The sequence below is a fragment of the Coturnix japonica genome, chromosome 4 (assembly GCF_054131305.1).
Source record: "Coturnix japonica strain WE chromosome 4, WE-NBRP24, whole genome shotgun sequence".
Classification (NCBI taxonomy): Eukaryota; Metazoa; Chordata; class Aves; order Galliformes; family Phasianidae; genus Coturnix; species Coturnix japonica.
The window spans coordinates 14,422,964-15,576,396 of NC_140666.1; the positions used below are offsets into that span (position 1 = coordinate 14,422,964).

Genomic DNA, 1,153,433 nt, shown 5'->3' on the forward strand with positions numbered 1-1,153,433 from the left:
TTATAATATATACATAAAGGTAGTAAAGGTCGCCTGTGCAAGAAATACTGTCCATAATAATGGACGAGAACAGTACTGACTTGATCTGATCTGTCGGCTGTCAGTGTAATGCTTCTAATAAAAAGAAAAAAAAAAAATCTGAGGTAAATATTTATGCTGCTTTATCTTGAATGCTCTACAGTTTTTATCATCTGTAGTCTAGGAAGGATTACTTTTGGCTGGCATGTATTTATGACTAAATGAAAGCATATTATAAGAAGTAGCAGGTTATACAAAGTAGAATGAAAGTGCTTGATATTGCTGGATTGCTATTGACAGAATTATTTTAAGGTTATTATTGATCTGTAAAATACGTAGGGAGAAGAAGAGAGAAAATAGATACCAAAGTAAGGAGGTCTTTATTCTGTAAAGAAGTGATCTGGCTGTCTTATTTTCTGCCAGTGGGTGAGAAAACTTAAATGTTTTTAAATGGCACTTAATCATCCATGAACAAAGAAAAAATATTACAAATTACATTCTTGTCTCAATCAGTGGATGAATGTCAGAAATTCAGCTTCTTTGCTACTGAGCTGAAGTGATACCATTTCAGTAGCATCACTCTCCTACTCAGCATCATAAGTCCATGGCAAGGTTTGACAATACCATTCACTTCTGACATTGGGAAGTGGGTTTCCTGGATGATGTAAAGCAAGATAAAGTTGCCCAGTAACCTCCCTACTTAAGTAAGTTAGACACATAGAGGCAAATGCAGTCTTTTAACTGCATTTGAAGTTGAAGTTTTCATATCTGTAGGACATATACAGAGCACCAGTAAGCCCAAGTGCTGTAAAAGCAAGAATTCTGAGGCTGTGTGACCATAAGTCTGGATCCTGGACAAACTGAGAACAGTGATAAGGGTGCTTGCTGAGCCCAGAACAGGCAGAGTTAGACCCATCCAATTGTCCCTTTTACAATAAGAGATTATGGATACCTTTATTTTACCTTTATTTTTTTTCCAAGAGCATCTCTCATTTCTTCTTCCCATGATTGTGACAAATAATACACTGTGAAACAGGAAGGCATGAGGAAGAATTCTTAAGCTACTGAGTTCTTTCAATCGCCTAAATCAAAATTTTACCCTTTTCCCCTCTCCTCTCATACTTTCTGCTTCCATAGACTAACGTTGATCCTGCTTATCTACACAAGATAGTAATCTATATGTTAGAAATGTGTCATTTGATCTTGTAAAATTCTATAGTAACTATTGGATGCATTTCCTCATGTGTCATTGACTACGGATCTTTCCTTTGATCATGTTGCTTATATTTTCTTATCACTTATTAATTGCCTGTGCGCTCAGTGTTGATGATCATAATGTGTTTAAAGATTTGATGAAAAGTTTAGCAGAAGCTTTGACATTCTTTGCAGATAATAGGCAGTAATACTAGGAGAAAACATGTATATTATCCTTTGGAGGGCAGATAAAATGATTAATTATAGAAAAGATACGTAGTTTCTCTAAAAGTAAAAATAATTATTTGTGTCCTGACTAACTCATTATGTTTGAACTTTGTGGTTGGCAATACTGAGACAGAAGAAAAGAAAAATGCTACTTAAATAGTAACTGTTCTTATCTGTTGATTCATGATTATCTGACAAACTGGTTAGTGTTCATAGCTTGTAAGAAAGAAAAACACTAAAGAAATTCTTCTTAGAGAAAAAGAATTACTATTAAATCCATAAATGCATAAAATATTTTCAGAAGTCAAACCATAATATTTACTATTTCTTGGAATTTGTATCTGATATTATAATCAAACATTAAGAATTGGTTTCAATATATCTCTCTCTATATTTTTTTTCTTCTGAAAATCGCTGGAAATTGTGTCATTAAAAACAATATAAAAGCTCTTTCAGTAGCTGACATAGATGAATGTGACAACATGGGTAACAATGAATTATGTGCATGTGGAGACTTGTTTCAGTAGCACTAAAGCATGTCACATTGAGAGAGCAAAGCTTGTAAGACGGTATTCCATAAAAAAGGTGCCTGAGCTATGGAGCAAAAAATACAATTATTTCCTTATAGTAAAAAGGGGTAAGCATAGCATCATCATGACCTTAGATTCACGTCTTTGTGACAGTCAGCAGGCACTTTATTGCTGTGATTAAAACTTCAATTTGCTTTTCTAAATAAATATGTCACCATGCCAGTTTTACTGGTGAAAGTGAACTCTGATTTTTGGAGAGGAGACAGAGTATGGTAGAACACCCACTTCAAAATAGCTGTTTGGGTTAAGAATATTAATACCTTTTCCAGGTTATTGTGGTCAGGGCTGAGGCACAAAGGGATTGGTACAAGGATTTATATAATTTGTATACAGAAGTATGCCAACTGCATAGGAGAGTTATGGAAGGGCCAAGTCTATGTGGGAAACTACTTTTAATAATATATAGTTTTGATTTGGGAATCTTGAGCAGCTGACAGGTGAAATTCTATTCATTTGCTCAGATTTCATCCTAAACGGCTTTTGTGATACGACCTTATTCAGGTATGATCTGTCTGTGTGCATACAGCAGTCAAGAAAGTGGGGAAAGCTGCATCAGGCAGCACTCACTTTCCTGGCAGAGAAGACCATTAAGTCCTGCATCACGGTACCTCTGAGGTGTTAAGAGATTTCAGACTTGGAATCATACAAGAATTGTAGCACCATTCTGATTGCAAATTGCCATATTTGGTTTTCTCACAAAAGAAGATGGAAAAAGCAGCTCTAGAGCAAAGAGCATTTTCCATTCTGAAGTTTCATAAGATGACAGGCTCCTTTGCAGAGTATGTCAATTATATGGTGCATTTCCCCATAATGATAGGAAACAGTATCTATTTTAAGCCTGCCCAAGTTGTCTTTGCTTTCACTTTTTACACACTGCTCGAATTTCCAGACAAGGCACAGAGCTGCTGTTTGAGCTCTGAGTGAAATTTCTTCTCTGTCTCCCTGTTCTCTGCCAGACAGAGCTAACAAGAAGCCTTCCAAGCAAACTCTTAGATAGAATAAGCTCTAATAACCTGAAAGAGGACCTTTTGTTGCGACTCCTAAACCCTAGAGGTGTGAGTTGTCTTTTCCTCAAAGCACACACTCTTCTAAACTGCCAAAGATGTTGGATCTTCTCTTCCTCAAAGAGCACAGTCACAAAGCAGGAGGGACAGAGGGAAGTATATGTGTGTTGGTGGGGGTAGAAAAAGACCTTTTGAGAATGAGATTCCTTTTTCATTCCTTTGACTGTCTGGGAAATGGAAGCAATGGAAACTAATGTGACAATCCTAGAAGTGCAGACAGTAGTTGAATGCTTTCTCAAAGATAAAGGATGGAGTTAATGCATTAGCTCCACTTTTAGTGTAACCTAACCTCTGGCAGCTCTGCCACTGTGTTACCTGCTGTTTGCTCCTACTGTGGTAGCACTGAGAGATCCCAGGCTCTCTAACACAACTGAAGAGTGAGGGACAAAAGGGAGCCTTACAGTTGGTAGACTAATTCTGCCCAGTCAGCCTGGTAGAGTCAATTCCTAACCTTATGAAAGCATTTTTGGCTCCTTTATTATCACTAATTTAAGTAAATTAGATCTAGGTGAGTGATGGATGTTTTCCCTTTGATCAGATACTTTTTAAATACTTGCTATGGGTGGTGGGTGGCTGTATGGGAGATGCTAGCAGCTAGTAGGGCTTAAGACTCCAGTATTAAGTTTCTTGCTTCTGAAGTCTTCTCAGTCTTTTTGTGGTCATTTTCTTTTTGCATTAGAGGAGCTAAGAAACTGAGGATAAAGTGGGAAGAAATTCTTTTAAAAATACATGTGTGGTACACCAACTTGTGTAGAAATCAGTAAGTGGAAAATTCTTCTAGAATGAGACTTTGAAAGATTATTAGAGATTTTGATTTTTTCCCCCTTGTTTGGTGCTTAGTTGCATTAACTGAACTGCACAGTTCCTCCAAAAAAGTGGATTCAGTAATCTGTGACAATGGTGAATAATAGCTGCTTTATGGAGCTTTCTGTAACCTTAAATTGCTCCATGTGGTCTGACTCCATCACTTGTTGTCAGTGCTGCGTAGTACATATGCCAGACTAGGAACAATAGAGATCAAAATCTGAAGGGAATTTCCATTCAGCAGCCATGGGGGGCTGGAAACTTAGACTGAAACTTTCATAAGAATGAGGAGTAGAGGCAGTTCTGAAAAAAGGACAGTGTGATAAACCCAAGGACACATAAAGATAGGAAAAGGAACACAGAACCAGTTATCTCAGCTTTCTGTAAGTCTAATGTGTGAGAGTCATCGCTGGGCTCTGACAAGGGCATCTGCTGTGTTGGAACAAATAATAAATGTAACTTTCATTGAATCCTGCTTGGAGAGCTGGCTTGTTTGAAGACGGAAAACCTGTGTGGTAGCTCTCGGAGGGCATTTCCCAGCTCCAATTTAGCTCTTATGTCTTTTCAGTTCCAAGTAATGCTGTATGTCTGGTAAGTCCCTGGTTTTGCCCAGAAAGTGTGATGAGAGGTCAGATTGTATAAGCCTTGTGGAATTCTTCTGGATCAGGTAACCACTAAAGTGCCTGCTTGCTTAAGGAGTGTATTAGAGTGCCTAGAAAAGCATAGACACAACCAGCTGAGGATGTGCAGCCATTTGTTAAATGCCGTTTTGAAGCAGTGGAGAAGTAGCTGTGTAACACAGTATGAAAACTGCCTTGAAATTAAGAATCAGCTGTGTAATATCTTTCAAATCATCCTAAGAAGAAAGACCTAGTCATTAACTTGCTGCTGTTGAACCATCCAGACAATTTATTGTTAAATGCTTCACTGTTGAGAAAAATCTGTTTTTTCTAGGAGCTCTTGGTACCACTGACATTTACTCAGAGTAAATCTAACAAGGATTGGCTTAGAACAGCACAGCTTGAGAGACATGACATTTACTGCTACCATACTTTAAGCAATATTTTGCTGATGAGGTCTTGGGTATCCAATGGAATCAGTAAAATACAATTTTAAACGTAATGGTTAGTCTATTTACCTTTACACTAAGCTGTAAGAAGAAATAAATTAAGGACCTTTCCATGCTTCTTGGTGTGCACTGAGAAAACCTCATGAAGTAAATTTTACCTTAATTGCCATTATCTTCAAACACTAATGGTACAGGTTAGATTTTCCTTAAATCTGTTTCCCTGCATCTTGCTAAACAGTAGATTATACGTGATCTTTAAAGGCTGTGTGATGATTATGGAAACAGAAAATGAATTCTGTTCACTTATTAAACAGCATGACTGGAGGTCTCTATGAGGAAGGATTTGTGTTTCTTAGAAAAAGCTACTTCTGCACCTGTTGGTGATAGCACAGCAGGAAAAATGATTGATGTAATGCCCCAAATTTCATTTTGCTCCTGTTTGTCCAGAGTATTTCATCTCAGATGAAATCAGTGTCACAAACTGGAATTTGTGCACAGAGAGACAGCAGTAGAGTTGCAAGTTGTATTGGCATGTAAGATTTCCTTACATCAGCTTTAGTAGTACATTTATTTTATTCTTTGGAACCTGCTTGATGTGAAGACTGAGGCCAGTGAAGTTGAGTTTCCTAATGACTCAAGAAACTCTTATCTCAGGGTACTAAAACGCTTTTGCAGATTTTCTGTTTTCTAATGATGTCTGACCAAAGTCTGCCTGCTCTGTGAGGTGGTGAAATGGAATGCATTAAGGGAGTCTACTCTTTTCAGTGAGTAAATTTTGACACACATCCTGTTACTAAAATAAGGATTTAATCACGCATTGCTGACATAGGATAAGCTCAAAATAGCAAACAGTGGGTTTTTTTAATCCTTTCAAAGTATTGTTAAGGTTAATTTCTAGTCAGCTCATTTTAGCACCAGCATTTTTGTCCATAGCTTGTAGGGTGCAATGTGTGTCTTCAAGCTTTAAGACATGCTACATGGCAGTAAAGACTGTTTACATAGAAATCCCCAAAAGTTTGGTATTTAAGTGAAAGGTGACCTAAGTTTTTATTTATTTGTTTGTTTCTTTATTTTTGCTGTAACTAGCTTACAGTGTGTTTGCCATTTGCTGCTAAAAGTAGTTAATGAAAGCAGTGCTTTCCATAGCAAACCCGTATTTGATTTATTACTTTATTCATGAAAACAGAAATTATCTTCAAGTCGGCATGTTTACCATAGTTCCAGTTTTGATGCATTATTTGAGAAACTTCAATGAATTCCATAAATTAATTAACTTATAAGATGGAATTATTTTTAGGTGCAACTTTCTCTATCAGCTTGGCACAATGCTTGTTTGCTTCATTTCTTAAAAGTGTGTGCTGAAATCAAATAAAGGGAAGTTTTGATTTGCTGTGTTGGTGTGATGGAAGATTTAGGCATGAATCAAAGGCTGTGTTTAGATATTTCATTATTTAAACTGGTTTTCTTCTTTAATCCATATGCATTTTTATATTTGATTTAACTGGCAGATCCCTATGGCTGTAAGAATTAATATGGTGTTGCATGCGGAAGAGTTTTTGCTGAACTGTCAGCTAAAGTTTGATGTGTAAACCCCATAAGTATTGATCTGCGGCCTCTCATAAGACAGATCCTGAAGGTGAGATGGACCAATGTAATTCCCCTGAAAGCATCATGAAGTCTTTACCTTTCACTTAACACTCTCTGAATCTCTCATCCTGAACAAGTGATAGAATTTTCTTGTGATAATTAATGAACCGGGAATGGAAGGTCTTGGTGAAAGAGAGGAGAAGAATATCAAATTGAAATCATCTCTTTAACAGCAGCATGCTGGATAAATAATATAAACATCAGTGGTGTTTGGCAAGGAATGTCTCACAGGAAATAAGATAATATATTATTAAAAATTTGGAATCGTTTTGTTTCCAGTAAATGGAAATGAGTCTATATTTTGGGTTTTTTTTTTCCCCCCATAAATCATTCACATAATATTTCTTTCTTAGTATTATTCATAAGTTCAATTATCAGTAGTGTAGTGTGTTGAGAATTAGTTACGTCTTGGTGAGATCTAATTATTTACGAGTTTATTTTGCCTTTTTTTTTTTTTTTTTAAAGTGCATTGAAGTAAATGTTACTGTCCTTCATGGTCTAAGATAATCAAATTATACACACTATGTTATGGGAGGAAAGCAATTACCAGTCATGCAAACAGAATTGAGATAAGTTTTGAAGCTTTCAGAGAGCTTTAACGTTTTATTATTATTAAGAGCATTGTCATAATATTTTATAAGCATGCATAGGAAGAAGAAAAATTATCCATCTTCCATGTCGATGGAAAAAAGCAATCTGAAGTTGTTTCTTTTTCTGTGGTCTGGTTGCTTTTGGTTTGTTTTTATTTTTTGTTTTTTTGTGTTTTTTTTGTTTTTTGTTTTTTTGTTTTTTAAGTCATAGCATTATCTTACTTTTCTAATTCCCTCTTGTTTGGAGAAGTTTTGCCAAGAACATTGAATGAAATCTTAACAGTTGAGTAACAACTCAGACTCACCAACGTCCTATATAAAATGGCTTAGAGCATTAGGCCATTTGAGTGTAAATGGTTGCTTAATGTTCTTGAAGGGTCTATGATGTTATTCCAAGAGAGATAATTTGATAGTTTTTGTGTTGCAGGATTGGGGTTAGTGTTTGTTAAAAGTGACACAAAGGCACTGTTAAGTAAATTAAAATCTTATAAGAAGTTATCAGCTAATAAAGAGAATGAGAATCTTTTATTTTGTGGTCAAGTGCAAGTTCTGGAACTTGGATAAACTCTGCCAGCTTGATAATGTGTGCAGCTTTATGGCAGAGAATGTCAGTGTGCTTCATTTACAATGAAATATCAACATATTTACTTCCTTTGAAGGCTATGCCAACAAAGAAAACATAATGCAGATTAAGTCAAGATCATGGCAGTTTATCAGAAGAGATTTTTTTTCTTATTATGCTTTGGAAATTACCAGTTTTGATCAATAAGCTTCACTTGTAGCTATTTGGGAGTTTTCATTTTTCATAGTTCAGCACCATCAAGTCTGATTAGTCAGAATAGTGCCATAGATCCCTCTCCCAGGATTAGGTGGATCCATGATCCTTTTTACAGGAGCAGGAACTTTTGTGTTTAGTTTAGACCCTGCCTGGATTCAGCATGCACAAAGAATTTTTCATAGTGAACACAGAGCTTAGAAAATGTATTTTTATTCATTTAGCTGTAGTTCTGCTGTTACCAGCAGAACAGATGCTAATACTGGTGTGCTGCCTGTTACCTTCAGCAATTGCTACGGTTTCTGACTTGGCTGTTTCAGCATGTTATCACATAAGTAATTTTTATGTCTCCAGATTCACTTTTAATATTTTACACTTTTTGTACATGAAAAAAATCCTCAGGTCTGGAATGATTGAGCCTCATTTGTATCGCATATATCATGAAAACAAGATTATTAATAAACTGTGGAAAATACTGAATTTTGCCACTTGAAATGGGGATTACATAGCATTGCAGCAGGTGGGAAGGTGAAGAGAGCCAAGCAAAACAAACTAGGGTTTACTTGTGTACTTGCACCATTACAGCAACATCAAGGCTACCAACTGGCATTTGAAGAAATTAATTTCCTTATTTTCTATATTTTGTAAGCAAAAAATCAGCATGCATGGGATGTTTTGAAGGTGTAAGAAAGGATTTTCTTCCTAAACAATTCATAAGTAATGAGATTTCATTAAGTTTTAAAGATTCTCTCAAAAGTACCTTCAGTTTGTTTTCCCTAGATTTTTTGTTTGTTTTCCTTTTCTTTTGGCAGCCTTTGGCAATTTAGGCCTTATATTTTTATACCGATCTTTGAAACTAAAATTGATTCCCCCTTACTCTTCCTCTCAAAAGGAGATAACATTGCCATTAAATTATGTCTTTTGTAATAACTGTGTCAGGTGAGTCTTTCCGTACAGAAAGTGTTATGCACTGCAAAAGTAATTTGTTGTGTTCATTAGGCCGCGTTTCTAAAGATCACTGGAAAAGCATGACAGTCTACAATGCACTCTTTTTTGGGAACTCTATCTTCTGTACAATATCTTCAAAATATTTGAGATTTGTAAAACAAAGATTACAGGAACTGTGTCTTTCACATATAAGCCTAGTTGTAGAAATCTTTCTGGGAATACCTTTGACTGGGGGTGGAGAACCTTCTGCTGAAGTCTTTTGAGATAACATTTTTTTGTATACAAGTATTACATACTGAATTATCCAAATGTTGAAACTGTTGAATTTCTGTACGTCAATTTTATCTGTTGTTTTTGTATTTTTCATGTCAGAGAACTCACGTTATAACATTCCAAGTATGTGTGTGACCGAGCGGCAGAAGTAACGAGTTACTGAATTAGAAGTACTATTAGTATTTCTATACAGAAAGTTAGACATACAGACTGTAATAGTCAGCAGTGGAAAATATGAACTTTCTTAAGCTGCATGCTGACAGATATTGATGTAGCAAAGTTGTAAGTAACGGTGGCTGGTGACATCCCAGTGGGACAGTACTGACAGGTAAAGATATGTGTCGAATCATTTTAAATCTGCAGTAGATCAAAATAAGGCAGGTATAAAATGCCACTGGAGTTTTGTAATGCTGGAAAAACTGAGATTCTTGACAACAGCTGCCACTGCTGTATTAGTGTTACTTCTGAATGTCAGGCATTCTTCATTTGAAGACTGAATGATCTACTTGGAAAATCAAAGGGACCTGCTCTTGTCCGTCAGGAAGTAATGTCAATTTTTTCTCAGTTGAGTTACCATCAATTAGTAGGTGGTGTATGAAACTACCACACACAAACTTTGCCCCAGGCTGCAGAACAGGAGGAGAATCAAGAGGATAACTCTGTTTAATGGTACCTTGGCAAATATGACCATTTTTTTTAGGGCTTAGAGCACTATGTTTCAGACAGACATGATCAGCTTATGAAGGCCTTCATTAATCAGAGAAACCATGTATTTCAAGAAGGAGAAAACTTTTATCAGAATGATAACAATAAAAAGATAAGGAATAGGAAAGGCTATTACCTAATACTCTTACAATGAAGAATGCTCCCATGGATTGTAATGTCCTCTTTCTGGAGAATTATCCTAAAAAGGTAGCCAGAAGTGTCAGGTATTACATAAGCAAGACTCTCAATTGCTGACAGAGCCCAGTTAGTGTCTAAGCAAAAGAACGCATTTAATAGTTTTATTGCTCTGCAAAGAGACCTTCATATGGAGCTCTGTCACCAGAAGTCTTAGCAGCTTGCTTTAGAGAGGAAAACCTGAAATAAGTACTCAGAAGTCAGGATTGATGCAGCTGTCAAATTACTAATTTTAAACTTATGTTTTAAATCCAAAATCCTAGTCCCCTAGAGAGTTTGGAATAGGAGTAAGGATTGGAAGGTTGAGGTGTTTGAGTGAAATTGCTTTACTTTGTGCAAAATAATGTAGTTTTTCTGGTTTTTTTTGACAATCACTATTATTTAGAGTGTAACAGAAGGAGCAGCTGACCACTTTTCAGTAATAATTTTATAATTTTGTATCCCAAAACTGAAGAGAAGGCATAGGTAAAAGGCACAAAAGGTTAAATGGAACTAGAGTCTATGTTTCTTATTCCTGTTGTCACACACTTTGTCTAGACTAAGATTTAATTCACCTTTGGTCAAATGGTCAGACCTTTGTGTACTGCCATTTAAAAATCAGAAGAAAGATGATAGGATTGATTGAGATGGCCAGGTCTAGTATGGGATTAGTTTTTATTGATTTTGATCCTCTGTAGACAGCACAAGATCTGCCCGGATTTCATGGCAGAAGAGCAAGGCAGGGAGTCTTGATGTTTACATTTGTGTCTTTTTTCACGCTGTTTCCTTGCCGTTTGGTTATCAAGGGAACAGCGTGGCAGTTCACCATAACCTTTTTGTTGTTAGCAACTTCATAACCACTGATGACTGGAAATGATGCCAGAGAGTCAAAGCCAGCTTTTATGGTGGTGAAACTAAATGATTTTGGAATTTTCTATTTTCATTTTGCTGGCAAAAGAGGTTGTTTTTGTACTTAATTTTGTAGTCCATCACTAAGAATTTATATGAAAGTGCCTTTTTAACCTGTAGTGTCAACAGAGAAATTAGTTAGATACCAGTAATACAATGTAGGAGTATACAAAAACGTTTGTGAATTCAGTGTTAAGTTCTAAGACAGGATCAACACAATCTGACTAGAAACCCCACATCCCGGGAGTTTATTATTACTCTCTGTAGACCTCTGAGGTGATGATGAAGAATCAGGATATCATCAATCATCTCACATTCTCAGTGTTGAACCTTCTGGTGGTTGTAAGAAGAATAATGAGTTGATTTTTTGACTATGAGGTTGAATTCAGGCACACATAAGAAGACCATTAGTAGAGAAGAGGGCTGTCCACAAATTAGATTCTTTCAGGCTTAAATGCTGTTTGTTACATACAAGTATCTAATTTTGAAATTTGAGAAATTTGTAAGTCTACCTCTTGATATGAGTTTTGATTTTCCCATTCAGTGAAAATCACAGATGTTTGGGCAATGCAGAGAACTTACTAGTAGCTGTGGAGTGCTAAAACTAGAAATGGATTCCCATGAAACTGTGGGAGAACCTTCTAGGAAAGTCTTTTACGTCTATGAGAACAAACTTACACTACTACGCTGGTTTCACACTCTGCTTTTTCTCTTTAGTTCACATGGTGAGATGGAGAAAAAAGGAAATATTCTGTACTTCAGGCTGGAAGGGGAGAAGGGAGATTCTCCTTTTTAAACCAAGAGATAAATGTTAGTGTCTCTCTAGTTTTTTAAGTAATGATTGTTTGTAAATGGTATTGCGCTTAATACTGTGAGTGAAACTGTAAAAGATAAAGAATGTTCAAGTTCTTCATCAAAAACTAGAATACATGAGTATATAATGCAGTAGACTAAACAGTTGTTTTTATCTCTAAACAAAATAATTTTAGAACAATATATTGAGATTGTAAATTAAACTTTATAATCATCATCCTGGGTACTTAATTTTTCAATGTTATTTTAATCATGGGCTTTTGAACACCACAGTAGTCAGACTGTTGAAGACTATATCGATTGTTGTTTCACCATAGACCCTATCTGTTTTTGCAAGCTAGAAGTTCCTGCTTTCAGTTAAGTGATGGTCACTGAGGTCTTTGTGATGAATGATAATATCTGCTCTAGTAACTAAACCTGATGAAATGATGATTTGATTAAACCAGCAATGCAAAGCTGACATTTTCTCTTAATTTGTAAATATGCTACTGTGAAAACAAATGTGTATTTTCTTTCAAGAAATGTTGTATTTAGTAAAACTTTAGACGCAGGTGGGATGCAAGATTTTGCAGATGAATATCCTATCAAGTTTATTTGCATATTGAGATGATGTTTTTGCACTTACCAAAATTGTCTCCAAATAATATAGGAAGTCTTTCTATTACTTAGAGTGTAGAGGTATGGTTTGTATTGCCAAATCAAAATGAGAAATATTTGTTAAGTAGTAAGCAGCATTTAAAAATTGCTGGCCATGTTTATATTTAACACTTAGTCTGAATTTCGTGATGCATTATGGTAATAAAAAATGCGCCACATTTCCTCTAACAACAGTAGCCTTTGACCCTCTTGGCATCAAGAGATAATAACAAGTAAAGTAGGTAAACAACATATGCTTGCTGCATTGCCAGGCTTTCAATCAGCATCTGCTGGTAATGGAAAAAAGTATTCCAAAGCAGGTTTTTCTCTGCTTTAAGTTGTATCTTATTTGGTGCCTCACAAGTGCTGAATACTTCAGTTGGTGTTCTGTTTGAACAAGTTTAGTATTTTCATGACCTTATACAGGAAAACAAACAAATACAGGAAACACTTATGTTGGAGTTGTACCATCAGTGAGCTGCCATACCAATTGAAAGATGATGGCTGCACGCTGTGGTAATATGGTGGAGAGATTGCTGAGGCAATGCTGGAACAGCTCTGGGTACAAAAGCCATATCTCTTTTCTGCTACTTCTCTAATTAAATGGGATTTAGAGGCTATTTCGCAAGCCAATGTCACTAAATGTGTGTTGTGTTACCTAGTAACTGTCTTGCTTAGCAGTACAGGCATGTAGCCCAGCACCACATCACACTGTGTTAGCATCCCCTAAACCTTGTCTTTAATGTCAGTGCTGGTGTTTACACAAAACTCACACTTCATTGTAAAAAAGTGAGTTTAATCAAAAGATATCATTTTGACACTATTTTTGTCAAGAACTAGGAGTAGCCAATAGTGGAAGAGGCCAGCACTAGGTACTCTTTTTCCACCCTACTATTTTTTTTTTTATTTTTTTTTTTTTTCCCTCTTTAAATCACTTTATTACCTAACCAGGAATGTAATTTTTACTATTACAAAGTGAATACAGTAGCTGATATTTACAGAATTATTAACATGATATAATACAAGATATGAAGATAATAAAAGCTTGGTTTGAAGATAAAAAAGGAAAAAAAAGTGAAAATGGGCTCTTTCAGTAAATGTAGTGTTGCAAGTTTGACAGATTATCTAGTTATACTAATTAATCACAAAATGAAATACTCTCTGCCTTCCTCATTTGTAACGTGAAAAGTGGAATGAAAGCAAAGCTTAGTACTGGAAGTTACAAACACTTGAAAGAATGTCATCAACCACCTGCTGGGTATTAATTCATACGATAAAATCTATGGAAGTTTCTCAGGTACAGTTACGTGTTAATCTGGGACTAAATTAATCACTAATTAGAAGGCCAAGCCTCGAGCATGATATTCTTAGATCACTTAAGAAAAAGTAACTTCAGAATTTAAAAATGTTGGAGAACAACTTGATGATAAAAGCACTGCCATTACAGTGCACATAGAAGAGTCACCAAAATATTTTGTGAAATTATGCAGTTTCTGTAGATAAGTCCTGGAGCAGATCTCATTTGGACTTGAATCGGTACGGAAAACTTTTTTCAGCCACCTTTGTCACCAGCTCTCAGCTTGGTGGTTCTCTTAATCTTTAAAGCTTTTCAGGTCTTTCTTGTCCTACACCGTGTATGCTATGCTAGTAGTGTGTCGACATTTTTATTCTCTCAACTGCAAAGAAATGTAAAAATTATATGAAAGAAAAGCTGAGAAGAGCACCTGACCTAGATTTGAATCCTCTTTAAAGCAAAATGATTAATGCTGACTTTGAAAATATCCTACATTTACTAGGTTTATAAATGTGTTGTAATATCACTTCTGGACTGAAAGATAAATCTGTGCATTCATTGAGTACTTATACTCTATTATCTTAAAATGATCTTTTTTTTTCTTTTTATCTTTTTTCCTTTTTTGTTTTTTTTTCCAAAAAGAGAAACAAACCCAAACGATGCTTTGAATGCACAAATGCAAATTTTCTTTCCCTATCCATATTTCTATCAGATGGAGCCACTCTGAAATACTTTAGCAATTGTTTAGTCTGTGCACTTTATAAACGCCATGGTCATGTCTTCATTATTAGTTTGCTGGGTAAGAGCAGTGCACTGAAAGTTCTGGTGAAGATAGGTGCCCTTCTTGGCCCACCTAGCTCAAAACAGCCATTTAATGAGAAAGATGAACGAGGTGCACAGGGATACCATAGGGCAACAATTCTGAATGCAGGACTTCCACATTTGGTTTTCATCTCCTTTTTCATCTTAAAAAAAAAAAAAAAAAAAAAAAGGCCAGTCTTTCAGTTGTATCATTTCTTCTCTTCCTAGAACAGGTTATAAATATTCCTCAACAGTCAGTATTTCTTTGCCCTGTTTAAGCTCTAAGAATTACTTTTCCATGTTTTACTCTCATTTAACAACTCACTTTTTTTCTTCTCCACCAAGCTTAGAGACTTTGGCCCAGCAATTCTTCAAGAACGTTTTATTTTTAGAGTTGCCAACAATGGAAACTACTCACGACCTTGGGAAATGTTGTCTGCGTACTTACAATTCCTGTGCTATAGGGAATATACTGTCCTTCAGCAAGCTTTTCAGTAAGCCTCCTATGCCATTCTGGAATTTCATACTGCTTACTTAGGGGATATCTTACACTTGGCAGGAGCTGTGCATCTTATGCTTTGAACATTACAACAGCCCTCATGGGTTTGGATGGTCTTCCTTTACTGTTGCTATCCCTTGTGAAAAGGTATCTAAAGCAAAGGGTTTTTTTTCTTCCTTTCTTTCCTCCATGTTAGATGTGGCAAATACTTAAATTAGAGAATTAAAGTATAGTAGTGGGCCATGCTGTATTCTACTGTATATCAATGAGAGACATTTCAGGATGCATACAATCATTTTAGGCAACATAAATCACAGAGAAGCTCCTATGAGAGATTCATTCAGTCTCAACACAAGCAAAAGGTTGTCATCACCGTAGGATCTCAAATTTCTAAAAAACACTGGAAGAGACATGCCTGACTGTGCCACTGAACACTTACTTAAACATCAGAGTATACCAAAGAGTTGTATATGATAAAGAGGAAAGTTTCACATTGTCATTGTAAGATCTAATATTGTATGCAAACTTATGATGCCAGGAGTCAGTGTTTAGAATCCTTTCTTTGTAGCTGGAGAAGGAAAATGTAGAGAATTGAGATGATGAAAACCTGTGATGAAAGCTTCCCTTTCCAGGAAATCTTTCTCTATGCCTTGCCATTTCTTCCACTTTATTGTGTACATGCCTATGAGAAGCAGACAAATCACCATTTGAACACAATCATTTTTTAAGTTACACTTTAATTACATATCAAATAGCTATCATACACAGGCAGGAAGGAGGCATAGGAAGAATGCTACCATGCTAATCACTACCTAACCAATCACTACCTCTCTTGCTCAGTGATATGATTTAGCAGAGAGTTGTTAGAGTTAGGGTAATGTGGTTAGGCTGTGGTTGGACTGTGGTTGGATGATCTTTGAGGTCTTTTCAAACCTGAGTAATTCTATGATTCTGCAATTCTATGTTTCTAACTGGTCTGCTTGATCCTGCAAATTTTTTCTTGTGCAATTACTTTGAGTCAACAACTTGAAATAATTTATTGGTTCTGTACAAGTATACTTACTGTGCCTCTTGATTTTGAGCTATGAATATCAAACTTAGTGAAGCTGTTGCTGCCGAATATGTAGCAAACAAACAAACAAGAAATTAGAATCAAAGCATTTGCTTTTAAAATATATAACTAACTATAGTTGTTTCTAAACTACATAGTTTGTTATCGCTTTCTGTTCAACTGATAACTAATTAGGAATTGAATGATATTAGTATAAATTAATGTGAGATATTATAATGTTTAGCAATAATGTTTTAATGAGTAAAATCTATGTTCTTAAGAGTAATTCTTGAACAACATTTAATTAATGTTTAATTAACGGCTATGTTATTCTGTGTTTTATGCTACAATAGTTAATACATTACTAGTTCTGTTGGCACAGATTAAACAAAGTAATTACAAGGGCTGCTCCCAAAATAATGCCTCTTATTTTACAAGTACAGTTCTGAAAGTAACGCCTCCTATTTTATTACATTGGTTCACAGTGTCAGAGAGGGATGTTGGTGGTACAGAAGTAGAGGTTGAACCTGCCCACACCAATATTCTGTTACAGTATTGTTACAGTGCTACAAATGGCAGACAGATGGCAAAAATGCAAAGCTAATGATGGTGACTAGGATGAAAAACAGTGCTCTGTAGCTGAAATTTTGCTCTATCAAATAGTGTTATTGTGCTCTTTGTATCTTTTGTAGTTTCCATGGAAATAAGTAGGGTATCATTAGACAAGTAGCTATCATTAGAATAATTTTTGTGGAACTCACTTGTTAAGAACTGAATTTGCCTGAGTTCTGTATTATACAACAATAAAAGGCAACAACGAAAGTGGTGGAACTTTTTGTTTATGAAGTTATATTAATTATAAGAGATATCATGTAATGTTACCATTCCAAAAGATTTTGGTACTTTGTTTTTTCTTGGTCACCTCATTTACAGCAAATCTGTTAATCACACCTCTCCTAATGTCATCCTAATGGATATCTGAACACTAAAACAGATGCTCCTTTCTGAGTTCTGTTCCTACCAACTGTTTACATACAGAAATCAGAGCCCGTTTCTGAATATTATTCCCTTTTCCACAGTACTTTACAAGTAGAAATGCAAGTGGTAGCTTTGGCTGTTAAACACAACATCTATAATGTCCTTAATGGAATGTCAAGAAAAAGAAAAAAGTGGAGGTATTTGTATTGAACTACTTCCAGGAAGTACACTTTGTTCTTTGATAGACAGGTCTAATGGGACGACTAGATAGATTTATATTGCTACGCTATGTAATGAAATTTCTAAGTCTTCATTATCTGAAGAGAACTGTGATTCATGCTGGCAATTCTCAGAGAATTATAAAGCAGGAGAGAAGAATGAGCTCTTAGGTTGCTGATGGCTGTTCAGTTCTCTACATATTACACATAAATGTGCTTCTGTACTTTCTTTTGTCTCCAAGTTCTACATAGCTGTGAACAGTCAGTAGCAACAGATATGTCTGTTTGGAAAGCTGGTTTTGGCATCTCTGAATGATTATTTGTTTAATATATTTTCATTCTATGTTTGACCTTCTTTAGGAGCAAATAACAGAAAAGTGCTTTGGAGATGAAGCAGTTCTGTCACGATTCACCTTTTGGTGGGAATTCTTTTATGTGTGAATTTATGGAATTAAAATTAATAGACTAGGTCACACCTTTTTACTGTCTTACTCACACTTCTGCATCAGAGAGTAAAACTTAGTCTTTATATAAATGGCAAAGGATGTTATAAAGGTAATCTGTGACTTTAGGATTGTTATTTTCAGCTGTGGCATGAATTGTTGAACGCATTCAGTACTGTGTCGAGTTTTCGTAGTGTTTCCTTGTGACCAGAGCCTCTTGCCACTGGATGGCAGTATTTATTAAATTATATGAAAGTTACTTGATTGCTTTAATATGTGCACTTCAGATTTAGAGGACATAATAGAAGTGACATTTAGAGTTTATGTGTATATTCTGTCCTGCTCTTTGTAAGGGAGAGAACAAAACTTAGTTCTCAACTGATTAATTAACCAATGACATCATTTTAATAGCACATGTTGTATATAAAACTAGGTAACCATAGTATTTTAGATCTGCCAAGTAATGCATTTTATTTTATTGGAGTTTTCTTCCTAACCTCTTGAAAAGCATATATTTTTAAATGCATAAGTGTTCTTTATTTTTCTTCTATTAGAAAAATCAGCTTTCAGTATAATCTTGGTATTGCATGGTGTTGAAGTTTGTATTTTATTATTCCTTAACATAAAATGTCAGCAGTTACCACTCAATGATTTATCAGTATTTTGTGTTTTTTTTTCTTTTCTTTCTTTCTTCTTAGGCAGAATGAAATTACAGGTAGTGTACAAATGTGAGCAATTCACACAATAAATATTCTGGATAAAAACAAAATGCAATCAGTTTTATTTGCTAGGAAGGAAGAATGCTGGAATGCTCTTTTCCAGTTTTTGAAAGATGATTGAGGAAGAACTTACACCATAAACAGGCAAGCCTGAACTTCATGTATAAAAACAAAATGACTGTTATAAACAATTCATTTAAGGATGTGTCAAGCTTCACTGACAGGCAGCCAAGAAATAAAAATGAGTGAGGTAATTAAAGAAAAATAGACAGCTATCCTAGCATAATAATATAGCATGGAAGAACAGAAATGTAGGGAACACATTGATAGTATAGGCTCTGCTTTCTTTTCCTGCCCAGCTGGTGCGGTGCATGCACGGTTTCTGCTGACAGACATTAAGCATCTATATAGAAACCATGGCTTCTTTTTTGAAGTACTGGGCCTGAAGTTAATAATGATCAGGATTTAGTCTTGTGTTTTACTGAGTCTTTTGCTATGCTGAGTATCAACTGGTAATGCCATAATCTCCATATTTCTCTTTTTGTTCAGCCGCAGATTTTGTGGAGAACCTGCACAGTGTATTGTGCATAGTGAAAACTGTGTTTCACAATGCAAGGAAAAGTAAACAAATAGTGGAACTTTATCCATACACTTCAGCTTCTTTAGTTCATGTTCAGTAGACATTTGAAAGGATTTAAGCCAGCAAACTGAACTAGCAACAGCAGGGAAAGCCATATTGGTTATATCATCTCACATGACTTCTTTCTTCTTAAAAGGAAGGAGATGTGTCATTTTAGAGGAAATCAACAAACCAGTAATTAGTTTTATAAGTTTAAGAAGACTGCAGGCAACATCTGTGCAGTATTCCTCATTCCTCATCCCATACTACATTTTTGATCCAGGCAGCTTCTTTTCATTTCATATGACACAGTCCTCTTTTTTCACCTGACCTTGCCAGGTAATAAATAGTAATGACAACCAGGTAATGTAATGCTGACCAAACTTCTAATTATTCTTTAGGGATTGAAGAATAGTTGATTATCAGTACACAGAAAATAAGCCAACTGCTAGCAGATTTTTTACACATACTCATACCTATTCTCAGTAATGAAACTGTTATTTAAACTAATTCTAGAAAATAAGTGGCAAATTAGTTTAAGTGTGATTATACTTCACCTGTAGTGTTACTTCTCTCCAAGACTACTTATTCAGTCGCCTTTCTTTGTTTTACTTCACTAATCTGTACTGGATGAGCTTGCTTCTGTCTCAAGCAACACATCTGAGAGTTAAGAGTCTGTGTTCTGGATGTGACACAATGACTAGAGTGCTATAATAGGAAATTAAAAACTATGAAATAACCACTGATATGTATGTTTCTATTCTCTCCTGCTAATAAAGTTCTGTTGTTCAATCTGGAAATGAAGAATAGTTTCAGGTGTCTGAAAATAGCCTTCTGAAATGAGATGCCGTGGTTAAGAAGGCTTTTGTCCGCATCTTTGGCTATAATTTTTTCATGTCTCACATTCTGTAGTAAGAAATGGGACTCTGAACTCCATTGTTTTTACCACAGTGTAGTGCACATTATTACCTTAGTCTCAAAACAGGCTGCACTGTTTTCTTTATAGAACTTCTACCTTTCGTTTTCAGAACCTGGAATAATGAAACAGGTGACCTTTAAAAAGAAAAAAGCAGTTTGCCAGGTATCTGTTATGACACTGAGGATTCTTAGTCTCTAGATCTACAGTCAAGTCAATTTTCTTGTTATCAAAACACTGATACTTTTTGGCTGATACTTTTAGAATGTGGATTACTTATACTATCTGACATTTTAACATCTGTTTGAGAAGTAGCCTGCTAAATCTGTATTTTATTTGAGAAAGTGAGTTCAACTCCTTATTTCCATTCCCTTTTAGCTTCTGCTAAGTCTATTCAGAGAAGGGGAGAAAAAGGTGGAAAATAAAATCCTTTGCCCTAACACCAAACAAGCTTACTGTATTTTGTTTCATCATCTAGTCAAGGGAATTTCAGCCTCTACTGAGGTTGCATACTATAAAGGATTCTCAAGCCTCAAGAAAATTTCTTCAGTTAGGTTAAAGTGCAAAACCACTAAAATATGACTTAAAATCTTTATACAGTTTTAGAATTTAATTTTTAGTTGTAAACTTTAGCTTTTAAAACTTCTTCAAACTGCATTATAAAATCCCATCTTTAAATAGTATAATTGGTTGTAGTAACAGTATCTTTAAAGATGTATGTATTCTCTGACCCAATTCATAAGAGATTTTAGAACATTAGGCAGAAGTTGGTGGCATCAGTAGGACAGAAAACAAATTAATTGGATTCTGCATTACCATGCTATTAGCATCATTTCTTGTATCTATTCTTACACCATTGTAGTTAATTTAATGACAGTAATTTATGTATTATGAAATGTTCCTCTACTAGAGTGTCTGTTTGTTAATTCATCTTTAATTCCATCACTATTATTCATTCATTAGATGTCTAAGGTCATGATCCCATATGGTAAGGTTTGCAGTCAGTAGAAGTACTCTCATTAAAGGTACTGCAGGATGAGATTTATTTTAGCACTTCAAGACTGAAAAGTGTTTTTATGTATGCCCAATACAACTATATGAAGTTCTGGGCTTTTTGCTTACTCGCTACAGAGTTTTCTCAGCAAGAGAAGCAATAATTTCCATGTATACGCACTTTAATTTTCCTGACTCTAAATCGCAGCTTTAGCGTTCGAGGATTGGTATGAACAAATGAGTGTTTAAGGAATATTTTTCCTGTGAGTTTCTTTTTCTCAAAGTACTTTATTATGACTGAAGATGGTAAATGCTCTGTGCAGTCCTCAGTGCTAGTTAGACTATGAAGTGGCAGTAAAAGAAGCTCAGCTGTGAACACTTTACCCATGCTATATAAACTATTTATCTGACCTACAGCTGGTGAACATTCCTGTGCACTGCAGGGGAGCCCTGGTGCCAGCCTGCAGACCCTGCAAGCACCACTTCCACCTGCAGCACCACTGCAGAATGTAATGAAGACATTACACATTAATGAAAAGATTATACCCTGGAGCAAGAAAATGGTGAAACAAACACTGTAGGAGCATTTTGGTTTTGCTTTGTATTTTCAGTGGTGGGTTTGTTCTATTAATTAGTTGGAACACACAGCTTTTTAGTTTCTATTGCAGAAATAGCACTGTGTTTACCATGGAAGGGGAACAGACTAGCTTGGCTATGCTGTTTTAAAAAAGAATATGACAGAATTGAGACACCTTACAAAATCTTGTGATTCGGTTTCACTCCAGATTGGACTTTTCTGCAACCATGAATTCTCATCCTCTGATGATGGATAATTTATTACAATAATATCATAATCCAGTTCAGTGTTTTTATTTTTAGTGCTAGTGAACTTTCTAGTGATCTTTGTCAAGTGGATAGGATGGTGAAAACAGCATATTGTACATACTTTAGGACAATGTTTTAAAAGTAAGAGCTTCTCATTGCTCAGATGCTAAACCTGAGATGCTAAGAGTTTAAGAATTCATAAGAAGTGGACCTTTGAAGGGTTCCTTATTGTTTCTGTCTAACTGGTAGGCAGCTCAGCTCCACACAGCCAGTTGTTCACTCCCTCTCCCCTCATAATGGGATGGGAAAAGATTACTTTTGTTAGTTCTATGAATCTGATTATCAAAATAGGTGGACATTTTCCATCTTTACCTTTTCATTGTGAGGAGGGGGAATCCAACAGTGATATTTAAATGGTTAATAGTAAAATAATTTTGTAGAATTAATACTTAAGTTTTGTTAAAAGTTCATGATGCTCAAGGTATGTTGTAGCTGACCCTTGAGTTTAGAAAGTGTTTTGCGCTAAGTGGAACATCTTAGCCTTAAAAAGTTTCAGAAGGTTTCTCTTTTTTGTTATTAGAGGTCAAGAAAGACAGTATCTTTGGCCTTGTAACAACCTGAATTTCTCATACAGACTCTCTAAGACAATTTGATAGCTTTCCGAGAAATAACATTCTTTATCATTTTCTTTTACAATGTCAAAAGGCAATTGTTCTTATTCTTCCTTCTGAAGGAAAAATAACTTAAAGCACTCTGTGGCCTTTGGAATTCCAGGATTGCATTAACATGTGCAAAATACTCTTTTATAGATGTTGCTTTCCTTTATCTAACCTCTACTTTTTCCAGTTGTTCCAGTGCTTGTTATTTGTTCAGCGCTTAATATTGCAAATTCTAATACAACCGCCTGTCGTTTCCTTTATGAGTGGTCAATAATGTAAGATACAGAATCATAGAACTGCATGGATTGGAAAGGATCTTCACGATCATCTAATTCTATCCCTCCTGCTGCAGTTTGGAATAGATTCATATGTTATTACTAATTATGCTACCTATTTGTGTCCATCTAAAAACTGACTATTGGAAAATTATTGCGTATTATATGCTGCCGGATGAATGGTTCTACCAAGTTCTCGTACTTGGTGGAGTACTCTGTGGGATAATTTAACTAATTAGCATAGCATAAACCCATGCTATTTTTTGCTGGATGTGTTCACTGTGGTTAACTCACAAAGGGCCTGAAGAAGTGTACATGGAATTGCATTACAGAAAGGAGCGAGAACTTCCCTTCTAGTATTGATGGACAGTTATTTGAGTTCCTGATTCTGAAGCAGATATTCTGACACATCAAATAGAGTAGCTAAGCAATCATAAGTATGTGTAATGCATTCTTATTGCTGCATGAGATAAAGTGACAGTAGAAGCAGAGCCTCATCTGTGTGTTAGGTAAGGATTACCTCACCCCTGAGATGCACATGGGAGTTACCACCAACTAAGCAAGTATGTTCAATCTTTGATTTGTCTGTTTTCAAAATTCTACAATTCAGCTGTTTAAACTGAATTCCCAGATTTCATGAAGATTAATAGTGATATTCTGAGAATGCAGAAATAAGAAATAACTTCTCAAAAAACATTCAGGAGCTGGAAACAGAGAAGGCTTATTAAGGCATTTATCTATCCTACTGCCTTTCTTTTTCTTTTTCTTCTTTTTTTTCCCATACAGTACTTGGGAAACATTTGAAGTGACAAAGCTTATGCTTGTGTAGCATGTCTAATTCTTACTGTTTTCCCTAGGATGTCAGTTTGAACGCAGAGTTTGACAGGTGAATGTATTCCCTCTCACAGCAATTGTTTTAGATGGAGCTTATCCACAACTGCAGTCAAATGCTCTTTCAGTCAAAGAAATGTGAAAGAACCAGTTCTTAATTCTTCTTGAATTTTGTTTTCCAATTTGGATCTTGTTGCTAGTACATTTCTAAGCATCCTCAGGTCTTCAGGTGTTTGACAAACTTCATTTCATTTTGAAGCCATGCTAATATTTATACTTCAGTTGAAACAAAATCTAAGTTTGAACTCCAGATTAAATACAAGCACAGGTGCTACTCGTCTTCAAATGTCTGCACATCTCCATATGCAAACCACAACATAATCATAACAAGCACTGAATGCAAAGTTTGTAAAGGCAGAACATGTAACATCCAAATGAGAGTTAATGAGGATAAACTGGACTTTTCAGCTCATAACTATATTCGTTTATAATGCCTCTTTAGTGAATTCAAACAAATGCTTACTATGAAAATAAAAATAAAAGGAATCATAGTAAAATATGACAAAATTGGAGCTAGGATGATCTGGCTGAATTTAGTATATTTTGAGAAGGGAAGATGTGTAAATTTATATAAATCAGTTACTTAACAAAATCACTTTTCTTCTTTATTGTCTTATACAAAAAGCATTCTTCTTATGTTTTAGAGAAATACTTTTTCAGTACATTCAGCTAGTATATGTATTGTAGTACGTAAGAGTGGAAAAAATGTCCAAATCAACTGTAGCTTTGTGTCTGCCTTTGAGGAATAGGCAGCTATTGATTATCTATACATCAGGTAAGCCTCTTTCTAATGCCAGGAAGTAATTGTATTATGTCTCAAAACATGCATTTAAGAGGTTATTAAAAGTTTATTCAATACCACTATGAATAATTTGTCTGAGTACCACTTTGTCTTAATAAGCTCTTCGTTTACATCTCCTGTACTGATGAACTTTATGTACAGTACAATATAATGTCATGCTCAAAGTTTTGTTTTTTTTTTTTTTTTTTTTAATGTTTTCCAAGTCCACTAGGATGTCATTTTAATGTTATGAAGAAATGCAACATTGGCATTTCTTTGTTTAGGGTTTTAAAACCATTTATATCTCTGATGATTTCTTATTTGTCCTCCCAACTGTTATGAATTCTACATGTTTTGAAGTCACCAACAGCCCCATCCTCTAATCCAAATTTGCCAATCTCATTATGCCTGTTGCTTTCGTAAAGATTTTCATGGTTACTTTGCAATACTTAAATCTCAGATCGGGGGAAAAGAAAAGAAAGGACAATAGAAACTCCATTGATTACAAGGTTGAATATTTGCTGCAGGCCCATAGATGCTATCTCCCACCTTTCAGATTGAACGTTTATTAATTTACGTGATATTTATGTTGCTAATAACTCATGCATCCAAGCTTAAGGCAAAGTGCTTGGAATTTTATAGATTGAGAGCCTGGTATCGAATGCGAAATGTTTTTATAGAGCTATCTGAATAATTGGCATTCTTTTTTCAGTGTTAGTTTATATCTCTTGTTTGATTTTGAAGAGGCACTTTGGAATCTCTTACTGCTCAGCTCAGTATTTGTGAAGTTTTTAGATACCTCTGAATTTTTATAGGGGACACTTTAGCTGGTTTTCCTCTTGTAGAATAAGTATAAAATGTATAACTGAACAGTGCCTGTTTGGAGTGTCCAGCAGTCAGTCTGCAGTGCACGTTAAGGTAGATTGCTCCTTGATAAGGTAGTTGTTAATTTAATTTATTTCTTTTTATTTATTTTGCTTCTGACTTTAGTACTGCTAAACACAAAGTTGAATGTTTACAGCTTTATCTCCAATTTCAGCCTCTACTGATTGCTTTTCTATTTGGGTTCAATTGTGATTTTCCTTTTATTTACATGGTATTTCATGACTTGTTTCCTATTTTAAGTATTCAGTGGCAGAATTAGCTTTCTAGAAGGCTTGTGTTTTATGTTTTGGAGAAAGACTTGCTACAGTATATTGCTTCATGTTTTATAATGCACTGCTAAGTATGGACATGGAGTAAAATCATAACAGCCCAAAGCCATGTTTCTCTTACAGAAAATGAGCTATTGAAGGAACTGTAATTCCTATGATTATGTATCCATCTGTTTGTGTTATCCCTTCTCCTTAACCTTAGACTATTACTCAACTTTCTGTCAGGCTGTGTGGTAGAAGCACTAACACAACAGTACAGAATGTTAGCAGCATTGCTCTTTTAGTAACCTTCCTGTTAACTGTCCTCTCTGAGAAGACATTTAAGTAGCAGAGTTAAAATGTTTGTGACAGTAACCACTGAGCCCTCATTAGCACTGCTAATATATCTCATGCTTGACAGCTCCTGAAGGTTTATGCTGTGTTTTTGGCCAATAATAGAGTATTGTTAATAGAAGTGATAGTACTGATTTAAATACTAATCCAATTCTCATGCTTCATGCACTTGTATTAAAATTTCTTGAGTTCCTTGCTGCTGGAAGTTGCAGTAGTCCACAGGAGTAGTTGCTGAGGAAGTTCTTTTCAACAAAGCCAAGATGCAGATACATGGCAAATCTCACTAAAATTGTGTAGTGCAGTTAACAAAAATGCACTATCTGCTGTACCCAAACCCCTTAATCGCATAAAGTTCAATAGTAACACAGTTATCTAGAGCATAAGGTGCTCATGACTGCCAGAGGATAATTTTGCAGAGCTTGGCATAAGCAGTATTTTCAAATACCAAATACAGGATCCCTACAGTTTATTGCAAAAAAGTGTTTATTGGTGGAAAAAAACATTTAATATATCTTTAAGGGCAAACTGTTACCATTAGTTCACATTTGTTATTTAACGTAGCCACCTGATTAGAATCTCCATTACAGCACCATTTGGTATTTTCTAAAACAATTATGATTTACTGCTGTTCGGTGTCTCTTGGTATAAGCAAGTGCAACAGTTAATATAGTTCTTGGTGTGTTTCCTTCTGTGCAGTCAACTTTTTGTTTCTTGGAAATGGGCATTTATTGAAGTTTTGTATAAAATGTGAAGTAACATCGTATGAAACCACCTGCTGTTCTTAGTCTAGCTGTCTTTCCAAATTACCAGCATTATATAATTTGGCACTGATGTCCTTGCTTGAGGAATGCAAATTCAAGAGGATGTAGGATTCGTGTTGTAGGCTCAGGTGTGCTCATAATGTGCTGTGATAATGAGGCATAGGCTAGGAATCATAGAATCATGGAATTATTAGTTGGAAAAGACCTCAAAGATCATCAAGTCCAACCACAATGTAACCATAGTACCCTAACTCTAGCAACCCTCTGCTAAAACATATTTAGGAGCACCACATTAAAATAATAATAATAATAATAATAATAATTAAAAAAAAATAAAAAAATAAAAAAATAAATGATTTTCATGAGTTTTTGTAGCTTCCTCTTCTGCTGCAGAACTCCTCGTGAATTCTAGATGAATATTCATGTGTCTTTCCTAGGGATGTTGGGCAAGGAGAATTGCTTCTCTGGAATTATTTGCTTTGGGAGTCAGGTTGCATGGATGATATTTGGAGATGTGCTAAAAATCAGTGGGCATATGTAGTCTTCTTTTGTGAGCTGCACATTTGGTAAAATTATCCATGCATTACATGATGTTATGATGTGGAAAACTGATAGCAAAATTACAAAACCATGACATGAAGAAATATATCACTTGTTACTCTATGAGCCCTTAACAAGATCTACAAAAGTTAAATTGGCAAGCACTCAGAAACTGGTGTTTCTCCTCAAACAATTTTAAAACTTAAATGAACTTTTAGAACAAGTGTAGTTTGTGTGTTTCTTTTTGGTGGTTCTCTATACTCCTTGTTCTCCGGTAAAGACATGACTTGTTTAGCACAGTGGCTGATACAAGCCAAAAAAGAGTTCATGTGAATCCTGCCTGGAATATCATTTTACTGATTTCTAACTGAGTTTCTAGCTGCATTCAGTGCCCATCAGTTTCAAGGATACGTTTTTTCATTGAAATGATCAGCAGTACTTCAGTGTATAACAAATTCAGGTGTTCCAAAAAGTGATTAAAATGCAGAGATTGTGAAAAATTTGATAAATAATCTTGAAGGGAAGTACAGTAGCATTGCTTTGAGTTTCATAAAAGCTAGTTTCCATGGTGCTTTGTTTCTGGCTTAACACTTCTCTGTTTTTAATATCAAGTCCAGAAGATCTATTTTCTTTCTTGCATTGAGTTAGATAATCATTTTGTCTGTGCTAACTGTAATCTTAAAGGATGTATGCCCTAATAAGAAAGTCTGCTTTGCTGCATACAAAAGATAGAATAATTTCTTCATGGTTGTCACTTCTGTTTATGAAAGGCTATAACTGAATGACTATATTTGTAGCTCCTTTCAACGAAATAATCTAGGCTTCCCCAGGTGCTGAGCAGGCACTGACATGTGACAGCACAATAGAAATAATTTCTGGAGTTCATGATGACACAGCTTATGCCATGTAAGAATGATCTGTGAAAAAGTAGATCCCAAACATATATTACCAGCATTATGAATTGTTTAATTTCTATTAATTCTACCTGCTGAGCAACGTATAAATATTCATGGCATTACCAATATCGCTTACGTTTTGAGATTCTACCAGAGATAAGGGAGAAATGCTGCATAAATATTTAAACTTTTCTAGCTATGTAGTTAATTTGATTCCCTGAAGATAGTCACAATTACATTAGAAGAAACAAAACTTTCATAATAAAAGCTTTCTTTGTGGGAACAATCACTTCTGCAGTTGAAATGAATTCATTATGTAGGTATTTGCGAATCCAGTGGAACTGTCATATTGTAGGTCTTTTTGTCCCTCATACGTATGTATTTCTAAAATCAATATTGTCTTACCTATGGCTAAACTTTGAAGAAATGAGTTCTTAACTTGTCACTGACACTGGTGTATATTGTGGAGGACTGCTAAAATATTGTTCTTATATTGTATTCTGGAAAGAAACATCACATCAGGAGAAAGTTACAGAAGTAAAATGTATAGTTAACTCCCAGTGAAGACTGGAAGTGATATTAGGTTTAGCCTCAAATGGACATTGAAGTCAGTATGAAACTGTAAGTGCTTTTCTATGATGTGGTAGGAGTGACATTTGTTGGATTTTTAACCTAGAATTATCTTGATACTCTAAAGAATGTTTACTTGAATCAGTTGAACTTCCTTTAGAGTTGATCCATTTCCTTTAATATATATGTATTTTAAGTTATTCAAATTTGCACACATTAGAAGATCCATGTCAAAACTATTTATTTTCTAAAATATTTAGAAGTTCAGTACTGCCATTGTTTCAAATTCTAGTCCTGATAAGTTGCTATTTTATATAAAAAATCAGGTTATCAGAAGGTTTTCAATTTGTCTGACAGTTAACGGTGTCCAGGTCTACCTGTTATGTAATGCATGGCTTTGATCGTCTCCAATTAGGAAAACTTTCTTCACCTAATCCTTGCTATCAGTTTGCAGTAATGCTTCTGGTATGGCAATGGATAATTAACATGGAAGTACAATGCTCTAATTAGGTAACACTGCAGCTCTCTTTACAAAACTTTTAAAATCTATTTTTTTCATAAAGAAAATATGTTTAAATTTGGTCTTCCAATTAATTTGTGTTAGTATATGTATGCACACATCTAACAAAAGCAGTGATAGCAGTCCTATTGAGCCTGCTATTTACTGCCCTCTGCCATCTACAGACTTAAATTTTAATGCCTACTGCAGAGATTTCCAGAATCCTACCTACTTCTGTTATTGATTTGGTATGTGTACTAATGCTTTGATTCCCTGCATGCCTCACCAGCCATGGGGAGATAGTGTTTGTGTTTGAAATGCCTACAAACAATTTAATTAAGCTTTGTGAAGGCTTTTTCTTAATTAATAAAGATTGCTGAAATAGCCAAATCTAATGAAATATTTAACAGGAATGGTGTCTTATCAAGAATGTCCCAAGTGGAACATTCAATAAGCTGGAGATCCAGCAGCACTACATAAATTGTGGATTGGAGATTTTAACCCGGTTCTGAATTGTAAATGGAAAGATGAGTAACTGTTTGGGCCTCAGAACTTCAGGAAGGAAGATGATTTTATTTTCTTACTCTACAGGTGAAAAATATGGTGTCTTGCTAAAATACAATGCCACTGGCTGTGCCAGTGTTGAAGAGTTTTGTTGTTCTCTCACTTTCATTTGATTTAGTTCTAACTTTTTGACCTGCATCCTGTGTTAATAAAAGTAATCCGCGTTTTTTTTTTTCTGTTTTGATCAGATGTGGTGTAGCTTTGAAAACAGCAAGAAACCAAGTTGCTTCCATTTCTGTGTAATGTTGAAGACAACTAATTTCTGTGATTATATTTCATAGTTATAATTGTACAAAGGTCTGTTATCAAGAAACTCTCAGTTAAGTATTATAAACAATTTTGTACTCTACTATTAGTTTGCACAATGATTGCTATTCAGGCAATTGCTTCCACTAAATAGCTCTTATTTATCAAGAAATTTCTTAACTGTTTCCTTGGAATTTTAATAGCTTTAATTATTGTGATTTTAATAAGGACTTGGCAACCAGTACCAGAGACAATTTGTATTCGACAGCAGAGTTTCACAGTAATTAGTATACGAGAAATATCTAGGCAGATGAGAAGAATCTTGTCATATTTGAGCTCTGAATTGTCTTACACTATATATATTAAAAATACTTCTGGCAGTTTGCTGAGGTAAGACACTATTCATTGCCCAGAAACACTGTTGATATTTTTTCATTACAATGCAAAGCATGGTACTGTCATATTGTGCAAAAAATTTTGTTATCATCATAGTCATTACCATTAATGCTTCACTGAATGCCAAGTAAAATATAAAACTTTAGTTGTAACTGGTTTTCATCTTCTGTGCAAAAAAATGGGTGTCGGAAGTACGTTTTGTATTATTGTTATATTGTTGTGCTCAAAATTTCATTGAAGACAATCTGTAGCAGCACTGCCATTTGGCTTCCTTCTTACTTTAAGGAACAGAAGTCTTCTGCCACCTTAATGCTATGAAGACCTTCCTCTGAGTTTTGGGAGAAATGGTTTGTCGTTATAATAATTGGGTATTCTGTGACAACTTGCTATAACTTCTTTATTAATTATGTTTCTTAATATGAAAGAAACAACGTTTTTGTTTGAATTCAGCTACCCTGACAAAGCTAATTGCTTCTCAAGAGATGCCCACTCTAGGATGTGCTGGGAGTGTGAAAAAGAACAACGGATGAATTTAGTAACTTTTTCTTTCACAGCAATTACTATTTTTCATATAATTAGTCCTGGTGTTCTTCGTACATTAACAGACCTACTAATAATATTATGCCTTAAAATTTGAAAAGCGATGATAACTTAACATAGTATGTTCAAAGGGTGTCCACTCTTTACTCTGAGAAGCCTGGTATGTACAACATAATTAACCTTCAACCTTCACATATTCTTTAAAAAATTCAAATACTATCTTGATAATATTTTGTACATTCATGAATTTGTGTTTAACTTGGACCTCATAAATTATGCTGGGGCTGCTTCTATTTAACATTTTTATTAACGATGTTGACAAGTGGATTGAGTATTCTGTTAGTAAGTTTGCAGATGACACCAAGCTGGGAGGGAGTGCTGATGTGCCAGAGGGAAGAAAGGCACTACAAAGGGATCTGGACAGACTGGACTGATGGGCCAAGGCAAACTATAAGAGTTTCAGTAGGACCAAGTGTCAGGTCTTGCATTTTGGTCACAACAAAGGCAACTCCACAGGCTTGTGGAGGAATGGCTGAAAAGCTTCAAGATGGAAAGAGACCTTGGTGTACTGATGGACAGCCAGCTGGATATAAGCCAGCAGTGTGCCCAGGTGGCCAAGAAAGCCAATGGCATCTTGGCTTCTATCAGGAATGGTGTGGTGAGCAGGACTAGGGCAGTCATCCTGCCCCCGTACTTGGCACTGGTGAGGCTTCACCTTGAGTACTGTGTTCAGTTTTGAGCACCTCAATACAGAAAGGACATTTTGTTGCTGGAGCAGGTCCAAAGAAGGCCAACAAGGCTGGTGAATAGCTTGGAGAATATGCCTTATGAGGAGTGACTGAAAGAACTGGGGCTGTTTTAGTCTGGGGTAAAGGAGGCTGTTTATGTTAAAGCTAGATTATGACTTTAGCCCACTTCTGTGCTGTAAATTGAACTAGGTCATTCAACTCAAATTTAGATTGGCCACTACAGTTAAAGAGAATAAAAAATCCTAATACAGATATATGGTCAGAAGAGATCCAAGGAAAATGTCCACCCTTTACTTGATGCGGTGGGGAATGTGACCACATAGAATAAGAAGGCGGCTGAGGTTCTCAACGCCTTCCTTACATCTGCCTTTAATGGGCAGACCAGTTATCCTCAGGGCACTTCATGCCCTGATCTGAAAGTCTGGGATGGAATGCAAAATACACCCCTATTGATTCAGGTGGAGACAGTTAAAGAGATCCTCGTCCACCTAGACTGACACAAGTCCATGGGACCAGACAGGCTCTGCACTTGGGTGCTGAGGGAGCTGGCTGAGGTGAATGGGATAAGGTTCAATGAATGGGATAAGCTGGGGTTGCCTTTAGCACTCCACAGTTCAATTGCAATAATAGCCTCCAATAACACGTTGAGATAAAGGCCAACTAAAGGGGCAGGTTTTGTCCTTGTTTTAAGCTGTGAGGGCAGCCAGAATAAGGGTATGTTAATCACTCTAATTTCTCTGGCTGTCTGCAGTTGTCTAAGCCTCCAGCTTTTGTCTTTTTCTGGACTGCAGTCAGATTTGAGAAGAATGGATTACCATTTCTGCCTATAACCCTAAAAATAACATTCATAACGGTGTAATACTAATTCTGATTAATCAATGTTGCAAGTATATATAGAATCTGTCATGGTTTTGTAATTTTGCTATCAGTATAGAATTAAGCAGGTTGGAAAAGACCTCAAAGATCATCAAGTCCAACCACAGCCTAACCATAGTACCCTAACAACTCTCTGTTAAATCATATCTCTGAGCGCCACATCCAAATGGCTCTTAAACACATCCAGGGATGGTGACTCAAACACCTCCCTGGGGAGGTGTACATAATGTACATAACGGGATTGTTCATTGGCTATGGGCTGCAAACATTTTTGGATGTGTTGGATATCAAGGGTTGCTTTTTTCCTTTAGAAAAATCTTCACTTATTAGACTGAGTCTTTAGAAAGCTAATTTTCCATGCTACAATATGATGTTTAAGATAACTTCTCTTTATTCCATGTAATTGATCTGCAAAAATTTTATATGCGCTTTTGAATTAAAATACTTATGTTTCATAGAGATATTCTTTAGAGTTGTTCTTCAGGGAAACAAAAATAGCAAGGAATTAATTAAGCATGAACTGTTTACAGGCCACAGTATGACAGTATACAGTTGTTAGTACTGGAAGAATTGCCATAACGTAACGGCTTAGTAAAGTTGATAGAGAGGACTATATCTTTGAAACTGCTAGTGGAATTAAAGTTTTTATTAATAACTTTTAAACTTTCTTAATAGCTGCAATGCCATCTGCTTTATTCAGCATTCTTGTGATTGTTTCAAAGCAGTTTGAACATAGATGTCTTAGTGAATAAAATAATAAAAATATCTTGCTTTCAAACAATTAAAAGAATGAAAAAAAATTGGAACAAAACAGAACTTGTTAATTCCAAGATATTTAAAAGTATTTTCCTGTTCTTGTCAATTATACTTGTCTGTGATTGGCTTTTGAGATGTGAAGAACAGGCTGAACATCCATGGTCAAATTGAATGAAACTGCAGTTTTGAAGTTACTTAACTGTAACTCTTTGATCTCATAAAGTTTTGAGTGAATATTGTCACTGTAGACTTTGTGATACATTGCTCTAAGCATGAACATTGGAATTCTGTATCCCTCCAGATATGTAGCTCTTTATGTCAAACCCCTTTGTTGTAGAAGTATCTTAGTCCACAGCTGATACATAGATCTCTTACCAGACCATCATTTCTCCCACTGTGAGTACTGCCTTATTTCATTTCTGTATTTCTACCTCTTTCTCTGAGAAATTTAGACCAAGACTTTATGGAATTCCACCAAAGCAAAGAGAGAAAGGCCAATTAGACTTTTTTTTTTTCTTTTTTTTTTTTTTTCTTTTTTTTCAGGAAGTGTTTAGCTTTATACAGGTGCACAATCTTTAGATGGCTCAAATATACAATAGTCTGGTTAGTTTTTATAATTCCATAAATAAAGTATTAATTGTATGTTGTCTTTGTATTAAATATATCTATCTAGGTGTTATGATTAATGATTTCTTTGGTAAGCAAAAAACGACCGACTTCTTAGGTAAACATATTTTTCTTATAAATTCCAAATTCAATGAATAATGATGGATGGTTCCATGGTTCTACCTATCCAGCAAAGCAATTTGTGAAAGAATATGTGTACACCAGTACATTTCTTCTTCTATATTTACTTTAATTGTATCTTTCAAAATGCTATTAGCTATGATAAACTTACTCTCTGTCGTTACATTTACAGCTCATTAGAGTGGTGGATCTCTTATATATCAGTTTGCTGCAGTGATCATTTCCACAAAACTAAAGTCACAATGGTTTAATCATGCCAGTGGGACAGTACGCTATAAAAATCGCTGCTTAATTCTTATTTCTTTAAAATAGATTACTCTTTATAAGACAAGAAATCTGAAACCTTTATTCTCTTTGTTGTGCTTTTTAACTTTTGTTTTTATTTACTTATCAGAAAGGGTGGTCAGGCACTGGAGTGGACTGCCCAGGGAGGTGGTGGAGTCACCAACCCTGGTTCAAGGAACGATTAGATATTGTGTTGAGGGACATGGTTTAGTGGGAGCTATTGGTAATAGGTGAATGGTTGGACTGGATGATCTTTTAGCTCTTTTCCAGCCTTGGTGATTCTATGATTCTATGCTTCGTTACAAACAGTAACTGCTTGGAATTTAAAAACAAAAACAAAACCAAACCAAAACAAAAAAACTGAATTATTTCTTTTTCTTTTTTTGATATCAAGGGAAATCTAGTTATAAATTGCTAAATGTTATTGGAAACTACCTTTTGAAAGTATCCATGTTTTACTGTAGATCATATTTAAGGCACATACAATTGAACAAATTCATGCAGCCATACAGAATTCCATCCAGAATATCTCAAAGCTCATCTTAATGAAGAAAACTTCTGGAGTTCTCAGATCCCTGAGGCACAGTATGAGCTGCTGGTAAACAGAAGTGTTGTTTTTTCTAGATCAGATTTTGTTATTCATAACGTCACTGATTATGGCATTCAGATTTTCATGGTACTTGTATACTGCTTCTCCATTGTAATGTCAGCCACATAATTTTAAAATAAAATTGCTGTGTGTAGCTGTAAATTTCTTAGTTTCTATGAAGGATCTATGGATTTTCATAGACTACTCCAGAGTAAACACTTGCACTGCAAATATTCCCTTACTTGAGAGGCTAGCTATCCTAAGCCGTGATAGTAGGCTGTTTCTCATCTGGAGCTTTTGTTTTATGGCAGCAGCATGCTCTTACATTTATTCTGGGAGTGATCCATTCTTGTTGCCTTAGTCAAGTACTGCTTACAGAAAGCATCAAGCCATATTGAGAGTAGGGCTAAAATACAACTTGTATGTTTTAACATTCTTGCCATATTTGAAAAATAGCCATTTGGTATGTACAATAACAGTTTTTATGACATGTTAGGGCACAAATCAGTGTTTGACCTTATAAAGCAATTTTATGCTATCCACTTTTATAGGTGTAATATAGTATCTGACACTTTGAATCATAAGTGGCTATGAAACTATGTAAAGAACGTTACAACCTATCACAGATTTTAGATGAGAAAGATGAGTTTCATAATTATTATTATTTTTTTTTTATCTTGACTTTTATTACTGGAAGATACTGCTTATGCATTTATTTTCCAAAAGTTTTCTTCCAGGTTGAGTTTTTCTAAACTACTAAAAAGATCCTCCAAAACATAGGGACAGTATTTACCATAAGGGTTCTACTAGATCATTTCATTGCAAGTCTGGAGAAGTCAAGACATTGCTTGAGGCTGGCTGGCTGGCCTGACCAATGTCTGCATGTTGTTTGGCCTGAGTGTGCCTCTGCTCATAAGTGCTCTCAAAGAATTTGCTTGTGCATAGGTTGAGGAAAGCTGTGGTCAGGAGGCTGTTACTGTAGTCTCAGCGTTAAACTCTTAATGGGAAATGGGAAAACCCAGTGTATACGGAGCTGAGTGCTCCTTAGTCAAAATAAAGCTTTAGAGGTCTCCAAATGGTCTAATAGAGAAAAGCCCTGCAGCAATGCAAGTGCAGTTGTTATGCAAAGCCAACCCGAAAAAGCTAGCCCTTTTCTCTTAATTGACAAGACTATAGTAGGCAGTATGGACAAGGCAATATCTTGTTTGAAGCGGGAAAGAGTTTATCAATATAAATGCAATTTAACAATTGAAATACAAGCTTTGCAATGCTACTTTTCCTCAATAAATGAGTTATGGACTTTTCTATTTACTGTGTCTACCTGGAGAAAAAATCAATTAGTTTCTCAGAACTAATATTTAACTAGTTTGAAATAGCATGTATGAGCTCGAACAGATGAGTCACAGAATAGCTGCTGGTTGGATGGTCAGAGATGTCTGCCACTGAAGAAGGAAGTGCCTTCAAGGGAGTGTGCTAGGTGGGGAATATTTAACCACCTGTGGGGCAGTTTGCTTGAGGCAGGTGTGTGGTCCTGGTTAATTTCATAGTTAAATACTTAAGTGTTCATATAAAAGTAGCTATGTTGATGAGAAATGAGGGATTTTTAGAGCGAATCACTTTGATTAATGAGGTGAATTTTTCCAACTTCTGGAAAAATTCAGCACACTAAGCAGAAATATTTTGTGCTTTACCATTGACATTTATTTTGTGTATAGTATATAATTTGTATTTACATTTATTTTTGGATGATAAAAATCCACTAGCATCCCTTTTTCATGTAAATATATGTCTACATAGGTAACAAAGTCAGGAGCAGAAGGCAGGCAGAACTGCCTCAGCCATTCAAGCATTTTTAAGTATTCAAAAGCAATTCCAGCAAAAAGGATTACCACTGAAACACAGCAGTATGTTCTGCTGCCTTCCTAACCTTTTAAACCTTTTTTTTTTCTCTTTTTTTTCTTTTTTTCCTTCCATTGGCACAGTATGCTGTGATAATTCCATGTCATTTTTTTTGAGCATATATGTGGACAGATGCTCACAATTCATAACATTTGCTGTTAGCACAAATGGTTTTGTTGTTGGAACATATGTGTAGATAAGCAGCCACTGGATTACTGTGCTATATTAATGACAATTATTCAACTAAATAATTAAACAAAAGAGCCACAATACTTTTATTTCCAAATTTAAATCAAAGCAAGAGTGACTCAGTAGACATTTTGCTTTTTCTTGTAACACTGGTGATAAAGTAAGACACTGCTGATTTAAATTGTTGAATTTTGGACAAGTTTGGGGAGTTAAATGCTTATGGTGATATTAGAACTGATTTGCTAATTATATGAGCAGAAAAATCAGTAACAAAATCTATCCTAGAAGAGTGGAACATGCAAATTCCTTGAAAGTCCTGCGTATTTCTTGATACTGCAGATGCTGCATGTGTGGGGAGGATGAGGCAGCCACAAAATATTACTGGTTGAAAAACTGTTGGATTAATCCTCTGTAACAACCAAATCAACCAATGAGAGCCTGGTACCGCCTTTTTTTTTTTTTTTTTTTTTTAATTATTTTATATTCTCTACATTATCTAATAGCATTTCTCACTGGTGCAAATATGAAATTCTTTCTTATTCCTTGGAGTATACTTTATTGAACAGAAACACCCTAAAAAAAAATGGAGCAGGAAAATGTCTGTGAATGCTACTCCATCAAATCTTAAAGTGGGTGTACCAGGAATGTTTCTGAGAGCTCCCCTGAGAAAGCCAGGAAAGCTTCGGGTTTCTTTTGAAATACTTACTAGAACGTTGAACTTCTAAATGAAGCCAGGTCAAAGTGATGAAATTTGACATGGCACAAATACAGAATGATTAAAGCATTCTCTAATGTAATGATCAGTATCAGTGGAAACTCCCTAGGGTCATTTATGCTTCAGTTTTGTGGTGTGAACAAGAAACTGTAAGTACAAACAGTTCAGAATTGTGTACTTCACCTGAAGCTGAGTGTCTTTACAGAAGGGCATCTTTCTTCTACCGCATGCCCGGGGAAACAAAATCACTCATCGCTTCAGCTGCTAGAAGCTCCAGCTGGCCGCTGCACATCTGCCAGATCCTACATCTGTCAAACTTGTATCATCTGTCCTTTTTGCTGTTATCTCTTAATTTGGTGAAATGTAGAGTTTTAGTAGTTTTTTCCACTTTCAAAAGTTGAAAACTCCACATTTTCAAGTAACAAATTTTTAAGCAGTATAATTAGGAACTTTAAATGTGGTTTTACCTCTAAGAAGTAAAGAATCCTTGAGATGCCTTTGCTTTCAGAAGCTGTAATAACCTTCCAAATATAATTTGTACTTTAAAAGCTTATTTGCAGAAGACAGACCACTGCTAATGGCATTTGCATGGAAATTTCCCAAATGAATATTTATAAATACTGAATATGAATACAATACGGTGCGTTGTATATGCTGGAACATACATTTCTATATACAGATGCATGAATTTTGTTGAACTCAGCAGAACTGGCAGATCTCTCAGGGAAACACCAAACTGCTTGTTCTACATACAGATGTCCCTTTGGCATCCTATTATAAAGACTTGAAAGCATACTGTTTTACTGACAGTAAAGAAGCAATAATATCTTAATAGAATCTGAAAGAATAACTAAGCACTTCATGCACCCAAAATAAAGTAATTGAAGTTGCTTTGGGTTTAAGCCTGAATAATTTCTTACCTTTTAATTTCTCAGGTGATTGTTTATGTCTAATGAAAGGCAGTAAAATGAAATCACATTATTGATTGAGTATATAAACATTTGCTTGCATCTCTAGTATATATCATTGATGCCATCTCTTTAATGGGGGAAACAGCTTATTTAAATGAATTCACATTATGCTGTGTGCAAGCCACTAACTCACTTGTACACGGACTTTTTCTTAAACTTGGCAAAAATTTGGTAACTTGCACTCAGGATTTTTTGTTGAAATCTGATTAATTAAAATTGTCAGGATTATTTATGTCAGATATTGAGAGCTCTAAAGTCAGTCTTTTTTTCTGTCATTTTAAAAAACAAGATTGATTTATATTTTCTGGCCTGAGCATCACAGTCAGGATGTTTAGGATTTCTCTACAGTTGCAGGCTTTTTGAGCATACCAAGGAGGAAAGGCTGATCCCACCCAAACCTAAAAGACTCACGGTGTTAAAGAAAAGTAATCCATGTGATATGAATAAACAGCTTGATTTCCAGTGTTAAGAATCAGTTTTATGCCTTTAGATGTTTTGATCATGTACTTGGATTACAGTGGGAGCTATAAAAGGTGGTCTGGTCAAGGTCTACTGGTCAAAATGTAAGTAATATTATCTTCATCATAACTGTGGAAGTCTGCATTTTAAATTTTTATTGTAGGTGCTTAATCTTCTCCTGCATAACTATAGAGAGACGTGGGGCAGAATCATTATGAAGCTAATATGCCAGTAACCCCTTTATTAACGTTGCCTCATAGTAAATGTGTTGCTAGTGATGTGACACAAAGTGGATATACGTGCCTAACAGCCACATACCAACAGTAGCTACAAATTCTTTATCAGCCCAACTTTTATGAAAAACTTTGCTTTCCAATTTAAAACAATAAATAAGTCAAATTTTTCTTCTGTATGAGCTGCTCTCCCACCATTTCCCAGACCTGAACAATAGAACTGGTGACACATGCACTTTTCTGCACAAAGTGTCAGTTAGGTCACGAATCACTCCTTTGCCTGGTAATGTTGAGGAGATAATTGCTATCTTTTTTGCTCTTAGCTTCTCTTCCTGATGTAGAGTAATACATGCATGAATACTTTGGAAAGTTATGTGGAACTAGCAACAATTAATCTGTATAAACAGTAATGTCAAATAAAATTATAGTTTCAGTGACTGCCTGAAGTCTTGCTCCTCCGATGGCATGGAGCTGAACATCACTGAAACACTCAGTCAGCAGTTCCTATTGACCAGCATTTGAAGAAATTGTCACTGAAGCCATTTTTGTCCATCTATCCCTTGTTGAGTTATGAAGATAGTAATAACGTCTCTTTTTCTGAAATTGACACTTGAACCAGATGGGTTCTTTAATGTTTCCAACTACTGTAGTCATTCCAAAAATAAAATACAGCTTCTTCAGCAAGTAGGAATGTAAATATATACATTAAGTTATACAGAACGTGGTGTTATTGTCAGACCATTGGTGGAAAGTTTAAAAATGTTTTCAAATTAGTAAATAGTATCTTTTGTTTCCAATAAAAAAGTAGAGAGGAGCAGTTCCATTAAAACTTATAAGTACTAATTCATTTGGATGAACACGGTGTGACTTCATTTGAATATCTGAATGTTAATTGCATTGACATTGTTATTAAAGCAATTAACTTATCTGCTATTTTTACTATGGCTAATCAACTGCAATGAAGTATTATGGCTTGCAACTTTATAGAACTGTATTCATAGAATGATGGTCAGATTGTTCTCTCTTAAAAAAGACAACAGATTTATTTACAAATATTAATTCTAATTAGAACAGATTTGGTGAGAAGTAAATCATCAATCATTGTTAATAATATGTGATCCAGCATTTAAGCTGACTGTATATTCGCCACTGTTTGTAGCCAGAAGGTTTTTCCTAGAGAACACACATAATGTTTTAAGTATTGGTTTTGAAGAATAATTTATAATTTACCCATTAGGGAGAATTATTAGTCTATCTTAACACTCTGAAAATCTAATTTTCTTAAAAAAATATATTAATTATTCCTGCTAGCCAAGAAGAGCTACATCATTAACCTCAAATGAATAGTAATAAACAAAAATAGTTTAAAAGCTTTATTAAGTTCAATTAATTGGTTGTATCAGACTAATTCTGTCATGCTTTGGTAGACAGTGTATTGTAAGTAATTTTGATAATCTCCAGTTGTGTTGAGCAAATAAGCCTGCACACCAAAGCAAAAATTGAATTGCCTTGATAATTACAAAAAACACTGGCCTGTTTGGTATTTGTGATAAATGGGTTAATTAGCAACTTTTTTTTATTACATCTAGACTTTCGGTGCAGTAAAACAATGGTAATTTATTTTACTGTGTAAAGCAGCGTAGTCAAAATTCTATTGTCCAGATTTGTTCAGGGTAAAAATCTTTGGAGCTGTTTGATTTAGTATTAGATATGCATGGGCACTACGAGCATGGATTTCATTATTTTTAGTTTGTTTCCATAATTTTGAAACTTGATTCTGTGCTACTTAATTTTCAGTCTCTTCCCTTATGTTAAAGCCAAATTTTTCCCAGTTCAAAGGGCCCATCAAAGTCAGCCCTAAGGAAATTAGGTACTGGTACTACTGAATACACTTTAAATAGGTAGTGTGCACATAATGAAAAAGCCTTTCTTGTAGCCATCTCATTACTCTGGTGGGTGAAAAGTTTTCATTGAAGAAATATTTGTAAGAATGTAAATCTAAAATCACAATCATATTTCTATTCTAATTTTGTTGCTGTTAAACTTAAAGAGTTCTGAAGGAGATCACCATGCTAAAGTAATCATCTAAGCACAGGAAAAAGTACTGTATTGAACTAAAGGGTTTTGTTCATTGTGGCAGGAATCCCTTGAAGTTGATTTAACTTCTTTTCCAAAAAGCTGTTCTGTTCTCCAAGTGAGTGTATGCTGCTGTGTATAAACCACTTCCTTCTGTTCTGCTTGAAGAAAATCTTTAGCTCTGTCTTTTCTGAGGGGAAGAAAAAAAAAGTCAAACTAAAAAGTGTGTTCAGGATATTTTCTTCTTCATTTTCACGCAGGAACCAGACTATACTCCAATGCATTTAGATGTATACTCTATACGCTTGCTGAAAAATCCAGTAAAAGAAAAAGATTTTGAAGCTTTTTATGACCTGGTACTTTTTGCTCTTTATGCTTCTACCAATTTTGGCAGTGAGATAACTTTTTAAATGTTAGATATCTTGACTATCTTCTTACTCGTTTTTCATTCCATGATTTATCTGACATCCATTTTATCATCTGATCTGTTCTGTCCTCTGTCATCTCTTCCTTTTGCAATAGCATCTTAATCTTCGTGTTATTCTTGTGATTCTAAAATACATCAGAGCGTAACAGGCTCGCTTCCTGGTTAATTTTTGTCATTTGAAAACAAACACTTTTTGAGTATACTTTAGAATTCTAAGATAAAATTATATGAATAGGTCTTTTCCTTTATTTATGTATTATTTGATCCTTTTTGTGGTCATTTATACTCACTGATGTGCAAGTAGTTTAAACAGCCTTGTTATATGGCTGTTTCATGCAGCGTCATTTTGATATAAAACTGGAGTCTGGCATGCTTTTCTTTTTGGTGCCTTACAAACATTTACTCAAAGGAATTACTATTGTGAGGAAGTTATTTTGACAGTAGATCATGACACTGTGGAAATCTAAAAACAGAGAGTGCAAAGCAAAAATAAAACACTAGGAGTGCTTGTTTATTTTAGAGGATATGGTTCCATACATTTGTTTTCATTCAGAGCAATTCTGCATAAGGACAGCATGTGCAATGGTGCTGCACATCAGAAAGGGAATTTATTTTCTGTAGTAACTTCTGGTGTTACATGTAACCTGTGGGGTGTACTCTGCAGTATTGTGTTCTGTGCTGGGCAGAGCTGATGCCTGTCCTGCACTGTGAGCAGGTGTTTCTATTGTAGTACATATTGGTGATCAGGTCAGAAAATAAAGTGCAGAGTCTGCCTGGCTGTCCAATGCCACGAGAGCAGGGAACTGGGCAATGGAAGGCATGGTGTGGCACATATGTACAGCCCATTTTAGAAATAACCTGGTTAAAGCCTGTACTTCTCAGCACATTTTGTATATTGATGAACTTGAAGATCTGGCTTCCTCCGTCAGTATCAATTCTTTTGTACAAGCAAACACTTGTAGAACATTCATACACTTTGGTATAGTATTAATTAGGACTGGAAGCATTTAATTTTATCAAAAAGTTACTTGTTACAGTTTAGCATGTATATCTGACATACAAATGTATATTGTCTTAACTTAGTTTACCTGTATATTTTATATAGACACCATATAACGTGCCTGGTAGGGCAGAAACAGAATAATATCTTTTTTCTCTTTTGAATCTTAACACCTCAAGTGGATTTATTGGCAAATTTCACTTGCTATCAAACACATAGCATTTCAAATCCCATCTATTCATTAGGAAATAGTTTGTTTTTGAATAGGTGAAATAAGGAGAAAATGCTGAAAGATATTCTCTGTTAGTATATATTTAACTACTTGATCTTAGCAGTGACCAAAGGAAGTTTAGTGTTTTATTTGCAGTCAGCAGCAACAAGATAAAATTGACAATTTTTTTTTCCATCTTCTTTCTTTCTTTTTTTTTTTTAAGACAGAATGTATTTAGAGAAAATTAAAAAAAAAAACAAACCTATCCCAGCACTCCACCCTCCCATAAACCTGTGTTTGTTGTCATTAATAGGTTTTTGAAAGTGATATAAATTCCAGAGACACTGATTTTCTAAGAAATCTAATTACTTCTTTCTCCATTACAACATTGGAAGGATTATTCAAATATTTTATAGTCCTAACAGCACGGAGCACTTTAATCCTACTGTTTGTAGACTGTCATTCTCCTGGCTTCTTTCTGCCTGCAGTCTCCCATCAGGCAGTACAGGCACATCCCGGTAATCTCAAAATCCAGGAAAGTGCTATCTGGCAATCAATGTCTGCCTGCTCCCTCTGTTTATTTTGCACTCTTTGCATATTTTAAAATAAAAGAATGAGACTTACAGTCTTCACTGTAGCACAGTACAAACTATGACTTAAAAAAACCCCACAACCACACATAATTGGTATCTGTCCCACTTAGTCCTGAGCTTGTCAATGCCATCACTTCTCTTGATCTTTTATCTGCCATCTGATTGCTCAAAAGGATTCACCCATTTGCTTTTGGACATGCATGCTGCCGTAAAGAAAGCATTAACTGAGTAAAACAAGATTGCAAGCTCTTAGCTGAAAGGAAAAGGGATTTAAGAACATCTCACCAAGTAGAAGGGCGCAAGTCACAGCTCCTAATTTTCTGTGTAACACGCTAAAATGAAAGTGCCATGAATTTGAAAGGGCAAAGTCTCCATTTACTTATTTCTATAGATACCTCAAACAAACAAATAAACAAAAACAAAACAAAAGGTCAGACTCAGTGTGCTTCTACGTGCAAGCTGAAGATTGGTTCTTAGCATGTCTTGTATAGGCACTGCGGCCTATTTGTATGTAATTGCTTGATTATGGTGGTGATTTTAGGGCAGTTCTGTCAAATTGACACAAAAATAGTAAGACAAATTCTATTTCTCAAAATGTTCTTTAGTTTTGTGCTGTTGTTGCTTTTCATTTTTACTAGAAGTTCAGAATTGAGTCGATCAACATGTGTGTTATAAAGTTAATTAAGGATGCAAATCACATATTTCAGCATGAAAAAACATTGCAACCATTTGTAAGAACATTAAACATCTGAAAAGAGAAAAGGACTTTTTGTTTGTTTGTTTACAGAGACTGAGAAACTGCAGTAATCTAATAAAGATACCAGTAAATCCTGTGTAGATGGCAGAATATCTTCTGCAGTAAAATTTACTCTTTTTTTGTTATCAGTTCTACCAAATGCATCCATACCAGTATAACTGTCTCAAGTTCTGCTGAACTGGAGCAGAAATTATATTAAGTGGGGTTTAATAAAGAAGTAATAAGGAAGAGGAGTATTCTGGGCATTTGTTCTTCTTGATATGACTGTAAAGAAACTGGGAGGTGATGTATGAGAAATTGATATATTTCTTGTTAACTGTTCTGTGCTTCAGAGATCAGAAATGTGTATTTGCTGTTCAGAGTCATCACATGGCTTTATTGCTGTATAGGTCATCAGGCTATTTAGGGTACATATCACATTTCATTAGTGGAATCTTTTGTCTCCCAAGGTTACAAGGTGGGCTTTGCAGTTTCTGGAAGAACATGAAGTAGCAAAGTGCTTTCATATTGCATTTAGTACCTGTAGGGAAGCCATGTTCATAGTGTGGCTTCAGACCACTTCAGACATTTTGATTTACCTCTGTATTCAAATCCACTGTTCCATAAGCGAAATGATCCAAGAGGTGAGAGGGCTGCAGTTATTGTTTCACTATTCACAGTTGCATATCATAACTCAGTACTTATTTCCATCTGTTCATGGAAATAAATATTGTAAGACCAATGTATGTTTCCAGCTTTTGTCACTGCAAGTAAACTCCAACCTTTCCCACTGACTGACCAATAAATCAGTTTATTTTTCCAGTTCAACAGAATTTGTTCACAAGTATATTACTGGGTGAGAAGCATTTGCAAGTAGCTTTGTTGACAGGGGGAAAAGGGTGCCAGAGCAGATTTTAGAATGCCACCTGTATTGTTTGGAGATGTAAGAAACTAGCAGACTGATTAGTTGACTTATTACAAGGCCTTCTGACTACCATCTGCCACACACACCTTGCATGAAAATTTACCGATGGGAGTGAGGGCTCCAAATAGGTTTACAGCAGGTGTGTACTCTTTTAACAAGAATTCACAACAGTTGCTCTCAAGTAAGCACTATAAATGTTTTCATTTGATTAAATATTTTATTACCTACTGCCAATCAGTCAAGCACCCCTCATTAAATGTGTGATAACACTGTGACTTTTTAATATTATAAATACTACAGTTTCAGACAAGATTCTTGTTCACTGTGGGTTTGATTCTTCCAGACAATTGGACCCTTCTCCTGATTCAAAGGGACTTTTGCACTTTTTGTTTTACCTGTTGTGCTGGAACAAATTAAGGAAGTAAGGAAGTAAATTTTCCTACATTGCAGCAAAGAGGAATGATTGTGACTGCCATCCATAGTGGGAGATGAACTTAGAGAAAACGGATGCATTTCTGCTGTTAGCCACTCTGACATCACCTGTTGTAGTTACTAGTGATGAGTACTTTTAATGGATGAAATAAGTAACACATTAGTGCTCTTCCACTAAAATATTTTACATGCACGTTTAGATTATTACATAAGACAGGGTTGTGTATGCCTCATCCCTGAAAGTGTTCAAGGCGAGGTTGGATGGGGCTCTGGACAACCTGACCTAATACTTGATCAATCTAGCAGTTGGCAAACCTGCCTATTGCAGGGGAGTTAGGGCTTCATGATCCTTAATGCCCGTTGAACATGAGCTGGGCTTAGACCGTCGTGAGACAGGTTAGTTTTACCCTACTGATGACGTGTCATTGCACTAGTAATCCTATACATCATATAAAACATTATATGATTGTTACCCTAGTGAGAACAGAATAAACAAATACACTTTGTTCCTTATTTTTCTTATGTATTGGTGAATATGCATATTTCTTTGGACATACCACAACAGAATCACAGAATGACCCGGGCTGGAAGGGACCTCAAGTATCACAACTTTCCAACCTGCCTGACAGTCTCAGAAATATCCTGGTTTTGACGAGGTGTAGAAGGAAATGTTGCTAGTTAATAAGTGGGGTTATTCTTTTTTGAATGTTACATTGGACTTTCAATTCCTTGAATATGAGCTAAAGGGTGAATACTGAAAGACTTTGTAGTAAGGCAGCTCTCATTCTGGATGCATCTCTAATCATAATCCCTCCCTTCCTTCCTCCCTTTCTCCCTTCCTCCCTTCTGGGATGTATGTTTGATAATGGAAATATCTTATATCTTAACCTTTAAGGAAAAGAAATAATGTACAGAAAGCAAGCATCTGGCATAGATATTCTTACAATGAGGAAATGTATGTATAGAATTACTGTTTTATTTTCTTTACTGTCTGTATTTTCTTTTCAAGTTAGTTAAACTCATCTGTTCTCCTTTCTTCCCTTGCATTTTTGCATGACCACAGAGCTTTGAAGCTGTGAGTCTTCAGTTTTTTATTTTCCAGTGGGATGCAGGGAGTGGTAGAGTGATATGGTGTTAATGGACCTAATGGAGATAAAGTTTAGTGTTGTCGTTCACACACTTCATCATTCAGCCAGTGGAATGTTTTATTGTTATCTGTTCTCTGTGGTTGTTATTTTAGCTGGTGCTAATTGCAGTTAAATATTTTAAGGTTAGGTAGAATAATGCCCTTTTTTTTTCTTGTTCATTTTTCTGGCAGTTTTGTCAAGGGTTAATTCCATCCTGTTTACCACCAGCTGGAACAAAATATTTCTATTTGCAAATTGTTTTCAGTCATTTAGTTCATGGCTAAACAAATTTGCATATAGCTCATAAAATCTGTTAATCATCTTTGACTAATGTTTAAAACATACTTTAGGCAATCACAGGAATGTGTGTCGTAAATACATCTTGTAGGCAATTTTAGCCTCTTAAAACCCATATACCATGGAAGGAATATTTCTTACATTTCTGAAATGACTTGGTCAATCATGCCTGTGATGATCTATGGGATGCAATAGTCAAAGTTCAAATGATATATCCTTGTGCCACTAATTCTGATTATTTATGGAGTAGTAAAACAATACAAGCATAAAGAGGGTAATACCTCCTGATGGGCAAATTTACTTTTTAAACCTGCAACAGAATGCATTTTGTGTATTCAATCCTGCTTTTCTTGCAGTTATGTTGTCTATATAGTAGAATGGTTAAATAAAAAAAGTGAACTGCCTGTTTCACAGGAAGAGAATTAGCTTTCTGCTGAATATATCAAAACTGCCTTGAGAGAGCAGATACTGAATTCATGAGACATGACAAGGTTGTTAAGGTGCATACTTTTAAATTATTACTGATGTATAGTCATTGGTAATAGTCTTATTTTAATTGTATTTCACCAGCTGGGCATTCCGTGTGGACAGTAATGCAATCCCTTTTTTAAAGCAGATTCCTGAATGTATTAAGGATTACACTAGGCTTTGTGCCTATGCAGGGAAAGAAAAAAAAAAAAAAAGGTCCAGTAAAACAGATGATATATCAACATTTTAATGAAAATGTTAATAAAGGCATACCTGTGCCAGTATGAGGGATAATAGTGATACCTCTGAGTGATCTTGAAGAAATAAATTATTACCATTTAGTGCTACTCCTGCAAGTTGCTTAGTTGCTCAACTGTGCCATTCAGATCATATTATCTTTCAGACCTGCTGCAGCAAACACTTTGCAATGCACCAGAAAATTAGAAGAATAATACAGTCAGAAAAATGCTATTGTATTTCATCAGCAATACAAAGTATTTTTAATTGCTTCCCATAGTTTGTAATTTTAAGAATTGATGACAAAAATTCTTTGGTCAAAGTCTTAAAGACTCCACAATTATTCCAATACATTCTGTAAGCATTTTTACAGTTTCCACCCCGTGTCTGAAAACTGCCTTTAACTATTCTAAAGCAAAAATCTTTCTCAGGTGCTTTTTGTACCTTCAGCACAGTTTGTGTTCTATATTTTTAATTTGCAAGCAATTAGCTTTAAGCTTGATCTATACTGGCCTTTCACAAAGCCAATGATAAAAATATTGGAGATAATAACAAAAATCATTTTATTTGTATATCCTTACAGTATATCAATGGAGGTAAGGCTAAGTTTCCAGAAATGAAACTTTCATTTTAATTCTCCATCCTGCTTTATCAAAATTGTTTGTAGCTGTTGTGCACATAATAAATTTGAATATGGCGTGTTTCATATTTCTGAAGTGCAGTTATGTGCTTGGCTTCCAGACAGGCTTCAAAGCAGAATGAATTGATACCTTACTATTTGTTCTGGTTCATCTTTTTCAGTGCCATCTGGTGTCAACTACAGGAATAGTAGATCTCCTTGTAAGTGTTCAAGATGAAAAAAAAAAAAAACAGGAGAAGGAAAGACAACTAGAATTATTTACAAAACTAGCATGATTTTAAAATTTTATTTAATTTTTTTTCTTATACATACATTTGAAAGGAAAGTGGGACTTTGATTTTATAGGTACAGCATATCATATTATTTGCAACAAAAGGTCTCTTGACAATTTCTTGTTTACTGCTCTTTTGAAGTATTCACGGTTGGCTATTTCCTCTTGATCATTAGAAAAGAATCCGATGAATATACTTGTTGAAAATGAAAATGCATCTCAGATTTCATTGCTGTCTTGGTCTGCAGATAGTTTCATTGTGTCAGGTTCTACCATTGAGCGCAAAAAAATTCTGCTAAAAAGACTGATAAAAATATTTACTATTTCCCTTCTCTTAAAATTTAAGTTGAATGCAGTGATACTGTGGTGATGCATTAGCAGCGTAGAGAAGTTATTAGTTGACAATGGGTAAAGTATTCTATATTAATTGTTGATGGTTAGCCAAATGAAGTATAGACAAGTATGTTGTGTGGAAAATTTTTGCAAGACTGGAATACTGGAAACTTTTTTTCCTGGACTTTGAGCCAACTTGGATGTGCTGCGTATTTATTCAGCTCTAGTATCAACTGGGATTTTTACCTGGAGAGCTTTCTCTTAACATCTTTTTTCTCTCAGAGGAATTTCTTTTTTGAAGTTAATAAAAAGTAAACCAAAACGTATAGTTCTTTGCTGACAATGGAGTTCTTACTTTTGTGTTATTCAGAGTTTAACAGATGGTATTTAAAGGACAAAAAGACTTGCTGCCTGTGCAAAAACATGACCTCAGTATAACTTTTACTTGAGGTTACTGTAAAAACTTACTAAGCAGATTATTCTAATTGAACCAATTGACCCATTTCCTTTGTCTCTTTCAATTTATCCTTAATGAATCCGTCAAACTTGTGCCTTAGAAAATGTCTAAACCTGGAATGCTAGCATTTACAAGCAATTTACTTTTATTCCGAGTACTTTTACATATTATCATCGGGATTAATACAGTCACATTTAAATAACTTAAAATAATCTTTTACAAAATTTATAATCAGACAAAATACTACCAAAGACTTGGACTGATTTCAGAGGTCAGGCATCAATATTAACTGTTTCATTATGTTAGGGCTCAGTCTAGAGTTTGTCTATCAAAGTCAAACATAAATGTTTGTTTTTTGTTTTTTTGTTTTTGACTCAGATAGGATCAGAGGCTATTTCTGTTTCATTTTCTGTCTGTCCTGAAATCATTAATGATTATGGCTTGAAATTGGGGATCAACAGAGTGTTGTGTGGCCTATGCCATGTGATTGGTACCAGTCATATCTGCTACACTGGCATTATTCTTTTAATCAGCACTTAAATTCTCTTTAGAGCAGTGTTGACTAAGTCTGTTAGTCAGTTTGTGGTAAGCCTTTTATTTGGTGCTTGTTCATTTAGATCAGATTCAGAATTATTGGGAGAAAAGATGGAAAAAGCTGTATTTATGAAAAGATTGGTATAATTAATAAATAACCCATTTACTAGGCTGCCTAGCTGGAGATGAGCTACATTTTGTGCTTTAACATCTATTGTCCAGGCTTACAAAAACAGGTAGGTTTCCAATGGGAGCAGACTCCCATTGGAACAAATTCAAGGTGGGCATGAAGCTTGAATAGAAAAAAATAAAATGCTGTCTATATCTTCAGTCTTTTGAAAACATGACCCTTCTCTTTACTTATTTGGTTTGGATTTGTTTGTTTTGGATTTTTTTCTTCCCCATTTGCGAGAAAATCTCTTCAAGTGTTCTGTGATTTGGGAATTTGGAGATTGTTAAGTTCCAGCATGTTTCACCCTTTTTCTAATCTAAGGTTGTTGCTGATGAAAAATACAGCAGCCTCAATTATCCAACTGTAATCAGAAATAATTATGCATTTCATGTAATGTAATCAAGCATTTCATTTTAGCTACTATTGTTATTTCATGTCAACAAATGGCTGCTTTTCATTGCGCGCTCTTTGCCAACAGATGGCAGCAAAGGATTGAGAAGTAAATTTGGGTTGTTTTGTTTGAACAAATAATTACCTACCAAGGAGCAACCAAATATCACTGAAGGCATGTTTTCTTCATCTCAGCAATATAAGATAAATTTTTTAAGATGCTTTTTAGTGATCATACAACAGAAGAAAAATAAAACTTGTGATTATTTTTCAATGTTGTTTTTAAGATCATCTATCCGTTCATATATATGCATCAGAAAGACTGAAATTCTTTCTAATATAATACATTAAAGAACACTGACATTTTGTCATGAGTGTGCACAAGGAATGAATCATCCTCTGATTTTTTCACTAGGATCTATGTTTCAGATAAGTTTGTAGCACATAACTGTTTCCATGGAACTTCTGACAATGAATGCCCAGATTCACAAATGCTTCAGGAGCTTGGATCTCTGCATGAATTTAGGTGTCTAATGTATCCTGGATGGATGCTCAGGAAGTAAATTTGCAGTAGGCAGTATTTTGAGTGAAGATCTACAGGAATACTTGATGAGAAACAAAGAAAAGAAAGTCATGTTTGTCTCTAGTGCTTAGATTACTGTCATCTACTGTAGAATTACCTTCGCAACCTGGACAGCCTCTTTGTTGAGAGTCTTAAGTCAGCAAGAGTTCACAGAGCCTGAAGCAGTAGGTGAAAACATTATTGTAGGTCAGCTGAGCTGCGTAAGTCATTCACTTCCTAGCTTCATGGAGGTGCCCATGGAGGTATGACTGCACTCCTTCCAAACAGCAGGTAGTGTTTCTGTAGAACAGAACACTGTTCTATGTTGTGATGTAAATTTGGCTTAGCAGTTTTAGACAGCTAAGGATTACTTCATAACTGGAAAATACCTTCTGTTGTCCCATTGCCAAGGGAATATTACACTATGTTTTGCTAGTATGAGTCTGGACTTCAGCCATTAGTTCAGCAAATTGCTCTTTGTTTGTTTGTTTGTTTGTTTATTCCTAGTGTAATGATTTGGAAAGGCAAAGATGCATTGATATTTAAGCAGGCATATTTTGTAACACTACAACTATTATATGTTATAGTTCAGTCTTGCAACTTTGAAGATGTGGTTCTTTTTCAAAATCACATTGGATTATTTGTTTACCCTAAACAGAATTGTTACTAGAGAATAAAGAGACCTCAGAATTTTTCCATTTGAGTGTGCCAAACAGTGAGTCAATGAGAGTTTACATGTTCTCGTACAGAGGATTGATTCGTTAGTTTAAATGCCCAAAAGAGGGAAGATTATGTCTTTTCCCCTCACGTAATGCAATTCTATCCATAAGCATGTAAACTTGCAATTTCTCTGACTCTGACTCTGTGTTGTGTTCCTTACATTGCAATTACATGAAGTCATTGCCTGTACAGGCACCAACAGCACTGTCTTTGATAACGGGTTCCTAAAGTAGGATATATGTTTGAGACATTATATGTATGCACGGTACAAATATTTGAGAGGCCTGATCTAATAGAGAATGCTCAAAATAATATTCAGTCATCTCAAACGCGTACTTCACCACTGGTCATTTTTGTCTGAGAATATTGTGTTGAATAGTAACATAAACATAAATCATTTTTCTTGGAGACTGGTACAGTAGTATAGATAATTTACTTCACTTGCTTTTAACACTGTTGTTGCTTTTTTTTTTTTTTTTTTTAAGTTACTGTATGGTGAAGAAAATGTGCATAAAAATATATAGGAAAGTAGGATGGAGGGAAGTAATGAAGAGAAGGGAAAAGAAACATGATGGCCTGTGTGTGATGGATGGGGGTAAGATGCATTGGAATTTCAAACATTCCTTGTGGCTTTACTCAGCAGAAATGATCTGCACCTTCTTTGTGTAATATCTCAGCAAGACTTAGAACAAATCCTCACACTAGTGACTTTTAACGCTTAACAGAAAATGAGTCCCTGAATAAAAGATGCAACAAGCTAAAAGGGTCTTTTCATTGGGAGTCAAAATAAATGCTGCAGAGAGTTGGTGCTTTTGCTGTTAAGAGCAGGTGAATTACGTTTCTGCTCTCATCCCATCTCACGCAACTGCTTACAGCTTTTCTAACACATACCTGGGGATCTCTCTTCATGTGAAACAATCCATTTATGTGGAGGACAGTTAAGAGACTAGTCTGCTGCTCATTAAAGAATGTAAAAGGAAGCCTAGGATAAGAAACACGTTTTAAAACAGTACCCAGGAGAGGGAAGAGGCAGGCAAGGGATTGGAATGTGAGTATTATAACAGTTTTAACTGTCATTATTTTTTATTAAGCATTGAGAAGTCTGAGAAGTCTTAATAATAAAGATTTAATTCTCTATATGGTTTAGGGGCCAAGAAACAGGATTTGTTTTAAAACACTGAAGAGTTATATCATGTTTCTAAAGGGATAGAGAAGACATAAAGTAGGGATGGGAAGAAATGCTCTAAATGGTAATAAAATAACCAATTCCTACTCTTTCTTCTTGCAATTTCTATAAATGATTACATATAAAAAGAAAGGCTTTCATATTTCTATAAGGGTAGATCTAGATCAGGCTGTAACTGTGCTCAGCTGGCTTGTGCAGAGCTCACATCATGGAAATAAGAAAACTGGTAAAGGTCTCTTGAAAGTTCCTTTGAGAAATCAGTAGCTCATTGCAAATAGTAAGCCTTTATGACACGGTGAGAGTTTCTATGGCAGGTTGGCAGCCTTATGCCATTGAATTACTGTATGAAAATAATGCTTATTTGCATTCCCATAGAAACGAGCAAACACTCCTTTTAAGTACGTTTTATTTATTAAATCAAATTCTTATTTTCATAATCCTAAATAGCACTGTTAGAAGGCTCTTGTGAAGGATGAAGGAAATGTGATCAGCAAAACAACTAAGCTTATACTTAAACATACCTTATATCTGTTGGATTCTGCCATGATGCTATAGCCTTACATTATCAGTTGTAGTCAATCTGGATATTGAGGGTGGCAGCATCCATTCCAGATGGCAACATCTGATTCCAGATGAGGTCACCTTTATTTTAGCTAACACCAATAGCACTTTGATGCCTAAAATCAAATAAACTCTTCTTGATTCTAGACAAAGATTAAATTTATATTGGTAGATGGCAGAATAGATGATAGTTCTTTGTCTTCTCAAACAAAAATATAATTTCTATGTAAGTAATGTTTAGTTCTCCTTAATAAATAAATAACTGAGAGCACGATATCTACCATCTGGACTACAATATGTAATTCCTAATGAATACTAAACCGCTATATATTGAAACCATCTCTATTGACTGGACATCAGCATTACTACTAAATGGATTTGGATTTTTATCTTAATTAACTATTAAATAGTAAACTGTTCAGAATATTTAAAGGAAAAGGTATTAGGAACAATGTAGATAGAAGTAATATTTCGTAGAAAGATGTATGTACATATTTATGTTGTAAAGCATATTTAAATATATGATTCTTATCCAGTAGACTCAAGTCTGTGACATCACACTACTTGGCTGATCTTTGAACACACATCTAACATGTTAAAAATTCTTTGTATTCGCATGACTTCAGTTGTGTCACTATACATAAAGTTCTCTGTACTTTACAGACACGGTTTCATGTCTTGTGTTCTATAACTGCTGGGTTGTGTGGGGGTGAAAAGCCATCTATAGAGAATCCAGATGCATGATTCCACTATTTGGATTAGTATGGTTGGGACACATTCGTGTCCTAATTGCTTATAACTACTTAGAAGATCTGATGTTCAGCAGTAGAATTGAAAAGGGTCAGTGCCCAAGAGAGTTTCTGCCCTCATCAACAAAATACTTGTATATATTATTTTTATTTCTGATTTTGTATCTTTGTGGGCTCATTCTCAAAGCCTTACACTATGGCATTTTATCCTCAGGTTTTGAGTTGAGTTACTGCAGTTCAGTGAACAGCTTCATTCTCTTTTTGTCTTGCCTTCTTTTCATCACACTCCTCAGATACTCGTACAATACAAGAGTTTATACCAGATTGCAACAAAAGCAGAAATTTTCTAGGAAGTAATTTGCTCAATAAGCATGTTTTGTTTCTTTCAGTGTTCGGTTTTTTGTTTTTGGCTTGTTTTTTTTTTTTTTTTTTTTTTTTCTGAAAAGATTTTTGCTTTTTAGATTAGAATTTACAGATCCAGTTCCATAGTGAGTATTAATTCTAAAATAATGGCATAGTTCAGAGAAAGGTTTTAATTGGCCTACATGGGTAAAAATGAGTGTGAATTCTGGAATCTATTGAAAAGCCATAGACGTGCAAACTGGAGTGGGATAATATGGTTGCCATAGACACAATTTCATTCTCTTTTCTCTGTTTACTGCATTGATAACTCCTTTCTTGAATCTCAGGAGAAAGAAACAAACAAAACAACAAAAAAACCCAAACCTGTGGATGTTCTGAAAAGTCTGTTATCCTTGCTATCATAACAAGATTATTTTCATAGCTCTTCAAACCACTAATTAGCATAAAAGACTGTCCCACAGAGCTCCAGTTAAACATTTCAGCAAGCAAGAATACATTCAAGATCAGTATGTAATTATGATATGCATAGAAAAGATATCATAGTCAAATTTGGTAAAAACAGATGGACTTGCTACATATGGCTAGTTGAGATTTAAAGTTAGTAGGGAAAGTGTAATTTCTGTAGCTGTAAAACAAGTTTGTAAGACTCCTTGTTCTTCCTTATCAGGAAGACAGTATGCTAATTCATCTGAATTCTGCTGCTTTCTTCTTTTGTACACACTACCTGTCAGTACGTGTTGATACATATGTGCACGTAGGATAGAGATATCCAGAGAACCTTTTCTCACGGTTTTGCATATTGTTCTTCTAGTAAAATTCTCCATCAAGTTGCTGAAATATATAATCTGTTATTATGCTATTTGGATGTCATTAAAATGTTCACTAAACCTTTGAAAATTCTTTTTATTGGAAGTAGATGTAAGATAGATTTTTAAAATAACAAAGACTTCATTTTATCTAACACAAAAGAGAAAAAAACAGACCATTCATTTTAAACCTTTGGTAACTGGAAGCTTGCAAGGATATTATCACTTAAGAAAAACTTGACAACCCAACATGTAGGGATTTAACAGGTAACTCCATTAACTCTAATGGGAGCAGTTCAGCTAATCTCTGACACTGTGACTAGACTGCTGACAAGCTCAGCTGTTCTTTCAGACTAGGGAATTGAGGCAATTGAACAAGTGATAGTCACATTGTGAAAGATGGTGTCTCAAGAAGACTTAGACAGGATTTTTTTTCATTAACATTGAAGAATTCACTGTTCATTAGGAGGCTTGTTACGGAGACCATGTGAGAATTGTCACTCGGTATCTTTTAATAAGAAATGTGTTTATCTTAAACAATAACATTTAATCTGTTTCCTTAACAAGATTCTTCACTGAAGGAAAATACAGGTGCTTTTGTTTTGTTTTTGTTAAAGAATAGCAATTTTAGCTGAAGTTTTAAAATGCTTGACTAGAATCACAAAGCCTTTATGTTATACTCAAGTTTGCATTCTGCATCCTCAGCAGTGGTGGTGGCAACACTCGTGTAAGAGGTTACAGCAGACATCACCAGGAATGCAGTTTCAACTCTGAACCAGATTCACTCTCAGCCTTGTACTTGCACTACGCTCTGTTTTCCTGATATCCTCATAAGGGCTGACGATGAGATACTCATTTCAGCTGTACAGTTAATTACTGGATTGCTTGAGACAGCAGAAATTTTATGGCCCAGTTACCAATGTCCAGTGTCCACAGGACTGCCGGTTCTCTGCCTTTTGTTCTGACCTTTAAAAGGCTGCTCTAGGATATAGGTGATCAAAGCAGGAAACACTTAGAACACAGAAATCAAATGTAAATGGTACAAAAGAAAAACATGCGAAATTGATTGGCCTCTGGTCCCTCTCTAACCCATGGCTAAAATACTTGCCCAATTAAAAATGCATAATAGATATATGATAGAAGATACCAAGTAGATGAAAGGAAATTACTAAGTGGTTATGAATTGAAGCCATCAGTCTTTGTCTTTACTGTGACTTCAGAATAAGGGCTCTACAATGTGCATCGATTGTCAGTCTCATTTTTGCCCTTTGTATGTAGCTTGAATAAAGAATCTAAATTAAGATTGAAAGAATGGCATGGCACAGAACTTATGCCAATATTCTTACTTTGGTAACAACTGATTAAGGTGCACTTGTCCATTTGAACAGTTTATTAAGAGATGGTTTTTTTCCTACACATTGGAAATGGCGAGACATTAAAACTAGTTTTGTATCTAAATTTAGTGTAATAAGTTTTAAATAGCCCATTATAAGTTACGCCTTCTAATTGGTCTTTCCCCGGAGAATAATATTCTATGCGAAATGGGTAATTGTTTCTCTTATGGTAATTGTCAAGATCTCTAAAGCAATTTTAGAAATTTTAGATTCTCTCTGCAATTTTATTTCTGATATTGGGGTCTACACAGTCGTTTAAGTATCAGTTTCGATATCTATTTTATTTCATTTTATTTTTTTCTGGATAATAGAGGTTAATAAAAATCTACAGCCCAATTTTGCACCTTTTTTTTTTTTTTTTTTTTTTTTTTTTTCTGTTGAACACAAAGTAGATTGATTAAAGTCACACAACCATTTGGGAGTGTAGCTGTGCCCTGACTGAAGAAAAGGACTGTAATCAAGCAGGCTGTCAGTAGACACTAGAGAAACGCTGTAGATTATCTTATTTTTGTGTCAGATTTTCTTTCTAGACTGAGCCTCAGTCTTTTAAATCACAAATAACTTTTTCCCCTCTTGCTTTAAGAAGTTTGGAATAGTATTTAATTAAAGGTTCTACATAGAATCATGCATTTCAGTTGTCCACAATACAGAAGGGAGGATTTTTTGTCATTTGTTAAAGAATTTGTATGGCCGAGTTGTTTTGTTTTGTGGTAGTTTTTCTTTTTTTTGTTTGTTTGTTCATTTGTTTTTGTCCCTAAAATATTTTGGATGCTAGTAACTTTCCTTAGAATTTAGTTGACATTGCTTCAAAATTGTGAAAATTCAAAAGTGAATTCCCTTTGTCTTTTAAAATACACTGACCCACACAGATGCAGTCTGGCCCATGTCTTGGTGGCATGCTATAAGTACATTCTACCTTGCATCTGGTACAGTCTCTTTGTAAAAGTAATAAAAAAGAAATGTTTTAAGTTCCTTTGAGTTAAAAAGATTGATGTTGGAGAGATTTCCATGTCATAAAGAAGCAGCAGTCTCTGCTTACCATATACCCTTGATCAGAGTATTGGGTTGCATCAGTATATTACTTTTCTGTTAAAAAATAAAATGTTGTTCCTTTCATTGCTTAAATGGAACTTGAATAACACTGTTGAAATCAATAGTAGTTTCTTACTCATATAAAGATAATTGATCTTTTGGAGTACTTTGAATACAATAAGTATTTGATTGCTTCCTTCTGTTCTTCAACTTAACATATTAACATAGTAAAATTAAGTGTTGCTGTATAAAAAGATTGTAACATTCAATGTCATTCACTTTTACAATATTTCTTTGTGGTCTGTTTTAATAGATTAGCTGTATACGGAGATAAGAGCTGCTGCTTTCAAATGGGTTATTTAGTAAGCACATTTCTTTATAGTGTATGAAAATCAGTCACCTCTGTAGTCATGGTTGTGGTACATAGTTCCCTCTCCAGCAATACTGCTTTTCTTGTTTTCTAAAGTTAGTTTCAGGCTTGTGTTAGTCTTTCTCTGTCTGAACTGAATCTGAGATTGAGTATCTTTTATATTTAAAACAAACAAAAAATCCTGCATTGACCTGGAAATGTACAGTTCATTGTATAAGGATGTTAGAAATATGAAGCAGAAGTAACCTCAGAGACAGGTGAGAGCACAGGTTCTCAGACTCTGACCTGATGATGTGATAAAGAAGCAGCTTCAGGTACTGTGTGATGCCTTCTGTCACCTTCATACTGAAGGCAGTAGCTTGTACTACAAAGCAGCAGAGCAATGATTTGCTTGAATGTTGCCAAGAGGCAGCTTTTCCCACTTCTCCATTTCATTTTAGGATTCAAAGTATTCATTAGATCTGGAACTATTCTTAAGACTTTTAGAGAAAATTCTACATGTGTTGTTTTAAGTTCTAAATTTTCTGTGTTTGTTTTTGTTTGTTTGTTTGTTTTTAATACTTGTGTGTACTGAATATTAAAGCTTGAGTTTCGTGTAGTAGCCAAAGGAAAAGGCAAAAGATTTTTCACACTAGATCACATCCCATAAACAGATGTCAATTTCCCCAGATACCTATATTTTCTTAACTTTATTGTGATTAATGCCATCTCATTTTAGATTGCTTTTGGCTCTCTATTTCTTTCAGTCAATCTGTTGGTCATCAAACTCAGACTACACCTACTGTGATCATAAGATCTATCCATCCAGATTACTTCAATCCTGTATTTTGTATCATTCTTTATATTTTGATAGATAGAAGACAAATTATGGAGAAAAATTGTACAGTCTTTAGAATAAGGAGCTGAAAATAGTGGTCAAAATTCTAAATAGGAATTGGAGTGGAAAGGGAAAGTAATGCCATTCACATTGAAACTTTTATCCAACAATTTTCTATTTTTGTCTGCTGCTAATGAATTTTACATTAACTTTCAGAGCAGTACAGGTCACAAAATTTATAACGTACACTGTGACAGAGCCTGTGGCTGATGAAGTAGTCTTGTTAGTGAGCTGGTGATAGCTGATCACTGTTCCTGGCATATATGCTGTCAGGTAAGCCAGGCAGTTCCTACTAGCCTGTGAAAAATCTGCTGTGTCCCATTTCAGCACAAAGTGCACATTACAGACAAACTTCTTGCTCTGAGATCCTCTATTTCAGTATGTTTTCTAGAACTCTTCTTTTGGCCTTGGTCTTTCTCCATCAATCTGTGAGTCTCTGTTACATCTCTATTACTGTATATAGAATGTCTCACATATGCTGGATATCTGTTTTTATTCTTAAAACCAGTGCCCAGATCTGTATTTTTTTAAGTAACTGCTCTTCTCTTACCCTGGTCTCTGTAGTAATCCTCTGCCCCTTTTCTTCTCATCCCTTGCATGTAATCCCTTGTACTGTGTCCTACATCTCCACTTTTTAAGTCCCCTGCAGTCATACCATGTTCACATACATCTCCTCTTCATTTTTAATTAAAAAGAGAAGTAGAAACAAAGTAAGCTAGGCATAGCCCACTGATTACTAGGAAAATTCCTGTACAACTGAACAAGCTGAAAGAAAGCTCCAGGCTGGCTGAGAGAAGTTCAAACAAAGCCTGACGTTCCTCACTCCTGAGGCCCTACCAAGGCAGCACAGAGCCTGTGGCCCCTAACTCGTGCTGGCAATGCTATCCCGGCTGGGCTGCCGGGCTACGCAGTTCAGTAGGTACAGACAAGGTAAGTTAAGCAATTGAACTTATAAAATAAAACACGTCTTGTTGGAAGTGGAAATTCTCCCCAGAGCATACAATTCATCTTAGTAGTTGTGGTTAAGCACATTCAAATGTGCACAGAATTTGGCACCATATTTTGACAACAGATTGCACTAAAAACATACACTATGCAGTGTATTGCAAACTTCCTCAATAAGGTAGCATATTTGTTATAGTGTGGTTTAGTAGTATGGATTTTTTTGGTCTTTATAAGTAACCAGAAATCATCTGGTCCTATTACAACTCTTTTTTTAAGCTTACATTGCAAATCCAGTGTGCCCTACACAGAACAGTTTACTAAATGATGATGATGATGAGCTTTGCTATAAACAGGAAAAAGCAGTGGTTCTGAGGGTTTTTATAATGTTTATCAGTAGGAAAACAGAAGTGGCAATTGCTTTTAATTACCCAATAATTTTATTATTCAAAAGATGGAATTTACAGGAAGCAGCTGCAGTTGTAACTGAACCAGCTCTTTTAATGCATTCCTGTTTTTTTTTCCTGTATTGTATTATCTGAAGGCGATAAGCTGCCTGCTTCAAATAAATTTTCAAATACAGTTAGAGTTGGATTTATCAAACCCAGGGAAGAATACTCCAACACTCTCCTTGAAAGAGACCTTTGCATATTTGTGGCTCTAAATTGTCTGTAGAAATACCATTCTTTAAATTAAATCAGCTTTCATTCTTTGTTCTCTCGGTGCACAAGAATTTTAAGATTCATAACCTATTTCTGTTTCACCTTTTTCCCTTTGTAGTTTTTCTAGCAGTTTGTGTTTTGTTATTCAGCGTGTAAGAAAATGCCAACACCACACCGAACAAGCTCTCTGAATTAATTAGCTATTTTCTGTAATTACCAATAAATGACAGTAGAAAACAAAAGCAAAAAAAGAGAGAACTAGCTACTGTCACTCTTCTAGAGGAAGGGTTCCTAATTTTAAAAGGTGCTGTAAAAGGTGCTGTAATTCCTATATGCTTTGGCAGTGATAGTGCTCTTCATGTCACGTAGTCCCACCCTACAGAATTCTTTCTGAGACGCAGCCTAAAGCAGAAGTATGATTTTCTTCTAGCTAGCATGATCCTTCAGATCATGTTTGAAAGATTGTGAACAGCTATTTAGCTAATATGACTAACAGAATATAACTGACTCATCACAGATGACTAAAATTATAAGTAGATTACAAATTCCCCTTAGCATTTCTGTGTTGAATGTAACTTGACCTGCTCAGCAGTGAAGAAAGACAGTACCAGTGAACAGGCATGTTCATCATTCATTGCAGATATGACAATTTTTGTCAAATGTTAGACACCTGATTTGTGCATGATCAGGGATGACGACCTTCAGCAGAAACAGAGTTTGGTGGATCTAATATTTCTGTCTAAGGAATGGGGATTTTTAACAGTCCTGATATGCGTATTTTGTCTTTCTGAAATCCCAATTGATACTATCTTACTTCAGAGCTGGAGATAGGATGCTGAAAACTGTAACACGATCCATTGCAGACCAAGCATATACTGAATTTGCAGTGTAAATATAAAAGATGTAAAAATTAACCTTTTAATCTCCTTATTTTCTGATAATTATGTGTTTTTTAAAAAAACAAAACAAAACAAAAAAACCAAACAAACAAAAACCAAAACAGTTCATAGCTTGCAGTGCTTATTAAGCTTGTGTGATATTATTCATATGGAAACTGAAGAAGGTAGTTGTTGTCATAATGTGCCATGTTCTTCAACTGACTTACCTACATTTCCCTTTAATATTGAATAGGGCTCGAGAGAGATATATTTGTGCTTTTTGTTAATCTGGACAGGCAGTAACAAAACACTGCTGTAATTAAATTTCTCTTTTCATTTTAATGGTTGAATTAAGCAAATATTTTCCTTCAGAGAAAAGTAACAATTTGATGTTAATTGCTTCTATCTGTTTCTCAGCATTGTCAAGTAACATATTATAAAAGCTACTTAATATTTCCAGGGGAATGCTATATGTTGCATAACTTATTTCCTTTGCTAGTTATTTCATTTGATGGTTAAATAGTAATTGGAATGAAAGGAATAAAGAAGCACTCATGGGTTGGGAATGACTCAAGGGATTGAGAATCTAAAGCAGAACACTGATTTAACATTTTATCCTTTGTTAGGCTTTTTTCTTTTATACGTGAATTTCATGTGAGTAAGAGATTATAGGGAGGGAAACAAAGGGAGAATGCAGAACGCATTTAGATCAAACTCACTGTGCCTTATAAGCAGACAGAAAATCTACAAACTGTCAAATGTTTAGTTTGTTCTTAGCATTCTTAGATGTACATTTTGCAAAATCATTCTGAGAAAGGATATTAGCCTATTAAAAATAAGAAAACAGAAAAACAAGGCTTTAGCATCATACCAAGAGATGTGTGGCTTCTAGTTAACTGTGGAAGATGCAATCAATAGAAAAGGCAGGAAAGGAAAGAAAGAGCATCCGCAGCAGAGATTTCCTGGAATGAAAAATGTGCCTGGATTGTTACTTTATTGAATTTTGCTACTGTAGGACATACTAAAGGACAAATCAACTCTCAAGCATCTATCCAAAATATATGAGGTATTTGCATGTGAAAAATGTCTAAACATCTGTTCATTTTCGAAAAGCTAGTATCTGGAGAGTTTCTGGACTATGCAGAAGACAGTAGAGTTGATTCCTTATGTTTATAAGTGATTTGTGTGTGTATGTATGAGCACTGTCTTTTATAAAACGCAGTGAGCAGGTCTCTTCTGTCTTTTCCTTGTTGCTGGGTTTAGAGTCAAGGAAGTTGTGCTCAGGGAAGAAACTTATGCACCCCTGAAAAAAGCAAGCCATGTTCAGCTGGAAGAACTTCTCTGGAGTGCAGATAGAGGCAGTAATGTTGGAGCAGATAGAATGTCTTATTCCTAAACACAAATTAGTCTGAGTATATTGAAACCTGCTAAGAGTTTGAATCAAAAGATACAGAACTGTGAATGAAATATATCAGTGGGGTCCTGGTAGGTTTTGTAAATGACCATCTTTGAAATGGAGACAAAATTGCCCACGTTATATAAACCTTTCTGATTGCACAGTATGAGCTGTGAATCAACCACAGCATCTGATATGCAGACTGAGAAACATTTGTCTCAGATTCTGTCATCAAGTAGATCAAACCATGATGCTGAAGAACTGCAATAATACTGATACTCCAATTTCCCATAAAAATGAAGTAATTAACAACATTTTTTACTTATGGGGGGAAAAAATGCAGATAATTATGGGTGATACATTTTACATTTAGAAAATAAAATAAAAAATAAAATAAAATAAAATAAAATAAAATAAAATAAAATAAAATAAAATAAAATAAAATAAAAAAGATAAAAAGATATAGGCAAAATCCGAAAAATTACGTTGATTCAAAATGGAAAAATGTAGGTGTAGCACTCCAGAACACATTCGTGCTCAATCTTTATTTTATTCTTCTGAAAAATAAGAGCCCTGATTGCTGTTGTAATTTTCTATCGTGAATCGTATTAATTTCAGAAATCAATGAAGTTTTCCTTGGTCAATTTTGCATCTTTTTATGCAAGTATGACCTTCTTACTTTGTCCAGCTTTACTGTCAGTATAATTTGGGTGGCACCTGAGTATTGTTCTTATTTCTTCCTGCTTCAAAACTATGGGAGGTAGACAGTTTTCTTTGCTACTTTATCCCTCAGGCTAAGCATTTCAAGCACTGAAGCTGTTAAGAGGTCTGACTGTTTCAGATTGCACCTCATTCTCAGAACTGAAAACTTCTTTCATGTCTTCTTCAAGGCTAACATGACAGAAAACTATGAATACAAACTTAGCAAAGGAATTTCTTAAATAAAGAGGCTATTACTTAAATAAAGAGGAAGTCCGTGACAAAATATTCTTAGAAAAAATGGCCTTTTGGAGAAAAGTTGCCTTTTGTTAACAATTTTATGACAACAGGCCTTATGTGGCTTTTTTTTTTTAAGCTGGTTATTCTTATGTGGTATTATATAGAAAGAGCAGATAGATTGCATCCATTCTTTATTAGTTTCACCTTTAGTTAATGACCCTATTTATAGAAAATCTGCCTCTGCATGGTAAATAGCCATCCTCAGTGACAGTATCTTTTCAAAGTGTCAACTTCTTTCCTAGCAAATGACTGGACTAATTCACAAAGAATACATAAAGATCATATTGATGTTCAGAATATGAAGTCAGAGTTTTTGAACTCTATCAGTATTCACAAAACACTGGAGCCCACAGTTTGATATGCAAATATATGTCTGGTAGTCTAGGATTCCATTTTTCTTCTTCTTTGATATGGAAAGTTGCTTTTAGTTTAAATGATACTATTTATTTACTCAAAAAATCCCAGTTTCTCAATGCCTAAATGAATCACAAAGAGACACTTTTGCTTTGGTGAAATTGAAGGAATTATGCTTCAGACTAGGACATTACTGGCCTGCATGAAGATTTACAACATATTATGACATCTTTTGTGTAAGAACTGAGAAATATTAGATATGATGGGAACAGTTTTTCTCTTTCATTAAATATATATATATATAATCAAGAACATTTAAAGAGTTTAAATTAAGTACATTTATTTAGACTTAAATTGAAGTGTTACTATTAAATTTTCTTTCCATATTTGCCTTGTAATTATTTTCATAAGTGTGTATACATATTTAATCAAACCTGATTTTATTAAGAATATTCTTCACACAGTTTTGGGGTTTTTTTAATCAGCACTCCAGTCAATTTAAAGCCTGTAAGTCAATCTGGTCTTTAGAACTTGAAATGTACAAGTCAGGAACATAACCCTCTGCGCCTGGATTTCACTTTTTCATGTAGCACATTCATGTAGCTTTCATTGCCTACTTGTACTTTCAGTCTCATGGTGGTTATTTTATTAGGAAAGCCTTTTTTTTTTTTTTTTTTTCTCTTTCAGAGCTTTACAGTACTCTGCATTTTTCACAATTTATTATATAGACTGCAGCACCTCTTATAAATAAATACTCAAGTCTTAAAATACAGTTTAGCAATTAAAGAATTAAAGGTGTGGTTTGCAGTTTCCTTTTAAGTCTTTATCCCAGTATGTCTGAAAGCTTTTTTGTACTACAGCCAAATTTGGAATAGCTCAATCACCTGTTCTAAGTAACAAGTAAGAAATTTGCAAATGGAAAAACTCTGAATAGGTTGCAGTAGGTCAGGCTAGTTCTACTTGGAGCCATTATGCAGATAACTGCATGGCTACGACTTCATCTCAGAGGAAACCCAAATGGCCAGAACTTCATTCTGAAGCAAGAAGGATGAGGAAAAGATTTACAGAAGCTGGCATTCCTCGTTCTGTGCCCTAAGAAATTATTATTTTCAGCATTAAAATAACTGCTATTTTGAACAATATTTTCTCACTTCAGTGAAATAGAGATGCTGATCTTTGATACAGATTTAGGCATTTAGCTGGTAATTTGGTGCAGTAAGGTCAAATCTTTAAATAGAAGCAGAAGGTACTGAGGTCCCAACTCTGAATGCATTTTGGAGTTTCACTTTGTTCCCTTGACGCTGCATCTACATCAGAGTGGTTCAGAACAATGACTAAGCAGAAGATGTGGGTCTTTATGTTCCCTCTATGGTAAGAGGGAGGGAGATCATGAACCAGGGAGTTCAATTTAGGGGTTTGGATAGTAGTTTTCTTGCTTTTCTTCTCTTTTTAAAACTGTACTACTACTCAAGTGTTATGTTAATATTCATATGGTCCTGTCTTGACAGTTGTACTGAGTAATGATGATTGTATACATAGGAAAGTGAACTGTATGGGATGCAACATCCCCTTTCCCAGCAAACTGCAAACTTTATCTAAAAGGTGCTTGCTTTTGTCATGTGAGAGAAAGCAATTTGGTTTTATACCCTTCTTTAGATGATACCAAGCCTTATACATTTCATAAATGTGTCCAAGTACTTGAAACTTCATTTGAAGCAAACAACTTTCCAGGTGGCCTTAGAAGCAGTTGTTTGGTTTGTGAAATAATTAGTTATTTTCTGCTTTGATATTTTATTTACTGTGTGGGAAAGGACTGTGTTCCTGTTCAGATTTACAATTAATATAGTAATATATAATAGGTATTGAGCCCTAGCTAAATTGAAGAACTTCGTATAAATGTAGTGGAAAATGAATGATGAAAATATGTTCAATCCTTTGTTGTTCCAAAATCTAAAATTTGGATTAAATATTGTTGTAGTCACTAAGAAGCTCCTAAGATATTCATTGGAGGTTTGTGGTTTTGTTTTGTTTCTACAGATATTTCTTGAGCTGTTTTATCTACTCATTTAAGGATTGCATGGGAAAAAAGAAAAACAAACAAAAAGAAAACTGGGCCACTATACCTGGAGACATGAGCAAGAACTGGAATTCAGAACTGATCAGGTAGGAAGGCAAGACAGGAGAAGTCTTTGATAGAGGTAAAAATCAAGATAGACAATGGCTCAGAGTGGACTTAAATCAGAGGTATTACACTGAATGCCATCTCTTTGGGCTCACGGTCCCTCCATACTAGAAAGGTTTCCCTGAAGGAGACCATTTAACTCAACCTCTGATAACAATTGTCTGCTGATCACTGCACAACATTGAAATACTGTGTGTGACCTAGTAGTGATGAGGCATTGTAAGTATATGTATATTATATATATGTATATGGTTAGATGAAGCAAGTCCAGAGACAGGCAATGAAGCTGATGAGTAGTCTGGATCACAGGTCTTATGAGGAGTGGCTGAGGGAGCTGGCATTTTGCAGTCTGGAGAAGAGGAGGCTCAGGGGAGACCTTATCACTTTCTGTAACTACCTGAAGGGAGGCTGTAGTGAGCAGGGGGTTGGCCTCTTCTCTCATGTAACTAGTGATAGGACTGGAACAAGTGACCTCAAGTTGTGATGCAGAAAATTCAGGTTTGATGTTAGGAAATACTGCTACTCCAAATGAATGGTCAAGCGCTGGAATGGACTGCCCAGGGAGGTGGTGGAGTCACTGACTGTGAAGCTGTTCAAGGAACATTTAGGCATTCTGTTGTGGGACAAAATTTAGTAAGAACTGTTGGTGATTGAGAAGCAGATGGTTGGACTGGATGATCTTGATGGTATTTTCTAACCTTGGTGATTCTATAGGAAGAATTCTTTGCCTTGAAAGGAGAAATCTTTTCCAAAAAATAAACACGTCAGTGAATGATTGTGTTGGCTTCCAAGGTTTAGGTTTCGGGTCCAGTTTAGTTTTCTCCCAATGCAGACCTTTCAAAGATGGGCACGGCAGTTCCCTTTTTCTGTCTGCCACATTCAGTTGTCCCACTTTGGGTGGTTAACAGGTTACATAAGAATTACATTTGTGCCATTCTTTACTGAGGAGGAGATTTGAGTATAGATTCTGAAACCAATGATTAAACCAGTAATGTGTTAATAGACTGTAAGTGAAAAAACAGAATTGCTCCTGAAGAGTAGTTATCTTGTTAGGCATGTAAATAAATGTGCTGGAAATGAAGAACTGAATTCTGACTTTACAGCTTTGAGATAAAAGTCTTTCAATCTTCTGTTAAGAAAATTGGCCCACCAAAATCTCAATCAAAGTTCTTCCCCTCCCCTACGAGGAGTATGATAAATGTTTTAAGTAAAGGGTTTCAAATGATTTTTGCAAAGTCTCATAAATGTTCCATATGTCACTTTCACTAAAATTATAATCTATTATCTCACTCAAGTGGAATAATAATGCAATGAAAAAACTAAATTTATCCCAGGTGCCCCAGCAGGTTGATTCTTCATTATGTATTAATCATTAATGGCAATTTTCCATGTAGCATCTGCCAGTTTTAGTGAGCTGAGCTTCCAGAAATGATATTTTAAGCATAGACACTAACAGAAGAGAGAGAGTGGGATTTTTTTATTTTATTTTTTTTAAATCAATACTTATTTAGGGGGCATGTGCATGAACTAGATGAGCATATATATTATTTCAAGCAAAAGTACAAAATATTTTGATTTATAGACCTTAATTCAAAGATGATTCTTGCTGAGTTCTGACTTCATGAAATGCTTTTATTTCTCTAGTAAAACATGCATTATGGGAAAGATAATAACAATTATTAGCTAAGATACTTATACTTGCATTTTTATGTATATGTATATACAAAACTAGTAATATAATACTCTTGGGGATTTTAATTAAGAATTTCATTCTGTCACTTCGCTACATATTTGGAGCAAAATTAGTCTGTTCTTTTTTTAAGAGTGAAAGAACTCAGATAAAAAATTGTCTTCATTTTTTAGATGTGTAATTTATTGCCGTCTACACTGTAGGTTTAAATGAACTTGGTTACGGTGACTGCATATATGTCTTTTCTTTTCCTAGTGAATTCAAATTGACAACTGCAGTATATTCTGTAAATGTATAAATGGGTAATAGTAAGTTATATTTTTCTGTTCTCAAAACAAGTAAGTGTTTACTACATTTCAAAATCCTTCTGAAATCCGTCCTTGTGTATCTCTAAACTATGTTGTGTTCTTTATACTCTCACAACGAGTACATCTTTGGCTGTGCCTTAAGTCCGTCTTATTTTTGTGCTAAGAAGATTTAAGTGTGCAAGATGGGAGGAAACAATCATACACCCAGTGCTAATCCCTGACCTGTATGGTTACTTGACAAAGATCAGAGTAAGTCAGTGCATAATCTTTGTGTCTCAGCATGCACTGTTTCCTTTGGAGGAAATTTCATTCTACAGGAGTTGTATACATCTGAATGTTAATTCACTAGTGCAAAAGTGTATACTGCAGAGTATCTTAAAATATTTTCATTATATTACTTAAAGAATATTTAAATTATTTTAAAATGTTCTTTGTGTTAAATAGCGCCATGTTTGCCATGCATAATAAAACCATATTTGAATTTATCTCCAGACAATTGCTCAGATTAGAAACAAAAGGAACAGTGAGTTCAGGATTTTGATTTCAGTGTTGTGCTAACTTCTCTCTAACTACATGAAAACAAAAACAGGGCCAAAATGGTTATTTTCCTAATCGTCTTCAGGCTAAATAGACAAATAACAAATAACAACTCTGAAATATGGAACTGAGAAACAGAGCATGACATGGTATGACCATTTCTGCTTATTGGAGACACTGAGTCAGTGATTACTATATGTAATTAAGATCAGTTGCTGATCATTTTTTCCCTTCACCTTTGAAAGATGAGATTACTGAATAAATGAGGTCACCCATAAGAATACTGAAACTTGCAGCACTGAGTAGTTCTAACATTGTACAGAGAATTAAGGAAGTGTGAATAAGCCATTTTGGACAGTAATGACTCTTCTTCTGCAGAAAAAAGTACAAGTTGTGGACAGCAGAACAACTGAAAAGCTAAAAAGTTTTTTGGCATTTTAGATATTTGATATTTTCTTTTGTATAATTAGCCATGTGGATATAGTGAGAGATGTGCATAAAACAGAAAAAAGGAGCTGGAAAACATGACTTGAAGATACTCCTGATAAAAAGAGCATAATGATGTTACCTGACAAAAATTCAAATTCAGTTCATGTCTGTCAGTGAAGTGTGTTGTATTTTTCAGTACTGTTTCTTACATGCATCTTTCATGTTCAGCACCAGATTCTGCTGTGACCCTTGTTTGTACTGCAGAATTTATATGCAGGTTTTTCTGTTTAAATGTCCCAAATAATCAGGAAACTGATTATATAAAACTTTTTTAAAAATTATTATTATTATTTAATGATAGGAAGAAAAAGAAGAAAATATTATTACTTGTTTGTAATATTTCAGGTGTTCTTTTAAATGATAAAAGCATATTTGGGTTGAATGCAATTTATCCAGTGATATATGTCAGTTTTTTCTTCAAACATGGCTAATTGCCCTTGAAATCCAGTAAAGCAGTTTTTTTTCTAGCAAATACTTTTATCTTGTTTAATCTTCTATTTGCATGACTACAATCCAGACTGGCAAATTAGTGACATAGAAAAGAAAACGGGCATTAGGTTTTGGGGTGTTAATAGTCCAGTTTTCACATTACCTAAATAGAGGAAGAAACTCTCTTTTGATTACAAAGTGACAAATACCGTGAGATTTACAAACACTTACTCTGCTGATATCCAGCACAGAACTCTGGGAAGGCATTAGTGGCAAAAAGATCAGCTCTCTTTTCTATTTGCAGTGTGATTGTGTACCATTTTATCCTGACAAGAAAACGAAGACCAGTTTTTTGTTCCTCAGTTCTGAGAGTCTTTGATGCTCAAATTCATTGTTGGCTTTGGCTTTTTGCGGTTTGATTGAAAATAATTTGATAGATAATTTTGAATGTGCATTTATCCAAGAAAAGCCACCAAAACCAATTTCCACCACAAACAAGAAAACATTAATTTTTCTTCCAAGTTACACAGTTTTTCTAAATTTATAAGAAAACAGCCAAACAAACAAACAAAAACAAGCAAAAAACAAACAAACAACAACAAACAACAAAACAAACAACAACAACAAAAACAGCCCAGAGAGGATGAATGTGGATAATTAGACCTTGAAGTTACTTTTTAATTTGGATTTCCAAAAGTAATGGGGAAGATTCTCAAGACAGTAACTGGCCATATGGTCATAGTAGCTCTCTGCAATCAGGCTTCTGAATTTGTGTATTTCCTAAGCTTTCACAGGTAAAATGCTGGAAGATGTAGCACTTTGTACCTCACCTTGGTGTTCCATTGAAAATGCTAATATAATATTAGGGTTAATATGTGAGATTATAACAGCAAGAGTTATTCATGTGTGTATGGCATTAGTAACACCTCACAGTAATCCAGTGCTTTAGGAATAGTCCTGCATATAATGGGAAGTAAATGTTCTCCTGTGACATGATGGTTCTCTATGGGTTTCTCAATATATTTACTTACTTCTGGAAGCAGATGAACCATTTTGCAGCACTGTAGAAAATTCTTACTTCCACTATCAAGACTACAAAGGTCTAAATGTGATTTTGACAATGATTGTTTGGTCTTCAGACTTTCTTTTCTGAGTCTGAGCTTGTGATGTTATCACATTGTAAGTTCAGAAATGCACCATACAATCACAAGTAGAAGAACAGCTTTTAAGTGAATTTAGGGTAAAGTCTAAGGATCCTTGAGATATTAAGCAGCTGCTAATACAGTTAGTCTATAATGACAAACTTCAAAGTCAGCATTTGCATTTGTCTGGAAATTGTATTTAAAGTAAGAAAAATCAACATAGAAAATGTTAACTCTTTGATCTCTTTACATTACTGAAGATTCAACTCTTCTCAAATTGCATAGTGATAAAAAAGTGTGCAACTTCCCACAGAGCTCTGTGGCTGCTGTTCTCATAGGGGGTGAATACTGCAATAGTAATTGGATTTGTGCAGACCACTAAATGTATCAACAAAAATATGACTGGTCATTTGACTCCTCTTAGCTTCATTGAGTCCTCAGAATTTTGTTAGAGTTGTCAGAATCTGTCGTCCTAAAGTGTTTAATAATATGATGCCATTTGTGTTTTTTTAATGAACCTGGCTAGAAACGTCAGCAGCTCTTTCATAGTTCCAAAATCATTGCATGTCTTTAGAACAGAATAGACTAGAGGAAATCTAAATTAATCTCATGATAAAGTCACAAAAGGGATAACTCTAATATATAAAAAGTAAATGCAAAACTTAGAAATGTTTTGGCTGCATACTTTTGTGGGTTCCTTAGTGTGTGCACTATTTAGCATGGAGTCTGCTATCTTCCATTAACATCATGAACTAGAACAATATGCATTTCTTTTTTTTACAGGATTTTTATGGATCCATAATGTTCTTTCATATAATAAGCAGCTTAGTGGAATATTACCTGAGAATATTTCCCAGCTTTATGAAAGACCCAGTTTGTTTTTATGTTTAGATAGTATTTCAAAGATTATTTGGGATCTCATAGAGAAGACATTATTCTTTTGAAATATTTTTTATTTATTCTTTTTGGCATTTGAAAAATGGTCACTTCCCATGAAATTTCCTGAGATTTGAAGGCATTGAATGTTTGTTTAAATAATCAAACTGATCCAGTCATTTCAGTTGAAACATGAAGTCTAATGGATAGAAGAAGAAAGGGGGAAAAAGCAACAACAACAAAAATAAACGGTTTAAGATTTACAAGTAAAAATAAGAATTGACAACTTTGACACCTCTGCACTCAAGCCGTTGGATTTGAGGCCATGAGAGAAAATGTTATTCAAGGTAGTGGACTAAGTCTTCAAAGCAGAATAATAAGAAGAGGCTCTTCTGTGAAAGAAACTTTATTCTGCCAGTGTTTGGTTTTCTGTTTTTAGCCCAGTTAATTTTAGGTTTTTTTGATATTCTTTTCGGTGCTCTTGTTCTTGATTGTTTAAATCATGTTATACTTCCCTGATGACATTGTGGATGGTAGTATTTGAGTGTAGATGAGCACTTGCATTGATGTTCAGAAGAACTTGATTCCTTTTGTGGGCATGGGCTACCATAGGATTGATATACTGAAGCCTTGTTAAAACTGATGATTTCCTCTTCCATGTGGATTTGTTGGGAAGCTGCACTTTACTAAAGGTTTTCATTCTCCTTTTACCAATATAGTACCTAGATATAATTACTAATAATTACATGTGTATGAAATACGAGGTCTATTTCCATTTATTTTTTTTAATATTTGCCTTGCTTTTCCAAGGATACACAATAATTCTTGTTGGCTCATTTTCAAACACACTATTTTATTATTGCCTAATTATTGTTTATTTCCATTTTTTGTCAGTATTTTTTGATTGCTCTTTGCTATTCTTTACCCTTTTTAAGTATCATATAATATGACAGTGATAGTTTCTGAACAGGAGTAAGTGGAGGCAATCCATTTTGAAAGATTTATAGTGCAATAGGAGATGATCTCTACTAATAATGGAGGACCATGCTTCAAATGATTTTGTTCACCAGGGGTGACTATTTACTTTCAGTCCTGTAGCGGCTAGAGGTATTCATCATTTCTCAAATGCTGGAATCATAGTACTGGTCTCCTGCTGTTGATCTGACAGACCATGAGGAAGATTCCCTGTATTTTTGCTTTTAAAATAAATTTAATAGAAAGGAAACAGAAAAGATTCTGTAGTTTTCTGTGGAAAAAAAAATTAATAAACAAATAAAAAATACATAAATAAACCACCATCCTATAAAAATATTCTTCAAAATTTATGAGACTTGATAATGTAAGATCTATGCAAATGTTAAAAAAAAATAGCTTGCAGAATTTGTGGAACCCATCCTTGAAATCACGCTGTGACATCTTTTAGTTAGCTCAAATATGTTTGCTAACAGTTCTCCATAATTTCTTGAGCACTTTTTTAACATTCAACTTCACTGACTACCAGTTTAATAATACCCTTTTTGTAATGTTCTTTTATAATTTCTGCAAAGAAAATAAGTAACATTATACTTCCTTAACACCATTTCCAGTGCTGTCAGTCTGTTGTTCAGACACTGGTGATGAATTTCAGCGTTCTGTAACAACTTTGCAAAGGGGAAAACAATGATGCATAAGTTAACTTGCAGTGTGTTTGATATGGTAGGGGCTTAGTGCAGACTCAGCAAACATATTTCCTTATTAGCCTATGTAACTATTCAATACTGAAGAAGGCATTCTGTCTGATGTGACAGCTGAACAAATTCAAAAACAAACACAAACATAACAACCCTACCTGTTGTTGCATTGTAAGTTTGCAATTACTTATCTGCCACCTTAAAGGACTGTATGCACTACAGCTTCTTTCCATGGACTCTGAAGTCAGCATCACTGAAGTCAGCTACACTACTCCTCCACCATCCACCCTTGGAAACTTGGCTACTTTCTTATCCTGAAGGTTTCAGTTACCTTTCATTTATTTATTTAAACTGTTTTTCAGATTCCCTTCCTGCAAACAACATTGGTTCTGTATCATTTCTGAGCCTCCTCTATGTTTCTCTATCTATTCTTTTCATCTAGACTGTTTCTCTCTTAGAAATCCTCTTTAGATCCTCTTTAAAATATGTTCTGTTTAGCTTGTCCTGTAACATTTTAAGAAACACTTCTAGATTCTTGCATTGATATGTTAGTTGAAGTGAGGTCCACAGGATATTTTATGATTAGGAGACAAAAATAGAAAACAATATGCTAGGTAGTAATCAAACACTGCTTTTTTTCCCCATCTGTTCAAATGAGGAGCATAAAGCAAGACACTACATTCCGTACTGAGCAAAATGTACAATAGTCTCAGCCTATGAAGTGAAGCCTTACAATGTGCTGCTCTTAAAAGTGAATCCCAGTATCTGTGCTACAGAACAGAGTTTCTTCTGACAGGAATGTTACGACACTAAAGCAGAAAAGAATTTCTATACTTCTTATGCTTTTAGATGAAATACAATGTAGCCAATAGTAGTAATTTTTACTATAGCGATAGTAATAATGGTTACAATAGTAATTTCTTCTGTGCATAGAAGAAAAATTATTTGATATTTCCAGTAAATATTTTACATTCTTCATTTTTGAAGAGATACTTTGAACACACACACACACACACACAGCTCCTTTCATAACTTATATAGTGACAGTTTACTTGTAAATGTAAAAACAGCATCGTACTGTGAGAGCTGACTACATCAAAGGGATTCACATCAGCAAAGAGTTCTTCAAACACAGGAGGAACTGAGAAGAGATACCAAAATGAAAAGTAACTAAACTAGACTTTGAAAGTCTGGAACATATTTGCCTAAGATGGAAATATATAGAAAGATGAACACATTAGGATTGATAAAAAATGGTGATGAGTGAATTATCTTATATATTCCCAAATACAATAGAGGAATTCACTAGTGATGCTGTAAGAAGTAGGATAATGTGCTAGATTGATCTTGGGCTCACTAAGTGTGACATTTCTAATGATTTGTTCATTGATTGTTCTTTCTCATTCTGTTCCTCTGTTTGTATTTGAAAGCTTCAATAATTCCAATGAGAAATTGGAATTCAGTTAATAGGGATATATACATACATAGTTTGCTCCAAAAGTAATACTTCTTATTTTCCTGAAAACTGCAACAGTTTCAAAGACAATGACAACATTTGATTGAGCAAAATCTTAGATACATGAGACTAATTTTCAACATAGTCACCGCTGTGCATTTTCACCAACATTGAACCAGGTACCACACTTGTAAAAATCTGCACCAATGGAGGTGACCCACTGTTGCTGTCGCTGCTGCTGGAGTGCACCAGCACAGCCTCACTGTGCTCACACACACTACTTGGGCTCCATAAACATTCAGCAAGCTTCAGTGTATATCAGTGGGTTCCATTTTTTCCACATGACGAAGTTCAATCCCACACTTTTGCTTCACACACATTTCCATGTCAGATGCCACTCTGTCAAGCTGTCCCTCTGCTGCCATCTGTCACACAGCAACAAAATGTAATGGAATATTGGCAGAAAAGTTCAACCTCTACTGCCATATCACTAACATCTGCCTCTCAGGCCAACATAATAAAATAGGAGGCATTACTTTTGGAGCAACCCTCATAGCTTCAGGAAGTTGAAGTTGCATTCACTACCAATTCCTGTGTACAAATTCTATGCTTCCTGTCTCAGCTATGTGAAATTTTTCTCATCCTATTAATAGACACACCCCAGTGTGGTAAGGTTATAATCAAGCTGTTAGGTTTAGGTTCGTTCACACAGCTTTCTCAAAAGCTTTGAAATAGTTGATATAATTGAGAACAGGTTCTCTCTCAAGCTATTTCTGTGGAAAGTATTTCAAAATGATAATCATGTCGAAGATACTCAGATTCAGGACTGGAAATTATTAAGAGACGTGAATGGTACTCAGCTTGCTCTTGGGACAGAGCATATTCCAAATGTATGTAAGAGCATATTCCAAATGTTTGTACAGATCTACTGCAGATCTAGGTCTTTGGTTCATGGGATGGGATGTGTGGTTTGAGAGAGAAGACACTTGTGAAGAAGAACAAATCACAATGAATAATAATTTCACTTACTGTCGTCATGATGGTCTAATCAACATAGCATATGTGGGTCACAGTGCTGTGCTTTGTATAAGCCATAGATAGCAAAATAAAAAGTTAAATCTACTTTGTGATGTTGAAGCATAGAAATAAATGTCTGAACTATGAAATAGTGAAATACTAGTACTAAGCATATTGCTTTGGGTTGCCTAGCAATAATTCATTATGGCTACTAATGGAGTGATAGGTTTGATATGAATAGCTTTTAAGAAAGTGAGGTGGGTAGATGCAACAGCATAGCATAACACAGGGAAATTAAGAGGAAAAATAATCTTTATCAAAAGAGACAGAATGAAGCAGAGAAGTATATTGCAAGGGGATGCTGTGGAGATAATATAGTCACACGTTTAGCATGAGAATTTGCCTTGGGGCAATTACCATTCAGAATAGCTGCATAGGAGTAACTGGATTTAACCCTAGAATTTAACCCCAGACTTAGTATGGAAAGCAAAAATGCTTCATAATTCATATTAAAGTAAAGCATTTTGAAGCCAGTAATTTTCTTCCATATTACCCAGCTTTAAGTGCCTAGTTCACACACATAAGAGAGATTAGTAATGTATGAACACTTGCTAATTATGTGTATTTTGCATATCCCTTGAAGTGGAATGAATGCTGCATGTACATACTCTCTTACAGAGATTATAGCATATGTGTATGCATGCAGAGGTCCCGTTACATCATTTTGTCATAACTTTCTGTTCTACTACACTTATTTCCTGCTTTATGCAATATGAAGCACTCAGCACTTTAAACTGTATTCCACTCCTGAAGGAACTGCATTTCAGTTCCAGGAGTGATGCTGATGCTTTGATATCCTTTGGAATAAAGCATGTTTTACAAACATGAAATGATAAATAGAGATCACAAATAACTTAATATTGACCATGCAGGTGTCTTTTAGATTGTCTGTTTTGACTTCTATTTCATTAATTCTGAAGTTGTTTTTCAGAAAGAATCTAAAAACAAGCCTTTGCTATGAGACTATTCAATGAATTCCAACAGTTTCCAAAAGGTGTAACTTGTAATCTTTCTGCAATTAGACCATGCTGTCATTTTAAACTGTGTTTTCAAAGAAGATCTTTTTCTACAGAGGCAAAAATGATGTTTTATGGATTTTTTTTGACTGTCCACAGTAAAAACTAGATCATGGCTCTTCAGACTAGCTTGAATGCCAATACTATGTAAACAGAGAATCCACAGTCATATTCAGTCATTAGAATGTTCTCTTTCATCTGCAGCAAAAATTTCTTGATCAGAACATGTTAAATTGCTACCTATCTGTTTCAGTTTGCTGGAAGGGAGCGGTGATAGTCTTTGCTGTTTAAGATGGATGGTTCACTTGTTGTTCACAGGAGGAGAAAAAATTTCCAATCATTCTGCACCACTGGAGTCTGGCATGAGCTACTGAGAAAAAGGGAGGATAAATGCCATCAGAAAAAGGCAGATTTCAGGGTGTTTTCAGATGTAAAAAGTAACTCTTAAACAGATGGTTAAATGTACAAAATGCCATCTTAAAAGTAGTACAACAGGAGCATTTATCTTTTTTTTTTTTTTTTTTTTAAATAGCAATTTTGAGTAATTTTGTGCAAAAGACTTTTTTTTTTTTTTTTTCTTCCAGACTCCTTTTGTATGAAAGTCCTTCAGTCATAGCAGTCTCAGGGTGTGTAATTGTTCGTTTTCCTCTTGTGACTAGTAGTCAGTTATGGCTGTTCTGTGGCTGAAGTTACTTGCTGCTGAGGAGGAGGAGGGAGGAAGCAATAATCTTTCTTATGAGAGTGCTTACTACTCTGCTCCTGATAAGACATTACTATGATTATTATTTCACAATTCACACATTCACTCCATAGTTTGAGTCATCATGAAAGCGTATTCTATCAATATCTATGCAGAAGAAACATTTTAACAACTTGAAAAAAACTAGAATCTTCAGGATTGCCATTTTCTTTGTTATGCTGTATTGGTGCTTTTTAAATGTCTTCCATCTCCATCCCTTCAGCTACTTGAAGCTGCACTTCTGCAACCCGATTTGAAATGAAATATTTTGCACAGCATACTGTGTCTTGAGTAAAAGAGGACATGCTCAGCTCTGCGAATAGTGAATTCCCAAACAGCACTGATATATGTATCTGTTTGGAAAAGAAGCAGACAAATAACAAAATTTAATTCTGCTATTTCTTTCCAGTTTTCACTGTTCTAATGAATGCAGTGCTTGTTGCTTCTTGTATGTCTTAAGTCGTCTATCACATGCTGTTGCTAAGAAACGGCACTATTATAAGTTATCTAAATAAAAGAACAAATTTCTGCTACATTCCCTGTTAGAAAAGTGGTTATCTGCACGGTATTGGAATATTTGTTTCCTGAATTACACCAATTCAGACAAATAGCTTTCAATTTATATGCTTTTGATATAACAGTAGATGAAATCTATGATGTTGAGTGTTTGGAAGAACATCTCAACTTAAAGGTGTCTGAATGATCTCTCGAGTGGAAAAGCACGTGATACTTTTTAAAGAGCTAATTACCATCCACTAGGGAAACAAAATCTTGTATGTGACCTGTAGAACAGTATAGCTGTGTGAATAATTCAGTGTCTTTGTTTCTTAGCCGAAGCAAAGTAAGGGAAAATAATTCCAATATGAACTTAAACTTGACTGAAGTAGAGAAGCTGACATTTAAGCAAAAGAAAAAAAAAAATTTAAAAATTAAATTTCTTAAATTGACATTTGAGAATTTAATATTTTCAAAATTGAAAGAAAAATTGAGTCTCCGAACAAAATTCCACAGAATGGCACATGGTGAAAATAATTGAAATATATGTTCCCAGCTAAATTTCCTGGGGAAAAAAAAATAATAAAATTTTTATTTACCAAACAAAGAACATTTTAGCCTAAAAAGAATTTCAAACTAAGTTCTACCCTGAGATGTCTGAATAGGATTAGGGCCCAGCTCTAACCTCAGATCATTAGATGGAGGCTTAGGGCACAGATGGCAGCAATGCTTTTGGAGCCAAAAATGATCTCGGTGATGTTCTCCAAACAACCCGATGACAGAGTTCTGCAATATTTTTTAATGAGTTACAGTATTCATTTCATAACGAATTACAGAATACATTAATGAAGTTTTGTAGAATTGTATGAAATATTTTTGAAGGCTTTTTTTTTTTTTTTTTTAAACTTTAATTTCTCTTTGTTTGCCTTAGAGTGAGCCTGAACACTCTGTAGTGAAATGGAATAGAGTTTGTCAGATGAAACTAATTAAGTACTAGACGCCGCTCTTAATTTTGAAGTCCTGATTTATTTTCCTTGCTGTCTCAACTTTGATTATTAAAATATGTATGGTAGTTCTCACCCTATGTAACCTGTCAGTGTTTGTCCTCTTTACTAATTAGGTGTCAGGATGTCAGTGATTAATGGAAAATCATGAATAAATTCCAAATAAAAGCCATACATATGTACAGAACCATTTAATTAATTAAAATGCTGTGCAGCACCAAGTACACTAGTGCTTACCACTTCTGACCTTTGAGTTGGAGCTTCATTTGCCTGGAATTTCACTGATTGATTAAGTAGATGATAATAGTCAAGTCAGAGTCACAGCTGTAAGACTCATTTGTCATAACAGAGCAACAGACAATCTCCATCTGTCATTACTGAAAAGAGTTCAACAGATTGGATCTACTTTTCAGTCCTGTACCTATTTGTCACTCAGCATTTACATAATAGAAGAAAATATTGTTAAACTACAGTCACAAATACTAGTTAAGAGTTAATCATGATAAAAACAAAGGTGTAGAAAATAGAAATGGATCAGGGAAAATCCTACATTCTTGCTTTGTTGTGCCTACCTGCTTCTTCTTTTTTTCTCTTCTTTTTTTTTTTCCTCGGAGAAGGGAGGCTACTCACACCAAGTCATGAAAGATGGAGAGAATCCATCTATTACCTTTTCTACTATAACTGATGGAAGAGGAGAAATAACTCCTTAGTAAAATCTGTCACCAGTGAGTGCTTGAGCAGATCCATCTCTACACTTTCTTAATGTCCTGCAGTGGCTGAAGCCTACAATAGATGGTGATTAACCATTGTGTGTTGCACAATCCAGTCAGTCATGCATATTGATATGCTATTTTAGCTTGCTAGTATCAATCAGTGTCTTTCTATATTGTTTGCTGTTCTGTAAACTCAGGTAGCACAGATCTCATGTGATAAGCATCTTTTTTTAAGTTCCTTTTCTCTAAACATGTGACCACCATTTTCTTTTTGTCTCATCTGTGCCTTGTCAAAGCCACTGTACATTTTATTTCTTGTGTTCTCTTTTAGCAATTTGACAAAAAAATAAAATAAAATAAAATAAAAAAAAAAAAGAGGTGGGAGGGGAAGAGGAGGGCCTTGCACAGAGACCTTTTGTTTCTTTTAAATGAGAGCTTAAAAAAAGAAAGCCAACAACAAAAACCCACTGCTACTCCCCTAACAGAAACTCAGGAGAATAAATTAAAGTGCTTCTAAACAATATGCATCATCTCCATAACACAGCTGCTCCGTAAAATTGGATTTTTTTTGGTGTGCTTCAATTTCTCTGTTTTTCCCCGAATATCAATTTTCCTGAGCAGATGCAGGGTTCTCAGAATCTATGCCTTATGATGCTCTGCAATCCATACTGCCTAAATGCCACAGGACCTGGGAACCTGGCCCAGACCTCCCAGGCTTACAGCTTTGCAAGCGAGGGAGCCGTGAGTGTCCTGGATTCAGCTCACAGTTTTGAGCTTTATAGGATTTCTAATGCCAAGAGAGAAATGGATGGAGCAATGGCTCCCTTGGCTCTTGGCCTCCTGGTTCCAGAGCTGAACCTGTAGTGATTTTGAGGGAGCACAGGAAAGGGATGTAGCAGTAAGTTATCTATTGGCCTGATTATGCTTTACTAATGAAAATCTCAGTATCATGTGAGAGTACTGAGAATCTCTTTCCTGAATCTAATTTCACTCTGGATGCGCAGCAGCTTCTATAGATTGGCCATTCAGTACTCTAAGTTTATGCTCATGACAAGGCTGCTACACAGCAGACTGGCTACCTATGTCCTGGTCCTTGTATCATCTTGAGCAGGCCTATATGTAGCTCCCTTGCAACCCCAAAATAGGGCACTCGGGATCTGGGGGACTCTGACTCTAATAAGGGTTCATATAGTGGTCTGTACTTGATCTTATCAGTAGGATTCATGTTATTTTGAAATAACTTGTTGGGGAATCACAGTTTTCTTTGTTGAAACACGGAGAACTCAGAAACAGAAAAACCTTCCCAGAACTGGATCCAGGATTTTGCAAACATCTGGTCATTCTGCAGAGCTTTTTAGAGCAATTAAATAAGTCGTATATAGAAATTGAAATAAATTTTCATTACAGATCAGTCTGAAACTTCAAAGTCAAAGATGAATGGATTTAATTTGGTTTTCCTATACCTCAGATTTTTCAACTTTAGAGCATGTAGACCCTTAGGCTTTCATTTGAATCATGTCATCTTTATTTTACTGTTTAAACTAGGCATCTATCGTAGAGTTTGTGCTACTCCGTAAAAATGTGACAGGTTGTGACTGGAACCTGCATTTTCATACCTGTACATAAATGAAGAATTGTTTTATGATTTTCCAATAAATCTTTTTTTATGATCAGTTGTGAAAAAGCTCAAAGAACCATTTTTATTACAGGCTGTGGCTCTGTATTATTATGCTTTCAGTTAAGGTAATGGGAATTCAATAGAGCCCTGTCTGAAGGGATATATCCTGCCAGTAGTGTAAGTGCAACAAGGATCAATTTGATAGGCTTTAATTACTTTAGTACTCATCTGGTGATTCTTTTCATTTTATTTTGGAAATGTGTGTTACAGATCTAGTGCATTTGCACAAACCTAGATCCCTTTCATCTCCCAGATGTTTCAGCTGTGTTGAAGCACAAAACAGACATCCAACAGTGTGATGCACATGAGGGTACTGAGAACTTTGAGTCCAGTTCACCCCCATTTTAGATTATCTACTTTTTCTTATTCCACTAGCTCTTTGTCCTTAAGAGGACAGGGCTGGCCCCAAGTTTCAGCATTGATATGAACTGGAAAATTTGAAATAATTAGCAAATTATTTTCTATATATGAAGATATCAGCCAGGGGTCAATTACATTGCATGCTATCAAATGATACTAAGATGACCTGAGCTGTCCATTCAGAAAAGACGCTAAGAATCACAGCCATGAGAATACGTGATTTCCTTTATAAAAGGCTGTTCAGAAAAGAATGATAAAATGCTAATTTTAAATAGTTGTATATAGAAAATAAAGTGATATACTCTACAGTACTGTAAAATCATCCTTGCTCTTTGGCTTCTGTCCCCATTTTTTTTTTGAGTTCTTGTTTATACTGGAGATTTGCTTCCTTTTCAGTCAAGGACAAACTGTTGTTCAGAATAGCTAATCTGCTGTAAATGCCAGCTATCTAGGGTGCTCCATTACCACAGTCTGTCCTCTGACTTACTGTGGTTTCAGGGAAGAGTCATCTGTGCCAGTATGAGCAGCAAACTTCATTACCTGCACCAAGTAAGGGGTCACTGTGAGGGTCTGAGCTAGGTGAAAATATTACTCCTTACAGCTGTTCATCACTGCTTTGCCCTGGAAGCACGTCTCCTCCATCTCTCCTCCCGTTCAGGCTCCACGGGTGCAGCAGCACTTGTGGCTGAGCCCTGGCTGTGCAGCTGTGCAGGTGAATTTGCAGGAGCAGCAAACTGCTAGAGAGCAAACTAACTGGAGAGGAGGTAGAGGCAGACTGATGCTTAAGATGGCTAGTAGGCTCAGCTGCAAGGGCTACTTACCTAACCCAGTCTGAAATACCCAGGTAGCTGCTTGCTGCAAGCTATGGAGCCAAGCAGTACTCTTGCTAAAGGATTTTCAGAGGTAGCAAAGAAACCTGTTGCTATTGCCTTCATCTGTATTTTAATGGAATCAGAATGAATAACTATGAGCAAATAATCTTATGGTAATCTGAAATGATTCTCAGATAATGTCCCTTATTGTCAGCTTGCAGAGTAGAATTTCAAGCTTCTGAAATGGCAGTGTCACCTTCTTTATTTAGGAGAAATGTATTCAAAGTGACTGTTTTTACAAAGACTTGCTATAGACAAATTTTGTTTTGCCTTGTTCATTCTTTTCAGTTTTGAGCTGATTCTTTCCTCATTGTAAAAAGAAGAATAACATATTGGAATATAGGAACTAAAGATCAGATACTTTGAGGAAGTATAAAATATTTTAACCCATTTTGTTGGGGGGATGTTTTTATTTGTTAACTCACAAAATAACAGAAGCTACTGGTGTTCAGCTTTAATAAGGCATTAGTGAGCAATTACATAAGACACTAAAAATAAAGCCAAAGTCTGCATGAGAGAAATGAACACTGAGTACATATATATATATATATATTTAAGAGGAAAGCTGCAAAAGAAAGTAAGACTGGGGGATAAAATCTTTAGACATATAGAAAGGATAAAAAAAAAGATATAAAAAATCCCAACATGATTTTACAAGATATGAAAGGACACCAATAATATATAAAGGAATAACTGGCGCTGGCACTATGATAACATCATTTTATGCCTGGATTAAAATGTGCTTTAAAATGCTGCTTTGAAATAGTGCAGAGCCAACTTTCTTATAGCTGGGAATGTTGTATTCCCTTGATTTATGAAATCTCACTTTAGTTGCCAACCACTGACTCTTCTGTAACTGCGCTTGAGCATTGTCTAATTCTGCAGACAGCTAAACTAGTAGTGTAGCTAGATGAAGGAGGAAATTAGGTACTTTAAACCTGAAGAATCAGTGACATTAAGAAAAAAAGCAGTTTTGCTCTTGTATTTTTCATTTGTTAGAAGGCAGTACCTAATAAAAATTCTAGCATGTGTTAGCCATTGAAACAATGATCTGTTTTATTAAACTCAACAGAAAAAAATGCAGAACAGAGGTTCTGACACTTTCTTAATTATAAGATATCTGGTGAAGTGCTTGGCTGCCATTTGTCTTCCTATGAACTTAATTTTTTTATAGTCACATCAGACTCTTTCCTAACTCCAGCTTTAATCAGAAGTGGTAAATTGGTTTAGTGCTCATCTCTCATAAAAGTCCCTTTTAGAATTTTCTTTGTAGTTCCATGAAGTTGAGACAGAGTGAGGTGGAAGCCTGAATTCTGTTTAATGGAAAAGGAGCACAATTTCTTCTACATTTGGTACATCTTGTGCTTGTAAGCTACTAAGTATGTTTGTGAATTCATCCATAAATACCGTACCTAAGGACACATGAGGTGCTATAACTCAAGAGTTCCTCATTGGGAACTTAGGTAAGGAAGTGAGACTGCAGTGGTCTACCATCTATTTTATGCTCTCTAAGTAAGGACTGTATAGCAGTGGCATGAGTTGTGCAAGGAGGTGGTGAATTTGTGAAAATTCAAATGGATGTGAAAACATGTAGGTATTGTTAGATACATGGGTATTTTTAAAAGATAACATGTAGAATGACTATGTTATTCAGGGGAAAGAGAAGCAAACTGCTTATGGTCATTTTTGTTGTGATCTCCTTCCCTTTCTGTAAAACCTGTAATTCCCTCATTCCAGAAAGTGCGTTTGTAAGTATCAAGGAAAAAAAAAGAAATCCAATTTGAAGATTCAGTTCTAATATATTAATATATAATATAAATAATATAAATACTTAATGTCTTAGAGTAAGTATTTTCCTAAAGGAACACATTAGTTTTCTTTTACAGAGAGGATTAGTTTATTTGTGATAGTTCATTATAAAACAATTTTTTCATGTTCATTCTTATAAGTGATCACATAAATACAGCGTTTCATATTCTCTGAGCACTATTTGTTACTTCATTAATGTAAAATCTCATCAACTCTTTCTGTTGAATAGGAGAAGGGTCTTAAACCCTTGCTACCCATTGAGAAATTGAAATTGTAATTGTGTTTGGCCAGTTTATAACTGAGTGTGTTTTTCCCTGGGATTCTAATGCTCTAATATGTATTACTTTCTGATTTTCCTTTCAGGTTTTCATTACATTTGTATCCATTCAATTAATTGTATTATAAAGTTTGCATTAAGTATATGCAATTTGTGATACAACCAGGAACAATTCAGCCAGGTCCTTGAATTCTGGAATTCCTTACTCCTGTATCTCTGTGTATTGCAATTAGGCCCTTCTGTAGCTAATGAAACATATGCAATTTGTTTGTTTACGCCTGAGGACTGAATTTGTTGCTGAATAATGCAAAAACATATGCAAGGACAAGTATAGTAAATGGAATTAGGGATGCATGCATAGAGGATGTGTGACTAAAGTCAATTGAAAGAGATGTTCAAGACCTGGCTCTAGCTCTGCCTGTTCGGTGCAGATGGGAGAATCTTTATGTTAATTCCTGTGTGTCTGTACCAGAGGGGAATGTCACCAGAGGCTGCATAAAAGTGGATAATGTCAGTTGACAAAAAATAAAAAGGTAGCTCATACAGAATTTTACCTTAGATGGAATTAAAAGGAGCAATCCAAACCGCTCAGATACCGATGGGCTGTTTGGTAAGATGCAAACATGCCCTGTGTTCTGCTGGCAGATTCTAAGCAAAGTTCTCTTTTTACAGATGTATATAAAAAACAGCAAATGAACATCCACAGTTCACTTTCAAGTTTGTTAATATTTGAAAGCAGGCCTACAGCATAAATATTTTGCAAAAATCTATTTTGATGGGATTTTGGGGCAGCTTCTTGTTTGGGAAAAAGCTAATATAATTCTATTCAGAATGAGCAATTTAAATTCCTTTCTCTGACACATCTCATTCTTATTAGTACATAGGTAGCAGTAGTGATCTCCGTCTAAAAATCTGACATTTTCAACCAGAACAGATAAAATGAAGAGGAAATCCAGCTTAATTAAAAAGTATCAAAGTGCTTCAGACTTACAGTAGTGAATTAGATTTTCTCACAGAAATAACTTGAGTGGAATTGCATCAGGAATGAATGTGGTCCAGTTCACTTTGTAATTGTGTTTTGAAGGAGTGTAAACGTTGGGAAGAATGAAGTCTTGTATCAATTTGTTATATAAAGAAATGTCTGCCTTTGATGTTTCTTCGGTTGAGAAACTGCTCTGATTTTTACAGAAGCATAGTGCTTGCAATTCCTTTATCCACAACACCTGCTTTTCTCTGGCATCTGTAGTGATGTGCAGTGTCAATACAGTTTTGCTCATAAACTTTGACAGATTCAGTATATAATCTCTGCCCCTGCAGACAGTCTTCAACTCTGCTGTCCATGCTGTGGAATTAATGCCACACAGCTTGAAATTTGCCTTGAGCATGTCCTTGTAATGTTTGACTGGCCTATCTCTCAGTCATTCACTGCATTTTAACTGGCCATATAGAGATCACTGTGAGCAGTATTTATCCAGCATATGCACTGAATGCCCAGACCGGTACAATGGTTAGGTGGTTACTATTTTACTGTGAGTTTGATTTTACATTGGTTACAGTATCAGCCAAATATTGCTCTCCACAGAGATTTTATTGTTCAATTAATCAACCAGCAGAAGTTAAGTGAAAGTCCTTTTGGCTGACTATGGATACAGTGATTTTCTTACAATAAGACATTCAGCTAAATTCTGAGTACTGCGTAGCTCATGTAAATTCCTAAAGGCACTCTCCTGAAGTATTACTTAAGTCTTCATTCTCTCATAAAGAATTTTGCAATGTATTTACACACACAAAATATCAGTGCTTTGGGTTTTACAGATTTTCTAACCTACTTCGGTTACAAAAGAAATTTCAACTTACGTAGGTTCAAGAGCAGCCTAACAAAAAGGATGGAATCATTCACCAAAGTCATAAAATAATTTTGACAATTACAAGATTATCAACACCCAAAAATATACATTTCACAGTCAAGTAGATTTCAGGTTTATTTTATCATTTATAGATAAGATAACATTTGTGAGTATGCATGTATGTATTTTTGTACCCATATATTTTGGTATTAAAACACATAGCAGTTGCACTATTGCTTGGCAATAGAGTCATTCAGATTATGGATTCCCCCCACCACAGATAAGTAGTATTAGCATTTTATTTGGCAGCTAAGCCTGAGTATGTGAAACCTTTTGCAAAGCATTTACTGTTGTTATTTTGTGACTATTTTATGCTTAAATGTTTTTAGAGGAAAACATGACTCTGATCACATGCTTTCTGTCCCTTTTTGGCTGATTTCCCATGTGTGCATTGCTGGCAGCTATTCTTCTGAAGGTGAGCATCAGATGTTGAGGTTGATTTTGAGGTTCAGCATTACCAGGCACCAGACCACAGACCTAATCTACCGTGGCATGGAAGCAGTTATTTTCTATCCTGAAGTGAAGCAGCTTGCATGTGTTTTTAGCTTTAATTACTTGAATCATATTGAAGTCATTAAGGTGATGTAGCTTAAAGATTTTTAATCGTAGGTGGGCAAATGTTTGCAGAATCAGACTGATTTCACAAATGAGGTAGGACTTAAGTGACAAACATAATCTCATATATTGAGGGGAAGGTGAAAAAAAAGAAGTTTGCTTGTTGTTTGTTTGGTTGTTTGTTTTTTTTTTTGAGAAATCTAAGGAGTTATAAAAACCATATGTGTGACTCCTTAAGTGATTCAGCAGAGTCTAGACAGTTGCCCTTTGGATCTATTTTAATGTCCTGTGCAACAATGGCAGAAGCCATATGTGAGCAACAAATAAACCCATCCTAGCTCATGCCTTCTCCCTTCAGAGTTTAATCAATCTATTTTAGCTGAAAGAAAATGGTTATCTAAGAGTCAAAATGTCACACAAATAGCATACCAGCATATACTACAAAATATGTTATTAAATTCAAATCATGGTTTATGCAATAATTGTATATTGAATCTGAGAAAAGACAGTAAATCCAAAATCTCTAGCTTTTTCTATGACAGATAGAACTCTGTTTATTCTGTATCCAAACTTCTTCCTGTATTTTGATTTCCTTTACTTCATACATTCTCTTTTCTTTGACCCGATGTCTTTCCACGTTTTTGTCCCTTTCTGTTGTCTTCCTTTATCCATATGCTCCTTTGCATTAGCTTTTTATTGTTGTTAGCAAGAAAATTGGGTGTGTTTCTCTGATGTTTATCTGTGTGACTCTTTGTAAATCTGAATCTCAAATTTTGAAAGAAAAATTAAAGTTCCTGCCTGTTCAAAAAAAAAAAAAAAAAGCATCACCAGTTACAGTTCACAAAGATATATATATATATATACTTAGGAACTTCAGTTCCATTTTCAAGACTAATTTCAGAATGAATAAACCAATCTTTGCTATTTTCTTCCTGATTAGGTTATTTTTCTAAGTAACATTTGAAAAATTACCATATGTTTGAAGATCAACTACAAAGGATCAAAAAAGAGGGAAAAAATCATAAATTCCTCAAGTTCTTTGCAGTTATCAATACTCCTATATATAGTAGAGCTAAATAGTAACAATTTCTCCATCTCTAAGTGGCCTATTTTGTCCTTCATTTTCTCTTAATGCTGAAATCTGGTATGCAATTGCCTGCCTACCACATGAGACTGTGAATACTTTCAGTCAGTACTGCTTTAGCGGAATCTCTCCGACTCAGTTTTCTATATTTTCATTATAGTATCAAACCTATATCTATATAACTTTATGAGATGATGTGAGCATTGCTTTCAGACAGTCAGAAATATTGATACTTTTGATACTTTGGTACATCCAAATCCTTATGTCCGCTAGTTAACAGTTGTAAAGAAAAGTAAGAAATAAGATGAAGACTATTTGTCTGAATAGTGCCAGATACATGAAATGGAAGTAATTATGGCATATCTTTATTAATAATAATAATCTTTGGAATGATGATTTTGTTCTGAAAAACTGCGTTATGGAGTGTTACATGCCGTCGGGAGAGAATTATCTCCTTAATTAGCATCAGGTTTTTTGTATCTTGCCAAGACTAACAGTTTGTCAGTTGGTAAACAAATATTTGATTCAAATGTAATCAGTGACTTCAGCATTTACACATTGTATAGCTGTCATAATATTGGGAAATTAGATTTTTCCAAGGCCAATGCAAGCCTTAATGTTCAATCCGTCACAAAGCTTAGGTAGGTCCTGACGCACTTTTAAAGATTTATACTGCAACAGTACATTTAGTAATGGTAATAAACTGACTAGATATTAATATTTCACAGTAATGTGCATTTCCAAGGAGTTATAAGTTATTCAATCACTGTGTAAAGTAAACGCACATAGATATCCAGACATGGGATTTCTGAATTGGTCTCGCTTTTAAATCAAATTATGTGCTATATTAACAAATGAAACTGTTAACTCAGGCAGAGTAGAAGAATTCTGTCGAAGTAAATGCTTTAAGAGCTAAACTATTTTCCCTCGTGTCATTGCTACTTTTTGTAAGACTGGTCTAAAGATCAAAGGGACTTTCTGCTTGTTGGGTTTGTAGATAGAATTTGGTTTTCGTAGGATTTACAGTTGATCCAGCTTTCCACTACAGAGTATATTCAATAAATTGCAAATACATTCTTATTAAAATATGTTAGTCAATTCTATTACTGAGACTTAGAACTCACCTCTAAGGACATACAAAACAAGTCACAAAACAAGTTAAGAATCTCTTGTCCTGCGTTTGTACTGTTGATGTTCCTGTACATATACTGCAGCAAGACCCCATCTCAATTCTGCTGGAGCATGTTCTGCAGGACAGTATTCTCACCTGTATTGCAGACTTGATATGGTTTCTTTGGAACCTGAGTGGGGTCACAGCAGAACTGGGCAAGCTAAATTAAAAGGGATGTATCCCATAAGGAAGGCTGAAAGTAGCAAATTACTAGCAGAGTTGTCACTAATCTTTTATACTGGGGACCTGTTCCTTAGCTAAAGGCAGAAGAGCACTGTCATAGGTTGAGTTGCACTTCCACAATGTAATATTTGTGCAATATTACATGCTGTGTTAGGTGTCTGTTTTTCTTGAAAGAGTCAGCATTTTTCATAATAACAACTCCAAACTCTTCTGAAATACTTCTGGATTTTTGGAAAGTCTTTGTTTCTGTAACTGAGGTTGCTGATCAAATACAGCTTTTAAAACAATTAAATGACATATTCTGTACTTAGGTGAGTGTAACATTAGCACTGAGATAATGAAGTTGTGCAAAACATAAACTAAGTAAATTCGTCAGGCTTTTTTGTTGTTGGGTTTTGTTTGTTTTTGCTTTTTGGTTTCATGTTTTATTTTTCCCACAGCCAAAATTCCTCATTTCTGTGGACTGTTTGTCTGGGCTGCTCATACCCTTCTTTATCCTGATAAAAATTCCATAAAGTTCTGCATATTCTTATTAAATGTGCAATCAGGCCCTAATATTTATTTCAGGTAATGGAAAAAGAAGCTGAAAAATTGGATTTCTGTATTTCGCAAAGCACACACAAAAATAAATTATCCTCTAACTTAATATAATCTTTGAGCACTAACTTTTATAGTATTTACACTTCAAGACTGTTCCTAAAATCTCATTTAGTGAACAAAATTATTTTTGAGATATTTATTATCAGTTGCTTTGCTGTTTGCTTGGGCAGGTCATGTCAGCTTCGCTTTCTGCATATAATGATTTCAAAATCACAACTTTGATTTTCCCAAAGAGCTTCCAAAGTCTTTTAGGAAAGTTTACATTTTCCGCTGAAAATACTGTTGTGAAAATATTTGGTTAAAAAATAGATATCCTGTCATATAAATTATATTCCTTGCTTATTTGAATCAGATAAATTCTATCCAAACCAACAAACAAAACAAAACCCTCTAACACAGTTTACTCTGCAGAATCGTACCTGATAGAAATTGTGAAAAGGATTCTATAAATGCCTGATGCCAAATGACGCTGAGAAGTCCAGCTTTGTCTTTGTCAGTCCAAGAATACCCAAGAGCCCTACAATTTACTTTAAAATAAAATAAACCAAATCTTTATTATCAATGATCGGGGTTGAGTGTAATTAAGGCTTTTGAAAAATTGTCATAAACAGTGGTATGAGAAGATTGGAACAGTTCCTGTTTCACAGAGAATGAAGAAAAAGGGGCAGAATGAAACAAAACATGAAATAACTGTTTTTACTAGACTGACTAATGTCTTTGTTTAGGGATTTACTGATGGTCTCTAACAAAATGAGGCATCCACTGAACTTGAAGTACCTTACTGAAATTAATTTCTTTACCGTTTCCAATTAATATACTGAATTAATTGGCGTCAGATAGGACTGGGCCCCATTTTTTAGGTTTTAACAGAATAGATGCAGAGTAATGAAAACATCTGCATTCTGACCTTCTATAATGTCTAGTATTTTCACAGTGTAACTGGTCTTATATATAATATTACTTTACAGATTAAATCTATAATCTATTACATTTTAGCAGTGAAAATTTGAGGCAAACTATGTACAGAATTTACTGATTCACTTTTGATCTGACTTGAGAGGTTCTAGAAGGCTCTGAGATGCAGTCTGGAGTTTTCCTCATTGATTCGGGAGAAATTTAAATAGTCTACAACAGAAAATGACTTGGAAGTTCACCATTTTTGGCTGCAAGGAACATGTAAAAGGAGCAACATAACTTGGAACAATCTGATCAGTGTGAAATTTCTTTGGAGGCATCTGCTGCTGCCTGATTGGAAAAAAATACATCCGAGCACAAAGGAGCACCACCTCTTTGGCTGACTGGAAGCATTCTCTTGTCACACCAATAAGGCAAAGGAAGTAGTAAAAGTATTGCTTAAGGAAATAATACTGAAATTTGTGATACCATTGGGATTGTCTTTTGATATGTGTCCATACTAAATAGCTAAAGCCATTCAAAATATAGCCAAGCATTAGAGGCTAAATGGGATTTCCATACCCATGTGGAGACCTCAGGGAAGTGGGAAAGTAGAAGGGATGAATTAAAGACAAGAAAGATAAGTATAATTTGCCAAAAGGTTCAGATAAATTATTTAGATACCTAGCTTTGCAACAAATACACATTCTGCCTTGAACTAAGGAAGAAGTTAGTTCTTTTGAAATAGTATCAGGTAAACCTTATCAGGTGACAGAAATAGGAGTTAATCCTGAAGCTGCAGGAAAATAGAGTGCTGGAAGAGGCTGCCCAGAGAGGATGTGAGATCTTGAGATATTCAAGATCCACTAGGAGGCCTTCCCATGCAACATACTGTGGTGAACTTGCTTTAGCAAGGGGACGGACTTGATGATCATCAGAGATCCCTTCCAATCCCTACAATTTTGTGATTCTGCAAAAATTCAGAAAAAGAGAGATTTCTTCTTCAGCATTGTATTCCAGTTGTGACATTTTGCTATGCTGTTTTTCCAAAAAGTTTGACAGAAATTGAAGTTCTGTAAAATGGAGTAGGAGGCAAGAAATGTGAAGCACGCACCAAGTAGCCAAGAAAGTCAGCTGAGGATAAATAGTACAAACTAGAATAAACTAGAAAAAACTGAACATGAGAAAAAGGGAAATAAAAGGAGAATTAGTAAAGTTGGTTGTGGTCGAAGATAATAGAAGAAGGTAGAGAAGAAAACAAGCAGTCTAACACACGGGTACAGGTGTTTAGGTATTATATACAAGTATTTAACATCCTTTGTCAAACAAATATGTGCTGGTGTGTAAAGAAGTTCAGAAGATAAAATGTCTAACAGATCTGAGCTCCCAAACTATTCTGTAGTTGTAGGAAAGGAGAATGGAGTCAGAATCAATGCTGGTAGATTGAGACCATATTTTCCTGCTGAAGAGTAATTACTGGAACTCTTTTAATTCACTTTTCTCCTTTTTGTGTTATGAACAGTAAGCAGGAATGCTTTACATTCCAACTTCTGATGTTTTTAAAAGCAAGCAAAAAACCTCTTTCTTCAGGGGATCACACACAGTATATCTTACTGTGACCATATTCTTTTCCTCTGAATGGTGATTTTAAACAATTATACACCTAAACATTAATTGCTACTTTGAAATCGCACTTTAACTAGTAGGTTTCAGTGATGGTTTTACATTTCCTAGATTTATTCACTGGTGCTAGCATTGCCTGAGTCCTAAGTAGCATTTTTACCTAAGAACTTAATACAGCAGGCTCCCCCTCTGCTTCCCAAATCAAGCTCTTTGTTTCTCATTGAACACTTTCATAGGTGCTGATCTAACTTGTTAACACAAAAGGACCTTAAGGCAGTCATAATATTACACAAGATTATGCTGCAATTCAGTGGAAACAAATGCAGTAATCTATCAGGAGACCAGACAATCTTGCTTTCATATGCCAGAATTATTTCTCAGTCATCTCATCTGTACTTTTATTTATCATGCCCTTTAACATTCCCTTTGCTAAGCCTGAAATTGAAAGCAATTAATGCATTGAGCGCTATAACTTGAATGAAAATTGTGCATTGTGGATAAGGTTAAGGAGAAATAAAAGGAAATCAGTGTTCAATATCTGACAAGCACACAATGAAGCCTAAACATGCAAGGCAAAAAGCTAACCTGAGCTAGGAATTTAAGCTTAAGCAAACAAAAAGGGCCAACCTCAATAATTTGAAATGGTTATTTTAAAGCACTAGATGCAGATTCAAGCATTCTATAAAATAATGAAATTATATCATTGGACCTGGAATGCAGCCAACAGCATACTTCACATGTTAAAAAGGACTTGAATTAATCCCTGAGTAAGGATTGTAAGAGTCTCTTTATGAACACTGAATCATGCAGGGATAAATAATGAATTCAGAGTCACGGCCACACTGTCCTGTTCTTGGTTTTGTTCTATACGTAGTAATTTATATTAAGAAACAACAAAAAAAAACACAGATTTTTGTTTGTTAGGAATAAATCCTTCTTGGAAAAGTAAGGAGACTAAAAATTGAAATGTGTGAGAACGTCCTATGACACCTCTATGATTTAAAGCCCACAAAAAGTCTACATTAATGTGTTTTTCTCAAATACAGTGGTAAAAATCAAGGCAAAAATCTTGTGGTCTGACTGCTGCTTCAGCTGCCTAAATCCAAAAATTGTATACTTCCACTAATGAGAGTAAAGTCCCTTTGATCTCCAAATTGTCATCTTTAAATCTTACCAATGTCAAAAGCTAGGTCACTTGGAGTTAAACTTCCAGTTTGGTTCTAATATGGAATAAAGTAGCAACATAGTACATGTATTTGTGAGAAATGAAAAGAGGAAAACAAAAAGATTTTGTCTTATTTAAGGAAACATGAAAGAGTTAAGGATAAATTTGTGCCTGGACAGATAGTAAATGTTTGTCATGTAGTGGGTCACAGGAAGGGAAGTCACAGCTATCTATCTATCTATATATTTTTGAACTATTTGCTTGATTCTGACACAAGCAATTTTTTCCATCAGTCTTAAGTTTACAGCAGTAAACAATTTTATGGAAGAAAAAAACAGTGTTAAGTTTCTATTTACCTTCAGATTTGCATTCAGCATTATGATGCTATTGGGGTGTTGATTACTGATCACTTATTTCAAGCTGGTTATGATTTTGTCATTGAGCAGTTGTTTGCATGCAGTACTGGATTACTCTCTTTTCATTTACAATGCTTACGTTATCTTTTTTTCTTATGTCCCCAATTAAGTGGCATTGATTTTAAGATAATCCAAATATCCACTAGTGAATGCTGCTTATTGGCATGTAACATACAAGTCAAAATAAGCAGTAGTAGTTCTATGGAAGATCTGAAATACTTTCTTAAAACTAACCCAGCATTGAAATAAGGGGAAGTTTGTGTACTTATGTTTGAGTACTATGTTATGTGAGAAAACAATTTGAACCAAGTATTTGTGTTGAATTATCCTGTGGCTTCAATTACTTCAGCTCCTTGGTTATAGACATTAATTAGTTCAGACATCAATATCTGACATCATTAAGAGCGCAGTGGTTTTTACCAGTTGGATACACAGACCAGTTAATCTAAAGTACATTATTATGGTGCAGCTTTACAAAGGCAAATTGTCTGTAGTAGTCCCCCTAGTGTATGCTTTTAATCCACAGGAAATATCTGTGAGAACTTGTACTCGAAGTAGATTTATTACATGAGAATCATTTCCATACGATAGCTGCACAGTGTAGTTAGTTATTTGTATATCTGTAACTTGGATTTTGACTGTTATTTTGCTATTTATTGAATGTGCTTCACTTCCTCATATGCTAAGAAACACCTGGATTGCCCGTGTACAAAAATGAGAAATACTTTACCATAGACCTTTAGTTATTAGTTCAATGCATAGATACTCGTCGGCATAAAACTGACTGCTTAAATCTTTGCACTGGAATCTTTGGCTGAATTGGGAAGGGTTCCTCAAGCTAAAATTCCCAGATGGAAATCTGCTTTATCTACTTTATGCTCAAGGTGACAAGGAGCTCTCATACAGCTAGTTTAGATAGTACATTGGCTTACCTATGTGAAAACTGGCCTGGAGCACCATGGAAATTTGAAGGATGCTCTAGATTTGTTCACTGACACAGACCTGAGCACATCTTAGACAACAGGTACAACTAGGACAAACTTGAGTTTCATGCTTTAATGTAATTTGCAAGTTGAGTTCCATAGCTCTTGCCAGACTTAGATTGACTTTTTCTACAATTTAGGATTAATGTATATCATTTACAAACTACTGTACTGTTTTCATTCACTATCATCTCAGTATTCATTCTCTTTCAATATGTATCATACCAGCAGTGCCATATTTGGGAATTGATTCTATGATTTTTATAATTCACTGTACATCTTAATGTCATCTTATCAAAGATCTGTGATAGGGTGAGGCTTTTTTGTTCCATCCATAGTGTTTGTTAAATTAAAGTTCATATTTCATCATGAAAGTCATTGGCATATAGTGACACTGAAGACCAATTACTTGTTGAAATTCCTGTTGTGATGTTTAGTTTATTATTGGTATTTGGAAGACTAAAGAGAAAAATAATTAATTAGTTTTGTACATGGTATGGTCTATTTCTAGCTTGATCAGTCAGAAGCAAGAAAACAAATTAAGTAGGAAAAAATACTGAGTTATGGAGAAAGCACTATTAACATTAATGTTGACACAGAGTGCTATGTTCTTTGTTTCCTCGCTAAGCAGTTGCAGTAACATAGCTAGTAACAGGGTTGGTTTTTTGTTGTTGTTGCTTTATTTTTTTTTCAATCATTAAATTAAACCTGTTTGTTTCTACAATAAAAATGATAAATAGCCCAGTTCTGCTATATAACCAATCCTCGCATGTTGTAAATGCACAAACATTTCAATTATTGTAATTGTAATTCACTGCCCAAACAAACACATATTAGATCCAAGAAGGTTTCTTTATTCTCTTATATTCAAACTCATTTATCAGACATCTTTAAGCAAGGTATTATCGTGTGCCTGTGGTTTACTGATGAGATTACAGTAATTGTCCTGTTGTTTTTGACAGTTGCTCTGCTAGCCTCATACATTATGTCCAATTCTGAAGCAAATTTGTCTTCCTATGCCAAGGACAAGACTGAGCGTTGTTATACTTAAAGTCTAAACCACCAAGCTACTGCATGCAGTGTACTTATTAATGCATAATATCACTACCATTGGTCTTTTTTTGGTATGAGATAATATATCTGGAAATGAATAGCATTTTGAATTGTAAGTACCGACATATATGTATCTCCTTTCATGTCTGTCACAGAAAATATCTGGTTTTCTCTCTTCCTGAAGTCTGAGCTGCTTTTATCTAATTTGCTTCATTTGCAGCAATGTGTTGCTTGGAGAATTTCACTGTTAATAGCTCATTCATAAATCCAAAATAGATATTTGTTTTTTCCTTTTGGGAGTAATAGTGTAAGTCTTTGTTTTGAAAAACTAATAAAGCCAAAAACTTAACAAGAATGTTTATGAGCTTGTAAGCAATTGGGAAAGGACTGTGCAGCGAAAAGTGTACTGCTTCACCACATGCAGATCATTTACTTAAGCCCATATTCCTATTTGGCTTTAGTGTCTGAAGGTTATGTTTTAAACAGATTTATAGATCCAAAGGGAAAGTGTAACCTAACATCAAAGTGCAGATCCGTAGCCATAGATGTTGTGACCTTTCCTGAAGGCAGCTTCTCTTCTCTTAAAACAAGTACTGCAAGCTCAAGATCTTTCTGCTGACTCCATGCTACTCTCTTTCCTTTGTTCCATGTGGCAAAAAGTAGTTCTCCCTTAAAACACTGTCTGAAATTGTTCCTGTCTTGCTTTTAGATACAATTTATGGGAAAAGCTGGATGTTATCTGCGGGACAGTGACACTATCCTAACCCTGAGAAAATCCACATCAAAATATTTCAGAGCTTCTCTAAAATTCACTGTTTCCCCCATTTAATTTTCTCTTGCAGTTAGGGCATTTACTGAGCTTATAACTGAGAAACAGATACATGTGGATAAAATTCAGTCTTGTATTAATTCACTATACATCTCCAAGTGCAAGTGGTCAGCTCAACAGATCAGTTGGTTTCGCCCTCTATCTCCTGTCAGCATTGCTGTCTGTCAGAGGTTCACCTCCTAGTCCCGGAGGAGCGAAGTGCCCTCTGTTAGCTCTGCTGGCCTGTCAGTTTTAGTCACTGGGCTCTTTGCAGTGGGCTGGATTGAATTTTCATAAATATTCCTTGTTCGGTCCTTTGTTTCTCTTGATTAGGTGAAATTAAAATTTGTTCCTGTGCTTTCACCTGGAGTTATTTTCTCCTGCTTAGTGCAAAAGCCACTCCAAATGCAAAAGTACATCTCAGAATGTTTGTAGTCACATTTACAGTATGGACATTCCCCATGCAATTATATTTGTCTTGCCTCAAAATAACACTTTTCAACCTTCTAGCACACATGAGCTATGTCTTTTAGCTCACATTATGCACCTTTTAAATGCCTTGTTTAAAGCCAGTGCAGTCGTAAAGCATGTCTACAAGGTTTCCAGTTTTCAGGTTACTGCTCTGAGTAGGTGAATGGCCTTTCCCGCCTCATGTATTTCCTAAATAAAGCTCATCTTGGTTGGGATTTTTTAGCCTATTTTTAAAATATCCTTTATTACATATATAGAAACTCCTTCTGTAACCGACTGACAAAGTATATTCTTTCCTGGCTAACAGTTAAGGTCATTTGTATATTTGTTCTGTCCCTGTTGAAACTAATATCCTTTTCTCCCCGCTACACTTCTCTCCGACATCTGTCTTTCCTGGCTGCAATCCTTTTGGATCCTAATTAGGCTTCCAATGGCTTGGCTCAGGGTGTAACCACAACCAATTTATCATTCTCTTCATCTCTCTCTGGGACATTCATTGAAAGAACAGTACCTGAATATTTCTCTTTTATCTACAATTTCCAGTCTATATCAAACATGAAATCTTGACAGATGGAGTCCAATCTGTCACAGTGAGTTAGTGCATTTCTCTTCTGATTGAATTTATTTATTGCACAAAGAAATGCACAAAATCTATAAAGGTGGGTATTTTAAATTTGGGATGTGGAATGGTTGTGTTGGCTGGGTTGGGGCTTTATTGGCTGTTTTGGGGGGTGTTTTTGTTGTTGTTTTTGTTGTTTTTTTTTTACATCTGAGGAGATAGCAATTATGTTAGCTGTATCACTAAACTCTGCGAGGCTTGTATTTGTTGTGATAAGAGGAGGGACAGATCGGATCATAACAAAAACAGATGTAACGTGCAAAACCATAACTACACACTTGCATGCTGACCGACAGAGAATGCAAGGAAACATTCTGCCTTCTGCCAATGAATCCCCTGCCAACGAATCAGTGGGTAAGATGGTTCCTGAAATACATTCTGCAGTAGAAAAGTGTGATAAAAAATTATTCTGCCAAAGTGCCGGGCCAATCAATCAAGTGTTAATGATGGATCATGAAATCCATTTGTTGACAAATAAAACCTTGCAAGCGGTGCCAGTGAAACCAACTGTGTCACTCGTCTCCCAGTGACTGCTTGAAATACCACTTTCAGAAGCAGAATTTATTGATGGAAGATGGCTCGTACTACAGCCAAGCACATCCAACTTAATTTGCAGGTGGACTGTAATCTTAACTCTAAATGGCACTTGGCCTTGCAGATGATACTGAAGTGTTCCCTAGACCAAGAGTTTTGCGGAAGGGAATGGACGAAGACCAAGTATAACACAGGTTCATTCATTTAGACTTTGCAGCTGGTTTCAGTACTTTTGACCACGTGATTTAGTTTGCATGATTGCAGGCTTACACAGGAATGCTAAATGAAATGTTTTGTTCTGAGAGGGAGCCAAGCTGAGCTGTTTAAAACCTGAAAACTTATCTGGTACAGGTCAGAGCTGAAATTCTTTCTACTGCCATGTCTACAAGCAGGTTTGAGAAGCTTTCCTGGAGTGACTGAGTCAGCTGACTATCTGTTGCTCTTTGTCTCTCATGGATGTTGTTTTTTCTCCTGCCTGTGCTTAGTTGTCAAGAGTGAGAAATAACTGGCTGTCCAGATAATTCTGAGTGATGCTGTGAGAGATTGCCACTGTAGAAAAGTGAGGAATTTACCAAGGGGATACTGGAGTGTATATTCAGGAATCCCTGGCTCTCTACTTCTTCATATGAACTACAGCAGTAATGCTTTATTCATAGAAATTGAGATAGGAAATTGTGATATAAACCTTGTCACTATTTGTTACTTCGTATTTTTGATCTACTTTAACCTGGCCTACACAGAAGCAAAAGGCTGGACTCTTGGGGAACTTGAATGTTAAATTGAAAATCATCTTTAAAAAAGTACAGTTGCCTCCAGCACAGCAGGTGATGTTCTGGATTGTGGTACCTGCAGACCTCTGTAGAAAACCTTTTATTTCTTTGTTTTATTGCATGAATTCTGCTGGTAATCTCTCTGCTTTTCTGTGCTGTGCTTTGCCTAAAGAATACAGTAGCATTAGCTATACCGTTTAAAAAACCCAACAAACCGTATTTCATCTTGGATTCCCATTCAAACAAAAGAATGTTTGGGATGAAATGTTTCTTGGAGATTTCTCTGGAGAATTATTGAGCTCTAAGCATTCCTGATTGGTGCTAAAACACTTGGAGTAATGAGGCAAAATGTGTTGCAGTGTTTATCTGGCAAAGAATCTCAAAAGGTACTCGTTAATAATTCCTTGTTTGGGGAGAAATAAAAGAGCAGTTTTTTAGCCCTCAATATTGTTACAGATTTTGAATTCCCTTGATAAAGGGCAGAAGTTATCTTCTGATGGACAGTGTGGGTGAGCATTCAGATTTCAAGGTTTCTATGCCAAATTTTTGATCTGGCATTTGCAATTCCTCTTTATAAGCATGGAAAATATACACAACCATCTTTCCCCTACAGCTTCCCTCTGCCCTTTACTTTGAGAGCAATTTTGAGAGTATGCATTATAGTATGTGTTATCTGTCTTTACAAATAAATAAGAAACTGAAACTGAGGAGTCTAAATTATTCCAGAAGTAGGAAGTATTTTCTGCAAAATAATGCATACAGTCTGTTCTGTAGTCCAGAAAGAATTTGACTGGACTCATATGAAATATTCTTTTCTTACGTGCAGTGAAGCATGAGAATTTCATTTCAATAGATTTGATTTATTCAGCACAATGTGAGATGATTGATGTTAGAATGTGGCAAAAACAAAAATAGTGACTATAACTTAAATAGGGAGGCAAATCTACTGTTGTGAAGATGGGAACTCTTTGTTATACTTTCTGTGGGCAAATATAAGTGCTTGCAAGAAGCTACTGCGAGAGGTACTCACCAAGCTGAATCCTTCATCATACTATTAGGTATGGAGTACAATGAGCAGCACGTAAGAGTTCCCTTCAGTGACTGACTCGCTTGCTTTTTGGGGGGAAAAATCCACTCTTTGTTGTGCATTCAAATATTCCTTGGGTTTTGGACACAGAAAGATCATCATATGCTGCAGCAGTCTGTATTCTTCCTATCACTGCACAGCCCCTCTCTCTCTCTCATAATCTCTTATGTTAGAGCAACAGCTCCCCAATCATTTACAGGGCTCATAAACACAATCCAGCAGCATCCGTCTGCCCAACAGACCAAGGAAACAGCTCAGAAATGAAAGCCAAATAAAACAATAACTCACGGCAAACAAACAGACAACTACAACAATCAGATCATGCTGCAGGAGCCGTTCCAACAACCCAGACACTTCATTAGGCATGGAATAACAAAGGAAAATGGAACAGTGTCATCTCATCTAACTCTCTTAGGCAAGCTACTTCTCTCAATTTTATTATTTATTTATTTATTTATTTATTCCAACTCTTATCCATGCTTACTTTCTGCTTGAGGTAAGGAAGTGCAACTTGAGACAGAATGAACTGTGTTTTGCACAGTGAAAGTGAAGAATTCTGCAGTTCTAATTTTGCTCTTTCATTCACATTTTTCTAATCTTTGGAATTTTAGTCATCTTTAAATTCTATTTTTTCCTCTTAATGGATACTTTGCTGCACTCTTGCACAGAGTTCTAAATCTATACATGAGCTATGATAAAGAGAGAATTCTCCCTCATCACATATCAGTTATGTCAAGAACACATCCTGTCCCCCCTAATATTTTACCTAATCTGTTCTAATTTATCCATTTATTTACTTTTATTTTCCTGTGAATGATGAATTTCATCATTACCTCTACCTCAGAGAGCTGTTTTAAAGTCTAGGATGCTGTTTGCTGCTGCCAGCCCCAGAAAAGCTCCCTTCTCTTCCTGTGAACTTGGGCACACACTCTCATTCCCTTCTAACTTTTCTAACTGAGAGATAACCAGAAAAAATCTGAAGTTTTGATCCTTAAAGCTTTCATCATGTTCTACCTGAACATTAAAAGTAGCCAAACTGTTATAACCTCTTATAAAGTTTTATTAAGTAATCCAAATTTGAGACTCATGAGGTCCTATCATTGGTTTCAGTCACAGGTGTATGTGTCTAGCACAGTATGCCCTAAGAATGCAAAGTGTTGAAAATGTCAATAGGTTAAGCAAGACTTAAGAACTTAAATCTCCTAGGGGAAAATAGCTGATGAAAAAGGGATGTGAATTAAGGTTGCATTTCAAACGTTTGCACCAATATACATCAGGTGGAAAATCCTTCCCAGTCACTGAAAAGAGAAATTGTAAACAACAGGCATTCTAAGCTTTGGAAAAGGTCACAAACATCTCCCTGTTTCCAGCAGTTTGTAGAGCAGGTGGGTGGGATTGTAAATCTGTGAGATACCTAATTAAAGCTGATTTCTCTACCTCAGGGCGAGCTTCAGGTCTGTAAAAAGAAATTTGGAACTTGAGCTTTGGGATAACCATTACTGCGAGGGAACAATTTTTATTTAAGAAAATAAAATATAATCTTCGCAATCTGATTTTAGGATCTTTCTTGTTGAATAGCTGACCCAAACTTCCACTGTTTAATCAGATCTGAAAGGCTTTGAAAAATTTGTTAATCAGAGAACACTTCTTCTCTGTTATTTGCTAGCTGGGATTTTTCCACAGTATATCCATGTGACACTTTTTGTGAGTTGTTTGTGAAGAAGATCAATTTTCATGCCCTGGTTATTGAATTAACACTCTTGGCATTTGGTACTGCTAGGAATGGATAATAGTGATGGCACTTTTGGGGTTTTTTTAGGCAGTTTTGGCTGGCACATCACAGTTTCAGTGCTAAAGAAGTCTCACTGAGACAACTAGTTTCACTGATAAGCATGACATTAGATAAGTAGATATTGAGGGAAAAAAACTGAACAGCATAAAATAACTTCAGTCTCTTTATGTGGAACTTGTTGACCGTGTTAGTCCTGCATTTGTGACAAAAGGACCAGTAATTTATGAATTATCCAATGTAATCCAAAGTGAGTGTCACTGGTACAGTGTTCAGCTGGTAACATCTCTCCATATGTCAAAATTTAAGATAATCTTTACTAGTTCTATGACTGCCTGCATATTGACTAGTTAGAAATATACTGTTCTATATACCAAAAATATACCAAGTTCTACATGGACATGGCTTGCATGTAAAACTGTTAGATATGTGTGATTAGTGGATTTTTTTTCTGTTTTTCTTCTTTTGATTTTAAAGTAAACAACTAAAATGCATCATTTCAGCTTTAGATTAAAGCTAATGTACTAAAATACTCAGTGCTTGTGTGTGATAGTTAACTGATCTATTCTGTCCCTTAAATATGAAAGAGATCATCTATACTTTTTGTGTATTTATTTCTTTGGAAAATGAAAACTTTATGTAACAGTATATTGTTGATTTGAATCCTTTCATTCATATCTGGAATGTTTTTTTATGAAGATCTCCAAAGACCATGTATGCATAGGAAGTATCCTAAACTAAGATCACAAGGCAGATATTATCAGTGGACACATGGGCGGAAATCAGATTGCTTAAACCATAGCATTAGCCAATTATACACAAAACTTTTAAAAAATATCTGAAAAATAAAATATAGTAACCAGATTTTCTGAGCTCATTTAATTTTACAGGTGTTAAAGGATGGATATTTTTTGTGTAAAGGAATCTCTTCCTTCCCTCTGTGCACACTTGGCTGCATATTGGTAAAGATGCCCTACCTACCCCTTCTTCAGTACTTTGTTGTTGCATTTTATTGAGAAAGACCCAAGTGAAAATGTAACCTTTGAACACCTTGACAGTGTCATGAAGAAATACTGCTTTACGCAAAAATGGGAAACCTTCAGCTCAGAAGGAAATCCCATTGGAACCTATTTCCAACTGCTTTAAATATTTAGTTTTATTGTCAGGTATCTGATTAATCATCCCCTATTGTTTATTACCTAACGTCTGCATCCCACAGTGAGTAAAACTGCCCCTTGCTAGTTAGTGTTCAGGTGCTTTGCTGACCGTGTTCTTCATATCTCTTTCCACAGGCTGCTCACATTCTTTGCAATATAAAAATATTTTTCATCCTCTCTCCAGCTAGATTTCTGCTTATCATCATTCTTGTGAATAAAGGCAATCTTTCTTTAGATTTTCGACTGAAAGCCATGCAGTTCTGGTTCAGAAACAAGCAATCCCTTACCTTTGTTCAGCTTCCCCAGAGAAAATCCATTGCCTTTAAAAAAAGCTCAGTTGCATAAGTCATGGCAGATGGCTTTCTGCCTGCCCACTTCACAATATGGATGAAGTGTCTCACTAACAGGGCTTAAGGATCCATTAGGGTCTTTCTGTCTAACTGTGCTACTTCATGTATCCTGCTAATTTCATTTTAGCAGCTAGATGTCTCTCTTTCCTCCGTTATTAAAAAATAACACTAAGCAGTTTTTGCCTTTGGAAAAGTCTTGTTGACCTCCATCATTTGTCCATTTTAGAGGCAAATTTTAGATCTGGATTTGCCTGTAAATCAGCAACCCAGTGAGTGTGTGGCTTGGTTCTGCACATAGCTTTCTCAGATCATTGATTGTTTCCCTCTATTAATCTGTTCTGGCCTGAGGCTGACCTGTGTTTTTGCTTTTCATGTTCCTCCTCTCTGCTTTCCAAGTAGGATTGTAGATTGAGACACTTTCTGCCTTTGGCATTCTTCTTTTCTCTTAATCATAGTTGTTTTCCACCTCATGTAATTGTTTTCCTTTTGTGATCTTATTCTAAGTCATAAATACTGTCCTGCTACAAGAACCAAAATCTTTGGTGTAAGCTCTGGATTCTGTATGTACAGTTCTGGAGAATGATTCCTTTCATATAAACAAGGGTATGTACAACAGGGCCAAAACTGCTGCTGGGTTCAGTGAGGTCAAGTAGAATAATCAAAGTCTGTTTTTTAGAGAAGTCAGGGCCTGGCATTTGTTTTTCTGCACAACAGAAATCATTTTTTGTTGTTTCTTGTATTATGATATTTATGATAGTATGATTATTGTATCTCTTTTCTTATTTATGCTTCCAATTGCATTTTTATTTCTTCAGAATCTTCTCAGATTACTCATACTAGTATGGAATGAACATACAGAAACCAAAGCAAAGGCTCCTGTTTCATTTTTTTATGTGGTAAATTAGATGTGGTTCATCTCATGTCTTTCGTTAAGCTGTTAATTCAAAGGCCAAAATACCTCTAGCTATTCTAACTGAGACAGATAATGAACACTTGTAATTAATAAAGTATTTAGATAGTCCACTAATTCAAAAATGAGACAGCATAGGATAAAAATTTTGTCGAAAAAAGAAAATATATATAAAGATATTTTTTTTTTAAATGATGTTCGGGGTGGATAAAGGAAAATTGTTAATTGCTATTAAATGACTGATTTTTCAAGGCACAGGAAAACTTCATACACTGATAAGGTTTGGTGTTTCATGTAAAAAGCTAGAAATAGCATTTTAAAAATATCAAAGGTCTTGCCATTTAAAACACATTTTGAAATATTGAATGTAATTAAACATCATTCTTTTCAAACTCTGGAGGTGTTATAAAGCAAAGATAACTGTGTAAGAACATATGTCTCTAGTGTAGCATTTATAACACCAGTACTAAGTAATAGATAAGCCACTCCATGTTTTTCACTATAGCTAATGATGATGGTATGCAATTTGCTTGCCTTTATTTATATTAGAGTGGTAGTAGGTCTGTGCCAATATAATTTCTTCACATCTTATTGATGTGAATTCATGTATATGCCAATGTACTATGCTTTGCTGTGTACAAATACAGGCCATGTTCCATCAGTTAAGCACATTGAACTACTATGCACATTTGGAAATGAACTTCCAAGCAAGTAGTTGACCACTAAACTTCTCAGAAATTTTCTAAGTATATTGTACAATAGCAGGGAAAGAAGACATGTAGATGTAACACTTGTAAATGTTTAACTTAATTTGGCTCAGCAGCTTAGATCTATATTAAACACTTTATAAATAGCATTTAAAGTTTGCAGATATGTGGTGTGAAGATGGATACATTGAATATATTATGCGTATACCATATTGATCACACTCCAGTGTTCACTTTTGTAACTGTTAAGCCCTTCGTATTGTTGGTTAACAGATAATGCTTATAACATTAATTTGCCCAAGTAACAGCATTCCACATTCACAAATTATCATGTATTTGGTAAGAAGGTGTCAGAATCTCTTAAAATTTTATTCATAGATAATACAGGTCTCTAAGATTTAAGAGTTTTCTTATGAACATCTTTTACCAGTCAAACTCATAGACTGGAGGCTGTTGGGTTTCTTTTGGTTGTTTGACTGTTTTTTGTTGTCATATTTGAAAATAGCAAACACCAGTGACATGGGTATATGTGGTCAGAGACACTTCCTACCTGTTCACTGAGCTGCTGGCATCTGAAGTAGTTCTGGTTGAAGCCACCTGTTCTCAGCAACATACTTAAGCCTGTAACAAGTATCATGGTACTCCCTTGAGTGCTGTACACTGCACAGGGGATGCCTTAAGTGACATCAATATGAAGCATTAGCAGAGTGAGCTCACATCTGCCTCTATTCCTCCCTGTCCATATGTTTCTGAGAATGTTTCTTAGCAATTGTGTTTTCAAACAGCATTTTTGTGCAGTTAGTGGGCTCAGGAGTAGCAGGGGAGGCATTTTCATGATCAGGATGACGGGAGAGGTCTCTGCCTTACATGGGCTGATGTGTATGGAAACTAAGAGTTAACCTGAACAGCTTATGTTTTAGAATGTGTCTACTCTGTTTATGAAATTTAGACTCATTGCAGACATGCTCAATACTTGCCGGTCAGCAAACTTCTGTACCTTTGAGAATTTAATCCCAGTATTTTCTGCCTGCTCCGTTGCAACCTGTAATAATAGCCCATTAATCAAGTGTCACCCCTCTAATACAGAGGAGTTCTATCTTTATTGCCTTCGTTTATAATAATTTAGTTTATACTTTACAATGTTATTGATTTTATGAAATGGCTCATTACATTTACACAAAACTAAATCATTCAATTAAATACTTTAAATTAAGTCATATAAATACTTCACCAGATTTATTGTTGAATAGAATTAGGAATCAAGCCCTAAGAAATTATTTTTTAGAAATAATTATTGGGAAAATGTTCTTACTTGTGTTATAGGCTACCAAAAGAATATAAATTGCTCAGCACGATTTTAAATATGATTGAAACCCAGATTCTCTTTCATAAATTTCAGAGTGCCACAAGCAGCAGAAAGTCTGGTTGAACTTGAAAGAGGAAAATTACAATCCAAGATTATCTGTGTACCTTCTGGTAACTGGGAATAATAAACTTCCTTTATTATTTTAACTCAATTAGTTTTATGATTTTCTTGGCAAGGATTTCCTGGTATACAGTCTTAAAAATGCAAAGGGATGGAAGTTCCTTTCCTTAGATTTGTTCCTAAAGCTGTTTTTCTAGTCTTCCTGTCTTTGAGAAAATCTCGGTCAGATTTTCTTGCCTGCAAAAACATTTGTCAGATGGAAAAAAGGGAACTGTGAAAGTCCTAACTGAAAACAGTCTAATAAAACTGCAGTTTGACCAGTAATGACTGAACAGTAACTGGTGATAGTGTTGTTAAGATAATTGTTGAGAAACAGGGATGACTACCACCACACTGCAGTGGCAAAAAAACTTTTGACAGAGTGAAAGACAGTGCAGTAGTGTGTCCTTTAGGGCACAGCAGCAGAGATCAAGGCTATCACCAAGGGAATGACAGGACTTAATGCACTACCTCTATTCTTTGGCACCATATTAGCTGTACAAAATGTGTTCTGCTTCTAGTCCTATGCCATCTCATCTATTTCTTCTTTAGGTTCATGTCTTTTTTTTTTTTCCCCAGGTTTTTTCTTTTTTGTTTTTTGTTTGTTGTTTTGTTTTTTTTTTTACTTTTTTAAAAAAAATTTTATTATTATTATTTCTACCTTCAGTGCAATTTTAATTATTTATGGTTTTATTGCCTTTGGAGCAGTTTGTCTTGCTGGTCTCCTCCTGCTTCTCTTTCTTAAAGTTGACAGGTTTAGTGTTTTAAAATGTTTTGGATAATTAAAAGCTTTGGATCTTTGGTTACCCTCTGCTGGACTGCCAGGATTTGTAGAATAAAATATATATATATATATTAGATACTCTGAGTTCTTGAAAGTATTCCAAAGGTTTCTTCTCTCTGTTAATAAAAGCAGCTCTTTCTATTAGATCAAAACCTCTCTATTCATCATACAAAATTGTATTTTGTGTGCATGCATAGTTTGTGTGGGATATTTAATTCTCAGTGCATACTAAGTGAACCTCTTCTTCTATTTTCCCTTGTTTTCTACATGTTTTTGGTGTTGTATATCATCAGATATCTACTGAAGAGTCGCCTCTTCACATTTTGTTGTTGTATGCTACAAAATAGTATTATTTATCTTCAATATGTTTATGCAAGATTACCTAGATATTCTGGAAAAATGTTTTCTTGCATAACCTTTTGTATTTTAAAGTCTCTTGCCTAATCTTTAACAAACCTTTTCTCTATGTCACCTCTAAGCAACTGTTCAAAAGTCTAATTACACTTCTGGATTACCAAAAAAGCACTTTTTTTTTTTTTTAAGGATATTAAAGATTCCCCCCTTTGAGTGCTTTTCTGCACAGTGTGATGTTCCATCACCAGTGCTTGACCCATTTCTGCTGCCTGTGGTGCAGTTCTCTTCAGCCTGTCAGCTGCAAAAACAGAAGACCTTAGACTTGAAAGAAGTCCTGCATCCCTGTCCTCTTCTGTTGTCAAACTGACTTTGGGACAGTCATTTCAGTGCCCTTGCTCAGACAGAGTCCTTTGGCTGCCTGAACAGCAGAAATACCACAGATTATCTACTCTTCCCTTCATTTTTTTTTGGCTAAAAATGGCACTGGAACTCACTTACCCTGCTATAATGCAGTGCCACCTGTGGCACTGGGAAAGGCTCTTGTTTCTGTGGACTTGGTGTGATGTGTTGGTGCTGCATTGCAAAAACTGCACTTGATGGACAGAACAAAAGCAGTATGATGGGGACATAATGGGTGAGAATGGCTTGTGTAATACATTTGAGTTAAAGATGTATTCCAGTCAATGGGGAAGGGAATAAATCAAGAGATTAAGCAGAGAAGGAAAGATATAAAAATTACCATTTTGTTTTCACACATCATTAGCTTGTTTCTTGTGTATCTACTGCAAAAAAAAAAAAACAAAAAAACCAGCTTACCTCACTACACTAGATGGAAAAGGAGAAAACCCTGCGTTATTTTGTAGTGTTTCTCATTTTTGATTATTTCAAACTCAAAGCCTCTGACATGAAAGAGATTACAAACCTCGCAGCCAGTAGCTGGCATCATGCTGTATTATAACCCTGCCATTAGTAATTTTCAATTTATTTTTTTTTTATTTTTGTAATCATTGTTAATCATTTTATTTTATAATTAATTAAATACTTGTTGAAGTCCCAAAGCCCATCTTGAGAATCTTTACCAGCAAGACAGCATATTTTCTCTCTGTGTCTCCATGAATTCATTATTATTTATACAAAAAGCAGTGGTTGGAAAGCAAGAAACATAATTTAGGAATTGTTGATGAAAGTAATTACCTAGAAAATTACAATGGGCAGTATAAATAAGTTGCCTACCGAGAGGAAGAATTCAGTCAATTCAGAATTCAGTCGAAGAAGTCAATTCAGAATTGTTTTCCAGGTGAGCTCAGAGCGGTCCAAGAAATTTGCAGTGAGTGAAATCTTCCTTTCCCTTCTCTCCACAAGTCTTTTCCTCTTCAGTTTCAAAAAAAAAAATGATGCTATGTAGTATAGAACTTCTTTTTTTTGTCTCTAAAAAAAAAGAATAGCTTGCTGCGAGGTAGAGAAGAATGAACAACATTTATGTAGCAAATAAATCACATAGCAAATAAGTTTTGGAACACTGCATTTCATTCGCCTGTGGGGCATTAATGCCAATCTTGGAGGACAGAACAGAAAGAATAAAATTGAGTTAAATAAAACCAAAGTGTTTAGTCTTACAAACACACCAACAGCCATCAGTACCAAGCATTAATTCTTTTTCTGCGGGCAGCAGGAAGGTGGGTGAGACAATACTGTCAGATGCACAAATTAAGTCACTGTGGCAGAAACACAACACAAATAAATAGGAAAAGCAATGCAAAGAAAAACACTCTTGTTGCTGTATAAACTTTCTTCCAAGCTGGAGGCGTAGAAAAAGAAAGGTAATGACATGGTGCATGTCATCTTGTAGCCTGACAAGCTCTTTCAGTTTAGGAAGAGAGTGTAAGATGCCAGGAGAAGACTTGCTGTACATTCTGATAGAAAAAAAAAAGGGGGGGCTTATGGATTGCAGAAGAGTTCCTTTTTCAGCCAACCGAGAAAGGGAAATCAGCAGTACTGAGCCCTACCGTGCTACGGAAAGCCCTAGTCAATATGAAGCTGGAACAGAGGAAAGTTGTGTGATAGGAACTCACATATGGTCCTTTTTTCTTCACTGTTATTTACCTCCCATTAATATTAGACACCCAGCATACAAGATCAAAGAAAAAAAAATCCATGTTTAACAAAAAGTTCTAAAAGTTCCCCCACATCTCACAAAAAAAGAGAAGCTGTAAGAGAAGCTACTTTGTTCTCTTTTCATATTAGATAATCAGTGTACTGGGGAGGAGCAGTATTTCAATCTATCACCTCTATCACTTTATCTTTAATTTTCATGTTTCTATACATTGAATTTATCTGACAAATTTATGTTTTATTTTTCTACCTGCACTTCCAGCACTTTCTGTATGTGATTCTACATCTTTCATACATTCCTAGCTCTGCTGTTTTTTAAGAGAGCTCCATTGTGGGACTGTAAGCAAAAGTTGAGGACAAAAATGATATCAAATCTGGGGATAAAGTGTATACATCTAACAGATTTATTCAATGTGTATATTCTGCCTTAATCGCTAAGGTTGTACATGCTTTTGTGTGTAGTGTGCTACATGAATCCTTGTTATGGTGCCACATTAAGGCTAGGATAGTAGGAATGAGGTCTGAGAGCATGGGCAAGATTGTCAAATGCACTGACTTGATATGGAAATCAAGCAAGGATATTGATTGCTCCTGTACAGCTTCTGTAACAGCAGTAGTTTCATGCTAGTTTTACCACTTAGTGTGTAGAAGCTGGCAATCCTGTTGCCTCACCTTTGTGCTAAAATTTACCAAGAGTGCTGTCAAAATTTTTAATTTCCATTGTGAACTCAAACTGTGAGCCAAAGCAACAATATAGATAACCCTTTTAGTTTTGGTGGAGATTATACTGTAACAGTGCTTGCTGTGAGGTGCTGGAGGTGATTACACTTTTTTGAATATGATTAAATATATCATCTTGTTTCTGCTTTGCTGTCACCTCTGAAGACCCCATCCACTGAGTTCCCAGCCCTGAAGTCTAAGAGGTTACAAGGTCTTCCTGGCTCATAAAGGGTCATTATTTTATAATGACAATTAGTAGCTGACATCCGAATTTTATATTTATAGCCATGCTCTCTTATGAAGTGTTCTTCTCATATGGGTATAGAGCAAGACAATAAAAACTATGACTCAAATGCTTCCATACATTAATAAATTAAATTGTGCAGGTGATTAAAGGCATTCAAATCTGTTTTCTGGGTGTTCAGAGGAAGATTTATGTAAAAAAATAATGGTTCTGGAGAATATTTTACATCCTAAATGTAAAATATCTTTCTAAATGCAGCAAGAATTTTTATTTCAAAATAAGTATTTCTAAATATATCTCAAGAAGATGGATTCCCAGGATTTCCTATACAAATATGATTGTAGATATGAAACTTCATCTGTTAATGAACTTTTGAGAATATTGCAGTCTTGGGCTTGCAATTGAATGGCTGCATAATTACTTTGATTGCTTTGAAGTTCACCTTACAGATAACTTCGAAAGAAAGAAGTACCTGTGCACAGAGATTGATAAATGATTTCACAAGCTGCAGAGTGGGAATTTGAGAACCTGAAAAAGGATAATGGAGAGAAGGGAACTGTCACGGGTTACTTAGATTTACCTATGCCCGTGACAGGGGAAGCCACCCCGTGGGCCCCCCTCCCGGGGCCCGGAAAGGAGGGGGAAAAAAGGAGTGGGATAAAACAGCGACAATCTAAGGAGGAAAAACTTATTTTACTAAATATGATACCGAAATACAAGATAACACAATATAATATAATTGAGGCTAACAAATTGAACGAAACAGAGAGAGAGAGTCCCCGAAAACCGAGAGGCCTACTGTGAACTCTAGGCGACACGGCTGGAACGCTTCCCACTCTCCGAGAAGTTCGAGAGAAGAAGGAGGGCACTCCAGCCTGGGAACGAGATTATACAGCGTCCTGGTCCCGTGACTTATCATTAACCCTGTTGTTCTCTGGGATATGTAGTCTTCTTCTGTGGACTGCACATTCAATTGAAGTATCCATACTTTACATGATGTTATGATGTGGAATACTGATACTGATAGCAAAATTACAAAACCATGACATTCCACCCCTTATTCTACATTATTACATCATGGTAAATATATATATACATATATATACACGTATGTAAAATTATGATAGCTAAACAGTAGAATTACATGTAACATAACTAAATGTACAACTATTAATAACTAAAATGCACTACACATGCAAACATATATACATATAAATACATAAAATTATTGACTGCACTCCCCCAGCATCAAATTCCCTTGTGGCACACATTGAACATCCCCATCTTTCTGCATTACCCACCAAGTGCACCCAGGTCCCTGGGCAAAGACAGTTCCACGGATAGGTTTGCCCTTTCCAGAAGCTGGAAGGACCCAAACAGCTTTTCCCAACATGTTCTTTACATGTACAACAGGGACCTTATCTCCTTCTACAGTGTGTAGGGGGCTAGATTGACTAGGACCATCACGATTGACAGATCCTCTAGTATTCACCAACCAAGTGGCTTCTGCCAGATTCTTCTCCCAGTGCTTAAATGTTCCGCCACCCATTGCTTTCAACATAGTTTTCAACAACCCATTATATCGTTCAATTTTACCAGAAGCTGGTGCATGGTAGGGAATATGATAAATCCACTCAATGCCATGATCTTTGGCCCAAGTATTTATAAGGGAATTTTTAAAATGTGTCCCATTATCAGATTCAATTCTTTCTGGGGTGCCATGTCGCCACAGGACTTGTTTCTCAAGACCTAATATGGTGTTTCGAGCAGTAGCATGGGGTACTGCGTATGTTTCAAGCCACCCAGTGGTTGCCTCTACCATGGTGAGTACATAACACTTACCACTGCGAGATCGTGGCAAGGTGATATAATCAACCTGCCACGCCTCCCCATATTTATACTTTTGCCACCGCCCTTCCTCCCAGAGAGGTTTCATCCTTTTGGCTTGTTTAATTATGGCACATGTTTCACAATCATGAATAATCTGCGCAATAGCGTCCATGGTTAAGTCCACCCCTCGGTCTCTGGCCCACTTATATGTCGCGTCTCTTCCTTGATGACCTGAGGTCTCATGAGCCCATCGAGCTAGAAATAATTCACCCTTATTCTGCCAGTCCAAGTCAATTTGAGCCACCTCAATTTTGGCAGCTTTATCTACCTGATGGTTGTTTTGTTGTTCTTCAGTAGCCCGACTTTTGGGCACATGTGCATCCACATGACGCACCTTTACAACCATATTCTTTGTTCGGGCAGCAATGTCCTTCCATAATTCAGCGGCCCAAACAGATTTACCCTTCCGTTGCCAGTTGTTTTGTTCCCACCTCTGTAACCACCCCCATAAGGCATTTGCCACCATCCATGAGTCAGTATAAAGATACAGCATTGGCCACCTCTCCCGTTCAGCAACATCTAAGGCCAGCTGGACAGCTTTTACCTCTGCAAACTGACTTGATTCTCCCTTACCTTCGGTGGCCTCTGCAACCTGTCGTGTGGGGCTCCACACAGCAGCTTTCCATTTGCGATGCTTCCCTACAATGCGACATGATCCGTCTGTGAATAGGGCATATTTCTTTTCATTTTCTGGTAATTCGTTGTATGGTGGGGCCTCTTTAGCACGTGATACCTCTTCTGCTGGTGATGTTCCAAACCTTTTATCTTCAGGCCAGTCCATGATTACCTCTAGGATTCCTGGACGATTGAGGTTTCCCATTCGCGCTCGCTGTGTAATCAGCGTAATCCACTTGCTCCAGGTGACATCGGTAGCATGATGGGTGGAGGGAACCTGTCCTTTGAACATCCAGTTCAGCACTGGCAGTCGAGGTGCCAAAAGGAGCTGTGTTTCAGTCCCGACTACTTCGGAAGCAGCCCGAACCCCCTCATACGCGGCTAAGATCTCCTTCTCAGTTGGAGTGTAGCACTCTTCAGACCCCTTATATGATCGACTCCAGAATCCCAGGGGTCGGCCTCGGGTCTCTCCTGAGGCTCTTTGCCACAAACTCCAAGTGGGGCCTTTCTCTCCAGCAGCAGTATAGAGGATGTTCTTTACATCCTGTCCAGTCCGTACTGGCCCCAGAGCTACAGCTCGGGCTATCTCTTGTTTAATCTGTTCAAAAGCCTGCTGCTGCTCAGGGCCCCATGCAAAATCGTTCTTCTTCCGCGTCACCTGATAAAGGGGGCTTACAATGAGGCTGTAGTTTGGAATGTGCATCCTCCAAAAGCCTACTGCACCCAGGAAAGATTGTGTCTCTTTCTTGCTAGTTGGTGGAGACATGGCAGTGATTTTGTCGATCACATCTGCTGGGATGTGACGACGTCCATCCTGCCACTTTATACCTAAGAACTGAATTTCCTGGGCAGGTCCTTTTACTTTGCTTCGCTTAATAGCAAAGCCAGCTTGTAGAAGAATCCGGATTATCTGCTCTCCTTTTGTGAAAACTTCTTCTGCTGTATCGCCCCACACAACAATGTCATCAATGTACTGCAGGTGTTCAGGAGCACCACCCTGTTCCAGTACAGTTTGGACCAACCCATGGCAAATGGTTGGGCTGTGTTTCCACCCCTGGGGCAAACGGTTCCAAGTATACTGAATGCCCCTCCAGGTGAAGGCAAACTGTGGCTTACATTCTGCAGCCAAAGGAATAGAGAAGAAGGCATTGGCAATGTCAATGGTGGCATACCATTTGGCTGCTTTTGACTCCAGCTCGTACTGGAGTTCCAACATGTCCGGCACTGCAGCGCTCAATGGGGGTGTGACCTCATTCAGGCCACGGTAGTCTACTGTCAGCCTCCATTCTCCACTGGCTTTACGCACTGGCCATATGGGACTGTTAAAAGGTGAGTGAGTTTTACTGATCACTCCCTGATTCTCCAACTGGCGAATCAAATCATGAATGGGGAGCAAGGAATCCCTGTTGGTGCGATACTGCCGTCTGTGCACTGTCTTTGTAGCAATCGGTACCTGCTGCTCTTTTACTCGTAGCAGCCCCACAACAGACGGGTCCTCTGACAGGCCAGGCAAAACAGACAGCTGCTTAATGTTGTCCATATCTACAGCAGCTATCCCAAAGGCCCATCGATACCCCTTAGGATCCTTGAAATGCCCCCTTCTGAGGTAATCAATACCCAGTATACATGGAGCCCCTGGGCCAGTCACAATAGGATGTTTTTGCCAGTCTTTGCCAGTGAGGCTTATTTCAGCCTCCAGCACAGTCAATTCTTGAGAGCCCCCAGTCACTCCAGAAATATGGATTGATTCTGTCCCTTCATGACTGGAGGGCATTAGGGTGCACTGTGCACCGGTATCCACCAGCGCCTTATATTCCTGTGGTTCTGATGTGCCAGGCCATCGAATCCACACAGTCCAATAAACTCTATTATCCCTTTCCCTCCCCTGACTGAGGGCAGGGCCCCTCTATTGGTTACCTGTGATGACTGGAGCAACTCCACTGGTGGTTGGTATGTCTAGTAGTTCTTTCACCCGTGCTCGTAGTGCAGAAGTAGGCTGATCATGCCACTTCCTCATGTCTTCTCCACGGTCACGTAGGTAGCGCCACATGGAAACACGCGGTGCAATCGTACTGTTGTTCTTTGCTCGAGCTGGGAAGCGTGTGCGTTTAACAGCTGAGACTTTTGATGATGCAGGTGAGGAGTAGGACTGGACTAGTTTGATCAGATCCTTCATTAGACCTGGTGGCCCGTACGAGGATTGACCTTCATCAGTTGTTTCTGATACTATTACGGGATCATCATTACGATTAGTTGATGGAAACAATTTCTTGCACATTTCATCTACTCGGTTTTCTAGCCGTGAGATGGCAGAAACTGCGGCATGCAGTTGAGGGAGCTGCTGATCGGTGGTTTGAAGCATTATAATCAGCTCAACAACTCGGGGCCATCTGTCCACGAACCCTTTAGAACCAGTTACCAATGACTGTGCCATTCTCTCTGGTGCTGTACTTGTGATTTTCTGCCACATGTCAGGATCGGCCCTCACTCTCTCAGGGTCAAGTTCGCTTGGATCAGGGCTGTACAACATTTTCGCCATGGCCAATTCCCTCAGGCGCTGAATACCTTTTTGGACGGTATTCCAACTATCAAATTTAGGCTTCAAAGCATCCTTATAGGGGTACCTTTCTCTCACAGCTTCTAACAGCCGCAACCAGAGAGTGGCAGCTCCATCTGAACATCTGCTAATCCCTCTGTCGATACCTGCATCTTGGGCAATGCTTCCTAGTTGGCGAGCTTCATTACCATCTAGAGACAAGCTGTTGGCCCCGTTGTCCCAGCAGCGAAGCAACCAAGCAAGGATACCTTCATCTTGACGCCGTGTGAACTCCTTTCTTGAGCCTTGGATTTCAGTCAGCTTCAGAGGTCGACAATAGGTGATTTCCTCCTCATCATCAGTCTCTTCTTCATGCCTCTTGGTTTTTGCCTTTGCTTTTTTCGGTACTGCTCCATGCCCGGCACCTGGGTCTTCTGCAGCCCCCCCCTGTGCTTCTCCTTCTTTTCGTTCTAGACGCGTGGACACCCGTTTCCATTTCTTGCCTTCCACAGGGGCAACTGATATTGCTACTGATGCCTCCTGTGACTGATCAGAATTAACTTGGGCTTGAATCTCAGATCGGAAACTCTCTCTCTCCAGAATAGTATGATACAAAGCACGGTATGCATAAGCCAAACCCCACATAAGGTTTACCTCCTTAGATCTCTGACCCAAATACTCACTTAATTTCTTAGGGTCCCTTAGGTGTTCAAGAGTGAAATCCCATGACACTGCGGGTCCCCATGCTTCTAAGACTTTTCCTAAACCTTTCCATATTCCCTGCCAGTCATCATTCTCTGGTTCTGGAGGAGACTTCCGTATAGAACGAATGCATAGGAACATATATGCATTCATTAATAGTGATAACATGGATGCAAGTATGAACCCTATCTCAGTTATTGAAAGGCGTGTGGAAATCTGAGAGTACAACCTAAATAAAAAGGGTTTTTTTAGCCTGTACAATGAATTAAACATGGTGGTGTTTGTAAAATTGCCTGTTCCATCTGGGATGCAAGTACTTGTAAGATTCGCAATTCCATCTGGGATGCAAGTGTTTGTAAGATTCACAATTCCATCTGGGATGTAGGTGCCAAAATTCTGACCATACCACATCTCATAAAAGTACCAGGCAGGTGTCTCCATCAGTATCCACCTTATTAGGCTATATACCTGCACAATTCCACAACACCAAATTATGGTGTTAATAGTTGACCAATACTTTAAGAAGATCATAATTGCTTTCAATCCCTTAAACAGAGCAACTGGGATGAAGAGTGGATTCATAGCTGGCAGGCTCTGTAAAAGTCAGAGCTAGCTAGCTTTGCTCTAAGGGAGAAAGAAATCCCTTTGTTTTCTACACAAAAGTTAGATAGCAGTGCTGAGAATGTACAGCAGCCCTTAATGTTGACAATTTGTCTGGTATTTCAAGGTCACGTTCTCAGTGAGCAGCTACGAAAAGATAACACTCCCCTAACGAAGCTCTTTAAGAGTAAAGAGAGAGTTGTTCTAAAAGCTAAAAAGCTCTATGCCCGCATTCTCCACCAAAAATCTGTCACGGGTTACTTAGATTTACCTATGCCCGTGACAGGGGAAGCCACCCCGTGGGCCCCCCTCCCGGGGCCCGGAAAGGAGGGGGAAAAAAGGAGTGGGATAAAACAGCGACAATCTAAGGAGGAAAAACTTATTTTACTAAATATGATACCGAAATACAAGATAACACAATATAATATAATTGAGGCTAACAAATTGAACGAAACAGAGAGAGAGAGTCCCCGAAAACCGAGAGGCCTACTGTGAACTCTAGGCGACACGGCTGGAACGCTTCCCACTCTCCGAGAAGTTCGAGAGAAGAAGGAGGGCACTCCAGCCTGGGAACGAGATTATACAGCGTCCTGGTCCCGTGACTTATCATTAACCCTGTTGTTCTCTGGGATATGTAGTCTTCTTCTGTGGACTGCACATTCAATTGAAGTATCCATACTTTACATGATGTTATGATGTGGAATACTGATACTGATAGCAAAATTACAAAACCATGACAGGAACCTGAATTGGGAATGGAAGATTAGTCAAAACACTGGGAAAAGGGAAATGTTTAATTTGCTTTAACGAGTTATAGTTTGAAGCTTTCTGAGATAACACTACAGTATTTTAATCTCATCAAGTTGAATTGTTTTGCACACAGCACTTTTTTTCTTTCCCCAGGAAAGCATGCGATTAAGAATTTACTTCTGTACTTTCCATTAACTTTGGAAAGCACTTGCTGATGGAGGATGTTCTTTAACAACTATGAGATTGGGCAAGTGTTTGATTTGACAACCCAAATCCTTTGACACCAGATATTATCTTTGTAAACCCTCTGCTTGAGTTTTTATTTTCATAGTTTGCTATGTTTTTTGTTTTTTTTTTTTTCCAGTCTGTCTTCGTATCAAAAACATTAATAGAATTAATTTAGCTTTAATTTGCCTCATTTAATGAAGAATCCTTTCTTAACTTGTCATACAGTGGAAAAGTAAACAAGCTTTTAATTATTAATATATTTAATAGTAGTCATTGGTGAGAAAAATGTGTTCTCTCTTGAACGTGTTTAAAGTTATTTAAAGTATAAATCTAAACAGTTGATATTTATTTATGACAAATGAAACTTAAGATTATTCAAATTGCCTCTTATTAGATACTGATATTCAAAGTTCATAGTAGCTGTTAGTGATGCATGGCAAACAGGGACTTAAATAAGCAGAGAAGGAAACTTTCCCAAATCAAGTGTTTATATGTATGTATTCCTCCTTACATACTACAAGAGTGTTTAAAATTCAGAAATTAACTAATAATTTTGAATGATTTATTATGCATCTCGTAGCAGCACACAGAAAATAAGAATATAAGATTCGCTTCATATTTATTTCAATATTTTTTCATAAGTTGTCACAACTGATTTCAGGGAAAGCATCAAATTGTTGCAGAATATATTTATATATTAACCTAGGCATGTGCATAAAATCAATAATTACGATATGCTGGTAGTAAAGTTGCCTTTTTTCTGTTAATAGAAAATAATGACAAATTTCAACAGCAAGCAAATCTGTAATAATAATAATAATGCAATTAAACTAGTTCTTAACTTAATCTTCCCCATAATAAATACTTTTGGTTTTGTGATTGCCAATTAGGAAATTAATTAAATGCATTGTCTAATATTGAAGTAATAATGATATATTGCATTAAAAATAAAATAAAAAAAAAAAAGTATGAGATAAATTTTCAATGCTCCATTTCACTTTTATGTATTAAAAATAAAATTGGTCTCTAAGAGGCTACAGAAGGCTCAAAAAGGCTCAGGAAGACAAGGTTAAAACTTGTACTAATATATTAGAACATAAAAAAGAGGGATTCCTTGCCAGTATGTGACAGCTCTGTGAACAAATTTGTGAAGAATACAGATAGGACCACTGGGGTTTCCTTCCTCTCAGTTTTGCAATAAGCTCTGCCAAGAATCTTGTTTGTTAAATATGAATTAGGACTCCAGGCTTCTGATCAACATTTTTGTTGATAATTAGCAAATTTAAAGCCTGCAGGAAGTAAATCTTTTTTTTTTTTTTTTTTTTTCCCTTATCAGGATATGATTTGTTTTGGCAAATCTCTTGTTATCCCTCATCTCAAGTTACATCACTATAGTGATGCATACATCCCACGTGAGTGTAAGCAAGAATTCATTTTCTAAATAGCTAAAAGTAGTGTGAACACATTACTTAGAAACTCTTTCTAACCACAGTGGATAAGTAACATCTGAGTAGGTGCCCAAGTGTTAACCGAGAAATATAAGCATGCTGCATGTAGCAACCAACTTTTACAGCTCATTCATCTGCAAAATGCTCTACATCACATCCACTGTAAAGTAGGGTTCATTCAAGCAAGTTTGAATGTGAAGTCATTTTAACTTGAGAATATTCTTTGGTTCCAGATTAGCAAACAAAATGAATTTTGGGATTATCAAAATGGGGTGAATGTGTTGGAGAGCAGGATATATAAACTATTTTTTTCTACGCCTTCTTTTGAAGAAGCAGAAAAAGAGAGCTTGTACAGCTCACTCGTGTGTTTGAATAAAGACTGTGTGAGTGTCTGAAATCTGAAAATCAAGTACTGCGCCTAAGTTTTCAATCAGTATGAAGTAGCAGATGATTATTCTTCTACAGTTATTGCTGTGACCTTCCTCAAGTTTAGTTCTGTAATCATAAAATATGAATGTTTATCTTTTGCTTGCCAGCCTAGTCTTAACAGTGTCTTTTCTATTTATTTTTATCACAAATGTATAAAAAAAAAATGGGGATCACATGGCATTTTGCATGAAACTAAATTTCACTTAGTGTGATAGGATGGTAAGTTTGCGGGCTTTAGCAGAACTGTCTGAAACAATATTCCCAGGTAACTGCAAGAGGTGCAGCTCCCAAGCATCTAAAATAATAAATAGCACCCTTGTCTGTCCTGAGTGCATTTTAGGAATACTCAGCATGTGAACACATGTGAAAACTGGTGGGCTGAAAGGAGTACTGAATTGTACTTAGCATTCTGGAAACTGAAAGGCAGAGAAGAACTATATAAATGAATGGGCTCCTAGAGGCTTTTTTATAGATTATAGGAGGAGAATGTGTTATAATAAAAGGTAATAAGAGCTTTCCTGCCTCCAATAGACTCTACCTCTGGCTAACCTACAGCTATCAGGAGTCAGTAATCCATGTTGGATAAAGAGACTTTGAGGAGCAGTTTTATTCTATTGGAATGCACCAGTTTGCACAATGGATTTGTTCAGTTTTTTCAGTCAGCTTTCCTGAGAGACAACATTTCTGAAGTGCTATTTTAGTTTTCATTCTGCAGTTCTTTAATTGGATGAATGGGCTGCAGGGCCCTGGAAGTTGGACAGAGAGTCAAATTTGTACTCTTTGAAAAACTAGCCAAACAAAACATGTCTTGCAGTTTCACCTGACTCTAGGATAAAATGAAAATACATGAAAGAAATGCCTATTTAAAGAATGAAACTGCAAATGTTTTAGTGGCATTCTCTTCAAATTGGTACATTTTACAGGAGTCTTTCTCCCTCATGGGGAAGTAATATGCTCCAGGTTGATCAGCTGTAAATCCAGGTTGAAGGAATAGGCACTGGTAATGAAACAACAGTGGTGTCCTAAACATAGGGCTGGGGTATAATGCCATACAGCTAATTAGCATTATGTACTCCCTGTGTGCTTCCTTGGAGGAATTGTGGTTCTGTAGCTTGAGACATTCTTAAACTGTGCAAGTGGTGCAGTGAAACATTACTCTTAGAATAACAAAAGGAATACAAAATTGAGTTGGGGCAGGATATTTCAAATAGAGAACAGTGTACCCTTTTTCACCTTTTCACTGTATTCAGTTATAGTGATTTTCTCACTGGACAGAAGATGGAAAAAATACTACTTTAGACTTGGTCTATTGCTTTTGTTTTATGGCACTCTGTAAAGAATTTTGACTTCTGATGTTGTTTTTTGTTTGTTTGTTTTCCTTTGGACTATTCTCCTTTGGTGCAATCTCATTGTTCAGCAACAACGAGAAAAGTTGCGAAGACTGTTGGTGATGGGTCAACAGAAAAGAGACTTTCAAAAAGCATTGTTTTTTTCTTCAGATATCTAAAACACTCCAAAATATCATTTCTGAGATACTACTTAAGGAGGCTCAATATTGCAGCCAACATCTACTGACTGATTTGGAAATATTTGCAAATACATACAGGGGGAAAGTCTTCACCTATGCACAACAAATGGTTGAAAATCTATGAGTGAGATGGGGGATCATTCCTCTTAGTTTGGCTAAGACTTAAAGCTAGCCACGACAGCTTTAAGAAGGTGCTGAATCTACTAAAAAACCAAGAAGGTCTATTTTCTGGGGAGATAAAAGAGATCCATTCTGGATAAAGAGACTGGGAGTGCAGCAAACTTTAGAGTGATCTGGGAATAAGCTTGGAAATAGGAGCTAGAAAAATGGTAGGGAACACATCACTTTCTCAAAGGTAAATTATTGAAAATTGCACAGGTGTATAGGTGGTAAATATACAGATGTTAACAAAGATGGCAATAAATGCACAAAAGGTTATAAGCAAGAGGGAAACTCACCAATGGTAATACCTTTGCTGAGGAAGCTGGGGCAGTCTTCACTGAAGAGCAATCTCCAACAGATGCTGCCTCAGTAAGGGTCAGCCCTTAAGTGAGGTCTCAGAGGAGGTGGAGTCGAGCTCCACCCCTTCTGGGAGCGCAGCTACATTACTCTCACCTGAGCTCCTGCAGCTGACCCAAAACTTGCCTTAGCTGATTAATCAGTGGTTCAGGCAGTGTTTACCAATCTCCCATACACACAGGTAAAACAGGTATCGGCAAAGGAAAGAGCAGTAGATTAACTGGCACAGATGCTGAGATGTGCTGATGAGATAGGTAAGGAAATAAGGAAATATCTCTGTTTGGATTATTCCTGTGCATTTTGGTTTCATAGGCATTCCTTGGCTTGATGAACTGTCTTGTCCTTTTTTTGAATTAAGCTGAATCCATATACTTCTGGCAGAGCTGAATTTTGACCTATCTTGAAGTGACAACGATTGTCACTCTGAGTCCAGTGATTTTGAACTGAGGTTCAAACTTCAAGTGTAGTGCAGATCAGAGTTTAAAATACCTGACAGCTTACGATTTGTCTTCTGTCACCAAAGGAGGGAGCAAGTTAAACAGTCTGTAGTAAAAAACAATTGGACAAATCATTTTAAAAATAAATAAATAATGAGGAAAACGAGAAAAGAACAAGATATTATTTAGTATTTTTCTTTCTGCTTGGTTACTACCAGTAGCTTTTAGGTATTTTCAAAAAACTCATATCACATTTTAAAACATGTAGCACTATCTACTTAAAAAGCTGTGCATATTTATGTTTATGTATATCTGTGCCTGTATATATGTGTGCCTTATGTGCAAACAGGCATACACTGTAGGCATAAGTAACCTTAGCTCACCAGCTCTAGCAAAATATTTTCAACATTTCCTTCAGTAATTTTTCTCACTCTTTCAGGAGACTGAAAACAGAAAACAACTTTTGAAATATGGGATAAATATGCATTAGAACAAAAATTTCTACATCCCTCAGTTCTTTTCTGTATGGCAACTCTAATTATATATGGGAAACCATATGTTTAGGGTTTGTAATAATACTATTCTATACATTTTAGAGTACATCTGAAATGCTTTGGCCATGGAAAGGTGCATGGTTTGGAGATCAGTTCTCAGTGCTTGAAAACAAAGCATATATGAAAGAGGCAAAATGAAATGTGTTTTGTTGAGTGGTGGGCAATTTTAGATGGTATTTGGCTGAAGAATGAACACTTGCTTCTTCGGTATTCTTTTAGCCTGTTTTTTGCCCATAAAAGTTGTGCATTTATATATATATTTATATTTATATATTTAATCTCTTTTTAAGAGGAGCTTGAGGTTCTGGTCATTCCTACGATTGCCCTGTCATTTCCTCTTCTTTTTCTATGCAGTCTGTAATACTTATTCTTTGAATCATGCTGGGACATATTTTGGGAATTCATGGGATTATCACCAGGGCTACTGCTATCAGGAAGAACACATGCACATTTTATTATCTCATCCAACACGTTTTCATTTTCTATGCACATTGAGTCAGCATAGAAGGGGAAACATGCTGCCATTACTACTGGCAGAACTCGATAAATATTATAATGGTCTTTTCAGTGCTGCAGAAGCTCATTCCGTCACGATAATTCAAAATCTAAACATTTCTTAAAGTCCTTATTTCCTGTCTCTTTCTTTCTCTCATCAGCCCTTCCAAAATAGACGGTATCCTGGTCTTGAGCAGCCTAAAAGGTGGTTCATATTACTAGACTATGAAATGATTAGATTACTCAAATGAGTTTGTGGAGCCTCTGAGATGTAAACGAAGCTTCAGACAGTGTCCTTTTCTGAAAACTGCTATCTCTGACAGTCAGTTAGTAAGACGAGACAGGCTAGATGAGTGAGAATATCCTTTAAAGCCTAGTTAGACTATTTTTCTAATACCCAGAAAACACCAGTGAGATTATTTGATAGCCTACTTGTCTTGAATTAAATTTGTTGCATATATATACAAACTGAATAGGATATGGCTGTCTATTTTAAGGTGACTATCACTGTAAAGTCCAGTGTGTTTTGTGAAGAAAAATGCAAGAGATGAGATGAGGTATCTCATCATTGAAATTGCATCCCCATGGGGCTGACTCCAGGACAGTCTTTGTGCAAAAATGTGCTTCTCCTGTGGACACAGGATGACCCCAGTTCACTGCTGCATGCCAGCACAGCAGCAGCAGCTTACATCTTTTTCCCTTCACATTTGCTTTTCTCTGTTTTCTCCCCTTCCCCAGCAGGAAAAAAAATATATATAATGAAGTCTTGCTGGCAGAATGTTGTGAGTATGACTGCAGGTACCCTAAATACAGCTGACTGTGCACACACCTCCCAGCTTACTTCTGCACAGCCTGGGGCGCCTGGGAACAAGTTGTGCTTTGGCAGAACTACCTACCAAAAGGGCAATTTCTCCTCATGAAATCTGCCTCTAACGATGCATTTGGAAGTTTGTGGGGTAGATATGATATTATGTATTTTAGACAGACTTTTTCCTTTAATTAAAGTATTTAATAGAGATGGTGGAAGTCAGTTATGATAAGAAGAAAAATTGCTTCTGTGATTACTCACATCTCTGCAAGAAAATCTGGAAATTAAGCTTAAGCCTTCTGGTGTGATACTGTGTGACCTGAACTGTTCACTTAATGTATTTGTTTTGACACCTAAGTGCCTTTTTGTTTTTCTTCTCCTATTACAATTTATTTACTGTCTATGGACTTCTGTTTCTTGGAGAAAATGTTTATATTTCTGAGTTTCCTTCTTTCGTGTCATTGTATTTCCTTAACCACATATGTCACTTGACTATTTGGAGTGTGTGACACCTTTCTACATGGACTTTCCCCCCATTGTCCCACTTCAGCCAGCTCTCCATCCATCATTTCCATTTTCAACTCTGCTGCTTCTTTGTCAAAGTTAATCCACCATTTACAGCTCTCTTTCTCTAAATCTTCACTCTCCAACATATGCCCAAACAGTTTGTAAATTCTGCACGTTCTAGCCCTGGCAGGACAGAGGTTAGCTTTTGTATTTTTCTTTGGTAAAATTTGGGGATGGTGTTCTGTCTCATCATGCAGACAGGAATAACTCAGGCTTTGTCTGTTTCAAAGGGGACAAAGACCACTTAACTGGTCAGATCATCTTTTCACAATCAGGAACCAGAGCATCTACAACAAAGTTAATTAGAGATACTTTGCAATTTAGGGAAAAAAAACCAAACAAAACAGAAACAAACAAACAAAAACACAGAAGCAATCATTTCACTGAATTGAAAATGAAGCATTCAGAAGTAAGTTAACTCTGTTGGTGGTGGTGAGGCACATAAGCAGGGAAGAGAAACTGAGCTTGAAATTCATGGGCAACAAGCTGAGAAATCTGTTTCTCTAACAAAGCAGAATATTAAAAAATATAAACAGTCCCTACATCTGATCGCTTAATCAATGACAGCACTGTGAGATTAAGTCTTCAATATCTTTAATCATGACTTTCTTGAGTTCAGAATAACAAAATCCAGATTCTAATCCTATATTCAGGTGGCACTTCCCGAACATAAGCACATTCACTCTGTGTATTTCTACTAAGTAAGCAATGGAATGAAATAACAAATTTTGAAGATTTTATGTTGTGCATGTCTTTTTTCAGCTTTCTTTCTCATGTGCTAGAAGAATTTCTCTTGAATGTACAAGAAGTGCTCTGGTTATAGAGCAGTCAGAATGTTTAAAATGTTCTTTGGCTGCTTGAATTATGTTAAAGCTGTCTGCCCAACGCGCAGCTAGGAATGAATCTGCTATCCTCCATAACCTTCAAGATAGTCAAGAACTTGAATGTTTCCTTTTCCAGCTGTAGCCTTATCTGTTTATATTGTTGACTGGGTTTGGGGATTTTTTTCCTTCTTTTTCTTTCTTTTTTTTTTTTTTTTTTTTTTTTTCTTTTATGAGTCTCATCATAGGTCTTTAAATATGGGATGTTGTTTGCTAAGAAACCACTCCATTATTCCAGGAACATATGTTCATGACAAGTACAAGTCATGAACATTTGAATAGTCTCCATCTGGCATGAATTAACATAGTATCATAATAAATGAGAAGTGTTAATACTAAGAAGCTCATCTGGGTATTCTAGATTTAACTAATATTTATAGTCATATATATGATATTTTCTTTTGGTTTTACTTTGAAGAGCATAGATAAGAGTCTGATTTACCATACCAGAACTGACTGCAAGCCATGAGGTGCTTCCAGTAGTGTGATACTTGAATTAGCCTGATTATGAAGTACAGTCAGAAATCCCTCAGAACTTTCTAGCTCTTAAGAAACTGATTTTAGGGAAAATAAAACTGCAAAATTAGAATATATTACTGTATCTAGTAGTGAGGACATGATTGCCAACTCAACACTATTCGTTAACATATGTACTTTAAACCCTTCATTGCCCCTTGAGTATATAAGATATAGCAAGCATCCATATGGCCATATGGAGACACTGCACTCATTTAAATAACAAGTGCATAGTAAAATTATCTTGGCCCCACTGTGTGTGTTGTTTATTCAAAAACGTTAATCTTGCTATCTATATTGAGCAGAAAACATGACTTTTTTTCTTCCAGACTTTAAATTTAAGCTGTTCTACACTAGAAATTTTGAGACAAGATGATCTTCTGGCATTATATAACACTGGTTTTTGCAGACGATTGTCTGTTCTACAGAATGGCTAAATATAATTTAAAAAGTCAGTGTTCCAAGTGTACCTTTATCTGTGCTGAGTATATGTTGAAAGTTTTACTGTGCACTTCTACAGACCCCATAAATCTTCATCTGTTACATCTGGTATATTTTGATATTTAGGAAATACTTTTAAAAGAAGTACAACATAATACCATTATGAAGGCTGTACTTTCTGTTGTGGTCCTTGCTAATAACGATGTATTTAAGAACACAGTAGTCCTGCCACGCTTGAGTTTGACATTTTTTTTTCTCAAAAGCTTTAATCTTCTGGTTATATTTCATTTAAAGTACAATATCCTCTGGTACATAGACTGCACGTATCCCTGTGCCATGTGTACATGCCTTTCTTATTGCCTGAAGTGCAGTAATTCACAATAAGTAAAGGAATCTCTCTTTGATATTAATTTAAATGAAAGTTAAAAGGCAAAATTATAAGGTAAAAAATGTTAGGATGTTCAGTCTAAATATTTTCAGAAAAATGCATGAACATCAACTGTGGCCTACAGAGTATTTGCTAGCACATTTTGAAAGTGCCAGAAAGATTTAAGCTGAAAGAGAACATTGAGTTTCATCTGTTGACTGTGATAATATTTTCCCAACAGGGCAGTGAGCAACCAAAAAGCGATCTGTAGTCCCAAAGAACCAAAAGCATATGTGTGTGTATGTGGTTTGGAGGAGTGAGTGGGGGAATGTTATGCTTTTGTTTAATCTTTCTTATTCAATTCTGCTTTACAACACTTAATAATATCAAAGCTCAAATGTAGCACTGTGTTGCTGTAGGCTGTCCTACAATGTGCTGGCTGGTTATTTACCATTAAGCAGTATGGTAATATAATAAGTTGCCCAATTTGGCTGTTCACAGCCAGAGTGAATGACGTTTCATGATAGTACTTTTTTGCAATGTGTATATACTATATCTACCGTGGTATTGGCCTGCTTTACTTCAGCCCTCCCCTCCATCCCCCAAAATATATTAACTGATCCAAGAAATATAATATGGAAACTTCACGTAAACACCAGCAAATGTTTTATATAACAATCGTGGAGTTCAGTGGGTGATTTCACCTGTTCATCTATATCTTTTATGTTCATGATTTAGTTTTAGATTTAGGACAGACTGCAGTGTTTAAGCTGTTTCCATATTCCTTCCAAACCTTTGCTTTGCTGCAAGCCTTTGGAAATGATTGCTTCCTGGAATAAATCTGGAACATCTTGTTACACGCAGGCAGTGCTCACAGCACGTGACCAAAGTGACACTTTGGATATGCTCAGAGATCCAAGGTAGCCCCAGGTGGAGATCTCCTGGAGCCCTTCTGCAGCTCAGACTCCAGCCAGCCACTTTGTCATGTTCTGGTACAGGGCTTTCCTGCACTGCTCCCTGGTATAGCGTATGTGAAGAAATGCCAGTTCGTTTGGAGAAGTCCCTTTGAAATCTGTTGCACTTGGCTGTTATTCTCTATAATGGCTTTCACTTTGGGGGAAATCAGAATATCTTCTGGCATGAGAAGCTGAAGAAATATAAATACCAGGAATAGTGATTTTTTTTGAGATTTTTTGATGGCAACTTGTGTATTTTGGCGGAACCGCCTCTGAAAATCTATGGCAGAGAAACACTTTTTCTCTTCCTCCAGACATGACTTTGACACTATGTTCAAGTCAGTAGTAGGAAAGGGACATGATCTGGCAAGCTGTATAATTCAAGTCCTGTTTTTAATAAAGGTCCTAGGATTTGGCAGTGCGGAAGAGGCAGATGGGTAGAGGGGTAGCTGTCTCGGCTGGCTGCCACCCACAAGTAACATACAGCCTCCTTGTTTAGTGTGTCTGGGCGTAATTTTCACTGACATACAACGAAGTATTTTTAGAGTGATGTCAGTTCATTGGCTGAACAGCATTGTTTGGCACGCTGAAATGATTCCCAAAAGCACTCACTGCTTTTGAGAACGGCACTTTTCTCTTTTCAGTATGTCATTATTCTGCATGGTAATGACTGTTTTGAAGGGCAGGTCAGGTAGTCAAATAAATGTGTGGTTGGTGCTTTCTGATTGTTTCTAAAATAGGCAGGCCAATTTCTGCTGAAGGAGAGTGAGTTTGAAGTGTGCCAAAAATCATTCTGATTCGCTAGAGAAATTCCAATAGCTGCAAGCACAGCCAGGGGAGCTGGCCTAATGTGTGCAGCAAAAATGATCATGTAACACTCACAAATGTGGTCATCTTATCTTTGTGCCTTTGTGCAGCCTGTACAACAGAGACAAACAGGGAGAAGAAGCAGAACTGGCTCCAAGTCATGACTCAAAAGCATTGATTAGTAATAATAACAGTAGAAATTACAAATAATTGTGCTTGTGAAGTGAGTGCTGTTTGTGTAGGCATGTGGATAGTGTTTAGTGACACTAGACGTAGAAAATAATGAATTAGGACTCTTTTATATTTGGAAGAATGAGAGATTTTAAGTAATAATTGTTGCTATTTTTTGCAGCGATGTGGTCTGTGATGACCACAATACAAAAATCCCTACCAAAACACCTCCAAGACTCAATAAAACATTTCTGAACAATTGAGAAACAGATTTGCATGGTTTTCTGAAGGAACTGCTTTCCTAAGTCACTAAAGCGATTTGCAGAATTCCATCTGTAATTACTGAACACAGTCAAAGAGTGAGGAATAATAAAAGGGAAGTATGCTGAAAGTTGTTGCTCCCTGACAGTGTATAATGAGCGCGTCAGGTAATGCAGCTATTCTGTATGGCAAAGTACAATCTTTCATCTAGTGTCAAAAGGCTTTTTAAAGTGCTTTTCATATTAAAAGTGTCAGATATGTATCAAGTTTCTCTCAGTTTTATGAGGCAGAAAGTGAAGAATGAGTTAGTGATTTGCTAAGATCACTAAGAAATCAAAACCAGAAAGAGGAGCTCAATTCGTCTTTGAGTCCCTTCCTTTATTCTCAGAACATTTTAGGAGGTCTTTTTTTTTTTTTTTTTTTTTTTTAATAGTTCTAGAAATGTAGAAATTATACATTTAAAGACACAAGGTATTACATCTAAGCTAGTGAGGTTAATTCATTTCAGCATGTGACTATAATTTTTTGCCACTGAATGCTAAGACCTAGTTTTATTATTCATCTAAATGGATTCATTCCTAGCTTTGAGGTAAATGTATTTTATAAAAAGTTCTGAGCACTCAGCAGTATTTTTAACAAGAATTAGAATGTCAACAAGATATTTTGGGGTTGTTTTTTTCTGTGAAAATAAAACAAAAAAGCAAAATGTTGAGGCTTATTTTGGGGGGCAGGGAGGTGAGGGAAGGGTGTTGCACATTGGATGATGGTGATACTGTGTTGCTGTGACTATGAACAAAGATAACTTATCTTTTGTCATACCAAAACATTTGAGGAACTGTGCTGCACTGCAAATGATGATGTAGTGTCTGGCACACCACTGGAAGTTTTGACAGGAGGCTGGGAGCCATGATTCAGAATTGGCACCTAAAAACTTTTAAGTTCTTCGGAGTCTGAGGGGTGGCCTGTTCATTTCTCACTGTCTTTTCACCCTTTAATTTTTAACACATGTTCCTATATCTGTCTTCCTCTTCATCCCATAGAGGTTAGTAGTATTAATCAATTCAACTATTAAAAGGTAAAAGAAGTTTGCACTTCACAGCAATAAGGGATTGAGGGAATTGATGCTGACCTTGTTCCTCGTGACAGTTTTTTAAACTTGTATTTAAATTAAGTTCCCTTCTTTTGTTTCATGTCCGTAGAAGTACCCGTGTGCCTGAAATAATGACTTGCACAAATAGAGATTTTAACCCAGGTCTTGAAGCGTGAAGTTTCATGACACCTTGGAGTTCATCTAACAGCTTGCTACTTCCTACTGGGCTTCATCTCCCTCATCCGGTAGTCCAGGCACTCCTCTTGTTTCTCTTGTGACAGCTCCACTGCTTGTCACTTTTTTTTTACCCCGAATGCTATTTTGCTGGCAAAAAGCCGAAGCACTTCTCTCAGAGGTCAGATGAGCAGGCAACCGGTGCAAGTGAAGATGAGAACAGCAGGACTGCCCCTTTTGACATCAGCAAGTTCTTTCATCTTCTCAGATACCTCAGGGGATCCACTATGAGGTGTAATGCGGGAAATGCTGTAAGCTACTGCTAACGGCTGTCCTGCCACTTCCAGCCACAGGTATCTCATTCCTACCCCAGCATCACTTCCTATGTGCTGGTCCTGCAGTCCCTCTTCAGTCAGAGTTAAACTAAGATAAACTGACCATATCTTGAGAAAATATGCTTCAAGCAGATGTAACCTGCGTTATCAGAAAAATAGACTTTAAATTTTTTTCTGCACCCCTTGTACTGTTTGCAGAAGAATACTCCCAGCTGCTCCCAAGTACCGTTGCCTGCTCTTAGAATAAGATGCAAACTGGTTTTCCTTCTAGGTCTACAACCAAATGGACTGGTCATTTTGAAGCAGGAAAATAATTATGGCAGTAAAAATCTTGGAAGCCTTTGTGAAAATTAGAGAATTGCTGCATTTCACTCATTTCCAGTTTATTAGGAACTCTTCTTAAAAAAAATCTACCCTGCATCTATTTAAGCAGTTCTTGGCTGAAAGCACACAGTTGCAGAAGGCAGTAAACTGTGTGTGCACCACAGTGGTGCCTGTGGCTTCACCTTTCTTGCAGAAGTGGTAATGTTGTTACTAACTGGCAAAGAGAACAGCTGATGCTGGCAGAAAAGAGTTTGCAAACTTGTCTAAATGGGATTTAACAAATTAGATTGAATCAGGTCATGTTGCAACTTAATTTTGTTTTGCATTTTAAAAGTTGTACTGTAGTGATATTGAGACACAATGCTCTATTATATTAATGCATTATCATATTAAAGCTCCTGAATGTATCTCTAAATTTTATAAAATGTAGGTAACAGCTTGGTGGAGTGCAAATTCTGCAGTTGCCACTGATTCCAAAATGCTTTTAACTGGCTTTTATCATTTGAGAGGATAAATTTAATTTATTTTATTTATCTTTTGTATGTAATTTGGAAAATGAGACAATTTGTCGTAAAGCTATTTGAATCTGTTATGAAAAAGGAATTTCACTAGTACGAAAAAATGGTAATTCCTAGTATCTTTAACAAAAACTAATATTTTTAGATACGTATGTTGCTCCATAGATAATGCCTTCTATTTGTTTCCCTGGAAACTATAATGGACACAAAAACACAGTAACACTATCTGATAGAGCAAATTCTCACCTACAAAACACTGTCTTTCTACATAATCATACCATTAGCTACCTATTTTCATGAGTGATGAGCCAAGAGCCCATGTGCTGCTAAAAATCTGCACCAACAGAAGTGACCCATTGTTTCATATCTGCTGCATATGATGGCATTATTGCAAGGAAAATGTTCATATAGTCCATCTTTCAACAGCCTGGACAGATGAAAATCAGAAAGTGCCAAATTCAGACTATATAGTGAGTGTGTAAGCCAGCCTGCCATGATTGGCAGTGTGCTCTACAATCTTCAAACTGGTATGGGGTTTGATATTGTGATGTAGCCATCAGAGGTGATGGGTTGTCCAGGTTTCGAGGAACCCAGAAGCATCACCCATTTACTATCCCAAAAGACAATGCACATCACTTTATTTTCTGAAGGCTGTGTTTTGAACTTTTTCTTTGATGAGGAATTCATATGTTGCCCCTCCACGGACTGCCAATTTGACACCAGTAGTGGTGACACCAGGTGTTGTCATCAGCAATGTTGTTGTGGTCCAGGAAACTGTCGCCTTCATTCTCATATTGGTTCAATAGGTACTGACAAACTTGCACACGGTGTTCTCTCTGCTCATATGTGAGCATTCATGCGATCAAACTGGTGCAAACTTTCTGATATTCCAATGTTCCCATGATTGTTTCTAACACACTGAAGCTGATATGCAGCTCTGTACACTGTTTCTTTGTCATAATATCCTAATTCACATGGATGAGCTGATTGAGATGCTCTTCATCATTGTCACACAGTGTGACAACTGTGTATGGCCATCCAGAATGTGGATTGTCTTTCATGTTGCTATCACTACTGTTAAAATGCACTACCCACCACCTCACTGTGCTAAGATCCACTGTTTGGTCTCCATAGATGTTCAGCAGGTGTTGATGAATGTCAGTGGTTGCAATTTTTTCCTCATGGAGGAATTCAATGACACCTCTTTGCTTCACATGCACTTCTGTGTCAGTCACCATTTTGTCAGACTACCCCTCTTTGCTATCTGTCATACATCAAGAAAATGTATCAGAATACTGATGGGAAGGTTCAGCTTCTGACGCCATACCATTAACCTTCAGCATCATCAGCCAACATAAAAAAGTAGGAGGCATTACTATTGGAGCAGCTGTTGTAATTTAGCAGCGCATCGTTTTGTAATTCTAAAGGTCCTTGGTATAATTCTACTCAAGTTTTGCATAAGCTGACTTATGTCCTGAGAAATCCTTTATTTTGTCCCATCTCTTTTCCTAGCAAGATCTGTGGTGTTTTAAAATGTCTTCTCTCCATGTTAGATTGCTTGAACAAATGTGCTCCTCATCAGTGCAGGCGGCCTGCCCAGTTTTTCTTCTTCATAGATGATTGATAATCACTGTGACAAGGAATCCTCAGTAAAAACATAAAGGATGTTTCAGTGATTTACACTTCTGTACAGCTTTGAATATCTAGTGGCTAGTGATGCTCTCTGCTTACATATAAATGAAATTTGGTGACACTTATGCCATGTATGTTTTAATTGCAAATTATAGAAGATGAACCGTGGAGTCCCTCTTGCAAAATATGATTTTTTTGTAAGCTGGACCAGATATGTGCAAAGCATTTCTGCCCCCTCAGTTATCTGCATTTGCATCGTGTTATGTGTGTATTCTGGAATTGTTTTCCAGTGAAGATGAGACCTTTCTTTCCAAGTTGGTGGCAGAATTTGTGCAAGGTACAGAACTTGGCTGTGCATGGTGCAGAGAATTTATGTACAAACTGGTTTGAGATTTAGTGAAAAAATATTTGAGTTGTCAATAGAGATGTAATGAGCCACCTGAAGCCTTAGTGCTCAAACTGCTTACTTTATCAGTCAGGCTTGTAACTGCCAGGAAAATGTTCTTTCAGCTATATTTATGTAGAGCATCCAGATGCCAGTTAGCTAAATCACAGTCCTATATTCTCTAGAGAGATTTTAGGTCTTGTATCTAGTTAAACGATACAGCAGGTGGTAATCAGAATTCAGCTCAGATGTCAGCTACACCAGAAGTTTTTGTCATTTCTGTCTTCTCCATCTTTGAGAATGTTTTCACATGAGATGGACATTGGAAAGCATTAAGCAATATGACAACTGTATGGTAACTACAGTAAAAGACATTCTACTATAAAGGTTAAAGAAATGAATACTAGTAACATTTCTTAGCAGTTTGTTTTAGATTTCTTAGTTTGAGAACTGACTCAATAATTTGTTTTCATGATTAATATATTCAATTTAAAAAAAAAAAAAGTGGTATCTGTATAAAACACTAGAAAGGAAATTTTAATTTGTGGCTCTAAATTGTATTAGAGAAATAAACTGAGCATTTTCTACCTGTTTCTCCTTCACTGATACTATTTTTCATTCCAAGTCTAGAGTTATGAAGTCACTGTCAGTTCTGGGGATAGATAATCTTTTGTTTCATCATATCTAGGTCTGAATACCTCATGTTTGTAGGTTTTATGTTTATTCAAAATCTAGCTTGACTGGGAATTTAGGGTGGTTGAACCAGCCATAGGTTATTCAGCACATTAGGTCTTTGGTAGAAATCTCTTTCAGTGTAATTCTTAGCTATCAGTTAAATGTATTAACTAACCTGTGTTTGATAAGCAAAGAATATACATTTCTTGTTCCACTCCATAATATCACATTCAGAAAACCACATAATTAAACTTTTTTTTTTCTTTTTTTTTTTTTTGTTTAATATATACACAACAGTATTTAATATTAAACCATATATCAATGTTATTACAATGTCTTGGGCATTTTTTGTCAGAACTTTACTGTAACTTAAAGAAGCAAATCTTGGTTAGTCATTTTTAAAGTGTCCTGAGTGCAATTAGCTGCCATACTTTTATATTAAGGGTTATGAATTTAAATGTATTTGAAATTGCATGTCTTTAAAAAAGCAAATCATATATGCATAAGTCATTTTAACTGGATTTAACTAGAGCCCGTTGGGTTTTGAAGTAAACTGTCCATACACAAAATATAAGTCATACCTAAGAATGGGCTCCATTATTGGCAAAATTCAGCAACCATCAAAACAAATCAATGTTAGTTGTGTACTTGAGGCTTCTTTGAGGCAAAACAGTTTATGGGATCTTCTGGACTGGACATCTTGCTGCCTCTGCCCATCATTTCACTCCAGTAAGGAAGACCTCCTGGTCTGCATTTCCCATAGATGTTCCCTGGCATCTCCTGTCTCAGTGGTATTTGGATTTAGTAGGCAGCAGCTGGATCTAAGGGCAGCATCAGGCTTCAGACTGCTCTTATAATTGGCCAGCACATAATTTGCCCTTTGTTAATCATGACAATCACATCTCAAAGACAGTTCTTTTTATTCTTGCACAAAGAAGTCAAGGTTTTTATACTTTTATACAGTGGGGCAAAGGAAATACTAATGCTCTTTGGGCTGCACTACCTGACTAGATAGAATTACTTCTCTGATCACTGCCAGAAATTCTATTTTATCTTCAGCCTGTATCATTCAGTGAAATACTCTGCTATGCAAGATTGTTTTTCTCGCTTGACCACACACAGTACAGGAGTAGCCAATGAGAATACAGTTACATAAAAAAAGTTTAAGTCTTTCTATTTGGAAAAAGCAAAAAAAGCAGAAAATCGAATGTACTTATTTCAAAACTTTTAGTCTGATTTGGTATCTAGTGCACATCATGCTGAGTGTGACCCCTAAGCAACAGAAGAACACTTTATGTAAAAAGAAAGAGGCTAACGGGTATGCTCATTAGATGCCGTGCAAACATTCCTGGCAGAGGTGGGGAGGAGAGAAAAAGAGGGAAAAAACTTAAAGCTGTCCCTTGATTACAGTAACTTTTGAACTGAAAGTTTATATACATTCCATGTGCTTATTTTCCTCTGCAGTTCATGAATAAATGAAGGGTAGTGCTACAACATTATAGCTCAGCACACTGCAATTTTTCTAGCCTGACAAGTAGATGCTCTGTGTTACACCAGAGTAGTGTATAAGCTGTATCAATCTTTGCCTCTTGAAGGTGAATATTTTTAAGAAGCCTCAAATGCCATAGCAGTCCATTTTGTATAGTTTTTACTTTGATTAATTCTTAGGAGGATGAAGAAAAGAAATTGCACTACTCTCTGATTTTACATCTCCCTCTCTTCTCGATCGCTTGAGATCACACTACGGTTAGTTACTTTCCATGCATATAATAGTAGAGCCTCCAGATGGACTGTGTGCTGTTGATCATAGTCTTTGAGCCCAGCAGTTCAGTCAGTTTTCAGTCCACCTCACTGTCTATATGTCTGGTCCATGTCTTATCAGTTTGTTTGCCATGAGAGAAAACATAAGAAAGCCTTTCTAAATTCAAGATACACATTATCCACTGCTATCCCCTCATCCACTGAGCCAGACTTCTTGCCAGCTTGGTTAAGCATGATTTCCTCTTAAAAAATTCACATGCTATACCCAATGTATTTATTGTTCATTTCATTACTTCAAGTACTACAATGAAATTGACTTTTCATTATAAGAAGTGGAGACTGGAAAACAGATTAGTTAAATTCCTTCTTAAAGCCATCAAGAAGTCATCGTTTGTGTACTATGACCTGCTTAACTATAGGCATGTGATTTTCATAATTGTAGATGAAAGTATAGACTGTCATAAATCTTATCCCTCAAGTTCTGTTTTAAGGATTCATCTATTTATTTATTTATTTATTTTGGCACAAAATGTGTAAATATCTGTTTTTCCAATATTTGAAGAAAATGTTCAACTTTGTCATGATTAGGTATTGTATTTGGTTCTACAGGTCTAGGTTAAATGGAGATTCTCTTGAAGTGTAAAATAGCATTTCTGTTAGTCAAGTGTCAGGTCTGAAGTAGCAGAGTCAATGTATTTCTTTCAGATGTGGAAAGTAAAGAAAAAGTAGCACTTTCCAGTGTTTACAGCATTTGTTATTTAACTATGTTAATTGGCCGTTTCCACTCTATTTATTATTAATGGATTGACAAGTTTAGAAAAACTTTTCAGGATCCATAATGCCAGATGTTTTTGAGGTTTGCTAATTAATAGTGTCCAGTGCTTTATTTATTTATTTTCAAGCATGTTTTAAATGCCCCGAGGATTTCTCATTGAAAAGTGGGATAATTCATGCCACCTAAAATTAATGTGAAAATTTCACAAGACCAACGATAGCCAGAAGCAAGCTATTTGAAAAGGCCTGCAAATCTGATATGTATGTGTGTGTGAGGGGGCATGTGTGCACATGAACTTCAGTGCTCTGGTGTATTGCTTGGCATTGTATTAAGATAATCACTGATGAAGGTAAATACTGATTGCTCTTTTTTCCTTTTTATTATTTTTTTGTACTTCTATCATTTAAACAGAAGTCAACTGTCATATTTTTACATGGTCAGTGAAAAATATCTATGCAGTGTTAAAATTTTCTAATTCACATAAGAATCACAAATGGCTAGCAGGACAAAAGAAGTGAGTTCACACCAAGAGAGCAATAATTGGAAATTACAGTAGTAGATAGATGTGATATACCCCAGCACTGACTGTTGTTATTTATAGTGGTTAGATTCTCAGACTGAGTGTTCACTGTTTGATATATACACACCTAAGCTTTATTCCTTATTCTGTTACTACTGTCTAGTGATCCTTTTCTTTATTTAAATTCTAAAGTAAATATACAGGTATGTCTATGAAACTAATAAACATCATATTTAGGCAGCAGGAGACAAATGACAACATACCTTAGTTATTTTCTTAGGAAACTGCCACTAATTTACTGTTTCAACATGTCTAAATCATAGAGGGTTTTTTTCCCTGTGACTGTTGGGTTATGTTGTAGTTATACCTGGATAGATAATTAAGTGTTGCCCTGAATTTAAATACTGGCTTATTTTTACTTTTGTTTGGAATGCATTAAACACCGTGATCTTGAATTGTAGTCCAGATTTTACTGGAAGAAATGAGGTTGATAGATTCTGGAGAAAACTGCGCTGTCTTTGAAAGTGCAATATGAAGATGAAATTGATCTTCTGGGTAAACTAAGCACCTGACTTAGTCAGGAGATGCCTGTGTCTTAAGGTAGATTATAAATTTATTTGACTATATACTGGTGTTGAAAATTCTTTCCTCTTGTGATGGTAAAGACATTACCAAGAATGGAATGCATGCATAGTACAGTGTAATTGTAATGGGCTGTAATCTTCTGTTATCCACTTTTGCACTGATTTTAGTTACATTTGAAAATCACTTCACATGAAACCTTTTTTTTTAAGATCTGAGCAAACCATCAAAACCCCCAAATGCTCTTCCATAGGCGTGGAAATGCATCCATAAATTTGCATATCATTTACACATCATATGTCTATACGGACGATCGGTTCTTAGACAAAGTACTTGAAGAAATTAATTCTCTTGTGAGGAAGATTCACCATCCCTTTGTTGGTACATTAAAGTCCTACTGTTGATTTTAGACACACACACACACACACACACACAAAGACAGTTCTAAGTTATTTGAGATTCTCTAATTTTCTTCTCAATTATCCCATTTTTCTTTTATCTCTATGATAAATCGAGAATAATTTCTAGGATAACAATGAAGCAAAAAGAAAACGGAAAAATCTTAGAAATCATAAAGTTTTTATGCTTTAAAAAAAAACGGCAGAGTAGAATACTGGAAAAGAAGAATAAAGCATTTTTGAAAAGTAAAAAAGAAATATGTAAGACAAAATCAAATTTTGACTTTGGATGAAGATTTTTAGTCAGTTCTACTTTCATTCTTGGTTCACTTACCTCCTAAGTTAACAGAAAATACTTCACTGGAGTGAAAATTAAGTTGTATCCTTATTGTTTTAGAACTTGATTCCCATTTCTAGTAGCTGCCACTACTTCAACTGACCTTACAGTTTTTCCTAAAATAAATACTAGGATACTTGAGTAGGGAATGCTACTTACTGCTCTAAAGCAATGTTTTAATACCCAAAAGTACATGGCAATGTTATGAGATCATTGATGTTCCCACTATCCCAGCAACTGAACTACAGATATCAGAGTCATATTTTGGAGGTAAGAGCAAACATTAGAAGCCTTATTTCTGTTGTGGAAATAAAATGCATTTTAAGTTATAATATTACTTACATAATATATTCATTGCACCTCTGAAGCTTTTAGGTATTAAAGTGTCTTAAGATCCATATTTTTCAACTCTACAGCATACGGATAAGATCAGTTACAAAGAATTCAAAGTCTTCACACATACAATAAAACAGATACTTCAGTTATAATTGTATGTGCAAGTAAGAGCTTGTTGACATTACGTGTCTTTTTTTTTTATCATTCAAGCATTGTCATTTTTTTATTAGAAAACAGGATTTTTTTTCTGTTGATAGAGCTCTATTTTGTAGCTTTGTGTTAGATGCTGTGCTCATAAACTACAGAAGTGCATGTTGCTTGAGGACTATGGGAACTACACTCTACTGTTGAGGAACAGCTCCTGGTGTGATATTCATCCAGCACTGTGATGTTAAACCTAGGAAGAAGAAAGAAATAGTAGTATTTGATTTGCTTATATTGTCAGCTCTGAAACCCTTTTCAAAACCTGAAGACTGGTCTGGATACAGAATATATCAGTGCTGTGTTCTGTTCTCACAAAAAGGCATTCAAGGGATTTGCTTCTGTCCCTGTGTAAACACTCAAAATTCTCTCAAAAGTACATATTTTGAAAACTCTTAAATTGCCATAAAATTGAATTTAGCTTTTTCTTTAACTATAGTCAACCGATTTACCCAAGCTTTGAAATTTAGATTATCAGTTTTTAGTCTCTGAAAATGCTTCTAATTCAGTGATCATCAGTAAAGCCAAATGATTTGCAGCCTTTGCATCAAGTGTGTCACTTTTAACTAATATTCTGTTGTTTTAAAATAAGAATTCTTCAAACTTTCTCACAATTGAGTTCCAGTGGAATAAAGACATAACATACCCTGCAGACATCATAAGATTTTTCTTTGTATGTCTCTGGCTTATAGCTGCTTTTCAGAGGGATTTAGAAATCTGTGCAGTGTGTTTATGAGGGCACAGGTACAGTTTTACCTTGATTTCTTTAGAGCAATCAGTGAAGGTTTATTACTGGTTCTTGTCCTTTAATCTCTCTCTCTAGAGAGAAAAAATGATTCTTCAAACCTGTCTTATGCTTCTATTTAATATTGTCCTGATATTCATGAAACATTTTATTTCTCTTAAGTAAATTATCTTCCACTGTGGATTTTCTGTCTTTCAGATATTGCATTTGGAAACCGCAGCATACCTTCTTACTTCATGTTGGAGATGTTTCCAAACACGCTCACTTGTTTATCTAGGAATATAATCTTTATTAGTTCTTCAAACTCTCTCCAGTGAATTTAGTTGCTGATATCAAAGCAGAGTACAAGTCAAAAACTTATGTATAAAACCTGATAAACAAGTTAAACTATTTGTAAACTTCTGATGTACACTTTTGACATTGTAATTTGCTATTTCAGTCACTATCTTTTTGTCTAGCCTCTCTTCCAAACCAGCCAGCCTGAATATTTGGAACTGTCCAAGGACTCATTTTATCCTACAAATGTTTATGCAAATGTGTTCTATTCAAGTTAACGTATTATATAAACTGAGTTTTATTCTCAAGCTTAGCATTTCATTTTATCAGGCTGTCATTAAAAATAGCAAGTTGCAAATTAGCAGTGCTAGCTGACTCTCTTTAATCAATTTCCTTAGCAATTGTGAGGCTCAGAATTACCTTCAGAAGCGTTTAATAATGCCAGTGTTACATTTATATGGCATCTCAGGACAAAGGAGTTAATCATGACACAGAATCTAAACCGCAGATTGACAGAAATAAATCAGATGAGGGAGAAGAATTCCCACCAATATTATTTCACAAATGGTGGCATCTAATTGCCTTCTGTGTGTTCACCAGGACTGCTCTGAACCTTGTTTCTGAATGATTGATTGCTCAGCTCGGATGCTAAGCTGGATTTGCAGTTTATCGAAGGCTGTTGTGAAGTGAATAAGTCTTGAAAATGAGTTGAACAGCATCATACATTACAGTCGGCTGGTGTGTTGGTTAATGCTGCATATCTAGCCCTCTGACATTATCACAGACATTATAATCTTCTATTACTGCAGGGGAATGGCCTGCTATCAGTAATATGTTCATTCCTTGAAATATTCAATATCAAAAGCCATTTACTTCTATAGGACTGTAAGTTTGTTCTATGGATTCTTATTCCCTTAAAAAGGAATATACAGGTTGTTTGGCCATTGTGTTTGGCTGGAGCAGCTTGAATGGCTCAAGTTTTATAAGTGTGTAGTATTTAGGTTTGACATTCTATAAGCTTCTGGGCCTGTATATAGTATGTATATGCTCTTTTAGAATGACTTGCTGTATCATTTGCTTTTTCTTCTGTGCCTTTACAACATTTGTAAACTTGTCTCACATTTATACAAATGTTATGAAGAGCAGGCATTTGCACATACCCTGTCTTCAGTTGTGCACTTGTGATAAAAATACTAGACGGTACTGTGGAACTGTGATCTCAAACCAGAGCACTGGTTAAGCTCAAAAAGTATTTGTTCAAAGCATGCCAGTGTTCAGACTCTGGAGAAAGCACGATATTCTTTTCATTTTTCATGCCTGTCCAAGCTGACTGAGATATAGAATGTTCAGTAGAGTATCATGATTTTCAGCCTAGGATTAGCTACATGAGAAGCAATTCTATGTTTCAAATGGTTTGTTTTAGGCACTTCACAACTATGGATATTTTACAAGGGCAAAACATAACTGAACACAAATCCAATCACGGTTTTAAGCTGACATACACAATATATTTCAGTCCAACTGGAAATATTAATAAATACTTGTCTCCATGTCTTTTATTTAAAGAAAAAATATGAAAGGTATATGTACATATACAAAAATATATTTATGACAGTGCTGTTCTACAGTAGAAATCAGATCTTGCTCAGTCACTCATGAGTTTGCTTGGTGCAATACTTATCTGTGCTCTTATGGCTTTTCCTATTGCTTGCTGTAGGATATGTTGACAATGTCTCTTGCTTTGTATAAAGTGTTATTCAATGTGATTTTAGATCACTTTCATGAAGGAGCAGTGCAAACATTTAATGAGAAATATATGCACTGGCAGCTTGCCCAGCTACAAAACCAAAATATTAATTCAGAAATAGAAATTCAGGTGAAGAATAATTTGTACATTTAGATTCATTCTGCACATCAGATCAAAAGTTTTGATTTCAAGGATTTTTATTTTGTATGTTTCTTTGAACATCTCATGATTCAACTTTCTTCACCTTGCCATCTTGCTAAAATATTTTCCACATGACTCTGCATTAAAATGTAAATGACTTTTCTTCCCCTAGTCATTGCTTATGGGCACAATTTGAAGAACTTGATTAATTTCACCATCTTTTGTTCCTAAATCAATAATGGACACTAGGAAGATTAATGCTAGCAAGAGAAAAGTTGTTATAACATTAATAAATCTTTTGTGGAAGTCATATGTCTTCAGTTTTTTGATACAGAAATTATCAAGCTAAATTTGCTGCATTATAAAGATTCTTGTTAGTCACAGGGCATAACCCAGCCATGGTAGGAGAGGCAAGCATAGTCTTTATGCCAACGTTAGGCTCTGTTATAGGACTGTTGGAGTTCTTTCCTCAATATGACATCAAGGCTGATGTGGTCTTGATCAGTTCACATATGATGTCTAAAAGTTCTGTAGAAGTACAATAACTTTCATTTTCCCACTGGCCTTTTTATTCCCCAAACCATACGAAATTAAACGTATATATATATAAAAGCCTCTCTGAAGAAGCGTTTTGAAGAACACATCCCTTTCCTATTCCTTTATCATAATTGACAGGGCATAGAAACTCATCTCCCAAATGTTTCATGAAAAATGTCTTGCCAGGATGGTTGAGCAGCCTACGCTGAAACCACGTCCCAGCTGACGTGTGAATAATCTCCACCCTGAACAATTTGGAGCTGTAGTGTAAGTGTTGTCTGATAATGGATGGGTAACTCCATGCTGCAGAAGCTGAGGGAGTTGCAAGAAATGCCATGTGGCTGGATTTTTTTTATCAAATCCTCTCTCCTGCTTCCATACGAAAGAAATCTATTCCTTCAACTTTCAAAGGAAGAAGGAAATTTTATTGTCTGCTCAGTCTCATTCTTTTTCCACCAGTAGTACCTAGAAGACAAGGGGACTAGATCTGTGCTGAGACACATCAGAGCAGTTCTCCTTCATTTAGGAAGTTTTATGTGCAAAGTGAAAAGTGCCATAGTGGTCATTTTTAGTACTACAGCAGTTCTGACTTCCTCCTTCTACACAGGTAATGATGCCAGTTAAACCTGGTGTCATGGGCAATTATGAAACTCTTTACAAGGTACTACACACTTACCATTCTTTGAGGAATCACCAGAGATGCTTCTTTAGCCATAGATTTCCACACAGAAAAAAAAAAAAGCAACAAAAAAATATAAATAAATCAAACTATATGTGCTATAGTTTGGGTTTTTTGACCCATGGTTTCTGAAGCTGGAAGATCCAGTGGCATATCACAGGTTCTCAACCAGCCTTCCCAAAATTAACATCAAAAGGAGTTGGCTTTTTTTTTTTTTTTTTTTTTTTTTCCCTATTTGAAACACTAGAAAAAGCCATGTTGAAATTCAGAGTTATAATTCTTTCTGAACACGTTTGCGAGTGGGAATAAATCTGCCTGAACTATAAGTTCTCTTCTGTGCTTTTTCATTACATCAGCCTGCTGTGGGGACATGACAGTCCTCTGGTAAGATTCACTAAGATCAAGGTTAGATATTTCAGGCTAATTACTGAGAGGATGACCTTAATCATTTCTTGTACTGTCCCATAAGAAGCTCTGAGGCCCACTGAGAAAAAAGCATATTGTTATAAGTATAGTGTAAGTATAGTATATATCAGGTTTCTTTAGCAGAGTTTGGGGGATATGAACTATTGTTTCCCTAATCCAGGGGTCATGACCTTTTCACAGTCTTCCAAGGATCTTGGAATCTAAGGGTGACTTAGCATTTAATGCTGCACTCACAGACCATGTGTCTGTGGGCACATGGGGACAATGCTAAGGCATGCTAGAAGCTGCCAGATTTCAAGGGCTTCTTCTGAGTATGGGTTTCCCAAGTCTAAGCATTTGTTTCTCTTGTGACATCTCTCAGAAGTGATATCAATCCTGTGCCTCTTTCAAAATACTTTTTTTCCGACTGGACTCTTTTTTGTGGAATGAATATATTCATTTGCTTTAGAACTTAAATGAATCTGTTTACAACAGGTGCTTAGACAGTACATTGCTGGATGGAGAGAACCATGAATTTAAATTGGCAATTTATTTCAGGAACTTTTCTTTGTGAACAAAATTTGTGGCTTTTTTTTTTTTTTTTTTTTTTTTTCTAAATATATTTTTTGGAGGGGGAGGGCTGGGGGTTTGTTGTTTGTTTATCTTCCCTAAATGCAGATTAGCAGCCAATGTGAGATTAACTGTTTGAAATTTCCATTTAAATTTGCATGAAAATTATGTTGATTCAAACAAATGAAGTAATATCAGTTAAATTGTGTTGATACTGTCTTAAGTAAAAGCTTCTAAGCATTTTGCAGGTAGAAAACTTGGTTGACTTTCCACGGCTTTATGTGTACTTTTATCTTCCTTCATATTGTTCTCTTTTTCTTGTATAACAAAGCACTATTGAAATAATCAGTTATGTTCCATCACCTGAATGCTTTGTGGATCTCTGGTGTCATCAGAAGCTCTCTTTTGACAAAACTGTAATTATGTAATTCCTTTCCACTGATTCACAAAATCAGCAGTGTCTTCCTTGTAGCAGTATGGTATTGTAAGCAGCAGCTCCTCATGTTTTCAACCTAAAAAAGTACTGCAGTTTTAGTGCAATGCATCAGGAAATTGTAACCTTGATCGTTGGTAATCTCAAGCTTCATAGTTGTAATCTTGAAATATAAATGAAAAAGAAGTATAAATATTAATGCATTGGTATTATTCATAAAGTGCAATAGAGATTTATGTGTGTAGGGACTTCCATTTTTTATATAGACTGTTAATATGGGACAAAATTTATAATTAAAAAATTGCTCACACATCTAAATTCCATCAGATAATATAAAGATGCACATTACAGTAACTCACAAGAGAATACACAGTTTGAGAAAATTGTCAACATAAATTTGTGTGATAAGGTCATAGTGATGCTGTTGACAGTAGAATAAGAATGAGAAAATATTATACTGCTTCCAGGCATCTTCATGTTAAGTGAAGTAAAGAATAAAAGAACAACTCAAGATATGCAAGGCAAAAAAATCACTCAAAGGGAAAACACAGAAAACGTTTTTGAATTGTTAGTACTGTTGTAATGGTCTGCATCAGTGAGTGCTGAAGCGCACACAGGGGTTCATTTTCATGAACTCAGGCAGAATTAGGCAGTCATTTCAATTATGTCTGGATGAGATAATGCATCATTTGCAATCCAAAATCACAATCTCAGTAACAGTTTAAATTCTGTCCGTCTTAAGATTTAGATTCACTTTCATGTTTGTTTTCAATTTCATGGACTTGATGCTGTGAACATAAATTTAAGATACATATTTTTTTCTCTAGCATCCTCAGTAATAACAGGATTTGGAGATGACCCTTGTGCTTTTTGATATTGTGTAAATAGAGAAGTCTAAACAAACCTTCTCTTTACTTGACTCTTGCAGCTCATGTATGAACAAATTTGAAAATCTATATCAATATCTAATTGTAGACATTATTAAAGAATTTACGCAGCAGATATGAACGTTCACTAGATTGTTGCTAATTTCTGAACTACTTGTTCTATTTGTATGTTGTATACTGTACACATCTCACAGATTGTTTTTATCCTAGAAATGTAAGTTGGCACTCTTCAGCACATTCTGCAAAGCATTAATTGTATTCTCACTGACATCAATAGAAGTGATTAGGTCAGCACAGAGTTCTTACGCAGCTGCTTGTATGTTTAAGAGCAGAACTGGGATTTCATTTCTTAAACCTTTGCAAAGGACGTTATGTCAGATTAACTTCAGTTTATTCACCTAAGAGTGCCCTGTGTAGAGTCTTTTTCTTTTCCTTTAAGAAAATTGCCTGTCATCTTGGGTTTCAGAGAAACGGAAAACGAATAATTCTGTCTTGCAATGAGGTTTGTTGCTACAGTCTATCTGTGGCACCAGAATCCTCCAAAGTGTCTTTTCTCAAGACAGTTTATGAGGTTATTATGGAAAGGGCAGCTCAGATGTTATGTTGTACTGAGGGACATGGTATAATAGGAAATGCTAATGATAGTTGCTAATGATGGTTGGACTGGATGATCTTCTAGGTCTTTTCTAACACTGACGATTCTGTGATTCCATGATTCTCTAATTGTATGCTTTCACCTAGCAGAGCCAGGTCGCAACCTTGTAACTTACATTCTGTTCATCAGCTCAAGAGACACCAAAGGTTCTGGACGAGGCCGTTGTGGATCCAATCCCAGGAAGAACGTAAAAGCAAAAGATAGAAATAAAAACAACTTCTTGTATCTCTAATGGTTAACTGTGTTTTTGGTGAAGGATGCAGTTGCAAAATGTGAGTTAATATTACTTTGTACCCAAAGAAAGTGGAAAAGGACAAGCACTATTTTTATTTTCTGAAAAATGTGTTTCCAGTGTTTGTGGCTTGTTTTTATTTTATTTTTGTTAATTACTATTTTGTTTTATAGGATTCAGGTTTTTTACTAAAATCTGTACTGAAATTACATTTAATTGGCAACTTAATTGCATTATTCCATACCTAATAGTGAATTAAGAACAGCCTAGATAAAAGGAGAAAACATAAGGAGAAAAATTGACCTTTCAAGTACTATTTTTCTGCTGATAATAGAAGTTTTTAGTCCTCTCATAGAATTTCCAATGTCTAATTTACTTAAATGTATCGTTTAACACCTGCTTCTTTGATGCATTAGGGATTACCATCCAGATGCCTCTAAACAAACCTGATATTATTTGTCTCTTCTAGAAGGAGGACATGGTAATCAGGGTAACTTCAAAGGCTTTGTTGATGCTCTACAATGTGCTTCAGTGAACTTCTGTCAAATGCATTTAAGAATGTGTCTGTAACTACAAGCAGCTGCCTTGTTTAAATTCAATTTGCAATTTTCAGAACTAGCTTTAAAAAAGAAAGAAAGGAGAGTGAGGATCTTGCAGGGGAGTATTGGCCAGATCCCAGTTGGCAGTAATATTAAGAGTTACTGGGTAGAAACATAAAATTTCACTCAGGAACGAACTGTCTTGTGAACATATCAGTGTTCTTTTTCTGATAGTTTCCATACTCAGTAAACTCCAACTGGTTTTGCTTTTATTGCTGCAAAAGGCAGCACCACGAACTACTTGAGAATTGTCATGTGCAACTTTTTTCCCTTTAATGTTTTACCTTTAAAATGACCAAGTTCTTCAGAACTTTATTTGATTGCTCATAGTACTTCAGATAGAGTTCCTTGCCTAGGAACACATTCAGATTCCTAATGTGAGCAAGAGCACTGAGAAATTTTTGAATCCCTTCTGTGCCCATCTGAATAGGTGTTCAGATTATTTGTGTCAAAGCTGCTGTTGTTACCTATTGTGTTTTTGCTATAATTGCAGTTATGGGAAATGTACAATTTCCTTTGTTTAATTTTAGCACAAAAGCTCTGCTTTCTTTTCCAGCATTTCACATGGTCTCTGATCATATCTTCTTTTCCTGGTCAAATGTCTCACCTAACCTTAGGTAGTCGTTAAAAAAGCAGGGCATGTTTCTACTTTATAAAAGTGGAGTGCAGTATGAAGAAATAATAACTTCAAAGGTACTGGATCTGTACAAAAGCCTTTTATTTTAAGGCTGCTTGCTAAGTGGTATAACTTTTATATTACAGAAAATTACTTAATATCTAGAAAACTGATTACAATAACATCTCCTGTTGTTGAAAGTGTAAGATGTTCTCTTTTCACTACCATAATTGTTTGATTTAATGTATAAATCTGGGACGATGTTCCTCCCCTTCCCCCAGGATGTGTAGCTACTGTGATGATTGGTCTTGGCTCCCTTGCAATAAGCTTATCCTGCTCTTCTTTTGGCATATTTTTCAGCAAAAGCAACCTTTCCCAAGGCATGAATTATAGGCTCTAAGGATGATTTTTTTCCATGCTTCTCCCACCACAGAGATTGCTTTTCTAACTCTTACAGTTCATTAGATATATTTCTCTTTGAAAATCTATTCATATTTCATAATTTTTGTCTATATATCCACCCGATTCATATAAATTTTATGTATATTTCAGGGTATTTTGCATATCACATATGGAAATACTGTTACTCATTTTCTGCACTTACGTTTGCAATATGGCATTGTGATTATTGTTTTGGGTGCTGTCAGTTTTTGTTATGGGGACTTACAGCCAAGCTGAAGTTAATTTTCTAAGTTAAATGTATGAAATCTACCGGACCATTGTAACTAATTGTTCAGAACTTGGACATATTTTTCTTTTGCTGGGGATAATTAAATGAAATTCTATGCCTCACACCATATGATAACTACAAAGTTTTAGGCTGTGCTCAGAGATCATGGTCTGAAAATTTAGGATTAGGAAGTCTTCAGTTGTAAAGTGATATTTTGTGTGTCATCAACAGCCATTATAGAATGAATCCTCTAAAAATCCCTAGGTTAGGATGTCTAATGGAAGCATGTAGAAGGGTCTTAAGGGAGAATCTAGGACTGGAGCAACTTGCTCAAGACCATGCATAAGAGATTTTATCTACTGGGGGATAGTTACTGTGAGTTGTGATGCCAAATAAATACAAAACTGATCGCTTACTCTCACTAGCTTCCCTAAACACATTTAGAGTAATCAACTTGAGTAAAACACAATGATCTAGGTTACCCAGCAGTCAAAAACCACTCTTCCACTTGATGGTAGTAGGGCTTCATTCATTTAAAACATGATCCCAAGAGGAACCAATGGTCTTGAAATCCTCTTTGATTTCAGTTTGCTCAGGATTGCTCTCCTAAGGAGCAGAGAGGATAAGACCCATTGCCTGGTCTGGAGTAAGCACCACTACTCTCTATCTTTCTTTCATGGTAAAGTCTCATTGTACGGAAGGTCATAATTTGAGTGCAGATAAAATGCAGCATGGACATGAACAGTCTTCTATGTTAGACAGGTTAAAAATATCCTATTTTAATATAAAATATAAACTTCTGTATGCTGAAACAATCATTATTTAAAGAAAGCAACTGCATCACTGAAGTATTTACTACTTTTATTCATGCCTGAAGAAGTATTGAACTAAGAATTAAAAAATATGTCATTCTGTGGATTATTATGGAGAGTAAAATGAAATCCAATGGAGACAGCAAAAAAAAAAAAAAAAGTATGTTATTTATTTATTTACTTATTTGGTTAATTGATTGATTTTAATGAATAATTATATATGGCACTGAATTCCTTGCCATGTAGTGATCAGCACTCCCACTTGCAGATGAGTAGGAAACCAAATATACATCAAACTGTGTGTACTTCTTTGGAGTAATCATCACTGAGGTACATTGTATGTGGAGCTTTCTTTTTTGTGGAACGTTCAGTGGTAACAGACAAGCTGCTACATTTTGCTTTCACTGAGAAAAACAACACTTTGAGGCTCAAAGTAAAGAGAGTGGCACTTACAAAATCACGTTGAACTTAACAGTATTTTCTGCTTAACTTAAATTTTAAGAAAACTAATTTTAAATAATTTAGCAAGCAATATTTATTAAATGATGTTTATCATTAACACATACCGATCGCCATTTCCATTATGGTGGCATTACAAAAAAGTGAGGAAGATGCTTGTTCTGTGCCCAGCAACATGATGGAAAAAGGTAAGCGCGTTAGAAAACTGGCAGTCATTCTGGTACAGTGAGTAATGAAATCAGAAGAGAAGAGTGAGAGATATCGTGTATTAGTTGCTTGTGACAATTCAGAACCAATAAAAATTTTCAACGAAAATGTTGACATGTACTGAAGGATAGCTGATATTTCCCCATCCATACTGCTTTACTCATGCTCACTTTTACGGTATGCAGTGTGATGTTTATTGGTATAGTCAACCAAAGGAAAAGAAAGAAGAAAGTGTATTAATGGAATAGATATCATGAGAAACAAATTTTCTTGTTTATAGCTTGCAGTATCCAAGTGGTACCCCTTAGAATGCTTTACGTCTGAAGATGCATGAGTCTAAATAAAGGCACCATGATGGCACCTTTTGAAAATGGTGTCAGAGAGAAGACAGGGTGCATAAAGTGTTAGTTGTGATTATCTGACATTTACATAAAATTTTTAAATATATATATTCAATTTGCATACATTCCTGACAGGGAAAAAAAAAAATTAATAACACTTTATGTACAAAAATAGATGTATTTTTTTAGAATTTCTAGAACAACTTTTTGTAGTTTTTTCAGCCTTTATTCCTCTGCTATTCAAGTAAGTTCATACAGGCTGATCTCAGTTAAAGCGCAGCAGCACTTTTGAGGGAACTTGCATTGGAAATGAGATAAACAGAAGAAGCCAAGGATATAACCTTCTCCTCCCCTCAGAAAGGAAAAGTACTGTCTAATCTTTAACAAGAAGTAATCTTAATTCTTCTGATTGTTTATAATTAACAATTACTTGGTATTCTCATTTTGATATTCAACTAAGAGTAAAACGTTTTAAATAATGAGTGTTGCTGACAACAGTTGTAAGTTTAATGATGATACTAATCCACAGGCAAGGTAACATTAATAATAAGAAGTTTTCAGGAGGATTGGAGTTTATTTATGAATTATTTTCCTTTGGATGAAAGCAGTTTCCACTGTTCATGGAAACTTCTGGATTCATTAGTTCTATCTATGCTTCACCTATGGTGAAGCCACTGTTACTTGGGTTAGACTAAACATGAGCAGTAAGATTAAGCATAGAGAGAATTAATTATGGAAATTAGAATGAAGTGAGCCCATTAAAAGCAACCTTTGATATGTGGAAATGAGTGCACTACATGCTCAGTTTCTTCCTTGAAATAAAAGAAGTTCCATCTGTTTTGCTGATGTGGCAACAGCTGTAAAGTTCCCCAAAGTTGTTACAGATAACTGAGATAATGGATGTGTGAATTCAGTGCACAACCTTGATGGTAAATCTCTGAACTTCTGCAAGTCAGCCATTGGAAAATAGATTCTAATAATACAGCTTGTAAGGCTGTAAGATCACAGACATTCTCAAAAATTCTGGCAAAGGTACAGCAGACAAGTAGTACAATTCTCTAAACCCTGATATTCTTCATGTGCCCATTTGTTTTTAAGTTACTAGTTGACATATGTATTATCAGTAAAGGTAATGGAACTAATTTTTTTCATTCTTCCTCAGATGGCAAAAGGACACAGGTTTGTTAAAACTTGAGAAGCAGTGCTTAGTAGGCTATTGTTGAATTAAAGCTTCTAGTAACAAAGGAAATAAAGATGTTACTGTTACTCCTCCAGGATTTCTTAAACAATCAGCTGAGTCAAAATTGTTCAGTCTATGCTATGGACTAATCACCTTGCACGTTATTGTTCTGGGTTTGACAATGATTTCCTTGTTGCTAGGTGGGTAGCCATTTCCAAATTTAGATTATGTATTTCTGCATTAACTTTAGTTAATGTTTCGTTGCTCTTTCTACTGTGATTTTGTGAGGAAATTCAGGAAGAAAGATATGAATACAACAGATAAGTAGCTTTTATTTTATCAGAAAATTTTGCTTATTTTTTAATGTTCTATTATCACACACTTAGTAAATGTGTATTCCTTGTGTTAGATGTATCATTTAGTAAGAGAAGTAATTTTAGTATCAATTATTAGAGAAATGCAAAAAGATTAAAAACAAAAATACAGCAACAGGAAGTTCTGGTAGGAAAACTGATGCTTCAAAATATCATTGTTTTCTTATAGCTGTCTTACTGTTGTCTGTGGGTTCAGTTCATGTTTTTCTCATTTATGCTTTTATTGTGTTTAGTGTATTCTCATTTCTATGTGTATGTGTTAAAAATGGATTGATCAGGGCTCATCCTTTTCACCATGCTAGAACTTGCTACTTATGTATTTCCCAAATTGTATTGACCATAACTGCTCTTTTCCAATGATTACTGGTACTTAGTATACATTTATGTGAAGTATATATATGCAGTTACCACAGAAACATTCAAGGATAATGAAAAAGATCCTAATGTGGCACTGTTTCCTGATTATCTCATGAATCAAATGATCAAGTGACTATTAAGTAAAGCATCTTTCTTTATTTTCCTATGAAACCATTCTGCCTTGTATAAGTAGTTAAAAGTTTATTGGATTGATTCAAAAATAAGTCTTTCTGGCACAGTCAAAATTCTTTTGTTGAATACCAAACTTTTCTTTTTCCTCCTTTAATCCAGCTTTTGTGTTCACTACAAATAATTCTGGCAGCCTATTTTACATGCTAGTATAATTTTTTTAAAATGTCGTTGTTAATTTTTCTTCTGTATTTTTAAAATAGAAAGCAAAGAGGGACAACTGTAACATCCAGAAAAATATGGCTGAATTTTTCACTTCACTTAGTGTTTCACTGCAGTAATATTTGTTACAGTGAATCTTTTTCACTTTTGTCTTCTAACATGGAAATTATTATTAGAAGCGCTGATCACCTTTGAAAAATTACTTTTCTCATCTGTTTTTTCCTTTTTTTCTTCTTTTTATGACACACGTGTGAATACCATCTGTTAAGGAGTCTGGTGATAAACTTTTTTTTCTCTGTTCCTTCCTATCATGGTCTCCTTTGAAATTTGTTTTCAAGAAATCATTTCTTAATAAATATTATATCAGTCTCAGACCAATTTACTATGAAATTTTTGTGCAGTTTGATAATAAAAAAAGTAAAATGTTTTGAATAAGGTATCTTCTATTTTAAATGCCTTATTGTATGCTTTCATTCTATGTAAAACTTAGATCAAGAAGAATTCTATTCTGTAAGACTTAAATCTTTAATTTGTAGATGGAGTGAGGTCCTTTCTCCTGACAGAATACACCCTTATGACTAGAATACGGGCATGAGAACATTTGTGTCATCTGGTATCTTAGGATTCATACAAGACTTGTTTGGTGGTTGCATATGTGGTTGGCACAGGAAAATGTTAGCGCATGTCATTTTCTGTTTACAGTTAGCACAGTGTAAGCAGAGTAATTTGATCCAGATTTTTATGAAGCCAGCCAATACCACCTTGGTTACTGTAAACTGATTAAAATTATTTCTGTACAGGTGTGTATTGTATAAAGTGGAACTTGGAAAAAAGAAGGAAAAAGAATAACAAAAACGAGAAAATCCCCTGGATTTATAAATTGTAAACCAATCCATAGAATCTATGTTCTTGCTGAAAAGAGTGTATTTGAAGGAATTCACTGTTTCTTGAAATGCACTGGATTCATTACGAGATCAACTGCTCTGCTATTGTTTCTGAAAGATCCTTTTATGCCTTAATTTTCTTTTAAAGAAATTCTTCGAGATTTCATTCCCTGTTTGTGAATGAAATTATTTCCTTGACAGTTGGCAAAGGCAGGAGATTCACAACTGTCAGCAACTGTTTCCCTGATGGAAAGGATCTGAATAAAATGATTAGAACATCTGGCAAAGCTCTTAAATAAAACAGTACTTTGAAACAGAACTGATTCAGTGTATCCTAGGACATTACGTTTGTGACATTAGAACAATTAATATTCAAGACATGCTTAATTATAATTATATTTCACAGATGTTCTACTAGAGAAAGTGGAACATGGTGATTTCAGGTTGAGCTCTCATGCAGGCAGTCTAATGCAGTGACACTTCACTTTTTTCCTATAAAGAAATATTAATGACATTTTTATAACTAAATTATGAGTGAGAATGTTAGCAACAGCAAGTGTCCGGCATTTGGGATTATTACAACAATAAATACCCTGTTTTATCAGCTGTTGTATCAACTGTATTTGGCTGAAAAAAAATTCTACATGGTGGCATATTTTTGTTAAACCAAGGAACTCCATGCCTGAGGTTGTTATTCTGCTGTCTTAATTGCATTGGCTTTTTTTCAATCCTCTGCATCATTCGCTTGCTACCAGGTAAAACCAGGGCAGTCATATTGCAGAGTGCTGCTCCTTCCATTGGGTGAATGACTCCAGTAATATACTCAATATTAAAGTGGTATATTATCATGCTATTAAAAATTAACTGTATTTAATGGTGCCTAGGAGGCAAACAAAGGTTGGAAACAAAACCTTGGGGACATTCCCTAGCATTTCTGTACTTGAATTAACAAGTTTAGCAGTGAAAAATTAGCTTTTAAGACCTAGGTAGAGTTTAGCTACGAGAAACAGAAAAGTGGACTGAGAGACAAGAGTGGTGCATATCCTATGTCACTGGAGAACACAGCACTAGAAAAAATCCCTAATGCCAGATTTTGTGAGAAGCTGGTTGAACAGACCTTGCTCTGAGCAGAGAATCTTGGTTTGATTTCTCTGATTCAACAGAAGCTATATCTAATAACATCTCAATTAACAGGATGGTGAGCAATGTCCACTGTCATGATGGATGTCTTCTTTTTAAGAAAAAGAAGAAACCAGTTTATTTTTAGTTACCAAGGGCAAAACTACAATTTTCAGTCTAGCTGAGGAAAGAGCTCCATGATTTCATGAAGTCACTTGGGAGTAGCATGACTTCAAATGCAAGCTTAACTCGTTTGAAAGTAAAAAGTTCCATTAGAGGAGATCTACATTTAAGATATGCTTTTTTAAGAAAGAAAGAAAAAGTAAGAAAGAAAGTAAGAAGGAAAGAAGGAAAGAAAGAAAGAAAGAAAGAAAGAAAGAAAGAAAGAAAGAAAGAAAGAAAGAAAGAAAGAAAGAAAGAAAGAAAGAAAGAAAGAAAGAAAGAAAGAAAGAAAGAAAGAAAGAAAGAAAGAAAGAAAGAAAGAAAGAAAGAAAGAAAGAAAGAAGGAAAGAAGGAAAGAAAGAGAAAAATCATTTTCTCTGCCTTCATCAAGGCAATGTCTTTCAGCAATGAGTGGAAGTTAACACATGCTAGCTTCATTCTGCTACTATTTAGCCACCTGTAAATCATGAACAAACTGTTCTAATAACTCATAGTTCATGGGGAAAATGTATGTGCATAACCACTCAAAGTCAAATAGTGATATATATTGCTGAGTTCCAAGAAAGGAGGATAAATTATTGAAAACTCCTGCTTCCATACAACTTGAAAATATGTCCAGTAGTACTAATTAAAATTACTCAGCTGAGCCTCTGAATTTAATTAACTGAATGAGGCTGTGATGGATGTAATGTTTATATTATTTTGCCTGATATTTCATATCTAATGAAACTTCACATTTATTTTCTCAACTTGTGAGAAAAAATAAAATGTTCAATCTATTTATTAATTAGAAAGCTGTAAAAATGTTTTAAATGAGCAAGATGGCTTTTTTTTTTCTTCTTTTTTTTTTTTTCCCCATAGAAATGTTCACTGACTGTAGTAACTCAAATGAATCCTTTACATTTAGTAAGAAAGAAAGAAAGAAGGGAGGAATGAATTATGGTGTTGGTTCTGCAGATCCATGTAGGTTAGCCTGCATGTACAAGTGAATCTAAAGTATAGATCCATTTTTAATCAGACAATAACACTATTTGAATATATTTTTACACCTCATCTTTCATCAAAGCTAGACTATCATTATTATTATTATTATCATTATTTTGTAATCTCTGCTGTAAAATCCATGTTTTATATTTTCACACCATTTTCATGTAGTATAGATTTGAGCTGCAGTTGGCTTGGTTTTGCATAACAATAACATCTGTACTCAGAGAGATTTCTTATTCCTTTCTTTCTTCTTAATATCTTTACTTAAATAAGCCTGAAGATCTATTCAACAACTTCATCTAATCCATCCCTTGTTGACTAGAGAGAAAAGAATGTAGAAAACTATTTCTTTTTTTTAACTTTTATTTCTCTAGGAGTCATTAAACTATTTTTATAGAGAAAATGTATATCATATTCCCTAGTTCTGCTGACTGTAGTTTATAGAAAAGCACTAAAAGCAGCAGGAGTTTCCACATTCACCTCTTCTTGTGCAGATAGCCTTTTGATGCCCCTCTTTGAATAAAGCAGCATGAGTTAGTATTTTATGGGTTTTTTCAGATGCTTCTATCTTCTTTTTCTTCTGAATTTTAAGGTCAGAGAACAAAACTAGTCATTTTTAAAATTGCTAGTTTTTGAGGGGATGAACTGTTATTAGTACTGCAGTTTTCCCTAAGCTATTGTGTGGGTTTCACTCTCATCAAAAAAAGTCTCTTAAGGTTACTGCTCCAAACTTCTTGGGACTCAGTTTTAAACAAGAATCTCAAAAATGCTGTTCTGAGGAGCAGGCATGTGAGGCTGTGTCAAAGCTCCTATTACATGTCTTGCTACCAGTGACATGTAAGACAATACTCTCTTAGAGTTCCCTAAGCCTGTGGTGGAGCACTTGGCGGGTGATTTTAGACTGAGGTATCTTAAATTTGATCCATAACCTTACCTGGCCTGCTCTTAAGTGATAAAAGGAATTGAGGTTAGTGAGTTTCCCTGTTCCTGAACCTTTCATCTATAAATGAAATCAGTGAAAAAACTTCTAGAACTCAATAAATGTTCTTAACTACTTTTACCACTTGCTTCAAAAACAATTTCATTAAAAGCTTCGCATTTTCAAAACAAGATTACAAGAACCCCAACATACTGAAATTCAGATGTGGACTCCTTGTGAGCGTCTGTAGGCACATGGACAATATGTAAAATGCAGTAGGAAAGATGCCCTTCTGTATGGGAAATTGGTAATCACAGCCTGAACCTCTGATTAATCAGCTGAGGCAAGTGTTGGGTCAGCTGTGGGAGCACAGATGAGAGTAATTTAGCTGTGCTCCCAGAAGGGATGGAGCTTGACTTCACCTCCTCCAGACCTCATTTAAGGGCTGACCACCACTAAGGCAGCATCTCTTGGAGATTGCTCCTTGGTTGATGTTGCCTCAGTGGTTCCCAGCAGACCAAAGGCATCCATATGGGTGAGTTTTTAATGTAAATAGCTTTTTGGGGATTTACAACTACCATCTTTTCATTGTTGTCACTGTATACCTGCTTATTCTGAATGTTTCTGAGAATCACAGAATTATAGGGGTTGGAAGGGACCTCCAGAGATCATCGAGTCCAACCCCCCCCTGCCAAAACAGGTTCCCTATACCAGGTAGCACAGGTAGGTGTCCAGGCAGGTCTTGAATATCTCCAGACAAGGAGACTCCACAACCCCCCTGGGCAGCCTCTTCCAGTGCTCTGTCACCCTCATCATAAAGAAGTTATTGTGCACATTTGTGCAGAACTTCCTGTGCTCCAGTTTCTGTCCGTTTTCCCTTGTCCTGTGTGCACGCACTGCTGAAAAGAGTCTGGCCTTGTCACTTTGCCCCATAAACATGAAACTAATACTACAGAGTTTAAAATACAGGGGGAAATATGCCCTGTATTGTTCTCTGGCGTGAGGTAATTTCAACTGGAAACATTTTAGCACAAAGTTTCAGTTACGCATATTAGAAGTCATTTTATCAGGGTTGTAGCCTGTGTCTTAGAGATTTTCATGCAAAAAATTCTTCAGTTTCTTTCAAATCTGACTAGGACAGTAATCACCACTAAACTCCAAGGTAATTTATTTTCATAAAATTAATAATAATGAAGATAATTTTATTTTTTAGAGCAGCTCTGTGAAAAGGCGTCTCAGATCACTGCATGGAGATCTTGATTATGCAGTGAAAAGGAGCTATTCACAGGAGGGAGTATTAGCATAGCCACATTCCCCTAAAAACACTCTTCCTCTTGCCAAGTTTCTGCACATAAAATCATGTGCATGCTGTGTTGATGTTATTAGCTTCCATCGTTCAAGCTGCTGCAGTCCCCTCTGTATAAATCTATACAGAGTCTTTATATGCCAGCAAATACAATCCCTAAACACTTTAAAGTGTGATGCATTTAAAAGAATGCAAAACAAAGTATGTCAAAACCCAGGGTAAAAAAAAAAAAAAAAAAAAAAGCAGTCTGGATGAATTGCTATTTGAAATATTTCTGTTTCCTATCTGTGAAAATTGAATTGACTGTAGGAAGAAGCACTTAACTGGTTTTATTGTATCCACTTTTATTTCAGTTTCTTGTCTTTAAATTCTACTGTTCTGTAATCAAAATCTTGAAGTGAGTTAGAGAAGGCAGGCTGGGGCATTATGGAATCGATGTATAAATTTAAACGTGATTTGAAAAATGCTGCTCTTGTTTTCTTTCAAAACAGAGTAGTACGTGGCTCATAATGCCATTGCAACGTGTAAAGATAAATCACTCTACTAAATTGGTGAGTGACAGACATTTTTAGTTCACAAATTTGTGGTGCCTGAACTGCCTCCTGGAACAGCGCATACTGGCTCATACATATTATGTGAGCCTACTTAAAAACCCGATTTCTGAAAGAAACATTTTAAAGGGAAGGAGAGAAGCTTTAGGTTTCTCCTTTTTATTATTCCTATGCAGGTGAACTATATTTGAATCCTCACAGTTACCATGTGTTAAAAGATAAAATCTGTCTTCTTCTTCTTCTTTTTTTTTTTTTTTTTGAAATGCATAAGAGGAAATCAGATCAGAAAAAATAACTACTTATTGAAACTAAACTGCTTTTGAGGGTTGTTTTACTTAATATACATCTACACTCTAGCTTCAAAGTTTTCTTCTCAAACTTCATCCCTTTTGGCCTGTTTCACTTCTCAGCCATTTGTCTGAATCAGGATTTCATAGAATAATAGAAGGATTGAATGGGTTGAAGAGAACCATAATGATAATCTAGTTTTATCCTCCTGCTATGTGCAGAGTTGCACAGACCTGGCTGTCCAGAGCCACATCCAGCCTGACCCTGAATGCCTTGGCTTGCAACTTTGACACTGACTTACACTCTCAAGTAGGTTAAAGCAGTCAGTTCAGTATTCATTATGCTATATTGTTCAGTACACTGAAATATTTATTCCAAAATATTTTAGATTGGATGCATAGTTTAAAGGAAACTTTATTGTTACTTTACCTCCCTTGTTCTCTTGTATAACGATAACACAATCACTTAATCAGGAGATGATGGTTCCTGTTAGTTATTTGATTGACTGTTATAGGGTACTTAGCTGATGAAATATTTCATATTCTAGAAATGAGTTGAACAGAGTGCAATGAGTGCACACGTAAATATCATCAATGGTATTTACTTGTTGATGAAAATAATAGGTCAAGTTGAAGGGTAAAAGTTTGCAGTAAGTGCTTGTTCAAAGATGGCTGTTTACACTGAGCCTGAAATGAATAAAGATAGTAGTTCTGGCACAGGATATTTCCAATATTTAGAGTACTTAGCTTGCAACACTTTTTCCTACTTTCAGTGGTTTTAAAAATCCACATTCCTAGGATTGACTAATGAAGCACTACAAAAAAATTCATCCTATAAAGATTCAAGCTTTTGAAACATTGTTTGTAAGAGAAAATATATTTGATTATAATTAACAGTTTAAGCTCATTATTTTGATTTGCCTTATAGAAAATGTCTATGGCTTATTTTTGATAAGTAAATGTTTTTGTCTTGCTTTTTGACAATAAAACATACTAAATGTGGTAGACTCTATAGAAGAATGACATACAGTAGAAAATATCATAGTTCTTCCCCCAGATATATTGGTTGAGGATTTTCACAAGGTTGTTCGTGTTATGCTGAGTCCAAATGAACCTGATGTTAGAAATTAAGCTAGCCCTTAAGGTGCAAGGAAAGCATGAATCAACCAGAACAAGGAGAGAAAAATAATCTTTTTTAGTATTGCAGAATTATGCAAAATTATTACTGAAGAAAACAGTGCCTTAGCATGGTTTATCTCCTGTTGAAAACAGATGAAACATAGGTTCTTCCTGATGCTTTGTTTAATAGTGGTGCTCAAAATTATGATTACAGAATTACACAAGCAAAAACATGATTTAGAGTCAAGAGGTCAGAGCAGTTCCCTATAAATCAAATCCCTCCCGCATTCCAGTGTTGTGGAGCATTTCGTATTAGAAAAGGAAAGTATTATTACTCTAGCTGTTCGTGTTTTTTTTTTTGTTTTTTTTTTCCTCCTCTGCAGAATTGTCAGATATCATTAGATCATTGTCTAGCAATATAGAAGTGATGTTAGGAAGCCTAGAGCAACCCTGAAATATCAGAAATGCAGGTAGGGCCTGCTGCCCCGATGTTGACTAAGGTAGTATTAGTGGAACGATTAAAGCTGCAGGCAAAAAACATATCCATCTAAACACGTTAGCAGAAGACTGTTTCGTTCCCATTGCTTGCATGTGCTTCATGCATCCAGAGAAGTTAATGGTCAGGATGTGTAGCTGCATATTTGACATGTTTCACATGTTTATTATAAATTTAACGTGACTAAACTTTGTTATATTCTATTTGGGAATGTCTTTGGTATGTGATTCATTTTGATTACTTCTTTCAAAAGTTTCCTGTAATATAGCCCCCATTCTTTGTTGTCCCAGATTCTCATTTATACGAATTTCTTGTATCATGAATTTTGTACAGATTCCTGACAAGGTCTCCCATGTCACTAAGCTTGTTAAGATCTGTGCTTCTCCATGTGGTACATCTAAAATCAATTTCAGTCACATTTGACCATTGTGCAGATGGAACATTATTCATGCATTAGACTTTCTAAGTGGAGTAGAGCAGAATCTTACATTTATTCCTTACAATTGTATCTGCATTTTTGTATTATATATGGTTCAGTAACCTTTTGTGGAAGACCAGAAGATTCCTCTGGAGGCAACACAGCATGCATCAGAACTGATTTATACTACAACATCTGTCAACTTTTCCCTGGGATCTAGTTGTGCCAGGATACATGTGTCATCTCTCCTAATGACTTATCAAAAGGTAGCGGCTAACTGTGGAAAGAGATGTACCATGGGAATGAGTTTGATACTACTTTCTGCCATTTTCCAAGAAAGAACATTCATTGTACATTTATTGGCATAAGGATTTGCAAGTTGCAGTTTAATGTGTCTTTTGCCCATAGGGTTAATTGTTTTTTCAATGCATTTCTGAAAACACTGAATGCAATGCTGTTGTGAAATGCATAAGAATATAGACAATTAATTCTGAAAATATATCTGGTAGATTTCAAACCAACTTCTGTTCTGTGAAGTTTGTTAAAATATCAGAAAATCCTCAAAACAATATCCATAACCTCACTCTTCAGAGCAAAGCAAAAAATCAGGCATAAGAGGTCTTAGAATTGCTGGCGTACGAATGCTGTGTAGCATTAGCTAGTGCATAAACTTGAAAATAGTTTTGAATCTCATGTGACGATTTTTCTACTTGGATATTAGTTGTATTTTTCTATCATTTTGAATACCTGCTGCATTCAAAAATGCTAGATTACCATGAGGACTACGAGTGACAGCCAGACCCTCATAGGAATTACGTGGACTACAGAATATATACAACCTCTAATTCTTCCTTTTGGTTTCTATCTTTTATCCTTTAGTTCTGTGGTTATTTTGTAAAGTGGTTGTTTCAAGAAGAATGTTTACAGAGTTACTTTGCCTAATTATTGGAGTTATCTAGAATTTAAGATCTAGTGTCAATCTCTTAATTTGTGCAAAGTGGAGTAAATATCAAAGACAAAAACTGTAAATTCACTTTGCAGTGCTTTTTTATCTGGAATTGAGTACTTTCACCTAGATAAGGACTGGTTGAATGATGGGAATTTTGGTAAGCCTTTTTCTAGGGGTTTTTTAGGTTGCTCTATGCTCTGTCCTAAAGCACTTCAAAGACACCGTGAACAACAGTACTGTTAACCAATAGTACTGCAACAAAATTTATCAGTATGAGAATGAGTATAAGTCCATCAACACTGTTTAAAAAAAAAAAAGATGATTCAAATTGCCCACAGAACAATTTCAGCTGTGTGTTCTGACCCAATACACTGGGATCCTGAGCTGAAGATGTGTATTTCATTAACAAAACTATGCTAAACTCCAGTACAAGTTTATGAACTTTCTAGAAATAGAAAATATTTGCAGCTTTGGAGTCAGAGAACTCTGGGTTGTTCAATATCTATCCTTAGATCTGTGGAAAATTCATCTCTTAATAGCTTATAACTGTGTATGTATATTTTAATTTACTTCTTACTGACATTTCTAGATGAGTTATGTTCTTATCCTTTCTGTTGTGTTGCTATGGACTCATAAAGTAAACACTGTGGTTTTCTCTCTTGAGATTTCCACAGTTTGAATGGTGCTACATTACCCTCAAAAGGTCAGTGGGTCAAAATGTTTTATATGAAGTTGTGCCAGATAACACTGACTCACCATTAACTTTTTGTTTTAGCTGTATTTTATTTAAACACCAGGCCAAAACTGTGGGTATGATTCTTTTTATTCTTTTGGTCAAGGGGGAGGATTTTTGTCTGTAAACATTCCAAAAATACTTGTTCTTGGCTGCCAAACAATCATTCTGTCTGGCATTTGTGAGCTAACGAAAGAGCTGCTTCAGCTTTATAGCTGGATTTCAAAATACAGAATCTGGAGAAGTATATTGCAAATGTAATGTTACCCAAGCCTCTTTTAATGAGAATTTAAATAAAGGATGACCCAGTGGAATTGCAGCATGTACAGCGCAGTCATTTAGGACAATGGAATCGTGTCTCAGTCCTATGGCAAGTTATAAGTAGGGAACTGAATCTTTTGCTCTCAGGGGACAAAGTAAGTGCTTTTCAGTTTCTCAAGCCTTTCATTGTTGACGGAAGTAGACTTCCACAGATAGTTGCCAATAGAGAGAGAAAGACTATGATTACAAGAATAAAACAAATAGCAATAATTATTCACATCTAATTACATATACAATATATATGCCTTATACACTGAAATAATAATTTTTAAAAAGCTTTTATTTGTATTTCCTTTTCAGTCAGTGTAGGAATAATCATAAGGTGAAGGTATTTTTAGATAACAATGGTACACATTAAAAAAAGACTCTGTATGAAAAGCAACAGTCTATACCTGAGATATTCAAGATTCCTAGATTATACCCAACTCAAGCTCTAGGAAAATATTAGCACTTATCTTCTGAGAGCTTCCTGCTCTTAACACTGGCCAGGTTTCATCTGCCATATATGTGATTACATGTAGAAACAGATTGGAAGACAGGCTAGAATGAGGGTAGAAGAGCTCAGAATTCTCACCTATCCATGGATTTCAGATCACTGTGTAATATCAAAAACTTCATCTCCAGTCATTTAAGAGAGAAGCATGTCCAGAGAATGGTAGTGATCTGAGATGAGTCATGTTCTTCAATTTCTGCAACTCAGTGTTGTCTATGCATAGAATTGGCAGTAATTCTCAATTGTGTGGTTAAATGCCTGAAGTCTGATGGATAAATCCAGACATAGAAATATTTCACTACTATTATTTCCTATTGTCAGCTTATGAAAAAACTTTTACATTAACTGTTTTAGGAGAAGAGATAAAAATGATGGGTAGCATGAAGTAAAATGAAAAGCAATATGTCAGGGTTTGCAAGCTGAAATCTCTTTTGATGTGGTCAAGTTTCCATCCATCTGTATGCTTATATAATGTTAAACACAAAAGAAACTGAAATAAATATATATGTCCTAAAGTCAACTCAAATAATCATTGACAGACTCAGCTGTGAGGCAGGTATATACATGCACACACAAGACTTCCCAGGGTGGGATTACTTGCTGGGTTGGGAGATTTCAGTGATGTTAATTGCAGTAGTCCTGCAATACATCATCGTCCTTGTTGCTCAGAAATTTCTCCCCAGGCACAGTGAGGGTCGATGTTTGATGCTGATATATTTCATTTTTACTTTCTTGGGTCACTTTTATTTTGGCCTGGAAGTACAGTCAGAACTTAGGTAAGTTTTTCTAGTGTCATGAACTGTTCAGAGGTAAATTTTTGGAAATTGCAGGTTTTCTAAACACAAGACTTGAGCAAAAGAGAGATTTGTTACTTCAGAAATCTTTACAGGTCATAAATAATTGCCTGCTACCCATCTGAAATATGTTTATAGGAGAATGTATGTCCTATTCCTTATATAAATTAAAAAATAAATAAATAAAAAAGGAGAGAGAGAGAGAGAGAAATTATTTCCTCAGAGCCATAAGCTACAATTGGAATCAAAATTATTATCAAGTAGATTGTGACTCCAACTCAATACCTGGGCTGTAACAGTACTTACAGGGTCTCCCATATCTGCCTGTCACTCCTAGAATTACTGGCCCTCTGAGCAATTTCTCTATGAATGACGATCATAGTTTATGGCTTCAACTTATGCAGAAATAAGTTCAGTAGACAATTTCCTCTTTTTTCTTTTCCTTTTTTTTTTTTTTTTTTGAAGCTTTCTAACATTTCACTTCTAGATATAAATTGTGACTGAATGATTTAGTCCAGATTGTTTCTAGTAAAAATGTTGCTTCTATAACTTATGTCATGAAATATTTTTCATTTCTGTTAGCAAGTACCAAGTGTTCTGTAGTACATGGGGAGAAATTCTTCATTTTAATGAATATTACTGCTTCACGTATTTGCATGCTGAGTATCTTTTATTTAGCAGACTTGTAATGGTTGGAGAGACAATGAGACTCATTTGTTTTTGCTTCTGGTGAAGTTAAAAGTGAGACTTTCACCAAGGTTAATGGAAAAGGTTTTGATCCATAGAAATCAGGGGGCCAGTTCTAACACCTTTCAATTCACAGGAGTTTTGTTATCAGCTGGAATGTTAACAGGTTTTCCTGGGGTCTATTGATTCCTGTGCCCTTGTCGAATCATCCATTTCCTGAGATGATTAAGACATACAGATAGTATCTGGGCATCATGTTTTCCTCAAGGCTTTCTCACAGATCCACTGAGAGGAAATCAAATAAACTGTTTTGCAGATTTAAGAGATAATCCAGTGGCTATTTTCTTTTGGGCCATTCAAAAACTAAACAACTTTTACACCTTAATTATTACTGTATTTGATGAATGTGCACCTTAAACAACATAGTCTGTGAACATCTCTTAGCAAGTCTGACAGTTTGACTCACCAGAGGTTGCCTCTGGCAGGAGAAGGCTTATAGCTGCATCTCAGCATATTTGTATGAAGATTATTGCCGCTGACGCATTATAAAACAGGTAACATTTGTGTGCATCAGTGACTAAATTGCACTCTATTATACCATATCCCATAAAATGACAAACATCATCAATTAGAAAAACAAAAACAAACAAAAAAAAAACAATAAAGAAGATAATTTAGGATTTATCTAGCTTTGGGGAACTAGAAGTACCTAATAGCGCTGAATATATCTAAAGGCAGGTGGGAGACATTACTGCATGTTCTATAAAAGCAATATCATCACTTATCTTCAGTTTTGATAGAGTGCAACATGTAGTTCAGTCAGGGAACCTTCAAGAAGGTCACATGGCCACATACAATGTGTGTTTCCATGAAGAATGACTTCCCTGTTGTTTTCCTTCTAGTAACTGGAGAAATAATTTGGAGTAGAGAAAGCTGTGAGGTGACCTGATAGTGACCTCTCAGTATCTACAGTGGAGTGTATGGGAAACTGTTGATCACAGCCTGATTTTCTGATTAACCACCTGATGCAAGCAATGAGTCAGCTGTGGGAGCACAGGTGAAGGTAATTCAGCTGTGCTACGGGAAGGGCTGGAGCTTGGCTCCACCACTCCCAGATCTCATTTAAGGGCTGACTACCACTAAGTTAGGGTTTCTTTCTCTGGGGATTGTTTCTTTGTGGATTTTACTGTGAACCTTCAATGTTGGTGAGTATTTTCCATTTATCGTAGATTATCTTTCTATCATGATAATCTTTCATGTAAAACATCTGTTTAACCTCTGTTTACTTATTGACTGTGTAATTGTGTAACTGTACAGGGAGCTACAGGATAGAAGGGGACAGGCTCTTTAGCAATGTTGGTGGAGACAGAAAAAGGGGAAATGACTTCAAGCTCAAAGAGATGGAAATTAGGAGTTTTTTACAGTGAGGGTAGTAAGACGCTGGAACAGACCTAGGGATGAGGCTGTTGCCCCATCCCTGGAGTCTTTTGATGAGGCCCTGGGCAACCTGAATTAGCTGTGGTGTGTGTTCCTGTTCAGTGCGGGGGAGTTGGACTAGATGACGCTCAGAGGTCTCTTTGAACTCTGAGGATTCTATGAACTACTAGGGAAAACAGAAAGGATTTTGCTTATTATGATTGTAGTTGGTATGCGTTCTTCAGTGTGTCAGATAACTTTCAAATGTATGCAGTTTTTTGATAGTCAATGGTTTTATTCTGGCTGCCTCATATTGCTTTGAATTAGCTTCAAGATTTTAAACTAGGGACCTTAGGAAGGCTGCCCTTACATAAAGCAATCACCAATAAAACTACAATTGATTAGCTGTTGGGCTTTCATTGACTGCGCAATTAAAGTTTCACTAGAAGACTTCAAACTTAATTTCTGTAGTATTACTAAATTGTAAAAGAACACTTTGTGTATTATGTGCATTACGTGGTTATTGTCAGATATAAATTAGGAACAGGGGAAGAATTTTTCTCCCTTAGCATTACAAGAACTTCTAAATATTTTGTTCCTGATTTGCTAAAATAGTTTTTTAATGATATTCAATTTGAAAAGAAAGCAAAATAATACAATTTTTTAGAATGCAGATTTCCTGCATTGTAGAGGGAAGTGGCTGTTAGTGTTATGATTTCACTTTGCTAGTAGGTCTAAATTCCTATATAACAGTGAATTAATAGCATTTTTCACTAAGGATCTCAAAGCAGGTCACCAAACATCCATTTAAAACTTGTAAAGAAGAGAATGAACCACAGTGAGGTTTGGCCACAGGAAGATATGATTTGCTGTGAAAATTGAAGAGCAGCCCACTCCTGCATGTGCTGTAAACTGTTCCTGATACATTTCATTGCAACACCCAATTAGTTCTCACTCTCAATTCTCTTCCACCATCTGGAAGGCAGCTAGGAGGCAATGTGAATATCTGCAGGTTTCTACTCCAGGATGCATCCCTTTTTAGATGAAGTTCTCCTTTTCTCTCTAGTCTTTCCTATCGGGGAGCAGTTTTTGTAAATCTCTTGTGCATAATATCTTATTTCATGGATGCAACTTTACCTTTTTTGGAAACCTTAGCATTACTGACGTACAGTATTGATCTGTTGAGGAGAGCAAGCAGGTGACCTTTCATAACATTATTTTTGTAATTAATCAAGATTAAGCAAAGTAGTTGTAAACCTTTCTCTTCTTTCCTTTTCTTTCCCTCATTTCTCCTGCATCTGGGATACAGCTGGCCATATCTACGCTTTTGAGTCCTGAACATGATTTTTCATGGCTATTTGGTCTAGTCAGTTATTTTGCAGTCTATAGCTATACCATTAGCTCCTTGCATAGTCGTGCTTGAAAAGAAAACAAAGATATTTCTTTTCAGAGGAACAACAATGTTGTGTCACTAAGTATACATCCTGTATTCCTAGCTTCTAAGATATGCCCATAGTGAGGTGGGTTTTCTATCCCATCTCGGACTTGCAAAACTGAAACTCATTTCTGCCATCTCATTTCATTTTCTCTTTTGCTTTCAAAAAAATTCTAATTCTTCTTTTGAGCAAGAGATTGTTTGTTGTTTAAACTGACAACTAAGGAGATCTCTTTTAATATGGCCGTTGCTGAGAACTAAATGTTATAGATTATAGGTAGGCTGCCTCATTGGTACATTTTCCTAAATGGACTCAAATATTCTAAGCTCTGTTCTATTCTGTTTTAAACATGTATCCTATTCTGTTACGACAAGTGAGCCTTTAGGCTTCGTGTGTATACACTGACTGTTTGAATTGTAAACCTTCGCTTTGCAGGCTGCAACACCTTTTTCTCAGTATTAGTTGTGTCAGATATTTTACAGCTGAGGCTGAACTACAGACTGCTCAGAGAACTGCACTTGAGCCTGGCTGTAAGATAGCAGCCTTCTGAAAAATATGGAGTGTTCTCTCCTTTTTGTTTTTTTTTCCCCCTTATTCTAGCAATGCTTTTTCTCAAGTTCCAGCAGTGGAATCTCATAAGCCACCTTGTAAAAATGCCACAGGAAATTGTTTTTTTTTTGTTTGCTAATTGGATTGTTTTGTATCTACTTTGCTTTTCTACTTATGCTTGTCAAAGGCTGACTTGTTCCTTAGAGTGTGGTGGCAGAATGTTCAGCAGAATCCGTATGCATTCCCGGATATAACATAAAGGGTCTTCGGCAATTTGGATGTGGGGGATATACTGCAGATATATTTCTAAATCCATTTAAGAAATAATAACATTGATCATATTTCCGTTTCTGTGTTTTCTATTTCACCAAGGTTTACTTTGGAGCATGTTTGTTGTTTCTCCCATCAGGCAGGAACGTGTAACCAGTTGTCATGAAAGCAGTTGAGCTGTCTAACAAATGACAATCTGTGTAATAAACAGTGTTGTGTTACGGATGTCTGAGATCACATTTAGGTTATCTGGGGATTTCAGATCGATTATTTCCAGTGGTGATATGCATAGGAATATGCTTTCAGTTTAACTTATGCGATGATTACCTGGGCTCATAACTGGTAATGAAATGGGGTGATTCAAGGAGATTCATCACCAGTGAGCAGTGTAACATATGGGAATGAGAATGTACAGCTATGTTTTTTCTTGCAAGAAAAGAAAAATAAACAGTGAAACACAGTTACAAGGAAACAAATTCAGGTGTCATTTAAACCTAAATAGATGATGAACAGTACTCAGCTGTGTGGATTTTATTATTGAAAGAAAAGATTTAAAATTATTGGCTTGATTTAAATGCTTTTATTTCATAATTTATGGTAGAACTATTTAACAGTTGTATATAGAAGATTGTTGCAGAGATTTATGACTTACAAACACATTCAAGCATTTTATAAAGCCAAGTGTGGAGCAACTAGACTTTAAGATAATCTATTATTTCTGTTATTATTCTAATGCTTATATTTTGCCCAGTAAAGTTAATAGGAAATGATGATTTTATCAGTCTTTCCACAAAGTTTTAGTGCTGTAATTTGTGGCATGGTTATAAACTTCTTGCTAGAATAGAAAAGAGATCATAATATTTCTGCCTAGAAGAAACTTTTAGAATCAAATATGAGTCTGTTTGTATGTGTGTAGTTATGACTGTATAATACGATCTTTTCTTTGTATGAACATATTGGTTTTGGCAGATCAGTAATTTTGGTTTCAGGGTATGTAAACAATTTTTTTTTAATGTTTTTATTTAAGCTATTATAGTCTGAATCATTTACATGCCAGCCGGTGGTTTCCTTTGCTTTTTCTTCTCAAAGTAAAACTCAATTACTAAATGGACTAAAGAGATTCTAAATACATTTAATGTTTCATTATTAAAATATGTATGGGAGGAAAGCTTAAAATGGAGAGACTATACCTTGCCACACACACTTAAAGAATACAGAAACAAGTTCTCTTATAAACTGTGCTGATTTTCTTGGATTTGGGGGCTTTGAGAAACAAGTCAGTGTCACATACCGGTAGTGAACATTGCAGTATGTAATTATTGGAGGTTTAAAATACACAGGTGAATAAAGGATAAAATGGCTAAAAATATATAGTTAACGTATTAATTGTATCATATGTATATAAGCACATATATACATACTGTTTTGAATGACAGAATTATTTAATTATTCCGAAGTGTATTTGAAGTAGTCTGCAGTTTGTAAGAGTGTTCTATTTGAATGCGCAGAGGGAATGAAGAGCTACTGTCTACTTTCTATGCATGAAGGAGAAGAGTTATGCTTAGAAATGAAACCATTAGTGTTATATTCTTAATCAAGAATACTTAACCTGCTTACATGCAATGGTGCTGAAGTACTTCATGTATATAATCTTATAGCTTTCTCAATCTACATGGAGTTATTAAACATTCGACACTACTTAGTGAAGCTGATTTCAATGAGGTGCATATTAAAAATAAATGTTAATGTTTCAGGAAAAATGTAGCTCTTTAAAGGCGATTCACGGTGTCTTTTAAATAATGAGAATTGTGTTCTGCAGGACAAGTTCAGGAAGTATGAAAGCACTTTACAAAGGAAAGATTGACTATGGTGTAAAATATTAAAGCCTTGTACTGACAGTACTGTTTTTATTTAATTTTTTATTGAATTTTTTTCTTTGAAGTAACAACAAGAGACATATACTGTTGGCAGATAAACGATGCTGTGCTGAATGAGTGGCTTCTTAACCTTAGAACTGTCAGACACCATTACCTTCAGTGTCAAGGAGCTAGAAAGCTTTATGCAGTGTATTCTGTTCTTCAAATTAGAATGGTCAAATTTCTGTTCTTTTATACATTTCTATGCTACAGTTACATGTGATATCTAGTGTACCTCAAAAGGGAATTCTGAATTTGGCTCTAGACCTGCTTACAACATGAAGCCGATTAATGCTCTAGGTTTTCATGAAAGCTCAAGTCATAGTAACTGAAGCCCTAGTATTCTTCTTTTGCTCTGAGTTTTAAAATATTCTAAGGTCTGAAACAGGCGTGCTATTGTCTTAATAAAAACAACAGTGTGGGAAAACTCTAAAGCGTACAGTGTGTAATTCTGTGAGGGCAAGAGTTTGCCATGATAAATTCTACTTCTGTAGATGGTATTTACCCATCAAAATGAATTTGAGCATTTTAGTGTTTTAAACTGGGGGTGATCATAGAGCAGAAATAAGGCTAATTGACCACATCCAAAAGAGGTCACCAGGATGGTGTTACGGAACACTGAGCACAATGAGGGGCTGAGAGAGCTAGGTATGATCATTACTCACATAAGAAAGTGAAAGACAATCTTACAGCTTCCTACAGCTGTGAGGGAGGGTCTAGAGAAGATGAAGCCAGCCTCTTCTTGGAGATGCCTGGTGGTAGGATAAGAGGACACAAGTGGCAACACAGGAAATTCCAAGTAGATATAAGAAAAACTTTCCACTGGTAGGAAGGACACTTGGAACAAGCCCTTGAAGCGCTGTAAAGTCTCCATCCCTGGAGGCTTTCAGGGTTTGATTGGACTTGGTCTGAGCAATTTGCATTAGGTGGCCTTTTTCTAAGGATGGGTTTCACCAGGGACCCCCGAACGTCCTTTCCGAAGACTTAATTTTATGATTCTCTATTAAGTTAGTATTTTTTTGAGCTATTGCTAGATGTTACTAACCTGGAAGTAACAAGAATGTTAAGCTCTCTGGTGTCTTCAAACTTCATAGGCACCTTGCAAACAGTCAGAGCAAGTAAATAAAAATCCTTAGGATTTATAGAGCATGATTCATGTGAATGAGTGCAAAGTGCCTATACTGAAAGGTTTCTGTGTCTGAGCTAGTCAACAAAGTCTCTTTAAACTGAGCTGAGTCCATCTGCTTCAGACAGCAGAAACACCTGTGCTTTAATTATGCTTTCATTTTCCATAGGTATTATTACTTACATCTCCACTGACTGCTTTAGATGTGAATCACATGAATTACGCAGTTTTTTTCACTTGTTTTGATTTGCTTTTGCACCTTTGTATTTTTAAATTCTATAATAAATGGGTGTATTTTCCATGGGTTTTACTATAGTATTTGTTAAGGCAGGTAAATTGTAATTTCCTTCAGCAAAGAAAATAATCTTTATTTGACTGCAGTTGAATATGAAAATGTTTGAAATAAGAATATTTGATGAGACCTCTGACTGATGCATTAAGACAAGTTTTATTTGGTTGGGAATACAGAGGACAGACCACAGGAGGGACCATATCCTCGGTGTTCATTGTCATATAGTCTCTGTTCACTGTGAGACTGCAGCTGCATTTATCAATGTCAGATAAACTTTATGAAAATAGTCGTTTTTCTTTTTTTTTTTTTTTTGAAGGTGGAACGTGTATGGCTCTATACTTCAAAACTTATTGCAGAGAGGCTTCTGAGTTAGTTTGTACAGATATGAGAGGCTACCAGTACTCTTTTAGTACTGAAATTTTTGTTGATTCTCGCATTCAAGTACTTATTGTGGCAATATTCATGAGGATGACTCATATTAAAGTCATTTGGTATGGAATGATTGGAAGATGACTATAATTGTTTGTTGTAGTAATTTTTTGCAGTCTCTCATTTTCTTATTACGTTTAGTAGACAGGCCTTCCCCTTGTGTTTTAAAGGAAAGTCCAAGCTCAAGGAAAAAAAACAAAAAACAAACAAAAAAACCACCAAAAAAATTTACAGTGCTTTTACCTTGAAGTTTCTAATTTCTTCTAATAGTGACTTATAATTATTTGATCAAAATCTCTCCATAAATTCTGTTAGAAATTCTAACAAATGTTCTCTCCGTATCTCATATTCTTCATTTACCTCTCAAGACGATAATCGATTACATCAGTGTGAGAGAATGGGGATTGAGTTTTAAGCTCTAAAACCTTTTGAGGACTCAAGTCCAAGCCATGGGAATAAGCATACAAGCATTCTTTGTCACCTTCATCTCTTTTAAATCCAGGAACAGGGAGCACTGGTGGCTGAATTCTCTGATAGCGGACTCATGGCAATCAGTGGATTGTGTTTTGTCTGTGATTATTTTATTATAAAGTATGCTCAGACAGCAAGTCTAATGGGTCAGTACAGAAAACCAGCATGTGTGTATTATGGAAGTTGATGGACACTGCCCACAGAGAAGCTCTGCAGCTGATGAGGTTCTTGCACCAATAGCTAGTACATTTCCATTCTCCACAGCTGATTTATTTGCTTTAATGTCTCTACTTCAGTACTTTTACTTATTTACCTGGTGTGTGAACAGGATTTTCTTTGCTTTGTTTTCAAAAGAATGAATCTGATTTTCAGTGAAGAGCAGTGAAATGTCCTACAAATACTGCAAAGATGGAGAGCTGTGGTGGTTGTGTGTTGAGCCTAAACAGCAGGAACGGAGAAAACAGGTGCTAAACAGCAATGATTAGCATATGTATACCAACTGATGAAGTGTTAAACATAATCTCATGCAGAGGTGTCAAAACCCTGGCCAAAAGATCTGTTACAACTATGTGAAATAACACTGCCAGTTTACATATAAAACACAATGGAACGTAAAGGAATTCAAATATCGAATGACCTGGTCAAAAGCAGTACAACTAATTTACCAGGATATGTATTTTCAGGAGATTTGGGATATGCCTGTTCTGAACCAAAGCACTTCTCAACATGGTTAACGATGGGATAATTTCATGCTGATTTCAAAACAAACGAATGCTTAATTGTGTACTGCTGCAGAGGAGCCTTGAAGTTAAATCTCTTCTTTCATTTGCTCTGTAATATTTTCTCCTTAAACATCTCTTGCAGTTAAAGATGGAATGTAAGGTTTAGTAGTCTTAGTTTAAATTGTTGCTGTGTTCTGCTGCTTTTCATATGCTGAAATTATCAGGTTCTGTTAGAGATTGTGCACTTCTCTTTCATTTTTATGCCATACATTCCTCATGATCATTTAATGAATGCACTTAACTGTAATACATGTGAATCTGATAGTCGTGCATCTCATGAATTTTTCATTTACCTTTTACTCTCCGTTTCATGCTTCAGGCATGGCTTGAACTTTTTTCCTTCCTATTGTCATTATAACCTTCATTGTCTCAATTTTCACTTCGCTGTCTTGATGATAACTGAATGATTCAGTCCAGAACAAAGGAGCTTCCTACTTTTAGGTATTAGCATTTACTTGAATTTGGGCTACCGTGTGCTTTATTTTAATTTAATCTTAATAAGAGAAAAAAAGAAGCCTACTGTTAAAATATTCCATTTCAGCATTAGGACATGAACTGGGCATTTCAGAACCAAAGACATTTTGGGTTACAGAACCTCTATTGTACATAAATCGATTCTTATAAAACTGTATCTACAGAACAGTAGTTTCATGCATATTCAAAATTAATAGCTTCCAATTAATTAGATATCTGAAAGTGTGGTGAAGTACTCAAACACTGTGATACCATATAGTACAGAGACTATGTGATTTAACTTTTACATCTCCTGCAAGAAAAAGAATAAATGTCTTTATCTTAAATGAAGTAAGTTTTTTGTTAATCTCAGCAATCCCAGAAATACTATGGGAACCTAAAAAATGTGTTCCTTTCTTCTTTTTGCTCTAGAATGTTGATATATATTGTGGATACATAACAGGGTTAGCAAATGGTGTTGAAACTTTGTATAGGAGCTGGGTTTTTGGAAAGGGAAGGATCACTCACCAGGCTGCATTCATTGACATCCACTCAAACAACAGCAATGCCACTCACAGCCAGTAGGCCGTGAGGCATGAAATAATAAATCTGCCTTGTTACAGTGTAATTAATTGTTAAATGCTATGTAAGGTCTCATTTGATATTTCAGATGAGATTTAGAATGTGGGCAAAAAGAGTCGAGGTTTTCTCATAGTTACTACATGAAATCAGAGATGGAAAATGTCTGTACAATCAACTGCAGTGAAGGGAAGCTCTGCAGCACCTTACACAGGGTGTTGCAGAGGATATAAATAAAGGTAACTGCACTCCACTGTGCTATTACATTTTTGAGATCCTTTCCTACATAGTGAGGAGGGTGTAGTTGTGAAGCCCTTAATCCTACTCATATGGCAATCTGTCAGCAAGAACTTTTGTAGCACAGTTTCTACTCTATATCAGTATGAGGTTTAATATCCAATTTTTCCAATAATAGGTCATTTTGTTCCTACACTTGTTAACCACAAAGTTCATTTTCTCTTTTATTTTTTATTGTACTAGAGGCACAAGGCAAACTTCCCAACAAATGTAACAGCCTAATGTTTGAAATCTGGTGTGAGGGAGTTGAATTTTCATAGCTTAATTAGTGTCAGCAGGTTGCCAATTAATTAATGAATTTCTTTTGTGCTATCTCCAGCTGTATTTAATTAGACTGTTTTTAGAGGAGAGAAGGCTATTGTCTAAGTGTAGCTAGGTGATGAGGCATTTCTCAAAAACTGTGCTTTAACACCTTGTTAAAGGCCTTTTTCTTTTCCTCCTTTCAAATTCCGAATTCTTCACATTCCTTAAATGAGTACAGTCAGTTCTGTCAGCAAGTAAGTATTTAGCAGGGTTATTAACTTCATGATGTGACATGGCTGCATTTCTGTATTAGTGTTTTAGATTACCTTTGAAGTTCATCAAGAAAAAAAAAGCAACACCCAATAATGAGGTTAATTGAAAATGCATTTAAGATCCAGATTAAAAACTGGTATAATCCACTGTGATAATCTCACATTTCAGAACTGTATAGTGTTGTAAAGCAGGTTTTAAAATACTCTAAGACTGCATTATCCAAAACCAATGAGCTTTAAGCTGAAATATTTCACAGGCTAAGTCTTGTGAGAAATATCAGAACATCACTGCATTTCCAGTAGCAAATTTTGTATTTTCTGGTGAAGTGAACTTTTTGTATCTCTACAAATCTCATAGTTGGCTTTCCAGTTACTCCTAGAACACTTGTATTAGAGATAGTTTATTATTTAAATTACCAATTTATTATTTAAATTTATTTTAATTATTTAATTAATATTATTTAAATTTATTATTTAAATTGTTATATAAATTTCTTTAAAATAAAATTGTAATTTAAAAAACAAACAAACAATAAAAACCTTCCTGAACTAATCACAGTATCACAGTCTGGTGCGGGTTGGAAGGGACCTTAGAGATCATCAAGTCCAACCCCCAGGATTCGAGCCTCCTGGGTAGCAGAGCGGCACTTCTACCACTTGCGCCACAGGGGCGATTCAAACCCGGGTCTCCGGTGTTGCAAGCGGCAATAAAGATAACTAATAAAGATAGTGGATTAGGATCATGAATGCTACTGTCTTTTCCTAACTTTCTAACTCACCTACAAATGCAAGCACTAATTATCTGCGTATTACTCTTGCCTTTATACTTAGGTTTTCCTTGTTCCAGTTTGCCACAAAAAGGAGGGTGCACCCCATTCTGGGTATTGATAACAAATGTAGAACATTTCAGCAATTTCTTGAGAAAAAACCTCAAATATTCTGAATATTTATGGAAATTGGTGCATTATCATTTAAAAATCCAGTTCCATAGAGCCATTTTTAAGCTAAAGAGTTTCTGACTCCATTTTTATTGGAGTTTGTTAAATAGCTATGAATAAAAATGAAACATGGTATTTACAGGAAGTTTAAGGTGTGAGGATATTTTAATATTTCCTTTCTTTTACCTAAGTGTGCATCAGCACCATCTAAACTGAACACGGAAAGGCATTTAACCAGCTGACTGGCCATGAAAACCAAACTGAGCTTTTAAATTAGCAGTCGTTTGCAACGCTGTTTTAGACCAGGATTCAGAAATTAAATATGGATTGTTTGGACTCAGGTCTGTTTGTGCCTAGTTATATGTGCATGGGAGGGTATCATAACAATGTTTTCATGAGAACAGGCTCTAAATGTTTTCACTAATTTGTTTAATCAGTATTTAGAAGTAGCATTCCCTTGCAGAATGCACCTTTACACAGTTATGTGTTGGTGTTAATCTTTTCAAGATTATGCCAGAACAATATTATTTGAAAATCTATGTGTACAGTTGGAAGCAACTATTTACTTTATGGACATTTTGCAGTAATCTCGTCGGTTCATCACAGAGTTCCTTGGGCATCTCTATCCAGGTGCACTCAAATTGCAGTCACTGCAAATTATATACTTACCTTGGCAAAGTCTCCTTCCCTCTCCAGCAGCACAACAGCTCCAGCTAACCAGAAAATCCACTCCACCGATTTTTTTAAATTAAGCAATAGGAACATTTTAAATTAAACAATACAAGATATTAGTTATATCTCTTAGCAGGGAAGAACACTGAAAGGAATACCTTGCATGACTGAATCTAGTTTCCTGCTAGTGCATTCAGGCAGAGGGAAGGCATTTCAAAATAAATTGATCAAGCAAAATCTCAAAAGCAGTTAGGATCTTTATGTTGACTCTGCTACTTCAGAATGCTGGAATACTGCTCCGGAGCACCACAGCCCAGGGAACTTTAATTTAATTTCTATTTATTCATACACCCATTGACCTTCATTTTTCTTACCTCATTCAGCTGGATCATCCCAGTTCTTTATGATATCCCATATACCTGCTTCTCATTCATAAACTTCATTTTTAAGCCTCTTCAATATCTCTGTCAAGTTAATTCCTTCAGCATTCAGAAATGTGGTGAAGCAGTGTAAGTAGTGACTGGAACTGAAGGGCATGTTTTAATTTCTCTTATTGTAATCTAACCCAATTGCTGTCAGTTACTTCTCAAAAGCGTTAAAAACAAACCTCCTAAAAGCCACTGTTTTTAATTAGGTAATACAACCATTTCTTCATTGAAATTTTACTCTGGACTCAATTAGGGAGTTGTGTTTATAAATGTAAAAGAAAAATTCAAGTAATTCTCATCACTATTAATGCAACATTGGCTGGTGTCCATTTGCAAATTGTTCTGTGATCACAGGTAGGCTGATGCATCTCTGCTGACTACAACTGAATTGATCTTGCTTAGTCCAGCATTTAATTTGGCTTGCTACTGCTTCAAAGGTATATTAATGGAGTGGTGTGCTATAATGTAACCACTAAATCTATTCTTATAGTTCAGTGGGGATACAGTTGACTATTTTACTGTGGAAAGACTCATGCTTAAAAGTTAAAGGGGCAAGGATAGCTTTTAGGCCTAATATTTACCTGACTTATTAAAATCTTTACATTGTTTGTTTATATGAAATAGAAATGATAGCTTATATATAAAGTATATTGAAAGAGTGAGAAGTGATAAGTCTAGATGTACACTTAGTTTTTAAGGTAGAGTCAAACCTGAAAAGCTCTTTAGATTTTTTGAACCCTGTTTTGAGTTTTGCCATTGTTGTTTTGGTTTGGTTTGTTTCTTTTTCAATAAAAAGGTAAAAATGTGTTCAGGCTACAAGTGCAAAGGGCTGCTTAGATTTGCAGACAGATTGAGTGTCTTTCCAGATGGTCAGTGCATTCCTCAGCATGTTTTCCTTTGATTGTCCTTGTAGTGAAATAGGGGTGTAAGGGTCCGAGTCTGAACATATATTCATAGTAAACAACTAGCTGCAGTAATTCAGTTCACCATGGGTAAATAATACATTAACTTTAAAAGTCATGTAACAAGAAAAGTCCAGGTCTTTGTTTATGACTTTGATTATAAACCATAAAGTGTTGGGTTTGGATTTTTCCCCCTTTGCAATCCTGTCTGCTAGTTTTGACAGTGTGCATAACGTGTTAGTGAATGAAGAACCCAGTTACTTTCCCAGTCAGCACTCTTGGAACGTCATGATGTGTGGATTAATATTAACTATCTAAGCCATAATCTCTGAATCAGACAGATTTACTGCTTTTTTATCTCATAGGATTAAGTATGTTAATTCAGATTTTACCTCTTAACATGAAATTTACTTTTGAGCATTGTCATATCTGGGGTACTGATGTTTGGTACATCCTATTTTTTATTCTTATATTTTATAATGTTATCTTCATTGTTTCCATAAAATGACAACATATGTTAACATAAATTTGAACAGACTATCAGTTGTGTTCTCAAACAGCTTTCAAGAAATGTTGTTAGCCAAACTAAGTCAAGCCCTAAATGAAATGATGTAATAGGATTAAAGTTGTGTTTAATATATGAAAATGCAGAATTGGGAACTTAACATTTAAAAATGCAATAAAAATCTTCAATTACTGTAAGAAAACTCTCAGAAGTTACATTAAATTGGCATTGTGTCTACAGGGTGTGTTACTTGTTATAACTGTACCACAGGTGGCAGAGTTTCAGATTGGAAAGGGAAGCAAATGATTCCTGCCTCAGGAGTGTCCACAGGCATTGATGTCAACCCTGTGATAAATGGGATTCTTTGCGGCAAACCGTTCATCACTTCATCTGTATGTCCCACACACCTTTGTGCAAAACTGTTAATACATGGAATTTATAAGCGATACCAGTAATGTTCTGTGTCTCAGTCTAGACCTATCACCCCTCTGTTTTCCTGTTGCTAATGAGATTCACACTATGAGTACTTGCACAGGTGCTTAACCAAATGAGAAAGAAACAGAAGCAGATCATGATAATCATTCCTTTAGGACTGATTGCTTTACACAAGGCATTCACCATTGGTGTGAAGAAACTGAACTGTTTAAAATTGCAGTTGGTTGCGGTTCTACCATCTGCACTGAAATCACATTAAAACAAACAAACAGGTCAGTAATAACTGTTTAGCAAACAATGCAATCCTAGTTCACCAGTATTCCATCTACTGCTTGCTGTCGATGGAGAAACTGGGGGTGATATTTGTGTCTTTTCTCTAGATAGGAAGAACAGGAGCACTGCCTCTGCCTGCTTTTCTAGGCATGTTTCTGGTCAGCATATTGCTCCACATCTTGCAGTTCATCATGGTTTTCTTGCTTCTCCATGCTCTTCAGCATTTTGCAGATTCCCTTTCAAATTTTGCAGGCACTTGATGCTTTCTTCTTTACACTGTATCAGTCCTTCAGATTAGATTAACTTCTCAGCATTCCTGTTGTTCCTGAGGCACTTGAGGATTTTTGATGACATGTTTTCAAGAGCACATGTTTAGGATAATACTTCTTTAAATGGCTTGTGAATAAAGGTAACTAGCTTCTAATGCTGGTTTTAGCAAGCTTTGGCTGATAACGATATTATAAGATGGAAGAAGGGGTTCTGAGCTTTAGTAAACAGGTACCTTCTATCTTACTGGCATCTAGTCTGCCAGGTTGATGCTGAAGTGTTGTAAACCCAACCGTCTGGAAAAAGGGAATAGCAGTGATGTAATAAATGGGATTGTGCACAATCTAACCATTAGTTTTATGATTTTTATGCAAATGAGCACTAACCTGTTTCAGGAGTCACTAACATCTCAGTTCTGAAGATCTGCTCATGTGAATTAATTATATATACATCTCCTGAATCTTGTTAAGACTGAAAAGAAAACATTCAAATAAAATGTATAATTTGGGTTGATCTGAGGTGATAGGTACATTCTTGGAGTGGAGGGAGAAAAATTCAGAGGCTTTATCTTCACAAGCATCTGCTTTTACTTTCTTTAATAAGCTCCTTTGACTTCCAAGACAGGCTGCAAAGGTTACTGAAAGAGAATCGTGGTCCTTATGTATAGTTGCTGACTAAGTTGATTTCTGTCTCTGTATTTGTATCTGTAAGATTCCATTAGTGTGAGATTTTTAAATTCCAATTTCATAGCATGCATATTTCCTCCTAGGAATTGCAGTCAGTTCGTGGCAACAAATAGAATCACAGTAAAATAACTTTGCTTTTTTCACAGATCAGAGATTATTGAATTGATGTTTTAACATGGAAATTTGGCATTTAAGATATATGTTATTACTGTCATTTTCACTCTAAAGAGGCTCTTCTCATAAAGTACTCCTCCTTTAAAATTGCCTAAGTGCTTTACACTACACAGAATAAAGCAAATCTAACTTTGCACTATTGAACAGTAGGACAAAAGCTGCCTGTTAATAGACCTAGGAAATGATTGGGAGAAAAATGAAGTAGTTGAGTTTCTCTAAACTTGTACTTTTTTCTTAATGAGCAGTTTAACTGGCAATTGATCAGTCATTCAGCATTACAGTAAATGGTCAATGAAATATATAATGATGCAAGATTACTCTTTAACAAGACTGAATCCTGCAGACAGCGAGAATCCTTAAGCACAGAAAATTAAACATAGCTAATTTTGCTCTTTTCCTACTCTAAAACGGCAACAGAAGCAATAATAACAGAACAGCAACAACAAAAAACAATAGAAACAAACAAAACACCACCAACAAAAACAACCAAAATCAAAAGAGCAGTAACAACTGTCTAGGCTGTTAATTGATTTTATTTTTAATGTGTGGGTCAAAATACTCACAAATTTCCATTTTGTGTTTTTGTCTTTTGTTTATTTAATGCCACAGGGGTTTTATACTGTTTGATTTCAGTCAAATCAGACTGCTAGGGAATGATTATATTAATAAGGGCTCACAAGTCTTTATGTACCTGCTTAATTTTATGCATGTGAACTCAAGGCAGCTATACAAATGGATGACACTGAGAGTATTGATATGTGTTACGGTATTAATTCCTACATTAACACTCCAAGCAGACTCACCGTAAGGGAGAATTTCAATTTTTATAAAAATACATTATAAATATTTTAATTTTCAGAAGCAAATCTTAGGTCCTAATCAAGTAAAATCATAGAACATACTACTGTCTTGCTTCTCATGGAAGGTACCAGTTCTTCGATCAGTGGCATTTGCTAATATGAATGAGATATGCTTGTTTAAAAACAAGGTTTCTTTCTTGTTTTATTTATGTAGGTGTGAAAGGTACCATTACAGGCAGCAGTGTGAATGGATTAAAATTTACCTGAACTTTAATGTGTGAAAACAAAAATCTACTAGGAGAACTGTAGTGGAAAGAGAGCAGTCTCAAAAGATCACAATTCACATAACGTTTACCTCTCTTTCTTGACTAAGGTCCCCTGGCACTGAATACATTGTTTGGAGGGTTGTTAAATACTTGACTTTTGCTCTGTGACCTTCACTTTCAAGTGTGGAAGGAAATAGAAAGGCTCAGTTTGACATCTCTCAGGAGATCAGGTGAAGCAATGGGTAGAACTTACCTTTTTTTGATCCCCAAGTTAAAGAAGAAACTTTTTTTCCTAATAACTTCCACTGAATGAAATTGCTTTTCCACAATGTGACCTAACGATCCTGGGAGGCTAAGAAAAAGTCGTAGCATACATATAAAAGTGGCTTTTGACAGGACACAGGTGAGTGAGTCTCATGCAACTCCCATTGACAGTTTTCATCTTCAGAACTGTTCAGATTTCTGGGTGCTGTCTTCTTATTTCTGAGAAACTTTTTCAGTGGGCTTGGAAGGATAAGAGAATCCCCACTTCTTTATAGTCTCATCTACTTGTACTGTACATGAGCAGCCCAACCTCACTTTGCAGCAGTTGCAAATAATGAATGCAATAATCATGTAGCATGCAAAAGGTACAGGGGACTTCAACAATTCCAGTATTAAACAAGCTAATTATGATAGCATTTTTCTACACGCACAGCTTTAATTAAATTTGATTTTGTACCTTGGCTTTGAAAAGAGTAGTAGTTCTGTTATTGATTAAGACTGAATGTGATTAACATTAATTATTGATCAAACTTCCTCACATCTTCATATAGTATCAAAGAGAGATTTATTGGTGAAGTTTGAAAGGTCTCAAAACTGCAGTTATTATGCTGTAATTCCTTCTTACTACAGATTGAGTGGAACATGATGAGATATTTCTATGCATGTGGAAACAGTATAAATTCCATCTCCTAAGCATTACTAGTTTAAGATTTTTAAGCATTCTCAAAATATCTGTATTTATTGAAGCCCAATTTTTGATTTGAAAAATCAAAAGAAATCAAAGAAATTAAGAAATGAAGACACTGGATTAGGACATTAAGCCAAGATATAGGAAAGCCAGTTTGCTCCTGATTATATTCCTGAACTAGAAAGTTCTGTGTCATTTCAGACAGTTTTGTGGTTCTCTGTTAATAATTTACCTTAAGTATTTTCTCTGTTTGTTTTTTGATTGTTTTTCGCACCTTCACCCAAAGACAAAACACTGAGAAATGATTTGACTTTGGCAAAGCATCATATTTCAGAAAAAGAAAATAAAATCACCTTTTAAAATAAATAATGCCTCAGTAAAGACAATCCTATAACATTGATCTTCAGAGCCTTTGAGAATCAGAATGATTGTTGCACTGGATTGTTAATTAACAAACGTTTGTAGCAGAATTCTGTTTCAAAATAAATTGTCATCCCTTGTAATTATTTGGAAGAAAGGAAAAAGCAATCCAAGACCTTTTCAGATTAATTGATCTACTTATTTATCAAGTATCCCATGAGTTCAGTAAATATTCAAATGATAGTGAAGGCCATGATGCACTGGAACAAGCAGCCCAAGGATATTATGCCTGCCCCATCCCTTGAGGTATTCAAGGCCAGGCTGGATGTGGCTCTGGGCAGTCTGGTCTGGTGGTTGGGGACCCTGCACATAGCAGGGGATTTAAATTATCACTCTGGTTCTTTTCAACCCAGGCCATTCTGTGATTCTATGACTCTATGTCTTCTGCGTTGAACAAATAGTTCCTTTAAGCAAAAGATGATGAAATAGTGGAATAAAGAGGCAGTTCCTGTAGAAGGGGGATTTTGTTTGATCAGTACAGCTTTAAACTGTAGAGATCTTCATCTCCAGATGAGAATTACAAGTCTAGATGTGGGAGTATGGATAATGTTGAGACAGGAGCTGAGGGGAAATAAGTATTCCTTTCCTCACAGTCTTTTAGAGGCAATTTCAGTTGGGTATTTATGACTATTAGTATGCTTTGCATATGCCTGAATTGCTGACATTCTGATAGATGGATAGACATAACGCAGAAAATATGAGTAAACGTGTGTATATATATTTTTTGTTTGTCTGTACTTGTTTGTTTTTAGTGTGTATAGAGATGGAAAAGAAAGCACACTGCAATTGGCATCATATAAGTCTGGATGGTTATAATTTCTCAAATTATCAAGATAATTAAACACTTCATTGGGAACAAGTATACCTGCACTGGCAAAAAGTTATTTACTTGTTAACACTATGGAAGGTCACAGTAGTCTTGTTACTGCTGCATTGTGGTATAATTTTAATTGGACTTCTCCCAGTGATCTGCATGCTCAGTTTGCAAAAGATGCCAGAGAACTTTGACATGAAAACAAACTCCCCATACAGGGTATTTAAAGCTGGAGTTCATCCCTGAGCAGACAGAATTTAGTAACAGCTAATGAACAAAAGTAGCTGGCCACTTGATGCTGAATAATTACAATCAATAATTCTTATGCTTAAAGCACAGAGAGAAAATTAAATTTTCAGGTATGTGTTATTTGGACAAATTGGCTCACTGAACAATAGTACACGAAAGTACAAAACTGAGGTGTTAAGGGAAATTATTTGTGCACTGGATTTTCTACTTCTGATTTCTGGCCTCTATCCCATATAACACAGTTACTCTGCAAAACAGACACACCCAAAGAAAAAAGGTTGCTTTCAATTCGAAGTCATTTTCTAGAAATTAAATAGCAACTCCACCTTCACTCCTCTGTATCCAGATCACCTCAGGCTGTTGAGAATTCCTTCTCCTCTGTCCTGTGTGTATTTTTCTTTTTCACATAATGAAATTTCTCTATTTGCTGGTTTTTAGATCCTGGTATTTCAGAAGCAGATGTTAGCCAAGTGTGCTGTAGAACTTCTAGGAGAATTTCCATTTAAAACCTGGTTTATGAATCTGGTGTTTGTAACAAGGTCAAGATTCTTTGTTTGACAATTCCAGGCAGTTATTTTATGCTTCTATAATTGGTTTTAATGGTTCTTTAACCAGAACTGTAAAACAAGCAACCAAAAATCAAAGAAAAAACAGCAGAAAATGCAACATTTTTTTTTTCTTTTTCAGCTTTTGAGTTAGCTATAAAGAATCATGTTCTTTACTTACCAGTCTTTATAAGTACCTCCCATATCTGCATTTTAGCAGATATAGGTTATATAATAACTATTATATAGGTTATATAATAACTTTAAGAATATTGTAGACTGCAAAAATAAATCCTCTAATAGTAATAACTCCCACGTATAGATATGTAAAGAACTAAGATACATTTAAACCAAATTTTGTAGTCTGGGTTAAAGATATCTCAACTGGGGAGGAGGAAATAGAACAATCTTCTGTTCTGTTTCTGGTTTCTTTGTTTCCTATAGTTTTCTCCCGTTGGTGTGGGATGTCACTTTTGGCCATCTCCATAGTTCGTGATTGGATGATGTCAATTCATTTCCCAAGATGTATCTCTCAAGATATACAGATGGGAAATTTCTCAATAATAGGAATTTGGTAAAAGGCTATTGTTTGTAGGTAGAAATAGAAATACAGATGAGCATACAGAAAATGAAGAGTTCTTAGAGAATATCTCCAAATACTGTGATAATGTTATCTGACTTGGCTTTTAGGATTACTATGTAAATCTAAGTCCCTCTGAGATGCTATTTTTAAGTCTCCTAAAGTATATAGTGTTAGGTCTGAACTGAACACTTTGGAAGAATACTAGAGGTCATCAGAAGAAAAATATAAGCAACAGCAACAAAAAATAAATCTATATTCAGTTAATAGTGTGTTCTCTGTTATAATGTGAAAATACAGAGAGTAGAACTCTGACATTCTGTGTAGTTGGGAAAAGCACTATATCAGATGTATGTGCAAGGGAAGGTAATGCATTTCTTCATTCTTCAAGGGTCCCTGTCAGCTTTGTGAGCAGTGCTGCTTGCCTGCAGATATTCTAGCAGAGAGTGATGTCAGCCTGCAAATCCACAGGCAGTGTGACTGAATTAAATATAAATTTAGGGCCTTCTTTTTTTAAAAAAAATTAAGAAATACCAAATATTTTGAGTGCTGAAGCCCACAGGGATTCAGTGTTCATGGCCAGGCTTTTCCACAAGTATCAATGACTGATTCAGGTAGAAGAAAACCAGACTGTTGAGTTTTATCTCAGAGATTTGAAAATGGTTGTATTTCAACCAATCTTAAGAACAGAGTATATCAACAATGGATCATGACATAGATCCTGGCACTTAAATGTAACTGTTCATGTAATTTACTAGCAGCAGGCTTTGTGATCCCATACATATTGTATAGTCATTCACAGCTCATTAAATGTTCAACAGTGCTGTCATTCACTAAACAAAAAAGCAGCATAAAAACAGTATAATTAAAGTGTTTAAGTCAAACTGTTGTAGCTTAATTTCTAAGCAGTAACTGTTCTACCTTCAACTCATTCTGTTTTTGAGGAACATAGGTTAGAGGAGGTAATGAGAAAGGTGTATGGTAGTAGACCTCTGAAGCTTTGGCCTTTCATTGAACTCTAGTAGACCTTCACTGGGTTTCCACATTTTCCAATCACTGTTATTAAGGCATACTATTAAAACAAGCTGTAGCCGTGCTATCCTGATAGTCCTTACATGATTGCAATAACATGGTGTCAAAATACTAGATATTTATTTATTTATTTTCCAAGAGGGTTATCATTTGGCAGTGAGTATGCGTGGATCTTAGGACCACTTGGTGGCATACCCATGCTTGCACGGTCAGTTCAAGAATGGTGCTCAGTGTGTATTAAGCAACATCCACCTGCTTTCTAGTACAAGCAGTTATTGTTAAGGGAACCTGCCTTAGCAAGGAGGTTAGACTAGATGATTTCAAGGTTCCAACTCCTATAGTTCTGCAGTTTGTGTTGTACCAAACTCTTAAGCGTGAGAGGAAGTGCCATTATGTACATGATGGCCACTCCTGTCTGTGTTGCTTTTCAGACATTCAGCAGACTGATGATGAGTTTGCTCTGTAGAGGCCACACATGTGGGATGTGTACTCTTCTGCTTCCTTGACTTAGCTTCAGAATTTGTTACTTCTTCACTGGTATTCCTGACACCTCTCCTTGAAAAATTAACTGTGTTTCCTACAGTTTTGCTTGTTTGTATGTTTTGTCACAGATGAAGGCTTGTGAGAAGATAGGATTATTCATTTGCTTTGGAAAATACAGGTCTCTGTTTCTTAGCTTTCTTGCAGTGACCTGCTGTAAGCTTTGTGTACTGCTGCTGTGCCAGTGTCCCTCAGTTCCTTTGTCTTCCAGGTGCTGGTTTTCCTTTAGTTTGCATGCCATGTTAAGATGTACCTGTCTAATTTAAGCATCTATACCTGCAGTTTTGCTGTCTCTTTCATTTTGTCAAGGATAGTGCAACCTCTTATAAGGAGAGTTTTATTTTCCCTTCTTACATGAGCTCTAGTGATCCCACAGCTGCAGAATGATGTGGAGCAGCTTGAGAGAAAACTAATTAATGGTGCCAAATAAAAATAGTTGGCACCCTGAATATTTGATCTCCATGGTCACATCAGCACAACAAGGGTGGGAGCAGGCAGCAGGGAAGTGCCACATACAAGGTCGCATCTTTCACTGGTGGTGGCCCATGCTGTGATCAACTTAAGCTGCTTGTCATGCCCCATCCCTGCTGATATTCAAGGTCAGCTTTAGGTGTCCCTGCTTGTTGCAGGGGATTTGAACTACACAACCTTTAACGATCCCTTCCAACTCAAACGATCATGATTCTATGATTCTATGCTAGCCCAGCCACTAGGTTAAACTCTTGAATATAGGATTTAGGTGTTTGTGTAAAGGAAGTTTTTAACCCCAATGTGTTCTATATCAATTATGTATTCTTTAGCTCTGAGTACGTTATTTGGATTATATGTATCTCAAAATACTGCATCATGTTTTTAAGCAGCTTTTTAAAAAGTTTTCAGTGCTTGAATAAACAGGACATAATACAGTGATGTTGCCTATAATCCGAATTTTAGTGATAATGATAAAACCTTATCTCTGGCTCGAAACATGTTTTTATACGTGAGAATGTTCTTGTTTTTCATTGCTACTCAATACAGTATTGTTTGTATAATTAATGTAATTGTCGCTAAGTATGTAATTACAGTAAATACATGTAATCAGTGACTCTAATTTGTAATTATAGAATTTTGATGTTTATTTGTGTAAAAGTCTGTACAAAACTTAGTGAGGGGAAAAAATTGCTCATGTAGAGCAGGTAATTTAAAAAATTTGTAAGGCAGAAATTACACATTTTTTTATTGCTGCTTCCAGCTACCAAAAGGAAATTAGTTTTCATTATTTACTAATTGGGTAAACACTTTTTGTAGCAAACAAAAATAATAATTACATTACAGAAACCTAAAACTTATTTTTAGCCTCTTATGTTATAGCTTAAATGAGTTAGCAAAACATTAGATGAGCAGAGTGTAGGTGCTGAATGTAACCTCTAATTACAATAGCCATTTGTAATGAAAGCACAAAACTTCTAACCAAAAAAGGTGAGTGATGCTCTTCCACCTCCTGGTACAAAGTAGGGTACTTACAGTGGAATGGCTGTTTTCATCAATGAGGACAGAAGTAAAATCTGCTTGGGAGATTATGATTACCAGCTACAGATTAAAAGTCCTATGGAAATTAGTTTCTTACAATTCACATATCACAAAATCCTTCGCCTTTTTACCATCTTTCTGGTTCTCCCCCTTCTGTGTTCATGGAAACGAGAGGAATTCCTACAGTTTTAAAGCTCTGTGCCTCTTTAAGAGCTGATCAACAGCTGAGTTTCAGACTAATTTTTGTTTAATTATAGCTGTTTGTTGCTATATAATAATGCGTATGTATATATAAATTTACAGCTCCTTGTTTTGTGAGAGTCTACTGTGGTGCTACGTAAACTGTGTTTTTGATTTGATAATTGTCATGGTTCTGGTCCAGTTCAGCCTAGTTTTGTGACTAATGGTTATGATGTGGAATACAGATAACAGAAATCATAAAGCCATGACAATAATCAAACTAGAATTAAAATAAAACCAAATCAAATATTTTAAAACTATTTTATCTACTTTTCATTCCCATAAAAAATAGGCTTTTTCCTCTGGTCTCAATTTGCGTAATGAGCTGTTTTTTACCCAAGATGAACTTGGATCTTTTACATCTTTCCTAATTATTTGAAAGGAAATAGAAACAATAGTCTAGGAAAGCAACTAAGTTTAGTATGCTTCCTTCAGTATCAAAGAAGTAATAGTATAGAATTAGGATGGGGAACAGCTAAGTACAAATTTTAAATTTTATTCTTACAGGTTAGGCTTTGTAATAGGATATTCTCTAGTCTACCTGAAGGCTGAAAGTGTTTTGTTTTGCAAGTTTACATCTTCAAAGAGAAAAAAGAAAATATTCTCCAGCACTTGCAAACAATTTGCGTACTCTCCAAAGCAACAGATATCTCACTTCAGAGTATTTCTGTGTTTGCAGTTGCATGTGAATTTGTGTTGTTTTTTCCCTTTTCCTGACAGTCTTATATTTTTAGTCCAGCTTAATGTAAGATGTATCTGCTTCTAGAAAATTAGCAGTGGAAAATATTTTCTTGAGCATATTTTTGTTTTAAGAATTTAAACAGAGGGATGATGGAGCATTTCCATGGAAGTATCCCTCTAAGCATGTCCTGTTCTTAAGTTGTTCCTTAAGAGTCCACATGGAAAACAAGTCCTTTGCATATTAGGATTTTATCCATTTCAGCTCTTTTTAATGTTTTCAAATGGGTAATATTTCAGGCTGAAAAGTCAAGTTTTCTCAGGGTTTCTAGACCTCATCACATAAACCTTTCTAATAATCTGCTTTCTGGAGGAAGTCGTAGTTTCTCATTGGCTCTGCACCTAAAGTAGAAGTGTTTTTAATACAGTGATAAAGTCTGTAAGTGAATCTGTTTGCAACTTCTAGTGGTAAAGTGCATAGAAGCATATTCATGGTATAGCAGGTTATAAACCTGAAGTGTATGCTGTTTTTTTGAATCTTGGCTTGTTTGGGCCAGAAAATGCCTTCTGGAATTTATGTGAAATTTCTTATTAGCCACACAAAGCTTAAAAACTCCCAACCTCATAAACTTCTTCATTAAGTGATGCCTGGAAGCAATGAGTTCCATGTGTTAATTATGTATTGTATTAAAAAAAAAAAAAAGTCTGTTTAATAATTACTTCTCGGTTTTCATTAACTCTCTTAGCTCACTTATGATGAGATGGTTTGTTTTGATTCATGTCATTCATTATCCTATATGCCTCTGTCATATCTTTTCTTAAATCAATACATGTAACATGAGATTTTCTAACTTCTTGTTGAAAAACTATGTCATTAGTTTTATTGATTAATTTAAAGGTTTGCATTATAATCTAAAAAGTGCTACAAAATAAATGGTCTGAACTAGAGTAGCAATAAGGAAGTAATCATAAATGATATTTCTAAATTACTAGCATCTCTCTTCTGTGATTTGACCAGTATGGTGGAAAATTTAATGTTGCTAAATCCCGTAGATCAATCAAATGACCTTATAAAAATGCTCTCAGCAGGTTTTTATAAGAAAGGAGTAGAGTGAAGTTGGAAGTGCTGATAAAACATCTTCAGTCAATGTTTTGAGACAGACGGATAACACCCCTTGCCGAAGATCATACCATAATCTAAATCTATTTCAGCTGTTGGCAGTTAGTTATCACTGATGGAGTGGGAACCTACTTGCACTCAGTTCTATGCAAATGTCAGTTCAGAGCAGGTCAAATGCCAGTGTTTGTAATGTCAAGGATAAGTATAATCAATATTAAATAGTAGGGTTGTTGTTGTTGTTTTTTAATAGTGAGACTTGATAGCTGAAGTAATATAATGACCTCCTGCCTATTTAAGACTATCTATCAATCAGAAGCTGGCAGCTGAGGTTTCTGTCATTAAACAAGGATAATATATGGCAATATTCCCAATAACACTGGTGTAAATGTTTTTTAAAATAATATTAAGATAAGAAAATTGTTATTTGTAGGCTAAATTGATTGCTGATCAAAGTTATGCAAGCTAGCTAACTTCACTAAGATGCTAGGGCAGGCAAAGAGCGTTAGAGACACTTTTGCATATTTCTCAGCCCATGTTATGGTTGTGCTACTATGGTTATTCTCATTCTGAAACCTGAATGAGTACAGCATTTCAGGCACAGGGCTTTTATAAATCTTGTTCTGCACAATGAAGACTCCTCACAAGTCAAAAGCTTCTAACAGTTCACTGGAGCCAGTGAATCATTTCCTGCTTACACAGATTATCTCTGACACAGCTGCTGCTATGCAGCAGTTCTATTTATCATAGAAAGATACTCAATATTTCCTTATACATTTAAATGAGACAAAGGAAAGAGATGTTCTCATGCTACAGAAGTGACAAGGAAAGAGGATGGTGATTTGTTCTATCTCCAAAATATGGGTAGCACATTATTGGGCATGGCAGAGTAAGTACTCTGCTGACAGACTGAGCCAGTCATACACAAATCAACTACAGCCATGTGTGTCTCACCAGTGAGTGTTTCAGGAGCAGATGCTCCTAAGGTTAGTTTTGAAACCATCCTTAATGTGCTCACAAAACTGCAAGATTGCTTAACACAGTATGGCTACTGGGGACTTGCTTTGTTATTCCATACAGGGATATATATGTTTCTGCATAGAATCATTGGCTAGAAAATAATGATTCTTGGTATTAGGATTTTGTGCAAAGAAATGATTATTCCATGGCAATTCCATTGTTAACAAAATTTATGTATTTCTATGCATTTAGGTTAGGTTACAGTTTACAAACTGCGGCATGCTTCCTGCCCTGAAAAAAGGAAGGGAGGAAAGCAACTTTATTTTTTCTATTTTATTTATTCTTGTTTTGTTTTAAGTGAGTGCCTAAGATGCTCTAATTACAGAACAGCCATCAGGTAGAGCTGATGTATTATTTTGTAGAAATCTTTGTATTTCAGATTTCTTATTTACCATCAATATATAGTGATTGTTTCAGGGGGAGTGTTAAGTAAAAAATAATATTAAATATTCTTGAATATTTTGCCTTTATCCAGTATCCCATCACAATCTATTGTCACATTCTTCATGGTTCTGATCCTCTGTCTGTTACAATACTTTAGAAATGCCTGTCTCCAGAAATAACACACACAAATCAGTGTACTTATTCTTACTGTACTTTAGAATGGGAGTATGATTGTAACCCAACATCTGAATATGGAGAGCAGTGTTTTAAAGTATTTGGAGTTAACACATTTGGTGGATGGTTACATGAAATTAAGCCCCAAAGGGCAAAATTTGCTACGAGTTACCTTTTTTATAAATGTTAGGGATTCTTCTGCAAAGAGCAGCACTCCACTGTTGGAAATTCGTGGTAGACAAGAGAAGAAATTGTGAGGAAATCTCTTTTGACCAAACCCATTGAGTTCAGTTCTAACAGCTGCTTCAAACAGGTTTCATGGATTGCACACATGAGATTCAAGATGTTAAAATAACAGTGAAGTGCAATGATGCATGAAGTATCTGCTATTTCAGTATGTTTGTTAAACACATTGTATGAATGAATTGAAATCAACAGAACCATGGCAGCTCCTGGTTAGCCTTCAACTATGTGGAATTATAAAGCCTGCTCCAAAAGTAATGCTTCCTATTTTGCTATGTTGGCCCTTGGTACCAGAGGCAGATGGTGGTGGTAGAGCAATAAAGGTTGAACCTTTACTCTAATACTTCATTACATTTTGTTGTCATGTGACAGATGGCAGCAGAGGGGTACTTTGACAGAATGGCATCTGAGGTGGAAGCGCAAATGAAGCAAAGGTCTGAAACTGAATTCCTCCATGCAGAAAAAATTACATCCATTGACATTCACCGACAGTTCCGGAATGTTTCTGGAGACCAAGCAGTGGATGTGAGCAGAGTGAGGCGGTGAGTGATGTGTTACAGCAGTAGCAACAGTGACATGAATGACAAACCACATTCTAGTTTGCCATGCAGATTTGTAGGAGCAATGCATGCAGTCTGTTTTTCATAACTGGCAAAAGATGTATAGCTGAGAGTGGTGACTATTTCGAAAAATACTGTTTTGTACTTGAGAATTTGCTCTATTAGAAGTGTCATTGTCCTCTTTGTAGCTGTTGTAGCTTCCACGGAAATAAGCAGGAGGCATTTCTTTTGGAGAGACTTATCAATGAACAGTTAAGTTTTGAACTATAGGGACTGACGCATATATACCTAGACTGTCAATCAAGTATACAGGAAAAATGCTTACACTAAAGTAAAGTAGAAGGCAGGAACCAGATCTATTGAAGCATTTTCTATTCTTGCTGCAAATGTACCCTTCAGCAATAGCATATTACATGTTGCTTATAAGGAGTATGAACTATATCACTCTCAAATTATATATGTAAATGTGTTTAGATAGAAATACAATTATAATCTGGAATAAAAAAAGAATGCTAACTTGAAAAGCGTATGAGTTGAGAACTACACGTGCTCTCAGGCAGCCTGAGAGACTTAACAAAATGATGTATAAATCACTTATCAGATAATACTTAATCTCACAGTTTTCAGATCTGAAAAGTAGTTTGGTAAACTAGAGGAAGGTCAAGTCCAGTGTCTGAGGAGGTAAGACATTTTGCTTTCCCCTGTTGTTCTTTGTGTTGGCTGATGAGGAAAGGTTGTTCTTATAAAATAAACACACAATGTCATTTGTATTGTCAGCAGGGAAAATGGGAAGGACAAATTCAGTTTCTAGGAAAGCATTCTCTCCTTTGTGACGGATAGGTAAAATTGCAAGAGGCTGGGAGCAATAAGGAGTGAATGTGATATTTATGTAGTAGGAATAGAAAATGTTGGAGTTTGAAATGCTTAGATGTTAGTGGAAAATTATGCAACTATTAAATGTGGTAATTTGCATAACTTTTCAGTCATGTAAGCCCAGTTTTGAGCACTTCCTCATCTGTCCATTTGCAGATAATGTGGGTTTTGATTACCCTTGAGTCTGGAGGGAAAAATAGTCCTTATGACATGGAAACTGCCTTACAAAACCTTCTCTTCCTGTTCAAATATGTGAGCAAAAACCCAGCTGCATTTATAGATACATTGCTACTCAGATGTCTATAAAAGGCCAGGCATCCACAAATCATGTTGCATATGCCACATAACACTCTGAAGGTTAGAGTGGTATTTGACAATATGGAAGACACCTACATGTAAACATCTTTCAGTTCAAAAATATAGTTTTCTGATAACTTTTTTTTTTTTTTTTTATATTGACCTACCAAGTGCAATCAAATATCAGTTTTACTACTTGTATGCTTTGTCTTATTAATATATAAGAAATACTTCAACTCTATATTTGGTGAATCAGTAATATATTATTAGTTCAGCTTCAAGGACATGTCTGCACTGTGGCCACAGTGACTACTAGAGTAGCAGAGGTACTTCAAAGCCCTGTGGAGCAGGTGCTGAGATATTAGTCCACTGCAGTACAGCTGTGCTCAGAGGGCAGAGTGCTCAAACTATTAAGTCTTAATAAACTCTGACTCTGCAAATGAGCTCATTTATGGTGCTGTGTGAAAGGGATGCTCACTGGCACATAGGCACAGCCCTGCACTGAGCCATGCTGGTGTAAGAGTACAGGGACTGGTCAGAGAGCTCTGCAAACCACTTCAATTGCACAGCCATGTCCAACAGCATTCATAAGAAAAGCTGCGTTGATAATATGAATACACTTTCAGCTTTGGATAGCAGAGAGTTGGAAATATATAAGATTTTAAATGAAAGTGGCTAGGAGTGTGGAAAAAACAAGTGTACACTCATCTCTGTGAAGTCTTCCAAATACATGTATGTAAAATGTATGTATGTAAAAACATGAGTTTTTCATTGCTCTTTGCTGTAGCCAATTTAATTTAGAGAGGTGTTGTGCTTATAATTACACTTTAAAATAAGGCAGCAAATATAGTCAGTCTCTGCATGGACTTCATTAGTATTATCACTCCTTGTGCTGTACGATAACAAGCATAAATTCTTCCCTGGCTTCATGAAATACTACCATACCTCAAAATCTAATAGATAAAAGAGATTAATTCATTATAGCTGGAGAATGGAACCTGTTATGTCTGTCTGTAAACAGAAGCACATATAACTGCACACAGAATCCTTGAAGATAGCCTTTGTCTAGTATTTAAGAGTGTTAAAACATTTCATACTGAGAACGCAACTTAAGAACTTGTACAAGTCAACAGCTGTGACCTCAGTCAAGCAGGCAACTGAGTTTTCAGATAGCAAGCTGTGCCTCATTCTTCTTTGGCCAGAGCTATGTATATTTAATTAGTGTCCTCTCACCTTCACGCTACGTGTTTTCCCACTTGACAGTTCCTGGCATCAAAAGAATGTCCTTGAGAAAAAGTCAGTCCTATTGACTCCTAAGCATATTATTTGACTTGCTGTTCAAGTAGTCTGAAGAAAGAGCTGGAAATAATGAAAGACACTGCAATGTGGAGCTGCCTTAACTGACAGTGTCAGGTGGGTCGAAGATATTGAACAGTTCCTATTAAATTAGCTTACCTTCATCTCAGCTAGTTAAAGCTGGCGTGCTGACAAATTAGTTGCTTTCTGTGTATAAAAGAGGAGAGGCAGGATGAGATTCCCATTCTGTAGCTTAGTGACAGTAGATATGTCACATCACAAGGTCAATAACAATCTGTCCGTGGAAGAAATGTAAATGTTTGGCTGATGTCAATACATTCTGCATTAGATCGTGAAATATTCATTCCTATAGCAGATGAGCTCATTTGCACTAATAAAGACCACTTTATCCCAACCTAGTTAATTACAATGCTTTATATTGTCTGTTTTAAAATCTGATTACAGCTTTTGTTTAGCTTTTCCAATATTAGCTCTTGTGTATTCTATATGCTATTTCTATCCAAGCAGTGTTAATAGAGCAAGTTAACAGACATGCTTGGAATGTGAAAAATGCTAGGTTTTTATTTATTTATTTCTGCTCATCAGAACAGATGGATTTTACAGTTGTCTTTAGATGGAGACTCTGTCATAGTCTGTGTTTGAAATTCAAACAGAGAAAATGTTATTCAGGTTGGTTGGTTGGGTGCTGTACATGTAGATTGTCTCATATAGCTAAATTCAAATTTTAAGAATAAATATCTGTATGAAATTTAAACTGTTCTTCTCTATTTTACCACACTGCTCTGCAAGATCTCTTTTTCATAACTTTCCTACATTCTCAACAGTATGGTAAATCTTGGGGATATTTTGTTGCCTCTCCCGGCATATTCATTTCGGATTCCCTTATTACATAAGTTTTGATGCTAAGTTCCTTGCTGCCTAAAAGACTGCACTCATCTATTGCGAGTAATCTCTGGTGAGGACATCATGTGTTTAAGCACTTCTAAATTGCACTGCCAATTATTGTAGAGCTAACTAGTCCTGTTCTTGGTTAAGTCAGTGTTTCTTGTATGCTAGAGTGAATATTTAAAATCTCAAAATAAAATATTTTAAAATTTAATTAAGGGAATCATCACTTTAAGTATAATATCTTTGCAGGGCTTACAAGGTTCTATCTTTCTTGTTGTTTGCTTGTTTGCTATGACTTCTATTCTGTGAGCAATTTCTGTCTTCATCAGATTTTTTTTTTTTTTATTTTTTTTTTTTGTGGAAATATTTCAGTGCTATAATTATGTCCTGGAGTACAATATTGAACATGCTTCCACTGTTTTCAGGATGTGTGTAAATCTGTGAAGTTTCATTCACTGAGTCTTGCCAACTCATTTGGGCACAAACCAAAGCTCTAATTGTACCACTCAACTTCTGATCCAAAAATGTGCTGTAAGAAACACATAGAGTTTAGTCTGTGTAGAAGTGAGAACATTTACCACCTTGGTAGCTACCAATCCCAGCAGTTTAGGTCCTTCCAAAACCATAAAATTATTTTTGACATATTTTCAGAATTCCATTGACTGAGAGAGTTTGGGGCTCGTGATTTCTATGAGAAAGTTTATGCTAACTCTTCTGAATGTAATTGTGCACTCAAATGTACAACCCCTTTTGTTTGCTTTGGTTTACTTACAGGCTCATTAACTTGAATTGTATAACTTGAATGACTCTCATCAATTAGTGGTTCTCAGAAGAAATATTAGCATCTTTCATTTCTAGCCTGTAAGCAAAATACTGTGTTCTTAGAAGGTCAGTTATGAGTCTCAATACTTTGAATCATAGAATAATTCTGTGGTTGGAAAATCATGGAATCATTAAGATTGGAAAAGATGTTTAAGATCATCTAGTCCAACCATCCACCTACCACCAAGGCTGCCCACTAACCATGTTCCTTAGTGTCACATCTGTAGCATTGTTTGGGTTTGTTGTGGGCAAAGAGCAGAATCCAACACGTAGTCTTGTTGAACTTCATCCTGCTGGCCTCAGCTCAGCAATCCAGCCTGTCCAGATCCCTCTGTAGGGCCTTCTTACCCTCAGGCAGATCAGTGCTTCCTCACAACTTGGTGTCATCTGTTTACTTACTGAAGGTGCACTCAATCCCCTCATCCAGATCATCAACAAAGATCTTAAACAGGATAGGCCCCTGTATCAAGGTGGTTGTGCTTGATGAATCTCATCTCCTAGACTTTACCTGTATGTAGGTGATCTCTACTGTCTCCGGTACTTTTTGCTTGTTTTGCAGCACCTGAATTCTGCCAGCAATCACACAGGGATTTAACCTGTAGTTCATAATGATTATGCACATGCAAGAAAATTCTCCTGTGCCCTGCAGTAGGATACATTCTGTAGATAACACCCTCATTTCTACCATTACATGGCCTGGTGCGTCAATGTAACCTTAAGAATGAGACCATAAATTTATTGTGTACCATATTATGACTGAGGCCCACTTTATCTCTTATGTTTTAATGCATAAAAGTGACATGTCTGTGTATATCTATAACTCTAGTTCCAAATATGGCTTTGATGCCCGTTCTCCAGGAACAAAGCCCAACAAACAGCATTCATAATTTGTGAAGGATTTCCAGGTACTTAAACTATAAGTTAGTTTATGTGGAAGTGAAAAAACTAATGCTGAGCAAAAGTTCAGACCTTAAAAATTGAGAACGTATTTCACTGAGTTGAAAATGTGATGGTGTGCAATTTGTTTTCTTGAATTTGTCACTGAGAAGTCTTCTTGTATACCACATTTGAATGCAAATAAGAAATTAAGTTCTATCAGTTTATGTGCCCATATAACAATTATACATCTTCAGAAACTGAAAAGCAGTCATACTGAATCAACATTGTCCTGGGAAAACACAAGACTCCCAGTATAAATAAATTATTTGGAATGATAAGAGTAGCTGGTGTTATATGAACCAACCTATCAGCTTGATGCCTTGGTGTATACCTGCAGGCAGAAAAGAAATAAAGTAACTGCTATTCTATGCTTTAGCTTCTGATGAGCATATAATAGAATATGGAAATACAAAGATATTAAAATTATAAATTTTTTATCTGGTGTGCTCAGAAAGCTTGTTCTTTCTGCCTTATCCTATCTTTCAAACCTATGAGTTTCTTTACTGAGGCTGGTGAGCTGTCTTAATATTTTAAATCAGCAATAACTGGAATGAGCACACATGAATTATCCACAGGTAGTGGGCTCTCTGAAGGAACCGGCTCTCAGAAAACATCCAGAATACTTGTGTCTTCTAATGTTCAGTTCTCAGTGTCCTATTTGTAACTGTCTACCTGTTTGTATCAGAAACCATGGAGGGCTTTCTGGCAAAGGCAGTGGAATTTTTTAGTCCATGGAATTAGCTATTAAAAATGATTTTAATCTGTGCCTGAGAGGAATCTGTTATTGGCAAACAATTTTAATCAGATAGACACTTGCAGAAATGATATGACATCTGCTATAGAGGTATAAATGTTCATAAATATTTTTCATTCTCTGTAGAAAAACAAACATTCCTGGAATATCTAGTCTGTATTTTAACTTTTAAAACATTTCCCTACTTTTAGTAACAGTTGTTATTGACAGATACTGCCTATACTTTGTGGCATTCCCTTGAATCCAATTAGCTGCACAATCAAGCCCTAAGGTATCTAAAACAACACAGCATCCTACACAAATATCATTTCTATTGGTCTGAAAAAGTGTTCGTTTTATTGATGTTGGCAAGGAGTTGATTCTTTTTCATAATGTTTCATGTATTGTTTTATACCAACTCTCAGATTCAGACTTGTCTCTAGAGAGAAAGCACAGAAGCATATGGAAAGAAGCACAGAACAAAATTACAAATTACCTACTTCCCAGTTGTGAAAATATTGCTTTTGTTTGTGTGTGTGTTGAGAAGAGGGCAGTTTCTTGATCTCTGGTTGCTTCTCAAAAGCTATTTAGTGGATTGGGTCTGTTATTCCCAGCAAAATCATATAGATTTTTGACTGTGATGTGGGTTTTTTTGACCTTCTTTCATGTTTTCGGGTATCTTCCTTTATCCTCCTATGAAAAGAAAATAAGGAGAAAACTGAAAAAGAGGAAGTATTTTTTAAGTCATCAGGAAAAAGACTGCAGAGTTCTTTTTAAATGCTTTTTGAGACCTTCAAGTAGAAACAGAGGTATCAAAGTGACTTCAGAGACATATACAGATGATTTTCTTGTGCCTCTGTTTGTCAGGGCAAATAGGTAAAGTGAGACTATAATTCTATAATGTACCAGCTCAAAAGAATCCAAATTACCGAGTTACAGAGGGATTTCTAATTTAAGTCAGTCTGATGTTCCCTGTGCTGATGAAAATAGAAACTCAAAGTAAGTTAGCTGCTCATCAGAGTAGTCCATCACATGATCATTTACTTTGGTTTTGCCTCTATTTCAATACTATTTGAAAAGCTTTAAGAGTTATTAAAAAGTTATTTAAAAACAGCATTAACTTAAAAATGCTAGTGCCAAACTCTGTGCAGTGTTACTGAAAACAAATTAAGCTGCTTACTCAGTGACCTTTAGGTAAGCAGCTAATGTACTGATTACTGGCCTTAGCTCAGAATGAGGTGGAATGTAGTTCAAAGAAAATAATAAGAACTCTGCTTATTCTATAGCCAATGAAGGAGCTTGCCTGAATTCATACAATATCTCTGGAGGGACTGGTAAAGGTAGGGTGAAGTGATAGGAGATTGTGATATGAATGATCATTGTAATATGACCAGGACTGGCTGGTCAAATAGATTTCAGCACGACATCCTACTTCTGTTGACAGAAGGTATATTGTAGGTACGCTGTGTAGTAGGGAATATGCTATGTGGAAAGCATTGGTTATACCCATTTGCTTTCAAAATATTTTGTGAGAACCATAGGAATGAACCTGAATCTATAACGTTTTGTCTAAAGAATGACATACAATAATAGATTGCAGTGTTAGTTTTGGCTAGGTCCTAAAAGCTCTGTGGAGAACAGAATGATCACATTCTGGCCCAGGAATGAAAGCTGACAAAGTTATCTTTGTTGAGTCCCATTGTAAAATGAAGCTTAACAGTAGAACTGATTATGAACTATAGATATGAAACCACATCTTGAAAGATTTTTACTACTCAACTGAACAAATACCTGCAGAGTCACATTGGTCAGCAGAAAAAGGACACCTAGCTTGCTCCAAAACTGACTTTGACTGTATTAATATACTTCAGCAGCATCAACTCTTCCAGTCTTACTAATTCACACTTGTGCAGCGGAACTTAGATTTAAAAGTTAGCAGTTGATAGGACATTTAGTATCCATATAGATGGATAATATCAAAAAGTTAAGGGAGTTTAAATCTTAGCTTATTAATTGCATCATTAATTACATTATTAATTGCATTATTAATTGCATCATTACCTCACATTATGCAAACTGAACAAATACTGAAATATAGTATTTATATATAAATTTTTTTTCAGAATTCCCGTGTCATCTAATTGTGAACGTTTAAACTTCTCTTGCACATCTACTCCCAGTTTCATGCAGATTTTTTGTTTACAACTTAATGGAATGCTTTTACTGTATATATATATAGTGCAGTGGAAGCAGTGCTGCTGAGCTTACAAGTTTTCTCAGAAAAGCTATGAAGCAAGGGTGAAATACTAATGGGACACTTTGACACCACTCCATCAAATATTTAACCTCTTTTGTTTCTTCTTCACACACTGCTTGTTCTAGCAGTTCTACTTTAATTACTTAGAGCTCAATTCTCACAAAGTGAAATGGTATACTTCTGACCTACTATTAGTGTGATCGTATTCTTAGTAGGCGACATGGGAAATGTCACAACTGTAAGCCACTTCCAGGGGCATCAAACAGCTTAGAGAAACTACTGCTATAATTCTTCTGATCCATCTGAAGGACTCTTCTGTTCACCTGATCAAAGTTTCACGCAGTGGTTTCTAATTTTGCTAACAAATAAAAGGTAAAATGTAGAAGGCTGAGAAATGGAATAGGTCTCCATCTAGTGAGGAAGATACATTCATGCTTTAAATTGGCTCAAAATTTTCAATGAATAAGATTAGTTTAGCATATTGACTTTTTAACTGTCCACAGCTTCAGACTCAAGCCCAGTGAGCTGGTGACTCGAGCTAGTTTAATTCATGATGTCTGCTATTCTGGTTGTCTATTGTAACCCTATAGATTGTATTAACTTTTCTTAATTAAGGCGTACCGATAGTAGTGCTAGTTTAACATTGACTGCAATTAGCAATTCCCATGGAGATATGTTGCTGGAAAGCACTTTAACCAGTGCCTTATAAAATTATTTCTCACTGAGAACTAATTTGGAGCAATAGGAATAATGTGTCTTTAACAATAGTTTTGGTGCTTGTGTTAAGATTACTAGATAATGTAGGAAGTTCTGAGTACATTGCCAGCTAGCATCACGATAGGTCTCACCTAAACCCCATTTTGTATCCAACCTACTTACTAGATCATGTGATTATTGACAGTGGGAGATTGCTAACACTCCTTTTTAATTGTAGATGGAAATTACTTGCAACATCTCTGCTATGTGAAATGCAGATGGTAATAAACTGCCAGCTTGCTCACATTTCCGAATGGCCTTATAAATTGCAGAAAATGCTTAATGTGAGGGAACAGTAGCACTATATGCCTATCTAAATAGAACTGACGATTATAATGAAATCTGGTGCTCCTTTCTCTATTATATGCTATTGTAAGACAGAGAAGTGCTTATGTGTAGAGTTTTATCTGAGTCTGCTGATAGTACTAAAATGTTTGGTATTCTTGATGGAAATTCAATCTTCTTTTCCTCAGAATTTTCTTCCCAGCTTTGTATATGTTCATTCAGTGTTACTCTTGTTAAGCTTGCAGATATGGAAATAATTTCATTCCGTGGTCTGTTCAGACTTCCTCCCCGCCCCCCTAAATATTACATAATTATTCTGGAGACAAGAGTAGAGCACAAAGAAGGTATTTCTTTCTCTGCCAATTTTGATATTTGCAGTGTGTATTCATTGACTGATAATTATCCAGAGCTATATGCTGGGATAATGTATTCCACTGAATATAAACAGCAGTACAACATTTAAAAGCATTAAACATTGGCAACTTCTTTGAAGTGAATAGTAGTTGCAGGTATTCTCTCTCTACTTACATGATTATGTATGAATTTTATACTTCATTCTGCTGTCTGTGTGGTACCATCATGGTTCAGTAGAACTAAATCTGTGGGGAGCAGAACTAATCAGATAGGAAACTGAAACAGGGTATAAATGAGTTCACCATGCAGCCAGAGAAGAAATACAAAAAATCATATTCATTGAGGTGAGGGAGAGAAGATTAAAAATATGTAGTATGAAATGCGTTAGAATTGTCTGCATTCAAATTAAAGTTTGCTCATGAATAGTCCATGTTCTAAGGTATGGGAATGTGATTTCAGTAAAAATTATCTTGGCAAATCATACCTCTCAAATTATATAAAGTCTATTTAACATTCTGCAGCATTAATCATACTAAATGTTAGAACTAGAAATAGAAGGAATCTTGGTTGGGAGTCCTGGGCTCTTTATCATTATGAATTAAATCATATAGTCCTACTTGCAAATGTTGCAGGCTTTACCTTACGATTAATTACATTTCAGCCCCGAATATTGCTGTCAAAAAGTTGCGTAAAGGCTCTAAAACCTTACTCCCACTTTAACTATGGTCAGGCAGAAGGCTAAGACACATTGTATAATGGCATCTTAAGAGTTTTCTACCATTCTATTCTATTATATCCATTTAATAAATACTGTCTCAATACAATTTTGGGAGTGTATAAATTACATTGTGAAATGAGTATAATGTGTCCTCTGAAAAACTCAATGCATTTAAAAATGTACTGCAAAGGGGAAAAAAAAAAGGCACTAAGCTAATTGGTTTTCTTGTATTCTAGTGTGGACTGGGTCTTTGTTGTTCCTCTAGAACAACAAAGAGGAATCATCATTAGTTCATATTTCTGTTCTGGTGGGAGTGTACCTTTCAAATTCCGAAAGAGGATAAGAGGATGAGATACAAAAAACTGACAAAGTATAGGGATGAATTTTAAATAATTCCTAAATATTTTTCAGTGAGGCTTCTTCTAGATTACTACAAGCACAATAACTCCAAATTTAATGGATAGTTGTCCATCAAAGATTTTTAGATATTTAGCAGGAATATAGCATGTTGTGTCTTAGAAGAAAAAGATGGTGTAACGAATGAGGCATCGTTTAAGTGTAGTAAGTGCAGAGATGGTATTTTATGTTGGAAACTGATGCATCAGTGATTGCACGGGATGGAACTGGATCTCAGTGTGTTCATATGTCACAGCAGTGAGGCTGATATACATATCTTCAGTTACCGAAATATAATTGAGAAGAATTGCCAGCAGTTTCCACTGCTGGTTACATAAGCTATGCTGTCAATTAGCTGAATCATCGTGAGTTTTTCACAAGAAAATTGGTACAAAGACAGTTATTGAATTTGTTTTTCAAAAAACAAGGACTTATGGAATTCTGTCTCCCAAATAAAAGTGGAAGGCTATTGCTAGTTTCAGTAGCAAGAAGACTGTATAACATACTGTTTTCTCATTTATGGGTGTCTTTGGTTTCTGTAAGGTGCTAAGGTGCCAAAGGAAGAGATTATTGTGTTTTTCAACCACGTATATTCAAGAAAACTGTTGAATAACTTTATTTTATGTGCATTCTCAGATTAACTTTTCTGTGACCTTGAGGTTTAGCTTTGTTGCCTTTGAATTTAATGACAACACTAGTTATGGCTTCTGTTAAATTCCTGTTGCTCCAGTGCTATAGAACATATATGCTCAATACAGTTTGTGACAGCACAGCATTTGATGCATTATTGAGCAGAGATGGCCATGCATCAATACATTCACAGTTTCTATGATCAACAAAAAAGAGAATGTAAAAAGAAACTAATACATGCAGATAGGATTTGTTCTTTGAGATATTTTAACATGCATTATAATGACACATCATAAGGAGTTTTTTAAAACCCACATGTGGTATTTTATAGTGCTGAGGGAGGAAACTTCAACTTTAGTTATTAATGAAAACAGTTTGAGATATCAAAACAGAGTTGATATAAAGCCAAGGAAATCTGTTTTCTTATGAACAAATTATTGAAGATCTCTAATAAATGTATACTCAGGAGTTATTATGTAATTTTATCACCCAGAGCAGTTTTGTTGGCCATCTTTGATTGTAATTTGATTACCTAAAAAGTAGTAAATAAAATACTCCAGTTAAAGAGACATTTACCTACTCAGGGAACTAAAAATAAAGTTTTGAACCTCTTAATTCCTGTGATCAGATTTTCAGTTCTCTCAGAGCTTTTGTTAAGTATATTTTCACCTAGTCAGAACAGTAAAGATATATAGTGAGATCGTTTAGCATTCGTGGTCTCAGATTTTCAGAAGTATTTCTCATTTATATTTTTTATTACTATCCAGTTCTGTCTGGGCAAGATATTTTCAGACTCCTCTGTTGACATGTAATTTCATGATTTGTTTGTTTTGGAAAATGTTAAGAATAAATTTCAGGCAAATGTTATTATTTCCCAATATCATATGTTTTGGTTTTTTGTTTTTATTTTTTTTTTTAGATTTTTATTTTATTTATGTATTGTTATTCTTGTTAAGACAGCATTTATCAAGTTTGCATAGTCACTCTCCTAAACACTTCAAGACTAAATCTATTTGCACGTCCATATGAAGGCTTTGCAATTCTTGCTCTGTAGATTTTACTGTAAATTCAGAAGAAGTGGATTGTTTGTATGCAAATGCATTCTCTTGCTAGATCTCATCCAGTCCCATTTTAGACACAGTTTTTTGACATTCATGCTTTTTAAACACCAGCTTAATTCTTCTCCCTATTTTGCCTTTTTAAATGAGATCAGAAATCAGAAAATGTTGATTGCAGTGAGCACTCTTGAAAAGTTCTTTTTTAGGCTAGAAATTGCTTTCATACTAGAAGAAGATTCTTAGCAGTTGGAGCAATAATTAAGGCTAAAACTGCCATCCTAGGGGAAAGTTTGTTCCAGTACTTCATTCACATTCAATAAAATAAAATAGTTAGCAAACTATTTTAAGTATATTACATGTTATGCCAGTTTATATTCATTTTGTGCCATACAAGTACTGTGATGAAAGGTAACCCAATTTAATATGACAAACTAAGCAGGTAATTAAAAACAAGTTCAGATTTAATTTATTACTACACCAAGACTTCATTTAAAATTAGAAGCAAATGGACTTCATAGTGCATTATAAATGTACTAGATAGTACAATTCAGAATACAAACTACCTTGAAAGGTAATCTTTTTATAATGTCCCTTCAGAAATTTTACAACTATATAACACAGTTTAAAGATGTTAATATACCAACCATCAGAGAACTAGAAGTTCTTATGAAAAAAATCACCAAGAGAGACTATTTTTTCAAGCTCTCCTTCTTTTACTATTTAAATGTTATCATCCAGTTTTCTCCAGGTTACTGCTTAGGAATTTCTGTTTTGAACTAGGTGTAGTAATTTTCTTTGAATGTAGAAATAACTTTTCTCGCTGTTTTCTGTCACTAGTCTCATAAGTGAGACAATTCTGTGAAAACATTCACATAAATGTTTGACTTAGGAATTTATTCATTATACTTGATGAGAATCAAATGCCAATTATCAGTTCTATGTTGCTGAAATCTTTCCATTCTGAAGTTCTTGACATGTAGATCCTGTATCCATTTGTACCTCAGTTAATGACTATTAGAAATTTATAGTGTATTAAATAATGTTATCAGATCCAATGGAAAATTAAAATGTTTTGAAGGTTTTCCTGAAGTTCTTTTTCCCAAAGTCCCTTAGCTAACTTGCCATGTCATATTCCTTGATACCAGGTATCTCAACACACCTGAATTTTTCCTAACCTCAGGTTGTATAGACTTGACCAAAATATATCTAGGATATGAATATCTAAGGGGAGGCAAAAATGCCAACCTGCATTTCTCTACAGCATTAGTAGCAAGAGATCAACTATTTTTATAATGTGACCCATTGAGTTTGAAAGAATATTTAATTTCATAGCTAATGATTGGGTTCTAGAGTGATAGTTTTGGGTAACCTTTTTCAGGTCCTTTGTTTGCCCCTCCTTATCAGTTTGCTATAAAAGCTGGTATAAGTGTCTGTATTGACACAGAGACAATGCATAAAGCAGACATGACAGCAGAAGGTCGTATAGAAGACATTGCTCTTTGGAACTGTGAGCTGTGAAAGGCAGGGATGTGTGAATTCAAATTTATAGGCTTTCTGTTGAGACATTTTCAGAATATTGCTCATAATACCACCATCCTCCATCAATCATCTTTCTATGCTCTTCTTCTAATTCAATTTTTTTTTTTTTTTTTTTTTTTAATGACAGGAAAAGAAATATTTAGAGCTTTCCATTAGTATTCTTATCATGAATTGAAGTTTCGTAAGTACTACTTATAAGGCTTATCTTTTTTATTCATTATTTTGTTACTCTTTTTAGACCAGCTACTCTTCTGAATATTGCTCACTTCCAAGACAGACAGATAGTATTATAAACAAAATGCTATATAAAAATGACAGCTACAACTTAACACTGAATTTACAGAAATAGTATTGTCTATTCACCCTCTACCAATATTATTAACATGAATTATAATGTACAGCATCTCACCATGTTATTTCTTTAGGACTTCATCTTCTTTAGCATGTCAGCTCATATCATATGATATTTCTTGTCCTTGATATACAAGAGAAATCACACTATTAAGGTGAAATTAACTTTCATCTAGCTTTTGTAAGGAATTTGTAAATTTTGAGTAATTTAAGAACACCAATTTTTATTATTATCAATTTATTATTATCATTATTGGATTTTATTTATTAAATGAGATGAAAAGGAAATTCTCCATGTAACTAGGGAATTATAACTAAAGAATCAGAGCACAGAAAAAAGATAAAATTAGGGTATCCCAAATGAGAAAGTACACGCTGGTATTTTGAACATATTCATTTATTCTGATATGGAATTTCATATTTTTACAGCATTTCATTGACTTAATTAACTACTGTATTAGTGTATTTGTAAGCTGGATCAATTTTTACAATTCAGAATTCAGACAATTCTTTCTGATAGGGAATTAATCAGATACCATGCTTTCCATAAGGAAAATAACCACTTGTAGAGAAAGTTAAATAAATAAATAACCTAGCATTATATATTAAGTGTACAATAAAGACAATTCTATTTTCTGTTTTAAGATAGCGTTCAGCTGTTGTGACTATGAGAAATGCTTGCTTTCTTCTGTAACAATGCTCCATTTACATTCCAATTTTCTCAGAAACTGAAACAAACAAATGCACAATGGGTTGTGTATCGTCCACTAATCAGTGTGACTAAATAAGAGAGCTAAATCATAATTTACAGGCAACGTTTAGAAGCTGATTTTCTGCAGCTCTGACACTTTCATATGTCTCTTTTTGCTTGGTGGAATTCCTTCATTTATTTTTCCTCACATTGGTGAGGAAATGCACTTTTATCATGCATTTTGGGGCTTTTCAGTGTACTGCTCAGACTTTGCTGTACAGGCCAATGATGTATCTTGCAGAGGATAATAGCTTATTATTGCCATATCAACCAACACTGGAATGGAGAGAACACTTGCTGTTACATTTCAGATAACTCCTTTAAAAAGAATAGTTAAATTGTGTGTGTCATTCCAATTGCCTGCCTCATACATGCTACATTTCCCAACCTTTGTGTATCGTTCATTCTCTTCACCTAGCAGGAGGTGATTTTCTAGACTCACTTTTGTCTACCTTAGTCACCCAATATGCAGAAACACTTTCCACTCCAGTGTCCTTGACAAGTCCTTCCTGACTGTCACTTTCAGTTTGAGAGATAAATATATAAGTGATATTTCATGTCTTACAGTACTGCCAGAGTACTTTCTCCTACTTTTTTGTTGACCAGCTACATTCTGAATTCTAGAATAATTTATTTTTTTTTTTCTGCTGAATCCAGAGAAGTGAATATGCTGAATCTTCTTCAGCTGCAGCTTCATCATTCTTTAAAGCTTCATTATTGCATAATGAGACTGGGATATGTAAAATTTCCTCATGGTAGCCAGAATTTATTTTAAAATCATCCAGAAAATTACAGCTTTATCTGCTGTTAATATCAACAATAAACAGGTGATGTAAACAATCTTAAAAATACTTTTTGTTATACACTTCCGCAAGTTAATTAAGATTTGCATTAGGGTGACTGGCCTGGGATTACTGAGGAAGCAGCTTCAGTGTCTGCTCATCTCTGCCCACTGCTTATGAAATATAATGTAATAAATTTAAAGGGTGTTGAGACATGGTTTCTATTAAATACAATGGAAACAAGAGAAAGCACAATTTCAGTGAAAAATGCATCCATAAGTAATTCCCCAAGGACTCACTGTGGTCTGGGGATTAGGTTTGGGATTACTTTCAGAATTCAGCAGTGACTTATTGTGTAATTTTTGGTAAACCATTTAAGCTTGGAATTTTAAATTTGCTATTGAGAAATGAGGTTGATAGTTTTCTGTCACATGCATTAGCATTTGTAAAGCAGACTATGTCTTTTCTTCTCTGTATTAAATCGGCTTCTCCTGGATTTATGCATTTCATAGGTTTAAAAAAAAAATACAACTTCTTTTCTGGTAAAATTGCTCATAAGAAATACCTTTCTATCTTCTATGCATACAGCAGGGTTATAAAAGTGCTTGTAAAATTACTTTTTCCTTTGAATATATGGAAAGTTAACTTGCAGAAATAATACAAACAATTGGACCTTAAAGAAAATGAAGGGCGTGGGGTCAGAAAAGAGGTATTCAGTGAACTGCTTGGACTTTAACCAGTTGCTGATATTTCTGCTGTCTAGAAATATTCTGCACACAAGTTGTCATTCAGGACTTTATGAATAGTGAGGGTTTTTGTTCTTGTTTTTGTCTGCTTTTTAGTTCTTTGGGGTTTTGCCACACATTAGACAAGTTCATGAATTTCTACTAGCATTCATCCTATCCTAAGTGAGGAATAGGGTGCCTGAGAGACTTACTTTTCTAGTTGTCCCTTTTTATTTTTCCTTCTCCAGTTGCTATACCTTTTGCTATTCCTGTTGTTCTTGTTGTTGTTGTTGTTGTTGTTCCTCTCTGCCAATTTCATCCATTATATCAGACTGAAGTGCCATTAATTTTCATTTTACAGTTCTCTAGAATCCTTCCTTAGAAAACAAGGAGTCTAGTATTTTAGGTGAGTGCATAATTGATCAGTATATGTATTGGATTGTTCTACACGTTGAAAGCAATCACTCTCGAGTCTTTGCCCAATATAGAATTTTCCAACAAATCATGGTAGGGATACTCCTTTTTGCCGTGACTCACTGCTGTCAATCTGGAATTATGTGCTAAGGGATACCCATTCAGAAGATTGTAACTGCTGTGGAGATACCATTTGGTGTGGCAGTAAAACCTTTTGCTAAAATGACTCCATTAAATGTGCAGGTTTCTTGGCTGTACAGCCTCCTACAAAATAAAATACAAAAGGAATGGCTGCTGTAATGTATTTTATTTATTTATTTTTGTTGTTCCGTGCACTCACCAGCAAGTCCTCTTGGGCACAGAAAATGAAATGGGTTCTTGTTTACCTAAGCTAAATGAATAATTTATCACAGTTTTACAGGTTTTGTCATTTTATGTCTGCCACATCACGGTGGGTGAACTTAATGATTTTTATACTGTGTCATTTACTACGAAGTTAACTTCTGTGTAACAGGTGTCACTGTTCACTTCTTTCTTAGTTCTCACCTATAGTGTAAGAAAAGGCTTAATTTATTTCTTGAGGTGAGTGAATAATTCATAAGTATCTTTGCATCTCTTCTTGCTGCCAGTCCACAAACATCATGCTGGAGTAACTTAACATTTGTCTTATGCTATTTACTACCACATTACCCACCATGTATCAGATGTTGCTGTTCACCTCTCTGTTAAGTATCAGCTGTCTACCAGAAAATACTTTCAATTTTCTGTAGCAGTATTGCTGAGCAGCTGGAAAATAATTTTTTCTAACATGTGGCAGAACAAATTATTGCACAGGAGGGGGTTAATGGAATTGTCTGCTAGAGGAATAAATAATTGAAGGGACACAGATCTACTTATTAGCTTCGACAGAGATTTGATGTCCTAAATTATACCTTGTTAGAGGTAGTGAACCTATGCTTTGTTGCGGCATATGCTGACTTAAGGAAACAGTGTCAGTATACCTGATGTTTTTGCCTCTCACATATAATATCCTTAGAGTTTCAGAGACTGGAAGTTGTGGTAATTCTCATATATAATTAAGATATTATTATTTTTTCTCTGTGAAAAGTTTTTCGCTTTTACAGTGATATCTGAATCAAAGGCAATAAGCTGTCACCTTTAAAAGCAAAGCTACAATTGTTTTATATTGTTCTGGCTGATACTGCTATTACTGACAGGAGTTTATCAAATTTAAACTTGTTTGCTTGGTTATTTCATTGCTTTTATCATACTTTTAAAAATATATTTTTAAGGAAGCTGTAGAAGTGGTATAGCATATCCTGTTGCTTTTTTCTTCTTCAAAGTATAAAATAAACAACATCTTGTAGTATGAAGTTTTACAGTTTTGTTTTGCAGTCTTTTTTCAAAAATAAATGGCTAATTGAAATTATATTGCCTATTTACTCTATTTTTTCTACATAGAAAAAGAACTTAAAGCTGATGTAAGAACACTTCTTACTCTATGAATTCATTTACCAAATGTACTTCATATCTGTTCTTACTAAGAGACCATTACATGTTTTTTCCATACAGAAAGAAGTAAATATTTTCTTAAAATCAAGTAAAAATTAAAAATAAGAGTACTGTTTTCCAATCTTGCAGAAGAAATTGAAAGCAAGGTATAAAAATTTCTAGATATCTACATAAACTGATTAGGTTGAAACACAATTATAGATTAACATATGAGAAGGTGAGCTGGATGTTTAGCAATACAACAAACAATCCCTTACAAATATTAATAAGTACATCTATGCATATTCAGGAATTAAAATAACTTCAACAATCTGTCTGCAAGTAAATGAAAATATAGGTTACAACCCTCTTAAATCAGCTCATACAAAAAAAAAAAAAAAAAGATTTTGACTACTGCTGATTTTATGGAAACCTTGGATTCTTCATTCAATCACCTTGGTGTGCCAGCCTAAAGTTAATCCTGAGATTGTGATGCAGGACTGCACTACAGCAAAATTACCCATAATTGCCTCAATTCCTGCTGACTGGTTATTTTTGCACCAGTGACTCAAATTAGGCACAGCTGGCCCCAGCGAGTTGGAGTTTAATAACAGCCAATTGTCAGAAACTAGCTGACGGTCAATGTTTTTATCTAAAATGGGTGAAAGGAACGGTGACAGTTCTCCCCCCTCTCTTCCTGGCTCCCCTCCCCCAGACAAGCACGTATCTGCTTTCTGAATCTGAAGAAAGAGTAAGTTGAGTAAGTTTCCTTCTGTGGGGACATGTTCTTTTCCTGCTTTTGAGTAATTGTCGTAATACTGAGATGTCTATGTTAACTGCACAAATATTTGATGAGCATTAACAGCAAAGTACAAGAGGGTCTCATTCATTTTAATTCTGGTGTTGTATATAGACCCAATGAAACTGAAAAAGAAAAATGTGGTTTAGTCTCAAAGTGGTTTAGTAGGGTGTTTGGTCAGACAACAGGAAAATCTCTGCTTTTGAAATGAGACTGATATAACTGACCAGGTGCTGTGAAAGCTATTTTATGCAGCTGTTGGCTGATTTTACAAACCATAAGAAAAAACAGCATTGAAGGCCAGTTTGATAAGTTAGCAGTCCACAGATTCTCCAGAGGAGAGTCCTCCTGCTGAACAGGTGGTTGCCTGTCTATTGCCTTACTGTAGCTTCTCATTACTACTTCTAGCAGCAATTCATTATTTTCATTCTGTATAGCATTATATCTCATCTAATGTTTTCTTCCTTGGTAGAGATGGGAATGTCTTTTGTTGCAGACTTGGCAAGGGCACTTTTTGTAAGAATTCATAATGAACACCTATGTTCTAACAATAACAGACTGAAAATATTTTGCGAAATCAGCCGTTGAGTAAATCCATGGCTTTTACAATGCTCAGTTGCAAAACACTGCTTCAATTGTGTTTAGTTCTAACAAAACATAATAGGTTTTGAAAATTTCCCTATTTAGATTTTTGATGGTTGTATTGTATCCTGCATATGATAAGCTTAGATCCATTACTGTGTTTGCTTCAGTGCTTACTTGTCCAATTAATATGAAAGAATCTCTTGAAGATAATGTTGCGTCAGATAAGATCACTGATGACAAAAGCCAAATACCAAAGTTAACTAAAGTAGAAATACTGATTTTCATTCACTGTCTTAAACTATTTTTGAACAGTAACACTGCATTCAAAATCAATGAACAATGCAAACAAGCCTATATTTTAAATGGAGTTAAGTATTTGGTACCAGCATAGTGAATCCAAAGATGTTCGCTGCTTATGTCTTTTTTAATTATTCTGTGAGACCTTTAAAAATCACAACTGCCAACATAAAGACATTATATCAAGACATCCCCAAGGGTAAGTTGAATAAAAATTTCCTAGAGCCTATAAATCTATTTGAAGGTGATAACCTAATCACTAGTATGCCTGTCAAATCTCAAGGAAAGTGATAAGTAAAACAGTAATTCTATGAAATATGGACTTTTACTTATCTGGATTGACCTTTCCTCCTGCTCTTTAACCTTTCTGCCCTCCAAGTCTCAGAAAATGGCTGCGTACAAAGAATAATATAATACAGACATCTACTTGGTAAGCTGGAGATGTTGAGCACTTCAATACTGCATTGAATCTTTCACCTACTGAGGATCTGTTTGGAAGCCAACGTAATAAAATGAGCATAATGCAGTTGTACTCATCATTTGTTCTCTTCAGAAAAGAAAGGTTCCATGGAAAAAACAGGCCTCATGTGATACTTTGAAGCTAAATTTTGGAAGTAATGTGGTGGGAAAAAAAAAACCACACAAAACTTAGCTATGGATGTATTGAACTCTGCACTGTCCCAGTTAGCCACTTTCAAAACGGAAACTAGGTCATTCTTTGTGTGTGACTGGTGTATTTCTGTGTTGTGGTTCAGACAGCAAAACCCAAAGAACTGAACAATAAGTGATAAAATCAAGGTAAAAACAATGAGGTAGTTTGTATCACATTTTTTTAATTAGTGTTGATCCGGAACCTCTGGTGACCTAAGTTCATACCAGCTGGTAAGAGCTTGACCACTTCATTTAATGAAATCTCCTGTTTCCATAGATATGTTCAATAAACTTTTTGACTAAATTGACCAATCATGTATCCTAAACAATAGAAAGGATAATTAAATTTTAAAATTATAAGAGTGACTGAGACATTTATTATATGACAAATATTAATAATGAGCACCATATTCATATGAGGACCATTTCACAGAATGAACCTTAGGTACCTTCCAAATTGTTGAGGAAGGCTTTCAGCTGGATTCTGGAAAATTTGCAATTTAATTTATTTATTTCATGATCTCATCCAGTCTCCCCTGGAAGCCACACAAAATATTTATATTTTTGTTCTTTATTTAGCAGGAGGCAGTTTGAGTGATGTATATGTATTAGGGAATAATTAATGAAATATCCATATTAGAACAGCATATGAATTATTTAAAATGTGTTTGCAGATTGCTTTTTTCTTTCTACCTAGGATTTTAGTAAGATGTACTCTACAATAATTAGTTCTTGCTAGGCTTCCTGTTGGATTCTGAAGATAGACGAGAACAGATTAAGATAGTGCATTCTATTTCAATTTCTAGGTGCTTAACTGAACTTGAACCTCCAGTTGTATTTTTTAATGTTACTAATTACATGACATAATCAGGACAAGAAGTTTGTATTTTCTGTCATATGTCGTGTGAGGAAGTATAATCTGTGCCTATTAAAATGGTTGATTGAAGGAGATCACGTGGCGAAGTCTAGGAAAAAACATCACCTCCTAGGCTTATTTTCCCATGTGACATAGCTATTCTCCTGCTTGAGAGTGCCTTTAGGCCCCAAGACAGATTTAGTTGTTTAATTTATTTATGCTATTGGCAGGATTTGTTCTGTAAGTGTCAAAATAAACTCTTCTGTTTGTAGTACAGTTGTATTAACTGTAGCTTTCAGTACTCTTGTTAGTTTGTTGAAACCAAAGTTCTTCAAAATACTACATGAAAATGTGTTGTTCAAGGGCAGTTCCTCTTTTGTCCATTAATTAAAACAGTTCTTGTTTGTTTGTTTTTGTTATCAATGCACATAATATTCACAACATATAAGATCAAAAGAGTCCACCTTGGTTGTATTGCCTGAATTGCTGCTTTACTTGATTAAAGAATCGCATTTACATCAGATCCCAAACTTTCCTGGTTAAACTCAGCCAGCTCTTAGACTTGAAAAATAAATTTTAAAGTAAGTAATTGCTGATACGTTTTGTGCAAGATTGAAAAACGGTGGGAAAATTGCCATTGTTGGTGGAAGTGATCTGGATATTAATCACATGGGAGGGAAGGAAAGCTTTCAGAGCCCTCCAGTTGGTACTTCCCTGGCTGACTTCCCTAAGGTCAACTTTTCTGAGTTTGTTCTGATAAGCTGAGGACTTCCCTTACAGTCTGGTGATTATCACTCCACTAGATGTGAAAAGCAGCCTCATTTATGGCTTCTAACTTCTTAGTGCACTTTACTTAAGCTGCTTTTCTTCTTCTCATTCCTTGTTTCTGTCTGCTTAGTTATGTTTGCTGCCCACTTTCTCCAGACATAACACTGTAGTGTACTTAGTGGACAAATTCCATGTACTGCCTGATGCAGGACTCAGTTGTTTGATTAGCTGATATCAGAGCAATGTGCTAAGTGCATCCTTAAGGTAGTTTGTTTGGTTTTTTGTTTTTGTTTTTTGTTTTTTTTTGCAAGGAAAAGAACTTTTTTTGTTCTGCCAAAGTGGAAATAATGTATTTGATATTTCCCCTGAAAGGTAGAGCAGGTGTAGTTCAGCAGTTATGTTAAAAGACCTCATTAGGCAAACTAATTAAATGTGGCCAGAGCAGAGAGCTCTTCTCTGGTGCAGAAATTACTTCTGGTCGGATCTATCTTGTAGCTATCTGTGCATGTCTTTTAAAACTTTAATAAGCCCTGAAAAACAATGCATCATCATTGCATAAGCATACCTATTTCAGAATTATGCTCATGTTTTTTGTTGTTGTAGTTTAATTCTATTTTATTTTATTATTCATTTAGGTGGTTTTGTTTGTTTGTTTTTTTGTTTGTTTGTGGAGATCTCCTTCACTGCTCTCCATTCTTCAGCTTGATTTTTTTTTCTCTTTTTCCTTTTTTGTTTTTTTCTCTAGGCTGCACTAGCAAGAACCTAATGTTTTACATGTTTGAATGACAACCAGTTCCACCTGGTGCATATTGCAAATATGAAATTTACTTGATCTGCTATTGTTATTACAAGTAGAGATATCCCCAGAAACTCATGAAACACTGAAGTGTTTCACCTGACAGTATATCTGGGGAGTTCAGATTCTTTTATCTAGCTTTTAAAAAAGAGACTTCTTTTCTTAATCCTAAATATATACAGAAGTATATGTAGCTTAAAAAACTTACTGAAGAAAGAAACTAAGAAACTCTAATTAAGTTGCAGAAAATTCAAATGTCACTTGATTATTACAATTTGAAGTTATAGATTGGAATATTATGTACTTAAAGCCATCTGAGCCATCCAGATGAAGGATGTTCTATATTGCCTGAGGTGTAATATAATAACAGAACTATTGTACTAGCACACTTTCCTTTTTAAATTCAAGCTCTTTTCCTTTTAGCTGTGATTTCTGATTTCCAGAGCTTATTTCATTAGCAGAGAGGCACCTTCTTCACACTGCACTGCTTTATCTGTTTATTTGTGTTTAGATTTGTGAGAAGAATCCAGGTTGTAGTTAAAATCTAGGAATACAGGTGTGGGTTTCTTTTTAATCTTTTCTAGTGGCTGAATAATGCAGAGCCCATCATTGTACATGTTGCAATCAGTCAGCTTGAGGTCCTTGAGCCAAGCCTTGCACCTCTGCTATCCTGAAGTTAGTTAGTGAGGACTCCAGTTGTCCTCCCAAGTAGCCATGTACCATATGGATTTGAGAACTTCAGAACGAAGTAACAAAAGGCTGTTAAGGGTGACCTGACTGGGACACAGTGCATACTGGGATGTTCTCTCTGAGATTTTGATTCATGTTCTATAGGTATTTAGGAAGAGGTAATCAGCAGATGTGGTTGTGGAACATTTTGACACTGTACAATAAATTGTGTGAGAGTAGTGATTTCATCATGGAAATAATGTGATTGCAGAGATAAATATATCTTTCTGTGGCACAAGTCATGCAAAAACTTTCATATATTTGATTGCACATTTGACTGAAGTGTTGTTGGTTTTTTTTTGTTTTTTTTTTTCCCCCCCAGCATCTTTATTTTGTGAAGTGCTGATATGGTTTGTCTTTTTGTAGACAGAGAGAAGATTTTGCAGTATCCATAATACTGGCAGTGCAAAGCCAATTTGACTATCTCTTCAAATCTGGAACCAAAACTGAATGTCCTGTGCAAAGAAAATATTTCTGCAAACTACTTAGAAATCCAAATTCCAAAGCTTGCATGAATGTTCAGTGCTTTTAAAATATTAATAATTTCTTAACTGGAAAACATAAAAAAATTATATTGTCGATAAAACTACGACCTTAAAAATGAAATTTCCTCCCCTTGAAAGTTCAGTACTTTCAAACTTGAGGACTCTACTATACAGCATTTTAAAATAAGTGCAAATAAAATAGAAGTAAAAATACAATAAAGCAAAACATTTCCATTTATTTATGGATTATTTTCACTTTGTTATAAAGCTAAGAGCTTTACAAGTGCATCCTATAACTGTGCTAACATTTCTTTGAAGATTTTAAAGTTTAGTTTAAAGCTAAACTTTGTTGCCTTTCTCTTATTTAATTACTGTTCTATCCTGTAGGATGCATTTGGATTTTAGTTTTCTTTTTTCTTTACAATTAAGGTGTAATAACAGACAGAATCTTTTGCTCAGTATTGTATAGATAACATTAACTCATAAAGATTGATACTCCAGATTTTGAAAGCATTTTGAGGTCATTTATAGTATTGGCTTTTTGTAGGATTTATCTCTCTGCCAGCATTGTGTGGGAGTTTCGCTGGAAGACTTTTTGAAGAAGTCAGGGCTGTATTTTATCACATGTGAAGCAAAACTTATAGTTGTTCATAAAATTGATTGCAAACTATTCCACTCCTAAAACTTTTGGAGCAAGTGAGAACTTTTAAAATCAAATGTCCTTAATAGTAAGCAATTAATAAGTAGATTATTTGTGGGGATAAATTTGTTATCAATTTTGACTGATTTGCTCTTTGTCATTTTGTATCATTGTTCCAGAAAAAAAACATTAGACAGGTGAGACCGATTCCTGTAATATAGGAGATCATTGGAAGGTCTTTAATAAAAATGAGGTATCAAAGTTTAATTTTTTCTTCAAATTTATTAATATACTCGAGGTTCTAAAAAGTGCTATTGCCAGCATATCCATTTGTAGGATGAGCTGCATTACAAAGTTTATGTAACTTTTTAGAACTTTATTTTTATTGCAATTAACTGACTGAAAGAAGGCAAAGAGCAGGGAAAGAAATAGTCTTATTTGGTCGATTAGTTTAAAAAAGTTAGCATTCCTCCAGAACAACAAGTTCCTGAACTGCGCTGTGCAGTCACAGACTATGAGAAGGATTCATGGCTGAGAGGGTTAAGAGAATATATCCATTTTTTTGCATCATCCTACAGTCAGAATGGGCAAAACTTGAGATGAAACTGCAGCTCTATATAACTACATCCTTGTTTGCATTATTGTTTCATATGTGTTCCATGAACTGTCTCCTGATTCTCACAGCAAATTTTCTGCCTTGTTCTGTTTGTGTGTCAGACTGAACTGGGCTGGTTGAACTTGTATTTCAGCAGCCTGCATTTGGTTTGAAGTAAGACATAGCTGCTGAGAAGGTATAGTCCCTGTATGTTGTTTCCATACTCAATATTTACTGGGAACAGAACAACTTATGTGCCTTATACTTCTCTTATTCAGAGGGCTGAGAAGTGGAATGTACAACAATCAGTACACTTCCTTGTCCAAGCTCATCATTAAAATCACACTGTGTATGCAGTCATCTTTAAGCTATTACAGGAGGCATTAATCTTTGTAGAAACGCTTCAGCCTTGCTCTCCTCAAGTCATACAATATTCCCACTCAAAAGAAGCTAAAAGCTTCACAGCTTCTGGTCCATGGGAGCATGGAAACACTGCTGGCAACCTGTCTGACCTGTTCATTGAAAACCACTTGCTTCAGGCCCACATATTTTCTGCAACTACAACTTCATATATTATATTGTGTATTGCAATCCTTGAGGGAAAATGCTCTTGTCATTACTTGAAGGCCCTGACATCATTAATAAGTTCTTCACTGCCTGCTTTGGTACAGGAGAAGCATTCTGTCAGATATAATCTGCACAGAAAAACCTGTACCTAAAGTTATCATGTCTGAAATTTGTTAGGAATTACAAGAATAAGACTGTAGAACATATTTTCTCATTTAGGGAAAAACTTAACACTGACGGATAAGAGTTTTTTACATTTATGTCTGTTTTCCTGAACTTTAAGGGAAATCTGCTACAGACAGGCAAAGAGTTTCATGCTGAATAACTGAAAGAGCTCATTCTGCATTAGCAGAGCAAATTATGTGAGGCTCAGAATACATGCTGAAGATTTAGTGCTAAATGTCAATAAGGACTGTCAGATGCCCAGAGATGCTTCAGGTTTGCTGAGGGCCTTTCACCATTTTTATTACCTAGTGAAGGCTGTAATGGCTCATAATACAGATTAGTCCAAGCCCAGACCCTGGCTCCAAGTGGGAGCCTTAAGGGAGGTGCGTAATAATGAAAGAAGTATTTATTAACATTTTCTCTGTGCATTCCACAATGTCTCTGACTTCTGTTCTTGTGCCTTTGTTGTGCTTAATGACTGGTGAAATGTGATGATGATTGCTAGACTTGGATGAGCTTTTACTCTACACCTCTGTATAACTGCTTCCTGAATCCACAATCTGATACTTGTCAAGTAATTGAATACAAAGTGAATATATTCATCAAAATATAGTTCAGTCTGATGGCTTTTTTAAATGTCCAGTGTTGTGTAAGCCCATGTTTTTATTAAATTGTTTTAATATAGGGACCTAATTAGAAAAGAAAAACCTGAGAACTATTACTCTGCATCTTTTTTTAATATATATGTATGGATGATGCAGAAAAATACGTAATTTGAAATTAACAAAACAAGACATGATTGGATATTTGTTATGCTGTTAATTTAAGAAAACACTTTTGGTTATACTTTAGGTATACTTCTGTAAATATAAATAATACATACTTTTTGAAAGTCCTCCCTATTCCATGAAGTTATCCATAAGTTATCTTTAGCAGCTGTATCATCTTTGTGTTCACAGACGAATATGAATGGCTTCACATCTTCATAGACTGACAATTTGACATCTCATCCTCCAGAGTTTGTTTGGAAAAGCATATCCTTTCTTTTTACCCAAGATTAGATTTTCCCATTAAGACTGCTTGACTTTTTAATTAAGAGCTCTGCTCTATATCAGTTTTTCTTACTTTTTATTTATAATTCTCTAAAGAAAAAAGGTGATGTGCAACACATTAGGGAGAGTTGCTGCTGATTGACTCAATTTTGTCACTAAAAATTCATAGGAAACTTCTCTGAATTGTCTTGGTTTTTCCTTTCTTTTTTTCTTTCCCCAATCCAGGTTAGAGAACTCAGCATTTAAACTTCTTATAGTCAGGCCTTCAAACTGATTATCCTTTATGAACTCAGATTCCTGAACACTTAATCTTACTAAACAGCATCTTCATATGCCAAGAAATCTCATTCATATTTGCCAAGTCTTGAGGAGTGCACCCATTTCTCATTTAAACTTTTATGACGTTAGGTACTCCTTAGAAAAAAAATCTCCTTTTCATTTATAAGGTTCCTTACAGTCAGGGGGAGATAAAAAAAATAATGGAGGCAATTAACATTAACATTAACTTTATACATCTGTCACCGCCTTTCCCGGTAGTATTTTTTAAACTATGTGACCTATTTCAGTAACTCTGCTTAATAAGAGTGATACTATGATCTCACACCCAACCATGTTGAGCGTGTTTAAAACAAAGCTCAAACCTGTGGTTCTGATCAAGTTACTGCTCTTTGTTCAGAAACTCCAGCTCTCTGCAGAGAAATCAAAATCCAGCATCAGGCCCCAAAAGATTTTCTTGAGTCATTCAAGTGCTTTATTTATTTATTTAGTTAGTTAGTGAAGTAAATGTAATGGGTTCAACATTCTTTGGTAAACATCTATTTTTCACAGCTCAGGCAATGATAAGGGAAACAGAAGCTGGAATAAATCCAACTGCATGGCATACAAAATGTCATGGCAGCAAAAAAAAAGAAAGCCTTCAGAAGCCCCAGTGCTAATTTGATCCCTTTGTGAAGAGTACTTTAATAGGAAGCTTCAGTCTGTGACAAATGAAGTGAATGCTTTAAACTTTTAAGTACTTCATCAAGTGTAACAAGGCATAGGTATGGTATCTTTTGAACTGTCATTTATAGCAAAAAATGAAAACACTTTGTTATTGTAAAATACCCCTCTAAATGTTGATTATTTTTACTTCTTAAATGAGAACACAGGGGATCCATATGGGGTGGCAAAATCTTACACTTCCCCCTGCCCCTTATTTTTTACATAGTAAGATATCTGAACTGACCACTGAACTGACCACAGAAGATGGTCTTTGTTGCTATGTCTTGTGCATAACAGATACAGGGAAAATCATGTACAAAGCAGAACATCTTAGCCTCTTTTTGTTGTTCTTCAGTATGTTTACTGTATTGCTTTGCTCTATTTATTTTTTTTTAACATAATAGCTTTTTCTCTTGACCTGTATATGTAGATGTTAAATGTGTTTTTACATTCTACAATTAAAAACACAAAAATGAGCAAGAGGAAAATAAACCTTTTTATTTGAAGTGTAGTAAGCTGTTTGACTTGAACTAAAATGAAAATACACTTTGAACAAATTGTAATGATAAAATTTGGAACTAAAATGTCAATAGAATGGTAGTAAAAAAAAAAAAAAAAAGGTCATCTTACAGATGAGGATTTACATTTAACTTTTTTTTTTAAGTGCTCATTGTTTTAAAGCTGTCAGTATTATGGCTGGTCTGGATCATCAGAACAATGCCCACTGCACTGCAAATACCAATAGTTCAGTGTTTGCAGTGGAATTAGAGATAATAGTCCTTTTTTTTCTCCCCACATGTTGTTTGAACCTTTGTGCTTTATATCTCTGCATGCAGGGCTTGTTATCTATTCCATTTTGAACAGCAACAACAAGGTGCAAACCGTAGAGATAAATGCTGTAGAACCTGTTCTTCCTTTTATTTTAATGTATTTACCACCTTCCAAGCATTGAGAGGACTCCTATTAATCTTAAAGCACATCCTGTATATTTATAATTTCAATGCTATACATTACTAAAGGCATTTAGACTGTGATTGTATCTGTATTATCTTTGTGTTTGTTTGTTTCAATAAATACATCTTTGATTATGGCATGTCATCATTCATGTGCTCAGAGCACATTGTAGAAGTTCCACAGGTTTTTTTGTCTGATATGTTCTGTCTGTGTTTCCCTTTTCTGTTATTGTTTATACTCGTTTTTTTACTAAAATACACAATTTTTTTCATCACTGGACACAAATTAAGGGGATTGTTTTTCCGAGATCCAAGTTTTTGATTGAGGAATGAGTAATATGAGAACGAGTAATATGTAAGTTAATTTTTGAAAACCAAGTGGTAGTTGTTTTTTTTTTTAGATTCAGAAAGTCTGATTCAAAAATAATTAGTTAATACACAATGTTATGGTTTGTTTATATGCTTATTTTATCTTATTGATGCTCCAGTAAATTCCAGAAAAATAATTGCTGGAAATCAATGACAAATAGATACTCAAATATTTCCAAATGTTTAGTCCTTGACGTTAATAAGATTATCATAAGTTATCTTAATGACAAAGGTGACAGAAATATTTCTGGGGATGGTTAGGAGATGTTAATATATTTGTGGTAATTTAACTGTTGGTGTGAAACATTGAACTTGTTATTGCATTTTACTGATTTTATTTCATTAAGTATTGATAAAAGAGTTCAGCTGTTTTTGAGGCACAAATGAAAAACTCTCTTTTTCAGTTGTAGAGATAACAATTGATAACAACATTCACAAATGAACAGTCAAGTGTGTGTGCAGTCATGAAAGCCTGGCAGGAATTTTACAGGCACAAAACACACAGTTTCACGTAGCATAGATTAGGGTAAACACTGTTCTTTATCTACACCTCAATTAATTTCAAATCTCCAGCTTAGGGGCTGTGTTACTTACAGTGAATGGCACAATCACAGCAAATATGGATAACAGTGGCGGGGGGGGGGGCGGGGGGGTGGGGAGGATAATGTTAGAAACTCAAGACCTGAGGAATGAAAAAAGCTTCTTGCTCGAGATTGCATCTGTGTGGGGGGAAGAAGGGAGACATCAAAAAATGATAAAACAGAGAATAAAAGCAAATCTCATACTTCACACAAACGGCAATGGATGTGTTTCTTGAGAAATTCAGTAGTGTTGTAAGTGGATTCTCTTTTTTCATTCGTATGTATGTGTATGTGAAAGCTTGGCTATTATGTCATTTTAGCTTTGATTTTATAAGCTCCAGAAAAGCTACAGTATTTGTCTCTCTGGTGGTGGCAATGTCTATTAATGTTATCTTTTGTGATTTCATCTTCTCATAATGTCTGAGAGCTCTGCTTTAAACTAGCAGTCTGTGATTGTGACTGGTGAGATAAAAATTTCGGTGAGATAGAGAATGTTCACGCTACTATGTGTGACAAATTGCAATGACAAGGCTGTGTTGATAGCAGCTTATGATGTGAAATGAAATCACAACCACAATGCCATAAAGATGTGTGCTTAGGGCATCTTTACAGAGCTCAAAGTGAAAGAAGATATGGTCGCAATGTCTAGTAGACACTGTGTTCCTTTCCTGCACTTCTTTTTATTGCTAAAGCTGGACAGTGCTTTTCAAACATTGTGTCATGCATTTCTTCTATATATATTCACTATAATACATATATGTTGAAGTGTGCGAGTTAGCCATTCCACTTAATTCATCTGATTGACTGAGTGATCCATTTCAAAGAAACAATGGGATAAATAACTGAGTAGAAAGAGAAGGCACACCATGGATCCAGGATTTTGCATCCATTTTTTTAAAATTCATATTAGTTATTAGCATGGCTGACAAGCTGACAGTGCAAGCAGGTGTGTTTGTGAAGCTGTTCTGAATATTAAATGTAAAATGCAATTGCTGAAAGCTAAAGCCAGTTTTAAATATTCTAGACATTCAAGAAATGTCTAGCAGGTATGGAAGGACATTTTTTCTGAAGCACCAGTTGGAAGGTACTTGAGCTGTCCTAGAACATGTACAATGGCACAAGAATCCTATGGTTAAGTTATTGAGTTACAGAGCAGCAACATTTAAAACAGCTGAAATTTTGATTTCTTGGGAAATAAGTTTTCTGGACATGGCAGTGAGCAGCTGATGAGGAACAGAAAGGCAATAGGGTTCAAAGTGTTCCGCTTTTCAAATAAATGTCAAATCCACAATCAATAAGGAAAAAAAAAAGTTGAAAAGGTATTCCTAAATCTGTCCCATTTGGGAATAATTTAGCATACTAGTTAATTAGCATTCCAAGGATAATTTTCAATCATCTTTTCAATACTGGCTGTGGGTAATAGTTTGCTTGCTAAGACAAAGACGTGCTATGCTTCCCGGTAAAATCACTGTTTTGTCATCTGATTTCTGTTTGACCACAGTGACTGAATATTCTTTGCAGGTTTTCTGAGTATAAGCCTCAGTTAAGAAACTTTTTTAGAACACTTTCAAGATAAATAGTAAAGAAAATCTAACTCTTACATAAATAAGAACAGTTTTAACCCATACTTGTTATTCTGGAAACCAAATTATTTTAGGACAATTAAAACAGTGGAAAATAATCTCCTAATAAAGTGGGAAGTGTGCAAGCCAATAATTACTACAAAGAGCATTGCTGTTTGTGATTAAAGAGCAAGCATTATTGATAATGGTGCTTGCAAATATTGTATTTCACCAATAGGTGCCAGTATAAGCTAATTAAGCTAAAATATTTAGTGACACATTTAAACAGGTGGAAAAAGAACAAACATACATTTGCATGTTATATTCAGTAGTGATTCTAGTAACTACAGTTTTCTTTGTCTCTACATTAGAAATGAAAAGGCAGTTTAAAAACATATTTTGAGGGCAGAAGTGAAGAACTGTTTTCTCTCACTCTTTTGCAAAGTGCTTTTCTACCTTCTTCAAAGGGGATGCTGAAATCAAGCTAGTAAACAATATTGGCGATGTACTGCATCAGCCTCTAAGTGTGACCTGTGCAGTTTAAAAATCCTCTGGCATCTGCTGTAGTTTAGCCATCAGCTTAGTGAGAAAAGCTGATTTGCATTGGGCCTGCTCATGTTAGAATCTGCAGCAACATTAAGATAGAAGTAAGTTATACAGGCACTAATTGTATTTCCTTATCCTTTTAGTTTTTTCTTATGCAGCTTTTGGGCAATGAAGATAAACTTTCTATTCTCTCCCTTTCCTGCTCCAGCTCCTCTTTGTCCATTACTGCAGAATGTGCATCTTGTTTCTGTGCCTTTCCCAAGGAAAATTTGCAGGGAAGGAAAACAGCAGAGAATGAACCACAACAGTAGAATCTTGCCATTACAGGTTTCATCACATGGACCCAATTTATAGAGGAGGAAAGAAATGTTTATTGTGTAAAAACAGAGTGAACTATCATTACAGCATTTCTTTACTCATATATTTCCCTTTGACCATATAGATTTATCAATGTGATCACCAAAATTTGTCTAGCCAGCCTCATGCAAGCATACAGGAGAAGAGATGGGGAGTATTGTTTTACTCTTTTAATGCAATTCAGCTCCTAACTGCCCCTCTGCTTGGTGCCCTGTTGTTGATGTCTGTAGCCAACCATGTAATTTAATCTCATTCCTATTCAGTCTTAATGGAAGGATGACCTTTCGACAGATTAGAATTGATTTGTTTATAAATCTGCTCGTCTTGTCAAAGCTTTGTTCTTACAGACAATAATTTTGCTATCATCTTGGCAAGCACTGATACTTATCAGTGTATTATGGCAGCTGTAATGAAAAATAATTTTTACTTGTTTTTATTTATTTATTTGGGAGAGTGTGTGTGTGGGGGGGGGGGGGGGATCTGTATGGTACAGCCTTGCTGGACACCTCCTCAGCCACACTCTGTGCCCTTCTACAGAAATATTCTTCTGTGCCCTGGATGCTTTCTGAAGTCACTTGCAAATCACCCCTGCGTCTATCATGTGAACCGAGACAGATCCCTTTTCCTTCTGCTCCCCTCTCATAAGTAAGCACACATGGCAAACAAGGTCAGATCATCAGGAGAATATGAAAAGGAAGAAACCCTTGTCTACATCAGCAGCGCTTTCCTTTCAGTCAGTTTACTCTAAACGTGGCTGTACCGTGATTACATTATCTGTAAATAGAATCTGTTGATAATGTAAAAAATTAAAGTAGTGTCAATCTACTTTTTATGGTACTCACAAGATCAAACCTGTCAATCTAGATGCTTGGGTGGGGAACTCTTTATTAAAGCACTCGATTTATACCTGTGACAAGTGGGCTATTTTCTGTACATTTGTTTCATGAAGAGGAAAGATAATGTACATTCTACTAGGAGCGTAGTTCTTTGCTTTTTCAGCATTGACTGTGAATTTCAAATCACAACAGAAGTATCCTGCAAGCATATAGAAGTTTGAAAGGCAAATTTAGGGAGTTACAAGGATAAAATATACTGAGAAACATCCTGTTGGTGGCAGCAATAACTTATATTTAACTTAGAATTCTGGAAATTATGCAGCTAGTATACAGTCTGTACTGGCTGCGTGTAATAATGGCTTGCTGTGCATTTGAACACTCTACGCTGATTCTTATCTCTTAATAGCTATTTTAATCCAGACTTAAAATCACACATTGGGTGTAATGTACAGCTAATATTTTTCATAAGCCTGTGAGTCAGTAATAAAGCAAAGCAGTATGGCATGGGTGTTGAAACGTCCAGACAAATGCCCCTGTTGATTTTTATTTATTTCTTTATTTATTTGCTTGCTTATTTTTATTTCTCTGCATTTTCCTCAAGAAGAACTCGATCCTGTCTTTGCCTGTTCTTGGGGGTGCAGTAACAGAATGTTTGCTTCTGTGTTCATAGTTATCATGTTTTTGATACTGATTATGCTGTTATTCCTGGGGAAAAAAAAAAGGATCAGAATAATACCTTGTAATAACATCTGATAGGCTGGATTGTTCTGAATGGTGTATATTTGAATAGTGTCATACAATGAGAAGCAAGGAGTGGTTGTCTTGTTCTCTTATGTCATTAAAATGTTTGAATTAATCATCTGAAATGTACTTTATGTATGGATAACACTTCAAATTACACTATAGTACAAAATAGTACAGTAACAGTTTATAAAGTTGTTTTTTTGTTTTGTTTTGGTTTTTTTTTTTTACATAAGTACTTAAATACACAACCTTGGGGGACACATGGGGATGTGTGTTTAATGACCGTTTCTGCAGCTCCCAGTCTGAGCCAGGTGGTGCAGTCACTGGCTGAGAGTAATAGTTAACTTATCAGAGCACTGCTATGGCAGTGACTCCCAGCAGCGACTCGTTGCAATGTGTGTCTGTCTGAGTTACATGAGGTACAGATCCAAACTTGGCAAAGGACAAAATCGGTCCAGACAGAAAGAATAGATGGAAAGCAGCTGTCCCCAAAATGTTAATGAAGTGTCATAGCTATTTTAATTTCAACCATCTGTGCTCTAAAGAAGACAGTCTGTCCAGAAGAGCTCTGTCTGTTAGAGAAAATCTAGATAAGAGGAGAACACCTGGGTTCTCATCAAGTTCTGGCTGCCAATGACTTTATCACAAGCATTACTTCCCATGTAGTAATCCAGTGAGTTAACCTCACTGTCATGCCTCTGCGAAAGCTGCCGCCATTTCTGTGGAGCATATTTGCTGTTCAGAATTGTATGTGTAGGTGTAACTCACGGTGCTTTCAATTCTAGAAGAAAATTTTCCACTTCTCATCCTTCCACTTCAAGGAGAAATCCAGCTTGCTCTCTTTTTCATCAGTAGCCCAGACCCTACCATTTTACTACAAAGATGAAGCTATATACAGGAGAATGCAGTTTTGTTGGTGAATTGCTTGTCTGGCTACAGGTTTTGCTCATTTACTTGTTATCTTTCTATCAGTCCTTATCTAAAATTTGGACACAAAGTTAGAAAAAACGCTTCAGTTTGGAGTTACGAGCTGTTTTTGTTGTTGTCTCTAGTTATTAAGAAAAAAATATGTATATTTATTTGAAGTCTCTATTCCAAACTTGAAAATGTTTTCCTGTCCCAAGATGAAATCTCAAGACATGGATACCTAGTGTTTGCTTTGCCTTACTTTGTTTCGTTAAGCATGAAAATGTGTTTTGCAAAGGTTTTTGTTTGTTTTTTTATGAAGGAAGCATCCAACATTTTGCAATTGTTGAACCAGAAATGATTTTTTTTATTTTTTTTTCCCCATCAATGAATGGATAAAAGATCACCACGTTTGCACTTCTAGTTTTTATTTTCCCCTTGATATTTTTTTTAATCTAACTGGAATATTTAAAATATATGGCTGCAATGAGAAAGGCAGATACAAGGCATGCATAGCCTGATTTTCTATGCTGCCTATATTGCCAGCCAATTATAGCAGCCAAGATTCATGCCTAAAATAAATACAGTTGGTTTTATTGTTTTGGATATCTTTTTCTGTATACACTGAACAGTGACAAAATTGTTTACTTTGCTATGAACATCAATTCAGAGCTTCCCAAATCCAATCCTCACAGCAGATGTGGCAGTGCAGGGTAAAAGGGACATTCCGATTTGCTGTCCTACGAGCATTTGTCATTTGAGAAAAACAAGTAAAATATTGTTACTCTTTTCTGAGGGCCAAGATGGCCATCACAGGCTAGATGATTTTTATCTGTCTTTCTGAACTAAGAAAAAAATAGACCAGAAGGCAAAGAAATACCTTGATATGTGGCCAATAGCTTTTTCTAAGAATTCATGTTGCTCACTGTGCTGAGCTGAGGAACTGCATGGTGTGCTAAGGCAACAGACTCATATTAATTGATTCTCAGATCATTATGACATCTAGATTATTCATTTCTTTTTCTGTCATGCCTATTTACCCTATAAAGTAAAAGGAAAAAGTACTTGTTTTCAGGCTGGAGCAGCAGTTTTTTTCAGCTTTGAAGAAGTTCAGGTTCATCAGTTTCTTTTATTTCTAAAATGTATTTTGTGCTTTGAATTGTGTCTCCATCATCTTATTTCAAAAGTTACCTTTGTTAGAAGAGAGGTGACTGCATTGAGTACCATATTATATTCCTTAGTTATGTTCTCTATACTGACCAATTTGAGGTTGGAACAGTCAAGGACTTCATCCTGGTTTACTTGTAAGACATTCTTGACAGAAATTTTGTGGGAAACCAGATGGCTGTATACTAAGGTGCGAGTGATTGTTTGTTTTTATGCTAGAGATTGGCCTAATTTAATTTCTTAGAGTATTGAATGTGTCACAGTGCATTGTAAAAGATTTATTTAAAAATTTACTGACACAATGCTAGAGAATTCAAGTTGGTAGCTCTTCAGTGTCAGGTCTTTGAACTAATTTGGTTTTGTTCTTTAGCTTACAAAGCACTTTCTTAATTAGATTAGCCTGCCATGTTCTCTCAGCAATTTCAAATGTTAGTGGCAATAAGAACAAATACAATTAATTAATCCATACTTTAAAGAAGGAAGAGGTAAAATGGTCCAGTTACCCTGTCAGGAAAATCTCTACTATAAACTCAAAATCTCACTGCCGCTTGTTGCAGTTCATTTATGCAAGCGCTGGTTATACTGTGTCTTCTGGAAGAAATAGAAAACTTTATGTGGCATACTTCAAAATTTACACATATTTATAAAATGGCTATCCATCTGCTTCTTTTACAAATTTTTCAAGTCAGAAATGTGAAATTGACCTCAGGAGAACCTTATGTCTTTATTACAAACATAAAGTTGGCATTAATATTTATTTCAGTAGTGTTGCTTCAAAGTATGGTCTGATGTTTTAATTTTGCATGACATTTGAAAAGCAGCATAGTCTAAATTATTTTCTATAAATACGTTGACTTTATAGTATTAAAGACTCTATTCTTTGGTGGAAGTTAATAGCACTGTTACCATGGAACACTTATTTCTTTAATTTCATGTAAATTTAAATTTTATGATGTTTGCTTCTCCAAGATTATATAATCCCTTTTTATTGAAAAGAATCACAATTATGCAAATGATGATATCCAAGGAGACAAGCAGCAATTAACTCCAAAAGACAGGCTACCATAAGAGTTTACTCACAATGAACAAAGGAAGGTTAAAATAAACCTTTATTTAAAGAAATCAATTTGGCACGGTTTATGAAATAAAGCAATTCATTCAGACAGGAGTTTCTGGTCTTAAGGATATTTAAATATGTCTTTGTTTCTTTTTTTCTCTGACTCCAAATGTATTTCCTCTGCACATGGAAGATAGAAATAGGAAAGCTTCAACATCAGTGTGGTCTGTGCTGGTTTTGCTTCTAAGAAACTCCATAAAAGATATGTCTTTTTACAGAAGGTTATTGATTAATCAAAATAATCATCTGTAAGCACAGAGTCATGTAGCCTAATACTCACCAGTTTGACTCTGGAGAGGTAAAACGACACTCAAAAAAACATGTGTGGGTTGTTGTTATCCTCCCTCCAGAAGTCATCTATTTGGATCCAGCCCCATGCCGTGCATTTCACTTACATTCCATATGATGCCATAGTCTCCTGTGTGCTTTGGAACACGGTTTAAAATATTCACAGATGGCTTGAGAACATACTTAAGAGCTATCTCTCCTTGGATATCTTCCCTGTGCTTGATGGGTGAGTTATATTGGGAGAGAGATGGGCAGACTTGCAACTGTAGGCAGTGTATGTGCAGTGATATATTAGAATTTTTCTTTCCTGATTTCATGGAATCATAGAATCAGTTTCCCGTACAGTGAACTCAAAAGTGTTGGAAGAGAAGGCAATAGCAGCTGGTTTCTAAGGAGGAAAGGTTTTTTCCTCAGTAACTTTGATATCTCATACTATGAGCTGTTAAAAAGCCCCAGGGGAGACTGTGAAAGGGAACGTGAGAGTCAGAGGTGGGATTTGAGGCAGTCAGAGAGCAAGAGAAGTGTGTCACAAACCACAGCACAACTACTACACAGGTTTCATGCATAAGCTACCAAAACCCATTATGCCTTCCTCTCTGCAACTGCACACTAGGTAAAACACATAATAGCAAACACCTTTTCTCTTGCCTCCTTACAGGTAATGGTTAGATGTGAATAAATTCAGGGACTAAAGCTCCATTCTGCATGAAGTAAAACATGTACATTTCCTCCTCCACTCTCTCTTCCAGTGAATCAGCTGAGGGAGCAGCCTGGGCAGGGATCCATCTGCCTTTCAGAAGGGCTGTTACTTCAGACACAGTCGTTACAGTTGTGCTAAGGAAAGTCTGATGGCTGCCAAATGTCTGAGGAGTGTCAGCCAATTCTGTGTGCCTTAAATCACAAGAACTGTCAGAAAGCTTCATAACTACAGATAATAGAGATTCGCACACTTGGGAAAATATTTTTTCACTAGTTGCTTTTCCTCAACAATAAGCAAAAGTTGAATAAAAAGCTGCCCCCCCCCCCCCCCCCCCCCCAGCCCTCTCAAACAAGGAAATCATGTTTTTATGTATTCGTCAGATAACTAAAATAACAAAACTACAAAACTTCATTTTTCTGAGTTTTATTTTGCTGTTCTCAGGGCATTTTATAAGTGAGTTAAATCATCAGTGTGGTAAACATTTAGCTATCACATTTTATAGGTAGTTCAATAAAAAAAAGAAAAAAAATAAGAAGAGATATTCAGTTCACTGTATGCTGAATCCCTTCTTGTACACAGCTTTTATCTGTAAAATCCGCACAGATATGAAGCTGTGTTCTGGGCAATTGCCTATCCTGAGCATGTTGAACAGAGGCAATATCAACTGGGAATAAAAGAGCTATTCTCAATTTTTATCAGTTTAAGGTTTGTTTTCATGTTCTGGAATAACATTAATGTATAAATGTACAAAAGGGTTACTGTTCTTTAAGAGATGGATGTCAGACAAGTGTCACTAATGGTGGTGATACATTTTCCTGATATAGCCTGCTATGATTAAGGTACAACTGCGAGAACCATAGAGATGAATTTCTGAAAGCTTTTGATACTGGAAGAGGGTTGTAATAAACTGTGCTCAGCAGCAGGGAGCATCATCATTTCAGTGTGAGTGTAATGTCGTGGGAAGTCCTAACCTCCAAGTATTAACTCTACTTACATCCTTCCTCTACGTTGTTCCTCAGTGCCCTGCCCCAAAACTGCTGATACCTCATGGCTGGCATTAAAAGTGTTGAAACTCAGACAGTCTTTGTTAAGTGGGTTGAGTATTTATTTTCTTAATCTGTAGAATTTTAGCATGAGAGGTAGACTTGACTATATCTTAAAAAGTCCTACTTTTTGGAGGTCTCTTATAATAACACATAGAAAGGAGAAGGCGGTTCAGCTGATAACCAGGCAGATGGCTCTTGTCCATCTTAGTTTGGAGTTGGCTTCATTTAAAAAGCCAAGTTGTTGTAGCAGGCTGAATCTTGCTCTATTTATGCTCTTTTAATGAAAAATCAAACCACAGGCAAAGAGTGAGCATTAATGATGATCAATTTGTAATGCCTGTACAGCAAAATGAGAAAATTAGCTGTCATGACAGAGTATAGGTTGAGGGAACAAAGGCATCTACATTTGATCAGCACAAAGTGTGCAGTTTCATCTTCTTATTTATTTCAGACAATAGTGGGGACTAAGATCACTTGCAAATAAACAGCAAACTTTGGAAGCACTGATATAATGCACAGAAAACAGTGACCACTGGAAAAAATATTAGTAGTTTTTAAAACTGAGATATGTGAAGAGTCCCTGTGAAAGTTACTGACAGACGCGTATTTTAACTGTTACAATTGAAGTGCTGTAACAACACAAAACATAACCATAATTTTCTGATTCTTCATCTCGTTAACTGACACCTGTCATTCGCTGAGAGGTTGGAGCAGTGTTGCAGTTTAAAGTATTACTACACCTTATTGGGAGTCCCAGTTCTTCTGTATCAGATATTTCAGTGTATTTTTTTTTCCTCCAAAGCATCAGCAGTGTATGAGACATGACTAAGCTAACTGGTATGATAAAATTATCCAAATTTTGTCAAGGGAAGTTTGTCAAAATATCTTAGAGTTAAATAAAAAGAACATTTCAACTGCCAGCTGAAGTAGGCCAAATAGGTTTTTTAAAATGCAAATAATTTATGAGGAAAAGAATAAATAAATAAATAAATACGCTTAAGTGCAGTAAGGAACACTGATTGTTGTTGTTGTTGTTTGTTTTTAAGGTTCAATGTCTTGGATTCCCTAAAATGTATTTACTTCTGAAGTCCAAGCAATTTATCTGAGTTCTCTGATATTTGAAGTTCATCCAAAATTTCACATGTTTCTGGATGTAAAGTGTTTGTTGGCAATACAAACTCTTGCTTTTAGAGCACAAATCATTTTTACATTTGTTTACAAAACCTAGATGAGCTTTTATCACCAAAATATCAGCTCAGTTTACTTAGAAATAGTAAACTACCTTTGAATAATGAGAAATAGGTGATACTCATTTGACACAGACTTAAATAAACAGAGCAGAAAAGACATGAGTTAGCAAATGCATAGAATTTCCATAGGAAGAGTTAGAAAGCACTGACAACTGAACCATCACAGCAGTATGTATTTCTTGTTCTGCTTGTGGTGCAGCAGGAGAGTTTGGGTCTTGGTGGAAGAGACTGAGAGATGGTACAGGAGGTAACTGGATGGCAGAAAGTCCAAAGGATTGCATGTGTGTGTGACGACAAAATCTGAATTGTCTGAATTTTCTCTTTTGAAGTAAAAAGATACGTATATATTTTCTTTTTATAACTAGTGCCCAGTTTTACCCCTTAGGTCCAGGTAACAGGCACAAAAACCAACATGTATGAGTATGTCAGTGTGTGTGGAATTTGGAACTTTTACATTCAGTACATTCCCCATCATTTTTTAAGCTTTTGATCACAGTATAGAAATATAGCTTGTGCTGTCTTTGTAGGATCGCTCATGCATGGCTGGCTCAGTCCTTTTCGTCATGAGAAGTCAAGTACAGCATCCTAATAATTAAAAAGGAAAAAAATGATTCCCACCATGTAGGCATATCAACAGGTTTTTATAATGCAGGAACAGAGTGATTATGAAATCACTTGGGTAGGAAAAAAAGGTCAAGTTGGTTCTTTGGTTGGTTCTTTTTCCTTATCTGCTGATTGGATTCTAGTGTGGATGTCATTCTTTTAGCTCTGAGTTGGAGCATCTATATGAGGCTCAGATGTAAAATATTTATATTTATCTTTTAAAGTTCTGATCGTAGCAAACAGCTTGTTTTCTATATTTCAAATATGTCCTTAAGCTTGTCTCTAATTTACAGGTCGGTTCTCTTTGTTCTTTAGTGGTCTTTAAAAAGTTATTGTAGTTATTCCAAATTAAGTAACTAAGTAATTGATTTGAGGTATGCCCATTCACTCCTTAGTTTGTCATATAATAAAAGGAGGCAGGGGACCTCTCAGGACAGCAGAAGAAGAGTGGTAATTATAATAATTCAGACAAATACACATTATGGGTGAATCGTACCATCATAATTTACTGTAAAGAAGTTGTGAGCCACAAAAGAAAGTATAGGAAATCTTATATGTGACTTAAGCCTGTAAACAGAATCTCACTGTAGTGCTGTATGTATTGCAATAGATCCAAAATGCACAGACCAGAATTTTCTGCAACTATTTTTTTTGCTAATAAATGCTTCTTTAAGTACTATATATTTAAAAGTAAGGTAAACAAAGATAGAAGTGAGGGAAGCCTTCCTATTTTCTGGAATGAGGAAGCATAAAGAAGCAGGCCAGAATTTCATATCCAGTGTGGGTAACGACCTTATATGAAAATCCACAGCAAAGAAATAGGAGGAAAAATCAGAGCCAACACAGTACTAAAATGTACTCTAGTGGACTAATTTATTTCATTTCACTTCCCTGGCATCATAATTTGGACCTCCATATTTAAAATAGTTCCAGCAGACCTGTTAGATACTGAAGTAATGAATGAATAAACGGCTAAATCCTGAAGCAGTAGATGCACTGTGTAGGGTAACATACAAAATAAGAACTGAGGACTGTGATTGTATTTTGTTATTTTCATAATTGTGTACAGTGTGCAAGGGATATAAAGAATTATCAAACAGGAGTGAGAATGAATAGCCATTAAGGTAGGAAAAATGTGTCAGTTTGGAGATAACAGAAACGTTGCAAGTGAAAAGATTCATAGTAGTCCGAGTTCCTGAAGAAATGCCTATCTTATTGCTTGGGAATCTTCTAATGTCTAAAAAGTCTTACTCGTTGCTGGTTTAAATCCTCTTTCTCTTCCTTCCAGCATGCTAATACTACTTGTATTTACTTCTCTGGAATCTGTCACCCTCCTGAACTAGGAGAAAACAGCCCTGCCTCTGTGAAGCTTTTATTTTGCTGGCATAAACAAGTTAAGAACTTCTAATCCTTTCTCATTTGTCAGAGTGCTTTCCTGATCCCCTTGTTCCAAAACCAACTTCATTTTACTATTCTTTGCAGTGGTATCAGTGTTCCTCTGCTTGTACTTAGAAGTACAAGTACTTTGCATCTTAGAAGAGTATTCTAACTTTCCTCAGTTACGTCTCACTGTTCTATCTGATCTTATGGGTTATAGAAGTTGAATCTTTATTTACATGTAGCTGAATTTCTTTTTGCTATCCATTAAGAAGATCTCTTGAAAGTTTTTTATCTATGGTAACTTTCTCTTCTTTGTATAGATACAGAATATTAAGGCATTTAATATACTTCAAACAATCAAAATATATTCCAAAATATTTTCTTGTATTGTGAAGACATGCACTATACACAAAGATGTCACATAAAAGTAATAACAGTTATTTAGGATGCTTACCAGAGCTAACTCATAAGTTTTGCTGCCTAAGAGTAATGCTCCAATCTCATACACCCGCTACTGTGGCTTTTGTAGTGTTCCACATCATTGTGCATGCTTTATGACTGTAGAATGAGCTCAAGATTGTGCTGGAAGTCCCAGAATGTTGATGCGTGTCATGGATCTATCTCTGACTGGTTTGGATACAAATCTGCACACTTGGAACCCTTCTGATGAAATGCCAGTCCATAAATTTTCTAAAATAAGAAACACATTTGTTAGTTAATAAGCACTTGAAACCTTATGCTAGCTCTCATAAATGTTAACAGGGATTTGATATCAGAATCTGTGATGACAAACTGAATATGAATTTCAAAAGTTATAGGATACCGTCCAAAGCAAAGTGGTGAGCCAGGAGACGTAGTTGGAGGTTAAATGAAAAGTGAGACTTTAATAAAATATCAAGATATAGGAAAAAAAAAAAAACTTGCTTGCAGATGAAACACCTGCTTTTACTTTGTATCTGGATGGCCATAATGAACTCCCATCTGAAAATATTTACAACTTTTTAAAATTATGGATAATTTTTCTTCCTCCTGTACTAGAGATTTCTGGGTAAGAGACTTTTAGAGAACTAAGATTTTGAGATGCTAAACAGCTATTAATACAATCTGCATAGTTCAACTTAATATTTTTTAAACTCTGACACAAAATGTTTTTATTGTTCAACTATGAGATATCAGTGTTGTATGCTCTTGCCTGTACACATTCTGGAGCAAGTGACAATTAATTGCTATTACTTATCCATCACCAAGTAATCCATGTTTAAAAGTATGGTCATACCGGAGAATGGTTTGGGCAGGCTGGACCTTAAAGATCACCTGGCTTCAACTCCCAGTATAATGCTCCTCGAACTGCAAAATTCTTGTGAATTAAATTGGGAATTACTTGATGTTTAGTTCACTCTGTATACCTGTGATCCTGCAGTCACATTCTGACAGCCGATTGAATTTCATTCAAAAATTCTGATACTAAATGAAAGATTTTTACATGAATGTCTGATTTTAACAAAATATTTTGGGTCAGCTATCGCCATCTAAAGAACTTTATTGCAATGTGAGACTAAATAGATATGAATCTTTCTCCTGTGCTCATCTATCCAGCTCTTTGGCCGTTACGCAGGAAGCAGGAGTAGTATATGATTATGTTGACTGACTTATCCAGAGGAAAAAAATGAACTAATTTAATGTGGAAGGGGAAAGTGACCTAAAGAAGGTTAATGACAGAAGTACAAGCTTCATAAATGAAAATCTACTTTATTATTTTAAAATAATCTTTACTACTTCCTTCTTGAATGACAGATCTGAAGTGGCAAAATCTGATCCTTCATGAGCAGATGATAGTGAAGGATTAGCTAAGCAGGAGCAATAACAGGAAATAAGAGAAAGATGTGGACTCTCTTTCCTATCTGTTATCTGTCAACCTCTGTTTTACTGTCATACTACATTTGTCTTCTAATAAAACAAGCTCCTTTTATTCACAAAAGCTACTATTTTAGAGTGTTATGAACTGTTTGCAGCTGTACATCCTTCAATGAGAGAGTGAACAACACAAAAAGAGAAAGTCAGACATCCACTTTCTCTAAAGAGACAATTTATTTGTTGTCTTTTGATGGCAAATGCACATTCATCTCTCTCTTTCTCTCCCTTTCTGTCTCTTCCTCTCATTCTTTTTCCCTCCCTTCCCCTTACTCCAGTTTCTTTAAAGCTTTTGACATCTAATCCAATTACTTCGCTCTTGCTGTTGTCCATGCCTCAGTGTTCCTTAGTTTGAAGGTGCTGGGTTGTGTATTCTCCTATTCACTGTCTGAAAAGTATCTGCTCTCCTCCTTGAGGAGAGTTTTGTGTCAGATAACGACAGTGAATAGCAAAAGTCTGTCTTTGACAGGAATACATATACTGACCTTCAATTAAGCCGCAGGTTAAGACAATACTGAAAAATCAATAGCTCATTTTCTGTCTTTTGTGCTCAGATTTTGATGTTTGCTAAGATAAAGGATGACAATGCTAAAAGCAGGAATCTTTGTGGAACATCCATTGATGTTGCCATGGGCTCAAGGGCCAGGTATGACCTAATCTTTGCAAAGCTTCCAAACACAATGTCAATAAATATCTACTGTGGCTTTAGACAACATTCACCATCTTAGAATTTTCACCAAGTGTCATTTTCTGTCCTCCTGACCCATAGATTCCCAGGAAGGGCCATGAGTAATCAAAAACTCTGCCCATTAGGGATTACAGTTACTATGTTTAAAAACAAACAAATAAACAACAACAAAAAAGCTGGAGGTTTAAACTCTTTGTGTCTAATTTCTAGGTTCAAATCCTATCTTGCAGTTTCTGGTACCTGCAGATGTGGTTTGCTTTAGGAGAAGATGTGCGTGTTTGGGGTAAGTTTACTTATCTGTGCTATATAAATATGATCTGCATGCTGTTTCCCTGTCTTGGTTCTTTGGGCATCTATATGGACACTTGGAATTGAGGGAGAATATAGAAAACCACTTTTTGGCACATCACCTCCATCTAACATATGCTTAACTGTACGCACAACAACATTGGATTAATTAACCTGAGAGGCCAAAGTCAGTGGTTTAAGGCAAGAGTTTTCTTACAATGTCAAAAGGTAGAACATTTTGTATACAATGTAAGTTCATCTTAAATTACTTCTTTTCCTTTTCACAAATTTTAAAATAACACAGTCTTACATTTAATCCAAATTTGTTTTGTTTTCCAAGGGATTTTTTTTTATTTTTTTATTTTAATTTATTTTGTACAAGAAATGCTGTTTAATTATTATGAGCATCTGTTAAAAATGCTTTTATCAGTGGAAAGGAAAGGATGTACCTCTGATGTGTACATGTTCAATCCTGGAGCTTTTTCTCCATGCCATGACAGGAGAGATCGCATGGTGAGACTGTCTGCTGGGGGGAGGAACAGATCCAAGGAAGAAAAATGTATAATTTGGGAGGACAGAATAAGCAGAGAGAAAAGCTAATTATCCATCTCTCTCCAACTCCCTTTCCCCATCTATTGCTGTAATGAACTGTTTGACCTTAAGTGTATAGATATTACAAATAATATTTTGGATTTATCATACATTGATGTAGGCAAAATAATAGTCAGAGAAAGTCACATTTCAGTTATCTCAAATTAAGTATTTGCAACATATACTTAACTGGAAGCAGTCATTTAGGCTTTGCCATGATGGCTGTGTTAGGCCTGCAAATTAAACATTTGTTTCTATTCCATGTTGACCTGGCTGGATAGCATGGTATTAGCTAGCTCTGACTGACAGCCTGCAGTCCTTTACTAAAGGTTTGGTAACTGTGATGTGAAACCCTGAAGCAGGGAAGTGTAAAGGTCAGAAAACTTATAATGTCCCTTACAAGCTGTGCTCCCAGAGGGGGGACTCCCAGGAGACTATCTGCCTGTTAAGTAGAAGCACAAAAAGAAGTGGTACCTTCCATGTGTGAAGGAAGGGAAATGTAGCTCTGTTCCTGCATATGAGTAAGAAATCCTTCATTCATTCTGTGTTTTGTGCTGGCTCCCAGAGCACCTTTTATTTTCTTTCACATTTTTGCAGGTTAGCATCTCTCCTTTCTTCAAGTCTTTTTTTGGTAAGCCCTGCACATCATATTCTAAAAAGAATAAAAAAGGGCACAATTCTCCCCAGGCGAGGTTTCTGCCTACCCAATAATCCCACTGACATGCTGCTTTCTGAGGCACTTGCTGTGCATGCCTGCAAGATTTTAGAGAAGCAGAGCAGCACAGGAGTGCTGGAGATGTTCTTCTAACAAGCTGTCCATGTTACTTTCCGATTGTCTATTTTTTTTAATGCCACCTTGATTCAGGAGAAACCAAATACAGGGTTCTCCTTTCTGCTTCATTCCATGTAGACATTTAGATTTTGAATAAAGAAGAGCCTAGTTCCTTTCTGACCTTTTTCAGTTTTTTTGTTGTTTTTTTTTTTTAAATTTTCAATAGTAAAGGTAACAGTAACTTGCCCTTACACGAGCAATAACTTTAATATTTGTTATGATTATTTCATGCCAAACAATGCACCAAAGTTCATTTCTTACGTGAATGTTTTATCTTTCTAAAAACTTTAAATGAGCCTCTCCACCCCAGCAGGTGATACTCTATCTTCTGAACTCAGCTCTCCATTGATCACAGAAAAGCAAGGCAGCAGAACTTATTATATTTTCTTCTTTTCCCGCAAATCCTGCAGTGATAAGCAAAGTAGAAGCATTTTCACCTAGAAAAATGAAACCTTACTAAAACTTTGTTTTGAGTTCTGAGTTGTTGTTGTTGATTTTTTCTTTTTTTCTTTTCTTTTTTTCTTTTTTTATTTTTTTAAATTTGCATATTTCTTGACAACCACCACTGGTGGAATCCAAATATATTTCTCAAGCAGAAATATATGCAAAAACATAAGCACAGATCTTTTTTCAATGTAGTTTAACAACTAGAGCTCAGCCCTACTGAAGCTCTGTCCTCAGCTCAGTGCAATTTTATGAGGTTCTTCAAACTGTGATTACAGTATTATGCAATGAATTTCATGTGAAACTATCATTAGTTCCCTTAGATGTTGATAGCATAGATTAATACTTTAATTTATCTTTCATATTGGAAATAAATGAGCAGCAGAACTGGAATATGTACATGATGATGGAGAAAAATACATGAATTTGAATTTTCGTACTGAGTTTAATGAACTGGAGAAGCAATGATTTACTCGATAATTCAAATAAAACTATATTTTCCATAGATATGACCTGTTATTTCAAACTTCTGGAGGGGAAATATGAGTCTGTTCTTAAGAGAGATGATAGGAAAAGAAAGGAATATTAAAACGCATGCTAAGCTGTCATTGGCAGTAACATTAGATTTATATTATTCTTATGAAAGAATAAACAAACTAAATACCCTGTCCCATATTCCACAAATGAATTTATCCATTAAAAATATCTGCTAACATCATAATTGCTGAAAATTGGTGGTTTGAAGATGTTGCTATGTTCATTTTTAAAGCTTGGTCTCATTTTCTGGTCCTTGTTTGTGAGCAGGATTTCTTCTTCAAAATAAACATTAATTGTTTTAAAAAAAATCAAGTTATTGAAATAATTTTGAACTCTGAAGACCATGTGCAGTTTGGTAGATATTGACTGCTGGAGGTTGGGATTTCGTGGTAAATCAGATAAATCCCACAGCAGTAAGCCCTTCTAGCACAAATACTTCTGTGTGTGGATTTTACTTTCCTTCTGCAAATACTGGTTCATAGTACTTTGAAATTAACTTTGCACAAATGTGCATGCCAATAAGTTAGTCACTCAAATGTTCATGAAAATCAAACACCCCAAAGGATGTGAGCATGGCCTAGGAGAACTGATTTAATAAAATCAGCTGAATATTCAGATACACTCTTTTCCTCAAGAAAATTGTTATACCATGGACAGAACCTTAATATGGACGATTTTGATAAGTACCTCTGCAACTCAAAAGTGATGTCTTTGCCTAGGGGGCCTCATGCATTCAATCACAGCCAGCTTATAGGGAGATTAAAAAAAAAGAAAAAAAAAAAGGTGATTGAGAGCAGCATAGCTTACCTGAAGTAAAAATATCTGCATCTGCGTGCTTAGAGCTTGAGTGAATGCATTTGCACTCACTCCTGTGTCATTCCAAAGCCTTTGATGTCCATCAAATGCATATTTCTCTGTTGTTCAAATAGCATCCAATCCAATTGCATCCAATCTTGACTCTGGGTTCTACACTGAGGGTTTTAATAGGTTCTACTAATATTCACTTGGAAAATCTTGGCATAGTAACTACTTGTAAAGTTATTTTACACTTATCATCAGAAAAAAGCAAATGGTCGTCTTAGCCAAATTTGCTTATAATGGGTTCATGCACTTAAATGTTTACTCCAGCTTTGTCTTGCACGTTTCAGAATTGAGTTCTTCCAGAAGAGTCTCACTACAGTCCTTTTCTCTAAGGACAGAAAGAACTTGTCACTAAAGTATACATATTTTATTAATATAGCATCTGACTTGAAGACTGTAGCTTATTCCCCTATTTCTGCATACATAATAAGGCAGTTAAAAAGAGAGGGAGAGAGAGAGAGAGAGAGAACTGATTTTTTTCAGAGTTATCCTTAAAGGTAGATGGTGACTTGTGTGATTGTGAAATCTCGGCACTATGAATGGAATTCAAAGTACCAGTCCAAATATAATTTTCTAACATAAGCTGAAGATGTCCAGTAATAGAGCACCAAGATTATGTTTTAATGACAAGAAGATATAATTTGGCAGCAGATATGACAGATCCCAACAGAGTTTTCATTAGATAGGATCCCTTGATTTGTCCAAATTACAGCTAGCACCAATAAAAATATGGGATTTGCCAGGACTATTTGGAGTGCAAAATAATCTTTTGTTATGAAATAGGAGGATATAGAGTGTTATTGCTTTATTATTCCCAAACTGCTATGCAGATTTTCTTTTCCTTCATAGATGTCCAACACTTAACCACACAGCTTATTTGGGAATCTAAAAGTGAATTCAGATACCTGCTATATATATTTGGTTTTTTTAAATATAGGCATAGCTTTACATTGTGGTTTAAAAGGATTTAGAACTACAGATTGAAGCTGCTACTCAAATCTCTACATAATTAGTACATTTCAGTTTAGATAAATATGCATTAAAATTTGAAAGTGTCATGGACAACTTTGTATTTAAAGTCCAGATATTAAATTAGTTCTTCATCTCCACAGAAGGCAATAATTTGAATTACGATGATATGATATTTCACGTTGTCATTCAACATCTGGGAAATCCTTCCGAACTATTGCCATGTTTCCTGTATAGAGCTGAGAGGATTGGCAAGTATCTGGAAGTGTTCATTTCCATCTGCACACATTTCTTCTATTACCTTTTATTTTTCCCAGAAATTTTTGTGAGACTGTAAATAAAGACAAAGGCACAACCCTCTTTGTACCAAACTGGATGTATATATATGTGTATTTTAAGGCTTGCATGAGTTTTTAAATAGAAATCTTACAGAGAGCTTCTGCTCTTCAGCCCATATGTAACTCCTTTTTAACACTGCTCTTAAATAGCAACTGCACAGATCAATGAAAACAGGGTTAAAATGAAGTCAGAGGAATGGGATAGAATTTGATCAAAAACTTGGCAAGAGATATTCAAGATCATATCATTTAACAGATAAACTGTTTTTACAAAGTCTGTTATGCAAACTTCTTAACACTGACAGGAGGGACCAACCAATTTGTTCTGGTAGAGGAGGCTTTATCAATTATTTTTATTCCTGTGTTGCCATCTAAACTGGAATAAAACAAAGGCTGGTGTTTTCTGACCTGTGATGCCAATTGTATGCTATTCTCATTAGAATGCATCTGCATTCCACATCTGGAGCACTGAGACCATAAAGAGACTGAGGTAACCTGGGCAGGGCATCAAAATCCACTTTAAGAATGGATTGCACAGCAAGGCATTCTTGTTGAATGCTTGAGGAAATGAATATATGAATTTAGTAATTTATCAAAAAGCTTCTGAATTCTAAATGTGAGATTAATCTGGTATTGAGAACCATTGGTTTTGCATTTTGCTTTTCAGTATCTGATAGGTGTCTGATGTAATTAAGGTCACAAATGCTAGGAAATTAAACATCATTTTGAAGAGCAGTTGTTTTACTTGTTTCCTTATGGATGACAATTCATAATCACCCATGCATATGAATAAAATGCTATGGATGGCTGGCCTGAATCATGAAGATGAATTCTTGCCACAATTAAATCTTTTAAAAATAAAGAAATAATAATAAAAATCAGTGATGGCAAATGTCGTATTTGAATCTCAATGTATTAGAGATTAGTATTACTGAAGATATATCTCAGAATAACTGCAGCTGCGTGAATAATCTTTGAACAAGTACTTACAGCTCTTTTCAGTTCACTTCATACCAAGTCATCATTTTGATTTGATAGTCTTGGTCTGTCTGAAGCATATTAGCCAATATGGTATCTGTTGCTGTACTCTTTTTAGAAAACACGTTTACTTTAGAGAATCCTGCCAAAGTAGATTATGAATTCAATTCAAACTGCCTGGGCTTTTTAATATATATATATATATTTCTTTTAATGTCAGCTATCGACTTGCCAATAAGGCATGACAAATAATGTTTCTCATACATGTTCAAACAGTAGGTGGCTAGAAATGGCTTTACCATTGAACTATTAACAAATGTCATCGAAGAGAGAGATGAAATAAAAGTGCAATCTGTTTATCAGACAGAGACCAGACACAGAGGCAGAAACAGTTTTGATTATAGAAAGATTTCTTTTTGAACAGAGACTAAAAAGTATAGACCAAAACAATTATAAAAGTAGGATTAACAAAGAGAAGAAACAGCATACATGAGCTGATCTTGTCTAGGTTTTACACTGAGGGCAGGTTTATGAATTAGCAGATTTTTATTCTTTAACTTCTACTTACATGGTTGAGACTATTCTCAATTCTGTTAGAAATGCTAAGCATGAGATATGAGCTAGGTCCTTAAAGTTACAAAGGGACAAAGCTTATAACATTATTCATCATCTGTCCTATAGGAGTTTTTTGCCTGGATACCTGGATAGAAAATTTAGGCTGTTTTTATGAGATGACAAAATAATTTTAATTTGCTTGTGCTGTAGGAAAAAAAAAGGAGTGCCATAATCCTATACAGCGGATAGAAAAATACTGAAGCAATTGTGATTGCTAATCTGCCTGCAGTGCTTGAAATTTTGTAGAATGACAGTTAAATGTAGTGCAGAAAACCTTCCTTGCTAGTAAGAAAGAGGAAGTTTCATTGTATGAATTTTCATTGTGTTCTGCATTTGCCTAGTGTTTTCCATTGTTTTAACAGTTACAAGGTGACCTTGATTTCCTAGATTTAGGATTTCAGAGGTTTATTAAACTGAATTCTAATGAACACTGCAAGCAGTGTCAGCTCAGTATCTGTTAGTGCATAACTCCTGCTGGCCCAGAACATGAAAACATAGAGGGTGTTTAAATATAAATATGTATACATATATGTATACATACATACATATAGATAAATAGATAGATAGATAGATAGATAGATAGATAGATAGATAGATAGATAGATATAGAATGTGAATGTCATTCTCCTGTCTAAAAGACATAAGGACATTCAATACTTAATTAAAGTAAAATTAGGTTTCTAGAATTGTGTTCTCTGTGTATAACTTTAAGGAAACATGCTGTATTCTAGCAAATGTAACATTTTAGCGAAATTATATTTCACAGCTAGTTACTAAATTCCCTTATGCACAATGCAATTTTTAAAAAATGGGCCTATCTATGTCATACTGCACACCTCAGCAATGTCTGTTATATATATACTTCCAGGCTATCTTTATTTGGAAGACTATTAGTTGAAATTTCAGCCATCACAGTCTATAAGTTTAGCCTAATAGTCTGTAAGTTTAGCCTAATATTGCAGAAGCTTTTTATAATTTTAGTTACTATCACAGATCATAACTCTGCTGTGTGTTGTAAGAGTCTTCTAACTTTTAAAGGTCAGAAAGGAGGGGAATTGGTGGGATTAATGAGATAGATAGGATCATAGAACGGCTTGGGTTGGGTGGGACATTTAAGATCATCTAGTTCCAACCCCCCTGCTATAGGCAGGGATGCCTCCCTGTAGACCAGGTTGCTCAAATTCCCATCCAGCCTGGCCTTTAGTGCACCCAAGGAGGGGGCATCCACAACCCCACTGGGCAACATGTTCCAGTGTCTCACCATCATATTAGAATTTAGTCTAGATATTTCTTTCTGATATCTAGTCTAAATTTACCCTCTTCTAGTTTAAAGCCATTTCCCCTTGTCACTACTTGCCCTTATAAAAAGTCCCTCCCCAGCTTTCCTGTGGGCCCTCTTCAGGTACTAGAAGGGCACTAAAAGGTCCCCCCAGATCCTTCTTTTCTTCAGACTGAAGACCCTCTCCCAGCCTGTCCCCATAGGGGAAGTGCTCCAGCCCTCTGATTATCTTCATTGTCCTAACATGGACCTGCTTCAACATCTCGCAAGCCTCAGAACTGGACATGACACTGCAGGTAGAATCTCACAAGAGCAGAACAGAAGGGCAGAATCACCTCCCTGGACCTGCTGGTCTCACTTCTCTTGATGCAAGATGCATATCTTGATACAAAAGGTACTTGTTGTCAGGGACATTAGTATGAATTTACAGATTATGACTTCAAATATATGATTAATCATGTTGATGTCTTAAGGTGAGTTGCGAACATCCATACATTGAATATTCAGCCTGGAGTCCTGATAGTGACCTTTCAGTATCTGAAGTGAGGTTGTAAGAAAGAAGGGGAGAGACTTTTTAGCAGGGTCAGTTGTGATAGAACAGGTGGAATTGGTTTCAAGCTAAAAGAGGGAAGATTTAGATTGAATATAAGGTAGTGAAATGCCCAAACATCTTGGCCAGAGAGATGGTGGGTGCCTCAGCCTTGCAGATATTTGAGGTACAAGCTGGACTGGGCTATGAGCAATCTGATCTAGCTGCTGGTTTCCATGTTCCTTAAAGGTCTTTTTAAATGCAAATGATTCTGTGATTCTGTGGTTCTATCCTGCTCCTAAATACACCACAATTAAGTAACAAAATGTGATAAAAGGCCCATTAAGGTGAACATATCTCAACTGTTTGTTTAGTATCAGTACTAAGAGAAAGTACCATGCTGGTGTCTTTCATTCCTTTCTGGATCTCCTACACCAGGGGTTGGAGAGCTTATGTGCCCCAAGGAAAGCTTCCTTAAAGGTCTGCCTGTTCACCATACCCCAGAATTGTTAATCCTAGTGTAATTTAAATTACGGTGTTCTGGTGAGTGTGTTCTCTTTTTTGTGAGTACAGTTCCCTAGTATCTTTATGAATTGACATCATTTGAAATTAACAACCAATTGTACTTCCTATAATGTCCAGTCACTACATTCAATATTCACTGAAAATCTCTTTAAAATGTTCTAAACATGAAGACCATCATCTTTTCTTAAACAGAAGCTTTACCTGATAGAAAGCATATCTGGTCAAATTCTCACATGATAAAAACATTTCCAACAGCTAAAGGGTCTTCAAAATAGACCTGTTGTGCTAGAATAAAAGTCTTAATTTCTCTTTATTAAAACTGATTTGTTTTTTTCTTTAATATTGCAGTGATCTATCTTCAGATACTGTTAGATATTTTTGTGTTTTCGGGTTTGATTCCTTTGAGATTTTTTTAAAATAAAGTCTCATTCCGGATCTGTGAACTGCATCTTTTGAGAAATATAATTGCTCTCTGTCAGTCTTATTTACATATTATTGAAACAACTGTACTTCTTATATACTTTGATTTTCTTGTTTCCCTTAACAGTATTGGTGTATTTTTTCATGCATGGTCTCATCGTACTGAGCTTATCCTCTCCATTTTAGTTATCTTTTAGGTGTTGTTCAGGAAGTTCTGCCTTTAAGAGAGGGTCTATTTATTGGATAATAACAGCTGTATTGGTTACTACAAGAACAATCTAGGACATAAGCATATCTTCCATCAGATGACAAACTGTAATAGTAATTGACTCACATTTTTATGAACAATAGGTCAGTAAGGATAAAGTAGACATGTACAAATGCCATTTGTTTCTGAACTTTATGGCTAATTAATTAATCTGTGGCCCACCACTGAGGGAAAAAATAAATAAAATAAAATGAAAAACAGTGTTGCTTATATTGTGGAAAACAGTTAAAAACTTTTAACAAGTATTTGAAATACAAGATGAAAGTTAAAATTTGGAGTGTATACACACTCCATAATTTTGTACTGCAGAAAAAAAGTACTACATAATTGCTGTATTTTATATTACCGTACCTACTGTATGCTACATTATTTTCCTTAATATTTTTAACATTTTGTTTGGAAATCGATATGCTTCTAGAATACAAAGCTGTTACTAGAGATTCCTTACCTGTTGATGTAACGTACCTATCCCACATTTATCTAAGAACTGCATGTAGTGGAAAATATACAGTTATGATATTTGGATAATGAGAAAACTTTCCATAATTAAAACAGCAATTTTCTTTTTTTCTATACTCTCAGCAGAGTTGAATCACTTAATTATAAAATATATTTGTTTCGCTTGTGATAAGCTTCTTTCAAGCTGAGAATCATTATCTTTTGAGAAAAGGAATTTTACTACTTCTTTAAAAATCATGATCATATTTTAAATAATTATTTCCATAGAACTGCTTAGACTTGATGGATTATCCTTGTTGCCAGGATAACCTTTAAGCCACTGATTCCCAAATTCTCTGGATTATAGCCCATTATCTACCATCAGTGGTTCACAGACTATCATGGAGCCTTATCATCAAATTTTTAATTGAAAATGTTCCAACAGGGATAAGATTTGGAGGCCACTCGTGGAATACTCAGTAAGGTATTGAAAACATAATTTGGTTACTACTTCCCTAAACTAAGAAGCTTACAAATAAGAAGCTATTTGGCTAACAATGGGTTTACTTGTAGCTTTGGGGCATTTCTGAAGTGATATGCTAAACTGACTCTCTAAAGCAATTAAATTCACTTCTGAAAAAATTAAGACTCACTTTCCAGCTGTCACGGCATAATCAGAACAAAATGCCTATCATGGGAAAACTAACCTCATACCCCTCCTGAGCTTTTCTTCAATTATGTGTTGGCACATCGCAGAAAAGAAATTTAGTGGAATTTATGAAGTTTTATTCAAATTTCTCTCTGTCTCTCTTTTTTTTTTTTTTTTTTTTTTAAATTATTTGAAATAACACTCTGAAAAATAAAATAAAAAATAAAATAAAATTGTGAAAGTGGATTCCAAGCTCCACTGTAAAATGTGTACTTCATATATTTTTCATAGATATGTGAATTTGTCATGTTGTACTGTGACAGACAACATTTGGTTGAGCTCTCTGCACCAAATTTGCATCTTATCTTTTTTATAAAGAGTGATCAGTCAAGGTGACACCATCTGGAGAGAGAGGAGACATTGCCTTTCCTGGGAAACACTGAGCATTGTCTGGGGAGATTATGCCAGACAGGAGACAGGGTCAGAGCAGTAAGCTGGGTGTTCACAAAGGATCTGTGAACTAAGCAAAGCACAGAACAGATTCTGACCTTGACAGCCTTCTCAGTAATCTTTCTTGATCAACAGGGATTATTAAGATTTTCCCATTATTCAGAAAGATGTAGATTAAGCAATAACTTCACTGGATGCAGGAACATACCTGTGCATTTTCTTAAAGTGGCTTTTATATTTTTTCCTAAGGTTACTTAGCTACTTTGAATTTCCTCTATAGAAAGAAATATTCTGATTCATTTTCTGATGAAACTGAACTGTCTTTTTCTATAAAGAAGAATGTCAAGATGAGACCATTCTAGGGTTAAATTACCATGATTTTTTTTTTCTTCTAGGTAAACATCTATTAATAAAATTGATCAAAAAGATGAGAAAACCTTTTGTAATAATTTATGAATTCTCTAATATTGAAAATTGTGCAGAACTGAAGTTACTTTTGTGTTTACACCACTTTCAAGATGTGATTTGTTGACAGTTTTGTTTGTTTAAGAAGCTGCAGCTTTCACAGTGATTCATTGGAAAGTGTGGTGGTTCTTCTATTTTGGTTCTCTGTAACTGGACCATGGAAATGACCTGATTTTAAAATTTCTAGTCAGTGTTATTCACAGAGAAGTAGAGCTGAAATCTTTGTTGTATGCAGTATAAATGATAATTTTACCAGTCATACTTCTTCTAAAATTGAGCGCAAGAGCAAAGAGTTATAACTTTCCATTGTATCTACCTCTAGTACAATTGGTTCTTCTAGTTCTCATTCTGATCATTTTTTCCTGCAGTCAGTTCTGCTCACCACCATGATAATCTCTGCAGAATGTGTCTCAATAATGAGCTGCTTTTATATGAGAGAGAATAAGTTTAAGCTGATAATGTTATTTCACCCAGATTCAGAAAAGAGCATATAATTTCATTGCTTTTCTAAGTGTAGACTGAAGATAGGTGATTGACCTCACCCTGCTTTGTTCTTTGGGATAATCTATTGAATTACAACTCAGATGCTCTGAGCTGTGGTTCTTTACTACCTGTGGTTTACTGGTTCTAATCTATTTTGCTATTTTATGTTTGTAACTAAGCTTGGGTGTGAAGAATGAGGAGGTCATGAAGATTACTATGCTTCCTTATATTTGAAAATTAATTTTTGCAAATTGAGAATTGTAAACACCTCTGAGAAGCAATGCTTCCTGTAATGGAAAACAATAAATTCCTACAGTGTTGTTAGGAAATAAATTTGTATCATGAAACTTTAATAAGTCATTCAATATATTGTGCCCTTAGGCTATTAGTATACCAGGAATCATACCTATGTTCTGGAAAAACTGCAATTTGAAAACCTTTTTTTCTTTTCATGAAATGTAATAATTTTAGTCTTATTATGTTTGCTTCTAATAAGCCAGAGCTATTTCAATCCTTTCTTCATATTGTAAAATTCTTCAAAGTGGACAGCATTTTGTAATATCTGTTTCCTGTCACTGGAATATTGCATGTTTGTTTAAGCAATACTGAAAAGAGAGTTCTGTTTTATTGGTATCACACTTTTAAACATATATTGAATATATTTTCAGTATTCTTAAAGGTCTTTGGTTGAGTTAGTTATTATTTAATCAAAGGCTAAATGCTGGATAGTCTTCTGCCCACAAACCTTTAAACTGTTTAGAAAGTATTAATTAGAAAAAAATCTGAAAAGAGAAGACTGCATTCCTTTTGCAGGGTTCTATTGGAGACTTTACTGTGTGTGTGTTCATGTACAGTCACATACAATTATTTATTTGCTAATAGGAATTAATAGATTTAAGAAAGCTTACATGAAGTGTTCATTCAAGGTATTGACAAATTATTGACAATTGAGGAATTCAGAATCACTTTAAAATGAAATTTAGAAAACAAATTATTTCAGCTTAAGGAGAATTTCCTTTCCAAGTAGTTGATTAGAATGTTTTTGCAGATCTCCATGCAGAGCATAAAGAATATTGTCCAGTTAGAACCTTCCATTAACTCAACAGTGAATAATCTTCTACTCAGTTTTTTTTCTCAGTTTTTCACATTTTCAATTTGACATTATAGTTCACTTTCAGCTCGTGCTCCGTACTTTGCATTCCATTGTTGCAGGATCCTGTCACTGACTTTAAAACTTGCTCCTGTTCATTGTTTCTCCAAAAAGTTGTTAACCGTACTGTAAGAGCAGCAGCAGCAGACAAAAGTACATTTCTGTAATCATCATTATCATGATTAAGACTTCCAGTCTGAAAACATTTGCTATAGGAGAAACTAAACCTGAAGAATGGATGAAAAAACTGAAAAGAACAATGGAATTTTCCCTTTTGTATTCCTGTTTCTTCCTTTCACACTCAAAAACTACTAAGGTCTGTGTTCAAGGCATTATCTGATGAGGTGAAAGTTATTCAGGACTGTTGTCCCATTGCTTACTTGGGTTTTAAAAATAAAAAATCAGCATTCTGGGAGAAAAATCTTTCCCTATTAGTAGCATCATATTACATATCCTTTTTTTTTTTTTTTTTTTTTTTTTTTTTTTTTTTTTTTTTTGAGATTTAACATACTCACCCTTAGAGAATGTAAATAGAACTATTATTTTATCTACCTGTTGATAATCTGCTCCTGGTAAAATTTTAACATATTCCTTAGGATCACCACTGATGGAGACCCTGCAATTGCTCCAGGTTTCTTCACTCTTAGGCTTCACTGTTATTTGAGAAAGACTTCCCCTCCCTTACCAGGCTTAACTGGAATTTTTTTCATTGCAATTTAAACCCACAAATATGAAAAAACAGATAATTTCCTTCCTCTTTCCAAGGGCCTCTTAAGTTCTTGAAGAACTCAGTTTTTCCTTTCAGCTTAATAATACCTAGCTCTCCCTTTTCTAGTATGTGATTCTCTTGACCTTCCATCTGCCTCACTGCTCTGCTCCATGCATCTTTCAGAACACAGTGTCAGAAACTCCTTTTTCAATAGAAATTCTATCCATGCTGGGTAAATAAGGATCTCTTTATATATCTTGCAAGCACTGTCTACTGTTTGTAGATCAGCAGTGTGACATTTGCCTTCTGTAACATCATGACATTGACTCAGTCTTGGTCACAGTCTGAAACAACGCCCACACCCACATTTTTTTATTTTTTTTTTTCCTGAAGAAATTCTTCATAATCTTTGATTCTTTATTATGTTTGCCAAACTGATTAACTCTGCTGCAGTAGCTCCTTCACACATTGAAATTTGCCTTTGTAAATGTGTATGTAGGTGCATTTATAATCACAAAATTATATACTTGGAATTGATGCATGTTAGTCAGTAGTAGTAGCTCTTGATTTAGACTGGATGTGGTGATAAAAAAAAATTCAGAGAAATACTGAGTTTCAGCACCTTGCCCCTTATCCAGATTGACAGTTAACACAACAAAACTTTTAGAGTAAAATGCTCTAATTTAGAGCATTATGTTTAGTAGACTCTGAAGTTGTGTTTTCAGCCTGATTTAAATAAGCAAGGACAGAATCAGAGACTTGTGCATGGGAATCTGATTTTTTATTTTAAAGTGCACCTCCAAAACAGTTGGGTTATTTTGTTTGTTTTCATTTTTGTGCACCAAGTGGAAGGAAAAAAAAAGATGCAGATATTGGTTAAGTTAATATTTGATTGTGCAGGTTAAGATAACAGAAAAAAACCTTCTTCCACATGTGCAATCTAACAATTAAATATTGTAAGCAAGGAATATGCTTAAGATATAAACTGCAAAATGAGAATCCTTGTGTAAGGCAAATGAGTCATTTAAGTGACTGTTGTATGCATTTCAGCTTCAGACTTCCATGTAGCAGTTCTGCCTGTCTTACACTAACAAGCTGAAATCTTGCACTGGGAAAGAAAGCTTATATTGAGTCATATTAACTTATACAGCTATTCACTATGTAAATTGAGGCAAGTTGCTATGGTAACCCACTGCATAAAACAGCTATCCTTGCAAACTGAGCAGGCCTGTCTGATGTCGAACCCCATGGTGTTCAGGATCTGCTTTGATCCCAAGAAGCCAGTGTCAGATACGTAGTGAAGAGGACAACAGTACACAACCATCCTTGCCTGTGTCTGATCAGCGAGTCCTCCTTATTTTCGCTATAAAACCCACAACCTTCTCTTCTTCTCCCCCCCCCAAAAAAAAATAAATTCTTAAGGATTGTTTTTTTCCTTACACTGAAACTAAGGCAAATTATAATTTCTGACAATTAACTGTGACCTTTAGTATTTCTTAATTTGAGAACTCATCATAGTTTTTTGTTTTTTCCTCGTAAAGAATTAATTATTTAGTGATTGCATTAATTTCTCCATTATTGTCCTTCTGTATTTTTTCAGAAGGAAGTCAGCTTACCATTCCTCTTTTTGTGGATTTGTTGTAGTCATTCACTGCATTAACAGAAGTTGCTTTTAATTAATTTGACTGGAAAATACATCATTAACATATTGGGGCAGAGTGAGCAGACTGCAGTAGAAGTCTAATATTACACAAATGATTCTGGAATGGTTAAAAACACAGCAATGCTGTTAAAGCACAAATACTACATCATTCATGTCCTGCTTTTTAATAGGAGCAGTGTTTACAGAACAGCTTAAGAGCTACAGTAGCACAGAATTTAAAGAATGACAAACTAAAGCAAGGAACTAAACCACCTGATGAATTGGTACAGGGATTACCTTCATGATACTCATTTTTCTTTCCAGATTGTATGCTTACAGCCTTAGCTACAGAGACAGAGTTCTTGTGTTTTTCATTCAATTTGCAGTACAACCTGGGGGTTGTTTCATTTTCAACCAAACAGCAAAGATTTCTTGTTAGCTCATTTATAGACAAGCCTGTCTTCATTTGCAGATTCTCACCCATCATCTGCCTTTTCTGTAATGTGCACATCCCTTTAAAGTCTCACTGGACAGCACCTCACTAAGCTTGAAGTGATTTCAACAATCCATTTAATCTTATTGGGAATACATGCCCTGTATTCCCTTCCTTTGCTGAGGCTAGTTCTTAAAATTTATCAAGGTTCATTCTAAAATGAATATATTCTTTTCTTTGCTATGTTTACATCCTTCTTGTTCTCCCTTTATCCAGGAGAGACTGCTTCAGAATTTCACCCTTCTGAGGGTTATAAACCTGTTTCTTGTTTGTACTCTAAATTTATTATTTGCTTTAATGCTGATGTGACAACACTATCTTGGAGCTTTAACAGCTTTTCTTTCTCCCAGCAGTTGCTGTTGCTAATATATTTGTAAATAACCACGGCTCAGTCAAGAAATAAACTTTATTGTGTATTTAAACTGATGCTTAAAGTAATTTTGCAACCCGGAATGCCAACCATTTTTAGCTTGATTCCCCAGCAACATTATTGTTTGAGTCCTGCAGCTGTGGGGAAACTAAGAATGTGCTCAGAGGACCCATTCCCTTAAGAATTTTACCTTAGAAATTCTGAGCACAGCATCAAAGTTTCTTCTACTGTTTTTTCCCTTTTCTCCATCTTAAGTCTACTGTAAGCCTTTAGAAACAAGCCAAGAAACAGAATCAAGACAGAACTAAAATGTATAATAGGAGAAACATCACAAGAAGATTCACAGGAAGAACTGTGACACAGTTTGAGCAAGACAAGATCAAGAGATGTTTTTAGAGAAATTTCAAAATGCATCAAGATACTTATAATTTTTCTGCTAAATTGATGGAAAAAAAGAGTGTTTGCAAATAATTTACTCAATTGAAAATGATGAACCCTGAAATTAATAGAAATCAATAGAACAAGGCAAAATAACTTCCCATCAGTAAATGTCTTTAGTGTGACGAGGCCTATGACTGCACTTACTCCGATGCTCCGATTCCAAAGAGGCTCTCAGAAAAAAATATTTTTGACTATACAGCTTAGTATAACTTTCAGTAGTCAGTGACTGTTGTCTCAGCCTCCATTGCATTTATTGTTTATTCACTTTCTGGAAGGGACTGAGTATTACAATTTGCAACATGAAGCTGAACATAGTTAAAGGTTGAACAAGTGGTAAATGCCTCTGGAAACATACAAAGAGTAATCTTTTTCACAACACTTGAAAGAAACAGCTATTACTGAAGAAAAAAAGGAGATACACTTCAGAACTTTCACTATTTTTGGTTTCTTTTCCAAGGGAAAAGGACTATAATACAGGAAAATTCTCATATCTGGAACTGAAAATAGTGCTTGATCATTCTGGGATAATAGGTTAGCATTAGTTTTATTTCAGTGTATGTAACAGTTTGTTTATACATTAACATGTGGCTTTTTCTTTACCATTAATATATCTAATAATTAAAGAAATGCCATTATTGTTGAACAAGAAATACAAGAGATTACAGATTAAACTCAATCAAAGAAAATTTTGTCAAATATTTCAATCCCTGATTTAAAGTTAGCTTGTTTTCCTTTAATTTTAAATTAGAGGTAATCTATGGTCATATGTCAAAACAAATTAACATGACTTGGGATCTGGATTCTAAGTGATAATGGTCTCTTACAGAAAGAGGTATGTAAAACATATGTACAAACTGCATGTAACAAACCTGACTTAAAACTTGCACAATCCAGCTTAGAGGTGCTGATTGTACAGAAATGGCAGTTTGCTTCTGTTAGTTTGCATCATCAACTGGAATTTGCACTTAAGCCATTGAAGGAGTAAGGAGTGATGGATAAAGGAATAAAAGTGTTCAGAGAGGGGGAGGGTGGGGGGGGGGGGGGGGGGGGGGAAGAGAGAGGGAGAGAAAAAGAAAAAAAAGAAGTAGAAGAAGTAGGAGATAAATGCTGAAAGGCATATTCTTTTCTTGTTGTCCATTCTTAAGTATATTAGTAGTAAGGTTTTAACTTCAGTCTTTTAATTTTCTCTCATTAAAAAAGAATAGACTTTGTTCTGCATTCTAGACTTTATTATTTTTATTTGCAGGTGATTTAAGTACAGCTTCTAAACTCAGAAAATTCAATTCAGTGTGGATATCACAAAGCACAGTCTGCATCCACCATTGTGTGAAATTCTGACCCAGTGAAATCGATGGCAAAATTCCCATTGACTTCAAAGGGGTTGGATTTCATACCCAATCTCCTCTTTCTTTTTTCTTCAGTCTCTGTGCTAAATGGGATCTCTTTTCCCAGATGGACCTTGTAATGCTATGCAGAATGGTGATTTCAACTTTCTCTCATGAAATGGAGAAACTCTTCTAAGGAAAATTCTTTTCGTTTTCAATTTCTTTTTCAAATGGTACAGACTTCCAGAATAATAAGACAAGAGTAACATTTCCCTGATTGATTGTTTCAAAGGTATTTTTTTCTCATTTTTTTAACTTACAGTTTAACAAAGCGCGATTTCCAGAAGTTCACATTTGAAATATCATTTAGGTATAGATCAAACACGAAGTTTAGATAAGAATTATGTTCTACAGTGAATGTTTATATCCACACATAGTAAAATTACACAAATAGATAAACTGCAATATACGGTAAATTCTCAGTTTATTCATAATCTCAACTCCACTAGGTTTTAATCACATGCCATTCTTACTGGCTTCTATGAGACATAAACTAGAATTCTTTCTTTACTTATTTTAAAGCACCTGGTCACTGGCTTTATTTTTGACATTCCATTTAGAAGCTAAATTTCTTGTTCTTAATACATTAAGGTCCTTTCCATGAAGACCACCACCATTTGTGCACACACATTTCTTTTTTCTTGAATCAACACCTAGAAAAAACTATTTGCTGCATATCTAATGTTTTAGTTATAAATCTTACCTTAAAAATAGCTGCTGAATGAACTTCAGATATTTATAAAGCAATATGGGTCCCAGTATATAGACACTTTCTTTGCATGGTTGCTGAATACTTACAGTTTCATTGCCTGTAAATCACAACAAAGTCCTGCCCTAGTAAGGTCTCCTCCCATGATAAGTTCAACAATTTAATAGTTAAAACAAAGACAATGATCATACTGTTACTGGTTCTTAGTAAGGCTTCATGGCATCCTTTTTGATGAATTATCTAACTGCCAGAGAAATTTGTTCCTTCTGTCTTCCTAATGCAATGAAAGCAATCTGCTGTGTTTGGGTTTTGTTTTTTTGTTTGTTTGTTTTTTGTTTGTTTGTTTTTTGTTTGTTTTTTAACATCAGGCCCCTGAAAATATTGTCTCAATTTGTATCCTTTGCAACTATCCAATATGAAAAATCTGATTGCTAGAATTTCAAATAATGTGGTGAATTCAGGAATGTAGTAAGCCTGCACAAAAAAACAGTAATGTTCCTTAAAATATAAAAAGTAAACAGTAAAGTTCTTTAAAATTATAATTTATTTACAGGCATAAGATATAAACATGTTCCTGTAGGCATAATATAAATGTAATTTATGTAACTACTAGATGTGCTTTTACTGTCTAAACATATGATCTGAAATTTCAACAGTTGTTTCCATAGTTTCTGCAACTTTGCTGTGTGCACTCTGTCTCATATTCCAGGTCATTAATCAACACTGTTACCTCAGCTGACCCCTGTATGTGATACCTGAGGAATGACACCAGCTGTCCAACAGCTGTACTTTGAACTTCCTATCACAACCTTACTCTTGAGCCAATTTTCCATCCACCATATCAAGCATAAGCCCAATCTGCATTTTACCAATTTGGCTAAAATCTAACACTGTAAGAAGCAGTGTTAAAGGCCTTGCAAAAATCAAATTACGTTAGCGTTACCTGCATAATCTGTCATCTTTTCACAGCAAGAAATTAGGTTGTCAAGCATATTCTGTCTTTGGAAAAGCTCCCACAGGAATTTGTTCCACAACATTATTAGGGAAAAAAGGGAAATCTCACCAACTTCTAAAGAAAGCTTCATCTATATCCTCTTTTTAGTCAGCTAGTCTGTAGGAAATGCCAACCACAGCATCACTTGTACTGTTCTCTACCACAAGATCTCCCCTGGCCTATCAACTGCCCCAAGATGGAGTTTCAAGCATTCCATTTGCTCCTCTGTACAGAGCATGAATTCTCCTCACCTTTGTGGCCAACCTTTCTTGAAGAACCTCTTTGTTCTTTTTCCCAAATTCAATTTGTGCAGGTAAGATATGAATTTGACTGTTACACAAGTAAAAATTTGGTCTTTGCACTTCATCTTGAGTGTTGGGAGGAGGAATAATACAGGAGACTTCATTTTTGCCTGACTTTCTCCCTCTATCTATGCCATCAGCAAGTAGAGAGAACTATCCCTTAACAGATAGTTTCACTTAAAACTGCATGCAGGTGGGAAATAAACACTATAAACCTGGGGCTCATGAAATTTTAGAAAAGGAGTCTTAATGTTTCCTCAGGTAGATGAACAAAGTTTGAAGAATGCTTGAGTAATTGAACACTACTTACACCTCCTCTTTATATTTTATTTTTACCTCCAACATCAGCTACTCTGAAATTGTCATAGAGGCAGAATCATAGACCGTCTAACATTAGGTTTTTTTTTTCTTCTTTTTTTTTTTTTTCTTTTTTATCTTTTTACAATTCTCTAAAATTAAAATAAACAGAAAGTCATCTTTTGGTAAGATTATGGTGAAATGCTATGTATTCTTTCAGCAGAATTTTGAGATTTTTGCTGTTTTTGCTCCCAAATGGTTCCTAATTTGGGGGACAAAAGCTGTATACCTATCACAGCCACGGCAGTAATTATGACAATATCATAGCAATTTATTAAGAAATAAATGAAACAACAGATTTATAGCATGACATTTTCAAGTTCAGTATGAAAATTGCATTATAGGGCATGAAAAGGAACTTTAATTTTGTCCAACTGCTTTTTTTTCACTTGTAATAGAAATAATTGAATACATTCACTCAATTCTTTTTGTTGAAACATCTGAACCAGTGCAAAAGGATTTTGCAATCAGGTTAAGTTATGTATGTCTCAAAGACTGAATGTGAAATCTAATAACTGTAGTGAGTGGTAACAGTAGTAAAAGTTTGAGATATTCTCTAAAATATATTTTCGCTTTCACTGAAAGAAAATTAATTGAAATCAACCTACTTAAGTACCTCTTAAAGATATTTTGGGCCTGTTTGTGCAAAATTACTCACAATTGTGGTAGAACTATAAAGTCTATAAATATAATCATAATAAATTTAATCACAGGTTGTTTTTAAAAATAATTAAATCCACTTGATGCTGCCATAATCACTGCTAACTCTCTTTAAAAGTATGCTATGTTTTCTTAGCTATAAGAAATCACACACTATAAAAGTTCTTAAGCACGGGAAAATGTACAGATTTATTGTTTCTCAATTAACAGCTCTAAAGAGTACCTGGCATGATGATTAAAGGTAATACTTCATAAAATTTCAGTATTAGATAGTGGAAGATTCTAAATTTAGATATAAGAGTTTCTAGGAATTCAGACTAGCTGGATTTAACTAGAATACTATTTATTTCTGCTATGTGTGTAGGGAAGCATTTAAGAATTTGACCTTCCCCTGCTTAACATGAAAGCATTTACAACTCCATTAAATTAAGGATGTACGTTTCAAACTGTGTCGTCCTTTGAGACATTTAATTTTGCTAGCATTTACTTTAATTGGAAATAAAAGGAATTATCTCAGTAAACTGGAAGAACCAATTAATGTGTCAGGATGAGGAAAAATCATATTTTCTGATTTTACATTTTCAGTGGGCAAGACTCTGCTACAGCTCCAAGGCATGGCACAGAGCAAGGATTAAGTACAGAAAGTAACCTTATAAAACCCATCCTCATTCACTGTCCTTATAGACAGATATGAGTTTACATTTTGAGAACTCTCATGCTTTCCTTTTTGTAAGTTCATTGGTTAAATAAAGTTGTCAGTTATATCAGTTGTCTAAAGGATAGGATGGTATAATTTAAAATCACATTTGTTTACAGTCTAGAAGGGAAACTGAAATTGTCACTGTGTCTGACAGATATTCTTTGGTGTTTTGAAGAAAACTATTGTGATATTATTAAAAGTTCATATAAATTTCTCAAATTCATATGAGCATTTTAGTTTAAAGTCTGTCATGGCCTGAAAATTGTGCATAAAACCAACAATGGCTGAAAGGATTAGCAAAGTCAAGTGGAGAAAAAGTCTTTTAATGTGCTATATGGATAGACTTGATATTGTTCCCCAATATTTCCCTCTTGACCAAGTCTATAATCCTCTTCCAAAATTTGAGTCAAGTGGAATGCAAGGAGCTTCAACTCTTCATCTGTTATCCTCAGGGAAAGGTTTTTGTGGTTTGTTTTTTTTGGTTTTTTTTTTTGCTGTTTCATTGTTTCCTTCCAAATAAAGACAGAATGGGAAATGGGGGGGAGGAAGAGTCTAAAAGATTTCAAAGGTCAAACAAATAAAGTCAAGGTTCCTTGTGAGAAGTATTTTGAAGTTAACCAGGAAGTTGGTTTGACACCTGCAATGATTTCCCTGACATTTTGATAAGCTTTTCACTTATGCGTTAAGTGAATAACTTCTGGCTTATTTCACAACGTTCTGTATGTTTGTAGTCTGAACATATTTTGAATAGTGCTACTAATGACTGTTTTTCTGTTAGCCTTCAAGCAGGCAGACAAATGTTCTATTTTTTATTTTTTATTTTTTTCCAAATTGACATTTAAAATATTTGACTATAATAATAATATCTTTGTAACAGTGTTTATTAGATAATGTATAATCTATGTTGTATCACAGGATTTTTCACTTTTATGCCAAATGAAATAGACACATATTTCATTGCTAAATAGCATCAGTCAGATCTGCTTCAGGCCATAGTGGTTTCTGAGTAGGACAGAAGCTAGAAAAAAAAAATAAAAAAATTACTGTAGTTTCAAGATCATTTTGAAACACAATCTTGCTTAAGGCTTTTATTAAAGCAGATTACCCTACTGCCTATTGTGAACAAAGAGACCTATTCTTATACTGCTTTGTACAATTTAAGTGAGATATATTTACAGGACTTCCAGTCTTACTCTGGAGTATTGATTTCTGCAGAATGGAACGACCTTACTACAAAGTATATTCTTTGTTAATGGAACCTTCTTGCTATTATTTTCTGATTGAAATATACATCTTGAATTATCTATTGATCACATCCTACAGTATATATAATTTATCCATACATTCTGTTCAAATTCCCTAACAGTAATTATATAACATCTAAAATAAATTTTAGTTAAACTTTATGTATACATACATACATACTTACATATATATATATATCTTCAGTTTACTGGTGCTTGCATTTGCAGTTGGAGAAAGATGTTGTGTAGACAAACTGAAATCTGGTTGGGAAACCTGAACTGCATCATGGTGGCCAAGATCCATAAAATATGGACTGTATTTTCATTACTTTGTTGAGTTCTTTTATTTTGAATCTGGGCTTTTTCCTTTGCTAGGAAAACCTGAAATTAAGATATGAAAAAATAATTTTATTCCAGCAAATCCAGCACTCTCAAACATGAAAGTACCAAGTACCAAGTAGTTTTTCTGATTATCTTTGATTTTTTGAGTTCTTTTTTTTCTATCTCAGTTTATCTGAGAAGAATCTAGGATTTCTAGAAAGATGCACACTTTCTGCTGTTAGTTTACTCTTGTGGTTTTTTTCCACTTTATTTTCCAATAGCTGATTATTAAATCTCTCTGAAGTTCTGTTTTGGAAAAGAAAAATGTACACTGAGTTGTATGGTGACAACCTGGTGAAGATAACACGTTATTCTTACATAAATTAACCTTTAGGTATTTCTTAATATGCTTAGTCCCTAAATAAATAAAAGGTATTTTACTAAAAAATGTTGATATTTATTTGCTTAAATCGAGCTTAATTACCACATAAATTTTTTAGCTAATGAAGAAACTATTTCCACTTATCTGTGTACATTACTCTCTCTAGCCAATTAACGTACTGACTCTGGGGCTTTAGTTAAGCAAGGGCATTCTGCAGGGTCATCCCCTCACATCGCACCAAGGTTTTCTGCCCAGATATATTTTTCCAAAAACACACAAGAACGTTGTTAAACAAAAGCTAATTATCAGAGGTGAACTGTGTGTTGACAACAGCACACCATGTGTTAACAGGAGGAAAATAACCTATTTATATATTTATAGACTTCCAGTGATTATGAAAATACCAACTCATCATTATAATATACTCTCAGAGTACCAAACATTCTCAGATTTCAATGGAAATATTTGAGTGAAAAGTTTGGAATTTATTTGACAGTGGCTACTGTAAACCTCATACAGTAAACATTTCAGTCAATGATAATCTATTCATGAATAAATAATGCAGTTACAACTTAAGGTAAGGCAATTGATTTTTTCTTTTCTTTCTTTTTTCTTTTTTCCTCCTCATTTTTTGTTTGTTTGTTTGTTTTATTTTGTTTTGTTTTGGGGGGGGTGGGGTTGGAGGTAAGGTGCCTAAATTCTCAGTTCTCTTACTTGTTCTTTCTTTGCTCTGCCTTACCAATATTTATTTCCTAAGTGGTTGATAAATCCATATTTAAGTCAGTTCTTCTAAATGCATTATTCTTCAATTGTTTGAACTAAACTTAGTATTGTTATATGACTCTAATTTTTCAGGTAAATTATCTCTCTGATAAGTGTACTTTCATATAACATAGAACCTACTGCAGAAACATCCATTGCTAAATCAGAAGCTTTCCCATTGGTCCCATGTGATTAAATCATTAAACCTCCTTGTAGAAGATGCATATGGAAAAAAACTTTATAAGCATAGATACAAGAAAAAAAGAAACAAAACTATTTTTCATCTTTTCTCTGTCTCTTTTGAATATTTAAACAGGGAGGATGTCTTTATGACCAAGAAGCATCATATATTTTTCTTAGTTATACAGCATTTCTACTGAAGCTACTGAAGGTCTCCAAACTTGAAATGCTTCTTCAACATACAGTTACATGAAGTAAGAATTTGGTTTACTCTATTGCAAGTTTTTAGCCTTGAAAGAATTGGAGTAATAATTATTGCAAATGAGGAGGGCATATCTTACTTTGCTATAAAAAGCAAAATCTTGTGTAAGCTAATTTTTAAAAAGTTATATTACTTGATACTGCAATTATAAATAGCTTTCTAAAAATGGCTTGAAGGATATTGTAGGTTTTAATCATTTGAGCACAGGAGGAAGTCTACTGTAGTCACCTGGGGCACAAGGAGAAAAATCTCTACTACAAAGTCCTCGGGTTTTGGTATTGTATATCTAATTGTCTATCTAAATTGCAGTAAAACCTCAAAGCATAGGTTACACTTATTTCCAGTTAATAACATCTGAAGATAAGAGAACATTTTACTTTCAGCACTCCACAGAAACAAAACTCAGACTGAAATATGTCTTTTAAAATGAATGCAGTTAAATGAGATTTTTGCAAAGGGGAAAGCAGTATATTTATGATAATGCATGCAAAACAAATCACTTGTGATATAATTGGTACATTCATGAGATGATTTCCTTCAAACCATTTGTTACAGTTATTTTAGCCTCGTGTCCTAAGGAAACAATATTTGTGTGATTGTGCACTCTGTCTGGTTTCCCTTGCTCCCTTCAGTAAACGCTGAACCTCTTAGCCAATTTCAACCTGATTTAACAAAGGGACAAAAGTCCCAAAGATAATTAAGTTCCTAGAAATTTCATGAGAAGTAGTGTATGCACGAATTGGCAGCAGGGGGAGGGAGCAGTGCCCTTAGTAGATTAGACTCTACTAAGAATGCTATCAAACAAATTCTGATTTTACCTTCTCAATGCCATTAGCAGGCATGCTAGTATGTAATGAATTTGGGGCCACAGAAAACATTAATGATGAAGAGAAAGGAAATAATTGCTCTGTAGTGTTTTATGTGAAGTCAGGGGCAAAAAAATAAAAATAAAAATAAAAAATCTACCAAACGGGCTTTTTAATTCTATCAAGAAATTCAAATGAAATACATAAACATTAATGTTTAAGTTAATAATGTAGGTTTATATTCACGCTTATTAAAAGCAATGAAATAAAGATTTCTTGGAACTCTGAGTGTAGAATGAGCAATTATAAGTAAAGGAATGATTAAAAAAGAAATATTTTAATTCTAGTAAACCTCATTGACAACTGTTTAAAAGAAAATAAAAAAGCAACAAAACAAACAAACAAAAAAAAAAAAACAACCCACCCTAAAAAGTAGTATAAAGCACTGCCATTTTGGTCTATTAAATGTACATTTGGACATTCTTTAGAACATAGGCTTCTTGACTTTATATTTTATCCCAGAAAGAGATGTATTTATAAATATTAATGTCTTTTCGTTGATTAAGCAAGAAAAACTGTATGAAATTTCATAGTCTATTTTAACGAAAGTGTGGCAATTTTATTTTTTTTTAATAAAAAGTCTCTGTGAAGTTTCTGCTTAAGTGTATATACAGAAAATTTTAAATAATAATGATAATAATGAAAAAAAACAAAAACAAAAACAAAAAAAAAACCAACAAGAAAACAAACACATAAAAAAACCCAGACAATTCCAAGATATATGATCCTATGTGAAGAGAAAAACTATGAAACTCTACAAAGAGAAGTCCGTAAGTTTTTTGGCTGGTTTATTTTTAATTTATTCTCTTTGACCTTGACCTGGCAGAATATTAGTTATGCAACAGCTTGCTTATCTACAGTAGGATGTTACGGATTAATGCAGTCTTGCTTCATGTATCACTTATCCCTTCCTTTCAATTTGTCAGTATTCAGTGCAGGAATTATAAGAGAAAGTTGTATTTGAAGTTAAAAACAAAGTGAAAGAAGAAGAAAAAAAAAGAAACAACAAAAAAAAAAACCTATTCTCAAGCCTCTGGCTAACTATAAAAGAACGAGTTGGCATCAAGATTAAAGATAAATGTGGCAAAACTTACATAAAACTATTCTAAACCTCTAGGCATTATGAAAGATAGAGCAGAAAATATTTATATAGATAAGGGAGCTCTAATGAAAGAACAGAAATTTGATCACTGAATTTTATCATGACATTGTCTAGAATAAGAACTGAGGAGTGATCAAGAAATATGACAGTCTTCAGCAGATAGTTAGTCTTACCGAGCTGTCTCTTTTATTAATCAGCAAACAATACAGTGGAAGGAGGGAAAAGGGAATTGTGTCATAGTAGCTCAACCAGATATGGTAAATTGGATAGAAACTCGGGAGTTTTTTAGGAGTGATTAAACAAGGCAAAATAAATAAAATAAAATAAAATAAAATAAAATAAAATAAAATAAAATAAAATAAAATAAAATAAAATAAAATAAAATAAAATAAAATAAACTGTGGGAATACTTCAGTAGATAAAATCACAGAAATACTTCAATGGTGCAGGTTTCTTATACAAATATTGAGTAGAAAAGCAATGTATTTTCTTTAAACATGAAAAGGACATAATCACAAAATAATAAAAAAATTAGTGTAGATCAATATCATTTGAATAAAACAGTAATTAAAAAATAACTTAGTAGTAGGACTTCACCTTTGGTGAAGCCATAAGGTTCTAACTTCAGTGCTTGTACGAAACCTTTTAAATACCAATTTCTTCATATGGTTTAATCTATTTTTTCACCAGACAATTTCTGAAAAAAGAAAACAGGTTTTCTTTGTGACCTATGTAAAGTTTTGGAGTCTGGTGTTTGGATTCAGGAAGCAGCGGGAAGTTGTCTATGTCTGGGGTACATGTGTTTCATGTTAGCAAGTCTTATAGAGTATAAAAAAGGAGCTAGCTGCAAGGCATTTAATGAATGATCTGAGTAATAGAAACAATAGTAACTGAATCATTTAAAGTGGATAGTTATAATTGTAGCTGAAGAAATGTCCAGGTGTGTACTATCTTAAAGTACTGATGAAATGCAGAAATATGTGGAGTCCATGAACTGTTTTAGTAACAAAACTTTTGACTGGAATGCCTCATTACTTAAAGAAATAATGGAAAATTTGTGGTTTCTTGTATTCAATATACAAAAAAACCCCAATAAACTAGGAACATTTTTCATTTTTAGATCCTGTCTTACAAATAGACATTTTCTACTCTAGTAGTCAGTTTATTTATATGAACAAAATCATACCCATGTAGAATATTGTTCTCTATATTTAACAAGTTATTGATGAAAGTATTTTACATTTTTTGAGGAAAAACATTGAAATCTAACATATCTAAAAAGCAATTACTAGAATACCATACAGCTTCTCAGGACCAGCCTTCTTACTTATTAACTACTTCAGGATGCTACTTCTGCTTTGTCTGCATGTTGGACAAACTATAGAAGGTATATATATGTATATTTCCTTAGTAAGGTAAAATGAGCTCTTCTAAGATCTGAATTTCAAGAAATAAAATAAAATAAAAACCGGAACTGTAGTCTTAGCTGTATCCACGGAAACCAGTTGCTTTTTTGGAGAGTATCTCATTCAATAAGCTTGTGTGACATAAATGAAAGAAAACTGGTTTGAACTGAATCATTATCCTCAAGAAAGCATAAAGGTTACCATAAAGGTCTTTGCTGTTAAAATATATTCAACCATAATAGTCCTTTGTGAGTTTACCTCATCACAGTGCCTTCTGGCTCATCTAGATTGAGCAGGTAAACTAAGATTAATATGTAGTTGGGCTAGAAATCGCATTTGTGCAGCATTAAGGAAATTCTTTGTGAGAGTTCACCAGCATATTGTAGTGATACTGAGTGAAAGCTATAAGCAATTCATAATGTAATGATAATAGGGATTTTTTTCTTTCTTTGCATGAGTGTTGTTTCCTATGTTTTATAGGTTATGGCTTAGCTAAAGAATTCACAGATGCAGAGCCCTAGTGTATGACCCTCTTCTGAATACAAAGTTATGAGGGAAGCAAAAACTACTTTCCAAAAATTGCCTCCCACTTTGAAAAACTGAAATGCCTTGTTTAAAAACTGTTTAATATTGATGCTCTACTTTTTCTGTTTGTGTAAGAAATGAAGAACTTGCAAAATACAATGAAAACTTCCTGGAAGTGTGATGTATATGGGTGTAAAGACGATAGGATAAGTCTCTGAGAAAGCTGAATCTGTTGTTTCAGAAGAACATAGGCTTGCTGACAAGGGCAGCAGCCTGTGTAGAGACTGGCAGGTGGAAATATATGCCTGAACTTGCAGAAATGCTGCTCAGCAATTGGACAACTCAAACTGACAGCTCCTCAGAATGAGGAGTAAAAAATGCAGAACCCTCAAATCCCTTCAGAAACTGTGGCATTATCCACCTTTCTCTGGCTTTTCCTAACATCTTTGTAAAATGAAAAACAAGAAAGAACAAATATTTGCATGTGATAATCCTCCATGCAAATGGAACAACTTAATGGTTTCTCCTTATGTCTTTGTATAAGAGATACGATTGCAGAAAAGCAATTACAACACTGAGTAGTCGATATTGATAATATTTGAAAAACAAAGGCCGTAGAATAAGTAGGAGGATGTTCTAGGATAATTACTCTGAGTACTCTGCTAAGAATATCATGCTCTTCTTTAATTAGCTAGTGGTTCTGGCATAAGTAGCAAACAGAGTCCAGTATTTTGTCTTGAGATGGAGTGTATTAGGAAATTAGGTGCTAGGGGATCAAGGTTCTTTTTTGGTGTAGGTTTTTTCTTTTTTCTTTCTTTTAGGTTGGTTGGTTGGTTGGTTGGCTGGTTAGTTCTGTGGCTTGGGGGTTTTTTGGTTGCATTTGCTTAGTTTTATTTATTTATATTTTTTAGTGGCAGGAAAAAAAAAGATCCACTATTGTTCCTGTTAATGAAGAGATAATTGGTGTGCCTGCTTTCAGAGTAGTCATGACTAAAAATAGCCAGGATTCAATTCTTATTTTTATGCAGCTATAGTGGTTGTGGTTACATTTCAGTAACTTTCCTCTTCTGAATGTATCATTGAAATGTAGACTCTCAATTTTGTAAAGCTTTACTGTGCACTACTGCTTTGGCTTTCAGAAGCAGTCTCTGCAGACTGCTCTCAAAGAAGTTGATAACATTTTAAAGCATGGTGTTTTCGTGCATGGGTTCAGAAAGACCTAACTGTACTGTAAAATGGGATTTCACAACTCTTTGACCAAGACTGTTAGTGAATGTTAGTAAAACTCTTAGGATTCATTTTCAGTGACTGAATAGAGAATAAGCTTGATCAGAGAAACTTCAGTTTTCAGAACTTTGAAAAGCTGAGGTTGCAAAACTTGTCTTGCTCTGAACATCCTAGATCAGTAGTCACTTCAGAAAACAGATCTTGCCTCCATTTTTGTTTATCTCAGTTGTTACTACCATCTAAAATAAAGATTTTTGCATGTTTTATCAGACATTATGGTATTTCTGCACAAGCTACATTTAGTGTTTAGAGAATTATTGTTTGTTGGTTTGTTTTTTCTTTTAAATTTGTGTAGGTTTTTCTGAAAATAATGGTTCATCTTTACTTCCATGGAAACTACAACAGATACAAAGAACACAGTAACACTATTTGATAAAGTAAATTTTCAGCTATAGAACATGATTTCTCACTGTTCTCATATCCACTGTTTGGTCTCCATAAACGTTCAGCAAGTGCCAGTTAATGCCAATGGATGTCATTTATTCTGCATGGAGGAATTCAGTTCCACGCCTTTTCTTCACTGTACTTCCATGTCAGATACCATTCTGCCAGACTGCCCTTTTGCTGCCATCTGTCACACAGCAACAAAATACAATGGAGTATTATTGGTTGGAAGGTTCAACCCTTACTGCCATAGTACCAGCATCCACTTCGGATGTTGAGGGCCAACAAAATAAAATAGGAGACATTGCTTTCAGAACAGCCCTTGTATAATTGAAAATTATTTCAAAATACGTTTTCAGAGGATATTCACATTTTATTAAATAAACATATATTTAAACAAGGAAATTATTTTGGCATAATTTTCCTTTGATACTTGGTCTGCAATTCAGTCTTAAGAGATCAATGCCTCTACTTCAGGCCAGTATTAATGTTCACACTCTGATGTAGTTTAACTTCTTACGGTTTCTGATGTGGCCACATGTGATGTCTATAAAGGATTCCTTTTGAACATTTTTGTGTCCATTCATTTCAAAGAGAAACACCACTAGCATTTATTTCATCATTTAGAAATTAATATTGACTGAAATCAAGAAAGGTGGTTTTAAAAAATACATCAAACATTTGACTTCCACTTAAATAATTTTACAGTTTTCACAGAGCTCTTTAACCATGTTATCGTTTCAGTGGCTTTTGTCTTCTCTTTTATTATTAACTAAATACTTGTGATTAGTGCCTCTGATTTTTTTTGCTGAAATAAAATAATGATTTGATCAGTGTATGAATTAAGTAACTAAAAAGAGCTATTTCTGTTTCAAATTGTAGAAAGGACTTAAATTTAAAATCTACTTTTCATGCAGCAGTAAAACAGTTTGGGCAGAATTCAAAGATATGTGTGTCCTGCCTAATATATGCAATCAAATATGTGAATCTATTAGCTGCATTATTCAGTACATTTCAGTATTTGAGTGCTCTGTGACATCTTCATGTTAACTTGGGAGTTCACTTCAATTTTTTTTAACCCAACTAATTAAAATCCTATGAAAAATAAATATACAGAGAAGCTATGCAGTGTCTCTAGCAGCATTTAGGACTGGTTTGAGAAGACTTGGATAGTAAAAAACTACAATTTGAAAGTATTTGTTCACAGATTTGCAGGCCCTGTATATGTAAAATAGGGAACAAAATGAGACTAAAGCTTTTTGATTGCATTTCTTATGTTCCTAAATATATGGAAAGTATTGTCATGGTATGTTCAGTTTCATCTTGAGTCATTCATAGTGCTGACATAAGACATAGATCATCAAATCTGTATTATATAGTTTTCTAGTAATTCAAAATGTAGTCTGCAGTTCAGGGTAGAAAATGTGTGAGAATGAGAATGCTAAGTTTGTGTAAAGCAACATGAACCACATCCAGGTTTTCTGTAACTACTCAAATGTAGCTCTGAGTGTTTAGCAAGTCTTATTTCAACATTTTTATTTTTATTTTTATTTTTTTCCAATTTAGGCATCTATTTAATGCCAAACAGGTATGTATTTCACTGTGAGTGCGGAGCAGCAATGGTGTTGTTACAGTGCTGCCCCACAGATCATGCGGCTCTTGTTTTCTGATCTCTACAACACTTTCTCTTTACATCTCTTCTTTTTTGGCACTGATCTGACACAGCATCAGTGAGAGTGAGGACTGCAAAAGGAAAACGTAATATTGTAAATGTACAAGTTATGCTTTGTTACCTGAGTCCAGGAGCAGTGTGTTCTCTCTTTATAGGATGATATGTGAAATGCTTACAGAAATAAAAAGAATTGTTTATTGATTGAGAAAAGCAAAAGCAGGAGCTCTGTTGTTTCAGCTGGATACTTGCTAGTGTAACAGAACTGAGAGCTAAGCTGCAGATGGTATGGCTTGCTGATTCAGTCAGCAATGAATCTGCAGTGAAAGAGAAGATGCTTTAAACATCAATGTTGAGAATAACTGCAGAGTACTGAAGTCATTGCACTTTGCTTGAATTGAACTTGATGTTCAGTTCACATCTTTCTAACAGTACATCTTGGACTGATAATCGCTGCAGTTAGAACAGTGGTCTAGAAACACTTCTTGATTTAAAGAACCAAAATGAGAAATTGTTCCAAATACGAGTTTAGTAGTTGCTGCAATATGTTGTCATGGAAATTTTTTTTCCCACTGTGCACTTTTTGTACTCTTTTTATAAAATCTGTGTAGTTTGCATTGGGAAACTGGGAAACAGCCTCAATATCAAAGTTGAATGCACCATTCAGGTTCTGTTGTTGGGACTGCCCAAGCATAACCATAAGCATATGGTTATGGTCAGTGGAGGACCAAAGAAGTAACTTGAAGAAAATGTTCTATCACTCACCTAATACATCTGTGTAGTTCATGTTATCATTGTGAATTTTTCCAGTGTTACCATAATAGGAAGGGAGGGAATCTTAAGAGGCATTCTCTTCAGCTGCAGGCACTTCTTCAGTGGACTGAACTCTGCACATTTTGCACTAATGGGTTTTCATTTCTATCTATCATCTGAACATACCAATTGGTTGTGATCATAGAGTTCTGAAGAGCATTTCATTCTCAAAGCTAATAAACTTAGAATTTAGAAGAAAAAAAAAAAAAAAAGGATAGGGAAAATGAAGATTTAAGTATTTCTGAAATGAATATTAATAGACAGTAGAAAGAAAATTGTTACTACTGTTTGTAATATTCATTTAATGTGTATTAATTTCAGTGTAATTTTTTTGTTGATCTATTTCAAATAGTTTTGTCCAAATCTCTTCCTTTTAAATGATGGGAAAGGCTTAATAAAAACACTGATTTCTCTAAATCCTGGAGAGTGGGATTCTGAGGCCTTCAATTACAAAATAAGATACTTGATACAGTAGTTTGGGAAAGCAGAAGTTTTTATTACTTCATTTAGCTGTGTATCATAAAACAGTACATCTAACCATAAAACAGAAGATGTCAACCTAAAACACTGAGGAAGGACAGCTTCACTGAGCAACTTTCAGCCATGCAGGACATTTTAACTTTTTTTTTTTCCTGTCCTTGTTGCCTTTTGTCTTGTCCACAGAAAAATGATTTTTCACCGTTATTCGGACACAATTAATATGCTTTACATTAAATCTAATTTCTAAACGGTAACACATTCTTCATGTCACTTAGATTATCTTACTTAAGGGCGATTTGAGAAAGAGAAACATGACTTTACTTATCCTATCTTAGTTCTGTATTCAGAAATGTTCATTTTTATTTCAAGTTTCCTTCATAACTTTATGCATGAATGTGAAAGATACTATTAAGGTTCTGAATTCCCACTCCCAAAGAAGAATTATTGAAAGCAATGAAGGATGTATTCTTAAATTATACCCTGAAATACTGAAGGAGTTTGAGAGAGAAGTTAAATTTATTTTTTAATGTCATTTCAAAAAAAGCACTCTGTTTATCATGACTCATTTTCTGGTAAGCCCTAAAGTATAGATATTATACTTTAATATCATTTTCTGTAACATTAAATTTGCAATGGGGATAGGCACTAGGTCTGATTCATCATTCCATTATACTGTTCAGATTTCCTTGGCTTCAACAGAGCAAATTGGAGTAAGATAAAGGGCAATCTGTTTCTCTTTTCTTCTAATTACTATGATTAACTTTTATTTTTTCTGATGAATTTTTTTTTGTTGTTGTTGTTAGTTGGTTGTGTGGGGTTTTTTTTGTTTTTTGTTTTTTTGTAATTGCCCTCCAGAATTTGTTGTGTTCTAATTTGATTGAAAACTTCAACATATCTATTTAAAAGTTGTGAGTTATATTTTCTTTTTTTTTTTTTTTTTTGTTTTGTTTTGTATTGTTTTCTTTTCCCATTAGAGACCACGAGAGCAAGTGAACTGCATCTGAAAAGCTTATGATATAACTTCATAAAATATTTTTAGGAAATGCGATTTTATGATAAATTAGTCATGACTCATGGAACACTGGATGCTTAGTTGAGAGACTGATGGCTCAAAGAATAAAGACACCATCAGGTGTCCAGTGATTCTCTCATACTACTGGTTTTCTTTACTCGTCATTCATCTAAATTATTCAGAAGTCTGCAATGTAAAGTAAACTAGGAGTCAGCAGATTCTAATTCTCATTTCTAAGCACATTTTGGGTGATGGTTCTAGGGCCACCCTCTTTAGAAAGGAGTTGCCAATACACAGTTCTAAAGTTAACAGTGAATTCAATTGTTGAACATACTCCTATCTCATCTTATTTGTAGTTCACTTCTTCAGAAATAGCTGATGGTTAAAGAAGTATATGTATTAAAGTTTTAAAGTAACTATTTTAAATTATACAGAAATGCTTACATCTAAAAAAAGCAAAACTCAGCATCCCAATAGTTATTTTCTATTTTATTCTTCTTTGTTATCTTTTGGCTTTGGATGGAAAATCCTTTAATATCTTCATACTTTCATTCTAGAAGCTTACTGAGATCAACAAGAATGCTGTGTAAGACTTTCAGATCCTCAGTTTTTGATGCTTGGTTTCCAGAATAGAATCCAAACCCAGTTCAGCTTTTGTCAATGCATGGAAATATTACAAAATTCAGAGTGACAGTTTCTACAAAGAGAACACAGAACTGCTTAATCCCAAGGATGTGTTTTTAAATCTTTTCTTTTGGGAACTTAAGTATGGTGGATTCAGTGTCCTCTCTGCTCTGAAGTTCTTATTGTTAAATAAAGTTTGCTGAGTAGGCTATTCCTGTTCTTTCTTCTCTACTGTGGAACTGAAAAAAAAGGGGAAAAAAAAAAAAAAAAAGTAGAAGAAAAAAAAAGGAAAGAAAAACAAGTCTTAATTAGGATTCTTCACTTCAAATTTTTTTTCTTCCCTGGTGAGAGCAATTGTGTTCTGGTTCTGGCTGACTGACTTTAATAAACGTTTAGAGACTACTGTCTTCCAGTCAGTCTATCCTGTAGTCACTGTATAAGCAGAATACAGAAAGAGCCCAGGAGAGACATCGTGCTGCAGATGCTTATTAAGTCAACCTGGAGTTTGTAAATTACACACAAACTCCCCAGATTATCACAGCTCAGGAAACAGTATTAACCAGTGTCATGATGTGTCATGATACTTCACTCCTTCCCAGTACTTTGTATCCAAAATACTCAGAGTATTTCGTAAAATATACATGAGGATTACTAGGATTACTAGAAGTTCAACCTTAAAATAACAGTGCCTCACTAGAATGATTTTTAAAAGCATTTTTGTTCCCATTCTCAAACAATAAAAATAAGCAGAAAGTACAGTAATAAAAGCATCAGGCAAGAAAAGTGTTTTCAGAAAAAAAAATCTCTAGAAACAACAAACCATAATGCTAAGAACATGAAAACTACACCTCATCACTTGACTTCAGCTTCATTCTTGTCACAGCAGAGCTGTGACTAGCTGAGTGATCCCCACATTTCTCATTCACTTGGTGTCATTGTTCTCCAAACAGCGACAGGTGAGAGAAGCATGCTGAGATGAGGTACTGGCAATACGTTTCATATTTATTTTGTGTAAAACATTTGTATGTAAGAAGTTTACTAAGGAAGTAATAGCGGAGACAGTTAGATGTATTTAATAAGAGGTAATTAAGATTGAAGATTTACATTGATATATTGTTTGTGCTGGCCAAAACTTTTAAACCAGCCTTATTACTGCTACAGAAGGAGTTCTCACTGTTAAGACTACCCACGGCTAACTTGTCTTACTTTGTAGGATTTATTTTATTTGTGCCTTTTAGACTCCAAATCTGAAATCTTCCAGAGTTTGTATTAAAAAAATGCTATACAATAATAGCTACCATTATTTCTGCAGAGAGTTCACATTCTTTTTCTTATAGAAACTGCCATAGTTCTTTTTAAGCATCCAAAGGCAGAAACTATTTTTATTTAGAAAGGCAACCTAATGGAGTCATGCCCTTCATGGACTCCGTGCTTGTCTTCTGGGATTGATTTGCTATTTTGAAACAAAAAATGGTTATTGTGGGCAGTAGCTGCAAGGTACTATATACCACAACTTGCATTTTTATCAGCTGGTTGTCTTATGCATCCTACAGTCCAGTTTTTTCCCTGTTTTGTCATAATAGAAGTTTAAGCAGTTAAAACATTTTATGGCAGCAGCTGAGCTCATAAACTGCCTGTTGAATAGGCTGGTAATAGCCTTCATCTTAGAGAGGGAAATTAATGCACCAAGGTCAAATGATGTGAATAAGGATACAAAGAAAAATCAGAATAGATGGAATGTAAGGATTTCTTGATCTAATTTCTCTTCTTTGTTGAATAGATAAAGAATCTCTTTGTCTCGACTTCTTGATGCAGAAGGCTGCATTATGGAACTGTACTAGCTATTTTAATAGCTGTATTCCAAAGCTATTAACTAACTGACAGCTCTATATTGGATACATGTCTCTAGTTACCATTTGGACAGGATAATGTTTTCTGCCAGATAGTCATTCAACAAGTAAGGAAAGCATTTATTGGGTTCATGCGCGTAACTATTTAAGCACTTGAATAACAGTGGCTTGTTGATTGGGATTCAAAAGATACATCCTAAGGTTTTAACAGTGTGAACACCACGACATTGTTAAAATCACCCTAAAGAACAAATACTCAAAAGGTTACCCTAAGTTTAGCCTTATTGTAATATTCTGAGGCTTCCTCGTTACTCTCAGCTGTGACTTTGTACTGAATGTACTAAAGCAGTGTACTGAAATAAACAAAACTTAAGTAACTTAATTTTAATACAAGGCTTATGTATTTTTATTGTTATTGAACTCAACTCAATAATCCTACAACAAAGCACGCTTTCCTACTGTTCAAAAAAATGAATCAAAGAAATAGATGAGTTAATGTCTTCTGCTTTACCAGCAGAATTGCCCATAACCAAAGGTTTTGTAAATTTTGGATGAGGCAACAGCAGAATACATAATTACATGTTAATGCAGCACTTCAGTAGACCTAGTAAAACCAGGCACCAGGAATCCCTAGCCAGCAATGTTCCTTTATTTTATTCCCTCTGCCCATACATTTTTTGGTCTTTCTACTGTTGCTACCATTTTGTATCATAGATTCTTATAGTATATAAAACTTCTAAAGGTCTTTCCATCTGATCCTTTTCCTGTAAAGCATTTAGAAAAACTAACTAAGACCAATATAGTTTGGAAGAGGTTGGAAGGAATATTTTTGATCTTATAAGGAGGGATATGTGTTTTGTCACTTACAGATAAAATCTCAACAGGCACTTCAGATTTTTACAACAGATCCTAATGGTTCTAAAGGTTTCCACTCATAATCTAGAATGTATAGGTAAACTTATTGTGCCTAGTAGGCAAGTTATTGCATTCTTTTCAACAGATATATACTAATTTTTCTTTATTATTTTTCCATGTAATCACAGTAGTAGTAAAAATTTGTAATCTGATTTGCTGTAACTGATTATCTAAGATTTGTAAGGAGTTTAAAGCTGGAGCATGTTGTCTGACATTAGTAAATGTTAGTTGAAGCTCCACCTAAAAACTTAGGCAAAACTTCCACATATCATTAGGAGGTCAGCAAATACTAAAGCTCTTTATACAGGCCTCATTGATTCAACACGTGTTCTTTACTAGCTGCTATTCATGCTCATCCTGCTGTGCTGATGAATTACGAAACCACAGGAGTTATGGTTATCCTAATTTTCTTCTCCTAGAAATTTAATTTCCTGCCAGTGACTATGTGCTGATACACCCACTGTTTTTCCAAAGCTGGGAATAACAGCCAACTGCTCTTAATATATTAATTAATGACCATAATTTTCAACACTCAGGAACTGCATCTCCTTCTTCATTACTTTCACACGTATAATTTTTACTGAAAAATGTCAGTCCCACAAATTCAGCAAATTAAAACTGCTGTTAGTGCTGATATTCTTGTAGTCCTGGCATCTAATTTAACCTAATGAAGACAGTGCATCAGATATTCATCAATGTACAACATAATGTAAACACTTTTTTTTTTTTCTCAGTTCCGCTAATTGAGCTCTAAAAAGTGATATAAGTATATCAAACAATGACTTTAATGGAGAGAATGTTTTCAAATTACATTAAATATATTGATATTTCCTTTTTTGTCTACAAATTAATTATGTCTTTTTTCCCTGGGGTCAAAAATTAGACACCAAACATTGCTGTTTCCCATATGCATGTAGAATTGAATGGGAAATAATCGTACTTTTTTTTTTTTTTTTCTTGAAAAAATATCAATGCCGTTTACTTGTATCTGGGCTGAGCAAAGCAAAAAAGGTTGTCAAAATGCAGCCAGTTGACAGTGAGGTTAATACGAATATTTGATTCTTGTAATATTTAGTATATACAACACTACGTTTTGTCCAAAACTTAAGGAAGCAAATACAAGGGATTTCTTTTAGAAACCTACATAAGTCCTACAAATGCTAGCGTTTGATATGATCCTCCTGGTCAACTTTATAGAAGTTCTTTGGAGCTGTGGGTGGCAAGAGACAGTTTAAAAATTAAGTGGTTAATCTCGTATTTTACACCTATTTTTTTATCAGTCTTAGAGCTACTCCGCTTAAGAGGAATACTGGAAAAGTAACTTAAAAATATTTTTGAGATATTCAGACAAGAGAGAGGATCATATAAAGTTCTTACTCTTTTTATTAGAAGTCTTAACTGTAAGTATGCTTCTGTGATAAATGCAGGAACTGAACACTGCTGGCATCTTTATATTTGGATATTGTGGGAAATTTTAATAAAGGCTGACCCAATAAATATCTCAGGATTTAAAAAAAAATAAAATAAAATTGGACTCTGATGCAGTTATTATCTAGTAATAATTTTGTACCTCTACATGCTGCTAGTCTGGATAGATTTAAGACAAAGCTATTGTAACTACATCTTTTTTTGTTTGATTGTTTGTTTTGTTTAAATTCCCATTCTCAAGAGAACAGGTAATCTCATTTTGAATTCTTTCCTAAGGAGAACTTTTAAGAAGTAGAGTGTGCTCTTTAACATAATCCATGTTTATTCTTAAGAGATGAAGACTGAAATTTGTTCCTTATTTTATCAGAACACATTTTTCCATTCAATAGGAAATAGAATGTGGCTAAACCATTATGTTCAGCTCGCAAAGTGTACTCATCAATATCTCTACCAGCAACATAATCTGAAAAGTAATTCATTTATTGGCACATTTAACACTCCCTGTTTTATGCATCAGTCTGTCAAGCATGATTGGAATCAAACAAGTCAAACAGTCAAATTTAGTAATTCTAACAACCAATAGCCCCTGGTTATGCAGTTATCAGAACAGTGCCCTTACTGAGCCCACTGCAATGTGGATCAATGCAATTATCATCCACCGACATATGGCAAGGAGCTATGAGTATTTTCACATGAACTAAATTGAATGGGACACAAATCATTGGCTTATGTCAAGGAAACTAGAGACAGCACCTGAAATACAGCAAATTTCAGAAGGGGCTGACAGGCAGCAAGTGAGGAAAACAGAACTGTGTGTTGCTGATACTGTTCTGGACAAAAATCACTCAACCGCTGTGCAGCTTAATATTTGTTCTGTCACCCAGAGCAAGTTAAGTAGTGCAGTGCGATCTGCTTCCTGTATGTCTGTTTTGTTTATGTAAGTATTTTCTTGCTCATTTTCATATTCTTTCCAGAGGGTAAATGCCCTTATTCTATTTAACAAGTAAGTTTGGTTAAATATAATCAGGGCTGATATAACTGCTACTGGCAATTTATATGAAAAAATAACAAGAGTTTCAATCGTCAAAATGCTTTCCACACTCTTGCCAGCCTCAGCAATGTAGATAACAGTTTAAGAAGATTGGAAATGCTATTTTATTTTTTTTAAAGAAAATGAAGTAACTGTGACTTAAAATTTCCAGTGTTGAAATTAAGTTACTTCAGCTCATTAAGCCACGTTTGTGGATGACAAGCAGTGTGGTTCAATGGATTTGGTTCAGCCTATTTTTTATATAAAAGTATAGTTACCTCAGCTAACTTCAAGATGTTTTGGTGCCTAACAGGAAACTAATCTCCTTAAACCTCCAATGAAATTCATAGAGAGACAAAGGTTCCTTCAGAGGATAACTCAGAGTGAGAATTTACTTTTGAATTGGACTCTTCCAGAGAACACCCTACTACTGCTTTTGATTCATTAGTGTACTACTGGCTTTCTAACTTAATCACTTTAGTTAGGCCATTTTCCTGGTGAGTGCTAGTTGTGCTTTTTAGGACTTTTAGTGGGTATATTCCTTTTTTTAGAAGTTAAATTCACTAAAAAAGGAGCAAGGCCAAAGATATATATACATATATATATATATATATATATATATATATTTGTTTGCTACATTCAATGTATTTGTCACCTTGTCTAAGCAAAGCAAATCTTGGAAATAGTTTTGTGAATTTCCTTGAGTGCTACAAATTTATTCAAGTGCAGAGTTTCAAAATTTCATATGTTTTATTGAATTTCTGCAGGTCTTCCTTTCATTTTCCCTTTTGAGAGAAGTCAATGTACAGAGAGTACACATAGAAAGAAATTTCAGCTTGACACAGAATTTAAATAAACTTAATCCAAATTCTGAGCATTTGGAGTGGGAGAGATAGAGAGAAAAACCCCTAATAAAAGTCAGTGGTTAATTTCTTAACCCCTGGTTGCTTTCTACCAATCCAGTTCTGTAGGAAAAAATGTAAAGCAGCAAGGAAAAAAAAAAAAAAAAAAAAAAAAGGCAACTGCCTAAAGATTCACTTCAGAGCTTTTTGTGTTTTCTGCCTTTTGCTTCCTTTGCAGTTGACAGAACCTCCTTACTGTTTCAATTACCCCAGGCCAGGGCACTCTCTTTCCATAGACCGTTTCCATCTGAATGCCTTTTGGCTTTTATTCAAGTCTCCATCCATCATGGCCTCATTCTGAAAAATTTTAAAGAAAGCAGCTCTGATGAAAACTCTGGAGATACAAGACAGCTTTCAGGCCTGCATATACTGGCTGGAAAAAGGACAAATGGAGAAAGAGACTTTTGAGAGTATACAATGACTTTATATTCAGTAGGAAGCTACAAATACTCAAGGGCCAAGCTCATTTGGTCTGTCCTTGAGCAAAAAGATGGCTCAAAAAAACTTTTGTATGTTCCTTTTTTATATTTTTTAGAAGCCATTGTGGCCTCCACTAATACAACATCCTCAAAGACTGTAGCCTCTGAGTTAAACTTCTAACTAGTCATAGCAATGTGTTCTCACCATGCTCCTGTTAAGTATTCTGGGGAATCAAGATGGTGTACTGCTTATCTGGCAGTTCTCATCTATCCTGATGAATTTCTTGCAGGGGCCATACTGATGTGTCTTCATTGGCCATATAATATAAACTCTGCTCCAAAAGTACTGCTTCCTATTGTACTATATTGGTTCACAATATCAAAGGCAGATGTTGGTGCAGGTTGGACTTATCTACCAATATTCCATTACATTTTGTTGCTGTGAAACAGATGGCAGCAGAGGAACAGTCTCTCCAAAATAAATTGGAGGCATTACTTTCAGAGCAACTTATGTAAATGTTCCAGTGAAATGAAGATTTAATTAACAAAAAAATAAAAATAAAAATAAAAATAAAAATTGAGAAGTAAATACCTTCAGGACTTAATGATTCATGAATTTCAGTTTTGCCTCTCATTCCTGTAACTGGATTTCTATTTGCCATTTTCAGTTGCATTTCTTTCCTACATGTGTTTGAAGAAACCTTCAGCACAAAAAGAAAGGAATTGAATTTCAGGGTACTTTTACACTAAGGAAACCCCTGGCTAGAGATTCCATGTAAAAACTTCCTTATTACATGTTTTTTACTCTCTTTATCATCTGAGGAACAACAAATAAACACAATACAGGGAAGAGAAACTGACTTTTAAATTGTAAGGCTTATGTAAATAGTTTTTTGATGATGAATAAAGGAGGAGATAGATTTGTCCAAACTCAATATCACGATAAACACTTTATTGTCCTATAGTTTTGGGATGGTCTTGGGATAGTTTTGGGTGAGCTTGCCCAAAAATGTCTTGATGTCTGATACAAAGCTTTGTGGAGAAATACAGTTGAAACTGTGGTATTTGCATAAAGGACTTCGAGCTTACATTTCTTTTTATTTTCCAGTTTCATGACAGTGTTTGTCACGACCACATGAACATATTTGCCTGATTAGTAAGATGACTGTAATTTTATATAATTGAACCTTGGATTCATTGAAAAGATCAGTGCACCATAAATCTCACAGTAACAACATGGCAAACAATAATTCTGCACCATCTAAAAATGGCAAAAAGTTACAACAACTGTTAAAGTGTCTGTCTTCAAGGCTCTGTAAAGGTATTGTAAGGACAGCGGGAGAAAAAAAACACTTGGTCCAGAAAGCATTCAGATAAAACCAAGTCTTATCTTTTCTGTTGCACGGAGAAAAACAATTTAACAATTGTGAAGCTTCTCTTCCCTCAAGGATCTTGCAGCCTGCTCACTCAAATCCTGCCCTTAGATGCTGTTCTGCTCTCCATTTTATTCTCTCTAGTACCACTTAAAAACAGGTGAACATGGACCAGGAAGCTGAGAACATAAACCTTTTCTAGAAACTGCAGCTGAAAAAGAAGAGCAGGAAGGGAGTTGGGGAACTCAAGTGCTGAAATGCTCTTGCAGCCTTTTATTTCACTCACACATAGCTGTATCCTGCACAGATGGGAACAGGAAACAAATTATTGGTCAGATTCTATCCTAGTGATTTTCTTTTTCTTAGTTAAGCTCACAACTGGTAAAACATCCTTTTTTTTTTTTTTTTTCTTTTTCTTTTTTTTCCCCTTCCTTTTGGTTTGTTACTTAAATTGAACTCTTTTTTTTTTTTTTTTTAAATATCTTTTACATTTCTGTTTAATATCTTTTACTTTATTAAATAAAAATTTTGAAGATTTAAGTTAAAAACTGGAATCAAATATTATTTGTAGACATAAGCAAGTAGTTACAGCAGAACTAAGCAAATGAGCATGTAATGTAAAGTAAGACCTGCAGCTATGAAGCTACATATGTGATTTCAATCTTGGAGGAGCCACCAAACTGGACAGATTGTACTGATTTTATAACACTCAGCCTACTAAGGGTTCCTTTATTTTCATCAACAATGGTATCCATTACCTTAATTTCTGGAAGCAGTGCAAATGTTTGCTCCAAAAGGTATATATGTATATAATGTATACTGTCTTGTGAACCACAAACAGTTAGCAAATATGTTTTGTTCCATACTTTGTTATCTTTATAAAGCTGTACTGTATAAAGTGGTCATCTAGGTCAAAGAGAGAGGGACAATGTGAGATAATTGAAAGAGTAGTAAATACAAGTTATTACTTAAAAGGCTCATGTAATTACCAAGGGTGGGGATGGAACGGAACAGTGTCATCAGGGGTAAAAAGAATAAGTAATGGAAAGGTGTTGTTGTTTTTTGTTTGTTTGTTTGAATTAGAAAATAGATCTGGGGTTAAAGATAATATTAAAGATAATATTTTAAATAACTTGTGCAAAGAATAACAGTTGTGTCAGGATTTGAAATAAAGATTGTTTCCAGTCCTTGTGAAACAAAGGTTAGCAGCTATAAATTAGGAGGATGAGAGGAAATGTTTACTAAAGTGCATCATGTGTAGCCATCAAGCCTAAATTACTTAAATCCTGTAGTCATAGAACCGTGTGTAGTCCCAGACCACAAATATTAGTATCAGTACTAACAAGAAAAGGGTCAAACCAAAAAATTAAGGTTACAAAATTTCAGTATGAGATAAAGTAAAAATCATAATCTGGGAATAATAATGTATCAGTATTAATATTTATTCTAGGTAAGGAATTATTCAGTTTGAACTTTAAATAAGGCTGGTTATTCCAATACTGATTCTAACATTACTTGTCTATTTTGGTGGAAGATGTCCTTTGAAGCCTTCGTTTTTGTATTTGTTTGATCCGACACACATTCAGACATGGTCAAAACTCTCAAAGAGTGTCAGTATCATAATGTCTGTATTTCTCCAGCTACATTCCAATTGGAAGCTCTCATTATGTTCATTAACATTGCATATTGCAGAATTACTTCAAAACTGACTCCCTCAGAAAAGATAAGTTCAAGTTGCTAGTGGGAAAAATGAAGTACTGGGTTGTTACTGAGCAATTAATTTTTACTGGAGCCATATACTCCAATTGCTGGAGCTACATACAGAATTTTCAGTGAAGTTTTCAAATGATACAACATTTGTAAGGTTGAAAATGATGAGAAGGATTAGATACTGACGCAGAGCAAGCTATAATTCCCCGTGATGACCTAACTGCTCAGTAGCAGCCATGCAAGCGGAGCATATTCTGTGCATGAGCCCATCATCCCTCAGGGCAAAAGTCAGAACTGCATTATCTCTTCCTCCCTTCTTCCAGTGCATCTGGTCTTAAGAATGACCTGGAGCACTTAATTAAGAGGCCACAATTGAATACTGAAATACATAGTGATATGCATTTCAAAATGAAGACCACACACTGTGCTTACAAAGTTGGAGCTCCTATGTTGAAATACAGTCAGTTAAAAACAGTTTTAATGGTCACTGCAATTAGTCGCATACTATTTAAATTCATTTCAGAGTTGACTCAAGAAATGCACGCCAAAAATGAACAAGCCAAAGAAAGAGAGAACCTTTCTAATTAAAAGATTCTGCATTTATTTACCTAGCTGTTCTAAAAGTACCATGGTTCAAAAGGAATGTCAAACTAATCAAGTGGGAATAAAGAAAATTCAGGAAACATATCCAGAATTTGGAAAATCAAGCCCTTTGTCATAAACAGTTTTCTGATAAAAGATGAAGTTGAAAGAAGACTTTCTTTTCAGAAGTGCTTATATACGATTGCATTCAGAGAGTGTGATGCACACAAGTTCATTCTATTCAAAGACCAGTAACACATTAAATAAATATATTGCTTAAACAGGATTATGGTTTCATAGCAGTCTGACAGATGATGCAGAAATCCAACTTATCATTCAGAATTTCTGATGTAGTAGAACAGCTTTTTAAGATGTGTCATATTTAATTCAATTATCAGAAGAAATCTTCAGCCTATGTGCACTGAGGGATCATGCTATATCTTTCAGGTGGTCTACTGCACATTTCTGGGACATTTAGCAATATTCTTTTTACTCTAAATACACTCGTAAAACTTAGCTTGACATAACTGTAGCATTTATCAGTCAGTCTCATGCTTTGGAGCTTCATTTAGTCACTGACCAATCATTAATACTGGTTTAGCCTTCTTCAGGTTTATTGCTTTGCCATGAATTGCTGGATCTTTCTCCCTTCTGAAGGGAGTTAGTTAGGGTTGGTTTTTTTCTTGTTTTTGGTTGGTTGGTTTTTGTTTTCCAGATGTGGATAAGGTGATAAACTGTGGGTTTTGAAGGGTATTAGAATTACTGTTCACCTTGGATCAGAGTAGAGCAAGCCTTTCTTCAGCATCTTCTTGGTAAGATATATGTATTCTGTTCCTTAAACTCTTCAACACAAGGCCCATTTTCCAATTTGGGAATTTCTCTTCTTGTTCATTATGTGGTAGGGCACAGCAGCTAGATCATCTGAGTTTCGGAGCAGGTTTCCTGCCATCGGGGAGGTTTTGGTTATCAGTTGCCTAGTAGGTTTTTTTTCTGTTCTCACTGTCAGCATTTTTTTGAGAGCTCTTTTTTTAGGATTCAGATATGTTTTTTTTAAATAATCAGACTAGATGTTTGTTAGAAGGAAATGAAATGACAAAGAAAGACACAGAATGTACAGGTGATTAACTTCCAAGGTCTAAAGGTCTGGCTGAGAACATTTAGCTAATAACTGTGTTTCAGTTAGGTGCACAGTCTACTTAACTCATATGGAAGTGATCTCTAGTCAGTGTATGTTCTCTCCAGAGGACAGTTCAGCCCACCTATTTTAGGAAGGAATTAATTATCTTCTAGTAATTGATGATGGAATAAATTGATATTGTAGAATTAGACTACACTCCTTACTTTCAGTTGACTAAAATTAGATGAACTTGATAAAAGAGACTAATAATATGTAATAATATTTTTTTCTAATTGAAATTTCATTAACTTAATATGTGTCTACAAACAAGTGATACATAGCCTAAATATCTTCATACTATCTGGTTTACTTTTCAAGAATTGCTGTTACTGCAATCATATCATAAAATTACCAGTTGCCACATAATTTTGACCATACAGGCAACCATTACAGTATCTGTATATATTAAATACAAAAATAAAAATGAGTTTGGTGGGGAACATTACTCATAAATGTTTCCTTTAGCATATACATTTTTCCTACAGATCTTTATATTTTATGGTACTAAACAATATTTTAGTAAGCTGATATAAGGAGGTATGTGAAAATCTCTGTTGCTAAAGGAATTAATGTAGCTTTCACTTCTTTATAGTGATGTACTATCTGTGAGCTGCCTGAATGTGATGTAAGATATCCCCTACCAGAGAAGTTAACAATCATCACATTATTAGCCAAATTTCTGTCTGTTCCAAAACATGATGGTTTTGCTACAGCTGCCTAATATTGTTTCATTACTCTCACTAATGAATTTTTGTACTAAGCATTTACTGTTGAATTGTTATTTGGATATAGCAAACAAGGGGTAAACTCTGATTGCACAATATCACTCTGTCTGTTACCTCCTTGTTTTCAGGTCCCATGGGCGTATAGGTTGAGTATTCACTTGAGCTTTCCCATCTTTTCAGCTCCCTCCTATCATCAGAGTTAAAATAACTGTACTCCAACGCTATGCTTGAACTTCCTGTTAAAAACAAAACAAAACAAAACAAAAAACAACAAAAAACATTTAAAAGTAACTGCTAGGAAGGATAGGAAGGAAGAACTAACTTAGTGGATGTCAGAGGTCCCTTGACAGTGCTAAACTTTAATGGAAAATAAGCTGCCTGTATTTTTCCATGCTGAGAGGGTTACCTATTTTGTCTGCTCAGACTGACAGGTCTGAAAATGAATGACTTTTCCTCAGTCATGATGGATACCTTTTCTAGACATATTGTAGCATAATGGACAAATAACTTCTCTTAAAGACTTGTCATATAATTTGAAGGGGAAAAAAAATTGTGCCCCAGAGACAGACATTTCTATCTATATCCTCTGGGAATAATGAGACCTTAGAACAGAGTCTAAGGCTAAGAGTTGGTTCAAAATACCGTGATGTGATGTGCCCTTATCTTCTTTTACAGATAAGACGGGCAGACTTTCTTGCACAAAAAATCAAAGAGCAGGCCGTAAAATCACAGGAAATACTTATTAAAAATCCCTACAAATGAAATTTCTTCTTTCCTTTGAAAAATATGTCTTCCAGAAATACTTCTTTTTTCCTCTGCTTTCTCCTTGATGACCAACATCACATAACCTGCAGTGACCACAGATGAATCCCATCTGAATACTGAAAATCTAAATCTTCAAATTAAGTTTCCAATATTTGTGTCATTAGCAAGCTACCTTGAAAAGTCAACCATTTGCTGAGTAAGAATAAGAACAGAGAATTAGAGATCACTGAATCCCTTACACTACCATGCATAACAGAGGTATAATGAGGACAAAGAGTGCTTTGCAAAGTATTTTCTTGATCTACTCCCTTCTCTCAAGCCCTTATAAGGTCCTTGGGCTTGTCTCGTAAGCAGCTGATATGTATGCTGTGATCCTTAAAGTGTTTGTGAAGAAAAGGTGGTGCTGGGTCTAGGGCCTCCCCTTTTCTTCCCGTGCCTCCTATGGCCCTTCTGAGTTCCATACTGGGATGTGCACTCATACTGCAGTGACCCTACAGCCACAGGGCCATTCACTCATGCACAAAGTATTATCTGTGTACTCTCTGGCCCTGACATACAAGCTAGGAGATAGTTCCAGCTCAACTAAAAAGGTGGGCTGCACACCTGTGAGATTTTCCCATGTGTAGGAGGAGTCTGCCCCAAGCTACTGGGTGAGGTCCAATCAACAGGGGCAAAGAAGACACTTCCTATAAGACAAGGAGCTGAAGGGCCACACAGAGAAGCTTTGGATGTTGCTTGAACTGTTCCTGAAGAAAATTCTGGCACAAAGAGGAAATGTGAGTAGCTGGGATAGGGTAGACCTGCAGATTTGGAATAATTAGTAATGTCATGATTGTATTTGGGAAACGTGTTCACCTTAGGCCAGAGAACATCATTATAACTCTGTAAAATAGCAGTACTTTTAATTTCCTTCAGCTACAACTGATTAGTCTATTATTATCACAAGAGGTACACTGGTTGCTATAGAAGTTTCTGTGTTGGTATCAAATCTGTTTTTCCCTTCAGGTCATAATGTCAATCAGTGCTAAAGAGAAAGAAGTGACTGACTGACTGATCAATGAATATGCATGGATCCAAACAATAAAGCAGCTCCTGATGGACTCTGAGGTACTGTTCTTCAAATCTCTTACAAAGGAGTTGTCCCTGCATGCAGAAAGTCCTGCTGAGGAAGGATGGGAGAGTTACCATTGGGTGTGTTTTAAATGCTGCAGTCCTAAAAACTTTGATGCTTTTCAAAGAGAATAGACAAACTTAATAAACTGGTTAAAGAATGATAAAAACAGACTCAGAAAAGATATCAAAGAGAAACTAAAAGAAAAAGTTGTATATATAGACTAGCATTTGTCAAATACTATTCCATAAATCAAATATTAATCGTAACAAAGGATGTAGCTTGTTTAAAATCTGCATATTAAAACATAGGGAATATTATACTATAAAGTGAGTAATCATTATTTGGATTTAAGATCCTTGTGCATGACAATCCATCAGTATCCTTATTTGCTTTACAAATTGCTATGTGGAACTGATTAATAGTGTTTTGTTCATTAGCAAGAGAGTCCTAGTTATTTCTAACATTCTCAAGGTTTCGGTTTTGCTTATGAATAGTCCCTTGTATTTTAAGAATGCAGTAGAATTGCTGTTTGATGTTTCTCTTAAGTGCAGTAAAAGTCATCCTCTGTGGGCTATGGATAGAGAGGTGTCTGCAGCTAAGTGAATTGAAAGGTCAGCAGTTCTATACAGACGGACACAAAGTTCTAAATCATTATTCAGTTGGCAAGTACTTTGCAGTATCAAGAAAAGTCAGCTAAGATCACAGAAAGATTTTAAAATGTGAAAAGAACATCAACATTTTTTGTTGTTTGCTTTTGCTGGTGGTGGTGGTTTTTCTTTTAAATGACATCTCATTTAGAAAGTTGCTTAAAATTAAATACTTGGTTTGAAGGTAAAAAGATACAGCTAAAAACAGTTTCATTTGACTCAAAATAGTATCTGTTGTTTGTTTTAAGCAAAATAGAAAAAGATTGACCCAGAATTGATTAAAAAAAAAAACGTAGACTCTCAGCAAGATAAAAATTAATATCATTTTTTTCACAGATCTAGTGAAGTACTTCTTAATATTATGTATTAAAATACAAGCTGTATGCGAGATTGTATTACAAAATCCCCATTGCTATTTATGAGGAAAAATACTGTTTACAGACTGAAAGCATTTAATGTGTCATTTCACTGCAGGATATATGATTGTTATTTAATGGAAAAAAATGTCTCTGATGAACAGATGTTAATAAAATAGATTAGTCCATTTACATTTAAGTATAGATCAGCTTTCCAGGGTCAGCTGATAATTTGTATAAGATATGAGTGATCGTATCACAGAATGCTATATTCTGTGTTTGATTTGACTCACAGGCTTTTACAGCTTTTCACAGGAAAAAGAAAAGGAAAAAGGTTATATTTTATTGTACATGCTTCTCGCACTATTTGGCCAACTTGTCTCTTCATTTCAATGAAAGTATTGCCTAACAAGAAACATTGATTGTGAATGGATTACACACAACATATTCAAGCCATGGTTACCTATGATGTATAAATCCTTGAATGTATAAATCTTCATAGAGTATATTTTCTATTGGGTTAGCTGAGATGCAGGAAAGATAAGGCCAGAATTTTCAAGTTTTGCTGCCCAGTTGCAGAAAAAGACTAGGGATGGGTACCTGGAGCACTGCAAGTGCATGGTAATAGTGGAACTCAAGTACTTCATTTAAAAGCTATTTGAAGGTTTATAAAACTTAGTACTAAGTGTCTCCAGAAAGGGATACATTGAGAATTAGAGCTCCTAAATTTCAGCTTTTATTGTTGCTTCTGAGATTACAGTGGAATTGCAGTCCACAAATTAAATTGTTGACCACAGCTCTCATTAAAAGTCAATATTTATGTAAATTACTGTATTTGAGGATCTGAGAAACTGAAGCATTTCTCTATACACAGGAAAAGGAAATGACTATTTCTATGGCATAAGCATCAATATTTTAACAGCACTACTGTGGCAAAGTACCTCAATTATAACTTCAATATCTTATTGTTTGTAAATCCATGAAAACAAACACAATTTTCTTCTTTTTTTCATTGTAAAGCTGAAAAAGAGATTCTTATGAAAGTAAACATGAGTTTTGAGCTTAAATAAATATTTACACAATAAATTATTCTCAGCTTTTAGTAGCTAAAATATTTTAAAAATGCAAACCAATTCTGATGGAGGACCAAAAAAAAAAAAAACCCAACAACTGAATGTGGTTGCTTTGGTAACAGATTGCCCTTCTCTGCGTGTGTAGGCATGCATGAATATGAGACATATCTCTATATAGCTCATAGCTAGCTGCATATTTGTACATGTCCATTTGCATGTGCATCATTTCCTTTCTCACATTCCTTCACATATCACCCATGGATATATCCCCCATTCTTCCTTTTAAACTTTATTAATCATCTTCGTAAATAGAATACTTTCCTTGAGTGACATTTTTATGTTAAAATTATACTATGTTTGATTTGAAAAGCAACCTAATTAAGGTAGGCTTCCTGTAAGCTATTTAAGTCTCACCTCCCAGTGGAATCACAAAACATTTAGAAAAATAATGAATTGCATCTTATATAATCTTTATTGCTACTTTTTAAAATGAATAGTATATTTGGTTTGGGTTGAAATAACATATCCCTAAGGTACAATTCGTTTCCACAAATTGGATTGGTCCCTCACATACGAGATTATTAAGCATGAAGAAGAAAGTTATTGGGTTCTCAGTGCCCCCTAGGAATAGTACATATTTTCCTTCACATCTAAGCTTTAAATGTAACCTGATTCTAGACAAAGCTGGTAAACAGTATGATGCAATTTCTTGGGATTACATATTAATTTTCTTTTTTCTTTTTTAATTTTTTTTTCTTTTTTTGAAAAAAAAAATTCTCTTTTCTTTTGAATTGGCTAAAGTTCGTGACTGATAATGTATAGATCAAAGTAAAACACAAAGAGCAAAGATGCTAAGTATGTGTAAGGGAAACTGTTGATCACAGCCTGAACCTATAACTATCTGAGGCGAGTGATGAGTCAGCTGTGGGAGCACAGCTGAAGGTAATTCAGCTGAGCTCCCAGAAAGGGTGGAGCTTGGTTCCAACTCTCCTAGATCCCATTTAAGGGCTGACCACCACTAAGGTAGCATCTCTTTCTGGAGATTGCTCTTTTGTGGAGTTCTTGTGGTGAGCCTCAATATTGAAGCGTACCCATCTTGGCTGAAGGCCTCAGAGTTGGTGAGTCTTTTCCTTAGGTACCCTCTGGCTGTCTATTTACAGCTATGCATAAGTATACTTGTATTATTCCAAATATACAGTATGGTTTGTTACTTTTTAAGTATTGGATGTACTTTTAGTTCTCTTTTTGGGTTTTCCTATCTTCGAGTTGATTAGAAAAGTGTTTGATTTACTCTTTTAAAGAATGGCTTAGTTATTATTTCTGGAGAAAAAAAAAAATCTCCTCTGGGAAATTACTGAATAATATGTTAAGTGATGAATAATGGAAAATTATTTGTAATTAACAGAACAAAAAGTTGTTTTGTTTTTTTTTTCTGAAAATCACTGCCTAAGTCACTCATTCAGTTCTCAGTGTGTTCCCTTTATAATTACATTATCTTCATGTAAAATGATAAATTATTATTTAGAGGTATACCTCTGTTCCAGTGTACTTTAATAGGGTGGAAAAAGCAAATATTACTGCTAAGAACAATTCCACTCCAAGTTAAACTAAACACAACTGTTTAGTATTAATAGTAAAACTAGTACATTCAAAAGCAAATCATGAAGTATCTCCTGTCATCTGACAATTCTGCTGAAGGATGTTTATAGTTGAGGTAGTGAAAAGACAATATGGTAGTTTTTAAGTGGTTGGTAACTATATCTAAAAGCCTCATTGAGCTGAAACTATAGAAGTAAATAGTATTGAAACAAACGTGAAAATGAAAGTATTAATTCCTTAAATTAAAAAAAAAAGAGAATTTTCAGATGTTATTGTAAAATTTCTGTGTTTCTAGTTTTCCAAGTTATATCAGCTTGTGTTTTGCTACTACTGAACCTGAATTTGGGTAGTGAGCTGTTTATCTAGTTTTAAGTACTTAAGTACTTTAAGTAGGTTATCCCAGATTTATTTTCACCAACCTAAAAAAAAAAAAAAGCTTTTATTTAATTCTGAGAAAGATTTCTAGACTTCTGGTTCAGATTGTCCAAACGAGCACTTTTGCATAACATCAAAATGAAGTCTCATGATTCTTTTTTTTTCCACTGCTTATATTTGGACAAGCCCAGTGCAAAGCAAATAGCTAGAACTTTAAAACCTGCTGTACTGTAGCCTTACTTAATACTAGCTTGAATGACACAAGTGTTAAAAGCTGGGATGATCAAGAATACCTACAATCTTATTTTGTTCCTGCTTTCTTATACAGGAAGAAGAGTTTTAAATAGACAAATGAGGTAAAGGTACTATTATAACCTCATTAGGAATTTTATTATCCTAACAAATGAGTTGTAATAGAAGTTGATGTTAGTCTTTTCTTTTCTGGAATAAATTGGTGACAGGTGGGCAGTTGGGCTGGGTGATCTTGAAGGTCTTTTCCAAATTTAGTGATTCTGATTCTATATTGCAAACTGTGTTCCTGTAAGGGAAGGTATAAACTTACTAAACTTCCTTCAAGGAAAAGATATGCTGAAAGATAGAGAGCTAGAAATGATTTGGGAGGCCAAGGCTCAACTGCTTGCTCTTTTATCTGCTCTGTAGACTTTGAATGAGTCAGCTGGAAGGAGGGATTACTCTCACAAAGGTGGAAGTGTGAAGAGATCAAGCTCCTAAATCTGCCAAGAGAAATGAACTTAGCTAGCTACTGTTTGGAGAAGAAAACTTACAGTAGTATTCTAGTTCTTCAACTGACAACACAAAAGGAACAAGAATATTAAAAAGCAAGTTTGATTTTTGAGGTAAAATATCATCTCCTTGATAGATATAAGCATTATTACCTCCTGGTCAGACTTTATGTATTTGCCTATTTTGTACATACTAATATATTTAAATAGGTACTTTGTTTCTATTTAATATATTAAACTCAGCTATAGTATGTATGCACATAAAATATACAGCAGGATGAATTGTACCACTTTCTGTGCTTGAATAAAGATTTGCTTTGCAGAAAAGTTGACAGTTTCATATGATTAGGAACTCAGTGCTCCCTAGAAACTTCTAGCATTCAACCCAGCTACAGCTGGCACTAATTTAAGGCATCTCATATTTACATCTGACTGTGGAATGGAAGTGTGGAGGGTCTGTTGTTTTGGAGGTTTTTTGGTCCTTAGGATTCCCAGGAAACCTTCTCAGGTGCGATAGAACAGCAGTGTTGTAGGGTATTTCTTCATGAGCATTTTCTGAAATACTGCGATAAGGCTGTTGCAAACTCTATGCCCTTCTGACTTAGTGAGAAGTAGAAAGCATCTCCATGACAAAATGTGGGATTTCCAGCTTGATGTTTTTTTCATGTGCTGTAAGTGGGTATATTCAGAGAGCTTATTCCTTTAAGAGAGAGCCTTGGGACCTGATGCATCTCCTCTAAATCCTTCTCATTATTTCTATAAGTCTGAGGTAGTTTTGCTACAGTACTACCATCCTAATGCTATTGGAAGCTCTTCTGCTCCAGATGAGGCTAACTAGGTTATAGACCGAGAGCTTATTTTTCTAAAATGAGGATCCCGTATGCTTGCTACTTGTTATCTAGTATGCATGAGCTCATCTCTCACTCTGTTTGGCTTGCTTTTGATAAGAAGGCTGTTGGCATCATCTTGCTGGACTGTTTGAATTTTCATGATATGGACCTTGCTTCTAGGCAGACTTTTTACATGTTTTCTCACTTGCGAATTTTTTGGTTTAAATTTGGGACAGAATAAGGCAAGTAGTCTTAAAAACATGTGGTGATGGTATAAAGTAATCTGCAGTTTTATTTGAAGTTCAAGTTCTTGATTTAATAATGTTTCATTGTTTTTTCTCTGAGTTGATTCATCTTTGGTAGGTGCCTGCTTTTCACAGTTGTTTAGTTCAATTGCTAAGTCATGACCTGAAACAGTGATTGAGCACCTGGTGGGAAGGCAGGGCCAAGCCAGGGGAACTCAGCTGCATGTGGAGAACCTGAGTGATTGGAAGGTGTGGAGCCAGGATCCACCCTTTCCCAGACTTCATTTAAGGGATAGCAGTGGAGGTGAGGTCACTCTCTGCTGAAGGACTTTACAAGTTAAACTGTTTTTCCTTTTGTTTCTGTACCTATGGTGGCTTCGTTTGGGGTTATTCTCCTTTGCTGTAGCCTAGGATTGTGCTACTCTGCTATTATTGTTATACTTTCCATCACTTTATAGCACTACAGTTGTCATTAGCTGTTAATTCAACTTCTGTACTGCTGTGTCATTCCTGTATCTTTGTGCTGTAAAATTGCTGGCCATGTCAACCCATATCTGGAATAGTGAGATGTGCAAAGAGCATCTTTGGTGTTGTTCAAGAAACACTGTAAAACCATAAATAAACAAAAGGGAAGAAAAATAAGCAGAAGAAATATTTCTTGTTTTTTTTCTTTTTTGTTGTTTGTTTGTTTGTTTGTTTGTTTTCAGTGTAATGTTACTGTCAAATAACCCAGTCATCCCAGAACCTTGATGATGTGGGGGAGAGAGACAAAGCCATGGATGCCATGGACATTGCGGCCCTGGAACGTGTTCAGAGAAGGGCTACAAAGCTGGTGAGAGGTCTGGAGCATAGGCCTTACGAGGAGCAGCTGTGGGAGCTAGGATTGTTCAGCCTGAAGGAGGCTCAGGTGAGACCTTATAGCTCTCTATAACTTCCTGAAGGGGGGTTGTAGTGAGCTGGGGGTTGGCCTCTTCTCTCGTGTAATCAGTGACAGAACTAGAGGGAATGGTTTTAAGCTGCACCAGGGGGGATTCAGGCTGGACATTAGGAAGTATTACCTTTTCGGAAAGGGTAGTCAGGCATTGGAATTCACTGCCCAGGGAGGTGGTGGAGTCACTGACCATGGGAGTGTTAAGAAATGTTTGGATGTGGTGTTGAGGAATATGGTTTAGCTGGTCAGGCAGTGGCTGACTGTTGGGACCATTTTTGCTATCAGAGCATGTGGTCATGTGCTCTTCTTCCTGTTTTCCAGCAAATTGCAGGGCTGTGTGGCAACTGGGAGTTTGGGTCAGTGTTCTCTTGCCCATTGTAGCTCCCTCCTGCACCAGGGGCAGGGTCAATCTGGAATAGCACAAGCATTTTTATTTGCTTGCTTAAGCTCCTTACAGTCCCTCTGTACATGACCAGGCTCCCCACAATTGTAACACTTAATTCTTTGAGCTGTCCCTGCATCAAATCAGGCTAATCAGTATCACCCAGTAATAGTGGATCTTTCCTGTACTGCTCAAAAGCACTGTGGTACACTATAGGAAAAACCTTTTTTCCTGCATTCTTCAAATTAACATCATCAGTGATGTGGATAGAGCAGAGGGTGGGAATGGCACAGCCAGCATTGGAGGCAGAAAGTAGGACAGGATCACGGAGGGGTCGGGGAGTCAGAAGTTCTCCGCAGCCTGGAGGGGTGGATGAGCTGCAGATCGAATCCAGGCAGGAGCTGTTTTTTGTACCAAGAAGCAGCAGTGAAGTTGGGAAGGAGGACAATAGGGAACAGTCAGAATTGTTGTATTTGTTTAAGTCCTTCCATTATTTGGTGTCAAACAGACAAAAGTTTAGCAGCTGTTCTGTCTTTAGCAATAGAAGCCTCCCTGAATTTTTGTCCCAAAGCTCCCCATCAAGAGAGAACCCAGTTTTCAGGAATTCAGAAACACTTTTACTGCAACCTGGAAAGAAATCCATAAGGCATCTCATTCTGTGTTAATTTGTAAACAATGAGAAAAAAGCCTTCAACTTTTGTATACTCTGATACGTTGATTTTGAATGATTGCTAAAATTTGTGCAGCAAATGCTTTTAGAGTGCTCACAATCATGCTTTTGATCTAGTAGATGATTAATGGTCGTACAACTTTATGAAGTTGCATGTCAGATAGAACCTGTATTAGTGGGCAAATGTGCCAGAATGTGTTGGCGGTGGATGCAATAGGGAGTGCCAGCAGAGCATCCCCTGCTTCAAAGTGCACTTTACCTTTCTCACCCATCACAGATTGTACAAAACCATGACACAGATTCTCTCCTGCTTTTATTTCTCTCAGAGTCTGAACCGTATTTTCCATTTGTAAACCATATCCATGTGGCCAGAGCCCAAGTGAAACACCTGCTTGGAAAACAGAATAAGCTGTCAAGGTTAGCTCTCTTAGCATGAGCCTTTGTCTCAAGTGATGCACAGTCATATTTTAAAAATCCTGATTAGTGGGATGAAAGATCATTCTATGATACAGGGTCATCCCTCTGCCTGGGATTTCTTTCCAGGTTTCATCTTTGCAAATTAAGAAAAGGCTAATTGATAGGCTAATAGCATCATAACGAAGCATTACTAATACATCAAAAGAACTATTCCCATAGATTCCAGCATTGGTAACATCAGATTCTGTTTAATTCACATTTGATCTGTTACTAAAATGGAAGAAGCACACAACAACCTGGATAATGCCTAATAAATCTAATTTTTGAGACTGCATATGTAACACAGGAAATTCTCCCACTATGTCACACTGCTGTAATTTGCAGTATAACAGGTTACAAAGCAATACCAATAAGTAAGAAGCACACAATCCCAGTCACTATGAAAACTGGATGCTATTTTCTGCCTTGAGATGAGGCTGAACGTATCATACTGGAACCCACATAGGGCCTGTCCTTTAGGACAGTCTTTTTTAGACACTGGACAGATCATCAGCTCAGCACCATCGGCCAGGCTTAAGAACACATCCCCTTCAAGAGTGTAAATTTTCATTATCAACCGACAATGGTCTAGCAGGTCTGTTGGAGTAGCCCCCTTAACAGATCCTGTCAACATGATAAAAACTAGAATTCACTGGACCCAAAACTGTCCACTCTCTCCAGACCCAAATCAACTGCTCTTTCCAGACCAAAACTGTCTACTCTCTCCGGATCTAAAACTGTCTGCTCTTTCCAGACCTAAACCATCTGCTCTCTCCAGACCTAAAACCATCCGCTCTTTCCAATCACAACACTATCAGACTCAACAATCGCAAATCACTTTCACACTATCACATCCATCATGTCAGGGTCACCACTTGACGTTGCTGTCAAATATCCCAGTCATCCTGGAGCCTCAACAATCTGGGGGAGAGAGACAAAGCCATGGATGTCATGGAGTCTTCTCAGAATTTACTGCTGCATCACGCAGCTTACACACCAGTACAGCTTCCATTCATGCACATATTTTTGGTCTGTGAATTCTAACTATCAAAATAATATGAAAAATAAAATGGAACCCAGAGTACTGGCTCTGCATACTAGCCCACTCTTACCTGGTTGGTGATAATGAGAAACAGTTCTTGTCTTCAGTCTGATTTGAAGACTGTTATCACTTGCCACCATGAAAGAAATGCTGTTGGGATCAGATGACTTTTATGAGAACTAAGCATACAACTGGGCTAATTGGTATTATTCAAGAAGATACTACACATACCTTTCTGAAGTTTCTCAGTTGGTTTTTAATATAAACCTAAAATGCTAGGTTCAACTCTGCAGCAACTCTGCATTTCATTTTGTCTTAGCAGTTTATGAATTTTCGCTTGGTTTCCACTGAGACTGGCAGAACTTATCCATTCAGCAGCATTTTATTATTATTTTTCACCCTTTGTACAGATGGCAAATTAAGAATAGCTTATATATCATATGACACTATTCTAAAGTTATCAGAATGCCTCTGAACCATCATAACAAGAATTTTATGTACCCTGTCTTACCTTGGCCTTTGGAGAGCTTGAATTAATGCCTACAGAAGCTCAGCACAGAAACACATGTTCACTTGCTGTAATGAATAGTAACCTGAATTCATAGAAATTACAGGGTCCTGGAAGTCTAAGGCTGGTGCTTTCTTTAACCAGTTCCACAAATAATCAAGGAATCTGATTAATTTAAATCAGTATTCTAGAGAAGAAAACTCATTCATAAATTGGTTTTGGTTAATAATATTCTTTTATATTTCCCAGCATATTCTTTTGACTTGGTAGTTGCAATGTGGGGAAAGAATACTCAGTTTTTTGCAACTCTCAAGCTTTTAAAATGTTCTGGAGCAGGAGTAAAAAGAAAATGCAAAAGAAAGGTATTAGATAAAAGCATGCCCAGGATTCAGTTCTTGTCATATTCTGGGCATGTGCCAACTAAACTGAAATAGCATGTTGCTTTCCTGGAAATATGAGACTTTGAAACATCTGAGAATTAGATGTTACAAAAGGCATTGGTTCTTTATTTTGACCTTGTCCTTGGGTGAAGTTTTAAAAATTGAATGCTATTAGCGCAGGTTTGGGGCACTGGTATTTTCCTCCACCAATAGATCCTAAGTATGGATATATTTATAAATTTGAGAAACCTTTTCAAAGGAAGCCATACACGTGTTAAGAAAGGAAGTTCTTTCTTAAAGGAAAGATGATGCTACACAATTCACCATGTAATACTTGAAAAAGTCTGTTTGTTTTATTTTAAGGCATGCATCATGAAACTCGGTGTTGTGGGAATGAATGTACCTGAGAGCCCTGTTTACTGTCATTTTAAGAAACCTGCTGTCTGTGGCTCACTGTGAAGTTTTATGTCACACTTCCTCACTATTTTTCTTTCTATTCCTGTCTCTAATGATTTCCACAGGAAACCTGATAGAAAAGAAGTACAAAGACTTTTTCTTTCCTGTTATTTTATCCACGTGTCTCACATACTCTCTTGACGCTTTGCTTGAGCTTGTCATGCTCACCACTGCTACTGTCATAAAATCTCAATAGCTCCTTATACTTCAGGTATGTCTCCAGCCTTATGGACTCATTCTTTCCATTTAGACCAGGTTAATCACAACACAGTGATTATTTCCTAATTACTTCTTAGTAAAACCAAATCTGTTGCAATTCTGCATCAATTTTATGTTAGTTATATCAGTAAAGCAATATATTCAAAACCCATCCAAGACATATGCTGCTTCCGCACATTATATTTTGCAAGAAATAGAACACATCAACCTATTCAGCACTGACGTCTCGCTAAGGTGAACAAATGACTAGTTTTTATTGCAGTCAGTGTAATGTCTAGGGTTATAGGTTGTTTTTCTTTCCTTTTGTATTATGTCCAAGGCACTAATGGCTTCATATTTTTAAGACAATTGCTAATGGTATAATGCTTTTCTTTTAATCAGTAAAAATACTGAAGTGATTGTATAGAGCACTAAGGTATGGAATGGTTAAAACCTGTGATCACCACCAGAAGCGACTCTGGGTGGCAAAAAAACTGTCACAGATTTGAAAGCATTAGAAAATGATTAGCTTTTTTGTCTGAAAAGTCTGATGTGCTATTGTTGTAGTTCTGTGCTTATTAATCTTTTTGCTTATTTGGACACTTGATATTTAAAACTGAAAATGCTCCATTTTGTAAAGCAGAAACTTTAAGTCAGAAGTGCACAGTAGAGAAGTCTGTCAACCAGGCAAGTTTCATTTTTTATTATCAAGAAGGTGGAACAACAGAAAGATAATTCAGAGACCAACACTAACCTAAACAGACTTGTCATAAGAACCAACAGTTATACTATAAACTTCTGTAGTAATAAACTACCTCATTTATCGTTATAATTTAACAGCTTATAAAAATTATGCTGAATTTAAAAAAAATGCAAATTGATGATGTAGTTAAAAGTCCACATGATTTCTACAGTTGTTACATGAATTATCACTCTTACATACAATAATGATATAAACAAGTTCACGAAGACCAGTAGTGAACCAAACTTGTGTTCCTGTGTTTCATGAAGAGAAACAATCACACTTGCTCTGGCTGAGAAGTTGAAATCTGCATCATCTGCAAAATTTTACAGTCAGACTTTTCTTTAAGTTAGTTTGTTTATTTATTTATTTTTAATTTTTGCAACCTATTTTAAAACCATAGCACTCTACTTTGTTGGCTACAGGCTGAAACATGCCAGTGTTACCAAGCTGCAAGTAACAGATGGGCACAATGCTTGTTCAGAGTAATGTGAACAGGGATGATTCCTCAGGCAAATGTAGTGCCTAATTCCCCACTGCCCCAATTCCGATCTGGGGCCAACTTCTGGTGTGAGAAACATCTGAACGATTCCCTTTCCTGTTGTGGTTTCCAACAAATTGTATCATTATGAAAATGAAATCATTGTGTCGTTATGGAGATCCAAGCTTTAAAGATTCTTATTTTACCTCAGAAAAATTTAAGGGTATAACTTCTCAATAGTTATATAACTTCTCAATAGCCTCAATATTCCTGTCTCATATATTCATTGTAGTACAGACTTAAGTAATTAAATAGTATCTTACTGTATTTTTGTCAGAAAGTAAGCATTTAGTAACATAGATCATGCCAGCAAGTTTTAGCACAAGAGATTTGATTTGCCTTCTGCAGGCTAAAACAGAGCAGAGGTGGTCAATGGCTTTTTGACATCATTAGTCCTAATTTGTGATCAGTGCTTACAAAGTTGGGCTGCTTTCTCCAGTTCTTTGGTTCTGGTCCAGCAACCCTGATACTTTGCAGCAGTTGGTGACCGTATGACAAAATGACCTCCAGAGAGGCCTGTTGTTGTCACAGCGATGGTAAGACAATGACAATTTCTAATTTTAAGCTAACATATTAAGTATTGCCAAATTCAGTGTACTCAGGAAAAATGCACTTTTTCTTCTCTTTACCTTTCTTTCTGTCCAGAAGTAAAACTAAATGATCAACAGATTACAAAAACAGCACTTGATAAATCAGAGTCCATGAATCACTTTTTGACATCAAATAAACAGTTAAGCATATGATTAAAAAAACTCAATGGGCAGTTGCCTTTTTTTATTGTTTTTTGAAGTTCAGAGTTGAAAGGGAAATTGCAGGATGCAAATTGTTTTGTTGTTGGTGGTGGGTTTTTTTGTTTTTGTTTTAAATATCACATACAAGACTGAATAATTCAAGCAATCAGATGCTTCATTACCTGTAGAATCTGACATCTTATAGCATGTTGTAAGGTAGACTGATACAAAGATGGTAACAGATATTGAAAAGGTTATTTATCGGGAAAAACTCACCAATATGGATGCCTTCACTGGAAAATACTGAGGCAATCTTCACCAGGGAGCAATCTCCAAGAGATGCTGCCTTAATAGTGGTCAGCCCTTAGATGAGGTCTAGAGGAGGTGGAGTCAAGCTCCACCCCTTCTGGGAGCACAGCTATATCACTCTCATCTTTGCTCCCACAGCTGACCCAACACTTGCCTCAGCTGATTAATCAAAGGTTCAGGCTGTGATTACCAGTTTCCCATACACATGTCATTCCAAGTGCACCTCTGGAATGCACCTTCCTGGCATGATATGGCCACACTTGAACAGTTTTCACCTCTCTTCTATGTTTTGAGTTTTATTGGATGCCCTTTTCCATATATTTAAAGTAAATGTTCAAAAGCTATGCACTTAACTATAAAGGCTAGGAACTTGGATATCTGTTCAGAACACTACTGAGCTCAAAGAATTGCAGTCCTGTTGTGTCTGAGGATATCCAGCTGCTGCTTGGTACAATTCAAAATGTGTTTACCTTGTATAGGGTACAGGATCTGCACCACCACTGCCAAAAAATAGAAAAGAAAAACCATGTTTATTAGGCAAGTGATTGTAGAATACTTTTTTTTTTTTTTTGCCCCTTCTTTTTAAACAATTATGACAACTATCCTGACCAGTCGTTACTTTTAATTTTTATTCTCTACAGTATTTTGCATTTATTGTGTTGTAGTTGAGCTTAGTCATTAAAAAAAAAAATCAACTTCCTGGTTGTGGTCTATAATCTTATATATTCAGGTGATTCCATATCACAATTCTTATCTAATATGTAGTCAAGTATTGTGTATATGTTCAAATATCTTAAGCATTCATATAAACAGCTGTCACATAATGTTAGCCTTTCCTAGAGCTTTCTGGGTGGAGGACATAGATGAGAGATGTGTACAGTCATGAAGAACTTTGGGCAGACCTGAAGCTGCTCACTACAAATGTACTATGTCTGATTTTTGCAGGGTGTACAAGAAGTAGCACTTACATTTAACATACTTCCAGGAACTCTGGAATCTGCAAATCTGTTTGTATTTTGCACAGAGGGAATGCCTGCTGTACATAGTAACTGATAGCCATGGGGAACTTGTATTATGTATTCGGAGTGATGCAAGCAAACTCTATCTTGTCTGGAGAGTTATTCAGAGATGAAAGTTGTGGAATGATCTATGGCCAATTTCTATTAAGCAGAAATACGTGAGATCTTAATTTGCTTCCTACAAAACTGTATATTGCCCTTTATTAATCGTGATTGCAAGGTAGCAGAGCAACTTCCAGTAGGCTGATGGCATTATACCTGCCATCCTCTTGTGCATTCCAACTTTAAGTTTTTTCGAAAGATGACTTTCAGATATTGCAGACATGCTTGTCTGGAAATGCCAGTATTTATCTTACTGCAGGTCATACTTCAATCCACTGTATTCATATGGTGAAATGACTGGTTTGATGAACAGGCATAAGAGGGGAACAGAACAGACATGAGATAAAGTACGTGTCATGAATATCATTAAGAACAGATTGTCTTAATTTTTCATAAAAACAATACAAAAACTATAACAGCATTGTTGTGAGGGTAGATTGTGAAGATAATGCATCTTCATTCATCACAGTCTAAAAGAGCTGCAGTGAAAGAAACAAAATCCAAATAACAAATCAAAATGTTATTGCAAATCATGAGACTGTGACGGAAGAAAAAAATACTAGAGAGGTAATAAACCAGACTGTTATTGTTTGTGCTATAAGAGCTTTCTCTAATTTCTTTAGCTAACAAACAATCCTATTTAATTACAGAAGCATTCTTCTTGATTAGAGTTGGCTAGTCCTTGTTTGTATCCTGCTGTATTTCATGAATAGATGAGCTGTGTTCTCGATCATGTGACATTCTTGGCTGAAAGTTGCTATATATTTGAATAAGCACCATTCCAAGCTATATAACATCTCTGGCTGAATCCAAGCTCTTAGTGTTTTTTCCCATTTTGAAAAAGAATATAAAAGAGGAGGATGATGTTAATGTTATTGCAGACTTCCTCTGACAAGGAGTTCCAAGTCCGCTTACATCTGATCTTGGTTAAAGAGAAGGAAATTATCAGTTGAGAATGATGTTGCTTTGCGCAGGAATAAAATAGATTTCCTAAAGCTAGGCACTTTCTAAGGAGAACTTTCGAGCTGAAAGTATATTGTCTTTGGGAAAGTCAAAGTATTCATTTGGAACCAATCAGTTATGTTTTGTGTTTTGATTGTGAAAGGTTTTTCAGGCTCAGAATATTCTCAGTGCCCTAGAAGGAATAACTGAAGAAAGATGGGATTTCAGCCTTGTCATCTGGATGAGGTGACATCATTGTATTTTTGTGTCTCTCACTGCTCACAGTGAGATCCTGGCAGTGTCAAGCAGTGTGTGCCTGTCAGTAGGGTGTCACATGTTACCAAGAAAACAATAACAGCAGAGAGCTGTAATTATTTCTTCCTAGATATTTTTTTTTCTTAAATTCAATAAAATTAATGTGCTTTTGGAAAGTGTGGTGAGAATAATATTTTCTGTACTTTAAAAGAAAAAAGAATAGATGCCATATCACAAGATTCTTTTCTCCTTTTAGAAATATTCCTCTCAGATGAAAAAGGAAAAATAGCTGAAGAAGCAATCTACAAAGCAGGTGAACAATTCACCTGAAAATTCCTATTTCAGTTGTAACAGTGTGATATGAAGTGTTTAGTGACTACACTAAATGCAATGGTAGAACTCCAAAATTTTGGTACCTGGGAGAGAGAATAAAAATCAGACATTTGAACTTGAATTTCACTGAAAAACACATTAATGAGTCTCTTCTCTTTCCAAGTGCCTGTTTTCTGGTGGTGGTGTAGTCAACAAATGTTCATCATAGAACTTATTGTGAATCGGGATAATGTTGTCACTTATTTGTTCTCGAGACATTTGTCACAATTTTAGTGACAAATTTTGGTGAGCATAGATTGGTCTGACAGCAGTGATATCACATAGAAGCTGAGAAATGTAAGCAAAGAGCCAGGCCCCACTGGGTCAGTAAACTTCAGATACTGCTGGGAAGAGAACTGTCTGGAGCCTTACAGCTATCAATGGAGACACTATTGCCTTATAACCTCAGTGAACTTAGCATCTGGATTTTGAATAGTGAGTGTCTGCTTTTTAATTCAACAGGGAGTTACACCTTTCAGATTTTTTTCCTCAACGTTTTATGCCGCTCTTAAGATCAAAATGCTCACTAAGAGGTGTATTGTAAGAATGAAAAGCTGACTATGTATTACCATTGTGCTTTAATTTCTAGACTGTAACAGAAATGAAAATAGTACTTAAGGCCATGGGGATTTGAGTCAGGTGGAATGTTAGTGTCTAGAATAAAGAAAATATTTTGTTCCCTCTGTCATTTGGGGGTGTGTGGAGGAAATAAGGAAAGTGCCTTCAGGCTAGAACATCTTTTCAGTTTCAAACAAGAAGAAAATGAAAAATAGTGAATATAAAAATAAGGGAGAAAATAAAATACCATGTCTACCAAGCTCTTGTTTTAATTAGTGATGCATACTCTCCAAGCAAGGAAATCCAAAAATGATACAGATGCATTTTGTATGTATGTGTACCACTGGATTATAAGATGTCTAACACAAAGAGATGCTTACAATATATTTAAAAATTAAGAGATCAAATATTACACTTATCTAGTTCAGCCACAATCCTATACCTTTCCAAGATCTTGTCTCACAAGCTTGGTTGTCCTAGTGATGGGTGACTCTCACTAGTCATTTTGCAGAGGACAAACCCAGGAAACAGCACATCGGTTGTACAGGATCTTAACTCAGCTCTTTGTTAGGGACGACTGTTTACTACTTGCTGAATATAGTCATTTTCATGTGTTATTTACAAAATTATCATAGTATTCTGTCCGAAAGGTCATCACATTATCAGTGATTCCAGTGAACTTTTAAGAACTTCAGTGAACTTTTTAAGTAGTCCCGTTTCTTTGTACTTATTTATTCACACAAATTTGTACTTTACTTGCCTTCAGGCTGCTTGAAAACTAACTATGGCTTTTGCTGAATTTATTTCTGAATATTTTAAAGTAAATTTCCCTTGAACAAACACTAGAAATAAAAATTCTATCCTTGTCCCAGGATAGATTTTTTTCTCTGTGGGTTGCTTCCATTTGACTTACCACTCCCTGAAGTTTTAATACGTTTTTGACAATTTTTCTAATTCTAATCTCTTTAAAACAAACAAACAAAAAAATTATTTCACTGTGATTGACAGTTGAAACTTTGCAGTTCATTGCAGAGCTGCAGGTAATTAGTCAGTCATTACCGTGTGCTTCAGTTAGATGGTAGAACTTAGTACTAGTGTCTGAGCTACCCCATCACAAGGGCATGCTAATAATGTGTCACTTGCCAATGAGTGCAAAATGAAAGCTTTTTGTTTAGCATGGTATAAGAAAAAATGAACCTTTACAGTAAGCTTTGTGTTTTAATTCTGGATGATCTCTGAAACTGCTATCAAACTGTGCTTTGACCACAGTGGGGGTGCATTTGATTAACTCCCAACAAGAAAGAATACAGTGAACAATGAGACATCAAAGATGACAGCTTTCTGACAGCATTTCTTGGGATGTGATTAATGAATGACATAAACGAGGAATGTATAATTTCCAGTATATTTAAAAAGGCTAATCAAGTATCATGAGATGAAGTTCAAAAGGGTCATTAATTGGTAAAAATAAAGATCCGCAACTTAATTATAATAAAAAGACTAGAATAAAAATGGCACATTCCAGAAAATCTTGATCCTGATTGAGTTGTTCTAAAAGCAGATCAGAAGCTGTGGGTTGAGGACAGACAAGGGCTGCAGGTAGGATCAGATCCTATTGCCATATCCCAGACATCTGTAGCGGCCAAAGCATCATGATATGGCCATCGCATGGTTAGAATTTCCAAACAGTGGCAAAAGTAAAGCTTACCAGTTTATGTGCTGCTTCCCTCCTGGCAGCTGCTGGATGCTGGTGCTCAGCTTATTCCTCATCACTCAGCCATGGGCTCTGACATAAATGAAAATGTCCTCCATGTGTGACTCGCTCCTTTTTCATGTCATATTGAGTGAGCTCCATCTAGCATGTAAGAGCTATGGCCGGTGCTAGGCAGCCTTGAATGCACCTACTTGAATTCACAGTTCTGATTTATTAAGTTTGTAAGTTTATTTTTCAAGGAGAGATCAAAGTCAGAACATTACACTGTGTAATCTGCATAAGCAAAAGGAAGTAATGGGAACCAAGGTTTGTCTGTCTTTGCAAACTACTTGGAACTGAATTGCATGCATCCATGTTTGGATGAGGCAGGAGCAATAGTTTTCTCACAAATGGTAGCCACTAGAAACCTCTTGCTTCCCCTTCTAGTAGTACAAAAATGAGGATGGTCATCAGCGTTGCAAGAGATCAGATTCAGTTCCCTCTTCTGCCTACAGGGATTGTTAAATCTCCTGGAAGAGTCCTAATTAGTGTGCTATGAAGTATTCTATGGCAGAATGCTCTTGCTCTCTCCTGATGTTATTGCATTTGGCATTAAATAAATCTTTGCTGGAGAAAAAATGCAAGGGAAAAGGGGTTAAGGTAGGAGAGAGCATGTGGGCATGACTTAATGTAATGTCTGAAAGGTTCAGACTTCTCATTCTCATAAGTACACCATTTTACATGTCACAGTGCATATTCAGTGGAAGAGGGAATATATACCTCCCCATTCAAGTGGTTCCCTATCAAATTTTGATTCTTTTTTTTTTCTTATTTTAAAAGATTTCTGGGAGATTTGCAGAACCTGTTACTGCACTTACTCGCAGCTCTTCTTTTCTGCAAAAAGAGTCAGATACAGGCACTGAGAAGAAATATAATGTCATTGTCCATGAGCAGCTGGACTTGGAGATAAATCCTTTCAGCTGTGGATTGCTAGGTGTCTAGGAGGGAGCAATTTACATGTGTGATCTTGGTGCTTCTGGAATGAAGGCTTAGCATGTGATAAGGCAGATGTTTGGCTGAAATATTTAGTTCAATAAGGAAGCTTTAAGACAGAGGCTTGCACAAGTATTCCTGAGTCTTTGCTATATGTATGTTGATTTTGTTAGTTGGGCCATGACTACAGCTGGGAAATAGCTGCTCCAGTTGACATAAATCCTATTTGTGACTGAGTGACCCGTATGATAATAGCAATATAGCTACTTAAAACTATTCAGTTGTGCCATTCAGCTTCTCTTTTTCTGCTGGGTAAGTTTACTTCCCCCCCTCTTCCCCACCCCAATACTGGCTAATAATATTTTATGTCAATCTATGTCGTGAAAATATTAGATAAAAGTTATTAAGAAACAAATTCTCTACAGGTGATAGGCTGTGTATCATTTTCAGAAACTGCTCTTTGCTTCAGTGATGAAGAACTGCTGTATGAAGACTTGTTCTAATTTTCTAGTAAGACAAAGTGATACCTGAACCTACTACTTTTCTATCTGAGGCTTAATATGTAATTTATTAAAACAAAGCTGTCTTGTATCTTTCTGATATAGTTTGCTTTCCCCATTTATCAAAACACTTTGGGGCTTGAAATGTCTTTTCTTGAAACTTCTAGCATGTTTCAGTGCTTGTAAACTCAGGAAATACAAGGTATAATTTGTAATGTTAACGGAAGACTTTCAAAGACTGAGGCTTCAATCTGAGAAGACTTCAAGTGTTAGGGAAGGCAAGGTCACAGTTGCCAGTGCTATGATCCTATTAGTACAGAGCAGTTAAGCTAATCTGAGCTGTGTTCAGACTAACTCCTACAGTCAGGAATGGCGTTGAAAATTCAACAGGCAGCACTTAAGAGTTGATGTGACCTCAGAGCTTCTGCACAGCTTGAAAAGCCTCCCTGGTAGTGGCTGATAAATGTGCTTTATTAAGTGCTCTGGGGTCAGATTGCACTACTGTGTTTTTGAAGAGAAGCTGTACAGCAGCTCTAATTGTACTGGTTGTGGCTGGATATTCAAAGTGCAAATATGCCCACTCCTATTGATCTGACTGGCTTAATTCTGTCTGGAAATCAAAATCCATGCATCTCGCTGGTCTCATATATAGTTCTAGATGTAACTGCACCTAATAGTGTTCTCTGTTGGGTGTATGCCCTTTACACCCTCATTAACCCAAAGAGGATAGTTTGGAGTGTTGAAGGAAATGATCTCTGCATATAACTTGTATTTTTTTTAGTCCTGTACCCAGAGGCACATTTAAAATACAAGATAAAAATTCAGTATTTTGAGCTAAAGTGACAAAGGAAAGTTCCAGTTCCTCTTTTGACAAAAGAGAAAATTTTGACAAAAACTGGTGTCTTATGGTGGGTGATGATCAGTATCTGTGATGGTGTTGTAGAAACCAGATGGGAATGCAAAGCTTTATATTTTGCTATTTTGCACAGTCCATATGTGTGATGCTAAGTGAAATTTGACAGCAGTTACATTATGAAGACAGTCTCTTTAACATTCATCTGGAGTGTAAGAATAGGAAAATTGAACTTAAGTGCTCAAAAGAGTAGGTATAACCCCTTCCAGTCTCAATATTGCAACTTCCAGGGGTTCATGTTGCGTAGAGATATCTTTAACTGAAATTAGTACTTAGTATGTATGGAATTTACTACCGTTGAGTTTTGCTAGCTGGAACTCTCTTTCATATCAAGACTTGCATACAGACTCTAGTGAATAGCCTTTGGTGCTATCTGTTTCTCAGACCAAGATAGCCACCATTTTGTCTGTCTGAAAAGGCTACTCTTTTACTTTTTAGATGTCTATTTCTACAGGTGCTCGCTTTTAGATTCATTTTGTGTGGGCTGTTGAAAGAAACACTTGTCACAGCTGACAGATGCATAATCTCATGGCTCAGTTATGGCAGTAGCATTGCAACATCCACTGCTTTGCTAACAACCATGCACATGTTGAAGACTTTGAGAAGGTCATTTTCTCATGTACGCTCACGCTTGTTGCACCCCAGCCTTGGCACTGTTTCACTGTTGCCTCCTGTCTGTGAGGCAAACTATACACTGCACCCCAGGCTCATCAGGCTTTGCAGCTTGCCTCTTTGTAATTACCATTGCCTTTTTTTTTCTTTTCTTTTTTTTTCTTTTCTTTTCAGATCTTAGCATCAATGACTATTCCTATCACTTGCATCATACCCTATGGGGGTATACCTAATAAGTGTGTGTGTGGGGGGGAAGGGAGATGGCAAATATTAGATCTCATAAGTGAATTCACAAAACAAATGGATGAACACAAATATTTTTGCTGAGTTCACCCAGTCTTAAAAAAAAAATAATAAATTCAAATGACACCCCTACTTAACAAGTGAGTCACATTTGTAAAGATCAGTTATGCTGACATTTGTTATAATCAAGAGATTATTAGAATATAGTAGATATTAAATGCACTGCCGGTGACTCACTGAGCCATGTAATAGTGAGTCAAGCCTTGGCCACGCTCCCTGCTTCCAGTGCTCACCTCTCTATTGTGCATGAATCCCAGCATTACATTCCTTGGCTGGTGGGATGCTGTGCTGGAGCTGGCCATTAGGTATGTTTAATCCTTGTTGTGTCTGAGGTTCTTGCTGAGCAACAACAAACTCACTTTCAGACTCTTTGGATTCCACAGCTGTGGCAAAGTGGATCTTTGTTTCAAATTTCTACCTTTATTATTCTTCATAAGTCACAGGCAAGGTTACTGTCTTGCTCCTGTTTAAGTCAAACCAAACCAATCCATATGACCACAGTCTGTTTCTTTGGTGAGCTAACTGGAAGAGGAGTGGGAAATGTTGTGTTCTGTACTCTTGGTGCCCCTCTTGCAGAACATGGGGTCTTCCTTCAACATTTGGCTTATGGTTGTATCATAGCAAAGGATTTCTGGATCAGACAAAAGCAGTCCTTACTTCACTTATTCTTCTGATATCAGTTCATGAGATTCTTTAAGTCCTGTTCTGATGCTTCATCTATTGCTTACATTCAAATATGTGCTCAATTCATACTAGTCTTAATATTTCTATTACAGGTCTTCTAAAGGTCACTTAAGCAATGTGCTGAACTGGCCAAAATAAATACTATTAATGTATTAGCACTGAAAAATACATTGCGGCCCAGACTTGAGATAAAACCACTTTTATACACATTGCCCTCCAGAATAAAGTAAAAAAGAACTGTGGCATGTGATTCTCCTTACTGAAACTGTGTCCTCTAGCATCTATGCTTGTCCTGTCCTACTCATATTGCTGCCTGTATGGGAGATTGGTAATCACAGCATGAACCACTGATTAATCAGCTGAGGCAAGTGTGGGGTCAGCTGTGGGAGCACAGGTGAAAGTAATGTAGCTGTGCTCCCGGGAGGGGTGGAGTTCGACTCCACCTCCTCTGAGACCTTATTTAAGAGCTGACCCTCACTGAGGCAGCATCTCTTGGAGATTGCTTGCTAGTGAAGATTGCCTCAGCTCCTAGTGTCATCACTGGTGAGTTCCCACTTTCCTTATCTCTTCTATACTTCTATTACCATCCTTGTAGTTACCATCCTTGTTAATGCCTGTATAGTTACCACCAATATATTGCCATATCCCAATAAACATTAAAGTCTCATCAATATTAATGTAGTAAAAGTTAATGCATGAGTTCAGCTTTCTGCATTGCTACTTCATTTACCTAAGACATTTTGAAGTTCGCTGCAGTATCTTTAAGGAAGTATACTAGTTTAATCACAAAAATCAATGTTAAATGAGTTTATAAGTCATGCATATTTTGCACAAGTATCTTCTTCCATGAATTTGAATTGTCATGTTAATTCAGATTTCTCCTAAAGGGCTTTCAGCGATAATCTGATTTTCTCATCTAATTCCATATGTAACAGAAACAGAGATGACGAACTACTGGCCTGGAGCACAAAATCCTTCAAATGCATAATAGTATTTTATGAGCCTTAAATATATATTGAATTCAATGTTTTATTTTAAAAATAAATTCTAAATAGATAAATAAGCAGCTGCATAATGAAAAGAGATATGAAGTGATTCCCTTGAGAATAACTTCAAAATATGACTTTTACCCTTCAACTCATGTTCTGCACTGATCATTTCTCTTACTAGGTCTCCATGTGGATTTTGGTGCCAACAGATATTGAGGTTTTAAAAGCATAGAATCATAAAATGGTCTGGGTTGGAAATACCTCAGAGATCATGGAATTCCAACCAGGCGTGCAGAACCTGAACTCTGGGCACCCAAAGATAGTGCCTCTCAGTGGGAAAACCTTCCCCTTGAAATCTAACATGAATTTCCCCTTCTTCAGCTTAAAACCATTCCCCTTCATCCTAACACTATACCTGTGTAAAAAGTTGTTTTTTTTCTCCTATTTATAATCCACCTTTAAATATTGGAAGGTCCTAATGAAGTCTCCCCACGGCCTTCTCTTCTCCAGATGATGAAAAATGTTTATAATGATAAATGGCTGTGCAAATGTCCTCTTCTTTTGTCTTAAGGATCACATTTCCGAGTCAATAGTGGAAGGACGCGGTTCTCAAAGTTGGCATGGGTCAGTTATTTTTATTTTATTTTGACAACATTTATAGAACAACATCATTCATGTGCAGAAGACTTGACTAAAAAGACCCAGTGCATCTATTTTTAGATATGCATATTTTAGATGCCTTAATTTTAATTATATCTGAGATTCTGTTGCTTTTGAAAAAAAATAAATCATAAGTCTACTGCCCTTGGATCTGTCTCCCCTCCTGCATTCTCTTGGTAGTAAAGAGTTCTATAAATGATTGCTGAATCTGATAATTAGACAAGCCTTCCCCTTGCTGTCCTGCTTTTTTTGCTGTAATGCATTTTGTCTGTTTACTGGCTTGAGGTCCCTTTCCCCCTGTGAGACTTATCTTTTTAATGGCAGTCATTTTTAACATGCACAATTTTTCTGTAAGCATGACATTCACTTTCTCTATAATAACAATCATTTGGCTTATGATTTAAACCATTACAGCAGTATACCATGCTGTGAGACTCAAATACTGGCTTCACTTTTACATTGTTTACTTTCCTATCAGCATGTTGACAGTTCATAACTCTTGGCAACTTCCACACTGACTGTAATTTCTGTAAAGCTCTAGTGGAAGTAAAGAACATCAGACAATTGTTTTTGGATTACTTGCCTAAGCATGATTTGGTAAGCTCCTGATAAGATACTAAACTAGCTAGTCATTGTAACATGGCACGGATTTGACAGTAAAATTGTGCAATGGGAGTAGTATAACTCTTTAAAACTTAAGTGCAGTAGATAAAGATTAATTAATACTTTATTCCAAGAAAAATGTGAGATGGGATATAGTAAGTACAAAACTGCTACCTGGTTTGTTTATTTATTTATCTTTTGCTTCTTTCTCTGCTGCATTCTTTCCCCTAGGACTATTGCTCCATTCAATTAATACTTCTTGAACCCAAGATCCTTTCTGAGAGTGAACAAAGCAGAATAGCCTCTTTTAATGTTGGTTTTGTTTTGATTAATGGTAGCTAGTTGACTATGGAATTGAGTATACACAGACCTTTGATTTTTTTTTTATTTTTTTTTTTAGCTTCTTTCACCCATATGCTTCTCTCCAGTTTTCTGACTAAATCTATGTATCCGGCCTAGCCAGCAGGAGCAAGAGAGTGCACTGCTAGGAAAACTCATTTCTGTGCAAATTGTCTCTGGAACCTTAGTGCAAAGAGCTCTTGAATGTGAGCATGCGAGTGGGGTTTTGTTTTTTTAAGAGGCTTATAACTTGGAGACATGGAGCTGAGTTTTGCAGCTGTTTCTCAAGTCATCTCTCTGCCATAAGATTCTCAGCCACATTTACATTCCTGTCTTATTTCAAAGAAAAGATCTAAGGAATTTTTTACATGGAAAGGAATTATTTTTCGAAGATATCCAACCTGAGGTGTACATAGATTTAACTTTAGCAATGTTTTATGAATAAGACAGTTTCTGGCCTGCATATTTTAATGTTAATAAACCTTCATAATAAAATACGTTCTAGTGTTCTGGTCTTGTATATGAAAGTGGGGTGTTAGTATAGGTGAAAATATATATTAAAGCTGAACATTTCTGTTGTGCTTACACTTCACCATGCCCTTTTTTTCATTTGTAAACTGGAATTTGTTTCTTTTGTGGCAGATCTCTGTGTAATTAAAAGGAAAAAAAGAATGAGGGAGCACTTTTTTTTTTTTAATCTTAGAAGTGGTTGAATCTACCTGTCGTGATCAGTATGCAGATGAATAGAATTCACTTCATGGGAAGATTAATTGATTTTATGAAATCTCATTTGTGAAGCTTTAGTACTAATGAGCTTTTGATCTTCCAAGTACTACTAACTACGTATGTGTATTTTTTTTGTACACAACTATGGTGTTGCCTTGTTTACATTTCAGCTTTGGGAACTGTTTGATTGTGTCTTTAAGAATATATTTCCTATGTGTGGGAAGTTAGAAATATTTGAAAAGACGCCTTTTAGTAAATATTATGTCAAATTTTAGGGTGGGAAGGGAAACCTACTGAAGATATCTATCCATGTGATTGCAGCTGTAATGTACTTCTGCTAGACTATAGGTCATAGTGAATGAACATGTACCTCTGAGAACAGTTGTGCACCCTGAGGATACCGTGCCCTTTTTAGATTGCTGGAGGTTAAAATAGTGAAAATTCTTTAATTTCTTAGTTTTTTTGTTAGAGTTTCCTTGAAGTTGTACTACACAAATTGATAACATCTTTAAAAGATTTTTTAATAACATTTTACAATTGAGATTATGCTAGTATTGAAATATTTCTAAATTCTCCTTCATGATTATCTGATATTCTAACATCCAAATTCAGATTCTTCTTAATGTGAGCGTGCAGTACAACAGTGGGGGAGAAACTACCCCTGAAACATCATTCTTGTATCTGGTGTTTACCTTTGTTTCTCCTTTTGAAATTAGAATTGATGTATATAGAATAATTTTTGCCAGTGCAGCTATTACTCAGTTTGAAAGATGACAAACAGGGAGACAGTGCTCTCATCTGTGGAACAAAGGTTGACAAAAGTTGTTCTGCATATCAAGATTTTCAGATTCTGCCTCTGAAGTGAGAAGTGCACTTAAGAATAAAATAGAAAAATATAATAAACAAAAATAAAAAGGAAAAAAACAAAAAGGAAAAAAAAAGAGGCATTTGAACCAGTACCGTGTTAATATAGTAGAACAGTCTCCTAAAGCTCTTGTCATCTGTGACAAGGACATCAATAATAGTCATTGTCAACATTTGTTAAGCTCAGATTTTCCAGATTTATGTGTCTCAGAATGATTTTCATTGATATTTTCCCTGGAAAAAGAACAGACCCTAAATTAAACATGTATATAATGCTTGTTTTCCTTCCTCAGAGGTCTCAGTATAAAAGAAACAAATTATTTTAATTACCCGTTATCTCTTCCTTTTTATTGTTGTTGATTGTGAGGGACTGTTGGTTTTATGATTCTTTTTTTTTTTTTTTGTTTGCTTATTTTTCTTTTTTCCTCTGCATATTAATCTATGTAATAAACTTTAAGGAAAAAGGAGTGTTCTACTTGCAAGCAAATTATAGAAGTATAAAATAACTGGAATTATGCTTCCCTTTCCTCAGAGATTTGTCAAAGGATCCTTGCTGCTATTCCTTAGTTCACACTTCTCTCAGACCTTACTGGATATTTTCTCTAGAAACTGAGAAACATTCTTGCCAGGAAAAGGAAAAGAAGAACAATATATCAGCAATACTATGAAGTCTCTTAAGAACTGAGACTAGATATTAGGTCCAGAGTAAATTCTTATATTTTCATATTTTTTGTTTATGTATCTTGTATCTAAAATTCTGTATTAATTTAAGGATTTTTTTTTCTGTCCTTTTACTTACAAATTAAACTGCATAATCTAATATTCATATCTGCAAAGTCACTCTGAGTTACAGCTCATCCAACAGAGGAGTTCCAATAACTAAGCAATTTTATAATTCAGAAAGCCTTTTGGTTCCAATCCTGCAGACCTCTGCAAATTTAACTGTGCAAGCCAGCTTGTAATTAATTACTTAAGTGTTCTGTAACTTTACTATAGTCTTGATGCTGTTATATTGAGGAACAACTTCGCTCAGTATCATGCTTATGTACTTCAAAATAGGACATATTTGCTGAAAAGAAATTGCAGCACAGAGTAGAAAAGGATCTGTTACACAATCCCATGAGCTAGCTTTTTTTCCTGCTATATCTTCTACCAGATACACCAAGAATCATTCCATTCTTTCCATTTCATTTAACATCTCCAAAGGTTCAGTTAACAATCCAACTGCTAGTAAAACTTGAAGTTACGTACTTCTAGCCTGGTTAGAAAAAAGTCTCCTTTAAAATCGCCATAAATCTGAAACAAGTTTTCAGCAAATCTAGTCTGACCCATTTTAAATGTGAATGGCTGCAAAGTCTGTGTGATTTTCATTATGGCTGCGAGATATCTGAGATACTGTGATCATGTTTTCATGTCCCAGACAAAAACTTCATGCGTAGAAAGACCTCTATACTCATTTGTATCAATTACTTAATTACTAGTTACGTAATAAATAGAAGTTGCATGATTGATTAGTTTTGAGGCTATTTTTCTCAGTCACTTTCTTTTAATGGCTTTTGATCAACAAATCTCAATTGAAGTTTTGTTAGTGCAGTGGCTGCAGAGCTCAGAATTTTTTTTCCCTGGTCTGTGTTGTAAGAGACTCTTCAGGAGGTGAATGTACTCATCATCCTTCTTTTTTGTCAGTGTTACAGGGACTTCATTACGATGTGCAAGCACTTAAAAGGACAATACCTACTGAGTGAAAGACTTGCACAGTTTATAAAAGAAGACATCCTACAGTGTCATTATGAGTTGTCAATGCAATTGTACCTCAGGCCATTCCCACAACATATCTAATTCTCTTCTCCTCTAACCCCTTTCATGCTGGAACATGGTAGAATTGTGCAGTTTTGTCTTTGAAAGTAACAGAGAGCCTGGTACAATAGTTTTCTTGCAATATCATGCAGCATATTGAGTTAGACCTACAGAGATTTCTGAAAGAGATAAAATTATGTTGATCACCATATGAGAGAGTTAAGAGTTTATATTCAATCTCAAAAAATAAAACTTTGACATACTTTTTTTTTTTTTTAAATCCATTGAAAGATATTCTAAAATCTTGCCTGAAGTGAACCTGAAGGCCACCTGAAAATGCACCATATTTTTAAAAACAGATCAAATTCAAGGATTCTGTGTGAGAATTTCTAGCACAAGAATACTGGCTGACCCAAATCCAACACAGTGCTTGAATTCTATAAAGGAACTTGCATGCCTCTAGCATCCTAAGGGGTGTAAAGCTTTAAGTATTTTCTGCATGTGCGAGGAAATTATAAAGACAATTTTGTTCTCTAATTTGCTTGTAATTAATAGGAAGCTTATGCTTTTCTCTTAGAGTGGCCTGAATCTGTTCTTTCTACACTGTGCAGTCCTTCCTCATTCTTAGCATGGACGTATGACCTAAACTCATTATTTGGACTACATGTTAGTGGGAAGGTAGACAGATGGTGTCTTAGAAGACTATAGCAGAATCCTGCTAGGCAGAAGTGAAAGATGACAGACACACATGTATCTTGAATTTATGTGCAGTTCCCTTGATCTTACATTTACACATTGCTAAGTCTAGATTTAGGGCCTCTTACTCTTCTTATGTGTTGTGTGGACACGTAGACTAGAAAATTCCGGAATTGATTTACTCGTTTTTCCTTCTCCTTCTCCAGTTTAAATATGTTGTTCCTGTGAGTTTCTGAAATAAAATTACATTCTCCTCTTGGCACCCTATTGTAAGCATAATATTCTGAGTGTTTTTACCATATTAATATGTAGCTTATAATTGTTAATAGTGCCAGTGGTTTACTGATGAGCCTCTTAACTTTAAGCAATGCTGTGATTCAATCCCTTTCCCTGTAGTATTAAGAACTAATTTGACAGTTGCTACAGGCAAAGCTGTGAGATGACTCAGATTGTCAAATGTCCTTTGTCCTCACAAATGCAAAATCCTCCAGCCAAGTTTCAAATGCGATTCCATTTTATTCTAATTTATTGTTCATTTCTCTTCTTGACATAGCAGCTCCCTAACTAGTCCGTACATCATTACTTAAATGCTTGCTCACAAAGGGCTATTGTCAATCATTGGTACAGAGCATCAAGCAGAAAGAAATTCTGATCAAACGCATTCTGAAAATCTGCCACAATGGAGGAAAGCTGAATCAAACTTGGGGGGAAGGGAAGGGCTAAACAAGGCTTATTTGTATCAAGCAGATGAGATTATTTTAAATAGGACTAAGACTCTGAAAATCCTGTGCAATTAATTCATTTCTGGATACTTCTTAGAGTGCATGGTTTTTTTTAAAACATTGATGATAATGCAAGTGATGGATAAAATACTAATACCAATGAATACAGCATAAATGAACCATCGGACCATTTAGACCTTCCTGGGGCTGCAGAGGACCTTGGATTCAGCCTGAGAAATTCTAAGAAGAAAATTAGAACTGATTGCTCTGTGGGTGAATCTCTCCCAGGTCTTCTGTGCGATGTACAGAATATTAAATCATGTCATAGTATTTAAAATAGTCATAATTTTTGTGTGCATCATCCAAAATCTTGACTTTATTTATTGTAAAATGCTCCCAGTAAGAGAATTTTGGTGATTCTTTTATGAATGTTAGACTTCCATGAATCCTAAAGCACAGTCGAAACATATAATGAAAAAGAAAAAAAAAAATTTATTATTATTTTTTTTATTTTTCCCCCCTCTAATCTGAGAGGAATTTAACAGTGTATTGCCTTGAACTTCTCCTGATCTCTGCACTACAGCTGCGCACAAATCAATAACGCACTTCACTCACAAGAGTTTCTGTCCTTGTCAGCTCAAAATTCTGGTCACTGAGGGATGTCATGCTGAAGATGAGCTTTTCACATCTTCTCTTTGGATTTATCTCTTCTGGAGGGGCAGATATTCCAAGTGGAAAGAAAATAACAATGGTTGTATAATTCTCTGCCAATCCTACCTCACCCTAATTCTCAAAAATAGAAAAATGTTCCCTTACTAAAAAGAAAATGCTGCAGTCTCTGAGGAATTTGACATATAGCAAGCATGTGAATGCAACCGGATGGTATAAGCAGCAAGAACAGCTGATTTGGGGTTTCCACTGTATTGAAAAGGATTCCTACTCTAGGAAAGGGGGAAAACTATGTTATAATTTAATAACTGATCTGCATAAAGAAACAATGTAGTATGGATAGTGTTAACTTTCAGTGAAACATCTCTTGACTTCTAAGAGCTTTCCTGTGACATCACTTCTTAAGTAGCCTTAAAGTAATTCCCAATGGATTTTTTAATTAAAAAAACAAAACCACTCTCCTTTGTCTGGAACTTAATGGTCCTTTGCTCCAACATTTGGCTTTATAAATAGATTTATCTGCTAAACTGAGAGCTTGAAATAATATCACTGTGCATGGCTAAACAAAATTATGTAAAATATGTGAATATTTTTCAAGTAAGGGTAATTGTTGGTTAATTTAATAATTCCTTGGACTACTATAAATCCAGTGTTATTAGCATTAAAACCTAAATTAGTGGTATAACTTACCCTGTGCTTGTGCTCTGTCTACGGAATATATTGAGTAGTTAGGCTTGTTGGTAGTTTAGATGTTATACTGAAGTACCTTTTTCCCCATGTAGAGAGACTGAATTGAGTCCTGACTGCAGTTCAGAGATCAGAGGCTATACTAGTAATGGTGATAAGTCTGAAAATAACATGTAATATATATTAACTGTGGGAGAAATTGAGCAGCATCAGCGGAAAAGGGAGAAAGTGCCAGTGATAAGTGATATATCAGGCTGATTTATATTGGATGAGAAAATTACTGGTAGGTTTATTTTATTGAATAATTAAATAACAATATGGTCTTTTTTGTCTGGGTTTTTCTTTTTTGTGTGTGTGTGTGTGTGTGTTTTAAGTACAGGTTGCTCTTGAGTTAACAATCCATAAAACTGATTCAGTGTTTCAGAAGTAGATAGCCATTGTTTTATTCTTTTACCATTTTTCTCTTGTTGATTACATGAAGCACTACTATGTCATAAACTAAGGTCTTTTAAAGCGAGTTTGAGAAAATAAAAAGAAAAGCCTTAAGCATTTTTCTGTGGGATTGAAAGATTGATTCACTTTTAGCTCATCTTTACTTGATTGTATTGGCAAGGTCAATATTTAAGTCATTCTTCTTTCATACAATTTTAATAAATGACTGAGGAAAAGATCTCTTTCATTATGCCTCTAGCAGAGAATAAACTAAGATGTGAAAGTAAACCTTTTTTTGTAAAATGATAATCCTTAAACAGCTATAGTTAGCTTCCAGGCTGGGGAAGTCCACACAAAGAGCAATTAATGATTTGTAATACCACCAAACATGCATTTATTGCTGTATTTTTTCTTCTGTCTTGGCTGGTTCTTTTTGTTAGTTTGTTTGTTTTTTCCAACAGGAATCAAAGAGCCATTAGAACCCTTTAAAAAGAAATGAAACTGTTTAAATTGTGATTAAAAACATTCCTGGACTAGATAAGGTTGTAGAATGGTCTCATAAACTATACTAAGTTACCTAGAAAGCTTCAAAAGTGTTGTCTGTGTAGATAAAAAACAGTAAGTCAAGCACTTATTGTAGTATCCTACTGCTATTAAGTGTGTATTTGTGCTGAAAATCCCATGAAAACTAAAGCGAAAAAATAGCAGTTTCATAAGCATTACCCATGTTGTCTTTCCTCTAGTCTGTCATTCTTTCCATTTCCTCTGAGGTTCTTCCTTCTTCAGTACAAAACTACAAATCATCTCACTCAGGAGCCTGAGTGCAGCCCTTCATTACACAGAAACAAAGTCCCATCAAGATCTAAATCACCCTTCAAAAGAAAAGATTTGGCAAAACTGTTAATTCTGCTAAGGAACAGGACACTCAGCAAATAGTCAGACTGAAACATCACTGCTAGAAGGCAGCTGTATGTACTGTTTGCAGAATAAGGGGATTTACTTAGCACATATTCTTTACATCTTAGAAAAAGAGAGGAGGCAGCATTTCTGTTAACACTCACTCTTCCCTGTCCTGATTGTAGGTACTCTAAAAAACAAAAAAAAAAAATCCTGAACTGATTGACTTTCATCAAGAGCTCTCTCTCAGTGTCACAGAAATAGATTTCATTGGTTTTGACAGCTTGGTTTGATGCTGAGCTTGTATCAGAAACCTACCAATAGGAAAAAAGACTGCCGAGTTGAACATAATGGTCATATTTGGGGTTTCTGCTGTGCGTGTCTCTGTGGTGGATGTGATTTCCTCTATTTGGACCCCAAGAAGCTTGTAAAGCAGCTCATTTAAAGTTCATGCCTCCAAAAGGAAAATAGTGGAAATATGAAAAGAGAAATGATCAACTGCACTTTTATTTTGAGTAGCCCTCCTACCGGCTGAGAGCTCTGCAGGGGAACAGGAGATGGAAAAACTGAGTTGCCCTTAGAACAGCTTTTTTTATTTTTTTATTTTTTTTTTTAAACCTAGCATACATGAAGCACTTCACTATGCTCACTATCTGTAAATGGCTGAAAGACAGCAGGTGAAAAATATCACAAATTGTCCAGCTCTTGTAAATTTCTTTCAAGTTTCCCATGCTCGTGCTCTTGTTGTCCTTTTCTATCCATTTTGCATTATGTGACGTCCCAGGAGGTCTATGAATAACTTATCCATCTTCTGAGAATCTTCTTGTTCCAGAAGCAGTTTGGATCAAGGATGTAATTGTAACAATACTCTGAAAAAAGTAGTTTTGTACTGCCCAATCTGGAAGCTGGTCCCAGAAGATGTGAGCCAATATCTATTTCTGTATAATTTTCCACTCCTATTCTGTTTTGGTTTTTATTTTATTATTATTATTTTAATCCATGGGAACGGCCTGAAGCCGTGAACATTTCCCATATTTTCCTCTTTGCAGTTGATAACAGTTTCTAGTAGTACAAACCTGGAGAAAGAAATATTGTCTCCTATGTGTATGTGGATAGATTACGAATATAAAAATGGAGGAGGGCTGTGGTCTTACAATCTGTTTCTTTTTCCCTAATGTCTATTTAATGGCAAGTTCACAGCCCTAGCCAACAAAGCGTATATATGTACGTAGTCCTTCTGTGCATGCTGTTTGTTTGCTGGTGTTCTTGTAATGTCTCCTTAGTGTGTGATGCCAATAGGCAATCAACCCATGGTGGTGGGGGAGCACTCGAGTATCGCAGCCAGCTGATAAAATCCACTTCTGCTTCCCATTCCTCCCACTGCCATTAAACAATCCTGCTTGGAAAACAGAAGAACAGAAACAAAAAATTCAGCAGCAGTATAACTATGGCTTTTATGAAACTGTAGCAACATCTTAAAACTTCACAATTTATTCATATCTGTTGGGTAATGCTTACACCAGAGTTTGCTCACAATTTCTGCCGAAGAAGCAAAACCAAGTTGTACTTTTATCCTTAGCTATGAATTTTTCAGAGTTTAATTCAGACTTGGAAGGGAACTTCTGTTAAATATAACAGTTCAGTAGGTGATGTGTGCAAACTTGTTCCATAACACCTTTTTAGATGTTGTGAATGTTGCTTTTTTTTTAGTTGTGTACACAGATGTCAGTGGAATTCAATTAGGACAGAGAGACACAAATGATTATAGAAGAATACTTTTAAAATGCTGCTACTTGATACAAATATCTTGAATTATAAACAGCAAAATTAAGCTTGGTGCTAATTTCTCTTGTGTTCCTCCCACTTGGCAAAAATAGAAAATGGCTAGTCAGCTTTCCCTTTGTTTACATAGTTTTGAGTTTTTAATTAACATAATCTGCTTATTGCAACGTAGCTGCTAATTGCAGCCAGTTGAAGGAGAGGGGTGCAAATTGCTGTGTTTATGTGGCAGAAAGAGGAGCCAAATAATTAGAGAAACAGTTTCCCATATAGAAAATGATAATATTTTCTTTCTTTACATGAAAATGTAAATAAATCTGTGACCAACTGTTCAGACACCATTTAAAAAGCACTGTAGCAAAGCAAAGAACACATTGAAATAGATTCATTTCTCCATCAATTTGCCCAACACATTCTTACTGTTAAAGATGGCGAAGCTTGAATTAAAAGGAATGTAACAGTCGGTTTATGAGGATTTGGGAGGATGTCCGAGGGGACTCACAAAACCACTCTGCAACAGAGATCCACAGGTGCAGCAATACTAACTCCAATCTCTCAGTATCTGAGACCATTGCTGGAGTTTCTCAGAGTCCACTTATGAATGAGTGTGAGTGTATCCAAGCACTCCAGGGCTGTCTTAGTGTCTTTGCTGTTTGCAATTAAATTGGGAACTGTTTAGGTCCTGAATATTTCCATTTATTTTTCCCCAAACTGGAACAATGTTAGATAAGAAATACCCCAAAACAATGATTCTGGCAAATATTCAGAATATATAATAGGCCTGGCTCTAACCATGCTTTATTAATACATATACATTAATATAATTCTGCAGGGGAATATTAGGTTAAAAAAAAATTAAAAAACCACATTATTTTTGACTTTTCTGTAAACCTAAGCAACAGGACCAAACCTAATTACAGAAATGAATTTTGTCTCAGACATATAATCCGCTGTGAAAATTTTATTCAAATTCACACTTCTACTGCAGCCAAATATGGTAACGTTTATTAAGTAGTCTAATCTTGTAAAAAATAGAAAGGAACAAAAATGGATGGTGTTAAGATGACTGGGTTCTCTTCAAATACAGCAAGATTTACTTTATGCTAGAATGAACAGTGATTAAGAAGCTTTCACTGTATTATTAGGAATCTCTAATTGCAAAAAGAGAAGCAACTATGTATTTCGTAAAATGCAATCAAATTCATTTGCAGTAGCAAATTAAATGGATCCATGAGTAAAACTTCCAAATGTTTTATCTATTGACCTTTACCATATGCATTAAAGGTTTAGTATTGGTACAACCATGTGACTTTAGAACCAACAGTTCTGATACGTGTGAGCCTGATTCTGTTTTTGTTTACTTTAATGAATTTCTCATGAACAATGGGAGCAACTCTTGACATGGTAGTGCTGACAGCTAATTAGAGCCACGTCTTAAGCAAAAAGACTTTTCTCATACCCACAATATTTGATAACATGAAGTTTTGAAATGAAAACTAGACTATGTTTATTTGAAATTATCTATTTCAAATTACTGCAGCTGAGTCAAGGAAATGGGTGATGTGGCATTTATTTTGAATAGATAAGTTTAAATACCTTTGATAGGTAAGATTTCTTTTCTTGGAGTATTCCAAAAAAAATGGTTACTAGTGAAATATCAGTATTTTGTTTCCTGTTACTTCAAAATAGCATGTAACAACTCAACACATTATTTAGAATGAGAATTGTATATTAACATTCTCTTCTCAGACTTGAAAAAAGATTTGAATGATCAAATAGCACCATGTTCTCAGCACACAGCCTGAAGGTGGGATCAAAATCCATGTTAGGAATGTATTGAAGAATTTGGAGCCTGTATCTGAGTGAGGTCAGTAATATCATATTTGCCTGTATATATTAAATATATGACCATGATATATTAAATGAAAAAGTGTCCTTAAAATCATAAAACAGCCTTTTCTAACATCTGATCTGCTCCTAATACAAACAGTGTTTAGACACTCAACAAAGTAGTGTATCAGGGGTGCATGCTTGAACACCAGTTGCATAAAACACACTCATCTGAGTTGGAGCTGAAAAAGAGAATGTCTGCATGTTTGGTGTGAGCTGACATATTCATGAAAGAGAAATCAATAGAAGGTTATTAAATACTAAAACATCTCCTCTGGGTCTGATCTGCAAAGCATTGGTGGCTTTGAGAACATTTACTTCATGTTTGTCCTGTTCCTATTCTCTTCCCTAAGCATGTGCTATTGATTGCCCACAGTTGGACCATGATGCTGAGGTTGCAGCATGATGATCTTAAATCTTGCAGGTTCTTTTGTCTCTCAGTTACATGAGAAGTTGTGAGGTCAACACACATTAATAAATAGTTGAAACCATTGTGAAGGGCTAATTAGGGAATACTGTCAATAATATGGAATGGAAATTTTTGAATTTGCATTAGGAAGTTGTTGCAAATGCTTTCCTTTTCAAGTTTCTGTTCCAAAACTTCTTTGTTATTTATTCCCTATTTCTTCTGTTTTCCTAAAATGAAGTTTGGAACTATCTCAAAGATAATATTTAAGTGGGACATAATATTTTATACCCTAATAAATCATTCTTTAATTCAAACTCTGGAATGAAAGCAATCTCAGCTAAAGGTATTGCAGGTATATCTTGTAAACAAACCAGCATCTGAAACGGTATGCATTTTTAATATTAGCTCAATGGTTTTCCACAATTTCTTCATACAATTTAGAATACGAGGCTACAGTAGGTTACTCTGCTATAGTGAAATAAGCTCAAAAAAAAAAAAAAAAAGAAAAAGAAAAAGAAAGCCTTTCCCCTCTGCTTGTTGTTGTGGTGGGGGTTTTTTGGTTTGTTTTTTTTTTGTTGTTGTTGTTTTTGTTTAGGTTTTTTTTTTTGTTTTAAATACAATTCCAGTCTCTTTTGAGTGAAAATGCTGCAATGAAATGTGTTATCCCTTTTATAGAAATGACAGAGATAGAATACTTACCAAGCAATTTAAGAGACAGAACTGAACCTAATCACTCCTGAAATCAAGTGAAGTGAAGGGAAAATTCCTTTTTTCCCTCTTCTTCCCTGGTAATGAATGTGAATACTTAGTTTTGGACTCCTTTCACCATTCTGCCTCAATAAATGAGAAAAGGCAGGGAATAGATCTTCACACTGCTATGCTGCTCGCAGCTAAGCGCTGCCCCTCCTTTATCCTCTGCTCCATTTTTCTAGTCCATCACCAACTTTTTAAGTGGGTTTTGCAACAGTGGTTATCAATTGGTTCAGTTTTCAGAATAGCTCTTCTGTAACTATGCTGATGAAAGAGTAACCATGAGGAGAAAAAAGAGCTTGTGTTCTCTGTGAATCAATATTCTTGACATACAGCACAGTCCCTTAAATTCTGCTTAAAAAAAAAAAAAAAAAAAAAAAAAAAAAAAAAATATCTGTCTACATAAATGGGTTTAAATTTGTTTTTTTCCATTCATCTTTTTGAGAAACAAATTGTTGGTACCATCACTGGGGTCCTTCTGGCAGGGTAATTGGTAGCTTAACTATAGACTAGTTGGAGACTGGGTAATTTAATGCGAATTGCTTACAGATTTATGGCAGCATGGTCAAATGCTGTTATGTAACTGAAGAGAAGGTGCATATAGAGTATTTGCTGGAGATTTTTGACCAAGGTGTGGGCTTCACTTCTACTGTTAGTAGCTGTAGCCCTTCTGATTGGGACCCACAGGTAGCCAGTGAAATCAAAGATGTGTAGTACAAGAATGCAGTTTGCTAGTGGGAAGGAAGATACACTGTATTTGATGAATTTAAATAGCAAATGAATCAGCAAATAGAACAATTTTCTTTCTTTTTTTTTTTTTTTTTTTTTTTTTTTTAAACATCCCAAATCAGGGGAGCAATTCAGATGCTGTAATAAGATTTTCTAAAAAGCCCATGGGATAAAGGCAATGGCTGCTTGAGAGAGTGGCATCTTTGCAATTCATATGCCTTCGAATGATGAATAGGAGAATCCAAAAACACTTACTTGTCTTGGTTTTCTCTGCTAACATGTTTTCACATAAATACGTCTGATGAAATGTTGAAATCTTCCATTTCATGTGCTATTGGGAATGTTCCCCCCCTACAGTAGAGTAGCTGGAAAATTGTGATATAGACACAATTTCACACCTCCCCCCATGAAGAATTTTTGTGGAAAGACAAGTTAAAAGTAAAAGATAAAATGTTATTATAGGGCCATTGATCTTCTGTTACCTAAAAGAAGTGAATACAGGTGTCACAGCTGATGAAGTACTAAGCTATCCCAGGCTATGCAAGGCTCAGTACAAAACGGTGAGAACCTGGCTTTATCAGATCTTTTCCTAACTTAAGGCAGAGAGGAAGAGAAGCTGTGCTTAGGAATAAATAGGACTATAAAAGCTGTCAGATTCCCAAAAAATAAGACTTGGAAAACAACTGCAAATGCAGACTTCATGAAAAGACAAATTCATTTTTAAAAAATTGCTTTCAAGACATTACTTGCCAAGTAACGTAATAGGAATGTAATGGCGTCAGATTTTCTTACCTAGTTAAAGTGCTAATACAGAGATTTGGAAATGGAAGTGTTCACACCAGTGATCTATAGAGTCTCCAGCAATGCCACTGAAATAGTTGAGAGATAGCTTCCTATAGATCAAGCACAACAGCATATGCAGTTTTTCTTCTGTGCTGCTCTATGATAACAATGGATTCTTTTCTTGTGAAATTTGTGTTGGTCTTTTTTTTTATTATTATTTTTATTTTTATTTTAACTTTACCCTTTGCTTTCCTTCCTCACACTGAAAGAAAAGTAGATCTTTCTGAGTGCCATGGGTCTTTTACTGCAGAGATGCATCACGTCAATAAAGTGCATACCTCCGGGCTATTTTTCTTTCCTTGTCATGTGATAAGTCTCTTAGGATCAGTGCTCTTCTGTTTTTTTAAGTAGCTTTAAAATCTTTACTCTGAAATGAACATACAACACTTACGCCACTTTCAACACTGACATTCTTATCAGGGTTAGGAGCAATCCACTGTCCTAAATAGTTTAGAAGTATACTGAAAAAGTATTGTTTTATTTCTTTGTTTCTTTTACCTATGACTCATTTGGGAATTGACTGAATATTCTCAGAATATATGTTATTTTCTATCATAGAAGACTTGTTTGAAAACTCTTCTTTCTGCCAGCTGGTGGGATGACTGGTTACCATTTAAGTATAATTTCAATGGAAAAGTGAAAACTATTGGCTTAAATAACTCTTCTCCAGAGATGTGCTTAAGAATATGATTCTTGTTAAAAAAGAAAACAATGTCATTGTGCTCACGTGTACTTTTAGTTGAAGGAATTCTGCTTTAGTGAGAAGTATTGCAATAGAACATCACAGAGTAAGAAAATGTAATCTAATCTAATACTAAAACTTTCCAGGCAACCTACTATACTGCTAAGGCAGCTCTGTTGCAGAACATTTTCCACTGTCCTTTGATGTGTAGGTTCTTTCAAACGAATGGACCCAACTGCTAGGTTCAAGCTGCAGTGCAGGGTTGGTGGATGTGGTTGGAGTGCCCATCAAGTACCATGTCATCTTTATGCTCTGGCACTAGTCCTTTCCTTTGTTGTCCCAGAAGGGAGCTGAACTGGCCTCAGAGAAAAGACCATCTAGAAGACTTCCACCTGAAGTAAAACTGTAATGCAAACCTGCTATTTTCTGGTTTTCTGCTTCAGGACAAATCTTCTTCTGTGTGATTTGTTTGTTTTTCCCCAAACCTCTCAGACCTCTGTTATTCTCCCATATCTAGTTTCTCTGATTCCATTCTGCACTTCAACCTGACTAAAATATGTTCTCAAAGGCTTTATATTAAATCCAGTAATCTGAGTTTTGCCTTTATCCCCTCACATCCTTTTCATAGACTAGATTGTTTTAGTTTGTTTTTGTTTTTTTTCCCCAGTAAAAATCCATGCTTTCTGGTCAATGAGATTAAACAAATTGACACAAAATAAAAGCTAATTAAATCATGTGATTATAAATTGTTTATCCTTAGAGAATTGCATATAAAAAAATGAAAATGAATTATGTCAAGATGCAGTCTGAATTACAATAAAGTATTGTAGCTTTTGGCTGCCAGTGGCCAGCTTCTGACTGAGTCAAGATGCACCTACATATCCTGCTTAGCTGCCTTTGAACAGCAGTTATGGATTAAGTCTGACAGTATGAAAATAAATGGCAGAGTGTAGCCGAAGCTAAGCATTTATCAAGTCTGTTGTGCTCTATGCAAGGCAAGTCTGATACAATTTAATAAGATAACAGAAAGCTTAACACTTTCTTCAGGTTGTCAAAATATGGATTTATGCTGTGTACCAATGTTGCTACTGTTAACTTGATGAATTTTAAACTATTTTCGATTCTGAGTTTAGCATCCAGAAGACTGTGGTACAATAGGAATGTTTTTCAGATGCAAAACCTGTCATATTTATGGTAGGAATATTCAAAGTTATCTGTTATTAATATTATAAAATCAAGGGAACTACAGGAAATGTTGGGATAATGTCTTCTCTCTCACTATATGTTAAATGGCACTTTTCATTCTCCAAATGTTTTGTTTCACAATTTAGGAAATAAATCTATGAATGCAGGAATTGAGAGATTGGTAATAAGCTAAGAGAACATTTTTGTTGCCATTTTTAAAATTGGATTCATTTAATTTAACCTGTGCAAACATGTTGTGTTTTCACTAATAAGGTTATTTTTCTGTCACTTGTTCAATATTCCCGCTGGTTATCAAAGTTGTGACTAAGACAACATCCCTGCCCTGCAGTGTTGTTGATTCTTTGTTGAAGAACCTTGTGAAAATTCGCAGTGAAGTACATACAAGCCTAACTGCTGATGGTAGCAGAAAGAGGAAATGTCAAAATTAGAAGTGTTTTTTGTCCACTTGTTTAATAAGTACTGGAAAAATATCAAGTCAAGAGTTAAATTAACCTATTAGACCATATAGAAGGAATTACCATGGCCTCTTAATGACTATTAAGCATACTTTTCAAAAGTTGTTTTGAATGAAATGGATTGATTTCTTGTGCTAGTCTATCTTTGTGTCCTAGCATGTCTTTAACATACACTACAGAAATATCTGTTCTTAAGACAGCAAAGACTTTGATAAATGTACTCCAATCAGGACTAATTTTTCTTACTAACTATCTATTGATTCTTATAATATCAACTGCCATGACTTGCATCATTTGTGAGAGTTCTTCCCTTTAATTTTAAAGGCCCTCTCCACAAACAATTCTGTTTCTCTCAGCATTCCCTACAGCTCCTTTTACTAGCCTCAGTTCATGAAGGACATTGCTCCACTCAGGCTATTCAATGAAGGACAAGGTCCAAAGCAGTTCTAGGCTCAGGCCTTTATACTAAGAAGAGTGAAATGGAGTAAGTAAGTGATAGACTTGAGCCCAGTTTTCTGATACCATACAGAATAGGAGGATATGTTTAATGTAGAGAAATACTTTTGGTCAGAGAGGAAAGGAATGGTTTTCCCTTGATCTGTTTCAGAGATGATCAAAGAACAGATTAAAAGGCTTGAAAGCTCTGTTCAGCCATCATTCAGCTGTGTGCTGTGTAATAATGCTGCCATGCTTCCCCCCTGCTTCACTGTCAAAGGGGTAGATAGCTCAACTTAGACAAGTTTTTTTCTTTTGTGATGACACTGCTTCCTTCACTGTTCACATGTTTTTGTTAACTCCATGTTTAATTTATGTTAGCAAGCAGCTGAAGTTATGAAATACTCTTGAGGATAGATGAATTGAGTGCCAAATAATAGGTGTAGAACTTCCATCTAAGTACTACCTTTTATGGTGGGGTAAGGGCAATTTTCCACACTGGGGCTAAAGCAAGAAAGTAAAGAAACAGAAGATTTTCAGTGAAGCAAAATTTATGCTATTTACCATATAGCTTTTCCTGTAGTAGTTCCAGTCTCAGGCAGGAAGGAGTAGACTGCTGTTAGGAGAGCACCAGAGAAATAACTTGGAAGCTAACATTATACAGAATAATAATTAGTTGAAGGGATACACAACAGTCATACCTTTAATCTCTTTAAGAATTGAAGCAGCTGAGAAGCTACTCTACATGCAGGTTTTGTACTGTCTTTTCCAATGTACGTTTAGTTAATCTGTTCTTTGCTTGACTTATTGGCTTATTGGCCTGCTAAAATGCTAGCCCCTGATTAAAATTAATAGAAGATGAATTTTCAGTGCTATTTCATATAATAAATTGCCCATAATAAAATCTTTAAGTTCTCTTACCACCAACTATTGTGCTGATTGCTTCTCTGGAGTTTGATGTACGAGACATGAGGCTATATTGCTAAAATCTTTTTTAATCAAAGGAAATGAAAATTATACTATTTCTAAATGTAATATTTGATTAAGTTTCAGAAATATTCCTAATTATTAAGAAGTTAGGTCAGATCTTCTACTTTAGCAGAAGTATCAATATGTCTTGCTAATGTGAGAGCAGATGATTTTCTTTTCCTTGTTGCATTTATGTAGATTCTGGAAACATTTATCATTTCACAGCTTCTCTTTTTAAAAATAGTATTCTATATATTAATTCGTTTGCATTGCAATGGTAGACACTTGAAACCAGTGGGACTGATAATTAAGGGAAAAAAATCATGCATTCAGTATTCTTTCTCTTTGCAGTCATTATGCAGTGGGCTGAAAAAACACCTCATCAGAATAGATGCTAAACTTTGTTTTATTTTATTTATTTATTTATTTTTTAACTGAAGACATTTCTTCAGAAGAATAAGGGTAGTGAAGTATTGGAACAGGTTGCCCAGAGGGGTGGTGGGTGGAAACATTCAAGGTCAGACTGGACGGGGCTCTGAGCAACCTGATCTTGCTGTAGGTGTCCCTGTTCATTGCAGGGGAGTTGCACTAGGTGACCTTCCAACTCAAATGATACTGTGATTCAAAGTCTGTAAAATCTGTAAGGAGATGAAAGCTGACAAAAGGTTGAGGGCAATAAGTAGTGAATAACAGTATTTCTCCAGATGAAAATTGCACCCTTTGGAACCCTTTTGCTGAATGGATATGGATACCAAACAGTGACTGTATTGCAGAGGAACTGTGTTAGATGACCTATAGTGGTTCCTTCCAACTGAAATGATTCATGTGAGCACGGTGAGGCAGTGGGTGATGCTTTTCAGCAGTGGTGACAGTGGGTCATCTCAGCTGGTGCAGACTTCTACAGGCACAGTATGTTCTTTGCTAGTAAAAATGCATAGCTAACAGTGGTGACTATGCTGAAAAAAAGAAATAGTGTTTTGTAGCTGAGAATTTGCTCTATCAAATAGTGTTAACATGTTCTTTCTATCATGTTTTCAATGGAAATAAATTGGAGGCATTTCTTTCTGAGTGATCTATGCACTTCATACCCTGAGTTCACTGGGACCATGGGCTAAATGCAACTGTGAGGATGGAGGCAGTGTACAGTTTTGAAACATAATGAATTAGTTACATCTTGTTTTGTATCAAGCTATATATATTATTTATTTTAAATTTTTTTTTTTATATTTTTTTCCCAGCAAAGAGACTAGAAAAGACAAAAGTGTTTAGGGTCTAATATGTCACTTGATGTCCTAATAAAAAATGAATATGAACAAATTTATACCTTTCCTGGTAAAAATGTGAGAAAAGCTTTTGGCAGGAAGTGAGTAGGTTAACAAACAGGAAGACTCAAGGGAAAAGTACAAGCTTTGGTGACGTGCACTTGTAACAAATGTTACAAAGCACATTTGCACATTAAGTGTATGAAATAGAACTTGCACTGTGTTTCCAGGTCACAGATCAGAAACCTGTAATCTCCTTAGAGAAGTGAGGAAAGGTGTAGAAGAAAAAAAAAACCAAAAAAATTAACGAAGGATGCTGTAATGACACTCCAGTGCTTTATGTTACATCCAAGATGGCAAAGGATTGAATGCAATATGATGTGTAATTCAGCGTAATATTCAACGTTACAGAAGTTGAATGATAAATTGGAACTGCACAGCATGGAGTAGAGTACAGTAGCCAACACTGAATGTTGGGAAGGGATCAAATATTGTATGAGATAATTATCTGAACAATTTTCAGGTGAATATAATGCACTGTTCAACTTATTGGGAAGTCAGATAATTTAAAGAGCATGTACTGGAAAAGTGAGGTAACAATGGGCTGGCAGTTAGATTTGAAAAGAAGAACAATATTAGGCTGAACTGGCACCTCACCATTTTGCTGAGCAGTGGCCTATTGTAAGTCACAGATTATAGTGGAGAAAAGAATAGAAATAGAGATAGTAGGGTATACAGAAAGCAAATAGTCATTTGGTCTATTAAGCGAGAGTCTAACTCAGTGCATGTAAGGGTGAAATCAATATGCTGTGATTCATAAATGTAAAGGCAATACAATGGAAGTACAAGATGATTTGATGATCATTTGGAAGACAGAAAGTTGTCCAGTAGTTTTAGCAGCAGATATGAGACATATAAAATAACAAAAATCTCAGAACCCTAATTTTTTTGGGGGCCATAACAGAAATTCCTTTTAAAAGGAGAATATATTAGACAGGTGTTGGATCCTTCACAGTCCTTGATTTCTCTTTAAATTTACTTGTCTCCTTTTGAGAAGAACTGGAATATTTATGTTTCCTCCCTAAAGAAATGAATCATGAAAAGGAGTGATTGTGATTTCTGTTGCTCACTTAACAGGAATGCCTTAAAACAGAAAACTGTAACCTTCCATCTCATAATTAATATCTTCAAAAGGATTTTGTATGCTCACATTAATTTTTCCTTTTTTTTTTTTTTTTCTTTTAACGCCGAAACACAAACTAAACATCAATACTGTGTATATTACCAGGGATTTTACTTCAGACTGATTCTAATCTGTTCCTTTGGAATAAAATCCCATTGATAGCTGATGCTCCACTGCACGAAGCAAAGCACTAAGCAGAGAAAGATCATCAATCTAGCTAGCTACCTATCTATATGTATATACACACACACACATATATTGGTTTCAATATATGTGATTAAAGCACATAAATTAATAAAGAGCTTGAGATTAAGTAAATCAAGAAATATACTATAGAGCTTGAGATCTTGAGCTACTCAGAATCTTTGAATCCCATTTTTATTCTTTACCTTAAAAAGTCATGATCTTCTCTTTGTTCCTTTCCTACTGGGCTGTCAGATCTGAATGAGAAAACATTCTAAATTGCAATAGCAGTTTAAATTACAGTAGCATTTGTATAGAATTATTATAAAAATGGCATACTGGCTCTTTGTTCTTCTGAATTTTTTTAATAATAATAATTACAATAATCACTTACACTGAAACATACAGTGGCCCTACTCACAGGTTAAGAAACCTGTTGTGCTAGTCACTACAATAATCAGAAAAAGATGCCCAAAGTTGTGTACCTAATGCAATTCAGCTGTTGGTATGTACAGAATTTGAAGCTGATAAATAGCTTAATTCACGTCATGGATCTATTTTGTATAGACACAATCTCACCTTTTCCAAGTTTACTGTGGGAACAGTAACAAAGTATTTTAATTTGGGATTAACAGTAAAATAACAAGAGATACGTCTGTCCTGGTTTTCTTTTGTTTGTGTGCACACACTTTCTTTCTCTCTTTTCCTCTTTGGAGAGATATTAAATCTTATGTTGCTCTTCCAAGTGGAAACCATAGGGCTAGAGCCAGCAGCATATAAGAAAAAGGTATCCTGAAAAAGGACAGAAAAAGAAAGAAAAAAAAAAAAAAAGGCTGAAAATGCTTTATATGTGTTTCTGTTGGACCTCTATATTGCGAAGAACACCACAAGGCAAAGAACAAATGTACTTGTCCCTAACTCCAGTAAACCAATGAACAAGCTGAGATCAGAAGTTAATCAGTGATGGCACTTGATGTATCAGTACTTCATGTGAAATGACGAGTTGCATGAAAGGCCATATCGGCACGTGACGGGAAGGTTATCTGTGATGTGACAGAAGAGAAATGCTCCTTGCAGAAGCATTTTGGATGGCTGTCCATAAAGAAAATCAGTACTCATAAGATCTGTAGAAGGGTGTTGAGCATGTAAGATTAAATCTGGACAAAATATATGGAATAAATATGGCCCAATGAGCACAGATATGGGAAGTCCAAGTCCAACTGGTGTCAAGGTAAGGGACCTCATCAAAGAATATCCAAGAGTGATTCTCCGAGCCCCATTAACACCTGATCCTCTTTCTGAGAAAGCTAAGTTGTAGATTCTTCTGGAAGAGAACTAACAAGAACGGAAAAGACAAGGATGGCAATACTGACCACAGAAATAACTCTAGGATATATTAAAAGGAAACTCGGGGGAAGGGGGCTTGACCAATGCAGTAGAGCTAAGGTATTATCTTGCTGGTTTTACACAAGTAACTAACTAGAATAGAAAGCTGAGAGATCTTCCTGCCACTTCCCTTCCCCGTATTGTCTCAGTAGAAGCTACCACTCTAGTCCCTCAAGTAATTGCCTGGAAAGTAAAATAACAGGAAATACGAGACTTAGCAAAGATAATGTTTCTAAAAGCTAATGAAGAGAGAGAAAAATAAATAAAATAGAATGCAAACCGAAGAATGACAAACCAGAGTTTTACACAAACACTGCAAATACCTGCTTCCTGTCATTGTAGGTCATCCTTCAGTGCTTCATCTTGATATGAATAGATCTCTCAAATAGTTAACTTAGATGAGGGAGGATTCAGATCAATCCTCCTCACTCCAGCCATGCCTCCTTCTAAATCAATAATGGTTGATGAATACTTCTGCTAAGCTCACAACATGGACACAATGGAAACCCTGCTCTTTCAGGAAGTGCCTTTGGAAGCCCTTTGGATAAGAGGTGCTTTACTGCTTCTCTGTGAAACCTTAGCAATGAAGCTGAATTCCTGATGATGCTGCCATTCTGCAGAAGCAGTGCTGTACTGGTAACCTGCAACTTCCTGCTCTTTGAGGATTTTAGCTATTTGAATTCTTTTCCAAATGAATTCAAATGCACACTCTATACAGCTTTCACCAATAAAAGCTTTTTTTTTTTTTTTAAGCTAGCTTCTGCTTTCAAAACACATCCAACTTTGTTTCTCAAAAATCTCTCTGATTAAAAAAAAAAAAAAAAAGTGACCTGATTATACTGAAGTTTTGTATGCAATGCAAGCTATCTGAATGAAAATTTAGTTGGGGGGTTCATGGTTTGCAAAAATTAGGAAAAGATAGGAAAAGATTTTTTTCCTTGCAGTGCACATAAATAATTGAAATCCCTAAAATGCAGTAAAAGAAAAATCCATTTTGTTAACTAGAAAGATGTGCTTATTTGTAAATTTAATCCTTTTTGATGTAGATATGCCTAGTAAAAGCTATGTCTGATTATAATCCACAGGAGCATTAACCATAATTAACAATATTTCGCAGGATACTTACTTATTTAAAGTAAACAAACAAACAAACACCCCAATAATTAATGATAAATATCACTCTATGATAACTGAAACCATAGTACTGAAATAAAGCTGAAGTTAAAAGCATACCACTCCAGAGTATGCAGTCAGGCTTGGCAGTTGGTTATAAGTACAGATTTATGGCTAGAAGGATGCGTTCTCCTTGAAGCTGTTTGTGCAACCTACTTATCAGAAGAAAGAGATTTCCTGGAGATTTCTTTTAATTAGCTGGAACAAGCCATTAGCAAAACAAGCAACTAAAACCATAAGTATATAAGCTATTAGTCTTCAAGCATAGTTTATACAAAAATAATAATTAAAAATATATCCTAAAATTCAATAAGGGAGTATCCAGGTTCAGCAATAACCATTTCTGCATGGACAACAATGTTTGTAAGAGCCCAGGAAGGGAAAAGATAGCAGTCTGTCCATGAAGATAACAAGCAGAGAGAACAAACTTGATCCATATTAATATGGTTTATGTCCCTTACTTCTTAAGCTCCTGAAAGGCTCCACTTACTTATCCTTGTGGTAATTAGCAGTAATCATCAGTGCCAATGATGTATTTGTACTAGGTTATTAATATGAAGAAATGTCCTTTCCAAAAAACTTGAATCAGATGAACTTTAAAGTTTAAAACATTGCTGATGTACTTCGTCTGTTTACTGGAGTAGCCACTTCCCAGTATGATTCAAATATGAATTGTGTGGTGCATTTTCAGGGGCTCACATGCAGTAATAGATCTGTTCCTTCTATTAACTGTAATGAGAATTGCATGATTCATTCTGCTCACACCAGGCTAAAATGTACCCCTGCGGTTCTGTACTATGTATATAGACTTGAATGAAGCTTTGTGTAATAAGATTTAAATTGTAATGAGTCATTATGTCAACCTTTTTTGCTGGTATTTTACATAGTAAGTCTACTGCATAGCGTGAGGTATGCAACGGCTGAAAATCCTAATAAGATAGCAGTGGATAGATTAAAAAAAAAAGTATATATATACATATATAAAATATACATATATATATATATATATAGTGTTTAAAGTTCTGACAAAATATGCCATAGTCACAGTTTTTAAAAGGTTGGTTATTTATGTGTGTATCACAGATGTTATCACCAGTCCAGAATCCAGTCACATTTAGATCTGTGTCCCTCTTTGCTTTTAGTAGAAAGTTATTTTTTTTTTGTTTATATGGGCTTGAGGTGATGTCAAAGTATTGTTTTTCAAGAATGTTTAAACATTCAGACACACAGAGTTTTCTAATAATCCTTTTATCTGCCTGAAGCTGAAATACCTTTCTTTCTTATAAGGAACTGGTACTGAGAGTTACTTATTAGTAACTAGATGCAGACATTGATTTCATTAAAAAATAAGTACGGTCCCAAAGAGCTTTTGACTTGTTTTTTTCTTAATTGCATGACATGTAGAATATAAACACAAACTGCTTTGCTCAGAACTGCGCTTCTTTAATTGCTTGAATTAATAGGATTCCTGGATCAGCATTTTCTCTCATTTTTGTTGTAGTGTATGCTGGTGGCAAAATGCCAAGGTATCTCTGAAACTTCCAAAGCTGGCTAGAGCTGGATGTGAGGTGGGGAAGTTATTTTTGTGTTCCACTAAAGAGAGTGTTAAAAAACCTCTAGCAAAGAACTTTAGTCTTACAATGACAAAGGAATGGCTATTTTGTGCAAAATCAACATCTTTCCTTCTTCCAGTGATTACCTACAAAGTTCTCAGGATATAGTACTCATAGATTTAAACAGGCAAATCTTTCTAATCTACTCAAAAAGTATGTGGCTTCCAAGCTTAGACTGTGTCTCTTTATTGTACAATCATGGAATACCTAGGGTTAGAAATAACCACTATGATCATATAGTCCAACCATCAACCCATCACCTCCCCAGCCACTAAACCACATCTGTCACAGTGTTAGCTTTTTATCCCCTTTTTGTAAGCTTTTTGAAGAAAGAAGTTAATACTACTCTTTAGGAAACATACATACACGTAGCCAGATAGGTGAGTGTGTATCTGCATTCATCCACAGAACACTGACTAGTTTCTAAACAGTGTTCCCTAAGTAAACAGCCAGTGCAACTCTTAACATCCTTCTCTCCTTCTGAATACTGTATGTCTCAGAATCTAGTATCATCAATCAAATCACTTAATACTACAACTGGGGGAAGTGGGAAGATTGACCAGCTTGACAAAGAAATGAGAAAGATAACTGAAGCTTAAAGTTTCTTACAACCTGTCATAGTGGTTCATATTACTCCAACATTTGCACTTTTGCCTCTTTTAAACAGGTTTTTACAAGGTAACCACCAGAAGAAGTGAAGTGAAAGCTACAGAACTGGCAGACATTATCAGTATCTAATAGCTGGTGTCCTTTCCTCTAGTTACATATGCTCTGTGAAATGATGTCAATGAACAGAAGACAACCAAGCCTGCTTTTTGTTTTCCTAACTCATCCTTACAATGTACCCTGTTTCACCTCCCAGCAAACTGGTAGGTATTTTAGGATTGTTTTACTTGTCTTCTTTGCTGGCAGCTCTTCCTGCACTCGTTAGTACATGAAAAGCTAATTGTGTTGAGCAGGTCTGTCTTGGCAAGCAACTCACAAATTATATGGGAATCCCAGAGAAGCCCAGCACCAGACATCATTAATTCTAGTCTTAGTAGGTAAGTTTTTCGCAGGTGAATGATATGCTTTGCTTCTTACCAGAAAATACACTACAGATTTCTAAATAAGCCTTTTCATTGTTGTATCAAGGTATATGAAAAATATTCTCATAAGCAACTAGAAATCAGTCAGAAATTTTTGTGTAAAATTTAGAGAAAAATAGATTAATATAGTAGAGAATCACAATCTAGAGGCTCAATATCCAGCTTGTTAGCTATGCTTCTTTTTGGTTTTTATTTTTTCTTTTTTCCTCTCTCTATTTTTATGTGTATCTTAATTCAGGAGCACACACAGAGTACTATCTACTTCCCTTGCATAACTAGTTTAAAAAAGAACAAAAAATAAAAAAGCCAAAACATAGCACTGCAGACTCACCATTTTTGCCTGATAGGATCATAAATTATTTAAGGTTTCCTCATCTTCAGAATGCCCAGTTGAATGCACTGAAATATTCGGAGACTGGAACCTAAAAGATTATACCGATGATTCAATAATTCTTGCCAACAACAGAAATAAAAATCTCTTATTTTTTCTTAATATTTTAAATATGGAGAATTCATTTTTCCCTTTCAGTTTTTCACACTTTATCAACATACTGTTCAAGACACATCAGTGCTAAAGGAAATAAACATATAGCTGAAATGCATATATATGTCATCAGTTCATTTGTATCTTCCTTGGAAAATGCTTTTATTTTTTACTCTGCTCTCTGCAATTGGAAAAACAATATTGCCTTATGTGGGCACTAACAATTAAGTCTGGCATTCTTTTGTTAAGTTGGTTTTGTGCTTTTTTTTTTTTTTTCTTTTTCTTTTTTCCTTATTACTAGCTCTTTTCTTGGTGCTCACAGGAGAACTTTGCTAAGCTGAATACGCAGGGTTCCTTTTCAACACTACTATTGATTTTCTTTTGTCTTTTAACAGACAGCAACCCATACCCAACATGAAAAAAATAAAAGAAAAATAACAAGCAGGTAGTACTCAAACAGCAAAATCAACATTCTTATTCTTCATTTAATGACTAATGTGAGCAAGGCAAGATACAGCAGCACTCCAACAGAACAGAAGAGTGTTCTTTATTCCCCAAGTATCAGTGATATGGTCAATAGTTAAATCCAATAAATGGTAGTTTTTCCCCCCTTCTTGAACCTAAAAATTAAGAAATGAGAGCTCTACAGCTCTTCTTACCTGAGCAGGCTTTTCTATGTACATGTGTTACTTCACTGACATTCCCTTTCAAAAACAGCTGCAGGTACATTTACCTGGAGGGTAAAGAGAGAGAATCCTACTCGTGACTTAGCATTGCCACATAGTTTAAGTATGCACAATATGGATTTGAAGATGGATCTCTATCCTTTGTGTATAACCTGGCAGGTGTACAAGTATCAACATGTCATAGCATTTTTGTGTAAACCCTTGTGAAAGTTCTGTGCTTTGTGAGATACAGATCTAGGAGAACCAACATGCAGAAGTGCTTAACAGAAAATAGCAGGGCTGAAGAGAAGATACACACATGCTAAGAAACAGTGTTTAAATTCTTCTAAGGTTTGATAAGAGGAGGCTGATGGTCCAACTGAACCTGCAAAAACTGACAGAACTCCAAATTGTACTTAACTTGTTCAAAGCAACTGGTACCCAGGAAGGTGGAGACTACCCTACCTACAGGCCACTCTACCAGTTGGCCTCCATCTGTTATTCCATGCACATAACTGTGAGTGACCCTATGAGAGTGTGTGTGTCTGAACTGTATGTGGATATATCTGGTGTGAATTATTAATTATTATAAAGCTGTGGCTAATAATGAAAGCTTGAGTATAATCATAATATAAATATATGCGAACTTAATTAGTAAAAGGTGTTTTAAGAAATATAGGTTGTGATCTGTCTCCCCAGTTTGATCACCTACCAGAGAAAATGGTACCTCTAATAATGAAATTTCCTTTCTGCTTGGAAAAAGTAAAGAGATAAACCACTGAATGCAGTGTGCTTGGTAGCTGCAGAGAGGACTCTCCCCCTTTCATCTAAATGTTGAACAGTAGCTTTATTTCCTGAGCATACCCATCCATTATCTTCTACTGGCAATAAACACCTTGTAATTTCTTTTTAGTAAGATCTTTATGAGCCTTCAGTTCACGTTAAGTTTAAAAGGGTCATATTCCTTTGTTTTGACAGTGCAAAGGATTCTGGTTTACTTTTAGCTGTTTTTAAACCTTAACTGGAGCCAGAAGGCTGGATCATCAGTAGACATAATGTATTATCATTAACTTCATGAGGCAATTTCTCATGTACAATTTTGCTAGTGCAGACATTCTAGCTTTTAGTTTAATTGAATTTGTTGATAAATCTGTCGTGACATGCTTTCTATATACAATCTTTCTACAGAAAAAAAATATATATTTTTTACAGAATAAAATCCAGTTCATTTGTGGGATTGGAGAAAAAGCTCATATACAGTTTAATCACATATTTAACTGGTTTCTAATAAGCAGAAGAAATTACTTAAGTTAGTTCTCTCTTCATTTATAATTTTCCCATTAACAATTGCCTATTTTTCAACGAGAAACAAACCCTGTGCTGAGATGACACATTTCAGCAAATGTTTTCTTTAAATATTACCAAATTTGTCATCATTGAAAAAGGAATAATTTTCATTTCATCAATGAGGACAGTAAACAAATGCACTATTGCCTGCGGTGTCTCTGTATTAGAATTTCAGTTTCTGCACTTGTCCCCAAGGCCAAGGAGCACGACTTTATGTTGCCAACGTGCTGTGTTTCATCAGGTTGTGTCTTAGTATATACATGTTACTTTAGATCTAAGTAGATGTGACAGAAGGTAACAGACTATACTGTGGTGCTGCAGTGTCAGCCTGCACACCAGAAAGATTAGAAAATACAGTGCTGTAAGCAGGTTGACTGGAAAGCAGAAAGCAAACATAGCCAACATCTAGTTTTTTTTGACATGAAGTCAAATAATTGGAGCACACATGCTCCTTCATTGCAAAAAAAAAAAAACACAAAAAAACGCAAAACAAACAAACAAAAAAAAGCAGAAAACAAAAACAACCACCTTGTTACTGCCATGAGAATAACAGTTTGCTTTTCCTTTTGCTTTGGCAGCAAGTGATTATCACCTTCAATTGAACTGAAGGAGACAGCGAGGCAGACTCACATACATTGTAAGTACAGGGAAAAGGAAGCAGTGACTGCGCACTACTGGATTTAACACATTTTATTACTGTATGGTGTAATAATATATTTTTTTCCTTCTCCAAACTTCTGCTTTTGCTATTGTTTTCCAGCTAAGGAGGAATATTTGTTTGTATATGAGAAGTCTACTGCCTCCAACTGGCCTATTTTTCACAATATTGCTTATTACAATGCTACATTTTGAATCTCTTTGACCACAATGTAAGATGTTCTACTTAAAGCTTTCTTGATGTTATTGCTCTGAGAGAATTTACTTTAGTAGCCCTAAAAGCCATTCCAGGAATAAGACTTGATCCTACACTCAATTACCTGTCCACATTCCATCAAACATCTGAAAAGAGGTTAAACAAAATAGAAGGACAACCAGGCCTTAGATTAGACAGTAAATGTTCTCTGGAAATTGACTTTCTTCTTTCCCCTTAACGCAGCAAAAATGCCAGCATGCATCTTGGCAGTATCAAAACTAGCTTCACTTTCATGACTGCCATTCTGTTTTACAAACTCAATTATCAATCATTTTAATTTCACTGTAATTTATATTAAAAATAAAAATGAAGAGGAGGACTCATACATTAGAAGAAGATGCAAGACCATGCAGTCATGCAGAACAACAGTGTCCTTAAAAGTGATTAAAACCATTCAGTGGGAGAAGGGAAATAAAATTAGGTCATCTTAAAGTCCTATTTTATTTTCATTGTCAATTGGCTTTTGAGAATCATCAGTCCTATCCAACCATCATAACCCCTCTCTCATTTGACTAAACATTATTTTTGTAAATAAACACTTACCTTTGGAAATTTTTACCTAGCCAGCTTCTCAGAAATTTTCAGTGAAATGTCTAATTTGCATCATTCAGTAACACGGAGTAATAGTCAGTGAGTTACCATGCCTTCTTATGTTACTAAATGACATAAAAAGTATTATGAAAGATGAGGCATTTGACCATGAACTTGGTGACTGTGGCCATCTGAGTACTTAGGACAACTTGTAACTAAATTTTAGCATAGCCGGAAACAGAAATGGAAGATAATCTTTTGATAGCAGTTGTTCAGCTAGGTACACCCATGTGCATTTATTAGCATGCTAGTGCATATGACAGTACAAGAGTTGGGGAGAGAAAGCATAAGTGCCAAAGTGGAAATGCAGTGAATAGCCCTAAGGGTTAAAGCGTATCAGATCCTTACAGCAAATGACCCAGGCTCACTTTCAGTTACTGGAAAAATACATATGGTACTTTTATGAAGTAGCTCTCTATGAGGTTTCAAAAAAAAAAAAGAAGAGGATTCTTTAATTATTATATTGTACAGTGACAATACTGGAAAGATGGTAATTGTAAATACCCAAAAGGTTATTTACAGGAAAAACTCACCCAATGGAAGCCTACGGTCTGTGGGGAACCACTGAGGCAATCTCCACTGAAGAGCAATCTCCAAAAGATGCTGCCTTGGTGGTGGTCAGCCCTTAAATGAGGTCTAAAGGGGAATGGAGTCAAGCTCCACCCCTTCCAGGAGCACAGCTAAATTACTCTCACCTGTGCTCCCACAGCTGACCCAACACTTGCCTCAGCTGATTAATCAAAGGTTCAGGCTGTGATTACCAATTTTCCATACACATATATATACATATATATATATCTATTTTAAACTCACTGCAGAATCAGGCTTGCTTACTTTATTTTTTAATTACTCCTCCTTATATCTGAAACACCTTCTATGAGAAATCCTACGCAGTTCTATACTTCACAATGACTCTGGGATTTTTACTTTTAACATCTTGTCATCTGTATAACAGGAGCTTGTTTGTTCTTCCCTCTGCAGCTATACAATGGCTTCATTTCATTTTTGAAAGAGTATAAGAAAATACCCAGGCCTCAAGACAAAAATGTTCAAAGCTGAGTTTTTGATCATTTAAACATCAATAACTCTGGCTGCACACAAACTATTCACAATCCTTTCACAGAGTTGGCAGAAAGCAAAGAGCCATTTTTCACAGTACTGCTAACAATTAAGCCTCTTGTCTCCTACAGGCAAGCTCACGCCTTTGGATGCTTCCTGTCCCAAACAGATTTGGTCACTGCCAGCCTCAAATGGGAACCAATAATGACTTGCATGCACTGATCTCACTTATGTGGTTGCTGGAATTGTTACTTAAATTCTTAATGTAAGAATATAGACTATCCTGGAGAAAGCATGAACTTCATAGGGGAGAAACACAGAATAATGTTTTCTTCTTTAGAAGTAAGGATCACTTCTTCCAGCCCTTAAACTATGGAAAAAGGTTTGCCTAGGATAAAGCTGTTAACTGACTCCATTTATTACTCCATAGTAGTAGGCATTACTATCATCTGGGTATGTGCAAGACCAATCCTAATCAACAATTTTGCAGGAACAGGTAGCTTATGGTCCAAATGGCAAGAAATCGAATCTACATCCTTACTGAATCGAAAATTAAGAAATACTTGTAGATGAAGATTTCAGTTTCATTTTTTCTCTGTATAGAAAGTTTCTTCCCCTCTACAAGGAGCAGAGAGCAGATTTCCCCAAGCCTGAAAGATTATGTTCAGGCCTTGGAACATAGCCTGGAGAAAGAAAGTCTGCAGAACACCATACTGAACATGTCCACTGGGCAAGTGTCTGCACATTTTCATGGAGATTCAGTCACTTACTTCACTAATATAAAAGTCAGAGTGAACAGTTTGTTTCTTCTTTCTGAACACTTTTATCTTTGGAAGATTTTGTAACCAACTATATTTCAACTTTCCAATAATCAGACCTTCTTACATAATTGTTTGGACCTTTACATAGCAAATCAAACTTCTCTTAAGATTTTGATGGAAGAAGTTGATTCATATGTGGCAGGGATAGTCTGAGCTCACAATATTTGGTAAATTCAGTTCAGTGAGAATTAGGTGCAGTCTTTATCCAGCATTCCAACACGTAATGAAGAAAACCATTAGCATCAGCAAGGGTGAAGAGAGAGAGTCCTAAAAAGATGTTTCTTGTTCATTGGTTTCACTTAAAAAATACAGAAAAACACAAATATTCCACCTAGTACTTTTTTTCTCTCCTGTAAGCTGTTTCTATTTCTCCACTTCTAAAACAAAGAGCTGCAAACTGGAATAAACTCTCTGAGTTCATTTCCTAATGTTGCATTTTTGTCCAGTGAATGTCAACACGTATCCATTCATTTCCACCATTAACTTGGTGACACCATGTAGCAGAAATCTAATGAGACTTCTTCCAAACTATTTCACTCTCTTATTCTCCGCTAATGTATCCAAACAGACTAACTGGAACTCACATAGAGTGTTACAGGCATTTTAGTATCATATATATATTTGTAGGTAAAATTCATACAAATACTGGCAATAAAAAATACCAAGAGCTTTGGGTTTAATTTGATGGCAGAAATAGAAATCAGAAACTGTTTAATACCTTCAAAAGCCACTGTTAATTGGCTTATTAGTCAGAGAGTGAGGAAATAATTTTTTCAGCCATCATTTTAAGTGAGAGCACTAAGTTATGCAAAATAACCTTGAGAATCAAATAATTAGACAAATAGTATACAAAGCCAGTAATGATGTATGACCATCAGCAAACAGCAAATGTATGAAGAATGGAACAATATTATTCTTTTAATACTGTTTAGCTGCAAAGAATCCCTGTGTATCCCTTGGATTAATTGTTTTTTCAAGTTATTACATTCAATCAAATGTATAAGAAAGCAAACCATTGATTTACTGCTGTCAAGGAGTACTTAGTGTAGCAGTTTAAACAAAGCATGGCTGTCTCCATATATAATTCATGTTTATTATGAATGTAAAGGAGAAGAAAAATGCTACAGAAGTACGTGTAGGCTCAGCTATGTAAATTCCTGTTGTTTTCTCAATGTAATAAATACAGTGTTTACCTGTGGAAATAATCAAACAGATTTCCTGCACTGAATAGGTACTTTCCAGAAGTCAATGTTAAAAACATTCTCCAAACACTGACTGCTTCATTCCGAAGCAAATCACTTGTTCTATAAAAGCTGTCTGGATTTACTGGTTTATTCTTAATGTGCTTGGTACATTTGCATCACAAATCTTCAATTGGATCTAAAAACATGTTTTGGGTTACTTTTTTTTTTTTTTTTTTTTTTTTTTGAGGGATAGTACTGATTTAAGGAATGCAACATAAGAATGCAACATAGTTCAGTATTCTCCCACCCCCCCACCCCTTCTTGAAACCTTGTTCTTGCTTTATTGAGCTTTTTGTCATTCAAGTAGCGTTTAGATATAAAAAGGGCATTCAGATCCTGTCACTCTCAAAAACCTGAATGTTCGGTTGAGTTATATTTTGGATTTAGGCTAGTAATATATCAGTGGTTATGTCAAGTCGTCTTTGAAATGCTGAACTTCTGGTTCAGTCAGTTTCATTAGATGTTGTTTTCTCCTTTCCCAGCTGTGAGCACCACATTACAGCAATGAGCTCACTCGCTCTCTCCCGTAACAGGAGTTTGTAATGCCTTCAGTGGATACCCCCTACTTTTCTCTTATCCTAATAAAAAATGGAAAATCACTCGGGCTTTGTTCCTCAATTACATATTCACCATGTTAACTCTGACATGGGAAAAGTAAAGTTCTAGGTGTACATTTCTAATTAAAATACCATTCCAATTACTAACTCGAAATCAGAATCCTACTGTGTAGTGGTTTATTACAAAATGTATCTGAACAAAGAAACACAGCCCTCCACCTCCTTTTTATTTTTCTTGTCTCTTCAGCAAAATAATAAGCTCAGAACACCAAACTAATCAGAAATAGCATATCAGAGTGAATGAGAGCATGTCTAAGTCCCCCGAAGGCATAATAATGATAGTGCTTGTTAAGGTCACTATTTTAATTTCAAACTACAGCAGCAACTCTTTAAAAAAATAAATTCACAACCAAGAACTTAGTATTAGCACAGTGTCACAGCATATTTACAGATGTTACATCATGTCTGAGTACTGACAATAACCCCAGAGTGAATAGCTTCAATTGCCTAAATACAGGAACTCATTTAGACCACAGAGAACAATCAACCAGAAATCATAAATACTCAGGATAACAGAAGCCACCAATCATCATCCAATTACCTGTGTAGATAGGCTGTATGCTTTTAGAGAGAAAGTTGCTATGTTAATTCTTGTCTGTTTCTTTGCCTGTAAGGTCTTCAAAAAATAATAAATCTGATCTTGAAATAAATAAGGTTTCAACTTCTCTTATACTTTATTATAATTCTTAGCAGATTAGACTTGGTAAGACTCTTAGCATTTTAAATCTTAAAATACAGTCTTTAAATAAGCTTGTCTTTGCTGACCTGTCACCTCTAAGTTATTTGCAGAGAACTTTGATTAAGTAGCATTAACTAAGTCTCTTCCTTAAATGATTTGGAAAAATGTAACTTTAAATAGGTCATTTAAAAAAAAAAAAAAAAAAAGAGAAAAAGCATCAAAAACTTTCTGCACTACTTTCCTCATCTCTTCCCCACAGTCTGCCTCAATAGGTAAAGCTCTGTCTGCATTTGCAAGGGGTTGCAGACCTTACTACTAACAAAAACAAGGTGTTGAGTCAAACAGGTTCCGTTTGAGACCTCAAAGCTTTCAGTGTGGAACCTCTGCCTACTGGCAATAACGTATTTTATATGGAACATATCTTTCTCACTCCTAACTCCTATAATCTCTGTAAATTTTAGAGCTCTGTAGAACATACTCAGTGCTCCCTGCAATCCTCTTTCATTAGTGACTTAGGTAGCCTTTTTCAGGTATAGGTCATGGCAGAGATTTTACCTACCTTTATTCTCACTTGCCCTTAGGAAAATGCCATTGTACCAAAACAGATCAACAGGTTGTTGCATAACACCAACAAGAGTTTTAAATGTCTTCTGTTTCTATAGCTTGTTAATGGTCTACAAAAGATGTTTGAAATTAAATTAATCTGCAAAACTAGTCTGGCCAGCCTATGAAGCACATCTCTTTTGAATCCTGTTTTTTAGTATGCTAGAAAAAGCTTAAGGGGCAGAGCACTATTTTGCTTTCTCACATTCTCATTTTTGACAGAGGCATTCAAATATAAACAACTCTTTATTTTTCAAATTGCAAGTAAATTCTGGGCTTTGGCCTTGGTCAGGATTCTGAACATTTTAGTCAAGTCCCTTTCAATATTTAGTTGTCATTAACAGACTTCAACCTCTACTACAAACAGCAAATAGTCACAGAAGTTTATAAAGCAGTATGTGAAATTAGGCTCTGTCTCTGACAAACTGGCAACCTAGTACTGAAAAACTTTCTTGATAATCAGTGGCCTTCCATAGTCCCAGAACCTCCAGAGAAGTACATGTTACTAAGGGAAGATAATAATTCCACAATTTCATTAGAAAATGCATTTCTTTTACCTTTGAGAACTGCATATACAGCTAAAAGTTGCCATTTCTGTTTACGTGGCCAGTATATCACATTTCATTCTGTTGGTTGTGTATTGGGAAGTAACCTACAGCAGAAGTGAAATGACTGCATGTATTTACTTTCCAATAAAAACACCCTTCTAGAAACATTTTCAGCTGACCTTTTTTGGTCCTGTTAACTAGGGAAGGAGCTGTTAGCGAGATTGGTTTAGATGCTATAATTGCTTAAACATGACATTTAGGATTCTCTCAGAGGTGAGATGCAATAAGGCACCTTTTCCCAATCAGTGAGCAATGGCTTACATGTCTTGCCATTCTATTTATCCTCAGCTGTTTCTAAATACAGCTTGTATGTTAGTACCTCTGTAGAGAATGCAGCAAAATTTCAGCCTGTAGGAAGCTTGAGCTGTTAAGAAGATGAGCACAGCACTAATAAAATCTAAACACTTATAGTCAAATCTTGTTTCTGATGCTGCTAAATGGGAACTTACAGCTTAACATAATAGGCAATTTAGCATATAAATGTGCCCCATAAAAGCAGGATGTTGGCAGCGCAGAACTATAAATGTTAACCTTTGGGCAAGCTGTTACAAATGTGCTACAGGCTCTTGCAATTTTAATGAACTTGTTTGTACATACAACATTTTGTACTAAACACTAGGGATAACACACACGCCCAATGATGAACACCTTTAGAAATTCAGACTTGTGGGAGTATATCAAGAAACACTGGGCTACAATGTTACCTTCTTTTGAAGAGAAAAGCCTTGCCGTTCTGAAGCTATATCCTAGTCATCTGTTATCAGTCGTTTGGGTCAGAAGGCAACGTTTCCCCTCAGAAGTGTGGCTGGGAAACAATGCGTAACACTCCTAACAGTGTTAGAAAAGGCATATTTGTAACTCAGAGGGTTTGTCATTAAAACTTGTACCCTAGATATGTATAGACATTAATGAATGCCATTTTCGCAAATCACTGTTTTTGGTAAGTTTCTGGAAAGGCAGAAGACATTTTAAAAGTAGGAAATCTGTACTAACTGCAAACCAGTTATCAGGCTAAAATATCAGGCTAAAAGCGGCTAATGGTTGTGTTATGTTCTAGAAGACACTTGTAACCTTTTGCTGAAGGTAGTCTGGGTTTGATGAATCACTGTCTAAGTACCTCCAAATCAGATGAACCTGGAGAACAACCAGACTAAGTTGCTCTCTTTAGGGGGAAGCATTTGCACACATTTTCCACAAGCTTTGCTGCCTGTTAACACATTAAGTACAATTCACCTTGGTAGCAAATATGTTTTCAGATCAAGCCTCTCATATCATTTGTCTTTGTACGCCACTTGATTCTAAAGTAGAATTATTCATAACTATTGTTTCAAGCTAGATGTGAGAAAGATTAATGATAGAAAAAATAGATCGTATTCACTCCTAACCAAATTCACTGCCAAACTTTTCCACTTTATGCCCTGTGATCGCCTCAGCAAAATATCAAATTTTCAGTTCACGTTCACACTGTTTAATAACATGATGTCTTCTGAAACATGCATATCTAACAATGGTTTTACCTTCTCATTCTTTAATATAAGCACTCACAAACCTGTATTTGCTATGAGTTTTTTTTCTTTAGTCACCAACCTTATCTGCCAGCAAAGTATGGATCTAGATAATTCATACAGAGCAGCAAAGGTACTTAAGAATTTCTTCTCACAATTTCTTTCATTTCCTCATTATGAATATATGTATGGATATATGTGCACACATAGGTAACAATCTGGAGGGAGGGGAGTAAAGTCATTGATAGTTTCCAATTATGTGGCACAGCCAACCAGAAAAGCTCTTCCAGCACTGTGCTTTCATATGCAGAACAGTGTATCCAATTTGAATCCTAGAATATTAATAAATAAATAAATATCTGCGTAATGTTTTCTTATATCTTTTACTTACAGACTCAGAATAACAGTTTTATGTGTCTCTCAATGTACAGTCCTCCATGACTTCAGGACAATCCTTACACATCTCATTCCAATCCAGATCTTCTAGAAAAAAGTGCTGAAGTTCTCAAAAAGTGGAATTATTATTATTATTTTAATTTTACTATAATAAAGTCACAAGGTAATTTCTCCTAATTCAAGCAAGAAAACAGTGAGAAATCATCTTCCATACCCATCCATGTAATACTCGAAAAAGAAGCTACAGTTCAAAACTTTACATTGCTTTAGAATTCACTGGCTGATTTGTAGCAGCTTTGCTTGTAGAGTTCCATTTCTTTGCAGCATTCATTACCTGCAAGTGAGAAAACTTGTTTCTCTTGGGAAAAGAACCCATCCACCAGACTCCAATTTATCTGAGCCAAGACCAGGAGATCTACACTGGCATAAGAATCATAGAACGGCTTAGGATGTATGTGACCTTAAAGATCATCCAGTTCCAACTCCCTGCCATAGGCAGGGCTGCCAACCACTACCAGGCTGCCCAGGGCTCCATCCAACCTGGCCTTGAATGTCTTTTGGGACAGGGCACACACAACATCTCATTCCAGCCCCTCACCATTCTCCAAGTAAAAAATTTCTACCTTCCTAACATCTAACCTGTCTTCTTTTTAGTTTAATGTCATTCCCCTTTTCTGCTGCAGATAATTAATTTTTAAAATATTTTTTTTTCTTTACTTAAAGAGCAAAATCTTAGTTACGATTCAAATCCTCTAACACTAGGGGGGAAAAAAGTAAGATAAATATTAGGATTATGTCCAATAATGTTGCTTTTTATTGTTGGTCTCAGTGACAGCACACAAACCTGAAATACATCAAATATAAAAATAAGCAAGAATAAACTGAAAATACAGCAGTTTTGTTTCCTTAAATAGTTGTAATGGAAATTGCTGTCCTACTAGTTGGCTAAGAATTAGCTTTCTTAGCTGGCTTTCCAACTACATTTTTTCATAGTATGAAGAGTTACCCTGAAGGAAAATCCTTGGGGTTGCTCTTTCTTTTTCACCTCATTGCCTATTATGATCCCTTGGAAAATAATAATTAAGAAAAAAAAGCTCAGTACTACTGTGGCTCCACTTATGGCAAAAGACAGAATCAGGACAGGAGTACATTTCTCATTGCTCCCATTAGTCTTGTGGAAGATGTTCGCTGTCAATAGAAGTTGAAGGTACACCAAGCATAAAGACCCTCAGACAAAGATCATGATAAACACAGCTTCTTGTAGCCTTTCTGCCTCTGACCTTCCTAAGTGTGATTAGTATGTCACGTAAAGGGAAAAAAAAAACAACAAAAAACAAAACAAAACAAAAAAAACATTTGCCATATTTTTCATTTACTGGTTTAGGAAACTCAGCACTTTCTTGCCATATCAGATCTGTAGCAATTGCATTATTCTTGTGTGAAAATGTCAGGTGATCTGAAATACAAGTTTGCTTTTTGGCCCATCTTACTGCAGTATCTAAGCCATGTCTGTTTCTTTCCTGTATGCCACAGTTCATTTGTGTCTATCACGTTATTTGCATGTATGCTTTCATACCAAACTGCAGAATGAAGTCTGTTCAGTAGACTACACCCTGAATGACATACAACCACTGAGTTACTGACATGACTTCTTGCATCGGTGATAGCATTCAGTGCATCAACTGTATTTCTGAATTCTATGTAGTATTCACAGCATCCAGAATATCACTTCAATCAAGATTCATCACCTTTCAAATGAGAAACATCAGCTGATTGAATTAGGTACATTAAGAACTGAATCAAATGCGTACTGCATTAAATCATTCAATGAAATCAGCTTGTGTTATAGAATATTGCATTTCTGGATTTATTGCCTGGATTGCCTGCATCTTTAAGGAAACTTATGTGTAGTTTCCTTACTGGAATGTTACATTTAAGAGACATGACTTTTCAGAAAAGCAAGAGCATGTTCTCCTAGATATCATAAAATCATAGAAAGGCTTAGGTTGGAAGAGACCTTAAAGATCATTTATTTCCAGCTCCTTGCCATGGGCTCGCTGTTACGGACTAGATCAGGCTGCCCAGGATCCCATCCAGCCCAACCTTGGCCATCTCCAGGGATGTGGCATCCACAACAACTCTGGGCACCTTGTACCAGCATGTTGATATGTTAAGGTACACTGGTTAAATAAATTATTTTTCTCCATGCAACTGTTCTACTGCCAAATATATCTCAGTGACTCCTTTTCTAACATAACTAGATATTTTTTCCTCTCAAGAGCTGATAATCTGTTGGCAAGCTTTACTATCTATTGCTTGGTACCATTCAATCAAGTACATTCATTTTACTTGTGCAAAAACCTCTTTGAGATTGAGCTTATCAGAGGATTTCTGAATGTGTTTGGTTTCACTTTTATGGTCCCATTTCAGTACTAGCAAATGTGTATAGATATCCCAGAGTAATGATAAATAGAGCTAAGGGTTGTTTATTACAAACCTTTGCTATCTTGAATGTGTTGCCATCTCATTACAACATGTTTCAGCTTCCACATGGTCAGGTCTCTTATTTACACTCCAATGCATATGTGTAGGGAACACTGATATTTAAAGTGGTAGAAAGAAGAGAGAAAGAGCGCAGTTCGTAATACTTTTTCCATATTCACTTGCCATTTTTAACATCAGAAACTGATATCTCAGTATCCAAATTTTCTGCTTTCAGCATTCTCAGATGAAGATCTGGTTAAAGCAACAGACTGAGATAAAGATTATTAGTCTGGGTCACCTGCATTTCTGGGAGCTGTCAGCCAGCCATTGCATAGAGATAATGAGAAGTATGGATTACTTTGCCTTAGACTCTCAAAACAAGTTTGTGAAAACTACAGCAGAATTGCTGTAAGATTCATAACTTTCAGATAAGAAGGTCCAGCTTGCCTTTTCCCCTGCTCTCTGTAATACCATTGTGTGATTTCTGGATGATCTTCTAGGTCTTTTCCAACCTTGATAATTCTGTGATAACAAACTTTACCTGTATAGCTCTATACAGTATCTGCCCTCTAGTATTCCAAAGAGAACAAAATCTATATGCAATACCTCTTTTAGCTGTTTTTTCAATGAGCTCTGTAAGGAATTAGTGTTATTATCATATATAACAAGTAATGAAATTACTGTTGATTTCTAGAATTCCTTAAATAGATTAAGAAATTATTCTAAAAATAAAGTAAGAATGGATAGTGGGTTGATAGCACTCTGTGCAAGCTCATAGGAAACAACTGGTTCCCTAGCTGTCCTCCCTGCCCATGAGAAGGGATTTCAACAGACTGAAAAAATGAACTGACAGAAACCCAACCAAGTTCAACAGGAGCAAAAGCAAGTGACTGTACTCAGGACATCACAATCCCATGCAAAACTGGAAGGAGGGAGTAGGGGGACAGGGAATGTATCAACCGCTAAGAAGTCCTTTTGCAGAAAAGGATCTTGAGATCCTGATGGAAAGGCTGAAGATGAGACAGGAATATGTTTTTGTAGGGATGAAGACTAACATTATGCTGCATTTGCATAAGTATGGCCAACAGGTTGACAGAAATGATTATTTCCTTTTTTTTTTACAGCATCTTTTGGATCACATTTAAGACTCTTTGCCCAGTTTTGGGTTCCCAGTAGCTTGTCAAACTTTTTAAAATCAAATGTCTAATATTTTTTCAAGTACCTATTGAATGTTTCGTAGAGAAGGCAGAGTTTCCTCAAAGATGCACAGCAGGAAGACTGGTCATGATTGACATAAGCTGTAGCAAAATAAAGTTCTGCTTAGATAATGAATGAAAAATGAATTCACACTGAATATGTTCAAACACTGGAACTAGGGTGCAGTGAGGCTGTGAAATCCCCATTGTTGGAGATACTCAAAACTTGTGAGGAAAAGGCACCGAGCAACTTCACCAACCAAACCATATTTTGAAAGTGGGAGTCAAGATGGTGACCGAAGGACCCTTCCAACATGAAGTATTCTATATTTCTTTGGTTCTAAAATATTGTGTCTGGAGATAATTTAGTTGCTTGTATTCCAGTGTTTACTTTTCCAGAGGACAGGGCTTCTGATTTTTCCTGATGAAAATGCCCTTAACATCTGGTTCTCAAAATAAGAATCCAATGCCAGAATAGTTCTTCAAAAAACAGAGGGTGACTGAAATTATTCCATATCACAAATTGCTAAGAAGGATATGTAATGGAAAAGTGTGTGTTCCCCCATGCTTCCAAGAGTCTATTTCACTGAGATCCAAATAAATGCTGTCAGAACAATGAATAAACTGTTCATCCAGAATGTGAGAAGTGCAGTCTTTCTTCACTGTACTAACTCCCTCTCTAAGGAGCAAAAAAAAAGGATTTGCTTTGGTTAAAAGGGCACTCTGTTATATGACTTTCTCTTTTGTAGTCCCAAATCTCATGTTGCAATGGGTAAACTTTGCCAGTCAGATGTATATTCAAGTCTAAAGTTATGTTTTGTTGCAGTAAATAATAATAATAATAAATAAATTTTAAAAAAAAATCAAAGGAAGCAATGACATTGATCTGTGGAAGAACAGGTGAGAACTGAACATACCTTCTCAATCTTTTGCTACATTTGGTGGCACTCATGTGCCTTTAACATATGGTTTTACCCATTGCATATAAAGTTAACCTTGAACGGCATGTAGATTTTCTAAGTGCCTGATGTAATAAGCCGAGTTAATAAACAGCTTGTACTTTATGACAATTTGAAGATTTTGGTCATAGTATTTTGTCCTCAGTGTTCTATATTTAACATAGATGCCTCACCAAGATATCTCTTCTCTTGTTTTACATTCAACACAGTGGGCTGAAATTCCTTTGTGGCCTCCAGAACTTAACTTTTAGGAACCTCAGGCATTTTAGCAAATTTAAAGTGCATAATAAAGAGTTCCATCTTCCTATGGAAGTGACTTGATTTCACTTTAAGGATTAAAAGTGGGATTAAGAATTAAATGTAGGCTAGTTTAAGCATGACATTGAAGCCTTGTGACTAGAAAAGAAATGGGAGGTTCCTAAACATCTACTGCTCTGTATAAAACACTTGAAATTGTTTTGTGTAAAATACAGGCCATAGAACATAGACTGACATGCCTCTTTCATGGCTCCCTGCAGCTGCCCATCTGAGAGACCCCAGTATATAGCATAAATATTACTGAATTATTATGCATTACATATACTAAGTGGTTTTCAGTTGCAATTTTTTATACTTAAACTTTCAAATATTACCAAGAATTACCTTCAGTACATCATTTATTTCATGCTGATTAGAACATTGTTTATTATCTAATTAGGCACTGAAAAATGCAAGTGAAATCTTGCTTAGACAAACAAACAAAAGTAAATACAGGTAGGGAAATAAAGCCAACACTAATTGTAATGGTTGACCAATCTCATCCTGAGACTGAAGGTGTACTAAGCTGAAAAAGATGCTATAGGCCTGTAATAGCTAGGAGGGGAAATCATCCCCAAATGATAGCACTAGTTTTCTTTTTTATATTTGATCTGCTTCTTGAACTGCTTGTCCCTGCCTGAAAATGCCCAGGAGCAGGGCAGAAAATGAAGATAAGACATTGAGTGCTGTCACTGTCTTTCAGTGGGTGTTGAAGATTCATCTACTGTGTCAATGCCATTAAAAGAATTTAATACCTTAATGCAATAACATGTAATTATCTTTATTCGAGCAAGCCTTTATTTGTTGCTTTTACATGAGAAAAATGCTGTAAGCCTCATTATTTTAAATAAACTAATTTTCTACTCATGATCGCTAAAATAGTTGTTCTGGAATCAGCAGCATGAAAATGAACATTTTATTCACCTCTTCAGGCTCAGAAAATTCATAGAATCACCAAAGTTGGAAAAGACCTCCAAGATAATCCAATTCAACCACCCACATACCATATATATTTTCTCACTAACCCATGTCCCTTAATACAACTTCTAAATGTTTATTGTTCTAACCTTTATGCTTCAACTGAAAAGAAATCATAATTCTTGTAGCCCTGTGGCCTCGTACAGAATTCCTCTTGCTAATAACTCAGGCTTTGTCCTGAACACTTGGGATGTCAGGACTGATGCTGGTCAGATGCAAAAGCAAGCTACAAAACATTAAGAAAGCATTAAAAAGTGAATAGAAAGATAAGGAAAAATGGAGGAAAAAGAAACCCTCATAATTAGCATAACTGGAAAGACTTGTGTTCTGATTGAAATGACATAAACTGTCACCCCAAGTCCAGACTTCCCATAATTAATTATGGACTAATAGTAATTCTTTGATTAGACAGTTAAGATTTCAATAATACCAACAATAAATTACCCTCTTTTCATAAAAAAAAAAAAAAAAAACCAACAAAAAAAACACCATAAAGAAACATTTCTAAAAAGTTGGAAAATGGGTTTAGAATGACAAATACTATTAAAAACAACAACAAAAACTATATAAAAACTGTAAAATCTTAAAATATTGTCCCTATCCAAAATTTATTATGAGTAATTATAATCACTGAAGTACTATGTGACGTACTGATTCAGTTTCTGTCAATAAATATATATTGATTATACCCTTATTAATATTTATGTAGAACATAAGGAACACAAAAACAAAGTGATTCCAATTAAATTATTTACTTCTTGTAAAACACTTTACTTCTCTACCTGTGTAATTTTCAGGATAGTGGATAAAAGCCTGGTGTCAACAAGTATGTATGCGGCATTATATAGTTCAAAAACAGTGCCACACAATAACTGTTGTGCACACATTGTGTGTAACTATCACAAAACTCGAAGTAATTTGCAGATCTGATAAACCATAAGGAAAAAAAAAAAAAAAAAAGTTATTTTACTCCATGAATCAATAAGATAAATAGATTTAATGAAACTACTTATAAGGATTGTTTTTACCATAGGCCCAGGTACACCTGATCTTATTTTCCACACCTTTAGTAGTCATATGGCGTTATAATTTTACTTGAAAAACTGCACAGAATAACAGCCTTGAGGCCATAGCAGTTTAATTTAACATGTTAGACAGTAGCCAGATATCCTCATGCTCTTATCAGAATCATTAATATGCTACGTGAAAACACGAACAACAAAAATCCCTCATTTATTCTCCCTGCATATCAGCAGGATTAATGTCAAAAGCTCTCCAACTTCCTGAATAAAATGTTTCTTGTTTTTGCTATGACAAATGAGAAAGAAATCTCAGCCTGAACTTTTTCATCTGCAGATTATTTTCTTTTGTGATTTGTATTTTTTGACAGCTCCAGGTGAAGCAGAGGTAGTACCAGCCACCCATCCTTGTTGGCAGAAAGACAACAGAAAAGTACAGATCGATACAAAATCCTAATTCTCAACATTCTACTCTCATCTCAGGTTTTCTATCCTGTATTCTGCGAGTTAGAATGGTGATGTGATTCCATTAAAATAACACTAGGACATGGGATAAAGATTTCTCAGACTCTGTTTGTTACTTTACTGGCGGAGAGACCTATGCAATTAATCCCTCTCAACAAGGACTACCAAGTACGTGGATGCACACCGTCGGGGACTATGTAGCACAGAATCTCTACCCTGGAGAAGCAAACTAATTCTATTTGCTCTTTCTTTCCATGGAGGATTATAACAGTTCTTCCTTGTCTTTCAGAAATATGCAAAGGCACTATTAATACAGTTCACTCTCTTTATTCTGGGTTTTATTAAAAAGTTATTTTCTTGAATTAGATCTGAAATTTCTACTTTTGCAGAATTGTCTGGACCAAATCATGCCTAAAATCATGAGCTAAAAATGAACAACTTGGAAAAAGAAGTTGCAATTGCAATTTCAAATTATTAACCCCAAATCAAAAATATCAGTTATTTTTGTATTAAGACTTCTTCCCTTTCCAAAGCCACACAATACAGCTAGGAAAAACAGAGGAAATTATAAAGTACTGAAAGAAAATCCTTTATTCCTCCAGCCTTACAAACTGTACTCCACAAGAATATCTTCATGCAGGACTAATCCATAACTAAAGTAAATGAAATAATTATTTATGCAGAGTTGGTTTTAGTGTTTGTTTGTTTGTTTTTGTTTTTTTTGTTTTTGTTTTTTCAGATCATTTTGCCCTTCAGAAATTGTATGAGAATGGGAAAGAAGTATAAAGTTAAGTAGTCTTAATGCTCCTGTGCTAGAAATTCCCAAATTCATTCATTTTCTCTTGCAAGCAATATAATTTTGCTTGTGAATCTACTAAAAATAATATCTCTAAAATGAGAGGGCCTTACCAACTATTCACAATGACAAAGCTACAATTTCAGCTAGACTAAAATACTCTATATGATCTAGATACAACCATCTAGAATAAACATAGCAGTTACAAAAGAAGATGACCAGCAGTTTCAAAAGACAAAGTTTTGGGTTTTTTTTCTTACCCATCAGTTAATAGCAAATCTCTCAGTCCAGTTCCGAGAGTTTCAAGCTGATACATGCTAGATTTTTGATGGCTAAATACAGTCAATGCACATCCCCAAAGCTGACTTTAATACTAAAAACAAACTAACTAAAAAGCTACACCTAGAAATAATGAAGTAACTGTCATTCATAGAGCTGCTGCAGCGCTCAGGCCATTCAATGAAAATTTCCAAGATAAATCTAGAAAATTCCACAGAACATTTGCTGTGACCTGTCCCAATGCTTTCCTTCAGATTTAGTCTGCCCAAAGTTAGTGTAGCTACATTAAGCCCAGACCTTCTGAGTCATTTCAGTTGGCTTTCAACCATTCAACATACTATGCTTCATTTTGTGTACCATATAGGCAACCCCGTGTGATTTTATATTTAGGACTCTCTCCATCATACTGTGATTCTGGATCGTAATGTCTCCCAGAACAGCAGTAATACTCGACTCTTGTGCAGTCACCTACAACATTTCCTGCAGCTCAGAAATCAAATTTTAATTAGCATCAAAGAAGACAAGAAGAGGAAAACCATTTTTTTCCCCACTTTCCTTATGGATTTAAATTGATAATTTGTTTAAAGCACTGTGGAATCTTGTTTTGTTTTGTTTGTTTGTTTGTTTTAATTTCATTTGTAGTTATTCAGTGTTTCTGAAAGTGCTTTACCTTTCCCATAGACATGTAAATTCTGTTTCTTGAACCACTAGTACCACAGTGGATAATTTTAATTATTTTTCTCCCTTCATATCTCTGAATATGATTTCCTGCAGTCATTCTGGCACTATTATGACCAACTGTGAAATTTCATCTGTGTATGAAGTCTTCATATCCTGATCTAAATTTCCTAGTTAAATCTGTGGCTGTACGAAGTCCTTGTTATACCCATCACACATTTAGAGATATATTCCTACAATATAAAGTACCATAGAAGCACTGATGAGATTGATAGCATACAAGATATGCTCTCCCATATGAAATTGATTTCTGAAACAAACTTAAATAGACAATACAATGAAGTACTATTTTCATCTTATTATATCATTTCTGTTGTATGATGCCTTCTATCCTCAAATATATTGGCTTGTCAATTAAATAATAGTCTCCTTAAATTAGTAATTTGAAACAAATCAGTTACATATGTTAAATAAAAGAGTCTTTATGAAAACTAATTGGATTGTATATGGAATTTATTGACTTGTAATTAGAATATATTGGTTTGTATGTAGCAAATTGTTTACACTGTGTGTGCCGTCTGCTGTGATCAGTAATCATCACATTTAAAACAGATGGGATTTCTGTATAGAGCATATTGGGTTTTAAATGCATTATAATATACTGTAGCAGTTGACATGCTCAAATACATGTATGAAGTTACAGAACTCAAATAAATGGACTTCTTTTTTTAAAAAAAACCCTCTAGCCGTAGAGCCTATGTATTTCAAGAAATAGTCAAGCTATTAGAAATGTTTATTTATGATTCTATTCTCATACTGTATCCAAATGAAGGAACTACATCCCACTAGCTGTTAATGAAATGAAGATTCTCATTAGACTATATGAATTTTACATGAGCATATTTTGCCTTTGACATGCATATTTAATCAAACTAATATATCCAAGAAAATCTGATGATTGATAGCACCTGGAAAAGTTGTACTGTGAGCAGCATGTAACACTGTGGAGCATCAAGGTTAGATCTTTATAAACAGATGTCCAGTTTTTGTCTCAGTAAATCTATGCATTGCACCATGACAAAAAACCAGGCTTATGTCTGGGATTGCAATAGCCTATTGTCTACAGAGGTCCAGCTGCTACAATGATCACACACTGACAGTCAGCTTGAAGTCCTAAACAGAGATTGATACTGCAGTAACAGACAGAAACAGCTTCAGAGAGACATGCTAAGGAGACAGGGGAAATCTGAGCACTGCAGGACATAATCGACTTCAAACTATACTTAAAGTTAAATATGAACTATCTGGAAACACAAGAGAATTACAAATTGAGTCTCATCATTTTGGCTGCCTGTGCTATAGTGTCTTATTTTTTCAGACTAGAGCAATGCAAATAGTTTTATAATAAAAGCGGAGAGAAAAAAAAAATAAATAAAAGCACTATCTTCATGTCTTTCTAAGAAAAAAGTAAATATGTTTTTGTATTGTTCTTTTTTTCCTGTACTTTTACAGCCAGCACAAACAGTTTTGTGTCATTTCCTGTTTCAAAGCTATTATTAATTTTGAATAGAGTGGCTCTCAGTATCGACACAGCAATTATAGAAGAATATTAACCATTACATAATATAGACATATTTAATTGAAAAGTTCATTAATATTGAAAAAATGACACTTTTTATTCTACACTATTTTGTATATGCTGATGTATATAAAGTTCAATTGACTCCTTCTGAAAAATTATTTGAGTACAAGGTTTATAAATGGCTGATCTCAATTTAGTACTGAGTGCTCTCAAACGTTAGGTGAAGCACCTGTTGCCCTGTTAAAATAAAATAAATCCATCGTATTCCTATAATAAGAGACTGTGTATATATATATACACACACACTCTAACAAGCTCTTAATGAGGAAGTGCTTATTTCTTAGCAGTGCTTGGGAATCTGTTCTTTATGGCTTTCTCTGGTGTTTATGGTCTTCTCAGTTTCCCCTTGGGCCTTCATTCTGCTGATCTACTATTCAATACCAAAAGCCTTGTAAAGCTCTCCATGCTTTTCCCCTCAATGTGCAAGCCTCTTCTCTCCCTGGTCTCTTATTGCCGAGTTCTCAGAATCTTGTAAAACCTTCAAAGTAATTCAGATATTGACGCCCAGAGAAAGAGTTTCTGAGAAAGCTAAGTTCTACCACATTTACCAGAAGCCTTTCTGAGTCAGATCCATTATACATAATACAACATGAAATCACAAAGTGTTTGCTTTTAATTATAGAACACATACGCTACACTACATACCTAACTTTTCATTATGTCAGGTTTTTTATTTGTTGTAGATTCTTGACTACCAAAAAGAACATTTTGCAATAAAATATTAGTGATTACAGATGTACAGAGTGCTTCTATTTCATTTTTCTCACAGTGCACATATCACTTCATCCTACAGCTAATGGAAGCATTTCAGTTTATATTATTTCAAATGGGGACTGTATATTATAAAAATATATTTCCAACACTATTTATTGCAAAGTACTTCTTTTTATTATTATTTTAATTTTGATTAAAATTAGGTTGGAAGATTTAAAAAATATTCGTGAAAAGGTCTTCTCCTGATTTACATGATTTATCAAAATACTTAGCAGTGTTAATGATGGTGAAAGAGTGGTGGAAGAGCTGTGGAAAGCCAGTACTCAAGGTTCAGTATTGCTAAGATGTTATAGAGAAGACTGGAGAGTAATATAGAAGCAAGACTTGATGGTACACCAGCTTTGTTACTCTATACAGCAAATATTTTTCACCATCATTAATAAATAAAATGTCCAGAAGTATCTGTGATATTTGGATTGATAACAAGAAGGAAAGTTGCAAGATTTCACTTTGACAAAAACATTTGCCATCTACAGTAACTGAACAATACCTTGACTAGCATATAAAGTCATGCCATAGTTGTCTAAGGGGACTAAGATATGTTTGCATATTCAGATACCCAAGACCTATAATTGCTTAATTTTGATTGTTTGTTGTTTTGTTTTGTTTTTATAATGTTTTTCTGAACAATGACTTTTACCCAACGTCATTAACTTTACAGAGTTTTTAAATGACCTAGGATCATTTCTAAATTCATACTAATCTCCAGGAATAGACAGCATTAAAAAAAATGGGGACCACAGGCAGTTTCAGACAGTGTGACTTTCCATATCTTAGTGGTTTTCTACATTTCAAAAGGCTACTGAATATGAGAACAGAAAACTGAAAGAGAGCACAGACCAAGAGAACTTCAGAAGCCAATTGTCCTTGTAAGACCTCAAGCAAAATGTAGTACAATGCCTGATAGAGAATGAGATTTTAACTTGATTACTAATGACTATTTCTACATTTTTTCCCTAGCTATATTTTCATATAATCAATTAAAAAAAATGTCATTCATTTAGTCATTCACTTTAAACTTAACATGTAGTTACTTTTTTCACCCCATAGAATATGAAAGTACTTTAAAATAACTTAATGAATATAGTTGTGACTAACAGAACAGAAAAACAGAAAAACAGACATATGTAACACCTTAGACTTATAAAAGACCACTGCCTGAAAATTAGCAAGCTGTTATCTTGCCTAAAATGCTTTTGAGAGTTAAGAACATTTTAAAAACCTTTCTCAGCATGACTTTGTCTCATGTTTCTCACAAATTCAATTTAAATGGAGTTATCCTCATGTTTCCAAAGGCAAAAAGGGGCCAGACATTTATGAAAATCCTCCAGCTTCAACCTAGCAGGATGAAGGAGATGACAAGTCTTCAAAGGACAGTTTTTGTTTGTGTACATATCTTTGTGAATCCTGGAGTTTTGGAGAGTTCATTCTGGTTTAGAAGCAAGCATACAGTTGATAACACAGATACTTAGTATGTAATTAGGTAAATGGAACTCAAGTGCTTCAGTTAGAGCCATTCATTCACAGATCCACTTGTGAAAAACAAGGGCAATGAGAAACAAGCAGAGGATGTCCTAGAGCAGTAGGTCACTCTTCAGGCTATAGACATGACAGTTCTCAGAAAAACGAAGTAGTGAAGTACATATTCTCCTAAGCAGAAACTGTAAGAGGGATTGAAATTAAAAAGAACAGAGATGGAAAGGATCAGCTAGTTCATCCTGCTGACAATTCAGTAATGTTCCTGTGAGGATTAGCATATTGTTCAGCTTGGTGTTAAATATTCCCTGCTAGGAGCTTCCTTTTTGAGACTATTTAAACTAGAACAGATCTTACTATCAGGAAGTAGTCTTGTCTGTTACCTAAATATTCATATTTCTTAATTTTATCCTATTATGTCTGCTTAAGCCATGACACATACTGCTCTGTCAAATAATGCCTATCCTGTTTAACTCCTTCAGATTCTGAATATTGCTATATAGCCTACTAGGGCTGTGTCAAAAAACAGTCTTGTTAAGCGTTCTTCTCACTCTTGCTTCATGACTGAATTGCCATTCCAGCAGAATTATTATCACCATGTAATATACTCACATATTACAAATGAAATAGAGTATTTGATATTTATCATTTAAAAAGCAACATGGGAGACCAAACTCCAGAGTGAGTTATTTTATGTCAACTGTCTTAACATTTGCTTTAAAAGTTCTCATCAGTCTGCCACAATAAAGCATGAAATAGAAGACATACGTTCCTCTGAAAATATCCCCAAAGGTTCAGACTTAAAGATTCCTGCTGTGGCAGTCTGCCAGTGAGCTCAATTAGAATTTTTGACTGAATTAAGTAGTGCACAATCAGAGCATACAAAGGAAAAAAGCACCCTCAAAAAGAATAGCATTCCTGTAGGTGTAGCAAAATCTTTTCTTCTGTGCTCAAAATAAGCCTCAAATTATAGTGATGTTATTTGACATTAGGAGTGCACAGATGTGTTAAGTATTTCATTGGGAATAGAGAGTGGTTAGTTGGACAAGCATAAAGCATACATAATTAATTTCAGTCTTGCAGTGCCTCTGCTCTTTAACATGATATTTGTTACCGTAGTAAAAGAAGCTTACTAGGCACCATGTTTAGCTGACAATGTTGAAGGGAATTCTTAAAGAGAAGAAAAATCTGTTCGCATTCCAGTCTCAAATTTGCACCTAGTTTCAGACCGTATGTCTGCATTTAGTGTTGTAAAGCAGGCAAAAGAAGAATGGCAGGTTCCTGGAGAGAAATATGTCACTGGTGATAAACAGTCAGTAGAGCAGATAATGCATTGCAGGTCAAAAACTACACCCCTGACAATACTGCACATGCAGGTAATACACTAAATGTCACATTTGAAAGGGGTAATGCTTTTTCTACTGCTACATCCTCAACAAATTGTAGTACATAGCTGAGTTACAAATTGTAGTACCCAGCTGACATAGAAGCATGAAGGATTTTTAGGAGGCAGAAAATGCAATGAGAACTGAACAAGATAGATCATCAAAACAGCAGAAAAACAAACAAAAAAACCCAGCAAAATTAACAGCCCAACTCTCAGGAGTAATATGAGCCACACAGTAAATCATCTTAGACTGTAATCATAATCTATAGAAAAGTAATTGTTCTGTATAGCTCTGTATTAGAAGATTAAGCCCTGTACACAGAAAAGCATCAGACTTAAGTAAGGTTAAAAACTGCTTCTTTTAGTCTGCGTACATTCTAACCTTCATCAACAGAATTTCTAACTGCACATTTGCTTCTAATAAATAAAATTGAATTCATCCATTTTGTTTATAACTCTTAGAGACATATAGGTAGACATATCTTTACATCATTGACATTAACTCATTCATTCTGACCATACACAGATGAACTAAAGATGTTGGGAGCTGACAGTACTGGAAAAACCTGACTAAAATCATGCTGGCATTGCTACGGGGATGCATTATCAATGCTCCATTCCTGGAAATGTTCAAGGCCAGGCTGGATGGGGCTTTAGGCAACCTGATCTAGTGGAAGAGGCAGAGGGCTGGATCTGAGCTGTAATGTCCCTTCCAACCCATGCCATTCTGTGATTTCACTCACATGCCATTTCTCACATGTCCTCTCAATCACCATTCTCCTTGAGTACTGAGGAAGACACAGACTGTAGGTTTATTTTTTTTTTTAGTATTAGAAGTACTGACAGCCTGAAGTCCTCAGTGAAGCTTCTAGTCTGTGTCAGGCTTTCTTGGGTAAACAATGCAGAGGTCAGCACCTTGAGTATAAATAAGCAGGTGTGCATGCCAAGCAAGAACACAATACATGAAGGAAATGCAGCAATCTCTAACCCAGAACATAGTGGGAGGGAAAGAAACACTGCTTGTTAAACAGACTCCCTAAACTCCCAGGGCAATCTAGGAAAACAAGTTCTAAAAGAACTTTCTTTTGTTGTACTCAGTATGCAGATCCCAGATTAGCTCCACGTAAAGCTGTTATATTCAAACTACTTCCAAGCAGGAGTATCTTAAAATGCAGGAACATTTTAAATAGGGGCAAACGGAAGGTCTGTTTTCTATGAGTCACTCCTTAATTGTCTGAAAATCCACCTTTTAGTTTAAGAATCAAAGAAAATTCTGAATTGTTTTTGAATCACAGCTGTCTTAGCCAGAAGGTGATTCTGCTGGTGACTTATTGGTCACTTCTGTGCTCAGGTTCAGAGATCAAAAAATCTGCACCTAATAGAACAACATGGTAGAAGGTCTCCTTTAACACAGTAGAGTTCAGTTAGAATTTATCCTTACTGTACTTCAATCAAACAAGTATGAACTCTTGATTTTTCAGCTGAAAAATATATTATTTGAAGTAAATTTTTGCTAAAAATATAAATAAATAAATCATCTGTGAACCATTTGACTGCTGACTGAAATAGGAATAATTCACATGTTATGCATACTTTGCAGTTCACTATTTTTTGTGGGTTTGGGTTTGTTTGTTTGTTTTCTATTTTTTTTTTTACAGGGCTATTTGCAATATGTTTTAATGATATACATGACAATTCCTAGGATGCATGCAAATGGTACCAGGAGCTACAAAAAAACAAGTAATGATGGACAAACACAATGAAAACTGTAACTTTGGTTCTTCCTATGCTACGCAACATTTCGTAACCAGCTCTATAGCTTTTTGCAGTCCTGTAACACCTTTTAAACTCTAGATTTTTAACTCATGGAGTAGGAAGAAAGCATCTAGAAAGAGAGGCAACACAGATGATGAATGGAACTAATATGAAACGTCTTCTTAGATATAATATTGATGGAAAATGAAGATTTATGTGTGTAGACAACCTACACTTACCCAAAAGACTGTAATGAGGAGGCAAATTTGATCTGGTATATGGTAGAGGTTAGTCAGCAGGTCATTAGTGGATGGCATTTGTCTATGCATTCCACTTCAATTGCATAAATATGTATTAAGAAATCTGCTACAGCTTAATTCATCAGTAATCATTAAGAAATTCTTCCAAATGGACAGGAGGACTTGATGCAACACACTATCTGTAGTATCACTTTTTAACCTTTCAACCTTTCAATTTTCATGAATTTTCACTATTGGCAAAGAAATACTCCTAGGCCTGCTCAGCCACACAGTTAGAGAAAACTTGCAAAAGCCTGGCGTGTCAAATTCAAATATAAAATACATGATATGACAATCCCAGATTAAAGTTGCAAGCTGCATACATGACAGCTGTCTGTAACAATTGTCTTACCATTTGCAGAAATGATGGCTAAATGTCAATGCTAAGACCAGCTACGGAACCATGCCTTCTGACAGACAGTAAATTTCAAGAGTTCACCTTATACATCCAATTTTGTATTCATTTACATAAGATCAGCTGGTGTCAAACATTAGGTGAGAAAAGATCTGAAATCTCATTTTTTCCCCCACCCTTAAGAACAATAAATATAATGTACCATATGAAATAATACAAAGGAGTCCAACTCCACACCACTGTGCCATTTCTGCACATCCTGTCATCAGTTCTCAAGCAGAAACACACTCATCACTCTAATAAAGCTACTCCATACACTGTGAATAATCCTTGTCAGAAAATAGGAACATTTCAACTATAGTTATTAATTTATTTGGGAAAAAAGAAAAAAAAAAAAAAGAAAGAAAAAAAAAAAAGACAGAGTGACAGTAATCACTGCCCTGACTCATCACTTCTAACTCCTCCTCTCTGATTTTGGATGAAGTAAAATGACATGATAACTCTAACTCCTACACATCATCCTGACTGACCTAGCACCTCACCACGCCCCATAGTTTATTTCCAGGCAACAGAAAAGTAGTCAGATAAAGCATCCCTTGATTGGTTTGTAGCATGATGCTAAACCTGTGAAATATTTTTCCTCATTAACATACAGACTGAGTATTTGCTTTGATAGCAACAGCTCATATTGCTACAAAGGAAAAAGCAGGAGGATGGGAAATATTTGAAGCATTCCTAAGTGAAACCTGAAGAATCCTAGCAGGGTTTTTCCTCACTGAAGGTGAGGAAATCTTACAAGAAGAGATCTGTCATGTATCAAGAGAGGGAACATAACAGCCAGCTTTTCCTCCAGTTTTTCCTGTTTATAACTACCATGGTTAACTTCCCATGAATGCATTGATTTTTACTCTTTTTTGTCTGCACAACTCCCAAGATGCAAACTCCCTTTGCTGAAACTCTGCACTCAGACCTCATGCTGAAACTGCATCTGTTTGGTTTTTCCTTGCACTGACCAGCACTGATGTTTTTAGCTTTCTGACACACTTTTCAAGCACAACCCTTTTCCCTTTCTCAAAACTGGGACATAAATGTTGTATCACCTGAGCTGTGTGAATACAGCTGGCTTTTCCTAGGTCCCTTATCAGCATTACTAAACTATTTCTCAGAGTCCTGGATTGCTGGGTAGTTCTATTTCAAGTCTGACTCTCAATACACACAAGAGGGCTGATGCACATTTTGTTTTGTTTTCAGACTACAGATGAACTTCAAAAATAAACAGAATAAATAGTCTTCACTTAAATATTACAACACATCAAGAAGATAAATATCTCAGTTTATTTATTCTCCCAGCTGCACTAACTGGAAATGTTTCTCAATATTTTACATTGAGGTCGATGAGCTACACGTTAATCAGAGAACATCCCAAGTTGGAAGTTTTCTTCATTTTCAAATGGTGTTTCTTCATTTTTACGTGCATTTTAAATAGAAAATGAAGAAACAGCCTAGATCTTGTAATTCTACAGTTATCATTCTTGATGTAGTCACTTTAACCTGTTACAGATAAAAATAACATACAGATACATATTGGTCACACAGGTCTTTGGCATGATAGATGCCACCAGCAGATCAAATTTAATCTGACTTTTTTCTTGCATGTGTAACATAGCTTTACTTCTACTGCAATAAACTTGGCACACAAATTAAAATGGGTAAAAGACAAGCCAACGAGAGACAGTATGAATGGGTTTGCACAAGGATCTTATGTTCACAAAACGTGAAACACTAATATGAAATCAGCTTCATCAGTTTGGTAAATAGGAAGATTTTAACATGTGTTATTTTATATACGTGTAATTGCTCTAATTCTTGTGTCTACTGAGCTATCTCTGTTTCAGCTCCAAGTAGTCAGATCTGTAAAAGCAGTATGTATGTATGGAAAGAATTTTTCCATTGTCTAGATTTACTTACTGAACAATTTCTCTTCCAGCACACTGGTAATACTACTACACTCTCAAAATTACAGATGAAACAAGATAGTTATTTAATAGATAGGCAAGTAGAGCAGGACTGAACCAGAAAATACTTATTAGATTGGTCAGCTTCAGATAAAGAATTCCTCTTGCTTATACAAAACTTTCTCTGATGGTTTTCTTTTTCCCAGATAGCTCAGAAGATGTATTTGGATGGGTCACAGTGCTCTATATCCAGTTTGGCAGACTCATTTTTTCCACTTGGCCTTGCAGCACCATCATGTAGTCACTTTTAAGGAGATAAGATTATTTGGCCTATTGCCAAATACCACCTGCCTGCTATAAATACAGATTAAATTTGTAAGCAGTTTAGAAACAGAACAAAGTCTATTGAGAGGGAAAATGTGAATAACAAGTACTAGGAATGAGGAACAATGCATTTTTTCTCAAGGTCATTTGGTTTCTTCTCTGTATTAAGTTTAATAATTGATATTATTTGAGCTTTTTCTACTTTCTATGTGCATCTCACTCAAAGAATGAGATTCAGGTCTTTGCTTAGGCTTTCTGAACACAAAATCTTGGCTAATCTTCACTTCCTCACAATTCCATCTGTGCAAATACAATAAAACTATGGTCTTGTCATTCAGTGTTTAACTTCTAAATATAATCTAATATAATAACATAAACATGTTAGGTTACGGTGAGAAGCTTTAAATTATACTATCAATGATCTGTTTCAACTTCTAAGTACTTTCTTCCTCTTAAGTTAAAAAATTTGATCAAGACATGACCCAGAATGCATCTTCCCATGCTGTTTCCTTTCAACTGCTGAGAGCAAAACAGGTTTCTTTATAGCAGTTTGGAAGCTCAGTAGAGAAGAAGTGTCACATATAGGCTACCAGTTAAACCAAAAATGGGTGTCTAGCAGAGTACAGTGATACAATCACTGTATTAAATGAATAACTTCTACTTCCTCACACTTAAAAAACTCTATTTCTCTACATCTTTCCTGAATAAAGCTGGAATATCCACTTCCCTGCACTCAAAAGAAAACTTTAGAAACACTCTACAGAAATAAAATTATACTTGTAATAGAATACATTTGTCCTCAACTGCAAAATTCATGGGTTAAAATTCATTGGTGTCTGATGATATAGTAAAGTAAAGCAAAAGCAAAGAACACTGCTATTGTAGGGTGGTCAACAAATTCTATGAATAGAAGGTAATGCAGTATTGTCATCTGTAATGCTTCTCAAAGCCTGGCTACATCATGCAGCATTGTCACCTTTTGTGTTTCTTAAAGCCTGGCTACATCACACGTGGAATTCCTGGGATAGTTAAATATTTTAAGCACATAGCTTGTCATGCCACAAAATCTGAAGCTTGTTCCAGATCTGTTTTGATGTTTTACAGACCACAGAGTTCCGTGAAGGTCTTAAACTAGACAGGATTATTGGTCCTATCACCGTGCTGTGAAATAACACTATTTTTCTGTAATGATTTAAATACTTGTCCTTTTGCTTAGAATGCACCAAACTATCTACTAATGACTACTTTATGTCCTAATCATGTTCTTCATTTATGCCCACTGGGTATGTAACTGTTTACAAAGGGCATCCATCTACTATAATTCTCTACCAGTTCTATTTTTTCCTCCTAAGAAATATTTATCCTGAGCATTATAACATTGAACTGTGAGGATTTCCTGCACCTCTGGGATATATTCAGGATATAGACACCTCCTGTGTTCTCTCCTAAGAGATATTACCATATGTCTGGGATTACTCAGTCTGACCTAGGAATAGATTATTTTGTGATAAATTCAGAAAACTACTCGCTATTCAATATTACTGTATCAGAAAAATCTCTTACATTTTGACACAGAATGAAGCAATCTTACTTGATTAAGGAACATCCACATTAACATTCTCAGCTTGTCAAGAATTCTGTTATAACAGCTAGTCTGTGAGCCTGTACAGTTCAGCAGAAGTGCCTTAGGTGTTAAGGATATGAATATTGCTTAGTATAAAGGAGATAGCAGGTCTCTACCCCTGTGAGTATTAGTGCTTGTTCCTTATCTAAGAAGATAGACTGAAGAATTGAGTTGAGCAAAAGTCAAAGCAGCGCAGGTGGTGTAAAAGACTATTGGAAAGAGGAAGGTCATGCTTTCAGTGTTCACAAGAGCACAAGAAACAGCAGTGAATCACATCACAGCAAAGCAGGCTCACGTCAGACAACATGAAAGGCATTGTAAAATTAGAAATGGGTAAATTTTGAAACAGACCACCAATAGAGACAGTTACAATAGCTTTGAAAAAAAAAAAAAGTATAGTCCTTGTGACTGTTTTGAGCTCTTTCAGGCAAATGTATCTATCAATGTATCATCATTGTTTTTCTAAACATTTTGCTATTCAATGTCAAAATGAACAGACCAACAGGGGAACAAAGAACAATTCATATTAGTTTCCAGTCTTCAGATACCATAAAGCTATAATGAAATAGAAAGCACGGTGATAATGGCTGTAGTAAATAGAACAAAAACAGCAGCTGTGGACACAGAAACAAATGAAAAAATACTGAAGGTCTACAGGAATCTCCAGCAAGATACACTCACCTCCACTGCCAACCCTTAAATGAGGTTCTGAGGAGTGGTGGATCTTGGCTCCACATCTTTTGGTCATCAAGTTGATTGCATGCTCCTGAGTTCCCCTGGACTGGCCTTGCCTTTTCACCAGGTGCTCAATCACTGTTTCAGGCTGTGACTTAGCATTTCTGCTACAGATACTGTCATGGTTTTGCAATTTTTGCTATTGGTATTCCACATCATAACATCATGTGGAGCACAGAGAAGAACTACATGTCCCAGAGGACCTCATGGTCAGAGAGGAAAATACGTCATGGAAGTGAAACTGGCTCTCTCTCTCTCTCACTGCCTGGCAGTGGGAGTGGGTGTGCTTCCAAGCTGTGCACCTTCAATTTCAAAGTAGGCTTCTAGGTCTTCAGAAACCTCTATCTCTCTTATTTTACTTGATTTAATTAGCCTCAATTTCAATTAGATTGTATTATAGTGTGTTATCTTGCATTCCATTATCATAGTAAAATACATTTTTCTTTTCAGATAGTTGTCGCTGCTCTGTTTGTTTCCCTGAGCCCAGCTCCCATCTCCCTGCCCCTTTTCTTTTTTTCCCTTCCCATTTTCAGGGGCCGGGGGGCCCACGGGCCAACTGCCCTCCCATCCCCCCCCCCCCCCCCCCATCACAGACATTGATTTAGATAACCCTGTGACAGATAACCACTTTGATTTTTTTCTTTCATATTTGTCTTCAGACAAAGAATTCCATCATTTTAAACAGATAAGCATGGGACCTGACTTTGTTTATGTTTTATGCCTCTGAATTCCACAGATAGTCTTCAGCATAGTCACTGGAATAACACTGCTAAACACTTCAGTGATTTTGACAGCTTTCCAGCTATCACTTGCTGTTGCTTTCACAACAGAAGATCAGAGTTGTTATCCATAAAATATGAATTATGTACACAAATTGTAGCCTTCCACAAGTTCTCTGGCTTTCATGGCTTTTTTAGACAACACATGGTGCAGTGTACCAACAAGGTACATACAGCTACTTGTCATTGCTGCTCTACCATTATCCTTGGACTGCGGAAACAAGTCACTGCTGAACAGCAGAGGGCCACTGTCCCAGAGTGAATATGCAAGAAGCAGACTAAGAAACTGTAATGACCAAATATGCAAATACTTTTCCTCAATCAGGTTTATTATCTATCTTCCTTTTGCAGAGTTGGACTGTGATAGTCACACTGATCTAGCCTGATAACTGATAATTTATCCTCACAGTCAAGTGAAAATTAACCCCTCAGGAATATTGCCATATCTTGCCATACTTCATTTAAATATAAGTTTTAAATATAGATCTCCCAATTTTTAATGCAAGAAACCCCATCGTTATAATGGGCATCATGGATTATAAAACAATCTCTAACTTAATACAAGACTTTTCAAAAGTTGATAACTGAAATATAAGACACGCCTAATATCTTCCCTAAAATTTTTAGCTTCCTACTACTTTTCAGTTTCAAATCCAGAATGTTTTTTGTTTTCCTTCTAGTGGTATATAGAGCATTTCTCATTCCTATCCATATTAATAACATATTAGTCCTGCCTTTAGAATTAGACTTTGATTAATCAAAGGCATTGGGAGCTCTCCTGATTTGGAGAGTGCAGAGGGGAAACAAGACCAATTTATTTTTTTTTTTTAATACTATGAAAACATAGCATATATATTTATTTAGAATAAAATGCTTTAATACTGACTCCCCACAATACAGTCTAGATGGACAGATGTAAGGAAATGGCTTTGGTACACATTAAAATTTCTGCAAGTAGTTACACAGGTTCATATGTACATATATAACTACAGAAACGTAGTCATAAGTTTATGTGAAAGAAAGGCAAATACAACTATTTTCACTGTTAAGAGAATGTATGTTAACAGTGCATACCACTGAACTAGTCCAAGATCACCCTGTGAAGGAAAGGTGTAACATGAGGCACAATCCCGATGGACAGAAATAGTCCTGGATTGACTGATGATCTCCTTTTAACTTCCTCAAAGAGGAAAGGTTTCTTATTTACTTTATGCTGCTGGAAATGCCTACTTAGATATTGTGTGTCACAGTGAACTGAGCTGGTGTCTTTAAGTGATATTTCAGGGCACTGTTGCATAAGCTAGATATTACACTCAATCATGTTTTAACCACTGCTAACAAGAAAAAACAATAGAAATTCCAAAATATGATTAAAGCATGTCTGCCCAGGAAAATGCATATACTCAAATATATTATAAAATATATATTATTATTATTATATTATTAATATATTATAAAATATACTCAAACTAATATTATTATACCACCTTTGAGGTTAGTGTAGGGTTTCACTTGTCTTTGGAATTTGTGTTATTTCTTTTTGTTGTTGTTTTCTTATTTTTGGCATTTTTTATTTTTTATTTTTTGCTACAGTTGAACCACTTCTAAGGATACACTAAAAAACAATAAATCCTGGGATGTGTTCACATCCCAAATTACATCACTATATCAGTATTACTAAATTTCCTTGCTTGAATACTCTTTATATTATGTTTAAGCTTATCTAATGTCTTATAGCTTATTGTGCTGTTCATAAGCAAGTCATATACATGATAGCAGAGCTGTAGATTCCTGTTACAGAAAATGACTGCAATTGCTGTCACAGTGAAATACCAGACTCAAGACACTAAAGACACTACAATGTGATGCACTGAAGTGCAAGATTTGTGCATCACAATGTTCATGTATTCCAAAGCACATTTAAAGAACTCTACTCCTGAATCCTATAGTAATCAATAAACTAAAAGCCACTTCTTTGCTGAAGCCATCTTGTTCTGGCTACAGTTTGATCTCACTGGATTTAATATTATTGTAATATAACACACACAAGAAAACAACTTTAAACTCACAATAGAATACATTTTTAAAAATAGAAGTTTAATCTTCCCAAGTCTCCAGATGGCACCATCAATTAAATGCAAACAAACATAATAAAAAACTTTAGGTAAGTTACTGTACATACCTTATATTTAACTGCACTTCTTATCATCTCCCATAAAACTGTTGGAAGAGAAATCCTGACAGAAATAAAATAAATAAAGCAAAAATAAAAGCAAAGAGGTCAAGATGTTCAGATTGATTCTCTTGTTGAAGCTTTCACAGATGGCTCTTATAACCAGACACGTTTATATGAATTGTATTCAGCTGTTATTGACTTGTCACTGATTTCTTACCAATTTTTTCTCTCATTAATTTTATTGCCTTAGATTTTCTTATATGTTATATGGAAAATATCTCTACAAATGAGAGTTCCCAACCTCCTATTAGAAATATTAGAGCTTGGAGACATTAAGTCTTCTAACTGATAGAAACTAGTTTTTAGATAGAAACTGAAATATCACTACTGATGGGTGCAAATAGGAACTCAAATGTACAAATTTGACTTATTATTTTATTTTATTTTATATTTTTTATTTTTAGGACTGTTCATCTCTGCCTGTAACTCAAAGGGCCCTGACTGGAGTGAGAAAAAATCTAAAAAGTGTGTAGAAGTAATGGGTGGACTGAATTTGAGATGGAAGGGAATTCAACATGACTGAAATGCTTTCAAAACAAAGGATTTTTTTGTTTCGTTTTGCTTTTTTTGTTTGTTTGTTTGTTTGTTTGTTTTTAAGTGACCACTGCTCAAAAAACAAATTAAGAGTTCAGGGTGTGGGAGACAGTTTACTCATCTCAATTCAGCAGCCCATAGTAAGCCTGCCTCAGATCTCAGATGGGAGAGCCAGGGGACATGGCAGACTCACTAATTCTGTAAGAGGCAGCACTTTGCAACATTAAGCTTCCACTCTATTCCTAACCCATCTGAGGGGTGTATCAGCACTATCTGCCTCAGCATTAAGGAAGAAATCAGTAACATCTTGCTTCTCGAGAAGGAAACTCAGCAGGAGTCAGTAGACAATGAGAATGCATAACCTCTAATTTAGAAAAGAAAAATCATAACATTTAAATGAAGTTGCCAAAGCTAGCCTGGAGGCCAAACCCTCCAACTGTTTTGATCAGTGTTGTAAGGGCAATGAATACATGTGAGATTAGCTGACAATGGAACTATGCTGAAAATTAAGACAGGGTAATGGATGCTCCACTTGATAATTCCCCTATTACTAAAAAGGAAATTGGCACATATATGCCTGTACATACACAAAATACAAAGATGAAGTGACACTAAGAAGAGTTTGAGAATACCAAATGATTCCTGCCAATGTGAGCCATTCTTTGTTCTCTGAGACCTGGAAAATTATCTATTAAACTAAGCTTGTCAGCCTCTCATTGGAAGTGGCATTTATATTTTTTACCAGAATTATAAAATAAACCATTTATCAGCATTTTGCACAAACTATGAAGACAATAAACAAACAGCATTTTTTTTCCACAATAATTAACCCTGACCTAACCCAACATCATGCTTAACTACATCCAAGTGAAAATCTAAACAATAAAATAATGTTAAAAATGCTAAACTGAATGTACAACCTTTCTTTCATTGTAGAACTAAACAATGTGTTACAGTCCCAGACTCTATACATGTATACATGTATGGCAAGGCCCATTTTCAACACCTTTGTTCTTGAGATTTGCCAACAACGTAAGAAGTTTCAACAAATCAGAACAGAATTTCAGCTCTTCAGGATGATTCTAAAATCCATTTATTTATTTATTTATTTTTAATGTACCACACCAGAACTAAAAACATTTAACATGTTAACAAGTTAACATTAAGTAATTCTATCTAGATAAGAATGTGTGAGACTCAGATTTAATGTTAACCAAAGTAACTGGTTGCTACATGTCTGATGAGCTATCTTGCAGTTAGCCTGAGATGTAGAATTTATTGTTAAAAAGCCTTGGTAAACTGTAGTAAACCAAGTAAATAGCTGTGAAGTAAGCAGTTTATATTCAAAGTTCATTTAATCTCTGAAGAAAGCGGGATGAATAAATATAAGGTTTTGGTTTTGATTTATACAGAGAAGAACCTCTTTATGTCTAAACCCCTGAATTGGCATGTTTACTTCAATTGTAAGTTGTGACAGGAAAGCAAATCTTTTGTGTCTTTAATCAGAGGCATTAGGGCTTGAAGTCTGAACAACTGTTTACTATTCCACTATCTGATAAAACTTCAGAACCCTAGGGAAACTAATTGAAAGACCTGAGACTTAGACAAGCTACTGCAAATCTAAATCTAGTCAGTCAAGATGGAAATGGGAGTTTCAGTTTACCGATAAATCTCTACCTGAACAGTGGTGTTACAATTAATGAACATTAACGAATAGAAGAACATGATAACCACTTCAAATCCCTTGATCTGTAAGGCTAAAAACACAATAGAAAGTGAAGGAAAACAGGTTTCAGGATAATTTCAGGTTGCAGTGAATACTACATTGTAAAGAAAAAGAAAGTGTGCCTAACTCTAAGTACTAGTTAAATGAGTTACACCAGTCTGCTAAATTGAGCTTTGATGTATTCAGCTAGATTTAAGTGGAATCTTCAAGGTGTTGGGGCACTCAAAGTCTTAGGAAATTAAGATTTATTAGACACTTTTCCAGCAAAATATTTAAGTATCTAATTTAATTTCTACCCTTTCAGCAAGAAACACGTTCACTTACGTGCCTGACACTATACAGACTAGTGTGCAAAAAAGAGGGAATTTTGAAAAAATGGTCCTAAACAGTCAAATTAAATACTGAAATGGAAGTAAACATATTTACTTCATTTCAACACATTTCATTTTTCTTAGAGTTCTTAAAAACATTGCAGCTCTCCTTAGATTGTATTGGACAATTGTATCGGACAAAATAAGGAACCCATTAAAAATGAAGAATACAGAAGTGATGCTAAACTTTGGTATATATATTAAGCAAAACACTGAAAACACTGTCAGCCAACTAAGTAGTAATTCAAAAAAAAAAAAAAAAAAAAAAAGAGAGAGAGAGAGAGAGAAAAAAAAAAGACAAAAAATCGTAGGAAATCAATGTGTTTATTTTTTCACATACATCAACAACAGAAATCTTTTTGAAAAACATCTGTAAGGCCAATACACATGCTTCAAGACAGATATTTAGAGAAGATAACACTATTTCTGAGAAGCAGCATTCTTCACATATGGCCCCTGTGGCAGAGAGAGAAGAGTTACATGTGCCAGAATCATTCTCTTTGGAGGGCTCAAAGGATCTGTCTGAAACTCAAGTGACATTGTTTCCTGAATGTTTTGACATTACGAATAGCATCAAGTGACAAGGACTAAGTGGTACTCATCCAAGACTTCAAGAGCCAAATTATTCACAGCAGTAAATAATCTTTCATTTAAATACCCTCAGCATGTGAGTGCTGGGGTTTGGAGGTGGAATATGGTACCAAATTTTAGAAAGATGACAGAAGAGACATGAGAAATACTCTGGCATCTGCAGAAATCGTTAAAACAAAACAAAACAAAACAAACAAAGAAACAAAAGGCAATGGACATCTGGATAAAAATAATGTACTTTTAGAGAGTCAACATTGCCTTCTATTAGGGGAAATTGCCCCTCATAAACCTAAAGGAAGTCTCCAACAATGTCACCTCTATGCAGTTAAAGTGATCCAGATGATAAAAGTCTTTAAGTACTTAAAAGAGGCTTTCAACAAAATTCTCTATCAAGGCTTTGAAGGAAACTAAGAAGCCATGGCATAAGAGGGAACATCACAGATAAATGATTGGTTAAAAGATAGGAAACAAAATGTAGGAGTAAATGATCTGCCCTCATGAAGAAAAGAGGTCACTAATGGCATTCCACAGGAATCTGTATTGTGACTACTGAACATTCAAAAGAGGGAAAAGGGAACGAGCACCTATGTGACAGCAGTTCAACAGTGTGAAGTCATTCAAGGCATTAAGGACAAAGACTAACTGCAAAGAACTGCAGAAGGACTTCAAGATGGAGCAGCTGGGTGCTAAAGCCAGAAAAAAAACTCAAAGAGGAAAACTACAAAGTGATGCATGTTGGGCTATTAGCCCAACATTGGGAGTTATTATACATAGCTCCATTAAAGTATTAGCACAGCAGCAATCCAAAAGACAAGGCAAATTTTAACCATTTGTATAAGGAAAGTAGAGCTCGAGCGACCATGGTAATACACTATTCATTGATAGCCTGAATACTGTGTACAGTTCTGGTTCTCTCATCTCAAAGAGTAAAAAAAGACATTGAAAGGGTTCAGTGGAGAGAATTAAGCATTATTAAATCTATGAAAAGGCTTCCTCATGAGGAATGATCAAATAACTGAAGGCTCTTCACGCTGGTAAAGAGAAGACAGGATACAACAGAAGTCTGTAACTGTGACTGGTGTTGAGATGGCTTTGTATCAGGTTGTTCACTGATTTTATTTGTTTGTTTGTTTGTTTGTATGAGAACTAAATGGCATCAAGTGGATAATCAGAATTCAGGTTCCAACCTACATCATTCTAATATTAATGCAATATGTCATTAGGATATATAATTCCTTGCTGAAGAACATCATTGATGCCAGAAGTTGATATGATTCAGTAAGAGTCTGGATGAACCCATAGAAGAGAAATTCCATATTAATCAGGGATTACACTTGGATAACTAAGTACCTGAAGCAAAACCAGTTGAAACCAGGGTATAAGTTGTCACACTCAACCATGAGAGGTGTCTCGTCTTTCTTTTCTCCAAGCATCCATTTACAGATACTCTGGACAATATCCTTAAATGGGGTCCTGATCTCCAGCGACATATTGCCTGCCTGACACTTTCTCAGACTGTGATCTGTGTTCAGTGTTCACCACCTTCTGGGGGGCTATTGGAGGGAAATCTACTGCATCCCAGTTACCTGTTGACCAGAAGGCTGGCCTAGCCTGGCCTTCAGCACATGCCAGAGGGCACTTATTGCTTACATACTTATACTGCTTTCTGGACTGACCTGTAACTGGAAACCCAAACAAAGCCCTAGAGCTGACACCAATGTAGAAAGGTGTAATAACAAATGGAACAGACATCCTGTGTTACCAGAGATACTGATACTCATTTTCTTCTCTAATAATGACATCATAAAAATCATTATCCTCAGATACTAATTGTCTCTGTTTTCTGCTACATATAGAAATATTCAGGGAACTAGAACAGGATGAAGAAGAGAGGGTCTCTGTATATTATGGAGCCTGAGAGCAAAGATTAATGAAATAATAAATAAAAAAACAAACACATTATAATGGCCATTTCTTTTTTCTTATGACAACCCCTTCGCAGAAAGGCTTGACAAAGAAATGTTACCAAATCAATAAAACTGCCCAATAAGCCTGTAACAAAACCTGTACTGTGAGTGGGTAGTTGCTTCTGTGAGACTATTATTTGCACTATTTCAGGATCTTTTCTCAGACAGCAACATATATTGTATGAAATTCATCTCAGGGAAAATATAAAATCCCAGAAGACTCACACTGATCTGAGGCTATGCTTTGTCTTTCCAAAACTCCTCCACTGAGTCTGTCGCCTTTCTTCTGTGAAACTTGAAACTACACAGCTAAACTGATGTGCCAACACTCATAGGAAGAAGATCTTCAGTTTATTAAAAGCTCTATTTCTAGATCACATGTTGTGTATTTACCATGTGGGATGTTCCATCTGAAACAACCTGGGATACAATAATACACAACCCAAAGCATGCTCTTCTTGATACTTTTACTTCCCCAGAAGTTAAATCATAGAGGGCACAAGAAAGATATATTTCTTTTTTTATTCTCCACAACCTTAGTTTACTTTTCCATAAATCCGAAGAGGCATAGCTGTGTAAGCTAAACATTGCAGTTGTGATAGGAAGATACATCTTCTCTGGTCTTTTTCAAATAGTACAGATGCATGAGCATATGAAGTTTATATTTTAAATAATGAATGCAAAAAAAGGGGTGGAGTGAACCTGTGGCTATTATACAAATGTTTTAAGAATGAAGTCTGAAAAAGAAGCTATGGCAAACTACACAGAGCAAGATTTTAACTACTCACACAGCTGTACATACTCCTAATTTCCTATTGTACTGGTTAGATTACCACCCTCATTCTAGATTAGGGATGTGAACAAAATGGTTTGCTCTTGTTGTCAAACAATTAAAAAACTCAGATTTTAACATGAGTAAAATAAAGAATTAAGAAAATGCCTGGCCTCACCAGGGCAGAGCAGAGGGCAAGGACCATCTCTTTCAGTCTGCTGTCTACGCTCTTTTTAATGCACCCCAGAATATCACCGGTTCACAAGGGCTGAATTGCTGGCTAGTGACTAATCTGTAGACCACCAAGAGCCCTAGATGGTTCTCCACAGAGTTCCTCTTCAGCAGGTTATGTCCTAACCTGTACTGATGCATGTGGTTATCATATGGTGATAAATAAATCCTCATTCCTACTTGGAACATCCTGTGTTTCAATTTTTTTTTTTCTTTTTTTTTTTTTTTTTTTTTTCTTTCAGTCTGTCCCCCCTGTGCATCTCCAAGAAAGGTCTGCCTCTGCCCTTTCTGCATCTTCATACCAGGTAGGTGTAGACAGCAACAAGGTCATTCCTTAGCCTTCATTTCCTAATGCTGAAGAAATCAATTTCTCTGACTCTCCTAAAGACAAGAAAAAAGGCCACAACAGCCAAAGATCAGCCCATAGCCAGTATTAAGTGTCAGCACTTCAGGGTGATCTTCCTTTTCACACAGACTCAAATCCTCAAATCAACTCTGTAACAGTAATGTAGCACAGCCCTGATCATAAGGAAAAAGGAAGTCCAGATCATAAAAATAACTAGAACAGAGGTAGATTTATTTTTTCAAAGTTTTCTGTAGTAAACTTCAAGCGTGAAAGATGCATTTTCATTCTGACATATTTGGCCAGAGTACGCAATTCTGCTCAAGACAGTTCAAGGGACCTGGGGAGAGGCCTTGAAACATATTAAAAGCTGAGCCCTTTAGTGGGCATCAGCCGTTCAGCAGCCCCTCTGGAAGGCACTTTCCAGCCCTCTGTCACATGCCTGCAGAGCAGGCAGCTGCTTACTGCTGAAGATGTCTCTCACTGAAGAAGCACCCAATCAGAAATCTGCAAACAATCAGTTACCACTCACAGACTCCACAGACTCCAGAAGCTTCTAAAAGCAATCAAAAGCAGCAGTGCAGAAAGTCAACTAGACAAAAACAATGGAATGGCATTGAATAAGAATGTTATGAGAGCTGGTAGCCAGTAAATCCAAAGGTCTGATGAACCCACTGGGTGTACACCTTGGCATGAAATCAGGAAAGTGCTGAAGAAGGTACTATGCTGACATTTGGAGGTTTAGCTGTTCTTGAGCTGACGTTGTTGGCTGGGGATGACATTTAATAACACAGAGAATTTCTCTTCCGGTAATGCATTGTATCTCTTGAGCTGATTAAGCTCTAAGCAGTGCCTGCAAATGCTACATGTGAACTGCAACTATATGAAGAGCCACTTCGTTTTGTGTGTGCCTTGAGCTCTGGATGGTTTTGGTTTAGTTCTTTAATGAGAAATTAATTCCTCTTTACCTGTTAGATACCCCTCATAATTTTCTACTTACTCTACCCATGAGCTTATTTTGGATGAGGATAAATGTGCGCCTTGAAGAGATCTAAGTTTTGCTGGACAAAGCTGTGCAGCTACCTCTGCTTCTGAGAAAAGGTTTTCTGAGAGTCCTGAGACAACAGCTTCTCATTTGTGCAGACGTTCCAGTCACTCAGGGAGCTGAATGGTGCTGTGTTTGCTCCTGATAGATGAGCTCTATTGTCAGGTGTCTCTGGTGTTTGAATCTGGAATACCTCATGCTATCCGCTGTTGATCTGACAGATGTTGAATAAGATGGTGAACAGTATTAGTTCACATAGACTTGACATATGAGAGCTTTCAGTATTAAAAATAACTGCCCATCTCAGACCTGTGAGATATAACAGGAAAGAAATGAGTGAAGACAAGATAAAGTTACCCTAATGATTCATGCCATGTTCTGCAGCTTGGTCAATTATACTTCATGACTGACCAATAGGACAGGAGGCTGAAATATTTTTCCTATGCCCTATCAATGCTTTGTGATGTCTATATTATAACTAAAAATATTTTTTTTGTTTTGTTTGTTTTTGTTTATTTTTTGTTTTTTAGAAATGATTTCTATTAGGTTTGGAATCCCTCCTAAAACCTTTGCATAATCAGTATTAATCAAATTCATCCTAGAAGATGGTTCTCTGCCAGGCAGCCGTTCCTTCTTCCAGGCAGAGCTACTTCTGTACAGTTCCCCTATTCAACCTTTACTATTCAACAAGCACTTGCTAAATGCTGATCTCAGAATCACTGCATAAGAAGATACCCTAACACTTTGACTTACAACACTTGATTTTTTTTTTTTATCCTGAAGATGTATTTCTGTATAAAAATACACAGGAAATAAATTGTTTTATCTTCAGCATGATAGTCTGAAAAGAAAATGACAACGTGTAGTGTACAAACAGCAAGGCAGCCAACAAACTCCCAAATACTGAGAAAAAAGAGAACTAATCTCCAATGTAAATGTTAATTCTGAACAGCTTTTACTAAATAATGCTGTTATTTTTCAACAAGTACTAATATAGTAGGTATGCATACAATAATAATTAGGAAAAATATACATATTTTACACTTCTATAAAAGAAGTCTTAATCAGTAAGTGTATGACACAAGGCCCAACGAAAGGTGAAAATGAAAATGTTTTGGTGGATTTCCATGAGGTTTTGTTCTGATGTCTCAGGTCCAGTAAATTCCAGCCCCAAGCAAAAATATATGGAACGAGGACTTAAAAATTTAATTGGGATGATCTGTATTTCCTTCAAGGATACAATAAGAAAAAATGTCTGGGTAATGAATGTGCCTGACATTTTATCTGTATTCCACCAACTTAAGCATTCATCTGCCTGCCATATTTGAAACAAGAAAATGTTTTGTCAGATAACTCTCTCAAACTGCAGCAGAAGTTTTATCACAGGTTTGAAATGGAAAGTAATGCTGCTGTTAAAATCTAGTCCTGCTACCACATAAATCTACTGACATTATGGAGGTTGTCCTTCCAATGCATTTCAGCATGTTTTGCTAGATTTATGATGAATACGCATCGTCGGAAAAACAGATTAGATTGAATGCACAGTATGACAAATACATTCTCTCTGGCTTTGCTTTGACTGGCTTACACTATAACGAAAAAGTGCTTTTGTGTTTGTGTATAGATAAACAGGTATCACTTACTGTTAAATGAAAGCATTTTAAATAAAATATACCAATTCAACATTATCAAAACTGGCTATAAAAGTATATTAATACTGAAGTGCCTATTTCTTACATTTCAGTTAAGAAATATAGAAAGACTTGAGTTTTCCAGATTAAGCTCTGAAGAGAATTTGTATCTACTCCAGGAAGAACATGACTTTCTTCAAGATATTGCAGACTTCTTGAATGTTTTAAAATACAAGAAGATAAGATGTCTTTATTTCAGAGATGCAGCACATACAGCTAATGGGAACAAAGGCATATTAGGAGAAATTTTGTTCCTTCAGGACTAAACAAAAGGGGTTTATGTGTAAATCCCATAGCTCCAGCTTGTAGCATTCCTCTTGGGAAAACAGTATCTGAGATGAAAAAATTCTCTTTCTTTTTATCACAAAATACAAACCACATTTGGTTTGAACATATGGCCACTAAATTCAGTGGAAACAACTCATTGATTTCAATCGGAATCAGATTGGTTTTGAGTTCTCAAACTTACTAACATAAATGTGGCATCTCTTGGTGTAGGATTGTGGATTTAGACATGTCTGCCAAATCTCAGGCTCCCAACTGGATTTGCAATCCACAAGGCAATACTAGGAAAATCTGTGTGTGTTGAGGGGGCAAAACGAAACTGAAGAGGAAAAATTGATTATCTCAATAATTAAACATTAGATCACAGAGACAGTAAGGAATAAAATCAGAATCTCTTCTGTGTTGGATAAATGTTCTTATGAGCATTTATTTGGAAGGCTATTTCATTACAGTAAATGTAGGAAAGTGCAGAAACCTAGTGTGGACCTTTTTGCCCTTCAAGAAGCGTAAAACATTTGCACTGATTAAAAATAAATATAACAATCCAATTTGCTGTTGTGAAAATTGAGTAGTTAATATTACTAGAGATTCTTTTTGTTATATTGTGAATATTCTCCTCACTATATTCAATTTGAGTACAAGTTGCACTATTTGAGGTTCTTTGAATAATTCAGATGCATTCATTTAATCTTGATTAGTGGATCAGGTTCTTCAAAAAGTGAGTATTTATTTTATTTGATGACATGTAGCATTAATAATGTATTACCTTTCTCACAAGCTGCTTTTTAAAGAAAGCAATAAAAATATGCAGGGAGACAAGACTTCTGAATAGAGATTAAGGAACCATGAAGCCACTTAAACTGTCATTTTGAAAATAGTCTATTATAACTGCTATTTCTCAGGGAGGAAAAATACAATCTTGATAATGCAGAAGGGTGAGTAACCTGTGTTGAACAGGTGGTTGCAATGCCAGAAAAAAGCAGCACTGACTTCCATACAGTATGATACAAAAAGGCAGTAATATTCTATGTCTTCATCGTGATGAGTGTGTGTTTGGAGAACAATTTTAAGTACTTTTGTGAAATATCTCTGGATTTTCAAAAACTGTGTGAAAATTGAGGTGGACAAAGGCCAAAGAAAATCCCATAGGACCGCTAGTAATATTAGGGCACGTGAAAAATAAATCACACATGAAATGTCTGAAGACTTTAAAGCTCACATTCAAAGGAGGAGAAAAAGTGTTAAAAAACATGCTTATGTATAAACTCTTTTGAAGAGATGCCATAGACATATTAAAGTAGTGGCTCTTGAGAGACATGATCGATCTTAGTGAGCTGCAAACATTGTTAATTGACCAGGTGTCCCTGCCAGCCTGCCCAGGCACATGAGAAATGCCCTCGCTGGGGAGACCAGAAGTGTATCTGGATCTGTGGTCACTTCAAGGGACCTACAAGATTATTGAACCCAAAGGCAAACTTTGGAAGATTAGGAAAACTCCATTACATTTTCTAGGTTCATTTCCGTCATTACAGGTAAATTACTCTGGAATACAATAAAGAGAGTATATTGGGAAAACATAGAAAAGAGGTGAACAAAATTGTGAAACCTAAGTGAGAAACGAGGTTGAAATATGCATAAAAGGACCTATTGAACACTGAAAGAGTTTGCTGGAAAATACATTTTATCACTTTTCCTTTTAGAAATGGCATTGCCAGATTTGTGTGATTGTTACAGTATTGATGATCAAGTTGCAGGAGGTTTCCAATTAAAAGAGAAACCCAGGGATATCACCAAGATCAGTCCAGTATGTCCCTCACACTAAAGTGCTGTTTCCAAGCTTTCTGTCATGGGACCAGCCAGTGCTGACGACAGGCTGACACAATTGTTTCTTGGTTGCTTGCAGCCAGAGGTTACTCAGATATAAGCACTTAAACAAGTAAACACACACACACGCACACACAAGCAACAAAACCAAGACGCCTCTTCCCAGTTCATAACAATTTTCTCATGAAGAGACATATCTATCAATTTTTCTGTGTTGTGGAAGCGTTCCTTACAGCATCTTTTTGTTGTTGATGTTTCTCCTGCATAAAAGGAAACATTATTTAATGTTTTCATTTGGTTTCTCTATGGTACAGGTGCACATGCCTAAGCACAGTTGGCTCCCTGTTAGCTTTCCGAAAGACTTGTCACAGAAAAGAAAGTGACGTGCCAATGCAGCATTTAGCAAAAGAGTGAAGAAAGGGAAGTGAAAACCCAGCAACTGTTCTTACCTTCTTAAATAGATTCTGTTTTGCACTATAGGAGCACGCTTCTCTGCATGGCTGGCTCTTGTGCTAGTTAAGCAAAACTTGTCACAGGAAACAAAAATATTTGCCAACTTGGCTTTAATGCAAAACCTATTCTTTGTTCTTTTGCATACATCAAATGTCAGCCTCTCTATACCCCTCTGACAGGAAGCTGGCATGAAAGACAAAACACAACCAGGTGCATCCTGGCAAGCAAAAACTATTCTGAAGAGCTTAGTAGCGCTGCTTGGTGGAAGAAGAGGGGGAGCTGGATTTGTTTTATTTCCCACTGATCAGTCATTCTAATTTTCATACTTAGGATACGGAGTACAACTTTTTATGTAGGCTTTAGAAACATCTGATTTTAGCTATGTAAAAGTCATATATCATCTTATTTTTCTAACTTTCTTCCTTCATTAACTGGGTACACACAGATGCTGAAATTTCAGAGTTGAAGGAATTATCCTTGCAGGTATGTTTTTCCCAAAACCCAGCTTAGAAATCCATTAGACAAAACACATTCCTGCAATCAAGGGTGATGTGTCTGCCTCATGTATTGTGCCTAATTATAAGTATTATGAAAAATACATTTTTTCCTGTATGTAATAGGCAAATGTGTACATATATTTGTATCTTTGTTTCTATTTAGCCTACTGCCTAGATTTACTTTCATTGTAATTACTGTCATGTACTCTCTTTACAAACATCAGGTGTTCTTCGTAGAGGAAGCTTTATTAACATTACTGAATTTCCATTACATTTCATGTATCTTAGGAAACATTATATGCAAATTTACCCAAATTTCACAGCATAAATCTTCAATATTAGCGTTTTCTTGGTCTTTTCTGCATATTTTATTAGCATATTTTGAAGGAATTTCAGACAAGTACTTCCAAAACAACAATAGGCTTAAATAACTGCCTTTTGTAGACTGAAATGACAGCTTCTAGATAGGAAAATTTGATCTTTTCTTTAATATTCAGTAGTATTACATGAACAAAAATACATTTGTGATTCAAGAGGGTGAAATCTGATAAAGAGTATTTAAAAATCATAGTAGACCGATTGTGTGTAACCATTGCAAGTTCAACTAACAAAAAGGCATTTTAAATGCATTTTGCTCTGCCTTTATATATATATATATGGGTATAACTGTGTGATACATTATTTCAAGCACATAAGCAGCAAATACAACCCTTTATATTATTTTGCTGCCTTTAAAATACTTGTTTAGAATTTCAGAGACTTGTTTTCTTTGCCAGTTTCTGCAGCATAGTTGTTATGAGCCAGTCAGTTCAGACAGTCTTATCTTTTCAGATGCCAAGGTCTTGCATTGTTTCCCATGTTACCAGGCGAGCACAGTGCTAAATGTCTCTGCTGCAATTAAAAACAAACAAACAACTTGTATCTGCCAAGACAAGCAGCTTTGACTTTGTGCACACCTACATAATATAATGAGTATTCTCAGATTATAAATAGTAATCAGTGAGATGCTCAGCGATGGCATCTGACCCATATACATAGAAGAGGAACTTCAAAAGCAAAATAAAATTGAGAGTGTGTTTAGCTGTATGTAGATCAGTTACATACCTTTATTTTCTCATTTAACTGTAACATTCAAATCTCTATATTCCATATTCCATTAGAATAACTGGAAAGCACTAGCTCTTGCAGAGCAATGGGAAGAGATACTTTGTATTCACTAGAAATGAACCTATACGTCTACCTGCTGCAAAGGAGCAAAAAGGCCTAAACACATTCTAATGCCAGTGTCTAAAGATGTTAATTCTATTGATGGTAACAGATATTCTTGAACAGACCATTTTATCTACTTGCCTCTTTCTTTATAGCATTTCTCCTATTCAAAATATTCACCATTTTTCTTACCCTCTTACAATCACTTCATTTTTTTTCAGTCTGATTTTAACTTGTCTGTTTGATTATCCTCCAGAGAACTATGCAACCGTTTATTTAAGTCCCTATGTCTGTACACTGAAGTTTGTTCTACACAGCAGAGAAGCAGAAATTGTATTTATAAAACAGCTGATACTCAAAAAACCTAGACAAGCTTTTGGGCACAGTCTTACCATCTTAAATAGCTAAAAACAACTCCAAGCTAAATAAAGATTAAAACCTATGTATCTTGGTTTAATCTAGTTATGTTATTCAGCTATTATACTACATATGTAACAGCTGCAGTAGCAATGAATAACTTCATTTTGTTGATGTAGAAATTGTATTTTTGATTGCACATCCTACTCATCTGCTCTAGAGCATATCACTACTGATGGTTTTAAGCTATGGGATGAAGTCTAGTACAGTGTTTCCAGACATCTCATTTCTGTCTCTCTTATAGGTGTACATATTTTTTCTGTGTCAGGTTTAAGGTATATAACGGGAATGGATTTTGCTGTCCGGCATGTAATTTCTGCCTTGCCAATAGGGGGTGTGCACCCATTATTGCCATAATGAATAAACTTTGCTGCTATCACAAAGATCTTTACCTTACCTCAAATTTCTGACTTTGTTATAAACAAAAACTATCCAAAATGGAGGGACCTTCATATTTAAACTTCTAAGAAAATAAATACTTAGACCTAAATATGAAGACAAATTTCAGGTAACAAATGCCCTGACTATTAGAACTTCTGCTTTAAGCACGAAATTAAGCACCATCAAAATACCTTTTTTTTAATCACTAAAACAATAAAAAATGGAAATATACCACCAGACCTATTGCAGTTATGATTTATCTTTATGCTGGATGCAAGAAAAAGATGACATCGTAGAAAAATACCTGTTATTTGCAAGTGCAGTTACATGTACCTTCTGAAAGTCTGACTTTCACCACCACACAAAAGAGGAGAGCTGCTTTTTGTTCACTTTAGAAAGTAGCTTCTTGCTCATTTTCTTCTTCTACTTGATACTTACCCATTCTAAGGAGGAGCTAGCTGCTATTCAATCAAACTGAAGCTCAATTCTAATGTCACACCTGAAAGAAATGTGAAGAAAAGGCAAAGAAAGTGCTAAATGATCACATAGGCAGCACATCTCTAATATTGCCTGCTACTGGTAAACCCATGTTCTTCTTCAAATAAATCCCTTTGTACATTCTAACAAGCAATTACCTCGCAGGAAGACTTCCTAGCAGGAAGCCTTGGAGTCTGTCTTAAAGGCTTTTGAACACTGTATCAGCCCTTAGTGCTGCAGCACTTTGGTGAAAACGCTGCACCCTATAGAGTTACCCAACAGATATTTGGGATTCAGTTATTTCCAGTGCAGCCAGAGAAGCATACCATGTATTCTTGTGTTCTCACAGGAAGGAATGCAAACAGATGACTCTCAGGGAACATTACTTCTGCAATCCTGCTGCAGTTTTGCAACACAGCAATGCTAAAATTATGCAAATCTTCAGATACTGCTTATTTCTGTCTTGCTCTATTATTCTTAAAACTGGCTTATAACAGCTCTGTGAAATTCGAGTTTCATTGCTTCCTGAGTTTGCCCTTCCAAACCACTACTGATTGAGAATTTATGATCCGAGCCAGAGAAGCCTTCTCTCTTCTAATATGGCAGGGGGGTTTTGTTTGTTTGTTTTTCAGTTTAATTTGTAGGCTGAGCATGTTCTTTTCTTGAAAGAGGTTCAGCAGAAAGACAAGAAATCTCTTCCTCCATAAATGTGTCAAAGAATAAGATATTGCCTTGATGTCAAGAGAACTATCAAAAGCTCTTCTTTTAATACTAAATAATACAGAAAATGCATGAAACATTATTTCCTTAGTTTTTCATTTGACTGCTAGTTGACTGTCATAAGATGACATCCATAGTGAGAGGTTCATCCCTTTACCTCAACAACAACATACTAATCATGTTCTTTCAAACAGAAATAGCTCATTTTCTCATGTTCTAACAATACAAAACCTATAAACATTCCAACCTCCAGCTTGTAATGATCTTCCATAAATAAGCATATCAGAGAGGCATAGTAGAAGGTGGGAGGTTTGTACAAAAAGAAGCAACAGAGAAGCATAAAATACATCTGATAGTAGAAAGCTAGACTGCTACACACTCTAAATTGTGAATATTTCCATTGCCTATCAAAAGCTTGCTGCTCACTTCTGTGAAGCAACTGCAAGCTAAGTTCACTTCTCCTTCACATTCTGGGGGTTCACAAAGAAATGAGTTATGGGAAATAGGGAATGAAGGAAGGATAGGTGGAGGAGTACCTATAAAAAATAAAATCTGTATTTCAGAAACTCAAAGAAGACAGTGCAAAGGAGAAAACTGCTTTTGTGGATCTAGTTTATTAATAAACATTGTAATTAACAAGACAACATGCTGTACAGAAACCTGAAATAGAACTACTGCAAATTTACTGGACTTTACAAGCTGCTGGACAATGATATATGGTGTCCAGCTGCACAATTTGTAAAGCATGGTTAGGGCTGCTTCAATACACAGACATACACTGCTCACTCTCAGATCCTGTAGTATGCCATAGAGCAGGGATATTTCCCAGAAATACAAACCCAGATATTTACAAGAAATTTTCAGTCTCTTTTCTTCACTAGGGATAACATGTTATACACAGTTTTCCTACATATACCAAATAAAATCTTTGCCTTCAACTTTGCTCTGTGTCTGCACAAACCAATCCCTCCCTTTATACTTATCTAATTAAATAATGGTAGTAAACTGCAGTGTAATCATGTAATAAATGATTATTTAAAAAGGAGTAGCTTTAAAGCTGCAAAAGCAAAACTTGAACTAGAATTGTTTAGAACAAAATCAAGTGTAAATGATCAAGATTTCTCAAACTTTATAAGCTTGAATTAAACAACCTTGCATTAATCAACCATTAATGCCTGAATTCTTTAAGTCAACTGTCTTGCTCAAACATGCAAGAAGTGGGCATAACAATGATAATTTGAGGCTGCCATGGCTCCTAACTGGATTAGAGTTTGCCTGGAACACAACAGAGCAACCTATTGCATCTCCTGGCTGGGGGGGGAGGGGGAAACCAAAAACTAACCAATCAAACTTGAAAACCCACATATCTACATACACAGGGTACATAAATACCTGACACAAAGTAGCTACAAGCCTCCATTCCTGTGCCAGACAAAAAAAAATATAAAATAAAATAAAAAGACCTGGCTACATTCAAAACCACATAACTAACTTTGCCTCAACCAAGCTATCATGCTAACACTCTTAAGCCCTCAGGTCCTATTAGCACCAGCTCACTGCCATGATAATTAGCTAAATGACCTGCATCTGACTAGCTCATACCCCTGAGAGCAGGTGCTCCGTAGCCTGTTTGGCCAAGTTGACAGGCCTAAATATTCTTCCTTAAGAATTAACTTATGCAGCACAGTTTAGGAAAACAAAGAACCGGCTTTATTATTATTATTATTATTTTAATTTTTAACTATGAACAGTTTGACTTCATCTCTTTTTTTTTACACTTGACTATTTTACATCATCAATAAATGATCTCTCTTTCTGCTGCTACCACTTATGTTCTCAATGCAGTAGTTGGAAGTGCAAGAAGCATGTACTGAGTTTGGAAAAGAAAATCTAGGCTAGACTGTGTGACACATTACTTTGAAGGCAAAGGTTTTCCTTTATTCTTACATTGTATGAAACAAATCTAATCATGTAACTACCATTTTACTGTATATTGTATATAGGTTTGTTTTCTTCACAATTTCACACAAGTAAGATAAAATAAGTTAAGTGACTAAAAAAATTACACAAAAAATATACAGCCTATGCACTAGATAACTTACTTGTATATATGGCAAGATGTGTAATGAGTCTATAGTAACATTATTCCTCTGGATACTGACATGACACTTGAACAGTTCTTAGAAAAAGAATGTTTCCTCCAATGCATAATTTTATATATTAGATATATAACATGTAAAAATGAAAGCAACATTTAACTCCTGATACAGTATGTATTTACAGTTAAGTGCTTTATGTCATGATGATGGAATTTCACAATAACGTAACACATTTTCCTGGATATGACATTTAACACTTCCTATTATCAGATTCATCTTTACAGTTCTTCTTGTTTAAGCAGCTGTTCTTGGGGTTTTTGTTGGATTTTGTTCATTTGTTTTGTTGGATTTTGTTTTGGTTTGTTTGTTTTCTTTTTAGAAGTAATTTGCTGAACTTTTTGTTTGTTTGCTTTTGTTCTTCTGCCTCTGAAAAAACTATAATTCCAGAGTCTTTATCTTTTCCTATGAAAACAGCAAAACTGTAGGAATGGATTGCTTTGCCAATAAATTTCACTTACAATATTCTGTTAGGAAGAACATGCTGAGAGGAAAAAAATGAGTTTTCAAATGCAGCTGCCAATTCTATACACACTTGGTATAGCAGACTTCTACAATAAAAACTAAAGTCCTCTACTTACAATAGGAAGTATTATATGCCAGCCTTATTCTAAATTTGCACAATTAATGTGTTTGGTAAGGCTGTGTAAACTACAGATAAGCTTTTTTGTATACCCCTGGAAAGGACTGCTGGATTTTTCTAACTATGATGTCTCCAAAGCAAACAACAAATGGCTCTGTATATATTATGTGTAAATTAATTTGTCAAATTTTTAGTTGTCCTGCAACTGAAAATGAGCTGTGTCAACCATTGTGCGTCAGTAGCCAAAGGACTGTTATTTTTTTCCCCCTAGGATTTACATGCAACCGGAAAGCAGAGTGACACATCTTTTCTAAACATTACTGAAAACTACATTGACAAAAAAACAAACAAACAAACAAACAAAAAACCCAGAAGTACATCGTCGGATAATCTGATGTTTATTAATTAAACCCTATCAGTAGATTAAAAGCGATACTTTTTTTTTATTATTTTTTTTTTAATTTTTTTTTTTAATTATTATTTTGCACATAAGATGTAAATGTGATTTGAATAGATTTACAGTGGGGACAACAATATATAAAGCTACTTATACCTGCTGGGCACATAATAGAAGCTCTTTTAGCATTCATTGGAAACCCTCAACAACTTGAACTTCTGTAAATTTTACAAGCAGCTAATATTACAGCATTTTTACACACCGTTGGTTGTGTTTCATTTTTAAAGTTTATTTTTATGTTACACTTAAGTTACAATATGAAGCTTACATAGAATTCTATTCATAGGAAATATTCGTACACTTTCAAATTTCCCTCCGTGCAACTTCAATTGTCTCATTTAATGTTGTAATAAAGCTAAACAAAGTTATGTAGATTGTTAAGGAAAAAGATATTGGTATGTACACGCTGTAAACAATGATGGCTAAACAGCAACAAAATACTAAAAGGAAAATGTGGTGTTTTTTATTTTTATTTTTTTCATTGAAGAAAGGAATCTGCATTTTATCCACTACAGAATTTACTGGTTTGATTTCTGCTACTATTATATCATTCAGTACACAAAACACAGAAAAAAATAATCCTGATCTTTACAGAGAATCATCCTGAGACTTTGTCAAATAATCAGACTGGGGTGTGTTCGTAATTACCAGCACTCATTACCCGGATTCCTCTTTCTTTGCTGAGAAATGTCAGTGATTCTCTAAAAATAAACTAACTTACAATGACAACTACTCCTTTATCTTATAAGTTTGGGGTGAAGTAACTAATATTATCACTAACCTTTTACTGAATACTTGCAATAGGTGATTGATTATAGCTGTAAAACAAACATATACATCACTATAATATTATTTTAAATACCAGTAGCTTAAAGCCACAATAAGACATCAGCCAAAAAAACTACCCCAGTTCCCTACTGATTTCAGCAGTGCCCATGTAATTTTCAGCTAACAGGAACAGTAGCCAAAGCAAGCTCTGCAAGATAAAAATAAAAATAAAAATTAGACTTATAGCTTGAAAAGCATATGCATTATACTGTCGCTTTTATTAGTGTAGAGAGGAAAATCTTAGAAAAAAAAAAACCTGTAATATTTTTGGATCTATATTGCATCCTGTCCTGTTGTCTATTTCACACAGAAAAGCCTAGTTAAGAGGTTTCTATTTTTTCTACTGCATTCTTTCAAAGAATAAATACCTGTAGATTCAACCACTGAAAATTAAAATCATACACAGTGGTCATGTCTTTGAGTATATTCTCCTTCTCCATTACATGGAAAGTAAATTTTGGTAGAAATGTACACCATCCTTCCTAAGTAAATTATTTTATATGGTGTAAGGTAACCAAAAAAGAAATTAACCACTTGATCTCTATTGCTAAGTAAATGGAATATGAAATCTATGAATACCCTATAAATTATAACAATGAAGACAGAAAAAAAAAATAAAAAAATTGATAAGTTATGTTACTGCAATGTTTCCTAAGATGTATTAAGAAATTGCTTTCAACAGGGAGGAAGACCTGCTAGCAGATATTGGCACTATATAGACCCATATAAGAAAATGAGCAGGTTTTTATGGTTTTCTTTTGACTGGCTCTGGACTATGAGGTTTCTTCTCCATTTTATATATTTTACCAAGAATTGTGGCGAATTTTCTTTAACTACATCCTAAGGTTTTAGCTTTTCAAGTTCAAATTTAGGATTCTATATACATAAGTATTCACAAGCCTAACAAATTTGTATCTGCTCTAAGAACAGTGTTAGGCTGTGACTATATACAGTAACACCTTAAAGCCTGAAATAGCTGATTTGTCAGATATGCATTTATAGCTGGTGCTCATGGATAAACGTAGTGCTATTCCCAGACACTGCTGCCTGGTGGGACATGGCAAAGTTTGCCAGAGGGATGACTTTGACAGGATCTTCACTGGTGCAGTGTCTCTCACAGCTGTTGTAGAACTGTGGCCTGGGCCCACCTTGGCCTTTGTCAGTGTCATCCTTTGGAAGGGGCCTCCCAAGAGTGTGCCGTCCGTCAGATCTGGCTCCTCGGCCCCAGCTTTGCTGGAAGCCAAATGATGGCAAAGTTGTGTTGGATTGTTGATACTGTGTCAAAGAAGGTGGCATCCAGCAGTTGTCAGAGTGGCCCAGGATGAGACACTCCTGCGTGCAGGTTTCAGAGGCCTCAGCCAGTGCTTTCTGGAGATTGACTTCGATAGCTGGGAGGACAGAAAAAGATAAGAAATTATCAAAAGATTTGCACAATGATGTACGTAGGGAATGAAGGTTAAGAAAACCATCCCAGTGCTACAACAAAGGACACACTTTGGAAAGAAAATACCTGCAGTCACGCGACTTAACTGAACATGCAGATGCTTTCAATGTGGAGGCCCACAGTGGCGTCATTGGCAAGCATCAAGAAGAAACATTAGCATATTAACAACAAATAATTACTCCACTACAGCCCAAGTAACTAAAGTCCTTAGACGGTCTACTTATGTTTTAACTTTCTAAAACTGTCCCTTTAATAATAAAGATAAAAGCTTTACAATACTCTAGTATTACAATAATATATATTTGCATTCATGAAAAAAAAATAAAAAAAATAAAAGTAGATTTTAAAACTATGCTCTTAACGCTGGATTATTTTTTTTTTTCTCTCTGTTTAAGGAAAAAAACGAATTTAATTTGGATACACAGTCAAAGGTGGTACATTGGTTTCAAAGGAACTTTAAGAATGAAAGACAGCATTACAGTTATTTTAAAAACAATTGATTTCTTGATGCATTCAATACTGGAAAACCTGAACAAAATCAAAGGGCAATAGCAAGAAAAGCTGTAACCTCTGTAGTTTACAAGTAATCGAACCAGAGCTCTTGAATAGATTCAAGGTTTGTGCTCTTGAAAAGGATTACAGGAATAATTTGTTCAAAGGCCAAGTAAAGTACTAACTGAGAAGCACATAATTTTCAATACATTAACAATCTTGATCAATTTAAATGATTGTGGTTTTACTATGCAGTGTACATTTAAATTAATGTAATTAAAATTCTAGAAAACATCCCTTGAAATGTTTTTCATACTATCTATAATAATTTTATATTATCTTACTATGAACGGGGTTAAAATATATGAAAAGAGAGGAAAAGTCTCTCTTTATTGTGTTGTTTCACAAAACTTCAAGACTATCCTTTTTGTGATAAAAGCTATGTATGCATTTTTAATATCTAGCTTCACAAAGTTAATCTTTAGAAATGGGTTCTGGCTCACAAATAGCACAGAAAGTATGCTGCTACAAATTACTTATTACTATATGAGTTCCGAGGAGGAGCCTCTCATCTTTAGAGCTTTGTTTGTAAACAGATGCTGTATTTGTACTTTAATTTAATGTTCTGTTTTTACTTTGAATGTTGAAATCTGTGTAAACTACAAAGCATAAGTACATATTTCCATACTACATCTAAATACAAATGGATTTAGTTTTTCCTTCAGACATTAAAATACATAATGCTGATGTCCAAAATACAGGAAACATCTTTTTTTTTTTAAGTCTACCACTTGTAAGTAGTCAGTTGGTTTCGTGTTTCATTAATGTAATATTCTTCATTATCTATCTCTAATAAAGGACACTGAACATTGTGTCTGCCTGGTAGGGAGATGATTGTTTATAAATGTTGTTTTGCCCTATTATTAGCATTTCGACATGTCTCCTGTCATTTTGTCTCCATATGTTTGAATGTAATCCTGACAAAGCTTTGGCACCTTACTGTTGAAATACTAATCCAGTTTTGATGGGTAGTGGGATATATAAATATGGAAATAATTCAGTAGAGAAAGCAGTTCACTCAAAAAAAGTTACTACTGCTAGATTAGTCTAATCTCTCTGTGTCCTACTATGTGCTATTAGAGACATAAATCTGAGTATATACAAGCTCTTTAAGCTCTTTAATTATCCGGGTTTGCTTCTCTTCTGATCAAGGCAATTCACAGAAATCAGGTACATCCTTGACTGAGTGTTGAGTAACCCCTGACTTATGCAGAAACTGATATTTTTGCATTTATTAACAAAACATTTTTGATACTCAATCCCTCAGCATTCCTTTTGTTTCAAGACTTTCTAACATCACTTGAAATTCTTTTAATTAGTTAAGCTGGAAAAATACAGTTATTTTTCTGCAAATAATAATTCTTATGCATTACTAGCTCTCCATAGCAAGTGGTTACAATACTTGCAGTATTATCTAAAGCTCAAATGAAAAAAAAAATAATAAAAAAATAAACAATTAAAATCAGCATTTGGCAATAAAATCATTACATTTAAGCTTTAGACAAGGCAACTACAGAAATAGAAGGTCATTTAAAAAGCATTCTTGACACAATCTTGACAGATCAGTATGACAGTAATTTTGTGTCTTGAGTTGCCAGACTGCTTGTAGACTTGGAACATGCTAGAAAGCAAAGAACAATGTTCTCAAGATGACAGTCTCACTTATTATCTCAATAAAGGATTCGTATGAGTTTTAGTTTTAGCAAAAAAAAATATCATGAAAAAATTCAACTCATTAGTACATCTGTGGGCAAAATCCTATGATATGACTACAGATTATTTTAGCTTTGGGGTTTGAGTTTAATTACATAACAATCCTGCACTGGAAGACTGTTAAGAGGATAAATTCTTTGTAGCAATCACAATCTTTCAGTGTAGGTATTTGTAAGATGTAATCTTGACTGTCAAAATAATTATATTTTTCATCACAACTTATAATTATGACATGCAAAATATACAGTTCTCATTAATTTGGAAGAATTACTTCCATTTTTTGCTGAGCAGCTCTGCTGTGCGGCAAGAGAACAGGAAGTAAAAAAGTATTTAGCACATTCAACTACACTTCTCTATGATGCCTGGCTCATTTTTTTCCAACAGTAACAGTCAAGTTTTGTTTATAATGTACGGCACTTATTTAAAAGAAAGAAAAAATATCAACTTCTACAATAACTTCAAAAGGAAAGCATGTTTTATAAAATGAATAGAAGAGTTTTGTTTTGTTTTTAATTTAAATCATCTGCATATAGGCCATAGCAATATAGTGCAGCCCCGAGGCAGTTTTTAGGAGACTGGGTATGCTGCAGGAAACCAAATTAACTAAGAGTGTGACAATGCATATATTGAGTCAGGCAAGGTCCTCACTATTTGCATTTAAAGGAATCTTAGAAAATCTCAGCAACTGATCTGCTGCAATAAAAACTACTAGCAAGGATAATCGGGATGCAAAACAGTGCCTCTTTGGCATGAATTAAAAATAAATAAATAAAACCAGCAGTATTTTTTAGCACAATGAAGTAAAAATGACCATTGGAACATAATTTTGTTTTTCAACAAGCCAGCACAAAACATGAGATATTTTTCTTCATGAATATTCACCAGACATTATCTTTTTCAGTTGTTCTTCTAGCCTATGAAATGTAGATTCATTCAGTCCTTCAAATTCGGTCTCCACTTCCCTAAGATATCATTCTCCTTCTTCATTAGCACTTGAAATCTTTTTCACCTGCTGCCTGGCCCTGGCAGTTTATTGCCACCTAAACCACGCTTGCTTTAGTTATAAAAGTTTTATTTTTAACAATTCCCTATTTTATCAAAGCAAAGGGCTTTTCATCAGCAGTATAGTATACTGCTAATTATTAATGCCAACTTACAATACAATGCTGCTGATTTCCAAATATTCTATTACCAACTTGAAAAGAGGTCAGTGTAACCAGCACTGAGACTGGCTTCACCTCCACCATTTGCTGCTTACTTAAAAGGAGGGAGTCAGGCTGACTCCACAGAGCATCCCAGAGGGCCACATGAGGAGAAATGCAAGCACTGCTGGGCTAGTGTCAGGTACAGTGCTCAAAAGGCCTTTTACCCAATGCTGTGTAAACTGACCACTGCATTTTCTAGATGCTATTCTTAAAGCTTCATTTTGCTTTGAATCTTTTAATGCAGGCAGCTGTTCATAACATTACTTCCTGCAAGTCACTGTTAAATGTAGGTGAAAAGAAAAACTTTTGAGTCTTCCTCTCATTCAAAATTGGTAATATAGGTAATTATTCTTCCAGTCCCACAAGTATTCTGTTAAGAAAAATCTGTGTAGTCTGCATCTAACAATCAATATAAAGAAGATTTTTGCTATCTCCGAGTATTTTCAGAAGAGACAGCGGTTTTCTGTACTGAAATTCAGTGTACTGAAATTCAGTGTCTAGTAATGTCTTCTCAAGTAAGAGAATCATCAACCACGACATACAAGTAGTATGAAAGAATTTTTAATTCATCCAACAGATCACACTCATACACATGTGAATTTGCCAGTGTTGTTTGAACTCCAGATTGTTTTAGGAATGAAGCTGTTATTTAATCTGTCTGCCTCAGAACTAAGAACGTTTTTAAAGAAAATGTCTGTCAGTTCTTATGAAATGTTTAGATCAGAACTGTCAAGTATAACTAAAAGCACAATAGTTAAAAGGCTTTCTTCATTGTTCCGCAGTCTTTATCATTTATAGGTCAAAACACTCTTCAGTAAGAATAATTATTTTCACTTAAAACATTGAGTTTCAACTTAGTCAGGTAGCTATCCTTCAGTAAAAGCAACTATAAAAAATACTACTTGATAGCTTTATATTTGTTTTCAGCTGTACCTTTCTATGGTTATCAAGTCCATATATGGTATAGACAATACAAATCCTGAGTATTCTTACATATGAAGTAAAGCTGAAGAATTCTACAATGCTTCTTGCACGATCAGCCCACAAAATACATAGCATAATGCTGCATACTTTGTTGCTTCCAGCACAATATTGGAAGTTTAAGACTCTTCCTCATAGAGAATTCTCAAAGGAAGACAAGTTGTCAATACGACTGTTACCAGCATTCTCATAATGCTATGCACATTGCCGTATACAAGATACACTTTCTTTTCTACCCCTATGCCCATGTAACCACTCCACACAGAAGGTGTACTGCTTCATCATTTGCATCACGGAATCACACAGGCTTAAGTTAGAAGGGACTTTTAAAGATATCTGGTCTGAAGTTTAGGCCAAACTTTAAGAATTGCACATCTCCCCTGAAAGATTTCTTAACACATTTTAAGAAGGAGCTGCACGTTCTTAAAGCTGACCAATCAACAGTGTGAGCTTCTTGAGAATCCTTGAAATATCCCCAACTTTATCCATGTTAAATGTAATAAAAATCAAAAGAAATTGGTAAATTTTCATTAGCAAAGTCCTCACATTCTAGGCTTAGGAGATTATAAATTATATTTTAAATTTTCAAAAATAATTAAAAAAATTAGGAAAAATTTTAAAATGGAATGTAGATAAGAGTGCTTGAATTTAATGCTGAAGTCTTAATGAAAAGCCAGTATTGAATATGATACATTTTGGATGCAAACCATCCACTGTTGCATTTAGAGCACTCTTGTTTCATAATAAAGCAAGCAACAATTAGCAAGCAATTAAGCAAATTGCCCATAATTATGCCATTGCTGAGCTATTTTTCATATTTTCACAACACAGCACATATATGAATACATGGCTTACAGTGCCAATGCTATTCTGTCAGCATCCAGAAGTGCCTCTCATTTACTGAAGCGTTTCATATTAAACAGCTCCCATTGCACTTTCAGTGCTCTCTGCTCAGCAGGAACTCACCAGAGTGATGAAGATGACAATCTTATACTGCTCTTCTCAGCCAATGGCTCCTAAGGAATGGGTTGTGTTCCCTCCTGCACTCTCCCCCTTCCCTTCTCCCCCTCCTTCTTTTGCCCATGTGTATGTACTAAATGTGGTACTCAATCTAAGCAAGAATTCAAGCATAGTATAGGGAAATAATAGCCTAGAATTACCCTGGTGACCGAAAGCTGCCACTTGGGCAACATCATTTAGCAGTCTCTGCTATATTAAGAGAACTAAAATGACATTAACAATAAGAAAGGGAGGGCAGAATAGTTTGTTAGTACAAACTGGGCTGTTTCAATAAGTTCAGGAGGAAAAAGCTTGAATGTAGAAACCCTAAATAATTGCTGTTATAATATACCTTTTTTAGCTTTTATAATAGAATCCCTTTAGGAGAAGCTTCCTATGAATATTTTATTTCCCTTAGATATCTCAGCAACTAAATAAATTACTGAAGTTTTAGCCTTTCAACCTTTTTATTCAAGGAACAAGTAGGACGCACTACTGCCTTTACTCTTCAGCCTTCAACACAGATCCCATGTTAGATCACACAGGCTGATTCTCCAGACATTCTGAATATGAAAGCAAGAGGCATGCTGGAAATAACATATTTCTGTGTGGCCATGCTGTGCTGGATACCATGCTAGAATAAGCTCTTCTTCTGTTCCATCACAGCTACATCCTAACATCCATGTTTTTAATTTGAATTTAATCCTAGAAGCCTCCCCAAGTGAAGCTTTTTATTATAAAATCCCATTGGTATGAAATGTGAGTATTATGCATCTGGCTTCAACTAGTCTAAGAAACACTATCAAAGATGGCTGGGGAAAGTTGGCGAAGAAGAAGACAGAGAGAGAATGGAGGATGAATCAGGGCAAAAAGACGGAACATATGGTAATTCCTGTATAATTAACTACGCTTGTGAAGTGAAGTGAATCTTTCCTTCACAAATAATAGCCTTAGAAGAAAAAAATAAAAACCAAGGCACATTACTCTTTCATTAAGCTTCTCATTGTTATTCTGACTGGAATTCCAATCTTGTATTAATCAAAACCAAGAAATTGTTTAAAAGCAACAGTCTTGTAAAAAGTTTGGTTTCAGTAATTGCTGTTTTCCACTGAAAGATATTTCACTAAAAAAAATAAGCTCCTGAAAAAAAAGAAACCAACAACCAAGCTCCTCAAACACCTGCAAGCTCTTTTGCTTAGTGCTCATGAACATGCATGTGAGAATATTGCAGAGTGCACGGTATTGACCCCTCTTCTTTCAGCAGCCCAACTGTATCATTGATCTTTAATGTATGGGCCTTGTTTACAGCAAAACAAATATGCTAATTTGTAAAAGAGATATGTTTCTTATATTAAGTTATCAATGAGAATTTTAACCATAACTTGTAAAGTATAATGAACATCTATAATGAATGGCCTAAAATCTAGTCTATTGATTAAAATAGTGAGTAATACAATGTGCTTTATTTAATATTTAATTAACTGCTTCACATTTGTGCTGAAGCTTTTTAATTATTAATACAGAGTTCATTATTTAACACAGAATATAAATTTAAATGCAAATCAATTAGATAAGGTGAAACTATGCAGTGAAGAATAGTTTATCCTCCAGCAATAACCTTCGACCTGGAGACAAAGAATGAAATCTGTATCTCTTCCCCCACACATGCATCTTCAGTGGTATACATCAAGCTTTTCCACTGATGTAAAGTTTCTGCAGTAAACCCAATATCCTGCAAAAAAAATATATTCTGGATGAAAAAGAGTTTCAGCTGTGATTTTTCATCTGGCCCCTGGAAGAGGAAACACATTCAATATGAGTTTTCTGTAAGACATTTATAACACAGCAAATTTTTTCTTCCTCTTGATGTGTCAAGCTACATTCTAAGCCTCTAAAGATTAAATTATTGTTTGCAGGAAGGAAAAGTAGAGTCTATAGAAAGATGTAGCTACCCAGCAATTATCATCTCAGTATAACTGTCTCCTAAGTATTGTTTTTATCTTAATGTGGTGGGCTGACCCCAGCCCACAACTAAGTGACACATGACTGCTCACTTCGGCAATCTCAGCAGTATTGAATGCAGTGAAAACCTTGTATCATTCTCTGCAAGATGAGCTTCTCTCATCAAGCCATTTTTTAGAGTGATCCAAGAATAGAAAGTATAATAATGTTAGTATATCCACAAGCATTTGTAGAGAGTCTGAAGCTATAAGTACATTGCTTATATCACTAAGTACTCTCTAATATGACGATGTTTCTAAGGCCTTGCTGCCCAAATATGTGTATTCATTTATAAAAGCTAGTTTTATATTTCTATATATGTTATATATGTCTGTTACCTTAGAAAAAGTAAGCTAGTTGAACATGTTAAACTAGAAAGGGGGTAATTGTCAGAAAAATCATTTAAACAGTACTGGGCAACTCTGGACATTGTAGAGTAGCATTTGTATCATCACCTTTTTTTTCTGTGATCAAATACTTATCCAGATGCCTCATTAGGAATGCACATGAGGAGCCCTTACCAATTATACAGATGTGTTTGCTTAAGTTCATTTATTTATTTAATCAAGAGTCAGTTCAACATGATATGTTCTCTCATTTAATTCAATAAGAAGAAGCTTTTGCATGTGGGTTGGGTTTGCTGTGGGATTTAGTAGTGTATCAATGTTATTTTGAGAGGCACTGAATGGAAAAAGAGTGTATTATACAAGTGAAATGTGTACATTATTATATTTTCCCCTTAAAAAATGGGAGAAAAAAACCTCAACAACTATATTAATGTCATACAAAGAGCTTGAGGTTTTATTTCTACAGCATTCATCAAAATGCAGCCTTTTAAGCTAATAATTTGAAAACAAAATTTAATTGGTAGTCAATTCTACTGATAATTCATAACATCTGTTTTCTCTCTTTAAACCTTTCCAAAGTTTTCTCCCTTTTTCATTCATACTTTTATTCTTGCATTAATATATATATATATTCACATGCATCACATTCATATGCATTTATATATATATATATATATTCACACACATGCACACACATATGTATATATGTAAAAGATTCAGAAAAGAAGATAACTATTGCTTACAATACTTGGACTTTAAGTATACAGGGAAGATTACATCTTGCTCATTTTTTAAGGCCAGGGGAGTGGGGCAGAAAGAGGAGTATGAGAGAGAGAAGCCAGGGACAGAGAAGTAGGTTAGTGTTTTTCTGTTGGTTTTACTTAATTTTTCTTAATAAATCACTAAATACTTAAAGCGTGAAAATTCATGAAGAGAACTAAGAATAACTAAATCTACATAAACTCATTTACTGTGGAAATTGCAGAAAATACATCCTTTAAGCTTAGGCTGTGAACAGTGCAATCAAAAAAAATCAATTACCTTTTGTGGTTCCCTGGCTAGAGAACAAAGATCTATCCTTGGAGACAGGAAAATAGATGAACTTCAAAGAGATAAGGGAATAGAATTTCTAGGTAGAATAAGGTCAGTAGCATTTATTCTTGATAAATGACCTCCATCGAAATATTAGTGCACCCTCATACTACTCTAATAATAAATTCTAACACTCATGTGTTAAGGAGATCAGGTGAGCGAGTCATTCTCATCAGAGTGTAGGGTGATGAACAGAGGACAAGGAGAAACTCCTCTTCAGGTCTATTTGAGATACTTCACATACAGCAGCATCAAGGGATAGGTGGGGAATAAAATAACTACATTTCTGCTTCAGTTTTCAGTATTTACACTCTTAATTCACTTCTTCAATAAGTTTCTCAATGCATTTATCAAACTGGGGCTCTGTTTTCAGTAAGTTCTAAAAGCTATTATTTTCAATAGTATTGAATTTACAGTAAAAATAATCTAAAATAGAACATTAAGCAATTATTTCAAGTAACTGAAGAATTGTTGGCCATTGTTCACAGTTCAGACGTATTAATGAAATCTCTATTTTCAAAAGGGATTCATTAAAAAAAGAACAAACAGGTGCTAAGCAAGTCAATGAGCAGATCTTTCATTTGCCATCCGAAGATAATAAAAATGTGTTTTAAAACATTTTTCTTCCCTCAGGTCTACGCAAACAGAAATTTAAAGCAGAAGACCAGTAGAGAAGCAAACAAAAACCCCAACATTCTTCAAATATTCTGTGGCTTTTATGCTGTGACTCCAATTGCAATTCAAGAAAACAAACAAACAAACAAACACATTTTCCTTATTACAATGCAAAACAAACCATGAAAAGGTTTTGTTTTCTAGATATTTTTTCATGATGTTCAAATGTAAATACTGGTGTAATACTGGTTCTTTGAGTGCTGTTAGATACTGATGATTGATCAAAAGTATTGAAACTATTTACTTGAATTCAGTATGCAAGTAAAGCTGGCTGAAGCTTTTCTGGCAAAGCAGTTTTCCATCAAAGTTATTTTCTCAAGTTCACCTGTTTTGTGACAGCACTGATTAAAATGAAATTTTGGGGTACAAAGTATAGGAACTAATAGTTTCCATTTTCTCTCCTTATTTCCATGTACATTTTTCCAAATACAAGAATATCTGCTCGTCCAACATTATGCAGTAAGGACATTACTGAAAGGAAATGTTCTCATTTCACCAAAGCTTTTCCTCAGATTTTTCATTTCACAATGTCATGTTCAGCTTATGATTCTGAAAAACAGCATTACTTCCAGTTAACTGCACCTGCAAAATGACCTAACACAATCTACATTCATTTCCATTTTCTAAATTTCCTTACCATTACCACAGGAGAACAAGCTTTATGCTCCATCTAATTCTGTTTTGGAGGATTTTCGAGATTTTATGAGTAATTATTTTAGAAACATTTTAAAAATAACTACTCCAGAATCAGGAAGTCAAACCCTTTCATTCCCCTGTACTGACCAGCATCTTGTCGGACCACTTGTGCTTGTGAAATGTCTTCCTCACAATGTACAACCTTGTGCAAAGGCAGACAAGAGATGTAAAGCTCTGACATTTCCCAGCTCCACAGGACAAAAGGATTCCCCCTCCTGCAGCTTCTGTCCTCCCCAAGACGTCACTCTTCTCCATATGGCTGAAGCCCAGGTGGGTTTGTTTCTTGGAAAACCCTCTGAATTGCTGGCTCCTTGATAGCTAGACAGCATTTTCTACCCAATTTTTCACAGCAGTTTTCTGTCACTACCACTTTGTCAATCTGCCACAGATCGCCCTCTGTGGAACCATGTAGCTACTCATCCTTTCAACAGAGACTCCCAAAAAATGTGAAAGGGCCATGTTTGATTAACAACTTTGTGATTGCTGTAAAAATGAAATTTGAAAGGTAATAATTACACTTGTAATTACTTAGGTCTAAATCTCTTATGTCTTCTGTTCTCCCTCTTTCTGGGCAGCTGGAGCAATGACTCATTAATAATAATAAAGTCATTTAACCCTGCAGGCACATTACAAGGAGAAAGATGTCATTTGTCACCTACACAAATAGAACGATCACTGAAGGATACAGAAAGAACACTATTTCATAGTTATTGCAAATGATAAAAGGGACATTTTGCACTCATTCTTACCATGACATCTCAATCTGCTTTTAATTATCAGCAAACATAAGGGGACAGCATTCAACATATGAGGGTCTACTAATAATGCATTGTCCTGCGGTGACATTTCCATAATCACTTTAAATCTATCCTATACATATGTACTAGTTAGAGCTTTCTGCTCATGAAATCATACCCCCTAGTAAGGAATGAATTATCCTTCACAGATTTAGTCACAAAAGCAGCTCTCTCCAAGAGTCTGAGGGTTTGACAACTGACATACGTATTACTATTACTTTAAGTGATAAGGTTTGGCATTCTATTACACTTATGGTTGAATACAGCTTGACTTATATTTTAAGTACATTTGAACATTTGTGTTCTTTAAGCCAGGATCTTTACAGTTATAGTTCCCACTGGCATTAATTCAGCCAAGGACCTCTGCAAGTTGTTCAGCTTTTAGTGCTTTTCAGTATTGTTCTGAACTTTACTACAAGAACTCTGTATGAAGCATTCTCTGTTAGAAGAAATAAATGCCCGTATTTGTAGGGAACTCGTGTCAGTACCTCAGAATTCAGCATATTTTGAAAACAATCATAGATGGGGCTGCCTGTCTGGGAACTAAAATTCTGAGAAAGAGATGATACTCTTCCCCTAAATGGTTTGTTCAGATGTGAAACCTCAAAGAAAGACACAAGAAAGAAACTTCTACTGTGATATTATAATGAAAACAATGGAAAAGAATTTTCATGTAAATAAAAACCACTGCAATCTGAGTTTCAATTCCTTCAGGCTAGAACTACAGACTCTCTTTTTGCTTTATGATCAGCACTTATCTAACCAGCAGGCACGTGGAAAAACCAGAGAACAAATTTTAACAGTATGAAGTTATAAACTGTTATTGTGAAGGGTAGAAAGGAGGTAAGCAAACCTCCTAAATCTGTTTATATTTTCCCTAGGTACCACCATAGGATATGTAAAGACATTCTTTAATAAAGTTAAATAAGTAGTGTTAAAAAATAAGGCACATCAGGAAGGAGTAAAATGCACAGAGTAAAATGCATATTTTCACTCAAGATAGTGACAACACAGAGAAGCTTATACAAGGAGTGAAATGTTTTGTCAAATTGAAAAATGGAAATAATATGAACACTACAATTTTCACATCAATTCGAGGTAAAATGTTTTGAATTACAGTCATTTTAATCTTGTTTTATAAAGAAAATTACTTCAAATGGGTGATAATTTAAAACAGCATAATCCAAACTCATTGTACTCCAGTCAGGCATAGAAGTGAGAGTGGCTCTGAGTGATTCGGAGCAATCTCTACACAGTAGCTCACAGCCTCATTCAGAATAGACATTTGAAAGAAGAAAAGGGATACTTGACCAGGATTTCCATCTGATGAGTACAGAACCACTTACTGTGATTTTTCCTACTTCCCAACTGGGTCTTTTTAGGCACTGCTAGCACCTTCAGAAATTCTGGAATGATTCTGCTGTGGTAATACTTTTCAAAGTTATCTCTTTAGGTACTCAGTTGTGATCAGTTTACTCCACTGAAGTTTCTTATATCACTTCCCATAACACTTTTCCAACTGTTAAGGAATTTTTGGGACATTGAGGACTTCTGTTGGTAGGACAGGAATGTGTATTATTTTCTCTTTTACTTGGTTGAAGAAAACTCTCAGAAAATACACTGCTGAGTTTTAATTCTCATTCAGCTGCCTTTGAACTAATTCCAGCAGTGGCTTTCAGATTTTCTTTGACATTCTTTTCACTTTTCCAAAGCATTCTACTGTTAAAATATAAAAATATTCTAATTTTAACTAGGGTGATATGTGAGTAGCTTGTATTGCTAAAGCAGATAATTTTCTCAGCAGCTGGACAACTGAGGTGCGATGGGAATAATTTAGGTCAGATTGTAGTTTAACCCATTTTTTTTTTTAAGTATGAGGCTTTTTTTTTCTCATACTTTAAAAAAAGACAGTGTTATGGAACAATAATAGCTATGATTATTTGGAAGCATTTAGGGTCAGCAGTGTAAATATCATCCTTAGAAATGTGAGTAAGCATCTGCTGACAGGGTTTTTTTCAGCCCATTTTTATACCTGTCAGGAAATCCACAAGGACTACTTTGAAGCAAAGTGGTGTGTTTTTTTTTTTTGTTTTTTTTATTTTTTTTAATTGCTGTTGGTTTTATTTGTTTTTGTTTTTAGAAATACTTCTGTGCACACCAAGTGTAGGAGTAAAAAGTCAGGTATCCAAAAAAATAAAACTGTTTTACAATCGGAGCACAATGCTGATTAATCTTTAAATTAGGCTTCCTTGAACTTAGTTATACAAGCATCTTTTTCTTATCACCACAAGCTGTGTGTCTAAATTGAGGATTCAGGAGAGCCATTGGTGGAGCTTTGAATTTCAGAGTGTAGGTGTAAAGTTTAAAGTTGTAAAGATGTCCTGATATTGGACAGTGATTTTATTTATATACATTCAGTACACCATGGCTTTCTTTGCAAAAGTGACTCCTATTTGTTTATATATGTATACTTATGCTAATAAAAACATAATATATATTAAAAAATGAAGTTAAAAACTAGCATTCTGATTTGTCAAGGAACTTCCCACTTTCCTTAATACATGAGATCCAATTAGCCATTTGTCTATTGAATATGGAAGAGGATCCCATAGAAATGAGTTTCAAAAACACTTGGTTCATATGAAGTCACTGAAATGTCGCATTTAGCACCTTCAGAACTTTAGTTTGTAAATCTAGGATGTAGCAGTCATACATTAAATAAAATAACATCAGAACAATTCTTGTTAGAAATGGCAGCCCATATACTGCCCTTAGATGCAGTTTATAAGAGCGGATCCAAAAAAGTACATGATTTATGTTTCTTTTTTCTTTCTTCTTCTTTTTTTTTTTTTTTTTTTCCTTTCTTTTTTTCATAAGCGTTACAGAAAGGATTTAAGTCTAGGTTAAGTGCTACTCTGGCAGATGCATGTTGAAAGCTCTCAGCATGTTTGGCACACAGATTTCTTCTTAAAAGGGTTCAAACCTGAATTTCAGGACCTAATGTTATTTAGGCTTCAGAGGAATACATGTGACAATCATCTTTTCTACAGCAGCTACAGCAGGTATGGCTGGCGGCTGGCAGGAGGACTTTATGTCTGTATTGCAAATGGTTGCTTTCAAATCTTTCTGTGGTTTTAATTAACCATAGAATACAAAAAGGCTTAAATGAAAAGCTACCAGTCAATTGCTGACAAAGCGTTCACCACACTTGTTATTGAACCTCTTCAACTATTTATTCCTTAATTCATCTTTAGTCTCCTACAGATGTCATTAATATGCTTAAAGTTAGCTCACTGTTATCTATTGCTTCTATTCAAGCTCATGTTAACAGAATAAATTCATCAAAAATGGTCTGACTTGAAAAGGAAGATTTGGATTCTGACAGAGAATTATTTACCATGGCTGGGTAAAAGCTTCCCACCAACTGGGCTGTATGAATGCTGGGAGATGAAATTGTTCTGCAGAACCTCTGCAGAAAAGGACATTAAAGTCTCAAGGAGAAAACAAACAAATAAAAAATACAATGCAGCCTCTACTGCCAAAAAATGTAGGTCCCTGACATGGGTTCTCTTTTATTTTTACACTCACTGGCCCTTTCTCTCACCTTCTGTACTGCCTTGAGGCAGAAGTAATCATTAAGGCTCTGCTGTCCATTTGCATACCACAGAGCCCATGACACACACACAGGCAACATCACACAAGGACAGGAGTGACAGTGACTTTCAAAGTTATACAGAAACATTACTGATACTCGAGGGTCACTAATTGTTAATCAATAGATCCATGAACCAAAAGTCTTCACAGTAATGCTGCGTAATGTACCAATATTTTTTTAGAAAACTGTTTTGTTGTAATTATCACATATAACAGTAATTAATATTGAGTAAGCTACTGCTCTGAGTATTGTTCAATATTTTCAACAGCTGGATATAACAGCATTTATAACACATCTTAGGTGCTAATAAATCGCTTATTCCCAGTGTTGGTTTGTGGTGTTTTTTTTAGGGTTGTTTATTTTTTTGCCATTTTAAGTCCATAACATAGTAGAGCTTGAAAACATTGTGATACTGCCATGAACATAAAATCTGACTTGTGCAAATTTATTTTAAGGCCTGGATACATTTGATTAATCCCAATATTTCACTCAATATACTAGCCAGTACTGTTTCACTTAGTTACTGTTTTTAGCCCCTGCTGTAGCAAAGGGGGAATTTTCCCTCACCTGTACTAGAAGCTGCTGTATACTGGACGTAGCCATTTCCCTGCAGGGTAGTTATTTCCATTATCTATCACTTTATAGACTTATATTCTAATTCTCTATGAATCAGAGCCACTTTTCTGTTTCTTGTCTTGTCATAGTATGAGTAATTATGCAACTTCAGGACTTGAGTAACTTAATTTCCCCGGGGAATGGAAAACAATAAAACCAAAAAGCTAGCAGCAAATACATCAGACGTGCTCAAGAAATACAAAACATACCAGGCCTAGATATTTTACAGATTATCTTAAATGTGTATAATCATAAATATTTGTAAACGGGAGTAAATTTGAATATCAGTGTATATAAGTTCATGTGTCTGATTCAATCTGAACACTCACCCTAGTTCTCTTCCCCTTGTGCTTTCAACTTCACTGCTATCACCACTATCACATTCCTAGTTAGACTGAAGATACATATTTATTATGTTAATACTGTTGATCTAAAAAATAAAATAAAATAAAAAAATCAGTGTGGTGAATATGTATCGGTCAAGTGTCTGACTGATACATGAAGGCACACTGAATAACTACTACTGAAAAGCAGTTAAGATTTTTCCCCATGAAGCACTAAGAAGTTAGTAACTGCAAATTCTCCAGTATTAATTCAACTCCCTTGTGTAAATATGTTTTGATGCAAATTTTAATTAAATTATCATAAACTATTTTTGTCACAGGACCCTTGGGCCCAATTCAGACAGTAAATACTTATGCGATATTTCTCTTTATCTACTTTAATCAGCATGTGGCCATATACCTTTTTAATTAATACTTTCAAGCCTTGTCATGAATGTAGAATTCATTTTTTATTTTGTTTTCACATCACAAGCAAAATTTTCATGAACATGAACAACATTCCACTGGGATTATATGTTTTCCTAAGGCTCTTTGATATGAGGAAACTGAGGCATAAAGAAAATCAATGTCTCTTTTTGGATCAGGGCTTCAGAGCCAGATGTATTACTTCAGAGCCAGATGCATTACTTCAGATGGGGTCTCAAGGAATTACAGAGGGGAGATTCACCTTCACTACCCTACTGGTCATACTTCATTCTATGCAGCCCAGGACACATATGGCATTCTGTCCTGCAAGTGCACACTGCCAACTCATGTACAATTGTCCATCCATCAGTACCTTCAAGTCCTCTGCAAGGCTGTTATCAATCCATTTATCCCACAATCTATACTGATGTTTGGGATTGCTCAGAATCTGATGCGGCACCTTGCAGATGGCCTTGCTAAACTTCATGAGGTTTGTGTCACAAACATGTCCAGTCCCTCTGGATATAAATTTAGTTCCCTCTCTACCAATATTTTAAAGAATCCCGAAGCATAAAAGTCTATGGCTCCCTTTTACTTGTATCAGTTTAAGAAACCAAAGTGATTTTTACTGGATTCAATAGTACCACCATCAAAAATTATTTTTTGCCAACTGCCTTCTCTTAGGCATTATGAATTCAATGATTTACTTTAACATAATAATTATAAATAAAATCTGTATTTTAAAACTCATTGAAAGTGAGAAAGTAATGTTTCTAACATTGCTTGAGATATTTAGTTAAGAACAGATGAAAGGTAAATGCACCAATTTCAACACCTGAATTTTGTGAATCTTACAAATTTCACTCCATTCCAAGTATGGAGATTAATTCTAGTTTTTCTTCTGTAGGTCTATTCACATAAAGTTAACCATGTGTACGACAACATTATATCCAAGTGGTGAAATCTGTATTGCAACCCTGAATTTTCTGGAGCAAGGTATCCTGGGGTCAAAACTCTGAGTTTTGTGCTTCTGAAAACAAAGAATGGCCTCTTTTCCAATTTAATATCTGTTTGAAACGTCACTTGAATTATTCACAGCTCTTGTTTTATTTTTTCTCCTGCTTAAAGTAGACATATTAATGATTTATTTTCCATTGTCATTAGTAAATCTAAGCAAATATAACATCAGAAAACTAGTATACACTTTAAATAATCTTTCTGTAACAAAGAGTTCCTTGCATCAGTAAAGCACTAAAAAAACTAGGAATGTACGTGCTTTGGCAATTTGGTTAAGGCATCAAAGCTTTCTAAAAGATAAATCCTAATACATATTATCAACTCTAGTTTAATGAATTGTAATGCTTTCATATCTTTACGTGATAAACCAATTTCTAGAAATTCCTCAAAGTGCTTCCCAGAATTAAACTTTATTTCTTCTGTAACATAGATTGGTCTATCACTGGAATTGCTTCGTTGTAAAGTTACTATCATTTCTCTGTGTAATTTAAAATCAGATTTTGCTTAATGTAATTAAAATTACACATATGTATCTTCATTGCTCAAAAGTACTGTTATCTCTACTAATTAGTATTTTATTTTGAAACTTTTTTGGTGTATGTTTCTGACATGAGCTGTAAACTTTCCTTCCTAACCCCTACAGACCGGATACAGTTTCTGTACAATGAAGTTAATAACTTCTTTCCTCAGGGAACAATATAAATACAAATACAGATAATGAAGTGAAGGAAAGGAAAAATTTGCAGAAAGAAGGCGTAAAATATTTCAGTGCTGAAAGTCTGTTCTCCCATCCTAGTTGCAGTGCAATCATCATCTGTGTAAATCTTATAAATTGTTATCACACAGATGGCAGAAAGTTCAGAAGTGAATCAGAAGAGCTATGTACAGTTACATACAGGGGTCTATTCAGCAGTCAGCACAACACGCTCATTTTAATTAGCTACACTCAAGCCAGCTCAGGCAGAGCTAGCTTTATGGCAGTGGCAACAGGGAGCTCAGTTACAACTGTGCGGCTTTTCTGTGGGAACACTTAAACTACATCCATGTTACTGAAATGCAACACTCCAATTTCCTTGGATATACTTGCACCTTTACATGCTATAATTACTGTATTGCAGTTACACAGGAATTAAGAAGAAGCACATAAAAGCAGGTTAAAGCTTGCTAATTTGTATAGATTATATCAACATAATTATATAACAGTGTATAAATAGAGTTAAGGACAACTACAAAGGAGAAGGAAGAGGAAAAGACATCCTGTAACACTAAAGCTTTTTCACATTGGCTCCTACACATGTCAGCTTGAAGATTAAAAGCTCTGAAGGGCTATATTCCTGTAATAAAAAAATAAAAAAAATAACAGGACCCTCTTTCCTTCCATGAAACAACAACAAAAAAGTACAAGTGGGGAAAGCAATAACTGTGTCAGGGCTCTGGTCTATCAAGTTTCAATGCTAACTTGCCATTATAAGGTTACACTTTCAGAAGCAACAATTTGCTGGCCGGGTCTGTTCAGAAAACCATTTTCTAATTTGAAACCTCAAGTACCCACTAGAAAGCCTATTTGTCCAAAGATTTTTAGATACAATTGTGCTACAGAAATTCCACCAATTCACAGAGAGCATCTTGATTGCAAGTCTCTCTCTTCTTCCAGGAGGAAGCGAAAAAAAAAACAACAAAAAAAAAAAAACCAAAAAAACCAACCCCAACACAATAACCTTCTACAAAATTTTCTGAACACAGCAAAGATTATGGTTCATAATTTTTGCTGATCCTGCCAACCAGCCCAGCATAATAATCACACATGTAAATCTGCCAAAAGAAAAAATAACTATTAAAAACTATTTTCACTTTTATATTAAAATCAAAGCTAGGATGGATGGTATTTCAGTCAAATAATAAAACAAGAAACTCTTGAAATAGAGTATATCCAATGTAGCTTAAGAGTACAAGCAAATGGGAAATTATACATTAAGGGAAAATTAAGCAGCTATAATAACTGCCCTTCAGGGTGTTCACCGACACCGTATATCAGAATTTGATAGGTTCACACACTAACAATATGACTTTTTACTTCTCCTGCATACATAATTTTTGTCACTCACCAGTCACGCATTGTTCATTACAGACACTACTTTTTTAAAATTACTTTTATCTTTATGTTCAGTTCATCCTATTTACTGCGTTAGCTTCTCCATCAAAAAGACAAATACTAAAAAACCACAGAGCACCTAAAATGCAGCTAGCATGATGCACAATTTCATAAACTTCCCCAAAGCCAAGTCACGATCATTTTATTTCCTCCTCTTCGTAACAAAGTTAGGTGATACTTTAGGAAATCTTCATTATGCCCTCAATAGTCAAGCTCATAAGAGCCTGCAAAAACATCACGATGCTAAATAGTATGCTATTACCATAACATCAAATTAAATCTATTACATTAGCATATTATTTCTATGCAGAATGACCAATAAAAAAATACTGATCATGTCAAATAGCTGTTAAAATAGATCTTCTTAGATGACACACTTGATTTCTAGTCAGCCAGGTGTGCCCACCTTCTCATATAAGACAATGAAAGATACAGCAGAAGTCATCCTTGCATCTGAAGAATCCAAACTACTCTTTTAAATTTCTAAATTTTGACCAAAATCTCAGATTCTGAAACATATATTGGAGTACTTCTGTACACGAGTCCTAGTGACAGCACATGCCAAGGGTTCTGTGGAACTTCTGCCATAAAGCATGGTGAATTGCTCACAAATCATGTTGAGAAACAAGAAGAAGGTGAAAAAAGAATTCTTCAAATCACCATTTTGAAAGGAGAATGTATTCTCTTCCGTACAGTCAGCTCATTCTCTTAAGAGATGTTCAGTGTATTATCAGATTTTGAGAGGTAAGCATTGCTGATGACAATATGAAGGAAGAATGAATAAAAGAATTAAAATATACTCATAGGAAGTGATTGGGATGTTTCTCTTGACTATAATGTAAGCCTAGTACGTAAGCCTATGTTGCAGGGGAAAAAAAAATAGTCAGGCATTTGGAAGTCTATTTTAAATGAAGACTTTTAAAAGTAGCTTTCATAAATCCAACAACTGATAAATAATTGCTTTGCTTTGATTTCATTTGTCAATTTCATTTTTAAGGAAATAAAATGGTATTTTAACCAGCAATTGATTACAAAATATATAGTAACTACAAACAGTTAACTTGTTGCACAGAGAGCGTGTCATGGTTTTATGATTTTTGATTGGTATTCCACATCATAACATCATGCAGCGCACTGAGAGTTGAAGAGTTAATGCCACAGTTCTGTGGATGGTCAATAGTGCTGCTTACCTGGTCTCATAAGAGAAGAATGAACTACAACTCCCAGAAGACTTTATTTTACTGTTTCAGTGTTCTTTTCAGAGGGTAAGATAGAGCTGACTGGGAGTCATGAGACTGCACTCCTTGCTATCTGTGCTCCCTGGCTGTCTCAACGATACCACTAGGGTAAGGACACCAGTTTCAGAAACAGTCTCTCTTTTTATTTGTTTTATTCACTTTGATTTCTTTCCCAGGGTATGTGTCCACGGGTCCCTTTGCCCCCTTTGTCACAGAACTAGGCCAAGCCAGGCTGAACCATGACAGAGGGAAAAGATTTCGGTTCACAAAGGATTAAATATTTATCTAACTTATTGTTTCTTCATCTTTCCCTTTCTGTCATACCTTCCCTTTCTTTCCCCTCCTTCCCTCCCTCCCCCACCCCCCCCCCCATATACCTTATGCAGAGGTGGGCCCTTCTGTTTAGCCTGTAGCCAATTATAGCTTCTCAGGTACAGTTTTTCATCACAAGGGAATTTGGTAATCTTACACTGATTAATTAAACTAGGGTCTCTAAGCAAACTCCTAGAACTCCTATATTCACAGCTTGCATATCTAATCCAGATAACAGGATAAACGACGAGACTGCCAAAGTACACGTAAAATGAAAACAAAAACACCCTGTATTCATTCTTCTTTGTGGAGTTCCTAAACAAAGAATAAGTTGTACTTTCGGGTAGAAAATCTAATCTGCATTTAAATAGAATTTTTCCAAATAATAAACAAAAGCCTGAAGCAACATTTTTACAGCAAGTCTTGCTGCTAGTTCACAGCCTAATCCTTCTATCTCTATATGTAATTCTTTCTACCCTTGTATATTCATTTTCTTACCAGTTTATCGAGGCATCTTGGCAGTATGAGTTCACAGGAACAACAGTAACTTTGCCTTTCCTCAATTTTTTTCAAAATTGAAACTAAAACTGTTAAAACTTTGCATGGTCAACAACTCAATGCAAACAGGTAGAATCTCCTTTATAAAACCAAGGACAAATGATTAACCTAAAGAGTGAGAAGCTTGACAGATCAAAGGGAAGTGCTTTTCCTATGAAACACTGACTACAACAGAATGACTTCTAGAGCACTGCTACAAGGTCCTATGTGACATTAGGGGAAATCTCTGATGCATTTGAACCATGATCTAGAATATCCATAAGGGCAAACCAGATGTTACCAAAGTCAACAAGCACATGTAGCTTTATTAGCAGCTATCCAGACAGCAAGCAGTGATGAAAACGAGCATCTTGTAAACATAAGTATGGGCTACACTTTTATATGTGTGTATGTGGGTATGACTTTGCTTCTTCTTGAGGCTGTAGAAAAGAACCTGAGCCTACATGAAGAGATGAACAACAGCTGCATTGTAGTATTCCCAAAATTAGAGTTCTAAGTTTCAAATAGGAGAATATTAACACTAGAAAATATTTTTTAAACATTTTGAAATAGGAGAAACAATTTTTTTAGATTCTGCCTTCTTAAACCAGCAGAGTATATTATTATGTTTAAAGACAATGGATCTGATTTTACTTCTGAGTACCCACATTTCCTACTTCCTTGTCTTTGAAAATAATATTTATGCATTTCAGAGCAGAAACTAAAAGATGGTCTGAAGAAAGAAAGCTCTGTCCTAAATGTAAAAACATTGAGAAAGCTATTATTAATTGAGAAGACGGCTCACAAAAAAGGATTGAAGGACCACATTAGCATACTAGATGCGATTTACCAAATTCTCGGATAGCAAGAACACTAGCGCAAGATGAGCAAAAACTAATTTAATTCAGACTGCTTTACTTTAATAAATGCCACTTCTAATTAGACAAATGCATGCTGTGTTTTTTTTTTTCTACCTGACTCCCACTTTATTCCTCATATTGATAGGCAATCAGCACATTATCCTACAAAATATTTTCTCATTATGCAGCCCAACAAATCTGACCTATAACTATTGGATTATTACATGCATTCTGAATGGGCTCATTCTTTACAGGGCAAAGCAGACCTGCCTGTCTTTGAACCAACATGGTTTGCAGTGCGAGACAGGCACTGTAATTGTTTTGTTTACGTACCTCAGCAGTGTAGAATTCTTTATTTGTTTATTCTTCTCTGAAAACAGAGTTATAACCCAACTTGTGGTTTTTATTTATTTTTTTTATATCAAGAAAGACAAAACTAAGGAATCAGTTCTCCTCCAGTCTGTCTATAGCATTTATTCACATTCAGGAAATTAATACAAGATTATTAAGGATCCTTTAAAAGGCCTTGATAAGCTTCTTTAGTAAGTAGGAAAAACAAACTAATAATTACTCTCTCAAGGAAACTTGAACTAAAGTAGTGTGACAATCCATCTTCCTTTTATTTCAAGCAGAAAACATTCGGTCTTCAGGTTAGGAGATGGTCACAAAGTAAATTGTTCAGCTGAAGGAATAAATGGTTCTAGGAACAAAAGTCTGGATGAGAGAAAAAAAAAACAACCTTCCTGCTTAACAAATCATGATAGCAAGTTCAAGAAAGAAAAGCATACACATATACATATATATATATAATTCATTCATTATTTATGGATAAATAAAGTATTTATTGCAGAGTGAATAATAATAATATACTTTTCATCACCATAAGTGCTGTGTATCCAGAGACCGCTGCATAAAATACATCAGGAATATTTTAACTATGGCTGCAGGCTTAATGTCTCACTGTTCCACTGAAAAGCATGTAAACATCTAGTTTCTGGCCTATTTATGTATAATATTTAAGTTCCCCAAATTATAATCTGCTAGAAAACAAATTTGCCTATGTAATGCTTCTTTGAACAATGTTTCCTGTAGGTATTTTGTTTTACTTGTTGGAAAAAAAAAAATAAAAAAAATGTTAGAGTTTCTCCTTTAGGAGTCATACAATATAAATAATGGCATTCATAAAGTCAATTAGAAGTCAAAAGTAAATAAGTGTTGAACTGCAGTAATTAGACCATGCAATATAAGTGATTAATCCATTAGAGTTCACAGCAAAGGTAAGATGCTGATCCTGCATGTACAGTGCCACTAACAGAGAATGGATTTAAGAAACCCTTCTAATTAGATGGAATTAAGAGGTCAACTCTTTTAACTGGAAGTAAAGTAGAATTCATACATAAGAGAAGGCATAGGGCATGGAGCTTTGACTGCTGCACCCTGAGCAGCTGGAGGAAAAGGACACCGCTACTGAATATACAGTGCCAGCTCTCCCCATCCTCAGGGAGCTGAGCATGCTGATTTCTTACTAAGTTACTGATGGCCCACACTAATGGATGAGATGGAAATATAAAGGTAAGTACTGGTCAAGCAGCCACTCCAAAAAAAAACCCACAGGTATTTTGCAGTATTTCTAAGAACAGTTATTAGCAAACTTGCATCTCCCTATCAGAAACTGGAGCAGTTGAGAGAGATTGGAAGATAATGGGAGAGGCATTTTGGAGCCAGGTAGCAGAAAAAAAAAGATTGAATTGGATTAAGCAGTGCCAATGCCAGTACCACAGATACGACCAAATTATCAGAGTACCTCCAAGTTAGCATTCTTCAGTGGAGAAAAATAATAATCAGAATAATCAGGATTTTAGCCTTAAAGCATTTTCTTTATTTTATGGAACACCACTAAGACTTTACCAGCCACCTCTGAACACAGACTTTTTTTTTTAATTCAGTTTGTTGTTAACATAAATCACACTTCTCCCACAATCTTCCTAGTACACATGTGGATACCATAGCAACTATCACAATGTACGAATCCTACGCTCATAAAACACACAACTGAGTGATGAAAGGATTGCTATCTGTAAATCCAGAGATTTGCAATCACCTCATAGCTGTAGCTTAATAGTACAAGTAATTATAGAATAGCTTTTTTTTTTTTTTTTTTTTTTTTTAAATAGAAACCCAGCAATTACAGAACAATCACGTATTGCTTCTCCTACGTAACTGTGTAAAGATCAGCACCATGGCTCTCTTAGAAAGCTGAGTAATTAATTACATTGCCTTCAATTTTAATGAGTAACTGTCAGGAAATAAACTTAAAACCCAAATTCTGTTTTAATTTGTTATTTATGGACACAGGTGAGGTTTTCAGGTCAATTAATACAAAATAACTTGTACCATGAATGCTAAAACTGCAGTGGATTTAAAATAGGTGCATATTAAAGTAGAAAGGATGCTTAAAAATAAAGAATTGCTTGAAAACAACCCAAGCAACTGGATGATCAGAGAAAACACAAGGATGGGGGTAAGAACACAAGGCCAAGATGCAAAGAAGAGTAGGACCAAGATTCCGCAAGCTAAGATCCAAGACACTAAGCCAGTCTCTCGGTACTAAACCATTGCTGACCCATGTCACATCCCGAATCACACAAAGAGAATACTTTAGAAGATTTTGTAATCAATTAAAGCTACTTTTACAAAACATGTACTTCTGGTTTTTGTCAGGTGAAAGAAAGCGTATAGCAACAAGTCATGTTTAGAACTGTTCTTGTTTTGCCCTGAACTGCCTTTTCTCAATATCCACGTTAATTAAAGAATGTTCAGAAGAATAAGTTTTCCCCAGCCTTTTTACCATGGGCAGGGATTTGCTTCTGTGTTACAGGACTGCAGAGGTATTATTCAGGTAATTGAAAAGAAGGCCAGAGATTTGTGAACAACAATGGAAAACCAGCCTAACCATTTGATCTTTGCTTTCCTAATGGTCACTATTACACAGCACAGTTTGTTATTGTAGCCAATTCTACCAGAAATATCAGGAAAAAAAAAAAAGGAACTACATTTTTGTTCATTTTAACTAAAGTTGGAGTTTCTCTAGGCATTTATATGCTTAGATCTGCATTCTATAGGAATCAACAATTCCCAAGTAGCTGAGGCCCTTGAAGAAGAAACCCTTGGCCATATACTCCCTTTAATAATACCCAGATGGAACAGTTTTGCAGTGCTCCACTGAACTCCGGACTCTGAGTTACAAAATTTAAAGGAGAACTGCATAGAAAATGTTATTTCAGATATTACCATGCTAAGTAATAGCATCTGAAATACCTGAAAGCACAGAATTTCATAAAGGTAAGTCTTTTAAACTCATATTTTTTTGGCGTGTGTTACACATTTACTTCCTCAGCTCAGATGATACAAGCACCAACTTTGCAAACACATGATCTATCCCAGATGATGAGATCTTTGAGAAGAACCTGTCTTAGATTGCTGCCAGCTACCTCTGCCATGCACTGGCGTGTTCTTCCACCACCCATAACATACACTTGTTTAAGATACAGCAGCCCTTATAAAGCAGTCAGCCTTCCTGTTTTCTGCTGAGCCATGATCTCAGAAAAACTAGTAGCATAAAGTACTAATACAGTGAAATGCAAAGAAACAAATTTTGCTACAGAGACTAGCTTCAAGCAGGTAAAACTGCACTGGACAAAGGATCTGAAGTGAAGAAAAGCAACCCAAAAAGTTCTTTTTTAGACTTTTTTTGGAGCCAGCAACAGTGCTGTGCCTGGACTAGCAGCTGGCAGCTTATGGGCAGGCTCCTGACTCACCAGGGGCAGAGCTGACACCTTGTGGCAGCATTCAAACTACTTACCACGAGTCATTGACCATTTACTACAGAAACTAGCTTCAAGCCGGTAAAACTGCAGTGGGCAAGTTGCTCCCCTGTACTCAGCACTGGTGAGGCCACATCTCGAGTACTGTGTCCAGTTTTGGGCCCCTCACTGCAAGAAAGACATTGAGGCCCTGGAACATGTTCAACACGTGTACAACAACACTTGTTTGGCTGCACAGATACTCTTTTTCTTTGGAATTGAGATAGGAGACATTAATCGTTCTGAAAGCCTGTATTGCACTGCTTCTTTATATAAAAAGTACTGTCGTTTTGTCATTAAAAGGAACTACATCTTAGGATGTGCCTTAAGGCTAATTTTGTTGTCTGATTGGTCTAGTTATACATCTTTGAGGACTGGCTATTGAGATTTAGTGCAACAACAATGAAATCACTAATGAAAATATGAGCTGTTTTCATTCAAGTAATAACTTGTATTAAGTATCAGAATATATTCTGCTGTGCCAGAGTGTGCCAAATGTAATAAACAACTAGGCGCCATATCCCTAGAAAAATGTAAGGAATATGATAACTGCTAATGAAGGCAGAATGAAAGGTTAAGTGAAAAATAATGAATCAATGGAACTGCTAGATATTCAATAGAAATCCCAGTTTCTCCTCTGAATACACTTCTGATGAAATTTGTCTAAAGTCTCAGATCACTTGCAGATTACACTCTCTGCTTTTTGAGTTGTAGAGTTTGGGCATTCTGAAAAGATCCAAGTGAGTTCTAATTAACACTATAACATGAACAGCAAATTCACGTTTGGCCTGAACTTTAAGACACTCGCTGCAATCTCCTTGAAGACACGACATTGTAAGAACCCCTCACAAATTAGCTCATATAATGGAAAATAAAATTGACTTTACCCTTTAGTAAGACAGAGTTCACAGTCTTCAGGTTCTGAAAGTAGAAATTGGAACCGAAGAGACACCAAATTGTTTTAACATTTAACCAATTTGAATCAGACAGACTGAAATCTACGGTCACGATGAACTAAGCAAAGTATAAAGGAAACTTAATTGTCCCATTTTGTTCTGCCGAAAAATAGGTTTCTGGAAAAGCAGTCAATACAGTGAGGAAATGACCTGTCACGGTCATGGCACAATAGTGACAACAGAGTTGCAATTTATGAACAACTATTTGTCTGTTCTCCATATACCAAATCAAAGGCTGATGGATGGAGCATTCCATGCCTGTATATGAGTTTGCCAGCTTGCGTAGTGCATTCTTATAAGATAAAATATCATATACATTTACCATACTGAAAGTTTGGGCATCTATGTGTTGGGACAACTAAATTCAGTATATTGCTTTAGCATGGCTAAAGTTTGATGGGGAGCCCTTTCGAGTTTTTGAACTGATTTTAAAAACAGTAAATACTGCCCTTCCTAACAAAGAGCGCTCCAAGAAATACCAACAGAGGATGAGAATAATTTTCATAGATGCAGGAAACACTTCGCCTTTGCCTTGATTTTATTTTTCCTGCCTAGAAATCCCCTTAATAAAGAATGGTAAGAGGTGCTCCTGAACTAAAAGTTTTTTAAAATGTTATTTTACACAGATGCACAAACACAGGAACCTGTGCAATGGAGGTCCATTTGCTACCTTATGTACTGGCTAGAAAGAAAAAATTCCCAGCTTTTAAAACAATTTCCAGTTCAGCTGACCTACACTTCCACTTGTGAAGAGGTGAAGTGGATGGGAAAAGGTAATAATTCCCACTTGACAAAAAAATTTAAGACAATAATAAATTTCAAAACATTATTTTTCTTCAGGTTGATAATTTGAGACTATTACTGAGAAGTCAAGAAATAAATGTATTTCTGCTTATTGATCCCATCCAATCTGATGACAGTAGGTTCAGGAATTCAAACAACTGTGGCCTGGGAACCAGTTACGTGATGTGAAAAGCTAAATCCCAATGTTAATAAGAATGTGTAAGAGAAGCTCCCTGCCCAGTAGCATATGCTCCAAGCAGAACCATCCAAGTTTCTGCATGAGGAAAATAATAAAGAAAAACATTCTGTACCGGGGTGGGCACTTTAAAAAGAAATTCCAACACAAAAGGTGTAATAACAATAATATAAAATAACGTCTAGCCTATGATGGATATGTTGCAAATTAGACGGTACCTTAATAAACAGGGCAAATAGGTTTTCTTCCAAAAATAATTTGGAAGAAACAGAACCTGTATCTTCTGGATGTGGTAGGCTTAATATTAAGTGGCCATTACTCTGCTCCAGAAATTTGTTCTGCTGTGCGTTCTTCTGAATTACATCAAGAATAAATTTGGGTGAAGTTAAAGTGCCAGTTCCATCAGTGAGAGTGGAACAGAGATCACACTCCAGTCAGAGGAAGAAAAAGAATGATTAAATGAGTTCTATGTGCTTTTTGTAGGACATAGGGTTGGAGGCTCTTTTATATGAATCTAGAGTTCAAAGCTATCTATCTGCTAGGAGCACATTAAAAATAAAACTGCACCAAAAGAAAATTGGAGAGGGCAGAATTTTTACCCTGAAAATTTTCACTTTCTGTGTAAATTATGGATAAAACTTATCAGCTGTACTTCAGCCCACTTCTCTTCCAAAAGCTCAACGGTGGTAGCCAGGAATGTGCGATACTCCAGCTTCTTTAAGAATTAAAGATAGAGCATGGAAATACCAAAGTGACAAAAAGACAGTCTTAAAAGCATAGCAATTGTAGGGAAAATCTCTACACAGAAAAGCTGTTCATAGCATATGCTGAAAACAACAACAACAACCAAACAAACAAAAAACAACCAACAATAGAAAGATACTAAAAACTGTATTTTCTCATCTAATACCAATTGATATTTGTAAATTTCCAGACACTAGTACTTACTGTTGCTGCATAGAACCCAATACTATGTGTATGCATTATATTATATACCTTCATATCTGAGAGAGGATGTCACCATGAATCCATATTGGAGAACTAGACTTTTAGAAAGTTAAGCCAACATAGGTAAGGGCAGCAGTATGAAACAAAAGTTGGCATGCACATGGCGTATACATGGCATGCACATGCTTTTCAGTCACAAATAGCTGAAGAAGCAAGTGCAATGTCAGGAAGAGGAGGAGAGTAGTAATCCTAAATGAAAGTAATTTTACTGGGAGGGAATGCAAGTAGCAAACAGAGGATCTGAAGTGGATAAGTTCCAAAAATACCAAAAACAGTTTTGCAAAATGCCCTGACCCCATAGGGAAGTGAAGAAAGAAAATTGGGATATTCAGCTTGATTGAAGTGAGCTTTATAAGCTTCTTTTTTGTTAACAGCATTGGAATAGGAAGAATAGAAAAAAGTTTAAGTTAGAAAATTCATTTTGAAATTACCCTTAAGTTGGCAAAGTAAAACAAAAAAAACAAAACAAACAAAAAACAAATTGCAAATGAAACAAGTGCAAGTACTTCAATCCTGTACATTTTTCTTTGCTCTATCCTATTCACACACACAATGTAAACACACACACAGAGTACACTAACACCATATATGCCATTGTGTGCATTGCATTTGTGGAATGAGGATAGAGCAGAGAACAATATACAGGATTGAAGAACTTGCATTTGTTTCATTTGTTTCATTTGTATTTTTTTTTTTTTTACTTAACAAACTTGTAGGATATTTCCAAAACAATTTTCTCCCTTACAAGTTAAATTCTTTTTCTCCTCCTCCTGTTCCACTGCTGTTAACAAAAAGGAGCTCATAAATCAAACTTTAATCAAGCTGAAAATCCCAATTTTCTTTCTTCCCTTCCCTAGGGGGTCAGAGCATTTTGCAGAATCTTTTATTTTCTGAACTTATCCACTTCAGATTTTCTGTTTGCTACTTGCTTTCTCTCTAGTAAAATTACTTTCATTTAGGATTACTGCCCTCCTCCTCTTCCTGACATTGCACTTGCTTCTTCAGCCTCTTGCGATTGAAACTATTTAAAGCCTTGCACCTTAATTGAAAGAAACACAACTGTAAAGGATTAGCAAACTCTCAATTCAATATATAGAATTATGCTTATACAGCTACAGAGGTATTCATTTGCTATTTCTCTGATTTTTCTTGTTTTCCTAATTTACACTTCAAATCTTTACAAATCAATATGGAGTAGGACAAATGACATCTGTATGGGACATTATCACAAACTACAAGTATAACTGCTCCAGCACATTTAGTACATTTTGAATGAGTTCCTATATTAATTAATGCTGGAATGAGGCACAACAGTATCTTTTTAAGATTATCAACATGCAAACTGGTGCTACCAGAAGACGAGATGCTGACTGGAAGCAGGCAGGTTCTGCCTTAAAATTTCAAGCAGAATAATAAAATCATAGAATTACTCAGGTAATCAAGTCCAACCACAGCCTTAACCATAGTACCCTAACTCCAAGAACCCTATGCTAAATTATATCTCCAAGCACCACATCCAAACAGATCTTAAACACCTCCAGGGATGGTGACTCAACCACCTCCCTGGGGAGTCTATTCTAGTGTTTAACTACCCTTTCTCTAAAAAAGTGTTTCCTGATGTCCAACCTATACTTATCTCGACTCATCTTGAGGCCATTTCCCCTTGTCCCATCACCAGTGAGAAGAGACCCGCTCCACTCTCACTGTAAGCACCTTTCAGATACTGGAAGAGAGCAATAACATCTCCCCTCAGCCTCCTTTTTCCCATTCTAAACAGCCCCCGCTTCCTCAGCCTTTCCTCATAGGGCTCATTTTCCAAGCCCTTCGTTAGCCTCACTGCCCTTCTCTGGACCTGCTCCAGTACCTCCATGTCCTTTATAATAGATTTATAATATAAATAGATTATAAAAGTATTGCTTCTTATTACTGTTCTATTGTTTCTTATTACTGTTTTAAAATATAGCTTAAAATTTTGTATTTGAAGCACCACAAGGCCTTTTTAAGGCTTTTTTATGAATAGGACTGGGGCAAGAATGAATAAAAACGAGCATGCTGGATTACATAAGAAACTCAACCAGAGTAGAGCAAATGAATGTTTCCCATGACATTGCCCTATGAGATTTCCAGAATGACTGAAGATTGTTTTTTAGGTGATAAGCCAAGTTTTGTATTGCAGTTTAGGGAATCGCTTCCCAAGAATGAACAGAATTACGCCTGTGGCATTTAGTAAAATCAATGTTGAAGGACAAGAAAGCCCCATAGCTAACCCTGAAAATCTGTCTCTCTTGCTTCTTTTTTTGTTACCTAGCTGTTTTCTTTTATTATATGATAGGGATAGCTCTGAGCTATAAAATTAGGAAAAAAAAAAAGGAAAACTTCCTCACACAATGAAACTTCCCACTTCAATCTGTAGTAAACTCAGACATTCCAGTTACAGAACTTAACTTCTCAACTTACCTCATTACTCAACAACAACAAGAGAGAGAGAGAAAACTCCTACCAGTAAACCAAGTTTTAAATGCCAAAATAAAAGTTCTGAGTAAAGCAATCAAATTGTTATATCTGCCAAACACTTAGCTGAGGTCCAAATGCATATTTTTACAGCACAGAATCCATGACATGAAGCTATAGATTGGCTTTCCTGTCATATGGAAAGGGGAACATCTGGATCCTCAAGGCTAAAGAAGGGAATTAATACTTTGGGCAAAAGGCATGACAATGGTTTGCTTTGAGCCGCATTGAAATCAAACAATCATATAGAACATTTATGTGAGCAAAGTAGAATAGAAGCAATACATGTAAATCAGCGCCAGAATTTACTCAAGTTCTTGGGAGTGAGAATGAAGCATTTTAGAAGTACTATATTACAGCCTACTTGTTTCTCTGTTTCTTCTACAGGTTACAGGCCTCTTCAGGTAGTTGGTGTTTTCTAATGATCTCAATGAACTGTTAGTTATTTTTTTGATTTTGCTGATTACTACTTTTTTGTTGACAGTTAATAATACTTCAGTGTTTTTATGCACGTAACTATAAGACAATGATTGCCACAAAAGCTTTAAGTGTGTTAGCCCTTTCAACATCTGATCAGTGAATGACAAGTAAAAGTCTATTGTAAGGTCACAATCCACATTTGTTAAAATACAACTAGTTTGTTTTATAAGAAAATTTTCATCTGCTGTACAAAAGTCATTGTAATCCATTTAGATAGAAAGTCTTTACACCCAATTTTAATGGGCTTAATGATCTGATTCACTTAGTAATATGAACAAAAAAAACTACAAACATTTAACTCATTAATGCATTTTCATTTCTGGGTTTTGTTTCATTATTCAAATAGACTTTCAATAAAGTAACTTCAACTGTGACAAATAATAGATTAATTCTTATAGGAACTACTATTAATTCAGCATTGAGCGTCACGAGTTTACCCTCCTCCAGAAGTTTTAACTGCTTTTATAAAATTCTGTAAAACCCTTAATGAGACTTGGTAGAAAATTAATTCTCAGAGTAATTACCCATAGTAAGTAGCTGACTGCCTCTGCTTCAACTTAACATTTTGAGCGTACTGCATTTTAGGTGTATCTAGCTACCTAGTTTGCCTGTGAACAAGACTGTACAATTTAAATATGATTCAGTGGACTGTGTAGAAAGTATACTCCATCACTTTCAAAAGTACAGGTAGGAGAATAGGGATTTGCATGAATGTGCTGATGCTTTGGAGAAATGGGGGACTACTCTAACGTGCCCTTCACACAGCAGATGGTATGTGAAATCTGTTTCATGGTTGGTAAGCTTTGTAAAGGCTTGTAAAGATTTGTTGCCTGCTGCTTTAGCCACAAAATGAAGATATATACCTACACCAGAAACATTACAAAAAAATCAATTATAATGGCATAATTTCATAAAATAATGCATTTTTTTCCCATAAACTAAAAGAAATACTAAATAGTTTCAGTTAAATCTTTGTTAAATTCAGTTAAAGCTTTGACAGACAGTAAGAAATTCTACACCCCAAACATGAAAAAGCTATGCTTGTATTTCTCTGAAGCCACACTTTCCAATTACAAAAATAAATCAATCAACTAAATTAGAAACAGGTATTTACAGCTTTCAGAAGGATTTAAAACATACGTTGCCACAGCACTTCATATGAATGCAGTGGTAAGACAAATTCACTTGATCGTAATGTGCACATCATACTCACACCTCAGACATAGAAGAAATCTAGATGAATCTCATTTTAAAAAGCATCTTCTGCCATTAATGGCAGTGTCAAGTACTAGATAAAATTGTTAACCACTGTTTAAACATTATTCAAATTTAGTTATAAAATATAATTCAATTTTTTATTTTCTAAATGTAAAGGCCTAGTCAAATCCAGTCATGTGAAAGCCAAGGGACCGTATCAGAATCAATGAATGCAGTAGAAAGAAAGCAGTCTTTACAAAATGGTGTCACAAGGGTTGCAATGTGTAAAGCAGTGGGAATGTTCGTATTACACCTTACTATAAGGACACTGACACAACATACTATACAGAAGCTGTTTCTATTAAATAAGAATAGAACCTTGAGGCAATCCTATTTAATGCTTTTGCCATCTTCTAAATTGTTTACTTATTCCTACTCTATTTTTGGTATCTTATCAAGTTTCTCATCCAAAGCAATAATTTACGTGACAATTCATGACAACTTCTTTTCTATTAATCTGTCAGAGGCTTTAATCTTTCAGTACAGCAAGGAATTATTCCAGTACGTTCTAGCTTATCTGTTATTCAATCAACAAGCCAAGGAAATTCTAAAGAATTGGGAAATAAAACGTGCTCTTACAAAAGCTATACTAACAACTCAGGTTTTCAGGACTATTTTCACATTAATTGGAGGTTTCAGATTATTTTGAAACACTCTCTCAAGTAGTTTTCTAATTTTTAATGACCTCCAAATAATTTCTAGCATTAAAAACAAACAACAACAACAAAAAAAAAAACCACACACACACAAAACCAGCTGCAACCTTTTTCCTGCTATCATTGTTATATTATTTTATATATTATAATATAATATATACAATATATAATTATTATAAGATCTAACTACAACATGCACATTTTACTGCATATCTAATGATGGAAATATTATACATAGAATACTACACAGAGTACATGAGGGATAAGTTCTTGTTCCAGTTCATAGCTTGAACCCTCTACAGTAAACAGCTTGCAAAGACTCACAAAAGGAAAGGTTTCTATATCCTCTTCTGCTGTACACAGACCTCCTCAAGCTCACTGAAAAGACTCATAAGTGAGCTTCTACACAACTCAGTTACTACTGCTGCTGCTGACCAAAAACAGGGGAAGTGCTGGACCAGCCTTGCTGCATAACAAAGTACAGAAAGAAAACTCGGAGGCATTGACTCTACTATCTTCTAAATTTAGTCACTTCCAGTTTCAAGCTATTGCTGCATTTGTATCTGTTTTTATTCAGAGCAGTTATTAAGAACTTGTTAACAACTTCAAAAACATTTCAGAATACTGTGGTACTGTGAAAGATCCTTGAAATGTTTTCCATAATTTAAGGATAGGTGAGTTATTTTCTATGACCAACATCAACTACACCATTTACATTGTAATTAAGCTAAGATTTTAAAAGGGTATTTAATACATACTCTACTATTTCACACATGATACACATTTATAATAATTCTACTGAAATTCTTAAAAATCACTTCTGAAAACATGAAACACTTTGAAAGATTTTTATCTACTGATCACTATGCTACTCATGCATTATTGCCTGGTTCCCAAAAACATCACACAGTCTAAATCAGATCATCCAGATCTGTATTTCTCCATATCACTGTTATAACCTTAAACATCTTGCACATATTTTTACCCACACAAAAGCAGCCATTAGGGAACAAAACATTCAGACACTGCAATTTTCTAGTTTTCTTCTGATAAAAACACTACACAAAAGACTGATTTACCAAAGCCTGCTAACCTCACAATGTGGGGGAGAAAAAAAATAAAGAAAATAACGAGACAAAAACTTACTGATTTTAGGAAAAAAGTGGTTTGTCTCTCATTAGTGACTTTTCTCCTCCTTGACCTTATTTTCTTAAGAGATGGGATTTACTAACCATCTCAGCTTTTATCATACAAGATTCCTAAGACCTACGTTCTGGAAATTGGGTCTGTGTATCATGGCAGGTCTGGCATGCAAGGAAATCAGCTACATGCTGGATTTTTTTCCCCATTCCTATCCAAAAATACACAGCACAATTTCCATCCCATCATTTCAGCTAAGAAGAAAATCTGACAATTTATTACAGTCCTCCTGTGCCAGATAATAGTCCAATTGATGGTATGTGACAGAGCAGCTTAACTTCAAGAGCAAGCGCTTCTTCATATAACTGCTGTCATTTTTGCTTTTCTCAACGTCACCTCAGTAACTTCTTTTTGTTGCTGTTGTTGCATTTTATTTTTTTTTTCTTTCCCCCGCTGTTTGAATTTTGATATGTCTCGTTTCCTCTGGAGGTTGCCAAGAAAGTGAATAAAAAAAGTTGATGGAAAATACTCTGTTTACAGTGCATCATATTCCATCTAATGTATGTACAGGGAAGAACAGCATACAGATATTTGACATAGGTTTGGTATCTGCACGTGAATGCCTGCAGTGTTCACTTGGAAAAGCATCTAATTCTACAGATCTGAATATACCATCTACTCTGAGAAGCCCTTTTAATTTAGGCTGAGCACTGGGGTCAGACCGCTACTGAAATAAAACTGCTCATGTAAAACTATCTTGGTTGAGTTACACTGCAGTTACAGCTAAGTATTTACAGTACAGAAATGTGCTACTTTAAATAAGGTGGAAAGGGCAAACAGGAGCAAGAAGTTTTGAAAGTTTTATGCCAATTTTGTAGAAGGTAATTTCAGTACACTCTGCACTTCAGTTCGAGGTCTTTTGACAGTTTACAAAATTCCTACTTATAAGTACTGCCTATTATTTTAAGATTATAATGCAAGAATAAGAGACATACCTTCATACAGTTACTCAATTGTACAGTCAATAGGTAAACAGAGGTTAAACAGATGTTTCGTATGAAAGATTGTGATAGAAAGATAATCTATGATAAATGGAAAATGCTCACTGATGCTGAAGGTTCACAGCAAACTCCACAAAGGAGCAACCACCAGAGAAAGAGATCCTGCATTAGTGGTAGTCAGCCCTTAAATGAGATCTGGGAGAGAAGGAGCCAAGCTTCACCCCTTCCAGTAGCACAGCTGAATTACTTTCACCTGTGCTCATGCAGCTGACTCATTGCTCACCTCAGCTGGTTAATCAGAGGTTGAGGCTGTGATCAACAGTTTCCCATACAAATTGCCTCTTCTCTTTGCAATCTTTCTAATCTTAATATCATATTAGCATTGCAAAATATCAATAAAATGCAATGTCTAAATGAAACCATAAATGCAATTTTAAGTTCTAACATAAATAAATCAACCAGCCAAAGGGAAAGTACTACAAAAGTAATTTGAAAATACAGGACCCTGATTTCTTCAAATCAATCTTTCCAATTTCACAAAGTGGTCTTTTCTTTAGACAAGCTTCTCTGTGTAGGTTTAAAAAGCTTACATTCAAAGTGATGCATTAACAGGAGTCCATCCTGTACTCTTGCACATGAAGACACTGATTAGGTAGATAACTAAAAGGATTCAACTTACACAGCAATGGATGCAGTAACATCAGTGAAATAAATCTGCCTGAGGAAAACTATACTAACACATATGATCACAGACATATTTATTTATTCACGTGTGTATTTAAATTTGGAAATAGTTACGAATACACAAGAAACCGACATACATACATAACATGTTCTTGTGTCAATGTACATAAATGTTGAAGAAAACCAATTATATGCAACACAAACATTTTAATAATTGACATTTTGTAATTTAAATATGTTCATATGTGTACATGCTAATGGAAATATGTACATGAAAAAAAAAAACTTCTTCCTCTCTCTTTCTATAGAAATAAACATTCATTGCATACATTTCAAGGTCAAAGAACTCTCCCTGAGAACCATTTTAAACTTAACTATATGAGGACATTGCCACTGTATGAAGACATTACTGCTGTATGAGGACACTGCCACTAGGTCATGATAAAAGTGCATCTGCCTCAGCATCGTGACTCCTGCAGTGACCAAGTAGATGGCCTTGTTGTCTCAGCCTGGTGTAATTGAAGATCAGGAGCTGTCTGAAGCACTGGAGGTGTGGTGTTCATGAGAATTGAAAATGTACTGCAAATGAATGTTCCTGTTCATTTACTATTCTCACAGCACTCCACCCACACACAGTGTTTTATATGCATAATTGCTAATACTTACAGGTTTTTCCCTCTAGTAAAAAATCTGCCTGCCTCAGTTGTCAAAGAAGTCAGTGAGAACACAACCGATATAATTTTAACTCATTTTAATTAATCCATTTTCAAAATAGAGGAAATATCAACAATTAGTTGTAGAAAGTAAAGTGTTCAATCCTTCTCCTGTCAAGTCTGTACTTAACCGGAGACTCTACAAACAGGGTAAGTTTTGTTAATGCGTATAGTCAGGTTTTTAACATACTAAAGGTATTTACTTTTCAAATGGACCAAGAAGTTGTTCGTAGTGATGCTCAGCTTAAATATCCATCATTAGAGCAGATGTGAATGAAACAAGTTAATTAATCCCCGTCAAGGTTATACAGGGACTTTTCATGTATTAGCTGTTTGCTTTGAAGATTACTCAGAACAGCTTCAGAGGGATTTTTTGTTTTGTTTTAATAAAATCTTAAATGGGGAAAAACAAACAAACAAAAAAACGACACCAGACTTTTTCATTGAATTCTTCATGAAGTACCAGAACAGTCTGTATGTTGGAATCCTGTGCTATTGAATCATACTGAAATCTATTACTACATACCGTGCCATTTGATATGAATATTTTAAAGAAGCAACAAAAGCACTTCTTGAGAACACTAAGTTTGTTCGTAATACAATGGAAAGGATTTTTATTTTAGATCTGTGTGTTTTCTTATAATATTTCCTAGTTGCAAATCTTCCTAAACACATGCATTTAAATAATCCAGCTGAAATTTACTAACAGTAGCAACACAAAATAAGACAGCAAACTGACTGTACTTTGGAGATGCATCTTGACTCCTTTTCTGTTCCTATCTCTTCACTGCCACTTACAAAGAAGAGCCTGGGATAACTAGATAGAAGTAGTCAATACTTACTACGCACTCAGACGCTGGAAATAAAAAGGTGAAAGTTGTGCTTTTCAATTAACTCTGTATTATAAGCATCTTCAGTGAAAGGGATTTTTAAGTTGTTGTCAAATTTTGTATTTCTACACCACTTAAAGTCATGGACATAATGTTTCACTGTTAAAAAATAATCCATGCTCACATTTGTTTATCAGATTAATACATAATTTAATACAGTACAAAGAACAACAACATTTAAATCATTAGTATTTTTATTGAATCTGAACTACTAAATCTACTGTAAAATTAAAAGCTTTTTACCTTTGGCTACTAAAGCTTGAGAATTCAATCCAGTACCTACTGAAAGTCAATGGAAGGGCTTTTGTTGCATTACATGAGCAAAGGGAAAAGCACTAAGCTTACCAGATCAATTAAGTCACATTGCAAATTGTGTACAGCTGGATGAGGAAAGAGTAATTCTGTCAATGTGAATCACCCTTAGACCTTGCCCTGAGGTTTCTGCTCACCATATGCACACACTAGCTCATTTACAGAATTTCTTTTGAAACAGAAATAATAAATATTCCACTAGATGAAACCTGGGGCCTTGATCCACTGACTACCATAAGGGGGTGCCATTGCCCCCCTGGCCTAACTCAGCTTTCCAAACCATCTTTCAGAACCCTCCACATGCTTCACAGCACCCTGCTATAAAAATACATACACAGCTCTCTGTGATTATCCAGAATAATCTATTAATACACTTTCTAAATTGTCTCTTAAAAAGTTTCAGGCTCAAAGAATTTAAGCACCCACTGATGGCACTGAGCCAGATGGATGACAGTCTTGTGGTAGTGTGCCTCATACTATCCTAGCTTTACCGGCACTACACAGGACTTCTGTGAAAATCTTTATGACCACTTCCAGGAATGAAACAGTTCTGTGATTTTGACCTAGAGTAAATCCCTGAAAAAAACCCTTCCTTAAAGTCCTATAATGAGATCCTAGAGAATATAAAGGAGTAAGGATTAGGCAAGCTACAGCCATCAACTGAATTTGTACAGTAGGAGCTGCTTAAATTTTATTTATTCTAATTCTAAGCCAGGATGGTCACAGTCAGGAACCAGTAGCTACCAGACGGTATCACAGGACTCTACAAAGCCTGGAAACTTTGCACACCATATGTGCTGTGAAGCTGGTTGTGGGAGAAAATGTAACTGTGAGCAAGTTACCAAAGAGCTTATCAGATTCTTTGGTAGACCTTATCACCGTGAAACCCTGGAAGACCAGAGCGTGAGACAAAGAACAAGCAGTGTCTGTTTGCATCTAAGGGTACATAGGAGGTTCTTTTGATATGCATTGTTAATACTGTTACTTTTAAGAAACCTTTTATCCTTTATCACTGTTGTTTAGGAGAAGCTGGGACCAATTAACTGATTAGAGGAACTGTTAGAAGAATAGGAATGTCTTGCTTGTAAGTGAATGCTATATAAGATGTACGCAGAACACAATAAAGAGACTATTCTGATGCTACAAGAAACTAAGAGAGCTTTCTAACTCGACTGAGTGCTGACAGCTGGCCTCTTTCAGAACTATACAAAGATTTGTGTAGTATATATATAGCTATATTATTTTTTCATAAAGAAGTAAAGCAGAGGGAAGGAGTTTGTACACACGTGTTTGTATACAAGCATGCACAGTTCACTGAGCAATTTGTCCTGTTTACTAAGTAAAATAATGCCATTTCTAGGAACAAAACAAGATTCTGTTATTTCATCACTTAGGTAACCATAATTCTGCAATTCTTCAAGCATGTGCTCATTAAACACAGTATTTTCCACCAGAAGTACTAGCCCTGTTTATGACATCTAATTGTCAGAGGCACACTGACCTTCATTAACAGTAACCACGCTTCTAAAAGGCTGTAAAATGCTGGTATTTAGGGAATAACTTCAAACATCTGTTTATTCCACTCTCAAACCTTTTCCAATCCAAACAAGGGCATTTATTACTCGAACTACTGAAGATGTGAAACAAAGAAAACCAAAATGTTTAGCAGATTATAATATTATTGCTAGAGTATTATCTGATGCCCTTTTAATTACAGTAGCACAGATTACTCAGTGTTAACAGCTCCTTCTCATTTTCATTACCATCAACTACTTCTGAGTAGGCCATTGTTGGTGAGTGAACATTCACTGCGGATAAAGCTTGACTGAAATTCTCAATCCATCACAGTCCTTTGTCAGATCAGTGAGCAATCCTCCATCTCCCAAGGCAGTCAGATGATCAAAAACCTTTAAGGCAACAAGTTTCACTCCTAGAAGTGCTTTACTGAAGCTTCAGAGGAATGGCCAGCACAGATCAAAGCAGTCATCCATCTAATCCCAAATCCCATCTTGAACAGTGATACTATGCTGTACAGGAAAAAGAATCAAACTCTTAATTTAGGACATAAATCTACCACTTGAAAAATGTCCTTTCTACCACATGCACCACAGGACCATTTATGCAAGGAAATATGAAGATCTGTAATCCTTTCCTCTTCACATATTTTTAAATACTAAGCATTTCAAAGTAGCATGTTATCTTATTAATGTTCAGTCCAGGATGCCATATGGCAATGTGTGATGAAGATTAATCATTAGTCCCAAAGAAAAAAACAGCATTTCTGTGTTGGTTTTTGACAGGCCAACTTTCCATTGGTGCCTTTCCTCCTTAGATGTTTGAAGTAGACCACCAAATAGCTGGAGAGCAGTCCAGCATCTTGAGACTCTTTTCAGCTCTAACTTCTGCATGACCTTATTATTATTTTTAACCTGTTCTCCCATATAATAAATATTCACCTCAAATTTCCTTGATGAGGTTCAGAAGGATTTTGAAGCTCTCAAAAAGAATTCAAGCAGGAACACCTCAGTGCAATTATAAGGATAAGCGAATGAGTCCTGCAGTACTGCAGTGACTGAGAACTGCACTCTAAAAGTAAAAATAAAAGAAACTTAGAAAAGATGGAAAGGTGACCAACACCTTTTTTTTTTTTTTTCTTCTTTGCTAGTGAGGGAGAATTATAGTGACTGAAAGGAAAAACTGCAGGTTTCTAGAAACTTCCTGGCTTCTTATCTATTTATTATGTAAGCCCTTTGGCATCACAGCTAATGTTATGTTTTTGTACCGTGCCTACTGTGTCTGGGAGGCTATTATTAATAATATATAATCCAGCTAGACTTGCAAATGTTTTTTTTATTATTTTTTACATTTATTATAACTGCTCAGGAGAGTTTGGCAGTTGAAAATAGTCACTAAAATGGTGCCTCAACTTACAAGCATACAAACCGGTCAGTGCATGTCATAAGTTAATCTTTAAGTCAGACCTCCTAAATTAGGAATTTATTTAATTAATATACCAAATCTCATTTCATTCATGACAACTTGTGAACTTTCATTAAGACGTCTATAGGTAAACTAAAATTGAGTGTGGGATTTGCTTTTTGACTATGACATGAATTGTTAAATGCTTGATTTTCTCATCACTGGTGACAGGTGACTTGGGTCATGTCCTAATTAAGGACAGTGTTAACAGCTGTATGGGAGACAAATTTCAGTAAAGTCCTTTTGGTGCACTCTTAAGAGACACAGTCATGCTCAAAGAGCTTAATTAAGACTTATGCCTCATACCACAGGTGTTTTGGAGGACTGAAATGCCATAGGCAAGACTGGAAAATCACCTGAGTAACTACTGCTTTCAAAATGCAAATTCATCACATGAAGACAATGCAGGATTGATTGCTCATGTTCATGTACCTTGCAGCAGAGTGACAAGTCATTTGCTAGAAACACTGTTTCATTCACAGTGCTCATAGTGTATACTGTCAACTGCTTAAAAACTCATGGTATTGGTATTTTAGGGGAAGTATGGAAAAAACAAATAATAAGACAGAGCAAAGCCTTTGGCTTTCCTCACCCTAAAGGAGAATTCCCCATTAACATGTAATAGCTATTAGGTTCTTCACTTCTCCTCAGTACTCTGTAGCACGACTGGGCTGATGGCTCATATCTTGATTGTTCTCATTATTAATTATTCAATAAGTAAATGGTCACTGTTACCCTTACCCCAATGAAAGAAACAATGTAAGAAATCTATATAAATGCTAAGGTATATTTTCATATTAGCCCTCATAACTATTTTTACAATAGGCAAGAACAGATGTGCATGGTATACATCCATTTCCTAGCAGTATTTCCAGCCATATGGATCTGCATAGAGTACATCACACTGCTTAGTGTGCATTCTGCCTGTGCCTTTTCTATACACTATTACATGTTTACATATTCAGTACATTATCTGAATAAAGAAAGTATATGTTACTGCAGTTTTGCTCTGCAAAAGTCACTGCAGAAAACTCTGACTACACAATCTTGTCAGTTTTTCTTTACAGAAAAGTGATAGGTGCATTGCTTATACAAAGTACAACAACAACCACATCAAATAAACTTCATTTTTTCACAGTATAAACTGACAGTGACGCTTAATATGGGGATCAGGGGACAGATTTTCAAATCTATGGAAAATAGAGGAGGATTTCACAACTTAGCTATTTATAGGCTACTCTACTGCAAGGGTATCATCACTATATTTTCTCAAATCAACTAATGATTCATAATCATCATATTTAAATACTTTGCTTTTAAAAAGTCGATTGAATATCCTTCAACTTCAGGTGCAAAATTTCTCATGGTTTTCCTTTAGAACATACAACCCATATATCCGATAAATTAAGGACAAATTTTTATATTTGAATTTTTAATTTTGTGGAGCAAAGAGAGGAGGGTTTGATAAGGACCGTAAAGAGATTTTCTGCCATATTAACATCTTGTTCTTAATTCCTGGAAAATAAGTAGGGAGATACAGACATTCACAGACACTAAAGAAAGAGAAACTTCGGATTTTCTTTGTCCTGTATGGGATCCAGGAAACTATGGATCCTAAATGCAAATTAGGGCAAATAGTACTGGTTCCCTACAGCACGTTGTTTTGGTGATATAAGACAAAATCAGCTTTTCATGAAAATGAAATTTGGCATTAAATATTAAGAGAAGTTTATGACTTTCAGGACATTCTGCAAGTTACATACTATTTGGTAAGAACTGTAACATTATAACTAAGAATTTCTATGCCTGTTTCCAAAGAAAGACTCTGAACAGCACAAGAATTCACTGTTATCTTGTTTGCTAACATCTACACTAAAACAAAAAGGCACTTAAGGCAGGAACATCCCTCATTTATCTGGATAGAATGTTAACATCCAAATGCAATTTGCACAGATTAAGTGTTAATAAGTGTATGAATAGTTTGTACACAACAAAATTTAGCTTCTACCACATAATACAATATTGCTAATTTAAGATTACTTAAACAACTACACTGAAGTATAGGTAACAGCACAAGTCTCAAAATAATTATGAAACGCATGACAGCATGGATTTCAGTTTTGTGACATATAGTTTGTTCCTGAAAAGCTGACACAGGATGTAATTACGCGCTACATTTTCATCAAAGCCGGTTTAACACACCTGGTCCAATCATTCTTGTCACTGACTTTACTGGCCCTCTGAACTGCCCCAGTACAGCTATTTGTAGGTCTTTGTTGTAATTTAAATTAAAAATGGCAGTTGAAAGGATTTGGGGGATTAGGGAGCATGAAGAAGTGTTTGTTTTTATTCTCCTAGAACATTTTTAGGGTTCACAAGTGGATGGATCAGTAGAGGGTTGGAGGAGGAACAGCACACCTGCTGGATGAGTAAGAAGGGCAGGCAGAAATAGGGAAATAAGGCAGGATCTTCTCAAACCAAATCTACAGCTAAAGAAAATATGCTGTGCGCCTTGGGGCTACAAGAACAGTGATGGTCTAGAGTGGAAAATGTCTGAGGGGGAGCATGAAGTTACTCCAGGGGTGGTTCAGAGTGTTTGATTTCAGACAGTTTGAGAGAAACAAGACAAAAAGGCAGTGAACATTATGGTTCCACAAAAGAGACATGATTTACTTGTTTCATAAAATAGGCTTAGAAATAAACAAGTTGTCTTTTAGTGTCCAGCTCTTCTGTGGTGAGTTTCCTTTCCACATGAAGTTAGGAAACTATTTGTAAAAACAAATAGTAAATAGTCACATAGCATGACTTTAGCCACAGCTTTGTATGTCAGAATCATAAATGAATTTATAAATAAAGGAAATGTGGTAGAACTAGCCTTTCTGAACTGTAGTATTAATTATTTGTCAAATATAGTTAACTAATAGTTAATCTGTCAGAAACTGTAGTAAAAAATCATAAAGGTAAATAAGGAACTTGATAAGGTTATTGATTACAGTTATTACTGCTTATAAGATGAAGGTATTTAGCAAAGGCATTGCAAAAGAAGGAGCAACTGGGCTGGAGGCTTCTTATCTAATGTTAATGACTTCCCATAATAAAGGGGAAAAAAAAAATACAGGAGGTGCTGGTGGGGTTTTCTGGTAACAGGAAGTTGGCAGCCATCACCTTGAAGGGCAGTAAAATATCAACCATGATGATGACCAAGATGACCTTGAGGATGATAGTAAAATGAAATTTCAGACTATTAAATTTTAAGTGTACTAATAACAGGAAATGGTAGCCCAGGGGGTAGTTCATAGGAAATGTTACAAGATAAAAATATCCTTTGAATATTAATTGAACACGGAATGACCGTTTCCCAAAATTATTCCATGCTAGCAATTCCCATTATTCCTCCATAACTCTTTTAAATGCCTCAGTCTTCCCATCTCTGTTTTGAGGTATCCCTTTTTCTTTACATTACATACATTTAAGGATTTACAAAGGTGTTTGTGCAAGAAGACCTGGAAGAAAACGGGTTTCTGCAGAAGTGCTTCAGCTCCTCCTCTCTAAGCATCCCTAGTTATCATAACTGTGAAAAAATATGTATATTGCATTCCTCTAATGACATTTTTGGTAGCTTTTTGTAGATAGGAGGAAAAACCCAAGCTCTATCATATCAGTACACTATGGACTCATCTAGATTTTCTAGAATTCTTGTAATCAGCAATGAAAGAACTTAAAGTTACATGAGCATAGAGATGAATGGCCAAGTGATGAATGGTGAAATCTCTCATCAAGAGTAGACTAAAGGATGCCTGCTCTGTTGCTTACTAAAATGAATTCCAAACTGCAATTGTAATTTATTTCCAAGCAATAAAGATCAGAAAATTATAAGGTACTAAAAAGAAACAAAAAAATGGTACAAAACAAATGGTGCCATGAGTGAACCTGCAAGGAAATTAGAAAACTTAAGAACTGTTGAAGGAATTTGATAGCTCCAAACAGTCCTAAGGGCAATCTTAAAAAAGAGAGCTTGACATAAACAACATTTTGTGACACAGTTGCCAGAGAGAAAAGCTGAATTTGTTAAGCTAGAAGTGTTCTATATTCATTTGGTAATCTGCCTGTGCCTAAAATGAGACATTCTTAAATCACAGGAATCTTTCTTGGTATATAAGAATATTCACATAAGACACTTAAAATATGAAAATATTCAGACAGGTTTTAGCCAGTGAGAAACATCTAGATCCATGCATGACTAACTTTACATAAACACCATTATATTGCTATCGTTTAATGAGAAAAGAATCACATTTCCTTCAAATTTATATACTTTTTTGTGCACAAAGATGCACATGTATATATCTACATATTTAATATGTAGATATTTGGAAAATAACTACAGACATTTCTGCTATTCAAGGTCCAGTGATGCAGTTAACAAAAGCGTTTGTTACTGGAACTATGAACATGAAACAAAACAATAGCAGTACTTCTGTGAACTTCAGTTAGGATTACTTACTGAAGTAATGCTATTTTAGCCAAGGGTTGAAGGCCTGTAAACATTACTAATGAAATATTTCTAATGAATGATATTACATCTCACAGTTTGAAAATTCAGTCTACAAAAATACTTCAGCCACATTTTTTTTTTAACTCAAAAAGTTGATTATTTAAAAAATAAGCTTTTTAAAAAAAAAAAAATAAAAATTAAAAGTTAAAAAAGATTTTGAATACTGTTCTGTATTGCTCACTGGAAATGGATGTAGGGGAACACCCTGTGTTTGTGGTCTGCAGTTCTAGCCATAAGATAGGTACAGTACAATTCAGAACAACCTTAGCCTCTGAGGTACTTTGAGTTACTTGTCACTTAAATACCCAGAATATTGTGTACAAAGTGCATCATAAGAGTGAATAAAGTAACTAGTACAGTATTAGGAGTTTTAACTCATAATTATGGAAATGGGAGCAGTATCACATAAAGCGGTATACAACTCTTCTTAACTTATATATGCTTAAACTCCATTGTGAAACAAATATTCTGTGAAACAGAAAAAATCATTTTTAAACCTCTGAGTAAAAGTTATTCTAGGCAATAGCATGGGCAATAATCTAACTTACTAAAACACAACTTTGAAGCATTCCCCATAACTTTTTGGGCTTGTATCCTAGAATCACCATGCAAGTAAAATATAATATACTGAACACATCAAGATTTGCTTCTTTGAAAGCATCCAAAATATTACAAGCCACACTGTGTTTATTAAATGCTACAGAGCAACTCAAACAGCACATTTTTACTCACAGGCTGACTTCAGCAGGCTCAGCCCACACAACTACAGCCCACCACTGCTGCACTGGGTACCAACCCAGATGTATGTGTCAACACCTCGCAAGGCCCACTCACAAATCACAGAATCACTAAGGTTGGAAAACACCACTAAGTTAACTAACTCCAACCCAGCCCACTCCCACCATGCTCATAACCACATCCCTGAGTGCCATACTTCTTGAGCATTTCCAGGGACAGTGATTCTACTTGAATCACTGAGTTCTTGAGTTCTTGCTAATATACAAACTGCAAGGAATCATTAATTCCTAGCACATGTGTAAGACACATAGACTTTCTACCATGCTCCCCCAGTATCTGGTTTTACTACCTTGCTGATAAAAGCAAGATACAAAAGGTCTGCCTGTCCTATGTCACTATCTCTAGGCCTACCCTGGGGCTGACCTTTGCTTCTGCAGCTCAGTCAGGTTCATGCATGAGGACTTTTTTATTTTTTTTTAAGCTAAAAAGCCTCTAGGGAACTCTAAAATAAGTTTTGATGCAACTAATGCATATAGATCTGAAACTTCACAATGCTATTTGTTGTAAATGGCTGCTAAGGTGAGTTCATTAAGCCTGAGACGAGGTGCTCAAGGTGCTTTAAGAACAAACTAGTGAAGAAAAGAACTGGAAAGCTAATTATGTGTGTTCCCATAAAGAAAAATCTTTTAAACAAAGATTAATGCTCAAATGGTTGGGTTCATACTGTTGACATGTAGTTCAAGAATTCCTTTATGTACAAACAATAAATATTTATTTCTTTAGATAGCTTGTCAGTATATATTGGTTTGTGATATTAAGGGCAAAACATCAACACAAAACCTCAGTATATCAGGTCCCATGTGTTTTAACTCATTTAGTGCACACGATTCTATCAAAGTAAGTCTGTACATGGAAAATATACACAATTTTTTTCTACTTGATAAGACTACACTTCAGGGATCCTGGTGTACTGAAACAGTTATGCATGCCCCACAGGCTATTTTACTTTTTCCTCCTATTTCTGGATCCTCATTTATTTTTGTTTTTAACAGAATTTAAAATTAAAATTTTTTAGAACAGATAAAACACTCAAGTGCTCACTGATGCTTTTAGGAAAATCCCTCTTCTGAATGCAAAAGCTGTTGCAGTTCATGCTATCCATAGCAGATCACACAGGAAAGTCTAACAAGCTTTTGTTGAAGCAGTGAGCTTTTTTATTATTATTCCAGTCAGTCAACTGACAGCAGCTCCAACTCAGAAATCCTTTAAACTGCACTTCAGAAATCACCATCACAATTGCTACTAATTGGCACTTTTGTTGGCAGCCTCAGGAAAAGAAAGAAGCCAATGACTGAATGGGCCATGCTTGTCAGAAATCCTTTCACCAGAACAGAGTGAAAGCACATTCCTGTAGTAGTGTTTTTGCATTGAAAAAAAAAAAGAGTATATATATGTATGCCCATAACGCACAATTTCTCTGCTCTACCTGGTTTGTAGCTAGGAAACATTACCCTTGGGACTAGCAAACTGAAGTGTTTCCAGGATCTTAAGAATCATTAGGAAAGGTTGTTGGTTATTTGTGGTTTCTTTTTGTTTGTTTTTGCTTTTTATTTTCCTTCTGGATTTTTTTTTGTTTGTTTGTTTGTTTGGTTGGTTGGTTTTTTTAAAGCTACTTCTTAACTCCTAAAGCAAAAGCACACTATGGCAGAATGCTTTTGTTAGTTTTCTTGTTTATTACAAAAAGTAAATGTCCTTAAAAGAAAAAAAGTCATCTAAGGCTGGATGAAATAAAGACATGCACTGGGCCTTGACCCATGGAAACAGAGCTGAAAAAAGATTAGAAAACAGACAATCTAATTAAAATTTTGCAAATTTTCCCTTCCCTTCCCTTCCCTTCCCTTCCCTTCCCTTCCCTTCCCTTCCCTTCCCTTCCCTTCCCTTCCCTTCCCTTCCCTTCCCTTCCCTTCCCTTCCCTTCCCTTCCCTTCCCTTCCCATCCCCCCCTCCCCCCCTCCCTCCCTCCCTCCCTCCCTTCCTTCCTTCCTTCCTTCCTTCCTTCCTTCCCTTCCCTTCCCTTCCCTTCCCTTCCCTTCCCTTCCCTTCCCTTCCCTTCCCTTCCTTCCTTCCTTCCTTCCTTCCTTCCTTCCTTCCTTCCTTCCTTCCTTCCTTCCTTCCTTCCTTCCTTCCTTCCTTCCTTCCTTCCTTCCTTCCTTCCTTCCTTCCTTCCTTCCTTCCTTCCTTCCTTCCTTCCTTCCTTCCTTCCTTCCTTCCTTCCTTCCTTCCTTCCTTCCTTCCTTCCTTCCTTCCTTCCTTCCTTCCTTCCTTCCTTCCTTCCTTCCTTCCTTCCTTCCTTCCTTCCTTCCTTCCTTCCTTCCTTCCTTCCTTCCTTCCTTCCTTCCTTCCTTCCTTCCTTCCTTCCTTCCTATTATTATTATTATTATTATTATTATTATTATTATTACTGTTACATCTACGCACTGTGCTTTGATTCTAGTCTATACTTAAACAAACTCCCAGATCACTTTCTCTAGCAGAAGCCCGTTTTTCCCAAACTGAGTACTGTAAGGTTCTCAACTGATGGTCCACAAGTACTGCTTTGCATAAACTCACATTTCCATGACTTGTATTCACTTCTTTTGGATGCCTAATTGTATGTTAAAACCATATAAACCGTGAAGTTTTGTTAGGAGCTGTTTTGAACCATTTACCTCCAGGAAGATCACTTCTTAGCTCATGTTAAAGCAAAAGTTTATTCACATGTGTGAAACCTGCAGAAATGATGTAAATTACCTAAATGACTTTCCCATTGATTCTTTGATAAAATGGCTTTCCTAATGCGTGGCAATTAAAGGATTGTGGCATTCTTTTCTTGAAAGGTACAGTATTGCATGTCAGCCAAATACAAAGATTTAGGTTTGTACTTTACTTGGAACTCCTATTGCACAGCTGGATACTTACAATACTCCTCTGTAACTACTGAATTGCTGACATTGTTGGGTTCACTAAGCATATAATTAGCATAAGTAAAATCAACCTGTCCACTAAGTTCAAGAAACACAGAAGAAATTATTACACTTATTTCACATACTAATGGACAAAGCTAATGTCATTTTCCTATTTTGAACAAGTCTGTTTTTTACTGAAAGCTCCTTGCTGTCAGACATCTTCATGCATTAGGACTGTGTGGCCTACTGCTTAGAATTGGAGTCAGGCCTAATGCTTCAAATTATTTATTGTTTTCCCAATTAACAGTTTAATAAGAGTAAAGTCTATACAATTCAAACTTCATCTTATGCTGAATAGGTGGCAAGTTGCAGATCAAACACACATTGCTTCTGTCATTAAAAAAAAAGAAAAAAAAAGAAAAAAAAAAAGATATCTTTAGCTTCTATAAAGTATCTGGCATAGCAGTAAACTACTGATCCTGTCAGTGCACAAAACAGGAAACAGCATGCGCTTGCATCTCCCACTCAGGACCTGTAAAATAGGTCTGCTGGGCTGTATAGAGACTCCCGACACTCCAAAACAGGAGAATTTATTGCCGCCAGGTATGTTTTTAAACCATCTCCCCTGATACATAAGAAAATAGGCACTGTCAATAGGCACTGGTTTTCTATTGTGACAGCCAAGGAAAATCATACATAACCAGCCCAGCCCTATCTAAAGATGAATATTTAATTTACTTCTGCAACAATGGCGGTAGAAATGGAATTTGTTATATAAAAAGCAGAACTTCACTTTAGCTGCTCAAAGAGCATCCCAGCCTGAGCTAGAAAGTCACTGTTAGCACAGGCAGCAGAACTGTTCAAAAAAAAATAAACAACAAAATAATGAAACCAACAAGCCAACCAAACAAACAAAAAACCAAAAAAAATCTCTCAGTGTTTGAGGTTAATTATGTAATAATTGAAGGCTTCCAGTTACTGAAAGTTAAAATGTTCATGCAGTATACATTATATAGTGTGCAAATGTTACAAGATAAAACAGTTTTATGCCCATTTAGTGTAATACAGCTAACAATTATTTTCTGGATTGGAAAAAGAAACTTTAAAACACTTTTCTTTTCCTTACAATGAAAGCAGTTCCTGGCAGCACTAAACATTTTTTCTACATACTGTTTTATTTATTGTTCTGTCAAGCTAAGAACATTCAAAGCACTTCGGCACTAAATATATTCAACTTATCAAAAATCATGTACAGAATAAGATGTGTCAGAATAAAATTAACAAGATTTTTTTTTAGTGTAAGTCGAAACAAACAGAGCTTTATATTTGGTGCAATGCAATTTTTGCTGTAAAGTCAAAGATTAGCCTTTAAAATAAACTACAGATTTAAAAAGTGAAGTGCTGTTTTTACAAAGAGGAATTTAAGAACAATGCTATTGCATATAATTTTAATTAATGAAAATTACTGCAATACAGTAATTATGAGGAAAACATTTGATTGACTCCTGATATTCAAGTGGAAAATGAGTAATGTTTTCTGGGGTTTTTTTTGGAGAAGAAATGGATGTAGTTGTTCAACATTTTAGTAAACTGAGGTAAGAATGGGGAGTATGAAAATTAGCACCTTATTTACCTTATTTAAGCCTCTTATTTAACAAATCCCTAGTATTTCAATCCAACTGAAAAAGGGGAAATGAATTAGCTACAAAGTATTAATAGAAGTTTTCTCTAAATTCCTAAAGGAAGTTCCTACAGGAAGGCGACTTTGTAGCATGACTCTTGGTGCACAAGTTAAGATTTCTGTGGGTAAAATGTAAAACTCAAAGGAGAGAAAGGGCATTAAAACATATTGGTTTCACTTTCTTGGAAAGATCAATCAGCAACAGAGAGGCAAAGTGCACCTGATTACACTTGATTTGCACAAATATCAGCTGTTACAAGATACTTCTGGGAGTCTCATTTGCTACCTATTTTCTGGAGTAAGAAGTAAATTGCAAATCTAGTTTTAGTAGTAGCACTGCAGGAGAATTCAGGACTCTTGCCTCACAGATTTTTCCAGAAGCTTGTTGTGTAGTAATGTCAGATGAGCAAGAAACAAATATTTCTTGATTCTGATTGTTAAAATGCTGGATTGAAAGGTGTGAGACTTTTATACATTGGATGACTGAAATAAGCTGAAATTCTGATTGTAACATGACAGACTATAACTTTCAAGTACATTAACTTTCCATAGCCTTTCTCTATTCTGAGTACTGTTGTTAGCTCTAACATTGCTTACACACGTCTAAAAACAGTGGATTGCCTTGCATTACCAAGATGAATTTCAAGAAGGACAATGCTATACTTGATCTGAATGCCTAATTTGCAGCGCAAAGAGAAGAAATCAACTACTTGTTCTCGAAACATATTTTCAATGAGCTTGTTATTTGCTCTGCTCAGTGTTTGTGCAAGAAAAATTGCTCATTGGAAAGTAAAGTAGAAAAGGACAAAGAAAAGCATTTTTAGCTTAATTTTAATTTGTACATGCTGGGTAAACAGCATGCATCTTCTTGTAAAAATTGTGTTGAAATTGGAGCCATTGAGCTAGGGAGTGTTCAGTCTCAGTTTTGCTTGTTTAACTAGTTCTTGATTTCTATGCAAGTGAATCTGATGTAGTATGGCTTGGGGATGTTTCTTACTGTATTTCATTACAGCTGCAGAGAATTTAAAGCAATTAGCTTTTCATGTTTCTTTCTGTTTCTTTCTGTATAGTGTTCCCTATCATGGGACTACTCTTATTATCTTGTATGCTAAAGCTCATCAAATTTGTATCCTTGTTTGCCAGGCAAAAATCAGCAATGAGCAGTATGAGCTGAGTTGGAGTTATGTACTCTGCTGAATTTACAATATTCTTATCTTCAAAGATCAGCTCGTAGATTACTGGTGTGCCTCAGGGCTTAAGCAGATGCTTTCAATTTTGGTTAGTTCATATAAATTTGGACACCAAACACTTCTTAATGTGCGTCCTTTCTCATTGTCATGGAGTCTTTTACACTCTTCAGATGTATATTTTGATATGGATTCTAGTTACAATTCTGAAAGACCAATTGGACAAAACTCATTTTCATTTGCACCAGTGGAGGTTGCTTCTAGTCCTACTAGATCCTGATTATCCCTTTATTTTGTGACCTTTCTGATAATGACTCACATTAAAATATACTCAAATGTGCATGAAAGTTCCAGAATCTGAGGTAGGCATTTAATTTCTTTGAAATGAACTACCAAAACCTCTAGCAAGGTTTTCTCAGCATGAATGAGATCATTTAATTCTTCTCAGACTGCAAAGTAGAGTAGGGAAACCTACTTCCTATTCAAAATACTAAAAGTGGTAAGAAATGGCTGTTTCATTAGTTACAAAAGTGCTGCCACTGTGCTGCAATAATGTCTCAACAATGCAATGCTTATTTGAATGTTTTAAGCTTGGGATTATGCAAGGTTCCAATTCAGCCAGACTTTGAGAGCCTGGATCTGTGTTGATTTTCTGTTTATAATGAGGACTACAACAAAAGGTCTTTCAAGTTCAAAAGCCAAGTTTGATTAGAACACATCTGGAGCTATTAACTTCTAAAATAGTTCAAAACCAGGATGAGACAATAAAACCAAAAGATTTATAAACAGGTTGCCCTCTTTGTCATTGTGTCTTTTCAGGACATTGAAAGTGATTTTATTTCAGATTTGCTCTCAGTCTGGAAACTCTGACATTGCTACAAGCTTCATTCGTTCTGGTCTAAGTCCCTAAGATGTTTCTGTCTGGTGCATCCAAGGCCTCTACATCTGTCTGTATGTCAGCTCACTGCTGGTTGCCTCTCATTCTCAGTCCTTTCTCTCCTTCATGCATTAGAAAACCTTTGAGTTTGATCAGTTGACCTCTTCAGTAAGGAGGAGATATGGAAGACTTACTCTTCTCTACCCTTCTTGCTACGTAACCTCGTTTGCAGGCAAGACATCCATACAAACAGCAGCATATAACCACGCATTTTGAAGACAACATTGCAAAATAAATTGCAAACAAATTAAAAAAAACATAAGGTAAGTCCAGCTTGTGCACAAAAATGATCAAAAAAATTCCTGGTAGAAAAACAAATGAGTGTGAAAGTGTAGTTTATTAAGACCAGGACAGCAACCTCCCAAAAAGAAAAAAGCAGGGAAAGCCTCAGACAACCAAGGATCTGAAATTTAGCACTAGATCTACTCTTGGGTACTATATGCAAGATGAAACTACTGCTGGCCACATGAACACCAACCTGGTTGAAAATTATTCTGAAAATGACAGTGTGGTTTTAAAAATAGTAAAATAATTTTGTTCTACAATGCACTACAACTTCAACTCTGTAGCTGTGCCTGTGGCACTCCAACACCACGTTGGCTTTATACATAAAGGACACAAACACAGTATCACAAGCTCTGGGAAGGAACATGACAGTATATAATCAAATGTGTTTACGGAGATGTATCTTTTCAGACAATTTAATAGTTCACAGCCTTGGTGTTCATGAGTGGTTCTTGAACATCATTCTTATTTTCTACCACTTTCTGGAAACAAAAACATAAAGGCAATAAAACTAGCATTTGATGAAAAAGTATGAGTAGATTAGCTGTAAGCAGTTCCTATTTAACTCATGTTAAAGACATGACAATAGCAGCATGAAAAATGTCTTTAGAATTGAAAATTCCATCCTATTCAATTTTTGATCCATTTGCAACAGTTAACAATGAGCAGGTTAACTATGATGTTCCTTTTTGTTACAGACTTCTTTTTTCTAGCATAAATAAGTTAACTCCCATTTATCTGAATGTGCTGTAGACAAATGAATCCTACATAATAAGTACTACCTCAAGGCTTCTGAATGGAAGAGAACACAATCACACCATCCAAGGGGAAAAAAACAACCCTTAACTACTCCTAGTTTTTGGTGGTTTTGTTTTCTCCTGTAAATGGTACTGTGTGGAATTGTGGACTTTTCTTGCTGCAGAGGCCACCTAACACAGCTTTGCTGATGGAACAGTGGAACAGTTACAGAAGGCACAGTTCAACTCCCCCCCCCCCCCCAGAAAAAACACTGAAAGTAGGACATTTTATTACATCTTCTCTATTTCCTCAAAACTGTCAGACAGTTAAAACTGAAAGGTTATTTTTCTTTTTTCTTTTTTTTCCTGGAATAGAGTTCTTTACATCTAAACCTCTGTTCTGCATTTTGACAGTAAGCTTGAATCTGGTAATCTAACAAAAGAAAAAAAGCAGTCTCAGCAGACATGCTCCAACCTTGTGTTCGACCATATTAAGAATTAATACTTAGTCTTTCCGTACAACCCAGCTTTAATAAAGCTACCTAAATCCTCTTGGCTGCTGCTTTGGCAAGGCAGCATCAATCAGAGTGCTCAACTTTTGTATTTGCTAATTCAATAGGCAGCCTGACAAGGCTTTTAGATCTGCATTTATGGGATAATGAGGCTTTTTACATAGTTTCAGTTTTTGTTATGGTGACAGGAAATAAATAAATAAATAAATAAATAAATATAAACTGATGCTTCCTGCATATGGAATACTCTTGATTGGGCTAACCATTTCAACTTTCTTTCAATACATCTAGTAGACCTTCAGGAACCCGGGGCAGGAAATATGCCTCTATTTTGTTACTTCACTGGCTGTTTTTATGAAAGAAATCTTAAATTATCATTAGCTTAGAGTGAATCTAAAATGCTTCAAAATTGGAGAACAGGCTTTTTGTGTATTTTTCTTTTCTTTTATGAAGCTTCTGCTTCTCTGGAGTAATATTGCTACCCATTTTGGCAGTTTTGCTTACTTTTTAATATTTAAGAAGCACAAATGTGCATGTTTAGCTGAAAGTTTGTGCATCGGAGTGGAAATTTAGTAGTCAGTTTAGTGTTGATCCAGTTAAACACACCACCACCACAAAGAATTTTGTCTGAGATCTGCCTACACCCACCTCTTTGTTAAACTTCACAGTGCAGCAGAGCAGCTTGTCTGTACAGAATCACAGAATGGCTCCGGTTGGAAGGGACCTTAACGATCATCTAATTTCAATCCCTTGCTGTGGGAAGGGTTGCCACCCACTGTATCAGCTTGCCAAGGATCCCATCCAGCCCAGCCCTGGAATGCATCCAGAGGTGGGGTATCCACAACTTCTCTGGACAACCTGTGCCACTGCCTCACCACACTATGAGCGAAACATTTCCTAACCTAAATCTCCCTCTTTTAGTTTGGAGCCATTTAGCTTTGTTCTATCTCTATCCACCTTTGTAAAATGTAAGTCTTCCTCCTGTTGATAAGCTGTCTTTAAAAACTGGAAAGGCGCAATGAGGTCTCCCTGATGCCTTCTCTTCTCCAAATTAAATAAGCTTAGATCCTTTGTAAGAGAGGTGCTTCTGATCATCTTAACCACCCTCTTTTGGATTCAATCCAACTGCTTCACGTCCTTCTTGTATTAAAGGCCCAAATTTCCATTTTAAAATACCTAGTGATCTAAATAGTTCTGATTCAATTTCAAATCAAGAATATGAATATTTCAAATGTATCTTTTATCAGAAGTCGGGAATTATGGTAAAACTGTTGTCTTTAGGTCATCTGTCCTTCATATGAGTGCAGATCTATTGGTGTATACATTGCATGAATGCAGCTGTATCAGGTTAGATGATAAGCACAGCACAAATACAGAAAATAGACGAATAAGTCATAATGCTGGTATTTACTTACCTATCTATCTGTTATGGTTTATTTGAATTACTAATCTAAACAGGCTATCAGCAACAATGGTAATATTAAGCAGTAGGACTATTGAGATAACTACTTTTCTAGCAAGATGACATCTAGTCAGCTTCATAACTGTCTAGTAACTTTAAGGCAAGCTTGGTTCCAGCATCTGTAAACTATACTTCAGTACTTTACTTCAGCTGCCATGCACATAAGGATGGTGAGGTGTTCTCCTGTGACTTTTCACTAGGATACTTAATCCCTAGAAAATGTTGTTCTATCTAATTTTATTTTTATGAAACAGTGTTCCAGAGGCTTTACCCTTTTGACACATCTGCAACAAGTTGATATTTGGGACTGTATAGGACAATATTTTTTAAACAACCAAAAATGCCAGTGCAGGGCTAGGAACTCTTAAACTAAAATGGAAACAGAAACTGTATTACTATACAGCCTCATCTCTTGTTCTTGATCTTTATCCTCACCCTGCTTGCAGACACCTTGTCTCTGTAACCTGATAATTTAGTTGTTTCAAGCTCTGCATCTTTTGACATTTACCAAGGTCCTTCATTGATTTATCTTAGTTAAGTACATTCGTATGTTGACAGCTCTTGATGGTTTATTCTTATCTGTCCAAATGTAGCTGTACAAGACAATCGCTCTCAATCTTCTAGGAAAGAAATTACCACAAATCAAAGCCCTTAGGTAACTAAATAGAAAACTTAGTGGGCAAACTTTGCAAGAAGAATCAACTATTATCTTTTTAAAGTAAGTTTTCTGTAGTTTTTTGTTTCTTTTTTTTTTTTTTCTTTTTTTCTTTTTTTCCACATTTTGAACTACCCTGAAGAGAGCCCTGAATAGAAATTCTATCTAGTAAGAATCAGTTGTGTTGCTAGCTCTGTTTATGACGTTAACTTGTGGGAAAACATACATAAACAGAGTCTGGCACCTTGCTATTTAAGAGCCATTCTTGCTAGTTGCTCAAGTCCGTGAATGGCAATGCTAATGTTGTTAGGGAGTTAGTCTCCTATAATACCCAGGTGAATGCAGATGCCTGTTCACATTAAAACCCATTTCTCATGCAATATGCAATGTTGCTCAAAATGTGAGTTTGTCTCCTGCTGCTGCTGAGCCATCCCTTCACTTCTCTTGCCCAGGGGCATGCTGGTTTCTATTCATAAAAGCTTCACATCAGTGTCCCACTGCTGCCTAATTGCAGCTAGGAACTCCAAAGAGAAGTACTGTGTTTTTTTCTAATGGTTTGTGGTTAGAAATTCCCATGCATAATATACTGTGGCAGGATATCAGATTCCTGTCACACAACAAAATTCTAGTAGGCCATTCGAGTTGTAATTGTGTTAACAGCAAACTGGCTGTTGCTGAATTCTTTTTCAGCAGTAACAGTTTGTAAAACTATCACAGAGTTTTCAAAGTAGAGAAAACATTATTTTCACTATGTGTGCCTAGATTTTCCCCTGCTCTGGCAGTACTGTTGTCGTTGCCATTTCTAAGCCTCATAATTCAGTGAGTTACTCAGTCCTGCACTCTCACCACCACTGCAGGTCAGAGATGGTGACAGTTTTGTAGCCTTGAAAGACCTTGCTGATCTCGCAAGCCATGTAATGACAGTAGATTTAGACAATTATCAGCATTTTTAACTCCAGTCACTATGGGGTTTGTGACTCAGCCATAAAAATAATCATGCAGTGTTAAAACATGACACATGAGCTCTAACTTCTACTGCTATTAATACTGGGTTATTCCTTTTACAAGGAAGTCGACAAAACATTTTTTTTTATTCATCGTAACTGTATACCAAAGAACAAATCATTGTGGAAGTTATTATTACTAACCTCTTTCATTATCAGATCTGTTTCCAAAGAAGGTGTTTGACCAGATGAAGCAATATGGAAGCAATATGGTTTGTTATGTATATGTGCCCACAAGCACAACAAAGCTTTGATTCTCCTTGCATTACATATATTTGTTAAAGGGGAAAAACAAAACAAAACAAAACAAAACCAATAAACAGACTACTTAAAAACATACCCCATCCTTTCAACTTGATTTCTTAATCACTAGATATCCAAAATGAGCTGACTGAAAAAAAGGCATATTATCAGCCTAACTAGTAGCTTTATAAACATGAAAGGTGATGTAAGAGTTAATGATTACATAGATAATGAAACCATTTACGACTTTCTGTATTGTAATAACAAACAATATCTCATTATAACAGAATAAATTAGTGCTAACAAAGAGTAAAAGTTTTTGTAATATCCATAAGCAGAAACCATACAGCATTGTCCTTTGTTAAAAAGGTAATGAGATCAGATCCAAATCAAAGTTATCAATATATTTATCACAGACTCTACATTAAAAGTCTGTTTAAAATTTTAAAATTGATCTGATTTTTGTACAGTTTTAACATAATCACAGACACTCCTCAGGAGTATATATGAACACTAAAGACTTATTGTTCATGTTCAGGAAAGCTTCTACTTTGAGATCTGTTTTCTGCTTGTCACCAATTGATTTTAGCCAAAGAATATTAGACCTACTATATAGAGCAGGAAAATCTATCATAACTCACATCCCTACATAATTTTGTGTACATGTATGCTGTAATTCACTAAGACAAAGCTCTTGTTATATCTGGAAGCCTTGAAGGCTGGCCAGCTACACAGTTACACATAAGAAATACTAAACTTCAAGTTTTTAATTGTAGTTTAATAATAATTTACATTATTCTTCTACAGATGCCAAGAAATTGTTTTCTGAAGTTCTGTTGCCAAATTTCAAGAGCAAAATAAATTACTCATATGATAAACAATTGTGTGACCTCTGGTTTCTTTCCATTTAAAGTGAACATTAGCAACAAAACAAGCTTAATCAATTAACTTGTTGATGGATACTTAGGGAAACTTGATAATATCTATCACTGAGATTTATGAATGAAAATACCTAGATTTCACTGAGCATGTTCCTGAGCATTGTTATTCCCACAGATTAGAAGAGGAAGAAAAGAAGAACAAAACCAACTAGATGTTTTTCTTTACATTTCTAAATGCCGGATTTATGGAATCTACAGTATTAATTGCTTTCATGCCTATTTTTATTTTCATTCTTATTTTCATTCTGAATATGAATGTACATATTTACCCATTCTATATGCACAATCACTTACAGTATGAACAGTTTTCATCTCATACCAAGACTGCAGAACCTTAATACAATCATCTATTTCTAAAACATAAACCTTATTATTTAAAACAATCCCTTTCATTTTTGCATTTTGAATGCAATGCTAATTTCACATTCATAGCAATTTCAAAGGAATACTTAATCAAAATAAAGGATTAAATGGAAGCAGTCAGTATAAAATATATAACACAAGAGTAAAAAATAAAAATAAAATTAATAAGCAAAGAAGAGTTTCAAGTCAGATACTTTAAGAGATATAAAATGTCACTTTTAATTTTTCATCCATCTAGACTGAAGAGGGACTGCTGAATTATCCATGAAAGTGAAATAACTTTTGATAATTTGACAGCAATGCTGCTCAACATTATCCAAATGAGCAGAGCCACTCCATCATTTACTATCTTACACGTAATATCTACTATTAAATATAAATAAACAGTGAACTTTCCAAATTACAATATTCTTAATTCTTAATCACTAGAAAATAAAATGTTCATATAGTTGCCAACAACACAAAAGCCACTTTACTTTTTTTTTTTTTTTTTTTTTTTTTTACTTTAACAGTAAAAATTTTTTCCTCAAATATTTAGACCAGTTGTGACTCAACTTTAAATGATTTTACCCTGTGAGCAAGGTATTAGTGAGAGCACTTCCACAGCATGGCTAAGGCTGGAAGAGCCTCCTCTGGACACCATCATATGTTACCTTCTGCTCAGAGGAGGGCCAACTAGAGCAGGCTGCACAGAATTGAGTCCCATTAGGATCTGAGTATCTCTAAGGATTTCATTTTGCAATATAGAGAAAATGTAAACCATTGAAATAAAGGATGTGTATGCTTACGTGTTGTCTTTCTCCGGCATGCTCTGTCTGTAGTGCTCCCATAAACCACAAAGTCTTTATTTAATAAAAAGTCAGGGAAGGATGTAGAAAAATGCTGCATTCACTGATGTAGATAACTGATATCTCCCACAAGCAAGTTACAAAAGTACTGCAAATTAAACAGTTTCTTTGCTTTATTCCATATTAATACTAATCATCTTTTGAAAATGAACTTCCTCTAAACTTTATTCTGCCTAATCAATTGCCAAATTCTTTTACTCAGATTCAATTGTTCAAGTGGCTGTTCTTTAAAAAGCAAAGAAAATCTCTCTTCACTCATTCAAAATCTTCTGAAAGATTTTGGTTTTGTTCATCTCAAATGCTCCCATTTTAGCCATGGTGATGGCTACTCTCACACTGAAATTGCAAACACTTACATAAAAATCCTGTCCGTCAACTTTAAACAAGGCATGTCTGTTACAACCTCAGAATGCAAAAAAATCTGCCTACAGTTTCTAGCTATCAATCTTTTGCTGTCTTAGACCATACACTGATGATATTTTCTCCTATGTTTTTACTGAGGCATTTTTTAACTTGTCTTGGTGGTAACTATGGTGACAGTGATGTCAATGAAGAACAGAGCAGGTGAGATAGAAATGATGAGACCTCAAAACCCGTGTAGTCCTTGGTACGTTAATTTGTGTTTATCAATTAATCCAATTACAGTTTTGTGTATAGATGTTCAAAAATACTGGTACCTAACTGGCAGTTATCTACTTTTTTGCAACGCTGAGAATGAAATCATGATTGGATTACCAAAAAAAAAAAGAAAAAAAAAAAGCATCAGTCATACTAAGCACCCATCTGGAAATTAAATGTCAAAGATAAATGCAAGAGAGGGGAAAAAATCAAATCAGAAAGGGAGTGCGCTTACAGGAAGACACAGACTGTTCTGAACAAAATTACCAAAGAAATATTTGCTGAATGTCAAACACTTGTTTTGATATTTTTTTTCAGAGTATGCCCACTTTAGTATGTTTTAAAAATACAATCTTTGTTGTAAACTCACAAACAGCTGTTGCTCTGATACTTTTCAGAGGTATTAATCTTGTGCAGCTATCATTAGCTGCTGATAGAAAGGGCCTCGCTGTAAAACACAGAACTTCTTACATCTTTATGACATGTGGCAAATCTCCAAGTATATATGGTAAATACTTGTAAGCCCTGAAATAGTTAGTTCTGAAGTAATAGGTAGAACTATACTCAATTTCCTTTAAACTTCAAGTAAAAGTATGGGTTCTTTACTTTATGGCTTATTGTAATAGGTTTCTTTGAATAGACTATTTCAGTTAGTCTTGCAGCTATCAAAACTTTTCATAATTATATATGTGGAGATATTCAAGCTTCTGTTGGAAGAAATCACCAGAGACAAAACATGGGTGGCTGCACAAAACCTAAGCATTAAGGAGGCTGCTGAAGAAGTTCTGGCAGGTAGCCTGTGATAACTAAGGAGTTAGCAGCTGCTCCTGCAATGCTTTCCCTGGATGTTAACACACACAAAGGAGCTGGGGGAAGAATGGTGAGAACAGCTGGTGGCTCCATAGATTCTCACACCCACAGTAGTCGACAAAAGGAAATATCTGCGTTCATCTTCAGTACTGCACTGTGAAGTCTAAAAACTGAACTTAAGTCAATCTAGCAGCAAAATTCATCAGAACTTACTCTCAGGCACGTTTTGCTGCTCAGAGTGCACAGGCACGGATCTTTATTTTGATGGACATATTCAAAAATTCAATTCAAATTCACATTTAGCATCTTGCTTATAACTGTTGCTGGATGTAGAGTCCACTTCTGTCAGATTTTAAATCAGAATTAGGGACTAATGAGAAATATGTAGATATGAAAACCATAAACATGACCTTGAAATTTATTTATTATTGTTGTCCTGTCTTTGTTATATACATGGTCTTGACAGGATGAATGGTACTGCTAAAAGCACTGCAATAGGTTTCATGATACCTTCCTAAATCTGCAAGCATGAACAAGATGAATGCATCATTGAATATTACTACACATGAACATCAGAGGATAAAACACAATGACAAACTCGAACACTTCCTCATTTAGTCCAGGTGCTCATTAATGAGTGATTCAGACATATGTCAGATTTGGACTTCTGGGAAATAATCATTTACTCAAGTATCTGCAACAAGCTTCACTATTTCACACACATTCAATCATTTTGCAATCTATTGATTTGCCCCTCTGTACAGCACTAAGCCACTTCTTTTTTGTCCCAAGAATTTTTCTCCTGAGAGAAAGTTTCTGCAATATTGAATGCCCCATGGCAGCTGTGAATCAAATATAAGCTAGCTTAGTTAGCCTTGATCTAGTCTGGCCCCTTTTTCCATGCAGCAGGAATTATGCCGTACTTTGCAAATTGGATTTTGGAAAATCAGTTAATTTAAAAGACAAAAAACAAAACAAAACAAACTTGAAGAATATATGGCTAACAACTGTGAAAAAAAAATATAGTAAAAACAATAAGGGTACTCAGTTTCTCTAGAACTTCTAGGAAAATGATTATTTGTGTTGCAGTACAAAGGTAAGGTTCAGATTGTTATTAGTGTTAGTGACAAGGTAAGACAGAAGAGGAATTTGCTAATTAATTAGCAGAAAATATCCCGAGATAGCCATTAGGGAGTAATCTCTATGAAAGCATTAACATAATCAATTATCAGGGATGCATTCTTAATTAAGTTTAAGCAATGAGAATGGTTTATTCTGCAAGGCTAGTATTGAATTATTTGTAAATAAAACTGTGGGTAGAAACAGCAATATAAAATTCATATGAAAAATCCACTCTAAGTTAAATTTAATGCTATATTTACTTTTAATTTTGGCATTTTATCACCTTTAACCTTAACTAACTGAACTAAATGATACGATTACCGAACACACAATGCTGCCCAGCAGAGAAGAACTTTAAAATAAATATAAATTTATTTTTTGTGCTAAAGCTAAATTCCAGCATTCATCAGCATCCATATGATGGTCTAGGCTCACAAAGAGTGCCCTGTCATAAATAACATCACTGGGTATGACATTTTAATTTTATTAAAGTTTCACTATTCTCAAAGTATATTTCCAGGAAAATAAATTTTCTGATCTAAGAATTAAGTACTTCCTAAGATTTTCAGGAATACAATTGAGCACAAGGAATGACCTACAGCACTCCTTGAAAGATTGGACACATATTCGTTTATCTTCTCTAAAGACCACTTCACACAGCTTACCATTTTCAGGCTGTGGTGAAGATAGTCTTTCCTAAGGCAGACAGAAATACTTAGTACTTTTGTCAGTCTACTGAGAAGAACAAGACTTTTTTCTTGGATTTATTATGTAAAGATCAAGAATAATATATTTACTTAAAAAACAGTGTTGTGCTGCATTCCCAATGCCCTTTCAGTTTAAGCTCTAAATGCCCTCCATAGGTTTTCTCAGACTTTGAGAAGCACACGTTTCTGTGATTCTCCTATTATATCTGGAATATTTCCTCCAGTACTGGAGAAGTTTAACAAGGTGGTCAAAAACTAGAATACAATGTTGTGAGAGTAAGCCTACTTGCAGTGGTACTAGCTTGTTAGTGAGTAAGCATAAATGAAATCACGAAAAGAATTTTCTACAACTGTGAGCAGTAGAGACATGTCATCTTGGAGAACAGGGAGAATGAAATTTTAAAGTTAGATTTGTAACTATTACCAGATATCCAATGACAGATATGGAGATTACTTTTCATATACAGCATGAGTGGTGTGCAAGTAAGCTGTTAGTGCATTCTGCTTTCTTCCTAAAATTGAAGGATGACTCATGCCTCAGGGATTATTTATGCTACAGTATAACTGAAATAACTGAAAAGAAACACCTTACTGTCAAGGCAGTTATTATTAGGCCAAATCAAACTATGTACATGTAAGATTTTCTTACTCTGAAATACCCATGTCTGTTAGGATCACAGAGCACTAATGTGATAAAACACATCAGTGAGCCACTTTAAAGTGAAAATACACTTTGGACCCATACCTCATTGCTTCTTCTTTTCTCATGGTTGAGACCTTGCTTGCTGGGTGAGAACTTCTTAATATTGATTTCTCTGCCTCTGTGAGAAAAAGTCTTAAAATATGTATTGGTCTCTAGTTCTGTCAGCATGGAATAACTATAAAACATTTTCTGCATACAAATTTGTATCTGTCATCAGTTTTGGCATAGCAGTATTTAGGTACCTTTATGTCCCAGTTAGATTTGTGGCGCATGTGACAGGCAGACATTCTGTGCAAACACAATCAATTTGACATGTTCAACACCAGGTCTACTTTGCATGCACTACTTGTCTGCGTGAAAAATCCGCCAAACTGATGCTAATCAGGGGTGTTTTGGAGATTCCTTCACTCCAAAGGTTTCAAGCCCTGAGCAGAGATAACACGAACCCAGAACATACTAGCAAGGAAACTTCAATCTACCCTTTTTGCCATGTGCCTTATGGGGACACCAGAAATAATGTTTTTAGTAATCCAGGTTAGATACCTATTTTGGCAAGGTGGCAAGGTACTGTTTCTTTCTTCACTTAATTCATGAGGAGGCAGACTGAGCATCAAATAAGATTAAAACTCACTTTCATTTCAGCCTTTAGTTATCTATCCATTCGTTAATATCTATTTCATTTATAATTGACAAGCTGAAGAACACAACTTACCAAAAATGACTGAAATACATGTAACAGTTTTAATAAGTTCAGACATGAGTTCTTCTGCTCTGACATACTGCTTTTCAGTATATCCTATATTAAGAAACTCAATAGCATAGATCTGCATCCTTACACGTTAATTATGAATTGACTTACTCATTGCATATATAATACTGGCTATCCCTTAGTCAAAGGCATCTATCTTTAGAGTATGGTTTGTTAACTTTCCAAAGAAATAAGACCCAAATATATTACCACAGCAGAAGCATCTAGTGAAGGAGTCATTTTCTGAAATGTCTTTGATTGAACTGCATTCCTACAGCAGGTATGCAAGAGTGCACGCTGAATGCATTTTCAAAGTGACCCTGTCAGACTTATAGTGACTGTATCTTCTCTCTGAACTTTTGATAAAATGCTCATGATTACATGCTGATTTTGTCAGAAACTCCATCCAGGCATGAACAGTGTATCCAGTGGCAGCAAGGTCATGATACAGCAAGTTTGCATCCCACAAAATAACCTACCATTAAGGACTCATTTTTACCAATTTATAGCCAAAGCTCCTGTGGAATGCCCACGTAGATGTTTTCCTTTTATACACAGTTTAGCAGGTGATCTGGTATCCAGTGAATTCTAGCAAGTGAAAAAAGTGCAAAGAAATGCTACTTGCATACAGCCTGTGTTAAAAAAGGATTTGGATAGCACATACAGCAAGGAAACAAGAAATTTCTCCAGGAATTGTTGATAGTTCCATTTCTCAAACCTCTAGCATTTTAACTATTCATATTATCACTGACTGCATTTATCTTATAAAAATAAAAATGGTGGCAAAACAAATTCCATACATTCTTACCTCTTAAATGCACTTGTTTATTGGAATGCAAATACTTGCTATTAAAAGGGTAACATCCGCTATGCTTTAGTTCAAATTTGATATTCAGTGTTAAACCAAACTGTTCTTTTTTCAGTTTGCTTTCTGATCTCTTCTGCTTTTTGAATAGTATTAAAAGAGTTTTGTTAATTTGAACTGTGAAGAACCACTTGTGTGTGTGTAGATTCTCACTGCTTTTGCATACAGAAATCACAGTACTTCCCCTCAGACCACACTTAAAGATGTGCCCTATAAAAATTCCAGTAAATGTATTATTTGAAATAGGACAACAGAACTTACTTTAATGTTTGTGGTTTCTCTGTGTGCATGAGCTTTTTTGTGTGTAGTTGTTTTTGCATGTGTGTTTGCATTTAAACCATGTACCTCAAGGCTCTGTCTCACAGTCCTATTGCAGTTTTCCCCATTTCTCCTTGTTAAATCATAAGACCTCGTAGGAAAAAGATTGTACAGAACATTATAGGAAATTAGTAAAAACTAAAAAAGGGCACTTTAAAATGCAGACATTTTTTATAATCTCAAATTTTCATCCTCTTTCACTGTTCGTCTCTTGGTTCTGCTTCCCAAATTTTCTGCAGTCCAGTCATCTCTCCTTGACACTTCCAGTTTTACCTGACAGAGCATTAGAGGGTAAAGGCTTTTAATGAGATCTCTTCACCTGTGCTGTATATTATTTCAACATTCTTCTCTCTCCCCAGGGTAGAAGTGGTGTTATCTTACAGGGTGTTGTTTTATTTACTATTGAGTCTCATTTGTATAACAACAGGTAACAGAGTACAGTAAGAAAAAAAAATACTTATACCATTATTGAGATTTAATACTGCATTTATAGTACTATTGGCATTTTAGAAAGAAGGTACAAAAATGTTTGCTAAAAACAGAAGCAAAAATAATTAGGTAGTAAAAGCACTATCACTATACTTTGATAATTGCACAGAACCTCTTGAATACTGAAGGAGTTGTGGATAAAGCAGCCTTGTGTAACTGGTAGAATTGATATGGTTTGGCAAATGTTCAGTGTTCAGCTGTGTAATGTCAGTAAGCTTCTAACAGATGAGTTTTCTTCAGACAACTTTTATGAAATCCTTAAGAAACCAGTCTTGACCGAGTCATTGGGACCTGAGGAAATATTTAATACAAACTGAGCTTTTTTAAAGTCCTACCCCTTGGCTCTCCCGTCTTCTCAGAGACAAATAATTGCTTAAAATGATTTACTTCATAACTTCACAATCCTGCCACAATATACAGTGTAAATCACATCATTCTTCTTACTGTACACCTCCCTTCCTGTGGTACCTAAGCTGAGAGAAAACTTTTCAGTGTATTCTGAGTATCACAGATGGACAGAATGATTATATTTGTCATGACAGGACAGATTTGTTATAAATGCAAATCCTTCAAGGCCTATTACTGAATTAGAAATGTATTTTATGTAACACAGTGTTTGATGTACTAAAATATGACATGGGCGACAACATCAGTAGTGGAACCAACCAAAGTATGTTAAAATAGCTGCTTAGTAATTCCAGAAGTGTGTCCTGACATGTGTCTTCTAGCACTGCCAAGGAATCTTTCTACCATTTCTTAGCTACTTCCAGCACTGACTTAAAGTCAGAAGGCTTTAACACTGCTGCAGCTGTCAGCCTCATATTTCTGCAACAAGGTCGTTCTTGAGCTTTCTCAACCTTGAGGCCTTCCAAGGAAAAAGCGTCTGATCTTTAAATCTCTAGTGACCTCTTTCTTACTGCAGATTTGAGACAAATTGAGACAAACATACACTTTGTTTTCAAGTTTAGATTCCTCCTAATCTTAACAATTGTAAAAGATGACAGTTTGGAAATTGGTTTACAGATTCTTGTAAGAGTTGGTCTCCTTTCATCCCTTGGTTTGAATTACTGATGCTATTGCTCCTTCATATGGTATGTATTGACTTGCAAACAAAACAAAACAAAAACCAGCCATTTCACACTTCTGCACCAGTGAGAGCTGAAGAGTTCTGTACTAGTGAGAGCTGATCTATCTCTGATGTGCACCAAAATGTAGGCTTACTGTTTTCATTTATTTATTTATTTTTTAAACAACAGTGTTTTTAGCAACAGTGTTTAAGCCATCAGTCTCAACCTGTTGTGGGCCTACTTGCTAAACAGTGACTTTGTAATGGTACTTTATGTTGGGCATACTAAGAGATTTGTAGCATCCTTTGATGATGTGTAAGGTCCAAACTAACAACAGATGTCATTCTACAGCAGTATCACAGAAAACCGCATTCAGTATAATTTTCTAACCCCTGTGTTCACTCAATTTTTGAGACATTATGCTGAGTAGGAGAATATCCACAACTTCCTGTAGGAGCTTCAGAACAATGTCACCACACACGAGTACGTTTTAAGATACTCCGCATATTCATAAAACAAAAACAGAACCAAAAACATTTACAGTACAGGAAGCTTTTGTATATTTACATAGTTTAAGAAAAAAAGTTTTTTGGACACATTTTTCCACTGCTTATTACTTGGATGAATCTTACCCACAAAAAGCTTCACATTAAAGAGGTGCATGAATGGAATAGTTTGTAACTGTGCCTTCTGAACACAGTGATTTGATCAGTATTGACCTAAAGTACAATTTATTCAATGAAAAGACTCTTAGGAAAAGGAATATGTTTCAGGTATGGTATGAAGTATTGACCTAATGCAACCTTGTTTAGAAAAAACTAGCAATATGAGAATTGAAATGGTACATCTGGAGGCAAGAAGAAAAGTGTCTGGTGCCTCTATAATTTACATATTCTCCCAAGCAGTGATATAAAATAAAGCCTGAACTGCTTTTGCAAAGCAAGCCTTCTGGCTATGTGTAAATTTCTGCACAAAATTCTGGTAGCGGATCCTGAGCTGACACAGACTTCAGACACAGTAATTTACATCTGCAGATGATCTAGCTCTGTTTGTGGGTTTTTTTTCAATTTTGCAGTGAGATAGAAAGATCTGGAACCACAATTCAAATGACTGGCTTATAAAAATGATTTCCCACATGGCTCACAGACCAGAGGAAGATCACATTTTAGCCCATGCTGCAAGTTTTCACAAGTACAAATAGTTATTATTTCTGACCCAAGGGAGCAAAAGGAACTCATTTTCCACTGTAAAATGTAAATCATTGCAGATGCAAAATCAGGAAAAAAATAAAAAAATAAAAAAATAAAAATAAAAAACACACAAAAAAACCCAAAAAACAACAAAAAACCCAACAACCCACCAACAAGGACACAAAATATAAATAAGACATGTTCTCTTTACTAAGCATGATACTAATATCATAACAATTTCCCCAGTGACAACCTCATAACAATCCACTTATCCTTCTGACCTGTGTTGCGGTGCAAGATAACATTCACTTTCTCTGGCATACTAAAATGCTTATTCAAAACAAGATCAGGAGAAAATCCAGAAGTTCTGACTTGTAAGAAATTTCTTAACATTGTGAGTACACACATTTCAGGATTATTTTTTTAATAAATGTCAAAATATTTTCCACAAATATTTTGGCACTTTTGAAGCCAGCATGTGTTGTTTCACTCGAATTCAGCTCACTGTTTTGAGTTTGTTTGATATTAGAGAGCATTTCTGACAGGTACGCTGTTTCCTAAGAGCTACAGAAAACTTGGTAACCCTTTTGCAGAGTTCATCTTCCATTGTGGCATTCTCTCACCTAAGGAGCAGAAATATTTTTCCACAGTTTCATTTACAGCTTTCAAACATACTCGGCCTTTAAGAAAGTTGTTTTGTTTTGAGGGAAATTGTAGCTATCCTGTTGCCAGCTCACAAAAGCCTGACCAGTGCAGCTTCTCACAGCTGCTGAGAGAAGCAGAAGCAGGCTAGTAGACCAGAAGCTCTGCACTCTTGAGAACTGATTAGAAAGCATTTCAAGTTCAAATTAAATTGCATCACTGATATGAAAATCATGATTTCCTATTTTATTGGTGTAAAAATTAAAAATTTTCAGCATAAAAGTCTTTTCTTATTTCCATTTTAGAGCAGCTTAATTTTTCCTTAATGGAACTTCGCCGTTAGAAAATCCTCAGAATAAATCAAATGGAAAATCCAAGAAGAAATATATGTGCTACTTGGTGCCAGTCTGAAGGGACACCTGTTAATATTCTTACAGTGCTCTCTCGATTCTGCAAATTTAATGAGAACTGGCCTCTTGCAACACTGGTACATATACTTAAATTAGAAAAGATTAACTAAATTCACACATCGGATAATATGGGTTCTACTTCCAAGTTTATTCTGACTTGGTGCTAAGCCATCAATCCAGACTTTCCATCATGTGGAAAGGCTGGAACAGAAAATACATATATATATAGACACACAGCTATCAGAAGTCCTGATTTACCTAACCCAATCATAAAATAAAAGTTAGTACTTTTCAAACAATTACTAATTCTGCAGTGACATTTTGTGCTGAATGGCAAAACAAATGTCACCACTGCAGATAAACAGATGTGGCTTCTCTAGGATCAGAGACAAGTTTGGAGTCCATCATGAATCTGCCCCCAAAAATCTCTCATAACCAACTTTAGTCCTATAACCTATAACTAACTGACCCAAATATAAGGCTGGTGAACAGGTCAGATCAGAAAGTGCTGTGTCATGGAGAGTCACTTCACATACCCTATCTCAAGGCTCTCTTCCCTGAGCTCCCTCCTAGCCCACACACCCCTGTATTTGACTCCCGCTTCCATGTTCCTGCCACAGCAAAGATCTTCTTGGAAGAGAATTTTGAAGAGAAAGAGAATTTTGAAGAAGCAGAATACTCAAAGTATCTGTTTTGTCTGATTGCACTTTTAATCAAAGTATTTTCTTCATTGTTCTTGTTATTCCTCCAGATCATAGTGAATCTTCAGCACTAGAGGATGGGCTTTTCTTGCTGCTTTCATTTCTGAATCAGTATTAGTTGTGAGAGAAGATAATTGGTTAGTTTTTCTTTTTTTTTTATCTGAAGTTCAATGAAAAGTAAATTATTGGATATTTTCTGACCAAGGTTGCATGAAAAATAGAATATTTGAGATTATTGATTCATGAGTTTTATCACAGACTCTGAGAAAAATAATATTAAATCATGTATGGACAATAATAATAAAGATTGCAGAAATGATTATTTGATGTTTAAGGGCATTCTCACTGAAAAGTTGAATTACTTTAATGCAATGATCCTACACTTCAGAGTTAGCTTTATGGAGATAGCTTTATGAATATGTATTGCATAGCTGTTTTTCTTTTCTAACTTTATATAAAAAGTCTCATATGCAAATTCCCACTGCAGAGAATCTCTAATGAGCCCTGAGTATACTTCTAAATTGTAGCCTCTTTTATTATGGACTAACCTTAGAACATTTTTTCTCAGTGTTCAAGAACAAAATTTACTGTTCTGAAGGTCAAATCATGTGGAAAAGCCCAAATGAAAAACAGCATGCTTGGAACATGCAATGCCATAGTGACTCAGGATCAGTCTTTCCCTCAAGCAATATCAATTTTAATAATTTTCTAGCATTACTAACAGATGCAGAAATTGTCAGTCATATCTGATGTCCATTTTAGATCACTTGGCTTGCAAAACTCATGCAAAATCAAAAAACAAACAAAATAACCCAGAAACAAAACAAACAAACAACACCAGGAAAAACTAGTTAAAAATATATATATTATTGCAAACAAAAGATGTTTAGAAGACTGGTATCACCCAAGAGTTGTATGAGCCTATGTAAAAATGACCTACTTTGACCAAAACAGCAACAGATTTTAAGATACTTCTAAGTATCTTAGTAGTGTCAGACCTCTCAGATTACCCACAAAACACCACTGCTCTAATGTTACTGAAAGCCAGAAGATTGCACTATGTTGTTCTCCTTAAAACAGCTTAATCCATTCAACAACAGAAGTCCATGTTTTACAAGCCACTTAATTCCTCCCCACAATTAGGAGTTTTTGAAACATTCTGTTTATACAGTGAGGTTTTGATATATGTTCTGTGGTAGTTTCTTCAAGGACATCTGCTGGATTTTGCTGAACAATTCTCAAAGGTATTGCTGAAAAATATCTGCACTCTAGAAGTTTCAAGCAATTGTAAAAATTTGGGGTTTTACTCATGGACTAAGTGAAAGTATTTGTTGCTGTTGCTCTTCTTAACAGTCCCTGCAAAATGCAACACAGTTAACTGGAATGATTTACTATAAATAGTGTAGAATAATGTTTGTTTGTTTTTTCTTTTTTTCTTTTTTTTTTACTCTCCTATTTTTGCTTATGTGATGGAACATCCCTACTATAAATATGTATGTACATCTATATAATGTAGAGGTGCAACTACAGGATAAAATAATTATGGTGCCTCCAGGTAATTGTGGAGGTATTAGGCCTGTAGGTAGGCCTGATTTACAAGGGAAGTCAAGTTTAGCTTGTTTGCAGCTTAGGATAAAGTAATTTTATTGTCTGTAACCCTGTTTCATTGCTGTGGATAATAAACTTAAAACAAAGCTGCTGCCAAATCTAAAAAATAAAAGGAAACAAATTCCCTTTGAACATTCTTCCTTTCTTGTTCTTGTACGTACGATAGTACGTACGGCTCTATGATGGCTATAATATTACAATACCATAATGTGGTGCAAAATGCCATTTTCTGAGGAGAAAACCTTGTCCTTTCAAGTCAACGAATTGGAAAAATAATAATAATAATAATAATGCTTCATAATGTAGTATTCAAAAATAAGGTAAACACACTGAGCCATTAACCTCTTTTTTTCTTTTCTTTTTTTTTTTTTTTCTCTCTTTTTAGTTTATGTCAGTAGAAATGTACATAAAAGCAAACTAACTTACAGATTTACAGCTATTATAGTCCCTGCACACCTGACTGGTTCACATACTACCAATGTTGCCTATTAAACCACGTTCCTTAATATGACATCTAAACATTTCTAGAAAACCTCCATGGACATTGACACAAGCCCCTCCTCGGGCAGCCTATTCCAAGCTTGACTGGTCTTTTGGAGAAGAAGATGAAACAATATGATTTTACAAAAAAAAAAAAAAAAAAAAAAGTAAACTCATTTAAAATGCTATCATTTGTATTAGTACAAAAATAGAAGCCCTATATATTGAATCTAAAAATAAAAATAAAAATAAAAATAAAAATAAAAATAAAAATAAAAATAAAAATAAAAATAAAAATAAAAATAAAAATAAAAATGGTGTGCTCTTAAAGAACAAAGCACAATAAAACAGATTGAAGACAGATGCAGGCAGATTACTTAACAGAATGGAATAAGAAAACATGAAGAATGACAAGACATCAAAAAAGTGCACGGCTGACTGTTAAAAGCATCTGATCACTCACACAAGATGAGAATAACTAAAAATGTGTGATTAAAAAGTTTAGTAACAGTAGTTTCAATTGAGTGCAAAAGTTGGACTGAGACAGAGGAAAAGAGTTCCAGACAACCTTAATGAGAATACTGAACATAACAAAGAGAACAGAGAGAATGGAAGCAGTGTTTAGGTCTTTGCTTGGTTTTTTGGGGGTTGTTTTTCTTGTTTTTCTTGAAGGCTGAGATGTTTAACACCGAATCATGTTTTTATTTTCAAGGAAAATAAAGAAAATGAAAGATAAAAACAGCAAAAAGTAAAAGGGAATGAGGTAGATCTAGTAGGATAGGAAGTAGATGAGAAACTTGTACATCTTTGTAATGAAGGATGTTTGTGATGGAGAAAAGAATGTCAAAACAACATGAAGGCATATATAAACACCTCATTTTTTCAGATTTATTTTCAGAATAAAGTGACAAGATATTATGCAGAGATGTAAAAAATTTGATGGAAGCAAGAAGAAAAGGAAGAGAGCACAGATTTGAAAGAAGTTTAAAACAAGTCCAAAAAATGTAGGATGCAATATGCATGAAGAGGCTGATGGCAGTATTGAATGCATCCACTCAAAAGGAGAAACAACATGCCTCAAAGAAAGAAGTGCTCAATAAAGTAGGAAAAAAAAGCTATTTTGGTGCAGAGAACTCATGCAGTAGGGCCAGATTAAATGAAAATGTGAACAAGGAAATATACAGCTCAAAAGAAATTGGTCGTAATCCTGTAAGTTGAAACATCCAGAATGAAGGCAGGATATCAAGGGGAGAAAAACAGAACCAGGTGGAAATCTGCTGTTGCTAATGGGAAGAGCTGATTGAAGAGCAAATGTAAGTTAGAACAAGAAAGATTGAAGCTGTCTGTAGTATCACTCTGGGAAAAAGAAATCATGGGAAGATAAAACAAACAAGAAATCAATCAAACAAACAAACAAAAAACCCAAACAAAAACAAAACAAAAACAAAAAACAAACAAAACCCCCCAACTTTTAGAAAATCAAGTGTTTCAAAAGGAGTGTGTAAACAGAACTTGTCCAATGTCTAGTAGTTGTGGTTTGGCCTGGTTCAGCCTGGTTTTCCATTAAAATTTAAGAACAGATCAGTAGAGACTATTGGGAAATATGTTTAGGCAGACCATAGTAAAGAAGTTACAGACTGTGAAGAAGTTTTCTTATAAATTTGCATTTTACTGCTTTTTGATAAGGCGGTCTTTAAAAGTTTTTAAGGAAACAGACCTGAAGATTAACTCCACTTTTGCATATATTTCTATCCTATCTACATTTGATACAGAACTAATCAATCACATATTAAGTGCAGTGCTATGAAAACACTGTGCAATTAAATGTTAATTCAGTTTGAAAGGAATATAGAACAAAATGACTCTATTTTTCTCACTGTGATCTATTTTCTGGACAGACAAGTTTGCATACTGCAAGTGATCATGAATAAGTTCCTTGTGGTCTGTATATGACATGAAGGAAGAAGATAGGATAAAGGATAACATTTTCAATCTGATAAGATCAGATAACATGACTACACTTGTGGTACAACTTGATGCACTGCTGATCCAATATCTGTGCAGAAAGCCAGAAATTTCAAAGGGCCTCCTTATGTGTTTCTCAGAACATTTAATCACTTAGATTATGTCAACACTGCAGATTTGCCTGAGTTTTATATCAGATCATCTTACCTGTCTCAAAACATCTTACATACAGTGGAAGGGAACTAAATCCACCAACTTAAGCAATGGAAGATTTACAACATGTAACATAGGCAATGCTTTCATTTAGATCAGAACCCGCTTTCTGCAATGAAGACTCAGAATAAATCATTAGGGCTAACTGTCTTCAATAGTTGATGGTCTCACTCAATTTCCATAACTAGCTCTCAATATTTAATTAAAAAAAAAAAAAAAAAAAAAAAAGTTAACAAAATTGGATATATTTGATCAGATGAGAAAGGAATGTGATTTCAATGAATTGGTGAGCAAAGTGTGCAATTTTCTGAATGCAGATGCTTACAAGTCTTGAAAATGTTCTTAAAATTCATGTTTTGCACCACACTTTCAGTTATATATATAAAGCAGCATTTGGGGTACTCATCTTTTTCATTAGAAAAGTAAATCTGATAAAATTCTGTAATATTACTCAGAAAGTGAGCATAGTTAGACAAAGCTGAGAAGCATTTCCCAGAAGAAAGAACCAATCTACAAGGAAGTCATTCTCTGCTCTCATTCCGGACAGAGCTGCCAGAAATACTCCTGTTCATCTACATCACTACCTTGGAGATAGACTGCTTGTAGGAATTTACCAACGTTGGCATCCTCGAGAAGGTTAATTGGAATTAACTAAAAGGGATGAACTTTGAAGTGAATTAATTACATTATCCTAAGTCCTGGTGCAGATATTCCCATTTAAAATTAAAATGATCTTAATTTAGTTTAGCTTATTTCACTCCTAAACTAAAGATAAAACGAATTAAGATAATTTCAAAACTCATTTGCATTAATTTTCCTGTGTACACATGTGTAAACAAGCACCAAGAACCTAAAACCTCATTTAGTTTCATTAAGCATATCAATAATGTATCAGAACTGGAAGAGTGGTTTTCAAACACAGGTTCTTCACATTGACATCATTTAGGATGATCACAATCTGTGAGCTTTGTAAATTTTTAAAAATCTTTCTGTAGAAGCAGAAATGTCTTTAACAGAAATTTTTTATACAATGGTACTTGGAAATGGGGGAGAACAAATGGCAAATTATAAACATCCTGACATACATATTTCTTCTTTCAAATAACAGAAGCCTGAAGACAGGAGGTTGCTGAAATATTTCACACACATAGAAAACATATCCTCTGATTACCTTGCTTCTTTAAAACTGATGAGCGTAAAATACATGGGAAAATATGGAATTTTGCACCTCACAATTAAGGTAAAATAATTTTTTAGCAGCCCTGACAAATGATGGAATCCTATTCATCAGGATTATTTAGAAAATAGATGATGAAGAAGAAATTTTAATGGAGCCTACGTACATAACAAAGGAATTCTGAGTTAAACACTAGATATGTGGTAAAAAAGAAGTTTGAATTCACTGTCACAGGCATTTTAACTTGTATTATTGGCAAAAGAAATGATACTCTAACAACTACAACAAAAATACTTAAGAAAATTCATCAGAATGTTGCTTCTAGAAGAAACTTTTTTTTTTTTTTTCCCTGCATCAAAGTAGAGTAATTCTTAAACTGGCAAAGTATATATTCACAAGAGAACTGTTGAAATGCTTGTTGTGTGAGAAAATGGTCCAGAGAAAACAAGAGATTTTAATACAATTAGCAAACTAACTCTTAGTGAATAACACTATTAAAGGAGCACTGCATTGCATTCCCAGAATTGCAGTACAGTAATCAGAAGGATTTTCATCAATAAAATGCAAATTGCATTGTACCTCTCTAATGACTGTACTTTATTAATTACGGATATAAAAAGCATCAGAGGAGATGGATTTCACATTAGCAGATAAAAATAATTTTTATTAAACAATATTTCATCAAGTTTTGCTATATTAGATATAAAGTACAGTTTTAAACACTCCACCTTCAAAATGTTCTTTTGTACTGGCTTTCTGATTATTTTATGTCCTGTGTAAAGATACAGCTTCCTGAACAGTTCTATGATGAAGCTGTATAATATGTGGTGAGATTGTAAACAAGGATGAAGTGTTGTAAGCAACAGGAATCAGGATAAACCACGACTATTCTTATACTACTTGAAGTATTCTGTGTTTACCTAAACACACAATCTTGCAGGTTTCCATCTACTTTCCCCAATTTTTCAGCTGTATTTGGTTGTCTTTGTGATACATAAAACTAAAATAGATGTGATAAAATTTCATGCTGTTGAATAAGATTTTTATAACTGTTAGAACATAAGACTTTTAAAAAGGGAAAAAAAAAAAAAAAAGCACAAAACAACTTTTCAAAGATGTTATGCTCAGTGCAGTGCTCAGTCGCTCTGCCAAAGAATGGGCGAATGCCTGAAAAACCACACAGTCCTTACCTGACAAATGAACTTGTTAAAAATAGTGGAGGAAGATCAGTCGGGAGTTAAAAGACAGTTTTGAAAAGAATCAGAATGCAAAGTTTTCTTTTAGATCTCTGTCAGACTCGAAGTTCTTTCAGTTGTGTTTTGCATCTTATAACCACACATGATTTATACTGTAGTTTTGAACTACTGTTATTCCTCCTCATCTTAGGCACACAGCTTTGGCAGAGCATTTGCTGTCTTTTCACCGTAATCAGAGCACTGAGAGAAGAAAGAATAACATTAGTTCATATTGCTGCTGGTCTGACTGCAATTATAACACAGAACTATGACTAGTTTGTGTTCATTAAATAGGAAGGTCACAGGTATCTTTGAACTGACACTCATTCTTTGTGTGCAAACATATTCTCTTTCATGTTCTTACCCTCAGAACGTGGCTTTTAACTAAACTTTAAAAAAAAAAAAAAAAAAAAAGAAAAAAGAATTGGCAGTACATGCGTCTTCTTTCATAATATCTAATATGGTTTTATTGAGACTTCTTAAAATAAGGAAACTGATGTAAAAATTGGAAAAGTCAACTCATTAAGTAACAAATGTATAGTTAAAAACTTCTATAACTGAAGGTAATAACTAAAACCTATCTGAAAATCTTCTCCAGACAATAAACAATCTCTTTGAGTTTGGCACTTTCTAAAGTGACTGAGGATGACTTTCTCAAAAAGTTCTTTCCTAGATGTACTCAATTCAAGGAAACATTGCCAAAAAGAAGAAAGCACTCAAAATTCTGTCTAATGTAAGCTGTAACATTTTATGTCCTGAGATACATTAGAAATGTAAAGAACATTTTTTGAAATCCTCTCACTTTCCTAACATTCACTTTATTTGTGACAGCAAAAGTTGAGTTTGCTTCTGGAAGAACCTTACACTAACTGTGAATGAGCAGGATCTCCAGTAAAGATAGCATGTAAACTGCATGCTCAGGAGATGTAGGTAGTAGACATCTCTGTTAGGTTATGTGAGGCAATTAGCAGACGTCTAAGTAAATTCCAATTCAGGCAAAAAAAATGCTGGGTGGAAGCTACCTTGGATTTTTCTGGAACATCATTCACAATAAGATCTATTCAGCATTAACCAACAATCACATCACTCTGTGGTAAGTACATGTTGCTTATTCTAGCCTCTATAAACACAGTAATGCAAGACACAGAGATGTAAGCATAAAAAAAAAAATTATTAACCTGCAGGTAAGGTGTGCAGCACCAAGCATTGAGTTAGAAGCACAACAGTAAGTGAAAAAATCTTTTCTTTACAATCCCATCTAAGGTACAGTTGTGGGATACTTGCTGCACACAAGGATGTTTCTAAGGTATTTGTGCAATATCTGAAGAATCTCAGACTTCAGAAAGATACAAGGTTAAATTGCCAGTTTAAAGCAGAGTGTTTGGGCACATCCTGACTGCCTGTAAGCGCTCCAGATTCTTTATAAGTCTGCTTCTGTTTTCTTTCATTTTCATTTCGTCTTGCTCGTGTCTCCACTTTATAGAATAACTGAATCTCGATTCTTTATTTCCATCATTGCTGCCCATTCAGGTGGAGAACAGACAGACAAGTGTTGAACTTATTCTTATCTTAACTTCCTGGTTCAGAACTACTCAGCCAGGAATACAAATTACACATCCACGGTGATCCTGTAAATTATATCACTCTAATGCACCTCACGCCTCAGCAGACTCACACTTTTTGATAGCATAATATGCAGAACCAGAGAAGCACTTTAAATATACCCATTTCTAATTCAGTAAAGACAGAAAAGGAAGAAATGTTTTTTATAAGACTGTCTTTTCTGCATCTCACACTAAAAGTATTTCTAGAAAGAGCAGAGATTTTTGCTCTTTTAAAAATGAGTTATGTGATGATTACCTCAAGGAATATTAAGAGAAACATGAGGATAATTCCATCAAGGCTTTTAAAAATCCTGTATGCAATTTGTCTTTCTTTTCAGAGTTAAGAATCTAAACTGCAATGGCAGAAACAACCATTAATCTCCCATTGTTCATTCCCAGGAGTTATTCATAAGCCCTGCATTAGTTTTCAGAAGGAGCTAACTACCTCAACTTTTATTCCAAACATGTACTGTCTGCACTGTTCATTGGCTGGGTCATACGCAATTTACTCTTTTATGCATTCTCATCTCATTTTTGCTTTCTTATTTAAATGCAGTATTATTTATTGTGATGTAAAAAGAAAACAGCCTCAATCCAAGGTGATTGCTAAGACAAAGCAAGCACTATGTAGCTTTTGCCATTACTGCCCACATAATGTCATTATCAGCATGCTTGTGCTTACCATTGGGAGAGTTGGAAGTGGTTCATTCTTTATCCAGATCTTTATTTCTAAAGTAGTTCTCAACCACTTTTTAATTACTGAGAAGCCAATAGTCCAAAGAGATGTAGGAAATGAAGAAGAGTCATAAGTACACTATAGCATTGTGTGATAGAATCAAATCATAGAAAAACAGATATTGGCACAATGGATTTTAATTATTATCATTGCCTCTTTTTGCCCTTTCTATTTCTTACAAGCTTTAAAAAGTACTTGATGATAAAATGAATTACTCTGTTCACTGTCTCCCGTATGCTTTGCAACCTTTGACCAACAAGTGGGAATCACGTGTGCACTCACAATGTCACTAATTTCAGTGGACTTTTAACATTGAAAAAGTCAAATACTTAAGAGAGATTATATGCCTCAATTAAGTTTGTCTTTGCAACCTTTGAGGCCTTTCTATGTCTGTAGCATGATGCAGTTTTTGATTCTAATATCTTTTGTGCCAAGTGTTCAGTTAACTCATTGTTCATTTTGTTGGTGTGTCTTCAACAGTGAATGATTCGTTTCTTTTAATTGCAAACATCAGGCTTAGCTCTCAGGATGGACCTGTTCACCTCTTCTCGGGAGAAACATTCATCTCTCTACTACCTCTTCGACAGCATTCATCACTGTGGTATTTCACTTCACTAATATTGATGTATCTACTTTGACAGAGTTTTTGATAGATTAAATATGTGACAGAACTATGGACATTAAGCTGGAGACCAATAAGATTAAAGGTACTCTCAAAATTCTGATTATCAGTCTGAGGTAGTTAGGACCTGTTCATAGTTCAGAGTATTTGCAGAACTAATGTACAGTGTACTTTCTACTTAAACTCTTAGGAGAAAAGCTATGGTATAACAAGTTTACACTTACGCAGGTGTTAAGAAGTTTGCCAGAATAGCTGCTCACCATTCTATCAATTTCTGATTTCTCAGTACTCCATTTTTGCATTTCTACATGCATGACAGCCATTTCACTCATTTCTTGAAAGCCTGTTTCTATTTTATGTCCCGCAGGAAAGCATTTTACATTATCTGTTAAGGAGAATGATAAATAAACTATGCTATACTGTGTTCACATTGGAGTACAAACAAGCATTGCTGTAGATACTCCACCTAACTATGAGATTATATGGATCGAGATAGTCCTTTTCTGTTTCTAGAACTATTTCCCATTAAGCTACCTAATGACCCTGGGATATTGGTGAGTCCCAACTATTATTTAATAATGGATATTATGACTCATCCATCCACCCTACCTTACTTTTCAGTGCCCCATGGAAAAGATAGGAAACCTTTTAGTAACATATCCTAATATACCATTGCAATTTAACTCCTAGTAGATTTTATTATCGCTTTTAATTTATTTATTTATTTATTTATTCTCAAGGATATTGATTTTGAGAGTACAGTGTTCTTGCAATTAGATAAAACTAGTTTTTCAGTATGTAATCATTTTTTCTTTGTAACTTTTGCTGGAGACAAACTGCCTTCATATAACCTGAGATCTCTCTGGCTTGTACAGATGTTGAAATAACAAGACCATAAATATGATACACAAGAGAGTGAATACAAAACAAGACTGCGTCTGTAATAGTTTAGATAAATGGCTCTATTGTCTGACTTGTCAACACATTAAAACTTAAAACTACTATATACCTATACACACACAGCTAAAAGCAGTTAGGTGAAGCAGACAAAGGTAACAGCTTTTCACTGGGTAACATGAAATCTCTTTTTCTGAAGAGTTCTCATGAACAGCCTACTAAGAAATAAAGCAGGCATCTCCGTGGCAGCCTCAACCATCCATTTCTCAGCAAGCACATACTCCAGCCTCAGCAAAAGTATTTTGTAGAGAACATATTTTATGGTCTGCTTCCCTGTGAAAATTTGCATAAAACCAGCAAGCTTCTTTGGTTAGAAGACAGTGCTTTACAGGGCTAGATCACTGTTTGTTCTATCAATAGTACTTGCTTAAGCATTACACTGTGAACTGTTTCTTCTTTATTAGCAATTTTGCTGCCGTTCCTCACATATTAAGCAGCTTCCCTAGTGGAGCAGAAAGGAGGCATTAAACCGTGACTAGAAATGTTATTCTAATATCATCACGAAAAAATATTATATTTACTATTCACAGGAGGAGAATCAGTATTGAAGTTTAGTTCTTTTTGAAACATGTAGTATTAAGGAATACATGGAGTTTTGTCAGTATCTTTTCTCACACTTAATGCTGTTTTATATATGTGTAAGCCAGTCAAAATGTTTGTTGTTACTCACTCATAGCCTTTAGTCCTTAATCCCAAGTTATCTTTTATTCTGGGGGTACTTAGAGAAACAAATGGTCATTTTTTCTTAGATAGCAGCAGGGTGGTACAAGTTCTTTTATTTGTATTTTTTTCCAGTGCCATGCTAAATGACAGATCATTGCCAGTGAAAAAGAGAAACTAAGCAAAAATCCTGCTTAGTAGAAATAGCCTAGTACAACTCGAGGATGGAAATGTCATGTTTTAGACACCTTCAATGTGCACATCAGCACTGCAGTCATTACTGCCTCAATATCGTTCTTGGACAATAGGAAAAACTGCCCCAAAACCTTTCATATTTTTAAGTATTTATTGTCTTAAGTGATTTAGATTAGTACAGCTTTTGGGAAAACTCCAGAAAATTTGATTTGTAAAAGTTATTCAAATAAACTCCAAACACCTTTGGAAGCACACAGAAGTCACTGCGCTACTGATCACCAAAAGCTATCATGAAGTCATCTAAACAATCTGTGAGAACCAATTCAGGAATTAGCCTTTTTGTTTAGTCTTTCTAGTCACAAAAACTCAGACTTTTTATTTTATTTTTTTTTAATTTTTTTCTGCATGTATATCTTCTTTTGCTTTTAAGAGAAAGATTAGCCTATGGTGTATATAATACTTAAGACACCACACACATACCATCTTTCCTCAGTAGCAACAAGCTTCTGCACCAGCACGGGTATCTGAAATACACAGAACTATAAAACTGTCCAAGACCATTATTGATTTTAACATGTATAAAGCAGCTCAAGCATTAGACAGCAGACAATGCTAGTCATAAACATTACAAGGGATTGCTGTATCTTCAGCAAATACATAATGCTTTTGTTAATGTAGCAGATTATTCACTTTGGAATCAGAGTCCTGAAAGTGTCCTTGGTGTCTGTTTCTACATACTTCAGTTGCAATCACAATAAGAAGGGTAAAGCTACTGCTACGTATCACGGTAATGCCATTTTAAGCAAATGCCTGAATAGCCATCTTGCTGGCGACTTTGTAATTGAAGTTGAAATTCCATCCTATCTGGGAGTCTACGGAACTTTTTGTAGCCTTATTAGACACTAGAGTCAAGCAAGCTGCATGGCATAGTACTAATGAAAAGCAACCCAAAAAAAATGACTGTATCACTATAACTGTACAGGAACAAGCAACAGCAAACAAATAAAAACAAACACCACTCAGAACTATAATGTCCTCATTGTAAATCACACACCGCACTGGGATTAGAAAATAATTTTTCTTCTTTTAGGTAAAGAGATTATCATCCTACTAATTATTCTCAGCAGAATATAACAGAGAAGAAAATGACCTAAAACTTTTCCTGATAGAGCTAAACTCATGACTAGGCCTAATAGGCTCTCATTATAATGATCAACAACTTTTGCATTGTTAGATCCAGAAAGAGAATTGCTATTAAGATAACATTTGCAGCCGATTTCCAGTATACAAAATTCTGTTGCTGCCTACACTTTCACACAATTAAAGGTGGAATAATCTCTTTGTATTTCTGTGGAAAGTTCATTTTAAAAATGACTTAAGCGTAGTTTATATAAAATTTGGGCAGTTCAAAAACATCTGGCCTGAGCAAAAAATTAACAGAGCACATTTGGTTAACAGATTTAGCTATCTATAGCAGTGTAGTAACATGAAGTATTATGTATTATGAAGTATTATTAAGTGGGTAACAGTGATCCCAATACCAAAGTTAACACGCTCAATGCTTTCCCTTATGGAGGTGTCCTTTGCAGTTGGTGTTGTGCTCTGAGGGAATTATGAACTACCTGGCATTTGACAGGTCCAAACTGTAGGTTTTAATTAGAACTGTGCTTGAAATCTGAGGGATGTTTACACATGCTGACTGAATGTAGTAGACTCACCACAAGCAGTGATGCAATACTTACACTTTTAGAGATGCAGAAGTTGTTTATGAACTGTATGACAATTTATAGCCCAGAAAAAATAATGCAGATAGCAGATAGCTGTTTGAACAAGAGCCTCTCTAAATTGTTTTATTCTTCTATGACTGAGTAAGCAGCCACATCAAAGTTCTCTTTAGCTTACCACTGCAATGATTTGAAATGAAATTGGAACTTGTTATAGGAATTGCTGAAGTATGAGATTTTACTCTCTGGGCGGGTTTTCTCCAGGAACCTGCAGTGCTGAATGCAAAACACAATTACGAGCATTTTTAATTGTCAGTGGTTTATCTCAGTTCTATAATTTGCTATCTTAGAAAATATTTTGCAAGTTCATTTTCACCTACATTTAACAAATGAATAAATAAAAAAAAAAAAAAAAAAAGAAAATGATAGTTCAGCTTCCATTAGGATTTTCATTTAGTTTTAACAGAAATGTATGTAGTTTATATAAACTGAATTATTCAATGATAGGTCACAAAACAAAATGTATAAACAGATAACAGTATTTGAGAATGGCTTTGTGGTGTTTGTTCACACAGTCTGTTTTAGAATTTATTCTATTTATTGCTAAGTGCTACTAAAACACAATAGCTCTGATGTTGACTTCTTTTGACAATCTAAAATTGACCATCTAAATCAAATCCTTGGCATGCTATATTGTCCACTGTCTCTTCAAATGAACAACAACAAAAAAGTACTCATTTAGTTACACATTATCCATATGAAACCAACCAACCAAACAAAAAACAACAGTAAAATAAAATGTTGATCAGGCCTTGAAGGCAGAAAATAATATTTGTATCTGAAACCAACCATGCTATTGAAAATCATCAGTTTCCAGTAGCACTGTAGAGCATTTTCTACTTAATACTTAAGTTTATGGTGAGAACACCATAAAGATGAGTAGTTAACAGAAATAAATAAGAATATGTAGATATTTAATGAATAGAATTTTTGTTTAAAGAAAAAATACAGATCCACAAAAAAAGAATTTTAAATGAAGTAAACAGCCTAATAACAGGTTATTTATATTGACTCTTTAATTATAGAGCTACCACAGTCATTACACATTACTTTGGCTAAAAATCAATCAAAATCATATGAAAAGTCCCATGAATAAGGAACCAGACTATGGTAAGAATAATGTATTGCCATTTTCTGTCCATCACAGATATTCTAGAGGATAAAAATGTTTTATAAAGTCCTTTTCTGCCTGAGTTTCCACCTTTAAAACAGAAATCAACGACAGCCTACAGAAGAAGCTTTACAGAGATGAACTGAACAGTGCTGATGAAGTACTTAGATAATGTCAGAAAAAAGGTCAAGAAGAAAATTTATCAAGCTTTTCTTTGAGTAAGTGTTTCTTTGAACAAGCTAATTCACTGCAATATGAATACAACAAGAAAAAAACACTCATATAATGTTACAAAGCACTTCCTCATTTTATGTTAGATTGGTGGCTCTGAAATCTGCGCATTCATCTTCCTAAAAGATGGAAATTAAACATAGCAGTTGAGAAACTGCAGTAAATCGTATTTAAAATTGAGATGGAAAAGAAAAGATCAGAGAGAAAATTTCCCTGTCACTGGAAAGGAGCAGTGGACAAGGAGCAAATTCAGAAAATGTAGTGTTGTTTTTACTATTTGATGTTACTTGCTCTACAACAGTAAATGCAAAAAGGACAGAAATTCAGTATTTCTCTCCAGCAAACAATAGCTGCTGAACCATAACTGCTTCAAGTCAGATACCCAAATCTCATTAGCTAATATCACACTGTTAATTCTACTCAGCCACATCCCTACAGATCAGAAAGTTTTATAAGGCATATTGTGTGATGTATTCTATGGATTATATTCTGCTGCAGAAATAAACTTTAAAGTACACACAACAAAAGCATCGATTTCCCTAGCATAACAATAAAAAAGTATCTGTAAGAGATTTGCATAGAGAAGGACAATGAAATGTCAAGTTTCTTTATTCAGTTTTCTACTTTAAGATAAATAACAGTGACTTTAATCCACATTTACAGATACTTCACTCTGTTACTAATTAACCAGCCACTTTCCTCATGAGCAGGCACAACACGTTAAAGCAACTGGAAGCATGGTTTGATTTATGATTTTTCATGTAGTCACATTGAATAATATCTGTACTACCATGCATTTGTTTCTGATCCATGCCACATGTCCTGTCCAAGAACATAGTATTTGATCTAAAGAAAGCTCTTCCCTTTCCTTTTTCACTAGTTTTATATTTTTTTTATTTTTTTTTTAAACTATTCTTGACTCAAAAGAATAGCATCCATGTCACTGATTGCATTCACTTGTCAAAACCAAAACATCTCTGAAAGACTGAAGATTTTGATACTTAGGAAACAAAACCTTTCCTTAACAGAATTTCAAACTCCATATTTGTTTTGCTGGATTAAAAAACAAACAAACACAAAATCTCTTGAAAATTCAACAACAAATTAAGTGATTTCACCCACAAGTATTATTTTAATTTGACTTTGTAATATCTAGCTTTTGCTTTTAAAAAGAAATTTTCAGAATTATTACACCACTTGTAATGGGTCACCAACTGGACTTAACTCCAATAACTACTACCCGTTGGGCATAGCCCTCTAAGCCAGTTCCTTACCCAAAGGAGGGTATACCTGTCCAGGCCACAGGCAGCCAGTTTCCCCAGGAGAATACTGTGAGAGACCATGTCAAAGGCTTTGCTGAAGTCTAGGTAGACTATATCAACAGCCTTTAAGAAGCCTTCACGTAACTGGAAGTTTGAATTACAGAGGCCAAGTTCATCTTTCCGGTGAAGCACATGGACCTATATCTTCCAGGTAAATATTATTCACTAAATGTACATTTAGAGCTCAGTTTCCACTGTAAAGGTGTAGCATTCCATTGTGTAAGAAGCAAATCAACACTGCAGATTAAGAATTGTCAGTAAATCTGCAGTGAATCATGAGCTGATGCAGCACTTTCACTAAGGTCTAAAGAAAAGTCTAATTTGCGGCCAGCTACTTTGTTGCTGCATTATTTTGTTTTGGAGAGATTCTCTCTTGGTTTGCTGAAAGCTTTTACAATTTATAAGATATGTCAGGCTGAAGTTATATATATTTGCCTTAAAAACTGGGTCAAAAGGCAACTCCTTTAAGAATTTTTGTTTTCCCTTGTATTTTAAGTACACAAATGCAAAATGCATTACTTAGGGCATGAAGTGGCTTACCTTCTGTAAAATAAGCTAAACTAGAGCAACGACATTATGGAATTATTTATGAGGTGAAGATCATTTCTTTGTTGCAAAAAAGAAAGTTCTGTAAGCATTGTGGAGATTTTCAGAAAGAAGAAAACAGATAAATTCTGATAAATTACATTTCTGATTACATGCATCTAATACTACTGTTCTTAGAAATATGTATCTAGAGTAAGATGAATCACATAGTTAGCGTAGAATGGCCTAACAATGTACTAAACATTGCAATTAAGGAACGTGGCTTGGACATACTGGCCAGGAAATAGAAAAAGCTCAACATTATTATTAAAGAGATGGGAGGAAAAAATTGTAATCAAGGGTTAAGTGTAAAACAAATTTTTGTTTATTTTAAATGGTCAGTGCTCTACATGAATATTTCTAGGATAAGAAGTAAAGTCAAAACAGGCTAAAATTAGGCTGTCTTAGAGTTTTTTTTGGTTTTTTTGTTTGTTTGTTTGTTTGTTTTTGTTTTTGTTTTTTTGTTTTCCAAGGTTTTCCAGTTACCATTTGAAGAATGTTGGCGAGTTCTTTTGCCTCCAGTGTCTTCTTAGCCACTACGATCACTGCGCCTGAAAGATTATCTCCCTTGGGAACTTATTATGCAGGAAATAAGACTGTTAATTTATAGGGCACTATGCACTTACTACACTTGCAGACTCCACTAACATGCCATAAGAATCCTCTGTCAGAATTTACTCTTCCTTTTCAAAACCAAGTAACAGTAAACATAGAGGATCTGTGAGGGGAAGTAGTATGGATCACTAAATGTGATGTAGCTTCCCAATTAAATGTACCCCTTTCAAATACAAAGTTATTTATGCAGAAAGCACAGTAAATTTCAATCTATATGTGTGAGAGCACTTACTATAGATATCCCTTGCTCAAATTTCCTTACCCTGTGAGCCCCCACTGTAATATGATTAACCACAGATAATACGATTAGATTTCATTCTACTGTAGATGTCAAAATTGTTCCTCTTCATTATAAAGAACTAGGAAACATAGTTCAATACAGAAGTAAACATAAGCATGAACAGTAAGAACAATTACAAAAATATGAAAATATTGCCTTTTGAGCTACAGTAAGTTGTGCTTCAGTGTCTTAGAAGACACTGCATGCCTACTACAGTGCCATCCCCATTAACCTTGCATCTGACCTGTTCCTACAATTAATAGTAACAGTACTAAAACAGAGAAGTTCTAAGAGCTCAAGCATGAAATGTGATCTTAGTTGCAATTACTGTGTGTGCTGAAGTTTTGCATTATACTGCTGCTGGAAGCTACCACAATAGTTTTTTATTCTTTGCAGTAGAAAGTTGTACACTTGCAAATGTTACAACTTAGTAGAATTTCATGGTCTTACACAAAAGCAAAGGCCGAAGCTAGAAACTGATTGAAGAGATTTGTTATATAAAAATAAACAGCTGCTTACCAGGACAGAAAAGAGAATTTTACATAGAGTTCCTATGAGAACTTAAGCTTGTATTTTGTTTTATAGACCATAGCATACCCTGAATAAGCCTTTAAGTCTTGTATTCCTTGCTCTGCCTCAATTTACTTGTTTTATTAAACTATTAGCTTGCAAATGTGTTATGGGAATGTGGAAAGAAAAGAAAAAAGAAAAAAAAAAGCAGCAGCAGGAGTTACAAAAACAAGTGCTTCTTTCATGTATGGCTGCCGAGAAAACTAACTTACTAAATAAATAAAAGAACAGGAAATGTAACAAATTTTATAACAATAAATGGAAAATATCTGATACAGTCAGCCCCAGAATTCAAAATTCAACATTAATACTTGGAATCCTTCCCTTTATTAAATGCGAATACACATGAATGGAAGAATGCATTGCTCTTCAGAATCTGTGGCAACTGACCGTGCTGTGATATCAGAGGTGGAAGTCAAGTTTTTTTTCATCAGGTATCTGGAAAAGTAGCATTTTCCATGCTGTTAATAATGATTCAGACTTACACAGAAAAATAGAAAGGCACAGAAATAAAAAACAAAATAATACCATGTTAGAACTCCTCAATCTATTTGACTTTATGTCTTTAATAGTGATATCTGACCTTAAAGTGCTTTTTTTTTTTTTTTTTTTTCCCCCCAAACATTTCAATATGCTCTATCCATCTGAAAAAAGAACTGATAACCTTCTGCACTGTGAAGTATCTGCATGAGCTGAATTATTTGAGGGTAGTTCAGCTCATCACATTATTTGTGGCATTTCTTAAAGCAGGATGTGAATATATTCAGCTGAAGGCTTTCCAATACAATTTGCAAGGAGTTATGAAAATTGGATGTATTTTTCCTTTTATAATATACACTACATCACTTCTCCAAAGCCACTGCCATTCTCTAATGAATATTTCTGATTATTTATAACAGAGTAAGGGTCAAGGAGCATTAGAAACTGAAAGCAGGCAGAACAGAGCTGCCTCCCAAGATACAGTGCTAGAAGGCAAAGCCTGAGATTTCTTTCACTCTGTTGTTAGTGACCTCAGTCCTGACCCATCTGTAAATGTGAGAGGTAAATATGACTGCTTCCAGTGCAGACCAAGGCCTTTGACAACCATATACCAGGCAGCTGTACGTGACTGAATATGTCCATCAGTTCATTGAGTATGGTTTATACTGCAGTCCACAAACATGTCGACAGACAACTGACAATATATTTTTCCTACCTCACCCCAAAAACTAATGAAATTTTATCTTTGTTACTTTATGTTAGTGATGTCATTTATCAAATTATTATCAATGATATACCAAAATTGGTTAAAATGTGCAACATAAATTCTGAGCAATTTTAGCAGTATTCGGAAGAGAGATCTGTAGCAGATTGCTAAACAAATCACATCAGGTTCAAATATTTGCCTGAATACAGTTGATGACCTTGAGAATGTAAGAAGACAGGTCCTTCATATTCTGTCTTGAACACACACCTATCAACAAAACTAGTTGCAGACTACTGGACTAGGTGAAACTTAGGCTTGCATTAGCACAATTACTTGCATGTTTTTGTTTTTACTAAACTATACAGTTGTTTGGGGATTCTGAAAAAGGAGAGTTAAAATGCAAGACAAAGTAGGTCTTAAGGGTAACTGGAGTTGGGAATTTACTCTTCATTGTGTATTCCAACTTTATATTTTTGCTTTCCTATAATCTGATGTAAAAGTGATTCAGTAACCATGTTCAGCTGGATCTTTTTTGAAAGAGCATCTGAGTTTTCAAAAACTATCATCCAAATAAAGAGATGATGTCTGGAAAAATAATTAAGAAATAATATTTTTATTGTATTAGAGAGGGTTTTTAATCTTTTTTTATAGTAAAAGGTTCAAATCTTCAACTCCATTTTCATATGGAAAACTAATGATTTATTACAATAATAATGCAGTTATACAAGTTATTGCAGAAATGATGAGTTATTGCCAGCTACATGCTGGGCTACATCAAAGGCAGCATAACCAGCAGGTTAAGTGAGGTGATTCTCCCTCCCTACTCTGCTCTTGTAGTGCTCACCTGAAGTACCATTTTTAGGCCTGGAGCCCCCAAGAGGACATTAGAGCAAGTCCAGAGAAGGCCATGAGGATGCTTAGAGGGCTGTGGATGGTGTTTCTGCCCATGTTGGGCATTTGGAACTAGATAAGCTGTAAGGTCCCTTCCAAACCATTTTATGATTCTATGAGCAGTAGTGAGATATTAGACTGCTCCATATAGCCTGAAGTTCCCATGACTTTGTAAGGATTTTATTTGACATTGTCAGTGTGCTATCCAAGACATCACATCTTGAAGGGTATCTCAGTAAGGCTGAATATTTTAATTCTGCCTTAATCTGTTGACCTATTTGCAGTCATTGATATAACTTTATTGTCATATTTTAAAATGATATTTCCTAATTGTAGTAACTATTCATAATGCTTAGAATAAATGAGGGGAAGGGGGAAGGGAGGTGTTGGAGAAGGACACAGACATCATTTTGCTGCCTGATATACATAGATGAAGAACTGCAGAAAAAGATTTATCATTAACTAAAATTTGAAACATCAAAAAGATTCAAATTGAACCCTCTGGCATCTTCAGAGCCACATCAAGATGGTATTACCCATTTCCAAACATACTCTCTAATTGCTTTTGTCTGTGAAATGTCTTTTAACCCATTAAAAATGCTTAGGGCAAAACCCATGTATTTTATGGATTTAGTTCCTAATACTTCATAACTCACAGTATCTCATAATTATGATAAATCTCTAAAGACTTCCATGATCTGAGTCACATCTTTTCCTTGTGTGCTATGCTTGCAGCATTAATTATGATTTTTATATATCTAATACAACAATGCACTAATTTTGAAATAGCCAAAGAATTTAAAGCCAAAAGCTCATGAAGAGCTGATTGACCATTTGAACATCCAAGTACAGGTGAAGCTTTCTATTTGAGAGGCATCAAAATTAAATAGGATAGAATTTTGTATATAATGAACAATAATTTTTTGGGGGGGGGCTCAGTTTGTACTTTTGACAAGAGAGTTTTAGTCACAGCACTTCTAAGTTCTCTAGCCACTGTCTGAACTGGAAGGGAAATAGGACTACAGAAATAAACATTACATTTACAATTTGAATTAATAACACTGTATGGACTGAAAGGGTGAATGAAACACTTTCTATTTTGCAGTCAACTGGAGTGTCCTACAGGTTATTTAAGAAAATGTGTTCCATCAGGCGTTTTTGAAGTCTGCCATTATGGAATAGTTTTTATTTTCTTTTTCTTCATAGAGCTAATTTCAGTTGTGTGTTTCGACTACTAGGTGTTTTTAGAACATATTCTGGCTGGTTTCAGAGCTGACGATTTTAAAATTACACTGTCTGGAATACAGAAGGCTCAGTATGATCTGACAGTTCTGTATCTCTACAAAGAAAATTATTATTTATTTTTTTTACCCCCAAATGCTTTAAATAAAACTGTTTATCTCCAAAGTACTGAATTGACATTTTTGTCAATAGAAATTTTGTTTATGTTAAAAATATTATAGAATGGGAGCAAGTATCTTAATAGCAAAAGAAAAAGTCTACAGAAATGCTTTATTTAATTCTTTGATTTAGTTGTTTCTTCTGTTTGTATGTTTCTTATTGTATCTCACCTGAATGAAGTAACCCGAGTAAACCTTGGTTGAGCTCAAAAAGGGATATGGTGATATTCTGAAAATCACCAGTGCAGCAGAATAGCAGATGGAGAATTAGTCCATTAGGATTTACAAGGTGATCATGGGTAGAAAAGAACAAGACTTTATAAGATAATAGCCTTTACATTTTACAGTTTTGATTATATACATTCATAAATTTGGATGAATCCATTTAATACTAGAATATGATATTACTGATCACGTGAATTAAAATAAATGTTTATACTTCCACGTACCAAACATGCTTTTTAAAAGTACTATATCATCTTAATGCTTTTGTCTTATTTCTAGCCTGGATAGGGAATTCTTTCATAGACTTCTGTAGAAAAGTTTATACATGCATGTGGACTATATAGAGCTGTATCTCGATGTGTATATATATGCACATTCAACAGGTGACGTCTCAGTTTCTTTTCTTAACAACACCTTTTTTGTCATAGTCCATTTCCAATTAGCCTTCCAATCCTATTTAATTTTGCTTTGCAAGTGGTTTTGAGATAACAGTTTGTTCCAGATACACAGTACCTCATCCTACTGAGAAATGGACAATTACTGCACTTATCCCATTACTTTGGAATGAGCAAATCTATAACATACGCAAACTAAATAACAGTTATGTTATTAAAAAACTACTGCTAGAAGACAAATACTACAAAACTGATACCTAGTCAGAGTTACATATCCAGTTTCCACTAGAACATTTTGCTAGTTCCCCAAAAATGTTTCCTTTGCTAAGGAATTTCAGACATAAAGCTGCATCATGAAACATCTTCCTCTATAACAAAGAAAAGGAACAAGTTATCTTAATTTCTTCACACAAACTGTATGAAAGAGGATCTCTAAGATGAAGCATAAGGCAAAAAGGCAAACACATACTGGACAGCCATAGTGAATTAATTCTGAGCTAAGGTCTAGACAGTGAACAGATCACAGAGAAAGCAAAGACTATGTACTTCTACATAGACATCACTTTCAGCTACTGAAGAAGAGATCTGGAATGAAGAATACAATTCTGTCTATTTAAAATAAAATAAAATAAAATAAAATAAAATAAAATAAAATAAAATAAAATAAAATAAAATAAAATAAAATAAAATAAAATAGGGAAATCTTTGTGAAGAGGACTTATCTGAAAATCTAAGGCTGAGAAAAACAGCTTGAAGAGAGAAAATGTTATTGTCAATGAAAGTTTCAGTACTAGTCTCAACCAAGATTTTCAAATAGTCACTTTCCTTCCAGAATTAGACAGTTTGCACAGTGAAAACAAGTAACATTTTGGATTCTATCTTTAAAAAAAAAAAATAAAAAAAAAATGCACATAGTAGAGAAAATGATAACTTCATACTTCAGGATATTGTATCACACCAAACTCAAGAAATCAAAAATAATAGCTTCTTTGTAAAACAAACAAACAAACAAACCCTATTACTTGTTGTGTGCTGCTACACAAATCTTTGAATGTTAAATGATTTTTGTCTATCAGGCCACTTGTTGCCAACAAATTATTAAATGAATTATGAGTGCAAGTGAATTAGGAAACTATGTGCAGGACTTCATTTCTACATGGATTATACAGGTATTTTCACCAATGGCTTTGTCTTTAGTTTAGTGCTCAAGTATACAAATTTAATTTACTGAGCTATCATTTTTTGGTAAACTGCACTTTGCAGACAGCACAGAGCAATTTGATGACTCTCAGGGTGGATAATAGCATGAATAATTCATTAGATTCACTGAAGTTCTTTTATTCAAGGTTAATCATAGAATCATAGAATGACTTATGGTGGAGGTGACCTTAAAGATCATTTAGGTCCAACCCCCTGCAATGGGCAGGGTTGCCAGCCACCAGATAAGGCTGCCCAGGATCCCATCCAACCTGGCCTTGAATACTTCCAGATCTGGGGTATCCACAACCATTCTGGGAAACCTGTTCCAACACCACTCCACCCTCCAAGTAAAAAATTTCTTCCTCACATCTAGCCTAAATCTTCCCTCTTTTAGTTTAAAGTCTTTCTCCCTTGTCCTATTGCTATCAGACCATGTAAAAAGTCGGTATGTAAACTCCCTTCAAGCACTGGAAGGCTGCACTGATGTTTCCCCTTCATAGGAGAGGTGGTCCACCCTTTGACCATCTTCATGGACTGCGGATCATCTCCTGGAACTGCTCCAACAGCTCCACAACCCTCCCGTATTAGGGGCTCCAGATCTGGACACAAACTGGAGCACAGGAAGTTCCTCACAAATGTGCTTAAAAACTTCTTCACAGTAAGGATGATGAAGCATTTGAATGGGCTGCCCAGGGGGGTTGTGGAATGTCCTTCTCTGGAGATATTCCAGATCTACCTGGTCATCTACCTGTGTAACCTGGTCTAGGGAGCCTGCTTTGGCTGTTTTAGATTATTAGATGTTTAGAGATTGGACTAGATGATCTCTGGAGGTCCCTTCCAGCTCCTACAATTCTATGATTCTGTGATTGTTAAACTTCATTAGATTCTCAGATTCTCATGTGCCCACTTTGCAAGCATGTACAGATCCTTCTGGATGGTATACCTCCCTTCTGTTGTGTCGACTGCACCACTCAGCTTGTTGTCACCAGCAAATATGCTGAGGGCACACTTAGTCCTGCTGTCTATGTCATTGACAAAGATGCTGAGCACCAGTCCCAAGACAGACCCCTGGGGGACACCACTCATGACAAGCCTCCACTTGGGCACAAAGCCAGTGACAACAATCCTCTGGCTACGATATCCAAACAATTCTTAATACACATTATAGTCCAGCCTTCAATTTAGAAGTTTGAATATGGCATGGAACCCTATCAAAGTCCTTGCACAAGTATAGGTAGACAACATCATCTGTCTTTCCTTTGTCCACTGGTGCTGCCACTTCATCATAGAAGGCCACTAGATTGGTTATGCATGATCTGCCCTTGGTTAAGCCATGCTGGCTGTTTCAGACAAACTCCGCATCTTGCATGCACCTTAGCATCACTTCCAAGAGGACCCGCTCCATGTTCTTTCCAGGCACAGATGAGAAGCTTGCCAGCCTGCAGTCCCCCAGATCATCCTTTCTCCCTTTCTCAAACATGGGAGTGATGTTTTCCTTTTTCTAGTCAACTGGGGCTTCACCTGACAACCATGATTTTTCAAATACAATGGAGAGCAGCTTGACAACCACATCAGCCAGCTTCTTCAGAATCCTGGGATGCATGCAATATGGCCCCATAGATTGTACATATTTAACCTCATAAGATGGTCTCAGACTTGCTCTGATCTTACACTAAGAGGGATTTTGCTTGCCTGGTCCCTGCTTAGAAGTTCAGGGACACGAGAGGCATGAGAAGCCTGACTGGCCATGAAAACAGAGGCAAAGAACTCATTAAGTACACCGGATTTCTCCATGCCTAGGAAAGCCAACTTTCTCTTTTCATTTATCAGAAGGGGGATACTCACCCTCATCCATCTCTTCTGCCAATATATCTAAAGAATCTCCTGTTATTTTTCACGTCCCTCAAATTTAATTCCACCTGCACCTTTGTTTTCCTGACACCATCCCTGAACATCTGGACAGCATCCCTATATTCTTCCCAGGCTATGCATCCTTGCTTCCACTCTTCCTTACTCTCCCCCTCTACCCCCTCCCCATTAAAAAGCAAAATTGAGGGACAATGTCTAAATTTGTTATGAGATTATGAATGATTAACAAAACTAACAAGAGTAGTGTGTGTGATATTTAGTCAAAAACACAAACTGCGGCATTCAGAATATCCTCTGGCAAACTGGGGGAAGAGAAACATATACATACATAAAAACCTCTGAGAAACAAGGCTATGGAAATGAGCCAAGTTGTTTGGCTTGTGGTTGATTTAATCAACAGCAGCAGTCAGACACCTAACTACACCTAACTAAATAGCATTACTGTGTCCCCTATAAGCAAGTCCTTCTTCATGGCAAAACCAAATTCCGCAGAATATGAAGTCCTTTCTGACTAGAGCTGCTTTTACCTCTAGCTAATAACTTCCTGATCAAAATCCTGCTGAACCCAGGATGAAACAAGAATTTTGTTGATCATTCTGAAAAGATTCAGCATCTTAAAAAAGGATATCTTGGCTTCTGCAAGTGATATTATAATGCATTTGGAAGGGAGTATTTCCACAGAAACAAAAAGAAACTCAAAAGTTCAAGATATGCTGGACACCAGCTACGTTAGATTATCCTGTTCTTTAGAAACCAGAGCACATATTAAATAATCTCCTATGTATGTAAGTAACTGGGTCTTAATCCCCATTACTTGATTGACTACAAAGGCTTTCTCACATGCACAGTAACATGAATGGTGACTCCTGTTTGTTCTGCTGCAAGATAAGGCTTTGCAAGTATGCTCGACTTCAGAATACGGATTCTCTCCCTAATCACACTGAAAGAATAAAATTAACTTGAAAGCATCATTGAATGTTTATCTATTATTAACGTACTGTAGGTAATAAACAATTGTGGAAAACTATTTCAGTTTGCTTGCATTCTGCCAATATATTCCAAGGATTGACTGTTAGTGATATTTACTTGTTTTCTACCATTGCAGTGGTCCTTTTCATTTAGCTGATTGTCAGATCTCTTCTTTCTTCCTTCAGCAAATAACAAATTATTAATTTGTCTTCAGATGACATCTACTCACAGAATAAAGCAGAAAGCTACACCAAAGAAAACAGTGATACAATAGCTTAAAAAAGACCTAATTGTCAGCTACCAGGTACTGTCATCATTGAAATAAATTAACTATATATCTGTTCTGCTGATGAAATAATGGCCTGTGTTATGAAAGCTGTAATCATAAAGCAAAACTTCACTGCAAAGAAAGTGTCACTTAACAAGCGTGGGAAACTGAAAATATAACCAATCAGATACTACTCTTTACTCCCATTTAACAAAAAGTGAATTCACTGAGGGGAATTGTAACAAAGCTGTATGATTTGTGAGTGTTAGCAAAGGTACAGGACATGTGGGGTTTTCATAGAGTTCAGGTGAAAATGAAAAGCTATATAAAAATTGGTTATTATTGGTGATAATTAATGACTTCTCTAAATCCTGCTAAAAAAATAAAATCAGGAACTCATCCCTTCCAACACATGTATGGACATTCTTTCTTTTACCACAAAGCATGCATATGGTATGAATATTGTAGAAAGTTTTGAAAAATCTGACTTGAAATTACAGTCACGAGTTCCAGAATTCCAGCAGGAAGACATAAAAGTAATAGCTTCCCCCCATCTAGCAACCCCCCCCACAATCTTGAAACTCAAAGTAATGACAAAAGATTAATTTAAATCCTTAAGTATATGTCTAACACGTCAACCATTTCATGGGCACAAAAACCATTAAAATAGACAGTAGGCACGCATCTCTCAGCTGGCATTCAGAGAACTTACCTAGAATTACAATACAGCTAATTGCCAGTGCTGAATGAATAAGAGCATTTTCTCATGCTGAAAAAGCAGGAATGTATATCCATGCTTTCCACATTATTTCAAGAACATATTAACTTAAATTTAAGTATTAGTAGGTAGAGTGCAGAATTATGTTCTTGTATCTGTGAGCACGTTGGAGAAAAATTCACAGTGATTTAAGTGGAAATGCAATATATAGGAAGAAAGTAAAAATCAAAGATAGAAAATGGCAACTTTTAATTATTAAAAGGTTTCCTTTTTTTTCCTAAGCATAGTCTATGTGGATCAATTTTTAACTCACTCCCTCAAGAATATTTTATTTCTCTATCCAACGTTACCCAAGAGCTCCATGTTTCCCTAACTGGCTTTGTAATTTATTTTCCTGCAAAGTTGATCTAAAAGACTATCTCCTCCTCAACTGAAGTTTTATATGATGGTGAAAAAAATTTCCATTTTCAGTTTAAATTAATTAGGACGATTAGCCTATGGTACCTGGACTTCTTAAATTAATAATTCAAAAATCTCTTCAAAGTTGCACAACATGAAATTTAAATTCACATACATATAAGTGGACTACATTATTTTCTATTTGTATGTACAATTTAACATAACCAATCTGATTACTTTTGGCTAAAAGCCAAAGTTATTAATTTTCCTTTTTACGAGGGTAATGTAATTGATATTTTTGTTTATAAAGACAATGATAAATACTTCATTCAAAAGTAAGATTGGTCATTTGAAATAGAGGTTGTATGCTTTAATAAATATTTCTATGTTTACTCAGATTTATAATTCCCGTAACTGCTTAAAGGTCATTAACACTGATATTTTAAAGTCCTAAAGTACATGCATTTTGAGGGAGATTTTTTGGAGGAGAGAAAAACAGGCAGCAACTAGGAGAAAAAAGTTTCCAAAGTGAACAAGAAGTTACCAAAAGCACACCAAAAAAAGACCTCTGCCCAAAAGAAATGGAGCAAATTAAGATTCATAGGATAATATTGGCTACGTGTCCCTGACAAGCCATAAAGCTCTCAACTCCAATTTCCACTGTCACATTTACTACTGAGATAGAACAGTAAATGATTTTCTAATGCTGGCAGTAATATCATGTCGAGCAAACATTTGCAGTTGGACAGTAAGTTCAGTCAGTCACAATTATCTCTCGCCAAAACTCAGGAAAATATTCTCTATGGCTGTTATTTCAAAAGCTTTTCTAACCATTTCAGAGGAGTAGGTTTGCCAGTCTTTTGACTAAATGTTTATGAAAGGCTTCTTTCTTCCTATAAATTTTATATATATCATTTTATTTTTTTTAATTATTATTATGCTCTCAGACATTGGTGATAGCACATAGCAGTCTCTCTAGGAAGTTCATGAAGGCAGAGATGCTGGATTTCTGTTTCAAAATAATGAGAATGAATGCTATCAAAGATTGGGATAATGAAAACTGTCAGCAAAGCTTTGAAAAATACATTTGAGGATTTCTTTCTACTTTTTTTTTTGGTGTATTTGTGTGTGCGTGTGGATTATTCTCAGCTTCATCTTATGTACTACTTGTGGGAACTGGGGATTGATCTTCAAATCTCCATATCTTCTACAATGTCTTTTAAAAATTCTGCTCCTGAAAGTAGATTTGCAGAGGTGTGGTTTTTTAATTCATTGTTTAATATTTGCCTCTGAAACAAAATTTTTCTTTATAAAACAAAGCAAACCCATTTTTCTCCATCTACTAAGTAGGGCAGGAGAAATCATACAAAATTCCTTATAAACTTTTCCTATGTAATTTTGATGTAAATGCCATTTGCATTTGGCTATCTACACAATTATTTAATTATAATTAACAGCTACGATGAATGTTTAAAAACGATACCATGAAGAATATATTTGAGAATTGTATTTACTCAACTCTCACATACATTTCTGAAAATTCTTGTTATTTCCATTGCTTGACTGCCCTCCTTCAAGTAACTACCAGCCATTTTCCCACTATGTATTACAGATTTTCACACTTCCATGACTCATTTATCAGACAACCACTTCACATAACAATCTGGATATATGTATTTTTACTTTCTCTTAAATTCAAATGAAAATGTATCAAACTATTTTTAGCTAACTATGCAGAAACAGGTTTTGTTTGCTTGTTTGTTATTTCTCATTTGAGACACGGAAAACAAGACATGTGAGTATGGAACAAGGGCAAACAGAAATCATGATTTTCCTCTTCCTATTTTGAAAAAGAGACATTATTTCAAGTTACCATTCATACCGATGAAAACCTTACAAGAGGCTATGCAACTTGTGTACAGACTGAGAATATAGTAAGGTGTCCCCTCAATTTTCTAGTATAAAATCCAACTTCTATTCTCTGTATTATGTCCAGATGAATGGGCTAAATAGGCATTTACAATAAAGTGAAAACACAGTGTCAAACTTTATGTACCGGGGAAGTTTTCATACACCCTGTAATTCAAACACATCCGTATTTATAAACACTGATCAGATATGAAGATTGTTGTCTAAATAAAGTTCTCAAAGATGCTGATAGGATGTCATCCTGCATATTTTTGCAGTCTAGTTTATCTTTTTAAAAATAAATGATTTTGCTCTTCCTTGCTTAATCCTGCTGAAAACCCTGTCATTGTCACATTATGCAGGATTTATGAGCGTTTATAATATGACAAGGCTACACTTTCCATCATTACTGCTTTTTAGCTATCAGGAAGGCCTGTCATAGCCTTGCCAGGTTTTCAGATACTGTTATTCATTTGGCATGTACAGTCTGTTTTATTAATTTGTTAGCCACAATGTTTACTTCTCTATCAGCTTAAACAATTACTAGATAATAAATAAATATTTTTAGTACTTCAAAAATAGAATGGAAGTGTCTCACTCTATAATTTAAATCAACATAATGTTTTCTTTGGTATTGATTATTGTCCATATCTAATACTTACAGCTTTTCCTATCATTGTGCAACAACACATCAGCAGTAGGGTAAAACTAACCTGTCTCATGACAGTCTAATCCCAGCTCACATTCTCTATTGGGTGAATGATCCAATGCTTGGTGAATTCTGCTTCACAAGAGCAGAAGAGGCAAGTTTTAAGTTACCAAGATGAACAGTTATTCAATCAGATTCATGCTGTAATAGTTTTATCTACACACTTTTTTATATCTTCCATTATTTCACTTATTAATGTTTCTTAAACAACAAAATCATCTTCTCCCTAAAATTCTCCAATCAAACATTTCTTAAAATTATTCTGCATTGTCAAAGAAAGCAAAATGTAAATCCAAAAAAGCACACAATGTTTGAAAGGATCACTTTCACTCTTCACATATGAGACACATATGTGACATCTCTTGCACTTACTGCATAACAATATTTCCATATGAATATATGAAATCTCCGCTAGGAGTATGTGTTATTCATAAGCACATCACTTAGAACATTCTGCAGAGATACTGATAAAGTTTTCAAATTGAGGGTTTTCTAATCTCAGTCTCTCTCTTCTTATGTTTCCATGGATCTTACAGAATCAAGTCTTTCTCCATGGATCTTTGTGTTTTTTTCCAGATGGACAACCCCAAGCCTGTATTTTCCAAAATTAGGCGTGACCAGAGCTTGTGTCTGCTACTGTTGCTACTGGAGAAAGCCAGACTGAGTCCACATCATTTGCAGCAAGCAGGACTGCAATTAACTGCTGGTAGCATATATGTACTGTGAAACAGGTCAAAAGTCTTGATTTATAATATAAATTTGCAAAATACTTCATTTTTAAGACAATTCAAGCTCTATATGTTCTGCATTTATGTATAAGTAAGCATACAATTATGTGTTTAATTCATTAAACATATATTCAAATTGATAAAACTTACTGAAGTCACCATAATTACTAACACCCTCTGCCCCCCTCATATAAAACTGAATAAAAATCAGTTAGAAGAGACAAGAAGTTTCTGTATTTCCTTATCTATAATCTACCTGCTGTTCTCTGCTAGAAAAGCATATTTAATCAAAGATAACAAGACTACTATTGTTTGTTAAATGGAGACACTAAATTCAGTAGCTAAGCTCTGAAATCTCCTACAGTGGACTAGTAATATAGCTCGTGGGTTTCTCATTAGCATCATGAAAAGAAAATCTTTATTTTTGCTCTTTTATTTTTTTTCTGGTATTATTTTTAGAGAGTTGATACATTCTTAACTAACTTTATTTAAAGAAAACAAGCAATCAAACCAGCAACATTTCCTTTCTTGGCTTTTGCTTTGATTCACGTCCACTGAGAAACATAATTAAAACAACCATTTTCTGTGAGACGATCACTACAGAGATTGAATGTGGTAAGGTCAAGAGTCATATAAAACACAAATTTTCTAATTCTTTCCCATCAATTACTGAACATCTTTTCCTTGTCTTGAAAGTATAATTCAATGTTATTAGATAGGCAATGGAAAAAAAATATGTGCACAAAGTGTATATAACGGACATTTGCAATACGTGTACTTTCAGCAGTTCTAACTTGAAAACTACAATCTCAAGTGAAATGTGTATTTCTTACAAGTAAGGTATTGAGATTACATTCATTATTAACCAGTCTTTCAATAAACTTCTCAGTATTTATGTCACAGGTGTTTCGTTGTTGCAGTGCTTGATTATTGTCTTATGACTACTCTTAAAAGTAGCACAATTCAATTTTTCATAAAAAATATAACGTATCAAAAATAATGCCTTTTTTTTTTTTTTTTTTTTCCTATACAAAGTTAGTCATGTAGTGGCAAAGATCTGTTATGACAGCATGATCAAAACCCATGGGACTATGGATAATATTCTCTCAAGCCCACAGAGGAAAGGAAATCTTCATCCCCCATGACTTTGTGCAGAAGTCTTATCTCATTAAATCAGCCCAGCCTAGCAAAAGAGAATATACAAACAGGTGTTTTCTCAGGTGCTTTTAAAGGACTTATGATAAAATATCTACTCATGAAGTACATTAATTTATCATTATTCCAGTGTGGCACCATGAATGTCAGTATCAATATTGTTCCTGGGAAAGAGCCCAGACATTATGGCCACCATTCATTAAACAGATTTTAGAAATCAGAGTGTGCTCAGAATTATTGCTACAAAGTCCCTAGAATCTGGATTCTTTAATAGTATCCGGTATAAGAAAAACAACAGCATGGAACAACTAGCACCAAGTTTTCTTTTCTGTTAATAACAAAGGTAAAATCAATACTATCAGCATGTTCTACCTCACGTAGGCAGATTTACTGTCACGCAGCTTGTTACTCTATTAATAGAAATCCCGGTTTGAAGTTCAGGAATTTTTTTTGAGGGAGCATATTTTAATAATTTTCACACAAGGGGAAAAAAAAATCAGCTAAAAAGCCATAGGACAACTTAGATTTATGAAAGGAATTTATATCTATACTCTTCCTTCAAAGACTGAATGCTTTTGTGATCAGAGAAAGCTGTGAAACTACACTGCCAAGCATTAAAAAATTCAGTCATTTTTGGTTACAAAGTCAGAATAAATAATGTGTCAGTTTCAGGAGTTGTGCAGTTAAAATTCTACTAATTAATAGAGAGAGAATGTTGTTAATTCCAAAGATCACAAAAAAAAAAAAAAAAAAAAAAGCAGACACTGTAAGCTGATATCATCTAAGATGCTCACTACGCCCCTACAGCCCCAGAGAGGGCTCTCATCACTACCTGTGTTCTGCTCCTGCAAAGCCAAACCGTGGTACTAACTCATAACCTCTACATACTTTTACCACTGCTGTCTTGATGCTTTTGTGGAGGGAAGCATGCATACTTGAGATCCTGTTTATTAATTTTAGCTGGGTACTTGATGAGGAAGGGCAAGATAATTATAGGGTCCTACAATGAGTCTGCAAAAGTATGTATGCCTGTGTCAGGCTGACATTACTGATAAGTTTCCTGAATATCCAATCTCTACATTATTCAGAGTATTACAATTGTATTTGTATACCTCCTGTAAAGAGTTTTTAAAATATTACTTTCCCATTTGTATACATAAAGCTATTGTAGCAACTATACTGTTAAAAATAGTGCACTTACAAAGATAGCTAAGTCCTTTACTAAACACATACAGATATTACAATTCAGTATAATATAAGTTGTTTACAGTTTTTGTTTTTAAAAAGGGCTTAGGGAAGTAGGATACCAGGTCTGTTAAAAAGACAGTGTGTGTAATTATAATTAAATATCTTCAGTGTTTTAGAATTTTTTTCAGAGTGGGTTTCAATCATCACTTCAATTAAATTCAGTGACAAAATCCAGTGCAATCATCTATTTGTATTTACCCTTTTTTATGGCTGTTTATACTGCGGAAATTAAGTCTCACAAAAGAAGCTTGAAAACGTGACTCTGATGTTTGCTCTGTAAGATATTATCTGTGGACAAAGCTTTACTTATCTCCAGGTCTCCTCTGTTCCTCTGATTGCAATCTCATTTCACTTGTCCTTGGGATCTCATGTCTGCTATGACCTCCAGATTGTTAAATATTCAGCAGTAAGTTTATGGACTTTCCCATAACCTTGATTAAAAGCCTATGGGGAAGCTGAATGCTGAAAAATCCCTTTATTTGAAAAGTAACTTGAGTACACTGTGCTGATTTCTGTTTCACTAATAGTATTTATAATCAGCAGTCATTGGCAAGGAATCGAAGCCAGAGGAAAAAATGATGATTCAATCTTACCTGTTTAATAATTACTGTACTATCATGCTAATATAGTGGAGGCTCATTTAACTAAGCCAAATATGTGAAGTGGAGATGGAGTGGAAAATTCATAGAGAGAGATGGACAATAAATAATATTTGCAGAACTACAAAATCTTATGTCCTTGACCACCTTATAGGATGAATATTATCAGTATTTTTAAGATGAGTTTCTGTGGTCTTGGGTAACTGTCTCCTAACAGAAAGATGTTCTGCAGTACTGCTCGCTATGGCAGTCCAGATATGTCTGCTGGCTTGCCTTACATCTCTTTCCACAGCTCAAGTCCTGCAAAGACTCTGAGATCACCCACTGTTATTGTGAGAGAAGCACTACATACTGAACAAGCAGATGACCCTTTTTTGTAGGGCCTTTTTAGTATTTTACCCATTGCTGTAGAGCACTGTTGGGCACTGAATATTTAAGCAATACAGGCAACAGATAAACCCCTCCTCACTTCTAGTTTGTCCTTGCATCTGTTTCAATTCCTGGTCTTTTTTTTTTTTTTTTTTCCCTCTTTCAGTAAAGGAAAGAGATTTTTCCTTTTATAATTGTCAGGTGGTTAAAGACACGAGGTAATTTTATGCTTAACTGTTATATCCTTTCTACTTTAGGCTTCAAAATAATTTGTTCTGAGTGATTCTATTTTTGATCACGACATACTCACTAACCGAACGATATGTCAACTTTTATTGGGTCTTTTCTGTTCTATCAGTAATGTTCTTCATCAGCACTTTTGGAAATTATCTCAGTACATGAGGAAAAAATAGCATAAAAGGCAAGTGATGTCCAAAATTAAAAAATGTATTTAAATAGAACTACTGCAGGAGATACTATACTGTCCAGCACAATTCTCATTAACACATAGATTTGTCACATGGTAGGAAATGGTTTCATGAAGTAGGAATACATATAAAGTATACCACAGAACAAAAATAAGACAATCTTTTCAAAACAAATTAGATAAAACATAACGATTAATATGTCATTCATTCTTTTTACTCACAAAAGCATTTCACTGCTATTAATCATGGCTTTATATTTAATTCTCCCTCAATTATATAATAACAAGAGAATGAGCGAGATAGATACAAATTCTAACTCTGTCCAAAGGCTAAAATGGAAATAAGAGAGATATTACTTCCCTTAGGAAATCATGCCGTTTCATCATACCTAATTACCATAGATAGTAATACTTGCAAGAAACTATAATAAAATAGAACATATATGTTATTTTCATTATCGCCATCTTATATTAAATTACCCTTGAAATGAAGCAACTTTATAAAGTTGTTTTTGTTACATACAGTTGCAAAGATGTACGTAGTTTTTATCTAACTATAATCATACCAACACGGCATCATTTTCTGAATGGATTATCCATGTGTTGCTTTGATTGGGATCCTTGAATAAGATTCAAACTACTGAAGAGGTTTAAACAGCTATATTCTTTCTAAAGTACTCTTTAATTAATGTTGTCTGGAGTACTAATTATGAAAGCTCATAAAGCCTAAAGCCTGAAAACACTTATGCACCTACTTAACTTTGCTCACTCGAAGTAGACTCACTGAATTCTTGCAACAGTTCAGAGCATGTAACTTAACTACAGAATGCACACAGACTGTTGCAGTTTAAAAGCCCGACAGTGAACTCCATTTTGCACACTAATATCAATGAAGGACTCTAAAGCATAAAGGCTCTTCCTTTAGCATATTTGCCTTCCTCCAAAAATCTGTGGAATTGCTCCCTGATAGTCTCTTTGATAAAATGTTAAATTGAGCAAAAATAAAATTCTGAATGAAGTAAAACTAAGCCATGACTAAGTGGAATATGAGATTTAAGTATCTATATATGCATATGTTCAAATATATATATAATTTATTCACTTCATGAAGGCACATAAATCTGCACAGACTAGCATATCTCCTATAGGAAAAAAAAAAAAAAGAGAACTTTGAATAGAAGCTGAATCATTGTCTCCTGTCAATGGAAAACCACTAACTTTTAAAAAATAGAAAACTAACATTTCTAGTTCATTTCTTTAAACTACAGAAACCATGCTTATTTTGCTAAACAAATTTCCATATATGTAAATAAGAAAAGTAAACAGAGAGGATTTTTAAAAGCACAGATTACCAGGACTCCTTTTTATAAGCACTCTTTTTTAAGTTACTATACTTCATTTTAAAGAAAAAAAAGAAAAAAAATAGAAAAAAAAAAAGCCTAACTCAAGTGATGATGTAGGGCACTAGATGCCTCAATTATATTTCAGTAATACGTTCCAGCTTCCTCATATTTTTATCATTTCTAATTTTTAGCCTGGTTGCAAATGTGTTGGGTGACCAGACATTTGGCAAAGATTAAACATATTTTCTTGTCCCAGCTATTGGCAGGTCAAACAGTTGCTCTGGAGGCAGTGGTTGGCCAAGTGGGCATACAGGTCCCCTTTGTAAGCTTGTTAGAAATATGCAGCTAAATTCCATCACCATGTCCCAGAACCACTCCTCTGCCCAGCAAAACCAGACTGTGATCCCAAAGATCAAGACTGCCAATTATGCTAGTGTGTCAGCTGGAGCATTTATAGCTTTCTCTGTTGTGCTCCCCAGTTCTCTTTGAAAGGATCGAAAAAGTGCTGAAGAGCAAAAGGAATGCTATTCCTTATTTAGACCATTTTTAAAATAAGGCACAATAACTGCATAGTAGTGACTACCCGTTAAAGATAAAATAAACATTAAGAGGCCACTAAAACTGCACTGTCTATTGTGTGACTAAATAAGCAAGATTTGTTATAGAAAAATAAGATTGGAATCAAAGATGAAGTATCATATAGTATATGCAAAGAATACCAAACTAAGATCATACAAGTGTTAATTCTCATTTTACTCTTTTGTGTATGTTTGGTTTTGAAATCTTAACAGGCTCTACATGTAAATTATGGTCATAGTGATAACAATGGTATAATTCAGGCTTCATATGGAACTCCTGTGAATCCTTCTGTTCTTGTTAAATGAACAACTACATGATGAAAGGCTAAACAAAACATTTACAATAAGTCAAAAAGTAACATTTTCCATTTAGGTATATAAAAGCACACTAAAAGAGGAGCATCTGTTTCAGCAGAAAATTTGTCTACGATTCACTGTGTTGTTTATGGAACTATGCCATTAGCAAAATAACAGTATACTGTGTAAACGAGTCATTGGTTCAGACTGGTACATTCCTTTCCCTGACTTACATTATCTATGCCAGCTGCCTTAATGCAAGACTTCAAGTTCTTCAATGGAAATCTTTTATAGCTAGTAATAAACTCATAAGTTTAAACTGGCATATAATAGTTGCAGGAAGTTATATGTGGATTTGAACTGCTCTCATGATAAAGAACACTTGGCCTCAACTTTGGCTTTAATGATGGAGGGTTTTCACTGACAGGAGAACATATACTCTGTAACAGCAGTAAAAACTCTCAGGAAATAGCAGAACTATATACACTTTACTACATAGGCTGTAGAATTTGTGGATCATCAGGTTTGTTCCATACACTTTGGGGAAAGGCTAGGGTATAAAGCCATTCTGTCAACAGCAGGTGTTAGGTATCAGAGTGATCAATGCATGATATAAACCCACAGATGCAGATAAATTATCTATGCTTTGAAATTCAGTAGGCAATTGAATATGCAACATTTGGAATGGAGTATGAAATTATGAAAGAAGTTCTGACATATCCACATGATCCTCAGGACAAGAATTTTTACTTGCATTCATGTCTTAAATATAGTAAGTTTCTCCATTTATATTAAGAATACTACAAAATTTTCCTAAAAAGTTAATGCTCCACTGTATAAACAGAGTATTTAATTGTTTCTAGTGATATTCTATGCTCAGTGAGGTAGGGCAGAAGTTTGTGATATTAGCAACGAGTGAGACTTTCTCTGTCTACACATTCTTCTGGAGAGGCCCTGTGGAGGGCCAGAGAATCCCCACAAGAGAAAAACAGGCACTTTCTCTGCTGCTTATCACCTCAATACATCTGAGCTGAATCCAAATAAATACAATGATGAATCAGACAAATATTGTGGCATTATGAATCAGCTTTATGACACCTGATGCTGACGATGATAAGAACATCCTTCAATAACTAGGCTGCCAGTAGACATTTCTGTTCAAATTGCAATCTGGCTTCATATACACATCCCACAGTACTAACACTCGGATAAGAAATAAAAAACTCTAAAGTGAGTTTTCCAGCACAATACAGGTATTAAAAACGTATCATCAGGTCCTTCAGTAAAGAGATGGACAATAAAAACTGAACCACAAAAACATGTCTGTCCACAAAATTCTAAGTAGTGGTGTGCTTCAAGACAGGATTGAAAACACATTTCATACAATATGTGACTTGCTTGTTAAAGTACTTTCTGATAAGGCATATGAAAGGCTTTTTTTGCATTGGTACTATGTAAGGATCATTGAGTCTTAGCTCATCTCACACAAAAATGATGCATGTTTGCAATCCATTTCTGTAGTTGCTTTACGAAGTGTAATAGTGGCTAGGGAACTGAGAGAATACAAATGAGACACTATCATTTGATCTACAGCATTTCCTTAAAATTCCAAATCTTGCTACAGGAGCTTTCATGCATACTTAACACTGCCATTGTTAGATAATTACTCATAATAAATGAGCACAGGCTAAAGCCTGACATACTATTCAGTTTTCTGAGCACATATAAGTTTCAATGTTAAAATGGAAATATAATATACTTGAAAACAATTTTAATGATCAAATGAGCTGGATTTAAATCTAGGAAAAGTTTGTTTTTCTGATGACTAGAGAAACCTATCTTTGTAGCTCCTAGTGGCTTGCAGAATCTCAATTTAAAAGGTTATTTGAAACTGACATTAATACATCTCTTCACAGTTAAAGATACAGACCCTTGGAGAAACTGGTCCATGTGAGACTGCATGTTAACTATATCTTTCTTTGATTTGATATCATGCCTGTAAGTAATGCGTGCTACTTTACCAGCAAATGATATCTGCTGAATGCTTTGAAAACTACCTTGATAGTTTTATTTCATTTTCCAGAGGGAAACCAGAGTGATGCTCATCTTTCAGAAGCCCATGACAGGTAGTCTGTAACATATTCAAAGGCCTGAAGTAAAGCATACTAATATCTCTTGGAAATACAGGTCAGGATCAGAGTTGAGCTGCTGTAATTTAGTATGTTGTAGATGAGAAGTGCAACCCTCGAGTTTGTCAGTTAGTTACAACCCCAACTTCTCACATTTAGGAGTTACAAATTCTCAAAATACTACTGAATTTAAGACAGGCAATCTCCAAAATGAGTCACTGCTAAAGGTTTAGTTGTATACAAGGATACACACACTTCAAATTCATAACATGCCGCGGCTGGTACAGGAAAAGCCACAAAGATATTACGACCTTTTAGACTAATAATAAATAATCATCTAAAAGTGTCCACCTTGCAAACACATGAAACCTCTTTTGTATACTAACAGTATTTTTTTTTCCTGCTGTATCTCCTCCTGCAAATACAGCAAATTCTTAGACGTGGTTATATGGTAGCAATGGTCTTTTGTCTACTGCTTTAATTACTAAAGAAAAAAAAAAAAAAAAAAAAGAAAGAAAAAAAAAGTAATCTCCTCCACAAGTCCAAATAGTCTAATTTGTTTGCATTTTATTCATAGAACCTGTGATTTATGCAGATCTATCTATTTATTCATTCCACTTCATAATGAAGTTTGGCCTTGGTTGTGCCTTATATATTGGTGCCTTGAGTTTCTGAACTTAGATCTTAACATTTGAAATCACACAGTAATTGTAATGATTTATGGACTGATAGTTCTTGTTATTCACAGAGTTTCATTGCAATTGGAGCTAGAAAGCATTTGTCCTACAGGTCTTTGTCATACATAATTTCTATCTATCCTGATGCAACTATATTAACCCCAAAATTAGACTGGAAAAATACATCCTTCAAAAGCCCAAACAGAATGCAACAGGCAGAGCAACAATAACCAAAATCATACCAGTACCTGAGACCCACTTGGTGACAGATGATTATTTAGATGAGATATACCCAAAACATGCAGGATGACAATCCAGGGCTTTGCTGGAAGGTAATTCTGTTAGATATGACTGGGAAAATCTATATTACAATCCCATCACTTGATGCTGAAGATGTGAGCGAGCTGAAGCAGGTGAAAAGAAAAAAAATAGAGAAAAGTTGCACTATCTCTGTTGAAATTTTCAGAGTTTTTCTTTTTTCTTCTCAGCCATTCATCTGTCTGCTCTATTTAATTAAGGCTGCAAATAATCCTGTTCAGTTGGGGTTGCTCAACATTATTCCAAACAAATCTAGTACAATCAATGCAGCATTACTATTATGCGTTATATCTCCTGCACATCAAACTAGAATTCTTTTCATACCAAATAAACCAGAAGGTCTTTCAGTTCAAGATTCTCACATAGCAATGTACAAATACATTTTACAACTGATAGATTTTCTGACATGAGCAGAAGGTAGGTAAATTTCTGACATAATGGGAATGAAAATACAAGTTCCATCAAGTAAGTTCTCATATTCTCACAAACTATGAATGAAAAGTGGCATCCCACTTGTTAACTGAAGTTCTCTTCTGGAAAAAAAGAACTTGTGGAAACATAACTACAAAGTTTGGTCTTTACCTTACTGATTTAAGAATGAAGTCTGCTGAACACAATGCTGTGTTTTCTTATTCATAGCTTCACACACTTATACTCTGAGACTTTCTATTTTTCATTTCTCTCTTCAGAATTTCAAATTATTTCTTGCACAATATCAAGAGTCAGACTGTGAGCAGCCCAAAGGTAAGCTCTGATCAGAGATGACTCACTGTGCCACTGTACAGTGCTGTAGCATAAACAGTCCTCACAGCAAGAGCTGTGTTTATACACGTACTCTTAAATAGGTGGCTTTAGCATACACAGCACACAAATGCTAAAGTCAGCTGGTGGTACAGAGTGGTATGAAGTCATTATTTATGTATTTAAAAAAAAAAAAAAGAGTTATGGAAACATTTGTAGGTGTGGGATGTTTTAAAAAATAACTTGTGAGCGTGCCGCAAGCACAAGGAACAGCCCCTAGGAAATCAAGGGCAGAGAAGAGATCATAGCCATGAATACTGCCTTTCTCAAGGGGAGCTAAAAAGGAAACTATCTGGACTCCAAAGCAAGAAAGGAATTAAGAGAGTAAAGTTAGTCAGGAGTTTCAAAGTATTTTCAAGGTCAAGATCAGAATCTGAACTCATGCTTAGTTTAGGAATGTAACCATGAACAAAACTGAAGGTTGATAATATGTCCAGTCTAACAGATATGAAAGTCACCGAAGAAGCTAGACATTCTCACTGCAGGCTAATTGCACTGCATTTGAGGAAATCACTGGTAAAAAACCGTCACAAATACATATATAAAGGAGAACTCTTATTTGCTAGATCTTTTCTACATTATTATTCTTACCAGCACAGGTGTATTGAGAAGCTAACATTTTCCCAGATTTTTCCAGTTGTATCAGAGATCTGCTAATTTTTTTCAAAAAAATGAAATCAAGTCACCCACAAAATTCTCATTTAGAAGTCTTACTTAGAAATGTACATTTAATTTTTAATTTTTAATTATTTTTTTATGCTGTATTAACAGCTTTTTTTTAAAACATATTTTTCTTCCTTTGCAGTACCCTACAATGAAGGACAAATGCCATCTTTAACCTTGAGATACCTGTTATAACCTTATTATTTAAAAGCAATTCTTTGTATTAAATATCTTACTGCAGCATGCTACATAGTTATGGATTAGAGTGCATTTGCTAGGAGGAAAAGGATAAAGTGGCTGTGAATCAGAAATGCTAGCTGATTGGGTCACCATTTCCATTCTAGCTTCTGGGCCAGAAAAGTATCTTTGTAACCCTCCCTCCCCCTTCTTTATTGTGAAGGATAAACATCCACGTGCTTACTTTAAAATTGCGCTGTAATAGCTGAAGAATGGTTAGCAGAGGATATTAGATCCAGTTTCTCTTGTTCATGGTAAATACTAAGATACAGTTACAGTATATGCTTAGAGCATAATCCTATTTTTAAAGTATAAATGAAACCTAATGCTGTATTACATATTCTGGAGCTCCATCCGTGTGGCAGGTAAGAAAAAATCTTTTTGTCTACCAGCGCAGGAAGCTGTCTGCTTCTGGTTTCTAAATTCATGAATTGGACCACCTGTAATTCAGCTTGCCAATCATTTGACTAAAAAGCCAAGATCTTTTCTGACATACAGTCTATTCTAACCAAATAACCCAGAAAACTACTTAGGTAATGCCAGTTCCAGTTGAATAATACAGTGGATAATCTGTGTCTACATGTCAGTGGCAATCACATGCCCTGTCTGCAATGCTGCCCATGTACAAAGCACAAGGCTGGGGCAGGCAAACCCCTCAGGCTGCACGCTTGGTGCATCTCTTCTGAAATAGGCAATGACTGTAAGACCACCTTGGGAAAAAAAAAAATAAATAAAAAATAACCAACAGCAAAAGCATCACAACAACATTGTTATCTGGGGTCAGCATTTCTTCAACAATTCTCAGACAACGCTAAGATGGTGGGGGTGCAGTCAGTAGCATTAAAATACACCACAACCACAGCATGATGCTAGAGAAAAAAGATTATGGGAGAAATGGCAGCTCTGTCAGAGAGTTAAACACTTCTTTTTATCACGGTCATGAATAAAGACTGAACCAAACCACATTTCACAGACTTGTTAAGTCTTAAAGGGAATGAGCAGCTACCATTTCTTTTAAATTCACTCTGAAATTTTTACTGTGAAAGCATTCCATTGAATAGCTGTGCAGCACAGCTGTTTATCAGATTCCTATTTTTACTTCTTGACTTTTGACTGTGACTATGTATAGGAGTTTCTTCAGCCTGTAAAGCACTTTTTAACAAGAAATATTAATGTATCGTTATATATAGCATCCTCACTCCTTATTCAGCAAGGATAGCTGTTATAAAAAACAGAAAACATCTGCTTAACAGCGGGATAATTTCTCTTCAACCCCCCAGATTAGAAATAGAAAATTAATGGCAGAGGTTAATGAAGATTGTACCAAGGAGGACTGAGTTTCTGCAAGTATGTTTCAGAGGCAAAACAAACCCTGAAATTCAGCACTTATTAAAAAAAAAAAACAACAAAACAAAACACAAACCAACAACAACAACAAAAACATAAAAAATTAGAAGAGTTTCTATTAAGAAATCTCTACTGACTACACTGATATCTTAGGCTCTGTAATTCCTGTGAATATACTGATTGGCTCCTAACTCAGGAGTTATAATCAGGTCAGGACATTTTCTTGTTTTCCCTGCTCCCAGATATTTTGCCTTTCTTGGGATTTCTGCCAATATTGTCAACCAGAGTAGCTGATTTTTATGTTGGTGCACTGAATTACCATGATGTGGACAGCTGTCTCCTTGGTAATTTTATGTAACATGAATATCTCTTTTCCCCTCTTTGCTTTCAACTTCTTTGGCTCTGTGAGAAGAGCTCTGATTGCAAGATGCCTGTCACAGCATGCTCTCTATGAGAAACAAACACTACTCTGAATGCTCCTTAAGCTTCACTGTATTTCCCTCATCTTAGCTCAAAGATAAAAAATCTCCTGCTGCTTGCAGTGAGATCTAGTGAGCTGGTTTTCCTGTTACAAAGGCAGACACTTTCACATGAACCAAGTGCACTCATTAAGTTTATTGGGCAGTTAAGTGTTAATTTTAGAGCCCTCCTAACTATTATAATAGCTGATACCAGTAGAAAAGTAAGTCATAGTAATGCCAGAGCTCTTTCCTTAGTCCTTTCTTTTATTGTGCCAGTCACAGGATGACAGAATATCATTTCTGAAGCTGTGACACAAATCTGGCAACCCACTCCATTCTGACACAAATTAAGGGCCAGAAGTCACACAATGATCCAGACACAAATTCCCTCCACAGAAATACCCTCACTCTCTCGAACAATCAGAAGAGTATAGGAAAATAAAAAAGAGAGAAAGGAATCATCCTTTTCCAGCTCTAGCACTGCACTTCTGAAATCAGTCTGTAGATTAGCAGAAGCATAAAAAAGCGTAAAACTGAATTGAAGAGAAAGTACCTTAGCATTTTCCCAAAATCGAAATATCTTGCAATTATGAACCCTCAAATGGAAAACTGGATGTTTTGATATGCAATCTGATATCCAACAGTTCCTCTACTTTAGAGCATACAAATCATAATTTAATCAACTAAACTAATTATCATACAGCTCAGACTCCACATAGAGACATATCCAAATGTCTTTCCATTCATAGGACACAGCAAAGAATGTTAAAAAGGATGTGTTTTATTTGCAGATCTCTGGCACGGATCTTTTTTACAATGATGTGAATACATTCCAGTAGGGGGGTAGGTCAGAGTGATGACATGCTGACAGCCAGTGGGGCCTGTGGAAAGAGCTGCTTGCAATCTTCCCAAAAAAAGAGAATTGAAAGCTAATTTTAAAGACAGATGTACAGGAGCTCCACCCCCAACAGAATATGTAATCAGTGATATTTGATTCCCAGTGAAAAAAATTAGCATGTGAATAAAGAGGAGTTTTGATATCAATTGTATTATGATAAAAACAGTTTTTGCTTTTATAGTTTTCAAAGTGCTTTTTCTCACCATTCCAATCTCCCTTTATCATCACTGTTTTTCTTCATGTGTAACACTACTGAAGAGTGGCAGAGGTTGTCTTTCATTTTCTAAGCAGTTCTTTGGTGTGTATTGGTATGAGACTCAAGTACAGCTTTTTTCTTCATAATATTTGCTTTCTGTTAAAGTATTAGGTGAGCGAGGGATGGACTTTATAATTTCATTCCAAAGATGACACATCTTCTGGGATGTTTTTGGACCATCATTCAAGATAACCAGAAGAAGGAACAGCTATTGAAACAGTGCCATTGTTTTTCCTGATATGTCAAAGCAGTGTTTTTCCGGATGTGAGGAATTCAAGCACAGAAGACCATGCAGAATTAGATCTAAATCCTTAAATGTGGAAGGAGCATTTCGGCTGGATCACTTGTTGCTTCCAATGGTTATGTAGAGAGGATTTTAATTTGAAGACCTAAGGCTTTAAGCAGAGCTATAGAGAGCTTGAGAGCAGGACATAGCAGAAAAAAAGAACTTTAAAAGCACAAAGCAGAAAAAAGAGGGAAGATGCTGAGAGCTCCTCTTCTATTTCACTATCTAAATCACTTGATTTAGGTTGCAACAGTAATGATCACAGACACAAGTAACACAAATAACACAATGTTTAAGTGAAATCAGCAAATTAGTGTTAATAATGTGCACAGATTCAGGTAAACATTTCCCAGCCACCTTACATGGTAAGGTTAAACTACTGTCCTACTGGAAGAACCTGAGAGAAATAGCTGACCTAGCAGACAGGTGACTGCATATTAAACCAGCACAATGCTGGTTCACCATGGCACTGCACAGCATTGTTAGTGCAGGCTGGCATCTCCACGTTCAGAGACCGCTCCTGCCTGTCCACAACATGATAAGTTATCCAATCCACATGACTATTAACAGTGTGATTAAGTTTAGGGGATCTAATATGAGACAACCTAACTACCTAATTTCATAGGATGAAATGATAAGAGAAAAAGATCTGATATGCACTTAGAAGCATTGTTAATACAGCCTACATTATTTGTATAGATCAGCACCACTTATATTATGAAAGTATTAAGCGATCATTTTTACTGCAATTGTACCAGTACAATTAACACAGAGTTAATTCCAAAAACAACTTGGTTTCATAAAAGTATAGAATAACATTTCATTCTGAATAAAACAACCCGTAAGAAAATCTTGCAATATTGCTCGAAAATTGTCATCATAAATATTTGGTTTATGTCTCTCCAGCTTAACTCAGACACATTTATTTTATCTTTCAGAATGTGTACATAATAACAGCGGCCAGTAGGCTTCAAGAAAAATTGTTGTTATCGTGCCAGGATCAACAGTATATTGACTGCCAACAGCCCTGTGTTCCCTTGATGCAGAGCTTGCACAAGTAATTCTCTTGACCTTAATATAGAAAGGTTGAGGTTTAGAAAGTAACCAGAAAATAAAAGGGTCACAATGCAGATTAGATAACCTCAAAAAAATACAGAAACAGCAGTTTGTTAAAAACATGCCACTTTTTTCCAGCAGGCAAAAAGATTTTTGAATAGTAAAGGCAAAATATGTCACTCATTCAGCAATATGAGAGTATATCTGAGCTTTTTGGAACAAAAATTCTCATAGTTCTTAATTTGCAACCAAAATTCCACTTAAAGGGAATACCGTATTAACAGATGTTCATTCAGGACCACATCTCTTAACAAACAATGACAAGAATAACTAGATTCACTGAGTTGATAAGAACTGCCTTAGCAAATACTGCAACTTCAAGAGTACAGTCAATTGCAAATCTTCTTTCTTCCTCTTAATTTCTAAGGCACATTGGTAATTGAAATCAAATAATAAAACAACATACCTCAAATGCAATTATCAACATGCATAATATTTTAATATGAGTTTAATTAATTTAAAATGTGGGGGAAAAAAAAGAAAAAGAAAAAGAAAAAGAAAAAGAAAAAGAAAAAGAAAAAGAAAAAGAAAAAGAAAAAGAAAAAGAAAAAGAAAAAGAAAAAGAAAAAGAAAAAGAAAAAGAAAAAGAAAAAGAAAAAGAAAAAGAAAAAGAAAAAGAAAAAGAAAAAGAAAAAGAAAAAGAAAAAGAAAAAAGAAAAAAAGAAAAAAAGAAAAAAAGAAAAAGAAAAGAAAAAGAAAAAGAAAAAGAAAAAGAAAAAGGATTTCTTGATTTTTTTTTTTACTTTTAAAGCAAGAACTAAACGCTACCCAATGTCTTAACATTTCATACAACCAAAAGCTCCTCTTGGTACTTCTAACTATGTTAAACTGAAAGAAGAAAGAACAGTATGTGTGGCCCAGGAAAAACTGGAAGTAAAGACAAGCTTGTCAAGAGAAGACCACCTCTCCCCTCTGATAGAGAACTCACTTGAGCTTGGTAACATGGCAGTCCCTGTGATTGTTGCTTTCACTTGGCACTTGTGCCAGGTCTTCACACTTGTCATTTTCAAACACGGTGGACAAGATAAGGGATTGCTTTGCTCGCAGAGGTCTGTTTCTCTGTGATAAACTTCTATCTCATCCATAACTAGATTTAAGATAGGTAGGATACACTCATCTTCAAAGCTGTCACCAGAAGGGAACTCTGTCAATGGCTTCAGCTTTCATACATTACAGATAAACTTTCCATTTTAATCAGTGCCCTTTGTGACTTTTCAAGCTATCATAACCATCAAACGCCTAATATACTCCCAGATACAGGGTGCTCCAAATTAGATTCCAGTTACCCAGTCAAGCTTCAGGGCCTCTATTTACTGCAAATGTGACAGCTAATCAGATATAAGAGGAATCTGAAAAAGTAGAGGGAAGAAATTTCCCTACCCACCTCTGTCCTTCCAGGCTGCTTGCCATAGTGATGTATTTTAAAACTTTCATAAACCTCAAACAGGAAAAAAAGAATAGTCTTATCCATTACCAAGTCAGCTTGAGTGATAACATGAATATATATCATAGAATGTCTGCCACTACATGACTATTTACAGATGTCAGATTTCATTTATTATTAAAATAAAAAACGAAACAAAACACACACACACACACACACACACAAAAAAACCAAAACCCGCCCACAAAACCAAATGTTTTAAAGTCGTCTATATTATTTGGAAATGACTGATTTCTAAACTATAGGGTGGAGCTATTCTTTCTAGTCCTTTTATGCAGACTTCTGTCATAAATGTTATTAGATGGTATTTGCAAAGATGACATTATTGCCTGAATTTCTTCTTCCGGTGTGTAGTCTAAAAGACCAACAAAGTGCTGGTGAGGTCATAGCATAGAAAACAACTGCAAAAGAGAAATTTCCCCATTGATTTTGCATGAAAGAAAACAACACATCAAGGAGGATAAAAAGTACCGTTTCCTGATCTTCACAAAGTAGAAAATGTATATTAAGGCTTTATTAATAGTCAGATACCAATAAAACATCCATAACTCATTTTTAAGAAAATTTAAATAGTGTTCCTTATTTATAGGAACGAGAGAATTTTTTTTCTTTTTCTTTCTTTCTTTTTTTTTTTTTTAAATTAGTATCTTTATTTATAGTGCTGTTGTCCTCCCTGAGTTAGAGCTGCAGAATATTCTGCTTTTGTATTTTTCATTTCATTCACTTTGTCCATTTTCTCCCCTTTGTGTTAGCTGCATTAACAACAGTTAATTCAGGCACTCAGGGATCAAATTACAGAATTATTTCTGAATATGCAATGTCTAGGTACAAGTAAAAATCCAATTGCAAAAGCCACACACCTGCATTGCTGTAAATTCACTTCTACAATGTGACCTTCCCCTCCATCTCCAATCTGCAGTCATCAGCAAATGAATCTCATAATGGTTTGTTCTACAGAAGTTTTTAGAATTACAGAATCACTAAGGCTGGAAAAGACCTCCAAGATCATTCAGTCCAGCAATCCACCTATCACCAATACTTCCCCACTAAAACATGCTCCTTAATACAACATCTAAACATTCCTTGAATAACTCCAGAGACACCACCTCCCTGGGCAACCACCTCCCCAGACAGTCCATTTCAGTGCCTGACTGCTACTTCGGAGAAGAAACTTTTCCTAATGTTCCACCTCAATCTCCCTGGAGCAACTGGAGGCCATTCTCTCTAGTCCTATCACTAGTTATACAGAAGAAGCTGAGCCCGACACCTTGTCATACTTCCTTTCAGGTAGTTGTAGAGAGTCATAAGTTCTCCCCTGAGTCTCCTCCAGGCTATGTAATCCTACTTCCCTCAGTTGCTCCTGCAGACGTTCTGGAAACATGTCAGACCTCTCGCCAGCTCCATTATCCTTCACTGGACATGTTCCAGGGCCTTGATGTCTTTCTTGTAGTGAGGGGCCCAAAACTGTACACATTACTCAAAGTATGGCCTCACTAGTAAAGGGGATGATTACTTCCTTGCTCCTGATGTCAACACTATTTCTGATGCATGTCAGGATGCCATTGGCTTCCTTGGCCACCTGGGCATGCTGCTGGCTTACGTTTAACTGAGTATTGACCAAAAACATCAGATCCATTTCCTTCACTCAGTCTTACAGCCACTCTGCCCCAACCCTATAGCTTTGCCTGGGGTTGTTGTGGCCAAAATGCAGAACCCGGCACTTGGAATTGCTGAATTTCATCCCATTGGCCTCGGCCCAGTGATCCAGTCTGTCCATTATCCCTCTGGAAGGCCTTCCTACCCCCAGGTAGATTGACACTTTCTCCCAGCTTGGTGTCATCTGCAAACTTATTAAGGGTGCACTCAATATCCTCATACAGGTCATCAGTAAATATACTGAAAAAGATAGGACCTAGTACCAAACCCTGGGGATCCACTAGTGATCACATATTGACTTCATTGTATGTGATTATGATTAAAGAGTAATTTTATTTTATGAACAAATTGCTAAAACATCCGGGAAATCTACACCACTGTCATCCTTAACTGACATTTAGTACCTTCATATGCCAAAATTATACAAAGGTGCACTTCATATTTTACTTTAAAAGCGTAAATGCTGAACACATCCTGATTTTGATCTCTGCTCATTCCCCATCTTTTAAATCAAATGCCCACCTGATGACTACCCTCCTAGCTGACATGCACATGATTCATGACGGTGCTCTCAGGAGGTCATCAGAAAGGTAGGCATTTCACAAGAGTAGTGCAGAGCAGTAGTCAGCCATTACATACTCCCATCTACATACAAGCTAATTTGATTAAAGGTAGAAGATCAATCAAACTCTATTGCCTCAGAATGATTAATTACCTCAGCACTTTCAGAATTAATTATTAGTACACAGGCATGGGGATAGGGAAACTCAATATAGCAGAAGTAGAGGCACCCAGCGGGCAGATTTACTACGCTGGGATCTATTTTAGCCTAGAATATATTATCCTTAACTAATGACAGCGTCTTACTATTTTTCTCAAATTATAAGTGCTATAGTGAGTTTACAATTTAGCAATGATAGAATTAACATATTACTCTTAGATTTCATCCTAACCATGAAATAAAAAGCACACAAAAGCAATAATAAATAAAATAAAATTAAAAATAAAAAAATAAAAAAAATAAAATAAAATAAAATAAAATAAAATAAAATAAAATAAAATAAAATAAAATAAAATAAAATAAAATAATTATATCAGTTTTAGAACAGGGAACAAAATGCTTAAAATGCTTAAATTTTATTTTTTCCTTGTGCCTGAGTACAAGGTCCTAAGTCCAGCTGCCAGAGCCAAGTTACTGATGAAGAGTATATTTCAACAACTTCAGTGTTTCTGATTATCAGACAAGTCAGTATGGTCAAAAATGCTGCCATTTTCACCAGGGAGAGAAAGCTTCCTATCGCCAGCTGTCTGGCCCCATCTTAATAACAACATCAGGGAGATTTACTGGATCATGCACATCATTATGAAGGCAAACTTCCCACAGGGCCACCAGATTGGCTCAAACAGCCCGTGTGGTTACTAGCAGCATACTGTGGTCTGCAGCCAGGAGCTGGAAGCAGGAGGCAGAGCTGAACTGAGATGGCCAACATTTGCTGACAACTTTTGTACTGTGAACAAAGAAAAGAGGAACTCCTGGATAACAGGGTACGTTTGCTGCTGTTACACAGGAGGTTCTGTTTGCTTCTCTCATAAATTTGTCAAGCTTCTGTTTAAATCCAGTCAGCGTTCTCTTTCTCTGTTTCTCTGCTTACTGCTTTCAAGTATGAAATCTCAAAATGTCTGGCCTATCTTGGCCTACTGACAGCACCAATTGATCTGTCCATAGAGCAAACCAGTACTTTCATAATCTCTTTCCCCATTTTCTATTGCTTGAGAACAGCCCTGGTTCCCCAGCCAGCTTTTACATTGTATTTTAAACAAACTAATATTAATTCCTTTTCCCATGCCTAGTTGTTCCATTCCCTTGTCACTATTAAATCATTATTCATACCTGTTTCTCAAGGGAGTTTTCCTTTATGCAACTTAGAAAGTCATTCTGTTTATTATATCCCAGTTGTGGTATCATCATTGCCTTGGTTGATTTTATTTTTGTTACTCACTTTTGCTTTCTTTTTCTTATATTAGGAATAAATTGGGATTTATTTTTTATTTATTTCACATAGCATTTGGTATTGGTGATTTATAGTTTATCTTTGTAATACTCTGTTGGTTTTCTCTTTATGTCATTTTCTGCTGGAGATTTATATACTAGTTACATACACCAGATCCTATGAGAAAGACTTTCAGCTATTAGATTTCATCCCACTGCTATTACTCCAAATCCTCAGCAAAATCCAGTTCTTATGTCATATACACCCCCTTCTCCAAATTTTTAGTGATTCTTGGCTTTGAAATAGTAAAATATTTCATTGACATGTTCCTACCTTTTAATGACAATTTCATTAACAAAGATAATGAAGAAGATTTTTCAAATCTTGCATTAATGTGTCTTTTCCTTAATTACTAATGCTTCACCATAATGTCATAATAACTATTATTAGGTCTTAAATCTATATAGATTAAATCTACATTTGTTCCCCAATATAGAAAATGTGAAATGAGATAATAGAGCTAATCTAGTACCATACTTGGGAGATTCATGATACAATTTACTCTCTTCTGTTTATGCATATCTTGATTTCTTTCTTACAAACATGTTCCAATGGAAAAGGCATATCATAATGTCACCACTTGCCCAGGAAAACAGATTTTTCTTGAAGCACTGTCTCTTGGGATTACAGAAAAATTAGTACACCACTATCAGTTTTGATACCCTTGGAGAAATATTATCTCCACTCCACCATATGAAGACACAGAACCTGCTTAAAACTTTTAGTTCAATTATCATAATTCCATTATCATAATTCTTCATCAGAATTCACATTACCAACCTTTACAAAAATTAAAGCAAGGAAAAAGGGTACTTATGTTTTGGAGGAAAAACAGCTGTGCCATCTTTAATAATCAATGTATATCTTTGCTGGAGACCTCATCCATGCTTTTCTGCCACTAGTTGCTGCCATTAATATAAGCAAGAAATACTAAAAAGGACTGAAAACTACAGTTTATGTACTGTAAGTATTATGTTATATAGTATCAATTAAATTGTTACAAAAAGATGTTAGACAAAAAATCTTCACAAAAAAGAAATGCTAATTAAACAGTGTTCTCAAGTTTGAAACTAAGCTATCAGATAATTAGACAGGTGATTAAGCTTTCTTCAGTTTTCACACCTGAAGAGACATCAGGTGCCTGTACAGTGATATGTGTCAATGAGATTCAGATGTATTGCTTTTAGGCCAACAATTTAGAAGAGTTGTAAACCCTTTTTCTCCTGAAATTGCAACACACTGGCAAGTCCAAAACCCAAGCCTCTTTTTAAACAGACATGCAGTCTCCACATTCCTATGCTAACAATTCCCATGCACCACATTCTTTGCATGAGATGACCCAAATTCTCATTTTATGTATGTTCTGCTCAATTCAGTAAAGCATAAATAAGAGTTGTAAAGAATAAAAGGAAGAGGGAGATGGAAAGGAAGTTCAGATCATGTGTATGCATAAAAAAGACATCAAATAATACATACTTGAAACTTGCTTTCTTCTGGGATATCTACGTAGCCCCTTCAATTTTTCACAAAATGAAACTCTAACTTGACTAACTAGAATATTCTTATGTGAACATTACATCCTCAAATATGTGAACACAAAAAGAAGCAAATAAACTTCCAAATTTCTGCTTGTTCCTGTCAGCTGTCTCTCAACTCAGAAATAAATAAATAAATAAATAAATAAATAAATAAATAAATCTGGCATTACTTTAGGAATCATATAATTTCACAAAGTTTTTAAAATCTTAACATGAGGATCCCTAATTAATGAACTGTAAGTAAAACAGAGAGGACCTCATTCATGCAGACAAGTCCCTTGGATTTCAGTCTCTAGTAGCACATGGCAAGGACAACAATATGATTTCCAAAAGCCAGGATGGTTCTGTCAGAGGCAGCTTTGAGTCAGAGGTAATGCTCTCTGTTGGATGTTGTGTTCACCACTGCTGAGAAATACTTCACCGAGCTATTTCAACTACCTTGGACTTGCTAATTCATCCTTCAAAAATAAAGCAGCTGTAATACACCTTTTGGGTCAAGTTTTGCCCAGAACAGATGTATTTCCAAATCACTTGTTAGGTCTCTAACAAGGCCTTAGAGGCTTCCATACTTACAGGTGTCTTTTTTGTCAATGGCACAGTTCAATTTAATCTAGATAAAGAGTCCCTGGATAATTATTGGTTGCCCAAAGTGCACTAGAGTTTCTACAAGGTCAAGGCAGAGAAAGCAACACCAGTATCTGAGCAAACCTTGTTTTTTCCTGTTTTCAATGTCACAATAAGCTAGTGATAACAGCTGAATTAAGTCATATGGCAGACTTCTTTGAGATATTTATTACATATCATAGTTACTCTCAAAAGAGAAATCAAGAAACCCTTATTTCTGAAGACTGCTGTGCCATCCAAAAGTTCTTCCTGTAAAAGCAAGCTAGTGTCTGCAGTAATATTGGACATGAAACTATACAAGAGAGCATAAACTCCCTCACAATAGCGTTTTCAACGGCACACAACTGAACAAGCAAGTGTTAACATCTTCAGATAGTGCCTATGTTTACAGCACCTCCAATTTACAAAAATATCAGGCAATATATAAACTCTTTTTTATATATATATACAATATATATATATATATATATATATATATATAGCTTAAAACTATTTCTTTCCAAGTGAACAAACTAATCCGGCATTGTTAGTAATACAGGCCTTTCTGGCTATGTTCAAACCAACACTCACTTTTTGATCACTGCCTCAAAAAGAAGCTGTCTTTTGCTATTAAAGGGATTTAATGACCAAACATGACCAAAGTTTGTCACTTACTGGACTCGGGGTCCGAGTTTCCATCTCCTTCCGTCCGGCTGTTGGGTGATGCTTGCTCGTAGTACTCCTCTTGAGGGAAGCCGAGGGGCAGCGGGTGTGATGTGCTGGCACCACTGCTGGGCTCGTGGTCTCCAAGTCCACTGTCACTGCAGCTTTCCTGGGAGCCATCTGGTAGGTGAAACGTGACACGGCGCTGAGGCTACGAGGAAGGAAGAAAATTATATGGTTTCCACTACGGTATCAGTAATTGCTTAATGCAACCAATTTAGGAAATATATTATTTCAGTTATCTGCTGAAGACGCATTATCTACAGTTCTGCACAATTTCAGGCTTTCGTGAACAGGCAGCCTGCTTTCAAACCCGCTTCACCTGACAGCACTGCTTTTTTCTACTTTTTAGAAAAGTAAGCCCTGATGCAAAATGAAAGACACCACAAACTAAAGAGATTCTGTCAGACTTCACAAGTCTTTGGATGCCTTTTGTGTATTGACTTGGAGATTTCAATCAGTTTTTGAGGCTCAATTTATTTCACTGCTCAGTTTTCTAGTTTTCAGAAAACATTTTCTTTCCCATTAGAAGCTACTTCACACTTTTGGGCCTAAAGAAATGTGACACACTTCTAGTGTTGTATTCTTCCAAGTCAAAGAAAGAACAAACAATAAGATGCCTTATGTATTGAAAACAATTTTAATAGATTTTGCACATCCATTAAACTAATGAATTGAAAGCAGATTCCACTACTCTGCTTCAGACATTTCATTACAACCCTTTGATTTCCATTATACCACAGATCTGTGTCTCAACAGTAAAAGAATGGAAGCTGGGAAACAGAGGAAGGAGCACAGCTAGTGGCTTGAAGGAAGGGCCAGGCAAATAAAAGACTTCATGTATTAAGCACGGGACAACATATTCATTTTTTACTGAAATGTAAATTCATCACAGTATCGAAAGAAAATGTAGAAGCAAAAAATAAGCACTTCTGCTAGCAGGGTCTTGACAACTTGCAACACTATTATAAAAGAAAACCACAAAAATATCCAAACAACTTGAAATGCTCTTAATTTCATAATAAAAAACTTAATTTCCATGGCAAATAATCAAAATTTCATCTAAAGGCAAAGTAAACCTGTCCAATTCCAGAATTGCTGAAGATAGTATATTTCTTGCAATGATGAAAAAAAATGAAATAGTATACACTACCCTGAGGTATGTGGTCACTTATAGGTCACAGTGTTGAATGCAATGAAGTACATGAAATCATTGCTACAAAGTGAAGTTCCTCTTTTTTCTTTTTCCAAAATACCTTCCCCTGTGACATTACTATGTATGCCCAGAGACAGCTGCTGCACAGTGTGGTACAGCCAAGATCAGCTTCACTTACGCAGTTCTTCAAAGACGTGAGTCAAAACTGTTCTTAGGAGTTACCAATAAGAATTCAGTGCTTTCCCAGAAAACCTGTTAAGTGCTTCACCATTGCTAATGGATAGATTTTCTTCTCATGTCAGATCAGACTCTTCCTTGTTACAAAATAAATCACTGCTACCATCTCATTCATCATGCCCTGCTTATCCCCACTCATTTTTCTGGTATTTGGCACTTTAGCCTATTTCAGAATAAACAGATCTTATTATTTCAATCTGTTTTCTGATATTTCTAACTGCTCTCTCTTGCACACATGCTCACACATGATTCCTCGTGTACTGCTTGAAACTTGTTACAGAAATTCAGTGGATGCATTCAAAGCACAGAAAAGAGATGAAGGATTATTTCACATCTCCTGTAGGTTCCACTGCCTCTTTGTCTTTTTTTTAACAGTAGATTCCCTTGCCAACTGATAACTCTGTCCCAAGTTAGGGTGAGGACTAGGGTTAGGGTCCAGCTCCATCTCTAATGGACCTTTTCCGGTTGTCTCCTTTCTGGTGTATGATTAATTTTGGCATTCTTTTTTTGCCATATGATTTCCTGGTCAATCAATTACACTGTATGTTCCAGTCCTGCTTTCTGTAGCAGGTCTGTGCATTTACCAAATTTCTAGTGTTAGATTTTCCCTCATTTGGCAGCTGAGGGAAACTGGAATAGATGAAGCCAAGAAATCTGGAAACCTGAGCACAGAACTATTCCTCATCACACAGGATGGAAAGGGGTAAGAAGATCAGTCCTGAGACCATAGGTGAAGTATTAGATCAAAATAAATTGGTGCCATCAGAATAATATTATTTAACTCTTTGCAAATAACTAGTTAATATATAACTTATGAAAGTTTATAACTTATAAAACTCACAAGAACAATACAAAACCTTGTATTGTTATATAATAATGTCCTATTCTACTTCTGTGAGGCAACTGCCTCTCAGAGGCCTATTCATGCCAGCAACGTGTCTACTAAAAAGCTAATGCTTTGTGGAGTTGATTAAGGAAAAATATCCCCGCAATGATCTAAATTTACCCCCTGCAAACAAAACTGCACCTGCCTTTATGTACATGTGAACCAATGCATGTGGGAATTGATCACACAGTTGCTTTTGTCTTAAGTGAGTCTGCTGTTAAAATATCTATGAGAAACCCAAGTGCCTCTCAAAGTACCACAAAAACTTCAGAACTGAAAATATTTTGTTGTATAAATTGAGATGTTAATTTGAGAAAGACGAAAAGCAGATGATTTAAAACAAACCAGAATCAACTAAAAGCTCATCACTTACCATCTGACAGTGTCCCTGCCTAAGTCTCACCTGACAACAATGAGACAGAGCAGAGCACTTCTGAAACAATTCATCAAGATGAAAAGAACATTTGTTTCTCTACTTAGAAGTGCTGCCATTCACTTAATTCACACAGACATTAGACAATGATCTGGAACAAGTCATTCTAATAAAACTTTGCCAAAAGCTGGGACTTATTGTCTGTCACATTTATTTTGGAAATTTCCTCCTTGAGGCATTAAAATTTCAATTGATAAGATTATAAAATATCCTCAGCCTCCAGCTGCTTTCTTATTTATTTCCAAAGGGAGTTAACACTGATAGCAATGGAATAACGAGGATTATGGTTTATTTTATTTATTTGAATGACAGTTACTATATTTTCTCCAAAAAAAGGGACAAATGCGAGCAAAACCTTTATGTATTCTCACTGCATTTTAAACGCTGAGGAACTTGTAATACAGTCAGACCAACTAGTTAAAAAGAGATAAGAAAAAAGTATCAAGAACTATATAATTTCTCTGGCACATTAAATGGTATTAAATTATTTTTATTGTTCTGAAAAGAAAATTTTGGTTCCGGAGACGTTATAAAGCCAGTCACAAGTTCTGTCAGAAGTCTCATATGGCATCCCAAAATGAAATGCATTTTGTAAAAGCAGCCTGTGTCTGGAGGGATCAAATTATCTCAGAAAACCTCAAACCTTTTACTCTCATTATTGAAATTTATATGAAGACTGATCAAAGCCCCAAACTATTATGTGTTCAATCTTTCACTACAATAATTAGGCTGTGGCAGAGGGAAGAATAAAAGATGAGTAAATAGCTTTGGATACTCTGAAGGGATGATTTCTGGAATTATACACCAGGGGTTAGCCAATTTATAATCAAAAACTGAAAAAAAGGTAATAGAAAAAGCAGCAGATATCAACTGAAGAACATTAAACTATTAACCTTATTATCTTCATTCATTGAAGCAAATTAATATCCTTTTAAAAGGAGATCATAAAGAAAAAAATTACTGTTTAGTTTATGTTGAATCAATTATATTATTTAGATGATAATTCTAATTTAAAATAGAATTTATTTAGGAGATGTTCTAAGGTAGCATAAAAATAAAAAGGACTACTTCATTTTTCTCCACTCATATGCAGGCAACGAATATGGAAGTACACAGAATATATATACTTTTAATATTAAAATATATTTTACTATTAGTATTCATTTCCTCTATTATTTACATCTTTTAAATGCTAGGAAAGCAGAAAATGGAAAACTTCAAATAACCTGACAACTGCCTTGAGTTATGACCACAACTTCTTGATGTTCTTAAAACAAAAGGTAACTTCCATTTCAAATCTTTATGCACTACTGCATTTTGTTCTATAACTGCTATATTTTGTTTCATATGCTTTGACAGAGTTGCATCAACGCTCTCTCCATCCACTTGTAGCACAGAGGCCATTCAACAGTAATTAAAATTAACAATTGATGAAGAAGATGTTACGAAACTGGAAATTCACAAATGTCTGACTGAGAACCTCAATGATGTATTTATTTTCATAATCTAATCCTACTTGTACAAGATTTTCCAGTATCATTTAGCAATTAAATTGATTTTTTTTTCTTCTCAACATAACAAAGAACTGAAAGAACAAATAAAACTGAAAATAACATTTAAAGCTTGTCAAACACTTTATTTTGCTTTTGAAAGGCGGTTATTGTATGCTAACTAGATGTCAGAATGAAAGCTGAAAGCATGCTTTTTAAAGTATAATACATGTGAGTCTTCAGTTTGACATGTGATTAAATAAAAATTACACACAAAAGTGGCACTAAAGCAGTGCTGTTGCTAAGGCTGAGAAATGGGAACTCTAAACTCTGATTTATTTATTTTTAGTATGTTCTTCACTTTCCAGGTTATCATGTTTGATATTGCTATCCCGCATTGTTTATTTCTAATAGTAAAAGCCATATTAGTTACTATAACGTAACAGATAATGTAGAAATATTTTTGTAACATTCCACATCACTTTTGACTGCTGACTCAACAGCATAGATCTCTCAGAAATATTGATCAGATGTTACTAGAATTGTGAATATTTATTTTAAAACAATAGTATTGCTTGCCTCCTACTCTCCTTGTGTTTTTACTGAAATAGAGCAGAATTTATACTATCATAAAATGCATGTAGCACTTTAGCTCTATTTTCATTCTGTTAATTTCAGTTGTGCTTCAGATAAATGTATTTCGTCTGTAGGTATAGATTTATGGAATAACAAATTTTGTTCAAATGAATTACTGACTGTGCCTATTTTTGCATCATGCCATTCAAGGCTAAGCCACTAAGTTCAAGCAGAATGGGTTATTAGAGCTTTAGAGACCTAGAAGAAATCTCAAGAACTTGATTCAATTTTCATGCATGATTTTCTCCTATTCAGTTTTTCATTTAGAGATCGAAACTTTCTATAGCAATACACATGGAGAGAACTTCACAGGCCATCATAAACATTCACTTGAAACTTTAAAATGTGCCTTCATAGTTTCTAACCAACAAATTGAGCTTTTTTAAATAGTGTTTCTCAGAAAAAGGGATTTATATCTAATTTTGCTTCTTTAAGTTGAAAGTGTACTGAAGTCAGGAGAAAAACAGATACAAACTAAGGCTTGCTGAAGCAGCATCATTGAATACTCTACAAGTGGTTGTGCATCAGTTCAGCTGTACTTCATTCTACAAAATAAACCAAAGTTCTGCTGAACTTATGCCTGCAGCATTGCATGGCATAAGTTATTGCTGAATATTACCAGGTAGTTTATATGTGATACGTACCTGATGCACAGTATTCATAGATGTAGTTGTAGAAGATGAATTCACTCGTTTAAGTTTTTTAAACAAATTAAAAATAAAAAGAAAACAAAAGAAAGAAGGAAAAAAAAAAAAAAAAAAAAGGTAAAAGTACTCTAATAGAGATCAAGTGGCAATATAGAATCATAGAATTACTCAGGTTGGAAAAGACCTCAAAGATCATCAAGTCCAACCACAGCCTAACAATAGTACCTAACAAACCTCTGCTAAATCATATCTTTGAGCACCACATCCAAACGGCACTTAAATACACGCAGGGATGGTGACTCAACCACCTCCCTGAGGAGCCTATTCCAGTGTTTAACTACCCTTTCTGTAAAGAAGTGTTTCTTGACGACCAATGTAAGTTTTGGAATCTAAAGATGTTGAGAATAAAGAGAAAGAAAGAAATCCATCTTCAATTTTTCTGGAAAACAGCCAAATATTTTTGATTCTGTAAGTTTTTAAAATACATTTCCAACAATTCTGACATCTTTCACAGTAGTCTTCAAAAGCCATGGGGACTCCTGCCACTCCTGGTCCCCAGGAGCAGCCAGCCCTTGCTGCACCCTGACAGTAAAATAGCAGGCTTTCTGACACATCTCTCTAACAAACCTCAACACAGAAGCTATCAAGAAAGCAATGGGCCTTTTCTAAATGGAGAAGGTAAGAAGTGCTTTGCAGTATCTGGTCTAGATCACTTCTATAGAAGTGATGCTTTGAAGGTGGCAGATTTTCCCCTACATCTATCATCACTGTTATGATCATGATGATATGTTATGGTACAAGAACACATGGCATTTCAGAGCGCTTTAACAACTGGAAAGTTATCTCAGTATATTTGTTACATTAGTATTTGTTATAGCAGTATGTCTATGATGTTTCATACAACTTATGAATTTTTGACTGGTATGTTTTGTTCTGCTTCAGTATTGTCATTATAAGTAGGATGGGTGCTATGGAATATATGCCACAGTGAGCACTTCGTTATTTCAAATGCCTAGAATATTCATTTTAATCTCAAGTTGTTTTAAAAAAATACATTACATTTTAATTGATTAAAGCCAGAAATCTCCAATTTTTATGGCTAAATGATCAGGTTGGAAATGAATAAATTTTTTAATTGTTTACAGTAGAATACATGAAATATTCAAAATTACTAAAATGAATTGAGCTACGTTCTACTAACATTCTTAAATGGATGTCTGAAATATGCATTTGTAAATGAATAAAGTGTTATGAATTTATGTGCTGTATTGTATCACTGATACTATTCTTTGCTCTTACATAGCTATGTCTCTGCAATTGTCCTTTCATATAATCAGAATAAATAACTGTCTTTCAGCATTCACCACTTGCATGATTTCAGTAAAACAAAATATACAGCCATTAGCCTTTCCCTGTTTCTTAAATCTTCCTGGTTCATTTTTACATTCACTGCAGCAATTCTTTGTGCCTGTTAAGACTACTTGTCTTTCTTCACACAGCAAAATACACAATGCAGCATATGTTAGTTTGCATAAAGAAATAATGCAGTCCTGGGCAGGGAGAAGAGAGAGGTTCTGGCTGAAGCCTGAGGAAAACCCTTTCTTTCTTCAGCAAGATGAAAGTGACCACCTGCAGCCCAAGAGCATGTAACCCACCTGTGCCTGTGGCTGCTATGCCTGCAGCTGTTCTTGCTCAGCACCAGCCCTGCCTCTAGACAGGAGGCTTGTCATCTTACAACATAACCAGAGAGTAGCTATGGAAAGCAGCTTTAAGTCTGGGCCTGGTTTTGTGATGTTCAGATGTCCCTCACCACAGGCCTGGTTTTGTAACACTCAGAGCTGTGGGTTGCTTTTCTAGACGATAGTGTTACTGGCCTGAGTGGAAAAAAAAACACAATGTGAACTAAAGCCATACAAAGTAATGTGTAAGAAAACAGAAGTGACTAGAGAAGTCCAGAGAAATATTCTAAAACAAAAAACATAACATCCCAAGGAGAAGTAGTAGAGCAATGCACACGTACAAGGACTATGCAGCTGTGGAACATGGTTGAAGCCAGGCCGTCCTCACAGACCAGCAGGCTGCTGCCCACACAGAGCAGCAGCACTGAGCACACCACTGTGTTTTACTTCAGAGCAAGGTAGTTCCAACCATTTACAGGATAATAACAAAAATAACATTACTGGCATACTCATAAATCAAACAGTCCTGAGGAATGGTATCCAAAGAACCGAGAAATGGAAACGGGTCCAGAAATGGAAAGAAGGACAAGAGCACAACAACAAACGCAACTTCTGAAACTCCTTGAGTGCATGCAGCAGCTACTTCTATTTCCTCACATGACACAACAAAAGATTTATACTTCTACCATCTTTACTTCAAAATTATTCAAATTTAATGTAAATCTTAGTAAGATCAAAAGGTAAATAACCAGAGGTAAATAAATGCTCTACTCAACTTGCTAAACTTGGAGTACCATGGCCAGTTCTAGGGTTCCTTTCAACCTTAAGCAGTCTGAGATTCTGCAATGTCGTGAAAATACTCTCCATACAATCCCTACAGAACACACAACCAATAAACTGACAATACTCTAAAAACTGTCACAGCACAGAGATGATCAAGAAAGGTAAATGCCTGCTCCAGGCAGCTCAGAAAAGCACAGTGATCTTTCCTTGCAGCATAAAGCCATTTAAAAACAGACGTAAGGCTCTGGGCCTACACTATGTTCATACTGCTTCGGAGAAGGAAGTGAGATTGCTGAGAACAAAAGAGCACTCTCAAAGAAACCAGCAAGAAAAGAGGGCTTGTGGCAGGGGGAAAGTAATAGGATTAATATCAGCAGGGCTTGCATAAAAGTCATGTGGGCAGTGGGTGAACAAAGTGGGGACAGGCATTTCCTGAATACACGCTCCATATACATGCAGACAAAACCCTGTATCAGTAACACTACTGAATTCTCATGTAACTGCCCTGTTAGCTCTCCCTGAAGCTATCACTATACATGAATTCACTAGAATAAAGTAGTCATTAATTCTACTCCTCAAGATATTTCATATTTTCATTGGCATACAGTATGTCTGTGCTTTGCACAAAACAAACTTGCACTTCACCGGTTTTCCAGGCAAAATGTTTAAATACAAACTTGCAGGACTAGTTATGTTTCTTTGCCTACTGTTTGGAATGAATTTGACAGTTGGTTTTTTTTTTGGGTTTTTTTTGGTTTTTTTGTTTGTTTGTTTGTTTGTTTGTCAATTCAGGCATATTGTATTCAGAAGAAAGCTACCGTGTTAATATCCTGTTCTGCAAGTCACCAACTAAATGAGTAAGCAATAGAAAAAAAAAAATCCATAACATGTAATTAGCATTATCCTTTTGATTTTTCCTTTCCTTCACAGAAGTCATTAATAACTTTTAGTAGGTAAAATTGAAGCTAGGAACCCTCCTACACGTTAGGTATATTCTACCTTTGCACAAAATAAATTCTTTTGATGTACAGGAAATCTTATTAATAGATTCACCAGAAAACAAGCATGTAAGCTGGCAAAGGCAATTGCAAGAGGTAAAATGAATGTAAATGACAGATGAAAGAAAATTTCCATGCCGTTCAGATCAATATAAACAAACGTAGTGCGACAACCACAGCACAAAGTGAATTCGTCATATTTGTTTTTTGGATTATTTGTCCTGTTCCATATGCACCCTCTTGTTTTCCTGAGCTATGTTCTACCTTCACACAATTGACACTACATTAAGATGCACTCCTGCAGGGATTTTTTTTCTTCCCTTATGTAGCTAAATTGAAGTTTTTTAGAACACTCAGATGGGTTGGGGTGGGTGGGGATGGAAGTGTAGAGAATAGCTTTCTGCTTCTCTGTACTGCCATTCGGAAAGCCTGTAATTGCAGCACTTAATAACTATCTAAATTCTTAAGCCAGAATTAATTACCCTGGCTATTATAGCAGATGTATGGATCATATACTGGGTATGAAGGAGAGAATGTGTGACAGAACATTTCGTTGTACTCAGCGCATGCAGTGGGTGTGCAGGCTTCTCCACGTGGATTTTTCCCAGTATGATCATCAGCTATCTACAGAATCAGCCTTGTTCATTTAGTACCTTTTATTGTTGCCTAATTAAACACTTTCAGGACAGTCCATTACATTGGGGACTAATCATCACTATAAAATAAACCTTAATTTATTTAAAATCAGATCAGTTCTTGATGAAAAATAAAAAGAATGTAAATGTTTGTTGTTAAACAATTCCCATTGAAACAGATTTTGAAACATACAGCCAGAAATCAAGACATTTCATCAAGGTGAATTCTGCTGTCACTTGGCAGGCTTACATAGTATTGAGAAATCAAAAATATCTGTAGCTACTGTTAAAGCTATTTGTTCACATTATTTAAAAATCCCTTTCCACAGAAGCTGGGCAAATAGGAAGGTGTAATGGGGAGAGGAATAATTGCTGTGGAACTGATGCTGCAGTCAATTACACAGTAGAAATAATATATGTACTGTATAACATATGTAAACATTTCGAGATAGATAACAAAAAACACACCAACAGATAAACATGGTAATTATAAGGGGGGACTGAAAACTCCAGGAGACAAAGCTTTACTCAGAAAACTTGATTCAGGCCTTTGTGCGAACACAAACTATAGTAACTTTGATCACATTCACTATATTAAAAACAAAAAAACACAATTCCCTCCCCCCAAAAGTAATGCCTATCTAAGATTAAACAGAATAATTTTAGAATGTGGAGGAAGTTTCACTGATAGAATAAACTTCAACAGCACTGCTTTGGTTTCACGGTAGTTTATCAGGGGAATCAGAAATGCTGAAACAGAACAACTTTTGCTCTAAATTCAAAAGCCTTGTGCTATGAAGATGTCAGTAGCTAAAGCACATGCAGGGATATACTTACTGGAGAAATGTACAATCACATCTCAAAATAACACAATCAAAACTGAGCATTGGTTTCAGCCAGGCTTCACATAGGAAGGTGGCAAGATACTAAGTGCCATCAGTAACACTACAACTGAAGTGATCAAGTCCCCTTCAGCTACTTATATAGAGTTGCCCTCTAGACTTCAAATGATGATATGTTCATTTATTTCATTAAAAAATATAAAAATAAAAAAAATAAATAAAATAAAATAAAATAAAAAAATAATGAGTAATGCCAAGAGATTCTTGGGGAGGGAGCTATAATTTCCTCTCATGTTGTATGTCCTTGTGTTGGCTCACTCTAAACCCTGCCAACAAATTCGCTTTCTGTAACAGTTTACAACCCTGCCTCAAAAGATAAGCCCCATTTTCTCCACAGTTAAAGACTATAAATCCACTCTTGGTACAGACTACAGTCAAATTCCCCACTGAGTCCCTAGGGACTCATAGTAGAAAGAGAAGACAAACAACAGCTACAAGAAGATGACTTCCTAGCTTCAATCAATAATTTGCTTGTCGCTCCAAAAGTGCATCGCTGCATCAGCATAACTTTACAAAGTTCCCTATCAGTGATGCACTCTACACTTACTAGGTAGACATTAAGCATTTTAGCATCCCACGGGTTTTGCATTTCAGTAAATCTCCTTCTCTCAGTGGCACAAATATATGATAAATGCCACAGACCGACAATAGAAGTTAGAAATTTGAATAACAGTCTATAGTGTAACATTACTTTGCACACATACATCATCCTTTATTCCAATGAGCTTCAGAAAAATGAATTCAGTTTCAAAATAACAGAACAGAAAACATAGTTATTAAACAGTTTTCAAATCAACAAACCAACGCACAAAGAGCAATGCCCTGTTGATTCTTGAGACTGAAGGTTAAAGTTAAAGTCAATGGCAGAAACAAGAAATGAAATGAGGAATCATGGACACTGCAATACAAGACATAATTACATTTTATGTTCCTTATCTACTATGCCTACACAGAGAAATAGCTTGCCTTTCTCAAACTATATATTAAAGAAAAATTATTTACCTGATGTAAAATACAACAATATACTACTTTACTGCCTAGAGAACTATGGATGCTTGTTTTGTAAGAATAATGCACAAAAACACATGCACAGAAAGCATTTCTTTTAAATGTATCAAAGCCAGAGGACTCTCCACAAACTCAAAAATATAGAACTGTTTTTTGATCAGTCTGGCCAATATGTACACATATTCACTGAAGCAAGTGCTAATGCAATCTGCTTCAATGAAGCTATATGGATTTAAAAAAAACTGCTATCAGCAGTACCTCCTAACCTAAACCTCTCTGTACAAGTGAGAGAGCAGTAATGAATGCTCAAGACTGGAAGTCTGGTGAATGCAGATGTGTTCTGCCAAATATTGCATCCATGAATAACAGACCAGTTCATTAATGGAAGTCCTCCAATTAGAGCCAATAAACTCAAAGCTAGAAAAGGACTGCCTTGACAAGTAAAGTTTCTGTTAGAAGCTCTATAGTTCATGAAGTTTAAGATTGAGCCATTATAATTATCTGATATCTCTTGAAAACATGGCTAGAGTTTGTTTTGAAGCTGCACCTGCCAGCGGTGCTCCAGGCACTGTGAGCCACTCATTCCAGAACCGTTAGAGCACTGAGGAGAGCTCTGAGCACAGAGACTGAACTCAGTCTCATATGACATCTCAGCAGTATACTGAAGAATTTAAATTAGAAGCTTGGGTGCTCCTTTCACTGTTTAGTCTTACAGTCTGCTCACTCAGACATTATAAAAATGCTTCCGGGTAGTACCATCACACCCTAGACAGAAGCTTTACCTATGTGTAGCAGTTTATCTCCCTCCAAATAAATACAGAGTGAAATAAATGATAAAAAAAGTCTCAATAAGATCCATATTGATAAACTAAGACATGAAAGATACACAAGAGAGCTAAGCCTTGAGTTCTGACATGCTGTCACCAAGATAAACCAGATATCCTCAGAGGAAAAGCAGGTGCTGCTTTGAACAGTACATTTCCCTTCACAAAGGAAACATTAGCAGACAAATATTCAATGATTTTCCTACAACACTCTTGCAAGTCAAGACTGACACAATCTGTACCAAAATACTAGAAGAAAAAAACAGTCTATGAAAAATGACCACAGTATTTTTTTTCAGTATTAAATGAACGCTAAAATATTTTAGTGTTAATCATTTTGGAAACTCAGGCAGAAAATCTACACAGCTCCATGCCCCCTGCAACACTGTTTCATCTAATTTTAAGGTTCCAGGAACACAGTTGCATTCAGCAGGAGGTCAGAAAGTAACAATCAAGCACTGGACTTTTTTTTTTTTTTTCCTGTGTTTTTTGTTTGTTTCTTTTTCTCCTTTAGTTTAAGCTCACCAAAATGGAATCAAGCAAAATAAAATTATCTGACCCTATGACAATGCATCCAAAGTGAGTAAACAATATCGAGCTTCTGAGTGAAACTGAAACAAAACTCAGGAACAAGAAGCTCTGAAAATCCAAAGTGCAAAGCATATTTCATCCTGTCTTAATCCCACTTAAATAAATTAAAAGAAGACAAGCAAATAAATATTTTGTTAAATATTCTAAATCCACATTACTCTCTTTGGACTGTGTTTTGCCATCAGGAAAAAATTCCAGAGGTTGTTACTCTTCATCTCAGTACTTAGAATCAACTCTTTGAAGCAGGCTCCCAGCTGCTGACAGCTAAGCACAGAGTTAGAGCACAACTGTGCCATTAGTTCTCTAGTCATATGTAAACCCAGTAAATCTCTACAGACAGATCACACAATATCTTTCAACACTGGAATTGTGGCTCTAATCTGGCATATAGAACACTATTTGCTACAGAAGCACACTCACTCACCCTTGGGTATTTTGTAAGAAAGACAGCATTTTTACTGTGTATGAAAGAATCAAAGATGCTGAAGCGCTGTTACCATAAAAGAGTAGCTAGAAGGCTGGAGCTCCAGCAGGACACCAGGAGGGCAGAACATCCCTGATGCGTGTCACATGGGAGATCCTCAGTTTCTTTGTTTACAAGACCTGGATTACACCCGGAGATATTTTTAAGTTGCTACTCTAAAACCAAGCATATTCCTCTACCTTTCCCAGGAGGAGGAAGGTGTGAAGAAAGGCAACTGCATGCCAACAATGACTGCAGCAGAAAGAGAAAATATGTCATTCCTAAACAATGTGTATATATTTATCTATTACTGGTTGGGTGATTTTTGGCAAGAGAACAAATGACAAAGTAAAAATAGGGGAAGCATAACACAATTTTAACTTACACCTGGAAGTTGCTTCAAGTTCAAAGCAATTTTTATCTTCCCTGATTTGGTGATATCTAGTAACATTGTGGTGCATCCTTATGAATAAAAAGTATTGCAGACATTCTGTTTGTGCTTAAAATATACCTGTATAATTTTCCTGTCAAAATGACTAAACTGTGGAACAGGCTATGTATGCTTAGGTAGATGGAATCACAGAATGATTTACAATAACTAATGGAAATGTAGACTGGACTACTATTAAAAAATCATGCTTTTGAAAGAAACAAACAACAAATTACTTTTTCTTCAAAGAAAGGAAAGCTTTTCAGGGTGACTAGAAGAAGAATGAGCTATGTATTAATGCATTTAGTTCTCTTTCAAAGAGTAGGCAAACCCAAAAACTACTGAGCTCAAAGTTGCTCAGAAGTAGTTAGCTTCTCCTTCTCATTGCTTAGTCATATATAGGTTGCTCACAGTCTGAACCAAACCTGAAATCAATGTAGTGACTTGTCTATTGCCCTGCCATATATCTTAAATTAAGCATTTTCATTATGTAATCTCCTTAGTACTTGAAGAACTGATCTGAGTGCTAAGTGCTAATGAGAGGTCAGCAGTAATTCTGCAAATAATAATCTGTAACTGAACTACAGCCTCTCTTTTGCATTCATTATTTATTATATAGTATGACTCAAATAAAAGCATTGTGAAGAAAGGACAACTCACTTCAGACAGCACTTAAATGGATAATTTAACCTTAGTACAGAATCAAGTATTACACTCTAAAGTCAAGTACAAAAATTCACATACTGACCTTTGCCAAAGCAAAGCTGGTGTGACAGCTCTACTTGTACAAGCACATAAAAACAGCATCAGGAAGAGCTACGCTAACTCAGGAAGACAGACAGATGAAGATTTTAGGGGAAGGCTAAGAGATTAACCTGCCCCACACCACCCCTCAAAAAAAGGCCTTCCAGGATATTAAGACTCCTTTAATCTTCTGAAAAGACTAATTGTATTATGTAGGTATACATCATATGTATGTGTTTTGCTAGAGAAATGCACACATAAGAGAGACCATCCACAGATTCCAAACCAGAGTGAGATTCATCAGGAAAGCAATTTTATATATGATTTGATTAGCAATCAAACAAGAGGTGGAAAAAAAATGAGTGTTGAAAATCATGGGAGGAGTGAACATCATTACTTGGAATGGTTATTGCAAATTTCTGAGAGCTCAGACTTTTCTCTTGGTGTCCTCAATACCCAGCATCTCTGCCAGACACAGCCCTATCCCCTCTGCCTGAAATTCAGAATCTAAAAACTCAGGGGGAATATATTTCATTATCTTTCATCCTCACTATTTGTTAAGGGAGATCAAGCATCATTTTCCAGCATTCAGATACCTCACAGAAGCCTTTAGGTACCTTTTAGGAGTCATAGACAGATAAAGAAAATAAGCATAGTCCCAGAGTACGGATAACACAGGAGTAGGAGATCTAGGTAGAAATCTGGGTAGACTGGGTAGAAGGAACTGTGAGAGCAACAAGGTTAAGTTTGAAACAGGTAAGTGTGAAAAAAGCAGTTATAGCTTTTTATTTCTCTGTGGCAAAAGAAATAGTTAAGGGTTTAGTTTACAGTTCATGGAGAATAAACTAGCAGGAAAATGACTTTCTTGGTTATGTAGCCCTGTAGCCCAGTATATATAGCACTGCCTTTGCTTGGAACAGGCCACAGGGTGCTGATCTGCAGCACAGACCTTGGGTGCTCTCAGGCTCTGCCTGGTCTTTTCTAGGCCATGCAGAGATCTCCTCTTCTTCTTAGCTTGCTTTGCTTTCAGCAGCTGCAAGCATCAGAAAAGCAAACAATTGTTTTTGTACCTCTAGTACAGTGAACTATCTGTTGTTTTTTATATACACATATAAACATAAACCATGAAACTAATAGACAGCAATAACATGCTGCTACTCTAGTTAAAGTGATCTACAACCGTAGACAAAATGCAGCATAGGGGAATATAGGCATAGGATTACAGTAGTGGCCTTAAAGTACTGGCACACAATGATACAGTAGGCTAAACAGCTAAACTGACAGGGTTTGGTGTTTTTTTTTTTTTGCTGTTTTTTGTTTTTTTGCCTTCCATAGGATCAGAACTGCAAAACTGTTGGAGAAGTCAAGCAACCTGCCTTGTGATTCAGCTGCAATAAACTGGTAACAGTTACATCATACAAGACTATGTAGAGGAAACCAGGAGAGATGCTTATTCGCTTGAGAGGTTATAAAATCTGTGACCAAACCCTCCATCAATTCTGTTTTCAGAAAATGGAATGAAGAGACTGAATTGAGAAACTGGTAAAGAACAGTATTGATCTAATTCCTTACAAAGTTAATTAGTGCTGTTCCTTCTTCCTAAATAGCTTGTACTTAGCATCTTCCCAGATTAACTAAAATATTATGTATTTTGAGATGATAATATGCAATTCTAAATGACTGTTTAGCTTCAGAAAAGAAAAAAAATGAGACTGCAATAACAAGAAAACACACTAGCATCTCACTACAATGAATATTCTATATGGATGCAAATGTAATTAGAAAAGCAAAAAATAATAGTCGCTGAGCTGATACTTGTACAAGCATAATTATATTTTTGTATTTTAGTACATCAAGACCTTTACACCGATTAGTTATTCATCTCTCATTTTCAAAGGTGGGCTCAAAAGCTCACTCTAAAACAGTAATGGCTTCCTTAGAGCCAATCACCAAGCAAAATTTTTGTGGCTTACTCTGCAGAAAAGCCACACAGAATTTTGAAAATCAATAGTGTAACTGAGGTGAGATGAAAAGCAGCTCATACTCACTATGGAAATAAACTCTGAGTTCTTAACAGATACCTCAGAAAACTAGAAAAAAAAAATCATTTTTGAACTGTTTTAATGAAAATTAATTTGGATGGCTGATAGTCAAAACTTTTGGCAAACAGTTCACTGAAGTTCAAATCATCTCTTCGTTTGTTAGAGGATGCTCCAAAAGCAATACCTTCAAATCTAGCACATGGCCAAAAAGTTATAATTAGCTGTGATGAAAAAGGGAGTTAAGCCCTTAATCAATACCCTTTCAAGCATCCTGACAGACTAGAGGAAAAGAGGTGGTACAACTAACAAGATGAAACACCAGCAGAGTTCCATGACCAAAGCACTGTGCAGCAATCAAGGGGGAATCATTTCAACGCTTTAAGCTATAGGGAAGACCTCATCAGAGCAATCTTGAGTTCATTCCTTTTTTGTTTCTGTAATAAGAACAGAGACACCTGTGTCTAGGATTTTCATTACCTTCTACTTCTACACTACTTAAGTTAACACCAAGAAAGTTGAAAAGCTACTTGAAAATTTCATTTCCTTTGTGAAAATTGGTAGCTTCTGTGGGAAAACTGTAAGAGAATGCAGATATAATTACAGGGTACAGGAAATAGAAAGAACAAAACCTGTCTTCATTCCCAATTAATACCCTAACACACATAAACCACACCAGCTCAGCACATCTTCACTGGGCCACATCTTCCTTAGATGACTGAAAAAAGGAGTGGGATGAGCTCGACATGCTTGCAAGACAGAACCCAATCTTCAGCACGCATTGATAGTTAAGGCAGACAGGTATCTTTTCAAAACCAGACTTTCTTACATTGGTCTTTTAGATAAAAAGCAAATAAATTTATTTTTGAGCAAACACGAGACGGAAATACAAATTATAATGAAAGGGCTGATAGAAAGTTGAAACCTAGAAACACAATTGGATATCCATTCTTGACCTACCCACCATTTCTTTTAATAGCAACACAAACACTGGAGTGCTGTAAGAGATGCCACTTTTCTGGCATTGTAGACAGGACACACAAAGAGAACTCCCTTCACACGTAGGAATATTCCTCTTTTTGCTACTTCTTTTCCCCCTACTTTTAACAAATGGTCACCATAAGAGGAGATAATCAAAATACTTTTCCCCGTTAATACCAGGGCTGAAATGCAACTGAACTGTTTAATATCCTGTCATATGAGGACCAGAACCTTAGTACTTACTATGCATGGAGGTGAATTCAGTAACAATGCGAATGAAATGTCTGCATACCTGCTGTAACATTTTATGAGCATGAGTCCAAGTGTTACACCAACTCAGAATCAGTATGACGAGGGAACAACTTTGCCATCTTCTCTAGTACTTTTACTCACTAGTAACCCTGAATGCAAAAGTCTGGAAATTGACTTTTAATTCCATGCAAATAGAAATAATGATTCTGGATACTATCTCGTGGTACAGGATCTTTACCATGCTCTTCCTCTTTGCAGATCTATTTTGCCTGGAAGGTAAGAAATTTGGAGCATTTAACTAAGTGGGCAATCAGACATTTCTAGTGATGACAACAACTGAGCATCTGAGTAATTCACAAGCTGACATTTGTCTGCAGGAAATACTTAACAGGTAATTCAGAATAGGAAAATTGTAATGATGAAAGCTTGCAAATGAGCAGAAAAAGACATGAAATTTGTCAAGTAGATTTGCTCATTAAGCTGAGTTCTGTTAGGTTAACTTTGGAATGTTCTTTCTGTCGATGTATGCCAATGCATGACTGTCTGCATGCGCTCACTAGAGCTTGGTTTTTGTTTCAGCTGTTTGTTGTCTGAGTAATTACAATTTGTTGTTTGTGTGAGGTGGTGACAAAGTAATAAACTGTCTTTTTGGAAACGGTCTGATATGTGTTGAAAGATGACTAAGATGACTATGTGATCCTGCAGGTTCTGTGTCATAGCTATGCATGCTGCACTTGTCCCATTATTCCCACCCATTTGCTTTGACACAAGTAGTTACTAAGAAAACAGACAGCAAGTCAGTCCATATAGTGACAGCAAAACACAGCGGTCTGAAAGAAAATCTATTTTTGGGAAGACAAAGTGTTATGAGATTACAAGTTAAAACACAGATATGCTTTGTTTTTGTAGGACCTGATCCAAAGTTTTTACCAAGGACACCAGGATGGAGAACACAAACATCATTGCCCACCGATCAGGGATCTTCCTACCTTTCTGTAACAGCATTTAATAACCTTTCCTCAACTGACATCAGAAAATGCTCCATTAGTACTCTGAGTAGAAAAAGTATACTTTGTTGTAGCTAATTGGTAAGTAATCATAAGAAAGGTAAACACCGTTTGAAACAATATATCTGATTGCAAACATTTTTACAAAGAAAAAAGAACAACTTTCTGTTCACCCTCAAAATAGCAACCAGAGTTCATGGAATGCTGTTTTGAAAAACATATATGTAATACATTTTGATTTTCAGAAAACTATAATTAAGAAACTAATGCCTGACAAGTAGTAGAAAAATATTATTACCAATTGTTCTTTCCTTTTTTATGTCATCCCTTTTAAATTTGCTCTCAGGTTTCATTCCCAAAAACATCATCAACATTGTAAAACAAATCCCCAATGTTCCTTCACAGAAACTGATTTCATCTAAGAAAGAGAAGAACATTCTTGTGTTTGTTCTCTTTTGTCATGGGGCTCAGAATGGTGGTCACAGTCAAAAAGTCCTTCATTTCCTCCAGAGCTTCTCATTTTGCTGTACAGCACAACAGTTCCCACACAAGACCTTAAATTTAGGAGCAGGCTCAAGTGGACTGCCTTTATTTATTTATTTGTAACTGAAGTGAATGCTGCACTTCATCCATCAAAATATCTGAAATATGTATGAGTCAAATTTTGCTATAAACTAAGCTATTTTCTTCAAGGAGATAGATGCTCAGAATAGAAATACATAAAAGTACAGCTGAGCAGCAAAAGATGGTATGGAACTCATGCCAAATGTCATTCAAGGAAGTATTCCTGCTCAACAATAATGCAAACTATGCAAATAAAAAGAGAATCATACAGCCTCCCCAATAAGAAAAGGAATAATAACACCGAGAACTCATAAGACCACTGCTTTACTTTCCAGTTTCCAGCTGAGCAGGCTCTTGCTGCACTTCTTGTCATTGTAGCTTGTTAGCATCCCTGTTAAACAGGAAATTAATGTGAGCTATGACAACAGCACCTATAATTGTACTGTTATAATTTCTTTCACTATATTTTCAGTCAAACAGAAGCACTGAATCCTGAGAAGACAATGCTCAGAATGAGCCGCATCAAATATATTCAGTGCATAACCTCACATGAATAGTTAGACAATTATGCTTGAATGAGAAATGAATACTGAAAAAACAATACTTGATCTACAAAATGATGGGCTTAAACACAATCAAAGCACTAGAATCATTCAGTTCTTCAGTGATTCAAGTCCCTTAAGGTCATAGGCAATCACATTATACATGAGTAGTAGAGAGTGAGCACAGAGCATCTATTCCAAAAGTCACCACACAGATGAGGCCACTGAACATATCCCAATGTCCGATAACCAATTCTAAGGATGCAATGAAAAAAGTCAGAAAAATGCCAAGAAGTGTCAAACTGTGGTGTGTCAGAGAGAGATGAGGAAGGGATCAGAGATTTCAAACCAAAAGCATGCCCTGCCTTAGGTCATGCAGAGGTGGATCTAACACTTGAGCAAATACATGGTTTTAATCTGGGAGGGAGACTGATAATGACTGCATGAGGGTATAACTTGGCTTCCCCAGTACTGAAAGCAAGCTTTTTGACAAGTCAGATTGATATCAAGAAAGGAGTACTTTGTACTGCATTCACTACTGCTGCTCCACTAATAGATGTCTTATAGCAATTAAAGCACGACTTGGAGTTTTGAAATGTGAAAGTCCAATCACTAGCACAGCCAGCGCAACAATGAATTAATGCATGAAAGCCTCAAATATATTTTGGAACCAAGGCAGGTGGACAAACAGCATCAGTTTTGACTACACACAACAGAGAACTTGATGAGAGTAAAACAAAGCAGCAATGTATGGCAACACAAACCTCCCTGCAAGCAATAAGACAGATGAGCCATCATGATGGATACAGACCCAATTTCCTAAGTAGACTGGATGCTCTTACTCACTGCTCTGACTAAAAGCATGGAACTGAATATATTGTCCTGATAAACTCAGATAATGAGCTCAACCGTAGAAGTTCAGAAAAGCCTACATCCAGCAGGACCCAAGTTATTCCCACCTCCCTGTATCATATGAAGTATGTGCTACAACAGGGTATTTTAACATAGCTTACTATTTACTGAAAGCACACTCATCTGAGTTATCAGCAATTATGGGAAAAGTAAACAATCAATCCAACTTTTAAAAAAGAAAATATATGAAAACTTAGTAAATTACATACGTTCAAGGTCAATGATGCTTGAATTGTCTGAAATCTGAATTTTTCACAGGCACTACGGAAAATTACTGAAGGCTTATTTTAATACTTTGAATGTCAGCATTTCCGAGACTGTCAGAATGACAGCTGTAGAGAAGGAAACATATTTATGCCTGTAGACTCGGGGGAGTTACTGTGATAAGGGTAAAGGCATGCAGCAGTAAATTTCAATTGTACCAGAAGTATTCAGCTGACTCATCACACTACATTCTCCTATTTCAAGTGGGAATAAACCACGAACTGAACAAAACAGTTGAAATGCACAACATCCAGGGATATACTTAATGAAATCTCCAGCTCTGACTGCAATGCAGAAGGCTGCCTCTAGACTTCAATAAGTAGCAGAAAAATGAGGAAATTTACACCAGTTAATGTAGGAACTTTGGTCTGAGACTCGGCTATTCAAGCTTATATCTCTCTATATATTGATGTTAGTATGTAGAGTAACAGTAACATCTGTTTAAGAGGTTAATTTCATTATATCGTTAAAACCCACAGCTAGTTCCTTTGTTTTAATGACTGAGGAATGTGATGATTAAATTAACCATTGGTTTTCAATGCAAACATGGACAGACCTGAATAGTATGACATATTCCTACCTTCAAACAAACAAACAAAAGTGACTTTACAACGTGGTATGACTGAAAAATGCATAGTTTAGGGTTATTGGAGGGGAGGTTAGTTGATTTTGTTATTGGTGGTGGTTTTCTTGCTTTTCTACAAATCCACAAGCAAGTCTGGTAGATATGGTTTAGCAGTAGTCAGCTATTAGAAAAGTTCACATGAAATGAAGAGAAAAAATAGTATTTTTTTGCCCTAGGCATAAGACAGTGCCCTTGAATTATGTGTTACAATCAATTTCCAAGCTAACACGATAGATAACATCTTTCAGTGATGTCTCATCAAACAAATTAGATCTGACCAGTGAAATACTGAAAGTTAGCTGGAATTGATGAAAATATTAATGCACTTGCTTTACTGAGCGTGCAGTGCCTGAAGTATAAAATCCTTTGGAGTCCAATAGCTATTATACCCTAAGCAGGAATTTCTGACCCATGGACAACAAAATCTGTGTGGATTTACTGCTAAGAAAAATAAGTATTCTACATTAAACAAATGCTCTAATTAAAATCCAGACTAGTAAGAAAGTTACTTCTCCTTATTAGACAACAACAAAAGCAGTATTTCTGGACAAGAAAAGAATCCCAGCGCAGATGCAAATCAGCATTTGTCTGAGTGAGAACTTAACAGGCGGAGTCTGTCTAGCATCTCTTAATTGGATATCACAGAATGAATAACTTCTAAAACCTTCAACAGTCACCTTTAAAAGTTTGATTCGAACCTCATTTATTTCCAGATGGATACAAGCTTTGTTTGAGGACTAAACCTTCAATACTAACATCACTATACAATCCTTATGCACGTCTTAATAAAACTGCATTTGACATACTGCAAATGTGAAGATCAGAGATCCAGGCTTCATACAAGCACAGAACATGCACTTAAAACCTTGTTTGTTTTAATTACATGTCTAAAGGAACCTTCCCATGTATATTTTCACAAAACCAAAATCTGTCCTTGCAAGAGCATGACACTCAGAAAAATTAGGTCAAAACTTGTCTAGGAAACAGAATATTGAAATTTAATTATGTACAACTATTTTCATCCACTTCCTTGTACATACCTTGGCTTTCATTTACTTGAATGTTAGAGTTCCCAATGATAAAAAGTAACAGGATGAGCTTTTAGAAAATGCAGCAGTCTCCTTTTGGCATACATACTGTAGCACTATCATATAAAGACATCAGAAAGTTAACACCTACCTGCAGAATAGGTTAAGCCATATATCAAAAAAATATTGAGAAAAATATAACTCGATAAAGGATTTGCAATAACTTAGTACTTAATTTAGGTGAATCCAAGCTAAACAAGACATAAAGATCTTGCATCAGTATGAATAAGAAAAATATATATATATATAAGGAAAACGATTAATCAACAACCTATGCTGATATCAGTGTGAAGCACTTAAACACCACTGATGGCATTTCTCTCTCAGGTGGAGCAGATAGACTCTGCTCCTGCCAAGAGCACATAGCAGATCTGCCATCTATACCACACAGCCATGTAAGATGGCAGAACTTTCCTTAATGCTCTGCTAGAATACTTGAAAAGGTCAGCAAAACCAGCGATGCTTTGGTTTTTAAGACAAGCTAAATGTGGGAGTCTGAGTTTTAGACATTCTTGAGGACTGAGCAGAGAACAATAATGAAAGACTGGGTCTGCCCACATGCTCGGGTGTCTGATGTTACTGCACTGGAGAGCTTGGTCACATATCCACAAATAATTCTCAAGGTAAATACTCTTATCATCACAGTCACTATCTGCTTTAATTTCTTGTTGAAAGAAATAAATAGAACTTCACATACAGTATCACGTGGTATACACCACTGAGCAACATCCCGAATTGTTTATGCTACAAGAGCTGATGGCAAACATGCCAGATCTCTGCCCTACATAACTACATCTGAAGGAGGCTTTAATGCAGAACAACACAATTTCTTTTTATGGAATGTATTGGCAGTGCCTCAGACCTCAGAGCAAAGAAGCAGCCTGCAATTTGCTGATGCAGTAATGAGGCAACCAGAAAGATCCTTACAGATTAGCAAGCAATCAAGGAGTTTCACAGTATGCTAAATGCTTCACTGCTGGCAAATGTGGAAATATAATAAACATGGTGGTTCATGCTTCCCTTACTAACATAAGTTTTTTAACCAAAGCTGAAGAAACATATTGTGCAAGATGCTGAAACACAGGACAGCATTTTAAAAGGCTTCAATGCCAATCAATGAATTGAACACTGCACCTGTTAGTAGCTACAGATTAGGAGAAACTACTTCCTCGTGCTTTTAACTCTCAGTAAGCGGGTTTGTGGCACTGATCTTTCCATTCCTAGGCCCAGGGTTTGTGTGAAATCGTGCAAGCAGATGCCTCTTTATATTGATCTCCTTTAAAAAAAATAATAAAAAAAATAAAAAAAATCCTTAAGGAAATAGAGAAGCCAAACCTGCACTGTTATTCCAACTGACCTCAAGAAGGCAAAGAACTTTATAGGTGAGGCTTTTATGAGCTCACGACAAACAAATTTCAGATCTCAAGATGGTGTAAGGACTCAACCGATAGATGCATTATAATCTAACCTGTACAAACACACTGACAAACTGAATTTGGTCTGCAGTTTCCTTGTACTAATCAGTGAAAAAGGATTCAGACTTCAGTACAGTTAGTGGAAAATAAGAAAACTGTATTTCAAGGCTTTTGTTAATGGTTTACAGGCTGGTTCAGCCCAGTTCCATGACGAGTGGTGTGGAGGGATTTTGCAAAATCCACACCTCCAGAAAAGGGAAACAGGGTACCTCAAAATAACTAAAATCAGCAGCAAGGAACTGAGGAAAAACAAACTAATTTACTAAATATGATATTGAAAAGCAAGATAACACACTATAATACAATGTAATTAGAATTGAAGCTAATAAACATAATGAGAGAGTATCTAAAAGCTGAAGGCCTTACACTGACACTGAATAGATGCGTGCAGTTGGGACAGGCAGCAGTGAGCAGAGGCAAAGGAGAAGAGAGCGAAAAGAGCCCAATTAGGTGACCTTGCCAGGAGTTCTATCTCCTCTCTGATTGCAAAGCCCCCTCGGGAAGGAAGTTCTTCTCTTCCAGACAGGTACCCAGAACTGCAGTATTAATGCTTTATCTCTCAGTGCACTACATGATGTTATGATGTGGAACACCAGTAACCAAAAATCATAAAAACGTGACTTTTTAAAATATATTTTTGTCAAACAGAAAAAAAAAATAAAAAAATAAAAAATCAGTAAATCAAGTTTTTGGAAGCACTTTGCATGAACAGAATGAAGACAGAGATGTGTCCATTAAGCTAAAAAATTCAGTTCTTTGTTCTAATTAAGAAAATTAATATCCGCTATAGGTTTTAAATGTATTTTGCAAAGCAAAAAGCAGAAAATTCTACCTCCATTTCAAACTGCTCAAAAGTTTGAAAAACCTATTGTTTTCTTAAATATTACTCAATTTTTATATATTCTTTCTGGAAAAACACTTAGGATGTAAAGGTATCGTATTTATTCACCAAGACTTCCACATCATAGGACCATACATAGAATATGCAATGTGGGTCCACCCTTCCCAAACTGTCATACCTCCAAAGCATAGCCAGTAGGTACTGAGCAATTTGGATATGCCCAAGGCCTGTGGGATATATTGTGAAAGCACAGATTACCACACAGCACTTACAGTGCCGATGCAATCATTTTATTGGTCACTGCTAAAAGAACCAGTTTTTCTGTGTGTGCCCAAACCATTATCAGGGCCAGCCAGATGTCAGGCAGCCCTGTGAGATAAGTATTTAGGAACAAATAAATTTGGCACGTCTATGGAAAACGGGCAGATGAGTATGCAGCAACTCAAGGCTGTCTGTAACAAAATATGACTACTTGACGTAATCTGAAAACACAGAAAATGATTATCAGAATTACCTGATTAGTACATCAATGGTTACCTAATTTTCTTCTCAGACAAGAGGGTCTACTCACAACATGCACTTTCAGATACATAAAAATTTAAACAGATATTGCAGAGATTCCTTCCATATATTTGGGTAAATTGTTGACCACAATGAGTTTGTCTAAAAAGTAGAAACGGTCAAATGATTCACAACTATTCTGCAACTTGAATTTTAAAGATAGAAAGTTAAATTATTTCCTTATAAATTAAATTTGCAGTAATTAACAGTGTTAGGAATTCACTGAAAGGAAGTATTAGGGATTTTCCAGTGAAGGACAACACTTACCTTAGTCTTATTCACCTTTGACAAACTACCTTGAATTGCGATACTAGATTTTGAAGTGGAAAAGTGAAAAGCACATAAAGATATTAGTACGTATCACATTGATGCTCATATCTAGAAGTTCATGAAGGGAAGTATATGCTAAATAAGACTCATAATCAGAAGCTAGGGAATTTTTAAGGAATACATGCTTGCGAAGCGTATGCATTTATCTTACAAGATGGTCATAGCCTTAACTCAATGTACCTGCAAAGAATAAGTTTCTTTGTTCCAGAAAACTATAAAATGTAACATGCAAATTATTTTGTTCAAGTAAATCAGATAATTAAGTTCCAAAAGCAAGCATACAGAAATCAGTGAATCAGATACACCATGACGTCATTCTTAATTAAGAACATGATCACATCAAATCTTTCCCCCAGGACTGTTTAATATAATATTATTAATCTTCTTAATAGTATGTATAGGTTGTCCATTAATTGTAGCTTCTTAGTGTCACGGTTTTGCGGGCCAGCTACACCCCCACCCCCCACCCCCGTCATGGGCGCAGGTAGATTTTCAGTTAACCCATGACATTTAGTAATTCAGAAACACTATTTACTATTGAAATAGTAACAGTAAAATACTTTCAGTAGACTTTTTAGCAGTAGTAGCAGATTTATATAGAGAAAAGACAAGCACTATAGATAGTTCTTGTATACAATGGAAATGTACACCCATTCTCCTGCCATCACTTACTCCACCATGGCTGACAATAAATGTGCAGGGATCTCCCAGATCCCTGTGTGCACAGTATCACAGCATCTGGAACTTCATACCATGAACCTGATTCATACTCTCCAAGGCACAATAATGCATGATTACATTATAATCAATATACATAATAGTATTGACAGCTTCACTGACACTGTATTTCTAGTACTTTCTGATTTTTCATTAATTTTGAGATTTATTTTCCTTTTCTGTAATTTCTCAGCTTTGAAGCTGCTTTCATCTCATTCATATCACCAATAAAATTACGAATCTCAAACCTTTTCATTTGCTGCATTACACTTGGGCTCAGTGACCCAATCAAATAACTGATAGCAGTAGGTTTTCATCTTCTGTAAGACTCAGAAATGGACTGAAATACAACATGCGCTTCATCCCATTAGGAACAATGAGACTCAAATGCACTCCGAATAAATCATCCCTAAATTCCATCATCTCCTGTTCGCTCCAGTCAATTGTCTTTCAGATCTAAACATTGTTTAAAACCTTGCAATTTGCTTCAGGTTTTCAGTTTTTTTCAGTTCATGAGATATTGTCTTTACTCAAAAACACAGAGGATCCTATTCTCTCAGGAGTGACTAGGATGCATTCCTGCTCCATTTTACATTACCCTCCAACACATACTGTTACTGGGACCGCTTTTTCTTGTGAATCCCTTTATGCTGCTGAATTTAGAGGAATTCTAGCAGATGTGTCAAGAATGTTATCTGTATTTTAAAAACAAACTTTTTGACAAACACTGTTAATATCTCGCCTAGATTTGATCCATATTCTCATTAATTTGGCCAGTCGGATTGGTTATAAAACCTTCTGACTTGTAATCTGAAGTCAGACAAATGCAAAACTGTCTTTGCCTCCCCCCCCACCCCCCCCCAACTACTTCTGCCAATCTGAGGAAAACAGCAGAAAGAAAAATCAGTACAGTGGAGGTTAAAGCCAACCTTGTAAAGTCAAATTATTTTAGTTTCTGAATAGAGAAGTATCTGATTAGGCATCATTGTTTTTCTATAGTCTGCAGAACAATAGAACTGTGATCAGTGTAAATAAATATTTTGCTTTGTACGGTCTTAAAAAGCTACAAATCAACTGGCAGGCTTACTTTTCCCCTCTGAATTGTGAAATGTTCTGTATGGGTTCAAAGCTTCAAACAATCAAAGGCAACAATACAGAGATGAGCACCAATTTCCCATGCCTGTTACTAAGCAAATATTTCATGACAAAACAGAAAATAATCAGGGTGGTTGAAGGGAACAAGGAAACATTTTAATAACATGGTAAAAAGGACAGAATATAAAGCATATAAGAAAATTTACACCACTGCCCATCCCCTCCCCCACCTACACACATCCTGAATATCCCAATGGAAGTCTTTATAAGATTACTTTCCTGTGATGGAAAAAAGGAAGAGACAGACAGAGCCTGCTTTTCTGTACTCATGAGAACAATTTATCATGATCTAACAGGATACTAATATAAAAAAATATGAGCAGACCTGATATTATGAGAGGAATGCAGACTTCCCAGCTACAAATAACTGAAAAGAAGAGGACATGGACAGAGTCCAATACTTCACAACTTGACAGACTTAGACGCAAAGCAAAGCTGAGTTGTAAAGCACTTGGTTAATTATGAGAGGAGAAAAAAACAGCATTTTTGTTTGTTTCTTTAAATGTAGTCTTAGCTTTTAATATATATTCATTTAGAGGACACTATTATTCTCTGCTTCCCCCTTGTTTCAGTTTACTAATGCATTTCTGAAAAGAATTTCCATGCTGTAAGCAAAACATTAATGGACATGTTAATACAAATTATACAGATGGGTGAGCTAAGGATTTATTAGAAACTCCAACTGTTAAATTTCCTTTGAAGTGTACAGATTCAGCACATCCACACTATAAACTCCGAGGTGAAGTGATAAATTTTGTAAATTGAAAACATAAGACACATTGAGCTCCCAGTTATTTAAATGGCTGCTCAGGGGATTTAGAGCAGAAATTGATTAGTTTATGAAAGAAAGTTAGATGACATGGTGACTTAAGATAATAGGGAACCCAACTATGTTATAGGTCTGTCATTGCAGAAACTCACACCTTTAAAGTATGAGTCTATCAGCAAAGAACTGTCCAGAACTTGTCATTCCTCTTCACACTCAACTGCTTCTTTTCAATATAAACTATATTTCCTTTAGCTTTGATGCGATCAAAATGCTGAATTCTCCTAGAGAACTATAAGATGCTTTGTTGATCATGAACAGAAAGCATAATAGAATATTAATGTAATTATCAAACCTATCAGGAATGTAAAAAACAAACAAAACAACAACAACAAAAGCAAACAACAAAAGTCTTCAATAAAACCTACTTAAAAAGATTAAAGATTCCCAAGAGACTCAGAGACATTTATGTGTTTTGATCTGAAATGTAAAGCAATACTAATGACAGTAAATCACTACACATACCAACATCTTGTTGTCTCTAAAGAAAGAATATTGAACAAAATAGAGAAAAACTGGCATACAAAGTTACACCCCTCAAAGGCCCCTAAAATATAGGACATAACTATGTAGACACAGTTGATGACTTTGTTATTGTAAAATGTGCTCAGCAAACAAGACTGTTGTGCTTTGTGGCTTATGAGGACTGTGAATGGATGCCAGTCTTGTTCCTAGCCAAAAAGCTTTCTGTGGGGAAAAAAAAAAGTCAAGAAAAATAAAGTTTTGAAGATGAAAAATGGAATTCAAATCCAGAAAACAGAAAGAAAGGACTAAGAAGAGAACTCGCCACAAAAAAAGAAAACAAAGAAAATATTACCATAGACAAAAAGGGAAGCCAGCAATGACAGGAAGCTACTGGAAAACATAAAAGGAAATGAGAAAAAGGAAGGGGGAATGTGAAATGGAAGGGAAAAGGGAACAGCAGGAATAAGGATCAGAAGAAAAATGGGATCTTAACTGCCAAAACATTCACCAAAACCAAGTCTTGCCATTATCTGCTCTTCTGCTTTCAGAAGACTTAGAATTAAATTTCTTGTTTAAGTAAATAATCGTGTTTCTGTATTTTTCAAATGGTTGCTGATATTCCAACATACCTAATGTTAAAAAAAAAAAGGACCAATTGAAATATAATGTCAGGTCATTATTTCTGACATTAAAGGATTTTAAAAAGCTGCATCTGGAGAATATGGAACTATTTATAAGCAATTAATGGCATCTTTTGTATTAAATATTGTATTAAATCATACTGCATGAATATGCAATGCAATATATTTTCCTATCCCTTCTGAAATTCCTTAATAGGTAATTTCTGTGAAAGAATTATTTTAATCATTACTTATTAAATAACATTCACCAATTATTACCACAAAAAAAAAAAAAAAAGAAAAAAAACCCCAAAAAAAACCAACATGAAAGTGTCAGCTATTAAAAAAAAATACCTTTCTTTGAAGGATATTCCTTATTTAAAAAGACACAGTAAGAAAAAGAGCTACAAAGCTGATTAAAACTCAATACATGCATACAAAGGAAAAAAAAAAAACAAAAAAAACCCCACATCTTCTAAAAGGATTTTATTCTGCATTCTAGAAATATCAAAACTTCCTTCAAGCTCACTAATTTACAGGTGGGAAAATTTTACCTCACTTTGTGCCAAGTCTCTATGTGTACAAAGCATCTAAATGCACATACACACACTTAACCTAAAGGTAGACTGCATTTAAATCCTTTTTATTTTAAGCTGGGGTGTGGAGTTATGTTCAGAAACATAACTCCACAAAGCAATAAAGGAAAAGCTACTGCTCTTATTACTATAATTAAACTATCATGACTGCCAACAATATTTTTTTCCATTTTTATATAGCCCGTAAAGGTTAAAAAGAAGAACCGAATCTTGTTTTATAGGTAAAGGAAAGCTTTAATGCAATAATTTATTGAAATAAATCATTTGGGTAAATACATACACGGCAGAAATAGATTTAGAAGACAGAGTAGAGATGAAATTTAAAAAAGCAGTACAGAAATGAAGTTGTTTCTTATACAGAGCTCAAAGGAATTATGAAGTCAAACTTTATGTAGGTAATATGCTTTTATTTACAATCCTTTCCTTTGTGCCTTATAAGCACTACTTGCTGCACCACTGCTCTTAATCACTTTGGTCAATGATTTGCTCGGCTTCTCTGGCTGTACATTCCGCCAGAAAAGAAAAAGGACTTGCAAAACCCACCCTGAGCAAAAACCATGAAATACTTCCATGCAGTAACATCAATCTGGCCTCAATGAGTCTTTTTATTATGTTTAGATATGTGATATAAAGAATTATTTTGTCAGGAATTAGGATTCAAGAAAGGCTGATTTTGGAGGAGAACAGGAGAAAGGCAGACACTACATGAACGATCATGGTGCAACATTAGAGGAATCTCATCTGAAAATGACTTCAGATTCTGTTATCACAAGGTTTAAGTAGCATAAACTTTGTGGTGTAAGATAAAGTATAGATGTTTTGCTCCAACATGAATCTCCATCTGGGCTGTTCACTGACATTAAACAGACATTTCTATTTTACTGGAGACTATGACTGCCTGATAAGAGAGACATGACCTTTCCTTTTCCTCTCTCTTTTCCACAACAAAAATGGTCTACTTCAAAATGTCATGGAAGTGAAAGAACTTAATCTCAAACGTGTCAAAGGACCAATAGATTCATTGCCAATGGAGTATCTTCCCCCCCACACACACACATTTTTAACCTGTGATACATAGCAAATCAACCTTTGCTTTCCTAATTAAAGAAGTTCTTGAGCCTCCATAAAAGTGCAGAATGTCAACAATATTAGACAAACCAAAGATTTGCATTTAATCTATTAAGGATTTCAACATAAGTTTAACTGTCTATGATCATCCTCATGGCTCTAGAGTATGCATGCAATAAGCTATTTTCTTAGCAAAAATACCACATTCTGGATGAAACTTTTTTTTTTTTTTTTAAACTATGTGCTCTGCACTCATGCTTTTACCAAAAAAGTAGCAAATGCTTCTTGACTGCAGCTCTGAAGTCCTTTAAAATTTAACAGGGGAGTAGAGGGTAATCAGAACTAATACTCATCAGTTCAGAATAGATACTACTGTCTATTGCTCTTCCCAGAATGAGATTCCAAAGCAGGTATTTGCTGCTGACTCTGAATAGCTCTGTGCTTATAGACATATGAACCAACCCAGCTTGCAGACTAGAAGAGTCAATTAAAAAAAAAAATCATAGTGCTCAGTCCCATGCAGTTCTTTATATAAAGCTTTTTTTCTTCATGTTCTATAATATTAAAAAAAAAAAAAAGTGCATTCCCTCTCATCTAAGCCCTGCAACTAGACAGAACTGGAAGATATTAAATTTATTTGATCATGTACCATCTCTTAATGATAGCCTGTATTCTGCTGAGTTCCTATTTATACATACAAGTTTAAAGAATTTTATTTCAACCGTCCGCATCCATGGTCTGGAAAGATCCTTCTGTGTTTTCTCATGACTTTGAAATACCTTCTGCTTTAGGATAGAAGTATTTTAAATTCATTTTGGGGAGAAAGTGGGCATATAAAGACACATAAAGGATAGATAATTCATTTGATTTTCTAGTCGGCTTTTCTTTTGGAAATGGTACTATTAAGTAGAATTCTTCACTTTCATTTCCCATTAAGTCTTGATTAAAATATAGCTATAATAGAAGTATTTTAATTGGCTTCAGATGATGTAAAAATGTGGCATTATTACAGGTACTACCTGTTCAAGATGGATCAATGGATTATCTAAAATGTTAAGAGTATAAGTTATAGTGAAGATTCAATCTTGCAATAAGTGTAGTGTCCTCTGCTTCAACCCAGGCTGTCCTGTCTTCCAATAATTTTTAAAAAGGTTGAGAGAACTCAGTAATTTCTAAGATTGTACCTCAAATAATTGACCACAAATTTGTGAGGTAGTGTAGAGTTCAAGGACATGACTACTTAATCTCACAGATGTCACACATCAACCTTTTAACACCCCTTTTCTCACTGACTTGCAAACTTTTCTGCTTAATTACTAAACACACGCAATTCAATAACATCAGAGAAAGATATAAAGAACATTCTGTATTTCATAGACTAAATTAATCCTCTTCTTTTTGAATTTCTTTTGAAACTGTTCAAAGCTTGGACACGGAACTGAGACTCTTAGGTACTGCTCTAACTTTGAGTGGGAGCAATACATCATCAAAAACCCTTTGAAGAAGCAGCTTTACACCTCATTTTAAGAGGTAACGCAGCAGAGACCGTGACCTAATGCCTGAGCCTGCTACAGCAAACTAGAAATGAACAACTCGCATTAGGCAGGCTGTCAATGACTTGAAAATAGTCAAGTAACAACTGATTTCTGAAGCCTTCCTGATGCAATGCTGTATCAGGCTGCTTCACACTTGAAGCTTTCAGGCACGCAGCATAGTGACATAATTGCACAGAATGTGGGAAAAGTACATGGGAAAGCATTACAGACCAGTAAAACATTGTTATGCAGTGGAAGACATCCAACTTTTAAAAAAGCCTGGTTTATTTATGTGCCATCCTGCAAATTCAATTACAGTATTGAAAATTAGCTACAGGTTTTCTACTTATAAGTGCCTGTACTCATTTTAGTATAGACTACTTTCTGTCTCTATGCTTAAGTTATTCCATTAAACATAGGAGCACAGTGACAATTCTCTATAGTTGCAAATTCTGCACAGTGTCATCCTAACCTGGACTGGTCAGACTAACAGAGTATGGAACTCATCTACGCCAAGATATTTACCAGTAACCTTGTGAAAAACATCAAACAAAGCAGAGGCTGCTACTTCTATTTACTTGACATGCAGATTTCAGTTACAGTTATATTTGGTTGGGTCTACGTGGTCTGGAAAGCACGTAAAGAAACATCTATGGGAATTATCTTTGAATACCAACATATTGCCTTTGAAAAGTTCATGATCTATTTTCTCAGAAGGAATTATGAGTCAGTTTCTTCCTTCTTCCCACAATATTTTGAAATCTAATCAAGGACTACAACCATTTCTTTTAATTAGTAAAAAACAAGGAGAAGAGGGAATTCACAACCGTAATCCACTGTTTGTTTTTGTTGTTTTATTTTTTTTTCCAGTCATTTTTGAAGACAACAAAGGAAATATCATGTTGGATAAAATATGTATTTAAAAAAAAACAAAACAAAAACAACCTATGACATCATCCCTACAAGCTCAGATAAAATCTCAAGCTCTGCAAGCAGTTTGCTCAGTGTTATACACTCTTCCCAGCCTTACTGTCCTATACCAGCTTGAATTAGATCTTGTTATAGTCTTATTAGACAAAAAACAAGAGATAAGCATGCTAACGAAGCTGCCATTGTATGTATTATAAGCTATGTTTGTAATGGGATTATTCTTTAGAAAATTTGTTAAAGAAATGAAGTTGTGGTGCAGCAAGCTTGGAGGAAAATTAATGAATTCACAGATGTTCACCTTAATGAACAACAGATTGAGAATATATTATTAAATTCAAAAGGAAAACTTTGCATATGTTGTCAAAATTAGGTTTTGATCTTTACAAGTGTTGTGCTCATGTGAATAATCAATTAATAATTGATTAAAGGCTTCCTCAAAATTTATCATGTCTGTACGCTTTATTATTTATTTAATTCCTCATGAGAACTCAATAGATCAACGTGTGAATGGCTTTCTCCTGGGTACCTTAATATATAATATGCATCTCTGAATTGAAAAGTTACATTAGAGTGGTTAAGAAGTTGTCATATTACCATGGCTAAGCAACAAAAACCTTCATAGCACAAGAACTTTTTTTTCAGAAGGATTTTCTCATTTTCTCCATGCTTATGCTAAGCAGCAGATGCAACAGCAATCATTCTCTCAACATGATAGACAGAGGTATTGGGTTACTGCAAAAGACACAAGGCTAATGCAGGTCTCTCACCTTACACTATGGAAGGTGAGGAAGCTGGCAAGGAAGCATGACCCACTCCCAGCTCTCACATAAACCCCAGACTGCAATCCATTTGCTCCTGGTAAAAGGCCATGTAACTGATAAGTTAGCAAATGTGAAAGTAGTGCCATGTACATGCACAGTTTATTGCCCCATAATGTAAAAGAGATGAAAGCAAGGTGCAAATCAGCTCTATAGGGCCACTTTGCATTTAATCCTTATATAATTTGAAATTCAAAGGTGAAAGAAAACCTCTAACAAACAAGGCAAGAATCTTATCATGTCAATATTTCTCTGTAAACTGCAGCCTGGACTTCGGGCCAGTCTTGTAAGCAATGCCGTATTAAATTAACAGCAACAAACATCATGGAGCTTAACGAGCTCCCTGTGGATGGTGGTGAGGCACTCACTGGATCCTTCCTGCTGACAGTGTGCAATGCCTCAGACAATAACAACTTGTGCTATTTCAGTGGATTAGCTATTCATATCAGCATCCTGAGCATTCAGCCATGCAGGACACCAAGACATGATGAGCAAACATTTTACACTAAATAATTAAATCTTTGTTATAACAAGAAATGATCTCTTATGTGGCTTTTGCCATGGCCTATAAAGTGAGCATGGTATTTATTACTCATCATAAAAAAAAGAAAACAGAACTAAAATCAGTTCTCTGTTTTCCATCAATAAAGGGGTAGTAAAATGATGGTGAAAATAAGGCACAAATAATTTTGCACCTATGTTTATGCTACTTTTCTTAGGTTTGTTTCATATTAATTACCACAACATTAAGATCATAATAACTAAACCTTACTGGATGGACTCTGGCTTCGGAGCCTACAGGTATTAACCCACAGCACTTACATTGCACTGACATTTGTTTCTATACATTCTGGATTCAACAATAACATGAAAGCACAGAATAAATATATTAGGAGCTTTTTTTAAAATCCAGCCAAAACTTCCCCGCATTCATGTACTTTGCTGCCAATCACTCAACCAAACAAGAATGCAGCCTCAATGAGGTTTTATAACTGAATCAGATACCAGAAATCATTGCAGTAAATAAACAAATCAGACAAGACGACATTAGACTACATGGAAGAAAGTACCCAAACTGCTACAAAAATGTAGGCAAATTACAAAGGAAATTCTATATTCAGAGCTACAAAGAAGTCACAAGAAAAAGCTTTCGAAATATTCTTAAACAATCTCCTCCTTTTGAGGGTCACAGAGTAAAATACTGCTCATTTACTCACAAGGTTTAACACCGTAAGCACTAAGCAAGTCCAGCACGGAGCAAAGTACAAGGAAAATGGAGGAGTCTGTTCATTTGCAGTGTCCTGCTGTGAGTAGCTAGCCATCCATTGCAATGTAGTTGAAGATGACACTTCTAGACTGAGACCATCTACATCACTTCAACACATTTTAGTCGGTATTAGGGGTTTAAATCAAATTGGCAGCAAATTGTACTGGGACAACTAGGAAATGACTCTTGTTAGCAGCCTGTCCAATCCCCCTCCTAGTGGATGCTGCTCTGCAGCTCCACTGCAAGATCACTGATCAGCCTTTGCTAATGCAGCTCATCAGCCAGTGGTGTAAATGATACAGTTCTGTTATTTTATTTTTTACCCAGGTAGTCTCCAAGAGATGCTTGAGTGCCAGCAGCTTCTGCAGGGGTGTCACTTTCACAAGAGGTATTCAGCTGCCTCAGGACAAGGCTGAGAGAGAAATGCTCACATTATTCACTTAACAGATGCTGGAGTTCATTACCTCTCCTAGCCAAATGTGGTAAGTTTTAAATGAACGTTTTCAAAGGATTCCAAAACTAAAAGTGTGGAGTAATCTTACTTTACTTGGCAAAATCTTCACTATTATAGATTTAATTGTGGGCTGACAACAATAATCTACGAGGAAAAGTTGTAAGATAATGTTTTATATTTATAGCCCTGAATGTATTAGCAAGCTGTAACAGTAAAGTGAATTCATGCCACTGTAAAACCAGCTAAAAATCTCCACACAAAAAAAATCAAAGCCGCTTTGCCAAGACTTAAATAGCACAGCTTATTTTCTAAGGGATAATTAAAATGAAAATGCTTCTCTGTACCTGTTCTCTTTCATTCAAATTCCAAATTTTTTTCAAAAGTTAATAAAAATCTAAAATTATTTTCAGGTTTACTTTAGATGAGCTTGTCTTTAATGCCAGTACTTTGGGCTGTAGAAGCTCATCTAGAACATATAATAAATGCATTCCTCACATCTTGACTCATTTAAAATTAAATAAATAAATAAATTCAAGATGAGGGCACAATTTAACAAAGCTTCATATTTAAAATAATAATTTCCAACCTGGCAAGGAAAGGCTATCTTGTTCAGATGCAAATACACCAAAACCTAGACAAACTGAAAATGACATGATGTGCTTCGAGTGTGCTGATAATGGACCTTGTAACAAAGCATTATTCTTGACCTGGCTTTGGCAGACCAGAAGATGTTAGACAAAAATCAAATGCATATTAACTTGTAATGGATAATACCCAGACACTCCACAAGATGCTAGAAAAAAATAAATAAATAAATAAATAAAATCACTGAGATAAGCCATTTTCATCTGTCTACATTTGACAAACATTTAGAGTAGTTCATAGAACCACAGAATTTCCTGAGTTGGAGGGGACCGACAAGGACCATCAAGTCTGACTTCTGGCTCCACGCAGATCAGCATAAAAATTAAACCACTTACAGTGCATACAGAAACTGGTCACCAGAGACAGTTGTTTAATAGTTTTATCAATTCTGTTTGTTTACTGCAAGTTCTCAACCAAACTGAATATTAATGTTATTTTCTGCAAGACATCCTAACAAAGTTAATCCTCAGATGTGTAACAAATAATTAAAAAGTTGTGCAGATGAGAATTGGGTTACCCTTCACTTTGTTAGCAGACTTACACATCTAAGCATAGATTTCCTCTACTTATTTAGACTGAAAAGGATTTAATTCAGAAACAAAATGCAACTGCAATGCAAAAGCAGCTCACTGAAAAAGAAGAAGTAATTGTAACTATGTAGAAGAGTAAATTCAGACTATGTAAACTTGTACTGTTTTCTGAAATAGCTATGATCATGAAGACAACACTGGAGAGTAGGTTAGATATTAGGAGGAAGTTTCTCACCCAGAGGGTGGTGACACACTAGAACAGGTTGCCAAAGAAGGTTGTGGATGCCCCATCCCTGGAGGCATTCAGGGCTAGGTTGGATGTGGCTCTAGGCAACCTGGTCAGGCAGCTGACGACACTAAATATACCAAGGGGGCTTGAAACTGGATGATCACTGTGGTCCTTTTCAACTCTGGCCATGCTCCAACACCATGATTCTTCTTAAATTATTTTTTTTTCCCTCCTTAAATCTGAAAAATAGATGAATTATGGCATTTTATCCTACTGTTTGTATAAGTTAGTATTTCTTTGCCACCCAAAATATTTTTACTGGAAGCCAGAGAGGAATGTAGAGACATACAGGGACATGAAAGCACTTCATATGTTTGCCAAGATTATAATTTGTTGTATACCTAACATTCAAGACTAGAAATGCAATGTGATTGCAAACACTGTTTTTCTCGAAGAAAATACGACTGATATTTATATCCCTAGAAGACTGCTTTCACCTGTTTACATATAATCTATTTGAAAAACAAATATCAGAACAGACTGCAGATGGAAAGTAAATGGACTGTCCTGATAGTTAATTATGATAAATAAATAAATACACACATGTATATATTAATCTATTTATATTTGTCCCCAGTTTCAGTGGTAAAGATTAAATATCTGCAGACTGTAAATAATACTCAATTTTGAATCTGTCAGAAAATACACATTAAATAATTACTAGAAAATTCATTTCTTGGATAGATTCTAAATGAGGTACAGTCTGACCTTGGCATTGCCCAGTTCACTTCCACAATCAGTCTCCTAAAATGATTAAGCATCTCTAGCCCCTCATTTTATTTTTCATGTGCCCAACATCTAAATTACAGGCAAGACTTTGTCTTCTAAACTTACAAGCATAAAATAATAACGTGAACAAGAAGAAGTGTTTATTTTACACCTTGCACTCCTCAAAACACTTTCTACATGTAAAGCTCTCATTTTCTTAGGTATACCTTAGCTGGCCAATGTTTCTGTCAATCCAATAAAGTTTTTATAATGATACAATAATTGTAATGCTTGAGAGCATCCACAGGCAATAATCAACCTGTTGTAAAGCAGGAAGGACCGAATGAGACAGATCTACATTCTGGGAGATCTTTAAATGTCACCTACCTTTTATTCCAAAATAGATATTTGTTTCTCCCTAACTTGAAATAAGGACATGCATAAATGTTTATAAGAAATCAGACAATATGGTAAATTAAAGGAGTATTTTCAGATCATATCAAAAACACATTTAAAAGCTCCTTTTTAAAACTGGAAAATTAAAAACCAAATGAATCACTTAATGACTCAAATTCTTGCCACACTTGCCAGAATTCTGCATGTTACTTATGCTACAGAATTTTCCTTTTTCTTTTTTTAAAACCTAATATGAATCAAGTAGAAATTATGTGAGAGTAGTTTTAACTTCTCTCAATCAAAGACATGAACAACTAATTAAAAATTACAGCCTAAGTTCCATTTCCCATTTTTCTCTTTCAGACGCATGTGATGTGTCCTATGTGAAACTTGCTTTGTTGTGTTCATGTATCTCTTAGTTTACAAACTAACTCTGTTGAATCTGTTCACATATTTCAAAGTCTCATAAATACAAGCCCTAGACACAGATTTATTCAGTTATTAAGTAACATTGGGAAACCTTGAAGGCAATATGAAACATTTTAAAGACATGCTGCAGCAGGGTGCATACATGGTTTGTACAGCAGTCCAGTGTGAAGTCAGCAGACTGCAACATCACGGATGAGAAATGAGAAATTTTGAGGGCAATTGAGCACAATGAATTTTCACAGTGGATCAACACAAAGTCATTTAGAAAGGCTATTTCTGAAGCACTGATACAATGAACACATTTACAGTGTTCAATGGCCCTAAAAATTCACCCTTTCACCTGTGGCATAGCTGCTGCTGTGAGTTCTTAGCTTTTTTTTTATTTATTTATATGCAGCACGCACAGCTGTACATACATATACATACCTTGCATACCTTGAATGTACTAATCAACCTACTGGAACAGTCTATAAAAGAAAGCCACGTATCAAAAGAGAAAAGCATCGCTGAAATTTAGAAACATTGCACATGGAACGTAAACTCCAAGATAAGGGTAAACCACATCTCAAGAACACAAAATAACTCCGCCAAAAGATAGTCAGCTACAGAATTCTGATTTCCTTAAAGAAATCAAACCATGATCTTCTCCAGATCTTTCCATGCAGGTGAAAGAATAATAGCATCATAGAGTTGTTTGAGTTGGAAGGGACCTTTAAGATCACCTAGTTCTAAACCCATACTATAGGCAGGAACATGCCCCATTAGACCAAACTGCTCACAGCCCCATCCAGTCTGGCCTTGAACACCTCCAAGGAGGAGGTGTCCACAACCTCACTGGGCAAAAACTGAAGAGCAGGGTCACCATCAGCTAACTGCCCTCAGTTTTGCCAAAAATGCCTGACTTCAAGTGAGAGAATTCTAAAACATTGTCTTCCAACAGTTTGCATATCACAGTACCCAGGACAGCACACACATACTCACTGATAAATACCTATTTTTCATTTGGATTTTTATACCTGAAGTTAACTGGGGGTACTAAACAACTATCAGACCTACAGCTTTTACCATCCAGCTATTCCAACTGATATTTGTTAGAATAGGGTGTTTTCATAGACTCATAGAACGGTCTGGGTTGAGAAGGACCATAATGATCATCTAGTTTCAACACCCCTACCTTATTCAGGGCCACCAATCACTAGACCAGGCTGCCCAGAGCCACATCCAGCTTGGTCCTGAATGCCAACAGGGATGGGGCATCCATTACCTCCCTGGGCAACCTGCTCCAGTGCATCACCACCCTGTGCATGAAAAACCTTCCACCTGATCTCTAATCTAAACTTCCCCTGTCTTTGTTTAAAACCATTCCCCCTTGTCCTATCACTATTCATGCCCATAAACAGGTGCCCCCCCTCATGTTTAAACACTCCCTTCGAGTACTGGAGGTCTCCCCAGAGCCTTCTCTTTTCTAAGCTAAACAAGCCCAGTTCCCTCAACCTTTCCTCATAGGAGAGACTCTCCAGCCCTCTGATCATCTTAGTGGCCCTCCTCTGGACCCACTCCAAGAGCTCTATGCCATTCCTGTATTGGGGGCCCCAGGCCTGGATGCAGTACTTCAGATGGGGCCTCACAAGTGTCTCCCTCACAAGTGGGGGACAATCACCTTCCTCCCATTTTTAACGCAGCCCAAAACACAGTTGGCCTTCCAGGCTGCAAGAACGCACTGCTAGCTTACATCCAGCTTCTTGCCCACCAGGACCCCCAGGTCCCTCTCTGCAGGGCTGCTCTCAAGGACATCTTCCTCTAGTTCGTACAAATTCCTGGAATTGCCCCGATCCAAGTGCAACACTCTGCACTTGGCCTTATTAAAACTCATTAGGTTAACATGGGCCCACTTCTCCAGCCTGTCCAGGTACCTCTGGGTGGCTTCCCTTCCTTCCAGTGTATTGACAGCATCACTCAGCTTGGTGTCATCTGCAAACATGATGAGGGTGCACTCAATGCCATCTGTGCCACTGATGAAGGCGTCACAGAGCACCAGTTCCAAGACTGACACTGCTTGTGACTGGCCTCCACCCTGACACAGAACCATTAATCACAGCCCTTCAACTGTGTTCAGCCAGCCAATTCCTAATCCATTGAACATTCCATCCTTCAAATCCAAACCTCTCCAATTTAGAGAGAAGGATGTGGTAAGGGACCATGTTAAAGGCTTTGCAGAAGTCCAGGTAGATGACCTCCATCGTCCTTCCCCTGTCCATGGAAACCATCACTCCATCATAGAAGGCCACCAGATTGGTCAGGCAAGATCTGCCCCTGGGGAAGCCATGATGGCTGTCTCAAATCACCTCTTTGCCTCATATGTGCCTTAGCATAGCTTCTAGGAAGCTAGGCTTTTATTTTCAACATAGTCTCCATGCTTCATGCCTCAGAAATTAAGCATGTTAAAGAAACCATCTTGTTTCTTTTTCCTGTGACCAATGATATTTCTGAAACGTGCATGCTTTATGAACAAGGTATTTTCCCTTACTTTGACCGCAGAATAGGTTTCCCATATATTTAGTGCTTTTAAGATCAGTCAAATTAATTTTTACCTGTGTAACAGAATGCTGTCAGTGCTTCATACGTTTAGCAGAACTTGACAGTAATGTATGTAAGAAAGGAGAGACTCCAGTCCACCATTTAGAGATTGTGGAGAAGTATAGCACGTGTCTCTACCATCTGAAGGAAACAACTTGCTACCTTACGCAGGGGCTTCACAGTAGCCACAGGAGTTTCTTTTCCAGCAATACACTGAAGAATGGACTGAAATATAATAATTCTGTCCCAACGTGCCTACTGAACTTCATTCACCCTAGAGAACTCACAGAAGTTTATAGAAGCCACTTGGTGTTTTCCATAAAAATATATATATATATATATATATATTTATATATATAATTATATATATAATTTCTTTATAAAGACAAGTTATTTTATAGTACAAGCAGTAAAAAAATAATAACCTTTGTGCCACATAAAGCAGCAACTGGCAATCATATGATAGTTAAAAGCAGGCGAAACCTCATTATTTGAATATTCTTTCCCTTCCGACTTCCTCAGACATCAGAAGGTTGTTGATGAGTCAAACTGTGGTGACATTAATGTGTGACACCAGATAACATCTGGTAATATGAAAGGTTATTTTGCTAAAATAGGGAGCTAAAAAAAGGAAAGTTTAGCTTGATAGCTACATGCTTGCACTGCCTCTCCTCACTATTATATACATTTCTATATCTCATAATACAAAGTAACATAAAGAAAATCCTGCTTTGTTGTTTGATGTCTTTTGAAAAGGTGTTGTGATCAGTGAACAGTGACAGAGAATAATAATTCCATAACGCTACATTTCTACAGTCCTTTTCATGATGGGTGCTAAAATCCTTTCCTTACGGAGGTTTTCTATGAGTAGAACCAGGAACTAAGCAGTAAGTAAACCTACTAAATCTTGCTTCAGTTCACAAGGCCATTGCAATAGCTGCCAAAGGTATCTGAGGTATCACTGAAGTATCACCTTATCTGCACAAGCCAGTTTATAAAGTCAGTAAAGGCTCTCAAAACCTAGAGTGTTTTCAGGACATTGATAAGTATTCGCTCACTGCGTCCTTGTACATTTAATAGCCTGATGCAAGTCCTCATTGCCAAGATGGAAACTAATCTGTGTGAATCTCAGAGATAGGCAAACACAGGCTGTCACAAGGAATTGCAGTTAGGAACTTCATCTTCAAAGCTGTTAGCTTTTTGACTTTGCAGTTAGACAGTTGAAATACAATAGGGAACAGAGTTGAGGAAATACCAAGTGCATAGATTACAATGCCATCATGTGCAGCAAATGCAACACTCATTTCCACTGACACCCTACTGCTATGTGGATAACTTAAGAGTTTATGTCTTGAGTTTCTCAGAGAGTTCTGAGTTCAAGAACCTTCACGAGGGTTTTTCTGGCTTTTTTTCCTCCCCACAGTGGCAAATATTGATCAATTCCTATGAATATCTACAAGAACAAACAGTAAAAAGAATCATCAAATGTAAAGCCTTTTTATTTTCCCCTTAACTACTTCTGAAGATGCTGAATACATTTCTGACAAGGTTGATGAGAAGGAAAAAAAAAATAAAAATCAGAATCAGAGGGTCATTTTGGTTTAAAGCAACCTCTGGAGCTCACCTAGTCCAACCCCCTGCTCAGAGCATGGTCTTCTAGAATAGGTTGTCTCAGTACTCAGCTAGATTCTGATTATCTCTAAGGACTGGGATTCCAGCATCTCTGGGAAACTGGTTTGATTGTTTGACCACAACTATGGTGAAAATAATCCTCCTTGAATCACAGAATGACCCGGATTGGAAGGTACCTCAAAGATCATGAAGCTCCAACCTGCCTGCCTGGCAGGGCCACCAAACTTCCATGTTTACTAGATCAGGTTGCCCAGGGTCCCATCCAGCCTGGCCTTGAACACCTCCAGGGATGGGGCATCCACAAAATCCCTGGGCAGCCTGTTCCAGGACCTCACCACTCTCCTAGCAAAGAAACTGGAATTTCCCATTTTATAACCTGTTTCTGTTGCCCTTCATTCTACCACCGTGCATCTTTAAGAAGAGACTGTCTTTTCTCCATCCTTTTATCAGAAAACTGCAGATTGCAACCAAACCTTCACCTCTGCTTCTCCAAGCAAAAGAAATCCAATTGTCTCAGCCTCACAAGACAAGTACACCAACTCGTGGCCTATCTAAGCAGCCTCCTGTTTTCGCAGGAACAGCCGATAGAAAAAAAAAACAAAACACCAAAACCTGGGAACACATTAGAACGCACCATGCAGCACTCTTCACATTGCACTCCAACCAAAACCATAACCTCAGTAAGTTCTTAAGTTTATATACAATCAACAAATGTATAGTTAGCAGAATGGCATGGTTAAGATCGTATTTGACGGGTTTATAGTTAGAAAGATTATCAGAGCGATAAGAGACAATCAAAAACAAACGAAATGCTCACCTATGTCCTGGGATCACAGTAGAAAACTCCAAAGAGAACGAACTCCAGAAAGAGATTCTTCCCCAGTGGAAGACAGCCCTTAAATGGGGCCTAGGAAAGGTGCAGCCAGGCTCCACTCCTTCCAGTCACACAGCTGAATTACCTTCACCTGTGCTCCCATGGCTGACTCAGTAAGCACTCAGGTGATCAATCAGTGGTTCAGGCTGTGATCAACAGTTCCCATAAAGTCTACAAATGCTTAAACTACTGATACTTACAGACTATTAATATCTAACCTCCAGTACACTGGATTTGATAATGAACTTCGCAGAGTCACATACAAGTTTTTCTATATACAACAGAGACAGAAAAAGCAAGTACCTCAAATATTGTGGCAAAAACAGTGAAAACAGATCAGTTTAGATGCCAAGATTCTAACAACCTAGACCAAATTTGGTTTAATATTTAATTATATTAGGAAACTATTACAGAGATGCTGTTCCGAAACTTATACCATCATTTACTTTAAATTATTGCTCTAATTCTGAATTTCACTGAACTCACTTTTTTGCAGTTGCCCAGACAAAAGGATCATAAACTCTGTAAGTCCTTTCCCTATATAGAGAAAAACTGTTGTAAAACAGCTATTCCAGTATCAACCCTGTCAATTTAAAGGAAGTAATATGAAAAATAAGATTTACAGTTCTCTGCATACTCATCTCTTTTTCCAAAGAGTGACCCATCGGAAAGAAAGGGGTAAAGTGGCCCCGTCAGTTATGATCAATCTCAGGACATTGCCTGAACTTCCCTACAAGACCTCAATAAGCTCCAGAACTGGCCATTAGAGTCATTCAATCGCATCTGGAACACAATTTTACCATTAACTTATCCTTTCATCAGCTTAATGACTTGAAAATATGTATTCTTAAGGAAAAAAAAAAAAATGTTAAAGTTTTCACTGGGTTTATAAAAGTTGTTTACAAACAAGCATGAACAACTATTCCTTCTCTGCTTCATCAATGTGTACTGCAGCTGCACGTTTCTTTAACATATTTCAGGTTCTATCTGTTTTTTAGTGGCTTTCATACCAAAAACAAACAAACAAAAAACACCAAAAACAGACAAAGAAAAAGACTATAACCTTATGAAGCTTAAATCAGCTGGAGAAATGAATGTGAAAAAGAAAGTTGTATTGTACTAATACTATTGTATTGTACTATTGTAATCATCATTTGGTATGTTAAGGTTACTTTTCTCCAGAGCAGCTTCAATCAAACTGCACATTGGTATCAAAAACAGTTAAGACTGCAATTTCAGTTGCTGACTTCACTCAAATCTTCACATTAAAAGATATCTGCAAAATCTTTAGATACAAACAGCGCACAGCATGAGACTTGTGCATCTCAAAGGAGTGGAGTCCATGAAAGCAAGTAGATGCTAGGAAACAAAAACACAGTAATACCTTATTGCAGCTTGCAGCTTTCCTATTTACTCGTGCAGCACTCTTTTCCTCTTTCTGAGCTTGTAACAGCAATAGTACCCACCTATCCTGCTCTGCACCTATTACACTTATCTTACACACAGGGGAAACGGGAAAGCTCAGCAGTTTGAGCACCAGTGAGGGAGCGACATACAAAAACCGAACTATTTTTTATATTGCTATAAAAGCAGAAGACAATATAAAGGCAGTGCAAAGCCAGCTAAACTGGTGTACTTGACAGGTATATGGATTGAAAATATGCTGGCAATTAGAAGCCTTGGCTTAAAAAAAAAAAAAAAAAAAAAGAAAAAAGCAAACATATACAACTTTCAAACTATGCTGCTGTCTACACATTTCAGCAGTCTTTGAGCTCTGGTATTAGCCAGCAGCTGGCAAGCTGGGAAAGGCCTTTGTTTCTCACACTTATGCTAACACCCTCTGGTGGTACTAAATGGGGGCAAATACCTCCTACTTCAAGTTGATCTTGAGCAGCAGGCTCCAGAGGAAGGATTTAGGACTCATAAGGAAGGCAGCGAGTATGGACATCAGCCCTTTTGTGGTATGAAGGCAGTCTTTATGAGGAGAGCTTTTGCTCTGCTCTGGCAAAGTACTCAAGCACCAGCTGCAGTGCTCTGTTCCTGCTGGATCCCTCCAGCAGCCCACAGGGCAGAGCCTGGATGCACTCCTGCAGATTTCTGCTCATGTGCACAAACGAGGAGGAGCTGCAGGCTCAGCCTGTTGCCAGCACCTGCAGGTAGAAGCTCTGATGCAGTATATCAAAAGTTTTTTGCAAAACTTGTTATGTTTCAATATTTTTCCAAACAGGCAGGCAGGGGATTGAATGTGGCTTTGGAGGCTTCCAAGGCCAAGAAAAGAGCTGATTCAGTCGGGATCTTGGGGGCATTGTGTACATTGTGAGGTTGAGGTTTTATTTCCTCCTCTGGTAATTTGTCAAACATACTGTTATAAAGAGTTACAGAATCAAAAAAAACTGTCAGACAAATACAGCAAAGCTTTGAAACCTTTTGTGATAACGCAGAAGTAACAAGTACAGTTACAACAGCTGCATGCACAACTGTGTTTCCAAGGCAACAACTCACAATCCTTACAGTTATAAAAAATCCTATACACCATGGGGGAGTTGTGAAATTAGGGAGAATCCAGCTAAAATAGAATATAGAAAAAGAGACTAAAACAGAGAAGCCACAGGAACACTGAAATTATGAAACTCATGCTGTTTCTAACAGTTGGAGCCTGACAGAGCCTTGGCTGTGTTTTGGTGAAGTCTTGGCCTCCAGATCTGTCACACAGGTTCTCCTTTGTCCCTTAGGCTGCAGACTGCCCATTCACTGGGGCCACAGGAAAAAAAAAAACAACAAACTATTAGCCAAAAACTGGCAGAGCTTTTACTGTCACTCAGTTTACTTGCAGAGTAAAGGCACAATCCTGCCCATGTTGTTTTCCGGCTTAAGCGTGCGTGTAGCCTATTAGCAAAGCAGTGCACTGTGATAAGCAAATTCTTCACAACCACTTCAGAAAAGGAGAAAAATATCCATTACTCTCCTTTTAGTATTATTGTAATGCTTATGTGACAATAAAATGTTAAACCTTAGGATTTAACAAGCAGTGTTTGTTAACATGCTAGATTCTGTTTGCATAAAAACTTCTTCAGCTTTTGAGAAGCTGCAGCTGTCTAATCCATATCACCTGAGCAGTGAGGAAACCTGGGACACGCACTGAAAGAGCTGCCTGCAAGATTCCTATCAAGGACTTGCACTAGTTTCTAGTTACATGCTTAGCTGCAACTACAGGATAAGCCAGCTTTGTAGCACAGCCCCATTTGCAAGTAGTGTGGGTGTCTCGTAGATGCGCTGGATTATATTTCATGTAACCTGATATGTTTGTGTGTAAATTGTAATCAGAGAAAAAAACATAATTAAACACCATTGCTTTTGAAGATGTAAAGTGGTCATTTTACTGCTCTTAGGACCTTTAAACTATTGAAATCTTAATGTGTACAGGATTTAGTGATTGTTATCAGTGTATGCTAAAGACTTATCAAGTTAGAGAATTTAGCGGCTATTTCATCACCAATGCTAGTAGCTGATGCACTGAGGAAAATATCCTGGACAGACAATCAGGCACTGAAGAGGTTTATATAACAGTCTCCTCTGTCATGTGAATCCAGAAGAATATGACTGAAATCAACAGTTATTTTGCACTAATGCAGAAACAAAGGCGCATCTTTGCCAAGTGCTTCTGCAGAGCCATACGCCTTGTTTCTGTCATGGATTCAACTGTTTCTCGAATTCCTTCAACTTTTCCTCAGAATTCAGGACATTAGCTCTCTTATGCCTTATTGGTAGGTGGAAGAATACAAATATTTGGTCTGAATAATGATTTGAATTTATTGCACGTAGCCAAGCTTCCAGCTAAATCTTAGCACTCCCTTCCTTTCACAGCATCACTTCCCACTGTTCGCCAGGGCTCAGGACACACAGACACACCAACTTGATGATGGTGCAGCACATTTTCCCCACTAAGATGCATTTCCTATAGAAGTGCTGATCAAAGATTAAGTGACAAACTCCATACCCTGATGCCATTCCCTTCTTTCATCAAGTTGGTATAGATAAGAGATGACTACAAACATCTCTACAGACACACCTGGGGAATTTTTAGATCATGATCATTTGTTTTGCTTTGTTATTTCAGTAAAAACAGATTTTGATTGCAAGGTAAACTTTACAAAGATGGCTTTAGATTGACTAATGTGAGCTGCGATCTCCTCCATATCTTTGCTCTGTTAACATGCATTTCATTTTAACAATGGTATCTGAGCCACAAGGAATGATTCATGACTTCAAGAATCATGAAAGGGGCACTACTCAGGCCAGTGCTTGCAGCCCACTGAAGCATTCATATTTTGATGGTTAAAAACCTTGAGGGAGATTCTCACTGCTGTATATATTAAATATACTTATTTCAAAGAGAAAGCAGAAAGGAAGCACAATGTATGTATGTTCTGTTGAAAAGAACTAATTTTCACTACCTAATGAAGTGGCTAGTGAATTTTAATGCTCTGGAAAGCATTAATCAGTCATTTCTATTAAAATATTGAAGATAGTACACGCTATGTCATAACCCCTATACATTCAGTGATACAAAAGCCTCTAAAAAGAAATATGAATATAGCAGTAATGGAATGTGTAATTATTTTCACAGTCTTTGCTGTACAGTTTTCTCATACCTTTGTTAAAAATGGAGCTGAGCTGGAGATTCCAGGTTGAGCTTGCTTCATTGTCAGTGTCTTTCCCCCCTCCACACGCTACAGTCAGTACTTCTGTATTTTCATAGAACACAGAGCTGAGTCTGGTCAAACTGAAGGTAGTGACATAAAAAAAATCCAATAACACCAATGACAGATGGATTGGATCCAATCTTTTCATGAAATACAGGCATTCAAGAAAATATAAATGGACTGAAAAGCACCACCTCCCTCTAAGTTAGAACAGATTTTGCCCTTTCTGCTGAAAATACTGTTAACAGTTCAACACAAGGGGAAATACCAGTAGCTTCTTAGAGATTCAAAGCAGCAGGTATGTAACAATGCTTTTGTCTCTGACGATGAAGCTAATTGTTCTCTACTTTCTAAAATGCTTCTATGTCTCCTATAGATTTTCCATACATTATTTTTCAGCCACTGTGGACAATGTGAAGCTCTCTTAGAGTTACAATCAATAAATGAAAATATAAAAGTCTTTATTTACACAACCAGACAGGGGCTCTAATGCAGTCCTTGTAGCACAATACATCACCGTACTATAGCTTTCCTTAGGGTTTATTCTCTCCCTTACACAACTGCAAATGTGTTTAAATCAAACCAAACACCTGGAGACTTTACAGTTGTATTTTTCTATCCTAAACGAGTAGATGTTGCTCTATCTGTCATATACTCAATGCACACAATGGTGAGAAACAGTTTCAAACTGTCAGACAGGAAAGCAAGTCACTGGCAAACCCCCCAGTCTGTGTGATGCAATAGTTTGTGCTGACATCTATTCCTTCCTATTTATCAAAAAGAAAAGGAAGAACACATATCTAATTGCCTGTGTCCTTCAAAATGAAGGAATCCAATTTGCTCTAAATAAGTAAATACAAGTAACATTAACCATTTGCAAAAATTTTAGAAGGAAATAGACCTAACTCCTTCCAACAGCAGAACTAAACTAGGTGATAAACACATCGTTTTCACAATTCACAAACATGATATATTATCTGTGTAATAGGTTCCCCTTTTTCTCTTTACAGCTGCAGCAGCAATTACAAATGCAGTGAATACCGATACAACATCAGAACTAATCACTTTTTCCTCGTGCTGCTTTTAAATATCTCATAGATATGCAGATATTTTTCAACAACAGATTTCACCAACATGAATGATAAGGCTGCAAACAAGAGATGGCTGAAATGTCAAACATGAAATGTCCACGACAATAAGGACAGACTCTCAGAATAAAAATAATACATGAGACATAGATGTGTGAAAGAGAGAGAAGAGATTACAGAGAACAAAAGATAAAAATCTGTCCTTTCAGCATTTGACAAGAAAACACTTCATACGTATTTATGTACCTGACTTCTTTAGGAAAAATTCGAGGCATATCCACAAGTGCCGAGCAAATGTGACATTATTTCTCAACATGTGACTTTACGAACTTTCAGACACACGCTTAGCACAGGATTGGCACTGACACACTGAAGCAGAACTTCAGCTGCCAGGATTGTGAGCAAGCTTCTTTTCCTTTTTCTCGTTGTTTATTAATGCATACCTATTTGTATTTTTCTTTTTTCTCTTTTTTACAATCAAAGACACAGTTTTAACAATAGTCTCCTGCATGGATAATATCTGTTCAATCTAGCACCCGCTAGCTCCCAACTCTAAAATGAGCAGGAGGATCAATTCCTCTTCCAGAAGTAGCCTAACAACATTATCAAGTTTATGGTGTTAAAATAAACATGATAAAAGCAAAATATCTAAAGAAAGTATAAATCCTGTGTATCCGTAGACTAAGACAATGTTGAGAAGCTATCCTGAGCTGCTGAAAACCTAACCTGGTGAGCAGAGACTTTCTGTCCATTTGAGCATGGCTGCCCTTTGTTGCTTTGATCTTCCAGCGCTCCTTCCATGTAATTAAACCTTTAAAACTACAGTCATTCCAGTGGCAGATGTGATCAAACATAAATTTGTTGGAGTCTGCTTTGGAAAAAAGTCCTCACAGTAAATTTTTCTAACATAAGCCTTTGTCCGCTTTCCTGAAATTTTGCCAGCACTGTACCTCAAAGATTTCAATTATCTTCCTGTCAGCAGCATTTCTTTCTCATGATTCACATTCTGGCTACTGAAAAAACAAATTGCGATTTTTACCAGTCAAGCCTTGTACAACTCATGTTTCCCAACTGTTATGCTTGAGAATTTTAAGAACTCACAATAACTGATGCATTTAAATGACATGCATCCCAAAACAGTTAATAACGCAGAGAAGCCTAGGTTGGATCCTAAATAACTACATTAATTTACCTCTTCTACAGCTCAATGGCTGTTATATCTTGCATCTCATTTTGATTAACTAAACCTAGATCTTTGGCATATTCACAAATAGACTTTTTATTTATTTATTTATTTTAATATTTTTGTTGCTTCCAAATTGGTGATTGTAGGAAGACATGGTTTTGTTGTAATAACTGAAATCTGTTATATGGCTTCATTGATTAAAATTGACCATGCCATCACATATTTACACATATTTTTAGACACATGCCATCAACATACATAGTCGTGGAGGAAATAATAAGAAATAATTTTTCTGAGAAGTCACTGGATCTATTGTCATTTACTCATGTATCTTCCAATCGTTTGACAGGCTTGTATCCCTATAAAGAAAACAAATGTTTTTAATGCCTAAAGACAGTTTCCTCCTGTTAATCTGCTGCAGCTTCTGGTCTATAATTCTTGTCACCTTGTGCAACCTGTGGATCATCCTGTCTTCAGTACTTTGACAAAAAGCACAGTTACTCTCTTCCAGATGCCTTCTCTCCTGTTTGTGGCTGCTCGTGGTTGATTCATCGACACAAATTCCACATCCTAAAGGCATTTTCTCCATTGGACTCTATGTGACCCTAGGAATGAAGAGCTACTTGCCACGTTATAGGAACTAAGAATTTTCAGAAATATAGTTCTACCTGACTGTCACTTGCAAAGGTAATTCTGAATATGATTCCTGTAGGATTCAATGAGGCTCATAAAATTTACATGAGGGTTTAAATTTCTAGTCAACTGTACAAATTTCAAGCTCCCAAGCTTCCTGGTTCCATTTCTAGTCAATCAAATACTTTTTATGAAAACAGAATTATATATGCCATACATATGTATAGACTTTGGCAGAAGACAAGTCAAATTCACAACTTCATATGATATAATATTTCTACTATGAATCTTAGGACATTATTCTCAATTGTCCTAATGTTATATAAAAAATTACTGCACTAATCAAATGCATAAATTACCCATAAATCCTACGCCAACCATATGTCTTTGTGGAAGTTAAGAAAATTGAGGTGAAAAACAGAAGAGTATCACTGCAGTCTAAAATTATGAGTAGACCAAAAGTCCACTGCAAATATAACTCAATGGATTAAACAGACAGACAAAAGTTTAGTTTCAGAATTTACAATGTATAGTTTTTGTATATCTAACAGTTGAATCTGTGTTAAAAGTTCATTCCAGTAATCCAAGTGAGTTTGCCTGAATACCTAATAAGGTAACCATTAGATGGAGTTGTGACATTTTTCTCCTAATTATTCTATACATGAGAGTAAAAAGAGGAAATTGCTCTAGAACACAATCATGGAAATCTACCAACAAGTCTAATGAAACTGTAAGTCATCTTTGAGTCTACAGGGATAAAAAATGTAAAGGTTTTGAATGTCCTCCAGCCAAGTAACTGAACCTTACATCTCCATACTACTCTGTGCATTGTGTCTACTCATTTCCATTCAGACAGCTATTTTACTCTCAGCACTGGAACAGGCAGCCCAGCAGGGTTGTGGAGTCTCCTTCTCTGGAGATATTCAAGACCTGCCTGGATGCCTCCCTGTGTGACCTAGTGTAGGGAACCTGCTTTGGCAGGGGGGTTAGACTCGATGAACTCTGGAGGTTCCTTCCAACCCCTACGATTGTGTGATTCTGTGACTCTTCCATAACCAGTTTGAATATGTATTTTGAGATACAAATTTTCCACCATTTCCATTTTACACTGTTACTGTCATCAGCTTTACTGTAGAAACAAAATCATGCCTTCTGCACTGAGATCTGGAAGTTAATTGCTGCATTATTAATTGCTAAGTCAACTAGTGGCAACAGGGAATGCAACTGCTGCCTCTGGAGGGACAAAAGGATTGTCAGGGAAGAATCTTCTTTATCAGCTGCTTTTTTCTCTTCTTTTTTCCCAGGAATGCAGCCTGTGTTGTTTCCTTGAAAACATGTAAGCAGTGATAGAATACAAAGAAACTCCAGGCAATGGACTCTGCACTCTAAGAGAATCACACTTTAATTTGATTATGTCTCTAGAATCGCTTAGTAATGACTATTGAAGGCACAGAAGAAGAATGCTACAGCTATAATTATACTACCTGACAGACCAACAAATTAAGTACTAGATACCTCCAAATTTACCAGCCTTCCCCTTTCCTGTCTTTCTATTGATGCATATTTAAAATGCTTCACACAGATTCATGCGTGTGTAGCATGACAATTGATTGGCAGGAGGTGATTTGTTTTCCTGAATGATGCCGGTATGATCTTCACTCACAGTCTTTTATTGATCCTAGAAACAAATATCATCCTGTACTGGTTTCATTAGGCAGGCTCTCTCTTGTTAATTACCGCTCACTCAAATCTTTTGGTGTTTCATTAAGGTGAACAAATTGGTAGAATTAAATAAACAATCCATGTTAGCCTGCCACTGTCGTCCTCTCATTTCTGGTCTTTAATTCCCTAGAATGCCAATAAGAAAAGGGATTTTTTCCCCCTTTCTTTTTTTTCTTTTTTTTTCTTTTTTTTTCCTTTTTTTTTATTTAGCATTTCTGACATCAAATCACAACAAAGTGGTGCAATGCACCATAAGAATTGACTAAATCAAGTTGGAAAATAGTCTGAAAGACTTGGCTGACTACATTGCAAATCCTTTTGGACTTTAGGGAGAGTTCTTCTACCTAACTGCAGAAACATGCAGTATCATCAGCTTCTCTGCAAAGGATCAAAATTGATCTTTTTCTCTATTTACAAGGATGAAAAGGAAAAACCAACAGGAAAGATGATTTGTATGGAGGTTTACAAAACGAGTTATATTAAATTGCTTAGATAAAAAACACTTAAAAACTGTTTCTACAGGGGAATAAATAAGCAAATATAATGTAAAGAAATTGCCTTTACAAATAAACAGTTCTCTCTCAATTGGGAAATCTGAAAGAAAGAGAAAAGTATAATGTTACTCATTCCTTGTGCTGGGTGTAACTGACTTTGGAAGGCTGCACAACACAAAACATTGGAATTAGAGAATATTCTCTGTAGTTCACAGTATCTAATATAAGCTCAGATTCAAGATGATTAAGAGCAGCCAGGGCATTTTTAACTAATGAAGCCTTTACTCTGTATGTTCTCAGGCTTCTGGAAATGTCTGAATCTCCCTAAGCATATTTAGCAGCTTTATCGGTATTAATGTAATGATTCCTACACCTCTTTTCACTGTGCTGTCATCCAGTCACTAACAGATTTCCTTATGACCTGCAATGAACTGCTAGGAAAATATAAAGAAGCAGAATTCAAAGGAAGCTTCTATTTTTCAGAATCTTCTCAAAAGCAAAAAGATCTGAAAGTAATTCAGCTGCAGCTTCAGTATCTTTTTTCCCCCTTCTTTCCACTTCTGAACAAGCTTGCTTTCCCCAGGACAGAAGTGCTGTGGAAAAAAAACCTCAAGACCATCAAGAGCAAAGCTGCAATAAATAACAGACCAGGAGTGGATCTAGATAACCACAGTGTATGTCATACTTACACTAAATAAAGTGAAAGACAATAATCTTAAGACATAAAACAGGTAGATTTCTGACATCTCAAGCACATAATTTCAACTGATGCTTCTGATTTAGGGGTTAGAGGAGGGCAGTGCTGGACTCAAGCTTTCAGGAGACATCTCCCCATTTTCAGAAGGATAAAACACACTCAAAAAATTGAATTGATGAGGGTCACTGTTTATTAATAGAGAGCAGTAAGAATTAACAGTAATAGTAACATATATTTAAATGGACTGGAGACCAGAGGAATATATATATAATACGAGGCTGAAAACACTGATTTGTCATCTTCCCTTCCTCCTCTATCACCTTTTCACTCCCCTTTCTCTTCAGTCTTCTGTCGTCTTCTCGTCTTTATCTGAAAGGGACCTATCAGCTATTATGTGGCTGACTGGTAGTGATGAGACTGCCAAAATGTGACAGCCTTATCTACAGCACAGCCTTGCAAATTGCCAACCATTGATCCAGCAGTCTGTGCCAGCTGATCAGTGTAAAGCTGTTTTGATTTCTTTTCTTCTGGGAAAGAAATGAACTTCTCTGCCAGCAACGACTATCCTGCCAGTGCTATTCCCCAGTCAAACAAAGGGCTTGAAAATTAGAATTTAGTTAGATGAATTAAAATGACATCCCTCTTTCCTCACTTTATTTTTGCAATATTATGGATGCTGTATCCTGTTCTGAAATGTGAAGAAAAACAATACAATTGATTATAATAATTTCTCTTCTGGCTTTATGTACATAAACATCATTCAGGTATGTTTAGCATTGCCAGATCCTCACAACCTTATATAACAAGAGCTTTTCAAAGTGGTCTTTCTCTGTTATTACAATCAAATTTCACAACTGAAGAAATTTCAGCTATTTGTATCCCATTGTGTGAAGGAATAATATTTTGCTTAGTTTCTTCTCTCCAAATGATATCCCTGTGGGATTATTTGAAAAAGTGTATTTATTTTACCACTTAAAAAGTGAAAAGAAAAATAACAAAACCTAAATAGGCAATCTCATACTTCTTTCATCTACGTTTGGCAGCTTACGTAAATGTGTCCCTTAGTCTATAATTGATGCCAGCTTCACTGAAATAAAGAACAGACGTACAGACACAAAGAGCAGGCTAGATAGGCCCCCAAATGATCTACAGTATCCTTGTTTTATTGGCTGATTTAGTCCAAGGGGGACATTTTGTACCTTTTCTCTGTTTCATTCTGCAATCCAAACAGCCTCTTGATGGATCATGGATAGTTTTTTTAATTTGTTTGTTGTTTTTAAAATTAAACAGACACATTGCTAAATACAAAAATAGCCCAAGGGTTGGCAGTGAACTCGATGGCACTGAAATCTTGAAGGTTTGACTCTTGATTTAATATACAGCAGGATTAAGTAAAAAAATCAAAATCTTCACACCAAATTGCTTCTCTGCATTGACAGATTTGTTGTCCTTCCACTTTATTCTTTCTGCTTCATCCTTCAAAAACTCTTAATTATGTATCACCATTTCCTTTCCCAACTCTTTCTCAGTTTAGTTAAACTTCCTGTGAGGCATGCTTTCATTGGATTTAATTCTACCTCTGCAGACCCTTTCTGCTCATTTTCTATTTTCTCCTATATTCTTGAAATATTTCCTGAAACTTTTAATCGATCACATTATAATACCTTAAGTCAGAATATTTATCAACCTACATGGGATGTTGCAAAATTAGCAGCATACACACCAAACCTTCCCTAAATTCCTAAGTCAAGGTTGAGTGTATTGGAAAACTCACACCTTTCCAGTTGCAAAAGATTTGTTGCCCCTTCACCTGAAACAAAGTATTTTATATTGATGGACATCTTCTGGCTCCAGGCAAGTCTAAATCTGTTATCGCCAGCTCCAAAACGCAAAATCACTAAGGAACTCACACCTTTCATTACATCAGAGAAAGATGTAAAATATGCATCATGGCAGCTGAACCCTTCAAAAGAAACTGGGTTTGTCACAGTTCTTTCCGACTGCTGTGTTACCTTTAAAGAACTACAGGATAAATCAAAGGGGACACAGGCACTCAGGAGTCCACAGGCAACCATTCAGCAACATCAGCACAGACTTCTGCAAATACAAAGCACTTTACAAGCCCTAAAGAATATTAAAATGCTTTCTATCTTAATACATCTATACAGACAACTCATATCTCTCTGTAGTCTTTCTGGGAATGAAACATAATTCCTTTTCTACATGTTACTCATGATTCCCCCTATGAGCTTTAAGTTTTAATTATACACACAAAAACACAATGATTCTGTACCAATAATAACATCTGAAGAATGAATAGTTATGTAGAAAAAGAATGAATTACTGTAAGATTATTGTAATAATCAACAAACGAGATAATTCATACTGTTAGCGCAGGAAGGCACAGGAAGGCAATAACTCTACTTCCCTCCAATTTCCTTCAATGGAAAGTAAAGGCTGTAAAACCTGCTGTAACTTATCAAGGTATATTCAATATTCTGCTTGACCAGAATGTAATGGTATATGGAAAAATAACATTCAGATCTAAATAAAGCACTTGGACTTAATCACTTGGAAAGAATTAAAGTACTTGAGTAGCTGAAACTAAAGTATCCAGTTCAATAAAACTGTGTATTTAAGTGCTAAGTTAGACTAAAACAATTCTACTAATTTTTCATCTTGGTATCTTTATTTGGATATCAAAGAAGCAGAGAAGCAGCAGTTTAAAGTTTCACGGGAATGCCAAATTCAAAATCATTTCAACACTGCTAATTTCTCCTTAGGATTTTATTTGCTGACTGCAGATGTGCTGGGGTTTAACAGCAGCCTATCCTTGAGGGTCCAGGAAATCAGAGTCAATTGCAATTATGACTAGCAGTTCTCTCCCATTACCTTTTCACTATTTCTTGTACATGCCTCAGTCATGGGGAAAAAAAAAAAGAAAAAAAAAAGAGGGGGGCCAGTCAGCCTTAAAACTCATTTTAAAAAGTCACTGCTTGCCTCCAAGCAATTTGCCAAATTAAAGACTCAGTCAGAACCAACAGCAACAGAATCCAAGCCAATGTTCCACAAGCTGAAGGTCTAACAGCCTATTGACAAGGCAGGCAATTCCAATTAAGAGCAAATTACATAAACAGATGAATGTGCAGTTCTGAATTCAAGACTGTGTTCATAAACTACTTAGAAAATAAAAATTTAGTGAAAGTATGGGCCAGGAACTTTCAAAAATGATAGTGTGGAATTGAAATATGTCACAATGCTTCTTCGTTACCTAGAAAGCCTTGGAAAGCTTTATTACTCCAGTTATTTAACAAAATAACAAAACAAACAGAAAATATTGTTTTGTGTTTCTGCAAAATCCATTCTTCTGACTAGGATCTTTGCATATGCACACTCACCCTGAATTCACACACAAACCTCTGCAAACATCTATGCAAATGTATACAAGTCCACAGGCACTGTCCATTCAGCAACTAAAAAGTATACAGATATAGTTTTTAACTAGTTTAGCACTGGCAAATCTTTCCATACACAACCATTCCATCCATGGGTTCCTAATTAAGCGGTGGGAAGAAGGATAACTATAGAGGTTCTCCTGTGTGCTCTCAGTGAAGAACTGTGCAAGAACAGAGCTTCTCCCTGTCACGCGTTTCTGTGAATAGGATAGAGACGATAAGTGTGCTGGGGTCAGGACTCTGGACTTCTCATGAAACTATTAGTGAATTCTTCGGGCTACAGACAAGTAAAAGAAAGGATCTACAGCAGCTCAAAGATGCACAGGGTTCTGTGTAGGCTGGAGAAATCTGTAGTGCTCAAATATTGGTTTATTTTTCCCTTTTATAGGTTTCTAGGAAGAAGGTGAATTGTTAGAGGGGTCTGACCTCTGTTAGCTACTGCCCATTCCTAACCCTCATTACCGACAGGAGCACACAGCCTGCCAAAGTGCTGCTGGACCACAGGCTAACAGCCCTGCCACAAACCGAGACAGCGCTGATTTAACTGCACCATTGAACTAGGCTCTTGTAAGCTGTTATTCTGGTGGCTAAAAAACTAAGAAAGATTTCCACATTTCAGAAAGATTAATGCACAACTTGTACTTAAAACAGTCATGGTGTGGTCTCTGCTGAGAAAGGTCTACTTCATATATAAATCTAATTATTGCCCATTCATTCAGATACTGTTTTCAAATAAAGTTGAATAAGTTATTTCAGGCTTTCCTTCCTCTTGAAGGGTTCCTGCCATCCCCACTCCAGCTCTCTAGCGAGCAAAGACTGCTTCTCCCAGCATTCTGCATTTACAACCTCCTGTCAGAAACCAACGATGTCTCTGCTGGTCTATTAAGAACATGTGGTGGTTCTCATTTTGTTCCTCCACAGATTCTCATGAACTCACACCATGAAGTGATACATTTTTACAACACTGCTTACTAATTAGTTTACACCCTGAAGCACAAAGATTAAGAATCCTAGTAAACAATATATTTTGTAATTAATAATTTTATTTACATGCGGAAAATCCTTTCCAAATCTAAGCTATTTAATCAATGAAGTTAACTTGTGTTAAATGTTACATTTCATAATATAGTTTTCATTTTTCTTCCTTTCTGGTATTTGAGATATGAACAAAGTGCACTAACGAGATATGAGCCAAAGCCACTTCTGCAAAATTAAAACCACATCCATCATTTCTGTCTAGCCCCATGAAAAGAGAAGTTAACCTGGAAAAGCCAGACCATCCACACTGTATGTGACAAAATCTGAGCTTAAAGCCAGTTGGTACTCAGATAGACTCTGAGCAAACAATCAAACAAAATTTAAGTAGTGTAATAAGCAGTACCTAAAAAACACAGCAATGATTGAGCTTGACCAAAGTTTACCAGAGCGAGATACTCTAAATCACTCATCAGGAAGAAGGAATGGAATTGCCCAACACTCACAAACAGATCTAGATTTTTATTTTTTTTAATTGCTATAGATTTTTTAGAGTTGTGCTAAATCTGCAATTATCCCCAAATATTGTTTACTTGTATACAAACTGTGGATCTTAACAGATCCACATCCACAGCTCTTTATGAATTATACACCTGGCACATATCAATAATGGAGAGGCAAACAAAGATTAAAATTACTGCTGAGTTTGACAGAATAATGCACACACAGGATTTATTTCTATCTTTGCCTTTGGAATATGTTGAGCTTTCAAAATTTCTTCCTAGTTACTCGTGTGGTTGCATCTGTTCCTCTCCTGAGTAAATCACAATGATTCACATTCTAGTTAGAAGATTTCTGCAGAGGAATGTTTGTTGATTTTCATGAACAATCCCATAAGATTCATGCATGATAGAAAAATGTAATTCTTTGAAGAGACCAGAATCAAGCACTTATATTAATAATATCTTCCTGGCTGTAATTCAAAATGTCATTTATGACAAATATCCAAATCCCCTTGATATTAAAAAGTAATATCTTACTGAGGTGAGCCACAGACAGAAAAGTGGTCTACAACTAATTTATGAGATGCTAATGGCACTATTTCTTAACACTATATGAGACAGATAAAAGGTTGGAGAACAACTGAGAAACATTCTTAAAACCAGAAGTACAACAAATAGAATTGCAGAGTACATTCAACAGTATTGCATGTCCAAGGTCAAACTGCCTTCTTTGCGTACCTACTTAATTGGTACACAATTCAAAACAGCTATGAGACCAGATAATATTAAAAGAATATAAATTCAGAACTGAGATCGCATACAATCCCCAGAGAAATAGCATTTTGAATTTCAGAACTATAATTCCCTTTTTATTCAATGGTTTCATAAGTCACTATTAAATAATGGTAATTATTTGCTATAGCAACTATAACAATATGTAATTTATATATAGTTTTGACCTGTAACAATAAGTCCATTTCATTAAGGAGCACAGTCAGGGTACAATGAAAATATCTGTACTATATAGCAAAAAGAAATATGTTTGACAAGAGCAAGAGATGGCTATTTGTCCCTATTTTACAAAAACACTTATCTGTTTTTCTGTAAATCAGAGTTTCATTCTGTACTTGATTACATTAAGATAGATCAAAGCATTTAGTTCAGTATGAAAATACCAGGTCAGTAATTCAGATGATTGTCATTTAGCTTAAAAACAACCAAACTAAAATGTAGTTTACACAGAGACATTTAAAACTGTACACTCAAATAACATCCTTTAGGATGTTTCAGCCATGGACATTAGCATGCAGAAAAGCTTACATTTACCCAATAATTTTATCACTAGCGGCAAATCTAGGTAAAAAAAAAATAATAAAATAATTGGAAAATAAAAGAGTGTTGGCATTCCATTCAGATCTTTTCCACTTTGGTTCATATATGTCTGATTTTTCTCACTCTGTGGTAGCCTTTTAAGAAGGAAATCTATTTTATGATAAATGGGCTGGAAAACTTGATCCAGATGCTTCCATTTTATCCGTAGTTAAACAAATCTGATTCTCTTCTGGCACTGGGCTGCAGCGGTATGGAAAACTGCTGCCACACTGCCAAAACATATCACATGCCTTGAACACTGCAAACCTGAGATGAACGTTTGGGTTCCCCACAAGAACCCACTGATAGAAAATTAATAAAAAGCTGCTGTCCAAGGAATCTTAATGCCAGCCAAGAATTTAGCTGGGTATTGCATTATTCTAAAATATTTCTTATTATTTCTTATTATTATACTAGAATACTTCATTCAACCATTGGAATAATGCTAGCCTGATTTTGATAAAATCTATTGATGATCTGCAAAACATAACTAGACAGGCTATTAAGGATATCTGACACATAACCCAAATCAAATAATAAGTAGCAAAGTAACTCAAGAGGAGAAATGTTTTCAACAGTGAACATATTTGTTAATGCCTTCTACTGCACTTAGAATTTTATTTTTGCATATCAATAGTTAACAAGCTATAATAATGGTGACATTTTCTGAAGTCATTAGATCAGTCTGAAAGGAAATATCTTCCTAAAGAATCATGCATTTATACCACACATTGTACTGAAAGAGAGTTAAATTATTTAAATGTGATTACAAATACAAGCAAGGCACTGAAGCCATGTACTGATATTACAAGTTGACGTGGTAACAATACATAATGTATTTCTATGAGGTGTGTTGTGAATGCTAACAATTTTTTTCTTGTATATGTAGGAGTTTTTGAATGTACCTGTTTGGGTGCAGAGAATTCACCTCTTTTAATTTCTTTCTGTGATACTTCTATGCATTTATTGTACAAACCCAGCAAGAGCGTGCCAACTAGACTAACAGGCTTGATTTAAAGCAAAAAAAGCAAAACAAAACAGAAAAAGCAAAAACAAGACCAAAATTGAATAGCTCACCATTGAAGAAGGAAGTGAATAACATCTGGTGGATAGAGAATCCCAGAAATATTTTCACACCTCCCCACCTCAAATAACTAAACTGTATTTCACATACAGAATCACAGAATCGTAGGGGTTGGAAGGGACCTCCAGAGATCATCGAGTCCAACCCCTCTGCCAAAGCAGGTTCCCTACACCAGGTCGCACAGGTAGGCGTCCTGGCAGGTCTTGAATATCTCCAAAGAAGGAGACTCCACAACCCCCCTGGGGAGCCTGTTCCAGCGCTCCATCACCCTCATCATAAAGAAGTTCTTGCACACATTCGTGCACAACTTCCTATGCTCCAGTTTCTGGCTGTTTCCCTTGTCCTGTCTGCACACACTACTGAAAAGAGTCTGGCCTCGCCACTTTGGATGCAACCCATTGGGTCCCATGGATTTATGAACACCGGTGTTGCCTGGCCCTCAATGGACCACATCTTACCTGACTAAAGAGAAGTCTTTCATTCCCCAGAAACCCTCACTAACCTCCAGGGTCTGGGATTCCTGAGGGAGAGCTTTTTCACTGAAGACAGAAGCAAAGAAGGCATTCAGTATCTCCACCTTCTCAGCATCCCACGTTACCAGAAAACCCCCTCACTTATTAGGAGACCTACATTCTCCCTAGTCTTCCTTTTATTGTTAACATAATTTAAAAAGCCTATTTTATTATACTTTATCACTAATAACAAAACCATCGTGATGACACAGCACAATTGTTTCCATAATCATTTATCACTAATTACAAAACCATCGTGATGACACAGCACAATTGTTTCCATAATCATAATCTATCCATTTGACTTCAAATCTGTGCTATCATATCCTGTTGAAAACAGATGCACTTTCCTTATTAGTGCACAGTTTAGTAATGGAAAAGCAGTTCAAAGTCTGCTTAGAAAAGTGAATAAAAAGCCACTGGGCTGACTAGCCTTCAGCTGGTAAGTCATATCTGGGAGTTTGAGGGTAAGTGCCAGAAGGCAAGAGAGATGCTATAATAAAAATGAACAGAAAATGGACAACATAGTGTAAATATTAAGCACTTTGATCCCCTGTCTGTATTGCTATCAGCTTTTCCCTTTGTACTGAGTCTGAGTGACCAAATCAAAACCGGCACACAGTTCTGCTTCTGGAAAAATGTGATTATATGATACTCAGAGATTTAAGAGACTGCTGAAGGATTTAGTATATGAACCTTAATCAAACAAAGCTGTAAGGCAAATGCAGAAAAACCGCCCTAAAATATTCAATGCAAATTTTATGATTTCCAATACAATCTTATGATCCCCAAACAAATGAGACTGGAAATGTTGGATAAAATGTTCCTAACTTTGCAAAAAGTAAATGCATCTCTTTTTAACTCATTTTTAAGGACTCCTGACATTACCAGATGAAATAGGCTATATACTTCACATAGCACAGTTCTAATGAAGAATTCCAGCACAAAAATCTGACATAGTATCTGTGACAGCACCCCAAAGAAGAAATAAAACAAATATTACTCCTCACATTTATTTTTTTTAACTCCTTTTCTAAGACAGCATCTTCCTTGAAGGACAGTTAGCTATGATTCTTCTTATCTGAAGCAAAAAATAAGTACACCAGAAGTGTCCCTCCAGAAGGTTTACAGGGGTGTCCTAAAGAAGCAACTACTGTCATTGAGTTTATGATCAGAATATTATTTCTCCCTAAAGTGCTCTCCTACATAGGAGAGCAGCCAGTTTCCACCAGAAAGTGCCAGCTCTTGATGGCGTGGTTGTCCAGGCATCCAGTTCCATGTTGTATTATAGGTTCACAGCTTCAGAAAAAACTTGCCTGGTCTGGATGTGCCAGTTTTATGTCTTCTCTTTCCAAAGCCAGCAGATGTCATTGTCTCCTAATCTTCTTTTTCTTATCAGGAGTGATATATTTAAATTGAAAGCTCTCATTCATAAGCAGAGAGACAAGTCATCCAGGCAAATTTACGTTAGCTAGAAAAGAGGAAAATTGGATGATTTGCCACTTCAGCTCTTTCCAGAGGATTCCAGCTGCCTATGAAGTCTCAGTACACACAGACTGCTGTGTAGGATCTCTACCCACACCTACTGCAGTGCTAAAGCCCTTCTTATTTTTTCTGTCATACTGTACCTTCTGGCTTCAAGTCCTCACACTTGTATGGGTAACACAGGAACTTCTTCCCTATTAGGAACATCTCCTAGCGGAAAAGCAAAGGACCAGCACCTTTAATGATAAGTATCCCTAATGCTTTTTAAATATTAAACTGATTTGGTTCCAAAGATGAGTCCAGTATAAAAGGTCTGTGTATGGCTTTTAGCAGAGTCTTCCTAAACTAATGATAACAAGAACAAAGAACTTAAAAATGAGGAAATGGAGTTTTAATCTTTTCTGGTAAGAACTCTCCATCCACTTGCAGAACCAATGAATGCAAATAGAGGCATGCATAATCTCATGTTAAAACAAGAAAAATGAAACAGAAATGAAAATAATTGCAAATACAGGAAAGTAATTTTTTTGAGGTACAAAGTTCTACTTGTTAAACAAAGACTAATCTGACATTTTTCACCTATTGAGACTGACTCTGTCCTCTTATTCATAGCATGGATTTCTATTTGCCAATTTTATTTATTTATTTATTTATTTATTTATTTTTAGACTATGCTTTCAGGCTCAGAATTCTGCTCACAAAAGTGAAGTGCCTTTGATTTTCTTTTCATCATTAGTACATTCCTATTTCATTTACTGGAATTACATCAATGTTGGTTTTATTTCCTGACTGTAATATAATCATACTCTCACGAACAGAAAAGCACAGTGCCACATTGCTAAAGTTGCTACCACAAAAAAAGTCAGTTACAGTAATTTACCAGCAACTGTATAGTTTTGATTGGAAGTCAAAAAGCTGTAAAACTTTGAATCATGACTCATGTATCTGTTTTATAAATAATTTTGTCAGATTTAATACAAACGATCCTTCAGAATTCAATCACACTATGAGCATCTTCTACAGAAATTAGCTCCATAATAAAAATATACTCTTCTGTGACTAATGAACATAGAAGAATTTTGCTCATTACCATGATTGTCATCATTTTAATGACTTTATTAATACCGTTACGTCCTATTGCTTTTGTAGGAGTTAACAGTCTAGCAGTTGTTGCTCATGTTTATGGAGTATATAGAATTAATAATTTGAAAGTAGTATTACTGTTAAAAAAATACTAAATAAAAATAAACACCTCCATGGAACATACTTGTCTATGCATTGAAATATATGATATGGAATCTATCTTGTTAAATAAATAGTGGTATGATTTTGCTAGAAAGAAAATCAAATCCCATATTAGTTTTTGTGATTCAGGTTAGAAAAAACCACCAAAAGAACCAACTGAACCAAACAAACCAAACAAAAAAACCACCACCATTCAATTAGAATTTCCAGATTATAATCCAGAGGATTTTTTACTTAAGAGAGGTGTTTGGTTATAGTCAAACAAATTTTAAAGATTGAAGATGAAGACTTCAGATCTATTTAAATTTCACAATTACAGAATAGTTACAGTACAATAGTTACAATAAATGAGAAATTCAGCTTTGTACAGGGAAGTCGTGTAGGTCACCTCAAAATGCACCATCTCTTAATATGTCTCTTAAAATGGATTGCAAACAGTATTCATGAATTTCTCTGGACAACAACGAATCAGCAAATACCAAAATTCATATGAAAAAAATGTTTTAAATTCTTGTTTCACTGTTCACAGTTGATCAAAAAGTCTGACACAGGTACCAAAACCAAATAGCAGACATGAGGTTAAATGATCATTTTTTCTGCCTGTTATTTGACCGAGCATTTATGGATTCTTAAACTATTGCTACGACAGTGCGTCCAAGTTATTTTTTCTTTCTAAGCCATCCTGTTAATTTGTTACCAGGAAAACAGCTGTACTAATATAAAGGCTACATGATGAAGTGAGTACGATGTTTCTATCTCAGGCATTTTTTTATTCATTTCAATATTTTTGTTGTAGTATTTTTATTTTTTTTTATTTTTTTTCAGAAAATGTGTACATGCATGTGTGTAATTCTTTCCTGTAGACAACAGCAACATGAAAGTAATACGAGCAAAAATTATTGCAACACCAAAAGATGTTTTAATTTCTATTTGGATTAAATCAGAATTCTGACTTTGCTTGAGATATTTTTCCACTGCATATTTACATGGTTCACCCACAACACTTAAAACAGGCTACCTCACTGTGTTTTCTGTTTGATCTTACATCGGCCTTAGATAGCTCCAAAGCTAGCCACACTTAACCTGCCACATATTATTCAATGATATCAGAAATCCTATGATGATACAATATTATATCCAACTCCTACATATTACACATTACACATTAACATCCTTCTGCGTTTCGGTTATCCAAACCACATTTTCATGCTCTAACACTGATTAGTTCCCTAGCTCACTATGGAGCCATTTCTGCCATGGTATCAACCTAAAAACACAGCTAATAGAATGCATGCATTCTTGCGTATTATTTAATGACATAAAAGAAAGAAGCACTAAAATAATGAAATTTTAGGAAGTTAAAAGTCACATTAGACTTATATTATCTGTGGTTTAAGCATTTTAAATACATATTTAGGAGAAAGATCATTAACTAAATAAAAAGTCTGGCAGAAAGACTGAAAAGATTTACATTACTGAAGATGTATCAGATGCAAAAGAATTCTTAAGAGTTACATAAAAACCTGGAAGCTACAGATAATCCAATTTCACATTTAAGAAAACAGTTTGTACTATGGACCAAGAGTAACTTCGTTCTCTTACTGTGAAGATGAGGGAAGACTACGTGTCCTATAATTACCCCCAAAATAATAATTTAGTGCTTTTGTCTTTAAGCCTCCCTCCATTAATCAGAGTGTAATGCATTAAGAACTGGACTATCTATGATGCAAACACCTCCATGTCAGAAACAGTGAGTGTTAATATAATTATTTTTTCCATATATACAGTTATGGATATTTACAGACATATAGACTACAATCTCTGGTTCATATTAAATGACTTTATAATGTGGATATCCAAGGAATATGAAGAATCTGAAGTTAATTAAAAACAGGTATAATCATTTTCTGCACAGCCATTTCACTAGAACTTGCAATTCAGACAATTAAAACATTTCTGATGCACTGAAATAGCAGGCACAAAACTATTTGCTGTGCAGTTTCTGATGAAGGTATACCTGCACCTGAAGTAAAACTGCTCTGTCAATAATATACTAGTGTTTGCTGCAGTCAAAGAAGGGCTTAAAAAGCAAGCACAGTTTAATGCCGATATAGCCCTGGGTTTTAAATTCTAACATTTTGCAATGATGAAAACACCATTTGAATGTCAAAGTATTGTATTGGGAATAAGACTATAAAACATTCTGAAAGCTAATACATGTATCGTTATTTAAAAAATCTGCTTACACACATGGGTATCTTCATGTGTGCCTGTTCATATTCAGTAAAATGTATAATGTCTCTTTGTCCCTATAATGTCACCATCACATTTTGCTATTTTTCTCTCCATCATGATCTAAATCCTTCTTAATATGGCAATGTGACTTGGTAATTCCATGAACAAAAGAAATTAGAATGTTCTGCTAGCATATAATGAATAAAAAAATAAAATCATATGTATTTCATTGTATGAAGGTACTTAACTGGAAGGTCTTAAAGAAAGCTGAAGTGTTCTTATTTTTCCAAACTTTAAATAGGCAAAGAAAAAAAACAAAACCCCAAAAGGTAGGTTAATCTGTTTTTTGCTGAGAAGCCATAATATTCACATCAGCAAAGATCCTTGAAATTAACTTGCTCAAAAGATAGTACTAGTTAGCAAGGGCTATAAGAAATACCATACACATTGTTTCCTATTTAAATAATTTTTAAAAGCAGATACTGCACATAGACAAAGAATTTTCAGTTTCTCTAGTTTTGCTTTCTTTTACAGTGCTGGTGTACTGGAATGCAATCACAGCTTACAAGTACTTTTCTGTAGCTGGCTGCTGCTGCACGTGTTCAGGGAAATCAGTCTACCAGGAACAATTAATTCCAAAGAGGCCATAATGTATACTGATGTGCATTTATCTCAAAGGAAAACAATTTCCTGTACTGCTCTCTAACTAACTGAAGAGTGGACAAGTGGGCAGATTTCATTCGAAATATGGGGTAAGCCTCACCGCTGAGGAGCATTTATTTTGGTATCTCTACAAAGCCATTCGTCACAGCAGGAGAGGTGCTAACCCCATTGTGTTAGAAAATAATTTGATTCATGGCACTTGATATGGAATCATCCTGAAGCGGCAAATCAGGCTTTAGGCACTGCTTCAAAAGCTGCAAATGGTGAAAAATGTATTTGGAAGAACAGATTCTATCTTGCTGGGTGGTAATATGAAACAGGTCCCAGAGTAAGGGTATGTTGTTTCAGGTGAGAGGCAGCAAGTTAACTGAGTGACTCCATGCTTTTGACACCAGCCTTTCAACTTAGATGTCTTTACTTCAGGAAAGACAGCTAGAAGTCCTCTAAGAATGAAGACTGAGTATTCCTAGAAGTCACAGGCCAACGACTGCTCACTGTGACAGTGATCTGCCATTAGCACCTTCACTTTCCTGCAGAGAACTCTCTCCACACCACACACTGACCTTCAACCAAGAATCATCTAACTAGTTTAATTATCCCAATCATTTCAAGCTTCTAATGCAAATGGATTTCAGCAAATCACAACTCAACATACAAACACAGTCTTTCCCTCAGGCTCTTCCATATCCCTTGCTACTCCTTCCTGGACAAATTGTGATGTTCTTATAAACAGCACTGCTCCTCAGATACATTCTTTTTTTTTTTTTTTTTTTTTTTTTTCTTTTCTTTTTTTTTTTTTTCTTCTCCATAATTCTATAAACTCAGTTGTTTGCTGAAATAGGTGTCTTGCGTTTCAGTAACTATACAGTATTGAGCTTGCTTCTCCATCTCAAGAGAAGATCTGACACATATTTCATGAACATTTGGAACCCATAATGAACACAAAGATTAATTTAAAACAGTGTTCTATCTCTACAAGAGATCTTATACAGACATATTCAGCAGTCCTATATTTTCAAGCACATGTGGAATTGTACCTCCATGATTCTCTTTGAAATATAACCAATTACTACAGACTTGCAAAGCTAATTTGATGGAGGATGTTAATAAATTATAGTGTCAATAGGGACCTGTTCATGGACCAAGAACATTAAAATTTTGTTGTTATGTAAACACTGCATTCAGCAGAGAGAAGGAGAAAGAAATGGAACCAACTTTATCTATCTGAAATATCCAATTCCTAATAAGAAATGGATGCACATTAAAAGTACAACATTAAGCTGCATGTCTTCTGCTATTGCAGAGTTTCCTTTTTGTTCTCTTCATTAAATTTTCATCACCAAAACTCAGCTTCAACTTGCTAGAAATTCATTTTTCCCTAAAATGACCAATCTAACATTGTAGCGTGAACTATCACAGACAAGGGTTCTTGGGATTCAATTGTTCTTGAGGACAAAATTCAGCTGACTTCATGTATCATTTTGATGAAGATCAGACTACACATGATGTCTTGTCCTCAAGGACAGAATCATTTTCTAGACAACCAAAACACTACAACAGACTCAGTGTGAAAGACACATTCATTGATCTGGATTCAGGTGATAAATCCATTTTTACATCTAATAAGTTGAGCACTTGGTTTAGACTGTAATAGATTCTTTCATACTCTATCTTCTTTGATCCCAAATATCCTCTAGCTACTAACCTTGAAGGTAGCACATAGATTAAATTCAGAATAATATTCTTAAATAAGTTGCTGTTAGCAATCAAGTTATCTTTTGACACTTGGGTCTTTGAATTCTTTCAGTTGTCAATGACAGTTCAGTGATAAACTTCCCTCTCAGCCACAACATCCCCCTGATGCACCTTACTTTCCCATTTGCTCTTATGTTTAACAAAATGTCATACAGATATAAACAAATATGAATATAATGCATCAAATATTACTCTCAGTAGCATTATCTTACCAGACAATGACACAGTCAAAAAATATATTTGTTTCTTCAGAAAACACAAGAAAATGTTGAATCAACTTGTTCCTGCTTAAGCTCAGACCCCTGTGCAGAACAGACTGCATACCGAGTTTCTTTTTCTCCCAGCATTTCCAGTTCTAAAATAACATATTGGTTCACATTCTAACCATCCAAAAAGATAAATTTTGGGAGGGTTAACCCATTGCGTCTTTCATTTTAAGTTGCTGTTTTCTTCCAGTAATACCCTTTTGATGAGAAGGGTTAATGAATTAGGGAACTTTCTTTGAAGTTAGCAGAGGACTTCACAGAAATCACTTGAGAGCCCCATTGATTAAGGAAACTGCTGCAGAAAAGTGTTCTGCCTCAGCATCATCTAGCTGACCCCCAAGAATGTGTTTAAGCTGTCTAAGCTCCATACAGCCATATAAACTATAGTAATAAAAGACTCATTTAAGACACACATTCAATCTTTTTTTTTTTTTCCCCCTTAAAAAAAAAAGAAAAAAAAAAAAGAGAGAGAAATAAAAAGAACGTTACAATTTTGGGTGTACTGAGAAGAATAACAGACAGTATTCAGTAGGTTAAAATGGACACACACAACAGACAGTAATGGCGTATGAAGCAGTGTAATGAAGGTGCAGAATTCCTGGTTGGTTCTTTGACTTTAAGAATAACACCAGGAAATATACATACATATTTTAATTGTAATGAAATCTTTCTCTGTTGAAATGCAGCAAACATCAATAATCAAGACACACTACATAGTCCAGTGTACAATAAATATTTTCTTGGAATGGATCTGTCAAGCCCACATCAGAGATTTCTATGTAGCATAGACTACTATACGCACGTAAACTATTTCAGCAGGCCATTTATTAAACCAGGTCAATAATCCTATTTATTGCTCACTGTTTCTCAACCTCTCTCAAAAAGAGAAGTTGTAAGTGATGTTGAGCAAAAACACTCGTTGACACCAGATACCTACAAGCACACTAGAAAAAAATACATATTCTTTGCTAATACAGTTGTCATAACCAGGTGTTTTCCTTCTCTGTGTTATGTTCGCATTCATCACCCAGAAAAACGGTATGTTTTTGTTACAGTGCAAAGCACACAGGATATGCATTCTCCATTCACAGACAAATCTAGTGGCTTCTTAAGAAAGACCACAATTCCTCAATTTCCACTCTGCAATCTATGAGATTTAAGTGACATCACATCTTCTTAATAATTTTACAAATATAAATTTATTCAAGTATGGAAAAAGAATAAGTATTGTAGAGGCAAATACCAAAGAAAAACTTCTAACTTGAACTAGAAGAAGGAAACTTGAAGAGGAATAAGCAACATGCAACACAGGAAGGGTCCAAATGAGGTACTGGTTATTGGCAACTCTCAGAATTGTAGGGAATTCTATACTCTAAAAATAACAACAACAACAACAACAACAAAAGAGTATTCTAACTTTAAGTAAGCATATACATGCACATTACAACACTAAAAAGGGCTCTGCTCAATGCACAAGAAGTACGTATAAATCAAAATAATGGAAAATAAAAATAAAATTTTAAAAGAGGATCCTCAAATAAGAAAAAAATAAAAATAAAAAGATGAAATCAGTGAATCGCCTGAGAGGACTGACAAGCTTTATTCATTTATTTGGCAACAATACCCCAATACCCAAAGAGCTGTCAAAAGAGGTTACTGGAAAACAAATTACATAGGTTCACTGTCACATTGGTTCCAGCCTATTGGTAGTACACAAAGCATATGCCACTCCTCATTCAGGATTATCAAAACAATGTTCTTAAACATCTGCAATCCTAAAAAAGAAAAATATCCACAAAGATCCATTTTTACATTAAAAGCCTAATAAAGTGGACAAAACTACTTTTGGTAATAACACTTAAAGTATGGGAACAAGCTGAAAGCTTCAGAATTAGTTGTTCCACTCAGAAATCCTTCTTCAGCAATGAATAATTTTTTGTTTGCTGGAGGTTAGGTTGCTGTTCAATTTATGGTTTTGTTTTTGTTTTTTTTTTTAAAAAGGAAAGGATTTTTCTATATGATTACTTATAGTATTTTCTTAATCTCCTTTCCTCTCCACCAAGTTTCATATTACATTTTTCTCTGTCTTCCTACCCAGGTTAAATTTGTTGATACAAAACCATACTTTCAATTTATTCTGCTGTCATCTATGAATGATCAGAGTCAAAGCGGAAGGACAGCATTTATTGGTGCTTCTCCACCATCTCCATTCTAGGAACTGTGCTACTAGAACAAACAATTCCAGTTCTCTTTAGCTCTCTGTAAACACTACTTCACAGCAAAATGTTGCTTTACAATATAAGTGAAGCACATGTAAAGCTGGCAGTCCAGGCAAAACCTTCCTTTCTTTCATTGCTCAAGATGGAACAGTTACTTTAATTACATTACGATCTGCGGGTAGCTACTAGATATATAATATATGCAAGGTATTGTTTGGCAGTATTTTACAGTAGTTAAGACACAAGAAAATTAAGCTGATGAAGTGGCCTTTTTCTTAAGCCACACAATGCACCAAGACACAGTGCAGTAGCCAAATACTGTGTAAGTTCTCAAACATTCAAATAGGATCTTGATCAGGATGCTTCTTGAAAAGTTAACGTAGCCTTTCTGAAATTTAAAGACATAACTAAAATCTCTGAATCCCCTTTCAGAAGTTATATGAAAATACTTAAAACTTAATCAGTTGATGTGCCATTCATGGAACCATAGAATCACAAGGTTGGAAAGGACCTACAAGATCACCTAATCTAACTGTCCCCCCATTACTGTTGCTACAACAAACCACTAAACCAGATCTCGTAGCTCCTCATCCAGACACCTCTTGAACACTACCAGGGATGGCAACTTCACCACCTCCCTGGGCAGCAATTCCAGTGCCTGACCACTCTCTGAGAGAAAAAGTTCTTTCTTATGTCTAGTCTAAACCTAAACTAAGATTTAAAATTTAAATGACTGTTTGCGCCCAGTGTCCAGGCAGCTAGATTACAATAAAGCATTAGGGCTGCTATTGTCAAGGTAATAACTATAATGTAAAATTTATCAGAGTGTTACACGTCTAACAAGATGTACTGGTGTACATTTTCATCCACTGAAACTGGAACTGTCTGTTTGATGTTACAGGTGAAGCCAATAAATAAAAGAAATGTCTACTTGCAGGAAAATTTTTAACGGATTTCAATTATTTGCTCTTAAAAACTAAGCTAGAAAGTATCCAAACTACAAAGAGAAATATTAATATAAGATTAATATATGACACCCAAATCCATAATACATACCTATATGAGGCAGTCTAGCAGCATTTCAACAGCCACAGAATTTGCATGTTAGAAATTGCTAAGACGGGCAGAATGTAATGCCTGATGAGAGCTGACAGCCAAGGGATTAACAAGAACAGAGACAAGTAATTCCACTATGGGTTTTACCTGCAACTGACACAGGTAGATGAATTATTCTAAAGAGATGAGAAGAGTGACAGAGTACTCCACCTGTCTCACATCAGCTCAGGTACCTTTTGATAGCTGTTCTCACCTGTTAACATACTGAATAAATCCTAGATGGGATTGCTCAGTTACTTCCATAGAACTGGGAATTAGTTTCAAGTACATGAAATGCTTACCGACTTTAGCATCCCTCAAGTTAGAATCTTCATACTGAATATGGGCAGAAAACTATATACTAACAAAATTTCCTTCCGAAGACAATGGAGAAACAATTAAGCAATTTGCTCAAGAATACATCACATTACTTTTACAAGGAGTCTGAGCACTCTGACTTGCTACTATCAGGCTTTCCTTAGAGGATTACCCTTTCATTCCCTTGGTTATCTGAGTGCATTATTGAATATTCATTTTGTGATTCATGGGACTACAGCATTTTTTGAGTTTGCCTCTGGATCAGAGATAAAACTTCTGAATAGAGCTTTGTAGCTTGGAGTGTTTAGCTTTCCTGTAACATCATTACTGAGCTAGCTATGCACATCCTAGGACATCAATTCCAGATATCCTGCCAAAGATCAGATGAGATCCAAAGGGCTACATTCATTAGCTGCCAAAAGAATGCTGGTGGGAAGGGATAGAAAATTGCCTACATCTGTGACAGTGAAAAAAAAAAAAGAAACACAATGATGTTAAATATGAAAATAGAAGCAAATATTTATACAAGTTAAGAATGAGTGTAGCAAACCAAATTTTATTTTCAAAACACAGATAAGCTTGCTGAGTATTATAACAGATTTTCAAACAAAGTCTTATATAAACACTAAAGGAATGCTGTCATTCAATATTTAGGCAATATTTTCATCTGGCTTTTTTTGTTGTTTTCTTTTTTTTGTATTGCATTATCTTAACACTCTCTCAGGAAGAATGTGAACTGCTTTTCTTAATTGTTCTATTATAGTATTTGAGCTTTCTGTATGATCTACAGATGGAGCTGTATATTAACAGAGCTGGTTTTGCACAAACAGTTCAATCAGCCTAACACAAGGATTAATCATCACACTCATATGACTGATTTCCTGTAAATGCCAGGGAGAACAGGGATTTGTAAGAAGACCCCTTTCAGCCCTCCCAGATGCTGTGTTTTTTAACATCTTAAGATACTTGGTCCTCACAAGGAGCAGAAAACATTTTATCTTTTTACTACTAAGTATCCACCTAAGTATCTTGAATGAAGTATGAAAGAATCTGGAGGCATAAAGCTGTTTCCTAACATTGATCTTACTTATTTTCATTGTTCATGTTATAAACACTAATTCCCTTTTTTAAAGCATTCTTACTCTGACGATGCTTTCTTTTAAAGCTTTCATCTCAAAGGAAGCATTTGATTATTGTTTGCATGTGTATATTGCTCATCTAGCAGCTGTTCAGTCTATACTGCTAAGTGAATATCAACATAGATGGATCTCTGCTGTTTGCACTTCCAAAGGAATAGTGATTACACAAATGGCTGTACATTAAAACAACATACATTAAAACAACATACATTAAAACCTTTGAGGTGTAAATTATTAAAAATACACAAATCTAATGTTTTCATCTCCCTGTTCTTCATACCTTTGTAAGGTTAACCTGAGTCATGTAACATCATCAAGAATATAATTCCTGGGACTGGTGACAGAAGAACAACATTGCTGATAAATAAAAAGCAAAGCAGTCAATTCCCTTTTCTATACTTTGTCACAAGCACACTGTTAACTAGTATTATTTTGCTGAAATATCATTTGAGATTTTAAATATATACATGAAATATAAAGGCAGTGATTTTTCACAAAGGATAGTCTTACACAGTGCCTTTTAGACCACATTTACAAGTTGAATTTACTTTCTCTAAAGTTATTTTAACTTTCAAACTTTTCAAAGGGAGCTTTTAAAGCCATTTGTAATAATGAGAATTACAGAAAAGCACAGAAGATATATTTTAAATTGTTTCTTAATTGAAGAGTTTAATTCATACAGCAAGTCCATCAGTACTTTAGAAAGTAATAATAAAACTAGTTTGAAAGAAAATATAAGAACTCACACAAGCGTATTTGGTAAATGGTTTTTATGTAAGTTGAAGAACTGCTTAATATTATATTTGTAAAACGGTAATTCATTTTAATTACAAAACAGTTTATTAACATTAAATAGTAAATTGTTTTTTGAGTGCTAAAAAACATATAGAAGCAATTACAGAAAATTTACATGCAGTATATTAGAAGCAAGAGGGCACCTTCCATCCTAAAACAAATTCAAGGATTTAAAAGACTATTTAAAATCATCTCAGTTTGAACTGAATCACAGAAACCTGCCTACCCTTGGAATTGAAGCAGATGTAGTTTCACGGCTCCATTCCTCCTTGCAAGTTCTTTTTGAGCCCTGTATTGACAGTAGTTTACTCCCTCTCCTGCCAGAACTGATTGGTTCTGACCAGACAAGCAAGCAAGTACAAAGAGACAGGGATTTATTTTCATATTCAACATAACCCTACACATCAGTAAGGGTAACTCCTTTGTAGGACTGCATATGGATGCAGGAGCACTGTAAAGCATCACTGACTTCCTTCAGAGCTCTTTCCAAAACACTGGAAGGTAATTTAAGGATAGAAAAACTGAGAGGGATCTTTCAGCTGCATGATCTAAACTAAAGAGACTACTGAAACTGGCTCTAAGGGCCTGAAATGGCAGCCGGTGTTACACAAACACAAGGCATCTTGGGGTATTTCTGAGAAAAAAACATGCAGCTGAAAGGCTCTTCACAACTGCTGTGTCTCCTCCCTCTCCCTCACACCTAGTTACCTCACTTCGGTGCATTAGCTCCATAAATTTTCCCGATACAGAAAGAGGATGTAACAGGGAACCTTGCTGACCACAAAAGTCTACATAATTAAGATAACTTCCTATTTTACAAATCATCTTTGACAATCCTTAATAGCTACTTAGCAGACTAACAGCATAAATATTACTTTTATAAATAGGAATGATCTATCTAATAACTTTTCCTTTATTAAGGTATTTAATATAATTATAGAGGAAATAAAATTTCCCTAATTTGAAGCCAGCCATGCAGCCTGCGCACTGGAAAATCTGGATTCTCTTGCTCTGCCAGCACTACGCTGGGCCTGAGGGATCTGCTCTGCTGACCACCAGCTATTGCCCCCCCTGCAGCTGAGGAGAACACAGAGGTTTTTAGCCCAAAGGGCAAACGAGAGCAGTGCTGTCCTACGTACAAAGTGACAGAGGAAACTCAGTCAAAAACTGCAGGAGATCAGTATGGGAAATAGTGTATGGTTGTATAGAGATAGGAAGTGGCTAGTTGGCTACCTCAGGATGAAAAGGCACAATGTGATGCTTGCAGGCAAACAAGGATGTTGGTGTTGGAACATATGTTCTCCCAAACCCTCCAACAGCTCTGCACACCTTCATGTCGGTCCGAACACACCGACTGTGTGGTGACAGCTGCTTTAAAGGCAAGTGGCCAGGGGCAGGCAGCGACTTTTATATTGCCAGCTCCCAAGCTCCTATTTCAGTTACCTGCCAGCCTCAATGGATGGAAACCACTTTGTAACTTCACCTCAGGCAAGCACGCAGCAGTACGTAATGTGCTCCGCTGAGAATCCCCATCAGTTCAGCTCCTGCCACCTCTCGTTTAGCACTTTGGTGAACACACTTCTTTACAAGGCTGGCCATTTGCTCAGGGCCTCAGGGCAATTTAATTTTAGACATTAGTAAGGAAAAAATGCCGCCACATTGAGCAGAAGCCTTTCCACCTTAGGATCTACAGGGCAGTTTAACGACAAGAACTGATTTTTGCTTGTAGGAATTTCATCTCTTTGAAACAGCTAAACAAAGAAAAAGAGTCTCCGAGGAACAAAACCTCTACCTATAAATATATTCCAGACAGAGCCCTGAATTATCTACTTATATTTACATATGCATGCACAGATTCGTTCCTTGGGTGTTTTCTACAAAGGCAGCAAAACAACTCATCATCTATGCATGGGTAGTATACAGAGTTGACAAAACACACAGTGAATATGTGCTTATTTCCGTGGTATTCATTGCTCTCTTCTCTAATGCCATTGCTCTGAGAAAATTGAAACTTGTATTAATTAAGAAAAGTTCATTAGTTCAACAGATTCATTAACCTTTTTTGGGAAAAGTACACTGAGGACCAAATTAATCAGCATTCTGAAATCAAGTCACAATTTATCTCCCTATGTAGTAATTTTTAAAAATATTTTTCAATACAGACATGCGTAAGAATCATTTTGGGAGTATTTTTCTTTACTGTAATTCTGTAATGGTCAGCTGTCACATAAAAACACATTATTTTACCATATTTAAGCAAAAGACTGATATAAGAAACCACCAGGGACATCAAATGTTTTCAGACTTTATTAATTTGGAAGCATTAGGCTGTGCCCTCTGCTGACTCCAACACTGCCTGCTGAAGAAGTCGTCTTTCCACCAAATTAGCCCAGTCCCCACTGATAAACCCCCTTCAGATCTGTCTGTTCCTTAATCACTGTCAGCCAGATGAGTTCATTTATTTTAAGCTCGGGTTTTGGCTATTGGGTCTTTACCAAACATCTTCATTTTACTTGCAAGGGCACACCTGAGGCTGTGATAACGTAAGGCACATTTTGATCTGGTTCTTTTTGTCTGTAGATAATTCCAAGAGAGCTGAAGCAAGGTGAGCCGGCCAGGCTGGTAATTACTGACATTGCCTAACATCTTCTGGGTGATGCTTTCTTTATATTTGTTTATAAAGACATCACTGGATGTTAACAGTTCTATTTGATCCTTTTTATGGCCATGTCAACTTAGCCCATTACTGAAAAAAATTTAAGAAGTAGATTGCTTTGTACTGTAATCTTACAATGACATTTTACTTGAAATTTTCTCTCAGTTCCCCAGTTAAGGAACATGTGCTAGTGACATGCTATTTGTCATGGATGTGAATAACTGCTTGTATTGTAAAACCTTTGTTCTTCATTAAAAAAAATAATAAAAATGAGGGCAACAGCCTGTGGACCTATTCAAGACAAAATTAATTTAGGACTGATGAAGTCTTCTCAGTGGCAATGTCAACACAGAAATTCCAGCTACCCTTACAGCAAAGGCCAACCTCATCACCGTTTTATCACATTTGTTTCAGAATCCCTCTCATTACCTTACAGCTCCTAGTCACTAATTTTTTTTATTTTTATTTTTTTTGCATGGCTATACTGAAAATTAACATCAGTGTAGCTCACTTTATCACAGTGTGTTACATTTCAATATAAGAATATTTCAAAGTGATGTTGCCAGCTGCATGTAGTTTCCAAACAGCAGGAAATACATTATTGGTGGGAAAATAAAGTCAGGCTGAAAATTGCTTACAAGATGAGTATCAGGCATTAGTACTTTAAAATACTTCTTTCACAGAAATCAACATTTCTATATGAACCAAAAAGATTTCAGGAAAAAAAAAATAAATCTCATCTTCAGCGATATGCAACTAATGCTTAATTTTCCATTTCAAACGATTTTCATCTTGAAAAGCTTCTGTACCTTTTGCAAGATCCCAGTTTCAGAAGAAAATCTCCTTTTCAAACAAAGAGATAATCATAACTGCCTGATCAGCATAACAAATAACAGAATGCTATTCATATACATACTGCTTACTCCCATCTAAAGGCCATAAACTTAAGTACTGGAGAGACTAACTGGAAGCTTCAGTTACAAATATATATTTCCCCACATCTTTGATAAATTCTGATGCAGTAGAAAGATACACATGGGTTTAAATGTTGGGGGAGTTACTATTTAGTATCTATCATTGGATTTTAATCAGACTATCTGTCTTTATGGCTTTGAAATTTTACATAGCTTTAGCATGCAGCATACCTGAAAGGCTGATGAATCACTGAGAGATGAAGTACAAGGTTATAGCTACAAACATGGAAATAAATGTGTGTGTGGTCAAGAAGAAGCACTATGCCTTTACAAGAGTATGATGAAAAGCAAAAGCCAAAGCAGAGTCATAAAATTCCCAGTCTATGCAGACTGGAAATCCAAGGACCTACATGACTCTGTTGTTACAAGTTGTGAAATCATTCACCTATACCAACAACCTTCCTAAGATTTGTGACCCAGCGCTGAATGTCACCAATGCAACCAAGTCATGCTGCTAACTGAACACAGATCTCACATCTTCCTCCTCTTGCCCTTTTTGCTTATGAATCTATAGAGCAATCTGTGCCAACTTCATTCTGTTTCCCTTAGGGAAGTCAAACTGTATTCTGTGTGCTCTCTTTTAATAGAAATATTGGATACCACATCCCCAGAGAACCTTGAAAACTTGCAGTTGAATGAAAAGAATACACTTGACCACATATCTCAGACTGATGGAGATACACTTCATGCAAGTCATACAAATAAAATATTAATTCTAAGGTAATGGAAAAAGTGCCTCCCTAACTTCTTCTTCAATTTAAAAAAATATCTTGAGACTTTCTTAGCTCAAGAGAAAAAATTCAAGCAAGTTCTGAATTTTCATAAAAGCCATAAAACTCTTTCAGCAAAAATAAAAATAGAAGATCTCAGATCCTCCAAGGTATTTGGATATGTACCTCTCTCCTGAAATCAGTTTAAAATAGGAGCCAAACAATTCTGAAAATATACCTGAAATATGGATTCTTATGTATTCTAACGAAGACTGCATGCTCCCTTACAAAGATAGACAAAGTACTGGAAGTTTAATTACTGCATATATTTGTAACATAAAAAGCGATGAAATACAGTTCACATCAATGACTAGATACACATATACACACTCATCTCCATGCAAATTTTACTAGTCAACATTTAGGAGTGTTTTGGTGAAACTCATGATTTATTTTAGTGCTGTTATAGATGTAAAGCTGATTTCATTGAGGTCATGCTCCAAAATAAAATTGCACCACATAACAGTAAGCCAGTATAACAAAGTATTAAATCAATATGATGTCTCACATTAGCTAATAAATTAAAAGTGTGCTATCAGACCATCTGCTGGGAGTGAAGCACAATGAGTCGCAGTGATCACACAGACTGACATTCTGGTTTGAACATCTAGTCTGCCTTAGTTCACCTTCTTGGCTTCAATAATACTTCACTTGTAATGCATATTTACAACAATGCTGTAGACCAGTGGGTAAGAGGAAAGTCGAACCTTCTCTCATAATCCTTTGCACTTTGCTTAACAGAGTCTCCAGTGAATGCCAAAGTAAAGCAGTTTCCTGTGCAACTGACTGCATTAAGCTATTAATTTTACAAATACAAGCCGATGGTTTGATGCTCTTCACACTGTTTCTACACACCCATTCTAAGCCATTTTTAAATGAGTGAAAAACTTTTTTTAATATGTTTTGCGAAATGATAGAACTGTCATCTGAAACAGACCAAACAGGTTTTATGCTTGGGAGAAAAACTGCAATCGTTAGGATTTCCCTAAGTAAAACCCTTTTATACCAAAGAAGTTTGTCAACCATTTGCATTTATTTACACATGCCCTGCATTAAGCAGCATACAGAGTCACAGACTAATTCACAATGGGATCTTTTGTGCTGCATATTGTGCATTTATGTTCTCAAGAAATGCTGTTCATTGTTATCATCATAAGGCTGTAACGTTTTACTTAACAATACCAGCTAGTTAAGCATAACAAGAAAATTCCAGTGTATCTGCAGTTTTTTGTACAGATATAGTATCATTCTACCCTTCCTTGAACTGTGCTATTTCTAAATGTAAGGAAACTGAAAATCAAAGCACAGAGGGTGCTTATGTAAAATATCTAAAGTAAGGCCCAGTAAGGTCTCCATCTAAGCATCTTTTGATGGTATTTTAATTTTGAGAATGTGCAGAGAGAATTACTGAAGAAAAAAAATAAAAATAAAAATAAAAATAAAAAAGTTGTTTCAACTTTGTCATAATAGTGTTTTAAAAAACAAAATATAGACAGAAATGTTGGGTTAAGATCAGTCTGATTCATCAAAAATAAACATTTGAGCATCAAAATTTCTTGCAGACACCATTGGAAATATTTGCTTACTTAGCAATTCAACAGCAATTACAACATGAAGGATGACCAGCAGAAAAATCTCAGAGTCCTGGCACTTAATCCACAGTACCATGTTATTTGGTAAATATGCAGCACAGGACCATTTGAAACATAAGCTCCACAAAGGCTGGGTAATATATTATAATCATGTAGCATATCTATTTCTGTTCAGCAAGCTAATGTGACAAATAAATACAAGCAAGTAATTCTCAATACCTCCTAGTCAATAATATGGTAACAATTCAGAGTTTAAATATTTCCACTTAATATCATAATTCAGTAAAACTGGTACTCGCAATGCATTTATAGTACCATTTCAGCTGTATAACTGGAAACACATCTCCAAAATCTTAGCTTTTCAAAGATTTACAAAGTCGGTCAACAGTAGGGATGAAAATACTTTCCTACAAACATTAAGACTGCAAGTGACATTGCTATCTATCCCTATGCAAGGAACTCAAGGCATCGAGCTTGTCATTCACCTTTGCTGTCACTCAGCAGAAGATTAAATAGAGCAAAATATAGCAGAATCATCTTTGTGCTATTCTATATATAAGGCTACAGGAACAGAGTGAAGAAAGTTAGAAAATAGATTTCTGTCACCTCACTAAGTTAGAGCAGACTTCAGGCAGCTGAAGCATTCACTGTGCAGTAGAGGTCACCTAATCATCACTTCACAGTGCAGCAGTACACCAATAAAGCACTACCATCTGGCCACATCTCTTCTATTGCCACTAGGACATGAAGGAGGATGCAAGAACATCTAAGGAAATAACAACCTAAGAGTGGCCAATATACCTCCATGCTTCAGATGCTTCAAGTGTGGCTCCAATGCTATAGCGTGGTGCTGCTGTAATACAAATCTGCAAACAAAATTTGCAGGAAAAAAAAAAATCTGCAGGAAAATTTGAGTGAAAAGACCCTGCCCTTGTTGCTTGGCTATGGGACAGAGATATAATGCAGCCCAAGTACATCAGTGTGGGAACTGAAGCAGATCTCTGCCTGTGAACAAATCCTAACTCTTCACCTTCAGTTTCTCAGGTACATGACCAATGCTTTTGCCCATGGGAATGTTTTGGTACAAGGTGCTCAGATTCAGATACACACTGTTGTTACCTGAACAGACCTTATATACAGAACATTTCTGATCAGAGTAGCATGCAGGTTAGCAATGATTATGAGAGGCTCTTCCTCTGATACTTAAATTCCAAAACATGTTGAAAAAAGAATCCTAGAGAGACTACTAATAAGTTACAGTGCCTCCTTTGTTCCACAAAGAGTAAAAAACACCACCAAGCTCAACAAGGCAAAAAGCCTAAGGAGACAACCCTAAGAAACCCTTTCCCTTCTAACCCTGAAATGAAGTCCTTAGCTGTTTAGAAAATAAAAATGGAAATATTTTGCTCAACACAGGATTGCACAGAGCAACAACTAAAATCCAGTAGAGGTTGGCAGTAAAAACAAAATTTAAAATCCATAACATGCCCATGTCTTGACATAAAAAATGCTTTTACTAAAATGGTTATATATTCTCCATACATGGTTTGAAGCCAAGTTCTACAGATGGCATCTATAATGAAAACAAACCCTAGCAAATATAAGACAACTTCAACAAAAGAGCATAGTACCATGAGGGAAAAATGAAAAAGCAAACATTTATTGTTAAAATCATTGAACAAAACATTTCATGCGTGATGCTGCAGAGCTGATATCATACACAAGCACACTACACTTATCTGCAAGTAAGCCTTTAGCCAAAAATTAAAACAAAGAAATGGAAAGATTTCCTCAGATAGTATGTAGTTCAAGTTCAAGGTGAATTTAAAGCTGTAAGTTACAGGAGGCAAAAAGTGTCAACAAAGTTTACTGAGAGAACAAATTAAATATGCTGAAAAACTGGGAAAGCTCTGAAGTTAATCTAAATGTAACACACAGGGTACAAAAACATACTCTGTTTAAACAAAAACTCCACGTAAAAAGTATTTGTTATTCTTCCACCCTTTGTTAAGAAAAGTTTCAGGGATTTAAAGGATTGATGTAAAGTTGAAGAAAGTTTCCTCACAGAATTTATATTAAAAGCTTGACATCTTAATTTTACAACAAGACTTACGATAGTGGTTTTATGGAATCCAGTTAAATCATCAGTAACTGTTTTCAAGGCGCAAGTCTTAAAGCAAAGTATTCTCACACAAAAAATAAAGAACAACATATAGATCTTTTGAGAATCTTAAATATGTCAAATAAACTGTATGTTGTATCTTTTTCTAAACCAAGATTCCTGTGCCCAGGAAGATACAAGAATAATAATGAAGGACATAAAAGGATGCTATGCAAGTGTGTGTGAATACTGTCTGTTGCTAATATTCTTCCATGTTGTGATTTTACATAGATTCTGTTTCACCGCTTTTTTACTGTTTTTATTTTCTATTTTTATTGCCTATTCATTTTATCAATATCAAATGAAAATGAATACATTCAGTTGAAGGCAGAGGAATTTCCTTTTCCCCTCTTCCTCATTATTCTTGCTTTTCCATTATCATAAGATTTCAGTCTGCAGTAGATATCATGATCTGGAGCATATATTTGTCATTAATGAATCACAGCCTTTCACAACCTGGGTGAAACAAGTCATCATAATGACACCTTTTTGCTATACTATATTATTTAGCAGCAGGATCCCAAATGGCTGTACTTGTCATAATAAGGCTGCTCCTGGTATTCTCAGTCCTTACAAGAAGGGCACAAATAAGGAAATTCCGTTATTTCTAGTCCTCGTGGAAGAAAACACAAGAAAGCTTTTTTCATAACCCACAGAATAGTAGAAATTGGCTGCCCTGAGATGTCCTGTTTCAAAGGCAAACCAAAAAACACATACACAAACGTTCACTGCAATACAGACTATTGCCCACAGAGAAACTTCATTCCAGAGTAGTTCTGAAGTATGTTAATCTGCAATATCATCACCTGAATTTGTAGCATCTCATTATTTCACTACTTATAGTGCAAGTATAAAAATCTGTGGAAGTGTAAAGGAAAGAATGAAGAAAATAGTACTAGGAGAGGGAAGAAATCACTTATTCTAAACAGCTCTTTTCATTTCTTTCCTGTTCACGCTCTGCTTCTCAATGTGATCAGCAAAGTGAGATCACTGTTTTGAGATTTGTTTTATACAATATTATGAATTATTTATATATCAAAATACAATAACAGAGTATACATATATAAAAAATCACAGTCCTGTGTATTAAATGAGGATGATATACAAAGCCCACACCTTCAGCTACTACTTAATATAAGCCCTCAGTAACAGAAAATACAATGTGCCTTATCAATTCCATTCTAACAAACTGGGACTGCATCCAAACATGTACAGACAAAACTTGTGACAAACTTAAGACAGAAGATGATAAAGTTTAACTACTCAAACATAAAAGATGGCAATTTGGTAGCAAGCGTGAAGATGATGATTATTTTCAATCCTAAACTACTTGCTGTAGTTAGTTCCTCCTGTGCAGCAAAGTGCTATCAACACGGTGAAAAAGGAGACAAAAAAGTATTTGTAAAAAAGTATATTACATAAGCCCTTTAGGAGCTTGCAGCTCTGTCAAAAATTTAACAAACAGTAATAGTAATAGTTAGAAAAGACTTTAAAAAGTAATTTCTTTTCTGTAAACATTTCATCTCAGAATTTCTGTTCCTCATGTTCTGTTTCCATGCTGTTATATAAATTCATATTACTTTATTCATTTGGTCTGTGCTGAGACTTCCACTGTTTACACTATCGTTTAAAATGAGCACATCATCCCAGAGCGTACTCTTCTCAGACTACTAATTTTGAACTCCACTTAAAATCCTCAAAATTCTGTGTGCAATCACTTTATGGTGAGTGTTGATGAATAGCAAGAATGCAAAAGCCCTTTTTCAGATAGTGAAGCAAAAAAAAAAAACCTTTTCAGTCAACATCAACATTCCGTCACATCTATAATTTTTTCCTTACATTACTGCTGTGTAGCTCAGCATAACGTAGCTGACAGATTTGAAACCTCATGAAGAAAGGAGAAAGGGAGTGTAGTAACAGCAGTCAAGGTATAAGTTTGTGATCTTCACATTATTTCCATTGCTACACATAATATGTATGTTTTAAAAGGGTACTAGTCACCTTTCCTCCATGTAATAATAAAGCCATATGACTCAGTCTGTTAGTATTACACCACCAAATCACTTTGCAGTTCAGTTCCTTTGCTCATGAAAGATTCTCAATTTTCCCTCTATTGTTCTTTTTTTTTTTTTTTTTTTTTTTTTTTTTATGGAAACATGAGCTAATGCCACATGAACTCCAGTTCACCTGAATTTAAAATACTCCAGTCTTCAAACCTGTTCCTCTCTCCACACTGCCAAGCAATGGCTTCTTTGTGTACAAATTCTCATGGAAAACTATCCAACTTCTCCAGTCTCCTTTCACTGCAAGCATAACTGAAGGAGAAGGAATGTGCTATTACACACGAGAAGAGAGGAAAAGGTCTTAAAACCTATCCACGAAAGCAGGGATGTAGCTGAGCCCCACAAAGAGGTATGGCCCCTTTTAGCTCTAGTGAACTTAGATACTGTTAGTTTAGGCTAAGCAACTAAAGCTTCCTAAGTTGTATCAAATCCTCACTTTGAGCACATGCTTCACCAAACAGTGCAGGAAGCAACACCGACTGAGCTGAACGGCTCAGATGTGATAGCGATGAAGCAAATAACCAAGACAAATAGTTCACTGCCTCACAGAGTTAGATGAAAAGGTGCAACAAACATCATGAAGGAAACCAAAACTTGTTTCAAACAAACTTTGAGTTGAAAAGGAAGATAAACTCGCTAAGATGATCACAATGTGACTATTTGCAAGGCTTGATTTCAATAGCAAAGCATTTGATTAGGCTGGTTCCATCTCAGGTTACTTCCTACACTTGTTTTAGATGGCTGCTAGGAACAGGAAGCCATCCTCTCTTTAGAACAATGATGTGATTTAGAAAGAGTACAGCTCTAATACTGCCTTGAAATGAACAATTTGATCCAAGCAGTATTTTCTGTACATAGAAAGAAGTTACATTGTTCTGTAAGATGAATTATCCCATATATGTTTATGGTTCAAAATTCAAATCAGCATCCAGAATTCATTTGCTTTTAATAATGCAACTGAAATTTCAATAATTGCAATAATTGAAAATAATCTTGCCACTAGACAGGTCTTAGCTGAGCTCTTCTGTGTGTGAGGAAGACTGTGTGTGGGGAAGGCTGCTTTATACCCCGGTATTTACAGTGGCTAAGTGATATCCTGTGAACACTCTGACTAGGAAAGGCACACAAAATCTTGTACTATTTGTGCCTCAGAAGGTTTAATTTACAATTACTTTAAAACCTGTGTTTGTTTTTAAAATTACTTGTTTGACTAAAACAGAGAAATGCAGAGACTTACCACAGGCATTCGTGATTGATAAAAGTGTTGGAAATACCAACATATTTTCATGCTTCTGACATGCTACTTTTGCTATTTATATCCCATTTATACCAGTTTCCTTGTGATGTCAAATTATTATTCCAGTTGCTTTAGTTACATTATTTCAGTATCTCACATACAGATACCTGTAGCTTATCTCTACATACAGATTTTAGGAAATTTTTCATTTTTCTATGCATGGAATCTTTATTTTTTGAATGCTGCTTGCACATTGGTGGCTTCATTTAATTCCGTACTTTGATCAGATAACAGAGAGCCAATAAACCTGAAGAATTTTTCTGGAAGATTTATAGAAAATATGGTTTTCCCAGCTGGAGGTCTGAAACACGCACCATGCAGTACATTCTCCATTTTCAGTAGCCTGACGTACTTGCTTTTCATGCTACAGTAAAGTTTCTATTTTGTTTTACAAAATCAGGTACACCACTGTTTTCCAGTTTATTACTTTATCACACATCGGTTCAAACTTCATGAATAAACTGAGGCACAATGAGGAAACTGCTATTCTTCCATGAGAAAATAAACAAACATATCCTTAATTTCAGTAACTTTTTTCCCACAGAGGAGGCTGGGGCATGGGCTCATGATCCAGTAACTGGGATGCCAAATCACCACACCGAGCTCAAACTATGACAAACCTTTGAATATACTCCTGAAGTCAGGTTAAGTTTATTAAAAGCTTTAAGCATTTATAAATCACCAGGGAAACATGACTTTAATACCTAGCATTTAAAGTCAAATCACTGGTGTAATAGAGAGGCTCCTTCCTGTTACCTCCCGGGATCAGACAATGCACTCCTTTATCATCTTCACTCTAATTGTAACCTATCTTAAAGTGATTAGATCTATTGTTAGAGCAGGCCTTGTCAGTGGCTAGGACAGTGATTAATAGAAATTTATCTTTAATTCCTTAGGATGTAAAAGTCTAAAGTCACAGTTGAGCCCTGGACCCCAATTATTAGGTGATTAATGAAATTATAATTGCTACCCTTTGGTTCACATTCATCGCTAGGTTTACTATTAATCATTAGGCTGAAAGCACGAGAGAAAGGAAAATAATTTACGAGTGGTATGCTATGGGTACATTGGAGAAGCATAAATGGGTCAGGAAAATGTTCTCCCATGCACCACGCTGGTGCATGTAACACCAACAACTCAACTGTACTGACAGTTCAAATGAAGGTTGAACTTAATAATATGAATCACTTTTCTGCCCAATGACCACCTCAGGTACCACGTAACTCTGCACTTGAGAGATACTGTTTGGCCAAGAAGGTAGAAAAAGTTGCTTGTAGCTACTCAGTCAATTAATGTAATGATCAAACCCAATAACAGAATTCTCTTCTGGGTGTTAAGATTTTTTCATCTAAAAAGAAATGCAACATTAAAACCATATCCATAACTCATGCCTGTCGACTTGCAGCCAGTCTTGCACAGTGCACATCTTCCTCCTACATTAAACACCAAGCCTACACCGACCACGTTTTCCGCACCATGTTTTCCAGCATTTCCCAAAGACAGCTTAAAGTGGTCTACGTGGTTCCAATGCTTAGGAGTTAAATGAGTAATTATCTTGTCTATAAAGTACACAGTTGTTTAAAAAAAATAAATAAATAAATAGTAATTCAGATTGCTTTAGCCCTGTAGCATTAATGTAAGGAAAGGTCAGATCCAAGATGGTTTTTCCCTTCTTGACTGATCTGATTTTACAGAAAGAATAATTTGTTTTTCACAGATCAAAATCCTGTGCAAGGAAAGGAAAGGAAATGGGACTGAAGATAACAACTGAGGCCCCTTTATCTCCCTTGACACAAAATGCTCTTAAATATCTAAGGGCTCAACTGCCACCAACCTCCCACACAGACTGCAGGAGGAGAAATGAAGCTGCCTGGCTGCACCCTGCCCTGTCCAATCCACTGCCCCAGACAGAACCCAGACAGAGGAAGGAGCAGGGCCCTTCCTCCTGAACAGCCTCTGCTCATCAGCACTGCAATACATATTCATACACCACAGCTACAAGGTGTAATGTAAATGACTATTTACTTTGCAATGATCTATATCAGGTGAAAAATCGCTGTAATTTAAATCTCATTTGTTTATATAATAAAAGATTTGTTTATAGCGAACTTGATGCTTTATCTCAGCTACTTGAAATTTCATTAAATAACAAATCACTTGTAAGACCATGTCTCACTAATTCAGAAAAAGCAAGTCTGCCACATATGCCCTCTCTGTATTAACATCCAAAGCATATAAAGTACTTGCTGTGTCTACCTGCAAAAGTAATGATTTCAAAGATCAGCCATTTTTTAATATATATGAAATTCCAAATGCATGTACCTTTTTTTCAGTGTCAATTTAGGCAAATAATTCTCAACTTTCATCCTGTGAGTTGGGCTGGGTGGTGAAAATAATGCTCGTTAATTTTCATATTAAGTTGAAGTCTCCCAGGGAAAATAAAAAGACTTTACCAATCTTCAGTGTAATTCATCTAAACATATGCCAAAGTGTGCCAAATCGTATAAGAGAGGATAATAAATAACTACAGTGCATGACAGAGTAGGAATAAAGCACTGCAGAGCTGTACTGCACTGCTCAATCAGCCAGTTGGGTCAGTTAATGCATGAGCTCAAGGCTGGAACATCAATCTTGTCAGCTGTCGGGACATCCAGCAACGTGCACCCCGAGGGACTCACAGTTCCTCAGCTGGGTGAGGATGAAAACAAAAACATCTCAGAAATTTACAGAAATAAGCAATACCATCAGTCATCTTACCCCATCCACTCTGCATAAACCAGGGGTAAACTCTATTCATGTTATTGACACTATTCCCTAAGTAATATTACAAAGTCTGATCAGGAATTTCAATCCTAACATCACTAATTTCTATCTGGAAGCCAGCTGACATGTCTAGAGACTGGGATACAAATTTGGTACCTACAAATTTGGCATCCTTTTGACAGTGGATTTCTCCTCCTGCAAATTACAAAGTAAGTTGCCTTTCATCAGTTTGCAATCTGGTAACTAAATACTGATTGGATGCTCAAATGATTTTGTCTTTTTAATCCTAAAGTTTTGTTTAAAAAACTGACAAGCTTTTTTTAGTCATACTGATTTCCTCAGGAGAACAAAATATTCTGTTCCTTTTTTCCACCATTGTGGTTTAATAGTCATCTCACAGTAAAGTAATACGGTGTCACCTAAATGCTAGGAAAGATTTTAGAGTCATTTTAAGGTTGTGATCACTCATTTCTATTGTTGAGATGGCATTTCTTTCTGCTAATATTTAGCTCAATGATGCAGCATTTTAAAGAATTTCTGTTCTAGTAAAGCCCACAAATATTCTTACTCTTGAAATTATGCTATTATTGTTTAATCAGCTAAGTAACATTAAACAGGAAACTCTCAAAGACAAGTATATATATATCAGTCATATAAACATTTCACATACATCACATACATATGCTTCAATCCTTGTCTCTCTCGCATGCACATAGCAATTTTACCTGTTTGATATGGAGAAGGAAATCACTTTGATTTAGTTCACAAGAATAGCAGAGCTATTTCATATGATTTAATTTAATCTTAACACATAGAACTTAGCTTGCATAGGTTAATCACATGCGTAAAAATAAGAATTGAAAATCACCTCAAAATACTCCTTCCTAGATTGCTTAACAAACTGGTAAGTTGGAGAACAAACTTCTAGTTGGAGAACACATTTGCTGCCACTGGTTCACTCTAAATGCAACATGGTATGGTTGGTGCAATGGATACATAATATAAGCTAGCTAGCTAACTAGATTTGTAATGGGATGTGCAATAGAAAGATGTACTTAAAAAGAAGCCCAAATTCAATAACTTCTTGAATAGATTAACTCTAGGGAAACAGTAGCTTTCTAAATAATATAGCACATGTTATAAAGGGTCACATTTATAATGGCTTTAACAGACCCAGGAGGGAAACTACAGCAGTTGTCTTTGATCTATTGGCCTATATTAAACAGTGATGTGCTGGAGCATTGGGAAATGTTCTAATTTATTCCTGGAAAATATGTGTGCATATTGCGAGATGGAACATTCTTTATACTGAGCCAGTCTATTATATGGGAAGGATTTAAAAAAAAAAAAAAAAAAAAAAAAAAAAAAAAAAAAAAAAAGTAAAATGAAACAGAGAAGTACATCATTCAACCAAAATTGAACAAAATAGATGGCTAAATTGCTGAGAAGCAATTTTGATTGAACGTCTTTGCATCAAGATATGCACTTCAGTTTCTCCAACAAAGTGCTTCCATTTCACCTCAGAAGCAAAGTAAAAACGAGTGAATAATAAGTGGCTAACTTCAGATCACAGATATTACAAGTACAAATAAAAATTGATATTAGATACTAACGTATGTGAAGGTACAGGTATATAATAGAACACTTGGATTAGAAAACTTGAATTTGGGAGCTGAAGGTTCAAGAGAAGGAGTGTGAAAACATGAACACTCTGTGAATTTCACTATGACCTGAGAAGAAATACTAAAGCACAACAGTAGATGCTGCATAGTCTTATATTCAATGGTGGTGTTCACAAACTTTCTAAATTTTAGAGGAAGTTACAACTATATCAGACTTATTCAACCTACTCCACAAATTCCATCCACGTCTGAAACATTTAAGAGTTTTGTAGAGGGAGTAGAAAAGGAAACCACAAAAGAAAGACCCTCTCAAAACACTGGCAAAGAGGTACAGCTCTGTTCCCAAGTACCAGACTGTTATTTAGAGCACAAATACAACACAGAAGAAAAAAAAATAAAAATCCCTTTCCTTTGCTTATTCTGAAATTGTTTTCCTTCTTTTTCTATCTGCTCATATAGCACTGTAGCATTACAGTCTATATTACACAGTTCTTTCTGTGTTATGAGAAGCTGCACATCTGTTTCTAATCAGAACTTCACACCATTCCAACAATTGAGGCAGTCTGCATTTATACCATCACTTTTCTTTTTTTCCCCTTATTCTTATGTATAAGAAAGGAGCGTGAGCATTTGTTGCTGGCCAGAGTAGCTGCAGACATGAATGGCAGTCTAACAGCCTCCCTCTGCATACAAAAAGCGTATCCCTTGGTTCCAGATGAAATTCTAATCAGAGTTCCCTCACAACACAGATATTGTAGGTGTGCTACGCTAGTCATTTCTGTTATTATAAACGACCTTTCAGGAATTGGAAAAATTGCAGCTTGTCAGTTGAGACTTGTAATCGTTATCCACTCAGCCAAAGGATTTAACAGGTCTGCTTGTAAAGGGAGAAAAAATAAGATTCCCTTCTCACTCATCTCAGAAAGACACAAGTGGTCTAAATTAACAATTATGTTAGACATCGAGGGAGATTTCTAATAACACTGTATTAGAATGGAAGTTAGTATATTCTGATGGGAATCTAGTAACCACAATCAACTTTAGCCTGACCAGAATATGTACAATAGTCTGATCACAAAAGAACCAGCCATGATTTCTCTCTCCCCCCTGAACTGCAGTCCTACAAATGCCTAATGAATCTCTCTGCCTGGGTTACAATTGCGTTGCTTGTGCATTTTATGCAGTGAATTTGACCATGCTGAGGGTTCAATGGGCAAATGAAATACCACAAAAAAGTTACATACCATAAAGCAAGTAGAAAGCACATGATAAATTTACAATAGAAAGAAAATCTGTGTAACCTAACAGCATTTCCCCTGCCTGGTACTGTTACTGCAGTCTAATGGGAAGTTACTTTAATATTAATCCCTTATGATTACTGTAAATTGCTCCTTAAAATGTAGCAAGTGAGAAAGATGGTTTAAACTTCTAGATCTTTAGATATTTACACATGTAATCAGTATAACATACCCGTTATTGTTTTCACATGAAAAGGGAACTTATGGTGAGAATCTAATGTGTAAGTTACACTTCTAACACTTTCAAAATATTTAACAGGCTTTCTAGATGACAATCTACATTAAAAATAAATGTTCAGAAAGAACTCCCCGTACAAGAAGATAACATAAGAAACATGTATCTCAGTTCACTAGATTATTTCTGTATTTTCAAAACTTACAGTTCTCCACAGAGAGCCTCACCCATTACAGCTGAACGGAGCAGCCTTTTTTCCCTGCTCTCTCCTGTGTTACTCCTGCTGCTACAACCACAGCACTGCTGTCAGAGCAAGTTGAAATCACACTGCCCACTTACTCATAAAATCAGAGCTACCTCTCCTTCACATGAAGCACTTCATACTCTAGCAAGCATTACAAAAGTATGAAGTGCTCCACAAAGAATGGCCGTGCAATAAAAGTATAATTGAAATGGCTCTGCTGCTGCCTCATTTCATCACTCACGCTGGCCTCTGCTTGTTAAATTTTAAGATCTCTTGGGAAACCAGTGCATAATATAACTACACTCCAGAGTGTCAAAACAACCAGAGCAATAATTTATCTTATGCATTACATCAAGGGACTATTTTAAAGTAAAGATTTTACCAGTAAAACAAACTCTTAAACTTTCACATTTCCCGTAATCTAAAGACGGTGGCCTAAAAATTTCTGAGGAACTTAAGGAACCTGTAGACTTCCTAATGCTGTCTTGGTCTTCTGAGAACTTCTAAGCAGAAAATGTCTCCATACTCTTTTTGACTCTCCAAACTCACTGTATGAGGGCCAAATAATATGGCATTTTTGATAGGAAGTTACTATGAGAAGAAGTAACAAAAAAATTATCAGATGAAAGCAATTCAAATAACTACAAAATCCAACAAAGTCATCTAAAATAAACATTTTCTAAGTAATCTTGTAAATGATCCTAAGTTCCATTCAGCACATGGGGCTTGCAAATATGACATAAAATAGGCCGCTACCACTCTCTTAGGTGACTCAAGTATCACTTGAAAAATGCCTTCTAGCTTCACACCCCACTGCAGGAGATAAGATCATCAGAGAATATTTCTTGATACTTGTTTCTAAGGAAAGCTAATACATGTGCAGCAGCAGAGCAGTTTCTTCATTTGGCATCTATTTCACTGAAGTCTTCCACATTCATACAATGTTACCTAAAGGAAATAGCACATAAAAATTTATTTTATCTAGGCTTAATTAGCAGTTATGCATTCAGTTCCTTCCACTCTGTAGAGAAGCGTTGATTGCTATGTAATAATGCCTGGAAGTCAGTAATAGGCCATATAACACACAATATTACTTCTTCCTTTCTGTTCCAATATCTTACTGCAACTATGGAAGATTTATAAGTTCCAGTATGCTCTTCTTCTCAGGTAATTTCTTCTTTGTCTTAGGAAAGAACAGCTAACTTCTTGTAAGATAGTCAGCTACCCCTACAGAAGAATATTTAGAAGAATGCAACTGTAAAATATAATGATTTTAAGTAAGTAATCTTTCTCCACCTACTGTCCCCTACAACAGCTAACTGAAATATCAGAAAAGGCTAACAAGTGACCAAAGGCTGCTTCCCTTCAGGATTCTAGACCTGACATTTCTTTCAGTGCAGTCTGACACAAGTGCGTGTCAGAAGTAATGTATACATCACACGTTGTATCTCTGAGAAAAAAAAGTAATAGGACACAAATTACAAGGAATATTAAATTATCTTTTTTGAAAAAATTCACCAGTGCTAGTAGCAGATGAGACTGGTTTATTCTTTTTTGTTCTTGGTTTTACTGTATCTTCCTTGTAGATCTATGAAATTAAACAAGTTAGGACTACTGTTCCTCACTCAGTATTCCTCCATTCACTCTTGCACAAACTGGTACAAGAAAGAAGTGAATTTCCTAGACATTAGTAAGAAGAAAGGACAGCAGGATGCCATCATTAAATCTGACTACTAGCTCCCCTTCATTGTCCCACAGTTTTGGTAACTGGTAGTCCTCAGAAAGTGACCGAACCACAGAATACCCAAGTCAGATCAGTGCATATGCAAGTGAAATCCTGTGACTGTCTCCACAGTGTTAGCACATTCTATCTGCTCCCCCTAATTTCTACATAAATTTATACTATCTAAATCTTGCTATCTGAAGTATATTAGAGAAGTAGAAATCAATGGAAGCTTTGTTATTTTGAGAAAGCAATTCTAACTAGTCTGAAACATTGCCTCCTTAAGACTTCAGTTTGCATTTTCATGCAATTCTGTGGTGAATTCTTTGGCTGTAGAAGAAAAGCGAATGATTTGTGTGGGTTTTCTGTGTAATGTTCTCTACTGAAAGTAATGAATACGGTTTTTTGACCTTCACTTTGCATAACCAGCATTGCTCATTATTTTACTAAAAGGAAAAAAAAAGAAATCCTTGTTGCAGAATCTAAACTTTTTCTGAACTCTGCAGTTGTCAGGTAGATAGACTGTAATGATCAAGATCTCAAGGTCAAAAATATAAAGAACCAAGTAAAACAGTAATTTCATGCTGTGAAACAGTCTCTGAGAATACTGGCCCCTGACATATAATGCCATGAAAGAAAACAATGAACTTTCATTTTTGATTTAAAGAGTGTAAGTTTACTCAAAGGTGCTTTGCTATCCCCCAAAGTTTTAGAGCAGTATAACCTGCCTTTACCACTTGTCAACATTTAATAGCCTACACCCCAATGATTGATTTTGTTCAATTGTGGGGTTTTTTTCCTCCTCAACTCAGGTATTTAGCTTTTAGCTGCAGCCGGTTGACAATGCATCTATCATACCTAAACAATCTTATTCAGAAGCATTTATTTTTTAAAGCTATTTTTGCTTGGTTTTCTGCCATATGGGTTGAGGTTTTGTTCCCTCCTAAGGAACACAAGTTTACCTTGCTTCTAGTTACAATGACCTACCCTGTTTCATGACTCCTCCTCATTTTGTGTACTTCTTTATATCACCACTCCTGCTCCCAGTGCCTTGTAAGGGAGCTTGGTTTGTATGGAGAATGATCACCACACAAAGAGCAGTATGAGTTTCAGCAGTCAATAAAAAATACTTAAAATATTCCTATGCTCGCTTCATTTGAAAATATGATGTCTCCTCCAGCAAGACACTACTTAAGTGGAATGGGAGTTTTACTATATAAAAAAGAGGCTGTTATATTTCCCAGCAACTTAAATTACACCCTCTGATAATTCCGATTTGAGTGCAATCAAAATATTATTTTAAATGTACTGTATCACTGCCGTTCCAAGGTTTCTAAAGAAAAGCTATATGACATAAAGAAGCTTAGTAAGGGCAACTTCTACTATAGCTAAAATATATCCCTTAAGCCCTAAAGTCTGCTGTTGTGAGGAGTGAGGTAATTCACTAAAACATACAGCACAGTCTCTTAAACTGATATCAATGTCAGAAGGCTTCACAAACCTATGGAACTGATGTAAAAGAAAACAGTAATTCTGTGGTCTGCTCTGATCTTCAGCTTGTAGCTAACTCTAAGTGTGGAAATACAAAAGTGGAGAAGCATGAGTTAATTAACTCCTGTTGCAGAAACCAAATTCTGTCAGAGTCTGAGTACTATTTTGCAAGATGTCTGCAGAACTAGCAGGGCAAGGAGGTGATTCTCTCCCTCTGCTCTTCTCTAGTGAGACCCTACCTGAAGCACTGCATTCAGCTCTGAGGTCTTAGCAGAGGAAGGAGGAGAAGGAGCTATTGGAGTGGGTCCAGGGAGGCCATTAGGATGCTCAAAGGGCTGCAGCATCTCTCCCATGCAGACAGGCTGGGAGAACTGGGGGTTGTTCAGCCTGGGGAAAAGAAGGCTCTGTGGAGACCTTCTGATACTTAAAAGGGACCTGCAGGAAAGCTGGAGAGGGACTCTGGAAGGGAGTGTAGTGACCAGACATGGGATGACAGCTTTAAACTAGAAGGGGAGATTTATATTTCTCCACTAGGGAGAAAATCTTTACTCAGAGTGTGGTGATGCCCTGGCACAGACTGCCCAGAGAAGTTGTGGATATCTAATCCTGTTGAAGCCCAGGATGGGGCTTTGAGCCAGCTGACCTAGTGGGTTGTTTCCCTGCCCTCACCAGGGAGGTTAGAACAAGTAAATAAACTAGTATTCTAGAGATACATGAAGAGCAGCAAGTTCATATGTAGAGAAAAACTTCAATAATTACCCATCCCCAAGCTCTTTCTCTTTTTCCTAGGTAGTTTCAGCATGATTTATTTCATATAAATATTAGTTTATATTGCAACTGAGGGCCAAAAACCTCTTTTTCTTATTCAACAAAGATGCTATAAAAAACTCCATCGAAAAGTTGCCTAAGCAGAGTGCAGTTGTCAAGCACGATTGGCTTACTTGACAATGGTTAGCAAGAATTATTCATTCCTTCTATGAGGAAAACAGTATTTTTCCATTAAGTGAACTCTTGTATAATACAGCAGCATATCTCTGCTTCTTAGAGTATGTGCAGTGCTTGCTATCCATGTTTCCAACTGAGTTGTTTACTTTCTCTCAAATCCTCAACTTGGCAGAGCTTGTGAACAGACTGCGACTCTGACGAGCAGAGTTCCACATTTATGAAAGAAAGAAGCAATTCTGAAGGAAGCACATCTGAAAGAAGCAAGATAAAATAGTGATGGCATGCTTATTTTTATTTTATCAAGTTGTTGTGAAACTGCCAAGCCTAGAAGCCGACTGTTACAGCAATGCTCTGAAAAATAAATAAATAAAGGAACCTGGCCCCTCTTGTTTCTCCTCTTTAGAAGAAGTTAGGATGTTTCTTGAGTTGCAATACAGTAAATCCCGAAATGGGGAGAATGGAATAGATTACAAAGCATCATTACTTTTATTTATACAATGATGACATATGAAACAGTTAAAGAAAAAAGAGATCCAAATTCAGAAAGATGAAGAGCTTTGTTCTCACTGATACTAGACTGCTCTGTACCATCACTTCATATGCAAGCTGCTGAAGACAAAAGTAAAATCAGAGAATACAAATAATAAGTACCTATTTTGAATAACAGAACTCGTATGGATATTGACAAATGATCAACAGCATTCAGAAATGAAATTTAGAAGGAGGATATCACAACTCACACATGCAGAAATGAGCAAGGTAAAGCAAAGGAAAAACATGATTGAAGATGAGGAAGAACTTTATCATTCATCTTTGAACAGATGTACGCTGCAGAATAAAACTACAGCAATCTGGAGGGTAAATTCTGAGGAAAAAGAACCAAAGAAATTTACGTGCAGAACATTATAAGATAAACAATCCAGTACTAAAAATGTCCCCACATTGCAGATACTTATGTAAATGTTAGTACTTCAGTTTTAAGAAGATACAACCCTGAGCAATAAAATAATCTTGCCCATCATAATAACTAATAGCGGGCACCTCAAGAAATAGTTTCACCAAGTCATGGCACCATGACAAATAAAGAACAATTTCTCCTTTGTTCTGGGTCTTACACCATACATACTGCTATCATACAATGAAATTCATCACATTACCAAGTACTCTGTCACTAGTGAAAATTTATGGATGTAATAGTAGAATATGCCTCTTTTCAGGGATGATGGATTCTACTACAAACACTGATGGCTGTCATACTGTTTGAAACATTAATTCCTTTCTGTGTCTGATCTACTCCTAAAATGTATTAGAATTAGAAAAAACAGTGTAATGCACAACAAATGTATTTGCTATCTTTACATGGTATTTGGGAAAGCATAGAGGCATAAATTCAAAACAGAAAACTGTTGTGGTCATCATTTTCCAAACTATGGTGTTGGCCTACAGCACCAGAATCTACTAGCTGGAATGTGGCATGCTTTTCTAATGGCATTTTCTTTAATCTAGCTTCATAAATAAGCAAATCAGCTAGATTTAACTAGTATAACTGCTGTACATAATAGTACGGAAGGTTGTGTGAGCCTTGCAAATAACAGTTCACACATGAAAAGAATGATATACACTGAAAAGCTACCTCCAGTTGTCAAAGCAGAGTTCATGGCTCCTAGATGGAATACAACAGATGGCCAGGAGAATTTAGTTACCTTATAATGGTGTGAAAAACGTGTTGTTCAGATGCAAGTTATATTTAATGGGAAATATCTCTTCTCAAAACAAATTTTATTAGTACATTCAAAGTAAAATTTGCATTTCTATTATCAATGTTATCCATGTACACCCGAAGTATTTCCCTGATTACTGTCTTCTTTATGGAGCTTTCACTTTTTATGCTAATTTTTTTTGCCTTGTAAATAACTACAGAGTTTGAATTGTGAAGAAAAAATTGAAGATTCTACTTACCTCAAACCTTATGAAAAGCTATAAGTTATATTAGAATGCAATTCATTCAATTCTTTAGGAAATAAAAAGGTCTGCAATGATAGTTTCTGGAATTCATTTTTTGCATGCATCTCCTGGTTGGTTACTAAACAAAAATATTTTAGTTTCTAAGACAAGACAAACACTTGTATTAAAAACTGAGATGCTGGAAGACAGAGGTGGGCTCAAACAGATGGACAGAAATGGCTTGGATTCATTTTCCAGCTGCCACCAGTGCAATCTGCCTTTTCAGATGAAAGTCTTCCTGAGTATGTATTACAGCTAGTCATTTTGATGACCTGCATGAAAACTGGTAGTTGCTGCTGAGGTGCAATGGGATAACATGACACAGTCGAAAGAGAGATGCGAGAAGGTCTTATTTCTTAAATTCTGAGAGGATATCCAACCTCTGCACACACTGCACAGGCACTTGGCTGTAGATCAGGGGGCACCTGTAAGGCAGCCATGTGGTCAGGCTGGACTCTGCACTCCCAGCACAGCATCAGAATCTGCAACCCAAAGTGATCAGAACAGGCATAATCTCCATAATGATGGTTTTTCATTTTATTTTATTTTTTTAATCCTCTCCCTACACTGCAGTCCCCTGCAGATCAAGACAACCAAGAAAAATTTAACATGAGCTTTTAAGAAGTTGTCCAAGCTCTGCAGCACAGGATACTGTGAAGAAGCTGGCAAAATTCACCTACTGCTTTGCCTTCTGCAAGTTCATGAGGCCCAGCCTAAGGAACAGAGGCCCAGCCTGAGGATCTGGGTGACATTGGCTGCCCACAAGGCAGGGCTGGGGAAGGACCTCAGCACAGGTGCATGCCTGCACTGAGTGGACTCCGGTCTCCTCACCAGAATTAATGCACAAACTATACTAATTTATACAATATACAATTAAGCTACTGTAAGTGCTGAATAGAATGTGATAATCTTCCCTTATATAACTCGTTATTTATTGGATTCTTTCTCAAAGGCAGATGGAGAGAGCAGTGGTATTAATCTCATTTGGGCTTTCAATGGATATGTAATATCCATTACTGGATAGCCACTGGCGAACCAAGTTGGAGTGTATCTGCTTTATACACAATAATTCGCAGCCAAAAAATTAATCAGTCCATAAAACATCCTTCAAGAAAAACAACTGATTTTGTAGCCGAGAAAATGACTGTGAGGGGAAGTGACCTGGCAACAGCAATCAGGAGAGGCACAGACTACACAAGGGATGCACGACAATAATAATATAAGTTAACGGACTGAAGAAATCCCTTATTTCATCTCACAAAATTCAGTTTAAAGCCAATTTCCAGCTTCAAACTACAGTTTGATCTATGTACAGAGAGGGCCCTCACTGAGCCTGTGAATAATTGTCAATAACTGAATGTTCGTAACGGGTTTTGTTCTTCTTCCATTATGATCAATAGAAAAATGTTCAGCATTACAAAATCAGGACTAGTGTGCATCACATCACAGGTGGTGATGCACTGGAACAGGTTGCCCAAGGAGGCTGTGGATGCTCCATCCCTGAAGGCATTCAAGACCAGGCTGGATGTGGCTCTGGTCTGGTGGTTGCTGATGCTGAACATAGCAGGGGGTTGAAACTGGATGAGCACTGTGGTCCTTTTCAACCCAGGCCATTCTACAATTCTATGACATCTAGTACCTACTTCCTCAATCTATGTGAAAAGATTTTATGGCAGTCTGTGTTTGCTATCCTGGAAAATAAAACCTGCATAGTTAATGCATCAGGAGGGAAGGCTTAAAAGGGAAGCTTTCTTATTAAACCTAGTAAAAAACAATAAATCATAATAAATAAATAAAGCCACCACCAAGAAAACATGGGTAAGTTTCCCAAAAGTACAGAGAGAGAAAAAACTCAGGAAGTTGACAGTTAAAAGCCCAACAAGTCTAAAGTCATTCCCTCATGCACTCAGCCATGAAAAGGTCCTCTCTGAAGCTGATGCCAATTTTAAGGTTTAAAACACAACACAAGAATGCTGTTATTATGTTGATGCTTTCCTAAAGCTTTTTAGCCAACTCCCTCCATTCTGAGATGCATCAGCAGCAGCAGTCAGAGGGATGGTTTTGTTCCTGAGTACAACTCAGCCTCTCGGTACCACTGACTGCTCTGTGAGGGACATTGAACTGGACACCGGAAAAACAGACACCTCTGTGAATATGCCCAGTCTGTGTTTTCTCTTCTAAGATTTATGCATGTTGAACACAGCTCGGAGCATGTAAGTTACAGTCCAATGCAACTTAATGATTCTCTTAATGCTTTCGCCTGCATAATGGGGCCGTCTCTGCTTTCTTGTCTCTGCTTTCTTGCCGAAAAGGAGAAATGCCAGAAGAAATACTGTGGGGAGGAAAGCTGTTCTGACAGTCCCAATAGATAACTAAGCACCTTGAAGATCTCATCTACATTTTCTGAAAGCTGCTCTGAGGTGATTTACTTAAGCACTGACAGGGCTTTCCAGCACCTTACAAGATGAAGGAGTAGCTGTCTACCCACCCTTTTTAAACACTGTCACTGGATATTTCACTACTGAGTGCCCCTTCTCATCCACCTCAGCATACAGCAAAGGAGGATAAATCAGCTGTCTGTTATAAGCAGCCTTCTCCCCTCCTACAGCACCAGTGAGAAGCAGGTTGGCAGTATTCTGGGTTACCTGTTTTCATGCACAGTGGACTGCATTTGTGGGTAATGCTTTGCAGCTGAGCTCCCTTCCCTTGTTAACAACTCTTTCCCCATTTCCACCACTGTTCAAGTTTGGAACAACAACTCAGACGTGTGACAAGCAAAAGGAAGGAAAAGATTTAGCGGTGAGAGCCAAAGAAACTAGACAGAGAACATCGCTGCTGCGGTGGGTGAAAAAGGAAAGGATGTTCTTCAGTTTCTGAGTGAATGAGTTAAAAAAAAAATTAAATATTTAAAGTCAGTAAGGACCTGAAACCTTCATTATCCCTCAGTTTTCCACTCAGCAGTTTTGACATTTGGGAACTGAAAGTACATGGAACAGTCTGACACAGACAAACATGTAAGTGTCTGTCCACAGAGATACAAACCATAAAGTGACAGGCTTTCTGCTTCTACAGATCTTAACGTCTGAAAATACAACAAGGCAAGTATGGAAACTGTCTATTGAGTTCTCGTTTATTTTAATTAACTCATAAGAGAACAGCAGCTTAGATCAAACCAAGTGTTTTTAACCACAGAATCATACACTGGTGTGAAAAACAGACAGGTGGACTTAAAAATGAAATGGGATTTTTTTTTCTGCCTTTATAATGGTGTCCCCTGTTGAAATCAATGTAAATCCAGTGCTCACAAGGCTCCAATATTTTACAGGCTTTTTCTCATTTTCTCTGAGAGACTTTCCAGCTACATCAGCTACTAACTTCCAACATTCAGATGCTACAGCAAAAAGTAGATCTTGAAAAAAATATGCATATACACATATTCATACTTAGATATATCTAAATTGTGTAAGTATTTACACAGAAAGCACATCAAATTAATCCTACTAAATTGATTAAAAAGAGAATTATTGTTGCCCAGGTTATCTAAGCCACACTGTTCCATGGCAGAAGAAGAGCTTATTTAGATTTTGAATAGTTTTTCAAATAAATTACATTTGCATTTGCATTCATCTCTAAATTATTCTTCACACAGAGCAAAACAAAATACAACTGCAATTTTCCCATCTTCTTAGTTTTGATTTATAATAGATATAAAAAATACAAAGCTCCACAATATTTACATCACCTATCATGCTTCGAGGCACCACTTTAAGGAACACTACTATTCTTTATTTATTGTCACACAAGAAAAAAAAAAAAAAAAAAAAAAAAAAAAGTTTTCAACCTTCAAGAAATCAAAACAAATTCAAAGCGAACCCTCTTCCAGGATACACTGCTCTGACTAGCTCTTAGAAATACATAAATCTTGAACAGTTTTCCTGATAAACTTTAGTGGCCCTTCATCTATGGAGTAACCAATGTAATCAATGATCTCCTGGGTCTCTTGCAAAGAAAAGATACTGGAATCAGAATCCCACAGAAGTATTCTGATCATTTCTAATTCTAGAAATAACTGCATTTTTTACTTTTGAGAAGCACTTTAAAAATATATCAGCTTACAATTGCAGCTGAATAGCCCTCGTGGCCTAATTCGACCACATATCACTATACTGATATAATGTTTTATATATGGCATATTGGTATTCTTCTATTCCATATTAAACACAGCAGTCAGAGAGAATACACACTAGACAAGGAATGGTTAATGCTCATTTCCAATTAATAATCTGCCTTTCAGAACCACAGCCTGATTTCTGGATGCATTGTCTCCACAGAATGTCAAGAATACTACACACAACATAGCCTAGAAATGCAGATAAAATGAAATAATATTGTCAGCTGTGAAAAGTCAGCTTTGTACCTTTGGGTAGCCATGTATTGCATCAGCCCATGCCAGAAAGATTCCATGTTTATTACAGTACCCTGTATAATTACTGGTAAAGTGCAAAAATTAGTGTGGTTTTCTCTCAAGTTTCATGATAAAATACAATTTCAACCCTACTGGTACTCAAGTCAGATCAAAACAACTGCTATCAGTTAGCTTCTCGTTTGTGAAGCCTCCATTTTAAGAGACAAAAAAGCAGGTTTGTATTGCTCAAAAACAGCTTTGTGGGCAATTCTAATTGCATTTAGAAGCCTAACACTTTCTGCACTGATCTTCCTCTCTCTCTTTTTTAATTACTAAGTCTTTTGTGTCAGAATCAAGGACCGTAATTGAAGTTTCATTCAAACAAAAAATGTAGTCGAGGCATATGTAAATTTATTAAGGCATCAAATAAAATGGGATTATTTTAAGCACACAGCTCCTAAATACCAAGTATAGCTTGGGTATGGCTAGGCTGTGTAGATATATTTAGGTGACTGCTTTGTATGTAGGCTAAAAACACAGAGTCAGAAATAAGCTTTACTTTAAATCTGATTTTTTGCTGATTTCAAATCCTAAAAGCTGAAGATGTGAGCCAAGCAAACAGCACACCTGGATGTTATGAAATAATTCTGTTCCCGTGAACTGTGGGAGAAAACAGGTATAGAATTCTCATTGGTTGCTTCTCTTCAAATATTTAACCACGATAGTTAATATCTCTCCCTAACGTAAAATGCTCTATTGTTTGTAAAATGTAGGAAAACTTTTGTTGACAGTCTTTTTGAACAGGAGCACAGGACATCATATTGCAAAAAAACATTCTGCTCAGTAAAATTAGGATCTAAGTAACCAAAACCGTACACCTCAAAAGTGTAGCAGTGCACCTGGTCAGACTGTGGTGGTTATAGGAAACTCCTCCATCCCAAGACTCCCTTCCACCCCAGAAGGAATGGTGGCATTGTGTATGACCAACTCTGTGAGACAAACCTTATCTTACAGAGGGTGCTTGGAGACCTGTCTCCCAAAGTCTCTTTTCTGCATATTGAAAGGGAAAGCCTGGCTGCAAACAAGAGTACAAAGCTGGGCAAAGAACAAAAAAATAATGCACATAGCTCTGCTGGCAGTTGCAGGGCATTTAGAGAGAACGAGAATTACATGACTTGATTTACTTCACAAAAACTGATTAGTAAAACCCCCTGTGGATTTCTTAACTATACTGTGGAGGGATATAAGATTAGTGTAGCAATTCCCATCATCAAACGTATTTACTGTTAAAATATTGGATTAGTGATGTTGTTATCCACTGTTCCGAGATTATAAAGTGATTCTTTAAAATTGAGCAGAAAAATACTGCACTCTATCATTTGTAATTAGATTTCAGTCTGAGGGGTTTTTGCCTTCCTACAAAAAGTAATTGTTTCAAAAAAGAGAAAAAAAAAAAAAAATATGGAAAAAAAAAAAAAAAAGAATGTGCACAGCACACCATGAGAGATAAAGCAAAACTAGAAAGCCAGAGTTGCAAGTCATTTTCCCCTTTTGCTTTTGAGAGACAAATGTTTCCCTGAGCCAGTACCTTATTGCTCCTGCTGGTCACACTCACTGCTGCAGTAAGACACCAGGTGGTAATAAAGCCATGTTGGTACCGGATGGTGCTTATTTATGAGACACATGTGGATGTACGCTACCTGAGACTGACAGATCTTTAATCCCTGGATATTCAGCCATCCCTGAGAACTCCTGGGGGACCTATAAACCTTCACGGATTGCATTTTCATGCAGTGCTGTGGAAAAGGAAGAGCACGAGGAAAGAGGACAAAAGTGTTCATTAAGGTAATTACACTACATTTAGGCCAGGAAAATTAATGCAACTTCACCCTGGCTTTTTACTAAGAGCAACTGGAGCTGTTAGAATTAGTGAAGAAAAATTCCAGCACTAGAAACACTGCCTTCTCATATTGTACTGTGTGAAACACCTCCAGGAATCACTTGCAGACATTACTTTACCTAGATGCAGAACAGACAGTCATGCAAGAATCTAACAACAATGACAACAAAAGTTTAAATCAAAATACTCTGCTACTGAACAGTTTTAAGCCAGGTAATCATTGCTCTTTTTCTTTATTTTGGTAAATCCTTGGTCTCTCTTTCTAATTTTATCCAGATAGTAACTTGTTATTAAAAACCTGCTTGTAAATTCGAATCACCCCAATTGCTATATTCTGTAGCTTTACCATACAAAATTCAGATTTTAAAATAGTACCTGAAAAGTTCAGAAGCTTAAACCTCACAGATTGGTTTGATACTGAACTGCCCTTTGTATAACTGACCATAATCATAGAAGCTATAAGAAGGTATTCTTATGTGCAGTAGCTCTAAACAGCCTCGGCAGTGTTTATCAGCTAAATGTTTAATCAGACAAAGTGGCAAAAATATAATCAGAGGAATACAAGGTACTTAGCATTTAAATAAACTTGTAAACCAATGACAAGTCTATTTAGTCAACTACTAGCACACATTCTTTATCTGCAAAGGGTTTGTCCCACATTCATCAGAATGAGTCTCACACTTTCCAGGTACGGGCATCATTTTCCCTTCATTCAGAGGAGAAAGATGCAGAAAAACAAAAGTTAAAGGGCATAACCATGAAAAAAAAACTTCCATTTCAGCAATGTCATACTGCTCTAGGAATTTATTTAAAAAAAAAAAAAAAAAAAGAAACCAAACCCAAAGTTTGGTTACAATTTTTTTCTACTAAGCTGCTACATCTGAGGTGAATCCTTGAGCAAATAAGGAAAATCAGAACGATGACAGAGCACGAAACACGCAGCCTTCCTTCCTTCCAAGCAGAAGGCACTGTGTTTGTTTCCATCAAACTCTGTGTGAAATTGTCCAACCACTAATATGGATCAGCTTCTCACCTCCTGGTATTAGGGGACAGATGTGGTGCTTTCTGCTTCACTGACTGTTTGGCCCTGAACACCGAAGCTGTGCTCTCAGCTATTTTTATTTTTTTTTTTCCCCACTCACTCTGTTGATAAAACGTATCCCACAGCAACTCTGAACATGGAAAATGCAGTAAATAGCCCAAGAAAATGTAATGATTTTTTATTGTTATTATTAAGTAGACAAAAGTAGTGAGTCTTTCCTGCAGGGGGAGAAAAAATAAATAAAAATCAAACTTTCATGTAAATAATACCGTCTTGTAAATAGGAGTTGGTTTTACTCACAACTCATTCTGGTGGCTTTTAAATATATTCCTCCTCCTTTTAGAGCTGGGAACCATTTGCTTTATGAGTACCATTTGGAACATTTGCCTGTTGCTCATAAAATAGACAAAGCTTTTATTCATGCCATGAATTTTTACTCACTTTATACAAAATATCTAAGGAGGGATTTGCAGGGGCCAGAATTACATCCGTGAAAGAATTAACAACTAATTTAATTTTGTGCAACAATAATGGCTCCAGCAGTTTTTGATTTTGTTGATTACATTTCTTCTCTCCATGAAACAAAAAGGCAGATGGGTGTTCGCTTCTTTGTGCATACTTATTTAAAAGGAAGGATTTTTGTTCCAAAAATGAACAGGAATGACAAAAGCAGTTTACACGTTTTAATCCATGCACCTATTAAAGAGAGCAGTGGCAAACACAGCTTTAAGAAGTGATCACATAATACAGTGAAAGAACATGGAAAAACAAAGTTTTTCTTAGCACTGCAACAGTCCAACAGAATTTTTCTTCACCAACACAGGCTGCAGTTGCACAAGCCACCAGAGAACTGGATGCAAAAGATCACCTCTCTCACCTACATTCATGCAACAGACCACACCAGACTGTGGATCATTGCATCACGCTGCTTCCAAACTCTTCTCACAGCTCAGAAACCCAGCTTCTCCTTTGAGTGCCAACAAGCTGAAATTCAGCCTGAACATCAGGATCTTTGTCTCCCTGCAGCACTTTCTGCAAGCAAGGGAGCAGGAGGAGTCTGCTATCCTTCCATAACGATTCATTAGCTGTTCAGCAGTAACTGCTTTAACAAAACACTTTCCTCAATATTTTCGTGCCTGCACATAAGAAGTTACTGTCTATTAGTTACTATAGACCACTGCAAGCTCCTGTGGTCTTGTGCATAAACATTATTGATTGCAGACACAGATCAATGCACTCCTAATGATTGTGATTAGCAACTGTCTGGATAGAGGCGCTTGCAGTTTTGGCCATGCAGTACCTAGAAACAGGTTGAGTGCATGCTGCATATGTGCACAGTAACTGTTTCCATAGTATGGAAATAGTAGAAAAAGAGAGTAACAGCTTAGGGATTTCGCTGCAGTACAAAGTTTCTATGACTGCAAATAACAGCCTTCTTTCTGCATGTAGGGGAGCACAAATACCTCGTGAGACTACAGTGAAGAACTTACCCTTAATGAACTACAAGCAATGTTACAAAATTGGAATCAGCTGTATGCAGAATCACAATTAATTTTAAGGCAAACATACTAAAGCATTAACAAAGTAAGCAATAGTAGAGATGCATGGATCCTTCTATTTCCAAATAGAAATCACATGTTTTTGGAGTAAACAAGCCTCTAAAACAAGCCTAAGCTCTAGGATCACATATCTTTATAAAATATGGAAGAAATGGACCTGAGGCTGTTGGTCAACTCTTGACTAAACCGCCATGAGCCACCAGTGAGCCAAAGTAGCTAAGCCCAAGGGCTGTAGCTTGTAGCAGAAACAGTGCTGCCAGCAGGAGCAGGAGGTGATCTTTCTCCTGTACTCTGCAGCTGAGGGAACTGGGATTGTTTGGCCTGGCGAATAGAAGGGGAGATAAGGGGAGATCTTATTACTCCCTACAACTGCCTGAAGGGAGGTTGTTGTGAGGTGGCCATAGGCCTCTTCTGCATAACTAGTGAGAGGATGAGAGTGAATTGCCTCAAGTTGTGCCAAGGGAAGTTCAGGTTGGATATTAAGAAAAAAATTATTCTCCCAAAGAGTGGTGAGGCACTGGAATGAGCTGCCCAGGGAGGAGTTCGAGGAACGTTTAGATGCTGTACTAAAGGGCATTCTTCACTGTGGAAATATTGGTGGTAGGCGGACTGTTGGACTAGATGATCTTAGAGATCTTTTCCAACCTTTGTGATTCTACCATCCTATAGTTTTTAAAACTAAACAGGAGAATTTTTGTTTGGGTAGATTGTTTACAGCCTGAAAATACATGGCAGAGCCTGCTCTAGACTACTGTAAAGTTGTAATTATAGAGTAAAGGTTGCTACCTCTTCCTGGTTCTCTCAATCTCTGCCAGCAAATTCTCAACTTTGACATTACACATATAGATTCACTGCTACCTTTAGCAACAAGTGAGCACTGCAGAGCTGAGGAAGGTCCTTGTGTCAGGAAGAAGCACTGTACCAAATAAATTACAAATCTGCTGCTGAAGGAAAAAATGCCCCCACATCCATAAGAAGCAGGAGCTCTCTTCCCCTGGCAATTTACAGAAGCAGTCTGGTTTTCCAAGTGGGACCTCTCAGTTCCCCACTTCACCTCTAGCCCTGCTCCATCTCCTTCTCTTGTAGGACTCAATCCTTACACTCACAACAGCAATATCTAGTTTTACCTACACAATGAACTGTCTCCTTCCTTTGCTCTCATCACTCAGAAACTACGTATTTCAAAATGCAGTACAGTGAACTGATACACAGGGAATAAACAGTAAAATTGTATCTGCACTTGTGCATGTCAGAAATCTACAGTGACCAAAAATTCCAAACCCCTTTGTGTAAAGAAACATGAGTGCTGCACATTAATCTCTCCATTTCTTTATCTTTTTTTGTGTAATTAAGTATTGCTCCTTTTTCAGATAAATCCTATTACACCATAGGCTGATCTCTCAAAACTTCCTTTCAAAATAACACTCCACAAACTCCATTTCTACACCAGAAGATGCTCACAGTTTCTTGACATGCCATTCAGAAAGTGGTTTGGCTTTGTAAGGTTTTGCAGCCTTTCAAGCATGTCAGGAACACAAGCTGAAGGAAAGATAATTGTGGCATTTCTACACTAGAAAAAAAGCTGAATCAAATCCTGAGAGTTTAACTAAAAAACACTAACAATCATCCAGATAGCCAAACAACAAAACAAATCATTTTGACATTTGATGGTAAGAACCACAGAGCTACCCTAAAAGCAATGTTTCTTTAGAGCCCTAGATTGATTCTATTAAGAGTGAGAAAAACCACCATTAGAAAAAAGCCTTATGAGAAAAGTCATTGCAGCCTACCTGTGGCTGAGTCCACGGCTCCAGCGTTGATTCTTTTAAAGGAGTTTGTGGCCTTCCCATTTCTTTTGTGTGCTTTAAAGAGAGAAAAGTATGCTTCAGGTTATGTGTTCAACCATTCTATTGGTATTCAGCATTAATTTCCCTTGAGGGAATAAAACAATACTCATGCACAAAATTCATACAAAATAATCAAAATATATGATGACTGCATGCATTTAGAGTAGACTGCAGGTCTGATATTTTTGCAGCCAAGTAACCTAATTTTCATAGAGCAGCTTTAAGCTTCCAGGTGTGGGGGTGCACATCTCCATCTCTGTATGCAAGTGAAAAACCTCAAACAAAAGTCTGACATTATTTGCCAACACAGTGAGGTCCAGAGGCTGAATTTCCAAGAGAATCACTTGAGTTCTCCAGCTTTTCACAACCTTGGAATTTTTCAAGATTGACTGCCCCAAAGTAAGGGTCCGTATAATCAAACAGATTAAAATAGTCTTCAGAGAATTAGATTTGCTGACCATTAGCACTTTCTCTTCCATTTTTTAATGTTATTAAAACATTCTGCAAATAGTTGTTATTTTCTGTAATTGCTCTGCTTCAGTAATAAATATGTGAGAGTAGTAAGCACTGGGACTAAGCACTGAATAGGATGCCAGCTCCTTTTAATTTTCTCCATAGGAATTTCCAGAGGAAGAAACTGCACATTGCTGCATAGATACAAACAAGTCTCCTTTATTTTTTTTTATGCCTAATTCCTTTAGGTTGTACATTGGAAACAATGGTTTTCAAAAAAACAGATCTTCTGCTCATATATATTGTGCTTAGGTGCCAGAATCTTTCTCCACCTGAAATACAGAACCTCTATCACACTACTCTTTGGACAAGGCCTTTGACAATGTTCAATATAAGTATCATCTTATCCAGATATCACATCAGAGAGATCTAAATGCCAATGGGGACTGCAAGGATTGTCAGTGTGAGAGTCATATGCCATTAGATTTTCTGTCATATGCACTAAAATATGATCTCTTGAAAGAAAACAATTTTTTGAAATACAGAACTTGTGGGTAACTTCAGTTAGTATGGAACATTCACAAGGCTCATTTCAAAAAACACCTTATTAAATGGAAATTTTGTTTTGGCAGGTAAGATTGCCTGTAATAATAGATTATAGACAATAATTTGTACCACTTTTGTTGCTATATTTTGGGGTAGCAACTGAATATGATTCATTCTTGAAATAGAACAATAAATGCATTTCTAAAGAAAAAAGAAATAACCACAGATACAGTGAACACTAAAAAGAGTTAAAATGAATGCATCTGGGAAGGGAAAGCTGTGTTTTCCATATGTTCAAAAGCAAATGTATTCTACCTTGTAATCTTTCGTTAAATGTAATAATCAAGCATCAAAAGGACCCAAACACATTCTGAAAATTATTAAATATATCAATTGTGGTGCTAAGACACCGTAATAATTCCATATGGGATAACCTGCCAGGAAGTGACATTAAAAATCTGAGTATTTCTTTACAAGCAGTTTGCCTTTGAATTTCACGTCTTTTTTTTATACAACATTGGTCCAATCAGTGCTATTATAGAGAAGAAGAAGAAAAAAAAGCAAAAATAATGTGTATGAGATCATAAATCATAAAGGAAACAAAAGTACATTTAGGTGAGAGAGCACTCAAAGCTTTTGAGTATCATTTTAAAACAGCATTCTGCATTTTAGGTATGACGACTGAGTACATCTTAATGCCGAGCTTCTCATTGACTGGCACCTTGGGTTCCTCATTTGCTAGCTCCTGTTCCCACTACCCAGAAACGAAGAATAACTTTCCCCCCCTCCAAATGGGAGCATCAGTGACATAACACAACAAGACTGACACACACAGCAGATCTTAGGGCAACTACCAGCTATTCTGCATCCTGTAACACATCGAAGAAAGCTTAAAAAAAAGTACTGATCTGAAGAACCCAGAAGTCACTGACATTATTTTTTAATTGCAGAATAAAAAAGACACAAAGCATCTCTGTGAGCTGTGACTGCACACAAGGTAGCTCTCAAATACCAGCCATTGGACTGCTTACAAGCAGCACATCTGCTGTAACTTCAAACTCAGCATGTTACAAAACTCAGATTGTGCAAATACTTGTTCTGAACTAGCAATTGTACTTCTAGTCTACACGCTGCCTACTTAAAGTACCCTGAGATACACTCACATTCCTCATGGATCATATAAGCAGTCCTTATCCACAAGTTCTGTTTTCCTTTCAGGGAAGAAGAATGTGGTAATGATAGGTAATGCTCCTGTGAGCATCTTTCTTTCAGCACAGATAAAAAGCTCTTTACTAAATGCAGGAAGCTTTTGGAATCCTTTATCCCCCCATTTTGCTTGGAGCATCATCCTACAAGCTTCTGCAGTTCATACAATTTCTCTAGAGAAACAATAGGAACATGCCCACAGTCTTTTGTTTATGTTCTCCCTACTTCCTCAGTTTGACACTTAAGTTTCACACATAGAAGAAAATTGTAGTCATAATGAGATAAAGATGGAATGATTTCAACCTGGATATTATATTATGGTTTCAGCAGTGCCATTAAAGCTCCCTTAGCTCTTGTACATGCACAGATTAGATTCTTTCTAGCAGGCAGGGAAGACTTCTAGAATAAATGAGGTTCCTTCCATTTTTGATGAAACATCTGTCAGTTCCAGTACAGCCAATGACCCCACAAGCGCAGGGTATTTCTGGACAACTGATTCAGTTCCCACTGTTCTGCCTTATACAACTGCCCTGGTACAGGCACTGGTCAAAGCAGAAAAAACACCAAGGTTTCACTAATGAAGTTTCCTTTATCTCAGAGATCCCAGTGGGAAATGCACTATTCCTAGCAGTTATCCCCCAAGGCCAGGCAGTTCTGCCTACCCACAGAAAGTCCAGCTTTCAGGTATTTTCTCATTTAAGAAAGAAATGACATCCGTCATCTTCTGCCCGACCCCCTAGAAATTACCCTGATCTACTATGTCAGCAATCAATAAGGTCCAGCACAAAGGCTTAAAATACTGAAATTACTGTGAGCAAAGTATTTTGCTGATATTTGGAATTTTCTGTCTAGTTATAACAGCAAAACAAAGTCTTAGTATTTAATCAAACTAGTCATCAATCTTTTTTTAAGCAAAAATGAAACTCATCATGAAAATTTCCTGTTGTTTATTAGGAACAATGAGTTAATAAACATATAATTACTTATGACAGTTTGGCAGGTAATATCCACACTTTCAAAATCTACAAGAGAAAATAAATTGTAAAATAGATTTTAACGGTTATGAAAGTCATCATTTTAAGTCAGCCTTCATTTTTATCTTTAAGCTACCACACTGCTATATCCATTCTGAAATATGAGGGGGGAATCTCTTGTGCAATTGAGACTATTCAAACTAATTTTACAACAATTGCATGCGCAGAGATCTCCCTTCTGAGAGCATCCTGTCCCAACACTACTCAGCTCCAGGTAGCTGTTCAGGTTAGGCTGATCCATAGCAAAACACTGCTCATCTGCTCAGCCTATTTCCTGCAGCAGGCTCAGCTCTCCGCCCTAAGGCTCCCTGTGCCTTGGAGGGGCAGGTCAGGAAGAGGGGATATGGCTGATTGTGGAAGAGAAATACCTATTCCCTGTGACCCTGTCTGACAGCCACATGTCAAGCTCTCCCTTTTGCCTCTCTCTCCACAGTGCATCACAACAGAAGCGGCCAACAGATCAAGCTGCCCACTGGCACTAGCATCAGTGCTGGGAGCTGTTGCAGGCTGGAGGCTGCCCACACTCAGCCTCTACTGAGCCACAGTGCCGGCCCTTGGCTTCCTCTGGCCAGACTTGTGAGCTGTAGCAGCCTCTGCTACAGAACTCATACTCTGAAACCGTGGGAAACTTCCTCCCTTTTTGTTAAATTATGTTCAACTGGTTGGCCTCAGCTTCATGAGCTGGGCTATTAAAGTAATCATAAAAATATACAGTAACTTGACCCATGGGTATGACCAATTTTTCAATGACTATCACTTTTCCAGACCACAAAGGCAATTTGTTCTGGCCCTTAAACTTTCTGTTCCAGTACTAAATACTGGATTTGTTCAGCTAGGAGTCATCTCCTTTTCATCCCACCTCCCTATAGGCAGGTTTTTGCTTTTCCTCAAAGGAAATCCGGATTTATTAAAGTTAAAAAGAAGAGAAAAAGTTACGATGTGACAAATTTGTTTTATGTATTTTGATTTCTGGAAAAGCCCTAAAATTATCTAGACGGATATTACCACCAATAATACTAATGGTTATTGATTGCTGTGAGAAGCAAAAGCAGACTGAAATCCAAAGATAATATGATGCATTTTTCTCTGGTGCCTTACAAAATTGCTATGGCAGCATTAAGATTGTCTGACTCAAAAGTGTTCCACTCGGGCACTTTACAAGAAGGAGAAAAAAAGGACTTTATGAAATTGTCTTTCAAGCTGAAATACTGTATTGCTTGAAGTGAGATTTAGGAAACAAACAGCAGAAGACATTCTGTAAGCAGTATATTAGCACAAAGTCTGGCCAGGATCACATCCATTTGTTTGGGGCTGCTTTTGTCTTTTGCAGTTTTATTTAAACAGCCAAAAATTGCACTTTTTAGACCTGCGGCATTTACTGCTTTTCTATCCCACATAATAATTACAAAACCATGTGTACTAATTTCACTGTCCAGAGAGAACATCTTTATCATCACATTGAGCCAGAGAATCTCTATAGCCTGAGAAAGAGATTATCTCCATGAACAATGCCTCCTTCTTGCCTCTAAGTTGATTTCAGGTAATTGGATTCCTGCAGTCTGCTTCTGCAATCCCTCAGGTGAAAGGTGATCACTTTGAGTGAAAAAAAGGTTAATTTTATGTAACAGACTGCTGGGGAAATAAATAAATAAATAAAATTTGTACCATACTTCCAAGCTTCAGATAAATATGAAAATAAATCCACATCAAGTAAATTTTCCTATGGGAAAGCCATAGAATAGCTGAAATCAAGATGCTAGAAGAGATTCACATGGGAATGCTTTTGTTTTCTGTTTGAGAAACACATCAGGTCTGCCTTTTGCCAAAGAACAAAAAGACAGTTTAGAGCTCACAGATTAAACCCTTTGTAGAGCTGTCAGTAGGGAACCCACAGTCTAGACCCCTGAAATGTGATTTAGGAACGATGAGAACAACCGGCTATCCATGCCAAACAGCCACCTGGCATCACCATTTACTCAATACTGCTTTGGCTGCAGCAACCACAGCTCCCTTGCTGGAAATACCAGAATGCCTTGTGATGTTACTGCATGTCCTCCAGTGATTCCTTGGCCTCAACTGTGACAATTTAACCCAGCAAGTCTGTAATGGTACTGCCAACAGGCAGCTTTATCTTGCAATTACCTCTTCAAAGATGCAATAAATCACCTAGTGCATATACAGTCAGACAGCAATTATAAGAGCATGATTTCCAGAGGTGCTGCGCAGCCTCCATCATTTAGAGCTGTTACACTATTACTCTAGAAGAAGCAGCTCCTCGCACACATCTGACCTCCTTTTGCTATGAGGTGCCTTCAGGCACAGTGAGTGTCTGGTGGGAGTTGGGGGACGAGAGACCGGGGCCAGCTGTGCAGAGGGGGAGGAGTGGTGCAGCTACTAGGAGAGCTCAGAGGTTTAACAAAGCCTGACATGAGATTTGCCAGATGGTTCTGTATCGGATTGTAAAACTTTAAACTAATCTTCATTTAAGAGTTTTAAGGGCTGTATCCCTCTTATAAAGCCTCTTGCTCTTTTGCCTGGTTGATTCTGGTAAATTATAGATCAGACTTTAGAAAACTGCTTCCATGAGCAGCGGCTCCTTAAATCTCAGCTAAACTGAGCAAGAAGATTACATGTTATTATGATGTAGCACAGCAGGATTTCTGTACAGCAAACATAATGATGTAGAGAAGGATAAAACTATCATTCTGCACAAGGAGGTCATCCATACAAGAACAATGCTTTTTATACAGCTAGCAAATCCATACACGGGGAATTTTCACTTGGCAAATTCCTTTTCTTAGTGGCTCTGTCAAGAAACCCAACCATAAGCCAAAGCCAGATCTATATTTCAACATCTTACAGGAAAGAAGATGTCACTGGGGAGAAATTATTCCAAACAGTACTAGAAAAAGTATCTATTTCAAGGGCAATTTTAGGGTAAATGCATCCTTATTGCTTTTATGCAAGGAGAAAGGATTTCCTCTGAATCCCCTGTGAAATGTCAGATACTGTATGTGGTATTAAAAATTAAGATGCTCACTAATCTTACAAGTGCACATATATACTTTTAATTGTAAATCAAATACACTCCATATGGAAAAGAACAAAGCAATGTCAGAACAGTATGGGGTAGAAAAGCTTTCTACCTGCTGTCAAGTATTTGTAACCTTACACACTATCTTCACAATTGCACGGCTACAAAATTGGAGAGGGAATTTAGATATTTTAGGCACCAAGCGCTGACAAAGTGAGAAATACAAATATTTGGTGATTACTGATGGGAAAACTTCAATAATCAAGAGATTGAAACCATCATGTTTAAGGACTTGACACAGGAATGTCATTACACTTGTGACCTAACAATCTTATGAAAAGCTGATAGAAATGTTTTAGTCTGTTCCATTTTGAGTCTGCAGCCTATTGAATTTGCTCTCGTTTTCATTTTCTGTACATGATTTTGAATGCAATAAAGTACTGTCAAATGACTTCCCCTTTCTCTCCCTTTTTAATTGAAGCATTATTTCCTGCACATGAAAGCTTTTGACTTAAAAGCAATCAGGTGTGATATTCACAGCTCTGGGCTTTTCAAAATGTCGCACATAGGAATTATTCGGATTTATCCTAAAGCTCTCAGTAAGAACATCAGCATTCTGCAATGCCTAAGAAAATTTCCTATCTGTGATAATACGCTACTCGAGACTTTGTTGTTCAACTGATTTTATTACATTTAAGTAACAATCAGACATTGTTTCACATCTGTTTTATCTTGCTCTTCTTTGCTAACATTCTAAAACAAGCTTCCCCATTTTCAGAACAGATAAAGATTTCTTAATCAGTGCAGTGCCTGCTGACTGTAAGAACAAACTTATTCTTACAAATTCAGATAATCCTAACAGAGCAAAGTTACTTTCAATTTTTGTCAATATGGAACTGTTTTTTGGAACTTACATGTAAAAATCTCAGCAGAAATAGCAGATAAAATATGTTCACACCACATGTTTTGACTTGAAAGTATTTACATATGTAAGACTAACATGATATTATATGTAAAGGTATTCTGTCATCAAGTGAAATGTGAGGGAAAAAAAACAAACACAATATCAAACAACTTGTTTTAGCTGCCTGGGCTCTACTTAGCTTTCAAAGAATAAATATAAATGTACACAAGTCTGTTTTGTGACTCAGATGTAAAGCATCATGTTAAAAATGTAATACAAGGTAGCAAAACAACCAATTGTTACGTTCAGGCATATTTTCTCCAGAGTTGTTAAAATTCACATTTCCTGTGGTATCCTCTGGAAAAAGAGCTTCTCTTTCTGTGGGATATCCATAAAATACAGCATAACCTCTGCCAGCATCCACCTTGTCCAAATGTTTTGGTTTTTTTTTCCTTAGGCCTGTCATCCTCTTGATCTGTGCTGTGACTAAGTTGAACATTATAGGAATCCAGCTTCTTATAGCAAACATTTGCAATTTAAATTGCTTTCTCTCTCAACATTAAGTCTGAATTGGATAAAGGTGTTAAACGCTAAGACGTCCTAGGATTCTTAACTTTACTAATCAAGCAAACTAAAATTACATTATCACAGGCAGCCAGGACTGGCTAGGACCTAGCGGGTGGAGAAAGGCCTGAATGAGAAACTCACATGCCAATTACAGACAGAGAGAATGGCTGACAAACTTCTGCACTTTAAGCTTTGAAGTGTGGCAGAACTAAGGAAGATGTGCCACCTTAAATTAGATTTTTCCAGAAAGTTGATAAATAGGCTTACTCATGAAGAACAGCAGGACTAATCTGCAATTCTCTTGACATTAGAGACAACATGATCTATAGAAGCCTTGTTGGATCATCAGCTTTTTTCATTTGATGTCATCCTATTTATATTCCTTATCCCCAGCTGCAACTATTTGTCTTCTAAAATGTGTTTGATTTTTCTAGTGCCTATTGTAGTTCTTAGTGTATGAACTAAAATAAGCAGTCAGACTTCAGGTGGCAACGTATTTATGGTATAAGTATCTGTTCTGGGCATAATCTCTCAAGAAATATATATACATATATGAGTGAATCTGAGTGTATGTGTTTGGAAATAATTTTTTCTCTTATCTAGTCTGTGTAAATTATTCAAAGTGTTTCCTAACCCGTGGCACAGAATTTGGATTGAATAAACACAGTGTAACTCTTAAAACAGAGAGGAGAAGGGAAACACATATAGAAGTCACCAAGGCTAAGTACAGGCAAGCATACATCCATCTTCCTCTCCAGCAGATAGATGCAAGGTGGATGCATCGCCCTGCTGAAGTCAGGCCTGCAGGCTATACCAGCAGAAAAATACATACCAGTCTTTTTGTGAGCATAAACTTCTGTAATCACATTCTCCTGTCCTTTGTTATTTAGCTGGGAGTCTAAAATCTCAATATTATGATAGTAAAATCAATTTAAAGTTCTATTACACTCTTGTCAACCAAAATAAACTGGTGCCTGTCTGCCTCTGTAGCTCCTTCCCTTGGACAACTACACACATCAGCTTTCCATTAAGATAAGCAACAGAAAAATACTTATTTACTTCTTCCAATGGCAAGTCTACTATCCACAGACACAAACCTTACCCTCACCCCATGTCAGGAATCCCTCCAAAAGTTACAAGAAAAAATCTATTTTGATATTATTCATTTAGTTGTGCTAATAGAGTTTGCTGCCAAAGGAATAAACATTCAATTTCGGGAGGAATTCTAAAATTTAACTTCTTTTTTTTTCCAGCCAAACATAATAAATAATGACAGTATGAAATAACTTCTTGCTGACATATATAATTCTGTCTGCTACTCTGTCCTCCTGGAATGAGGGAAAAAAGCCTATGACATGATGCAATCAGAACTTCCTTGATATTTAACTGCCTCTGTACTTATATGTGATCCTTCGGTGGCTAGAGTACAAAGCAGGAAGACTGAGAAGCACTGCGGTGCATCTGCTATTTCCTGTCCTGTTCCTGATGTGCTCTGAGGTGAGGCACACAGCAGAGTCAGAGCCCAGCTTCTCCTGCTACACCCAGCACAAGCGTGGCACCAGCTGTTCATGCTGCTGCAAAGAGTGATTGCTATTCTGCTTGAAGACAGTTAGCTAAAGCTTAGAAGGTAATATAATGAACACAGGTAGAAATAAAAGCCATGCTCTCCATAGGTTTTTAAACTGAGGTAAGAATTGAGAATACAGAAGGATCAGGTTAGATTTGAGTCTTTTAAATAATGGGCAAGGCAGGAATGAACTGAAGAACGCTGACAGATGGGTGTTAGGGTGGTTTTAAAGATGTCTGAACTTAATTCTGTGAGGTGTCTTCACTTGAGTTAAATCAGTTTCTGAACGTCTCCTACGGTGCTGTACCTCAATCTGAGTACATTCTCACCTTCTAGTTTAAAGTTTAACTCTGACACATGCAGTTTCCCAAGTAATCTTCTGACACTTTCCATGTTACATCATTTACTTTCTGTTATTCATGAATTACTGGAGGAAAAATTGTTTTTCCCCTTCAGGCAGGGCAGGTGGAAAAGAAAAAGAAGAAAATCCAGAACACTCCATATGAAATGAAATGTTCCATAATTATAGGATTAACTTAGTTTATGCAGGTCCCTTTCAGCTAATAAGCCTTGCTCTGGAAAATTTCTTAAACACAGACCTTCTATATTAGCACATAAAGAACTGTTATTAATATCACTCCTCTGAAAGCATCATCATTCTTATTTTAGAAGTGCCAAAAAGTCATTTCTAAAGCAGCAGACAACCTATCTCCCTCATTTTTTCCTAGATGAGAGACTAAATGCCCACTCTTTTATAAGATTGGGAAGAATAAAGTAACACATTAGTGCACTGCAAGCAGATTTCATACTACACAACATTAGCATTTGGCAGAAGATGCCTTTCGAACAGGTACATATTCACACATTTCCTCTGTCTCCCAAACATTCAACCATTCCAAAATTCAAACATCTTGGATATGCAACATGAAATTGTAATACACTGTTGTTATGAGTCTTGCATTGCAGAGGATACTCTCACTAGACAACACACTGCAGAAGTTCTGCATTTTTATGAATTACTGTAAATAGTTCATTTTCTGCATCTGACTTCCCAACAATAGTCTTAAAAGACAGTGCAAAAACCAGGATTTCTTTGTTAATTTTTAGATAAATGTACATCGCAATGGATTAGAGAAAGCAAGATCAGAGAAGCCACTATTTTGTACACAGAGCTCCAAAGTAAGCAGCAGATAGATTACTATGGGGCATTGCTTTAATTCTTTCAAATGATGTATTCCAGGAATAACTATTTCTAAAAGCTCAATTTATTAAGATAAGAATCATTAGAGTATCTTTCTGATGGAAGTTCAGGGTTTTTCTTATCTCACTTAACAGAAGAGATTTGCAAGTATTTGGAAAGACAAAAACATAGGAAATTGCTATCACTGGATTTCTGAACTCTTTAATCTGAATTGCTGTTTGTCTTACTCTAAAGCTCACTTTTGGGCAGTGAGATCAGACACAGTAGCCACTTTTATTAATGTATTATAAAATGCATATATGCACTTTATCCATATGCAGCAAAATGGGAATACTTTCACATATAAAGACAGAGATAATTTCCTAAGAGGTTTTGCAAGTCTTTTGTGTTCTTCTGTAATACACATTATTTATGTGTTACAGAAAAAACATTCAGTTATCTTATGATTATTGTGGTAGACTGGCTGTTGTAAGTTCAAAATCCTAACTATAAGAAACACCATCACATGACAGTGCCCCTTAGACCTTTTCAGATTACATTTTACTATTCAGATTCCAGCCCCCAATGTAGTTTCACTGAAATGAGAGATCTGAACTTACTCAGTGTGAATTCTATAGGAGCAATTCTAGTGTGAGGTTTACTGCATAAACAAAACAGGCTAACAAAACGATCTTGGTCTAGTGTTCTTTATTTTCACAGAATATTTGACTGTGTAAATGCACGTACAGCTTAGTATTCTGTGTAAATTAAAACACTATCGAGGAGAAAGATTAAATAAAGATGATTTAAATGGTCTTTTTCTGAAGTAGGAAATAAAAATCTCTTCCTCCCTCAATATTTTAAGTATTTCTTTTATTCCCATTGTAATGTAGTAAAGATACAACACCATTATTACAAGAATGCAAAGCTGTTATTATCTGTATATACAGAGATAGGCAGCTTCAGCTTGCTAAAGTAAAATATATCTTCTTTTTCTTTATTATTCTGAACTTATCTCAAAGGGAACAGTAAGAAGGAAAGAAGAGGCCATGCAAAACTTGTTGACTGAACCAAATAGAATTTTCCAGGCAAGAGTACTCAGTACATATAGGCTGACTACAAAAATGCACCAGCTTCTCTTCTTCCTTCTCTATATAGTTGAGAAGAAACACTGCATTTCAGTATTAGTGAACTGGAAGTCAAAAAGCAAACACCAAACTTTTCAAGTCCTTCAAAATGTCTGTGTTTAGTTCTGGTACAGCAGTACTGAGCAATTCAGGCTGCTCAGTACAACCAGACTGACACTGGTCAGCCCAGAGAGTCTGTTCTGACAGCATCTTGAAACAATCATACATTTTTCTTTCTTTGGCAGATAATAAGTTCAAATAAAAATGAAAAGAAAAAAAAAACAGGAATGCCACTTCTGTTCATTTGCTGGATGCTAAGAAACACTGCAGATTAAAATACTAAAGAATGGAAAAGCCCTTAAAGATGAATATTTTTAAACAGGGAATGAAAAGACATTTGTTCTCATTTTTAGACAAACACTGATTGTACAAAGAAAATTTACCCGCTGGAAATATGTAAATCACAGATAAAACAATAAATTACAAATGGCATACAAAGAAAATAACATAAAGGAGTTCCCTCAAACAAAGATGCTTTTGATATATAGCAAAATGAGCATGTGTCATGCAACTGATGTTAGACAAAAGACATATGGACAGGGATGTCGGTAGTGCTGAAAGTCAAATAAAAAACCTACAAAACTGTTTCCTATGTATGATAAATATAAATCCTGGGACAACAGACCTAATCCTGCACTGTCCTGAATCCTCTGAGTGAGGAATTTTATATGACATCTCTTCACTGTAAATGAGTATAAAATTTGGACAATATTTTATCTTTTGCTTTATAAAACAGCAATACTGGATTTTTGTGGGGTTGTTTTTTTGCAATGACATATGCATGTTAAATGCACTGTCTTGTGGTCAGCTACAGGCACAGTTCCCAACTGATTGAAAGTTATGTAAAAAGAACAGAAGGTAGAAGCAACCGAAAATGAGACTGCTGTACTGAAATTAATGCATTCTTCAGAAGATTAAGCTCTAGAGAAATTATCAGTTTTAAACCTTGGAAATTTACTTTTAAAAAATGTTCAGATTATGCTTTCATCCTTTCTGCTCAAATATAGCAAACTTACGAATGACTATTCAGCATTTACCTTTGTATATATATATATTTATATAATCAGTAACTGCCACTTCATGCACTTCCTGCAGTGATACAGAAGTGCCAAAGGGTATGTGCCATGTTACAGCAATTTCTCAGTTTGTTTAAGTAACAGAACGCTCTGTACTGACAGATCAACAAAAGATACATTAAATCCTCAGCAGACCCATTTGTCCACTATTACCTGCCAGAGGACTACTGCTTGTGTTGTTCAGTGTTCCGAAACAGCTCTTTCAAAACCTGAAAAAGCTACATATTTTTAAGCTACTCAAAAAGACTGAAGAAAGTCACACACAAAAATTGTAATACTGGCTCACTTCCAGCTGAAGTGCCAGCCCCATCCCTGCAGTTGAAAAACTGAAGTTACTGACAGTTTCTCCTAGGGGATTAGGAAAAAACTGTAAGGAGAACAAACAGGCATAAAGTAAGGGAGCAAGCTCAGCTAAATCATGGATGGTAAAGCCATACAATTAGTTTATCATTTATCAGTCAAATAATAGGTGATAATGACATACTAGTTAAACTCGAAGAAAAATATAAAATTATAAACGAAGCATTCCTCTATACAGAGAAAATAAGATACACACTAGTTATACCTGTAACTTATTTTGAAGTTTGTAATATTTTTTGTTTTACAATTTATCTTCTTTCATATTCTAGCTGTTTTTTAAACCAGTCACACATCAGGTTGTCACTCTCCTTCCACCAAGAGTAACTACAAGGCAATAAACAAGTTCATCCTCACAAAACTCTGATTACTGGGAGAACTGGGGGCTGAGAAAGAAACTGAATAAGAAAAGGGAAAAAGGGGGGTGGGGGGGTGGAAGGGAAAAAAAGGGGAAGAGGGAAGTGGGAAAAATAAATTTGGGACTTCAGAATTTTGTTTTATGGAAATTTTCAAAGAACTATGTCATATTACATATTTTTAGACTATTGTTAAATAATCTCAAAGATTAATAGCAATAGACATGAAATGGCAAAGCATCATGCACTCTTATTACGTGTTCCACCCCTATCACAAGAGAGACAGAGAACTTAGAATCTAGGATTACTTTAGAAAAGGGGAAAATGATAATAAAGAATTAATATTGAAATTCTCCAACAAAATACAGCTATAAATGCATCAAATACTACAAAATCACAAGATTTACGGTAAAAAATCCACTGTGGAAATCATTTTTCCACTTCCTTGTTTACAAGGCTTTCCTATATTTATCTCTCACTTTACAGAAATATTCTACCAAAGCATAAAACACCAATGATTCATTTTAGGAAAACCAGTTTGCTTTGGAAAATGTAGCATGGAAGAATCTCATCATGAAAAGCTGAAATGACTATGAAGGAAATTACACAGCTCAAGTAAATTGTTAAATAGTCACCTCCTTACAAGGCTTAATAATATATCACAACCAGAACTTAGGCTCAATTTAAAAAACCGTGATATTTGTCTCCCAGATATATGCTGGGATTTGACTTTTGTTTTCTATCATCATCCTTCTAAAACTTTATGAAAATATCTCTCATATGTAAAACTTCTTCAAACATTTTTCCGCCAATAATTGACCTCTTTCATTTTCCTCTATCATAAATCCCCCACCACGACAGCACATTCTTGGCTGCTTTGAAACAAGCATTCAATTCTACATTCCTTCCATTCACTTCAAAATGGATATATACCATTTTACTTCGGGGCATCATTTAACCTGGTCCTCCCCAGTCGCAGTTCCAGCAGACCCTCCCACTAACTTCTCACTTCAGTAACTTGATTTGCTGCCTCCTCTAACTGTCCTTCCCATCAAATCAATCTTTTGACTCCTCCAGTTTTTCGGAAGGTTTGACTGCAAAAGGAAAACTGGAATTATCCTTATATTTTTCTGCATTTCTCTGTGTCACTGGAGAAAGATTCATTGCATGTTATCATTAGATATTAAGCATTTGACATCACATTTGGGTTCAGGGAACACAATGAGCCAGTCACTGCTCCCAGACTCCAGAGTCCATCAGTGCTTAAAGATGGCAGGAGCCGCTAAAAAAAACACTGCTACAAGCAATAAGGATTCTCCACGCCATCACATACACAAACATGCATGAAAGTTACAGTTTCTCTTAGGACACTGCCTTTACAGCCTTACAGTCTGGGAATACTTCTTTCGCTTTTAATTTTCAGACATCCTGGTGCAAATTAATAACTCACTTCCACACGTGATGTTTTTCTGTCTAGGAAGAACAACACATTAGATAGCTCAGTGAAGAAGGAAGAATACAGATAAGGTAAACAAACCACTCCTACAGAAGTACTCAAACAAATGGTATTATTCATCTTCCAAGATAAAAAAGAAAAGAAAAAAGAAAAAAGAAAAAAGAAAAAGAAAAAGAAAAAGAAAAAGAAAAAGAAAAAGAAAAAGAAAAAGAGAAGAAAGAAAGAAAGAAAGAAAGAAAGAAAGAAAGAAAGAAAGAAAGAAAGAAAGAAAGAAAGAAAGAAAGAAAGAAAGAAAGAAAGAAAGAAAGAAAGAAAGAAAGAAAGAAAGAAAGAAAGAAAGAAAGAAAGAAAGAAAGAAAGAAGAAAAAAAATCATGCTGTAGCAGGCTATATGTACTGATACACACAGGTATGTATTTGCAGATCAAGTAAATTCCATTGGGACTGCTCACAAAACAGTAGTTTCAAGGGCAGAGATCAAATTAATACATTGGATTTTAAGGGAATAAGACAAAATACCTTGTTTAATCTATGGTTAGAGTGCTGAGCACATCACCAGCAAGGCCATTGATTTGACAACATAGCATTTAAGAGCAGCAATATTCAGAGCTGCAACAATGAAGACAAAACAGAAGCAATCACCAGAGTGCAGTGTAGAACCTGCTTTTCCAGCACCTCTAAGCCTTTCTAAGTTGTGGGAGTGAGATCTTTATAAGTGATAATTCCACCCTCTGGCACTTCTAACACATTTTTCATAAGTAACTCACATTTGCCCCTGTTAGCTCTGATGCGCTTTACAGTTTTAGCAACACAACTTTTCCTGTTTCTGCAGATTTGCATTTGTCCACACACGTTTGATATAAGCTGGCAAACCACAGCTTGTCTCCAGAGTGAAACAACCCCCTGAACAACACGAGCTCTCTTGCTGACAAGAAGGCAATGCCAAGATGTCACTGTGTGTGTGCTCCAATGACTTAATTTCAGTACCTTGAAGTCAGAGTTCTGAGGACACAATTTGCCCATTTCATGATTAAAAGGGTTTAAGAGGGTTAAAGAAGCAACCAAAATGTACAAAGAATATTTGTCTTAAGGCAGAGTGTTTCAAACTTTCAAGCACAGCACATCAGCAGTCTCTAAAAGTATCTACAGAACAGATTACATAACCATATACAGAGTTCTTATTGCAGTGGTCCATTAAACATGCAAAATATTTTCTTTTCTTAGTAAAAACATATTAATGTATACAAGATAAATTCATAACCTGGAATATTCCTGAAAGCTTAGTTAAAATAACTCTATTTGAGAGCTCAAAGGAATGTGATATCTGTAGCAATAAAGGACACTCAGTAATTCACCTAGAAAGTAAATGGTCTAAGCAGTATCAAAGATTTTGTATCAATTTGCTAGAAATACAGGAGTTCTCAGTACAGAGGCACAGTTTGGAAATTGTAACTTGTTGTACAAGACAGAAAAGAGCAGGAAGAAATGGGAAATTTGTGAATTTCATACATCAACTTAAAATCTAAGTAAGTTTTGTTCAAGGACCTTTTCAGTTACTTACACACTGTGGTAAATTTCATCAATAATAAAAAAATATTTTTTTTTTATCACAATTATTTTCTCTTTATGGAAATAAGAAATCATAAGGTAGCCACAGGAGAAACACTGCCCTGCATTTGCCAATGTGTTGTGCCAGTCAGTTTCCAACCCCATGCTCTGTTTCTGGCTTTCACGGAAATCACGGAAGCATGAGTTTTAGGAGAGCAAGACATTGGCTGGAATAGTTTTAACACAGAGAAGTATTTGTTTGTTTTTTTTGTTGTTACTGTTTTGTTTGTTTTTAAAGAGTATTTCAGGGAGTTTAAAAGAAAAAATAAATAAATATTGTGGACCATTAAGATCAGCTCCCTAATGCACAGTAAGCACTCACTGGAAAAAAAAAAAAGGTTTTACCATTTCCAGTTTCCAGAGGCTCAGCGTACACTCTTCTGCTTTTAGATGTCAACAGGTCCTTTCCAATCTTGCCCTTGGCATTTGTAAGACATCCCTCTTGTTATCACCCTGCACAGCTGCCAACACATAGAAATGGCCTTGGCTTCACAATCTGGAGATCTGCTAAGTCATAACTTATATACATACGCACAGAGAGGCACTTGTGCTTAGATTTCCTTCATTTAAAGATGGCTATCCAAAGTTACCATCCCATGGTAAAAAGCATAGGTAAGGCAGAGTCTTCTGGACTTTTCTAGTAAGGTTATACAAAGACTTTTATTATTATTAAGATTCCTACCAACGAAGAATAATCCTATGATGTTCCATACCCATAAATACCCTGTTTTTAAAGAAAAACAGGAATGTGTGTCCACTTTCATGAAACACTAGCAGAAAACTGCATAGAAGCTGTCATCAAGACACTTGCCCTATCCAGAATAAATTTGCCTGCCAAAAACTGGTATGCATAGGAATGTCCCACCAGTATGAATCAGCATAACATGTCTGTACTTCATAACAATTGTGGTCAGAAAGCAAATTCTTTCAGCCTAGCAGAAATTCATCTAAATTCCCTAGTCTCCAGTTCTGTTTCTGTTGGAATAAAACCAAAACACATTGAGCTCCGATCTCTCCTTCCAAAGAACTCTAAAAGCTTGTCTTTTGTGCCCTCTATGAAGAACCAAATGACTATAGACGCATGTGCTACTGTTTATTTATATTATGTTAACTGTCACCAGTTTTCAGCATGCCATAAAATATTAACAGAGAGTAATAGAGAATGCCTATTTTCCTAGGGGAAATAATATGACGCATAGTCTGCAGCATATCAATGTACAAGTATTTTATCAGTTTTTATACAGATTTTATACACTAGTATGAATAAAAATGCTAATCACAATTAATAACTATCTCAATGGATACATATATACGTATCTATTGAGATAGCAGAGTATCTCTTAAAAGTAAATAAGCAAATTAAAATAATTTACTAAAATATTTAAGTGTACAACAGCCACTTCATTTATTTCAATTATGCAACCATTGTGAACTTTAACAGCCCTCAAAGTAACTAGTTTTGATGGTGCATTTTTGGGTATTTTGGAGGAGTGACCCTTTTCAACCAAAGAGCTCTCTCTGGTCTCTCAGAAATATTTTAAAGCATTGTAAGTACAACATAATTGCAGAAGTCACTAACTATAAAAATCCATCAGGGCTGATGTGGCATTGTCAGTCCTTGTGGGAGTACCTGTATTTTAAGAAAGGATAAAAAGCTTTCCGTTACTTGGTGTTTTCTAGTTGTTGTTGTTGTTTTTTTTTTTCCTCAGAAAATTACAGAGTTGTGATTGTTCGCTTCTTTTTTTAAGACATTTTCAAGTACTTTCAGATTTTCCCTTTCCTGAGCTGGCAAACTTCTTCACCATTTCAGGTACAAAACAACAAACAGGACCTCCACTGAACTTAACCAAACTTTGCACTAAGAACTGAACATAAAATGTTTATTTATTTCACTCGTTCCTCTGTGCTTTTAGTTATCTGTAACTAACCATCTGGAATTCCACTACCAACAAAACATTGCTTTTAGCTGTTAGATGGGGGTCAGCATCTTGAAAAGGCTGTACTTCTAATTACATAGAAATACAACAGTGTGAAACACTTAACATCCACATACAAAAGCTGTAACTTATAGCCTAAAGTAAAGTAATTACAACACTGAATACTGTTATGTACTTCGTCCTTTTAATGTGAGGAATGTGGGCTCTATTCACAATTACTGACAAGATACCTGAGAATATGCTCATCCCAAACTCTAAAATAAACCATAAAACAGCAACCTTCATCCTGATGCATCTTCTTCTTAAACAAAGATGCTGGCACCACTCCTCATCCCCTTCTACAAGAGCTCCCACCAGGGGTGGCTCCAGGCACCCCCTCTGAGCACCACAGAGCTTCTCTCACCATCACTGCTTCCCTGCAGGCATTTCATTCCAGGTGGCAGAAAATGTAATGCCAGATTTTTCCCCAGAGACCCAGAGCTGTATTTCAGCCAACCCATGAATCAGATGCATAAGAGAAAAATTCACAACACAACTGAATTATAAAGCAACAATCTCCTGGATCTTCAGAGTAACCAGTGAGATACAGCCTTCTGAAACTCCATTGGAGAGAACACAGAATTACTAAGAACACATGATTACTAAGCTAGTACAACAGTTCTACCCTGAGAGCTTTCAAGACAACTGGAAACCTACAGAAAGCACTTTTAGTGAGTGCCAGAATGAATTGCTCCAGTAAATACATTCCAGAAGTGGGAAGATAAAAATGTGAATTCCACTTTTGTCTTGAAAGCTTTGTCTTATAACCTCTCCTTTCCCCTGCTCACATCCCCAGAACACAAAGACTTCATAAACTTAGAAACACAATAGTGTGGAAGTGACAGACTCAGCCTGATTTCCATACAGGTCTGCTTTTATGTGATTTTTTTTTTTTTTTCATCTTTCTTTTCTCTTTCTACACACTTTAGCTACAGAGCTCATTCATCTTTGTAGACGAATAACGTATGCTTCTCTTCTAAACACAGGGAGATTTCTTTGGGAAAAAAAGAAGAGAGATCAAATTAGAGCAATATGAGAGTGTGTGTGTACAACCATTTTAATTTAAGCAGATTATTAAATAATAAAAGGCAACACTTTTTTTTCATGTAAGTACTGATTTGATATGAGTATTTTTAACTGCAGAGGTCAACAGTTATTTTAAATGTGAAGTAGAGAGATTTCTGCTGATGTTCTTATATATCACCGTGCAAGTATCTTCAAGTACCACCATGAGGAAAGGCAAGCAGGACCTTGCATGCAATATGTAGATCAAGTAACACTGTCACAGAAGCTGCCTCATCCTGACCTTTGTTATTTCTTGAAAGAAAATTGTCATTCTGAATCTTAATAGGTGATTTGAATATTATTTAAATTTGAACTTCAGATATTTTACTCTTAGAGCAAAATGAATGCATCTGCAATATCTACTGACTAGTCCTGACACATCTCCTGATTTCCTTGGAGTTTCTTTCAGGTAGATTAATTTTTTGAAAAACAAATATTCTTGGCAATATTTTGCAGCCCTTTTGAATGTATTTAATTAATTAATTATTCAAAGCACAAAGACTACAGAGAAATCAGATAATCAAATAATTCTTACTCTATATGAAAATTACATCCTGTTTTTTGCAAAGAGAAAAACGGAGAGATTAACTGAAGGTGATATGTTGAGTAATAAACAGACTTAATGGAAGTAGCAGCTTCTAGCACCAAAACTTACAGCTAGTTTTGCAGACTGAAAAATACATAAGATGAAAGATGCAATGGCCCTCCTGCAGAGCGTCAACAACACATCATTTCAGACAATAAGTAATATTGCCACAAGTCCTAATGACCCCTCTTAAGACAACAAAGCCAGCTATCGGACAATGCCAGCTGTTGGAACAGTAGGATGAAACTATGTGGCTCATTCCCATGAATTATTTTATTTAGACAGGAATACATTTTTCTATACCACATGATTTAGAATTGAGATGTATCTGAAAATACATGAAGTCATAAAGCAAGTTCAGATTATAACCTTTATTAGCAAGATCTGTTACATGTTTTTTATGCCAGTTTTAGACCATATATTACCTCATTCAAGAGAAAATAACTTCAAAAATTGCAGTTATATTCTTTTAACACAATGAATTATTCAATCTGCTGAAGATCGTTAGAATTCACCAAAGTAGTAAGAAGTTAAGCAAAACTTCACTATTTGAAACACAAAACACAGAGCAAGTTAGAAAGAAGCAAAAAGCAAATAGGATCAAGCTAAGGAAATATAATGAGGATCTTGGAAGTGTTAATACAATAAAAAAAAAAAAAGTCTCAATTAAAAAAAAAAAAGTCTGAAATAGAAGGTTAGAAAGTCTCTGAAGCATTTGTAAAGAGAGGCTTAATCTTAGAAGAATGTTTTCCACCATTCAATATCTCTGTGTAGCAAACACATTTTCAGAACGGTCATCCTCTATTCTGAAGACCATTTTTAAGTATTTCTAAATTTCCCAAGCCTTGCAATGCTTTTTGGTGTGTTTCATTGCGTTGTGAGGCTTTTTTCCCACTTCTTCTTTATGCTTTTGATCCTTCTGTGAAAGATTTTCCAAACTGGCAGTCATTTTGCCAGTGTCTCCAATAGCAAGTCTAGCTTTTGCTTAGATTAAGAAAAAGTTAGAACAGTTCATTAATATCTCCTTTAATAATGCTGAAGTTATTTTTAAAAGTGTACTTCCTCTAATGGAATTGATGACTTTTTTGCCTCTGTGACTTTCTTTCCAAACTGCACATACTTTATATGAAACGTAGCTCCGAGGCTGTCAATTGAGCTTGAAAGTTAATGTTCCTGTAAATCACCAACTGCCAAAACGAGTTACACCATTTACCTTGTGACTGTTTTTTTGAAACTTATCATTAAAGTATTTAGCTAATCGCTCCACAGACTGTTTATATGGCCAGCAGCCACAGACATATCCAGCCTCAACAACAGAAGTGCATGCTCACTGGATAAGCGATGTTATGGTAAGTCATTAGTGTGCTATAGCAGTGACTGATTTCAAAATTGAAACTGCCATGTATCATGTCATTAACTTAAGATTCTCTCTCCATACTAACCTATCTTGAGGCAGAAGAGCCAGAGCAACAGCACAGCTTTTAAAGTGCTTTCCACAGAGCTCAAGAGGTGAAATACGGGGTTTTCATTCTTTAAATTCACAGGCAAATAATTTTTGCAACCATCAATCTTTATTTCTCTATATATTGGCTTACTTTCACATACACCCTGAATCTACTTAAAAATGATAACCAGAGTACAGACTTAAAGTTTTACACTGGGAGAAAATGCTCAGAGTTCAATAAGCATTAGTGGAGGCTCTGATCCAACTCAATGGCTGAGGGCAAACAATGTGCAACATCCATAGCAAAAGATAAGAAAACATCAGCCAGCTCATTCTTGACACTTAAGTTGATACATTTCAACTGAGGGTAATATTTCAAAGTAACAATTGGAAGAGACAGAGCTTAAAGACAATATTAAGAGAGAGGAGAAAGATCAAATCCCAGAAGACACTGGAGTCTGCTGTGAAGTGAAATGCGTGCAGGGAAGTGGTCCAGGGCCCACATTGGATATTTGCTTTGTGTATGTTTCAGCAGTTTCTGCCTCGCTCTAATCCATCCTCACTGTTAGTGACTTTAAAATGAAACACAGAATGGGTCCTCTTAAGTTTACAGCAGAGTTTCAACTAAAACTAAATCCAGTTAGCACACTTCAAAACCATTTCACAAAATGTACATAGGTAGATTAATTAGAGACCACTTTATCCCAATAAAAATACCAACTTCACCTTCTACATCCAGCCAACTGGCAAATTCCAAAACTGCAGTTTTGGAAGTACTACTTTTAGAAAAGCCATCTCAGAGAGTAAACTGGGACAAGGAGCAAAACCATTGTCAAACTGGGAGTTTGGTCAATAATGCACTAACAGAAAGTAGTTCATGAAAGTGGTGACTGAGCTGCTGCAGACAACTGGGGAAAAAAACAAAACAACTGCCTCATTTACATTTCATTAGGAAATAAATTTTTCCTAATACTGTATTTTAAAATTATATCCTCTTTCCTTTCATCTTTAAATCAGTGGAAGTCCCCTGTGTCATTACAAAGCTATAAACAGCACTTCAACAATGATTACATGCCAGCATTGTCATTTTTTCTTCATGCCCATTAAAGGACAAATTTCTGCTCAGATTGCAAGTTGATTGTAATGTTACAGGCCAGCAAGAATTAGTAAAAACAGTACATAAATGCTACAATACAACTGGCAGCTGAATTTGAGGAGAGAAAGAAGTAGGTACAGATTTTAAGTGACAGGGAACTGATTACTTTAATGTTCATAATAATACGACCTGCCAACAGAATAAAGAATAGAGTCATCAGTTTACTACCAGTGGTGACATTTCTTGTTGTCATTCAGCAAACTAATTGCCTCTTTTGTCAGGTATGAATTTCTTTTAACAGAGATGTTAAAGACAACGGGGCCTGGCCAAGAAGATACTCTGATTTGTAAAGGCTTCCGTTTATTAAAGTTCCTTTTCAAGTTTGTTTATCATTTGTGCTCATGTCTGAAGAGCTATTGGGTTCTTGCTTTTCAGAGCACGGTATAGAAATAAGACAGAAAGCATTATGAAGCAATTTACCAGGCTGTATATAATAACCTAAAGCATGTATCTATTTCTTCTTTAGAGAACAGGAAGCATTTAATCATTTCTGAAAGACCTACTTATCAAACTGAATTACTTGAAGCATCTCCCTATAAATCACAGTGAAAAAGTGTTTTATGTTTCCAGAATTGAAGCTGCTATTCCAATGAGTGGAAATGTTAGCAAACATATAGGCTCCATTATGCAGAATCTTGCAAACTCCCCTAGCTTTGCAATGCCTATTTTGTGAATAAACTCCTTGCTGGGTAATATTACTCAGTCCAAAAATGTGGTACACACATAATTCTTCTTAGTTCTAACAGCCCGTGTTTAGAAGTTGTGTAAAGTTCTGCAAAGAGTGTCTCTATGGTCCTGAGTTTTTGTAGGTATTCAAGAAAGCACTTTGTGGTATCAATCCTGAATGATCAAGCTGAATATAATTATACATATTCACCAGGATTTACTTATTTTTCACTATCATCACAATAACTGCCAGTATACAGGAATTATATGAGACTGAAAAGTCTTCACTAACAACAGCTGACATACTCACAAAAAAAAATAAATATTTGAAAATTGCTCTTGCTGAAAAAAATGTTTCTCAAGAATTCAACACTTTCCTCAGTATAGCATGACGGCTCTGAGTTGCTATCAAACACTAGTATTTGGCTTTTCTGACATTGAAACCAATAAGATATGCCATCATGACAAAGCACTGTCAGAGATACAGGACAATAAATAGGTACAGCATATGCAATTGTTTGAAAAAATAAAAATAAAGAATAAAAAAATAATGCACAAAGCCCCTATTAGACTGAATATCTATAACTTTGCATACATAACAGTTCCAGATTCAAGAAAGTGCCTTTTCAGAAGATAAGAGGTCAGAAGGCAAAGTGGCTGAGCACATTAGTGGTTATCCCTTCTATTCACAACGCTTACATGCCATTACCAGTAGTGAAAGTCAATTGGAAGATCAGAACTACAATGTGAGCCACTACTCAGTTGATTAAAAGCAGTAAGAATACCTGTAGCAATGCATTGTATCTATTAAATAATACTCTGTGATGCTGTAACACAACAGCAGCACACACAAGCACATGGTAGAACAGAGTACACACTGCCAGTCAATGTGTTGCAAAAGCACAAATGTCTAACTCACTGCAGTTGTGTTTACCATCTACTCTTCTGTTACAATTCATCAGCTGATAACATATTTTGCATTTTTAAAGTCATAGAAATCTACCGGAGGAAACTAACTGGTGTTTCTCGTGCTTTTGTTTCACTGTAAAGAAGGATTTAAGTTTTAGTGCCTGCTTTATGTTAGCATCAACCTACCGGTATTTTGAGAGTTAAATTTTGGTTGAATTAATTGACAAACATATTTTATCACAGAAATGTCATCCATTTGCCATTTATGTACATGTTCAAAATAAACTTGTTATGACTTGATGCTAACAATGTATACCCCAAACAAGGGCTAAAATGGCAGCTCTTAAAGGCTCCTTAAAAATATTACTGCCTTACTTCTTAAGAAACCCTTCCTTTTTTTAATAAATTGCCTGTGAAATACATGAAATTATGACACAGGTTCCCAGAAACTTACTTAAATCACCAATGATTCAAGACTTGTTACTAGTTATTGTCACAACACTGTTTAGTCTCACTGTGTTTACACAGCTTTTACCAAAACACAGTATGAAAATAGTTAACTTTTGTTTTCACTGTTTTCCAAACACTCATGCAAGTTATTTTATTCTTTCTGCTGTTACTTTACACTTCACTGCATTTCTTTACTGAACTCCCTTCACAGCTTAAGCCATTTCCAAGCACTATTTGATCAGAAGACTTCAAATGTAGAAAAAAAAAAAACAAAACAACAGTATTTGTCAGTGTACACAATGTGCCCTAATTTAGACACAGTTAATGTGAGAGGGAAGGGTTGTTTTGCTTCCTTTCTTATCTCAAAGTATAGACTGCATAATGGCTGTGATAAATCTATGAGATGTTTTCAATAGGAATAGAAATTAGGAATCATTTTCCCTGGACAAGGATATTTTCCATGCAATTAGAGGAGACAATTCCTCTCCATTTTCACACACTCATATTACGACTACAATGAGCACGATGACACTGATATTATGAAAACAACTAAATGTTTCAACACTGTTGATTAAGCTCCTCTCCAGTTCCCACAGCAGTATCCAGCCCTGGCTGGAGCATCCAGATGCATGTTGTGCTACCCACTCTGTGCTATGAGATGCACAGTGCCAAACAAAGCCTGCATTCTGTTTGTCAGTTGTTCACCAAGAATATATAAAGACTACAATTACAAAACCATCAAGCTGGTAGTTTTGATTACATCAGATCCTACTGAAGAATAAGGAGTTAGAGTTCCAATGCTAGAACAGATTTTGTCTTTCCTGCTCATGGGCCTAATAGCATAGAACAATCATCCCTGTGATTTCAAATGGATTACTTGTTTACATAGTTAGAAACATAGCTTCACTAGACATCTTTCCAAAGCTTCTGAGCACAGAGTGAGTTTTTAATGTGGCCCAGCCAAGCTACATGTACATAAAGCTTCACATATGATGTTTTGCAGCCTTAGAAATTGAAGCCTCTCTACTATTCTCTGTAAATTTCATTGTATTAAAACAGAAATACTTTAACATTCTGATAATATGTATAAAATATGTATAAGCGTCTCTATGACATTCCAGTCACCAATGCACAAAAAGACTTTTCCTTCCTTAACTATAATTAATCATCATTATCAGTATCCCCCCAGGACACAGACACATTTTCATCATTAAAAATTTGGTATTTTAAGACATTAAAAAAAAAAAGACAAATTGGTTGATGAAAATACAGGAACTGGTGTGAATGAAGCAGGTTTATAACAGGAACACTGATTAAGTTCTTGAATAGGTAGTGATTACGATCAAACAAAATGCTAAAAGTAGTTTCTCCTTCACAGATATGCTAGATATTACAAAAAATAGAAAAGCCTACTTAACTAATGAGGTTTGAAACATTCTACATTATTTACAGAAGTCAAACACTTATTGCCTCTCAGAGAGTATTTGTTACTGATATCAAAGTCCCCAGAAATAATAGTTGTGAGGACACACAAATAGAAACCAGACAGTATTTTGAAAGCCCAACCAGAAAGTGCTGCATTTAGTATAAGACAGAATACTGATATAACAGAAATATCACATATGTAAGTGGACAACTAATATAAGCACACGAATGAATGCACTAGCAAAATAACAAAAGCAATTTGCCCTATATTACATTCACATGCAACTACATGAACTGAATAACATACTCTGTATATGCATGAACATTTTAGCCTTTAGGCCATGTATTTTTCAAAACAATTAATTGAATATTCAGCAAGAATATTCTGACATAGGTGATACTGTAACATAATGCTGACTTAATTGTGCTGTAGAATGAGTATTAAAAACACTGTGAAATGCCTTAGAAACCGGTAAGAGTTTACATTATAGCTATGAACTACATAGCTTAGAAGATAAAAACGATACTTTTTTTTCACTGAACAAGGCATCTGACTGTTTTGCTCACACGCTCAGCAGTACATTGCTGTACTGAATGTCAGAAGTACAGCAACATTCTCAACGGTTAAAACTGTTAGACAACTTACTGGACTTATTAACATCAAGAAATATTAATTGCAAAGTAATATTTAGGATAACTTAGGATACTAATTTATTTGAGTTTTGCATGACACTAAAGGGAAGACCTAATTAAAGAGCATGCATTTAATAGACCTATTTTTATCTGCCTCTATATCAACATTTAATTAATAACATTCTTCACCCAGCACTTAAATTTTGCTACTGTTGTTCCAGGTGCAAGGAACTCCACACTTCAACAAATTCCATATCTGCACCTCCTCAAAGATAATTACATTTACATTGTACAGTAGTAACAAGAAAAAAAATCTGTACTTATTTACATAATACGGACACTGCAATAAAAATCACATTGATCAAAGTCTTTAAAGAAATAGATAAAATCTGACTCAAAATAAACAACAACACTTAAGACACACTTCATCAGTTCCAAAAACTTCTAATTTCTGCTTGGGAAGCCTTTAGCTCTTGTAGCAAGAGCTGTGAAATTTAAGGTATAAAGGTTTAAGTATCAAAAAAATCAAGGTTGTCTCTGAGTTACAGATGTAGTGCTGCTGGGTACAAGCACTCTGAGCACACTCAGAACACTTGGCCCATGAATTCCCCAGGTGGCTGTAGAATCCCAGGCCAGTTATCTGCAATGATTCCCAGTATCTACCCAGAACTTCTCAGTGCAACACACTTTTCCCTTGTACCAAAGAAAATTGCTGCTGAATAAAACAGCAAAGATAACTGCTACTGAAAAGAAAGCCAAGACTTAGAAATCCACTTCGTAGTCTGGAATTAGAATAAATTTTATCCAAAATAGATTTAATCAAAACTTGCCTAAAGCGTTTTAGTTCTCCCTTTCAGTAGTGTATGCTTTGATTGATAAAAAAAACAAATGTAAGACTGGCAAGAACTGTGACAGTTTTATTTTAGGTAAGTAAACAATCTAAATGCACAAGATCCGAAGCAAAAACACGGAAAAAAGAATCCAAAACTCTAATGGTGGTGTTTTTAGCTTTCCCTAATGTTGTATTAGGCGAATGTGCGCTTTTTGGGCTGTGACGAGATAGGTCCATCCCCATGCCATCAAGATATACAATGTATACGTTTCCAGTGGGCATACACGAAGGACATAGGGTATATATGTGTGTGTTAGCTTCAATAAATCGCCATTTTACTGCTCACCATATTGGTGTAATCTCAGTAACTGGTCAAGCTGCAAGCTTCCAGAGAACACTGACAAGATAAAGGTAACACCCTAAGTTGTCTGAGACATTTTCAGCATTCAAAACATTCATGAACTGTTCATGAAGCGTAACAGAAGCTACATAAGCAAACATAAATCTGCTATTTTGTTTAACAACCTCAGGGGGGAAAAAAATCACTCTGCTTGAGATTATTAAGGTGCAATGATTTAAAGAGCCAAAGAGTTCATACTTAGCTAAATAGCACTAGTTCCTACTATAGTAATACTAAAGTGTTAAAGGAAAAAAAAGAAAAAAAAGAAAAAAAAAAGGAAAAAAAAAAAGATCGATCACTCAATTTGTTAATGTACAGTACAGTTTTGGAGAACATTCCCTTAGCTGTGGTTGCCTACTTTTCACTCATCCCTCGCTACAGTCAATTAGTCCTCCCCAAGACCCTGAACAGCAAACACACTTGAAGTCCCTACACTGGAGATTGGTGGCTTCACCTGGTTGCAAATATTCTGCAGTTACAGACACAGAACTAATCTCTCTTGAAAAGCAAAAGGTACTGCACATGCTAGAGCTTTCAGAAATCAACCTTGCCAACAGACAAGGTTGTAGGAGGGAAAGAAAAGTCACCTTTCATACTTGAGTTTACTCAACAAGTCTCCCTATATTGAGTATATATTGTTCATGACTAACTGGAATCTCCCATTTCCTCATTTAAGCCCTTGAGCCCTTTTTCATCATATTTTCTTCCCTGTTCCTTTGAGGAGGGGGAAAATGATAGAACGGTAAGGAGGAGTTCAGATGTGCATGAGTGTGAGATTGCCACACATCTCTTTACCACCATTCATTCTTAGCTGAGAGCACTCCCTCTACTTTAATAGTCCAGGTCACTTAAGACTCACCTTTCCCTTCTCTTGCCAGCCTCATTCCCTCAACTGCCAAGCTTCTGTCACTCTGTCAGTCTGGGTAACACAGGGTATCCTGTCTGGTGACTGATCATTGAAACACTATAAGCCCTGTCTTCTGAGATGATTAAGTTGGCAATTTAGTAGATGCCTTTAGCAATCAAGCCTCAAGTGCTCTGCAGGTAAGATCAAGTACAAGAAGACACAGGCTCCTGAGAAGGGGGAATTAAGAAAGTGTTTCCAGTTTTCTTTGGAGCATCTGCATTTTTGACACTGAAACTTGTCACTAACTTTTTTCACAGTAACATATATGATGACTGAGAAGTATTTGGAGCATGTAGTAAGGTAAGTGCTAATGTTTGCCATGCAGCTTGGGAAGACTAACAGCTACAAAGAAACTAAGTATTTATTTACTCATGCTGGGTACGAAAGCACAGAAGTCACATAAAAGCCCAGAAATAATGCTTTGACATCCTCAAAAGACATTCTGTGAAACATCACAGGACACCCAGGCCCAACAGAATATTCAATATGCCACCTAAAATGAACACCACTCTTTACACCTATCAAGGCATACTGCCAGATGCAGACTACAAAATAACCTATAGTTTCTTTCCAAGTTCTGTTTCCAAATCTGAATGTGAAGGCCTGAGAGAGAGTATAAGCACAATAAATCAACTGTAATGTTCATATGTAGACAGCTCACAACTGCTTTTATCTGATCTAATGTCATACTAACACTGGTGTCCCTGTGATAGTCTGAGTATGGGCATCAAGCCTAGGAACTGAGAACAATACAGAAGGATACGATGCCCAATCATATAGCAGCATTATGTTTGCTGAAGTAGTATGTGACATTTTATATCTAACATGAATGACTGTAGCCTGGGCAAAACGAAAACACATTTGCTCAAAGTAGTATAATTTATCATAACAAAAAGATTTTCAACTCACTAAAACCAGAAACCCTCTGACCTTCCAGTCAACTACAGACAAGGGACATTCTGTTTCTGAACTATGCAAATGGCAATACAAAAGTCAGGAATTTTTATTATCCTTTTCCATATGCATAAACCCCATATTCCCATTTTAAAATTACATTATACTGTGGCCTTCTCACTTTGAGTGACTGTTGCTAGCCGAGTTTTATTATTTAATATGTAGCACCTGCATTTGTCATAATAAAATTAAGTATTCCCTTGGAAATCAGATAGGTAGAACATTTCTGTTTCTCTTTTAGACAAGGAGAAGACCTATCTCCAAATTAGCATCTTTGATGTTGACTTTTCATCAGTAATAGAGACTTGGTTTAAAAATTAAAAACCCAAACATCAAAACGCATTTAAAAAAAAAAAAATGTTAGATGTGTGCAACAAGGTATAACAGTGCAAACTAACTGGATTCTAGGACTGCATCTGCTCTCCAGGACCTGATGAAAAAAAACAAACTTGCTTGAGGATGAAAGTATAATGATCTTTGTGGACTTTCGGTTGTTATGGCTAAGACTGGCTACTATCAAAGAAAACAAACGTCTGGGTTCAGGTGTAGGCTTAGCTCTTCCAGCACTAATTAAATCCTCGTTGAAAAAGCTACCCTATTCTAGATGGGAATTAAATGAATAAACTCCCTGGTTTTCAGGGACTAGCAGTTTTACAGTGACTGCTATCTGGGCTGTGAGATTCTGCTCTGCTGTGTAATGAAAGGAGAAGATTTCTGTGGTGTGTCTGGTGAAATAGCAAGCACATCGCTTCCTTACACCATAATAAACATAGCTGCACTGAGCCTAGTCTGAAATATTATAAGGAACTAATATTAAACTTGTGTGCCTATTCTGGAAAAGAATTTACATTAAGGAGCCTGGATACTGCTCACATTTTTCAACTCCACTTAGACCTCAAGGTAACACCTCTTTTCAACTGTTCTGAGCACTGTTAAGTATGGCATAAGTGTATGAGAAGTCTGGTGGGGTTTTTTTGGACAAAATATATGAAATGCAGCATGACTGGTATATTTGAAACAACTATGCTCTCAAGAGAGACATGGAATTCACATGCAAGAAAAAGGAACGAGTTAACAGGGACAAGAGATATTAGAACAAGTTCTTGCTTGGCTTAGCACCAAAGTGAGACTTCAGGCAACACCATAAATTGGCTGCTGTGTTAAAACCATTGTTTTTCTACAAGCTTGATTTCTACTGCATATTGCCCGTAACCACTGAAAGAAAGAGCTTAAAATAAAAAGGAAAGTGAAATCTGCAATAAAGTAGCCATGTATGCAGAAGGACAAATAGCAGGGCAAATGCAGAGTAGCACATGAGACTGGCGAGATGCACAGGAAATGCTCAGAAAGAATAGGGGCAAAAAAAAAAAAAAAAAAAAAAAAAAAACAAAGAAAAACAGAAGCTTTTCTATCTCTGTGAGCATATCTAGTAGAGTGCTTAGAGCATTTACTAGGCTAATTCTAAGTTCTCCGTAGTGAACAAATGAATGAGAGCACAGAGAAGGAAACTACAATTGGACTAAGCAACTGAGAGTGACACAAAACATTATAGATGTCCTGCAAGACACCAGCAGAACCTTCAGAGTTTCAGGATACCACAAACCTACATTCAGCATAATTAAAAAAAAACATGGATAACCAACAGCTCTGCAGAACTGTATTAGTCTCCTTACATGTCTTCTGAAATCTGCAAATGGTATTCCGCAATTAAAAGGGAAGCTCCTTTCAAACATGGGTGTGAGCAGAGGCCAGAAGGGATGGCTAGAGGAAGACTCTATTAGATGAATCCCCTGCTCTGCTCAGTGGAACTCCCTCCCTCTCCCACAAGCACCCACCCCCTCAACTACTCGTGCTGGTTCACAGTGCTGCTGGTTTGATTTTCATTATCTACAGTTTCATACCAGCAAAGTGATCTTATGACCCCTTTCATCTTTATGATTCACTTAATGCATTTCTAGGGTGAAGCACCAACTATTTATCATTGCATAGCGAGCTACATAACTTCTCACAAAATAAAATCCAGGAGGTTGTAACCAATTAATAGTACGTGGGGGATCTACTGTAAGCAGAAGTTACTGTAATTATCTTGTTCCAGTGTGAATGTACCCAGTAATGTGAACAGTGTAAGCAAAGAGTCTAGCTTCTACTTGCAGGGACACCACTGAGTCCAGAAATGCTTCTGATGAAACTACACATATAAGCAGAAATGTATGTCAGTGTACATACACATTCATACAACAAAACACTCAAATGTCCATTTCTGTAAACTGGAAAGCTCATTTTAAATGCAGTAAATACAAAAGTAGCAGGATGTTCAACAAGACCTAAGCAAATGTTCAGCATTTGCCCTGAAAGCCCTGAAACTGTGGGCTTCTTTACTCACCATTTACCTGAAATATCAGGACTTGCTTTTATTAAACTATGGCATAATCTGATTGATGTTTAGCTTCTGTTTGATGTAAGTGTGATTTATGTACACGTCAACTTCTCCAATATGAAAGACATAGGCAAAGACAAATCCAGGAGGAATTGAAGGAAAATTTATTCAAATGCTCAAATTACATTGACATGCAAAGCCAGAAGAGGTGGGGAAAAGTAAACATGACTACTATTGTTTATAAAATCTGAAAAGATAAAGTTAAAAAAAATATATAAAAAACTCAGTATTTAACTGAAACATTAGAATTTTCCAAATTGCAATACTTAAACAGTGCAGATAAATAAACTCAAAATTTTGTCATCTCTCCTGCTGACAACTGGACACAGTACGTGAATAAATTGTTCTAGAATATCTGACTGTATATTTTGAAGTTATAGCCCCCAAACAATAATACATGTAGACAATTTAATTAGTTCAGAGCAAGAAATTGACTTTGAACATGGCTGACAGATTCATTTTTAGTCTATCAACACACCATCCTTCAGCTCAAATGAGGTCTTGATATTATCTTACCTTATAAAAAGAATGAAGAAAAGCTTAGGGAAGAGAAACTAAAGTACCTTGTCTAAGTTTGACAATCCAGCATTCTGTTAAGCCACAGCTCAACAGAAGAAAAGTGCATTCTCTGATTTGTAAGAGCTATGATGTTCATTGTTACTGCTTTCACATGAAATATGTTGAATTCAAAAAAAAAACAAAACATTCTGCAGACATTTTTGCTGTACTTTGTTGCAGGTAGGAAAAAACATGCTAAAGCTCCCAGTTTCCAAAGAACTACATGACTGGACACACAAACAAGAACCACCAAGTGTTTTACCAGTCGATAAGGACTGACAGTGATTTCAACCTGCCGCATTGTTTCATGCTTGGATAACAACCATTTGGCCTTGAGCCAATTCAGTAAACCATTCCGTTCCAATTAATAGCAGTGCTCTGTCTATTTGAACTTAATGGTTGTGTTTAATTTTGGGCAGGTTTTTTGCTTATTAGGGATAAAACTTACCCTAGGCTTAAAGTATTCATTGTCAAAGAAGAACAGCGACAGGGTACATCACTGCAATAGGCATTTTTATGTCAGCTAATTCCAGAGATACAGTAATAAGATCACCAATGTAAAATAAAACGCAGATGTAACAATGAACAAACACAAGTATATCTTGACAACACACAAGCTAACAAATAAAGTAACTAACCACTAAAATCAACCATAGTATTTTGATAACTGATTTTCCAGTAAATTCACAGGTAGACCATAAAGTAAATACAAATTAAGGTTTGGGATACGATGGCATATCAAAATGCTCTTAAGTTCGCTTCCCATTTATATCCCACAATCACACAAGGCAGCTTTACCTGAATTAAGAGAACAACAAATAACAAAACCACTCCTGGTGCAAGCTGACCAACCCATATTATTTGTTCCAAAAACAAAGAGAAATAAGTCTCAGAAGAACAGCTACAGTAAATTTCTTGAATAATTAAGAGAATCTTATAGTAAAACAAATTTATTTATTACTTGTGCTGATTACTTAAACATATATCCTCAGATTACTTCACTGAGGATGTACAGTTGTATGCCACTCCAGATAGTAATCTGGAAAATATGATTGGCAATCTCAAACTTTCTCTGTTCATGCTGGTGACCTGTCAGAGTAATAAGGATGAACGAGGAGCTGTTTATCACAAGAAATCTCATATTTTCATCCCTGAAGAGAAGCTCTGAAGAGAAGTGGATAATCTTTGTATTTTAAAATTCTAAACTTGATAAGTAGGAAAAAAGAAAAGAACTGACAGCAAAGGCAAATCGAGGCCTGTAGACTACAAAGAACAAGAACAGCTTTAGAAGTGCTCTGGGATTGAAGTTGGGAGTTTGGGTCATTTTTAAATATGAGGACAGCTTTGGTGACACATTTCATTTATTTAGCTTTTGAGATATATACTCATGTGACATATTTATTTGATAGTCTTCCTCAGGAATTTGAATCAAGTTGTTCTTTGCCATATGATGAAAGGACTGAATTTTACCACTGGCCCAGTGTTCCTACAGTGCTTCTAGTGAGTCTAATCCTTGGAATTCTGTGGGTTTTTTTTAAGTCAATTGAAAGTTTTTAAGCTAAGTCTGCATGCAGACATGTAACCAACACACACGATACAAGCAGTGTATCAAAAAGCACAAAGGACTATACAAACGCACTATAAAATCTGAAAGCAAGTCCGACTTAATTCATGATAGTGTGCTTGGCAAAACAGCGCACAAGGTTAAAGAACAGAAAGGAGATTTGTTTCAAACGTGATTATATCAAACACTGTAAAAGAAAAAATATTGTGCTGAGGTTAATTGGGAGAAAAGGAAATTATTCTAAAAACTTCATTTCAACAGAAAAAATAAGTTATACTTATTTAAATTAATGTAAATGTTCCTGGCCAGATGAAAGCAACTAATTAAGAACACGTTGTTTGATGAGGTTATTTATTTGAGAAGCAGATACTTAGCATTCATTTGAAAGGAAAAAGTAAAAGTTGGGCTATCCACTAGCATGGAGTCGCAGTGACAGTTTTAACCTGCTTTGACTGAAATCTTTCCTTCGCATCTCCCTCTGTGACAAGTGAAACAACCTTCTAACAAACTCTCTTAAACCTTCTAAAACAACTGAACCTTTGACAACTTCTCTGTTGGACCCTGACCTGATGCAGGTCAAGAAAATTATAGTAATTCTTCTCTCTGGATGATTTCTTGTTCTCCAGATGATAGCTGTTCAGAATGAATAGAATGAACAGCTATCTTTTTGAAGTCCATCGCCTACCAAGAATTATCATGCCCTGGATTCCAAAATGCCGCAGCAAAATCTTAATTTTTTTTATTTAAATCAGCAGTACTACCAGTATTTCTATGTCCTTCAATACAGGCCAGCAACACAGGTAGGCTCTCATCCTGTTACTTCAGATTTGGCCCATTTATTACCCATTAAGCTTTAATTGGCCAGGGTCTTCAGAACAAGAAACTCCATACACCGTGTTAAGTCCTTAGATAAAACTTGCCAAAGCTCACTTTGCCCATGACAAAGGCAAGGGAAGATCTAAGAATAGGACTAGTCTGTAACAAGCAGAGGAAAAAATATATATATATCTGTGTGCGTGTGTTTTTGTTGTTTGCTTGTTTAAAAAAATAGGGAAGAAAAACAGAAATGCAAAACTCACTCTACTAAATGCAGTTTAAGCACTCTCACTGGCTGGGTTTTATGGGAAAAAGAAATAGCTTTAAAGCATAGGATTACAGCAGAGCTAAAACCAATAGTAAGGTTATTCCATGAATTTAACTCAGTTACGAGCTGGCAAAGTATACAAAAGTTCTGACGTTTTCTCCTTAACTCCTTCAGCTTCCAGTTCGTATTCAGGCTGCATCAAGGATTGTGGTTTTCTTTCTGGGTAACATAAATCTCACCACTGCCACTCCAGAAAAGAAAATGTGCAGATTCAGGTCTTTGATTAAGCAATGGAAAAAACAAGCTGAAGAAACAGCTCAAGCCTGAGAAGGTTTACCCAATATTCAATACTCATTTAACAACTGAGTTAATAATACATACCTAGCATCTGCTTTCATAATTCAGTATAGAGAAACTTAATATGTAAGCAAAACTGGTTAGGAAATAAATCTCCATTAAAATTAAATGTTGAGGAAAAGTCTATGAAACACAGAAATGTAAATAAAATCATCTTGACTAAGACTAATAGTAGAAACTCAGCAAACATCAGAAAAAGACATCTATTGTATTCATAAAGCACAAATTCAGCTCTAACATAAAAGGAGCCAAGTCAATAGACTAAATAAAGCGAGCAAACAAAAAACACTTTTTACTGGGAATTCCTACAGGTACTCGTTTGTCACCCAACCTTTGACTTTCTGCTTCAAAATGCCGATGTCTAATTTTAGCAGTGGTGCTTTGTCACACCATAACTCAAACAGCTGAGCACATCTAATGCATCTATAACCACAGCTGTAGAATCCATCAACAACACAAAACAAAATACTTTAAGCCTCAATCTTACAGCAGCTCTTAAGCATTGCAGAGGCAGCAATTCTAAGAAACTAATGTAACATACAATACTTGTCTGTACATTAGGCTTCTACAAGGAGCTCTTGAAAAATAACTGTGAAGGTACTGCACCACCACAGTGCTTATAAACTAACAGAAAACCTCTTCTGAAGTATCTCTCATGGCTCCAGGGAAGTGGCTCACTACTGAATTTATATGGGCTCCCAAAACTGATTTTTAGAAAAGCAAACTAATCCCAAAATCTTACTGCTTACCATAATGAATGATTACAACTTTTACTAGAATCACACACAGCTGAACTGACTGGTAAGCTTCTGGGTCACAAATCGTTTGACTTGCAGCAGTTCCTCCTTAAAGAAGGATGACTCAAGTCTCAAGAACTTCAGCCATGCTTGAGAAACTCACAGCAAGCAGTAGAAAACATTCATGTTGTAGAGCAATACCATTCAAAAAAACCTCTCACCACAGTTGTAAGCTACAGGCAAGACCAGTAGCACTTACAACCCAAGAAAGTTAAGGCAAAACACTCAATAGAATATTTTTTGTTACAGTTGTGCTACTTGTGATATGAATCATTCAAAACAGCAAGGAAAATATGCCCAGCCTCCCTACTCTTACCACGCAGCACACAAATGTGACCTTTGGCAGAAAGGAAACCACTGGTCAGATAAGAAAGATTCAGAATATACCTCTGGGAGCACAGTTCTAACTCCCACAGAAGACTAGGCTTTGCTATCACAGCATGTATACCAAATTCTATCCATATATTAGGATGATTTCTTGTTTGTGTGTAGGAACATACATACAGTTCTCAGTTCTCTTTTTTTTTTTTTCTTTTTTTTTAGACAGGATTTAAAACTTCTCTAGTAGTATAAAACTCCATGAATACCATGTTACATACAAATAGGATTTCCCACAGTATTTAGTTGCAAATGTGCAAGAATCTGACCTGTCAGAAATGACTGATCTTACTGTGCACCCCACAAACAGCCTGGAAGAATAGGCTTTCAAAAGTGTAGAACAACAGAGAAAAAGCTTAACAGATGATGCTTTTACACAGCAATCCATACTGTAAGTTCTTCTCTGCTGTGACACACAGTGTGTTAATTTCTGTTGTCATGCCTAAGAGAGTTCTCAGACATTCCTTTCAAAATTCAAAGATTAGTTTCATACACAATTTCAATTATTCATTTTAAATTGAATAAATAGACAAGCAATCATGAAACCGCTTTAAATATTTAGAATTGCATTTCATGTGCATCTTTCTTTACTGTCTTCTCTTAAAGCAAGTACTGCAGTTTACTGAAACAGACTTCATTAACGAGAGTCTCAAACTGCGTCACATAAATGAGTTGTGCAGAAACACAGCAGAAACCAAGTCCTCTGCTGTACGCTTTGAGATACTTGTCCAGTTCATTCCTATCTGCAGCAGCACACAGCAGACAGAGATCCAGGGATATTCACAGGCACACCATGTGAATAACTCCCAGGGAAGCAATACAACTTTCTTCATACTTACTGGAACCTAGCACATCATCTGATGTACTTCTGTGGTAGGATAACTACCCACCTCATCTGGATGGTGTCAAGCAGGTGACACTGTGAAACAGAAACCAACTTAAAAAATAAAATAGGAATGCTGTACGGGACCAGAAATAGTAATGACACTTCATCAGAGGCAGACAACACTATCAGAAAATGCACTACACAGATGCCATAGCTGTGTAAAGGGAGGAGAGCTCTTGCTTGCAACTGCCAAACCCTACTTTTGTTCATCTCATGGAGCAAGTCCCAAAGACAAATTTTCTTTGGCTCTGGGGTCTTTACAGTTGTTGTTTTGTTGTTGGTTTTGTTTTCTAATCTTTGCACAACTCCATTACGCTTCCCTGATTTCTATGTACTTGACACTTACAGATCAATCTCTGAGAAACCACTTGTTCCTCTAACCTTTCCCTGAGACCTGCTTCATTGCTTTCCATTAATTTTGGATTTGGTTCTATTTGGATATACCAACAACACCAGGGATCTGGGACAGTGGAAGGGTAGAAGAAAATTAGGTATCTTTTATTAGATAATGATACTATCATCATCTAGAAAAACTGAAGTGTGTCTTCAGTCATAACTAAGTATCAATATATACCACAGCTTAAAACATTGACAAAATTCAGGCTTTGAAATAGTACAGAAGCAATCAGATCTCATTAAGCAGATGTTCACGCATTCACGAGTATCAACCAAAGTCTGACTCCAGCAAATGAACAGTTTGTGAGTGTACAAAATCCCAACATGTGTTTGGGGAAACAATACGGCAAAGTTCCTTTAAACACATTAGATGTAAACACATCATCATTTCTGAAACTATCATTAGAAAATAGAATTGTTTTATTTTGAGTTATCTCACAAGCACATGCACTCCATTGGCTGCTAGAACTAATGATAATATTTGCTAGGCAGGCAGCGGAGCTATTCAAGCCCCTGAATCTGATCTTTGAGAAAAAACAAATATCCTACAGTAGGAGTAACAAGGTGTTTCAAGCTGATTACTCTCACAAACAGACTCATATACACACACAGAAACACACACTGTCTTACTTTTTTTTTTTTTAATCTATTTTTCAAACCAGATGCCATATTTAACAAACAGACTGAAACAAGATGACACCATTTCCCTGTTACAAACAGCCCAGCTTAGGCTAATCACTGATCTTGCAAGCATGTAACAACTTCTCTAGTCTGTTTCTTCCAGCAGCTCACTGGAAGGTCCAGCAATATGGACTGCTTGTATTGGAACCTACACATGTGCAATTTTGCATGGACAAATTAGAGTGACGTTTAGGTAGACACGAGCATTCTTAGCTACAGCATACCCTGGTACTATTCCAGTTACAGTAAAAATAAATAACTAGATTCTTCTTGCAATATCAACTGTCTAGATGGGTAATGTTTTCAACAGAAATTGATTACTCAAAGCCTTTATTCAACAGCACTACTCACTTGATTAATTCTTCATCAATATAAGCTTCAGTTTTATAAGACTCATTTTAACTGGTTAGAACAAGAGCTGAAGCAATATATAGTCACTTTGAAAACAGGAGGAAGTCTCTGCAGATTGTTTGTTACTCTTTTGTGGGTAAACCTCCAGGAAGAGATGGAACAGCTCTTTCTAAACATGTAATCTCACTGATTCTATTGGTATAGCTGACAGTTCAGTACATAACAGTAGGAAATAATTACCACACACATCCAACAGACTCCCATGACCTTTAATGCTTTAACACTGTAGCTGTCAGTTCAATAGAGTTTAGCTACTTAAAAGAGTTAATTAACACTCCAATAAAGTAAACCCATCTTCATGCATCCCAGCTGTACCATACAGGTGTTTGCATCTTGTAATAAATAAATGAAAGACAGCCACTAACTAGATGCTACCCAAAATGCCTTGAACAGTAAGCATAATCACTTCAGAGTGTGTCTAAGCACTCCAAGGTGTTAGCAACAAGCTATTTCCACATCCCAAATCTCCTACCAGTCCATTTGATCTCTATGGATCAACAGCCAATGTGTTGGGCTGACAACTGTTAGTCAATGCCAACTTTGATATGCTTCTACTATTTCAATTTTCCAGTTGATTTTCTACAGCTGCCTGCTTAGAGAAGCTTAGTAGGGGCAGACAGGCCACAAGACAACAAAAAATTGTCACTTGTTTTTGTGAAAACTAGGTAAATTCGCTGAAAGCTAGAGATTGATACAGGGGCCAAAAATTTAAGTAGTAATTACATACAACAGAGAGGCTCATAAATACTATTTCTTTTTGGAAATATTATATGAGAAAGACAGAAAACTATTACTTCTCTTGACTCCGGTGAGGCTTCAGGTAGAACAGCATTTGCTCACCGGACTTTGAAGCCAGAGGGGAAAAAAAAAAAAAAGTTAAGAATGCAGAGATCATTTACAAAAGGCTAAGACTGAGCATTAGATATGGTAGAATATTTGTCCTTAGGTAATAGCATTGTGTCAGGAGTGTTTAAGTTTTTCACCAAGAACGATGACCTATTTGATCTTCTGCCTTTTACGACGAACTCTATCAATTCAACATTATCTACAATAGTCTTGACAGTACTGTTTATTCTTGCTGAACTTCAGAAGATCCAGAAGGATCACTCCCATCAAGTTAAAGCACGTATTCAAAATATGCATCAGGCATTGCAGAATAGTACTTCATTTCTCTTTTTGCAAAGCCACATAATAATAAAGGCTTATGAAGATTAAAGCGGGTTTTTTTGTTGGTTTTTTTTTTTCACTGTTGAATTTTGGAAGTGATGTAGTAAGCCACATTCTGAAATGTGAACAGGCATGCTTAATACTGAGAAAGAAATCTGTTGATTCCTTTTTAGGAAAGGTGTCCTGGCTTTGTAGAGCAAAGACAGCAACACTGCACACAGTGTCTCCTTAAGTGCCTCTGTTGTTAAGCACAGGCCATGATGCTCGGCAGTTCTTTTCAGCTCCTTCAGTGTGATCCTTCAGTCAGAAAGTAGGTTCCCAGATCAGCTTCTATAGGTGAGCAATTCCCTCCTTGCTGTATGGGAAGGTTAAACTGTAGCTTTATAATTCCACAATAGAGATATTTAAGCATTCACAAAATGAGTTATGCACTGCTTAAGTTATTAATGGGATCTAGTCCTGCAAAACTGTTATATCCTCACAAACATTCTTCATTTTAATAAATACATATACAAGGCATTTGAAGTACTGAATTATTTGTAATAGGAAGAATGTCTTGCTCTCTCACAGCCCCCCAAAAGAATATTAATATATCTTGTGCCAACACAGGAGAGCCTTTAAACTACAGGAAAGATTAGCATCGCTCTCCTGAGATAGACAGCCTCATCACAACCAATTTGTCATAATGATAGTCTAATTAAATGCATTATTCTTCAGCAAAGAAGTGAACGCTTGACATACTTGAGTTAGACATACAAGTCTTCCCCTCTTCTTCAAACTATACCTTTTCTTGTAATGGCAGGCCCTCAGGGAAGGCTGTGGGCCTTCATTTACAATGAAATCAGTGAATTTAAGAGTAATTTTTTTAAACCATTTTCTGTAATGGTTGGATGAATAAACCCTATGTGTTCACAGGGATCATGCTTCAGGGTAAACACTGAAGTTAGCTTTGACCGGTTCTTTTAATCAAAAGAAATTCTGTTATTCCAAATCAAGCAAAATGAAAGAGCCAATGCCTCAAGGTAAATTTATAATAAAGCCATGAGATGTCAAGTTGACCTGAAAGGTAGAAGCATCTACCTGGCTATTGTCTTCAGTAAACACAGGGTGTAATGTACAATTTTTCCTCAAAGTCACAAAAAGGACAGTACATATCCCTACTAGCATTTGAATCATAAATCAGGCAGCAATTCCAAGAATTTTTCACTATTTTTTTATAATCTACAAGAACACAGTTACAGGCTTGCAGAATTTTCAGGGTTGCTCTGCAGACTGACAGAAAATCAAGATGCTGTTATAAAGAAAATGTCCAGGCTTACGTACTAAGTCTTCTTGTGATAAAATCTGGACAATATTGTCTTCTCCAGCATTTCACTGTTTGAAACACAGAGTAGTGCAGAAGGGACCTTTGAACACTAAATGCTTCACATTGGCTTAGTTAATTATTACTTTTTTTTGGCCCTTAGGTTAGTTTTATTACACAGGACTTTCGGTACTACTAGAAATTCCTTGCTATTTCCAACTGCAATGAAACATGAGACTTAAGTCCCATTTATTCTACTCTGAAATTAGTATTGGGAAAATTCTCAGGAAGAATTCATAGATCATCCCTACAGCTCAGAATGCTATTCTCACTAGAGCAATGCAACACTACTCCATCTGTTTTGTTTTAAAAATTATCACTTTTTCTTGGACAAAATATCACACAGGTAAGTTATGGTTACTGCAGATACCGGTCACCATTTCTAGGTACTCAATGTACAACAAACTGAACAAGCTTCACGCTCAGTGTTTACAGCACCTAGAGTTGTGATATTTCACTGGTGATGTGTTCTGATTATATGCCTTGTTAAAATCATGTAGTAGGCACTCGGGACTAACTCAATCTGCATTTCATCAGAGGGAAAAGAAAAATCCTGTAAGGTACCACTGGGAATCCTAAATCCAGGAGTTGATCAATTGACCTCCTAGAATTGGTCATTTATTTTGAAGGCAGTCATTGCACTTGTGGCCTCACAGATCACTGCTCATAAAATGATTACTTAACTACTAGAGTAGGTAAAAGAAGCAACCCAACACACTTAATTGAAGTTCTACTTACACCATCCAATTGTTTTCTTCTTATTCTCATTGGAACAATTTTGTTCACTTTTATGCAACAAAGGATTACAAGGCCATTATGCAACACACCACACTACTTAAAACCTTTTGCAAACTTCAAGAATAAATACTCATCATCATCAAAAATTACATCAAAAACTTCATCTCTCAGCATCAAACAGCAAATACCAGACTTCCGCAGGTTCAACTCCAGAACTCAGGACATTCCAGAGCATAATTCCTTATTCAGGCTTGAGTAGAATAGAGCCTGAATTTCATTCAAAACTTGTCCCAGTCAAGCTACAAATATTTATTTATTGTATATTTAACTTTAATAATGGAACAAGTGTGGATATGAGTTAGTTTAATAAAGAAACAGAAAATAGTAAATAAACATACTCTTAATAGGAGATCATCCCTAGAATGTGCTACATTGCTTTTTCCTCAAACTCAGAATAAAATCAAACACGTAGTTAAACTGAAATCCCCATTGCACAAATCACACACTTAACTGTAAGCACACACTTACGTGCTTTATTGCACTGGGTCCAGACTGCTCAGCATTTTGCTGAAACAAGCCCTGTTGTCCTATTACTATAAAACAGCTGAAAACCTTCAACATCAGAAGCTTAATCAATTTGAAAGAAAATAGAAAATTCAAGGCTAAATAATGAGAGGGGGAATTAAAAAAGAAAAATAAAAAAAAAAAAAAGAAGAAAAAAAGAAAGAGAAAAAAAAAAAAAGAAGCCATTTTGAAATTGCTTCTAATCTGTATATGCAAACCTAAATCTGCTCAAGCCTTATAGTCATTTTCTAACTCACAAAAAATCATGTTTTAACCTCTGTGCTAAAATGAGTCTCCCACCAGCCAACACATCTTTTCTTAACAGAATAGTCTGTAGATAATATCCAAGGTAGTGAGTTCTTCTTTAGCATACTATATCCGTACCATCCGCCTGCTAAGTCTCTGCACTATCAGCATTTAACTCATTATTTGTCAGTTCTAGGGAGAAATAAAGGGCCTTTCTCACTCAGTTTAAAAGCAGTTCCCATTCTCTAGCAATTTTAAGACTCAGACTTTTCACTCCCAATGTGCATATGGCCTTTCGGTACAGATAAAACATCAAAAAAGGAACAGGCAACTCAGTGTCTCCTGCTGGCACATCTTCCCTGTATGTACCATAAAAAGCATATCACAGATTCTGCAGATTAAGTCTTCACACAGAGGTATATGATTATTAAAAAAATAATTTGTGTTAAAACCGGATGCACTGCAGGATTTATTAGAAGGGCAAAAATCTCAATAAACCTCCAGTGTGAGAAGCTTAACCTACCTTACCAGTTAAAGCATTAATTCAGTATGAATTCCTGGTTAAAACTCGGGGCTGGAATATATAATCATGACCAAATTAAAAGTGGGGGTGGGGGAACAGTAGGCATCTTCATAAACCAATCACCAGAATTTATGAAACATCTAAAATCTATTTGATGGGATTACACACTTTTCATTATATGACATTGTTCTCTGATTTATAAATGTAGGATTTCAAGTGGCTTTACAAGGAAAAAAATTGAAAATGAAGTCAGACAGATGTTTGCTCTGAGCTTCATTTTCAGCAAAAGCAGAAGTCATGAACATTTTTCTGTTACTTCATCAGTGAGACTTGCACATTTGTACAAAGTCAGATGGAAGGAGTGAGCTATATGTGATAATCTGAAGGAGACAAGTCACAGCACTGTCTATAGGGAAGCCAAGAGAAAGGCAAACAAAAAACAAACAAGAACTTTATATGAAGGAGGAAATCTGAAAATTAACACAGTTTTATAAATTTCAAGATATGTCACTCACTAATTTTCTCAGCTTTCAAGTAATTATTCTACGTTTTGGACAACTTGCTTAGATGAAAAAAGGGAAATGGCACAATATTTTCCTATCCCTTAATTATGAATTTACAACCATTAGACAGGCACACAGACATTACATCTCACTTTTCTGAACACTTAGAAATGGGGCCATTTTTTTAGGATTGCTTCAGGTATCACAGAAATTAAGTGACTTGCCTAGTAACTTCTTAGCAATTTGCAAGTCCATTGTATACACAATCCATGGACAAAAATAAGTCATACAGCAGAACTTTGAAATCCTGAGTAAATTGCCACACCTTCCCTGCCATCAGAGGTGCAAAGACAGATTATATAAAGTGAAACCCTGCAGATTAAAGCACAAGAACATTTTAGCTTGGTAGAACGTTACGTAAAGATGTTCTGAACCACACTATTATTGTAGACTTACTGTGAGTCCCAAAATAACTCAAAAGCTGCATGTTTTGAGCCCTGCAGCTGTTGAAACAATACTGGCTGTCCGCAATAATTACACGACACTGGCTAACAGTGCTACCTAAACTCACTCCAGACCACACAGGTTCATCTAGGTGTTTAGTTAAGGCCTATCTCTACAACAAAAAATTAGCTCTCTTTAGCATGAACAGTGTTATTTCATCAGTTTAAAACATTCACGTCTGCAATTGACATGCTGCATTAAGAAAGGATCAAGTCAAAGGGACCCCATTTTGCTAAGTTACAGCAGAATTAATTAATGTGTTGAATCAAAGAGATGCTATTTGGCAATAGCATACAGCTTCTCATCTACAGGGATGGTATCAACCATACTGGCAGCTCTTAAATAAATGCCAAACAATAGCAATAAGTGTATGCTTCTGTCACACCCCATGGTACATAAGATTTCTTTTGAGATTCAAACTCTGCACAGTAACTCTTATTTTCTTACATGCACTATTAATCATCTTTTAGCATGAGAGAGAAAGCAGAAAGAACTGTACTGACAGCAACTGTAAAATCAAAAGCACACCAAAGAACACAGGAGTAAAAGAAAAAACATGCACAATATTTATTTACTTAGTTATAACAAAATCAGAGCCATACCATCTTAGAAGAAAAATATTACTTTCTTAAAAACAAACCTTACACTTCCTTTTCTCTCTTTAACTAAGAGTTTAAAAAGGTATAAAGTATTTGGGGGGATTAAGTATAAAATAGTATAAAACATAATCTAAAAGTATTTCCAAAGTAGAATGCCTTTCCCATAGCACAAAGCATTTCAGTGCAAACGGACTATTTGCCAAATAAGCAGTCACGTTCATTGAGCAACAGTTCCCATAATTATCTTGCTAATTTCCCATGATGTTTACTGCAGTTACAATGAAAGTGTAGCTACTGATATTCTAATTAGAATGATTTTCAGAGGCCACAGTTTCTCTGATCTTTGTTTTTTCTTGAATTCACTGAAATTTTCATAGCACACACTCCTTAAAAATCACAGTTTCAGAGCCATAAAGAACACTCACACTGATAAAACACAGTGTGTTAGTACTACAATTAGATAAAACAATGTGTTAGTACTACATTGTAGATTAGCCTAAACTGTCAATTTAGAATTACAACCCAGTATATCCACAGAACATCTTCTAAGTATTCACAAACCCTTCATCCCCTACTCTTTCAGATTTCTCCTATGCTGAAAGAAGCAAATATCCCTCTTGCCTTCCACTCACTCTCACCAGCATGTCTACTTGGAAATTCCACGTTCCCTGATGCCAGGGCCCATACACAAAATACTCCCACAAATTCTCCTTCCTCTTTACAGAAATAATACTGGAAAAGACAAATGTAACAGCAGGTATCCTATCTGTGAGTGCCCTCCACAGCAGGGGAGAAATGAGGATTCTTTTCAGAAAATAACCTACATGATCATTCTAGATACAACTCCAAAAAATGCCTTTAGATTGAAAATATGTATAAGTAAATTCAGAGTCCTGTTTTCTTTGAAAACCTCTGTACAAAACAACATAGATGCAGCCAGTAATAACTAACACTTCTCAAATGCCTCTTCTGTTAGGCTACTTCCTGCAAAAGAGATGAATTGGAAATTAGGAAAAATTCCATCTGCTCTTTTGTCCATTACAGCAATTAGGTAACATTATTTTTTTTAGAAAAGAGATATAATATTGTTTACAAGAAGGTAAAATACAAGCAGCAAAAACAAAAAGTAGCATATTTGATTGCTTAAAGCAGTCTTGCCTCAGACAGAATATAAACCTTTTATCTGACATACACTGCAAAATTATGTTCCATTTAAGATGAGACAAATGCCTCCTGATTTCAGAAAATCTCATATTGTGAATGTGTAACTTAAGAGTTCAGAGTGGCAATTTCATGCCTTATCAACATGTAATTTTGATCTAAAATAATGTGAAAGAATCACTTATCTCACTTTTCCTTTCTAGCACACATAGCTGTTTAATAAGCTAAATGTTGCAGACCAGTATCTTCCAATTTTGGGGGAATAAAGTTTCTCCTGACACATATTACATAATTTACACAAGAATGGTAACTAAGTATACATATACTAGTAGGAAGAAAAAGATGCATTATTTTCAGTAGGCAGAAGGAATGCATGATTGCACTGCTTAAACCATTACCCTGTTCTAGAAATTGTCAAGCCAAGAATACAACTGCAGCCACTTCAAAAGTACAGATCTCCAAGGAACCATTTCAGTGACTTGTTAAAGAACTCCTAAGATGCAGTAATGCCTCAGGTAGTTTCTTTCTCCAAGCACAGTTCTGCTTAATACCACAATTAGCACACAGGTTCTGCTGGTGCATGGCTTCTGCCAAAACCACATGCATTGAGAAGAAAGGGGAGAGGGGCTGGGCTATCTTTGCTCCTGGTTTCATGTGACCCAGTTGCACTAAGCTGGCTCTGAAGTTGGCTGTTGTATGGAAATCATTTGCCAGAGTTTCCATTTTCAGAAGCATAAACTGTATCAGAACTGGCATGCATCTGTCAATGCTATTTCCAATCAAAACTCTACCAAATTCTTCATCTGCTAATGGGGGACATATTCTTTTTAGCTAATTATCTGCTGCTTCCCAGCCACGCTCCTCTCTGAAACTAATTATAAAACTCTGCTTTGTAAGAACTAAAAATTACTTCCAGAACTTTAGTGATTCATAATAGAGGTGCAGTACTTAAAGGAGGATATACAGAAATACCACATAACCACAACACTCTCAAATACTGAAGAACTTCACGGTATATAAGAAGCCCAAGGGATTCAGTATAAATTCCTCCTAAATTGTTCAGATAGGACTGATGCTAGCTTATCCTGTACTATTGCGTATTTAATTCTTTTCTATTTCTTTTTTTTTTTTTTCTCTCAAGGTTTACAAAAGTGCAGCGAAACCTATCTTTTTCTAATGCTGTTTATAAAAGTCACAAGTAAATAATAAGATGAACTTACAGTCGAAGTATTAGCCTTTTGAGTCATTTCAAGTTTGAATAAATTCAAGCTTCAAGAGGCATTACTACAAATCCCACCAAATATAAATGCTTAGGCCAACTAATTCTGTGTACTGTAAGACAGATAGAATAATTTGCTAACAAAAGTTACATCAGTTATTTAAACAATTTATATCTAATAGCCATAAAACAGACTAGAACTTTAAAATATGGAACAAGGGATTATCTTTAGTGTATCAGAAAAAAAGCTCTGTTTTGATTATTTTGAAATGCCTTCAGGAATACTAAAGGAAACATCATTGTTCTTTAGCCAACAATAATGGAGATAAATTTGGTTAAGTCATATGCTGCAAAAGTTGTCATGAAATAATTCAAAATCATTTTTTGACGAATGGAAATACTTAAAAAAAATATAGCTAAAAAAATTAACTTTAAGATCCTCAAAATGAGAGGGAAAAAAAAAGAAAGTGTTTTCATTCTGTGTCACAAACAAGCTACTACCCAAATGTAACTTATATATAAAAGTTGCTGAACTTACTACTGGGAAAAAATAATTATTAAAGAATAAAAGAAATTAAAAGGTGCGGTTTTCTTCTTTATGTTAACTAAGTTATCTTCTGTGTCATAAAGTCACAATAGATTTAATATTGCTACTTCATGATGAAACAAATGACATAGGGTCAGCCTACAGGTAGGAAGAATTGACAGTTTAGCTTCCCAGTATAACTTGGTCTTTGATTTTCTAAGAACATTAAGTGAGATAAAAAATCATGAGTCAATTATCTCACTGTAAAAGTTTCAAGACTTTGGAGACATTCACACTGCAGGAGTAGAGGAGCAAAAATTTACCCATGAGATGAGATGGTTCAGTTGCATCAGTTTTTTCAACACTAAGCAAATAAATATTTTGTTCAAGTATTTCGTCAAGCATCTGAACTAACAAAGACAGAATTGTCTCTACTTAGAGTAACAGATACTGATAAAGACTATTTTCTCCCAGCACTAGCTGTTAATAGGAGTTAATTTTCTCAATCTTTCATTTCATTCTGTTATTAATTATGTCTTTCATAAGGAACCTTTCTGGTAGGACAAGTACTTAAAGAGTAACCCAATTTGGTATCCTTTTTCTTATCAATTTCAGCACATCAAGATTATATTTTAGAGATGACTATTTGAAGTGAAAGAAGTTACAAACAAAACTAGAACAAAGTGCACAAAGAAAATTTATGCTTTCTTTCTTATCAAAAATCAATTATATTTTTCAGTGAGATACCTCCTATATTTGAAATGCAAGCTGAAACAATCTTTTTTAAGTTATGAAGAGTCACATGAATCACAGTTAATCTCATTTATTAAGCAACACAAAACCAGCAGGAATTATTTCAGACCATTACAATGGCCTGAACATACACATGTAGACTCATTTATATCCCCACATTTGTACAGTAAAATTTACGTACACACAACAGAGCAAACTCCCATTTGAACATGTGACCCTAAAGACAAACTATTTAATAGCTAAAGTTACATAATAAATACTCCTTATCATCAGAACAACTCTGAATTAATACCGGAAACTTATGTTACAAAAATAACAAAAATGTTACAAAATATCCTCCTTTCAGGAGAACTATATATTTTAGTGAGCCTCCTTACAAATTCCATAATGACTCCGTGGAAGGCAAAATTCTTGCCATTTTTGGTTTATTTAGGTTTATTTTGCCTAAATGTTCTGATCATTACAATTAATATTTTGCCAGGCTTTGAATTTCTTACACACACTAGATTTTTTTTCCCTATATCCTACTCTACCCAGTAGCAATGCATCTGCTGTTAAAAAGAACATTACATGTGTGAATCACTGCAACCAGTATTTCCCTAGTTACAGAACAGAAGAAGTGCATTAAAGTCTTCATAATTTTAATCTGAAAAAAGTCTGAGCAGATAACGGTTCAATAATAATTGAAACTATATGGTCTGTCACTATCAGCAAATCAGTGAACACTCAGTCTGTGCTGAAAGATTAGTATTTCTCCTATAGTTGAAGCTTCTGAAAGTATACTGAATTAAAAAAAAAAAAAAAAAAAAACAAAAAAAAAAATCAACAATTTTCAGCAATAATTATGAGAAAACATTTAAATTATACTTCTTGAGCAGAAGTGAAATACAGCTCTGTAAAAATCAATTAAAAATGCTTGCTCACTCACCATTCAGAAACAATGACTTATTCCCAAAAAGCACTGCCATGAGGGCGTGAAATACAGTTTTGAAAGGAATAATTGTGAAACAGTACACCAATTTAACTATAACAACACAAAAAGAGAAAAATAGATCAACAGACAAAAACTCTTTACAACTTAAAATGGCCCTAAAAAACACTAGGATATCTGACAGAAGCCTTCCTGACAGTATGGCTATCATTCATTGGGATACTTTTCCAAACAATTCTTCAGATAGAAAGGAGACTGACAGTTCTCTCTTATGCTTTGCTCAGCCATTTTTTCACTAAATGTCTTCATAGAATAAATACAGACAGGTCAAAATTAATAATGCCTTTTCTTTTAAAGTAAGTAAAACAGAATTTTGTAAATTATTTCCTGTAATAGGAGAATGCTTCAACTTGTGAATTTTTTTTTTTTACTCTAAATAACTAAATGTGCCTATAGATGTACACCTCAACGTGCTCAGTGTACTTATTAAAACTGTCTGAAAAAAAAATAAATATATATAGTAATAACCCTATTAAAAAAGAGATGATTTATTTGTTCTTTCACCCCCAATAAAGTGGATTTGTAGCAGAGCCTGCAGTTTAGGGCAGCATGAGCAGAAGGAAGACACAGTTAGTAGAAACTTTGATGAAAGCTCATCCACTGCAAATGCAGTACTAATCAGGTCTAAAAATATAAAGATACCAAGAAATTTTCTGCATAAACAAGGTGAGAATTTCAAATAAATGTGGCACAAGGAATGAAGGAGTAAGAACCATAGGAAGGGATGGTTGAATTTAATTTGTATGGCTTTGATGAGAAATTTATCAGCAGACCGGTAATAATTCTATTCCACTCTAAGGATATCTGTTTGCAAATTGTCAGGAAAAAACAGTAGATGAATATGGATTTGTCAGACTACTTTTTATTGATATTTCTCTCTGAAAAATATCCTTATCTGCAAAGACCGCTGACTTAAGCAGTTTGAGGAGAAAAAATAAAAGAAAATTAATCTATTATGTGATTCAAAGCCATCTCAAGATTGTATGTTTGTACTCAGAACTTATGTGGCACATAGTCCAAATCTACAGAGAGTCACCTCTAATAAAACACTACAACTAACACAAAATGAAAGCATAAAAACATTTCTTGAAGTCAAAGAACAGCTGAAGGTCATCGTATTTGACATGGGTAGACACTGCATAAAATTCCATATTAAAGAAACATTAAAACTCTATATACAGGACTGTTCCTTGTGTCCAAAAGACAGGCAGAGCAAAGCTTGGTAGACAAACAGAGCAAGTGTGAGAGAAACAGACAGCTGCATTTTGAATGTTTTAAAACATCTCAAGGAAATTAAAAAAAAAAAAAAGAAAAAAAAAGAAAAAAAAAATTTGCTTTGGAAAAAAGTAACAAATAACCACAGCCTATTCCTTATATGTTAAGGCATAAGGCATTAGTAGTAATTTAAATGAATCTTCTGTAAGGTCACTGTTGATTTGCAAAGGACAAGTATGTTCCAGAAAAAAATAGAAGTACATTCTATGGGTGAGTTATCGTTGTTGTTCAGATAAAAACAATGGAAGTAAATTAATATAACCTGCATGCCATGAAGTTTACAATAAATTATTTCAAAAACAGATTCTGTTAATGTTTTCATAAACTTTTTTATGTTATACATCTGCTTTTCTTTTCAATCTAGGGTGACAAAAGGACTTTTCTCAAAATTCAGTTATTTTCTCTTTAAAATAAGCACAATATTTTCCTTCGGTTGGAAATTCCACTCCCAATCCTTGTAACGAAACCTAACAAGCTTCTCTCTATAGTTCATTTTCTTCTTTAGAATAAACAACCTTCATGTAAGAAGGTTCTCTTCCAATCTAGTTTCTGCTCACTTCACTTCTGATTAGTCACCCAACTTCTGTACTCTGAGGGTTATTAAGACCAGTGTTCATATCAGATGTGATTGTATATCTAGATGTACACTGTTGACATACAGAGATGCGTTCAGATATAAACTTGTTTGGCAGTAAGGAGAATACTTTAGATTCCTGTTTAAAAAGCATGATTTTTATGTAGTTTGATATTTTAAAATCTTTGACCAAATTAGTTGAAAACCTCAGGTTACCAGTTTTGTTAGATTGCACTGCAAGGACAGCATTAAAGTGGTCTATTAATTCTTCCAATTTCTTCCAGCTCTCCTACAGTTTGTATTCATGGTATACCTGAATATGCTTTCTTCTTATAATACTGGAGTACTGCAATTTAAGCAATTTACCTCAAACTTTACACATGCCAAAGGGCAAACCCGCATGTTTCCAGTTATCTCTTGTGGGTGCTTTGATTACATTACCCCTCAGCACAGATTAAGGAGCCATTTTTGGTCAAGCATAAATGGGTACCAGCTGGTACGGTACTGTACTGCTGCAGCATCAGTCTGAATGCCACAGACGTTTTAACAAGAACCTATGATGGAGCTACCTACAGAGCCCAGTTCAGACACATGATTCTTGGAAAAACTGCCACACTAATACTTACACACTAATGCTGCTTATGATGTTCAGACCCTGCAATCCACTAAAGTGTCACGGGGTTACCCCTAGATGTAAGTCCGTGACAGGGGGGCACAGGCCCCGGGAAAAGCAAAAAGGAGAGACAAAGGAGCGAAGGGAAAGGGGGAAAAAACAGGAATGGGTTTGCCGCGACCCGGCCAGCGCCGGCCACGCGCTCCGGGAGGGAGTGAAGGGCGGAGAAGCAGCAGATCGTTCTAACAAAGAGAAAACACAATGGCAACAATCTGAGGAGGAACGGGAATTGACCAAATGCAACCAAATCATACAAAATGAGAGAGCATACCCAAAGTAGGAGTCAAACAACGACAGTCCGACGGCAGCACGTGCTTTGCTCTGCGGCGAGCTGAAACAGCCAGAGACAGAGAGCGGTCCGGTCCGGTCCGGTCCGGAGTCCCACCCCGCTTCCTCTTTGCGCCGAGTCCTACGGGGATGCCGCCCCTCCCCTCCGGGAACCCAAAATGCCCGAAACGGAACCAGAACATGGGCTCTTTAACTGCCACTGTTCTGCAGGATGTTCTGATGTGGAATACGACAACAGAAATCACAAAACCACAACATTCCACCCCTTATTCCACATCATCCTTAACCTATACCTGTATAGGAACAAACAATAATTAACACGTGCTATATATGCACATACTTATACATATACATGGAATCACTGACTGCACTCCCTGAGCATCAAATTCCCTTGTGATACACACTGGATGTCCCCATTTTTTTTTCCATCACCCACCAAATGCACCTGGGTCCCTGTGCAAAAACAGTTCTACATAGACGTTTGCCCTTTCCAGATGCTGGGAGGACCCAAACTGTTTTTCCCAACATGGTCTTTACATGTACTACAGAGACCTTATCTCCCTCTACAGCACATAGGGAGCTGGATCGTGTAGGACCATCTCAATTGACCAATCTGCTGGTCTTGACCAGCCAGGTGGCTTCTGCCAAATGCTTTTCCCAGTGCTTAAATGTTCCACCACCCATTGCTTTCAACATAGTTTTTAACAGCCCATTGTAGCGTTCAATCTTACCAGCAGCTGGTGCATGACAGGAGATATGATAAATCCACTCAATGCCATGTTCTCTGGCCCAGACATCCACAAGTGAATTTTTGCAATGAGTCCCATTATCTGATTCAGTTCTTTCTAGCGTGCCATGTCATGGTGTTTCAGGCAGTAGCATAGGGTACTGCATATGTTTCAAGCCACCCAGTGGTCACCTCCACTCTCTCTCTCCACAATAGTATTATATGTAGCTCAGTAAGCACAAGCCAAGCCCCAAATAAGACATTCCACCTCAGATCTTTCTGAGCTGCACCATCCCTTACTCAGATACTCATTTAGTTTCTCAGGGTCCCACAGGTGTTCAAGAGCAAAATCCCATGATACTGTGGGTCCCCACATTCCTAACCTCTCTCCTAAACCTCTCCATGTTCCCTGCCACTCAGCATCCTCTGGTTTTGGGGAAGGCTTCCTCCACATATTGTAAATTACTATTGCATGGAATGCATTCAGAGAGACTGACTGAATGGTACCTAAGCTGGTACTCTGAACATGCATAAGGAACTGGGAAGAGCACCAGGAAACTAGTCCAAGCACCATAGTGTCAGTTAAATTAACCAGGATGTACAGAGACCAGGCAGGTATCTCTATCAGTGCCCTTAACTGATTATAGGTATGTGCAACTCCAACACAGAACATGAGGAGCTTAAAGAGAAACCATTATGTTCCTTAGTTCGCTATACAATGCTCTTAAAATGAAGTAGACACCCACAGTTGCCCACATTCTCCACCCAAGGAGGAACAGTTAAATTTAGTAAATTACCAAATCAAACAAAAAGAGAGAGAGAAGAGTAACCAAAGTAGGAGTCAAACCACGAGGGCATCACATGCTTGGCTCCACAGCAAGCTGAGATACCAAGAGGCAGAGAGCGTCTGGGGTCCAGTCTGGAGTCCCATCCTGCTTCCTTTATGTGTCCCTCCCCTCCAGGAACCCAAAATGGCGGAAACACAGAACCAGAACATTAACTCTTTAACTATCACTGTTCTGCATGATGTTCTGATGTGGAATACCAACAACAGAAATCACAAAACCACAACACAAAGGAAGGACAGGATCACAGTCAGTAGCATTACAATAAGAAAAAAATTTCTGCACCAAGTGAATTGAGCACATTTTGATTTTTGTTTGCTAAAGAAATTCAGTCTTTGTTTAGTTTAATATTTAGAAATCTGCACTCTAAATTGGTGGATAAAAATCTTCAGAAGCCTAGAGTTTGACTCCAACTTCACAAAATGGATCTAATGATTAGTTGTTTAAAATGACATTTTAGAATTATTTTTTCAAATGACAGTACTAAGAGTAATTTAGTCAAAATTGGGAAGACTACCTATGAAATGTTCTATAGAATGAGCTACCTGATATCTCAGCTAAAGAAATGATAAAAACATGATTCTTCAACAAGTCCTTCTGAGCTTCCTAACCAATCAACACTCACTAGCATTTATCAGCTTTTCCTATGAAATTGTAGATAACAAAATTGTCAGTTGTATGAATAAAACTCAGTCTGTTAATGAGCCTAATTATTCCCTCCATACAAATGCAAATAATATTACCACATAGGCTCTAAACTGTTATTAACACATTCCCAATCACTGTTTTTATTTTCTGACTCACCTGTCATAGCTCATCTATAAATCAGACAAAATGAAATCAGCAGCTTTCCCTTGCTAAGTGTCTTGTACTTTGAACTATATTCATAACTAAGTCCATTGAAGTTAACCTCTTATAATTTCATATTGTACAGAGGAAGAATATAATAACCATTTGATTCTTCACCATTCTGTTTACTTGCGCTTCCAAATGAAATACACTGACTACAGGATACATTTATTTAAAAGAAAATACAATGCATTTATACTGCAGACACCTCACTATAGACTTAATCATACAAAAATCCAAATAGTTACATAAATGCATAATATAACTCAAGAAACTACGTTTTGCAACCAATTCACAGCACTGACATGTTAAAAAAAATTAAAAAATTAAATTAAAAAAAAGTAGAATTACTATGACTTAGTTTCTTTACATATCGAGTATGAAACATATCTAAACAAATCGTATTTGTGGAACTGAAATGCTTCAGCTAGTCTGAAAACAAACTGTAGAAGCAGTAATTTAACCTTTCACCTCAAGTCAGAACGAGTGAAATACAGGAATTGGTGCTATTATCCTCTGTCATAATATACCCTAGTATATTCTGAGCAGTAAATATTAGGCAGTATGAACTACATGACATGATACTTGATACTGAAAAATAGAGGTGCTAGGCCAAAATAAAACAAATGGAACTTGTGTACAGATGCTAGATAGATAAATCAGAGATTGTATCCTAGAGGAAAAGGATATTATAGTGAAATATAACTGCCGTTTCATCATTTAGAAAGGAAAATATTCTGTGTATTAGAATAGAAATTTAAGTCCTGAAACTCTGGTCCAACAAGGAACATTAATGTTGCAGGCACTAACTACAGAAGGTTTTATACAAGTATACTTACACTCTTTACTACAGGGAGCCAATCCAATCAATCCAGCAGTTTCTTCCAAGTAAAAATTCAAACTCACAGAACTGTTTTATGCCACTTACTGATCTGAGACTGAATTCACTGCTATGCACAATGTTTGCACAGATATTTATATTCGATATACAAAGAGTGTGAAAACTTCTATCATATCCATCTGTTAAGGAGCCCTCAGAGTTGACATAGTAGAGTGTACAGAGAGTACTTTATGGTAATCCATAGGTAAGAGCATCCTTACGTCACTGCCCTTCCAAGCATACTAGTGCTTACCACTACCACTGAAGGCACAGAACCCTTTACTTACACCTGCACCTGCACTCAAGTAACTCATTTCTGAGGCATCTTGAAGCCTGCAATAACCATTCCCAGTTGAAGTCTAAGAGCTACCAGCTCTTATCGGTTTTACAACTTCTTGTGCCTAGATGACAGTTTAAATTTAGAGATACTGTAAATGAACATTAACTTCAGAGAGGTCCAGAATGAACTACAATACCAGCTCATCTCACAGAACCATCAAGGAGGCACTGTGCATCCAGAAATCAGTATCCCATTGCTGATTATCTCACTTCTGGAATGTCTGCACATGAACAGAAGAATGAGAGATATTTATCAAACACAAGACACTTAAGAACTGAATGAGAAAAGGACTGAAAGGATAACCAGACAAAGATGAGACACCAACTTCCCTAGTTTGATATTCCCTAATTTCTGTCAAAGACATACAGACACACTTACTGTCTTTTAAGGTCTGGCAATGTTGTTTGTTTTTTTTAATATGAAAGTTTAAATTTGCATTCTGAGATTGTGATAGCATGTATTTATGTCACAGTTCCACTTATCTATGAGATACTTATCTCGCTGTTTCTCAGAAAAAAGCTTCAGCATCATCAGCTTGCAAAGGAGCAGCCACAAAAGCTGGGATTATGCCATCTGGCATATTCCCTACAATTCCTTTGTCACAGCAATTCTAGAGATCTGAACATTATATGAAACAGCTGAGATGATGTTTGACAAGTAAAGTGGGATTCGAAACTATAAGAGATGCCAAACAATCAAGTATCTAGGGGCTAGTCTTGGAAAGATTTCTTTTTGATATTTTCTCAACCTCTTCTAGGGAAACTACCTTTGATAATTTGGATGACTGGCTCAGAACCTTATGAAATCAAAGCCAGGTTCCACAACATCAAACTTTAATTTAGACAGAAATGCCTCCCTCAGAGTTGAAATGCTCTTGGTTACATGGTTAGCCTTAATCTTGAATGTTCCCTTGATTCAACATATTATTTCATCTTGACCTTTTGCTGAGAGATAAAAATAAAAGCTGACAATTATAATTATGTACAACTGATGATAAAAGTACACTCTAACAGTCTATTTTATATTAAAAACATTCCACCCATTTTGACCAATTTGCTTTCTGCAACTTGAAAGGTGAAGGAAAGATTAAAAATTAACATAGTAAAGCAAAGTATCTCCAAACTAGACTTTTAATGAAAAATAATAATAATAATAATAAATGATAGCATGCTTCCAAAACATGTTTTCATTGTTTGCATATAATGTTCTGCTTCATCAGGGAAGAATTTTTCCTGTCTTTGGCATTGAAACAGCCTAAAAAATGTTTATATAGAAGACCACAATATCTGTATTGTTTTGGAGAGAGAGAAAAATGTGACGGCAGGCAGACCTGACAAGAGTAAAGATCTGAACAGTTGACTTTCAGTTTTAAAGAGGTAGAAATATCTAATCCACTTCATATACCATGGGAGGTTGAAGAGGATCACTAAAGCCTTGCTGTTCATGATAATAAGATAGTAATGCAATTTACTTGAGTAGTGATCAATGCTAAGCAGTCAGAGAAGTTCATGTATTATGTATTTCTAAAGAATCTGTGCTTTTTAGTGGAAAGTCACAAGGTTAAACAACTGGTAGACACTGGCTCCCTTGAGCCCAATTTCTGATACAGTGCTTCCTATCCACATAATGAAGAAACAATAGCAAAATAAAGCATTGTTTGGAACACATAATGAACTGCTCTCATAAACTTCAACCTTCAAAAGTCATTATATTTTACAGTTTGATGCAGCAATTACTAGGCTTCCATTTGGCTGGCTACATCAAGCCATGTACACTATTTTTTGCCATGTCTCAGTAATTATTGATAGAACAATCGTCATGGATTGCTCTCTTAATGCCAGTGCATTAGCAATTGAAACTGTGCGTTTCATACTTCCTGTCAGGTATGCTGCAGTGCTATAAAATCTGCCTCTACTTTATCATGGTTAACAATTACTTTAGGAAATATCCAAAATATAATACATTCAATTTTTTTCTTCTTCCTGGCACTAACTGTTTTCTGTGGTTTAATTCTTTTGCTACAAATGATCCTGTACTACTAATAGCAAACAATGCCTTATAGTTTATGGCGATTCATAAGAAAGGATTATTTGATTATTAACAAAAACAAGAGACTTTCTTACTCGTAATTAAAATAAAAATATTTCTGCTTTTTCTACATAGCATTGTGCTGAATAACTCAAGAATGATAACAAATAGTAATTATTAATACTGAAATTCAATTGATAAAAACAGATTCATTTATTAGTGTTTTCATATGACATGGAGGAAATAATAATGATTACGGGAATGAATGCCGCCTCTTGAAGTTAAAGAACAGCTACAAATTGTTGATCATCATACTTCAAAACTTTTTGTATTGGATCCTGTAATGTTCAAGAACAGAATCTGAAACACGTTGCCCATCATTTATGGGATCATCATGCTCAGAAACATTTTTAAATGCCTGGAAAAGGTCCCAAGTGATCTAATGAAACATCAAAGATTGCCCAGCTTTGAGCGGAGTTTGGACTAGAAGATATCCAAAGATTCTTCATAGCCTAGATCTTTCTGTAACTCTTTGATAATAACTGGAAAAAGTGGTTTATTAAACTCTTGACAAACTATCCTACTCACATGAAGAAAATCAATGAAAAACAGTTTTAGAGTAGTTCTATATGGAATCAGCCTCTCAAAAAAGTCTCATAATTATGAATGCTAACAACAGCTTCTACAACAGAAAGACGGAGTATGTATGATACCATGAAACACTTATCAAGATCTTCAGAGGCACTAACGCCACTATTTATATGTCAACACTTCTTGCAAAGGTTACTTAACATCTTCTTAGATTAGTATGTTGTTCAGATTCAAATTAAAATTTATGATTGGAAATTTGAATAATTTATAGTTATCACGTTAGGGTACTTCAGAGTTTCAATTCAGTGAAAAGAATATGTACATCAAGATATAATACATAATATATAGATATGAAATTAGTTGCATCTAGAAAGAAAGACAAGGAGAAGAGCCACATTAAGAGGAAAGAAAAGTGTATTTTTTGCTGAACATAGACAAGTTTTTCACAGGGTAAGGAGAAAACACTGCAAGAACAGGCCACAAGCGAAGAACAACCAAATGGTCAAAAAATACTTAATCCTTATATTTTGAAGGTTGTAAGAAATGAAAAAGTGATAAGAGGTCTACACAATATATATGTGGTATTTCCTAGAATTCTTTGCGTAACTTTTTAAACAATAGCTGAAAATCAAAATATGGAGTTGCAGTAACATTTTAATAGCGAACCTCTATAGGAGCAAAAAGAAAAAAAAATTCAAGTTAAATACAGTTTTGACCCCCTTTTCATATACTTTGTTATTGTATATGTTGGCAGACAATCATTTAAAATCTTTGTCCCAAAGATGACAGTAGTATAGACTGACAAAGCATAGATTGATGCCTCCTCCTTCTGAGGATATGCAGAATGGTATTCTTTTTACATTCATTTCATTTTTTAAAAGCCAAAATAGTAAATTCCTCCTATCAGTTCTGACAACTACTGTCTTAGCAGCTGTAAAGGCAGAAGGAAAAATTGATTCTACTTGACATTTTTAAATGTTTTTCCCACTTTGCTTTCTTTTGCTATGTTTTGCTTTTTTAATTTTACTTTATCTAACTTTCAAACACATTAAAACTAAAAATGAAACACGAATGATACTCAAAATACTAAGAACTAGCAATTTTCTCTCTGCATCATGTTTGATACTTTTAATAACCAAAAATGATGCCTTTTTCATTTTGAAGCTGAGCTATAAAAGATTTGATAGTTCAGCTGCTTTGTTTCTTATATAGCATTGATTTCAGGCTTCAAACGCCAATACAAACAAATTTGCATCCCAATTAGCTGGCATTTATCGGTTTGTTTCCTGGGGCAGTACACTACCCACACAGCAGACACCAGTTAAACTAACTGAAAGCAGCAATATGCATTTTTAAGTAATTAACTTGAAAGAAAAATAAATAAATAAATAAATAACGCATAGGAATGTTACAGTCTTAGTCTTCGACCGATTTCTCTTGTGTGCCAAACAGAATCTGGTCCTGATTTTTAAGATTTAATTTTCCTAATAAGGAGTTCAATATGGAGAACAAAACTTAAAATAAAATACATAAAGCAGCACTATACTCTGCAGGAAAGAAGAGATTTACAATTTAGAGTAAGCATTTTGACTAGAATTGAATATGGGATAACATGTTTTTTCATAGATGAAAATTTTGATTATTGAGCAACCTGATTATCAGTCAAAAGGAGAAAAAGCAAATTTGACTGCATGTTTAATTGTCAGAGAGCATGTGGAAACCAGAACTCAGGTAGCCAGAAAGCACTGCATCTCTAACATTTAAAGTAGGACAAGGCAGGGGCAGTTGCGCTTAAATCTCAGGTAATTATCTAAAGACTTCCTTCTTTTCCCCTTCCTTTCTCTTCCCTTGAGCTAAAACAATAAAAACTTTTAAATGTGTACGTAAATAAATAATTTAACTGAATCCCTTTGATCACCAGAAACTGTTAGTTAACATTAGAATGTTTCAACTGAGAGAGATTCAGAGAGATTAATTTGTCTTCAGCTGTGCACAACAGCTACTCGAAATCCTCTAAAGACCAGGCTGTGTTGTAATGAAGCATATTTACAGCTTTCTCTATATTTTATTTAGCAAGTAAATACTCTGGCATTTTCAAACTAAAGGAATCTTATTTGTTTTCATGGAACACATCTTTCCAAACAGAGAACATTACTCTACATTGTTGTAAAACAGTGCACTATGTTCACAAACCAGAAGCCACTTGGGAAACTGTCTTGGGTCCTAAGATTTTTGTATTGCATTTTATTATGCAATGATGTTAAATTTTTCTGCCAAACCACACTAAGATTCTGAAGAACATCACGCTATCTTTCTGACTGCAACTATTATTACACTTTTGCTTTCCAGAGATACACTTAAGTTAAAATTTCTCACTAAAATACACTTCTGCCCTGCCTCAAAATTTCATTACTAAATGGCTATGAAATTTCTAAAGGGATACACATTGTTATTTTTTAAATACTTCAGAGTAAAGTGTTAATGATTGCTACATGTTATACAGGTTTTCATAGTCTCTTCATACACAAAATACCCTTTGGTAGACAGCTTGATTTTGAGCAGAAGAACCTTAACATTAACCTTAAACTTAGTCAAAAGTAAGTTGAAAATAAAAGTAGCTTATGCAAAGGCCAAAGTAGACATTACTGATGCTCATCGTATAGAGCAAAAAAAGAAACAACCTCTCAAAGTAGGACTATATCTTTAAGGACTCTCTCTTCCTCTATCCAACTGACTTATGATGATTTCCTGATAAAATCTCAGAGATTCTGACTTCCTCGGGTTTCTTTAGCCAGAGAAGCCTGTTTCAAAGTGGAGCATGTTTGCTTTTATCTCTATTTTGAGTTCCTCACTGAGATGAACAGATTCAACACATTCTTCCCATCTGAGGATGTTATCTTACCTCAGATATGTTTGTTTTTCATTTACGTAAGAAACAATTATGAAATGTATCAAAATTTTATGTATAATCTTATTACATTACTGAGATGCAAATGTTTTTTTTCCTTAACCAGGCAAGCTCTCTTTACCTGATGGACCAGTAAGAGGTTACACAGTAAGATCTTCTCCTGTACTAATCTGGTGAACAAAGACCCACAGATAGAATCTGCAAGAAACTGATAGCAAAATCTGTGTGTATCCACTAAACTTCAATTTTTAATCAATCCGCACACAGAATTCTTTATAAAACTTCCAACAAAGATTAAGTATATTTCATGCCATGTGGCTTTATTGAAACTAGATATGGAAATTAGAATTCACTTTCAAGACTCAGTAGTTTCAGAATATGACTCTCTTCAAGGAGCACTGTAATATTATCAAAAACCTTCAGTTAAAATGCACCTTTAAAGTCAACAGATACCATCAACTCAGAGATTCAGCTCCCTGCATCCCTTCCAAAATCTGAATCTCCAACCTCCTATGACACAACATAAGATGGTATCAGTGGTTTTAGGCTACCTATGTACAGTCATGTTATCCCAGTCTTTCAAGTGAATTCCTAGTACATCTTTTTAAATGTAGACATTTATGTGATATTTGGATTTTTAGAAGTGCAAAATTACACATTCTATAAATGTTGATCAGAAGCAGGTTTTTTAATCTTCTTGTCAAGGTCACTTCTAGTCAGCACGATACACGAACTAATGCATAAGTGATGAAGTTTCTTAGCATGATTCCTATGGAGCAACATACAGGCTTAAAAATTATTCCTTGCTTTGTGAAAATGACTAGCAGCCTTGTGGACTGAAATAAAGGCAGCACAGCACTGCTTTCATTCAAGTATTTTACAAACTCCCAACTTTCTATTTTAGCCTAGCAAGTTTTTATTCCCCCAGGATGTAATTACTAGTAAGTGGGAGAAGCTCATGTATTGAAGATACAACAATTGTGATTTTCATAATTAAGGATAAAATTTTAAACATGGTTCTGATTCAAAGGAAAAGGTAAATGAAGAACAGACTAAAAAGATTTAAGATTTAAGACTTTCATAAGTCTTTATACCAATGTGCAGTAAATATATTCTGAAGATGTATTATGTATTAGGTTTCAAATAAAGAACTCTATTTATAATTATCTCATTAAAAAGGGATTTTTACACTTACAATATCCAACCAGTAGCAGGTTGTTTAAGATCTGTCGTTACCACTACCACAAAAATAGGTTTTAAAAAACAAAATAACTGTCCACAATGAATTTTTTGAGGCATTAAAAGCTAAGCAGAAAATAAACAAAAACTTGACAATGTGTTGTTGTGTTAAATAGCACTTCAATTGGATTAAGGTGAGAAAACAACATTTACATTTTTGGCCAAGCTGTATACTCAAGATATCAGATAGCTTTATGCTTCCAAAAGTGAGAAATACAGTTAGAAATGTTTTGTTTCTTTTTTTTTTTTTTTACTTCACATACTGAGCTCTGCTACTTTGAACTAGAAACAGCACTGCAGTGGATATCTTCTATTTCTTTAATCTGCATTCTAGGTAACCTCATACAGTGAAAAAATATAAGTTATAGAACATAATTTTTATGGTGAAAGAATTTCAATTCCAGTTACATAAAGGAAACTGAACATCTGAATACAAGAGGCATGTAAGTTCCAAAGGGCACTCAGAAAGGAAAATCCAAACCTTGAGCATTTGTGTTTGACTGCGTATAAGACATGCTTGTTTAACAGCACAGTTCTGAGCCTGTGCTGGTGTGTTTTGCTGTGGGACTGGACTAGAGCCTGGAAGCTCAAAGAACGTGGTAGAGAAACCCCTGTCTTTTGAAAAAGCAAAAGCTGAAGAGTTACAGCAGATGGTAGTTGAAGTCATTCTGCTCCTACAAAAATGTAAGCGGCTCATAAACTTTATCAAGATTAATTTAGGTTGGAAAAATATGAAGAGGAAATTGGATGAATTCCCTTCCTCAAAAGACCCAACTTTGATCCCTGAAATCTTTCAGTAAGTTTAAATTAACTACAAGTAATCACTATTCACCAATGCAGTCTTTTCTTTACCCTCCAAATCTCACTTAAGGCTTTGATCTCATTCTTACCAAGCTAATTTTATTCTGCTTAAATATTACAGATAGTTTTGATAAAGTCTGTGCTTCACAGTTTTACAGGTTTGCCTTCCATAGTAACACTCAATAAAGCTGCTCACTTAAAGCTACATATGCAAAGTGGAATCTATAGGTCATTTTAACTGTGAAGATAAAGACCTATAAAAAATGAAGGTTTACTGATTAATTTATTACATCTGTAACTATCCAAAGACAAAAAATTATGTCAGAAAAAGGAAAAATTGCCAAGGCTAACATTTCATATCTCCATTAAGAAAATCTTATACACTGCAATTTTTATTTATTTATTTTTTGCTATTCTATGTTTTCAAAAAGTACAAATTAACTTTTAGGAAAGAGGCCACTAAAATGAAATAAATATTTGTCCATTTCTTTCAACATCCAACTGCTCTCCAAGCCAAACACAAAATTTAACACAGAAACTGAGTGGGGCTTTTTGGTTACCTGACAGCTGCTTTTCAGAGCCAAGAGCATGCTGCTGCGGTGTAGGGAGAGAATACAGCATAAGATAAAGGGAGAAAGTAATCTATTTCATTTTGTTCATTTTATCATCCTTACCATGCCAGTGTGAAGTCAAGCTTAGCAACTGTAAAGTAGAGGCAGAATAAAAATATAATATAATACAGTTACTCTCATGGAGTTACAGCTTCATTATGACAGAGGTTTTCACAGAATGTAGACTGAAAATATGAAAAGAACATAAAATAAAATGCTACATATAAAAAAATGAACTTCATTCCCAAACAGTTCATTGGCCTTTCAACACCCCATTTATGTTTTTTTCATTTCAGCGCTACTATAGATAATACCAATAATACATGTGATAAGCGTGACACTATTCCATCAAGCAGTGGAAGCAACAGTAACTGTCTGTCTGAAGATGGATTCTGGGACAAAACAGGACTCCTAACTTCTGAAACAAAGGGAGAAAACAATTGCGCATTACTGAATTCAAAAACAAAATATCAGTTGGCTTCAGGAAGCATGACAGCCTCCTGAAGTGAAAAGGGCAAGACTGCAAGTTTGATAACAGAATCTGCATTTTGTGTTCTTCATTATTCACTGTCTTGAAACTGCAACTGAGAAAGGGAGATTTTCTCCTGAGGAACTGAAATTTCTCATGGTATCACTTAGGAATGATGAAGTATGATGAACAGGATGGTAGCTCACACAAGCTAAAAAACCCGATCCAATCACTGCAATAAAGCAGTTCTTCCAGAATGAAGACAAATGTTTGAATGCAATGCAGACACATCACAACATCACAGATGGGGAAAAAATAAATAAATAAGCAGAGAAGAAAAGGTAAGGAAAAAAAAAAAAAAAAGAGAGAGAGAGAGATACATTTAGACAGCAGCAGCTGTGCTTTACTGGCAGGTTAAGCAATAAAACTGTGATGTTATGTAAAATAAAAATCCAACTTAAAGAAGTGTATCTGAACAGTGTGTTGCATCTTGCTACTTTCTGGAGGCACACAATAAGATTTATCATGAGTTATTAGTGGTATTTTATTTTCAGCAAGTCTCAACCTTATAAATTACAAACATGCAGAAATAGCCTAATAAACTGCCACTCCTCTATAGAGGAAGAAAGAATTTAGAATATAATTTAAGACTATCTTGATTATTTCACAAACTGCTATGATTACTATGATTAAAGTACACAGAAATTCTACTGTACTGAATGTACTGAATGTAGTACAGGAGTTTGTGTTACAGATATTTTATTAATAGAATGTTTAGCAAACAACTTCTAAGTTTTCACTTTGAATACAGTCAGATAATTTTCTAGCAAATACATACCTGAGAAGTAGAGCATTCCTAGCACCTCTTCAAAAAGTAATTTGAATCTGGAATACTTCTTGAAAGCAGTATCTGAAGGCATTCATGGACATATCTAACACATGTTTCATTTTCTCTGTTTCGTTTTTCAAGTGTGGCACCAGGTACTGAACATATAAAAATAATTGATTCTTGAGCACTGAGAAGTGTTTTTTGTCTGTGTGTAATGCATTCAAGTTGATGAGCTTATGTCATGGAGACCCCCACGTAAGCAAGGAATAACACACTCCATAAGCTTTTTGGCCTGAGTTTTTCAATAGAATGACTTGTAGTAGAGATTTCAATATTACTGCCATCAAGAAACACTATAAAGATTTTATTTCCTTCTGCCAACATGTGAACAAAAGGAAAAGAACAATTTTATTTGCACACATTGCTATATCAGATCCTTTCAATTTGTCTTTGGACTCAGTTTTTTCTTTAATTGCTCTGCTCCAGATTGTAACATAAATTTCCAGGTGAGATTGTAAGTTCACTTGGAAATACTTCCTAGTTATGGATTTTGTCATGCTAAAAGAAAAAAAAAAAAGAGAGAGAGAGAGAGAGAGAGAAGGAAAAATAAGAAAAATAATAAAAACAAAACATAATGAATGAAGAAACACTTTACTTTTTACATTCCATAAACTGCATTGCACTACTTTCCTAGGTACACTGATGTTCTGTCTCTTTGTGATTCTCGTGTGTTTCATTCATTCCAATGAAGCCATATCATGGTGTTATACTGAAGATACCCTTATGTTATACTGAAGATGTGCAAAGTCATTAAAGTAAGATCTTCCAGCATTCACAGTAAGTTTGGATTAAATGATAGCTCTTCACTGATGTAGAACTTCAGATTCAGATGTGCTCTTTCTGATGTTCTTTCACCAGCTCTTGATAGATTTCAACATAAATTTGGTTTAAAATAATAGAAGTTACTTTTCATTCAATTTTGAATTATGTTATGCTGAATATCTCTGTAATAAAAACGTCCTGTATTTCCCATTTCATTTATTATTAGAACTCTTTAAATATGTTACCAAATATCTCTTCATATCAGTATAACATTGGTGTAAATACATAGACTTAGGACTCACAATAACCACATAGTATTCAGCAAGGCTCTAAGCAGATGGCAACTGGCAGTCCTAAGTTTCCATAGGTCTGCACCTGCACAGCAGAAAGACAAGCAGGCATTTGAAAACAAAACAAAACAAATCTAGATGGTAAATCACTGGAAAATACTAACTCTCAGAAGATCCCATAGCCATTGATAGCCACCATCTTTGAACTACAGTTATCATTAGTGCATTTAAGTTAAGCCTCCTCAAACAAAGACAAATTTACAAGATAAACTACTGATAAATATATGGTGAACCCTGTCTAGTGATTCAAGAGGTTGGCACAAAATTGCCTGAAAAAAAAATGTGTCTAATTATAAGGGTTACAAAAGTTTCACACAGATCTACATAATAACATGATTGTTAAAGACTGCTCACATTTCTTTCCTTCAGTGCCACATAACTAGTACATCGCGGTTACTAAAAGATCTAGATAGTTAAACCATTCCATTGACACTTCAGTAAACTGCACAATTTTTGCAGCCAGATGACAGCTGGATGCTGCACAGAGTAGGGCAAGGCTTACTATCTGGATTTTTTTATTTTTATTTTTTAAAGGCCTACAGTCTTTCCTCACAATATTCTGTCTTTTCATTTTCTTACTATGAGCAGGAGATTCTCTTTCCACTTAAATATGGACTACTAATTAAGACAGTGAGGTCTGAAGTTCTTTCACATTCTTTTGAATATGGCTGCCCAGCTTAGAAAACTTTGCCTTTTGACTTTATGCCAAAGAATGCATGACCTGACCAAACATCTCTTTAGGTTCAGCATATGTCTGCACTAAGGGAAAATAAACACATTTCAGAATCCAACTCCAGATTAATGAAAAGGGAAAATAAATCTGTCTCTAAAAAGAAACTGAAGCAAGCATAGTGTACTGTGTATAGGAAATAATAACATTCTCTAGTGTCAATAAGGCTTTTTAACTGTAAGATCATATAAGGAAATACACACCAAATTACTATTGTTTGGATATGCTTATTGCTTTATATGGATTCCAAATTGATCATGTGAGTTAATCTTAAATATCTTCTTACTTAGGTTTGCCATAGTTTTAATGCAAAATAACTGTCTCAGTGGCTAAAACACTCATTTATTTATTCATTTATCATCAAATTTTCAGTGTCAAAGATCAATGAAGACCTTTACTCTGAGAGCAACTGCTGGTAAGAAAGCTTTATCTGCCCAGTAAGCAGATTTTGCAGTACTAAACTGGACCCTGAATCTTAAACTTCTTGTATATTCTGTTGAAGGAGATAATATAGAGTACAATGAGGAAAACATTCCAAGCTCTTGGAAATTCTGGGTGTGTAAAGTACCTTCAAACTGCAGCACACCACTTATTCTCCTTCGGAACTCAGGTAACTGGCAAATCTGCAGCTAGTCAGGCATATTACAAAAGCATCTGGATGTCAGTGTCAGGAACAAATCACCTGTACTGTGCTTGAGCAAGGGGCACCTGATGTCTTTGAGCATCCAATGGGCAAGGGAAGAGTAGACAACTGAGAGAATCCAATCCCAGGTTAATTCAGTTCAGTTCTGGTTGTCTAAGGGGTGAACCATGAGCTGGATAAGCAGATCAGGAAGAACACTCTTACCAGATCACCACTTCTATTGTGACCACAGGCAAATCCATCTCATTTACAAGGGAAGGGCTAAAAAAGAGCTAAAAAGTACTAAGCAGCTGGTATATTAAAATTAGGCACTTCAATAACAGACAAGGATGTCAGAAAAGGAAAAGGCTGCAGGTAAGATTGTATCCATGAACCTGATATATGCTATGCATTGCTAGTTGGGAAAAATTCCTCAGAGAATGGAGCTGTCTTCAAGCCTTTTTTCTAACCAGGAGAGGTGTAAATGGCACATTCTAGATCAAAAATGGACTTTACATTCTGTCACTTCTCTAAGAGCCATATCCTGTGACTGATGTTCTCACATTCATACTTAGTATTTGAATGAAGGGTATCAGCCCCTCCACCTTTATTCCTTATATGCAAGTAACAAGCAGATACACTTCTGAAGCCAAATCAGCATAAGGCAAATGGATTTTTTTAGAACTCTGAAGTGGCTCCTTTGCTTATTCACCCCACATACATTTACCCACCCGCTGCTCTCACTACAATCTCACTGGTATCTGCTTTGCTTTCAGTATTGAGTTCCTTTAAAATAAGCTAAATTGGGAACTATTTGATGTCTCCCAATTTAGCTATTCCTAACAGGAACATCATCCTGAAAGAAGCCTAGCCACCCGGGAAACTCTGTCAAATGCTGCAGACATCAAAGAGAAAACGCTGCCTGCCATCCTCTACTCAGCTCAGCAAGAAGTATTCACCCACCCAGGCTTCTCTTCTTTATAATCTGGCCATTCTAGCATAAGAAATCTAAAAAATAAAAATAAAACAAAACAAATGCAGAACATTTTCCTGCGCCCTGGACATATCTCCGCAAACCCAACAGCTCCTGGGCTACCAGGGAAGCTCTGCTGGAGACAACAAACTACGCCTCTGACATGCAGTATTTATTTCAGCAATGGTCACGATTTCACCACAGAGATTCTTTATGCTGAAACTTCTTTTCTATGTTAATCTAACACACATGCAAATACCTACTCATATCTTACTACCCAGCACATTCAGAAGTAAGCATCGCTGTGGTTATTGAAGAGTTTTTAATTTGTCTTCACGCTGAAAATATATATGGAAGTGAGCATATGCAGCCGCGGTCACTGAAATAAATGCACGTATCTCAATTCCCTCCCACATTTCCCTGAATATACTGAATTTTCATCTACACTGTTTTGCCATTTTCATGCTCTACTTTCAGACAGTAAATAGACTGTCCTAACATCTCACTTATTAGTATTCATACCTCCATGAAACCACACTTGCAGTTTCAACAGTCTAGACTGTCCTCATTATCTGAAGCAGCAATGGCCCCTACTAATCCTGTCCAGACATTTGTACAGATTCATGCTAATCTTGGAGTCATAATCTTGTAGCAGTTTGTGGCTGACATGAGTAAAACCCGTGACTCTAACAAAGAAGAATATTGAACAAAGTGTTTGTAAGAAGCTGCGGGAAGAACATGAGATAAGGATGCTAGACATCAGTGTACAGGAAAGATAAAGTGATTAAAGGAAGGGTACTCAGGAGTAATAAAACTTTTTTTTTTTTTTTTTTTTAACTTTCATTCAGTGGTAATTCCAGGTGGTCTCTCAGATTTCTTGGCATGACAAACCTCACACTGCTACCATCGCTACTTGCAATTCCCGTTTGGCTATTTATCAGTTAAAATGTCAAAAGACATATGAAAAAATCTTTGGCGAAAGCAGATGGTCTCAGACCCAGTGCATGAAATAAAAGGTCTCTCTTACACTGTAGTATCTAAGCATCACATCTTGTAAAATTGCAGTAGCTACAAAAATTATTTGAATAGTTAAAAGGTAGAATTATTCAATTATTCCTTCTTCAGTAATAACCTCATTGTATCTGCACATGCAGAATGAAGGAATGTCATTTGAATAAAACAACCAAAAAACAATCCATTACTATTTAATTGCAATAATGTCTGTATATACCAGAAAAATATAGCAAACCAAGTTTTTTTTCCTGGAACAAATACTAGACCTGTCAAGAATAGAGCACGATGTCAGGATTCCGAAGCTGCTGACAAAATGACAGAGCAGTAGAGGGAATCTATTAACAGATTAATGAGATACACTCTCAATCAAAATTAAGAATAAGGAAATGTTAAAGTAAACAGACAAGGACAACAGTGGAGAGAAAGGAGTCCTTTTTGAGTCTTCTAATCAGATCCTGTGAAAAATGAGTGAGATACAGAATTTTATGAAAATGCAGAAGCTGGTTCAACAGACAAGGCAGAGAATAGGAATACACGGAATCTATGTATTTCTCCTCACATACTCATGAGCTACAATGTCTGTTATGCAACACTTGAGGTACTCAGTATATTTGTTTTGAACTAAACTAATTCAAAGCAGCTCTACATCCACTATTTTAAAACTACTGACATTTTCATTTCAACAGAAAGCATCAGTCCAAATATGTAATCAATCACACATTTTCATATTCCTGCCAACCAGCTAAGCAAGCATCCCCACCTGCCAGGTAACACAGCTGTCAGTTATATTTGTTGATTTCTAAAATCAAATTCTGCCCTGGAACAGTAAAAAATGACTATGTGACTATGTTCTACTCTTCCCTCTTGATTTCTCATCAACACAAACTTATATGGTGTGCCACAGCTGTGTAGCATAGCATGCTACACATCACCTAAGAGCAGTGCCAACACTTAACATGCTCAGTTTACATTTAAACATGATGTTGACCTGCTGGCATGCAGCTCTGTCAGCATGGGGATTACTCAGAAAGGGAAGATGCTGGGCTGTCACAGTCTGGGCTTTCCAGAGGAATGGACCCCTCTTTACGACTCTTACTGCTGGTCATATCAACAAGCAGGTGCACAGAACATCTTTGTATTGTGCCCTATGCATGCCTCAACTGCCAGTGAATGCCTTAAAGATTCTACAGGCATATCTCTAAAGATCTATATAGCAGGAAAAGTATTCTTTCCTAAACTTATTTGTTTTGAATAGTATACATAGTATATTTATCTATATCTGCAAGCAGCTTGGAAACCTCCTCTATTTAACTCCTGCAATTATTATGGGAATATGTGTACTGTTTCCAGCTCTGGAGACAAACTCCATTAAATGGCTCACAAACTTCATTGACCACTGTGCCAAATGTAGACTTTGCCAACACTGTGTTGACATTTTTCAGAGGCTCTCCTGTTTGATTAAACTGCAGCAGGGCAGAGGCTGAGGCTGACACAGTGCACAGCACTGACAGTGGAGTGCTAGCAACTCAGGCAGCAGGAGGCAGAGTGAGCACAACAGTGTGGAAAAATTGGAGGTTACTGTGCACCTGGTGGTACTCAAACACAGATAAGACATAATGTAAAGTGTATCATGTTCCTCAGAAGCTCAGAGAATAAGCTCTTCAGCTACATCTTACCAACTGATTTAATAAAAAGGCAGATAGATCATCATTGCTGGTATCATTACTTACAAAGAAAGATGAAAAGAGGTAGTTAGTAGCATTAAATATTTTGGGAGATGTTCCAGAAGCCAGGTATCACATATCTTCACACATACACAAACATGTAGCCTTTGGCCTTACAGAACAAGAACAGCTTAACTAACAAGCAGAACACATACTGCTGTAATTCACTTTTACAACAGAACTCAGAATGAGAATATCGTATCTTCAACTTTATAACTTGGATCTATGAAGCTGCTATGATAAAATGAAATAATCTGAGTGTACCCTGAATTTGTGGATATAAGAAGAAGAAAAATAAATAAAACACATTCAATTCAAACATTATTTTCCCACTTCACTGAAAAAATCATTTTAATTTAAATTTAGGTGCAAGTTTCTCTTGTTGGTTGGTTTGTGAAGAAAACAGCAAGGATTCTGCTAAGTTAGAGCAACTCTATTTGCAAGAGACATGTAATTTACAGATCTTACCCACCTTTCCTTCTTCTTTTTTTTTTTTTTTTTTTTTTTTGTTTGTTTGTTTTTGAGACCTTAACCATAAAATGTTTGTCACTCTAAAGAGTTACTTCAGTAATTATCAGCTCAGCCTAAATGTGGAAATGAAAAGGGATGATTCACAAGGCAAAATATATAGCAACAAGAAATCACGCTAAGAATAGAAGCTGGCACAAGATGCATCATAGTTGCTGGTTTGTCAGTCTAGATTGACTATAGACTAAGGAAATAAAAGAATTAAGGAATTGCAACAAAGACAGACTATTTTAAAAGACTTTACCTCTAATAGCTTATTCTAGATATTTTCAATAACAGCTTTCTAGGTCAAAAGTCTTAGTCTGAAAACAAGTGATGCCAGTTCTGATCAATGAAATTACAGAAATTGCCTTTACAGCACAAATGTGAAGGAAAAAGAAATATTGCTGCATTTCCAGTTCAGGTGCCTACACAGCTGGACACTACTGTAGATTTTTATTTGTTGCCATTTTTTTCTTCACATGAAAATGGCCTTTGGTGTTAACTTAAACCTCAATTTAAAAAAGAAAGAATAGCACATTTACTGCAGTCTTGCATTTCATATTGTCTTATTTATGGATGGGTTTTTTTGGTTGGTTTTGTTTTTTACCTCAAAAGTTTAATGGAATTTTTACTGTGACTTTATAGCTGTGTGATTTATAATACATCAAACAAGCCAAATCAATCAGCAAAGGCTTAAAAATCAGCACAGGTTGACATGACCCCTTTAAAACAAATCATTAGAGCTGTTAGAACTCAAACATACCTAACAAGGATTGACCACTAATGTGAGTTATTTTTCAGTCTCATTTTCTTGGTAAGGAATACTGTACTTTGTACATAAGTAGTTAAATTTCTAATAAAACTGTCTGCAGAAATATAGAACAAAATGTATTTCTTCCTTTTAAAGTTCTTTAGATGCTGTTCTTTTAAAGAAAACCTACCTATATTCTTACTGATAGGGAAAGTTAAAACAACTTTTTAATTGGCACACCTCTGTCATTAAGTTTTAGAAGTTGTTATCCCTATTATGCTACAAATATAATCACATATTCTTTGAACATTCTTTTAAAGTCAGAAGATGTCTGTTCTGTTACTTAAATATCTAAATTACAGACATCACAAGGCAGTGTAACAGAACAATCTGAGCTCAGACTTTCAAGCTAATGCTTAAAGAAATTGTGTATATAGTTTTAGAAAGGAGATGTTAATACTCCTGCTGATGTCTGCAAGATGAACAAGCCCATTGATCTTCCTACATTTTGCAAGCCCTTTCTGCCAGTAGTTTCCATGCCTCGTGGTGCTAGACACTAGAAACACAACGAAGCACAAGGTACTGTTCCAGATCTGAATAAGCAGCTGCACAAAGACTGGACAACTGAGGAGCTGCACTTCTCCTGGTAGAGATACTGATACACTGATACTTTTAGACCAGACTCTACAAAAGCTGGAGAGTCTGAAGTCTGGAATCAGTGAGTGAGCAGTGGTTTTTTAGGGGACAGAGTTGGCTCAGTCTGTAGGACTACAAAGCAAAACAGGAAGCTATTTTATCTTAATAAGCGCATCCCAGCAAAAATACATCTCAGAAATATAGGAGACCACTAGCCAGTTTTAATAGAAATAAAAAAACAATAAATAATGTTCTATTTGAAGTTTTCTGTGGGAGTTAATGAGTGCAAGATGCACAAGCATGGGAATGTATTACATTTTCTTTCTAGCATTCTTTTCCATAATTACAATTTGATTTTAGTTATTTTACTCTCTACCTCTGAATGTACCGAAACTGCCTTCTGGCAGCATTCTTGTTGATTCTCTGAACTTATTACTCTCTACCCAAAGATGAGCAAATGATCCTACATTTGTATCTTCTCAGAGCTGGCGTTTATTTCTGAAAAAAGAGGTTGCTGATGAATAATAATAGAGTGTGTGTGGAAAGGAAATAAGTACCAGAATATGTTGAGGTGTTACTAGGCTATCAGACAGAGAGCAACACTCGAACTTTCTTTCAATTTCAGAAATATCCTTGTTCCTACACAATCAGACACGCACACAGTGTATTGTTGCCTGACCGTTCCCCTAAAATTCATGTTAACATCATTATTTTATCTCAGACAGAAGTCAAAAGCCACATCAATAGAAAACGATCCTTGTATTCTTTCAGTCCCACTAAAAACTATGAAGAACTGTAATTAATCAGTTATGAAAATGAGAGTAAGTTGAAACATGATCCGTTTAGGAAATATCCACCACTTCACACCCAGTTCTACTCATCTCTTTCTAACACATTCTGAGTTATCACAGTTATGCTCTGATTCATTGCATTGATTTTTATTCCAGGACGTTAATAGATTTCGCTGTGAACACATACCTTGAAGACTTCACTAGGGAATTAATAGATTTTGTTGTGTTGTCATTTTCAGGAAAGCTCTTTTCAGAAGTGTTCATAGCCCAGGTAAGAAAATACAGAACATGCATGTTGTCTCAATTTTTAGATTTCACTCATCATTTTCTCCTCTATGCTATTAGAATGAATTTTCTTTAAAATAAATTTGTATGGGTTTCCCTAAGCTGACTTATAACCACAGACTCACCAAATTCTGGCCAGGAAATAAAATTCAATGAGTACAACACACAGTTTAATCAATGGTTCCTTGGATATATAACACAGGAAGCAAAGTAAAATATTGATGTCTATAAAAAGAGAAAATGAAACAGTACTCAGAGGAATATTGCCAGCATACTTTACAGCACAGAAGTTAGTCATGATTACCTAATCCATTTTCTGTATCTGATCACATCTGGAGGAACTTGCATAAATGAATCCACACTTACGGGACTTTCAACACTGAGATACTAGAGACATAATCTTATTATAAAGACACTTTATTTATCATTAATGAGGTAACACTTGAACAGTGTCAAAATAATAATCAATGTCTGTTACTGATTTTTCAAAAATCTTTAAGTTCAGTCTTGCCAGGAAGGAAAGTGTACACATTTCAGTTATATCTGGGAAATGATTTACTAATATTATTTGTTAGCAAAGAATCTGGTGTATAAACATGCTAAGAGTTAAAAGTGGCCACAAGCTTTTCCGATCAGAATTTAATGTGTCTGAATAAGAAACAGAATTGACTTGATTCCTCTAATATTTTTAATATGCTCTGGTTGTGAATTAATTTATAAAAGTAAATAGAGTTCAGGAAGGATTAGAAGTTAGTCAAGAGAACATAAATTACAGTGGAGATCCAGTTTGATTAATTGGCAGATGCATGTGGCTGGAGATCCTGTAGACTTGAATGGTATTTAGAAAAACATTCCAGATCATCTTCCTGGGGCTCCTGGATCCGAACTGCTCTGTTCTTTCCTAGTGGACAGAGGGCAATGGTTCCTTGGTCCACTGATTGGTTTCGTTACTACTGTTAACAGCAACACAACCTTCAGAATCCCATGCTTCCATATTTTGGGTCCAAATGAAAAATAAAATATGCTTTACACATTTGACTACAAGCCTGCAGAGATCTACAATCTATTGACTGTAGGTGAACTTGACATCTTGCATCTGTCATATTATATTTATCTGTCTAGGTTTAGATTAAATAAGAATCAACCAGCCAACTGTAAATAAATACATTCAAAAATTTGGCCAGAATTGTACTTAAAATAAATCGTTGCAGGATTTAAAACTCAAGCAACTAAACTACTCATGCCCATCAGAAAATTATCAAGTCTTTCAGAAAGTATCAGAAAAACACACAAAGCCTTTGTTTTCCAATACTCAGTTTTGTAGTGATAAAGGAAGTAAATATCACATATTTTGAAATATTCATATGTTTTAGATGCCTACTAAAAACACAGGTATATTATCTCAATGCTGAAAGTAGATTGCATATCTTTAAAGTAGGATGATGTTGAGACAATAAACTGTTTAAAACAAAATCCCTTTCTGACAATCCACAAAACAATGAAAAAATGTATCCATCTTCATTTGGCTTATGCAGTGGAAATAAAACTTTAATAGACAACACAATCATCAGAATTACTTTGTCACAATTCCAGAGAGGTTTTGCTAATTCTTTTCAAGTCCATTTCATTAGTCAGGGAAATAAATAAAAAAATAATATAAATAAAAAAGTCAAATCCTGATTTAATAAGTGGTGGATTTGAATAAATTATTCTAGTTCTACGTTCATTGAACTTTAAATGAACTGTTCCACAACTCATTGCCAAGCAACTGGAATGTATCTTTAGGAAGTTCAGCTACATACTTCTATTAAATTGGTATGATAAACAAACAGTTTACTAAGAATTTCAGGCTTGAAAAATGAAGACTTAAAAAAAGCAGAGTTTTTCTAACTAATTCTATCAATCACCTACAAATCAAAGCCTAAAATAAACTGATAATTTCATTAGGTCTAAAAGCATTTTGATTCCTGATAATGTGTTTATTCAGGATGCTGAGGATGTTTTAAGAATTTTGAAATTTTAGAACCTTTTTTGCACACTTGGGCAGCTATAAGAATTAATGTTAACCTTTCTTATAAATGCATATATATATTAATGCATTATATATTAATATATCAGATAACACAGATTTGTAGCTAAATAATGACATCAGAGAACAGAAAAAAAAAAGTCACAGATTCTTTTGGGAAATGTGTTAATGTGTCTCAGGCTTATTATCTAGAATCTATTACCCACTATAGCATAAACATTTTAAACATTACTCAATAACTATCAAAGCCAATCAACTTTGAAAGAGAATTTACTGGATTAATCAGCTTGTCTGAGTGATTTTTTACATGAAGTTGTACCTTTGTGAAGAATCCTACTCTACATGGTGTTGTTTTTCTAAACAGTGCAATAGCATGTAATAAAAACAGTGTATTATTAATATCATGCAGAAATTATATATATAGTATCATATCCTATCCCTACTTCACTGTTACCTTCTAAGTATTCTACAGACCTTCCAAATGACAAAATTGTACAATAAAAATTCAGAAAAAAAAAATTCTTCTCACTTTGCATTCATAACTTCCATGAACACTGATGAGATTCAGATGTATGCACAATGGTGTGAACAAGTGCTACTGTTTTTCTAAGGATGGCACTTACAGAGCCATTTAAAGCAATACAGTTGAGCACATTTAAAAACAAAGATATGTATTAATTAGCCTTTTGCAAGACTGGCTGCTCATACCACAGTCTCAAAACAAGCTTTTTCTATTGATAATGACTAACACTGGAGGATTGAGTCCTCGACATAAAAATATTTTGAACAGTATGTTAGGAAATAAAAATCCTACACACAAGAATAAAAAGAAAATTGAAGTTGAATCAGTTATTTTAACTTTGGATTTCAAAAAGTTAAACATTTAAAGTCATTCTACATTACTTTTGGTAACTACAAGATTACAGAGAGGTAAAAAGTTCAAACACAATCCACTGGTCCCATGCCACTCTGCAAAAATAGCCAATTTGAAGCTATTATGAGAAAATAACTTTCATTAAGCTTTCATCATTTGTAATCTACTACATACCATCTCAGCTTTCTAAAATGTCAACACCTTAAAGTATCATCATTCTTCATTATGTTGGAGGGAAAAAAAATAGATCAAATGGAAATGAAGAACCATCACTTTCCCTTTGGATAAGCACACAAGGCTAAGTATAATGCCACAGCAGAAATGAGGATCTAATGGTTTAGCTCTTACACTTATTCTAACTATTTATAATAATAAAAGCTAGCACACTTACATGTAAAAATTGTATATATTTGATTGCATCTCTCTCCTGTCGTCATTCATGTGGACTTTATTAAGCTGTCACTTTATTCTGGTCAGTGACTGTATGATCATTTATCACCCAGAAGTAGCTAGGAAATTTATTTATGAATGCGCTTTGTATGTTACTTTATGACAAAAATACCTAGTTTGCACCATTCTTTGGACACTGATTTACGTGCAGACATAGCTACACATGTGATTTCTATAAAACTTCCATTTCATAGGCTCCAGTGCTCATTTAATATTCAATGAATCATTGAAAACTAAGAGAAAATTTATTAATGAAAACCAAAAATCAATGACAGCTTAACGTAGTATGAAGTGAATCACAGTGGTTAAGCTGCTGATTCACAAACATAGGAATGTTAAACGAAGTAACGGAGAAGAGTAGGCCATTCTGAACAGAAACAACAGCTGTCATGTTAAGCAGCTCCTTCTTTTGAGTCACTCCTTTTCATCAACTTTTTGCATAGTCCCTGGCCTAAGTGAAACAAGAGTAGAGTTCCTCCAATAAAGACAACCACAGATCATTAAAAAGTTCCCGAAATTTTTAAAACAAATATTGATAAACTACTATGAATGGTGCAAATTTATAAGAAAATCTCCCCAGACATAGCTCCCAGAAAAACACTGCTTCTTGGAAAACGTTCAACAAGAAATTCACTACTGATCTTTAATGCATGTTGATCCAGGAAGAGAAAATTATGGTATTAATGGTGCTTCTGTTAGTTAATTTCAGATTTCCAAGTTCTTCAAAGTCTATACCTATTTAGGAAAATCTTAAGATCATGACAATTCCATCTCCATTTCATAAAGCCAAAGGAAATGTTTAAATACTCACTGAAGTGTCAATCCAGGCTGATCTGTCCAGAAAATTTATTTCCTAGACCTGGTGCACTTCATTTATCCTGGAGATGTAACTCTCAACCCAGGGTTCAGCTGCCTGTGATCCAAGGCTTAGCTTTGAAGCAGCATAGCTGTATGACCCTGGCTGCGGTTACTGAGAAAGGTGATAAGTTACTTGAAAGAAAGTGTGAAAAAATAGGCTAGAGCCATGAAAAAAATAGTTAAGACAGAGTGTGGTGCTGGTAGCTACTGGCTCAAGGATTTAAGAGGAAAAACACTGATTTAGAAAGATATAAAATCTGAAAGGCCTTTGGGGTGGAGGAAAGCAGGATGAAAGAGTAAAAGACCTGAAATCTGGCAGCTCTATCCATTGGCTTGTCCCAGAGAGCACGGATGGCCAGCATTCCCCATATGGGGAATATCTGTAAGATGGTCCAACATAATTCATGCATTTTGATTCTCTTTTTCTCTCTAGCGTTAAAAATCTTGAGAAAAATTTCACAGGTGCTAATTGTAGCTGAACTAGATTCCTGCAAAGGTGAGAAGATAGAAACTATATTTGCATTTGCAGTAACTTCTTAGCCTAGATAAGATATATTAAAAGAACAGATTTTAGAGATAAACTGCTTCATGACAGCAGAATTTTAAAAGAAAAAAAGAAAAAAAGAATCTCAAGCAGAAGATCGATAAACAGCTGGTGCTGTCTAAACCTTCCATTACTGCCGATCTCTTTTATATCAAATTCAAGAACCATTATCCATTTTCTTCAATGTGCTGACAAAATGAGCAGTTAAAAGACTTCTACTGTTATCATCCACTGCCTGAATATGCATACTGAGAATGTCTGAATGTACAGATTATAGATAAAGAATGCATATTTATATCTAAAAATTACCTGCACTTTTCTCCAGCAGACAGGATGCTGAACCTCACCTCCTCATTTCAAACTAATTTATGAGTCTTTGTGTACTAGCATAATTTCTCTCTTCTCTGTTCGGATACAGCAGTTTATGCCAGTCACATGTGTTTTAATTAGTAGTCACAAAAAAGCTACTAAGCATATGCCACCAAAACCATGCTTTGATCTGATTTCCAAAATCACGACTACTTCTTCAGTCTGTGACGTGCAGCATATTTGAACCTTTCATGAGTGCAGGTTGTGTAGCATCAGGGTCAGTTGTTACAGTCTTTAAAGGTACTTTGAAGTCTAGTGAACTCCATGAAAATTACAGCCAGAGCTAATGAAAAGTTTAAAGATGTAGCACTAATTCTCAGAGCAAGATCCAGAAATACCCACCACAAAATTACTACTTAAGAATGAAAATGTGACAAAACAAGACAACTCTTAGGAAATTATCCTATAAAATTTAGAATATGAAATAGCTTTCTGAAAGTCTTAATTCTTAATATTACACTGAAGATAGTGGCTTCAAAAGCTTTTCCAACAGAGAATGACTGAAAGGAAGTACTTGTTAAGTGAATCCAAAGAATTTCTCTGCTTCTAGTAAATATGAGAATTTTTCTTTCTTTTAAACAAACAAAAAAACAAAAAACAAAAAACAAAAAAAACAAACAAAAAAACAACCAAAAATAAGAAATCGTATCAGATAAACAAAGCATCTGCACTGAACTTGCTGTTACAATAATCCTTTCTTTATGATAATTTAAGAGATAGTAAGTAGAATGAAAACAATGTTAAAAACTGTAGTCTTGAAGTAATCACTCATCTGTTTTATATTGATATGGATTAAATTTCTATACTGTTGGGAGCTGTGGAAGTTGCACAGCATTAAATTAGTATTCATTACACACATGCCAGAGGAAAAAAAAAAAAAAAAAAAAAAAGGTAGCAAGAAAGGAAAAAGTGCTGTGTGGGAAGAAATACCAGAGCTTTACTATAACTGGGAATTTTAATTTTTCTCAACCTTCCAGATGCTAACTTCACTTGAAGCCTTCCAGGTCTTGTTTTGGAAACCAATGACAGGCTGCTCTATATCCTTTTCTCATTTCACTTGAGGGTTTAGAGTTCTGTCATATCACATCTCCCACCCAAGTGCTCTTTTTCCTCTTTGAGGAATTCTGCATCTTGCAGCCACCCCTCAGACAGAAGCATCTCCAACCTCTGGTCATTCTCTCCACTTGGCAGCAACCTCTCATTCTAGCATGCTTTTCACAACTACGGAAACAACAGTAACAAGCACCTCAGGCTGTTTTTTGGTTTTTTTTTAGTTAGTGCTGTTTTAGAATGGTTTGTAATGTGCAAAGCAGCACTTTCATGTAGAACAGCCTTCCTGAGGGGAGCGGGTGTAAATTCATGAAGTTACTTCTACAGAATTACCATCCTTGATGAATAGAATACCTCGTCCAATATTTTCTCCATCCCTATTCCACTCTTACCCAGTATTCTGGATGCTTCTTTACTGATTCTCTTTGGCCACAGATGTAGTTGTGTTTCATGATGAGTACAAGGTGCCTCCTTTAACGACAGAAACTTTTTGAGGGATGCAGAGCTAGACCTTCTGCAATGTTCAGCAAATAACTGGCCCTGTATCTACTACAGGGATAAAAGAACTGACCATTTTGCTCACATTTCTCTTAACTGCCTAGCACACACAGAGCTGATACTTCATAGACATTATTTAGTATGTAGCATAATTAATCCCAGTTATCTCCTTTATCTTCTGCTTGTTTTTATGTAATGAGGTCATGAGACCTCTCTTTCTTCACCACTTCCTTACTTTCTCCAAAACAGAGATGACACAAATCATGCACAGGTAGTTATTCTTCCTTACAATGTGCTCTAATAGAATACCACTGACACAGAATGTCCTGACACAATTTGGACATAAAGTGACTATTTAATGAGTGAATGTCTTCACTGTTTTTAAAATTTTTGTTCTGAACTCATTTTGGCACAAAGTGATGGCATTCAGTATTTTCCAGGTACTTCACCTCTTTGGGCTTCAGAACACTCTAACACATCAGTTACTATGGATACAGTAAAACCAGCAATTTTAAACAGGTTTATCCTCAGAACGTGACCCTTTTGTTGTGTCCAGCAAAAAGAGCACACACTTTTATTTACGAGTTTTTCTGAATTTTAAAAAAGTACATTAATTACAAAAAAAATCTTAACATATGAATTTGATCAAAAGCAATTTTATCACTGATCACTTGAACACATAATCAGCTTCACACTCCTACCTGCTGGAATTATTGATTTTTTCTATCAAGCCAAAAGGATGTCCACATGATGCACATAATAATTACCACAGCTAATGCTATTACTGCATGGGAACTGATTCTAGTAATCAGGAAAGTGTATATTTGCATTAAAAAGAAAAGCAAACTGCTTTGCAGGTTTTAAGGAACAAATAAATAAATAAAACAGACCCCCCAAAAAAGTATTTATGGTTATACAATCCTGTATTAAAGTAAGTCACAAAACATTCTCTGCACAATTATGTTTTTTCTTTTTCTATTGAAATAATATTCAGTATCATATGACTAGGAGTGAAATATCAAAGAAATAAAAGAAAAATCTCTAAACATAGTTTTCCTAAAGATGGTATTGCATAATGTATCCTTCTAAAACACTGAAATAAGTTTCCTCTTCTATTCCAGTAATTCCTGTTCCTTAGATCACCTCTCCCATTAACCTCTTTCAATGTCTAAGATAAAACCTAAGCTCCCTCACTAATTCTATACCTTGCTTTTTATAGAGAACTGCTTAGTCTTTCTGTAGTAATAACTTCTAAAATCAAATAATCAACACCAAGGCTCTAATTTCATTGTACTTTACTAATAATGAAATAGGAAACCAAACAGATTTACTTGAGAAATATTTCACATGCATCTAGTAGATAAACCAGTCTCACAAGCATTTTATACATAGCATCTTGTAATTCCATGTGGTTTATTAAACAGGAAGGTTAGTAGAAAATTGTGAAAGATGGCCAAAGTAGAAGAGTTATTACTGTATTAAGTACTGCTCATTTCACAGCAGAACACTCCCACAGTCAGGTTGTTGAAAAATGTCCTCAATCACTGATTTGATATGCTAAAAGAACAGAAAGCTCAATCCTACTGAAAGCAAATAAATAAGCAAAAAACCCCACTTATTACTTATATGAATCCCATAATGTAATATAAAGTGGTTTACAGTAACCAATCTAATTTAGGCACCTGGGAGGAAATTGTGCAGTTATCTATGTGATTAAGATATTTCAAATGAGAGATAATAAAGGGGAGCGGGAGGGAGAAAGAAAAAATACTAAGTTAAAGCTGATTTGTAAAGCTATAGTAAAGATGTTTCTTCTCTTCCATTGCGAAATTAGAAGTTGGAGTCTTTCTTTTGCTTGCTTAGTATGTCTACAGTTTCTGATATAATTTAATACAGATCTTGCCAGTGCTCCTGTGATGATAATATGTAATTATAAAAAAATATATATATAATGAGATCTCCCTGTACTCAGCATTGATGAGGCCTCACCTTGAGTTCTGTGTTCAGTTTTGGTCACTTCAGTACAAAAAAAGACATGGAGGTACTGTAGCAGGTCCAGAGTAGGGCAGCAAGGCTGGTGAAGGGCTTGGAAAATCAACCCTATGAGGAGAGGCTGAGGGAGCTGGGGCTGTTTAGTCTGGGGAAAAGGAGGATGAGGGAAGACCTTATCACTTTCTTCCAGTATCTGAAAGGTGCTTACAGTGAGAGTGGGGCAAGTCTCTTCTCACTGGTGACAAGATGAGGGGAAATGGCCTCAAGTTGCAGCAAGGTAACTTTAGGTCGGATGATAGGAAACACTTCTTTACAGAAAGGGTAGTTAAACATTGGAATAGGCTCCACAGGAAGGTGGATGAGTCACCATCCCTGGATGTGTTTAAGAGCCATTTGGATGTGGTGCTCAGAGATATGATTTAGCAGAGGGTTGTTAGATTTCGGGTACTACGCTTAGACTGTGTATCTTTAAGGTCTTTTACAACCTGAGTAATTCTATGGTTCTATGAATATAAAATATAAAATCAAAATAAGAACTGTAAAGAGATTTTTTTATTTTTTTTTTAATTTTCCAACTGTAACGCTGTGTTTTCAGGTACAGTAAGAAGAACAAAAGATAGAATTCTCTATATTTACAAAACATTTGGAGTTGATTAAATCACTGAATTTTAAAGGCCACATCCATTATTGATTAGAAAGAAGCTTTATAAATAAAGAAATAAAGGGAAATACAAATTAACATTATTTCAGAATCACTAAGTATTTCCAGATAATAATAATAAAAAGACACAGAAATGACAAAAACCTTCTAGAAGGCCACATCTTCTGTTTTACTTTATAGCCTAAGAGGTTCTACATTTAGGGGACTATTTCATTCCTTCCCCCCCCCCCCCCAATTTAATATTCAGCATTTTTTTTCTTTTGAAAGTTAATCTTTCCATCTGTACTAATGATACTAGCGAGATAAGAACACCTAGGGAAAGCCATGCTCCCAGACTGATTTAATGTTAAACAAACCATCTTAAACAAACAAAGTTTATCAGACCAAGAACAGGAACAAAAAAAATGTACACTTCCAAAGGGTATTAGGATTTCCACCCGAACTCAGAATATTTTAGCTGTCAGTCACCCTCAGCATAGGAACTGTTTGTTCATTGCTACTTCTGAAAAGGATGTAGAGGCAGTTCTTAAAGAACAAACATTAATTTTCTTACTCTTACACCATTAGACTTGCATTACTATTTTGCATTTTCATCTCCATTATAGACTTCCATTTCTATATCAGTAAAGTAAAATATCTCCTGTTCTTCTTCCTTTTTTAGTTATTCTTCAGTACAAATGAGTTGCAACATATGCTGTACAGGAAAACTTATTTTATTTAAGTGTGAAGCTGATTAACAAAAGAAAGAACAGAAATATTTAAGAGCAAAAGAAGTATAAATATGTTCTGATACTAAATGCTAATTTTTGGTAAAAAAAAAACCCACAGCTTTCTAGGAATCCATGTTTGCTGTTACTTAGTAATACAATTCGTACGAGTAGAAGAGAAAGAAGGGACTGAAACAGAAAGCTTTTGATTTTACAGACTGAATGCTGGAAAATGAAGCATACATTAAAACTAAATATTACCCTTTTCAAGGGGAATAACAAACTCATGCCATGGCTTTCCTTAAGAAGAAAGCAAAGGAAACTAATTAGCCAAACTACTTTTTCATTGTAATTTTTGTTAGGAAGCCATTAAAACTGTTTTCACAATAGTGCATTTAGATTTGTGGAAAACTGAGCTTTCTCAATTCGTTAGCATTGCAACTTATAGAGCTGCTTGTTTAGGATACTGATTACCTTTAATAAATACATGGATTTCAAACACTGAACTACATATCTCATACTGCAAGGTATCCCATCCTTTTCCAGTCACAACATTAAAATACATTTATCAGCTTGACAATGTAACAGAAACAGATGCTGTGATTTCAAGCATACATCAAGGTAACTCAAAGAAATATGATTTCTAAGCTTAGTTCCATTTTCTAATATTCCCATTTGTAGTTCTATAAAGCCTGTACTTGAGTGTGCTCCAATTTCCTCTAAAACAAAGAACTATGGAAAAGAATAAATCTCATAAAATGCAATGTATAACTTGCACAAAAAAATTCTGTTGTAATTTCAGAGAAATAACAGGCAGCTAAGACATACTGCATACATCTTAACTGTCATGGTTTTATTATTTTTATGATTTTTTTAACTGGTATTCCACATTGTAACATCATGTAGTGCACTGGGAGTTAAAGTGTTAATGCTCCAGTTCCAGGTACCTGTCCGGAAGAGAACTACATCCCCCAGGGGGCGTTGCTATCAGAGAGGAGATAGAAATTCCTGGCAAGGTCACTTTACTGGGCTCTTCTCTTTGTTGCTCTTCTCCTTCACCTCTCCTTGCTGCTGCCCATCCCAACTGCACACTTCAGTATCAGTGTAAGGCCTTCAGCTTTTCAGACAGTGTCACTCTCATAATATTTGATTTACTAGCTTCAGTTCTAATTATATTGTATTATGGTGTGTTATCTTGCATTCTTATACCATATTTAGTAAATTAGTTTGTTTCTCTTCGGATCGTTGCTGCTGTTTCTAATTATTTTGGGGTCCCCTGTTTCCCTTTCCTGGAAGCATGGATTTTGCAGAATCCCTCTGCCCCACTTGTCATGGAACTGGGATAAACCAGCCTGTAAACCATTGACATTAACTTACAAGACTCTGATTCAACAAGTTGCTTATTCTCCCTCATAATTTGAGACTATGAATGACCTCGGAGGTTTCAATGGCACTATGATTCACCAAGTCAGTAAAATACACTGCAGTTTGTGATTGCTTTTCAGAACTTTCACTGAAAACTTGAAGAAAAACTTATCGTTTGGCCACACTCTCTGAAACTTTTCCCTACCTCTGTTTCCATTTTCTGAAAACAAGCTGGATTTTAATTCTTCAACTCTGTTGGAGTTCCCTTGTTAGTTTTTAGATATTACAACAGACTAGTAGCAACACCTTATGATAAAATCCATAACCTTCTTTTAGTAACCAGCTCAATAAAGAATATGCAGTTTCAGTGCTTACAAAAGGATGTTACAGTATTGTTACCACCCAGATACACCTGTGCAAATGTGGAGGTGTTTGGCAAGGTTTTTGACTCTGCCATCATCAGCAAGTTCTGCTTGAAGTTATTGCACACATTTGCATCCAGTATCAAAGTTCATGCAAGCAAGAAAACTTGCTAACAATAAAAGAGAAATAAGTTAGGAACTGCCTGGATAAGCTGGCCACATCCACATCCAGGCTCAAAATCAGAGTGGCTGCGTCCAAGGTTGTACAAGGAGTCGGACAAGGTCATTACTTCCTGTCATTTCAAAGATGCAAGAAAGATGTCCAGTACTGCCAGCCCCAACTTATTTTAAGCGATGATTATGGAGCAGATCTACATGGAAGTCATGCCTACACACACATACAAAAAAAAAAAAAAAAAAAAAAAAAGACAAGAAAGAGTTTTCCAATGACTCAAGAATCCATCTGGCAGACAGTTATATGTAGTGATCTTCAGTGGCTGATACTACAGCTGATAACATGACATTTTGAATAGCAACATGAATGAAGGGATGTGAACTTTCAGCAAGTTTGCAAACAATGAACTCTAGGGAGCAGTATGGCAGAGTTGGCTATCCAGCTTTGTTCAGAACTTCTGTGCCTAAAGATACTACAGCACAACAATATATTTGAATTAGAATCATCTGCACAACTGTTTAGAAAAAAACTACAAAATTCACCTTGAGTATTTTCCTACTGTTGACATTATATTTACAGGTTGCAGAGCCACTGCTGAGTTTAGATTTAGGATGGCAGCGGATTCTTACAGAGGAATTTAGATCTCAAGGTTATTTTGCAACAACTGGAATGTCATGAAGACAAAGGAAAAAAACTACATTGGCAACCTTAGCCATAGAAATATCTTTTTTTTTCTTTTTTTTTCCCCCCGATTAGCAGTTTATAAGAGGTCACTAAACTGATATATAAAAGAAACAATCAAATAAGTAATATAATTAAACATGTAATCCTCTATCTAGGGTCCATAACATTCTGTTATTTTGAGAATTTAAATAGAATGTGAAAAGGAATCACTTCTTTAGAAAGAGTAAGAATGTGGATCTTGCTCAGCTGTGACTTACTGACAAAGCTGGCTTTCCAAAAGCAATCAACTGTCACCTTAAGGACACACATTTATTTACACAACACACTCACTTTTTCTAGCCTCTTCAAAGGAGCCCTGAAAGTTTCTTTCCTGAAAGAATATCCACTGAGCTACGATCCATTGATTTTTAACATATTTCAGGTAAGCATACCTGTAAAAATGCTAAAAAAAAGAGCCTTTCAAAAGTGGGGAAAAAAACCTCAATTCCTTCTTTTTGTTGTTATGAAAACAGCACTGTGCTCTTCTTAGCACTTGCAGCTGTCCACTCATGCCTCTGGTTCTTACCTTCACCAGCAAAGGAATAAGAGCTATTTGTTAGCATTCTTCAGTTGAAGGTATTCTCACAGAGGCATTTTTCACTTTCATCCACCTGTATGAAATGCTTCAATTCACACTTCCACGACGGTTTATTGAAATTTATAGTTTTTAAAATATTGATCTACTAGTAGAAAATTAAAAGGTACAAGTTTTAAAGTTGAAGAAAGAAGGTCAAAAATAGAGATGATTAAAAAAAAAATCAACATAGATAACTTCAAGTTTCCTTTCTTCATCTGAGTTCTCCCATCATAGTTTTAAATCCTCTTTGGTTTATTTCCAGATTAAATATTTTTTATTTTTATTATTATTATTTTTTTAAATCTCACCATCTGCAACACTCATCTCCAAAAATGAAACTAAATGTGCTTGTGAAAGCAGGATTACTTGGGAAGATTTGGGGAGGAACTGAATACATATATGCAAATAGGGATATATATACTTACCTGTCCCAGTAAATAAATTTATAAATTCATTTCATCTTCTTGTTTATTGAACTCAACTCTATTTTTAACTGGGGAGTTTGAAAACTGATTTTGAGCAGAGTAACAGAGAAATAAAATTACTGGCAAATTAGGAAACCTAAGAAAAGTTGACTAGATAGAGGTGCCAAGAAATGAAACTTGCCATTAGCATTCAGAAACATTGTACATTGGAATGTTGGCTAGAAGATAGAATTTGCTTTGGCTACGGAAGCCCTGGAACTGAAGGACAGCGCTGTTCATAGAAATACAAGACAAATTACTTCACTAGGAATGGTATGTCAACAAGATTTAATCCAGACGAGTATAAATGTAATTTACCACAAAATTCTACCAAATCTGTACATAGAAACAAGATACTTTATAAAATTATTAAAATATAAATATTAGCAGACTCCTAAATGACATTGTGATTATCTTAAGACAAATTTCAGAATCAACATATTTAACCATTCAGACATGTTAAGACCTTGAATACCTCCAATACATCTAATCAAAATATTCTAGAAATAGCTAAGGTTTGTCTGACATACATCCTCTTTCTAAACCCATCAAATGAAATCTCAGAACAGCAGAAGACAACACTTAAAAAGATAACATCAAGTCTTGAAGACAAATTACTCACTTAAGGTTAGGTAACTTATTTAGAGAAGAAACAGCTGTATTATCATTAGGACAAAATTCTCATGATTGTATGGTCACCTGTATCAAATATTCAGCGACCTCAACTTCAATGAACATTTTATTTTCCTGACTAAATTCATTTCCTGCAGAGCTGACAAGTCCTCTTGGTATGACCTCTTGGTCTTACACGTTAAAGTTTTGCTCACCAGGTAAAGAACTGAAAGCCAAATGACATTTTTTGTCCAGGGGCTCTCTTTCAATCTCTTCTCTTTACAGTTTACTGACTACCTCTTTTAAAATCAAAAGTTACATGTCCTTCCCAACTTCACAAGTGCCCAAGAACAACTAAGTCAGTTAGCCTAATTGAATTATTTTGTGTTTTTTTTCTTTAAGTATGTTAAGCTGTAGGCCTTTGTTTTGCTATTGTACCCTCAGGCTACAGTAAATGAATTCGCTGGTACCTTTGAAGGAAGAGATGAAGTAAAATTCCCCAGGTGCAAAATCAAACAGAAAAGAAAACCTCTTCTGGTTTGATTGAAATATACATCTTGTCCTGCTGTTCTTTTAATGTTTTCTTTTATGATAAGAATCAGTGAAGGGCAGGTAAAGGGTTTTTCTCCCCCCCATCCCACCCAAAAAAAGTACCAGTTTATTACAAAAGTGTATTGATGATTACAGACCATTAGAACTCGGATAAATCCACTTGTTTATGTCAGATCGGTGCTCTTATTTACATGTCAGATCAGAAAAGAGGAGTTTCTATTTTTTAGCTTCCCACACTGTTCGAACATTTTAGCACATTTTTGTACATCACCATGAAGCCAGAATCTCCTGTGGTTAGTTTATTGACACAAGATACTTTCTCTCTTAAGCTATGCAGTCTGGCTTGCATTGAGTTGAAACTAACGAAGAATGATTTTTAAATTGCCAATGCGTCATTACTAAGATGAACACTTTAAAACAAACCAGGTCTCTGCACTTAGTCACTCATTTCACAGCTCCAGACTGTTCCACCACTTAAACTGTCTTGACGTGTGGAAACATTTGCAAATGCCCACAGGCTTCCAAAGAGCTCCTCCCCAGATTAAAGTAAACTTCTGGCTAAGAAACAGCTTTTTCTAGTAGTAGCCACTTTTTAGTCCACACAAAACATCCTGAATTCTCACATCCACTCCACAACCCACGTGGCAAAATCAAGAATGGGCACGCTGTTTGGTTACAATGAGAGACGTTACAAGCTAACAGGTGTAGTTCACTAATTAAGAAACACATACTTGAAAACTCAGGATCAGAATTTCAAGTCATCTTCTAGGTAAGAGAACACCTGTTGTGCTTCTGTTAGGAGAATGTGTTAGATTTTACCCTATAGACTCATCATAGAAACAGAGATGGTATCTCTACTCTGTGATGAGAAGACAAGCTGTAAGCTGAAAGCTTCTTGAAGAGAGCACTGGCAACAAAAACACCTTCTCCCTATAAAATGTTAAAGCATGGTATTGATATCCCATATCTCCCAGTAAGCTTGTCAGAGATTGGCCTCAAAAAAAGATTTTAAAAAAAATGAGAGAGAGAAGAGAGATCAAGGTAGCCAACACCAGCGATTCACAGTGCAGATTTCAAGAGGTTGATGGCTGCATCTTTAACTCCAAAAAATAAAAACCCAAAAAAACTCACACAAATCAGTAAAAACCATGATCACTACTCATCTCTTCACATACCAAAAATACTGAAAAAAAAATACATCTGTCTTAAAGAAAAAACATGATTTTACAGTCTTCTTCTCTATTTAACTACTATAACTATAAATTTAGTTAAATGATGTATATATATATTATATCATTATATGATTATCCAAATATATATATATATATTTAAAATATTTTAACGTAATGTTCAGAAAATTCCCATACTATTTTGATCACAGTAACTGTCAATACATTCCAAAGACCTGCAGGAGACAATGAATTTTGTGTACACTTGATGAGCCATAAAATATAGCAGAATTCAGCATTATTAGAGCATCTTTTCTATTTTTTTTTATAAAGCAATTTGTGTAGAATCATAGAATATCCTGAGCCAGATAGAACCCACAAGTATCATCAAGTCAAACAGCTGAACAAAACAGACAGACTGGTGATAACAAAGGATTTCTGTAAACTTATTTTAGCTAGTCTTGGTACAAACATTTAAAGATTTAAAAATATATTCATATCTCCTGGTTAATACAGCTTGATATACTCTAATTCATATAATTTTCAGTACTAATTTTCCTTGACTAAAGCTTTTAGAAAGATCTTGACATTTCTATAAATAAATGGGCTATTTACAGAAACTTTGATCGTTTTCTGTCAATCCCCAAATATCCGAGCCAATCTCTCAGATACTTGTTGAGATGAGAGTTAAATATTATGTGCTTCAATCATCTAAAAATGCAGATATTCATGCTGCTTTGTAGGGTGGTAGGAAGTATCAATAATTAATACATATTTACATTAATTGCTTTAAATCACTGTATTAAGAAGACTGTCATATTTTAGAGCTTATACTAGTCTACACTGAAAAAAAAAATAAATCACTGAAATCACTAGTAAAGATACTATTCACAGCTTTTTGTTTATTTTACGTTAACAGTTCTCAGACAAAATTCTTGCTGCCTCCAGCTACAAACAGCCACATCTCACTTCTACTAGCAGACAAGCTGATGGGAAACTCACATTACAACACATACTTCAAAATGTTAAAGAGCCAGCCTTCAGGCTTTCAGCCCCCTGAGCTCAATTTAGTATTGCCTTCAAAAAATTTGAATCAATACAGAGTTTTTTTGATATATTTGTATAAAAACACTAACTAACACAAAATCCTGGATTAGCCTCCCATATGCTAAAAAGCACACTATTTGATAATTACTTGAAACTTACTTGCAAAATAATGGATTTGGTAGGGATACACATTTGGGGAGGTTCCATAGTATAGATAAAATAGAGCTTAAAATAGCTCTGCTGTGTTACAAGGAGAAATTCTTTCTTTTTTTCTTTCCCAATATGACTCACTTTGCGTCCTCTATTCCTGCCCAAACAATCCCATCTAACTTCAGAAGGAGTTAAGTTGCACCAAAGACTCAGGCTTGAGCTGTGGATAGCTGCACCTATCCTTTGAAGAGATAAGCATGAGAATTATTTGATCTGGGAAAGGAGCAAGGTAAATACACTTTGTATAGGAAACGGTACCCAAGTATTCCTAGGAGTTGAAATATTAAGATGAAAGCAACTTGCAACTTGGGTACTAATTAAGGGTAGCTAAAAATTCAGCTGCGTTTTCCAAAATTACTTAATCTTTTAGACACACACAAGTGTCAGCTTCTATATTTGTGGAAAGCTTTCTTTCCAAAATCCATTTCTGCATTTATTTGTGAAAGAATCTAATGTTAACATAAAGCCTCATTTCTGAATGTTACACAGAATCCAGAATAAAAAACAATCATATCTTCCATTTTTTCATTAGTCAGTGTTGAGTATAACCAAACATGCACACAAAATCACTGTACCTATAAACATCTGTGCATTGTTACCTTCCATGCCATCTCATCCTTGCATACTGAGGTTTGACTCCATGTATGCCAAGCATAAGGAAGGAACTGACTTGGATTTTATGTTCAGTCCATTGTTCAGATTCATGTCAGGTTAGTGAAGGGACACCCCAAAAGCACAGTTCCTCAGAAAACAAACACAACTTGCATTTTTCTTCACAGTGACATAAAATACCTCAAGGTGGATAAATCCCAATACACCTTTTGATATAATCAACAGTCTTCAAACAGAAGAAAGATAAGTGTGTCTGTGTTTGAACAGTTTGTGAGAAGGAAGAGCTATTAAAAATAAAGAGATTTTTTCCTTCCTTTGAGTATTGTGAAAGACTTCTGCAGAAAACCAACAAGTTGTTCTTTAATTGATCACATTCTATAAATAAAGACCTCAGTATAATAAATCTATTTTACTGTATGTGAAAAATCAATCAAAAGTATAGAATAGTTTCAGTTGGAAGGGACCTTTAAGGTCATCTAGTTACAACCCTCCTGCTATAGGCAGGAATACCTCTCTATACGCCAGGTTGCTCAAAGCCCCATCCAGCCTGGCCATGAATGTCTCCAGGGAATGGGCATCTACAATATACAAGATTTTCTGCTCTGGTCTGACAATGGTTCCTGTGAGTAGCAGGGGGAATAGGGGAACACACAGACCCACACCCTGGGAAAGGGAAAACAGGGAAAAGAGGAGAAGGGTAGAGAGATGGGCCTAAAAACAAAGCAGTGGCAACAATCTGAGGAGAAACAAACTAATTTACTAACTTAAAAAAGCAAAATAACACACTATAATATGATATAATAATACAATTTAACTACAATTGCAGCTAATAAATCAAATAAAATAAGAGTGTCCAAAAGAGAAAGGCCTTATCTAATGCTGAGGTTAAGTGATCTAGGGAGCTCCCACGCTGTCGAGATCAAAAGGGAAGATCACATGACATATGAACAGAATTTATCTTTTCTCTCTGAGCAGAAAGGGATAAAAAAACTAAGAACAGTCCTCTGGGGTATGTAGTTGTTCTCTCCTGGGACAGGTACCTGGAACTGAAGCATTAACTCCTTAACTCCCAGTGCACTGCATGATGTTATGATGTGGAAAACCGATAGTCAAACAACATAAAACCATGACCAATCATGGTCCAAATAAGAATAAAATGTATCAAGCGAGCTAAAAGCAAACTTTCTTTTATCTGATGTTGACTTACAAAAAGAATAAAAAAACTCACAGCTTTAGTCACTGTCAGCTAAGCAATTGTCAGAACTCTGGAGCTAACTCTAACAAAACCCAGTTCTCACTATGCTGTAGCGTTCAACCTATCATGTTTTAAGTACCTATAATCTGTTTCTTGCTTAATCTTGTACATGTCTGTGTTCATACATCTACTTTTTCGATACACCTCCATGTATGAGTAGCATACAGATCTGAACACCCACATCTTTCTGTGAAACAGAGAAGTTGTTCAAAATAATGGATCAACAGTTGTCGTTGTCCCCTTCCTGGTCCCAAAAGAATGAAGGACGGGAAAAAAAAGAAAACCCATTTGATTATCCATTCATGAAAAGAGAGGTTAATTCTGATCTGCTCATGATAAGTTACATGTATCTGAGCAGAGACTCAAAAAAATAAAAGAAAAAAGGACTTCATAAATTCCAGATTATTTTCTTAGAACAGTTACTGGTTTTTACTACTCTTGATTTATCAGCTGATCACTCAACAAATCACAGAATGACTTGGGTTTGACCACGTCAAAGGCATCAATTTCATTTGCATTTAGCAATGAAACTAGAACTACTATATGTAAAGCTTCAAATTGACAGAGGTGACAGAAATTTCAGATTAGTAGCCGTAATGCCAGTAATATTTAAAAAAAAGGAGCATGAACAACCAAGTGTTCGTCTTTTTATATTTCCTGAATATTCACGTTGTCTAAGATATTACATCTGCCTTCATTTTAGAGATTAGTAGACACCAAAAATGAAAACAAACAAAAAACCACTTTCTCTACATGCTTACGGAATACCAACAGATATTGGTACTATCAGTATAACTGCTGCTTCACTATTTTAATTTGTTTATAACAGGATTATTGCACGGAAGCCTTTGGAAAATAGCCACTGAAGTTTGCTAACCTTCAAATGCTTCTTGCTTTAGGTGTTTTTGCTGTTTACCTTCTGTTCCTGTCAGCAAGCTGAGAAAGAACATAAACCATCAATGACTAGTCCTTCCTATCTGGATTGTAAAAATATGTACTGAGTACAGAACTAGCCTTCATAGAACCATGCAGTTTGAAAAGACCTTCAAGATCAACAAGTCCAACCACCAATCTGACCTAAAATCCTTTCCTGATACCACATCCTTAAGTGACACATCCACACATCTCTGAAATACCTCCAAGGCAGCCTGTAACAAGGTCAGACCGCTCTCTCTGTAAACTTCCATTATCATATAGTCCAAAGAGTTGTACAAGTCCAATTGCTCTGTGAGTGAAGGCAACCTTTTATTCTTTATTCAAGGTTGGTTTCCTGACTTAAAGCACTGAGGAGAATTCATATTCTCTCACAGAGAAAACAATCATGCCACAGGCAGTCAGCTTTGGAAAACAAAAACTTGAAGGTGGGACCTTTTCTTTCATCACAGAATATTTTCAGTTATCAAACACTATTGCAGACAATCACAGTATCTGCAGATACCTACTGTTCTAGTAGCTTGGAAGGACATACGTCTTTGCACAGAAGCTAAAAAGAACAAAGTGATTACTTATGAGACCATCCACACTCTCTTGCACAGAGCTGAAATAAAGAGAGTTCTGGATGGGTGAAAGTATACAGCAGTCCTGAATGGAGTGCAAAGCTGACCTACCAAAAACTTGTGTGCATTCTTCAGTTTGATTTTGTATTGATATTTTAGCTATCCTAAAAAGAAAAAAAAAAGAAAAAAGAAAAAAGAAAAAATGAAAACAAACAAACAAACAAACAAAAACCCACTTTATTTCTCTTTTTCTCTCCTTTTCTGTCATTTTCAATAAAAACAAACCATTGGAAGTAAATTAATGAAGAACCAAATGGCAAAGCAGATTGGATTGTTCATACCAAATGGTGTTCCAAACACAGTCTAATTAGGTGATAAAATGGACCAACATACACTGAGATTAAGTAAGCAATTAAGTGCTGTGTATCACAGAATAGAGAGGCATCAGTTGTACAAGACTGTAGTGCATGACATTTCACATTTAGCTCTCTAGCAAGTCATCTGTCCTGAGGGAAGAATAAAATGAATCAGAGTAGAAGACGACTTCAAATTGAAGCATCTTCATTTTCACTCTGATTTTATGACAAGTCAGAAAACCTGTTAGTATTAATAATAATTATCAGGGAAATATATGTCTCAGTCTTTGATGTTCCCAACACTTAAGCACTTACCTCAAAATCTGACTTTAAGATTTGAATATTTCCTACACTCCTAAACTCATTTCCTGAACTCAAAAACTTGTATAATGAAACAGAGAAGAAAACAAAAAACAAAACAAAACAAAAAAAAAAACAAAACAAAAAAACAAAAAAAACACCTTTATTTGCATAAATTGAACTTAACTTTAGATGTCAAGATGGGAAAAGAATGTACTCAATTTAAAAGAAGCAACTCAAAGCATAAATTTATCATCATTTTACTCTATTTCAACTGTTTCAGAATTCAAAGTCACATCTCAGGTAGAATTATTCACACACCCACATATAAGTGCATAAATGATCACAAAAGAAAGAACAAAACAACAACAAAAAAATCTTACACCATGATTTACTCATGCTACTAAATCTGCAGTGTGCTTTCTAAGTACTTCCTTGAATATTTCCTTTTTCCATTATCATGCATATTTGCATCCAAATAGATCCAAGCAAAATAATAACTTAAATGTTTTGAAGAGTACATCATAATCAATGGCTATTCATCTTCAACAGTAGTAATCCAGCCTTAAATACTTAAGCAAATCTTGTTTTACAACTGTACTCCTAGAAAAGACAAATCTCATAGTATGGTCACGTGTTCGTAATTCAGTGTATGGTGAAAATGGCATCACGGATTTAAGGACACCAAAAATTCCCAACATCTCTAAATAAATTCAGCTCACTACAGCAATAGTTTTCTTCCTGCATTCTCAGGGAAGTTCTCCTATTACTTTATCAGAATCCTGAGATCCTTCAATTTGGAAGGGACCTTTAATGGTCATCTAGTTCAATTTCCTATTACTATCAATATATCTACTAATTCAGACTTTGCAACACAATATGCCAACACACAAATCAAATTTGTTTTCCTAGTGCATTCAGTATATGAAATAGGTCTCATAATTGAGCTTCTATATTTATATCTCATTCATTGTATATGCTTAGATTAAATTTTAATAAAAATACAGATGTATACACGCACATGTAAGTTTTTACGCATAATAAATGCTAGCAAATAAAATGTTTCTTAGATTTGAGAAAGACTTGAGTTCTTTGCTGCCAACTTGGTGACAGCTTTTATTGTTTTATATTCTGTGACAATATGTAAAGCACAATATTCAAACCTCTATTTTTTGGCAATGTAAAGAAAGTTTCTTGAAGAAGTCTTAAATTTTTTCCAGCACAAATTCAAATTTTTAATTAGTATGTGACAAATTGCATATAAAACACTGTGGGTTTTTGTACGTTAGGTTTTTGAAACTATTTTCATATAAAGATACACTATATTTTAAATAAGTTTAAATAAGAAAGTTTCTGAGTATTCAGGCATACCCATTATTAAATTCTAATAGTTTCAGGAAGCCAATTTTCCATCAAGGTTTAAGCAAAATGACACTATTACTAGTAAGCAAACTATGAAAATAATTAATAATAATTTAATAATTCAGTATTAATCTCAGACATCAACATCCATTGATAAAACATAGTATCCTTTAAAACAGTAATGCAGCTCACAGTTTCATAGAGGAACATACTCATCTAACTTAAGAGTTCAGCTCTCCTTCTATAAGAGATACATTAGTATTCATTACTTTCTTTGAGTGTGCTTTGCTTGACCAAATAGCAGATTTTGCATATAATTTGTTATATTGCCATTCTCATACTCCAATCTCAGCTTATATGTTTTCTGCAAAAAAATAATGCTAAAAGAAGTCAACTACAAACTATTGCTGAAGAAGCTGAACAGGTTCCTTTTATATATCTAAGAATCCACTAACTCAATTCCTAGCAGTTTTGAAGAAAAAAAATAAAAATCTATTGTATTCCAGTTCACAGAGTGAGTACAAGATTTACTTTTCAAGTATGTTTTGTGTTTTTTTCACCCCCAAAGTTGTCCTTCTTCATATATATTCTTAAAGATTGTGTGACCTGGCCTAAGCAAAGTTTTGAAAGTGATAAATTTGCAACACAACACAAATCTCCCACTCTGATGAATGTCTTTTCATTGTGGAAGATCAAAGAACCAGGAGAAAGAATGTGGGAGCAAGCTACTAATGTTTGCTGAAATTAATATTTGCAGGAAAAACTGAACTAGCGTTTCAAAACTACTAACTAATCATAGCTTTGATTGGTAACCTCAGTATCTACATCCACACTGAAAGCTAGAAGAAAATAGTCTGGTTTCCACTTAATGGTAGATCTTCTCTTACATGTGTATGATTGTGTTTCCTCTGTGCCAATGAAAGCCTTCCAAATTAATTCAAAATTTATGTACATGGCAGAGTGAATCAGCTGATGCTATATTTCAGTTTAAGTTTTTAAGTGTCACCATACTTCCTCAAATCAGGTTTGGGAATTTAAAAGCTTTAGTCTTCAAGGATTATAAAATGAAAGTGAAATTAATCACAATTTGTAAAGCAGAGCATCATATATTATTTTCCTTTACCATCTGGCTGTTTGTTTGTTTGTTTTTTCCCCTTCAACCAAACTGCCAAAGATGAATTCTCCTTGAGGCAGTATAACTTGAAGTTAATTACACCAACAGCAAAGAAGTGCACTGTGGATATATACTACAAGCATACAACAGCCTTATTTCACAACAGTGATATATAGTGTGCATGCAGTATGAAAAATGGAAAGTTTCTTCTCTAACAAATGGCATTTCAATAGCTTTGATAGCAAAAGCAATACAAAATCTTTGTAAAAGATGGGTATGGTATTCAGTTAAAATGCCGGTACTCAGGCTCACTTCTGTTGCTACACAAGCATTAATTTCTTAACTGAACTTCGTAGTATTTCTGAATATGTTTATTTTCTCCAGCCATTTTAAAAGGCCTTTGAATGCTGAGAAATGAAGGACTACCAGTTTATTAAAGATAACTACTAAAAAAGTCTTCTGCACATACTGTCAGATATGGCACATCATTCTTTTATGTACCAAGGGGATATGAAAATCAAAAGATTAGCTTCTAGCATACTGATTATTATCAAGAAAAAGGAAGTGTAGATGGCTAGATTGCCACATTCTAAATTGAATAATAGCTTCATCATAAATAAAATTAATCTGAACTTAGCAAGTGAAGGATGAACAACATTATTTCTCCTCCCAGTTACAAAGGGTCTAGTATCTGGGTGTGAACTGCTGAAAGCACCACACAGGTTATCAGCCTGCATGCTACATGAATCACAGCTCTCTGAACAAGAAGGGGATTTCAAAGAACAAAACTATTTAATTATGATCAGATGAGAAAGACAGACTAGTCAGAAGCACTACTGCTAACATTTCTAGAATGCTTTATTTAATTAACATGCCCAAAAAGTCTTTCATTACAACTCAGATGTACTCCAAACCTACCTCTTCAGACTCTTCCTTTGTATTTATGTTACAATCAGAGAAGCTAAGATCTTTTCTTAGGCTTAGTTCCAGAGATGGCTTGCAGGTTTACAGTGCAAATGAACTTTAGACTTACAATAAAACAAATTAGAAATCAATACCTGCTGATCTTCAAATGAGATTACACAAACCTTTTAAGCGCATGCCATGGTGGTAATATAGAACCAGACAACTGTAAGCATAAAGACCCACCAAACTGCATAGTTTAAATGCATGAACAATCTGAATGCTTGCAGAGGGATATACAAACTCTTACAGAATTTTATGAATGATGCATCTTGTTATAAAGTATGGAAAAAAAGGAACAGCCACACTAGAAAACAACCAAAGCTTTATTCTCCCATATATTAAATCAGATTAGTAAAACATTATAATTGATGAATGAAAAATGTAGTATTTGAGCTACTTCTAAGATTTTTCTACAGCACATAACAACATGAACAGCTACTCAGTAAAGTAAAACAAGCATGGTGATTCAAGCATTGAAAACAGCACACTGTAAAAATACCCTCAATTCCTCTTCTCAGCATTAGAGAAATTGAGAAGCAATTTTGTTAAGCAATGTACAGATACAGATTTCAGGTAGATATGATAAGTATTGGATACAAAGCTCCAAACCGGCATAAAACAACTTCAAGAACATTAGTAGAAATTCATCTACAGCTCAAGCATTTTATTTCTGTGCACGGGCATAAGAGGGTCTCACCAACCCAGACTTATCGAGATCAGATGTATTTAATAGCAACAGTGAACATAAGTCATAAATAAATTCTCCTTTCAAATCCTTTACAATCTATTAAGGAGTGCAATATTTAAACTTTGCAGGATTGATTTTTTTTTGTTGTTGTCCAGTTTTTTGGTGTGTGTTTTTTATTTAAAAGCTTTATTCTTAGTTTTCAATCTCTCTGCACGTAGACACATTACATTCTTCTGTGTGACTTTAACTTCTGAGATTTATCTGGCTTTGGAAAAAAATCTGATGAATAAAGCCAACAGCTTTGATCTTTATTTTATAAGTAAGGAGCTTAAAAAATTCATAACAATATAATCCAAAATGGTTGCACCAAATCAAACAAAAATCGTACCTATCCTTTTTCAGTGCTTCAGCACATCCAGCATTGACACAGACAAACACATAGACTGTCAATAAAAAAAGAAAAAAAAATACAAGGAAATAACTATGGGCACTGCAACTACAAGGACTTAATCAACAGCTCTTCCTCTTTTTTTTTTTTCTTTTTTTTTTTCTTTTTTTTTTTTTCTCTTTTTTTTTTCCCCCTTTTTATTCAGTATGAATATAACTGTATATGTTTATCAACTAGGGAATAACTGTATACAACAATAGTGGCCGTGGTATTTGAGAAACATTGTTAGGATGTTGAAGTTGGTCTTTTTACAGTAAGCAAGGGGACTGCATGACACGGGGAAAAAATGGCATAGCTAACATTTATTGATAGTCAGCAGTACCTTAATTCAAGGGTGTCTGTCAGTTTCTCTTGAAAGTTAATGGAATTATAACAATGCATTCTAAGCAGCTGGGCTAGTCTTCAGTTTCATTCTGAAACACAAGCAGCAGCAAATTGACTGCAAGCTCTATAGAAGCAAGGAGTACATTTACAAGCTACTTTCAGCCAAAATGATGAGACGAAAAATTATTAAGAAAAACACGCATTTGTTTCCTGAAAAAGCCAAGTAACAAGCGGTGGAAGAGTCCACTGGTCCACTTATCCTCAGATAACATTTTGCCTTTCCTAAAATATTTCTAGAGGCAGACAAGACCATAATTTAATTAAAAGAAAATGAAAGAACATGTTTGGATGAGAAAATAGATGAGATGAGCTGTCAGAAGAAATAAACTACTGCATTTGCACCAAAAACCTACAGAAGGGAGAGTAAACAAAGTTTACTCTAAACATTACCACAAATAGAAGCTAAAGTTACTTTAATAATACTTTTTGAAAGCGTACTTCTATTGAGTAACTGTGTCAAACATTGTCTGTCAAAATTCACATTAAAAACAAGACTGTTTTAATATAATTTTTATTTCTAAATAAAATTTATTTTCTTTTGCTCTTTTCACTTTTAAAGTCTTTGGAATACAGACACAAAACAAGATAACTAAAGCTTCCATAAATTGCCTCTTCCCCATACACTTATACTGAACTACATTAATCCAAAGCAAACTATTTCTCATTTATTGTATAAAGAATCCACTTTGCACATTTAACAAATTATTAACATTAGCACTTACTAATATTAGTACTTATATTAACATTAGTACTTATGCACAGATCCAGTGAACAAATTACAGCTTACCCTGGACACATTTATGTCTCAAATTGATCCAGAAAACTGGGTTGAGAATTATCAAGTCTCACCAATTATTTATTAAATTTACTTGATAACAAGGAGAAAATCTCATTCTAATGATAAAAACTCTAATAGAAATAATATACCTATCCGTGTTCAAAGAAAGAAGAAAAATAAGTAAAACCCATGGAGTTTAATAGATATTAGAGTTATTTCTATGATCCTCTTATCTCTTAGCCTGCAGATGGATGGACCATTTAATGAAAAACAACAGTTTCCCTCGTATCAAAGCCCCAAAGAGCAACCAATTTCTTAAAAAAAAAAAACAAAAAAAAAAAACAAACCACTAAAATACTTCAGAAGTGCTCTGATCATATTATGTGTTGTTTCCAACTGGAGCCTTATAAAATGCTTCCAGTAGTATCAAAATGAAGTCTCCACTCCTTAAACATATTTCTTCATTAACTTGTTGAAATTCAGTTTACTGGTTAACATGCACAAAATCATTATTGTAATGGCATAAATCATAGCTATATTACTGAAATATTCAAGTCACGATTCAATAGTTCTTATTAGACAAGTCTTGAATAATCACATGAAATCACAAATACACCTCTTGCAATTTTCCTTTTCTGCATTCCTAGGAGTTTCTAACCATACATAATAAAAATAAGGCAATCTAATTAGGTTTCTTATTGAATGAATCAGAGTGCCAAACCCTGACCAGATGGTCACTACCACAATAAAAAGCTTCTGCAAAGTAAAATACAGAACATTTGTTTTTACAGAGTACAATACACAAGTCTTAGCTATCAGAGATACTTTGAATGAAAAGAAAAAAAAAAAAACAAACAAAAAACAAAACAAAACAAAACAACTTGAAACACATCCACATTAAAGTGAAATTAATTTCATTATTTCTTCCGTCTGTTTTTCTGGTTATTACTTTTTTAAACTTAATATATTAAGTTGCCATTTCAAGAAGTTTCTTATATATTAATTACTGTTTTCCAGTTGGGCATCAATGATTTAAAGGAATGGAAACAATCATTTCCCTAAATTAATTCTGAATGAGTAGTGTTCAGATGATTGCAAATAAGCCTTCTTGTTCTGCCTGTAACTTTATAATGTAATCTGCCTGTTGCTTCTTTGCTTTAACATATCTTTCAATCTGACAAAAACTACTACTTCTACCATCTCCCTCACCCCTGTAAACTAATGTTACTCAGCCTGTTATATTTCACATCACGTTTCAATTTTTTGTTTTATTTTTTCTGTTCTTGCTTTGTTAAGAGTCAAACATCTCTTACATTCAATATTTCACCCCTCCACACACAACACACCATCTATTTCCAAGTCTGAAGAGGAAAAAAAAGCTAGACTGATAAGTACCATGGTAGTTAATTTTTTGCAGCTGGTCAAGTGATGTATGAAAAAAAAAAAAATAATCCAGATTATGTTGATATATTAATAATTCTATGATAAGTATGACAGAAGGTGTTTCAATCATAAAACAAACTTCTTGCTCTCATACTTGCTGAGTAAAAACACTGGTAATGTATACATGTGATATTCAACTTGCCAGGAACCTGGTTAGTATGTGGAAGCACAAACATACATTAAAAATGCCAAGGGTAAAGAGTGTAGTATCTCCTGTGCTTCATGGGCATAAATGTTAGTTAATCCTTTCAATAACTTCAGAAAAGAAACATATCTCAATCTGAGAATACCTTTCCCTTTGCGGGTGTGCAATGCAAGCAAGCAGAGGGCATCCACATCTTGAAGCATCTAGAGTTTAGTCTGAAACTCAAGTGTAACCAAGCCAAGAAGCTGAACATATGCTTAAGGCCATGTATTAGAGGGCCAGCAGAATAAAGAGCTGACAAACCTATTGCTATGGGAATCCATTCTACTATATATGCATAGCTACATAAATAGAAAGAAAAAGTCTTCCTAACGTTACAGGTCGTTTCGACTATTTTTTAGATAAAATGTACATTACTTCTTTTAGGTGAAATCCCTGTTTTCTTTGAGAACTGCAGTGAGGTTTTCACTGTCAGGCTAATAATCATGAAGTTTATCCACTAAGCATTCCCAGCCTCTTTGTTTCTGCTTTCTGATTACTGTCTGGCCAGTTAAATTCCACAGCTTTTCAAATGGCACTAATCAGGAATTAAAAGCTACCACCAGCTTTGCTAGATACAGATTCCTGCCCAATGGTTAGTAAGGATTTTCAAAATAGGCAGTTCTTGGCCTTTCCTGATTATCCACAGACAAGCTCATAATCCAGTCCTTAGTATTTAAGAAATCAAGCAGTGAAATAAACGATGTTGATTATAATCTATTGCTCTTTAAAAAAAAAAAAAAAAAAAAAAAAGCAGAAAACTTCAGCTTTCTAATCTTGAGTCCTCCCTCCGTGAGACAGTTTCTGTTGTTATTTCTTGTTTTTATTTCAACAGCAGACTAGATTTTGGGGAAGATGAAAATGAAGGCTAGGAGTGCAATAACAATTACCTTTTAATAGGATTCAGTTTATAATGGTCAGTACATTTTATGTCTAACTGCCTCTTCCATGGCAAGGAAACAGTTATAATTAAAATAATTATGATAGTTATAACTAAATTATAATAAACCAGACTAAAATTAAGACAGTTATTAAAGAGATTTTGCAGTAGATTTTAGTGAGATGGAGGGGGAAGCACTTACTATGAAGACTACATGGAAAAATCTCCTTTTTAGTTGTTCAGGTGAGAAAGCACAATTTAAGTCTCTTGAGACTAGCCCATAACCATAAGAAGAAAGATCACAGACTAAAAACAATTGTTACGTCATCAGTAATGGAGTATTCAGATACTCCATCTTCCAATTCATCTGCCATTTACATTTTCAAGTTATGTAGTATTTGTTTTGAGAGGAATAGATTTTAAAATGACATATTTTCCATAGCACAGCCTTCGAAATGGAAAGGATTAAGACTTAAAACAGACAAAGTAATTAAATATAGTGATGTAGTAACTCTTGACTATGGAGAAGCAATCTAGATATAATGATTTGGAATGAAGCATCCAGAATATACAAAAAGAACACATATTAAAAACTGCTTACTTTTAATTCAGATTTCATATGCTATTTGTATATTTACTCAGTTCCAATGACTGTTGCTTCTTTCAGGACAACCACATTTGGCCTGACTGTCAACTGCTTTCAGCATTTTTTGTGCCTGGTTATAACTACTTGAAGTGCACAAAATGTTTCTAAATCTACCACACAGCAGAATCTGAACACATTTGAGCACAATTAAACACAGCTTTAAGCATTTCAGCATGGTAAAAGGAAGGACTAAAATTAAATTTGACTTTCATAAGCTTGCAGGAACAGTGATGCGCTACATTCTATTTGCAATTTTCCTATATTCCAAGCATGGAACAGAACTGTGGAATTTTATTTTGTTTATTAATTTGGACAACATATCCATGTAGACATCACTGAGCTTTCCTGTATTTGAAGAAGGAAAAAAGCTGTTACGTTTAGCAGCAGCACAGTTTAATGGCATGTTAGTAAACTTAGTACTGTTTAAACTTGTATATATTGAATGCAGTAACATACACATTGAGATTCACTTCCACAGGCTAAGCAGCAAGATTATTTTCAGAAGACAGATATCAAGAATAGCTGAAAGCTGATGTTCCCTGAATGCAGTCAAAGCACTCTGGTTTGTAAAGGTATAGTGTCCCTATATAAACTATATAATAGTTTATTTATAATAATACTCTTACATACAGAAGCTAGTCCCATTTGTATGACTGAAATTAATACAGTGACTCTCAAAAGCTGTACATTTTTTTTTAGAAGACAGGCTTTTTTTATTTTTTATTTTTTATTTATTTTTAAAATCTCTATTATCTCCTACAGGATCACCCTGCTGTTGTTAAAATTCGGACAGCATCTGAATAGTACCATTTTCTTTGGACTTTTGCCTTTGAAAACGAACATTAATCCATAGTTTCTAAAAATACTAAACAAGAAGTTACTTTAAAAAATCCTGACAACAAAGAGAACAAGTGTCTGAGGAGACATGAAGAGATGAGCTGCCCTCATATGTCAAGATTATACTTGTTAGTAGTAGTGCACCTTCAAAATGGCACATTTGTGCACAACAAATTTTAATAACCCTCTTTAGAAAGTTAAGATATTCCCCCCCCCCCCCCCCCCCCCCACACACACACAAAAACACACATTTTATCTGAAACAATAAAATCTAAGTTGTGATAATTATCTTACAACCAGGAAAGATGCAGGCACCAAAGGTGCTTAAAAGATTCAAGTATAACATAAGCACCGGATGAGAAGAAGGCACTTCAGAGGTGCTGTAACCTGAAAAGAATCAAACAAAGAAAAAAAACCCTCTCAAATATATTTGTATGTAATCTTAACATGATATTTACTCTTAAGAAATAATTATAGAGTTGTCAGTGAACCTTTAATAATGTTGTACAGAAAGTGGGATGAAACCAGAAGCCACAGGAATACAAATGGAGATGACCACTTGTAGATAAATAAGGTATGCAACCTTGAAAGGACTCGCCCCAGGGCATAACAAAACCCATGACAAAAAACAGGATCGCATGGGTAGCTTAATTGTGATTCATGAAGGCATTAGCTATGCTGTCAGTAAGCTGTATCCAAAAAATGAGGGTAAAAATGAAACTGCTGAAGGAGAAAAATTCTCATTTTGAAAGATGGCAAAAAATAACAGGAACTTGTTCTGTAATATCAACTCTAGCTGTTGTGTAGGGTCACACTTGTTTTGTAACAACCAGATATCACGAGTATCCTTGTCTTTCAACTTCATGCAAAAGACTAGAACAAGAACAAGTAGCTCTTCCATTCCCCCATTTCACATTAGGATATGAAGAGCTGATCCTTCTAGGAGCCTGTATTACTACATACATAAGTACTTTTCCCCCCCTGTTTGAAGGGAAGTTAATAGCTTCTGTCGGAGTTAATACTACACTCTTTCAGTTTAATCTGGTATCCCGTCTTCAAGGATGACAAATTTGGATGCAGCCCAGAAATATATAGTGGTAATCAAGGTTACAAAAAATAATAATAATAATAATAAATCAGAAGCATAATCCTGGCTATTACATTTCAACTAGATGTCTACAGGAGATATTGGAGATATTGGATGTATATTACAAATGTAGAATTGAGAATCATCAGTACTTTGATGGCCTTTAAACTTATCATATTCATATATATTATATTCAGGGAGACAGAAAAGGAAGTGACAAAAATGCACTGGAAGTGCAGTGGAGGATAAAAGAGGAGGAGATATTCAACTGGATAACACAATAAAAAAAAAACGATCAGAGAACAAAGAAGAGACGGAGTATGTGACCTAGTGAGAAAAGTCATGGCAGTACTGCAAAGGTTTTGAAACTGTAATTTCAAATCTGTAAAACAGCAGCTGTAATTTCAGATACTCAGCGAAGTAACTCAGAGACAGATTTTCAGTCAATTTTTCCTTTTGTTTAGCTCCTTTGTTCCTTCTCGTTGGAAGAGAATCTTAAAATGTCTTATTATTAGTTCATATCTGTGTAATGTGAACTTTGTGAATTGCACTAGAGAGAACAAGCATTAAAATGGATGGTCCTGAATCCTTTTTTCACATTTCTTCACTTTCTTCAACTTCACACTTCAAGAAAATATTATATCAACTATATCAATGTTGACAAATTGCATGTAGATGGTGAGTAGATATACAACTGCAAGGACAAAGAGCAATCACTCCTCTAAAATGAGAATGAATGCAGTGCAATTCAGAATATTAATTTAAAACTTCACACATTGGACCCAGCCAGGAAACCTGACTGGCAGATGAAGCAAGAAAATGCTTCTGGTAGCCTAAAAGAGGGTAAGACTGGCTTACATTACATGAAATGATTGCCTGAAAAGTTTTACTGACAATTGTAAATTCTTCAACAAAGGAGTATGAGCTGTTCCCAGAACTACAAGTAGTTTTAAAATGATGATCACTGATAACTGTCAGAACGTAAGAGAAAGCAGTAAAGAAATAAAAGGATAACAAGAAATATTTGAAACCACTGCTCGTATTTTCTTTTGTTCCCATGTGCTCTCAGACCACAAAAGGTGAATGTGATATTGAACCCAAATGTATTGCTTTCTGTTTGGCCTCTGCTATGCACTCATTATTGCAGGAAGCTTAGTTTCAGACTAGAATACCAATGATATTCTACAGTTACCCTTTGCCTCATGAGAGCACAATTCTCTTCTTCTTTACTCTAATCTCACACCAGTAAAAATCTCTAGATTTCAAAAGAACTTTTGAATTTCAGTAGCAAAAAAAAGTAAGAATAATCTTTTCTAGGTTTGTGTAATAAAAACCAAACCCTTTTATGTTAGGTTTTAAGTTCTTCCATCATCAATAAATTAAATGAAGTATACTACTTGCTACATGGAAAATTATAAGTATGAATTATGTTGTGTATCAGACTGCTGGAATTCTGGAGAAAGTGCCTCGAGTACAATGCAGCGTATCCCTGTTTCATACACCATTGAACAGAGCATGTACAAATTGCCCTGGAACTCAACGAACTGCATAGGGCTCACTGACATTGTTCCTGAGCTGTGGTTACTCCTAATGCTCTGCTAATCGTTCTGTGCTCTAAAATGCTCTGAAGGAAAATCTGTATGTTCCCACAAAGTCAAAGAGAAATCCCACTAATGAAATTAAGTGAAATGAATATAATGTATTTTTGTCAATGCAAGTCCCCTAAGCTAAACTTTTGAGCGTGAAGCACATGCATTATTCAAAGGTAAAGCTTTAATTAGTGTTTCTTCAAAATTACTCCGAGAAAGGACTAAAGGAATCAAAATATTCCATCACGATTGCTGAAAGTATGGCTAAGTAAATCTAAAATAAGCTAGCATCACTGTATTGATATGCTTGAAATCTACTTGAAAGCTAAGTAAAGACAAGTAACAGTAAATCAAGTTCTTCTCACAGAATATTCAGTTCTTTCCCATGATGTATATGATAGCAATTTTAATCAGGGTCTGGCATTCATTTATTCCTACACCATTTTCAATAGCATTACCTGATTTTAAGAATCCTAAATATAAAATGGATAACACATTTTAAACAGCAGTAACTCAAAGGCCAGAGTGATTAGTTTATTTTAAATAAACCTGTGCATAAAGAAATGCAAATATCTCACATTTGCAGATATTGATTTCCAACCAGCCAGACATTTGACTATAATTGCTTTAACAGACCATTGTCTATAGCTTGTAAGCTTGAATCAACGTACATCCCTCTTTTACTAAAAGATCCAAAAGGATATTGATTCACACATCACCTCTTAAATTGAGATAATCTTTTTGAGATTTCAAACTTAATTTGCTGATTGCCTCTAAGTGACATGAGTTCAAGGCTGTCATGAGATGAGTCAAACTGTCCTTGACAGTTCTGACACTTTAAATAGTTTTGCACTGACTGATTCACTGGCAATGGACTCATTATCAGTAGTGCCATGTGGAACTTGGATGACTTGAATCTGACCTAGGTAGTTTTCATCTGCTTCTGAGCAGTGGATTGCTGTGCACCCCTACTGAGTTTCAAAGTAATTTTCACTTTTTTATTTCCTAATTGTATGCTTTTTATTTCCTATCAGTCTCCTTGTGGCGCTCCTTTGTGCTGTAGCCAGCAGGTGACACCCTGTACATGATTCCCTAGAGAGAATCATTGTCACTTCTAACTACTTATCCAGTGTCTGCCTAGTGTTGTTTCACTCCCAACTGCTATTTAATGTCCTCCATCTCATGCTCCGCAGAGAAAACCAATTATTATACAAACAAAGTAAAATAAAAGTATTGTGTCTGATTTAGTTTTATAAACCAGGCTCTGAGCTCCAATGTAAGATGTATAGCTACATCTCTAGACTGCTGTGCTGTGTACCTGATGACATGCTCCATGCTTCCTTCAACCACCTTAACTCCCTACAAGTCATAAGCACTGAGCTCGTTTATTTGTGCTAGGTAATCAACATAATGGCTATATTGGTTGTTCATAATCTGTGCTATTACCATGGTTCAGGATACCGTGATTCTACATTCTTTCAACTATTTGAGCTCTGGAGGTGACACACAGATGAATTATTCATTGTCTATGTGCATGATAACCCCACTTAATCTTTTATTTGTTTGTACTATTGCTAGCTTCTTAATCTTTAGTCCGCTATATTTCTTACAAATTCTCAGAAGACTGCATCTTACATTACACTGACAAAAAAGATTCTCCTTGTAGAAGATCTCATTTAGTTTCCAACAATATATTTTACACTTTTTAGAGCATAGCAGAATTAGACAAAAGAGTGCCTTCAGGAAAACTGCAAGAGAACATAATTCTTATTAACAGTTTTTCTCTTTCAGATGACCTTACACATCATTGGTCTCTTTTAAATGTAAAATAAAGGAGAAATACAGCGACTGTGCAGCTTATCATTGAAAACTTTTTCAAAATATATGCTTAATCATAATGAACCCTGTTCAGAACTTCTTACTCATAACCTCGTCCGAGTCACACCTCCCTACGAACTTTGCCTGAAACCAAGGTGATTATTGCAACCTGTTACTGTGGAAATGCAAGAAAACTTAATAGTATACATCCTCAGATTTGAAATAATTTTAAAATGTAGATTATGCTGAGACAGTGTTCTTCAGGAAATGACTTGGAAAGTTAGGAGAGAACACTAAACCACAGAGTTAGTGAGATTTTTAAGTGAAGTATAATAGCACTGAAGAAAATCTGCAACAGGAATTCTGATTCTTGTTCTCCAGATCTACAGTGCCAGACAAGAATTTGGAATCTTCATGTTGTTAACTGAGCTCCATTCACTCCCTAGGCAGCATCGACGTAATTGGGAACAGGAAAACCAAGTGAATTTCCAGAACACACAGCATTAGCATGTTTATGCATATTGATTTACAGTATCAAAATGTTTCTCCCTTTTCTTTATGGACTGCTGTATCACATGGGCATATACTTACATTTTTAACTAAGGTTGCCACTGCAATCATGGCAAAATGTATTCATAGAATGCAGGCAGATAAACAAATTGCAATTCAAAATTAAACTGATATATAAACTAGCTTCAAAGTCAGAAAATATATGGTCAGATCCTCTGCTCCATCAAGTCTTGGTTAAACTATTCATTCTGACGCAAGAACTATCAGTTGATTTCTGGTTTCATTAAGATCATTAAATCAAGATTATTTTTAACTTTTGTACCATCACAATCACTTCACTTACAGTTTTCCAGCCATCAGCTGCTAAATTCCCTGCTACATTTTCTAGACTACAGATGACTAAGTATGTTGCACAGTTCTGCAAGTATTTAAATCACACTGATATTCAGTAATTTTTTTACTGACATCATGCAAAATTGTGTGTATGTTTATAGAACTCGCATATTCATTAGTGTTTTGAAACTTGGATGACTTCTCTGCAAAAGGAGACATAAAACAAAATACATTGTTGTATGTAAATTACAAATATTATGTTAGCTATTGTGCTTCATCTCTAAGATGGCCTATTAAGATTATCAAAGATCTAAAACCTTACATGAAATTGTGCAAAGACTGCTGACCAAGTCATGGATATGCACTTTCATATCCACACACATCCCAAGAAAGTAGGCTTATAACTGGCACAATTAGATACCGAGTATAGCTACTGTTTTGAAGACTATCTGGGGGTGATTCATTTATCAGTTTTCTCATATCAGCCACATTCCTACCCATAACATTAAGGACCAGGCCTCAGCTGTTCACTAAGAGACAGAAATGAGCTGCCTTGAACAACTCGTGTGTGTGTCTGCCTAATCTGAATGTGAGTCACTTGCTCATTGAGTACAACTGAACTATTCTTTTATTTGCAGCTGAAATAAAAACTGATCTAGAGATTTCTCACTTGAGTGGTTGAGACACATTTTCCCGGGCTGGCAGAATACAAGGCCAGTCTAAGAGATGTTCCTGATTTTGTAATCACCATGTAATGTCACTACACTGCTACTCACTTTGAATTAAAATAACCATTCAGCTGTGTTAATTTATGCTGGTGGATTGTTTCAGTACATCATTCAAATTGTGCATTCCCTGTGTTCTGCTCAATGCAGAGAAAAAAAAAAAACAGAGGTAACCATCATGCAAGTAGATCTAACATAGACTACATTTTGTCAGATGTCTTAAGGAACTGCCACAACCATAATGTCTGTTCTAAATGTTATGAATTACATGGTCATGCATTTACATTTATTGTATATACCTTAAGTATGGCTTGGGGTACTTGATTGTGTGACTACTTGTACAGAAAAGCACAAAAGAAAGCTTTTTTCCCCTTCTTATAATTAAGGGTTGTGTTCAGCTGCAAATTTTTTTGGGCTATAAAACCTTAAAATGGGATTGCATAGACACTATCAAAGTTATCGGAACAGGAGTGGATGAACTTTGTAAAATAAAAGCAAAGATGATGATTAATCTCTTCAGCTGCCGTGTACTTTTTATAAAGACATGGACAGTATCCATTCATCATCTTTATATTATAAGCAGGTAGATAAAACCAAACTTGGAGAACATTACTCAGCTGAGATTGAACTCCTTAGATTTATCTTAATTATGAAAATTTGACAGATAATATCTGACAATGAGTGCAAATAAGTCTGGAAATGTAAGAGACAGAGATGTCTGAAGTAAGACTCAGACTTTCATCTGGGATCTTTCAGTTGATCAAATTTTGTATTACTGCTTCACATGAATTTCTGTTCCCTATAGGAAAATGGGAAGGAGAACAGACTCAGATCCCATCCTTGTTTGGTTGTCACTTCATCCTAAATAATGGCAGACTTCAATAAATAACAAGTTTCAACATTTGTGGGGAAAAAAACTGTAAATTCTATTCAATATATTCAGCATGTTTTGAGAATTATTTGTGTTATTTATTATTAGCACATCTCAAAATTCTGCTTTATTTTTTTAATGAATTTATTGCAGTTCTTTAAGCCATAAAATTAAAACTCATATTTCCTTTCTTTGTCTGATGATTTTTTTTTTCCAGTCTGTTCAACAAAGAGCCCCCAGCTGCCTTTGCCTACTGCAAAGAAATGTTTTATAGTGCATACCTTTTACAGTTCCTTGATCATCGTTCCCCATCTAGAAGTTAGTATATATTCAATTGTTTTATACTTCAATGATATTTTATGTGCCAAGTTACTTCATTTGTATTTATACACCATTGTCTACAGTTTCACAGGTGGAAAATGGTTTTTAATGTCCACACATTGTCAAATCAGCACTTCATTTTCTTTTAATTTACTTCTGTTACAGCAGAATGAATGAAGAACCAAGGCATACCAGCATCTACATATGCAAATTACTTTCTACATTTTGAGCATTTAAGGAAATCTGTTTTGTCATTTTTACTAAATATAAGCTACTCTATTGTCTGGATTTACTCCTTATGGTACCCTGTTTTGACTCAAACTAAAGAGCTAGGCCACGTTACATCCTTACTATAAGTATGAAGGACAGTTAGGAGAATTAGAAGAGTTGAGCAGCTACTAGCCAGATTGCAAGAAATTGTACATCTGATCCTTTTAAGAAACTGAGAGAAAAACATAATTAACCACTACTGAACTCCATAATTTTATAGTCCTTTAAGGCATAAAAACTTCATAAAATATCTGTGTGATTGAAATCTCACATTGACCAGTGATGCCAAGCAAAGCCACCAGCAAAAGTGTCTTCCTGATGCTTTCCTAATTCGGAGGAACTGTGAAATTAAGGTATACATTTCACAGAATCACAGAATTGTAGGGGTTGGAAGGGACCTCTAGAGATCGTCGAGTCCAACCCCCCTGCCAAAGCAGGTTCTCTACACCACATCGCACAGGTAGGTGTCCAGGCAGGTATTGAATATCTCCAGAGAAGGAGACTCCACCACCTCCCTGGGCAGCCTGTTCCAGTGCTCCGTCACCTTCACCGTAAAGAAGTTCTTACATTTCAATTGGTTTCATTGATTAAAAAAAAAAAAAAAGAAAGAAAGAACAAACTTCCTTCTGAGCAGTTTGTTTGCATGAGAACTTGCAGTTTGTAAGGAAAAAAAAACTAACATAGCTAAACAACAAAAAGCCCACAAAACAATGACAACAATACCCTCTCACTTAATTCTGAGATAAATTAGACCTGACCAGTAATATGTTTCAGCATATGGTTGACTTCATCCACCTTCCATTGTGGTGAAAGTAATATGCCCTTTTACAGCAGTTTTACCTCAGGACAGCTTCTATATATAAGTTAATTCGAGCAAGTATCGTTTAAGAATGAAGAGAAAGTCTTTGATTTGGTTGCTACATGTCTATTTTGAAGGGCAAGAACACAGAAACAGTTTCATATTCTCTGTGTGTAAATCCTTTATTAGGATTTATTTAAATGTTAACATAACAGTTTTAAACAAGCCCTTTTTAGTTCAAACCAGGTGAATGTAGTATAGACTGCAGGATTCTTAAGTTCTTACTACATAGGCATTTAGATGCAGAGAAGCATAATATGGAAATGGGGGATTACAGATTTATCAGAAGCAGAACATAAGCAAAGTACTGTAACAGGAAAACTTCAGACTTCATATGCTCCACTTACTTAGCTGAAGAATTTCAAGATACATTTAACAGAAACTTTTTAAGATGACATGATTGTTAGCAGAATTCATTAGCAAGTCCAAATACCATAAAGTAGATTTTAATACTACTGTTATTTTTTTTCTAAACTGAATTGTCAAGGGATAATTAACAAAACCTCCTTCAACTTAAAATCTTTCTGCTGGATACTTAAGAATGCTCTTTCTCAAGTGATACACCTCATTTAAATAATGGGTAAAACGGGTAACAAATCCTTATTCTATCGAACTAGCTAACTCAACAATAGGAATTATTCTGAAATCCTTTTCAGAAAGCCTGCAGAGTCCTTAATACATATTACAGCTAATGGAGACTGAAGGCTATTAAGCCTCAGAATACGTTCCAGGTGTAGTCAAAATAACAGCAGTGGTTTCCAAATGGTGAGTTCTTATAATATCTGAACTAGGAAAATATATGACTGTACTTTGTCAGACTGTACGGATACACACTGACCCTAAAAAAATTCTATTGCTAGGTTCTTCTGTGAATGGGTTGGTGATTGTAACATGATAGAAAGTACAGCACTGATAGCAGAGTAGCCAAGTCCTAGGCTACTGTAGGTAAGGATTTGCTGAAATGGAACAGCTGAAGGCACAGAAATAAATGAAAAATGCTGCTTACCCTCTGAAGGCCTCAGGCCACAGAGATCTCCAGAAAGATTCCCTTACATCCACTGCCAACCCTTAAATGAGATCTGGGAAGTGATGGAGCCAGGATCCACCACTTCTGGTAATTCAGGTGCATGCAATGCACCCAGGTTAACCCTGCATTCCTATCAGGTGCTCGATCACTGTTTCAAGCCATGATTTAGCGTTTCTGCTACAGTGATCATTCATGATAAAGTATGGGTGTTAAGACTGAACGGATAGTTCCACAAATGAACACTGCTCTATTGGTGTATTTACCACACATGTAAATAAACTGATCAGTCATTTCTAGTTTCTTCTTAATTCATATTGTCTGATTCTAGCATGTCCTTAAATTTAAGATAGCAAAATGAAAAGAGACAGAGGACAGGGTACATTCTTCAGCGATGCAGAGCACAAGTTCTCTTCAAAAACTGATCAAGAATTCTCATCTTATATTTAGCATCTCTCATCATCCAAACTAAATCTTGCTCCCACATTTTTCGGCATATAAAATAATAGGCAATACCTTGAATGAAACCCTGTTTTTTTTTGTTTGTTAGAGTAACAATTCCTTTTAGGTAAGTTTAAAATTTACCTCAAAATGCTCATTAGAAAGACAACTGGTGAGGATGATGAAAAGAATTCAGCATCACACTGATCATCTCGTTGTACTTTTCAAATCTATATATATTGTAACCTGCACTACCAAAATGAAAGTCTTTTTTTTTTTTTCTCTTTCCACCCCTTCTTAGTAATCTCTCCATTATGAAAAAAGCAGATAGTCACTCCTATGCTGATAGTTTCCTCCCTCTTCAAATAGCAAGGTAACTGATCCATCAAGTCTCACTCTCCTATCAAGCTAGAGAGGTCTTGTTTAACCTTAGTTTCATCCAGTTTAATCTGTTACTAAAAAAGATACCCATTAAATAAATGTAAGTATAGTAAATACATAAACTAAAGGCTCTCATGTTCTTTATTCTTGAAAGCTTAAATCCTAATTATTCTAAATTATTTTACCAGAGATGTTTCTAACAATGGGTGGGATAAATGTACATGTATAGACACATCTCTCTGATTACTCAAAACAGAAGTAATTTCTGCTTCCAATTTCAGAATTAGAGTTTAATTTTATGTCTAAGTTCATGTAATGCTGCTTTATACAGACACATACAGAATTATCTGGTTTGATATAGTGTCATAAATGATACATGTAATTCTCAGCATACTCCACATCAGACTGGCACATGGCTAAAAGGATGGATCTCTAAACTGCAGAGAACATTGAAGAAGTAATTATTTTAAAATTAAATCAATGTGATATTAGATGAAAGAGTGACAGTAATGGAGTCATAAGTGATTCTCGCCATTTCAATGACACCTGCATTCATAGTTAACCTCCCTGCATCATATTGCCCTACCTTGTTAATGATAACCTGAAAGAAAAATGGATAGATAGAATTCTGTGAAGCTCTGTGCGTTGACCTTACACTGCTACCCCAGATGGTTCTGCTTCTTTAGTGAAAGCAGAATTATTAGCCTGCACAGCTTTCAAAAGCCTGTCTTAAGCAAGTACAGAAGAGCAATTTTCTGAAGAATAGGAATGATCTCATACTCTACCTGTGACACTCAGCAGTTTCATCTACTGAGCAAGTGTAGTTTCCTCTAATTCTCTGTAAAGTATAAATACTCATTCCCTATGATAATCAAGTGACAGTGCTTTGAGTCTCTGAAAGTATATAACAGAATGAGCTAAAAGCAGATTATGACCCTAGATCCTGAACTTCAATAATTCACTTATTAAAATAGTTTCATTACTAATTTCATACACTTGTCATTTGCTATTTGGTATTTGAGATCATGCAAAGATGCTTTGCTTCACACAAAACTCCAAATACATCCTTTCCTATCAAGTAATAGCAATCTTTTGTCACTGAACAACGAAATGAAAAAGTGAAAGTGTAGTGAAGGACAGATGATTCTAAACTTTTATCCTATAAAAATCTGTAGCTCATATTAGTACTTCAAAGTAGGATGGAAGGAAGGGATGTCAGAGATTACCAAACAGATTTCAAAGCGTGTGAAAAAAAATAGAAAAAAAGTAAAACTAAACTACAGAAGAGAGCAGGGGTAGAGATATCCATGTAGTTACTCATATACATGTGAAAGAATCCACATCCATAGATAACGAAAGAAAAATAGGAATATCGAAAATGAACCTCCATTAATATGATTTTCAAAAATTTTTTTTTTTTTTTTTTTTTTTTTTTTACCTTTCAACTCACTTTGTAAAGTGAGAACAAAACTGCCTCATTTACTGCTAAAGAGCCACAGATTGCTTGAATGAAGAATGAAGAAAATTGCTTGCGACTGCATCACATTTTGAAAGGTTAGGAAGACACGTTATGCTCTGGTAACATTTGCTCTTATTTCATAGCTCTCTTTCTCTTGAAGTTTCACACCCTTGTATTTTTTTTTATTTATTTTTTACTGTGCAAATTTATGAACACATATAATGTAATACAATGCACAGTATTGTAAGGAGTATCAATTTTTTTTTTTTTTCATTACTACATGTATTTTCTTGACTTTTATTCATACAATAAAAGTAACTTATTTCTCCCAACAAACAGAAAGGAAAAGAAATGGAGCATCAAATAAAAATTGTACTTATTGATTTTCCATTAAAATCAATGTAAGATATGGTGTTGATAAAATCAAAATTAAGATATAATGAACAGTAATGGATGTTCATTTTTAATGTTATTTTAAATGAATTTTTTTATATAAAAGATATTTTCTATTTTTTTAAGTCAAATTATCTTAACAGAAACTATATTACAATACAGTTTTACTTTCTTTCTGTTTCTTCTATCACGCATGTGAAGGTCCAAGTTTGAAAACTCCAGTCTGAAAATACACTGCAGTGTACCAGCAGCTTTATCATACCACTGCAGTACATGTAAATGCTGACATGATGGGAGCCATATATATGCTGAAAGGATCATTCAGCTGTCAGATGCTAATTAGACTTTGAAATCCTTGTGGGCATCACAATAAATGTGTTAATTAATGTGACATGGGATGGCAGCTTCTGAGCTTAGGGATGTATATCTCTGGCAACAGTAATAGAATAATAGACTTTTTTGATAAAAGGCAGAATTGTATTACAGTGGAGATTACTTTCAGTTTTCCCACATCATAAGGTTTCTTTCACCCTAAAGAGTACTTCCTCCAAAGGAGTGACAAAATAAAAACTGCTCAACACACATCAGAATTCCTGGACTTCACCAAAAGCTGTGAAAAGCTGTAAGTTCATTTCGCTTCAAAGATTCTTGTGATGCTTTAGGACTTTCTAGAACTTAAATAATTATGATAAAAATTCTTCTCCTTCACAGTGTTCACTTCATGTCTTCCTATTACTCCATTTCCAGCTTCTATTCCTACACTTTCATGTAAAGATTTAAATACACGGCAGTGTTCCGAAGGTAGGAGAAGGAAACAGGATGCAGAATCCGACCTAAATTATGTCCTATCTCACACTTATTATACCAATGAATTATTATTATTAGTTCAGTTTTTCCAAAAGCAGTCTTGGTGGCATTGTCTAAAAGTTACATGAACGCTTTAGATCCACAGACATCTTTTAGACTCTGATAGTAGTATTCATACAGTAAAACATATAACAGTTCCTGAAAACAAGCTGAACTTTCCCCAGAATGTTTTGCTGTAAGTTATTAAAGGCAGTATAGGAAAAAAAAAAACAACTCAAAAAGACACTGAATTCTCTCTTGTATTAAGACATGAACTTTATCTTGTAATGATGTGTTGCCAAAGAAAGTCACAAAACTGCCCAATACTTTATTGACTGAATTTCATAGTGATGGCTGCCAGAAATCAGAGTGAATGACATTTTTGCAAAGGTTAAACGCCATCAAAAGAAACAAAAACATACACGTTGACACCTGTGAACTTTGCAAACAAGTAAGTGATTACACTATCAATACTGGCTGAGGACAACAGGTCTCACTTTCTACTAAGGAACATTTTTTGGATTATTGGAATGGACCGGAATCCATTGCAGTTGGTCTGCTGGCAGTCTGGAGGTTTATGCTGATCTACTAAATACATGTTCTCCAAAATCCTTCTTCTTTTTAGATTTGCAAATATAAATTAAATGCTTAAATAACATACATAATGAAAATACTGGGACTTTTAGCTGCTTATGGCAAAAAAAATAAATGAAGTCAACAAGAATGATGGAAATGAACATACAAAAGTAATGAGGAGAAATTATTCAAAAATTAATAAATATCAGTGTTATAATCTAGCATATAAAATATTTATTATTTAAGTATGAGTAAAGTTATTATATAATTTAATTTTTGTTCACACAGATATGGTAACTTTTAGTAATATTATAAACAACTAAAAAACATATAGTAATAGTGGAATAATCAGTCTAAAATTACATTAAGTGGAATTGAAAATTTCTGAGTAAAATACTTCTATTCACTTTAGAAACTTATTTTTGCATTAATTATCTATCATTTGATTGCCTCCTCTGTTTCTATCAGCCATCATGTATGGCTCTCGCACCAAAAGGCATAGCTCCTAAAAATACTCAGCTTCTTGAGCCCTATATTTTAAAATCATTTTTGTGTTACATTTCAGAAATCATCCTACTCATCTTTAGCTATCTGAAAATGAATGCTCATATAATTTCCTCCTACAATAAATCAAGAAAAGAGATACAGAGAGTGACTCATTTCAGCTTTTTCTAGGCATATGAGACAGCTGCAGCAGATGTCTTTCTAGGTGTGTCTCTATTCCTTCACCTAAATCCTACATAAACATATTTCTGTTACCTTTAGAGCCATTCAGAAGGAAAAGCACTATCACTTGGAAGAAATCACAATGAAATTCTGATGTATTTCTTCACCACCAAGCATTATGTAATACTAAATGAATGATTCAGCTCCGAGCTCTGCTTATTCTATTCTTACTCTCCCTTTCTTAAGCTTGTGCCTCAGCTCACTGAAATCCAGTACCTAGGCATGATACAACCTATTTTCTGATCCAGTATGTCAGTCAATCTGTTCTTATTTGCAAAAGGGAATTAAGTAACTCAAAGACAGTAAAAAGAAACAGAGAACATCACCTCATAACTTATCAGTATTTTTCCAGAGAAAGATTCAGAACATCCAAGTCTATGAAGCTAAGGGCTTTACTATGTTCATTGCTTTGGTGAAGTCTTATTGAGATCTGAATATGATGTATCCCCTTTGCAAAAATGCTGGTGTGTGAAGGTTTTCCCATCTTTATAATTTTGCAAACTAGAACTCATGTAAGAAAACTCCACTCCTCTTCAGAAACACCATTAGCACTGAAATTCAGTTTTATTTTATTATCTCTGTTGGGCATTTACTTTCACTGTTGTCCATCTGTTTTAAAATAACATCTCAGAAAACTGTCATAGTACTTCCTATTTATTCACCTTTCCTTCTAATTGTATTCCTCTCACTTACAGCCTGTGTACTGCTTCCCTGTATGGTTCTGCAGTTTGCATTTGCCACTTTAATTCAGAGGTTATTGGTTGATCCAGCTGTAAACATTTAAGCTGGATCAACTGGTCTCTTCCTTTTGAAAACCAAATTAATATCAGGCTTCTCTGACCTTTTTTTGTTGTTGTTGATGTTGTTTTCTTTCAATCTCCAGCCACAATATGGCCAAGGAGAAAACAATTACAAAAAGAAAATCCATACAAAGCCTAAAACCACATGCAAATCATGGAATGGAAACAGCACAAGACAATCTTCCGCAATCCCCATGGAAGATTACAATACATTTACTCGCAAATTCCCACCACACAGTACTTTTTTTTCACCAGTATTGGAACATACTGTTCCAGCTTCCCACATCCAGTCTTGAATAACACGTTTAACAAATATGTGTTGTACTGTTAGTTAAAGCAGAAATAAAGAAAAACAAACACTGTTCAACAAGCTAATAACCCTCGTCTTCTATCTTCAAATAAAATAAGGATGGTCGTGAACTACTGAATGAAGCACGACAACTTCCGGTGTACTACATACAATCTGATTTCTATTCCTATGGAACTTAATGCTACAGAGGTGTATAAATTAAAAATAACTTCTTATATCCTTTTTCCTCTGGAAACAATACACAGAATAAATATTTATACTGAAACTAGTCCAAATATTACAGCATTCCTTTGGAATAAAGGCTTGCAAAGATTTACCCATAAGATTCTGGCCTCTGTTGGTAAATTCAGATTTATTAATAGAATATTCTGTATTTGAATATAGAAGAACAACTTCTAATTTTGATTTATTGGATGAGATGAGAACTAACTGAACTGAGGGCTCACATTTCAGCACACATAATGCTAAACTAAATACTTTCATTAAATAAAGATTTACATTCTTGATTTGCAGGCTTTAAACCTGTCTGATGGAAAATAAAGAATAAATGACATTTTTCATCAGGATTTTATCTTGACAAAAAGTCTTTTTGCAGATATATTTGATATTCATTACGTTCTTGTAACAGCCTGTGCATCTCAAATGTTATCAAACCCTGGCAGAATCTTTTCATCTTAATAAGGCAAAAGCAGACTCTGTGTTCTCGACCCTATTTTGTTCTGATTATCAAGAGGAAGGGTTTGACTGACACAGGAAGAGAAAAAAACAGTTCTGATTAAATCTGAGAGTTTTTATTTGGGCCAGCATCACAAGGAGAAAAGGTTATCTATCTGTTATGACTATGATGGATTTTTTTTCTGGCCATTATTTTTTATATAGATAATAAGACTATTATTTTCCACAATAAGTAAAGGTAGATTTCACGTAAGCTTTGCATTTGGAGCTCTGGTGAATACTTTCAATTTGTCAAGCACCCAGACTGTGTATTTTACCTCATTTTCAAAGGGCTTACTAAAAGATAAACAGTTGTCACATTTGGACTTGTTCAGTTTTTTGCACTTTTGTATTTTGAAATTTTTACTTAAGTAACTAAGCTTTGGCTGTGACAGTTGTCACACTAATCTCTTTACATATATACTTTCACATATCCATAGCACACTGTTGTCTATTGGCTTCTTTTCCATGTCATTAAAGGGGGGAAACCATAAATTAAACATTTATTTATAACAGAAGGTAAATACCTTATAAAAATACAGCTAGAAACTAAGACAAAATTATTGAGGCAGGCTCAGTGTCATTATTTGACTGACATAAAGTCCACAAAATAAACCTAGCTGTCCACTGTAGAAAAATTCCTCCAAGGATCTCAGATGCTATGAAGCGCTTATAGATTTCTCCACTCATTTCTATCCAAGCTATGATCATCCTTTCATCTAGTATAGAACATATTGCACTGTAAACACACTGGACTAACTAGCTAAGGAAATGTAAGGAAAATTTAAAACCAGATTTCAATTTATTCTTTCCCTTGCTTTTTCCTTGCTTTTCCCTTGATAGCTCCTCAACAGATCCGGATGCTCAGAAAAAATTTACCCTGCTCAACTATTGTCATTCCTTCTTTTAGATACAGGAACACAATATACAAAATAAAATTTGAGTAATCTTTATATGGAGAATTTAACAAAATACATCCTGCAAGTATTGGCAAGAAAAGTATTTTAAGGTTTTTGAGGAAAATATTTTACATTTTAGATCTTTAGATGTAAAGAAATAATTGAAAACCTAAGAAACAGTAATTTTTGCTCTAAATACTTACAAATGACAAAACAGATGTCTGAAAAACATGGAGTTAGAGACAATAATACAACAATAGAGGCATAGAAAAGGATTTATATTCCCAACAAAAAGGCAACAACAATGTGAATTATATCCTGAATAAATATATATATACATACAAAAGTTTGCATTAGTCAGCTTTGCACTTTTTCCTTTCCTAATATGTCTAAAATTATATTAAAATCTAATATTTTTCCCCTTTTAATATAAATATGCTTATCCCTGTGGCTTTTTATGACAGAGTACAGAACATTAATTTGCTTGCAGTATTCTCTAATTTGTCGCTGAAAATGAACAAATTCTTAGAATATTTGATATGTAAAAATAGACTGTGCATGTTACTATTGCTTGTGGTGCATTTCTGAAAATAAAACTTCAAAAGAGCTTTTTTTTTTTTTTAGTGGCAAACATTTGCATTCTCCCATCTATCTCAAGAAGAATGATTAAGATTACTACAGTTCACTCTGTGAAATTCCACAGTTATCATGCCCTCATGTGAATTTAATAAAGCTTAGCCTTAGCTGCTCCTGAACAGCAGCCAAGCATTTGATTTGTTCTATTTCATTTTATTCTTCTGTATGAATCCTGTTACCATCTGGAATCATAAAAACAAACAGTTCAAGCAGCTAATGTGTTAAAAGGGGGCAATGACATAATGAAATATTTCCTTCCAGTTCCCTCCAACACTCATTTTTTCTTTCATATCCATTTCAGAACTCACAATGTCATTTACTAATTCCAGAAGGACTTTCTGTAAGAGGATTTTCAGGACAGATGTTGGAACCCTTACACAACTGAGCACGTGCTGTCTTATCCATGTTTAGTGTTTCAAAGACAAAATACTGTAACTAATAAATAATTCTTGGTAGCTGTTTGAGAACATGTAATTGCACCATTGTGTGTCTCATGTACAGAACTTATCAATAGAATATTTCCTCCTCCAATTAAGTTTTCTTTTTCCAGTTGCCTTTCAAATTGAATGTGCTACTCTTTGTCTCCCTGCTTTTAACATTCACCCCTCATGACAAGATTTTGAAAAGGTTTGATCCACTTCTTTATGAGCAAAGAAATGATCATATGTCAATTTACCAATGTTTATACTAGTAGAACTAGATGGAATTCAAATGAAAACTTTCACCATTTTTATAAATTAAAAACATACATAAAAGTTGGTGACTGACACAAGCAAGCAAAAAATAGTGTTTCATTGGACTGTACTCTGAAAATGCATATCAATAGATATGTTTCAAATATTGAATTCATTTGGCATTTATCAATAAAAACAGATGAGATTCTGAGTTCTACTAAAACATGTCTTGACGGTCCAGAAACACTGAAAATTTGAATTGACATAGAATATATAGTATATATAGAATATTAATTTTAGAGAATTCTAGAAAAGGTTTAGGGGTGTGGCGGTTGTTCTTAGTCTTGTACTTTTGTCTTGAACTATATATGTAGCTGAAAAATATATGAAAATTGAAGCCCAGAAGAGAAAATAGCCCTCTGGATGTCAGAAAATGTAATCTCAGTAAATGGTGATACAAATAAAAAAATCCTGTTAGTGAAATAACTTCAACATTTCAATGTATTTTTGTAAAATGGGATGCTGTGCTCTTTTGGGATAATTTTATACTATTCTAAGTTCCACGATGAGGTAAAACACCAAAAGAGTCGTACAGTGTTTGAGTCTTTGATACTAAGTACTATTTCCTGGAGGAAGTAGAATCCCACAAATAGGATAGAAACGGGAGAAAGTACTTTCTTGAAAATAATGGCAAGAAGCCCAATTCTTGCAAATAGAATTTACAGCATTAATATAAAATTTGTGTGTGTACATACATTCTATATTAGCCCTAATAAGGAATGAAAAACCGTGTCATTATTATACAAAGAGTGGCAACATAATACAATATGCACTACACCAGAAAGATAGGAAGATGAAGAAGATGGAAGACAACCTTGGTGAAGCACTGTGAGACAGTTAAAGATGGCTCAATATCTAAAAGTGAAGACAATGACAGAGCTACAGACAAAAGTTAGATCGTAAGTAAGGAATCAACTTATTTTGCATCTTCCTGATGTGAATGTGTACAGTTTTCTTATTCAGAATGAAGCAGTTTTAGAGACTGGAAGGAATGAAGAAAGAAAGGTCACCTGAACATGTGAGGGCCTCATTAGAGCTGTAGTGAAATTTTAACCTCATCCCAGTTAGGCATTTTCAACCATGAAACCAGGGAAAGCAAGCTTCTTGTTTCACAATAGAAGCAAAGTACAGTTGAGCATGTACAGTGCCTGGGATACAATGCACATCTTTGTCAAAGAAAAAAAAAAAAAAAGAGAGAGATACAATTCAAAGAAAATGAATGATTGTGATTGGCTTTAATGACTTCTCCTGTTCAAAACAGACTTTGATGGATTGTCTCTAAGGGCCCTGAAAAAGTTTTATTGGTACTCAAGTACTTCCTATCTATCTCTAAAATAGCTGCATGCTCTTTCAATAGAACTTAAACACATCAAGAGAAATTCCAATTAAGATAAGGAAACACTTTTTGCCATGAGAAGAAGTCAAATAGGAATTAGTGTTTCAGAAAGGTTCAGGAATCTCCACCCTTGCAATTAGTCAGGTGTAGACTGAATGAGGTCCAGAGCTTATAAGTCAATATTTGCCAAACTTTGAGCAAGAAATATCTCAGAATACTTTTGGAGAGGGAAATTAGACATGCAAAATTAACAGATAAATACCTCACTTTTGTGTGTAGGCATATAAGCTTCTGTAGCTCTATAATGTTTGGATTGGAGTTAATGGGGTAAATATTTTGTGTGAGGAATAAAGTTTACATAAACTATCTTACTTCAGTGTGTCTTATGGGACATACCTCTGAAAAGTATTAGATATTTGTACTTGGAAGATTAGCTGAATGTATTTTGAGGGAGGAAAGTAGAGTTTGCCGGTAGGATTTCTCATAAAACCATAGTTCCCACTCAGTTCTAAAATTATTATAGATCTAGCTGACTCCACATGAACTGTAAGACAGTAAATACAACAGTGCCGATTACTGCTGATAATAACAGTCTCAGACATACCTTTACAAGCAGCAGCAACTCTCAGCTGCAGCTCCTTCTGAGTTCTGAGTTTAGCATGAGTTGGGAGAGAGATTTCTCCCATAAACTGCAGTGGTTCGGGATTCTAACTTTGAAATCAATAGCAATCAAAATCTCAGCAGGCTGTAGAAGTCATTGTCTCCCTTCTGTTAAGCTTGAGAACATAACCCAATATTTTTCTCTTCTCTTGATGATTTGTTTAGAAATATACTTACTCTAGACCAAAAAACATTTTCACAGCTTCAGTTTGATCTACTGATATACTGTATCTGTTGAATCCCCAAAACAGATGCTTTTGAAACAGAAGATAGAAAATGTTTACAATTTACAGTATGTTATGATTCTAAATATGTATATCTATACATTCATATAACTGGTTAAGAATATGTTTTTACTTTTACAAAATATATTTCAAGAAATGAAATGCAACTAAGACAGAAGGCGGTTACAATAATTAATATTATTATTACAGCCTATTACTTCCTTTCATATATTTCTTTTACATATTAACTATAACTTAGGTAAGTTTAAAAATGGAAGAAAGGTAAAACATACAACATTTTTTTCTTTTTCTTTTCTTTTTTTTTTTTTTTTTGTAATATCATTAATAATTAGATAGTTTCATCCAGTTAAATTAACAGTGAAATTTGTACTATACAATATTCAAGTCTTAGTTCCATTACTTTTTCACTTTCAGTTTGAAATACATTTATTTTCCAAGGATGGGAAAGAATATTTCTAGTAATCAATAAAAATGGGTCATGTAATACAATTAAGATATATTACTTTCAAATCACACGGTAAGCCTGACACAAATCAAATGTTAAAATTATGTGTGAACACAAATCTACATATTCGTTTACATTACAAGTTAGAAGGCAACATTCCACTCCTCTTATCTGTAATTCCACATTAAAACAATTAAGAAAGTATGTCCATATGTGTCAGAATGTGGCACAAAGATCTCAGATGTGGAGCATCAGATACTGATAGAGCTATATTATCACTTTTTTTTTTTTTTAAGTACACATACTTTTTTTTGCTCAACCTTTTCTATCCTCATGATGTTTAGGTCCTGAATGTGATCATGATCTTCTCTATATGGACCTCATTATGGCAGACAGAAGATCTCAAAAGATATACAGCATTAGATAGCTGAGGCAAGGGTATTTTTCAGGTATTATTTTCAGTTAACTGAGGTGCAAGAAGCAATACTATTACTATAGTCTATTAGTTTCTTTCAACTGCTTTCTATATTTCTTTCCTGTTTCTTTACAGTTAAGACTCTATGAATCACTTTATCAAATGTGATTTGAAAATATAAAAGCAATTGTGAACAGTCTTCACAAAAAAAAACCAAAAACACAACACTCTACCACATGTATGTAAGCCAAAATGTCTTCTTAACTTCAATTCAAACATTCTATCACAATTTGATCAAAGAAATAGAAATTTTGGTATACATACAATGACATAACATAACTCTTGAGAATTAACAAAGTATTCCGATTTATTCCCACTTTCCAAAAAAACTACTTCCTGAGTTTCACTTTTGCCAGAAAACAGTTAACTGTTATTTTGGATTTAATTTTAATTAAAGTGTTATTTAATACAAATTAACAGTTAGAATTTGTGGTACTCACTACTTGGTGAGAATAAAAGGTTTTCTTTCCCCAAATTGCTTTTCTCCATAAAGTATGTCCATGTAGTAGAAATATTCAAGAAAATGCATCTTCTAGTCACTCAAGTACTTTAAAAGTTCAAAGTGTGAAGTACATCTGTTTGTTGCTCATTTCCTTATCTGTGCTTATATGTGCACTCTAGCATCATCTGTCCTTGTCTTGCAGGGAGGAGGTTGGAGAGAAAGAAGGGAGGAAGCAAGGATGGATCAACCCATCAATGATTTAGATAAGGATCTAGGAAAGGTATACTTGTTGAGTGTTTCAGAGTTGTCTACATGCCTGAAACTTATTTGTGATTTATGCACCCAGAAAAAAGGGGAGTTTTTGAGCTGCTAGGCACTAAAAAGAAAGAAATATTTTTGAAGAAAGATGTTAGATTCAAGTTTCACGTCAAATCAGATGATCAGGTGATCAGATCATTAACAAAGACAGACAACATCACAGCCTGGTACATAAGTGGAGGTAAGTTCATCCTTTTGACAACCATCAACATCTCATAGGAGAACAAAGATGAAAAACATAAAAAGGACCAAAATTCAGTTGATGACTTTTAGGTGCTCTTCAGTTATGGGAAATCAAACCTCAAATCTTTGATAATCATCATTTAGCTTTTATTGGAAATAGGTTGATTGAGCTTTAATGAACAACTTCAATTTAAAGATAAATAAATAATAAATACAAATGAATAAAGGCTGTTTAAAAGATTACTGAAGCCAGAAATACTCCTGAAAAATTCATGGTAACACAATTATTTAATATCAATCTATTTTAATTTAAATAACTGAATTTGATTTACATGTCTCTGTATGAAATCTGCAGAGGCAGATTTTACATTGGAGAAAATATAGATGCATCATTTTCATGATATTTTCAGTGGCAAGATTTAAGAGAGTCTATACAACAGAAAAATATATTAATTCAGAATAGCAAGAGAGATTTTCCACAATACATTCCAGTACACTCAGTACTGGAATATGTAAAAGTGAGATACTCGAAGAGAACAGAAACTCAAAACTGTGTTTCTCATATTGTATCATTAGCTCCAAGTTATCAAGAGTCACTTTCTAATACAGTTAAAACACAGTATACTCTCAAAGGGAAGACAAACTTCAAAATAATGTGTAAAGTGAAATCCTAGTGCTTGACTATCCTTCATAGCAAGATATACTGTGTACTGGGACAGGCATATAGATACAGTTTTTTCTATGTAATATATTGCCTGTAAAGTGTGCTAACTGAACATGAGATATATGTGCATTCATTCACCCTCATGCTCTCTTTAGATACACATGCACAGAAAATACATACATACACAGACCTGTATATATATGTAAAGACATACTATATAAGCACTCACACATATATGTAAACATCTTAGAGGATGTGCAGCTCTTGGAAAGTCCTGCTTAGACCACATGTAGTTGAAAAAAATGCAGACAAGATGTATGTACTGGTAAGGAATATGCTTGCTAGTAATCCTTGTGTAGTAAATTTAGTTTAATAATTATAAGTTCTAACCACTGTAAAAAAACATTGGCATCTATATAGAACTGACTGTGTGTATGCACTGCCAAATGAGAGATCAAAGGTGTGTTTAAAAACAGTGCTTTTCCAAAAGATATATAAATATAAACTTTAAACAAAATTTATTTTAGAAATAGATGATTAAGACATAAAAGAAACAGTGCTTGATAATTCAATAAGAAATAAAAAATATATACTCAAAAAGTCTTGTTAAAAAGATTTTACAAATAATACTTAACATCAGGCTATGTCATAAATATTTGCACTATGATAAAACAGGAAATCACTAAAAATGTGTAACAACGAGAGAAAAAAAAAAACAAACTGCTTTACAGTTTACATTAAAAAAATAATTTTGTTTATATCACAAACTGTTTCATTTTTGACAGTACCCTACTGCCTTTTAGCAGTATTCAGTGAGATACAGAAGGATAGATAGATATCCTCCAAAGTCCAACAGATTTTCTGATATGATAGGCAGCTTTCATACAACTGCAGATTGTGTGCCATAGTTTTTCTTCGAAGAGACCCGTTCGACATTAGGGTGTTTGAGATCAAGTGGCACTAAGCTTTGGTAGACACATATTGATATGAAATTCAGGCATTGGCAATATGACACAGGATGCAGAAGGGCAAATATGAGAGCCATCTTTGGCTGGTGACATTGCAGGGCTAAAAGCTGTGAAGAAACTAATGCACACTGTAAGACTAACAACAAATAATGAACCATTCTCTATGCTAAGCCAGACATTTCACTGTAAGTAACCAAAAACAAACTCTAGGACTTCTATAGGCACAGATCTTTCTGCACAGGTGGCAAGTGTGGTGATGTGCACCAAACGAAAGGATAAATCTCTAAATAAGTTAACTGATACGATAGTGAATAGTAATAATTATGGTCTAAATCACAAAAAAATAACATAGAAAGTGTGACTGATATTTCCAAGAAAAATACAATGAATTTTCAAGTTCTAAAGCAGCATTTTGAAACTCAGTAATTCTTGCTCTTAATTTACCCTGACTTTCATGCAGTCAGAAAAATCATTTATTTAGGTGAAAGCACATGAAAGACATTATATTCCACACTGAAGCAGGCCTGGCTTTGATTCAGGATTCTCGTATTCATTAAAAAATCAAAGTACAGAATTTTTTGACCGACCTCCACTTATCCTTTACCTTTTGTAAAAGTGTAGAAATTAATATTCAGCACATATACACATTTGGTAAGTACACATCAGGCTTCCACGAGACTGTCGTGAATGCACTTAATCATTGGAAGGTAATAAGCTCTCTGACAAGTCTTATACTAAGACCACTCTTAAGAAGTTCATATGAACCACTCTTTAAAAAGTGATATTTAGACACAAGAAAACAAAAATGAAAGCAGAGTAACATATGAAACAGAACTACTTAAGAGGTTGCTGGTTTTTCCAGTAGTGCATTTGAAGGGTTATCATATTTGGCTGAGCTAGCTCATGAGAGAACTAGAAGAGAGATTACAGATTTAGACCAATAATCCAACCAGCTGATGAGTCTATTTCATACATATGTCTTTTCTAAGGTTAAAAATCAGACTAGATTCTTCTAGAATAGAATGATACAACCCATGAAATACCAGGAAAATGATAGATCTTCAGCTTGACTAAAAGAATAAGAAACAGGAGTCTCCTGAGAAGTATTTTTCTCACAAACAATCAACATTCATCTCAAGAAACTGCAAGCACAAGTTATCAAAGGTTCTTTTCACACTCACTGTAAAAAGTAGGCACTTGTAGAGGGCATGCCGCCCTCTAGCATGTAGATGAACCAAGTCCAGTACCACAGCTCAGTATTCCTCAATTAAAAAAAAAATAATCTCAATATAAGCATTCCTATTCTTTTGGTGTTTTTTCTCCTAACCAAACATTAATTTTACATGTACAAGCTTTCTCATCAAGTATATCAAACCTAACTGCTGCAAGAACAGAAATCCAAAGATTCAATAAAAAAACATAGTAAATAAGTCTGTGAAACCCTACTGTCTTCCTACTGAACACCTCCACTAGGCCAAAGGTTAATAACTCTTAACAAATATCCTTGCATGCTTCCCATCACCCAACTATGAGGCACCTAAGCAAACAACTGTATTAGCAATAGGCAGTGCCCATCCTTAGTTACACTAAACAACACTTCTTGAATAAACTTTTTTACTATGTCTGGAATGGAGTAAAAACCAAAACAGCTGACTAAGTTGTGGCATTGAATCAATAAATATCATTACTGTATGTCTAACCACTGAATGTGTTCTTTAATATGAATCATAAATGCTGCAAGGGTATGGTAAATAGAAACAGCAAAACTGTCTTACAGATACATAAACATCTTTCCAAGAAAATCATCTCATTATAGGAAGGAAATTTTTCCTGTAACAGTCATAGCTATAATTATGCAATACAATATGCTAAATTACAATACGTACTTAATTATTAATAGAATTTATTTTACAGATCAAATAGCCAAATACACATTTTTGAAAGATCCAGATAGCAATGTGGAGAATACTATAGGCAACAGTCATGGCAGACATTCTGCAGTCTAAGAACTGAGGCAACGTGAGTATTAAGTACAAGCCTATAAATACCTTTACATCAAACATACAGGAAGGTGTAAGAATGTCACGCTGTAGTCTAATCGATCAATCATTAATAACTTTTTCTTTAAAAGAAAGTTATATATATTGTATACATCCCGGTTAGCAGTGTTACTCATTTTATTCTAGCAAACTAATATTACATGTCTTCATATAAGAACAGGGTTCTTTATACTCCTTTGCTTCCTAAGAGATTTTCTATTGCGCGTGAAATGCTAATATTATAGATGATATATATTAAGCATTATTCTTTAAAATATACAGGAACTTGCAACCAGGCTGCAAACCAAGCAATGATACTCAAACTGTATTTGTCAAATGAGTCATTCTAAATAAAAAAAAAAAAACAAAAAAACATGATGTACACAAATTTAAATTAAAATAAGAAAGGTAATAATAAGAATTGTGGGAGAAACAAAAAACAGAAGGCCATATTTTCCCCATATGCTGGGTAATAGTGCAAAAAATTACAGGTTCCAAAAGATATTTATCATTTCCTATTTTATCACAGTGGAAAGTAAGACACTGGATCTGTGATGTTTTATTTAAAAACAAAACAAAGAAAAAAAAAGTAAAAAAAAAAAAAAAAAAGTATTTCAGAAAAGTAGGTGTATAGCACCTGTGATGTGTTATCTAGATTTCAGCAAGCAAAATGCAAATTAGATTCTATTTTAGGAAGTGAATATTTCTGAGTTTTTAAAATGTGATCATTTATTACAAAATTTTGTGGGTAAGAAAGTATTCACTGTTCACAAGTACTATTGTGCCTATAAAATGAGAAAGCAGTGATTTGATCAATTCCATTTATGATCCATAGCAGCAATATTATCTTTAAAAATATTATGGACTGGATATAAATAACACTTGATTCTTAATACGTGTAACAATGCTATATGTGACAACAATTTCTTTTCTTTTTAATGCAGGGAGTATAAAGAACTTTACATTCTCCTTTCAATGTATGAATAAAATTTATTGCTCCCTTTTATTATATAATCAAAACTTCTACTTGTTTCGACCAAAATAAATAAGGAAAAAATCTGGGACAAGAAGTTGGTTGCAAGCAAAATTAGAAAACAACAGATTTACCATAATCGCCAACTGCGATGAATGATGGGTCACATTACTTTTTCTTAGCAAAACTACATTATAGAACACTATAGCACAACGTACTAAAATTTTTTTGTCTTTTCCTTTTAAAAAATTCTTGCCCTTGATACCTTTCAGTAGGGCAGCTTGAACAGTTCATCGTCACTTCCAAACCCCTCTGGAGATCAGACGATAAATTTCTTCGGCAATCAGAGAGAGGACAAAGGGCTTTCTCGTGCTATTTCCTTGTTTTCATGTTTGCTGGCTTAACATCATTGTGTACACGTACGACTTCAGAATATAACATCAGATGCGATGACGTTCAGAGCTGGCAAACAGAGAAACAGCATGAGAAAAGCCCTTTCCTACATAATTTTCCCCATATATTGTAAAGTTTGCTTCCAACTTTCAACCATGTCAACCACTATATAGTTTGAGAAGTACCAAACCATCGCATTTCTAAGTAACCACCCACCTTTGGTGAGCATGAGTATTTGCAGGTCTCTATATATACAAAAAGACCTGCACAAATCTACATACATACAACAGAAGTGTTAAAACGGGAGACACATAAATGGTTTCTATGTACATTATTTTAGTTTTTTTAGTATTTTTTTCTTTATCAGCTCAAAACTCCAAGTGCTATATCAAGTATACAGCTATTAGAAAACTACCATACTGCCTAAAATACATTCTACAGGGTTTTAGTAGACTTCATTCGAGAGCATAGTTCCTAAGAGCATAAGATATTTTGAAGAGTTATTTTGCTACTTTAAGTTGTATTTATTATCAGAGTTAGTCTTGAAAATTCACTGAAACAAAGCCATTCAGATCAATTATTTCACGGAAAAAAAACCCACTATCAATAGCAGTCACCAACACACTACCCACTCACTGGTTGCGAAATTACTATCAACTGAAGATAACTGAGTGTAATACCTTCTGTGAGAAAATAGGAATAGAAAGAGTGTGAAAATTAAACTAAAGATAAATCTGTTTTCACTGTTGACAATGGTTGGTAGCCATAGATTTCTTTAAAACAAAACAAAACAAAACAAAAAAAAACAAAAAGGAATTGAGGAGAAAAAGAGTAAACATTTCACCTCCGCCATAAAAGGTGAGACATGCTTAATGTCTAGGGAAAATCATATATATTTATACTGCTACTGTCCAAAAACATGCTGTTACTGGATAGAGTTGGGTACCATCCTAGCCTGAAAAACAATCACCAAATGTTAATGCTGAAACTTTGCCTACCAAATTCAGTACAACCTCAGCCAAATAGTTTTTACTGGGATAAAAACCAACCAAACAAACAAAAACACAAAAAACCTTTGTTTTCTCCAAAATATTTTTTACTGTTCAATAAACATTTAGATACTGTACAGAGATACATGTTTTAGTGAGGAAATATTTGTGGTAGGTATTATTTTGGAGGTCATTTCCAACCTTGTCGATTCAGTGTTTTTATTATTCTACTTAAAAGTCACATTCAAAATTGTTCCTGTTTTTTTTCTTCCTAAAGGAAAAGTGAATTTATTTTTTGTTTTCTTTTTGCTTGTGCTTGGTATTTGTTTTCTACTATGAAGTGCAGAGTATCAATTCCAGACTTCCTTCCTTCCCTATGGTTTTGTTGTTTTTTTTCAGTAAAAAACATATCTATAAAATAAAAATCGACTTTTCTTTCCACAAAGAATTCCACAGAGGAAAAACTTTTCCTCGACCAGTTCTGCTTTAGTAGTACTACATATCTAATTAGCTGCTCACATAAGAGTCTGCAAATTTCACTTGTCCTTCAGTATCATCTTTTTTCTCCAAATATGGATCTCAGTTCTTACTGAAATGTACATACACAGAATCACACCAGAATTACCAGCAAAATTACCACCTAGAAAATTAACAGAAAATAACAAGAATAGTCAGAGTTGTAGTAACTACTTCTGAGACAGATTTTGGGAAGGGTTATACCAACAGATATTTATCTGACAATTAGAAGAAAATGTTCCTTGAGTGTAATTTACTCTATTTGTCAATGCAAAACACAGCATTACCTATACAACCTTTCACATATCAGAAACATGTGCATTGGCTATTGATGATGCGGGACACTGAATAAAATTCACTACACTCACTTATTACCCAAAACAATAAATCATGCATCTAAAGATTTGCATACTACATGAGTTTTCAGAGCTTTGCGTTTCAGGAAAGTGCAATATTCTTTTAATTTGCATTCTAAGCACCCTGCTCTCATACTGAGTGGATAACAATAATGGCATTTCACCACATTTCAAATCAGAAACAGAAAGCCATATGTATCATAACTGTAAGCCTGTGTAAGCAGTTGGTAGTGAGAAAGTAAGCCCCAAAAAGGCAAGGTACTGTAAATGAGAGGTCTGCTTTTTCATATAAATTTGATGTCTATCTCTAATTATATTCCCACAAACAAATTCAGCAGAGATCACAGTATTATACGAAATCTCCATTCATACACACAGGTACATTCACAAATGATAGAATTCTTGCAAATCAATCAATTAATAAAGCTTTACAGTTGTAAGTATGAGAAAATCAATCTTCATACCTGTTCATTCCCACCATTTTTTTCTGAAGATGGCATAGTGTATTAGCAGTGGAAACATATGTTAACATATGGACGGGAGTCCACTGCAAAGCAAGCATAACCACTACCAAGTACAGAAACAGAGCATGATTATATATTTGTTATTCAAACAATATGTTCATATATATATTCAATATATATATATATAGTTCAATATATATATATACACATAGTCTCTCTCTCTCTCTCTCTCTATATATATATAGTGTGTATAGTTCAGAGAATGACTATATATTCCAGCCGTACCAGCTGAAGAAGTGAGCTGAAACTAAACCAAGTCCTGACATCACCGCTTTCATGCAAGTCATACTTTTTTACTAAAAGACGGCTAGATAAAACTTAAGATGATAATAAAAAAGCTGATGAGACCCTTCCTCAGTCAATAGCTGTTTATTTTAGGATATTCATATTGTTCCTATAGTGTGCAGTAAAGCGTTTTCAAATGAACTTACGTCACAAACAGCATTAACTGAAAGAAAGAGACAAGGAGGAGGAGGATACATGAAGCTTTAATCAACCTTTGCAGCAGTAGTTCCTTAGAATCCAGCTGCCAGAGGTAACATTGTATACTATAATTATGAAAGTTTTGATTAGGTTGATGCCCAGACAGGGATTTGAATTGTCTGAATGTTGTTTCAAACACCTCAGCAAAGATTTCAGATTTTAAAATTTGTGTTACATACTACATGAATAATGGATTGGAAAAGCAAAAACAAAAACATATTTTTCAACTTTCCAATGCAAATTAAAAAAAAAAAAAAAAAAAGATTTCTGAAAGTATATACTTCATACAGCCTTCACTCACTAAGGTAAATAGCAAAAGCAATTGAGTTTTTACAAAGCTTGTGGACAGACAAGCTGTAAATATGGTGTATGTTCTTCTCCGAAGAAATATATTCTTCTAAGAGGACAATAACCACAGAAGCAAAGAAAATTTGAAGACACTGAAAGTTAGCTTGATTTTATATATCTTACTTTAAAAAAAAAAAAAACACAACTAAACAAACAAAAGAAAAACATATTATGAACAAGAAGCCCCTTCACAGTTTATCACACGATAAAACTTCCTTAATACATCTACAGCATGCCAAAGGAAAGTATGCTATTCTGAAGGTACCAATTCAGTCTCACTAGTATTAATTCATAACGTATACTAAAATAGTATTAATATCTCTTTCCATTACCCCTTCTCACACAAAATAATCAGAGAAGCTTATTCTTTCTTCCTTGCATTACATTAGCACATTTCCCTCTTCAGCTTCCTGCAGTCGACAGTCCAGTGTATCCTCAGTTACTTCTCATTCCTTTCCCATAAAACTGAGCTTTTCTACTGCCGTATTTACTTGCCTGCATGGTCTACACAGACATACTTTCAGCTTTTTAGTAGAAAATCCTGTTCATTCTCTTTTGCAGTTTTTTTGAGTACAATTGTTATAATGACTTTGTCATTTTATACACCACTTCAACAAATTTAACAGAAGAATAAATTTATTTATTTAAAGACCTTTGATATTCTGATTTAATGCTTCAAACTTTTTATCTTTAAATCAGTATTTCAAATGTCTAAGTAGAACAGTTTACTAGAACAGTAGAACAGTCTTGCATAGACAAAGTTAAGAGCTACTGAGATGTGAGGCGTGTTAGTATCAATAACCAACTGAAAATGAAAATAAATAAATTCACAGCAAGCATAATCTTTAGTTTTCTCCATCAGAGATATTTTGGTTTGTAATAGGGAAGTATGACAGTAAATATTACAGTAAAATAATGTTTCTCACACTAGACACCCTTCTTCCTTTCATTCCTCAAACTAGCTCACCCGCCTTTTTAACCAAAAATTATCACACTTCTCCTTGTTGTCCTCCATTTTCTGAACATGCAGAGAGTGCACAGCATGAAGGTATCATTAACCACAAGGATCCCAGTCGTCTAAAAGGTTGGAGGAATAGAGGGTAACATAACATCTGAAAGACTGGGGTAGAAGTTTATTGCGTTCTATCTCTTTACTAGCTAACAATGACAACTCTAAGTTAGTCTGTCCTGAGTCTGCAGCTTCACAGAAGATAGAACTACACAGATTGTAATGTACTATAAACAGGATAGGAGTAAGACCCATTAAAAAAATAATAATAATAATTAAGAAATACAGAATATAGTTTGCTTTGCTTATCATAAAATACAATTATGTCATTATGATCAAAGTCCAACACAAAGGATTAAACTCAAATGGCCTTTCTTGCCCAATTTATATAAATAAATGCATTAATATTTTATTACTTTTTACAATTAAATACAATTAAGTCACGTGTAAAGGCAAATGTTGTTTTCCAACCAGTGGAAAGGGCCTGTGTCACAGAGTAGTTGTAATTTCTCCAACAATGTGATTGCTTTTGTATTAAAAAAAATTAACTTTCTGATTATATTCTGAGCACCATACTAATATGATTTCTGGTACAGTTATATCAGGTAACGAGTATTTAAAAACAAACAAACAAAAAATCTGTTCTGTTCTTCTCTCAGTGACAGGAAACCCCTATCAATGACTTTTAAGGCACAGCTAAAAGAAAACATCTTTTCCCAAGAGACTTCTGTAGAAGATAATTGCTTTCCATCCTTCTTTAAATGTCCCTTTTGATGGAAGAACTAAGTAAAAATCTAGGGTGCCATGATCTTACCTTCTCTGTTAGTAGAATTAGTGCATTACAAAGTGCTTTTGAGCAGACAGTGGAAGAATCTTAGTATATTTCATATATTTATATATACCTCATAGGAGGTATACTGGAGTCCCTGTACTCAACTGAAAAATCATTTAGACCAGGCTAATAGAACTCTTAGGTCAGTCCTACCGAGTTGCTGAAAACAGCACCACCCACCTCACTATTTGGAAAAATATAACAGATGAAACTTTTCTAATGTGCAATTTAAATTAACACATATAAATACCTTTGGTACAAAATATTCACATCTGAAAAATATTTTCTACTGCTGTTTTAAAAATGAAAAAATCTATTATTTTTTCCTTGACTTAACTGTTAGTGGAACTCAAAGCTCCATTTTGTAATACAGAGCTATATGGGCTACCACAGAAATTTGTGTCCTTAAGGGGCAAAAAAAAAAATTAAGTAGAACAAACAAGTCATAATACAATGTTCATGTACATTTTGTTATCACTGTAGCTGTCATAAAACAAAGCTCAAAAAAATTTAAAACCTCAACTGAACAAAAAGTCTAACAGACTTAGTCTTGCGGAAGATTTGTCCCCAAAAAATTTATATTGAAATATAATATGAATTATAAGCTCTTCTGAAATATTTAATTATTGACTCTTTGATCAATTAAAATTTGACTAGGAAACAGTTTTCACTGAAAACATTGTGATTTTCTTAAATAAAAGTAAATAGACAAACAGAGAATTTATGAACTGAAATTGTTTTTGCTGAATTATGAAATTTATGAAACTTTCCAAAATATATATAGAAATTAGATTTGATTTTCAGTCACTTACAGCCTTTCTGTAGTGTCCATTAGGCTCTTATTTTTAAATTTAAGCTAAGTCAGACATTACACTGTACTGAATTTTTGAGAAGTTAGTATCTGGTTTATCAGGCACAGGAGCAAAAATGTGAGAGCAATTATACCAATGCTTTTTATTTTCCCCCAGCTTTGCCTACTGACAGTGCCATTCTACTCAAGTAGTCTGGTACTTTTGAAAATGGCACTGAATCTCTCAGATGAAAATCCTTGCCTGCTTTTAGTGACTTTGAAGTAAAGCTATGCCCAAAGGAAGGCTGCAATTCCAGACACCATTAATATTAAGAAACTCTTATGAGGTCCTGTAAAGCTTTATTGTTTTCCACCTGGCCTAGTTTACTTCAACTCTTGAGCATACAATACTACAGAGGTCAGTACCACAAACCCTCTTTGTTTCACTTAGCTGCACAGTGTACAGACGTAATGCAGGAAGTGCCATACTGCCATCTGCAGTCTGGAATACCCATCAATGTAATAATTCACAGCTCAATTTCCTTGCAGCTGACAGTCATTTTAATTTTTCTCTTAACACTTATGGATCTCAAATTGTTTACATTTCAATGCTTCTTTCAAATATGACTTTTCATAACTTTTAATCCTTGTGGAAAAATTTATCTTGCAATGCTTAGAATTAGTGCTAAATTAATGGAAAAGAAAGAGGTAAAAGAGAAAGAGAGAAGCTTAAAATTTCCATTACCTGTCTGGTGTGAATGGGGCCTGGGGTCTTGAAGCCTCCTTGACAGCTGCATTCAGAAACACTGTAAGGGTCCGAGCTGCTTGATGAGCACTTGGAGAGTGAGTCACAGCCCACTACAAAGGTGTTATCCAGAGGCAGTTCCTGAATGACATGGTGCTTCTTGGGGGGTACAGGAGTCTCAGGTTTAATTTGAAAGGTTGGCTGTGGAGAAGCAGACTTGTAGTGCTTTGCTAAATCTGGGCTATCAGGCTTAAAAGTGGTTGGTGTAGTTGCCCAGTTATATTTTCCCATAGTCTGTTCTTCTAGTTCTACAGGAATGTCTAAAGTGCCATTTATGTGCTCATGGCCAGGATCATCAGGCTTAGATTCTTCAATAGTCACAAAGTTGAGAAGAAGACTTTTTGGAGAGCGTTTCTTCTTCTTCTTCTTCTTCTTGATCTGCCTATTCTCTTGGTTTGGGGAAACCCACTCACCACTCTGCTTATTTTTCTGGACAACTTTATGCCTGGGAGTCTGGCGGCACCGTACTAAAGCAGTAACAAAAATTACCAGAATAACTGTCATTGTGCCTGCAATAATTGCAATTATGATCTTGACATAATCATTTGTTTGTGGGGTTATCTCACCATCCCCAATGTTCTGGCCAACTGGAGTTTCCATACTCCTGCGCACTAGCTCTTGTATGTAGGAACTATTGGTGACTGTCTCATTCACAAACAAATGCACAAGAGCTATAGTATAAAGAGACTCTGGCTGCCCTAAGTCATTGACTTTTATCACCAGTCTGTGCAAGCCATGATCTGATGTAATTACCTTCTCTTTCAATGTAATATTGCCTGTTAATTGGTCAATTGCAAACAAGCCCCTTGAATTCCCTCCTATAATGCTGTAACGGAGCTCTGCATTCATTCCTGTGTCATTATCAACTGCAAAGACTTTAGTAACAACAGACCCTGGACTGGATGATATTGGAACCAACTCATAGGAATAATTTGATGAAGGAATAACAAAAACAGGCCTGTTGTCATTTACATCAACAACATTGATCGTCACTTTGGCCGTTGAGGAACGCTGCAGTCTTCCTCCATCCACCGCTTTCACCTGGAAAGTGTATGACCCCTGCTGTTCTCTATCAAAAGTAATATTAGGTCTTATTACACCAGTAAGTGGATCAATAATGAAATTATCTCGACCATTTAATATAGACAGAGTGACTGCAGCATTCTCTCCAGAATCAGCATCTGTTACTGTGATAAGCCCAACTGTGCCATACATGGGTAAGTTTTCTGGAACATAGAAATTATATTCACTGTGTGTGAAAGCAGGGCTGTTATCATTCTGGTCCAGGACTGACACTGTCACAGTAGCGTTGGTCTGCAAGGGTGGCATCCCATTATCCTTAGCCAGTACAGTGAAGGAGTACCTATCTTGTTTTTCTCTGTCCAGCTTTCTCACTGCTGTCAGAATGCCTGTACGGCGGTCAAGGTTGAAAATAGGGGGTGCATCAGAACCCAGAATATAACTGATCTCAGCATTGCGCCCACTGTCAGCATCTGTAGCACTTATCTTGGTTAGCTGAGTACCAGGAGCATTGTTTTCAGGGATGGAAAGACCTATGATAGGCTGTGTGAAAACTGGGGCATTGTCATTTTCATCTTTAATTTTGATCAAGAGCATTGCAGATTGGTTTAAAGGAGGTTTACCTGAATCTGAAGCTACTATTTTAATAGCATATTCCCGTGTGGATTCATAATCTAGAAATGTAGCTGTCTCCAGAAGAAACTGATTATCAAACACTGGCTTTAGTCTAAAAGGGACATCATGATCTGTAAAACAAGTAACTTTTCCATTCAGATCAGCATCCTTGTCCATTACTGTTATCAATGCAATTTTTGTATTAAGGGGAGCTTTCTCAGACAAAAGCACTGTCCCATTCACTGGATTGATGATGTACCTTGTATCTATTGATGGGACATTGTCATTAATATCTGTGACATTTACAGTCACTGTTGCTCTTGATGGAGTTGAACTGCCATCACTTGCCAAAACAGTTAATTTGTGTACAGGAGATTCTTCTCTGTCTAGTGGCTCTCTTATGGTGATGAGACCAGTGGCATTATCAATGGTGAACAGCTTTTTGGCCAAACTGGAGATTTGATTGCTGAAATAGAAGTGGATTTGCGCATTTGAGCCCAGGTCTGCATCAGTGGCATGGAGCTGAGAAACAGAGGTGCCCACTGGAGCATTTTCTGGAATACTAACTTCAATGTCATTCTCTTTAAAGACTGGGCGATTATCATTCACATCAGTCACTGTGACTTGCAGGATTGCAGTGCTAGATCTTGGAGGACTTCCACCATCTTCAACTTTAATTTTCATCACATAGGTATCCTTCTGCTCTCTATCCAGGATCTGCTGGACAATCAGTTGAGGCCACTTATCTCCCTCAGGTGTCTCAATTATATCAAGACCAAATACATTCTGACCCTACAAGACACAGAAAGAACATACTTTAGCATAGAAGTACATTTGAGCAGAGAATCATCTCATTTAAGTTCTGAAATCATTACAAAATATATAAGCACCATATAGGAATTGACACTTCTATATTTTCTCCCAGTTTGCAATTTTTAACTTTGCCTTAAGCCCAAGGACCTTAAAAAAAGCTTGAGAACAAACATGCAAATGAACCAATGCTTTAGCATAACAGGGTAATGAGGCTTTTGTTTTTGGAAAAGGGGTACACAACACATTGTTGTGGGTTCATTTGTTGGTTTGCTGGTGCTGTGTTCCCTTCTTAAACCAACTGGTCTCTTCCTACAGAAAAGAGAAAATTCTTGGACAGATGTGATTTGCTTTCTCTACTGTGCAAGTGAGTGTGGAGAAGAGAAATGTAGCCAAAGTTCAACAATATTCAAATGCGAGATAATATGCATACACAAAACGATTTAAACAAATCCTCAATTTAAAGGAAAATAAGAAAGTTAAAAGGACTGCTTCATAGTTCATGTAACAACTCTGGGAATGATCTGTAGCCATCATAATTAAAAAAAAAAAAGAAGAAGAAATTGTTTACTATACAATTCAGGCATTAGATAGTTCAGACAAAATACATAACAAACTCCTTAAAGTTATTCCTTTATTCCTCATGATTTACTTTATCTTCTTTTCTCACTTGCATTGTATTGGGTTTTTGTTTTTTGTTGTTTTTTTTTTGTTGTTGTTGTTGTCGTTTTTTCATTAAAAATAAATAAATCACAGAACTATGACATTGTCATGGTTTTGTAATGTTGTAATTTTGCTATCAGTATTCCACATCATAACATCATGTCAAGTATGGATACTTCTGTTGAATGTGCAGTCCACAAAAGAAGACTACATATCCCAGAGAACAACAGGAGTAACAATAAGTCACGGGACCAGGACTCTATATAATCTCGTTCACAGGCTGGAGTGCCCTCCTTCTTCTCTCGAACTTCTCGGAGAGTGGGAAGCGTTCCAGCCGTGTCGGGCATAGGTAAATCTAAGTAACCCGTGACAGGGGAAGCCACCCCACGCCCCCCCCCCGGGGCCCGGAAAGGAGGGGGAAAAGGGGAGTGGGATAAAACAGTGACAATCTAAGGAGGAAAAACTTATTTTACTAAATATGATATCGAAATACAAGATAACACAATATAATATAATTAAGGCTAACAAAATCGAACGAAACAGAGAGAGAGAGTCTCCGAAAACCGAGAGGCCTACTGTGAACTCTAGGCGACACGGCTGGAACGCTTCCCACTCTCCGAGAAGTTCGAGAGAAGAAGGAGGGCACTCCAGCCTGTGAACGAGATTATATAGAGTCCTGGTCCCGTGACTTATTGTTACTCCTGTTGTTCTCTGGGATATGTAGTCTTCTTTTGTGGACTGCACATTCAACAGAAGTATCCATACTTGACATGATGTTATGATGTGGAATACTGATAGCAAAATTACAACATTACAAAACCATGACAGACATTCACTTTGAAAATAATTACTTCTTTTCTCAGGGATTGCAGAACACCTAACACTCCTGTCACAGAAAAGAAATACTATATGTATTTGACAAACGTGGCTTCCTTCAGAAGTCTTGTGTTGAAAAGTGCATGCTAAAATAAATACAATAAAACAAATAAAATAAAATAAATTCTGTGTAAGAATGGACTGTTTTGTTTAAGTGTTTTGCCAGTCTGAATTTGACCTTACATAAGTAAACATTTCTTTTTATGGAAAAGAACTATTCACCCCCATTTCAAAAGTAATTGTGCTACTTTCACAGTATTTGTGACATTATGTTGCAACCAGGGGCAGCCTAAAGTGAACTGGAACACATTATGAATCAATAAATAAAAATACAGCTTTTACTTATTCAGTAGAAGACATAAAAATATTAGTTTTAAAAGAAATGACTAAATTAAGATTTAGATTTTTAACCAATTAAATTAACTTCTCAAACAGTAATTCTACATTTATCTCTCCATGGAGGCAAAATGTGGGTTTCCTATTCATCTTCAATCTGCCTAGCAGTCAGATGTAATAAATTGCATAACTAAGAAGAAATAATGAATTATATATGTTTTAATGTAGAATTCCAGGGGAAAAAAAAAAAAAAAAAAAAGTAAGAAGCTGGAGGAGGGGGATGGACATGTCAGCTATCTTTTACTTCTTTATTTGTAAACAAATTGACAGATGGGCGTTGATTGTTCTGTCATAAGATCTCACAGCTACAACAAAAAATTCACATAGACTTTCAGTATGTTCAGTTATACAAATGAATACACATTTCTGTGTTTCTTCAACTATAAAGTTAAAAACCATTTAAGCAATGGTTCAAGCAATTTGTAACCTTATTGGATTTTCGTAACATCCTTTTCAGTTGATTCATGCCTACGGTAATCTTTGAAATTATGAAACTGGCATACTTGCTGAACACTCCTTGCCAGATATTTACCTGATCATTTGTAATCGATCCAAATGTCCTTTTCGGAGCTGTTTTGGGCTGCCATGCAAATAAAAAATTAGAGAGTTTTAAAACAATTGTAACATTTAGGTAGGTTAATAAATAAATAATCAATTAAATATGCATACCTAATGTGATAACCAAGAAAAGTTTCCAAGTATTACAAACACAATTGCATGTAGCATTATGTACCTGGACTACACCTAACTTGCATCTGGATATGCATATGGCAGTATCACACTCACTCATCACAATATTTCATTCAATTCATTAGTTGTTGACTACATTTGCTTTGTAATGACTGGGTTTTTTTTGTTTGTTTGGTTTTGTTTTGTTTTTGTTTTTTTTTTTTTGCTTTGAATGTTCAAATTGACAGTAAAAAAAAGCAATTGGAAGCTTCAAATTACACACCAATCTAAACTAAAATCTGTGCAGTCATAATCCTAACAATGCTTTACCCATACACAGAAGATAAGGACAACATGTATTACCAAGATCTACATAATAATTTACTATTTTTCAGCTTCCAGTAACAAAAGTGCCTCTACAAAAGCTGGTCTGAAAGTGACAAACACTTTTACCAAGTTACTAATCATTTCATTTAAACTAAGCAAAAACAGAATTCAAAGCCTTTTTCTTTTAGAGACACTCTTTCCAAAAGAAGAAAAGTTAACAGTCACCAGTGAGGCAATTAAGTAATCCTCTCTCTCAGCCTTCTCTATAACAATTTATAAGACATTCACATGCACCCTATTAGACAGGCAGCTGATACAACACCTGAAGGACAGTTATAGGTTTTTTATATCATATTTATGCCTAAGATACGCTGTAAATTCCCATACTGCCACATATGCCTGTCCTGTCCTCCAATATGCCATTTGTATTTCAAGTAAACACTAGACTTGTATCTCCAGATTTAAAATGAAGGAAAAAAAAAATAGGAGTTAAGTTAGGCATTAATATATTTAGTAAGATGATTTTTATATTCACTTTATGTATACATGATAATGACAGATTTGCTCCAAAAATCTAAGAACTAAGAGAGAGAAAGAAATGACTGTGTTTTAGTCATGTAATTCTCTAACACATCACTGTGCTTTTGGACATAACAAGTAACAGTTCTGAACCAGTTTCTAAATCACAGCCTCATATTGTTTGACAGCCAAACAAGACATCTTGGGCTCATAATCCCACATTTTAGAGCTCTCAGATGAATGCTGACTGGGGGTTGGAGCAGTGTGAATTTGTAATGCCCACCTATTCACTACCTGCACTATGACCATATCAGTACTCTCAGGCAGAAGGGGATTCATACTGACAGCCACTTGTATACAAGAAAATAGGAACAACTGAGATGTTTCTGAAAATTACTTTACCCTAAAGCAGACGTTTCCCAGGATCTTCGGTTTCTAGTATTTTAGTTTGAATTTATCATGATGGACATTTATAGATTTGGCTCATGACAAGTTGGGAAAAAAAAAATAAAAAAATAAAACAATAAAAAAAAAATAGACAGAAAACCTTTGATAGAACTTGTTAAACAGTACAAATGTTTGTGAGTTAAGGTTCATTGAATTATTTTTGTTCTCTGTTATCTTCAAGATAATTTCAGTTGAAAAGGTGTATGATTTCTATAAACGGTATCGTCATTGAGCCAAATCCAGATATCCATGCTTTTAACAGAAAGTTATTTAGCATGAGTAACTTATTAGATCTGAGGCCCACCAAAACTGAAAGTTTGCCTATGAGTAAGACCATCATATTCCCTTTTGTGTTCACACTTCGAGGACAAAATGTTGATAGCATTTTTTATTTGAATAGTATGATAGACCTCTCATCAGAGATTCAAAACTAAAAAAGAAAATAAATGAATAAAATCACAAGTCATCCAGATTTATATCAGAAGGCCATTCTTTCACATGGACACATTTTCCCCAACACTAGCACACAGCTTTTTGGGTCTGTAGGTCTGGAATAGTAATACTTATATACTATGTATAATACTGGTAAAATGAACATGGCCTTCACTCCTTGGATAATTTTGTGAAACCCAAAAGAGGAAGTTTATGTGGGAGGTGTAACAACCACATGAGCCTTTTTGCTTTTTAAAGACATGAAGATGTGATTTCCAAACTCTGTCAGGTACTAAAATAATTCCACAGAGTTCTAATACTCGTTACTGAATTCTAATACTCGTTACACAAAAATCTTTTGACTATGTTAACCAGGGAATGCTGGAGATAAACCAAACATGTATTTTCTGGTGCTGGATTTCATCAGAAAGTCAACTTGTCTTTGTCCTCCTTCAGTATTACTGATTCCCATTTGTGTGACTTAGTAGAACAGAAGCAAAAGAAAAAATGAAGATACTTTGTTACAGTATGGTAACAATTCCATTTCGATACCCAACTCTGAAATCCTGTAATACCTGTGTGTACTGAAAATTTCACAGTATAAGCCATCATGACTTTCAATTTAAGAGTTGTATTCAAAAAATGCCTTCTCGACAAGTTGTTGGGAATCAAAATCTTTAAAGTGCATCTGATACACTGTAAAATACACTTACAAGTATTACAAGTTTACAAGATGGTACTACAGACAGAAATCATTATTCTATCTATCTCCTACTTCCAATGCAATTCATTACAACTGCAGAGAAAGAGAAATAATTTATTATTTTATTACAGCAATACATAGAGTTCTGTCAACTGCATGTATGAACCTGTAAGGATCGAAGTCAAAGATACTGAAATAAGACAAAACTCTAAAAAACAGAATAACATCTAAGACTGAGTCAATCACCTCATAGAACTGTGAAGGACCACTCACTACAACAAAGTAATTTTCAGTTGTTATATGGGTTAGATTAGTATCTCAAAATCATAAGGTCACACTATAAAACCAATTGCTGAATATGTTATGCATTCTACCTACAGATTTTTGGTCCTACTTCCGCCCTCATTTCACTTTACTGTTACTGTAAGAAGAGGCACATTATAGGTACATATGGAAAACCCCACTGTAAAATGGAAAATTGAATGAAATCAGTTTTGAAATTCAGTATTATGGCTTTTAACAAATCAGCAAAACCTAGACTAATTTACTGAAAGCAAGAATGATAGCTGGAATGCGGAGCTTCCACAAGGGTTAAGCGGTATTAAAGTTATTCCTTATTATGCTCTTAGGCACAATCTGATTAGTTTTAACAGCTGCCCAGCAGGAAAAGCCAACCAATCAATCCTCAGTAATATCCATTTTAACATACCTCTTTGCATTTAGTTTTCAGAGGCAGGTAGCACACTGCACTACAGCAAGAGCTAGTATCTTTTGACTTTCAAGTGATACCAAATATTCAAAATGAATACAATATCAGAAAATCCTGACCATCATAATATAACTTAATACCTTAAAACCTTTTCTGATAAATAAACTTATTCCACATAACAACAGGCATCAAATTGGTTTTGAGGTTCCATGGGAAACGGGATAGAGACTGAAACTGAAAATACTAATTTCTTTGTACTTTTAAATGCGCTACAATTAATAGGATTTAAAAATACATAATCGAAATGAGGATAATATTGTATAGCTAGGATTAAAATGAAGGGAAAAATTAATCTTAAAGAAAGTCATACAATATTCCATTCTTACAAAACATAGAAGAAATTCTTGATTCAAAAAAAAAAAAAAAAAAGACAATATGCTTGATAAGGCAGAGAGAAAAAAATTACAATAATTTGACTTTGGAACATCAGCAATAACCAGGGCAATAATACACATCACATTAATAGAGACAGCAATTATAGCACAATGTGATAAAAATGTATTTCAATACTGACAGCTGATGATTCAGAATTTTTTCTTTTCACCAATGTTTCTTTTTTGTTTCTTTAAAATTGTCTGAAATGCTCTTTACTACATGTCCCAGCGTCAAAAGCTCTACAGGACTTCAGTGTTCAGACCCATTATATTTCTGGGCTAAAGAATATAAATTACTTTGCAATAAACCTTTCTTTCAGGAATAAAAAAAACCACAGTAATGCAGTCGAGTGCCACAATCTACAGTTGACAGCGGATTTAAAAGTATTCTTTGATATTTATAAGAATATAATTTTGGACTTAGCATTTTTCTCTCCTGTGCTTCCTCCTGAAAAGAAGAAAAACATCCATACTGTGCATTTAGGGTAAAAACTACAAGAATTATTTAACTCTCTATCACTATCAACCTGAGATCTGAAAGATAAAACTAAAATTAAAATCAAGAACATTGTAATTGTCTAAGCTTCTTTAATATTTGCCTAATTAATGACATCTAGAAGTAGGAGAAACTGTAATTTCCCCTACTATATTCAAAACATATCTTAAAAACTGGAAATCTTTATCACCCCAAAAACAGAGCTCATGGAGAAATGATTTGGGCAAAAGAAAAAACTCACCCATATGTGTGGAGAAGACAACTAACCATGAAGTAACATGGAACTTTTAATAACATCTGAAGTATAAAGAATACAAGAAGAAAAAAATAATAATAAAGATAACAACTCCTGCTGGATATGCTGTTGAAGGGTAACACATCAAACAGAAAATCTAAGTTAGTCTCTCTGTCTCAATCTAAAATACTTCAGATTTTTAGACAATAGTAGAGACTAGAGATATAACTAGTGCTAAGTGTACTGTTAGCAACCTTCCAGAATAAAAGATGTTAAAAATATGGATTTCTAAAACTAAACATATTGTCTAAGTCACAGTCATTTCCTCTTCTATATACAGTAGAAGGCCCAGTCTTGCCTTGGAAGTCTCCAGGGACAGAGCATCAACCACATTTCTGTGGTAACCTGTTCCTGTGCTTCACCACTCCCACTATAAAAGATTTTTCTCTTATTTCCAACACAAATCTGCCCTCTTGGATCTTGGAACCATTTTCCATTGCTTTATCACCACAAATTCTGCTACAGCCTCCCCTTTACCTTCCTGTAGATACTGAAAGGCTACTATCTCGAAGCCTTCTCTTCTCCACACTCAACAGCCCCTGCTCACTCAGCCTGTCCTCATAGAAGAGGTGTTCTGTTCCACAGACCACTTTTGTGGCCTTTCTCTGGATGTTTATCTGGCCTCACTGCTCAAGTCTGTGTATGTTCCTCTAGATGCCATCCTATTCCTCTGGTGCGTCAACTGCATCCCACAGCTCGGTACCATCCACAAACTTGATTAGGGTGCACTTGACCCCACAGTTGCTGTCATTGATGAAGATTACCAGCCCCAGGACTGACCCCTGAGGTTCATCACTCACCATCCAGACACTGAACCACTGACCACCACTCTGCACTCAATCCTGCATCCAGTTCTTCATCCATGGAACAGACAACTCATCAAATCCATATGTTTACAATTAGTGGCTGTTCCTTTCTTCAGTGATGAAGTAACACTGCATAGAAGGCCGCCAAGTTAGTCAAGCAGTGAAGCCATGCTAGCTCCCCCATATCATCCTCCTGTCTTCCATGTGCCTTAGCATGGCTTCCAGGAGGATCTGTTCCATGCTCCTGGCACAGAGGTGAAACTGATAGGTCAGTAGTTCCCATGGTCAACCTTTTTACCTTTTCTAAAAATGGGTTGATAATAGCAGAACAAGGAGAAAGGATTTTAAGTTGAAGGAGGGAAGATTTAGGTTGGATATGAGGGGGAATTTCATCACAGAGTGAGTGGTGAGGTGATGGAATGGGCTGCCCAGGGAGATTGTGGATGCCCTGTTCTGGAGGTGTTCAAGGCCAGGTTGGATGGGACCCTGGGCAGCCTGGTCTAGTATTAAATGTGGAGGTTGGCAGTCCTGCCAGCAGCAGTAGGGTTGGAGCTTGATGTTCCTTGAGGTCCCTTCCAACCCAATCCATTCTATGATTCCATGATTCACTTACATTGGAAGAGACACTATTCCTATCCCCTCCTAAATGTTTGAGGGCAGTGTGGTGAGCAATTATCAGGGAAGACTGAGGCAAAAAAAGGGTGTTAAGTACCTCAGCCTTCTCCTTGTCACTTGTTACCAGTCTGCCTGTGTCTCTCATTAGGGGGAGCTCCTGGACTTTCCTTTTCTGGCTGAGGTACCTGTAGAAGCCTTTCTTGTTATTTCTGGCATCCCTAGCCAAGTTCAGTTCAAGCTGGGCCTTGGCTTTCCTGTCCTCATCACCACACAGCCTAGCAGCTTCTTTACACTCTTCCCATGGTACCTGTCCCTGTTTCCACTGTCTGCACATTTTCTTTTTGCCATTCAGTTTGACCAACAGGTCCCAGTTCAGACACACGGGTCTCTTGCCTTCCTTTCCTGACTTGCTATACCTGGAGATGGAAAGCTCTTGCACCCTGAAGAAAGACTCCTTAAAGACCTGTGAGCTCTGCTTCACGCCCTTGCCCATGAGGACTGTCTCCCAGGGTGTTAACTAATTGCCTGAAGAGCTAGAAGTTAGCTTTCCTGAAGTTTTCCTTCCCAGTTTTACTCTCCAGACATCTCATATCCTCTGGAGGGAAGTAACTTGTAACAGAAGAGGTAACTTGTAACAGAAGAAGTAACTTGTCACACAGTTCTCAGCTGGCAGGTCTGAGGATTGACAATAACTGGAAACATGCAGACCACGTCCCTTGAATGGCTGCAAGATCAGTGCATGTCCTGCTAGATACAGGTCTCTTTCACTACAAATGGAGATTCGGTAGCTCCAAAATAAGAGAAAAAGCCATTAACTAACCTGTTATAACTGCTTAATGCATTGCACATGGAATAGTGTTTATCTGTTTAAGGAATTACTAGTAAATGCTTCTTTTGTTACTACTTTTATGTGGTTTACCAATGAGAGAAATACAAATTCTTAAATTGTCAGTTTGTCCATACAAGTGAAAGTGAAGTTTTTACTCAATGTTTTTTGGAAGAGTTTAACAAGAAGGAAGTATTTCCTATACAGTTAGATTCAAAGGACTATGTATAGATATCCCTAGTCTGTTATGCTCAGAAAGCATCACCATATCTGTGTCAAGTTAACATACTGATCTGTTTGGACATCAGCAAATAATAATATTCAAGTAAGATAGATGAACTGAAGATCTCCATTTGACAGATTTGTGCCTTCTAGCTCGAGTCTATCATCTTGCCCACACAGAGACATGCTAAGTTATACATTATTGTTTCATGACAGCTAGTGTGAAAATCAGAACCTTGAATGCAAAAAGATACACCAACTTGTCCCTCACCCTAACTCACTGAACTTACTGTGCCTGGAAGCAAGACTTTCTCCTCCAGTCTTCAGTCAACCCCCGAAAGGGATGTCAGGATAATCGAACCTGACATTTTTGCAGTAATGATGCCATAAACCACCCTAAAGGAGCCTTGTATCAACCAACAAGAAACAATTACCTTGACTCTTGACTCACTGGATTCAAACTACCTCCAGTTGTTAGCAGAGTTTTATCTACTTAGTGACAGTAATTCACAACTATAAGGATGTAAATCAGATTATTATTTTCCTATTTAAAAATAAGACAGTGACTATTTCAAAATAATGTTCATAGATGACCACTTGCCTGTCAAAATCTCTCTGAACAAATCACTACTGAGTAATATTTTTATTCTACCACAAAACCTTCTCATAATGAGATATACTTTAAAACTTCATCTAATAAGAAAAACTGACACATGGAAGGTTCTGTAGGAATGTGGATGTTGAATTACACAATAAAATAATGAAAATATAGTTTTGATGGAAAGTTAAAATAGTTTGAAGAAAGGGAGCTATATAGAGGGAAGACAAATCTATTATTCAATGAAACTTGCTTACATATCTGAAGTAATGGGAAAACAGTGAAAATAAAAATACATGTTACTAGATTTCCAAAGATAAGGACAAACATAAAGGATAAGAATTCTATCTACAGATACTTATAATACAAATTTCTCCAATCTTCCTATGACTGTTAGAAAATAAGATCAAAATGAAAGTTATTTGTCCCTTAAATATAGTTGAAGGGGAGCTTTTTGAGACTTTAAGATATCACTCAGCACTCATAAATATCCCTCAAGTTTCCACATCTGATTTTATAGCTAACTTCAGCTCATATCACGTCATCCACCCACTCAAAACTTTTCACCTAAGCTAAAAGCTGGATAAACTCTCTACTCTATTCTGTTTGAACTATTTCTCATTATTTCAGAATATTTTATATCCTCTAAGGAAACTTTACACAAAAATTCTGCACATTTTGTGTTACAGTGTACAAGAATTGCTCCAAAAGTAATACCTCCTGTTTTATTATGTTGGCCCATGATGCCAGAGGAGGGTGTTTGAGCCTTTCAGACAATATTCTGTTACATTTTGTTGCCTTGCATGCCACATATATATATAGTTATATAGTACTATATATATATAGTACTCATTATATAGTATAGAATTCTTCTATACAGAAGTAGTTGCCCCCACTGACATTCACTGACACCCGCAGAATGTTTATGAAAACCAAACAATGCATGTGAGCACAGAGAGGCAGTGGATGGAGAGTTTCAGCAGTAGCAAAAGCTACATGAAAGACAAGCCACATTCCAGACAGCTAAGCACAGCTGTCACAACACAAAATGAAGAGCACTTGGATCAGCTCATCCACACGAATTAGACAGTGTCAGTGCTAGAGTTTTATAGCAAGGATTTTTTTTCTATTAAATGGTGTTATTGTGCTCTTTGTCGTAGTTTCAATAAAAATAATTAGGAGGCATTACTTTTGGAAATACTTACATGGCTTTACAATGATAACAACCTATGCGAACTAAATGGAGCTACATAATAACATCAAACAAATATATAGATCCTTGAGCTGCAGCAGAGAAAGGGCAAGATGTTCCAATTTCGACCTATTCCTTATAGATACTGCAGACTTAAAAAGAATTACTTAGCATCATTTAAAATACAGACTGTGTGTCCTAGCAAACCTTTCTCTACTGAAGGGCAGCTAAAAGTTACCTTAGAAAGACAACACATCCAACTCTCCATATTTATTAAATTACATGCACTAGAGGGTGACTTTAGATCTTGGCAGGAGTGCACCTCTAGGGCAAAAATTTCCTAAATCTACTTTAGAGCCCCCTAAATCTATTATCTTTCCCATCTTTGCTGGCACATGAAGTAAGGGAGAAGACATAGCAGTGTTCTCCAAATATATGAAGCACAATGCAGAAGAGCTATTACAGTGAAGATGGGAGTTAACTTGTCCTGCAGTGTTACTCTTAATAAAGTCCCAATGTTAACCCAATTAAGGGATTGTGAAGTAAGAAAAACAAATCAGAAGGACAAAAACAGGAGGTTTAAGCAGCTGATGATTGGGTCAATGCAGACATTCTGGCAAACACCTATGCTGAGATGTTTCAAAGTGGATAAACTTCCACAGGCTGTTTGTATCACTGTGCATGTTGTTTGTAGAGTGCTTCCTGTAATGTACTCAACCACTAAGATCACATTGGTATCACACTAAAAAGCAAGCAAGTCATAGGGAACTTCTGTTTTCCCACCTTCAGTGTCAGTCTTTTTACCTATAAAACTCATAACACTGTTTACAAGATGATTTTCAATACTGACTTCATAAATCCAACTTTTCCATTCTAATTTAACTGCAAAACTAGACACATTCTCATTTTGATTTAACTACCCTCCTGGCTTTCATTTTACATAAAATATGTCTCCTTATATTCTCAATTTTCACAGACAAGCAGTGGCATTACTTACTTGATCCCAAACTCCTGAAAGGCTCAGGAAAAAAAATAGTTTCAAGAGAAGTCTGATGAAGATTTGTAATCTCCATCTTCCATAAGTCAAGGAATTGATAAATTGTATCAGAAAGCAGGGAAAAGCTTAGATTGAAAGACATTGCAAGAGATGATTTACAGTACCAAGAGGTAACTCTCCTCATCAGAGGCAAGACTGACGTGTTGTGAGACTGAGTAAGAATCTATTTTGTCAGATTACAGATGTATGAACTGACAGCTACAAAGAGATTATTATATAATTCTGGAAGGAATCCACCAGCTGCTTCTGATGATAGGTAAATACAAGAATAATACTCTGACAGGTAAGAGTAATGGAACCACAGCAGTAACACCAACCTAATTTCCCCCAAACTTACACAGATTAAACAAGCAACAAAGTTCCAGAACAAAGGATTAGCTCACAGAAGAGGATGCTCTGCTCCTCTAAGAGCAGGGTTCTGCTTTCACACTATTCCACTGCTAATTGCACATTGTAAATATGTACTGTGTAGTTTATGTGGTTGTGCTGGTTGACAAGAAATGCTCAGGAATCAATAATGATTTAATTTCAGCAGGCAGAGCTATGAATCCATTTGGAAGAACAAAGTTGACTCTCCATGACAGTGCTCTAAGCTGAGATACTGTTCAAAAATGCTCTGAAACAGCTCCCAGTTTCAACAGTCAAGAGAATAACGAAATGCTTCACATGGCACTCTTCACAGTTAAAGCAGAGGCCTGTGTAAATTCCAAGTCTATTAATCAGGTTATACTAAATATTAGCTTCCCTTGAACTCAAATGTGCTGAAACACTGTAATCAACAACAGCATGCAGGTATTTTAAACGCAGTGATGGTATTATTATACACAATGTGTAAACATTTTATATTATATACTTACGAGCAGCCTGACCACCCTGAAGAAGAGAACAAAGACCTGGGGGCCATGTAGTTGCATAGGGAGGCAACCATGTGATACAAGAAGAATAAAATATGTCAAAGGCACTGCAAACAGGCCAGACAGCCTGCCCAACACACAGAAAGGAAGACTGTTAAAGACAAAGCAAAATAATGAGTATCAGAGTGAACAGGTCCCTGCTTAAAGAATGAGAAATGGGCAACACTACGGATAGTCAAGAAATGATAGGAAGGAAAAAAGACAAATCTACATTCCTTCCCACTTGTCATCAAAGACTTCTCAGGACTGAATACCTAGATGTTGGCAATAAGGGCCTCAGAAAAGAAAAATAACCTGAAATAAACTACATACTATATATTTACATATGTATTTTACTACGTATTATTTATTTACTGTTTATTATACTGTACATTTGTGGAAATATGTTCTGTTTGCAGATTAATCCTTAAACAAGAATCACTGCTGAATAATATTTTAAATTAAAATTTGTTCCTGTATCCTCCTGTTTTAAAATATCTTTATAAAAACATTTATTTACCTGTATCCTTCCCACTTTATTCTCAACTAAGACAAAAATCATTGCTTTCTTATCTGGCCATTTCATTCCCTACTTCACCATCTGCCGCACCTGTCCTCCATCACCTCCTACTATCAGTGTTATGCCATCCTCTCCCCTATCTCAACTTAGAGCAGTTGTTCATTGTAAATAACTTTATTTTTTAAAATTACTTTTAATTAAGTTCACCCTCCCATGCCTTGTTCATAGTAAACACTGTATTTGAACACTTAATGTTATCCTATCCATAGTCGGCTTTGGGCATTGCAGTAGAGCATCATGACTTTTTATAGCTCCACACACAATTTCTTTGGCTAACAGCAAGGTGTACTGCATGACTGTTTCCTGAAAATCCTCTTTACTATGAGGAAAAAGAAACACAGCTTCAAGTACTGATAAAATATCACTATTTCTAGATAATTCAGTATTTGTAAACTTCAACACAAATAACTCTTGGTCAGTTGCTAGAGATATCACACTGCTATCAAATCTTCAAAAATGTTGCAACTGATTTTCTAAATAAGAAAACAATTAATAAGAAATCCTACAGACCATATTTGGGTCTTCTTACAGAAACTGAAATGAAAACTACAAACATTGTTTTCCTTAGAATTTTCCTAGGAGCTTGTCCTCCATATGATTCCTCAGGAGGACAGAAACAAATGCAGAGGTTACCAACAACTGTTCACACTTTTCAGACAGTGTAGTGTTGAATCACAGACACCTGGAAAGGTTTGAGGTTGTCATACCATGAATGAGTTACAAAAAAAGTCTCTTTCTCTTCAGATATATTTTGAGAAAATGCAGGAAGGAAAAAATACATGAACACTAACTTGAGTGGTAATTTAAATTGTACACAACTGTGTGTGTTCCATTGCATTACATAAATCAAACCCTGTGCTACAAAACTTACTAGTAAGTCTGAACCCAAAACGAAAGAACAACATTTTAAGATGTTCTGTTTTCTTTTTAGAAAAAGGCAAGAGTTTCAAACAAAGTCAGTCGCCTAATTAAATGACTCTGTAATTCGTTAACAATCTGTTTTGCAAAAGAAACCGAATACAACAATTAAATGCAACCTTTATCCCATACAGGAAATACTGTAACATTTGAATGTTTCCTTCCAAATAAAACACAGAGTTACTGAAAATGTGCTAAAGACCTCTAAGCTAAGCAGATGAGTTTGTAGTTAGCGGCTTGATGTCTTTAGAAAATTGGTATGTCAAAAATCTCTTTATCTTTCTGAGAAATAGGCCTGGCTCTGTACAGACAGTATAGCATTTTAGCTAAATTTTTTTAAAAGTAAAATGCAACTAAAGAGATTTCTCTTCATTGCACAGCTTGTTAATTTGCTATTACTTTCTCTAAAGTATGTAGCAACATATTCACTCTGTTGCTGCATGCATATTAAAGCATCAGCTTTTGTGCTTCCGCGAAGTGACATGACATGCATACCTAATCATCTCCCACCTCTGAGATCCTCCATGCACACTGCCCTGCCTTCATATCAGCTGCTTACCCCAGATCCCCACAGCACTGCTACATTACCCCTGCTAAATTCACCCTGTGCATTTGTATATGCTGCCATTCCTCCACTTTTCTGTATGCTAATCAAATGGTGAAGGAAAATATTAACACATGAGAAGACATTTGTAACTTCACAGTGTACCCCCAAAAAAGGCACTGAGGAATGCATGAGAAGCATTTTGGGAGAAAGCACAAGCAACAACATTTTGTGTTCATTCTCCCTGCTAAGACTGTTACCCATGGAAAACAGTTCTCATGCACTGCTCTTCCCTTCCTCATTCATCTCCCTAATCTTCCATGGTGATGGATGGATCCTTGTTTATACGCTCTGTCCTGCCTGCTCAACAGCATCCTTCATTTCTACCATTTCCTTCTCCTTCTTCATTTTTTATCACTTTTGATACTAACACTGTAAAAACTACCAGGTATTTAATAGAATAATATAGTGATGCTACTATTCCAAACAGTGTCTCCCCAATGAAAACAATTTCCGGGATATACAGATACTTTCCAAGCTATGTGAAATCACTGTCTTATTTAAAGACGGTCAAACCATAACTCAACAATTATCTGATAAGAAAGCATGCAAGAGAAAAATGCAATTAAATCATGGACAGAACAGCTATTGCAAAATGGAATAGTGTATCTTACTATTTCGTGGCTTCTCTATAACAGAGCATGTTACTTAATCTCCTGGGCTAAGCACTACTGCTCAAATATAACAGTCATAAAAGAAGGCCCAAACTCACTGCAACATATTATTATACTGTTATGCTGGTGACAATGAGAGCATATCCTTGATGGTGCAAGATTATTAGCCAAAGTTGTACAAATAATTTGAACATCAGTGAACAGTTAAAGAGGACATGCATGTTTCACACTGTTACATAGCCACACACACACACACATACAACGTGCTTCCTCCAAGATGAACAACAGTGCTCTCAGGTGAATAGATTTCAAAAGATATTTCAAGAGATATCTACAATGTAACACTACCACAATTCAGAGTTTCATATTTCTAACGGTTTGATGAGAACTGACAATAGTTACAAGTCAGCAGTAACACAGACAATAAAACGTTAGAAAGGAAGACACTCACCTTAAGGAGTTCATAATGTTGAATACCATTCATACCAATGTCTGGATCAATGGCAGATGGAACAGAATAGCGAGAATTAATTGCTGTGTTTTCAGGGATAGAGATGTTAATAACTGTAGAAGGGAAGAGGGGGGCATTGTCATTTATATCCTCTATTAGGAATCTGATCTTGACCAGTCTGAAAACTTCATCAGGCAAAACGGCCACCTCCACCTCATAAAAGCAGCGATTCTCACTAAAGATGCCAGAGCACAGCTTCTCTCGGTCTATGCGGTTTGCAGTTGTAAATATCTCCCCAGTGTTCTCTTCCACTCGTACTAGTGGTACATCCCCAGTCTTATATACAAGCTTGAACTGTAGTGGCGAGGAAAGGGGGACATCTGGATCCAGTGTTAAATTAAGATCCTTGAGCAAATTGCCAATGAGGACATTTTCAGGCAGTTCTTCCCGCACTGTATAGTTCTTCTCCTGTGCTCCAGACTGAAATACAATACAGGCTAATAAGACTGCCAAGAGGTAGGTTCCAGACAGCAAGTCCATTTCCAAATTGACTAATGAATATTCGTGTACAACACCAGGAGAAGCTGGAAAAAGGAAAAAAAAAGAAAAAAGAGAGAAAGCATCTTAATATACAGAATACTGTGATCTGTAAATGGTGAAGGCATGAAAGGACTAGCTTTCCCATAGCAAACAAGCTGCACTGATTGAAAACCCATCTAATAAAATGGTATTTGACTCCACAGTCCTTCAGAAAACTTTACAAAATGTCTTGCATGTAGTTTTGCTTAAAACTACTCACTTAACTCAAGGTATGAATCATGGAACTGGGCTAGAGCTAACAAACACAAATAAAAACAAAGGCAAATTATTATTTTAATATCCAGCTTCAGATTTTGCTTTCTTTTTGAAGAAAGAGAGAGGGTTCTCTTTGAACCCTCTGCCATTTGTCCTCAATTTCTTGTCTCCAATAACAGTATACACAAGGAGTTAGAAAGCAACCACCTGCAGGGACAAGAGCATTTATACCTCGTGCTCAGAGGTGGGAAACTAAGAACACTTATTTACCTTACTTTCCAGTTTGGGGCTGACAAAATTATATATCTGTTGACCAAATTTATTTGTTGTTGTTTTTAATAAAGGAATTTTAAGAAGAAAAACCAGCAGACAGTTCAGTGTACTTCAGCCACCAATGTGCTGAAGACTTTCTAGCAAATGGATCATAATACAGCACTCTAAGGAGAGAAGGTCTGATTTGGTTTATTCTGAAAATAAACCGCTACTCAATTCAGTCAAATTTACATTTGTCACCAAAACCCATGACAACAGTGGACAACTTCCAACACAAAAGAAGGAGAACAGCAAAACACTGGAAGTTTTTAATCTAGCACTAAAACTAATTCATTTTTCCTAGCAGCAAGCGTAAAAAAGTAGAGGACTTGTTATCCAATAGCTCAGCACACCAATGGACACTCTCTATTTCAGATCCTTGCTATTAATCTCCAATACAGTGAGATGTATTGTCCTTTCTCTGATTTAAAAAAAGAAAAAAGAGAGAGACAGAGAAAGAGACTATAGAGGAAGGATTTCGCCTCTGGTATTTAAAGTATTTTCTGGAGAATGAATTGGAAGAAATTTAATGTAACTCTAAATCTGGTGAAGTATGCTCATACATAAGCAAAGTACTCTGAGACACCAACACCTTTAAAGTGAAACACAGATTTGTTTAGAGTTGAATAAAAGAACATTATGTACTTTGCATTCTAATTTCTGAATAACTAAATATTCTCCTCTCATGATCATTAACAACCTTAAATTTACTGAAGGAATGAAGTAGAATGGGATTACTTATAGATATATACTTTCAGCTGACAACCTTTAGAGAAAAAATACGCTGTATACTTCCATGCACACCTAATCTTTACACCACTCTGTCTTCATAGAATCCAGGATAATCTACAATACTATTTAAGTAAGACAACGTTGAAGAGTTCTGTGTAATTTTTTTTTTTCATAGCTAATGAAAATTCATATCCTACCAGCTCAGTGCCTTTTTCAAATATAGCTGTACTCACCCATTTATGTTATTTTCACTGCTTATGTAAAAAAAAATTAACATTTTTCATATCTTTTCTGATGTTATTCTCCACTCTCCCTGTCATAGTACGGAGTGATTTACAACTCTGGGTCAAGCTGCATTGGTTTAAGGAATTCCTAAAGCCAGTATTTATCTTCACCCTTTGGTTACTGCCTTTCAGCAGTATCACTTCCAAAGCAATTTAAATTAAAACATTTGACTTCACAGTGAAACAGATTAGGTACACAAATTTAATTATTCCATTTCAACTCTGCAACCTGCTTTTCAGTGGGAGTAAGTAGCAGATAAAGAAAGCAACTTTTAACATCCCAAGGTGTTATCTTTCACATCAACATGATTTAACTGCAAAGCATTTTCTGGCTTTGTGATTATACATAACGAGCAACATGTAAGAAAAATCCAATTCTGCAAGTCTTCACTTATGAAAAAAGTCATTACCAAGAAGAGTTATTCAATTAACCTGAACAAGATTACAGACATGGGTGAAAACCAGATAGGCTATATGGCACAAGTACTGCATTACCTGCAGTATTTTAGTAATTCGCTGACTTGTTATTAGTACCTGAGTAGTTTAACATACGGCATAACACAAGACTAAAAAGGTATTCAAGAGTGAAGAAACAACAGACTATAAACAGTCATTTTGTAAATCCATTACAATATTAAACTTCATTTACATATTTAAATGAACAAGTAATCAGCAGATACTGGTTATCATTAACAGTAACACTACAGCAGCAGCATGAATTTAATGAAAGAATTGTGGTGATACTGCACAGATATACCAAGTTAGCTAACAGTAGCTCTAAGCTACCTTTGCTGTATTTGTCTGCAGGTCTCTAACAAACATCACACCTGCAACAGGAATTGCACTGTCACTATATTTGTTATTCCCATAGGTTTTCCTAAAAAACAAAATGTTGAAGACATGAAGTACATAATGTTAAGAGATAAAACTCTTAGGAAAACAAAACAAACTCTTAGGAAAAAAAAAAAAAAAAAAAGAAAAAAGAAAAAAACTCATATTTCCCTAATTCCTGAAGTTTTGGAGAATGTATGGTTTTTAAATGGTTTTTACCTGCGCAGTTCTAGGACCAGTTTTGGATCTTTGAGAACTGTTCTACAGCTACAGCTCTTTAAGGTGGCAAAAAAAAAATTAGTCAAGTTTTCTGTTTAGACATATGATGGAACATCTTATGCCATGGGAAAAGTGTTGTTCTTTAAGCAGCCTATTTATATAGTCATAGCTGTATGTTGCCTGTCATTTATGTCATAGCACTGATGGGAATACTATGGCAACAGCAATGCAGAGAGGAGCAGGAGGTACTCGCTATCAACCAAGCACATTTCTGAAAGACCTTTAAAAAATCAAAGTACTTCTAAAATCCTGAAATCTTAGCATAAAAGGAAGGCAAAAGGAATTGCAAATGGAGATGACAGAGCCATATAAAATGGGACATTAGCAGAAATTGTCAAATGAGAGCATGTGAATGGTAACAGATGGTAGAAAAAGACGTGAACTCAAAAAGACAGGGAAGATAAAAATACAAAAAAGAAAAATTGAAAGGAGATGAGCAGAAACTCAGTGACGTTACGTGTGGGGAAACAGGCTCTCCTGATGACTGAAATATAGAGGTCAAACAGAGTAGCCCAACTCTGAAGCACTTTCTATAATCTCCAACACTTATGCTTCTAAGGTGAAAAAATAAAAAAATAAATTAACAGAGGCAACACTTTAAAACAAAACTGTTTAACAGGAGGTAGCCTTGAGCTTTCCAAACTATTTTCCTAGCTTTCTAAAGAATTCACTGCTGTCTCTGTACTGCTGAATTCTGAAATTGAAAGGCAAATGGCCCAGGTGGACAAGGTGAAAGGCTGGAGGGGAAAAAACAAATTTGAATCTACTCTTTTATCTGGGCATCTATACTCATAAATACACCTGTTTGGTTGTTGTTATTTTGTCCAATATACTAAATTTTAGTGTCATAATCTAAATATTATTAATAGCAGCCATCAAGCCTCAATAAGAGAATATAAATATTACAGCTATCTAATGGAGTAAGACTTGAATATAGAATCTAAATCCACTCTTTACACACAATACTCTACCTGCTCCCACCCAGACAGGATTCCCATAGCTTAATATAGGACTGGACTGATGGATCTTGCTGGGGAAAATCGCAGATTAGAAGCAAATGCAGTAAACAGGCAGTAAAGACAGCACTACTGCTTGATATATGCGGTCAGATTTGATAAATGTATGTGATCTGATGATACCTTGTAGCAACAACAACAGGTTTTAAGATAAATGGACCATAGACTGCTTTAGGAATATTACACTGAAGTCCAAAACTCCTACAATATCTAAATATTAAAAAAAGATTATATTCATACTCATTACATGGACAAATTGAGTTAATATACCACTTCTTTTCATTATAATATCCCTTTCATTTGCTTCTAATCAACTTGGGACCCCTTAAATAGGCTCAATTAAATGGCTTTGTTTTGTGTTTCTCAAAGCAAAAGATCCCCAGAACACCGACTCTCTTTTTCAGACACTACTATGATTATAATGCTATTTAACTGAAGACTGAGCAACTGACAACTACTACAGTTCACAAAGGCTCTCTCTGATAATAAAAAAGTTCCCACACTGTACTTAAGAGTTTTTGAATCCAATTGATGTTGGTATGATTACAACTTTGTTCTGTAAATCTCAGCTGCTTGATCACTAGGAATGTTATTTTCTGGTACTGCAGATTATTGTGGGGTTTTTCTGTCATGAGTCACCAACATTACTGGTTAAGTAACATCTATCCTCTTCATCACACATATCATGCTATGTTTAAAGAACTTGATGATTTTTATGGCTGTTAACAGCCTTTACTGGTATTTATTATTATCTCTGACAACAAGAAAAAATAATGTAAAGCTTCAGCCTTACAGGAATTTCCCTCTTCTTTTATAACGCCAAGGGAGCAAATGATAACAAACATCCTCAGTTTTCTTTTATGCTCCAAACTGTTTCAAAGAGAAATTATTTTCCAGCCCTTACTATTTACCCACATAATACACTCATCACACAATACATTTTGTGATCATATTCAAAGAGTAAGACCTAACTTACAGAGAAACAGTCAATTTGTTGTATTCTCAGGGCTTTCAAATTCATTCCCTTATATGATTTTACTCTAAACCCACTAAGGGACTGATTTATTCTCTGATCTATCTGTTATTAGCGTGATGATAGTGACTTCAATGAGGTTACTTTAATTTGATTCTTATCCGGTGATGAACTGGAAATTTGTCTCACCAGGAAAAACACCACCTCATGCCCACTGAAGGCAATAAAAGAATTCAATGAGTGTAAACCACAACCTGCTTACTATCCAATTGGACAGTTCTCATTGCTTTAAAAACAAGTATTTGCTGTTGTTTCTTTTCCTGTTTATTTCACTTTTTACCACCCCCACCAGCACCATCACAGACAGTAAGAAACATTCTTTCCTTAAAGAAATGAAGTTAATGAGAAAAAGGCAGATTCCTGTAGCTTCACAAGGAAACTGCAAGGCGTGTAAGACAAGAAATTCTTAGATTCCTACTGAAACATAATTCTACATTCCTGATACTAATCTGCAACTAAAAGCAAGAGTGCTTATTAAAACTTGTCTCAAGATGCTGGAAGCAGCGGGCAGAACTACAAGTACACAACAGGCAATAATCACACTGTACGGACAAACTGTACTCAATCACACCGGTATCTGGCATAAACAGTAATTTCTTCTAATTGTTCCAAATGAATCCCCGTAAAGCTGTTTTACTAAAATGGTAAGCACAGACCACATTTGGGATCATGCATCTACCAACTACTTAGCAAATACTTTTAAAATATCCTTTAACTAATTTCAGAAACCTGTGAGAATAAGAAGTATGAAATTTATTTACATACTGTCATCAATAGGAAACATCTGCTCCTGCTGTTAGCATCAGAAACAGTTTTTCTCTAGAGCTGAACAGAAAGCTAAGGGTGGAGGACACAAATAGTGGAAAAGATCTCCCTGATGATAAGTTTGGATATCTTAATTTTAAACATAAGGGAGTTTCTATCTAAGAAAACAAATACACGTATAAAGGGCTGAGTGCCACAACTCCCAAGCTAACACAACATCAATCTGGAAGTATATATATATATATATATATAGTCACTAAAACTCAATTACTTGCAAAAAACTCCCAAGTTATTAATAGCATGATACACAATGTCACTGCCTTTTTTTTATTCCTGTTTTGACACATGAACACCTCTTTGCATTAAGGGAAATTTGCTTTAGAGCTGTTCTTCGAAAATCTGCTCATGACTCAAATACGAAAATCAGATGTCTACTAAGGCAAGCAAAAGTATCATCCATGAGCCAATGACAAAAGCACATGCTATTGCAATAAGAAGTTACACGAACATGTGATTGCTGGATGTATTTCAACTTCAAGCACGTTTTATTTATTCAAAAGGGAAAGTAAATCTGATTTTAGTCATTTGTGTCAAATCCTTCGAAACAGTGATTGTCAAGATCACCTGTTTCATACATAATGCATTCTGCCTTATTGACTTACTGCCAGTTCATAACTTTCGTTATTGAATAGTAGGAAAATACACTTCACAGTGTCTACCAAACAATTCAAGCATTTCTGAATAAAGACAGGAATACTGCTTACAGCTGAATGCTATATTGTCTATTACCTACTCACAGTAAATACAATTCTGACGAGAGCCTAGACACACACATAATGACATTTCTCCATTGTAGACTAGCAGAAATGAGCCACTTTCTTACCTCAACCCCTTTCAGTTCAAGACACTGAGGCGACCTGACTGCATTAACATAGGCCTCTCAAAATGTCCACTGGTGAAAACATTGTTCTAAAGACTTTTAGAAATAAATACACATATGCATATGCCTCTTTTTCTTTTAATAAAGAGCTGTAGTTTAAAAAGAAAATCTACTTATGTTTTGAAGTTCTTGCTACATTCAAGATATATGGAATTTTGCACCAGCCGAATCATTTCTGAAAAGAAATAAAAATGTAAATGCTCTCCTGGGCTGAAGTATTCATGTATTAAACTTCAATTAAAATCAGAGCCTTACCTTTTTTCTACAAATTACTTTTTCAATCGGTTAAACTTTCATATTTCCATCAGTTACTCTCTCATGATACATTCCCAAAAGCATAAGCTTCCTGTGAAGTCACTCTCAGATTTTTTAACATGTTCTTAGAGTATTCCCACTAGCCTAAAAGTAAAAGACTGCTGAACTTTCTCCATATTGCCTACTCAGCAAGTAATCGGTGTGCCATCGGGATAGAGAACCAGTACACTGCACTAAGAAAGCATTCGTAAAACACATTGTAATATTTGTTTATTTCAGCCTCCCCTCTGACTGTCTAGAAATTGACACTTCTGCTCCTTTTGTGATGCTGACAGGCTCAGGAATGACCACACATTCCAATATACAATCTCTATATAGTTACACAGTCCTTACCTAAAATAATTAATTGCTCAAAATTATAATTAACAACTGGATAAGAATCAAAGACCTGCTTATTTTTTTTTATTTCTTAGTAAAATGTAAGAAAATAGTTCAGGTACTTTTAAATTCACTTGAAAAAAGCTTCTCAAGAACCAAAATGGCTCCTATGCAACCCACTGTGTTTAAGCACAAGTTTGCACAATATGGAAAGAAAGCAAACTTTAATGGTGCCCTAGATCCTGCCCAATCACTTTGGCAAGAACAACACATCCTTCACTCACTGGCAGTATAGTTACCTGTTCTCATATGGGATTTTTTTGTCCTTTTTACAGATAGATGAAATGGAAATGAGATTCAAACTAGAAGGCACCGCTCAACAGTTGAAAGCACAAAGCATAACACAAAAGATGTTTTCCATAGATCAGCGTATAATTCTCACCAATTAACAGCCTAATCAGCATGTTTGTCCGAAACTGTCATGCGGATACAGCACAAAAGAATAAATATCTATAAATAATAAATGCAAACACAAGCTTAGAAGCTGTAAGAACGCCACACACACAGGCACAAACTGCACAGCAGAGGAAACAGTGTCTGAAGTTACAGATGGACCTAAGTGCTTGGCCCCAGCACATGGCAGGATGGAACACAAAAGATTCCAAGAGAACATGTGAGCACGGCTTTTTACAAAGCCAGAGCCAACCCCCCTGGTGATAAGCTCCGTAAGAACCTAAAAGACATAAGCACGCACCTTTCATAGGAGAGAAAGCAAATCAAAAGCGTTAGGCAGACAGCTCTCGCTCACCGTCCAAGCAGACCAGCTCCGTCCCTCCGAGCCCAGCCTGAGCTCTGAGGGCTCCTGGCTCAGCGCGCCCTCCAGGCTGAGGGCGGACAGCGCCGTGGTACCAGCCGCCTTCAGCACCCGCAGCCACGGCCGCGTTCGAGAACGTTCGGCGGACGCTTCCCGCCCCGCTCCATCACGGCCCGCTGAGAGGTGTGGGACGAGGGACGAGTAAAGCAGCACTAAAGTAAAAGAGAGGCACTGCTCGCCTGCAGAACAACAAACCTGTCCGGTTGAACTGGCATAGGTTTGCACATTGGTTTTTTTTTCATGCAGCCAGCTTATGAAGAAGGCTAGGCTAGAGGGCTTTGGACATTGTTCTATGAATAAGCATACTCTGGCCCATAGTGTCTGTGGGATAAATTGTTCTGTGCTCGCTTTCCCAAAGCTCCTTCAGTGCGATGGTTTTGGTGTGGACTTTCAAGAAATAATCTCCGTATTTAGAGCCTGTGAAGCACTTTGGGGATCTTTTAAGATGAAAGGTGCTATATATACAGAAGGGGTCAGCAATCACAGCTGCAGCACTGTATGGTTTGAGGAAAACAAACCTGTGAGGAAAAAATGAACCACCCTTCTCCCCTTAGTAAGTATCTAAAAGGAAACGAAAAGCTGTTTGTAATAAGATTTCTTGTGATTTATTAAGTGCGAGACAAATAGTGTCTGAGTCTGACCTGAGTTTGTTAAAGTTAACAGGATTAATGTCAAGCTTCACGCATTCCTATCCACGTTATTAACAACACACACTATTCTCTGATGCTCTTCCACAAGTCTCATTAGGCAATACCATTATTTCCATCTGGCACAACTCTGTTTTAGCTACCTGTACTTCTTGGCCTGAGGAATTCTCTCCTTGCTATACCTTTGTATCATACAGCAACCTTTACTTCAGTTGATAACACAACTGTAATCAAAGCCAGCAGTAACATAAATGGCCATTTTATACTCTGATTGCTGCAAAACTGTGTTTCCTTAATGTTTGATGTAACTTTTAATCAGAAGAGACATTGGAACATAGGCAGAAATTGCAACAAAGTTTTGTTTAATACTTTGTTTAATACTTAATACTTTAATACTAATGGCGTAGGACTGAACTGTTAATGACTCAGTATTACCATGAGCATGACTAATAAAGATATGCCACCTTTTGACAGGTGAATTAGTATAAATTTTTGCAATTTTTTTTCTCTTATTAGTAAAATGTATAATGCATTTTTTGTTACATAAGAAAAAAAACTCTAAAAATATGTAGTTTCTATAGATACAATTAAAAATATTTCCCCATTATTAAAGTAGAAATAAAAAAAGCACACACCATTGCAGTCCTCTCACTCTCCTGGGAAAAATACTTTCTAGAGCTCCTCTCAACCTGACAGAGCCCCAAACTGCTCCAGAGATCACAGACACATGGATTGCTTCTCAAAGCACTGAAATTCTGTGCCAGGAGCACTAGAGTAAAGTGGTTCTGGAAAGGGGATTGAAAACTAGATTATCCAGTGGAAGTGGTGGAGTGTGTAGCTCTTTAGACCTGGAAGAAGGCAGATGCCAAAAACAGTTGGACTGCTTGTCCTAAAAATACTCAGTAAAGAGTCACAGGGTGGAACGTTATTATAAAGATACTATAAAATGTGCTGCAGTAATTTGATGTACCGGGTGGCAGAGAATTTCCTGTTGATTCAAATTTCCTAAATCGATTCAAGTCCACTGAAATCAATGGCATCTCCTGCAGGATTTACAAAATGTGCCAGAACTGTTGCTTTGGATGGATTATCTTTAGTGTAACGTGAGAGAGCCCACACATCTCAGCAGCAGAACTTTATTAAATATTTATATACTGTTATGCGTCTGCATTGAATAGTTCATTTTACATTTTATTACAAATGTTAAGCTAGTTCTAAACAAGCTACACGCACAATTATAGCCTGCCATGGTAAACCAGATGCTTAACAAAGTCTCAGAAAAAGAAAATAAATGTAAGTTTTGCCAAGTTCCACAAGTTTTTGAAGACACTGTGGCTCCTTCCTATGAAACTGCATTGAAGTAATAGAAATTCAAGTTGCATTTTGTCACTCCCTTCTCACTGAAAACTGTTAACAATTATGATGAAATAAAAGAAGTTTTAGAAAGTACAAAGTTTTTCTGTCTAGAGTCCATTGACTCAGTGTGGCCAGCCTAGTGCCAACGACTGCAGAATCAAAGAACATTTAGACACAAGGGATATGACATAGACAGCGACTTGTATGCTGTAACACAAAGGGGTATTATTTGTCATTCTTCAAAAAGTTTTTCATGGGACAAAAAGAACTCCACGATCTTAATGAGAACAGTGTATGCTGGTGTTTCAGAGTCACTGATTTTCATATGAATATCAGGTCACTGATATTCATGAAAAAGATGCTAAATGTCATATTGAAGCACATTTTCTGACAGAGTATTATGGACCCAACCCCATGATCCTTGAGGTCGCTTCCAACCTGGGTCATTCTATGATTCTGTGATTCTGTGACCCATGACGTGTTTTACCATTCCTGGTGCATCACACAGAACTTTTATTTTTTTCTTTCTAATGGAATATTGGTTCTCAAAAGAAGGAACTAAATGAGGAAAAAACGTAAGGGATTAATGTGAACAATGATTAAAATTTAAAATAGAAGTAAATTCTTTCAGTGTTTTGTCTCTCACAACACAGAGAATCTTCAAGTAACATGGGATTGTATTAAATGCTGGCATCATTTTGAGTTTCATCCTGCTTCTCATTATGATAACACTCACTGTTTCACAAAATAAATAAATAAATAAATAAATAAATAAATAAATAAATAAATAAATAGATAAATAAATTAAAAAAATGACCAAAGACTTTTCAGTTCTTTCTAGAGGTTAGATGTTTTTTATTAGTGTTGTAATATAAATGTCATGAAAACACAGCAGATAGATTATTCCTTTTCATCAGCTAATTACGCCTCCAAAATCTGAGACCTACCAAGAAAATTGATGTTTTTCTCTATACTGAGAAGCTATTGAGAATGACTTAAGTAAGATCAACACAAATGACATAAGGACATAATTATATGTTGCTTCACGAGGGATAAGAAAAACAGTTCTAAGATTTAGTGGTCCATCAATTTCTGGTGATAGAATTAGAAATATTGATCTGTGATTAAGTGAATAGAGAAAATAATATTTTAAATCTTTAACCCCTGACAATGTTTATATAACAGTCAGTCAGATCTCCTAATTACTTCCAGTAAAATTACAGGTGCTCAGAATTTTCAAAATTCAAACCCAGAGTGTTTAGTAAAGAAAATTTGCTCTTATGTTACAAAAATCCATCAGGGTTACAATGTTGTATCAGCTGTGATATGTATTAAGTGCCCTAGAGCAAATTTCCTAGAGAAGAGTTTAGCTACAGTGATTGGATGGATTGTAGCATTATTGTATTTAAAAGTAGCCACAATTTCTGTAACAACATAATTATTAGGACTAAAATATCAGATGGCTTAACAAGACTGCTGGAATATTTTGCTGGAATTTAATGACTTTAGTCCCATTTATACTGCAAAGTATTACGATGTATTTTGAACATTCTCAAACCAGAGACTATTAAAAAGAATGATGCATTATCTTACATCTCCATGGGATCCGCAGCCCTATTTGTGCAATACAACTCTGCTGTGTTTTACGTGACTGCATATGACACCTATTTTCTCATAACTAGAGACAATGGTTTCCTAGAGGCAGTGCAATGTCTCACAGTGATGTGTTTCTATGCATCACTACAAGTATGCATATCATCTGTCTGTTGACTACTGCCAACACCAGCATTAGTGATGAGATTTATTTATTTATTTGGTTGCATGCCACATATCACTTTTTCTTTTTCTTTTTTTTCTTTTTCTGACAGTTTGAGGAGATATATTATCCCTCAATGCACAGTGTGGATGAATGCTGCATTGTTTCAGATGGAAAAATCATTCTCTGTAATCCAAGGAATGCTGCCAAGTCTGATTTTTTCAAATCAGTTCAAGAGGTTTATGTTCAGGCTTGGCTGGAATACGGAGGCATACAAATTTTGATCAAATCACAGAAATACAAGTAGTTCTCTTCTGTCAGCATGCAATGCTTTCTCGTTACAGAAGAAATGAGAACTCTTCATGAAACACAACATACCAAGCATGCTCTACCAGAGATTTGCCAGTGTGTTCTTTTACTCTGATTAGAACAAAAATCACCTTGAAATCTATTTATTATTTGTCCTAGAAAAAAATTATATATCCAGTCATCAGAATTGTTTAAATTCATATGATTTCAACAAGATTTCAGGAGAAAAATGAAACAAGTAATTTTGCTGGTCACACTGTTTCCTTTCTTATACTATTAGATGTCAGTGCATGGGCTGTCTGTTATTTGTTAGTTTTATCACAGAGACATTGGGGGAATGCAGTTAAAAAAATATGATGAATTTCCAAGCTGATGACCAAAATGGTGCTGTCTGGAATGCAGATTATGCTCAGATGTCTTAACGTACTCTCTGGAAAATAATAAGAACTCTGCAATCTCCTTGACTACTAATAATTTAGAATTCCATCAGAGATAGATTTTAAAAAATCATTAGAAAATCAGCCATTTCATTAATCTTGCATTTGACTTGAAAAGAAAGATATGAATAAATATATTGAAATAAAATTGTAGTTAAGTTTTTAACCATTCAGTTGAGCAATGCAACTTTTTTTTTTAATAGCTTGTCACTGAGATGTTTCTTACATAAAATTTTAAATAAAGAAAAATATACCATTTGTTGTTTAATTTAAAAACGCCCTAAAGCTGGCCATTTCAAGTCAGTACTCATCTTTACTGATACTAATGAGACTCATGAATGCACAAATGAAAATGATAAAATTGCTTAAGAGCTGATCATGGTTTATTCCAGCACAGGACTCAGGTTGCAGGAGTTAAGCAGTACTGATCACTTCTAGCCTTCGGTTACTGACAAATATATAGGTTTTGTGAGATATAAAGGTGATGTGAGATGCTGCATTGTGTACCATTTAATATTCTTGTTTTGTTTTGTTTTGTAGACCCCTGTCTTGGGATCAGATAGAGTATATGTGAACATATAGAAATAATAAAGAATACTAGAAATAGTAAAGAATATTGACCCTTTTCAAGTTTCTGGGCATAATTCAGTAATCTGAGCAGGTTCCTAAAACAAATGTTCCTCCTATGTTGTGTTTTCCACAGGAGAACCAAGAACTTTTGCTTTGAGAATAAACAGATCAGTATCATTTCTCTCTGTGTGCAACTACAACCTTCTGTGGTGGTGAGGAGGAAAAAAGCAACACGCAGGTGGATGTCTCAGTGACGTCAGCACTGGTAAGACACTGCAGGGTGAGAGAAGAATATTTTCACTGCAAATATGAATGACATACAGAAAGGAACTAAATATTATCTATCTGCAAGAAAAAAAGTAAAATAAGCATGCACTAAGTTGTGTTTAGGCAGGTTCTGCTATCTTTCGATTCTCATCGTGCGTTACTTTGCAGATGATAATTTAAATGCAACATCTTCTCTTAGAAATGAAAGGTGCATTTTTACTTACTCATTTTCACACAGAGCTTTTGCAAATTGTCTTTGTATAAGTCTATATTGTTATGTTTTAGCAAGCAGGCCACCTAGTGCCTAACAATAACAAGTACTCTATAATGGTCCTAAAAGTTCTGCAAGAATTAACAGTTCACTTGCTTGACTGCATTTCAAAACAATTTTATCCTGTTACAAATCTCCCAAAATGGGAAAATTAAGATTTTTTTCCTGTCAAGTGGGATTTTGACAATTTCCTGTAAAGTTCTTGAATATGAGATACCCAGATTTTTCTTGTTAAGAAAAATCAGTTACTTTTCTTTAAAAGCTTGATTGGTGAGAAATCAAACTACTTGTATGGTTTCTACATTTTTCTGAAAAAATAAATGCCAGTCTTTCACGGCAACTTGGATTTTCTAATAGTCCTAGACAGGTAAATTCTCATTTCATCTAATGGATTGAAGAACAGTGTAGGTTTTTAATAGTGTGAATGGTACATCTAATATTACCATTGCAAGGGTTATTTCCTCTTAATTTCATTTGTGTCAGTATTTTAGAATTCAGTTGAGCTTCTTTTAAAATAGTTGGCAAGGTTTCTGTAAACATCAAGAGATACTGTGCTTATTAAGCTTTCCATTTCATCTTGGTGATATACTGCTTTCTTGTACACTGGAGTGAAAATTTAATAATCTCAAGAAGAAGCCAATAATCCCTCAAAGTAAAAAAGACTACTCCATTTCTCTACTCAATTATAAATTACCCTTCATGCTTTCCTTGGTACAGTGAGATTTGTGGTAAGGCTATGTTCAAAGTTATTAGAAAATACTGAATGTACCTTATTATTCAAATTCTATTAACTAATTTTCCAGAGTTCTAATTGGTTATGTCACTGTGAAAATAAGTGAATTCAGAAGTGATTTAATCAGAATCAGTGCTTCAGTCTTCCTAAGCTTCAGCAGGACTCAGGTTCCCACAGCACTGGGAAATACATACCCAGTGCTGGATGGCTCATCCAGTGCTCTTGAAGTTCAAGTCAAATAATATTTCAATATCATATTTACTCTGAAAGCATAATACTCTGAATCTTGTCTTTCTGGTTCAATTTGTAAACTTACTTCAGACATATATTCGTGTATATAGGTGTGTATGTGTGTGGGCTCAAGAATCTGACAAATTTTACTTTTTCCAGTCTTGAGCAATCAACTGTGCAGCTGAATCCAAGAAGTGAAACCACCAATAATAGTTGCAGGAATGGCTGCACTATCAGTGCAGCCTGTCCTTTGCTGCCTAATGGTTTTCCTTCATTAAGAGTGACATCTGTTAAAGAACTTCCTTGATCTAACTACATATGTCTGAAGTAGAGGACCTGTGACTGTTGTTGTCAGTGCGACATCCCTTAGGTGACGGGTTCTCTCATTTATCTGAGTGCTTGTGCATATTGACAAGTACAATGCCTGCCAAAAACGACAGTACTACATAGTAGAACTGTATCCAGCTTCCCAGATTGCTGCATGCCACAGAATAGTCTGCTAACTCAGACTCTTTCTTACCAGTGTTCTTCCAAAAGAACCATGGCCTTTCCCTGGGTATCTTATTTTTATTATTATTATTATTATTACTATTTTATTTTATTTTTCTTGACAGGGAGGGAAGGGTCTTCGAGAGAGTCAAGATATACATAAAAAGGCTTGTCCTATTACCAGATTAATCTATAAGGCTCAGTCTTTATTCTTTCTATCCTCAGCATAAGACCAGATTAGAAATAGCAACAAAAGATTTTGGTTTTCTGATGAGTTAAGTAAGCTGAAGGGAGAATGGAATGGGCAGTTGCAGTTTCAGCATTGGCATCTGGTCGAAGCTTGAGTACTGTACGCTGCTGCAAGCAGTGCAGAAATGACAGCATATCTGTGTATCACATCTAGTCTTGGAGGAGAAACAGTGGTGTTATTTGCAAAGTGGTTAATTATTTATAATTCTTCTATTTGAGGAAATGGCCAATAGTATTAGGCACGCAAGCCTCTGTACACTAATGTAATTAGTCTTATGCATTTTAAGACCAGATAGAATGGTATTAGAGAGAATGGAGGACTATTTTAATTGGATGATGGCAAAATCCCTCTAAGTACTATGGCTGTCTCCTGTGCTCAAAATCCTCTAGCAAGTTAACAGATTCCAATTGTTTTCTGAAGTAACAGTATTTCTATCTAAATTATATTAAATGTGTCAGCTCATTTCTTGAGTAAAAATGATAAAAGCATATTCAACTTCTGCAAAGCTGATCACTTTAAAGAAAAAAATAAGATAATTAAAAGCTGTTACAACTGACAATACAACACTGCAGCTTCAAACTTCTCCACTAATTACAGCTGGTAACTTTTAATAGTAACAGTGAGTCAGATTTGACATTACAATAGAATCCCAACCTCTTCTTTGGGAGAAAGACTCTTGGGAAAATACAATTGCAAGGTGAATATACCTAGCCAGAACCACTACAAGTTTTGAAAAGACAGCAACCACTTTCATTTCTACTCTTTCTGAGAAATCTAGATTATTTCCCCTTTGAATGCAGTCTTTAACTAGTCAAATGTTACACAGTGGAGCTGATCCTCTGGCAATATTGAGGGGTCCTCAAGAAGACCTTCTTCTATGGGTGATTTCTGAGGCAAGCATTGGGCTGATAAATAGCTTCATACCCTTCCTGTTCTATTTAAGTATTTGCATGACAAGACACAGGAAAAGCATTCTGAAGCGAACTATGCTTCTTGATCTAGTATTAATTAACCTTTTCTTAGTTTAGTATTGAAGTTCTACAGAAGACAGAAAAATTCTGAAACTGCTATAGCTTAAAAACAGTGAATGTTTTTGTCCTCCAAGAATAGACTCTACAATGTCTTTAATAGGGATTAAAGGAGGAGCAAAAATGAAAAGTAGAGCCAAGTAGGCTTTTACTGAGCTGTACACTGGTCTCCCAGTCTGCGATACTGAAGACTGGGCCAGTATGTTTCTTCATAAAGCTTGTGAAATTGATACTTCTCTCTACAGAAGCAGAATACAGAAGCGTAAAGGTCTGAATTCCTCACCACCACAAACTGGTGAAGATTCTCTCGATGGTCATTTGGTCCAGGCACTGAGTAGACTGATAGGTTCTGCACTTTAAATTAATTGTAGGTTTAAAATCTTAAGGCTACACATCTCCATACTCTAAGGACACTTACTGACCATCATGTGAAATTAGAGCATTGTGTTTAAGGAGTATATATGACAATCATTCACCCTTTTTAAACCAAATCCTAGGAAAGTCAGTGTTTTAGGCTTGCCAAATTAATGGGTAATTATTTGTAGACTCTATGCCTTATTATGTATGTTTATCAGATTAAGCAAAATTCTCTTACTGAGGAAATTTTTCAGCCTAAAGATAAATCCAACATACAGGTATGGAAGAACTGCTTCTTTAGGGTTTGATTTACTATGAATCTAAGAATAAAAAAGAGCACAGAAACATAATGGCAGGGTTTTCAATGTCAAAAGTGTGTTCTCATTTGTGGTATTGCATAATTCCCAAAGAGTCTATTTTGAGAGGGTGAAAGAGAACAGTGAGAAAAAATGAAGCGTTGACCTACCATTCCTTAAAAGAAATCTTCCTTAAGATCCACCTACTTGTAAAATTCACACTTCTGTCACTGTATAGCTGTTAAGACTGATGAACCACCATCCTGTTCATACAGTAGGACATCAAGACATCAGTCAGGTATCCCATGGCATTCAGGGATCTGTAGCAAGGCAGATTTTGTGCACCTGTCCTGCAGCATTCCTGCTTAATAGTCATTTCAAAAGATGTGGCTATTATGGAATGAACTGCGAAGAGCAATTAAAATGGACCACCCATTTGTTGTTGCTAACTGCTATGAAACTTTCAGAAAAATCAAATGCAAGCAATGTAAAACCATTTTAAGGCTATGCTTGTCTAAATATAACCTGTATAGCCTTGCTTATCTCACTGTCTTATCAGACAATATTTAACTATCTGGAATGTATGACATTCACTCTGAAGTGATCATGGGAAGGAAAAACATTCTTAGTATAATTTCAGGTCTCATCTGGTTTGAAAAGTAATTAAAGAGAAGCATTTCCTTCCATTTAAAGTATCCCAAGAGTAGAATTCAGTGGAAAAAACTTTGAAGAGCAAATGAGGAAAGTTCTAAAATAAAAATACTCAAGGGATCGTATCTCAGACACAAATATTTTTTTTTAACTTACAGGTGCTCATAATTACTTGTAAGGCAGAAAACTAATTACAGTACTCTTTAGGGAGTTTAAACATGGTAAATACTGAGTTAAATAAGCCTAGGTTTTCAAAAGTTATTTGTATACATTTCTTATTCAGTTGTCACTGGTATGTAAATGTTTTGGGGTTTTTTCATTTTATTTTTAAAAACAAATTTATTTTTATGTTATATAAGGGCAATAATTATGAGAAGTAGACCTCAATTCTTCTAAGTTGTCTGCTTTTCAGTGTTTAAAAATCTCTTCTTATGAACAGAGAATATGTCTGTCTGCTTAAGCTATGGCAGAACTTTTTTTTCTTTGATGTGAATTAGTGTGTTCTTATGCTGAGATAAATAATAATCAGTGAAATATTTTTCTAGTGAAACTATGTAAAATTGTCATTATACTAGAACACAACAGATAATAAAAAGAAGATTGGCTTAAAAGATTCAAGTTAAACATTGAGAACGGCTACATTTTTTTTTTCAATAAGGCTTTTGCACATATCCAAGCTACTGTTGTCTTCTATATGCAATGTATTTAATTGTTGTTGAGACAGAAATTACCACAACCTCAAGGAAAATGTGTACAAGCTGCAAGCCATATGTTTCTCTCTTTAGCTATGTTGGCAAAATATAGAGCAGAGAAGCAAAACATCAATTTTATTGTATATTCCTTTTCTAGTGGATTACTACAGCATGTCTGAATTCATCAATAAGTTGTAGAATTAATCAGAATAAATTAGAATTAAGTATGCTTTTTGCTCAGTAAGCTATGACTTCTCAGTGCTGTAGTTTATCATATATGGTTTCTAGTTGCATGTCATTCAGACAGGATGCTAAGAGCTTTTAATATCTCCTTTTGTACTGACATTAGTAAAACGGAAAGGATGGGCAAAATTAATTAAAATAAATATTGTACATTAGAGAAAAATATGACCCACTTCATTCATTTTCCTACTTGACTTTTAAATAAAAGTATTTTAAATAAAACAAACCACAGCCTAACTTCTAAAGCTAATGCTATACAGACGTAATTAATTTCAAAGAACAGTATGACCCTGTACTATACTCTTCTGATGTGTATTGATGTTCCATTGACTTGGGCAAGACTCCCATTGGTGTAGTTCAGTTAGAGTCAATGCTGATTTGGTGTAGAGTGAGAGGTTCAATGTTACAGTATTCCTGGTCTTTAGCATAAACCATCTCTAATATTATGGCACTATAAATATTATTCTCTAAATGCTAGATTTGATGGCACTGAATAACTTTACTTTCCTGGGCCCAGTATATGTGTTACACTGTTTTAAAATACACCACCTTGGAAGTGAATTCCTGTGAGCAGTTACAGACATTTTCAGTTAACAGCATTTTTCTTGGTACAGATAAGAAGTTGGTTAGCTCTATCCCTAATATTTTTGGGTTATGTACTTACCACTTAGATCTAGATTGATTTGCATTTGTAACAAGTTGTCTCTTTATTAAGTCCAGGAAGATCCCCTAGACAAATCCTTATATGGTCAACTGGCAGTTAATTAGTGGGCAATATCTACACCTCTTTGAAATTGGTAAAGATGTGTCTAGTTACTCAAGAATGTTAATTAAAAGAGAGCTTACTGCATATTATTTGGTAAGTTATAGCACTCCAGTCCAGCATTTCTACTATATAAAAACCTAATGATAAATACTTACTAAAAATACTTTCAGAATAGTAATTTGATGTTCTCAGTTTCTCTGGAAAATTAACAATTTTCCATTTTTCTTTTTTAAGTAAGTCCATTCTGATTTTTAAATTACACTGCTTCAACAATAGTGGTTAAGCAGTCACTGCAGAAAGATCATATCCAGCTCTTCTACAGTGTGGATAGCTGACCTTCTTAGAAGGAGGTTCATTAAGTATGTGAGTGGCTCTTTCAAAAGATGCCTGTATTATTGAGCCTGTGGTTAGCCCATGAACAAATAATGTAAGAATGTTGCCACAGAACCATAGAATTGTAGAACCATTTGAATTGGAATGGAACCTTAAGGTCATCTAGTTCAACTTCCCTGCTCAGGTTGCTCAGAGCCTGGTCCACCGCCTCTCCAGAGAGACCTGTTCCAGTGTTGCCAGGGACAATGTGGAATCTATCTGTGAATATTTTCAAGGCCTGCCTGGACAAAGCCTGGAGCATCCAGTTCTGAATTCATTGCTGACATGTCTTTGAGCAAGTGAATATTGATCTAGAGACTCCCAAGGTTCCTTCCAGTGTGAATTATTCTATGATTCTATAAAAATTTAATTGCAAGGATAAGTTACAGGTGTAAATATGAGCATGATGTGTAGGAAGCAGTACTTACATTTCTTTAATCTTGTGCTAGGATGAAGGCATAAAAAACCCACCTTACCACCATTTGTGTCTGGCCAAAGGATCTGTGTCAGTTTGTTTGTTTTTTTAATATTAGCCAGAGGTTATCAAAGACAAAAACTTGTTGAGCATTTTGCACAACTGAAAAAGCAAGAACTGCTTCTCGGGACTATTTTAAGTAATTCTTAGCAGTTCAAGGCGTACTGGGCATATTTTTCCTTTCTGCTAATGAAAATTATTTGAACCATGAAAATAGGTTCACCTTTAATTTGAAATACTGATTCCAGGGGGAGAAAGTATTATGGATTTGTTAAACTAGTCAGCATACCTTGAAAATTGGAAAATTTCCTAGCAAATGGAAACAAATATTTCTCCCATGATGTAAATAGCTCTTATTATGATAATTAAGTGCTCCATTTTATGTTCAGTTCAAGAACAATGCTTCACTGTTTGTTATAACTATACATTTTCATCAAGAAAAAGTATTCATGCTTATCATCCAGTAAGTTAAAAAAAATCAACTTGCCACATAATCAGAAAAAAATTACCTTACGTAGTATTCCAGATTTTGAAATGTCTGATTCAAAGTTAGAATCTACATAACTGCACTGAATGAATTTCTGCTAGCTGCGATGCCAGTGTGTTTCAGTTCTCTAGCCTTGTAACTGGTGTATTGCGGAATACTTTTATGAACTCTCAAACACAATGAAAATGTCCAGCTGTTACAGCTGTGCAGCTTAAAAACTGCTGTGCTTATAGTTGAAAGCTAGAGGAGACTGTTATGTCCACCTGATTCCTTTCACTGTTCTTTCATAATAATAATTTTAGGAAATGATATTTGTGTACTGTGCATCTGCAGAACTTAAAAGTTTGTCCGCTGAGAAATGACGAAATTATTCTACAGATGAGCTGTAACAAAGCAGAATAAGTCTTCTGCCTTTATAGATGGAATTAAACATTCAGGCCTCTCAAATCAGAAGCAATGTTCTAAGCAGTGATAAATTCAGATTTATTTTTCAAGTTGTATTTAAGCAGTCATTAACGTATTATATACAGTTTTCTTGTATAAATGATTTATAATCCTGCAATTTCTCATGAACAAGTATGCTATTTAATTCAGCTTGTTTTAAGGTTACATACAGTAGGTAATGAAACTGGTAAATTTTTTTATCTACGTACAATTCCAAGGAAAGCAAAAAGAAAATTAATGATTTCAACTTTATGATTGCAAACTTTTTTAAATGGGCATGATAAATAAAGGATGCCATATCACTGGTCAGAAGTTAGAAATACTTCAGAAATTTTTCTTGTACTACAGAATGAGAGAGAGAAAATACTCTGAACTTATCTGAAATTATAGCCAGTAGGCAGTTGTGCTTTAACTTTAAAGAACATGCCTGAACTTTATGACTTTCTGCCTTTATCTTCCAGCAAGGTTTATTTTTGGTTCCTTTCCAAGTGAAAAAATGGACTATGAGATTCTCTTCAGGTTTAAAATAATTAGTAAACCCTTAGAATACTCATTATAAATAGATCAAAGCTTCAGCACAACCTCGATACAAAGGCGAGTCTTTTAGATCAAACTTGAACTACCACCCATCCTACATATGTCCTGCTGATATCTTACTTTGGGTTCTGTTTAATTATTAACACCAAAATACTGAATAATTCACTATTTAAAGAAAAATACTAAGAAACTTCATTTATACAACTTTTATACCAATTATATTTTCTCTAATATATATATATATATTCTATCCTTTTCTAATCTGGAGTGGGTTTTGCCATAAATTTAAAGGCCTGATCCTTCATTTATAGTCTAAAGGAAATCAAGAAAATACAAGCAGGAGGCATTAAGCATTAGTCAAAAAATGAAAATAGAGGTCATAGAATCACAAGGTTGGAAAGGACCTACAAGATCATCTAGTCCAACCACCCTCCCTTTACCATACCTACAGAAAACCACTAAACAATATCTCCTAGCTCCCTATCCAGACACCTCTTGAACACTGCCAGGGATGGCAACTCCACCATCTCCCTGGGCAGGTCATTCCAGTTCCTGACCAAGATGAACAAACTCTACGAACAAGTATATAGAATTCCTGAAAACATCCCTCGATGCTCAGTTGCCAGGGAAATTTTGGATTAAGGTATTCTAATGTGTCACAAAAGAAAGACAAAATTATCCCTGGATGTTGCTGTCATCTGCATCTACACTATCCAGGTGCAGTAATCTAAAAAGAAGCTATGCTAGAAATCTGAACTCTGGAAAGAACCTAAGAGCTTTCTAGATATCAGAAAGTTCTCTTCATGCAGAATCTGTTGCTTGAATGGAAGTGGGGAATAAAAACAGTGTAAAAAATGTTTGTTAAACAATTTCAGAACACATTAAAGCTGAATACAGTACAAAAAATCCTGAAGTAGCAAAATATCTTAATGTCTGTTCCTTTACAATATGAACAACATGAAGTCAGAAACGCGACATTTAACAAAAGCTGTCTTCAGTTTATAAAAAATAATATCTAAAAGGTGGCTTATTAGTCAGCTGACAACTGATTTGGATGGCACATTCCTTCATGGTCTCTTTGCAAAGAGCATTCAAGTATTCACTCAGGTACCCCGGCTGATGTTTGCCTTGCACGCTTAGCACTTATAGCTCAGAGCAGTATCTTTGATATTAAAGTAGCAAACGCATTTATATGAAGGAAAATCTAGATCTACAAATTTATCACTTTCAGTTTGGAAAGGCATGTGTAATTTAAGAAAAGGGTAAGAACTTTAAGATAATTATTTTCCTCTTATTTTTGAATCTTCTACCACAAAGTGAAAATTGTTACGTAAATATAAAAATCTAAATATAGCCTGATTTTAAAAAAAAACACAACACCTTTATTATTTCCTTTCCAATTTACTAAGAATGTAATAGGACAGAATTATGAAATTCATAGCAATTCTTTGCATGCTAGTACCAGAAAAAAGTCCATAAACTATCTATCTATTTTTATTTCATTCCAGTTATTCAAGAATAAATATATTTATTACACCCACTTTATATTTCTAAATTCTTCTCGTGAGGGTTGTGTATTTACCTTCAGCAATCAATCCTGATTAGAACTTTTCAGTTCTCCAGAATCTTAATTTTAAAGCTCCAATTACTTTCATTTCCAGAGGATTTATTTTACCCCTGTTATTTATGTCAGAGAGAATATTCACAATACTGAGAATCATGACTATGAAAGTAAAATAAATAAATGGGGAAAATATATATATATATATTTTTTAAATAAATCATAGAATCACAGGATCATAGAATTATCAAGGTTGGAAAAGACCTAGAAGATCATCTAGTCCATCCATCCAATCCTGTGTCATAGAATTCAATTCACCTAATCAACAACTACATAAAAAAGTAAATACTTCTTGAAATGTCACTTTCTTCTTCATTTACTTTTTTTGTCATTCCTGGAGAATTAGTCTTGAGAGTTATTCTACAGGACTTCAGATTCAAGCAGTATGAAGAGGAAAACATGCAGGGCACAAGTTTCCCCTAATTCTCCCTGATAAAATACAGCCATTTAAAGTTCAGAACTGCAATCTCAGTAACTGTTGCTCAGTATTCTTCCAGTTTTGTCCCTTCAACACTTGCTTGAGTTTACCATATAGATTTAAACAGCTGTGCAGTGTATAGCACACACTGTATTATTGTATAGCAGCTCAGACTAAATAAGCAGATCTTTCTTTGGGTTTTTCATCCCCAGCAGAATAAGATGCCTCTATTAATTCAAATTGCCTGGTATAACATATCTGGCAAAACGAGGCACTAAATGTTTACCACAGGTTAGAGAGCAGTGTTAGAAACTTGAAATAAAATATTTTGTGCTTCTACCTTAGAAACAGAAAATGAAATGAGGTTGTGGTACATTTTGAAACTGGGTGGGTTGAAGTTGCAGTATATTTTAATTTGCATGAGAGTGAAGATTTTTGTGTATCACTCACACTGATGCACCTGAAACAATATTCAGATTGGCTGGTAGCTCTAACAGGTGTAACTCCTTAAATTTAAGAGTAGCTTTTATAGAGACAAACTCATCTAAATGGTTACATTTTATTTAGGAAGCATGATGCTAATTTTAGTTATGGAACTAATGCTTATGTAATTAATCTAATTTACACACATTCAGATGCATTCACATTCTTATTAAAGGCAGTTTTCCCACAAAACCAACCAACCAACCAAACAAAAACAACACGTAAAACATTAAAAAAAAACCAAACAAAAACACGTAAAACATTAAATATTATTCAGAAGTTGAAGCAGAAGTCAAACAAAAAATATTTCCTCTGAGACATGAATAACTCATGGAATCTCATCCAACTCTGCCTTTCAGTGCAGCTTCATGCAAGTCTTTCAGTCAATTTGAAAACACAAGGGTGTAGTTGCACATGCCTATCTCATTAGCATTAACTGACGATGGAAAAGCAAGATAGCAAGATACAGTTTTCTTATTTCTCATGAAACCTTGGGAATTCAATCACTTTTGCAGGATGTAATTCTGGCAGCAATTGTGATGGAAATTCCATGGAAACAAAATAATAATAATAAAATAAATATATAAAATTCTAAGAATATAGATGTATAGATTTTGGGTTTAAATGTATCATTTCCTATTCTGTGTGCATTCAAATCAGTATGGTTAAGTATAAAATGAAAAGGAATCTAAAGATTATTTGTTAGTGGCAAATAAAAGGATATTCACATGACATATGGACAGCACTATAAAGTAAGAGGTTTCCAAGGTCTGTTAAACTAACAAATGTGATTTTTCTTCTATTTGATTTGCTTTGTAAAGAATACAAGATCAAAACTTAACTTATTGGATTCCTTGCTTACTGAAACTGAATTACACACTGGTTGCCACTTCTGCTATTTATAAATGGTCTGTCACATAATCCACTTCTAGGTTCTCACTACTCAGTGCTGAGTATTCAGTATTCAGTGCTTCGCATTATGTAATTTTAGAGACAAAGCTTTCCAATTCACTCCAGCCAGGAACAGTTCATTCTAAACTTCAGGTAAAGGGCTTTTGGAAGTTAATCTTATACAAATTAATGCTACAGACAATATAATTTCACATTTCCTATGGATGTAAGTTCATTTAAGACAGCATAGATGCAGCGGTGTCAAAAGAAGGACACAGACTATGGCTGTTCGCATCAAACTACATTTTCAGAGTACCAACATGTATGAAAAGACAAGAGCTCACTTTGGGGTGCCAGGCAAGATGATATGGAAACATTTTTATGAGCAGAAACACATCATTTTAGAAATGACAGTGTTTCCATTCTAAAAATAAATAAGCAAATAAATAAATAGCCACTAACTGCAATGCATTTATCTTTCAAAGTTCCGTAAAGAAAAGGATAGTCCACATTCCAACTAGCTATTTCCTTATGCAACTGCATTTCCAAAGTGATATGTTTTCTAGAGAGCTCTAATAATTTAACTAATTATTCTGCAGCAAGGGCCAAGTCATTCACTGATGTAAGAGAGGCATTAAGCCTTTGGAATTACAATAATAGATGGTATCTGAGACACTAGACCCTTCTTATTGTCATGCCTGTCTGTATGCAAAGCTACTATAAAAGAAATGCCTCTACAGAGTCCATTTTCCCACAAAGAACCCTACAAATTACACTGCTATGTTGGAAACATATTCAGGTGACAGGAACAGACTGAAAAAAAAAAAAAAAAAATAGAAGAAGAATCATTTTCTCTATCAATTTCAGTTTCTAATAGCAATGAAGAATTCAGTGCAGGTCTTCCTAGCAATTAATAGCTAGATGAGCTCTCTTGATTACTGCAAACTATCAGCTTCTTTCAATGTGTCATTAATCCCTCAAAACCTTACGTTAATTGCTACTGCTATTGCTTAAGCTATACTCATTCTGACTGCCATACTGTGCCATGTTATTCAATGCCCACAGGTAGTCATGTGTGACTTAAGATTCTGGCTTTTCACAATTTTTTGCCTTTATCTCCCACTGCATTTTACCAGTTGTTGTCCTTCCATTAAACAAAGTGCAAGCAGTTTGAAGAGGGAAAATTCATTCTCACCCTGGAAAATGACCCAAAAACAAATCAAAACAGGAACCTATGAATATAGGCACTTAAAACAAATTGTAAGCTTAATTTCAGCTAGAATGGGATTCATACAGGGATTTAAAAGATTGAAATTAGTGCAGGTGCACTTGCATGTAGCATCACAAACCAACAGCAACTCTGTTAGTATTTCATATTTACTTTATCATCTAGCGACTGTTCACCTCGCAAGAAATGCATAGTGTAGTTAATGTCAAATGTGTCAGCTCTACATTCTTGCATCTGAAAGCTTTGTTATATTTGATATAACAAAACAATGCATTTCTATGGCATTTTGATGGAATTTTGAAATTTGTCAGTTCTTTGCTAGCAAAAGAAATGCTTACATTTATCTCCTTGAGAAGGAAAAAATAAACAACGGAAGTTCTAAAGTATGTGATAAAGGGATTACATTCACTGAAATTTTAACCCTTTCCCTTGTTTTTTAATAATATGTAAAAGGTCTGTATGTGCATATACAAAAACAACAATATAATATGGTATTGGCCGTAGCAAAATCCAAGACTGTTAAGACCCACAAACTCTGTCTTCATATACTCATTATAGGAGTGAAAATACATGTGATAAATAATCCTCTTAGAACTCTCAAAGATTTTTAAGAGTTATACTCAATCTACACATCATTTAATGAGCATACTGGTCTATGAAGGAAGCAGATAGGCATGGGACCAGGCTTGGAAGATAATTATTTTGACACAATAAGCTGAATTTTATCAAGATGGCTATATGTTTGATTTTGCACATTTTTTATATTTATCATCAGTATTTGCATTTTATATTCTCTTCTGAAGGTAGAGCTTACGCTAAGATTACTGAAATTTGTATAAGGTAGGCACTACTATCTCCAAATGGTAAATATTTACGGGACAGATTAGAATTGTACTCTACAATTTGGTAACACAAATCCTTTTATATTTTTAACTTCAGTAAAAGATTATTGATTAAAGTTCACAAAGCTTTAATCTTCAGATAAGTAGGTTTATTCAGATACGCAAGCAAGATACGTAACAAATCGTATACTGCTAAGAATTGGATCCTACACCTACAGTGAGGCCTAGAAAAGAAACTCATTATCATGAAAGGGAAGCTGAAACCCAGATGTCATTCATGTGAAAAACAAAAACATTGAAAAAAGTACCAATGAGTAAGATAAACTAATGTAGAATTTCAGAGTATTTTCTTCCTCTGGATTTGTTTCCTTCTAAAATATCATTTAATATCATATCCCACAATAAAATCAAGTCAGCAACCTTGCAAGCAAACAACATTCTGCTTGGTGTCCCAAGGTGACTCCATGGCAAGTCACAGGGAAGTTCATGTTGGAAGAGTCCTTTGAAAGGGCTCTGGTCTAATCTCTTGCACAGGTATGTGTCAGTGCTGTGCTCCAACTGGATGTTTCTCAGGCTGTGGGTGGTTGGGCCTTGAATACTTCCAAGGACAGAGATTCTGCAGGGTTGCTGGGCAACCTGCTTCACTGCCTCTATGAGGAAAGTGGTATATAATCCAGGAGTGAATAACAAACTTATGTTAAAATTTGAGCATTGTTTTGAAAATTCTTCTTTTTCTTAGAAGGTCAGACTCGTTGTCTCTTTTACACATGCTTGAGAATCATGACCTTTAGTCATTCTAGCAACTCTGGTAGCTGAAAACACCAAAGAAAACTGTGTTAGTGGTTACACATAGGTGACACACAATCATTATACTGGCTGTCACGTTGAACAATAATCTGTATGTGTTTAATATGCAGACACCTCATAAATAGCTAATAAATGATTAAACAAAATTGCTTTTTTCATAATGAATTAGTACAAGATCTGTTGTACATAATATTTGGAATATTTAAATAGTTTAACATACTCCGTTTATACTCCATCCTGCAGCTGGCTGTTACAACACAAATTCATGGCTAAAGAATTTTTTTTTCAATTGTTTCTATGTAGTTACAACATGCCAAGCTTTGTATAAATGACTAAAAAAAATAATTTTAATTGTCAGGGTCAACCCACATGCCAGTTCAGAAAAAGGAAACACTAAAATTGTTTCCATCTTTGAAGCAGAAATAGGGACTTGATTGCAGCAAAACTGAATATAAACTGCAAGAGATGAGAATTTGGTCAAGACAACATTTCTTTCGCCAGCTCTCATTTTGGGAAGCTAAATATCACTCTTTCTAAATCTGTTGTTTACATCATTTATACTTTTCCCAAGCTTCCGGCATGCTATATTTGCCCAAGAGACACTTTCATCATGTACAAATTCTGTTCTGTATTTCACGTAATTCTCCCACAAATTTCCAATGCCTATAAAATTGTAATGTGTTCAGTGCTATAGACCAACGTTGCAAACACTTGAAGGGTAAAGAGAAAATTTCAACTGCCACAAGATCATTGTTTTCCAGTGTGAAGGATCTTTCCTAAAGCATTTGCGTGATTTAGCCACTGAAGATTTTAAAACCTTGCACTCAACATCTCCCCTTCCATGAAAAGGATGTTCTGGAAGATGGTAATCAAAATCCTTTCTCCATATTTCATGTTGAATCTGTGAGCAAAACACATATATCTATACTTTGCTGCAATCAATCTGTCAGAGTCCACACAGAACACAAGATGCTGTATACTGTGGAAGTGTAGGTCATTTGCTGTCTGAAGAAATAAAGATAAGTGAAACAACACTGGTCTTTATCAGGTTAGGTAGTATTTATGTCTTAGTGATAATTGACACAATAATCAGAAGTGTAAAAAACCTTAAACTGAAGAAAAAGGGAAGAATAAACTGTCTCTTCTGACATAAAACTATATTCTTTAAGAACAGCTCTGCAGCTATCTGAGAAGTATATCTGGCACTCCAAGTCAGTCCCTGCATAAAGTGATAGTTTATAATCTATTCAGTTGGCAACACGGCAGTTTCTAATGAAAACAAATGCATAGACAAATAGCAGTTTAGCAGCTCTACGGACAACAGCATGTATATAGTTCATGTTCTCTTTCAAGGTGCACTGAACTATAGCAACTATGCATTACATTTGTTATATATGTTACATTTTCCAACATAAATTGTCATCACTCTGGTTCTTCAAGCATTATTAGAGTGAGATGAGTCTACTTCAGGTTGAGTTGAGTTTAGGGGAATTTATACCCATATCCCTCCTTCTACAGTTTTGTAACATTTTACCTGAAAATAAGGGCAGTGAATTCTGTTCTTTCACCTCATTTTGCTTCACCAGATTTTCACATCAGCTACAGAACACCATTTATTTGATAGTCTCCTTGCTACTACTTCTTAAAGAAATACAAACCAAAAATACATGAGAATCCAATGAGCTAAATATTAATTAAACTATATATTTCTAGTCCTTTTTATTGAATTACCATGTACCTCTTTTGCATAAATAAAACTGAATGGGTGTAAGTTAGGGTATCTTTCCTGAAGGTCTTTTAACGGCAGTATTCATGTCATGTAAAATTGCCAACAGGTCATTTAGCTATTAAACAAGCCTTTCATCCTAAGGCATGCTGGTGACATTGGGTAGTACTCTGTGGACTATAAGCCTCTCAAGGAGAATTTTTAGCAAAATTATGTCTCCCTTAGAATCTCATACACAACAAATAGATCTTCTGTGCCCTTCACATACCTCTACTCTTTAGTTTGTAATAACCACTGATTTTGCCGAAGTATAGGACAGTATCTAATACCAAACCAAACTTTAACAACAGCTTCACCCACGGTGTAGTTGCACAGAAGAGAACTAACCTGGTAGTCACTTTTACAGTTCTGCCATTCAGTTTGAAGCTATTCTACAGCTCACTTTTGCCAGTTAAGTACCCTGAGTTAGAACCATCATTTTTTCCCTCACCATCTTAGCATTTTCCTTCAACCCTGTGGTGCTTTTCCTTGAGAATTTAATATTTTGCCTTCCTTCTTGCTCTCTGATAGCTTAGCAAAGTGTAACAGGGTCTTGTGTTTTTTCTCAGTATTTGAATGTCTTGCCTCAAAGCTTCTCTTTATTATGAAGATTCAATGTCATAGTTTCCTTAAAAACTTATGCTTCATCTTGGCATTTTGCCTTAGCATTGCAGCATATTCATTTCAGTTCTTTGGTGTTCAGACCATGTTTATCTATTGCCATGTCCTTATGAAATTTTCAGGTAGGACTTCGCTCTAACTCTTTCTGTAGTTCTTTTCAGCTCTAAATTTTCCAGACTTAAGGCAGGGTCCAGCATATCCCAGAAAGTGGCATATTATGGTGCTCCTGAGTAATGCTCTCCCATTTTTCTTTTTCCTGAACTAATCCTTTTCTCACCTAAAATGGGCAAAACCTAATTACTGACTGAACATCAGCTCCTGACACAGAACATTAAGCCATAAGTTTTGCTCAGTTTGTTTTCTTTTCCTTATTCTGACACATCAGAATCTCGTGCAAAGAGAATTCTCGTGGGAACTTTGTTGCTGTTGGTTAGGTAGGCTGTTAGACTGGTCACTCTTATAGTACTATTATTACTTTTATTATTACTACTATTATTATTCTATGTCTACTTCGGCTATTTTCATTCTTTTTCAAATCAAATTATATGATGGTTTTCTACATCTTCAGATATAAAACACTAGCAGTTTGAAAAACATCAAGCTTCAATTCTTTTCCCAGTACACCCAAGATTAATCTTTTTTAATGTTCAGTGTTGTAGCTTTCTTTTGAAAAGAAATGACCAGGGAGAATTAACAATATATACACAAATTATGTACATATATAGTATACTAACTATTCCTGGATCAGTGTCGAGTTCATATCGATTGTTTAATGACAAGAATATACTAATAAGGAGACATTTACCAATCTTCTTCCAAAGTCGGCCGCTTCAGTGAGCAAGACATCCAGAATCTAACACATTAGATGATCTCAGAAGAAACTAGAAGGCTCTTAAATTAAATGAAACTACCTTGTTTCATTTAATACTCAATGTAGAATTTGTCTGTTTGAAAAGTAGATACTGAAACTTTGAATGATACGAAATAGATAAGACCTGCTTTTTATGTCAGCAGAGCTCAACAGACATCAATCAAGATGTGCACATTTATGCTGCTGTAAAAAATCTTATGCATATGAGTGTTTGCACATATAAATATATTCAGCTCTCTTAACGCTGAATTTAATTTTGTAGAAAAATAAATTACTTGGCAATTAGATTCCTTAATATACATAGTTCTGAAAGGGACAGGGGAAGTTTTGGGTTCTGCTTTTCCCCCATCTCAGTTCAATCATTGCCACACTCATTGGGAAGATGAAAGAATTTCATTAAGACTGTAAGAACCAATCACTGCCCATCTAAATTTTGAAACTTACACTTCTGTAAGTGCTGTACAAAAGCAGGAGAAAAAGAAGAAAAAATAAAAATAAAATAAAATAAAGCAATACATTCTTATTAGACTCCTCACTGTGTCCTAAAAACAGCAGGGTTTTGAGATAATGGCAACATGCAGCTATTTACAACTTGTTAACCTTAACACTGGGTTCTGAGAGCCAAACTGTCTGTGCACTAGCTGGCATTTTTCCTAAAATACTTGCAAGCCTTTGTAAAAGAAACAGTCACAGGGCTTCAAATAACTTTTCAGTACCTATACTGCCTTCATAACAAGAAATATTGCTTTTAGGGCCTCTACTCACAGAAAGAAGGAGTCAGTGTGAGACAAACAGGCAGAGAAAGGTAGGGGACAGTGGGTACATGAAAAATGGCAAAATGCTTTTTAGTCATATAATAAAAAGAAACATGAACATTAAATCTAACAAGTTGCAACAATGACACTGCTTTTTAAGATATACCCAAAGACAATGCCACTAGAAAGCACATGATCATTAATCATCTTTTAGTAATTGTCTACATCACAAAAATAGTTCTGCATGAACAAGTGTGTTCCTTTACATTTTGTGATATTTCAGTCTTAAGCCGGAACAGACTTGATGTCCTTATTCTTGCCCTGGTTTACATTCATTGTCACACATTTAAAAACGCCATGACTGGCAGTCTGCTCAAGAGGATTCTACACTTGGGTATTTCCAGTCAGAGATGAATTTTGCTGGCAACACTTCATGAAGAAGCCTTCTCAAAACTCATTAGCCCAATGCATAGAATAGACCAAGGATAGAAGTAATGACTTTCATAAAGACAGCATGATCACGCATAAGAAAAATTAGTGTACGTGTGTCTTTAATACAAAAAGATAAAGGCACGTACACATATCTTGAAAAAAGAAAGAAGAAAGAAAGAAAGAAAGAAAAATGTTGCAGGTAATGTTTACAAAATACTAAAAATAGTTATGAGAAGCATCGATCGTCCTGCTGCTGCTACTTTTATTTTGGACTCTGGAATATTTCCAGTATGACAAAAAACCCAGATTAACAGTCATGCACAGAACATTGTGAATGGCTGCGTCAGCTGCAATGCACACTATTCATAATAATGAGGCACTGTGAATACAGCAGTTTTTCATGCATATTATTTGCAAAGGGTGTGACCTCTTCAAAAGCTGAATGAATGCAAAACTACCGTTGTTATGTTCAACAGATGCGGTTAGAACACAGTTCATGTTTTGTTGTTATCCAAGTTTTCAGTACAATTGTGCTCCATTCAAGAGTTACACTAACAAAACAAACCTATAGCCAAAATTCACCCAAACAACAAACAGAATGGCTTTTTTCATGGCAATAAGATGTTCACATGCATCTCAGATGACCAATTTGAAAGTCTGAAGCAACAAATTTTGAGGAATTAATTTAGAAATGTTTATTCACATTTTTTTTCTGTTCACAATGCATTCCAAATTCTGCATCTTAATACTTCAGAGGAAAAAGCAATAATTAAACAAATGATTTCATCACAACTTAAGAGCTTTACTAGTTGGCTTCTGGCTTGGTCAAGCCTGAGTGAATAATCAAAGGTATGAAGTGCCTTGTGGAAAGGAAAGCCTTTTAGCACTCCTGTGCTGTCACTTTTTGATTTACAGAAAAAGTAACTCACCAGAGGATTAAGCTGTTTTCATGGAATTCATTTATTTCATCTAAGATCTTTTATTAATTCATATTTATTTAACTTGGAAAATCAGATTTTTAACATTAGGCTATCCAAGTTGATTAACTGTGCAAAAAGTTTTTTGTTTTTCTTTCAACTCTAATGCTTTTCCTAACTTAGAAACCAAGGAAATAATCTTTTCAGGATTCTTTCAGATCAATGCTGTCTCTCACTATTTTGTTTAGAGATTTTTTTAGATAACTACATCTCACCTCACAAACAAGACTTACTTGTAACCTTACTTTGTATTTCCTTGCATACTGCAGCACTGGAGACCATTTAAAGATATTTTTGGCTTGTAAATCACCTTCAAGATTTCTCTTTCATAAATACAGATAGCACCCATTCATCTTGTCTTTAATGACTTCTCCCAGTAGATTGTTTACAGCTTTTTTAACCTGTAAATCTGATCATTCTCTCAAGAGATTCATTAAAAACTTGAACAGGATTTTCTTCTCTTACAAGAAACAATACTCCAGTATTGTTCCTAGTGCCTTCTAATAATGAATGTATTACATATTCCAACAGAAACTGAAAATCTGTGATTTCCCCCTGTTTATGCAGCTCATAAATATACTATCCATGATGTCAAATACACATTTAAAGCACATTATCTTGCATAGCTGTGATTGAAATGAAATCTTTTGAAAGAAAATTTGCTGATTCAAACAAAGGAAGGATCGAAACAACTGCCAGGGTTCTGTGTCTGTGGATACCAGCTTATATTTGCATAACACTATTTTCTTTTAAATGCACTAATGTAACAATAAACAGAATCTGTTCATATGCATGTGCCTTATTCAGAACATTTACTATTAAGTTTCTAGAATGGAATACATGTAATATCTTTATAGAGGCAGTCAGGATTAGCATTAGAATAGTGTAAGTAGCTCACTTCATATCCAAAGCTGACCATGTTTCTGATCATCAGTCAAGGAACGACAGTTGCTGAATTACCACTATTTCATGTCGGCACATCAGGGCATCTCTTTCATTAAGATTTGTCTTACAAAATAGCCCATCCCAGAATACAAGATGGAAAGAAAGTAATTGGAAATGTTCCCAGTTGATGGCAAAAATAGAAAACCTAAATGATAAAGAGTAATAGAAAACCAGTTCATTCCTTCCTCGACACAGTGAAAAAAAACAGCAGAAATGATTTTCTGCTGAAACTGAATAATTATATTGACATTTTTATGTTCATCACTAACAGGGTTGATCATCTTGAAGCAAGCCTAAGCCCCACGTCTAAAATACGTGCTAAAAAGCATATAGTGAATGTCACAGGTCTATTTTTAAGGAATACAGTTTTCCTATGGAATATTCTGCATTTTTATGAAGTTTTGCAACATACTCTACATTAGAACTTCATGGTCAAATTCACGTTGATGGAAAACCATTCCTATACAGGAACTTTTTGGAACTCAAGGAAACTTTGATTTAGGCTATTGGCCTTGCAGACACTTCCCTGTATATCATCTGTTGTTAATGCCTATTTAAAATCCAAGAATCTCAAAACATCAGACTGAGATGGTCTATGATTCAAATGCAAGACATTCCTTTACACCCATTTATTAAGATAAACATATAATTAGGTTGAAAGGTTTTCCTCAGTGTAACAGGAAGCAGTCAATTGTTGTGTTACAACTGCATTTAATGACCAAGCAGCTATAAAAAAACTGCAGACAGCAGAGATTTATTGAAATATTGAAGGAAGTTCTAAGTATTTTTAAAGAGAAAGGGTTCTTGTTCAGATAGTAGAAACAAAATGGATAATTAAATGGTGCAAGAAGAATCATGAGTAGAAAATACTAAATACGTGCATCCAGTATTCTGCTGAGTTTCCAGATAAAATTGGCCCAAGTAAACTAACATGGAAGTCATTTCTAATCTAAATTTCAGTTACATTTAGTATATGCAGTATTATAATCCTTTTGGAGACTTTAAAAAACGTACCAACTACATCGTGTGATACAGACAGCAGAGAAAATAAGTGGAAGAACCTAAATGAATTCTCTCATTGATACATATTCCATTCTGAAGACTTTAGGAAATCGGTTGAAAAAGTTCAAGAGTCTCCAAATACCTTAAAAGTAAACAGCCTTTTAGGTTATCATTCTGCAGATCTGTTTTAAAAGACATGTAAATACCAGCCTACAGAATTTGCATGCTCTTAGGGAAGAAACCTGAAGGCTTGTTACACATTCTAGTATATCCCTACCTATATTATGAACTAATAAGACATGAAATCATAGGATAATCCAGGTTGGAAGGGACCTATGCAAATAAGCTACCCAACCTCCTGCTCAAAGCAAGGTCAGTCATGAAGAATGAGGAAACTGAACAAAACTGTTCATTTTTGGGGTGTCTAGAAGATGGCAGTCCTTTGACTAGTTTAAAAATTATTGGTCATATACATTTATTTGTAGGAACTTTAGATTAACTTACAAGTGCTTTTTTCTTCCAGCATACTTACATTTCTGTCCATAAACATATTGTATCTTCTGAGCCTTACCTTATTTTCTCATATCCATTCAGCTCATACAATATGTTAAGTCTCTTTTCCGAAACTTCATTTCTTACATTTCTGCAGTGGACATGTAATGTCAGTCAACCTCCAGACACTCTTGTAGTAAAGAGTACTTAACCATCAATATGAAGCATCAGCAGAATGCTCTTCACAAACACAAACAAAATTACTCTCCATCTAATGTGTCCACTCCAGAAAACCCTCAGGAAAACATGGATTAACAGATTTGTCTTACAGCTCTGAATATCAACTAACATGGTCTTTCAGGACCATGGGAAAAGAATTGGTGTCAGGTTTTTTTCCCCTGGGCTTTAGTGTTTATAAAGCTGAGACTTCTGCTTTACCTTTATTTTTTACAGAAGAACTAAATCGTGCAGAAAGTCTTCCTCAGAAATTGAAATAAAACTAAAAAGTGTTTCCTAGATCAAAAGCAGCACTTTAAACTGTATTCAGAACAGCACTGTACAAAAGCAGTGAACAGATGACTTGTAGAAGTGTAGACCTATCTTTATAACCTCAGTTCAAGGAGGCCTCCAAAAATTACATCAGATAGCACACACTGAGACAGGAATAGCAAACAAAATTGAGATCCAAGTCCGAGAACAAAAATAGCAGCTCTCTCCTCTTCACCAATAAGTTCATCCTGTCCTGCTCATCATGTCTTTACTACCCTTTGAACAACCAGAGCCGCAAGGATATAGCAAGCTCCTGAACTGGAACAAAAAACCCCACCCAAAACACAGTGAAAATGTATCACTTATGTGAAGGAGTCCCTGGCTTTTTCATAGAATCCTAGGAAAGTTCACAAGAGAAGACATGTTTGGAGAAGCAGTCAAGCCAAACTTGCCCAAAGTTTCTAAGTTAAATAGGTTGCTAAGAGCCTTAAGTCAAGTCTTGAAACTTTCCAAGGATTCCTCTGAACATTAAATGAGCAGTTTTGTATTTTGCAAAACCAAAGCAGAAACTGCTTGAAGTATTTTAGTTTACTGCCAACATCATCTTACCTTTGAACTTCAAATAATTCACACCTATCCAGGACTGAATTTCATTGCTAAGAAACTCAGTTTAAAATACTGGTTTAGGTTCAGGAAAAGGGAAAAGGAATCTGGCTTAGTGCTAAGTGGCATTCAAAACTTAGGCTAAAATCATATCGCTATCAACTCTCCATCTTGACAGAACTATTCACTACAACTGGGGGTTGCCTTTTAGAGGATCCTTTGTAGACCTGACTAACATCATTCCCATAATAGATTACTGAAGCTGTTTCCAAGAGTATTTTGAAATTTTAACTTCCCTCTTCATTATTTGTTTGTCTTCCTAGTCAGACATACTTGTAAGTTCATGCTGATGCATATTCCTTATTCATACATAAAATCACATGAATAGCAATTGAAGGGAATTTCTGATCCAATTGTCACTTTAATCACCGAAGTATCCTAAGCCGTTCAGAAAGTAGTTTCTGTTGATTGTTTGATGCATCAATCAATCATTACCTTGCAGTTTGGTTAGCATTGACAAAGTCAAGGCACAGATCCTTCTCAGAAGTGACTGAGTTTTTAGAATTCAGTTATCTTGCAGTAGCTACACCACACCACCTGCCAGCTTCATCTAAATCATTTACTCTAAACTTTTTTTCAGTGATTTTTTTTTTTGTAGTGTTTCTAACACAATAAAACATGAAAGTACTGTACCTGTCAGAATGAATTACATATAAGTAACTGAGACCATAAATGATTTTTGCAGACTGATGTTTCGCTATTTTTTGATTCAGCCATGATTTTTTTAGTACTCATTTTTGCTAAGCATAGCTCAGTGAAAATACAGATGTTAAGTGTAAAGGGGACTCATAACAACAACAACAAAAAAAGGCACTTATTTGAAGCCAGATTAAGCTTTTAGCAAACTTCGAAGGAAAATGTTCCATTTGCTTATGTTTTTCCACTGATGTTAAACAACAATAACTGAAACTTAAATCTGCTTTAAGTTACCAAGATGAAAAGCATATGTAGCAAGCAGACACTGAACAAATTACATAATATCTTGTATGAAGATAAACAGTCTGAAATAGCAGTAATATTTTGTCAATTAAGATTTGGGGAGTAATTTTGAAACACCCTACCCTATATTCAGAAAAGCACACCTCAAACACAAAACTGGAATCCAATTTGTATTTTTATAAACTTCTTACTGAGTTTGAGCTCAGCAGTGAGATACAATTGCTGAAGCACTGTCCTATTGCAACTAATTTAGCAGCCCATTTACCGTTTTTCTCCATCTTAAGGGATAGTAAAAAAAAATCTCAGGTTTAGATCGCCATACTCTAATGAATAAAAACCAAGTTCAGCTATCAGAAATTCAGAGAAATTTCATTCAGGTTTTTTTTTGTTTCTTTGTTGTTTCTTAGTTGCTGCTTTTTAATAATTGAAACCTTTCTCTTGTGTTTTATTTGTGTCAGTTTGTCTAACTGGCTTTTAAAGTTTAGACAGAAAGTAGAAGTAAGTGATCTCTTTTTCCTGACTGGAATACATGCTTACTGTGATTGTCTCAAAATATAACAAGGACTTTTTCCAGTGCTGGCTATTCAGCTTAACTACAGTTAGTTAGGGTGATCCTTCTGCTACCACACATCTTTCCATCACTCACACTGACATGAGGAGAAGCAATACATGCAGAGAAACTATTCTGAATTCAACACCATTTCTAAACACAGTCAAGATCCAAACAGATACATTTCTGTGCCCCAAACTTTGAAATATAGCGCCCCATGAATGGAAACAGAAGACAGAAGGTTAAAAAAAGTGTTAATTAAAACTGTCTCTGTTTAATCAGAATCATCTTCATTCAACTTTCACATAACTTAACAGGCTGGTTGGTGCCTAAACTTACCTGTTTAGTGAGACACAAAATGCAGAAAGTAAAATAAGAGGTAATAGGCCTGAAACTGAACACAAATTGTGTTACCATACAGTCTTACTAGAATAGACTATTTTCTACCATAGCTTTTCTAATTCTTTTGCTCCTTCTTCTTCTCTGTTTAAGTGTTTAAAATCTACTTGAATAGAAAAGATTCAGTGAAAAGAACGTGATCACCCATTATTGGTAGAATAACCACACTCGAGTTGCAATATTTTTCAAATATCAGATGGTGACTAGTTCTAGTGCTCCCAAAATTAAAGAAAAATAAGAAAACAGGAATAAGGTACAAAGTGTTCCTTTAAACAGTCTTTAACAAAATTTGTGCTGTATATATATATATGTTTATTTCTTGAGAAAAGACGAGCTTTAGGGTCTTTCAAAGTTCAACTCACTTTGAACATCCACGTCCTATTATTTATACATCCAAACTGGAAATCCTTTCAAATGAACATCCACAGTTGCATGATAACCATTATTTATTTACTGATTTTTAAATTCAATCAACAAAGTTATTTCAAAGACACATTGCTCTGAAATAACGTAAATAAAGTGTCTTTTCCTTAAGGAAGAATATGAATTCTTTATTACTTTATACTTCTTTTCTCACTGATTTAAAAAAGACTGATGCTAGTTAGAAGCTTTCACCAAATGACACTATTGACACTGTTATTTCTATAAGAAATACTAATGACACTACTAAGGACACAATTATTTCTATAAGAAAAAATCCTTCCATTCTACAATATTGTGCTTTAAGAACCAATTCAGTCCATTCTTTTTCACTTCAACTTGACACCATGTAAGTACAATTTTCTTTGTTTTCAGAGAAGCAAGCGATCATTTTAAAGCAAAACACTTACAGAATCATAGAATCACAGAATCACCAAGGTTGAAAAAGACCTAAAAGATCAACCATTCACCTATTACCAATAGTTCCCACTAAACCATGTCTCTCAATAAAACATCCATTCTCAATATTCTCAAAACAACTTCCATTAAAACATTCAAAAACAAGTGAGCAACTCACAAACTCTTGAAAATCTTTGGTATTTAGTCTCAAAGAACATCTCGTCCTTTAGCACATGAGATTCAGATTGTACGGTGATGCTCACATCTCTCAGAACTTCAGACAGAATGTGCTGCTAGTTCATTCCTCATCATAAGTCTACGAATGTTTGACATATTTCTAAACTCTAGTTAAGAAAATATTTTCTGACTACACCATAGTGAAACATTTCTGCAACATGCAATACCAGTGTATTTTCTTTCTGGGTCACATTCAGTTTTAGGAAGTGGTCATCTTTATTTCCCCTGAATTGCCAAATATTTTTGTAAGTTGATTTTTTTTATTATTATTATTTTTTTTCCTCTCCCTTCTAGCTTGGAACACATTGAGTTAATGTTCCATGAACTCATCTCAGACCTACTCTATACAATGCCTAAGAGTTCCTTCAGAGTAGTTCTTTACAACTCATAAACAATCTATGTAAGTAAAACTGAGCTCTTAAAGGCATGCATTTATAGCCAAAATGAACACAGTGTCAAAAATATGCAACTGATAGCTTGCAACTCTGTAAATGTCTTAGAGGCGTTTTAAAGATAACTTTTGCTAAGAAGGCATAGTGAATGCTGTTGTCCTAGATGGATTGCCTTTTTAAGGGACTTTATACATGAAAAATGAATTAGGTAAGAATATGTGAACACAAAGAATGTTATGATAGTTCTGTTTTTTACTTATCATTATTTTAGGTTATACACAATTTAAGTGCACTTATTTAAGGGTATTTAGGAGTGTCCTTCAGAGTGTTATCATCAGGGATATCTAAGATGTCTTCTGTAATTTGCATTCCTCAGATAGAACTAACATAAACAGTTGTACATTAGTCATGAAGATACAGATCTCCTGAACATTAATTTTAGGAAGAATTCCTTGATAATCAGACATGCATGTACACTAATCTGGCAAGCATTTAACCTCGTGGTTCTGATTATACTTCTCAGAGAACAGGAAACCATTACAAAACCCTTAGTAGGAATCCATTTATTCTGATAAAGTCTTGCAGATGAACAAGGCAGAAAGATGAATAGAAAATGAATTTTATGCATATAATTCCTGCTTTTCATCTTCAAAACTATTACTCTGTTACCTTGTGTAACTTGATCTTAATCAACACATTGCCACATGCATTTTCCAAGGGTCAGTTAAATGGCTGGCAAAGTAAGATAGTTATTCCATTTAATTGTAACTTTAGTTTCATTCCTTACATCTTGAATATATTTATAAACCACTTGCATCAACTATAACTTGAAAAAGCTGCTACAGTGGGCTATAGTTCAGATTTTGAGTCCAGTGTTCCATATACAGATTAGAGCTGCTCTTACATCACTATTTAATGGTGACGTTTCAAACCACTAGAGTTCTTCTGCACTTTACCCTACCAAGATTAGGGAACGTTGTGGCATATCCTTCCTATATTTAACATCAGCATTTAATCATAAATGTAATAATTGTCTGATTAAAATCTCCTTGCAGCATGTGAATCCAACCTGCTCCTGAACACAATGGTTCCCATTGAAGGTACCCTCCCACTCAGGAAAAAAAAACCTTACCAGTATACCTAAGTAAAACCAGACATCAAAATGACCTAGAACACAGTTCCATACTTGATTATCAAGAAACAGGATGAAATGTATTTATCGAATTATAGAAGTGATCACAAATCCTGCACAACTGACTAAACAAGAGCTTAAACGATGACTTCCAGTAGCAGAAATTAAACTCATTTTCTGCTCAAAGTAAGGAAACTTCCTTTCCCAGGAGGACCATCAAAACACATGACCTTCTAGTGAAATTCCAGATACAGGCTAGAGGCAGGCCGGTGACTTTTTTTAATAGTTTTATCCTACTCCACATTGTAATGGAATCTGTAATTGTGTCATTCTCCAAATAGCATTTGCCACATTTCTTTTGGTAGGCATCTATGTATATTTGCCAGGAACTAAAGCTGCAAAGAAGACTGTGTGTGGCTTTTCAGGGTTGTGATCACAAGTCTGGTAGACTGTAGATTTCCATGTGTACACATTCATTAATTTAACAAGCTCACATGGAACTGTAATACTAATGGTGTAAGCAGTTGGTTAAATGAAATACACTGTGCCTAAAGCATTGCAAAGTTTTACTTGCTTCTTTTTTTACTTAGTATGTATATCCTGCTGCTTCGGTAGACAGCAGAAAGCTTACAAAACTACTAATTAAATTCTTACAAAAATAATAACACTATATCCTTAAGGATGGAACATGTAAACACTGCAGACTACATCACCAGAGACATATGATTTCTATACCAACTTGGAAGCAGAAAAGCATTCCCTTAAACAGCCCTATCAAATCAAAGCCTTATACAATGCAAGATGTTCCCCTGGCAGGTAAATGAAGCAGGCAAAGTTTCCTAGCACAAAGAACTGCCCTATCTAACCCCACAGTGATGAGTTTTAAATACAATGGACCGCCTCTGTTGATAATTTCACTATTAAATTTGGAAGTCGCCATTAATTTCAAGGTTCATTTGTCTCTCTGAGAACATATCTGGCTCTGCTGAGCTGGTTACATAGATTCGTTTGCCATGATACAGTCCTAGTTGTATATCACAACTTATGTAAAGGAAAACAACATTATATTTCAAAAGAACTTCCCTTGAAACTTCTCAAGTAAAGCATTTGCTGTTTAATATCCTAACTTCTGCCCTTCTTGCAATCCAAATTCCTATACAACAATACCTTCGATATCATGTTAGCATGTGTAGCTCCTAAACAAGCGTCAGATGTTAAAGTATATCTGTTTCATAATGCAAGAATTATTCAAGGCCCTGTTCCAATTGAAATGCTTTTGCAGACCAGAATCTTTGGCTCTCACCATGTTGGATGAGGAAGTCTTACATTATCTATGGAAGAACATTTATTTTCTAAGAGTATCTGAAATACAGTAATATTCAACGGGATGTTTATGAAAAACAATGACACAACTCTTCACAGTTTCTTGTTTACTGTCAGAACAATGATTCAGTTTTATCTGCAGGTTTAAATTCCATGCTCATTTATAACAATATTGTTTTTTACATTCACTTTTCCTGGATCTTAATGAAACCTCCCCTGCATCTGGGGTGGGCTTTTTTCCTTCCTGTTCAAATACAAAACCTTACTGCATAATTGTGGAAAATATTATTTCTTGTCCTCATTTGTACATGGGCTTTGTTCTACAAAGTTTTGTGGGAATTAAGAATTCTTTCACTTGTGCCAGGAGTAATAAGCAGCAATACTCAGAATACATTTTCCACATATTCAACTATTAGACACAATATGACACCTTTAAGATAATTTTAAGGACAGTTCAAACTCCTCTTACAATGGAGCTTTTAAAAGTGCAAAAGCTACAGAAGCTTTTATGCTTCCTGGCAAGTCACTCTGCTAATTCAGAGCCTGTAATTGAAAAAGACTGCCTTTTAAATCTATTTTCCTTATTTTACCATTGGATAATGAGAATGGGACTCTCCCTACAGATCTTAAGAGATAATCAAATTCCCATTTCCACAGTAAATTTCCCACTTCATATTACTTGCCTTTATATATGCAGGGAGCGTGAATTTTCAGAAGAGACAAGAAACGTTCATCGCTCCTTTGCCACACTGAAGACTAACAACTGCTATAAATTCCCTCAGTGATCTCACTGCAGAAGGAGGCAATTGAGACAGCAGACCGTTAATCTTCCTTATCAATTTTTATTTAAGGGGCAAAACTTTCATTGCACTGGACACCCGTTTATTCTATCACAATGTACTTGGGAACACAGCAAGTCGTATCTGGGACCTGTGCCCAATCATAGGCAAGATGTAGCACAAGCAACTGAAACAATGACTGCACATGTATTCTCAGTTTGTAACTTCTAACCTGAAATACGCACCAAGAGGTTACAAGCCTTGGAGCAACGACCTCGCTCTTCGAAGATGGCCAACTAACGGAGACAGGCAGTTGTAAAAGATTTGGGGATGCTATAGAAGAAAGGTCTCAAAGCGTACACTGACCATCAGTACCACCCTCAGCACCTGCAACAAAAGGGCCTGATTTCTACACTGATGTTCTCATGTGAGCTACCTGATAAGTGTGCTTCAGCCACAGCATCCCCAAACTCCTTTTGACACCTCTGTCAGACACGTAATGTTAATCCAAAAGTATGGTCCTTTTTAGCTTTCTGAAAGGATAACTTAAAGGGTTCAGACACAAGACTGGGGGTTGTGCTCAGTTTCTGTAACTATGCCCTTAAAAGAAATATCTAGAATAACAACAACGGGATCTAAAACAACCTCAGACTGAACCAGCGAATCAAGATCTGACTAATTCCTGTGTTAAGACAATGGTGTACTACTTTAAGAAGAGTCCTACTGCCTCCTTAGTAATTCCAGGCCCCTTTAAAGCCCAGTATAAACACCCACCTGGCTCTGTAAGGCTTTCTAGATTGGAAATAAATTATTTTGTTGTTGTGGTTGTTGTTTTTCTTCTCTAAACTGCTCAGACTGGCATTATTTTCTACTAAGGTTTTCATAAATTCAACTTCACAGTGCTATATTAGCAAATGTCAATTGTTATTACACTTTATCACTTAGGATAACTTCTTTTTTTACCATACGATTGCGTTAAGCTTAGATGTCATCTGCAAAACTACACTTTAAATTACTAAACAAATGGGTGTTTTAATAGAATGATTGACATATCTTAACCATGGAAGTGTGAAAGACTACAGTGGGAGACTACAAATGCAATACAGGACCGCAGGTTCAGATCTTTGATCTCCTTTTTCGCAGAGGCTGTGATGTATAAAGCCAATTCCACTGAGCAGACAGTACTACACTGAATATAAATTATCCTTTAACTACAGCAAGGCTTACACTCAAAGAAATGCTGCAAGGATGAACAATGCAGCCATGAAGCAATAAAGAGCTCTTCTGCAGAAAAAGAATTACAGCCCCAGATCTGCATGGATACTCATGTTTTCAGAAGACAAATTTTGTCTCAGCTGTTACTTGATAAAAATTCAAGTCAAATTTAGAATGTTTGTGCATACAGAAGTATAATTAATGAACACCGCTTACTTCTTGCATTAAAAAGTGAGGCAGGAACACTTGCCTTGTTTTCCAGACTAAGCACCATTCCCCTCAGCAGTGTAACAGTTGTTTTGGAAGGTGGATATCAACAGTCTCAACTGAACATGGCTTGAAATTTAAACACATCTTTTCCAGATATCTCTTTAGAAGAACCGTCTGCCTACTGAGCCTACACTAAGCTCCCTGGAGCTTAGCCATGAATATTCTGAACTCATCTCTTACAAATCACAAGAAGTCTCCTTTTGCCAAAATAAAACACTTAAGAGGAATTCAATACACTTAAGCTGCTTTTCTTCATTTCCTTTGATTATTTTAAATGAATAATTTCGGTCTAAACTTTATGCTAAATATAAAGCAAGAGAGACACTCAACAGCGGAGCTATTACCTCTGATTTTGTACACAACTCAAATGGGAAAACAAATTACTTGTGACAACCTGAGATATTTTGTTTTGTTTTAATCTGCATAATTTTATAATTAACCAACTCTTTTGCAGTTACACAGAGATACTAATGAGTATCTTTAAGGGAAATTTCTCCATTGTTTATTTAAATTATAATGCAGGTGGTTCTAAGAAATGGGTCATTCCCAGTCTGTGCTGTTTATTTGTATAACAACTTCCATTGTGTGCGAAGAAGTTTGTAAATAAATGAGTAACTTTTCCCCTGTCTTACCTCTTCTGACCTGTGCAGTCTAACAGAACAACACTGCTTCCTCCGCTGACAAGCAAAAAGTGAACATTTACCTCTGGCTTAATCTTTCTGTTCTCTTTGAGTTTCCTTTAAATAAGGCCCAAAGAAGGTGCTCGTTGTGGCTCATGCCACAAAGTTCTCTTTGCCAGAATAAAATTCAGCAAAAAAAGATGGCAAGGGTAAGCTGATATCCACTACTGTCCTCAGGTTCAATAAACTTGAACAGCTTCCCCCTCCTTTGCCAACTGAGATAAGCAGCAACAATTACTCAAGATGCATTATCAACTCAAGCTCAAAAAGACAGGATCAGGCGAGTTGAGTCCACCTCTCTCAAGCTTACAGTTGTTTTTCATATCCGAGAGGGGCAAATAAGTCCCTCTTTACCTCTTGTCACTGAATTCAGAGCTACCTCTTAAAGGCAGCTACACCAAGGTTGCAAAAGGAAAATAAGACAAATCCTCTGCTTTCTACAGCCTACAGGCTTCTGTGTGTGGCCAGCAGGCTGTAGGCTTTGTGCCATTATGGCAAAACTCATAAATGAGCCATCCTTCCCTTCCCTGAATGGTAAGGAATATTTTATCCTTGCCTTTCTCTGTTCTCTTTCCTTGCCTTTCTGTGGTCTCCATAGCTGAAACCAAGTATTCATTGGACATCACTGCAATCCTTCTCTAACCAATTCTAACTGCATCCGGAGCTTGAGTAATTTAAAATATATTTCAGCTTGATCTCTGCTTCATCCCATTCCAGTACTCCACATATACAGCAACTTTAAGCTTACAGATATCCCTCCACGGTTCAAGAAAATCCTTCAATCTAAGAACTTCATTTACAATCCAGCATAGTTCCTGCTTTCTCGTCTCCCCACAGCAGCTAGGCATTTTGATGCAATCCTCATTTAATGCAATCTCCATTACAGGATTATGATCACATCAATAAAATGCTCCATATGGTTTTTTATTTGGGGTTGGTTTTTCTTTTTCATCCCTCTCCCTCTCTCATTAATACCAGTCACTCTATCTAAAATAATAATAATAATAAAAATAATAATAATAATAAAGAATACCACAAAAAACCACCCCACCAAATCCAACAGGATGACAGGATGCTCTAGGGAGGTTGTGGGGGGCACACATTCAACACAATGTAACAGCCAGTGCAAACTGCCCATCAGAGGCTGAGCCCACAGATCTCCTCATTCCTGAGCTATGCAAGTTAGCTCTGTCCTCGCTGTGAGCACAGATCGTAAAACATTATGTTAGCAGACTAAAAATAAATATATATTTGCAATCACTTGCCAGCTCCATGTGCTTTTCACAAGAACATTTTACTCGATCGGTTCCATCCTATTAATACTGCTGTGAACGAACTGCTGATGCCCTGCTGGAGGGGGATACTGGACATGAGCTCTAATATGAAAGGATGCGAAAATCCCTCTTTTCCCCAAGCCCCCGTCTTACCTTCAGTGCCGTGGCTGCAAAAGATATCCCTATGCACGGGCTCCTCAGTACATCACCACGGCGGTTAGAATAGCGAAGGCTGCCCCACTGCATGCAAGTTGGAGTGCTTTGCAACAGCAAATCCTCGATCCAGAACACAAGCTGCTTCTTCCCGTGCAGTGAACCGAGCACGATTCATAAGCGACTTCCACACAGGGTACAAAATAGTAAAAGAAAGGGGGGGAGGGGGGAAAAAGAAAAAGAAAAAAAAAGATTTCCTAACTTTTAGGTAAGCCGGAGTTTGTTTTATTTTTGTTGGGTTTTGTGAATCGTTTGCTTTTGCAGCTGCCAAAAGGCTGGAAACGCGATCGCGCCCTGGAAGCCCCGCACCGGTCCACAGAGGTCCTGCCGCCTAACCTAAGTTGCGCGGGGAGACTTTGAACTCCGTGCCGCTGGGCAGCGCAGCCGGCAGCGCCCGGCCGTGGGCTGGGGGAGCTCGGAGCCGGGTTCCGCCGCAGGGCAGCCACCGCCACTGGGCGCTTCGCCTCCTCCCGGCGGGGCGGGCTGCGGGCCCGGCGCGGCCGCTGCGGCGCCCCTGGGGGCGCGGAGCTGCGCTGCCGGCGTCGCCCCGGAGCCCGCGCTGTCCCGGCGGCGGCGGCGGCGGCGGCTCCGGCTCGGCACTGCCGCGGCCGCCCGCGCCCCGCTCTGCCGCTGCCAGCCGACCCTCCCCGCGGCTGACATCAGCGCCAGGAGGAGGAGCGACGCCGGGGATGCGAATAGCCGAGTCGAGCCGAGGGGGGTTCCCCCTCCCGGCGCCGCCCTGCCTTCTCCTCTCGGAGAATCCCCCGAAAGCGGCGGCACGGTCGCTCTGCCGCCTCGGCAGGGGGCAGCCCCCGGCTCCGCCGCCGCCCCCGGGCCGATCGCGGGGGCCGAGGGGCCGCCCTTGGGTCGGAGCTGCCGGGGGGGACCGGCCCCTTGACACACGCGGGGCCGTGGAGCGGAGCGCGGCGCTGCCAGCGGGGGGCGGCGGGCGGCAGCGCCCTGCGGAGCCTGCCGAGCGAGCGGCCGTACCCGCGGAGGCGGCCCCGCGCCCGGCCGTCCCGCACAACCAGCCGTCGACCCGCAACTGCGGTCCCGACTGCTGCGCCGTGTGCCCGGCTCCCTGGCATCGATCCCTGCGAGCGGCGGGGCCGTCGCCGAGCCCCAAAGCGCAGCGGGAGCCGCCGCGGAGCCGGGCGGGGGGCACCGAACGGTGGCAGAGGAGCAGCGGAGCGCGAGGGGCCGGGGGCAGCGGACGGATGGAGCCGGGAGCCTGAGGACGCGGGGAGGTGGCGCGGGTCGAGGTCTCGGGGAGAAACGAAGGGGCGAGAGGAGCGCGGTCGTGCCGCAGCCTCCACCCGAGAGCAGGAGCTGGAGAGGCGGAACTGGGGAGCAGAAGCCCCCCATCGTCTCCCGCGGACTCAGAGCCGCCCGAGCCCCGCAGCGCTCCCGGGAGGGGCAGCCCCGGCATCGCCGCCCCGCTCTCGGGTACCGCCGGTCGTGCCCCGGGGCTACAGCCTCTGCCAAAGCCGTAGGGTTTGTGTGCGGGAAGTGCCACGTGTGAGTGTGTCGGTGAGTTCTGCCGTTTATGAGTGCTAGTTTGAACATACATTTTAATTAATACTTAATTTGAGGCATTTATTTTAATAATTTGAGTATCTAGCAGTATTTGCAGCGTTTTGCCAAATGCTTATAGCAGGCGCTTCTTAACAAACACGGCAATTACTTGTAACTAATTTAGCATTTTCTCTGTACTTTGCAACTGGGTTTGAACTCTTTTTTTTTATGAACAAGAAAAAAAAATCGCACTTACCCTAAGAGCACAACATTTTACATCTCCTTCTTCAAAAATAGTGTGAAACTGTACACAAGGGCTTTAATTCACCTTGTTCACCAAAGCAGCGTGTAGGTAATGTCTCCATTTATAGCTAAGTTTAGCTTCAACAGCATCATTTCTCCAGGAAACATACATATATTATATATGTATATATACATATGTAAGAGAGAGAAGGGGGGCTGTGTAAAAATCCCCAGTCATTCAGTGAATTGTATCCATTTTTACTTGTTAACTCTCATATTCAATGAGATTCCTTGAATATGGACCTGGAATGAACAATTGTATGGCCATTAACCACCCTGAAGTACTACAGAACAGATGTAATTCCTTTTCTTCTCGGTTATATTTCCCTGTAGTATTTCAGTTCCCTGAGTCTGACCGAACGCCCATGGTATTTTACCATATTGGGTGCTAAATTCTATGAATGCAATGAATTGGCTGTCACTTCATTCTTTTGGTGCCATATATATAGTGAGCAGAGGTGCCTCATTATGCACGAACAGAACATTACCCACAGCTAAGAGTTAGTGTCCCAGCTGCAGCACAGTGCAGTGCTGAGTGCCTACAAGCTGCTTCCACTTGTTTACCAATGTTTCTGATTTTCTTCAATACTGTGTGAAATAAACATATGGGAACAACAAAAGGTTAGGGTTAAGGTTGGTTTTGGGTTAGTGTTAGGGTTGGGTTAGGGTTAGGGTTAGGGTTAGGGTTAGGGTTAGGGTTAGGGTTAGGGTTAGGGTTAGGGTTGGGTTAGGATTGGGGTTAGGGTTATGGTTGGGTTGGGGTTAGGGTAAGCAACGTGCAGCTCTGTTTTGTGCATGTCACAGTGATGGCATACAGATTGAGTGGTTGTCAGTCCTTTTAATACCTGTTTCACTTGGCTGTCATTGCAATGATTTCCAAACCAGTCAAGTCCATGAAGGCATTCTCTACCAGACAACAGTTTTTCACTTATAAAGAGGCAAGAGATACCTGGACATATGACCCCCTCGCCTAGGGATATGTTAAAATAAAAACTGTTAGTTGAATGTTTGTTTTCCAGAAAGAAGTTTGGATATTACTGAAAGACACGCTGACCTACACAGTGGTTTGTCCTGAGCCAGAGTGCTCAGCCACAGGAGCAGCAGCCATTTCCAGAAGGGAAGCAGGCAGTGTGCTGGGGTAGGTGGGTGCCTCACAATGCTAGTTGAGGATGAGCTGCAATGGATCCCACAGTTCTATGTGTACGATGTTTGAAATACAAGGCCAAAAGTCAAAGTTATTTCAAAGTTATGTGGTTATTTCACTTGAAAGTAACTTAAAAAAATTAGCTCAAGGTATTAATGGCTCATGTAACCAATTTGGGAGGCAAACTGCTACCCCTAAAAAGGGCAAAAACCTTCCACAAACCAAAACAGGTTTCTCATTCTTCTGAGGAGTCAAAGGCAGGGTAGGATTAACTATGTCCACGTAGCATCACTTTACTAAGGACAAAAATATTTCCTCGTATCAGAAGGTATTGCCGCTACCCTTGATTCAGATCAAGGTCTAAATCCTGAAATTGCTTGTTACTCTGAGCACATGAGGAGGCCCCACAGGAACTATTCACATGTGAAAAGAGCTAGGACCAGAGCCAAAGTTTTGCATACTGTGAAGGTCAAGCTTGCTTCCTTTGTAAGACTCGCACTTTAGAGAAAAACTCTCCCAAATATGATTTCCATACAGAAACTTCAGCTGATTCTTCCCCTTCAGTTGTTGGGCAGGATGTTGTATGTGCTGTGATTGATTTAGAGTGGTTTGTGTAATTCTGGCCTCTGTGACTACAGTGCTGGCTGGCTCCAGGCTCTGCCTTGCAGCTCTGGGAGCTGTCCCTGCCTTTCCCGGATTGCTGTTTCTATGTTTTCTCTTCACACTGACTTTTTGTAAACTTCTCAGAACAAAAGGAGAAAAGCCTCATAGATATTAAACAACTGTTGGCTTTAGAGCTGCTATAGAATAACCTCTTAATAAAAACACACTGGCCACACGATGAATTCTCAGTATTTTTGCAAAGGTCGTGCAAAATATATTGCTTGAGAGGCTGTACTTTGGCCACTCAGATAAGTCATGGGGAGACCACAGCAGATGACAGTCTCCAGGAAATACTGTAATTCACTTTTATGTCTCTATAAAGGAAAATAAGAGACAAAGCCTTCCCTTGACTGTTGGGGAGGGGGTATGTGTGGATTCTGGCGTAGGGAACAAAAGGGAGCTACTCTTGCAAGAGTGACAGATAAGGTTGGAGGTCTTTCTGCTGAGGGCCTTGCCTAGCTTTGCTTTGTTTCTTTTTGTTTCTCTTCAGAGCAGCAGAAGAACACAGAAAACAAATTGTAACTACACTTTACTACATCTTTTAATAGGATTTTGCCTCAACCCCAAGTTATTCTCTGTGCACATAGTTGAAAATTAGTTTCCATTTTCTCCTTTTTCCATCATCCTCATTTACTGGAACTGTAAAATAAATCTCACTCAGGATCCCTGAGCACTAGAGCTGTTTTTACTTCTGCTCTTTGATATTAGATTAGTTTTACCTCTAGTATCAGTCCTTACAGAAGTTGCGCCATACTTCATAAATGTCATTTGATACCCTGTCTGGATTTAACATTGAATGCAGTGGTTTTTTTAAAGTTCCCTCCTTTGTGATGAACTGTAATTGATAATAGTTGGAAACTTTTTCTAAACTATATGTAGAGAAACTATTTTTGCCAAGAAATGTACAATCCACTTTTTTTTCCCCCCTACTCAGATTCATAAATACCTGAAATGGGAGCTGGTTGAAAACCAAACTTCAGAGGAGCTGGAGCAGAACTGCTATGAAACATTCTGCTGCAGTCATGTTTTTACACCACTGAAAATATTGCTAGCCATTATCAAACGCATACAGTATAAATTAGAAATATCAAGCGTATACAGCTACAGCCAGGAATCTAGATGAACAACAGCCATATGGCAATAGAGCATATTCCTGTCATTCCAAGAGCTGGAGAAACCACACATCTACAGCCAACATGTAGGAAGTTCAGACTGTGTGGCTTTAGTAGGGTTATGATTTCATGAAACATCCCTCGCTGGGTGAGAGCCAGGCACCAGAGGTGATTACTGTCTTGTAGGGTTGTTGCCAAAATGATTACAATATGGAACTTAAGAAGTCCAGTCCCTAACAGCAGGAGGTAGAACATACAAACTTCATCATCTTAGTTGTCAAGTGACAATGTTTTATAAATGACATGAATAATGTATAAAACAACTAATTTTTTATACTGAACATTATGAGAGTTCATGCACCCGCATCGGAAGGGCATGCTTTGCAATGGGAATGCAAGACGAGAGGCTGGAAAGATTCAAAGCAGAACACAGTGCACACAAAGGGATTTGTGAACCCAGCTCCCTGCTTAATTACACAAGAGCTGGTCAGGAACCATGCCAGCAACAGTACTACTGCTATTTTAGCTGACTTAAATGAGATAAAAATCAGGCTGAGTCCCTAGCTTTGGAATTCCTGCATACCTTTCGTACAGTACATACTTGTCACATCTTTCAGAATAATAAATTATTTTATTAATAAAAAAATGCTCAAAGCGTTCATTTAAATTAATTTTATAAACTTAACAAGTGTTACTCTGTGTTCTCTGCATTTTTAAGAGTGTTTGGGGACTCACGTCTTGTAAAATAGAAACAAACGAGGAAAACTGAAATATATTGTGTCTTTTGCTGTACTTTACAGCACAGCTTGTGTTTAAGGAGCAGTCTAGACATGTAAAATGCTAGAATAAACAATATTTTTTTCATTATTTTAAATTAGCTTGTACTGGAAAGCTATAAATTTCAGAATGATGCACACTAGAAGGATTACGTACCTTCTCAAATATTCAAAACAAAAGATCCTAAGAGGAGATTATATTACCTGCTGTTATAAATATAAAATCCCTTCAGAGTTAATGCAATTACCAGCGATTTCCTATAAAAGAAAAAGAAATAATAACTTTATTTCCCAATAACTTCAGGATATTTAATTTAGGATTATGAAAAGTCACACTCTGGGTGTTTCTCTTTTTTTTCCCCCCCATGCTGCAGTTTGTTGTTTAATCATTTCAACATATAAAAAAAAATTAAATATTATTTAATATTCATTACAGGCCTTCAAATGTGGGTTGGTCTTAAATATTTTCTCTCTTTTTTTCCTGGTTTCAGTTGAGTTTTGCATGTAGTTGAAGAATAATCTTTGTCACAAAGATTTCATCTAAGTTTTCCTTGGAGCAGAATTAATACCAGAGACTTAAGACCTCATCTAAATCAAACTCTATTGAGCTGAGAGTACGTTTTCATTGCATTTCATTGTATTTTTTGTTTGTTTTTCTTTTGCTGACTGAAATTAGCATGTATGGAACACCAAGTGTAGGGGACTAAGCTGTATTCTTCTTTTCAGGACGGTAAGTAAATGAAAAACTAGGTGAAAGAAAATGAATCATGGAACAAATCTACATGACTATGGTATATCTGCATACTATACAGTACTGCAGGTTTATGGCTGAGTTTCTGCAGCATTATTTCCTTCCACCTACAACCTACTAGACTATGACAGTACTGAAAACTTCAGAGGAGCCAAAATTGGTAGGACATGGTAAATAAATGTCTGAGGCGGGCACACTGGTGAAGAATCTGTACAAATAGTTCTTGCTGTGTACTACAATGAAGTGCTTAATAATTCCCATTCCAAAGATTGCTCTATAGTAGTAGCGAGTCAGGTTGTTCAATTGAAAAATGTTTGGGATTGTCTTGGAAGACAGAGTTATGCAGAAATGCATGGCACTGAGATATGGATTCATTTCCTTCAATTTATATAACAAGATGTTTCTTATTAGGTTTTTCACAGGATTATGTAACATGCCTTTCAAAACAAGAGCATGAAGATGTTTATTGACAAGAAAACTAAGGATTCACTGTAGATTAATGTATCGCTCTCACCTGGCTTTTGTTTGACCTCATAGGACATTACGGTCTATCATTTAAGTCTCAGCTATTATTCATGGACATGGTATCTACCTGCTGAAATAATAGTTTTGTCAGACAAAATCTGATATTACATTTACGTGTGGTTTTTGTTTTCATCAAAACATTACCTGTACTTCTGTGAAAGATCCATAAGAATTAAATCATGAGAAACATGCAGGCAGAAAATTCCTATTCGGAACAAAAATCGTTACTTATAATGATATATAGCAAATAGTTTTTCGATGGTAACTTCCTCTCATTTCTAGAGTACTTTTGTAACTGCTGAACAAATATCTACATTCGTTATCCTCCTGAATGCAGAGGAAAGCAGGCTGTCATTTGCTCTTGCTGGATGCTTTGAGCTCTCTCAGAGAGCATGTGGCAAACCGAATGCAGGCCCCTGTTTGTTAAGAACTGATTGGTGGTGTTTCCAAACCTGACCTCAAATGTGACATCTAGTTATGACCAGGGGAAATGTTAGTTTTCTTTATACCAGTTTGTGTGGAACAAATGTAATATCGGAATTTAATAAAACTCACACTGTTAAAATGCTTATGGAACTTAAAGACATGCTTGTAAAAGCTTTTTGAGATACTGTAAATATACCAATGGGTGGTAATGGTTGGCAACTATTAGAACTGCAACGAAGACTTTGGAATCTTAGTGATAAAGAGAATGTAAGTTACAGGTACTCTCAGTAAAGTGCCTTTTTGTTGATCATATCAGGGCATTCTGTCTTACTGTGTCACAAATTAATACAGAAAGTGATATACAGTATCATGCAGTAAGTAATTTAGAGTGATTTTTGTGTGGAAGTTTCCCAATCATCCCAGAAAGAATGCTCAGCATTGTTTGATAATCAAGTGCCTTTAACAGTATCAAGCAAGGGATGCACTAGTGCTATTCGTTTTAACATCAAAGCTTGTATTTCTATTGGCTTATCAGTTTTCCATTTAATAGGAAGAAAGGCTTCTTGCATATGAAACTGCTGCAAAATCTGTTTCCCAAACAGTGTACTCTGAAGAATATTTTAACCCACTGCAAAACCAGTTTAATTTGTTGAAAATTTGATCGTCATTATTCAAAACATTACACGAGATGTAAATAATTTACGTAATGAAGAACTGGAGGTGATTTTGTATGGCTATCTGCAAATGGTTGCATTTCTCATAGCAGAATCGCTAGAGGGAGTCATAGGCAACGATACTCCTTCAGGATCTCAGACAGATTTGCAACTGAAAAATAAGAAAAGGATTTTAGGTAATATTTTGCAGAAAAAAAAAAAACAAAAAAAACCCAACCAGATAATTGTAATCTCTGTGATTTAATTTCACTCTCTAGTTACTGATTAATAATGAAACTAGTTTAGACACCTATAGGAAACCACGATTTTGCATAACAAACAACCACAACAAACCAGCAAGATAGATGCCCCACATAAGACTTTAAACAAACATTTCTCATTTAGCATTAACACGGGTTCAGTGCTGAGAATGTGCTCACAGGAATTTCAGAGCAAATAGCAAAAGAAAAACCAAACATAAAGAGAAATCAGTTAAAAGTGTATTTGTCAGTCATTTTTACCAAGATTTCTGCATCTTTGTCTAATTAAGTTTAGCCTAGGGCCTCCTTTGCTTTTATGTTTAAAGTGTAGATTTCAGTGCAGTAGAACAAAACTAGTTTTATACAAGTTTTATGTAGCAATAGGACAAAAAGACTCATTGGGAAATATATATTCACATTGAATTTTTGCTGCCCTAGACAATTTCCATGTTGAATCCAAGTTGTGGGTTCACAAAAATTCTCACAACTAAGAGAAGAACTAGGAGAAAGAATGTAGTTCTTGTTCTTAATCCTAGCAAGTTTTGAATGCAATGAAATAATATGCTGATCTACAGTGATAGTTTGTAGATAATGCATTTGATTTATAATAAGATAATCATCAAAAAGATATATGTATGTATCCTGTTCATGGATACATTCGTGGTCAGGTTGGGTGGTATTCTGAGCAACTTCAGATAGCTGTAGATCATCATGTTATTTGCAGAGGAAATGGACTTGATGGCTTTCAAGGGTCTCTTCCAACTAAAATGATTCTATAATTCTATAACTGGTATCTCCCAATATAGCCTAAAGATCTTAAGTTAGCACTCATCCAGTGAAATTAGAGTGTACTCATTGTTGTAGTCTAATAATAAATGCAGTTTAAAGAAACAAACAACTTTGTACTTGTGGTACTTAGTAACACTGAAGCACAGCTTGTTTTCAAAAGATAGCTACTTATGCCCATTGTTTGAAAAGAACGTGAGACAAAAAATGTATTGGTGACAATTTTCTTAAGTGTCGTAGGTATACAGTTTAAAAATATGTGTAATTAGCTGTACCCCAATGGCATTTGTGGCTGTGATGGATTTTTTAAAGACATAATCATGGTAATTAAAGCCCTAGCAGTTGATCTGGTGCAAAAAGGTCTTATCTGAACTCCTGAATTTGTACTATTTTTAAACTGATGTTAATCAAAGCTTTCTATGCTGTGTTATTTCAGCTGTATCAGTATACATTGCCAGACTCAAGCAACTTATTTCAGCCTAAGTACTTACTTAATTTCATAAAATCTCTCTAAAAATTAACTGGATTCAAGTTTAGCTTTTGCCATCATGATCAATACTTTTGACTCAATGGCCTTGTGAACTTCTGATATTTGCATTCTTTATATTTTGATGGTTTCGTTTGTATACCTTGAAGAAATGTAAAGTCAGGACAAGGCAAACTAGGATAAAGCTGCACTTTCTTCATAACATTACCAATGAGTGACTTGAATAGCTTTAACTACATAAAGAGAGAACTCAGACTTACTCAAAGTTATTGAAGCTTAACAAACATAATCCATCAGCTGACCTTAACTGACCACGGCAAAGGCCTGGTAAAATACGTTAGCTTAGTGCTGTAACACACTCCCATGCTGAACTTAGAATGGCTTAGACCACATAGGTAGTAGTTGCCATGGATAAGCTCATACTATGCTACAATGCATTGCTGTTACAGTCTCTGGTGTGCCTGAACCCCTGCTTATAGCAATATATTTCTGCTCATAAAATTCCCTCCACAGACAAGATCAGCTTTTGCTTTTATCATTAGTTCAATCACTTTAGTGTAGATCCAATTACACAGGTATAAGAGTGTTTCTACTGGCATACCCTGGCATCAGCACAACAGCAGATAAACACATAACTCTAGAATCAGGATAGATGTGTGAATAACAACATCTGATCAACAGCCATGCTGACAAAATTTAAACGAGATCAAGCTTAAATCTTATCCACCTTTGACAACAGCAATGCATGTTATGTGCCAGGCTTACTGGGCATGAGAGGAAAGTATGACCAGAAGCTGATTCAGTAAAACTTCCCTTGTGCATGTTTAATGCAAGTCAGGGACATCCATCCCTAGCTATGCTGTAGACAGTGGTGTCCTAAGCCAAAACCACATGCATGGCAGCAATAGATGCCAAATTTATGGCTACAACCAGAGCAGATAAATATACATTATGGCATTGTCTATCTATAACTATATATTGTTATGTATTACAATTCCCAATGAGCTCTGCATTCTTTCATTCTTTTGTTATGTGAAACTGAGAAATAGACTGTAGATCTCCTTAGACAATATTATTTTCTGCTGACCAAAGCCATGGGTCAGTATACTAGAAGGCAAAGGTGAAGTACTGCTCCACTTCTGCTTCTATCAATTTCCTTGCAATGTGTTGTAAACGAAGAGCAGAGACTGTGATCTGTATTAGACCTGAACTAAAACTGTCTCACATTGGTCTCTGAAAGAAAAAAAATCTCAGCCTGTAATCTGTACTGCCATGTAATTCAGGTCATATTCTATCCATAGTTAAACAAAATGCTTTATCTGAACTGAAAATAAAGTATGCATTGCTGCTGATATACCTGCCAAATTTAAAACATGATATAAACTAAAGTCGACAGCATAAGCCACTCAAACAAGGCCTCAGGGACTCCAAAATGCTCCTTAATATTTATTTTTCATATTTGATTGCAGGTTATGCACAGGTAAGTGTAGTGCTACCCTGAGGGTTTTAAGTGTAACGTAGTCAACCATGATAATACCTTCAGTATCTCAGAAGACAGTTCTCACAATGACTAATACGAAATGAAAGCGAAGCTGAGTGTTTTTCAGACTAGTGTTAAGTTTCCTCTACAGTTATTTTAGTAGGTTTCTGAAATGCTTTCAGTGTTTGCCTGTGAGTAAGAGCAAAACAAATACTTCCCTATTTCTATCATAGTATTTTCCAGCACTCAAAGAACCCTAACATTAACTTGCTTTTATAACCCTGTAATACATGAGAAATCACTACCCTCCTGTCCATCCACTACTTCCTGTAAAAATTTAGACTGGCATTTGCCAGTCATTTCCTCAGAAATGAATCACTAACCACTGGCACATATGCATGTAGCGGTGACAAAAGAAAATCAGACAGAATTAGTCTGCTTCAGGTGTTTCCGTCCATTTTAACATCTCACAACGGTAAAACATGGAGGAGAAAGTCACAAAAACGCCATGTTTTTTCAGATATTTTTCTGAATCTTAATTATTTAAAAATAAAAATGTAATATCATAATACATTTTAATATATTCATACATATTAAACGGATATGGAAAAACAGTTATGCTCCAGAAGAAAACAGTCTTCAGATCAGCACTACCAGCTCTGGCTGCTCTAAGTTGCTCAACTGCTTCAAACAGACCTACATCTGGCTTAACAGTGAGCAAATTTCAAGCAGATTTGTACTGTTAGGATAGCACAGAACACCAAAAAGTATTACCTAATTTTATCTCTAATAAGACAAAAAAAATGAAAAAGAAAGTAAAGGACAAAGTTAAGCCTAGGCTTCTTACATAGTTTTTTGGTAGGAGTTATACTTGCAGAATGGGATCAACAAAAATTAAATGCTGAAGTTTGCCCCTCTACTTCACACTATTGATGCTTCACCTGGAGTGCTGCATCCAGATGTGGAGTCCTCAGTACAGGAGAGACGCAGACCTGTTGGGGCACATCCAGAGAAGGGATGGAGTACCTCCCCTATGAGGACAGGCTGAGAGAGCTGCGACTGTTCAGCCTAGAGAAGAGAAGACTGCGATGTGGGCTGATAACAGGTTTTCAGTATGTAAAGTGGAGGTACAGGATAGAAGGGGACAGACATTTTAGCAGAGTCTGTGGTGATAGAAGAAGTGGAAATGGCTTCAAGCTCAAGGAGGGTATATTTAAGTTGGATATAAGGAAAAAGTCTTTTACAATGAGAGTGCTGAGGCACTGGAACAGGTTACCTACAAATGTGGTTGACACCCCATCCCTGGAGACTTTCAAAGTGAGGCTGGATCAGGCCCTTCATTATCTGAACTAGCTGTGGCATTCCTATTCATTGCAGGGGAGTTGGATTAGAGGGCCCTCAGAGGTCCCTTAGAACTACAAGGATTCTATGATTCTAGAAATGAAGAAATGCAATACCTGATGCTGTATTTTGAATTTCTTCCCCCCTGAAAGTCTTTTTTCTTTGGTACTCTCAAGTACACTTTTAAAAGAGCCCCCCCATAAGTAAGGTTAATGAAGTGGTTGAATGCTGTTAATGAGAACTTTGGTTCTTCTGACCCCTAGTTTGAGGAAGCACATGGTGTTAGGTAGAATCCTACACAGTGGACATAAGCTTCTAGTTTTTAATATTTTACATCTTTTTTTCTTCCAACTGTTCTAGCATTTCCCTCAATAAGCTTCAGCTTTGATAAGGCTCTGTTTTTCTTTCTCAGCCTGTATGGTTGCCTCTAAAGAGGACGATGCCATTATCCTAACCCAACTTACTTCACCTTTGTCTGGCATATGATGTGGTTACTACACAGGTCAGCACAGTAGAGTGTAGTGATCCCTGAAGCTTCATCAAAGCAATTTGATGCTGGACAGGTTAGTTCTGCCTTTCAAACTGGGCTAATAAGATCATATGCAGCCACACTAACCTGATTATATCACTTTTAGACTTCGTGTCTGCATTTCTGCCTACTGCTGCATTATGGCATACAGGCCCATCTCCTTACTTGGTGACTTGTCTTAGCTTTCTAGGCTGTGAAAACAATTCCAGTGTTAAATTTATAGTGACCATGTTTTGCAGTCTGCTACAGTACAAACCCTTTTCTGCTCTTTCTCCCCTGCCATCATGGCTGAACCAAACCTTGCACTATTATTTCCCCTTTATATTTTATTAAAATTATTTAAAATATTTTTGCTCTATGATAATGGCAATGAAATCTAGCCTGGCAGAGGGTGGTGCATCCAAATATTTCCCATAATAAAGCCAGTAATTGCTAGTGAGTTGCAAGTCTCAGTCTGGATTAGTATATAAGGATTCTTTTTTCATGATTTATACAGCCAGTCCCTATCAAGTGCTGCCTGCACGCATCACTGACAAATATCTGCAAACAAATCATGTAATAGGGCATATTTCTACTCTGTACCAACCCCAAAATGCATTACTGAACTATTTAAACACTGGGAAGTACAAAGCGTTTCACAGAATTAATTTCCTCTCTTACATGAGAGAGATATAATGCATTAACTGATTTGAAAGCAGAGTGAGTTTCTTTTATAATGTGGTCACTCACTAGGCAGGCTTTCCACAGGGTACAGGAGCTAGAGTAAACAATCACTTAAACAGAAGGAAGCTCTTCAGTACCCTGCTATGCTGATGTTTCTAGAAAACAAAACAAACCAATGAAACAAACAACAACAACAGAACAGCACACAAACCAAACTAACACTTCATTGCATGTTGAAAAGAAAGCGTAAGAACTCTGCTTAGAAAGCTTTAAAGCATAATTGAAATTCAACATGCAGATTTCTGTATTATTTCATTGCTGTGTGCAATAGATTATTTGCTGAGCAACCAGCATTTTAAACATCACATTTTAAGAACTTTGTGCTCGTACAAGAAATGCAGAAAAATTAGGATGACGGCAGAAGTATGCTCAGACACACAAAGATTCTTCAGCTGAAAAGGGAACAAACAGTGCAGTGCTAGCCTATGTACTGTGAGAAACATTTATCCCTCAGTGTGCAGATGGAGCGCAGATCACTGGTATGCTGACAAGCAATAATCAAAACAAAGAGGTAAGCTACATATGTAATGGCGGGTAAGCTCACTGATCTTTTTAACCCAATGAACATCTGATGTGATGTGAGATTCACTAAATTATATATTGCAAATCAAGGTCAGAAAGAAGGGTGACTCAGAATTCTGTAACAGTCTCTCTGCTTCACGGTATGAAAATGGCCATGAATTCCAGGATACTTTTTCCTATTTTAATCTAATTTCAAGTCAAACATGTACAAGTCAAACATAACTATTGAACTGATTGTACCTACACACAAATGTGCAAGGAGTAGAAGGAAAATGATTAAAAAATATGTATATGTTGTTGTTGTTCTTACATAATGCTGAAGCTGCTGAGCACACAGGCCAGTATCTCCATGCAGAATTAAGGTAGCATGTTCACTGCTAAGAGGGCCAAGATGTTAAATTGGCAACGTAACACTCTTGGCTAACCCTTCTTTTTACTCAGTACTATCACTGCAAAGAGTTGTAGTGGTATGAGACTGCATGTGACTGAAGCCTCCTCATTGCTTTGGAAGATGGATGGCACTTGCAGAGCCGTCCAAAGCCACAGTGCACAGGAGAATTTGATCCATTGTGCAAACTGTTAGCCATGCCAAATAAAATTATTAGCGAAACTATCAGACCGCTAACCTGACTGCTAAAAATGTAGTCCCGACTGTTGAATATAGATTAAATGTACAGTACAGAACTACATTAATTGAGATTGTAAGATACATTTTTTGTTGTTTCTTTTTTTTTTTTTTTTTTTTTTTTCCCTCAGAATAATAAGTCATATTAAAGAAAAGTATGCACAGAGGAGCAGTGTGTGAACAAGAGCACTTACACACACGGATGTGTGATAAACTCATTGAGGTTTTTACCATTCAGGACATCCTGCGGGATTCTCTGTCACTATTAGCACTCAATGAAATGCCTGTTCTCTGAATCAGTCCTCCATTTATCTACTAAATCCTTCTATTACATCCAACCTAAAGAACTATTTGCAAGTGGAAAATATAATCTATACATTGAAAAGAGGAATACATTAGCTCTTTAATAAAGACTTGAAAGAAAATGTGATCTTGGATTATAGCTGTATCTGCCTGTAACTGTAGATCATTAGCGCGACAGTGAAAATAAAAGATTCCCTGGCAACCCTCCCCCTCTTCAAATGCCTGCTCAAGCTGAAAAAAACAACCGCCCTGCATACATATTCCAATGAGCCACTGTGGGGCAGTAACAACAAAAACATTCCTAAGCAAAACAAGGGGCTTTGAACAGCCAGTTTGCCTTTTTCGAGCAGAGGATACATAGAAACTGTCCTTTTTCTATTATAAAATGTTATTAGGCTTTTTGGGAATCATTTTATAGATATGCTTAGCTTCAGCTCTTTCCAGAGAGATGTCTGTACTGAGCTGCACTGAAGCTCTGTTACTCATTTTTAGAGAGGTGAATAGAGGCTGCGTGTGAGGTATACAAGGCAGTTTAAAACACTATCTGGATTTTTTGTGTGTGCATAAATTCCTCTACCTGAGGGCTAAGTAAATAAGTTCTTTTTGAGAGATTATTCCCCGTGCAGGAATTTTTTGTTGTAAAGCACAGAAACCTCTGAAGATTAGATATTTTTGTGCAGTCTTTGTTCCTCCTAGGGCAAAATCTTGAGTGAACAGAAGTTATTAGGAAAAAAAAAAAAATCTTCTATATCTTAGAGTAAAATAATTTATTTTGTTTGGTTTTGGATGCAGCTTAGAACCAGAATTGCTGGGCTGCTTTGGATCCATCACTTCACTTTTCTAGGTTCAAAATTAGGTTAATGGTTTTTCTTCTTCTATCTCAAGCCTTCTCTAGGTTTAAAAATATCAGTGAAATATGAAGAAAATAGCTATTGTTTCTTTTTAAACAGAACCAACAGTACCTGTTTAAATATCTTCAATTGCAATCTGAGCCTTGTATAAATGTGATTTCCTGTAATATTCATTGTATATAGGCATTGCGCCTTAGAGCTACTGAAGGTTGTACCAGATGAATAGTATATGCTGAAATATATAGTCTGTGAAAAGAAGTATCACACTTCGACTGAAGTGTTAGAAGAAAAAAAAAAAAAAAAAAAAAAGAAGGCATCAAATCATACAGACATCTGAATTACAGCCATGTTTCTTCAGTTACTCTTTGAAGATCATTTTCATTTTGATCTTAAATCTTACTTGCAAGTAATTAACATTTGGAGATGCCTGACAGATGGTATGTACTACCTTGTCTTTTGGGGCAGTCTTTTCTTGTTTTGACTTTTCCAAATATATTCCAGACCTAGATTAATTGTCGGCGAAAAAGATAAATGAACTTACTTAACCAGAAAAAGCAGGAAGTTTCTTATCATATTTAAAGATACTTCCAAGATTAAGTTTTTCATTTATTAGATCTGTAGGTTTTAGCTCTGTAATACTCCATTTTTACAAACATGAGGCTATAAATTTCATGCTAGCACCATAAGTTTTACTCCAAGTACTTCTCTTTATATATTCCAGCTAATAAATAATAAAGTCAATGCTACTAATAGCCCAGGATATGAAAGGTGATGTTTTCATTCCATCTACTTGAAGATCCCAGCATTCCAGCATTCAGGACTCTCATGTTTGTCTGTACAGATTTCCTTGTTCCTTGTTTGCTTTACTTTTTTCATCAAATGGAAACACTATGAAACTTCATGAAAAAAAAAATATTTGGAAGTTTTTTTTTTGTTGTTTGTTTTAATTTGCTTTGTTTGTTTGTTTTGATATCTCATGATTTAAGCAGCCAGCTGAATTTTCAATTGAAGCCTTCAAGGCTTTCTTAACCATCATCCTCAAATGTTGTTGTCCCCTCAGTTTTCTAAGATAATTGGTGTAATGTTCTTGATTTTTCTTTAAGTACATTATTTTTCAGCTTTAGAGCCAACATTTTTTTGCATCAGAGTAAGAAAGGAAAGAACAAAAACATAGAAAGATGGTAATACTTATTCACCTCTACTCACCCTGAAGAATCAAGAAAGTCCTGCGAAGACATATTTGACTAGTGTACTGGCAGAAGAATCAACGAGTTTCATAGCAGAATATTTCGTTTGTGGTATGTGGAAATAATAACTATGGTCAGATTTTAATTACCCTTCATGAGATATCTTGTCTATCTATAACAAAGCACTATGCATACCAAAAAAAGCTTAGCGTGCTTTTCACATTCCAAGATCAGTTTAAAGATCTGCCAGTTACAAAAGCAGTCTTTCTGCCTCTATGATACCGAACAATTTGTGTATGTAGTAGGATGACTATATTACAGAAGGGAGATTTGAGCAGTAAATGGGCACTTGGAGATGAAGAAAACAGTCGGTCAGAAAAACAGGAGAAAATATTATATCAGCTGTTTACTACATGATGTTATGATGTAGATACTGATAACCAAAAATCATAAAACCATGACATATTAGTAGAGTTTTCAGTGATTTGATTTACATACTGTTACTTTTAATAGACCTTTGTATTGGTCCATTGCTAAAATCCTAGTCAGCCTTTCCTGTGACAGGCAGTTGTATAACATCACAGAAGCATAGCCAAAGAACCAAACTAATATTTTAGAGCCGTGAATGTTACTGAATTAAGAGACTATGACTTGATTTATCTTGATTTGAAATCTTCACCTTTCCATTCTTTTGCCTCCAAAAATAGATGTTCTTACTCAAAGATAGCCCTCCAAATGTTAACATAACTGTCCACTTGTACTTTGAGGGGAAAGAGAAATTAAATCAAGAATGCTTTCCTAAGAAAAACTGAAGATTAAATCTCAACCTCGACTGAGACTGCTTTACAGTCTGTGGGCTGCAAGTCTGTTCTGAGGCACAGGTACCCCAAATGTACATTTTACATAAATTAAAGAACCACTGTGGAAATTACATGAGGTGCCAGAGAATACAATCCCTTCTGAGTTGTCTGACACATTCCAGAAACAGATCTCTGATGAAAACACTGATTATATATACCAGGTTTAAAAGCAGAACTAGCAGTTAAAAGCTTGTTGAACAACGCAATGATACTGTGTTTCTTAACTTGGAAAGGTGTTCATCCATCCTGCTCAGCCAGGATGTTCATCCGGCCCGTTTACCATTTATGAGACATTGTGTTAGCATTGAATTAGCTTATAGATTGTTTTAATATGACTTGAAGCAGTAGGGTGTATAATTGTTTGAATGTTCCTTTCCACTGACTGCACAGCATTACTTCTTTCTGCACCTGAAAAAGCTTTTTCCTCCACCTGAACACTTAACGAGCGAATTTCCAGACATTCAGAAGCAAATGCAAACAATTTAGAACAGACCTTGTTCCTGCGATTAAGGCCTAAAAAGAAACTGCTCAAAGGAGCCCATGCAGCAATGTTTTGTAATATTTTCTTTTTTTCTGCAGTACTTGTTATTATTTTCTTCAGCAAGGCACTGTGTCACAAGACACCCTTCTCTATCCTGTTTTCTGGAGTAAAAAGTAGTTCTACAGTTTCTGTACTGCAAGGTCTGCATGAATACCAAATGCATAAAGACTCAATTAAATGAGCAATTGTGGTTCCATTTAGTATTCTTTAGGCTGCTGTTATTTTCTGCAATGATTTTTTAAGTTCTGTGTCATGTTGTTGAAATTGTGAGTTAAATTTGCCACTAATTAACAAGAGGACTTTACCAATGAAACCCTGCTTTGGAAATCCCTATGACTGTGCTTAAAATTGCTTATATACATGCACTTTATAGTGTACTTGCATCAATGTCAGCATGTGATAAATAGCATTATGTGAGTTAATTAATGACTGCAAAGCATTTTCAGATCATAAGCAGCCAAAAGCATTACGATGATGTTTTTTACATCTGCTAAAAATTTTTATAAGCCAGAAATAAAAGACTGAGTAAAGGTGGCCATGTGGGTTGGCAATTAATTGGAAAATCACCAAAGATTACATAGTGAGTGAAGCAATTAATGCAAAAATACAGAAATGAGAAAATGCAGCCATTTGGGATATCTGTTATTAAACCCTCAAACAAATGTAAATATTTCCTTTAAAAAATATAATAAATACAATTTTATATTCTGCATTAGTTTGCAATGAATGTGGCATGTAGTGCATGAGAAAGCGCTCCTTGGTCAGTATGGGACATGGCAAAATGCCTAACTCATTAAATCTTACATGTGAAATGTGTATGAAGACCAAGTTGACTAGTGAGATGCCATATTTACGTTATCCTAAATATAAAATATCACACACTTGTATCTACATTCTCTTCTTCAGACTATCTAGTTACTTGTATTCTCTTCATTACAAAGTGAAGTAATTTACTAAGTCATGAGTCTGTGTCAATTACATTTAGATTTAACAGAAGTTCCAGAAATTGGACAGATAATGACATTAGAAGACCAGGTAAAGTGATTATCAATCATGATAATTACAGGTGTTTTTTGTTTGTTTGAAAGTTTCTGATCTACTAAGGCAGACTTGGAACAGTCTTGGAAGAGACATAATATGATAAATGTTTTACATGTGGGTGGATAAAAAAGGTTTGAAGTAAGCTGATCAGGTTCTCTGTATCTGATCCTTACATTTAGGTCATACTTCCAGCCATGACATCACATATGATAAAAAGTGTTCAAGCTAAGCAAATCCTATTATTTATTAAAGAGTCTCTCTTTAATAAATAAAAAACCTTCTCTTTTCAAAGTTAGGAGGAAAAATTTTTTCAGATTCCAAATAACTTCAGGTTAACTTCAAAATAACTTTACACTCAAGGAGGGAAGGTTTGGTTTAGATGTCAGGGGTATGTTCTGCACAGAGAGAGTGGTGAGGTGCTGGAACAGGCTGCTGAGAGAGCCTGTGGGTGCCCCATCCCTGGAGGTGTTCAAGACCAGCTTGGATGGGGCCTCAGGCATCCTGGAGGTTGGTGGCCCTATCTGGGGCAGCGGGGTTGGAACTTGATGATCCATGAGGTCCCTTCCAACCCAACCCATTCTGTAATTCTGTGATTCAGGTAGATGTCTATCACTCCTGAGTTCTATGATCACTGACTGTCCACGAGGTTTGCAGCAGTGATAAATGTCAGAAGTGTCATCAGAGTTGCTTCACTTTGGGCAGACTGTAAACTTTGTAACAAAGCAGAATTTTGGAGGGGTTGGGGTGATGGAGAGGGAGTGCAGTTATGCATTAAAGTTGGTAGCTGGCCAACTATACATTTTATTTTGTGCTTTTTGCTAAGCAATAAGGATACCTTACACATGAGCAACTAATTACCTATAAACTTCCACTTAATAACGCTGTAGTAGCAGTTCTCAAATAATACTGATACCTCACTTTAGTAGGATTGTCATGAAAGAGAAATCTCATCCTCTTGTAAGGATTTGCAAGGGAAGCAGACCAGAAACAGGACGGGAAAGAGGCCTAGAGTGACACATTTGAGTCAGACAGGAGAGGAAGAGAGAGAGCAGCAGCAACAGACAACACAATTCATGCCTCCAGGCTTCAACTAGTACCTCAAATACTATGTTACTTATCCAAGACATTACTGGGAGCTTTCTTACTGTAAACACACCACATAGTTACAGCTGTTTATAAGCGTGTGACAGCATTGGGGATCCATTTCCTCTAATACTTAATGCTGAACAAAAGCCTGGGAGAGTTGTTTTTTGCTTTTGCGTTTTCAGAAACATATCATTGACACAAGGGAACAGATATCAAAAAAAGGCTTGAAAATGATTTATTGAAAAATATAGTTCTTGCCAACGGAAATAGACAGCTGAATTGTAGAAACAGCTATGCTTTTATTAGAATAACATAAAATAAGAGGTATACATGGTTCTGGAGTCCCTCAAAGGTCCCTTCATCTTTATCAGCCTCCATTCTCATGGAAGCAGCAGTGAGGTCTCCAAATCACATGTACCAGCCACATCTTCTCCTCCCCCCAATCAATAAAGGTCTGTTTATTGTTAACAAACCACTATCTTTGTGGAAAAAATTCTGCTAAAACAACATTACAGATTTTCATCTTAAAAGATGAAAGCAACAAGGAGTTTGTTTTTATCAGCTACTACTGTGGAGAGTTTGTTGAGGCAGAATAGGTTAGAAATGCCTGACGTAAAACACATGTATGTTTTTCTCAGAGTTTGGCTTAGATCAGTGAAAGATTATCTACTAATTGTACTATCTTGTACTTTTTTATTATTATTATTTGATGAGTACCCTAAAAATTAGTCATAATCATTAGTGGTAGCGTTTTTTTTTTTGTATAGTCTTTCATTTAGTAATCTTTCAAAAAATAAACAAAAGCAATGCAAACAAGAAAATTATTTTCAATGTTTACCAAGAATTGTTCTTACAGTTCTGACCATATGGATATACCTGTTTGTACTATAAGAATACATGGGCTACGACTTATAAATGCCATTACACAAAGTATTACTTCATTTTAATCACAAAACATGTAGAAAATTCAAAATATTTTTCCATTTGCGGTGACAGTAAATCTCACTGCAAACCACCAGCTTTGGCTTTCCACATGAACATCCAAAGTACTGTGTTCTGTATGAAACTGGTGGGGGAATGTTTTGCTTTCTGATATCATTTGAGTTTGAATCTCAGTCTGTGTGGGAAATGAGGAGGCTGCAGTAGACTGTGAGGCAGAACGACAGGTTGTGTGCTGTAAAACAAAGAGAGAATTTTGGCGCTTCATATTGGTGTGAAGAAGCACTGCCGTGGGGCTGAGTAAAAAGTGCATGGGGAGCAGAAGAATAAAGAAAACAGAAACAGAGAGAGAAGCCAGCTGTGAACATCATTGTTTGAGGGCTTTTTGTTTTGTTTTGTCTTGTGTTACTGAACAACCTATTCTAGAAAAAAGGTGAGAGAACATCATCAACATTTACAAACATTTAAAAATGATTGCTAATATTACTTCAATTATGTTTTCTTCGTCTGCAACCACATGTTTACAATCCAATAGAAAATGGTGAGTACAACTGCTAGAGATGCCACGTAGCACATATTTTCTTGGAAATGCATTTTCATATTAAACAAATGTCAGTACAAACACCTGCAATTTGAATTGCTTGTAGCAGCAAGAAATAAATGCATGGTGGTTCACCATCACTCTCTTGGAATAAGGTGATTGTTACTTTGTGACTGCACTGTGTATTTTTTCACTTCGAAATGTGAATAAAAGTAGGTTGATTATTACAAACATCATTGCCTGTTTGCAGGAAAAATTATATATATATATATATATATATATATATATATATATATATAAAGAAAATACTAATATGTATAGTATTCAGAGAAGAGACTGTGAATTATAATGGATTTTGAAGGAAATACTCTATCAAAATCATTGTTTCCACAGAAGTAATTTGGTTAACACTTAATTTCAAGGAAAATGCAGAATCAAACTGAAATATGATGCTACTGTGAAAAAGACACTGAAATTAATTCAGAAATTATTGCAGGTACCTGGACAGAGAACAAAGACATAACACATTGTACTTTTAATTTCTTCTTTCTCTCTTTGATACAGCTGAGTTACCTAAGATCAGTGTGTATTAGTCAGCAGAAAAGAACAAGATTCTGTGCTGATCTTTGACCAGGATCATACTAAATTTGTATTATTTCCCTTCTCTGTTGGGTGAGATATTTGGGTAGAAAACAGTTTCTCACTTCTCTTTGCTCTGCGCCTGAGAAATGTGGAAAAGACACAAGTTGCCCAACCTTTGCTCTGTCTTTTGTGTCTGCAGTGAACAATTGAAGGGACTACACAGAGGTATGTTTTTGACTCCTACTATTTGCATGACAGTTTGTTCCTTTAATGAAAGAACAAGTGGTATTTTTGAGCAGACAACAGGTCTGATCCTTCAGGCTTTTTGGACCTGAAGAAATACCTACTGACACCAATGAAAATATGCAGAGTGGTTTCCATGGGGAAGTTGATGAGAAAACAGCTGATGGGGCATGCAGATGCTATGCCTAACATTGGTTTACTAGCTAGAATGAAATTAGCAACTGGCTATAATCTGAAAGCTGCAATATTTAGTTTTGGTATGTATAAATATATTAATTTCAGTGTTTCTCTTTTGTTTTCCTTTTAATTTTTGAATAACTAAGAAATAAAATGAAACATTTCAACAGAAAAGTAATTCATGTGTTACTGTACTTACTTGATGGCTCATTGCTAATGTGGCCATTTTACACACTTGTTCATTGCTCATCTTATTGCAAAAAAAGAGAGAAGGAACCCCACTGCAAAACAACCAAACAAAAAATATTCCACAACTTTTGCCAGTTTACTATTAATCCAATAAATAAATAAGTAAACAAATAAAAAGTAATAAAGGTATTTTAGAGGTGATATAGAGCATATAATCAGGAAAGTACCACAGAATAAACTAAAGTTAACTTAAAAACCAGCAAACAAAAAACCACACACACACACAAAAACCCCTGAAGCCAAATAGTCAAAAACCCATTCCTTAATTTCGTAACTGCAGTACAAATAAATATATAAATAAATAAGTATTGCCCTGAAGTTTTATCAGGTTGAAAATTCTCCACTACTCTAATGTGAAGCTATTTGGTGTACTTATAGTCATCCCTTCTCCCTACGTGTTTGGGATTTCCTTTGTGCACTCTTCTACATTTCTGCCTGTCTAAAAGTGCTTGGATTTAATCATTGTCTCTTCTATAAAAACATCAGCAGACTCTTTCAGCGTAGCAGAATCGCTGACTTTGGAATAACCCTTAAACACTGAATCTTTGTTCACTTACAACTCTAGAGCAAATACCTTGTTAAGTAAAGAGATGCAGCCCACCTTATTGCTTGGCTTTACTTAAGATCATGCTCTTATGTCAGTAATAAAAAAATAGCTATTAGCTGAATAAATAGTAATAATAAAAACAGATAAACACCAGACAATTCTAGATCTAACAAGGAATTTCATACTCTAGGAGATGACGTATTAAGAAATGAAAATTTTACATTTAGGGGATTAATAACTGAGAAGTCAGAAGGGAACTGTCATCTCACTGACATCTGTCTGATAGGATCCTAATGTTCTTTGTCCTTCACAGCTTTTATCAATGAGCTAGAAGAAAACATGAAATCATCTATGACAATTACCATGGATTACATTAAGACAAATACCACAGAGGTCTGGACACTCATTCAGATTGCTGAGATGAATTAAAAAAAACATTCTGTATTAATGTAAAGGGATAAAACCCTACACATCTAGGCTCCAAAATGCAGGCAGTACTTCCAGGACAAACAGCACACATCTCTGTAGGCGGGTGGTGGAATGCGAGGTGGTGGTGTTAAGCTGGCTGAAGAGGGAGGTTGGGGGTCACTATGGGGAGAAGCGGGGGGGCTGCCCCACAACACCAGCAGCCCTCACCTCAAGCTGCAGTCCCTAAGGGCCTGGATAAGGTGAGCAGAGCAGACCTGGGGGTAGTGACCACATCAGATGCTGTCCAGTGAAAACACTGATATGGCCTGTCCATGGAGAAGCCAGCACACGATGTCTGCTGCCCAGTGAGGCCAGCATCAATGAAGCACAAGAGCAAATGTGTGAGATGCCTTCACTGCTCTGTAGAGGCAGTAAGGTATAGGGAATGTTCACAGCACAGCAGGTATCACAGTTCACAAACCCTGAGCCTCATTAATATCTGGGTTACTTTGCTCATCTCTACTTAATAAATAATGAAAAAACATAAGGCCTGCCACTAGAAAAGCTCTCAGTGGTTGCATGTAATTGACAGGAAGCTTACTGATCCTAAACACACACATTTAATTATTCTCTGTCATCCTGTCTTGCCAAGTAAAAGATCAGGAGGAGTGGAGGTCTTCTCTGTGTGATCAGAGGAGGCTCAAAAGAGAGAATGCAGCAGTTTTGCTGAGGCTCAGTGCTGTGACACCTGAAGGTTTGCTCAAGCACTGCATGTCACTAGCCTGGGGTCTGTTTGTGCCTCTCCTCACTAATGTGGCTGAGGGCATGTCTAGAAGCTTCTGAAGCCACCTGTGGCTGCCAGGTGCGGGGCAGAGTGATCAGGTTGCAGCGCCATGTTCCCACCCAGCTGCATGAAGCTTCAAGGCATTCTGTGAGCACCGCATGGCTGTCGTGTGCTGAGCTGTGCTTCTCATGTTGGTTAGCAAGCTGAAATGAGCAGTGGGACAGGCTGCCCTTCCTTTTGAAGCCGATCCTTCAAGCAAAGGAGCAAGCAGAACTTCTGGCAGGCAGCAGCGTTGGATAGAGGTGAGGAAGTGGTGGTGGGGTGGCCCTGTGGCAGAAAAGCCATGTGGTGCTGTGAGGGGAGGCCCATCGGGTCTGGCTGTGGTCATGGCATGTGGCTTTGGAGGTTTTCATGCCTCCTTCTGCTCTAACTGCTTTAAAATGGCCAACATAGAACATTTTGAAAGACTGTCTTTGAACCATCTTTTCTTTTGTCCAGTCCAAGGGGAAGCCATCTAATGGCTGTTTTGTGGTTCCATGAAGCAGTCTCCTGGCTTTGTTTCCTCAGGTGGTGGGACTGTGCAAGGAAAAAGGATGCTGTGTCTTTTGGGTGTCGTGACCTAACTTCAGGAAATTCCTAATATGGTTGCTAATATTTGTATATTTCCAGTAATATGGTTGTGGACATTGCTAAACTTAAGCTGGTGTCTCCATTACTGAGGTGTGTTGCGTGAGGCGGAACAGGGCTGGTGCTGATGCAGCTGCAGGCGCATGCCCTTCTTTCTGCCTTGCAGAGGGCACATAAAGTCATAGAATAGGTTGGGTTAGAGAGGACCTTAAGGCCCATCCAGTTTGATACCTCCTACTGTGGGCTGGTTGCCGACCAGCAAGTCAGGCTGTGTAGGGCCCCAACCCACCTGGCTTTTGGGCACCTCTGGGCATAGGGCACTGATGCTTCTGCATGCAGCCTGTGCCAGGCCCTCACCACCCTCTGAGCAAAGAATTTCCTCCTAAAAAAGGAAAAATGGTAAATGAAACAATGAATATTCTTCATCACGAGGTTCTGGGAATCAGCCTTCGTCTTCATTTCAGAGGAAAGTGAGGTGGCTCTTGCCTACTTGAGTTTGCAAAGTGCAAAACGATACTATATTTGTTTCCTGTTTAGTGGGATACTGTTTAGTATACTCTGCTACAGGTAAATTGCTGAATCAGAGAGGGGAAGGTGCATGCTCTGATTCAGTCATCACCCAGAGTGTACCAGCTGGAAATGTGTCAGTTTGTAAGAGGGAAAAGAAAAAAAAAGCCACCCAAAGATTCATGTTGTGATCAACAGCATGTTGTACAACTATTGTCATTTTCCTTGAATTTTAATTGAGAACTGAAATACTTGCATTTTGTAACACTCTGACAAAATCACTGCAGTAATTACAGCTTTCTCCTGAGCTTACGTGTCAATTGTGGCTGATAGTAGTGTTTGAAAGGTTGACAAATTAAGGGATTAGATTTGTTGAAGTGGGAGTTGGCAATTTTTAATTAGAATTTTTATTTTTCTCTTCTGAAACACTGCTTAGGTAACAATGTGGGATTGTTTTGTTTTATTTTTATTTCATTTATTATTTTAATGTTCCCCATAATCAAAGTGTCTAAACTAAAATCATTTTGCGTTTGCATTGTGTGCCAAGCCAATAAATATTTTTAAGTTGTAACATTACCAGAAATGCTTTTTTACTTCTGTATGTGAAATATTGTGTTTTTATTTATATATTTATTTATTTTGTCTATTTGTGTTTGTATTCCTGTGTATTTGTGTCCTTATTTTTTGTGTGTCTCAGTGCTTGTGAATTTGGTAGACTTAAATCAGGTGCTTGCAGACGAACTTGCATGTCTGGCTTATCTGGGTAATGGCTGGTGGTTCATTGAAATTTGATAATGAAGTGGGTTACGTTTGTAAGAGAAACTGGAGAGAGTTCACTGTCCAGTAAGCTTAGAAGTCAAGGCTTTGATACTGCAAAGTTTAGATGTCTATGATGTTAATTACATCTTTATGACAGAGCTGACATTTGCCATTGTTTTATCCTGAACAGGTGAGATTGATTAACATTATGAACAAGATGTAGAGTAAATAAAGGAAGGGTCTGATAGCAGAAAGTGAGATGTATATAGTGGTGGAGACCTTGGGTAAATTACATTCCAGTTCTAAAAGGTGAAGATTTCATTTATTACATGTGTAATTGAAACACTTATTCATAAATCTTTACATAGACACCTCAGTGCACTGGACAATGTGTCTGTAAATTCATGGTTTCCAGATACAGTGAATATGAACCAGAATTTTGGCTGTAGTGATCATATTAGTCAAACCCTATTAAACCCAAGGTGTAATGTTTGGCAGGGCATGGGATTGTGTCCATATGTTCTTTTTTTTCTCAGCTGATTTCATTAAGAAATGACATTCCTTTTAAGAATACTCAGACTTCTTATCTTCAGAGAGCTTTGGTACTTGTACAAAGTACTTCCCATTGCTCTTGTGCTAAGCTATTCTGATTTCATTGCTATTTTTTTAAAATAATAATAATAATAAAGAAACTGGTTACATAACTGCAGCTTCACAAATGTGTCCCTCTTTCCCTTTGGTGGTAATTGTGCCAAATATCTAAGGTGATAGCAAAGAAAACACAATTATTTCTGAGAACAGGCCTTTCTTGCACATCTCTGTAGGATATAACTCATTAAAATGTTATGTTCCTTTTTGTTTTCCATCACTGTCCCCTTCATTGTGGCATGAACCCTTTATGCATGTGAATTTTCTAACCTTTGTGCTTAATGCTGACTGCCCCTGCTTTGTAGTTTAAATGAATATTGTCACTACAGTCCGTGTGGCATTGTATAAATCTTAAGAGATTGTGAAAAGAACAGTATTCATCATAATATTGATTCTTGTGACAGTCCTCTACTTGCTGCACTCTTTCAAAACTATTCCCACTTGCAAGTCTCCTTTGATTTGAAATCTGCTTTTATTAATCTACTCCAGTAATTCATATATTGTAAAGTAACTTTGTAGATTTGATCTTTATACTGGGTTTTCTCTAAAGCTTAGTGAAAATGCATACAGACTATGTTCTCTTGCATCTTTTTTTTAAACATGCTTTTCTTAAGTGTCCAAAATATCTTTATAATTTTCCTTTATTAGTGAATGAGTAAATTGCACAATTTTTGTGAGGAAAGGCTATTGTATTCTTGCATCCTACAGTATGCTCTAAAGGTACAGAAACAAAACAGATGCTGGGAAAGGCTTTGTTAAGGGAGCTAGGCTTCAGCATTGAAGCTTCTGCTTCAGTCAACTCAGAGACTGATTTACATTAAGACATAGGTTACAATGTTAATTGAACAGCAAAGGTCTGAAGCAAAGGAACCTGGCTGAGAACCTCAGAATCTGACTGCTTCTATGTTGTATGTTTTCATGGCTGTGCTGTGATGAGCAGCACAGTTAATCACCAACCTGCTCTGCTGAGAAGACGCAGAAGCCAGCTGCTAATGAATGTTCTGTATTTTTCCTGATTTATCCGGTGTTGGATATCTGTACCCAGATATGTTCATGACAGTATTCTTTTGTAGCTGCTTTTTTTCTTGTTTCACTGTAGTAAATACACTTTCAAGTGGTTGTCACTGATACATGTACCACTTTTGCCTGAGAAGAGACATAAGTTTATTGATTTGCATATCTCATGGCTATTTTAACAGGATGCAGACCTGTATGTTACTTCATTTATTCTTTATTCCTTGTTGCGGATAGATGTACATGATAGATGCAGATATTTATTTAATGAAAAATATTGTAAAAAAGCTGGTACCATATTGTTTGGCAAGCAATATCATAACTATTCATCTGCAGTTGATACTTTATCGTTTGAAAATAGCACAGAATTTTTTTCCAAGGCCTGTACTTTATTTTAATTTTCTGATTGATTTTCTATTCCTAAAACAATGCTAAGAATTTTCTTGTGCATTTCTGACTGCTGAGCCCTACCAAAAGGTTTCAAGTTAAAACCTTTAAAATGGAAACTGATACGGACTTAAACTGAAACAGATGTTAGTATGTGACCCAGTGAAGTATACAACAGCCTCTGTGGCAGGCACATGCTTCTGTTAATGTCCTAGAGGCCGCAGGCTGCTTTGTGTCAGGGCTGTTGCAGTAACGAGCACTAATTGCTCTGACCACCCGGGCTTCCCACCTCAATCCACTGTATAGTCTGCATGCTGATCCAGGCCTTGCAAGACTGGTATCATAGGTGTACCTGTATCCAGCTGTGTGCCCTGCTCTCTTGACTTACTGAATAGTTTTCCTGGACGGACTTTAGACCTGTATTATGAGTGTCTTGTCTTCAGTTGGATTCTTTTTGAAGAAATTGGGCCAAGGAGTGAGAATATTTCTTCTTAAATTAAAATAAATCTATGTTCAATTGTAATATCGCTCCTTCACTAAGAACAGATTCAGATAATTCTTTAAACTGTTTCCAATTCCCTTACATGGAGTTAATCTGTTTCAGAAAAAGGTGCTATTTTCTAGATTAGGATGCAGAACTCTATGGTATTTTCAATCTTTTACTGATTTGTTTTTGTCTGTTGGTGCTCTTAAGTTTGGTTTTAGTTTTTGGACTAGTGTGAAGAGTAGCTGAGGGCAACACTCTCATCCTGGGGGTGGGAAAACAGAATCTGGTTGTGTTGGTACATCTAAGGAGGGGAAATGGGAATGATTTGTAATGGCATGAAAGCAGCAAAGAATATGTTTTTGAAAGTCCTGGAGCAACTGAATGTTTTGTAATGAGGTGGTTTCTTAAAATCTCTTGCAATGTGGAGAATGTGCAAGATAGAGCTCTTCTGCGTATGTGTTATGTTTTTGTTATGCTCTTCCTCAAAAAGCTGTGTCTCAGCATAGGAAGAAACAGTGTCCACTATGAAACAGGTAATGGACTTATTTAAATCCAAATCTGATAAAATAAGTGACATAATATAAATTAAGTAAGGGAAGGAGTGAAAGTCAGGTAGGTGGCGTAGATTTGTATTCCTACTTACCTTCATTGAAACTACTAAGTAAGTGACATTCATTATTTCAGCATTGAAGACAGGATTTTATTCACTCATTGTTCAATAAAACAACAACTTATTGCTACTTTGTGAGTTTACTTGCATAAAAGAGGAGCCACAAGAAGATTCCCATGGTAAATGGACAGTCTGGCAATACTTTGAGTTGTTTTTTTTTGTCATGTATGCATAGTTTCTCTAGCACGCACCATGTTTCATCTTTTATGTTTCTGTATTACAAAGATAACTATGGGAGCTCTCGGCAGGTGTTCTGCAGTTAGGAAAAAGTTGGGAAAGATTAGGAGTTAAACAAAGAATGTTTAGCTGATTAGGCTACAGCAGAATATTTTAGACAGCACACACAACAGGGTGCTACTACAAAGACCGTTACAGTATCAAGCTAAGTGACATTAAAAGGAACAAGATGATTTAAATAGGGATTTTTTTTTTCCTGCTTTCCCTTAGGGGTTTTTATAATGTGCAGTTATGTGGTAGCACAGACTACCAAGTATATCTACAGAGTAGAATTTCTCTACTTTACAAAAGGGAAAAAAAAAAAAAAAAAAGAGAAGAAAAAAAAAAAAAAGAAAGCCAGCGATTACAATTCAGGGTTGTCACTGACTGCAGTTTATTTATTCATTTCAATAGGAGGTCTTGGAGTTTATATAGTTAGAACATTTATGCGAGAATGTATCCTGCATAAAAATTTCCTCAACATTCTCCCTGTGAGGTATGAAGTCCAAACAAATGATAGAAACTTTTCACTGTGCTTGCAAGACTGAGTTCCTTTTCTCTTCATTTGTGCTAACAAGTTTGTTCCATGAAATAGAAGAAAATGAAAGAATGGAAAATTATTATATGTAAACATGGAGCTGTTACATTTTGGGGGTCATAATAATAGCAATTCTTTCTACTGAAGCACTGAAGGCCCCACCAAAATAGTTTAGCTCGGGACTTGTTAAAAGTTTACTCTTAGAGTCATTTTTAGGGATTTCTGAAGATTTTTTGGGAGCCGTTATGAAACTTACCATATGTGGAACCACTAGCTTTGTAGAAACAACAGTGGTATATTTGTGTGATCCTGCTGACCACTTGCATTTTCTTCCAAAGTCAGATCTCTTGTTAACAAATCTTCCATCTTGTTATCAGTCAGTTTGTTGTCAGAATCAGACACATTGCGTATGTAGCTTTTTGGGAATACAGATTGGATATCTCTTACTGTGATTTTTTAAAATTGGTTTCAGTTCTTAGAGAGCTTATTGAAAATCTGACTAGATGTCACTTCTGGACTGAAGAGCTTGTGACATTTTTCTCCTTTGACTTGAAAAGCATCTCTTCAATGATTAGGTCCACAGTGCAATTCTGACTCCTGGATTCGGTCACAGAAAACCGTGGCCCAAGTGATAAATAAACTAGCTTATTTATTACATGTCAGAAGTTTAAAGAAGGTCAAACTTTGACAGACTAATTCCTGGTAGATCAAATAGCTGAGCCACAGAGTTCAATAACTGATTTGTTCTTGTAACACTTTTATTTTTAATGAGAGTGAGATTGGTCTCAGGGTTATTGTCCACTTACTGGTGGTTGGATGCAAACCAGAAGCAAGTAATGCAAACATTTCTCCCAACCATGATTACAATTATTGTACCCAATTATTGTTGTGTATATATGAAGTGATGGGGTAAATGTACTTAGTTTTTACTTGGCTTATGTATTAAATACATCCATTTTGAAGAAATGCATTCTAAAATTTGTGGAGAAAAGGAAAAAGAAAAGTTAATATAAAATGCAGGGTGCTATCCTAAAGCGTGTATCCAAATTGGAGAATGGCGTTTTGAACTAGGCAGGAACTGAAAGGTGAAAAACCAAAGTAGCATTCAGGATATCACACTAATAGACAAATTAGGAAGATACGGTATTACTTTTATATAAGGGATAGTTCCATGTTGCCTAAAATCAGCTCCAGCCAGTGACTGCATGAAAATAGTTTCCTAGTGAAATGCAGGAGAGATTCCTAAAAAAACATTATCTCTGTAGTGCTCAATAATCTGTTGTGTGGTTTGTTTTGGTAACTGTTGTGAAGTTGGTTTAGTGAATTCAAAACTAAGAGCTTGGAACCACCAGCAGGCAGTAGTACTTGGAGTTACCTTTTGGTTAACTCAGGTGTCTTGAGTTTCTTTCTCCCACTTTGCCCTGAGGTGTAGAATCTGTATTCTACGTATTTGACTTTCCATAGTATCAGTATCGTATTCCATGGCTACTGCAATCTGTGCTAATTAGAAGAAGACAGTCCTCATTTATGACTGTATTTGTTATACCAGTGAAACTTTCATAAAAGCTGAATTTCTGGCTTTTGTCAATATCTAAGTTTTCTATTTCAACAATATCTTAATAAGATACCTGTTATAATAATGTGTGTCATTTTAGTCACTTACTGAAGTAATCTGTTTCTATTTAGTATCTGGTAAAGATAACTGAACTGCCCTTGTATAGAAGAATTAATGAATTCATGAAATAAGCAGCAGCAGTTGAAAAATTCTGCAGAATTTGCCTTAATGTCATACTAGGTTTGTTTCAATGACAGCACTTGATTTCCTAATGAAAATTGCGGCAACATTCTGCTGGGTTGGGTGCATGTCAGTTTGTGTGTCTCAATGGCCTTACTTGGAACTCATGAAATGTTAGGACTAGCCAAGGTGCAGAATAAAGAAAGAAACTGTAGACTCAAACAAACTGTGTAACTGAAATTCTAGGACAGAACGTGTTTAAGCAGCCATGAAGCCCACAAAACACTACATCTGGGATCTTGTGTACTGATCACAGTTTCACAGGAGTTTAAAATGTAGTCATTGCCCAAAAAGCGTGCCAAGTGAGTGCTTTGTTTATCAGTGAGAGCTGCAGTTCTCTTAGAACAAGAGAGTTACTGGAGCCAGGGGTGCTATTACGAGCCTAAGAGACTGAGAGCCAAAATTGTAAAATTTTCTGACTTTTATTTTAAAAAAATCAGCACAGTGTAGCAGATTTTGTATTGTGACCGTGGATTTATTGGTGACTAATGTCTTGACTTGCAGTGTAAGCAAGAATGACAAGAAATAAAATCATATTTATTTTTGAGTATGAGTCACTTGAAAAATGGGAATATATGCAAAACTTTAATAAAATTGGCTTGGATAGCTGCTCTCTCTTTTCATTTTCCAGCTGAATTACTTTGACTGTAAGGTTTTTCTTTTATGCAGGGCCTAACTTCCTTGCTTGCTTACCTCCTTTCAGTTCTAAGTTCATATTAATTGCATGGATTGAGGTTTTAATTGAGAGGAAAAGGACCTGAGCGCTTGAGGTTATTTTGCCTCATTTTTCCATGCTTCTCTCAAAGAAGATTTTTTTTTAAATGGAACAAAAAGCATCTTTGCTCTGTAGTGGTAAAAGGAAGATTCCTTACTGTTTCAGCAGGATTAGAAACCTTTATCATATATTTTAAAAATGGTTTAAAGTGGGGAATTTTTTGTCATCTGTCAGCTCGAAAGGTCATGGATTAGGCAGTCATTCCTAAGCCCCTTGGATAATGTTTACAGTGCTCTCAAATGACTTAAAATGGACTAAATTGTTTTCAGCCGACAGTAGTAAAGGTCACGAAGGAAATCTGTTTAGTCAGCCTTGCTTGCTTCCTAAGTACACATAGTAAAAATGTACCATAAACTGCAGCAAGAAAGAAGTTTTAACTTTAAAAGACACTGGAGGCTAAGGGAATGGAATGTACCTCTTGAGGATATAAATTGCTTGGCAGAGACTTTGCAAAGCAGGGGTTGTTACGAGAAACTTCTGTCCAATTGCTGTTAGCTTCTACCTTTTCCTTTTGTTGTTCCCATTTCACATTACAGTTCATTACTCAGAGAATTTGTAGACTTTGGGGCACATTCCATTTTCAGTGTGGGTGCTCATAATTCCTTGAGACTGTAATGAGAGGCAGGCATGCTCATGGGGTGAGGAATGAAGAAAACTAAACACAGCTCAGTCTTGAATTCCATCACTCCTTGTCAGTGCTCACTTGCAACAAGAATCTGGTGCTGTTAGGCCCATTCTGCTGACCTCTGTGCTGGTTATGGTGACAGTTCTTGCTGAGTAAGGTATTAACAAATATAACAGTGAAAGAGTCTTACCATTAGAGAAAGACTAAATAAATTGCCGTCTCCTGTGGCATGTTCTTAATCACTTTGTCATGATACCACTGTAGTAAAAAGGAAATTTAGAAACTCCAGCTAGAAACTAGCATTACTGAACCAATTTCAATCAGTTTCAATTACTGGCTCTCTGAAAATGGGCCTTTTAAGTGATAACCTGCTTATTAATCAGTACCTAGTGGTGTCCTTTTGTATTATCTAAGGCATCAACACAACACATTTGAAACTTGTTCATTACAGATACACTTGTGCATTAAATGTGCATTTAACTGCTCAAATGAGTTCTCATCATAGTAGTGTTCTCTTTTGGGGAATCACAGGGACAGATAAACATTAAGAGTAAATTTTATTCATTGTAGGACCAGTAGGATAAAGGGGAAGTGGCAAGGTTTCCCCATTCACGGGTTACCTGATCCTGGCTGGTTAAAAGTTGCTACATTAGTTCCAGGGGTTGTCTCAACACTGCAGACATTTTGTTAGGCGTACCTCGCCACTTTTCCTTTTTTCCAATCTCCCTTGACCACCAACATTGCACAATGACAATGAAGTAATGCTGAATTGCATTACTTGCCTTGTGCTTTCCAAGGACTGAAATATTGTACAGAAGTGTTAAAAAAAAATAATTGCTATTCACATTTGAAAAGAAAAATCAAATTATTTCTGGATTAATGTTTTGGCATTTATTTCTCATATGTTTTTTTCTCTTTTAGTAAGCATGATTAACTCAGAGTATGCAAATAGAATTATTTATTTATGTTTTTGAGGTTACTCCAGAAATGTTGATATACTGTTTTGGAAGAGTAGGCAAATAAATGAGGTGGCATAACAGAAATTCTTAGTTCTATTAATCTCAGCATTATGTGATACTCAAGATCAATATTCAATTTCAAACCTATGGGATTATTCAGAAATACTGGTTTCCATGGAGAAAATACTAGGTAATGTAATAAGACTATTCAGCAGGGCACTCTGTACACTTTCTAATTTGTTACACTGCAGACTTTTTGATCTCAAGATTTTAAGTCTGGCTTTAATGAAACCTATTATCTATATGCAAAATTCTTAATTTTTCCAGGATAGGTGTTGCAGACACGAGGACTCCGCAGCAGCCTGGTGATGTTCTATTGGAGCTTATTTAAATAACTGGAGCAAACAGCTTTGATTTTTTTTTTTTTTATTTTTATTTTTTCTGCTTTGCACAGAAGAATTGAAAAGGCCACCTTGCACAATATAGTCAGCATTTGTTTAATTTATATTGCCATTAAGAACTACTTTGTATCAAGTATAATAGCCTTTAAAACAGTTGAAACCTTAATATAGCCTAGGAGAATTACCTGTTTGGTTGTATGTGAAAAATTTCACTTCTCTAAGCATACATTTAAAATCCATGAAGGGTAGGAATGAAAAAAAAAAAAAGACAACAACAAAAAAACCAACTATCTAAGCATTTAAAGTATAGTAGCATAGAAGGAGCAGTTTGTTCAAACAAATAACGGCATATTATCTAGGTACTGCTGGGTTGGGTCATTTCCCTTAATTTGAAAGGAGAAAAACAGAAAAAAAAAAAACCACCCCAAACCACCACCAACAAAAGCCCCAAATATCTTGCATGTTTTTTAATGTTCATAAAATGCCTTAAAGTAGCAATTCAGTGCGTAGCCAGGTGAGTTTGTCTGCAAGAAAAACCTTCAGCATGTGGACACAGTTTGTTTTAATCTGGAATGTATGATCGACTTCTCCAGGTTTTCTTGAAGCAGTTAATGTGATGGCTTTTTTTTTACTGGAAACTCAGCTTGTTTTTCAAGGATTCTTTAGGCAACCTGAGTTACATAAGTTGTCATAAGGTTATTACTAAAAGTATACTGGGTGCAGTTTGAGAAAGCTAAGTGAAAGGATTGTCTTCCTTTCTCAGATGGCGTGAAAAATTGTGCTACGTTCTTTGAAATGATGAAGAGCGAGCAGCAAAGAGTAAAGTTGCTTAATGATCTTTTTCCACAAAGAAACTGCAGTGGAACAGAAGAACTGATCTAATTTCAAATGTGTGAAGTGCTTGAAAAATATATAGCTATAGAAAACAGTGTTCTATAAAACTGAAAAGTCGCAGATCATATGTAAAAACCAATGGAGAAATGGAGAAGCTCTTTTATTTTTTCCCTTAATTTTATTTTTTTTCTTTCCCTATATTCCTATAAGTATCAAATTCAAACTGAAAAGAAGTGAGCCTAAGGGCAAAGTAGACCCTAACAGGAAGGAAGACCAAAAAATGCATTTTATTATTACTATTTAATAGCATTGGGTTTATTCTGTTTAAAAAAAAATAATAATAATTCGTAATTGCTGTAATCTAACAAACTGGTTGTTTTTGTTTCTGAGTAGTCAAATGCTTTTGGTCTTGGCCAAGGTTAGGTAACATGCCATGAATTAAAAAAAAAACCAAAAAACAAAAACCAACCAAACAAAAAAAACACACATTTTTTTTTAATAAAGTTTGCCAAGATTATTTTTGCTCATAGTAATATAAAGGAAAATAATCTTTCTTTAGAGGCTGTATTTTAAATAGTCTTTGGTCTTTCTTTTAGTTGATAATGTGATGAAAGATTTAATCACAGTTTGTGTATCAGCACATAGCATTTGTACTTGCTTTGAATCTCATTGTAGCTTTGCTGGTCGTTTTGCAAAAGAAGCGATTCATAGTTCTCATTAGCACATACCTGAATAACTTTCTATTAAGCAGGTGTGTGTGGATATTTGATTAAGAAATTTCAAACTAATTTATTTTTTTAAGTGAATCTTAAAAAGTGGGAAATCTACAGTAGACTTAGAATTCTAACATTGCTAGAAATGAGAGAGCCAATGAGCAAATCATGTCAAAAGAGCCTTATTGCTGAAGGTCACAGCCATTTTTTGTTTTAAAAATGAACCAAAACCAACAAACCACTTTGCGGAAACTAAACAGAAATTCACCAAAACCAGCCCAATTCCATTGAGAGGGTCTGGTCTTCTATTAACATCAGACAATAGTCTTAACTGCACTGATCTCTGGGAATTACTCCTCTTAACTTCTGTGAGTTGTAGCTGATATTTGAGTGCCTTCATCCTGTACTGGAAGAAGTCCACTTAAATGTGTATGATGTTAGTACCTGATTTTACTTTATTGCACTTTACAGATCTCCTCTTTAAGTAATGTGTCATCATACCTACTTAAAAAAATAAAAAATAAAATAAAATAAAAGAGAGAGAGAGATAATTAATGGAAGAAAAACCTTCTGTACTTAAATAATCAACAAAGACAAAAAAAAACCTCAAAATTCAGCTGATGATGATTCTGATGATTTTTTATTTCCCTATCACTGCTCCAGGGAATTATTTGATTAGATTGTTTATCTTCTTAGATTGGGATTATTCAGTATAATTTTATATATTTGTCATCAGGAAGTCAGGCTAAATTGGGTGACACCCTTCTCGCTTCTGCTTTTACTCAACTTTCTGTTTCTATAACAATTCATAGTCATTGCCTTAAAGTAAGTTATTTAGACAGATAGGAGGACCTTACTCTTCTGTGATATTTTCATCACTGGATATTAATGTGTAAGTCTGGTATGCATTGTTTTACTGCATATTGTATGTGACAGACTGAAGAACAACAAAACCTCTTATTTGTCTGACCCTATATAGGAACTGGTAGTTCCCAACAGTCTATACGGCCATAGTTTTCTGGAAGTATTACTGAAAACATGGAATAAATGGAAATACAAATCCTTCCCTGAAGTATTTTAATGAAGAAAGAAGTTAATACATTATTAATTTAGAATATTGATTGTCAAATTGATCAGCATGGAGAAAAGCCTGTAGAGATGCAAAGCCACCCTGTTGTACCGGCCCTTACATACTTCAGTCTCATTCAGCATGGAAGCTATTAAATTCTAAGGTAAAAGGCAAGCTTGCTAGCAAATTGGATAGATAGTTATTGACTAGATGTTATGTAACTAGTACCAGACATTCAGGCTCCCTGAAGTTTTAATTCTTAATTAATTTAATTTTTTGATAATACTACACAATTGCAGTTGAGTGTCTCAGGGAAGGAAAAAAAAGGAGCAGGGCCATTAGGAAGACTGTATGTGTTACTGCCCACCACACTGCAAATCCTGGTGTACCCCAAGTAATGAAAGTGTGCAACAGACTTAATCCCAGTGGACTCTCCCTGCTAGTTTTCTGAGGAATTCAAAGTCTGCTCTCCAGAAGTCCAAGATAGCAGTTTTGTTGCTCCCCCTCCAGGCTCCACCAAGAATTGAGCATTCTGCCATTTCATGGTCACTCTGTCCAAGACAGACTCCAACCTCCACATCTCCCAGCAGGCCTTCACTGTTTGTGAACAGCAGGTATAGCAGAGCAGCTTCTCTCATAGGCTCTCTCACCAGCTGCATCAGAAAGTTATCCTCCATGAACTCCAGAAACCTCTTAGACTGCTTCTTCTTTGCTGTGTTATATTCCCAGCATATGCCGGGGAAGTGGAAGTCTCCCATGAGGACAAGGGCTGGTGATCACGCAGCTTCTGCCAGCTGCTCATAGAACACCTCGTCACTTCATACTGGTTTGGCTGTCTGTAGCAGACACCAGCAGGATGTCTGCCTTGTCAGCCCTTCCCCTGGTCTTTACCCATAGGGATTCAACCTTATCATCTCCAGCCACAAGCTCAGTAACATCAAAGCACTCTCTAATATAGAGAGCCACATCGCCACCCCTCCTCCCTTGCCTGTCCTTCCTGAAGGGTTTGTAGCCATCCATTGCAGTGCTCTAGTCATGGGAGTGGTCCCACCATGTTTCCGTAATGGCAACTAGGTCATAGTTAGCATGCCGCACAGCGGCTTCCAACTCTTCTTGTTTGTTGCCCTTGCTGCATGCATTGGTGTAGATGCACTTCAGTTGAGTTCCTTGCCTCACTATATAGTATATAGCCTGCTGTATAGTAGAGACCATGTTTAAAGCTACGGCCTCAGGGTCTGTCAGTAGGAGAGCTGGTTTCCTGAGCAAAGACAAAAACACTGACATGTCATGCCACAAGATCCACCTCCCACAACTGGTGCTGTATGAGCAGTGTGGGCTGCGCTCACACTCAGACTTCCCTCAGTGGACAGTATCACCCTTTTCTCCCCTTTTCTCACCTAGCACATTATGTGGGCAGAAGCTAGCCTCCACTCTCCCGAGGGCTGCTAAAAATTTAGCAAAAAAAAAACAACAAACAAACACCTAAAAAGAGCTTTTTGTTCAGCGTTTTTGCTTTAGTCCCTCATTCAGTGCAGTCTTACTTGTCCAGAAGCTGGTCTCCGCAGCAAAATGACTGGTAGTTTACAGGTAAAATTCTCAAATGTTTCATATCTAAGATAATTTTGTATGCATAGATTTGTTCTTCAAGCTGTCAGAATTGAAGTATCAAGGTTATCAAGTAAGGGAGTCAGAATTATAAAGTGTACATCTTACAGCTCTCGTGCACAAAACTTTCTGCCTGTGGATTTCCTGATTCCAGCTATAAAAGTGGTGAATGTTGTTTATGTTAGTGACTTCTTTACTCATCTTTGTTATCCTTTTGTAGGTAATTTTGAAGGTTGCCTTTAAAAAAAAGTCTTGTGTGTTGGTGCTAAGTACAGTATATTTTTAGGAAGTAAAGGGAAAGGCTTGGGTCGCCTTTAACTATTCTCATAATTGACCCTTATATAAAGTGGAATACTTCTTTTTGTAGGGGCTGGTCTGATATGGACTCATGGCTACTCCTTTGAGTACTGACAAAGAGCTTACTGTTCTTATTAGAAGCTGAGTTAACTGTTATACCTGTGCACTAATCTGGAGGCACAAATTATTTTAACTAAAAACTGTGCTTTAGCAAAGGAAACAAAAATTAAAAATCTTTAAAGGTTCTTAGAAGTAGTAAGTGGTAGGCCACAGCTATAAAGTGTCAAATATCAGCTATATATTGAAGTATTAATTTATGGCTATGATGGCATTTTTTGTGCTATGATAGTAGTAAAAGAAGTATATGAAAAGATTTAAGAAAATTGAAATTCATGGAAGATAAAAGTCTGAGAAGCAAGGATAGAGGGGGAAAAAAGGCAGGAAGTAGTGGTACAGATAGCCACATCTAGTGCCTGCCAGATCTGCAGGCCTTTGTGTTGCCAAGAGAATGGAGAGTAGATGGTTCAGCTGTGCTCATATTCAAGCTGTACTGTCTCCTTGCTATCCAGAGAGAACTGTATGAAGCTATTTCAACAAATGAATCAGTGTTTAGAAGTTATTATTATTATTGTTCCTTATGAGGCTCCATAAAGGATACTAAGGGTATACAAATATTAGTATTAGTATGTGTATACAAGCTATTCCTTGTGGAGTTAAATCTGTGAAGAAAACGGAAACCTCCATCTTGGGTGACCTGACAGTAGTTTCCCAAATAAATCCACATTTATTCTAGTGTGTGGGTTGTTTTTGTTCTTTTCTCTAAAGTGAATTGGCTTATCTATCTGGAGAGAAGCCAGCTTAGAATGAGGATTTTGAGAGCGGATGGTGGATTAATATTTAAAGTTTTAATATTACTCCTGTATATTTTATAGCCACACAAGAAATGGCTCTGTAAGACCATGGTGATCAGGCCATAGAATCATATTATCTATGGCAACTATCCAGGTAAACTAATCAGACTTGGATTTCTAATTGCTGTTGTATCAAATGTTTTAGATACTTTTGTTAGACTTTTGTATGAAGTAAATTTTCCTTTTTTTTTTTTTTTTTTTTTTTTTTTTCCTTTGTATTCTTACTTTCTGGCAACCAGGAAGATCACTAAGATGCTTCCTTTCCACATTTCTTTTTTTCTTCTTGAAATATTTCATAGGTGCTTCATACCTTGTACCTAAGAGGGAACTTACGACCATAAGACTTCAGTTAAATTTGACTTGCATATTAATTTGTTTTCAGTAGACTTACAAATACTATAGTTTACAGCTGTGACTATATGCAGACTTCATGATATGAGTTGTATTGACTCAGTGAAATTTGGTTAAATATATATTTTGAACATAACACTGCCATTTAGCAGAACTAATTATTGTCTCTCCAACACTGACTCACCCCTTCAATGTTGTTTTGCCTCAGATATTTGCCCATTAGAGGCTCAAATTAGCTTTGCAGCATTTTAATGTAAAATGTTGGTATTTCTTTGGGTGCTGCTGTGCAACTGATCAGTTAATTACCTAATAGAGATTAAAGGAGGCATGCAATACAAAATTTAATCAAAGGGGATGATTGCTTATTATGTTGATAACTCTTTCTGCAGGTGAACAAAATTACAATTCTGTGTGTCACAATATTTTATTATATATGTGTGTCTGTGTGTGTCCTGTTGACTGAAGTTTTTCTCCCCTGCATTTTATTGTAGTCTTTAGTGTTACCTAAGGACCCCCCCAGCCCCTCATAATTAATTCATGGCAGCACTAAGAAGGGTGAATTTGGGGTTTAAAGAGAATGACTAGAAATATACAAACTGAATAGAGGAATGAACAGATTAAGTGTAGTTACAGAGATTTAGGAGGATGATCCATTACCAGTGAAGAGAGTGGATTGCTTTCCTCTTGACTTTGAACATTAGAATTTTAAGAATTTTGGCTTTGATGCATCTTTTCATTGGAAATAAAATGATGCTTTTGAATGTGTTTTAGATCTACGAGTCATAATAGTAATGTTATGACAAATACGTTTCAGTATAGCTGTTGTGAGTGCTCAGTGACTTCCATGCAGAGTAGAAATAGGACTTGTGCCATTGCAGACAACTGTCCTTAATGGGGACTGTGAAATGACTTTGAACTGAAGATAGATTAACTCAAATGAAAGTGAACAAATGTTCTTTATATCTTGCTTAGCCTTTTATGTTTAGTGGGATGTGCTAGTAGTATACATGTATTTAATAATTGCATATTGTATCTATACACTGCTAACACTGATTTAAATGGCTTAAAAATATATTGATTGCATTAAATGGTTCCTATGGCAAACTTTATAGTAAGAAAGATCATTATAAAACACTGTTAAGTTAAATGTTTGTTAGATTTATTATCATTATCAAATTTAAATTGCATTGTAACTACGTTTATTTTTTAATTTTCTATCGTACTCTCTGGTATTATTTTGCAGTTATTCCATGAGAGCATAATACTATATTTTTTTTTATCACCCAAAAACCTGTATATTCTCTAACAGGAAGAAATAGCAATGAGTGATAGCTTGGGGAGAAGTAGTGGTAGAATGTTTGGTCATACCATCCTCTTAAAATCTTCAGTGAACACATACATATTTGTTTTAACTGAGGACCATTTATTTATTTCTTTTAAGCAGCTAGATCTCTTTCAGTTTAAATTTGTAGAAGCCAATTTTAGTTTTGTAGAAATTAAGAAATAGGTTATTTCCCAGAGTGTTAGTGAGAAATATAGTGGGCTTGCATTTCAGAATCAGTCAAGTGCTTTAGAAGATCCTGGTGGGGGACTCTTATTTCTTCCTGTTCTTTAATCTGTCAGAAGTCTGCCTTCTCATGAGTGGTCTTCCTGACCCTTTTGCCCTAACTGTCATAACTAATTACAATATCATCTGTCTGCAGTGTGCAAAAAAACATTCCAGATTTAATAAACTGTGGAAAATCTGGGAGAAAACTTGTTTCTTTTGACAGGTGCAGCTGATCTGATCTTTTTGTAGTTGTGCAGAAGTAAATGAGTTTATACTTTTTTCTTTTTGAGGAGAGATGTCTCTGAGAATGATATGATGAACAGTCTGTCTGTTCTATCATGTGCTGATTATCTTTGGATCTTGTTCAGTTCAAGACAAGTTACCTTACTTGTACAGCTGTAGTACATCATTTGGATTGGGTGGAGAGAACTGTAATAATTTCTGGAGAGTACATTAAAATTAGTTTGTAATTTTCATGTCCAGTTTAAATTGAGCTACAGGGTATCTTGTTTTAAAGTCATTCTGAGAGATAGAAGAGTCTAGGAAACTGTTAACTGGACACATTTCTGTGCAAAAAAGCTCTTAGAATGGAAGGGTCTGTAGCTCATGTTTACATATCTTAACTATGTTTGAACTACAGGGTTAAGGATTCTAGCTTGAGTAGTAGCCATAAATCTGCTGAGTGACTGTGTTTGGGTCACTAGCATACATTAAGCTTATTCCCTGTGAAAACAGAGAGCTGAATTGCTGGCATTTGTTTCCTTTTGACAAACCTTTGCTGATAAAGGGGAAGAAAAATTATCTTGACAACAGGTAAACCCTTCTGTTTGCTGCCCTGATGAGTATAAAACAAGAGGTTGTTTGTGGTATATGAGGAACAGGTGGGAATGACTGTTTGCTGAGATGAAGCAAACTTCAGGAATTTAAACCTAAAGAAACTTTATATTAAAGAGCAGCTTTGATATCCACTGTCAGTGAGAAGAAGCCAAGAGAAACCTCATCTAGCTTTGTAAACGTGAACAGTGTGTGTAATTTTTACAACATAAAATGAAAGTTAAGGCTGTAGTAGTAGAAATTCATCCTAACTTTGTTACGGATTCCAAAACTCCATCTGTTTGAGTTCTTAGTGTCTTTCTTAGGAATACTATGTTATTACTTTACGAGCAGTAGGTGATGTGAGAAATCCGCACGTGCTTCCCAAAATAGGTGGTTCAATAAAACCAGTAAGTGTATGTGATAAAACTGGGGGCACTGCAGAAGATACCATTTTGTCTTAAAACAGTCTGGAGGACTTGTCATGTTCTGCTTTTGTAACCTTTTGTATTCTAGCTCTAGTGTACTTAGCAGTTGGTTTCTTATCAGTAAGAACATTTAGAAGATGCCAGCCATGGCATAGATTGAATCTATAGCTGCTAATTAACAAAGCCTTAAACTTGATTACAGTAATGTTTGAAACAAGATGCTGGTAATCTAGTTTGAGTTAGGTTACTTTTGGATTGTTTGCTTCTTTATTTGAAAACTACTTATGAAAACATTTGAAACACTGTTGTGTGTTGAAATCTTTTTTATACCTTTAGAGGTGATAGTTTGTGAATTGCCACTAATTAATAATGTGTTGTTTTTGTTTAATTAGAGACTTTGTCACACTGCCAATTCCTTCCTTCTTTAAATGGACATAACTCTTCCTACCAGGACTTTGGTATAGATGCACATTCTAGATTCTCTTCTCAGCAACATTTGCTAGTAATTCAAGACTTCATTAAATGTTCTTGTCAATAACCTGAGTTGCTGGAATGTTAACATAGTGTATGTAGTTCTGGGAACACACTTGCAGTCCTGAAAAATCTGATTTGTGATATAATGTGTGTGATTTATATGACTACAAGGAAGGCACTCAGTCTGTCAAAGTTCATTGCCAGTTATATTGTTAACAACCTCTTACTTTTCTTTTTTGCAGAGTAGTTTCCTCTGCATATCGCTGAAGGCTTTGACTATCTGCAAAGTGGGAAAACCTGATAGTGGAACACTTTTTAAAAACAAAGAAAAACTAAAGGCTTGTTTTTTATTGCTAATAGTTCCCCTAACAGGATTTTTCTGTATCATTTTAAGACCAATATACATTTGGTAGACGCACTATCCAAACTTGGAAGCTCATCTTTATGTGAAAGCAATGACCTTAGAAGGCTCAGCTGTAGTTTCATTTCCTCACTTTGTGGAGGTGCTAGGAGTTTGCTGGAGCCAAAATATTCTACTAATGTAGTGAAGCACAAACTGTATTTCAGAACAGTTAATATTGGTCTAATGCCACTCGAGTATGAAGTGCTTAAACATTTTCCCTGAGTTTATTTATTCTTACATATTTCTGTATCCTAGTTATGAAGCCTTCACTGACTTGTGACTGTGACGAATAGTGTTTCTAATAGAGTTTCCTTGGGTGTGATCAACTGGGCGTTTTGGCACAGATTTCAGCTTCTGGGGCTATTATTGAACATTCTTTTGAAAATAATCTAATCTGTACAAAGATGAACACCTGAAGTGTTGTATGAGTCAACCAAAATGAAGTATGATTCTTCAGCTGTGCTCCATTCATGAAAATGCTCACCATGTGTCAGGTGAAAGATGAAGCCTTGCCTTATTTAATTTGCAGAAGCCAGTAACTACTACATTACACATTTTGACAGTAACAACCTTGCATGTCTTCAAGTTCTATCACTGGAAATACAAGCAGGGATTCCTGGTGTGATTTTGAATTTGGAACAGCTCATGAAATGTTACAAACACTGTCAGAGTGTATGAAAATAATTATTGCAGCCTGTGAATAACATCCTTAAGTAGAGTGGCTAGATGAAGCAACAAATTAAGGGCATAACCCTGTGCTGTGATGGATGGTTTTATATACTGTAGATAGAAATTTTCATTTCTAGTAACCATAGTAAGTAGAAGGAAGTTCAACATGCAGACAGAGTTTCAGGGAATAAAAATACTTTCATCTAATGTGGCTTGCAAAGAGAGAAGTGACTAATGCCTCACCTTAGCATTAAAACAAAACCTCAGTGACCTGAGGGAAATATAGCCATCAATATCTAATGAAGGCCACCATAATAAGTTAAAATCTGTGTTAGAACTTTCTCAAGACATGATGTTCTATGTTCTTCCACTATCTAATATGCTGAGGTTTTTTCATTTTTATTTATTAGTGCTTAGAGATCAAGCAAGATCCTTTGGTCTTCCATCTAACGCTGGTATAATGCCTTGCCTCATCTGAAAGTAAAGGAATTTAAGTTTGTGTGAGAGAGAGCTCATAACAGAAATACAAACCAAGTGGGACAAACAGATACAAGACGGGATGCTGCTTTCACAAGATATTTAGCAGCACCTGGAAATTCTGCAGTAAGTTGGAGAGGAAAAGCATAGGCCAACTTCTTAGATAGTTAAGTTTTGTTTTGCATTAACAGATTATTAGCAGATTATTACTGTTGGAGTCAGAGCTTCCTTGAGTTTCACACCTTGAAATTTCTGCCTTTAGGCAAAGAACAAGCTTTTCCCAGATCTAATAATCACTTGTGTTGCCTCTCTTCTCCCAGAATGATTTTGTCAGTGGTTCTTTTTGTTTGTTTTAAGCTTTACATCCTTAAATGAACAAATGTAATGAAAGAAATTTGCAAATACCAGAAGTTGGACTCTAATACCAATTGCTTTGTTTTCCTTGAGTAATCCAAAGAGGAAGCCCCAAGTAGTGGAATTAAGAATGCATTTTGCATACCAACACTTTTAGCAGACTAATGATGGTACTTGTGAAAATAGCAACAGCAGCCCATTCAGAACTGCTAAAAATATTGCGTGGCTATTAGAGCTTAATTGTGGAGATCTGTGTGACTAAAGTAACAAATCACGGGTCTGACTTTGCTCCTGCCCTTCCATGTTTATGCCTTAATCATTTTTACAAAAATCACTGTTTCTGCAGTAGTGTGTCTTACATTGGCCACTATTTCTCATTCTTTTAGCAGAAATTTGAATTCTTGCATTCCATTCCTCTTTGGTATTTCTCCGTAGATTTTTTTTAGCCATCTTGTGTGATAAGCTCTTCTAAAGTTATATATTTTCAGTAATTCTCATGGCAGGTGTGTACTAGGAATTTTATAGTCGAGCAGCAGCACAGCTTTGTGCAGGTGCAGTTCATTGGAGACATATAGTTGAAGCTAACAGAGCTGTAAATTTACATTAAGTGTCCTGGAACGTTGCATGTATGTAAACTTCCACTACTGTTCTGGACCCCAGGAATGATAATGTCTCAGTTACAAAAATCTCACTGTATTTAACACACTGATGACTGTTATGGTACATTAAAAATCCTTTTAGATTTTATTGATGTTTTCAGAAGAAATCAAGGTGTGTGTTGTTTTTTGGCTTATTTTTTTTTTTTCCACTGAGAAAGCAATATGTTCCTCTCAGCTACTTTGTTCTGTCAGACAATTTCCAGATGCCTGGCTATGATGGTATATCAATCTAAGTTTATCTGTGTCATCATTTCTGGATGTCTTGGTATTCAATGATAACATTTTGAACTAAGCTGTTTAAATAGAATTTGGTATGCCTTAAAGAGATGAAAAAAAAATTCCTTTTATGTATTCGATACTTTCTCCTGAACCTTAATGAATGAATCCCTAGAATGTATAGAAATAATATTCAAGTTGAATTGGATGAGAAAAACAATATATTTGTTTTAATTTATTCCATTTTTAGAGCAATGACAATTCTGTAATGTTTTGAAAAAAACTTGTTTTTATTGGGAATTCATTTAGTAGTATAATTTGTGTGAAATTTCCAGGAAAAAAGTCTTCAGTTGAAGTATGTGGGGGGTTGGAAGCTGGAGTAACAAAGGGTGAAGACTACTTTTTTCTGTACAAAAGGTGAAGACTACTTAATGTGATGAGAAACTGAAAGCAAAATGAGATTAGAATTATTCCTGCATTGTAAGTAGTCTATATTACAGCCAAAGCTTTGCAAGGAGATCCTGTGTTCAATGCCACTGCAATTCTGATAGAATATATATATGATACAAATCATATATATACATATATTTTTTTCTGTTCAGTTTTGAAGTATGAGCATACCTAATAATGTTCATTTACATTAGCATGATATATGTCATCACTTTATCTCACTATACGTGATTAGAAAGCATCACTGCTTTCAAGCAGGAACACAATCATCAGCTTGAACCACAATAACCAAATCATGAAAAGTAGGGAGTAGGAAAGTGTCATTACTTTACCTTTATTTAAATAGAGTCTGAGTTAGATTGATTTAGACTTTCCTATAAGGGAAAAATGCAAAGAACTTGAAGATTAAGCCCACATTTTTATTTTTTTTTCCCTCAAAACATCTTGTAGGAAACTTCATTTAAAAACATTTCTGTAAGTAGTTCCTTGTGCAAAACTATGCTATAAATATATCCCATATGTTTACTTAACTATTAGAAATCAAGAGAACGTTTGCATTTCCTCAATCTCCCTTTTAAAAGCAGGATAGGATGGCATTGTGTGTCATTCTTTGACCTTTTATTCTCTGTTTAAAATATCTGGAAAAAACTAGTAATTACTAGAAGACTGATTTTCTTTATTGCAACTGTTTTTCTGTGTGTAGACTGTAGGTTTAACCTAATCTCTATTGCAGTGTGAATATTGGTCTCATGTAAGCCATCACCAGTCTTCATGTTTTTCTTGAGCAACTTTGTTCCTGCTGTGTTGGTATTTGTAAATTAGGCTAATGGGCATTTTAGCTGTAAGTGACCTCTTATTCACTTTGTTCTCGAGTGTAGGTTAAATAGATGTGTTCAGTGATTACTCATTTTTCTTGAAAATGTAATGTTTTGCCCTTACTGTTATACTTGTTACGAAATGTCATGTTGCCCAACTGGCCTGTTTGGTTTTTGTTTTGTTTTTTTTTTTTTTTCTTGTTGTTTTCCTATATGGGAAAGTAACGTGTACCTATGTTTGTAAGCCTGTGCAGGAGTGACTTCCCTTTCCTTTCTGAAAATGTGTTTAAGCTATAATTAGTCAGGCAACATAATTCACTGCTCTAAATCTTTTAACTCTTCCATACTTTCAAAAATCAAGTAAACCTACCACAGTATCCTAATCTAATAATCATGTAAACTACCTTGTAACTGGGGTTTTCTTGCCCTGCTATGTATGATCTTTGTCATTTTTGACGTGATTTTTTTCAGTGTTCTCTATTAAAGAGTGATTTAAGGATTGAATATTCAGCTTTCATAAAAGACATTGAATTCAGGCCTTCTGCTAAATGAATAAATGACAAGTAAATAATGAATCAGCAGTTTGTTGTCTCCTTGAAGTCTGTTAATATAAAATACATAAGAATATTATGATGAGAAAAAAACAACTGTTTTGATGGACAAGAGCTTTAGGAATACAATCTGTGCATAGTTTCATGATGTAGTGGAAACAGTTCAGTGTTACTGCCTACTTCTTCCATTCAATTAATCCAAAAGAAACTTTTTCTTTATATCAACAGCAGCCAGGAATACATTTCCTGCCAGTGCACCTGGGTAAGGGGAGAAATATTTTATTAATGAAGAAATTGTGACATGAAGGGGTTTTCATACCACAGGTATGAAAAGCAAATAGGTGACTGCCACCTCATTATTAAAATTGTCTGGGAACTGCTTGCATCATTATCTCAGACATTTTGTAACTCTTGTATTGCTATCGTGTTTAAGAATCATTTGTTTTTCAACTTTCTGCCGGGTTGTAGAATATTGGGAGACTAAAATATCCAATAAAAATAATTTTAAATATCCTGTGGGATAGAAAGGAAATATTTCCTTGGACTGTGTAGTAAATATAGAGATGAATTATACTTAGGAAGAATTAGTCCTAAAAGGCAGCTCTCACTATGACTATTTCCATTATAATAGTATTCTGTATTTATGAAAACTCAGCTTACACATATAAGAGCCTACTGAATAATCTTGTGTTAAGAAGGGGTCAGTGGGAGAATACAGTTGGTTGGTTTAGCTATGTATATGATTGGGAAAGCATTTGTCTTGCCAATTGTGTGTTTTGGTGGAAGAAATACATACATGCTATCATGCTGTTAAAAATCTTTATGTTCTTGTTGGAGCAGAAGACAGGAGGAATTGGGTTATCTCTTATCAGAGTATTTTCCTCTTTCTGTTTATTGCATCAATCTGAGCTCCTTTTATCAGCGTCTGAAAAACTTCATTGATAGGGCTGACTATCAAAAATTCAGATATCCACTATAGCTGCAGAAGAGGGATGTGCCACAGCCCCTGAACAACTTGTAGCCTCTCTCATGTCTTGCAGAGCAGGACATGAATCACTGAGACCATGCACAAATGTCCGAATCATTTACCTTAGTATATTTCAGTTTGCTCCTTGGCTGTTTGCTGAGAATAACTTAGTATGAATTCTTAATATTCTAATAATATTATTTAGATTTCAAACTCTGCCTATGCCTTAATCATACACGTGTGTTTATATATACACATTTGCACTACTACCAGCCCTTCAGAATTTAAACATATTTCTTGATGGAGCATTACTCTTTACTGATGGAACAGGTCAAATGTGCTTAATAACATTGGAAACCAAGAATAAAAGTTACCTTAAACCAATATTGTTAGATGTAAGTTATTTTTATTTGACTTGAGAAAAATGTAGATAGGATTCTGAAGGGAGATAAAGGGTTACGTATTGCTTGAACAAAGAAAGACAAATACATTCTGACATTAAAAATTAAATGCTACTGAAAGGGAAGAAAAGTAGCTGCTGGTTGGAATCTGCTTACTCTGCAGTGGATTTGGTTCTTGGCTCAAAGTAAGAAAGATGGAACAGCATTTATCTAATTACATGAATTGATGGATGGTAAGCACAACCAGCAGTTTTGACTGAGATCTACAGTCAAGCAGTGTAAGATTTGAACCCTCCAGGGTCAGAGCTTTCTGTGTGCTTCTGGGACCTGTGTCTGTGCTGCTGGGAAGATGCATTCTCTAGAGTGCCCTCAGTTGGAAACAGAGAAGCTGCAGGGGGATGTGTGGCAGGTCCCTTCCTTTCTTTGATGAGTCCCCTCTGAGAAGGGGGCTGGGTATGCATTCATGGTGCTTTGGATGTGTCTGAAACAGAAACCTAAGGCCACAACTGTAGAGGAGTCCTTTCATGCAGTATAAGCAAACAAAAATAGAATTTAAAGTATTAACAGATTGAATCTTAATGCAAAAGAGGATTATTATTTATATAATGAGAATTGGCTATGATCAAAAACACTACTTAAAAGTCTGTTTTTCTTCAGCTAGTAACATAATATTTAGCTTTTTTTTTTTTCCAAATCTTACTATGATTTTGATTATAGTAGACACTAATTCTAAGACTATGAGAAAAGCAGTGTTTTTCTCACAAGTTACCTTTACAGGAGTGTGTTTATGTTCCCTGGAAGACAGCTGTCCTGAATCTGTCTTTGTTCACTGTCTTTTTAAATACTTCAGCTAACAGAGGAAAAAGAGATTAATATTAGTCATCCTCATTTTTGTAGTTTAGCATTGTAGATCTCTTACTAAGCTACCAGAATTCTCTTCCTAGGATTATAGTATCCCATTTGAACAATGGCACAATTCCTAGCAGCATCTTCTCCTGTGCACTGTGCATGACAGGAAAGAGACTGCCATATAGGCCATGGCATGGCAACATGCTTGGATTGGGAAATTATAAAGTGTTACATTTTTTTTTTTTTTCTTCTGTTTGCCATTATTCAGATAATAAAAGATAAATACTGGAAGAATCAAGCATTTAGTTACGGATTTTTGTAGCCAGCACCTGGTGTGCAGTATAGTATCAGACTAAGCTGAGAACACAATAAACTAAATAGTTTAAAGGGCAGTGTTGTAAAGAACAGATGTAAAGTTGGCTTATCTGAAGGTGGTCTGAGTTAGCAAAGGGCCTGAGCAACAAGTACTGTAGAACAGGCAGTAGTACCGTCTGGCTGAGATCCAGAACTTCTTAGAAATAAGTACAAGTTCAGGTCTATTCATGGGAACTCTGCTAATTAAATGAATTAAATGAATGCTAGTTGGAGACTCCTAACACTTCAACTACCAGCTTGTGAAAGAGATGTGGACATTAGTGGCACAAACAGTTAGCTTGGATGAGTCTTGCACAAGTTGTCTTCCTCTGATTTCTCATTCACTTTGTCATTCCCATGAAGTCAATTTGTGTTAGAAAAGGATATTTACAATCTGGAATCTCAGAATCATCCAGAACGGTCTCTGGGCTCCCAAATCTTAATGGAAATTTTACCCCAAAGTTACATCAAGTGTTGATTGTTGTTGTTTGTTTTTTGAATCAGGCAGTTTCATAATCAGCAGAAGTAGTGCATTTGAGTTTATAAATTTAGCCTATTAATTTTAAGATATGCAGCAATGTTACTGTAATTGTGGTTGGTTGTAACGTTGCTTCATTTTCACTTGATATTTCTGATAAATATCATGTTATTATTAATAACTTCCTTATCAATGTAGGTAACTGTGGGTTGCACAGCCATCAGAGCAGTGTTGTAAGAGGCTTCAGATTTGACATGTATCTGATGAGACAGAGCATTCTGCTCAGCGCTTCTCCTGTCAGCCGCTTTCCATCACAGCCTACTCAGGCAGGATTTCAGAGGTCTGGGGTTTTTACTGTACACTCAGTATTCATTCAGTGACTCAGTAAATCTCTAGTACACAGTGATTATCTCTCTGTTCCAGCTTGCTGCGTTTTTTTTTCTTTTTTTTTCTCTGTTTCTGTTTTCTATTGCTTGGTAGTAGAGAGCTGATCTTAGGTCGCAGGCAGGGGACTAATATCTTGTAGTGACCTGGCAGGACATGGCGTCAGTAATTGTCATTGATGGAGTGACCCGTTCTATTGCTGTCTGTTGGTGTGTTGGAACCGTCCTTCAGTTCTTGCTTACTCTCTGTTCCAAAGAAAAATGAACAATTTAATTCCCAATCACAGGCTGTCATGCCGCTTTCAGAAACACTGACATCAATTTTTTTTTTTTTATTTTTTATTTAATCATTGCTAACATCAGGACTCTATCCATGTATGGTATTTTGGAATGGATTGTGCTCTTGAACGTCCATCTGTTTGCCAGAAATAGTCATCAGAGGCTGATAGTCCAGAGGAGTTTTATTTGAAAGAAGACATAGCATATATTGAAAATTTCTAAGAACAATGACTTGAAATGATTCAGAAGTTACCTTACTGCAGGGGGTCCCAACTGAAACAATTTTCTACACAATATGGTTCAGCCGCTACAGTGAAATTGTCCTTCAGTATTAGATGAGAAGTGGCAACTCTGGAATATATTTCTGGTTTTACTATTTAGGTTTCACTGTTTTATAAAGATGAAATATCTTCCAGATGTCTGTCATAAATTCATATAATAGCTGTAGAAAGAAGACAAAATCTGTGCCAAGCAGACTTGAACAGCATATTGCTAATATATTTAAGAGATTTCTTCTAGGAAATTGGAGCTCTGAAATAGAAAGCATGTTTTCAGATTAATCTAAATGACTGTATTATTAGACTGCAATGGGATACTCTCAGCCAATCAAGAATACCTTTTTCCCCAGTCAGTCCATAGGGTGAAAAGCAGATGCATTATCTGGTTCCTCTTGATGGGAACCAGGACAAGAATAATCAGCCAAGAGCAATCCAGAAAGCATGTGAGTGATGCACAGATAAGGATGAAAAACAGAACAGTCTTTTTCCATCTCATTTATGCTTATTGCAGTCTGAGTTGCATAGGTGGGTCCTGATAAATAACAGAGTGTATGATACCCAAACCAGACTGGGATTTGAATAGCTGCCATTATGGCCCACTGAGAAAACATTTCATTACAATGCTGCTAGTGTCTAAACATAATCTGAATTAATTAAGTAGACGTGTGGTTTGCCCATAGGACAACTATAGGTTAGTATAGATACTGGCATTGAGCAGAGAAAGATTTAAAGTGCTTTTCTAAGAAAAGGTAATTTAGGTACCCAGTTATAGCTTTTCTCCTGCACCCATCTCCTTCTCGTGCCTTGGAAATGAGGTGGTACTTCAAAAGCAGAAAAAGCAGGAACTTAATGAATTTTCACTTTACAAAGTGGGAGTGGTCATTTGGTCAGTGAAGAGCTGCACAGATTTTTGCACAGAGACACATGTGGCCTCTGGGAACCATCATAAGGTTACAGTGACTCTTGTTTAGCAGTTTTTTTATTCACACAACCCTCCATGGTAGAAAAGAGGTAAGTAGGGAACTTGAATGCTGGAATTCATTTGTTGGACTTCATTGTTGTCTCTGGTATATACTTTTCACATTCGTTGTTCTTGTACTTTTCTTTAGTCTGCACGATTAGGTTTATTTTTTAAATCTGTTCTTGTGTAAGATGGCATTTAATGGCAGAAAAGAAACAGATACAGAGCTCACAAGATGCTTTTCAAAGTACATTTGAATACAGAACAATTTTATGGTTTTGTGGAACTTTACAGGGTAGATTAAATCTGGGAGCCCTGCCATGCAGGCAGGCTAACTGCATGCGTATTGAAATAGGGCCAAGAGGAAAACATGTTCTAGATTCAGGACAGTAAGTTATGCACTGTATGTAACAGTTCAGATGAGGGTGAAAAGCTGATTGTATTTATAGGCTTAAAAATGTCCATCCTTAGCTAAAAATCACTGTGGGGTGTTGCTTTAAAGGTGGAACTGTCTACCTCGCTCCTTTAGGGTAAAGGGGTCCGGGAAGCCTGGATGCTCCTCAAGATAGAAATCTCAAAGGCACAAGAACGGGCTGTCCCTGAATGCTGTAAGGTGAGCTGTAGGGGAAGAAGACCGGTGTGGATGAGCAGGAAACTATTGTTGAGACTATGGAAGAAAAAGAGAGTCTGTGTCCTCAGGAAGCAGGGCAGGCTACTTGGAGAGATTACGAGGAAGTTTCTAAGACCTGGGGGTGTTGGTCAGTGCTCAGCTGAACTTGAGATGACAGTGTGCCCAGGTGGCCTGTGTAGGAAATAGTGTGGCCAGCAGGAGCAGAGAGGTAATCATTCCCCTGTACTGAGCTCTGGTGAAGCCGCATCTTGAGTATTGTGTTGAGTTTTGGGCACCTCACTACAAGAAAGACATTGAGGCCCTGGAATGCATCCAGAGAAAGGCAACAAAACCGGTGAGGGGTTTGGAGCACAAGTCTTCTGAAGAGTGACTCAGGGAGCTGGGATTGTTTAATATGGAGAAGAGGAGGCTCAGGGGAGACCTCATTGCACTCTACAGTTTCCTGAAGGCAACAAATAAGGTCTCATTGCCCTTATTGTTAAAACAAAAACAAAAAAACAAAAACAAAAAATAAAGACAAAGGAAAAAGAGTTTGTCTTTCTACCCAGTTTAAATCTCCCCTCTTTTATTTTGAAACTATTTCCCCTTGTCCTATCACAACAGCCTGTTAAAGAGTCTGTCTCCTTGTAGCCCCGTTTAGATACTGACAGGTAATTATCAGGTCTCTCACTTCTCCAGGCTGAACAGCCCCAGCCCTCTCCATCTGTCCTCACAGGTGAGATGTTCCAGCCCTTAAATCATTCTTATGGCCTTCCTCTGGACTTGCGCTAACAGGTCCATATCTAAATGTAGTACTCTAGGTGAGGTCTCACCAGCACAGAACAGAGGGGCAGGATCATGTAGACAAACAAGCTATTTCTTTCTGGAATAACCATAGGTACTTGTGTGACTGTGTTTGGTCATGCCAAAGTGAATTAGAAATCAGAGCAAGACAACTTGTGTATGACTCATTCAAGCTAACTGTAGGTGATTTCTCTAACCTGTCTAACCATTAGGTTATCGGTTCCTCAGATAACTACACAGTAGGCTTAATATTTAGCTAAAGGAAAGTCTTCTGTAGCATGTGTTCTACACAAAGAGAAGAATTATTGGGGAAAAAAACTTGCTAACATACAGACAACAGAGATTCACATTCTGTGTAACTCTTTGGCTAGTACCTGCTTTTCTGCCTTATTACAAATTGTGCAGCCATGAAGTTAAATGTAGTCATTTTAGGCAGGTAGAAGAATAGACTAAAGAATATTTATATACTGAATAAATGCTGAAACATGCTGCAGGCCTTAATTAAGCCTCACGAAACATTGTGCTGGGATAAAGTAGACACCAACATGAACTGAGTGCTGATCTACTGCTCAGAGATCATAACCTTGGTTTAATTACATTATTAGTATATAAATTATTGCATTAATTATTTATTTTAAAATTAATATTACATATATTAGTTGTCATTAATAACTCGGAGGTGCCTTTTTGTCACAAAAGAACAGATTAGCATTATAATTACTGCATGAAAAATAGATATTGATGAAAAATTGTGGCTTGAGACGTCATTCTCATTATAATATGCATTTTTTTCTGTCCACTTTTTCTGCTCCTTATTCTGCATATCTAATTATTGTCTTTGAGAAGAGCTGTTAGCACTGTCATTTTTCAGTTGTTATATTGAATAGGGATATTTTGCGCTATTGTAGTTAAATCCTGATAGGCAGCTAAGACCCGTGCTCATGCCCCACTGATGGAATGGGAAGGAGAGCTAGACGTGTAGAAGTGAGAAAACTCATGGGCTGAAGACAGCATGAGAAGTAAAGCAGCAAGTGCATGGAAGCAGGGCACCTCAGAATTACATTAAATTCTGCTGTATGTTGCCTTGCCTTGTTCTTTATGTCTTTCACTAACTTTTAAAGATGAGTAGAAAAATTACACTCTAATCTGCTAACTGCAATGTATAATATTATTTACTGTGTCCTATATGGAAGTCAGCCTTTCAAACAAACAAATAACCAATACTCCCCCAAACCCTATGCCCCTATAACTGTACTACCAATAGTAACAATGCTAAAAAGCAAAATCCTCCAGTGACCACGTACCTGGCAGTTTTTGGTTCTTCTTTTGGTGCCATATGATGCCAGAACATGTATGTATTCCTCTTCTGTTGATAGCAAATGACATCTAGTAACTGATGGTCTGATTGAGTTGCAAACACTGTATAGAAGTCATAACACTTAACAAGAAACATTAATCTGGGTCATTTTGCTAAAATGAACACCAGTTAGAGACAAAATGCTGTTTGAACTGGAGCAATTCTTTTTCTTTGCATTTAAAAAACAAAGAAAATATAGAAGTAGGGATAAATACAGGAACAATCAATGACTGGAGTAATTTCATTTCCAGGAAATGAAACTGTAGTTAGAACATGTCCAACAACTGTGAGCTAAATCTGTCTTATCTTAGTTGCGAAGATTTCAATCAGTGTTTCTGAAGTAGGCAGTCAGGTGCTGAAATATGCTGAAATGACCTCATTGGGGCAGGCTCTGGAGCATATTGGTGGGAGACTCCTGTTTGCTAATGGAAAACCACTGCTCCACTTTGTATTGAAATATGCACGTATTCATGGAATAATAATAAAGAATGGCATATGATTTTTTGATGACTCAGACACTCACTGGTAAGCAGAGGACGGTGGTGGTCGGTAAGTATTTGCTTATGCTAAGTAGAAAAGAACTAACAGGAAGGATAAAAAACACCATCTAGCATGGTAGTCACAAAAGTGTATGGACCAGAAGGAAAGAATCATACAATTGCCTGGGTTGAAAAGAACTTAATAGATCATATAGTTTCAACCCCCCATCATGGGCAGGGTCACCAACCAGGCTACCTATAATGAATTGCTCTTCAGTTAAATGAACCTCCACTTCCCCAAAAGAGCAATACAGATAATTACCTTTTGCAGATATTAATTTATAAGGATTTGTTCTTAAGTATTTTGGTTTATAGACATATTGTGGCTTGCTAGTGAACTGCTGTAATCTTAGTTGAACTTCAAAAATCAGCTGTCTAGTAAAATATTGTCAAAAAATGTATCCACAGCAAAGTTTCTCTGCTTCTGCCTTGCAGTTATTTACATGTATTCTTCCATTATGCATTATAGATTGTTGGTTAGGTCTCATTCAGCTCATTCAGATGCATCCACACATATTCTATTATGAACTTCAATAAAGAAAGACTGTGGTCCAGATCTGCTTGTACTGATGTACGTGAAAGCATTTCCACTGAAGCAGGTTTAGGCTTGTCCAAAAACAGGGTTCAGGTTTTTTTTTATTTTTTTATTTTTTTTAACTGAAATCAGGATTTCAGTTTTATTCTAGATGAAAGGGTGAACAGAGTGTTTATAATGAATGAATATACTTTTGTATACACAAATAGCTTAAGATAATGCAGAAAATGCTTAACAGAGACTAGTAAAAAGCTCAGGCTGACTCATCTTTGCTCATCAATTTGATATCATAGTGTCTTGGCACCTGACATCATAACTGTTTTTCTGAATTATGATAATGTTTCCCTTTTGTCTTGCAGGGAAAGAATTAAAATACTCAAAATATTCAGTTTAGAGTTAGAACAACACACAGGCACCAAAAATAATAGTTAAGAAGAGTTTCTATGGAGTCTTGAGACCATAAATGGAGTAATTCACAACATCTAATTTTAAGCCAGCTAAGTTTGATAGCTGGAGATGACTTTCATTACTGTCTGATTTAGCTATTTTTATTGTTTTCACATACTCAGAAGTAAGCAGTTATTGTTAGTGTTCGTACTGCTGCTAGTATGCTCTTCCTGCTTGGGTCAATAAAGAAAGAAATTCTCCCTGCTTTGTGAAATGCTCACCTACTGCTACAGCCTTAGCAAGTACAACAACTGACTGCTTTTGCATAATGAGAGAAGTGTCCTTCTTCCATGTTTCTAGGCCAGAATACTGAAGACTCAGATTCAGCCTTCAGATTGTGGTAATTTGTACTCATGCCTGACTCAGTTAATGAAAAAAAAAAATAAATTATAATCACAAAATTATCCTGATAAAAAGAAATCAGATGGCTGAGCAGCACATAACTGCTGATGGCAGCCACAAAACAGCTCCTGCTTTCACCGTCTAATGTAAATTAAGACAAAACAAAAGGAAATAATAAAGAAACAGCAACAAAAATGCAGACAAACTAAACCAGCCCCCTCACCCCCGAAACAAAACAAAACACAACAGCCCTCATCGTGTGTGCATCTCTATATGCAAGGAAACTTCCCCTATAATCTTAAATAAAAAATGTTCATTACACAGAATGGAAGTAATTGAACTTGACCAAAAGTTCATCTACTTCTGCAGAGTTCATTCCCTCTGTGTGATACAGTGTAGGCAGCAGTGATGTTCTTAAATCACAGCTTTCCTTTACTGCCCATTACTGCCAGGGGGTAAAAAGAAAAAAAAAAAAGAAAAAAAAAAAAAAAAAAAAAAAAGTTACAATAAAATGAAATTACAGAATAAATATTTCAGGATTTTGCCTTTTATGTTTCCAAAGGTAAATGGATTACTGATTTTCAGGTATACTTACTCATACTGAGCTGAAATGTAAAAGAAGTTCTACCAACAAGGTAAGTAACTCTGTTCAGTCATTCGTAAGATAATGATTCATTTTACCAGAAAAGCACAATGTTCTTTCTCAAGTATTTAATAAATATATTGGATGTGTGAACTGCTGAAAATAGCAATTTGAGTCTATGAGCTGTTCTTGCTATGTACTTAGAAACTTCGTTATCATCGTCAGACACCAGACTCACGGTGACAGAATTAAACTTGTCTGAATTCTTAAAACTCTCCAGCCACTAGGATGAGTCAGGGTACAAGCCTCAGTTTCTTAGAAATAAGCCTCTCTTTAATGTGTGGTGCAACACAACAAAGCAGCAGTTTATTAGTTTCATGGAACAGTTGTAAGAACAGCAGCCTGTCACGAAACACAGAATTGCTTTCCTGTTGTCCTGCTGTTCCTCTCGTGATAAAGCTGAAAAACAGTGATTGGAATGATTGGGTAATTGGGTCATTCGCATACAATGCAGACTGAGCAGAAACATGACTGCATGGTGATCAAAAGGTCAAAAGCAAACAGAGAAAAGTTATGACAAAAACCCATAGCCAAAGCCCATAGTGAAGTTTTCACCAAGAATTCTGTGTACAGTCAAGGAGACTATTGTGTGTGATTTCCTTCTCAGTTATTGTTTGGATTATTTCTTGTACAGTGTTGTTTTCTGTTGTTGTTCATTGAGATCACACATGTACCATTAATGGAATGGTTTCTATTATAAAGATCTACAGAAGGCAGAAACCCTGTTGGGAAGAACTTAGATGACACTTCAGCCCTGCATTCAGCCGTAGAGCACTGCATCACACCAAAATCAATTGTGCTCTGCTCCAGCTGAAGCTTTGCAGCTTGCTAGAGGGCAAATAAAGTGCCCTGGTGTTTACACACTTCTGTTAGGAGCTGGGAGGACAGTAGTGAGGGTGAGTGTGGCTGAACCACCAAATGATGATTGCTCCTGTAATGTTTTGTGAGTCTTTGGAAGCCATCAGAGGAACGTAGCTGATGCAGTGCGTTAATCTCCTTAGCAATAGGAAAAGGCAACAGCCAGTTGATCATTATGCTACTTTCTATTTGTTATGTGCAAACTACTGTGGCAGTGGAGGAAAGATTAGTGAGATATTGAGGGCTCTCTTCCCCTTTAAGCATTTGTGCACAGGAAGAGGTTAGGAAAAATGGAAGGAGACGGCAAGAAGCAAAGATGTGTGAACAAGGAAGAAACTAGGTATTTATTCACAAAAGGACTTTTATGCTCCTTTAAATCTAAATGCATAAACAAGACAGTCCCATCATCAATCTAAGCTTTTAATATGCCCACTAAATGTAGAATGTCATGCATGAGTTTGTGCTGATAATCTTTATATCTCCTTTTAGGTAATTTTGGTCATATCATATTAAGAGATCTGTATAGTTTTCCTATTCTATCATACAAAAGACAAAAATAGCTGGCTTCAGGAATTTTCACACTCACAAGGTGCTGGTGCTTTTCTACAGGAATGTACTGAGGTTAACAGGAAACAGTTAAAAAGGCAGAGATATATTTGTAATAATTCTGTGGGGATTTCATAGGTGTGGTCTGAGCACTAACAAATAGAAAACAATTTGTAGGGAACATTTCTGCCACAAGATACCTGAGAAAAAAGGCACTGTATTTTGATTTTTACGTTTCAGCTGCCTTCTGTGTAAACTGTCATTTCCATTTTCAAAGCAGAAACTTTTTTTTTTTCCCAGCTCAAATCATAGAAGTAACACGTGCAGATGCTTTTGATGAGATTACCAGAACGTTTTAGGGAGCAGAGAAGCTCCAGGATTACAAGCAGGAATTACTGAGGATGTTTTTATGATCTATCCTGTGTTGGGTTTTTTTGGCTTTTTTTGCTTGTTTGTTTTGTTTGCTGAGAGTGCATTTCAGTGGGCGATCAAGAAAATATGATTGAGAAGGTATTTAACTGCAGCTATAAAATGCACCATGTTTACACTGAACACTGTGGTTCTAGAGAATGTTAGGTTTTGTTTGGTTCATTCTTTTTATCACATTAAAGCTTTGATGTGCCCAAGTGTAGAATACTTGATGTCTGAGCAGCCACAGGGTACTGGATTCATCCAGATCAATCCCTGATGCTTTTCAGACTGTTAATCCAGGAAAGATGCTGGGTTCACTATAAATGTTCCGAAGCAGAATTGGATTTTTCTTTCACTATATGTGAGGTTAGGTAATAGTTGCTTTTTTATTTGACACAGCTTCCCAGCTGGGAATGGTTCCATATACATTCTAACTTTACTGCACTTTGCTGTAGTTAAAACAATTCATATTATCAAGATTGTATTGAACCTGTCTTCAGATTTTTGGATATGCCGGATTTAGAATAAATGCATATTGAACTAAAATGTGTTCAAGATGAACAGGCAGCACAGAGAAGTGTAGATTACTTAAAAAGTTTAATTCTAGATATTCAAAGTTATTTTATACTTCTGATGTTTGGCCACTATGAACTTTCCAGTGGTGGCTTAAAGATTTTTAAGGGTCCTTTTTGGCTTTGAATCTGAAGAAGTGACAGCTTTGTTAAGGAAAGGGAGGGTACATGTCTTAAAGGCTCTGAAGGTACAGTAGCTTGCTCCTACATACTGCTGACTTGACTGCTCACTCTGCTGGCTTCTCCTCGGCTTCTTGAATTCCTGTTCCCTGCTGAGTTGCATAATGAATGTTCTCTGAACTCCCTCAATTTCAACATACCTTCCCACACAGCCTCTTTCTTTTGCTAAAAATGGATGGAAGAATTCTGACTTACTTGTTGAAAAGCTTTGCATAGTGTGCTGCTGAATCACATCTCAAAAGAAGAACAAAACCTTCAACTTCTATTTAAAAAACAAGCCAACAAACAAACAAAAAAACAATCCACAAAACCCAAGTAACTCAAATAAAAAGACAAGCACAGCAAAGGATGCAACCCTTAACCCTGTCAAAATTGAAACAACATTGGAGATGGGTGACACAACTATGAATCAACTCAGTTTTTTTGCAACATTGGTGTAAAAAGCTGGTGTGCCAGCTGCCATTTTAAGAACATGAATGTGTAGGATGCAGTTCACACAAGTGCCAGGTGGCAGCAGCTCGCAGTGGACAGCTGTTTGCAAGTCAACCTGGCTCCCGCAGGTGTTAGCAGCCTTGTTATTTAGCCTAGAAGCTGTTGGTGGATCCCTGTGATGAAATAAATGGCACATTCTTTTTACTTCAGTTCCTAACTTTGATGAGTAAGGTTTCTTATTTATTTATTATGGCTTCAAGATTCCTGTCCATAGTTTATTCACCACATTCATACCACAATTTTCATGCTTAACAGACCTTTTACCAACACAAATTTTGCTTTCCAGAAAGTTTCCTCTGTGGCAGTATGAAATTCTTCACTAGAAGAGACAAAATCTTCCATTTCCTCTCACAAACATAGCAGTTGGACAAAGTAAATTGCATTCATAGGTCTCCACTTTTCAGAACAATTACATACACAGAGAAAACTGAAGCAAAATGTAATCCTTCCAGTGCAGAAAATGTCTTTCCTCAATAAACTGTTTTCATGTGATATCCATCCAGGAACCACTGTTCCTGTGGTTTTGGTTTCTAGGTAGACTTGCAGGGTAAGCCTCTTTGTTGCCTCATGGGAGCCTGTGCTCACAGTATGATTGCAGAGTTCCTACATCAGTACAAAGTCTTTTAATGTCTGGTTTTTTCCCCTAAAATGTTTTTTGATGCTTTTTTTGTCCTGTGCTATATCCAGAGAGGGAGCCTAGTATCCTTTTCTGAGCATGTTAGACTAACAGACACACATGGATTTCTGCATTCCTCTTACCTTTCTTCAGGCTATAAAAGTACCTACTATAGATAAACAAACAAGCAAAAACAGTAGAAGGGCTCTCCACTGTAATTTTCTCAAGGCATTTTAGGAATTTAGATCAAACTTTAAGAAATGTAATTCCGCTGTTTTCCCCCTTCCTAAGTATGAAATCATCCTCAGTTTCTTTTTATTTTTGCCCTGCTTTTCATGGCACATTGGAGGACTTTAGGTAAATCTGCTCTATAACTTGTAACTTTCCAAATAACTCCATGCTGCACAAGCTTTATGTTTTTTGTATTTATCTATTTATTTTTTAATTAAAGGTTTCATGAAGTCTTTGTCACATTTGTTAAATGGGGTGGTTGGGGCCAGGAGAGAACGAGACTTGTAAATCACCAAGAAATTATATTTTCTTTCTGTATCATGTGATTAGATTGTTTCAGTAACTGCAATGTCTTAACTTCCTCTCATGAAGCAGGCAGGCAATTATTTCTTCTCTTGCATTCCTCCTGCTGGTGATTAAGGTACAGTATAGGAGGAATCATTCTTCATGATGGTTAGATTGTTTTCTTGGTCATCCTTACATTCTAGTTGGTTACAAGCATTCCTTTTAAGCACATTAAGAGTTTTGCTTATATTCCCCTCTTAGTGACCTGTTTTTCTCATTGAATAGAAGAGAGGGTTTTCATGGTTTAAAACATTACAAAGAATTAAAAGCATTGTGACTGAATTGCCCATTGGCTATATCTTAACGAGTCTGCACAAAATCAGAGTCCAATTATACACTGTTTGTTATCAACTACAATGAAAAGATGATAAGCAAAGAATGGCCCAGAGGGAAGGAACTGCATATGCTATCATGGTTGGTGGTAAAAACATCGATGACATTTGAATGTTGTTTTCAAGTTTAAAGGGAAACTTCATAGGTTGTTGGTTTTTTTTGTTGTTGCTGTTTTGTTTTTTTTTTTTTTGTTTTTGTTTTTAATATTCAAATAAAATTCTGACTGCTGTCGATGATTCTATCAGGCTCTTCTGCTGATAAACGGCAGTAATGCCTGTGTTCAGGCTACCCAGTGTGCCATCCATCAGCTGTGCTAGCTGCTGGATCATTCTTTAGGGCAGAATGAAGCACCAAGTTGTGGAGTCCAAATTTCTGGGCAGTGCATGTGTTCTATCGTTCTTAATGCACTCACTGTTCTTACAGACATTGGTGGTTCTATCAGTAGGAAATCTACCCCAGAGTATTTATATTTGTAACTCTGCTGTTTGCTTTGGAATTCAGCCATATGTTTTGAACTACTTGACAGTGTTTGATAATTCCTTTCAGGGATGGGGAAAAGATTCAAGATTATGTTCTTGAATTCTGCTCAGTTCTGACTAACAGTTAGCTATGTAATGTGATATTCAGATAAAGATCTCTAATGTAAGCATACAGTTAGGAGGCAAGTAATAAAAGAAACACAGTCTGTTGGCTGCTCATCTCTAATGCTGATTAAGAAGTCTTGAGGATCCATGGCAGCAGCAGTTGACTACCAGCTTGAAGGGATCCGAGCTGTAAGGTGGCCATTAACAGGTTGTTAAGAGCCTTTCATGGTGTTTGTCAGATGCAGGTGTCAGCTAATTTACATTGCCAAAAGAAGGAAAACAGTACTGCTGTTGCAATTTCTTATGCAATGAGAAGCATTCTCTTCATTAGAGAGAAACAAAATTAGTTCAGAGACTGGAGTAATAGCAGAGCAGGAAGGAGGACAGTGGGAGACAGCCAGTAACCCGTCAGCCATAGGAAGTGCTGCTTTTGATACTTTGAGCATCCTTGCCGTCTACTTACCATCTGTGTATATGGGATCCCAGAAGTGGATTTGTACAACAACCAGGATCAACTGGCATTCTCTGACAAAAGGTGTCCTTCTGCAAAACTACTGTTACGTTAAAGTAATGATTTTATTTTATTTTTTTCTACCTTAATCTGAATGTCTTTAAACAAATAAGTAAGCTACGCCTGATTTCATGTCCTGTCTTTAGCATTGTCCTCTCAAGGTATTGATGAAAGGCTTTACCTCATAGGAGTCTTTTAAACTTTGCTGACCTTCCCTCCACCAGTTTTTCTGTTGTGTTCTGAATTCCTCTGTGATTATGCTGGTTTCTCTGGGTGGGAGCTCTGCTCAGCAGAAACAGCTTAAGTGGTGCTCCGCAGTCTGAGTCTGATGAATTGTAGCTGGTGGGGACTTCTGCTTCCTTCATGTCCTGGTGCCATGCGGCCTTCTGCAGTATGATCAGAGATTGAGGAAGCTCAGAATCAGAGAGGCTGGAAGGAACCTCAGGAGGTCATTGGTTTCCTATAGTAGTTTGCACAAATAGTTGTCCAGATTGGTCACCATAGAAGACTCCACAACCTCTCTTGGCAGCTTGTTTCAGTGCTTTGTCACCCTTACTGTAAAGAAGTTCTTCTGCATTTTTTTAAAGGGACTTCCTATGTTCCAATTTTAGGCCATTGCTCCTTGCTCTGTTGCTACATGCCATCAAGAAGTGCCTGGCCTCATCCATTAGCATCCTACCTCCCTAACACCCAGATCCTTCTCTACAGAGCTTGATAATGGTTGCAAAATCACTGCCAGGCTGAATATATTGAAATCCTGCTGCTTGGTGCTGGTTTTTGTTTTCACTGAGGTTTGTATTTTGATGCATATTGTATACAATACCTCTATTAGTCGTGTCTTTCATCTCTTAAAAAAACAAACAAAAAACAAAAAAAAAAACAACCAGTTGTGCTCCTATAATATGGAACAAGTCTTTGTTTTGGAGTAAGGATACAGTGCTGTGCATGACGTACTTCAGGTGAGGAGACCACTGTGAAATGCCTTACTGTGTGTATGTTAAAGGATGGACAACAGGTTTTCCAGTGCAGATCCATTACAAGGCTCTGGTGGCACAAGATGCTACCAGTCTTGGTGTTCAGTGATAATTGTTGTATCATGAGACCCATAAGGAAACAGACTGTGCTGTGAATTTTCCATATGTGATGAGCAAGAGAATCAGGGCAAGTTGTGCAGCTGTGCCACAGTGCTACCTGTGTGCAAACAAATGGTTTGTGGGGCTTATAATGAGTTGGTGTGGATCAGAGCAGCTCTGGGAAATGAATGTGTCCTTGGCAATCCTGAGATTTGAAGTGTGCAGGAGCAGTATTCTCAAATCTGATAAGGGAGCAGAATGTAGCTGGATCCCACGTGTAATTGTTAAGGTGGCATTAGAAAGCAATGTGTAAATAAAAATACCACTCGTTTTTCATGAAGAAAAGTTGTGTATTTTCTACATGCTGTGTTATGTACATTGCAATATATTATTTTGTAGTGCATGCTTACATTTTTCTCATTTGATCTGTAGTTTTATCCACCTAGTAATTTGACAATTTACTGTTCAGTTGGTATGCCAGTGTAATAATCTAAGAACTGACTGAAAAGCCAGCCCCACATTACAGAGAACAGTATTTTTGTTACTTTTCTCTCCTAAGAGCTTTGCAGAAGCCCTTAATACTGAAATGAAAACAGTAAACCATTTACTGTTTTACATAAGAATATCAACACAAAATATGTTCACTCTGGGTAAAGCAAGAACAAAAAAAAACAACCAAAAACTTTGAAGTATGATTTTGGTTTTCTGAAGCGTGATTAATGCAGGTCTTCAGTTCAGTTCAGGTGTGATTTTTGTACAAGACATTGCTCTGTCCAGAGGCCTCAAACTGAGATTTGAGCCAAATAAAAATCTTCATAATTCTTTGGGTAAATCAGCTTAGAATCAATTTTAGATTTCATTGGGAAGGAAGGAGAAATCCCATTTATTTTTCAGAAACATCTTTTATCCTTTCAAATGAATCCCAAAGAACATGAAATTAATTTCTTTGTTATATAGAAGCTTATTTCTTTCGTATACCTACTGTGGGTGGAAGAAACACCTGGTGGTTAATTCATTATTTCTAAAACAAAGAAGATAGTTGCAGTGAGTGGGACAGCCATGACATGCAGTACCAAGTCCTGTCCCTTTATTAGAAATTACTTTCAAGTGCTATCTATAACTATGGAAAAACTGTCCCTCCCAGCACCCCCCTTTGCTGTCACTCTAAGAAAATCCCAAGGTCCAAATCAAACCGAGGCACAAACTTTACAATTGGAAACAAAGTAGTAATTGAAATGTTTAATTCAATTTAATTGTGTTTATTTATGTATTCTTTAATTTTTTCTCCATGTAAAAATATACCATGTAGGATCTGTTTGCAAAATTCACTTAATTGACTTTGAAGGTGAAAGAACTTGAGCTGGCAGTTTATTTTTGGTATTCTTTGGAGGTAATTCTGTTCAGGATTAGTTGCCATGATACTAACATCTGGGATGAGGTCCTCAGCTCAAATTAATGTAACATTGTTTATATCCTGTAAGGTTTCCACTTTCTGTGTTTTGAATTCTGCATAATTAAGTGTGGAGATGTAGTAATGTAACTATTTAAAAATAAATAAATACAATAAATACACAAAATACCCCACAAAGAACAATAACACTACTGTAATGCCAAGGGTGAACCAGAGGAACTATTTTACTGCAGCTATTGGGGTAATATTTTGTTGTATTTGCATCTGAGAGCTTCTTCACTTGAATTTCCAGTCATTGTACACAGCTTGAAGAATCCAGTCTTCACCTGTAGGGGTTTTTTATGGTTTGTTTTGTTTTGTTTTTTTCTTTCCTAAAAGTAAAGGTACTGTTTACCTGTAGATTCTGATACTTTGTGCTGTTTGTGATCATGTGTTCCACTGGAAAGATATTGATCCAACACATACCTCAGTTACATCCATTAAAGTGCTGTTAGCCATCTTTATATATACACACTATAAATGTTGGTTATATAAAAGGAGACTAAAAGTTGAGTTGGAAAGCTGAAGGGTCATGGGATGCTGGCACAGGTTAAGATCTCTGTTGAGTTATTCTGTAGTGATCCAGACAATTCTATTGCTTGTTTTGCATTGCTGGTGAGTTACAAGACCAGAGAGTACCAACTACACTGTATGTAAAATAGAGATCCTATCTTCTCAAAGGTGCTGAGGATTCAGATCATGTCAGGTAATTCTTTGTTCATATGAGCCACGAGCATAGCACAGTCCTTTGTTAGTGAAGAGAAAGAAAAGAGTAAAATTAAATATGTATTTTGAGCAGTTAATTCAATTGTAATTTACCCGTGTAGCTTCAGGATTCGTGTTTGAAGAATCTTTGGAAAGCAGATCTGATCTGCCTTTTTATACAAATTTTTCCCTTCTACACTGAGCTCTGCTTAGTGCTCAGTATAGAACACAGCGTTACATCTGAAGCAGACTGTTTTTTGTTTTTAATTTCCAGTTCCTTGTCAGTTACTGTTTATCTTTGATCTATGTCATCACAGTTGTTGCTGGAGTAGCAGCTTATGATTTCTGCCATTAACAAAGGTACCATTGTTCTAGTTGCCAGAGCAGGAGGACTTGCACTGTGCATTGATTATCTTCATCTTCAATGACAGAAATTCTGAGGTAATTACGTAGTCCAGCACTACAGAGATTTTTAGCTGTAGTTCAGATGGTAGCTTTAGTTCTTACCTTGATTTTTACCTACAGATGGTGCCTCAAATAAAAGATTCAGTTGCTGAAAGACTTCTGGAGAAGTTTTGTGTTCTTTTATATACGTAACAATTAACAATTTTTTAATAGTGAGTCTCAAAACCACCTGCTATCAGACTTCTTTGTCATGTTGTACTGAGCAGTAGATTTAAAGTTAGAGGCAGGAGGTGAGAGTTTAGAAGACAAACTAAAAAGCAAACAACAAAGAACCTCCTGTGGTGCCTCAACAGTTACAGCTGACAGTTAGCATTGATAATTAAGGTGAGAGGTGGGGTAGAGTTGCTCTGCCTGTTTGCTTCTCAGACACTTCTTTGGTACAGTATATACCACTTGAATTTAGTCTTGCCTTTGTGGATGCCCCGTCCTTGGAGGTGTTCAAGGCCAGGTTGGACGGGGCCCTGGGCAACCTGATCTAGTAAAGGTGTATGTTTGGTGGCCCTGCTGGGCAAGGGGGTTGGAGCTACATGATCCTTGAGGTCCCTTCCAACCCGGGTAATTCTGTGATTCTGTGATTCTGTGACAAGTCATGGTAACACATGCTTGAGAGTGATGCTGATATCCAAGAAACTGTTGAAATCCTGAGGAGAAGCTGAGCAGTGGTAGGAATTTTTGTTACAGTGCTGTTTTTTTGAACCTGAAAATGAGCAGATCTGAAAATTTAATTGTGTTTGGTCTCCTGCACTAAAAGAAAACATAATTCTCTTTTGCATTCTCATCTTATTATATAGCATTCTTGTTGACTGGAACAGTCTGTGGCTGGACTACAAGATTGGCACAGATAACACTTTAAAATCTCTCTGGGGTTTTCACAATCAAGCGATTTTGTATCAAGTATTGCATGTTTGTTGACTCTGAGCATTGCTCTATATGTGCAAACATCAGACATGTTTGTTAGTGATGTGACTACCGGCAGCACAGGGTGAAATTTCCGAGTACCACACTGTAAGACCAAGGATAGAGCAACTGGGAACCTGACAGCCTGAGTGCCAGTGGTTGCTTTCAAGCAAAGAACTGCAGTGTACTTGCAGCAGTGAGAAATTTATTCCCCTAGATCCTCATTAAGTATTACAGTAACTTCTACTTTGTCTTTTAAAACTAAAAGCAGAGTGCAAAGCATTCTTCTGATTGCTATGGAAATGGGCAATTGGAAATCCACTCTATTGGTCTAGCAGACACAGTGTGAAGGACAGAAAATACAAATTCAGGTTACTATGTTTCCTTCACAGGGATCAGCCATTTGTAAAAGAGATTTAATGATCTACAGTAGATATGAGAGTGCATATCTGTTGAACTGTGGTGATGTTTAAGTGCGAACAAAATCTGTGGTAGAAAAGAATAGTATACTTCCAAGTGTTCATGCTTTGCAGATGGGCTAAAACAATAAACAGAATGCTAAAGTGAGAATAATAACCACTGAAAGCATACTGAGTTTGTAACTACTGACTGAACTGTGCTGACTGTACCTACCAGCCCAATTTTGTTCTTAATGTATTCCCTGTTGCTTTACTTGTTTTGTTCCATTGAAACATCTATGTCATGGAGAAAAGCTGAAAAATGCAATGTGAACTGTATGCTTCCAGCTGCTTGCTTATTTTCTAAAATGATTTTTTAAGTTGAAGCTGAATACTTTTGTCTCTGTCTATCACTGGTTGATATTTTTATTCTAAGTGCAAAATAAACTCCTGTTTGTTTATTGTCATTCGAGAACCAAGTGCTCTTAATCAGATTCAGAGCTCTCTGTATGATGCAACTTTGATCTTTTCAAAGGAGTGTATTATTTGATGTGAATACGAATAGTAGAATTTCATATTTTGTCAAGTTGAACTGTTGCTGGGCTCGGGGTTATGAATCTCCTATTGACATGTAGAACATGAAAGTAAGCCCATTTAGGGAACATGTGGCTTTGCAAGCATATTAGGCAGTTAACAGTTTTGAGAGGTGGACAGGTAAATGATTTGCCATCCTTTTATTTTGTTTAATCTCCTTTTTATGCAGTGTTCTCCTTTCTCAATTAACTAAATGTGGTGAATCCTGTTCAGGAATAATGGTACCAGCTGCTGAAGTCCTTATGCCATGTTTACATGGAAATGTTTAATCATTGTATTTGTATCTTCAACAGTCTTCCTTGAATATCAACTACTTCCATCAAGGCCTACAGCTCATATCATTAACACTGTTTCAGAGCATAAATTCAAAAGTTGTTCAGAAGGACTACTAATGATCTGTCTGTTTTTCTCTTAATGGTAGTCACTCATGATTTGATCCATGGATTCTCTGAGAATCTGCAGACTTTGGAACTCCTTCCTGTAGGCTGTTATAGGTACTGCAGGATGTATAGGTTCAATGAGAGACTAAGCAGGTTAGTGAAACAAGGGCAGTTAATTGGGCCATTTCTGGCTTGGAATCTGTGAGTACATAGGCTGAGGAGGATAAGTACTGAATTCCTTGCTTTGTCCTAAGACTTTTCTGTAGGCATCAACTTTTTGTTACTGTGGAAGAAAGAAGAGTCTACAGAACTCCAGAGACCAGTGCTCAAATGAACTTGGATTTAGTGAAGTACCACTGTTATTATTTTCATAGTGCTAGGCAGAAAAAAGACGTTTCCTTTACATATCATAATGGTCTGTTGCTAACCTATTTATATATTTATTTTTAAAATAGGAATCTCAGAATAAGCAGAACTTACTTTTTGTATCCAACAGCTATCTGAGCAATTGCAGGAAAACATATTTTGTAGTAATACATGAACATTACTTTAAAAACTACATTAGCTTTACAAGAGAAAATAACATTTATAATTGTTATCTCTTACAAAGCACATGGGGAAACAGAAAATGCATCTTGTGGGATTATTTTCATACATAATATATAAATGTGAATTTCTTTGTGATCTTTTAAACACAGAATGTTTCTGAAGTGTCAGAGGTGCTGCTTAGTGATAGCTTTTGTCAGCAAACAAATACATTGTGATTTGTTCAAGCCCAAACAGTAACTAATATCTTACAACATCTATGTATGTACAAATAATCCTTACCATTACTTTTAGCTAACGATAAAATGTCCAGATAAAGTGACTTCAAGAAAACTTTTAATGTGTACATCTGTTTTTCTAAATATTCTGTGTTTAGTGACAGTAACTCTGTTACTACATTTGTGGACAAAAAGTGCAGGGCCCCATAAATAGATTTGTGTCTATATGGAATTTGTTGGAATTCTTCCTTTTTCAATAGTGATTCTGTAGAGTGCCTCTAGGGTGTTTTAATTAACAATAACACTATTATTTCCACTAATTTCTCCCAAAACTTTCTACATTTCAACATTAAAAAAAAAATCCTGCTCTCTACAAAGTTATAGAACATATCAGATTTTAAACATGATCTTCATGGTTTTTATATCTGGAACTTGAGACAGAGCTCTGAAAGAGAGCAACAACAAAACAAAGAAAACAAGCAAAATGAGCCATTTTACATAAGTTGGGTCTTGTAATTGCTTCCCTCCGTTCTTCCCAATAAATTACTTGCCTTGTATAAAGGTATTGGTGTAACTTACTAATCAGTACTTCAAGAGTGTAAGTGTATGTTAAGCAATGAATATTAAAAAAAAACAAACACCTTTTTTCGTGTTTTTGTTGTTGAACAATATTTTTCGTTAACTTTTTTTTTTTTTTTTTTTTCCCCCATAGAAATTTATAAAAGATGAGAAGTGAAAAATGAGCAGTTTAACATAGCATGCAGGGTTTGTTACTCCGTAAATTTATGGGAGGCCTTGGTGTTTCCTGGGTATTTTATGTGTACTTTCCCAAATTAGCTGCAATCTTAAAACTTGTAATGCATCCCATTTCCCAGTTTGGTGATGATTTGAATTAGTATTTCAAAATTTCTTTTCTATTTGTTTGCTTAAAAGCACTGTATCTGTGTGCTCAAAGTGCAATGTGTTTCCATGTAGGATATTTTAGCCTGAAATTTCATTTAGCAATTAGCATTTTCTAATGTTATTTTGTAACTGCAGGAGCCAGGCAGTCAGCCTGTCTGACTTGCAGCGACAATTTTCAAGACTAATGAAGCCAATTATAATGTCAGTGTAAAACAAATTTAAAGTAAAAGTCTCTGGATCCTATATGAAAGCTAGTAAGCATTGATTACATTTTATCCTTTCTATTTTAGTTATCCATATGCACTCCTGCCTCTAAACTCAAATTTCTTTCTTGTTTTTGCTGCTATTCTACTGTGGAAACAGAACAAAATTTGTTTACGCCTTCCATTAATGAGGAGAGTTACCCAGATACATCTTCAGAGATATATCGTGCAAAGAAATATTACAATTAAAAAAATTTAAAAAAACAAAAACAAAAAGATCCAGCAATAGATGCAGAAACTGGCTTGGTAACCAAACTGATCTTGAGACAGAATAAGTAGGTAGATTATGGAATGTGAAGTAAATTTTCTATGCAGTATGAAACACTGAAATGTGTTAAACCAGAATGAACAAATTACTCTGATTTATACCAGCTCAGTGAAATAGGAGAACAAATCCATGGAGTACTCAAGGTGAGAGTTTTCAAGCAGGAATAGACTGTGATGTTACAAATCAGAGTGCAAATGCATATGTGTTATCACGAGTTGCTCCATAAGTTTTATTCATTCACCTTTGCTTTCTTCTGCTCTTGGATATTGAAGTGGAAGATGCAGTGGAAAATTAATGGATAGAAAATCAGTGCATACGCTCATTATGGTTCTGCTTGATTTTATTCTGTTAGGTCAGTATGGGATTTTAAGACAAAATCAATAGATTGAAGAAGCAGCTGTGAAGCAAATATTTTTCAGAACCTTGTACTTTTCATTTTTTTTCAAAATGTTTTTGTCATCAATTTTCATGTGCATTATCTAATACAGATTCATTTAGTCAGATGTTTCAAAAAAAGGCTGTAGGGTTTTGTTGTGAGTTCTCTGCATCAGGCAGCTCAGCCTTACATGGAATCAAAAGGGCAGAAGTAAGAAACCAAAAGGAAAGTAGGGCTTCATTATATGTAACTTGGGAAGACAAATGGTTTAAGTCCTATACTACCTTGGTCACACATCCAAAACATGGCACCATGCAGATTAATCTGAAGAAGTTGAATTCTGTCCCATCTAAATCCAGTACTGGCTGTTACTAGCTGTGTAGTGCAAGTGATTGTGAGGTGATAACTGTCAGATTTTTACAATTTGTTTCAACAGAGTTTTAGAGTTTTAAAAGAAAATAATAAAGCAATCGGAGTGGGAACTGGCTTGCTTAAGAAAATGAGTCATGAGGCAGAGTAAGCAGTTAGATCATAGAAAATGAAATAAATTTTGCTATACAAGAAATTATAAGAGGCATTACAACAGCAAGCATTTTAGAAATAACAAATAGCTCTGATTCACACCAGTTTTGTTTTAACATATGTGGAAAGGTTGACAGTTATCATGATGGAATCACTTGCCACGGTGTATGTTTGACACACAGTAATGTTCTCTGTGTATGGAAGAGGAAAAGATGAAGTGCAATAAATTCTCCTTTATTGTAACCGCATAAAGTTATGACTTGTGGTTACTGACAATATTATATGCACAGAAGTTAAATGCTCCAAATCTTCAACTTCATTGGGTTTTTGTGCTGAATATTAATACTTTTTTTTTTTTTGTCATAATATTCCTACTGTCTAGAATTTATCAAATTTTCCGAGGCTTGCTAGAAATTAATATTGATGAATTTTGACATATTTATCTGAAGAACATCTGGGAGTAGAATGTACTGAAAAATCAGTGCTATTTTGCAAAAGGCACGTGGGCTATCAATGACAGTCTTGACAATCTTGAATTAAGTGTTATTTTTCCATTGTTAAGTGACACAAGTAGATAAGACTGTTTAGGAATTATCTCAATTCTTTGTTATGATTCTTAAATCTGTATGTCAACCTAATGGTTTGGGGAAATTCTGACTCTAAATAAATATTTAGTACTGGTTCTAGTGAGTGAAATGTTGATCTAGCAAACTATTCAAATTTTTCCTCAGGTCTCTGTGTGTTTCTAATCTGTAGGAAAGAATGGCCAGGAGCAGTTTTAGTGGAAGCTCATCTTTCCTTGTTAACTACTTGACTTTCTTTTTTTAATCTTCTAACATCCTGTTGTGCTGTTGCTGTATTACGTCCACATCCACACCTATACGTAAATGGACAGGATTTAGCCTTAGGGAGAGAGAGGCTTTCAATAATGCAGATTATATCTGCATGTACTTTCTCTACTTCTTTGGAGTAGTACTTTTGATACACATAGTTCTAGGATGCAGGTGTTCAGTGGCTCTGACCTGGAGAGAAGAACTTTCAAATACTGGTTGTTGATTCTTTAGATAAAGTTGCTATCCCACTGAGAGAAGCTGAAGTTCCAGTCCATTTATTCACAAGCAATTTCTAGTGTAAATAAAGCTAGTCTCTAGAGTTCATACGTATGGTAACAGAAAACTTGGTATTAAAAGAGATAGTGCTTTTTAATGCTGAAGTACAAATGCTGTGTAAAAGACAGTGAGAAGGGAGCTGACAGCGCTGTTCTGAGGGTTCTTTAAAAAGGCAAAAACTTATTTCTTGAATAACATTGAGATGACTGAAAAGAGAATGGGGCCACCGAGAAGGATAACGTCTTTCCACCTGTGTTGAAAATGTAGAAGTTAAAAAATCCAATTTCCAGATCTTGTTTCTTGTCTTTTTTCCATCTTTGCAGCCTTAATATGTTATTAGGCTGTCAAGTTTTTCACCTCGAGTGAGTTTCTGTGTAGAGAAAGTACTTTGTTGCTATGAAATTTCTTAAGCTGCTCCTTAAAAGTATATTTCCTAAAAAGAAGAAATGTTAGATAATTCTCCTGGCCTGACTAGAGAGAAAAAAAGACATTTCTGAGACTGCTGGTAAGTATCTGTTGTGATGCTGAATTGACTGTTGAAAGATTGAAAGAGATGTGTTTTAAAAAACAAAAACTCTTAACACAAAACGAACGACTATTTTTTAATTTATTTATTAGAAATGCAACATAAATCTCTGTTACTGTTTGTGTTATTCTTCAAATGACGCATTAACTGCCTATTTCAGATTTAGTGTCAGATTTTATAAACCAATAAAGAGAGAAAATTCATTATGATGGTAAAAGTCCATTTGTTGCATCTGATTTTGGGGAAGTTCGTTTTTTTAAAAGGTAGCTCATTGGAGGATATGAACCGGCAGAATTAGTTCTCATCATTTGACTGCTAGTCAGTTATACTGGAATTATCTGTGTTATTTCTAAACATGATATTTCCAACATTCTGCTTTCAGATTAGTTCTCTAAGATGACGGTGCTTGTTTAGTTTGTGTGTGGGAGTGAAAGAGCTAGTAACTTGAGGCCTTGATCTGATTTCTAGGCAGATGAATAGAGATCTCTGAAGTTTGAGATTTCCTCAGATCTCATTAAAATAGGTTTTTCTGTAGAAGAAACTCGGAAAAAATGAGGTTGAAGCCTAAGCTGGAACTTGAATTTGGTTGGCTAGCTGACAGTTCACATGAGAAGGGATTTACAACTAGGAAAACCTTGGAGGAGCTTAAAATGAAGCTTGTGGTCATCCATAACCAAATCTCAGGTCTTTACTATAGGCTCTGTGGTCAGTATTGTTGGCTGAACAGTCTGTGTTCTTTGAGTATGTATTTACAATAAAATATACATTTGAAAAGTTTTAGTTTTAAATCTATTCTAATAAAGAAAAGTGTAAGTAAGCAAATTCAAACTAATATCCCTGTAAGTAGCATTAGTAAATATGTGATAAGAGAGCAATGGGAACTCCAGTGACTCCAGAGTCTTGATGTGTTTTACACTCTACACTGAAATCATCACTGATGTTTCCTTATTGCATGCGTTGCTTGTACTTAAATTGTGGCTCTAGGCTGGTACTGAAATAAAAAACAAACTCTTATCATGTGAGGAGATAATCTTAATTAAAGACAGTTCTGGAATAAGAGTTAACGGAAATGTAAGAGGCAAAGAGATCTAAAGAGTTCTGAAATGCAGTTTGATCAGCACTCTGCCTTGCATTGGCAGGCTCACAGAATACAAGCTGAAGCCCCCAGTTGTGCTTTGCATGTTGAGATCCAAAGCATGGAGGGCTCAGGTAGTGCAGCAGTACAACCCAAGAAATCACCACCCACCAATCCTGTAGTGAGTGTGTAACTTACCAAGAGGTTAGACTAATATCTTTCATGTTTATGGTTTAAGATGTTAACAGAGGGATTCTGTGAATATTACTGGGTCTTTTTATTTTTCTGTGTGAAACAAGATCATTGTAAAGGTATTAAGGGCATCCAAAAACTCTCCCGAACAGTAATATGAGCTAACCGACAGTGCCCCTTCATTAGTGGATGGACAGGCTGTATGCAGTTCAGCAGCAAAACACTGTAGCCTAAGCTCTAGTGGTTTTGTTTCCCCCCTATAAATGCGCTCATGTCTGTTTCCTTACTCCAAAACAACCAGTGTGGAATGCACATCCCTGAATGCTCCAGATCTTTTTCATGAGTTGTACCAATGAGCTTAAACAGATCTGATTTTTCTGCCTTACGTGGGAGGTCTAAAATAATTCTCCCTCTGGAGCTCATAATCAAATAATTTAAAAGAAATGAATAAAATGTTCTTCCTATTTCTGCTTTACAACAAATTCATTTAATGTATCCATTCTTGCTGTGCAGATGAAAACAATGCACTCATAATTTAGGTAAGAAAAATAAGTACATTGGATCTCAATACGAGTCTCCAGAGTAACTTAAACTTGCCATTTGCAATAAAGCTGCATTTTTTTTAATAGGTTTTGTTTTGGTTGGAAACCTGCAATGCTCTCCAGTGCATCTGAGGCTGCATTCTATAACAAGGCAAAATACAGTTATAATGATAATTAATTTTAAGTGTTTTTTCCAACCTTTGTATTTGAAATACTGAAGTGCCATTAGAATCTGCAAAAATATCCTTTGTGATACTGACAGTGTTTCACTTGACAGAACAATCTGATCAAAACTGTCGCAGTAAGTGCCAAGTTCTTGTACCTCACTAATTTAAAATATGTTTTGGGGAACAGGAATGTCAATTACTGCTGAGAATGGCACCAAGATACACACTGGAATTCACATCCATACTAAATACATGGTTTATAAGCAGTGTTCTGAACATAAATACAGGCATCAAAATTAAAGGGGAAGAAGAGAAAGATCATTAAGGTTATTCATTAAGTCATCTAGAGCTTCTTTAAATTCTTCAATATTATATCCATTACAATTAAGTTGAACTTCAAAGAAGTTTTAAATAATTTGGCCGTGGGTCATTAAGTTAACAATGTCACTGTGTTCTTGCTGTCTCATTTACCTTAATTAGAGTGCACTTCTACAAATGATGGTAACACTGTGTAACATGCTGGATTTGATAGCCACTTCCAAATGCTGACTTTAAGCTGTTTTTATTTTACTGGTTGTATCCTTACTGAATAATAGTCTGTATCAGGTTGTTCTGATAATGAAGTCATAATTGGTTTGAGATTTAATTAATGAGAGATTTACAGAAGTGTTTATATATGAAAAAAAGTGCTTGAGTTGGGTTACCTGAAGTGTGTAGATGAAGAGTGTGTGTTGATGAACTTGGCATTATAGTGAAAGTCTAATCTTTTTCCCTTCAGAGAAATTCTACATTGTTATACATGGAAAAGTTTGTCAGAAGAAATCTATCATGAGTAGCAACTATTCAAAAAATGAAATTACTTTGCTCTCACCCTTGTGATTAGGGTGGATGTAAGAATGACATTAGTTATGTTCAGGCAAAGTGAAGATTTTTTTCTTCAGTCTCTTGCAGAAGGCTGGGGTGATGCAAAATGTATTCACAGTTCTTGTGGGTTCCTAAATTTCTTAAAGATAGAGCTGTGGCTGTTACATCTTTTCCTAAAAGCATCCTTTTGTTTCTCTGAGGGCTCTTACAAGATAGATGTTATTCTGATTGGAGATAGTTCATCCTGAAAGCTTATCTAAATGAAATAATTCAATGCACTCATGCTAGTTATATACGAAAGAAACCAGAATTACCAGTTCTTTGATTTCTTACGTTTTGAATGCGTAGGCTGGTACCTCAGTGATGCAGTTACTCTTGATCTGTCTACAAATGTGGTTCTCATCAGTCATCTCCATTGTTACAGTTCCTATCAGGAAGGCACATTTATTCAAAGATCTTGAGTTTTAACTTTCCCTAATAGTGGGAAGTCTGGAGGTTGGAAGCAAGAATTGGGTTCACTGCATTTTAGTTTAGTTTTAGGACTGTGACATACATACATTTGCAGTTCCTGAAATAAAAATGTTAAGGACAGAAATCCATATAATTAAAATACCATCTTGAACAGACTATGCTGATACTGAACACGTTGTTCCAAATGTTGCTCATCAAGCATATAGATAGAGGGGGACAAACATTCCTCCCTCCATTGACAGAAAAAATAGTGCAGGATTGAGGCTAGTGATGATTGCAAAGAACTTAACAATGCTTGAAATAAAGGCCGGAAGAAAAGTAACATTCTTGAAGGACCAAAAAGTGCAGTTTCTAAATGTGTGTGTGTTGTCTAGAAGCATCTAATAGCTGTTAAAGGTGGGATGCTGCCTCACAACCGCCTGCAGCATCTCAGTAGAACGCTGCTTCAGAGGGAAATGAGAAAGGAATGAACAAAGCGGGCAAAACCTTTACAATACTTGCAGAATTGTCATGCTGCAAGGGAAGTATAAAATATATAGGATGAGACTACATTGATGTGAAGTATTAAAAAAACATACTGCAAGCATGCTTTAACTTGTTTGATCCCAGCAACAACTTGTGATGTGTCCTGGCAGAACAGAAATTACAGTGTTTTTTTCAACTCTTCTCATTAGTTCTACAGGTTTTGGAGTACAAATGCTGGTATTAAACAACCTTTGCAAGTGTTATTCAGTGTTACCTACAAAACCTCTCAGTATTAGTCCATAATGTGTAAGTCTAGGTTATGATAAACCCATTAAAAAAGGTTGCAAACCTGAAGAAAGTGGAAAAAAACTAGGAGCTCTATCTCCCCCTTCATAATGTGGCAGATGGCAATTATGTTGCAATGCTGCTTTGTACATTCAGAGCAAACAAACACATCTCCACATAGGGGATATAATTTATGCTCTTACCTGTGACAAAGCCAGACAAATAGTATCTGTGTTTTGGACATCTATTCTCTCACATTCTCTGGTACTATTCATCAGCTGGCTGTACTGCGAGAGGTCATCAGTTCTGGTGGGATGAGATGGGAAATGAGGTGTGAATGCTGATCCATTGCTCCCTCCCATTTCTGCTGAAATAATCACACATACCATCAATAAATCTGTTTAATAGCCATACTGCTGTGCTGAAGAGGGAAAAAACAGGGAAGCAGAATGTGTCTTCCTTATTCTATTGCTACTGCTCTCCTGAATGTCAAAGCTCCCTTGTATTTTGCACTGTAGCTCACCTGGTCTTCTAAATATCTGGAGAAAAGCATGTTTGCTAGAAACAAACAATGAAACTGACGTCAAACCAGTCTTTAGGAATTTTATGTCGGAAGTCATCTAAGTACATGCTTACAGACATAAAAAATGATTTAGGTTTAGATTTAATGATTTGAGTTTAATGTTTGTGGTTCTCTAATGGTCAAATTATGAGAAGATAGTCCTTGAAACTAAGATCATCTGAACTCTAATGAACAAGTATTTATTTGTGCATGGAATATATTAACAATTTTCAGATCTTACATTTTGGTATGGAATATCATGTCAGTCGTACGTCCACTGGCATACAATATAGAAGATAGAATTACACACTGCAATTTTTAAATGAAGAAATAAAATTAGCTGCTGACAAACTGCCTTCTGGAGTGAATCAGATTACAAACTCTGTCTGGCTGGAAACCCAAGAGAGAAAAAGGCTGAAATCAGACATGTTAGTGGTAAAGCAGTTCAGAACCAGAGGGAATCTTAAATTCTATACTTTACCTATAGTATAGAAAGAATATTTATTCAAAATGACCTGCATACATATATATGTGTGTGTATATATAGTTATTATTATTATTGTTATTATTATTAGGCATCTATCTATTTATCTATATATATGATTTTTAATCAGATGAATAATTAAAGAAACATGGCCAACTCTCTTATTATATGAGTGCTGCTCTGCAAGTAATGCCTTCTATTTTATTGTGTTCATCCATGACATTGGAGGTGGATGTTGGCAGTATGGCAACACCAATCATCCACCATAATTGTGTCACATTTTGTTACCATGTGACAAATGGCAGCAGAGGGGCAGTCCAACAAAATGGTGTTTAACATGGAAGTGTGTATGAAGCAAAGGAATTGAATTCCTCCATGTAGAAAAAATGGCATCCACTGACAGTCATCAATTGAATTCCTCCATGTAGAAAAAATGGCATCCACTGACAGTCATCAATGCTTCCTGAACATTCATGGAGACCAAACAGTGGATGTGAATACAATGAGGCAGTGGGTGGTGTATTTCAGCAGTGACAATAGCAACATTGGTTCACCTCTGCTTACACAGGCTTTTACAAGGTCAGCCTGCAGGCTCTTGTTCATTGCTGGTGAAAGTGCAAAGCTTCTGGTGGTGACTACGACGAAAAATAGTGTTTTGTAGCTGGGAATTTTCTCTAGCAAGTAGAGTTATCAAGCTTTTTATATCTGCTGTAGTTTCCATGGAAATAAAGAGGAGGCATTACTTTCGGGGCAACCTTCCAGTATTCCCCATTTCTTTCTCTTCTAACTACCACAGATTGAATGCGGCTTCATCTGGAAAAAAACTGAGCACCATGGTGTTTGCTTTCAGTAAAGTGGGAAAAGGGGAGCAACATGCAATATTTTTAGGAAAGGTGCAGATTTACATGAAATATCATTCTGATTATATGTTTATGCTTCATTGAAGGAGAGGACAGCTCATGCATACTACGTACTTGTTGAGCTAATTGAGAGCAGCTGTTCACCAGTGAATAAAGATGCTTATTCTTTTCATATTAGATTATGATTTTTAAAATTGAAGTCATGCTGTTTGTGGAATAAGTGTTTTCCTATTTACTATCCATCACATCCACTTTGCTGGTATTCAGGCTGTTACTGAACTGCTTAGCAGATCTCTCAAAAACATTCTTTGCTTTGGCTATTCTCTAGTGTATGCTTAAGCAAATCAGCTGTAAGCGGGAACTGTAATATGCAGTCCTAATGAAACCAAAGTCCAAATTAACTCCTTAGAAAGATCTCTACTGTTAAGAAGTCAGATATTGCTGCTATTTCTGTGTTGTAGATGTATTCTTTTCAGTAGTGTTGTTCTGGAGCATTTCTTATCAATGAAAATGAACATTTGGTATTATCCTACTCTAATTGTACTTAATTTATTATATTTAACAATATATTTCTGTAGATATACTCCTATCTATGGATTAACAATAAGTACATAAAATGAAAGAAACAGAATTCATTTTGGTCTGTGGTTTAAGGATGTCTTACAAAAACAGGAAAGTGTCCCGGTAATGTGTAAATTAAAACAAATTCAGACAGAGATGGAATTCAGAAGTAGAATTCCAGCTCAAGAAATAGTAGTTCATGGTTTTAAGTTGCCTTGGTGTGGCGGATGACCCAAACATAGCCTGCTGAAGAACAGAAGTTTCTCTTGATTTTCTGCAAAGTTGGGTGTTTTTCATAACCCTTTTTATATCTCAGTTTGAGTACCTAGTAACAGTTCACCCACCCCTTGCTTATCACAGCAAATGATATATAAAAGGGGCATAAACTCAGGATGCTGGAGACGCCTTTCAGAGTCCCCCTCATCTGGTCTGAGACCTCCTCAGCATACATGATCCCCCCCCCTCCCCTTTGGACCCCAGTTCACGATAGATGCACTGACAAGACAGGTCATATCACCCTTTCTACCCTAATTTACCTTCCCTGAAATTTATATAACCTTATCCAACCTAATTTACCCTTACTTATCCTAACTTACCTCCCCTTTTCTGGAGTACTGACTAGGCTAATACATTGTTTGCTTAGATTTACATGTGATTATAGATCACATGTACAACACCTTATTCAGTATCACTTAAACTGTTCTGGTACCCCTATCTATGTCAGTGAAGTGTACTGTAGTCACTGTCTTCTTGCTTGGCAAAACAAGCAAAGAAATAAGGTAGGACACTTGGATGTTATGATCATAACCACAACAATGTAGAGTGGTTAGTTTTGTGTCTTGTGTTTGTTGCCAAGGAAAATGTTTGTATACTGTTAAAGAGATGTAATTTGTACCCGTGGATGTAAAAGATACTGAGGAATTTATCCCAGTTCTGATTTTTTGCTTTTTTGTTTTGTTTTGTTTTTTCTTTTTTTTTTCTTAAGAGTGGGAAACATCAGTGACACAAGCATTAATCTTCTAAATGTAAGTGGTTTTCATTGCGGTTGAGGTGCCATAGGAAATGCTTAGTATAATGAGCATGATAGTGTAGCACCTTATTTAAAAAACGAACAAAATCTAAAAAGTCAAAATAACTACTACAAACCTGGGAATTTATTCTTCCATCGGATAAGTGTGAAAAGTCAGTTGGGAGGTTCTAGAAGCATGTGCTAAAACACAGGGAAATTGAGGATGTCATTTGTGCTGACATGGATCTTCAACCAACATTAGACACTATACAGTGGCCTTAAACTTTAAAACTCCTTTAATTTCTCTATAGGGAACATTTTACTGATTCCTATATGCTTATGATTGCAATCTAATTTATCCTTTGGTACAGGCCTTGCAAACTTTTCATCACACTCTGGAAATGAATGGTATCTGCTTTAAATGAGATCTATGGTCAGCTGGACTGCTGACTTAACAGTTGATGCCAGGAAATTTGAGGAGTTTTAAGGCAGTGCCTGTAGTTGCTCTGGAGTTTTGACCATGTTGCTGCTTCATCACTGAATATCCTCAGAGTTGGTTTCTTTTGCAGGAAGACAGTGAGAACTATTGCTTCTTCATTAAAATAAGTCCTGCCTGCATCATCACTCCTGTGTAAAATGGGAAGAAGCATTTCCATAGCACTTTTTGTTGACAAAATGCTACTTCTTGTGATGGAGAGGTGATGCCGATATCCATATTCAACTAGGTTTCAGTTTCCTTAAAACAGGCATTTTAACAACTGCAATGTGAGTGATGAGAGTCTTTGCACTCCAGGGAATCCTACTTATTTAAGCAGAGGCAACCTGTAGTATGATTGTGTAGTTAGTAGGGGCATATAAATAATAATAATGATGATGATAATAATAATAATAATAATAATAGAAAATTCCATCAATTTGTACTACAAAGACTGTTTCTCTTGATAATTTTGTTATTATATAGTCATTTAGAGAAGATTTTTGTTCTCTAATCCAGTGTTAAGATGCTTTTTTGTTTCTTTGCACAAACAGTATGACGCTTTGCCTGAGACAGTGATTTTAGTGATTTATTCTGGGAATAAAGGGTTGAGGTCAAAACATTTTTTGACTTTGATTAAGTGTCTTCCAAACTAAGGAACACTGCTCAATCAATAAACTGGTTCTGGATGCAAAGAATAAAATTGTAGCTAGGGTGTCTGCTTCTATACATATAAAAGACTGAGGGAAGGTTACCTGATTAAAGTGCTTCCTCTTGCAGGTCTGAGTTAGTCATGCAAATTTACTTTCATCAAGTCCAGTGACAAACCAATAATTTATAATAAACATATTTGGAAATGGAAATGGAATATCTTTCATTGAAAGGGCTGTGAGAACACAGATCATCAATCACTTCTCCCACAGTTCTAATTTTAAGCTGTCTGCCTAACAAGAAACATTATAGTCCAGTTGCATATTAAAAAGGGCTCAGAGGGGGATAGAGGAGTGTGCATTCATAAAGCCTACTGAAGCTGTTCAGCTTTATTTTCATTGTTTGGTCATTATGAGTGACTTATAGGAGTCAGTACAAACCCGTACTATCCCATATCTTTCAAATTAAAAAATAATAATATTTTCCAGACCACAATTCAATGTTTGTTTATCCTTCACTTCCAATTTCAAAATGATTTTGGTGGAGGTCTGCTTCTTGCATTACGTCACAGCAGAGCCACTTTGACTTTCAAATAATCACTGTGCAGGAGATGGATCACAGTTGGACTGTCTGCCTTATGAATTGCATTGTTGTGAAACTAATTCTGTATAGCATTTGGTCCCAGCATGGGAAGCAGGAGTGACACAACTGATCTATGCAGGGCTGCTTTTTTTTTTTTTTTTTTTTTTTTTTTTAATGTTTTAAGAAGAACTTCAGTATTATGATACTATTAACATTCAAGTCAAGGTTACAAGAGTCTTTGTTTAGCCTCCGCTTTGCAACACATGAAATCAATCTTTGTGATGCTTTTTACAAGTGTGTAGATTGATTCATGATTTTTGTTAGTGGTCTAACTCTTAACTTCAGGTGAGATTGTGTTTTTTGTCTTGAGAAAAGAGAATTTTCTTCAAATACCCCTTTATGTTCATAGTACCTAGCTTCCTTTCTTCATGGTGAAGACACACTTCCATGCACTGATTCTGAGAGGATTAAATTAGCCTCTGAACAATATTATGAAGTCTTCTCCTTACCTTCCTCCCTGCATATTTTTCTCCCAAGTGCCATTACAATCTTCTGAAGCGAGCCTTTCACGTTTCTTTTTTTAATCTTCCATCCTGGGGAGTTTTGTGCTGTCACACTATAGCACCACAGAAGGGAAGACAGCTGGAGAGAAGAGTGCTTTACAAAGGCAGCGTGCTTTTTTTCTTCCTCTGATTGGGTTTTATGCAATAGTCCTTTTCATGTTCCTTGCCTGATTTTAATGATGAGATTTAAAAGGGCACAAGTTTTGCAGTAAGAAAGATGGATGTGAGTCATGCTTCTTCTGTCTTCAAGTAGGCTCTTAGCAAGGCCTGGAGAGTTACCTAGGCCTTATTATCTCATGGCTATCTAGTCTCTGCTGCTGTTGGTACTCTTTAACTTCTACTCTATGATATGGTGGTTCTAAACCAGCTTTGACTGTAGGAGATGGAATTTGCTTATGACACTTTTGATCCAAGCCCCATAAGCCTCACTCTACCAACACTTATGAAAATGATAAAAACCTGAAAACAATGTTGCTTGCTCAGATGGTACATATAAGCCTTCTGAATTTAATAATTAATCACGTGTAAAGCTTGACTCAAATTTATCTCTTTTTTAGCTTCTTGAAGCCCAAATCAGTGCAACTCTGATACAGTACAATACAGGGCAATGTGCTGCAGAATTTCCATAGACGGGGTTAAGTGCAAACATAGAGGCAAAGGAGAGAGAGTGTCAATGACTGGACTGCCTTCACATGGCCAAGTGCTAATTCTTCAGCTGCATTGCATGATGTAGGCTACCAAGGTGTCTGACTGCACAAGGATGAGTTTTCCTTGTCTGCGCCACTAGCTGCTGTTCTTAGAGTCTTAGAATGATTTTGAAAAGATCAAATTGATTTTATTATGCAGAGAACATTATTATCTATTTCTGTTTTTATAGACCACCAAATACATAACTGTTACCTTTTTGTGAATTATTTCCCTTGCACAGATTTCAGGAAAATGTTTTTTGTTTTTTTTTATGATGTCAGTTAGCCCATCAGAGGTGCTCAATTACATTTCTTATGAAGCAGACAATAAAATCCTATCTATGAAACAATTAATGTTCAATACATTTAACATTTCCTAAAGATGAAAAACTGCCTTCAGTTGTCTGACCTGAAGGGCTGATAATGGACCCTTGTAGCTTTATAAATGGTATTTTCTTGTCACAAATGTGAAGTTACACACAAGGAAAAAAAAAAAGTGAAAAAGATTGAAGAGATTCTTGTATATTTTTTTGGAGGGGGGAAAGCTGAAGGTGAAGGTGGAAAAGCAGTTGTCTGCAGTTTGAAGGCTTAGTACTGCTAGTTCTGTTTCGCTTATCACTTAAGGTTTGCCCAATGAAAAAATCCATTGCAATTCATCCAAAGCAACAGCTTGACACTAAGCTTAAGTTTTGCAAAGCCTGAAGGGTCTTCTCTCTAAAGCATTTTTATTTTTTTTTCCCTCTGGTTCTGCACCAAAGTGCTCTTTATAAATTTCTGCCTGGAATTTCATCTTCGAAAATGAGATGAAAGTATGCATTGGAGCAATGTGAAATATACTGTCTTAGTTATTTCACATTGAAGTCAAACCTGTTTAGGTTTGAACTCTAATTGGATTAAGTCTAGAGAGACACTAGGAAATGGTACTGCCAGCTTTCAGTGGTGCCAAAAACAGTTCTGAATGTTACTTTTGTAATATAAACAGTTGATCAGAGTTAAATATTGACAGATAGCTATTTTTTCCCTGTGCTCTGTTTTCTACCCTTAAACTGTGGCTGCAGCAATGTGCAGGAGCAGAGAAACTCTCGGGCCATGTCCTTCACAGCTAGCTCTCTTTTGTGTAAGGAAGGGCTTTACTGTGAAGCGGAACGTACAGAAGGAAGCAGCAGTCAGCGCTGACTGGTTGCATAGATTTAAGCGATTCTTTCTAACACTGACATCTTTTTATGGTGTGTTAAGATGTTATGCCACGAGCAGTCATTGAGAGATGTCCATAAATATAAGTCTGACTTCTGAGTTGTTGGCATCTATCTCAACTAACGTTCTCTACCATTTGTCTCAACTATAGTTAGAAATGTTCTGGTGAACATACGCTGAAGTCTTCCAACAGACCATGTTTTTTCCCTTCAGTAGCAAGTCTCTGAACTTTGTTTGAAGTTAGGTGAGATTTACTTATTTTTTCCTCAGATTTCTAAAACTTCTGCTTAACATGTTTATATTGTCTTTAAATAGAAAAACATAACAAAACCAACCAACCAAACAAACAAAAACTTCAAGACAGAATTAGTGTTGCAGTGTCCACCTACACTACAATTTAGCCCTGAGCCAAAATGCAATTCAGTGACTTAGTGCATTGGATTCTGGGGATCTTAGTTTCCTCTCAGCCATCTCTAACATAGTTTTTCATGTAAGAATAACTATTCTTGCCCTGTTTGTGTGGCTAATAGACAGATTATTTATTCATTTATTTATCTGGTAAATATTAATATAAACTTTCTATTGTTGATTTTATAAATTTAAATCTAATGTTAAACTGTTAAAAGGTTAAGGGAAGGTGGATAAAACCATTTTGCCATAATGTGGTAGTTTTCTATGGCATCTCAAAAGCTAATCCTGATTTTGTGGATTTAGGCAGCATTTCAGTCCAGCACCTGGGCAGAAATGGCCTAATTACTCTTGTAAGACTTTTCATTGCTTGGTGCACCAATCTTTAGTGGGATTTGGGAGAGACCTACTCCTAGTCTTCTGTCACTACTGAGTGAGAGGGATGGTTTCTGAATGGCATCATCGGATGAAACAGTATAGAGAAGAAATGTAAAATTGTATGAATCTATGCAACTATGAAGAGATATGTAAGAGATATTTTTATTGTCTGCTAATTGTTCCTATAAGAAGTTGATGATCAGCAATGTTAAGCAGAAATTTGCCAAAATACAGATATGCATAACAGTGCATTACATTGTTAAGAAATTGTTTTCAGTAGCAACCCAGCTAAATTACTGAAATGAGGAATAATTATATTCTATTAAAAAACAGAGTGCTAACATAAAATGTAACCTCTTATAGAGGGAGCTTGGGAGATGAGCATTTTCTAACAGCAGAAATCTTTCTTTCCCTGTAAAAAGAAATAAATAACAATAAGAACTCCTGTCTGCATTGGTGATCACTGGTTGATTCTACAGTCACAGACAACAAAGCTGTACCACATGAATGAATCACTACTAGAGTTTGGGGGCTTTAGGGCATATTGCTCTACACAGGAGAGCTTACAGCATCTAAAAGAGGAAAAATACTTTCTGAGAAGATGTGATATGCTGTAATGTAAAGAACTTTTTGCTGCTTTGCATTTCATCAAGAGAATTATTCGTAGTGTACAAGTCTTCTTGCTGTCTTCCTGTGATTCCCAACAAGCTTTGTTGTGAATTTGCCAACTGGAGATAGAGAATATGCATGTGCTCTTTTGAGAGATGCATCCTGTTGTGCATCTATTAATTAAGAATTAATATAAATAAGTTAATAGTCACCTAACATTGTGATTAAACTTTGATCATCTGAATATTTATGCAATTAATTATTGGTAAGCTCAGTGTCTGTTCTGTCATTCCCTGTGTGCTCCTGTATGTGTAGTCCCATAATGAGATTCTGCCTTCACTAAACCTCAGAGAGTTCTGAGGCCCCACTGTTACTGGAGTTCAGCCACAAAATGCCCACAGGAAATTCGTTTGTGTCATCACTTTATTACTCTTTCTTGTTTGAGGTTTAAATTAGGAACTGGGAGATACCTTCTAAAATATCCTGGTTATCTGCAGTGGACTTGGTGTTAGCTAATAGCAAGTCACAGCTAGTTTTACTAGTCTGAACAATGTGTAGGTGGCTCAAATGCCATTTCTAGATTCATAATTATTGAAAATGTTGCCAACTTTTCAGTGGTCTTTTTTCATAAAAATTAGCCAAGAAATGGGCTGCGATTTGTGATGAGTTGAGATTTTGTATGCAGTGAAGTTTCCAAGGTTGCAAATGAACGAGCTCTTTTGGATAGTCTTCACTCTGTACCAGATGTACTACCCAAACTGTAGTGAATGAGGAAAGAAGTACCGTATGAATTTCAATGTAGATAATTTCTAAAGTAACAAATCAGGAGAAAAGTGACCTAGACCTGACAGATTTCAGATAATAAAACTTTGTAACAGGTTTTTGAAACCACTGATTCAGTGATAGCTATTTTAAAGGAAGATAACAATGTCTTTGGCATTATCAGGTAAAATACTAAGAAGATTAATGTTATTTTTAAAATAATCATTGTGTTTTGAATATTCTTGGGAAGACCTCGTAGGGTTAGGATATAGAACACCACAGATAAAGTAACCAAGAGGATGGAGAGAGCTACCCTACAAGGACAAGGTAAAAAAAAAAAAAAGAAGTTTAGGAGAGTAGAGGACTGAGATGTGGAGAAGTTGAGGATTACACAGTCATAAAGGAAGTTAGTAAAGTAAATATATAATAGTTCATCTCTAATGGTTGACTATACTGCCAGTCATCAGTTCATTGAGTTCATTCTCCATGCATTACAGAGGCCAGTAATGTGCTGTGTTCAGCACATAATTTTATAATTGCTTACGGTTACAATTGGCTGCACATCAGGAAGTACATAAATATCAAATTAATTTGACTTAATATAGTTATGTAATAGGACACTATTAGTTTTATTGTTAATATTAGGTATTATTTTGTGTAGAACTCTCCAGGACAAGGATCAGATAAGAGAAACTTCAAGGATACTAAATTAAACTTGAACTCTTATGATTTTTATGTATGAACTTGTAGAATTTCCAGCACCTACCTCTTCTTTGCTTTTTTTTACGATCAAATATTATGTATGGTTTTCGGTCTTTATGTGTTATCATCCTGATTTTTTTTTCACATCCAGGTATGTCTGAATGTAGTCCCAAAATACCATACTAATAAATGATGTAAAATCATTGATGTCTGTTTTATCTGGCAAGTTGCAAGGAAGCTAGACCTTAATTTACGGTACTAGAAAGTATTCAAAGATGCATAATGGCAATTGCCACATTTCATGCAGTTATACCAGCTGGTTTCAGTTGCTATGTTGCTTATTTGTCACTGCTATTTTCTCTTTTGGATTTTTTTTCTCAATTTTTCAATTTTAGTCACATTTATTTATGGTGGCTCATCCTGAGACTGTTTTCTTCCCTTCCTTTTTGATCAAGTGTGTTGCTTTTAAGTTAGAGTGCTTGAACAGATACCTACTGCAGAGATGGATGCTATCAACACCCAGAATAAGGGAATGAAATAGGGAATAGACAAGTACTCTTTGCTTTTATGTTAAGAATTCTAATATCTTTTTGGATCTTTTATATATTCTGTGTTGAGGCAGCTTGAAGGATGTAAGAGATAAGTCAGTAATGCAATAAAAAAACTGAATTTTGCAATGATATTTGGGGAGGATCTCATTGGATACTCTTCAAAATCCCAAGAAAATTCTTTATAGCAGAAATGAATAGCAATGAATATGTCCTGTGGCTTTTGGGGATTCTGAAAGTAATTTGAAATTTCATGTGTATAAGTTCATTAGTAAGTTAATTAGTGATTTGATCACTAATATCCTACAATGTTTGGGTAGAAGTTTTTCATTTAGAAATTGTAGTTGAGTGTTTTCATTGCTCAATATTTTTTTCAAACTCCTTTCTATATCTTTGTGCTAAATTCTTAAGAGATATTATATAAGAAAATAAATTCACTGCAATGGTTTGGTTAAAATACTGCTGTATCCAGTAGTCAAAGGTCAAAGCTTCATAGTGAAGAGGTTTTATAGTCCTTTAATAGCCTTTTCAAATCATTATCTATTAGCAGTACTAAATCATACAGTTGCAAATAGTCTGTATTCTGAAGGATTACAGTTAGCTGCTTCTTGGGGATGCAGGTTGTTTTATACGATCAGTACGATTGCTGCTAATGGGTTGTGATTTAAGTGATTACTGGTCATGAAGAACAGTTTTGTAATTTGTTCTCCCCGGTGAATAATCTTTGGTTTCTAAGATACGTTTTTCTGTTTATCAGTTAGTTAGCTTCGGATAAATGATATGGAAAGCAGTGCATAAAGTGACATCAAAGTAAAGATCTATCTAGACAAGGCAGACTGGTTTTCCCTCTGCACAGAGAAGTGTTCTTTCCATTTTCAGCTTTGCTGTAAAGAAGTGCATCTTTGAAATATTGCATTTGACACAAATTGTGAGAAAGTTCTGCATTTATAGAAGAAACTCAGTGTGCTGAAGAACAAAACCAGTGAGATTTGGAGGCTATTTATGGCATAGTTTCTTACTGTGGAATTTCATCCTGTGTTTGTCCAGTCTTCATAGACATATGAAGAGAGAATGAAGGGAGAAATGAATTTTAACTTGCTTAAATTGCAGTTATTATCTGCTAACCATGCTATAAAAGTAGCGCTCTGTACAAGATACATGATAATGCAGTACAGCATACAGGGGTTTAACAAGCTGTTGGAGTGGGGAAGCTGCCGAGCACTGTCGAAGCACTAAAGAACTATTCAGTAGGCATTGACAGAAGCCTTACACCAGGCTTCACTCTGTGGATTCTGGATTCTGTGTGTTTTTGAAAGATACACATCCTTTATCCTTTTAAAAAGGAACAGTAATTGAGACAGTGAGAATGGTTTCTCTGCTCATCCCTCCATGAATGCCATGTGTCCAACTGTCTTGTCACTGCGTAGTGTAGACAAAAAAAGAATGCTTTTATGTGTTTCTAGAAAGTTCTGAAAAGCAAATTATTTAGCATAATACTCTACTCCACAATTTCAGATATAAGAAGTGAGTCGTTATTTGGTGAAATAAAATTCTTGTTTATAATAAGCCTTAAAAGACCCAATTTTTACTGGTTTATGTGTGACTCCTCGTAGTAAACAACTCTTCCAAAAGAAGCTTGAGGTGAGAGCTGGGGTTTATCCCTGCAGTCAAGAAGATCATCAGTTAACTTCTGTAGTCAATGAAGTGCTGGTGACTCTTGAACTGTGGCAATCAGGCTCTTACCTGTACTTCACATACATGTGCGGATAAATGCCAATGCATGCATCTCTCTAGACATAACACTGGTGATGCCAGGAACACTATATTAGAGGAAGACTGAAAATAGCTTTGCCTTATACTTCAGAAAGACCTTGCATTCTAGCAATTGTAAATCCAGCATAAGATTAATCCAAGCACATGGAGAACCTGGCCCTGTCGTGAAGACTTGCAGTGCTTCTAAAAACACTGTAGTGAATTAAGATTCCAGGTCAGTACACAAATCTCTTTTTCATGTAAATTTCAAATCCAAGGCAAGCTGGAGAAAGAAGTCTTACAGATGGCATCTCCAGCAACAAAGTATTGTATTTATGATGTAGACTTTCTGTACGAGTAGTTTGTACTCATTGGATATTGTTTTTGCAACATTTCTACATTTCATTACTTTTACAAGCATTTCATTACTTTTTGCTTTTGTAAATACTTTTAATAAATTAAAGCAAACGGTGCCCTCACAATCTAACATCGATGAGCCAGCCTCACCCATTCTTTGTGCATCACTCATCTCGACAGATTCATATTTAGAAGAGATCTTCTTTGGCTGTGGCCCATGGGTATAAGGAATACCCTCAGTTCTCCCTCATCCTTATAGCCAGACCTTTGTAATCAGGCACATATGATATGTTGAAAAGAATGATTATAGTTTCACCTCAAATATGATAAATTGAGTTGATTTCCTGAGCTGAGAAACTTTTGTTAGTGGCTGACTGTACTTCCATTGCTCAAGCCTGAATTTGGAAATGTTCCAAAAATTGCTTCCATCCTTTCCTGAGGAGCTGATAAGAGGCTGCCTGAGAGGATGGATTGAAAGACATTCATGTAAATATGCTATGGTAACATTGAAAATGATAGAACTGACTATCCCTCAGCTTCTTCCTCCTCATTCTAAGACTGATATTTACAAGTAATATGAGAGCAAGACTGCACTCATGTTTTTTAGCTAATGTATACATTTCATAGAAATCTATGGATTTGATATTGTACAGAGGTTTCACACACACAAAAGAAAAGTACTTTAAAAAAAACAACCAAAAACAACCTCTTTATTTTGTACACCTTATATAGAAAACACAGAAGGGGATCATTTGCTGAATACCTCCCTTTGCAATTAAGTTTAAAAGGTTATATATGCCAGTTCAAACATAATACAAAATGAGAAAGCTGTCAGTCAAGAAAAAAAAACTATTTTTAATTCAAATATCAAAGCAGTATTCTGCAGTGAAAGTTGCAAGGTTATGCAGTAAGGAGCCTGGTGCATTTCCATCTTTACTATTGGAGCTGCTGTAGGAGAAATATACAAAAATGATAATTTGAAAGAAATTTGCTGATAAATTTAATTGTTTATTTAAAATGATTAGGTGAGGGGTCTACTAGTAAAAGTGGTAAGGCATTCTTATTCACAAGGAGAAAGTTTGTAATTCCATGCTAACTGGAGACTCACCAAACTGTTGGAAATTTGACAGAGATAAGAGATATACATGTAATTTCAAATTTTTGAAAGCACTTGAAATTGTAGGTTGGTAAGTTTATTTCTTCTCTATGGTTGTCTGAGGGCATGGATGCCACATGTACCTTAACATTTACTGTAGAAGTCTCTGAGCTGACCATTACTGAGCACAGGATGGTACCTGGTGCCCTGGGGGCTGTAAGTAACTCACGTTTATAAGCCAATGACTGGTTGTTAAATGAAAGCAACTTGGAAAGCCAAGTATAGCCAGTTTTAGAGGAAACAAAGCAATCACAAAAAGTGTCCTGCAGAGAAAATTCAGATGTTACGTGGCACTGCAGACTGATAAACATTGAATGAATAAGTCATTGTTCCCCAGGATAACTGTACTTTTGTTTGCCCAGCATTGCTCAGCCTGTACTGCTGCATGGGTTTGTTCCATCTGAGAAGCAAAACTTTGCACTTAGCTCTGTTACATTTGTGTTTCCCAGTCGCCTGTTTTTCCATATGTTGAAATCCACCTGAATAACAGTTGAATTTATTGTTCTACTGAGCTAGGAACCATCTGCCAGTTGTGGACAGCAGTTTTGCAATGTATGATTGGAACTGATATGTATAGATGAACACAGAGATTCTGATAAGGGAATAATCAGTTCTCCCGTTATGTCTTTTTACGAGCTGTTCCTAATTAAATATGAAAATATAATGATCTTTTTTCTGTTTGTTTTACTGTAAGGGCTTGGATTCATATATTTGAGATGTTCCAATTCAATATTTGCATTTATACAAGCCCCGGTGAGTTCTGCTCAGGTCCAGGAGGCTCCTCATGTGCCTCAACTACCTTCTGAAATACACAAGTGCCCAATAACGAAAGAAAGGGCTGTAAAGATTACTTGTAGCAGGGGGAGTGTTAGTCCTACAGGAGTGCCTAACAAGGAGCAATCAAAGAGAAGGATGCCATACAGTTACTTGCAGTCTGAACATCTCTGTGGCCGAGGGGGAAGAACTTTGAAGGAAAAACAGGCTTATATCTTTTGCTCCTACTGTAAGTAGGAAAAAAATAAAGTGCTTGCATTACTTCCATGTGGAGTCTCTGGCAGAAGGTTTTGCAACTTTAGCATTTCTTTTTTTTTCAATTTCATCTTGAATTCTAAAGTTAATATATTTTTGTGCAATGCAGCTCACTTTTAAACAAAACACAGTTTGCTACCAGCACAGTTAAAGCCACTTATGTCATATCTATAGCCTGGTACACCTACTTAACCTTAAAATATCAGGGCAGAATATCTAATTGCATGAAAAAAGTTAATCACTTATAGAACATTCATAGAAGATTGAATTTCCTTTTTGCAGTTTCCAGTAGCAGAGGGCACTAATGCATCTGAGGGTTATGACCTGTCAAACCTTGCGTGTTTAACAGTAGCAGCCTGTCCTGTTAGCCGTGGCCTGTGCTCATTTCGTGGCTCAGCTAGGACAGAAGCAACCTAAAGTGGGTGAGATCACTTCAAAGTGGTCCTTTAGGATACATACAGGGCATAACAACTAAATCCACAAGGCAGTTTCCTATACCATTCATCCCTCACTTAAGGCAGAGAAAGAGAGAGATGAATGTATGCAATATAAGAAACACTTCTATGGAATGGCAAAAGAAATCTCCTGTACATTTGATATTCTGCATTTCAGTTTAGAGTTTAACTCTAGTGTTGGAATTCAGATGGAGCTTTCCTGAGCTTCTGGCTTCGATTCAACCAGCATAGGTTTCTGCTTTATGTCATTATCTCCTCTAATTCTAGCAGCCAGTGTTCTTCAGTCCTGCATATATTAGGATGTAATATCATTCATTTGGTGCTGCTTTGGAACAGTATCATGCAAAATGAATAACTGACCACAAAGGGGATTATTCAAGACCTGAGAAAGTCTTTGTGGATAACAAATGACTCCAGTTAGCTTTGGGCTCTGCCTGAAAGTTGTCAAATTTTAACAAGATAAAGACTTTGATGACCAGCCAAATCACAGAATTAAGGTTTCAGAAAGCAACAAGTGAAAAAATCATACGAGGAGTGAGAAACTGGGTACTGCTGTGTACTGTATGCCTCATTCAGATGTGACCACTGAGTTAATGCACATTCCTGCTTTCTTTTGCCACTATATGTATTGTTTTGGGACTGTCCTCCAGTCATTTCACCTGTCTGTCACTGTTCATTTTAGCTGTGAGTTATCTTAAAACCAAGTATCATCAACTAATCTGATGCTTTGCTGGGGGCTGATAGTAATGTTTGCTAAATGGGTATCTTGGGAATCTTAATTACAAGCCTGTAAATAATCCCTGACTGTTGGTTCATAAACACAAACATTTAACACATTTTGTTTTTTTTTAAATTCTTTTTCCAGAAAATCGATGTGGGGGGCTGACTAAGATTCACCACAATAGAATATATATATCTACACTCATATTGAGAGTATTCCTATCACCATTTTTTAGATTTCTATGATGACAGTGTTAGGAGGCCCCAGCTGAGATCAGAATCCCGTTGTGCCAGACACTGTGCTACTGTAGAATAAAAAACATGCAACTGAGAAGAAATAACCACAGAAATGCTTTCTAGTCAGTGGGACAGTAAACATATATATATATATATTTTTTATTAGGAACGTATCCTACTGATTATGAAGTAGTTTTCTTAATGTCTATTTCAGTGCTTTATTTCTCTGCTTATTAATTCATGCTCCCTTTTCTTGAAAACATTTCCCTGTCCTTACTGCAGCTGGGTAAAGTCCCAGCTTCCATGCTCTGGCTGGCTGGGCTCTTCCCAAGTCCCTGTCGAGGAGCCACTGTGGTGTATCACAGTGCCAGCTCCCAGCTTCAGTGTGTGTCAGTGCTGGGCTGGCTTCCGAAACCCCGCTAGGGGAATGGCTGCTCCTGCTTGAGCTGAAGTCACTTGGCTGGCAGGCTGAGGGTCTCTGTGGTGGAGAAGAGCAGGTTAATAGAGGTGTTTGGTTTTTCTATTCTTTTGGAAAAATAAGACCGTTTAAACAACCAACAGCAGAAACTCAACACAGATACCTTAAATAGCATTTCTATGAGGACAGATTACTTCTTTCTGCTGCTCCCTTACTATGTTACACTGATAAGTGATTTAATTGGTTATTTAGCCAGTTGTACACCAGGTTCCGCTTGGACCATTCTTTCATGCATGAGTTAATGCAGAACTGTGTATTCCCAGAATTGCTGTATTTATATTTCACTGTTTATTAACACAGAAACTGTTACTGTATGGCCTTTGGAGATCTCAATGCAGTTTGTGGCTGTCTTTAAGGCCAGTGTGTTGGCCCTATGCTGCAGAATTGAGAATATCTAAAAATTTTCAAATACAGATTTCTGGTCATTTCCTATGGGCTGGCTGTGTGAGAACACTGATGCTGCCCCACTTTCCGCAGAAGGCCATAGAATTAAACTGGAATTCACATGTGTGAGACGTGCTGGTGGCAGCAACAAGATTTTATAAGCATCTGACTGCAGTGTTGGTGGTCACATTTTTGTTCTATGGCTCTTCTGTTTAGTGTCTGTGGATGTTTTCTTTACACGGTTGTTGCTCTGCTTGCATGAAGGTTGGTTTGGTTTGGTTTTGTTTTGCTCCTGTTGGGATTAGAAGTGGCGGCTGTAGGTGAACTTCTGTCCTTTAGAGTAAGTTTAAATGAGAGAATAAAAGCATGTTCACACTTGCAGGATGTGGCAGTTTTCCCAGAGCCATAGCAGTTGTGTATTAGAAATTGTTTGTAGACCAGGAGTTACTCAGAGGCTTGGGAATGGTCTGCAATACACCTTTTCCTATCCAGCTCCCTATAGATACCAAAGTGTTTTGACTTTCAAGAACTGAACTCTATTAGGAAGTAATCTTTAACAAGATTGAGACAGAATGGAAATATGTATAGGGCCCTGTAAGGAGGCAGAACTCTCATTGGCTACCCAGCACTCTTCTTTAATGATACTAAAACTACAGTGAGTAAAATCACCTTAATGTTTAGCTAAGATAATTCTTCCTGTCTACTTGGTTGCTGAGATCATTGAGATTTAATAAGCTAACACTGGAGTAGCACAGTAATTGCTCCTCAGTTACCTTCCAGCAAAAGTTTAATTGTCCAATGGGCAGGAGCATTATTGCCCTTTAATGTTTCTATTGCAAGGTATTTTGAGGCTCTCTAGCAATCCACAGATGTAGTCTATTTTAAGAAATGCTGAAGGTACTTAAAAGGCATTTCTAAAATACATTTTCAACTACTAATCTGAGTGCTTTAGCTATCCCAGCTGTCTTTGGTTTTAAGGAAACTGAAATGCCATGTTTCTCTACATTTATAATACAGAAATGAATAGGTATTATTAATTTTAATAAGTTTTGCACTTCTAACGTGAAAGTGAAATTGAAGTGCTAGCCAATTAATTTATTCACTAATTTCTTTTTCCACTTTGTAATGTGGAATAATTATGAGAAATAAAATAATTAATGTCATTGTCCAAGGTAACAACATTTGTGTTTCAATGCAGCCCAATGCACCAATATAAGAGGTACTTGCTGGTTGGACATGTTTTTAGAATATATGTGCTTAGGAGCCAAATGGATGTTCTGATTTCAAAATATACCTAATGTTTACCAGGGTTTAATTGAAGGAAATGTATTACAGCATATTGTTTAGTACACAGCTGCCTGAATTACTGTTAGTCATAAGTGTCTGGAGTAGCAAGTAATTTACAGTAATGCAGTTAAGTTTTCTGATTGGTTCGCTGCAGCAGGTTTTTAAATGACAGATATTTGATACTGATTATTATGTAAAATAAATATGCATGGTATGTGTTCTTTGAACATATTCATAGCATTGTGAAAAGGTTGTAATTGAGCATTCTTTTATAATGGAGAATACATCTATGCTAAATTTAATAGTTTTAAGATACACAACACACTCACCTAGTTTGCAGTACCACAGGGACTTGTATCTGTTAGATACAAGAGTTTCTGCTTGCCTGCTTGTTTACCAGAGTGTTTGAGTTTGAATGTATTTCTTCCGATAAGCGCCTTGGAGAACAGAAACTTTGAGCTTTCTAATATTTTCCTGGAATCCTGAAAGAGACTCAGGAGACCTGAGTGGCTGTTTCATGACGCTACTCCCAAACAGTAGAAATGTTTCCTGTTTCCCATAGGTGTGAGCCTGTCAGCAACTGTTTTCATTCCAGCACTTTTCTTATATCATATTCAGACTAGTAATGTTTGAAATCAAGTGACTGCATAATTGGAACAGCTTAGAATAAACAGATTGTCTGAGTGCTTGTCCTTTTTCAATCCAGAGTAATTAAATCCTATGAACAAAAGATTGAAGGAGTGGTGAGACTAAGAATCACAGTTTCTGCTTATAAAAACAACTATTTGTGTAATTTAATATTTATGAATACTCAACTGTGCTAAAATCAGCAGATATTACCTATTTATATCAACAGGCAATGTGGTTATAAGCTTTCAGGACGCACCAATGTAAAACTCTCTGTAGATAATTCATCTTCCATTTTCCCCAATACTTCAAGATGTTCAAAACTGACAAATTTTAATATACGTTAACAATCAATTTGCTATCAATTCCCTATGACCTGATGTGCTGAAATCTTCATGTCAGTATGTAGAACCCTAAAAATGAGGGGGATTTGTTTTGTACGACGCTCAAGATCAAAGGCAAGGGATTGCATTACATGTTTTGTATGACAGGTTGTAATTTTGTACATTGATGCAAATCCTTTGTTTTATTTACGGGTATAGGAATAATTTTGTGTTGTAAATCAAAACATTGAATGAAATCGTGTCTTCAGTCAAGGCTTTTGTTATTGCCTAGATTTTTAATGCTTTATTTTTTTGTTTGTTTATTTTTTATTTTTTTTCTATTCTTATTCTTTTCCACTTAGTGGGAGATAAATGATTATTTTGACAGGGAGCTTGAAGTTCTGAAGAGCTGGGTTTTACTTCTGTCTTTGCTGCTGAGCAGCGATGTGACATTTTCTGAGTCATGTAACTTCCTTCACTTATGAGTCCTTTGTTGCATGGTGAAAATAATCCTGCTTTGAAAAATCCTTGAAGTTTTGTCCTATACAGAAGGCACATAGTCCAACTTGACATTAAAGAGTATGTAAGTTCAGAAAGCAGTTTTTGCCATTTATGCTGTCGTACCTTCACATTACTTTTTTTGAGCTCTCATGATCTTTCTTCGAGTAAATTATTCTGTGAATTAATTTAGTTCTTTTAGGCATATTAAATATATTCATATACATAATTGATGCTATTTTCATCAAATGCCTTCATGTTCACATGTAGAATGCAGTATATATGGTGAAAAGCACACCTTTGTTAGGAAAAGAAACATGAAGATGTTGCATTCTTAGATGTTGAAAAATATTTCAATAAGGGCATCTGTAATTTAATAATACTAAAAGCCAGACTTGTAAAACCAGAAGCAGCAAAGCTTTTTCTTGGATATATTCACTGTATTTCTTAAGGTACTTCTGTTACTATAGAAAAAAAAAAAAAAAAAAAAAAAAAAAAGGAAAAGAATTGGAGATTTGGGATTTGATACCTGTACATCCTGTTACTTGTAAAAGCATAGTTACATAGCCTGTCATTGTAAAAGCCTCATTCTTCTGTAGGTTTCCAGAATTAAAGCAGCACCTCAGGCATTCCCTCTTTTCTTCTTCAGTCTTTGTTTTGAAAATGGAATCCTTAAGCTCTTAAAATTTGCACTTCTAGAACATGACGAAAAACATGTGGTGTATTTTGTGGAATAAAGGATATGAAACTGGAATATTTAAGAATAGGTGGTAATGATCTAACTGCATTTTGTTTCCTTGAGTAGGAAAGCTGGAAATCAACTTTGGTATTGAATGGAAGTGTTAAGAATCCAGCCATTGTGAGCCCAGCAACGTACATGTTAGAAAAAGAAGTTGCTGTGCTCTGGCTGGATTGTGAAGAACAGTGAGTGACCTTACACATGCTCATATATATTCAGTATGTTCTCGGAAAAGATGGAAATAAATAAAATCTTAGAATGAACCTTTTTATGTAAGTTTCACATTGTACTTAGTTTCTTCCCTGATTTTTCCTTTAGAAATCAAAGTTAGTGTATGATCTTTTGAGGAAGGCCAGCATATAGCCCGATTTTTAAAGCTAGCCTTCACCAACAGGAGTGTCATCTAAGCTGCAGTACAAGCTGCTTGCTTCAGGTGAAAAATAGGGATCAGGATCTAAATGGATCTTCTATAACAAAAACTTTCTTAAAGCCTTTTCTTTCTGAGCTGATTGCTGTTGTATGGCTCAGCTTGTCTGACCTACACAAAGAATGTATAATGCTGTCAAATTCCATCACTCATTTTGAAGCATTCTTGGGTGTTAGGAGGAAAGAAGATAGAGGAGGTTGACAAATACTGTTTTTCAGGCCAAGGGGAGACTTACCTTGTAAATATTGTGGCTGCATGTTTGTGCAGTATTCTTTGTATTCATCTTACCCATTTGTGTACACTTGCATTTTCTGTCTCCAAGGCACACACATGTAATTTCTTAGCAACAGTGTCAAGAATCTGCTCTATTTAGACGGCTGTCCTCATAGGCCCATATTCAGTTTTGTAATGAGTGTACCTTACTCCAGATGTATACAGTAGATGATTTAGTTTTAGTAAGAAACAGTGATGAGCCTTGTTATTCTTTAAGAGGCATCAGTTAAACTAATTGTTTGCAAACCTGTTGGAGCAGAAGGGAGGTGTGTGTGTATGTTAAAATATGTAAGTGCACAAACTGACTGTCCGTTTTCAACATCAGTTACAGTTGCCCTGATCCATCATAATTTCTTTCCTTTATAAGCAAGACAAACTAATGTCTTCCACTTGCTTTCCTACTGAAAAATTCTTGTGTCTGGTGAGATGACTTTCACACCAATCAGGCGTTAGGTGTCAGTCTCCTTTTAAGATTAAAAAAAAATAAAAATGAAATGTTTGAAGATCATTGGCTTGTGTGAAATTAAAATGCTTTATTATTTTCCCAAAAGAATAATACTTTAAACTCACAGCAGCTTAGCTAGACTATAGCCTGTGGGTCCTGACCTACATTTTTTACTCCACGGAGCATGAAATGTCTTTCTATATGTGATGCAAAAATCACTGTATGATTATAATTGTATTAAATTGTATCATTCTGCTACTCTGGATTAAACAGTGACAGATCCTGCTAATCTTTATAGTGAAGTAAAGAATTGGTTTATTGTAAAACAAAATTGATGGGTGGATTTTTTTTCCCTGTTTGTTTCTGTGCTTTCTAATTTGCTTTTCCTCTTCTGTTGGCATGTGCTTTCTTAATAAACAGACTTGATACCTCAATACAATTTGTTCTATTGCAAATACATTGGAAGCCTTAGTTTATCCTCAATTACTGTGGTCCGTTGAAGTTTATGATAGGTGCTTCACAACTAGCTTGAACAAAAATAAGTAATGCCCATAGTCTCAGTGTTTTGGAACATCAGATCTCTTGTGCCTGAACTTAAATTATACTTAAATAGCTTTTTTGCCCAATTTGGTACATAGGAATAATGTTAGCTGTGCAGTAAGTGAAGATTCATCTTTCTCTTATTTTACCTTTTTTCTTCTTCTTTTTTTTTTTTTTTTTTTTTTTTTTAAACCTTCTAAATGGGGTTCCTTCCTTTACTTGTGAGATCATCTACTGTATATCAGGTTAATGTGCTCTGGTCATGAAGAGAATAGAGAGGTTAGTTTTTCTTGCCCTTCTCTAGATCACAGAATTGTGAGAAAAATAAGCTTCAAGCAATAAATTTGAGAAATATGGGGAATCCTGGCTGGTACTGTGTGAATTTTTATTGAAATGCTTGCTGCTTTTGATCTCTTATCTTTAAATTGAAGCCATTTGGAGGTATGGGAGTGTAAATTCTCATGAGTGTAGTCCTTGCTCTATGAATGAAATGCCACAGTTAGAGATGTGACTGTTGTGCAAGGAGTGACCTACAGCATAGCAGCATAGCACTGAAGATAAAGGTACAGCATGGCACTGTATTTACTGAATATTGCAAATTATGTCATATATGATACATTCTTGATGTAGTGGACAGCAGTGACAGTTAAAATAGGGGGAAAAAAACCAACAAAAACAAAGCAAAGAAAAGAAACTTTCTAATTCTGCTCAAGATAGTATTTTTAGTAAGGCCTTGGAGTTTGCAAAACTGGCTTCAGTAGTTGCTGTTCACCAAATGTTTCAGATTTGTTGCATTAAAAAAAAAAAAAAAAAAAAAAAAAAAAGTGTTTCCAGTTTTGTTACCTTGAACCTGCAGTATTACAGAAGGCATTTCTGGAGTCACTGAATTTCTCAAAAAAATAATGGCTTAAGCTGTGCAAGCTGTTTGGCCACAAACCTACCTTAGATAATTCCTTCATATCTTGCATTTTCTTTCCTTTCTGAGTCACAATGGGGATAAAGAACATAGCTCAGCTATCTCCCAAAGAGTAAGTATTTTCCTCTGTTTTGTGTCACAGACAAAAGATTTAAGTGAATGGGCTCCTTCTGTGGGATTTATACCTCTTCTAAGTGTCTCAATGTCTTCTGCTGGTAGTATGTAGAACCTACTGGGGAACCTGGATATGGGATAAAGTCATTGACAGTATTTCTAAATTGTGTGGGATATCTCATTTCTTGAGAATAGGAGAATAGAAACTGTCCTTCTGAATTCTATCTGAAGCGTCAGACTGGCAGTATCTCAGCATCTCATGATCCATACAGTTATCCTTTTTATTTTAGTGAGATCAAGTTTTGTGCAAAGCATAGATAAATCTAATTTAATTAACTGAATTGATCAACTGATTTTAAAATCATAGCACTATGTTTGTGAAAACAGCTATGCTCAATTTTGAGTGATTATTCAATATATTTGGACAGATCTTTACCTTCCCTGAATTGGCTTTGCACCACTGAATTCATTAGATCTACTTTGATTTACATAGACCTGTTATCTCAATAGCTCCTTTTTTCTCTTGACTTGTTTGCAGTTTTTTTTCATTGAAGCATTCACTGTGCTGACAGAAAGCAGTTTTATAGGAATGTGAAATTTCTAGTTTGCACAGGCAGCTAGTTGACTTATGAATGCAAGTCTCTTTGAAATCACTGGCACTTATGTACCTAATATTTTATGAACTATAACAAATAAAAACCAGAACAAACCCCAGTTCTTTCAAAATCAAGAAAACGAGCTATACATATATGTATGCATTTATCTATTGGATGGGGAAGGAGGAGAAGGGAGGGAAGGGGTCAGTAATACAATGTATAGAGGCCATATTGTAAACAAGTTTTGTGTCTGTGATGCCTTTGAAACCACTTTCTCATTATGTGTGCATACCTTTTGCATTTAAGAATAATTTGACAATCTATATGTATTCAGCACTGTACTATTGTGATGCATACAACTGCATGTGGTTTCACTTTACTGTGTAGGGGGGGCTTTTATTCTTAAAGAGGAAAAAGATGTGACCACATCTTTAAGTTCAGAAAAGAATTTAATGCTGCTGTAGGATATTCTACTGTCCTTTCAGTTCTAGGATTAAGGTGTATCTGCTGTTATTTAAGCTTATTTGAAAAATAAGACACATATATGAACTACTTACTGTGTTTATGTCAGAAAAAAAAATCATATTTATATTTTTATATGTATATACGTATACATGTATAGAGAGTATTGCACAAAGTTTTCAGTGCACTGTTTCAATTTCCTTGAATGTATCCCCTTTAGAATAGAAGGAAGTAAGAACTGAGAAGTGTCACTGAATTAGACTATCATGGTAGATGTCCCAGTAGTGTATAAGCATGTGTTGACTCCATTTTCCAGGTTCTTCCTCTGCTGGAAGCAAAATTACTAATTCCAATAGTACAATCAGGCTTTGTAAAATGACTGTTACACTGAGCTCAGCTATCATTTTCTAGATATGCAGAAATGAAATGAAAGCCAAAGGGAAAAGAAGTCTAAGTTGTTTTTTCTCAAATACATTGCAGGTGTTTTTTTGTTTGTTTTTATTTTTATTTTTTATTTTTTAAATCATATTACAATACCAAATTATTTCTGCTTTGCCAAAAGCCCAAAATAATTAGGAAGAGAATTTTATCATATTTGGAAATCTGGCTTCTGGATTTAATGCTCTCAATAAATAACTACAATCTATTTTGTCTAATAAACCTTTTCTTGTAGGATATATAGCAATAAAAATGCTAGAGACAGACTGAAAAATGGTTTGTAACAGTAAATTATAATACGTGCGATAGCTTAGGATATGGATTTGTGAAGTAAACAACTTCTTTCATATTTGAAAAGTTGAAGCTGTTAACAAAGGCACCCAGCTCTTGAACTGTACATTTTTAAATTATGAATAAATTTTCAAGAAAAAATACTGTTTTGCAAATTGCATCTGCAGAAAAGATCTGAAAGTAGCCAGAGTTGTTTTGTTGACAGAATGGTTTGAATCATTTGACAGATTTTTATATATATTTTTTTATCAACAGACCCAAATTAGATATTCAACAAAATTAATTTTGTATCTAAGTCCTTCCTGACAGGGTGTAGTCAAAGAGAGGAAAGAGACTCTGGGTATGAAAATGCGTCAATTAGAAGACAGGAGCATTGAAGTCTCTGTAACAAATTGTTCACTAAAGGGTGAGAAGTGAGTTTCCAATGCAGATAGGCTTCATTAAAGACACTTCTTGTTTTGATAAAATTATTTTTTGTTTTTTATATTGAGAAATGTTGACAGCTATGTCAACAAGCAAAAGAAATCTTTGTGCTCTTAGTGGTTTCAGATGCTTCTTTTTCCCAGTACTTGTGAAGGTTAAGCAGAATTCTAGGGCAGCTGCTGAGGAGATGATTGGATGTTTTGATCATTTATTTTCAATTCCAAGCACGGTGTTTGTTTGGGCTTTTCTCTTTAGGATTGAGTGCTTAGAGGAAAAGAAATACAAACCAGCTCTTCAGATAGTAGACTTTTAATGGGCAAAAATTCCTAATAACTGCATGATAAAATATACTTTATCTGAAGAATCAAAGTACTTCAGGAAGAAACTGGGTTTGCTAAGCAAGACACTTACAGGCCTTGAGTAATGGAGCTCACCTATGTAGCGGAACAGTTAACTTGTGAAAATTCACTGAGTCTTGTTCTTGTGAAAACTGCTTTTGTTTGGTATCAGAAATTATTTACAGCATTCAGTTAAGCAGAATTTCTAAGGAAGCCTAGTGATTAAGTGCTATTATTATTGTTGTTGTTATTATTACTATAATTTCATTACGTACTAGCCAGTCTTTTCATTCCTATTTTCTAGGCAATCTGTTGGCCCTCTTCTTGCCTGGGTTGTGAGAGTGGCTTTCCAAGATCCAGGTATGTGGGAGTCCATGGGCCCGGGTCCTCTGCCCAGCCTGAATGTTACTGGCAGCTTTGGAGCAAAGATCCAGGTAAAACTGACATTCTTTAGACTTCTGAGTGAGATACACCAGCCTGTGCATCATGAATTTCATTCTGTACTGAATCTGCCTTTTGTGGAAATAATTCAGCCTTTGCAGCGTTCTAGATTACAGTTTATCAGTACTTTGTTGTTGCATTATGTACTCTATCATTTGTTTATAAGGATTTAAGTACCTAGTGCTTTGATGAATGAATGTTGTCCATCACTAGTTCTCACAAATTAATTTTTGTAAGCAATTTTTTTTTTCACTGCAACAATCTTGGAAACGAGCGTGTAGATTGAATCAGTCAAAACCAATTGGAGTCTTGATCACAGATGACAGCAAAATAACTTTTCTCACCAGATATCACTAAAAGCAAGTCCTCCTCATGCAGTAGAGCTGGGAACAATGGCTCTTATGTTTGTTCCACAACAACAACAGAGTAAACCATAGTTCATTCACTTTATGTATTCTAATACATAATGTGAGGTTCTGAAGTGAATTGAAATTCTTAATCCACCTGTCTTCAGGAAACAGACTAAAACAAAACAAATGGGATCTGCAGGGAGCACAGGGGAGTATTTATGACAAACAATTGGAAATGATGTCAGCTATAAATGTAAAGTCATTCTGCAAGGTAAAACAAAACAAAACAAAACAAACAAAAAAAAAAGATAAAAAAAGATATAGTCTTTAATCCTGACGTAAAAGAGACAGCAATTCTCCAGCCTCCACAGCAACTGTTGAAGTAACAGAAGGTTTTAGATACTAAGAAGGTTAAATTCACAGCCCCTAAAGCATTTGAAAGGGAGTGTTTCTTTTACTGTGTGAATTAATCAGGTTAAACATCTAGGAGGAACTATCCCAAGAAAAGCTACTGCTGTGTTATGCGGAAATGGGCTGATAGGGCTTTAAACAGAGTCATTGGCACTCGTGAAAAGGCTGATTCTGTTAAGACTAAGATTACACTGAATTAAAATATGCTCAATTTGCATTTTGATTAAAAGACATTGGAGTTATGAAAGTCTTATGATGATGATCTAAATACTGAGTCCCAAGTTGGATAAAAAAAAAGCCAACCCATAATGTTCATCTCAAGGTAAGAATGTAGGCTACCAATCCATTAAGACCTTCAACCTATGTCTGAAATGTCTTACATGAGCTTTACAAAGTAGTTGTACTTTAATTCTGCTAGAGGTAGTGATAAAGAGTAGTTTATGTGTAGGCATATTTTTGCAAAGATTCAGGCTACATCTGTCTGTTCTTTAATGTGTTTCCTAGAAATTACATTTGCTCTTTCTGTGGTATCCATTCTGAATGGCAGTAGTGATTATATGCCATGACATACATCTTCAAGAACACCACCTTTTTTTTTTTTTTTTGTTTATGGTGGCAATGTTATTAGCAGATGATAAATATTAGTCCTTAACAATCTTAGCATGTGACAAGATAATTGTCTTGCAGGTATACAAACACATATATTCATATTGGATTGTGAATGTTAAAAAGCCGTGTGACACGTATGCAACTTTTAGAGGAATTGACCCAAATTTGGGTTGAAGTTTCAAAATTTTGGTTATTTAGTGCTTAGTTATAAACTCACTCAGAATCTACTACAGATGGGAGCAATGGCAAAGCTTTTATAGTTCAGTTTCTTCTCAAAGAATGCCAGTACTGGGTTCATATTTGCTTCAGTGTGTGATAATCTCATATGATTAATGTCCTACATAAATACTTTTTCAGTTGTGCTAGGAATTATGCACAATATTTCTGGAAATTCTGTCCACACTTATTTGATAACTACTGTTCTACCTGACAAATAATAATATTATTAGCTTTATTTATGGAAGAAGGGGAGAGAAAGAAAAGGCATAAACATTTTGAACTGAGGATACATATAACTATGAAAGATTTCTCCATAAGTTCTTTATGATTAGAGTGACAGTTTTTATTATATTACCAGTTACTTATTTTCAGTTAATTGCAACAACTTGGTTTTTGTTATCTGTAAAATTGAAGTAATTTTTGATACAATAGCTAGGTAAAATTAAAAATAAATAAATATATTTATTGTACATTTTAAAATATTTCAGAATTATGTTTTTATTTATATATACATATCATTAGTTACCATTAGTTTACAGTTGAAAGACCAGCCTTAGAGAAATACGGTGTTGAATGTGTGAAACAAGTGCTTGCATTGCGGATAAAATGCGACTGTCCAATATATAACAGAAGCCACTGTTAGTGAATTAAGTGAACTAGTGAATTAGTAAATTCTAATTTTAAGCTTACTATCATTGAAGTTTTTCTGTATTCTGTGTTCAGTAGCTAGGTATTAGTTCATGATATATATGCATGTGGCAGTGGAGCAAGGGGCCGTTTCACTGGACATCCATGTACTTCATCTTTGTTTCAGTAGTTACAAGCACTTCCTTTCTGTTACTAGTGTTCTTTTCTTTTCTTAATACAGGAAGGTCATTAATATTTTGACCCTGATGATGATAATGAACTACTCAATAAGTGGTTTAACAAGCTAGTTTCTCTCATTACTCTGTAATACATTGATACGTGACAAGAAGCGCAGGAATTTAATGGTGAAGTCTTCATACAGTGAGAGTTAATGAAAAGGAAAAACGGATTCATATTTACTGAAGTTTTAAAGCAACCTTCAGCTAAAAAGAGTCCAGATTAATCCTCCCAGACCTTGGTTTTAGAACCTTGTCCTCAAAGGAGTTCAGTTTTGAATGACTGCAGTCTCTGGGACTGTAGAATTTCCTGGTCTCCAAAAACCTTATTTCAGTGTTTGTTTTATTGAGTAAGGAATTACGTTGCTACTTAGGAATATTTACTCAAAGGAGATTATTAGAGGAAGTTTGTGTAATCAGATAAACACTATTAGGGAAAAATATGCTTTACGTTATGATGTTTTTCTTATCTCTTTAACTGTAAGAGGACGTGTTTTTAGCATAACTTGCATCGAATGTAAAGATCTCAGAGTTTCCCATACCTACAAGACTAAATTGATACTGCAAGCCACCATGAAATTTCCTGCTCAGACATTTATGTGCAAGTATGCCATGACAATTGTTTGTGAAGTCAGGCTGGTAGAGATTGATGAAGTCAGTTATACACTGAAGCTTCGCATCTGAATGCGTGTGCAGCATTGTGCTGTAGTTTTCATGTATGCTGGCCCAGAGACCATTTTTCTGTTTTTTAAATAAACAAAACCAGAAATTAGCTTCTGATTAGAATAGCACTTGTAATAAGAACTAAAATGCACAAATAATTTTTAACAGATAAAAAAAAGTGTTTCTTAAGATATTATGCTAAAACAAAACTGTCTTTTTTACACTTTTTTATAGAAGTTACAGTCCTACATTGCAACAGACAGACATGATTTTCAAAGAATAAATAATATGCCTGACTGGTTGAACAGAGTTCTGAGAAGCTTTGTACAAGCCTGATGAGTTTCTTTGTTGTTCTCTTCTTTACCATTCAAGTTGTTGCCCTTTCCTTGTATTGTCTGACACGTAAGAAAGTTGCTGGTGACATTTATCAAAATTTTCATTGTCGATTCTTACTTTCTGACTTAATACATCATTTCTCTCTCTCTCTCTCTCTTTTTTTTTTTTTTTTTACTGCATTTCTTAGTATATTATAGTGCTTACAATTGCCTATGAAATGTTAAACTTTTCTTGTAATAAAGTATAAAACTTCATCCCTTACATTAACTCCCTTTATTCCCATGTCATTAGGCCATGGTTGTGATTGGTGAAGCATTGGGATGGGCTATGGTGCATTTCTGGACTCTGATTTGTCTGCTCTGCTGAACTATTGACTGTATTCATTTTAACATGTTATGTGCATTAGAAAATCAATGGGGCAGAGCAGATGAATGCTTTTAAACTGATCTGACCTCTGTGACCAGAATGTTAAGTTTTTGAATATTCTGTGCAGAGATATAAAGAAATGTAGGAATATTGGACAACTCTGGCTTCTGCAAATATATATATATATATAGTATACTTATATTTTTATGATTATTTTCTAGTTTTTCAACTTTATTGGAAAAGTCTTCACTTTTCTTGTTTGATGAACGTCTTTAGGGGAAGTTTGCTTGTCCATTACTGTTTTGTTGTTGTTGATGCGGCTGTTTTTTTTTACTGTGGGTTCATTCTAGTTTGACAGTGAATAACCTTCTTTTTAATTTTTTGTGTTTTTAACCATATCAATATATTGATATATACTTCCAAGCTTTGTTTTTATTGATTTTTTTTTTTTTTTAATGCATATCCCATGTTAAATAATATCAATAGTTTAGCAGATCAGATGAGGACAAATGTGGAGTATATGATGAGACTTCGACATGTAGAAATGGCAGTCTCAATCTGAAAGATTCAATAGGGAAGGAGTAAATTGCAGGTGAGGTGATATTGAGTAGAATGGCCTAATAACAATAGAGGGAAGGAAAGGAGAAATCAGAAGTGATGATTAACACTGCAAAGGTATAGAGGCTTGTTTTGTTCAGCCTGTGGGCATTACAGCTTTCTGCCTTTCATTTCTTGTGATCTCAGTATTGCCAGCTTCCTGCTTCAGGGCGGTCAGCCAAGGTTAAAGTCTCCTTTACTAGATAAGGCAATTGGCAATAATTGTGGTGATGTCTATCTCCTTCCAGTTGCTGGGTCTTCATGGGACACGGTTCTGAATGCTGATTTGTACACAGTTGCTGGTACTCAGTACATGCTAAGAACCCCTGAGGGAAATGCAACAGCCCTGAAGCCCTTGGATTAGCTAACTGTGCATAACCTTGTGCAATGATTTGTTGTTAGCCAGCTATGCCTGGATTTTAGACAGGGAACTTTTGAATTTGTCTCTGGAACCGTACATGTTACATTTTCTATGTTCTGTGTGCTCAATATGGCATCACTAAAGAAAGTCAGAATGTACCTTATCATGTTACGGAAGAAATTTATTTTGTTTCCATTTAGAAGAATAACAAAACATTGCTTTGTTGGTTTTCATTAATTATTCCTTTAAATGATAATGGAAATTACTCTCTATTGTCTATTTGCAAAAGATGAAAGGAAGAAATAATGAACAGGTAACTAAGTGAAACACAGATCTTTTCCCTATTCATGAGCAGAAATAATATTAACACTCATAAATGATGTAGCCACATTCCAAAAGCCAGATCTGAGCAAAAAGAATAGACAGCTTTGAATGCTAGTTTCTGAAACTGGTGAAAAACTTAGGTCTGTTGTATTGTTTGAAATGACAGCACAATAATTGCCCGAGGATAGAAATAGGCCATTGTCTTTTTTAAAATGGATTTAGAAATATTATTTAATAAAATAAATTAAGTCAATTGATAGTAACGTAATAAAAATAAACAAGATAAGACATTTTGAAATTGAACTAGTTAATAATATCATCTTATTAGAATTTGTGTTATAACCAAATTAAATTAGTTTAATGGGGAAATGTAATAGTACTCTCTGGATTTTTCCTGTTAACTTTGTATACTTTAATGAATACCTTAATTAGGCACCTTTATTGATGCAGACATTTCAGAAATAAAATTTGGTTCTATATTCTCCTTCACACACCAGCATCTATTAAAATAGAAGTAATCTTGTAATGACTAAAGGGCAGATTATTCTGAAAGCTTCCTGTGTCTGCTGAAAAAACTTAGTTGCATGTGTGCAGGGATGTTGCGATTTCCATAGGCATGCGACAGAAGTTGTTGCTAACTGATGGGATGGAAAGTTCTTTGAGCATATAGCCAGTGGTCTGTTACACTGCATGTGAGTGTGGATATTCTTAAGGTGAAAGTTTTTTGAAGTTGATTGTTTCAACTGTTTGTAGAATGTGAAGATATCAAATGATTACCATCTCTATATTGCAAAGGGAGAGTTGTTTGCCTGACTGAATTGATATGAATTGATATGATAAATAAAAGGCAACCTAATGCCATGAATGTAATAATTCATTCATGTCAGGGAATTTGTAGACTTGTGGTCTTACAGTTTGGCAGTAGTACATTTCTATAGGTTTTGTTAAATGTCACTTAAAGCTGAGAGGCTTGCACAGTCAATCAGCCCAAAGCAGGCATCTGCTATCATATCTTGCCTCAGTCCTGAGGCAGCATTGAGGTAACTGTAATGGCTGTAATGGCGTATGTCACGTGTGACTGCTGTTTAGGATGATTGGCAACTCTGGAGTCCACTAATGCTCCATAGCGAAACATGCCAACAAGGGACTGGTTAATTATTGTACACATCTCTTACTCTAGCAAGGACATATTTAAATCAGTTTTGCTTTTTTAATGTTTTTAAATTATTATATATATATTTTTTCCCATTAGGAGAGTGTCTGGATAATAATCTGTTTAAGGAGAGAACAGAACAGAGTTTGGAGAATTGCTGAAGCCCTCTGGACTAGTCCAAAAACTTAGCAGAGAAGACTAGTCATAACAACCAGTAATTTCCAAGCTAGTAAGGGAAGCTTGGATAGTTCAAATCCAATATACCCTACAGTGCAGTTCATGGAGTGCTTCTAATTGCATTATCGGATGGAAACTGTTCAAAAGTAGCCTTTTCTTACTGAAAATGTGGCTGCTATTTTGTCCGAAGAGGCATCAAGACAAGGGAATATGTCTGATTATTTTATTAGCTGAATAAGTTAAGCATAGAGGTTTTCAAAATGTCCTTGCTAAGGTTATAGTACTCTGTGTAGCCTGTTTTGTACTTTATGAATGAATGTCTTAGACTGTTTGACTTAAGAGAAATTAGCTGCGTAACAATAGATCACTCCTCAATAAATCTCATGTTGTTGAATCGATTAAAGTATGGTTTTTGAGCAACTTAGGAAGTACTGTTGCTCCCATGTCTCCTGTAACTGAGCACTGAAAGAGACTGTTAGCTAGTTGGTTATGAGCAGTTTATTCTCCTTTCCGCTCTCCAAGGTGAGTTTGCATAGAGAGAGGGAGGACATAAATAAATGTGCCATGGAATCTTACCAAATTTAACTCAAGGATAAAAAAATGTAGTGCAGAAGGGAGGAACTGTTTTAAAGGGTGGTTTCTAGGATTCTCAACGCACAGATTTGTTTATAATTTCAGTACGTTGAGTTTCTCTAGATGTGATTTAAATTGCGATAGATGTGATTTTTTTTATTAAAAAGAGAGAAAAAAAAACACTCAACTTTTATATACCACAAAGCTTTACTTTTTACAGATATACTCAAAAATACTTAGACATCTGCCATCTGTGTTCATATTGCTTCACTTCTGACTAAAAAAACACAATATAAAAGGTTGTTTCTCCCCAGCTGATGTAAAGAAATGAGAAACACATTGAGAAAAGGTGTTGGTATGATTCCTTGAAAATATAAATTTACTCATACTCACAGCACTGCAGTCAAAAAGTTCACACTGTAAAAAGTGCTTCACAGCGTGTGTAAACTGTGTTGGAAATAATTGCTTGTTGTGGGTTTTGTGATTTCTCGTCAGTATTCCACATCAGAACATCATGCAGGACAGTGGCAGTTGAAGAGTCCACGTTTTGGTTCCGTGTTACCTCCATTTTGGGCATTCTGGGTTCCCAGAGGAGAGGGGCGGCATTCACGGAGGACTTGGTGCATAGAGGAAGCGGGGTGGGACTCCGGACCGGACCGCACTGGACCGGACCCCAGCCGCTCTCTGCCTCTGGCCATGCGGCTTTTTTTCACTCCTTTCCTGCTCTCCTTTGTCTCTTTATTATTATTATTATTATTATTATTATTATTATTATTATTATTATTATTATTATTATTATTATTATTATTATTATTATTTTTCTTTTCCAGGGCCTGTGCCCTCCTGTCACAGACTTCCCTCTAGGGGTAACCCCCTGACATTGTCATTGTTACATGCTAAACTGAAATTGCTTATATTAATCTGATACATTCTGCATCCTTTTTTTATAGTGTCATCATGGTGTGAGTTACAAAGCAGTGTGGGAAGAGTTAAATTTTTAAGCAGAAAAAGCGTAAGGATAATCAAGAACATTAGGGATCTACAGTTTTAACTGTACATTTACACAGGAACATTTACAGTTTTATTACTTTGCTGTTCTTAGTTGAAAGGCCCTTTCTTTGAGAGCAATTCTGTTTTCATTGTTTCAATTTACCAGTTTCTCCTAGTGCAAACATTTCCTTGTTAGCAGAATTACTTGACATATTAAATACTGAGCTGGTCAAGAATGGAATGGTGCGAATCTACTCCAGGAATATGTAAATCAGCAGGTGGGCTGGGTGCAGTACGTCCATGTAGTGAAAGTTATTAAACAACAACAAAACAACCAGATTCATAAATCAGTCTGCTTTTCAGATGTGGCCTCGGAGTGATATTTTGTATTCTTTTCATAAAGTACTCAGTCCGTACAAACACCAGTTAAATAGAACAATTCTAATAAATTTGTACTGAAATTGAGGCATTAAAAACTGGCAAAAGAGCACAAGCTGATGTGGATCTGACAGCCAGGATGTTCTGCTACCTTTGCCTCTTGCTGTGCGCTTGACTGTGAGCAGTTTCATGTGCAGTTCTAAACCCCTTCTCTGCAAACTTGAAAACTCTTTCCTTATCAGGAGAAAAGTAGTTGTGAAACTCAAAGTGGAATTTATTTCTCCAAATGAACAGAGGGTAAATAATAGTTGTAACAGAATCCTGCTCAGAACCGTAACCAGAACTAGTGCATCTCTTCTGGAAATTGATATTTCTGCAGTTTACTAGGACCTGAAGTGCTGAATAGTTTAAGAGCAGTGTCTTGTGCAAGTGCAACTAAGTTGTTCATATTGTATTCCATACCCTCCATAAAAGATCACAGCTAATATTTTTATTAAGAATTGATATTAAACATTGATGTTTAGCGTTAGTTATTTTCTAGGCAAATCAGAATGATAATTCTTAGGAGGATAAATGCATTCACAATTTGGTGGTGATTGTTTTTGGTTGTATCCAGGTGTTATGTTGTTATTGTTTTGTAATTTGGTTGGTGTTGCTATTCCACCCCATTATCATGTGGGATAATGGGAGTTAAGGGGACAAGTTTTTTCTTTTTTTTTTTTTCTCTTTTCTGTGCACTTCCTTAAATGGACATGGGGAGAGGGGGGCACCGGAGGGAAGGCTGGGAAGGGGACGGGGGTTTTGTCCGGTTCCCTGCGAAGAGACAGCGTGGTCGGAACTTCCTGCCTCTTGCAGCCCGTCGGTGAGATTTGGACTTGTTTTTTTTTCTCCTTGTTGTTGTTTAGTGTCGTTGGGTTCATTAAACTTCCGTTCGTTCTCAGGTCATTCTATTTTGTTTCACTTTTTCCCTCCTAAACCCATTCTCAATCTACCTTCCCCTCTCTCGGAGCGCACGTGGCCGGGCCGGGCAGCACCGTGTCCTGCCGCAGCGCACGTGCTGTTTGAGAGGGTGGGGGGGGGGGGTTTGTTCCTTCTCTCCCCGGGTTTGTTTCTGCTGTTCATATGTGCATTTTGGAAACCTGTTGTTATTTGTGGACAGTTATAACTCATTAACTGAAATGTCATATGAATGTTATTTATCACATTCAAAGGAGCAGCAAAAAATCTTGTGTTGCAGACATGATTTGTTCTGAAACAGTTGCTTAAGAGGCTTGAAGAGGCATAACCCCTTCACAACCCTCAATGAAAGAAGTTCCTTTTCTTTGCCCTACCTGTGACTTACCTATTCCAGTTGTGATTTATGAGGTGCCAGGTGAAGTGGGTTTTTATGTGATGGTAAAAGGAAGGAGGAATTAGAAATACCTTCTACAAAACCTTGAAAAAGGCAGAAGTGTATTGCAGTAAGAGTCTCAAAAGCTGTAGCAATGGTATGGCTAGTGTTTCTATAGAATACTGTGCTACTGCAATGAAAACATTTTACTTACAGTACATATTTCGTCTTCAGTCATGCAAAGTTCTAAATACGATACAGTAAAATCCTTTTACTTAGTTTTTAATTTTCAGTGTCAGTTCTTGACACTAAGCTGTTGAAACCACGTATTGTAAGTTCAGAATAGCTTCATTTATGTTCTGGCACTAAGCTAAAGTTCTTGCCTTGTCTACTAATGTTGAATAATGGAAAATAATTAACTTTAAAGTTTGCTTTTTGCTATGTGGCAGTGTAAGCTATAATATGGATTTGAAGAGGCATTCCTTAGTACAGGCACAAATCAATTATACAGAAAGAGTAAATAAACTCTTCTGCAGAAAGTAGTATTTATTTGGAAAGCTTTTTCACATAGTGGAGATTTATTACTGGTGTAGGCTGGTCTTTTGTCCGTCGTACTTGAAATGGAGATATACCAGGTGCTATTCTGAGTGACTTGGACAGGCTAGAGACCCTTACAAAGTTCCGCATAGGGGAATGTATGATCGTGTACCTAGGGAAGTAGAACCAGCCAAGCTTGGGACTGGCTGGCTGGCAATCAGCTTTGCAGAGAGATACCTGGGGTGTTCTGGTTGACCATGGGCCAGCTGTCTGCCCCTGAACCTGAAGCAGCTTCAGCATCCTTGGCTATATGAGGAAGGGCATTGCCAAAGGTAGTTCTTTGGCCCTCAGCACTGGTGAAACATAGCTGGTGAGGAGATACTGGGACAGCTGGGATGGTATAGCCTTCATAAGAGAAGGCTCTGAAGGGGGGTAAAGGTGGAGAGGTTTGAAAGGGAAATTTAATTATCAAATAGAAGATAATTTATGAACAAGTGAAGGAGTGTAATTTCTTTCAGCATCTTTACTCTCTAGGACAGAGAACAAAAAGGTCAGATTACTGAATTGTGTATGACTTTCTTTTTGGCTTTTTCTTTGTTGTGCTATTTGTTGATTTGTGTAATATACCAAGAAATCATTTGTTTGTTTGTTTTTTGCAGAATTTTTATGGGCATTTTTTGACTACTTGTGAATAAAAGAAAATCTTAGAGAGAGATTGGTGCCTAGATCTTTTTTGTAGCGTGTTACCATAGAGAACATGTTAAATGTATTAAGATTCCATTAGTTCAGTATAAAATTTAAATAACCACTGTATGTAGATAATTTTTTTTCCTGAAAAAAGAATGTCCATTGAATGTTGTGCTATTCCACTTTACATAAGAGTATTTGTATGCATCTAATGCTGAATGTGTCTGGTCTGAAACATATATATATATATTTTTTTCCTCACAGCAATCAATATTCTGTCTTCAGTAGTGATTTTCTCTGCAGAGCTGTTGACAATAACTTCTTTTGCACTGTTTTCCACTGTTGTTATCACTGGAACAGCTCACCTGATGTCTTTTTATAATAGGGAAGTGATTTAACAACAGTTTGACTCCCTGAGTGTGTGTTTAGATGAACCAACGATTAGACTGTCAGGGTCCATATCCCACTGTTGTACTTACTCAGTTGTAGCTGGGATGGTATTGTTTCAGGCAGAAAAAATTTTAATGCACCTCTACTGAAAGATAATTTCACCTTTGAATTACATGATTGTTAAGCCAAACATAGCAAATACTTTTGCACCACAATAGCTTGACTTATATTCAGAAACAAAAGTTAATTTTCATTCTCACTGAGCATTAAAATAATGACTCTGTGTATGTTCCAATGTCATTAGTATGTGTCAAAGATTTTGTAGTGTACATGGAGAATAAAGAAGTGAAAAAAGTCTGTAGTATGTGAATAGGGTCAGTTCTGAAAATTTACTCATCTGAATTAATTACTTGCATGCATGGCTCTTCACATATAAAGAATACTACTTGTTCTATATATACGTTAGAGCAAACTGTAGCCATTTGCAATCTGTTCATTTTCCAGGAATGGCGTTTAATGTTGAGGACAAATTGTGCAATGATATAGAGGTCATATTGGACATAAACTCACTAGAACAATCAAGGATTGAGATGCAATCTCAAAAAATGTGGCTTCTTTAAGCTGTATCAGCACTCAGGGTGGTCAGGAAGGGGCAATGTTCAAGCTGTCCTACCTGCTCAGATAATATTCCTTCTCCAACACGTTCAAAGTGCAAACCAGTTCTTTTCATCTTTTATATTTGAAGGGAGTTTCCCAGGAGGAGGTACTGCAGTTCCTTTGGACAAGTGGCAGTTGTATATCAACTCAATAAAGGAGAAAATGTGACTCCTAATGCTCTCATGCTAAAGTCTTTGCACTATTGCTCAAATGTAATTTCTTCCATGAAACAAGGAATTCCTTCTTTTCCTAAAACAATGAAATTCAAATAGGGAACAGAATCTCTGGCAGCTGTTTTTGTGCGGTAGTGCACTCTGTGAAAGTGTTTCAACTTCGACACTCCAAGGTCTAGTTAGTTATTAAATGTTGCTAGAGTAAAAGAATATGCTTGGGTGGAAAATCCTTAACAATAAAAATCCTAGCAATGAAAAATATTTTGTTGTAGCATGAAATAGCACATCAACTTTATAACTTAGATAACTTCATTAAAGAGACACTGCTTTTTTGAGCAGATTTAGAAAACCAAAATTACGGTTGTATGTGACTGATATCCAACCCGGTAGCTGAACAACTTAAAGCTTTTTGTTATTTTTAGGCTTGTTTCATTTTTGTTTATATATGACATAATGTCATATATGGAAATGGCCGCAAGTTGTATCAGATGAGGTTTAGACTAGACATAAGAAAGAATGTTTTCTCTCAGAGAGTGGTCAGGCACTGGAATGGCTGCCCAGAGAGTTGGTGGAGTTGCTGTCCCTGGCAGTGTTCAAGAGGTGTCTGGATGAGGAGTTCTGAGATATGGTTTAGTGGCTTGTGTTAGCAACAGTAATGGGAGGACAGTTGGACTAGATGATCTTGTAGGTCCTTTTCAACATTGTGATTCAATGATTCTATGATAAAATTTTCATCAGATTGGACCAGTAACTGTTTTTAGTGGGAAGTAGTATGATTTCTGTCTAGTAACTATCAGTATACAGATGATTCTTGGGAGTGTGGCTTTCCATATGTAGTGGCTTTCCAACAGGGGCTCTCTGTCCGTTTCTATAAGACTAAGAGAGTCACACCTCATTTCATTCCTTGTGTGTGGTGAAGAGCTGGCTGTTGACTAAGCTTCTCTGTGGGAACCTGAGTGACATTTGTGGTATTGGTTGAGTTGAATCCCTTGGATTCCCAACATTGTGATTTCCTTTGATGTACTGTAATAGCACTCAGTAGTCTGTAGGTTCTTTATTATTCTTTTCTTTTTGACTTACTGACATTCTCCTGACAGAGTTTGAGTAAGGTTATAACCTTATATGGGACTTTAATTTTTGAACTTAATTTCAAAATTAAATCACGTTCTCCTGCTGGCGTTTCTTCTGCCTGCTTCAGGAGAGAGAAAATAGGGACAGAGGACCTACCAAATGCTGAGATTGGCCATTGTGAAGAGGTAGGAAGGTAGAAGGAAAGTTCAGTGTAAGAAGTCATTCAAGGGAGAAATCTTGTATACAGGAGTGAGTTAACAGCTAGAAAACTTATGGGAGAAAAAAAAAAAAAAGGGGAGGGGGGGGAAGGAATGGCCAGAAAGAAAATGTGTGTGGTGCTTGTGCTGGGTGGTGGAAGGGGATGGAACGGTGGGCTAAGTATTCAGGAATTATTTATCCCATGTGAGCTATGTATCCTGAAGATACTTTCTCACCTCCTTCCAAGATACTGATGTAGTGTGAGCAATCTATGGAATATTTTGTTCCCTTTTAATCTAGCATGCTTTCTATTAGCTTTGGAAATTATGTTGTTAATCAGAATGGTACATTGGCCTTGGCAATACTTTTAAAATAAAAGACATTTTAGTTTGAGCTAATATATACTGCCGTCATTTTACCTAGCTATTTTGAGTTTATGTTTATTCATATATTCTGAGCTTTATAGTTCTTTGCATTTCCAAAAAGGATAGCTATTGTGGAGGCTGGCACGAAGGTGTGATAAAGGCTTTTCTATTGTTGCTTTTTGTTCTCAGGTGTTAGGTAAATTACAGCTTCTCACTTCTGCAGAGAGAAAAGGCTTCAAATTTATTTAAAACATTGCACGAGAATATCTGTGCATCATACTTGAGAGTCAGTGGGAGCTGGCTAAAATACCAGGTCAAAACTGAGAAATGCATCTTCACTGTCTGCGTGACAATGAGTAGTATTTGAGACTTTAACCATTTGTGGTAAATGAATACAAGTAAGAACTTTGATGATCTGTGGATACATAATATTCAATATAAATTGAATGTTGCAGACTAGATGTGAAATGTTGAACAGGCTTTAGCTTAGCTGAAAGGCAAAGCTGTAATCTCTACACCAACTTTAAAAATTGTTCCTGTGAAGTGATTCTTAGAAACTATATATTCAAATGCTAATTTTTGAACAACTTTTTCCCTTGCTCCTCTATCAGCAGATCAATATTTACAGCATGTACAACTTAAGTAATATATGCAAATTATTCCTTTTGCTCCCATTTACTGAACATGTGAAGCATCTTTAGGCATCGTGTAAGACTAACAAATTATAGTGGAGCTCAATAAAATGAATACCTGCTAAAGAAAAGTGTCCTATGTGAGATATGTTTGCTTGTGGGAGATGTCAAAAAACCTAAAGATAAGAGCAAGTGAGTAGATATATGAAGAAGCAAGCTCCCAATTACAGCAATAAGATAATATTTTTACCATGCAGAAGTGTAAAATACTGAGTCTGCTTTTGAGAAGTTTTCTCCATCTTTGGATGATGAAACACCCACACAAGCTTAAAATATTTTGATCTTTATTTTTGAAGTGGTCATTTAAAATGTACTCCTGGTCTTTTGTTTTATGTTAAGACCACAAAGATAACTGTACAGACTAGTTGCATATCTTGAGGAAACTGTGCGAGTAATTGTGTGAAATCATGTGATTTCACATATCCTACAAGTTTTTGAGGGATGATACATTCTGCAACTCACGATTTCTCAAATAAAAGTCAAGTTTTAACTGGGATCAAAGAGTCTGACTATAGTGTTCTTCCTGAATTATTTAATTAATACTTACTGCAGGGTTTTTATTGGCTCGCAAGTTTCTCAGTAACAAATGAAAATATGTTGCACCCATCGGTAAACTGCCTATTAAGGTTTTGTTTGTTTTTTAATCACTGTGAATTTAAGTAATCTAACAAACATTCTTTTCTCCATTTTCTCAAGGAGGCTGATCTTCAAATTAGTGAAGAAAATGCATATAGAGAAAATGTAACAGCCTCATGGATTACTTTGTTGTAGGACATCTCTTAATTGACAATGCGGGTTCCAGTTTTAGAGTAGTTAGCATATGTTTCTAGCTTTGGTGAGTTTTAAAGTTTGATTTCTTCCGTGTGTGTTTTTCTCCCCAATTCTGTCTTACTGCATGCCTGTAGATACATGCTGTGCTGTAGATACAGTACAGTTCTGTCACCACACAGACTTTGAAATAGTTAACATGAGTCATACACTGATACAGACAGGTCTCGTGCAATTGAGCTATCTACCAGAGAGAACTGTTAATGCTTTAGTCTGAATTTCAAATCCAGCATCCCTTACTAAAGAGCACTTAAAAAATGTCATCTACTCTAAGCATGTATATAACCCATTGATGAGCATATTATTACCTTCTTTCTTGGACAGAAGTCTTTGTACCAGCAGAGGTGATGGTTTTGGTCTCTTTTTTAAGTTGCGAATGTTGTCCTGTTAGGAAATGAACTGGGACCATCAACTCATTTCAGAAAGGCCAGCAAACAGCTGTCAAGTGGCAATGATATAAACTTTAAACAGCAATCAAAATTCCCCTGAAACTGCCCAGAAATTATGGTTCTGAAGGAGGGGGAAAAGAAAGGTTATATGAGCAGTCACGTTGGAAAACAAGCAGCTGTGTCAGCAGAAAAAGCAGTGCACTGAAGATGAATGGTTTGAGCAGTAAGACAGTGCAAGGAGAATATACGTCTAGATAACGTTTTAAATGAGCTTTTCTTTGCACTTCCAACATAGACAGCTGCTTTTCTTTTTTCAGTTGTGAGAACTCAATGTTAAAATATTTTAAGTATTCTTGATGTTATATAGGATGTTATATAGGATATGTGCTGCTATAACTGCGTTTTCTTGAAATCCCCTGTCATTTAGGAGAGAAGTTTCTTCTAGTGTTTTTAAACAGATTGAAGCCTTCAAAGGAACCATACAGAAGAAAATGAAATAAAAATAGTAATAGCAGACACTGTCCCTGGTATTAGTATGTAGTTCTCGACAGCAGATAATTCATTAAGCTTAAAAGCATTGGTGTTTGAAAAGAAAAGTGACTGTACTTTGTTTAGGTATACTTTGTTCTCTTTCATAGGACTACATGATACATTATAATGCTACTATCGTCAGAGAAAGTCTTTCTACTACTGTATACTTTTTTTTCTTTAACAATTTTAAATGTGATATTATGTAGCTAAAGTTATTAGGAAGTAGACATGCAGTGGAAAAAGGTATGTTCTAACTGTACTGAGGATGCCATCTGCAGAATGTTACGCTGTGTTAATTTGCAAGAACTGTTGACTGCTTTTCGTATATAAAAATACTATAAAATAACATCTTAATACATTATTTTAAAGCTTATATAAGAAAGGAAAGAGAAAGCTATTATTAGTTTCACAGTTTTCTCTAAATATTAACCTTAGACTAAAAATATCCTATTCTGATTCTGACATGATCCTGATGACTATGTGATAAATAATTATGTTCACTGTTCTTTTCTTAATCAGTGTCCATCTTATGTGCCATCATGCACATCAAAGTTGTCTCTAAGCTGAAGAATTTGTGATAGAAGAGACAGGATAGGTCAGTATAATTAAACTGCCTTATTTTCTTCAGCCTAATGACAGTCTTTGCCTTCGCTTTTGAGGTTCTGTACCCCTTGAGTCTAAGGCTCTTTACACTCTGATTTCAGATGTAGAAATCATATAAACATATCACCATCGATGATCAAGGGATAATTAACTTACTCCCAAGATATTTTTTTTTTTAATTTTTTAATTTTTATTTTTTTTTTTATTTTTTGGTCTGGCTTTTTCAATGAGCTATTAGAACTTTTCAGCTTTAGTTAAATGACACAAGAAATCAATTTTACTTAATATCAGATTATTGGCAGAACTGAATAATCTGGATAAGAATTCTTCAAAGAACACCTTAGACATAATAAATAAATGCAGGGACCTTTCTTCCATATCTGCATAATTGTCTTGACAGCCTTTGCTGAAGGACTCCATTGAAAGATGAAGGAATATGGCTATAGACAGAGGAACTTTAAAGGTGTTTCAGGAATGTGCTTAATTTTTTCCTTAGTCCTAAGGAAGTTTCAGTAGTTATTTCTAGTAAAGATAGATTTTCTGATGATTTAGTTAGCATTTATTTACTGTCCTTCAAATTCACTATTTCTCCTACTGTTCCTACTGGATTTGATGGTTTTTGTTGTTGTAAAGGTGTAAAATCACCCTTTAATAACTTTTTTCTGTGAGATATTTCTGTTTCTCTGGTGGTCAGTATTATCAACATTAAGCATGTTTAGTAATTAGAGTTGTTTATAGATAGTCTCAGAGGGCTAAGCAAGGCTTCTAAAAGCATTTTAGAAGTAGTTTCATTAGAACTTAGCTTCACAAGTGTTATCAATAAATCTTTCATTTATTCAGCCCTTTCTGAAAATGCTGCAATATGATAAAATGATTTCAAAGAACAAAGGCTTATCAAAGATTCCTTGTAAGACTTATCCAAGCTTGCCTTAAACTAATTATTTGGAAATACTTACCTAGATGATCGGCACTACCTCAAGGGCATCTCTGGCAAACTCGTATTATTAAAAGGTAGAACCAAATAAAGACAAGAAATGAATAACAAGAAAACCATGAGTAACATAAAGAAGTCATTTTATTTCCTCATTAAAGGGGATAGATATTATGAACTTGTGTGAATAGCAGTCAGGATTTTAGCAGCACCTTGTACTGAGAAGGACAGGATGACCTTTGCTCGTGACAGCTGAGATTTCCATCTGGCCTTGGCGGGTTTCCCATGTCAAAGTCTTAGCACTTAACCACTTCATTTCACATCATGCATTAGAGCTCAACTGTTACCTTGTTCTTTGTAGTATGCACATGATTTAAGTGCACAGATCCTACGGCCTGTTACAAAGCCCACCAATACCCGTCAAATAAATTCAGAAGGAACCTCAATAAGGTGATTTTTGTAACACAGGTAAAAGCTGCAGAAAACATGATAAATACCCACTTCTCTCCTGTTGCTTGTAGGCAGGTGGCTAACATGAAGTGCTTATATCAATGGTAGGCCTTTGAATTTTTTAGGGTACATGATGAAATTTTTTGTTCAGCCAAGGATTCTCAGTGGATGAGGTAAAATTCTCAAAGCAAAGGAGCAATAGAATAGAAATTAGTTCTTCTCTTAATCACTAAAATGCTGTTACTTGAATTGCAGTATTTACACTAGTTGCTGACTAGCGAGACCATTTGAAATATTCTCGTCTATTTTGCTCTTCAATTATATCTCAGTGCTTCTTCAGACTCTCTCAGTTCTCTATCTGGTGATTTTTCAATTAAGATGTGAAACATTCCTTTTTTTGTTACACAGATTTAATTAAAATTCTTTGAAATATTATAGGTGCTGGGTGTGTGCATGTGTTGCAGTTCAGGGAAATTAAACTATTGCTGCTTGTTCTGTCATTTGGAGAAAATTCAGTTAATTATTTTTGAAATGAGGGAGGTATCCTTGGAATCTCATAGATACAGCTCTGGTTACTTTGTTACTGTAAGATATTCCTATCAGTCTCCTGGTTCTTGAATAAAAAAAAATATCCCTGTTCTAAAACTTGCTAGTAAGAATGTGATTTTGTAGGACTTCTATTTACTTTTTTTTTATGGGGTTATGAAAGTCTGTTGTGTTCTGGCATTTTTCAGTTATTAATTTTCATAAAATTAATACTGAATATGGAGATTATATCACAATCAGGTAAACAGTACACCCTTTATATCTTCTCATTTCTCTGCCCTTACAATGGTGTTGCAGTAAGAGCTCAAACACCTCCAAATGTAAAGTTTACTGTCTGCTTCTCCAGCAGAGGGATACCATTTTTAAGTTTAAAATGTGAGAATGCAAAAAGGAACAAATATGGAAATTATTCACTTAGTCTGTGCAGGTTCATAGCAAAGTAAGAAAATTCTCTGTGATGGAAAGCCATATTACATGTTGGCATTATTTTATTATAATGGAATATTGAGCCTTCACCTCAATGTGAACTATTTCTATCCAGAGCTATATGGGCAGCAAATGTCAGACTGCGTTTTATGGTGAATGATTCAGACTCTTGATTCCTGAAGAGGCTTACTGTTATGAAATAAAAAGAATCCAGAGAATAACAAAGATGAGATTTTAAAAAGCCATCAGAAATTAAATCAGTGAAGAAAGTGCAAGAAGCACTTATCTTCTGGGCAGCTTCTGAACCCAGTACAGTGATTGATGAACGTGTATGTTAAACAACTCTTATAATAATGTATCTACTTAGCCTTTAATATGCATTTCTGGATAATAGTAACCCAGAAACTCAGATTTTAACTGTATCATTACAGAGTATTGGATTAATGGAGTAATGGATTAGTTTTATTAAGCACATCTTACATTTATAATAACAATTAAGATGGATAATATTTAGTAAACAAAGTGAAAGATAGTTATACTTTTGCTATAATGTCTCATATGTCTTTTTCCAAATAATATGAAGTTTCTTTACAAAGACATCACTGTATGAGAAAAACATATTCCATCCTTTTTCAATGCACCTGATTTCATTTTTGAATATTCAATAATCCATTTTCCATACAAACTTATCAATTATCAGTTCATTTATAATTATTTAGTTGTGACTGTGGGGCAGAACTTGTACTTTTGCATCAAGGGTGCCAACACCAGTTTCTGGGTAAAGTACTCTAATAGCACGGAATAGTAATCTTTAATACAACGTACCACCTTTTCTTAAGAAAAAAATAAATGAAAGGACAGATGCAAAGTCCAGATCTGTCACTGACGTTGTAATTGAAATAAAGATCTTATTGAAAGTGGAAAATATAACTTTTATGTTCTGCTTCATTAGCGAGAGAAGAGTAGCAAAGCTAACTTGTACAAAGGGAAGCTCTAGGCTTTGTTCCACTCTGCCTTCATATTTTCTATCAGTTTTTCAAATTTTGTATTTTGCTCTCCTCTCAAGAACCTGCCATGATATTAGTGAAATAGTATTTCAATTTATAGTCCTCTATTCTGTTTTACTCCAAGAGAGTAAATTAAAGACCTGTCCAACTGAATACTCCAACAGTTATCTTTGTGTACATGAAATTTGAAAGCTTAGAAGAAAAGGGGATCTGACCACCGAGAAGTTGTTCTGTAGTAACAGTTAGTGGTATGGTGCTGGTGAAAGGGTGAAAGAGAACAGTAGCTGTTCAAATTATGATAGAGATGATAATCTATTTTGAGGGACAGTACAGTTTTCTATTGTGAGAGGACCTGTGGCCTAAGCAAAAACTATTACAGCACTTCTTCCCTTGCAGCTGATTCTTCTATTCTGTTTGATAAAAACAGTCCCTTGTTCAGCTTTTTGCAAAGCTATAGCAAGATAATAAAGCTGTTAACATTACCAGGTGGTCTTCATCTTGGTTGCTTAATAAACTTTCAATAAATTTGGTTGCTTAAATAACTTTGAAGTTACAATACCACCTAGCTGCTTCAGTAGAATGACATGTGCATAACAAAATGTTTGAGTATCAAATATAAAACGAGCAAATGATAATTTGATTCAACTTGGATAAATTGACAAGATTAATAAATGACAAAATAAGTTATAATTGAGTGAAATTATTTCCAGACTTCATTAACTACATTTAATCTCTCTTCATTTTCAAATCGCTCTAAGCTTTTACTTACTTCCCCTTTTTGGGAATATATTATATATATTGTAAGATCATAAACTTATGAATTCCTAATTCAAATCTCAGATGGATCTGTATTTGCAGAACAGAGCCCAGTTTTGCTGTGAAATTGGGTCATTTGGAAATTTTTATTTATGAACTGTATGAAAGTTACTACATGTCAACTAGAAGCATTTATTTTTGCTTCAGGATTTTGTAGTTAGAGAAAGAATTCTAGGAATATATACATTTTTTCTTTAATAATTATTTAATATACAGAAGAACTGTTTGTCTGTGTGAAGTAGAAGCCACTTCTGGGGAACAAGGAAAAAATCAGACATGATCTGCAGAAAAATGAATTATTGCCTTTTCCCAGCATCCATCTACTCCTTAGCTTTATTTGTGTAAGCCTGCTCTGGGAACACCTCCGCAAGTCCCAGATTCAGGCTGCAGTGGCCTAGGATTTAAAATACGGAGGTAGGGGAAAAGAAGGTGATTACTGCATAAATACCTTGTATGAAAATCTTGGGACTAAAAGTAAATGTCACCTGAAGTAGATTGGTTTGGTTTGAAGTCCCAGTTAGTCTGTCTAGACTTTATTGACATACCTGAGGTCATGGCTCTTAGATTATAATGCGTTATATAACAGCTATGAAATATGTTTCACGTATTTGGAAGAAAACATAGATAGTGAAAGCAAAGGAATTAGAGCAGACTTGCAGATGTATATGCCCCCAGAATCTATGTAGTTTATCATCTGTCCCATTGGAAAGTGAAAAGTAATTGTATCACATTAAACTGTTTCAGTTTCAGTAGTTGTGAGCAGGATCAAGCTGCAAAATGCCTGTGTAGGTTTAAAAGAGGGAGACTTGGATAAAATGTTGAGGAGATGGTAGAAACCCAGGTGAATCTGGACCTTGTTGAATTTGACTATGTGTGTTCAGAAACAGCTTTCGTAATTTATTTAATGGAATCAATAGCATCTAGTACAACTATAGGTAGCTAAAACTAAACTATGTGGTCATGGAAAGCCATGTAAGGTTCAAAGCAGAAGAGATGCTCTTGTTAGTTGTTTTCTACATACTTTTGGAGATAAATTATATTCCAAATTTTCCAAGGCTTATACACTAAAATTTTCACTATCTAGCAGTTTCACAGGTGCATCTTGGGATGAATAAATTATGAGTATGAATAATAGAATAAATGTGTGAGAGAGTGATTAAAAAAATTAAATTGATCTGAGCCTTGAAGCAGACTGCTCCGCTTTGTGTTTCTAACAAGAGGTTTTTTTAATTTCCTGCTGACACTCCAGGTTAATTTTTTTGCTGGTAATTAACTTGAAAGCTAAATGTCCAGCCTAAGTATGTATGTATAATTACTGGGTTAGTTACCTGTTCTAAGCAGATAATTTTTTAGGGCCCGACTATTATAGTTACTATATATTAACTCTTCTACATGCAGCACATGTGCTATAAGTCCATTCCTCCCAGATGTTAAAATGTTTGGGATTTTTTTTTCTCATAACATGAAGTGACAAGTATCTCCTGCAGGACCATATTTATAATATGTAAGATTAATTGGAGGTTATTTATTGTTTTTCCACTATAAATGTGAAACCACATAAGTTTTGTTGAATTTTACTGTTCTCTTAGGAGCGATGGATGCACTCAGCACTTCAGGGAGAGATACAGCTTTGAAATGTGAGCCATATTTTTGTTTGAGAGAGGAAGGCTTTTCCTGTCTACATGCAGTACTGTCTAAAATATTGTCGTTTCTTCAATGGAAAGCTTGCTCTGCAAATAACAGAAAGACTACTTTTTCACCTAATGGAGCCAGAACATTACCACAACATTCAGATGAATTTCTAGCTTTTCTTTTCCCATGATGCACTTATTAGTGGGCTGCTTTCAGCAAGAAAGAAAGGGAGAGTCAAGAGGTAGAGAAGGACTGTTAATACAGTCTTTATCTTCAAAATGTGTTTTCCAGTGGTAAAACACTGCATAGAGTTATGATTCCAGCACTTGCTTCTGTTTACGAAGTACAACAGCTTCTAATTTTAAGGAAAAAAGAAACAAAACAAACAAACAGACTGGCACTTTCAGGTATTGTTTTCAACCTTAGTAACTTGGAACAGTAGATGTAGTTAATTGTGTCAGTAGGATTTTTCAGTTTGGTTGCTGTTGTTCAGAAATATGAGGGTATTTTGAGTGTAATTTAAGTGCTCTAAGTCTGCAAAGGATAAAGTAATGTAAAGGTATTGTAGCTTGGAAGAGAGAAGATATGGAAGGGCTATTGCTTTTAGGTTAAACAACATTCTTGCTCTGTGGAATAATGGAATTTTAGTCTCCCACATGGAATTATATTGCCCAGCACGATAGCTGTTTAATTTCCGTTCTACTCTTTCTTACACTGTTTCATCCTGCAGGCTTTTCAGAATAATAAAATAACATAAATCAAAAACAATGCAATAACAAGGAGAAGAATTTCCTGTGCATCGTTTTGTTTGTGTTACTTTTGTTTAAAAATATGAAACGTTTTTTATTTGTGTGTCTGCTGATGAGCCTGTTCTTCCAAGTGGATTATTCAGGACATAATTAAATAAATTCCCCAAATTCTTTTAGTACTGTTCTAGTAATAGCAGAATTAAAAAATGCTCCTGTACTGCTTTCTTAGTGCCTATAGTACTCATTATTTGTTAAGCTGCGGATGGCAGTTCTAAAGAACAACGTTTGTAAAGCGGAAGAATATGGATGAACTCTTACAGGCTTCCCTTGATTTCCACTAAGCTCTCTAACATATCCATGTTGTGCCTGCTTAAGGATTAATATTTTAAGCATCAAAAACATTAATACACTTCCGTACTTAATGGACAGTAAAGTCAGTTTTCAATCACAGAGCATGGATTAACATCATATTACTGTAGCAATTAGAAGTCACTAGTGGTATCTATGTCTAATGAGTATCTTATGTGGATTTCTCCATTGCAGCTTGGCATGCAGTTTTGCGTAAATGTGTGTAGAACAGTTGCAGAAGTTGGTACATCATTCTGGTCTGTTATCTTGGAGCTTGAGATCTTGAGTCTGTATTTCATTTGAAACTGGAGCTTCTTTACAATTCTTACTACCATTACTTCATTTGTTTCATGTTTATCTAATGAAGATAATGTCAATTTACTCTTCTTTAACAGAAAAATATCATAGATATTTCAGCCTCTTGAGAGTCACAGAATAGTACTGAGCACTATTGCCAGCTTCATAAATTTTTATCACTTGTATGTTTGTGAGGCATCGTGTAACTACTTGACCTGAAGAGATCCTTTTTGAAAACAAGCTAAGCAGGTTGAGGAATGGCTGAACAAAACACTCGGATAAGGAAGCAGAGTATTCAGCTCATTGTCACTCATTCTAAGAGATTCTGTTTCCATAGTTTGGAGGTTCTGAGACTGGCAGACAGCTTTTCTTATGTGCACGAAGCTGAAAAGGGGAATAGAAAAATGTTACATTTGCCAAAATATGGTCAGATGCTTTTGAGTAAATTAATATTGTTTGTTGCATTATTCTGTAAGTAATAAGAAACCTTAGGACTTTGCATAAGTGGACTAAACCTATGCACTTTAATATTTTCAGTGCTGTGTGTTTATTCTCACACCTACCCCTCTCTTCAGGACAGATACACATACAGCTATAAAACATTAATTGCCGGGATATTTGATTTTAAAATTCATTATCTTACTGAATTTTATGTGTGGCTTGCTGTGTTTTATGGTGTTTAGAATGAGATGGAAGTTTCATGAGTTACTCTGACTAGCACAATAGAGACACCAGCATGTGTAACTGCTACAGTGAGCACTGTGCCTTTCTGTAGAGGCACCTACCTGAGGCAGGTGGGTGTACCCATTTGTAAGTCTGGCTTAGCATTTTCACTTCAATGATACTCTCTATTTTGTCAGTTCATCTTTTCATTTCAGTCTCTGCCAAGAGATTATAAACACTGATTAAATGTATTGACTAATTGCAGCCTCCAAGTAGGCTAAGTCCCTTCCAGAAAGGTGTCAAAATAAATGGGTATTCCTTTAGATGATTTCTGAACGTCAGACTTTTGCAATAATTTAAAACTAAGTATATGACTTTCGGCTACTGCTGCCTAGAGCATAAAGGCTGTCATGACCTTGACAGCACCAAGAAAAGAACTCAGTGTTCCGCATTGTTTCAAAGCTTGTGAACACAGGTGTGCATTAAATAACATTGTCATGCAGCAATAGGTAAATCTTGTTTATTGGTTACCACATTTTTTTCCACTCTTAAGTATTTTGGATGCAGTAGATGTGGAGTTAGTTTTCACATTCATATTTTTCTGACTTACAATTTATTAGAGGAGTATAAAGAATTTCATGAACTGGAAAATTATTTTTATTCATTATATCTTTTGATTTATGACGACATAGAAAGGTACCCGTTATTTACTCTGAACTTCCTTGACAGTTTTTAAAATGGCAAGGCACTCCAAGCTGCATTGTCAGCATGCTACTGAAAAGAAGCTCACTAGCAGGACGACATGCCTCACGTGACCTGCTAAGGCTTTTCCCAATAATATTTTGCTTAAGGAGAGCAGCTACCTCCTTCAGAATGCCACTGTTGTTGTTGTTGCCCAGGCTAATGTTTCAGACTTTGTTTTGTAACCCTAGATTGCGCAATACCTTATTGCCAAGGTTTTCTGACTCTGTTTTTAGCTAAGGAGATCATTTTAAGAATGTCAGGGAGTAACTGCTGCTTCATCTCTCCACTTGCAAAGAAGTAATTGAGCTGTTGCTCCTCTCCCTCTTTCTGCTTTTCTGTTTTCTCCTGTCCCCTTCTCCTGTGCAAGAATACTACAAAAGAGACAGGGAAGAGCTTCTTGCCCACTGTCATCATACCCCAGTTCCTTTCCCACTTCCCATGACAGTGAGCTATGGGTAAGGCAGTTTCTACAGCCTGTATCCTTAGCCTTTAGGGGCAGTTCATAGTCTCCTGCAGCTGGGGCATGGACATAAGGTACCTGGTCCTGTGACCACCCTCCTACCTGAGATCAGAAAGTGCAGAAATAAAAACTTTCTATGACATCCTGATAGTAATGGCCTTGTTGAAGGATAAATTTCCTCATTACTTTAGAGTAAATTAAGATGAATTTGTGAAAATATTTACATAATAGGTTCAGTGTGTTTCCATGGGCTACAGATATGTTAAAATATTCTGATCAGCACTTATACTAATAAAAAAAGATCATGTTTTGGTGCAGTCTGTAAAATCTAGAGGAATGCTGGCTGTGACCTGCTGCTGCTGTAACAAGGGGAAATGTCTTGATGAAATGATTGCTTAACCATTATACAACAGAGACTAAATGCACTGCCTTCTAATTTTTAAACACTTGATGCTGCACAGCAGATTAACACTGGTGGCTTTTCCCATCACGCCACATTTATCACATTTGAGGTGTAGTTTTAAAAGCCCCTCTGGAGAAAATGTAATTTGTCCTCTGTTGCCTGCATGTTCCACTAAACTCTCATTATTTATAAAATTGTGTAGGGTCTTTCTCCAAAAACAACATTGATCTTTCATTATAGGGTGCCAGCACTTTGATTCATGATCTGAGGTGTAATGTCTCCAGCTGCTATGGGTTGGTCCCACCCATTGTGACTGGCTTGATACCTATGCAAGGTGACAGATGAGAAGATCATCAGTAAAGGAATGTTAATGCCTGTAATGATTACTTTAAAATATTCTACTCTTCAAAAGCCTAGGACTGGAATTGTTTTTTTGTTTCTGTACAACCACTCATTTCTGGTTAGTGTTAATGTGTGGAGTACCAACGTGGCGTTTTTAGGAAGTATTAACAGTAACAAGTTGTCAGATTTTAGTGAAGATGTTTTAGTTGTGTTAGTTAAAATTACCACTTGTCTGAAATTTGTCACTGAAGTTTTTCAAAGGAAAGTGAACTCTGAACAAAACTATCTTTTTAAGGGAAAATGTCTAATGGTGAAGATTTTGATACTTTGGTCACATTTCACTGAATGGTTTCAGTGTAATCAGGGTAAAATAAAAGGAAAAAGGAGGGGGGCTGTGGAATGGGAGTTATAATGCAAGATTTTTTAATTACTTTTGATATTTTGATTACATCACTGATAGCATTAGCTAGACAATTTCTTTGCATATGTGTCTATGAACACACGTAAAAAAGTCCATGATCTGAGGAACATAAAATCATACTGAATAAGGGTGAGGACTGGAATTCCCATCCTTTATTGTTTGTTTCTTTGTTTGGTTAAAAAACTTTCTACAGTGTTTGGAAAAGCAGTTGCTGGGGAGAATTCAGTCATCTGATATAGTTGGTGGTGGGCATTTTATTTTATTTTAATTAAATAATTAATAATAATAATTAGCCACCTCTTTACTGTGTTTTTAAAAACTTCTATGCTTTAGCATGGTGTTTGTTCATGTTAAAAACAAACAACAAAGCCCCTCAACTTCTTAAAATTTATTTGAGGAAAAGGAAGAAAGAATGAGGGAATGTATAACTCTTGAAAAGCCAATGGCTCCCTGTATGCTAGATATTTTACTTCTACCGTAATGTAGCCTCTGTATGGAGCAGAGCGTGTAGGGCCTACTTTTGTCCTTCTCAATATTTCCCCTTTTAGTAGAAGAATAACATGCCTACTGATAGTGATTCCTACCCAGGACAACTTTTAGTGAAGATTAGTTTCTCTGTAACATTAAAAAAGAAAGTCAGTATGATCCTGTAACAGGAGTGAGTGGATTTTATTAAGATAATACGTTTGTTCTATGGTTCTGAAGTACAGAGCATCATTAACCAGAAGGTTAACAGGAATAGTGTAATAACAATTGCAGACCAAAGGTAAGCATTTTGAGAAGCTTTGGGAAGCATAACTCTGCTTTAGGAGAGTGGAAGTTGGTCTTTTTTCTGGACATTCGGGGTGTTGTATGATAGAGGCAGCCTGAGATTTTTCTAAGTAGATAACCAGACTAATGCATGCAACAAAATGTAAAGTGAATCAAAGATGATGGAATTTGAGCTGACATTACTACTCAGGAGTGAGATTTTTGAGTGTCTAAGTCTTATAAAGCAGAGAATTTGTTTGAGAGATTACCCTGAGCCAGGGTACAGGGAAAAAGTGGAGATGACGAGTGGATTTGTATTCATTACCCTCAGGAAGCTGGTCTGTGAATGCTTGAGGAATATCTGTGGAGGGTAGAAACACAAAAGTTAATAATGATAAGATATCATGAAAAAGAAAGTGGCTGATGGATGTCAGAAGTGGCTGACAGGTCAGTTAGGATGAAACAAGTATTGATTCAGAGCTGTAACCAGTGCAATGTAATTAGAGACTTAGTTGAAAGGAGTGTCAGTGCGGTACAGGGAGCAGAGGCAGAGCTGAAGCCAGTCTGGAAGGGAACTCAAGAGTTTGTTCCCAAAGAGCAATTTTAAATAGTTCATTCAGTGAACAGAGGGGATAAAAAGAAAATAAAAAAGGGGTAGTAGTTGGAAAGGTGTATGGGAAAGATGAATCACCATATAGACAGTTCCATATGAGATGGGAGCAACAAAAAGCAATCTGACTTTTAAATAGCAAAAATATCAATTCCTGCACTGCTTTCAGGAATCTAGATTTTTCAGATTGGAGTCCTACAGAAATAACTGATTTTGTGCCAAGACTACAATGGTATGTAGTGCAGCGCAGCTTTTCTTTTGCAAAGTAAGGTCATAGAACTATTCTTAAGGATTTGTGTCTTAGCTTCTGTTTTCATCATTGTTTGAGGTAGCTTTCATGTCTTCATTAACGCTTCAAACATAATTCCAGCTAGTGGTTCATTAGAACTATTAATATACTTTGTCATCTACTGTAGTTAATATTATACAGCTTAGTTGTAAAACTCACACTTCTATTTCAGTGCATGAGATTTATCTTTTACATAAAGAATTTTTACTACAAAGTTAACTCCATATTTGCTTCACCATTATATAGACATAAAATGCTAGTCTAAATATATTTGATGCAAGGGTATTTGTACTTCTTCTGAATTTTTCGTATTGTGCTGTATTACTACATTTTAAGTAAGACAGAACAGACAAATGCCTTTGGTAAGTGCTTACTGGATCTGATTTCCATTAGAAAGAAAAGGGATCAGTGATATTTCCATTAAGTTTACAAATAATTTGAAAAGTAAATGGAAAAGTCCCTGTATTTTGTCCGTTGATATGTCTCTATTGATCTTTATTTAAGGAAAAACCTTTCTATTGTGAGGGCAGACACTTGAACCGGTTGCTCAGAGACTCATTCAGTCTTCTTGTAGGCTTCAAGACAAGACTAAATAAAGCACTGAGCAACTTGATCTGACCACGAGTCAACATTACTTTGAGTAGGAGATAGGTATAGATGATTCCTGAGGTCTCGTCCACTTTGAATTAGCCTGTGGTCCTGCTTTTGTTCCAGTGTTCTTACTTTAAAAATATTGTCAATTGGAATTTTTTGAGCTTGTTTGAATTACATCAGGTTTTCATCTGACTTTTCTTCAATATACTGGAGATCTCACTGAAAACACCGTAGATGATATAAAGGTGTGGAAGATGTATCTGCATAGTACTGACACACATTTACACAAATTAAAAGGATTGATTTTGCATGCCATCTTTGATGGATTATAAGTCTTATTTTAGCTCTGTGGCATTCTCCTTAAAAAATGTTTGGCTCAAATGCAGTTAATAGGTTCAAAATGTTTACTATCAATTGGATTATCCTTGGTTTTCTGTCTTCATCCTTGCTTTTGCAATAAAGTAGTGCATAAGCCTAAATTAGTAATGGTTGTTATTAATTCTCTCTTTAAATCCCTTGGCATCCTCTCCGGTCCCATTTAATAAAAACTGCAATACTTGAACAGTAAATATTGTGTAAAAGTTTCATATTTGAAATGAATTTCCTCCAGGCAAATAACAGAAGCAAGATGATATTTTGCAGTGCTCTGTATTAAAATAAATATTCAGTTAGAATAGAAACATTTCCTTGGAAGTAGAGCCAAAGAATGTGAAACAGAGCTTTAATTTGATTAAACTTTGTATTTTGAAGTACATTGCATTTACCCATGTTTACCTATCCCATTTTCAGAAAATGAGATGTGTTGCATCTGCTCCAGAGTTACATTTATAGTATAAAATTGAACTTCCAGAATGGGACTTAACAATCCTTTGCTGTTTATAAGGATGATATTTCAAAAGCTAGTGTATCCAGGAGAATAAAGACATGGAAGGGCAGGAGGGAAGTGAATATCTGATTTCTGAGCAAAGGTAGCATCTGCATCATCCAGATTTTGTCTGTAAATAATCCCTTATGTCTTTAATGCACTGGAAAAATAACTCAGCAAAAATAATGACCTGTTAAAGAAAAAAAGAGATGAACCTTATTCATTTAGATGCTATATATATTAAAAAAAAAAAATAATTAAAAATCTCCTCTAGAGTCTCAAAATAAAAGCAGTGGAGCAGTGTAAGGTTTGCTAATATAATAAGCATGTACAGATAATTTCTTTAACTGCTGATAATTGCATGCACTTAACAGCTTGCATTTGTGCTTTAGAAACCATTTTACAGTCTTTTCTGTTACTAGAGCTTGATCAAGAATCCTTGAGAGATTCTCTAGAAATAGCTGTATGGCAGAAATATTTTATCTACATTGCAACGTGCTGTTGAAATCCTTCACAGGTTTGGTCATAATTCTTTACAAATAACTGTCAAATTCTTTCAATTTCCTTTTGCACAGTTACAAAATCTCTTGGGAATCAAGGGTTGTCTTTCATAATACTTTTCTTAGAGTTTTCCAGCCTCTGTGACTCTTTGAAGTGTATTGCTTGGTAGAGATTTTAATATCATTTCAAAATATTTTGAAACGATTGAAAAACAGGAACACAGCTGCTAACATCACATAAAAAATTGTGAGACCTGGGCTGTGTAAACATTTGCTACAAGGCTTGCTACTCTCCCACTTCTCTCCACCTACGCGTTCCATAAAGTGGTGTGCACAAGAAATAAGTTCCAGCAGCACTGAGGAAATGGATCTCCGCTATTAATAGGCAGCAGTATCTTACTATTTGATTACAAAGAAAATAGAGATAAAGTTACAAGATGAGATTGCTCTGGATTTTGTCTAATGCCAAAGTTTTCTTTAATGATATGTGTTGAGCTGGCCTGTCAGTGACTTCAGTGTCCTCATGTCTTCTCCTTTCATCTGTCTCTTTCCCAGGAATGTGTTTAAATCAAAACTCTAAAGCACTAATCCAGTTCTTTCAAAAAAATGCAAACCTAGGAAGTGTCAGCTGAAATCAAGTCACATGCTTTGTTTCTCTTCTCTTCTTCCCGTGTACCAAATACCACACTTAAATCATTGTATCATGTTAAATGCCTTAAATAATATACTAAATATTCCATGGTTTATAGAGTTACAAATTTTAAATAAAATTATTCAGTTATTTCTTACTATGAAGGCAAATGAAAGATACTCCATTATTGCTTTATAACAGGGTAGCAAAGTATGTACAAAATGTACTTAATTTTTCCCTTTATAACTCCAGTTTTCCAGATATTTGTGAAGGTGAAGTTATTCAGACATAGGCTACCTGCTTTATATGGGAGTGCTCTGGCATAGAACACCAAAAACGCAAACTGGAGCCTCAGCCACGTCTTAGAGAATTGCTAGAGAAGGAAGAATGGAGTTTTTGTTTTTGTAATGGTACATGCTAAACTAGTTTGTGGTTCCCAAATGCAGTATGAAAATGCTACTCAAATAAGGGCTTCATGTCAGTCTTGCCATCAAAAGTTGTAATTATGTGGGAATTCTACATGATATTTTAGTTAATTTATGTTCCTCTGTTTTCTGCTTTAATTTCCTGGATAATCCAGCATTGTAATTTGTAGTCCATAATCCCACAGATATGAATTTACGTGGATTTTGGAGTGGAGATGCAACATAAAGTCAGGTGTTTTTTTTTTGTTTTTTTTTTTCTTTCTTCTTTTAACTGCTGTGAATTATGTTCAGTATGTGCCTCTAGGAGGCCTCTGCAGAAGATACTGGAGCAAAAGGAATATATCAGTCCTGCATCATTGGTGGTTGACTGCACAGGATCATTTTGTTAAGATTAATGGTGCCACAGTATCCCCCTTTGCCCTTTATTTGGTCATTTAGTTACATATGTAGCACTCTGGGAAAAGGCAGTGACAGTCATGATTGGAGAATGCTTTTTAAGGTCAGTGCTCTTGTCATTCATGGAATCCTGCTCTGCCTGCATGGAGCTGCTGAGAGATCTGAAGGGCATTAATTCCTGTTGCCAGTTTAGCCACCTGAATATACAAGTAGATGGAGAGCCAGAGCAGTTGGGTTCTGAATTCCATTGTCACATCAGTGAGTGAGTCCTGCTCCTGTAATCTGAGGAAACAACAGTGTTAATAGAAACTAGTTTATTCTGGTGCAGTACTTGATGTAGCAGTATCAGGTATGCCTTGTGGAAGTTACACATCTTCACAGGAGAAATAGCCATCTAAGTTGCATAGAAACTGTGGAAGTAAATGTTGTTTAGCAAAGGAAAAAAGTCTGTTATTGATTTTGTTAGTTTATATTGCAATATTATGAGACAATAAAAATATTGTAAGGGCAATATATGATGCTACCAAGGAAAGAAACTTATTTAATTACTGCATTCCTATTTATTGATGCAGAATGGTAATTATCAGAAGTACTTTATTTAAAATTTAGTAATAGAGAACAAGAAACTTTTCCCTATTTATTTTTTTCTTCTTTGTGTATTGAAAGGTGGAGAGAAGAAAATCTGAGCCTGAACCCTGATGGCTTTTGCTAACTTGATTAAGCATTTGGTGACATTCATAGTGCTCTAAATGCATGTATGTTTGGTTTAGGTACAGACTACACTAAAAGGATAAATGGCTTTCATTTGAAATACGCTTAACCTGAAAAATGCATTTTAGAAAGTAATGTTAATTCTAAATTGTGCCATTCTCACTATACTACCAAGGGTACTAGTAGTTAGAAATTAATTTTCACATTTTCTGTTTGTATTTTGTTTGTTTTGAAGAGAACCACTGGCAAACCAGAAAGAAAAGAATAACAACAGAATACTTATTGTCCTTGTGCTGTGTTTTTCTCCTGTATAGGTAAAACTTGTTATGGGTATTTGAAAATTGCAGTTGTTAAGGAAGAGGTGATGCTCCAAGAGCTGTATTATAAAGTTAGATAGAAGCAGATGAGACCAAACCAACACAGCGTATTCATTTTTTGGCCTCACTGTTTTAACATATTACATAAATTTCCTAATACATTCCATGTCTGTTTTCGTTGCTGTCCAGATTGTAAATCTCTTAGTTGAATATTAGATTTGTAATGTACAGTACTAACAGGTATTACTGATTCTGAATGTGTATCAGCCATTCGTGCCTAGGCACTGGCTGTAGTGAAAATCCAGTAGCTTGGGATCCAGCCATTCTGCAAGGTTTCTGTGTGCTGAAGCAGGCACACACAGCATACAGAAACCTGGATGTTGTTATACTGTTGTCTACTTGGATATTAACTGCTTTTGTGTTATAGGCACGAATGAAAGAAGTGTCTTTACAAAACATACTGTGTGAGCAGGCAACTGCGTGCTAGGTTCTGCATTAGCAGGCTCACAGAGCTCAGCCAACAGATTCAGCTGGAAAATCCCTCAAATAGAAATTTAAGCAATTTTTAAGTGAATTTACACAGAAGAACATCTTTGCAACTGTGATTTATTGCCAAAATATTATTTGTGACATTGATCAGTACTGCTGATTTATGAAGGAGTGTGGAGATTTACATTTCAAATGTCTGATTTATAGAAAGTGCAACTTACAGGACAAGCAACTGATTTATTATGAAGCTGCATTTCAATTAAGCCAGTGTTGCTATTATAAACTCCTGATTCCAGAGATTTATAACTTCCTTAAAACATTGCTCTAATTGAAAGTATTTTCTTTCTGTCTTCTGGCAATTTCTGAAGGCCTGAGAAGGGGAAAAGAATTACTTTAGCATAAGAATCATTGATCATGTGGGATTAAGAATATTTTGAGGTTTAAAATGTTGAAGATGCTTAAGGTAGGATATCCAGGAAGAGTTTATGCTTCTATTGGAGTTGTGTCTCCAAAGACCTTGTAATAACTGAGGACCAAAGTCCAAAAAGTAGGATTTTCATTCTTTAATGTCTTTATGAATTCCCTATAAATGCAGCCTTAATCAACCTTGAGGAGTGTGAAATTTGCACAAAATGCCTCTACAGTCATTATCTTGAATTGCCATGCTTTTGCGTTTGCATTAAGCTCATTTCAGTCTATTCCATGTATTCTTCCATGTCTCTGCAGAATTCCTTCCATGCTACAAAACTTTAACGGAGTTGCTCAGTAGTAGTGGTATTATTTGGAAGTCCTTGCAGTGTTTATTACTCCCAAGACCATTGAAAAACTGTAGGCAGCAGATAGTCAAGAACATGATCCTGAATGTAATTCCTAAGGGAGTATCTGCCTTTACCTCTATGCCTATGTGGTTATAATTCTGGTATTAAGGGTCATATTTGAAATTTAATCCTTGATGCTGGCAAATGAACAGTCACCGGAGTGTTTAGTCAAAGTGAGGAAAACAAATTGCAGATCTGTTTGTAGAGACAAAAATCCTTCCCTTTGTTTGTGTCTTATCCCCGAGAGTAATTGTGAGAAGGTGGTAAATATCTTGCATGGAACAAAGATAAGAATGTGGTCTGTCCTTCCCCCTTTTGTTTATCAAAGATGCTTGGCAAGGTTGCAGGTGGGGCTGATATGGACTCATTTGAAAAACATAGAAGAAAATTATATACAAAGAAGTTTAGTGAAGTTGGTTGTTAGTTGGATTATGTATTTGGTGAAGGTAATGAATATCTAATTCAAAAGTTTGAGAAAGAACAGTAGAAATGTATCCTTTTTTTTTTCCTCGTTGTTTATTATTTCAGTAACTATCAGCTATAAATATAAATATTAATTCCTCATGTTAGGATTTGAGAGGGCACTTACTGAGGTGAACATCCAAACACGACAAATACATTAAAACAATTAATTCTGTTGTGAATTTGGCACGCCCACTTGCTGGAGGCAGCGAGGCCAACAGATCGCTTCAGGTAACATTAATAAACCCTGTAGCTCATTTGTTCTTGGCAGTGCAGGCTGAGAGTAGGTGCCACATTGCCATATGAGGTTCAGGAGGCTAACATTTTTGTTGTTGAAATCATTAGGCCAGTGAAACAAATTAATTGATTGAAGCATTGTAGGGAAACTTTAGATTAATTTTCAAAAATGTCCAAAAAAGTATCTTCAATGCTAGAATTTATCAAGAAAGGGATAAAAATAGTTAAACATAGGACATAATTAAATTCTTCTGTTCCTTCACTTAGATGGAACTTAAGTATGTCTTATCTGCTCTTCTTTAATGAAGGTATGATGTCACTTTGTAAAGCATACTTGTAACGGATGCTTTGTGCCAAAAGGCAACTGTATATTGATTTGATTGTATAGGTGCATCACATTGAAAAAATAAATGTTATTATTTTAAGAGTCAGTCACAAAGACTGGAATATTTTTTGCAAGGCATTGTGGGAAAAAAAATGTTTTACATTTCATACTTCATTTAGGTTGATCCTTGTAGGCATCTCTGAATCCTGTTCTTTGCCATAGAATTGTCTTTCACAGGAACTTGGTGGCTTGGCAGAAAAATCAGTTGAGAATGTGAAGATTTGAGAATCCTTTTTCACTTAAGGCCTTGTGCAGAAATGGAATGGTTCTTCTGAGCTCTAGCTTGGCAGCATAGGTAGGGTTTTCAGTAAGCTTTCCTAGAGTCTCCTAGGCAAAGTAAAATTTAGCCTTCACTTTCTAACACTGCTTTCTTAAGATTGATTACTGTCTTCAAAGCAATACCAGTAATGAAATGAACCTCTAGATAAAGCTTAAAAATTCAGAGTTGCCACATTCCATTTTTTGTTATGAAAATTACTGCTCAGAGTTGATTTCTTTAACATTTCTAGTGGAGGTCACAAGAATGACAGCTGTAATAGTCTATTAATGAAGAATCAAGTATGCAGCTCCTCTTTGACATCTCTTTTATTTTTGATTTGATTCCATATTGAAATAATGTACCAGCTTGGATTATGTCGACCAATTAAAACCAAGATTCTGACTAACTTTGAACCCATTTGTTCGTGACATCAAAATTCTCTTTCTTTAATCTAAAGAAAGTCACATTTGTGGAAAGGTGAGTTAAAATAATATTTTACAGTCATTTAGGAGTGAATAATTATTCTAATGCCTTGACTTTCCATTTCACTTCATATAGGTTATAACCTCCTTTTTCTCATTCCTTTTGTAGCTCTCTTAGTTTCTGAACGTGTGCATAGCAGTGTTACTGAGAAAGGATAGTACTGTTTTATTAAAAGTTCAAGTTAATTGTCAAAACATGTCTAATTTTAGCATGTTCATAACTATTATACTGTGTGCTTTCTACTAAAAAATAACGAGTGGATAAGTACTAGAAATTTTTTTGTCCACACTGTTCATAAAAAAAAATCCCTTGAAGTGCATCATAGTAATTCATTGTGAAGAGATTGTAGATTGTAAATGGTAATATGAAAGTCTACCGTAAATTGTAGATACAGGTTATTTGGTTTTTTTTCTTATTTTCTACTTTTTTTTTTTTTTTTTTTTTTTTTTTGCCCCCACTAATCAATCCATCTGATGAATCTGTGAACGTTTTAGATTTGATATTGAGTTGTTAATCCCAGAGCAGACTGTGGTTGAAATGCCATTTCTGCCAGTAGTATTCAGTGTGGATTATTTGCTTCAGCCACAGTTTGTTGGAACTGGGGGGTGAGCTGTCTGTAGAAGAAGCAGTGAAGCGGAGTTTCTCAGCTGTTAATGGTGGTGCAAATATCCAAAGGAAAAAAAAAAAAGCAAGGAAATTATAGGATTTCTCTGATTTTCAATCAAGGACAAAATCTCCTCTTTTCAGTTTGATAGAAATAAAGAATAGTTTTAGATTCTTCTGTTTATACATTTTCAACCTATTTTGTGGTCTTAGCTTGGACCTAGATCTATAGTTTTTAAAACAGGGAAGATAAAAATTTTATTATGTACCTCCCAAATACTAAAATTTTCCAGAACTCAATCAATAGGAGTTAAGTATCACCAATACAGTTTTGATGTGAGCATGCATTGCATGCATCAATTTCTGTGGTATAGTATTACATGAACCAATTTTTCATGTAAGAACTCTTCTTTGTAAGCAAATCTGGAATGGTTTTGTAACATTTGAGGCTAGTTGTCATGGAAACACAAAGCTCAGTGATGTTTTTCAATAGTGCTGATTGGTTAGAAAAAATATTTTGACACCATATTATTTTCATCTTGAAAACTTGGTTAAAAAACATCTTAACATTGTTGTGTAAAGTCAAGAGCATAACACAGGAGAGGCAGTCATTTAACACAGCTGTCATGATAATATATTACCAACTTACTACAATGTTAAAATGGTTTATTGTTGCTATGGCATCAGATAACAGGAAAACCCACCATGACTGCTGGAATACTTGCTGTAAAACAGTGTAACTTGCTTATTTTTGTTGAAGAACTGTTTTACATCTGCCCCACTTTTCAGACCTTTCATGTTGTATTCATCTTCCAGGTGCCAGGTTATTATAGATCTAATAGAAAGGTAGTCTATAAATTTTCTTTTTTGTTCAACACTTTTAATGCAATCTTCTACATTATTTTACTTCAGTTTCTTTGTAGAGAACTGCTAAGTATGTTAAAATTACTGAATTTACCTTCTTGTTAAAATGCAGTCAGGCCAAGTACTTACAGGAAATTCTTGAAGGTCTGTTTTCCAGTTTTGTTCTTCAGCATTTTATGCTTGATGTAAATGACTTCAACTCCACTGACCTAATAAAATCATTTTGAATTATAGTAGGTAGAAATTGTGCTGAGATTCATAGAGCTTGAAATTTGACTGTTGTCCATTGAAGCCATGGTGCATATAGCATGCATTTCTCTGTAGAAATGCAACGTAAATATCTGAAAACTAGGAAGAACATGCATAGAGGTCACAGTTTTCTCTAGAAAAGAGTTAGAGCAGCTTACATTCTGATAACCCAGCAGGTTTTAATAATGACACTACAAACAGTTAGCTCTGATATTTGTTTTATTTGCATTCAAGATTTAGATATAATAGTTACAACATGGCATTTTATGTAGTGAATTTGCCTTATCCCTGTTGTACAGGCAGTAGTGCTGCAACATAACCACCTGGATGCTGAGGCCAGTTTGGAGGTGGCTCATACCACACTGTGTCCCTGCAGGATCACAGAACTGCATCCCAGTCCTTAGCAAAGATTCCATCACACTGGAAATGAAGGCCACCACCATATTGTACTGAAACTGGTTTCTGAGTCTAGAAAGCATCCCTTTGTGGCCTGTTTGACAGTAATCACAGCGAAATGTATTTTCAGACCTCCTGTGGAGTCCCTGAAAGATGTTGTGCAGGTCCAATTATATTTTTTCCAATTAACTGATAATCCGAAGAAGTATGTCCTTAGATGCAAAGGCTTTTACTAGGAAGTATTTTAGAATATTGACTATGAAGATAGACAAATTGAGATATTTTATATGTGTTAGTGTTTTCACAATATCCTTCTTAGCCATAGGAAATAATTTGTGTTCTCCTCAAGACTTTCCCATGTAGAGTAAGAGTAAGAAGTAGTAGTGTTAGGTATATGTTTCATTATTTGTAAAAAGTAAAGTACTTGACCTCTTGTGGATGTACAAGAGCAGCTGAAGTTGGCTGAGGTTGCCTAATATGATGTGGAAATGATGTTATTAACCCTCCAATCTAAATTTTTTCACCTGCACATCTCCCATGACATATTATTAATGTACTGTCTTGTAATGTAAAATATTGCCAAGTCTGAGAACTGTTCCTTCAGATGAGTTCTTTTGAGGTTTTCTTCTGATCTTTGTGTGATTCCTGTCATGCTCTGATATATAATTATAAGACTAACGCCTTTGAAACTTAAAGCATTTGGCTTGCTGTTAAACTTGCACAATGAAGAAGTAAAAGAAATGTGGAATATGAAATAAAAGCTCAGAGTAGGTCCTTATCTAGTTCAATAATCTATTTTTAATTATTATTTATTGTTCTGGAGAGCCAAATTGAAAGGGAAGATAGAAATTTGAAGTTCACGTGTTATAAAGGACTGAGCTGTATAGAAATAATGGACTAGAAAAGTTAGCTAGAAGTGAATAAAAAAAATAAATTGCTTTATCACTTTGCCCAGCAAACATTCTTTAGCTTCATTTTAGTACACCTGGCTTTCGATTCATCTTTCACATTAGCAGCTGGAGACAGATTTTGGTTTAGGGCTGTTGTACTTGCTTCCATCAAGGCCGTTGTTTGTCTCATGATTAAACCTTCAGCATTAGGAGAGATTATATTTAAGACATTGCCCTATACGCTAGAGATGAGTCTTAAACATTTGTGACTTTTTCACAGGGAAGTAGTTGTAATAAATTATGTATGGAAAACACAGTAAGTTATACTGAAGTTTGCAGAATCACACCATATAAACTCAGCAGTGCTCCAGAGTCATTTGCAATCAGGCATCATCAGTACGTACTGCTGCCTCCCCTCCATCTTCACAGGTTGTCCCTTTTAACTATATTTGCCTTTCATATATAGAATGTTTACCAGGGTAGAAAGTAATGAATATTTGGTCTGCTAATGTATTATAAAGTAATAAAAAGCAAATACTGAATTTTTCATAGAAGTTAGAAAGAACTCAAACTTACAAAATAACATCCTTTTTATTATTAGTAAAAAGCATTTGAATGTGTAAGTTTTACTTTTTCCTTTTAGGAAATTAGGAATTAGGCAAAGAGAAAACAAATAAAAATAATAATATAATAATAATAATAATTTATGTAGAACTTTTTTAACTGTTAATCACCTTCTAACTATGAAATGCTTACAGAAATAATGTGTAGTGTGATAGCATGAATATCTGTCTCTAAGTCTTGAAAGAAAAGGAAACCAAATAGTTTGTACAATAAAGGTTGAATGATTACTAAGGAAATAGATTGCTTTTAGGGAGACTTATGAAGCTTGACAACATGTTTGATGAGTCAGTAAATGGTAGGAAGTTATGAAGGTAATGTGCTGTGTGGAAGAAGAATGCAAGCAAATGTGAGAGGTCCAACTGTGTTTGTCTCCTAAGTTAAAAGCACGATTGGAGCAGTACTCTTGGGAAACAGCCAGTATGGAAAGAGGGGAGAACTTGACTTTCCTTTTTTTTTTTTTTTTTTTTTTTTTTGTTCCTTGAAGATATTTAAAATACATCTGAATAGTAGAACATTGCTTATAGTACTGAACCATCTGGAGAACATTCTTTCATAGGAACTATAGTTATTTTTATGATGTTTGACTTTAAACCCTTTTGGCTCCTATTTTTTAATTGTTTCCTTCTTGCCTTTACTGTCTTTTTCTTTTTTTCTTGAAGTTTGTAATCTGTTATGAATCCTCAGAATGGCATAGATTTCCCTGTAAACAGGAAATTCAAACCATACAAAGGAGACAGCCTTTAAAAAAATCAAACACAAGAAGTAAATGGTGTCATTTTCAGAAAATGGACTTTGCATTGAATTTTCTCTAACATTTTCAGAAGGTGTGGGAGTATAATTAAATTGCTGTTATCAGTTAATAAGATTTCATAGCATTGTTCAAAACTGTGAATTCCACACTGTCATAGAAAAAAATAATAATAATAAAGTTCAGTAAAAAACAGGGAAAAATCCCAAGTGACATGCTATATGGAAATACTGGGTATTTTCCTGTATTTCTATAACTACAACTAAATTCAGGTGGTTGCTTTCACAGAAAGGAACAGCTCACTGTGTTGAAAATGGAAAAATAAAAGCCGTTTCAAGAAACATTATCAAATCTTTTATCTCCAGCAAAGAGAAGCACTTCTTGTAGAAGTGTGTTTTCTTCTCAATTACTTCTCTTAAATCTCAGATTTAAAACAATGTTATTGGGTAAGCTTCATGTCTGTTAGTTGGGGCTGAATCTTTCCTTGCTTTATATAAGCCTTTGAAATCACTGGAATTGGAGTCTTGCATCAGCTGAAGTTCTAACCTGCTTTTTGGAGTTATGTTTTGTCTTATGACCTACTGCAAAGTCGTCAGTATTGAGTTACAAGTTAGGCAAATCTGTCGAACTTCTCAGAAGTTTACAGCGTGCATATTTTTCAGCGTTTCATCCTGAACAGTCTCAACTGCCAGTTTTGACAGTCCCAGATGTCATTATGGCTAACTGCATAGCTGTGAATAATTTTTTTTCTGCTACACTGTATTTCGCTAATTCTCTTTCTCGCTATTTTTGTGATTAAAGCTCAGCAATTAAAATTCACATCCATGCTTTTTTGTACAGTCTCCTATTCCTTTAAACTGAGAAAAGAAAGAGGAGGAGAAAAAAAAAAAAAAAAAAGAAAAAAAAAAAGGAAAAGGAAATGATTATCATAAAAAATAACCATAAGAATGTAATTAGAGCCATAATACCAGTGCATGCTACAACTGCATTCGATGGTCTTCATTTTTTCTTTTCCGTGCACAAAAGGTGGAAGCCCAAGCAAATAAGTTGAAATAAGGGTTCTGTTAAAACTTCTAAAACAATCATTAATTCTTCAAGTTCAGTGACATTCACCCTTCCGTAGTGGACAAGATGATGTCTATTAAATGACTTGGTGGAATGGTGGTAATTAGCACCAGAGCTAATGTGGTTTTCTTTCTCAGGATGGTTACAAACTATTTGTGCTTTGTTTTAATACCTGTGAATTGTAGAATGGTGAAACATTTGAAGCTTTAAAGGAATTGTCATGTATCTGGAGATGGAAGTAGTCTTGGACTAAGCACTGACTGATGTACAGTGTGAAAATGCTTGTTACCATTTGTGATCTTTCACAGCATGACCAAAATAGGGATTTTTAATTCTCACATTAAATCTTATGTGGTTTCAGATAAAATGAACAGTGGCCACATGGATGAATGAGTTATTGATAACAATAAATGTAGTAATCAGGTGTATCAACAGTACTAAAAAGTCTGACGTTGTTTATTGTAGTTGCTGTTACTTTTACTAGCTTAGTAAGTAGGAAAAGATACATTTAAAATGATATATTCCTCATAAGGCTTTTAACATTGATATGTTATTTTGTTTTTATTTTATCCACATAAAAATGCATTTGTTATTTCAGAAGTGGCTACCTGAAATGAAAGACCCAGGGCCTACCTTTTTGGCCTGGCAGACGAACTGTTCTGTCTCAGTAAAGTGAGTCTGGGACTCATAAAAAATATCTGCCCAAGGGGAAAAAACAGTGGTTTTAGATGTTTTGTTGCTGATCTTTCTATATCTATACATTTTTCTCCTGGAATCACTATAGTATTTTACTTTCTGTCAGTTATGCTTGTAACTAAGATTTCACTTTGCTGAAAAACACTGAAGCAAGAATGACCAATGATCTCATTTAAGTGTATGTGGGGGTGATCAACCTCAAGTTTCCAGTAGAAATCAAGCACCTTGGCAACTCCCACCAGTATTCTGTCTACACAACAGAGGAACTTTCTAATTTCTATTGTCTTAATATTCCTGTGTATCCAATTAACATCCTTTGGAAAAATTTGCATCTGGCACAGTATGATAGTGGGTATTTAAAAACTGATATCCATATATTGAGAACATTAGGAAACAGTTCTTAGATTCAATCTACACAAGAAAAGTAATTACATGGATCAATGATTAGGGAGTCTCTCTGACAAAGCTGATGATTATTCTGAAGAAGGTGATTTGATCACCAAGTCTTTGCCTTGTGTTGTCAAGCAGAATGTGTTTATACACAGTCTCTGCTAACACTGAAAGCTCACTCCTGAGCAAATTGCAGGCCAAGTATAAATGAACTGAAATCTCTATTGTCTTAATGAAGATGATTATATTTCACAAAGTCAGTCACCCATAGATATTTTAGAGAAATGTCATGGTGGAACTTTGTGTAAGGGGAATTGTTTCTACTGAAGAAGCTTTAGGAGTTGGTGGTAATAAGGAAATCATGTTCTTAATAGCTGGAACACAGAATACCAGTTTCCATTAAAGGCATGGTGGGTAGCTGGTGTTAAGGGCAAGACAGGAGTCTAGACAGGCTATACCACTTCTGATCAAGATATGGTAGTTTTAACAGTGTTTTCTGTTCCAGCATTTCTTGTTCTCAAACTGAATAGGCAAGCAGGCTTTCCAGAACTTCCTTCTGTGGCCTTTTGAATTCACTACATCTCTTACCATGTATGAATAATTTATATTTTTGGAACATAGTCATTCTACTCTGCACTTTATCCTTTTGAAAAACCTAAAGAAATGACTGGAAACAGACAGCATGTTTCTCACCTCTTCCCGCCTCGTCAATTTCATTTAAAATTTTTCTGTAATCTGCAGTAAAGGTGATGAATCTGCTTGCACTCTATGAACTACATAAAACACAATTAAGACTTCCAAGATACTTAATGTCTCTAACATACAAATGACAAGGAGTGCTCTTAGAATAGTTTGCAGTAATAGGTGGTGTTGATTCTTGAAGTAACCTACTTTTCCATGGAGCTCAGCATTGTGTGCAGTTGGATTGCTGAGTCCCTGGCACATCTGTGTATCCACATCCCTGCAGAGATGAAGAGCACTATGCAGAGCTCAGTTTGCTGAACAGCCCTGCTTGCTATCGCAGCTTTTCACCTCTTACACAGGAGAATGAAATCAACTCTGGATCATCTCATGAATAACATACATACCATATGAATGAATCATACTCGTTTCTGAAACTGTGAAGATGGATGCCAGATCCCTAACCAATAAAACTGAAGATTCTAAATTACTTTGCTTTCTGAAGAATGAAACAGTATTGCTACAGTGGCAGGAAATACTGAAATACAGTGAAATTCATCCTATTCTGACACAATGTTTTTACTTCATGTTTGTATCTCTATAGGAGATAAGATCTGGGAACATCTCTTCCTGCTTAAGCCACATTATTCTGGCAGTTTAGGAAAAAAAAACAAAAACAAAAAACAAACAACACTTAAATTATAATTTCAAGTGCAATTAATTCAAGCCCTCATAATCCTCAACTAAAAATTCTGTTTTGATTCTCAGATGGAAAGATGATCTTTCCTAGCGTAATTGATTATGTTGGTGCTATGATACAAAGAGCTTTTTTGTGCTGATGGCTGCTTAAAGACTGCACTATAGTTGAAAAGTAGGGTCCCCTGCACGTTATGGGGAATATTTCCCTATTCTGCATCGCAGCATACTTTCAAGGATTAAATAAGGATATTTTGATTATGTAAGAATGGCAGTTAGCTGTCTCCACGGTGGCATGGCCGCTGCTAAATGCCATAAATCAGGCAGAAATCAGAGCTAACTCTTTAGAAAATGAAAATAAATTATTGAAAGACCATATTGAAAAGTTAGAACAAGAACTTGGCATATTAACGGGGAAAAAATCACCCTTACATTCCCTGATAGCCCAGGTCCATAGTATTTCAATGGATAACAACCATATATCTGAAACAAACTGGTTGAAAACAAGAAGATAAAATTACTAAAACTGATTTAGAAGAGCCACTTACAATGGATTCCTTGGAACTCCATCCTATCATAACCCAAAAAGCAAAAACAAAAAATTCAAGATAGGCCCGCAGGGGTGCCTCCTGATCAACGGCCCCCTGCCCAAACACATTTTCATGTCACTGCCTGACCAAACATGGCAACAGAACTGATGGATCTGGTGCAATGCTTTAGACAGAAAACTAGAGGGAGTGTACTGACCTGGTTGTTGTGCTTTTGGGATTTGGGGGTAGAAAGTGTTATGGTTAGTGGACCTGAAATATCTAAATTAGCCACTGTAACTGTTCACCCTGCCCTTAGGCAAAGATTATATGCTGGTACCCAGTTTCCAGATGAAAACCATTCTATTTTAGATTGGTTAATGGCAGCGTGCCAGATGGTATGGCCAAACAAATCAGATATACCATTACATGCAGGGTTGTGATCCTCCATGGAGGACCTTCAAAATTATATCCAGGAATTGGGTATGAGGGAAGCTATCTATGAAGATACCTTTGGTAGTCCTTGGTGGAAATGAGGGACCCGATTTACAGCAGGCCTCTTCCCACCTGTATGTCACCCTAGTTTCTATATTAAATCCTTTGGCGACATAAGAGGTGGTCCAGCAGGCTGCTCAATTAGTAGCTGACCTGGGGGAAACAGAACACCTGCGGGCTAAACATAATATTTGCATGTTAGAAGAAGCTGAAGTTCTGATGGTAATTAAAACCAAGAGGCTGGTTCCAAAGTTACCCTAAGAAACCAAGGGTAAGAGTTATAGAAAGAAGGCTAACAATGACATGAAATTTAGAGGACTTTATTATTCCCAATAGAAAGAAAAAGCCTCCTCAGGTGTCTTGGGCCACAGTGCCTGAGCCACCAGAAGCAAAAGATTTGGCCTTAGCCCAGTTCATGGAGTGACAAAGAATGTCAGTCTACACAGAGGCCGTGTGTAGAATTAACAATATTCTGGACTCGGAAAAATGTCCAGAGGGTTATGGCCCTGGTCGACACAAGGACAGAAACATCAATTATTTATAGAGATCTGACTAGATTTAATGGCACTAAAGTGATGATTGGAGATTTTGGGGAACAGGCCACTCCAGTTACCCGAACCTGGTTGAAATTGGGGGTTGGACGCCTCCCACCCCAGGAATATGAGGGGTCTGTTGCCCCAGTCCAAGAATATATTCTGGGCATAAGATATCCTATGGGGTCTGTCTCTCCAGTTCACTGTGTGAGAGTTCAGGCTTCAACAAAGGTGCATTAGTGTCTGGGTGGCACTGGCAATATTGAGAGGCCATGTGAAACGTGAAACTATTTGTCTTCTGAAACCTGGTTGGATTGCTAATGTAAGGCAGTATAGACTCCTGGGTGGGCAAGACGAAAAAACAAGAACGGTACAGGAATTGGAAAAAGCAGGTATTATAAGACCTGCACATAGCATGTATAATTTCCCCATATGGCCAGTGCCGAAGTCGGATGGAACAGGGAGAATGACAGTAGATTACAGAGAATTAAACAAGGTCACACCGCATATTTGTGCGATGGTACCCAATTTTGCCTCCCTAATGGACACATTAAGCTGAGAGATTAAAACATACCATTGTGTTTTAGATTTTGCAAATGCACTCTTCAGTATTCTAATTGCTGAAGAATCACAAGACTATTTTGCATTTACATGGGAAGGCAGGCAGTGGACCTTTTAGGTCCTGCTGCAAGGGTATGTACATTCACTGACCCCATTCCTGGGAGTAGTTTGGTTAGGGAAAACCAAAGTACTACCCAGTGCTGTAATAGACAAAGTTCAGGCATTTCCTGAATACTACTGGACCTAATTTGGATTGCCTGAAATTCAGCCAGAGTTGTGCTGACCAAAAGTTAGGAAAAATGTGCTGAATGTTGACTCATTTGCCCAGGAGATCAGCTCTTCATTACTAATGGGACAGTTTTTTGAGAATGGATTTAGAGCATGTCCATCATGTTATAACATTGCTATGTAAAACAACAATAACCCGAAAAGAGCTGATTGGCTTAAAGCAAGTGTAAGTAAGAAAACTGTAAAGAAACCAACCAACCAAACAAAAAAACCACCCAACTTATTTCATGGGAGAATGTCAGAAGTAATTATTCTGAGTGAAAGTTAAAAACAAACAAATACACTAGTAGAGCTAATGTAGCTATTAGAATCAATGTGTTTATGCCCAGATGAACAGCTGTCCAAAAAATTTAGTTGCATTTATGAACAGCACATGAATTTAGTGACAGCTGGTAATTCTGTTATGTTTAGCAAACCTACAGGCAAAGGATACCACAACAACACAGTTTTTAAGGAATGATTACACAAAAAACCACTTTATATAAGAAATATGCACATCCACGTGTACATGTGTGCACACGTGAATGAGGTAAAGGAGCACGTCAGTGAGAGTGCATTTTGCAGATGTAGTCTCTAAATAACAGTGTTTTCAGAGAAGGGGAAAGAGTGAGGTAGGTAAGACACAACATAGAAAACTTCCCTTAATGAATGAACAAAAAGTAGATGAGAAGTAGGATGGTCTGCAGTAGTTGTTTGCCTCCAGCATGCTTGAGGCATATTTAAGACACTTAAGGCCACATCAGCTTAGGAAATAACATTACTTTGTTCTATGGTCTTATGAACTAACTTGGCTTCTTGAAAAACTTCCATAGCTTTTGATCTTCTTTTTTTCTTCTTCTCATGTTCTTCTGCCAAAGTAGAAAAAGGGGCAGAATCTGAATGCATAAATGCATGGCTTTTATGTGAACTGCATGTCTAATTAGTTTCCTTTATACTTGTATAAATTTAAGCAACTCTAACCAAGTTGTTATTAAATCTGTACTTCTGAGTCTGTATAATGCCTGGAGTGAGTTCAAGAGGACTAACCTTCCAATGTAGTCATGTGTTAACACATCCACTGCAAGTTAGAGTCCATGATGTGGCTATCACGGGATCTTTGCCTTTGACTTCTTAATTTGTTTCCAGGAGGATAGTAATTGTAATAGTAATAGTCTCGTGCGGGTTGGAAGGGACCTTAGAGATCATCGAGTCCAACCCCCGGGGTTCGAGCCTCTGTGCTGCAGAGCGGCACTTCTACCACTTGTGCCACAGGGGGATTCAGACACCCGGGCCCCGGTGTTGCAATGCGGCATTCCTACCACCTGCACCACCGGGGCACACGCGATGTGCTACAAAAAGAGGATAGCATCTATGTAAGTAGGTATTTAGATTGGATAGAAGGAAAACATGCTTAATATCTACTAGAAAAAGAAAAATGCAGATGAATGTGGAGAATGAAGAGGTAGTTCAATATAAATCATCTGAGAGACAGACTATAATGAAGTCCTTGTGATAATTGAATTGGAGATGATGCTTGTACAGTATATAGGATTGCTGTAATATTAGGAACCATTGTGTATAGCAGAGTTGCTATATGTGAGCATTGCTCTAAAATAATGTCTCCTATTTTATTATGTTGGCCCACGATATCAGAGGTGGATGTTGGTGGGGTAGCAGTAAATGTTGAACCTTCCCACCCATATTTGGTTACATTTTGTTGCTGTGTGACAGATGGGAGCAGGAGCACAGTATGACAAAATGGTGTCTGACATAGACGTGCTTATGAAGCAAAGCAGTGGAGTTGAATTCCACCATGCAAAATAGTAATAATAAAATTGCACGTGTTGACATTAATTGGTATGTACTGAATGCTTATGGAGACCAAACAGTATATGTGAGCTCCTTGTGCTGGTGAGTGGCTTACTTCAGAAGTGGCAACCCTGACATGAAAGACAAGCCATTTTTGCAGACCTGCACAAGAGCAACATGCAGCCTTTTGATTAGTGATGGTGAAAATGCATAGCTAATGGTGGGGAGTATGTTGAAAAATAGTATTTTGTAGCTGAGAATTTGCTTCATCAAATCGTAACATTGTTCTCTTTGTTGTAGTTTCCATGGAAGTAAATGGGAGGCTTTACTATCGGAGTGATCTACATACTTAACAGTAATTACTGAATTGTAATAGAAGTCTGACTTGCTGGTCTAATTTAATTGTGGATACTTGAGAAGAAGCTAAAGCTGTATTAGTGACCTGACTTGATTTTAAAATCATAGATATTTTGTCACCTAGATTTCAGTATTTTATTTTAAATGATTTCTGACTGAGCTTTTGTTTGCAATTCAAGAAAAGCTGGATGGAAATCCATATTGTTATTTTCCTTTATTATGCATACAAAACAATCTTGCATTTTCTTAGTGATTTTCCATTGTTTCTTCTTGATAATTCCATGTTTTACTTCCTCTAACAACAAAAAGATGGATTAATTAATGTATGTCTTTCAGATGGAAAGCCATCAGTGTGAGAAAATGAAACCTCACAGTATTTTACCTTCTAGAACTTGTACTTACAGCAAAATTCATCTGAGGGGAAAAATATTTCATTTTCTACTTTCAGTGAATGCCTGGAAGTTGGATTAAATGTTTTTGTTACGAGTCAAAAGTTTTAAGCATATATAAGGTTATTTGTGCCTTAATTTCAAGGTATTGGTATTTGACATTTCTTTGCTGCTGTAGAATTACTGCGATTCATTTCAACATACTAACATAGTGTTATATGACTGATGTAACAGCATGTGACATATCAAAACAACACTGTCAGAGACAAAGAAATTCCATTTTTAAAACTGCTGCAAAGATGCTATAAATTTTTTTAGTTAGTTTCCATTTGCAGGCTTGCTAAATTTTGTTGTTTTTATCTAAGGCCAAAGGAAATTCTGAAATGTTATGAGCAGAGTCCTCATTTCAAAAGCTAGATACATGGCTCTGAAACATAGTCTGGGTCTGAGTAGCTTTTATATACAGCATTTATAGTGGACAATAAACATAAAGTAAAACTCAGTGTTTAATTATGTTGATTTTTCTTTTTTTTCCTTTTTCAAGATGTCACTGGTCTTATATCAACATAGTTTAGTCATTTTGCTCAACTACAACTACAAACCTGAAATAATAATCCACTTTCAGGGCTTTTGGTTTTTACAGATTAATAGAAGATATAAAATTAAGTTCTTGACCTACTAGCCATTGCTTCTTACAGAAATGGAATTGCAGTGTGTACAGAGCTTGGCTTTCAGATATCCATGCTTAGAACTGGAAGTGCTAGCACTGATATTCTTTTGGTTTTCCAAGATTTGTTAAGCTTTCTACCTTAGTAGTATCCAAGAATGACTTGGAGAACTGAAGGGCTGGGGAGGCCAGCTCAGATCCATGACCAATTGTCGACTTTAAACTCTACTTTACAGCTCTGATATTCATGTTGTTCTGTATCATAGGATGTTTCATATTGGTTTGTGCCGTTCTTCCATACTGCCACAAAGTTAATTTTTGTTCTTGCAATTCTAGATGTATTCTGAGAAACAGTGTCAAGTGGTACATACATTGCCACACTGGGAAACTGTGCAGATGTGTTCTTCCTTCTAAAACATAATTAGCTCCAAAAGACTTTTCTTTGGAATGCAGAGATACAATATAACTCTGGGTATTTTGTGGGCAATGCATAACTACAGAACTTGAAAAACTGAGCAGCAATAACTACTGCAATTAAGATTACACAGGCCTGTTAGTCATAGAATCTGATGAATGTCTTAAAAGTGCAGCCACCTGATTTACAGGAAACCTCACTGTTGACCAAAAGGCTGCAGCCAGAAAGATCAACAATAATTTTATTTTGTGGTTAAAAAGGAAATGAAAATATCAAAACATTTCTGGGGTCTTTACTGTTTAAAGGTGAAGGTGAACCAGTGTGATTTGTTTTTCTGATCTGTGTGTACTTCAGAGATATAAATAATTTTTGGAGAATCTGTCTGGAATTCCTTTGTGGCAATGTAATGGAAGGCTAAAAACTTCTTATTAGGAAGATTGTATAAAGTAACAGTCAGTGATTGTTGAGTGTTGAGCTTTATTTATTTATATATGGCTACAATGAATAAAATAAAAACAGAAAAATTGAAAGGCAGAGTAAGAAAGCAAAAAAGAAAAAATGGAGGCAGGTAATGGAAAGAAACCTTTGAAGAACACAAAAATGATATATGAGATGCTGTGCTCGGTTGTCTGACAGATACTGGTTACACAAAACATTGCAGCAATTTAGATCTCACCAGACTGAGTTGAACCAAAATCAGCACAATTATAAACCCTTAGAAGCAGATTCATTGTACAGGTCACTTATTTAAAATATATGAAACTATTTGATAAAGGGCTAGTGCCTATATTTTCCTAGTAGACACGTTACCAGATTTTCAGAAGCTAACAACCAGTTTGTTCTAGAACAATTATTTGGATCTAGATGGATCTTTGTCTGCTTTGTCTCTTATGTATTGATTTTTAACTTTTCAGACTGTTAGTAAAACCAAAATGATCTTGGAGTCATGAGATTTGTTTGGACTGCAAGTACCAAACAAAACAGATGACTTCAATTTCAGTGTAATTTGAGACTTGGAGGAACCTTCTGTTAGATGTCTTCTGAAAAATAAACAAACAAACAAACAAAAAAAACCCAAAAACTAAAACAACTGCTGTATGATTTACAGCAGATTTTGGATTAGAGGGAAAAAATAATAAATATAGTTTGCTGGGTGGATTCTTCATCATTTGTAATTAATCTTTCTTAATTTTATTACATCTTGAACAATAATGTTATCATACATGATTACTGAAAACTTTTGGCCATCAAGTTTAGTTTTATGTATTGCACACTCTTGTACTATGTAATTTATTTTATGAATTCTAGTATCTTTTTGGTCTTTAGAGACTTTTTGTTACACTCTTCATCTTAAAAGTATGTTCCAGAAAGGATACTTGCTGTCTTTTTGTTTGGGAGTTTCTCCACACCTATAACATGATTGCTGTTACTTTTCTGGAAATTACTTCTGGAAATGACGTGACATGAATATCAGCATTCACATATCTATATTTCTAAAATGACAGTTAAATAATAGAGGTATAAGTAATATAGAATATCAGATTGTTGGAAAGTAATTGCAGTTTTAAATGCATATTGATTAAAATTGGAAGAGCTACATTATCTAGATATCTGATTTAAGTATCTTCCATATTATCATCTTTTCAGCAATAACTTCTTTGTCCTGAGTAGATGATTTTGATTACCCGTCACTTTTCTGTTTCATACGTTTAAAAAGTCATAGAATCATATAATTACTCAGGTTGGAAAAGACCTTGAAGATCATCAAGTCCAATCGCAGCCTAACCATAGTACCCTAACTCTAACAACCCTTTTCTAAATCATATCTCTGAGCGCCACATCCAAACATCAAGAGGTGGTGACTCAACCACCTCCCTGGGGAACCTATATAAACAATGGTTTAACTACCCTTTCTGTAAAGAAGTGTTTCCTACTGTCCAACCTAAACTTACCTTGGTGCAAATTGAGGCCATTTCCCTGCATCCTGTCACCAGTGAGACAGTGTCACCTGTTCCATAATTCTGGAGAATAAATAGCCATCTTCAGAGTGCCAATCAACTGTAGCTAATAGATCCTATTCTCTGTGATGGTTCTATTTCTTACGGGTAGAAAAATTACACTTAGTACATTAGTTCTTGAAGTGGTAGAAGGAAAAGCTGAGGAAAGAGTGTTAGAGTTTCTTGTCTTTTCTTCTTCCTCATATTTGCATTAGTTATTGTCACTTCCAGGGTTACAGTCCAGTTTAGAGTGGGGCTTGTATCAATACACATGCAATCCTCTGAACTCATAGTGGTAGGATATGTTTACTAAAATATACTTAAATGGCACTGTAGATGTCCAATTTTAACTGATCAATATTAAATCATTTGTGTGTGTATTTATATATATATATAATATAACAATGTATATATAATTTAATAAATATAACATAACATAACATAATATAATATAATATAATATAATATAATATAATATAATATAATATAATATAATATAATATAATATAATATAATATATATTATATTATATTATATTATATTATATTATATTATATATATATATATAATAACCAGTTGTGGGTATCTGTGTATTATTAATTACATAGCAGACTATGCTATATTTCTTTCAGATATATCCTATAAGTGCTTTCTCAGTCCTTAAGAAAGCAGCATTTGCATTTAATTTCATTTTTAGATTTTATTAAAAACAAAAACAAACAAACAAACAAACAAAAACAACAAAGAAAAGCTGGATTTCAGATTTTTGTTCTGTTTGCCAGAGAATCATTAGCAGTTGCTGCAAGATTTATATTCCTGGAAATGCCTATGGTAGATCATAGTCTTTAACTACTGAGGATGATGCAGTGAAAAGAGAATGTGTGTTTAGACAAGATGAATTGTGTTTCTCTTTTCACTTAGTTTTGAAATATTTATGTACAGTCTTGTAACATTACATTAGAGAATTTGCATATTATCCTCATGTCAGATCACATTAAAGATGATTTGACCTTAAACTATACTGTTCCAAAAGCGTGAATGGCAGTATGCTGCTCTACATATTATTATTTCTATTCACAATTAACTTAATTTGGCCTCTATTTTTTTTTTTTCTGTAAGATATTATTTCCTATTAATATTCCCATTATCACCTTCTTAGCATACCTCAGATTTATTGGTTATTGATGGATGACCTGAATAATTTTGAACTTTATTTGCAGACTTCTTATTGGACTGAACATTCTCAAAAAGATTTTTGCTAGTGAAACTCCATATGTTTTAAGTCATGGTATGATGTGTTTTTTAGCGTTGCTGGATTCCAGTAGTGGGTTGTGGCAACAACTCTTAATGCTTAATTTTGTACAATATAAAACAAAGGTCTCTTATCGTAATTAAAATAATTTCCTTTATAGATTTATCATACTTCTGCTAGGTCCTAGAGACTGAAAAAAAAAACCCAAAAACCTCAACAGTTTTTTCGAGAAAGATAATTCACATGGAGAAAATGATGAAATCAGGGTGATTGGGGTGCATAGGCAACAGAAGTACAGAAGAGGCATACAGTGAAAGTCCAAGATCTCATAAGATCTGAGGAAGCTTGAAATAGTCTCTGATTTATTTAATGTGAATATCCCCGAGACAGATGCTGAAGGAACAGCCGGTAGGTCTCTGCCATAAACTACCACCACAGGCTCTGAATAGCAATTGTTTTTGATTCCCAATTTTCCCTGGAGCTTCCAATTAGTTTACATAGAGTCCACACGAGTTGGGAGCCTGTCATAAGGACACCAGGAGAAGGTCAACAAAAGCAACAAATAAATGTGATCTGTGCCCAAAGTTAAAATCTTGGTGGCAGTATGCAGCAGTGAAAATCCTCATGTTCATACCCTCCACCTTGGCTTTACTGCTTAGCACTGCATGGGAAGTGAGTGGAGCCCATTGTCTGGTGATTCCTGGTAACAGAAAAGAGGCAAAAGTGTCTTTATTTTTCACTCTTCTTTTTATGGGGCTATCTACAAAATAAAAACATACAGCTTGGTTTCTCATTTGCCCTATGTGTATTCATTAACCAGAGCAACTACTGATTGTCCTACCAGCTAAGCCTCCCGGTCATCAAGCTTTGTGGGCCTCACAGAGCTCTCAAATAGCAGCACTAATTTATTGCATAGTGATATAACTGATATTTAAAGGTCAGTGTTGGCTCAAATAATCTGTGGCTTTGAGTGCTTAAAAACAATGGCAGCAACATACATACACTGAAAGAAAATCCCTGGTCTGTTGCTGTAAGTCTAAATGATTGCAGTTACCAAATTGAAGACATGTCTTTTGGGAGCTGATATTTCCTTTTTTCTATAGGCCAAAAGGATTGTCATTTGAGAAACAATTGTGATCTGACATTTCTTGGTGAAAACCCTAACATATTTTTTGAGAGTCTTTCTTGTATCTGATCACAGTGAATGTTTAAAAAGCTATAAAATTGCTCTAGATAAATGTTATCAATATGAATTGAGTCAAATATCCGAGAGAGGAAAAAATGATGTAGTCAGGAAGTAATATTCTTCAATATTTTTTTTTCTTAGAAAATGTATTTACTTGATTTAAAGTATTTTAAATGTTACAGCAGGCAGTGTTAAAGACATTATTGTACACCTTAACCTACAGCAAAACCTTCATCAGTGTAGTCAGTTTAAGGCATACGGAAAGATCAGGTTTTCCCCTGTTCTAGTTTTTGTCATTCATAAGTCTACACTGTTCCTTTCCATTACTTGTGTGTGTGGATATCAGTTGCAAAAAGACAAGGCTTCAGTGATATCTTTATTGCTGCTTTTAATTATACTGAAATGACTTGGTTTTGCAACTAGGAAATAAAGTCTATAATGTAACTTTAAATTGCTAAATTTATCAGTTATCAGAAAGAAGATGGCTTCTGCTCCATTTCCTTACATTTAAAAGTGTTCAGCTGCTACCAGGAGAAGGAATCTTTTCTGAGCTCTTCACTTTTTTCCTTTTTAATGGAGCAATGTAAGATGATTTTTCACAAAGCCCTTTTGTTATGCAATCTGTAAACCAGAATTCATCAGTTTTCTTTGTAGCGTCTGAGCATTTTTGTCATTCTTTTGGCATTCCACAGCTGAAGTCAATTAGAACCTTCCTCTGACTTACCTGGGAGCACAACAGCACTCACAATAAGAATTTCTTCATATTTAACCTAGAAAGAAGGGATTAAAGGTTTTTCAATTCCATGACTTCCAGTAAATGCTTCAAACCTTTGAAATGTAAATTCAGTTCTTTCTTTTCTTTTTTTTTTTCCCCTACTTTTTGTAACTTATTTATCACAGGCATCTAGAATAATACTAAGCCAAATGTCTCAGCTAGGCTGCAGTATTACCAGTGAGTCTTTTACGTGTTCCACTAGCTCCTATATGTGTGTAGCTCTCCCTGCTGACAAATACATCTGGATGACCATGAGCCTATATCTGGGCAGGGTGCTCAGGTCTCCATGAGGCCTGGACTTCTCAGTATTATGCTTGACACATCAGCTATTAGAAATTTACTGTCAAGAATTTTTTATGTGTTACTCTGATACTTAGATAAGTGCTGATTTTCTTTGGGTTGTCAAAATGAAATTGCCATAGGCAATTCAGTAATAGCTGGCTGTGTAAACTGAGATACAAACCTAATGATACTGTTGTGCAGGAAAAAGGTTCCATTCCCAATCATGGAGCAAGCCTTTTCTTACAGAAGCATGCCTGACTCCACATGGCTCTATGTGAAGAACTCCTTTATCAGATTAAGGGATAAAACATTTTTCAGAGAGGACAGCTGCTCAGCTGGTATGAATTAGCATAGCTCTGTGGGAGTCGATAGACATATGAAGGATTAAGAACAGCTCAGGGCCTAGCCTAGCATCACTCTAAACATCGTTTCTTAACATAAGCCATAAAACCTTTCTTTAACATAATGCCAGGGAAAATGCTAGGTAAGAGTGTAAGTCTGGCAAAACCTGCAGTCCATTAAGAAAATATCTTACCCTATGGAATGAGCTGTATAAGCTCCTCCAAGCAGCGTGATAGATACCACTGGGGAAGCAGATGCTGTCTGCCAGAGATGAATGTTGTGAATACTTGTATTTCGCACATTTGGCATTTATTTGGCAAAAAGCATGGTTTTTTTGTTCCCCAATGAGTTTCATACTGGCATGGTTGCAAACAGATATCATAAAGATGACTGTGATGTAGTCTGATACATGTAACAGAGCTTGTCAGTAGCTATGAGCATGTGACAGCTTACTCTGCCTAACTGGAGTTTCTGGGAAGCAACCACTATGCAGGTGGCAGGGCAGTGTTACAGGTACATGGAGATATTGTTGGGGTGTTTTTGCTTTGGGTGCCTGCTGAACTAGGGGTCCCTTCCCAGGTCAGCCATGCTATGATTCTGTGGCTTTTAAAGTTATTCATCTGGTTAGAGTCTTTCATTGGTAGGTATGTCTGAAAGGCCCTCTGAGCCTTTGAAACTCACCATTCAAATCTAAGTCCTTACTTTCCATGTTTTTCCAAGTTTCAAAAAAAAAAACAACAAAACACAAAAAAACCCACAACAAAAACAGACAGAACTCAAGCAGTGACAGGAACATCTCCTATACACATCATGCTTTGTTTACAGCAAACTCATTCAGGCAGATAGCAAGTGCCACTCTGTTTTTCACATGCAATGCGTCAAGCTGCTTGCAAATAGCACAGTTTCTCACCAAATGAATCCATCTTCTGTTTAAATGTAGGCTTATCATTTTTTTCTTTCTAAGTGCTTGTTATTTTAAACTACCTTCTATATATTTGTATACTTTCGAAATGGCATCAGAAAGATTTCTCAGCATTTACTGATTTGCAGATACAAGGAGAAGCACATTGCAATGCTGAAGCATTCCTTGCCATTTGGACAGGTTTAGTGCATGAGAAAATATAAGTTCTGGTTCCTTCTGCCAAGAGCTTGAGATTAATTACTTAAAGATGTGTAATAAATAATGACTATTATTTATACTGTAACACTTGCAGTATGCTCTACATGGAAAAAGTCTGGGGTGATTTGGATGGGGGACAAAGTTTCAGTCCTTGTAATACTAGAATTTTACATTAAAAGCTAGAGTGCATCTGGAGTCCAGCATCCTTCTGACATGCTTAGTTTAATTAACTTGATTGAAACTACATGGAAATTCTCACAGATTTCATTGATTCTAATACCTTTGTATCTAAGAACAATTTATTTATTTATTTATTGTTTTAAATGAAAGCAGGTGAAACATGGGCTAATGATAATATCAAGCTCTGGAGATCAAATATAGTCCCATTTATTTAAGCAGAGTAGTAACTCATTTCTCGCAGTTCAACTGGACTGCCTATTAAATGGAAAGAAACGGTGTAAAGTGTTTCCCTCTGCAAGTATATATTGTATTTCTTCTGTGTGGTTTTTTTTATTTTTTATTTTTTTAAATCTCTATATTTTTCTTTATAACCTTGTTGAGAAAACCATGTCTTTCTATATGAAGCACAGAACGTATTTTAAATCTTAACACCATATAAGGAACAGCCTCTGTTCTATGTGGGAGTAAAATTCTTCGCATAATCCAAGAAGAAGAATGTTTCAAGAAAGTCATGTTTTTCTTCCCTTCTTCATACTTTTAATTTAGATTGTGAAAGATCAATTCCTGTTTTATCTCTGCAGCAGGGGAAGAGAGTGAAAGGAGCACATCCTTTTTTGTGTCAGTTTCTCTCAGCTTATTTGGGTTTAGTTGCTAATATGTAATTTGCTCTCTCTGACAATGTAATTGATGATTACAGTGTCTGCCTCCCTTACTTTGTTGGAGGATCAGAGTTCTCTACTTCAAAAAGACACACATGAGAATCAGGTGCTTTTATATTCACTATTTAGTAAAAATAGGCTCTTTTTAAAAAGGAATTACTTTGTTCTTACGACTTTTGCAATTTGGAAAATAATTTGAATTTAGCATGACCAGAGGGCAATATGTTGTCTTATAATTTCCGTAATACTATTGTTTTGAATTGCATTATGGAGATATGACAGTAATTATTCATCAAGATCTCTCTGATAATTATCTTATGAAATTTAATCGCTCTTCAGTAATATAAAAGAAAGACAGTGTTTTGTGTTTATTTTTTGACTTTTTTTAATTATTATTGGTATTTTGAAAGGTAAACTGTATATAAAACTAGGTGGAAGTCCATCTGGTTGCTGCCTTTTTCTTTTCTTTGAAGTTATCTGATGAATAAATTATTTTTATTTTCAAAAGTGAACTAGGAATAGCCATACTGTCTCCGAACAGAGCTTTGTGCTGTTTGTCACCGGTGCATAAATGGAGGCCTTGGATCTAACACGTGTCGAGGTCAGATACTCACCTGGTATAAATTGGTGTGGTTCGGTATACACTGGATGTGTATCTGGCCTATTTTCTTCCTTTGTAATTGGTACTTGTGAAGAAGACTCCAACATCACCTCAGACTGCAAGAATAATTTAAATAATTGGGGCAGAAATGGAAGATCTGGTAGCACGGGGTTTCAGTGATGGAGTTGAAGTCTGCGGAGTTTGTTTCACTTCAGAAAAAAGAGGCCAAGAACATTCCATTTCATTTAAGAGGCCCAACTTATTGGCACTGCTATTAATTAACCAGTACAAGTTGGAATCTGGAAGCAGTGTCACCATTTATTTAAATGAATAAGTTTCAGTCCTCCTTTAGCCAATAATTATTTCCTCTGGAAAAGGAGCCTTAGTAAATCCAAGATGTTTTAATTCTTAATTTCTGAAAACAAAAGGAAGCTTCTGCATTATGAACACCTTACTACCAAACATTGGAGGTTTTTCTTAACCTTTTTATTTCCAGATATTTTGATGACAGTTGGTGAGGATAATAATGCCCTAATTCTTGAAACAAAAGCATACACCATGATGACCCATAATGGTGTCAGCTTTTAATGTTTAGGGATTTGCTTCTGGTTTGCTCTGACTGTATGACTTAAACCATAATAACAGGGTACTTATAGAAGGTTTGCCTTAGGGGGAGATGAAATAACCTAATGATAAATGTGGAGGAGTAGTGTGTGGGAGGAACTGGGCTTTAAGTTCTGCTCAGTCTAATTCTAGATACTTAATTAAAGTCTCTTGAGTGTAAAGCTTAAGTCTTAAAGATGAACATTTTGAACATCTTTTATTTTTCTAAAATATACCTCTGTGCATTGTTTTGAGTGTAAGGACAAAACAATTTGGTTAATTTTTATTGAGCTTTGAAGCAGAAAGGTCTTTTGGCTAAAAAAAAATATAGATAATTTCTTACTGGTAGTCATCCACTAGACTTCATCTGCATTTTTACTAATCACAAACCTATCATTTAAATTTAAGAAATAGGTAAATGAAAACTGTGTTTAGTGTCTATTAATAATTTAATATTTACATGTCTTAGAAAGTTTTAATAAGATTTTAGATCATTGCTCTTCAAAATAGGTAACCATGTGATTCTTACTGTATGTGAATTTACTGTGATCCCATTTATGTAAACAAATAGGTGTTGTTTTCTGACTTATCTTCTGGAATCTGTCCCAGAAGCTTGACTTCACATAGCCCAGACTGTCAGAGTGTATTGATATTTCAAGATTGGGTGGACCGTGTCCACAGTTGAATGAATAAGTCTTAAATTCAGATTTGCAAGTACTTACTGATGCATTTTTATAGCACAGTATAGACATATATAGAAATATAGAGTGCAATTTGATGATAGTAACTTGGTATATAGATGAAGAATGGTAATATGTAAAATTTCAGAAACAGTTTGTTTTATTGTGTTTGTTTATCAGCATTCCACATCATAACATCATGTACTGCACAGGGAGTAAAAGAATTCATGCTCCAGGTCCAGGCACCTGTCCCAGAAAAGGACTACATACCCAAGAGGACTGTTTGCTGTTCTATTATCATTTCCACTCAGGGGAAAAGATAAAAAGCTTTTGTAGATTGCCCGGTGGCCATCTTTTCAGTCATCTGGCTCTTCTCTGTTGCAGGTGCCATCTTGTCATGGCATTAGAGTAAGGCCTTCGGCTTTCAGAAACTCATTTCATTTGATTTATTAGCTTCACTTCTAATTGTATTGTATTATAGCATGTTACCTTGTATTCTGATATCTTATTTAGTAAATTAGTTTGTTTCTTCTCAGAGCATTGCCACTGTTTTGTTTTTAGGCCTATCTCTCTACCCTTTTCAATTTTTTTTTTCCATTTCCGGGGCTTGGATCCATGGATCTGTGGGTCTTGCTGCCCAGCTAGTCATGGAACTGAGCCAAACCAGCCCATAAGTCATTGACACAGTTTCAGAGTGGAACAGGGAATATACAATAAAAAATCCTTGTGTGCACAAGAAACACAAATATGCCTGAGGTTCAGAGGATGAGAGTTGATAGATAAGTTTTCTTCCTGTCAGGCATTTCTAATTTTTTTCTCATTGATACCTGAAGGTGTCATTTGAAAATTTACTTGAAAATCTGTCACTATTAATGGGTACACCATTTAACAGACAAGAAATATTTTGAGAGACAGTTTTATTACCTGCTTTCTGTCTTAACACCTCAGCCTTACACTTTTCATTAATCAAATCCTCCAATTTGTTTGCAGCGTGTGTCTTTTGCAATGGAAGTTGACAGATAAATGCCCATTCAAGAACTTGATTCTGATTACGGCAGGTAAGTGGGTTCCCTGTATTCAGACATAAAGACATGAGCTCTTCCTTGAAATAGGACACCCCGTAGATTACATATATCCAAGGTAGTTAGGTAAATTATTTTCAAAGGAAGGCCATTGTCTCACTGGTCACATCTAGCAAATAATCACTGTGGATACTGTGGTGCCAAAGATAAAACTCAGCACCTCAGTTTTGAAACATATTTTGACAAATACACATTTTCCTGGTAGGTGTCCTGAAGGAGAAAATAGGTTTCGTGTTAACATTACTTTGAATAGAGAAAGGGATTAGAGATTAAGAAGAACAGAACAAAAAGACAGTTGCTAGGAGTAAAGGATCCTTCCAGTGATTTAACCATATCACAAAAAGGCAGTGATTAATCTGCTTTTACAGCTTTTCCCAGATGTCCCATGCATGCTGCGGGGTTTTGCACTGAAGAATGTGCTGAGATACTAATGAGTTTACAGCTTTTAGGAAACAAAACAAAAATGTTTCTAGATGCCAGGAACATATATCATTTAAAGCCTACCAGAAAGCTTTAGAATGCCCCATCCCATTTTCAGTGCTAATTTACTGTAGATTTCCTAGCGAGAAGACCTATCATTAGATGACATACAGTTTCTACAATTAGCTGGTTAAGCAGCATTTCTTTGTAAAGTAGCATAAAAAGGACACATTCAGGAACAGCACATTAGATTTCCTTCTAAGTGGCTACTCCAGGGAATAGTAGTTGTCCTAGCACATAAAGGTCAATGATAATTGAAGAATGCCAATAATGACCCAGGCTACTACAAAAATTCATATAAATCTGTTAGACAATTTTATATGTTCTTTCCTCAGTAATATCACAAGAGATTATGGTCCCATAAGTCAAATTCTATAAGAAGGAAAGTGCTCGACCTACTCTTCAAATACTTGGCTTGCAGAAAGAAACATGTTAAATGACTACATTTCTTCTGTAGTATATTTCTTTTTAATTAGTATTTATAATAGGTGGGATCAGTTGGCAACCAAAACCTTATCATTATGCAGTGAGATACATTTGTTTGTGATCTAGGGAGCAGTAGAAGTGAGCAGTAAGCTGAAGTATGACCTCAGGAGATGTATGACCTTTTATATGTATCAACTTTGTTGACATGCATTATCTGTAACTACTACTATAGCTACTAACTGGATAGAGCTGTTATGAGAAGACTAAAAATATGAGAGATATGAGGGAATGAGTTTCTTTCCTGTGTGCAGTGTAAAGCTCTAAGAGTAGTCCTGTACCTGAAGGCGTGTGGCAGGTAGAAGTCCAAAAACCAGGATTACTTGGTGTGATGAAAGTGTGTGTTTTCTGTGTGCCAAAAAGCCAAAAGAAAACAAATAGCTCTAGAAGTCTGTTTTCTGTCTTAATGCAGCAGCATTTGCTGTGTTTGATTGCACAGAATCTAGAATCCTAAGTACACACGATTGTTAACACAGTACAGCAAGGTATATTTCTAATATTAAAGATTCTGTGACTATTTTGAAAGATATATCTTTTCATATGTGGAAAAGTTTCACACTTGCTCTAGAAAAAAAATTATCCTAGAATATCATATTCAATTTCTCATTTTTATGCAGCAATTAATTCAGATTGCTCATAGTTTATTGTATTATGTGGCTTTCCTTTATAATCTAGTTTTATTTTGTTCATTTATCTGGAAGATGATGAACTCATTTCTTTTTAGAAATAAACATAATTTTTCAAAAGGGAGACAGAGCAGGATTTGGTAACCAGAGAGGCTAGGCTTCATTGAGGAAGAAGACAGAGATGGTGAGAACAGACTAAAAACATACTAACAAGTGTTTGTCTCAAATCATGTAAACATAAGCCTCGTATTGGCTTAGTGTTGAAAGTCATAGACACAGACGTTTTGTTTCTGTTTCACTGCATTTGTTGTGCTTTCTGTATACCAATTTGAATGCATCTGGTCATTTCTATATCACATTGTACCATGGATGCAAATTCCTGTCTACCAGTGCTATGTGCTGATGCTTGATGTATCTTCTGCATATAGATATTCTTAGTTTTTGCATCCATAAACATACTACCGTCTTGCATCCAATTTCCTTCTCAGTTTTTCCTTTAAAAGCAAATGCAAATACACTGATAGACATTTTTATTCATTATAGGTGGACCGAACAGATTCAGAAAAACAATAAATTCAGTACAACCTGCTAGTACACTTGTTATTTTTCATTTCAAGAAGCAGTTCTCCAAATCTAAATAAGAAGTATTTTTAAATACTGTTGAAATATGGCTCTACTGAGTGCTGACAGTGGTGTTATCCTGGACTACTTTGGGAATGGTATTATGCTAGTAGTGTTTCTCACTCCTGGAGGTATACATGATGGAGTTTTACCAATTAATTTTAACTGAGGCTTTCGGTGGTATTAAAACACTGCCATAGCAGAGATACAAATGATTTGGTGTGGGACTCAGATGCTTTATTTATTTTTTTTTTTTCCCCTAAATAATCAATCATCAATGATAATCACATCAGATTTAGAGCAACCACAGTCTTGGGCTATAAATGTAAAATTCATCATTTGTCTGTTGCTAAATTAACTGATAGGTGTATAGTTCTCTGATGGTATTAGGCGTTTGTACACAATATGGCACAAGATACAGTTGATGTAAATTGATACCTCTACAGTATAATTAGTAACTCAAATGTGATGGAAATTACTATTTCCATAGTGAAAGCACAGTGAAAGAAACTGCAATTAATTTGCATTGCAACAGTTGGAAATTGGTCCATGAATGTTCTATAATACAAACACAAAGTTTTGTTTGTGTAGTGCCATGCAGAAGTAATGAAGCTAAGTGTAAACAAGGTGGTACCTGTACAAGGAGGGGCATTCTGATGAGGAATCAGAACAAAAAGTTCTTGTTGCATGTGTGTGTTTTTATTTATTTATTTTATTTTTCCTTGATAAGAAAACAGCTCGAATTTAGCTTATATATACTTCTGATCTATGCTTCTTGGGCTACATAGTATCCAGTATTCACATAGCCATGAAATCTTCCACTATGTCCATATAACTGCTTTGTTGATGGAGGTGTTACGATTGTGAACAGAAATTGAGGTGGGTTTATGTAAATAACACATTTTAATCTGGAACTTCTGGGATTCAAATATGCACACACGACCTTTGACATGACTGTGTGGTTGTTTGGGGCACACCAAGTAATTTGGGCACATGACCATGTGTTGTACTTTCTGCAGAAGTGAAAGTGAGTTGAATAGCTTTTTAGAAGTTTCAGAGTCCTTCTGTGGGCACCAAAAAAATGTATAAAGAATGCTTGGTAGATCTGTTCAATGTTTCTTACTTGGGTCAGTACTACAAGGATGTGTTCTTGCCAGCTTAGACATCTAAAGTAAGCTTTGCTTTGTGGCAATTAAACATCTTGTTCAAGATTTCTGTGCTCATCATTAAACATAGCAATAAAATAAGTTACATTCTGCAATGTATGCATACACAGGCAGTAAATGCATCCAGGTTTTGTTTTGACATAGTAATCTGGAAGTGTGCAAAGTGATCTGTAAAGATTTAGGCCATTCAGAAATCAACAATAGGAGTGGAAAAGCTGGATGTGTTAGTGTTATTTAATTTAGTCATTCAAGCTCCATTAATAAGCTTTTAAATAACGTGTTTTCATTCAGATTGATTTCACAGGTAATTTTAAACTATTAAACAAAATGTTTAGGTGTAGATCTGAAGTTTTGTATTGTCTTTTGTTTTGTTCTAATTCCACCGTATGTATCTTTATTACTATTTAAAAGGTTACTCTGCTTGTAATTAAAAAAAAATCTATCTCATCCATCTGGAATAACTGATTTTAACCAAGAAGTGAAAATAATGACACTGTTTGTAAGGACTGTTTGTTTTACCAGTATTACATTAGGCAGTGGCTATGGTGAGAAGACTATTGAATGCAAATTAGAATCGGTTGGCACAGGGTTGGCACAGGAGAGGAAATTAAGAAAAAAATATTGAAGTTGTATAAGTTGCTACAAGGCAAAATGAAAAGCAAAATTAATATAACGCACCAAAGCACCCAAAAGTAGAAGGCAGAGAAGAATCCCAATGGAGCACAGGAAATCACTCTGTTTCACTTTTGCTGTTCACACAAATACTGGTTTTTTTGAAGATTTCCATCAGGAACAGTACAAGAGAGCCTTCTGCCACTGATTTGACTCTCGAATACAGTCGTGTGAGAAAATCACAGGCACTAGAAATGACAAAGAAGAGATTCATGGTGGAAGCTCTTGAATTCCTCTTAGAGCTAGAGTGGTAGTGAAACTATCAGAGAATATAACCCAAGGAAAGCTGTGCTAGAATAGTTCATTTTGGCAGCTACATCTGGATTCATTCCAGAGGAGCTCATCTTTTATTCAGAGAAAATTTGAAAAGGGATTTGACTTGGCATAGTGTCTCATCTATAGAACAATGAAAGAAAAAAAACTAAATAAAAATAAATGCAACAATAAAGGCATGTCAAAACAATAAGCCACACTAAAAAAACAAACAAAACAAAAGCATAAAATTGACAAACAGAAAAGAAAATGAAATAATTGAAAAAATAATGGAAAAAAATAGAGTAAGTGAAATAAATGCAAGCAGGAAATCACACATCAGAAAAAGAATGCAAGGAAGAAAAAGAGAATAAACCAGTTGGAGAGAGCAAGTAAAGCAGAACAATATTGAAAATCAATTTAAAGGTGAAAAATACATGATTTGTTGAGGATTTTTTTTCCCTTGAAAGAATCTAAAACATATAATTATATATTATCTGAGGTCTTTGCTGGAATAGTTTTATTCAGTAATGTGTGGATTATTTTTGTTTACTCAGTAAGTAAAATAATTCTATCACTTAATAAGTAATTGCAATTAAAATTGAGATAGTTGAAATAAACAGTGAACTCTTTGCCAGTTTTAAAAATATTTATGCCTAGGAATTTATGGAAATGAAACATTTTAAATAGAGATGCATATTAGTTTTAATACACTTATCATAATGCAAACCATTAGTCTGTTTTGTGGTAATTATTAAAATACTTTAAAGGAAGTGAAAACTAGAGAATAATCAACAAATTGACTATACCTAAAGATCCATTTTAGCATCATAAATGTAAAACCTTGCCATCTGAGTTCCAGATCTTCAGCCTCTCTCTTTTACTGTGCAATTGCTCTCTGTGGTCTGGTCTCTCTTTCAGTAAAGTTAGACTTCTCTAGTTGTAGCTGTAAAAGCAGATTAGCATGCATTTTAGTGTGCAAATTAGGAACATTTTAGTTTTGGTGCCAGGAAGAATCCTAGCCATGGCAGTGCAAAACCAAGCACAGGTAATTTAGTCTGCATCTCGTTGGATTTTGCAGTTTGTTCCGTGCTTCTCAGTACCCTGGCCAGACTGGGTCAGTGGAATGTATTACAGGGCCCTGAACTGTCACCATTTGGTCAGGAAAGGAATTTGGAATTGGTCGCTTGGATCAAAATGTGGGAAATTACAGCTACTGTGAAGCAGAGAGGTGAGTAAGTCTGTTATCTTAGGCTTTCAGTGCTTTCCTATTATAACCTAAGAATTATAAAATAGTGCATTCCAATTGACTAGTAAGTGCCAAGTCACTTGGAAAAGTCTGTTCTTTGTCTCTGCAAGCACCTGTTCTTCTATGGGTCCAATAGAAATAAATGCTTTATCAGAAGTCTGAGCTCATTTAGACTTCCAGGGAAAGCCTCAGAGAAAGTTGACCCAAAAATGGAAAACCTTGTCAGGAATGGTGAAAGTGTAAGATCAGAAAATTCTTTCTTAGGCCTTGGAACTAAAGCTAAGTTTGTATAAAATATAGCAACGGAAGTTGTGAGAACTTTCAGTTTGGGTCTAAGAAATTCACCTCTGCTGAGGAGTTAATTTGAGGATAGAGAAATGATAAATTTCTACTGAGGGGCTAAAGTTACTGTATTTTAAAAACAGAACAAGACAGGATAGAGAAATACCTTGTGTCATTAACTATTACATGTTTCACTGCAAGTGTTTCACAGCTACAGGTCATGCTGTATCACATGCTTCTGTTATTTATTTATAAATCATTCAGTAAATTGTGTTGATGTTTTTAGCTAGGGATTATAACACTCCTCCTGTTTCAGGTGGTTCTGTAACTTTGCTAGGTCACAGAATCTCAGCAGTTGGAAAGCACCCCAAGAGATCATGAAGTCCGACCCCCTTGCAGGTGTATTGTAGCAGGTTTCCTACAATAAGTCACAAAGGTAGGTGTCCAGACAGGTCTTGAATAACAGAAGGAGAATTCACAGCCTTTCTGGCTAGCCTGTTCCAGTGCTCTGTCACCCTTACCATTAAGAAGTTCTGCATGTTAGTACGAGACTTCCTATGTAGAAGTTTTAGGTCATTACTCCTTGTCCTATCACTACACACCACCAAGAAGAGCCTGGACTCATCCATTTGCCTTTCATGTACCTTTAGATATTTATAAACATCAATCAGATCCCTCCTCAGTCTTCTTTTCTCTAGGCTGCACAGATGCAGGTTACTTAGCCTTTCTCCCCATATGGGAGATGCTCCAGGCCCTGTATTACCTTTGTGGCCCATCACTGGACTCCTTCTAGGTGACCCCTGTCTGTTTGAACTGAGGAGCCCAGAACTGGACACAGTATTCTAAATATATCTTCACCAGGGTAGAGTAGAGGGGGAATATCACCTCTGTTGTCTTTCTGGCCAGGCTCTTTTTAATGTGCCCCAAGATCTCATTAGCCCTCTTTGCCACAAGGGCACACTTCTGCCTCATGGCCAACCTGTTGTCACCAGAACACCCACATCCTTCTCTGCAGAGCTCATCTCCTAACCAGTACTCGTGCATATGGATATTCCTCACCAGGTAATCTTATTAAACCCCATTAAGTTTCTCAATGCCCAGCTCTCCAATCTATCCAGTACTTTTTCAGTGACAGCATTAACTTCCAGACTGTCAGCTGCTTTTCCTACCTTTATGCCATCAGCAAAATTGCTTAGGGTGGACTCTATCCCTTCACCCAGGTCATAGAGTAATGGAGTTGAGAATTTAAGCATAGCCTTTTTGTAGATACTAGAATAAGTGTGATGTCTCTTGAATTTTGCCTGTATCCTTCTCACAGAAATTTACAAGAATAGTGAACATATAAACAATGGATATTAGACAAATGTATTTTTATGCTGAAGGACTGTGGCTGGAAGTTCACTTGACAAAGCATGGAGTTTCGCTTTGAGGACCAGCAAGAACTGAACCTACTCCCACCCTAAAGGGCTTCATACTGTTTCTGTGACAATCAAATAAGTGGGAAGTCGCTCTTTCACTTGCTACAAAGTCATTTGCATTTTCACTGTTAGAAAATAGGACAGTTTCTTTTTCATAACAGATTAAAGCTTTATTGTTAGAAGCTGTTTTACTTCTCCTGATGATATATGGCTTTGGTTTCTGTCACTGTGGTGTGTTTAATTTTAGAGTACCTTTCAGCTACAGATGATACTGTACCTTCCCTTTCTTCTGGATCAAACACTTGTCACAGGCAATTAAAACAACGCTGCACTTTCTGGGAGGGGAGAAGCCCCCTTGACAATCTCATGATTTCAGCAGCAACGCTGGCATGAGTTTCTGTCATGTCCAGAGCCATTTATTTCTCTGTTTTGCTACCTCAGTTATGGTAACACAACTGTTTATGGATTCATGTTGTGAATTGGATCAAAAAACTCATTGGATTTAAAATAAAGAAAAAAACTACAAAATAAATGGAATACAGCACTGGTGTTGCTTCTGAAATCCTGTTCTCTGCAGCACCTTGAACTAGACTTTTATGTTTCACATGGGTTGACTAGTTCTCTGAGCTCTGGAGCAGCATCCATCATCATTCTTTTGAACAGCATATTATTAAAATCTTAGGCCCTTTGCAATCCCTAATCTTCACTTATGTTTTTATGCCTGGTTACCGCCTAGTGGCCTGTGAATACATTCTTTAGCAGCAACAGTACAGCTTCTCTTCTTAGTGTTAGCATCTCACTGGTTAAGAATGTTCATTTTATAATGTCATTACTAACTTTTTTTTATAAATGGTCCATAAAGTGGGTAAAATATGAGATTAATAAATACATTTCTAACTATTAAACACAGTGGAAGAAATTAGTGGATATGTAAAGAAAAACCTAAAAAGAGCCTACACGTATTTTCAGTTCAGTCTTTTCATTTTTAGCATCCTAGAGAATCTTTTCAATCTCAGTCAGTGGTCTTCAGAATACCCAGGATTCTTCTGTGGCTTATTAGGCTCTGTCTACCCTTTTGATTATGTACCTGTCTTCTTGAATGCAAGCAGTAATTCTGCATACAAGCACAGTTTGTATTGTTAAGACCTCAAATTTCACACCCATAAACATGTGGCCTTTAAAAAAAAACCAAAACAAAACCTTTTATGAGTGAAGGAACCTGTAGGAATCATTCAGAATTATTTCCAGAGATCTTCTGTTTTCTTACTAACCATTTTTTTCTTTTCTTTTTTTTCTTTTTCTTTTTTTTCTTTTTTCTTTTTTTTTTTTTCACATCCTGACAGCCATAAATAATGCTCATCCAAAGGCAGTCACTGGGGTGGAAATCTTAAACATTTGGGCAGAATTGTATGAAGGATTTATGAAGTCAAATAGAGAGATATGCGAGTACAAAAGACTTGCAGTCTGTCAAATCACCTGAGATTTTTGGGTTGGACTCTACTGAATTAAACTAAAATTTAAAAGGCTTCTGAAGTTATATTCTTGTCTCTTTGATCCCTTCCTTCTATTCAGATGAGACTAATGGTTTGTCTAGGTTCTGCTGAATGTTCAGTGTGGACATTTTAAAGGCTGTACAAACAACGTGAACAATAAACAACTTCATTAATAATTATATAAAAGTTATTATTATGTAAGCAGATTCAGTTATTGAACAATCTAGTGTTCAATTTGCAAGAAATCTGCTACTTACTGTGGTGGGAACAAGGTGTAGATTGTATTACGATGGCGTTTCATCTTATCTGTTAAAGCTTCAGGGATTATTCTTTCCTTCTCCCATTTCAAAAGGAATTCATTATGCTGTGATGTACAGCAGGAGTACAGCTCCTTTTATAAAATTATTAAGCTGCTTTACAATTAAAATTACCATCTTTTGTCCTGTTGCTGTTGTTTATAAGTGAGTAGAAAAAACAGAATGCTAAGTAGAATTAGTGTAGAATATGTGCTTCTTCTCTGGGAATGTATTTTCCATTTTCTTATAAAGCATTGATGTTGGTCTAGTGTGTATTATTAATCACATATTTTATTTATCTCAGACTCCCTGGTTGGGACTGGGAGTCCTGCTGTGTGGTTGCCGAACACACATGTAATAATAAAAGAATAAAAAGGGATCCTGCTTGAGTCTGTACTAAAGGTTACTATCAACACAGTTAGAGGCCTTCTTTTTGCAGGCCTCATGATATCACAGCTCTATTCAAATTTTGTGAGCAGTATTCTTTCACTGTCAAACAGCCCATATGGAGCAATTGGTACATCCAATTAGACTGCAGTTATTAATCAGGAATGCATTTTGTTAAAAAACAACAACAACAAAATACAACAATCAGAGAATTCTCTTGTCTTGTGGTAATCTGTTTAGCATTGCAGCCTGCTTGGTAAGTGGTGGTACTCTTTATATTGAGTCTTTATGGCATCATTACCCAAAACACAAAGCAGAACGTAATTTATAGGATCATATCAGCAGAGGTCCTAGAGGGAAGTTGACTAATTGCTTTCTGCCTCGCAAGGCTTTCATAAGGAGGACTCTACTAGAATTCATAGTTTATACATGGAGCAGTTAAAAACATTAGGAAGGAGACACTGATTAAAATAGTCATAATACGTTGATGGTTTTTAGCTCTTCTTTTTTTCAACCACCCCAGGAATGTAAAGGAATGTACATACCAATGCCTAGAATGGGTAAGAAGGCCTTCTGGGGCTGAATCTAGTTGAGTCTGTGATTATATTGGTAGTTACAAAGTATCAGCAGAGTTAGATTGGTGCCATATCTATTTTTTTTTTTTTTCCAAGATGGATCAATAGTAATAAAAATATCAGTAACAGATGTAAAACTTTGAACAAATCATGAAAAATTGTGGGTTGATAACTACATAAAAGCTCTAGACTGAAAATTTCTTGATTACCTAACAGATTTTGTATCAGGATTTAATATATTTTGTTAAAAGGAAAAATAATAGTTTACATCATTGGAAAGGTTTGATCCTCGTGGTGCTCTATAAACTTCTGATTTCAATGGATTTCAGAGAATTATACACTGTATTAATTAAATATTATGTTTTGATTCATGTCACAGGGCTGGACTCAGTTCAGTTGCTCATTCCTGTGTTCTGTTCAACATTACAGTTTGGCTTTTGACATTATAGAGAGTAACAACATATAAGATGCATTACAGAGAAAAATTCACATACTGAATTCTTCATCTCCTACTATCTGTGTGATGAACACACCCCATACACAGACTGTAGGCAGCAGATGCTGGAGGTGAATTCAGCACTAATTAAGTGATAATGTTGTGACAATTAAAGCCAAATTATATTCTGATAACTCTTTATAATAGAAGAGGCCTAAGGTGTGAAAACTTCATTGAGTCAGTGGGTAGCAACCCAGCCAATGGCATGGTTGTTGGAATGATCCTTAATATTCCTTCCAACCCAAGCCATTCTGTTCTTTTCGTAAAGGATTTTTGGGGGGTTGTAAAATAGCGTGTAGTAATGGTAATAAATACATGCAGTCTTTATTAGTAATTCATCCTATCAGTGTAAAGACCAAATGCATCACCAGATTTGGAAATGTGCTTTGATAATCTTAATAAACAAATTTATATCGATGAATGGTAAAATACATAACACCTTTTTAATATTACTGATGGCATCACTTGAGCACAGAAGTCCTCTCTGTAGGAAACAGAAACATAAAGGACAAAAGCTATGTAATTTTTACATACTGTTTTGTCAGAGTATCTGATCTGTAATCTGACAAAGACCATTTCTATGAACAAAGTGCAATAACGTCTCTGGCCTCATTGATTATCAGCTTTCTAAAATAAGTTCCTGATGTGGGTTTGAAATGATTTTTCTGATGTATATTTCAGTCTAGCTCTGAGGCAAATAAAATTCAGCCTATTCACTTTCCCAGGTAAATGATTTGCTGCAAGATAGCAGTGATTTTGAATTAGTGTTATCCTGAGAAATATCAGCAGTTGTATTCTGGAAGAAATCCCATTTTTACCATAAGCATAGTGGTGCTTTGTGGAAAGTTAGAGTTTCTTAAACATCATCATTTGTGTCAAGCAAGTCTTGGAACCTCCTGGGTCTCGGTTTGCTTTAAAGGAAATATATTCTCATATCAACAAGTTATTTCACTGTTTATAGGTGTTCTTTGCAATTATCACTTTCTGTCTTTGCTTGTTTTTCTAGGACATGTTTGGCACAAAGTAGGATGTTAGCTAGTAAAGTAGAAGTATAGTTTAACAAAGGAATTTAATTTAACAAAGTATTTAATGATCAATTCATGCTCTGTGGAACATACATGGTTAACCTAGTTTTGCTGATCAGTGATTTTGTAGCTGTATCTTTGCTATATTGGTGTTACGCTGAGGCTTCAGAGTTGAAAGGAAATGGCAAGAATCTGACAAACTCTTACGATTGTTTGTGACTTCCAGCCAAGGTCTTGTCATGAGATGCAAAAGAGGGAATTGTCACTTGCATGGTAGTTTTATCTCAAGAGAAATGTGGGCTCCAAGTAATTTTAGCAGATAAGTGGAAGAGCAGAAACACTTAAGAGATTATTATGGACTATCTTCCAGTCAATATTTGATTTTCAGGATTTGGTTATGGAACTTCACTGTAGCAATTTTCTGCAAAGTCTGATCTAATCAGTCTCTTCCTTTCCCTGCAAACCCTAATCCTTACACATACATAGTTCCTTAATGCTCCTGGACATAACACAACTGATGCAAAGATATATGGAGTGAAAGAAGAAGAAGCCAGTACTGTGTTCCAATTAGGTTTTTCTACCAGCATTTTGGGGCAAGAAAGAAGACATAGACTCAGTATACATCATGTAATAGATTACCTGTCAAGACCAATCCCTGTAGGATTACCATGACTGTGATGGCATCCTTCTGACAGACAAATACAGTTTTTCTCTGTAGCTGTAGGGCAAAATAAAGCATACTTGCCAACAACCAACATGAGGGCAAAGCAGAATCAGAATAATTAAGGAATAGCTAGAACTGTCATTTTGCTTATAGCTGGGCAGGCTGATGTTGTATCTTACAAGTCTCAAATGGAGCTTTCACCTTAGCTCCCATTCAATTGTGATGTTTCTCTGGAGAAAACAGATTAGCAATGACACTGTTCTTTCCCTTGCAAAGAATATTTCACACCTCTTTAGGGTCTGGTGGTAAGGAAATGTGCAAATTTAAGAGAAAAAAAATCATATTTGCACTTTGTGCTTTCACTTTTTATCTGAAGAGTGGCTTCCCTGGAAATGTCTGGGCAGCACACTGCAAAGAAGTGACTGATGTATCTTTCATTTCATAGTTGCATGTTGTGTAACATCCATAACACTTCTGAAAATCCATCCAGAGAAAAAAGAATAATGCTTCAACATCTGTTTTTTTTTTGCTTTGACATTCTGCCATAAAAACACATGTGGGCAGTATCTTTGTAATACCTTTTACTAAGAGGATTTTTTCCCCCCCTACTTTACTATTTTCAGAAATAAGAAATATTTTTGTTATAGTTTGGCTGCTCTAATATTAAGCCTTCTCTAAGTGCTGTTGAAAAATAAGATTTCGGTTTGCAATGAAGTCAGAGTTGAACGTTGAGGTCCAACAGGAAGGGCCACAATATTCTTCTAGCTAAACAATGCATCATTTAAATGCCTGTAAATTTGCAGGTGAAACAGTCCTAGTTAAGTGCCTTTATAGATGAGTTGTACATTCTCAGTAGTTTCGTAGAGTTTTATAGATTTTGAGCTCTTCTAACATGTCTTGAACATGCTTGACTCTGATGAGTATAATATCCTTTAGTCCAAGTATCTTTGTAAGATTCATAAGTAACGGGTTTGTTCTAAAATAAGATGGACAGAAAGGGATGTTATCTGGAAAGGAAATGTTCATGATTAAAGCCTGCCAAAATTACAGCTTCCTCAGTTCTTTGGCAGACACATTACTATTGAGAATCATGAATCTTCCTTAGAACTACTGTATAATTTTCAGGTTATAATTTGGTCAATACAAAATGTGAATTAAACCTAAGAACAAAGTCCAGGAGATGTTATGAACAATGTTGCTGTTAATTCTTTACAAAAAGAGAAGTAAAATAAAGACTTTAATTACCTCTCTTTGGGGTGCATTTGACTTTCCCCCTCTGCCACAGCATGACATTGCTTATTTGCTGGGAAGAGTCAGACCACCTGTGCTTTCAGCGACACAATTTCCAGTGAAACTGACTGAGAAGAACCACTGTGGTTTTAAAATTAGTGTCATCTTATTTGTCTTTTCAAGTTCATTTATTTCAGTTGCCACTGGAGCCAGAGTGCAATCTCTTTTTAATCATTTCTTCATTCCCCCTTGAATGGTTGTGGTATAGCTGGCTAGAAACTGAGATGAAAAACTACACTTAATTTGGTTGCCTTTCATCAGGAACTTCACTTACTACAAAGCCACTCTATTAGACCACAGATGTCAAGGCAGCTCAAGACATTAGCTGTCAAAGTAACTCTCCATAACCACCTGCTATTTACATGCAAAACATGCCTCCCCGTTGAGACTAAAACTGTAAACACATTTCTAAGAGAAAACTACTGGCTAAGGCTATGACAGAAACTTTCTCTTTTTTTGCTTTTATGTGATCTCGGAAAAAAAAATCCCTTGCTGTCAAAATGAATACAAGAAACCCCATTTGGGAAGAACTCTTATTGCTTTAAACGCTTCCACAAAACTACTTTGATTTTACTTTTGCAAAAGGGTTATAATTTATTTGTCTCTCTTCACTCCTGTCTACCCCACAGCAACGGTGATTACATACAAATAATAAAATATTGCCTGCAGTATGACAGAATCACTGCATCTCCTGCAGTACTAATGGGTGATTATTTATACCTTTGCGCTAATTCAGCTTTGCAGAATGATGCCTTAGAAGGTCAGCTTCTCATCCATCTGTGGCTGAATGTATGAGTGTCTGATTTCTCCACATACACAGAACAGGAACCTGAATAGAAAATCAACCTTTTAGGTCCTTCATTCTCAACTAATTCCTTCACCTTCAGGATGTATTAAAAAAGAAGACTTATTCCCCTAGTAGCATGAGCCTGTGGCCTGAAACTCCTGACAATATTAACACCTTCCAGTGAACCGTGATGTTTTAGATGTTTGCTAACACCATATGGATGTGGGTAGATACTCTTTCACAACTTCTGCTGATGAAAGCACTTGAATACTACAGCTTGGTTCAACAGATGTCCAGATCAGGGGCCAGTTAACGTTTTAAGTTCCTCTTTATGACAGTAACACAAATAAAGTGGTGGTGTAACTTTAAAGTTGCAGAAGTAAGCAGAGAGCAAATATAGACCTATTCACTTTTGCAAATAGATTATCATTTTTTATTTTTATTTTTTTCTTTTCCTAGAATAATTGTCAAGGCATCTTCTTAAAGGTTGGTAGCCATCTAAATGTGTAGAAAACTCATTATGCCAGTTTCCAGATCTTCTTCTGGTTTGGGAATTAGAGAGGTGTATTAGAAAGGTAGTAGTCACTGCGTTGTCATTAGACAGAATTTCATCAAGATTAAATTTGTTTCATTACATTTAGAAAGTAATTATTGCCACAGAAACATCATGCCTGTCTAGTGTTGTTTTTTTTTTTTTTTTTTTTTTCCCCTCATTAATACAGAACCCAAAACTCTGGATTATGCCAGTCTAAGATGACAGGTTCAATATAATAACCCTCTGAGCTTGTTCATCCTTTATTCTTCCATGTATTTTGAATTTTGACTACCTCTTGAAACTGGAAGTGTACTTGAGGAAGGGTATATGTACTGGAAAGTAATAGAGGATATTTCAACTATGCAGAAAACAGTTTGCTTAGAAAGATAGATTAGGTGAGTTTTGTAGATCAGTTTTTCTGTTTCTGATTTTATGCTTCTGAGAATACACTACTTGCCAACAGTATCTGAAAGTCATTATCCCAGCGCTGCTTTTATGTTGATGAAACTCCCCTCAGAGATTTCTGCACATTACTGGCATCCACAAGATGGCAAATTAGACAGGATAAAATGAGAATAAGTTATAGGATATTGTAATGCCCAAAGGGAAAAATAATGGTCTTCCATATCCATAATATCCTATCTGCCTACAAAATATCCTGAAAATATCAAATACAAAACATCTTTATTGTAGTGTGACATTTTTTGTGTGTCTGATTTTACTCGTATACATATTATAAGTAGAAAATGAAAATGATAAAATAATTGTCAAGGTGAGTAAATAAAATGGAAAACAGTACATTTAAACAATCAGTTCTGAGACGGCTGCTATGCCAATGCTTCCTGCTGTCCTCACTGGGAGCTGGAAGGCCAGGCAGGGTCAGGGGCAGGCAGCTGCTCTGCTCTGCAGTGGCCACCAGACAGCACCTGCAGGTTGAAGGCTGCAACAACAGAGGCTGAAACTGGGGCTGCCCCAGCAGGTTATTCAGAGGGCTTCCTGCCTAAGGAAGAGTAGAACTTAGGGCCAAATAATGACAGGGCTGTGCATTCTAATTAGTAGTATGAAACTAGATGAAACTAGAAAGAGAAATATAGCCATTTGTTTCTATGTACATTTCTTCAAGTAGAAAAGAGAAGAAAGCTTTCAGGGGTATTTCTGAACTGAACGTACTTTTGGACATGTAATAGATGTAGCTATGGTGCTTCAGGTGGTGTCTTACAGATTCACACAACAAACTTCTTGCCTGCTTGGTCACTTCATCCACATTTCAGACCATACCTCACTGGATAGAACAGTAGCTGCAGAACCTGTCCTAGGAGGATGGGCTTGTGGTGAACACTGCCATCTCCTTCCTAAGCAATGCTTTAACGGATGTTATTAGGAAAGGTGAAATGCGTGAGTTTATTGAAGTGAGGTAATTCAGAACAGTGTAATTGCCCCTTCCAATCAGGATGTTATTTCCCTCCTGCATTATTTTAATTCTGAAGATCTGAGTTACTTAGCAAACAGATGCTTTTAAGACCAACATTATTTCTATGTGCAATTAAGCCAAAGGGAAAATATTCATTCTGACTTGGATTTTAAAAGCCAGAGGTTTTGTGTCCATTCATATTCTGTGCATTTGGGGTTCAGCTTTCATGAAAGACATTGTCTCTCTGTATGAACACTAAATTCAACATGAAGAAGAAAACTAAATTAGGAAATGACTAGTTTATGTGAACTGTTAAATTAGAATCCTGACTTTAATTAAGTGGTTATTATGTTTCTAAGTACCTGAAAATTTTGCTTCTATACATCAAATGCATATTAAAAGATAAATCATAAAAAATTACTAATGGGACTTTTTAGAATAGATTGAAATATGTGTGCTCATATTAATACTTTTAGTATTTGATTAGAATTCATCAATAGAACAGCTTTTAATGATCATTTTGAACATTTTTTTTATGTACACTAGTGCCATCCTTTGTAATACTGTATAATGAATACATTTAGAAACATCTGTGAGCTTTTGCTTCATGTACTTGACATGACTCTGGCCTTATAACTTCTAAAACATTTCTCCAATTAAGCTGCTCAAGCCCTTAAGGCTGTCCACAGCTGCTGCAAATTGATTTCTCCCATGATGATATTTAGATTCCTTACATGAGAGGGCAAAAAAAATCCCACATCACATTCTGATATCTCTATTTTTAACCTTTTGCACTTCCTGCACCTTTTTAAAGTTAATCTAAACATTTCAGTTTTTCTTCCTTTTTCATCACTCTCCCTGCTCCTGCTGATCATCTTCTAAAGGCCATCTTATCCAGGGTTAATCCTCAGAAATGTTCTGTGTAGCAACTTTGGTTGGAAGAAATCTGATTCCAGGTCTGGAAAGTTAGTGGGATAGAGCTGAATGCAGTGGTACCAAACATAAAGTTTGTTTATGTTCACATGTTTCCACGTTTCTGCAGTTAAGATATTAACCAGCAGCGAGTCGTGTTAAATCAGTCCTTTTTGGTGAAGTAGACCGCAACCTGAGAGATTAGCACCACTCTACTTGTACACCGTGTTGGCTTAGCAAAGTTTGATTTTTGATTGAATTACTACTGTATTTTTAATGGAAAATCAATACATAACAAGGAGGTCACTATAACAGATTCCGTCTGAGTCACTGAAAGGGTGATTGAATCTACTAAATTTAACAAACAGGCAAAATTATCAAGAAAATGTATTTGTAGTGGAAATGCACAGTCACAGCTTGCACCTGTGCTTGAGTACTCGGTGGGAAGGCAGGGGTAACCCAGGGGAGCTCAGGTGCATTCAATGAACCTGAGTGACTGGAAGGGGTGGAGTCATTTAAGAGTTGCAAGTGGAGTCAATGGAAATTTGCTGTGGGTCCCTGTGTACCTGAGGCCTTCCAAATGTAAGCAGCTTTTTTAGAATTTATTTCTGTTCTTATGACTGTTGCATTTGAGCAAATTCTCACTTTCTGCAGCCTGGGACCTGGCTGCTCTGCTGTTATTGCTGTGCTTTCCGTCATATTGCAGCGTTATTTTTCCATATTAAAAGAAGAACTAGCTAGTTAATCTATGTCCAGTTTCTTGTGAGTTTGTGTATATTGCTTGCACGTTGATCAAATGTATATCCCACAAGGAAAAAGGGTTAGAAAAATTAAGTCGTAATCAGGTAGGCAAGCTAACTAGTGTCATTCCTCATGTAAGTCATTTTGTTTATGTCAGTGCTTTAGAGAAAACCTCATCCATGAGGATATATATTGTTACTGCATTTATGTTTCAAACCTTTAAAAGTATTCCTTGTATTTTCCAAGAGAATCTGCTAGCTGGGAATTTAGGAATCTGACTGACTGACCTTTGATGATTCTGTGATCTTTTTTGCTTGTATTACACTAATCTTTGGTATTCAGGGACTATTTAGACAAATTAACATTGATAAAGGAGGTTCTGTTATTGTTGGAAGTTCAAATTTGGCTTACTTAACTGTTACCTGTATAAAACTGAGACTGTGAATTATTAGCAAGCATCAGAAATAAAGATGTTATGATATTACTTACTTTGACATTTAGTCTTGATCCTCTCATTAGCCACTGAAATATCCTACTATAGTAAATTCAGGGAAGCCTCCTTCCCTGTAAGAGCTTTATTTGATAAAGGCTCAAATCTAATTCCTTAAACAGAGTTTCCAGTCTCATTAGGTTGGCATTAAATCAGTTTGCTTACATGATTTTTATTTGCACACTGTTATTGATGTACATTTAATACTAAATTTCAGCCTGCAGTGAAGTAAGATCCAGACATGCAGCCGATTAGGTAAAACAGTGATTAAGTTTCTGTTATCAGGAGAACCATTGCTCTCTTAAAGAGCTCATGGTTTAATTTCATCTCATCTAATTGTTATCAACAAGTTGCCATTGGCTCATTAAAGACATTGTCCATTGAAACAGCAACAGCTTAATGACTTTATATAAAAGTTCTGCTTCCAAGGTACTTTGTTGTTCATGGTGGAAACAATTTAGATTGAATTATGATGTTTAGTTTTTTTGTTTCTTTTCCATTTCATCAAAATATGAAAAGCTGTGTGGTTAAGAGTAATGGAATCATGTGTTTTCTTTTGTTTTTTGTTTTCTTTTCAAATTAATTTTAATATTAAAAGACACAAGAAGGTAAATGAATTTTACTAACAATAGTCTGAATCTTTATACTCTTGCTTAGACATCTTTTGTTTTGTAAATTGCTTCTTCATCAATAGAATGTAATGCCAGCTATGTTCACTGACATATTTATCCGTGTTTAAACATGGATGTTAATTTTCTGACAGTTTTTTGTAGCAGTAACCTGAAGAGAAGTTGGAATTACTCTGAGAGTTTGTGATCCTTTTTTGAGTTAAGTATTACTTTAATTTCTTTATTCTTACAACAGTATTTTTGAAATTAATGTCTAAAAATGGCATACTCAGCAGCATAGTAGAGTGCTTTTTGGCCTCCAGAAATGTAATATATTAAAACAGATGCTCTGGAAATAATGCTACCACTTCTATTATGTTGGCCCATAACATGGCAGGGGTATGTTGGTGGTATGGCAGAAGAGGTTGGATCTTGCCATTAGTATTCTGTTACATTTTGTCATTATGTGATAGGTGGCAGCCGAGGGCTGGTCAGCCAACCAGAATCATGTCTGACATGGAAATGCGTATGGAACAAAGGGATGTCACTGAAATCTTCCTGTTGACCTTCAAGTGATGCTTGCTGAACGTTTATGGACAAGCAGTGTACGTGACCACAGTGAGGTGCAATGGTGCTGGATTTCAGCAGCGGTATTAGTGGCTTGTTTTGGATGGCTATGCAGGATTCTATGAACATGGCATGCATATCACTGTTTGCTGCTGGTGAAAACACAAAGGTAATAATGGTGCCTATAATGGAAAATAGTGTTTTGTAGCTGAGAATTTGCTCTATCAAACTTTCTCTTTGTTTCTGTTGTTATTTCCATGGAAATAAAAGGAGATATTAGTTTTGGAGTGACCTATGTCTCTCACTTGCACACATTAAGTATTATCAGTTAATTTAGCTCTTGGGTCTTTGCTAGTTCAATCCCTATGAAGTAAATATTTCCAAATGTTTTCAGCAAAAAAACAAACCCAACAAATTATAACTATGTGTATTGCTTGTTTTCACTATCATCTTAAAGATGGTTTGAAAGTTAATATCAAACAACAAAGCATGAGAGGGTTTTTTTCTCTAAACTTCCGCTTTATAATGTGACCTGTAGCTGAAGGAAAAGCAACTGAATGTATTGAAAATATTTACATAAAGTCTCTTGGTGCAAATAGCAGTGATGTGTAATTATCTTCTTGTTATTCTCTGCTCACTGATTAGCATTGAAGGGGAGGGACTAGGATAGAATAGGCATAGCAGGAAGGCAGCCAGCACATTAACTGCTGCTTGTGCATACATAACTCTTAATAAATCAAATTGGCAAAGAATCAACCGGCACTTAGTTACTGTAGATGTTCTGCGGTACTTTTATATGAAATGTGATTTTTGACATAATCAATAATTATTATTGGAGACATCACAGTTAGAAGCAAGTTATTAAACTCTGTTGATGGAGTTTTCTGTGAAAGGTAATGATCTGTGCACACTAGAATTAATCTTGCTGGTTTCTACTGAATTTGGAAATTCAACTCCAAAGCGACTTCAAGGAAGACATCTACTGACAGCAAGGTTAGGAGCTTTTATCATTATGACAGGCTCTAAATGTCACCCTGTCCTAGAGGTACAGTATTTATTTCTCTCTAGCTTTTGTGCAAATCTTAGTGAACTCACAAATACGTTACAGAGTACTTATTTATGTCAGTAAGAAATTCATTTTCTACTGTTTCAAGAAACTTACTATGTGAAAACAAATAGCAAAGAGTATCCATTATAACTAAGTTTTCACTTCTTTGAACTTTTTTCCTATTCTAATGAGAAACTTTGTTTAGTTTCAGTTGTTCATATTTTCATCTTTTTCAGCCCTGAATTTTTTTTTTTGAAGTTTGACGATGATAACCAGGACTCATTGGTATTGCTCCTTTGTTATAGCCTTGTTTACTCTGTCTGTCTCAGTGCAGCACAAGTTATACTTGCAAATACTTTAAATCCATGCAGGAGAGAAGGCCATTACTGATTCTCATAATCCTCCTGAATAAGAGCATCTTGCTAGGGAGCGTGTGACAAAGGATAATGGTAACAGTTCAGGGTTGTACTCTGGGCCAGTGGAAACTGGGATGCTGTTAGATGAGCAGAGTGGTAGTCTAAAAGCACCTCTGTACTTGTATGGGAGTTTATGTATGTATACCACAGTCTAATTTAGGTATAGGAGGGACCTCTGGAGGTTATCTATTCTAATATCTAGCTCAAAGCAAGGCGAACTTTCAAGATCATCTCCACAGTTTCACCCGGCGCAACCTGGAGATTCTACAGCATTTGTGCCCCTGCTCAGTAGTCTGATACTGTTATTTTTCTGCCTTAGGCATATACATTTTTCCTTACTGAAACACAGGGTGATTTTCCTTTATCCTTTTGCTGCCCATCTTTGGGAAGAATCTGACTTCATCCTCTTAATAATCTATTACACAGTTGAAAAGAATGGGATTCCTCCCTCAAACCATAGATTTGACCAGATATTGGGACAGTAAACCTTACTGTGAGATTAAGAAATGAAAACCAAAGGCCTTTGGAGATTTTCAATTGGTTATCTGTTTTATTGCATAAATTAATTACCCTAGGAACATTCTGCTCTGAGTTGAGTGCAACAAGAGCCACTTAGGAGACATTATGTAACAGTGGGCAAAGAATATAATAGCTGTTGAGGAAGCACAGAAAAATGTTGGGAGAGATTAAAAAACTCTCATTTGGAAATGGGGCTTCTAAAAGGTGTTAGATACTCATAGAGAAGAAAGCTTTTTGGTACAGAGAAAGCATATTCCTTGTGAGCAGCACAAATGAATACAAGTGGTAATCTTCTTCCAGGTGCTGCTGAGAGCGGTGTTTGTGAATGAAAAGGGAGAAGTTAGTTTTTCCTGACTGGAATATTCACTCTTTACACCCAATTAGGATTTATGAAGCCAATTAGTGCTATAACTATGCTAACAGAGAAGGAGCAGAGTTGTTCAAGCATGACACTCCACTTGAATTAATATCTTCCACTTCTTTGCAAGGTTAATTAGTGCCAGTTGTGATGGTGATACTTGAAATATAAGTGTCAGGTTGAAACTGTTAACTTGCTTCACGTTTTAAACTGAGCATGTGAATGACCCACAGTCATAGGTTTTAGAGTATTCTTTGTTTTTACGATATACGAAGCCCTAACCAAATGATTGATAGACTTCTGTTTTTATTACTTACCCTCTTTACATTATTGAAGTGGACGCAAAATGCCAGAATGCTTTGTGGAGATATAACTTCCTTATAGGTATTTATGCCAAATTGGTGTCATAAACTGTCAAAGGAGTCAGCAATATATTTCCTCAATTTTATTTTTGTTTGACAATGTATGTTAAACATCAGTAGAGCTATTAAGAGTTGAGTAGCTAATTTTGAAGTGTCCAAGATACAGAGGGAGATTTTATTATACAGATATTCAGGATTCTTATGTCAAGCATGTGCACAGATGTAGAGGCAACTGCTTCTTCCGAATAATGTCTACCTCTTAAAATTCGCATTCCTGACGCTTAGTCTTACTTGATGTGAGAGACTTGCTTGTTACAAGTAACTTTTATACTCTATGAATATTGCCTTTTCAGAAAGTTGAATGGAGTGTCTTATGTAATTGATCTTCTCCTTACCCTTAATTTCTCAGTTCCTTGAATGACTCGATAAGAAGTTAATTGACACACTTGTTTGATTTCAGGATGACCAAGCACACAAACAAACTCATTCCTCCCCAGTAACTTCTTAAAGTTAGTCACTAAGATATACCGTCTTTTAAAGCCCAAATTTTAGCCTGCAGTGTTGGTGTTTGATGACGAAGGGAGCTATAGGGAAGAGAAAAAATGGTCTAGACAGGATGTGGCTGCATTGTAAAATGGCCATATCTCTCAGTTCCATTTTCATGTTTGGGACATTTTTAATGACTGAACTTTCTGCTGTCGACATGTGCAAGGAAGAAGCCTTTTCAGACTGACTGAGTACTTAGTTTCTTCTATTTGTGTCACAGAGCATGATATATGACTACCAATCACTTCAACTTAAACAATTAGGATTCTTGCCTTTTACTGTTTGCCTAAATCACAGAATCACAGAATTGTATGGGTTGCTAATCAATATTGATAGTGTTTATATGAAGGCTTGTACCTATGACATTCTGGAATCACCTGTAGAGTTTAATATATGCATCTAACAAACCATATATATTAATATCCATATGCACATATATGGATATATGCATATATGTGTTTAAAAGTGTAATATAAGTTTGTGTTGCTGGGGTATGAATGATTCACATGGAAAGTCTATGTCTCTACTGTGTTTGCTTGAAATACAAATCTATGTTAATTAGATACTTCCTCATTTTTTAACTGAAAAATTTAGTAGTGCATGTATTGCATTTGAGTTTTGGGGATAGGTTTTTTTTAAGTGCATTCATCTTTTACTTCATGGAATTTTAGAGTATGATTTACTGTGTTCCTTACAGGATTCTTCAGTACTTAAAACGTATGTGCAGTGTAGGGAGTATATGCATTTTGTTTTATTGGAAATTCAAAAAAGTAACTTTGTGGCCAGCTGATGTGCTGGGGAAGTAATGCAGGATAGAGGTTTGTTAGAACAGGTAAGAGTAGAATAGCTAAACTGCAAGGCTTCTATTTTCTCAATAGAACTTGGTTCCAGAAAAAGCTTTCACTGGTTAAATATTTTTAAAATGGGTACTTGCACGTTTGAAGCAAAAGTAGTGTCTGAAGCAAAGTTGTCTGATATATCTTTAGCTCCTGAGGATGGATTGATGCTTCTCTAGCTAAAGGAGAATAATAGTCTCATGTGCTTACATGACTTTGTTGCAGAATTTCTATAAGTTCCAGTGACTTTGTTTTTGTTCCTTTTGCTTTGTGTGGAAAGTGTATCTGCATATTTCTTCCCCAAATATTACCCTATTTAAAAAAAAAAAAAAAAAAAAAGATTGTCAGCAACATAAGTACAATGAAAGAGCCAACTAAATTACTGTCTAAAAATGTCATCATCAATGTTGTGTTCAGTTATAGCGTGCTTTTGTGTTATGAGTGTGCTACCGTAATTTTCTTTCCTTTCAGCTATTATAGAAACATAAGTCATTTCAGTTACAAGCTTAGTTCCATCGACTATTATTTTGTAGTAGCAAACTCTTTTCTATTGTAACAGTAAAGCAGCTATTTGTGTAACTGTACAGCCAGCATTTACCCAAAGTGACCTTGATCATAATCGTGGCTTTAAAAAATATATATATAAAGAAAAATTACAGTATTCCAAAATTACTAGTAACAATCTCATTCAAACTCTGTCTCTCATGAGGAGATGGTAAGATGCACCTAATCTGTTTGGTCTAGCATATCTTCAAAAGATGTGAAAGACAGGAATTAGAAACATGAAGTTTAATTCCTACAGTCTTTTTATGTAAAAACCCTTTAACAATGTTTTAATAGACTTGTGTAGAGTTTGAATTGTATTCTATAAAACTTTAAAAGCCCATGCAATTTAATAGAAATTCTATCTATGTTATAAAATTCTGTAGTCTACTTTAAAATTTGTAGATGTAAGTTATAGTTCTGAAATTAAACTTTATAGGCATCTTCAGTAAGAATAGATTTCAAATTAAAATGAAATAAAACCCCACTCTTCTTAGATTTTCCACAAAGAATTCAGTGTGCTGTGGTTTTGGCTGCTGTTTTTTGGGAAATACAGTGGTCCAAGGAGAATGAGTTGGAATATGAAGTGCAATATGGCCACTACTAATTTTTCAAAGTCATTAAAAAAGAAACTGTGATAAGGACATAGATCTATATCTGTTTTCTCTATTTTGTTTTACTCTCAATGGTGCAAAGGAAGCTACTGCTCATGAGAAACACCCGTACCTCCAAACAAGCTCTTCCTGGGGACGGTAGTTCTGTATAAAGACAGAGCTGGTGGATAAGTTATTGTGACCAATAAGCGAACGTATGGAACACTGCAGTGCTTTCTGAATTTTACTGTAGAAAAGGCGAAATGCTATATGGGAAAAGAAATATATAATTTACTGATTTATACAAATTATTTAGGTTCTGTGGGTACCTGAGCTCTTTGATATTACATTTCTTAAATACATGGTAATGGCTAGTAGAGGTAATAGTGACAAACAAAGCATCCCACATAATTTGCAGAAGGAGAAATTATTGACTAAATTGTATTTTTTTTGTTTGTGTATTTAACTACATGTCAAGCGTGATGCTGCACCTAGATGGTTCTTTTCATTAAGTGAGCTATGGTAGATGTGATCCATGTGAAGGGTGTATAATAAGCAGCCTGAGCCAGCAAGGATCTGTAGGTATTGCTAGCTTTGGGCTGCATCATCCTGATGTGGAAGTGCAGAGTCAGAAGCAGTTTTTGACTTGCAGGGCTTGTTGAACTCGTGAAATATTACAGAAAGGAGAACAGATGCTTAAGAATAGGCTTTCCGAGTGACCAGAGCTCTGTTCAAGGATAAAATTCTTTCTTTATTTTCTAACTTTCTCTTTGGTATCCCCAGCAGTGAACAAAACTGAGCAATGCAACATCCTTTCCTACACATACAGGACTTTGTGTGACTACTGTGATTTTTTTTTTTAAAATTTTTATTTTTAGTAAGTGTATCTGTAGTTGTAATTCATTCACATTGTTCTGCGTGTCTCTGCTTCTAATGGGATCACTTTGTGAAGGGAACTTGTAAATGTAGTTGTGGCAATCCTGAGAAGAGCTGTATAGAATGGAATTCTGTTATCAGGAGGTTGAGTATCTGTACATATTAGACACATCTCTAAAAAGTTACTTCTACTGAAGTACAACAGGATGTGTCAGCGAAAGGTTCATTAAACCTCAATTGATTGTTGTAAGGCTTTTGGAGGGTTAATAATTATGCCTGGAAAAAAAGAAAATCAATGTAAGTATAATTTGACAGCGCTTCACTGATGTATTACAGGGATACAGCACAAACATAAAAGTATGATTTTTTACTTTAGTGGTTGGGTGTATGCAAAATTGAATGTAATGTGTTGTGTTAGGATATTCAGGCTACTGCATGTATTCTCATTTGCTAACAGGCAGTTGATGGAAAAACTTATGTCAAATGAATTCTTTTAGAGGACTGAACATTCCTTTTGGTGCTCTGTAACACAAAACAAATAGAAAGCCATGGGACATGCATAATAGTGGATGTACTGCGTAACTCTTAAGTTTGGTGAACTGTTGAAGGTGTACCTTGGTTTCATGTGTGAAAGTGGGGAAATCCTCTCTTCATCTTGGAGAGCCAGAACTCATGATATTGCCAGAGAACACAAGACTAGGAAGTACTGCTCTGCTGTGCCTCTGTACCTAACAGCCTGTTGTGTGAACAAAGTATGTATATATGCTTATGTATATGCATATGTAGTTTTTACAAAAAGCAAAAAGTTAGTGCATAATTTTCTAATTAAGTCATCTTGTTCAGTTTGCCGTTGTTTTATTTCCAATTGAATGACAGACCACAACAAAAACAAGCTGTTTTTTACAGTTGGCTTACTTGAATGCTAATATGCTAATATCTTTTCTGTTTGTTTGTTTTTTTGGTGGTGCATAGTGATGTTTTTTTTTTTCCCTTTTTTTCATGAAACACAAAAATTAAAAACAGGACTACCCAATTAAGAAAAACTTTCAGTCACTGGAGGGAAACACAGTTCACAATCTTCTTCCACCCTTCTTGGGCAGTACACTTCTCTATGTTTCTGTTGGATGCTCATGGAGTGGGATCAATCTAGTTTTGTGTTAGGACAGGCTTTCCTTGGAAATTCTGCTGTGAATTGGAAAGATTTGAAGTATTGTGAGTGTGGTGTTGCATTCAGACACCAGGGCACATCAGCTTTAGTTTTACTATCTAAATTCTAAGCCCCAGCATTTCACTATGACTCCAGCACCTTAAATGCTGCATTGATATCTAGTACTTGTCTTAAAGGAAACTAAACAACAATTTTCAGTATGTTTTATGATAATACTTAGATATTGTGAAATCCAGCAGAATATATTAATGGATTGAAACTGCTTTTCAGCTTAGCCCATAATGCATGTGATTTTGAGTAATTTACTTCAAAACCTCTCTTGTGTCTCTCAAGCTTTACTGGCATAATCATAGAGAAGAAGCAGCTGATATTGTTTAAAAATAAATAAAGAAATAAATAGCAAATATTGATTTTAATTTCAAATAAATCCTAATTGTATATCCAGATCTGCATCAGATTATATGTTGTGTTTGGTAAGAATCCAGTGAAGAGTTTCTCAATGCGGCAAATCTGTCAGCTGCTTTAAACTCGCTGAAATAAATTCCCCTTCTCTGTAGCATTTGGAAGTCTATGCAGCTGACAGCAGTTGATGCAGATCTTACTTCTCTGACTAATTTACTTTGTATGTGGCCTTCTACATGTTGCTAGTCATTACTTTGATACCACAAGTCAATGACAAAGTAAGGCTGAGAGGAAAACGTAGTACGGATTCCCAAGTAATTTTAAATGGCTTATCTTTACTTTGACAAACATTTATAGGATCTATACTACTAAAGAGTAATGTTTGGGATGTTTAGGTCTGCTAATTCTGACATACATTCCTTGGTGACAGGAAATGTTGTCACGTGTTGTTTTTAAATAGTGAAGTATTTTGTTTTATTGTTCTATGATTTTTTTTTTTCCTGTTTTGCTTTTGGTTTTTATTTTTCCTTCTTAGGAAGCATATGTCGGTAGTTGGAGCCGTTTTCCTGCTTTTCCATTAACCTGCACTCATTTTAGCTCTTGACAGTTTTCACATACATGATCATACAGTGATCTTTTTTTCAGTGAAAAAAAAAAAAATAATTGCTCTGTCAAAAGTCCTGCTCAGTCTAAGCTGGAAGTAGAGGATACATTTGAGGATTCTATTTCTTTAAGCTTGGATTCATTTTACACTATAAGAAATAGTAAGGATTGATTTTTGACTACTACTGTCTACTTTGCAGGAATTTATTACTAAAGAGAGATCAAACATGGTTTAAAACCTAATATTTATTGTCAACAGCTTATGGGCTGGTTCGGCCCGGTTCCATGATGAGTGGGGTGGCGGGATTTTGCAAAATCTGCGCCTCTGGAAGAGAGAAACAGGGGACCCCAAAATAATTAAAAACAGCAGCAAAGATCTGAGGAGAAACAAATTTACTATTTTTTAAAATGTAAGATAACACATTATAATACAATATAATTAGAATTGAAGCTAATGAATCACATATAATGAGAGTGTCTGAAAAACTGTAGGCCTTATATTAATAATGAAGTGATGCATGAAGTTGGGACAGGCAGCAGCAAGGAGAGGCAAAGGAGAAGAGAGGCATCAGGTGACACTGCCAGGATTCTATCTCCTCTCTGACCACAAAGGCTCCTCTGGAATGTAGTTCTTCTCTTCCAGACAGGTACTTGGAACAGGAACATTAAATCCCAGTGCCCTACGTGATGTTATGATGTGGAATACCAATAACAAAAAATCATAAAACCACTACATTTGTGCTGCCATAATTTTTATGAACATGTAAAACTAAAATAATTGTTTCAAAGTTATCACTATTCTGTTTTCTGAAAGTATGACTTTCTAATGTAGTTTTCATTTGTGGTACTCTAGACTAAGTTTGGTTTAATAGCATTTGGGCAATGTTTATTTGTTTTGGTCTTTGAGATTTAATAGAAAATTTGCTACATATGGAATTATGTTGAGCTGTTGGATGTTCAATTCTCTTAGCTCACATCTTACCAAAGCAGTTGGTTCTGGGGCTTGATTACTGTAAACAATAAGTGAAGCACTTCAGGCTGTCAAGATTGCTTTCTGCCATTATTGCTTTCAGTGGTAGGATTTATCATATGAGATGCTGAGCATTCATGGTATTGTGCTCACAGTGTATTTACATGGTTAGCAAGGGAAATAAAAATGAGTGAAGGAAAGATTGTCTTGTCACCTTGTCAAGTAGCTCTTCTCCCATTGTACATCGGAAAAGGGAGTCATAGCTTATAATCTTTTGCAAACTTGAGGAAATGTAGTGAGTCCTATGTAGATTGCCTTACTTTCCTGTAGGTATATCTGATCAGTGCCATATTCTTTTTATGGTAGTAAATGATAACTGGCATCTCATAATAAATCTATTATTCACAGTTTATCTCTGTTGTGTTCTGAATTTTCACAACTCCTTTGAATTTCAAAATGAAGTAAATTACTATTAAAGTTTTATATGAACAAGAAGAAAGTAAAAGTATTGTTTGGATCAAAAAGCATCTGAAGTATATAATTCCTTTTCCACTTCTGATTGGACTAAGCAGTTGTTTTCACTGTTTGTTTTTGCTGTGCTAAACTTACCATCTGTTTGGACTAAGCCAGTATATACTTACTATTGACAGGAATGCACAATGATGTTTGATTTCTAAGGCACTGAAAAGTAATCAGAAATTAGGATTTAACTTACAGAGAAAGAACTGTAGTGATTAAAATGTAGTTTGAAGCAATTTGAACTGTTTTCTCATAACAGATCTGTAGAATGGAAAGTTCACTTATCCTGAAATTATTTGGAGGAATTATAGTAAGTATTTAGAAAGTGTTGGGGGAAGTGATCTCAATTTGAAGGACAGCAATAGAGTTTGAACTGGAAACATATTTAATATCAAGAAAATCAGCTTCAGTTTCTGTATGCAGATTTCTTGGTAGTATTCTTTTCCTACCTACAGACTCTTTAAGAAGCAAGAAATGGCAATATTGGTATTTAGCCTAAGATAGAAGTTGAAAAACTTGTACTTATTTTCTCTTCAGATAACCTTCAAAGTAAACTACAATTAGGTTCTCAAATAGCATTTTTGTGCCCTATCAACTTCATCTTCATTTGGACAATGCCTACTTCTGTGTTTGGTGCGTCCCACAAAATAAATTAACTCATGTAGTGAGCAACATCTTGCAGTGAGCATAAAATTCTAGAATTTGCCATGTGTTCAAGTGTCTAAGAAGGGTCTGAAGGAAAATCTTTAGTTTCTTGTTGGAATATGTGACAGACTATGTGAACAAAACCTGACCTTGTTTACACCTGATGACTGTATTCCTGAAAGCTTGTGATAGTGTGTAAAAATGGCATGTCAAAACTTAAATGAGGTGGCAAATTCTAGGTAGAAGACAAAGGCACATGTAAAAAATAAAAAGAATGATGCAAAGGTAAGTTAATAGTATTATTGTGGTACTTTTGTGTGTAGGAAAACTAAACATACTAAATGTCGCTGCTGACTTCCTGCTGACCTGTGAATGTGTCATGCAGGGAGGACAGTCTTTCATTATATAGTCCATTCTCAGTTCATACAGTATACAAAAAGAATTCTGGTCGTCTTTTCCTATTTTCAGTTTGCAGGAGATTTTTCCTGGATGAATTAAGATTTTAACATGGAAGTCTGAATATACTGTGATGAACAGTTAAATTATAACATATTTATCATTTTCAAACTGACGGCAAAAGTAAAAAGAACTTTGCTAGAACATTTAACTTCAGAAGAGCTACTTCTGAATTACTTCATAATACAATTTTATTTTATGCATATGTACTACTAGATACAGTCCTTGTGGCACAGCCTGATACTTGAAATGAGTGCTCAGTATCCTGTGTTTACTGAAGTGAATGAAGTGTGTGGTACAAATTGCTGTCCATCTCTTTGTTTTCTTTCTCTTATACTGTGAATGTTTGGGAGTGTGTAATGCAGTAGAATTTTTAGAAATAACTTGAAAAATAGACTCATAGATGGTCTTCTGGTCTCAGAAAATGGGGAGTGCAAGAAGTGTGATTGCAGTTCCTTTTTAGCTCAACCCCCTTGGGAAGTCTAGTGCTTGTAACAACGTTGACCTTTTACACTGCTGTGGAAGAGGGACATAAAAGTTCCTTTCTGTCCCTCTACCACTGTCGAAATTGGACAAAGTCCCTCTGCACTTGTGTTGTTACAGTAAGTTCATTTTGTGGCAGTATTCTAAAAGTTCTCCTTGTGTACATTTTATTACTTATGAATTACTGTATTTTTTAAAAAAGAAAGTAAATATTTGCCTTTGTCAATTTAATTATACACAGTAATTTACAAAACCTCAGCTGTAATTTTGTGTGTCTCTGCAATTAAAGTATACTATCTTGTTTACTTAGTTGTTTGTTTTTTTTTCCCTTTAATCTTGGCTACTTGGATGCAAAGAGTGCATATAGATTAGTTATGAGCCAAGCATTTAACTTATGCAATGTATTATCTTAAGCTAATATTGTACTTAAAATTGTATTAGTCCTTCTCTAGTTAAGAGTGTCTGAGACAGTCTGACTTTAAATATTTAATGTCAGATTAAATTTTAAGTAGTTTTGCATGTTTCCCTTCCTTGGAGCAACAATTTTTCTTCCACAGAAGTCCCAGACAACTTAGTCAATTTTCATAGAATCATAGAGTGGCCTGGGATGAAAAGGACCTTAAAGATCATCTTGTTTTACTTCCCCTGTTGTGGGCAGCATTGCCAACTGTGTTCAGGGTGCCCAGATCTACATCCAGCCTTCCCTTGAATGCCTTCAGGGATGATCCATCCATAACCTCTCTGGGCAACCTGCAGTTCTATAGGATTTTGTCATCTCTCTTTGTGCCTCGTAGTAGTTTTTGTTCAAGGTGTTAGCCCATTCTTTAAAATACTATTTATCTTGCTGGACAATCTGGATCACTGGGCTGAGGCCAGTGAGATGAAGTTCAACAGGACCAAGTGCCAAGTCCTGCATTTTGGCCACAGCAGCCAGGCAATGCTACAGGCTTGGGGCAGTGGCTAGAAGACTGGAATGAGAAAATGGATCTGGGGTTGTTGGTCAGTGCTTAGTTGATGGTGAGCCAGCAGTGTGGCCAAAAAAGCCAATGGTATCCTGGTTTATATTAGAAGTAGTGTTGCCAGCAGGAACAAGGAAGAAGTGATCATTCTTCTGTACTCAGCAGTAATGCACCTTGAGAACTGTCTGCAGTTTTGGGCACCTTACCACAGAGATCCTGGACTGTGTTCAGAGAAGGGCTGATAAGGGGTTTGGAGCCCAAGTCTTATGGGGAGCAGACGAGGGAACAGGGATTGTTTATTCTCCAAAATAGTGGTCAGGTGCTGGAATAGGCAGCTTAGGTTGGTGTTAGTCATGCTCCCTGGGGGTGTTCAAGAAATATTTAGATGTTGTACTAAGGACCATGGTTTAGTGGGGAAATATTGGTGGTTGGTTGGATGGTTGGACTGGAATATCTTGGAGGTCTTTTCCAATCTTAATGAATCTATCATTTTAGTTGCTTCAGTATTCAGCCATTATGAGTTAAACTGATAATATGTGAAATTTGTTGTGTTAACTCTTGATCTTAATTTCCTGTGATAACTCACTGATCTTAAGAAAAATCAGATCTGAACTATACTGGAAAACTTTTGCCTGGTAAGTTTCAACAATTATTCTTTGCAGCTAAAGTGGAACTTTTCTTAGCTAATCAGTGGAGATGAAATAATGGGATTATAAAAGCATAGCATTGATGTGTAAATGATTGATTAACAAAGAAAATAAGAAGAAAATACAGACTTAGAAGTATTTTTTAATTGAATTCTAAGTTTGAGTGGAACAGTATTTGTCAAAAAGATGTAGATGAATTTTGCCATTATTTTTTTTTTTAGATGTCAGATGTCTGAATACTTGTACAGAATAATAATTTTTGTTTTTTTATGGTATTTTCACATTATTTGAAAGTTAACCTAATGCATAACTTGTTGGGCAGTAGTAAGTCACACCCACTGATACTTCTCCATTTACTGGGTTGGGTCTGTCATGGTGTAGGGTGTACACAGGTAAATCAAGATTTGTACCTGTACCTACTCTAAGCAGCATCTTTAGCATTTCAGTGTTTGTAGCTCAGGTTAGTGAGATGTGGTTTCAACAGAAATGTGCAGCAGTGTTTTGTTTACTTCCCTTAAACTGTTTTTTGTACAGCAGTTTATTTTGGTTTTTCTAGTTACTTTTACTTCCCCCCCCCCCCCCCTATATTTAGTGCCCACAATTCAGGTCTTTATTAGAGTTACGCTGTTTTGGTTACGACTTGCACTCTCATGGCTGTGGGATAGTTATTGAGTAATTATTGATTTCCACATACAGTGGCAAGGCGTTCTAAGATTTAATTAATTCCTCTGTGTGCTTACAGCTCCTCTTTTAAAGATTCCTTTTGTAGTATTTGAAGATGTAAAATATGCACCTTGGTATCTCACCCAAGGTTGATTACATAAATATGTAACCAGCATTAAAGAAAGAACTGCTTTGTTCAGCGCCACATGTGGCCACCAAAATGAACTGCTCAAATTGAGAATGGCCTTTAAAACTGTTCTGTGTAGAAGTGGAACCTCTTCCTATGCATTATGAATTGTATTTGCATACTGACGAACAAAATTGTGATGTTTCTTTGTGTGTGCTGGTGTCCACCATAAACTTCTTTTTTCTGTCTTAGATTTAACAATTTATATTTTCTTTGAAAATAATGGAAACTACTTTTTTTTTTTTTTTGTCCTGAAGCTTACATGCTTCTATTATGATTCATGGGCAGTATCTGAAGTAAATATGAGACTGACTTTTTTCAGTGCTTTGAAAATATAGGCAGTTCTCTATTTCAGCAAAATTACCTCTTAAAAATGTAGGAAAGGAAGGAATTTTCACCTCATAGTCTGATAGAGAATTTGTTAATCAGACTTCATTTTAAATGTTAGTGTAAACTTTTCCAAATGTAGTTTGCAGGGTCCAGTCCTCTCAACTACTTCTTGCCTTGTGTTGTACTGGCATTTATGCCACTGTGTAGTAAGAGAGCTCAGTGAGCTGATTATCTGAAAACTGTTCCTATAGGAAAATGTACTATTCTAGAGCTTCCTGAAGTTCTTTAACAGGGTTTGTACAAATGCTTGAAATACACGAGAATAGGCTTAGAAAGGGCAAGGGAGATGCCAACAATAAGCCTATCTTTAGGTTAAGTTATTGACTGTAGGACTGTGGTGACAGGACTTCTAGACCTCAGTTCTGAAAATTTGTGGCTGGATAGCTCAGTAGCTGACTGTTTATCCCTATGCCACTTAGACTGCAGGTGTTGCTAGTTTCCTAGTAAAACAACCAAAACTGCTGTAAAAAACAAAAAACAAAACATAGCAAACATAATGTAATTAAAAATCATTCCTGAGATTTTTGAGGTTGAGTGTTCACTTAAAATACAGATGGTTTTTGTAACAGGTAATATGACCAAATCATGTGCGTGTGGTATAACAGAATTTCTTGAATTTTTCAATTCCCTTTTTTCCATGTAAGAGTTTGGATGTATGTTTGTTTTATGTTTTTGAGACTTCAGAAGTTTTAAGTCTGAAGGAAACTTTGTAAGAAGGTGTACCTGAAATATGACCTCTTCACTGCTATCTTTGCAAGTCTGTCTTGTAAAATATGAAGGCTAAAAGCTATCTGTTCTGAAGGAACACTAAGAAAGACAAAGTATTTGAAGTGACACATTCATGCTTTGCTTGTCAGGCAAAACAGTTTTCACTATTATTCAGTGCCCTCTGTATATTGAAGAGCATATCTAAAGTAAGCTGAATGCTCTTGTGCTTTGTGATAGTGTGTTACTGGGAAAATAAAACAGCTACAATTATCTGCTCAACAAATAGAACTTGTCAGCTGCCAAGCATGCAGAACTAATGCAGATGGCCAACTCAGAAAAGCTGTCAAACAGACTGAAATGAAATTCTTTTTATTTGTATTCTGTGGATTTTTACCGGACTCTTTATAATCATCTCAAAAATAATAATAAAAAATAATAGTGGTATTTATTAGCTAAGGTGTTGCCTCGACTTCTAATGGAGAAATGAAAATACTTTGGTAGAGGTTTTACCTAAATAATGAAAGGTATATTTGGATTTTAAACTGGAATTATGAGGAAGTTCTTTCATTTAAGTGTTTTTATCTATGCAGTTAAGTTGGATTTATACTTATTGTACTAGAAGTTCTGGAAACAGATTTTTGTATAATCCAGGACAGGTAACTGTTTTTCTTTAATGAATAAGCATCCTACTTCCATTTGCTTTGAATTGCCTGTTGGTTGCTCCTCAGAGAAACACTTTTTTATTAGAAGGCATTTATATTATTTACTGTTGTTTCAGTTCTTTTATGTATTAAAGATAATGAAAAATACTACTTTGGATCTTTGCATATTTACTTTGCATAGGTGATATCTCTCTGTGCAGCCTAAACATGTAATAGAGATCCTACAAAATGTCAGATGAATGTAAAAATTACATTAAACACTTACTGTTACCATAGTGATTGTTGAATGTATTGGAGAAATTGTGCTTTATTTATTCATAGGATTTGGCTTAACCTGCAGGGCAATGGTATGAAGATGCCTCATGTAAAATAAATAAATAAATTGGTCTATCTCTAGATATTAAGACTTTTATGATTAATGATTCAGCTGTTTTGGTTCTGTGGCATCAGATTTCCAATCACTCACTGCTGGTTTTTTTTTTTTTTTTTTTTTTTTTTTTTTTTTAAGTTTAATTGATAATATTCAGAATTTTGATGTTTTTCAGTGGATGCTGTGCCGGGGAATAATTATTTGCCCTGCACTTGTATGAGAGGGATGTGCAATGACTACAGAGGGAAATGAATTGAAAACAAGTGTGAGGAAATACTGAAGTGCTGTACTACGTAATCAGATGGTGGAATGTACTGCTAAAGCATTCAGTCAGGATGGACTTTTCAAAGGGCTCTCTGCAAAAGCACACAATTGGTTAGATGTATATTATATGGCAATGTCAGCCTCCTAGGGAGGATCACATACACACTGATGGTCTGATCCAGTGAGGCGCATCCTTTGATCTGAATGATAAGAAGCCACCCATGTGCCAGTATAAACTTATTTGATTGCACTAGCTCTTCTTATTTCCCTTTGCTCTGTGGCATACCCTAGTACAAAGCTAAACTGGAAGATTAATATTCACTTTTGTCTGCATCCTTTGTTGTTCCATCTTAAGGAGAAAAATGTTGAGAAGGCCTTATTTATTTTTAATAGAAATCCTAATGTGTGCTGTACCTTGTTATAATCTAAACCACTCTACATCCCAGACTGGTATGTGGCAGGTTGTACTCTGTTCTTTGCTTAACTTCTCACATTAAAAGTAGCTCTAGGCTGTGTCAAAGATTAACCTACTCACGGGAATCATGAGATATATAGCTGGATAGAGTGGAAAGCAGCTAGGTTTTTTGTTTGCTTTTTTTAATGTTTCCAGCATCTTATATATTAGAAGCTTCTAGCACCTGCTGTTCTTTAAAAGATCTTTTGATCTTAAATTCTAAGATCTTGGGGGCTTTAAGAATATAGGCTGTCGAAGTGCCAGTTATGGGACCTCAAGGAAAACTTACAGACAGAAAAAATTGGCACAGGAATCTAGCACTCCACTGTGGCATTTATTTCTTTAATATTTTAACAAGCTTCAAAATATTTTTCTAATAAAGTTGTAAACTTTCTTTTAGAACCTTTTATTTTTGTCCAAATGTCACATTCTTTATGCAAGTGCAGTATAGAATATGCTTTCACTGAATTTGCAATTCATCAGGTCTCTTTCCTCAAAGCAATGGGACATGGAATGCTAAATTTCAGGAGATATTATGAAGTCACTGGGAAGAAGTTTATCTGCCTGTATGTGTTTGTGTTTGGTTGTTTGTTTTCTGAAAGCAAAAATATGCTTGTGTCAGGGAGCTCTGTGTGTTTGTATGTGTATGGGCATGCATGCACATACATCCATATACACACTTGTATATTTTTAATATAGCTTGGTGACTACATACATATTACATATTTACACACATTAACACATTCTGCACTTTGAAGAGCTTGTGATATCTTCAGTAATTTAGAAAATTCTACTTAGCTGTGAGTACTGTTTTCTTCTACTGAATTCAATTTGCTTTTAAGAGCTGAGCCGGAAGGCTCAGTTTCAGACCATAGTACTGAAATAGGGTGAAAGTTTGATCCCAGGAAGGACCAGTTACTTTTCAGTTTCTAATTTGTAGGTAGCCTCACACCCATTCCCATACCCTTGTTTTCTTTGCTTTCTTGCATGAGGTTTGCAAGTGTCTTTAAAAATACATTCTTGAAGTTTTCCTGAACTGGTTTCTTTGGCTTTTAGTTGTGTTTTTCTTGCATTTTTACCACGTGAGTCATTCAGTGCTGACAACATAACTTTCCCTGCAAGATGCGTTGGGGATATCTTAAGGGTATCTTGAAAGTGCAGAACAGGATGAAAAAGGTTAGACCTGAATTAAGACCAGTAGCTGGTTTTGTATGTGAGCAATAAGAAATGCGTAGTTAACATGCAAAAAAAACCAAGGCATAAGTGGAGAAATCAATAACCCTTGACAAGTAACTGGTGTAGTCTAGAAGGGGACTCTTAAAATGCATTGCTGGTCATTGTGGCAGTGCAAATAACTTGAAGAAATTCTATACAAAATACTGAAATAACTTTGATTAATTCAATTGTGAAAGGTAATTTCCTGGTTGGGTGTTTATAAATATTAGTAAGTTGAGGAGATCCTGTTTACAGTTAACAGTTGCAATGTCTGGGTTTTGATTTAACTTTTTTTTTTCTCCTCTCACTGCAACTCCCAGTAACACGAATCCCAGTAAAAAATATGGGTGGTGACCATATTCTTGTGCAGGCAAAGTATACTGTAAATATGTTTCTCTTTTTTTCCCCCCTATTTCTTTATTAGCTTCTTTCTGTTACTGTGACTATCGCTTTTATGTAGGCATCTATAAATTATTGGCATCCAGCATGATCTGATAACAAGGAAAAGAATGAAGCATTTAAATCTCATCTTTGATTTAGAAGTTTGCATTGGATGTTTCTACTGCTAGAAGTCCTATGCTGACAAGCTGGATTCAATAAGAAACAGTAAGAGTAGAAACCGCCTTTTCCTCTTCCTCTGTAGCATTTCCAATGAGTAATTTCATAAAAGGCAATTCAACTTCAGGAGGAATGTTGTTATCTCAGTGAAAGCTTAGCAGCTGCTCTACAGGAGCAGGGCTTCTCATGTGGAGTGCAAAGCTCTGGGTAAAACAAGTGCCAGTGCCTTTAGATGCTGTTTGGGACAAGGGTTTAACTGTGTAACTTTTTTGGCCTAGAGATTCTTTCTGAGCAGTGTTCAGATACTTCTGTTATTTTTTTCTTCTTATTATTGTTCATTTCTGTGTACTCTGTTTCTGTCCTTTGCTGCTTAATTCTTTAATTGTCTGGCTTATAACGGAGCTTGTCTGAGGGTCCTTGGGTCAGTCTCTGTAAATGATGTTGCTTTCTGAACACAGCTTGTTTGTAGAATGACCAGAACTCCTATTTGACTATGTAACCTAAGGAGAGAACGTGTATAATGTTGAAAGAGTTACTTTTGACTTTGTGTACATATACACACAACCTCTCATTGTTATGCTTGAGAAGAAAACTCAAACACTTCAGTGGCTCAGACATATTATTTTGTCAAATCCTTACTCTGTCTTGTTGACAGAATGCATTTTCTCAAAAGCTGAAATCATTCTGTCAAGGAAAGTTATTTTCTTCAATAATCCGGCTTGTTGACAAATGTTCAAAAGGGAAAAAAATCTTCAATTATTCTGGGAATGTTCTGCCTGGTATCTCCAGGTTTATTTATTTTGCCATGGGAAAGAATGGTTATTAGTTTGTACGTGAACTCTCCAGCTCTTGATGTTATGAAAGGAAAGAGCTTTGTACTTAGGTGAAGGTGCTTTAGGGGAGGTATTTTCAAGGAAGATTGTTCAGTTTTTGGTCACAATCCAAATGCCTAATCAGCAGCAGAGTGTGGGCAGCATGTGTAGCGAGTGGAGGAGGAATGAACATAAAGCAGACGTCACTGTCATTTATGTCAAGCACCCATGGCAGACGTATGGAAGTTCATTTTCTGTTTGAGTTGTTCTTTGAATATGCAACTATTAACAAAATATGAGGTTGATAGTAGAGGTTCTCGCAGGTTAACTTAGTCTCATCTTTCTCCTCTGCTCTCCAAATTAAATTGGTTTCCATTTAGGAAGGTGAATCCCTGTGTTGTGATTTTCTGGTTGTTTTTTAGTTTGTTCAATTTCTGATTGTTTATTTTGATTTTTAGCTCGAGATCTCAATTGCTAGATCTACTCCATCAATGTCCAAATCCATTATTGTCTATTTTGGTACTGGATACTGTGTAAGGATGTATATGAAAGGCATCATGAAGAATGTGTCACATTCGGTGCTTGTTTTATTTTAGAGACGAGTACACTCTTTCTAGTTGGTTGCAAATAGGTTTCGGAGAGGGAAGTATACTGATGCTTCTCCAGTGTCCCTTAAAAGAATTTAAAATTTTGAGTTATTTAAAACACTTCAGGAAGAAAAGAAAAACAAAAAGCAAAAAACTGTTAAGAGATTGAAGAATGTCAGAGAATATCTTTAAGCCATTTTTGGAGATATTTTTTGAGACTTAGTTTAAACTTTTGTTTAAAAGTGAGTCTAATGGTTGTTCTTAATTTTAAGAGTTAAGCCTTGTAAATTAGTGCCGCCCTTCATTTTCTGTCCTCTGCTGCAAGTCTGTATATGATGGTGAAGTCGTTGTACTTGTTTTCTATTTTTCTGTTTCATCAATAACCATTCACTCTGTCCCATTATTTAGTTCTACAATAACTTTGTTGATCTTTGATTTTGTTTTTTTTCTTCTCTAGAATACAGACAAGTAAAATAAGTACTGTGATTTTGTTTTGGGTAATGATTCTAGTCAATTAATTGATGCCTTCAAAGCTTTTCTTTCTTTTATAGTGCAGTTTCCTACTCTGTTCTTCCCTACTGTGTTGTCTGCCACATTTGTCTTAGCAGAATAGTGGGTGGCTTTTACTTTCTTATATTTCATTCATTCTATTGATTTATAAATCCTTTGTAGTCTTATTGTCAATTGTCTTGATCTCTTTAGTTCCTAATATACAACGTTTTTGTCATACATTTAAAAAGATGTCATTCTATGTGGTTTTCCATTCAAAGGAAACTCAGATTTTTTAAAATAATAGGCAGTGTGTTATAACGGGTGATTCCTTGACACCTTCAGATCAAAGAGAAAAGCAACAGAGTTTTTAATAGTTACCTTAGATGTAAATCATATTGTGAGACTGAGCAAAAGTAGAGCAACCCTGACTTTTCAGGCAGGCAGCCTTTCTATTTATTAAGCTTCATCTCACATCATAGTACTGGTTTCACGCCTGAACGTGTTCAGCAGAGTATCAGAACAACATCACAATGTTTTTACATCTCTGATGTTCTCACCTCTAGACAAAAAGTTGCAAGAATATACTTTTATGGAACTCATCAAGCATAATATGTTTTTGTAATCTTCAACTTTTCTGAGACTTATACTCTGAGTGTGTTTGAAGAAGGCCATGCCACTCCTTGTGCTTCTTTAGATGTGAAAGCTTTATGTAGGAAGAGCTGTTCAGTGTGCTTGGTGAAAAGCCTAGAGTCAGTCCACTCTCAAAGCTGAAAGTATCTTGTCTGAACTTTCAGTTTCAGTGTTCCTTTTTACTGTTTGCAGTCTAATTTTTTCACATGTCTATGGTAAGATGAGCAGCTGATTCTTTGTCATACCAAGGTGCTCACAGTTGAGAAAAAGGCTTTTCTGCCAGTGGCATTAATTCAAGTTGTTTATAATTTAGAGGATCGTAGTAAGTTGAAGTTTCTATTTCTGGTTTATTCTCTAAAGTAATGAAAAATTAAGGCCAAATGAATAATTTATTATAGTTGCTGTTAGCTTATTTAAATGATTGAGTGTATACAAAGAAATCAAACAGCTTGTCAGTTATTGAACACGAGGTGTATATGAACTCACCCAAATACTTATTGATGTTACCAGTTTCCATTATTCTAAACTTCTTCAGAAGTTATTGTCCACTTTCATGAGGTTACTCAAGTCATGCTTTGTAGTGCCATGGAATCTGTAAATGATAATTTCTCAGCATAGCAATTATAAAGTTTCCATAGTCCTTATGCTGTATGCTATATTCATTCTATTTCTTTGACACTTAACACCCTAAGAAAGGGGCACTCATATTTTATTCAATCTTCTATCAACTCCATCTGTCTGTCAACTTCATAAGAACAGTTTGTGAGCTTACTTGTAATACTGCCTTGACAAGATTGCTGCAATTCTAAATCTCCTCTTTCTCTTTCCCTTTTTGATCGGTAGGCTCTGGAATTACTATTTAGAGCAAATTGTTCTTTTCTTATAGATCATCCACATTCCTTTATTCTCTGCATGCTTAAACATCCTGCCTCTAGATCTGTAACTCTGACTGTATTTTTAGAAAGAAATCAGTTTTAGAGGAAAAATTGGTATGCAAAATTTTTTTAAAACCAGTTACAAAAACTCTATTTCTTGTTAACACGCATCTCAAAATGACCTAAATGAAGCAAAAAGCTATTACACTTAAATTCACTGATGTTAAACATAATCCACTGCTGCTTTCACAGTCCCAAAGGAGTGTATTGCTGCAGTTATGACAGTTATGGAATTAACAGAGAGAACTCTTGAGTAACAGAATCAGCTTGAATGTTCTTAAATGTAATAGCATTGAAGTGACTCAGTTTTTGTGCTTAAAGTCTTGTAAATTCATTTGATGTTTTATTGCTTCTAAGGAGAAATAACTTTAGTAAATCACAGGATCATCAGATTGAAAAGAACCTCAAAAGGTCCTCTTGCCAACTTTGTGCTCAAAACAATAACTGTGAAGAAATGATAAACATTAGAATATGATCTAAGGGTGGTTTTCATTTTGCTTTTGGTTGTGAATACACAACAGAATTCAAAGTATTCGTTAAAATACTAGATCACAATGCTTGTAACAATAACTATGGCATTCAGTTGTAATATGGTATTTTTGTGTGCTATAGGAAACTAAATATGGATGTGCATATAATATGGAGATTTTTCATAATAAAGTCTTCAGATTTTATTCATTCATAAAAACATCTCATTTATTTGTTTTTAAAAAAGCATCCGTTGGAAATGAACAGCACTGTGAAGTTTGTTGTAATAATACAAGGTAAAAGATGTTTGCTTTTTTCTTTTCCACTATGCACTCATGGTACATAAGTGCTGAGTTACATAAATTCATCCCTTTGTTCTGTGATACTTAAGCTCTGCTGCAATCAATTAAATGCTCCTACTAGTTGTTTTGCATAAACTGGTTGAATGGTTAATTGAGAAAATACATAATACTTGGCTTGTTGCCCATTGACCAAAATAGTGTTGGTTGTGATTATATGTCAAGGTCTGCATATTACTCAGATAATTGCTATTTTCTCTTATGATTACTCCAAAGGCAGAGAATGATCACATAAATTGCTCATTGTTAGTAAAATTAGATAAGAATCCAGTCCCAAAATGCCGGAATATGTAGTTGCTCAACAATAAAAACATTAAGTGCTGTAATAATTTAAATGTTTGAATTATTGTTAATCATGCTGAAAGTGAAATATTGTTTCATTTTCCCAAATAGCGGCAACAAAAACAACAAACAAGCTTTCCCTAGCTTTCATTAATGTACTGAGCAGGTCGTTGCTCTTATTTTGAGGCTAAAATTTGCTCCTAAAAGACCAGTAAGTGACAAAGATCTTGATGAAATGTTAGTCAGAAGCCTGCAAATCTGAGAAGCTCATCTCCAGCTTTCAAAATAACATTTGGCTAAATAGTCAGCAGTGTGTTCCAGACAAGGTGAACCCAGTGCACCATTAAGGTTTATCCCTGCAAAAGATTGCATCAGGGCTGGTACTTAACTGTCTTCTATACACCTAGTTACAGAAAGAAGCAGGGAATGCAGATAAGGTGGAAGTGGTTTTATATGGGCACCTGATAGAGAGAATTTGATAGTGTTTGGTTCTGATTTAGTTTTACAATGTGATTAACAACAACAACAAGAAAGAATAAACTTGCAAGTTTCACTATCCTGTATGTATACCTATAATGCCTTTTATCAAGTATGAATGTGTCTGCATTGGCTGATCAAGCAAAATACAATACAATAAATGCTGGTAGAAGCTAACTGAAGTATACAAGATTTTCAGAAAGAGTTGTCCTCTGTTCTTGTTATGATTTAATGCATAGATGTTGATTTAGTAAAAATACTTGCAGAATATTAAAGCTACTGCAGAATTTTAGTTTATGATAGCAAATATGCATCTACCTTTATTCCCTTTTGTCTCACCTACCGTGCACTCAAATGATTTTCATTTCTCTTCTTTTCATCTATGAAGAAAAATAAAATGCCATGGCAAAGATAGGCTTATGGTTCTAGGAAATGAAGTTCTTATTTCAGTATTTTCTGTATGAATATTTACTTGAAAACTGCTACTTGTATGCCAGGGTGACTTTGGAAAAGTCACCAATGAAGAGCAAAAATGTATTTGAGTATGATCTTGGTTATGCTGGCTTGAATATGTTGTCTGAAAAGTATTAAAAAATATTAAAAATGAACTGAGGTGTTTTTTTGTTTGTTTGTTTGTTTTTTCTCTCCAGGCATTTGTTCTGTAAAATGTGTATCTTATTCTTTTTCTAATGTTGTTTTGGATTTTTGGGTTTCTTTGATTTTGGATAAACAGGTCTCTGAAAGATACAATATTTTAGTTATATTATGTTTCAGTGATTTATATTCCAGTGATACTGTTGCACCCTGAATGCTGAGATAGGAAGTAACTTTTCTTGTACAGGAAAAAAATTGTATGTTTAGACAGTTGTGTAATAATACGGGCTCTATATTCTGAGTTTCTGAATGCAGGCCCATATGCCAACAAAAGATTATTTTGTAGTATTGCAGAAGAAAATAAATCAGGCCTTGAACGCCTTCAGGGAAGTGGTGGAGTCTCCATCCTTGGCAGTGTTCAAGAGGCATCTGTATCGGGAGCTAGGAGATATGGTTTAGTGGATTTTCTGTAGGTATGGTAAAGGGAGGACAGTTGGACTTAGATGATCTTGTAGGCCCTTTCCAACCTTGTGATTCTATGATTCAGGGACAGGGCAGCCTATTCCAACACCTCACCACTCTCATAGTAAAGAACTTCCCCTAACATGCAACCCAAATCTTCCCTCCAACTTAAAACCACCCCGTTGTCCTGCTGTTAGCCACTCTTTCAAAGAGTTTACTCCCCTCCAGGTTATAGGCTTCCTTCAGGTACTGAAAGGCTGCAATTAGGTCACCCTGCAGCCTTCTTTTCTCCTGGCTGAACAAGCCCAGCTCTTTCAGCCTGTCTTCATAGGGGAGGTGCTCCAGCCCCCTGATCATCTTTGTGGCTCCCCTCTGGACCCTCTCCAACAGCTCTGTCTTGTACTGGGGGCTCCATACCTGGACACAGTACTCCAGACGGGGCCTCACGAGAGGGACAATCACCTTCCTGTCCCTGCTGGCCATTCCTCTTCTGATGGAGCCCAGGATACCATTTGTTTTCTGAGCTGCAAGAGCACACTGCTGGCCCATGTTAAGTTTCTCATCCATCAGGACCCCCAGGTCCTTCTCTGCAGGGCTGCTCTCAAGGACTACTCCTTCCAGTCTGTATAGATATCTGGGATTCATCTGGCTCAAGTGTAAAACCTTGCACTTTGCTGTGTTGAAACTCATTATATATTCACTTGTCCCACCTTTCAAGTTTGTTGAGGTCCCTCTAAATTGCATCCCTTCCTTTCCAACAGCAAACCTTAGTTGTCCTTGTTATATCTGTAAAGTGGTGGGGTAGTTCCGAGTACGAAATCTGAAGCTTGATGTCCTTGCCATAAAAGGCACGCATGCCAAATACCAAGTAGCTTGGTGCTTGAATTAGTGCATGATGGCTGTTTTGTCTGTATCTGTGAATTCTCTGAGTCTAGTTGTCTGTTGAAGGGTGTTACTTGATTCATCAATAAATGATTTAAGAAAAGGTGCAGATTGATTCAGCTTTTTTAAATAAACTCTTTAGTTGTTAAAATAGATTTCCAAAAGTAGAGTGAAATTGAATGTTCAGAACAAGAAGCTGTTGTTACCTGGAACTGCCTGAGCGATCACACTGCAGAGCTCAAGCATGTATTCTTTGTAAAGTAGCTACAACACTTTGGGCTGCTTCTTCCCTCAGCTTGTGTTAGTGTTGAATTCTTTCACTCTGTTCCTAATCCCCTGCATCTAAACTCAGCTACCAATCTGTTAAAGAGCTAACAAAAGCCAAAGCAGCTCATGTTGGCAAGGAAACTTGAGATAATTAAGGGATGTGGGGCTTTTCTTTTTCTTAGCCAGACTCGGAGGGTCTGAAAGAGCTACATTTATTCTCTTTGTGGTGAAGACTAGGTGTTGCTGTGTGTGTGTAGAGTGTTCAAGTTTACTTGTGCAATACTGAAATATGTTATGTTCCCAAGTATACTTTTGACTAATTATTACTGAGTCAGGCATTTTCACCTCTTTCTCAAACCTTAAAACTTAAGAATTACATAATGTCCTAAAAATTCACAGAAAGAGTTTGTGATAGAGACTTTAGGACTCAGCACTGGGTCCTTAGAATTACGCTGTCAGATATAATATAGAATAAGGTCTGATATTCATACAGGGCTTTCTGGGATTGTAGAAAAATCATCTTTGACCAGGAAACTTCTGTAGATGCCATACCACATCTATTGTAGAAGATCATAAACATTTCTGGACTTCCTTACTGAAGCAGGAAATTGTGACCCTGCCTACACATTTAGTTTCTTGCAACTCTGGGGTGGAAATTTAAATATTTAAACTTTTGTAGTGTGCATTTATTATCCCAAAGGCTTCCTCAGCAATTTCACCTTCTCGTTCTAACAATAAATACAGTTTAAAAAAAGTTAATAAATTGGACGTTTTTATTCTGTGCACCTTGGTGATTTAAAGAGGAAGGTGTGCACAGCAAGACTTAGTCAAGAGTAAGTTAATGGTATCTGGATTCTGCTGATGCTAAGCTGCTGCAGGTGTTATTCAGTGCATATGGAAAACAAGTTTCCTGGCAGATGTACTTTTTCTTATCATGTAGAGAAGAATGCATATTTGCAAATTAGACAGCCGTTGCATGAAACATCACACACAATTTGGGGGGTTCTGAAGATGATAAACTTCAGTTGGTCTAACATCTGGGTCTTGTTAATTCAATAGCTTTTCCTCAGTGTTGGAAACATTGTCTAATACACACCTTCTGTCATACTTAGTGGTTTAAATGTTTATCTGGGAGAAGAAAGGAAAACCTTTCTAATATTACACTTCTACAGCATGCTTCTTCAAGATGTTAGTGTATTGCATAGATAGGAAACATAAGTGTTTTAAAATCCGAGGGAGCAGATGGTTCTCAAAACCTTTTGGCAATATGCTTTCCCCTCAGTTGTAGACCAAGTACAAGTATTTATGCCTGGTACTGTAAAAAGATCTCAATGCCCATAAATTACATTTCAAATAGATAGTTTTGACTCATGGCTACTTCCTTGTTCGTTTCCTTGAAAGATTCATTCCTTTGTCATTTTACATAGGTTTAGATTTGATCATTGGAATCCAAGGCTCGGTTCCTGCAGTTAGGATGTAATCCCTTTAAGTTTTCTGTTTTTTACATCCTCCTTTAGAATCTCTTTTCCAAATGATTTTGTATCACCTGCTACTGTACAGTTGGTTTAAGATATTTTATGTGTGGACAGCCATCGTTTGTTCTGTAAACACTAACTTAAGACATTAGGCTTCATTTGTGACTGCCTGTATGGTGACAAATATGACTGAAATTATTGGAAAAAGAACTATGTGAATGGCTGTGAGGGTACTTTGGAGGGGCTGTCAGGTGGGAATGCCAAGTAACAGCATATTGACAAGTTACAAAGATATTTAAAAGCAACCTTAGGGAAGATGGTCATTTCAAATGGAGGGTCTCTGAAGGAAATAAGACAGTGAATGATATCGTGCTGAAATTAGATTAAGGTCCTGTTGTTTTTATTGATTGATTTAACACTTTTGGAAGCTTCCAGTGTGCTTAACGGGATTACAAGCTTCATCTTTGGCTTCCATTTAACTTCTGTCACCATTGCAAAGTTGGCACTGTTGGACTGACATATAAAGCTGCAACTTCACAGTGAGCCTGCAAATATGTACCTTAGGAGAATAAAATAAATGAGAATGCTTTCATCATTTAAAGCAAAAGAGCTGGTTAGGGTGAGACTGGTGACTCATTAGTATTTACTTGTTTAATACAAATAGGTAAGTCACAAAAAACAGTAAATGAGGCTGACAGCAGTATCTCCCTCACCTCACAAAGAAAGCAGCCTCTGCAAAAAAATGGAGGAATGTTATTATATATCCTTTAGTCAGATAATCTGAAAGATGTTTTAGTCCTGCAGAAGCTACATTGCATTTTAACTGAATGGAATAATAATAAATAATTTACATAGCTGATAATGGTGCCAAGATTATCCTAACTTAGTATCCTGTGTGTATGTTGGCTCATTTTAGACTTACAGGTAAACTATCGTGTGATGGATGAGTCTTTTAGTAAGATATGAATATATGTGTGTGTATATATATATAAATATTTTTTGTTCAAATATAAATTTATTTTATAATTGAGAAATTCTTGTGATAACATGACAGCAGTCTTGAGTTTGTATTTATGCACAGTATTCAAGCATGTGCTTGATGCTAAGCTTGTGAAGTAAATATGGATACTTTGATTTTACATTTGAAATAGTACTGCAAGTTTCTGAATTGAATCATTTCAGAGAACATTTGAACCCAAATTGTTGACAAATCTAACAAAGATTTATGTAGATTTAGTATTTAGGTAGAAATACTTTCCAAGTTGGAATATAATTTATTCTACAGTAGCTACATGAATGGTTATTTCCTAGTCATTCAATCTTTAAACATCTTCTAGTAAAAGATACTTGGTAGTTAAATATTAATAGTAGCTTATGAAAAAGTAGAAAGGATGAAGCAGTATATTATGTGAAACTGTCATGGAGGAACAGCATGTAATTAAGTCTAGGAATGTTACAATCCAGCTAATGCTGCCTGAAACACTTTTACTATATCACTTTAAATGAAAAATAAATTATTAAATATTAAATAAGATAAAAATTGGATCACAATAGGAAATTGTGTTTGCAAATGGGATTTTTTATTACTGATATAAGTTGTATCAAAAGTGATAGGTGATGTTTTGATGAAAAATAAGTATAAAAGTAACTTTAGCAGTAATATATATTTAGAAGGCATTACATATTTAATAGTAGCTTTTATTTAATTTTATAACCTGAAATGGAATATGAGAGGAAAAAAAACCCAAGAAGTTACTATACAGACAAAAATTTGTATTATTATGGGAAAAAGTAGTTATTCCGTGTTGCTGTGGGTGTTCAAGATTATGTTGTTGGCTGAAAAACAAGTTTGACAGTGTGGAAGAGGACACTGAGAGCAAAGCCTGACTCCAGGAGACAAGAGCAGAAGTCAAGTGGGTCACATAATCCCTGTGTGATGAGGACCCTAACTGCAGAAGAGCAACTTGTGGCTCTGGTAGGATGAGCACTTATGTGGGCAGTTAGGGTCCAGATGTGAAGGAGATTTCTTAAGTGTTCTGTTGACATGTTGATGGAGATAGAAAGTTACAAGAGGGAACTTGGAAATATATATAGGGGATGTTAGAACCTGCATTAAGGGATCTGGATAATTGGTTTTCCAGTATTAACTCACAGTTTTAGAAATCACAATAAATGAAAAATTCACAGTCACAGTCTCACAGTCTTGTGCGGGTTGGAAGGGACCTTAGAGATCATCGAGTCCAACCTCCGGGATTCGAGCCTCCTGTGCAGAAGAGCAACACTTGTACCACTTTGTGCCACAGGGGTGGGGATTCGAACCCGGGCCTCCAGTGTTGCAAGCAGCATTCCTACCACTGCGCCACCGGAGGTGCCCATTCCTTTATGCCTGATCCTGATGGCCAAGGATATCTAGGTAATAGATGTTGTGGCCAGAAAGGTGTATGACTAAATGAGGATCTTATAGGGAAAAGAAAAACACAAAAAAAGCAATCTAATATTTAAGATTACTATTGCTAAAATATCTTATTTTCTGTACTTTGTCAGTGTTACAAAAATGAACCTTATTTCTAACTGTTTTAGATTTACCTTTCGGTCATTCTCATATTTCTGTTTTGTAAACTCAGATAGTGGCCAAACTCTTCATTTATGGAGCAAGAGTTGATCTCAAATATTTGAGTGTTTTTTGTTTGTTTGTTTGTTTGTTTTAATAAATAAAACATTATGAGCTACTTTGTCTCCCAAATATTGTTCAGGCATTTAACCATTTTTTTGGAATATATCTGACCCTGCTTCTGTTTAATATTTTTTTTGTCATTGGGCAAAGCGTGGTACAGCATTCTGAATGCTATTTGCTTGTGTTTTGTCTTTCCTGTTTATTCAGCAGTCTTAGAATGTCAGTATTCTGCAGGAATCTTACTTGATTATACACCGAAATATCAAAAATCTTCAGGATAACCTTTAATGTTGAGTAAGCATCATTCTTTTGTTGATAAAGGTGTGACAATACTTGGCTTTATCAGAGTGTTACTTTAATAGGTCTCCTACCAAGCTATCTGGATTGCTTTGGTTTCAAGGACTATCCACTTTATAGCTCACGTTTATACTCATGTTTGTGTTCTTTTTTTATCTCTGTGGATCCCGTGCATGTACCAGAGAAGCGATGTTTTTCCTTTGCAATTGATGGAATAAAAGAAAGACAATGTAAGGTCAAGAACCTGTTCTAAGCTCTTGCTAGAAGGACATTTTAATTCTAGTTTTATAGCTATAGCAAAGGACCCTTTAATTAGTTCATTTTATTTAGTTTAGCTTGTACCTTCTTTATTCTATACTTTTCCTTATAGTTACTTGAAGTATGAAGAATTTATTACAGTTTCCTTAATTTAATAACCTACTGAGTTGAATATCAGCTGTTCCATAAATTGTGAGGAGAGAAGGGGGAATAGATCTTGATTACACATGGGTCTGTCATTCATGATGTCTGCCTAAAATCTATCTTGAATGAATGTGTCTATTGTAATCCAACAGAATGTTAGTCAATGTAAAGACACTGACCAAGCACCACATTTCATGCATCTGTAGCATGATAGTAGAAAGTGCTTTAGCATTCTCAGCTTACCTTCTTTGTGTTTTGAGGTTAATTGGAATTGGCAGAAAATCATCACAGATGAGACAGTCATAGAGAAACACCTTTATTTAGGAAATAATTAGTTTGCATTTTGTGCAAGGCATTGAATGATTCTCAATGGACTGTGGATGATAAATAGCTTTTAAATTTACTTTTTTAACTGGTGCTCTCTTCATTTCTTGGTTACCTTTCAAAATTTATTAGGATTTTTCTACATATTGTCTTGAACTTGCCATTATCATCCAATACCATCTATTAACTTATTTGTATTATATGGTAACTTCTTTCTTCAAGTTTAATTTTTTTTTCACTTTTACATATTTGGGTGAAATTAGAACTGTGTAGTCAGATTCAATTCCTAGTGATTTTTCTTTAATGGCTGTGATGTTTGTTTGTTTGTTTTAGCTGGTATAAATTTTCTTCCTAGTAGTCAGTATTAGTGCTGTTTTGGATTTGTGACAGAATTGTTTATAGCATGCTGATGCTTTAGCTGTGTTTGAGCAGTGCTTGTCCCACGAGTGATCAGGTTTGGGTTGGGCTTGAGGCTGGGTGGGAACAGTAAGGACAGCTGACCTCAGCTGAGGAAAGGGATATCCCATGTCATATAGCGTCATGCTTAGCAGTAAAAGCTCAGGGAAAGGAGGAGGAGGAGGATGTTTGGAGTTAACAAAAGTCTTTTTCTTTCCAAATAACTGTTAGGTGTGATGAAACCCTTCTTTCCTAGAAATGGCTGAACATCTGCCTGCTGTTGGGAAGCAATGAATGAATTCCTTATTTTGCTCTGCCAGCACTCACACCTTTTGCTTCACTTGCTTAACAGTCTTTATCTCAGCCCACAGGTATTTTCACTTTTGCCCTCATGATAAATTTTCCCATCTTGCTTGTCGGGGAAGTGAGTGACTGTGTGGGGCTGGGCTGCATAACACAGGTAACCCACGACAACACTGCTTTTTGATACAATCTGTACCCTTCTAACCAATACTTTTTTTCAGACTTGCTTGTAATACATTTAGAAAATGCATTATTTTTTGTCTAAAAGACTACTGGAGTATCTAGAACTTACTTTCTGTACATCATTTAAGTGCTCTTAAATGTGTCACACAGTAGTTTGGAGTTTTATAATGTGAATGCTCTTAGATTTTTGGTACATCCTTTCCTCATCTTTTGATTTCTTGTCTGTTTTAAACTTTGTTCTGAGTTGATTTCCCATGATGTGCTGCTAATTTTGTTGTGGTTGTTGCTAAAGCAGACGATACCCTGAGAGTATCAAAGGCTTACTACAGTTCATTATCAAAGGTCAATGAACCCATTTCATATAGGAGGGTAAGGCCAATAAATTACAGCTCTTACAAGACAACGTGGCAGCTTGTCAAGATAGGTTAATGCAAAATTGAATTGTAATGAAGTGTTTTGATTTGGGAATGGTTAAACTTTTCAATTTGATTTAAAATTCAAAATAATATTAGGGAAGACCTGAATGGGCTTTATCTATTTATAGTAATGCATTTTGGAACTTGCTTTTAGCTGACAATATTGTGAATACCCTGATATAGCATCTTGATCATCCTATTTCCCTTAAAAGTTACTTCAGATTTTAAAAATAATTGAATGTAGAGACTGCTATTACTGACAAAGTTCTTTCTCTGTTGGCTTATTTGTACAGATTGATATGTGGAATAATACACTTAAATACATTAGTGAAATACAGATGATGGTTCTACTCTGAAGTAGTGTAATCTGAATTATGTCTGACAATCTGACTCTGATGCTTTTTCATTGATTTATTATTATTTTTTGTAAATTAGTATCAATCCAGATTAAATACTTCATATCTATATTCCAGAAGAAATTTGCTTTGCTTCTCTTTGCACTGTTGCTCATAGAGGACACTAAAGCTCTGATATCTTGTTTAAAAACAGTATTAGTACAACCTAGAAGATGATGAAAGAGACAACAATGAAAAAAAATGTTTTGTGGAATGATTAAATGTTTGAATATTGGGCTAAACTGAGCCAAGGAGTTGGGGTGTGCCAGAGAGAAGGTAAACATTTCTTTTCATTAACGAAGAGCCCTGTGGTGGTACTGCCACTTTTCTGTTTTTATGAGTCACTGATGCTATTATGTGTTTTGATCTTGTGCATGCAATGAAGGAATATCCCATCAACAGACAGATAGAAAGAAAGTTGCAATAGGCAGAAATAGGCTATTTTATTGAAAATAAATAAGTAAGGTGGGATGTATTTGCATAGAGAGCTGCACACTATTGAATGGTGTAAAACAACCGTAATCATTGCTGTGACTGATTGTTGACTGATTTCAGATGCTGTTATTTAGGACTAATCTGTCATTTCATTAGTTTTACTGACTTCTGTGATTGTAATGTTTCCATTACCTATTTGCTTTTTTTTTTTTTTGCTTTTTTTTTTTTTTTTTTTTAAGTCATACTGTGGTGAATCCAGAATGCTGTAGGTGAATGTATTTATAGTGTTACTAGTCAGTAAACAAAGTGAAATACTATCTATCCAAGTAAAATCTTCCTGGTCCTGACCCCTCACCTTCTATTCACTTCTCATGTCAGACTCATGTTCTAGCAGGAAGGCAAGCAGGATACTTTCTCTGGAGTTCTTGATTTCTTGAGCTGACCTGAGTGGCAAAGTAGTGCTTTAATATTTAATAGAAAGAGTTGCACAACTGGAAAAAAATAATAATAAAAAAAGAAATATATATTTAATGATTGGAACTGCTCTGAAGCTTCTTGTAAAGGTATTTATGGTTGGTTGCTATAATAGAATTTTAAATCTACTTGGAATTAAGACCAGTCTTCTGGACAGTAGATACTTTCCAATGGGAGACAAAAAACTGCATAGCTTTCTCTCTCACTGCAACTGGTTTGCAGTTAAGTGTTCAAGATTTTACATTTCATTGAAATGGAAATCTATTGCTTTATTCAACTAGCATTTAACATAAAATATGAAGATGATTATCAGACTGAGGATAAAATGCTGTAGTAGTCTACAAGCACAAATGGTTCCCCAAACAGTTGGTATTTCTGTTGAGTTAGTAGTCAGAGAAGCAATTATTAAAATGTATTTCATAGGATTTAGAGCAGATGTGCCATTGCAATGGGAGGCAGCATCTTCAATCTCTCTTGACACCTTTTGTTTCACAGGGAAGCTGCAGCCTCAGGGGGATAAACTCCCCCGGCCAAGAGGTCAGCATCAAAACCACAGAATTCTCTTAATACATGAGGCAGCTCATAATACATGCTCTGTCCCTTGATGATGCAAAAAGACCCCAAAATGGGACAATTTTGCCCTTGTGGTCTTTACATATGAAAGCACAACTCCAACAGATGAAAGTATGTTAAAATTCTGTAACCACAACTACAGCTCAGCTCCTTAGAAATACAGTGTGTTTATTAACTGATCAGATGCAATGCCCAGAAAATACTGGAAGATTTTCTCGTTGATTTTAACACTCTTTATTTTACTATATTTATGTACGTTGTGTCAATCTAGAGGGAACCTGTGGTTTAGTGAGTACAGTGATCCAAATGTTTTCAGTATTTTCTAAAGCTTAAGAATAATCTTATTTTCTTTTAAGACTATCTTCTCTGAATTCTTCCTTGATTTTATCCAAACAGAATAGGACAATTAGAATAGTTCAGATTGAAAGGACCTATGAAGATTATTGAAGCCATCTGTCTGACCACAGCAAAATTTAAAGCATGAGGCATTATCTAAATGTTTCTTGAGCACTGACAAGCCTGAATATCAGCCAGTTCCCTGGGAAGCCTGTGCCTGTGTTTGACTACCCTCATGGCAAAGATATTTTTCCTACATTGATATGAGAGACTCGATTGTTAAGAAGTCTCATAATTTAGTACTAGGCCTTTGCATTGTGACAAAGGGAAGAGTGGTAGTGGTATTCAGCTAAGCTCTCCAATATCTGTGCAAAGAGAAACAATCTTATCATCACCAGTCTCAGAAAGCCTCCTGACAGCAGTGCTACCAGTGCTCTGCCTATGTGCTTTTCACTGGGACGTGCTCTAGAGCATGTGCTGGGCAGGCAGGAACTTACCTAGTGTGTAAGCTTTTAACATTGACAGTGACAAATATAGTCCTGAAAGGCAGTTTTCTTCCCATCTGTCTTCAAGGAACCACAGAGGGCAATTTCAGAATACTAAAATGACATGAAACGACTGTGAGTTGTTTGCGTATTCTTTCTTAGTGATTGCATTGATTCTGATAAAGTTACTTTCATAAGCCATGGTTACATTTCTGTTGCTATACATTAAAAAGAAGATCAATTACTGCATAAGCATCCTCATACAATATGCAGACAAGATCAGTGAGCTGAAATAATGATTCTGGACTTGCACAATTGTTGAAACAAATCTACGGAGTTCCCATGGCACTAGCTTTTAACATCTGTCTTTTGCAACTGCACTTTCACTTGTAGATATTTTCCCATTGGAAGCACCAGAAGATTCTTTAGGAAAAATACCACTTTGGTGAGGTTTTTCCTCATTTAAATGCAGATCAGATGACATTAGGAGGAAAATAAGTCATCCCCTTATCCTAGTTGTCTTTTGACACTTAAGAAAAGGAACTTCCTTCTGGTATGTAGCCCTGTATGAACGTAAATAAGAATCACTACCTAAGCTACCATCTATTTTCCACATTGCATAAAATGCAAGTTTTCTTGTGGAAGATGATGTTGCTGTTGAAGGCTCATATTAAAACAAAAACAAAAATAAAACAAACCTAGCATTTTTAAGGTTTCTTAACCTTAAAAGAAGGCTATAAATAAGCTAATTCCCATCTTTAGAAAAGTCTACATGAGATCTAACCAGCTTTGAATGTGACTTTTAACATGCAGATTGTGTAAAATTAAATTGAAATTAAAATAGTTAATAAGCAACATTTTTTCTATTTATTTATTTATTACTTGATAGTCAGTTAACTGACTTCAGATTGGAAGAAGAGGTCCTTGGAGAGTTGTCTAGACATACTAGAATGTCCCATGGAGATCTTTGTCACCTGTTGAAGGTGTAGAGAGAAAGTAGTGGCTTCTGAAAATATTTGCCATATTACTCAGCTGCAAGTGCCCATCCAAATCTTTCACGATGTGTTTGTAATTTGTGTGACTTTCTCCAGATTACGTAATTTCTTTTCCCTAGCAGAAGAAAGGGCACAGTAAGTGGTGTTCGTAGATGCATGTAGAATGAATTTTAAAAAATATGAAGGCTAGATGAAAAATTGGAAACTATCTTCTCAAAAAGGAAATAAGGGGTAGAAATGTATGATACTAGCAAGAAAAAAATGTTGATTTGATTATTATCAAATTCAGCACAATATGTGTAAGCTTTTGGCTATGCTATCTATTATCACCATAGATACTCTGCAAGTGGGGGATATATGGATTTGATGTTGGTGATAGTCTCTTAGTGATCTCTAAAAAGAGAAAAATGAGTTTACATAGTCACAGAGTTGTATCAAGCATCCTGCTGGCAGGATGAAAGTACACTTCTGCATACATACAATAATTTCTGGATTAAAAACAGAAAACAATTTCTTTTCAATATAAATAATTACAATATAGTTTTAAGATACTCTAAGCATGCAAAGGACAATTGAGAAATTCAGCAATTGAGAATGAGATAAAGCAAAGATTTAAAATGTTAACAGCTTACCAGGGACACTAAAAATATTCTTTTTACAAGGGCAAATGCTGGTATCAGCTGAGATAGAATCCATACTATAAGTCTATGTGAATGAGAAGTGGAAGGCAGATGTTAAGGGTTCTTTTCATTAAGTGAAAAAAGCACATCAATGAACAAATGTTTTTCAATTGCAGAGACTTCTGTGTAAGTTGCATCATTTCATCCCACGTGCATATCAGTTTCTTATGTGTATAATGAGGTTGGTAGTAATTCCTTTTAAAATCCTACTCCAGTGGTATTCTCAGTGAAAAATTTATCATGTCAATTATTTCCTTGATAATCATAGGGATTATTAAGGGTAATTTCTCTTTTTGTCTAGGAAAAAAAAAATAAAAATCATTAAGATGGATACCTTTGAATGAAGTGGTGTGAGTCTTGTGGAAGTTTGGTGGCTCTGCCAGGCAGGGGGGTTGGAACTTCATGATCCTTGAGGCCCCTTCCAACCCAGGTCATTCTGTGTTACTGTGATCTGTGATTGTACTTTTGCCATATTTAAAGGCTAGTGAACAATATATTTTGAGAGCTTTGAAGGATATGAGATTTTGCTTAGTTCAGTATAGATATTGGAAGAGTTTACCTTCTAAAGTTTTTAGAAAGCATTTGAGTAAATAATTAAGTATCAGAGTATGTGCCAAAGATTTCAGTAGTAATCTGTAGCTACTGTAAACTAAAACTGAATTATTGTATAATCACAGGAAATCTTTCTAAAATTAAGGTAATTTGTTACTGATCTTGCACATGGGTCAGATCACTTGATGTAGAGCACTTCCCAGCAGAAAAAAAGAGAAAAGAAACAGTTTTTCTTGTACAGTGTTGCAAGAACTAGGGCCAAATTAATATTGACACAAGATTTTTATGTTAAGAAGGGTTTCTGCTTGGATGAATTGCTGAAAGGATCTTGAAAAACTACAGCTGCTTGTAATATGAGCCACATTATACAAGGGAAAGTATTTTAAGCATTACCATATGTATTATCTATTTCTTTGTATCTGCAGTTCTGAAAACACTCACCAGTAATATTAAGGATGTCAACTGATAGCTGATTTGGATGAAAAAGGGGCTTTTTTTATATATCAGGAAGAAAGAAAGTGCCTTATCAAATGTAGAAAATGGTTGAATCAATTGCTTTGGTGGTTAGGTTTGAGTCTAGCTGTGCTTCTGAATAACAGGGATGATACATGAGGGAAGAATATGAGGTCGAGACACTTGCAATCACATTAACCACGACAAGCGGACACTGCACAGTGTCTGTTCCATTTTGAGCATGGTGACGGTCCTAGCTGCAGATGCACTGTTATGTGTGCTTTTCAATTATATTTTTGTAATTTGCTTCAGGCTGTCTCCTCTTGACTGGACAATGTGTTCAGTTGAATTGGAGTTATAGGGTACCTAGTGTGGTATCTCTGTATTGAAAATTCTGAAGAGGTGCTAATCAAAAAACTTTAATGTCATTTCAAAGAGAAGAATTAAATCTATGGCATCTTATATGAAAAATACTGTGAATGTTATATTACTTGTCTGAGGCCATGTTTTTTTCATGTTTTTTTTCCCTTGTGTATTGAGCTGCTGAATACTGCTACACATGTTTCTTGAACTAAATGATGTAAATCATGCACTAAAATCATATTAAGTGCATCAGAAACATGTATTGGATGTTATTTCTGAAGTTGTTGCATTCCGTTTATATGTATTATGCAGATTACTTTGACACTTGACTTTGATCTGCACTAAGTAGAGCATACCTAGGCTGCTGAATGGTTACAAATGTTGCTCTGAGATATTCTCTATATACATATCTAGATTGGCTGCAAAATGAAACTCATGCACAGGCTGAAGTGCTTACTTAAGCTTTCCTGTTCCCTACTCTTTGGCTAGAAATTCTGAGGTTACTGAAAACAGCTGTTTTAGGAAATCAGAACCTTACTGTCTTCTGTGGCTGATTTTTCTAGGAGTCATGCTCAAATACCTGAAAAAATGGCTGTGCTCTCTGTCCATGGAGCTAGAATTACTGCAACTGTTTCTGCATCATTCCCTGCGTGTCTGATAATCAGTGTCTTTGTATCAGCTTTTGAACAAAAAACGTATCTAGTTGACCAGACAAGACCTTTACTATGTAAACACTGAACTCTGATGCATTAGGAATCATGTTTTGGTCAGTTGTCATCGTTTGCCTTCTTAGGTCCGATGGAGTGCATTCATTAACTCCATTCTTCTGTTAAATAATTACTTTAAGCATGCAATTTATGGTTAAAGTAAGAGATATAATTAGTCCTTACACCTAGTTACTGTCAAAAACAAAGGATTCTTCCAACCTCCGCTCGTTAGTATTCCATCAAAGCGAGCTGCTCCTTTCAGTTCCCATTCATTATTATTTAACCGGTAATCCAAAAAGTTTATAGGCTCGTGTTATGATGATTATTTTTTTGGTTGGTGTCCAAAGGGTCATTTTGAAAGAGGCTCATTTCAGAAGGATTGCGGAGTATGTAGATTTGCAGGAGCATTTAATGTGTTTTGCTTCCAGTCTTTCTCTCACTGGGCAACATGCCAAGAACTGTCTGAGGTTTGCTTTGTAACTACTGAATCAGTAATGCAAAGGCAGTGAATGTACATAGCTATCATACCCATCTGTCCAATATAACTACACATGGAACTGGCCATATTGAACATATTGAATTAATTCCACTACAGCATTGCCCATCAAATTACTTGACTCTTTACATCACCCTTTTTTTGCTCCCTAATGCAAAACATCCATTTTATTTGACAAACCCTTCTTTGGCTTTGGCCTAAACAGAGAATAGGGATGATCTTGGCTCACTTCACTCTAAATAATCGTTCCTTAATTACACTGGAGGTGGTATCATCTGCAGTAATTACTGAAAAGATGTCAGCTCTCAGATAATGGAGTAAAACATTAATGGAACTGAGCTGGCCCAGACATTTGCTCATAGAAACCAGCCACTTATTATGCAGTACCTTGGCATCATTCTTAACACTATGTCAGCTGTAGTTAAGGTTTCTGTTGTGTACCTGACTTAGGATCTTCCAGAAGATTCATGTATCATAATCTTTTTTTTCAGAAAACAAAATTGCAACTTATGCTAGATACATACAGGAACTTTTCAAATTTGTTAGCACCAGCATTAATGTTATAGTTTCTTCTAAAAGAAATGTCCTCTCTTTATAAGAATGACTGGATTATAAGATTTTAAATGAGAACAATTACTTATAAAGAGATTTTATTTATTTGTTTCCCCGATATAAAGGAAATAAACGTAGAAGATAGTTAGGTAGCACTCCCAGTTTCTTATATACATCTACATTTTGAGTCTAGATGCTGAAGTCTACTGGGAGGTTCCTTAGGATTAGGTTTTGTTTCTTTGAGAGTAATCATATAAATATCGAATGCATAAAAGCTACGTATAATTAAAGCATAATTAATCATATATAATACATTAAGCGTAATTAATGCACTCTCTTATCAATTTATCCAATCCATATTGCTTTTTATAGTGCTATTACAAGGAAAGCATATGCATTTCCACAGAGGCTATGTGTAGCTGTTTTTCTGACAAAATAATATTGCTAATAATGGAAAAGTACTCCCGGTATTTATCGTACTATCAACAGTAACATAATTAAAATAACAAAATCAAGGTATGGATTTTCAAGAATTGGCCAGATTTCTGAGAAATTGTAGTAAACTACATACTGGAGAAATAAATTGTATCAAAAAATTACCTGTTTGGAGATGCAGTGTTGTGACTTTCTAAATAGGTACCTTTGATAAAACATATTTTGGCTTTCCTGAAGTTATGAAATGCTTTGAATTTCAAGGCCTGGTAAAATTATAAGGACATAAGCAAGATATACAAATATATAGCCTTCTGTGTAAATATGTATTTCATACTTTCATTCCTCATTCTCCTTTTATTGCAATTATTTTAGTCATGCCTCTCATATCCAAAGAAAATCGAATCAAAATCTATCAATCTATAACTGACAGTTACACTTAGTGAAGCAGTGTCAGCTGTTATTCAGTTAGATAGAAAATTTAATAGTGTTCCAATTAAAAATAAGCCAGATGAGACCTTCAGAAACCACTTTTTATGCATCTTCTCACATATGTTACTTTTCAAATGAAAAAAACCAACATATGTGAAAAGCACTTTGATCCATATGGTATGCTCCCCTTGATATTTTTTCTATTAAAAATCTCTATACCGATCTTTTGATTTATAGAGCTCTTTTTTCCTCAGTGTAGAATATTAAAGACTGTTTTTCTTCCTATATTTAGTACTATTTTCAGTGTTGGAAACAAGTTCAAATGTAAAATTTCAGGTAGGGAGCAAATAGTATGAGTGTGGATTTGCCCTTTTTTCCCCCCAGAATTTATGGCGAAACCCTGGATTGTAGTGATTTTCGGTGAGGCTTGATGTCAGTTTTCTTCCTTCTTAGGAAGAGTAACATGCTAAAACACAGAGAGCTCAGCAGCTACTGTTTAAATGGAGTAGAGTAGTGTATTAAATGAGTATGTAATCTATTTTCTGAGACTGAGTATCTTCCTCCTGGAAATTGGCTTTCCTCTGTATCCTTATGATATACAAAATCTCTGATGTTTATCATTACATAAAAACTGATGTAGCTGCAGTTAAAAACTTGCAGTTTTTGAGGGAAGTACATCCATTTAATGGAGTTTAAATCAAGTACTTTATTTGGAAGGCTTTAATATGTGATTTTTTTTCTACATGACACTGTAGGGCAATCAGTGTGATATCACCTGCTTTTTGATTACAGCAGAAATTTGTACTTCAGTTGATTGTATCTCTTGTTGTTGTTGTTTGTTGTTGAGATGCTTGTATTTTCATTTATCTGTGTAAGATATGGCACAATGTATGTATTTTTCTCAGCTAAATTTTAAGATTCCTATGTTTCCCATTGCCTTATTGGGAGTTCTAAAACTGGAAGCAAAGAGTGAGAATGTCTGTTTGTTTCTCCGTCCCTTTGGCTAGAAAAGTAGCTCACCCATGTGCAGCTTTGTGTGAAATTGATGAGTAGACTTAATCAAAGCACTCAAAAAGTCTGTTTTACTGGAGGTATTAGGAATGTGTAAGATTTCAAGAAGTCTGCAGCATCCTTTAATGTTTTGGACATGTTTTCTACTATAGAAGAAACTCTTGTCTGGATAAGAGTTCTGTTGTCTTTACAAAATTCAGAAGCTTTTCCAGTGTTTTTGAACATAACACACCATATGTTTATAAACAGAGTTTCTCTTTGCTTCCACTGTAAAGTACTGCTTATAAATGTCAGGTTATAGCCAGTGGGCTTTGTAAGTAAAGTTCAGGAACAGAAAATAGAGAATCAACCTTATTAATGGAAAAAGTTAAATATATGATCTATGCTTTTCTATTATTTTTCTTCTGTTTATTATTATTTTTTCCTTCCCCTGAAGATGGCTGGATTGCTACTAGCATCTTACTGGTAATTACTTTTATTTTTGTATCTGATGTCTAGACATAACATGTGGAGCAGACTTGTGTTAGGAATATTCCACTGTGAATGCAGTGGTTCTATTGCATACGGTGTGGAGATTTATATATGTGCTTTTTTTTTTTTTTTTTTTTTTAATGGTATCATATGATATCATTACTATGGTAAATTTAAGTCTATATAGGATGCAGTGGCTTAGCCAATAGCATTAAGCAATTTGAGGGGCGTAACAAGTGTATTTGAGTAATAACAATTTCTACAGGTTGTACTAATGTTTCTTGGTTTATGAAACATGAAGAAAATTAGGAGTTTAAGAGCAAAAGCTGTGAAGGGGTACATGCACTGTAGTGCCAGGGAAGAAGATTTCAGTGCCCTGATGTTTGACCCTTATGTTCAATGTAGTACATGTTCTCTTTCTGATATGGGTGTTACAGATTCCTTTTCTAGACTACGGTTTACCGGCCTGAAGTTTCTTTCATGTTGAAAAGAAGAGGATATTGCAGAAAATGTACCATGGCTCTGAGAATCCTATTTTCACATCTTCTTTTTGAGTGAAAGGCATGAATGAATATTTAACTTTAGTGAAAGAAATGTGTAAGCTTGACTGAAATGAAAAAGGATTCAGGCTATTGGAGAAGAGTCTGAGTGGCTTTTTCTTTTAGTTATTTCTTCAATATATCCATTTTAGTTGGCTTATGTTAGGACATGACATCACCAGCATCTGTTAATTGTATGCATTTTGTATCTTAAATAATTGTTTTAAGTTAACAATCCTACTTAGCATTTGCTAATTAATTGGTGGAAGTTTTTATTTTTTTTTCTAAGCTTTCTATGTATTAGACTTGTAATTTAACAGTACTTAGTCAAAACCTAAATGAATGCAATCATAAAATGTTAATATAAACTGCCATTAAATTCTGTTGTGGTCAAGGGAAAAAGTTATGTGATATGGATAACTTTATATGAACAGTAATTATAATGAAGTGATTTATATGGTTGAAATGAACAGTCTCAATAGAAAATTTGGCAATTAAAGTCGAGTGTGAAAGTTTCTAAAACTTTCTAAAATTTTCTAAAAGGATCTTTGTTCAAAAAAACCATTTTAACAGTTCTCTGGTTATATGTAATTCTACTACACACAGTCACTGTTAGCATTCAGACATAATGCTTCCTTAGCTTTTTGTCCAATTGTGACTGGCCCTCTGTGAAGGAGTGGTTTGCTTATGAAGATGTTTGGAATTGCACATTAAATTCTTACAGCTGCCCTGGAAAAAAGCAAATGATAGGAAATAAGTTGAGCTATGTTAGTGTCATTTTTCTAGTATGTAGGTTACTGCAGAAGTAATTCCTCCTATTTATTTCCATGGATACTGCGATAGATACAAAGATCACAATAACAGTACTTGATAGAGCAAATTTTCAGCTACAAAACAATATTTTTAGCTTAGTCACCACCATGAGCTATGCATTTTTGCCAACAGTCAAGAGCATGTAGCTCTTGTACAAATCTGTGCCACTGGAGATGAACCACTGTCACCATAGCCACTTCTAAAACACACAACCCACTGCTTCACTTTGCTCACATCTACTGTTTGGTCTCTGTAAACATTCAGAAATCACTGATGAATGGCAGTGAGTGCAATTTTTTCTGCAGAGAGGAATTCAGTTCCAGGTGTTTGCTTCGTATGCCCTTCCATGTCAGATGCCATTCTGCCAGTTTGCCCTCTGCTGCCATGTGTTGCATGACAACAAACGTAATGGAATATTGGAGGGAAAGTTCAACCTCTACTGTCATACCACCAACATCCACCTCTGATGTTATGAGTCAATATAATAAAATAGCATTACTTGCAGAGCAGCCCTCATGATAAGGGAGAAATTAAACCTAAAAAGTTATGTAGGTAATTTCATGAACAACCAAACTTCCTGCAAAGGCAATCAAATTCCAGAGCTCTAGCATATAAAATAACTTCTCATGCTCTTCATTGTAGTTTTTGATATTTTTTAGTTCCGTTTTGTTTCAGTGCAGGCTGTAAAATTGGTAGGCTGTGTTCTTCCTTTACATTTCTGAAAAAGTATTGTCAAGTCCTTTCTCAAAATAAAATTTAGTCCCTTTGTACTTTGTTTTAGCTCACAGAAATGCCATGTATTTTCAGGTGGGATTCCTGTCTGGAAGTTTGTGTGCATAGGTCAGAAGCATGGGTAGGAGCAAGGAGCTGTGAAGAAGCTCACTTTTGCCTGGCTGTTTTTTTTTACCTCTGACTGTCCAGTCACACTACCGTCTCAGTTCTTAAGGATGAAATTAATCCATGGAAACAGTAAATTTTATTCTGTACCCTCTTCTGATAGTCAGATTGTCTGAGACAAGTCATCTAGTCCATTTGTAGGTGACAAGAATTTAGTGTTCTTTTTTGCATTTGCTGTAACTCATCAATAATGTACCAGTCCATTTGCTTTCTGTGTTTTAACTGAGCTCCCTAATGGCTACCTGAGCTGTGCATACCTGAAGTCTTTCCTGAAGCTTAAGATTTGTACTGGAGATATTTTTGAGAAGCAAACCTTTTACTTGAAATTTTCCACGGTTAGTGGTGACCACTCTAGATCTTTGTTTCAAGTCTCTTAGTTTATCTTCTACACAAGATATATCCAGTGCCTAGTAGCTCTGGGTGATGGTAGACCATTTTTAATTCTGCAAAGAATCCAAGTAGAGTATGAAATGGATGTGACACAGACCGCAAACCTTTATTAGAGTGGATGACAGGAAAACCATTTTAAAATATAAGGTGGAATAATGAATTTATTTAGGCACAGTCTGTAGAATGATGTGTGAAGATTTGGAAGGAATCTTCTCTTGAATCTGAGGAGAACAAGAAGTTTTGATATATCATTCTGCTGTTGTGCTCTTAGATCTTGTAGGCGTTTGTTTTTAAAAAAAATATAGAATAATATTTGATGTCTTCATACATCTTTGATAATGCAGGTTTGTGTATGTATGGATAATGGGATATTGTCATTATCATTTTGAAAGGAAATTTAGATTAATGTTGTGCATGATTAATACTGAGATTACATATGAAAGAAAATCCAGTTTTGGAGAAGTATGTGGCATTCTCTTCTGATCATCTGATTTCAGCATCTGAGTATAGGCTGATTTCAACCAAATAAGATATTTGTCAAAGGGATAGTCAACAGTGAAGATTTCTGGCTTGAATTAAGAGTGTCGGATGAGAGGAGAAGCTTACCTATCAGGTCACCGTAGCAGAAAGTATTGTACTTAAAAGTTACTCATTCAAGCTTTGATTTGCATATTATGAAAACAGAAGCAGTCTAATAGGCTTTTATCCCAGCTTTTATTTTTGACCTGTTTAATGCCATCTTCTATGTAAACTGAGCGAGAAGAATTCATTGCTGCTAGGTTGCTATTCATAACATTAGGAAACGTTCTTGTGGATCATTGAGAGTTGCCCTGCCATGGCAGCCTGGCTCAGCAACAGGAAGGAGATTTAATTCCACATGACCTTCTTTCAGCTGGTCCATTATGATGCTAGAAGTAAAGCTGACTGTCTTAGTTTCAGCTGTGATGGTATTGTTTTCTTCAGAGTGGCTGGTATAATGCTATATTTTGGTTCTTGAAGGAAAACAATGTTGATAACACACTGATGTTTATGGATGCTGCTAACCAGTATTGCGTACATCCAAGGCCATTCTCAGCAAAAGGCCCAAGGAGCCAGGAGGGAACAGAATTAGGACAGCTGACTTAAACTGGCCAAAGGGTTATTTCATACTATATGACATCAGGCAGGAGTTTTGAAGGAGGTTGGTGTTCATCCAGGTCTTCCACTGCTCATGGAGCCAGCTGGGCATTGGTTGGGAGTAGTGAGAAACTGCCCGTGTATCATTAGTTATATACACTCATACGTATATATGGTCAATAGAACCCATGAGTTCTATTTTTTTTTTTCCTGCTTGTCTTCCCCCAAGGGGGTGGGGGTTGGGGATGACTGAACAAATGACTACGTGGTGCTCAGCCACTTCCAGATTTAAACCACAGTACTGACTAATGTAGGTTAAATGATATTATTTAACACACAGCCCTCCTCAAAGAAAAGTGTAAAGCTGGGTTTTCTTTGTTTTGTCATCTCTATATAAACTAAATATCTCAAAATGATCACAGGTTTTCTCATTACTGGGTTCAGTGGCATAATTTGTCCATAACTGCAGGCACAAGTGATAGAATAAGTTACAGATCATTAAGAGAATAAAAATTCAGGTTTTTAAGCACTCCATGTTAAAGATGCTGTAGTCTGCTGTTATGAGTATTTAATGTATAACAATATTAGACTCATTTGGTACAGTCAGTGCTAGATGTGAGTTTCATCTTTTGTTACTATTTTAACACTTAATATATTTACTCCTATACTAATAAAACCTCGGAGTATACACAAGAGAATGTACATTGGTTCTGTATTAGCAACAACAGGACCTTTGGTTGATGAAGGAATGAAGAAATTCAGGATAAATCAAGTTGTTTTTTTTTTTTGTTTGTTTTTTGTTTGTTTGTTTGTTTTTTTAATAAATAAATTCAACTTGATATTAGTTCCCTTTAAACAGAAATTAGCATTGTATTTTCCTGGACTCATTTTCTATTCAGATCTTCCCAATCACTTGAACTGCTTGCCATTTCAGTTATTGCTGCTTCTTCCTTTATTGTCTTGAAATTGTTCTAACTGCCTGAAGAATGCTCAAATGGACTTGGGAAATTAAATCTCACTAGTTTCCCTGATAACTTTCCCATCATTTCACCTCTCTTAAACTTCCAACTTTCAAAGTCTTGACTACCATCATTATTCCTGATGTCCGCCAAACTAACATTCTTAATTTGATCACCTTCATCTCCAAGTGATAGTCTAATCTCATATTGAACTTGGTGATTGAAAATAGTAGTAGAAAAGTAGCAAAGCTATTGACTTTTCACAGTTGGTACCTTTTTTTGCTTAGTGTATTGTCGAACCTGGAGGAATCAGCACTAAATATGTGTAGGAGGTCAGTTAATTTTGTCCCTGTTACTATAGGTAAGGTGAGGTGACCTCATTTCATCCGACATGGCTGGTTTACATTGCAGTTGAAAGCTGGGGTTCTAACCGCAAGAGCGAACAGGAGTTTAATCTAAGTACAAAACTAGATCTTTGGCTGTGTAAGAGATTATTTTATACCATTGACTCAAAGCTTGCTGAAGGACACAGATGAACAAGTCCTGGTCAAGGGTTGAGAAATCCTTTGTCTGAGGGGCATAGATGGACAAAGCCGGGGCAAAGAGAGAAAGAAACTGCAGGTGAATGGCTGTGAAGTGGTCTTTTGTGTGGGCTTTTCTTGAGGATGATGGCCATCTCTTGAATCAGAATTCTGTGATTCTGTGATCAGCAACCAAGAAGTAAGGCTTTCTGACATCAGATTCCTCACAGCGTGAACAAGTGATGGTTTCTGACATCAGATTCCTCACAAGATGATGCCTGCATGCTGAAGAAGAACAAGAAAGGTTTTCTGACAACAGATCTCTTGCTATGGATGTCCTGCCTGCTGATGGACTCTCCTGGACCTGCTACCTGAATCCTGCTGCTTGCTCCTGGACTTACCTGCAGCTTCTTCTTGCTATCTGCTTGCTGCCCAAGGCCGACCACACTGCTACTGCTCTCCTCCCCTGTGCTTTTGCCTCAGACCATTGGAATGTCTTGCAATGGGACCACTGCTGGATCCTGGTGGTGACTATCCCTGATTTACTCAATTCTTACCTTTTTCTATCTTTTCTATCACCTGCCTTCCCTTCCCCATCGCCCTAAATCATCTGTCCTCCCCTTCCCCATCTCCCTGATAAAGATTTGTAATAAACTGGTTGGACCAACATTTGAATCACTGTTTCTTAATCTCATGCCAGGTATACATATACCAAAGAACCTCTACTCTCTCCTGTAAATCGACATGAGACATCTGCTGCCCTAGTTGCATTAACTTTAATAACACCAGAGAGTGCCAGGCCTGAAGATACTTACACGAGAAGCTATTGACAAAGATAAGTGATGTATCTTGCAAAGCATTCAGAAGGTAATGAGTTCCAGTCACCACTGATCTGGATCCAGTTTAAATTGGTGACCTAAAGATGAAATAAGTTACTCTGTTATACTATTACTTGTTCTGCCTAATTGTCTTTAACAATTTCTGCTCCTTTGGGCAACTGAATAATTTCTCTTCAAAGCTTGTGTATTGGGTTTCTTCTTAATGTTGCTTTATGACTATGTCTTAGAGATCAGCTTAGAACAAACATATTACAGAATTTGGGTGTGAGAACTTATTTGTAGTACTAGTTAAAATAAACCAGGTTGTTTTTCTGTCTCCATACTGCCTGATTTAAATCTATGTGGTTAAACTCTCTCCAAGAAGGTTTACTTAGTCCCTCTTACCAACTGTTGATGGTTCTTAGTGCATGCAGTCAGTCACATTGAACCATGCCCATGCATTCCATGGGCACAACTGACTTGGTTGCTGCAGTCCTCAGGTGTGTTAAAAATAAACAGTTTGGTAAACTGTCTGCCAGATCTCAAAGGAGATGCCAGAGATCCCACAGCCCACTTGTTCCTACCTTTCACTGTCTTGGACACCAAAATCTTCGTGCTAAGTTAGTCTGTTTTTAATTTATTTATTTTGGTTCAGTTTAGAGCAATGAACTTGTCATGCCCTATTTGAATTAAGGTGAAGCTGAGTTCTCTTTTCTTTCCCGCTTGCAAAGATTTCATTCTTTTCAAGTTCTTAATAGCAGACTTTTACAAAAAGGTATCATTCTATTAATTACATCTTTAAATTTCTTAACTGGCAGTCTCCAGTTACACTTCATAGATCTGTCTTTTATTGTTCTTGCAAGGGTGCTATTATTGTCAAGGGTGGTCAAATTGACAGTATTCTTTATTACTCCTAACGCAGCTTATACATTGTATGAGTAATCCAGTGGGTTGTATTGGTGTATGATTAATTGCTGGATGGTGTTGCATACCTTTTAGACCTCCAGTCAGGGAACGGTCAGTATGCATTACAGTGTTCTTTACCTTTTTGTGTGGACATTTCATTGCCATCCAGAAAGTGTGAGCTTTTAGTTGCAGAAATTGATAGGAATTAGCACAAATTTGCTATCTCTTAAAGCTGTCTTTAGGACCATTCCTGGACTATTAGGCTCCATATGGACAGAAATGTATAGCACCAGAAGACAGCAAGCTCTCAGTAGGATGGGTAAATGTCACTGACATCACTGATTTGGCTACCCTAGAAAGATTATTAACTATATAATGAAGGTAATTTAGAGATAACAATTTTTTGCGTGTTTTACAGCCTTAAAAAATTATTTCTTTGTAGTAAATGTTATGAGGGGGAGAAAAAAAATGCTTTATCCAAATACATGGGGAGAAAAGTTCTAAAAAAGAGTAATTCAATCATAATTTTACATTATGTATAAAGCTGCATCTTTTTCAGTTTGGAATGTTTAATGATCACTTTGGTAAGCTTAGCAAGGAGTGATATTTTCTGTGTTTTTTTTTTTTTCTGAAGTGATGCTTTGGAAGAGAAATTAAGGCTTTTATGTATCCTATTAAACTGACGCACACCACATTATTGATTATATATGTACAGTTAGCTTTTTTTACCCAGTTTTGTATTATGGCTGGATTAAATTTTTCTGTAGTGCTTTATGGTATATCTTAGTGTTTAAAATATTATTGCATCTCTGAACATCCCTCATAATAGTTTCTGGTACAGGATTTTATTCTATGAAACAGAATTGTTAAAACGGATATATTTGCCTATTATTATTATTTTTATTTATTTTCAAACCATGCACAGTTAATAATAGGTACCTCTACTTTTTATTGGGATAAGCCTTTCTTTTACTATTAGCACATCCCCAGTGGTGGACAGATTAAAATCATGTGCAGCAGAGAGAGGAAATGGGGGAAACTGAGCATTTGCCTTGTAATTCCCTGAGCAGTCACTATTGCAGTCCCTGAAAGGAGGCAGAAAATGTATCCAGGACATAGCAGTGATCAATATGTCTCTATTGAAAGTATAACTTTTGGCTTTCTAAAGCAAACTGGTTTTAAGAAAATTCTTTCAGCCTACATGGTTGGTTCTGCAAGCCAAATAATGGCTTCAGTGGGTGAGAAATCAGCCTATGTGGGAGTTGCTTGTTTTAACACCTCTGTGAGCGTGGTCTGTTTCTGTAAGCTTGATGTCTTTTTCTGGAAGGGTATCTTAACAAATATCTGAATTTAAATATCCCACTTTAATACCTCTATAGAGTTAGGACCGATAAATATACGTTTTGTTTGCAGAAAGTGCAGGAGTGACATTCCTGTATCAGCTCAGAATTTCACAGATGAGATCATGAAGGGTAAATTATGCTCTCTTATTGAGAAGGACCAGTGTACAGTCATGGTGCCTACCTTGTTAGCTTGTTTCCTAGAGGAAGAAATAAATTTAAATGATAATCTGGTGCAGTCAGCCTGAAAAACTGTCATGCCATTGTGTTTCAAATCTGTGGTAATCAGTAACTTCTAGATGATAGAAGACTTTTTTTAATCTGAAAGGGGAAAAAAATAATGTTTCCAATCAGAAATCTTGCAAACCCAAAGTCAAGTAGTTTCTTTCTGGCTTGCAGTTTATAAATAAGAAAAATTTTGCTTTTAGAGTGCGATTAACACTTCTGAAAATGCCTTAAGTGATGTCTAGCAATTTTATTTCCAATTGGTATGCTGGCTTTGCAAAGCTAATAGGGATGAAATGCAGTAAAAGCGATGAAGTGTATGTATGTAAGAGGATGTCACTTTTATGTGGTTATTTTAGAAATACCATGCATATTCTAGTGCTCTTAACCTATCAGATTACATTGGCACAGAATTACCTTTTATGAAAATATGAATAGCAATTAAACAAAAATAAGCCATCGCTGGAATCCAGATATTCTTTCTACTGTTGGAAGCACAAAACATGACTATCATGAAACATCTTGAGGAGGATGTGTATATCAGGCCTCAAAGTGATTGCAGTAGCAGCACAGTCACTAAGAAGGGGACAAAAGAATGGTTCTGTATTCAGCATTAGGGTTTTTGATTTTACAAAGCAATCAGTTTGTTCAAAAAGTAATATTTTTCTTTCATGTGTGGAAGGCAGTGGCATATGTAGCTCTGAGTACTTGTATAGTAAAACTCCTAGCAGTTTAGACTGCTTTCGAGGTTGCATTGTTGAGGAAATAAAATCAAGGATTGCACAATATAGCCATGTAAAAATGGGAAACTGAAGATCACTCTGTAGAATAACTTTCCATTTTTCTTTGGATTATCTGCTTTACAGAGGTGAAGGTATTTTGTTTGTTTGTGTGTTTGTTTTTGTTTAGTTACAAATCAGTTGGCAATATCATCATGATCTCAGCAGTCAAAATATCTGCTACTTAAGGTATCCAACAAGATTAATCATCTTTTGCTTCCATATGCTTGCACCTGGCTTTATATTTTTTGGCATATTCATTAAGAGTGGAATTCTGTATCATTTGAGTTAAAACTAATTCTTCATTTAAAAATGGAAAGTTGTTATACTTTGCTCCTTTTGTTTATTTTTTCTGTTGTTTTTTGATTCCATATTGTCTCCCTTTATTACTAAAAAATGGTTCTTCCAATATTTCCACTTCTGGTGTGTGTGTAAAATTACCAGATGTATTATTTTGGATCTGTTTTTATTTTATTTGGAATTTATGCTCGTAGATTTTTTTTTTCTTTGATAGTTGGGGCATACAATTAATGATATTTAACATTTCAGATGGTATTGTATTATCTCCAGTGGGCAAACCTTTAATGATGGGATGAAATCAGTAACTGGCACATCTATAGCAACTAGAAATTAGTTGTTCTCATCACCTAGGCATATACTGCTCAAAGCACAGGCATAGGTTTGTGTAATTATAGATGACATATGCTGGATTAGTTTAAATGGATTTCAGTGTGCCCAGTATGTGCAGTTGATCTGTGGAAATCCATGGATCTGTTCTGCTGTCGAGACCTGACAGTAAAAGTAATCATGCTAATTTTGTATCTTTTTGCAAAAGCATCTTCAGCTGTGTCAGACAATTCTTCAAAGATGTTGCTGAGATGGTGGAATGCAGTGTATATTTTCTATGATCACTTAAAACTGGAACCATAAAATCAAACATTCAGAGGCGGAGATGCTCTGTAAGGTAATATTAAATCATAAGAAATATAAATAGGAGACTAGACTAAAGAAGGAAACAGACTTCATGAGCTAAAGAAAGCTGGTAATAAGTGCTTTTAGACTCATAAATGTTTAAGGGGAAAAAGATGTGCAAGATGGCAGAGATTTAAAGCAAAACTGTGAGCACAGATAGCTTTTGAATGATCTGAGGAAGTGTCTCTTTTTTTCATCATCTGCATAACAATTAAAACTAAAGTGAGGGTGATGGAAAATAACACCCCTGGGATGCACCTAAATACACAAGAGCTTAGAACTTAAAATAGAGCCTTAGGGAATTAAAAAATGTGCTAGGAAGATGATAAAAATGGTATTATTTATGGTTACTAATTGAGAGAATGGAGAGGAGTGCTAGACAAATCTGAACTCCATGAGGATTGCATTCAGAGAGATTCAGCACTGAACAGAATTTCTAGACTAAGATGATGTTTTCTATGTTGTTACATTTTTGGTATTTCTGTTATATTTTATTGTAACTGTTACATTTCCTGTAACAAAGATCACAAAGATCGCATGAACTGCAGTCAGTGTGAAAATTCTTTGTAATCACTTACCTATCATTTTCAGTTGTTGAAGAGATAACAGAACTCTGAGATAAATCAATATTATTCAAAAGGAAAAGTCATTTGAGAACGGAAATTGGACCACCTGAATTCAGTTAGCTTACACTGGAGGTAGACCTCATGATGCTGAGTATGAATACACATCAATGGGGCCAGATGACATGCATCCCATAGTTCTGAAGGAACTGGCTCATGTATTTGCCAAGCTGCTTTCCATCATATTTGAGAAATCATGGCCATCAGACAAAAGTCCCCAGTGACTGAAAAAAGGGAAATGTTGCTCTCATATTCAAGAAAGATCTGAGGATCTACAGGCTGGTGAGCCTCACATCTGTGCTTGGGAAGGTCATGGAGCAGATCCTCCTGGGGGAGGTGTTAAGACACATTTGAGATAGAGTTGATCTGAGATGGCTAGCATGGCTTCATTGAGAGCAGAACATGTGTGACCAATCTGGTGACCTTCTGTGACTGAGGGACAGTACTGGTGGACAACAGAAGGACTACTTGGACTTGTGCAAGGTCGATGATGTGGTCCCATACCACATCCTTACTGCTACATTAGAGAGATAATGAATTTGAAGGCTGGACTATTATGTGGATAAAGAAAAGGTTAGGTGGTCATAGCCAAAGGTTTATTATCCACTGATGTATGTCTAGGTGGAGGATGGGAAGGAGTGGTGTCCCCCAGGGTTCTGGTTGGGACTGATGCTCTTCAACATGCTTATCAACAACATAGACAGTGGGACTGAGTGTACCTTAGAAAGTTTGCTAGTGACACTAAGCTGAATGGTGCAGTTGACACAGTAGAAGGGTTGGATGCCATCCAGAGTGACCTGGGCATGCTTGGAAAGTGGGCATTTGAGAATCTAATAAGGTCAAGCCCAAGTGCAAGGTGCTGCAGCTGGCCATCTACTGCCTGAACAAAGTTTCTGTGCTCCTCTGCTGTTATCCATGGTACTTTGTGTGTGCTTGTGTAGTTCATCTCTATTTCAGTCTTCCATAGCCATAAGGCACTGCTTGATATATTGGATGTTCTGAAAATGTGGTTAGCTAGTTATTTTGATGCAGCAATAGTGCCTCTTCCTTTATTTTGTATGGATTATGTTTTGTATCTTAGTTTTTATAAATTCAGTTTGGAAATAACCCATGAAAAAGACTTAGGTCAACTTGTGTAATGGTCTTGATCCTAAAAAGTGTTGATTCCTTGTCCCCTGATGCCATTACTAAGTTATAGGAAAGATCCTCTAGTCACGTTGTTCATGGATGATCACTTCTACATTTTGATGTGTTTCTGATAGACCTTACATGCAGGTTTAATGTATTTGGCTCTGGGTTGGTTGTTCTTCTTAGTTACACCATAATTTCTACAGGAAGTCACTGGTAACAATGGATTTTCAGTTGTAAGGCTCAACAGTCAATTTAGATTAATATGAGGATTAAGCTCATGGTTCTACTCCAAGATCCTGACATGTACAATAATTGGAATATGCTATGAAAAGTTAGGCATTTGGCAACAGTTTTTAGCTAGAGAAGATAATCGAGTATAATGCTGGTCATAACAAAACTCGATACAGCAAACAGGACCTCACAAATGGAAAATCTCATCTTATTTTTTAAAAGATACCAATGCCATTAAAACAGGATAGAATAACAGATACCTGAAGAAAAAGTATTGTCTTCTCCTACTGAAGAAGATTATTCTGAACTGTGATCTGCCTTACTCAAGTAATGGTAGCTGTTACTTACCTGACACAGAAATAAAAACATTGATTATGTTTGTGGAAATTCAAAAACATCTAGTAAATTTACTTCTTTACCAGTCTTAATTGAAGCTAGTTACCATGTTCTTTACATCCCCCCCTAACTATATGATAGTAACAAAAAATCTGAAAGCTAAGTTTGGAGACTGTTGTCAAGCTGAGCTTCAGTACATTGAGTGTGAGGTCATGAAGTAAGTTGTTAGTATGTAATGAAGGTATTTCCAATAAACTATGTACATGACATAGACTTTGAACCTTGTATTGTTCAGTGGGAATACCCCCATGCCATCGCAACAAGTGTGAGCAACTGAAGCAAGGTAGAGGGGAGGAGCTGAAACTGACATAACTGATGAAGACGTAAAATGGGAAAGAAGGAATAAAGGGAAAAGATAGCAGTGGGTGGATGCTCCTAAGTGTAATAAAAAAAGTAGTTAGATCAGCAAGAGACCACAAGACATGAGTAGAATTCTCACTCAGAACAAATACAAGATGAGAAAGAATGAAAGAAAAGAAAGAATTTAGGCTTAATCATATGATCCAGTCTTATAAGTCTACAAATCTTACAGACTGTTTTAAATCACAGAAACACTGGTGCCAGCATCTTATTTTATTTTATTTTATTTTATTTTATTTTATTTTATTTTATTTTATTTTATTTTATTTTATTTTATTTTATTTTATTTTATTTTATTTTATTTTATTTTATTTTATTTTATTTTATTTTATTTTATTTTTTTTAAAGTGTGAATTTTATTATAGAAATAATTTATCTATAAGCTGTTTTGAAATTATACAAGGGAGGTGTTAGGTCAGTGATCCATGTACCATAAATTTTACAAAAAAGTATTAATCAGCAGAAGACTGAGATAGAAAGAGGGTTGTAGAACAGGGGGAAACAGCAATATTAGATTAATATTGCTTCTGGATAACTTACTATTCTTTCTACTACTTATAGTTTGTAGTATCCAACCTTGAGCATATGATATGGGGAAAAGTTGTTGAAGTCAGTTATGCGAGCATCTTGTAATCTCATATCAGCCTCTCTCTCTCATGTTGCTGTAGAGATCAATAAATGATGCCTGCTGAGGATGTCATCTTTGGTACCAACTTTTTAATTAACTCTTGTCTTCTGCTCAAAGACCAATGTTTCACAGTAAAAGCTCTTCACGTATAAAGCAGATATGACATTTGTCAATTACTTTTCATAGTATCCGGCAGAGGGATCAAACAGTCAGAAGCTTTAGTATTGCTAGTTTTCCAGCAATAGCAAAATATCACAGCTGCCCACATAATATACGGTGCTTCATTCTGGATCGTTTTTGAATATGTTTACCAATCATTTTGTGAAGAATACCATGACACTGAAGTGCAGTGAAGTGCAGTTGTCAAGACCAAGACATTGAGCCTATTAGAAGTAATAGAAAAAGTAATAAATTTAATGTAAGTGTGCTCTCTTAATCAAAAGTTAATGGAAAATGAACCAAAAAAACCTCACTTTTCCTTTCTCAATACTGTGACTTCATATGTAGAGTTTCTTTTGCTCTCCATTGAACATCAGTAAAGCATTTTACAGAAAGTGAAGTTTTCTTTCGGCATAAGTGTACCAATCTACAGGCCTATGTGTTTGACTTCCTCCTTTGCTTTTCAAACTCAAATCTAATCTTATTTGAAGTGAATCAAGTGTAGTATGTGATTCTGTATGACATTTTCTGGAGAATACTCATCCAGACTGGAAATCCTATGAAAGTTTTTTTTACAGCCACCTCTGAACAATGCAGCTGTTTTATGCTGCAAGAGGGAGAACCAATGCTATCAGTAAGATCCTGTATCATTCAAAACAGTCTTTCAGACTACATCTAAATTTCTCTCACCCTATCTGATCATTTTTACCCAAGGTGATACAAACCTGTTGTGTTCTGAATACATAAAATTAATTTTAAAAGTTACAGCCTAAAAGTTATTATCTAAAATTTCATATGAAAATGTTAGTTTATATTGCTTCTCTATCTGTATTATTTTCTTCATGATACTAGTAGAAGAAACTGAACATTTGATCTATTGTTGACACGTAATGACAACAAACTTATTAAAAAAAAACCAAAAAACCAAAAAAGAAATCAAACAAGGACAGAGTATAAGTGTTCCTTTATAGGCAGTTTAGAAGGAATTTCTCTCTCTCTTTAGAGTTCACATATATTGAAAAACTGTTGAAGCTGCAAGAGCTTCTGTGTTTTAAGAAGACTTCTTGAAGACATCTTAATTCCCCAGTCCTCTTGAAAACCAGGGCACTTCTCAGCAACAAAGCTTCTGCCTCCATTATTACTGTTTATTTTTGTTGAAGGAGACAAAAAAACATCAAGAAACAAATGGTGATCTTTCCCAGCAGTCTTATTCTATTAAGGACAGCTGTTATTGTGTCTGCAGCAGTGTACAAAGAAGAGGATATAATTTTTTGCTGTGGTCTGCTGATTGCTTTGTTCATCTCTGCTGGTGACATATTAGCTTTGCAGCACATCCATAGGTCACCAGCCATTCTTTTTGTATTTGTAGTGGACAGTACTGTGAAGAAAGATTTTAAATTGAAAATAACACTTTCTTTTGTTGTCTTCTGTTTAGGAGAACCATAACTCTGTAGCAGAGGTGCTGCAGGTCATACTAAAGATACGCCAGCAATACTAGATGCAAGAGCTTCTGTAGTAGCCCTGACGTCTCATTATACCTACTGTCAGCAAGTCTTATCAATCCATGACATTTTTAAAATTCTTTTCATAAAAAATTTAAGATTAAAAAATGTTAAGAAAAAGTACAGTGCCCTGGTTTACTAATGAAAGAAGGAAAGGTTATTTTATTATCAAACGTATAAAGGGAAACCCTTTCTTCATTTTAGCTGGGCATTTCCTTCATAAAATGCAAGACTGCTCTTATATATTTAATTTTGCTTAGGTTTTCCTCAAATCATTTTAATTAAATACCATTTTAAAGCTTATTATTGAAACATCAAAGATGTATTATGAAACAAGATAAGAGATTTAAATTCTGTATAGACTAGAAGGTGGTATTTGCAAAAATACCTTAAAAAAACCCTGTATTTTCATTAAAGGAAATTCTGACAGATCTATCAGTCTTTCATTAAAAGGACAATAATATGGAAGCTTTGAGGTCCTTTTTTTTTATTTAAATTCATGGGGTGCATGTTGCCTTAGGATCTGAAGTGACCCAAACTGACAGCGGTGTGAGGCAGGATTGCTCCAGTGTCAGGTATGTCAACACACATGCACACAAAAATAAGTAATTATATCAACGGTTACTAGGCAAACTAACTAAAATTATTGCACTGCACATGCTATAAGAAATCTATTTCAAATTAGTTAAAAATGCAAGCTAAAACTAAAACGTTGTCCTTCAGATTTAGCTAGGCATTTTCAACACGTGTTGTATATGTATTTTCTGTGTAAGATCCGCTCAAAAAATGGCCGTGCTTACTGTTCTACCCAGTTGTCAGGGCTTTGGAATGAACTTTCTTTTCATCTGTAGAATAACTGTAAGGTTAAGCTTCTGTTATTTGAGGATATATTTTTTAATATCCACCTCATGATTTGTAGCATAGATGTCTTCTAGTTGAACTTCATTCTTCTTTTGAAGACCTGCCGGGGGCAAAAAAAACAATCCCCGTCTTTCTGTCTTCATTCTACCTATCTCAGTGTTAGATCCAGAGCCTTGAAAAGAAAAAGTTCATAAGTATGCCTTCATAGACGAAGTGTTAAAAAATGAGATAAAAGTGCTGTGTCTGAGTTAATTTATTCCTAGTCTCAAACTTGGTCTAACCCTTCTTACCTTTAAGGTAAATGGAGAACGTTTGCCAGATAGCTCTTTATACTAATAAGTAAAGGCTCTTTTAGGAGGTGGATATTTCTCTTCTCCAGATATGTTCAGGATTAATGAGCATTCCAGTATATCTTGTAAATTTGCCAAAATACCATTCCAATATGCTTTGCCAAAGAAGTCCCATGGAGCAGCTCTTTATTTTCCTGGGAGCCAAATAAATAAATAAATATTATTATTTTTTTTATCATTGGATAGAGTTATCATCAGAACAATTCAGTTTTTTTTGGCCCATGCTTCACTCAACATGGAAACTGTTTAACAAAGACTCCTGCCAAACATTGTTAACAGCTCTTCTGTGGATGGCTGCTTATTGACCTCATCAATTCTGTGCTATTACCTGAAAGAAGAGCCACTGTACAGGAGTATTTTTTTGGGGACTGATGTGGAAAAGGATTTTGAATGCCCTTTGTTTCTACAAAGCAACAAAGAGAAGAAAATGTGGATTATCGGTATTCCCAAGGCATCATATCCTGAATGATAAATTAGCAGCACAGCAGTGGTTTGTGTACAACCTACAGACTTTGATATGAAGGGAAAAAGCAGTTCATGGAGTTTGCACTGACTGACTTTGAAAGTCACCCTGTTTTGCTGGAGGTTTTTCCAGTTCTGTGAGGAACACAGTGGAATGCTATTCATTTTAAAGTGAGGTGCAGAATCACAGTATTTATGAATATAACAAAAAAAGAGAGTTTTCTCTCTTTTGAAATATTTAGAGCTTATTAAAAACATCTGTCTTTGGTTTGAACCTAGTTTGCCACTATTATGTTCTTCCAGTCCTGGTATCTTCTTTCAGTCGTAGTGTAGTAAGCTACCCTCTGTAACTTCCTTTACAGTCTTCATGGTGGATTCAGAAGGACAACATTTGCACCATTTTTCACCCAGTGAATTGTGTACTATCCTTAAAGTGATATGCTTCTTTTCAAAAGCTGTCAAGTTTGTATCAAAGTTGAAGACTAACCTGATGCTTTTATTTCTAAACCATATTTTTAGCAGTCTTCAGAATCGGTTCAGAAATTATTTCTCCAGTCTCATCTGGAACTTCAGTGAAGCTCAGTGGTTTCTTCTGCATTAGGAGACAAACGTAGCCAATCTGACTTGTGCTTAGCAGTGTTTCTGACTTGTCTCCCCACCCAGATAACAAAAAAATAGAAAGGTTGTACATTCTGCAGAATTCAGAATTTCCCATACTAGTTGTCATCAAATAGTGTTTAGTTTTGTTTTTCTTTAGAAATTATTTAATGAAGAGTTGTGTCTTCTGATTGGACTTGTTTTGCTAACCCAGCACTCTGGTGATTTTTTTCCACTATTTTTTTTCCCCCTGATTATCCAATCTCAGGCAGATCAGAGAGGTAAAGTCCAGAAAAGACATTTTAAAAATATCCTTGTTTTGTTATGAACCTCTTCACGCTCCACAGAAATGCATTATTTTATAATCCTCATTTTGGCTCTACTTATTATTTTTTAGTATTGACTTAAGTTATTGGCAAAATATTCCTTAACCTTGAAATGATGACAAGTCCCTAAAAGTGGAAACAGACCATATCTTGTCAATTACATCTGCTTGCAACTAAGCACTGTAATGTATATGGTGAATAATGAGGTTTGCAAGTGATTAGTCATCAAAGTGAATACAATTAAAGATGTAAATGAAGCATAATGAGTGAATATTTCAGTATTTCAGGAAAACATGAGATTTTTGCAAAGAATTAATTCTGCTAACTTCCACTTACACTTGCAATTATTTTTGCAATTATTTCAGTCACTGCCAAAGTGCACCCATGCAGCACAGTAATTTTAGGCAGGAAGTGGAGAAGAAAACCTTTTCCAATTGAAGCTGCAGGACCAGTTCTGATAGTAATTATTTGAAGTTGGGTCAGCTCACTAGATGTTATTATCTCCTGCCAAACTAAAAATTAAACTGCTGAAAAATGAAACCCTTAATGATCCTAAGTGGTTAGACCCTAGTAATAGGAATCATCCAGAAATACAACTTTATCTGCTGCAAGGGTTATAATTTGGTGACACGTCTTCTTAGAGTCTCTGAAGGGAGAAATTCAAGTTAAAAATATTTCAGTATTGGGTTCCAGCACCGCTAACTTTACTGATTCTAGTAGGAATCCTGGAGGTCTTGCATTGCCATGTAGGCCCCAGGTATCAGATTGAGGCCTGGAGAAGCCTGGTGAAATGCTCCTTGCTGTGCAATACAGCTGTAGAGCTCTTAATTCTTTGAAAGCTCATGTTTGGTGGTGGTAGCAGTCCTTCAGCTGAGTATTTTACTAATTTTAAGTACCATTTAAAATTACTTATATGCTGAATGAATTGGAATTTTAAGTGCTTTCCACTGCTTCTTGAAGTCATGCCTACAGACAATTCAACTTCTTTTTACTTCTAGAATCTCATAGCATGTTGTCATTGTTGTTGTCATTATTTCCCCACTGTCAACATTCTGTCTGCAATTTTTCAGCTAATAGAAAAAGTTAATTTTTTCAAGTTAGTTTCTTCAAGTTATGTATACTTTATCCTTGCTTACATCCTGTGTGTCTTCTTGCCTTATTGAACCAATTGTGCAAATAGCATTCAGTTTTACCTCTGAAGAGTTGCTGTTGCTGCTAATTGGTTGCTCTTGTAGCATGCACTTTTTCCGCTACATATTCCTGTGTTTGCATAAAGCTCTGCACTTGTCTTCTTTGGTCTCAGATGTGTATTAAACTTTGTATATTAGTCCATGAGTTTCCCTTAAGCTTTCCATGCTGAGAAAAACAATCTGAGCTTTTTAATATTTCATTCAGGCCTGTGTCCCAGTTCTTTAATCACTGTTATGAGTCTCCATTAATCCTTGCTGATCTCAGTTGTCCTAAGGTGAAAGCTGTGATGATCTCCTGCACCTCTCAGTTCAGTGACTTGTGACCAGTGTAAGGAGAGAGGTTGTATTTCAGCTTCTCTGTGGACTCAGTATCATGGAGTAGCCCTGAGCCCAGAGCTGGCAGCTGTCAACAGAGAAGCTGTTGATCCATTTTTACCTGAGATGGAAACTGGCTTATCTTCCAGTACATCTGGAGCTGATTTTCCCAGTGACTCATGATTTCTGTGACAAGTCCAATTTAAACAAAAATTATTTAAACTAAAACTTCAAATTATTCTAAAAGAAAGTCTTTCTCTCCTTTCTCTCTCTCCCTCTTTTTTTTCTTCATAAAAACTTCAAAGTTTAGCTCTGGGTAGTATAGCTTTATCAGATGATATAGTGTGTATTTCAGTATGAAGTGGAAATGTCTCACAAATACTAATAGCTAAGAATTGCAGGAGATCTTTGTTCACTGAGTTCTCAGACATCTTGGCACACCTTGACTTATGTCTCGTTGAGATGTCTTTCGTCTGTCTGATTGAGAATCTGCAATTGATCAGAATTGGGGAAATTACATCAGACTTTAATCATTGGCTTGTCAATAGAAAGAGATGTGGCATGACGGTAACACATCCCAGCATGTTTGTTAGGGATTCTTCACCCATGAAATTTACAACCCTTTCAAGTTCAGACACTGCATTTTAAAGGACCCTCGTCCTTGTAGGGTTTGCGAAAATTAAATACAAATACACTACGGAGTTGAAAATAAAGTAACTTCCATATCACTTAGTATTTTGCTTTAATTGCAGGAGAAATTTTTTAGCTGAAGTAGAAAAGTCTTCTCGATTTTTATTACATATAAGTATACACTGATATATAGGTGTCAAATCACTGTTCCACTGTTACTCACAGTAAACCTACCTTCAGTGACCACCTGTAAGGCGCTGCTGTTGACTTCTAGGGTCATTGCCTCAGGAATATGGCTAACAAATGTCCACATCTGGCAGCAGCTTAAAAACCAGAGCAGAGCATTCCAGGAACAGCAGTGAATCATCTTGATAATGTACTATCTGCCACCAAGCACCTTTTTCTATACTACTTATGTTAATTAGATGAGTTCTTTAGTCCATTTCTAAAATACTCTGAAGGTAAGACAGGTTCATTTATTTAAAATGTATACGTGAGTCCAAGTTCCTTAAATTATGTGATGATCTGGAGCAGCACCAACATAATAATATCAGAATTCAGTATCACTGGCTTTGGAAAATAAGAAACAAATACAGATAATGAGAAGAGAGAAAAATTCAATCAAAATAATAAAATATTTTTGAGATTGTTTTATTCATTTTCTTTCTCAGATGAATCTGTCTTCTAAAACAACATATTTTAAGCAGTCACTTTTTGGCATGTATTCCAAAACATATAAAACCCAGCACACATGAGTGGAGGTTTTTTAAATTGCTAGTGAGGACTGGATATATTTTCACTTTAATCTGAATTGGAAATAGCTCAAGTAAAGAATAACAGTGATGTCAGTAGATATTCTGATGTAAATAGAAAGATATTTCAGTGCAGCATTTTTTCTTTTTACTTTTTATTCCTAACTGGTAGGGAGGTGCAAATAACTTCACAAGAGATATTGTGAATTAGAATTAAAAGGAAAAGAAAATATACAGAAGTTACAGAAAATTGGAAGAGTTTTGATGAAGCCGCCCACTTGTCTATTTCTTTCCCACTTTCTAATTGCAGTTAAAATGTCGCTAATTTTTTTAATTGTTCTAAATTGGTATTTTTCCCCTGTTTGGTTTTCTTTTACTAGTTTTATTACTCTTTTGTGGAATTAAAGCTACAGACATCCAGTGAGTTTTGCTCTAGGTATGTAGTTCAGCTCCTTTAGTAGGTAATTTTCTGTATATCCTTTTTATCCTTTTTCTTTCATTACTTCATACTTTCTCACCAGCTCAGCTGGCAGGAGTGCTTACAATAGATGTCAGAATGAATGAGTCTGGTGTACCTGACTGATAGGTATCGAACAGTTTGCTCACTGGTTCATGTAACCACAGCTTTGTAAATCTGAACACTTGCAACTTTTGGGGAGGTCGCTGGTAATTTCATGAACCTGTGGAAGACCTTTTCAGCACCTTAATCATAGTACATTTGTCATGGTTCTATTAGTGATTAACTAGAGACCACTGTGAAGGACAATTTGCTATTTATTAATAAAGTATATTACATATATGTCAGTTGTGTACTAGTTTTAGAATCTTTTTGTTATTATCTTTTGTACATTCAGTTGTGAATAAGAGCACTTCTGGCTGCATGAACAGCAAAACACATACTATATTGTATAGCCTAAATGTCAGTTATTAGGCAATAGTAAATCATCAAATGAGCATGTTTGATGTTTAATCACCCACTTTTAAACTCCTTGATTATATTCCTAATCATTCAATGAGTCTTATTTGGAAAAAAATCTCAAAATAATAAAAGATACTTCCAAGTAATATATTAGTTTTAAATCATTTGCATTTTCTAATGATGCCTTAGTAAGTCATATGTAACTATATGTAAATGTACTAAATCTTCATTCTGTGTATCTCAGTAGAAGAGGGTAGAATATGTTAATATAAGTGCTGTGTACTAGAAGCTAACATAAGAGGAATGTAATTAATTTAATTGAAAATTAATTGAAGTTTCTGCATGTGTTTTCTGGTTTTGACTTAGTCAATACTTCTTGAAGTGTTGTTTGAACATAGAGGTTTTCTACATGTTTCAGATTGAACATGCTACTTCAGAACTTCAATTACTGAATCAACTTCTTTTATCTAGCCTGAATAGTTTCATCAGCTTCAATCTCACATCATATGTTATGATAATATGAAAAACTAAGTGCCTTGGTTATAAGCATCCAGTAAATACTGACCACGATCTGTATTTGTCTGTTAATTAAAGTATTTCAATTATTATATATTTAGTAAATTACAAAAGGGCAAGGAAACACATGATGGGGATTTACTGGCTCATTAGTCAATCTTTGGCATGATTCAGAAAATTCAAATTCTAATTTAGCTAGTCTCTGGGGTGAAAAGTGTAACTCCTGAAATGCAAAGAAGTCCATTAGTTTTAATTTGTGTGTAATGGTAATGGAGTTGGTATGTTCACAGTTCTCTGTCCATTCATCAATAGAGAACTTCAACAAACCAGCATCTCCTCTCATTTTTCTTCCGCAGAGGTGCTCTAGTTCTATTTTGGACAAAGTACCTATGATTGATTGCATTTGGGCAAGACTTCTTGTAAGATTAGTTACATTTTTAATCAAAATGTCATGGTGGTACAAATGTAACACGTGCAAAGAAGTACTCTGAGCTGGAGGGATTCACTGCTCGAGAAGAGCAGTACTTTCCCATGTGACTGTTGGAGTACTTGTACGTAAACATAAGGCTTCCATATGAAAATGATGGGATATCTTGTTCCCAGGAGGTGACTCTACTATAGGATTGAAAGTGATATCCAATGTTTAAAGTTGTTGCTGATGAATTCCTGCTTCAAAATAAATTAAGATCAGCATGACTACACGAGCTATTGACAAGACTCATTGAAGTCTTATGGGGATAAAATATTGATGGTGATGGTCAGTATTTTAAACAAATATTTTATTGTTTCATCTTTAGAAAATTCGTATTTTGAGACTTGTATATTTGCATGTGTTTTTCTCTTTGTCACAAAGTGGGAATTTGAGGATCTTTCGTACTGGGAACTGTAGTGCTCTTCTCCTGATCATTGACCCGCTTGGATCTTCTCCAGCTGGGTACTCTGGTACGAATGAATGTAAACAAAATGGTTTCCTCAGTGTCAACACCTTAGAATAACGAATGTGAAAAGAAATAAAGATAGTGTTACTGGTGTAGAGGATTTTTTCCCCCCCTTTCTCTTTTCCTTTTCTTTTTCCTTTTCCTTTTCCTTTTTTTATTTTTTTAAATAAGATAGAAATAAATATCTTAAGCAATTAAATTTTTAAAATAATATATAAATAGACTGGAAGTGTGAAGGGCTTTGCAATTTAGAATGATTATACAAAAGTAATGAAACTTCTTTTTTTCACTCTTCTGTGAAATGGAATCATCAGCGCTCTCCTGAACAAATGGTATTATTTTTCCATGTCTTTTCCATATTTGAATTTGTGATTCATATATTATGGTGATTCATAGTTTAGCCTTATGAAGCAGAGGTTTATTTTTAAATTGTTACCTTAAATTAGTATGACTAAGAAGTGATTTTGAGTTATAGTGATTTCAGTGGTTCTGCGTCTGCTCATTAGAATTGAGTGTCTTTATACATGACTTCCTCTGACTCTTTGCATTGTCCATATTAATCATGGCATATCGGAATTTTTAAATGCACGATTTATTAGGATTAAAAGGAAATGTGCATTACTGCCCTGTTCAGAAACAACTTTGCATTTGACATCTGTTAGGCAGCAACATTGCATTCATACCTTTGCCATGCACTGTATTATCTCAGAAGTCTTGAGCAATGGTGTGGCATGTGAAGAGTTCCAGGATTGCTGTTGAGACATCAGATACTGCCAAAACGGTTTGTCACATGATTTCCAGAAGGGAGGAAGCTTTCTGGAGTTATCTTCAGCTTGAATATAAGTAGATTTTCTCTCTCAAAGCCTGGAAGGTAGATTTAAGCTGTGGTTTTTCAATATGTGTCATATGAAACATTGGCAGGTCATAGAATATTTTCTAGTAAGAAAGTCTTTAGAAATTAATACATAAAAATAACAGTAAAAATGTATTCTCTGTTTTTCTGTTCTGACTCCCTGGGTAGTGGGTGAGGAAAGAGGGAAAATAAAGCCATGGAATGCCTTGCATTGGAATGGACCTTAAATATCCAGTTTCAACTTGCCCAAAATAAGAGATCAGGAATGAAAACAATGGAGAGAAAAATCTCTGAGAATTACCTTACTGCTTGAAATCTTGTTTTAATGAAAGAAGGAACTTTTGGACAGCATTTATGGTAAAGAATAGTTGGAGAGAAATAGTCAGCATTGTGAAGATGAATGCATTTTCTTATTTTTTTTTAGATTTAACAATTTTTATGTAGTTTGCTATATATTATGATATATTGAATAGTCAGTAAAACGAATATTTAAATTAAGTCCCTTAAAGACTTCTGACTAAAAAATTCAGCTAAATCTATTCTTAGATTAATTTCTGGCATTGTTCCTAATATGTCTTTTATATGTCTCTTTGTGAGCAGTTAATTGCTGCTATCACCCCCTTCCTCTCAGTGAAGTGGATATTATGAACTTCAGTACAATCATTAACTAGAAATAGAGAAAAACTGCAAGGTTAGGGAGTTTGTCTTCTTTTTCTTCTTAAACTAATTCTTCTCCTTAAACTGTTACAGTATATGTATGGCTGGCATTTTGCTTTAGACTTACTATCTGTATCTTAAAAAATGTTACAGACACAAAAAGCTACTGGAACATGAGGTCATGGGCTGTCATTTCCTTTAAAGGGCAGAAATGTGTTTGTTTTATGAGGATAGTTTTATCAAGGGACTTCCAGCCTCTCTTACTCCTCCTTCAAGGTTATGCTTTACTTAAGAATGTGTGTACAGCACTGCGGGAGATGGGTAATACCTAGAAAAGCAGCTTCGCTTTCAGTTTTGGTAGCCATTTGCTGCGTTACTTATGTAAAGAATGTTACATTAGTTTTCCAAAAGCATTCTTGTTTCTTTGCTGTTTGGTGTTAAAGAATCCTGAATCCTTGATCAGTGGAATTGAATATAGTGTTGGGAATGTAAGAAATATCTTTCAAAGCTTCTCAACTCGTGTAGTATGGCTTTGTAGAATGGCTTCTCTCTGCACAATGGAATACACACTGGAAACATGAATTGACGAACATAGCAGTTTGGTGTTGTTTTTTTTTTTTTTTTAACTGTTTGGGAGATCACTTGTTTCTCTCTGGCAAAAAAAAAGAGTGGAGTTTTTGATTCATTTCCTACTAATTAAAAGCCATGGTGGTATTTTGGTAACAAATCTTTTTCGTGTTTGAATAACTCAAGTTTGTTAACCCAGCCACTGCATTTCTCTACTGCAGCCCTGGGACATTCAGGGGCTCGCGCTTTCCTTGCTCTCCTTTCTCAGGCCTGCCTGATTCTGCCTGCATGGTATGCCTGCAGTCGCAGTAGGCATTACAGGAGCCACAGGCTCTGTGCAGAGAAGCAATGAGCAATTCTGCAGTGCTGGGGGGAATAGTGAATTACAGGGAAGGAGCTTGCCAGCCTGGAGCCATCCAGGTGCAGTTTGTGCTGAAAGAAGATGGATACTGTTTCCATCACACCACTCCCGTGTCCCTTTACTTACTTCCTTGCATTTTGTACGCCTAAAAACTTAAAATAAGACAAGTTAAAAGCACTGCTAAAATGCAATTGAGTGAGTTGTATCTGTTAGACTTGCTAACCCTATTAATGTGATGGTGGTTCCAGAAAACAAGCCTCTGTTAGTATCACTGGTCCTTATTAATGCCAGCAAAGCAGCGATCTAATGAAGCAGTGTGATTTCTACGTGCACACTGGTTCACTTGGCAGGTTACTGGAGCATAGGCAGAACAAGCAAAAGGTAGTTTATATGCTGATGGAGCAAGTGTAGTGCAAATACGCTCTTTGTGTATGTATCTGAAAATCCTATTCAGTCATCAGCAAGGAAATTGTGCTCCATGCTTGATTTAGGTGTGACCATTTCCTGTAATACAGGCAGAATGGTTTGGTAAAGGACAAAATCCCCTTTATGACTATTCTGTGTATTCTGTATTGTATGTGCCTCATGCCACATTAATAAACAAGACTGGGATTTGGGGGGATTGTAAAATCATAAATGAAGGCGAACCATGTATCTAGAATGAGCAGTTAACCTGAGCTCTGCTGGTGATCGTGGTTCCATTGCTTACCCAGGAGTAAGGTAAACAGTGTTTTTCTCTTAACACTGGAACTGCTTCAAGAATGCTTTTTCAAGCTTTTATTTATTATATTCACCTCAGGATCATGAATAAAACAAACAGTAAAAGATGCAACACTATTCTCACGATAAGGTCAAATAATATAGAGTGAAATCCAACACGCTGTAGGAGGCCAACACAAGCCATGCACCCCAATTAAGTCATCAAAGTAGATTTAAGTGGAATTTATTTGGTATGTAAGACCAAAACTATGAGTTTCACCTTTAGAGAGGCAGCCTACAAAGAACAAATGCTGGGCTTGAACTTGTCTTCAAATAAATCAATGTTATCCTGCTGATACCAGGGGAAAAATGACTTCCAGCGTCAAGTCACTCAACTCTTGTTTATAAATGCCTATTTCTAAACATTTGGAAAAGTGTTTTAGCACAGCAAATAAGAACACATTCCTATCTTGGCCTTATGACTTCTGTGAATTATTTATTCTGGGTTCTGGGTGGCTTGTTTCTTGCCCTTGCCATCTGTAGATTTAATGATTTATATTTCCACAGCATTACTCAAGATGGAATATTGAGTATAGCACAAGGCATAAGGAGATGAGTAGGCAAAGGAAATAAAGACCTTCATGTCAAACATATTTGAAAGATATATTGATTTAGAACAAAGTTTCTTTGCTTTCTTTTTTTTTAGTCTGTGTTTTTGTTTTCTTTTCTAATTTATATATTGGCTTAACTTGATACTGATATTCTGCATTTCTGACCACTTGGCCTTTCATTTATTCATTTTTGATACCATAATTATTGTTTGAGCCTAATATCTTAGATGAACAGGTGTTTTGTTTGTTTTTGTCTGCTTTTGTCTGCTTTAGGTGAGTAAAATATAATACTACTCTGCTTCCTTCTGCATTGTTGCATATGTTCAGCTCAATGGAAAATGAGAAAACGCAATAGTGAAGGATTACAGCTGAGTTTGTTTAGTAAAAATTTAGTGTAATGTATCTTAAAGGAAGCAAATTAATAAATTTTGAAAATTCAGAGTTTTCTGTATGTGCAGTGTGTAGAATTTGAACATTGACATTAAATCCTGATCTGCATCTTTGATTTATGATTGTGGGAACCTCATCTTTTAGTGGACAAGAGGATGAGGAACAAAAGCTTTTGTAGATGGAACTTGTTTGATAGAAATGATTGTATTGCATACAATTCAGTATTGCATTTTCATATTATATACAAGTGTTTTTACCATAATAATTTTGTAAAATTTAAACTGAGTGGGTTTACTCAACTGTACTTTCAGAACAGCAGTCTTTTGTGGATAACGCTCATTGTGAAAGGAATTGTCAAAGTTGAACATTCAGTTTCTTACTGGAGGGAACCAATAAATAAGAACTCAAGCTTGTCAACATTTGGCTGTAGGAAATTTGAAGACATTCAAGCTTTAATGTCACAAACATTCATAAGAGTACTGAGAATGTCGAAATGTTTTTAATGACACCACTTAATGGGAGTAGATAAATGTAGAATGGGACCGAAGGCCTATACCTGAGGAGTGCCATAAACAACTCTGTCAATACAGGGAAAAATATGGATAACTAAAATCATATTGTGAAAGGAATCAACATGCTATCAATGTTGCACACACAGCTGAGCAGTCTGGGAAGTTGCCAGTAGTTTAATTAGCTTTAAGGCATTCCATCAATTCTGATTGGTTGCATGTATCAAATAAACAGGTTCAGTAAGAACTTTGGAAAAGAAAAACTTAAGATGATTAAGATAAGTGATGGGCTTGATCTAGCTGTCAGATAAAACCTTTGGAAATACCCTGTTCTCAGTATGCATTCCTAAGTTGGTTGCATTCTCTCTCTAAGGTGGCATTAAGTAACTCTTGTTGCAGAGCAAATCCCACAAATCATGATGGGAAAGTTGTGGTCTTCTCTTTTCCTTTAAAAGAAAAAAGCAGTTCATCTTACAGTGATGTTTTGTTTTCCTAACAAGGACACAGAAAAAGTCATTGCATATCGACCACAGAGGTGTCCCATACAGGCTAGTCCTTGCATGTGGCTTTGTGAGACCAAAATGAGCAGATTCACCAGGACTGAAACCCAACCTTTGATCAAAGGCTCAATAATATTAAAATGCACTAGTTCCTATAATGTATGCTGATATATTGTGTGTTTGGCTTTGCTTCTCCTTTTTACATTAGAATCTTATTATTTTTGCTGTTAGATGATAGGAAAGATTAGGTAAACTAGTCTTACCTTCACTTTCATTTAGACTAATTTGAGTTGTTCATTTATAATATGTGATTTTTTATGTGCAAATAGGTATATAGGTTAATTATTAAAATATTAACTCCTCAAGGAGATGCTCCTAATTATTCATTTTTAATAATCCTCAGTGGAACAGGTACCATTTCAAAAATGCACGTTAATCATAAGTAACCTATAATTAAAGTGGAAGTAAATATACTTGCATTAATGAGACAGTGACATTAATGGACATTTGTGCTGAAAGGAATATAGCATTTTGAAATATTGTTTCTCAAAAAGGAAACAAAACTCCTAAAATATTTTTGTTTTTAATAAATTAAAAAAAAAAAAAAAAGAAAAAAGATTGTATTTGATGCTGTGAATCTTCTACCACTTTATTTAGTTTCAGGACGAGTTGTTCCATGCAGTCTAGCTACCGTAAAAACAAATTGCATGCTTCTTGTAAAGGAAAGTGTTTCATTAAATATAAAGCGGAAGCTTCTTATTATACTGTTTGAGATGTAACTAACTGTAGAATCATGGAACTTCCCAAGTTGGAAGGGACTCACAAAGATTATTAAGTCCAACTCTTGGCGCCACACAGGACCACTCAAAATCCAAACCCTCTGCCTGAGAGCTTCTTCCAGAGCTTCTTCTTGACCTCCAGCAGGCTTGCTGCTGTGCCATTGTCCTGTCCTGAAGAGCCTATTCCAGTGTCCAACCATCCTTTTGGTGAACAACCTTTTCCTAGTGTTAAGGTTGGGATTAAATCGTTAGTATCACTAAACTATTAAATTAAAAACTCTGTTGTTTAGAAATAGACTGCTAAATGCCTCTCCAAATACTGACATTGGAGTATTTGCTAAGCTACAGTGAGTTTCAATGGACTTCTATTGGTGTGAATTGAGAGTAAAATGGTAATGAATTAGATTTGAAATAGATGCTTAATTGTATTCAATTAATAAACTAAATTTGTTATAGTACCTATTGATGGAAATAAATATCTATTAAAACATATCACAGTGAAGCATCAAATGAATTTTCAGTGAGAATATGTTTCTTTCTCTAATTTAAATAGAAAACCGAGAATGTGAAATTAGATTGGGAAATAAACTGCTACAAGTGGTATAAATGAAACAAAGTTATTTTGAATAGTATCTTCTGTTAATTGAAAATGGGATATATCATTACAGTTGTGAAAGGTAGACCATCATGTAGTATAATTGAGAATGAATATACTAAAATAAAGGATAAATACTGTTATGTACTTGTAATCATTAATATTATATGAGATGTCTGTCAATAACATTTGAATGCCTTTCTGCTCATCACTCTCACAGTGATAGGTTCAGAGAATAGGGAAGAAGTTATAGATCGTTTGGTCACAGGATTTTCAATCCAATTAAGTTTTATGACTCAGAATCCCAAAGTTGTGCATTTTATAGAGTGTGTGTGCATGTTGTGCCATACATTTTTGCCAGCATTATTTTCCCATTATTTGTGTCATATTTTATGAGTGGATGCACCTGGTAGATAATTATCATGTAGCTCATCCAGATTTTCCTATGTATCTTACCTTGACACTGCAGGAATCCTTTTATGTCTCCATATTGCGCACATTCTGTGTTTCATTAATATCAGTGGGGCTTAAATGTGAGTTTGGAAGGTAAACAGAGCAGAGGAAAACACACTTGAAGCTAGTATTTATTACCAAGTAATAAAGTAAGTCAGCCTGCTTATGTGATGGGATTCCACAGTTTCACAAACTTGTTCTTAAAGGGCAACATCTTTGCTGTATAGGAAATAATAAACATATAGAGCCTTTCTTTTGTAGTACCTGATACTGAAGTTTGTTTAGCATTATTAGTAAGTTGTAGTTCTTTGTGATAAGCACATGGCTCATTCATCTGCCTTTTTTTTATAGTAGTCCTTCTGCAAAGCTGTCCAAGTTAATTCTGGTATAGACCTGTGTGAAAACAGAAGCATTTAATTAAGAATACATTAAAAGGAAGCTATAGTGGTGAAAATATTCCAGCAATGAATCTTCACAATTAATAGTCCAAATTAATGAAGGTTTCAATTCAGAAATGAAATAAGAGCCCTTAGAATACTCACTGACACCTAGCTTTCAGTCTTAAGGGGGAAAAAAAAAAAAGCGAAAGGTTTAATTTATGCCCTTTTGATGCCATTTGGCATAATTTGTAAAGTTCTTACATCACATTCTTACATATAGCATCAGACCTGTGTGCTGAGAGCTGTGGGAGGAAGTAGCAAGTAAAAGGAACGATGAATACATTAGTTCTGGTTCTAGTTACGTGCCCTGTACATCTGCAGATTCTGTTAGGTTTGGAAACTGGAGAAAGTGCTTGGATGGCAACATTTTTTCAGATGATTTTTATTTCAAGGTTTAATATGTGCAGCCTGTTTCAATACACCTGAATGCTGTAGACTGAAATGAATCTTTCATGAAAATGCATTTATTTTGCATTATCCCTGAATAAGCTTTACCATGTGAACACGTTTCAGGTTCTTTTTAAGGCAGGAAAACAACTGCAGAGCAGTATTTTTAAAGGAATGCCACATCTGGATTACATTACTGGAGAATAATGATAATCTTGATGACAACGTAACGTTTTAATCATTATTATTATTATTATTATTATTATTCATTAGAAAGCTTATGAATAACAAGTTTAAATGTAATTTCTGTTTAAATTTTGGGCGGAAATTGTAATAACCTATATGCATTTTATGTTACCGTATAAAATACATACATGATATATGGAGCTTGTAAGTACGTAATCTGTTTGGTCATAAAAAATTTTGTTTTTTCTTATCCAATTTACCTTCAGATGGCAATGGTAAGGTTTAATACTTATGTTTATTAGAAGTGGTACACAGCTGGAGAGTCTTACAGCTAAAGCCATATGCTGAGTATTATTGGGTCTTTCTTTAATCAATTCTTACTAATCCAAGAGAAGGTTATTAATTATTTATTTACTGGACTATTTCTACAGGTTCAGATGGCTTTCAGGTATGTAGAACTGTATTAGAACATCAGACCACATTAGCAATGTCTAGATTAGGGTACATCTCAGTAAAAATCTGCTGAGATAGTGGCTCTGCTAAATTTAGTATCTTGTTTGTACCATTTTTTAATTTTTTAAAATTAATTTTCTCTTAATTATCAGCCAGGGTCACAACTTCTAAAGGTCGTTGTTCTTTGAAAGGAAACTGAAGCCAATAATGCGTTTTCCTTACTGTTTCTTTTATGGTATATGCAAGTATATATATACTTTTTTTTCCTCTGGGTTCACTTCTAGCTCCTGGGTAAATAAGTAACTTCACAGTACTTCTGTCACTTTTAGTATGTGAGCTTCAGGCATTGCCATGCTCCTGGAAGGGATTAATCTGGCAAGCTTCCCTGACAGACAACGTGACTGTCATAGCAGAATGGGGACACAAGTTCCCCACCCTCATCTTCTGAAGCCCCTTAGCCTTTCTCAAAGGAGAATAGTAGTAGTACAGCAAAAATATTAATGGTGTAGTTTTCTCAGTCTAATATAACCTTTTCCTCAGGAGGGATAATTACTGCAAGCTCAGTTAGAGCATCATGCCATGTAATATACCCACAGAAATGTATCCACAAGTCTCTGTGGCTGGAGAGGGAAATGCTTATCTGCTGGGGGAGTCCGATTTAGCTGTGATATCAGGCAAAGCTAAATGGAGTTACCAAAGAGCAAGTTGTTACTATAGTTCGTTTGTTACTATTGTTCTAAATGCAAATTTATTTGATATTTGTCCTTATTTAGAAATACCTGATATGTCCCTAGTGTGTGTATTTATGGTGGATGTATATTTGTGTTTGTAAAACACAGATATACAAATATGATGGTGTGATGGATATATATTTGTAAGTAAGTGTACACTGAAAAAAAAAAAAAAAAAGAAAAAGATTTAGTGAGTATTAGAGATATTTAATAAGATTTTTACTCGCCGTTTAGCACAATCTCTACTGAGAAAATGTATTTTGAGATATTTTCATTATTTCATATACACAGGGAAAGACCAGTCAACTAATGTAAGAAGACTAACAACTTTTAAATGCAACAACATATAGCATTAGGAGTGTTCCTTGAATGAAGTTTAAGATGAAGCTCAAGACTCCACCTATCTTTCCGCTTACATCACAACACATGCCTCTTAATGTACTTTTGCCTGCAAATCTAAGTTAAATTTAGATGCTTCCAAAGCTAAAAATGAACTCAAAACCAAAATGACTATTGATTTAAATATCAAAACACAATCTTGCTTACCAGTTTGTAGGATATGAAGTGTTTGCATTGAACTATGGTAACCATATTGCTGTCAGGCGAAATGGTAATCACTGGTTCATTATTAATGTCAGTTTTAATCTACCCTGATTTTGCAGAAACCTAAAAATGTGGATTACAATACTTGATACCATGTATCAAGGTCAAGGACATTTTTATTCTTTTGTAATTTATTTTTTTTCAGAACATGACCTAAAAAGGTATGCAAGAGCAAGGGACCGAAATACAGGTATTCTTTGTTGGGACTGAAGCAAAAAGAACCTGCTGGTGACTTACCTTTTTTGAGAAGGGTTGGGCGCTGATGGTTTTTGCGAGAGGGAGTTGGTATTCATCAGAGACAGGCTTTTGTCTCAGAAATAGACTGTTACTTCCTTTATTTCTTAACATCTCTAAATTTTCAAAATTTTTCATTTATTAGATGTTCATCTATACATATTATACCAGTCCCAGAGGCTGATCCATCAGGCTGCCCATACTCTAGAACAGCATTAGTTCTTTAGAATCCTAGTAATCTTACTTAGGATGCAGGACATGAGAATTAAACCTGAGATGTAGAAACATCTCTGTTGTGGATAGTAAGTGTCCTCTTTGACCAGTGCAGCCTGAATTGAAATGAGTTACAAAGAATTAGAGATGCTCCATGGAGCATGTAGTAGATTGGGATGATTTGAGGCTAAATAGATTTGTAGTAGGGGAAGAGCTGGGAAGGAAAAGGGTTTTAAGGATTAGGAATGAAAATCCTAGATTCCACGAAAAGTTACACTGGATTTTGTTTTATGAAAACTGTTAATGTAGCTGAGAATTATTACTTCCACTTGGAATAGTGAAGGCTTGAGGTATTTGAGAATTCTACATTTTTGCCTCTTCCAGTGGTCATTAATTAGAGGATTCCTTACTATTTCTCAGACAAATTTAAGTCTAGCATCACATGGAAATATGAAGTAGTATTCATAAAGAAACTGTATTTGATATAGGATTAATTGCAACTTCATTGCCTGGTCATAATATGAATATTAAATGTTTCTAAAGAATATGAACAAAACATCTGAAATGATATTTTTTGTGCAAGCCCCTTGATGAGATAACTAAACAGTTTAATATTATAATGTTTGCATCAGGTTCAGGTAAACTTTAATATGGAGTTAGAGATATCAAATGGTATCTTAGAATAGAGTGTTTATATATACCTGATAGTAAGTGACCTTTATTAATGCAGTATGATTTTCCTGTGTTCAGTGTCATTGGAACTCAAGCTGTGGCTTTTCAATGGGTTGTGCTGAAATTTTACATTCTCTAAATAGGACAGGTTGATCTTAAGATATTTGCAGCTGTCTGTGAAGCTCTAGTATTTGTTTTGTATCTAAGGATATTGTTCCAAATTCCTAAAAAAAAAAAAAAAAAAGCCATATGAAATCAAAATTATTAATACTAAAATAACTATAAGATGCTTTGAGCATTAAATCCCTTATTAAGATTTTTTTTTTGTCAGTAATTAGCTGTTGTTCAATTTTATCCTTAAAATATTAACAGATTGACCCAACTGTTAAATGGCTCTTGCTGAAAGTATGCATTTTCTTTTACAGTGGTGCTGAAACACACAATCTTGTTTATCTGATTCTCTTCTTATCTTGACATCATCAATCCAGCATTTGAATGTTTTCCAAGCATATATTATGTATTCCTGAGAGTCAGAAGCTTTATGACAGTAGGATGATTAAGAGATGAAAGCTAACATTTTAAATTGATTTAGTATTTGAATTGGTTACAAAAATATGTGTATTTTTCAATGCAAAATGTCATTTTCTGAATTCTACCATTTTTCTACTGTATTTTTGCAAGTCTTAACATATTGTTTTGTACATACTTTTTAAAGGTATTTTTTAAAAACTGAAGCTATTTCAAGAGTTCTTAAATTTAATATGCATATGAAATATATGCATAATGGCCGTGCATTCCAGTATTTAATTTTATATTCAACTTATCTTAAAAGTTACCACAATACTATGTAGGTTACTTTGGAATTAGTATCTCGTCCTTGAGAGTAGCTCGGCAGAGAAGGACCTGGGGGTCCTGGTGGATGAGAAACTTAACATGTGCCAGCAGTGTGCTCTTGCAGCTCGGAAAGCAAATGGTATCCTGGGCTCTATCAGGAGAGGGGTGGCTAGTAGGGAAAGGGAGGTGATTCTCCCTCTCTACTCTGCTCTTGTCAGTTTGTTATTTTTCTCTAACCAGGGTTTTCTAAGTGATGTTTCTGCAGATCTACAAAACAAAAATGTACTCCATTTATCTCAGGCAAATTGCAAAAATATCCTGCTACTTATATAAATCTCACAAAACCAGAATAAGTTCATGAAGGGCAGCTGCTGTACAGAATGTTTTGGAAGATATTTTGAAAGATGCTTGAGAGATACTCCCTTCTTCCTGCTCTGAATGGATGGCTGTAATGAAATCACCTGACCTTTAATTCAGAATGTTCCTTTTTTTTGCTGCTATGAAATAACTGGATACTTAAGAAAAATAAATTTAAACTAAGGCATAGAATTTAGTAATGAATTTTTTTTGCAGTCATTTTATTTATCTGAAATACAGCTGAAAATGCTAAATGTACTTTTCCTCAGTTTTCTAAGGAAATACAAATGCATCACTGTTTCTCATAATCAGTGAATTCCCACTTTCATATTGTCCTACTCAAAACCCTAAATGGAGCCAAAGGTGGTTTTTAATCTTGCATTTGAGCATATAATCTATGATCATTAAGTTTACATCTTAGCCAAATTTTGTCCCCCCGTTCTCTAAGGCATGTTATCTCTTATAAGTGCATAATATGTCTGCCTGAATGCAGGTACTCTAGAAGAGCTGTAATTGTCTTCTCATTCCCAGCTGGCTAAACACAGCACTGCATAATAAAATCACTGCTGCACAAGTGCAGCTTTACTGACCAAAGACATCATTCTTGAAAGCTGTGTTCACTTCAATAGGGAGTTTCTGCTCAAGAGCAAAAATCCTGGGGCAGCAAAAAAAAAAAAAAAAAAGAAAAAAATCTTTACTTTTAATTACCTTCAAAACAGGCTTCTCAAAGCTGCAGTTTTCCCAACAGCCTACCCACTAAGTAGTTCACAAGAACAGCACAGACAAAAAAGGTTCTCTGACTGAGAGAAAAGCCCTAATGCAAGCACATATAGAATTTCCCAATAGCATTGTGTTGAATGTACACCAAAGCCACTTTCAGCTATGACAAGTAATATATAGATTTTTGACAAGGAAGTAATTTTTGATGGAGGTGACAGTATCATATAGCTTTCCTGCTTTTATCAGCATAGCAATGAAGCTGTCTTCCATCAAGAAAAAAAAGGAAAAATGCCAAGGGAAATAAAATCAACCAAGCAACGTTTTTATATTTTGACTGTTAAGCCGTATGCTCTTGTTTGGAAAATTTATGTCACTACAAGCTCCAGAAGCCTTTTTGCCAATGCAAAATTTTAAATGATAATGCAAATCCTTTTGTGAGATTGCTCAGAATTTACTCTAATAAAACCAGTTCCATTGTGAGTTGAACAAGTGCTTGTACTTTGTGTTAGGTATCAGTACTGTAGAGACACCTTAGGTTTTGACAGCTGGAATCTCACTGATATGGCTTTGTGGTTTTGCTTTGCTTTTTGGGGTTTTGAACAGGGATTTGACAGAGAATGCAAGGGAAGGGATACTCAAGAAGTTAATCCTGGGGGAACCTCTGGCCAGAGGCACTTTAGAAAAAGGGATTTGGGAGAGGTTCAGTAGTAGATCCATATCTAATCTTTTCAACTTGTTCATTCTTTTAACTGAATTTTAAAGTAAATTAATTTAAATCCAGAAACTGAGTATCAAAATCTTTCCCTGAATTTATCAGAAGTGCACTACAAATATCAGTTTTATACATACATTTTCTCAGTTTGATGATATGCAAGAGATGGAAGAATTTTAGCTGAAGTAAACAGAATGAGGTGGAACTTTTCCTGTCTATGTCCTCAGCCATCTGGATTCATTCTCTCATCTGATAATGAGCTGCCATCAGTTATTCCTCCTGTAGATTTTCAGACCTGTTCTCAACCATACAATGCCTGAAGACTCTACAAAGATAGCCTGGAAGATAGCTGCAAAGGTATTCTCATTACTTTAATGAGTTTCTGACCATTGGTCCAGGCTACTGGCCCTGTATTTAATTAAAGAAGCACAAGCTGTATGTTCACCAAATGTCTAGGCAAAGGTCAACAATCTGTTCCGGGCTCCAGCACTCTTATAATTGCTGTTAGGACTGGAGGGAGGCTCTACAAAGGACAGAAATACATCTCAACTCAGGGCTGTTTGGGTATGCTGTGGTTCTGTTTCCTTCCGGTAACCTGAGCTGGCTGGGGCAACTAACTGCCTTCTCCCATTACCTTTTCTGGGATGTATTTAGTTATTCAGCTCTCTGAACTAGTTATTAGTTCACTTGTGTACATACTGGTGTCAGGAGTAGGACAAGAGGGCTTCATGGAAAAAGACTGGATAGAAAGAAAATATCATCTCTGACTTGAATTATTTTAAGTTTCTATGGCACAACGCTATTAATATACTGATGCAAGTGTTTTGCTCTCCTCTGTTTCTCTAGCATTCCCCCTTTATGTCTTGAAAACACTATTTGCCCTGGCCATAGACATTATGTATGAAACTGAATTTGTTTAAAAGCATTATCTTCAATTTTTAAAAAGAACTGGCTATACGTTGAGTGATAAGGTCACGAGGCACTTGAGATTGTAGAAGGGGAGTAGTTAATGTCTACTAGCATAAAAAATGCCATAGGTTTTACTGTAAGCATTTCTGAGGACTTAAATGACGTTGACCTCAAGATGCTAATCTTACCAAACTTCAGAGTAAAAGTCAAATGTCAGGAAAATCTAAATAGATGTGTAGGCTTTGAGTACTTAGTATACCCTTACATAGAAAGGGCCTTCTAAGTTAATAGCAAAGTTTTCCCTCAACTCTAATATGAACAGAAATGATTATCCAGGATTCAGCTGTCCATTTTTATTTTTATTTTTATTTTTATTTTTATTTTTATTTTTATTTTTATTTTTATTTTTTTCTTGAAGGAAATACCACTTATTTATTCTGCTTAGTTCACTATATATGTAAAAAATACAAAACATTTGGTTTTGAATCACATGTTCCAAAACAGTATGAATGTGATGGAACGAATTCCTCTTTTCTTACATTTTTTGTGGATATAAGTAGAAAACATCTTCCCTAAAGAAACCCTACTTCACAAAAGTACATAAAGAAAATTGGAATTTTATCTGCTTACAGTGATTGATATTAACTGCTTGGAGAGGCACTTCTAAGAGGCAACATAACTACATCTTCCCCTAATACTGGAGTGCTATTACATAGATCTTTTTCTAATGTGTTTGGGACTTTTTAAATGCTATTTGCTCTTGAGCTTTTCCTGTTTCTTTGCTGCTGCTTGCCCCCTGCTGTTTTTGCTGCTGCTCTCTGAAAGAAAGCTGCCATTCTTTGATTTAATATATGTATGTATATCTATACTTGTAAGATTATATTTAGGTATAAATATATATATATTTATGTAAGTGTGGAGTTTTTACTATGGACTACTTGAACATTTTGCAGTTTGTTTTGCAATTCCAGTTTGTTGCATCCTTTTACAATTTTTTTTCCTATTACTTCAAAAAATTAGAGTTTGTCAGGTGTTATATTCTCTGTTTTTCATACTTTTGAATGTCTTTTCTGCATTACGTCTAGCTTGGGAGATGAGTGCTCTGAACAAAGTCTTTCTGCTAAATCCCTTGAGAATTTTTAGTTTTTTTCTCTTAACCTGATTTCATCTTTATGGGAGATGAAATTCCTGTGCACAATTGCATGTGTTAAAGGAGTGAGATCTACAAGACATTTACTGGTATGATACACAAAAAATGCATTAAGGTTTGGACTTTAAACCTGCTAGAACGAGGTGACTCATCTGTAAGTCACCTTATTATGAACTTGTGCCAAGACTCAATGTTGCAAAATATAGTGCACAAGTTCAGCTGATGTCTGGAGACATTCAGTGGGAGTACCAACTTTTAATTCTGGATTTCCTGTCTTTGGTGGATTTTAGTCTGACCACTTATGTTATTTTAATGGAGACATTTCTATTTAATTTCCTTTGTTTCTTTTCAAACAATTAAAAAACCAGAAAAGGCTGATATTAATTATGTATTATGCCCAAGACTACTACAAATGTGATCAATGTTAATGGGAGCATTGAAAATCTTCTCTGAAGATCAGAATTACCCTTTAAAGCTGCTACAGATAATGTTTTCTCTGAATGCTAAATACAAAGTGTAGTACACCATGCTTCATTTGTGTTATCAGTATCAAAGATACTTTACTCAGTAGATCATCAACATTATAGATCATTCATTCTAATTTAACACTTTTTTCCTATTAAAAAACAAGTGTTCTGCCTATAAAAATAAATATGTTTAAAAAAATACAATTTCATTTTGTAAACACCCGTGGCTGTAACACTGCCCTTGAAAGGAAAGAATTGAAAAGTCCAAAAAATTATACTCTCAGGTTTTGCAAAATTATGCAGTGTTAATTAAGAGATATTCATTAAGTGTAAGTAAAGAGTATACCAGCCATACAAGGTGTAATGCATTTCTGATGTATCTCAACAAGCTGCACTACTTTCAAGACAGCTATTTCTTTCTCTTGAATAGCTACAATGGTTAGCATTGGATGTCAACAGAAAGAACAAGAGTTGCATTGAATCTAAAACATCAGATTGCACTCTGTGTTTTAAGTATATTATTTGTGAGTCTCTTCTTTGGCATCATTAAATAGGTTTTCAGTCTCTCATTATCATCATTTTTTCAAAATTAGAAGTGTGATGTGAGTAACTCCATATGTAATAATCAGTTTTGAATTAAGAATGAAGTAGAAATGTCGTTTAATCATCCAAGGTGTCTTTCCTAGGAATGCCATCATTTAAACCTATGTGGTTCATATATCACTTGGCCAGTGAAGTTTTTACTTGGATTATGGAGAACTGCTTTCAAGTATACCTAAGAGGAGACTGAACTATCAGGGCATTTATAATAGTATCGAGTATGCATCTTTTAAAGAATGAAAGAGGGAGAAGGTGCAAATAGAAGTCTGTCCACATCAGAGTGGTAGAGAGCTTGGAAATGTTTTCTGCTGATCTGCAAATAGACATTTCTATGGTGAGTTGTTAAATTTTGAAAAGCATTTCCTTCTGGTGACACAAATCTGCAAGGAGAAACTTTCAGAAAGGCTCCCTGCAGGTCTTTGCAAGTGCAAAGGCATCTGCTTGGGGCATGTGTGTGTATAGCAATACTGCAAATGGCTAGAAGAAAGCAGTAGTTCTAGCCTCATAGGTATCTGCCAAATCAGTATTTTCCTCCTGTTTACCATCCAGTGTATATGAAATATTTTTATGGCCAAATGACTTCATGATATAGAAAAGCCCCAAAAGTTTATATTCATCTTCCAGTCTTGCAGTACTTTACAGGTTTTTGAAACAGGGTCCTATTTCATCCCCATCTCTTTTAATGAGAGCTTTTTTTTTTTTCTTTTTTTCTTTTTTTTTTTTTTCCAGGGCTGGGCTAGATGAGAAGCTGAGGCAGTGCAGCTGAGCAGCACTGAGCAGTTTCCATCTGAAACGAGGCTGTTGACAAAAGTTTAAGGGAATTGAAATGAAGTCTGAAATATCCTTCCTGCCTTCACCATGGAAGCCCTAGGGTGCTACAGACTGTGACAGATTAGTAATTAGAGGCTCACCTTCTGTATACTAATGAAAGGCTCAGAACTAAAGCTCTTAACATTGAAGAGATTGCTACATCCTGCATTTATTTATTTATTTTACTTTGAGGTTTTTAGAAAAACTAAGTGTGTCAGAGGGCATATCTAGCAAGTTATACCGAGAAAGCGACAGTATTGTTTAAACGCAAAGTCAGAGTTTGAATGTGTGCTGTGCAAATCACTTCCAGTGAAAGTTGCAGTTAAGTCTGCAGCAGCAGAGCTGTGCCAATTGTGTGCAGTCCTGTGATCCGTCTGGAGTATAAGGAGGGTAGGGAAGGGGTTCCTGTGGAGTGCTTGTACTGTCCATAAAAATCATGTCTCATGTATCATGGGACAGAATTAGAAGATGATTGAACAACATTTCTTTAAACATGAGCTGAGACAGTTCCTCTCAGTTCCCATGAAATCACTGAATAGACTTTCTTAACTGATTTTTTTTTGTGTGTTTTCTGCAGAATTTGATGACATTCAAAAAAGTCTCATATAGTACCTCTCCGGTATATACATGTTTACAGTTTGAAACCCTGCCTCTTCAGTTCTGCTTTGGCTGTTTCCTTGTAAAGAAAAAGATAGATTAGTTGCGTAAAAAAAAAAAAAAATCAGCCAGATGTCAGTCAACTTCATCTATTTATAATCTTTACATATTTGTTGTGGGCTATTGTGAAGTTTCTAGCCTTACTTCATCTTGATTTCTAATATACTGAAATATATGATTTCTCCTCACAAACATTTATATAGATATATTTATAAGCACTGTCATTTCAAGAGCTATATTTTCCAGAAGAGAGATTAAAAATAAACTCACTGTGAAAGTGAATATTTAGATTGCAACATACATTCTTCTTTCCTGGGAGAGTGTGGTGGTCTCAGATGGTGAGAAGATCAAATAGAGAAGACATCGTAACAACATACGAAAAGTCTTAGTTAAAAAGTCAATGTGTTTGGTGCCCTATAGGAGAACATTCCTTGTGGATGTCTGCTTTCTGGTACAGAATGAGATAGGCTGTATTTTGGAAGAAAAAAAGGCTTATATATTTTCCCTTAAGAGCCACTAGGTGTTGTGATACTACATTTGTTTTTCTTCTGGACACAATAAATACATGGACATAGAATAGGAAATACATTTTTATAACTCAAGTGGTGAACTAATTTCCCACTAAAAAGGGAAAAGGAAAATCCTAAGTCCTGTTCTGCTGCAGAGTGCAGTAGAGAGGCATGTCTCTTCTGCCTTGGGATAAATCTCAGGATTTTACTGTAGCCCAGTTTTAGCAGCTGCTTTGGGGATATGGCAAACAATTCACACTATGCATGGGAGGAGCAGTAATTAATGTAAAGGTGGCAAATCTGAGACGTGACAGGTATTAAAAAGGAAAGGCTAAGTGCAATATCACATTTTTATTCTACTGTCTTTCCATACAGGTCATGAGAGGCAATCCATTCATTCCCTCAGTACATCACCAAGTTAAATATATGCACAACCACTTTCAAAGCTACTCTTTCTCCTTTTAAATTTTATGTCAATCAGCGGTCATTGAGATAGTCTAAATCCTTCCAAAAGCAACTGTTCATCTAAATTAAAATGCATCCTGTATTGTCTGCTGTGAGAGTGTCTCAGAAACTATTGTGGTGTGTGTGGATGGTGCCATAAACAGCAAACTTTATTTTCAGGGTAGCTGGTTTCTCTAGTCTTTTTCTCCACAGTGTTAACTTCATTAAGTAGAGGTCCAGGTCATTTTCATTCATATTAACCACCTTCCTCCTGCACCCCCTCACCCTCCCCCCCCAAAAAAAATCTGTGAAAATTAATTTCATCCAGATCAGTTAGATGAAGGGGAATGAAAAGGACAATTTGTGTAAGCAGAAAATTAGCTGTAATATTTTCTGAGAAACAGGAGTTTGAAGATTAAAGGGCAAAGTGTATATACTACTGAACTCTCCCTTATCAGAAACAATACACAAAACAGGGGCTGATGAGTACTAAGGAGATCCAGGAAGAGAACTAAAATTAAAGCAAGCTCTAGGACATTTACTGGTGAAAAAGATGAAAGATCTTTAGTGTTCTAACTAATGTCATCATCCTCTCAAGGACTCATAAGTATTTTCTTAAGGATCTGTTAACCATTAAACATTCTTCTCTTACCTTTCTTATGATCGCAATCTAGCTACTGATTTGAGCAATACTAGCCTTTGGAGGATAATCAGATTGTGAAAAGTTGTTTCTCATGGATGCAATCTGGGAGCCTTTGAGGAAATGTCTCCCTTCCCTTGTGAGATTTTGAAGTTGATTCAGAAGGGCTAAGGGAGCACTCAGCTGGTGTTTTAGACAGACCCCTGGCTTTGGAGCCTTCATTTGACATGAGACCTGTAAATCAAAATTTAGGAAGGATGTGATTACTATCACTGAAGGCAGTCATATGTGAGTTGTAATCCCTAACATAGTGCTTGAAGAACTTTGCAGGAAGAATCAAAATTGATTTATAAAGTCTGTAATTAAAATGTTGAGGATTAAATGAGTGCTTGAAGTTCTCTATGATTGCATTATTTTCCTCATACGTTTTTGTATAATATTCTTATTACTCTTCCATTTCCTTAAATATGGTTGTTGAAAAGGGAAATAACTTTATGTCATTAATGTCTTAATTTCTAATCTTTGTTTGATTGGAGTTTGGATCTGGATAATCCTCGGGGTCCCTTCCAACCCAAGAGATTCTATGATTCTATGGTGAGAAACAATATAAGGTAACATGCAAAATCTCTGTATCTTTGTACAGGATTTTCTGATGAGTTTAAAATCCCAGCTCAGCTCTGTTTTCAAGTGTATGAGTTTTTATTGATCATTGCTTATTGCCTTTAAGAAATTTTCAGGTAATAATTTACTATAGAGAGCCACAGACTGCATGCCCTTCTCATTGTTTGGTGCTACCCCATTACTAATCATAGTCAGAACCATCCCCCACAGCTTGAGCTTGAGTCAAACAGAATCTAAGCCACTTCTGAGCTGAGCAGCTTTCTAAATTGAGGGCTCCAAACTCATTGTGTGAGATAGAAAACACTGAGATTTTAGTATTACTGAGTGTTAGTAATTTCAGGAGTACCTACCCGTATTTCAGTCCATGCTAACTGATGCAGAGACTTGGAAATTCTGTTTTGATGGGGTGCATGACAGCCTTCAAGCATGTCAGGGAATTTGAATCACAGGGCTCTGTCATCTGTACCTTTGAGAACACGAATGACTTCTGTTTATGATGTAAAAATGGATAAAATGGCAGTGAATTGTTCTCGCTGTTTTTGCATACGGTTAGTTATTTCTTTGGTTCCCTCCCTTTTATTTTTCACTGCAGCCAGAACCTTTCCAAAGGGATAAAAGGGCTGGTGAGTGGCATCTTGTGGCTTTCAGCTTTACCACATGAGTGACTCAAACTTTAGGAACGTTAGTGCCCTAACAGTTGGCAGTCTCCCAACTCAAAGACTGAGCAATTTAGTATAATAGACCGAGCAGCCTCAGCTACCATTGTGTCTGGGATTTTGTCTGAACAGTTAAAACTAGGACTTTCTGTTGGCAATGTATGCTGCTGCTGCCTCTGGGCCAGCCATGCGCATGAGTGATTTGTATAAACCGCACTTTACAAGCCTGAAATGAGTTGTGGTCCTTCAAGATTAGAACAGATGAGTGCAGTTCTGCATAGATGTCATTGTGAACTACTTCTACAAAATGCCCAGCATATATGCTCTAGTGAAATTAGACAGGAAAAAATACTGTTCAACAAAACGAGTTTGTATTGCTGCTTCAGTTACTATTCTAATTTTACATAGAACAGGATTACAGCAGAGTAACAAAATTGTCTTAAATAATGAACTTTACAAATGTATTGTCAGTGGTAAAATTCCATCATTCGACTTTACTAGAAGTATAGACTATTTCTGTCAATGCTGTTTAAATGGACTATGAACTAGAGTCATTGTATCATAGAATATAGATATTTTTAATTCTGGTTATGAATGTGAATAATTGTAGTCTTTTGAAAGGTAGAATAATGTTGGGAAGAGGGCAAAACAAGATTAGCCTCATCCCTCTACCTACTCCAGCTTCGTGTCCGTATCAAAAAGATATAAAGAACAATAAATCCTGGGTTATTCAAACATGTAATGTGGGATCTAATCGTATAGACCTGAACTATCATATTTTAACATTTAATCTGGGATTTTAGTAAATCTACTTCTGCATTGATAGGTTCACAAATTTAGACTGCTACCATAAGTCTGCTCTTTCAATGATCTTTCACTTCTACATCATCTGTTCTTGTATTCTACAGTGGATTTTAGTCTACTTTTGGTAAAGAACATAACCATTTGCAAATACTTAAGAGAACACATTTTCTAAACTAAAACTGTTCAAAAATACTCCTTTTGAAATGGAAAGGTTGTGCTTTGTGTTTAGTTGCTGGTTTCTGTTTTGTTTTATTTCTTTTTTTATTTTTTTTTCTCATGAGATGTTCTGCACAGAATTGTTTTTGTAAATCAAGCAGCAAACCCAAATGTTGTTTTCAATGTAACTGAGCCATCATCTAGCCTTCCTGTAAACTGTAAGGAGATGAATAGAGTTTTGAAAATGTTATATTCTCCATCCAGTGCATCTAAAGGAGTACTTATATTTAAATTTTGTCTCATCCTCTTAGCATGAATTCATGTCATTACCAAATGGTAAACAAAAACAGATGTCAGGCTCACTTCAGAAAAAAGTGGTGAGCTTGCAGTTACATATTGAAGTGAACTGCTTCTGAGAGCAGGGTTTTGATATACTTCAGTCCTTCTCTTTCAAATGGATATTTTTATCCTAGAAATATCTTTAGTGCCCTTAGCAGTTCATAGAAGACAGAAACCAAAAAGAAAAAAAAAGAAAAAAAAATGGTGAAAATATCCAATCCATTAGGCTGAAGAACTTTCAGAAGGTCTGGCTATGTGAGGATATTTGTTTATTAAGAAAAAGAGAGAAAAGAACATCTGGCCATTAAAATAAGATGAACAGGCTATGGAATAAATTTATATAAATAAGCCTAGCTTAAGAAGCAGAACAGTTGTGTACTTTGCTACTAAACAGATTCTGTGACAGTACTGCAAACATGCCAAGATACTAAGTAAATGAAAAAATGAAAAACAATCAAGTCTTTAAGTGTATACTTTAATGACATAAGAGTATTACATGCTTACAGGGGAAGAGAGCTTATAAAAGCATTGACCTTCTCCTATACTCTGAAAGACATTTAGATGAGAAAAAGTAAGACTTCTTACAGTATAGTTTTCTGTTGAATTTTCACAACATATTCAGGAAATATTTCTTCTGTATTATTTTAATAAACAGTGTAATAAGCAAAAAGAGCCATTTAGGGCTGAAGGGAAATATTCATTTGAAAAGTAACAGAAGAGTGGCTTCACTCTTAAATATTTCTGGATGTTGTGAAAAATATACAGAGTTATACATACAGTGTTCTCTTTTGGTGTAGAATACTGAATGTCTTAAAAATCTGATACATGCTTTATGGGATAGGTTAGGATGATATTTTCAATGCTGAAAAGACTCTTGTTCACTAGGGAAGTGTTCACTGAAGTATATATTTTGCTTTGTTGGGACACCAAAGATAATGTATTACAAACAAATCCTACTAAATATAGTGGGAAACAATACATTAGTCTAAATCTGCAAATGTCTAAAGCAATACATAATGAAAATGGGTCTTGCCTACTACTACAGATTCAGTAAAACTAGGTAGACCTTTAATCTTTGTCACACAAAGATAGTGTGTGTCTTTGCACTAAAATACATGGAAATAATAGAAAAATAGTAACATACTTCACTGGGTGGAACCAAGAGTTGGACTCAGTTATTCTTTTGGGTCTTTTCCAACTCAGGATATTTTATGGTTCTGTAATTCTGGGCAGAGAAACTAGCTTAGGTCTTGGCATGGTCCTACATTGTCCTTCTGCTTGCTGGATTTACAGTTGTCTATATCACTTTATGGTCACCTCGTTTTTGTAATTCTATTCATCATTCTGCAAACTGAAAATAAGCACTGCTTTAATTCCCTCCTTTCTCCTTTTAAGAAGGATGTAAGTCTTGGAACAAAATGTAAAAGCCGATATCATAAGCTTTTAAAGCATATGCTGCAGTATGTCAATAGAGAGAGGATCTTATTACCTGTTATTCTTACTTTAAGTATGTTATACAGTCCTCTGCATCTGTTTTTCAGCCCAGTTGATTGTGCCTGGCTTTCTACCGTGTCACAGTGGGTATGAATTATGGCAAGTCTTTATTGCATGCTTTTATAAAGATAAATTGAAATTTGGTTATATATTCCCTAGACTGCTCATCTTTTTAATGATATGAAATAATTGCTGTGACATATGCATATACAGGAAGATCATCTTAGAATTGGAAAGAGTTGGATTTTGAGAAGGAAAAAACTGCCTGCAGATGAACTTCATTGTTGGCCAGAAAAGCCTTTGCATGTAATAAATGAAAGCGAAGTAAGCCAGGCAACCTACATAACCCTGCAGTATTGTGGGTGAGTTTCTCAGGTAACAGAGCTCAGCAAGAATTTGCTAGTGTTTCCAGTGAGGTTAAAGTTTTCACTGTCTGTACAGAACTAAATAAGAACATCAGGTAAAAAAAATACAGAAGTCATCGGGCTAACATTTAGAGAATTCCGTCTCCCAGGATAACATCTTCAACTGTCTTTAGATAACTTTTTGTCCTAGCTTTGATTTCAGAAAATACCATATCCCTGGCATTTTATTCTGGATAAACGTTCCCAGGATATTAGGCCTATTCTGAAGTTTTAGAATGGAATCCATTCTTCACAAACATCGTTTAGATCAGCATTTTGATTGCATCTGCAGTAGAGTGACCTGTAAGTCCTGAAATGAAATGGTATTGCAGAGTGATTGCAGTTTCCTTGCACACAGATAGCAACAAAAGGCTCAGAGGCAGCTTGAGATCTACTTTGAGTCGTGAGACATGAAAGGTGAGCAGGCTTCACTGCAACGCGGATTTCCTGTCATAGCGAGCAGAGCTGCTGGGATAATCATGTTCCTTTAGCTGTGGAACTGTAATTTTCCTTATCGTTCTGATTTTTTATGATGAAATACCGTAGTAAAGATAGCATTGTCTTGAAAAGGAGACCATGGCTTAGGTGGAGAGAAAAGAGAGGGGACTTCACAGAAAGCAAGGAGAGAAGAGATTAAGAAAAAAAAAATAAAAAAATGAAGAGGACCTAGGAAGGATTAGAATTAGAATGCAGACAGAAGAGGAAGGAAATGAATGGATCATCTGTCCACACTTTTCCCTCCAACTTCTTAAAATTTTGAGTTTACCTTCTGTTCCAGAATAGTGGGAGGAGCAGAAAAACAAAATGCAGATAACATTTTAAAAAATGGGAATATTTCATTTTTTTTCTTGCTCAAGGGGATAACACTCATGAGAAGTATTTTTCTTTTTCATTTAAATCCTGTTGACTTATCTTCCTGTTGTTGCTTGCGGTTCTTTTTGGTTTAGTTTGGGAATTTTGCTCCTGTCTGAAGGATGCTTCTTTGTTTCCTTTGTCTTCTATGTGCAATGTATAATGTAATAGTCACAGCAGTGCTTTGGAAGTCTGAAATCATTGTTTGTTTATGCTAATCTTTCATAATATAGGATATAGGATTATTTACGTAAGAGAAAAAAAAGGAGCTGAGAAAATCTTGGGAGAAAAGCTTATTATGTTTTGAATTCATACAATTTTATCAATGAGTGGCTATACAGTCTGCAAGGGCTGCTCTGAAAGTAATGCCTCTTATTTTATTATGTTGGACCACAAAATCCGAGGCAGATCCTGGTGATCTGAATAGAATTAGAACCTTCCTGCCCGTATTCCATTACATGCTGTTGCTGTGTGTCCAATAACAGCAGAGGGGCAGTCTGGCAAAATCATGCCTGACATGGAAGTGCATATGAAACAATGGTGTGGAATTGAATTCCTGCATGTGGAAAAAGTTGTACCTACTGACATCTGCATGAAGATTCTTCATTATGGCAAAAATGCACAGCTAATGGTGATGCCTGTATTGAAAAAATAGTGTTTTGTAGCTGGGAATTTGCTCTATCAAATAGTGTTATCATGCTTTTTGTGTCAGTTGTCATTTTCATGGAAATAAATAGGAGGCATTATATTCAGAGCAACCTATCTATATGAATAAGAAGATTCACACCACAAAGATTTTCTGCTTGCCTGTCAAAGCTTACAGGAAAGCTGAAATCAAAGCAGCCTTACTTACTGAAGCAGTTTCATTTTACTTGAAACACTGAGGCTTAAATTATAAGCTTTGGGATGACTCAGTATAAGTTATGCATGCATATAAACTGCATAATTTTCCTAGTGTATTTTCACAATCAATATAACTGTGTGTTTAAAATTGAGACCTTAGGTCAGTCTTCTAAGCAGTGAATGAATAACATATTTTTTTTATCAGAGAGAAGCTGCTCTATGCAAATAATATCTGACTTGAATATTTAATAGATTGTACAGTAGGAAGTAATTGCCAACTAGTGGGGCATGCTAAAATGAAAAGAGAGAAATACAGAAATAACAAGTTCTATCAGATTTCACTTATGGCTTTTTCTTAACACTAGGTGGTCAGACAGGTCTTGATGTAATACACAAAATGATTGTAATAACCTCTGCCTAAGTTCTAGACAGTAAATATTCCTATTAAGTAGCTGACAGGAGGTTAGCCGATATGTATATGTTAGTCCATCATAGACATAATGTTTATTGAACATAAACTTTTTTGCCTCAGATATTTTCCATATTCTTAACATCTCTGCTTCTCATTTAATACATTATTTTATTTGCTTTCATCTTGAACCTTCAACTCATTTGTCAAAAGGGCTATTGGATTTGTATGGTGCCTTGCACAGAGGGGCAATATTTTCACTCATTACTTTTCATGATAAATAACTGTATAATAACGATTCTGTAACAACAAAGTAGTAAATAGCAGCACACTAACTGGCATGCTGTGTGCCCATTTTTTCACTATTTCGCTGTGGTAACTGAATCCTTACAACACAGAATGTGTTTATAAAAAATAGCAGCACATTTGGGGGGCGGTGTTTAGCGTTTCAGTGAAATTTCTCACATCTGAGTAGCAGTAGTGTTTTATCCTCCCTGATAATTTTTTTCCATTCTCATGTTACTCTTTCATTTTGGGAACCCCAGGGCAAATGGAGACACCCAAAGCTGAGGAAGGTTTCACTGTGTTTTCTTATAGTAAAAGATGAGCTGACGATCTTGGGCCTTTTGTTGAATTGAGAGTATCTCCTAGAAATTTTACAGAGAAAAGTGGTGCCCAGGAGCTATTACAATTGGATGGCTAGATGTGAGAATGTTCTTTAGTGTGGACACAAACCTTTCTGGGCTTTATGGCAGTATGGCCATGAAAAGAGTGTGGAGAACAGCTTGAATGCATGCAGCATCTGGACCATAAGCTATATGTTGCCCAGGAACAGGAATTCACATGCTGTGGACTCTCATGCTTACCCACAAAGTTTCTTCCACATTTGTGATGGGATTGAAATGCAAAGCATTTCTTTTACTTTGTACCCTCTTCTACTGAAATAAGTTTGCGCTAATTCAGAGGTCAGTGGATGAAAATTTTATGCCATCCTCATTACATCCTTATTGCCCACGGGAACCCAAAATTATGGATGTTATAATGAAGATAATTAGAGTAAGCTCTATTTTAGCTGAAGGCAAAAGGCCTTAAATCAAAAGGAGAATGTTCTAATGCCCTTGAAATTGGGGTGAAGATTACAGGCTGCCAACTGGTATGCCAAATGTCTAGACTCACTGTTTAAAAAAGCTGAAGATTTCTGTAGGAGCTGGTCTTGTATATCTTGTATGAGGAGTAGGCATGTGCTTGGGGGCAGTATGTGCATTCCTTAACTCATTCTGCAGATGCTGTATCTGATGACTCTGGTGTGGGCTGCAGTCCTCACTCCAGCATGATTCCTTAGAGGGAGATCTCAATCTCTTTCCTTACATATGGATGAAATTAATGTGACAAAGGCTCTGGATGCCTATATTTGTAAGAAAGATCTATCATACTCTTTGACCTCAAATGTTTTTGTTCAGCAAGCCTTTGCATTGACTTTGCAAAAAGTATATTGCCCTTTCTAAAGGTGTCACAAAACATCTTTGACTGTAACTTTTTTTAGGAAATTATCTATTATTAGATATGCCTGTATGTTTTGGAAAGTGTATTTTGTTTAAATCTTGTAGACTGCGAGAAGTGTTTGTATGTTTGTTCACTACCCGAACCTTGCACCTTCAGGCATTGTTTCCCTCATGTGAGATTTAGAATGGATTTACACTCCATTCTTTCCTAATCCATGCTATATTTCTTAGTTATGTGTATTTATGCTCTATGACATGAAGTCCATCTATTCACTGAAGGGACTTGTGTGGTCATTTTCCTGTTCTGTTACCAGGAATGGGACTTGGAGCAGATCTCCCTTCTCTGCCCTGCCCAGTTCTAGTCTCATAGCAATGGCTTTTGATTATTCCTGTACTCAGCTGGATGCTGATGGGTGAAATCATTTGTGGCACCACTTCAATTCACTTTTGCTAAACAATGAAATCTACTAATAAATTGAACAGACAAGCAAAATCTCTTAAACATGCTCTGGAGGGCTCTACCTATTTTCTTTCTACTCTCTTGATATTTCTTTTTTTTTTTATGTGTGAGCTGCTGCCAATGGCAACATGCAAAATCAACCAACCAAAGAAACTAAAAAAATACTGCACAGCATCTGATAAAGAAAATGTGTGAAGCTGATCGCAAGGCCCATGACTTTCACTTAGAACTGAGGCTAAAATTCCTATGGGATTGATATATAGTGAATTCTGGGTGTATATACGGACAATGTTAGTAATTTCCACAGTGAAAAATCAGTGGGTGCCTTTGTTGTTGTTATTTTCATTGGCTTGGTTTTATTTAAGAAGATTTGTCATCTGTAGCATGTTGGAGGTTCTGGGGTTTGTTTGTTTGCTTTATTTAATAGATTAAAATCTGAAGGAAGGAAAAGTTTGTCCCACATAGATGAGGGAGAAAATGGCTATCACATAGGAAAGCATGATCTACAGTGCACTCCGTCATGGCATGAGCTCTTTGGCACAACATATGGCAACAGAATTACCTTTGTACTACCCAACTGTGGGGTATAATTTATCCAGTCCAAGGGACTGTGGTGACAGGCAGTAGATTTGATACTGCACACATTCAGCATGCTAAAATGTCTCTGAAATGCAGAGCTGTGTAGCACTGCAGAGCAGTTTTGGCTACTACTGGCAAATCCTTGTTCTTCCCTTGTGATGTCACTTGTATTGTGACATCCTGCTATACCACTAAAAAAGAATGCGGTAATGTAACTGCTGGAGAAGAATGAAAGAGAAGTGATAAACTACAACTTTTACAATGTGCACTGTCAGCTAAAGAATGGAACAATTTTAGACTTGAACATTAAGGGCATGGAAAATGCTTTGAGATTTATGTGACAACAATACTTCAGATCATTTTACAGTATCAATGTTTCAAATGCCTGAAATTAAAACAGTGTAGTACAGTGTTACTTCAATAATTCTGTTCATTGGAGAACAGGGATTTTTATTTGGAAAGTAAAATATTATCACTATGAAGGATAAACAATAGATTTTTACTGCTGGGCTTTTGTATTTTTAAGATGATTTACTCCCCTTTTCACTTTCTACTTACTCTGGAGGTCTAAATATGCAGACCGTATTGACCTTCGGTATGTCTCAAGAACCTAAACAGGGAGTTGAAATCTTATTTCTTCCCATAGAAACAACATTCTGTGGTGCAGTTTCTTTGAAAAGCCATATACTATCCATAAATGTGCCTCAGAATTGTTGAGAGAGGTCTGTAGAATTTCTCAAAGGGGAGATTTGATTTTACAGATCTGGTACAAAATGTCTAATAATAATCAGTCATTTGTCAGCTGGAAAACAAATCTGCTTTTTGCTTTAGCAGTAGGATTTTTTTATGACCTTAGTAGATTTAATTTAAAAGAATTGTACTTGATAGTCTTCATGCAGTGTAAAGACTACAGTAATACCATAATAACTGGGGCTGACATTGCTAATAAACAATGATTTTGATCAGTGTTTTGTCATTGACATCCCTGTTCAGGAAAAGTACTGGTCATCTTTTTGATGAGATGCATATTTATTTAGTTAATTTTACTGATATCATTGAATAGTAGTTAGAAGTCTTGAGGACAGACAGCTGAGACCTCTCTGCTGGGTTGATTGCAGTGTATGTATGATGCATAACTATTCGAGTATAGGAATGAGATGTGGTAACTAACAAGGTGGGCTGGGGGTGGGTGCTGGCAGAGGGCCTGATGAAGAGTTCAGTAGCTATGTGAGCAGGGTGAGATGGATGGTGCTGGGCTACTCACAGGCATTGTCTCAGAAACAGCAATTTAAGGCAGCAGAGCAAAAGAATTTCCTATGCACACTGAGATTCTCATAAAATACTCAACATTATACTGAACGTGATCCTCTCACTTAGGTTATTGCATTTTTTTTTTTTTAACAACAGCAACAGCAAAAAGGTTGGTTTTTATTTTTCTTCTTCTTGAAGATCTGCATTTGAGAAGAAATTCGTTTGGAACAGAGTACGGAGCTTATTTGACATACTTTAATTTTCTGTAGAGAACAATGAATTGGGAGTTGTTGTCTCCTGGCTTTGAAATAATACGTGCACAAAAATAATCTTTGTTTTGAAAATGAGGTGGATTTCTGTAAAATAATTTTTTAACAAGGGAAGCTTTTACTTCCTATTTGAGATGAATGTTCTGTAACTATTTCTGGTTAATTACACAATTACTTTAATTTCAGCAGTCATCAGAAAGTGTATTTAAAGCTTTGCTTTACACAATCTATACTGTTTTTGTTGTTGTTTTTCTTGTTTCTTTATTCTGAGGTAGCTAAACAGTCTGGAAATGTTGACTTTTTGATCAGTGATGATCTTGATTGCATAATTCCCTTGGTTTTCTGAAGCATAGCTCTGACATATATATATGTGTGTGTGTGTGTGTGTGTGTGTATGTATATACATATATATATGTATATATGTATATACATATACACACACACACATATATATATACATACACACACACACACACACACATATATATACATATACACACACACACACACATATATATATACATGCATGCATGTATGTATATGTATGTATATATGCATGTATATATGTGTATATATTCTTTCCATAAGAAAGAATTGCCTGCTAACTGTTGGAGGTAGATGTTTTCATTTCTTGGGTTAATGGAAATAGCAGTGCCAAACAGAGGCAGGGAAATAGATGTTTGGAGGTTTTACAAGCTACTTCTTTCTGCAATGATGTGAATGATAGCAGCTCAGTCCTGATGGCTTAACGTGAGTTTGAAGCATAAGAAATTTCCTCGTGATCTTCCATACACACTCTGGGGATTTTATTTTCTAGCTTCTGTTAGTATTAAATCCATGCATTCCAGTGTGGCCACAGTTAATCAAGAAGTTATGATGAAGCAATTATCCTAGAGAACAAGTATTTATGGTTGGTGGATTATAGTTATAAGTGGGAATAATGAGGGGTGAAGGAGAGCAGTTCTAGCAGTGCTCATGGGTGTCAACCTGTTAGCAGAATGTAATGGTTTTAGGGCACTTGGGAAACATTTAGGATGGCATACAGCTGCTTCGAATAGGAAAATAAGAAAAAAGTCTATACTTCTCTTTTATACTGTACAATATTGCCCTGGTACACTAGTCCTGCTACAGCAGTTTCTCATTCTGAGTCATTTTGCGTTCAGCCTAAGCCACCGGATGGCTTAATAAATCTTTTTTTCTAAATTAATGTATCTCTGTGTCTAAAACTTGCCTTTGGGACGGTCTTTATGGTATTTCTACTCTGACAGTGTTAAGCTGATTTGTGTATCCACACTTAAATGCTATTGGAATTGATGAAGTAGATGCTCATTATTTCCTCTGACATGAATTTGATAAGTGTACTTAAAATGTGTCCCCTGCAGCACCTCTGTAACTTAGAAGTCCCACCACAATGTGAATTGTGGACAAAAGATGAAGGTGTTTCTAACTTACTTTTCCTGTGGGGTACCTGCTGCCCGTGCACATGGGATTTCACCCTGACACCTTCCTTTTATTCAAAGAGCTGATCACTGGACCTGAGAGAAATGAGAACAATGATTCTGCTTAGCTTACATATTTCCTCCTTTCACCTGTAATCCTTAGACAAAGGAAGAGACAGGATATCCCATAATAATGAGTATGAGATATCAGCTAGCCATGTGCCCAAAGGGGTTACCAGGTAAATATGCTTTATTTTTATAGTATTAGAGCATGGGTCTTGTCAGAATCATGCAAGCCTCTGGTCCCCCATTCCTCTCTGGCAATACTTTTTATCCAGTTCTGTTAGGATAAACATACAGCCCTGTAACTTCTTCCCCTCATAAATATCTTCATAGTCACATATAACATTTATATTAAAAAAAATTCAACGTTAAATATTCACTTAGTTATAAAATAGCCCCCTGTTCACAGTAGGTTGAATTTAAGGACAACAATTTTCTGTTGCAGATTGTTGAATTTTCCCATCTAGCCCATTATTTGAAAGCTTCAATGTCATCTTTCAAAGCAGCAAGGCACTTGAGCAGTGCATTTGACTATATAGGGCACAGTTCTGAATTTCATGACCTTGCTCACCTGAAAGAGAAATTCACTTCTCTGAGCGGTTAGTAAAGCACTTCATCCCATCTGCATTTCATGTGTTGCAGCCATTGTTTAGCCAGCATACTGCCTGGAGCTGCTTCACATTTGTCTGGCTTGGACATCGGACATAGCAAACCTGCATGAGCTTGCAATATGCAATACAGAGATACCTTAAAAGCCAGCATGATATAAAAAATCAGAGAGATCATAAGAATTGAAAGTGTTTCATATATTTGGAAACCAGGCCACTCCTGTTTCAATTTCCTTCCGTAGATTGAATTTAGATATTCATATATGAAAATTGGGAAACATTTTTATCTTCTAAGCCTACAGTGTGAGATGAAAAGTTCTTCTTTAAAGAACTATTTTTCTCCATCCTGCTGCTTTTTAAATAAAAGCAACTCTTTTGAGCTTATTGTTTTTCTCCCTTTGATTCCTCTAACATAAGATACCTCTTTCATGTTAACTATCTGTATAATACCTGTTTGTGGTGAAAGATCGCAGCCTTGGGTCTGTACATCAATCATGTCAGAGATGGGACCCTGTCACGGCAAGCAACTGTCAGAATGTACTCTGTACACATTACAGGGAAGTCAGCTGCAAAGTAGTGTATGTTCATACATTACCCCAGAATTAATATCAGTACTTAGGAATATCTAATCACACTGCAACCTATTGCGTCACTGCATGTTATTGAAATGTGTTGAGGTCTCCTTTCTGTGTTGTTATATCAAACTAAAACAAGAAGTAAGCTTAAAATTGATCATTGCTGCTCTGGAAACAGTTGTGAGCTCCTTCAAAGTCTGTTTACATTTGACATTTCTTGAGCAGAGTCCTTTAGAGATAGATAACTTTTTGTAGATCTTCAAACTGAAACTCAAGGCAAATTCAAAAGACTGCAGCTGTTATCAGGGAACTTTGAAAACAGGATTACTCAGCTTTAGTCTGAAGTTATAGTCCTGCATTTTTTAATTCTTCCAGGTAACTTTATGGTTATATTTCAAGGAGAGTTGTATGGCTGGGTCTATGCATTTTTCTTTGAAACTATGCATGCTTAAATCTGCATCACTGCAGTGAACTAAACAGAGCAGAGCACTGAAATCTATCAGTTCCTTCAGAGTCTCAAAATTTAGAAGCAATTCAAATGTTCATAAACTATGCTGTTTATATCTTTATTTAAATTAATGTGTAGATGAAAATATTCTGGAGATGGATTCTGTGTTGAACCTGTAACGTGTGTCACTAGGTTTGTTCAGTTTTGTCTGGAATTCAGCCATCTCTTCTAGTTGCATTAGAACAGAAAGTAGATATTTATTCCCTCACTACTTTTTCTGTAACGACTTCTGCTTGGTTTCCAACAAGGGAGTTAAAGAAAATGCTAAGTACATACAGACATAATGGTACTTTTAAGAGCTTTTTAAAGAGCACATTTTCTTACTAACTGCCAAATTTTCAGGTGCATCTGAGCCACAAATAACATGGGAGCCAGAATAAAAGTCCTTCTTTATGTTTTATTCTGCTACTAACAGCAAAATTATTGGTCACTTGCTTGTATTGCAATGTTCCTGCTGCTGTCTTTCTACTAAGATGTCACTGTTGCAGCTCAATTTATCTACTAGGACCTTTTTTCCCTTTAATGTGCTGTGCTTATTCTGTACCAGTGAGGTCACTGGGAACTACTTGTCTAGGACTATATTGACATTTGCTTGCTCTAGAAAACAGTCATGAAGAAATAAGACCTCTGAAACACTGTGGGAGTTAAGAGTGCAGGCTGTGTAGAAATGCTGGATCTGATGTAGAAATCAAAGTCTGAAGTGTTTAATACTCTACCCCTGCATAGCCAAAAATCTCCCCACACTATAGATGACTTTCCAAAGCTTTAAACATCACTTGTCAATAAATGAAATATAAACAGATTTAAACAAATGTCCATTAAAACATATTTTAAGGTGAAAATAATGAATAAAAATGCAAGTCACATAAACCCCTGCCATTACCTCAGGCATACATTGGTACATTTGCCATGAAGACTTGGCTGTAGCTGTGAAAAGGTCTTATGAATTGAATGGATTTCCTGATTTACACCTCTGTAGCAGTCACACCGTGGCTTTCAATTACAGTGTTCCCAGCGCTGTAAATGTATATTTTAAAAAAGGAATGTGAGTGGAAAGCAATGTTTCCAAGTATAGTTTAATTTTATTGTGTCCTAGAAGAAGAAAACCTCTGGGATACTGTGGCTTGTCCTGTAATAGGGCTCCCTATTTTCCAGCTTGCATATTTAAGCTGCTCTTTTTGCCCTCTTTGGGTTTCTAATCCTGTAGAACTTGAGGAAACAGAAGCTTTTTACTAAATGCAACATATACACTGGTTCTTTCAGTATGCAACTGTTGCTTCAGGGACATATTGTTGGTACAAAATCTAGTTTATTATATATTTTTTTCATAGTGTTCAGAAAGCTAACATTCCAAATCTGTTTTGATAATGCATTTTGGGAGCGAGAGGGAATATCAGATGAAAGAGAAGAATCGTAAATACGGTGCTCAGAAAATGTTAATTAGAGCAAAAAGATTAATTAAGTATTAAGATGGCATAGTATAGTTGGAATCTTTCACATTTTTCTGTGTAGGGAATTTTGCTCATTGAAGACTTTCATAATAGTGAAAATCTCAAAAGATTTTTTTTTAACATTTATTAGAATGTGCAATCCGTGGTGGCCAAATGTCTGTCATAACTTGATTTTAATCGAATGAGACCTGGAGTGCAATTTGTTGCCTTGCCTATTTCGTAAAGAGTAGACTGGAATCATCCCTTTAAGTAAGTAAAAGCATTACTTTTAATAGGAAGAAAATAACTGTTTTGCTTACAGCAAAACACATCGTTATTTGCAGTATCTTTAGACAGTCAAAACACACTGCAGCTTTCTACACATTTATCTTGGCCATATATTACAGAAAGATCACTCTGAGTATTGGCTAAAATATAGGGCAGCCTTATCAAGAGCTTCATGGGAAGTGGTGCACCATCTCTAGATCAGCTTTCAGAGCTGCTTGCCCAAGGGGAAACACATTCCTTACTTTGCCCATGTTCTCTACAAACATTTGTGCCAGTATGGATGACTGCAGCTGGACTTTAGGGAAACCTGCTGTTTGGTGAAGGCAGTGCAGTTTGTTGGGGTGAGGAGCTGTCAATGGTTTATGGGCTGATTCAGGCCAGTTCCATGACAAGCAGGGTGGGGAAGACCCACAGATCCCCACCCTGAGAAAGGGGAAGAGGGTAGAGAGATGGGCCCAAAACAAAAACAGCGGCAATGATCTGAAGAGAAACAAGCTAATTTACTAAGTAAGATATTGGAATGCAAGATAACACACTATAATACAATGTAATAATACAATATAATTAGAATTAAAACTAGTAAATCAAACTAAATGAGAAAGGGTGTCCAAAAACTGAAGGCCTCACTCTAATGCTGGGGCAAGATAAGAAGTCAGGGTGAGCAGAACGGAAGGCAGAGATCTCGTGACTTTGCCTGGTGTTTTATCTCCTCTATGAATGTAAATTCCTCAGGGGTATGTAGTTCTTTTCTGGGACAGGTACCTGGAACTGGAGCATTAACTCTAACTTCCAGTGCACTACATGGTATTATGATGTGGAATACCAATAACCAAACATCGTAAAACCATGACAGGAGGGCAGCAGTAAGGGGGAGTAAGGTGCAGAAAGCAGTGTATGCTGCTTGCCCCAGGGCCTTCCCAATGTTGGCTGGAGCAGCTGAGCTCAGAGGAAAGGCTTGGTGCGGATCTGGGGCTTGGGTTGGAGTATGAAACACTCTCACTGACCTTAAAGTGGATAAGGAGAAACACAACCATACCGCCTGCCTTGCTTGGGTGAGATGTTCTGCTTAGGTCACTGGTGCTTTTGATTTTGGTAAAAGGGAATTTTTGAAAGCTGTTGTACAGCTTACTTTAAAACAGTGCAGTAAACTGCCTGCCTTTAAATTTCCTCCTGAGGAAACTCCCCAGTGCCCTGCCATGGCTGCTGAGGATGTAGTGCAGGGTGGAAGGCTGACTCCTCCTGTGGTGATGCCTTGCAGGAAAGTGCTGGAAGAAGACGGAGGGTTAGGAGCAAGGGAGGTGTTCTGTCCCTGGCAGGTAGCTCCAGGAAGGCAGCTCCGCCTGCTCCGCCACTTGCTGCCTTCCCTGTGCCGGTTAGGGTTTGGGGTGAAAGAAGGGTCAGCAGCTGGGACTCCTCAGCAGTGGAAAAGCTTTGAATAGATGAGGATTTATTCTGTGTGTGCAGGTTTTCTAAAGTCCTTTAGGTTGCTAACACTCCTGTTAAAGCCTTCCAGCCTGGATTTTGCTCATTACTACTTTTTTTGCTTTTTGTTTTTCTTTCCAAAAGCTTGCTGCTTTCATCTGCCCAGGACAGGAGGTTGAGTTTTACTGTGAACTTTGCTATCTCTGCTTTTCATGGTATAAAACCACTTTCTAAAACTTGGTGCAAAACTGCAGGAATGCCTGTCCCATCTGAAAAATGTATCTGCTGGGTTATCTGTTGAAATGTGGGTTGTGTTTTGTTTCTTCCCATAGTAAGTTGTTATTTCTGCAAATGACTTTGGGTTTGACAGAGCCAGCTACACTGCCCTGCCTTATTCTTCAAAAGCACCTTGAGAGAAAAAAAAGAAAAGAAAAAAAAAAAAATGTAGGGGAAAAGAAAAATGCAAAGAAATTCTTTTTTGTATTTCTTGTAAACCTGCCTTCATCTTCCCCTATACGCTCACCACTTGCTCATTTTAGAATGGCTGTTGATCTTTACTGCACAGTCTGAATAAAAACTATTGTTCTTGGAAATGTTGAATGACCCTCATTCATTTAGAATGAGAGCTGGAAAGTAGTAATGCACAATATAAGCTATGAAATATTAATTCAGGGAAAATAACCAGTATGTTTCTCTATGAGAGACTGAGAGATTGCTATCAGGCAGAGAGTCTTGCAAGGTAACCAAAGCATTTTGGGAAGGAAAGGTAATATATTCTAGTTGCTACCTCAACTCTTCATGTGACAAATACTTGACAATATGTTTAGTTTTATGGAAGAAATGTATCCATTAGTGAACACTAGCCACTAAGACCTGGAGAATACCTCATTCAAAATGGTGCTACAAGTTTTCTCACTCAGTGTGTTGTTTGAATAAAGAGAATGTGGGAATGCTGAATTAAAAATGACAAATAATGACACTGAGTAATGGTATTGAGAAGCATTATTTAAGAAAATAAAATAGAGGGATGTAAGTCAATCCTTGACGTTTACTACATTTTGGAAATAACATGAACCTCTCTGGGATGGTTGTTCATTATCTTTGTGTTCCTTGTGATCATAGAAAACCAAAGCAGCAAGGTGCAAAGGGTGCCACCTTTTTTTAGTGTCTGCTTCTTATCTGAGCGTGTTTACTGATGATTATTTCTGAGGATCCTCTGCAGGTCTGTAAGACCTGTAAGCTGAACACAGTACTTATTAATAAAAAAATAAATAAAAATAAAACCTCATGGTGGATCTGAACATGAAAAGCTGATTTGAATAAGATGTAGTGATGAAGTGATCCTGCTTTGTGACTTCTGTAGAAAAAAATATGTTAGTATTGCAGTGTATAACTTAAGAAAACTGCGATGAACTTGCAGAGTGCTGAAGTAACTTTCTTACCACCCTCACCCTCATGAACCTTCATTCTTTAGTAGGTATCAGTGATGAACATTTATCTGTCTTAATGACTGAGTTGCATGAAAGAAAACAATAAACATCTAAGGTCACATTTTAAAGTATGAACTGACTGTGTAATCAATCAAGTAAATTATAGTTTACTGTGTTGTTTTTTTTTCCCCCCTTTTTGAAGAATTGCTTGCTGTAAACAGTAAACTGAAGATTATTAGATTAAAATAAATTAGATTAGAATGAACCCTATCTCTAATGCAGAGCGATTGTGGTAGTTGTGTGTTCTGGCAGCAATGATGAATACCAGAATTAGGGATTGACTTCAGTTTGTGGTGTAGTGGGGGATTGTTGTCAGTGGTTTGGTCCTCAGGTTAGCTATTGCTTGGTGTTATGCAGATCGTTTCTGTCAAAAGGTAAAACTAATGAGGATGCTATTGGTTTATAAATGTGAGCAGGAAGAAATGCAGGAATGTGTCCTCTCATCCAAAACTGATAATCAGACATCTGTAGCCACAGTCATTCAAACCTGTGGGGTCAAATTTACAGTAAATCCAATTCTGCCACTTTTAAGATATTTTAGATGCTTTCCTAAAAGTAACTTAATTTTCCTGCAGCATTTACTTGCATATTACATTTTTTCGGTGTTATCTTTTATGTACTTTCAAGTAAGTAATTGTGTTGGGTTTGATTCATTACAGTTTAGCTTTAGCTTTATGCTGGTGAAATTCAATTGAATGAAATTACAGTGAAGTGAACCTAAAGTACTGCAGTAACGTGCTTAGGTATGTTGATGGAAAATAAAATGAGTCAGAGAGGCACAGGAACTTTGCAGAGTAATTATAAATATTACAAAGCAGAAGTTTCGGGTGCCAAGGTTTCTCAGAGAACTTCAATACTATCCTCTTTCTTGCTTTTGACATGTTTCATCTCTTTTGCTCAGCCTACTGCATCTGAATAATGAAATAGTGACTCTGACACTGAAGTGCTGATTTACTCTTCTCAACATCTCACGCATTTTCCTCAATTTTGCATCTGTTTTCTTGCTGGCAGCAACCTCTTCCATCAAAACTGTCAGTGTTTTTTAGAGCCATGAATTTAAGGAAAAATAGGGAAAAAAATCTTCAAAACCTCTGAAGTGAATTTCTTTACCTCAGAAGCACTTCATATGGTAGTTTTCTATCAAGAAGATATATAGCAGAGATAGCTGAAAAAGAAGAATGGCAATTTAGAAGATCACTAGGAAGATACTTGCTGCCTGCTCTCAGCAAGGTGTCAGTATTGCCAGCTACAATGCTCTGGGGAAGGAGCCATTATGCTGTCTGTGTCACAAGAGGACAAAAACTGGGGAAGATTTAGGATTGGGAAGGGGAACTGAGCTAAATGCCACTTCTATAATATACCTGTCAGCAAGCTGCTCTGGAGGAGAGAGTATAAAATAATAGTGCCCCAAAAGATGCTCTTAGCTCTCCCTCAAATAAAATAATGTGCCTTATTACGCTAAAATGTCATTGTTATTTTAATTACTGTAAAGAACATATTTTAAGTGGGATGTTTTGAATGCATGCTGTAGCCAGGACAGTTTTTTATTTCTGAGTTGTAGTTTGCATATGCAACCACACAGACAGCCACAGAAAAAAAACACTCATTAACTAAAAAGAGCGTAGCTGTTCCTGATAAACCTCATGAAAACTCTTCCATTTCATTAACTCTCTGAAACTTTTAAAAGATTCTCTTAGACTGTGAGAGTATGCCAGATGGAAACAGGAAGGATATTTGGGAAAGTTGTAATAGCTATGAAGATCAGAGAGAATTTATGAAAAATATATAATTTGAATTTTATAAGCTATAAATCCTTAATGATAATATTGTTCTATGCTTCTCAATTTCATAATCTTCTATGAATTTTACAGTTCATTACAATAGAAACTAATTATTCTGTTCCCACATTTGTCTTCATGTAGAGGATCGAAGAAAAGCAGACACTTCAGTGGCATAAATTTAGAATATTTAAATTTTAACAAGAAACTTTCAGGGAGTTACACTACAGCAGAGTGGGTATCTTTTCAGTTTCAGTGTATTTGTTACTGTTTCTAAGTGATGATAACTTAAAGAACCATTAAAGTGTCTTCATAAACACTTATCCCAAATAATTCAGAACATAAAAACAAAGTTTGCTTGTTTGCTTTTAGAATGGTTTCTTTGGAGTTATTTTGCTTGCATGTTAATGAAGACACCATAGATGTCTTCAGGAGGTGAGAAAAAGGATAATTAGAGCTGATGGTGAGAAAGGGATTTTGGAAACTGGAAATACATTTCTCCAGAGTCTCAGTTTCATAAATCTGAATGTCAGGGAAATATTATTTGCAAACTGTATTAAAAAATTTTTGGCTTGTGATGAGAGATCAGATCCTTCAGAACAATAGTACTTTCAGATCACAGGTGATGGCAGACGTTGTAACAGAAAATGAAATAAATTGCCTGGAAATGTCACTGTAGTGTCCAGTATGAAATATCAGGAGATTTGAGTGGCATTTTTTGATTGTGTAAAGTCCATGTAAATAGGCATAAATTTATTGCTGCTGAGGCACATTCTAATCTAACTGTTTACTTGTCTTCATTTCAAATTTAAGCAGCTTGTTCGTGATTCACATATTCACATATTCCTAAATATATGTTGGTCCAGAGGATTAATGTTTTCAGGTTCTTTATTTTTGGATTGTGCTTATTTCATTCTAAACTTGAAGTTTAGAATTAGAAATTTGTGCTTCTGACCTCTGATATTCTGAAGTAATCACTTTCTCAGTGTAAGATGAGTTGTCAAGTATGCCTTGAATAAATATTAATAAATTTGATATAGCTTCCCTTCTACTTCCATAATGAAGAAGCAAATTTCCCTTACCAAAGCAAGCAAAATTTTAGTGATCTGCTTTCCCAGAAATTACATTCTCCACAAAATGTAATGATAATCAGAGATTAATCATGGATTTCCAAATATGAAGCATTCTAAATGTGGTAAATTGTTGTAAAGGTCTGAATTCAAAGAAGAAAGAGCGCACATATTGAAGAGCTTCTAAATTTGTCTGAAACCTAAGATGGTGAAGTTCTTCAGCAAGTATCATGCACACAAAATCACTGCTGTTATAATGCTTCAGTATATCCAAAATGAAGGACAATAAATCAGGCAGAAGGGAGAAAGGATTTGTGTTTTCTAATTATTATTTGCTGCTTTTGGAGAGTAACACAAAGTTTTCTGGAAGAAAATGAGAGAGAATCATAGTTCTTTCATATGTGAACTTTGTTAAGCTGCTTCAGAGTGGAGTCAAACATGCCAGCTTACATCCCGTTTTGTATTTTTCTACGTGCAGCATATTCACATTTACCATTTTTCAGCCTGAGAAGAGAAGGTTGCAGGGTGACCTCATTGCAGCCTTTCAATACCTGAAGGGAACCTACACCCAGGAAGGGAGTAAACTCTTCAAAAGGGCTGATAATAGCAGGAGTAGGGGAAATGGATCCAAGTTGAAGGAGGGAAGATTTAGGTTGGATGTTAGGAGGAAGTTCTTTACTAGGAGAGTGGTTAGGCCCTGGAACAGGCTGCCCAGGGAGGTTGTGGATGCCCCGTCCTTGGAGGTGTTCAAGGCCATGTTGGACAGGGCCCTGGGCAACCTGATCTAGTAAATGTGTATTTTTGGTGGCCCTGCCAGGCAGGGGTGTTGGAACTACATGATCCTTGAGGTCCCTTCCAACCTGGGTCATTCTGTGATTCTGTGTGATTCTGTGATTTTGCTTTTTCAGTTCTTCCTGGAATGGCTACAAAGGATCTAGTGAGGTTAATAAGGAGATGATGTCCTGAAGTTCGCTTGAGGATAGACACTGTATAGATTTTTTTCATAGTACATGACAATCATTTAAAACCGAATATTGTTATTTTGTATGACTTCAGCTTCAAAGCAAAGGTTTCCTTGTTCCCGTTAAATCGAAGTTATTGGATTGTTTTTGTTGTTCCTTTTTGTTTAGTTTAGTTTTTTAATTTTTGTGCTCCGTGCAACATATCAGATCTTCTGCGTAAAGATGCAGACTACTGTCTCTTAGTATAATCCTATTATGTCCTCTGTCCAAGAATAGGGAGAGTCACGATGCCGGCAACTGATACGAGATTAGAGAAAAATCCTAAAATACCAAAAAAAGACGTTTCCACTGACAAGTGAGTATCTCACTACAGTCATTGGAAGCCCTTTTATTTCCAGCAGGCTTCAAGATGCTTAACTGTTAAAGGATACTGAGTGACCACCAAAGTTATTTCTAGCCTGTAGGCAAATGTGTGTTTTTTATGCATTCTGTATCACGTGTTGAAAAGGATCTCCACATTTAAAGATAAAAATTCACTTGTTAAACTTTTTAGAAATGAAATCTTTTGGACTGTTTAGCCATTATCAGCTTTAGTGCCAGCAAATTTGTTCCCCTTGGTGATTTTAATATTCATAAAATTAACATTAATGACTCCATACACAGTGAATTTCTATCACAGTTCAGATTCATTACATCTTTTCTAACATATTCAGCTCCTTGGTCATTTTCTCAGTCTCAATGATATGGTGTAATGTTTTTCCAGTAAATTGAATAGCTACCTAATCCCTCTTTGATCATTTTGTAGTAAACTGTGAAGTTTATTTCCAGAAAGCAGATTGTTCACTGTGAAAATCTGTGAATTATTTATCTCCTAGAAACTATTTTAATGCTGATTTTGTTGACAAGTATATTTTTATGCGATGGTTTTAATTAAGATTTTCAAAAGGTTTCCAAGCTTATACTGTTACCTCATGTGCATTTTAAACTAAAAATTTGTCAGCTGCTTTGTTTTCTGATTTTTTATTTTTATTTTTTTCTGGAGGAGAAAAGGTGTTCTGTGTATAAATAATGCTCTTCATTGACTTCTTATTCCATTCCTGGTTGCAGGGGCTTCTTCCTCACCTGATTATTTCTGACCCTAGTCAGTAACAGTGAAGATGGAAGAAAAAGCAATCTAAGACAGAATGTACACAGTAGTAATTTCGGGCTATGTGGAATTGAGAAGAGATAAGTATACTGCAGTGAAAGGTTGATTAGAAGAATATGCTGCAGAGTTGCTGCAGAATGATAAGCTGTGATTCCTTTTTGTAAAGAGACTACTCAACTCAGCAAGAGTGAGCTTTGTATTCTTAGAATTTCTAGCTAGGATATTACTCTATCCTGGAGGTTTTTTGCCCTTTAAAAAGATGTAAGTAATGGAAAATTGTAACTATATTGTATTAATTGTTTGCACTAACCAAACCTATTTATGCTGCAATTCTGGGTGAATTATTTCCAGCTTTTGCTGTTGCAAAATACTGCTCCTTTGTGTTATCCTTACATTTGCTTGTGTCCAGCTCCAGATATAAATCTGTTTTGTAACATGCTTTGCAATGGACACTATTCTGTTTTTGTGCATGAGCAGAAATAAGAGAGAACGAGTTTCCTCTCGACCTTCTATGGCCTAATTATTGGCTTTGACATTTAGTTTTCTGTTGAACCTGTTTAGAGGTCATGTGAGGTTTTATTGAGGTTGTAACAAACTCCTTAAGAAGAGGTAGGCTTTGCTGCCACAAACAGTGAAATAAATAGCCAGCAAGGTCTGTCTACTTGCCGTTTTTCAGCTAATTGCAAGATAAGGTTCTGTTTTGCTTCTAATATTGTATATTGAATAGTTAGGAAGAATTTAGGCTATCACAGGCCAAAAATCTGCATTATTTAGAATGGAGGACTTCTCTAACACCAGTATCAGTACCATTAAGTCTGTGGATCAAACAATTTCAGACCGAGGTTGTGTTGCAAGAAATGTTAAGGGATTGTCCTAGATTGTAATACCTTAGCATTAAGATTTTAAATATGCTTGTTATTTGTGAATATGCTGAGAAGATGATTAATTACTAGATTAAAAAGAAGTCTTTGATCTTGGAGTATCTAATACCTGCTGTCCATGGAGACTGCTATTAAAACAACTAACTTCTGTAAAAGTTCACTTAACAGCAGGACTGTGTTAACTTTACGTAGGCCCTTTCATTAGTTGGAGCAGAGAATAACTGTTCCGTATTAATTTAGATCCCCCAAACCCTCAGAGATCATCACAAGTTAGTAGAGCAGTATTATGCGACAGCATGACTTCAGTTGTCTCACCTCACTTAAGTTGTAAGAGAGCTAAGTGTAGATATAGAAATGGATTGAAACGGATCAACACAGCAGTGAGCTGTTTCTATGCTGGAACACATGTAGTGCACAGCAAATTAGGTAAAGCCAGACAGGCTTGGATTTGCAAGGTAATCTGCGAAAATGTCATTTTTGGGTTCTGGTTTTAGAAGTTAACTGATCCCTTAGAGGCAGAAGATTGTTGCTCTATTACCTGTGCGTGGCTGAACTTCTAAGAGGAAAGATTCTGTTGGATTCAGTGATCTGATAGTGAAGCTGTGGCCAATCTAGTTCTGCTAATGTGATGGAGTATGGAAAAAATGGATCTGTGTTCCATTCAAAGCTCGTAGAAGTTGACTATCAGAATCACTTTGCACTGAAATACCATCTAGCACTGATAGAGAGAAGGTGATGTTGCACGTTTCACTTTCTGCTACAGGGATGGTAACATCTGGCCAAGTGATAATGAGCAGCTGGGAGAAGTACAGCTTTACATTGCCCCAGCTGTTCACTTAGCAAGAATGAGTAAGAGCTTTCAACCTCGTACTGTACTGTAACTTCCTGACTTCACTAGGAGCACACTTCACATTCCTACATGAATTTTACTTTGGGTCTCTATTGGTGACAAGGGCTTCAGTAGCTTTTGTTTTGAGGTTGGGTGACTGTGGCTGAAAATAGGAGCTTTATACCACGCTAGATCACTAAGATATATTTATGTTAAATTTTAGTATGTGTGGAGAAGAGTCTGTCTCTACTTTGAAACATGAATGTGTGATTTAAAGAGATAATTTACATAGCACAGCTTATAAATATTATTTGTTTTTTGAATGTTGTGTACATATACAAAAATTCAGATTAAGTAGTGAAGATTTTTTTGAGTTTCTTTCTTTTTCTTTTTCTTTTTTCTTTTTTTTTTTTTTTCCAAAATAAAAGAATATTTTACTTCCTTCTCTTAGTGGCAGGAATTTTTGGTATTTCTAAGTTCATCTGCAGGTGCACTTGATCAGGTTTCTACTGTGGGAGCTTCTGATGTATCTGGCAGCTCACTGAATTTTTCTTGAGGACTGTAATGATCTCTTTTAGAGATCTTCGTGGAAGGATCTTGCTGAGATATGAGAGCTAATGACTTGTGATGGACAGGAAGTCAGATCAGATGAGATTATGGTCTTTTCTGACCATAAAACCTTGGAAAAATAATAATAACAATAAATCAGAAAGCCGGAAGGTTTCAAGTCTGATTGTTACAAAATAATGAAATGAACTTTGCCCTACTCTTGCTTCATTGCTGTTGTTTCATAAGCTTATGTGGATAATTCATAATATGCAAAGGATTGAAGTTCAGCCTTATAGATTATGAACACATCATAAAACTTTTCTAAATCCTTGACTTCTAAGTGTGTAGAGTTTATACCACCATTATTTTGAAGTTCTCTATATTGTTTTGATCACTTTTTTATATAACATACATAAATGAACACTTAATTTATTTATTTTTTTTTAATTTTTTTTTTTTTTTTTTCAAGAGCACAAAGTGAACTCCCATGGATGTTAGTATTCTGATGTTCTTTTATCAGCATGGAAGTGATCAGTGCAGGTGGTGGCCACCTACATAACCAAGGCATTAATTTTCTAACAAGAATTGTAAGTTAAGTGAGAATTATTAAATGCATTGTCAAGTATTGAAACTAAGCTATGAAATACAGACTCATGTTGGAAATACTCTTCCTGAATTTTATTCTGTTGTTTGTTTTTTGCTTGTTTGCTTGTTTTTGTAGGATCTTTTTTCTTTTAGTCTTGCAGCTAATCATTTATTCTTTATTTTATCCTTATTGCTTAACTTTGTGCTCTGTATTGCATATCATTAGAGATGGGCAACTGAAAAAGGGATATGCTTTTCAGGAAGCAGTCCTCATTTAGCTTTTTAACGGTGAACCTTCCTGTCATACCGATCTGTAGCTCAGTGATTGATTGATACAGATCACATGCCTTCTGCACTTGGAAGCTGAGCTGTTGCTAGCGTGCTTCAGGCACAGCTGTGTCCTGTTTGGTACAATCATTAATGGGTAGGCTACGATGAGTTATCTTGTGTGTTCACTGAATGTTTCATGATGAAAGGTGGAATTTTTGTCCTGGTGAAGTAGGAGTTTCAAAATTAACTCCAATGGAAGTTCCAGAAAAGCCTTTTAGTTCTATATCCTTAATGGTATTTTTCTAATATAAGAAATATCTAATTTCATACCAGACAGAAAATACAGGATTTAGCTGTCCAAAAGATCCCTACTAAACAATCTTTTCAGGTGAGCTCAACACTCACTAAAGACTATGTAATTTTTTGGTTTACATCCCTTCTTACATACTTGAACATCTGCCTGCTAGACTGGCCAAATCAGAATACACCAATATTCAGAATGATATGGCTTGGACTTCATAGTTAGGACAGCTAAAGATGTTTCAAACTAAGGTGGTGAAAATTTTGGGTTTTGCTGTGAGTGTGATCCTAAGGCATTCCTAGGAAGTCATTAGAAACATGTTAATGATAAATGTAAATCAACAAAAATTGCACTTAATAGAGTGAACATTCATCTCTGTCAAAAGCATAAACCATCTATTTGAATAGTATTAATCTTACCTGTAGTGTATCAAGAAGGTATTTTGATTTTTAGTTTACTGAGCAGATAACATCAGTAGCTGCAGGCTAAAATTGGGAACAGAACTGGGAAAAAGGTCTAATACCAACTATATAGTAACTGAGTATGTAACTGAGTGTGTAAAGTTGCATGAATGCCTCTATGTATACCCGTGCATGTAAGTTGTAGATACCCATTTCCTATACTTAGTTTCAGAAAGGTCAGAAGCACCCTCTCTGCATGTATAACACTGTTCAAATGGCAAGTAACAATATCACATTAATTGCAATGAAGGAATGAATTTAAATTATTAACTTCATTTCCATTTAATTCCAAGAGAACACAAGGAGTAGATATCTTAGGATTCAATTTTCACATCATTATGGTCTTCATCATTGTATACAGGAAGCATTGTAAAGGGGCTTAGGTAATCCACATGCTGTGAGATTATTACACCTGCACAGAGAAGAGCCTCTGAGCAACATGAAGCAATGTATTTTGGGAGCTGTGTTTCCTATGTACTGCTTCATCATGTTTCACCTCAGATGTTACATTTTATGCTGCTATTTTTGGTATGTGAGAGATTCATATTGGGGTTGAATCAGCTCATGTTCTTCCCTGAAGTGTTAAGGAGAGGGCAAGTGTGTCAGTTTGAAAGATGTGCAGTATCAACGCAAGCATGGAAAGGAAAGTCAGTGGCTGCAAATCCATTGTAAAATCTAAAATTCAGTGCAAGATAGTAGTAATGAAATATTATTTACAAAAAAATATTAGAAATACAGATAAATTCTGTCACCTTGGTTTAAAACCTAGCATGTGTATGCCAAGATGGAATGGCAATTCTCCAGAAATATGTCCTATGATGTCTTCACCGTCAAGTCTTTCATATTTATTATCTTCAAGGTCCAGGCTAGTGTCTACATCAGGCAGAGCCAAGCAAAACTACAAAGACTAACTCTGTGTCAGTATTGTTTTATGGAAATTGCTGTAGCCTCTGCAATGTGTTGTTTGCTCTTTCCCTTCCATTAGCACTCTCAGTTCCTTCAGCAGCACTCTGTAGCCACATCCCATCTTTAGTAAGGGGAAAATATGTTAATAAGGATACAGATGGGATCATCTTCATGAACTCTAATCTCTTTTACTTTCATTGGTGACAGGTGCTGGAATGAATTCTGTGCTAATGGGAACTCCTGAACTACTGGGGTAAAATTTAAATACCTGGCAGAAGAAAATTATCATATAGTTAAAGTACCAGGCTTTGGCTCAGAAGCTGTCCTGAAGACTTCTGTTTGATTTGTGGCATGACACTTAATCTCTTCTACTTTATCCATAAAGTGTGTGTAATATTACCTTCTTTTCATAGTCCAGGAGAGGGTGGTGATTCACACAGGCTAGAAAGAAAAAGACATACAAAATTATTGCTTGAATTTTAAAAGGCTCGTGTTAATACATTCTGCAAAGGATGTGGAGCACATATTGAAAGAATTATTATTGTTTTCACTTCCTATGAGCCATTGTTGTTTTTTTTTTTTTTTTTTTTTTTTTTTTTTTTTTTTTTTTCATTCTTTGAATATCCCAAGTTTTTGGTACAAGGTTTACTCTGAGCAAACACTTCCTTTCAGAATAGCTTTTATTTCAGATTGAAGTAGAATAAGGGGAATAAATGAATAAGGAACTAGCACAAGATCAACATGAGAGAAAAGCAGTAACCATTCTCTTTATCTCACCCATTTGGTGTAGATTTTTAGCTCTGTGTTGAAGCAGTCAGCATAGAACAATGTTATTTTAAAGAGATGCAAATGAAAAATAGAATCAGGTGACCTACTTATACCTGCATAACCCAGCAAACCTTGTATTTTAGAAGAAATTTCCATCTGTATACTGCAGCATTGCATCACTCTTTCTCATAATCTAGGAATCATCTGCTATTTATGTATGAAATCCTATATTTTTTCCCCGTAGCTGTGTGAGGTGGAGGTCTGGAAGAAGAGAAAGTGGCAGCCAGGGTGCAAGGTTGTCAGCACAGTCTGGACTCAGGGCTGCCTCTTAAAGGGGGTGTCTGGAAGAGAAGGTTTTTGTAGAAGGTCTCTTCTTAGTCTTTTAACAGGATAACTTCATAAACTGCTCTGGGAAAGTCCCTCATGGAAAGCAGTTCATTTCTTCACCAAAAAAAAGTATACTATCTTCCTCTTCCCTGTTTCCCAGAAAGGTCTTATTTCTTAGACTGTCTTCATTCATTTCATGCACACGTTTTCTTCCAATTTTCTTTAACAGAAAACCCAATATCTTTATGTTCAGTCTTTTAGAATGTTGGGTCTGAATGGTTTCTATACTTTTAGGTATTGAAATCTTTTCTTTTAGGACAAACCATTATCATTTTCATTCGACTACTCCCCTGAAGAAAGAAATCTACTGCAGTGCTGAGAGAGGACTTGCCAAATGTCATAAAATTATTTGTGAATTTCTAGTGAATGTTCTTGTGCTGTAAGGGTCAGAAGAATGCTGATAATACATGATTTGACCGTATAAGACTCTTAGAACAGAAAACTTGGAATTCAATCAAAAATAGATTGCAGATAATACTCTTATTACACATAGTACAAAGTTAAAAAGGAGGTTACTGCTCTTGTAATCCAGCTTACCTGTGAAGTTTAGGAGTATTATAAACCCTGAACAGTTTGTGATGGATAAGACACTTAGGTGGCCTTCGTACATTTAGAATAACCTTTTTTCTTTTTTAAAGCCATGATGGAAGCCCCTTCCTTTCTGGTACTAAGTGGAACTACACAGATGTTTCTTTTCTGTTTAAAACTTCTCTTTTTTATCATCATTCCCTTCAAGCCATATATCTAACAGAAAGACCTGCTTTACCTAGAATGCAATTATGCAGATCTCATTGATACAACATTGAGTCTTTTTCAGTTGTGAGATTAGGAATCACACAATATCCCACATTGGATGGGAACCACAAAGAACATCACATCCAACTTCTGGCTCCTCACAGAACCACCATGAAATCAAACTGTATTTCTGAGAGCATTTCATGCAGACGTTATGTGGTATGCAACGTGTGGATGCTAAATGAGGTTACTACAAGGCTCACAAACAGCCGTGTTTTCTCCATTGTTAACTCCCTTCTGTATGTGAGTTAAGGGTGACACCGCATTTTGATGTGATATAGTAATGAGAGGAGGTGATTGACTACTGGTAGATCACAGACTTTAGCCAAGGACTATCTCGCTTGTGTCTGAGACATCTCTGTATAACTTCAGACGGATAAAGAAAGATGTAAAATGACTTTTGCATGAAATTTTATATTGGAAGGAGCAGATGACTTTTTCTGTTTTGTCATACTGTGCATTTGTTTAGCTAAGGACTGTGAATTTAGCTGTTCCCTTCCCACTTCAGCTACTTACCGGAGTTTGTGTTTCCTCTGTGTCATCTTTTTTTGGGTAACACAAGAAGCTGTCCTTATCTGTGCAGTTTAGCTGCTACGCAAGCTTATTAAAAACAGAAAAATCAGGCAGTTTTTAATAATTTTAAAATAACTTTTCTACTATTTTTCTTGTGCTTGCCACTCAGTATCTGAAATGTCACATAATTCATCATCTTGTAATTCTTCATTAGCCTTGCACCTATCAGCTCACTTTTAACTACAAGCAAACCTCATGGCAGTGAAAAGGACCACTTCTGCTTATCTTTAAGCTAATTAGAGAGTATATAAGAATAAATACATTTTAGGTACATCAGTGTTTTCTTTCTTTTGGCAACAAGTTTGCTAGAAAATTTCAGCATTCTGAAATCTGTGAGAACTTCCAGAGAATATGTTGGAAGTGTTGCGTGGGGAAGCTACATTTTAGAGAGAAAAGGCTTTTCCTTTGAGTACAGGCTTTCTCTTCAGTGCTGAGTGCATGATTCATTATCATGATCCAAGCAGGTATGCTGCTAGGAAGCTTTAATGTTACTGCATTCAAAGAAGGGTCATTTTGTGTAGATGTTTCTCACCCTAATTTTAATTTAAAAAAAAAAATATATATATATATTTTGTTTTCTCTTTTTTGTTGGACTTCGGGCATTTGTTTGTTGCAGGAAGGAGAGGAGGGATTTCAGATACCCTCTCTTCTCTGAGCAATTTTTAAATCACCCCATTATATTTACTAATGTTTAATTCACTCTGACAGGATCAGCTTCAGCTTCTGCCCATACTTTTGTTTCCCTCCAGTCTTCTTTTTCTGGGTCTTGGCATTTTGTCATTTGGCTAAGAATACTTATCAGGCTTGCAAGGAGCAGGCAGCAGCTGCAGGAAAGCTACGTGCAGTAGTTGTGAAGTTGTGAGTGCTCAGATCGCACATCCCTGTCCCCAGCTTCATGGCTCAGCCACTCATATGTGTGAGGTGGCAAAAGGAATAATAATCTCACATATTTTCTTGGTACTATCGGATGCTGCAGTGCACTGCCTTGATCACCTCTTGAGGCTTTGCTCAATAGCTTGACCGGGGAAGCCATACTGCAGGATAACATCCAACCAACCTGGTCAAGGAGTTGGTGGGCTGTTGGCGCTGTCTTAAAATGCTGCTGATAAATTTGCAGGGTCTGGCACATCTACAAGCAGCTTAATATTAAAAAAACTATCATAAGTCAGTGAATGTATGCTCCTGACACCAATAAACTGTGAGGGCTGTTTCTTGACATAGGTATTGTGAGAAGTCTGACTGATGCAGTCAGACAAAACCTCAAATTACTTACCCCAAAATGTCTGTTTTAGTTCAACCTAATAAGTGTTATGCATTGAGACTTTTGCTTGAAAATTATTAAATGAAAGATTGTTATGTCCTTACAAAGTTACATGATATGTTTTTCTTTAATACTTCGAAAAAATATATACTTAATATGGCTTGGACATTTTTTTTTTTTTTTTTTTAAATGGTGGCTTTAATGCAGTGAGAAGCTGCTCAGTTTTCAGGCAAACGATAATCCGGAATTACAGCTGTTAGCTCCAGCTTCTTTCAGACAACCCTGTCTCAGTTGATAGCACCAGGCATTCTCTTTTGTGAGGAATACAAGAGAAATTTAATCTGAGTGTTTAGTATTCATTTATTTAAATGAGATCGGTTAACATATTTGCTTCTAACTCCCATAGAGGAGGACCATTAACACCTCATTCCTAACAATATATCTACAAAACTCCTTGCATATCAAGCAGTATAAGGAAATTGCCTCTGCTTGCAGGTTAGCTATTAGGCTGCTGTTATTGTTCCTAAACTCTACTTGCCAAACAGGAGTGTGCTCTTGCAGAGAAATCTTATTGGAAGTATTAGAAAAGGATTTTGTAAAATATGTTTTGTGTATATTATTGTCTGTGATCAAATCAGTTTTTGTACATGACTGGAATAAATGTTTTGTTCTTTAAAGCATAGACAGCCCTGAGAGACTTAGCTGAAAAAGGCTGTGTTTTAGGTTTTTGTGCTAAGAAATAGTTAATGCCTTTAGTTGAAGGTATTAAAGCAAGGATTGACAGTAGACCTCTAAGGGGGAGCTTGAAGTTCAAGGAAACTGCAAATACAGCAAAGGAAACTGCAGAAAACAATAATTGCAGGTGAATTACCTTTTTTTTTTTTTTTTTATCCATTTTCCACTGTCAAATGTGAAATAAATAATACCAATAAAAACTCTTTCACCAACACATATACTATTGGTAAACTTTTAAGTGAGGAAGTTTGTAGAAAAACTTCTTATGAGTGTGTTTAATGTTTATTACATTTACTGGAAGTTTTCTTAATGGGATGGTCAGGAATCAGTCACACAGAGAAACTATAGCCTGGGAAAAAAATACCCTTTTGTTCTCTTTATTGGTTTGAGTTTTCTCCAAGTGAGTAAGTGAAGCAGAACAGGAAGTCTTGAAAGCATTTGTTCTCTTGCTTGTCTAAACTTGGCTGCCCTGCAGTGCTAAAATCCCAGATCAACAGCTGAGGAGGTGAGATTTAAAAAGTGTGGATACGGTTTGAAATAAATCAGCATTTCAAAAACAGTATTCCAGTGTTTCTCTGTTAGAAATGAAAGAAGTTATTTGCACCTGAGTTCCAATAGATAGCCTCATCTTGATGTCCTCTTCTCTGTAATCTTTTGATTTATATTGTACTTGCATTCTCAAAGCATATGGTGGTTTCAGTCCCCCAGTCTTCCTTAATAACGAGTTTTAAAAACCTTCTGTTTTATCTATAATCATTCTCAACTGCTGCTTGGGGAAAAAAAAAAAAAAAAGAAAAAAAAAAAAGGATTTTTTTGAGCAAAGGAAGAGAGAAGCAGAATGGAAGAGTTAGTTTCTGTATATTTCTTTATGAATAGCTGTGTGTGCCACTGGGCACGTGCTGCTGCTTTTGTTGTTTTTGTTGTTGCTTCATCTTTAAACTCTAATTTTCATGAAGAAAATGTGTATGTATGGACTGGGGTAGCATATTTTCTTCTGGCTTCCATGTTAAATATCTCAGTGTGCCATGTGAAAAAGAGATAGGCATAAAATCTGAAAATATCCTTGAACTAAGATGAACTGAGTTCATGTGCATCACTTTACTCTATACACTGTGTTCATGCCACATGCTGAGACTAAGCTTACAGTCACATGGTGCAGATTGATGGTTACTTTCCAGTTTGGAGTGTTCTGTCCATCTCCCATAACAGGCTGCATAAGGTTAGAATTGTCCTGTTGCTTTATGTAACTTTGTTTCATAGCACATATGTAATACAGTTAAGAATTTTGTTGCTCTCAATAAAACTGCATAGATAACCTAACTTTGTAAGAAAACATATTAAGACTGACAGCCATTTTGCTAACTATGAAATAGATAATAATATTAATAAAAATGTATGATGGGTTGTCTCTGATTAGTTGACTTTAATATATGCAGTAAACAACATTTAATGTAATGATCAGTTGTTTTTTGCTTGAGAGAGTCATTTTAGAAGTGAAATAAAATTGCCTTTTGTGAGAAATGTTCATATAGGAAATAGTTCAATGTATGTGTTTAAATTGTTTTTGCTTTTCTGTCTTTTTATGAAGTTCTAGAACATTTTTTGTTTTTTAAAACTATTCACTGGTGGGCTAGGGGCAAATGTTTTATTTTCAGAGAAGAAGAAATTGATAAAAGCCAAAAGAAAAAGCAAACACACTTGGTTAATTTTTCAGTCTATATGATGTATATATTTATCTAAACTGTTTATTAACCTCCTCTGCAATGTAGTTTACATTCAGAAAATAAAATCCCTTACTACTACTAAAGGGTATTATGGTCTCACTAAAATCTGCAACTTGGAGGCAGCAAAAAAAGGGGAAAAAGAAAAATCTTCCAAAGATAAAGGTAGTAGTAGGTGGTCATAAGAAACATAGGAAGTATACAACTTGTTTTAGAATTATTTTCTGGCAACTGATAGGTCATCTCCTCCTCTCATGTCTTATGACTGGCATCTCTCTTGACAAACCTAGGGCAGATCAGGAAATATATGTCAGTACATAAATGAAGGGGAATTCCAGGAATGACAGATGGACTAGCACAGTCTAGCAAGTACTGGCATTTGGAATCAGATTAAGATTTTTGTTTTCATTTTGAAAGTAGATGCTCTTGACTATATTTTCTTTGAGTAGTATTACCGTGCATACAATTTTCTGTTCTAAAAGTTTCCTAAAATGGTGTGTTTTAAAGCGTAATTACTATTAGTCTAACTATTATGATTATTTTCAAAGCAGTTCTCAAAATATGAGGCATGCTTAAATGAATCTAAAAAAGCAGTCAGACTGAAATCCATTGTACTTTGTGACTAAAACTGCTTCCGCTTCTTTGAAAGTTCCATACCGTTTTCCAGGTGAATCAAAAGATCAATAGAAGTTTGCCAAAACTAACAAAATGCTTGATCACCTCTCCCTGGGGATGTGACTGTTGCTTAGGTGACTGCTGTGGTTTTGTCTGGAAACATCTTTCATGTAGAAAGTGAAGTGGTAATTTATACCCCAAGGAAAAGTACTGGGAAATGCACAACTTATTTCTTAGTTTCTTGAAGAGCAGATATTCATTATATTTCCCACAGTGCTGATTCAGATTATTTCCTTCCAGTAATTATTTGCTCAGAATTATGCTTTTCTTTCTTCAAAGAAGCAGGAGAAATATCTCCCTGAGTGCTTACACTGATACTTGTTTATGGTGGTTTCCTGTTTGTTTTTCAGATATCTTCATCTTTCATGTTCTAGGAGGAGAAATCCAGAGCTTGCTCAGAAACTTTACCTTTGTCTTATCTGAGAATGTATATTTTATTCTACAAAGTATAGAATATAATACAACAATGAGATACACGTTTAGTGAAATGTACGTGTTAGTATTCATGTGGGGCTTTGTGGAAAGAGAGAGCACTTAAAATGTTAACAGGCCAATGTCAAGTATTTATAATTCTCTCTGAACGTGCTTTAATTTTCAAGGGCCTGCAGTAGATCTGTGATATCAGAAGAGGAGGGCTTGCAAAACTAAGTAAACAAAATACTACATGCATCATAAACATTGCTTCAAAAGTTGATCTCGAGTTAAGAAAAAAAGTCCCTTTCATAATTGATGGAAAGATAAAAATAAAGGGTCTAACCTTAGTATAAAAGTATTATAAAAGTAAATGTAATTCATATTTGAGAGTATGCATATTCCTTTCATATCTACTATGTGATTATCTGATTTTATCTGTAGCATTCTATTTTCTTGGGAACTCTCTGTCTCAACCTCAGCAGTTTTGTGTTTGAAATCTGGATGACTTCATAGCTTTCATCTTTATAGGCAACTAAAGTCCGTGAAGTGAAAAAAAGGAATAACACTTCTTGCTGTTCAATGCAGATGTTCAGTAATGATTTTTAGTGTCCCTGTACACATTAAGGTTTTCAAGTTTCTGACTTGTTTTAAGTTCAAAATTAGAAGTTTCAGGATTTCAGAAGATCAGTAAAATTATCATTCGTAGAGCTGATAAACAGGACATGCAGTACTCTTGTGAGAATGTGTGTAGCCATTTTGGAGATATTCTTTTCTCATATCTAGGATGCTTCTCAGTGTAATAGAATTGATCTTATCCCCATGTTCAACTGAAGCATAGTCATTACTTTTTCTATTTTATTGAAACTGAAAGTGAATTTACAGAGGTCTCTTCAGGTTTTAGGATTAGCTGGTGGCTGTGGGAGGTACTACTGGAAGGAGCCATGCAGATGTACCTCCAAGAGCTTCCTGTTCAGCATGACTGTAATCTGGTCTCCAAGGCACCAACCGAGTTGCTTCCAGCTTCTCCTTGGAGCTGAAGCCTTCTGCAAGGGTAGGAACATGGAGTCCTTCTCCATTTACCCTCAGACCACTCCTTAAAATAGAAGTCTGTGAAAAGTAGGCACAGCCCCTGCTGAAACAAAATGCCTTGTTTAGAAATGAGCTGCTTGAAGGAGGCTTATTTTTTTGTTTTTCTTCTTCCATAGCGTATAAATGGAAAGGGGTTGGCAGCACTTATCACAGTAGAAAGAACAACACTATAAAACAAAATTACAAAAGAGGACTTGACAAACATGTAAAGTGGTTTTTAATTTCAGACACCCTGGAGCATGATGCATTTGAAAATTTTTAATTGGGAGCTTGAAGTTTGATAGATTTAATTGCAAAAGATAGTTAATGCCTGAGCCCAATGAGCACAAACAAGAATGGATGTAGTTCTGAAGCTTTCTTTTAATGTTAGAGAGCCACCATGTGCATAATACATGCCTTGTTTGTATCATCCTTACTGAGACCCTTCGTTCCACAAGTGACTGAGTTAATTTCTCATGTTGAAAGTCTGTATTTTTGGATCTTGCAAGCAAAAAATGCACATATTAAAATAATATGAATGGGAAAATTTGTAAACCTCAGGCCAGCTGCGTAGCTACATGGGCTGCTCAGCACTTTTTTATCTGCCTATGTGAAGACTGATTGCACTCCATAGGAATACCACGTGTGGTCAGCTGTCAAGTGAACATCGCTCTACTATTGACTGAACTGGGTTTTAATACATCTGTTTTTGTTTTTATATTATTTTGCCTTTGGTTACTTTATAAAGTCCTCTTTTTCAGTAATTCTTTCAGATCTACTCAAAGTTTCTGGCAGAAGAATTTCATATTTAGTTAACTAAATAACTATTATTTAGTTAATAACTAAATATCTTAGTTATTAACTAAGATAATAACTTATGATAATAAGTTATTATCTTAGTTAAATTCAGGGTTTGTTTTTTATTTGTTTTCTGTTTTAATCTTACTGGTGCAGTATGTTCAAACAGCATTCAGCTACAGTCTTGGTTACTTAAATAAATAGGTCTACTGAATTAATTGAACCTGACTGTGGGTCAACAATCATAGGTATTCCTCTGGTAAATAATGCTGTATACTTTATTAAGGAAGTTTTTATTTTCTCTTTTGTTTAATTGTTAGGCCCTGTTAGTGCCTGTACTTTTTGAAGCATGGGAAGCATAATGATAGTGATTATTCTGCCTACAAACATGTCGTATAGGAAGGTTTCTCCTTCATCCTGGTCCCTGAAGACATCTCTGTCTAGAGGAACATTTTTAATTACTCTTTATAATGTTGCAAAAGTTCCTCTGGGTTTTGTAGAAGCAGTCTGAGATAGGGAGGGAATCTTATCTGTAAGCTAGGAGAAATGATGAACTCATGCTGTGATGAAATACTGACATTGTAAACAGACTGAAAGACAGATAGATCTCTCCTGGTGTTACAGATTGCTGCATCAATTACTGCCTGGGTTACTGACTGTTTTTTTTGAAATTTCCAGATTGCCTTCATGCATTCATCCAAGTAAAGAACTGATAAAATTAAGAACCGGTTAAAATCATCTTTTTTTTTTTTTTTTTTTTTACTTTTTTTCCCCTGGCCCTTTAATTTCATATATTTTTTTCATTGTTTGGTTTGGAGTTTGGAAGTTGACTTGGTTATTGTTCTTCTAGGTTTCATGACCTATGTGTTTTTAGCTCAAAATAGCAAAGTCGGGTAGATAAATAGAAAAATAATTACATAACAGAGAAATACTTGGTGATAAGTGATGCCATGCACAAACCACCCTTTTTCTTTCCCATATACATGCAGGTTTTAAAGTAAAATTTTAGTCTACTTTGTAACCTAACTTTTGAGACATCTAGGATTTAAATGTTGGTACTAATACTCTAGCATTATCTCAATCACATTGGGATGCTGAGCTATATAATGCAACCATTCTAATATATATGCCTTCTGTGTGGTTGAAAGTTTTATCAAATGGTTTGAAAATAACAATCATTAAATACTGGTATCTTATTCATTTATCTGCTGTGCTTTTCATAAGATCAAAGCTTTATGAATGTTTGGAAATATCTAAGAATTACATGGTTAGATTAATGAGGTGTTTTTACTCTTCCATTGAGTAGAAGCATCATTAGAAGATTATTACTGAAATAGAGGCTTCACTGAGCAATAAGGCTTGGTGTACCTATTTTTTGCAATATTCCTTTCAAAATTCAATTAGTGAAAGTACTTTTCTCATGAATAGCTTGCATACAGCTGGTCAAAATAGCAAACTGTTTTCTTAGATGAAATTGTTCCAGTTAACATTAGCATATGAAGGGTGGGATATAAGTTTTTTGTTTTGTTATGTTGTTGAGAATTCAAGATGTCAGTGGGTGAAGGGTTATAAAAAGCTCCCGGTGGGGAGCTGGGATTATTTAGTCTGGAGAAGAGGAGGCTCGGGGGAGACCCTCATTGCACTCTGCAACTTCCTAAAGGGAGGTTGTGATGAGGAGGGGCTTGGTCTCTTCTCCCAGTCAACAAACAGGACCTGAGGAAATGGCCACAGGTTGTATCAGAGGAGGCTTAGATTAGACATAAGGAAAAACTTTTTCTCTCAGAGGCAGTAGAGCAGCCTGCCCAGGGAGGTGCTGGAGACACCATCCCTGGCAGTGTTCAAGAGGTATCTGGATGAGGAGCTACAAGATATGGGGTTAGCAGCTTGTGGTAGTAATGGTAATGGGAGGACTGTTGGACTAGATGATCTTGTAGGTCCTTTCCAACCTTGTGATTCTATGATTCTTTGAAAAAGAATCAAGTGAAAAGGGGATAAACTAATTAACAAATATATTCATTATGCACTTCAGTACAGAAATACTGAAATTGTTTGGGAAAAACGTCACTGTGCTATTAAGTAATCTTGCCTCTATGAATTTGTCCTTTTATTGAAAAAAAAATTACATGTGTTTCATTGAGTGCTGCATTATTCTCTGCTGCCATGCTGTGTTATTTATTCTGTAAGTTAATTTTCATTATAGTTTACTAGCCCCTGAATATTTACTTAATGTATTGGTTGGCTGGTAATGCAAAGAAGGAAAGCTCGTCTTCATAACAATAGAATATTGGAAAATGCTGTAGAATGCTCTAGAATAGTATTTCATCTATTGGAGGAATTAGGTTGTGTTTTATTTATTTATTTATTTATTTCCTTTTTATTCTGGTATTCCATTTAATTTGCTGTAGTTTGACTGGAAGTAATCAACTGAATACATTCAAGAGAATAGAAATCATAGCCAAGCTGCTGTTGAAAAGAAGTAGGTTAGAGATTTAGGTCAGATTACATATATATACTTATATGATGCCCATGAGGAAATGAGAGGACAAGTTTCTGTTATGCTGCCCTAAAGTAACTTGAAAGCTACCATTTTGTCTGACAGGAATCCTTTGGAGTTGCTGGGTTCTTGAATTCGGGGGTTGAGATCTAAAGATATCGGTGATATCTTGTGGGCTCTCTTTTCACTGTTACAGATCTTCCTGTCATCTCACTTTACCTTTCTGTTCAGGCACGTAATAAAAATGAGGTCATCTTAATGAGGATTGAGGGATACTTTTCTTAAGTTGTGCAGTTGAAAATTCTCTCTAATAGAAGTTATTTTTTTACACCATATAACTCGTCATCAACATCCTGGCTGTAAGTCACTTGTTACCTACTGGTGACAGTTTCTTTGAACAGTTGACTATTTTCATGATTGTATCTGGTCCTCCCAGGTTATTTCATCATTTTGACAATTATGTTGCAGAAAGAATGTTGTTTTCTTACTATCTGTTCCATCTCAAAGGAAAGTGGCAGCTACTCAAGCAGATAGCTGATGTTTTTGATTTCCTAGTTTGTTATCTTTGATAAGCTGGCACTAGTGGTATTTGGGGACCTTGAACATGACTACATTTCTGGCTTCTTCTGTAGATCATTCTTATTTGAGTGACACGAACTAAAGACTGAACTTTGTAAGGTATGTTTAAAAATTTCAAAAAACTTACCATGTTTTTTTCTATTATTTGTCATTACTAGAATTAATCATATCCACTCACTCACTATTTATATCTTTATGTTCCTCCAAGTAGTCAAGATCAAAGCCATTTCTAATCATTAAAAAGCCAACGTATGTATATCTGGAATGTGTGCAGAAAGGAATGCAAATTTTGAAGAAAACAAATCCTAGAAGAGCAGTTCTGCAAAGCTGTGCTTCCCACACATTTCTGTTTGATTGATTGTCAGTTAATATTTTAAGTAGTGAAGTCTAATCCCCTTATGAGACTTCTTAGTCCCCTCTCCCCATGCCCCTCATCCAGAATATGTAATATACAAATCCAGCTCTCTCTGGTGAATAGATCTATTTTTAACTTGTTTTCAGCACTAAGCTCACTTAACCTGGTTTTATTATGCATTAGGCAGAAACAATATAATTTAAGATATGTGGGGTTTTATAGTAGAAAGGGAAAGCAGTAACTGATTTCTGTACCTCAGTAAACTATTTCCCGCTGAAAATATACATCACATGTGAAATAATGGTGCTGTAGGGACCAAAGATCTGTGGTCTGGGCTTTAAGTCTAAAACTGAATTGCTTTTTCCTGAGTTTGCTACTCTTAAGTTTTTGGAAACTCTGAAAAAAATTGTTTCAAAAAGATTTGAAAAGTATTAAATAGTTTTAACAGAAATGTATCTTCATATTAAAGGAGAATTTGATTTCTAACTGAAGAGTAATTACTATGAGAGAAGGATCAGTCTTTACCTTAGAAGACTAGAAGTTACAATATGCATTGCCTATGCTGATGCTGTTGGCTGTTGGTGTCCCAACACTTCTTTTCTAACATGCTCCCTTTTGGTGCCAATACTGGCAAACAGGACAGTAAAATGGTACCAAAGGCTTATATTTATTAATTTAAGGATAGTACTGTGGCTGGTAGAGGCTTTCAAAAATTTAATGTGCATCTTAAGAAAGGTGTTGAGAGTGGTGTACACTTTCTGATGCTACTTAAGCAGGACAAAGGAGACAGCAAACTTGAAGAGTGGGTAGATTTACTTTGAAGTATTTAACATAAAAAATGTTATGAAAGTAGTTGCCAAGTTGTGAAGTAGCTGCACAAACACACTAAGATGCATACAGTGAAGAAAACAAATATGATGATTTCATTGCTCCAGATATGCATTTGAACATACAAAGAAAATTTGATCTGAAGCTACTTAAGTTGATTAACACTTTTCACTTACTGAATTTAGATTAATTTTCATTAAGCTGATTTTGAATGTCTTATTGAAGTTCTCGAGTGGCAAATCTGTCACTGTAAGCTACAGAAGCTGTCCTAGAAACAGATACAGATAGTGCCCCAAATGTGGGAAACAGTTCATGAAAGAACAAAGTACATTCAGATGGATTTATTCTGTAAGTCCCAGGAATTGTTCTGTTTTCTATTAAACACTATTATTTCGTCGATTCAACTTTAACAGTTTAGACATTCCCGAACAAGTAATGGATCTGTATTTTGGAGTTTTTATAGGCAGTTTATCTATAAATAAGAAATCCACAATAAGGCAAAATAATCTATCAATATTAAGGTAATGCATGAAATATATTAGTAAAGGGAAAGTGACATGTTTGTTTGTTTACTTTTCTCTCTTGGTCATCTGTTGCCTCAACTTTCTGTGATAATTCATGACAGTACAGGAGAACTGCATTTGGCATTTAAATTATTTTGTAGCCATACACTCAGTTGTAGACAGATGCTGTTCTATCAGATTTGAATGTTGTTGCACAGTGGTAAATGCATTTTGTTCACATTTTAAAACAAAGTTTAACAAATCCAGTAGCTGCTGACAGGACGACTGAAAATGCAGGATGAGATTTTTTCTGTGCTTTTCTTTCCCCATATACTTTTTGTGGATATTAATTCCCCCTTCCCCCCAAATTATGAATCATAAGAATTTGCTTTTGTCATATGTTTTGCATGAACAATTCAGTCTTATGGTCAAAAATTGCCTTTTGTAATTAAATAGGATATTTTCCACATTTCAGTACTACTACGTGTAGTGGCATTTCATTATTTACTTCCAATTTTAGGTTCTAAATTGTTATGACCATTATCACACCACATAGTAAGTGCTGGTTCGTGGCCACAGCTTGATATGTATCCCTCTATACTTCAGATGAGGGATTACTATTAAAACATATTTGACTTTACAAAGTGTTCTGTGGAAGCTACAGGAACCACAGTCCTTTTCGATCTTTTTCATTTTTCTTTTTAAATTGCAATATTAGTTTGTTTAATTTGACAAGCTGTGATGACCAAAATGTGATGTTGAAAGGTTTGAATAATAGCTCTGATGATTTTGTCCTTTTGGAAAAGAAATATGCCAGACACAAGCTGTCCTCTCTGGCAATCTTATTAAAAAGATTGAGAAAT

General features: G+C 35.7%; 1 protein-coding gene and 2 long non-coding RNA genes across 9 annotated transcripts; 1 reads left to right on the forward strand and 2 right to left on the reverse strand.

Moving 5' to 3' along the window:
- Positions 1 to 66,577: 66,577 nt before the first annotated feature.
- LOC107312749 (uncharacterized) lies at positions 66,578 to 381,181 on the forward strand. Of its 4 annotated transcripts, XR_014945149.1 has the most exons (7): positions 66,578 to 66,706; positions 193,671 to 193,840; positions 239,415 to 239,487; positions 288,276 to 288,377; positions 338,333 to 338,441; positions 341,735 to 341,793; positions 357,497 to 357,684. It is a non-coding gene; the product is annotated as an uncharacterized LOC107312749 (long non-coding RNA). The 4 variants fall into 4 exon arrangements; XR_014945150.1 differs by lacking the exons at positions 341,735 to 341,793; positions 357,497 to 357,684 and adding an exon at positions 381,119 to 381,181; XR_014945152.1 differs by lacking the exons at positions 66,578 to 66,706; positions 193,671 to 193,840 and adding an exon at positions 224,180 to 224,355.
- Positions 334,074 to 339,879, reverse strand: LOC107312747 (uncharacterized). Its single transcript, XR_001554601.2, has 3 exons — positions 339,804 to 339,879; positions 338,992 to 339,082; positions 334,074 to 334,192 (listed from the first exon to the last, which is right to left on the reverse strand). It is a non-coding gene; the product is annotated as an uncharacterized LOC107312747 (long non-coding RNA).
- A 9,632-nt stretch (positions 381,182 to 390,813) lies between the features above and the next one.
- On the reverse strand, positions 390,814 to 838,723 carry PCDH11X (protocadherin 11 X-linked). 4 transcript variants are annotated; one of them, XM_015860405.3, is made up of 7 exons: positions 838,584 to 838,723; positions 790,962 to 791,545; positions 777,087 to 777,134; positions 772,115 to 774,601; positions 631,492 to 631,563; positions 520,778 to 520,976; positions 390,814 to 395,630 (listed from the first exon to the last, which is right to left on the reverse strand). In XM_015860405.3, exons 2-7 carry the CDS (start codon positions 791,499 to 791,501, stop codon positions 395,239 to 395,241), a joined length of 3,738 nt encoding a protein of 1,245 aa, XP_015715891.1. In that variant the 5' UTR covers positions 791,502 to 791,545; positions 838,584 to 838,723; the 3' UTR covers positions 390,814 to 395,238. The 4 variants fall into 4 exon arrangements, with proteins under 4 accessions (XP_015715891.1, XP_085400708.1, XP_085400709.1 ...); XM_085544582.1 differs by lacking the exon at positions 790,962 to 791,545 and having other exon boundaries at positions 838,584 to 838,711; XM_085544583.1 differs by lacking the exons at positions 390,814 to 395,630; positions 520,778 to 520,976 and adding an exon at positions 570,118 to 570,162.
- Between the last annotated feature and the right edge of the window lie 314,710 nt (positions 838,724 to 1,153,433).

Bases quoted from the DNA above. Each gene is read 5' to 3' on its own strand.
- PCDH11X (XM_015860405.3), bottom strand. From the start codon at position 791,501: ATGGACTTGCTGTCTGGAACCTACCTCTTGGCAGTCTTATTAGCCTGT. The intron at 631,564-772,114 runs GTAATGGAAATT...CTCTCTTTAAAG, and splicing joins GCCCCATTCACACCAGACAG to CACACAAAAGAAATGGGAAG. The intron at 395,631-520,777 runs GTAAGTGACAAA...CTGTCCTCCCAG, and splicing joins AAACTCGGACCCCGAGTCCA to CTATCGAAGTCAATCTCCAG.